This window comes from Vicugna pacos, chromosome 1, assembly GCF_048564905.1.
Source record: "Vicugna pacos chromosome 1, VicPac4, whole genome shotgun sequence".
Lineage (NCBI taxonomy): Eukaryota > Metazoa > Chordata > Mammalia > Artiodactyla > Camelidae > Vicugna > Vicugna pacos.
The window spans coordinates 21,287,905-22,349,601 of NC_132987.1; the positions used below are offsets into that span (position 1 = coordinate 21,287,905).

General features: G+C 39.7%; 5 protein-coding genes, 5 long non-coding RNA genes, 1 other non-coding gene and 1 pseudogene across 24 annotated transcripts; 7 read left to right on the forward strand and 5 right to left on the reverse strand.

Moving 5' to 3' along the window:
• Positions 1-42,116: 42,116 nt before the first annotated feature.
• PAQR9 (progestin and adipoQ receptor family member 9) lies at positions 42,117-44,226 on the reverse strand. Of its 2 annotated transcripts, none has more exons than XM_072952231.1 (2): positions 44,070-44,226; positions 42,117-43,700 (listed from the first exon to the last, which is right to left on the reverse strand). In XM_072952231.1, exons 1-2 carry the CDS (start codon positions 44,070-44,072, stop codon positions 42,411-42,413), a joined length of 1,293 nt encoding a protein of 430 aa, XP_072808332.1. In that variant the 5' UTR covers positions 44,073-44,226; the 3' UTR covers positions 42,117-42,410. The 2 variants fall into 2 exon arrangements, with proteins under 2 accessions (XP_072808332.1, XP_072808749.1); XM_072952648.1 differs by having other exon boundaries at positions 43,988-44,178.
• Positions 44,227-44,314: 88 nt separating this feature from the next.
• On the forward strand, positions 44,315-49,084 carry LOC140695688 (uncharacterized). Its single transcript, XR_012071479.1, has 2 exons — positions 44,315-44,546; positions 49,017-49,084. It is a non-coding gene; the product is annotated as an uncharacterized lncRNA (long non-coding RNA).
• Positions 49,085-86,523: 37,439 nt separating this feature from the next.
• On the forward strand, positions 86,524-131,426 carry U2SURP (U2 snRNP associated SURP domain containing). Of its 3 annotated transcripts, none has more exons than XM_006202776.4 (28): positions 86,831-86,965; positions 95,357-95,401; positions 96,745-96,876; positions 98,753-98,851; positions 100,682-100,796; positions 101,229-101,362; positions 102,196-102,263; positions 102,832-102,926; positions 103,011-103,046; positions 103,134-103,216; positions 104,235-104,400; positions 104,582-104,793; positions 105,727-105,770; positions 108,867-108,971; positions 110,040-110,106; positions 110,185-110,348; positions 111,669-111,831; positions 112,234-112,313; positions 113,251-113,338; positions 114,290-114,412; positions 116,198-116,354; positions 117,161-117,256; positions 117,939-118,005; positions 122,124-122,283; positions 125,024-125,134; positions 127,443-127,561; positions 128,761-128,937; positions 130,061-131,426. In XM_006202776.4, the coding sequence occupies exons 1-28, from the start codon at positions 86,921-86,923 to the stop codon at positions 130,197-130,199; spliced, it is 3,090 nt and encodes a 1,029-aa protein (XP_006202838.1). In that variant the 5' UTR covers positions 86,831-86,920; the 3' UTR covers positions 130,200-131,426. The 3 variants fall into 3 exon arrangements, with proteins under 3 accessions (XP_031534545.1, XP_006202838.1, XP_015093435.1); XM_015237949.3 differs by having other exon boundaries at positions 103,011-103,043; XM_031678685.2 differs by lacking the exon at positions 105,727-105,770 and having other exon boundaries at positions 86,524-86,965.
• Positions 131,427-177,399: 45,973 nt separating this feature from the next.
• On the forward strand, positions 177,400-180,289 carry CHST2 (carbohydrate sulfotransferase 2). Its single transcript, XM_072958682.1, has 2 exons — positions 177,400-177,854; positions 177,961-180,289. Exon 2 carries the CDS (start codon positions 178,143-178,145, stop codon positions 179,733-179,735), a length of 1,593 nt encoding a protein of 530 aa, XP_072814783.1. The 5' UTR covers positions 177,400-177,854; positions 177,961-178,142; the 3' UTR covers positions 179,736-180,289.
• A 93,405-nt stretch (positions 180,290-273,694) lies between these two features.
• Positions 273,695-273,766, reverse strand: TRNAV-AAC (transfer RNA valine (anticodon AAC)). The gene has a single exon. It is a non-coding gene; the product is annotated as a tRNA-Val (tRNA).
• Positions 273,767-280,604: 6,838 nt separating this feature from the next.
• LOC140690913 (uncharacterized) lies at positions 280,605-283,325 on the reverse strand. The gene is made up of 3 exons (XR_012066399.1): positions 282,995-283,325; positions 282,125-282,228; positions 280,605-280,764 (listed from the first exon to the last, which is right to left on the reverse strand). It is a non-coding gene; the product is annotated as an uncharacterized lncRNA (long non-coding RNA).
• A 1,596-nt stretch (positions 283,326-284,921) lies between these two features.
• Positions 284,922-286,116, reverse strand: LOC140691030 (uncharacterized). Its single transcript, XR_012066579.1, has 2 exons — positions 285,668-286,116; positions 284,922-285,576 (listed from the first exon to the last, which is right to left on the reverse strand). It is a non-coding gene; the product is annotated as an uncharacterized lncRNA (long non-coding RNA).
• A 205-nt stretch (positions 286,117-286,321) lies between these two features.
• Positions 286,322-290,704, forward strand: LOC140691195 (uncharacterized). Its single transcript, XR_012066838.1, has 2 exons — positions 286,322-286,979; positions 289,196-290,704. It is a non-coding gene; the product is annotated as an uncharacterized lncRNA (long non-coding RNA).
• A 3,153-nt stretch (positions 290,705-293,857) lies between these two features.
• On the forward strand, positions 293,858-296,362 carry LOC140691321 (large ribosomal subunit protein eL37 pseudogene; annotated as a pseudogene).
• A 2,821-nt stretch (positions 296,363-299,183) lies between these two features.
• SLC9A9 (solute carrier family 9 member A9) lies at positions 299,184-898,807 on the reverse strand. 11 transcript variants are annotated; one of them, XM_072958718.1, is made up of 19 exons: positions 898,670-898,807; positions 895,450-895,488; positions 893,480-893,722; positions 893,292-893,309; positions 877,857-877,974; positions 754,141-754,218; positions 752,514-752,590; positions 656,302-656,417; positions 619,430-619,535; positions 556,374-556,512; positions 553,630-553,735; positions 536,384-536,472; positions 492,732-492,845; positions 491,061-491,172; positions 471,051-471,204; positions 402,361-402,412; positions 390,508-390,587; positions 300,998-301,103; positions 299,184-299,666 (listed from the first exon to the last, which is right to left on the reverse strand). In XM_072958718.1, exons 5-19 carry the CDS (start codon positions 877,920-877,922, stop codon positions 299,439-299,441), a joined length of 1,623 nt encoding a protein of 540 aa, XP_072814819.1. In that variant the 5' UTR covers positions 877,923-877,974; positions 893,292-893,309; positions 893,480-893,722; positions 895,450-895,488; positions 898,670-898,807; the 3' UTR covers positions 299,184-299,438. The 11 variants fall into 11 exon arrangements, with proteins under 11 accessions (XP_072814819.1, XP_072814813.1, XP_072814833.1 ...); XM_072958712.1 differs by lacking the exon at positions 893,292-893,309; XM_072958732.1 differs by lacking the exons at positions 893,292-893,309; positions 898,670-898,807 and adding an exon at positions 898,465-898,522.
• Positions 338,570-352,317, forward strand: LOC140695700 (uncharacterized). The gene is made up of 3 exons (XR_012071510.1): positions 338,570-338,745; positions 346,549-346,840; positions 351,832-352,317. It is a non-coding gene; the product is annotated as an uncharacterized lncRNA (long non-coding RNA).
• Positions 898,659-919,866, forward strand: DIPK2A (divergent protein kinase domain 2A). Its single transcript, XM_072958750.1, has 3 exons — positions 898,659-899,823; positions 913,778-914,081; positions 916,993-919,866. Exons 1-3 carry the CDS (start codon positions 899,167-899,169, stop codon positions 917,322-917,324), a joined length of 1,293 nt encoding a protein of 430 aa, XP_072814851.1. The 5' UTR covers positions 898,659-899,166; the 3' UTR covers positions 917,325-919,866.
• Positions 919,867-1,061,697: the final 141,831 nt, after the last annotated feature.

Consider the following 1,061,697-nt stretch of genomic DNA (forward strand, 5'->3'; position numbering starts at 1 on the left):
CCTGAAGCTCAGCTCCTGGGAGGTGAAGCCTCAAGCTGGTTCTACTGTTTGCTCATAGATTCTAGTAAGGTATAATAGGAAATAGAGAACTGAGGTGGCACTGCCCGTGGCCTGGCCCTGGCAGGTCCTGGGAGTCGGCCAGGCTCCCCTGAGACTCCAGGGGCCGCTCCAGACTGCAGCTGCTCGCTGGCTCGCCTCAGAGGTGGCGGCTCTCTGGTGGAATGAGGAGAAAACCTTACCCCAAGTGTGGACTCCAGAGTAGACGATGCTTACAGGAGACATGACCAGAAATTGGTCCTTTTGAGAATCAGACTTGGTGCTGGTCACCTGGGGCTCTGTGGTGTTGAACTGCTTGGTTCCAGGTTCCTGGTCAGAATGACACCGAACAGCGAAGGTCGGCAGGACTGATGCTGAAACAGACGTTTGTGGTCAACTCCCCTTTCTTGTGATAATAGTGCCCTGATGGTCCTTCCCTACCCTTGGTCCAAGTTGTCCTGGTGAGGACAGCTCCACCCCGGCTCTCTGGAGAGAGCAGTGACTCAGGCCACAGTAAATCAGAGCTTCACACTGCCCTGGCCATCACAATGACTTCAGGGATGGGGATATGACTGCTCCCTCCCCAGAGGCCATGGGTTGCCATGAAACATTTTTGGAGAATGAGACATTTCTGAGAAGAGTGGGACGTGGAGTACTTTTGGCTCGGAAGCTGAAACCTAAGAGGATGTAGGGTCGGATCTGCTGTCACCATCCCAATGCTACTGGAGCCACCGCAGAGAAGTCAGATGAGATTTCCAGAGAAACTGTTCCATCACCTTCCACAGAGAGCTCGAGTCCTGAAGACAGGGCTTGGGTCCAGCATCCAGCCGTGCCTGACAGATCCATCCTTGGACTTTGTTTTCTCACTCAGTTCCCTAGTACATTCCCTTCTTGCTTAAACCCTCTGGGCTCAGACTTTCTGTCACACGCAACTGCAGTGGCAAGTTGTTCTCCACCCCATGCCACCCCCACCGACTGGCACATACGTCCTTCTCTTTCAAGACTCACTTCGAGCACCAATCATCAATGAGTCTTTCCTGGCTCTCCTGCCCCAGGTGGAACTGACTCTCCCTCTGTTTCCCCCCGGCTGTACTCTGTACACATCTGTATCACAGCACCTAAAGTGCTTGAGAATCCTCACTCTTCTGATTGTGGCTCTCTCTCTAGGGGGCTGCAACGCTGTTGAGGGCAGGGACTGTCTGTTTCTGGGCTTTGTATCCTTAGAGTCTAGCCCAGTGTCTGACACACAGTAGGTGCATGACTAGCACTGGTTACAAATGAGTGAATGAATGAATGAGGTAAGAGTCTGCACCCAATATTTCCAATAAGTGATATTCACATCCCAGCAGGTAGACAGAGTAAGGTTGTGGAGAATTTGGGATCGACAAGGGAAAGAACTAATCTGTCGGTTAGCCAGTCATTCAGTCAGTCTTCTGTCTATCTGAATGTCCTCAGGCATCACTCACAACCCCGACTCCCAGGCTGGGGGAGTGATGCATGCTTGGGAATAGGAAATCCAGGGCTGTTTAAACGCCACCCACGCCCAGCACTGATTTTTGTGGCAACTCTTGCCCAACTCTGTTCTCTGTCAGGTGGGGATCTGAGTGAGCAACTCTGGAAAGCCAGGGGCACAAAAGCTGAGGGAATGAGGTAGAAGGTGATGGAACAGTTTCTAAGCATTTTATAAATTCTTATTGATCAATGGAATTTGTTTCTTCCAGGTACTTTTTTGTCTCTGTTAATGTGAGAAGCTGCATGGGGTTGCAAATATGACCAATGACAGAATAAGATGACATTAGTGGATGTAAACAGAAAATGTTTGAAGCATCAGATACTTTCCCAAAAGTGTTTTCAAGACAACACTATCAGTAAGTAGGTCTGATTACCTATCATACTGTGGCTTACTGGTCTTGTTCACTTTTCCTCTTTCCCAAATCAGAAGGTCACTAATTCCAAGCTCTATCATCTACTGGATAGAAAACCTTGGGCAAGTCATTCAGCATAACAAAGGTATAATTTTATCACCTTTTCAATGGCTCAATAAAATCGCTGCCCCTCTTTACATCTCATAGTTGTAATGCGGATTAACCGAAGGGAGAGACATAAACTGAAGTGAGTTTGCCTACCTTTTCTGTTCCTTACCCTGTACTGCACCTGTTGGAGACTGCTTCTGTCCTGATTTTCTTGGTTGCAGGCGACAGAGAAAAACGACCCAAATAGCCTTAAGTGAAAACAAGATACATTGGCTCTCATAACCGAAAAATCCCAATAGATCTGGACTCCAATGGCAACCCTGAAACCCAACCCCTCTCTCTCACCTCTGTTCTCCTTGGTGTTGGCTCCATTTCCATATATCACTGGCCCTTGCGGTCACAAGATGCTTCCAGGAGCAGCAGACCTCATTCATGTCTGTTGGAAAGGAGTAATTATCCTTTTCCTAAGATTCTCAGCAAAAACCTCATTGAGTTTTATTGACTCTTTTGATCACATGCCCAATCCCAAACCAATCATTGTGGCCAAAAAAAAAGTCGTATTTTTTTCTGATTGATAAGGTACTCGCCTGACCATACCTGGAGCCAAGGGTACAATCCACTCCACCATCATTTTATGAGGAAGAGTTGGTGATCCCCCAAGGGAAATTGTGCCCTGGTTACCAGTAGGGAGAACAGGGCTAAGTGGCAAAATAGCAGATGTTAATCACCCATGTGTAACTCCTTTGACCTCGGGCTACACAGGAGTGGTGATAGTGGCCGGAGGCAGATGGGAGAAACAAAGCGAGCCATGAGAGCGTGCAATCTAGGATTCCTCTGGCTTTATCCCCACCTGCTGTGTGGGAGCTCCAGCCCATCAGCTTCCTCCCAAATTATTCTGGGAGACTTTAGCGAAGAGTCCCACGTGTACTTGTGAAACAATTCTTTCGGTAACGCTCGGGACCTGCAACCCCTTCCCCCTTTGCTGGGGCCTCCTGTGATGTTTCTGTGGCTGCCAAGGCCAAGGTACCCCAAGCACAGTGCTGCTGCTCCAGGCCTCAGTGCCCACCAAGGTGGCAGGGATGGTGTGACTGTTGCTGAAGGGACCAAACCTGTAGAAGATGGTGTCTCTTCTCACTTCCCCCAAAGGACCCCACATGAGGACAATACCCTTCACTCCCATTTCTACCATCCAGTCCCTCTCACCTGATGGATGGGTGATCAGGTGGTATGTGCCTAGCCAACCGGTAAGCCAGGGGTTAGGGCTAAGATACAACCATCTGTGGTTGTAAAGCCAAGGGACTGGATCCACGGAGCCAAAGGAAATTCCTGGATGCAGTGCCCTGTTCAAGTCCCAGTTTGTAGCCTAAGTGCAGGGATGTAGGGGAGCAGGTAGCTGAGAAGCGCCCAGATGGAGAAATGGACTTGAGCTTGAGTTGATGGCCTGATGCGTACCCCCTTTCCCGGAGATACTGGCTGGGCAGGCGTGGTATTCTGAGACAGGCTGTGCTTTTTTGGCCACAGAGGTTAGTCAAACCTCCCTGTGTGTTATTCCATACTCTTTCCTGCAGTCCTCTCATGCTGTGAGTCCCTGGAGGCTGGGCTGGCCATCAGTGCACAGGGTAGACTACTGAGAACCAGGCTTTTCCTACAGGGGTAGGTGATGATTGCTCTTGGGCCAGTCCCAGAGTTCCAACTCTTTCTCCCTTGGGGGCTGCCCTCTTCATGTAAATCCATAACTGGAGAGGGGATGGTAGCAGTAGTGTTGACTGCCCTGCTGGTGATTTCTTAGTGTCTTCTTTTTACCTTTTCAGCCTCCCAGTTAACAACTTTATCCCTAGTCAACGGGTTTTTGGTTATTTTTGAAAAAATATTCAATTCTCACTGCCCAGATAACTGGTATGAATTCTTGTCTCTTGACTGGCCCCTAATGGACATAGCAGTTTTCCATTTTATGAATGAGAAAATAGGGGTTTGTGTTGGTGAGGGATTTTCCCAAGGTCACAGAGCGGTTCTCTGGGAGTTGAGCCCAGACCTACCTGATGCCAGCATGGTGTGGGCATACTCTACACGATATAACACAGCTGAGATAGGACATGTGGCTTCCACTCCAGGTCACCCTTGGGTTTCCATCCCTGCCTTGGCCTCACCCAGTTCCGTGATGGGATAGACTCAACCCACTGCCCTGGGGCTGGGAACTCAGGATCTAGCATGGCTGCTGCACAGCTAAAAATGGGACATTGCCTCCAAAAGCTGTATTCCTCTCTAAAATCCTCTCTTTAAGATGATTATTTGAACCAACTTCTCAATTTTTCATTTACGTAAAAAGATGTAAATAATAAATCAGTGATAAAACTTTTAGGTGCTTGTGAATCTAGAAGGATGTGCTAAGGGTTATAAAATGATCTTGACTGAAACTGATTCTCTGGGCCTGACCCAGAATTCTGTCAAGGGGGAAGGAATCTCAAAACACAGCTATTTTAATTTCACTTTTGTTTTTAAAAGTGTTTCAGGAAATGCTTTTTGATGGAAGACAGGTGGTTGGAGAGAAGAAAGAGAGGCCAAAAGAGAAATCTTTCACATCAGACAAGGATGGAGTGCTCATCGTTAAAAGATGAGGAACCTCATTCTGATAGACTTCTTGGGGGAAAGGCACAATGACATTACTGGGAATCTGGCCAAAGTAGGGACTATGACCGGCCATTTCCGACTTTGTTCAGCATATTCCTGGATCTCAATGTCTTTATAATGCCGTAGAGATAGAATTTTTTCCCCCTAATATGAAGAATGCCACAGTCCACTAGCAGAAATTGAGCTATGTTTTAATTTCATCCTCATGAATATCTAATTAGAACTGGTACCCCAAAGAAAAATAAATGAGTGGTTAAATAATGTTTGTCAAGAAATAATGAGTAATGTTATTAGATGAATGGAAAAAGGCCGACCCAGACGTGTCTGTGAAAACAGAAGAGACAATCCAGCTCCTGGATCACTACCTAGGAATGAGGGCAGGGCTCTCATTCCAGCCAGTGATAAGTTGTTTTCCTTGATGTTTCTCTACTAGAAAAACACAATCATATAAGCAAAGAATCATTTTCACAAGTTTGGAAAATGAAGGCCACCTAATTTTGTGTCACCATGAAAGAATGTTCCTAGGATACTCACTAACAAATACAATTTTCATAAAAAATTGGTGTTCAGAATCAGGACAGGGAGTTGAACATTCAGAATTTATTAAATATTAAGTGTTGCCAGATAAAAGACCCAAGAAAAGTGAGTATTTCTCCTGTCTAGCTCCTTCCCTCCCTTCTGGTATTCCAGTACCTTGCTTTTTCAGTGCCTGTATTCTACTTGACTATTTCTCAGAGGCTCCTGCTGTTTATGCTCTTTACTCATTACTGAATTTTAAAGAGGGAAAAATGACAGAATCCTTGACTTTTCTACCAGTCGGAAAGAGCTTTCTCAAGTAGCATATTTCACAATCGTTTGCATGACTGTTACTGAGAGCACTGTTGGAGCATTTTCTAAAATTGCCTTTCTCCATTTTTCAAGTCAGCAGTGAAAGCAGAGAGAAGACAACAATGTCACTGTGCTGTCCTGGAGAAGATCACAAGCCACTAAGGGCCATGAGATTTGAACTTGGAGTTTTGGTTCAGCCATTCACTAGCTGTGTGACCCTTGGGCAGGTTACTTAACCTCTCTGAGCCTTAATTTCCTCATCTATAAAAAGGGGTGATGAACCTCATAGGTGTGATGGGTAAAATAGATTATACGCCTGACACATCATGTGTGCCCACGGAGTCACTATTTAATGAAAATGCAGGGACTCAAACAGGATCGGAGTGAGGGTCACCTCTTGCCAGGGCATCAGCTGTGTATGATAGAGAAACACTTCCATGAAGTTCACTGAAACTTTTCATTCATATTTGTTGAACTCTTACTGTATCAAAAGTGCTTACAAAGTGCTAAGTAAGCTACAACCCATGCTTTCAGGAAATTTGTAGTCTAGAAGGGTCATGAGGGAAACGTCCAAGTGACTTAGGTACAGAAGATAAGAAGGGATCTGAGAGTGGGACAAGCAGTGAGCTCTGGAGAGTCTCCGGATGGCGTGTTGTTGGGTCCCGAGAAACAGAGGTGGGTGGTGCAGGTGGCTAGGGTTGGACCAAGGAGACGTGATGGGGACATTTCAGGGGAGCAAACAGCATAAACCAAGACCGTGCAGTTTATCTGCCGAGCTACCCTGTTTGGCCAAAGCACAGGGTGATGGTGGGAGAATAGTAGGAAATAAAGCTGGTTGGAGCCCAACATTGGAGAACCCCGAGGAGTAAGTGGATTAGGGAGTTTGGTTGATTGGTTTTGTTTTTAAATAGGTGGTGATGCGGAGCCACTGGTAACATCAAACATGCTCAAGTCTCTGTTACTTTCTTTTTCCGCTCCAGCTAGACCCCATCTCTCTCTCCTCCCTTTCAGTCCTGCTTCTTGAAAGTCTTGCCTAAGTACTTTGTCTGAAACTCAGATGCTTCAGAACCACTGCAGCCTGGCTTCTGTCCCATCATTCTGCTTGGAGCTGCCTAATCAAGCACCAGGGACATTCTTGGTGCCACTTCGCAGTCATAGCACACTGACACACTGACTCTTCCTCCTGCACTGTCTTTGCTCAGCTTGCAGAACCCAGCACCTCCTTGGATTTCGTCTAACACCTGGAGCGGCTCTCTCTCATCTCAGCTCCTTAGCAGGCTCCTCTCCCTCTGCCCATCCTGAACTATCAGCATGCCTCGGGGATCTGACCACAGGCCTCCTGCCTCTTCCTCCACAGCTCTTACCACTGAGGATACCCAGATCCTCATCTGCTTCCGAATCACATTTCCTTCTTCCTCTACAGACAGCTCCACTTGGGTGTTCCTCACGCACCTTAATCGCAGTGTGTCCAGCTGAAATCATTGGTTTCCCCATCCTGTGGTCTCTACCTTAATAAACGGCGCCACAATCCACACGCTGCCTAAGCCGGAAATTTGATGTCGACTGAGCCTCTTTCTCCTTTATTTCCCACATTCAGCCACCAAGACCTATTGCTTCTACCCTTGCCTGTTCCTTGAACCCATTTGTCTCTCTTCCTCCCCACTGCTATGCTCTTCTAGCCTCTGATAGTCCTGAGTTGTCTTCCTTTCTCTGCCATCCATTCTTCACATTGCAATCAGTTGGTGTGTTTTTTTTCTTTTAAGATTGAGGTTTATTCAATAAATAGTTTATTGACAATTGATCAAGAATTTTTTTCTATTTTACTGTTCTTTTTAATTGAAATATGGTTGATTTACAGTATTGTGTCAATTTCAGGTGTATAGCAAAGTGATTCCGTTATACATATATATATGTATATATCTGTATTTTTTATTATTTTGTTGGGGTTTTTTGGAATGCAAATATTGTCCCCTAATTCAAACCCTCAATAGTACCTATTACTCTTAGGGATGAGTTGCAGACTTGTCACAGCTTACAGACCCTACAGGATCTGCAGAACTGACCTTGAAATGGCCAATGGGTTTTACTCTAAGATTCTTTAATGATTCTCATTGCCCTCAAACGCAGGGAGTTCATCAGATCTTTCATTCCCTGGCCCTTGTCTGCCTCTCCAGCTCCTCCCTGGAATTTCACTTATGTGCACATTGCCCTCCAATCTTCTTGAACCTCTTCTAGGTCCTGGAATGGGCTAAGGTCTCCTCTGCGCCCAGTGGTGTACCTGCTGCTTCCTCTGCATGGAGCATTTGTCTTTCCTTCTGCACTTGGCATGTCCTGTTTATTTTAAAAAATTATTTTCCTTTGTCTCTTCCTCCAGGGAGCCTTCCCAGACTTTCAAGTATAGGCTAGGGGCCCTACTAAGTGCTCCAATTGTCCTTTTTGTTTCCTCTAGCATTTAGGCTTCTGTATTGTGATTGTCAATTCACCTACCAGATTCCTTTTTTAGACTGTAAGTTTGGTGTGGAAAAGACCATGTTTAATGTATTCATTGTTTTATTTCCAGCACCATTCACCAGTGCACAGTCATAGTAGGTATTCAACAAATATGTTTTAGGTGAACGAATGCATGAATTCAACAGAAGTTATGACTATAATGACAACAAAATTAGAAACAGCAGCTATTAAATATTATCATTCATTCATTCAATCACTGTTTGCTAAGGATCTATCATGTGCCAGGCACTGGGTTGAGAAAGTGGTCATGAAAAAGCTACAGTAGAAATAATGAAAACATGTTTGTACTGCAATATAATGTAAAATAAATAACTAAACAAAACCAGAATACCAAACTGGGTATACACTACGATTCCAACTATATAAAATATGTGGGAGTCAGCCTCGTGTTGTGCAGTGGTTTTTAAGGTTTTTCTATTTTTAGACAAAGGCTTTTTGTCCGAATGAAATCTTAGAAGCCCAAAATATAAACCAGGAAAAAAAAAAAAGCAGAGATTTTCTGCTTGATAGAGGGTGGGGGCCAGGGCCCGCCCACGCTGGCCTCCTCCTCTCTCCTCTCTGTCCCCAGTCCCTACCAGCACCCCCCAGCCGGAAGGCAGCCACTGTGGCATGTTCAGAGAGGATTATGTGAAAATCCCCAGAATAGACTTCTGGTTAAACACTGCCATTTAAAAACATGCACTTTTCTTTGATCCCTTCCAAAAAAGCCACTGAAATGACAGCAAACAAGCCCAAACGGTCCAAATCCACAAGGACAGAGGGAAGGGGTGAAGAGTCAGTGTCAGTTCTGTGGGGAAACAGGGACAGGGGCTGGACTAGGGTGACTAACCCAGCAGAACTGAGACACAACCAAAACACGGGTGTCGGCAGATGGAGAGCTGTTAAGAGGGAAGGCAGCTCATGGCACCGCACCCTAGAAAGGCCCTGGAATTGGCCTCTTCTGAAAGAGAGGATAGGGGGCAGGGCTGCAAACAGGAGGTTTATGGAAAATCTTGAAGGAGCAGTCAGTAGCCAAATGGCTACCTTTCTCCCACCCCAGCAGACACCAGGTTTACTCTTTGGGGAGAGTGAACTGGATGAGGCTCCAGACTCAGGATACGGGCCGGCACGGGTGGTAGACACACCTGACTGGAGGAGAATGAATTGATTGGTCTAGAGTTGGACATGAGACCCAAATTAGGTCAATTAAGTCCATCCTTGGTGTTTTCATATTCTGGAGTCTGTAGAGAAAGGCAGAGTTAGAAGAATGAAGTCAAACACAGATGAGAAAGAGAGATTTGTGTGTGTGTGTGTGTGTGTGTGTGTGTGTGTGTGTGTGTGGAGGCCCTGGCTCTAGTCCTTGAGGTGACTGGCTTTCACTGGTTCCTGTAACCCTTCCTTCAATTCTGTCAACTACCCGGCACCCCTCTGTATTAGTTTGCTGCAGCTGCCATGACAAAAGTGCCACAGACCGTGTGGTTTTAACATCAGAAATGTATTTCCTCATGGTCCTAGTGGCTGGAAAGTCCAAGATGAAGACATCGGCAGAGCTGGTTTCTTCTGAGGCCTCTCTCCTTGGCTTGTAGATGGCCATCTTCTCCCAGTGTCTTCACGTGGTCCCCCCTATGTCTGTGCTATTGGCATCCCAATCTCCTCTTCTTAGAAGGATGTCAGTCAGACTGAAGTAAGGCCCCACTCTAATGACCTCATTTTACCTTAATTACCTCTTAAAGCCCCCTCTCTCCATACAGTTACATTCTGAGGTACTGGTATTAAGTCTTCAGCATATGAATTTTGAGAGCAGGGCAGGGGTGGGAATACAATTAAGCCCATAGCAACAAATAAGGACTGCAAATAAGTAGTGTCTGTCTGTCTATCTTTCTTTCTCTCTCTCTCTCTCCCTTTTCCTTTCTTCCTTCTTTTCTTCCTATTTCTAGTTTAGTTTCTGCCACTTGGACCCAAAGAGCTCTGATTTACCATTCCCTCATCTCTGTGTACTGCCCAGTGGACATTATTGTCTTCTTTAACTGTTCTTTAGATCTGCACAGCCGTTCACATTTCCTGTATTTATGTTCCTTGAAATGAGAAGTGGATCATAGTTTGCACAGAACAGAGACTGGCGTATGGTGTGTGTTATGCAAGGCTGTCTATTATTTAGTCCTTCAGTAGTCTCCACAGGGAATACATGTCATGTACATGGTAGATGCTCAGTAATTATTTATTAATTCTATTTTGCAGCTGTAGGTACTGTAACAAGTGGTTCTTAAAGATATCTTCATTAATCAATATCTAGCTATTTGCCAAGGTAGGGATATCTTTATAATGTTCTTTTTCATTATTTGGTCCATGGCCACTATAGACAGCAGTAACTCTGGAGAACCTATCTTAAATACTTTAAGTTGACACAATAAACAGGTAAAGGGCATTTTCTTGCCATTTAGAAGTTCTGTCATTAAGGAGGAGAGCCTGTAGTTAAAAGTCACGGTCACTGGCTTCTGGCCCTGGGACTCCCCCTACACAAAAGTCTTATGTTCTCTGGGGTCTGGATTCTTTATTGATAAATAGAAGCTGGATTATGCAATCTTTAGGGTCTTTAACATTCTATATCACTTATCTTTGAAAGAACACCTTATCTGAGCTACTCAGATCCTTTAAAAGTTACATTCTCCCTCCTTTCCAACTTTGAATATAACCTTTAGTAATTCTAATACATAGTTAGATGCATTTTCCAGCATCAGTTATATAAATGAGTAGTAAATTATTAAAATTTAACAAAGATTAGTATCACGTATAGTATCTTTTAATAAGCCAATCATTTTATTTTCTAATGAGTAGCGCTCCCTCCAAAAGAAATCAGCAAGAGGGTAAGAAGACAATTAGAAATGCTATTTTGTATTGAGTTTTAACTCCTTGCCCATTTTCAGTTTCATCAGAATAGGGTTTTGAGGCTTGACCTTGTAGTCAATTAGTCAGTCTGCAACTGTAGAGTCTCTGGCACTGCCAAGAGGGAGATGAATGTAAAGTGAGGGTTAATCTCCCTCCATCAGCCTTGTGGGCAGATTCACACCCCAGCAGCAGGGGGCAGTCTTCTCACCCACTGCTGGCTCTGCAGATCTACATGTGATAATTTATTAGTCCTACCACCCTGGGAGGCAGGAGAACCCGCTCTGTATCTGACACACAGAGCAAATCATTGTTTAACAGACCCTCCTCCCTACATCATTTCCAGTAATAATAATAAAGTAAAATGATAACACTATGAACAGAAAAAAAAAAACACAGGGAGATTTTTCTTTTATTGAACTTGGTATACACAATCACGCCAATAAAAATAAATAATTAAGTAATAAGATAAATTATTACAGGATCCAAAAAGAAGAAAAAGTAGTGGATTAATACTTCAAAATTACATTATTATTTTTCAAATGAATGTCTTGGTCTGCCACAGAAATAAATAACATTAAGGTTAATAGTAAGTGAATAAAAATTAAGAAAAATGATGATTAAAAAGGAATCAATTTCAGTTTTAAAGATATTATTCAAATGCTGTTAAGTTTTCGTGAATGAACTAAAACTTGTACTTAGACAAAAATATTACACCTTGCAGTTTGCACTCTTTCACTCTTTTGAATTTTAATCATAAATGAAAGCTCCAAGTGGTCACATAAAAATGAGAAAATTAAACTGAATGAGAGAACTGAAATAGTTCTAGTTCTGTTGCCATCGAGACTGCCGTTACTTATTTCAAATCTAGCGTTTAAATGCAGAAGCAGAGAGTTGCACCGGAGTTAAAGCCATAAAGTGTGCCCAAAGCAGGCATAAATGATTCTAAACCATTAGGAACTACACTCTCCAACAGACACATGTAGATAAGGCCATTTATGCCAGGGCTTCTGTGAGTGAACTTCCATGTAGATTATAATATTTATTAAAGGATAAGCAATTAAACATGCTAATATTATTCATTATAAAATTGAAGAGTAACTAAAAAATTTTTTTAGAACTTAGATAAACAAAAGACTTGGGAGGGAGAGTATTTCACATTGTATCCGACAGTGAGTAAAATTGTGAGTGTGTGATTTTTTAAGAGTAGGCCAACTTAGTCTGTTTTTATCATTGTTTTAAAAGTCTCTGCAGACAATTCACTCCCTTATTGCCTGGGACCACTCTTATGACTACTCTCGGAACACCAATGCCACAGGAAATTAGGAAAATTAATATAGGAACTATAAACTAAAGCCAGATGTATTCCGTTTATAACACCCTCCCTCCTTCCCCATTCCGCAGCCACGGGAGCCCCAGCAACTCGCAGGGCAAGGAGCCTGCCCAAGGTTGCTTATCATAGACTCAGAAATGACAGCAGAGGCCGTGTGTCTACCTGTGAGTGCGTAGCATGAGTTAGGGTGTGTTTGCGTGCAGACATGCATGTTTGCCTTTGGGCGTGAGGTTAGCAAGGCTGGTAAAGAGCCCCGAGAATACACATAAAATGAATTTGTGCCCTCTCCTGGAAACAATGGGAAATTTTGGTTTTAAAATTAATGTGGATTTAGACAGCTTCTCCAAGAAGTTCAGAATACCACACAGGCACCATTTAATTCGTATTCTCAGTTTTCCTGTGAGTTTGGTCAGAAATTCCTATAAGCAGGAGGAAACTGTGAAGGTATATTCAGGGATTTTTGCCCCCACCCCACCCCAGGGTGAGTTTATTCAACAATAGCTGAGTTTTAGATATAACCGTAGGAAAGGAAAAGAATGAGACCAAGTCAAGAAGAAGAAATCATTTTGGAGTATAAAATTTGACAATACCTGGTGCAGTTGAAGACAGTATTCCCGATGATCCAGCCATTCACTTTTTAAAAATCTGTATTTTAATATAATTTTTAAAGGTTACTTTTCATTTACAGTCATTACAAAATACTGGCTATATTTCCCGAGTTGTACATTACATCCCTTTAGACTGTCTTACACCCAATAGTTTGTACCTCCCACTCCCCCACTTCTGTATCGCCCCTCCACCTCGCCACTGGTAACCACTAGTTTGTTCTCTGTATCTGTGAGTGGGCTTCTTTTCTGTTATCTTTGTTAGTTTGTTATATTTTTAGATTTCACATTAAAGTGCTATCATATAGTATTTATCTTTCTCTGACTTACTTCACTAAGCATAATAGCCTCTAAGTGCATCCATGTTGTTACAAATGGCAAAATTTCATTTTTTATGGCTGAGTAGTAGTCCACTGTATATATGTACCACAGCTTACACAGAACAAACTAGTGGTTTCCAGTGGGGAGAAGGAAGCAGGGAGGGGTAAGATGGGCAGTGAAATGGAGCAGGACCCTATGGAGCCTTCCCAGGACAGACCTTCCCACCATGTCCTCTGCCTGCCTCTTGTCTGTAGAAAGTCTTTAGTCAAAGAAAAAGTTTAATCAGAGAAATAAGAAAATACAGAAACAAAGGGAAATAGTCAAGTGAAGCAAAATGATAATAGTTTAGTCATTAAGCAAAGTCAGGGACCTTCAGTTCCTCCTCAAAGGCTGTAGATAATATTCTGAACTGTATCCTTTGAGCCATCTTGTAGATACTGAAACCCCCACCAGGTGGAAGAAGTTAACTGCTTGTTGACCAGACTGTGGCCATGACATAAGTCTCCACTTTCTGAGAACTGGTCTCAAAGAGAGGGGAACAAACTGACCCTGGAACTGAAGATTAACTGCACTTAAAACAATCAAGATGACACTGATCAGACCACTGCAGGACCAATTTCAAGAAGACTGTCAGAGCTGACTGTGCTTTTCTGCATGTAGTCCCCTTCCTCTGCCTATACACTCCTGAAACTTCCCTTTAAAAGCTCTTGCCTACTGATCGGCAAGGGAGGAGATGTCCTCTGGACACGAGTCCTCCCTCTGCACCCCCCCCACCACTGTTGCCAGCCTCCAAAATAAAGCAAACTTTCCTCTCTACCAACATGTGTATTGGCTTTCGAGAGGCAAGCAGTGGACCTAAGTAGGGGATTAAGAGGCACAAACTATTATGTTTAAAATAAGCTAGAAGGATATGTTGCACAATGTAAGGAATATAGCCAATATTTTATAATAACTATAAGTGAAGTATAACCTTTAAAAATTATGAATCATTATATTGTACACCTGTTACATATACTGCATATCAACTACACTTCAATAAAAAAAATCAAAGAAAATTAATCACTGAGAGGTAAAGGATGGGGAAGAATCCCTGGATAAATTCTCCTTCCTCTCCCCTAAAGGACTCTTTTGAGAAAAGTTTCCATGTGGCCTCTGGACACTTCCCATGTGACTACGGATCCATCTGTACCTTCTTGTGAAGTGGGGGCAGCTCAGTCACACACCACTTCCCGCCTGCTTCCCCTTCCTCCTGCCTCATTGCCCCATTCCCCTTCTCACTTGTTTCCTCGGGTTTGCATTCTTTCAATAAAGCTTCAGAATGTAAAATTTGTGTCAGGTCATAATTGCTAGGGAACTCAACTCAGACAAAGAATGTTTACTGCAGCAAAATTGTCACAATGCTCAGACATTGTTTTATGGTCACAAAAAGTAATTAAATCATTAGCAGAAGGAAAAATAGAGGATGAAAAAGGGGAATTTCAAAGCTGGAAACTGAAATGAAAACAGACATGGACTCACAGGGCAAAGAATAGCCTCTGACGTGGAAGAGATCACTTCTATTATCTCTGCTGCTCACTTGCAAAATGTCCTTAAACCTTTTATTTTAAATGATCACAATATCGTGGAAAGCTTTCAGTTCTTTAAAACCAGCTTCAGTGTAAGGATGCTAGTGACTAGAAAAGAAAAAACAATATTCAGAAGAGTAATTATTGTTTTAGGTACAACTTTAATACATTTGATTTTTGTGAAATTGACCAGAGTTTCAAAGGTTGAACCAAGGGTTCTGGGGTCAGATGACCTGGGATTAAAAACCTGGATCTAGCCATCACTTAAAGATTACTCTATCCGTTCAAGCTTCAATTTTCTCTTTGTTTAGATAAGGATAAGAGAGTACCTATGTCATAGTGTTGTCATGGGTTTTAAATGAGATAATTCAGTGTCTAGCACATATTGCTCAATGAACATTACCATCACCCATTGCAGTCCCGATGAGGGAAACCAATTCTTTATGAGCAAAAACTGGTGCTGAACATGGCTACATCTATGCTTCTCTTGAGACAGACGAATTCCAGTTGGAACTTTTACCATAAAAAGAACATACGATTTTTTTCATCATTTTAAGTGTATGTGTTTATGCGTGTGTGTGAACTCACTCAACCGATTTTATTGAGCACCTACTTTAAGCCTGGCCTTTTTGCTGTTTTAGAAGGAGGTGGTCAGCACTTCACAGGGTGACAAGAAGCTAACACTCCAGGACAGAATGAAAATTGGAGTTTGTATTTTTGATGCACCAGGTACTCTTTTGAAGGAAACAAAGAAATAATCTGGTGTCTAAGAAGGTCTGGAAGGGGCAGAAGGAGACCAGAGTCCAAATGCCAGAGGGCACAAGTGTGGACAGCATCCCTGGGAAGTGGTGGGGCTGGGCTGTGAGCAGGACCACAGCAGGGAAAGCACTGTGTCCAAAGTGCTGTCCAACCAGGCCCCTCACTGGGCTGTCTGGCCCTCGGTGGGGAACTTAGATCACAGGCCCCAGGTCCTGTCCCAGCTATAATGTTTGCCTTTCATGGTTAGGGGCTGGGGAATTGGCTCCTTCTATACCAGTGGGAGCAAAGTGGAGTTCTGCCTCTGTCTGGTTGCCTGGGGCTCACCTCCCACCTCCCTGTCACAAACCACTTCACCAGAGCCTGGAAAAGACTTCCCCTCTTCTTGGGAATTACTGGTTCCCAAGGAAACTAATTTTCCTAAACCATATGTACAGACTTTGCATATGAGCATAGGCCTTCACCAGACCATCTTTTAAAATGAAAACTTGTCTTCTATTTTTTCACTGTGCTCCAACCACACTTGTTTCCCACTCCCCCCCCCCATTCCTTGAATATAACATGTTGCTGTTTCAGGATCTTAGCACATGCTGTTCCCTCTGCCAGTAATACTCAACCCCAGATCACCATATGGCAGGCTTCAGCCTAAATGTCACCTCTTCTGAGCAGCCTTTTAAGGACCAGCCTATTTCCTGTTAATCACCTCACCTGCAGCCCAGACACCAGCTAACAAATTATCTTTTTCCTTTCCCCCTCCTTCCTGCTCCTCCATTCTTCCCTTCTGTTCTTTCTTTATTTTGCTTAACCCTTGGGTGGAAAGTCATATACTTCAATTCATTGTGTACTATAATTACTGCTTTTTCATGGATATTTCTCCCATTCATCCCTGGTTTCCATTTCCATTCCCTCTTCTTCCACAGATGCATCTGCTATAAAATATTACATATGTATCCTTCCACATAAGTGTAATATTGTAAAATGTTGAGTTGTTGTGTATGTTTTCAATTTTTGTAAATAGTTTTGTGAAACAGAACTTGTCTACTTCTTATGTCTTTCACTCAACAGTGGGTCTTAAACATCCAACTATATTTGCTATACATACCTCTGATTCATTGCTCTCAACTAATGCCTAGCACTTTGTAGTGTGTTTTCATGTCCCCTCAGGATGCATCCAGTTCCCAGATTCCATATACAGCTCTGCACTGAGTATTCTCATCTTTGTCCCTTTAAGGATCCGAGTGAGAACTGATCTGGATATATATCCAAGGGAAGGATTGCTGGGCCACATGTATATACATACTTATATACATATATGTTCTAAATGCTTTGAATGTGTTAAATTATTCAGTCCTCACAATGACCTCATGAGGGAGGTGTTAATATTATTTCCACTTTACAGATGAAGAAACTGAGGCATAGAGTAGTTAATGGCATACTTAAGGTTTTAGTGGCAGAGTGGGCTTTAAACTTATGGGTGACTCCCTCCCAGTGAGTATAAGAAGAGCCCACAAGTGGGGAGAATGTAGCTCAGTGGTAGAGCTGCTGCTTAGTGTGCATGAGGTCCTGGCTGCAATCCCCAGTACCTCCAGGAAACAAACAAACAAACAAACAAACCGAGTTACCCCCTACTCTCCAAAAACCAAACCAACAAAAAGGGAACAAAAGATGCAAAAATTTGTGATTACGTTCAGGAATTTTTATATATGTGTATATGTAGAAAAAAGCTGAAAAATAAAATGTCTAAACAAAGGAAAACAACATATCTCCATACAGAGAGATTCAAAATAAAATAACTGGAAATTGAATTGGATTAAAAGTGGATTAAGAATAATGCCCTGTGGTCACATGCAAAGATGATTCAATCTTAGGAAGTATATCAACATAATTCAATATGCATTATTAACTAATTAAAAGTAAATAATCTTATGTTAGAATAAATATATGCCCCTACAAGAGGAATTGATTAAATTCAGAAACCATTCCTAACATACAAAGAACTTTTAAAGTTCATGGAAAAAAATCAGCAACCAATTAAATTATTAAAATTAAATTTTAAGCAATTAAAAAATATGCCAAGGACCTGAAGAGGTTAATTGCAGAAGAGGAAAAGTAAGTGACCAATAAAAATAGAAAAAAATTCGTATTGCTATTAAACTGTTAAGAAAACACACGTTAGAGACTAAAATTCTTCATTTGTCACATCTGCAGCTAGTATTCTCTTCTGGTCTGATTCTGGTTTTCAAATTTTTTGTCTTTTTTACTGACATGCAGATTTAAAATGTTTCTCATGTATGCAGATTGGTTATTCTTTTTATGAGCGTAGTATCATTTTTTAATCTTGAGATCTGCAAAAACTGAAAAGATTATGATAGCATATATAATGACATTGTCAAGGATGTGAGGAAACTGACGTTCTCATCCCATGTTATTGATGGGAGTGCAAACAACAGATTTTGAAATACAGTCAGCTGTCTGGCTGCTAGCATAACTAACGCCATCTTGAGCTTGTTGAGTTCCTCCTGTCCCTCCACTGATGCTACCTGGGACTGTACTGTGTGGTAAATCACTTCTCTGTTGTCAAGGGCTTTGTAGTTAATAGAAATTGTTCAATAATCATTAGGAGCATGTGGCTTCTATGCTCTGTTAGTCCCCAAACAATGATGAAGAGCTTCACTGATGTATTCCTAGTGCTCATGGGACTAGTTACCTATTCAAAATCTTAGGAATGGATGTCCTCTTTCCAAGCACCTGCCCCCATACCCTGGATTAACTATAAAATTGTCCCAGTGGCCCCTTGGCGGTGCTGAGTGCAGCTGCAAATGCTGGATCTTTGTCTGCCAATCCGGATCCCACCCTACGAGTAAGTTACTTACGATCAACAGATTCACTGACGATGTGGAGCTGTCTGCGTGTTTTTCAGTCTCCAGATGCCTTCCCAGGGTTGGTGGGCACTCCATCCTCCAGTATCAGGTAGCAAATATTAAAACATTAAATGTATTCATCTTTTGAACTTGAGGAATCTATTTTGCAGAAATAAATGAACTAGACCATATGAAGATGTTACCTGCAGCACTGTTCCCTCTGTGGGAAGTGAGGGGGGAGCAGAGACAGCTGAACATCTAACGAAATGGTATGTTCTGTAGGGATTTACAAAAAATGAGGTGTTTTTTCCCATTATTGACATTATCTGTACATTGATTACTTTATAGGGAGGGATGTCCATGTGGTACTATTAAATAAAGAAAGAGAGATACAGGATGTAATGGACAACATGTTGTTTTTGCTGACCCAAGGTTCATTAACCTTTCTGGTAAATCAGAACCTGGGTTCTTTTGGGAGTGTTATGAATGAACTGTTTATGTCCATGTTCCCCACCCCATCAAATTCATATGTTGAAAGAAATCATAACCACCAGTGCGATGGTATTAGAAAGTGGGGCCTTAGATACTAGTTCATGAGGGTGGAGCCTCATGAATGGGATTAGTGCCCTTATAAGAAGAGACATGAGAGCTTTCTCCATCTCCTCCTCCTCCTTTTCTCCCACCTCCCCCTCCTCCTCCTTCATTTCCATCTCATTCTCTGTCTCTGTCTGTCTGTCTCTCTCTCTGAGTCTACAAACCAGTCACTAGACATCAGATCTTCCAGGGCCTTAATCTTGGATTTCCAGCCTCCAGAACTGTGAGAAGTAAATGTTTGCTGTTTAAGTCTAGTATATTTTTGTTACAAGAGCCCAGACCCAGACCAGAAGTCTATTCTCAAACCATGTGTGCCCATGACACATGCCTGGATGATCAAAATGAGAGCATTCCTCTGGCCACAGGGATTGATTCAGGAAAAGACATTTGACGGATCCAGTCAGAGGCAGTGAATTCAAAATCTCAGAACTTTTCATTGATTCTGTTGAAAGAGAAACAGACTCTTTTCTTCTTGGGTTTGGATCTGTGAAGATATAAACTTGAAGCTGTAGCACCCCTCTTGCCACCACAAAGGGAGACTTGCTCAAGAATAGAACAATATAGAGAAGAACAGAGCTAAGGCAAAGCAAAGCCAGGTGCCAATATAAGTCCCTAGATCCAGCTATGCTTGAAGCCTTCTCAGTTCCGTGAAACAATAAATCCCCTTTCTTACTTAAATTACTTTCTGTTTCTGTTACTTGCAACCAAAAACCAAAAATGTAGAATGATGTGAATGATTTGATTCTGATATGAAACAGAGCCTCTGTAATTAGGCACTTGTGTTCAAATAAATGCATATGTGCGTATTTGTTTGGTGTGGAGAATATACACTAAAATTTTAACATTGGGTTTCTCAGGAGGATAGGATTCAAGGGATGTAGGGAGGGAAGGGAAGTTAAATAACTTTTTCTTTACATACATCCGTAATGTTTGGCTTGTACACAGGTGTTCATAGCTTGTAATTTTTAAAGCCCTGTAAATTTTTAAAATGAGTGTCATATATTTTGTGGTTTTTTTTCAAATATGGGATTTTTTATAGAGGGGGAAATGACGTAAGTGATCTGGAAAAAAGGAAAAAAGCTTAAATTTGATACTAGAAACATTTTAAAACTAATAATCATAGTAGCTGATAAAAAAAAACCTAGAAAAACTTTTCTGAGTAAATTATTGATTCCCAAACTTAAATATAATTGATTATTGCTTTTTATAACTTTACCTTGAATATGCATGATTAATGCTCTTTGAAATGTCCTTCTTTCTAGTTAAGTGGATGCACCTGTGACAATAATCCAATATATTTAGTAACTGGAAACAGGATTTCTCCTCAACGATTAAAATATAACCACCCCCATGTTAAGAAAACAAAAAATAAAGTATTTCACTATTGTCCTGGAAATTTGTCTTTCTCAGATTCTGAGTTAAAAACTAGTTATAAGTTCTTATAACTTTTTGTGAAATATGCTTTGAATGATCCTTTATGATAATATTTGAGATTGTTTTTCCACACTGGCATCTTCCATTTCTTTTCTTTTTTCTTTTTTTCTGTGTTAGGTCCACTTTATTTTAAAACAAGTTTCCATGCAGAAATATGACAAACAGTGGGTAAAAGTGTTGGGCTGTCCCCTCCTGATATTGTCATGACTAGATACATCACCTTTCCACAATTCAGATTTTTAGCTTTCCTGGTGGATAATGAGTTATGGAAGTGAAAGTACCTCATTTTAGTTCTGTGTCAGTACTAACTACTATTCATCACACCTTTACTAGATTAAGCAATATATTCAAATAAGATAATGAATTACATGTTTTAAGAGCAGAATGGGCTCTCTTTGTTGAAGAAAACTATGCTAAATTTTCATCAGAAACGTTAAAGAGTCATATCTTGTAGTGGAGTTAATTACATATAAATGTTTCCTGGGGCTAAGATTTATTTTAGAAATAAAGTTCCTCTAAAGAATTTTATTTTTATCTAAAAGTAATAATAGATAATATAGTACATGTTATTAACATATAGATAATCCAGATTTGTTTTTTTAATGTCAGCTATTTGATTTAAATTTCTTGAGTCTGATTTCAGTATATTATTTCAATCTACTTCGCATTCATCTCTTGAATAAAAATAAAAACTATTTTCATCTGTTTGCATATGTGTTTATGAATTAGACTTAGACATTCTAATATTACAGGGTGCTAGTAGCTAACAAAGCTTACCTAGGGCAAGTCTTTAGTCTTGACTTTCATCTTAAAATCTTTACTCTTTAGTGTCAATATAATTGATTCCTTGTAAAGAGCTATCATGTCAGTGACTTCCTTAGAGCACCTTCCCTACAAATTGTTTGCAGATTTCTCATAATTCAACAAGTTGGAAAAATGTGGAATGAATGGGAGACTGAATATCTTTCATTTCAAAGTGGATACAAACTAAAAGATTTCAAAAAGTTCATTTCAAATTCTATATCCAGCTGGAACCTACTGTGATAAAGGGATATCTATCTTTTCCTTTCTAAAAATTAAAGTACCAGGTAACCCAAATATGAGGCAAGTATGCTCTTAACAAGGTAACCTAAAGGTACCAGTGCATTAGTAATTTTTAAAAAGTGATACAGAAAAATAAATGTGGGGCATGAGAAGGGCCATGTGCCAAGTCTTGGTGGAGCCCCTCAGATGTGCCCTGCCAGGTGTGGGTCCTTGGCTTTGTGCAGGAAAGAATTCAAGAGTGAGCCACAGTTGAGTAAAGGTAGATTTATTCAGAGAGATACATACTCCATAGACAGAGTGCAGACTGTTTCAGAAGGCAAGAGAAAATCCAGGAGGTGTGGGGGTTGGGTGCTCAGTTTAAGGTAAAAGTAGATACACACTCCATAGACAGAGTGCGGGCTGTCTCACTCAGAAGGGAGAGTGACTTTTTTTTTTTTTTTTAATGGAGGTAATGGGCATTTAACCCAGGACCTCATGCATGCTAAGCACATACTCCACCACCGAGCTATACCTACCCCTTGGCATTTTTCATTTCTTGATTATGAATGTAACCAAGTATCTGATCAGCCTAAATGATCAAAAATCTTGATGTTATAATTTTGTGAAAACACAATTCAATCTTATAGTTTTATGAAACCACAATTTGCATATGTTGTTACAGTATTTACATTTGCATTATTTAGTAAGATGGTTTTTTCCCTCCTGGAGGTTGGGAAAGGGAGATCAGTGAGAGAACATAAGACAGAGCCAGGAGAAAACACTGCCAGCTCTTGTCTTCAAGTGGCATTTCACAGCTCTTTACCTCACAGCCCGTTTTAAACCAACAGAAGTTCATTTACCTTCTCTTACAAACCTTTAACTCACTTGAGGGATGGGCTTAGCCAAAGTTAAGCCCTTGTGAATTGGTAACCTGGTTTTGAGGAAAAACTTACATAGTAACTAAGGTGTTGGTTAAACAGACACTTACCATTTATTTGCAAAGAAGTCCCGTGGCTAGGATTATTATTTTGATTGTTTCTTCATAGCACAAGATAGCTGTCTTGAAGCTCCTAAGTATAATTAGAAGGTGGGAACTGTTTCCTTAAATTTGGATATCAGGTTATTACACTGTATCTGCAGATCTGGTATATCATGCTTATAAGTAGAAATGACTATGTCTGTTCACAATTTATAAGGAAAATGGGCATTTGTAGCAGAATAGGACTTCTCATGTATCATACACTAAACATGAAAAACTTGATAAATGACAGTGAATGAAGCAAGTAAATAATGCCCTCTGACAAAGCACAGTGATATGTAAATAATTTTTATCGCATAAAATCTACCTCATAAAGACAGCATGAATGATTTTATTGATTTACAGTACCATCAACATTCTCATAATGTAAAATTTAGTAGCTAGCCTGAACATTAAATTTTAAACTCAGAATCATCATCAATCTTTTATTTAGATCTGATAAGCTTCTGGGGTTGCTCCAACAGTGGAATCTTAATATGTTTCACCCACATGGAGAGAGATTCACCTTCAGGATATCATGTCCTCTTTTACAAACCTATAAGCAGAAGTATTGCCTAGTATCACGGAAATAATACAAGACTAAATTGTTTTCACTTTGCTTTGGAATGAGGATTATGTTGCTTTGATTAACAGCTTATACTTTTTTTCCTTGGCTTTATTAACTCTAACCAAGCCCTTTATTTCCATGAATGGAATTGAAAACGCTATTCTTTTAATCTTCTGGGTTGAATTCTGGGCCATGTAAAGATTAAGTGAAGTGATTCCAAACCTAAAATCCTGTAATTACGAAACGTCTGTTTAAGCTGATGTTTGGTCTTCTTTTCCTGCTGCTTCTAAGTTGGGAAGAGAGCTTTCTGAACTGCAAATTAGGATAGTCTTGGCTTGTTCATTGTGGTAAAGCGAACAGATTTAAAAAGGCCATCTATTTAGTTAACATTTGTTTTGTTTAATCTGAGATTAGACCTAGGTTTACCCCCCAAAAACCTACTAAATTTAGAGCAGACAGGATGCTTGAAGACAGCATTACTTGAGAGTAGTTTCTTCCCACAACCTCTTCTGAATGGCTTGTGAATGAATGGCGGGGGGGGGGGGCGGGGGGAAGGCACATAAACTGACCAATTTGAGGATGCAGTTTTAGAGGGAAAAGAAATATCTATAAATTGATCCAATAACTTATTAAAGGACTTCTAAATGGCGGTATATGTTCTTTAACCAATTTTTAAAGACACTGGTAATAATTCCTCTAATGATCTACTGAATGTATGTTTGTTTTTTTTTCTTTTTTGAATTGAAGTGTAGTCAGTTTACAGTGTGTCAATTTCTGGTGGACGGCATAAGAGTCATACATATACATACATATATTTGTTTTCATATTCTTTTTCATTCTAGGTTACAAAAGATATTGAATATAGTTCCTGGTGTTATACAGAAGAAACTTGTTGTGTCATGTGTTTTCACCACTGACCATCACCTAAGGGAAGAATGGTCATGTGACTCATTACTGTAACAGCCCATGTAAAGAAACTCCCTGAGGAGGAAAGACAGAACTACAACCTAATTTTTAATTGGAGTGCGGCGAAAACGACACGAGTCATAACCGGAATGAGGGGTCAGGACAGCTGTTTGCCTGTCTGGGATACCTTGTAGTCTGCAAAGCTTTGCATCTGCATCTGAGACAATTTTTACAGCCAGTTTGGAGGGCTGACATTGTGTGAACTCTCAAAGGGACCTAATCAAGGACATTTCCTAGATTTAGAGTTTGGCACTTAGTTTACGATGGGTAATGTGACCTTCCACCGTGGAGACAGTATTATTAATTCATGAAGGGTATTAGTTTTATTTTTATAACTCTAATAAACTTAAAGAAATGTCTTAGTGGTCACTGAAAGTGGGAAAATGTATTTATGATGCTGTGCTTTTCTGCTTGTTGCTTTCTCTGCTTGGAGAGCCTGCTGGGAAAGGGTGAGGAAGGAAGGAAGGAGTCAGGACTCAGGGCCAGGCAAACAGACAGACCTGCGCTCCTATTTCAGCTCTACAGTTACTGGCTGGATGGTTGAAAGCATGAAACTGATCCTCTCTGTTTCCTCAGGTGTTAAGTGGAATCAATGATAGTTATATTGAGGGGATGTGGAGGTAATGAACATACGCAAAGTACCTACAGCATAGCAGATGCTCCAAAATGTTGCTTTATTTCCTCTTTCTCTATGTCTGCCTGGTAAATCACTCATCTTTCAGAGTAACTCAACAAGTCTCTTACCTTCCAGCTCTCAAGATCCTTCTCTTATCATTGAAATGGAAAGGCTGGACTGCAGTTGGGATTATTATTCCCAGACGGTATTTGGAACACAGAGGACCATGGTCCCTCCAAAAGACACAGAAGCAACTGTTTTCAAACAGCCAAGATTTCATCCGAAGCTAGATCTTCAAAGAACTGGGTGCCTGAGTCATTTAAGGAATATCTCTTGTTCTCTTTTGTACAATTCTGTCGTAAGTTCTGTAAAGTCAACTGACTGATTAAAAAAAGCTCTGCCTTTATCATTGACCTCCCAATCTAATAACATTTCACTGACTAATCTTCCCACTTGATTTGTCCTTTGGTCTAGTTTTCCACCTGCTGTTTGTCTACAGAATCTGACCGGTCAGCATTCACACCAACACAGGTTGCTACACTGGCCATCCTTTGATAGATGTCCCCCTTCATCTCCGATCTCCAGAGTGACCCTCACTGCCCAGCATAAGTTTCCATCATACTTCCATGAAAAGGGACAGTTAAATCAATATTTTTCATCTGTTTTGCTGCCAGAATTCAATGATCTGTCACAGTTCTTGCCGAATTCACCTAATCATTTTTGTTCAAATGGTTTTAGCCTTGTTTAAAAGTATTGGGTTAACTGGTTTCATAATTAAACTATAAAGTATAATTTTAGCAACATTTTACTATACTTTTCCACAACCCAGAGCACATACTATCATATGCCTAATGTTTACTCATTAATTGCATGCATCTTTTGCAACTACCCTCCAAGATTTTTCTAGTATTTTCTACCTGGGAAGGTTTTTAATGATAATCATGCTGTCCTGAATCAGCTCACAAATCCTTCTGTCTTACATTACGTTGCTCCTAACTCATAGACCAGGCACAGCTGACGCTAAATGATACTGAATAAGATGCTACAATTCTATAAATTCTTTGATATTCATATCTGAATGCAATCACTTGTAGATTTTCATAAAATAAACTTCTCACTTCTACAGCTGGGATTGTTTATAAGTTGTTTAAGTTAAACAATTCGCCTAGCATGCTTTTCACATTAAATAAAGTAACCCTTTCAATTCAGTTTTGGTGGTATCTATGACGTTATCATTTGATAGTATACGTCAGGGTTGGCAAATGTTTTCTGAAAGGCCAGATAGTAAAGAGTTTAAGCTTTGTGGACTGTACAGTCTCTGTTGCAACTGCTCAACTCTGCCATGTAGCAGTCACAGACAACTTGTAAATGAATGAGCATGGCTGTGAGCAATACAACTTTACCTGTAGATATTGACATTTGAATTTCATTTAATGTTTGCATATCATAAGGTATTATTCTTCTTTTAATTTTTTCAACCATTAAAAGTGTAAAGACTATTCATATGGGCTGTACAAAAACAGGCAGAGGGCCAGATTTGCTCTGTGGCTGTAGTTTTCTGATGACTATATATATATATAGTTTACCGTCAGAAGCAGGTTTTGTTAGGAGAGAGCCCTTTACAAGGGGACCTTCTTTTAAAAAAAGAAAAGAAAACAAAATTACAAATATGAAATTAGATACAGGACTTTGGGAGGGACCCAGGCAGTAGGGAAGCCCTTGACAATGAAGCCTCTTGGTGTCCTGGTGAATCTGCCTCTGGTGATACTTGGACAGTTCTGCTGCAGAGGTTCCCTGATTACTGGAGACACCAAGAGCATTTTCAATGACAGGTTTCAAAGCCCCAAGAGAATACCTGCATTAGAATCTTTGAGGAGGGAGCCCAAGAATCAGCTGTCTTGTGAAGCTCCCTAGGCAATTCTACTGTGCAGCCAGGTTTGGAGACCACAGTTTTACTAACTAATTTATAAATAGTGAATAAGTCCGTTAGAACTGGTACTACAAACACATTTATGACCTTAATTGTGTAGCCTGCCCAGAAATAGGTTTGAACTACTGTTATCGACTCCATAGCCCAAATGGTCAGTTTTATCAAGAAAGTGTTGGTGTTAAGTGGTCTCAACAGAGCTTATATACATACTCCTGCGCCAGCCCATCTACTCTCTTTTTCATGAAGGTTAACCCATCAATAGTTGACTGGCTCTTCACCATTTGGGCTTAGTCTGACATTTTGATATATTAAGTTTTATTTTAAAAACTCTTTTTAAAAATCTTAAATCTTTGAGTTGGCATTACATGTCAGATAATATTTATGAAATAAATAAAGGCTGTTGAAGGACATCTGAAACTCACATCGCAGTTGAGAGAGTTTTTAAACCCAGGCATAAAGGTGGTAGCTGAGTCACTTGTCATTGCCTGATTAATCGTCAAACTTACAGAAGCCTGTTTTCATATCGCTGCGTCCTGTATTCTTCAAATATAATATTATTGTGTCCAGGGTGCTGAGAGCTCGTCTCAGTCAAAACCAGGTAGTTCTGTCTGTAGGATAGGTAGATACTACCACATGCAGGCATCGATTCGTTTGTTAACTCAACAACTCACACATCTAACAAGTATTAAACAAGTGCCTACGGTATGCCAGGCACTGTGCGAGGTACTGAGAATCCAACTCCGCAGTCTTACAGCGTGGATTCTAAGAGGAAGAGAGAAACAATAAACAAGGTGGTTTCACACAGTGATAAATGATGTGTAGGAAATAAAGCAGGGTGAAGCCACAGTGAATGTGTGTGTATGTGGGGAGATGGATAGTCAAAGGTAGTGGTGATGTTTGAGCTGAGACCCAAATAGTGACATGGAATCTGACCTGTGCTGTCCAGCACGTGGGAGATGGGAGCCCTTGAAATGTGGTCTGTGTCACATGTTGAAATGATATTTTGAATACATGGTGGGTTAAATAAAATGTATCACTAAATTCAATTTCACTTGATTTTTTTAACCCTTTTAATGTGGATATTAAAAAATTACACACATGGTTTGTATTATATTTCTATTAAACAGCACTGATCTAGAAAGAAAGTTAATTCAATTCCACTTTTTTCCGGAGTGCACACATGCCCCCAAGGATCCTTATGGACTGGGGATGTTACGGGTTCTTAAGAGTCTGAGCTAATATAACCCTAGCTAAAATGTACTGGAGAGTTGCCGTGTGTCAGGCACTGAGTAAAATTTTTCATTCATGCACTGAATCCTCACACTACTATGAAGTAAGATATATTTCCAACTCGATTTTGCAGACGAGAAAATGGAGGGGCCAAGTAAATTTCTAAGATGATAAGACGAAGATATCACGGCGTGAGAAGTCAAACCCAGTCCAGATCTGATGATGCAAGAGGCCAAGAGCTGCAGTAGGAGGAGGCAGGTGCTTAGAGCATGGACAGGGTCAGGACCATCGCCAGGTCTCCTGTAACCTCCCTGGTCCTCGAGTTTCAGTCCCCGGGACCCCACCGCCATCCCACCATCCTGCTCGCGCTCTCTGCGCGGCTCCCGAGGGTGGAGGCCGAGGCCGAGGCGCCGATCTCCCCGAGGTCCAAGCCGACCCCGCCGCCCGCGTCCGCGTCCCGGGGGGACCCACCTGTCCGGCGTCCGCCCTCTCCGCGGCTGCCCCGGGCGCCGATGCCCCGCGTCCTGCGGCCGTTCAAACCTCGGTCCCCTGGTGACCTCTCCCGCGCGCACGCGGGGAGAGCACCCCGCATCCTTCTACTGCTCGAAATATATTCCCGAGCCCGCGTCGGCGCTGCAGGAATTCCTGCAAAAAGCCCAGCGAGAGCCATTTTCCTCTCCCTCCCCGCTCCTCATCTCCTCGCCAGCTCTGCCTGCCTAGGTTCTGAAAGAGGCCTTTCTGGGGATCTTTACCGCTTAGGGGTCATCTCGTCATCTCGAGGGAACAGGGTGTTTGAGTTTGGGGTGTGTGTGTCCACAACTCTTTAGATACCACTCTCTGAAGGGGCAGGATCCCCACTTCCACACCCTCCCCCACAACTTGGGGGTCTAGCTTTTTCTTCCCGGTTGTCAGGAACTTCAGGCTGCGCCTCCGCAAGGTTGCCTGAGTAGGCAGTCATCCAGCTCCATGGCCGCAGCGGGAACAGTGGGGCCAGAGCACCAGACACAACAATCAGGCTGGACGCGAAGATGCCCCGAACACCTGGGCAGCGATTCCAGATGCAGCCTCCTGTTTTATAGGAAGGCACTTGTTTAGGATCTCTTAAGAGGGGCTGTGAATAGTCATCAGCTCTTGTTGGGGTGGGAGGGTGGGGTGGCAGCGAGCCAGGTAACATTGCCGCTTGACAGATGTCTTTATCAGAACTATTTATGGCACTGGACAGCAAGGACAGAAAGGAAAAGGTTTAGTTTTTAAAGTACCCTGGTATTCATATGACGAGCCCCGTTGTGTTACTATGCTGGTGTTACGTTCAGGAAGAAGGAAGAACTTCATGTTCACCAGACTTGAGTCTGACTCACAAAATAGCTGTGACTCATCCTTCTAGGACAGCTACCCCTGCCACGATGGAGCAAATGACCGCCCCGGGGCTAAAACTATTCAGTGGACCAGAAGGATGGGGGAGACGTGTAGAATTGCCACCCTAGCTAAGAAAAGCCCTTAACGTTTCCTTTTTAAACTATTATTTTAAAATTCACTTTAGCTTGATTTCTCTTGTGTTACAAAATTGAAGGGACCCTTGAAGATTTATACCGCTTACCCTGGATCTCTTTATGCTTTCATGTGATAAATAGGCACCTATAAAATAACAAGCTTTGCATCTGGTAAGATGTAGGTAACACTGGAGATCAAAATGAGGGGCTTCTGACAGGGTTGCACATATACCATTTTTTATATTTGACCTTTACTCTGAGATCTAAAAGTGACAAAAGGAAAACACCATAACTGAAAGCAAAAAATCAAATGAAAACCAAAAAAGCAAACTAAAACAAATAACAAGAGATAATGAGGACATGCATCTTTTTCTTGCCTTGTTTGCAAGATAAGATCATGGTCTTATAGTTGGTATATTATATGCATCTATCTGTAGAAATACTTTTTTCCTTAAACTCATTTCTTTCTGTACTTTTGACATTTCTGTGTAACTAAAATATGAATATGACAGAATTCTAAACTAATATTTATAGATTACTATCAAAACAGATTTATAGACAGTAAGGGTGCAATAATACAGTGAACCACTGAATTAAGAACAGGAGCAAAAACCCACTCAGATCACCTTTAATTAATAATGTAGCTCTTAGTTGCAATGTAAAAGAATTGGGAAAAAATATATATGTATGTATATGTATAGCTGAATCACTTTGCTGTACATATGAAATTAACATTGTAAATCAACCACAGTTTAATAAAAATAATAATTTAAAAAATGTAGCTCTTAAAGAATTACATTTTGTACTGATAAGTATTCACATGCTTTCTCCCTACCTCTGTTTTCTACATATATATTTACAGTTATATAGATTCAGGATAGGAAGGATGGAAATTATGTGAGCAGGCAGGATGTGGGACTTCTTTTTATTAATCTTATGATTTTAGGAAGTACTTATAAATTGCAAAGTTAATCAGTTTCTTAAATTTCCACCTTCTTTTTGGAATTCTTTCAGCTCTTAAAAAAAAAAATTGGACGTCAGAAACTGATAGTGGACTCCTAAGACAGGAGAGAAAGATATGATTTCCAAAGGCTTCAAAAGTCATGTCATGTCTATGCGCAGAATTTCCTTTCTACAGATTTTGAGTAGGTGTTGTATCAGGCACTATGCTCTGTTCCTTTCTCTCCTTTTTCTCTGGTCGTCCCATTACACATATGTTACAATTTTTGTGGTTGTCCTACAGTTCTTGGATAGTCTTTTCCATTTTTTTCTCCGGTCTCCTTTCTCTTTGCTTTTCACTTTTGGAAGTTTCTATGGATGTATCCTCAAGCTCATTGATTCTTTCCTGAGCAGTGTCTAGTCTGCTAATGAGTCCATCAAAGGCATTTTTTTCACTTCTGTCACAATGTTTTTGATTTCTAGCATTTATTTTTGATTCTTTCTTAGAATTTCCATCTCTTTGCTTACAATTAGCCATCTGTTCTTGCATGTTGTTGACTTTTTCTATTAGAGCCTTTAGCATCATTGTTTTAAATTCCTAGTCTGAGAATTCCAACACCCCTGCCTTATCTGAGTCTGGTTCTGATGCTTGCTTCTGGCCCTTCAAACAGTTTTTCGCCTTCTAGTAGCCTTGTAATTTTTAATTTAAAACTAGACTTGATGTGCATCAGTAAAAGGAACCCAGCACTTGTTCCCACAGAAGTTTCTGACTGTGGATTCCTAACATGATAAGTTTTAATTCTCTGTATCCACCTGTCTGGATCTCTACTTTTGAGGACAGTGGTTTGCCCCATAATCTCACTTCTCCAATAAATCCAAGAAGAGTTGTTGACATTTTATTTTATTCATATTTTTAGTTGTTGTTAGGACAGAGTGACAATTTGTAAGCTTCTTACATGCCAGACCAGACACTGGAAGTCCTCAATCAATACTCTTTAGTTGGAAGCAGGGGGAGGGTATAACTCAGTGATAAGGTGCACGGTGCTTAACATGCATGAGGTCCTGGGTTCAATCCCCAGTACCTCTATTAAAAAATAATAAATAAATAAATAAATAAATAAATAAATCTAATTACCTCCCCCTCCAAAACCAACAACAAAAAATTTCTTTAGTTGCAGGAAATGTAAACCTTCTGGCTAACATAAAAAGAAAAAAAGAAATAATTTATCGAAGACTATGGGTGGCTCACAGAATTGCATGAAGGCATGAGCAGGGAAGTCGTGGTAAGTACAGAATCTAAAGAAGCTCCGGGCTTGTAGGCCTACCTTGGGTCACATGCGAGTCCCACCTCCCCGCCCCAGCCAAGGACAGCAGTCCCACCAAGGTTTAGAGAGGGACTCTCCCTAAAAGGAAATTTAGGATACTGCTAGAGGAAGCAGGGGGAATGCATTACAGGGATAGAAGGAAGCCAAGGGAAAGAGGAAACCAAGCAGCTGCTGGCTCACTTCTGAGTGCCTTTCACTAGGATGGAGGACTACAATTAATTTTTTACATCAGGCACTTGTAGGCTTCCTCTCCAATATAATTCTGTATATTTTTTATATTTAATGGGTTTTGGGTGATTAGGAGCTGAATCTCAATATAAAAATTATATAAACTAGGCTGATAAATGGGAATGTCTCTTACTATTTTATGGGTTTTGTTATTTTAGATTTCTTTTACTTGATGTATATGATGTATATGCTGAGTATGCACATTATGGCTCCTTTCATCTATTTAAAGTCAACATTAAGGGAAAAAAAACCTAGGTAGTTCTTTTTCCCATGTTCCTTTTTTCCTTTGAAATAGAATCTAACTCTCTGAAGAAGCTGCCTGATCCAGAATCTGCTTTGTCTTCCAAGGAGACTTAAAGGTAAAGAATCAGAGGCTTAATAGACTACTTGCCAATGATTGGTTTGAGGAATAAAGAGCTATAGCTTCCCATTTCCAGCACTCCTCATCACCATCTTTCTCTGCTTAGCTGATGTATCAATTTGGCATCAGTTGCAGACAACAGAATCCACTCAAGCTACTCAAGCTACTTGAGGCTGAAGAGGATTAGTTAACAGGCACTGGTTGGCTAGAAACCCACTGGAAGGATTGGAAGAGTAGCAGGTTGAGCTTCCTGGGGCAAGAATGACAACGCCTCTGCTGCGAGTCAGAGAGCTGACAGGTAGTAGCAGAATCAGGCTGCTAACTGAGCCCTCAAGGCATACTATCATAGATGGTCTGTGTTCACACTTTGAGAAAATTGATGTCAGGCATGACCAGGGGAAGAGAAGTCAGCAAAGGAGGCTGTGAAAAAGTAGCCACAGAGGTAGGAGGGAATCCAGGGAGTATGGGATCACAGAAGCCAAGGGAAGAGTTTCAGCAGAAGGGAATGGAAAAGAGGATCTAAGAAACACCCAGGAGTCAATAAGGAGGAGGTTGGAAATCTTGTAAGAACTGTTCTAGTGAGATTAATGAAGCCAGAATGCAGTGGGTGAAGGAGTGAGTGGGAGGTATGAAAACAAAGACAAGTGTACACCACTCTTGCAAAAGCCTGGCTGTGAAGGAGGAGAGAGCAGGGGGTGGCTGCTAGAGTGTGACACAGTGGGGAGAGGGTGACTCTTTTTGTAGAAGAAGGGAGAGACTAGTAGCACATTTTAAAACGTTCAGAGGGAAAACTATATTGAGTAGAAGTAGTTGAACACACAGGAGACAATGTGCAGTAGATGGGGTGTGAAGAGATGGAAATGGTTAGGATGAAAGATTTGAGAAGTGGGAGTGAGAGGATCAAAGAGATGAAATACTTGCGATGGGGAACAGGAGGGTCCCTGGGCAGCACTGAGCCCTAATGTAGAAATTTAAGAATGAATTATTTCAAACATCTAATATGCAGACCCTAAAATATGGGATTGTCTGAGTGAAGGTGGAATGGGGGATATGCAAATCCTATTATACATTCCTAGGATGTTAGCAAACCATATGGATCAGTTAAGATGCTTCTGATTATATGCAATAAATACAACTTAAACTAGATTGTATAATGAAGGGAATGTACTGACTCATAAGGAAAAGTCTAAAAATGGGTAGGCTTCAGGCACAGCTTGATCAAGGCTCCCTTTGTGCTTTACTCTATTTGGCCCCACTCCATGTTCTGGTTTTATTCTTGTTATGGCTTCTCTCAGGGTTACATTTGGACAGCCAGCAGCAGTCAGGATTAGGGATTCCAGAAAAAAATTGGAACCACAAAGGAAGAGTGGCAAGACCTAACAAAAAGTCAAGGGAAGGAGGCCTAGAATCAGCTCCAACACAGAAGAAATGATGGGAAGGATGGGGAAATGGATCCAAAGGCAAACAGGCAGATATCTGGCACAGGCCCAGGAGATGGAGTGGCCTTGGAGCGAGGTAGACAGAGATCCTCCCAGCACACGGAACCTGAGGAGCTCAGCGCACAGCCAGCTCATGGAGGGCTTGTCCTTCCTACATCAAGGGAGGTACAGCTGCCATGTGCTGGTGGCACAGCTTGCTATTAGAAGTGTATGCTATTGTGAGTGGGAGTTTGTCTCTCAGTGATCCTGTTCTTCTCTGCCCCTGTGCAGTGAGTTGGGGGGGGGTGGCTGAATGTCTTGCTGAAAGAAATTCATTAACATGGAGATCCTGGCTGTCGGGAGCTGGCTGCAGCTCTAAACTAGGACTTTGGGTTGACTTGGGGAAAAGGGGCAAGAACACAGATTACACAGATAGCATCTGTATTTCCCACGGCAAGCATACAGAGAATGGAAAGTGTGAGCTAACCAGCCGGGCACTGGGCTGCGGTTGCTATAGTTGTGGGTTTCAGGCAGGATTTCCCTCCTTCCTTCTGTAACCAGGTGCTCCAGAACTTGGACGGCAAGCCCGCATTGGTAAGACACTGGGCTTGGACAAGCACTTTACATAGTACCCATCAGCCCAAACCTTCAGTCTCCCATCGTCCTTGTCCTCATGCTCCCCAGGAGTGGGGATTACAGAGGTATGCCTGTGTACAGACAGCCAAGGGGATGGATGATGCGGTGGACAGCTGTTGTTTTTGTCTGCCCATCACCCCTTCCTTTGGGGAACTAACCTTTCCCCTCTCCATGGTTCTGGAAAGGGCTGTAAATCACAAGCACCGGTACCCTCGGTCACCTGAAGAGCCATGTGACCTAAGCCAATCAGATACTCTCTCCCAGGAATCTGATTTGAGGACAGATATAACAGGGTCAGAAAACAGCTGAAGTTGGCTCTCTCTGGTAGCAGTACCCTGGGGAGCCGCTGACTTGGGGCAGGAGTTCCCAGCTGGAGTCTCCAGTTCTGCCCTGCTCTTTGTCCTTCCTGAGGTCAGCTCTGTGTGTTCTGGGAATTCCCCAGTATCCTGCCTATGAACCTTTACATGCTGAATTCAGAGATTTTTCTGTTCCTCATAACCAAAAACCCCTACCTGAAACAAAAGTCAACATGATTTAAAGGCTTAGCAATCACCACAGAGCTTAAGAACTGAAGTTGAATCTCCCTTGCGAATATTATTTGGGACCGAGATGATGCAAAGTTATGCATATCACGGTTCTGGGGCAGGCTGTATTTGCACAGAAGTCTGTGGACCACATGTACCCTTGAAAAATAGTGAGGTGTCAGGAAAAGCTTCATTACTGGGATAATGTAAGTATTTTCTTAGATGATATGGTTTCAAAGAAACTCATGACTTTTCTTTTTCATTTAACTAAAACTGTAAACGTAATATCCTAACGGTGCTTCTTCAGGAAAAACTTACATTCTTCCCTTCTGCCTGCTGATATTGGTAAGAAAAATCTTGTTGTTGTTTTTTTTTAATCATGTTTATTAGTGTCATACATACTATTAATTTAGGAATAATCTGTTGGCTGAAGGATATCTTCTGAACATACACAGAGTCATACAAATGCAGTCCTAAACACGATGCTTACAAATAATTTATTCTTATTCCATACATTTGTTTTTTCAGCAAAAAAATGCATAGTTGATTGTTTCTACAGATTTTCATATTCAAGATCGTAGGGAACAAATGTCTCAGAAAACCAAAATCATAGCAAACTATACAACAGAAACGAGTCACGATTTTGTTCAGTTACATGCACAGAACTGACCAAGTGTTATCTATTTCTATGGAATATTTCGCTTAATTTATCAGGTAATGTGGAATTATGATTAAATAATGCTTTTCTGGCAGAATTCACCAACGGTTTGAAACCACACTGTAGTCCCTGCTGGAAGTCCACACATCCCAAGAAAGCATCGCCAGCTTGCTAAACACGGCTGTTTAGGATGTAGGTGGTGACTGGAGTTAAGGTAGCCTAAGACGAATTGATTTAGCAAACAGTGGGAAAACATTGTTCAGTTTCTTTTTTCGTGCCTGCATCATCTTTTACTTCTTTCTTCCTTCACTATCACCATTAAATGAACTTAAAAAAACAAAACAGAACACTGACACCAGGAGGTCTCTATTTGGTCACTATTAAATCCTCCCTCTGCCTCTGCCCTGAGGAAAAAAAATGAGTATGGCCCTTCAACTAATGCCCTTTACTGCAAAAGGGGACCTGCTGGTTGTACATTCTGGTAAATCTGAGTACAGTAATTGTGTTTAAATCCTTCGTTTAGAAATGGATGAACTTCCTAAGGCAGATGGTTTGAGAAGGCTTAAATACACAGGGGGCATCCTTTTAGAAACCTGCCGTCTTCAAGGCTGAGTTTGTGGAAAGTGAAGGCTTCAGGGCTGACGGACATGGTCGGGGAGAAGGCTGAAATGGGGAGAGTTCAGGGCTTCCATGCGCTTTACTCAGAGGAAAGCGTGGCCACGGCATCCCCTGACCCGTCCCCCAGCCCTGAAACACAGACAGCCTTTTCCTGGCCTGTGGGGTGATGGCTGGGGTATTCTTCTTTTTGCTCCAAAGAAACATGGGGCAGAGAGTCTGCGGCAGCACATTTCACTGGCTGTGATATTCACGGTGATTGCACCCCCATTAAAGTCAACTGAGCCTCATTTCTTTCTTGCCTGGGTACCCAGTTGCTTAGTTGGAATCATTTGGCTCATAGCATCCATAAAAGAAAAGCTCTGTAGAAAATTAGACCCTCTGTGCTAAGCCTTGCTGGGAGAGTGAATTTAATGAAGTTTCTAACTATAATTTTAAAAAGACTTAAATTTAGCCTTGTTACACACCTATGACATAACTGACCTATTTTCTTCTTTTTTAAAAAAGGGTTTTATCCTTCTTGAAACTATACATTATTTACATTTTTAAAGACCTACTAGGTCTTTATCATTTGGGTAAGAGCTCAAGGTGATTAAACTCGCAGGACAAAAGATGAGTCTTTCCAAAAAGCTCGGTTCTCATCTATGTGCTAAGGCCTGTTTTTACAAACAAACTGCTGCTATAAACTTTTAAAATATAAAATTAGAGTACTTCTCTAAAAATTTTTCCTGTTAGTTTTCTTTTTTGCATCCAGCATATTAAAAACAGATCATGCTTTCTAACTAGAGATGGAACTAACAGAAGAAATGAAATTAACATGTCCCTGTCCTCCCTTCATCTGGAAACAAGGGTTTATTTACATGGTGTCCTTTCTCAATGTTGGGGTGAGCCGTGAGGAGCAGGGCTGTCTCTACAGCTTGGTTAAAAAACCAACTGAAGACCCTCCGCTCCTACTTGAGTGCTCATTGCATATTTTAGGTGGAGTATAAGGCATGAGAAAGGTGGCCAGCCACTTTTACACATTCGAGAATAATTCTACACAATCAAGAAGTGCCACGTTTGCAATAGCTTTCAGAGATTGTTCAAGAACAAAAAGTATCAAAGATCATGCATTTCATTTAGAAGCACAATACATTGGAGAACATTTTCAAAAGCTCAAACCAAAAGCTGTTCTCCATGGAGGTAAATAGTCAATAAGTGAGCATTTTGCTGCATCTAGGTATGTGTTCAGAGCCTTCCGAAGTCACATCCTGCCACAATTAACAGCCAAATGAGCATTTTTGGCCTCGACCTATAAATACTCTAATTCTGCAATGCACTCACAGACTCTTAAAAAGCTGGTCTGAATAAAAAGCCCACCAACTGGTTAGAAATCTGCAAACCAGAAATGCAATCCGTTTGTCCTTTTTTAACGGCAATAAAAATTTGTCCTAGTTTTGGAATAGTGACTAAGAAGAGTGGACATCCATTTTCACAATGAAGAAATAATTATTCATCATTACTGAAGGAATAAAATCTTCAGTAGGAAGATGTGCATCCCATCACAATGGAATACAGTGGTGCTCAGCGTCCACCAATGACTGCTTCCTTTTTTCCGTTTATCTAGACTTGTGCGCTTTTTGTCTGGCGACATGTCAGAGAATATTGGCAATCATTCAAGAAAACGACTCAAAAGGTGATTTACAATTGGCTGGTGCTACCTCCTAATGCCTTTTTGCTTTATGCCTTAATTTTATGAAAACAAATTAAGGACATTAAACCAGAGGTAAGTGTGCTACTCAAAATATACCTAGGCACTAGAGCTCAGGTATATTGCTACAGGATGTGGTCAGGCTGCCAAACAGAATTCCTCACTTGCCTATTTGAGAGCTAATGCCATGGAGGTGCACATGCTTTTCCAGGGACAAAATATCAAATTGTTTATGGTTGAACTTGTTGTCCCACTCTGATTGTTTAAATCTAATCCTCCTGGTTCCCTGCTTCCCACATCTTCTTCCTATTTTTTTTTTAACATCTGATACTTTTTCGTTATAATTCCCTCCAGATTAATTTTTTTCTATGACAGTTTTCATAGGTTACGACACAAAGACCTTAAAAGAGGGAAAAGGCTAAAGAACATGAGTTAATGTTAGCTAATCTTTGGAGATAGCAGCATTTAAGCTCACTTTTTTGTTAGCTCGCATTTTTTGAAACTTCATCATGCTATCTATGAAATGCAGACAGTTCATGACGACGTCGCAGTTTAGGCACTTTGGATGAACCTTGCTTCATAGTGCTGTGAATACTACTAACCTTCCAAAGTGATCGATAGTAGTGTCTTTATTAATTAGGAGTCACGATAAATTTTTTAACATTTACGTATGCTTGCTCTCCCTTCACGTGGATTATACATTGACCTTTCTAGTTATTTTTACCAATAAAATTCACATAGGCCTAGAAGCAGACAGAAAAAAAAAAGTAAAGAAATTGACTGTGGGTAAGTTAGCATGTTAATTGAAATAAAATACTATGCATTGTTCTTAAGCTAACAGACATAGAAACAACCAAGCTCAGCGGCTTAGGCACTGTGCTCACGGCCAGGGCCAGAGCTTGGTCCCTGGCCAGAGGGCCTTTCTGGTGCACCTACGTCTGTCCCACCAGCAGACAAAAGGGTAACTGCTGTAATCATACGGATGGATCCTTGCTTTGCCTTACATGCAAAAGCTGCTCAGTGATCACTAAAGGGGTTACAGAAACCAACAAACGAAAAGCAATGTAAAGGACCCTGACAGAGTGAAGTCAGCGATGGCAAACTTCAACAGATGAACAATCCAAGGTGATAAAAACTACCTAAGTGGCTGATCACATTTTAAAACTTAAATTCAAGGATAGCCATATTTTACTTTGCTCTGTTTTATAATTAAAGGGTCATTTAAGGGGAAAAATATATATATATATCCAATTAGCGTTGATGTACTTGGCCAGACATCACAGCCATGCAAACTACGAAGCACACCATCACCTCCACATTCTAACTCTGTCACCTTGGACCAGCGGTATAAGCTTGAAATGAAGATAACTCCTCCTGTACTTGTTTCCTGCTATAGCTTTGTGCAGATTAAATAAAGTTGTGAAGAGATTTGAAGATTAGAAATCCCTGTTTATTATTGCTGTTGGCTCTCCAATTCAGCACCAAATTAGAAAAAAGTTACTAATAATCACCACCATCCCCCAATTTTGCAGTCTTCAAAATGATGATGAAATTAGGTGAAATGGTTTTTGACTGCCATCACTTAGAGGCAGGACTTATGAATGGAAACACAAGAGGGCCAGCTCTGAAGCCCCATCCTTTCTTCCTGGGCTATTTATAGAAAGTGTATGGCCAGTGGAAAACATCACGTTTATTTTTACAAGCCAGCCATGACATGACCAAAGAACTCACTTCCTCTCTCTGGGAAGGTCATCCTCTTCACCTGAAGGTACAGATACAAGAACGAGAGAAGAAAGGAACCCCCCTCCACCTTCCTTAGCCATCTAAATCAGCCTGAGTCAACCCCAGAGACCAACCCACAGGGTGACAGGCATGGAAGTCAAACACCCTCATTTCCCAGGCGTGACTCTCTGATTCTGCTCTTTGAGATGTCATCTAGATCATGACTAACAAGGGAAAAGAAGATGCATTACATAATAGGCTTCACAATTCTACTGCCAAAATCGGTGGTACAGAGAGAATGGAGTCATTTGTCCTACATTTCAAACAGCTGACCACAATCAACCAAGCCTGAATTTTAAAGGATGTGGCAAAATGGACAGAGTGAAAAAATATTTTAAAAGAGATTTTATCCAGCTTGCCCTAGTACCCCTGAAATATGTAATATACCTGGATAGCTCCATGTGAATGTGGAGACAGAGTAAGTATTTGCTGATTCTAAAATATCATTTATCCTGACAGAAATCCGATAAAATTTAGCAAATACCATCTATAGCTGCACACATCATCCCTGGTCTTAGGCAGTGTATACAGTACCTATTTGGAGACATGAAGTGAAGCCAAACCGCTGTTTTCAACTAAAATGTCCTCTGTCAATGTTGTGTGTGGTCTATAAAAGCTAAGGTGGAATGAGAAAGGGGAAGTGCAGGAAGGAAAAGTCTAGGAAGTAAAGTGAGACTTCGCTGCTGAAACCTTCCAGGAGAAAAGTGTGTCATCTTACTGGGCTCATGCATCATAATCACTTGAAAGTGATATGGGTATAATTTTATCCTTAAGTGGCCTCTGCTTAAGGACAAAGACACAGAGCAAGAAGAGAATTCCGTTTGAGGACCCGGAAGTTCTCCAACAAAAATTTAAAATGACAGATACAGGGTTTATTTCCTGTTCTCCAACTCATCAACTCTTTTCTAACAGTCTGTCTCTAGAAAGTTTCTTTTGAAAAAGGAGGTCCCATTTTACAAGGAGGATCCAAAATACTCCTCAACCTGTTTTTCTAGTCACCAAACTAACAGTCTCTGGGGCTCTAGAAGAGACAACAATGACATGCAAGTTAAGTTTGCCTGTGGAAACATCCTGATTTCCACAGTTGTCCTTGAATGCAGGTACTGAATTACCTCACAGCTGAGGAATATCAACCGTGGCAGGCACAATTATTCAGCCTCTGTAACCTGAAAAGAATCTCCTTGCACTTTGCGAAAGAGACACTGACACCCATCAGCAAACGTGCAAAGTGTTATTTGTGATCCCATTAAGAAGTCCTAAGTTAAATATAGCCATATATAGTTATCTTCTGTATGCAAATGAACACACAAGGATACTGGTTCCTCTGGGGAACTGTGCTGAGCCTCCCTGTTTACAAATACAGTAGCAATTAAAAGCATAAACAAAAACAGCAGTCTTGGTAGGGGTGCCAGCCTACCGCTGCTGAGGTAAGTGTTCATCCACCTTATGTGCTTTATCTCAATCATACCACTGAAGTCAAGACTTCCTCATTCAATGACTTATTTGCCTCTTAACCAAAAAGACTTGTCAGGAAGTGCGATAAATATTTAAATAAGCCACCTTCGTGGTTTGTGTTCATCTAGAGTTGCCACCTCAGGTGCTGGTTAGCACTTATTCTCATAACACTGGCCAATGTGGTTGTCAGACAGGATTTCAGGAGCGTGTTCACTAATTTTCCAGCGATTTAGGGTGCCTGCCATTCATCTCCATGGTCTGGATCCAAACAAGAGTTTGGTGCTTAACTAGGCCAAGGTAACCTTAGGCAGCTCAAAATTTTCAGTTACGACCCAAGTAACATCCTCCTGACTTTCATAATATAACTGCCATATTTATTCCTGAACATTACAATTTTAATTTTAAGCAAGGCTAGATGGGCTCAGTCTAGAACAGTGTCCTCTCACCTTTCATGATGGCTGCATTAAGAACCACAGCCACAATAGTGGGCTGGCGTCTTCCCCTTGCAGAGAAGCCAAATGCTCTGCATGTCCTGGTAAGCCACTTTCGGTCCTACCCCAAACTGACAACCAACAGCACCTTCCTTCCCTCCTGGGTGGAATGTCAAACCTTGATTTGTAAGGAAATACGAACAGCTTACTCCTACTGCTCTCCCCATGCAAGAAGCTGTATGTGAGGACCAGTCACTTGGGCATTGCTTCAAAAGGCACATTTATTCCAGTGGCAATTTAAATTAGTAGAGAAGGGAAAATTAAGATTAAAAACAAAACAAAAAAAAATAGGATGGGATTTGTGGAATACATGAAAGTAAACAAGAAACTGGGATCTATACAAACCGAGCTCCTTCCCAATAGTTTAACCAGAGTTCCTAAGGTAGGAGAAATCACAGTTATATCATGACGCACACAGGCCTTCAAAAAATACTGTTTAAAAAAGTGAGAACGCTCAAGCAGCTTGCCCTGATGTCCAGTTCAAGAGTACGCAGTGCAGACGGGCTGCAAAAACTCAAAACTACATGACAAAGAAAATTCAGTGCAGATCACAGGCTTTCATAAATTATGAAAAATCGTTGTATATATTACTATTTAAATAACGTATGAGAAACATTTTGAAATAATTAACGTGTGTTCACATTCCATGCATTTTCTAGTAGGTTAAGCCCTGGGTTTGTGTCTTCATGCTCGCGTCCTACAAAGCTCTATTCTTTGACAAATCCAAGCATTCCTCAGACTGAAATGGAAGTAGCCAGGGATTTTGTCTACTTACCCTCTTTACCGCAGGCCTGACCTCACAAGAGCTACTTGTTATTACCTCTGGCAGAGAAGATGACGGGAAAATCTAAATGTTTGCGGTTTTATTCGCTGCCTTAGAAAAATCCCTGGATGTCACAGACACCACCTGAATTTTTTTTCAGGGGCAAGAACCAGCTGCTCTCTCCCTCCTGATTAACCCACCTCCCTCGTCCAAGGGCCCAAAGCAGTGAGACCCCCTTTAATTTTTCCCTGTGGTTTTGCAGCACCCTCCTGGAGCAAAGAAGGAAACACAACAAAACTTGAAAACAAACCAACAACAGCAACAACAGAAACTCCCAACAGATAGGCTGAGCCGGCCGCCTCCTCGGAGGCGGAGGCTCACTTTTTACTGCAGAATTCGGCGCTGCTGAGGAACTTCTTGATGACCAGCCCCAGACAGACGACCAACAACAGCATGTAGCCCACGGTGCCCAAGAAGGTGGGCGCGTCAGGTGGCGCCTTGAGGAACTGGCGCAGGCCCTCCTCTACGTAGTACACCTGGTCGTAGATGCTGAGGAAAGTGAAGATGTGGAAGAGCTGGTGGCTGTGGCCGATGATGTCGAAGAGGCCTGGCTGGATGCGCTCGGGGATCTTGCTCACGTTGAAGAAGGCCGCCACCACCAGCCAGAAGTAGCGGCGGTAGAAATGCAGGAAGAGCGTGGGGTTCTCGCCGCGCAAGTCGAAGAGCCAGCTCTCGAGCATAATGGGGCAGGCCATGCTCAGGGGCATGATGAAGACAAAGGTGCGCAGCGCGAACGGGTAAGAGCACCAGTCAGTGCGGCTCTTGCAGCAGGCCACCGTGCAGGTCACGGCCAGCACGAAGGCCACGGGCAGCACGAGCGCGCGGTAGGCGGCGATGAGGCCGGTGCAGTCCACGTGCCAGCCCAGACGCTGCTGTACGTACGGGGTCATCACCCTGGCGTCCAGCAAACTCAGGCCCGGCAGCAAGTAGTAGTAGTATGCCACCGTGCTGCCGAAGCCGTAGTAGCTGATGGACGCGTAGTCCAGGTAGAAGAAGGCGGCGCGTAGGCGCAGCGACAGGCAGCTGAACACGTGTGCCGTGCAGCTCATGGCGAAGGTCAGCAGCACCCCCGACGCGTAGCACCACAGCGGCAGCAGCCATGGGTGGTGGAAGGGCACGTCGCGGCCGCTCAGGAAGAACAGGTGGCAGAACTTGCTCAGGAACAGCAGCAGCGGGATGAAGTGCGTCCAGAAGTTGAGCGTCTCGTTGGTAGGCTTCAGCACCGAGGCTAGGCACTCCTGCGCCGTGCACGGCAGCCGCCGATAGCCCGACAGGATGAAGCACTCCACGAAGTCGTCGGGCACCTCGTCCCAGCGCAGCAGCGGCTTGGCGGATGCCGGAGGGTCCCCGGGGGCCGAGGGGTGGGGGCGCGAGGCGGCCTCTGAAGCCGCCGCGGTCGTGCCGGGCGGGCCTTTTGTGCCCGCGCTCCGCGGCTGCAGGCGCCGCGGCATGGTGCCCGGGGCTTGACTAGGGCGCGCACAGGCGACCTCTGGCGCCGGCTCCCGCGGGCTCGCCAGTCCCCGCCGGCCGCCGTCGGAGCCTTTGTGCACGCGCCGGGCGCGTCGCTGCAGGTTCAAGGGAAGACCTGAGCCTCGGAGCAACCGTTCCTAAAAAATAAATAAATAAATAAAAAAGAATCATCAATTTCTAAGCCGCGCAGCGACTGGCAGGAGCGCGCCGGGCTCGGCGGCCCATTCGCCAGGCTCCCTGCTACCTGCTCGCGGCCGCCCGCGCTGCGGCAGCAGCGGCGGCGGCGCGGCTGACTGCGGCGGCGGCGGCGCTGCTGCGGTGACTGGGCATCGCGCGGTGCGGGCGCAGCCGCCGCCACCGCCCCCGGTGCGGGAGGCGGGGATGTGGGAGCCGAGGCGCTAGAGGGAGGGAGGGAAGTGCGCACCGAGGGAGGGCGGGGGCCTCCCCGGCTAGTGTTTCGTGGCCGCCTCGTGGGATAGAGTTGTCCCCTGTCTCGAGTTCCGTACCATCCCCCCTCCTCGGGTCGCAGAAGCCCGAGCTGGCTCGTTAATGATAGATGCGGGGGCCAAAGTCTCCGCCCGCGACTCGGCAGCCCGCGCAGAGGGCGAGAGTCGACGCGCGGATTCGAAACCCGACAGCCACTTGGGCGTTCGAGAGGACACTGGGGAGCCGCGTTCGCGGGGGGCGGGGAGCTGCGGTCTCTGGGTAGGGGGTGGTAGGGGAGGGCGGCCGGCGAGCCGGAGCTGGGCCAGGGCGCAGAGATGTGCTAACAGTAATCTCCGGAGGGGGTCGGAGCGCTCCAGAAATCGGGGGTAGGGGAGAGGGAGCTTTGAGGCCGTGTCTGGCTTGGGACCATATCATTGTCAGATACCTGGGACTGCCCTTCTTTCGGGGGTGTGTGCGCGCGCGCCTGCGCGCGCGCGGTTCCCACTCTCGACACCATGTCAAGCATTAATCTCCTTTCGTCTAGCGGACTTATTCAGGTGCGTCACTAACCTCCCTTAGTCCTTGTCCTGTACAAACGAACCGTCCTCTAAACTGACCTGTGGTCGCGCTCACCAGCCCTCAGGGGCCGCAGCTCTCCCGTACTCCTGTTCTTGTGTCTTTAACTAGGAATCTTGTTTGGAGCCCGAAGTCCTACCATTCAGGGCAGGCTGCTCAAGCTCCACGTTTTAATGATAAAATTCAGATGAAGTCCAGGCGATTCAGAAAGCTTGTAATGAGTTGTGAGATTTATTAAAAAGGGATTCCCAAGCAGAACTGTGCCCGAGTCAAGAGGTGATCAGAACGGGGAGCGCTGAGAGGGAGGATTCAGGGAGGAGGTGCATTCTAACCTGAACTGAAAAGAGAACAGAGATAAACTCGTAGGGACTGGGAGGAGTGGCTTGAAAAAAGCTTTTGCATAATTAAGCAGAAGTACCTGGCAGGCTAGGTTGGATGGCTGGAGGCCAGAAAAAAGGAAGACTGAAGAATGGAAAACGGTTGTGATGCACTACGGTGTGAAAATATGCCCCTGAGCCTTGTGAAAAGAGGGGCAAAAGAGCCTGCCTCCTGTAAAATGTTTAACATTTCAGAGAAGTTTCTCTTAGTGATGCCCTGAGGGTGTGACTGAGTTTGCCTTGCATCACTGATAGTGTCATGGGAGCAAGAGCTAACTTTTAAGGAACCAGGCACCATGCTAAGTGCTTTTACAGTTTTAAATCTTTGAGGCATTATTATTTTTCCCATTTTGCAGATAAGGAAGTGGAGGCACTGGGACCACAAATAAAATGCCCTCTTGGTAGGAGAGGGATTGGACCCCAGCAGGCTGCTTCTAGATCTCATGTACTTAAAGCAGAACATCCAACAATCTGATTTGCTCAAAGGAAACTAGTAGGGAAAGGATAGTCTGGTTTAGGAAAAGGCTTTCATTTTCATTTTATAAATGAAAGGCTACCTTAATCACTACAACAAATCCTATAATTAGATCAAGGATGATTTACTTATTGGTGGCTCAGAAAGACTGAAGTTATGGATAAGAATTATTTATAACTAAGAAATCATTTAGTATTGTAAATGTCTAAATTTACCTAAGGCTACTAGAAACAGTCTCTTTAGAAGTTTCAGCTTTCTCTTTCAAAAAAGAAAAAAAAATGTTTTCCGCTAGTTATTGATATAGCAAACTCTTACACATTAGGCCAAAGGTACACTTGGGTCTTGTGCCTTTCTGAACTATCACAAATTCCTGATTAATGGATTTTAATTAAATGAGATACTGTTGTAGTTACTTAGCCAGTATTTTTGTTCTAGCAATTTGTTTTGCCACTGTCTATAGCCTTGTTGTTTTAAAGCAAAGCCTAATTTCCTTTCACATCTGGACTAAGGACCCAGGCTAATTTGTAAAAGGAATTATGGTTCAGACATTTATAAATCAATCCTAGGATCAATAAAACTGAATCCAGGGCAGACCAGAAGAAGATTTTTTTATATTCTCTTTGTTGCTCCACAAACAACCTGAGCTGTAGCCTTTAAAAAAAAATGTTGATCTTATAATAATTCCCATATTTGCCAACCTCTTAGTTGTATAATCAGCTCACTTACATAATCAGGGAGAATATAATAGAAAGTTCACATCAAGTAAAATAATGGAATTGATTGTAAATGGATGTAAAAAAACTGGTTAGATAGAATAACATTTATCTTTATGACTAAGAGTGGTAAGACTGGCTATAATAAGGTACTGTGTCCTTTAAAGCACTCAGTATTTTATGAAGTCAAGAAAATCTGTTGTAACATTCCTGTGAGTTTTTCAGAAAGTCTTTGTGATTTCTGCTTTTCTCTTTTCTTATCCATTGCCCACCCCACATGAGGCCTAAAATCAGTTGCTGTCATGACGTGGTGTTTCTGAAAGCTCTCTGGTGCCAACCAAGATAGGTGTTCTGGCTAAACCTTGACAAAGCCAAGTCAAAAGGAACTACAAAAGCAGCAAAATTGACCTAACTTATTTAAAAAAGCCCAAACCCAGCAATATGACTTTTCCTCAATTACTACCAATCTATTGGATTAATTTTTCTTAAGGTTTTTCAGATGCAAAACACTGTTCACCATATCCTACACGGGCTGGGTTTCATAATTTATTTTAACTCCAGTAAACTAACTCCCTCTTGTCAGTGACAGCCCCAGTCATGTCCCCTGGGCTTGGCTAAACAGATAGAAGCAGCGGGCTGGCTGCATTCCCTGAAGGTGCCCCAGGAGATAAGGCATCTCTAAGGTAACCAGAACTGACTACCAAGTTCTTGACAGAGAAGAGTCACCAGGTATCACATTGGAAAGCCAGTGCCAGCGTTTAGAGGCAGAAACCAGCTAGTTCTTCCAATTGGAATCTTGTCAAACTAAGGCCACAAATATGTTTATTGCAATTCTGTGGAGGCTCTGAACATTTGGGTATTAAGGTGTCCTGGCTGCAAAAATCAATCATATATAGGAACTGTAGCAAGCAGGACGAATGCTTTTGCCCTGATGGTTTGCTCTGGTGATGCTCTTATAGACCAACTATAGGTTTATTTGTGTTTCTGTCTATAGTAATAAGATAAAGCATATATAAAAATTCCACAGCAAATGTGATGTTTTCTAATAAGGATTACGACAGATTTGTAAAACCTGCAAAAAAAAAATATGCTAGGATATTTGTTAATACTCCAGCTGTTTTGGGAGGAAATAATTTTTTGCTAGCCTCATTTTTAGCCAAAACCAACCAAACAGACAAACAAAACCCGGTATGGACCCAGTGCTTAATTGTACCACGGCTCTCTATGAAGAGAACTCCATAAGGTTCAATCCCTCGCTTTAGAATATACAGCCTAAGGGGGAGGGTATAGCTCAGTGGTAGAGTGCGTGCCTAGCAAGCACAAGGTCCTGGGTTGGATTCCCCAGTACCTCAATTAAAAATAAGTAAATAAAAACCCAATTACCCCCCCAAATAATAATAAAACAAATAAATTTAGAATATACAGTCTAAGCAAAATGCTTCCTTTCCCTCAAGTTGAAAACAGTTGTCATTGGTATAGTCCAAACTCTTCCATAGATATGGTCTCTACCAGATTACAGGGTCCAAGCTTCCTAATGGTGGAACACCTTCCACAAGTGGCATCAGCTGTCACCATGGCAACTTTCAGGGCAAAATGCAATCCAAAGTCCAGGTAGAGGGCTGGAAGTGAGAGAGAGAGTGAGTGGTGGGAGATTGAGTTCTTATCTGGCACTGTTCCTGCCCAGTTACTGACATGGGTTCCCTTTCAAAGAAGAGCTAAAGGAGTCCTGCAGAGGGTGTTTTTTTCTTTTGAGGTTCTATGCCGGGAGTGACAGCTCCATACTCCCCTCTCTCCCACACAAGTTCACCTGCTCTCTCCCAGTGTTCTCTAAAGTCGGGTGTACCAGAAGACTGATTCAGGTTAAGGATAACATGTCACAACTTCTGTTTCAAGAGAATAACATGTCACAACTTTTAAATGCCTGTACTCTGTGAAGGCTGTATCATACACTTAATATGGAGTCCATGCAGGTCATTTATAAATAACATGTTGGGGCACGAGGAACAGCTAAACACTGGCTGATAAAGGCTCATGATCAAAACTGTTTGTTGATTTCTGCCCTATAGTCCGTTGCTCTGGTTTGTCCGGGTGCTTCCATCCCCTCTCCCATGTCCAGGAGGTACTCCGCTTTCCTACCTCTCAGGTCACTGGAAAGGGTGTTACGGGGTCGCCATCTTTCAGCCGACGGTCCCTAAGCTCTGACCAGAACTGCCCACTCCTTCAGCCCCACCTACAGCTTCCCTGAGCTAACAGTCTCCAGTCTGGAGTTATTTCTCCCAATTCTGCCTTTCCTGTTTCCTGACTTGAGCCTGTCTTGTCTTCCAACAAAGGCCTCATATTTACATGTTATATTCACCCTAATTCACAGTTACTCTGTGGGGAGGAGGATTTCTGGGTAGGGCCGTTTAGGTGGCTTCCATTTATTTAACTTTAAAAACAGCGATACAAGTGTATAAGCTAGATGATTGAGTTCCTGTTCCTCATTATTTGTGGACAGTTTTCCTTGAGACAGCATGCTCTGCACATAGTAAGCACTCAGCACCTATTTGTGATTGGGGAAATTCTTTTCAGTAGTTTAAATCTTTAACAGGTTGGAATCTTATATAGGGATGTCATGTAATCCTTTGGTCATCCAGAGAGCTGGTCATCTAGTCCAACTCTCTTCCCATTTATGGTAGTTGATTCAATTTATTGATCGAATACTGTATTCAGGTACTGGGATAGACACTTTACATATATTGTCTCTAATTCTCAGGATACTCTTTGCAGGATAAATCCGCTCTCCCCATTTTCAGACAAGAGATCAGAGGCTCTGAGATGTGAAGCAGTGGAGTGGCAGACCCAGAGGCAAACCGTTAATTCCAAACTCTCCACTCTCCTTTACAGGGTGCTGCCTCCTGTGAGGCTGTTGTAACCAGCCTTGAACACCTCCAGTAAAGGCACTTACTCCCTCATATGGTCCTCACTTCCATTTTAAGCTTTTAAAATGGTTGTTGTTGGAAAACTTTATAAATACTTAAATAAGCACAACGGATGAGGAAAAAAAAAAAAACCCACTGTTGCACCTTGGCCCAAAGCTCAACCATAAGTGTTTTTAAATATGGTCACCAGTTTGATCTGGTTAGAAAGTCCCCGAAAAGAATGATGCCGAGTAAGGCTTGTGTGCATGCAGTATGTGACAACTATATATTGATCAGGCATGGCTGGAAGGTACATTTCACGTAAAGAGCATTTTCCTGTAAACAGTTAACATCTGTTGTTACCAGGGGGCTTCCCATAACCCAGATCTCTACAAAGAGGCAAATAGCAGATTGTATGATTTCATAGATGATCGTTGCATTGGGTTCAATATTATTGATTACAGTGATTGGTTAATACGGAAAAGAAATATTCTGCTGTGGTTTCATTTAGTTTTTTTTTCTTTTTAAAAATTTTATTGAGGTGTAACTGACATGCAACGTTATATTAATTTCAGGTGCACAACACAATTTGCTGTTTGTATATATTGTGATATGATCACCACAATAAGTCTAGTTAACATCCATCTCTATACATAGGTACAAAATTTTTTTGTGTGTGTCGAGGACTTTTTGAGACTTATTCTCTTGGCAACTTTAAAGTATACAATAGAGTATTAATTATAGTCACCATGCTGTACATTATATCCTGGATGCAGAAACTGGAAATTGATATTTTTGACCCCCTTCACCCATCTTGCCCACCCCTACCCCATGCATATGTATCTGTCATTTTCAGTCTGACTTATTTCACTTAGCATAATGTCATTAAGGTCCATTCTTGTTGTCACAAATGATAAGATTTCATTTTTTATGGCAGAATAATATTCCATTGTGTGTATATGTATATATGTATGTGTGTGTGTGTATATATATATATATCTCATATCTTCTTTATCCATTCATGCATTGATAGACATTTAGGTTTGTTTCCATATCTTGGCTATTGTAAATAATGCTGGAATGAACATAGGGGTGCAGATATCTTTTTGAATTAGCATTCCTATTTGCTTCGGATAAATACTCAGAAGTGGAATTGCTGGATCATATGGTAACTCTATTTTTAATCTTTTCAGGAAATTCCATACTGTTTTCCACCATAGCTGCACCAATTTACATTCCATTTAGCAGTGCACAAGGGTTTCCTTTTCTCCACAGCTTTGCCAACACACGTTATTTCTTGTCTTTTTGACACTAGCCATTCTAACAGGTGTGAGGAGATATCTCACTGTGGTTCGGATTTGCATTTCCCTGATGGTCAGTGATGCTGCGCATCTTTTCATGCCCCTGTACATTTGATTTTTTAATGAAATGATTTTCCTCTTCTTTGAGGTGCAATGTCTCTTGAAATTATTTATCAACATAATTATCTTGGGACTGATCACTAAACTAAGTAACAGTATCAAATCTTATATATATCGATTTTTTTGCAGAGTGTATTCCAGTGATGTTTCATTCACTTTTTTCCCCATTCATATGAGAACCACGAGAATGTAGGGTTACCAATAAGAATCTCCTCCTCACACTTAATTCATTTCTACACGATGAACAAGGAGCATTTTCTTTAGGAACATGGGTATTCTTGTGGTCACCCATTGGGACATTTCCTCTGAGCTGCCTGTTCTGAGAATTCTATGGTCAACATGCATTAGTTTTGTTTTATTCTTGGTCCTTGCCCTGCTCCTCCAATCTTCCTCCTTCCTTTCACCAATCTCAACTCTAGACCCCGTATTATCATGCACACTTAACTCACTGACTAGAGAGATCCCAGTGATGGGTAGGGATTATGGAATAAATCTGTAGCGAACATTCAGGAGACAGGCCAGTTGTTTATTTAACAAGCAATCATAAACCCCACCTATGCTGGCTCAGGGCCTGGAAGAGCATAGGAGCAAGTTTTGGAGCACAACAAAGGGAAGTGGGAACCATCCCTGTCTCAGTTGTAGGGATGATGGGCCCACAATGTTTTAAGGCAACCACTTTGTGATTACTCATTTAATGTAGTCATTTTGAAACAAGAAACATTTCAATGCTGCTTCAAACACCCTTAAGCTTCCAATGTTTTTACTGTTAAGTAATGTGCCGGACAGACACCTGCACCCTGCCCATGGAGGTCAGCGCTGGGGTGAGGGTTAAGCACCATCTGGCAAGAAAACCATGTAAAACTAAGACTTCTAAACCATCTGCCCTTGTTCATCTCAAAGAGAACTGTCAGTCCTGGATTATTTGTTTGTCTGTCCCTTAGTTTGCATTTCGGTTCTCTCATTTCCCCTTTACCATAACAATGCCCAGGCTCACTCACTTCTAATTAACAAATAGATTTGAATGCTGGGGAAATGGAATTTACTTTGTTTTTCATGGTGAATTGCATAAATGGCCACTCCTATATTTTGGAGGCTTCCTGATTATACTGACTTTATTTAATTGGGTCAGTGTTGGGAAGGGAGAGGAGCGGAATGGAATGGCTCGGCGGGCGGGCTACAATTCTATCTCATATTCCCAGCTCCAGGCTGCATCGGAAATCCTCAGTGAAAATTTCTCACCGGTCCTTCAGTAACGTAAAGACCTTCTATCCACTGGCATCAAACTCCTTTATAATAACAGGGAGGCAGGCTAATCCAGGTCTGGCAGATGTCAATGCAAGACCACACAACGATTCGTTTTCTCATAGTATTAAATTAAAACAAATAGTAATTGGACCTGGGCTCATCAAAGCAGTAGATTTGTAAGACATTTTAAACAATTCAGAAATAGAGTAGAAAATGAACATCTCTCATAAAGAAGTAAGGGGGTTAGAGATGGAAGAAGGGGTGAGGAAAGGCTATTTGTCTTGTTTTCTTCTGTAATTTAAAAAACATTAGGGACTTTACACTTACGCCAAGATTATTTTGACATTGCTGCGCAAAGCATCGTGCCTCAGGAGAGACGGGCATGGTACAAATGCTGTACAGGAAGGAATAAAATGCGGAAGGGAGGAGAGAATTGCTCTGTGTGAGATGGGCGTGGAAATAGCCAGCCTGAGGTTTCCACATTGGAATGATATTGTCATGAGAGCTGATGTGGTTCTAAGATTCTATGTCAGCCTCATGGTTGATGGCAGAAAATCATTGCCCCAAAGGGGGATAGAGGGGAGTCTATTTGGTGGGGTGGGGGTGGGGAGGCTGCTCCTAATTCTGTCCCATGTGGTTGGTTGTTGGTTAGTTCGTAAGTGAAAAGGATTTTTAATCTAAATCACTCATCTTTTAAGACTGAGGTTGCTGGTTACCACTCTCCCTCATTCTGTCTTCTCTCTCACCCAACTGTACCAGCCTTCCTGATGTTCCTCTAAAAACACATACCCTGGGAGAGGCTTTGTATGGCTGTACACAGACTGTCTCCTGCACAGCAGCCCGGCAGAAAGGCAGGGAGGCCTGACAGGCAGCCTGTCATCTGCCGGCCACACCTGGGCCCACGCATGGCCTATCTGCCCAGAAGAAGGGCTGCCTTTTCCTGATTCACTGCTGGGCTGATAGCTTCCCCTGGACCCTTGCACTTGCTGTGTCTCTCTGCTTTCCTCTGTCTCAAATGCTTTCTGCCCTGACGTTGTCCCTTCAGTCGGTTTTCTGTTCAGCGTCACCATCTCTTGGAAAACTCTGACACCCACTTGATCTAAAATGACAGCCCCATCACTCTCTGCCTCCTCATCCTGCTTTATTTTCTTCGTATTTCTCTGCCCGACACCATGCAGTATATGACATAATATGTATTTATTCCTTCTTTCTCCCCTACTGAAATAGATGCTCTGTGAGGGCGAGGGCTTGCTCTCTGCTCTGTCCCCAGCACCTATCAGAGGGCCTGGCATATAGTGGGCACTTAATAAACATCTGTGGAATGTTTAAAAAACATCCATCCCCAAGGCTTTCTAAGCCCAGTTAGGCTCAGTTCAGAACATTTGTATTGACCCTGCTCAAGCAGACTCTTCTCTAATTAACTGATCTCCACAACCCAGAAAAGCTAAACCAAAAATAGAAAACACAAAAGCTGTTGGCTGTGAACCTCAGTGACTAGGGCCATGGTTTCTGCATTCAGAATCAATCACTTGGGGATCTCAACAGCAGAACAAACCCCTACCCCTCCTCTCCCCTCTGCTGAACACTTGTTGGACTAGTAATTTATTTGGAAAGAAACGGTATATAACATGGGCTATTCTGATAGGAAAGACACAGTGTTTTGATTTGAATTTTAAAGGTCAATTCTAACAAAGTAGTTTGTATCAAAGAGAATTCCTCAAATCTCTTCTATTAATAGCATCATTTTGCACCGCGGCAGCTCCGCAGAGCCTGTTTAGGATTCTGTCTCACCATGGTTTCACCTTAACTGAGATAATAAAGAAACAAATGTCAGTGCGGATATAGTGCCACAGAGGTATAAAAAATTTACACCCTCTTTGCCTAAGGCCTGAGCTTTGAGAACGTAACACATCCTTTTCTTGAAAGTCTGGTTTAAAAATGCTCGGGGATTTGCAAATGTCAAAGAGCTTTTAAGAATACTGCATTAATTTAAAAAAATGTTTTTAATTGAAGTATAGTTGATCTACAATGTTACATTAGTTTCAGGTATATGACATAGTGATTCGATATTTTTATAGATTATATTCCATCTAAAGTTATAAAACATTGGCTGTATTCCCTGTGCTGTACAATATATCTTTATAGTTTATTTTATATGGAGTAATTTGTACTCTTAATCCCCTACCCCTTTCTTTCTCCTACCCTCTTCTGTCTCCTCACTGGTAATCACAAGTTTATTCTCTATGAGTCTGTTTCTTTTTTGTTATATTCATTTGTTTGTTTTATTTTTCAGATTCCACATATAAGTGATAACATAGAGTATTTGTCTTTCTCTCTCTGATTTATTTCTCTAAGCATAATACTCTCCAGCTCCATCCATGTTGTTGCAAATGGTGAATTTTCATTCTTTTTTATGACTGAGTAGTATTCCATTGTGTATATATACCACATCTTCTTTATCCATTCGCCTGTTGATGGACACTTAGGTTTCTTCACCACTGCATTAATTTTTGATCCACTAATGAGGGTGCAGCCGAGCTTGCAGCTACAGAGAGAAACTCTGCCTTGCACAGAGTCTCTTCCCAACTCAGGCACCAACACTTGGGGTGGCCTGTCTCACCAGCACACATGTGGCCCTGAGGCATCTCAGTTTGGGGAGAACAGAGAGAGTAGCCAAGCCTCAGCTATAAAGTGAGACTTGTTGGGGGCCTTCTCCACATGGCCTCTCCCGGACGGGTCAGCTTCTACAGGTGCTAAGTGAGCTGACAGCCTCCCTCGGAGAATGGAGGCTAATAAAGGCTGAGTCCATCCCAGCGCTGACTGCAGACTCAGAGAGGAAAACATCTCTGGGAAACAGGAGAGGTGGAAGATTTGAGTTCTGCATCAATAACTGAGGGGTTGAAGCTGAACTTTAAAATGCCTCCCTGAATTTTTAAATACCTGATTGAGGTTTCATTTCATCTAATGTGCTTAATAAGAAACTTAGGAAAGTATTAGCCTTGTTTTCAAAAGGGGTGCTTTTATATCTGTGTGTGATGACACAGAAAGGCTGCCCCTGGTGGTAGCCCCTGGGAAAAGAACCATCTGTGCCTTGTTGCCTGACCTTTCCAAGGCGAGTGGCTGGGATAGGTGGGGAGTATTCCAGACATAATGTTGCCTCTCGTTTGCATCCTGTGTATTTTCTTTGATGACAGAGCCTATGACAGTACTTAGGTGTGTGAGGGAAAACTACATCCAGATACATTTCTTCCTTCCTACCCTTTCTGCAAATTCAGAGCCTGTCCCAAGAGGACCTTCTTACCGCTAATTCTTCACCCAGGGTGATGGCAGCTAACGTTCCCACAAGGATTTTCCCCACATCATGTCCACATTATACGGGAAGGTCTTGGTATTGCAGGGCTTAAAATTGCCAGCTGAGAGCTCTCTATCAGAAAGGACTCTTTCTACAAGTGTGGAAAGAGTCCTGTGCTCATTTCTTCATGTGACATCTAGGGGAAGTTTGACGGTGCTAACCACCGTTGGCCCTTTCTCCTTTTCTCCCCTGTGAATGGGTAGCTGCCTGAATGGTGCTATTGGGCCCCTGTGGTGGCCTGGCAGTGGTCCTGGGATGAAATGGGAAAGGAAGGCCTTTGGAGACCCTTTTTGCCATTTCTCCATCCCCTTCTATTCCTTCCTACTGGGCAGCTTTTTAGGTCCAGTGCCCTCATTTTACATATGAGGAGACCAGAACCCAGAGAGGTTAAGAGTCTTGTGTTCAGCCACACAGCAGGGTTTCTGACTCCCAGCCCCATGCTTTCTCTGACACTCGTAGGGTACACAGTGTGACCGTGTGAAGTGATTGAAAGGGCCCTGGCTTTTTTTTTAAATTGAAGTATAGTTGATTTATAATATTGTGTTAGTTTCAGGTATACAGCAAAATGATTCAGTTGTATATTTTTTTTCAGATTTCTTCCATTATAGGTTATTATAAGATATTGAATATAGTTCCCTGTGCTATTCAGTAAATCTTTATTGCTTATCTATTTTATGTATTGTAGTTTGTATCCATTAATCCTAATCTACTCCTCCCCTTCCTTTCCACCTTAGTAACTATAAGCTTGTTTCCTATGTCTATGAGTCTGCTTCTGTTTTTTGTATAGATTCATTTGTATTTTTTTTAGGTTTGACATAAAAGTGATATCATATAATATTTGCCTTTCTCTGTCTGACGTACTTCACTGAATATAATAATTTCTAGGTCCATCTATGTTGCTGCAAATGGCAATATTTCAATATGGCTGAGTAATACTCCGTTTTCTTAAGCCAGTCATCTGTTGACAGACACCTGGGTTGCTCCCATGTCTTGACTATTGTAAATAGTGCTGCTGTGAGCATTGGGGTTCATGAATCCTTTCAAATTAGAGTTTTCATCTTTTCCGGGTATATACCTGGGAGTGAGATCACTAGATCATATAATAGTTCTATTTTTAGTTTTTTGAGGAAACTCCATAACTGTGTTTCATTGTGAGCCCTGACTTCTGAATCAGATAGGCCTGAACTTGAAATAAAACTTTGTGATATACTAACTGTGTGACCCTGGGCAAATTGTTTAACCTCTCTGATCTGCAAAAGGAACACTTTCTTGCAAGTTTATTGTAAAGATCGATGTGTCAAAAGTTATAGACACAGACTAGGTATCAATAAAAGGCAGCTGTATGTTGTTCCTGAACCCACCCCTTCACTTACTCAAGGAAAAACAAACCCAGCCACAGATATTACAAAACATTACTGAAGAGTGTTTATTTTTTAGTGGAAATCCTGGAAAATAAAAAGCCATTGGATTTAAAGAGTTGAATGTGAGCAATGAGGTGGACAACCGGGCACAATCCAGCTACAGGCAGGGGGATGGGCCAAGTGGTAGGGAAAGGGTTTCCCCTGAAGGTGCCAGGAGCGGGTCTGGGTGAGGAGGACACGTGAACAGGAGGACACATAGAGTGGTGTCCAGGGCTCCAGTCAGGGGGGTAGCCATATTCAGATCATGCCATCTAGTTAGCCTGAAGAGGAACACAGCTCAGCAACCAGAAACCCAGAGGAGTTGAGAAGCACACTTGCAGGTCTAACATCAGGGCGCTCTGTTGAGAGGCAAGGGGACCACAGCACCTGGTCTCATGTTTGGTCCTGGTGAGGCTGGCGGTGGGCCGACTGACAAATCCCAACACACAGACAACTGCTTCTGGGCTTCCCTTTTAAGTCTGGCAAGAGTAGCTTGTGTAAGTCGGTGTATCAGTTGCCATTTGTTTTTATTCTCATAAAAGCATTAAAAAAATGGAGAATTCAAGGGGAAAAAACTAATTAAATTCTAAACCATTAGCAATATTCTAAATGCTCTTCTAATCTTTCTCAATAGTCTTACAGATGTTTCACATAATTACAATCCATGTGTGAATTCCATCTTCTGTTCTAAATGGAGATATTTCCGTGAATTAACATTGCACACATCCTTTCTATTTTTAATACCTCCACAAGGCCTCATCCAGATTATATCACTGTCCTCCACTGGAAGGATTTGGGATGCTAAGAGTTTATCATAATTACCAATTGCACTATTGTGAGACTCTCTTTGGACATTTTTTTAACATTGTTTTCTTGCCATAAATTCCCCTAAGTAGATTTTAAAAAATGTTTTTTTTTTTTTGTTTTGGGGGAGAGGTAATTAGGTTTATTTATTTATTTATTTGTTTAAATGGAGGTACTGGGGATTGAACCCAGGACCTCATGCATGCTAAGCATATGCATTACCACTAAGCTATACCCTCCCCTAGAATTTTCTTTTTATGCTCAGCACTTTAATTTTTTTTACATACATATATATATATATTTTCAGATTCTTTTCCATTACAACTCATTACAAGAAATGGAATATAGTTCCCTGTGCTACACAGTTGTTGTTTATCTGTTTTATATGTAGTAATGTGTTAAATTCCTCCCAAGAAAATTATGTGATCAAATATATGAACAGTTTGGTGGCTTCTGTTATGAGTGACAAATTTCTTTTGGGAAAAAACTGAAATCTCTGTCCTCACTACCCTGTCAACCGAAAGCCCACATAGGTCTCACACCCCTTATTCCACAGGGACGTGCCCCCACCTTTGCCCTGGACCCCGGATAGGCACACTTCATGTGTGCAGCAGGGTTTTAGAAGGCCAGCCTCGAGGCAGAGGCGAGACTTGGTGCTGGACAAGTTGACTCACAATGACCTTGGATCCAGGCTGACCTCAGCCTGGGAAAGAAGGCAGAGAAGAAATGCTGCTCATTCTGCTTAGAGAACGTGTGGAGGAGGGGAGCAGGATACAGAACTGAACTGGAAAGAGACCTCCCCATGGATAGTAATAGAATTTCCTGTACTGTCCTGTTATCAGGTTGTTTCATGATAAGAGACCCTACTTACTCATTTAGAAGTGGAGATAACCAATGCTTCATTCACCAATGGCTCTCCATTGGGTTGTTCTGAAGGAAAGTGATGAGTCCATCACAACTGCATCACAAATGTGGAGCACTCTGCTCAGCCCACTAGTCTGTAAGCTCCACGAGGGTGGTACCTGTCCAGTTGTGCTGCCTTCCTGTCCCTGGCAGCTGGTACACAGCTGAAGTGCAAGAGATCTTTGTAAAATTCGTAAGTGAATGAATGTCTTCCTAGAAAGAGGAAACTTCCAATCAACAAGACAACCCAGTTCTTTCTCTCCAGGGGACTTTCTATCCAAGCTACATGTGCTGCTTTCTTTTTTTCTTTCCTTCCTTTTTTTTTTTTTTTTTTTAATAGGTAACAGTGACAGCACAACATTTAGGAGACTAAAGTGAACACCAACCATGCCCTGATGTAAAAACCAGCTCAAACAAAAGGAAATTCATTTCAGAAATTCTCTCGTGAAACGCAATTTACTCAGAACCTGTTTAGGGAAAGGACAGGATGATTGTGAATTTGGTTGGTGTCGCTGGTTCTGGTTGTGGAAATGAAGATCTGGTGAGTCAGCCGTGCACCTAGGACTCTATCTCTAAATGGCCTTTTTTGAATTAATCATTAGATGACACACAGGGCCCCACCCATGTGTACTTTCCATTTTCAAGATTATGTTTCACAAATCTCCAAATAACATGGAAAATAATTTTTTTTCCAAAAAGCCTATTAAAAAAATAAAACAATGGCATGAATAGGATTTTTCCCTCCATTTCCAATTCTAGCCGGTTGTTGTTAATGTATAGAACAGCTATTGATTTTCAGTATGATTGATTTTTGGTATCTAGCCTTTTTTCCCCCAAATCCTTTACTCTGGTATATTTTTGTTGTCGAATCTCTTCAGTCTTTGAATTATACTCTCATATCATTTGCTGTCATACTTTTAACACACAGCTTGATTTAACCAGCTAATGTTTTATTTAGAATTGTTTATCCCTGTCTTCAGAAGTAAAATTGTTCCATAATTTTTGTATTATATATTTTGTAGTAGGTTTTAGTGTTAAGGATATGGTAAAATCATATAGAGGACTAATGTGCTTTCTGCCTTTGTTCATGGTCTGGAACGGTATGGGAAACAGGAATAATCATGTAGTGCTTATTCCAGAATTATATCACTTTACAACATTAGGAAATATATCAACATAATCTAGAATATTATCACATTTAAAAATTATGTGATTATGGCAATAGAGATGAAAAGATCTGATAAAGTTAAGTAGGTTTTCTAATAAAAATTCCAAATATAATAGGAACAATAGGAAACTACTTAAGCTTGCTAAAGACTATGACTTGCATTCGTATGGTATTTTTCTTTCTCTTTCTGGCTTACTTCACTTAGAATGATGATGTCTAATTCCATCCATGTTGCTGCAAATGGCATTATTTTATTCTTTTTATGGCTGAGTAGTATTCTATTCCTAGTTTTTTGAGGCATCTCCGTACTGTTTTCCACAGTGGCTGCACCAAACTGCATTCCCACCAGCAGTGAAGGAGGGTTCCCTTTTCTCCATGGCTTCTCCAGCATTTATCATTTGTGGGCTTTTGAATGATGGCCATTCTGACTGGTGTGAGGTGATACTTCATTGTAGTTTTGATTTGTATTTCTCTGATAATTAGTGATACTGAGCATTTTTTTATGTGCCTATTGATCATTTGTATTTCTTCCTTGTAGAATTGCTTGTTTAGGTCTTCTGCCCATTTTTGGATTGGGTTGTTTGTTTTTTTCTTATTATGTCATATGAGCTGTGCATTTATCTTTTTGAATTAAGGTTCCCTCCAGATACATGCCCAAAAGTGGGATTGCTGGTTCATATGGTAAATCTACTTTTAGTTTTTTGAGGAATCCACATACTGTTTTCCATAGTCCTTAATTTTCTTACCTATGTGAAGTGTATTAAGTGCTTTGTAAGCAGTGAGCACCTGGCACATAGGAATTGCTCAGTAAATGTTAGCTGTTATTATTGCTCATTATTATTATTTCTTCTCACCAGATAAAAATAAATCCCAGACAGGTTAAAGATCTAGGTTTAAAACCTAAAACAAACAAACAAAAAGAACAAAAAGAAATACAGGAGAGGATTTGTCTAGCCTCGGTTTGAGGGAGACAGCCTATAGGAATACAGAAACCCCAAAGCCATAAAAGAACAATCTGATGAGTTGAACAACATAAAAACTAGAAACTTCCACCTAGTGAAAAATGGTAATCAAAGTCAATACAGGACAACAAGAAATCAGTATCTTTAAAATACAAAGAACTCATACAATCTGATTTAAAAATAGGAAAAAAATGGTCAAAGATATGAATAAGAACTAAGAAGTCTTGAATTAAGAACTTTATATAGTAGATAAATGTATAAAAAGATTCTCAAATCTACTAGGCCAGGGAAATGCAAATTACAATAGCACTGAGATGTCTTTTTCTTAATTCAACAGACTGGCAAAAGTTGTAAATTTACGATGTATAATACTGGTAACATCCAGCTCTGGCCAGAGGCTAGAAAAACAGGTGGTCCTCAATGTTGCTGGCAGGAGTACATCAGCTACAACTTTCTTGGGAAAGTTAAATCAACTGACTAATTAGTTAAAATTAAACTTGCACATACCTTTTGACCCAGCAATCTGACTTTTGAAAATCTAGCCTGTAGAAACAAGAGCATAATTAAAGGATAGCTGTATAAGGAAATTTGTTGCACCATTAAAAAAATTTTTTTTGGAGGGATAATTAGGTGCATCATTTTTTGTACACCATCCCCTCAAAAAAAAAAAACTGGAAATAAGCTGAAGGTTTCTCAAATAAGGAAATGGATAAACAGTTTAAGGACTCTCATGTCTACAGAAGAAGACATTACATGTTCTGTATTGATCTGGAGGAACAAGCAAGTTCCTGAGTCATGAGAGACAGGATGGAAGGGGGCAGGGCACAGCCATTCAAGGAATGCCACAGCAATTAACATCAAAATGGTGAAAGGTTCAACCCCAGTAGGCCTTGGGGCTCAGGATGATGAGAGATTTAACTTCTAGTAGATCTTGAGCTTCATTATACAGCCCATTGTACTATATTAACATGGTGAATAATACGCCCACAGGCGCCATGGCAGTCCCAAGGCTAGCCACAAAAGGTTAAAGAGTGGGAAATGGCCAACTTCCTGGGAATCCCAGCCTCTTCCCCTTAGACTGGTCCTTCCACTTATTAGCATGTGAAACCATCAAGCCCATAAAAACCAGCAACACTGCGCCTCGTAGCCGCCCCTCTCTCTCCCTCTTCTGAGACGGCCCACACTCTGTCTATGGAATGTGTACCTACTTTTAATCTGAGCACCCAACCCCCACACCTCGTGGCCTTTCTCTTGCCTTTCAATGTATCTCTCTTAATAAATTTATTTACCTTAACTCAACTGTGGCTTACTCTTGAATTCTTTCCTGCATGGAGCCAAGGACCCACACTTGGCAGGGCATGTCCCAGGGGCTCAACCGAAGCCTGGGACACAGCCCTCCTCATGCCCCACATCTGTTTTCCTGCATCAATGACATAATGACTAACATTTACTGAGTACTTCCAACGTGCTAAGCCATTTAAATATGGGCTCTACATTAAACACCATGGCCAGGGTTCTCTCTCACTGTATCTGTATCTGCATCCTCCTCCCTGGTGTATTCTGGGGTTTGGCTTTTTCTGCTGGCTTATCTGACTCATCTTCCAGAAATGATTGTCCATTGGTGGCATCCTCACCTGTTCTCTTTGCTGTTTTAATTTTCTCCCTCCCTCCTGCCCCCCAACCCGCTGCCAAATTGTCTGTACAATAATTGTCTCTGGAACAACAGGAGGCAAACGTCTGGTCCACTCTCTTGAAGCAGAATTCTTTAATTTCATGTTATTAAACAAGAAATAGAGGGGAAAACCCGCCTTACGTATGCGTCCACTGATGTGTATAGATTCAACTGAGGGTAGAGGAAAGTAGGGACGGGTATACATGAAGAGTATTAACATTTGAATTGACACGTTGGTAATCTATTGTCCTTGAGTGGAAAGTTCTGATGATTTTGTAAATAATGTTATTTCACATTACCACTGTGGATATGACCTGAATCCACCAGGTACTGTATCTATTATCATCCCATTACTTTGTCAGTTTTGAATTATACACTCGCAGAGAAGACAAAACTCCATAACTGCCAAAACAAATCATCTTAATTAAGGCCTCCAAGCCAAAGAAAATCTTTTAAAATCCCAATAGCTAGGGATAACTCCTATTGTTTCAGAATTTAAGAGCACTATTCCTTGGATTACTATTTTAAATTTTAAAAACATCTATAGAAAAACAATTTGTAGGAAAAGGAAATTACATTTAACAACATCTTTGTCACATATTCTGAGAGCGTAAGACTGAAAAACTACTTAAGTTTTCTTAATGTGCATACATTTATAAAACAATTCTCTTTGCTTTTCTACTAGTCAGCCAAATATGCTCACTGAAAGTCAGTGGAATTGCCTGTTCCATTATCAGCGCACTAAACTGGTGTAGGAAAAATGGATGTGGGGTGTGAGGATTGCCGTGTCCCAAGCTTCACTTGAGCCCCTGGCATGTGCCCCCTCAAGTGTGGATCCTTGGCTTCACGGAAGAAATTCACATGCGAGCCACAGTTGTGTAAAGGTAGATTTATTTAGAGAGATACGTTGAAAGGCAAGAGATAGGCCACAAGGTGTGGGGGTTGGGTGCTCAGATTAGAGTAGAAGTAGGTACACACTGCATAGACAGTGCCGCTGTCTCTGAAGGGGGAGAGAGGGCGGCCATGAGGCACTGTGTTGCCAGTTTTTATGGGCTCAGTGGCTTCATATGTTAATAAGTGGAAGGACCAGTCTAACTAGCCTGAGGAAGGGGCTGGGGTTCCCAGGAAGTTGGCCATTTCCCACTCTTTGACCTTTTCTGCCTAGCCTTGACGCTGCCATGCGCCTGTGGGCATGTTATTCACCATGCTAATATGTTACAGTGAGCATATAATGAAGCTCAAGGACATCAAATCTCCCACTATCTTGAGCCTCAAGGCCTACTGGGGTTGAATCTTTCGCCACTCTGGTGTTAACTGCTGTGGTATTCCTTTAATGGCCGTTCCCTGCCCTCATCCTGTCTCATTCCCTGCTCAGAGATTTACTCCTATAATCTTATGAGGTTGCAGAGAGGTGATAGTCCGTCTTCTGAAACTACTTCCAGGCTGAGTAGGGGTGTTGACCTTGCCAATCAGGGAGTAAAAATCTCTGAATATCTAATCTAGGGGCCCCAGGGATAGGAGAGCCTTTTGTTTTTGCGTCTGAGGGGAGTATGGGCTGGAATCCTCTCACAGCCATTATCTGACATGGGAGTGCTGTAACCCACTGTTTTCATTGACTTTTGATGAATTTTTTAAAAGATGAAGCACCTTTGTAACAACAGTTTGACAGTTGTATCAACAAAAAGACTTAAAAGTCATGGTTAAACATCTGTAATTCATAGAGAGATTTGTTTGTAATTACTAGAATTATGACTGATTATATTTAATTTAACATATTAAATAATCATAGTTAACTTAATATCTAAGATGCCTCAGGTTTTCTTTGTAGCATCTTAAAGTGAACTGGAGCTATGAAAAATTTTTAGAATTTGTTAAATACTTAAAATCCTGATTATGCATGAAATTTTTAGTATTTCTTTTTTACAAAACTTTTTTTTTTTTACTGAAAACATACATCTTACTTTTCCACTATATATTGAAATATTTCTTATTTTAGGAGCTTTAATTACATATACTATAATTTTAACCCTTAAAAACCTTAAATCTCTGGCAAAAGTCAAGAAGCAAACAAATGTGAATTGGTTGTCATATCACCTTTCCTGACTAGAAACTTATGTTTTATTTTTTTTCTCCTAAGGCAAAGGTAGATAAACTTAGACCTGTCCAGCAATTAATGTTTTAATGTTTTATAAATGATGCAGGTAGTGAGCAAAACTTTTAACTTAAATTCAAATTTTAAGTACAATAATGTGGAGACAATTTAGATAGATATTTCCAAAATAAAACTCCTGTAGAGTTTACCTCAAATCTCTTATTTTGTTTCTTTTTTGAAATTTTTTTTTACATTGAGTTACTTTTTTTGTTGATAAATTTGTAACAGATATAAAAAAGTCTTATTTGACCTGTATAAGCCTAGGCACAATAGAAGTATTATACTTAACACTGATATCTCCAAAGACATGTTTATATTAATTAAGCCAACAAGCTTAAGTTAGTTTTAATACCAATACCAGTACTGAATACTTTTTAGATAACGTGAACCTGAAATTTATTTTGGCCAGATTTCCTCTGTGTTTGAGCATTTATATAAGTACTTAATTTCCTGTAAGCCAATTAAAGAGCTTTTTTACCATTTAATTTTGCCAATACAATACATCTATGACATACAAACCATACACCTTATAGTTTTTATTTTAAAATTTTAGTCATGAATCAGATATAATAAAGTAAAACCCATTGGATACAAAAGAGGTTGGATTTAAACTGGGAATTTGGGCAGATAGAACAAATTAAAGTTGCCCATCTAGATGGCTAAGCTGTTTTACTAATATTTGTGAAAAAGAGATACAATTTTAACTTGTCCTTAGCAAATTAAGTTCCAAGTTATTTATTCCCCCTTTTTTTGAGATTTGTATTTTAGAAAGATGGTGAGATCAGAGTTCTTGGAGAAGACAAGGTAGAATATTTGTATCTCAAAGGCATAGGAAGGCAAGTTTCTCTGAGAAAGAATTTGTTTCTTTAAGGTCAGAAAAAAATATTTTTTGAATACTTGTCTCTTAAGGTAAATATATAGGCAAAGTTTTGGGAGTGGTAGAAGGATTGGTGGTCTTTGTATCATTTTGGGGGCCACACCTCTGGTCCTGTAAAGACTAGAGTTGTAGTACAAAGACTTTTGCTTTTTCTCACTTAGTTTAGGGGAGACTTTCCCAAAATTGTTTTTTATTAGGCTCCAAATATCAGCTATGGTCAGTTTAGACCAACCAATGGCCTCCCATTTGGCCATCTATTTACAAACACTTCTGAAGAGGCTTTCTGGGTTTGAGAAGTTTTTAAATTAAGGCTCTGGTTTGGCCCTTGATCTGAAGAGAGTTGCCTATAGCCTCATGTGGTCCCATTTCTGATGATAACCTGACAATAGTAGCTGTATCAGGGACCTCAGTTTCCCAGACAGCAGGGTTTACCTGAGAAACAATATGGGGTGGAAGGGAGACCTCTTCTGGCTTAAGACTGAGGCAGGCTCCCAAAGCCAAGAGTAGACATTTTTCTTTTGGTGGGTGTCTTTCATATAAGGGTCTTTGAATTGGATCATTTTTGGGGGTTTACTGAGCAAGTAGGTTCCTTTCCAATGAGGGGATGGGGCACTCAGCCACCAGTAAAAACTTAGGTGTAAAAGTAAATTTTGTAGTAAGCACTTTGTTTGGGGCCTTCTATTGATCCCTGTCAGTACACAGGATTGGGAAGACAAGGGTCCAGGGAAATCAGCCAGCACAGAGTAGGTGGCTCCCTTACCTAATAAGACAATCTTTTTTTTTTTTAACCTGCCACATCAAGGGTTACCCGAGGCTCCTGGGGAGAAATGACCAGGTGTCCTGTGGGAGCCAGGGAGGGTCCTGGGCCCTGTCAGTCTTTAGTCATCTCAGCCATCATTGGTTTGGGAGCCCCAAGCCCCCTCACGACAGGGGGCAGTCCCACTTCTAGTGACCTTTTTATTTGCTTATGGGGCAGGGTCCTGGTGCACTTCCCCCATACATGGGGCATTCGTTTTCCCAGTAGCTCTCCTGGCTGCACTGAAAACAGATCCCTTTTTGGTGAGACAGTGGCTCTGATCCAGGCATCCTGGATCCTGTCCTTGCCATGGGTCTTTGTGGAGGGTAAGTAACCCTGAAGTGGTACAGGGATTAAGGCTGCCACTAAGAATTGTGCCTTCTGCTGTTGTCCCTGAATCCTTTTGGCCTCTTCAACCCTGTCCCTATTGTTAAATACTCCAAATGCCAGATCCATGAGCTGATTCATAGGGGTCTGGGGTCCCCAGCTGCCCAGAAGGGGCCTTAGGGGTAGATGACTGGGAAGGTTATCCCCACCTCAGAGTTGGGGGAGGTAAAATTCCTGGCTGTGGACCTTGAGGAGGTGGACCCATAAAGGGTCATCTAAAACACTGAGCTCCTGTGGGGAGCCTCTTTGAAGGGGTGTGAGCCAGGCATATCCGACAGGAGTTCCTTAGATCTGAGTCTTGGGATAGGGTCAGAAACATTTGGAAGTATAGGACTTCCCTCTGTTTACCTCCTCTTTTACAAAATAAGTCTAGCTGTAAGATTGCATTGTAATTTAATGACCCATTCTTTGGGCAGACCTCTTGGTCCCCTAGTTTGTATAGGGGCCATGCAGTATTACAAAGGAAAATTAATTCTTTTTTCCTTAAACTACCCTGTTTAAAGTTCTTCCAGCTTATTAATATGTATCCTAATGGGGAGTTCTTTGGGATGCTTGTCCCCATCTTGGTTAGGATGCCCTTTCCATGAGCCTGAGGTGGCTCCTTTGGACTAGTCAAGGAAAGGAGCAAGGGCCAGTGGGAGAAAGTGTGACTAGAGTCTCAGGGTCTAAATCCTTTAGAGGGAAGGAGACCCAGGTCCTGAGTCAACTAAGCGGATTACCTTCTGCGAGAGAAGGGGAAACAAATCAGCTTTGAAAGGTAGCAATCTAGAACAAAACAGGAATGCTATAGCCACAGTGTTTCCCAGACTAGAGATCCTTCAGCCCACTGAGGGAGTGCCTGCCTGTAGTTTCCACTCAGTGGTATTGTGAAGGAAAAGCTGGGCTGGAACTCATAAATCTAAGTTAATAAGTGTCAGTTTGCTGATTCCCTGCTCATGTTGTTTTTTTTTTTTTTTTTTTTGCTAACCAGCTGGATTTTCAGAGGGACATATCTGGCCTTGAAATGTTGGTTTGCTGCCTCCCTCCCTCTGCTTTTGTGATAATGATGTTGCTAAAGCTGTTCCATGCCTATTGGCCGAATACCCCAAGCTTGTAATTAACCCTATAAAACCTCATGCACACGTCTTGGAGGTGCTCAGAGCTTCTGAGCAGAAGCCCCTCTGAGCCCGCTGGCGTAATAAATCTGAGTACTCCAACCCTCTGAGTGGTGCTTGTTTCTTGGCTGGCCTGTCATTTCCATAACATTTCTGGAGGCCCCAGTGAGATTCAACCATGCTGGCCCCTTGAGCCGCTGGACTAGCGGCTCCGGCTGACCTGGGGACAGGACTCCAGCAGTGAATGAGTTGGCGCCGCCCAACAGTATTCTGGATTCTCTTTTGTGATGGTGACTCACCCTCCCCCCCCCCCCCCCCCCCCGGTGGCTGGGCTACAACCAGAGCCAGACTTGGTGGAGGGACGGACAGACTTGGACAGACTCACCAGGTAGCCGAACGGACAAGGTAGGAACCCCCAGGGAGAAATCAAGTCCTACCCCAGTGGACAGAAGAGGAGGCAGATCCCCTCCTACAGGAAACAGGACATTGGGATTGGTGGGAGGACTGTTGTTAACCTCTGTGTGTGTGTGTGTGTGTGTGTGAGCGAATGTGTGGCCTGTGAAGCACGTGATCAGGCTCGAGTTTGTAGCTCCACGGCGCTCTGCTATTGAGTTCGAGTGAGTCCCAACCTGCCATTCTGTAGTGATCTCATATGGCTCAGGGTGGTATTGGTCCCTCAGGGTCCTGATCGGAGTCAGCGGCTTATACTGACCCACCAAAGCTAAGAGGCACCTTCGTCCCCTTGAGGGGAGCGTCCAGGCAGATGCAGCTAAAACCCTCCCTTGTCTTGTCTGCGACACCGGCACAGGGTGGCTACACTGGGAGGGAAAGGGACATAAAACAGCCAACGAGTCAACGCCCCTGTGCCCTCGGAGGCTAGGATGCTATTTCTTTGAGAAAGTCTCCTACCTGGCTCTGTCACAGAACACCTGAGACTTATTGTTTCCCTACTGAACTGACCCAAGGAGTGCCCGTTTTGCCTAGCCTCAGACCCCCAGGATTTGAGTTTAGAAGACGAATTTCTTCAGGACTGGGCTCACCTGGCCTTGGAGGTCGCCTTTCTAGTCCATTTGTTTTGCCAACAGGCGTCAGGCCCATGCCCTTGGTACATTAGTTCAGGATATAAAGAGGATTTAATGAGAAAGCCCCTGGAACTGCTTGGGGCTTTGAGCTCCAGAGACATCAGCTATGACTGGAACCCAGACTCCTTGAACAAATTAGCCTTCAAATGACTCATAGAGACTGCAAGAGAGCAGTCTTTCTGGGAACTCCGGTGTTTTGAACAGTGAGGAAGTAAAAGACATAAAGGCTACCTTCCTAAACACCCAAAGCAACAGATCAATTATTCTTAAGCATATAGACAGAATGGGAGACTCGAAGTTGAAACCCATCATCCTAGACTACATGATTAAGAATTTCAAAAAGGGTTCTCAGGAGACTATGGAGTTTGAATGACCCCTGGCAGGCTCCACACTTCGTGTGAGCTTGAATGGCCAACCTTTGGAATCAGGTGGCCCTTAGGAGGAACTCTGGACCTAGTGTGAGCAGTCTATCAAATAATCACTGGAAACCCAGGCCACCCAGATCAATTCCCTTACATTGACTCCTGGCTGAATATCGCCCAGACTCAACCCTCATGGATTTGGTTCTGCTCAAATGGACCTGCACAATGCAAGATATTAGCAGCTCAGCTGGTCCAGGCCAAAAAGACAGATAAAGAAAAGCCTATATTCCAGGAAGACACAGAGGACGAGACGTGCCTGCCCCCTCCGTATGCCCCCGGGGCACCGACACCCTAGTCCCACTGGAGACACCGCCACCCTCTGTGTCACCACCTCCCATACCTGAGGACCCAAGGCAGAGCCGAGCCCCCAGCCTGAGCTGATAGGAAGGAGGAGACTTGCTCAGCACAAGCTGGGAGACCAGCACCACCAGCCCTCCAAATGCCGCTGTGGGAGACACAAGGGCCGCAGCAAGTTGGGGAAGACGGGACTGTTCATCCCGGGCGCCCCGTACTCTGCTACCAACCCTTTAGCACTACAGCCCTTCTCGATTGGTGCCATCATACTCCTTCCTTCTCTGAAAAACTGCAGGCATTTCAATCACATTATGGTCTGAACAGAATTAAGAAAAAAAGCTTCCACAATAATAGCAGATGAAGAGCCACTGGTAAACTGGTCAGTATTTTTGGTCTGCCCTCCAAACAGAAGGAGCAAAAAGTGTCAGAGCGGGCCGTGGGTGACTTCAGGGGGAGCCACGCGAGCGGAGGCGGCTGGCGGAGCAGCGGCCGTGGCCGCCCGGCGGCAGCAGCAGCAGCTCCTGCAGCCCTGGCACCGCCCCCACTTTGGCCGCTGCCGCCGCCGCCGCCACCGCCGCAATGGCAACTGAAGGGGAGCACCGACCTCTGCCCAGTACCGAAGCGATGCTGGGACAGTCATGGGGCTCTGTCGCGAAGACTTGCCAATGTCTGGTCTCTGTCCAGCCCACAATGATTCCTCCTTGGTGTGTGATGACTGTAATCAGCTTGTCAAACCGCAGGCTATGATTGACCTTGTAGAGTCTGTCTTCCATTCTCATCGGCTCACCTGGGAAGATGTTCACCAGCCGCTTCTCTTTTCAATATGGAGGAAAAAAGACACATTCTCACTGAAGCACGAAAATGGCTGCAGGACGAGCTCCCAGGGACACACTGGATGTTGAAGGGTGGGCAATGACATGGGCCCCTGACACCAGACCAGACTGGGACTTACTCTCAGAGTCCTGACTCAGAATGTGGGGCCATGGCAGTGCCCTGTGGCCTATTTGTCTAAAAGACTGGACCCTGCAGCATCAGGATGGCCACCCTGTCTACGGGACCTCGCTGCCACAGCCCTCCTGGTCAACAAGGCAGACAAACTCAGACTGGGACAGATTTTAAATGTAAAAGTGCCCCATTCTGTGGTGGCCCTGATGAATGGCCCAGGTTACAAATGGATAACTAACACAAGGATGACCCACTACCAGGGGCTTCTATGTGACAATCCAAGAGTCCGTCTAGAGACTGTGCAAACCTTAAACCCAGCCACATATTTACCTGACGGGGAAGGGCAGCCTGACCACAACTGTGAAGAAATCATCAAAAAAAGTATATGCGAGTAGGCCTGATCTAACTGACAAGCCCCTGCAAAACCCAGACCTGGAACTTTTTTACAGACGGCAGCAGTTACGTGCAGGATGGACAACAGCGAACAGGTTACACTGTAACAACAACCCAAGAGGTAATAAAGGCAGATCCCTTCCCCCAGGATGGTCTGCTCAGCGAGCAGAGATTTGGGCACTGGTCCAGGCAAGCACTAAGGGAAGGGAAAGGAAAATGAGTCAATATATACACCAATTCCAAATATGCATTTGCAACCTTGCATGTACATGGAGCCATCTATAAGGAGAGAGGACTTTTGACTGCTGGGGGAAAGGAAATCAAAAACAAAGAAAAAATTTTACAGTTACTGGAGGCAGTATGGGATCCAAAGGAAGTGGCCATTATTCACTGTAAGGGACACCAAAAAGGAAATGACCCTGTGAGCCAGGAGAACAGGCTGGCTGATCAAAAGGCAAGAGAGGCAGCCACCCGAGAACACCCAGTAATTAATTATGGCAGCGCCAGAGCTACCCACTGCCCCAGAATCTAGCTACAATGAAAACAAATGGGCACAGGCCGAACAAGAGAAAGAAAGGAAAGGATGGATGGTGGATCATGATGGATGGAAGGGTTTTCTTCCCAGAGTGACTAGCTTATCTCATAGTCTGACAACAATACGAAGCCACACATAAGGGAAAAATGGCTTTGGAGGCTCTCCTAAAGCTGTATTTCTTGATTTCTCATCTTCCTACTCTGTGCGCATCAGTCTCCCAATGCTACTTGCTCTGTGCTCAAAACAATCCAAAACAAGGGCCCACTGGGCCAACAGGAGTACAACAGTGCGGATTGGCTCCCTTCGAAGATTTGGAAGTGGACTTTACTGAACTTGGGCCCAGTAAGGGGTATAAGTACCTGCTGGTTTTTGTCTGCACCTTCACAGGGTGGATGGAAGCCCACCCCACCAGAAAGACAGAGAAAGCAAAAGAAGTAACAAAGGCTCTCCTCAGGAATGTCATCCCTCGGTTTGAAATGCCTACCTCCATCAGGTCCAACAGTGGACCCGCCTTTGTGGCAGAGATTGTACAGCAAGTGGCAAAGACACTGAGCATCCACTGGAACCTACACACAGCATACTGGCCTCAAAGCTCAGGGAAGGTAGAACTAATGAACAGAACTCTAAAACAAATGACAGCTAAAATCAGCCAAGAAACCTAGCTCCCCTGGGTGGACAATTTACCCCTGGCTCTGTTGTGAATTAGATGCACCCCAAGATTTAGTATTGAGTACTCTCCCTTTGAAATCCTCTATGGGTGACCACCACCTTTAGTCAGGATGGGAACTCCCACCCAAGAGATAGGAAATTTAGGGCTCCACCAACAACTGCTGGGACTAGGACAAGTACTACAGGAAGCTTGGGGTCGGGTAATAGAGAAAACCCCATTTGGTTAGGAGTCCAAGTGCATCCCCATAAACCAGGTGGCCACGTATGGGTAAAGGATTGGAAAAAGGAACCTCTCATACCAACATGGAAGGGATCATATTTAATGGCATTAACTAGCCCTACAGCTGTTAAAGTTGCAGGAATCATCCCTTGGATCCACCAAGAGAGTGAATTCACCTCAGACAGAGGGTCCCTGGAAAATTGAGAGAATGTCCTGGGAGACCCTCTCAAGATCAAGATCAAGAGGGACAAGAGAAAGATTCGATGAGCCCTGCTCTCACCACACCTGGAAGCTGGCTAGTCAACGCACGGCCAAAGCTTGAGGAAAGCTCAACAAAACTGTTAAATGTATTCCTCTTGTGCTCCCTTGCCTCTTTCCTTGTTTGCTATACCAGCTGGCCAGCACCGCCCCACCTGACTGGAATATAGGCCATAGGATTCTGATAGCGATTTTATACCTTGTTATAACTAATGCCATCACTGCAGCATCTTGTCTTAGATAATCATAAGGCTGATGATACTGAGGCTAATGCCCTCACTCCCCTTGGCTGCACAATGCACCTGCACTGAACTGGGTGACAGGTGGTCCATGTACCGACCTGTATTTTCAGCTTATACTTATCAGCTGAGTCGATGCTATGACTGCTTCAGAGTGCCCATATCAGGGCAGATCCTACTGAATCGGCATGATTAAGGCTTATTATGTATCTGGCATCAAGTGCTATGGCACACCAGAGAAGCTGGTGTGCTGGACCAAGCAAACACATTATGGGATGAGTGATGGAGAAGGGGTACAGGACCAGGCATGCCGGCAAGCAGTCCAACAAGCAGTCCAGAGGCAACACCAGAAATTATTACCTACCTGGGAGCCAATAAAGCTTCCGTCTTTAGCCGAGCCTTGGGATCTGGATCCACAAATAAAAGGGCTGTTACCTGCAGTCCATGGGGTTCTCAATCATTCCAATCCAGACCTGGCTAAAGATTGCTGGCTGTGCTTGCGTCCCGGCCCCATCCAGCACCTGGCTTTATTTACTCCTGACAAACCTCTCTAAGACTTTCACTACGACTAATAGCGACATTGCCTCTACTGCTAGGAGTTCCAGGCTGAACTGGGTACAGCTCGCCTACAAGGCACCAGAATGTTATTTCAATAATGGAACTAATCCTTTAGAGGGCAATCTAACTATAAAACAATGTATTAAAACCTCACACTGTATGGGTCTAGGGTGCCAGCCCACACAAGGATGCTGTTCTAATAACGGGACTTATTTTGTGTGCGTCGAATTTGCCTACCGATGCCTCCCTGCTGGATAGGCAGGGTTAAATCCTTTGGCTTATCTCACTCTCCAAATGAACGCTATGCCTAATAATCAAAGTCTACCTGTCCCTGTCATAACTCACCAGCATCCACGAAGAATAAAAGGAGCCATAAAACTGACCCCCTTGCTAGTGGAGTTTGAAATGGCAACAAGGGTAGGCACAGGAGTCAGTGGCATAGCCTCATCCTCTTATTACTATTATCAGCTTACAGGTGAGTTCAGCCAAGATCTCCAACGAATAGCAGATACCCTGGGAGCTCTGCAAAATCAGATTGACTCTCTGGCCAAGGTGGTCTTACGAAACAGGAGGGGTCTGGATCTACTCACGGCCAAAGAGGGGAGAATACGTGTCTTCCTAAACGAAGAGTGCTGTTTTTATGCCAATCAATCAGGAATTGTCAGGGGGACGGTTCAAGAGTTACAAGCCGAGTGGAAAAGAGAAAACATATTTTAGACAAGAGCCCATGGACAGGCCCCTGGGGCTGGACCTCCTGGCTGTCACTGTTCATAAGTCCCTTGCTCCTGATTTTTGCAGTTCTGCTGTTTGGGCCCTGTGTCCTAAACTTCCTGACCCGCTTTGTCAGTGAGCGGATAGAGGCTATAAAACTTCAGATGTTAGCCTCCAATTATGAGCCCCTGCAACAGGTAAATGATGATGCTTACTCCAACAAAGGTTGTGAAAGCATCAAGAGGGGGGAATGTGAACGAAAAGCAGGGCTGGGCTAACTCGTAAATCTAAGTTAATAAGTGTCGATTTGCTGATTCCCCTACCTACACATCACAAGAAAGAGGTAGGTTTACATACTCTGACATTAAAAGGTTTGCAAGACACTGGTTTTTTTTTTCTAATTTTTTGGGGGGTTTGGGGAAATTAGGTTTATGTATTTATTTTTAATGGAGGTACTGGGGCTTGAACCTAGAACCTCCTGCATGGTAAGCACGTGCTCTATCACCGAGCTATACCCTCCCCCTTTGCAAAACATACTGTTAAGAAAAGCAAGTTGCTGAACAACATGCACACGCATATCAAAGTTTAGAAATACAAGGACTAGGGTTGGGAGAAGGGCATGAGAGAGCGGCCTGAGTTAGGGGGTGGGCTGGCCAAAGAGGACTTTCTTTTCAGTTATGTGGTTCAATTCTTTTTTTTTTTTTCCTGAGAAGAGCATAGTATGTATTGTTTATGAATGAATTATAAATAAAGGAATAAAAAAGATTTCTGGGGTGGGGTGGAGTGGTGTCGGGTGATGACCAGATCAGTTTCTGGGAGGAGGTGATTGAAATGAAGTGAGGGTGAGGTTGAAGTTAAGGAGGTACCAGAGATAGTCAGCCAATCTGCATACCTAGAGGTATGCAGGTGGTGAAAAGCCCCAGGGTGATGCTGGGAGCTGGGGTTGGGGACACCTTGGGGCAGCGCTGAAGGCTCTGAAGGATGAGGAGGCCCCTCTAGTAGTCTTACTTAGGAGAGGCAGCTCCATGCCTCCTGGGAGGGAGGTTCTAGAGCTGCATGGCAGAGGTCTCCAAGGAGAGAAGTCTTCATCTGGTGGTGGAAGAGAAATACTGTTTAATATGGTGGCCACTGGCCACATGTGGCTCCTGAGCACTAGAAGTGTGGCTAGTGCAACTGAGGGAATGAAGTTTTAGATTTTATTCTGATACATTTAGATTTAAGTAGCCACATGCTATTCTTGTTTATCACTTGGGACAACGGACTCAAGCTGCGTGAGGAATGGGTTCCGGTTGTTTGGGGTATAGAAGAATGAGCGGCCTGTGCTAGAAATGCCAAGGGACGGTGTCATGACCTTAGGAGTGGGCCTGGGTCCCACTGATGACAGAAGAGGAAAGAAGTGCTCTGGGGAGAGACTGAATGTAGAGGAGGTTAGAGGGTATTTATGGGAACAAGGATCTGCCATTAACATCATTGCAGAAAGTTCTATTGGACAATATTGGTCTAGCCACCTGCTGCTCCTGAGCCCTTGAGATGTGCTGTAAGCATAAATACACAATGGATTTCAAAGACTGAGTCCAAAAAGAAGAATATACAATAGTAATGGTTTTTAATATTGATTACATGTTGAAATGATAATATTTCGGATGTACTATGTTAGATAAAAATATTATTAAAAGTAATTGCAACCGCATCTTCTCTTTTAATGTAGCTCCTAGAAAATTTTAAATTACGTATGTGGGTCATGTTGTATTTCTATTGGATAGAGTTGATCTAAAAAGTGCAGGGGAAGGGGGCAGAGTATAGCTCAGTGGTAGCATGTATGCCTAGCATGCATGAGGTCCTGGGTTCAATCCCCAGTATCTCCATTTAAAAGACAAATAAATAGATAAACCTAATTACCTACCCACCCCCCAAAACTCCACAATAACACATAGAAAGTGTAGGGGAAAAGGTTGAGATATGGGGAGCAGGTCAAAGCAGGGCTGAAATTGTGGGGATGAGAGATATTCTGGAAATGATGGGTTCGCTTTGGTGCATTTTGATCCCAGGGGGTGTCTGGTCTTCTCTCAGTTTGATGGGGAGGGCTCCTACGAGACCTGCCAAGGGGATGCGGTCCCAGCATAGAAAGCAGTAGCATGGCTTGGGGTGATGTCGAGGGCCTTGTTTACAAGGCCAGTTCAAGATTTTCACAGATTCTCTTTTCCCATGAACATGTATGTCCTCCCCTCTGGTCTTAACATGGGTGATAATATCTCCACATTCTATCCCTTTATATAGTAGAGTTCACCTTGATTAAGACCAGCCTTTCCTTAAACATGTGAAAAAGAACTCAGCTCCCTTAAGTTAAGAGAAACAGAGCAAAATACAAGGAGATATTTTTCACGTAGGAGATTGCCCAAGATTTAAAAAAACAAATCAAGTACAAACTGTGTGGGCAAGGTACGGAAAAACAACGTGGTAGGAATTTTGTTAGTACTACCTTTGTAGAAGACAAATTGACAGTCTATCTGAACTTTAATTGTGTATATGCCTTGACTCAACCCTTGTATTTATACTCCAGATATGCACAGTGCAAAACAATGTATGTGAAAGGGTATTCACTGCAATTGTGTTTATAAAAGAAAAAAATGGAAGTAACTTAAATGTTCATTTATACAGAGTGATGAAATAAATGATAGATATAATTTCAATAGTTATAAAACAATAATGTTACTTCAATAGCAAGCAGCCACTAAAGATACTAGGGCAGAAATAAGGTACAGAGAAGGGTCTCCAAGATATATCACTAAGTTAAAAAAAAAAAAAAAGAAGCAAACTGAGAGCTGTGTAGGTAGCACACTGCCATTTTTGTAGGGCGGGGAACTCAATATATATGTCCAGTTATATGTTTATAAGTTGTAGATTTGTTTGAAAGATATATAAAAAATTAGTAACAATGGTGGCTTCTAAAAAGGGGAACTGTATTGTAGGGAGAAGGGAGACTTACTATTTTGTACTTAAAAAATTTTTTTAATTGAGGTATAGTCAGTTTACAATGTTGTTTCAATTTCTTGTGTACAGTACCATGCTTCAGTTATACACGAACATACATATATTCATTTTTATATTCTTTTGCCTACCCTTCACAGTATAACTCTTTCCTGGTGCTGCAACTCTCTCTCCTTTTTCTTTTTTCTTTTTTTTTTTTGCTTCCTAGGAAGTTAGATTTACCTTCTCACCACTTAGGACCTGAAGAGAAAAGTGTCTGCATTTATTTATTTGATTGTCAAGTATAATACCTGGATTTACCAATTTTTAGGTTTTGAGGATTTTCTTTCCCTTTTATTTTGGCCCTTTCCTCATGCTTAATCATTTACTGCTAGTTTAATGAAAGTCTTAAAAGCTATTGACACTGAAAAACTAAGATTTTATCTCATTCTTCTTCTTATTCTTTGACATTCTCTTGAAATAAACATTTAAAATTACACACAAAAATAAAAATAAAAAATTGAATTACACAGAATTAGAATAAAAGCAAAACAGCCAATGTAGTGTGCCCTCTAGTGGTTAAAGAAAACACTTTCAAACTTACAGCTCTTCATTTTCTTTTCTTTTTTTTTTTTTTTGTTCTTTTTCATATTCTTTTCCATTAAAGGCTATTCTCGTTTTCTTAAAAGTCAAGAACTTCTGTGTTTTAAAAAATCTGAGTGCGGTGAAGGGTATAGCTCAGTGGTAGAGTACATGCTTAGCATGCACAAGATTGTGGGTTCAATCCCCACGATCTCCATCAAAAAACAAAACCAACCAACCAACCAAACAAAAAAACTCACTACAAAAATCTGAGTGAAAATTCTAGGTTCTAAAGTGAAAAACAGAAAGCAATGAGAAACATAAACATAGCAGGTGTCTTAGTCTATTTGGCTAGTCATGGTCATCCTACCCACCTTGCCATCGGTTGGTTTAGGAATGGGCATTGACCTATTTCTGGCAAATAAGACAAGAAGAGGAAGTCTGCTCGGGTGGCTTCTAGGAAGTTTTTTTCTTAGTCTTTAAAAAAAAAAAAGGCATACAAGCTTTCAGAAAGAAAGGAACACTTCTTCCTCTGGTGTGATGTTTGGAGCTGTAGCAGCCATTTTGTGACTGTGAGGGAAATTAGCCTGAGGAGCAGGCTGACCCACTGAAGATGGCAAAGCAGAGAGGTGGAAAGAACCTGGGTCCTTGATGAGACTGAGCCACTAAATTAACAAATCCTGGGACAGTCTTACCTCTGAACTTCTTGGTGAGTGAAATAATAAAATTTCCTTGTAGTTTAAGCTGCACAAGTGATGAGACTCCTATCCATTGCAACTAAAGTGCTTCCTAAGGTGATATAACTCCTCAAGTATCTCTTGTGAATTTTAAGTCAAGAATGTGACCTCTGTAGGGGCTAACCATATCTACTGCTCCTGCTCTGAGTAGGCACTGGGAGTAGGGGAGTGAACAGGACATGTAGTACCACAGTTTTCATATACCTGCCTTCTGTCCCATCCCCTCTCATCTCCAAGGAGCTCCCTATCTAGTAGGGAAGACAGAAAACAGTGGGTGAAGACTTATCTGGGACTCAGTGTAAACTACAGGGATAGCCCGAAGAAGCAAGAGACTCACTTCTCTGGCATGCATATCTAGGAACAGAATTGCTGGATTAGGAGGTATAGGCATGAGGGGGGGTTGGGGCAGGAGTGGGAAGAGGAAGAGCCTGGAGTTGGGTATTCTGCATGGGAATGAGCCAGGGGAGGGGCTGGGAGGGATATTATTCCAAGTTGGGAGGAGGTGTGAGTTAAGAGACAAAGATGAAAATAGGTCTCAGTGGTGGAGGTGGGACCCTGGGTGTGTCTGGAGTACAAGGTGATCAGGCCACGAGGGCAGACAGAGGGACTGAAACGAAGGCATTTTCCTGTTCTCCCAAAGAGGTGAAAGGAAAGAGTCTCCTTTTTTATGTGAAGTGATATGATATGTGCCCAAGTTAAAGAAAGTATGAAAAAGCTTCTTTGTGAGTAAGTTGTTAATGTATGTAGTACAGAAAAAAAAATTCATATGAGAATTTTAGAAATGAGCCTTTGGAATTATTGTTTATTGGAGGATATTAAAAATGTTATTTGTCTCTTTGTTCATTTGTTGAATAAACAATACACAGAAAGGGATCAAAGTTTCTACAGTAAAAAGTAAGTTTTCCCTCACCCCTGATCGCCAGAATCTTAAGTTTCCTTCCCTGGTGGGAAGTACAGTGGACACTGTTTAAAGAAATATATTGTATATATGCATACATTTATTTCATTAAGGTAGATTTATTCCACTGTTAAACGGTTCTAGAGATTAAAAATTATTTTGCACATTGAGTTGAAATCAGAAATCTGTTGTTCTGTGCCCCCACCCAACACTTCCTCATCTGCCTTATAGACTCCCAGGGGAAAAGTCTTTCTTCCTTGTAAAGAGGTCCCATAGCTTCCTTCTGTATGCTTTTCTCCAGGCTGATGACTTTATTTTGCATCATTCCTTCTTCCCAGGAATTGATTTCCAGAGGCACTACCGCCCTGATTCCTCTCCTCTGAACATATTCCTGTTCTAAGATTCAAAAAAATGTCAAGCACGAGGGCACCCATAGTGCCAGTTTTTCTGATGATCTTCATATGATTGTGAGTATACTTTTAAGACCATTGATTGAGAACACGCATAATGACAGAGAGCTGTTGTGAATTCAAGAGTGCTTTGATATAGAAAAACAACAGGATCTTACAGTTTAGCAGAGGGAATTATATTTAATATCTTGTAATAACCTCTACTGATAAAGAATATGAAAAAGAATCTATATATGTATAACTGACTTGATATGCTGTACACTAAAAAAACTAACACAACATTGTAAATCAACTATACTTCAGTAAAAAAAAAAAAAGGAATGCTTTGATGATGTCCATAGTAGCATTATTCACAATAGCCCAAATCCAGAAGCAACCCAAATATTTATGGATGGATGAGCAGATAAACAAAGTGTGGTATAGATGTACAATGGAATATTACTCAGCCTTGAAAAGGAAGGAAATTCTGACACATGCTACATCACAGATGAACCTTGAAGCCATTATGCTAAGTGAAATAAGCCAGTCATGAAAGGACCAATACTGTATGATTTTATTTATATGAGATTATAGAGTAGTCCAATTTATCAAGACAGAAGGTAGAATGATGGTTTCCTGGGGCTGAGAAAGGGGAAGATGGGAAGTTAGTGTTTAACGGGTACAGTTTCAGTTTGTGAAGACGAAAAACTTCTAGAGATGGCTGGTGGTGATAGTTTGCACAAGATGGGAATGAATTTAATGCCACTAAACTGTATGCCTAAAGTGGTTAGAATGGCAAATTTTATGTTACTTGTCATTTTACCACAATAAAACAAATTGTATCTTATCAATCCCAGCAGCATCTCCAAACATTTGAAAAATAATTGCATATGTATTTGAGACCTATTATTCATACACTCTAGAGTTAGCTTTGGCTCCTCCCCTTGCCCCTCCCCTGGAATCTTCATTCATCCTACAGTTAGCATCTGGGAGCCATTTGTACTATGTGGCCCTATTGCCTGGGCACAGCTGATTAGGCCAGAATGAACAGCTAATCTGAGCTGGACTATTCAGAAACTCGCTGCTGCAATTTTGGAATTTGGTTCCAGGAACTTTTTATTAGTCTCTGTGTAGGGTGAGTGGCTCTGTGGCTGGTAGCTAGAAGGTAGCCGTCTTCCATGTTCATTTCTTATTTATTCAACACAGGTTTATTGCTTGCCTACTGTGTGCACAGTAACAGCTGCAGGGATTCAGTCCTGCTGCCCTCCTCCAGAAGCAGGGCAAGCCCGACTGGAAAGAGATGATCTCTAGTGTCATCTCTAATATTTTATCTCTGATATTTTTGTGGACTGTTCTCTCTAAATGAACAACACATTATATCATTGTTTTATTGCATTTAACTTTCCTTTCCAAATTATTTTCAGCACTGGAGCTAGCACAACTGATCAATGACAGGATACATAAGGAACATTTTGAACTGACCATAACACCAAAGCAACTCACTGATGTTCCAGGTGTGTTGAGCAGACACCTACAAAAGATGGTGGGTGTTTTTGTTTACCAGCTGCAGCAGCACCACCATGTGGCTAAATAGTAAACGATGTTTGCCGTCCCTTGAGCCTGTCTGTGCAGAAATTACACAATTATCGAAAAACACTTTTTAAATTAGGGATGAGAGGAGCTTCGCATTATTTCAAAATCTACACACGAAGGGAGACTTTTCTGTTTAAAATTAGCAAAATTTGCATTTTCTTAAAGTGAGACAACATTGTGCCAAGGTCTCCATCCTGCTCTTTGAGAGTCTCTAGTAAATTCTGGGAGTTAGTTCCAGAGGTGACCTCTTAAGAGCAGTACAGATACCCCTACAGGTTCTACATCATCTTCACCAGCTCTTTCCTGACTCCTCTTATTCAGCGTCGATCTGTGTGCCCCCCAAAAAACAGCCTCTGCTGTAGATTTCACTCATTAACAAATATTCATTGAGTGCCTGCAGGGTACTGATTCTGTTCCAGGCACTGAAGATACAGCAGTAAACACATCAGACTAAAATTTCAGTCTTTACTCATTACACGTTGTGACACATCTGGATTGTTTATTCTCTGTAAGTCCTTTTATAACAGGAACTTGTTTCATTCCATCTCCCTGGAACCACACCTTCTACCCTTTTAATTCTGCAATAACAATTTCAGAATTCAGTTGCTTCGAGAAGATTGTATTTATTAGGACCATTCCCATGTCAGTTTTCTGGTTGGACCAAAGCTATGCCTGCCAGCCAGGGACAAAATACAGACACAGAGAGTTAATTTTAGATCCTGTGGTAGGCTGAATAATAGTCCTCCAATGACATCCACATCTGAATCCCCAGAAACGGTGGATGTGTTAACTTACGTGGCAAAGGGTCAGGGCTATCCATTAGCACCGTTCTTACATAGTTACTCTGGACATACTGGCTAATGCTACTACACGAGAGAAAAACAAAAGATAGGAAAAAAAAAAAGTGGGACAAGATGAAGTAAACTTGTAGTTATTTGCAAATGAGATGGTTGTATACCTGGAAGCCCAAGAGAAAAAACTGAAAAACTATACCAAAAAGTAAAAGAATTTGGCAACGTGGTTGGGCACATCATTCATGTATAGTAATCAACAGATAAAGTCACTTAGCACACATATGAAAAATGGGAAAATGTTCTATTTGCAGTAACAACAGAAAAGATTAAAAAAAAACACACCCTAAGAATTAGGGTAACAAGGGATGTGCAAAGTGAACATGAAGGAAACAACAAAACTCGCAAGAAGAAAGGTGTGCCATGTTCCTCGAAAGGAAGACTTTCCTGGACCATCCTAGGTTTTACTATCTCGTTGATACATTGGTTGCTACATGGTAAAGGTAATCTCCCCAGGACCATAGCTATAATAGCAATTTTTATTATCTTCAACATGTCGCCAGACCATTCTTGGGTTATATGCTTTAAAAAATTTTTTTTATTGAAGCGTAGTATTTTTATAATGTTAGTTTCAGGTGTACAGTGAAGTGATTCAGTTATACGTACACATACATACGTATATTTTCTTTTCAGATTCTTTTCCATTATAGATGATTATAAGAAATTAAATAGAGTTCCATGTACTATACAGTAGGTCCTTTTTGTTTATCTGTTTTATACATAGTAATGTGTAGCTGTTAATCCCCAACCGCTGATTTATTCCTCCCCATCCTTTCTTTGGAGGTACTCGGGACTGAACCCAGGGCCTCCTGCATGCAAAGCATGCACTCTACCACTGAGCTATCCCCCTACCCAACCCCATAACCTGTTTATATACCTCTTACCTCCCTAGCATTGTAGTTTTTTTTCCACTAGGAAAATACAATTTATTGAACCACCAAATTAACAGCTTGATAACTTGTTTTACAACATATTACCCTTAAGCAACAGGTAACTGATTATCTGAAATGTTTGAAAACAAGTTCATTAAATGAAAAGGGATATCAGTAAATAAAAATATACTCTGAAAAACTTAAAACCAAGTAGAGAGTAAAGGTGAAAAAAAAGACCTGAATTCCTGTCACAAGACAATATAAAAGTCTGAACTTTTTTTTTTCAGTTTTCAGTTTTATTAGGTCAAATTGATACAATGAGTGCATATATACAGTATATTGCATGTAAATACATATATACAATATACTACACGTATTTTTTAAAATTTACAATATACATACTGTTCATCGTTTCTAACAAGTTTAAGCTTTAGCTTTTTAAACTTATACAGTTATCAAAGGGACAAGCACTGTAGTTTTAAACAATACCACTGCTAATTACTATTGTCAGAGGAAATCCAGATATCATCAGTAAGTTGGGGTGGGTGTTTTTTGGTGGGGGAGGAGAGAAAAGGGGGAAGCTGTTATTACCACTGAAATCTTACTCGTCAGGCTAGCGTTGGGGGCGGGGTGGGCAATCAAGGTAATCAGGAGGACTCTTCCCTTCCACACAGACCACACCCTCCCCGGAGGCTGTCACCTGACTATTCCCAGTGACAGCTAGGATCTCTCAGCAGAAAAGCTAAGTCAGATACTTGGTTCTCCCTTTCTCCCTTTTTATATTCTTTCTTCGGGAGCCTGGCACGTGCTAGAAAGTCATTAACTGCCAAAGGAACAAATGGATGGCACTGTCCTTCTACCAGCCTACGTCCTGAAGCCTAAAGAGCAGGGAGAAACTGCTTAAAAATTCTCTAGAAAGGAAGTGCCACCAAGTAGGAGCAGGCACAACACAGACGTTAGCTCTGGGGCAATCGTTTTCGAGGTCTTGCTCTTTTATTGTGTACATTGTGAAATGCTGCCTTTCTTTCAGCCTCTTCACTCCACCTTTGTTCCCTCTTTTTAAAAAATACATTAAAACATTTTGGAAGGCCCCTAAAAGTAGATGGGTCCCAGGCCCTGAGCCTTTGCTGCCTCGTGGCTAAGTCAGTTCTTGTTGCTGCCGGGGAATTGATAATTAAATGTTTTGATCATCACCCCTGCTGAGACTTACATTACACCTGAGATATAAAAACTCCTACGGCTGCCTGCAGGCCTGTGTGGGGCATCTGTCCACCCTGTGTGGTGAAGCCCTGATGAACCCAAGGCCTCCTTCCCAAGAGCTCCGTGTGGCTTGCCTCCACTGGATTGTAGCCAGACTTCTTCATTTATCCGGAAAAATTGGAAATCCTGAGTGTAAAAAAGCAAAGTCTCCCAACTGAAAAATGCTAGCTCAAATTTCAAAGGAGAAGCATCCTCCCTGCCTGAGCCAATCAAAACTCCTCTGTGGCCTGTATCTGCTACTTCAACGTAATCTCTGTCCAACAGAGTTGCAGGGATTACCCTTAAAAACAAATGACAGGTGTGGGACGAGAGATCAGGTCAGGAAGAGAAGAGTGGCATGGTTTTTAATGTGATTATAAAAAAGTAACACTAATTGCACTAAATTGTATGATTTTCTTACTATTTATGTATAAATGTGGCCGTGGTAATTGTGAATCTAATTAAAAATTTCAGGTTCTGTAAAATTACACTTGTGTTTTTATTCATGCTATCTCATCCTCCTTAATTTGTGGTTTGAGTAATAGGGCCATGATTTCATGACTTGTATGTATTAAGGAAATCTCTAATCTTAATTGTGATTGTATTTTTAAGAGGGTACTTAATTAGACCTTAATAAATAAATGCCTATGTATTACTTCTAGTCAGGTCACATTTGTTTGACTTCCTTTGGGGCTTAACTGTGTGAGAAAGAAGGGAGGGAAGAAGTCTGTATTCCTTTATTTTTAAGTCTTTAGGGGTAAACATTTAGTAAAAAGTATTTTTATGAGAAGTAGGACTTTAGGGATTTGAATGAAAAGCATGTGTGTATACACACACATATGTATATATATATATACTCACTTTATACACACACACACACACACACACACACACTCACTTTATAGCAACAAAATCAGCCTGCAGCATTGCCAGAACATGACTAGGCACAGCCACTCCCACACTTCTCCCTTCATCTCAGTTGATGATTTCACTTTCTAATCCTAGATTGTAAACAGACAATTAAGGTCTAGTGTGATGAGCACCTTGAGTGGGAAAGAGATTTCTATGGTAACAGAAGCAGAGTCTAACTCAGGCTCGTGGGGAGGAAATGATACCTTCAATAAGAATAAAAAAATGGATTAGCCTTCAATTAGAGGCCAGGATGAGGGCAGGGGGGGAGAAGCCCAGAGCTGAAAAAAAATCTGGGCTTGAAAATAAATACAATAGCACTGGAAGTGGCAAAGCACCATTCCATTGTAATTTCTTCGTATAACACTTGTTACTTTCAGATCATTTCTTTTTTGCTTATTTGTTCACTGTCTGTTCTTCCACCCCTATCCTTTCACACAGAAGAGGAGCCCTACCTCGCCTGCTGATTCCTCAGCACCTGACACACAGGATTGTTAATCTTTCCATGTGTCTTCCCTCACCACCCCCTCCAAAAACCTCCCTTCCACTACCCACTCCCCTTACCATGCAACAGACAAAATTCTACTTCTTCAGAGTTGGCGCAAATGCCTCCTTCTCTGTGAAACCTCCCCCATCTCTTTACTCTACCCCTACCTTCAGAATTAATTTCTTCTTTCATTGCTACTGGTCCTTCCTTGAAGCATCAATTTAATTCTACCTAGTGTTAGTTTGTTGTTCCCTTGTTTCTCTTCCCTATTCCTCATTAAGTTTTAAATCAAATGAAGACAATGTTTTTTTTGTCTCTGTAAGCCTCTCAACACTTTGGGCAGGCTTTTATAATACAAAATGGAGCTCAAAAATATTTTGAATAAATGAATTAGGGAGAAGGTCATGAACCCTAATTCTTCCTCCCTTCCCCCAGTGATCAGAGAAATCTTTTAAAACTTCAAAATCTGATCACCCCATAACCCTACTTAACTGTTAAAGGCCACTCTTCATCCTTGGAATAGAATTCTAACTCCTATCTACACTGGTTACCTCAGGCCCCTTATGAACTTTCTCCTATCCATCTTTCCAACATCTGATCTAATAAAACGTGACTGCTCAACGTGACTGCACAGAGGGCTGTACTGATTCATGCCAATAGGCTTCTATTTCAACTCTTCACTCTGCCTGGAATGCCCTTTCCATTTTCTTTGCCTGGTTTGGCTCAGGAATGACCTTCTCAAGCAAGCTTTCCTTCTTTGAATATAGATCCTATTAAGAATTTAAAAAAAAATACCACCTAAATGCAGAGAATTTTCTGGTGCTCCCCTCCATTTACGTGATTAAAAACGAAAACAATACTAAACAGTAAAATGCAATTCTTAAATGACATACAACTTACATGGATGCTAGATTTAAAATACTGTTTATTGTGGGGAGGGTATAGATCAGTGACAGCGCATGCTTAACACGCATGAGGTCCTGGGTTGATTCCCAATACTTCCACTTAAAAAATAATTAAATAAATAAACCTAATTACCCCCCCAAATAAAAAAATCTAAATTAAAAAAAAACCCAAAAAAGAATAATAGACTGGAAGTAAAAAGAGCATAAAAATATAAAATAAAATACCACCTATTTATGATTTTTCTCTCATTCAACTTCTCTGCATGTACCCATTTTGTACACGCCCTACACTGAGTCTGATTAACTCCACTGCTGGAATCTTAGATTGGGTCAAATATTCCCCTCCTGTGCCTTCTGAGCATTACTCTGCGTTAACTTGAACAGACTGCAAGTTTGCCTTTCCCACTAGGGTGTGAGCACCGGTGGTGGCGCGAACACTGTCTTTGTCCAGGGAGCGCCGGACGCCCCCCCCCCCCCGCCCCGCCCCGCCCACGGTCGGCTGTAGAGTCGAAGTAAGAGCTCCTCCCCAGCTGATCATGAATTTCTTCTCTAAGGAGATTTTCCCTCCTCGCCGAAGAAGAGCTACTGGCTCACATCAAGCGGTGGCGCTGGGAAAACACTGAAATATCAACCGGTCCTGAAGCCGGGACATGAGTCTCTAAATTCCGAGGCCCAATAGCACGACCCATTAAGGAAACGCCCACAAAAATTCGGCAGAGAGGGCGGGGCCGGGGGAAAGACCGACACCGGAAGTCACGTGGGTGGCTCTCCTTGAATTCTCCAAGTCGGCAGTCGACTATTCAGCCTTGAAGGCGCCTCTGGCGGGCTCCACTGAGATCCACTCTTTCGGCGCTTGACTCGCCCGTGCTGCTGCCGCCGCCGAAGGAGGGGCAAAACTCAAGATGGCGGACAAAACGCCAGGCGGCTCTCAGAAGGCCAGTTCAAAGGTAATATCTTAGAGGACTTCGTAAGTCAGTGAGTCTGTCACTGTCGTCTGGGGACTACGGACGCTTCAGACCAGCGGGAGGAGATTGGGGTGGGAGTCCGCGTTCTGTTCGCGACGGTAGGCCGGGGCGCAGACGCACCGTGGTGCGCAGGTTGAGAGGCCTGGTGGCTTCCCTTAGTCCTAGCCTAGATTCGGCTCGAGACTGGCGAGTCCGGGGCGGTGGCGTCAGTAGTTCGGCCCGCGCTTGGCATTGGAGTGAAATCAGGGACTTCGATTGAGGTCTGAAGCCGTGAAAACGCGCCTCTGTATTTCAGCTTGTTGAGCTCTGAGGCGGCGGACAGAGCTTGGGAGAGGCGGGAATCGCTTCCCGGTGTTTATGTGTCTGTCTCTATTTCCTCAGTTCTTTGGTTTTGGATTTCACACGCTTCCGGCCTCCCTCAGTTTCCCTCACGTCCTTCAGGGACTAAATAATCTCTAGGGCCGCAAGTTGTGAGGGGAGGACCAATAGTGGAGGGACCCGGGGTGGGAAGTACAGGGGCGGTGTTGCATCGCCAAGGTTAATGCTACGCTCTACACGTGGTCTTACCTCACTTAAAAGAGGAAGTATAAAATGAGCACTCCTTTGGAGGGCTCATTTTCGAGGACTCGGGGTCTTCTGCAACTCCTGAAAGGACACCTTTCATAGACTTGGAAGCCACCTAAAATTAGTAAATTGCTTTTGAGTTTTCAGGAAAGCGTGTGTGGGTATTGCGAAACTGCTGAGCTGTAGAAGTAGTTTAGCGTTAGTTAGGTAGTGGTTAGCATCAGGTCCTAGTTGCCATCTTGGACGGGTCATTTAATCGTTTTTTGCTTTAAGTTTCTCATCTCCAACACGATATTAAAAGTAATAGGTTCTGCCCGAAGTAGTTGTTAAGCTTTTTGATGCTGATGCAAGTAGTTGTGTAATACTTAAAGGTTTTAAGGACTGTTATATCTTATAGAGTGTGTATGATTTTAAGTCAATTAGGAAGTTATGTTTACGGTAATGGGACTACTCCCGTGTGTAGTTTGTTCAGGGAAACATAACCTGTTATATACTTGGCTTTCGCAGTTTATAATAAATCAGTCTTTATGCCATTTGGCGAACGATGCTTATGATTAGTTCGTAATTAGTAATGGATTTACCAGAAATCCTTTAGTTACGTAGAAACTGTTAGAGGACCAGTGTTGGCTGCTTTACTTCCTGCGTTTACTCCTTGTTTCTTCCCTTCCCCAGTACATTTTCCCTTGAAGAGGAGGGAAATAGTTGAATACATCACTGCCCATTTTCTCAGTAGACTAGTGACAAAAACAGTCCTCCTTATCATTAGGGAACTATTACTAAAGCTAGCTACATCCGTAAAATTTATGCATAAGCTTCACTATATTTGTTTCTTCTCAAAGTAATATTTAAAGTCTTTCCTATTTGAAGCTTTGGATACATTGAAAACATCTTAATGTATATGTTCAGGCTTTCTTCTCTAATAGTACTTCACATGATTGTGAGTCTCTCTCTGGCTGTTACCTACAAGTAAATTGTTGGATCTTCCAGTGATAAATCTTTTCAGTTTCTTTTTCTTTAAATTATCATCAGTTGTTGCTATTAAGAGATTTCCTACCGATGTATGTAAATATCTCAGGACTCAAATGATAGTGACGTGGTTTTCTCCAATAATATGAAGGGTGCATGATATATTGGAGAGATTATGGATTTTGATAACAAACAAAAGAGATTTGGATTCAAATCCTGACTTGTCAATTAATTATATTTGCGATATCAAAGCAGATTGTTTAAGCTTTTAAGCTTCAATTTCCTCGTTCGTAACATGGACATAGTCCCTTTTCTTACAGGGTTGATATAAGGATTGAATGAATATAAAGTACGTAAAAAAATCTTAATTCCTGTCCTCTCCCCTTTTGTTTAGAGGAAATGAAAAGTACTTTTCAAAATATCAGGATAAGTTCTAATCTTGAGATTTAGAATCTAAGTCATCAGTTTTCATAATGACTTTCTATGCTGCTTTTTACTTCTAATGCAAGTCCAGAATTTGTTGGAGAGAGTATAAGATCATTTTGGCTAATACTGTAGTATTTGGAATTTCTAGCCTTTGATCTCTGGTTGATTTCCCTTCCTCTGGGGAGTGCACATGAATGACATGTTCTGTGATAACAGATGGAATGAACAGATTCTTCAGTTTAATGTTCATTTTTACTCTTTGGTAGTTAAGCTCTCATTTATACGGGTGGGGATGCTTGTTAATCATGTTTCTAGACACTGAGGAAAATGTTAATTTAAAAATGTACGAGGGGATGTAATGTACCGCGTGGAGACTAGTTAATAACACTGTATTTATTGCATGTTTGAAAGCTGCTAAGAGAGTAGATCTTCAAAGTTCTCATCACAGGAAAAAATTGATGCCTATTAACAAGACTTACTGTGGTGATCTTTTTGCAGTGTATATAAATATTGAAGCATCATGTTGTACACCTGAAACTAATACAATGTTGTGTGTTAATTATACCTCAATAAAAAGAAATTAAAAAATAAAATGTATAATAGACGGTTTTTGCTGTTGACAATGGCAAAATTATTTGATGCGTCTTGATTATAAAATGAAGAGATTAGATAACCTCTGCAGTTTCTTTTAACTTTAAAAATTGCATTGTAAGTGTATATAGTCAAATGATTTAACTTTTATGTGTAGTTTTACCTATAGGGGAGACCCCCTTGTCCTCTATTTGCTGTGTAATTTTGCTGTACTTTTCATTTTTAAGCCTGGGAAATGTGGGAGAAATTCAGTAAATGTTTTAGGAATTAACTAAAAATTTCCTGTGCATTTATTCCTGTATCACCAGACTGAAATAATGCTTTGGATGAGAGAGATGTTGGTGCTATTTTGTATTTATGATCTTGGGAGGAGAGACAAAGAGCCATAATTATTTGCTTAGAAAAATGTTAAACATATTTCCTTAGAACTTAATTTCTAAAAATTAATTTATTTTGATTTTAAGAGTTCTTTGCTCAGCAAAATGAAGATATGAAGATAATATGGCATTATCATTCCTTCTGCATTTCCAGTGTTGATAATACTGCTAATATAATGGAATTGTGTGCCCTGACATTTCACTCTGACAGTGCTGGTTTTTTGCCATATTGTCAGAAATTGGGTTAGAGAGGTACATAAGCAAAGTAGAAAATAACTGCTGGATTCCTTGGACACCTAGTGCTAAATTGGTGTGGGAACTGTTTTAATTGACTGCTGATTAACAAAAATGTTTCACTTGTATGAAATAAATAAAATGAGGATCCATTCAAGGCTTATGATTCTTAGATATATATTACTGCCTGTGCACTTTTTTTTGGTGGTACCTTAATATATGTAAAAATTAAATATGGGAAACTCCAAACAAAACACAGACCTTGAAAATTAGGCTCTTTATAGTTTGCCAGTTTTAGTTTAAACTGAATCTTCATTATGATATGGTTGTATCCATAAGACAAGTACCTTAAAGTGATTAGTTTTCTGGGTGGAAGGCTGTGTTTTTGTGTGGAGAGAGGAATTACAAACTTTTGTTTTCTTGATTGATTTTTTTTTAGAAATTTGAGTATTTGCAGCTCTAGTACTTGTATATGACTTTATATGGTTTTAAAAAATTCCCATCTTGTTGGATTGAATTGATTGTTTCCTAAAAGTCCAGTTTTTTCCTTCTAGTTTTTAATTCCTGATTCTTTGTTTTTCCTGGAAAGTGAATTGACAAAAGCTACTTAATTTACCTTGCTGGCAAAGGAGAGGAGAGTTCATTTGGTATGCAGGTTGAAGACTCCTGTGTCTCTCTTTTTATAAAGAGCATAATTTTTTAAAATAAAAAAACCTTCCTACAGGGTATTAAACTCAAAAACATTAATATTACAAATAATTTGCCTCATACTATTATTAAATAGCTTTAGCACTTAATTGCAGATTGGTCACATGCTAGATATTTTGCTGAAATAATTTTTTAAAAAGCAAAGTGCATTTGCCAGTAGCATTTGAGGCTCTTTGATACTGTTAGATGTCTCTTGAGGAGTTTTTTCACTAGGCTCTTTCTCAGTTTAGATTAACTACAGATCATTCAAAATATACTTATAACGTTTCATATATTGGTAGTGTTTTGGATGTAATTTTAAGTTTGTTAACTTTATTAATAGTTATAAATAATATTTTATAAATTAATATAAACTTAATAAATTAACTTAATTTTAGGTTATTTAACTTTATTAAAGTAAATCGTGCATGTCTCAGTGATTTTATGAAGTTTTTTTGAGAAGTAGTCTTTGGTTTGTCTTGAAGAGTAGTGTTCAGCCAGGTACTGCCACTTGTTAGTGAGTGGACAGCAGCTTAGTATGTTGATGGTGTGCAGTATAATTTTGTTGGGTAGGTACTTGTTCCAACAGGTTATGTCAACAAGTATATTGAGGCTCCTTCACTTGCCAGATCTTGTGCGTGATTCTGAAGAAGAAAACATTAAATAAGACAGTATTCTGTTTTCGGGAACATGCTATATAGTAGAGGAAGAGAGTCAACACATAACAGTACAAGGCAGAGCTATCAGAAGCATCTTAAAGTTTAGAGAAGGAAGTGACAGTTGAATGGAGGGTGATGGTGGGGGGGCTTCAGGAATAGAGGAGTTTGGTTGAGTCTCTAGAACAATGAGCAGAGTTTTGAAGGATAGATATAGGGGTATGAAAAAAGATGGATGGGTGAGGTAAAGAAAATGAATCACTGGGAAGTGGATTTGATAAATGGTCTGGTTTAGCCAGTGTATAGGGCACATGCATAGGGAATAAAAGTTGCTGAATTGGAGACGTAGGTTTGAGCTAAATTGTGTTTTCGAAAGCTGTGGAAAATTAGAGGCAGAGAAGTCGTTTAGGAAAGCTATTCTGGGGACATAGTTTAGGAAGGATTTGAAAGTGAGGAGGACTAGTCTGAAAATTTTTGCAGTGCTGCTAACAAATATTGAGGGTTCCTTCAGAAATCTCACCTCAGATACTCTACCATCTCCCCACTCCTATTAAGCATTTCTACCATATCTCTACTCCCATTAAGATTTGCTTGCCCTCTGTGCTTTTGTGGTATAGCCACATTGTTCTCTCTTTTTATTAGCTCCCAAGGGCAAGAGCAATGTCTTGCTTTATCTCTCTCATGCGTGGTGAAGTACCAGAAAGTGGTTGCCTAGTAAATGGTTGAAAAAAGGGAAGATCTGAACCACGATAGTGAATTTAGGAAGAAGAAGGGTCCCTGTAGAAAAACTACTATATTAGAGGTGGGATGAACAGAATTTGACGCAGTTGATTATGGGGATAAGGAAAGGACACCATGTTGACCCTGTTATAATGCTGCTGGCTAACCCTCATCGAGCAGTTGTTAGGTAACGAACACGGTTCTTAGTGCTTCACCTGTGTTTGTCCTGCACAACAATCCTGTGAGGCAGGTACTATTCAGCTTTACAGATGAAGGAACTTACAAAGCCAGTAAATGCTAAAAACAGGAAATCTGATTCCAGAATCTGTGTTCTTAACATTTTACTACTTACAGATTATGAGTGATTGAGAGTTACCATTCAGTGTCAGGAATAAGAAGGTCAACAGGAGAAACCAGTTTGGGAGGAATTTGGGTATATTAGATTTGAGGAGCTTGAAGACATTCAGGTGACGATGCCCAGGAAGTTGTTTAAGAACATATTGGAACCCAGGAGAGTCATCAAGATAAGGAATTAGGAGTCATCTCTGTATGATAAAGGTGTTGATAGGTTTCCTGTGGGAGTGACTGTTAAACTTTTGGAGATGTAAATTGATGCTTCAAAGGATGTGAAGAGGGAGATGTGGGAATGGAGAGCTGACTAGGCAGAGTGGAGGTGTTGGAGAAATGTTGCTGCAGGTAGTTTGCTAATTTGAAAACATAGGTGTAGGGGTTTTTCAAATGAAGTAAAGTAGGAGCAGCCAGAAAAAAAGTTTAATGGTATAATTTAGTTGGCTTCACCTTTATCTTCTTAGCAGCCATCAGAATGATATTTTTAATTTAAAAAATTTTCTTGCTGTCCTTCGCCACATTTGTACTGTATCTGCTTTCTCTTGAGATAAATTTCTCTTGTGTCTGCTTCTTTATTGACTCAAATCTCCCTTGTTTTACCCTTTTCATTTCTTGCTTTGGGTCTTTTCATTTGGATGAGGATTTGTGCTGTGGAATTCAGAAGATCATTAAACATCGTTACTTTGCAGTTCCTCAGTGAAAACGTAAAACCCAAACCCAAGGCAAATAATACAGCACAGTTGCAGTTTAAGTAGAGGGAGAGGCTCAGCTTCTGAAGTAGCATTACATTTACTGTTTACCTGGACCCATTTGCTTTAGAAGTTGATTATTCCTTTGAAATCTTTATTAACTACTATTTGCATCTCTCTAGCTGTTCTCAAGCCTAAAAAAGTTTCATTCTGAATGCTATGTAGCTCTAGCTGCGTATCAGTGGAAAATGTCTGGTTTGCAGTAAATATGAACAGTGCCATCTTAGGTTAATTGGAATCAGCTGATGCATCTTCCTCAGCCATGCTGTTATTTTTAAATCCTAGAAATGATGATTTGGATGAGGTGGCATAGATTAAAGAAAGAAAGGCTTGCACTTTCTTAGCTGCTTTGGGTGAACTTTAGAATTATTTTTGGCAATCCCTCTAGTCCCCTTGCAAAGACTTCACTTTGAGATTTTGAGCTTTTGAATGAAATTGCATTAAATATGTAAATAACTTTACGTATAGTTGACTTTGTCTGAATAATGAGTTTTTGCCTCTAGGAATGTGGTGAATCTTTCCGAAAGGTGGCTTGAATAACAACACTTTCATGAAGTTTGTATTTTCTTCGTGTAGGTTTCATTTATTTTTTAGTTGGTTTCTAGGTGTTTTATGTGTTTTTTTTTAAACTGTTATGATTAAGGTGTTGTTCTTGTTACCTTGCAGGTTTATTGGAAGGCAGTTGAATTTTTTTGTCAATTCATTCAGTTTCTTGACTGAACATTTTTTCTTTTCTAAGAGGAGTTATTTATTCCCTTGGATTTTCTTATTTCTAAGTGTCTGCAAATGGGCGTATTTCAAACTGTGATTCAAAGTGTGTTTTACAGGGTTAAATTTAAATGTCAAAACATTTCTTCCATGCCATCTTGCCTTTTAAGAAAGGTTAGCAGGGAGAAGAAAGTTAATGAGGAGGGACACAATAAAAGTTGGGGGAACAGAAAAAAGATGAGTAGAAAGAATGGAGATGGGAGATACCTTGGTGTTTGGTTGTCTTGGGCTGATTTGCCCAGGGCCCAGTAAAATGGAATTCAGAGGAATAAATTGATTCAGTATGAAAATCTGACCAGCTGTTCTTAGCCTTAAGTTTCAACAAGATAGGTAAGGCAGTACCGTGTGGACCCATATGAATCTTATTTACTCTTTTCTACATCATACAAATCTTCAGTTTTCTCTTAAAAATTAGTATATCATCTTGTGCATTTTATTTCAGATCTAGGACTGAACTAGGGTCACGTGAGATATTTGTGATCTCAAGATTCTTGATTTCACTTTTAATATTTAAATATATGTAGAATAAGTGAAATATCAATACCCAATACCTTAAAAAATAAAAACAACTCAGTGATAGAATTAAATTCTGGGCCTCCAACTAAAAATTTCAGAAAGATACCAGATATTAGTTAATAGCCCTGTAGCTTGTCTTCTTCATCCTTAGATGCATAGTGGAAAATGAAATGAATTATTATATGCCATATATAATCTGAAATGTAGACCAATTAAGAAAAAATAAGATGAAGTTTAACATTTGACTTAATGGAAAAGTGCCATTATGTGAAGACTGAACTCTTTTTTTATGCAGCAGTTGGTAATAGTGGCAAGCTGACGTTAGAAGTGTTTCCCTAAAACAAGTTGCAAATGGTGGCCTATCTAAGATTTCATAGTGAGAGTTTCTTTTCCTTGAAACTCTTTCCCCAGTAGAATTTGTACCTTTTACTAGACATCAAGGGATTAGGTATGGGTTTTCTTGCTGTTGGAATCTGACTCTTAACAGGTTTCTTTGTTGTGTAGCAAGAAGTTTTGACCATCAGTGTTATGGGAGTAAACAGTGTATCTTATGACTTGGAAAGAGCTATGGCACAAAAATTCTGTTGTAAAAATAGTTAGGTTTTCACTCTATAGTGTAAAAGGTAACTATGCCTCAGATATATCCCAGCTGAGAAGAAATTGCTACAAGTGTGGAAAGATTAAGTCTGTGTAACATGAGAAACACTTGTTTGTTAGTGTAATTCATTTTCTGATTATTTAAATGTTGACTTTTATTTTTAATACTTGCAGACCAGATCATCAGATGTTCATTCGTCTGGATCTTCAGATGCACATGTGAGTATAAAAAACAATCTTTGTCTTTTTTCTTTAAAATTTAATTTCTCTTTGTATATATCCCTGCTTGATATATCCCTTTTGATTTTACTTGATAAATAAATGTGATTGAATTGGTTGTGCCTGTTTTCTTTCACCTTTTTTTGTTAGATGTTCTGTGTCCTTTTTTTGTGTTCTATAATTCACATAAGTTGGCCCCCTCAAACCATGTTAGAAACCAAATATATATATTTCCTTTTTATTGTACTTAAAAAGTTTTGTACATGCACACTAAGTGTGTGTACTTACACATTTTTTAAAACAAGGGTTTACATTATGCACAGTCACTGCACAATACACCTGTTGGAAATCCCTGCAAGTCAATAGATATAACTCTAATCTAGTCTTTCTGTGGGATCTTAATGTTCCATGGGGGAGGTACAGTTATTTATTAAGCTATTTCTTTGTTTATGGGCATAGACATTTTGTTTAAAGCTTTTTGACATTTTGAATAATACTGCAATAAACATTCCTTTACATGTGTTACTACAGCAGCGCTCACAGTGTGGTCTTCAGACCTCTGGGGTCACTGAGAACCTTTCAGAGGATCTGAGTTCAGAAGTATTTTGTAACATTACTAAGACATTGTTTGCCTCCATTATGCTGGCATTTACACTAAAGGTGCAGAAGTAATTGGTGGGTAAACTGTTGACACCTTAGCACACAAATCAAGGCAGTGTCACAAAATGTGCTAGTAGCCGTTGTATTCTCCCCCACCAGACATGGTAAAAATACGCTAGTTTCATTTAAGAATGTTTTTGATGAAGCAGTAAAAATTACTAATATTAAAACTTGTCCTTGTGTATGGGTTTTTTTAATGTTCTGAGTGATGAAATGGGAAGTACATATAACACACTTCTGCTTGCCAAACTGTGATATTTGTCCTGAGGAAAATTATTTATGGGATTATTTAAATGAAATGAAACTGGCTCCTTTTTTCATGGAATACCATTTTTACTTGAAGGTACAACTGACAGAGAACTGTGGTTAATAGCCTTGGGTGTTTGGCAGATATTTTCTTGAAAACTGAGGAAATGAACCTGTTACTTCAAGGAAAACAGCTATTTGTTACCAATATCAAATCTGAGCTTTCAAATGCAAGTTAAAATTATTGAAAACTTCTTGTGCTTAAGCACTTTTCTGATGAAATCAGTGGTGGTATGAAAGAGATGGGATTAAGGGATCATTGGTGATATATTTTTATACAGTATAATGAAGTTTGTCAGTATTTGAACATTTGCGTTGTTTCTAATTTCAGTGCTACGTATATAATTTTTAAAAACTTGTTTTTACTTTTCCTGAAGATGGACGCGTCTGGACCCTCGGATAGTGATATGCCAAGTCGGACGCGACCTAAGAGCCCAAGAAAACATAATTATAGGAATGAGAGTGCCCGTGAAAGCCTTTGTGATTCTCCTCATCAGAATCTCTCAAAAGTAAGATGAATAAAGAAAGGATAGTTAATGATTTTGATCTGTCCTGGATTGAATTTGATAGTTGAATATTTTGGTTTTGTACTTACTGTTTCATCTTGTTCTATTTGAAAATAGCATTCATTGTTATTTTTGGGTAAACGAGAAACTCAAACTCATCTAAGGAAATGTTTTTTAGCTCGTATGTAAGATAGATTTCATTTAAAGTTTTAAAATTTGATTAAGAAAAACCCAAGGAGTATTTTGATGTTAAATGGCAAATATATTTATTATTTTTCCCTTATACCAATCATTTATTGAACCACATTCTAAATGCTGGTCACTGGAAATACACAGATGATTAAAACACACTTCAAAGATGTAGTCCCACCCTGGGAAGCAAACGAGTGGGTGCTGTTCATTCTGGTCAGTGCAGTGCCCAGGGTGACAGACAAGGAGCATCTTTACTGCTTGTGTCTGCAAAGTAGTCTTGTGATTTTTTTTTTTTGGTCTTTTTTTTCCCCCCCAATTTCAAATGTTTTCTTGTAATGATTAAATTTGGAAGATAAAATAAAGAAGACAGTCATTACCAGCCAGTATTAAAATTGATAACTTTTTTTGAAAACTGATAAATTTATTTTTCTTGTTTAATATTTGTAAACATAAATATATTTTTACTTTGCTGAGGTCCATTTTACAGGAATGCATTTTAAAGTATTCTTCGTTCTGATTTTTTTTTTAATTTTAGGAAAAATTCTGTAAACAGACTTTTTAATGGATGATTAATATTTTTTGAGTAAATATTCCATAATTTCCTTAACCATTTCTCTCTTAGGTGTCTGAGTTTAGCTCTTCGGATATATATAAAATTGAGCTGTTTTGTAAAATTGTATTTTTCATTGAATTTGTATGTAACTTTACCATTTGTTTAAACTTCAGAAGTTGAAACAAAAGGTACTGAATGATGGCAAAACATTTTCCTTTCTATTTTGGGAAAATTTTTACTTTGTTTCTAAATCTCAATTTTGACTTTAGAATTATGAACTGCTTTATTTTTTCAAAAGGATTTTAATGTAACTTTAAAATAGTTTGCAGCATTATTAATTTTCCATTCCGTATCTCACAAGGGCAAGCCTGTTTTAATAACCAGGGGATTAATAGTCTAATTTTGTAATTGGTTAAATTCTCATTTTGACAAGTGTGGGAGAAACCTTTAGATTTCAATTGCTGATTAATATTTTAGGTTGTATTCAGTAAACATTACTCTCTTAAAAGTTTATGAATCAAAATTAACATTCAAGTTAACTGAGCAATTAAAGGTCTGAAATTTATTTAAGCCATATTTCAGAAGGAAATTGCTTTTAAGTTACATTAATGAAGACTTTATTAAAATACTATTTTCTCATATTCACATTAAGTGATGACTGTTTACTTGCCTGAAACCTAAAACACTGATATTTCCCCAGCAATGAAAATGAAATTATTATGTTCATAAACATGAGTTTTGTTGATGAAGAATAAGGTAATTTACTGAATTATAAAAGGAAGTGATGCAATTTGTAGTGCCTGAAATGGGGGTTCTAGATGGTAGTGATTTCTGCTATTGAACCATGGAAACAAACGTCTCCTCCCTATTTGAACGTCTGTTTTCTGTAACTGCTTCTTCTGCCCCAAAACGTCTGTACTTTCCCTCCTCAAGTGCTTTTATTCTTGCTGCCAGCAAGTAGCTTGAATGAGTTCAAAGCCTTGGTGTCTTTCTTTGTGTTTTATTTTTACTTAAAAAAAAAAAAAAGCCTTTTGTATGGTATTAACCCTGAGGTTATTGACAGTTAAGTTGATTGTGTTATAGATAGCATTAAGAATTTATATATAAAGGTATGCTTTTTATTTCTTTTCACAGCCTCTTCTGGAAAACAAACTTAAAGCGTTCAGTATTGGAAAAATGAGTACAGCTAAGCGAACTTTAAGTAAGAAGGAGCAAGAAGAATTAAAGAAGAAGGTAATGCTTTTTAAGTCTTTTTAGTTATGTTTGTCAATAAATGTGTCTAAGGGGGCATTCAGTGTGTAGACAATGGAGAAATGTTTTTAAAAGATTCTTCACCTCCAAGGTATTCTCAGCTCCCACCCCAAAGTTGTCTACAATGCAAAGTATATTCAGAGGAGTCCAGCTTTATTCCTGTCCCATCCACCATTTCATCTCTTCTCTGTAGCAGTTTTGAACATTTTCTGGTATATTCTTTTTGGATAAGCGAGTGTGTATAAGTATATGTTGTGCCTATTCTTTTTTAGATGAACAATAAATTTCATGCTATATACAGTATACTTTTCTCTCTTGCTTTTTTCGTTTAACTTTATATCTCAGATAACTGCAAGTGTATTTGCTTGTTCTTTTACTATTCCTTGTTTTTTTTTTTTTAAGCAGTATAGATATTCAGTAGTTTTTTCACTAAAATCCTATGAGGGCATTTGTGTTTTTTCTTTCACCTTTTCCAATAGTGCAGTTATGGATAATATTATGCATGTGGGCTTATTCCATGTGTATCTTTGGGATTTATTCCTATAGGTGAGATTACTGGGTTGAATGGTACATGCATAAACATAGTTCTGCTAGATAGTGTTAAATTGGTCTTTATGGGAAGGTCCATTTTGCATCCCTGTAAGCAGTGTATAACGGGTTGTTTCCCCATAGCCTTGCCAATGGAGTGTTTTTTGAAAAAGCTTTACCAATATGCTTGGTGAAAACTGGTACTTCATTGTAGTTTTAAATTTTCATTTCTCTTGTAAGTAAGGTTGAACAGCTCTTCTTGTGTTTCTCTGAACTGTCTGCTCATAGTTAAACCAATATTTCCCTAAGTTAGTAGATTATCTCTGTTTTTGAAACTCCTGTATTAAGTGTATTGTGACACTTGTCTGTGACACAGGGTATAGTGTTTTTTCTCAGTTAGATAGATTGCCTTTTTATTTTGTTTCTGTTCTATTTTTTCCCGCAGAAACTAGTTTTTGTTGTATAGTCAGATTTATTATCAGTCTTATGATTTCTGGTTTGTCAGTTTAGGTTTTTCCATTCCAAATTTATAAAGGAATTTCCTCATGTTTTTTCTAATACTTACATTTTAAAATTAAATGTGATTTATTTGCAGTTTCTCCTGTTATATGATATGAGGAATTGGTTCATTTCTTTTTTTCCCAGATAGCCATCAGGTTATCCCAACATTCATTGAAAAGCCCGTCTATTCTCCACTGATTTGAGATGCCTCTTTTATTGAATACTAAATTTCCACATGCTCTTGGATCTATTTCTACATTTTCTATTCTATTCTGTTGGCCTTTCTGTTCATACATGTTTTGGGGACATTTAGAATAGTTTTAATTGTCAAGGTTTTTCTGAGGTTTTTTTCTTCAATGCCGACTGTCCAGAGATATTGCTTCTTCAAACTTCTAATACTCATGTCTTCGGTGGTTTGTGAAGGAGATCTTTATATTCACTGAATTAGATCATGCCTTGGTACTATCATAAACATGAATAGAATAATATATTTTCTATAGTCAGTTGTCATACAGTTGGACCCTTAAATTGTCTTTAAGCAAGTTTACTTGGTGGATCATTTTCTGGTTCCACAAATTACCAGTGGAGCAGCAGAGCTCCTCTTAATTTTACTGTTAATTAGTATCTAATATCTATTAAGGACTAGATAGTATTGCCTATTAGGACTGCTTACTAACCTGCTTTCCTCAGTGGAGGGAGAGGTTTTGTTTCCATTACTACTTGATGAGTTTCACCCTATGTACAGTAATATCAAGTGACGTTAATATTTTCATGTATATTTAGGAGGATGAAAAGGCAGCTGCTGAGATTTATGAGGAATTTCTTGCTGCTTTTGAAGGAAGTGATGGTAATAAAGTGAAAACGTTTGTGCGTGGAGGTGTTGTTAATGCAGCTAAAGGTGAGTGTGAATATTATAGTCCTTGAGCAAACCTAAAAGTCTTAGTTGAATGACTGCGTATACTTATTAAAGAAGTTTGATTGCTTGTAAATTTCATATTTTCCTTTCTGTCAGCACCCTCTGGTGGTGATATTAATAAAATAAATGGCCCTATGTGGATTAATGAGATATTGGAGCCAGTTAAGTTTTAAAAATATTTAGTACTTCTCAGGTTTCAAGATGGTAGAGAACTCTGCAAAAATTTTAAGGCATGTGATTCAGTTAGCATTTTTGAGTGTAGGGTGCTAATATTTGAATTTAATTTCATATTTTGTCACTAGTGATATATCTTAGTACTAAAAGCATTTTACTAATTTTTGTTTATTTTTAAATAAAAATAGTAAAATTACATAATGTTAAGTAAGTTTTGAAGCTTGCTATTTTAAATTTCAGAAGAACATGAGACAGATGAAAAAAGAGGTAAAATCTATAAGCCATCTTCAAGATTTGCCGATCAAAAAAATCCTCCAAATCAGTCATCCAATGAAAGACCACCATCTCTACTTGTGATAGAAACCAAAAAACCTGTAAGTCATACTTAAAGAAGTGCCCATTTATACTCAGAGATAACACTGCCAATGATATTTTCAGTACTTCCACTGTAAGCAGGACTTTGGTTTCTTGTTTTTAATTATTTCGGGAGTAGATGTTGAGTTTTGATGCTTCCTAGATGAGAGATAATAAATTAGGACACATAGATGATACTCTTTTTATCTTCTTTGAGCACTGAACATGTGCTGTTACTTACTCATAGCATTTTGCAAGTAAAAAGTTAACTATATTTTAGGTATAAATGTGAAATAATGGGATTGTCTTTTTGAGTAGTGCTGAACTTGGGTATTTAAATCATATCAGCATGTAGTATCAGTTACTTTGGAAGACTATATGCTGCAGCAATGTGTCTGTTGCCTGGAATATTTTTGGAATTTATTTGGAATTACTGTCAGACACTTTATATATTCTCAGTGTTAGGAAAGCTTTATTTTTTGAGAGTGGGGTTTTCATGGGAGATGGTAGATAGACATGGGTCATGTCATTTGGAGCCAAAATTGGTGAAGAAATGTGACTGATTTTTTTTGTATGTGTGTATGGTGTGTGACTTTTAAAATAATTCTTTCAAACTCAATAAAAATAAAATAAAATAGTTCTTTCAGAACTATTTAAAAAAATTAACAGCTCTATTGAGATATAATTCACACACCATAAAGTTCAGTGGTGACAAAAGCATTCTTTTCAATTTAAATAATTAGACCATAATTGGCACTAAAATAAAAATTTATTTAAAATGATCTGATTATCGAACCATTAGTTTTGTTTAAACTTGTTTTGTTGGAAGTATAACTTATCATATCCTTCATAGCCACTGAAGAAAGGGGAGAAAGAAAAGAAAAAAAGCAATTTGGAACTCTTCAAAGAAGAATTGAAACAGTAAGTTTTATAGTGCTGAGAATGGTATCATGGTATTATAGGTATTTTGAGCTGATACTTAATAGATGCAGGTGTGGAGAATGTAGTCTACAGTTAGTTTTTACTAACCGGCTTACCATGAGGATGTTTTAGGTATTCTGGTGGTATTTTGTGGGGTATGTTTGAAAATGAATTAGCGTTTTGTCCAGTGTCTAGGTTGCTTCCATTATGTGGATGCAATTCAATTGATATAACTGATGTCCGGAGTCCTGTTTGCAGTGGAAACAATATAGTCACTGAGATGAGGTAGAGGAGTGGTTGACCTTAGCCAAGAAAGAACAATTTCAGTGGTTTTAATATTGAATTTTCTCCTCATCTTTAAAGTAGGTGTTATATTCCATTACTTGTATGATATATCAGAAATTTGCTCATGACTTGTAGCTGAGGAACTCTCTAATGTGATTATCCGAACTGGCATTACACACAAATATTTCAGGTTATTTGAAGATGGTATCTGGATAATGTCTGTTATTAAATATGAACAAACAAATTTTGGTTTATTATCACTGATTACATATATTTTCAACAGAATTCAAGAAGAGCGTGATGAGAGACATAAAACGAAAGGCAGGTTAAGTCGGTTTGAGCCACCTCAGTCAGATTCTGATGGTCAGCGTCGTTCTAGTAAGTGACATTTATTTTAATGTTTATATTTGTGATGAAACTCTTCTAAAAACTGAGAATTGTTTTCTTTTCCCCCTTTTGAAGTGGACGCACCTTCAAGAAGAAATAGATCATCTGGTGGTAATACAGTTTTTTGCTTTTTCAATTCGTAGAAATTGTCCAACTTTGTTTTTTGCAGGTTATAATTTTTTTCTCTCTTTGTCCTAGTTCTTGATGATTATGCACCTGGCTCGCATGATGTAGGAGATCCAAGCACTACTAATTTGTACCTTGGAAACATTAATCCACAGGTAATATTAGAAAAATAAGATGAATGTTGGCTCATGCGCTTTATACTTTTGGAGGAAAACTTTGTTGATCAATTAAAAAAAAATGAAGTCAAGAATCTGAAGTAAGCAGATTTAGTGGAACTAGATAAGTCTCTAAAATTATCTTTTAAAGTTGAGCCTTACTGGTATGGGCTGAATTTTTTGGTTGCAATTCTTGAGGGCTTGTCTCTTCTTTCTGTAACTGAACTGTACTCTGATTTTGAAATGTTCTACGAGGTGCTGATTTTATTTATCAAATCAGGATATGACCAGTGGTGGACAGTATTCTTTTGAGATTACCCCTTTCTGATGCATAGCTTGCTTCCTTATGGATTTCCTTTTTCATTTTTTTGTCCTCATGATAGCAGACTAGTATTTGTGCTTTTTTTCTTTTATATTTTAAATATTTTCCCTGCTTCAGTGCTAATCGTTATGGGGAATGTACTGATTATTGTGCATAATATGATCTTTTAAAAATGTATATATTTTGAACTTCACTGCATATTTACCATTTTCTGTTTTCTTTGTTCTTGATTACACTGGTAGCTGGGTGCTGGAATAAGAAAAAGTTATCATATTTATTCTTTCATTGCCAGCAAATATTTCCTCCTTGACTTAAGTGTGGTAATCATTGCCTAAAAAGTATTGCTAAATACCTGAACAAACCTTTGCTGTGGAATAGCTTATTTGAGATCAGAATCTCAAAAAGAGGAATAATGAAGGTAAAGGTGTGCTTTTGATTTCTTCAGCCACCCAGCCTCTTTATTCGGTCATTTGTTAGTAAAATGGAATGTTTCTGGTATGAAAAGATTTGTGAGTGCCCCATGAGGGCATGATTTTTTTCTCTTTTTACCCTTGTAGAAGTCCCAGTACTTGATTGGATAACTGTAGTATTAATACAAAAACTTCATTTTACAAAAACTACCTTGCTTTCTGTTGCATGGATTTCTTTTTTCCCTTTCTTTTTTGCATACCAAAAACCTCTTGTGCCTTTTAATAGATGAATGAAGAAATGTTGTGTCAAGAATTTGGGAGATTTGGACCATTAGCCAGTGTGAAAATTATGTGGCCTAGAACTGATGAAGAAAGGGCAAGAGAGAGAAATTGTGGCTTTGTGGCCTTTATGAATAGAAGAGATGCTGAAAGAGCTTTAAAAAATTTAAATGGTAAGAAAGTCCATTTATAGAATTCAGACATTGTTTTGGTTTTGAAAAGTATTTGTAAAAACTGTAGAGGAAAGATGGACCAGAAATGTAAAGGTTAAAAATGAAATTTAATTCAAATCGCTAGAGATCTTTTATTTTCTTTTGAGAATTATCAAGGTGACTTTTCTTTCTTTTCTTTTAGGAAAGATGATTATGTCTTTTGAAATGAAGTTAGGTTGGGGTAAAGCTGTGCCTATTCCTCCACATCCAATATACATTCCGCCTTCTATGATGGAACATACACTTCCCCCACCTCCATCAGGACTGCCTTTTAATGCGCAGCCTAGAGAGCGGTTAAAAAACCCCAATGCTCCCATGTTACCACCACCTAAAAACAAGGAGGATTTTGAGAAGGTAATTTAAAAAATGTACATAGGGCCGCATCTAATTTGTAAATACTAAATCTGTGGTAGTATTTCTTTTCAACAATTTTATAGAAAATGTGTGTGTAATTCTGTTTGGCAACTCTTAAAGAAAAAGAAATAACTAGATGTGTTCCCGGCCTTAGCCCATGGAAACCCTGTATTGGGATACTAGGTCATATTTTTATTTGTGGCTACCATTCCTTTTTTGACCACTTATTATGTTTTTTTTTCCTTTGTCCACTGTTGTATCCAGGTTTGCTTAAGTGTACTATCTAAATTTGCTTTGTTCTGAGAAAGTGATACTTTGTATTTGGTTAAGTGCCTTTTCAATTAGAAAGACCTCCTAAATAGTTAAATTGTTTGGATGGCAGCTAGATAATAGTTCTCAAGATCTGAGGTATTAGAATATTTGACAGCATATGTGGTTTTTAAAAAGTTAACTACTCTAGCGAAAGCAAAGGGTGAGTATTTTCTTTTTATTAAACATAAAACCAACTTAATTTCAAGTTATAAAAATTTGTTGGTTCTATTATGAATTAATTACACTTAAAATGACAGGGCTGGTTTTAAAGGCTTGGGAACAAAGTAGCAAACTGTATGGTCAGAGTCAAACAGTTAATTATTTCACAAATTAAAATCTTTATCTGATAATTCTCAGTGTAGTACCTATTTCAGTGCATTGATGTGCATTCTGGCAGGAATGTTCTGATTCTTTGCATTTGGTGAACGTTATTGTTCACTGAACACATCCATTTGCATTTATGTAATTGCTTAGTATATGATTACTTCAAATGCAGTGATTGCCTGCAAAACTTGTGATTAGATGTGTAGTATTTTCAATGCATATGTATATTTTTGCTTGTTACTTGTTAACAATACTCACATATTCTATGTTTATTATCTGATGTGACTTCATATACAGACTCTGTCGCAAGCCATAGTCAAAGTGGTTATCCCAACAGAAAGGTACATGTTTTTCTTTATTATTACTGATCTAAATATAGACAATATCCCCTTCTGAATTAAAAAAAAAAATGGTGTTGAGGAAAAGGTAAACTCTTGACTGAGCAATGGTTCCTTCCCAATACTTTTTGGGGGGATATGTGAAATTTAACTAACTTTAGTATACTCTGCAATTTTATGTCATAATCTTTTTTGTTTTTATTGTTACCAATGTAGGGTGTTTTATAGCTTTAGTAGTTAGAATGTGTTTAATAGATTTAATCTGGAGTTGTTGGTCTAATCATAATAGACTGTTGTGATGGGAAAATAAGTAGGTGTTTTATATGTATTTTAAACTTTAGGTAAATGTTACAATTTGACCCAATCTTATTTTTTCTTGGTTTCTGAATGTTTAGTATTTGGATTTTCCTTATTGAAGACATAGCTTTTTTTCCCACTCTGATTAATTTTAAGAAGGAATTTCTATTATTTTCATGAGCACTGAACATACTAGAACCACTTTTTTCATGATAACAAAAGGTGTTTGGAATTCTTTTATTTTCCTTTCTTCTTTTTTGTTTTTTTCTTTTTCAACATAATGTTAAAGCAGAAGAATTCATGCTCTAGGTATGCTCTTGCTCAGTCAAGCTAAGCCTTTTCCCAAACACAGGAACACAACACTGGTTGAATAATAAATGAACACAAAAGAATACCAAATTCTCTTTGACATTGGCCTTGGTGAGCAACACCAGCTGAACTGTCTGCGGCAGCGGGGGACCAGGAAAACATCATGGGATGGATTGGGAAAGTATACAGTTTTTGACCAGACATTGGTACGATCGACTCCAATAAATGTGGTTTTATTATAACTGAGAGACAATTTTTATTTTTTTTTGTTGTTGTTGCCCAGAATAAGATAATTACCATTTTAAAATAAAATAATGCACTTTAAAATATATCATCTTTTTGTACTACACTGTTTCATTTTGATAGAAAAGTCACCCTTTTAAAAATAAGAAACACAATCCTTAAGGAAAAAATGTGATTACAATTCTTTAGTAATCTTGAGCTTAAGTTAGCAACAACTAATTGTCAGATTTTGATTTTAAATAATCATGAAAAAATTTAAAACTTTTAAACTTCAAAATTTCTAAGAATAGATTTATCAGTTACAAGCCTGTTTAAAACTATAGTGGGTTTTTTTTTTTTCCACTGATAAAGCACTCACAGGAGAGTATTTTTGTAGCACTCAAAAAGCGTATATCCAGTATTAGCTTTACTTGTGGCTCAGCTTATTGCTATACAAAATATTGAGTATACATTTTGCTGTGAAATCTTGACTCACCATTACAATGAATCATTTGTTTTAAACTTCCTAAACCATTTTTCATCTATCTATAATATGCAAGTCAAGTTGCTTTTGACTTAATTCATACAAGTTTCTGGATATATAACATTTGTCCAGCTAGTAATTGATTTTACATATTATGACACATAAAATTTCCCTACACTTTAATTTGACACATACCAGTGGGAGTTTTGGAACTGAATCATAACTTCACATTATCTCCCTTCCTTTAAAACAATGTCATTAACCCTGTGGATGCTGAGAATACATTCTCATTTGGATATCAAGAACTGCACATTTGCAGAGCAATTAATACTTCTGTGAAAGAAAAATGATTTTTAGGTTTAAAATTGAGTGATGCTTTTGGTTTTTTGTTTTAACAATTTGAGGTTGAATTAATAGTTTTAAATATATAGTTTCCCCTTTGTTAAAGATTAGTAAACCTTCATATAATTTTTTGACCTGTTTTAGGAGGTCAAAAAATTCATTATTTCACAATGTAGAGATTTTGTCCACTTAAGTAGGTTTGTTTGAAAACTGTGAGAAAATAATTATAATTACCATGACATAAATTATTTCATGTACTCTGAAGGAGGGCATTATAGAGCCAAAAAAAAATCTGTCTTATTCTGTAACTACATATTTATTTATGTTCTAGCAATTATATGAACTTAATTTGAGCTGGGAATGCTAAAGGTGTAATTTAGTGTGTGCCTTGTACCAAGAGCCAATATCCTTTTGCTTTCCCCAGTTGTTATTTGCCAGTTCTGTTTGCTGGGGGACTGGTGAAATGAGAAATCACAAGTAGCTGTGATAAGCTGAGTCAGTTTTGCCTGACACTGTAATCAATATATAAAAATGTGTTTGGAGTCTAATAAGGTATCAGCTTCAGATTTTAAAAATAAAGAACTTTATAACTCCAACCAATAAAATGACTACTAAAAAGTTGCTCACATGTTTATTTTTGGCTTAAATATTGGAAAGTAATTGTTACGAAAAATTGGAATGGCATATCACTATGTCCCTTATTTTGGAATATTTTGGAAAGAGGACTCCATTCATTTGGCAATATAATTGCTTTATTGATTCATAACACATAGGCGAAATTATACACGTCATGAACTGTGTGAACTAGTTTGAAGTGTGATCCAAAGGGATGTTGCCTCATGAAAGGTCAGATTCAATAAAAACTCCATCTGCTATGTGTGTACCAGAAAAGCACAGGAGTTGGATGGATTTTTTAAAAATTAAATCAGGCCTTAAACTTGTTAAATAGTTTTATGTTTTTATAAATTATAGTTATGTATATAGCATTTCAGTATTACCACAAAAGTGCTTGGTTTAGGAATGTTTTCTTTTAAAACTGAGATAGTGTGTAAGTTTTTAGATGGCTATAACGTGTAAGCTGTAAGTTACTGATTTTATGTATTTGCAGCTTTCCAATTAGTTGTGATTCATAATTTAATGTTTTACATTTGGAAAATAAAATTAAGTGGCATTTAGAAATTGAAATCTTAATTACTATGAAGCTGTGTTGTGGTTTACCACCCTCCCTTATCTTTCCTTCCCCTCCCACTCCCTTATCCCACTTGCCCCACTCCCTCTTAATGCACAAGGTATTAACAATATGCTCCAGGTTACTTTCTTGGTATAAGATTCTGCGTTAGTCAGCAGAATAATCTTTTCTGCACAATTATAGTAACTTAGGTCAAGTGTAGTTTTATATAGTGGTAGGTCTGAATCCATTTTCTTTAACTGTGTTGTTGTTGTAGGAATTTGCTCGCCCTAATACATCGAATGATAGAGTTTGTTGTACGTGAAGGGCCAATGTTTGAAGCTATGATTATGAACAGAGAGATCAACAATCCTATGTTCAGGTGTGTATTTTTTTATTGCGGTAAAATTCATATATAACAAAGTTATAATTTTTACATGTACAGTTTAGTGGCATTAAGTACATTCATGTGCAACCATTACCACAACTTTTCTCATCTTCTGTAACGGAAACTGTGTCCCGTAAACAGTAACTCCCCATTCCCTTGGTTTCTTAGACTCTGGCAACCACCATTCTATTTTCTGTCTCTTTGAATTTGATTACTCTAATTACCTCATCTAAGTGCAATCCTACCTTACTTGTATTTCTGAGAGTGGCTTATTTCACATAGTATAATGTCTTCAAGGTCCATCCTTGGTGTAGCATGTGTCAGAATTTCGTTAATCTTTTAAGGCTGAATAGTATTCCATTGCATGGATATACCACATTTTGTTTATCCTCAGGTGTACATTTAAAAAAACGCTTGAAACTTATTTTTTGGAATTAAAAGTATTCCAGGAATAAAGTTCTAGAAGTCTGAGGTTATTTTTGTAATGGGGTGAGGAGGCAATTTTAGTAATTAGACTCGAATGTATTTGAGTTAATTTTCAATAATTTTTCAAGATTTTAGTTAATTACATAGTATTGTTCTTAGCATTCTCTAGGAGGAAAATACTTTTTAGTACATTTTCAATGAAAGAGTCTTTTGTAAATAAGGTATGGTAGAATAAATGAGGTTAATAGAAAACTGCTTAACTTCTGAATAGCTGTGGTATCTAACACATTCGTTTAACAGTTTTACTTAAGTCATTTAAAAACCACTGCTTTGAAATTATATTTTAGGAAAACCTCTCCATTGCCAGACACAGTAGCTGACACATAAGTGTTCAATAAAACTGATTATGAGACTTGGCAAGATGCATACATACCTTCTGAGTATGAATGTCAGAAAGGCAGTCTGGGGTTGGAGTAAGGAAGGGGATAGATGGCAGTGGGTGAGGATTTCTCTTCAGGGATCTTTGCTTTTGGCTTTATTTAGGGCCAGAAAGGCAAATGATATTTGCATTTGTTTATATGTACTTGAAGACCATTCTCCATTAAAGAATATGATTAATTTTTTGTTTTGTTTTAGATTCTTATTTGAAAACCAGACACCAGCCCATGTTTACTATAGGTGGAAACTTTATTCCATTCTGCAGGCAAGTATGATCAGTTACTTTGTTAATTCTGACTCTGAGGTATTAGACCTTTCTAATAATACTCTGCACACTTAATAGGGAGATTCACCAACTAAGTGGCGGACGGAAGATTTTCGTATGTTCAAAAATGGATCTTTTTGGAGGCCGCCACCATTAAATCCGTACCTGCATGGGATGTCAGAAGAGCAAGAAACAGAAGCTTTTGTAGAAGAGCCTAGTAAAAAGGGAGCACTTAAAGAAGAGTAAGATTTTTGCCTTTCTGTTTATGTATTCAAAAATGTTGCTTTAATAATCACTTTAATTTAATGGACTTATAAGATGTGTTACTCCTAAAATAAAATGATTTTCAAAATTTGTGAATTTTTAGAATAGTGACATCTCTTAACACATGCGTTGTAATTTTAAACGTCTTGGCAAGTATAAGTGTGTGTCCTACTGAACTTGACCTCCCCTACTATTAAAAATGAATGATGATCCCTTAAGTGACAGTACTCCAGCAGTGGAATACTTCAGATTCTTACAGAAATTATCTCTGGGCCCTTATGATTCTTGCCTCTCTGAATGCAACATAAAGAGGAGAAATCATTGTATGGCTTAGTGAAGTCAGATGGGTGACTGTGCAAAGCTATTCCACGGAGTGCAATGTGTGGCCACCATGGAAGCATGTTATTAGTGCTTAGTTAGTACTGGTACAGTGCAGTTAGCCTGGTTTAAGAGGCAAAAACAGATTTAACTATTGAAATATTCGGAGAAAGTTCTGTATACTTGATGGGAAAGAAAAAGGCTAAAATAATTTTTAGCATATAGGATTATATACTTCACTGTATAGTCTATAAATCTTAATGCTTGTTGCATTGATGCATTGTTTGTGAGAGCATATGCTAATGGAGAGCTATAGTATTTGAGAGTGTATTTGCTTCTGAAGGTGTATGTTCATCATTACTTTTGCCCAGGGATCTGCAGCCTTAGCCTATAGGCTAAATCGGGCTGCCTCCTGTTTTTGTAAATGAAGTTTTATTTGAACACAGCCATGCCCATTCCTTTATATGTAGTCTGTGGTTACTTTGATGTTAATAGCAAAGTTGAGTAACTGACACACTGTATGGCATGTAAAGCCTGAGATATTTACTATCTGATCCTTTACAGGAAAAGTTTGTCAGCCCTTGCTTTAGCCTGTCCTAATCCTATGCAGAAGTGCTGAAGTGACAGACTTCCTTCAAAGGAAAGTAAAGGACGTGGAGGTTCTTTTTCAATGTAATAGGATAATAGGACTGGCACACTCTCAGAGACTCTTGAAAAATGCCTATAATTTTAAATTTACTTAATTTGTAAAGCAAAATTCACTCAAATAATTTATTAGTTCTTGGAAAAATATTCTTTCTCATATCAGTTCTTTTAAAAAATTACATTTGGAGTACGTAACACCAGTTAGACTTAACACAATTTAGTCTTCAGAATTTTATTTGAGTGGGTTTTAAAGAAATTAGTTTGTGAGCAGAAACTATAATGGCATTTGAAATTTGTATCTGTAAATATTTATAAGTAAAAAAATTTGTATTCAGACAGAGGGATAAATTAGAAGAAATTCTGCGGGGGTTAACTCCAAGGAAAAATGATATTGGAGATGCAATGGTTTTCTGTCTTAATAATGCTGAAGCTGCTGAAGAAATAGTGGATTGCATCACTGAGTCATTGTCCATCTTAAAGACACCCCTTCCCAAAAAGGTATGGGAATGATTTCTCTTTATGGAACATTTAATTAAGTGAAAGAGAGAGAATAGTTGACTTCTTTTTGGATTAAGATTGGTTTCCTCTTTGAATGAAGAACTTGACTGAAGAAATCTTTCCTATGAAGTTTTATTTTCCTTCTGCCTGGATAACTTATGTCAGTTGACACAAGTTACCAACAGATTGAAATGTAAATGAATTATAAATTTTATGCCTGCCAAAGTCATGGTTGTGGTGATACTGAATTTCTTATACCTCTTCTAATTGAGATTATTAAATTATAGCTAGACATTGGCCTTATGCCATTGATTCAATAAATTTCAGTATGGAATTTTTTGAGAAACATTTGCTGTTGGTTTTAATTTTTAATCCATTTTATGTTACCTTTTGGTATTCTAGATTGCCAGATTATATTTGGTTTCTGATGTTTTATACAACTCTTCAGCCAAAGTTGCCAATGCTTCCTATTACAGAAAATTGTAAGTATAGTGATGTAAGCTAATATTCCTGAAATAAAATATTTAAGGCTAAGGAGGTCAGAAAAAAAGGATAGTTTTATTAGTTAATATCCTCAATAATAAATAATTTGAATTTCATCATACCTTATAGGATTTTCTAAAAAATTGAAATTTATTTATTGAATTAAACTGGTTTAAGCTAATTATCAGAATCTTTTGAAAGTTTTCTTCTCAGTTTCTTAACTGTTGATGATAGAACAAATAGGAAGAGTTAAAAAATAATTATTTCTATTGCATATTTAGGCACATGTATAATAAATAAGCTGAAACAATAGTAATAATGGCAAAAATAAAGGAAGAAACCAAAGACAGAACATTAGCTATTTATGGAATCATTGTTCTCTGATCATCATTGTATTGGTTGTAGTTCCTTGTTGTTTTCCTAGGCATAGGGAATTATGTTGCTCAACTGTAATTAATACATAACTCTTCTTCAGTTGCCCGTAGTTCCTTTTTGGTGTTTATTTTATGAATTAGGGAAATTTTTCTTTAGGAAATGACTCTGTAAGGAAATTTGGAGATGTGGATCCTAATCTTAGCTCTGCTGTTTGTTTGTTTTTTGCCTTGGACAGGTCACTTAACTTCTCTGTTTCCTATTTTATAAAACAAAAAGGTTGGGCTAGATGGCTCAAAGTATCCTAGATGTAAATTTCCTTGTTAATCAAAGGAAATAGTTATTAATACTCTTTTTGGGGATTTTTGCAGAAGAAAAATGTAGAATAATAGTTAAAGTTATAGTTTTAAATACCTAGTTCTTGATTTTTTTAAAGAATTGCTGGATTAATTTTTTTGTAAATTTTTTTGAACTCCAAGAGTGATTTTCATTGGCTAGCATGCTGAAGTGGATAGGGACTTTAAAACAAATTCTATTGTAATAAATATATTATTTGAATTTCAGTTTTGAAACAAAGTTATGTCAGATATTTTCAGACCTCAATGCTACATATCGTACAATTCAAGGCCATTTACAGTCTGAAAACTTTAAGGTACGTGTATTATTTTTGCCCTAGTGTTTTAAATGGGTCTTAGGGTCTAGGAAGCACATCTACGGAAGACAGGTATAAGACATAACTTGTATGTTTCAGAAATAATCGTTTTAAAATTGACTGCCATTTATTTTCAGTATCTAAAAAGTCTGAAATTTTAAAACATACCTAGTGTTATTTTGCTGGGTACTTGTTTTAGTTTTAAGCATATAGTCTCTACACAGAAAACATTCAGATCACTTCTTTTGTAGTGGTATTAGGAATATACATCTTAGTTATTTATGTTTAGAAAGTATATAAAGTTACTAATTTTTTATAACCTCTTAAGCTGTGGACCAATGTTAAAAAAAGCTGAACAAAGTATCTTACTTACAGTTGAAAAACAGATATACTTTCATGGGAAGAGACTCATTAAAAATTTTTTTTTTAACCTGGGAAGATGTCCAGTGACCCCACCGTTCAGCAGACTGAAACAACTCCATTTAAAATTTTTTTGACCTTAAATTTTGACCATAAGACAGAGCTTATAGGAAAGTTTAAGGATGGGACAGAGAGAAGTGTTAGCCAGAATCAGGAAGTATTTTATTGGACTATAAAGGAATTCAAATCAAAACTTGGCTACCTTGAGATCTAGCTTTCTGTAAGTTTCTAAGCTAGTATTTTGCGGAATGTGGCCTCATGTACCATCAAGGTTATGGGACCTATATCTTAGGTGACCAAGAACAAACAGTTATTGTTTCTTTTTATCTTGTATTTATTCTTAGTTTCTCTCCCCTTTCATTTGGAAGGTAACATTGATTTTTTTAAAAATATTGTAATGATAGTTATTTTTCTTAAATTTTAAAAAGAATATTGGTTTAAAGGAAAATTCAGATTGTGATGGTCATTATTATGAGATGATGTTTGATACATATTGCCCTAAATAATAATTCGTTGTCTTTTTCCTATTAGCAACGGGTAATGACCTGCTTTAGAGCATGGGAAGATTGGGCAATTTATCCAGAACCATTTTTGATCAAACTACAAAATATTTTCTTAGGACTTGTAAATATTATTGAAGAAAAGGAAGCAGAGGTAGGTTCTCAGTATATACATGCCTTAATATCTTAAAATTTATTTCTGGGGATGCTTTGGAGGTGTGATAATATTACATATATGAGTAACACTTGTTTGTAAAAAATATGTACTATTTGTCACAGAACAGGATTTTTGTTGCTGGAGCCCAGGAGAAATTCGTGGTTTTGTGTCCTTATGTGAAGATTGGTGACTGGTTTTTTATTTGATTACATGAAATGATTATAACATATTAGAAAAAAAGCAAGTAGTAGAGCAATATATATACAGCATGATTTCGTTTTATTAAACTAAAAATAGCTATATGTAAGTCAGTATTTACATGAGAAGATGCACCACAGTGGTGGCAGATTCTGTTCATCACCATTCTGTTGGATTTCTTTTTTTTACCTATTCAGTAGTTCTTAAATCCTTCATCTTCATTTCTGTCATCCTAATCCAGCTACCATATTTTCACTTTCACTTCTACAAGATACTCCTAATTAGCCTCCCTGCTCCAACCACATGGTCCTTGTTTCAGTTTCTTAAATTATGTTTCCTCCTACCATGGACCTTTGTACATGTTCTTTCCTCTTTCTGGGACATCTGTTTTTCTGAGACTCAGATGTCAGTTTGAGCATAACTTCACTAAGCCTTCTCAGACCTCTTAGGTGAAACCTACTTATTACACATTCTAATACTATGGCACACCTCTTTGTCATCGTGTATTGTGATTATCTGATTGCCTGGCTCCTTCTCCACCCTCCCTCCCCATCCCTGCTTCCTTAAAATTCTACTAAGCTCTGTGACAAGAGGGACTGAGGGACCAAAACTCATTTTTGCTCATCATTATATCCTCAGTGCCTTGCATGGTACCTGGCATCTTCAAGTACTTGGTAACTGTTTGATAAATATTGCACAAATGACTGCCTCTTTGATAACAATATATTCTTATTTTTTTCCTTTTTCAGTTTTATTGGGTAGAATTATTAGTTTGCACATATACATTATATTGCATGTAAATGCATATATACAATATACTGCACATTTTTTTTTAGTTTACATATATGTGTTGATCACTGTTTCTAAGTACAGATTAAAGCTTTAGCTTTTTAAACTTATGTAGTTATCAAAGAAGTGAAGCCAACCACAAAATAAGAATCAAGGGAATGCGGTAATCCAATCATAAAGGACAGTCAAATGTACTTACTCTTATTCAAGAAATCAGTCATCTAAGTTATAAATAATAAGTAGTTTTTTTTACAGAAAAAAATAATATTTTAATTCACTACCTAATACAGCTCTATAATACATTTTCTGATATTTTTGGATACATATTTCTTGATTACCTCTTCATTTGTAATGTGAAAATAATGTAATGGCACTTCCTTTAGTGGGAGGGAAAGATCACTTAGTCTTTCTTTAGCAAGGGTGATTGAAATTGTTCCTTATTACTGACAGTTTGGAAAAGTTTCTTTAAGCTTCACGACTTGTTACGACTTGTTCGTGTCCTTTTTTTTTTTTAAGATTCCACATATAAGGGATATCATATGGCATTTTTCTTTCTCTGGCCCACTTCACTTAGAATGATGATCTCCAGGTCCATCCATGTTGCTGCAAATGGCATTATTTTCTTTTTTATGGCTGAGTAGTATTCCATTGAAAAATATACTTAACTGTGTCCTCACATTGTGCCTGGGAATGTGGGTATCCAGCTGATTGGTTTATACTGTGTTGCAAATTAATCTTTTAACAATATGACCTTAGCATGCAAAAGAAAATTTACAGTAGCGTGTGTTTTCATAGGATGTGCCAGATGACCTTGACGGTGCCCCCATTGAGGAGGAGCTTGACGGTGCACCTCTAGAAGATGTAGATGGAATTCCTATTGATGCTACTCCCATTGATGATCTCGATGGAGTCCCTATCAAGAACCTTGATGATGATCTTGATGGAGTGCCTTGTAAGTTGAAATTTTAAACTCATTAAATCTAGCTAATAAATTTGTTCACAGAACTCTTTAATTTCCACACACACTGATAAGGGAAAAGGTAATAATTTCTGAGTAAGGTGTCAGTCATTAACTTTTTGCTGTCTTTTATTTCTGAGTTGTCAGATACTCAGTAATACATTGATTGTGCCAAGAAAAAGGTTTTCCTTCTGGTCACATTTCTTTGTTGGGACAGTCAGCCTTTTATAAAAACAAATTTCTTTTGTCTTAATTGTCTGGAAACTATATGTGGAATCCTGTGTTCAGTTGTATGCATGATCCCAGGTGTTTGGTTTTATTTTTCTATTTTTATTATTAGTTTCCCTGACTTACAGGTTCAGTTTTCCTAGCTGCCTAAAATCATCTTTGGAAATAGGAAGGGTACATAATCTTCATTACCTTTGGATTATAAGTTAAAATATTGAATAATATATGAATTCTACAGTTTAAACAATAATTGGGTAAAGGTACTTCCTCAGCTTCTCCATTTGCTTGAAGTAACCATGTATGTGTTCTGGTTTGGTTGAGAGAGACATACATATATCATATACACACACACAAACACACATATATATGTATGTATATATTTATGTTTAAAAGTTGGACCTCAGGTGCAGAGAGTTGAATTAGTCTTGAATTAGTCCTAATCCTTGTTCTTGACATTAGCATTATTAGTCCATGTGTGGCCTTATCTTACTTTTTAATAACATAGTGAGTACTCATGAGCTCTTTAAATCATCTTCTGGTAGTCAGGTTAATGCCTTATGTTTCTTCAATAGTGGATGCAACTGAAGACTCTAAGAAGAATGAACCTATATTTAAAGTTGCTCCATCAAAATGGGAAGCTGTAGATGAATCTGAATTGGAAGCACAGGGTAAGTAAAAGTACAGCTAGTGAAGCTTTGAGAAAGAGTACTTAACAACTTTACTGAGTCATTTGTTTGTACGTGTATGCTTTCCTTTTGTATTTTACATGTTTCAGCCTTAAGACCCAGTGTTATATTTTACGTTTAGTGGCTAAGTTTTCATTGTGGTTGCTGTTAAACTTTTCTTAGATCCCTTCAGTTTGGATGCTTTGAGAGTAATCAGGGAGAGAAATCAGTAAAAACCTTTTAGATTAATACATTTTAGTAGAAAATGTAGATGGGAAGCTATATGTATTTGGAATTTACTTAGAGGTCAGTTTCAGAAAAACCAAAGCTTTGTCCCTCCTGTAATGCTTGACTTATTAGATGCAGTTTAGCCTTTCATACTTGCTTGGACATCTATCCTAGTGCTTATAACCTGTAATTGTTAATATTTGTAGGTACTCATGAAATAGATCTTACCACCTAGCACAGAAATAAGAATGACAACATTATTCACTTCATGAATTTGAATAAAATTACAGTGTAGATGTGAGGAAAGAAATAGATTTAGCACACATTCAAGGAAAAGGTATACCTAGAGAACTTCTGTAATATAAACTTTCAGTTCTGAAGCTGGGCTTCTACTATGCCACTGCAAAAATGCTAATTTACCTTATGGAATTACATCCTTTTTTCCCCTTCCATTCAGCTGTAACAACTTCTAAATGGGAATTATTTGACCAGCATGAAGAATCAGAAGAAGAAGAAAATCAAAAGTAAGAATCTAAGTTTCGAATATACTCAGCTTTCTTATTGCATGTACACTCCCTTTTTCATTAAGAAGTGTGCTTGAAATAATAGTGAGGAGGAAAACTTCACTTTTAAGAAAAACTTGTTAAGAGAATCATTTTTAGTTCTTCATTGGTTTTCCTGTGAATAAAAAACTTTTGGTTTCTAGTCTTGATGCATCTGGTTTCACTTTGCTTTTGAGATTTATTTTTCTATGCTCGGTTATACATTTCTCACTTTGTAGTTAGTAAATGGTCACCTGCATTTATTTCAAATCTTTGTCATCAAGTATTATTTTGGCTTCATAAAAAGTGATTTTAAAAATGTGAATGGCGGGGAAGGTATGGCTCAAGTGGTAGAGCGCATGCCTAGCATGAACAAGGTCCTGGGTTCAATCCCCAGTACCTCCATCACAAAAATAAATAAGTAAACCTAATTACCTCCCCCTGCAAAAAAAAAAAAAAAAAAAAAGAATGGAAAGATTATACTTCTTTTGGGGGGGGATGGTACATTGCTTAAACAAAGGCATTATGACCATTCTGTTACGTTATTTAAATGTAAACACTTTAGAAGAACTAAGAATAAATAAAAGAAAAAAAACACTTTCCTTTAATGTATAGAGAAAGTATAACTTTGGATTTTGCTCTTTGGTAATTACCCCCAATTGTTTTTGAATTTAACACTGAATATGATTATAGGAATTCCTGCTTCCAAATTCTCCTGCAAGTTTATGATAGTAGTTTTTAGGTAGCTCTTGACACCTTTTTAAATCATTGCAAAGGAAGTAAATTTTTTTTTAAAGAGTTGGCATCAAGAACATGAAACAGAGGTTTCTGGTTTTTTAAAAATCATTCTTCTTATATCATTTTCAAATGGAAGCGTGAACAGAAGGAAAAGTCCCTTTATGTCCCAGCACAGTTTCAACATTTGTATGCATTCAGTAAATGAGTATTAGCATTTAGATTTAAGGAAATATGACTGATCAACATTTGTGGAAACAGTTTAATATGATGAGGAAAACTTGGCAACAGTGATGTCTGTCCGGAAATGGTGTGATCAGAACAAGTCAACAGTGTAACATTGTAATACTGTAAATATGATACCATATATACAAAATACAGATGTGGTTCACTGATGGAAATTCCTATCTGAGGCTGTTTAGGAATACAAGAAATGGAAATAGTCCAGTTTGCTCTCTTTTTTATGTCTGCAATCCCATCATTAGTAACATCTTTTACCATTGTAGAATTACTACTTTTTAAAATGATTCCGTGTACCTATAATTACTTAAGGAAGAGGAAGGGTAGAAAAGCCATTGTAGAACTTAAATATTGTTAAGTGGTTTTGTTTCTAAAGGTGCTAATTTTTTCGCAATAAATTCGATATTTATGTTAATATTTGAAATGTGAATGCTTTTTAGTGTTGATGATAATCATAAATTCATACAGTGAAGCATGGATCACTGAAAATATATTTTTGATTTTTCCTAGGAGCTCCAAATAAGTCATAACACTGAAATAACTTTATGAAAGTATGAAGCAGGGAAAAAATACTTTTTCACGTGCAACTTTCTGGTCCCTGAGATTTTCTTAGGCCTCACTACTGCTCTCTAGTGGCTGAATCCAAAATGCCTTTTTTTTTTTTACCAAGGAGCTGCTTTTTGACACTAATAATTGTATTTGTAGCAGAAATGGTGATTTAAAAAATACATATATAGCACTACTAATGCCCTGCAGAAAAGTTCCAAGTAGTAATTTAGTTTCGTTTGTAATGAATTCTGTATGTGTTTAGAGTCTTGAATTTCTGTTTCTTTAAAAGAAGAGCAAGATGAGGCTGTGGTGAGATCTGAATCTAGAAATAGTAACTAATAGCTAAAATCAAAACCAATTAAAACAGACTGCTCAGGTCTTGCAAAATTTAAATAGCAGCTGTATAATTTGTATATATTTTGAATCATCAAACTGCAACTGTAAAATTTGTATGTATTTTAAACCATCAAATTGTAGTGTGTTTCATTTTAAAGGTCCTAGTATGATTAATGCTCGGCGTCAAGCCACCTAGATCCTTTCTCTATATATAAAAATGCATATCTATTTAAAACAAATTATTGCTTGCTATTCTGTGATCCACCTTTTTCTCTCAGGTATCATGGTGGTTATTATTCCATGTTAATCCATATGTTACTCTGCTCTGTATTCATCTGTGATTGAAAAAGCAAGCATTCAGATAAGTGTACAAGGAAATTTATCAAGGAATATTTCTAATTGCAGGGGGGGGTATAGCTCACGTGGTAGAGCGCATGCTTAGCATGCATGAGGTCCTGGGTTCAATCCCTAGTACCGCCTCTAAGAATAAATAAATAAACCTAATTACCTCCCCCCACCAAAAAAAAAAAAAGAAAGGAATGTTTCAAATTGCAAAAAAAATTTTTTTAAATATTATAAATAACAGGCTGGAATTGGTTAAATAATTTCCATTACATAGATACCACAGTTTAATTAACTGTGTTGCATTTTTATTGATTGACTCCAGAATAATCCTTCAGTTAATATCTGTATTTACACACACACACACACACACACACACACCCCTTAACCACTTAAAAAGCACACACACACACACACCCTTTAACCACTTAAAAAGCACCTGAAACACTTATGTGCCATAAAACAAGAAATTCTTATGTTTAAAAAAATTAAGAGTTACATTAATTTGCATCTGACAAATTAATGAGAAATAATAAGTAAAAAGTTTATTTCTGAAAAGAATATTATATATATTTTTTAATTATTGGTTTTTGACTTTTTTCTCTTCTTTTCCCTCACCTAAGTATTATAGTGAGTTGTATGAATGTATGCTACTAGTCTGTGGGGCTCTGAGAGTATAAAATTTGTGGAGTATTTTATTAATATTCCAAAAAGGAAATTAAAAAGCTAGTAGCATAATCCTCTCCTTGTTTTTGTTTACCTTACTTAAAGTTTTCTCATTCAGTGTGTGTATCTTCTTATCAGACTCTAAAATAATTAAAATTTTATTTGGAAATAATTTGATTGTAATTGTTTTTATATTATTGCGAATAGTTTTAAATATATACTGAAAGAACTCCTATTTATGGTAGAGTGTATTTAGTACCCACATACCAACTTGTAAGGGCTTATCAGGTTCAAATATTAAAGGGAAAATGGCACATTTTCTAGGCTATGCTAGTAGTGTTCATACCACAATATTTTAAAAGGAATTTTGTTTTTATATACATAAACATTCTACATTAGTTTGTACATGGAAGACTTGACTAGATTTACTATATACACACACAAAGCCCAGTCCCAGAGCATACAACCTTTTTTTAAAATAAAGGTCCTTTCATTCCTTTTACTTGAAGAACATTTTAATCCTATTTTAGCCATGATGAGCAGCTTTACAGAGCTGTTTGCCTGTCTTTTCTATTAGATTGTTTCTAGGAGGACAGGAGAATTTTTCTTCTTTGTGTCCTTAGCTATAGTAGTCACTTAGTTTTTCATTTTCTTTTCATTTGACATAGAACCAGTATAGCTTTCGTAATCGACTATGACTTGAACACTAATGTGTGCTAATATTTAAAATTAATACATTGTTTTGGTATTATATGTTAATTAGATAAGGTCTTTACCTGCTGCTTTGATTGTTTTATAGTAACTCTTGTGTGACTTAAACTCATGTATCTTCTAGTTAATAGGCTCTGCTAAAGGATGGGTAAACAGTTGGCTTTTTAAACATTAACTGTCATGAAATCGCTGTAACTACAGAATATGCAGAAATCACTGATTATTTATTTCATTTAACTGTTGCAAGGAGAGTTTGTTGCAGAATAAAGGCACAGAAATAACATAAGCAGAATTTTGATAAGTATGATTATGTTGAAGCTCAAACATTTTCTGTGGAGGAAACATAAGTTTATAAATTTGTCTATATTATTTGATCAATATTTTGTAAAAAATCTTAGTGATAAATTGTCCTTATGTTTTTGTTAGCATTACTTAAGCTGTAAGGCAATCAAAAGCCAGACTGTAAAATGTAACTTTTTTTTGCTGCCTTGACTTACGATGTGTTCTGTTTATTTCCAAAGTCAAGAAGAAGAAAGTGAGGATGAAGAAGACACTCAAAGTTCCAAATCTGAAGAACATCATTTGTACTCTAATCCAATCAAAGAAGAAATGACTGAGTCCAAATTCTCTAAGTACTCTGAAATGAGTGAAGAAAAACGAGCTAAACTCCGTGAAATTGAGGTTAGTATTGCAGTGAAGTTTTAACTACACTACACTGGCCTTCTTTTACTTTTTCCACCAAACTGTGCTCCCTCGTGGCATCATACCTTCGTTCATACTCTTTCCTCTCTGCCTAGAAACCTTTGTACCAGCTGCCTTTCTTCAGACCTCTTAGTTCAAGTGTCTTCTCTCTTCATACCCTTTTCTTGACCTTCTGGATTTGTTTTCTTCTTGTTTATCTGTGTTGTGATTTTACATGTATTGCATGTGTATTATGTTTTTTTTCTTGCTTACTTGTTTAATGTCTGTATTCCCCAGTAGGCTTTGGTTTCCATGTCTGTTGTCCATCATATCTCCAGTCCCTGGCACATAGGGGATCCTCTGCAGAAATTGATATGATGAGTAGATTTTATCTTGCATTATGAAATCCATCACATTTTGAGTGTACATTGTATGTAACAAAGAAAAGTGAGATATTTTCTGGCATGTTCATGTTATGTGTACATTGTACTATAGTAGACTTCATTTTAAGTGTCTGCACAGGTGGTGGGGAGAGTAGACAGTGAGGCTTAACAATACAAGGAGGGGAATAACTCACAGAGAGTATAAACTCTCAAGACTTTTCTCTCCATCCCTTCTCCTTTTTATAATGCCTTTTTTTTAATTACCAAAAGTATTCAGACATGTCAGGGAAAGGAGGGTTTTGTAATGAAAACCTACTTTATTCCTTGCCCCAGGTGATGAAACATTCCCAGTGAATGTTAGCAATAGTGTGGTAGTCAGTCCAGAATCTCAAGTGTGTGTGAGAGAGGGAATTTTAATACTCTGTCCATTCATTTAACAGTATTTTATATGCCTACTGTGTGTCAGTGCTATTTCTCTTACTGACTTTTAGATACTATACCTACCATATTAATTACTTTACTACTACTACTCCAGCTTCTCACTGTTGGGTTGGTACAAGTTCTTGCCCACCTTTATCTCGGATACCACCAAACCAAAAAGTTAACAGAGAAAACGCTTTTTTTCAAACTTATGCAGGATCAGTATGGTGTCACTTATCAGTGACCAGGAGAGATTTTCAGAGTTAATAAGTTGATTCATTTTTCCTGAGATACATACATATACATTCTTCATAAAATGTTTAGGGGAATAAGATGTGTATCACTGAATGCACTCACCTGGGGACTTTTTTTAAGCTGCATATGCTCCTTCTTAACTCTGAGAACTCCTCCCAATCTTACTGAACTCTGCCTTACTGACCTGATGGAACTACTGGAGTAGAAACAAAGACTGAGTTCAATAAAAAGTATCGTTTCTCGATAATTGAATTACCCTCTTGCAAATGCCAGAACAGCCTGATGGTTCCTAAATGTTCTGTTTTCTCATTGACTTAAAAACAAAACAAAACAAAAAACACATGATTCAGCTTTTTTTGTTAATTTGAATGGTTCCACACTGTATCTGTATATATGTGTTGTACATGCATGCACATACATGTACACACCAACACATCTTTTATACATACATACATGCATTTCCCTGCTTCATATGCTCTTTGATAATCTGGCCTCTCTTTGTCAGATAAAGTTCTAATTAGTTTTTTTGTATACTATAGTATATGTAGTATGTATAATGTACATATAATGTCATTTTTCTGTTTAAAAACACCTATGTATCTTTTCTTCTTTCCCAAATGTGTCATAATGAAGATGTCAATAGCTTAACCTTTTTTTTTTTAAACCATGGGATTAATAAAAACCAAAGGATTCATGTTATAAAATACTGGCATTCTCAGTAAAGCACATAGAAAACATGAGGCCATGTGGTATTACAGTGTTTACTGGAAGCAAGTTTTTATTCTTTCAGATACCGCTTAGAGCAGTGCCTAGGTTGGCGTTGTCTTTTCTTACTCTACTGTTATGTCCATTTCTACCAATAAGGATTGGAGGAGTGGAACACTAGGTAGGGAGCCAGGTGAAGACCCTTTTTTGTTGTTGAAAGAGGAAGATCCCTTTTCTGCTCTTTTCTGATTCCTGAGGAAAGAGTGAATAGTTGAGTGGGAAAGTGATACTTGGCACTGTCCTGCAGCAACCAGGGGATGGTTGGCTAACAAGCTGTTGTATGGGCTGCTCTGAGTTGTGACCCATTTTTTTGTGCTTGTGCCTGAGTTAGGCCACATCAGCAGAAACTGTAACTAAGGATTTTATAATGATTTTTTAAAAGGTGCTCTAGGAAGTAACCAATGTAACATTCTTAGAAGAGCTGTGGCCAGAATGCTGCTGCTGCTCTTTTTTTTTTTTTTGATAATTGTCTTCTGTGTTTTGCTGGCTGTCATATCTTGCTGAAAGTATGCTTGCCTTTAGCAACATTGCCTTTCTAATTTGGGGAACCAGATACCAAATTCATTTTCACTGTGTTGAGGAATAAGTAGGTTCTCAAGGGTATATACCACAGGTCATGGTTTCTAGGTCATCTCACGCGGCTGTGTAGAGAGCCTGTGGGCCCACACCTGATCACTTGAATTCTGTATCATCAGGCTTATCTGACAAATGGCCTTCAGATTAGGGAGTTACATGTTGATGTTCTATTTTGACTGAGTCCTAATCAGTTACTGTTCTTATGTTTTATGTTGCTATATTTATGTTTTTCCTTTTTACACACTTGTTTCAAAGAAGAGAATTTTTTAAAACAGAGCAAAGTAATGCTTGAGAAGCTATAATGATGAAAAGATTTATTTTAAAAATATCTTATTTCACAGCTCAAAGTTATGAAGTTTCAGGATGAACTGGAATCTGGAAAAAGACCTAAAAAACCGGGCCAGAGCTTTCAGGAACAAGTAGAACACTACAGAGATAAACTTCTCCAACGAGTAAGGAATAAGTATACTCACTAACATGCATTTTCCAGAGTTACTTGTTTGCCTACACCGTGGGCATGTTGGTATACTTCAGGAAAAATGTATTTCAGATTAAATCCTTTGTATAAATGCTGAATACTGGTAGACAGGAACATTTGAAATTTCACGTTTTACAATTATTTCAACTTGGAAAAAAGTCTTAGGGCAACAGCATGCTGTTTTTTTTTTGTGGATACTACCTGTGCAGCAGAAAATCCTGCTAAGAGCGTGCTTTCAAAACTGGAAGATCTATAGGAAGAGTCACATTTGTGACAGTGAGACACAACAACCCCGAGAAGTGGCACAGAGACAGAGGTGGAGTTAGGGTTTGGGAAGTTCATTTAGGACTCCTTTTCCATCGTGTCCAAGGACAGGTAACAAGTGGTAGAATACCTCATCTGTGAATTTTAAACTTTAAGAGACCTTACAGTCTTGTGCATAAAATAACATGTAGGGATATACAGAAAATTTTAGAACAAGGAAGCCCACATGATAATTGCTGAAAGAACCCAGGAATTATATTGGGACTGCTATTAATTTTTACCTGTATCTTGACTGTCATTACAAAGAAAGATTTTATAAGAACAACTAGAGAGAAATAGGAACACCTAGAAGGGAACTTAAAGTTACGTGAAGCTGTTAATGGTGATAGGAGCACCAACCCGTGTGGTAAAGCAGGTCTGGCGCCACTCTGCTGTGTGCACCCAGGCACATCCCTGAAACCTGTCTTTTCTCTGTGACACTGGGTTATAGTCCCAATTTTTGCAGGATTGTGAATTAAATAATTGTTACTATCACTCTCTATTATTGAATTAAAATGTTTAAAATACTTCAAGTATTTTCACTGTAGCCTGGTTCCTATAAAATTATCAATCAGGAAAATACATCCTGCAGATCACCAGAGGGTCAGTCTCCTCAGCTTCACTTTTTAAATTTGTACTCAATATGTATGAAAAAAGATGAGATTTAATTTAATGAGATTTAAAAAAAAAAGATGTTATATATCTGAACCCCATGAGTTCCTTTGGAGATAGTGGCAGATTTTTGACCAGCGTGGAAGACTATACCTCAGGATGCCCACTGGGCCTGATGGTCGTGATCCATGTATTACCATTTTAGTCTCCTTGCATCCCATGGTTGTAATTGGAGAGAAGAGTGGTTTTTGAAGGTGTATACCAGGGGTCAGCAGTCTGGCCATCACCTTATTTTTGTGAATAAACTTAATGGAACACAACCATGCCCCTTCACTTTTGGACTACAGTGTAAATTTGAATACTTGTGAGAGATTGTATGTGGCCCACAAAGCAGAAAATATTTACTACCTGGCCCCTGACAGAAAATGTTTGCCAGCATCTAGTATAGGCTTTTTATTAGCTGTCAGTTAGCTTTCTTGATGCATACAAATCATAGAGAAATTCATTTCCTGTTGGTGAAGGGTAAGTTGGCTCTGTGGGTTCATTGTCTGTAGCCATTCCTTTATATTATAAACAGAAGTCATAATTTCAAGTGAAAAGGGGCAACTATAGCAGCTGGGAATAAGCAAATGTTATTTTTCTGGTTTATATAGTTATGTAGTCCTGTAGTCAGTTTATGCTTTTATAAATTAGGACTTAATATTTCCAATACGATTGGGAGTTGTTTCTCACTGGTTAAGATTTTCTGATGGACAGTTATCGTGAATAGCTATTTCTTTTTCTCAGTATATCACACCAATAAACACTTTCCTTTGATTAAATCAACTTGCTGTGCAATTAGAGCTACTGACAGTTTTTATTGTAATCTGAGATGGAAAGGTCATTGGATTGTTAGCTTTTTCCACTTAAAAAAAAACCCAAACTGCATTCTATAGGTAGTTAAGAGCCCTGACTTTAGAGCTGGGCTCAGATTCTGACTTTACCATCCTTTATGACCGTGGGCATGTTACTTAACCTTTCTGAGCCATACTTTTTCATCTCTAGAATGAGGATACTATTCCTAGGCATGTTTTGAAGAATGACATGAAGTGGTATACGGAAAGTTTGTTAGTAATTGCTTGGCCTTCTAGTAATGGTGGGCAGTCAGTTAATGTGTAGCTGCTGTCACTGGTATCACTCTTACTCAGTATAAATAGAAGAAATGATTAGTTTTCTGGAAGGGTGAGTATTAAAAAAATAGTATTAAACCTTTAGTAGTGATTTAAAAATAGCTAAAAAAAAAGTGACTTCAAAATATTGTTACATAAATGAGAGTAACCAGATTGGTATTCTTTAATGACCAAATATTCTTTCTTTTAAAAAAACAGGAGAAAGAGAAAGAATTAGAAAGAGAACGAGAAAGAGACAAGAAGGATAAAGAAAAATTGGAATCTCGATCCAAAGATAAGAAGGAGAAAGATGAGTGCACTCCAACAAGGAAAGAGAGGTATAATAATATTTCTCACTTAATGCCTTTGACTGGTTTCAGGATTTGGAATCATGTTTCATTCTGTAATATTTTCAGCACTGTTGGTAACAATTTGGAAAAAGTATTCTTTGTGATAAACATGTTTGGCTTCTGCCTGCAGGAGGCAGAATTAGCTGAGAAATGGGGCAGTAAGTTGGCACTTGGCTTAGTTATCTGGGCCATTATCCCTTTACATGGTTCATATGGTACCTTGGCCTTAGTTCAGTGCAAGAATTCAGTTACTGTATTAGGTATCGAACCTAAGGCTTAAATAACTGAACGACTTGCTAGATCTTACCTGTAGCCTCCAATACAAGCATTTCTTCTGTGCTGAGGCTGCTACCTGTAAACTCGGTCTCCTAGTCCTGTCTTAAAGGGAGATGGTGTACGTAAACCATAGGGACTTGGTCCTCACTGCCTTTATCCTAATCAAAATTATTTCTCTCAGTTTTATAGTTCCTGAATCTCTGATTAGTAGAGAAAATTACTTCAGTTAACAGAAGTGAGGTTTTTCTAATAAAAACCAAGCAAGTGCAAATCAAAAATTTTTGGCATAGTCGTTTTACGTTATAGTTACAAATAACATAATTATACTAATAGGTTAAATAATAAATTTATTACTTTTTTGTTTTTTATTATTATTTTGATATAATTTCAGATTTACAGAAAAGTTACAAGAATAGTATAAAGAATTCCCAGATATCCTTCACTCACACCTCCCAAATGTTAAAATATTTCTCCTTTTGCTTTATTTTCTTCTTTCCCTTCTTTCCTCTCTCCTCCCCAGCCATTTAAGAGTAACTTGCCAACATGATGCCCCATTTTCATACTTAACTGCAATAAAAGTTTCAAGATCAGGAGATTAACATTTAAAAAACACTGTTATCTAATCAGAGGCCTTGATGGAATTTTGTCCATTGTTCCAGTAATCTCTCTTAGAGCAGAAGAAAATCCAATTTAGTTGAATTCAGTTTTTGTCTAGATCAGCCTATCTTTAAGACTTAACAATTGTTCTTGGTATAAAGGGCTTTGAATGTTGTTGGAAAATAACATTAGTAAGGTTAGTGAAAATACAGTTAGTGTAAGCTGGTAGGAAGTAAAAGCTAATTTAGTAAAAGGAAAATGAATACCTGATCCTTTGCTCACTTATGGAATGTTTTGGGGGCTTTGTTCCATAGGAAAAGGCGACACAGTACATCCCCTAGCCCATCTCGCAGTAGCAGTGGTAGACGAGTGAAATCCCCATCACCAAAATCGGAGCGATCAGAGCGTTCAGAAAGATCTCATAAAGAGAGCTCACGGTCCAGGTCATCTCACAAAGATTCTCCTAGAGATGTTAGCAAAAAGGCCAAAAGGTAAACACAAGTCATTTTCTGTAATATTTCAGTTGCCAGTTTCCTTGTCATTCCACCAGCTTTTGAAAATAATTCGGTTGGCAGCCATTTTTAAAAAGATTTCAGAAAACCAAAGAGATATACTTTCATTTTAGATTCTTCCTTCCCATCTCCTCACCCTAGTCTCCTCATGACTAAAGCACAAGAAGGCTTCCAACAAGTAAAGACGAGCCAAGAATTGTGAACATATCCAGTTTCCTGTGGAATAGGGATAGCTGCTTTACTTTTCTTTCTGTTCTTTAGTTTCTGTAGAATATTCTTTGATTTTTGTCAAGGCTGAAAGAAAAATGCATCTTCCTTCCCCACCCAACAGTAGTAGAAAGTTCTTGGGTAGAGACTTGTGGACAGACATACCATTTCTTCAGTGTATAATTTAGTGTGTCATGTACCTTTCTCCTCCGAGTTCCAGAAAGGTGGTTCAGAAATGTTTTATTTATCTGGTGTTATATAGAGGGATTTTCCTGAGAGCTAAAACTGCTTTTTATCCTAAAACTTTTTTATTATAACCATTTTTAGTAACCTCTCTATAAAACAGATAAGTCTCTCTTTCTAAATGGTACTTGCACATATATATATATATATGTTTTATACACACACACACACACAATGTATTTATTTGTTCTAATTTTCATGAGCAGCACTTGCAAAGCCATGCTGTCGTCATGACTCCCTTGAACAATACTGCAGTAGTGGGTGCTTTTTCCCTCAAGGAGATAGGCTGCAGAGCTGCTGTGTTCCTAAAATTTTGTGGTTGATCTTAGATGCCATTTTGCACTTTGAAGCTTATGTAATCTGGGCAGCTTGTTAAAATGCAAATACCTAGTCCCTGCCTCTCGAGATTTTGATTCAGTAGAGCAGTGGTAAGACTCAGGAGTCTGCCTTTCTAAGCACGTTTCCTATGCACCATGCATAAGAAGTACAAAATCTGTGTGTGTACAGCAGACAGACGTATAAATTTGGAACATTTACAACTTTTTTTTTTCAATGTCATTGTGCTTTGTTAGGGATTGTTTTAGATAATTTAAGGATAGTCAGTTTTGATCACATGAATACTTTGATAAATTGTTTTTGTTTGTTTCCTCAGGTCACCGTCTGGTTCAAGGACACCTAAAAGGTCTAGGCGATCACGGTCTAGATCCCCCAAAAAATCAGGGAAGAAATCCAGATCCCAGTCCCGATCTCCACACAGGTCTCATAAAAAGTCAAAGAAAAACAAACACTGACATAAATTTTTAAGATGCTGTCACTTATTGGAAATGCGATTTTGTTTTGTGCCTGAACGGTCTGTTTTTTAAAAAAAACAAAAAACGAAAAATCTAATGAAAGAGCATTCCTGGGGTTTTTATTTGTTTGTGAATGCATGTGTAAACTCATAAGTAACTGCATCTGTAGACCTGTCGTTGTTTTATATTGTATAAATTACTTTTGTTGTGGCTGTTTCTCAAGATGAAATTTTTATTGTGCTAATGAATTTCATCAGAAATGTGTATAATGGATCTGCTGGCAGTAGTAGTATTTTGTTTTAGGATGTTGTGACTTAGCAAAAAATAATACAGATGTCTTCCCCCCTTTTGTAGCTTTGACAATTTGAATTAGATTTCAAATAAAATCTGCACAGAAAACTATAATGTTGTTTTTTTGCCCTATTGATAACATCAAGTCCTTTAAAGTCCTACTAAGTTTAGCACTTCTGTTGTGTTTCTTATATAAGTAATGCACTTTACAAACTCCATTGTTCAAGTAGCTAAAGTTTTATAGTGACTAAGATGACTATCAAAATGTAAGGGCCTGAGCTACTCCTGTTTGGTAGGTTTGCCAGCCAGTTTCTTTGATAAGGTTCCCTTGGATAATACTAGTACCCAGAGATCAAAAGACTAGGTGGATGTGACATGGTCTTTTGTTAATGGAAGCTGGGCTAAAATATATTTTTCTTTTTTCACAGGAGCAATATGATTTCAATACACTTAATTTGTGTTCTGAGCAACTATTTATTTTCAGGAAAAATAAATTTTCATCTTTTGATTTCATCTTCTGTCGTTAAAAAAATTATTTACAAAAGAAGTTTTCTAACAATAGTTGGCCATAGAATTCTTTGTATAATAGTTGCCCTTTTATAGCCCTCTGTAGGCTGTCTTTCAAACACTGGTATCAGTATATTTCTACAAGGTTCTGTTCAAAGCACCTTAGGTTTCCTTTTTTCCTTTTTTCTTTTTTTAAGATAGAATTTAGTTTTAGGTTTAGCTTTAAAAAAAATTTAAAAGTAAAATTTTCAGGAAACTTGAAATCCAATGGTTTGTAAATTCAAGGTGCAAAAAGTTGATTTAAACCATTTGCAAAGTTGAAATCTTATACGATGGGAATAAACTGCAGTATGAGGAAGAAATAAGAAAACTTGTATAACATTAAACATACTATTCCTATAATGTAATAAAGGGTTATGTAGACTTGAACTGACACTACTGCTATTTGTGAATCTTGCTTTCAGGTTTTCATTTAGGCACCTTATACAGTGGTTTGATGTTTTTTCCCCCTCCTCCCCTTAATAGAGAGTAGAAAACTGTTCTAATAATGGATTGTTTTGAGTTAGCTTGTTTTTTAAGAATATCTTTTCAAGTTGTTTTACTTAATCTTGCCTAGTAGTAAAATAAAAAAGTTATACCCGTGATTTTAGGAGTAGATATATTGGCTGAGCCAGTGAGGCATGTTATTTCCAAACCGGGCAAACCTGCAGTAGGTGTAGAAGTGAGCCAGTCAGATTATTTTACTTAGTGGTTCTTATCAACATGTAATATTGCTTGAAAGTTACTCCCTTATCATTCACTCTTCTGTTTGTCCATGTTGTTAGGAAATGTTAATTACTAATTGTTGCTCAGAATAATTAAATATGAACATTTGGTGCTGGTTTTTTAAAAAACCTACAAATATAGCCATTTTTGTGACACCTTTTTCTCCCCTGTTCATTGCCTGGGAGAACGGAATTTTATATAATTATTTTTCTTTGCAAAAATAATAATGTTGAGTTACTGGTGATTTGGGCATTCCATCATTCATTTGTGTCTAGTATAGGTTTAGAGATAATTGGTCAGGTAGTGATTTTGCCAGTTATGTTGCTGCAAAGAGTGCTTATTTTTCTGTCTTTAAAAAAAATATACTGGAGAAGCAGGAGTGAGTAGAAATTGTTAGATCAGTCTGGGTGCTTATTTGTAGTATGTTTTCTGCTGCAGTGAAATTTAGCAGTTCTTTTAATCTGGATGCAGATATAACGAACATCATTTATTTTAGAGGGGGTAAGACTGACTTCCTTTTGGGTGTTGATGGGTGCGTATCATTTAGGCTTGCTAGAACATGTATTCTGTGAAGTTAATGTGCGTATTAGATTGTATTGGAGTTTTTCACCCTGGAATTGCAAATGGTATTGTTAGATAGGTTATATCCAACTTTGCTTAAAGAGAAAATAGCTAGAGCAAGCGTGTTTAATTCTCCATAGATTCTACGAAAGCTTAACAGTCAGAAATTAGTGTATTGTAAGGGGGAGATACTCTACCATATTTTTATAATAGCATATTATTCATCTGTTTCCTATCTAAAGAGCAGTTAATTAGCAGAATTTCTACAGTTTGACTAAAATGTTCGTAGGCATGGCCATCCAGTTATAGGAAATACCTTGTTCAGCTTTATAAAAGACAGTTATCTTCCACCACAGCTACATGCAAGAGGAAATTCTCTGTTGTCTCCTCTTTTTATTAAGGGTGTGGCTTAAACTCTTACCCCTCTAACATTTTTATACAGGGATTCCTTATCATGTTAGTATCATTTAAGCTCCCTGTCTTCAACAGGTGAGAGAAAGTAAAGAAATGGTGGTCCATTTCTTACCAAAGAGAGACTGATGATTAAAAAGAATCATGTTTGTGAATCTTTTCTTTGACTGTATTTTCTTATTACTGTTAGTAAGAGTACGGGCACTTCTGAGTTGTAACATGTTGAGAAGTTAAGAGATTAAAGAACTAAAACAACAAAAAGCCCTGACCCAAAATAATGCTTTTATTCATTGTAGAATGTCATTGGCTTTTCTGCTAAAGTTTGCAGAAATGGCTACATACTGACCTAACTTTTCTTTATTGCAGACCATTCCTGTGGGCTTACCCTGAGACTTTTATCCCAGTTAAAGGATCTTAGAAGGAGAAAATGCTTGCTTATGACTTCTGTATTTTTACCCCCAATCTTTAATATTTTTGTGCACTTGAAGATATTTTAAAGATTCTAATCATGACTTAATTTAGGTTATTAGAAATATCCTGTACATATTTGCTTCCATAGTGGTAAAAGTTTTGAAAAATTATATGGCCATGAAAATAGTTTATCATTATGATTATTAAAAATGAGATAGAATAAGTCTCTATTGCCAAAGTGACATAACCTGTTCTGATGACCACAACAGTGTAATCTCTTTAGCAGAGAAAGTTGTTTTTAAAAATAAATAGTACCACTTTTCTAAGGTAATAAGAGCTTTTTTTCTTCATTTTCCTCTATTATATATTAATGGAAAAGCTATAGAAAATTCAGCGCAGGTACTAATGAAGACACGAGTGTAAGTTTAAAGAAATGTGTGACTGTAAAAACTCACAGAGTGCTTGGTTTCTTTCTGTTTCACATGCATGTTTTAGAATAGATCTTAGGGGGTATTTAATTCATTTTCCTTTTGGCATTTTCTTTATTTTGGTTGTCAACTTCCCAGGGCTGAGATAATACGCAGATACAAACCCCAGGGGCAGTGTTGTGATGCTGGACTGAAAGGTGGGAATGTGCTGCTGTCCAGAATGAGCCATGTTCCATTGTTGAAAATTCAATGCCTCAGTGTTTATTCAGTACCACCTCATGGAGCTTCAGAGTAAACAGAGTATGTGTGTAATTGGTTATTTATGTAGTTTTGTAGCTCTAGCGATAAAATGCCTTCATTCATTTTTGTATGTAATTGTGCTTGGGAGTATTTGTGTTTTATTCTTTGACTTCAATAGGCTCTTTGTATGTTATGTCTTTGGTGATCGGAAATACCAGGAAAGACAAATTTTCAGAAATGAGAATAATATAGTTGAACTCAGCTCGGCTGAGACATTCTATAGCGAGACAGTTTCTTTTGGTGAACTGATTCCGTAATTTAGTTACTCTTGATGTTAAGGATGACGTTTATTGTGGAGCTGCTTTCCAGACTGTCACTTTATAGTTTTTCTACATAAAGATTATATAGTTGCAAACAAAGGTTGTGAAATTTCCCTTTTGTTGTTGTTTTTTGACTTTTAATTACTTTAATAAAAATACATTGTTTTCATAGCAAACTTTTAGACTGTTCATGTAATTTTCTCCATATAGGTTTTCTGCTGTAAGCCCAGTGAACCGTGTCCAGATTTCAGCAGCTTTCTCCCAAGCAAAATAAGTGATGTCATACTTATCAGTTGAAGCTAAACTGCATTTTACATGTTTAGATCATAATAAAATATTTTCATTATAGATGATTCTCTTGATTAGGAAATTTCATTTCCTTATTGGTTTCACCTTTTTTTTTTAAAGAATTATTTTGTTCTGTTTCTTTCATTGAGGAAAATTTCAAACATACAGAAAAGCAGACTAGTAAGATGAGCATCCCTGACACCCATCAGCCTGCAAATACCGACTTAATTAGTATGTGTCTCTAAATGTTTTATTTTTAAACCATAACCACAGTGTCATTATCACATTAAAGTAATCGATTGGTTCCTTTAAAGTTTTTTAAAATTGTGATAAAATACTCATAACAAAATTTACCATCTTAACCATTTTTAGGTGTACAGTTCTGTAGTGTTGTGTATTCATATTGTGCAACCTGTCTCCAGAACTTTTTAATCTTGCAAAATTGAAACTGTATACCTGTTAAACAGCCTTTCTCCCCATCCCTGCCCCTCGCCCCAACCTGGCAACCACCATTTTACTTTGTGTTTCTGTGAGTTTGACCACTCCAAACACCTCAAAAAAGTGGAAACAGGCAGAATTTGCCTTGTGACTGGCATGTCTCACTTGGCATGTCCCTTCAGGTTCACCCATGTAGTAGCACACGCATTGGTTCTTTTTTAAAGCCTACTTTTTCTTTAAAGTTTCTGTATTTCCTTATAGAACTTGAAAAGTTTTTTCCTCAAATGGCACATTAACATTTTCTATTTTGAGTAAAAACTAAAAAAAAAAAAAATCAAAGTAGTACCAAGTATGTATGCCAAGTACCACTCGCTTAGACCATTTTGATCACTTTTTGTGCTGTGTTCTCTTAAATGTTTACTTATGGTGTGCTTTCACATCAGCACTCCATAGTATGGGGTGCAAAATATAATTTCAGAGCATATGTGATTTTAAAGTTGTAGTGTGTTAATATTAATGACCGTACTCAAATGCTTTTTTTTTTTTTTTTTAGTTTTATTTATTGCCTAATGAAAAGGAAACTAAAATTTTGGGATTTAGTATACTCAGTGTTTAGATACTCATTTTGCCACAAAGGAAGGGGAAAAAAAACCTTTCTAATATTTCTTAGTTATTTTTTTTCCTATCCTGAGAAAACATAAAGCATCAGACTGATTTTTAAATGAAACGTGGCATGGCACGGTGGAGGAAGAGGCTGCGGCATCATATTTGAACTTGAACACCAGCTCTTCCCCTCTACTAGCTGTGTGATCCTTTGGAATTTATTTTTCTTGCCTATAGTATTTCAATAATGTATGTTTATTTTAAGGATGAAATCACATGCAAATCACCAGCACATAGTTGTTATACAGTGATCGTTAAAATTAGTAACCTTTCAGTATTCCTGAAAACGAATCATGGGAACATCTTTTAACTAAAAGAGTAACACTACAATTCCATAGCACCTCTAAACTACCTTCAAAAGCGATTTTCTTGCACTTGATTTGTATTTAGTTAACAGAATTCATGAATCGACACACTTAGGAATATGTTGTTGTGTTTGCACACTGATATCACTTAATAATTTGCTGTCCCAGTCTTATTGGTGACGTTTAATCTCCTTTGAGAAAAACACTTTCATTAAGTAGATTTTTAAAAATACTTTTTATTAGTTCTCATTTATTATTGTAGAATTCCTATAATCAAAGTTCCTGAAAGGACGCTCATATAGCAAAACCCAAACGGAAACAGCTTCAACAGGGTATATGTGGAAAAAGCCTGGCAAGTAGTGTAAGATAACGATGAAGCCCTGGATTCTTTGCCCAAGTTCAAAGTAAAAAACTACAGCAACAAAAGACTATACAAGTTACCAGAGCTGAGCAGCAGTGTAATTTTCACAGATTGGACAGAGAACAGCTTGAGAGAAGACTGGAAAAGAGGCTTGGTAATGTGAGTATAATTGAACCCTTGTATTTTGTGTATATTTGAAAGTTACAAATTTTGTATTTTCAGATTATGCAGAAATAAGAAATGTACCCTGAAACTACTTTTAGAATGGAGAGCTGAAACTATGTAGAATTTGAAAAGGGAATTGCACTTGAAATTCTACTCAGAAATAATGGCTTTGTAGTAATGTCTTCAGGACATTTGTACAGATCTTTGAGTTCTCGCAGCAGCACAAACAATCTGGAAGAGCACAACTTTGATTAAAGACACTATTTGGTCCTCCATGTAGCTGAAACATTGAAGCTGAAAAGAATGAGTACCTCGCTATACACCAACTACCTTAGCAGCTAAATAGCCCTATTACATGAAATGCTGTTAGATGATTTTTCTTCTTTCCGCATATTTTGTTTTATTGTGCTGCAATAGCTCTTGGGTGTGAGCAGTTTGTTAAGAGCATTTAGGAAAGATGCTTTTCAGATGGTTTTTAGCCATGCTAACATTTTAATAAGGGATCTGTCAAACTCTTCACTCACTCCTGGGAAAGTTAGCTATCTGGGCCTAATATCGGCCTCCCTCACAGGGTATACAGTGCAGTATCAAAAAAACCAAAAGGTTTCTAAGTAGGTTTTTTATCTTTGTATTCTCCAATCACAACATTTAGCTAATGTGAATTTCAACTCTAAATTTCAAGATCACATATTATGTGTACCTTATGTATTTCATAGGGTGCTTATCCTCAACTTCTGATAAATCCATCTTATTTTAAGAATGTGTCCTCTCCAGAAAAACCTGCGGCATGTCCAAACCTGTGCCAAATCCTATATATGTCTGCCTCAAAGCAGAAGTATCACTCAAGTACTTCCCAAGGGGCATCGACATCTAAAACTTCTGGTTTAATGCTGAGTTGATTGCCCTAAAATCATGCTTAATTTTACTTAACTAGCAGGCATATGTTAGAGAAAGTTTTTAAGCAGGAAATGATCTTTGTTCTCTTGACAGGCGTGGAACTTGTCGAAATTTCTCGGAATATTCTTTATTTGCATGTATTAGCAAATCTAATGTATTTTTCTATTATATGATAAAACCATGACGAAAAATGAGAGGAAGTTTTGGTGCTAAGATAAAGAATCACCCTGCCTGCTGTATATTCCAGAGCTTGTAGTAATAATAATCTTCGTGGTTAACCATCACAGCCCAGACACAGATACTGTCCTACCCAGTGAAGAGTTCAGATGGTTCCCTTCAGGTACCAGAGCCTATCACAATGGAATTCAAAGTACTTAGCCACACAGATCATCACATCATGGCTTTCCTTGTACCTCACGCGTCCTTATATAACTTGGATCATAGGGAAAAGGCCTTGAAGCTATTTTTAGTGCCTGAGTCTCCTAATACCTACCCCTCTTTATCCTAGACCTCAGCTTTTTGTCAGCGTATCTTGATGTCATCACACGCACCCACTGGGGATCCACAGAGGACCTTGCAAGACCTTGCAAATCTTATGTCTGTGTGGAAGATGGTTTACGTCTGTGGAAACAGACCCTTGTGATGAATATGCAGGAGGATATAATGTACTTTTGGAGAAATAGAGGATTTGCCTTGCCCTCCTTATCTCTTCTGATTGCCTTATAGTGCTTCTTTTTTCCCCCTTCCCACTTTCCCTGAAGCTTTTCCGTGCAGAATGTGTTGTGGACAACAAGGTAAATATGATAAAATGTCTGATCTTGGCTAAACGATGTTTCTCTCTGATTTGTACAGATACTTTGACCCAACACTGCCCAGTGCAAGAAGGACAACTAGGGCAAAGGCACGAAGTATTAGATGTAATCACTCCCATAATCTCATGTCTGAATGAATCTAGCTGTCAAACCTCAAGATCTTAGGGCTCTTTAGATATTTTGGGTGGAATGTGATTTCTAAAGATGAGCGTCTGACCTTGGCCATCTTTGACAAATCTAGATGAGCTCGTTCAGGGCTTGATAGGCAAAAAGTTCACGGACACCGAGTGCCTCCTTGGAGACCCAGCTCTTGTATTTTGTAGCCCAGCGGGACTTGTCCAGACCAGACAACATAATGCCTGGACTCCAAAGACTCCCTTCAGCCTGGCCTGGTTGCAGACAAGGCTTCCAGTCTCTTCCCTGCTGGGTGGCGCTGGCCAAGATGCCTAACTGAGGCATCCTGAGCCTGTGTCCTCATCAGCACGAGTGCACCATCCACTTTGCAGGGTTCATCCGCAATCTGAGCATTTACTAAGCACCTGGCACTATTTTCTAGGCACAGGGGATATATGGTGATGTATAAAACAAAGTCTTTTGTCGGGAAATTTACATCCTAGTGGGAGGAGCCAGGTGAAAAATCAAACAGGATCGTTTCTAATAGTAAAAGGTACTAAAAAACAAAAAACAGGGCAGTGAGACAGAAAGGTAGGGTAGTCAAAGAGGGCCTCACAGTGGTGGTAAAGTTTGGGCTAAGACGAGAAATAAGGTGGGGCTGGTGGTGTGAAGACAGCGCACTGAGAGCTCCAGGCCAAGGGAGCTGCAAGTATGGACGGTTTAAGGAGGGCACAGTGCTGGTGTGTTGAGGATGGAAAACAGCCAGTGTGGCTCCAGTGCAGTGAGGAGAGGAGGGTGCAGCAGGCAGTGAGGGGAGGTACAACTCGAACAGTTTTAAGCGAGGGAGTGATGGAGTTTCAGATCACTGGTCATTGTGCAGAGGCGAGCGGAGAAACAGACCCTGGTTAGGAAATTCTTGGCTATGAAGATTAAATGAGATCATGTAAGTGTTTAGCATTGCCCCAAGCACAGAGCAGCTCTCTAATAAATAATTCAACCTCTCTTCTTGTCATTTTCTTGGATCTTGTGATTTCTTTCTTCCCAACAGAGGCTAAACATTCGCTTTAAGATGAACTTCACTTGACCTCTCAAACAAATTCAAACCAGATCAGGACATAGCACCCCTGTTGCTCTCGGGCTGGTTTATGAGGGAATTATGAGTTGTGTAGACTACATAAGCAGTCTTTCATACCTATAGTTTATTGCCCCCTGCTGCTACTACTACCGACTGCACTGCAGGGCGTTAATAGGCGTTGCTTGGAAAAGGGAGTGGTGTGGTCAAATCAGCTGAGCAACACCGGGCTCAATAGGCTTCTTTACAGCAGTACTTCTCAGCACCTTGAATATGGACTACGTATCCCCAGGCAGGCGACAGGACGTCCTGCTTCCCAGACTTACCTGATCTCAAAGGGCTAACGTTCTGCTGAACATACTTTGGAAAACACTTTCAAACTGTAATCGGGAAACTTTATTTTTCCAAGTCTGACTATCTGATTCTTGGGTCAGAGTCCTTTGGCACAAATAACAGACTATCCCTAGTTAATTAAGTGAAAAGAAATTCAACGGAAGCCCATGCAGGCTCCGAGAACTGACAGTGCCAGGTGGAGAGGCAGATGTGGGGGTCAGAAGGACGTGGGGGGCAGCAGACTGTGGGAGCTGGAATCACGGAATGGATGGTCTGGCCAGGCAACCACCACCCCCTGGCCGCCCCAGGAATCATCACAGCTCCCACCTTTTTCGGCCTTTTTGTACTTCTACTGGAGGTTCAGATTCCAGGAAAGGCAGCTGATGGACCCAGCTTTCCAGTCATAATCTTTTAGAAAATACAACTTTAATGGCCACAAACAATAATTTTCTATAGTTTGCTAAGACTCTATCGTTAGAAACTTGGGTTGTTTCCACTTTTTCTCTATTCTAAATAATGCTGTGATGAACATCACTGTGCATAACATTTTGGTTTTCATTCTTTTAAAAAATTTTTTTGGATTATTCCCAGATATGGAGTAATTAAGTCAAAGGATATAGGCATTTTAAAGATCATGTGATGCATGTTCCCAACCTTTTTTTCCCAAAAATGTACCATTTTAGACTTTTGTAATGTTGGGTATTAACACCATGCCTTTGCCAGCACTGGGAATTTGGGATATATTATTTAAAAAAGTGATTCAAATTGGATGAAATGGCTTGCTCCCAGCTGGGGAGATTTCTGGACTGTCTAAAATGGAGGGTGATTCTGGCAGGCTGTGTAGATGAGAGAGGTAGCTGGTCTAGTCATCTGAAGAAACGAGTGAAGCAATGCCACTTGCACGGGCCATACTGGGGGACGACGGTATCCCTAGATCTGCACAGTTTCCTCTGACATCCGAGGCAGAAGGCCAAACACTCCCCATAAGAATCTATTGTAACTCAGTTAAAAAAAAATCACTTTTTTCTGTAATTTTTAGTAGATAGAAGTTCTATAATAACTTGAATGTAAGTCTTTGCATGACCTTAGCTGTTTTCAATTTTTCATGTAATTTCACCAGGTTAGTTTTTCACATGCGTACGTGTCTAAGTATGGTTACGTGTTACAGGAGCAGGCCTGGGGGAGATAGAATGGAAGACATTTCTGGTACATTAAGAAATCAAGCAAGCAATGCTATGTATCCTTTTTTCCAGATAAGGGACCACCTAGGCGGGTTTCCATTTTTCTGCTCTGTCTTCATATGTGGTTAAGAAGAGACTTGTCCTTCTCCCAGGTGACTCAAGATGGAATACTGTGAGAGCCTCTTGCACTGAGTCAATAAAAATTTGGTCCTTAAGACTTCCAAATCTTGTCTTGTGTTTGATTAATCTAAAGAGTAGCAATATGGAACATCATACCTGGTAGGTAGCAAGGTGGGAGGGCGCACCATACCTCCCCAAGCTTCCTACCCCCGTCACCATAGGTGATGAGACACCTCCAGCTTCTGGGACGGGGGGGAGCCAGTGCTTCCAGTGTGGGTTTGCCTCCTTAACACGGGTCAGGTTAGCAGTGAAACTCCCTTAAGCCTCTACCCCCATCACCAAAGGTCAAGAAGAGGTCCTCATATCTCCTGAGGTCAGGAGAAAACCACAGACACCCAGCCCCCCACCCCCCAACTCTCACAGCTTCTCACAACCGCTCCTACCATTGTTTTTCTTTAATCCACCAAGACTGAATGTACCCAGTCCTTTATCCCAGGTTATGGCAGTTAGGAGAAGCCCCAGACTCCCAGGCCGCCCTTCACCTCCAACATTCTAGTATTCCTCAGGCTGAATATTCCCTATTCTGTCCAGGATTCACTGTCCAACAGAAGCAAAGCTTCCTATGTCCTCAGCCTCCTTTCTGCATGTTCATGTTGCCTTCTGGTTTCCATTCAAGCAGAAGGTAATAAGAAAGTTCAGAAAAGATGTTGAGGATACAGAGGGTTTTTCTGCAGCTGGACTGTGAATCCTGGAGGACAACTTAAGGAAGGTTTATGATCTCCACGTGGAGATAACATCGGAGGTCTTAAATTTGAGTTCCTGTGTGCAGATGTGGCTCAAAATTCCCCTCCTTTTCTGTAAAAGACCCGGAGGTCCTCACCCATCAGGTAGCCCCATGGGGCTAGGATTACAGAGCGATTGAAGATCCTAGATCACTCCCAGGGTGCCTTCGGACATGTGCATTTAAATTGGGTCAAAGCATCGCATTGCCTAAGAGGGGACTACATTCAGGAGGAAGGGCGTTTGCATTCAACAGGTTGTCTATTATTCAGAAAAGGATCCTGGGTCAGAGTCAGGCAACTTGGGTTCTTCCATGAACTAGCTGTGTGAGCCTGGGCGAGAAATGTACTGTCCTTGTGCCTCAGTGTCCTTGTGAGTCAAACTCCTTTTTCCCAAATACCAGCCCACAGACTAGCTGCATCAGAATCACTCAGGATATCTCAGCACTCAGGTTCCAGGTCCCACCTCTGAGATCCTGGTTCAATAGGTCTGGGCTGGGATTTAAGACCTGATACATATCTATATCTATATCTATATCTATATCTATATATTTACTCAATTATGGAAAATGCAAACATATGCAAAAGTAGAGAAAATAGTATAATGAATGCCCTTGATGAATCACCCAGCTTCAATAATTATCCCTTTGCAGCCACTTTCATCTGTATAAACCCCAGACATATTATTTTAATCATACGTATTTCAGTATGTTTCTTCTCTACAAGATACAGACATAAAAAAAATCCATGATCCAGTTATATATCAGAAAAAAATTAACAATAATCTCTGGATATCAAAAATCTTGGTGTTCACAAATCCATAATTGCCTTCTTAAAATTTTTTTTTCTGTTTGTTTGAATTGAAATCCAAGGGTCCTGCATTATGATTGGTGAATGTATCTCTTAAGTAAGTTTCATCCTTTGGTGTCCCTCATTTTTCTCTATTTCCCTTTAAATCTTTTGTGGAAGAGGCTGAGTTGTTTGTCCTGAAGACTTTCCCAGAATCTGGATTCTGTTGACTGCACCCGTGCCTCCTATTGTGTTTATTTTCTGTAAAGCGGTAATTTAGAGGATTTAAAGGTTCGATCTGACTTAGGTTTAAACGTTTTGGCAAGAAAACTTTGTAAGTGGGGGTGTGCACTTCCATCAGGAACACATAATGTCTGTTTGTCTCTTTTTGTGACATTAGCGATGGTCATTGCCTGCGTCCATTCATTCATTATGACTCCAGATGGTGACATCCTAAGTTTGTCATTCCTTTTTCATTTGTTAGTGGGGATAATAGAGAAACTGCCCCTTGTCTGCTATGCTCAGCCCAAAGTACAGTTCAGATGGGAAAATCAGCCTAAATACTTGATTTTTTTCCCCTTTATTTTCCAGTTTTCAAAGTCATTTTGATGCAGGGATATCATGACCATTCTCCAAAGTGACCATTAAAATTTTATTACTACTATTATCATTAGCATCATTATAACCTCATGGATTTTAACATATTTGACGTGCCATTGGCTCCTGAGTCTTTTTGACATTGGTCTTTCATAGCTCCCTTGTTTTCTGAAATGACAGATTCTCCAGACTCATCTTGTACATTTTTGACTCCAGACCTAAAGCAGCCATTTCTCAAGCTTTCGTGGAACTCATATTATTAAAAGACTCCTCAGGAGATTCTGATGTGCAGCCAAGTTTGGGAGCATCTGGGTTGGATCTGAGAGTCCTTCCAACTCCAAAATGCTATTTTTTTTTCCTTCTTGCCAGTTAAAGTAGCAAAAATATATTTGAAATGATTTTAAAATATTTATATGAAATAAAAATATATTTTGATAACTGAAATTCTTTTCCTTTGTCACTGTATTTTAAATTGGTACAACTTTTTAAAATGCCTTTTGACCATGCCCTGAATATTTTCATACACTTTGACCCAGAAATCCCACTTTTAGAAATCTGAGAAAATAACAGAAAAAAAATCTGGAAAAAGATGCATGCACCAAAGCTTTATTTGCAAACTGTAAAAAATTAGACCTAGCTTGAAATTCCAAAAATAGGGGAGCAGTTTGATAGATTGTGGAGAATTTACTGGTAGGAAGATTATGAGGCCATTAAATGATGCCTGGGAGGACGATGCAGCCAGATGCAAAATTGTATTTATGACAGTATGTTAGAATATGCATACAAAAATGTTTAAAATGGAATATATCAAAATGATAGCAGTAGGTTAGTAGACTTATGGGTGATTTCTCTCTACCATCCCACTTTTCCAATTTTTCTTCCAAAGTTACTTTAACATGTATTTTCAAATTCTACGAGTCTGTGATATGTCATGGTTAACTGACTTGCAGTGCCTTGTCATTTAGAAACAACAGGGCTTAGGGAAAAGGGGCCCAGAGCATAATGCAAAGCCCAGAGTTCTGGGGGTTACCTAGGGAGGAGTGGGGGAGGGGATTTGAGCACCTGGCCGAGAAGTGGGAGGTGTTGACAGTGGACGCTTCGATCTTGTTACAGGGGCGGGGGGGTAAATTAAGTTTATTTGTTTATTTAACAGGAGGTACTGGGGATTGAACCCAGCACCTTGTGCCTGCTAGGCACTGACTCTACCACTGAGCTATACCCTCCCCCTGGGCTGGAATCTTTCAGACTCCGAGTCTCCTGGTTGGACACCTTAGGCATCTCATCACTGAGAGGACTGTGATCTGTTTTCACATGGAAGACTTTGGTAAATGTGACTTGATGGCAGGGACAACTGTTTAGCCGGGCAGGCTGAGGAATTTGGCCTCAATATATTCTGGAATCCAACGGAGTCGATGAAAATTTCTTTGGGGTTTGTCTTTGTAATTATTCAGATTTAGAACAGGCTCCTTTGTGTTGTATTTTTTGGTGTGTGAAGCATCTTTTGAGAAAGACCACTCCTCGCATCTGGAAAGCCCTCCCAAGTTTTCTCTTTCTCTTGATGAGAGGTGGTGCTGAGGCTGAGGAAGGGGATGAACCCCGGCCACCTGCCAGCATCTAACCGGGCCTCTTTGACCTCATCTCTCTCTCTTTTTTTTAAATTCTTTTTTATTTTGTTGGGGGGAGTGGGTGTGATTAGGTTTGTTTGTTTGTTTGTTTATAATGGAAGCACTGGGGACTGAACTCAGGACCTTGTGCATGCTAAGCACCTGCTCCACCACTGAGTCATAACCTCCCTCCCCTGACCCCACCTCTTAACGTCTACTCCTGGGTGCTGATCGCCCCAGCATTTCCCCCTCACAGGAGAGAAGACATTGTGAGGGGTTGGGATGGGAAGCAGATAGGTGCTACATTACGGGACTTGGAATGCTGGGATGAGAACTTTGGACTTTCCCCTGTGGCAACTCTAGGGGATTTTGAGCAAAGGAGTGACGCCGTCTGACCTATAATTTAGGAGAACCACAAGGTTGGCATAAGGTAAAGTCGGTAGGAGGGCAGTCAAAGCCAGGGGCCAGGTGAAGAATGGCCACCAGAGTTTGAATAGACTTGGCAGCAGCAGAAAGGGGTTTCCCATTGAGGAAAAGGCTGCTACTATTTACCAAATTCGGTTGCCTTTTCCTCCTTGGCTCAGAGCTAGACCACGTGTATTAGTCCCATTGCTGCTGTAACAAATGACTACACTCTGAGTGGCTTAAAACAGCACAGATCTGTTCTCTGACAGTTCTGGAGGTCAGAAGACTAGAACCCAGGTGTTGGCAGAGCTTTGTTCCTTCTGGAAGTTCAGAGGAGACTCCATTTCCTTGCCTTTTCCAGCTTCTAGAGGCACCTGCGTTCCTTGGCTGGGGCTCTGTCCTCCCCTTCAAGCACGTTGCTCTGACCTCTGCCTTCATCTAAATGTCTTCTTTTCTGACTTTGACCATCTTGCCTCTCTCTTCTTAAGATACTGGGATGGCACTGGGCCCACCCATATAATCCAGGACAATTTCCTCATCTCAAGATTCTTAACTTAATCACATGTGCAAAGTCCTTCTCAGCATGTAACATAGCACCCAAAGCCCTGGGGACGTCTTAGGGGGCCATGATTCTGTCTACCACATGACTCATCCCAGGCTCCAAAACACTGTGAGGTTATGACGCCAAGTTCTGGACATTGGAAAGTGACCGGAGGAATGTGGTTCCTTCTCTTCCCTTCTGGGTCTGTCCGGCCCATCGAATCTGCCCTCCATGCTCTCTCCCTTTCTCTGTGCTGAGGACACAAGGGAAAGAAGGGCCAGAAGATGGCAGCACCTGGGGCCCTGGATGGCCAAGTAGAAAGCTGTCTGCCAGCGAGGAATGTCCATATTGGACCCAGCTGAGTGAAAAATAAACCTCTGTGTTAAGCCACTGAAATGTGGAAGTTTGTCGTTAGCTAGCCTTACTCACCCCAATATCTCAACTGACTGCCTGTTATTCAGGATTGAGAGTGAGAAAGAAGAATGGTTTAGAGCCTCAGGAGGTGGGGAGGCTGAGGTCTCTAGCGAAGATCAAAGTTCAGCTTGGGAGGTTCCTGGAGACACCTTTGACAGAAGGTGAGCTTCCTGACTCATACTGAAAGTCCAAGCATGACAGTAAGGATGCACTCATCACGCAAGTGAGAGCTAAATAAGGCAAAAGATCTGAAAGGCATTCCGTAATTGCTTCTTCACCATTCAGTGTTCTTGTCAGGTTTTTACAGGAGCTCATTTCTGGGGAGAACTGAACACATTTAGAGGCAGCAGATTCAGCTTAGTCTCTCTTTGATCAGGTTCCTCAGAGTCTTCATGGCAACAGGAGCGGAGAGTGGTAGGGATGGGACATGTAACTTGCAAAGGACACTCTGAAAGGAAGAGGGAGTGGGGAGGGAGCAGTCTGCCTGGTGGTCAAGGTTTCTGGATGAAACAGTTTTGGTGGGGTCTTAAGTATTTTTTAGTTCTACATTAACTCAGAAATAATTAACAAAGTAATTTTTAAAATTTAGAGTTTAAGAGTGAAAATTCCTAGTGGTAATGGCTAACAATGTATTGTTTAGATTTTCTATTTTTTTTCTATTCGTGTGCTAACACACACATACACACTTTTTTCTTTTTCCCCCCAGATTCTCAACGTGCATTCTTTTTTTTTTAACTTGAAGTATAGTTGATTTACAATGTTGTGTTAGTTTCTGGTGTACAGCATAGTGATTCAGTTATATATATACATATTTGTTTTCAGATTCTTTTTCATTATAGGTTATTATGAGATATTGAATATACTTCTCTGTGCTATATAGTAGGAACTTGTTGTTTATCTATTCTGTATATAGTAGTTTGTATCTGCTAATTCCAAACTTCTAATTTATCCCTCCCCCACCCTCCTTTCACCTTTGGTAACCATAAGTTTGTTTCCTATGTCTGTGAGTCTGTTTCTGTTTTGTAAATAAGTTATTTGTGTCATTTTTTTAAGTTCCACATGTAAGTGATATGATGTGGTATTTTTCTTTCTTTTTCTGGCTTACTTCACTTAGAATGAAAATCTTCAGATCCATCCATGTTGCTGCAAATGGCATTATTTTATTCTTTTTTTATGGCCGAGTAGTATTCCATTGTATAAATAGACCACAACTTATTTATCCAGTCATCTGTCTGGGCATTTAGGTAGTTTCCATGTCTTGGCTATTGTAAACAGTGCTGTTATGAAAATTTGGTGCATGTATCTTTTTGAATTAGAGTTCCCTCGGGGTATATGCCCAGGAGTGGGATTGCTGGATCAGAGGGTAAGTCTATTTTCAGTTTTTTAGGAAGTCTCCATTAATATTTTCCATGATGGCTGCACCAAACTTACTTCCCACCAGCAGTGTAGGAGGGTTCCCTTTTCTCCACACCCTCTCCAGCATTTATCATTTGTGGACTTTTTAATGATGGCCATTCTGGCCAATGTGAGGCATACACACATATTTTCAACTTGCTTTTTGTAGTGACTACATCTTGAGCACACTTCCTTGTCATTGCCCACAAACCTGCTTCATTCTTTAACTACCATTAATAAACACTTATTTCCACTATTTTTCCTTCTTGCAAACACCCTGTTGGTGAACATCTTTTGAGCACTGTAAGAGCACGTCAGGGAATCTACCCACTGGAGGACAAATACATCCCTTGGAGTGGAATTGCTGTGTCAAAATGTACAAACACTTTATAATTTTGATGGGTATTTAAGTTTCCCTCCAAAAATATATCAATACCCCCGTTTTGAGGGACAGAAGTTGTGGAGTCAAGGAGGTGGGGTGTGGTGCAGAGAGAGGGTGAATTCTTGTCTGAAGACATGAGGGAGATGGGAGGATGGGGCAGAGAGAGACTCAGAACCTGCTGGTCTGCATGTTGGGGTTCAGAGACCCCACCCTGGGAAGAAGGGGATGCTTGGCTTAATGCTCTGTTGTCACTGTACTGAAATTCTTAATTTTTAAATAAGAGGCCCATGTGTTCATTTTTGCATTGAGCCCCACAATTTTAAAAAATTTATTATTTATTTGGGAGGGGGAGATAATTAGGTTTTTATTTATTTACTTATTTTGATGGAGGTTCTGGGGATTGAACACGGGACCTTGTGCATGCTAAGCACACCCTCTACCACTGAGCTATACGCTCTCCGCCACTGAGCCCCACAAATTCTGTCGCTGGTCCTGGCAGGGGAGAAGACGGGGTGGAGCCAGCGAGCAGTTGTCCTCGTGGTGAGGGGTTGCTGCAAGGACGGCACTTGGCCCTGAGGTCAAACGGAACATCTGGACTTCTGAGGAGGGGTGTCCACAGGGCCCTGAAGAGCAGCTGAATGTCCCTCAGAGCCTGTATTCACTGGCCTCCTGAGAGTGTCCTAAAACAGGGACCCGCCCTGGAACCCCACTGGTTCTACATTGTGGTCCCCAGACCAGCAGAGACAGCATCTCTGGGGACTGGTTAAAAAGGCAGATTTTTCAGAGCCTACCCCAGACAAAACTCTGGTGGTGGGGGGCAGTCCAGCCATCTCTGCTCCAACCAGCTAGCCCTCCAGGAGGTTCCGTTAGGCTCAAGTCTGAGAACTCCTGTCCAGACCATCCTGGATCCTCAGGAGACCTCTCAGAGCTGGTTTCCGAAGCAGCATAAACCTTTTGGTCTCTCAAGGGCAAAAGTGAGCCGAAGGAGAGGAGACACAGGAGCCTGACTCCTTCCTTGCCCAGGCTGGGGCGTCTCCCACCTGCTTCCCCCTGAAGGAGAAGCTTTGGACCATTACAGGTCTCCTGAGGGGGTTAACTTGTGTTCTCTCCCTCTCCATCATGAACATAATCTATTGGGCTAATAAAATGCCACGCAGACCTCGTTTCTGTAGTCCCCTGGTGGATCTAAGATATAGTCTCTAATAAGTCCTCCTCACATAGGGAGATGAAGGCAAGCTGCGCAGAGATGAATATCCTAAAAGACTTATTAATATTGTGATTTCTGCTTTGGAGAAGCTAAAACCACTGTGTTAGCTAATAGCTCTGTGATCATATTTTAGACTCCTGGAAGTCACACATATCTAAGGTAAATATCTTTATCAGGAAAGAGGCCCCTTGGGATGCCCAGAATATGAGAATATTAGAATTGGAAAGGGCAGCTGGAGATGGTAATAAAGTTGTGTCTCATCTAGGAATAATATTGAAAAATGCTAACACGAATGGTTTAAACTCTCTGAAGAGTCAGGACATACTGTATAGAATGAAAATTACAGGGACAGGTGGGGCCCTGTGGTTGAGCCCAGGTCTGCACGGTCCCCTCCATGTCCCCACCCGCGGAGAGGGAGAACCGAAGCCATTTTCACTCATACTGGCTGAAGCGCGGGGCTGCATGCATTTTGAATGCATGCAAAAGAAGTGCCCATCTCTGACTGAGTGATGGCCTTTCACTGTGTCCTGGGTGAGGAGCACGGCAGGCTGAGGGCAAACCTGGGGTGACCAGTAACCCCTATTCTGGGAGCTAGGGCACCCCAGACACCTGGCATGGACCTGAGGCTAACCTGGGAAATCGCGTTCACCTGTGACTTCAGAGCTGCAGGGAGAGGTCAGAGCTGGACCCTCCTCACTGCTGGTCTTCCTGTCTCTTAATTCTACAAGTGCTTGTGAGTTTGTCTGCTGCTGGGCACTCCCTCCAGGAGTGTGGAAGGATTAGCAAACTCAGCCTCAGAGTGGGAGTACCGCGATGCTCTCCCTGCCCTCTGGGCCCCGTGAGAAGGGTCTGGTTCCCTGCAGACAGCGGGGGGTTTGCAGGTTTCCCTTCCGGGGACCCAGACTTTGACAATCTTTTGGTAGCACCTTTCCCTGAAAGGAGCCTCTTGTTTGCCTCGGGCCAGCTGCCGATGCCACCCTTGTGCCTGTGCTGGAGACTTGCAGAGGGTGGGCTGGCGACAGACCGATTCACACAATTGTCTCCAAGCTGCAGGTGTGAAAAGAAGATGGGTTCAGAGTATCATCGCTGAGAAAAAAGGCTTTGTGGAATAGAATCGACTTTCCAAGTCATTGACACCAGCAGGGAAATGTTACCTCTGGTCTGACGCCCTGCGCTCCCTGGGGCTCCCTCCTCCCCAGTGGGGTCACCCAGGACGGGCTCTTATTCATTGCTCCAACACACTTGCAGCGAGAGGGGACTCAATGCTGTTGGATGGACTTGCAAACAGAAGTGTGTGATATTCTCTAAAGGCTGTGGGTACCTCAACCTTTTAGGTTTGAAACAGTCTTAATGAAGGGATAGTCTCTGAATACTCATTTCCCTCTTTCCTTTTCCCTTGCAAGTGCCCTTTTCTTCTAGGAATGGGCTTCAGACGTGCGGGGTTTCCTTGTATTTGCTGCTTTTTTTTTTTTTCTTTTTTCCTTTTCCCTTCTGGGCTGATACATCATGACTAGATTACCACGTCCGCAGCCTCTACCTTGGATGCTACAATTGGAGGTTACAGCTGGTGCGAAGAAAAGGCTCCAACAGACGTATTCTTAAGAGACTGCGGTTCTCTATTTATCTCAGCAGCTTGAAAAAGAAAACAGGGGAAGGAGACACAGAGATGCGGTGACACACGGGTAGATTTGTGGCTAAGTGGGATGCTTCTCTGAGCTTTAGATGGCATTGCTGGGTCTGCGAGAAAACTCTTCCCTTCCCTTAAGTGGCTCCGTAACTTCTGAAGTCCAGTCAGGCTGCAGTATGAGCTGGATTTCCACTTACTGCCTGAAGGACCTGGGACACAGATGTGGAACAGCGTTTCTGCCTGGAGCCTTTTTTCTTCTCCTCTAGTATTGAAATTTGCACTCCTTTTAGTAAAATGCGCTGGTCCAAAAAGCTTGTACACGGATGTGTTTTGTCCATGTCACTTAACTCTAAAGGACGTTTGCATTTTGACAAATTATTCTTTTCAGGAATTCAGGGGAACAGGCTGGCGTTTGTAGCTGCATGTTCTAGGTGGGAAACAGGCACGTTTGAGATCTGGAGTCTGAGCACAGTGTTCTTGCTTTCCTGGATCAATAATGAATGAGTCAGGATTTTTTTTTAATTGAAGTATAGTTGATTTACAATGTTGTATTAGTTTCTGGGGTACAGGAAAGTAATTCAGTTTTATATATATATGTATATGTATATATATATATATTCTTTTTTATTATAGATTATTATTACAAGCTATTGAATATAGTTTCCTGTGCTATATAGTAGGACCTTGTTGTTTATCTATGTATGTATAGTAGTGTGTATCTGCTAATCCCAAACTCCTAATTTATCCCTCTCCCAGGTTTCTTTTTTAAAGAGTCCATAAAAAGACACCATTTATTAATAAATGATTTTAGCATATGATGAAAATCATATTATATTCTGATGGAAATCATATTATATTCTGATGATGAGCAGACGAATTATTCAGCAAATTAGGCTAGAAGAGCTAAATGGGTAACTAAAACAAATCTTAAGATTTAAATATAAAAACTGAAAGCATAAATAAACGAGGAAATGAAAGATTTTTAAAAAATTCTTAGAGAAAGACGGTTTTTCTAGAGATAATATAAAACACTTAAAAGCTATGAAAGAAAGGATATATAACTTGACATAGAAACAAAAGAAATATGAGAAGATGGAGAAAAAGAAATACAATTGACAAAAGATGGATTTTCTGACTACGTTTAGTTTTCCTAAAAATGTTAATTTCAGAAAAAGACCAGTAACCCAGTAAATGTGTGACAAGACAATGAAGAAATGGTAGATAAAGGGGGAAATGCAAATTACTCCTAAACATGTAAAAAGAGCCTAAACTTCACACACAATGAAAGAAAAGCAAAATTTAAACTGTAAGGAGCAAATGTTCATGTGTAAGATTGGCGGAGATTCTTACGAAGTTGATACACTGTTGGTGACAGCGCAGGGAAACAAGCCCTTAGAGTTACTGGTAGAAATGTAAACTGGGACAGTTCTATGGAGGGCAATTTGTAAAATCGACCAGAATGAAAAAATACACATATGCTTTCACCACCGATACTGCTTCATTGTGTGTGAAGTTTAGGCTCTTTTTACATGTTTTTTAGATTCCACATATGAGTGAAATCATGCAGTAATTTTCTCTCTCCTTCTGACTTATTTCACTAAGCGTAATAGCCTCGAGGTCCATCCACATGGTTGCAAATGGCAAGATTCCATCCTTTTTATGGCTGAATAGTATTCCATTGTGTATATATATCTTTTTTACCCATTCATTCCTTGATACGCACTTAGGCTGTTTCCACATCTTGACTATTGTAAATAATGCTGAGCTGAACACCAGGTGCATGTATCTTTGTAAATTATTATTTTTGTATTCTTTGGATAAATACCGAGAGTGGGATTGCAGGATCACATGATAGTTCTATTTTTAATATTTTGAGAAGCCTCCATACTGTTTTCACAGTGGCTGTACCAATCTACATTTGCATGAACAGTGTATGAGGGTTCCCTTTTCTCCACATTTTTGTCAACTAAGTCAGAGTTTTTAGTTGAATGCAACAGAAACTGACTAGTGCTGATTGAGGGGACAAAGAGTTACTGGGCAGCTCCTGGAATCAGTAGGAAGGCTGTGAGCCAGGGTCAGAGGATGGGTGGGAACAGAGGTGCTAAAGGCATAGACCACCACCAGACTAGATTCTCGACTGCTCAGCATCTGCAAAGCTGGTTAGTTGAGCTGAAGTCACAGTCCTGGGCCATCCACACAGAATCTGGGAACATGAGTGTCAGCACTCTTTGGCTTCTTGAGCGGGATGGACCCATGTAGGTGAAGTTTCCAAATATGGGAAAGGGATTCGGTTGCTGGTGAAGTGTCTGTTCATATCTTTTGCCCATTTCTTTCCTGAGTCGATGACTCATTAAAAAGAAATTCTTTTTGAAAAGTCTTTGGCAACATCTATCTTTGGGAAATTTTTGGGAAACAAGAAAAAGCTTAAGAAGCTGAGAGCTTATCCCCAACCATACATTATAATTAAATATATTTATTTCTCAAACTAAATTGTTTATGGTTGGCAGTGTATTATGTAGGCTTATTTGGGAACATTTGGTGCATAGAGTTAATAGGGAGCCCTGGGATGCCTTCATCTCTCATTTTTCTAGCTATCAGGCACAACCCCAGAGGTGAACAAAAATAATTAAACAATTGAAGGACAAAAAGCATCTCATTTGCTGTGTTTTTGATTTTCAGGGAAGATAATGTGCTCAAGTCATAACCTCAGAAAATGAAGGAACACTTTATTTGGAGTTCATTATTTGAATCTCTTACTTTTTCTGTAATTGTAATCGAACACTTAACCTAGAGTGCATTGATTTGCTAAAATTTCATACCACTTGCTTTAAACTGCACAATCCATTCTTCCTACCACATCTGTTAACATGGATCGAACGTTCAGAACAACCTATCATTAAGGAGACGTAGAAACACCCAATCTCCAGGTACTTCCCAATTAGGTGAAGTGGGTCAGTGCCCCACGAGAGCCCTGCGTTTAGCTACTGCATTTCACGAAGGAGTGGGACTGTTCACCCTCCCAGCCTACGGAGAAGTCAGGCAAGGACCTCCCCACTCGATTTCTGCCTTGACGACCTGGTCGGGTTACTTCGCAGGCTTTCCCAAGGTGTACATCTTGGGATCTCGCTGCCGCCTGGGCCCACCACCGTTCCGGTCCTCCGCTTTCTTCCTCACCTGTTCCCTCTTCAGACTCGGTGCTCGCCTGACAGCCACGGGGCAATGGCCTCTGTCAGCGTGTTTTGTGAGAAGCAGGAAGGAGCCGCCCATCCTTAGGCTTAGAAGACCAGTGCCCGTCAAATGCAAACAAGGGAAAACTTGAAAAGCTCCCAGATCAAGAAAACAAAATCCAAAGGCCCCTAGGGGACATCTAGGCATCTGGGTGGAGTGGCATTTTGCTAGGCTTAGATCAATGCTATTGTCCAATTGTAAGTTATCAGTTCTGTGATGGGTTATCTGGTAGAAAACTTGTAGGCTTGTATCCAGGGGCCCTGGGACCAGTGCTGTGTGAAGAATTGATTTCTGTGATTTCAACTCTGTATATTAAGACTGTGAGTTTGTGGGAACTGGTGTGTTCAAAGCGTAGGGGTCCCAAGGACTCCTAAGAACCCACTTATTCTCCCCTCTTGTCCCCAGCCCCTAGTAAGCCCCTCTCCTCCTGCCTCTCCCCACGGAAGGAGGGAGAGGGAAACCTCCTCATCTCGCTAACAGCTTTCTCATCATCTCTCAGCTTCCCCCCGTGAGCACCCTCAAGGTGGCATTGGGCTAAGGACTACAGTTTTTGAGCCCCTCTTTTGCAACTCTTTTGTGGGGGGTCTGGTACCAACCTGTGAAATGTGGGAGTCCTGGACACCTGCTGATTTGTTCTTGACCATGCGGAGTTTGGGCCAAAACTGAGACTGAAGGAGGCCCAGCTTAACATCCTGCTGTGTGTGTGTGTGTGTGTATTGTGCGTCTTAACCATTCTCTCCCTCCAACTTGGTATGTATCATATTTAAGGTTCCTTTCAAGGATACAATACGGCATAAAAGAAAGTAAGTGGAGTTTGGGAAGGGCTGATGGAGAGCAGAAAAACAAGCACGGATATATAAAAATGGAACGAGGCTAAAAACCAGCACAGCTCCTATCAGTGGACCCAGATTTGGCTCCGAGCTTCCTAGTTAAACGAGGACAAGCAGCTGGTCTTAGAATATGAGCCAGAAGGAATTTCTTCTGGGTCCAGGTATCAGTAAATTGTGATGATCCAAGTACTTTTAATTTATTTAAATTGGATTTATTTCTTCAAAGTTGGACAATTATAGTATTATTAATGTCCTCTGTGACTCAACCCTCATCCTAAAAGTCTCCGACATCAAACAAACATAAAAATCCCTCCAAAGAACCAGAGCTGCCCCAAAGACACAAACCGATTTCTGCCTTCAGTGTAAAGTTGGTGAAACACTCTACCCCTGAGTATTTCTGCAGAGGCAGTTTTCAGTTAAGAAGAAAACAAGAGTGGATATTGGGTTTTTTTGGTTTTTTTTTTGGGTGGTGCTGCATCTCTTTTATAACTGGCCCTGAACCGGTAGCTAAGAGGCGGGCGAGGGAGCCGAGCAGGATGATGGGAACTCCCTCTCCGGAATTTGAATCGCGTTTTGATTTGACGTAGAGACAGAAAATACTGGGTGTCATTCACTCCAGTGGCTGCACCTCGTGGGGCTGGAGCACCGTCTCCTGGGCACCTCTCTCTCTCCACCAGACCAGACCAAACTGGGACTTCTGTCTTCCTCTCTCTGGTGAGACCCGCCCACTGTGCCCCCAACCACCCCCACAGGGCCCTAATAACATCTTCATTTATGGGGCTCAGACTCAGTTCCCCTTTCTGGCGACCCCCATATTCTGACACGTTCCCAGTGGGGCTTCACAGTGAGATCCAGCCAGCGGAGTGGTTTGAGGTGGTGCACAAAGGACATTTACATTCTTCAGCTGTGTAATTATTTTAACGCATATTGGGAAAAACTGTAGACAGCACATCAAACCCGCCATGTCATGGGTATTATTGCTTAGGACGAGGAGACATTTAAGTCAGAAAGTGAGTCATTTTTTTTTTAAGAAAAGTGCACAGCGATAGTATAGGTGTCTGTGGCCGTGGGAGAGGAGATCGCATGGGTGGGGTGTGAAGAGCTGGTGGAGGTCTGTCCCGGTTTTGCAGGAAAGGAAGCAGCAGATTGGGGTTTTGGGGAGTTCCCGCTGTGCCACTGTGGGGGTGGGTTAGAGAGAGGAGAGACCAGGGCAGGCCAGGACTGGAGAGGAGCCGCCGGCCGTGTCCCCAGGGAGAGGGGCCCCAGGGGTAGCAGCAGGGCCAGGCCCTCGCTGGAGAGGAGGGGCTGAACCCTCCTGAGCCCCAGACCGGATCCTTCGTCTTCTGGCCTGCAGGTACAGAGAGATGAACGGAGGCAGGTGGGAGGAGGGGCACCTCTGGAATCCTCCCTGGGCTTTCCTTGTTTCCCTCTTCCTCCTCCTGCCGCCTCCCTCCTTGTCTCCTCTAGTGTCTCCTGACCACCCCACCCCCAGCTCAGGCCTCTTGGCTTTGCCAGCTGATCAGCTCAGGGCAGCGGCTGTGGCAAGTGGGGGGTTTCCGAGGCTGCCTTGCCCCTAACGCTGGAATGGATGTGGAGAATGACCCCAGGTCCGCAGTCTCTCAGCTCAGGCTCAGGTCATGAGCAGGGGATCCCCTTGCTGATTTCTGTTGTTTCTCCCATTTGCCACCCTCTGAGCTCAGGCTCCATGCATGAGGTGGGGGGGTTCCTCCAGCATCTGCAGGCTGGCCCTCTCCACCCCCCACTACCCACCCCCACACACTAAGATTGAGGATCCCGGGTACTTGGCCAAGTCAGGGAAGGGTGGGCGGTGTGACAGCTGCAGCCTGAAGCTGGACCTCTGCTCCACCTGCGGCTCTGGGCCCCTGTCCTTCCAGGGCAGGGTGGATGCAGGCCCCGCAATACTAGTGGCTCCCTGAGCACAGGCATTATTCTATCTCTAGCAAGAGCCTGGGTCACAGTGGCTCTGTCTTAATTTTTTTTTGCCTTTAAGGACCTGGTGAGCTGCTTTACTTTCAGTTCTTTAACTGTCGAATTAGTGGGCTGTGCCGTCTGAGCTGTGTCTCAGTTATGGCTGCTAACAAACCATGCGCACCTCGGTGGCCCCCAAGTCGTGCAGTGCTGTGGGCGGATGGGGCTGGGGCTTGCTGGCCTTGCCCCCGTGCACTGGTGACATCACTCAGCTGGTGCGTCGGCCGGGGGCTGGGCTCAGCTGGGACATCTGGGACGCTGGCTTCCCTCTTCACGTGACCTTTCATCCAGGGCTTCCTACTCTTTGGAGAGGATGAGTCTGGATCCTGTATGATCTCTTAATGCCTAGGCTCTGAAGTCGCACACATTTACTTCCGCTACATTCGTTTGGCCAAAGCAACAGACAAGGTCAGTCCAGACACAGAGATCTCTAACATCCAGCTAAACAAAGTTCTTTAGAGGAAAGTGAATTCTGAAATCTGGTGAAGGCCATCAAACTGTTCTGTTCAGTGTGTTCCTATTAACTGCTTTTGAAACACTTTGGTGAAGACGAGAGGTTATCAATGTGATGATTCATCTTTTATTTTAAAGATTCCATAAAACCTTATGCCTATGGTAAAATAATACATTTCAAACATACAGAAGAGTGAAAAAGGAAATTAAATACCTCCTACCTCAACTACCAGGGCCTTTCCCCAGAGGTAACCACTGTGAATAGTTTCTGCCATAAGTTCTTGGCGCACTGACCACCGTAACTTTATGTAATACGCTTATACCTCTGCTTCTTGACTTACTATCTTTTAACTCCCTTCTATGAAGAAAGAAGCCTTTAGCTCACTCATACATCTGTCCCCTTCTCGCTCTCCACCCCAGCTGCCTGTTGTTTGTAATTCTGCCCAAATCTTCTAGTGGTGCCTCTAATCAGCTGAGAGAGTCCTGCAGCCGATCCTCCCATCTTGTCTTCTAACTCTCCGTCCACTTCTCTCGCCACCTCCCAGTTTATGGTTGTTATATCAGTGTCATGCTTTGCCACAACTCCACTCTGTTCATGGAACTATAAGTAAAGTTTCCATTTTCCCTTTAGCTTAATTCTAAAGCATGAAGGTCTATTAACCAGCATTTACAATCATGTCATTAGGTAGGTGCTGGTCATTGTAGAGTCAACTCTGATTTGAGTCACGTAGTAGAAAATACAATCCTTCTTTTAAAAATCTTTGCTCATCGAAGAGTTTTCCAAGCATCTCATCTGAATGGATTTCCCCTTAAACTCTCCTAGTTTCCTTCACTTCTCTGAACTCATATTCAGTGGCCGCTCTTACTACGTAATGTAGATTTATTTTGTTTCGTTTAATTTTGCTTGTTCTTTCATATGAAGTATGTGTGTGGTAAATCTTTTGGTACTTATTAGACTAGAAATATTTTAATTTTACTCTATATTTGGCTCAGTTTGCCAGGGCGTATAATTCTCTGTAGAAAATAATTTTTCCTTAGACTATGAAATATATTTCATGATTGTCTTTTAGAATCCAGTGTTGCTTAAGAGAAGCCTGATTTTTGTTCCTTTTTGGTAATAAGAATTTTTTTTTTCTGGAAGCTTTTAGGATTTTTTCTTTATCCTTGGCTTCTGGAAACAGCAGCATGTCTCCAGATGAGGGTCTTTCTCTTTAATCTTGTTGGAGACTTTGTGAGGCCTTTTGATCTGAAAAACTCTGCTTTCTTCAGTTCAGGGCATCTTCTTTTATTATCATTTTGATTATTTCTTCTCTTCCGGAATGACTGTACTGGAATTACAGTTACTGGAACTGCCTGAATATTCTCCTTCTCTGCTTTTCTGTCATGTTTTCTATTTCTTTGCCTTTTTATTCTGTATACTCTGGGAGATTTTGACTTGCCTTTAAAATCAATGACTTGTTCTTCAGTCTTTCCCACCATGCCTTCTACTTTTTTTTTTATATTGATGATCATGTATTTAATTGATATCTCTTCTTTTTTTTCTGATTGACCATGTCCCACAGCTCCCACTCGCCCATATGAGTTAGCTTTGCAGACGTGTGGATCTGAATTTTCCTGAAACAGGAGCCTCGTGCTTTCATATACGTGGGTGAGGCACATGGACAACCTGATAGGTGAGTTGACAAGTCAAGCCGGGCAGGTGGCCGTGGGAGAGCCACGCCGGCCAGCAGTAGGTGGTCGTTCTGGGGTGGAGTGCTTCGCTGTGGTCAGCTCTCCCTGGCTCCATTTCAGTGGTCACTGCCCAGAGCCCTGACCACCCTCAGTGCAATCTGATGACTCGCCCCAGGACAGCCCTTTGTCTCTGGCAGAACTTGGAGCTTCCCCAGAGCTCCCTTTGGCTGACCCCCACCCTCCACTTATGTCTACTCTCTGGCTCTGCCTTTTTCTCTGCTCTTTGTCCCACAGTCAAACCCTTTCCCGGGGATTCCTCAAACTTCGGTCTGCTGATACCACCTTTCCTGGTGGCTGGGGAAGGGGGTGAGCTAGACCAGTGTCCTTGGTCCACCGTCAGGAGCCAAAAGGTTGGAAAGTTTTTATCTTGTTCAAAATTCTGCTATAAAGTCCTCCCCCGCTGGCTTGGAACACTTTCCACAAAGCACCTCTCCAGTTTATCTGTAGGCTAAATTTCTAAGGTAGCAAACATGCCTGGCGTCTAGATGCCCAATTAGCAGGAAGAAGATGCAGCCTCCGCACATTCTTTGGTTAATTAGATCTGCTATGAAATCATTCATTTGATGTCCACCCTAATGAAGCTAATAAATGCCTCCTCTGAAGCAGTCTATTCTTTGTACCTTAAGTACCATACCTCGCTCAGCGACGCTGGCAGCAGAGCTAACAGACTCATTATCTTCCAAATTCTGATGTCTATTTCCATGCTCTGTTGATTTCATTAGATACAAAATAAAATCACTGCCTATTAAAATTGCATTAAAGTACTAACTTAAACTGACAAAAGCTTAGAAATTTAGAGCTCGAGCTGTTGTTCAGCCTCTTGTCTATGAGAAATTCCTGCGTTTTGAAGACGGAGTGGACTGGGCCTGGCCCGTCCTTTATGGCCTAAACGTTCGGCATTTCCCCAGGCTGGGTGACCGAGCCAGCAGTGCAGGCTGCCAATAAACTCACTTGGTTTTTCCTTTGTTAGTGACTCCATAATATTTTAATGGTTCAGTGCTTATCTTCTGATTTCCAGAATCAAATGAGGCAAATGTGAGGATGGGAAGGGAGCTGGGTTTTCCATGGTCCACGGCAGTGCCTTCAGAGATCACCAATGGAGACATTTCCATGGCTGAAGCTTTGGGGCTGTTTCTGAAGAGGCCAGTATGATGGTTACACCTCCACATCACACGTCTTCAATGTTACTTTCCTCAGAGATTTAAAAAACAAAAATTAACCCAAACCAGCCTTGTTGCTTATAAAAAATGGGAACAGAAGATGAAATGGCCAAGACTTTTCAAAACCAATGTGGTCCCTGGCTGTATCCAGGGGAGAGAGGCAGAGAGGGAATCTCAGGGACGTTTGGAAGCATGCAGCTAGCAGTTGCTCAAGGGGAAAGGTGTTGGTTGAGAAAAGAACTCTGTTCCTGGCCCAGATCTGGGTGAGCTGGTGACCTTCGGCCAGTTACCTTGTGGACTTCAGCTTCCTCATCTGTAAAATGGGGCTATTGCACCATGTTATACTATTACTCTTACCAGACAACTCAGTGTGTGTGTGTGTCCTTGTGCATGTGTGTGTGTCCTTGTGCATGTGCGTGTGTAATTTTTAAAAGCTCCCCTCCCCCAAATTGAGTACCACACTTCTGTCCCATCCCTCCAGCTGCTGCTCCCAGGGCATGTTCCCTTTGGGCCCCACATGAGGAGTTTTATTCTGATCACCTTGAAGATATTTTGTAGTTCTGACAGCCTCTAAATCTGTGCTCAGGAGGCTGGGTGGCTGGTGGTCAGGCATCAGAGGAGGGAACACTCTGCCTCCTCTCCTCCCTTCTTCCCACCCTTCCCCACCCCCTGATTTCCACTTAGACTCTATCAGCTGATTCCTGAAGTTGGGACGTCAGGGCAGGAGTGCAGGAGATGACAGGACACTGTCCCCAATGTGCACACTGAGATCCTGGCAGGTGCAAATCTGCTTTCTGGGGGCCATGACATTCTAAAGAAAATCGTCATGCAGTTGAGGAATGTAACACAAAAATATTAAAGAAAAACTGACAACAAAGGCTCTGTTTATTGACCATGTGTTATGTACAAGGCACTGGGATAAAAATCCTTACACACATTATCTTGAGTCCTTACAACAACCTAGTAAACATTATTATCCCATATTACAGATCAGAACACTGAGACTTAAAGTCAGGCAATTTCCCCAAGTCTCAGACCTTCCAAAATGGCTAATCCAGGACTGCAGAGCTCCTTGCCCCCTGGCCAGACAAACAGGAATCACAGAGCAGAACTTTTTTTCAGATTGTGGGGGTTGTAAACTATGGGGCATGAAAATAATTTAGGGGCTAAAGACAGTATTAAAAAATAGAATAGACTAGAAAAGATCAGAGTACATCTCATGTTTTGTGAATTGTGCACACATGCAAATGAGTGGGGAGGTGTGTGTTTGTACAGGGTTGTAATGTAAAGTTGGTTTCCTACTGTGTTTTGTGATTTAAAAAAATGTTTATTAAACTCTGGCTTGGAGAAGTTAATGAATCAGATGGAGTGAAAAGGGCTAGGTGTTGGGGAGTCCAGGTTTTTCCCTTTCAGAAATTGACCATTGACTAGTTTTGTGACTTCAAATTCTCTCATTACATTTCTCTGTTCCCTTCCTTATGGGTTTTTTCCTAGCTCTGAAATTCTGTGCTCTTTTGAGAAGCACAGACAATTGATTTGTGTCTTAGCAGTTTAGAGCATGACGAGGTGATGGGCACTGAGGAGCTCTCCAGGGGCGGGGTTGCCTGAGCAGAGAGGAGAGGCTGGGGGCCGGGGCTGGGAAGGGCCACCAGCACGAGCCTGGGGCTGGAAGTGGGGCTCTGAGAGTGCAGGACTGGAGGGTAACACAGTTGGGGTAAGAATGCAGCGCTTCCCGTGCTGGGCTAAGAGGGTTGGGCAAAATCTTGCTGGCAGTGGGGAGCGAATGAAATCTTTGGATCAGAAGAACCGATTGATAACAGTGCATCTGATGCTGGGGTGGCCAGTTTCTCAGAGGCTCGGCAGGTACCATGAACAGATGAAGGGGACCAGGTGGGGGCTCTGGGGAGCTGCTCATCACATGGCCCTTCTGAGGGGACAGCCAGCACCCGGCTCTGGAACATTATCTTACGAGGATACAGTTCCAGTGTCACCAGATCTTCAGATTTTTCAACAGAAATCTGAATTGTTATCTGAAATCTCCTGATTTGCAGTGTAGACAACTGTATTAGTTATGGTAAAAGGCAGTGCTGCCTCCCAAAGACACTGCAAAATATAGTGGCTTTAAGCAGATGGACATTTATTTCTCCGAGGTGGTGGCCCAGGCTGGTGGGCTGGGAGATTGGGGGCCAGCTGGGCTCCATGTGGTCAATCAGGGACGGTGCTCCCTCCACCTTGCTCTGCCATCCCTGAGAAGACTGTCTCATCTGCATCGAAACAGGTCACAAGCCTGCCTTCTGTCCAGCAGCTGGGGTCTTTCTGCCTCCCGTCTCTCTCTCATTTTTCCCTCCCTCCCTTCTTGCCTTCCTTCTTTCCCCTTTCATTTCCTTTCATCTTATAAGAAAAGTACATAAAAATATACGTTATAATGAATACTGATAAAGACAAACACTCAACTACCACCATCTAAGTTAAAAAATATAATAATGAGAGTAACAGGGTCCCCGAAAACACCCCCAAACGCCTTCTCAGTCAACATTTGCCTTCTCCTGTGCACAGGTAACCCACCAACTGGCTTTTGTGGAAAGCATTTCCTTGATTCTAAAAAAACGTAATATTGTCATCTATATATCAAAAGAACAGTGGAATTTCGCCTATTCTTGAACTTCATAGGAATGAGGTCGTATTTCATGTCTTGCCTCTTTTTGACTCAACGGTGTCTGTAAGATTCATGTTTTTGTTTAGACTCTACTTCATTTCTTTTCATTTCATATTCCATTCTTTGACTGTACAATTTATTGATCTATTTGGATGTTTTTACATGTTATAAACAATGTTGTTTTGAAGATTCTGGTCTGTCTCTTCTCCAGAGATTCTCTAGCAAACATCCCCTATGAGTGGCACTGCTAAGTCATAGGGCATGAACTTTTTCAAGTTTATTGGATAATATCAAAACATTTGTTCCAAATTAGCAATAATTTACGATTCTCACCAGCCGCAAATGAAAGTTCACACCCTCACCAGCAGTTGGTGCTGCCAGATACTATGTTTTCAGCAATTTGGTGGTGTGTAATATCTTTCCGTGGTCTTTAATTGCATCTCCCTGATTACTAATAAGATTCAGCACCATCTTGTGTATATCGACAATTTCAACCTATTTCTTCGCGAAGAGCCTATTCAAATCTTTTGTAGTTTTTTTTATTAGGATACCTGCCTTTTTCTTACTAAGCTATGGGGGTTCTTTGTACAATGTGGACTGAAGTTCTTTGACATTTACATGTGTTGCAGTATCTTCTCCTGTTCCATGGTTTGTATTTCCATTTTCTTTACGCTATTTTTTGATGAACAGAAGCTCTTATTTTTAATGTAAAGGCATATTTTTTCCCTTCATGGTTAGTGCTTTTGTACATTTACAAAACTTTTTCTCTGTTGCGATCATTAAGTTTTCTATATTACACTAAAAGCATTAATGTTTTACCTTTCACATTCAGGCTTGTAACTTAGCTGGCACTGAGTTTTAGGTATAGGTGTTCAGTGTCATTTTTCCATACGGACATTCAATTGTCCAAGCAACATTTATTGAGAGACTGTCTCTGTCCTACCCTTTGGCAGTGGCAACTTTGTCACAGTTCAGGTCCAGGTATGCATGAGTCTGGGATGGATCTGCCTGGTCTCTTCTAGTCCATGGTCCATTTTTCTGTCCCTGCACTGCTGTCACCCTATCTGAATAACAAGAGCTTTATACCAAGTCTTTTTGCTTTTTCAAAGGGGGAACACTTACAGGGTTTTTTACAAGTATTTTTATTGCTATTTTTGTTTATTTTGGGGGGCGGTGGGGAGGTAATTAGGTTTATTTCTTTATTTTAATGGAGGTGCTGGGGATTGAACCCAGGACCTTGTGCATGCTAAGCATGCACTCTACCACTGAGCTCTACCCTCCAAGAGCCTTACCAGGCCTTGGTATCTACCACAGCAAGCCTTCTGCTTGTTCTCCTTTGAGGTTTGCTTGGTTTTTCTTGGTCCTCTGCACTATATAACTGCCACATTTTGTAGTTAGTGGGTGTGCTGATCTGAATAACCAAGCTGATCATTAGTGGAAGCCGTATCTCCTGAGTGGCACATTTTTAAGGATTTGGATACATCATCCCCAAATGGCACTCTGGAAAAGGTGATACCAGTGTGAACCCGCAGAATCAGGTCAGAACAAGATGGAGCATGGAAAAGGACTATTTATACGTTTTGTGATTTAATTAGGTGGTGATACAGTGTTGACCTCATGCCTCCAGTAGCTGCTCAAAAATATGTGCTAAATATATGAATCTTCTGCATGAATAAAAATGCCAAGTGTTACGGCAAGCAGAATGTGTTTTTCCTGATCATCAGAACCGCATGTGTGGTTCCCGTGTGGTTCCCTTGTGGCTTTGATGTTTGAAAATAATTGATTATATACTGTTCTGAAAAGAAGGCCTAGATGCTCTTAAAAGCAAATGAGTGTCTTTAAAAGCTCTTTCTTAACTATAAAGCTTAACAACAAAAGTAAATTGTATGTATGGATATGGTTCACAGAAGCATTTCAATGGAATTATCAGATTTTGGATGCGCAGAGTGCTAGCATCTTTTTCAATGCTCATGAGCCTGGAATGGAAATATTTACTGTTAAGTTAATAAGGAAATAGCATGAAGAAGTTGTTCAGTGAGCTGGAGCTAGAGCTACAGGTTAAGTGAAACTGCCTTTGGCTGCCCAGGCATGAACACAAACCCTCAGCCACAGAGAAGCTAGTGACTGGAGGGTTAACATTAGATACACAATCCTAAACCAAGATCCGCACGTAAAAGCCAACCAGTGGCTCCCATAAACCGTGTCTTTCATGACCTAACAATAATGAATGGGGTGATTTGGCATACAAGATGGAAAGTGTACTAAACAAGCAAACAAACAACCCCACTTCTGCCTCCGTTAATGAGCATTCTGACCGTAATCAAATCACATGCAAATCGGGTGCTGTCTGCTTGAATTGTGTAACTGGAACTCGCCACAAAGGGGAAGGAATTCATAGGGTTGAATTTGTATTGTACCATGGAGACACTGAACTGAACCACTAAAGGTTAATGGAGCAGTTAAACTGAAGAAAGTTGCAAAATCAATTTTACAGCTAAGATGTTTGTACATTCCTTCATTCGTTCACTCAACAAATATTTGTTCAGTGCACTCCATATGCAAAGCACTTGTCCTAAGTCCTTAAGTCGTTTTAAAGATGTACGGGACAGTATTATAAAATGTTCTGACTGATTTCTTAAATGGCAGTTCGTCTACTTTTCAACTGTTACATTTCCCATAAAATACAGTCTTTGAGAAACTTTCAATTCCTAGGGCAGTGTTTCTTAAAGACTAGGAGCCCTACCACTCACAGTATGTCAGATTGTTTTCAGAAGAATAAGGAATAATTTTCAGTTTCAGTCTGGGGCTGGTCTGTCTTTAACTGTTTTTAATACTTGATAAACTTCCCCTCCTTTAAAAATAGGACAAAACAAACAAAAGAAAACCCCAAAACAAAGAGAGAGCATGTTTGAGCCTTTTACAGGCTATAATCTAACTAGAATTTAATAACTTCCTTTTGTTTTTTGTTATGTTTATTTTTGGTTACTTTTCATTTGTAAAAAAATGATAATGGTTTTCCATTTATGGTGGTGATACACAATTTCTATTTAAAATTAACATGGGTTAGGTCTTGAACAGTGAATCAGATAAAAGAGAATGTTAAATAAGCAATAAAACAAGTGGTATCCGTACATGAGAAGAAGGAGTAAAAATGAAGGAGGAATGAATGAGGTTTGGAAAACTGCCCAAGGAGAAGACAGACACACATACACAACTCTGCACAGCTAACTCAGTGGTTCAAACATCAGCTACAGACAGAAAGAGCTCTGGACATTGGCTGTTCTTCTTCCCGTAGTAATCACGGAAACCTTCCTAGAGGAAGCTTTTCAGCCTGTCTATGGATGGGGATTGGAGCCAGTAGCCTTGCAAAATGGGGAAATGACTGTGAAAACCTGAGGGTCAAGGCATGCACTGCAGTTGACAGGGGTCCCCCAGTTTAAGTGTGCATCTGAATCGGCTAGAGAGCTTCTCTAGGACCCTACCCTTGGAGATAATGATTCAGTGGGTCAGGGGAGGAGAGTGTTTAAACGCCACTTTGAGAAAGTCCTTGGGGCACAATTTGAGAGGGGCTGTGAATCTAGAGAATAGATACAGAGCTGGAGGTCAGAACCCTCTGAGCACAGAGTCAACATCCCTCTGGTGATCACAGACTTGTAATTCCCCTGGGTGGTTTCCCCTTTCCTGGGCTCTGCACTGCAACCCTGGACAAGGTCAGTTTCAGTACGTGTATGTATCTCTCACATTGCTCATGAAGCTTACACACATATCTGCTACCCATCTGGCGGTGTTTTTGTGGGAGAGATTGGGAGGAGAATGCTTGGATGTGGGAAGGTGGAGACAGAAGATCTTCTTTTTTGAGTCCTCACTTCACGCTTTCTCTATAAACCTAGTGCAGGGCTAGGCATCCAGTGGTCCTTGGAGGACACCATGAAATAAGGATGCTAAAATTCTACTGGACCTAGCTATTCATGGGCAAAATTAGTGCCTCATTTCCTGTCTTCTTGGAATTTCTATCCTTCTCTGGTGGGAGGTTGCCAGGGTGAGCATCTGTAAATTGCTTTGAAAGTGAACCATGATTGTGCAAAGAGATAACACTGTGTATCTTCTACTGACAGCAAGAACTGGTGATGGGGGGAGACTTGTAGATGAATAAAGACTTTCTGAATCAAGAGGAACCATGGGATTAGACTAAATGTGAACCCCCAAAGCACATAGTGCATATTCAGCACTTTGACTTGAACTACCAGATGGATAATAATCTGTTAGGGGATATTCTGAGTGGGTTATTTAAAAGGATGCAAAAGACTGCTGACCCAGGCTGGGACTGGGGGCAAGCTGTGGGCACATCTGCAGCGACTGAGCACATATTTCCGAGGGTTTCCTTCAGAACATAAGTAAACAGTTGCCTGCCTGAGTGACATGGGAGTTTCACAAGGGCTGTAAACACATAAGCTGATGGCCAATATGGTTGGACAAATCCAGCTGTTTGCAGAAACAATGCCATTCAGCCAAAACATACCAGATGGCACCATCTCTCTTGGCTCTTCTCCAACATAGCACACCGAGCAGAAGGGCAAAACTTGAGAGGTGGACCCCCAAGGGCTCTGATGTGGTGACACCGGCAAAATGCTGCAAATAGGGGAAGGTGCTGCGGCTTCCACATCATTACAGACAGAACTCAACAGGCTAGCGATCCAGAAGCTTCCAGAGCAGTGCCGTGCATATTAAGTGAGAAGAATTAATTTCACCAGAGGGAGAGGGCTTCCTTCTGCCATCAGGGACTGTTAGTCCCACTTTGCCCGCAGTCAGAAGCAATGCCATGGGCTATGATGCTGTCCATCAAGTCTTCATTCTCTGGGCAGAGTCTAGGCGGTGGCGATGGCTGGACGTTGGTTCTCCATGATGAGCAGAAAGCGATGGCCCGAAGCAGGAGGTCTAAAGCCCACCAGCCGCCCACGCTCTGGGCAGAGGAGATTTGGGGGAGAAAGAAACAAGATGACCATCACTAAAATGGTAATGGAAAAAAACACCTAGATGAACCCAGGTATTTGTTATAGAAATCAAAACAGATATGTTAGTACAATACATCACTAATTTCTTGACGTTGCATTGGAATGTCAAGTCAATTAAATCCTGAAATAAAGAGAAACGAGGCATTGGCTGGAGAGGAAAAGAATGATATATTTTCATACGAAGGCTAGGAGTTTAGGTATTTATTGGACTGGAATTTGACCTGGGGTATTCAAAAGCAGATTGTCTCCCGAAACTGTAAGTGGAGCATGGATTTGCAGGAGAAACTTTTCTGCATAATATGTTGCGTCCTAACAATGAAATCTTGCATAAAAATAGACAGTTAACAAGGCGAAGGGAAAGAAAACAGTTCAACAAATCAACAAAACATTCTGTGCTCTCGAAATGGATGTGGCAGAATCTGTGCTTAAGCAGGAAGGTTGTTCCTTTGAAGTAAGTCAAACCACATGTTATGTCGTGACTGAGTAAAGAGAAATCTGGAGAAGGACAAAGCATTATGATCTGAAAATTAATGAGACGTTACATTTTGAGCTGAAATTGCATCCAACTTTTCAGCATGTAACAAGGCAAGATCTGAGCCAAAGTATAAAGAATTGACATCAAACTTTGGGAATTCAGAACTCAGATGCTGAAATAGATGATGAGCGTGGGGAGGACCAACCATAGACTGAGGAGATGCAGAATGAAACAATCTAGGCTGAGACCCCTTTTCTTCCTCTGAAATTTTTCACCGATTGGATTTTCTATCTTGTGACTGCCAAAACAATGTATGCGTGAAATTGTACATTCTCCCTCGTTCGCCGATGCACCATAGAAATGACATACATGAGCACGAAGGTCACCTGTGGAAAATCGCTGTGTTTCTGCATAATAACCTGTCTGTAAGTTACAAGAGTGGAGGTAATGCTGCCCGGAATGGAATTTGATGTTGTTCGTGGCAACGAGCACCATGAGACTCAGGACGGGCCCAGAGAAGCAACCGATGTCACAATGTGTTGCTTCTGTAATTAAGTGCGGCCGTAATCTCTTTTTCTTTCTATTTAATGCAAGCGAGGGAGCTATTTCTGTTGTTTTTGGTAAATACAGAAGCTGAGAGTGATGGACGAGTTTTGGAAACGTGTCAGTATTACTTTACTTATTTTTGTGCCAAGAACAGGCCCTCATGCTGTTGTGCAGGTTTTGCTCTGCACGAAAGCTCCCGCTCACGAGCTGCGAGCCCTGGTCTGCACCTGGGGCAGGGATGGTGGGGAGGAAGGCACTTCTTATTAATATGTGTGCTAACAGCTGTGCCAGATGAAGCCTCTACTAGCCACCTGATAATCTTATGAAACAGAAAAAAGGAGTGATAAACCAGCCCCCCACCTGCGTGACCCTAAGTTATTTATTATAGATGTTTCCACTCATTTAAATACCAGAATGGCTGCTACCAGGCTCCCCAAACTCTGATGTGCAGATCAGTCACTCAAGGATCTTGTTGAAACCTGGATTCTGATGGAAGTCACCTGGGGCCTGAGATTCTGCATTTCTAACGAGTTCTCAGGTGACCTTGATTCAGCTGATCCACCGACCACACTTTGAGAAGCAAGTCCCAGGGGATGTCAAGACCCATGAATCGCAGGTCAGCTCCTGCTGCGAAGTCCTCATCCTCTCTTCTAACCACTGAACCCTCCTCCCCATCTTCTATAATTACAAACTTCAACCAGAATGCTCCCTACCTTGAAAAAAGCCCTCGCCAAACCAGACCCCCAAACCGAAGAAGGGGTTGAGAAAATGATATGGCGTCCTTCTTTCCTGCAGACCCGGAGTTCATTCCTCCTGAAGGAGAAGAGTCCTTATTGTTTACTGAGCACTCTGAGCCACACCGTGTGCCTCCTATACCCTGGATTTTTCTAGCCATTTGGAGAGACAGATATTAATATCCTAATATTACAGATGGAAAACTGAAGCCCAAGGAGATGACAGACCTTGTCCAAGAACATAGAACTCGTAAGTCAACTTGTAGGAAATTTAATCCAGGGTTCATTTCAAATTCTGTATATGAGTCACTACATCTTGTTTCTGAATCTCAAGGAACTTAATTTCTTCTGTCAATAAAGAGAGAGTTTTCCAATTGATAGCCTTTTATCAGAGATGGTGGTACCTGAGGTAGAAGTCACATTGAAGGCAGGGGGTATATCACACTAGACAGCCCTTTATTTGTTTTAAACAGAATTCTGTTACTGCACAGCCATGTGGACGTCCCATGGAGTTCCTATTAATGTGATGTTATCTCTGCTTCCTCATGACAGTTGATTTTGGTGACTGGTTGATTATTTTTAAAGCACTTATGATCATGGACTAAAACCTCAGTGTCAAAGCTCCTTCAGTTTTTCAAATATTGTGTTTCAAAATACAGTGAGAGCCGCTCCTGACTCATCAGGACCAGGTGAGAGATGGGTCCAGGTGAGGGGTTGGCCATCTCCCGAGGGGTATAGAGAGGACGAACCCCTGAGTACCCAACTGTCAGGGTACAGGCTGTCCATGGAGAGAACAGGCTTGCTCCAAGGAGCAATTCCTGGGAACTGGAGCTCCAGTCTGGGGATGAGGGTGGTGCTCGGAGCAAGGCATACTGCACACTCCCCAGTCAACCCCATTTAGCGTGTTCTCAACTCCTGAATCCTGGGAAACTGAGGGGGGAAGTAGGGGGAATTAAATGATTTTCCAGATGCTTCAAGACCACTTTCTAGCTGAAGATGGCGCAAGACACAGCTCTGGCAGCTGTTGGGAGATGTTTGGCCTGGAGATGCAGAAAGAGTTGACAGAAGCTGAGTCTCTTATTTGCAGGCAGTCGTTTCTCCAAGAAGCCTCTTCCTAGAGGAGATTCATCCCTGTACACTTGGGCATGATGATAGCTTCACGCAGCCTACTGAGATGGGGCGGCGGGCCCTACCATCGGAGGGTGGACGTAGCCCACACTGAAGTACCTTTACTGAACTGAGCGTTGATATTACAATGTTAGATCGCATTGACTGCTTATAAGAACCAGCACCTTCTGCCCCAACTCTACAGTTATTTTTATTGTAGATCATAGAGACATATTTAAGGAAACAGGGCACTTTCTATACTGCATAATTCCTTTTTAAGGACCCATAGTAAATTAGCCAGTAAATAGTGCTTGAGCACTTAGATGTCAGATACAGTGCCAGTGTTGGGAATAAAGCAGTGAAGAAGGAAATCACATGAATGCATTTTCTTGTATTTGTCTTTGCGGGCTACCTCACATTCCTACTATCTTTTTTGAATGTGGGGCTGTAATTAAATGATAATAAAAGGGCCCAGTACGTCACAGGTTGAGTAAATGCCCCAATCAATGTTAGTGTGAGATAATGAGAAATATATATATTGGTCTCTGCCCTAGGACACAGCACTGCTAAACCATTGTAGTTTCCTAAGTCAGAAGAGCACTAGGAACATCTTTTGTTCTAATGAAGTCACTCTGGGTGGGCTCCTGGGTGGCTCCTGGATGGGGGCTGGTCACCAGAAACACCAAGCCATGATTAGACACTTAGAATTTCCAGCCCCAGTCCACATCTTCCAGAGAGGGAAGAGAGGCTGGAAATGGAGTTAACCATTGGTCGTGACACATGAGAAAGCCTCCTTGAATTCCAGTAGCAGGGGCTTCAAGAAACTTGCATGTCGCTGGTGGCGCTGGGAGGTGCTGGGAAGACGGTGCGCCCGCAGGGGTCGTCTCCCCAAATACCTTGCCCTTTGCATCTCTTCCATCTGGCTGTTCATCTATATTCTTTATCATAACCTTTTATAATAAACCAATAAACACAAGTAAGCTTTTCCTAAGTTCTGTGAGCCGCTCTAGTAAATTAATTGAACCCGAGGACGGGGTCGCGGGAACCTCTTACTTATGACCAGTTAGCCAGAATCCCAGGCAACAGTCTGGATTTGTGATTGGCAGCAGAAGTGTGGGGCAGTCTAGTGGGACTAAGCCCTTGACCTCTGGGCTCTGAAGCTATCTCCAGGTAAATAGCATCAGAATTAAGTTGCTGGACACCACCTGGTGCCACAGAATTGCTTGGTGTGGAGGGAAAAAAATCCACACATTTGGTGACCAGAAGTGTCAGAAGTGAAGTAAGTAGTCAAGTGTTCTGTGAATAGCAAAGGAGAAAGACACGGGTGGAAAACTGGCTTTTTCCAGTCCAGTTGGTGATAAATGAGTCCAGAGAAAGGTGTGAGTGGTGAGGTCAGTGATGCTGATGCAGAGGCTGGAGCTTCTTGGGATGCCTGGCTGGCGAGATCCTAGAATTTAAAGGTGGGAACTCAAAAGAGAAAGCACTGCTTTAAGGGCAGATGGAGAATAAGGCACAAAGACAAAGCATGAATGAAACCAAATCTGGAATTAGGCAGTAAGTCACTGTGTCAACCATGAAGTTTTGTTTGTAAGTAACAGAAGCTGACTCTCACAAATTTAATGGGGGGGTGGGGAGAGGAATTTGTGGATGCTTTTGGAGTAGCTCACAAAATTTAAAGAAAAACCAAATAGTGGGCTTAAAAGGGACAGGGTCCCTTCTGAGAGAATAATGGGACATCTCTCTAGGGTCCACTTTTGGGATGGGAGGGCAGCAACTGTTTTCCATCTTTTGGTCTCTCTGATGAAGATGTAGATAGCCTGGGACATAGTGGGAGCTCAGTGTCTACAGACTGACTGAAAGAATGAAAATGAACACAACTTTCATCTAATTTGCTGAGCCCAGAGCACATACATTTCCCCTGGGGGGAGTGGGTTTCTTGGTTGAAGGTCCCACCAAAGCCACATACAATGGGGTGCAGTCATTCAGACATTGTTACCAAAGGAGGGAAGAATGGATGCTGGTGGGCAGAACCCAAGGGGATGCCCACTACAAGCAGCGAGAAATGGCTGACACACTAGAGAAGATGGTGTCTAGTCTGGCAGAGGAAAATCTCTCCTGGTCCAGTTAGCCCATCCCCATCTGCCAATGTCTGGGAGGGAAAACTGCAGAAAGAAACACCAAGGTTTTGTTGCCAATCTTCGAGGCTGGGGTGAGAGCCAGGAGGTAGACGGCTGGTCCAGGTCTCAAAGGCGAAGATGCAGAAAGGCTGAGCACATGCAGGTGGAGCCTGGGGAGGAGAGAGTGGTTCTCAAACAAGGACAACACCTGGGGAACACGCTTGGGGATGAGCACATAAGTTGTTGGAGAAGTAAGTCTGAGCACTCTTCTATAACATCGTTTCTGGGCTTCTTAACAGATCGCTTTTTAAAGTCTAATGTTAAGGACATCTCTTCAGGTATTGTAAAAATATCCCCAGGGCTTCTGCACTTGCTGTATCGTCTGCACGCAATGCCCTTCCCTCAGTTTTTTCTTTTTTTTAAAAAAAGGAAGTAGAGTTGATTTATGATACTGTGTTAGTTTTGGTGTACAGCAAGGTGATTCAGATATATATATATATGTGTGTGTGTATATATATATTCAGATTCTTCTCCATTATAGGTTATTACAAGATATTGAATACAGTTTCCTATGCTGTAAGTAGGTCCTTGTTGTTTATCTATTTTATATACAGGAATGTGTATATGTTAATCCCACACTCCTAGTTTAACCCTCCTTCCTCACTCTTTGGTAACCATAGTTTGTTTTCTATGTCTGTGAATCTGTTTCTACTTTATAAATAAATTGATTTGTATTATTTTTTAGATTCCACATGTAAGTGATACCCAGTTTTCACCTGGCTGCCTCCTTATTCTTTGCAAGGGTCACCTCCCCTTTGCAAAGGTCACCTCCCTTTGCAAAGGTCACCTCCTCTTTGCAAAGGTCACCTCCTCTTTGCAAAGGCCACCTCCTCTTTGCAAAGGTCACCTCCTCAATGTAAAGGAGTTGCTTCCAGTCACCTGCAATATTGATCTATTTTATTTTTTCCATAGCACCTATCTGTTGAAGTGCACGTGTACTGAAAGTCTCCCATTCCAGAGTGTAAATTTCGTGAAAGTAGGGACCAGGCCTGTCTGTTTCACTTTTGCTTCCCACAGAGTTAGAATAGCACTTTTTATTTATTTATTAAATCATTCTTGTATTTCTAGGACAAACCTAGCTTGGTTGCCACACTTAGATTTGTTTTGCTGATATTTTATTTAGGGGTTTTACATATATATTAATCAGTGAAAAGAACCTATTTCCTTCTCTGAAAACCCTCTCTAGTTATACCCTTGAATGAGCTGGAGAAGTAGTCCCTCTTCTTCTATTCTCTGGAAGAGTTTGTATAAGGTGGAAATTATCTAGCCCTTAAAAGTCTGGTAGAACTCTCCCGTAAAGCCCTCTGGGACCGTTGTTTTTCTTATTTTAAATGACTGACTGCTTCATTTCCTTCACAATCATAAGAGTATTCAGGCTATATCTTTTTTTTTTTCATTTAAGGCAAGCCTTTCCCCCCCCAATTCTTCCCCCTTGGACTTGACTATTTCATTTCAGTTTTTAAACTAAATTAAATAGACTGGTTACCTCTGGAGGTTCCTGGGCTCCATAATGAATTCATGAATATTCATTGTATTATTTAAAATCATATAAAATAGAAAAGAGCCACCCTCTGACTAATGGCAACTGTGGTTTATCCTTTCAATCAAGGATTATGATTAATCTAATCCTGTACACTAAAGTTCCACTGAAAATGCATGTTTGCTGAAACTGAGTGACTGAATCTATCTTGATGTCCAGGGGCAGGCGTTCCTGAGGTGAAACTTGCAGCTCCCCAGCGACACGGACAGGCCTGGACAGGAACTGTCTGTGCACTGCAGCCTTACATCTTTTCCCAGTGCAGACTATGGAGGAAGGTCTGGGAAGATCTGTCACATTTCACAGGCGGGGCACTGGGCCTAGGGCATCCCAGAATGTTAGGTCCCCTCTCTGCCCAGGATTAGATAAAAGCCACAGCAAGTTTCCAGCAGCAGTTTCCTTTCCACATCCCAGATAGCAGAGAAGAGAGAGACCGAGGAGCATCCTGGAAAAGACTGAATTGCAGTGAACTCAACAGTGAGCTGAAGGACAGACCTGTGGCATGACCGGCTTCTCTGCCAATGAAATCATGTAGCTTATTATTATTATATGCCTGGGTCATGATTGTACTAAAGGGAAAAGTGGATTAAAATGAAAGGACTTGCTGAACAAATGTGGGAAGGAAGGCATTATCAAGTCTTTGGATGTCATCAGTTGTAACAAAGTTGGGAATTAACTGACATGGGGCAATATGGCAAAATATTTGCAAACAAGGAGAGGGTGGAGATGCTGGCACCTGTACATTTATGCCAGCTGAGCGCTCACTGTGGGGACGTCTGGCAAATGGATTTTCTATTTTGCCAACTTTAGCGAAGTGTTACAAAAGTGCAGACAAAATTGTGTCTATGCAAACAATTGTTTAAAAAAGGGTCCATCCATCAAATTCACATGCTTTCTGAGTAACCACAAAGCCAGAGACTAAATTTAAAATATTAGACATTATTTTCTTTGGAAAATACTGAATACTAACACTGAGATTTTCTTTTCTCCCCAATTTCTTCTCTCTTCCATCAGTTTTTGAATGTGTCAATATCACTTTAGTTTTTGTGGGTAAAGAGTAGAGGGAAGAAGGGACAGGGATAGAGACAGCACAGGAAGGAAAGTGGGTGGGTCTAGAAAGGCAGAGACGTGATGTCACTCAGTTAAACTATCATCTTCGCCTGTAGACAGCAGTTAAAAACGTCTGTCTGTCCTGAACGCTCCCAGAGATAATGCTATGCTACTTGGGAAAGCTGCGTTTAAAATTCGATCTCTATTATCCCACTATTTGCATAAAATCTGTCCTAGAAACATCTCATCCTTATACTTTATTTAAACCACAGGGGGAAAAATGATCTAAACTCTACTGTGGCATTATGGATCTTTCTGGGAAACGAGGCTAAGTCAAGTTCTTTGAATATTTTTCTACCCTGAAACCTCAAATGAATTAAGTCATTTTCCAAGAATCCTTGCACTTCCAAGATTCTGTAAGACTCAGTGTAGAATAATGGCACAAACAACATTTTAAATTTAGAAGGATCTTCTGGCTGAGAGAGGCTACCCCAAATAGTTCAAAAATAAATATGCCCTAACTTTGTCAAACTTCTAAAAAGTCCATCGGGACAGGACGCAGAAAAACGCCTCCAGGAGATCAGTCTGTTATCAGCTTCTGGCCCCGTGGCGATTCATAGTGATTCAGCCTGGGGCTCACGTGAGATGTAATCATCTGGACATCTAACTCCCCATCACTGTTCAGTTATGGAGGTTATTATAATTGTCTCCATTTCGCGGATGAAACTGAGCTATGGCTTAGTCTCCTATGGTGAGGCGAGGCGAGGCGGGGCGGGGCGGGGCGGGGCGGGGCGGGGCGGGGCCGGGGAGAGCGAGCGAGCGAGACCCACACAGAAAGCAGTTCCTTATTGTCTTGAAAAAAAAAGTACTTAAACCAACTGAAAGTGATCTACTTCCAACAACGGCGTTTCCTTTAGGGTCAAGTCGTTTGATCTCATCTCTAAAACCAAGACGCAAGATAAGTATTTTACTGCAAATCAGAACAAAGAGTCACCCCCGACCCCCATCACCCCAGTTCCCGAGGACGTCGGTCACAGAGGACGCAGCATCACGAGCGGAGCTTGCGAGAGCGTCTGGCTGCTGGGGGCGTAATAAAACCGAAGAGGCCCTCTTCATAGGTGGAGTAAAGCTGGGAGAAGACGCCCCGCCGGCATACTCCTCCGGAAAACTGAAGCGTCTTCTTTGACCCCAGGGTCAGAAAGATTTATTACTTCCTCGGTGAGGGAGAAGTCTTACGCCAGCTGGAACGGGCGAGCTGGGAGCGGGAAGCCTGAGAGCGGCGCTCGGCGTCCTCGGAGCGCTCCGGGGGACGGGTGCATCCTCGGTTCCCGGAGGGGCCCGGCGGTGCCGACCCACAGGAAGAGTGGAGTGGGAAGCCGCTGGGGAGTTTCTGCCCAAACTTTATCGCTAACTCTTTCCGAGAGCAAAAATGTGCGGTTGAGTCCGGCAGCCGCACGCAGAATCGAAGTTTCCCACAGGTCAGGGCGCCCGAGCGCTTCGAACCCCGTGTCCACGCCATGGCGCTTGGCGCACTGACTGCTACGGCCTCGGCCGCGCGGATGGCGGCCCAAGCGGCGCCGCTGTAAATCGGGACCCGCATCTCCAACCCCCAAGGCGGCGGTGGCAGGAGCTGGGCGCTGCGAAGTGGGCGGGCACGGGACGCGCGGAGGAGGAGGGCAGCGCGGTGAAGGGGAGGAGCCGCAGCGACAGACGGCGGCGCGCACCAACCCGGCGTCTGCTGGCAGGAGCCGCGCAGAGGCTGGCCCGAGCGCGTTGCCGCGGCTCGGCGTAGGGAGAGTCGGGTAGCAGCATCCTCCTGGGCGCTGCTTTCGCGCGGCGGCGGCAGCAGCAGCGGCAGCGGCAGCAGCGGCGGGGGCTTTCTCTGCCCAGTTACCTTATTGGCCTGAAGAGTCTGGTGTCGGGTGCGGGGTGGGCAAAGGAGCGCTGCGGACCCCAGCTCCTTTGCCGAGAGCTGTGTGTGTCGGGGGTTTCCGGGCCAGTCGGAGGCTACGGAGCGGCCGGGGCTGCCGGCAATGCCCGCCCGGGCATCCTCTGGGTGATGGAAGAAGCAGCTGCCGCCACCGCCGCTGCAGGGTCACACTGCGCCCCATCCACCGCCGCCAGAGAGATGGGAAGATTCGGGGCGCGGAGGCCGAGAGCGAGAGAGGTGGAGCCGCTTTGCCGGGAGCTGGGTCCCGTATAAGCCCCCTTCCCCTCACCTACCCCAGCCAGCTTCGTCCCCCAGAGCGAGGAAGGAAGCTACACTCCCGAGAGGGCGGCCGAGACGCCGCTGGAGCCTGGCTCACTGGGCTCAGCGGAGCGCAGAGCAGGGCTCCGGGCCCGGTGAAAGTTTCCTTTCCTCAGCCGCAGGGCGCCCGCTGCCCGGAAACTCTGCCCAGAGGTTGGGCTGCCGACTCCCGTAGCTCCCTCTGAGGCGCGGGGACCCCCAGCGGAAAACAGCGCTCGCGAAATCAAGGAACGAGTGACAGCAGGACAGACCGCCGGGCCGTAATCCCGGCCCGTTCCGGGGCGCGCCCGCGGCTCCAGGTGAGCGGGGGAGCCAGGCAGACCCGAGGGTGGGCGTTACTTAGGGGGAAGAGGCGGTTGGGGAGGAGGACTGGGGCGCACGGGCTTACTCTGCTTCCCCTCGCAGGTCCCTCTCGGAGCCGCTGCCATGGGAGAGCCAGCCCTGGGCGCCGGGGACCAGCCGCCGCTGCTGCCGCGCCCGCCTCGGAGCCGCGGCCCCAGTCCCCGCGCCCGAAGCCGGGCCGCTACGTCCCGCTCCCGGGTTTCAAGGCCGCCTCCGCCGCGCTGCCGGCCGGGGCAGTGCCTGTGATGAGCCGCAACCCGCCGCGAGCCCTGCCTGCGGGCGCGCCCCCTCGGTTGCTCCCGGCCGCGCCTGCTGCCGGGCCGCGCGCCTTGCTCCCGCCGTGGCCCCGGCGCCCGGGTCGCCGCTGGCCCGCCTCCCCGCTCGGAATGAAGGTGTTTCGTAGGAAGGCGCTGGTGCTGTGCGCAGGCTACGCGTTGCTGCTGGTGCTCACCATGCTCAACCTCCTGGACTACAAGTGGCACAAGGAGCCACTGCAGCAGTGCAGCCCCGACGGGCCTCCGGGTGCAGTGGCAGGCGCGGCTGCGGGCAGCTTGGGACGCCCAGGGCCACCTCCAGCCGTGCCGCCCCGCGCACACACCCGCTTGGACGCCCGTACCCCGTACCGCCTTCCGGTCGCCGCCGTCGGCGCGGCTCCGGCAGCCGGGGCCGGCGCGGCAGGGGCAGCAGTCCCTCCTGGTAATGGTACTCGGGGCACGGGGGGCAGCGGGGACAAGCGGCAATTGGTGTACGTGTTCACTACGTGGCGCTCAGGCTCGTCTTTCTTCGGCGAGCTTTTCAACCAGAACCCCGAGGTGTTCTTCCTCTACGAGCCAGTGTGGCACGTGTGGCAAAAACTGTACCCAGGGGACGCCGTTTCTCTGCAAGGGGCGGCGCGGGACATGCTGAGCGCTCTCTACCGCTGCGACCTCTCGGTCTTCCAGCTGTACAGCCCCGCTGGCAGCGGGGGTCGAAACCTCACCACACTGGGCATTTTTGGAGCTGCCACCAACAAGGTGGTGTGCTCGTCGCCACTTTGCCCCGCCTATCGCAAGGAGGTCGTGGGACTGGTGGACGATCGCGTGTGCAAGAAGTGCCCGCCGCAGCGCCTGGCGCGCTTCGAGGAGGAATGCCGCAAGTACCGTACGCTGGTCATCAAGGGCGTGCGTGTCTTCGACGTGGCCGTGTTGGCGCCACTGCTGCGCGACCCGGCCCTAGACCTCAAGGTCATCCACCTGGTGCGCGATCCCCGTGCTGTGGCCAGCTCACGCATCCGCTCGCGCCATGGTCTCATCCGTGAAAGCCTGCAGGTGGTGCGCAGCCGGGACCCGCGAGCCCACCGCATGCCCTTCCTGGAGGCCGCTGGCCACAAGTTGGGTCCCAAGAAGGAAGGCATGGGAGGGCCAGCAGACTACCATGCCCTTGGCGCCATGGAGGTCATCTGCAACAGCATGGCCAAGACGCTGCAGACGGCCCTGCAGCCCCCTGACTGGCTGCAAGGTCACTACCTGGTGGTGCGATATGAGGACCTGGTGGGAGACCCCGTCAAGACCCTACGGAGGGTGTACGACTTCGTGGGGCTGCTGGTGAGCCCCGAAATGGAGCAGTTTGCCCTCAACATGACCAGTGGCTCGGGCTCCTCTTCCAAGCCTTTTGTGGTGTCTGCACGCAACGCCACGCAGGCCGCCAACGCCTGGCGGACTGCCCTCACCTTTCAGCAGATCAAACAGGTGGAGGAGTTTTGCTACCAGCCCATGGCCGTGCTGGGCTACGAGCGGGTCAATAGCCCCGAGGAGGTCAAAGACCTCAGCAAGACCCTGCTCCGGAAACCCCGACTCTGAGAGGGGTTCCAGGGAGACCTGATTCCCTGTGGAGACACCCTCAGGAGGATTGTGGTGTGTTTCAACAAAAACAGCCCAGATCCAAACTGAGGAAGCCCACATATTCTATTATAGATACGTAATATAAATAACCACACAGGCACTTGCTGTCAATGTTTTGAGTCATTGAGTTTCAAGGAACAGCCACAGTACACACACATCTCAGAAAAGGCAAGACTTGAAAGTTCAGACCAGCCTCCCCTCCTCTTCTCTCCCCTGCCTTTTCTCCTTTCCCTTTGCTCCTCTTTCTTACCCTCTCCTCTACCTTCCATTTTAAAGTGGGATGTTGATTAAATCAAGATCCAGTAACTCTGATCTTGTTTACAAAATGTTCGTCTATCTGTGAACATGTGAAAGAGTCATTTGGATGTGGGGGTTGGGGTGGAGAAAGGGGAAGTGGTCCAGGAGCAAAATGCCCCATTGGGCAAACTAAACCAAGGAGGCATTTTTCTAAAGTAGACTTGTGTAAAAAACAAAGGTTATATGTGAGTATTAATAAAGAAGGTAATAAATAATATTCCTTTTTTTTTTATATTTGCCTCCGTTACTTTGGATTTACCTGTGTTACTTGTCCTGTGCAGCTTCAGACAGAATCTGCTTCCCCTCCCGCCACCCCTTCTGCCCGTTTGTTTCCTAGAAAACAGCCACGATGGGTGGGAACAGCTTCTGATTCCTTGATAAGAACCTTGGAGTTGTTTTCTCACATGTAAATCACAGCCTGTCAGGTGCCCAGGAATGGGAACAAATCTTCAAATTCTAAAGGCAAAAACCAAGCAGGGCAGCGAGGAAAAAGCACAGGGCTACTTTCCTCTTCCACTTGGAGCACAGAAAGGAAGAAGCAACCTCTTAGGATTTGAAGGCACTCAGTTTTGATTACTATTGAAATGGGGAAACCTTGAAGCAGAGACCGATGTTTTGGTCCTGCGTTTAGTTCAGAAAAAGGATTTTTTTTTTTAAGTATGTGATTAAAAAAACTTCTGATGATGAGAACACAAACCTCAAAAATTAGTGTGAACATTGTGTTGGCAACAGTAGCAACTTCTTTGATTAGGAAAGTGACAGAAAATGTATGCGTTTGGAGTGTGTTTCAGCTTCTGGCACAGTCCGTGGAGGGGAAAAGGGAAGTTTGATCTGAGGACTGTAAGGGCACCTACAAGCTTTTCCCCTTTTCTTGGCTTCCCATCCAAATTAGTGCAAAAGAGAAATGTGAATTTTTATTTATTTATTTATTTTTTATTGACGTATAGTCAGTTACAATGTGTCAATTTCTGGTGTACAGCATAATATGCCAGCCATGCACATGTATACATATATTTGTTTTCATATTCTTTTTCAGAGAATGTGAATTCATACTGGTTTACCTGGAATGTCCGGGGGGCCCATTGCCTTTCCTTATAATGTTTCCTAAAAGTAAATTTGCAAAGAAGTTACAATATGTTGCTGACAGTATAAGGCTTCAACCAAGAGCTCCTTTTAGATATGAAAAATAAGATACGGGAAAGAGGAAACAAAAATGAATTATGAATTAGTATGTTGGATTTTTGAGATTTGTTAATTTCCAGGGGAAAAACCATTGCAATTTTCCTGCAGTGGTACTGGTGTTGCTGCTGTCCTGAGCCCATTTGTACTGAAGCATTCTGCAGAATGTTGTATTGTGATAAGCAGTTATGAAGCCTAAATAGGAACAAGAGAGTATAGTTATACATTACATTAAATACAGTACAAGTTCAAGCTCATTATGACTTTATTTTACAATAATTGATTCTGAGATCTGTGCAAGCCAATCTATTGGTTAAATGCTGAAGATTTTATTTCAAGGAAAATACGATGAAAAATAATATGTACATGGGAAATATTTTAACACAAGATGAATCTTAAGTATAATTTTCATTATGGTGTGCAATTAACTACACTCAATTTCTGAGATAAAGAAGCACAGAGGTTAGAAAAAGGATGTATTTAGCAGTGGATTTTATAGCACATTCTAGAATGGTTATTTCTTGATTTACCAGAATAGTTTATAGTGTTGTGTTTATTAAGCCAGATTACAGCTTAGTAACCAGATTGATCATGGTTTCTATGATATTTTCATGGTAGCGTCTATACTAAATCATCTTCAGCAGCAGTGGAATATCTGTAATAGCTTTAATTTAAGAATACTTCAACATTAAATGAACAAAATAAATATTAATGTTCAATGACTATAGATGAAACAGGTTTAGCAGGAAATGAAGACAGCATCATTAAAAAGCAAGCACTCTGAATAAAAGAACCATTTAAAAACAAATTTCATGTGGCATTAGAATCAACTCTTTTCACTTAATCACAGTAAAATTCGTGCTGAGTTTTTTGGAGTGACGGATTTTTAAGCAGTTGAATTAATTCATTTTTCTCTCAGTATATCCAAGGACTTTGCGTGACAGTGGAATTTAGCTCTTGTATGTTAAATGTTTTTGGCTCTTGTATATTAAAAAAATGTGAGATGCCACGTAGAGGCTTTGCAGCCGGCAGCACGTTTGTGGTCTCTGCTCAGATGAAATTTTAAGCAAAACATCAACAGTTCTCCCCTTGCTGTGTCTGAATGGGATTTCTGCCTGTAATTCCCTTGTTTTGAAGCAGCTGCCTTCTCTCCCCCCACCACTCCCAGGCTCTGTAATTTGACAGGGTGAATTGTTGCTCTGGAGATTTGTACCAAGCTGCATTCTAGGAAAGGGAGACAGGTGTAGTTCCCACTAACGGCCAAGATAGTCATATCAATGACATTCAGCTTCTCGGGTTTGAGAAGGAAAGAAGCAGTTTTTGGCGTTAATAAGCTTCTGTCAGCCCCCGGTACAGGCAGACTGGGGCCACAGCAAATTGCTACAGCGCCTGTGACAATTTCTGAGACAGCAAATGTGAAAGAGATCCTTTCACGGTTCCCGACTGGGCAATATGTCCACTGGCAGGAGGAAATACTCTTCAGGGCGGGTTATCAGAGTGATTTTTATTTTCCGATTCTGCTCCACTGATAGCATGCCTGACTTACCCCTTTGACTTTGGAATGCCTGTGTTAATTAGAAAGCTCTATTTATAAAATGAAGTCTAGCCAGTGCATTTAGCCAACAAATATGAGTTTGAAGCAAGGCAGCGACCCGGGCTGGGTGCTTGAGTTTCAGGGAGCTCCGAGGTACTCAAAGGCCTCATTCAGGCTGACCCGTGGGTACCTGGCAGGTGGGGACCGGGGCAAATCCTATACCCTTCAGTGTCTACCACGCCCTGAGTACTTGATAAATATTCATTAAGTGAACGAAATAGGTAACTATCCAACCTGAAAGTGGTCGGAAGGGTAAGAGTGGGAGAACAGGTTACCTGTTGGGAGAAAGTTCCAGGCTATTCATTAAGTTTGCTGAAGAGAATGGGTGAGAGGAAGATCTTCAAGGTTTCCAAGGGGTCTATGTCTAGGCCCACTGATGAGTTAGCATTTCTGAATGTGGGGAGGTAAAAGTTTCCAGGTGAGGAATTCAAGTTTTATTATTTATTTTTCCCATTGCACAAACAAGAGAAAGGTCAGGGATCGGAACATACCTGCAGACCGAATGCTGCCCTGGTGCTAAAGGGAGAACTGTGACGTTCATGATGGCAGAAGCCTGTGATATTTATTTATTGTCTGAAGCGCTGTGCCTGTGAGGTTGGGAGGACTGTGCAGTGGGTTTCACCCAGGCACAGACTGGCCCCTCGCAGGAAGTGAGTCCTGCTGTGGATGCTGAGCGAGACAAGGGCTGCCTGTTCCCCTGCGTCTCCTGCCTGGTCTTGGCCAGTTGTGTCCAGATTTCTGTTGCACACAGGATAGTTGTGGCTGGATTATGCTGTCCATCTGAAATTAACATCAATCTGAGCGAGGCCATTAAATTAATATTACCTTGGTCTGAGCAATGAAATAAAGATTTCAGAAAAACCAAGAGGGAAGTAAAAAGGTGTGTCTTATCTGTAGTTGTGAATAAGGATGACGTGTCACTTTACCTCCCTCCCCACTCTTCTTCCTTCTCTATGCACAGCTCCCACGCCCCTCCCCGTAAGTGAGTTTCTGCACTGTCTTGATGTCTAGAAGAGAGATTTTTTTTTTTTGCCAGCTAACAGTCTGTGGGGAGGGACACTTTTTGATCTCAGGCCTCTGAGAGCACATGAATGATTATTCTGTCAGAACTGGTGACAGTAAGGATCCAGTGTGGGCAGGTAGAAAATGACAGTTGCAATTGGAGGAATGGCTTCAGGTGTGTGATGGGATGTCCTGAGGTCAATGCACAGTTTACGGACTCCTCAAAAGAAGTCCTCACTCTCCTTGAGGAGGGCCCTTTCTGACCTGTCACGGCTAAGCACACCATTGGTTTCTGTACCTTTCCTTCTTTCTGGCTGCCCAGCTGCAACTTTCGCAGTTCAAGTACGAGCCACTGAGCTGCTTGGGTACAGGCTCTGGTACAAGTGTTTAACAATTGAAATGACAGGGCTTGACTTTTATTACATCTGATGCAATTCTGCATACCCTTAACCAAATTATGCTAAGGAAATCGTTAAATTCTGAATAACACATTAAGTTATAAAATGGGAAACTTTATGAACCAGAGTTTGGGGGGTGGTATTGTTTATAAACTTGAAGGAGGCTTGAAGGAACAAGAGCCTGCCTGCCTACCGGGCAGGATGACAGGGGCTGGCCGGGGCCAAAGCTTAGCTTGTGGCCCAATCAGTTATTTGTAATGAGACATCAAAAGAGTTTTGGGACTGTCTGAACTTTCAGGTTTTTGACAGTCATCCTGCCAAGTAAATGACGTGAAAATGATCACCGTAACCAAAGGCTATACTCGGAACCATTCAGTAATGGCTCCCATCCTGAGTGTATAGCCAGGGGTTGATAGCAATTCACCTTGAAGCAGTTAGTCCTCTAGACAGGACCAGCTGCAGAGTTTGTGGGTCTCAGTGCAAACTGAAAATGCAGGGCTTCATGTTAAAAAACAAATTATTAAGCATTTCGATTCTGCAGCAGCAGAGAATTAAACCAAGCCTGGGCCCTTCTGAATGTGGGGCCCACAAACTGCACAGTTCCTGGAAAGTGGCTGCAGGGGATTGTGCATAATGCTAATTAAAACTCAGACATCCTAGTAAGACAAGTGCACTCTGCCTGACGATGTTCTAAGGAGGTGGTGCACACACGACAGATAATCCTTGGTGACTGCAGCAAGCGATTGACATGCTCTCTGAGTCATCAGTTGGGCTGGAGACCCCTGGGGACCAATCCTGTTCAGGACCAGGACAGCCTGTGCTGTCAGGGGATCCTTCTCACGAAGACAGACGTCTTCCGTGAGGATGGAGAGCTTGACCTCCTTGTCCTCAACTGGGGATGTTGGCAAGTTCTGCTGATGCCAATGTTCCCTTCCTTCTGAAGCTACCGTGGGACTCTCTCCATTTGCTGCGTGTGTAACAGAGGGGACGTCTATGTCTAGAAAAGCAGAAGGTCAAGTCACAGTAAACTCAAGGAGTCAGGATGTTGGATGCGCTCAACCAACTGTTCTGCCTCCTCGTTGTGCTGAGTCTGGTCCACTGCGTGTACTTCCTTATGGGTGTGGTGTGTCTCGCTCTCCTCTGGGTGAAGTTCTCCACACTCTCTACCCCTCTCCTGCCTCCCATGTCCTCTCGGCTTTGTGAATTCCTGCTCATTGCTGAAGATCCTGACTCTCTTTGAAGCTTTTATGTGTCAGCCTTGCTCCAAGATTTTGTCCCCGGTCCCTCTCACCACCTGATGTGTCGATCTGTTGCTGTGTCTCCCTGTAGACTGGGATGCTTGGTTTCTAGTCCATGTCCTTTCCTAGTCGTGGTCCTTCAGGAGGGAAGAGACTGGATCCTGCTTGTGTGTGTGTGTCTCCCCAACACTGAAACAGCGCTTTGCTAGTAGGTCCTTAGACGGTGAGTGCCGAGTAAAAGAAGGTGCCCAAGAAGCCTGAGCAGAAGGGACTGAGGGACTGACACTGTCACAGAGGCTTTAGGGTCACTAGGTGACGTTCCACCATGGCCTGAGTTTCATATGTGTGGCAGGCAGAAGCTGAAATAGCGAGACAAATTAATGTGGGCAAAAGAAATGCCACATAAGGCTTGTGGAAGGCCTCAAATGGGGACTTTCCATATTAATGTTTGAAACAGAGAAACAATAAATTGAAGCCCCCAAAAGAACGGTAAGAACTGAATTAAACAGAAATGATACAGTTTTTTTGTTGTTGTAGCCATGCACCAAATGTATATATTTACACATTTAAAAATTTTTATATAATTTTACAGGTTACTTTCTATTTACAGTTATTACAAAATATTGGCTATATTTCCTGTATCATACAATACATCCGTGACCCTGTCTTACACCCAATAGCTTGTGCCTCCCTCTCCCCGACCCCTATATTGCACCCTCCCACCACTGGTAACCACTAGTTTGTTCTCAGTACCTGTGAGTCTGCTTCTTTTATGTTATATTCACTAGTTTGGTGTATTTTTTAGACTCCACATATAAGTGATATCATGCAGTATTTGTCTTTCTCTGTCTGGCTTACTTCACTTAGCATAATGCCCTCCAAGTCCATTCATGTTGCTGCAAGTGGCAAAATTTCATTCTTTTTATGGCTGAGTAGTATTCCATTGTGTGTGTGTGTGTGTGTGTGTGTATATAGCTACTTTTTTCCACTATTTTTTTTCCCAGGGTTTTATTTTTTATTTTATTTAATTTTTTAAAATTGAAGTATAGTTGATTTACAATGTTGTATTAATTTCTGGTGTACAGCATAGTGATTCAGTTATACACATACATATATTCCTTTTCATATTCAGTTTCGTTATAGGCTATTCAAGATACTGAATTCAGTTCCCTGTGCTACACAGTAGGACCTGGTTGTTTATCCAGTTCTTCTTTATCCATTTGTCTATTGATGGACATTTAAGTTGCTTCCATATCTTGGCAGCTGTAAAAAATGCTGCTAAGAACATTAGGGTGAATGTAGAAATGATACAGGTTTTTAAGGGCCCACTAGGAAAACGTATTACTGTCCTGCAGGCTGAACCTGTGTAATTGTTTTGATACCGTCAGTATGATCATCTTTTAACCTTTACAGGGACTGGAAAATTTTCAAGGAACAATGTGGAGTTCTGAATATTACATTTCTGTTTGCAGATGTCCCAGTTACTCTGGCAAACTCTTATTCTCTCTAGGACTGAATTAGGTCCTGGGAGGAATGAAAATATTTGATGTTCTCATATTGGTGCTCAGTATCTTTAGATGAAGGAGGATATTGTGCTATTCCTTTTTAAAAGAAAAATAGAAATGAAACACATTTTCTTTCTGAAATGACAGCATTCACATTTATACTTTTTAGCCCTGTTATTTAACCAGCCCTCCTTGCTGGTGAGACCAGTATCCTCTTAGGATGTGAGTTCTGAGTGCACTTTTTGAGGTTAAGTCTTCATTTATATTTTTACATTTCCCAAGTGACTCCTCGATGCGCTGTGCTCTTTATAACTTTCTATCCCCATTTTAATTTCACTTTCAAATGTCCTAACAGTACTGTCCTTTACCCTTTTGTAGAGCATTTGTTATGTGCTGGTCCCCGTGCAAAGTGCTTTATTTATTTAATTTATTTAAATAGAGATACTGGGGATTGAACCCATGACCTCTGGCAGGCTGACCACATGCTCTACCACTGAGCTACACTCCCACCTCCTGCAGAGGACTTTCTAGTATGATTCTATTTGATTCTCATAACAATCTTGTGATATTAATAGACGTATTATTATTGTCCTCATTTTTTCTTCCAATTTTACTGAGCTATAATTGACATATAGCACTGTGTAAGTTTAAGGTATACAACATAATGATTTGACTTACATGCATCATGAAATAATGACCACAGTAAGTTTAGTGAACATCTGTCATCTCATACAGACACAAAATCAATGAAATAGTAAAAAACAATCTTTTCCTTGTGATGCAAAGAAATATCCTCACTTTACAGAAAGGAGATACAGGTTTAGACGGGTAATTTTCCTAAGGTCACAGGGCTTAGTAAGTGACAAAGCCTCTTTCTTTTTGCTTGGTACAGGAAAGGTCACACTGTTTTCATTGAAGGGATACCAACAAAATAGCAAAGCTTTTTGTCCCAGTCTAATGCTTTCTGAGAAATGCTTCCTAAATGCTGGAGGCACTATGCCTTCAGCCTGGGAGCAGGTGTCATTCGTATCATTGGAGATGCTTTTTTTTTTTTTTCTGTAGAGAGAAGTAATTGTTGGCTTAAGTGCTGCTGGTTAAAATTCCTCTTAGAATGACCTTTGTTTAGCAAAACAGGTAATAGGTCATTTTGGTGGCCGAAAGATGCTGTGTAAAACCTCAACAGGCAATTTGAGGGTTGGGAGAAAGAGAGTTTGAAAGGAGAAGGGAAGAGGTCGAGGGAGGGATAATAGGAGACCTGCAATATGACAGGATGCGGGAGCCAAGGAGGTGATGCTACAGTGATGCTCCCAGAAGAGAAGGGAAAGCCAGTGATGGGAAAAGCCATGTTCAGCGTAGAGGTGTTTGCCCCACCGAGTGGCAGTGTAGTAGCTTCTGTTACTCTAAACTTCCAGTAAAGGCTGCTACGTGCTTTGCCTTGAGCGGGTGGTGCTTTGTAGGCTGAAGGTGATGCAGGAAAAACGGATGTGGGGCGTGAGGAGGGCCACGTCCCAGGCTTCGGTTGAGCTCCTGGGACATGCCCTGCAAAGTGTGGGTTCTTGGCTTCGTGCAGGAAAGAATTCAAGAGCGAGCCATAGTTGAGTGAAGGTAGATTTATTCAGAGAGATACATTGAAAGGCAGGAGAAAGGCCACGAGATGTGGGGGCTGGGTGCTCAGATTAGTGTAAAAGTAGGTACACACTCCATAGACAGAGTGCGGGCTGTCTCTGAAGGGAGAGAGAGTGAGAGGGCAGTGGCCACAGGACACCCTGTTGCCAGTTTTTATGGGCTCAGTGGCTTCATATGCTAATAAGTTCAAGGACCAGTCTAACTAGCCTGGGATTCCCAGGAAGCTGGCCATTTCCCACTCTTTGACCTTTTGTGGCTAGCCTTGGGACTGTCATGGCGCCTGTGGGCATGTTATTTACCACGTTAATAAATTACAATGAGCATATAATGAAGCTCAGGATCTGCTAGAAGTCAAATCTCCCACCATCTTGAGCCTCAAGGCCTACTGGGGGTTGAACCTTCCACCATTTTGGTGTTAATTGCTGTATCATTCCTTGAATGGCTGTGCCCTGCCCCTTTCCTATCTCAAAGGAATTAGAGCCTTGCCTCCCAGGCTGGCACGGGGCAAAAAACTGCAGGAGGTGAAACGCAGGGAGGCGACTGCAAATTCAGTGGAAGCAGGAACTCAGAGATAGAATTGATCTGTGGATGCGCTGGCTCAGCCCAGGAGTCCCTGGAGGTGTTGAGCAGGGTGGGAAATTTCTCTCCAGTTGTGAGATGGGGCTTCTGGGCAATCTTATTTAAAATTTAAAGGAAAAAAATGTAGGAATGTCTAGGAGGTTGACATATTGCTGGTGACTCTAAGGCTTTGCAGGTAGGAACTTAGTGGGCAGGTGGAGACCTAGCAAAGTTAAGTAATTCTGGTGTGTTAAAAGCTGATGAGATAGAGTCAGCTCAGTCATTTACAAGTGTGGAAGTCGAGGTGCAGAAAGGTTGAAAGATGTACGCCGAGTCTCTAGTCAGAGAAATTGTGCAAACTAGAAATCACAGCTCCTGCTTCCCAAATGGAGGCTGCCTGACACGTCCTCACCCTAAGGCTTTTATTTCCTTGGTTCCTCCCAGTCTTGGCCACTCCACGATTTCGCGGTATCTCTATAGTGTCTGGGGATCAGAGAAGAGCCCTTTGGGATTCTGGTCGAGCTTTAGTAGGAGATGAGGTTGAAACCAAAGCAGACAGCTGAGATTCCGGGTGATCTGCAAGTGTCTTTCTCATAGGCATCAGTCAAGGTTCTTTTGTTGAAAAACTGACTCAGTTACATTAAGCAAAACAGGAAATTAACCGGAAAGGATTTGTGAGCCCAGAGAATTGAAGAACAGCTACAAAGCAAGGCTGGACACTGGTTTTCTCATTTCTTTTTTCATTCCTTCCTTCTTCCCTCCCTCCCATTCTCCAACTCCCCTTCTCTCTCTCAATCTCTCTCTCTCTCTCTCTGTCTCACTTCACACATTCAGAATTCAAAGTCCTGGAAGAGAGAGTTGCATTGGCTGAGGCTGGGGCAGGTGTCTTTCCCTGGCACCTGAGCAGGGCACTTTGACTGGCGGTCCCACCAACCTGCACACAATGTGGGGAAGTAGTTTCCCACAACAACATCAGGGTGCAGTTATCAAAAGTACGGGAATAAATGTCAGGTGGCCTTAAACCAATAAATATCTTCTATATTCATTTACACGCTCTCTTACACTCTCCTGTTACCTTGAATAACTGAGGCCAATCTGCTTTAGATCCTGCTACGCAAGAGCTGGTTGACTCTGCGTTGCTATGTTAAGATGTGGGCAGAGAAGTGCCTTATTAGTTAATTGGGCTGCCCTGCTTGTTGGATGTAAATAAGAACATTTACTTATTTAAGTGACAGGGGTTAAATCATGGAGCGGAATTCATGTAGTTACTGTGTTCGTTCAGGGTTTATAATAATGCTGCTTACATGTCTATGATGCTTTGTACTTTACCGAAAAGTACGGCAAATATTGCTGGCTTCCCACCTTCTCCCCTTCTTTCTTACTCACAGAATCTTAATTTTGTTCAAGGAGGCAATATGCTCAGCTAAAAATATTTCCCAGTCTCCCTTGCAGGTAGAGATGATCACGTGGTAGCCAGTGAGCTGTCAACAGAAATCTCCTGGGGATTTTTAGTTTAGTTTCTGATATAAACAGAGCTTTTTCTTGCCTCTTTTCTTTCCTCCCTTCCCTTTTTAGTTTAGTTTCTGATATAAATAGAGCTTTTTCTTGCCTCCTTTCCTTCCTCCCTTCCTTCCTGCCTCCTTTCTGTCTGTCTGTCTGTCATGAGCCTGGAAGTGGGGTCTTTGTCTTGTGACTGAGAGGCAGCCACAAGGGTAAAAGCCACTTGCAGAAAGACCGAAGCTGGGGATACTGAGGCAACCATGAAGCCACCACACCAGCCACAGACCACCAGCCTTCCGAATACCTGCGGTGTGGGAAGAAGAAATGCCTAATTGTTTAAGCCGTTGCTGTGAAATGTTTTTGTTACTCACAGCCAACTGCAATCCTAATGAATACACTACATAGTCTCACTAATATTTTATTAGATCATTTGAAACTTGCCACCACTAAGCAGAAGTAGGATTATGATCTACCTTTTATGGGAGAGGAAACTGATACCCAGAGAGGCTAAGTGGCTTGCTCAAGGTCAAAGTACAGTGAATGTCAGTTTTGACGTCCAAATTAGTACTCTGTCCATCAGCCAGTGGTCCTCAACTGTTTCTGCAAACTGCTTGGGGGGAGTATTGAAGACCAGTCTTTAGAAAACTGTGTGTGGTTATGTGTGTGTGTTTTGCCAGGACGGGGGAGTGGTAATGGCATTTGGGGAATGCGAGCAGTATTGCTGAATGTTCTGTTGAGCAGAGAACTGTCCCAGGTAATGAAGAATTGTCCTGCTCCAAATGCCAATAGCGGTTCCTTTGAGGTATACTGAGCAAAACTAAGCCAAAGAGAATTATGTTCTTACTGAGTCAGAGCCCACAACAAGGCTGCTGCAAAATGATATTCAATAAACGTTAGGTGATAATGGTATCACCGCCGTCGTCAACATCCTCATCATCACTGTCATCGGTCATCATTGCTGTTTTGGGCATTTGTGGCTATAGTGAATTTAAAGGTTGCCCGTGCCTGTAGCTACATTCTGCTGCTTTGGGTTAGGCGTAGAGAAGATGGCTGATTGGAGGATGGGTAATGGATAGGGAAAAAGTAGGAGAAATACGGGGTTGAAACTTTTAATGAGAACAAAGATTTCAGATCATATATGTATATATATACACACACACAGTTCTGGCAGGACAGAATGTAGCACAGGTAGGCAGGAATTCTTGAGACCTCCATTTCTGAGATGGTGCAGTTGTTCGTGGGTCAGGGCTAAGGTAGTTGTGTTGGACTGGAGCTAGGATGTCAGACGGGTTCCCACCATGGATACTGCAGTCAGGGTGGGGGCCATGGTGGAGAGGTCATTGATCTGGGCACTTGTCCCTGGTGTTGGAAGATGACAACGTCCTATTCTACAACTTGTTTGGTCCCTTCCTGACCCAGTACACAAGCCAGCTCACCATTGCATCTGTATGTTTTTTTTTTTATTGAGTTATAATCAGTTTACAATGTTGTGTCAATTTCTGGTGTACAGCACAATTTTTAGTCATACATGAATATACATATATTCATTTTCATATTCTTTTTCACTGTGAGCTACTACAAGATCTTGTATATATTTCCCTGTGCTATACATTATAAACTTGTTTTCTATTCTATATATACCTGTCAGTATCTACAAATCTTGAATTCCCAGTCTGTCACTTCCTACCCCTTCCCCCTGGCAACCACAGGTTTGTATGCTATGCCTGTGAGTCTGTTTCTGTTTTATATTTAAGTTCATTTGTCTTCTTTTTTTTAGATTCCACATATGAGTGATATCATTTGGTATTTTTAATTCTCTTTCTGGCTTACTTCACTTAGAATGACATTCTCCAGGGACATCCATGTTGCTGCAAATGGCATTATGTTGTCATTTTTTATGGCTGAATAATATCCCATTGTATAAATATACCACATCTTCTTTATCCAGTCATCTGCTGATGGACATTTAGGTTGTTTCCATATCTTGGCTATTGTAAATAGTGCTGCTATGAACACTGGGGTGCAGGCATCTTTTTGAATTAGGGTTCCTTCTGGATATATGCCCAGGAGTGGGATTGTGCATCTGTATGTTTATGCCTGTGGAAGCTTCTATTCCAGCTCACAACAATGCCTCCTTTCTTTTAGGACAAATTAGTGCTCAGCTACACAGTGTTTTTTGCACTGGCTTTCAAATATTTAGTGTGTTAATCTGGTCTATATTCCAGTTAACTCTAACCTCAGGAACAATGAAATCATACTTTTTACTTTTCAACTCCTGCACAGAAAGTAGTGAATGAAATATTTCTGGAGTGACTGAACTATACCATGGCTGAGGTGGAAGGATGCAGATGTTGTGTTAAAGGCCCCCAAGAAACCAATCAGTAGTCCTTTCCAGACTGGGTACTGTGTGCACTTTGCCTGTGGCTGGTGACACTCACACATGCACACACATAATACACACGCTTGCGCGCACACACACACACACGTTGTGATGGTATTTATCAGGCACCAGTGTTTTTCTCCATGCTCACTGCCCATGATTCTATCACATCTCTGTAGTGGTGACTGTAGGCTTTTGGCTGCCCAGCATCCAACCTCTGATTCTTGTGGGAATCCACGCCTCCTGCCCTTTTGGTACCTGGGGTTCTTTTGGCGCTAACTCCTCCCTAAAGTCTAGGGCTTGCCATGATGGAAGTCTAACTTCCTGGACACAGAGATTGGTTCAGAGCTGAACACATGACCCAGTTAGAGCCAATGAGATACCTTGAGATTTCTGCTGAGACTTCCTGGATAAGAAGGCACACTTATTAAGAGGAGAAAACATATGGACTGGTTTCTATGTTGCCTCCAAGAGAAGGGAGCCAAACAACAGGAAGCGGAGCCAAAAGACACAAAGCGAGAAACCAGGTACTAGTGACATCATTTTAGCCCTGCTTCAAACTGGACCGCAAGTCACCTTACCCAGGCTTTGCAATTACAGGAGCCAGTTACATTCTTTTTTTGCATGAGCCACTTTGGCTGGGCTTTTCTTCCCGGTAATGCAAAAGATCCAAACGAATGCTGAATTTTCCAGTGTGTTGTAAGCTGTCTCTCCTGTTGCACAAGCATCTCTGGGGCAAGACCCTTGCTTTATCTTTGTGTTTCCAGCAGAAGGCACAGTGCCTGGCACCTGGGATGCCTCCAAACCATGTTTATTTAATTGTGAACAGAAGTGGGGTCTTCAGATCCGCAGTACTGGCCCCTCCCTATCCTGCCAGATTGGAATCTGCATTCAGTAGGAACCCGGTGATTGACATGAACATTCACATTTGTGTAGACCTATTGGCAATTTCATTTTGCAAACATCGAGCCTGGAGGGGTTCTGCACAAGAAGCACCACCTCAGTTTAGTAATTCTGGCTGCATGTCAGGCTTCTTACAGTGGGCATCTTGCTCACAGGGTTCCATAAAGGTACAGATAAAGATGCTCAGAAAGACAGGAGCAGCATCCACAGCCGGTCCAGTCCCACGGAGTGAGGGAAGGGCAAGCTCCCCACGGCTTCCCCGTGGATGCCTGGATGCCTCCCATCCTGGCTGCCCGCCAAAGGGCCAAATGTTTGTTTACTTATGAATATGTTAATAACCCACTAGACTCTTCTTGATTTTGGGAGCCTGAAGAAAGCTAATTGAAACCTGAATTCTGTCACAGTCTAGGGACGACTACATGTTAAAATGAATTCTGGGCTTCGGTCCTGCAGCATTTTTGCCATGTGGCTGACTCCAGAATTTTGATTTTGATTTTGAGTCTTTTTGAGTATGCATTTTTAAGAGGGCAAAAGGCAAGCAAGCATTGTATAAATAACAGAAAAAATGACGAATACTCTCCTTTCATAGCTTGTTTTCAGGTGATAAGCATATTTGACAAGCCAGACCCCATAAAAATTATGTTAGCTATAAATGACAATGTTGATCTTGTTCTTTTTTTTTTCTGATTTCTGCTTGCCTCAATTTAGTAAGACTATATTTCTACCATAAGAATTTTGCACTCAATCATAATTTGAATTTTGAGTGGATTTTTAAAGGCAGTCTCATCTAAGGATCATACATGCATGTTTTATGCATATGTACATGTGACATAAATGATTTGCAATAACACAGGGCAGAAGGAATGAGTCATTTCTTTTCTGTAACTTAAGAATTTGTTTAAAAACAGCTGGTTGGAGACTTCAAGCTGGGAGCAGGAGAGGAACACAGTCATATCCTTCCTAGCTGCGGTTTGCTCTCCTGGAAGCGGGAGTGATGACTGACTCAGCATCGTCCCTTGGGGAACATGGTCCTGGCATTGCCTTTGGCAGTTGCTCTTCTAGCCTCTAGTGTTGAGCTGAGCATCGGCTGGGCATCAGTTCTCTGGGTTGCAATGATATGCTGGTGCCTGATAATACCCAAGGACTTCTAGGAATTCCTAATGGCTTATAGATTATTACCTAACCCCTCTGATGAAAGTATCCCAGTGTGGGAACTTGCACTTTGATACCCAACATGTTACTCAGCCTTTGTTTCTTTGTGTCAAGTTAAGTGCCTTCATTTCCACCATGTCTGACAGCCAGCATGGTTTACAGCTCCAATAAATGGTCGAGAGCAAAGCACCACAGATTAAACAAGACACATTGTGGGACATGCTCACCTGGCGGCAGCCTGGAGGAGGACTCACTGGGCGAGAGCTCGGGACAGCTGGCCACTCTGGTTCTCACTGAAGGGTGGAAGACAGCCCTCAGAGTGCAGGGAAAATCAAGAGTGGCAACAGATTGTTATTGATATGCTATATCCATTTATCTGTATAGGCACACACACATATATATATATGTTTGTGTGTATAAATGTATTTTTAAGCTATTTCAGGGACAAATAGCATTTTAACATGTAAGAGCTGAGCAAAGAGGGGCTAAACACTCCACCTTGGGTTTAAGTGCACCTAACAGCCAGCTGGCGCAGGCAGTGTTTCCTTCCTCCAGGAGAGGTACCAGCCCCTTTAGATTTGCCAAACTGGTGGCTGGTTCACTTTTCCAAAGCAACTTCATATTGGCTGTGAATGGGTAGAAAAGATTCTTTGACCTTCAGAGGATGATCACTGCTGACCTCTATTGAGTGTACTGTTCCGACCACTGTGCTGTGCATGTATCTCATCCCCACAGTGACTATCTAAGTGGCCACTACTTTTATTCCGGCTCTCAGACGAGGCTCAGAGAGGTAGAGTAACCTGCCCACAGTCACACAGCTTGTAACCAGTAGAGCAGGCAGTCTCAGCCCAGAGCCCAGGATCTTACCATTTAACTCTTTTTATTTTTTTTAATGAGTTTATAGTTGTTCTCATTTCAGGCTGACACGGCTACCTTCGGTCAAGTTGAAAACCTAGAACAGGACTACTGATTTGCCAGGAAGAGGAAAACGTCACATAACCCCTTCCTTGCGTCTGAATAATTGTGGAGGGATCTTTGTTTTTTGCTTTTACAGGTTTTCTTTGTTTAAAGAAAACTTCACATTGTCTAATCCAGAGACCCAATTAGGATATAATTTCTGATCTGAATCATCATCATCATGTATTGTCCCTACTTTGAATCAAATGAACAGTTTTAATGGAAACGTCCTATCTGGGTACAAGAGGAAAGCAATAATTTCTGTTTCCATGCCATTTAGAATCAGCTGACATTGCATGATTTAGGAGGACTTATTTATGTGTTTTCTTAGTCAGACGTGTGGGCAGGGGACCTCAGTGACCGTGTTGTTAATAAAGATGCACATTGAAAACTTAATCTCACATAGATGTTAGTTTTTAGAGATTGAGTCCTCAAGACATTATGAAAATATCCTGTGATGTTCAGAGCAGGTTAAAAAAATTTTTTTTTATACCTGTCATCTTCCAGAGTATCAGGTACTTAAAAATAAGGATAAAGACATTGCGTTGGTGTGACAAGTATTACTGTTTCATGTCATAGCTCTGTTCACTGACAGGAGACAGCGGAGGGGCACAGATTTGGTTACCCAGGGAGTACACACAGATCACTCTGGCCTGTTGAACAGTCAGTAAGAGGCAAGAAGTTGGGGGGATTTTGATTAAGAGTGGTGTTATGGGGGGGCGACAGAACAGACGAGTATGAGCCAAGGATCCAGAGTGATCTATGGGCTTATTAACTTCCTCAGGAAAGAGTCTTCGGGGTTCCCTTCACTTCCCCTGAGCAGTCAAAGAAAACATTAAATCTTGGTGTCTTTTTCCAGGTGGTGGTCTCTGATGAAGAGATACTGTCATTCACCAGCTGGGGACCTTTCTTAAAGCCTGTTATTGACTTTTTCTCGTTGGCAAAAAAATTAAATGAGATGAGACTCCTTGTAGACCCTGACACTTAAGAGTGCCAGATGGTCTACTACTGAAGGAATTCTTCCGGAAACAAACAAAAGCAAGCCCTCCATGGACAAACTTGTTTGAAACTGATTTGGGAGTGAGGGAAATGGCATCAGGGAGGAGGGGAGGGTGCGCAGGGGTTATAAGCCCGCGAGTAAGATGCGAGTTAGGATGAGGTTGAAGATTTGATTTCCTTCAATACAACATCCTTAGCGAGGGGTAACGTCTCTTGATCCTTCCATCTAAGGTTGATATTTTTCTCTCTTCCCTTTTGTTGAGACTTAGGCAAGCAAAACAGCCCAGAACGACATCCTTCACTCCCTTACCACAAACAAACAAAACAAACATTAATTCCACAAACATATATTTAAGACTCAGATTTGGAACTCACGGAAACTTTATCAGGCAAGGAAATTGAGAGTTTTGGTTGAAACGCCCCTTCTCCTTGGCTCCTATAGTTTTGCCTACAGCTTGCAGGGCACTGAAGGAATTAATTTGGGAAAAAAAAATCAAAGGCTTTTCACATTAAACAGCCTTTTCATGTTCATAAGCCATCTGTGCTGTGACTTCAACCAGCAGGGTCTTGATGTCGCCATGTTCCCTGCCCAGGAAGTGAGCTTGTACTGTCCTGAGGGCGAGGTGGCCCCGGGGCTGGCTGCGCTTGATGAGGGAGGTGCTGGTGATGGGGCTCTGTTGTCCTCCAGCCTGGCTAGATGTAAACAGGAGTCAGGAGCCGGACAAACATTCCCAGGGTCCTGTGAGGCCCACAGCATCTGGATTCCTTCTTCTCTTAAGCAGCGGGTCTGATTTCACTGATATCTTCTCTGCTACCTACCCGGTTCCGGGGTGCTCCCATTTATGCCAAGAATGTTCTTGTATTGGGCAAAGCTACAGTAGCTTAAAAATTCAAATATAGATCCTCAAAAGTATATATACAATAATTCAGCAGAAGTTTCAAGCGCTGTAATGTGCAAGGGACAAAGACAGATGGATATTCTCTGCCCTTTCGGAGTGAAAAGAGACAGACTAATAAACAGTTTAGACACAGTGCCACTGTAGGGCAAGATCAGGGATGGAGGAAGACTAGCAAGGAGGGGTGAGGGGCTAATCCCCACTGGGTGGTGTGCTAAAAGGCTTCCAAGAGGAAGTGATGTCTCTTCAGGGGTCTGAAAAGTGAAATGGGAATTCTCTGAAAGGGATGCAGTTGAGGCCAGGCTAGGGCACTGGACAGAGGAAGCAGTGGGTGCAAAGACCTAGGAGAAGTGCTGTGGGGCCAGTGTCTAGAGGGGGAGTGATGAAGCTGGAGAGATTGGCAGGACTGCTGGTGGCTTCCCAAATGCATCATCCTCTTCCTCTACAGTCACAGAACCACCAAATGCTAGCAAGGCACATGGCTGCCCAGAATAAAGACTACATTCCCCAGCTTCCCTTGCAACTGGATGTCACCCAGGTTCAAGTCCTGGCCAGGGGGGAGGAAATAGAAGTGATATGCATATCCTGTTGGCTGTGCCCTCTTTAGAGTGTGTCCTTCCTCTTTGCCCTTCCTGCTTCCCGTGGGCTTGTTGCAGCAAAGTGTGTTACAGCTCAGTGTTACAGCTCAGTTGTGACAGCAACCTGGATCTGGGCGAGAGACCAAGCAGCACTCGGAGGCTTGGAGAACTCAGGTTTATTACACCGGCAGACCCAGAGGCGTTAGCATTCCAAGCTCTGGACCCTGTCTGTAGGTTTACACAGACCTTTATAGGCTGCCAGTCTAGACTTTGCAACATCATATGCAAATAAGATGTAACAAAGTTGACTAATTAGGAATGAGCTTTGTAGAAATGGACCAATCAGGAGTGATAGAAATGGACCAACCAGGAGTAAGCTCCATGCAAATAAGGCACTACAAATGGACCAATCAGGAGTTAGCCCAAGGAACCAACAGAATTTTAGGGGTAAGTTCCGCTTTCCTGGAAGCAAACCGTTTCAGAGGCAAAAAGCGAGATAATGCTGCCAGGCCAGGGAACTGGATGGTGCTGGCAGGAGAGTAGTGGCCCTGTCTGGGGATCTTGCCATCTTTTTCATGGGGCTTCCCACCTAAGGCTGGTATGTGAATGAGGTCACGAAACTTCTGGGAAAGGCTCTGCCCCAAGAGAGGATCTGGGTCTTGTTCCTGAAAGCATCTTGCAGTCATGGACTGCTGATGCTCATATGGAGATGTGAAAGAAAGGTAAACTTATGTCTTATTTAAGTTACTGGTAGTTTGGGTCTCTGTTACAGCAGCTGTACTTCCATTCAAAATAATTTAAGAGGTAAGCTGAGCCAGATGTTTCTTTCTTCCATTTGAGTAGCACATTTATGGAGGGTCTGCTCTGTGGATGGACTGTGTGAAGCTGGGACTATAGCAGTGACCAAGCTGGACAGAGTGCCCACTTCCATGGAACTAGACTCTAGTGAGGCTGTTTTTGGGGCTTTGCAAACAGAATAATAATGATGATGAGGATGAGGATGGGAATGAATATGATGGTTAGAGTAGCCAAAGTTCATCAAGAGCTGTCTCTGTGCCAGACACCATACTAAGTACTTTTCATGTTATTTCATGTAATTCTCATGACAGCCCCATGACATAACTGATATTATGGCCCCATTTTATAGATGGAGAATGACGAGGTTAAATACCTTGTCCAAAGTCCCATGAAGGAGTTTGCTCTCCATTTTTGAGAGCTGTGGGAAGCAGGCTGGAATCTGAAGCATCTGTGGATGTAAATGGGTAAGTGTGGCCATAGGTGTGGGTTCAGGTTAGTAGGTTAGTGTAGGGTTTAGGCTTTATCTAGACCTTGAACTTTCAGGTTGCTGCTGCCTTCTGTTGGTGGCTGACTCCTTAGCTCTCTGACAGATCACACAGCTGGTCTCTACACAGCTGGCTGTCCCTACTTGCCGACTCCAACCACAACTCCATCCAGAACTATTATGAATTTTTTTTTATTTTTTAATGTTTAATTTTGAAATAATTTCAGACTCACAAAATGTGGCAAGAATAGCACAAAGAATTTTCCCCTTTACTCAGATTCCCCAAATGTTAGCATTTCATCTAGCCCCAGTAAAATTATAAAAACCAGAAAAGTAATGTTGATGCAATACTCTTGAATAATCTAGAGACCATATTCACATTTCACCAGTTTTCCATCTAATATCTGTTTTCTGGTCCAGGATCCAATCCAGGATAGCATGTTGCACTTAGTCATTCTGTCTCCTAGTTTCCTTCAATGTGTGACAGCTTGCTCCTTAGTCTGTGTCATTCATGACCTTGAACTTTTTTGATGAATACTGGCCAGTTATTCTGTGGAGTGTCCTTTCATTGGATTTGTCCAGGTTTCCTGGTGATTAAATTCAGGTTATGCATCTTTGACAAGAACAGCACAGAAGTGATATTGTGTCTTTGTGCAACGTATCAGGAGGCACATGAGATTGATTTGATCCATAACAGGTGGTATTAACTCTGGTAACTCAGTTAACAAGCTGTCTGACAGGTTTCTCCCCTGGGAAGTTACTATTTCCCCCTCTGTAACTGGTAAGTATGTTAGGGGGAGATAATCCAAGACCGTGTAAACATCTTGTTTCTCATACTCATGCCTATTAATTTTCACACCCATTGATAATTCTTGCTGGGAACAATTATTCCTGTGGTATTTGTCAAATTCTCTATTTCCATCATTCCTTCTACATTGATTAATTAGAATTCTACTGCAAGAGCTTTCCCTTCATTCTTATTGATTTGTTTATTCAGTTATTTATTTATATCAGTGCAGGTTTATGGCTTTTATTTTAATCTGTGGGCAACTATCTATTACTATCATTGTTTACTTTATGGCTAAAATTATCCCAGATTTGGCCGGTTGGTTTTTGTGTCCTTTTGACATAGTCCCATCACTTTTTTGAGCCTTTCTTACCTTTTGGCATTGTAAGATGGTCCAGGCTCGTCTTTTACTTTTCTTTCCCTATCCTGGAATCAGCCATTTCTCCAGGGAGTCATGGTTCCTTTTATTGGAGAATGACATTTAGAAATTAAGATCTGAGTGCTAGATCTGGTCACCATCCGGAACGCTTGTATGCCTCTATACAAGGGGCCTTGGTTGTGTGTTGCCATTTCTCATTCTTTCCTGCTCAGTTACTTCTTTATCATCAACTCATTTTTATGGCCTACGAGAGGCTGAGATATAAGCTAATGTTCTAACAGTTACAGAAACTACCAGTGTGCATATTTATTTTTATTTACTCTATTTCAACAAATATTTATTGACTATTTACTATTCTAACAATTCATCTTTTCCCCTGTGAGCACCAAAATTGATTTCTACTATAGCTGAAAGGAGACTAGATTATGGGTAATCTAACTCTGCTTATGTACTTGTATGTTTTAGTATGAATAGACTAGATCTATTTAATTCCTTATCAACTGGTTAACTCAATCCATTTGCTCAAGTTATCGGACAATTTAGTGGAGGAAAAATCAGCGTGGCTGGTTGTTTGGCAGAATTAGACCCTAAACAACTAACTACATTTTTCATTTTTTAAACAATTGTGTTTTTGAGTAGATAAAGCTTTAGTTAGAAATTCAGTTGCCCAGTTTGTGATGTATTTGCCAAGATGGTTGAGTCGTATCAAGTCAGCATAGCTCAATACTCTCGAGTACACCTTCCCCTGAAGGATATCATAGTTATATGCATAGTCAACAGGTGATTTACGAACTTCAAGGCCAAATATCCCAGTGCAAAAGCTAATCTGTTCTGTTTTGGTGAAGGATGTCTCTATTTCATTTTCTATGGATTCCTCGTCAAATTCACTCTATAGATCAAATAAGAGTGCAGTGAGGAAACCCTTGGAACATGATTCAATCATGCTGATTTAGCCAACAATTTCCCACGTGAGTAGTGCAGTTGGAGCAGTCATATAAATCAAAACACCTAATTCTTCTTATCTAGAAAGTCAAAGACTTCCCTACGTTGTATTTGATGCATTTGGTGGCGGACGACAGACTAAGGAGGAAAAATGCAAGATTTCAAAAGAGAAGTTGGGAGGAATTTTACATATTCTTATAAAAATATTTTTTTTTCTGTTGTCCAGAGCTATTTCCCCCCAAAATGAGCACTTCCTGGTATGATCAAACCTGGGTTGTGACTATAAAGATAGTTGCTGATCAAGAGATATGCTTGAATGGGATGGCACTAGACTTAACTATGGCACTGTCCTTCCAAAGAGAGGGGCATTCCCAGCAGGCTTAGAAAGGACATCGGATATCTCTGATACTTCCCGTGTGCCTCTCAGAATTACTTCAACAGAAGAGTGCTTTTTATGAGTAGCTCTTCCCTTAAAATTGTATTCTGAAAAAATAAGATCCATTCCAGTCTTCCATCTTAGCCTCTCGAGACACAATGTGATACCATTCTGAAACCACTTGGGAGCATTATTTCTTCCTCCAGAGCTCCTGATGAAGAAAAAGTCAGCCCCTAGAGACTTGTCTTCCTGTTGGCTCCTACTGCTCCAGTGGATAGGCCTCAACTTCAATTCCCCTTCGTAGATTACCCCGGTGGGCAGGTATTATTGCCATCATGGGAATTGTGGGGCAGAGCAAAACTCGCGACTGACTCAGATCAGCCAACCTGGCAACAGAGTATCCTATCCCTCAGTATATGTCAAAAACCTAACACACGATCTGGCGCTTGTCAAACACCTTCTCAGGACCACCCCCCACCTCCCACATACACTTTAACTCCATGTGTTGTTTCTGTAGGTAATTGCCCTAGAGGGTTTAGGGGGATTCTGCAAACCAGTTCTTGTACCTTGGAAATAGGACTTATGTCTTCCTCCTCTCCTGGGATTCTATGCCTGTATGATCCTTTAGCACTGCGTTCACTTCTTCAGTAAGGTGGTTGTTTTCGGCATTAGAAACATGCCCATGTTCTTCCTGGGAGAGCTAGGCCATCTGTCCAAGAAATGCTGCAGTGAGAAGATCTGACATGACATGGACCTGCTTTGACTGTGAAAGGAAGGAAACGTGGCACAGACTCACCCCAGGGACTTTGCACTTGCGGTACCTTTTGCCTGGAATGCTGTTTCCTGAGATTTTTTGGCTGTTCCCCTCCTGCCATTCAGGTTTCAGCTGAAATGTACCCTCTCCAGAGAGTCTTTCTTGACCACACAGGCACTCTCTTTCTTGTCCCAGTTTTATTTTCTTCATAGCACTCATCATTACCTGATATTATTTTGTTGGTTCCTTGTTTACTCGACACTTGGGGGGCTAGACTAGGAACCTCCTGGGAGCAGGGACCTTGTCTGTTTTGGTTGTGAGCCTATCCCCAGGGTTTAGAACAGGAATAGTGAAATCTGTCTGATAACAAGTTCATGATGCTTGTGTCTATTTGTAGACAGAGCCATCAGCTTTACCTGGAAGGAACAAGTCTCTGGGCCTCCTTGACTGGTATGCTGTGGTCTCAGGTCCACCACCAAATTGTAAATTCACATGCCCCCGTAGCTGTCTGCCTTGGAATTTCATGATTATGATCACTCTCTTTGTAGAGACTAGGAAAGATGAATTTGAGTGGCAGCGAAGGGTCGTCTGCCTTCTTCCCTAGCTGAACGTTACATAAATTAAGCACTTGCAGTGTGCAGACCAGCAAGCTGTCACCCGCATGTGTAAGGAACTGTAAGTCAGTTCCTAATGTGGGGGTAAGGATAGGATTTGCTTTACTCTGACATCCGGGCCTGGCTGCTGCTTCTCAGGGGCCGAGGCGGGTCTGTGCCACCCGGCCACCCCCCGGGCCAGCGGGGCGGAGCCCTGCCATCTGACAACTCTCCTCACCCCAATTACTATCACGAAAGGGCAATGTTTATGCAAAACCACATGCCGAGTGGCCTTTCGCTCCTAATTTAAACTATTAAAATGCCATTAAGACTGGCACGGCACATTTCAGCGCTGTTTTCCTTCATTATTTCTTGTTGAAGAACAGCCATGTGGAAAGGAATGCATTTTTGTTTCTGTGCAAAGTGGAGCTTTTTTATTTATTTATTTTCTTTTCCTCAGGATGGTTTATGGTGCGCAATGGTGGAATTTATATCCCCCAATCCAACCCCTCTACCCAGAGATGGAGTTAGTAGATACGATTTCTGTCAGTGAAAATAAGAGCGATCAATACAAACATACCAAGGCATTTATTTTAAACATTTGGCTGAATAAATCATCGTGGCCCCCACACTGGAGACAACCTTCATTTCAACCGTGGAATGTTTTGGTATTTCTATTCTGTTGGCTTGTTTCTTCCTCCGTAAAGCATCTGCACTTACCCGACCACGGCAAATACCTCCTCAGAGGCTACATCTGCTGCTCAGATGCCAAGCTGGTTATCCAAAGACCAGCTCCTGTGTCATGGGACACTCTTCATGAATAGACAGTCTACCCGCAGGGCTTGTTATTTTTGAGATTTTGGCCCAATTTACATTTTTTGGAGATTAAAACACACGCAGTTTGATCTCAGCTTTGACCTTTTAAGTTGCTACAAGTTAATCTTCACTAAAAGCATGGAGAGTGGGAGTAATTATATTTTGTGAAAGAAGCAGGTTATGTGCACAGAGGGTGACTGCAGTTATGGTAATGTGTCTCTTAGACGACGTTTCTATGCTAGAAATGGTATAAACAAAGAAAAACAGTATTTTCGTGCGTTTTTATTGAAGAAGTATACTTAGAGGCTGGATAGCTGCTTTGCAAACAAGCTGCTCTTGGAGATTTTCTTCACTCTGTTTTCTTCGTGGGAGGGATGGTGCCCCTCGGCAAACACGGCCCCAGCTGCTGTGACCAGAGGCAGGGATGTTCCCAGCTCCCACACCTGGCGAGATTCATTCAGGGAGCCTGTGTTGTTCAGTCTAAAGTCAGGGTCCCTTTAGGCAATGTCTTGCTGACTTTTGAAGGGAGAGCAATTTTTGTCTCCTTTGCCCCGTGAAGTCCCCACAGTGGGATGGAGGTGACTCCTCTGGGACCCTCCACTTCCAGCTGGAAGGGCAGAAATAATGGGGAGCTCACTCAGTGCCAGCACTGCACTAAAGGCTTTGCAGCAGGAGCTCCTCCAGCCCTCATGCCCACCCCTGAGTTTCGTACAGTTACCCCATTGAATTGGTGGTAAGAAACTGAGGTTTTCCACCAGGCAGGTGGCAGAGTTGTGAGCTGGATCCAGGTCTGTCTCCAGAGCCCACAGCAGTCTCCAAGACATCGTGGCTGGCGGCCTGCCATCTAAGGGATCCAGAAGGTCCTTCAATCCCACCATCTGTTTGACTGAGGAAATGAGCAGAAATCCTAGAAGTCTCTAAGCCCTGGTGTCCAGGGGAAAATGTCCTACAGAGAGGGATTGAGGATAATTCTCCCTGGGGACAAGGACCACCAAGCCTTCATACAATGACATCTCATGTGTTGTGACTGTGAAGTGAATCATCGGCTTTTTAACACATGTAGGTGTGGCTTCCCGCAAAGTCAAAACCTGAGCCAAGATGGGCTGATTCCAGTGATGCTCCCAATCCCTATAACATGTTCTCTTTTTCTCCAACTCCTTGGCCTCTATAACCTGTCCTGGACAACGAAGCTCTTCTTAGAAATTGAGGAAAAGCACGAGGTGTAGTGTTGGAAGATGAGGGGTCAAGACTGGGCTCCACAGATGACAAATAAATGATCTCAGGCCCTTGACTCAAGCGCTGAGTCTTCATTTCCTCCCTCATAAACTGGAGATGATTACAACCTCATCATCGTCTCTAGTGACAGGCCAATCTTTATCCTTTGAAGGTGGGTTTGATTTTTGGAATAGAGCTAAAAATCCTTTATAGAAAGGAGCTGCGAGCAAAATGAGCTTCCTTTCTGGGGGAACTTGGGCGTATGCAATGAGACGGCCGAGTCACGGTGCTCCTGTCCTCGTGACCTGGCTCTACGGAAAATTCAGAAGTGCCTTTCTCTTGGCACAATTGTTGGAAGAAGCATAGCACCTTCTTACTGGGGTGAAAGAGTTCTGCTTGTTCAACACTCTTACGGAGCATGTGATGCCTATGGAGCTTGCTTTCCGTTGAGACGGTGGTTTAATGTTTACTGTCCCTCAGGTTCTCCTTGTGAAGCCCTCAGGTCTGGGAAGGCACTTAATCCTTTCACAAAATGGTGAAAACTGGTGAACGGGAATACCGATCCTCCACCTGCTCCTCATGACACACCTTTAGACAATTCACTGAAACCCCTGAAGGCTGTCTTTCTCAACTCAGAAATGGAAAAGTGCTGACTTTGTACAGGATTGCTGAAAGGATTAAAAATAACGTATGAGCAGCGCCCGGCACGCTGCTGGCATGAAGTAGTAGGTACTCGATCAATTACATCTGCCATCACTGAAATTCCCTGAGCAGAAAAGGATAACTATTTTCACAGCTGGCTTTGAAAATGTAGGTTATTTCCAACAAATGGTGACTCTCCCGAGCACTTAAGGGCTGTAATGAAGTTTTTAATAAACGTTTACTGGTGCCTATTTTGTGCCCAATTCATGAAGTGTTAAAGGAGGGCCAGGGTCACTTTAAGCAGCGGGGAGGAGGGAGAAAAAGATTAAGAAGTAAGGATAACCGAAGAGCTGAATGAAGTCCCGAGATAAGGTGTCGGGAATAGCAGACAGGCAGTGACACAACGCACCGCACGGTGTCGTGGAAACTTCTACAAGGTGGAGGCAGAACAGAGCAGGGACTAACGTCATGGCTCCAGAGCCACTGTCTGGCTTTGAGTCCCAGATCTGTCGTTTACTGTGCAACTTTAACCTCCCTGAGCCTCAGTTTTTGCATCTGAAAAATGGGATGACAGCACTTACCTCAGGGTTGCTGTAAAGTTTAAATGAATTAATCTATGTCAAGCATTGAGAATCATGCGGAGGAATACTCAATAAATGCTTGCTTAAAAGTTGTTGGGCAGACATTCATTGGGTGTCTCCTCTGTGCCAGGCACAGGAGAAAGTACTGGCAGGGTCCTTGTCCTCATGGAGCTGTTAGACGTGTGAGCTGCCCAGGTATGGTAGAAGCACCGGTAAGGAAAATAAAGAAGAGCAAGGAAACAAGGAAACGCCAGATGTGTTAGGGAAGGTGGCCGGCGAAGGCCTCTCTGAGAAAGTGATATTCGATAAGACATATGATGGATGCAGGGTGACCTTAGAGTCTGCATCAACAGCTGGAGGTAGAGAAAGATGAACATTCAAGAGAGTTTCACCTGTGATGTAGTCCTGCAGTAGGATCTCCCTGAGATATTATGTCGTCCCATAGCTACTCCTTTTGATGGAATTAGAAACTGGATAATTATGGGAACAGGTAATCACAAAGGGTAGACTCTATAAAGCTGTGGAGGAAAACTAAATCAGACACATGTTCCATATTGTTAGAAGGGCAATTTGTTCCTTCTCCTCACCATATAATTCCAACTCTGCTTGGACCCATTTTATAGATGTAGAAAGCTGAGTTACTGATGAGACTAACTCGTATATGACACACGTACCAGCATTATACATTAATATAAAATGCCAGCATTCTTCTGACAGCTCTCTGAACTCAGCCGATTGCAACACTGGCACTGAACCACAGACCCGCTAATTGTCTGGGCTGGTGCTCGTGGTCGTGTCTAGTACAAGTAGCCCAATCATGGCAGTGGCCCTGCTGTTGCTTCTCCAATATGCACTTTCACTTTATTAATAGAATGGTGATTTTGTGAGGGGGTGGCAATGTGTTCCACTAAAAACGCACACCTCTCAGACTCCCTTGCTGCTGAGTGGCCATGGGACACCACTCTGGTCACTGAGCTGTAAGCAGAATGCTGCTAAGGGATTTTTGGAAAAGCATTTGCTTTCTGGATTCAAGTGCTTCCCTTTTCTGTTTTTTTTTTCCTCTTCTTCCTGCCTGGAATGTAGATGTGATGACTTAAGATGCAGCAGCTTTTTTGGAGCAGTGTGGCGACAAGCATGGAAATGGAGACCTAAAATACAAAGTTTGTGGAAGAGGAAGAAGAGAAGAGACTGGAGTCCAGACGCCAGTGTTGCGTTTCTGAGCTATTGCTAGACTGCAGACTCCCAGACTGCTTATTGCCAAAGACCAATAAATCCTTATCTATTTAAGTCCCTGGTAGTCAGGTTTTCATTTATTTGCATCTGCCACGTATTTCTAACTGATACAAATAGCTTCCATAACAACAGGCTAGCAGACAGCAATAAATTTCCCTTTTTGAAATGGGCTCTAGATTTTATGTGAAAACAAAGGGTGTATGAGCAGATAATGAAAACGATACACAGTCTAGTTCTCTGTAGGAGAACTGGCCTTTCTAGCTACTGCTTTGTCTTAAATTATGGCATCTGGCCTCCTGTGTCTTGTGTTCCTTAAAAAAAAAAAAATTTAAATGGAAGCAATCCTTTGTGAGGATGCCGACAGGCCACTTCCATCTCCAGATCTGGCAGGGTTCCCTCTGCTCCTATTTAGCCTAATTTCTTGTCCTGGCTCTTTTCTCTTGGTCACATCCCTTGGCGTCTTCTTAGCTCTGTTTGCCGCACAAATATTGTCCTCCCTGCAGTAATGATTTTCAGAGGCTGTCCTTGTCCCCTCATTTGACAGGGAGTGACCTGACCTAACTCCAGGAGAACGGCCAGAGAGAGGCCAGCCATGGTCCTATTTGCTTTTCTTGGCCCCTTAAAAACAAAATTCAACAACCAAAGCATTCCTAGGTAATTGTATTAGCTTAACTAACCCCCTTATTTTAGTTGCTGATTTACTGGAGGAGAATGAGGAACATGGTTTTGGGCCAAGGTCTCCTGGAGTGCAGTTGCAACTCGGGGACTAGTGCTCCCCTACCTGCTCCCTGGTGTGGCTTGGTAAAAGCCAGAGACTGCTGGAGACAGCATATGCACGCTCCTTCAGCCGTCAGCAAACAGGGACTCTGATGTCTGCCAAGATGCGACCCAGCCTTTAGACTCCTCTTTGCTTATGCCTACATCTGCCCAGAGATTTCCCAGAGAAAAGAAATTCACATATTTCCTTTCCCAGAGTGATGCGAGGCACGTGGAGAGAGCCTGGGGTGAGATGCAGACGTGAATGTGGTCTTTATGAAGCACTCTTACACACGGGAAATAATCACCCTCTGAGTCCTTCCTTTTCCAATAAACATATAATTGCCTTCTAACTCAAGACGTGCCAATACCCCATACCTGCAAAGGCCAAAGAAAAATCAAATGAGATGGGCCTCTCCAAAGACATTTTGCTCTCCTTTGTGCTCTGGCAACCCCAGCCTGCCAAATGGCCTGCCTGCCTCATCTAAAGTCCTGCTTGTGCAAAAGAGATCTTTTTCCCAGTCTCCAATTTCGTTTTCCTCTCCCCTTTGTCCTTGTGTTATTGATGGGATAAGGCTGGGAGTGAGTTGCTGAGGCACTTTTCAGCATATGCTTCATAAGTTTTATGAACCACAATTGAATTTGCTTTTTTGTCTCCCTAGTCTAGGCTGAATAATTCTTTTCCAGAGTATAACCTACCTGCCTGCTGAAGGCAGCGAGTACACCCTGCCAGCCCTCCCGGCCAGCCAGCCTAGATGCTTCCCAATCATTTGCTTCACTTCCTGATGCGATGGGGCACCTGAAATGGGGCGTGTCGCTTCAGCTGGAGGCTGTGGGACGGGGCATCCGTCATCTCCTCAGCTCCTTAGCTCAGTAAATACTCGTCTCACGGATGCCGCTCCCGGTGCCTTCTTCAGAAGTGAGGCTGCCTTCTCTCTGTGGAGCCTCCCTCCCTCCTTCACGTGGTTTGTGACGTTCTAAGCTAACATGAAGTGCTCAAAAATCAGAAGCAAATGAATTTGTTAGACCTACAGGCAAATGGACAGGCATGTGGGACATTTTCAATAACCAGGTTACATCTGAGTTGAACCAGCCAAGTGTGGTTGACATTGATCATTGCTGGCTTTGTCAGTATCAAAGCACTCTTCTTATCTGAGACAGGTCTGTGCTTGTGGGGGTCTTGGAGTTGGGCAGGTCCCAGATGTCTGTGACAAAACCGAGGAGAGGGATAGACTCTCTTTATTCCTTATTCCTTGTTTTCTTGGCAATTAAGATGCTTCCACCAGGATATGGAATTTTCAGGGAGTGATGCAAGGATGCAGGGTCCTTTGGAGAGAAGTTGAGGCAGGCAGAGGTGGGTGGCATTGGCCTGGCTGGAGATGACCTGACAACATCCCATCTGGATGGAAATTTGTTGGTGTTCCTGGCTGCTTGGCTAGCCCTTTTCTATCTGTTTTCCAAGTCCATGCCTTCAGTTTTCCAGTGTATTCAGAGAGTGCCTCTACCCTTTCAATACATCCTTTTCGGTATGACTGTAACTGGCTCATGAAGGAAAAATTAAATCTCCACTCCTCCCTCCACCACCCAACCCACTAGAACAAAATCAGGAGATGATGGCTTGGCACTCCCTTTGAGTCATCCTCTCTACCCGAGGTGAACAACAGCTCATTTCTCATACGAGAAGAATGGTGCTCCTCACCCATCCCCGTCACGGTCTCAATTAAGGTCAGGCTTATTTTCTTTATCCATTTTAAGGAGAGATTTGGAGGAGGTCACCCATTACTCCTATTTTTACTACACAAGCAATACATGAATGCATAGTCCTCATGAAAGGTTCAAACAATGCAAGAATATTCAGAGGGAAATGCGGCAGCCTCCCAATGGCAGGCATGTCCCCATCCCTCTTGTCTCTTGCCCCAGGGGACAAGCCCTGTGACCGCTGCTTTGCATGTGTTCGGTCCACACACTGTAACACATATAAATGGGACAGGCTATGGGCTTTGCTTTGAGACTTGATTTTTCATTAAAAATTTGTCTGGGAGGTTTTTCCCCAAAGGCTCCATATATTCTTTTAATTATTGCATGATATTCTATACCATGTTTTATTTAACGTCTTCCATTTAGGAAATAGAAAAAAAATTTTTTCACTAGTTGAAAAAGTGCTCCTGTGAACAACCTTGTATATTTACCTTTGTGTTTATGCCATTTTCTTTTCTAGACTAGATTTTTTTTTCCAGAACTGAGTTGTTTTTTCAAGAATGGAATTTCTAAATCAAATATACATACATTTACAGTTTTGACAGGCACCCTCTAACAGCTTTTGAAAAAGGCTTTACCAATTTACAGTCCTACTAAAACAGCCTAGAACCCAGTTCTCCAGCCTTTTCCATGATTTTATAAGTACTCAATTCTCTTTCCACTTAAAATTGCCAAAGTAGCTTTGATTTCCTGCAACAGGCTCCTACCTGATATATCATGCTATGATCACAGGACTCCTCTGCTTAAAATACTTCTGGGTACCAAATTCAGTCCAAACTGAAACATTTTGTGCTTCCCTTGAGCCCTACTTTTTCCCTCAAGAACCAGCCACAGCTTCCCTTGCCTCTGGCATCCCCAACAACTCAGGCTGCCTTTCGGTCTCTCCAGAACTTTACTCCATTCCCAAATCAGTTCGTGTGGATCTGTTGTTTCCTCGCATTCATCCTGTGCTCCCAATGAATGTGCCTCCCACTGGTCTGCTTTTATCTGCAGAAAGAATGGAAAAATAAATGGAGATAGCTGGCGTCCACCCACTGATAATCCTGTCTTCACGCCTTTGCCTCTTCTTTACTGGGGCTTCCTCCCCACTACACCTCCCCCAGCCCCGCCCCCGCCTTGCCCCGTCCTTTCCTAGCTGGTGCTCACCACGCTCAGGGCAGCCCCACCGCTCTAGAAGACCGTCCCGGGGGATGCTGGCCCCATTTCTCCCTTCTCTACTGTGCGGGTTGTGCTCTGGTTCACACCGTCCCACTGTCCAACGGAACTCAGCATTCGATTGTATCAGAGTGTAAAGCTGTTCTTTGGTCGTTATTTCACACCTGTGCATATTTGGTCTCAATCTAGATTATAAGGCCCTGATGTAGAAGGGGGCACATTTTGTTTTCCTTTCATATTCCAACATGTTTAAAACAAGAGAAGAGAAAAGAAAGGCTATTGATTGCATACCTGTGATGGATAAAGTGCTTTCTTAAGCATGACCTCATTTAATAGGCGCAAAGACTCTGGAAAGATCTTATTACATTTCAGAGGTCAGAAACAACTTTCCCCTGACCAGTTCCCCAAATTCAAATTCAGATCTGCCTCAGCCCCGTGCCCCAGTGCTTCCCAAATACAGTGCCTGACCACTGTCCCTTCAGGGCTCTGTACTCCTGGGTGGGAGAGACAGTGAGTTCCTGCCATGAATTACTAACTCACGCAAAATGAAAGTGTGCCTTGTTTGCTTAGAAAGATGACATCTTGGGACTCTCAAAATATAGACTTCGTGTGCTTTTGTTTTCCTTCAGATATTTAAAAAACATTAAATTTTGAGATAATTTTAGACCTACAAGGAAGTTGCAAAAATAGTACAGAGAGCTCCATTTACCCTTTATTAGGCTATTGTAAATGTTAAAATCTTACAGAAATGTAGCATAATTATGAAACCTAAGAAATGGACGTTGGCACAGTACAATTAGCTAAACTACAGATGATTGTAGAATTTCTCGTTTGTCTGCTAATGTCTTTTTCTGTTGCAGAATCCATCCCAGAAAGCTACACTGCACTGAGGAGTAATGTCTTTTTAGTCTCCTTTGGCAGACTGGCAACCCCTCAGTCTCTCCTTGCTCTTCATGGCTTTCAGAGTCTGGAAGAATACTGCTCGGGGACTTTGTAGAATGTCCCTCTGTTTGGGTTTGTCTGATGTTTTCTCCTGACTAGATCGGAGCGGGGGATCATTGGGGCCAGCACCACGGAGGTGATGCGCCCTTGTCAGTGGGTCGTGTTGGAGGGAGGGTACATGATGTCATAATGATGTCACTGGTGATGTTGGCCTTGATCAAGTGGCGAAGGTGGTTTCTCCGCTGTGAAATGACCATTTTACCTTTGAAATATTTATCTGGGGGGAGATCGTTTGACAGAATGGAAATATCCTGTTTCTCCTTAAATTTTCACTCACTAATTTTAACGACTATTCAGTGGGTTGCGCCTCTCATAGGTACTGCTGTGCTGTTCTAACAGTGATTTCCCATTCCCCCAGTTTCTCCTGCATTTACTTATTGGAATTCTTTTGTAAGGAAGTGTTGTCCGTTTTCTCCCATCTACTTATTATTTATTCAGTCAACCATTTATTTATCTCACTATGGACTCAGGGAATTTATTATTTTAATTTTTGGGTTATGATGCAATACTATTGCTGTTTACTTTGTTACACAAATTGTTCCATCTTTAGCCTTTGGGAGCTCTTTCAGGTTGGCTCCTATGCTTTTTAACATGTCCTTATCTTTTTTTTTTTTTTAAATATACATCACTTTTTAACTTTCCGCCACTGTGAGGTATTCCAAGTTCATCTTATATTTTCCCCACTTCAGACCTGGAAACAACTACTTCTCTAAGGGACACAGGTTCCTTTCAGTAGAGTGTGGTGTTAGAAACCAAGATCAGGGCAGTAGGTGTGCTCACTGCTCCAGGGTTATTACTACTTCCAGGCCCTCTCAAGGGACAGACTAAGATAGGACCCACATGTGTGTATAGTAATCTATGCATACACATACACCTATATTTCTTTGGCTGTACATGTGCCACAATTAATCATGAGGCTTGATAACAAAGCCAAAGACACTATAAGAAAAGAACAATGGGAAATGTTATGATAAATCACAGAGAAAAAAATGTGACAATGAGTGCATATATATCCATGAATGACTGAAAAATTGTGCTGAACACTGGTATTTGACACAACATTGTAAAATGATTATAAATCAATAAAAAATGTTAAAAAGAAAGAAAAGAACAATGGGATAATGAGTTTGTGTTTAATGGGTATAAAGTTTTAGTCTGGGATGATGGGAAAGTTCTGGAGATGGATAGTGGTGACGGCTGCACAATAATGTGAATGCACTTAATGCCACTGAATTGTATGGTGTGTAAAAAAATAGCTGTAAATTCACATTGCTGCCTCCCACTCCCATCTAGCAGGACAGGGATTATTCTAGTCTCCCTCTTGCTTTATTTGTAACTTCTTTCTCTAGCAGCAGGATGGTTCTCATTATTAGCAATATATTTTCTCATTTGTTCAACACTAGCATACATACAGAGTTGTTTCAGAATTGCTAACCCAATACTCCAGTGAGAAACAAATTTACCAACTAGAGTATAATGTTTATATATAGTCTTTGTGTCTTTAACCTTGCAGTACCCAGTTAAGATGATATTTACCAAAGTTACTTGGCTCTGTTCCTTTCCTCCCACCCTTTTCAATGTGGTTGTGTCATTCATTTGTAGCACCCTTGGACTCATTTGTCATGGGTGCCTGCTTGACGGTCAATGAGATAATGCATGTGGAGTGCCTAATGCACTACCTGGCATGGAGCAAGGTCTTAAGAAATATGAGCTGAACCAGTGGCAATGATTAGTGTTGTCCATCAACTTCATTGCTCCTGCCCCATGAAATGTCAAAAGAGCTTTGATCAGGTTTCGTGTGCATTCTTGTCGGTGACTCAGAACTAAGGTACCCAGCCCACAAGTCAAGTCAGAAGTGCTACCCTCATTAGCATCATGCTTTAGACGGCTGAACTACTTCTCACAGGACAATAAATCACAGGTTTAATGATGAGTAACCGTGAAAGATGTGAATCATTCAAGAGATGGAGTATCTCTGGGGTGTAAAACTATGCAGAAACCCAACAAAATTAGCACTTATTCCCTCATCTTATTGTCTCTCTCTCTCTCTCTTTTAAAGAAATCTTATTTATTTATTTATTTATTGGGATGTTAATTTGGTTTACTTATTTATTTATTTTAAGGGAGGTGGTGGGGATTGAACCCAGGACCTCGTGCATGCTAAGCACATGCTCTACCACTGAGCTATACCCTCCTCTACCCCATCTTCTTGTCTTGAAACAGCCCCCAGTTCTCCACTCATTTGCTCTTTCACATCAGTTAGTCTGACAGCTTTCGTAGTGGACTCTGATGCTGAGATTCACCAGTCAGGAGATGCCTTCCCTTGGCCAACCTGAGATTCGGTTTGGGGTTTTTTTTTTTTTTTTTTTGGTTGCTGGCAACAGAAAACAACCCTAGCTACCTTAAGTAGAAAAAGAATGTGCCAGAGGATATACGGTTGCTCATAGAGTGGAAGAAAAATCTGCTGGACCCTGCTGCAGAAAGACAGGGACTTAGAAGCTCTGGGAATCTCCATCGCAGGAACCAACTGTCACGGTGTCCAGGCCATGGCTGTAAGAATGAATCAACTTCAGAAATTTGCATCTTTCCAACAAGACTCAGTTTCTGGGAGCGTCCTATTGGCCTAGCCTGAATCAGGTGCCCACTCAGGTTATTGGACGGCAGAGCACCTTTAACAGAAACCCACCGATGGGGAGAGGGTGGTAAACTGCCAACAGCAGAGGGCTTCTACCCTCTGTGATGTGCTCATCTTTATCTATTGTGAACTCTGAGTTAATTCATCAGTAAAACAACAGAGCAATAGACTGTCTTTCCCCACATTCCCTATGGGTATTCACTTCATTTTTAAAATTTTTAAAAATTTTCAGATTAATTTTTTTCAGTTTAAATATGTATTCGCTTTTTTTTTTAATTGAAGTACTGTTAGTTACAATGTGTCAATTTCTGGTGTACAGCACAGTGTCCCCGTCATGCATATACATACATATTGTATTCACTTTAAATCCTAGATAGTTATCCCCTCCTTGCCAAGGTAGGTGTGAGTCAGATGGTGATACGTGGTTGGCTTTGCTGTCAACCAAAAGGTGCTCTGAGCCATCCTTCAGGGCATGGTCAGGGCAGGTCACTCAGATGTCCATCTGGCTTCTCTTGAGGTAGTCTTTTACCGTGGAGTTTGGATGTTGGTTTGAAGCCCTGGGATCTCCCTGATTTCATATCTTATGAAATCCTCAAATAAAATGCAGATCAAAGTTAGGGTAGGTGTGAAAGTCAATTTAGTACAATGCCAAGTTGAAGAGCGTGGAAACTTGGAGTTAGAAAGACTGGAGTTCAAGTCCTGATGTGGCCCCTTCCCAGTTGTATGTCCCTTGGTATAACTATCTTCTCTAGGGCTCAGTTGCCTCATGTGTAAAATGTGGGGAGGGTTTAGTAGTTAAAGACACAATGAGATCAGGCACTTGGGTTGATTCTGTGGCCCACACTCCGTAGCAACAGGACCATGGGAAGTACATTTAGTGCCTTTGAATTTATTTAGCGTCTTTAAATTCTTTCCTTATCTATAAACTAATGACAGTGCGTCACTCCAAGGCTTGATCTGAGAACCAAATGAAATCGTTTACATCAGTTGCCATTGATATTATTATCACAGAATTTTTTAAAGGATTAAATTCCTGTATGTGAGGTGGTTGGCATTGGGGCTGCCCTACTGCACTAAACTTTTAATAAATGGTGGCCACTGATATTACGTGGCTTCATGGCTGTTTGTGAATTACCTGTCCTTCCTTTCATTTGTGTGGGTAATGAGTTCCTGTGTTTGGACATACATTTTAAGCAAATTGCCTTGTATCTGGTGAGAAACTCCCCGTTGCTGTTATTTTCTTTAGAGGATAATAAAAGATTCCAAAGACCTGAGGAGAGTTTTAGAAAAGAAATGTTTCATGAATTGATTTGACTCAACAATCTAACTTTCTCTTAAGCTACTGAAGTGGTGAGCCTTGTGTTTAATTGCAAAGTTCTATTTGTCGAGCTCTAAAGGTAGAGCAGAAGATACATCCTAGTAATTCGGACGAAGAGAGCAACAGACAGTCCTTTATTAAAAGCCTGAATTCTTTGTGCCCAGTTTCCCAGAGATTTGCTGAATCCCCCAGTTTGCTTGTGGAGGCAGAAACGTTTGTCTGTGTCCTGAGAGTAAGGGAGGTCCACAGATCCCAGGAGAATGATTTTAAAGCCGAACTCTTCACTGGTTTCTGCATTGGTTTCTCTTTCTACCACTTAGATTTCATATCTTCATCATGAGCGCTGCCATTTTGCTTTTTTTTTTTCAGTTACATTGTGTCAATTCCTGGTGTTCAGCATAAGGTCCCAGTCATGGGTATATGTACATATATTTGTTTTCTTTAAAAGTTATTACAAGATATTGAATATAGTTCCCTGTGCTGTGCAGAAGCCATTTTGCTTTTTAATTCCTTCTGAATTCTTGGACATTGTCCTTCTGTCCTTGATTGATCACCTCTGTGTTTCTCTAGAGGCTGCCTTATCTCGTCCCTGGAGACTTCAGCCTCTGGCCCGGTCATCCCATGATTTCCTGCTGACAGTGTCTTTGGGATGGAAATCACTCCAACAACTCTTCCAAGGGGTAGGTGGTTTTGAAGGACTGATTAAGCTTCTCAGTAACCACATCATCTTGTGGGTGGGCTGTGGCTTCTCTGACCCCTATTCTCTGTTTTGTAAGTAAGTTCGTTTGCCTTTTTTTTTTTTAGATTCCACATATAAGTGATATCATGTGGTATTTCTTTTTCTTTTTGTGGCTTATTTCACTTAGAATGACAGTCTCCAGGTCCATCCATGTTGCTGCAAATGGCATTATTTTATTTTATTTTTTATGACTGAGTAGTATTCCATTGTATAAATATACCACAACTTCTTTATCCAGTCATCTGTCAATGGACATTTAGGTTCTTTCAATGTCTTGGCTATTGCAAACAGCACTGCTATGAACATTGGGGTGCATGTATCTTTTTGAATTAAGGGTTCCTCTGAATATATGCGCAGGAGTGGGATTACTGGATCATATAGGTAAGTCTATTTTTAGATTTTTGAGGAATGTCTGGACTATTTTCCATAATGGCTGCACCAAACTACATTCCCACCAACAGTGTGGGAGGATTCCCTTTTCTCTACACCCTCTCTAACATTTATAGTTTGTGGAATTTTTAATGATGGCCATTCTGACTGGTGTGAGGTGATACCTCATTGTAGTTTTGATTTGCGTTTCTCTGATAATTAGCAATATTGAGCATTTTTTCATGTGTCTATTGGCCATTAGTATGTCTTCATTAGAGAATTGCTTGTTTAGGTCTTCTGCCCATTTTTGGATTGAGATTTGTTTTTATTATTAAGTTGTATGAGCTGTTTATATATTCTGGAAATTAAGCCCTCATCAGTCTCATCTTTTGAAAATATTTTCTTTAAAAATTTTTTTAAATATATTTTTCTTTTAAAATTCTTTTTTGTTTTGTTTTTTTGGGGGGAGGTAATCAGGTATGTTTGTTCATTTGTTTGCTTATTTAAATGGAGGTACTGGGGATTGAACCCAGGACCTTGTGCATGCTAAGCCCACACTCTATCCCTGAGCTATACCCTCCGCGTTGCTCAGAGGAATTTAAATGTTGCAACCATTATGGAGAACGGCTTGCCAGTTTCTTACAAAGGTAAACATGCATCTACCCTATGACCTAGTAATTAGACTTGTAGATATTTATCCAAGAGATATGAAAACCTATGTCCACAAAAAGATTTGTGCAAGAATGTTCATAGGAGTCTTATTCATAACAGCCAGAAACAACCTACATGTCCTTCAGCAGGTGAAAAGATAAGCAAATTGTGGTATATCCATGCAATTAAATACTACACAGCAATAAGAAGGAACAAGCCACTGATACATAATGACATGGATGAACCTCATTATGCCGAGTGAAAGAGAACAGATACAAGAGAACATACAGTGTGATTCCATTTCTGGTAAATTGTAAGACAGAGCAGGATGAATCTACAGTGATAGAAATCGAACAATGGTTGACTTCATGGGTGGGAACTGACTTGAGAGTGACCCAAAGCCATGTTGTGGGGTGATGGACATGATGTCTATCTTTGCAGGACTGGTGGTTACATGAGTGTATACAATTGTCAGAACTCACTGAGCTGAACATCTAAAAGACGTGTGCATAGTAGTGTATGTAAATTATCCCTAAATCAAAAAGGACAAGGAGGTAAAGGGCACAGGGTAATTACTCAGGGGTGGTGGCTGTGGGTATGACAGGCATGGACAGCAACACCAGTGGTTTTAGTTTTGATCTCCTGCCCCAATAAATCAGCAGAGTTGTCAGCCACCCACTTTGCCTACCAGGGCCCTGTGGACCCATTTTTGGCAGATGTTGTGATGTTCTTATTGTAACCCACAACGATGCACCTGAATTCTTGACTCACACACACAGACACACAATCATGGACTGTCCGTCCCTCTCTCCCTTCCTTCCTTCCTTCCCTCCTTTCTTCCAATTCATTTCTCATCTTTATCCCACCTCATTCCAAAGTCAATTTAATGTGGCTTATAAAAATACATGTCAGCCACTGGATAAAATGGTGTAGGAAGTAAATGTGAACCCAAAGCCACAAATAAATAGACACCATTTGGTCCTGAACCTTTGCTAGATGCAGGTTTATAGATTTGGCTCCGAGCTTCCTAGCCACAGAGACAAAAAGGGAAACATGATTAGTTACTAAACAGCTCACAGAGCAGATTCACAGATGCACTCAAGCAGCGTCTTGAGCTGAGATTTATTATTCAGAACCCCAGGTGTCCAATTTGTTTGCCCGAGTGGTGGATTAGTGGTGAGGAGAGAAGGAACTAGAGATTTTTTTTTTGTTCTTGGCTCGGTTTTCCTGGCAGGAAGACATGAAGGTTTCCTTCTGGAAGTGAGTGGCGCCAGGGCTCTCCCTGCAGTGGAGACGACATTATTTATATTTTGAATCTCTGTTGTCATCCTCTGTGTGATCAGCTTGCCCCACTGCACAGTTCATCCTCACGCTGTTTTTCTGCAATTTCAGTTTTAATGTTGACACCTTTTCTTGAGTTATATTCTGGCAAGACAAGCTCGCTGCTGAATGGCCCATCCCAGCAGAGGTCTCTTTCATTCGTCTTGGCTGTGTTTCTTTGATTATGGTAGACTTACCTTTCCCTCCCCCTTCTCAGTTATTTCAGACTTTAAAATCTCCTCTTAGGGTTTCAGCAGAGCTCTCAAGTGCGTGGATGCAGGAATTTTTTTAGATGGAGAGCTCTCTCCCCTTGACCCTTTTAAGAATGAGTTTTCTAAGTGCAGGCAGTCACTGGCCTTGTGATATATTACAGATCCACCTTCCTCTTGTCTTAAGGAGTTACTTCCCTTAAGAATCTGCTGTTTGGTAGCTGGAAATGAGATTTTTGAACTGCTCACTGGAATTAAATCTTGACTTCCAAGAATGGGCAGCTTGTAGCGCCAAGTAGACCAGACCGGGTGTTGGGGAACATAGATTCCAGGTTAACTTCTGGGGCTGACCCGCTGTGTGATGTTAGGCAAGTGATGTAACCTTCATGGGCCTGCTTTCCTCATGGTGCAATGGAAGAAGTAATCTCAGAAGGTTGCTGTGAAGGTCAAACAAGATATAACACTTGAAAGTGCTGTGAAAATCTGAGTGTTTGAAATTCTAAGTCTGTAATGGAGAGGGAAAAAGGGACATATATTTTCGCTAGTGTTGAATTTGCAGTTTGTATTCAGCGCCTTGTTGGGGGACGCAAAAGTTTAAGGAAATACATTTCTTATCCTGAAGAGTTTTATATAGAGTTTGAAGGATGTATGCAAAATGCAAAACTTTTTTTTTTGATCTGAAGATTTTGGAACAAGACTTGTTTCTTTAATCTTTCTTTCTCTAAATATTTAACTTCTTCCTCCTAGCACTGATATTGAGGCATTGCGAACATAACTCTTACCTCTCTTGAGTGGAGTAGTATGTTTCACATAATGAATTTCGTAACTCGTGGTGTTTCTATTTTTGCTCTGGCTACCAGCAACCTCAAAGCTACCACTATTGCTTAGTCTAAATAATCGTGATACTCGAGGTGCTTGAAGCATTTCCTCTTGCTTCTTCTTTTTCCTACCTGTCTGATTTTTCTTCTGTATTCGAACACCCTTAATTGACTATCTCTCTCTCTCTCTATTTTTTGTTTGTTTGTTTTTTTGTCTTTTTTCCCCTCTTAACAGAGGCATTGGGAATTGAACCCAGGACTCTGTGCACGCCAAGCATGTGCTTTACCACTGAGCTATACCCCCGCCTGAATGTATCTCTTTTGCTGCAAGTTGTTACAGATCATTTTTGGAAGTATAAATAATTTCTATAAACTAATTTGGAAATACCAAGAAAGCCAATGCACAAGAACATGTAACAAACCCTGGCCAATGGGAAAGTGCATTCTGAGTTGTAATTCAGCATTTTTCCTGCTGGCTCAGTGGTTGAAGAGAAGGCTGTCTTGAATTCCAAAGCAGCCGTAGCAGTCAATGGCCCCCACTGAGGGAACTAAGTGCCAGGTGGGAATTCTGAGAGCACCAGCCACTTGAGACTTCTCTAGATTTATAGGGGAGAAGGACAAGCTTAGGACTGAGTCTTTCTCAGCAGCTCAGAACAGCCCACTCAAGCAGATTTCCTGGTCTCTATTTGTCTGTGTAGTCAATGCTTAGTACTCAGACCTGGACTCCTCAGTCTTTAATATGCTTGTGAATCACCTGTGGATCTTTGTTAAAATGCGGATTCTGATCCACCATTTGTGGGATGCGGTCAGGGAGTCTGCATTTCTAACAAGTTCCCAGGTGATGCTGATGCTCTGTCTGTGGACCATGTTTTCAGCACGGAGGACTTAGAAGTCACTCAACACCATCAGCTAAATGGATGGCTCTGACCTGTGTATGAGACATCCTTCCTTATTTTAGAGCTGAGTATATCGCTAGATCTGTCTTCTCTTAGGAACCCTAATTCTTCATCCCCTAATTTCTATCTATCAGTTGGGCATTTTCCATGAGAAATTTGTGATCTCTTCTACCTCTTGATGAGCTTTCTCCTTTCTTTCCTTCCCTCCTGACCCACATCAAATTCTGAAGTCCATCCCTGAAGTCCGTCCTTGAAGTCCATCCCTAAAGGGAACATGCTGTGAGGTCAAGTGCTATGGGGTGAGTCCAGCCTCTCTGTCTTAGAGGTAGGCTGGCTTGTGCTTTTCCTTAGAACTGGGGTTGGGGGTACCCTGCAGGGCCTTGCACCTAGTGGGTGCTTCTTAGGTTTTTGTTCCTTGATTGATTTGCCTGTGACGGTAAATGTTTTCAGTATCCAAGAAGAGATTGAGAAATTGACAAAAATTGGCTGACTTCCGCCAGCCTCTTCCTGCTCACAGAAGCAGGCTAATGGATGCTGTGGTGATTTAACACATCACTGTGAAGATTAAGGCCCTAATCTGCAAGGGACCAAGGAGTGAGAATGGATATTGGTGTCCAAACACTGGTCCATTTGGGTCAGGCTCTCAGGCAGTTCTTATAATGCTGGTTCACCACATATTAGGTCACAGAGACCAAAGGTACTCACAACTTAGCAGCTGGAAAACGCCGTGAAGTGTGCTGTGAGGGCTGCATGTCTGGCACCATCCATACTCCCTCTACGCCACGTGCTCTTTTCCAGTCTCCTGATTCTCCATCACTTTCTTCCCTGCCTCAGTCAGAGAGGTGACTCAAAAACGCAAGGTGCGATTAGTCAGGATTCTTTAAACCTGCCCACGTGATACGTGATTTAGTAATACAAAGTACTACCTAACGCTGGCATCTCAGCACTTCTGTATCTGCGCAAGTGGACCTCTCTCTACTGAGTTCTTCGCCTTGGAAGGAGATTGCAGTTGCCCCAGTAAAGGAAAGGTTCTATGTATGTTGTAGAACATCAGCCATGAGCTGTGTCAAGTCTAACTTGTTATTCGTTGTGCTAACAATATATATTTAGAAAAATAAATTAGAGTAGATTTAGGGGTTTCTGTGTAATAATTTTATTCTCATTGGCTGACATTTGATATGATCTCATGAGGGAGTGGGAGAGAAAGGTTTTGTGGCAATTAGTGCATCTACACTAGATGCTGAATGGCACTTCTGCTGGCTCGAGAAATTCAACTAAACTCCCAAAGCCAATAATCATAATTGAATGATAAGTTCCTAGGGAGTTGCTGCTAGCCATGGTCCTGCAGCACCTACTAAGAGGGGCCCAAAGCACTTACTATGATAATCTCTCGGTCCATCCATGTTGCTGCAGATGGCATTATTTCATTCTTCTTTATAGCTGAGTAGTATTCACAAATCAGAGAAAGACAAATATCATATGATATCACTTATATGTGAAATCTAAAAAGACGATACAAATGAACTTATTGACAAAACAGAAAGAGACTCACAGACATAGAAAACAAACATATGGTTACCAAAGGGGAACGGTGGGAAGGGATAAACTAGGAGTTTGAGATTGCAGATGCAAACTATATATACAAAATAAACAACAAGGTCCTACTGTATAGCACAGGGAAGGGGACTAGGTTCAATATCCTGTAATAACTGATAATGAAGAATATGAAAAAGAATGTATGTATATGTATAATTGAATCACTGTACTGTACACCAGAAACTAACACAACATTGTAAATCAAGTCTACTTCAATTAGAAAAATTAAAAAAAAAAAAAAAAGAAGAGGCCAAACCAGCCCAGTGAGCTTCAGCCAATGACCACCTTCAACTTACCTGAAGAGAAGACCAGAGCTTCAAAGGGATTAACAAAGAAATGAGTGACGCTCTGCGTGACAGAGTTTTGGCTCTTGCCTCTGAGCCTGGGGTGGAAGGTCCCCCAGGGGTCCAACACTGAGTCACAGAAGCATCGATCAGGTAACATTTACATGTCCCCTTTGCACCATCCCCCTTTCCCTGCTCCTACCATGGAAGAGCGCTGGGCGGAGGTGGGGGAGGCGGGGAAGGGCAGCAGAGACACACACCACTCTCCGGCCCACGCAGGTCTGGGCTAAGCTGGGGCAGGTGTGGTCAGTGGTTGAGGGAGAGGAGGCTGAGCGTTGACTGCACAGGACTGCAATGTCGATTTTGGCCGGACCAGGCCTGAGAGTGAGTCTTCACTATCAACATAAGGCTTGCTCTTAGAAATGTCAGGGAAGTTATGGCATCAGCCAAGAGTGTCGCCGGGGGGAGGAGGGAGGTCTGCCAGGGCCCATGTGAGGGCAGTGGCTGGAGGACAACAACGCTGTTTCCTGTTTGAACCCTGCCTGCTTCAGTCCGTTCGATGAGCTGGTTTCCCACGTGAGCCTGGGTCCACCCATTGGAGGACGTTCTGTCAGTGACTGTCATCTGTCCTGGGTGTCTCAGGGCAAAAAGGGAAGGGAAATCTGGAGCTAGACCTCCTTTATTTTGCAGGCCAAGTGTCCTGGCATGGAAGGAGTGGTCTGAGGTGTAGTTGGAAGCCCCGTCCCAAGATACATCCCTTGTAAGTATTTTCTCACTTGACACTTGATGCCTATTTCTTTGGATTAACAAACCCTTTATTTATTTATTTTTTTGCCTTTAGGAAGTTTTTAATTAAAATATGAATATTTCCAGGAGGACCATCCCTGAGGCAATATTCACAAGTGGCTTCAGGGGATGGTTTGGTGAGATGGAGGCTCCAGCCACCTTCAGTGGCTCCCCAGTGCCCATGTGATTAAGTCTGCACAGTCCAGCCTGGCACACAGTGGCTGCAAGAACTAGTGCCAGGCTCCTCTTCTGGATCAGACTCCTCCTGAACTCCCCGTCCTACCTTTTGTGTGGACATGCAGCTCTCCCGGAGTCTGTGCAGCTCCTGGAAGCTGCTGCTCCCTTTCGCCAAGGATTCCCATCATGCGGTGCCCCCATCACTGCCTTTAAAAAGTCTGCGCATTGGGCTGGATTCATACACCACCTCCTACATAGTCTTCCTGCAGCCTCCCAATTCCCTTCTCTCTCCCTTAGTCATCCTTAAGGCGGAAAGCAGCTCCTGCTTTCATAAGACGACCTTATGGAGCTTTATAGAAAGAAAACGTTTCAGCAAAATGAAAGCTCACGAACGTTTTGTTGAACAAATGCTGGGACTTTTTTCAAGTGTACTTTCTTCAAACACTACCCCCTTCCTCCTTCTTCTTTTTGTAAGCAGTTGTAAGCTTTGCTCTTTCTTCTCATATTGAGTCTAATGAGATCTCCTCTCCTCTGAGTGCCATCCTGGTCCCCTTCCCCTGCTGACCACAAGGCTGTCCTCAGAGGGGCTCCTTGTAATTCTGTGTGTTAACTGGCTGATGAGCCCTACTCTCCTCCCCTCCCTGCAGATCTTATACCACTAGGCTTTAAAAAATTCCTGTGTCTGTGGACTCACTATTCTCATCCCCTATAGCTTTGTCTGTACCCAGTTCTAGCACACAGTACCACCTGAGAATTCTCTGTCTGTCTGTCCCCCTGACAGGCTGTGCACAGCCTGACAGTCCCTTCACTGGGTACACAGGTTCTGTCTGCTTCGTGTGCAGGACTTTGTAGAGGCTTAGTGAATGTTTGGCGAATGACCACCCATGAGATCTAAATCTGCAGAGGAGAAACTCCAGAGAGAAGCTAAATGAGAGTGAAAAGAGAGCTGCGGGAGGCGGGGCAGCACAAGGAGCTCTGTGGACCACTTCCATCTTGCTGCCATCTTGCCTGGGGTTGGCCTGGACTGGGGCTCTCCAGACATCCAGCCTATGAGGACCTTTACACCTTTCTCCTTGCGTTACCTCTTCATGCCCACTCAGGCACTCGTGTGTGTGTGTGTGTGTGTGTGTGTGTGTAAGATGGGGGCAGGCAGCACAAACGTGGGCACGGGAGTGAGGGAAGTTGTAATTTTGACCATTTACTCCAATGTGTGGGGAAGAGGGGTTGACTTCTCAGCCTGATCTAAACACCAGGTCTGTGATGCTACAGACTTCCCTGGCTGGTTGGAAAAATACACCACACAGGTTACATCTGGACCAAAGATTGTGTGAGAGGCACACTAGTGTTTCCAAGGTTAAACTCTCCCTTCTCCATGCAGCCTTCAGATCTTTGCAGTCCACCCACATCACTCCTTTACAGAAGATCCTACAGTGCTTAATCCTTGATGCTACTCCAGCCCTTGATGATAGCTATTTTTAGTTAGTTTCTTTAATAACGTCTTTCATTCACTTCAAAGCTCATCTCTTCCATTGCTTCCTGTCACATGAGGCAGAGTTGAACCCGTAGAAGGAACTCAGTAACTGTTCATTGTTTCACTCTCTAATTAGACCCTCGTTGGAGTAGATACCAGAGGGTGCTGATTTTCAGGGGTGTCGGAAAGTAATTTGGGGGGATCATCTCCAAAGACCAAATGTGTGAAGATTAACTGAGGTTGCTTGTCTCTAGTCCTCAGGGGACTTGGCGCAGATCAACAGACTTTTCAAGAAATAAACCACAAGTAGCTGAAAAACACAAAAGTTCAAATTGCATCCGGTGTAACTCTGTGAGAGAATTTCTGCAGCAGAGGAAGTCTGTTACTCTTGACCTGAACTTCAGTATTCTGCAATAATGTGGGGGCTGCAAAAATGCTTCTGTTCTCACTGACAAAGTTATATTCCTATCCATAAATCATATCTGAAATGAGAGGAGCCAACTGACTGATAGCAGGGAAAACATTTCCCCAGCGACAGTAAACAGTGTATGTATGACGTGTGTGTATATATATACATATATATTTAAATCAAAGTAATTGGTTAATATTGTGGAAACTTCATCTCAGTTTTAAGTGGTGTTTTTCTTAATTTGATGTGCATTATTTTAAGAAACATGACACCGATGTAGCTTTTAAACCCCTCTGTGCCTCTGGCATTATTCATACCGAAGCTTTCAACCATCCGACTTGGAGAGAGCTTTTAACTGCAGTTCACATCATTAGTGTTTCTGCTGTCTAAGCAGGAAAAATTGGAATGCAGCTTAGCAAAAGGCTGAGGAAAACAAAATATGAAGGGTAATAAATATCTGTTTCTCAAAGAGTTTTCCTATGTACCGAGCATCTTGATGATTTTTTCAATTAATATAATTTCACATATCTCAAAATGAGAAACCCAAGAATAGATTGTTAGGATGAACTGTATTTCCTGAGATGTGTTTGCTTTGGAATGACTGGTCTTAGCTTTTGCTCTGCCAGGCAGCCCCTTCTGGGCCCTCAGAACTTGGTGTCAGCCCCTGATCTTGCTTCTGGGGTCCAGATTGGATTTTTCAGTTCCCTAAGAAACATTTCAGAAAAATCCTATTGGTATTTCTAACTAAACAAACTAACAGGGACCTCATGATATTAACTCCAAGCAATATTTGCATTAATACCATTGACACCCTCTACACACCGGAGTCAATCTTGACATTTTTCTGTCTCCTACAATCCATGGTGGGCAAGAGCTGTCGATTCTGACTTTGAAATGTCTACAGAATACTCTCTTTGGATTCCCTCTCTACTTCCACTACCATAGTTCTTGCTTGCCCAGGCCAGGACAACAAATATTTGTCTTGGTTGGTCTCATGGGCTGCCATCGAGTCCTTCTCAAAAGTACCTTCACATTCCCTCTGGGTGCTCTTCCTAAAGAACGACTCAGATGCTGCCCCTCTCCTGCCGAAAACCTTGTGGTGGGTCCCCACTGCCCATTGAATCTGTTTCCAACCTAACATTTCAGCCTCATTTCTTGCAACCCTCCTGCGTTCTCCCCACACTGAACTCGAAACGGCAACTCACTTTGCTCAATGAGATGCCCACAGGGCCTTTGCTTGGCTTGTTTTCACCCCTAGAGCCTCCAGCAAGACGACAAGCAAATGTCCTGCGTCTTCCCTGAGCCCCTCCCCACCATCTTCCCCAAGCATCTCCCATCCTCTGTTTTAAAAACAACCCCCTTGGCAGGCTTTATGGAGGCTCTGCTTACATTTCTGCCTCTCCTGTACACCAGGCGTGAGCTCCCAGGGAGCGGGGCTGTGTCATTTTTATCTTTTTGTTGAGATTCTACTTAGTGATGGAAATGTATTAACTGCTCAGTGAGTTCTTGTTGAATGAATAGATAAATGAGTTGCACTTCCTTCGGGAATCTTTAGCTGATCTTCTGGAGCAAAAACTATTTTTCTCCTTTATGGAACGATAGCATTTGCCATATTCCTCCTGGTTTTTTCCCTTTGCATTTGGCTTTTAGCAGCTCTCTCTGATGTGGGTCGGTCTGTTCTCCTTATATTTATCCTTCCTGGGGCTTGGGGGCTACTTGAATCTGTGGTTTACTGTCTTTTGTCAGCTTTGGAAAATTCTTGGTCATTATTTCTTCAAATATTGTTCTGACCCTTTCTTTCCTTCTTCTCTCTGGGACTCTAATTCTTTAGGTTAGAGTTTTATACTGGGTCCCATAAGTCTCTTCTAATACTTTCCATCATTTTTTCCCCCTGTACTTCATTCTAGATGATTTCCACTATCCCATCTTCCAAATTATTGGTCCTTTTCCCAGCTGTGTCTAATCTGTGAAATCTGTCTGTTGAGTTCTCAGTTTCTGACATCAGTTTTAGAATTTCCATTTGATTCTTTTTTAGAGATTCTAATTCTCCGATAAAATTCTCAATCTTATCATTTATCCTTATTAATCTATACATACTCTAAATTTTCAGGTGTGTTTCTTTCTCCCATTTATGGCTTCCCTGAGAGCAGGAACAGTTTTTTCTTTTATTTATCTTTTATAAAATGTCAGTTCATTCATTAATTCAGTCCATAATTTTTTTCTTTCCTTCTTTCTTTTCTTTTTTTGAGCAGCTACTGTGGGTCAAATGCTGAGGATACATTGGTGTATAAAATAGACAAGGTCTCAGCAGTTTTGAAGCTTATGTCCTGATTGGGGAGAAGGTACCCAAACAAACAAACCCTGCCCCCAAACCAGACAGTAAAAGATGTTATCCACAGGATTAAATTAGAATGCTGGGGTAGAAGGTGGGTCCCCATTAAGCTGAGACCTGAATGATAAGAAAAAGTCAGCTATCAAGAGATCTGGAGAATTCCAGGTAGAGAAACGAAGCAAGGGGCGAGGGAGAGACCCAGTGTGTTTGCTAAAGGGGGTGAATTTTGTGAGATTCTAAATTAAAAATTTTAACATGAGCTTTTTCTCTCCCTTTTTTTTTGAGAATATTATACATTTTGAAACATTTCCAATTTTTGTGAAATAACTGTGTCTAAGTTGTAAGCATGTGCCCTGTACAAGGTATTTTAACTTATTTAGGAATCATGAATGTTACTTATGAAAGAGTTAAGATACCTGTACTAGGCTTATGTCCCTGTAGAAGGGCCCCTCACTCACCAGGGCGGTAGAACTGAAAAGAAACAATACTTGGCTTTTTTCTTACCTTTGAGGTTATAGATATGCAAATATGCTATTTTTGTTAATAATCACATTAATTATAATTGACATGAAAGTATTATATTTTTACTAGGGCTCTATATCAGTCCACATCCCAGCAAAAGCAGAATCCCAGGGACAAAGGTCAAGAGACTGCAAAGAAGAGGCTGTTTACAGGGGTGTGGACAGGGCTCAGGTCCCTGAGACTAGGAACAGTGAGCGCCATCACTGCCCAGGCCGGCAGGGCCACGGGGCTTTACAAGGCGCCTTATTTGAGTCTGGTGCAAGCTAGAGTCAGGGAGGGATGCGGCTGCTGCGGGAAAACATGGCCTGGCACAGGGAGGGAGCAAAGAAGAAATGCCTTGTCTTCTCTCTCCTGTCTCGCTTTAAGGTGTTTCCCTTGGCCAGACCCTGCCAAGAGCCAGCTGGGAGCAGAGCCTGGTTGATGCAGCCCATGGGAGTCAGTCTACAGGGCTCAAAGCAGCCTGAGAAAGACCAAGATGGCCCTGGGGAGAGGCAGCCAACCAGCCATAACACGCTTGCTTTTGCAGGCAACAGTGAATCCAAAGAGAGTGGACAGGCTTCATTGGAAGCTGCAGCCTCACTAGATTTGCGTGATCTGAAGTGCCTTTCCCAAACCAAGGGTAGAGAACCCAGAGGATTTTCAGTCATGTCTTTAAGGACAGAAAATTATTTTGAAGAAAGCTGAAATGAGCTTGGGAAAATATGAGGCGATGGGGTTGGAGTGCTCAGTGGAGTTTTGAAGGCTTGTTTTAAGGCAGAGTCTTGCATTTGTGCTGATGGGGGAAGAGACAGACCAGGGGAGAATGAGCAGGAAGTTGTAGCCCAGAGAGAGGGAAGAAGGGGCCTGTGGTGGGACACGGATTTCCCAATGTAAAATCATTGGTAGCCCCCAAACTGAATCTAGACAGATGCTGAAAATCTACTTATTAATGACGGGCTCGTGACACTGATGGTTTTACGACACATAGTTATCTTTTAAATTCAGCAATTAAAATAGCAAAATCTTAAAAATGTTATTGCCCAGTGTCTACAAAAGCACCCAGACATGCAGGTCTGCACACCCTCCTCCACAATATGTCAGGGTTCCCAGGCCCAAAGACTTGGTGGATCGTATTTAGTTCACGTCGGATTATTTTCTCTAAAACATCCCAAACTGAACATTCATTCTGCATCTGAATATTGTATAACTTTTCAGTTGATTTTTTTTTTAATGTCTAACTCCAATTTCCACTGTTTCTTTTTCACATTGAAAACGAGACGGTTCTCAGACTGGGAAGGGCAATGGGACAAATCTCACTGGTCCAAAGGGTACGTGCGCCATTTTGTTCCTGAGAGCTTGAAACGATTGGCGTCACATACTACTTTCTGAAGGCTTAGTTAGTATTTACCATCCTAAGTACTTTATGCAATTTTAACTCATTAAATTTCAAGCAACTCTGTCAGCAGGGACTATAATTATCATCATCTGCATTATACACACGGGGAAGCTGAGAACGGTGGCACAGAGAGGTTAAGTACCTAACGCAGGCTGCACAGTTAATAAATGAGATTAAAACTGGGATTCAAATGCAGGAAGTCTGGCTCCAGAGTCCGTGGCCTGAAACTCTATGCCAGCCTGTCTGCATTCAAACGCGGCTTGAGTTTATGATAATTCCACTACTTTGGGGTTCAGATGTCCGTATCATGAACTGACATGTTTACCAAACATTCAAACCATGATTTTCATAAGTGCCCAGTATATAAGTCCTTACCTTAAAAAGACGGTTGATTAGAATTTGACCACAAGAGACTCCATTAATGTTTCTCTGGGCCAATAAAAAGGAAAGACCTAATTAGCATTTCTCAAAATGTGTTCCTTGCAGGAATGCCCCTTCAGGATGGTCCCTGTAAAGTGGTTTCTATCATCAAATAAGTTTGGCGAACTTCACATGCTGTATTGGTATATTTGAGATTCACCAGACACATACTAAAGGTACAGAAGAGTCCCTCAGTAAAGACACCTGGTTAACTTTTCTCAACCTAATTTACCAAGTTAAGCTGACCGATTTTTGTGAAATTATATTCACAAAATAATAATATCCTGTAGAACCAGTGTTGTATAATTTCAATCTGATTCCTTAAAAATCAAAGAAGGCAAGCAAAAAAGGGCTGGAAAAAAAATGACTAAGAAGTGAAACCATGATACACATGGTTGTCTTTTTTGCCTATGAGGTCTAAATTCACCTTTTAAGATCTATGATAATCTGCTGAGCTGACATTTCCCACCGTGGACTAACACTGTTGGATTCCTTCCCGACGCGGTCAGCTCTTGATGTGAGTTTGGAAGTATAGTGGTGAACCTCACTTGCCCTCCCTGTGTGTGCTGCAGCATCTCCTCAAATAGCCTTGTTTTTTTTTTTTTTCTTTTGACATTTTCAAGTGATTTCTAAATGCTCAAAAAGGGCAGATTCTAAACGCAGATATGGTGAGAAATTCTGTTACTTATCTGAGAGGAACAGCTATAGATTGTGCACGTGTATGTGAAAGAGATCTTTTTAAAACACAGAAATGAGAGAGAGAGAGAAAGAGAGAAACTTGATGTAGGGATTTGTTATTTATTGAAGACTCTGTCATCATCGCAGTCACTTCATGTTTGAACTTGACTACACATCTGGGGGCTGGAATTCCCAGCCACATCCTAAGACTATGGTTAAGAACTGTATTCTATCTCTGCTACCATAACACTCACTCTCTCTTTCTCTCTCATCACCGTCAGGTTTAAGTTTCCTGTATTTTAGACAAGTGGTTCCCACTGTGTTCATTTCTTTGTTTCTTCTTCCTCTTCCTGGTGGGAGTCACCCGACCCCCCTACCCCGGTCTCTTGGTCCCTCTGAGCCAGCCAGCAGTCCCAGGAGCAGCGTAGAGAATGACCTCCCCCTCTCACAGTCATCACTGCTGCTCCCGTTTCTCCCCCTCAGCCGGGCTCCCGAAGTTCGGGACAGTCAGGAGCCACTGTCACGTGGACCCTCAGTGCTGTTCTTCAATTTTCCATTAGACTTGGACCTGTTCGGGCAGGGAGGAAGCTGCTCTCTGGAAGTAAACTTGCGACCTGTGCAAAACGAATTCACTTTTCCGCGGCACCAGAGAGCTATTTAGTAAATTACTTTCATTACACAGAACACCACCCTGATGTCCTGGAAGACGGAACTGGTGTCACACAGGTGAGCTCCTCTCTCCCCCAGCAGGAGTGTTCCTCCACAAAGGGCTCGGGTACCGACAAGCCTGAGGCCCCCAGCTGCCCTGAGGGACGCTTGGCTGAGGGTCTGCTGGGGCAGGGGAGGCCTGGGGAGTGTGTTTGATCCCTGAAGCTTCAGAACTGGATGAGGAGGGTTTTCAGGGGACTCTTTGAACGGAATTCTTGACCACAGTTTGCTACAATGACATCAGTTGTGATGACAACAGCAATGGTAAGAACTTATTTAGCTCCTATCAAATCCCAGCACAGTGGAAATACTTCACAAGCATATGTCAGTTACTTTAGCAACAACAGTGTGAGGTAGGTTTTGAAATTATTTTATGGATGATGAGTTGAGATTTTAGAGGGTTAAGCCCCACACTTAAGGTCATGCATGTAAGAGGGGAGAAGAGAGGAGAGTCTAGGAGAGGGGGGAGAGGGACTGAACTCAGGCAGAACGGTAGAGGTGGTGGCAGCCTGATGGACTGTCGATCATGGTCTTGAATTTAGGGTGGGGCGTGTCAGCCTGTTGGTGTGCTTTTCTCCAGCCACATCCAGCTGGAGTGTGTAGGCGGGAATCAAGGAGAGTGTGGGATGTCACTGGGCTGTGTTTTTTTCAGATGAAAAAGAAGAAAGGAAGAAAGGGAAAGGGAGTGATGACAATGGTGAACCATCCAATCTAAGCTGTGTAGGGAGAGGAGTGAGAATCTGAGCAGTAAAAATGATGGGATCAATAGATTTTCTCCTGGTGGAGTCAGAATTGTTGCAGTTGGAGTATCAGAGAGATGGATGAAGAGACAGTAATTGTTGAACAGACAGCAGGAGATTTAAACTGAGATCATAAAGAGCTCATGATTATTGTTACTGGCAAGATTTAATGTGTGACTATGTGCATGGATAGCTGAGGTAGGTCAGTGGGGGGAGAAGGGGAGTTGGCCTAGGAATTGGGAAGCCAGAATATTGGAAGTTTCCTTTATGTGGATCTTGCAATCAACCAGTCTTAGGACAGACATGTGCTTTTTGTGAACTCGGAGCTAACAGCAATGAGGGATTGTGACGAGGGTCTGGAGGTGACCGCAAGAGGAGGGGCAGTGGACGTCTAGGCTGCTGTCCGGCCACGCACATCTGGGATATTTAGGGAGAAGCGAGATATCAGTGAGGAGCAAGCAGGTTACCTAGTCGACCTCCAAGCCCAGGGATATGATGACCATGACGGGGAAAATAGCCCATGACATGTGAGGGCTGAAGGGAAAGCAGTGCCCTCAGAACACAGGCAGTTTCCGTTGGAGCAGGGAGGTGACGGGGTGTTCAGAAAAGATGTTGCGGTGTGGTGTGGTGCGGGATTCTGTTGATGTGCAGTGAGTTTCAGCAGACACAGCAGGAGAGTCTCAGGAGTTGGGGACAGGTGGGAGAGAGAATCAGACTAGAGGGTGTCTGAGGTGGGAGCTGGGGTGTAAGGGGTGACCTGGAGTCACCCGTCTGTGGAGGCTGAGAAGTGGGGGGAGAGGTATGGTGGGATTCATCCAGATGGGCTCTCCAGCAGACAGTGATGTCGAGACTGTGGCTGTTGGTGGTGGGAGGGAGGAGGGAAGGGGGTGTGGGACCTTCCCAGGAACACACAAATCTCTGGGGGCTTTTCTTGTTCTTTGCCAATGAGGGGGTGGAGTCTAGGGCTGGGTGGGCATATTCAGAGCACGTGAGCCTTTGACCTCGTTTGCATTCCTGAGGATGGAAGTGATGAGCTGGGTGCCGGAGATTGGGCTTAGCAACAAGGACCACAAGGGGGTTGGTGGGCTCCTGGGCTACAGCGTGGTGAGACTGGACTGTCACAGTGGGTGTCCTGGATAGAATAAACACTGTCACCTAGCCACTGTCTCTTCATTTCTTGACTCTGCTTTCCTCTGAGTTGTCTCCATTTTCAGGAAGGTTCTCTCCATGCCATGGTAAAGTCAGCCTAGCAGCCCCAACCTTACATCCATTCACATAACCACATCTTAAGACAGAAATCTCTCCCCCAGTGATTCTCCAGAAAGATGCCTTGGGATCCTGTCTCTGCATGGCTTGGATCACATTCCCATTGCTGACTCAGTCAATGTGGCCAGGAAGATGTGGGGCTGTAACCGGCCAGGTACACCCTCACTCCTGGAGCTATTTCACATGAACTGAGGGTGTGGGAGGATGGGTCCTCAAAGGAAAAGAAAATTAAAGGTTTTGCACCACATTTATTTGGAGGAAATCTGACCGAGGAGATTGAGGGCCCTGGGGGCAGTGTGTTCAGCCTTCCTCTGTTATCCTGAATGATTCAACATTGGCCCCAGTTTTGCATATATGTTCAGCCGAACAAAAGCCCAGCAGTTAATCAGACTTACCCACCTTGGAAAGCAACTTAGACATCATCCGTTGTTAATTATCTCTTTCCAATATCAGTCAGGATAGTCTAGGTTTTGTCATTGGCACAAATAACCACCAAAATCTTAATGGATTCAGCTTAATTATTGCTCATACATAGTCCACCGTGGGTCCGGCAGCCATCTGTCACGTGATTCCTTGGGGATCCAGGATGCTCTGGTCTTGCTCGTTTCCCCATGTTGACAAGAGACCTCCCTGGGAGCATTGTAGCAGGATGGGAGGAGATTGGAGAATAGCAGGGGGGCTGTGACTGCCTCTGGGCAAAGTGACACACTTCTCTTCTACTCACATCTCCTTGGCCAGAACTTGTCACATGTCTGACAGGAGACGCAGGGACTCCTCTTTGCTTCCACAGCTACCTGTGCACACCTTTGTCATAGCCCCTGCATTACAGTGTGGGAGGCAGATTTTTCTGGGTCTGTCCTCCCCCAAAGACCGGGTTTCTAATTCATCCTGGTGTCTTTGGTGCCCAGCACAAGTGACAGACACATAAGAGCATTGGAAGATGTATGAATTGAATTACCCCAACTATCCATCTGCCATATGAGCCAAGTAAGACCTCTGAGGATGAGTGAGCTTGGAGAGAAGAAGTGATGGATCCACGGTTGCAAAGTGAGAATCAACACAAGAACCCAGTGCAGCTGAAGTTCGGTCCATGTCCAGCTGGTGCCACCAGGGATGATGTGCAGGCTGTGCACTGTAGAGGGGCCCCTGGCTGAGCCCACATCAAGCTTGATGTCCTTGCTATAGGCTGTGTCTGCTCAGAGGAAGCAGGGCCTTTTTCTTCCTATTTAGCCCCATGTGCTGGTCCAGCCATGTACCTTGGAAGCTACACCTTCCAAGAGAGAGTATCTTTTCCTGATTTGCATTAGGGCACTGCTGCCACAGACTGAATGTTTGTGTGCCCCCAACATTCGTATGTTGAAATCTAATCCCTAATGTGGTGGTACTAGGAGGCAGAGGGCTTTGGGAGGTGATAGGGTCACGAGGGTGGAGCCCTAATGAATGGAATTAGTGGCCTTAGAAAAGAGACCTCTGGGGGCTTCCTGCCTTTTTTGCCATGTGAGAACACAGCAAGAAGACAGCTGCCTGCGAACCGGGAAGTGAGCCCTCATCAGACTCAATCTGCTGATACCTGGATCTTGGACCTCCCAGCCTCTAGAACTGCAAGAATAAATACGTTACTTATAAGCCACCTAATCTATGGTCTGTTTGTTATAGCAGCAAATGGACTAAGCAAGCTGCACTGTGAAGACCAGTAGTGGTCCCTCTTTTGCCCTGAGACATGTCAACCACCTACTTCCCTTGAATCAGCCAGGGTCGCTTGGCTTAGCCCTGGAAGAGAATGATCACCCTCTGGGCTTCCACGCGTGGATCACAGATGGGTGTTCTAATTCCTTCCAGCCAAGGAGAGATGGGACGAACACCCCCTTCACCATCACCCCTGACTCCGTATCTTTTTAAGACTTGCATAGGAACCGAATTGCTCAGCAGAGCAGCTCTGAGGAGGCCTCCGCCCTCCCCTAGACCCACAGATCACTGTGGGCCACAAGAATGGACAGCTGGTTCTGGATCTCCCTGAATTTCTTCTTGAGAGACTTTTCGGACTGACCTCTTGTGGGTCGTGAATACGTTTGCCTTAACCCTTAATCCCCATCAGATAACCCCTCACTGCATGTTCCCTTGTCCCCACCCTGTTCTGTGCATCCTGAAATCTGACGCTTCTCCCATCTGTCCAAGCCTTTCCACCATGCCCTTTGGAGCTCCTGGCTTGTCATTATCAGACATAAATCCCCCTGTTTCCCCAGAATGCTCCCTTTATCGTCTCACTTGGACTGGACCCCAGTTCTCCCTGAGGACTCTGCCTCCTCTGCAGCCCGCTCAAGGAGAGGCTTCGATTTCATACCTGAAGGATCTTACAGCCTGGAAAAGGGGAGGTCTCTTCCTTACCCGCCCTTTACTGCTTCTAATTAATCATTGCTCTTGCTTTCAACTTCAAAGACCACAGCCCCTTTGAAGCACATCATCAGACGTTACCACCTGCTCCCCCACCTCGTTGCTGTCATTCATTGACCTTAGTCCTCAGTGCCTCCAGCGCCTGCTTGGCTGTCTTTGTCTCCACTGCCGAAGACAGCGACAAGGAGAGCTTGCATTTGCCAAGCCCCTTCTCATCTCCTGGAATTCTTCTAAGCACTCTAGGAACATTACTGTATTTAATTCCTAGAACATTAGGAGATCGGTATGATCATTGCCCTCATTTTATGGATGAGTGAGCTGAGGTGCAGCGAGTCATCTATTTTTCTTAATGTCACACGCAGTTAGTGACAGAGTCAGGGTTGGACATACAGTCTGTCTCCAGAGCAGGTGCATACAAATACTGTGTTAAGCAGTTTTCTTGTGCATGTTCCTGGCAACCTTAACATGCCTGCAGACGACCCGCTTGATACCCTGGCTATTCTGTCCTTTGATTGCCTTGGTTCTACCACGACGACCCATGCCTGTGGTCTCTGCTTCAGTTATAACAGCATTATCTCCAAATACTGATTTCAAGTTTTCTCCTCTCTGGCATCACCTCCTGTTTTTCCTACCCTCTGTTGTAGTAGTCTCACTTCAGAAGTTCCTTGGCCTCAAAGAAGACTCAAATCCAACTTTCCAGCATCCCTATGTTACTTCACTTCCAATAACACCCCTGAAGTCCTCATTTCCCTTCAGTGGATGATGGCAACAGGCTGGTGGAGCAGTTATTTAACCTGTGTAACAAATCACTCCAAAGCCTAGTGGTTCAAAACCATAGCATTTTACTTGCTCACAGGTCTCAGGACCAGGAATTTGGACAGGGCTTGACTGGATGGTTCTTCTGCTCTGCATGGCATCAGCTGGAGTCTCTCATGAGGGTTTAGTCAGATGGTGACTGAAGTCAGAATGTCCCACATGGCTTCAGTCTTGTGTCTGGAACCTTGTTGGTGATGGTGGGGGCCTCTTCCTCTTTCAGTTTGTACTGCAGTGCAGACGTCCGTCTTGGGCATCTTTACACAGCAGTTGGATCTCATGAGTGAGTATTCTAATTAGCAAAGATAGAAGCTGCAGAAATTGCACAACATCTGAAGTTACACAGCGTCCCTTCTGCTGTATCACATTAGTCAAAACAAAATAAAAAATGTGAAAACAAATATATGTATATATATATGTATGATTGAAACATTATGCTGTGCACCAGAAATCGACATGTTGTAATGGACTATACTTCAATAAAAAAAGAAAGAAAGAAAGAACAAAATATATGGTAAGCCCAGAACCAAAGGGAGAAGAAATACACTGTATCTCTTGGTGGGCGAGTGGCAAGATTACACTGCAAAAGAGCATGTGGAATAGCGGGTATTGTTGACGCCATCTTTGGAAAAAATTTCATCATGATGCAGCAATATAATTTCTCCACTGACAGCCCTCATCGGCTTCCCCTTCTTCCGTGCCTGACAATATTCCTGACCTGGTCAAATCCGACTCTCAGTTGACTCCATGTCTGCACCTGAGTAGCTGAATGTTTCTGGAGAAAGATCACGCAACTTTCTAACTAGTTTGTTTCACTTTTATTTTACTAACATGAATCTCAAATGATCTCTGAAGACTTCTAGACAATCTCAGCACAGTTTCCTGCTGTTCACCTTCCCACTCTCCAGCAGGACCATGTCACACCTCTTCTCCTTCCTCAAATCCCCAGCGTCATTCTATCCCTCTCACTCACCCTGGGGTTAACTTCAGCTCACAATTTGTATACACAATCAGATGAGAAATGCCTTATTTTCCCACTACCAGACCCATCACCTTACAGGAATCTGCACTCACACACCTTGCCTTCCATTCTGCTTGAGTGGAAAAAGAATTCCTGGTCTGATCCAAGGCAAACCCTTCTCCTTGTGCGTGGCATCCTTTCTCACCTCATTAAATATTTCATTCCTGCATCTATCCCTCCTTTCTCTAACATCATCAACTTCTTGATGTCTTTTTGTTTCTGTTTGCACTCTCTTCTTGGTGATCACATCTAATCTCCTATACAATCCATCCTCTGAGGACTCCTGAACTGTACCTCTTGCTGGGGCTTTCCTCCTGAACTCCAGGTTTTTATACCTTGCTGTTCATTTTATGTCTCCATTTGAATGTCTAATAGGCATTTCAAAATCAACTCAGCTAAAACAGAACAATGGATCTTAGCCTCTACTCCCACCCTGAACTGCTGTTCCTCAGCCTGCCACTGGAGCAAACGCCAACATCTTTTCTGTTCCTTAGGACAAAGATCCCACAGTCCCAATAGATTCCTTACTTTTCTTCATCCATCTGTCCATCTGTCCTTCTGTCCATCCACGCACCCATCCACCCATCCATCCATCCATCCAAGTCTTTCCCTTCTAGCTCCAAATATTCTGAATTTGACTGTTTTGCCATCTCCATTACTGTCATCCCAGTCCAAGCCACGATAGCACCTTGCAGCTGCTCACCTTTTCTTCACTAATGGTAAAGATGTCACTGTGTGGTTAAAAGCACAGCCAATGGCCTCAGATTGCCTGGTGCAAATGACAGACTCATCAAAGTGAGCGTCAACTTACTAAGGTGCATATCAGACCATCTCACTCTCCTACTTAAAACCCTTTCATTACTTTGTGTTGCAACTGAACAAAATCAAATGGTTAACGATGCCTTGAAAGAATCCAGCTAAACTTTCTAAACTCAACTGCTATTACTTCCCCTTTACCCATTCCGCACCAGCCAGCTGGTCTTTTAAGCCTGAGAACATGCCAAGCTCCCTCCAGTCTCCATCCTTTGAATGTGATGCTTCTCCAAACATCTGCATGGCTGCTCTGAGAGCATCATTCACAGCTCAGTGCAAATCATCCCCTCCCAGAGGCCTTCTCTGATTACCGCAGATAAAGGAGATTTCACGTGGCCCCCTTGTTAAACTCGGTATCACATCCCCCCATTTTCTTCATAGCAGTCACTATCTAAAATTTGCTTATTCATCAAATTTCATGTTTACTTTTAACCTTCCTCACCAGAATGTGAGTTTTTTGAGGGCAAGGACTTTATCTTGTGATTCCTGGAAACTTGACAAGGCCTGGCACAGAGTATGTCTCTGTAAATATTTATTAACTGACTGGACCAGTGCGTTTTGATTTATTGAATAATATGAGTAATTCAAGTGCATGAGAAAATTTTCAGATAACATCAAGGAATAAAATGAAAAGTAAAGTGATCTTCCTGCCTCTGCGCAGGACCTCCCTCTGCTGGTCCCACTCCCAAGAACTAAGTTGGTTTTGGAAGTTTGTAGAATTTAGCATTTACCATCACCCCTCTCCATTTCTTTGTCCGTTTTTAAAAGTTACATGTTTAAAATGTCTTCTTTTGGTTACCTTTTTAACCATAAATAGTGCATGTAAACCACTATTTCTTGTCTCCCCTTTATGAAAGAGGAGAAAATATACATAGACTCCCTTCCCCTACCCCCTGCCCCTCCTCGCTCAGCGTCAGTCATTACTTTTACATGATCAAGGTTTATTACATTTATATTCTGATCTGTGACTATAATTAAGTCTTCTGTGCTTTGATGATAGGTTAGTTTCTTAAAATCGAGTATCATTAAATGGCAATTGGAAATTATGATTATATAAATATTACTCAGCGTAGAACCAAGTACTTTGATTGGGCTTGTGGAAATGGAAAAATTATCCTAAATCACCAAACTCGTGACACTCAAAGGAGAAAAATCCAATCTTCAAGGTCAGATGGATTCTCTGTTTTCCACTCCATATTCCTTTACTTGCTAAAAATCACACTGCAGTTTAATTTGCTTTGATGTATGACATTTCTTGACGGCTTTATTTTGTCTTTTCCAAAGTCTCTGATTCCTTTGCTTTTTTTCTCATTGATATGAAAATTATAACAATAAAAATAAACCTTTTTAGAGAAGTTACTGAGGGCCAGGCACTAAATATGTTGCACGTATTATTTTGTTGAAAACCCACAATGAACTTATGAAGTAGAAATTATTTTTATACCCGTTTTTCAACAAGAAAACTGAACCAAAGAGAATTTAAGTGACTGCTCAAGGTCACACACATAGTTTGTAATTTGAACCAAACGGTCTAATTTTGGAGACTGAGATTTTAATCATGTTGTTACGTCTTTACTCAGTAAGCATCTCAAACTTCTTAATTGCATTGCTATTGAAGTAAATCTATTTTTTCCTAAGTGAAGACCTCTTGTGTGTGTGTAGGGATGGTTCTGACTCCATTTCAATGTAAACTTTCAGGTTTAGTACTGCTGCATAGCTGTCATCTTGACATTTTATTTTATTGCACTTCCGGTTTGGTCTGCGTCTTCCTCTTTCTCTTAGGTCTTTTAAATTTGTGCTGGCATGCAATGACAAGCAATTTATTCAGAAAGGATAACTGGAAAGTAAAATTTCTGAGTTCTTGTATGTTTTAAAAGTCCTTGCACTGTATCACTCTCCCACTTGATTGATGTTTTGGCTGGATATAGAATTTAGGTTGGGATGAACTTTGCCAGTATGGCTCCACTCTCTTCTGGCATCCAGTATAGTTGATGAGAAGTCTGATGTCACTTCTTTTTAAAAAAATTAAGTAATTAATTAATAATTTTAAAATTGAAGTATAGTCAGTTACAATGTCTCAGTTTCTGGTATACAGCATAATGCTGATTCCACCTCTTTTGTAGACATTTTATCCCCCCACTGGAAGTTTTGTGTTCTTCTTTTTATCTTTTACATTTCAAAGTTTCATAAGAATAGATTTAGTCATGGGCCTTTTTGTTCAGTAATTGGTACATCCCAGACTTGCACTTGCTTCTGCTCTGGGAAATTTTCCTCTATTTTTTTTTTTTATAATTTCCTTTTCTTCTAGTTCTTTTTTTCCCCTCTCTTACTGGAACTCCTGTTGAATTGGTGTTGGAATTCTCAGAATGAGGTTAGAGCTACCATATTGCTTAAGTTTTTCTCTTTTTTTCCCTTATACATTTCTCCTTTTCTCTCTCTTTTTAATCCACCATCTTTCTTTGACTTTGTCTTCTAGCCCTTCTAGGATTTTTCTTTTGACAATTATGTATTTCGTTTCCAAAAGTTTGTAGTTGTCTCTGCACATGCTCAGGTATCCTATTCAGTTTTGATGGGTGCAGTGTCTTTTTGAACCTGCATGTGCATCCTTGGGGATGAGTTGCTCTGTTTCTCTTAGAGTTTCTTTCATGTTGTTGATTTCCTCAACCATTTGCTGTGTCTTGGCTGCTTGTTCGTATTTGTATAAAAGGATTGGATTCTCTTCTATAAGCCACTAAGGTAAGTTTCTTCTGGAGCTGAGTAGATCTGTTTCTACAACAGATCTCATGATCATTCCCTTTCAGAAAAAAATCTCTGAACTATTTATACTCTAGGGGCAGATCACACTGCTTGCTCTCCATATATAACCCCTTGTACTTTTATCCAAGTGCAGCCAGAATAAAGTGAGTGTTGTGGGAAGGCTTAAGAGAAAAAGGCATTAGAAAAAGTCAACATGTGGCTTGAGGGATAGATGTAAAAAAGGGAGCCTGTCTGATAGGTGGTGGTTCTGTAATAGGTTGGTATTTAATGTGGCTGATTGCATACAAGGGAATCCTAGAGGTGCTATTTTTTTTTTCCAGACAATTTTTTGGAGCAGTTGAAGGTTCATAGCAAAATTGAGGGGACGTTACAGAGGCTTCCTGTATACCTCCTCTCTCCATACATGCACAGCCTTTCTCACTAGCAACATCCCCCATCAGAGTTGTACATCTGTCACAAATGATGAGCTTACACTGACACATCACTATCACCCAGAGTCCATAGTCTACATTACAGTTCATTCTTTGTGGTGTACAGTCTATGCGTTTGGACAAATGTAAAATGACATGTATCCTTTATTCCAGTATTATACAGAGTATTTTCACTGCCCTAAAAATCCTCTGTGTTCCACCTATTCATCACGCCTTCCCCCTAACTCCTGGCAACCACTGGTCTTTTTTATTGTCTCCATAGTTTTGCATTTTCCAGAATGTCATATCACTGGAATCATATAGTATTTAGTTTTTTCAGACTGGCTTCTTTCACTTAGTAATATGCATTTAAGTTCCCTCCATGTCTTCTTTTCATGCCTTGAGAATTCATTTCTTTTTAGGGCTGAATAATAAATAGTCCATGGTCTGGATGTACCACCATTTATTCATCCATTCACCTACAGAAGGACACTTTGTTTGCTTCTAATTTAGAGGATTTTTAATGATGGTCAGTTTTTTCTCCCCCTCTCAAAACTCAGCAGTCAGAACCATCTCCTCCGGCCAGCCACAACCATTAGCAGCACGACAGATCTCCAGGACTCAGTATACAGAGCAACTGTTTAAATATGTGTTTTCTAGAGAAGGGGCTGGGCATGCTACCTCTGGACCAGCTCTGGCCTCTTCCTAACTTGGTATTCTATATTATTTTGCTACTAACATTTTTTCTTGTGAATATAAAATCATTGTGAAAATTTGAAAAATTCAGCGTTTAGAAGATTAAATGTCACTCAATATGAAAGTTTACAATTTCAGTGTATATCTTTCCAAATTTTTTGAGAAGAAATAGGTAGTCTATAGTTTTTATTTTACTTTAGAAAAATTTGTAACTCATGTCTTTAGATATTCTTCCAAACATGATCCTTGCTGTTACATGATATTTATCACGTGGCTACAGTACAGTTTATTTGGCTATTCAAAACTTTTGAGTTTGGGAACATTTCTAAAGTTTTTCTATTATGAATCATATTATAAGAAATACTCTCTTGCATAAAGCTTCCCCTCCTCCTGCTCCCCTCCCCCAATCTCTTAATTCCTTGGATTAATTCTTAGAATGGCAGATATAGGCCAAAATGTTTCAACACATTTTAAAGCTTTTGATACATACTGCCAAGTTGTCCATCTGTCGAGACTGTATCAATGAACACATTTTTTGTGGGTGTGTAAGCATTCCCTTTTGACAGAACTAGCATCTAACCTTGATATTATCTTTAAAAAAAAGAGAGAATGAGAAAAAAGATCTTTCTATAAGCATGATAGGAGGACATATTTTTCAATGTTTTTCTTTTGTGTTTTTTGGATTCTGACTGAGATTAAATATCTGTCTTCAATATGTCTATCTATAATATTTACATTTCTTCTTTTGTAATATTTTTCTGCTCAGATATTTTTGCCTATTTTTTTCTGTTAGTGTGCCTCATTTTTAATTAATTTATTTGTAAGACTTTTATGGGTTAAATATTCTTCTCTTCCATAGAATTCCAAGAATTCTTATATATATAGTAGATCTGTTTCTATAGTGTGAATATATATATATACACACACACTATATTTATGTGTATATATGTATATATATTCAAACAATATTTTTAGTCTCTAACTTTTGTTTTAGTTTTGTTTAGGATTTTTTTAAAATAAAGAAGTTTTAATTTTTTTGCATGAATCCATTCTCTTATGGCTTTATTTGCTTTGGAAATTTTGAAATTTAAATCTTTAGATCATCTGGAATTTACCTTTGTGCAAGTGTGAACTAGAGATCTAACGTTATTGTTTTGCTAAACAGATGGCCAAATGTACCAACACCATTCACTGAATAATATTTTATGTAAAAGAACTGTTCTTTTTGAAATATATTTAATTCTTACACACATTAGGATTCACTTCAAGGATATCAGTTCTTTCCTATCAGTGTATCTGCTTACCAAAGCAGTACTACACTGTTCTAATTATTGTATTTTTGCAGTGTATTCTTAAAAGTAGTAGTGAAAATTCCAATGAGATGCCTTTTCCAAATATTTAAAAGCAATTATTCTTTCATGTGTATTTCAGAATAACTAAATCACGCTCTTTCCTATCCTCAGTCTACTGAACCTAATGTATTAAGCCTATAAATTAATTTGAAGAGAAGTAACATCTTCACATGACCCAGGCTTCTCTTCCCAACATGATCAATCTTCTCATTTATTCAAATAGCTAACTTGTTGTTAGGTATTCAGTAAAATATCTGTGCAATATAATACCTTTTTTGCATTTAAAAATTTTTATTAAAGTGTAGTTGATTTACAATAATTTACAATGTTGTGTTAGTTTCAAGTGTACAGCAAAGTGATTCAGTTATACATATACTTAAATACATATTCTTTTTCAGATTCTTTTCTACTATAGGTTATTATAAGATAATGAATATAGTTCCCCTGCTATACAGTAGGTTCTTGTTGTTTATCTATTTTATATATAGCAGTGTGTATATGTTAATCTCAAACTCCTAATTTGTCCCTCCCACCACAACCCTTTCCTCTTTGATAATCATAGTTTGTTTTCAATATCTAAGAGTCTATTTCTGTTTTGTAAATAAATTTATTTGTATCATTTAAAAAAATTCCACGTATAAGTGATACCATATGATATTTGTCTTTCTCTGTGATCTGATTAAATGATTTACTTCATTTAATATGATAATCTCTAGGTCCATCCATGTTGCTGCAAATGGCATTATTTCATTCTTTTTTTATGGCCCAGTAATATACCATTGTATATATGTACCACGTCTTCTTTATCCATTCGTCTGTGGATGAACATTTAGGTTGTTCCCCTGTCTCGGCTATTGTAAATAATGCTGCTGTGAACATTGGGGTGCAGGTATCTTTTCAAGTTAGAGATTTCTTCTGATGCGATATAATATTTTTGATAAGTATCTTTGATAAAATCACATAGACGTGATTTTGTTAGTGGACAGAGAAATTTCCAAGTTAGAAACCCACCAAAGTGTGGGTCCTTGCCCACTGCTTGAGCAGGAATTCTCAGCAGAGGCAGAGAGACAAAGTGAAAGATGCCTTTATTGCTCAAAAGAGGGAAGGGAAAAGCAAACTCTTGTGCAGGGAGGCCCCACACAGGTAACCGTTAGAGGCAACTTCACCTCCAGGTCGGGCTGTGGGGCTTTTTTATCGGAGGGTTTTGTCATCGTCACCTTTATTCCGGTGATGTGGAGGCCAGTCACCTTCTCTCCATTACAGGCTTTTTTCCTCCCTTGGAGCTTGCCCTACAACAGAAACTTCGGAGGAAAAGAGAACAAAGACAAAGATGTTGGCTTATATCCTTGGGATCAAGGTGCCGGCTGTGGAACATAAAACATCTTGTTACATGGCTATGTCCTTGGAATCAAGGAGTCAGCTGTGGGATAAAAGAAATATCCTAGTTTTTTTTTTTTTTTCCAAACAGGCCAGCATTTTTCTTTTTTTTTTTCCTTTCCCTTGTTGATAATCAGCCAGGATCAGCAACCGCTCTCAATTTAACCCAAGCAGTCCTAGACCAGAAATCAGAAAACTTGGATTCTGGCTATTCCTATTCCAGCCCTGTCACCAAATGGCTGTATGAACTTGGACAATGAACATCTTTGGGCCTCAATGTTTTCACCTGTAAAATGAGGAAGGCTTGAGATTTCTCCAGCAACAGCAGCCTGTGATTCCATGAATCATGATGCAAAATTTGCATAGCAAGTGGTCCCCCCCAGGAGGAGAATGTTACTATAGCTCACTGTCACAGGCGTGCACGAAAGTTCAACTGCACACATCCACCCACCCACCACTCCTTAGATGAAAGTCAGTAAGAAATAGAAGAACTGTGCACACTATGGAATTAGTTTCATTTCTTACCATTTTCTAGCTTTCAGTACTGTGATAAAAACAAATTTAAAACCACCCCACCATGCCATTGTCTCTGTTCCAAAGCAGGGGTGAGATGTGAGCTCTCAGTGGGAGGAGGTGGGCCTCATGTTGAAGGCATGGAGCCGTGGGCACTGTTACCATTTTGCAAAGCTCCAGGGAAGCGAAACAAAAGAAATAGAGCTGCTTTGAAGGTCCCTGCCAAACTCTTCTTAAGAGCAATGGGATTAGGAGGAAAATGAGGCTTCTAAGAGCATGACCAAACATTTAATACCCCCTAGAAACCCACAAAACAAAAACACAATCATCTTCATCTCACCATTAAAAAGAAAACACGAAAGACAGTGGCTTTGCTTGATCTCATTAACTGGATTATAAAGCTCTGATGGAAATTCTTTTTCAACCAAGTAGTAGCCCAAGCTTTATGTTCAGGACAGAATAACTCAGAGCAAAGCTTCAGGTCCACCCAAGATCTTTCACCCCTAGAGAAACGGGGCTTAATTTCTACATCATAAATTGTTTTAATCTGCACAACTTTCCCTATTGCTTTTGAAAACAATTTAGTTCCAAGAACAATGGAAGCTTGCACTCAGTTTGGTGTTGGCCATTAATAGCTCTCATTTAGATGGATATTTTGGAAAGCTCTTTTTCCCCCTATTGTCACAAAAATGAACTGGTGACGCATAAGCCAGCACTGGGAGAAGAGCTTAATATATTGGCAGATAAAGACACAGCACATACTGAAGGAATGCATTATGGACATAAGCCATAAAAATGTTTTCAATTTCTTTTGGTGTTAAGCTACAGAGTAAGAAACTAGTCAATTTCTGGAGAGTCACTTGAGGCAATTTGCATGCAGAATGTTTATTGCAGGATGGCAGCTGTGACTGCGAATAAATGCAGCCAGTTCTCCTGAATGCTGCCTCCCTTCTCTGTCCAGGCTACGAGCATCTGGAAGTTGTGGCCACGCTGTATTAGGAAAAATGATTCAAGGGACTGAGAGACAGGATTAGGTTTTCCCCACAAAGTTTATGTAATGTTAACTCAATTTGCAGCTAATTAATGTAGTCCTGTTAGAGGTTTGTGAGGTGAGTCCTCTTCAAGAATTCTTTCAACATCAGGAGGAATGAATGTTTTCTTGCAGCCCCAGAACCTTCTTTTTCTTTTTCTTTTTTCTTTTTTCTTTTTTTTTTCTTTTTAAAGAATAGATTCATCCTGTCTATACACACTGAGATCCTGTCCCATTTCATTGTGGAAGATAGCTTACTGCGGATCTTCCTTTAGAACCGGATTCTGGGGAAGCATTTAATTACCCACCAAGGGAGGAGGGTGGTTCATGTGGATAAAAGAGTGATGAAAATGCTATGAAAAGTGACAGGATTAAAAGAGAGGATAATATTGCCAAATTACAAAACCAAACAGACAGATTTCTTTGACTTTATTCTGGACCAGAGAAAGAGGGAGTATCTACAAACCATCTTGCAAACAGGATGTTTGTTTTCCCTGGGGACCCCGGGAAGGGGAAGGGGGCAGAGCCAGACCACAGGCTGCCGCCCCTGCTGATTTCTCGGTCCAGATTCAGTGGCAGCAGTGGACCAGCTCTACTTTCTCTTCCAGTTGCCTTTGGGGTCAGGCCCCCACAATGCTGAGCTGCCCGTGAGCTCTGCCGCCAGCATCTTTCCCTGCTGTCCACAGGCTCCCAGTAATTCTCAAGCGCAAATGTCACTCACTGAGGTTGGCCTTCCAAGACCTGCTGATCCCAGTCAGGTCTCCCAGTTGTATGTGCTCCCGGCATCCTGCTGGCTTCCCAGCTGCCTCCCTCCGCTGTCTGTGGAATGACATTTCCTTGCGTGTTTACTGGTTTCTCTGGCAGGACTGTACATCCCCGTCAGGGCTCTGCTGCTTCTCCCTCAGCACCTGGAACAGGGCTGGCACAGAGAGGTGCCCAGTAAATCCGTGGTGACAAAGGACTGAACCTCGTGGTTTTCCCAGGAAGACCCATCTCCGCTCCCCTCCCTGCCTTGTGCAGGCAGAATTCACCTACAACTCGATCTCCATCGGTCTCCTTTTTTACTTTCTCATTGTCTTCCTCTGTCCTTCCCTCCTTCTCCTGTTCATTTGTTACTTTATTGGTTTCCTTGTTTTTTATTTCTCTCCCATGTTTCTCTAGAAGGAAACAGATGGGTAGAGGATTTCAGATGAATACTGAGTATCACATCCCCATTGATGAGATCATTTCAGAATTTTCTAAAATTACTCTTCACGGTTACATAGCCAGGGAGAAAATACCCGCGGGTTTTCTGAGGGTGGGGGTGCTGGTGCTGGTGCCAGGTTTAAATCATTATTAAAGAGACAAAGACTCACCAGGATAAAGCTGCTGGAAGTTTTCTTTAGCAGTAGAGTGTATTCAATACATAGTACTCAGCTGGAGATGTGCTGGGCAAGAGCTCCTTCTTTTGTGTGTGCAGTTAATTACTTGTCACTTTATCTACATGTCATATCTGGGAGGAATTATCTTCCTTTAGACATTTCCAGTAGCAGCCACCTTGGGGCTGCCCTGGAAAGAGTATTTTTAATGGTACATATTAATAGCACACAACTTTTTTCTCCTCCCTTTAAATGTGTCATATGCTCTCATGCCTGGAGCATATGAGAGACATTCCAGGTATTATTACCTATTACCTGCTTGTTACATTTGATTATCTCATCCCTTACTCTCTAGAAAATGAAGTGCCTATGGACTGGGCTCCTTCAGAGAAGCAGTCTCAACTTCGTCAGGGTTAAGCCCATCAGCTGGGTGTTGAGCCGTCTCCGGCATTGATACTACAGGCTGAGTTCTTAGCTGCAAAGAGCAAGCAAACACTGCCATGGTACTTGGTAGCTAAATACCCTCTCTTCCCAGTGACGTTCATAGCAATTTGACTCGAGGTCCGCCACCTCTCTCCCCTACCTTCCTCTCAGCCTGAGAAGGGCCGCCCTGGTGCAGAGCTGCAGCGAGACTCATTTCAGTGCAGATGGGGAGGTCTGTCGGTAACCTGGCAACGTGGCAACAGAAGCATCCTCGTGCTGTTTAGTTTTTCAAATGATGAAATGATAGTTGCAGCATTTTGCATTTACACAGCACAGTTTCCACGGACCTTACAGTCTGCTGTAAAGAGGAAAAAGAAGTTACAAGGACCTGCTCCCCCGGGGATGGCTAGCTCCATTTTACAGACGGCTAAGCCAGAGCAAACCCGCACAAGGGTCCATTTGACTGGAGCGGCAGGATGAGCTGGGAAGCACGCGGAGAGAACTTCCAACCAACGGAAAACGCTGAAGAAAAGGAGCTGTAAACCGGCTCATTTTTTCTCATTAAACTTTGCAACTCCTAGGGAGCAGAGAATGTGCTCTTCATATATTTTGAAAAGTACCTGCCTTACTGATTGCTGAATTATAGATGAAGTCAGTGGGTAGGTGGTCTGTCTTGCAGCCTCACTGCTGGACGGAGACTCAGCTCCAGGAAAAGTTTGTGAGACGTCGTTAGTTTTCTAGAAGTGTGGTTATTCTGGGGTTGTTTTCTGAAAATGAAATTCATTTCTGATCTGAAGGCAGATGCTGTTATTATTCTATTCCTTGTGTTTTGCTAACAGTGGGGGTTTTAAAAAGTTGCCACAACTCTTTGGATACTCCTTCCATCAAAAGATAAGGTCTTCGTAATCTCCCCTTGAAGTCTGGGTGGGCTTTTGACCGATTCAACCAACAGAACATTGTGGAAGTTTTGCTAGGTGATTTTCTAGGCTGATTCCTAAATGATGATACAGCTTCCTCTCAGCTCACAGGGACACTAACACTGGGAGCCCAGGGAAGCCATGAGAGAAGTCCAACTACCGTGAGGCCGCCATGCTGTGCGGAAACCCAAGTCACACTGTGTGGCTCTGTGTAGGCATTCCGGTACCCACCCTAGCTGAGCTCAGCCTTTGTGTTATTCCTACCAAGAAGCCAGACATGTGAGCGAAGAAGTCTCCAGATAATTATTCTGTGTCCCCTCCCCCCACTGCCCCAGCCATTCTGATTGTCCCAGCTGAAGTCCCAGACATTGAGAAACATGCTAGCTATAAGAATAATCAAATCATTGTTGTTTTATGACACTAAGTTTAAGGGAATTGCTTCAGGAACAGTAATAGCCAGAAGAGTGGCAGAATCCCAATTGTTCACTCTCTTCTGCATGTGTAGGACCTGAGGGGGAGGCTGTGGTCCTTTTTGCGACTTCTGAGGATGAGTATTTATTTGTCTAAGGCAATTGGGGCCACCTTGTTTCTCTTACTAAGTGTTTAGATCGGGTGCGCTCAGGGGATGCAATTCTGCTCAGTACGGTGAGTGGAAGAGTTGGCTTGGGCTGGTTTTGGGAAAATTTCCCTTGTTCTCAATAGGGGTTGAAGGACAGGGTGGTTCTCAGGCTACCATTGGATGTTGTTGTCTGCACTTGATGCCTGCACCTGTGGTACCCATCCTAGGACCATCAGGGAGCCAACAGCCCAATAGGAGGAGCCACACACTGAAGGGGACAGGCCAGAGAGAAGGACGGAGAAGCCAGGTCCTTGATGAAACTCAGCACTGACGGAACTACCTCCACTTTTGCTCTCCGTGGTTTTGCTACTTATTAGCTATGAAACTGAGTTGTTCTGACTCTATTTCCTTAGGATAAAAAGGTTTCCATCATTGAATTCTTGTGAAAATACAATCATTCACGCAATTAAGTATTTCTTAAGTGCCCGCTGTGTGCCAGGCGCCATTCTCGGCTCTGGGGAAACAGCGTTGTGTGAGACAGATGAACTTCTAACCCTCCTGGTGACTAGATTTGTATGAGGCAGACAATGAGTAAGTACACAAGATAATCTCAGATAGTGACGAGTACAATAAAGATGAAATGAGATGAGGTATGCGAACTGCTTAACACCGGGCCTGGCATACTGGAAGGGTTCTTATCACCTCTATTACTAAAGTTAATAAAACTCAGATAGCCATTAGGGAAAGTTAAGTGGGCACGTGGGAACTTTGAGTTTGGTCTGAGGATTGCACAAAAATGAAGTCTGTTCCTTCCTCCCATTTCCATCCATTAGAATTAAGTGGGTGGGACCCACTCTACAATGCGTTGGTCTGAATCTTTACCTTCAGGATCGCAGAACTGACTCTTCCCTGGGCGCTGCCCCTCCCCCAGTGAGCCCAGGAGAGGAGTGTGGCTGGTGTGAAGGGGGCTCCGTGGAACGGCCCCTGCTGGCTCTGTTCTGACCCTTGGGCAGCCATGGCTACTGACACGTGTCGGATGGAGATGGCCAAGTGCCTGTATGTCCCCCCTCCCCTGCCGCCTGCCCCGGGTGGTGCAGCTGTCAGAGTGGGCAGATGGGAGACACGGCTCCTAGTGTCCATGCCGAGGTCCTTCACTGGGAGATGCGAGGGCTTGGCTTGGGATGAGGCTTTTTAAGCCTTTGAGCAGCAGTTCTCATCCGAAGTATCCCAAATACCTAGAAGTTGAAGGATCGTGACAAAAACAACTCAATATGGATTTTTGTAGGGACCTGTGGGGCAGGCATTTGTAAAGTGTTTTTTTTTTTAATTGAAGTATTGTCAGTTCACAGTGTTGTGTCCATTTCTGGTGTACAGCATAATGTTTCAGTCATCCACATGCATACATATCCTTTTCATATTCTTTTTCATTATAGGTTACTATAAGATACTGAATATAGTTCCCTGTACAGTAGAAACTTGTTATTTATCTATTGTAAAGTATTTTTTAATGGTAGCGGTGTCCAAGAAAGATTAACGTATGACATGTCCTGACTCCCAGCTCAGAGTAACAGAGCAAGCTCTCTCATGAGCTCGCCCACTTCTAATCCTTGTCAGTGACAGACTGGACCACATTTTTGCACTGTCTTATTTCTCTATGACGGCATCCAAATTCTCTTTTCTTGTTTGCTTTCTCTCTCATATTCACAGCTTGTCAATGATAAATAGTGCTGGAGAGCAGTTCTGGTATCTACCCACGATTCCAGCTGAGAGACTTCATTGAAGGGCTCTTTGCCTGTGTGTTTCGAAGCATTGCTAATGCTGTGTGTTGCCTTGACCTTGGTTATCCCGAAGAATAGCCCCTTCTTACATTTCAGCTCTCTGAGCCGGGTTGGAATTCCATCTGGCTGGCTTGCCGGGCAGCCCTTCAGACCTGACTGAGGTCTTCGGACGGCTGCTGTCAAGGGTGGAGAAGAAAAACAAGTCACGTCTGCCCAGGCCTGGCTGCTGGGCTCCTGAGAACGGCAGCTGTGTAGCCATGGTGTCCTGAGTGATGGACCACGACCACTCAACTGTGCAGTCTCACCTCTAAAAATGCACATGCAGCCCTTTCTTTCTGTGTGTGCATTTGCATCTGCTCACTGAGGCATGTCCCTGGAGCCCAGGATGGTGCAGTTTTTTTTCAAGGGGATTTTTGGGTTCCAGTGCTTCTTGCAGTCTTGCAGAGGAAACCTGCTGAATCACCGTGGGTGGCTAAATGTAGTGGCCAGAGCTGGCATCTGATGGCGTTTCGGATAGAAGGATCACTGACAGTTTCAGCCTTAGGTCTCTGTCAAGGGATGAGGTGGTCTTATTAGGAAGGGACGTGGGTAAGTGGTTGCCTTCTGGGATGCTACCTGTGACCCACCGTTTCCATCTCCTTCTTCTGTAACAGAGAAAATACCTGGGCTCATAAGTCAGACAGATCTAGCTAGGTTTTAAAGCTGAATTTGCCATTTAGATACTGTTTGACCTTGGGTAATATACTTAACCTCTCTGATTCCGCTTTTTTTTTTTTTTTGCCTGTAGAAATGAAAATAATGCTTAACTCACAGGGTTGCTGGAAGGATTATATGAGCTCACTGCATAACATGGGGCCTCAATAAATGTCTCATTGTAGATGCCCTCTTTGAAAATACAAGTGTCACATCAAGGATTCCTATAATACAATGAGTGCTTATCAGCGAGCACTCACTCATCACTTAATGATAATTAAAGCAATGATTGGCAGGAATTAAGCAGAGAGGGTCAAAGGGGAGAGATAGAATCTTGTAGGAAATGGGTGATAACAGCAAAGATATTGATTTCTTGCAGCCTTCCCTGATGTCAGTGCTTTTACGGGAAACATATATATAATAATTAATTAAATGTATACATACATAATATTATATGTTATATATATATTCTTTTTTAATCAGTTCTAAAGTTTCCTAAGTTCCAAGGTGACTTTTTTTTCACAATTTAATCTCTGAATTTTTAATTCATTTGACAATTTATGGCATTTATAATTACAATTTTTTCCCTATGGTTATACAAAGTAAGAATGTAACTTGTAATTGATAGCATCTTAGTTTGGATGAATATGGTAATACTTTCTATAAAAAAACAAAGGTTTCAGGAATGTAGGGCCTTCATTAGAATCTCCTAGAACTGTGCTGTTTAAAACTGTAGCCACCAGCCCCATGTGGGTTTTGAGCACTTGAAATGTGGCTAGTCCAAGCTGTGATGTGCTGCAGCACAAAACACTCACCAGGTTCTGAAGACGTGCAAATGGAAAAAAATAATGCTAAGATTCCCCTTGGAACTTTTTTATTGACTCCATGTTGAAGTGATAATATTTTGGATGTATTGAATTAAATAAACTATATTATGACAGTTGATTTCATTTTTTTTTTTTTTTTACTTTTTAAATTGACTACTAGCAACTTTAAATTTCCACAGGCAGCTCATGTTAACGTTTCTCCTGCCTTAGAACCAAGATCTCAGAGACGGGCTGTTGTGACCACCCTGCAGAAACTGGATGGACTTCAACCCCAAATTTGGTCCAGATTCTGAGACCGATTACATGCCACATAGCAGGAGGGCACAAAAAGTTTGCTGCCCACGTAGTGAGGCTCTCTGGGGAAGGCAGGGTAGGTCTTAGGCAGTTCCAAAATAGCCTGAGAGCGCAGGGTTAGGGGGCTGGTTTGGGGTTTTTATGGCATTAGGGGATGGGAGGGGGGTGAGGGTTCCCATGTGGCTGGCAGAGGCTTGAGTGACTTGAGACTCCCCTGAGGGAACATCTGGGTGTTCTTTTCAGCTTTTCCAGATGTGGGGCAGAAGGGGAAGTGGGAAGGATGAGGTTAAAAGCTGTCAATTACAACTGCTGCTGTTCAGTCCGACTTCTTAATACATTATCTAATCCTGTGCCTTCATTGTGCCAGAGAGGACGCAGACACAGAAAGGGGAGGGGACTTACCCAAGGTCACATGGCCAGCTAGTGGCAGTGCTGGTCTTGGAATCCAAGCTTCTGGAGACCAGAGATCTTTCCTCCCCTTCATGGCACCTTATGGAACATCTCCTTGGAGGACAAGAAAATTCTTTCTCCAGGGGACAGTCTCCATGTTTTGTGTATCTGTTGGGAAGGTGGAAGTGCCGGAGGGTGGTGGTCAGTTTCAGTGGCAGCCCTCCGGGACTCTCTCTTTCTCTCCCCCTCTCCCTGTCTCTGTCTGTCTGTCTGTCTCTGTCTCTCTCTCTCGGGAAGCTCCAGCCAACTTGGATGATGCTTGCTGACAAGCTAGCTCAGGAAAGTGACTTGAAAAGTAAATATAAACTCAACAGAAAATGAAAAGGAAATCAAGAGTCTGAAAAAACAAAACAAAATAGAAAACCCCCAAACACAAACAAATCTGTGGGAACAGAGTGGGCATTGTGCACTCACGTTTTTGGACATTAAACAGTGGGTTTGAATCAAGCTTGGAAGCTCTCACACCTACATTTTACATGAGGACTGAAAACTTCCAAGAGAGGTTATTATTCCAGTGACAGAGGTCTCCCATTGCCGGTGCACAGCTTACATGCTTTATGAAGAAAAGGAAGCCCGCTCGTTAGGGTCTGTTTGAATACTTCCAGGGGAGTTGTTTTGAGTGTACAGCATGCATTTTGGAAGTCCGAGTACTTAAAAACACACTTGGGAAGGAATTGGTTTTAAAATCTGAATCTTTGCCTGGTTCTTGGCTTCTCTGGAGTGTCAGGAGTCTAGTGTTTTCTATTTATTGTATCGCACAAACATCAATCTGAATTTGCTTTGATTTTTCTGATTTTCTCCCACTCTGGAAGGAGAGCAACGTTCCTGGTGGAAATGACTATGGATAAAGTCTCAAATAATTACCCGTTTCAGATGATCACTTGCTGGGCTCCTGGAACACAGTCTATCTGCTGCCTTCCAGGAAGAGCAAAGGATGGAAGGAGTTGATTAAAGGACGAGATAAAGAACTCCTGTATCAGGGCCAATCAAGAGAACTTCATCACTATTTGCGTGTAGAGTCAGCCCACTATTGTCTGGCAAATGGGATGTGACAGCTAGAAGAAGGTAGAAGCTGTGGACAATACCCAATTACTTACATTTAGCTTGGAATTGTCTTCTGTTGGGTACTGTCTTTTGAATATGGGGAATTTTATGGCTACAGCAATACCAACATCTATCAAACTATGTCTTCTCTGCCAACCCCGGGGCACAATTAGTGATATCATTTCTATGACTTGATATGTGAAAGGCTTTTTTTTGCTTGGAGAGGATCACTCACTACTATCTACCTTTCCTTTCATGCTCAGTTTATTCACTTTTTTGACTTTATAAAACAATAAGTGTTAAAATGATTAAATAATTAATCTTCTTCTAAATATTTAAATGCAATTTCATGTCAAAATGTAGGAATTTGAGAAGATATTCCCCCCCCCCCCCACAAACTTAGAAGGTTATTTGATCGAACACTTTCACACAGTAAATCTTCACAAGTCCAAAGTATAAGGATTCTCTTAAATGATCTAAACACCCCAAGAGAGAGAGAAAACACTCAGAACAGCACAACAATTGTAGACCTTATTGTTACGATTACACAATTTTTAAAATTGAAGTATAGTTGGTTTACAATGTTGCGTTAGTTTCTGGTGTACAGCACAGTGGTTCAGTTACACACACACACACATTCCTTTTCATGTTCTTTTTCATCATAAGCTGTTACAAGGTATTAACTATAGTTCCCTGTGCTCTACAGTAGGACCTTGCTGTCTCTCAGGATGCGTACACTACTCATTTCAATGTTGTATTGTTTCTATCCATATCTCTGTCTTCATTCTCACTTGTATACTTTTATCTTCCCAGGGTAGCAGTGGAAGTTTACCAGACTCACTGAGATGGCAGGTTCTGGGATGCACCAGTGGATTCTTGGTCTGGATACAGGACCTGTTTTTTAAGCTCAAGATAATTTAAACCAGAGTTGTGGTCAATGGTCCTGGCTGGGTCCACTTTTTAACAGTTTCTCTTGCTGGTCATGAGAGTTTAGGATTTGGAGGCTTTGAGGCTTTTGATATTTGTTGTCTTTCTCTCTGTCCCACCATTGTTGCATATTGGCCAGGTCTCTAAGTCTCATTGGAATGTAGTTACACTTTCCCAGAATCTCATTCTTATTAATAAGTGCATTTAGAAGATTAGGTTTGTGCAGTCAGTTCTCTTCTTTGATCTACATGGAGGGTGCTGTGATGTGCCTCCCAGCTCCTCCCCCGAGGACTGGGCATTCATTTCCCAGCAGGAAGGGATGTTGCCTACCGATGGTAGAGTCCTTCCTCAGGAGTGATCCTGGGGCAGGGGGAGCTGCTTTGCCCGCAGGACAGGTCAGTGTGGTGGTACAGAAGCCAATCCCCTTGCTTCCATGTTCCAAATCTTCAACATGGGAGTCATGCCAGGAGCTGTGCCCTGTGGTCCCGAAGAACATTTCCTGTCTCTGTTTCAAGCAGTTCCCTCCATGCTGTACGTGGGAAGTGTCATTCCTAAATTTAACTTCTCTGTCATTTTCTGAGCTTGATTTTGTACTGGCTTACACCGTCCTAGAAGCAGGTAGGTCATCATATGCCTAAGGCTGAAATGACTCTCCTAATAGTTGGGTCTGCGTGTGGCGAGAAAGCGCCAAATCTCCCTTCCCAGGGGATGGAGTGGTGTTCAGATGATGGTACAATAACTAATGACCTTTTTCTGATCTATTGGTTTGGATGTTAAGGTTTGCACATCTTGTGGACAAGAACTGTTGTATCAGTTATAATTCATCCTCAACTATGTAACTGGAATTGTGAATCCAAGAAACCTGTCCAGAGATGGCCAGGCTCTCACTGCAATTCACATTATCTGAGGTAGAATATCTTTTCTTTCCCTTATTAAGAGACTTGAGTAGCTAGTTGGTTTTGTCCTTACTTGATTAGGTACTTGGCTCTCTTCCCGGCTCACAATAACATGCTTTCATAGAGAAAATAAAGTCCTAGATTTGACTCACAGGTTCTTGTCCTGCCAGCCAGCCAGGTTTGTCTGCCCGACTCTGCCTCTCTGGCCACGGTTGGTTGAAACGAAAGTGGGGCACCTGATCCATGCTGAACCAACCGTATTTCTTCTCCTGGGAACTTGGAATTGAGAATGAAACCTGGTCAGTCTGGGCTGGTCTTTTGAGGAGAGAGGACAGAGTCTCAGGAGCTTGGATATGCTCACTTCCTGCTCACATGTGCAGAGAAAGCACCAAAGGCTGGTCTTCAGAGGGAAAAGAGAAGATTCCAGAGAACTTCCCCCTTTCTGGCCTCCCCATCTCCCTGATCCTACCTCCCTTTTGCTCCCTGAATGTTCCTCTCTCTTTATAAACTACCCTTACCTATAAGCCAACTTGAGTTATTTTCTGTGACTTCAAACTAAAGAGACGTACCAGGCAGAGACCCATTTTCCCGAACATACTTCTGGTGCCCACCTGTTGCTGCAAAATGTTCCTTCCTTCTTTCCTCCCTCCCTGCTCCTTTTCATTTTTTTTCTTTGAATTTCCCCCCAAAACTGCACTATCATTGTGTATTCAGGTTACAGAGAATCCCTGTTCTCACCCAAAGCCATTTTCTTGCCAGGAATCCCCTAGCTACAAACCCTCAGCTTTGAAGGCTAAATTAAGCTGAAGGGCATACCTCCCAGAGTACAGCTCACAACCTATTATCTGAGGGAAATAAGCAAAGGCATTGTTCTTCCCTGAAGGCAGCCTTCCCTGAGCTAAGTACGGATGTCGGGTTCCATTTGCATGATCTTCAGCAGCTCTTTGCACGGAGAAGGGGATAACAAACACCCGGGGACAGGGGACAGCAAGGGGGCCTTTGACACGAGTCTCGTCACCCGTCGTCAATGGGCTTCACTAGACAAGCAGAGACGGTGGTCCCTCCACCTGTCTGTCAACGAGAGTTAAAATGTGACACGTTTATTTAAACCTGTTTGATAAACCTCCACTCAAATTCAAGTACTCTGGCCTGTCATGGCAAAGAGAAAACAGCAAAACCCAGGAAAGAGCGCACATTTTCAGAAATAAAATGGTTGGATAAACTGTGACACACCCATGCTTTAGAGAGTTGAGCCACTAATAAAAAGAATGGTGGGGTATTAAGAATGGTAATTAAAATGGGTGACATGTATTATAATAAGACCTCCACCTGGGGCAAAGGCTGTGTGTTACCTCCCCTGCACCATCTTCCCCAAAATAAATCTATCCCTTTCCATGATTTTTAGCTGGGCACATGGCTGCCAGGCAAAAAGACTACATTTCCCAGCTCCCCTTGCAGCAAGGTGTAGCCATGTGACCAGATCCAGGTTAATGAGATTTGAGGGCCAGTGAGATGGCAATTTCTGTACTGTGTTCTGGAAAGGGGGGGGGGCGGGGCATGTCCTTTCTTCCCTCTTTCCTCTATCTTATTCCCTGAACGTGGCTGTGATGGCAAACTTAGGCCATGTGGATGAGGGGTACTGCATGGGGAGGGTGGGTAGCACGACAGAAAATGTTGGATGCCTGGCCCACTGCCTGGGGTCAGCTCCAGAAGGCCCCTTGACTAGCTACCCTGGAACTGTTAAGTCAGGTAGAAAGAAACTTCTGTCTTCTTCATTTGGATCTCTGTTATCTGCAGCCAGACTTATAGCTCAATTAATACCTTATATAAGCAGGAAAAAAATACAGTTGTAGAGTAATATGTATAGTATGGTATGATTTAGAAATAGTTGTGAAAGAACCTGCCTTGTACGTATGCACATATGTCTGTAAATGTTAAAATGATCATGAAGAAAGGTGGGAAAGTATATGGCCAAGCTTCTAACCTTGATTTTCTAAGAGGTGGGTAAAGAGAAAGTTTTACACTTTTTAAAAATTGAAATATAGTTGATTTACAGTGTTATGTTAGTTTCTGGTGTACAGCAAAGCAATTCAGCTTTTTATATATGAATTATATATATATAAATCTATATATATAGATTCTTTTTAATATTCTTTTTCATGATAGGTTACTATAAGATACTGAATATAGTTCCTTGTGCTATGCAGTAGTTCCTTGTTGTTTTTCTATTTTATATATAGTAGTGTGTGTCTGCTAATCTCAGACTCTTAATTTATCCCTCCCCACTCTTTTCCATTTTGGTAATCACAAATTTGTTTTCTACGTCTGTTGATCCTGTGGCCAAAGCTCAGGGTGAGAAGGGGAGTCAGAAAGCCCTGAATTGACTGCCCACAAGTTCTACAACAACGACACCCACAGGATGTGAAGAGATTTACACGCTTGTTGATATGGCCCCCCCCTTGGAAGTGAAAATTTGGAATCCCCAGACTTCCGCGTCAGTGACTGGCAAAAATCTCTCAAATGCTTTTTCCAAGCATTAGTTGAGAAAGTATTTTTTCCTTTTGTCCTCCACCTTACCTCCCCATTTCTCTAAGGAAAGAGTGATGCCACAAGACTACAGTTTGACAGTGGTTAAAACCGCATAATTCCTTGAGTAGAGGAGCTAATTAAATTTTTCCACTTAACCAAGGAAAGAGAAGCCAATGGCTTCCTTTGGTTTTTTCCATCTCTTGGTAAAGTGGACAAAAATCACCAAAAGGGGAGGATGCAGCACATGCATATTTAGAAAGACGCTTTTTTCCCAGGACCAAAATGGAGACTATCAAAAAAGTACTAAATAAATTCTAAATTGCAGCCTTAATTTCACACAGATAGATGTTTTTTGGCTTAGTAGAAAGCATATGAAGTTTAGAATCAAGTAGATGTGGGTTCAAATCCTGATTTCCCATTAATGCCAGTGTAATAGGGTGTTAAAACAGAACTTTTTTGCTATCAGTTTTGGCCAGGGCTTCAAGACGATGTTATTAACTTATGCAACCAGGTGTGGTATGAGACCACCACGCAGGACATGCCAGGAAGTTTAGAATCAGTCTGGGGACTCTTATCCCCTCTGCCATTAAGGATATGAAAGGATTGAACAGAGATTAGGAGAGTTTTATTTGGAAAGGTGGAAGATTTTTCTTTTATCTCAAGCCTTTTACCTCAAGAAGGTCTTCAGTGGACCCCCAGTGAGTCTGACATATGTCCTAACCAATTGATGTTTGAGCCACGCTGGAGAAATCAGAAAAGCAAGAGGTCAATTTTGCTTGCTTCACTGGAGAGGAGTGAAAAGATGTTGCAAAGGGGATGGCTTCCTGTCTCCAAGCTGATTTGGGCAAGAAGATACGTTTTCTTCCAATCAGATGTTGCTCATGAGGGTTGTTTTAGATGCCAACCAGGAAGTTGCCTGGAAGGGCAGGGTGAAGTCAGCCGAGAGAGGTGGTGGGTCCTGCGGCACCCAGGTTTATGGGAGAAACCCAGTCTTAGGAGGAGTCTCTGAAGAACCCACAAAATTGCCACTCAGAACCAAGAGTCAGTTATCTACAGCTGCCAATCCTAGGAAGCACTGGTGTCAACTGCACTGATGGTGGCTTGTGAGGTGTGATCACTAAAGGAGGCTCACAGGACCCCATCTGTCAGTGCTGCCTGTCTACAGTTCATGGTAGGAAAAAGAGGTAATTGAGCACCGGCCTTAAAGCAAGCACATCCATCTCAGCCGAGGGCTGCCTTCCAGCAAGGGGTCAGGGGAGACCAGGTACAAGCCCCAGACGTCATTCTCCGTGAGGGCCGAGGTGGGATGCACCCCTGCCCTCTCAGTGCAGGAACCACTGATGTGTGCACAGAATACGTAGGAGCTGGGGAGCCCAGTGGAGAGTCTGGACCAGGGTTTCTTATACTCTGCTTGTCACTTGGGTATATTTTTGCTATGCAACCAGCCTCAATGGCCGAGACTTTCGGGGGCTTTCACTAAGACCAGATGCAAATCATCAATTACACTGTTATCACTAAGCAATGCTGACAAGCTGGTACAAAGCACCGAAACTCCTCAGACACATGGTTTTAAAGTGACACTATTAATCATGCCTGGACCAGGAGTCAGTGCCACACTGGTGCATTTTTTTTATTTGAGTAAAACAGCTCAGGTTTATTCCAGGCTCGCTGGCATCAACCTTCTCCGTGCACAAGCTCATGACAGTATCTGTCTAATAAGAATGTTTTTGCCCCTGGCCTCTCTCTGCACTCTAAGCTTAGACGAGGCGAGCACAGCCCAGAGAATGGAGGGGAACAGAAGTTCTAGGTGGAGAAACAGAAAAGGAGTCGACCACATCCATTTCCTTCTCAAAGCATGTCTGACAGGAAGATTTCATTCTAAATGGAATCGAATCTTGTGACTATCCTATAAGACTAGATATTTTAATTATTGAACTAAGACTATTTTCTTTTTTTTTTCAAATTTGACAAATCTGGATTTTTTTTTTTGAACTAAGACTATTTTCATGACTACAAGTAGCTGGAAAACTTTTTTTTTTAATTGGTGATGCTTGACCATAAAACCATGACACTTGTCTTAAATTTCATCTAATGAGCAGGGGGAAAATTAGGCCCCAGAGGATGGGTTTGAATAGGTAGGAGGAGAAAATGATCAAGCCACACATGAATTTGAGTCTTTTACTATTTAGCTGACGTGAGAATACCAAAGGCAAAATTGACCATGTGCGAAGGAGTGTCCAAGAAAAATAAGAGGTGCTAAGTAAGTAAATAGATGATTAAAACTCTCCCTTTCCCACTTTAAACTTAACTAGAACAAGCACTGGAGTCTTTTTGCTTTCTGAAAGTAAAATGTTTACACACGTCGTTTGGGTTTACAATGGAGGAAAAGGGATTAAGATACCAGTTGCATGAGTTTCAGAGCTGGTTTGCAGGATTAAGAGATAGCTTGGACAGCTGGGAAGATTGCAGAGTTGACATGTGAAACACATGCTACCAGGCCACTAAGGCATGGCCCCAGCAGCAAAAAGAGAGCGCCTTTCCCCCCGGGCCCCTGGCAGTTAGCTGGGTTCTGATCATCCGACGAGGGTGGAAGTGGTGTAACCGCTTGCAGACCCGGCTCTTCAAAGCCTGGCCGACTCTCCAGGTTTTCCTTTCTCTGCTATTGTGCAGTTTTCTAGATGAAGATGAGACAAAGGAAGTTCTCCTGATCTGTAAAGGGCTTTGTGTGGGCAAGCTCAGCCCTAGAGGTGCTGGGTTAAACCATAGGTTAAACCATCTTGATTAATATATGGGAAAAGAACAATGAAGAAAGGAAGGAGCAAAAACATGAAGCAGTTTTCCCAAACACAGGCGTAGAGGTGGAATCAATATTTCTTTTCGATCAATGTTTGTTGAAGAGAACAGGGGATAGGGAAAGACAGAAGAAACGACGTTAAACAATTTCACCTTGGGGTTACATTAAAAAAGAAATTGATGGGAGGGTAGAGCTCAGTGGTAGAGCGCGTGCCTAGCAGACCCCAGGTCCTGGGTTCAATCCCCAGCACCTCCATTAAAAAATACATAAATAAAAATAAAAAACAAATAAAAGAATTTTAAAAAGTGACAATAATACTAAACATTAAAAAAAGATAACATATATAAAGAAAGGTACAAAAACCATACAATGCTTTACCAACTGATTATGTTCATGTAACTGGCTCATGAATAATAATCACAACAACAAAACCCCCAGAGAATTACCAGGATCCTCCCTTCATGGCCCTTTCGGTCATGAACCCACAGAAATACCTCTGGCCTGACTACTAACGCTGTGGCTGAACGATGAATGTGAGCTCTGCTTCACTGTGTGATTAAGAAAGATCACACCCCAGTTCCACTTAAGTTTCCGTTATTACCCAGAAACTCTAGGCTTCTTGAAATTGCTTAATTTTTTGTTTTCATAACTAGTAAGAAAAAAAAATAAGACAGTGAGGAATTGAATGAAACAATTATCAAATTGATTTATTCTTAGTGAATTTTATTTTAATTAACGTTAATCTTATTTTCTTTGGATTAATATTACACATTTTTGTATGTCCATAAAAATTTATAAAACTAGTTTTATGTTACCCAAAAGGACATCTTACTGCCTTTTAAAGGTAGAGATTTTACAAGGCAAATTGTGTGGTCATAATTCAATACAATTAAAAGCCAAGACTGCATGAAATATCTTTTTCCATCCCCTCGCTTTCAATCTGTGTGTGTCCTTTGCCCTAAAGGGAACTGTATTCAATACCTTGTAGTAGCCTGTAATGAAAAAGAATATGAAAAAGCAATATATATGTTTAACTGAATCATTATGCTGTACACCAGAAATTAACACATTGTAAACTGACTATACTTCAATAAAAAATTAAAAAAAAAAAGCTAATTCCAATGGAAATAATAGATGAAAAATGTCATATTGTAGCAAAGTTAATTCAAAAAAACCCCCAAAGACTGGGAAGTAACTAAAATATCACTGCATGGATAATAAAAATAAATAGAAAATTCTTGGTATAATCAAAACTCAAAATTGAATTTACAGTCCATTTAAAACACTGAAAATGATGCTTTATCCTAAAACCTAATAGTCACTGCAAAAGCTATTCTCATAGAAAAACTCATAGCCTTAAATATCTTCATTATTATAATAGGACTAAAAATAAACTTATTGCCTATCTTAAAAAAAATACAATAACTCAAAATAAGCCATGAACTGAGGATTACCATATTTCATCAGTTCTAAGGCTCACTTTATTTATTTTGACATCTCTCAAATCAGAATATGTCCTCAATTTCTATTGACCATGTAGCAGTGTGACCTCATTACTGCCTATGCATGTGAGACTGTGGCTGTTCTTCCTGGTGGCATGATTGAAATCCCCTGGGATGTCAGTCACAAAACCATCTGAGCACTGTTTGAGAAGGGATGTGAATAATAGCTGATGTCTGAAATACTTTGAATGGCACTTGCAGCAAGAGAGAACTACCAACAGAACTTGAAGAATGAAGATCAGCAATTTGGAAGAAAGTCATAGAAACAACACTGCAACGCTATTTTAGGAAATGCTGTGTCACCAGCACAGAGGACAAAATTGTGTGGAAAGATTGGGAGATTGATGATTGAGTGGATGGTGATTTTAAACAGCCGGACTCTCAATGAGAAGACATCTTAGAAGTATCTTAAGTGATTTTATATTTTCTTTTATGAATGCATGAGAGAAATATGATTAAAATGTATGCCTAATGAGTCTAAAAGAGCTCGCCCAATAAGTATAAAATAAACATTCCAAGTGATAAGAAAGCCTTATGTCCCAGATAATGTGAAAGTGTTCTATTTTTCTTAGTGGTATCCAAAATAATGGTGAAATGTGGTAACACAGCCAAAAGCTAAAGTTATGAAATAGAAAACTAAAAGAGCAGAATGAATAAAAAAATTCAAAAACTAGATTTTTGAAAAGATTGGTAATGTATACATAAACTCTTCATGAGCCTGATTAAGAGCAAAAGTGACGCGTGAGAGCAAAAATACGCAAGATTAAAAAGAGAAAGCTAACAGAGAATGCAGATTAAAACAGTGAGGGAAAATTGCATGCAACTCATCAGCAACCTGCCTGAAAATCGAGAACAGGGGTTGGCAAACTCTTTCTGTAGAAGGTTGGGTAGTAAATATTTTAGGCTTTGTTAGAGGTAAATTGAGGGTATTATGTAGGTATTTAAATATCCATTTAAATATTTATAGAGAGAGATGTGGCCAATATGATGGAGTAGGAAGACTCTGAGCTCATCTCCTTCCACAGGCGCACCAAGGTAACCACTACTTACAGAGCAGCTAGATTTTCCCCCCTTTTTATTGAAGTAGAGTTGATTTACAATGTTGTCTTAGTTTCAGATGTACAGCAAAGTGATGCGGTTATACATACATATATAGAGAGACTCTTTTTCAGATTCTTTTCTATTACAGGCTTTTACAAGATATTGAATATGGTCCCCTGTGCCATACAGTAGGTCCTTGTTGTTTATCTATTTTATATATAGTAGTGTGTATATGTTAATCCCAAACTCCTAATTTTTCCCTCCCCCCTGACTCTTCCCCTTTGGTAACCATAGTTTGTTTTCTATGACTGTGAGTCTATTTCTGGTTTGTAAATAAGTTCATTTGTATCTTTTTTTTTTAAAGATTACACATATAAGTGATATCATATGATGTTTGTTTTTCTCTGTCTGACTTACTTTACTTAGTATGATAATGTCTAGGTCCATCTGTGTTGCCGCAAATGGCATTATTTCATTCCTTTTTATGGCTGAGTAATGCCAGGGGCTTACCTGCCCACCGGCAGGCTGGCACCAGCCTTGGGACCCAGCCCCGAGACCCAGCCCCTCTACCCATGGGCCGTCACCAGCCTCAGACACTGGGCCATGTGGCCAGCTGCACCTGGGGGACCTGGCCTCGTCCACCAGCAGGCTGGCAACCATTGCACAAGGCAGGAGTTGGCAGCCAACTGGGCTGAGCCAGTTTCGACGGCCAGTGGGCCCACTGTAGTCGGCCCCACCAGAACAGAAAGGCCCATGAACCCAGATAAGGGCACCTCTAGAGACTATAGCTCCGGGGACCAGAAGGAAGTGTGCTGCTGGGCCCCATGGAATGTCTCCTATAGAAAGCCACTTCTCTAAGATCAGGAAACATAGCTGGCCTACCTAATATATACTAATAAATACAGCAAAGCATCAAGTCGATGGTATATCGTAACCAAGGAGGAATGGCAATGGTGGTTGGATATCAAGAAACTTATCAATAATTAATCATATCAGCAAATAAAAGAAAAGCCATATGATCAGAGCAAAAAATGCTGAAAAAGTTGTTTAACCGCTCCCCCCCCCCCCCAGCAGGATGGAAGGGTATAGCTCAAGTGGTAGAGGGCATGTTCAGCACCCAAGAGGTCCTGGGTTCAATCCCCAGTACCTCCTCAAGTGGAAATCAGTGAAGAAACCTAGTTACCGCCCACCTCAGAAAACAAACAATACAAGTAAAAAAAAAAAAAAACCCAAAAAATCCCCAGCAGTTATTCCTAAAGAAAAACCCTCTAAATAAGTGACAGTAACAGAAAGCTATTTAAACATCATTAATGATTAAAGAGAGTCAAAAGGTACAAACTTCCAGTTATAAAACAAATGAGACATGGAGATGTAATGTACAGCATGGTGACTATGTTAATTATACTGTATTGCATATTTGAGAGTTGCTAAGAGACTAGATCTTAAGAATCCTCATCACAAGAAAAGAAAAAGAGGGGGAGGGTACAGCTCAAAGTGGTAGAGTGCATGCTTAGCATGCATGAGGTCCTGGGTTCAATTCCCAGTACCTCCTCTAAAAATAAATAAATAAACAAACCTAATTACCTCCCCCTCAAAAACAAAAAAAAAAACAAAAAAATTAAATTGATATAAATCAGATTAACAGGAAAAAAAAGAAAAAACTTGTAAACATGTAGGGGGATGGATGATAACAGGACTTACTGTGGTGATCATTTTGCAATATACACAAATATTGAATCATTGTGTTGTACATGTGAAACTAACATATGCCAGTTATACCTCAATTAAAGCTAAAGGTTATTTTTGAAAACAAACTAGGAAACATCACCCTGCGTACTGAAATGATGAACGCAAGTTAACGAAATTCATAAAAGAGGCACCAGTGACTACCTTCACTAGTCTGTAGTGTTTTGGAGGTTCTGTTGTACAGACTAAGACAAAATGATAATCAAATAGTATGTATAAGCATTGGAGAAAAAAAGAACTAAACCATTCATATGATTCGACACCTAGAAAAATCAAGAAATTCTAGTTTTAAGTATTTTGTAGGATTAATAAGAATGTGGTGATGTTGGGCATAAACTTTCCTTTATTCTAGAAATAAGATCTGGAGATGGGAAAGCATTTCAGTTATTACATCAACAAAAATTTTATGTATTTAAGAAATTTAAAATATAGGTAAGAAAGGAATAGAACCTATAAAATAAATGATAATATGAGATGGAAGGATGTAAGTCGACATCTGAATAAACCGGAGAACTTATGTTCTTGGATGGAAGTGTTAATATCACACATAACCTATTATGTCACTATTAATATGTCAGTGTGATTCCAATTAGAATTCCAGTGAGGGCTTTTGAGGGGATAATTGATGATGATGATCTAAATTTCATATGGAGGGAAAAAAATGCCTATTAACAGTCAGTGAGTGTAAAAAGACGCACAAGAAGGAGGCATCTGCTTAGCTTGGTATTAAAACACTAAAAAGCCACTGTAGTAAATCAGTCTGATACAGGCATAGGGTCTGCACTACAGATCAGGACGCAGACGGACAATTCAGAAACAGATCCCATTTTATAGAAGGATTTTATGTATGAAAATGTGGCATTTCGATTGAGTGGAAGAAGAATGATTTATTTAATAAGTGATGTGAGCCCAACAGGCTATCCACCTGGAAGAAGATCAAAGAGGACTTGTGTCTAGTAACATTCATGAAGATAAATCCCAAATGAATGAGTGGAATGAGACTCGCAGGGTCTCTTTAAATGGACGGACCTCATATTTTGAAACTCTGCTTTGGCCACCAGTCACCCTGTTGGAAGTCCTCCTGGGAGGAAGGAGGAGCTGGGATCGATGCAAGGAAGTGGAGACTTTAAACATGATGGAGGAGGATGAGGAGAAGGCCTACTGAGGGGTGACTGGTGGTGTCTGCTAGAGAGAGAGAGCGTGCACGCGCGCGAGAGAGAGTTGATGTCGGAGTATTTTTGTTATTGGTTGGGATCTGTTGCTGTTGCTACAAGACAGGCTGGCTTTCCCTGGCTCTGATCAGCTTTGGCTTCCGGCCAGGTCTTTACTGAGGTACCTGCAGCCCCTAAGAGGACAGGGAGACCGACTTCTAGCTCAGCTACTGAGGGGAAAGAGTCCAAATACCAGGTCTGGGACCACCCCACCTCTGCCTCCATAGAACCGCTCCTCAGCAGGAGGGGAAAGAAATGTAAGCACTGCTGTCTCTTCCTTTGTACGTTAAGTACTTTGAAGACAAAGGGATGGAAACCAGGACACTAAGAAGAAGACTGGCTGCTTTCTGCACGCACTTTAAGGGACACCCGAGACAGGTGCGGGGTGGTTAACATCTCCCCAGCGGCCTGCACAGGAGGACCCTTGGATGGAGTGCCTGGAAGTGAGCCATGAACGCCCATCACTCTTTAAAGAGTCCTGTTCCCTGTACTTCTGGCATCTGGTCCTGAGAGACAGCCGGTGACACCTGAGACGCAGTGGGCGTGCGTGGGGAGAAGAGGAGAGAGGCTGGTGAGCTGGGTGAGCGGCAGAGCCTGGGAGAGGCCCGTCCACTGTCCCCTCAATTCTGGGGGCCGCTGGGGGAGCAGCTGACGTGAGCCAGAGGGAGGGAAGGAGCCGTCTGCCACGCTGCTCAGGGATGTGGAGGACACTGAGCTGGATCCCCAGGTGGCATCGGTGCAGCTACAGACAAGTATCTGCAGGACGAGAGAGGCTGGTGAGGGCTGGGGTGGCGCTCTCCCCAGATGCCAGATAACCCTGCCCTCGTCAGAGAGATGTTTACTTAAGCGCAGAGACAGAGCCCATCCGGAGCCTTCCAGGCCACCGTTGGGGGCTCTCTGACAGAGCTGGGGCCTGGGTGGGTCCTGTGTCCCCAGATGGTGACAAAGAGGCACAACGCTAACAGTCCCCCTGCAGCCGCCCTGCCTGCTGGCTCTGGCTCACACAGCTGCCCGCTCAGAGGACTTCCCGAGCACACAGCGGGCAGGGCTGGCTGCCCCTTGGGAGAGGGGAGAAGTGGGGTTTGGGGGTCAGGCAGAGCTGGGCTTGAGTCCCGAGTAGCCCACTCGCTAACTAGCTGTCTGATCTCGGGCAGGCGGGCAGGCGCTTGGGCCTCAGTTCCCTTGCTGGTCATATGTGAGCTAAGAGACCCCTGTCAAGAGGAAGGAATGACACAGCGCTTAGCACAGTCTGGCACGAGGTAGGCACTTAATGTGGATTTTCTTTCCTCTCTCTAAGGAAGCAAGGTGGCCTTCCAGGCATCTTGGACATCTGTTTTCCTTTCGTTGGGCTCACCTGGCCCTGCCTAGGGGTTGAGGGGAGCATGGCTTAGTGACCTACCCTTACGTTACATTGCTACCTGCTGCCTTTCCTAACTTCTGCTGTATCCCTTTGTCTACGAGAGCGCCTAGTACATGGTAGGTGCTCCATGAAAGTGTTCATTGAATGGATTCGTCTCTTTTATCCTTAGACTGCTTTGAGTGAAACTCTCAAAATTCTATCATTTTCACCTGAACAATTATTGTCACTTAGAGATCCATCGCTCGTTTTCAGTTTAGAATTTTCACAAAGTAACTGTAACGTTCTGAGGTCAGCACCAGGTTTCAGACCACATTCAGACATCATATGTATTAATACACACATATGTATTAATTAACACATTAATTAAAGTATCAATGTGTTAATTAATATTAGCATGATATCAGATATCTTATGTTAATACATGCCTGCATTAAAAATACATCTTTTGCTGTAAAATAAGCAAAAGATTTCTTTAGAAATTATTGGCTACTGGAACCTTCCTTCAATGACAATTTGCTAGGATTTCCTGGCAATCATCCTGCCTGCTCCGGAGGTTTTGCAAAGTGAGCAGATCTAACTTACAAATAGTTTTCAATGTAATGGAATTTTTATGAGTACTAAACTGAACAATTAGTGAGTAAAATAATGCTGTATTTTGGCAATTAACATGTTTTAATTTCCATTCTGCTGCTTTCTTTTCACATTTGGGAGTCAAGGATTTTATATTCTGGCCTCAAACATTTTTACAGGTCCCCGAAAAACTCGTACTGGGCCCAGAGCGCCCGATGGAGAAAATCGTCTCTCAGGAGTATAGACTCGGTGTGTTTGTAACTTACTCCCCTCTGGATTGGGCCACTAGCTACCCTGATAAAGGGAAAGGACTGTCTTTTAGCTCTAGCCTCTTCTGCATTCAGCCCTGATTGTCCTTTTAGTGTCTTACCCCCAACTGCCTCCTTTTGGTTTTCACCCTCAGTACCGAAACCTATTACATCACCTGCCCTCAAGGCCACAGGTCCTGGCTGATCAGGCACGAACATCTGCACTATTAAATTCTTGCAGTGGTGGGCTGTGTCATTCAGTTTTGTATTCCCTTAGAAAGGACAGTTAGTAAATGTAAGTCGAAGGTTAGAAATAGTAGATGAATCCTTTGCATCAACTAAAAGGCATCTTCCCTTCCCAGGTAACGTGGCTGCCTCCAGTGGCCTTCTGGTGAAAGTGCGCCTACCTGGACATCATCTCATGGTCTCTCCTCCTCATCCTGGCAAAAGACTCCAGTCTTGTCCCTCTTCAGAGAGTGGACAATGGAATGACGGGGGGAGGAATGGAGAGACATTATCTGAGACCAGTTTACCCAGTTGCCTTATGAGACTGCTACTTAGACTGTGGTCTGAGGACAAGTAGGCTCTGTACCGCCTGAGGGCTTGTTATGCTGAATCTCAGGCTCTACCCCAGACCTGCTGAGCCAGAAGCTGCATTTTAACAAAGTTTCTGGGTGAATGTGTGTGAACATGAAGGTCTGAGAAGCCCCGTACCAGACATCACAACCCGGATGTCCCTTAAGTACACGATGTCCACTGGTCCAGATCTAAAACGGTCATCTGCCCCCATAACCCTGCCCCCTCCTGAGGTTCCTCTCTTCCTCTAGGTTCCTGCGGTGCTTGAAATTATATTTCATCGTAAGACTTGTTTTTTGTCTATTACATTGTACTTTTACTGCTTTCTCCCTGTTAGAGTATAAGTGTCTTGAAGACAGGCATTATGTCCATTCGTAGAAAATCACCAGCAGCTTTTGCTGAGCCTGAGACAAGTTTGGCTTCTCTAACCTCAGTTTCCTTGTCTGGAAAGTGCAGGTGCTGGCCTCCATCTCAAAGACTCTGCCCAACGTCACATCCTGTGCTTCCATGATGTGCCCGATGGAATCAGAATTGCAAGGTTGGGAAGCACCTCGGAAGACACCTGACTCAACAGCTCCCTCCCGCCATGCCCTGTGCTGCTAGCGCATGAGCCCTCCAGCCACATCCACGTCTAACGACCGTCCAGCTTAAACGTGGACATCTCCAGTGACAGAGAGGTTAGTGACTCTGCAGTCAGTACACTCCATTTTCAGATGACTACATTTTTAGAGACTTATTTTTATATTTTTGAGGCTTTGTAGCTAACCTGAAAGAGAATGAATGACTGTGTGAGTTGAATAGACTCGAAGATGACCCCAGGACCCTGGTCTCCTGGTGTTCATGCCTTTGTGTACGTCTCTCTCCTTGAATGTAGGTGAATTGGTGACTTACTTCTAACAATTGAATATGGTAAAAGGAACGGTTGTCCCTCCTCTGATTACGTTATGCTGTGTAGCAGAGTGATGTCCCTCCCTTCCTTATGTGACGCCTGTGATACGCAAGACTCCATGTACCCACTGCTATCTTCCATGCTGGCTCTGAAGAAGTAAGCTGTGAGGAATTTTACAGCCACGAGGAAATACATTCTGCCACCAACCTGAGAAAGCTTAGAAGTGGACCCTCCTTCAGACAAGCTTCGACATGAGAAGCCATCTCTGACCGGCACCTTGATTTCAGCTCTGCCATGGACCCAGCTAAGGCGTTCCTGACCTCCTGACCCTCAGAAGGTATGTAATCCTATACGTGTGTTACTTTAAGCTGCTATTTGCACAGTTTATTACACAGTCAAGAAAATGAATAACATACTATGCAATCTTGGGCTTTGTTCTTAACTTCACTGATTTTCTCTAAAGCATGATAACATCTGCCACGGAGGGTTCTTGTAGGGACTGGAGATTATTTGCTCGCTCATAGTGGGCGCTCCATCCGTGGAAGCTTTCCTCTTTGTTGTTATTGTCTTCTTGTACCTCCCGAGGCTTTTCATAGCCACCTTCATCAGAGAGTTGTCTCTGGGACCGCTCCCTTGCCTCTCATTCCCTGCTCAATCTTCTCCCATCTAGTCTTTGTCTGAATCACTCCGTTGTCAGGATAACCAGCAACCTCTAGTTTATAAATCCAGTGCCTCCTTTATTCTGTCATCTCAGATGCGTTTGTTATAGCTGACCACTCATTTTTTCTTGAGATACCCCATTGATTTCCATGATACAATGCTCTTCTGGCTTTTCTCTGACCCCTTTTTCCTACTGTCCTTGGCTGATAATCCCATTCTAATCAGACTCTTAGTTCTATACAGTGCAGTGTTACGCCCTCCTTTTCTTTACATATTCTTGCCTTCTATTACTTCATCCACTTCCCTGCCCCCCATGGGTTTTAACAGCATCCGCAGGCCCCCAGACACGTAGGTCCTCTGTACAATCCTCTGAGCTCTAGCCTCATATATCTAATTGCCATCTTGACTCCTCCATTTGGTTACCTCATAGACATCTCAAATTAACATGCCCAAACTGCATGCTCTATTTCCCACCCCCCGGACCTAATCGCCCGGCCTTCTTCCTCGTCGTGATAAATGGCATCACCAGCCACCAATTTGTTTCAACTAGAAATTAGAGAGTCACCCTTGACTTCTTGCTTTCACTCATCCTTCCTGCCCACCCCCACTCCCTGCAAGTCCTATCTATTTCAACTAAAAGAGTATGTCTTTTTTTCTAGAGGGAGTTAATTAGGTTTATTTGTTATTTGTTTAGTAACAACGAAGGCACTGGGGATTGAACCCAGGACCCTGTGCATGTTAAACACATGCTCTACCACTGAGCTATACCCTCCCCCCACTAAAACAAAATGTCTTGAATGTGTCCCCTCGGCTCCCTCTGTCCTGCCAGCACCCTGTCCGAGCCTCCTCAAGCCACCCCTTCAACAGCGACAACTCCCTCTAACCACTCTCTGCTCTTTCCCTCAGGCCTCTCTTCAAACTGTTCTTCAGGCCATAGTGATCTTTTAAAAACTGAACTTGAATTATGTCCCTCTACTTTTAAAAAAAACTTTAAATGGCTTTCTTTGTATTTAACATAAAATTCAGACTTTCAGATAGCCTAAAGCCCTATATGGCGTGGACCCTCCCACCATTTTCCTGTTTGTTCCTTCCCCATCCTCTCATTCACTTGGATACACGAGCCCCAAATCTCCCCGGCCCTTCCTGCCTCAGGGCCTTTGTACATGCTGTTATGGCACCTTAAATATTCTTCCCCCCTGCCCTCTGAATAGTGTCTTCTTTTTGTGTTTTGGCTTCAGTTTAAACCTAACTGCCTCAGAAACATCGTGTATCTCTCTATTTACTTTAGAGTTCTGCCCGTCTTCTCTCTTTCAGGGCCTTACTTCATTTCCTTCCTTGCACATTTTATGCTTTGTAATAATTAACTTGGTTGCTTATCATCCATCTGCCCCACTAGACCATATGTTTCATGAGGGCAAGTTCTGGCTGTGAGGTGGCAGCTTGGGACATCTTTGTCGAATGAATGAATGAATGAATGAATGACAATAGTGTGTTCTAGTCTTACCCTCCGGGGCCACCCAGGAACAACAGCATCCTGCTCACACATGCTGCACCTTCAGTTCCATGAAGACCTTGTCCTTCCCTACCCCAAACAAGGCTTCTTTTCCCCCAAGGTACAATATTATTCAACTTTCGCTTTCTTACATGATTTTGATATCACTGTATAATCCTGGTTATTCATTAACAGATCCACTCAATAAAATAACAAATATCAGTCACTCTCCTATGAACAGGCCTCAGCCTTATTGTGCCAGGTTCTTCCTAACACATGCTCCGCTTCCCCCCATAAATGGGTGTTTCCTAGCTTGCAACAACCTCCTGTAGATGTTGACTGCCTAGCTCAGCTCGGCGTTGACCAGCACTCTCACATCCCTCATTTTAGAGTCCATACTGCTATTGACTCCTCCCAGGTGGGAGTTTCAAGAAGTCTAGAAGGCACCGTGGCACCTGGGAAGTAGTGGGGAGGGAGGAGCGTGTCAGTCACATGACTTTGGGTGCAAGGAACAGAAAAGCCAGCTGCTAACAGTGGGCTGAATAATAAAGATGCTTAATAGCTCATGCAACCAGAAACCAGTCTTTAGGCTTGGTTAAGAAAGTGGTTCAGTGCCGTCATCGAGTACTTAGGTCTTCTCCGTCTGCTTCCTCTGCCACCTTCTGTGCATGTCCTGTCCTTCAGTTTGCTTCCCTCCTGCTTGCAAGCTGGCGAGGGCCACTCCAGGCATCACCAAGCCCACAGATGAAATAGACACCTTTCTTTTCTTCTCATGCATCTTTTTTTTTTTTTTTTAAGATCCTAGAAGTCTTCCCTACCCTTCCATTCCCATCTTTTCACATCTCATTGGTCAGAACTGGGTCACATGCGACCCCCAAAACAACCAATGGGAATAAGAAGGACTCATCATGTTGGGACTGATTAATGAAGATTCTCTGGAGGGAAGAAGGACCAAGTCTTCTGAAGCACAGGTCTCTTTAAGCATTGAATGAACTCTGGGTCCTTTTTAGCAAGGAAGACGGGGTAGGGGCTGACAACGAGCACCTGCTGCAGGGCGGGTGGTGTCTGTGAGTACTCAGACCTACCTCTTTCTCTAATCAAAGTCTGCAGGGGCTACTCTCTCCTGAAGTGTGAAGTTTCCCTTTTCAAATTCTCAGGCACATTAAAGAGCAGTTATGTGTTTTCTTGGAGGTGAAATTTATTCTTGAAATCCTATATTTCATCAAACCTAAGAAACCATAGAACCATAGAACAAGGATCACCATTATCTTGTGAACTTCTAAGATGAAAAAGTTATTCTGAACTCATATAATGTCTGAACTGTAGTTCTGCATGGCCCAGGAGTTGGTCACACTAGCCTTCTTGCTGCTTTGAAATGACTTTCACCTCTTCTGAAGGAGTCATCAATTACTCCTGCTTTGAGTCCCATTACTGAATGTGGGGCAAATGTAACTGCTTCATTTCTTGTAGATTTCGTCTTTTTTTAGGTCTTGAAAGTGGCTGATAGTTGCTTTGTGAGAAAGTACTGAATGGCAGTTGTTCCTGTAGCAACAAATATTTGCTTCACAAATGTCAAATTTACAGCCCCTACCTTTATTCCTTTTTGTATACACAATAGCTCACGGTCTGAACGCCAAAATATAGGATACTTTTTGGAGGGCCTTTTAAAAGCCATTGAACCTCAACACCCGTGGTTGCAACAATGTATTGAACTCAGTGAAGTGATGACAACATGAACAGCTGGGACCAATTTCGCCACAGAGGCAGTGATGACGAGCTCATGATTGCCTTGAATGTTGGGGGGAAGCAGGTCTCAGAATCTATGAAATGTGGTCCATCTGAACAGCACAGTTGTCTGTGGCTTAATCAAAACTATTGATGGTTCCACATCCCTCATTAATGGCCAAGATGGTCACTGTGCAGGATAAAAAGGCAGGGAAAGGCTGGGCAGTGGGGGCCCGAGTGGTTCTAATTAGAGAGACGTGGAGCAGGGCTCTTTGCTGAGCTGGCTGTTCGACATGAGTGGTCATCACTGCACTTGTGATTTTCGCATTGCTAATTGGAGAAATGCTTGTGTCGCCTGTCACTTCCTGCATTTGTTTTCTGCTTCACTGCACCCTTCACCAACGCAGTAAGATACGGCTAGAAAGGAAGAGGTGTGGGTGTGTATGAGAGAGAAGAGAGGCTTGCCAGCCTTGAGTTTAGTGAAGAAAAACGCTCACCTTTAAAAAAAAATCGGTTCCTGTATTGATGGCATGTGAAACCAAAGAGGCAAACATGGCCCTCGGTGGGGTTCTGGGCGAGGGGCTCGTCGGCACAATCTCCTCCAGGACTTCTCTCTGAGACGAGGTTAGGCTGGGTCTGAATGCTGAAAATCATAGAAAACCAAACCAGCCCCAAGACCAGACTGCCCTGTGGAGACACATTTTTTTCCAGGGGGAAAAAAAAGGAAGGAAAAAAATGTGTGACATTTTGTCTGATGTTAAGCAAGTGAAACGCACTTTCTGGATGATTTGCTGAAGAAGATGCACTGTTTCAGCCAAGTTCTCCTCTGCCTCGAAGTTTGTAGTGTAGCATCTCAGTCCCCGGTCCACTCACCCTGCATCGTTCTTTGTTATGTGGTGCGAACCATCCTAACACATCAGCAAGGGCTTGTCAGGTTCAGAAAGGAGGGACCAGACTGCGATCTGTTCCTTACTGCGCCCTTTGCGCCCCAAGCACGGGCAGACTGTGGCTGAGGTAGTTTCTGACTCGATTTAAGTAAACCATGCCTTTCTTCTTGGTTCTCCTGTCCTCTAACATTTGCATTTTAAAATCTCACCTTTTGTCCTGATAAAGAGCAGAGGTAAAGTCCTTCTTCTTCTCCTTCTTCTCCTTCTCCTTCTCCTTCTCCTTCTCCTTCTCCTTCTCCTTCTCCTTCTCCTTCTCCTTCTCCTTCTCCTTCTCCTTCTCCTTCTTCTTCTTCTTCTTCTTCTTCTTCTTCTTCTTCTTCTTCTTCTTCTTCTTCTCAAATAGCATGTGGCATCTGACCATCCCCCATCAGTTAAGGTTTGTGCTCTGCACTCTGACAGCGCTAGGTTCAAACCCAGCTCTTTCCCTCACTAACGTGTTACCCGGGGCAAGTCCTGTAACCTCCACAAATCTAGGTTTGCTTATCTGAAAAATGAGGATAAAAATGGGAGGCATATCCCTGATTGTTGGAGGGTGGTGTGGGGTCACTCATGCACTGCCTGGCACCTGCTAAGTTTCAATAAGAGGGAGCCAGCACTGGTCTATTATGTTTGTACATTTGGGGGCTTTGAGTCATTAGTCATTACAGAGTCCATCACTGTCAACCTTTGCGTTCCCAGAGGGAGGATTCTGGTCTTCACCACCTTCTCATCTCATGAACACACTTTCTGTGGGCAACTGCATCTCTCTCCATCCTGTATCCTTAGTTTTGTATTTCTACTGTGGTCAAGCCTCTCTTCCCAGCCCCAGATTCACAGATTCACCTCCTGTTAGGACCCAGCTTGCCACTAGCACTAAAATTGAACTCCCTGCTCTCTCCCAGATGTGCTTTCCTCCAAGCTTTGTCTCTCACCTCCACCCCTGGTCACCCAATGCGGAAGCTGGGCTCACCCCAGCCCCCTACTTTCTCTCTGACTCTCTCCTCCTTACTGCTGTCCTGTGCCCCTTGATTTCTGCCATTTTATGCAACAAGCATCCCTGACCGGCTTCCTCATTTCCATTTTCCCCATCCATCCTTCACTGTGTTGCTCTTATCCATTCATAACACTGTTGAAACCTTTGGTGGCTCCACATGACCTTCAGTGTGAAATCCGAACTCCTTACTGGAGCCCTCAGAGCCTTTCCCGATTTGGTCCACCCTTCCTGCTCATCCCAGCTCTTTCCCTTTGTCTTCAAATTCCACACACTCAGCCATATAGGAGTGCCTGAAACACTCTTTCTGATTGATGGACATCTCTTGGACTTTGCGTAAACTCTGCCCTCTGTCTGAACTGTAATACCCATCATTTCTCACTGGGTTACTCATTTCATCAAGGTTGATGCTCCCAGAGAGCCTTTCCTGACTGCACTCCTTAAATCTGGATTCAGTTCCCCTCCCACTGCTCGTGGCGTGCTAGGCATTCCTTAGTCACAACCCTTACCACGCTTCTTGAATGAAGGGATTTTTTTTTTAAGCTCTGCATTATCCACCATACCTATCATTAAGTCTGGCACACAATAGGAATACAATGTGTTTCCTGAAAGAGTGACTAGCAGAAGGAAGGAAGAAATGAATCATTCTGATGGAAATAAATCAAGAAAGTAGATGGTCCTCCAAGATACGATGTCTGCATCTCAGTAACTGCCACAGGGGACTGCATCACGAGACGAGTTGCCTGTGTCCCTCGGCTATCTGTACGTGGAGGGACCCTCAGCTGCTTTCTGTGCTCTCCCGAATCAAGTGACATCGCCCACTGGGGTCAGGTGCCTGGGCCTGGATGGAAGGAACCAGCCTGCTTCCCAAGTTCTGTCCCCTTGACGATGGAGACCAAATTTAAGGGCTCACCTGGTCAGCTACTTGACCTGCGAGAACTGAAGACTTCGGAGGACTGAATCCAAGATACTGTGTGTCAGCTCTGACTCTGGTCTTTCCCGCTAGAAATTGTTCGTTTTTGTATTGGTTTTTATTGTCAGGAAGCCTTGTCATGGTTAATAACTTTCCACCATCATTTCCTGTTTCTCTGTCACAAGAAAGACATGTTGACAATGCATGAATTCATCTGTACATATGGGGTGGGGGGGCTCTTTGAAAGCGTGTGGGTTTTTATGTTTTTTAACAGATTGTTGAGACTTGTGATTCTCTGATTTACCCTCATCATATTTCAACTCTGAGTGGCTCTGATCATCTTCATTTTCAAAGCATTTATCTGCAGCGCATGGAGGGAGTTTTAATATATCCTTTACCTAGTTTCATGCATTTTGTTAGTTTTGTCTTTTGTTGCTGCAGAGAGAGAAGGAAAGCGATGGGAAGGGGGGGTGGTCCCTCCATTTATCGGGGGGGGCCTCTCTTTCCTATCAACAGCTTCCATGGCCTGTTTTTAATCATTCATTTATTATAGGTCAAAAGTTATTTTTAGATGAGAGCTAATACCTTTTGTTTCTTCAAAGGATCTTTAAAGTGCCAAGAAGGCCCAACTTAGTCCTCAAGTGGGTAAACTTTACAAGAGAGGTTAACAGATTTATCTGAGGTCATATAGCAAATGAGTGTCAGAGTCTTTGAAGAACAAACACTTAAACACTCAGACCCAGAGGTGCTGTCACTGTGAGATTTTGCTAACTGTACCCTGATGGTCTGACCCTTTAGAGTTTAGGGGACAGACTTCCTTTATCAGTCACTGTCCTCCTTTGTGACTAGACAGAGTATTTTTTTTCTCATAAGCACAGGCGTTTGGGCCTCCTTTAAAGCTGACCTCAGGATCCTTTAATTCATAAGCTCATCACTCTCAGGAACTCAACACAATGAGTGGGGCACACATTTCCTGGGACGTTTGGCAGATGTCTTTCACTAGGTGACACCAGCCTGAGGATGAATCAGAAATGATGACCTGGCCCCTTGCCGTGGGAACCCCAGCTTCTTGTAATCAGTAGTTCTTAACTTGGCTACACGTTTAAAAGAAAATTCCAGAATTTAGGCCCCAACCTTAGAGAGTTGTATTTAATTGGTTTGGGGTGAGGCTCTGACATGGTTATTTTAAAAATTTCCTTGAATGACTTTAACGTATGACCAGGGTGAAGATCAGATGCTCTTGGCTAGCTCGCTGATTCGGTGGGTGGCACTTCACCCTTAAAAGCAGGCTTTGGGAAGGGATAAATTTGGGAGTTTGAGATTTGCCAATGTTAGCCACTATATATAAAAATAGATTTAAAAAATTATTCTGTATAGCACAGGGGACTACATTCAATATCTTGTAATAACCTTTAACAAAAAAGAATATAAAAATGAATATATGTATGTATATGCATGACAGGGACATTGTGCTGTACACCAGAAATTAACACATTGTAACTGACTGTTCTTCAATTAAAAAAAAAAAAGCAGGCTTTGGAGAGCCGAGGCCAAATGGGCCAGTACCTTGTTCTGTTTTTAATTTAAGCCACATGTATGGTACTCAGCAGAGGCTGAAGAAAGAATTGCATCCTTGGGAATCACAGACTGATGATACGGCTCCCCTGTAACGAGGCCGAGACAGACGAGGTAAACTGAATCACTCGAGAGTCTTCTGAAGCACCTAGATGGGTGGAATTTGAATGGAACAAGCTGGCGTGCCTTTGGAGTGAGTAAATTATGCCTCTTGAACCTGTCAGAAGTCCTTGAAATAAAGCAGTGGATAAAAGGGACTTGTGGCTATAATTTATTTAGTCTTTCTAGAAGCCTTTGATAAAGTTCTGCGTAAGACAGGAATTGGTAAGTGGGGAGACTGCATAGCTGCCAGGGATTAAGGACTGATCAGGAGCTAGGACACCTCAGGTCAGGAACAAATAGCTGATCAGTGTAGCCCCCTTTCGTGGGGACCCGATCAATGATCTGGTCAACAAACTTTGTGATTTTTAAGATTTTTTTTAAACCAATTTAAAGCATCCTTTGACAAGGCTTCTCAAGCAAAGGGGTTAATTCCCAGCTTTCTGCCCTCCACCCCATCCAAGATAACTCGTCCAGGACAGAGCCGCAAGGTTCAGTGGCTTTTTGTCTAGCTTTAATCCCAGATCTTGGTTCACCCTCTGAAGATGTAAGATCTTCTAGAGTCTTGTAAAGATGATGAATCATGGGTTTTCTAGAGACTATTTTGAAAGGCTGGTGGGATGTGGTCACCTGCTAATCAAAGGGTGAGCAAGAACTGTAAGCAGAGGAGCTGCTTCTCCTGGCATCTCTAGGAGAGATCATGGGTTGCTCAGACAACCCAGGTCCTCTGAAGATCTTGCTTTTCTAGCATCTACTTCTGTTTCTTTTCACCTTAGCACTGTTTTATTTCTTTGGCAAATGACTCATCACCCACTCAGTCCATGGAATTTAGGTGGGAGCTGTTAATAAACAGCCTCCCCTACTCCGCCTGTCTTAGCTCCAAGGTGGGCCTGTCCCATCCACCTGGCCAACAGCATATTCCATCCCTTTGGCCCGGGGGACTTGTGTAGGGCTGGTTGCCTTGCTCAAGTTGGTCCAGTGAATTCTGACCCAGGGATTTTGCTGGAACTCTTGAGAAAGAGGCTCCCTCTGTCCATTGCGTTTGCTAATCTGGTGACTAGGGGCCACTCCGAGGAGGGTCGCTTCTTGAGACATAGAAGAAAGCAAAAACAGAAGAAAGCAAAGCCAAGAGGTGGCTCATGACACACTTCTTGACAACATCTTTGGAGTATCTGGATCTGGTCATATTTACCAGATATGCCCACTGGACTTTTCAGTTATATTAGCCAACAAATTCTCCATCCTACCTGTCTTTCCTTAAGCTTCTTAAAGCTGTGTTTGTTACTCACAGGATCCTTTCATGAGAGGTGAGTACCCTCCTACACACCTTAATGGCCCATCCCATTAAAACTAGTCTTTCCTGCCCCCTGAGGGACAGGCTCCTGGGGCAGGGCTGGTGGCGGACTCACCTGAGCAATGAGTCTGTACTGCTGAGCCGATGGGGAGGGCGTTGTCCCAGGGAAAAAGGTTTACATTTTGACAGCATTTTTCTGGAGCCAACAGTTCTTTTTTTCTGTTAACCCAACAGAGTGATTGTGAGGAACGCAGGGCAGAAGGGGACTGGGAGTGAATCGTCACTGAGCGTCTTCTACACGCTAGGTCCCGAGTGAGGTGTTTAACATGCGGTAGCTCATTCGTACACAAATTGTGTGACTATTATTATCCTTGTTTCACCGTTTGGAAAATAATATCAATGATGATAACAAATAGCTACTATTTATTGAGTGCTATATTCTGTTGTTAGCTATAATTCTACATTATTCATTGCAATCATAATAACCTTCAAGGTAGAGATTAGGAGCTATTCTGTATGGATGATGGAACCAGGAAGGTTACGTTCACCATCACGCAGCTAAAAACAGGGCAAATCAGTATCCGGACAGACCCAGGCTGGAAGCCAGCTGGATAGGAAGCAGGTCGTTGTTACAGGCTTGTGATGGGGCTGTCTGGGGACACGTTTTGGGCTGAGGAGTGTCTCTCAGCGTGGCTCACATTGGAAAGAGAGGCAAATCATAGATGATGTGCGATGCTGACCTGAGCTCCCCAGCTCAAGCCCTGGCAGAGCGACCACCAGCTCTGGCTGGGACCGCTGATCAGGTTACTGCTTAACGAGCTCTAGAGGAGTTTCCTACCCTGGACTTCGTAAAGACAACATGAAGGAGTAATTAAGAACACAAGGTAGAACACAGCTTTCATCCAGCCTATATATTATAAACTAAAACCCACCCAGACCCTAAACATCCTGGATGCTCCTTAATCTGAGCGTCTGGGGTAATTACCAGTTGGTGAATGTGGAGGTGGCCGGGATTCGGGGGTGTCTGCCGGGTGTTGTTAGTGTCCTCTCCCAGGCTGTGCTGGTCCTGGGAGTTCTGCTGATCTGTGCTGACGTCCCGAGGTGATGTGTGTCCCTCAGGGACCCATGCCAGCCCACTTCAGACGTGCTTCTTCTTTCTGAGTCAGAATCGATGTCCGAGGCACAAAGAATTCTCTGAATTTTAGAAGGCAGCCCCTTAGAGCTCAGTCTTTAAGGTTTATCAACTGCATTTCAGTTGTGCCATTTACTCCCGTTTCAACTGTTCCATGAATTAAACAAGGAGGCCATCAGACGGGCTCTAATGACTTGATGGCCTATATAAGCAAACCCATCTCTGAACCCGTAAATGTCTCCCGGTTACATATTCGAAATGCCGAAGCCCACCGATCACCAACAGCCAACCAGGCTTTAAATTCTACCCAGTGACATTACTCCCTTTGTGTTTGCACCATCCTTACCTAAGTCTCTCTCTGGCTTCTGTCTGCCAAGGGCCCCAACCACTTCATGTTTGATGCCGCCCAAATAGAATAGACTTTTGCTCAAATAAACTCTTAAAATTTTCAGTCTGCCTCAGTTTATCTTTCAGTCCACCCATGGCTGTGATGCTTGCTGTAGGCTGAGAAAGGTGATGTCCAGGCCCTCATCTCTGAAACCCTTGGATGTTACCTTGCACTGAGCAAGGGACTTTGCAGGTGTGATTAAGTTAAAGATTTTGAGAGTAAGAGATGACCCTGGATAACCCAGTGGGCCCAATGTAATTACAAAGTCTTTACAAGAGGAGGGATCAGGAGGCTCAGTCAGGAGAAGGGAATACGGTAACAGAAGTAAGAGGTTGGAGCGAATACAGGAAGGGGTGATGGACCAAGGGACGGGGCAGCAAATGGAGAACAAGGTAGAGACCCTCCTCCTGACCCTCCAGGAGCAACAGACTCTGCCGACAACTTGACGTGAGGCCATTGAGACTGATTTCGGACTTCTGACCTCTAGCACCATAAGATAACAAATTTGTGTTGACTTAAGCAACTGCACTGGTGGTAATCTGTTATAGCAGCAATGCTCCACACCAGTGCTTACATGCTGGAGGGAATTTTTTCCTTCCTCCAGCCGATGCCTTCTGCAAACATCTGCCACAGTGTTTTAGTGATGTTCCTGAAGGTGTACAGACAACTTCCCCCGAGCCACCTGGGGAGTGGCTTCCTCTGAGTTTAAGAGGAAAGAATCACTTTTGGTTTGTGTGCATCCTCAAAAATGCTCCCCTTGCTTTCAAGGCTTTGATTCTCCACTTGCTTCCTGTGTTGCACTAATAATCACCCCCCAACCCACTCCTGCCACAGCAGCTGCCAGGAAAAACTGTCCAGTTGCTCCTTCTCTGGGTTTTACCATAATAGAAGAGTTTTTGTCAGTTGACGAATACAAAGTTAACCATTTAATTTTCACATTTATATGTTGTAACTTGCAGACAGCAGTGGAAAGCCAGCTCCCACGAGGTTATCGAGGGCCTCAGCCGGACAGGAGGCTGACCTGACTTGGGGTAGGTCTTGGGAGTCACTGGAGCCAATTAAACTCCGAAGAGACTGATGACTAAGCAGGATTTTATGCATCCATAATTGGGCACACTGAATGCTGGTGCCTCGTACTGATACAATTTGGAGCCCTTTTACCTTTCGTAGAGAAGAATTATCAGAAACTTGCTTAGTAGCTATGAAGTCAGAGCAAAGGGAAGTATTAATATATCAGAGGTTTTATAGCCCAGGGAACTATATTCAATACCTTGTAAAAGCGTATAATGAAAAAATATGAAAAGAAATATATATGTGTATATGACTGAATCACTATGCTTTATACCAGAAATTAACACAACATTGTAAATCAACTATATTTCAGTAAAAAAATCAGAGTTTGGGGGCATTTAATTCAAGACAGTTGTTTTCAAAAGAAGGCACATTTTTAAACAAGGGAAGTCTAGTATGTGGGAGTTATCGAGGGAGAGCTGTTTTGCGTGCATCTGGTGCGGGGTGGTTTCCTCCCCACCTGTGGTGGCCCCGAGGGCCCTCAGACAGCACCAGGGCTCCTTCCGGGACAGGCCTGATGCGTCAGCCCTGGGCCATGGCACAATGTCCCTCCCTGTTGCCGCCAGCTTGGAATCTCTGCCATCAAGCCCGATGGGCCTGAACAAACCCCGTCAGTGATGGGGTCCCTGTGCTGCCCCTTTGGGAGCTCCAGGCCAGCCGTGCCTCCTGTGTTCCCGAGGCTGTTCTTCAACTGGGTACAATACAATTGATTAGGATTGATTTTCCTAAATTACAGTTACAGTTTGGTTTTGTTTGTTTAAAATTACATGCTGGTCCCTTTAATGGGAGTTTTGAATATTCCCAATCTTTGCAGTCACACATTTACAGGCTTTTGGTTGGTTTCCACAGACGGCTGAACTCCTGCACTGTGGGGGGGACTTACAGGTGGTGTCTCAGGGGGCAAGTTTACTCTTGAATGTTTGCTGGGTTCGACGGTCACTCCCGTGTTGTATCCACATGTGTGGTCCCGGCGCACCTTTGAGTGGGAAACCAATCCATTAGCTTAGCCAGGGTGCCTGTGAGGGGGAGGAGACTGTAAGTGTTGAAATTGGATCAGAACTACCCACAGCGTATAAACTCAGCCTCAGAGAAAGTTGCGTTGTGGTTCTGTTTGCTCTGCAGCAGTCCTAAATGCCCCTGCTTCTCACCAGTCTAGAGCAGAAAAACAAAGAAACGCAGGGAACGCTCCCAGGCAGCTCAGCTGATAATGACACTTCCATCCCCGCCTCCCCTTCCCCAGTGTGACCGCGGCTCGGCACCCATATTTCTCCCTCTCTTTCAGTCCATTGCGATTTCCGCTGCGGTCTCGTAATTGTGTTTAACCAACATCTTTGTCGAAACGACCGTTTTCCTTGCCCCCGACATCCTTCCGTGGCTGTGTGTGTATTGCAGCTTCTGGTCTGGCTGCGCTTCCTCTTCTCTCCACCGCCGCGGGCTCTGCCCTCGCCCGGCTCCGGGTTCCCGCGAGACGCCGCGGGGAGGCGCAGCCGCACGGGCCACGCCCGACACGTGCTCCTTGTCCGGCCCCCAGACACGGGAGTCACACGTCATAAGGCTCCAACTACTGTCGCGTCTCCCAGGGCACCAGTGTCGGTTCCGAGACCTCAGGGTTCCAGCCCCCTCTCCACAGAGGGCTCGCTCGCATCTTCCGCAGCTGTGCTACCCGCTTCGTCGCTTGAACTTGACCTACTGATGCTGCCCTGGGGGCGGGGGGAGGGATGAGCGCAGTGAGGGAGAGGCATCAACGCGCTAATTACACACGATGGAGACAACTTCACCCTTCAGAGTGCGGCCTCTTTCGAGGTTAAAGTCACCTCAAGTGCTTACTGAATGCTGATCACCTCCCCCTGGTTTCCAGGCCACATGAGAAAGCTGAGTCTAGTGGGTGTGGGAGGGAGAAGCCGTCGCTGTGACAAGTGTGATGGCTAGAGGTCATCTTCATTGAGCTGCTAAATGGAGTTGTGTGTGTGTTTTTCTTTTTAATGTGGATGGGTCACTGTTTTCATGGCTGTCCTTATTTCATCTTTCTTCTAACTGGCTTGGCTTATTGGCACCACCGGGTGTTGAGGACTGAAAATTATCGCGAGTAATTTTTCTTTTCTTTCAAATGGAAAGCCTCCCCTACTTCTTCCTCTAGCTTGGCTGTCGAAAGTACTTAGTGTAACCTGACTGGCGGTAGGTGAGCGACTGAATTAGATTTACTTGCGCCTTCTTGGCATGTGTTTCTCAAAACCTTAGCCTATAATACCTAGCAGCCGCTGATACACCCATGACTCACAATCTTCAGAGAAAAAAAGATGGAACACAATTTTTAAAAAGTGAAGTGAAAAGTGCATTCACAATGAAGAACAATTGCTTTGTCTTAGCGAGAGACTCATGGTAAGTCGACCATCCTTCACTGACGTATCCATATCTGTAGACAGATCCCTAGAATGTATCAGTGGTGAAGAGTTTGAGCCACATATGAGTTTCCCTATAGTCCACTGCTTTTTAGTTTGTATTTCTCCTAAATTTGAAAATCCTTATTCATAATTATGTGTTGGGTAGTGGAGGGTCATGAAGGGTGGCTCTGTCGGATGGTTCTGGGTATCTGACTAGGACAGGGACCCCCACATTACAGAGCACTTTCTCAGCGCCCTCATGTCGATCAGCCCCCTTGTCAACTAGCATGTCCTTCTGTGGAGATAGAGACTTTCAACCAGGGAGATGCTGGTGAACGGATTCCTTATTTATGATTTAGTTTTGTTTGTAAGTTTTTTTTATAATCTTTTGTAACATTTAGATACAGCTTTTCAATATGCCATATATTTCTCTCTCCAAAGAGAAAAGAAATTGTTTTTGGAAAATAGCTATTTCCAGGGATAGATTCGTCTGCACCACTGTTTATTTCTTAAACATCCAGATGTCTCATTTCTGATATTAAAAATATGGCATTTCAGCTCTGAAGTGATAGGTTCAGGTTGTTCAAGACATTGAATATGTGACTGTGACATGTAACTTTAGCAATATGATTGAAATGATTAGTTATTGAAATGGTCTCTGCTAGAATCCAGCGTCAAAGTTAAAAAAATTTTTATCATCCATTTTAAAAAAACCATATGAACCCCTTTCCCCTTGACATTCAGAGTATTTTGGAGTACAGAGGACTCACCACCACATGCACCCATGTGGTAGCTACAATTTGATTTGATATGCAACTTTTTTTCTTGTTAAATCAAGATTATGGCTTAAAATACCATCTATATGCCAATGATTCTCATGAAGAGAAAATTCCAGGTCTACCTGCTGGGCCCAGAGAAGGATGGGAGGTGCAGCAAGGCTCAACCAGTGGGACTAGCCAAGTAGGACCCAGCCTGGATTAACAGACACCACCCGCCAACAATGAATCATGACACACAAGCTATATAAATGCTTACTGTTGTGTTGCTGAGATTTTGTAGCATTAGCAGCATTAGCTGACCAAAATACCTTATTTCTCTCATTACCTCCCTAGAGCCTATTTTCAACACAGTAGATGGAACGATCCTCTTAGAAACCAGATTTTGTCAGTTATTTGTTGCCCCCTGCAGTTGGTTCTCATTTCCCTAAAAGTCAAACAAAAACCTTTATTTTCATATATAATGTGAAAATATAATTTCATATAATATGAACTACCTCCTTGCCCTACTAATTTCATCTCTATCTTCCACAACCTTTCTCCTTGCTAGCTTTGCTCTAGCCACACTCACTTCCTTGCAGTCCTTGATCATTTGAGACAAGACTAGAATTTTCTCCCTGCAGGTATCTCCATGGTTCGCTCCCTCACCTTTGTCAAGTCTTTGCTCAAATGCCATCTTCTCATTGAAGCTACTCTGATTATCCTATTTAAAAATCCCAACTTCCATCCTACTCCACCCTATATTTCCAACCTCCTTCTATTTTCCCTTCATATAGTGTTATCCCATGGTAATCTGCCAGATATTCACTGTTAGAGTCTACCTTTCTCTGCTGGAATGTAAACGTTCGGAGGGGAGGAAACTTTGTTTTGTTTACTCAGTATTCTAAGCACCTGGAACAGTGCCTGACATAGTGGAGATACTCATTAAGTATTTGTGGAATAAATAAGGGTCAAGAGGTATATTGATGATCACCAAGGTTCTCTCTGAAGAATGTGGTGAGTGGGTGGACTTTTTCATTTGCCGGCAAAAGCCTCCTAGACCACCTAACAACATTTTGTCAGTCTGATCCGAACACGCCTTTCCTGGTCTACCTCTTCAGGCACAAAACAATTGTTTTCGAAAGGGACAGTGTTTTCTGTAGCAAGGGCTTTTAGTAACAAAGAGAACAAAAACTTACAGGGCATTTTTACTTCATTTATTTCACATAAGCCGAGAGCTGATTTATATTCTATTCGTTGGTGCTGTTGTCCAACTGAAGACAAATATCCACTAGCAAACACAAGACCACAAAGGCTTTTCACCTTGCAAATTGTGTCTGAAAGTTCACTCTTGTCTTCCTTCTAAGCATAAGATTTGTAATGAAACTGGTTTAACAGACATTTTGGCAAAAGTAGAGTTTGATCCTTCTTTCTTTCTTTATTTTTTTTTTGCTGTTAGGCATACAACTTTTAATGATGTTTCTCTGCCTTATGACTCTTCTTCAACTTTGGGCCAAATTTGTTAATTTTGTCCTGGAAGGTATTATTTTGTACTTGTTCTAGCAAAACAGAAGAATCTTACCACAGAAGGTAAAAGAAGTTTCCCTCCTTGCTCTGAAGTGAAGGTAAAGCTTTACGCTCTCTGACACGTCTCCTAACAAATGATGTCCTGCAAGGGAGGGGTGACCTGATGATCGCCGAGTTTCAGCTGTGCGTCCTCTGGCTGCTTATGAAGCAGTCATCCTTGTGGCTTCACCTGCCTGCCCAGACACCAGCACCCCAGATCGAAGCTCTCCCTCGAGTCTTGTTTGTATCAACATGTATAACATTTTGAATCATAGTATTTACGTTATTATTTCTATCCCACTTTTGTGCTTCAATGAACTACTTCTGAGTCTAGATCCATTTTTAGGACTGTGGTGACACCATACCAGCCACAAAAGTGTGTATATGACAAATGCAGCCATTTTGCCCAAATAAGGAGAAAATGTATTCATCAAGATAAGCTCTGCTCTCTTACTGAAGATCAGATATCTGAAGGATTAGCTAACTGAGGAGCAGCTGGGACAAACTCAACATTCTTATCCTTACCAGCCATGGACAAACTTTAAAAATAGAAGGATTTTTGTAAAAGTCACAGTTAATACTGCATTTCATCTGAGCACCCTGGCTGTGAACCACATGGCTCTGTCACTTTATTTCTGAAACTGCCAAACTGCTTGCAGATCCCTTGACAGATAAGGACCACCTGTTAACCCAGTCTCAAGTCTGAGAAACACTGCTCTGGCCCCCGGTGACGCCAAGTGTGGTCCAGGGACCAGCAGATCAGCGTCACCCTGGAGCTGGCTGGAAATGCAGAACCTCAGGTCCCGTCTGAGACCTTCGGAATCTGAATCTGCATTTTAACAAAGTTCTCAGGGCATTCGCATGCAGTTAAAATTTGAGAAGTGATGCTCCGGACACCCCTTCCTAAGACAGGCGTCAGGAGGGCGTATTTACTCTCCTAACAAGGAGCAGCAGGTGCACAAGCCCCTGAGGATGGCCGTCCACGCCACCCGCATGGGCAGCCGAGGAGGGGCAGAATTGGCCACCCGAGGAGTTGCCACACCGGCATGTGGATTCTTTCACGATGAAGACATCTGGGGCCCAGCAGACTCCTAAGGAGCTTTGTACCTCCCACTTCACTGCCTAAAAGAATTTAGACAGGGGGCCTGGACCAGGAAGACGGCTATTACCAGAGAGAACGTTTATAGCCGAAGGACTTATTTACACGGCGTGGCAAACATTTGTTCCCAAACATCTTTTCTTCCCTGCTTCTCGTGAACTGCCTTCCTCCTCTTTGAAGCCCCAGGCCCCCGTCCCCTTCTCCTTAGCTCGGGCTGGTATGTAAGCCTCAGTTACCTGACTGCCGGGGAGTCTCGTCATTTTATGGGGCTCCCAAACGCACAACATTTGTTTTTTTCCTTGACTCTGTCCATGTCAACTTAATGATTAGACCAGGCACAGAACCCAGAAGGGAAGGAGGGAAGCGCTCCCCACCCTACACAAGCCCTGAGTGAAGCAACAGGCATCTCTTCACTGGAGCTGGTGCAGACTCGGGGGTGGGGGTGGAGGGCGGGGCTGGCTCTCTGTCAAGGTTGCACCGGGAGAAGGGTGCTCTTGGAGACCAAGGCCAGCCCGTGATGCAGTTCTCATCTTTGGATCCAGTGTTGTGAAGAGACAATTTGAAGTGATTTGGTGGATGACGTGTGGTCATGGGGGCTGGAAGGGAGCAGTTATTTTTTCTTCTTTTGTTCAGGCAGCAGCTGCGGCTCCCAAATGCACTGCATGCCAGGGATTTAAAACTTGATGATTCACAGGTTTTGTGAGTTGGTGCTTTTCTTGTTGGACAGTGGTCTCGGCAACATACTTAGTTACAGCCTGAGGGTTGAGAATTAGATGCAAACAAGAGCAGCATCCCCATCGCCTCTGTTACTTCTTAGCCAATGGGTGGTTCCTTGTTGCTCCAGGAGGCGGGATGCCGTCCCACCGGCCCTGTGGCACCTGCGACTTGCTCCTGATCGTCCCTTTCCCTGACTGCCCCCCCACATTCCCAGCTTTTACAGCCCATTCCTGCCATCGCTTCCTCTTTGACAATTTCCTACACCTGGATGACACCTCGCCCTCTTCCAAAGTCCCTGCCATCTGGTGGTTGGAAACCTTGGCTACCCATCGGAATCATCTGGGAAGCTTTAAGAAATCCCCATGTTCAGGCTACAGCCCAGACCAGTTAAGTCAGGTTGGCGGGGGTGGACCCAGGCATGAGGAGTTTGTAAAGCTCTCTGGGCTGTCCGGTGTTTGGCCAGAGTGGAGGATCAGTTCCATAATCCTTTTCCTTTCAGGGTTCCTCTTTTTTTTTTGGTGGGGGTAGGTAATTAGGTTTACTTATTTATTCTTAGAGGAAGTACTGGGGATGTGAACCCAGGACCTCATGCATGCTAAGCATGCACTCTACCACTTGAGCTATACCCTCTCCCGCACAAGGGTTCCTCTTAAGCCTCATGCTGCTCTGGATTACACAAGAAACCACTGTCTTCACTTGCTGCCTCTGCCCAGAGTGTAAGCTCCCAGAAGCCAGGGGCAGAGTTTTCTCGTCTCCTACCCCTCACAGCATCTGGCATGGACTCAGTAGACATCACACTGTTTCTCCATCCAATGCTTCACCTGCGGTGGGGCCCTTGGGTGACCACTGACCCTGTTCAGAGAGGATGTGGTTACTGCTGCTCTTGCTGTCACCATCACTTCTGTTTCTGGACTCGAAAATTAGGGGCAGGGAAGTCAGATATGCAAGCGATGAGGCTGAGAGAGGCAAGAGCTCTGAAATGCTAGGGTCTTTCTTATTAAGCAAAAGATTCGACTCTGCTAGAAAAAAGTGTGCTTAAATGTATAGATGGCTACAAGCCTCTTTTCGTCTGTTCAGGAAATTTTCCTTTGAACAATCTATTGCTCCCTAACAAATGACTGCAAAATTTAGTGGCTGAAAAAAATAGTGCACGTTTCCTGTCTCACATAGTTTCTGCGGATAAGGAATCTGGGAGTGGCTTAGTTGGGGGGTTCTGGCTCAGGGTCTCTCATGAAGTTGCAGTCAACTGGGCCTGGGTTCATCTGAAGGCTTGACTGAAGCAGAGGGTTCACTTCCCCGGTGGCTACGCACAGGACTGGCAAGGTGGTGCTGGCTGTTGGCAAGAGGCCTCAATTCCATGCCACCCAACCTCCATACGACGGACTGCTTGAGTGTCTACGACATGGCAGCCAATCTCCCTGCAGAGTGAGCATCCAAGAAGGCAAGGTGGAAGTTGGAGCGGCTTTAAGAATTATGTGCTACCATCTCCACAACACCATATTGGCTACACAGATCAACGTGAGAGGGGACCTCTCAGAGAGGACTTGTTTTTCCTCCAGTACAAGAGCTGTCATTTGAATGGTTCTGTTGGTCCTCCACAGGATTATCAGCAGTATATTGTAAGTGTTTAACAAGTATTTGTCAAACTGAATGATTGACAGGCTGATGGACAATATCTGGGAGGCATGTGGAACCTTCCACAGACAGGCCTCTTAGTCCTTGCAGCCTGCGCCACACCCAGCCTGCCAGCTGCCTGTGCTGGGTAACAAACACACCTGAATGCTTGGCTAATCTCACTTCAGGATTGTGCTTTCAGACCATCTTTATGTCATCGGTTATCCTTCAACTGTGCTGTAGATGGAGAAGGGGTAGGGGACCCGGTCAACACTATGATCAAATCAGAACGTAGTGTGGAATGTGGTTTGTTAAAGAAACAAATCCCTGAAGTACTCCTTTCAAAAGCATTGGAATTTATCAAATAATCAACTTGTTTCATTTATTTTTGCATGAATGAACATGTCTTTATCTTTGTGTTCCAATCTGGAGGGTGAGGGGAAGAGAAAAAGGGAAGGGAGAGAGAGCCGGGGGAGGGAAGGGAATTGTGGCTCAGGGCAGGCATCAGAGGGGCTGCCTGGAACTCTCTGGAAGGGGCTGAAACTGCAGCCATAGGCAGAATTTCTTCTCCTCAGAAACCTCAGTTTTGCTCTTGAGGCCTTTCAACTGATCGAGTCAGGCCCACCCAGATTATCACGCCTAATCTCCTTTACTTCAAGTCAGCTAACTGTGGATGCTCATCACATCCACAACATCTGCATTCACAGCAACACCTACATCAGTGCTGGATGGAATCATGGGGGATTATCAGTGAGCCAAGCTGACAAATGAAACCATCACAGCTGAGGAGAGGTGGGGCCATTGTATGAGGCCACCAGCACAGTAGCAGTAGAAATCAGTACTTTTCTAATCTAGTTCCCTGTCCCCCAGGGAATGCTGGAGCTTCTCAGGCTTTCAGTGAGGGTTTGTCTAGGGCTCTTTTCACGAGGGCACGCTCTGTCCATTCACTGAATGCAGTGCTTTTCAGCCTCTGTCCGATTCCCTCTTCTTCTTGTCAGTGGGTCTCCCCAGGGTTTGAATGAGAAGCATCTGTGGTATCTTTTGAAGAAAAATAGGCTTGTCTGCTAGGAGTTGCTGACATGGTCCTTTTGTGTGGAGGGAGTATTAGAATTTCTTTCTTAGAGAAAGGTGAGGGAGGGCATGTGGCATTTGCGAAACTCTTCAGTGAAGCTGGTGTGCACAGCTCATCCCTCCAAATACACATCTCCAGCCTGGAGACTTCAGTTCCTTGTAAACCTCTGGACATCTGTCTCCACGCAGCTCTGCATAGGAACCTCAGGCTCACCGTGTCCAGAGCTGAACTCATTGGCTTTTCCCCACACCTGTTCCTCCTCCCAATACACTTCAGTGAATGGAGCCTCCAACCTATTGTCATCTAAGCCTTAAACCTGGGACCGTTCTGGGCTCCCCCAGCTTCCTCACCTTCCATAGCCAATCAGCTACCAATTTTGTAGATTCTAGCCCTGAAACTTATCTAGAACCTGTCCTCCCCTCCATCCTCCTTGATTCTGCCTTAGTCTCTCATCATCTCTCTCCTGGGCTAGTGAAATAGCATCCTAACTGGGCTATTGTACCAACTCCAGCCTTAACTTGCACTCCATCTCCTCACAAAACAGGTCATTATCTTCCCTGTTGAAAAGATTCCAATAGCTCCCCATTCTCAGAGGATCATGGCCCAGACTGCTTAGTTTGATCTACAGCTCCAGAACTGTCTCATATTCTTCCATTTCCTACACTCAGGCCCCTCCAGGAGCCATGGGGAATAATTTGTAGTTCTTCTAACATCCCAGGCTGCTTCACATCCCTTTGTCTCTGCTCATGCTGTTCCCTTTGACTGGAATACTTTTCCATATTCTAGTGACCCACCCCACCTCCTGCCCCACAGACCAGAGCCAATCTGCTTGCTTGGTCAAACCCTCTCATCTTTCAAGACCTCCCTCAAATGTAGCTTCCTCCTTGACGCTGTTCTTGACTACACTTTCATTCCCCTCCTCCATCTTGAAGCCAGAGCCACTGTCAGAACTGACTGTACATGAATGTGACCACATTGTAAAAATGAAAATTAATGCAGATAAAACAAAAGGCTCTTCTGATTCAGCGCTCCTATTCCCACTCCCCTTTTGGTTATCAGTCCGCTGTGCAATCATTCCAGGCTGTTTTTTTTTTAACTAACAATTTATCTTGGAAATATTCCATGTTGAGTGCAAGTGCGTAAGTACATCTCTACACGGAGTATCATTGCCGCAGTGAATTCCGTAGTATGGGTATAATACAGTTTAGTTAATTCTTCTTCTATTGGTGGATATTTCCCCCCCAATATTTTGCAATAATGGTGTCACAATAAATATCATTTTGTGTGCCTCCTTATGCATAAATGCCAACTATTTCTCTTATACAGAGATGCCTAAAAGTAGAAGTCTGGGTAGAAGCTATACATATTTGATTCTACATATTCTTGACATATTTTTGAATTCAGTAGTTCCTATTTTTATGGAGTCAAATTTATCATTTTTGTTTTTGATTTGTGTCTTTCTCAGGAAGACCATCCATATGCCAGAGTTATTTATATATTCTATTTTATATTTTTGTTACCCTGTAATTTTATTTTTTACACTTAGCTGTTTGAGTTATTTAGAATTTAATTTTGTACATGTTCGAGGGTGCTACCTAATCTTCTTTCTTTTTCCAGATTGACTATTTATTGAGTAATAGTCTACTCAACCATGTCTTTAAGTTGAAATGGCATTTTTTATGAACCAAGTTTCTAAATATATTCATGAATCCGTTTCTGTCCTTAGTAGTAGATTTTCTTGATCTCTTTATTTCTGGGTCAATACTGTATTGTTTTGGTTACTATAGCTTTATCATATGTTTTGGTACCTTATAAGGAATCAAATGTATTTTAGCTGTCTGTCTTCTACTAATGTTGATGGATGGGGTTGAGCCATACATCTTTGAATTTTAAAAACCTTTTACATAGTTTGCATCCATGTGTGTTAAAATGATACAAATGAATAAATCAGAAGATTTCCGTGCTATTGATCGTGTACTTTGTGTTCTCAAGGTCTCAAAGATTGTGGCGAAAAATAACTTTTCCAGTCTTTACTTCCTTTTGTAGCTCGGTACCTCAATGGGTTATTTCATAAGCTGCTTCTTACTATTATTATTTTGAATAAGCAATGCATCCACAGTGTACAAAACCCCGAAAGATGTAAAAATGAGAAGCTGCGATACAGCGGAAGTACCTTCTGTTCTGGCCTCCTGGTCTCGGGTGCAGAAGTGAGATGACGAAGGGAACGTCATCCTTTGGAAAGCGTCGGAGTGAGACGCACACTTTGTGCCGCTGATTGGGCTCTAAGGCCCACCATCTTCAGAAGTCGACCTGTGGCAAATGCAGCCACCCTCCCAAGTGAAAGAGGAAGTGTAACTGGAGCGCTGAAGCTGAAAGATGGAGTACCACCGGGACCGGGCGAAGGAGGCGCCTAAGAACTGTACGCTGCAGACTCAGGCACGGACTCCGTGAGGGAAGGGCTCTCTGAGCCCAAGAGGGCAGCTGTTGTGGCATGCAGTTCATCTTAAAGATTTCAACGATTAGTTGTGCAATGAATGTTCTGGTTTTGAAAACTAAAAAAAAAAAAAAAAAAAAAGTGAGAAGTCTCTCCTCAGTTCTTCAGAAGCAGTCATACTATCAGTTTCTTCTTTAACATTCCAGGATGGCGGCACCCCATCTACTGTGCGCCTTGCTCTTTTTATTTGATGATAAATCTTGGAGATCATTCCATATCAGTCCATATGATGCTCTCTCAAGAGGAGGCTGTGCCATGTTTTATTTCACCAGGATGACCATTCAGTAGTTTTAATAAATACCCTTTATATGTATAAAATTCTCCAATATCTGGAAAAATTTTTCTGCCCATGAAACTGCCCATGAAACGTATTTGAACGTTCAGCTTTGATTCATATCATTAAGTTGTATTCCAGGAAGTTTCTAGAAACTTCCTGAATGAAGACTGTGATGGAATTTGCTCAGACATGTGCTGAGGACCCAAGGGAACACTGCAAAGGGGCCAACTGGGACCCTGACAGTGAGAGGAACTGTGTATGTGTACATATGTGCATGAATGTGTGTGTGATGTCCACACAGTAAGAAATTCAAGGAAGAACTGTAAGCCAATTAATGAGAGTCCTTTAAAGCTCTAATAATGAGTGCAAGCATTAGTGGTTTGAATAAAGCTCCTTTGCCTTTATTATTCATTAGGAACTGGCAGTAAATAATAGGTTTGAATTTCACAGTCCTGATGCTGCTAATCAAAGCACAGAGCATTTCTTAAGATCATAAATTATTATCCTTCACAACAGTAGCATCAAGGGAATTTGATTTTTATGAATTGCTAACTGGGACACTGGGTAGCCTCCATTTGGGTCTTGAGCTGATTCAAAGGGAAGGAATCTGTTTATTACATCTGGAAGCTGGAACCTGCTCTCACACATTGGGTGGGACCCAATTTCCTTGAACTCACAATATCGTTCTTACCTGGAGTCAGCTGGGGTGAGCGGTCCAGCCCAGATTAAACAGTCATGCTCCATGCTGGCAGTGGGTCATGATATTCAACTGGAAAGAGATTTTTTTTTTCCCAAGCAGGAAGAGGGCTTTGCCAGTGGGGTGTGAGGCTATTTGTGATCTGCCCTCTTAGAGAGTTGGTTCCAGGTGTGGACGGAGTACCTTCCCCTCCCCTCCCCACCTCATCTGCATCTGGTGTGTAATATCTCTCCCCTTCCCTCCACTTCTGCTCCCTCTGTCTGGGGAGACCATCTCTTTCCCTGGTGTGTCTTTCTCCACGCCAAGGGAAAGAAACAGAACACCGAGCTCTCATCCCTTCCTTTCATGTGATAAGGGCAGAAATAAGATGAATCTTCCTCTTCTGCCTTTTCTTCTTTCTACTCTACAATCTCCTCCCTCATTTTTGAAGCTCTTCTGGATTTCTGGTCCCCTGCCTGTGAAAGAAGGGGATGCATCCCTCTGCCTGACCCAGCCTAGCCCAGCCCAGTGTGCTCTCTTCCCTCGCCATGGACTTGGTGAGCAGTCCCTGCGGCTCTTCCTGGGTCAGAGGACCCCAGCATCTCCCTGATGTCACCTTTCAGCGTCTGCTTCTTCTGGCACTTTGAGAGTCAGCGCTTAGCACTGCCAGTTAGCAAGGACAGAGAAGATGTCTTTACATAAAGCACTGGCCAACACCATCATATTTTATGACAAAACTTTATTAGGATTAAGTCAAATTAGAAAACGTCATGCTTTGCCATTTGCCGTATCTACCTGGAATGCCAGGTTATACTTAGCTGAGTATAAAACAGTTTGTGCCCCTGGATTCTACTGTTTGGAAAGCAAGAGAACCCGTGTGCATAGTGGCGTGCCTGACACCACCATGGTCCGTGTTTAAAGCCTGACAACTGGTCAGCAAGCATATGTTACTTCCAAGCTTTGGGTCCCAGGAAGACGCCATTCCTGCCTCCCTCAGACGCAGACTCATCAAAGCCTGGGCATTCGTGAGTGGGGCCTGCTTTCTGGAGTCTAATATTACATCTGTATTTCAAGAGAAGCTGGGCTTGAGGTATCTTAATGGCTTAAAGGCACAGGTCATGCAGCTGAATTCAAAGCTATTGTGTTGGTCTCTCTTCCAAGGGCCAAGAGCCACGCCTCATAAGGGGAGGTGGTCCTGATGCTGCGTCCTTGCCTCCTCCGTGTGGTCCCCACACAACCTGAGCCCTGCTCTTCCCGGTCCTGCCCTGCATTGCTATTCAGCCGTGACAGCTGGGATTGGAGGACAGGTCCCGGCTCCTGCCCGGGGGAGAGTGCCCTGTGCTATGGGATCTCATCACCTCACAGCCCCTAGAGGCACCTGCCGCAGAGCCAGGAAGTGACTCAAATGCAAGGACAGGAAGGCTCATTATTCAGGTGAAACACGGTACTGGGAAGAGAACCCAGCTTTCCCTGGATGGGGTCCTACCGAGGCGGAAAGTGGCACCGTGTTTAGTGCAGAGTGCACCCCAACTGTAGCCAGCCCCTTCACTCAATGGGAAAAGCGGTGTGAAAAGGATGCGGAGGAGAACAGGAGGTCCCCACGCGCCACAGGTTCTGTGAGGCGTCAACAGTGCTGTCGGGCACGTATCCGGGCTCCGCAAATAGCCCTACTTCGTTAAGAGCAAGTGGGAGCCTAGGTTCTAAAAATAGAAAACGTATCACTTCCTGAACAACTGGGCATTCCCTTCAGTTTAGGAGCCACACGTTTAAGCTCAGAAACTCTTTTTCTTATTTTTAAACTCTCCCTAATGAAGGGAATAAAAATCCAAAATCTGAGTGAAGGAGAGCTGCCCACAGACAAGAAACCCCCTGCAGACACAAGCACATCCGTCTCATCCTCCGGCAGCTAGACTCCTGGTGCCCCCGCCCCTCTCCGCTCCCCACCCCCAAGTTCATGAATAAAAATGGCGCTGTCAAAATCTTAAATTCAGTTGCATGATATAGACGGCTGATAATAAATTCTCATTTCTTCAGGCACCAGAGGATACATGTGACAAGGTTTTGAATCTCTCCAATTTATGCCCTCAATACATCTTCCAGCCTCTCCTCTGCGCGGCCTCACCAGCGGCTCGTATCCCTCCGCGAGCCTCGCACGGCCTGTGATCACCTCGGCGCTGTTCGTGCCCGTTAGTTCAGCTGGGACTGACCCGGAGTTTGCTGGAGCTTGAGTTCATAGCCTCCTAGGCCCAGGTCCCCCTCATAGATGTTCTCCTTGCTCGGAGTCTGGGGCGAAGCTTTCTGATCCAGACCCAGCCTGGCGGGAGGACTGCAAGGTGAGGGGGCTTGTTCCTGGAAATTCATGGCCAGCTCGTCCTGATTTACGATGCATTCTCCATCGTCCTCTTTCAGCTGCTCCTGGATTTTGGAAAGAGAGAGAGAGGTCACTTCCTGATATAGGCAGAAAACAATAGCCGTCCTACGGTGTACGAAAATAGGATGCTCGTTTTCCTTTTTTAACGGCCCGGTCTTGGCGGAAGTTTCTGCTAGTGCCTATGCCCCCCCTGCATCTCGTGGGCGTGTGCAGCGCTTCCCTGAGTCAGCACTGGGGACTCACATCACTACACGGCCATCAGGGTCTCCAGTCCTAGCTGGTAAGAGAACACGTGCTAACTGAGCGCCTCTGTGGGTTAAGGGAGTTGAAATTAAATGCAGTGGATGCTTTGAATTGGTACCCAATCTGGGTGAGAGGAGTTAGGAGTTTGCAGAATCCTGTGACCTCAGAGCCCCGAATGGTTCTCAGTGTGGGCTTTGTAATCCTCCTGCCTATCACAAAATTCTTAAAGCACAGTTTCTCTTATATTTTCTTTGAACAATAAGTCCTCACAGTATGTTTCTCGGGATGAGGGTCACAAGGCTAAACATGGTTGGAAGTTACCATAGTGGATGATGGTGGAAATGAACCAGGTCTGGCCAACAAGTTCTCCTCAGACAGAGCTTTCCTTGAAGAAGAGAATTAAAATCTCAACCCTTCTTCCACTTGTTTGGGGAAACCCAAACAAAATTACTTGTAGAATGAGCCCTGGTTAGGAGACCTCAGGTCAGTGTTTTCCAAGTTTAGCCTGTACTGGAGTCACCTGGAGGGCTAGTTCAAGTACAGACGCTGGGCCCCTGAGACCGAATTTGCATTTCTAATAAGTTTCCAAGTGACGCCGCGGCTGCTGGTTTGGGGACACACTTTGATGACCACTGCTTCAGACTGTTGTGCCCGGAGCACATCAGAGACTTGAGAGACCCTTTTTCTCTGTTTGTACGAGGGGTCGACCAGCTGGACAACCTCCGAAGGTGCCACAAACTCCAAGACTCTGCCCCTCTCCAATTCCTGGCACTCTGATTTACTGGTAATGAGTCTAATTGCTTCTCAGTGGTTTTTTTATTCCACTCCCTTGAGCTACAAAGCACAGGCTTAATAGTCAAAACCTCAAAACACAGCAGTTTGTGAGGACACATGACTTCGTTTATATTTTCAAAATCCATTTTATGGCTAAAAATATTGGTCACCATAAAAAAATCTGCATTCTTAAAAGAAGAATGAGCCCACATCAGCTACAACTGGAGAGAGAAGAGAAATGCTTCTTGGTGCAGCGAATTTTAAAACTCCTTCCTCCTCAAGCTGGGAAGTAACAGCCTCGAGGTTGCTGGGCTCATCCGTATTCACCAAGCCTGTCCCCCTCGGGACAGTTACTCACCCCGTAGGCCTGAGGACTGGTGAGCAGTCTGGAGATCGGGCTGCACCACTCAGGTAACGTTGTGGTCAGTGGAGGACCAGAGTGGGTTAAAATCGGTTTCAGGTATCTGCGAGGCCTGTTAAGGAATCCTTGCCGGAAGGAAGGTGGGGTTTAGTTTCTCACACAGCACTAACATTTGCATGCAGTGAAAGGAGACACTCATTCTTACCTCAACATCCCTACTCCCCCTTGTAGGAGGTAATTTGGCCTGCAAAAATTGCTATTTATAATCTTGGCTCCACACACTTTCCCAGCTCTCCTGGTAGCCTTTCATCATGGAGAAATGGAGCCCGGACTAGCCAGTATCAGAGAGATGTGGAAACGGTCCTCTTCCCTCCCCTTCTCCCACTCTGTCTCATCTGCTTAGAGAATGCATCCTTAAGCATTATCTTCAACAATAGCATAAAGGATTGTGTTTTCTTAAAACTGCACACACAGCTTAAACCACCAGTAATTTTCACCAAGAAGCAAGAGGCATTTCATAAAATGTTCAGTCGTTCTCGAACTGGGTAGTGAACAGAGAATGCCAAAATACTTTATTTTCCCCATTGAACACAGTCGGTTTATACTTCATACCTCAGTGCATCCCGATACAAAATGTATGTCAATAAGCTGGTGCCAGGTTTATCCTATTGTCTGTCTTTCTCATCTCTTCATCCCAAAGTGCTCTAACAAGTTAAAAGAAAAACCTGTCCGTATAAAGCCATTATGTCTCCCTCCGATCTAGCAATAATGAAATCCCTAGAGGCTGCCTCAGGTGGCCTTAGTCCTTTTCTTTTTTCCCTCAAAGAAAAGTAGTGAAATTATTTCACTACTCTTAGGCTTTATATAATTTCCTCTGCTGGAGAATATTTCACCTCATCAACTTTCTGAAATGCTGTAATAAATAGGGAAAGGGGAAAAAAATGGAAAGAGGTTAATGTTGGCTTGTGGAGATACAGTCACCCCCCAGGCACTCAAGACAAGAGACTATCTTGGAGGTGGTGCTGCTGGAGCTGCTCCACATCTGGACAGTGCCACTCCGTCATCCCCGGGATGCCCTGAGTGTGTGGCTCAGAGGGCGGATGCAGCCCACAGCAGCAGGAAGTCTGGTTGCCCCTGGATTCAAACCCACTCACCATCACAGTGGGGACAGATCAGGAGAGGCTCCTGAACGTAGCCTAGTTATGTTGAGAGCACAGCAACTGAACAGACGCTTAAGAGGGTCTGTAAGTCCAACTGCAAATGGAATACTTGATAACTCCTTTCAGATGAGCAACTGTTGTGCTCAGTTGAGGACCGGGAAGATATTAAAGTTCAGAGCCTGGCATTCCCTGGAACATCTTGTAAGTATTTCTACAACTCTGGAAAGTTGATGATTTTCCATTAATTTTGATTATAGAGTGTTATTTCCTTCATTTGTTGGATAAAGGAATTGAGGCCTAGGGATGTGATGATTTTAAACAATCCAAAGTCTCCCTTTGCTATTTGAATCCGCCTTCAGCATCTCCCAGCAGAAGGTGATTTTTCAGGGCAGAATCATGCGCTTGTCCAGCTGGTCCTCTGGAGAGAGAAGCTTGCAGACCTCACCCCTGCTGGTGAGCTGCGGACCCTTTCAGCCCGGGGCACAAGAGGACATGTGGTCTTTATTTTTTTAGTTCCCAAATCAACTGACTATTTTTTTTTTTTTTTGCTTTTTAAAAAATTTTTTTTAAATTGAAGTATAGTCAGTTACAATGTGTCAATTTCTGGTGTTCAGCACATATATTCGTTTTCATATTCTTTTTCATTAAAAGTTACTACAAGATATTGAATATAGTTCCCTATGCTATACGGAAGAAGTTTGTTCTTTATTTTATATATAGACATGTAGTTGTCTCAGGGTTTATGGTGGGCATATCAGGGGAAAACATTTTTTACGGAGGTGAGGCAGACAAGATACATGTACAACTGGAGTATAAATCAAAGAAAATCCTACCAACTTTATCTCCAGATAGAAAAGCGACAGCAAGTAAGCAACATGTTTAGAGACGTTGTAGAAACAAAAACGAAGGGGTTTGTCAGGGCGCTAAGAGTTAGAAAGGCCCTGGCAACTTTCCCGGCTTGAGGTACTTAATACACTGAAATATCAAAATGCCAAAATAATACTACAAAAGTAAAACACAAATTTAAAACTGTGTAATGAACATTTTTTCTTTTAATCCTGAAGTGATAACTCTGTGTGTAATGTTGTCAGAGCTAACAGTGAATGACTGACTTTAGCTTTTTGTGAATGTGAGGGCTGGACCAAGCCGGCTACCATTTGTCCTCCTCTGGACAGGCTCTGTGATTTCTGAACTCAGCCGGCAGCAGGAGATCCCCAGCCTCAGCCTACTTAAAAGGCTAAAAGCATTTATCAACCTGACTTTAAACTGTACAAGTTTTTCTCTAGAGCTATTTCCCACAGAACACCTTCTTATGCATCCTTTGTTCTAGGTACAAGAATATTAAGAGAGTCCCAAAGCTGGAGGTGAACTTCATACCCAGAAGAGGGAAGGGGACCACTGCATCTGCAAAAGCAAGGACAACTTTGCAAAAATTTGTTACTGTGTACGTGATCTCTATAGAAACTAGCTCTGCCCCTTGAACTCTTAAACTTTCCCTATAAAAACCCCTGCCTTCTCTCCCCAGCAGAAATAAAGCTGCCTTTTTCTACTTCATCCAAAACTCTGTCCTTGAGTCTCAATTCAGTAAGTGGGGTACAGAAGCTGTTTTTATTTTTGGTGTAGCAACACTACACCAAAAAATAGCAATTTGGGTTAAATGTTGTGTAGGGAGCTAGTGTGAGGTGGTAGGTGAGAGGTGGGGAGAACCTGTTCATGTAAGACTCTTCTAGAAAACTCATGATGCTATTCTGGCTGCCCTGGTATCTCAGTAGCTGTGAGTCAAAGGAATAAAACATACACTGTGAGACAGTGAACGGATTGCATAAGCACCATCCACAGACGCGGCAGGTGTGGGGCAGAGTCCGTTTTCTCCAATGTCTTGGTTTGCCCAGTGCTTGCCATATATTATGGGCTCAATGGATCTTTGTTGAATGTATGACTGAAACTAGCACTGTAAATTGACTACACTTCAATAAGAAATAAGAATAAAAATTTTAAAAAATTTAAAAAAGAAGAAAAAAATATTCAGGAGTGCTATGAGTGATGAAGGTAGATTCTGAGTATGCCAAGAATGAAGGGGGCAGATTTACAGCCAATGAATGAGGTTCTCCTGAGGGTAAAAGGCTAAGAAGTGCCAATTCAAAGATGGACTTCTTAGGCCTAAGTTATTAGACAAAGGGGATGATGTGGTAATGGCACAGAATAAAGTGGGTAAAAACAACTTTTATGTGTCACTCACTCAGTCACTCACATGTTCCTGCATACGCTCATATGTTTCTGTTTTATGTGCTAAACTAGTGAGGCATCCACACAAAGAAATGAACAATTATATTATAGAATAGAAAGCTCCCTTGTCTCCAGACAGTGGTTTCTTTGAGGGCAGGGCTGTCTCCTTCACCTGGATACAGTGCTTGGTGCATTTTGGATGTTCAAGAAAAAGTTGTTAAGTGAATGAAGACCACAGGCTCAGAGACAGTAAAAGAACCGCTCAGAGGAACCCAGCCAGTTAGTTATCGGCCGAGCTGGGCCCCAGACCCCAGACATTTCCACCACTTTGGGCGTCCTCCTTCTGCATAGAGACATGGAACAACAGGTCTTATCTGACTGAATAACTGATTTGGAATCCAGGAATTCGTGACTTTCTCGTTCTTTACTACCGAGCAGTGTCTGGAAAGTGGCTGGATCTCTAGGTTTACCTGAATTATTAAAAAGTAAGAAGACTCTTTTGATCTCCAAAAAACCCCAACTGCCAATTTGGCAAAATGTGTAATTTTTCTTATCAGGTTCCAGTGTAAGTTTGGAGAGAGAGATTCCCCATTGGATATTTTTGGTACAGCTAGTTTTGCTTCCCTAATAAGCTAGAAATGCATTGAGATGAAATGTTAAGCTCTGGGGGAATAAAACAATAACTTTTCTCATCTTTAAAGGGCATAAGTTTGGAAATAACAGTTTGGTTCAGGAGATGTAAGTAAACACTGGAACTCTACCTGGAATTTAACACGTGTGAAATAGGGAAGACAATTACCTCAGGCCAAAGGAGAAGGTGCCTTGCTATCAGCAGGTTCAGAACTAAATTCAGTGCTTAACTGAACTAATGTTTAAAATATGCAGTAACATTAATTTCTCGTTTTTGTTTTGATTAAATCCTTGTGTTTTGTCGATTGTAAGCTGCCAAAACAATTGGGTGCACAGCTTGCTCATGCCTATGCCTCGTATGACATGGTCGCACATAGACTGGTGAGATGCAAAAGCCCCAAGCAAAGATCCGTGCCCTCTACTGCGCACTGAATGTTTGTGTTCCCCCCAAATTCACATGTTGAAGCCCTACCCCGCAGTGTGATGGTATTTGAAAATGAGGCCCTTGCGAGGTAATTAGGGTTAAAAGAGGTCATGAGGGTGGGACCTCCATAGAGGGATTAGTGTCCTTGTAAGAAGAGACTCTCTCTCTACCTGTCCACAGAGAAGGGGTCATGGGAGCTCACAGTGAGAAGGTGACTGTCAGCGAGCCTGGAAGAGAGTTCTCAACAGAACCTGACCATTCTGGCACCCTGACCTCAGACTTTCAGCCCCCGGAACTCTGAGAAAATAAATTTCACTGTTTAAGTCACCGGTCTGTGGTATTTTGTTATGACAGCCTGGGCAGCCTAACACACCCCTCTTGCTGGTCTTCATAAAAGTCGTTGATTTGAGAACCCTAAAGAGCTATGTTCTATCTTGGCTTTCTCTAAACTTGTCTGATCATGAAGATAATCTTGGCATCTGTTAAAAATTCAGATATCCAAGTCTTCCCCTGGAGAGTCTGACTTGGCAGTTCTGGGAAGTAGCCCTGGACTCTGTATCAGAGTTCCTATATTTCAAGTGTCCCAGGTGACCGGTGATCAGGCAAGTATGGAGCACAGTGGTCTCTCTCCAGTGTATTGCCCTCCATGTGGGACTCAAATCTCAAACAGGAAGAAAAAGAACATGGCCTCTTATGTTATAAAGCCATCATTTTTAGCGTAAGGATAGGCAGAAGGCCCATTTGCCCAGAACCCAGACCTATCTGGTGCCGATTGTTTCATATCATCTAGGGGATGGGCTGGCAACTTGGCTTAACAAGCTGAAGCCTTGATGACGTAACTTCTGAGAGTGGATTAATGAAGCATCGCACCTTGGTTTTTGTAGGAAGACTTTGTGTCTACCAAAAGCATCTGAACGTGTTTGTATGTATAGGCTTGATAAATGGTCTTCTTATCAGGATGAAATACTTGTTAAACCAGAGGTGTGTACAGAAGGAAAGCGCATTTATCTTTTCAGTAATACATCTTGCATCTTTTTAGTTATAAGGCATTTCTATATGTCTTATTTTCTCTTTACAACTGTAGGTGGCTATTACAGTCCCATTTTACGACCAAGGCAAGTGTAATCAGATGGCTTTTAAATTCTCTTCTAATCTACCTATACCTCACTTTCAAGAGTGCATTTAGCTTTTAGGGCTGACGTGCCACCAGTGATGGTCAGGGATCAATGGCAGGTGGTGGGGAAGGATAAGCACATCCTGGAGTGGAAGCCAACCTTGCCCTCCAGGTCCGTATGTTACTTCAGGAAACCAGGTCCCACTAGCTATTGACTTGCTATGTCGCCACACTGCTATTTACACAGCACCCATGAACAGGACTAGCAGAGGATACCCCCAAATTGTACACACCCCATCACTCCTTGATTCCAATATACAAGTCACATTCTTCATGCTTTGTTTGAAGGAAATGGGAACTAACAAACTGAATGTGTTCTCCCTCTATTCTTTGGATATATTGGATTCTGTAATTGGACATTCCCTGTCTTTCCCTTTTGCTTAAGTATGTGATAAATCATTTTGCTGAGCTGTAGCTGGTGTTCAGATTGGAGCAAGGCTTTAAGAGTCCAACCAAAAGCCCTTTTCTTTAAGCTGTTTCATCAATTTGTTCTCTCTAGTTCAAGGAAGGACTTCTGATTCTGCTCTGCACACAAGTGGAGAACACATGAATGGGATCCTGCCTTTGCTGCAGCCATTCTATTTCAAGAACAAGCTATCAGGATGGCACCTTCTCCTAGGCTATCCATGAAGCTCTGGTTTAAAAACAAGGAAAAGGTAGAAACCCGCTATCCACACACACAGGTGAACATGTGTTCCTTTGGTTGACCTTTCCCATTTTAAAAGAAATTGCCCAAGACGACTGCTGGGGCAGAAAGGAAGCCTGAATAAACCTGCTGGGTCAGCAGAAAAAGCTGGCCAGGAGTGACTGCAATCCTCTTCAGCTTGGTCTCGCTCTGCTATTCACATGTCTGTTTGATGAATGGCTCTCCCTTCCAAGCCAAGTTGGTGTGTCCCTTCCTCCCCATAGCCTCCTCAGATCTGCCACGCCGAACTGTTTCAGCTCTATGGCGGCTCCAGAGCAACGCGTACATACCTGCCTGGTAGCGTTTATCATGTCAGAGTGAAGCTAATTGTTTACATCTCCATCTTCCTCTTTAGACTCTAAACTCCTTGAGGGTAAGAAATTTATTATTAAATAAAATCTTTTTATTGTAAAATGAAAAAGGGCTACATCAAACCTCACAAATCCAGTGTATATCTTTACATCATTATCTCATTACCTTGTATCATTACAAGATGAGGAAAGCTTCCAAGTTCCAGGAAACAGAAGTTTGTCGCCTACCCTTGAAGCCCTTTCCAGGTGATTCATCCTAATCAAAACTTCTTCGTCTCCCCTAAAGCCAGTATGATGATTTTTATACTAATCACTTCCTTCAATTTTTAGTTACAGTTTTATCACTCAAATGTGCATTCTGGCACACTACAGCTTGGCCTTGCCTATTTTAAAAAATGTGTTATGTCTTTTAAGCTATAGATTCCTCTTCCACCTTTTTCTTTACAATTTATCTGTTGAAGAACCTGGGTCATTTGACCTGTGGACATTCCCATGTTCTGAATTTCTGATTGCAGACTCATGTGCAGCCCAGCATGTTCCTCTGCCCTTGGTATTGCTGCAAATTGCCAGCTGGATCCGGAGACTGGATAAGATTCAGGTTCTAATTCTATCCCTTTGGCAAGACTAAAGATATATCTGGTTGTCTCTTTTTGTGTGATCTTCATGGCCAATGATGTATAATACCTCTATCTATTTGCTCTCTGGGATGTACAAATGATGAAATTCTAATTTTATCTTTTTATTATTTTATTAGGTAGAATACTTCTATAAAGAGCCACTTTTCATTTGTCTGACTGGGATATTCTGTGGAATAGTCAATATAAGAAGAGCAAGATAAATGTTTGATTTATTCCATCTATTTATTTGTTTTCCAGGTAATGATTGGTTATGACCCTCTGAAAATAATGGATTCTTTGTTTAAATATCACTATAAGGTAATGAATTTAAATGAATTTGATTGTAATTATTATCACTATTGAAGCTCAAACTGACCCTTCTTTGGTCAGTGGGTGTCTTCAATGTGGCTTCTGAGTCCTATTGACATGATACCAGTATCTTTGATAGCTTCCTGGTCATCTGTTTGACAAGGTGTTGTAGGCTCATCTTGTACATTTCCTGTTTCAGACCTCAAACCAACTACTTCTCCAAAATTCTCTGGATTCTTTTAGTGAGAAATGGTATTTTAACTGCACCATCTGAGCACCAAGGGTTGCAATATACAGTATTGGTAAATGTTTAACAACGGACTCTCTGGAAAAAAGGGCAGATGTGTAGCATTTCCCAATTTCTGTGGGGTAAATACTCCCATTATGGCTGATTCCAATACACCAGCACTAAGTCACTAAATGTGGAGTTTGAACAGAGTGTGTTCAGTCTGTTCTCACCAGCTGTTGCAAACCAGCTTTACCACACCACTGGTTATATATGTCATGAGTTCCTATGGATGCTTCCAATTCAACTTCAAGCGTTTCTGATTCTCAAGGACATAGGAATGATAGAATAGTCCATAGTTACTCATTTGTTTTATCCATGGTATTACACTTATGGAATCTCATAATAAGAATACTGATACTACCACCATAATAATTACATAATATGTTAACATTTTTTTGCTCATCTTCCCTCCATTCTAACCTCTCATTAAAAAAGGAAAATCTATAGTACAACTATGTGTACTTGGACTATATTTACATTGTCAGATCATATAGCCATTACATTCCATACTCTCTCTCTCTCAGCTCTCACTTAATCTTAGCTCTACAGGTAACTGTATATTTAATGCTCACTTTCAGGCCTCATGTCAATGTCTTTCTCATCATTTTGATTGTCTGAAGCTTGTTTTTCAGTAGATTTCTCAGTAAGGACTCACGGGAACATTCTCTGAGTTCTTGAGCATTGATAACAGTTTGTACTCTTTATACATTGAAAGTCCATTTTTCTGGACATAAAATTGTTGGCTTGCATTTTCTTTACTTGATTACTTAAATATGTTTCTAACTTCTTTTGACATAAGGAGTTTTTCCTGAAAAGTCTAATGAAAATATAATTTTATTTCCCTTCTAAATCACATGTGTTTTTTTCTATAGATGCCTGAAGAATTTTTCTTTAAAGTTCAAGAATTTCACTAGTTTTTTTCTGATGTTGGTTGATCCTAGTTGATAGTCTTAGGTACATGGTGTGTTCTTTCAATGTGTAGTTTCAAGTGTGTTAAATGTGTTGCATTTCAGAAAAGTTCTCTGGAATTAGGAATTATTCTATTTCCTTGCTTTGCTTTTCTTTTACAAGAATTCCTATTTTCTGAATGTTCAATCTTCTTTGCCTGTCTTCAATATTTGCCATTTTTCTCTTGAATCCTTTTAATCTTTTTCTTCATTCTTTTTGATTCAAAAAACTTTTCTTTCTTTTCACCTGATATTTCCTCTCAAGATATTAGTCATTGTGTTGATTTGCTTTTGTAGTCCTTCTAACTTACTATTCATGTCTGAAAGGGTTTTTAAATTTTAAATTATTTACAGAGGTTTTCTTTTCCTAATTCAGATACATCTTATATCATTTTCTTAATGCCTTTTAACTTGTTTTAGTATAGTTTGTTGTAGTTTTGATACATTTATGGGCACATCTCTCTGGCATGCTTCCATTGTTTGCAGAGATGTTATTCTGGCCCTTTTTAATTCTCTTTTTTTCTTATAATAACACTGTATGGGTTTTGATTTCTTTTCTGTTGTTCCTTTTTATGTGAAATTAGTTCTCCTGAACTTATAGAATGAGGCTAGGTTCAGGAAAGCTTTTTTGACTCCATAGGGTTTCCTCTTCTGTTATTTTCATTTAGTGGTAGACATGGTGGTCTACTAGAATTTGCATTCTGAGCTTTCCTGCCATGTTTCCCCTGCTAACTGGTCTGGACCTTGTCTTCCCTTTATCACTATCGTTTCTATGCAGCTCAATTTTGATTCCACTCCAAGGATGTTTCTCCCGAGTGCAGGGCCCTGACCTGGAAGAGGGCCCTGGGGGATCCATTCTGAGAGCTCTTGGGAGTCTCAACTGCCCCGTCCCCTTCAGGACCTCTTCCTGGGGACTTCTACTTGCTCCTCTCAGAGAAAGCTATATCCTCACTCCCCACCCCAACGCATGTGTTAGGAACGTTTATCAAATTGGTCCAACTACACTTGCCAGGAAATACTATTGGCCATTTGGCAGATCTCCTGATTTCAAGTCCGTCAGATGCTACCTCATTGCTTCCTTTTCCTCCTGGATGGACACTTGAGCTATGGGTGGTTCATTTCTACTCACTTGTCATTTGGAGTTTGTGAGAAAACTTGCCCCCAGTTTTGTTGTAAATGTGTCCATGGATTTTGGCCTTGTTACCTAATTGTTCTGCCTATTTTGATGCAGGGATTTGGAGGGATTGAAAGACTGCTGCTGGTACCACTGCCATCTTCCCAGAATCCTCCTGGAACTGTATTTTATTTGATCTCCTATTTTTGGTGATTAGTATCTAGCACATTACATGTGAATGGAGATGTGGTCTAGTTAGATTTGTAAATTGTGCTCTATATGAACTGCCTAAACTAACTGGAAACTGTCTGTAATTTAACCAATGTAGCTTAGATCTATCAAAATGGACTTCCTATGTCACAGCCTGGTGAGTCAGGTGGTACCTAGAACCATGATTCTTACCCTTCCCTGGCCTTGGACTGGTGTCTCTGAAAAAAATGCCCATGTGCTCATTATTTGCATACAGTTTCACATGACATTTCAAGTGCTCCCCTAGAGCCCCTGAGCTCGGAAACTCTGGTCAAGGGTGATTAAGTATTAAGCATGAGGGCAGACTGAAGGCAGATAAAGCGGTGTGCCTGCTATCGTATTTGCATTGGGAGCTGGTTTTATCAGGTATCTATAGGATCTACCTATCAAATGTTGATAGTTCTCTTGGGCTCTTCCATTCCAGACAGACAATTCAGGGACAGAGAAAGGGCAGTGGAGTTCATTGGAAAGGTTAAAGGAAAGAAGACAGTTGTAGGAGACCAAAGCAACCAGCTAAGTAGGGCAAGTGGACACAAGATAAACAGGGAGAGATGCTGGGATCGCGAGGCTGGAGGAAACCTGAGAATTCATCTGATTCACAGCCTCAGCTCTAAATACAAAGGCAAGTCCAAACTTGGGGCTTTTCCAAGTGTGGTCACCTGATCGTCTCCATTGGAATGGCTTTTGCTTGTTAAAATGCTGTTCTGGGCCCTTGACCCTGACCCCCTTGGGTGGGGGCCTAGTGATCTGCATTTTAACGATCCCCTGAAAACCACTGGTCTAAGTGATGCAGAGGAGAATGGCACCTTGGCTTTTAAGGGACTCTGGATGTGGAGGGGCCACATCCACGAGCCACACAGTGCAGGCATTCAACAGGAACAGTGACGACGACAACATTTCTTTTGCTCTTACTACTGTCGCTTCTCTTCCCACTATTGTGCCCTTAAAATTTTTCCATTTGGGCACAGGATGGGATCACCAGATTTCCAGGAATCTTTGCTGCCTGTCAGATGCAGTGAAATCCATTTGCTCCATATGGAATGGGACATTTGGTGCACTGTTTTGTGAGAAAGTGGTTCTGGAGAAAAATGCTGCTGTTACTCACGTGGAGTGGGTCTTGGCTTTTTGTGGCCTTCTGGTTAGAGGAAGGGCTGCCCAGATCCAGAGCCCCTGTTGGCTCATGGTGATTTTGACAAAAGGACTTGACGGGTCACCTCCCTTGTGGCGTGTTGGAGAACTGGGCTCTCTGAAGTAACTCTGCCCCAGTGTTCCAAGTCTCCACGCTGGTTTGGAGGGAAATTTCCGTTTGATTTCTGCCCCCAACACTGATTAGATAAGGTCATGTGAGTATTGGAGCCTCAGCTGGCTCCCTTAGACGTCACATTTAAGACGGAGATGGCCAGGCCTGCCTGAGCCCTCTCTGGTTCCTTCAGTACCCCGTGGGGCTGGGCCTTTCCCTCGACATCCAGAAGCGAGAGTGAGTTAGAGGGGCCTGGTCCCCATGTGGGCATGGGCAGCAATCCCATGGGGATGCGTGGCTCTACTCATCTCCTACCTCCAGGGAAACATGGACACTCACTTCTGCACTGGCAGCCTCAGTGTGGACTCTGTGGGTCAGGATGCTCAGAGCACAAAGCTAAAGAGGAAACTATCTTCAGTGCTTTCCTGGGGAAGAAGACAGCAAACACCAAAAACAGATGGCTGGGGTTCTGGCTCTGTGACTGCTTCTCCATTTGAGCAAAGGTCTCCAACTCTTTGTGCCTCTGTTTTCTCATTACTGAGGAGAGGCATGATGCTATGTTAGATCTGGTTAGGTAATTATTTAGAGGTTACAATTACCTTGTGTCTTTGTTTCCGAGGGCTGTGTAACAAAGCACCACAAACTGAGAGGCTTAAAATAACAGAAATGTATTGTTTCCCAGTTCTGGAGGCCCGGAGTCTGAGATCAAGGTATGGCCAGGGCTGGTTCCTTCTGATGGCCACGTGGTCCCAGGCCCCTCTCCTAGCTCCTGGATACGACCAGAACTCCTTGGTGTTCCTTGGCTGGTAGGTGTACCACCCCTTCTCTGCCTCCATCTTCCAGGCTTTCTCCCTGTGTCTTCACATGACTGTCTTTTTATGAGCAAACCAGTGACGCTGGATCAGGGACCCACCCTATTCCAGTATAACTTCATCTTAATTTAACGAATTACATCTGCGACGAACCTATTTCCAAATAAGGTTACATTGTGAGGTGCTGGGGGTTAGGACTTCAATGTATCTTCTTTGGGGGGAAACTATTCAGCCCACAACCTCCTGCTTCTTCTGGATAATCCTAAATCTTCTGTTTGTGTATGTATTTATTTTGGGGTAGGAGTTAAAAAGACAGACAGGCGGGGCTTGAATCACAGATCCGCTACTTCTTCTCTGTGAGTAAGCAAATTTCCTAAGCTCCTTGAGCCTCATTTTCCTTATTCAAAAAATGGAAATAGCTCACAATAGTGACCTCAGAGGGGAGAGGATTAAGTGAGATAAAAATAGATCCATTTTCTAGCACAGGTCTGGGCACTTAATAAGCATAGACAAACATTAGTTAACATTATTATTTTTTTCCACTGTGCCCTTGGAGGAGTTGTAAGTATTAGAAATCTATTTCAAATATCCCCAAGTCAATTCGCTCAGCCCCCACATGCCCTGCGGAGTTCCTAATTTTTCTTCTGCTGTCTGCTGGAGCCCTGAGAAAGAGATGGCCAAGTTTCTCTCAGAAGATTCCCTTCTATTCTTGGAGAGGTGCCCCTCACATGGGGGTGTCCAGGGAGGCTCTGCTCGCTGCTGCGTGTCAGTGGGAGTTCCATGGAGTGCTTACAGTTCGAGGCTCCTCCATGGGAACGAGGCACTCACTCAGAAGGTGGGGCTTTCGTATTGGGCATCAGGCTTTTAAGGTCACCTTAGAATAACCCTTTCTCATCATCCTATTTGTCTTTCTGGGCCCTGGTGGTCTTTGAGGCCAATCCGACTTTCCCATCCTCTGAAGACACCACCTCTTGGCATTTAACAAACTCCTTAGTAGGACGCTCTTTGAAGAAGACAGATCGCTCCCTCTCTCCTTCCCCTTGTCTCTCTCTCTCTGTCTCTGACTGTCTGCCTGTCTGTCTCTCTCTCTCACACACATACACATTGACGCTGACTGCTTTAACCCACTGAGTTTGTTATGAGTGTGGGAGTCAGGATAAGTGACACTGGGCTATTTTGCGCTATGGGATGAAGCCCATTCAGGGGACATCAGAAACTCTATTTCCTTTGACTGAGAGGACACCAGGGGAGCGCCCTTTACTGTTACAAGGTCGCATATCATAAATAATCTCATTCTCATCTCCAGGCACATTTTTCTCTCAGATGCAGACACTTTCGAACTTTTTTTCACCTCAAACCCCTACCTGGAAATACATTTTACAACTGCTCCTCAGTTCATGTCCCAGCATCTGCTCAGTCTTACAACTAAAAATACTTCTGTGATGCACTTGGATCTAGTCCTATTCCTATTTTTATTCCTAGCCCTATTCTCTCCCATCCTACCCTGTCCCGTCTGACTGCTGTGTGCTTCTGCTCGGCGTTGCTGGTGAGCACTGGTATCCAGATATCCAGTCTTAGTGTCACTCCTACTCTGACGCATAGGAAGCCAGCAACCCCCCAGCTGACTCCTCCCCTGCCACAGGGGCCCGAGGAGGCCTCGGGCTGAGATGGTGGGGCCACACATCAAAGCTGCCTGGATCACTAGCTGCCACCTGGAAGACTGTTGCCCTAGAGGCTCATGTACATCCTCAGCAGCCTTTAAGTGAGAGAGAAATAAAAGTGTTTGCTGGGCCCCTGAGATCTGGGAAGTGTTTGTTACCGCAAGATAGACTTACCTATTCCTACATGGTATTCTGTCTTATTCAAATTTTTCTTTTCTTTAAGAAATGCAGGTCTTGAGCTATGGGTAGCCTCCTATAGTTTGCAAATCATTTTTCCAAAGCATTTGCCACACTGATAGCCCCAAAGTTCAGACAGAGCGAGAACTCCGCAGAGGAGGGAGAGCACGTAGCAGTGCCGTCTCTCCTCAGGGTTCCACCTGCCTGGGATTGGTTGGCTTAAGGACTGGACGGTTGTATGACTTGGGACCTAGAGAGTCGGGCTGCAGTCGCTTTGGTTGGGGAGTCACTGGGAACTAGTTCCAAAGGTGACCGAATCGTGGACTTGCCTTCCTGTGGGACTTTGCCTTTTGGCTCTACGTGCATCCAGATTCAGGCCTCATGTATTCTGTGTTTTATCAATAGGCCTACATGCACTGAGAACCCAAATTACAGGTGTGTCCTGGTTGTTACTAAAGGAAGCTGGAGTACAGATGCATGGCTGCTACCACTGTCCTGTGGAGTGGAGAGGTCAGCGGCCTCCATCGTGGCCACGTCCCTTGCTAGACACATGAACTTCATTGTCCTCGGCTGATCCCACAGCTTTCCAACCCTGCTCCCCACACTCCCCCCAAAGCCTCAGTTTCTGGTAAAGGAAATTGGGCCCTGATCCCTGTTCACGTATCCCTTGTCCCTTGGGGCCTTTCCCTCTTTCCTCCACTTGAACAGCTTTTCTTTGCACCTTGGCCCTTGGAAATCCTACAGCCTTTCAGACGCAGCTCAACTGTCGCTGCCTCTGAAACCCCAGGGATCTTTTACTTACTCCTCTCCTAGGACTTGCCGCTTTTCTACTTTATGGTTAGTAAAGTACAGTGCTCCTTGTCCAACCCCACCTTGAACTAGAGCTGTTCTCTTTTAGCATTTTCATCTTGGGGTTCCACACAAAATTCCATCCAAATAAAAGGGTCCCTATGACCTTTAAGCATAATAAACAACAATAACCAAAACACATACCCCAAAGTTAGGAAACCCACTGACCGAAAAAACAAGGTTGATCGACTAAGGCTGACAGGCAAGGCCTTTGAAGGCTACTCACAGTTCCCACATCGACTAAGTACTTTTATCTTTGCATGCTCTGTTTCCTGTACCAGGAATGTCCTTCCTCACTTTGCCTTTTGGGGGGGCCTATTTATTCTTTAAAGCCTGTGGGATAGATTGCTTTCTGCCTAGCCAATATCCAGTCTCCCTTTCCTCCTTACAGTGGGCAGAGATTTTATTTCCTCAGCAGATTTGGTGGCCAATGGAATGGAAGAAATTTGTTGGGTAGAATTTTGAGAGAAGCTCTGCAAAGAGAGCATCAATTTTGTCCTTTCTCCCTTCTTGCCTGGAACTGGAATGTGCTGTCTGAAGCTCCAGCAGCCATTTTGGGGCCATGAAGTAAACTTGAGGCTAGCAGCTGTATAGTAAGGATGGTAAAGGAGAAAGATAGGAGGACCATAGAGATACTCATGACATCATAGAAGTTTGTTACCAGCTGTAGCCTGTTTAATGCTGAACATTTACTTTGATTAAGCCATTGTTATTTGTATTTTCTTGCTATATGCAACAAAACATAATCTTAATAGATATACAGCTCAATTCTTCTTTGTCACTTTCCCTATATCCCAACTAGAGAATTTCTTTACTGGGGCTCCCATAGGCCTTCTCTCAATTTTCTAATTATATTTGTCTTAATATATAAGAACTATTTGACTGTATATCTCCTGTCCTGTTAGACTGTGAGCTCCTTGAGTGAGGAACACATCTCATTCCTTTTTGTGTCTGCCGTGCTTAACGCCCAGTACCCAGAAATGAGTCCTCTCAACTGATGGTTGTTAAATTCAGTTAAGACTTGAAAAAGATTTGGGGTTTTCTGTTAACAAGCAAATTCTTTTGGAAAGGGTATTATCTGAAACCAGAACCTTATTTGGGATTTAGTTGGCAAGAAATAAAGTCATGAGAAATGACGCTGGACAGGGCCTTTGGGATAAGGGTGAGAAGGACGAACAGGGGCTGGGCCGGCCACTGAAGGAGAGGTGGGGAAAACCGCAGCCGTGGACTCCAGCCCGTCTGGGTCTCCCTTGGGCAGCTCTTGTTTGCTGTTGGGCTTTCCAGTCCCCAGAACCTCACTCCCCTAGAAAGCCCTGAGAGGAGGCCGTCTGCACTAGGAAGGCTTTGAGTCGCCCCTCCTGCCTGTCTGAGAGGCAAAGCTTCTCTCTCGAGACCGGGTATCACAGATAACTGGCTCCTTGGGCATGCCTGCAGGGGCCTCCTGTGTGCCTCTAACTCTGTCCCCTTGGTCCTCCCAAACCACTTTGGAAGGGCCTGTCACTCTTGAGTTGCAAGATTAAATGAATGCATGTTTGGATAAGATGCTTTTGGGCCCTAGATCAAAGTCTTCCCTGCCAGGGGCCTAGACCCCTTTCAGATCGAGTATAAAACCTGCCCCACCCTTTCCAGTGAATTAGGGGTGCAGAAGGAGAGAAGTCCTGCATACCCACTATATCAACACATCTTCTCAGGGGCAGGGCTCAGGGGGCGTCCTCGGAAACTGGTGCTCTCAGAAAATGGAAAGGTGCACTTTCTATTAAAACCGCTGAAAGATTTTATTGGCGTGGACAAAGATGATCCTTTGGCTAAATAAAACCACTGGACAGCAAATTAAACCATGCCACACAATATGATTATTTTTTCCTTGTAAAAATAATAAAAAATGTTTTGGTAGGTTTTGTGTGTGTCAGTGTGTCTGCTTTAATAAGTGGTTCCAGGCACCAACCCGTTTTTTTTTGTAAGTCACGGGTCTGGATCTAAGCCAACCCAGCGGCAGGAGCTGTCCCGCTTGCCACAGAAAAGGGAGAAAAAGCCCCGAGTCGTTATACAATTTCACTCTCCTAAAGCAAACCTTCCATTTGCCACGATTATTTACCATTGCTTTGTAATTGTGAGCAGACAGCTGAGTGGAGCTGGAAGTCTATTCATTCTTTAAAGTGACATAAAGTGGCACTTGGAGTCCCAAACGATAATTGTTCTTTTCTCCTTGTTAATATCTAACCGTTGCTAGGAGTTCTGTGCAAGATTCATTTAATGCTCCTGAAATTTCTGTGGGATTTGGCTCTTGGCCTCTTTTTGAAACCCAATTTGAAATCACCCTGAGGAACTGGAAAGGCTGAATTGATTGTGACCTTCAGTCAGAATTCCTCTCTAAATATTTTAGCAGGATGGAGAACTTTCCCTCATTTACACCCCTCTACAACTCAGTAGGGTCATAGGTGAGAAATATTGGCAGTTTCTCAGAAATATGATCACTTTGAGGACATTTCCAGCTCAACTGGAATCCGAGGAACTGGAATATGGTGAGGAAAGTAGATCTTATGAGATTTCCACCTAACCTAATAGGACCTCGGTGTCCAGACAAAAACTTGGAGCCCACGGGAACCACTCTGGAAGGACGGGATGGTCCTAGCTTTTTGGCTACTCTCCCAGGGGTTCCCCTGCCCCACACAGCAGTGAGCATTTATGGGTAATCTGCCAAGCCTAGTAGAACCTTCTGTTGACAAAATGAGTGATACGGATCGGCCGTGTCCTTTGGCTCTACGTGTGGTTTCAAGTCTCTTGAGATTCCTGTTGCCCGACTACCAACTGGGTAGAGAAGGCGGGTATATGCTGGTGTTAGTGGGCCTTCCTGTAGTGTGGGTGGGTTCCTGTAACTCCTGCTCTCCAACTTCACGTTCTGTGCAACATTGTTGAGTTTCTGCTCTGGGTTAGAATCAAAAGCAGTAAGCTCATGCCTCTGGCTCAGAATTGCAAATTAGTGATGTTGGGCATTTATTAAACACTTAGGCATGCGGGCACTTCTGTGTTAAGTGCTTTACATGAATAATCTCCTTTAATCCCAGGAAGTAGCTTTATCATTATCCCCATTTTATGGGTGAGGAAACTGAGGCGCTGGGAGATGACTAGCAGGTGGTGGAGCCAGAATGCGCACTCAGGCTACCACACTGCCAGCCTGGCTCCCCATCGCTTTGACTCCGCAGCTTGGGGCCGCACGGTCACATCGCTGGCCTTGGAAGGAGTCATCGGAGGTGCCTCTTAGAAAAGACCTTCCCTTTCCTGCATCCTCTGAGGCTGCCTCAGCACCTTTCATACCTGAGGCCATCAACCCCATAGGTGACTGAGGCCCGGGAACTCTGTGGCATGATTCATGGGCTTGGTTTGGGAGCGGAATTATTGGTATGAAAAGATTTGCCATGCGGGAGTTTACTGGAGACTTCTGTTTGCAATGGTTGGAGTTTCAACATTTTGTCCCACGTATCTCTGGTTCCTTGAGGAAAAGGAGGAGAAGGAGAGGAAAATGGGGATACCCTGGAAGAGGAACTACGCTCTCTCACCCTCCCCCCTTTCTCTCTACTACTTACAGTTTTGAGGTTCTATTAGTGAGCTGTAGTGACACTTTTTGAGCACTTTAGGAATTGAATACACCATTATGGAGTATGAGATGTGGCTTATAACCCAGAATCCAAGAGAGGTTGGAATATAGAGGTTAGTAATGTACCTGGAATGGAAAGATTCCCTTCTCTTTCAAACAGCGAAAGGGAAATCAAGAACATTCCAAAGTTGGAGACTTTGGAGGTTAGAGAATTTTCACATTCCGCGCACCATCTGCTGATTGAACACGATTAACATTTTCTCCTAATTGAGCTTCTTTCTTGTTCCTGATTTTCAGGATGTTTGCAAAGAAAGGTGGGCATGCGCTCCCGAGGGGGAAGTGGGGAAGTGGTGGGGTTTCCACAAACCTGTGAGCTCCAGTCAGGCCCTGGACCCGTGCACCATTGTCACTCGACGCAGAGGAGCTGCGACTTTCCAGAGGATTTTGAGGAGGCCCAGCCAAGCATTCTACAGCTCGTTCTATTGGCTTCTGTGGGCCCAGGGCTCCTGATGCCAGGCAGAGCCCTTGGAATAAATCTGATATTTTGAAATGAGGCCAAGGCATTCTCAGTGCAGGCGGTGCCCAGGGTGATCACTGAAGTTGACAGCCTGGTGACATCCCCTCCAGCTCCCACCCTTCCTTTCGCCTGGGGCCTCACAGGGTGTTCTTGCTCAGGCTAAGGCTGCATTGTTTTGTACTATAAACTGACATTCTTTTTCTCCCATTGATTCTTCCCAGTTCAGGGATGCAGCTCTAGTTATGAGAGGAGCTGGAGACAGTCACCCCAGATCTCAGGGACTTCAGTTACCCATCACTGTGGCGTCTTCTGGTGTCTCCCCCAGGAAGGAAATTACTCAGATTAACTCTAAACTCTTTAGAATAAAACTTCACAGTGCCTGACAGACTGTGAACACTGGTGCCAATGCAGGTCCTCTCTGAGTCATTACAGCCTCGGTTGTCAGAAGTCTGAAAGCAAAATGTGGCCTCCCTATTTCTGGACCTCACAAGGGATGTGTCAGCCAAATTCTCCTCCTCTCAGGTCCTTCTCCGTCCTGGTAGCTGGGCTGGCATGGGATGGGGAGAAACTGCTGGCAAGCAGGGGAGGCCCAAGAAGGCCGGCTAGGCAGCTCTCAAATGGGCCGTGGGTGTGACTTGCACAAGGCAGAGAAGCAGGTACCATTTCCCACTCTCTATGTGACGCTAGGCTTGGCCAGCTCACACCTGGGGCAAAAGTTTTGCGTTGCCAATTTGGAAAAGTGCTAATAAAGCAAACCATGAAGAATTTGATGACTCAGAAAATAGCCTGTTAAGAGGCAGACCTCAACTTTATCCTCTGGGAGCTTCTCGCCCTGAGCTCACCGTTGCCAGCTTCTCTTGTGACTTCGCATCTTGTTTCTAGGATTCACAAGAAGAACCGGGAGCAGATGGCCCATTGTTCTGAGTTACCCCTGCAAATTCACTCCCTTGCCGGTCACAGTGAGGGAGCTGACGGTAGCTACTCCCTCGGGGTTTGGAATCATTCCCGTTAGGCTATTCCTGCAGCCAGCGCAATCATTTACCCACTTTCTACTCAGCACCTTGCCCTCCACCGGCCACGGACTAGCAGTGACTTAGTTTATAGACTCCTTGAATCTATAAACCTTTGCACTTTAATTAGGAACGGCCTGGGCTAAGGGGAGAATTCGCATGAAGTGAATGCCAAAGGGGATTTTAGACATGAAAAAATTTCCCAGAGGTGAACTATTTGGTTTTGCCAGAAGGGCTCAAAATTATGCCAAGTGCTTACACTCAAGTGTACCTAGGATGCTATCCTCCGGGAGGTTCTGGCTGGTCCCAAAAAATGTCTTCCTGGAAGAAAAACAAATTTAGGCTTTTGATTGATTTGTTTTTACTCAGAAACGCTGCAATGGAATGAATTTTATATGTGGGGAACTGGTCATTGCTTCTGCTGCTGACAGTAAGTACTACAATAGGAAAAAAATGGAACATTTTCTTCTGAACACAATTGTAGTGAATTGAGAACTAAAGAGCTTATGGAAAATAGCTTTCAAATGATTATTTTTGTTTGCTTAAATGCTTGATTATGATGATTGTAGTTCCAGCTCTACACAGAGAGAGCATGCAAAAAAAAAGCTAAGCCGATTCCTGCTATAACAAAAACCAAGGAACACATCACACTTCATAAACTCCAAACGCTTATAGGTTTCTTGGGACTGCTAAGTAAAATATAAATACAGTTCAGGTTCTACTTGTTTGCATTTTCAGGGCCAAGAGTTCTTTTCAGGCTTTCTTTAAAAGGTTACCTTGGCCGTGGGTCACTGTTACAGCTTATGAAATGAAACTTGAACTTGGAATTTTCTTGCTTTGTATGCAAAGGCTGGCCCTCTGGACTACAACAGGAGGCCTTTGGGGGTGACTAATACATCTGCTGATGGCTCAGGGTTTCACACAACAGAATCATTCCGCTGCCTGGACCGGACTGTCTCGGGTGAGGTGATTTCACGACTGCTACAGAGGGAACACCTCCTGCTACGGCGGCACTATCAGGCAGAGCCATGGAGCAATTTTTCTTGTTCTTTGCTTGGAAAGGGGGGGACCATTACAGACATGCAGTCACTTGAACTTCTCAGGCCATGACCAAGATGCATAATGTTAATAAACCTTGAATCAATAGCTGAAAGACAAAAATGACTGACAATCAAGTAGGGAACTTCATATGACCTTGGAAGATCCAAGAGCTGCCATGGCAGTTTTAAGCTCTGATTCTCTCTGGCCCAAAGCAAACCAAATCCCCTTGTCTCTGCCCTTATCCAACCTGCACAATGGCCCTGGGGACAGTGAGGAAGCAGAGGCAAGAGAACTGACACTGTTGGTGGACGGCTCAGGGGGCTGGTGAACGGCTTCGAGAGCATTCCACTGTCAGAAGGAAACCGGCCTCAGGCTGGGGAAGGACTGAGGCCACTTAACAGCCGGTCCGCTCAGGGGACTGTCAGTGTTAGCACAGGCGGCAAGTGGAGGGTCCTGTGCTCAGGGTGGGCGGGAGGGATGCTCACAGGGCCGTTGTCCACACCTGCTCTGCTGCAGGGCTAAACAGAGGAGCTTGGTGTTCGAGGCTCAGTTCCCTGCCTCCCAAACAACAGTGGCCAGTGACACGTCGTGCCAGTAACAAGGCTGCTCCGGTACGCTCTGACTTGGCTTTTTGTTTCATTCGGTTTCAAGAATGTTTCTGAATCATTTTAAAAAAATGCCCCTTTGTCTTTACCCTTTTAGCCTTGAAGCTCTGAAAAGGCCAAGACACGCACATGTGTCCTGACCAAAACTGGCCTCCTTGTCTCCCTCTCCCAAGACCTGTTCCTCCCCCTACACTCCCTGTCTCCTTGAAGAATACTCCAGCATCCACGTTCATGCACAAGCAAGGGTTTCACCTTCAACTCTCTCTTTTCCCGTCCCCACCACAGCCAATCAATCAATCAATCAATGAAGACCTCCCTATCCATCCATCCATCCATCCAGCCAGCCAGCCATTTATCTGCCCACTTCTCTCCAGCCCACAGCTGTGGTCCTCACCCAGGCCGTCGGCTCTTCTCCCCTGGGTGGCTGCAGCAATCTCCTCACTGGTCTAGGGGCTGCTCTGATTGTTCCCAGCTCACTGCCCCACCTCTGCTCCCGTTCACAGCCAGAGTGGTTCTTCAACAATGTTGACTCCATCTGGGCACCTCCTTGCCTACAACCCTACCAGGTCTTCCCAAGGCCCTGAAAAGTCTCAGCTCCTTACCATGATACAACTGAATTCTTCGAGAACTTTCTCCTGCCTCCCTCGACGTAACCACATCTGCTGAGCCCTGTCTTCTCTCATCCTTTGCACTTGCTGCTTCTTCCACTGAGTGCTGGTCCCACTGTTGTCCCCGGCTCCTCCTCCCCCTCAGATATTCAGGACTCGTGCCAGGTCCTCCCAGAAGCTTCCCCTGGTCCTCCCACCTCTGGGCTTCCACAGCCTATAGCCATTATAACCAGGGGGACCTCGTAATCTAACGTCAGAACTAGGACACCTAAGGGAGCAGAAAGGGGGTAGCTGTACCCACTATGCAAGGACAACAGGCATAAACAGGGACTGAGTCAGGCAAACCAGGGTGTGTGGTCACCCTAATCATGGCATGTACCGCACACACCTTCAAATGGCTTGTTAACTGGTCAGGTCACCCCAACCCTGGCTGGCAGACTACAACTTCCCCAATGACAGAGAATGCCCAGTTTTCAATGTGGTTGCTTCCACAGCAGGTGCTCAAAACGTATTTTTTTAAGTAAAATAAGAGAAAGGATGAATATGATTGATGCAAATAGGAGTCTGGTCATGTGGTCCCAGACCCCAGAATCTGATGTGAAATCATTTGTCCCCAAACCTTCCATGTCTAATGGAGCTAGGAATTCTCTGTTTTCCCTCTGAAGAAGCCCTCAGCTATCAAGAATAGCACAGACAAGGGGTGCACTAGATTGCCTTTTGAACACCACCCAAATTCTGAATTCCAGAGCACATCTGGCTGAAATGAAGCAGACGGGTCAGGCCCCAAAGTGTGTTTCCTGGTAGATAAGCACCTTAGGATGTAAGGCATATTAAATGATAAATGGGTTCTGGGCCCAAATAAGTCATGGAAATTAAGCACGCCTCTTTACTGTTAAGACTTTTTTAAAACACTGTGAGATAAGTAGCGTTTCTCAAATTTAGGTAGACAAAGAACCTCTCCCACTTCCCTCTCCCATCTCCCAGACTTCCTGTTCCATGGAACCTGCTCTGAGAATCAATAAAGTCCTGTCGCCCAGACACCTCTAGGTAGATGAAAGCTTTGTGTCCCTGAAGGCCAGGGCTGTACTTGACTCATCCCTACCCGTTGCCTAGACCAGTTGGCACACAGTTGACACTCAAAAAGTGTTTGTTGCATGTGGCCTAGAATGCCATGCATTCAGCTGAGGACCGAAGAGCGTGGGGTGGGGGAAGCCAGGTAACCTGCCAGGCCAGCACTGCAGGTGGCCTAGGAAACAGGAGGATGCCGACTTGCCTGAAAATGACACGGGGCACAATGAGGTTGGTGAAGCTTGTCTGTCACGCCCTGCACCCTCCCTTTGAGCAGTGCCCTCCTTGGCCTCATACCCTGTTCCCAGCCCACCTCCCTGACGTCCACTCCCATGGGGCTTGGCTGCCAGTGTCTATTTACCAAAGTGCTAAGCTGATGAGGCTCAGCCTCACCCAGCGCTGTTTGCTTACATGCCTCCTGCTGACTAACACCCTTCTGGCTTCAAGGGAGAGCAGCTCGAGTGGCAGGAGGCCAGGGGCAGGGCTTATGTTGAGCAGGGTCCTGCCGCCCCATGACGGGACCTTGTATCTCTCACTCCACCCACTTGTGAGGTGAACCCTGATTAGGCACCCAAGCCCAGCGCCCTCTCCATCACCCCAGGGGGCCTCATGGGGCAGTGCTCAGAAAGGAAGAGGACAAGGCTGTTGGTGTTCCCAAGACATCAGGAAAGAAAAGCCACTTAAAACCAACTTAACACCACCCAATAATGGGGGGGGGGGAGATGGCACTCAGAAGTTCAATCCAGCTCCCTGGGAACAGGTTTAAAAAGCTCGTCTTGAATAATCTTTTTGCAGTGTAACTTTGATTTTTTTTTCTTCTGAGATACTATGCCTTCTTTCAAGTTAATTATTTATTCCAGAATGACAGAATTTCTTGAAGCTACAAGCTGAGTCTCCTCCTTTTTCACTGTCCCTTTTCCAATCTAAAAGGGGAGAAAACTCAGAAGATGCTGTAGGGAAATTTTGCAGTTGAGCTGATATGAGGTGCAAGTCAGTCCAGCTGGTGGGATTGCCACCCGCACCGCTGCCCTAAGCCAGTGTGGTTGGGGCCAGGGGACCCGCCAGGGGAAAGGGGGGCCCCTTCGCAGGGAGCTGAATTACTTTAAGCTCTTGGAATACGAATCAGTCTGACTTCTCCCTGTACCTTACAAAAGAATGCTTTAGACTTTCAGAGTTTAGATTTTGACACCCCTCCCCAACCCCCACCACCGCAAAGAAAGAAAGAAAGAAAGAAAGAAAGAAAGAAAGAAAGAAAGAAAAAGCCATCCTCTTGGCCTAGCCTACTCCTTCAGCCAGAACAACAGGATGAGATGGGGGTTTGGAAGTATCGGAAGCCTCTTCACTGAGCACGTGGGAGGAGGACACAGAGCCAGCGCCCTTCCTGCACTGCGCCCAGCGTGGTGCTCGGCTGCCACAGGGTCAATAACGACCATCTGCAGCCTCATCACGTCAGTCAGGCTTTACCTCCGAGTAAGCTCAGTCCGGGCTGACTTTTGCCACCAAAGAAATTAGGAAACACTTTTGGTTTTCAGGGCAGCTTGGATTTCTGAACGCCTGAAGGCAGCTTGTGAATTTATACTATTATCTCCATCAGACAGGTGAGTAACCTGAGGACCAGAAAGGGTAGGGATTTGGCTCAGTTTATACATCTGTGATCTGAATACAACTTGGCCTGGTTCCAGAACCCTTGTTCTTTCTGTTACCTCTTGCCTCTTTCTGGCCACAGGGAGGTCCTCTGTTGCGTTTTCCTGTGTTTCTGGAGCAGTCTTTGTGGCTGGGGGATGTCCCAGAGTTGTAAACGAGAGCTGTGGATTGGATGATCTAGAAGGTTCCTTCTTGACCTCTCATTCCATAACTCTAAACAAACAAGTTCCACTGTCTAAAACGGGGTTCACATCTAAGTGGATGCCTAGGGAGGGAAATCTGCCCCCCTTTTCCAAAATGCAAGACCCTGGTGCTTTTTGGACCAAGTGACACATATGAATCCCCTGATCCCTCTGTGCCCTGAAGGCACTGCTCTGGCTGTGGCATGGGTGGTCTTAACTGAGACAGGAACCCGGGGCTGGTTAATGCTACACTTGCTGGGGGATAAAATAGAAGGCACTGAACTGCATTAAGCCCCTAGAGCTGTAAATAGAGCTCTTTTTTTTGTGTTTTTTTTTTTTTGTTTTGTTTTTTTGGAGGGGTCAGGGTGGGGAAAGAGACTCTTTAAATTGGAGAATGTGTGGGTATAAATGTCTCTTCCCATCTCTCTTTATTTTGGAGTATGTTTAAGGATACATGCAATATGCATTCCTCTCCCCATGTATCTCTACGCTTATATCAATTCATAAATAAAATATACAGCTGCTTGGCTGAAATGTATCACTTGTCTGCAAGATTTCTCCTGCAGGTTAATGTCTCCTGCCAGGGGAGCTGCCCTGGTTTGCATTGACTTTCAGTGACCTACTTGTATGCACTAGTTCGGGCAGGGTTTAACAAGTGGGCTGGCAGATATGTGCATCTGCATGTATTCCTCATTCTTAACATTATTTTCATATTATTTGCCTTCACTCCACCAAAAATCAATAGTATGTGCATAACGTTAGCTTTGCAGTCATACCTTTAGATGGGAAACCTGTCATGAGTGGATACTTTTGGAAACGGCTTGAGAGGGGAGACTAATCCATGCTGTTTATCATTCTCTGGCTGTTCTGTTATTGTCATAATCGGCATTTTCCTGGTAATTGTCTTCAGGATCCTCGGTGCTTATGGGAGAGAGGAACTTCAAAATGGAACCCACCTGAGGACTGCACATCATTGTACAAGTTCCCTTTCTGTTGTTGAATGTGATCTGAGATGGAGGTTGACGGCTGTGAAACTTAGTACATTACTGTCAATCACGGGAGCTTATCTGAGTCTTATCTGGGCTGGAATTGGAAATTCCTGAATAATGTGACACTGAAGCAGCGGGTAGTCTCAGAATCAGAAGGTGGTTTAATCTCCATGATCAGGTTTTAAAATATGATTCCTACAGTATTTATTAGTACTGAAGAATTCCATCTTTTAGCAAAAGCCAGTGGTTTGAATGCCTCTGTAATCCTTATGGGAGGTACTGAAATGCTTGGTTAAAACTGAGCATTCAATTAGGGACCAGACAGTAAAAAAAGGGAAGAAAATTTTTATAATCTTCTTTTCTTATGCGTATCTATACAAACAAATAGAACAAATAAGATGAGATGATGAAACATGAATTCATATGAAATGCTGCAGACTATACTCAGCCAAATCAAGCACTTGGTGCCTTGTGAATAACTGTTTCTTACAAACTAAATTACAAAACGTTGGATAAAAAAAATCAATGGACTATTATTTATGTTCCATTTAATCTAGGTGATTTAATAATGTCTATCTGACCAAATACAATATTGATTTTTCATTGCTGTGGGATTCACTTAACCTCAAAGAAAACTAAACCCCAGGTTTCTACCCTCTCTTGTAGCTGCTGGTGTTTACAGTGGGGAAGAACATGTTGAATTTAGGCAACTGATGGGGGAAGGGGAAGAGATGTAGGCGCCTTGGCTTTCTGCCTGTTTTCAACTGACAAAACACCTATATTAGGTGTGAGATTAAAGGCAAAAAGCCCATATGTATATATATGTCTTTGACCCTGGTCCCTGACACAAGGCCTCCTGAAATCCCTGTAAATTTCTAAGGGATGAGAGCACTAGGAGCATATTTTGTTCTAATGAAGTCACTCTGGGTGGGCTCCCTGGTGGCTCCTGGATGGGGGCTGGTCACCAGAAGGACTAACATGACTAGACACAGAATTTTCATCTCCACCTCACATCCCTCAGGGAGGGGAGAGGGGCCGGAAATGGAATTAAAAACTGGTCATGACTCCATGAGGAAGCCTCCTGAAATTCCCTCTAGCAGGGGTTTGGAGAGCATCCAGATGGACAAACATCTACACCAGGAGGGCGATGCACCCCAGCTCCACCAGGACAGACGCTTCTGTGCTCGGACCCTCCCAGACCTTGCCCTGTGCGCTTCTTCATCTTCTGCGTGTCTGTATCTTTTATCGTATCCCTTAACAAACTGGTAAATGTAAGTATTTCCCTGAGTTCTGGGAGCCTCTCTGGCAAGTTGATCAAACCAGGGGAACTTCCAATGAATAGCACAAGGGATAATGTGGGCTTGTGACCCGCATTTGAAGTGGGGCGAGGGGAGTGGTCTTGTGGGACTGAGCCCCTACCTGTGAGATTCGATGCTATCTCCTGGTAGATGGTGTCAGCACTGAGTGAACTGTAGGATACCCAGCTGGTGCCCAAGACTTGCTCATTGCTGTGGGGAAGCCCTCCTCCACATCTGGTGACCAGAAATGTCGGAAGTGAAGTGGGCTGAGTGACTCACAGTAAAGGAGACTCACAGGGAAGAAACACAGAAGGGAAGAATTTGGCTTTTCCCCACTCCGGAAGGAAAAATCTGGGTTCTCCCTCTAGAGTGGGGTAACGCTCAAATCCTGACTGTGCATTTTCAAATCGTGATAAGGCAAGACGACAGCCAAACAAGGGGCCCAGTGTGTGCCAAGGAAGTGCAGAAGTCTAGTGCAAGAGCCTGCTTCAGACAAAAGTAGAAGTTCCAGTTTCTACTTTACATTCACTTTTTGAGAAAATAAGTTGTATTCTGAGTGGGATGTCCCAACACCCAAGGAAAAGAAGTTTACAGATGAGGGAGGGTAGAGGGGTGGAGGGTGGGCAGTGGCAACCCCTAGGGTCTTGCCTGAGCTCTTTCTGACGAGCTTTGTATACTACAACTTCTAATAATTGCCTTATTTAAATCTTGTTTCAACTTTATAATTCACATGTCAATGTCTCCGTTTTGCAGATGAAGAAACTGAGTACTCAGAGAGATTAAGTTGCTTGCTTTAAAGTCACACTGCTCCTACTTAGTAGGACTGGGATTCTAACCTTGAGTGGATGACATGTTTTTTTCCTACACATGTCCCACATAGGAAATAGAATTATGTCAAAAATAACATTATCTGAGGATTGATATTGACAATTTCAATTAGTGTTTATCCCTTATTGTAAAATTTCTCATGTACAAGATGAGGAGCTGATCAGATCATGAAGTCTTATGTGTGATAAAATGGAAAGATTTTATGTTATTGGTTGATAAAAAGCTGAAGTTACCTCTGGAAGTCCATGAAATTAGTTTGCAGATAGGTTTTGTTTTGCCTGTTGATGGAACAGGTAAACATCTGATGTTTAAGATTTTTTTTGAGCTAACATTAAAAGAAACTAACAGGAAACCTTATGTAAAAATCTGAACAATCAGCAGATCTGGCAATCGAGTCTGCACTTCTGAAAGGTAACAAATGGTTCTGAGTATCAGCTGTTCACTTTAGATGTTGTCTATAATTTTCCACTTTGCCATAGTCCCCACCAATCCCTAATGTCTCCCTGACACTGAAGCCATATATTGATTGCTTTTACTTCATTCCCCCCCCCTCAAATCTGGCAGCTCCCATTTATTTGCCCGGTCTGCCCTGTTCTTGTAGGAAGCAGTAGAAGGTAAAAGAAAGAGACTTGCATTCAAGGATCTCCCATGCCATTAATCAGTTCTGTGATCTCAGGCTAGTCCATTAACCACTGTGAGCCTCATATTCCTCATCTATTATGTGGGAATGATAAATGGTTTGGGAAAGATTAAATAAAACAGTCCATGAGACTATGTTCAGTAAATGTTAACGGACTCTAAGACATTCTTGAAAAATAGTTCTTAAAGAAATTTTGCCCCACCAACAATCCACCACTGACAGTGTACCTGCAGCCTCTCATATCCATTCAACAGCTAACCTTTTTAATCACCTACACCCTTTTCTAGACCATTCTCACCTTTCATTCTTCTTTTAGTCAAGTGGTTTTTTAATTGTGCTTCAGACCATTTCCAATATTACTGTAATTACATAGCAACATCTTTTCATAATATGAAACACAACAATTGAGCTAAACATACAAAGGCTCCTGCCTCTCCAACACCCCCTCACATAGCTGCTCATGGCCCCCGCTACTCACTGGGAAATGAGGCCCTACATTCTCTGACGTGTGGGTACCATTGTGGGTCTTTCCATCATCACTCCTGTTTCAAGAGCTTACAATTGTTAATTGTATTATTGTAATTGTACAATTGAGACACCATTGTCCATCATGTCTGAATAACCTTTTTCTTGACTTTGAGTCGGCCACAGTGTGTACCTGGAGGGGGCCATGGGAAGTGGAACCTGGAGTCCCGATATTGGCAAGTATGTGGAAACCCTTGCGCTGGATGCAGATTTTCAGAATCCCTGACTTAACCTCAAACAAGAGGGAAAACGGCCCGTGGAGGTCCTTACAGAAATATTGATCTGCATTTTGGCCAAAGCATCTAATCCAAATAAAATTACTCTTTGTATGAGTGAGAAGGACTGAGACAAAACTTTCTCCATAGAACTTATCTACCTGGACCAAGTGTCAGAAGGGCTTCTCACATCCTGAGGTCCAGATGAACCAGGGTGTGTCTGTCCCGTGGATGAACATGGCAGTCAGGAAATGGGTGTTCAGAGGTTGTGCTGGGCAGGCACTGGGGCAAGCAGACAGGGAAGGAAGTCTGTATGGATCTGCAACCCATTGCTACCCTTTAACCAGACGTCTGTCTCATCCTGTGGTTGAATTCACTGGTGTCCTTTTTGTTGTACTGGTCGGATCCTAGCTCAGAGCCTTGTTGCATTTAACAGCACGAACAAGAGCTCTTACTGGGGAGGTGGGGAGGCCATGGCTCACTAGCACTGCCTCCATGTGTTCCTTTCTCTTGGGAGTTCATTCCCCAAGTTTGAGATGTGGCCAAGAGGTTACCTGGTCTTCTGAAGAGCAAAGCTCAAGGCTGCGTAGCAGGGTCTTGGCAACGCAGGACCTGCTGCCCTGGAACAGATGCTGCCGGTTAAGAATAGATTTCTAAGTGTTTCAGGGTGCTCGAGCACAGCTGAACTATTTCACTTTTCGTGGTCGGTCTGTTCTATGCTTTGAGAGCGGCTTCCGTGGTGCAGTGAGGATACAGAACACAGGGCTGTTGAATGAGGCATCCCAGGGGCTTTGAGTAGGTGGAGCTGTTTTGGGAGCTTGCTCTGAGAATTCTGATCCAATCATTCCAGACACTGCATGTGTCCTAAGCTCTTTACCTTTCCTGCTGGAGGGCAAGAAACACCAGAGCACAGGCTGTTGGAAAAACCCTGGGGCTACCTACCATTGCCACTTTGTGATTTCAGGCAAGTCACTTTATCTCTCTGAACCTCAATTTCCCCATTTTTCAGGCAGGGATCAGTCTATCACATGAGATGATGGGTGAGCAAGGCATATATGCTGTATCACAGCACGCCTGATGCCTGGCATACAGGAGGTGCTCAAGAAATGCCAGTTCTCTTTCCCTTTTCTGATGCCCATGTGTTTGCTGTCCTAGCAGAAAGTGGGCTGAAGGCATGGGAAGAGTGTTTAATATTTCATCTGTTATCCATCATTTTCTTTCTCTGTTCTAGAGCATTACAGTTCTTTCCTGAGGGGTAAAGAAGCCCTAAGAAGATTAAATCAGCATGTAAATTTCAGCTTGGTCCCAAGCTAAGCCCCTTAAGAAATCTTTATTTTGCAGAGAAGCTGCAGCCTGTAGCAGGGGCTCAAGCGCCGGAGCCGTGAGCCCGCACGCTGGCCGGGCCGCTGGGGCTGCTTGCCTCAGTGCGCTGGCTCTCAGAGGAGCAAACATCGGGCTTGTTAAACGGCTTGCGGGGTGGGACCTGGACATCTTCATTTCTCACAACTCCCAAATGCTGCTGCTGCCCCTGGTCTGGAGACCACACTTGGAGAAACGCAGCCTAGTGGGAGGAGACATCAGGCAGTTGGGATTCTGGGCTCTGGGCCCATCCTGGCTTTGTGAGGCTGCACGACCTTAGGCAAGTCTCTGAAGCCCTAGAAGACACAGCTTCCTCTTTGTCCGACAACGGGCAACAAGTATAATTTGGAAAAAGTGTAATTTAGAGCAGAGCCACCTGATCTTTTTTCTGTAGTGGATGTCCCTCCTCCCAGGCCCTGCTAGACTGACGGGGGACTGAGGGCGCCAATATCTTGGCACATCTGTAACCCATTTAGAATGTTCGGCTGGGAAAGTCAGACCAAGTGGTTAAGAGCGTGTGCTTTCAAGGCCTGGAAATCTTGGGGTGAGTCCTCCCTCTGCCTATTGCGTGGACTTGCAGCTGTTCACCTAGGTCCGAGCAGAGTTGGGTCAGCTGTGAAATGGGCACAGTGCTTGTACCTGTATCATAGGAGGTGAATAGCAAACATAGCAGGGCAGGTGGAGTGCTTGGCATGCGAAGTAGCTTGTATACAGTGAATGCTAATAAATGTTAGATACTATTTCTTATTACTAGCTGTTATCATTTCCATTTCTAAAATCCTGCGATTCACTCTTGTGCCTATTCCCTACCTTACTGGAAGAAGGAGATAAACCTTCAGTGTTTCAAAATGTAAAAACTTTTTTACTTCCTAAATTTTTTTATTTTGGAAGGGGCACTGATCTAAAAGAATGCTCCTCAAACTCGAATATGCATCCAAATCATCTGAGGATCTTATTAAAATGCAGATTCAGAGTCAGCAGGTTCGGGGGGGGGCCTGAGATTCTGCATTTCTAAAGGGCTCTCAGGCGATGCCCACGTTCCTGGTCCAGCTCCTGGTCCATGGAGCCATGCTTTGAGTGGCGAGGCCCCTCAGCAGCCGCTTTTGAACTTGGTTGCATATTGGAATCATTTGGGGATGTTTAACAACCGCAGACCACACCCCGAACCAATGAAATCCCAATGCAAACATCAGTCATGGTTGAAACTCTACAGCTGATCCCAGGGTGTGGTTCCAACAGTGCTGGTTCTCAAAGTTCACTGTATATTGAAGGGTTTTAAAAAATAATGGTGCTTGGGTTCCACTCAGAGTTTCCGATCTAGTCCAGGGTGAGGTCTGAGCATTAAGGTTTTCAAAAGCTCCCAGGTATTTTAATGAGCAGTAAAGTTTGAGGACCTCTCTCTAAAGTCCAAAGCACTCTTTAGTGAGGCAAAAGGAGAAGTCGGATTGATGCATTTCCAGGAGCTTGAAGTAATTAATTTCCCTACAACTGGGCCCGCTTTCCCTAGGAGACTGGCACTGAAATATGGCCAAAATAAGAACATTTTTACTCTTACTTTAATGGCGAAAACCTGTTTAACATCTGCATTCAGGAAGCTGTGTTGTACAGTAGCTCAGAAACAGGCCCAAGAGGGAGCACGCAGCCCCTAGCCCTCTCCATCATGGCCTTCAGGGCGACCTTGGAAAATCTTTCAATGCTTATGTTTCCGTACTTTCTCATTTGCGAAACTTGGCTAATCCTACAAAGTGACCACAGGACTGGTGTATGGTCAGCTGTGGCTTCAAAAACACGCCTTCGTGTCTCTCAAATTGTTCTGATTTGCTGACTAAATCAGGACATTTATGCAAAATGCATATTTCGGGAGTCTTGAAAATCTGTCACATTTAAACTATAGGTGTCTGTCTCTCTCCTTTAAGGGTACGAATTCCTTCCTGTTCTATTCACGCAAAGTTTAGACTTAACGCAACCTGGAGATTCAGAGAAATCAACAAGAGGGCAGAAATGGTTTCTGAAGAGCCATGGTGAGGAGACAGACAGGCCCTGCAGGGTCAGTCTTGTCCTTGACCCCTCGGTGGGAACGTCCCACAACTTTCCAGTGGCCCGCTCGCTCCCCCTGCCCACGCTTCTCTGGATGATGGCCATGCCCAGCTTTATGAAACAGGCTCCTGCATCTTCGTTTCCCTAGCACTTGGCACACTGCCCGGAACATAGTAGGGCTTAAGCGGTGCTGGTCCAACGAATGAACGCAGTGGCAGAAAGAAGTAAAGTCAGGCAGCATGACAGAGCCGAAGGATCCCAGAAGACAAAAAGGAAACGATATTGAAGAGAAAAGATATTCATGCTAGTAAATATTGAAGGGAATGAAGTAAAGGGCTGAAAAAGCCCAATAAAGGAGATGCAGGAAAGGTGAGGTTTGCGTGGGGAGAGGGCCCCTGAAACAGCCAGAGGAAAGGGGGGAAACGACCAGAGAGAAAGAACAGAGGTGACCGACAGGGACTGAGGGCAGAGAAGACAGAGGATGGGAGCAGGGTGGGGAGGAAGGAGGCAGGGAGGCAGGGAGCGCGGCCCTAGGGACACAGCCTCCCTCGGGCCAGGACAGTTGGTCCCCTCGCTGAGGATGGAAGGAGGGGCTTGGCCTGATGAGGCAAAAGTGGGGGGAAAGGTCAAACCGGTGTGAGTGAAGGGGGCCACTATCAGGGTGGACCACGTTTTCTGGAACTGGAGATTTTCAAATTGCATAATCCTCTTTGTTCTCACGGATCTCCTGTGAGATAGCACAGTCCCTCCCACCTTACAAATCCACCTCAGTTAAGCCCCAGACTTCCACGGCTAACACCACAGAGGGCTCCTTGGCAGCCTCCCTGGCAACTGCCGGCCCTTTCCAGCCACCACATCCTGCCCCTCCCATCACAGAGCCCCCAGTGGGTCTCTGGGCACCTCCCCTCCTGACTTCCAGGCTCTTCCGTCCACTGTGACACATGAACTCTTAAGCTGCCTTCCTGTCCCCATGGACCCCCATTCTTTCAGGGCCATGGGCTGCCTATCCGCGGCCTTTGTGCAGATTGGACACAGGGGCAGATGAGTTAGAGAAAGTGCAGGGAGCATAAAACAAGACCTGAGTCACAGAGCCAGAGACCCTGCGAAGACGCTGTGTGTGTGTGTGTGTGTGTGTGTGTGCGCGTGCGCGCCCAGGAGTGTTGGGGGAAAGCTGCTCATTGAAAGTGATGTTTGAACTGAGTTTTCAAAGATAAGCAGATGTTTCCCCGCTGCAGGTGGCTTTTTGGTGGGGAAGGTGGGATGAGGGGAGAGAACTGACGTGGAGCAGGAACAGCGGGTGCAAGGGAGCAGAGGTGGGAAACAGGATAACAGCCAAGGCTGCCGGAGAGTTTGTGCGAATGGCCGTTAAGAGGGGACCCAGTGGTGGGGATGAGGTTAGTGCTGGTGGGAAAGGCCAGGTAGTGAAGGAACTTGAAGGCCAGGCTCAGAGCCAGACGTCACCTTACAGGAAATAGGGAGTGTCTGGTTTGAGGCAGGGATGAAACATGGAATTTGCATTTGAGGATGATTACTTTGGAATGGTATCACTATTTGTTTTTTATATATGAGCAAAGTCAGCCTCAAAGGGGTATTTATAAATGATGTGTTCCACGTCACACCTTTCAGGTCATGGCAGAACCAGAACCTGACTTCATTTTGTTGCGCTAAACCTGGTGAGATGTTCCCTTGTAGAGCTTGCTAGGCCCAGCAAGGGCTCAAAAGCCAAAAATTGCTAGATTCAGACCTGCTCAGATGAGGCCCCTTGGGCCCCTAAAGACGTGATTAAAAAAAATCTAGTTCCTTCATTTCTCAACAGAAAGACTTTCTTCATACCAGGTTAGTCTTTAGAAAGCTAAGCCAAAATGCTCCACTGGGTATATACTGGCACTGATTTCCAGAAAATATTTATATTGTCAGCTAGAAGAGGGAAAGTGGGGGAAAGAGGACTCAGTGAGGTCTTAGATCTCTGTGGGGAGCAACTACAGTCAGTTCTCAGTGGCCACTGGAATGGTGTACCCAATGGTTTTGGCTTGTGACTTAAACATAACTTCGTACGAGGTCAGCTTATGATAACAAAATGAAATTTCTTCAGTGTTTTTCTCCTTTTCCTGTTTCCTGTACACAGGTGAGATTTCTACCAAACAGCCTCAGGGAAGAGAGAGATGAGAAAGAGCCTTGAAAATCCAATTTCTGGAGTTAGTCTTCTGAATCACTGGTGGCCGAGCCATCCAGGAAACACCCACCCTAACGGCTGTGTCTGGGAAGTGCCTTTGTTTAACTCGGGAAGCGAGAAACACACGAGTTAACAGGGGACTGCATCCTGTGTCTGAGGTGTGAAACAGAGAGAGGAACCCAAAGTCTCTCAATCACCTGGAGTTTTATAAGAGAGGCCCTTTGGGGTAAGTGGGAATGTTTATACCTTGTTTACACTTGACTTCATCTTGGTGGCATTCAGGCCTTGGTCAAGAACTTGGCTGCAAGTTGACAGACTTGGTAAAAGTCCAGCCAAGGCTGGTTCATAAATGAGACATCCAAGGTTTATCTTCAGAGTAGCCAATAAAATGCTATTATCACTGCTGATAAGGCTGAGTCTCTGAGATTTCTCTCAATAAAGATAATGCAAATAATAATGACTTCCCAGAATGTTTCCTCAGACATTCTAAATCTATCTCTTATCAGCAACTTTTTAAAAAGGCTGGTTTAACATCTTCCCTTCCTTCTAAAGTATTCCTATTAAAATTTAAGTCCAGTGACATTAAATGCCTCAGTTTTAAACACAGATCTCTCCAAAGGTTGATTGTTTACAAGACTAGATGAAGAGGATTCCCACCTTTAGGTCACAACTCCTCTAAACACACACACACACACACACACACACACGCATACACACACACACACTCGCAATCTAACTCCTCCTGCTGGGTGCCACATAGCTCTGCTTATACCTTTATTCCTCAGGGTCGACCATTTGATTTGGGTCTATGAAGAACAACTTTGGAGAATAATTTATATTTTGATATCTGATCCTGGACCAGATGTCAAAATGATAATTTTTGGGATTAAGAAAAAGATTCCCTTTCCCTTTGCTCAGAAGGTGACAAGACAAAGTTACAGCTTTTATATCCATATCTGTGTGCTTAACGATCCTAATGCTAATGTTGCGGGCCATGTGGGTAGACTGGGAAAGGAAGAGTTGGGGCCAATTTTTTGAAAAGCTCCATTAGACACTTCTTCTGGCCTTTTAGCAGGTGACTCCTGTTTTCTCTTCTAAACCTCTTACTGAATCATGATTATTTTGTTAAGCATCAGTGGCTCCTGATGGTGATGAAAGTAGCAATAGATACACTGAGTGCTAAGAACTTCATATTCTTTACCTTATTTATTCTCCTTGACAACCATGTAAGGTTGGCAATACCATTTTACAATTGGGAAACTGAGGTTCAGAGGAGTTAAGTTTATTTCCCAAAGTCACACAGCTCAGAAGCGGTGGAAACCAGTACTTGAACCAGGTCTTGAAGTCCTGAAGGCAATTTTGTCACTTTCATAAAAGTTCACTACTATCTGGATTTCACTGTCTTTATGACAGGGATGCTGGGGGGAAGCGAATTGATAGGAAGAGGCTGCATATGAAAATAGAAATCCTAGCACATGGCACGGTCTCCAGGAAATCTTTTGGCAAATTTGATGGATCTGCTTAATGAAGGGCAAGTCTATTTAAAGCCCCTGATCCAAACTAACTGCCCATCTCCCCATAAAAAAGAAACTACTGAAGATAAAAGAAATACATTTTTGCCCAGAGGTGGGTAGGCAAAAACACAGCTCAAGTCATAGAACTGTCTTCTCAATGTCTTTCCTGGCTTGTCTCAATTTCTCAGCTGTCAAGTGGTGAAGAAGAATATTGGCTATTTGTCAAAGTCATTTTTATTTGAAGATGAACAAAACAGTCTAACAAAACGTAGTATATTTGGCAATTCAATCAGTTTATGAACATTTGTTTTTTTCTCAGTGCTGTGTAAGAAAAATCATAAAAATGGAATTTCTTAAAAAACATTCTAAAATGAGACACTGACAGACGTGGATGTTGTTTTCCTTACTGTCCCACTCTGGACTTGCTTTCCACCTGCAAGATGCTAACGCACCTCAGAAGCACCACCAGGGAGGCTGTGGGAGAGGCAGCAGGATCCCGGACAGGAAGGCAGGGGTTCACAGGCTCCTGGGAGGACCTGGCCCCCTTCTGCCATCGTGCAGGCACCCACCTGCCTTCCGGGTGAACCCGGCACCTGCACCATGAACTCATGTGCTTCCAGTTCATGACCTAATATATCACCCAAAGGTAACATTTGGACCTACCCCCTAGAATTATTTGAGAATTAAATGAGACAATGCATGAAAAATGTTAAGTACAATGGCTGGCACACAGTAAACATTCCAGAGTTAACTATTATTATCTTTTAAAACATCTTCTCCACTTGCCAGTAAGCTCCATGAAGGCTGGGACAGCCTTCTCGCTGATGAATCACCAGGGTCTAGCACACGTATAGGTACCTGGTACAAGCTTGGTAAGTGTCTCTTCAAACAATTACATAAAACCTGGCCCAGGACATAAGCATCTTCTACCTGGGATGCTGCCAACGCCTGTCTCCCTGCTTGCCCTCTTGTCTCTCAACCCAGTGCCCACACTGTAGCCAGAGTGAAGGTTCTAAAAAATATGTAAGTACTATGGTCGTGGAAGCTGGGGAACTTGGCGCCTGCTTGGTCTGGTCTCTGCTTCCACACAGCCTTGCCTTTCCCTGCTCTGGGCCTTTCTCAAACATGTTTTTTTTCCTTTCCTCTTCCTTCTCTTTCCTCCTGGCCTGAAAACACAGTTTTCTTCCCCTGGTCACATTTCTGCCTCCTTCAGGTCTCAGCAGAAATCTTCTTCCTCCAGGTGACCCTTTCTACTCTCCGTCCAAACTTGTATTGACCCGTTTTCCACTCTCCATCTACTTCTGTAACACTTTTGGGGTCAGAGTTTGTTCTTTCTAGTAGAGGGTAGCTGGGACAGGCTCCTTAGAGCAGATTCTGCACATCTTTTCCCAGCTCTGTATTCAGATACCTCACATTGGTAGACTGACATCAGCCTCGGTGGAAATAGTTACATCATGGAAATTGGCATATGCTATAATGCAGTTTTTTACTTTTTCTCCAGAAAGCTAGTTGTTAAACATTTATTCGCACACCATTGGTTAGTCCCACAAGAGCTGAAGTTATCCTGGTCCCTCCCACCGAGGCTGGTTCATAACAGGGTTCTTTAAATATTTATGGAATTAAATAAGCATAAACTGAGAGTTTCAGGGTCACCATATTGAATTGTGCTCTATCTATCTATCTATCTATCTATCTATCTATCTATCTATCTTCATATAAATATGTGATCTTTCATTTTGATAATAACCTTATGAACTTAGTATTGTATCTCTTGTATCTCAAATGAGGAGGGTTAGGCTCAGCAAAGTCAGTGACTTCCCCAACGTCAGAGAGTGAATGAGTTGAAGATTCCTTGAGTGTGCGCCTTGGGGCTCTGCTCCAGCCTCCTGCCTGCAGCTCTTGTCTGACTGCATCCACGCTGTCTCCAGCCTGGCCGAGGTACTGGTGATGGACTGCAGCCTGCCTGTTCCCACACAGACTGGTCTCTCTGGATTCACTTGCCTGGTTCCCAGTCTCACACTGACAGTAGGTTGACTGCCCACTCTCTGTCTGTGTCAAGGTCTCCAGATAGCTTTCTGGATGAGCCCTACCTTTGGGGATCTACATGTGGCCCAGTGGACAGAGGACATGGCACAACAGATGAGGTCTGGGAAGCCTCCAGAGCTCCAGGCCTGCAATTGATCAGTAAGCAACTCTTCCCAGTTTGCCCTGAACTTCCCCAATGTTAGCACTGAAAGTCCCATGTCCTGGGAATCCCCTACAGTCCCAGGCAATCAGGATGGCTAGTCACCCTACTCAGAGCACAGAGCAGTCTGAAGCCATCAGAGGAAGGGACATCCCAAAGGGGTTCTGACAGCACAGCCTCCACTTAGCCACTCCCTCGGTCCACCTTCACACTGCCTGTGACTCTGTGTGTCTGCGTCCCTACCTACATGAGTGGCCAGGACCAAGAATAAGCCATTTAATTTCTCTGTCTCTGTTGCTACATCTATAACACGGAAATAATGAGGACCAGGTACATAATTTGTGAGGCTCAGTGTGAAATGAAAATGTGGGTGTCCCTTGTTCAAGAACTATTAAGAATTTCAAGATGGTGACTGCAGACCCCAGGGCCCTTCTAGGGGGTGGCCCTCTCTGTGACTCCACTGGTCTCAAGTCCATGAAGCTGGACCTGGAGATGGATAACACCTCTCATCCAGAGTTGTGGGGCCCGAAGCATCAACAGCATTGAGCATGGTGCCTTGCCAGGGAATGTTCAGAGGGTGGGGTGACTGTTGCTGAGGTCTGGCCTGGCTTCCCCGGCTTGCTCAACCTCTTTTGGAACAGGTTCCTGAATTCTTACCTTGACAGTAATGTGAATTGGGTGATCTTTTGTAAGTCACTTCAGCTTTTCTAGGCTCAGATTTTTCCCTCTATAAAACATGGGGATTGCAGGAAATCTCTAAAGAGCTTACCAGCTTTAAATCTGTTTTGGCCAACTCCATGACATTTACACATCCGAGCAAGGTCTTAATGTTCTTTTGAAAGCAGTTTCTCCCTCCCTGGGTTTGCCGAGATTCTATTTGGACTTCAAGCTCCATTCATATCAAAGAGTCTCTCTTTCCAACCTTGAATACATAAATCAAGGGTTTTTAGATTATTCCTAAAGTTCCTCTAATTCAAAGGTCAACCCATTTTACACGTGAGCAGTCTGAGGCTTGAGTCGGCTGGCTGCCTCGCCTGGGGCCATGTAACGAGATGGAGGAGGGCTCCTCCACAGTATTATACGACTTCTTTCCTGGCTAAGGAAACACCAGAGGACATCTTTATAATCATACTTTGCTGTTATTCTTTCCTGAAAAATTTCCCAGAAAAACAAAGAAGTAGAAAAACAAAACAAAACAAAACAAAAGGAACTTCATTTAGGCTCATTAGATGATTTTTTTTTCCCGAGTATTTTTGTTCCCATTTTCTCGAGCCTAGTCCACCTGACCCAGGCTTGCTTTCAGAATTTCTCTAATAGTTTCTACTTAGTAAGGACAAGGGTTTCCCGACTCCCCATCTAAGGGTAGGATTCCCAGACCCTTTCTTCTCACGTTTCTGCACTCTGGGGCGAACAAACAGATGTTTCTCTAAAGGCACATCTTCTTAACCTTTGTTTCCCCTCTATCTCATCTGGTCTTTGGGGGATATCTAATCCCCCCCTTAAGAGAAAAGGTTGAAATGAAAGAAGGAATGTTCTCAGCCATTCCCTGGGTCTGGTCCCAGTGAATTCCCACTAGATCTCTCCATGGGGCATCTGGTCATGTGCCTGGTGGTTGGAAATTTTTTGCTGTTCCCAGGGGTGAGAGAGAATAAAAAAGTGTCTCTGTTCCTGGAAATACTGTTACTCCCTAACATTGTGTCCAGCCTCCTTCGTGCCAGTCCTCTCACTGAGGGACCTTTGGCTGGACCATGGGCTCCAGCTCACTTTTTTAAGTGATACATTTTTCAATTTAAGGTTGTACTTTTCACATGAACTGGCTCAGGACCAAACAAAACACGTATTGTTTCAGGGGGAGTGAAGACCGTAATTTTAGGCTCTTCGTTTCACCTGCCCTTCTGCTGCAGTGGTACTGAGCTGACAGATGCCGCAGGGTCAGCCGGAAAGGGTTTTTTGTGCCACCCTCAGCATTCACTGAGATTTAGGGCAATATGCCATTTTCTTCATTTTCAAACAGCTTAGAAAGGAAGCCCAAAGGCTCACATTCCAGGGAACTCTGATTTGCCAACCAGTGCGGATCAGCCCACGAATAAGGTTGGTAAACTAAGAACAGTTTCCACTGGGCACTCTCTTCCTTTTCCATAGGGCTGGGTAATAATCTCCTTTCTAGGAGAAAGCCACATACAGCTGGAGCTGCTCTGAATTTTCAGCTGGTATCAGGCCAACGTGAGGGCTGAGAAGCTTGGAGTGAAATGCGGGGGTGGTGTGGCCTTTACAAAACAAACCCAGAAAGTCTTGCACTTTTTTTTTTAAATGATCTCAATTTAGAATCTAGGTTTGCACCAATTTCAGAAATGGATATTTCCTGCTTCCTGCTCCCATCCTGACACAAGGGATGCTTTCTAGTTGTAGAGATTGTAGAGTTGTGGAGTTAGTTATGGTTGTTTAGGTAGATGGAGCATCCCCTAGGGGACTAAAAAAACTAGGGTGCGAACCTTGTGTGTGCAGAGAGGGCAGCCCTGAGAACTGGTGTATCCACAAGGACCTGTGTCTCACAGGCTCACGGGACTGTGTAAACATTACTAAGAGCAGGCGGTCATAATTTTCATGAGTACAAAATCAGAAGGAAAATTGAAGTTCTGGAAAACTATTCTTGTCCTCAGATTCTCCAGGGCTGCTTGAATGTCCTCAAGTCGGGCTGGATTGTTTATTTGGGAGGACGTCAGATGTCCTTAGCCTCCTCATATTAGAGATCAGAAAATGGGCACCCAGAAAGGTTGAGTTGCCCGAGGTTGTAAAAGCTCTCTGTGTAAACAAGTTGACTTCCAGAGAACTTTCCCCATCCAGTACAGCCAAGACTAAAACTGGCTTCTTAAGTGCCCCACGCAGTTAGTGGGAGATGGCGGGCCTTTCTTTAAAAGTGAGTCTGCTGTGCACTCACTGGCCCTCGGTCAACTGCCTTGTTTCTAGCGGCCAGGGTTCTTACTCTCCTGGCACCTCTCTCTTGTAGGAAGGCTTATACTTTAGCAATAAAGGGAAGGATGTCTCATGGAACTGAAAAGATAGTGAAACACTTTTAATAGCCTCCCTAGGGAAGAACTTGCACGGCTGGTGAAGTGAAAAGACAGATTATTTTGATATGGGATCATAAATATTCTACATTAATAAATTAATGTACCTACTTTCCCTAGGTTATGACCTTCTCTTACAGTTAGCTGGGAAATTTAATGGAACAAAACCATTTAAATACCATGCACTCTCATACATTTGTATAGGACTTAACAGTTTCATGAGAATACGATGTTTCATCTACTCTAAATGTCTGTTTTGTGAGGTATGTGTTCCCATTTTCACAGATAAAGAAATCGAAAGCATGGGAAAGAATGACTTGCTCAAGGGCATATGATTAAATGGCAGATGTGAGACTCGACCCAGGGACTTTTTATTCCAGCTCACAATTCTCTTTCCATCTTAAAATAATTCAATTTTTCTAGGTTATGAGAAATTCTTCTCTTGGATCCGGGTAAAAGCAGCCTTCACTCCCAGGCAGGTTGGATGCTCCTACACCCTTTACCTTGTAGAACTAACAACAGGAGGATTAGGACAAGTGAAGTTGTATTAGAAGCAGGTGATATGTCATGTCTTATTACATGAAATAAAAATATTGGGAAAATGCCTCTTTTAATTATGTTGACAACGGTGGGGAGAGGAGCTATGTTCTGAATGTTCTTTTGTTTTGCCTATTGCTCTGGCTTTGCTCCCCTGTGCCCTGAATACCAACACTAAACATTATGAGACTCAAGAGTGAGGACAGCCAGTCCATAGTTTAGTTTCTCTGAGATCCTCCTAAGTTCAGCCTTAGAAAATATATTTCGGTTTCCTACCCAGTGGGGAAAACTTAAATGCATTAGTCCTATTGAGGGATGAGACACATTTTATTTGTCTACCAGAAGGAGAAAAAAGCATTAAGCTCCAATCCTCCTGGAGGAACAAAATCTGAATGCTGACAATTTGGTCTGTTAAATCTTTTTCAAGTTATAGAGAATCAACCCCTCTACCCCAGGAAAATACTCAATTGCCCTCTTACAGTGCCAGAGGATGTGGTGTAACCTACTTCTGTCATTTGCTGAATAGGGACTGATGGGTAGGTGTGTGGGTTAGGGGCAGTGGTGGATGGTTGAAACTGTATTGCAACAAGGCTCAATCCAATAGCAAGTCAAAGGAGAAGGAATAAACTTTGGAGGAAAAACAGAAATGGTTGCCAAAAACTTGACCCTCAGTTGTAATGTCACAAAAGCACCTCTACAAAAGGTCTGGCCTTGCTGTTTTCAGAAGCATGGGTATTTGGGAAAAGACTGTTCTCAGAGCTTTACTCCAATCTCCATCTGACTATCTCTGAATCTGTCCCAAAGGAGAGAAGCAGGTTAGCTGCTTGATGTCACACAAAGGCAGTACACATGGCCTTTCCAAGTTGGACACTGGGTGGTCAAGAGGTCAGAGGATGAGGGGGGACCCAGTGAAGTCATCTGTCCCATCATCCTGCCTTTCTGTCTAGTAGATGAAGACCTACCTTGCTTTCACAGCTGATAGAGAAGTAATATTCTATACCCTCCTCCGGCAACTCATTCCTTGGGTAGCAATCCCAGCGTCCTAGAAGATCTTCTCACTTTTAAAAGGGTCTCTCATATTGCACATGCCTTCAGTGCAGCTGGCTACTATTTTCTAATAATATCAGATATTTGGGGACTAACGTTGTCCCCCTCACACCTCTGACCATTGCTCAGCCCAAGATGGCATCTCATGCTTGTGACAACACCTGTCTTATGTTGCTGATTCGAAGAATTCCCCAGTCAATCTTCCATCCCAGAGGACAAGCTCTTCTTAAGATTACACCTCTTCTGACAACCTAATGACTGAGAGAAAATATTTGCAAATGATGTAACTGACAAAGGCTTAACTTTCAGAATATACAAATAGCTCATAAAACTCAATAATAAGAAAACCAAACAACTGAATCAAAAAATGGGCAGAAGACCTAAACAGACATTTCTCCAATGAAGACATACAGATGGCCAATAGGCAGATGAAAAGATGCTCAATATCACTAACTATCAGAGAAATGCAAATCAAAACTACCATGAGGTATCACCTCACACTAGTCAGAATGGCCATCATTAAAAAGTCCACAAATGATAAATGCTGGAGAGGGTGTGGAGAAAAGGGAACCCTCCTTCACTGTTGGTAGGAATGTAGTTTGGTGTAGCCATTATGGAAAATAGTATGGAGATTTCTTAAAAAACTAAAAAGAGTTACCATATGATCCAACAATCCCACTCCTGGCATGTATTTAGAGAAAACTCCAATTTGAAAAGATATATGCACCTCAATGTTCAAAGCTGCACTATTTACAATAGCCAAGACATGGAAGCAACCTAAGTGTCCATCACCAGATGAATGGATAAAGATGTGGTACATATATACAATGGACTATTACTCAGCCATAAGAAAAGAATGAAATAATGCCATTTGCAGCAACATGGATGGACCTAGAGATGATCATACTAAGTGAAGTAAGTCAGACAAAGACAAATATCTCATAATATCATTTATATGTGAAATCTTAAAAAAATGAGACAAATGAACTTATTTACACAACAAAAAGATTCACAGACATAGAAAATAAACTTATGGTTATCAAAGAGGAAGGAGGGAGGGATAAATTAGAAGTTTGGGATTAGCAGATACAAACTACTATATACAGAATGGATAAACAAGGTCCTACTGTATAGCACAGGGAACTATATTCAATAGCTCATAACAACCTATAATGAAAAAGAATATGAAAAGGAGTATGTATATGTGTACAAATGAATCACTATGCTGTACACCAGCAGCTAACACAACATTGTAAGTCAACTATATGTCAATAAAAAGAAGATTACATATCTTCTTTTTTCAAATTTCCTCTTTCAGGTCATTCTCTGGGCAAGAGGTCTAATTCAACTTGTGAGATTTTGATGAAGCTAATAATATTATACAGGAAACAGCACAAAGGCTGAGGAGGTTTTAAAAAAACTAAAAAAACTAAAAAAAAAAATTGATCTTCTACTGTGGACCAGGTAACCCTCACAGCTAATCCTCAGGATGGTCCTTCAAAGTGAGTTTGGCTGTTGCTGGTTGTGTAGTTGAGGAAATGGAACTTCAGTTCCACTGTGAATAGAGGAACCACAGACCAGTGTCTTGCTGATTCTAAGGCCAGACACTCAAGGAGGATGGGGCCCAGTGATGGGAAAGGGGCTCATCCCCAAGGTTAAATCCTGTCCCTGCTTCTTTTTTTATTTTTTAGTCCACCTGTAGCCATAGGAACATAGCTCCACATGTAACAGAGCCAGGGCCCAGCTGCTTAGATCAGCAGAATGATCTAAGCTACAGCCCTGCTCCGTCCTGGAGTCACAATGGCCAGAAGGCAGGCCACTGCTGCCTGTCATAAGATTTCTTCACTTTCTCTTACCAGAATGACAGTAGTTCTATTTTTCCCCTGAATCCTCCCCAAGTGTTACTACCATTCTACAGATAGAGAAACCCATGTCCTGAGAGCAATGAAGGAGTGAAAGTTCTTAATCTTTTGACCTCTTGGCTTTCAGGGAACACTTGGGTCTTCCTCCTTCTTCCATTCTGGGTCGAGGCCATGCCGCATGCCTTGCTTCTCCTGGATTGTCCTGGAAAATGGCCCTGGCTAGGATGCTGGCCTTTAAAGTGGAACTGCCAGTTGTGGGAAGTGGAAGCACAGAGCGGGGAGGCAGAGAGCGGCAGACTCGGCCTTGATCCCACACGAGCAGAAGCTGTCTCCAGGGAGTGGCCATGCCCGGCCTCGGCATGGAGCTGATCACGCCGCGAGACCTGCCTCTGCAAGACTGAGGATGTGGGTGTGCACAGGTAGGGTGGAGAGTGAGTTCAGCAATCCCTCGGGAGCTTCCGCTGTCCTTGTGTCCACCTCCATCACAGGACTTAACTCCCTGAATTATGACTTTCTAAGCTCATCTCCCGACTGGACTATGAGCAAATTAAGAACAAGGTTTATATCTTTTCATTTCCATCTCTAGCAGGTGGCATAGTTTTTAGCATATAGTAACCATTAAATAAATAAGTATTGGATGAGTGGAAGGAGAAAGCTGGCTGCCTCGTGTAGCTCACCTTCCTTACTGCTGAGGTCACACGCTGCTCTGTGTCACTGGATGTCAGGGTCCCATGCCCCACCGGCTCGCCTACCTCTCCCCACAGTGGTCTGGCCCTTCTCCCCCTGAACTGTCCCCACCGAGGGCTGGCCCGGGAAGAGAGGGAAGCGGTCCAGCAGACAGAGTCATATGAATAAGCATTATGAGTACGCTTGGGGGGTGGGGAGCGAATGGTTTGAATTATAGTTTTCCCCAGTTGGAAGGGGGGGCTGTGTGAGTGACACACAGCAGCTGTTTCCACTTAAAATTGATTAGCAAGTATCACTACAAATGAACTCAGAATTTAAAACAAAACTCCATGGAAACGAATCCGTTCTAAATCATTCTAAATGGGTTGCAGGAAAGAAGTTGCTCCAGCTGAAGCAAAAAGAGCTCCCTTAGTCCTGCTCTTCCCTACTGACCAGCCTGTCTGGGGCTATGTTTCCCCATGTCACAGAGATAAAACAAATTCTGATTTTTTTTCTCACTGGCTACTTGTCCCAAATTTAAACTGGTCCTGAGCAAATTCCCTGGCACTATCTGTAAAGCTGGAAGTAAAATGCTACCTGAGACAGAGGCAGCCAGGCTGGCCTCACTCCGTTTTGGGGCAAGGGCCACACTCTTGTTGATGAACCTCAGAGCAGCCCTTGGGACTCTCGGAATTGGTCTGTTACAGCACTCAACAGTGAGTAGCTGGTAGGCTGGGGGGCCGTGCTGTTTCCATTAGCCCTTCAGCACCTGGGAAGTTAGACATAAAATACTGTTTGGCTTTTGAAATGTCCTTATTAGAGAATTAAGAATCTAATTCACAGAAACAAACAACCTCGAGGTGTGATACTCAAGGAAAGTTCAGAGAGTCCTGTGGTTATTAATGGTCATACAATGGGCAGTCTTAGTAGAAAGCCTGAGAGAGGAGGCGAATCAAATAAAGAAAATCAATTTTTGGGAATAAATTAAATTTAAAATGCATCAGCCGTAAGGCCCCAGCATAAGACAAGTTTATAGTACATTTCTGGTTGTCTAAGTAATGGAAGTCACATTTTATTCCCATTATACGGGGTACATATTACCAAGCTCTGATCTCTCTAAAATTAGATCTCTGCAAAGATATAGTTGGCTCATCCTGACAGGGCTGATGGGTGGTGAGAGCCTCTAGCAGCAACGCACTCCATCTGGGAAGATTCTGTTCTGCTCGGCTCTATAAAGCATTCTTTGTGTTTCAAGAGTTGATGTACTGCCGCGTGGCATGACAAAACAAAACCCAGCGGTCCGCTGCTCTTCCCTCTGCTGCTCAGCGCGCAGAGTGCGTGCACGGCTGGCCCTAAGCAAACACCCACGTCGCCTCCCCAGGGAGAACTGAAAGAGGTCACCTAGTCCCTTTCCTACCGAGCTTTGCTTAAAACCATTTGTGAGGATCATGGCACAGGAACCGTAAGACAGTAAAGACGCAGGGGGTCGCTTGTCCTTTTGTCAAGGAGACTTGATGACTCTTAGTTATTGTCTGTACCAGTTTTAGGCTTTCACATTATCTTCTTTAATTGGAAGAATTCCCACTTGGGCAGAGCTAAAATAAACCAGTGTTTGATGCTTCCCTGGGGTAATGTTCAAGTGCGTATTAATTGTGTGCCGACAGGGTGAACGTGATCCCACAGCCCCGGCTGGGGAGGGTCCTGGAGAAGGTGAAGCCTGGGTTCTAGACGGAGAGAAGATGCCTCCAAAGGGCAGCCACAGAGGATCTGTGGCTGATGAAAGGAGCCAGGCGGCAGCAAGGGGGAGGCCATGACATCCAAGTCCCCTTGCCCAAAGCTACCGTCAGAGGAGTCTGTGAAATGATCCTCCAACAGACAAAATGGGTTATACTTAGCTGAGGCAGCCTGCACTGAGGGACACTGAGGCTGGAGTTGAAGGGTTTGAAACTAGATTGAGGAGGAAAAGACCCATTGTTGAACTGCACAGGCAAAGACATTCCTCCATCTTTAAACATCGAAAACCACTCCCCACGCACAAGACCACGGATTTGGTCACATGGACAAAGGGGGTTGCCAGCTTTATTTCATTTTCATGATCGATCCACCCAACATTTATGATGTGCAATTACTACACGTCAAGGAGCTTGTTAGCCAATGGTGATATGACCATTATTACAACGTAGTGCTTGCACTCAGACTTGCTCCTACTCTAGTGAGAGAGACAGAAAACAAACCGGCAACTTCAGTTCCCGTGCTCAGTGCTCTGAGCAGGGCTAGATAGGAATCTTTGGGAGCACACAGGACCAGAAGTTATTCCCAAACTCGGTGGCAAGAGGCCCTCTCCCACACTGCAGTGCTTCCCAGAAGGGCTGGCATGCAGCACAGTGCCCAGTAGACAATGCTCCGTGCAGTGAATTGCCTTGGAGATGTGTCTTTAAGACTGCACAGACACGGATACCACAATGATATTAATAAAATACTTAGTTGGCCACAAACCAGGCATGTAAATACGAAGTAATGCAGTCTCAACAGTTCATAGAACCCTGGCCATCTCATATGGATGAAAAATAGGACAGTGGGGAGAATCAGCCCTCCTGGGAATCAACAGGATGCGATGGACACACCAGAGCAGGAGTAGAGAAGAATGATACTGACAATATTAACAGCAAATGCATATTAAGACAATTCACTTAAAAACAAAATTCTCTTAAAGCAAGTTCACCTAAAACAGTTTACAAGTGTTACTGCATTTAATTCTCCCAACAACCCTCCCAGGAAGAAACAGTCATTATTTCCATTTCAGAGATGAATAAACTGAGGCCCAGAGAGGTCAGGTAGTGTGCGTGGGCACAGGATCACACAGATACTAAGTAGTGAGCCTAGGAGCCAATCTTAGTTCTGACCCTCAGGTTGTTAGGAGGACTGAAAAAGTTAATACTTGCAAAGTGTTAGGAATGGGCTCAAAATGGAGCCAGCACTCGGTGAGTGTTAACTATTAATACCAACACAGACAAATCTCTCCTGCGGCGCTCTTCCAAGAGAAAGAGAAATCGTCTCCCCTCAACTAACCAACCTAATGCAGACCCCTCCGTGATTAAAGACATGAATTACCTGCCTCTAAAGGAGAAAAGAAATGAGGTAGGAGTGGCTAGCTCCTCTGGACAGCCAGGTATCTGGTTCTGGTGAAGTCAGAACATGATGCGCTTTGCCGGCTCCGAGGAGGAGATGCTCCCAGCTCAGGGAGATCTCAGCATGGCTCTCCCGGAGCCCAAGGCTGGCCAACTCCTGCCTCAATTGCCCCTTCCTTTTCTCTCAGACTGGATGTCTCAGTGTTACTGAGATTAAAAGGCATTCTTTGGTCAAAATCCTCCTGATTCCCACGCCTGCAGGAGGGCGCGAGGTCTTTTGTGGGTGGGGACAGATGGGATTTGTTGAACCACACTTTACACCTTCCAGGACTTAGATACCCTGGGCAGTGAAGAAAGCAGACATCTATTACCTTTCTTGTAAAGAAAGCGGTGTCTACAAAGTTGGTTATTTCTAGAGGTTTGACATGTTCTGTGTTTCATTTCTTCCTTCTCTCTCCATCCCGATCTCTTTATGGGTTTTGACACTCAATGGGATTTCTGGAAGATTGTTACAACCACCAGCTGTGGGGCTGAATATTGATATAGTCACCTTTTTATTTTTACTTTTTAAAAAGTAATCTACTTTCAAAAACTATATTTCAGGTGGTTTCACCATATGGCCAGTAAATGCTCCTAAATATACTTCACCCTTCTTTCAACAAACCAGGACTGGGATATTTCAAAGGGAAGATGAGAAATAAATTAAAACTGTATTGAGAGGAGGCTGTCGCTACTGCAATATTTAAAATAAGAAAGATAAGCAGCATTTTTGTATTATTTCTTTGAGGGACTCAAAGTAACATTCAATTAGCCCTGTGAAGTAAATATGAGAGAAATGTTATTAGGTGCATTTTTCTTATGAGGAAACAAACATGGAGAGGAAAAGTGATTTGCTTGTTCAGAATACTCAGTGCAGTCAAGCAGAATTTGTAACGACACACAGACCTCACAATTAGTCAGTAAATGTCATAGTCAGCCGTCTGGAAGCATGCATTGGACCAAAGAAACCAAAACCACCCATCAGTCACAAACGGCTGCTCTTTATGGGGCATGAACTCTGGGCTTGCCAGAATCCTCGCCACTTCTCCCTGACATGTGGTGGAGTCTCGCTCATCTCTCCCGGTCTTTACTGAGCCTTTGATACCCATTTCTGTTGCCTGTCTGAGAAGAAGGTATAAACAGTGGACACAGGTGACCAGATCGACCCAAACAACATGACAGGGAAGTACAGGGACAGGCGAGGACTCAGCCCATTGCTGAGTTAGGAAAACAGAAACATAAAACAGGAGAGCATTTACCCAGCAGCCCCTCCAGGCTTCTGCTCTCTGGGCTACCATTTTGCCCTAATGATCTTGTAGATGTTTCTTGCATGATTTTAAATTTCAACTGCAACAGAAATCCTTAGTGGCTTGTCACTCTCACCACTTAGCTTTCCCTCTAGTACATCCATCCTTTAGGAATTTGCGACAGACTGCAAATGTCAGCTGGGGGGAAAGACAAATGATAATAATACACTGGAAGTTGCAGCCTCTGTGCTAATTCACTGAAGCTGTTTCCAGAAAAACACCGCACACTAATTAAACAACCCCCCCTCCTTTTTTTTTTTTTTTTGACAGATGAAAACATGGGGAAGATCTTATCCCATCAGATGGAGAGCAGCCACTGCCCTGGGAGGCGGCCTGGTTTTCTAAGGGAATGGACTTCTTGGGAACAGCGGTAAAAATCTTTTACAGGAGATAAGCGTGCTGGTCTTCAAACCACTTGACAAACATTAACTAATTAATCTACCCACTCCCTGTGGGGCGGTATCATGCATTAGCACCAGTGCTTCAAGGTTTTTGCTATGGCGTGCCCGATGGCACAAGGTGTCTGTCATCGGAGGTCCGCTCAGTCCTCCACCACCTGGATGGCCACCTGGGAGCAGCTGGGATGACAGTGCTCACCGCTCTCTGAAGTCACTCTGCTTGCTTGCTTGTTCACACTCTGTCTCTCTCCACTGCACTGTAGAGGATACAGGGAATAAGGCAGGAGAAATAAGGCTGCCCCACGATGAGGACAGGCTCCTTGTCCATCTTACTCACTATGGCATCCTCAGGGCCTGGGACGGCCTGGTGTGTAGTACTTGCTCAGTAAATATTGCCTGAATGAATGAATGCCTCTCCTCTACATACTATCACGCCGATGACAACAAGCTCCTGCTCAGAAGAAGAGAAAGTTTCTGTATTTGATGTATTGTGGTTGAATTGTATCCCCTCCAAGATACACATTCAAGTTCTAACCCCCTAGTGCCAGTGAACATGACCTTATTTGGAAATAGGCTATTTGCTGATCTAATCAAGTTAAGATGCAGTCATACTGGATCAAGGTGGGCCCTAAATCCAGTGACTGATGTCTTTATAAGAAGAGGGAGATTTGTACATAGAGACACAAACACACGGGAGAGAAGATGATGTGAAGGTGCGGGCAGAGATTGGAGGGAGGCAGTCACAAGCCCAGGAACGGCAGAGATGCCGGAAGCTGGCAGAGGCGAGGCAGTACTCTTCCCAGGAGCTCCTGGAGAGAGCAGGACCCCGCTGCTGCACTGATGTCAAACAGCTGGCCTTCAGAGCTGTGAGGGAATACATGTCTGTTGTTTTAAGCCACCCAGTTTGTGGTACTTTGTTATAACTACCCTGGGAAACAGAGACGTGAGGGTTATTACAGATCAACAAGAGACCCTTCGGGGAGTGAGACAGGAAGCTCAGGTACCGCGCAGCCTCCCCGGCAGAGCCAGGCAGTAGGTCATCAGTCAGAGCGGCTTTGTCAGAGCGGTAACAGATGTGGCTGGGCAGAGAGGGAAGTGTGTGGAATTTACTGGGGCTGTTTCTTTGTGCCAAGGAGCCCTCTGACACGGCCATCGGAAGCCCTTCCTGTTCCAGGAGGCTTTTCTTCCAGGGTTGGCTTCCCTTGGCATGTTCACCATCAGGGACCCACCAGTTACCTATCGACTGGCTGCCTTTCATTTTGGAGCTTCAAGTTCTTACTCTGTGTGGTCTGTTCTGTTTCCAGTGAGCCCAAGGGGTCGGCCATGGGCACTGTGGTCTGTCTGTCAGGCATGCTCTGGGACGTTCCCCCTCACATTACTCGTAAGCACTAAGGCCCAAAGATACGTCCACTGCTTTGAAGTATATCCCTCCTGGTAACTAAGGAATATTTAAAAACTCCAATTCTAGTAATTGTGGAATGTCAAAAGTTCTTGATTAGATTTTTAGTTTCTCAAGGAGGCTCTGCTCACTCTGGAGCAATGATTCTTAGACTTGGTTTGGTGATAGACCCTTTGAGTGTCTGGTGACATTATGGAGTCTCTCTTGACAGGTGAACATCCATACAACATGTGGATGATGCTTTAGGCCCTGGATCGCGAGTCAGGAGCCCCTGCTGTGCCCCAGGCAGATGGTCTTCTCTCTCGTCTCAGTTTGTCTAAATGGGAAGCTGCTAGGCCCTTCCTCTGACTTCTCAGAAGAGGAGGGGGTTGCGGTGGAGTCCTGGCCTCTGGCTTTCAGAAAGATGGTGGAGGAGCCCTGACCTATTGGTCGATCTCATCTGAGTCTTTTTCCTTTATTTACATAATTCACCAGTATGATGGTTAATATTAAGTGTCAGCTTGACTAGGCTATGGTTGCCCAGAAATTTGGTCAAATGTTATTCCAGGTGTGTCTGTGAATGTTTCTGTATGAGATTAACATCTGAATCAGCAAACTGAGGAAAGCAGACTGCCCTCCCCAGTGCGGGTGGGCCCCATCCAATCAGTTGAAGGCCTGAGTGGAACAAAAAAGCCGACCCTGCCGCCTGACTGCCTTTGAGGTAGGACATCCATCTTTTCATGCCTTTGGACCTGAACTGAAACATTGGCTCTTCCTGGGTTTTGATACCACCAGCCTTTAGACTGGACCGAACACCATCAGCCCTCCAGGGTCTGCAGCTTGCTGACTGCAGATTTTGGGACTTCTCAGCCATGTGAGATAATTCCTTAAAACAAATCTCTCTCTCTTTCTAAATCCTATTTATTCTCTTTCTCTGAAGAGCCCTGACTAATATAGCTAGGGAAAGAGAAGTCAGGATCCTCATTTTGCCTGTGAACTCTTTCTTCCTCAGTGGATCTAGGCCTTTCTTTTGCATGTGTGTGTTTGTGTGCCTGCATGTGTGTGTGTCTTCGAAGGGTTACTTTTAGGGTATTAACTAGTACAGAATAGGATGCCTATAGATTAAAAGAAAAAAGACGTCTACTAGAGTGTTCCATAGGCCAAGACATCCCCTTGGGCTCTGTGGGGTGTTCATGAAAGTTCAGGGCCTCATGCTTGTCAAGACTATCAGAAGCAGCATCCAAGGGGATTGTAGTGGACTGTTTATTGGGACCTTGTCAGTAACTGTTTATAGTGAATCCTGCTGACCTGGTCTCTGCCTATAGGATGAGCTCAGGGCCAGCACAGAGGGGTGTGTCAGCCATCACTTGTGCGTGTTCTGGAATGTACTGACATGCCCTCAGTCAGTCCTTAGGCATCATAATGTGTCCTGGCTTAATATACTGCTTTAAGAAGGATGAATCTGTTTTTTATGGTTGAAGCTCTAATAGTACTTGGTATTGGTTTTCTGTTCATGCATGCAACTGTCCTGTGAGCACTTTATGTATCTGGTCACACATGGATATTCATATAAAATTCAATAAAAGTTGTTAGTAATCAAGGAAAAAAAATCTTGGATGTGCAGTGAAAGGTTTTGACTGCCTTTGGATGTAATTATTGGAGAAATGAATACTTTGAAGGAGAAGGGGAAGACTTAGAAGAAATTTGCCCCTGCACCCGTCCTCTGTCCATCTTCCTAGGCATCCCTGGATCCTGGGTACATTTCATAGAAAGCTTCTAGTCCTGGCAGGCGTTTCTGAAGCTGCTTAGTGCCAGCACCTGAACGGGGAGATGTTTTCTGGCAAGTAAAGGGGCTTTTTCTGGAGGAAGCAAGAAGGATCCTCTCTCTGGACAGCGTTGGAGAAAATTACTCAACTGAGTTGTGGTAACAGACCTCCTCTGGGTACTCAACCCTGCCAAATGATCCTATTGTGTGTGTGTGTGTGTTTTTTAAGAAGATTTACTTTTCTTCCCTGAAATGACTTGCTGTCCTCTCCTCTAGCTTCCTGCTCTACCCTCATTGTCAGCCGATGACCTTGTCACATGCTGTGTGGAAGATAATGAGAAGTCACCCGACGGGGAGACGGGAACCACCTCCCCTTCCCACCATCAAACTCCCACCCGTCTGGGAGGCACCCTCCTCCTCTGTGCCTCTGTCTTCTGAGTGTTTGTCCCGCCTCTTCAAAGGCCTGTGCCTCCCTCTGGGATCTGGATTCCATCCTCTGACACCTTTTCAGGGAATTCCTTTTTTACTTACTCTTCATCACTGCTGTCTCCCTCCCTCCTGAGTCATTTCCATCAGCTACATCCAAACGTGATCCAGTATCTTCCGTATTTAACTCTCCTCCATATTTTGCCCCATTTCTTTGCTTCCTTTTAGAGCTCAAACACCCAAAAGAGTTAATTTATGCTCATTACCTCCACTTTCTCATTTTTAGTCACTCCTCAGTCTACCCCCAGCCAGCTTTTTGCTCCTGAATTCACCCCACTGAATTTGCTCTTGTCACGGTCAACCAATGACCTCTGTGGTGCCAACTCCAAAGGACTCTTCTCTGTGTCCTTCAGCCCCCGGCACCGTGACCACATTCTCTATGCCGAGCCCTTGGGACCCTGCACCCTGCTGGTTGGCCCGCACCCTTGGGCCTCTCCTTTGAAGTCTTCTTGGCAGATTCCTGTCCCTCTACTTAGGTCTAAAGACTGGTATACCTGATGGTCTGTCCTACCTTCTCTCTTCCCCCAAAACACCATCTCTCTAGATGATCTCATCTATGGCTTTAAATAGCACCTAGAGGTTAACAAATCACATGCACAAATGTTATATCTCCCTGTGTCTCCTGAGCTCTAGACTCGTATATCCAGCCAGCTACTCACCATTTCCACTGGCCAACCTCAAACTTATCCCTCCCTGAATTCTGGAGCCCTCCCTGCTCCGACCCAGCCCTCCCTGTCTCTGTAAATGGCATCGCCATCCACATGGTTGCTGAAGTCGGAATCCTGGGAGTTGGTCTTGATTCCTCCTTTGCCCTCTCCCCACTCCCCACACCAAATGCACGAAAGTCCTGTGATTCCACCTCCAGACTAGATTCAAGGTGCCACCATCCCCTGCATCCAGGCCACCACTGTCTCTTACCTACAGTCACACAGCCGCCTCCTAAATGGCCTCCCAGATGCCGTGCTCATGTTCCTACAGTTCTCCACAGCATTCGCATAGTGATCCGTGAAAAAGGAAATTAGATTACACGATTCCTCTGCTTAAAACTCTCTGATGGATGCCTATCTCCCTTAGAATAAAATCTACCCTCCTTAGCCTGGCCTCCAGGCCCTGCGTGATCTGCCTTCCCCACTGGTCATGCTCTCCCTCGCCACTTTCCAGCCACATTGGGCACCTTTCTGTTTCCTAGACACACCAAGCTCTTTCCCTGCCAGTTCTCTGCACATGCTGTTCCTTCTGCCCGAAGCCTTCTCCTCAAAATGTTGGCTCCTTCTCATTTTTAGTTGCAGAAAGCCCTTCCTGATGACCTTCTTTAACAGAGCTTCTCCCCTCCACGGTTCCTGTCCATCATGGTAAACAAAACAGTGCATGGTACTTGGTAGGCACTAAGTAAATACTTGGAGTATCAGTAGGATGTTATATATCTTGTGCACTTAAATCAGTGGCCACGTGTGTCTCTTGGTCAGGGGTCCATGTTCTCTTGCCTTGTGCTCAGAGTTCTTATCAGTGGTGACAGAGGCCACTCATTTATCTTGTGGTGAAATTAAGTAATTTTTTTCCTCATCAGCAGTAACAATCCCCTTGAATCTGTCAGCAGATACACGTTTAGAAATAAGTAAGTCTTCTAAGGATAATTTTAGTTGAAAATGGTCCTTGCAAGTATTCTGAGAGTACAGTGGAGAGCTGGAAACATACTCCTCTAGAATTTCAACTAAAACTCTCACTTGCCGGGGCTTGTTCAGACAGGAAAGAAAGAGGAAGGAAGTCTAAATTCTCCAAAAATTGCAACTGATAAATCCAAATGAGAGCTAAGCTTCCTCTCTTAAAAAACCACCACCTCCTACAATTAAAGAAAAAAAATCTATAAAAGTAGACATGTGGGGGTGAGGTAGAGTGGGGTGAATGAACAGCAAAGGAACTTGCCTATTAAATGTGGGGAATAAAAAAGAAAACCAACTTAGACACTGGATCAGACAGCACACAAAGGAGAAGTCTCTTAGTACAGTGCCATCTGGAACAGCTATGAATTTTAATTAAGAGGAGGAGACATAGCTTTTGTCCATTTAACTTTTTCCATCTCTTCTTATTATTACTAGTAGATTGATTCCATTTCTTGCGCCCTGAGGCTTTTCTTGTTTCCTATCGTTTGAACTTAGAAGTATTTTCCTCTGCCCCTGACCTCTCCGCCCCCTCTCCCCTTCACTCAGCTTAATTCTTCCACAAACATCCTCTGTCTATGGCCACCTACTGGAGATACAGAAACATCCCTAACATCTTTCATGGTCAGTGTACTTGGGGGTGATACTCTGAATGTAATACAGGAGTAACAGGACATTCAGATCTCAAAATTTTGGTGTGTTCCCACACTGTTCTGGGATATGGTAGTAACAAGATATTCCAGGCTGTCTAGGGGGCAGATCCAGTACCTGCAGCAATGTCTACGAGGAGCAGCACTAGTTCTTCCAAATTTGTTCTAAACTCAGTGCTAACTAGTCCAATCCCCAGCTTTCATGTTCCACTGGAAGTTGCAAACTTAGATAAGCTGTTCTTGCCAGGAAAAGAAAGGTTCCGGGAGGCTCCTCCCTTGCTACCAGCAACGTGTGTCAACAGAGGAAGTATTTCCACATGGACGTTTCTGCTGTGTGTACAAGTACTGTCTGTTTTCCCTGCCTACCTGGGTTTTCATCAATAATAGCTATCTAGAAACCAGAGTCTGAGCTGTCTTTGAAAAAGTAAACTATTACATATTACTGTAACAGTGGATACATGTCCTTACATATTTGTCAAAACCCATAGAATGTGCAACACAAAGAGTGGACCCCAAGGCAAACTATGGACTTTAATAATAACGTATCAATATTGGCTCATCAACTATAACAAATGTGCCATACTAATGCAAAATATTAAGAATAGAGGAAACTAAGTGCAGAGAGAGATGGAGTATCTGGGAACTCTGTACTTTCTGCTCAAAATTCTCTAAACCTAAAACTGCTCTAAAAAGTAAAGCGTAGTAATACAAAGTCGTTTATCATGTCTTTGGTTTCAAGATCTTCGATAATACTAACGATTGTTTTGCAGAACCATTCTGAACAGCCTGAAATGACAACAGTGAGCCACAAAGAAGCGAGGAACTTCTGCCATCTTACAGGGGACACTGGAGTCGAGATGCCCCTGCTCACGTTCATACACCCCCTCCCTCCACCTCCGTGATTCAAGACCCTACACAGTATTCAAAGCCCAGTTCCTGCCCTCCCGTATATCAGAACACCCAGTTCTCCCCTGGGAAGTAATCTCATCCTTCTTGCTCGAACTTTCCCAGCTCCCGCAGGTTGCCGGCAGGGCTTCTCTTGCTTCTGTCACAGGTCAGTGTTAGCTGCTGGAGGACGCCTGGGTTGTGCTCCCCGATTAGCTTGACCCACTCCCCCATCACCCTATCTGTCATGGAGCCGAGGGACTGAGAGAACGGTGCCTGCATTTTTCCTCTCTGGTAATGCTGTTCTTGCCTGTCTGCAAGTGTGCATGTTTTGTGCTGGTTTATATTTCGCATCAACTCTGCTTGACCTCATTTGACCCAGTTAAGGATCTTGTCAAAGAACCCTGAAAATAGACCCTTATTGCCTGATGGGGGCCCCAGACTTTCCACTCAAGTTGACCTTTATATGTGGCACTTGCTCTAAAAAGGTCAGGAATGTTAAGAGCTGGCTTTCAAGAATTCAACCATTTAGGAACAGGGAGTTTGTTTCTGAGCCTCAGTACAGCCATTGCTCCCTAATGCTCACAATAAATCCTAGCGTATAAGGGATGTTTCCTAGTTAGGGCAACTTTACAGATCTGGTAATTTATTGTCCCTTGAAGAGTGTGTGTGTGTGTGTTTGGGATGGAAGTGGCAATAGGGGACTAGATGGGTTAGAGAAGAAAAAAGATGAGAATCTGAGACCAGGAGCAGAACAAGGTACTCAGCAGAGTCATGAGTGCCGAGATAGCCAAAATGAGAAAGTAAATCCTTGTAGACCCTGTAAAGGAAACGCCCCTCTGTTCTAGTATCAGTGGGTCACTCGTGGGATGAAATCTGAAATCACTGATTAGCAAAACAATTTTGATTTTCCGTCAAGTCCTTGGAGGGAGGGGTGTTAACACTGGAGAAGCTGGGCTCACCCCACGTGACCCTCTGCCTCCAGCGCTCTGCTGGCGCCAGGGCTGACCTGCATGGCTGCTCCTCTCGCCTGGTGGGGTCTCAGGGCTGATAGAGACCCGCTTGCTTCTAGGCCGAGGAGCATGGTTTCCATTCCATTCATCTCCCTGGGATGCCTAGCAGTTCCCCCTTCTGGACACGCCAGTCCCCTCCTCCCCAGGGACTGGGGTCCTCACTGGCGGGGCCTGGGAGCCCGATCCGGAGCCCTCGGTGTTGTTCTCTTTCCCACTAGCTTTTCTTCAGCACCTTTACTCCCTGCAAGCTGGGCTGTGTGATTTTTTTTTTTCTATGATATAGTGGGGAAGGTAATTAGGAGGAAATCCCGAGAAAGAGCTTTTGAAATACTTTTTAAAAAATGCTGGAGGCGCAATTCTTGGAAAAGAGGAATTTGGCCGGGCTGTGACCCGACACACCAGGATTTGAGCCGGGAAGGAGGAAACAGCTGGGGAGGTGAGGGACGCTCTGTGCCACCTGATCTGGCCAAAGCATCGGCAGGGGCAGTGTGAGCAGAGGGCAGCCCAGCTGCATTTAAACCAGCATGGATTTTAAGGCAGGAGAATAAAAGGATAAAGCATTATAAATGGGAAGTCAAGACGTTTGTGAATGGAATGAGCTCGGTCGTTTTATTTTAAATCCAGTGCCAAGTGGTAGGGAGTGGACTTTAATAGCTTCAAGCCTCACTTTCAACACTGGGGACAGATAGCGCATCAGAAACTGAAAGGGACAGTCTTCAGAGAGTCTTCATCTATTTCTGAGGATTGCGCCCATGGGTCAACTAATCAGACCTGAACTGTTAAATAAATGGCACCTGGAAATATCTCTTTTTCATTAATTTTCATTTAAAAGTAGACAAGTAAGTGGCTTGGGTATGATTATTAGAGAGTCTCTCTAGGTAAAAATTTATTATCAATGGCAAATATTTTAGGATGTGGTTAGTTACATTTTCTTGGATGTGAGTACCTGCCGTTTCCTGAAAATCATAAAATATCTTCCTTCTACTCCTAGCAGCAGCGACAGATCCCATTGTCTTGTTTCCACAATGCTTAACTGTGTCATAGCAAACGTCAATAGCGAATTAACTATCCCTTTGAATGTTTCAAATGTGACTTTTAATTAAGCATGTTAACCTGATGGATCATCGTTTGAGCAGCAACTAAAACAAGATTATAGGCGTTTTCAACTTTTGGATGCCCACAGAGCATAAGAGCACTTTATGAAGCTTGCATTAATGCATAGTTCATTATAATGTAATTCTGTATTAGATATTCCGCTTATGCAGAGAGCCAAAATAGTTTCTGCTCTGTAGCGATGCCGATTTAAATGAGTAAACCACTAGGAATCCAGGAAGCTTAACTCTTTGTGCATCTCGCGCTTATAAAAGAATTCTCTTGGGGCAGGATTGCTCCTTTAGTTAGTGGAGAGAGCAGAGTAGTTATATTTCAGGTGGGAGAGGGTGAGAAAGGACAGATGCGACATTTCTTCCGCACAACAGTAACTGATTAGGGATAATCCTGAGCATACCCTGAGCGCCTTCCCTTCACTCTACGTAGACAGCTGATCAGTTTCACTGCACTGAGCAGTCAGGAGGCCGAGCTGCACACGAGAGGGACGAGAGAGGCTGGTGGGCTGCCTTGACCACATAGATAAGAAAGCATGTGCAACACAAATGCATAAAGAAACCCTGGGGAGGAGATGGATGGTGCTGTGCAGGGCTGCCATAAAGCATCCTGCACACTATTGTTAATAGACCTTTTACAATTTTTATAGCTTCCCGAGTTATTTTTGAATCAGTGCTAGCATTCAATTATTTCCTGTTGAATAAGGAACAAAACAGGCCTGAAGACTGAAAGGAAAAGCTGCTGTGGGGAGTGATCTCTCCAGATGGAAGTTTTCTGGCAGATTGTGATTTGTGACTCAGAATGAGCCCAGATCATGGTGCCATATGGATGGCAACGGAGCCTTCAGACACCAGCTCAGTCACTCAGCAGACTCCTGAGTTCCTACTATGCGTCAGTTACCAGCTGGGCATTTGGGAAACAAAGATGAGTAAGGGATAGTAGCTGCAGCCAGGGAGTCCATTCATTCATTCATTCACCAACGTTTACTGAGCATTAATGACGTGCATCATGTATTAGGGACTTGAATATATAAACATAGAGTAAATGACTATCTGGCAGGATGACAGTCAGCTATAAAAATGAGGAAAGGCTTCACAAGCATAGAAGTGGAGAGAGAGACTAATTATATCTGGCAGAGTCATAGGAATTTTCCCAGGTGACAAAAGGTGACATTCAGCCTGAATTTTGAAGCTGGATAAGGGGGTCAAGGGGAGGTGATGGGGAGGGAGGAGAGCAAGGGCCTTTCCTTTCCCAGCAAAGGAATAGTATGAGCAAAGTCATGGAGTTCAGGATTCATGCTTGGGAGGGAAAATAAGAAAATAAGAAAATAAGTAACTGATTGTGGCTATAGCTTGTGGCTTCGTAGGTAGGAAATGGAACTAGGCAACCTCTGTAGGATCTTAGATGTCATGGTAGAGCTTCAGCTTTATTCTCTATGCTGGGAACGGCAAATCCCAGAGCTCCCCACCTTCTAGCCCTGTGGCAGATGTCCCCAGTCTGCCATGAATGGCATTCTTTCTTCCTGAGCCCGAGCCAACCCATGGAATCATTCTCTGCCAAGGACTTTGGGAAGCTACCTCCACCTTACTGGATTTGGAACATAGGAAAAGTACATTCACTGTCTTTGCTGCAGGCAAAGGAAGCTATCTAAGGGTTTTCAATACAGGAATGACAACGTCAGGTCTGCTTGCTGGGAAGACTATTTTACTAGTAGTAAGGACTGCTAGTCTTTTATAAATACTAAGACTATTTTACTAGAGAATAGATTAGAGTGAACAGAATCTTGGTTGAGAAAAACCAATAGTAATGTTTAGTAGCTTAAGCTCTCAGCCCCGGGTGCACATTGAAATACTTGGGGGCTTGTTAAAAATATCACCTAGGTCCCACCGCCAACCAGTGAACCCAAATGATTCGCGTGTGCCCAGGGGTTGAGATCCACTTGTCTTGGTACTAGTTAGGGAGAATATTTATTAAACAGAGAGGTTTTATCTCCCTTCATGATGAGCTTGGAGAGGAGAGAAGATGACTTGGGGAAGATGGGAAAGGACTGGACATTGTTTGGCCTTTACTCAAATAGCACTGCTAATAGTGACTGTGCTTTCTTGGCCCATCGACAATGTGTTTATGTGTTTGCTAACTTGTATGCAGATATATCATTTCATTTGATCCCCATGTTAATCCTCTAAATAAGTATGTATCATCCTCAATTTACAGCCAAAGTGAACAAGTCTCAGAGACCTTAAGTAACTTGCTTACGATCACAAGGTAATCCGATGCTAAGAGTTATAGTCTTTTCACTCCCCCATGTCACTTTCAGGATTTTAGATCACATGTAGAACACAGGAAATACATTAGAAGAAACAAGAGCAGCTGGGGAGTATGTCGTTACTCTTAGGTACGATCAAGTTCACTTTAGGAACTAAAACCTGAGCCTCTTATTCTGTCAGGGAGGCTGGGCTGGCCCTGTGATCCAGGAAATGGGTGATTTTACACCTACTGAAGTCTTTCTGGGAAGGACTAAGGGGAATGTGTGTCTTTCTGGTCCAGACAAGGTAATTCCCACCCACCAGGAACTGTGTTTGCACTTTGTGATCTGGTTGGCCTAAGTCCTTACTGTACGCGCATCACATCACGGCCCTGACTAGGCGAGTTTGCTTGGTTGTGATTGCGGAACAAACAGTACAAAGAAACCTCTAAAATTAAGAGACACATTGGCTCATTTTAAATGTCCTTTTGCAAATGTCTAGAAACCTTGGATTTGTTTCACCAACTGTTATTTAGTGACCAATCAACGCTCTGTGGCTGCCTAACTATTTGGGTGGTTTCAGGACTAGTAAAGAGGAGACTGGTGATAGCAGTAGCACGCACAGTAAACGCTGGCCTGAAACGTCAATTCTTTTATCTCTCTGCACAGCCAAGGCAGCCACATATGAGAGCCAGCAGCCGCGATGTGTGTTTAATTTGACGGCCATATCTCACCTACAAGCCAGCAGGCTGCTTCCTGGCCTGGGTGATAGACCTTGAAAGTTGGGCTTGAGGAGAAACAAGTTATTGCAGTGAGGTGAGCCCCATGGCTTGCCCTGATAATGAAAGACACCAGCAGAGGAACACACGACAGTGCAGAATTCCTAACTCCAAGTCTAAAGTCTTCAGTTATCAGATAGTATTAATTTCTAACAATGGAGCCAAGTAAGGGGTGTTTTATTTGTTTGTTATGATTTACTCCCTTGGCAAAATCTTATGCATGCCATTAGCATCTGCTTTTTTATCATTGGAAGGAGACCCTAGAACCTTGGCTTTCCAGCTGTGTTCCGTGGACCTCCAAGATTCCTTGGTGTATAAGAGGGACCTCAGTGGATGTCATGGTAGGAGAGAGGGCTGGACTCTAGGCTCTAGGATGTTCATCCCATCCCATCCCAACCAGAGAAGTTTTGCTTTTACTAATTTTACATTTGAAAAAAAAGGCTATAATTGGTGTGAAGAGCACGGCACTAGACATAAGAAACCCCTGGGTAGAGCATTTGCATATGTCAATCAGTTGGACTTCTTTTAATTTTAATTGTCTGGAAATCCAATTTTGATTCTGTGCATGTCTGGAAAAAGGGGCCTGAACGTAGCAGAAAAGAGTTGTCACAAAGCGCATGAACTTGACTCTCAGGAGAGCTCTGGATCTACCTACACACCCTTATACCATGGCCATGGACTTAAAATGGGTTTAAAGACAAGGTTTTTGATTTAACAATCCTGCTTATTAAATTTCAACAGCATATGTTAGCAGAGAGCTGTTGGAAGCTGACGTGTTGAAAACAAACACAAGCCACAGCAGAAGTGAGTTGAGACTCAGTCCCCCACTGCACTGGAGGGACTGTCTCATAGTGGGTCAAAATGTGGACTCTGGAATCTAACAGATTTTGGGTCATGAGCCAGTTCAGCCCTTAACTTGCTTTTTGACTCTGAGTCTCAGTGTTCTCTTCTGCAAAATGGGCACAGTGGTCAGGCTCTACTTGAAACTGACAGAGGACTTCTGGACTTTCCCAAAGCTTTCCTTTTCATTTGCTCTAGCAGAATTCCCTGGGATACTGGGTAAGTGTACGGATCACCCTGCCCTACCCCAGGCTCCCTGAATCGGAATCTTTAGGGAGACAGCCACCAGTGATCTGAGCTTTTACTCAGTGCCCCAGGGGATTCTGAACTGCCTCCACAATTAGAAACTACTACGTTAGAGGCAGCCTGAAAAACGCTGATGAAGGTTCTTGGGAAACTAAAGAATGAGAGGGGAATCTCCAGCCTATGGTGACCTGGACTTATACCCAAGTCCCTTTCTTTCTCAACCTGTGTCCTCTCTGTTGGCAGAGGAGCACCTGCCTGGGAACTTTGAAAATCAGAGCCCACTGCTGCTTCTTGTCAGGGCCCGAGTGGAACCAGTCATGACCCCATGAAGGAGAGTCACGTGCTTTTTGCTTTTCTGTCCTTAAGAAAAAGGGTAAAAGAAGCCACGAGGGATACTCGAATATCATTTAAGTGACTTTTGTATATCAGAGGCTAACATGGACGTCTCTTGAATAACAAGTCCTACTAAAACACATACTCCCGTGTATTTGGAGAGGTATGGAATGTCCTTCCTGGACCAGGCTGAAAGCTGGCTGTAATATCGTGGTGGTCTTGCAGAGTTTCAAAAAGGGAAAGAGCTCTCATTTTTTACTGCAATGTCAAAGAGTTATGGTTTGTCAACCCAGCTGTGTCTAAATACATTTTAAGAGGCTTCATTGTCAATAAAACTAAAGTGTAAACATTTTCAGCCCAATTTGGTCTGTGTTTTTCGGTGTCAGACTGAAATTCCTGACAGGCAGACAGGGCAGTGTTATATTAACAAACACCTTTGTGAAACCCTTGGAAAGAGAGGGGGAAAGGGAGCCAGTCAGCTCTGTTTAATCACTTACTTTTGATCTAACTCACTCCCAGCCCACACTGTGTATACGGCACTCGGGATATGCGTACTCATATTTTTAAAAGATTCTTTAAAAACGACAACACACCTGACCGCACCCAAGCCAGGTGATGGCTTACAGGTGCTTGCTTCTATTCCCAGCAGCCACTGGGTAGAGGAGAAGAATCAGAATGGTGCAGGGCAGATCAGTCACCTTTACATTAAAAAAAATAATCCCAAACTTATAGCAGCCTGAGGATTTTATGTCTAGGCTGCCAACTTACCAAAATAGTCATGAATGTGGGTATGGTGGTTGGCACTCTCCCATTATGGCAATAGCTTCTTCCCACTTTGGAGATTAGAAAACAGAGATTTAAAAAAGTTAAGTGACTTGTCCAAGCCACTCAGTTATTAAGTGAAAGAGACAGGAGTCTTATCTCCTGTGTTTTGAATCCAAGGACCTTTTAAGTTGCACAAATCTTACACCACCTTTAACTTATAACTTATGTGATCTGAAAGTTTATTCTCTTCTCTACTAGGCCTTCCTGGAATGATAACCAAGGAGTGGTTGAGACTGCTGGGAAGCTTCAGATTCCATAATTTAAATCCCACAGATGTCTCCTACACAAGGCTCTGTCTGTGTCAAGCGACAGCCCACGGGATAGAATTTGGGCTTCCCTATGCCACTATCTGCCACTCACGGCCTCGCTCCCAATCACCATCAGTAATTCTCCGAGTCCCTGGAATGCCACCGTGCTCTACCTCACAGTCTCCCCATTAGTGCTCCCTCCCGGTGGGGAGGCTCCTCTTGCTGCTCCCTGGACAGGTGCGCTCAGCCCCTTCACTGCTGGGCTGCGCTGCTGTCGTCTTTTCCTTTTGTCATTAATCACAATTTGCTGCATGGGAGCCGAGTGGCTGGGGGGAAGAAAGGCAGTTTCCAGCTCCCTTGCTCACCTTCTCTCCTCCGGCCTTGGATGAGAATCTTCTCTGCTTGCGTCCCAGGCTGCTTAATTCTCGCTCAGAGCACAGCGTTCCTTTCCCCTCCTGCCTCCCTTGCATCACATTCCCTCCTTCTGCACTGACATACTACTTTGTTCCTAACACGGACAAACCACTTTTCAGATCCTTTGCACGGATGTTCTGAAGGCTTTCCTTCACACTGCATTGCCACGTCGTTGAAGACCGTTGTTGAGCCTGGTGAACGACAGTTAAAAAATTACCCGAAGGGCAGACTGTTGGGGAGTACTCCGGAGTTCTCAACAATCACATCCACTCGGATAATTTCCGTCCCTGTTCCGAAGCCGAGCTTGGCCGTGGTCAGTTCTGATCATTACGTTCACGTTAACAACTGTTGCTCAGTTCACTGTTTTCTTAACGATTATTAATGTAACTCTGGGAGTGACAACTGCCTCTGTAAAAGAATGGTGCTGCCTGAATTACGGGGTGTGCTACATACAATTACAGCTCCCAAAAAGGTGTTAACTGCCATGGCAAAAAAAAGCAATCAGGTCAAAGACTGACGCATAGGAGAAATCTCAAAAGCATTAAGGACCCACCATGAGAACTTTTGCATTGTGACATTGTAAACAAAATAATAAGGGACTGAGAATCATGGTTGATTACACTCTTGTTAGAAGCCCTCAGTGCCGTCGTATCATGCTTAGTCTCCCAGGCATCCTTGCGTGTTGTTAGCCAACAAACTATAATTTCATGCTTGACTGGCCTAATACAGACTTAGGTTCCAGAATCTGTGCACAGCCATGCCACGCCACAAAAATGAAGTGAAAAGCAAATAAATAAATAAAGTAGTGGGCAGAGGTCAAGAGACAATGCCCAACACTAACCTGAAATACAGCAAGTTGTTTGGTGGAATATATTCGTGTTTTTACTATCATTTAACTGCAGGACCTTTTTGATTACCTGCTGATAAGACATTTTTGAGAACATGTGCTATGTGCCAGGCATGGTGGCAGGCCTGGAGGCTAACTCGGTGAGAAAACAGGCACTAATGAGTGGTTGGAATTTTTCAGTGGAAAACCAAGATGGGTTTCCATCTCAGCCTCTCTGTAGCTGGTGGAGTCTTTGAAGAACTCTGTCAGTGAGGTTTTGCTTTGGGCTGTGGCGGCTTCCCCAGGGCTCTCTGTTTGCTCCTTCTTCAAGATTTCTTCTGGAAAAGGGCACCAATCCTTTTTCAGATGCAGTTCATAATAATTATTTGCTCTTCCTCTAGTCATCTATCTGTATTTCAGAATATACTCAGGAAAGGTCTTCTGCCCAGATCTTATCTCCGCTCAGGAGAGAGTCTCTTAAGGTCCAAAAATCTGTCTGCAGGCACCCTTTCATTTACCCTAAGATGACAGTACTAATGGGTTGGTATGAGGAATGTAAAGAAGAGAGACGGGGAGTTTGTTGAAATTCATCAGTCATCAGGATGAAAGGTTTTTTTTTTTTATTCATTTCTGCATATTTTGTGCAGTTAGGATCATCTGAACTTTATCACTCTTGTTCGTAGCAGAATCATAATTAAAATGGAAAAGGGTACTTAGTTTGAAGAAAGTTCTTTAAGAAATCCTTAATAGAATTCTTAAGACTATCCCTCCCACCATCATTTAGGCTGAAAATTCTGCCCAAATGCCTTTTGGCACTTACATTGAATACAATCAATTCTTTTCTCTGGGTTTATCTCAGGATAGCATTCATTTGCTATGAGTGGGAAGTAGTTTTCTTTGATTAGGATGCTTTTCACTGGTTTTAGTGCCTCTGTTGTGCAGGCCTTTTGGAGGAGAGGGCTTATGGGTGCATCTGAGAACGTACATCTGAGATGGGACCAGATTGGGAGCCTCTAGTGCTTGAAGTTAAGGATTTTCGGTGAGGGAGATTCCTCAGGAGGCCACTTGTAGAGATTTTGTGGATGTATTCCGGTTTATCATTGAACTGCCCGAGATTTCAAACACCCCACCCTGTGCAGTTATCCATGTAGGCACCCGAGCGATATTCACAAATAGAATAGCCTACAGGACCAAACAGCTGCCAAAAACTAGATTCGTCAAGATTAACTTGAGCAAGTTGTTAAAACTGGGCAATGCTTGTAGACACATATCCCTGTGGACCCCATATCACCTTATTTCAAAAGCTCAAACAGACTGAAAATTAGCTGCAAAAATTCCTATTGGGTGATGTGTTTAATCACTTGGGTAGGCGAGGTTATGTCTACACTATGTTCCAGCTGGGACATACACACATAAACTTGTCTGTCTTCGTGAAAAGACTGTTCCTTCTCTCTGTCTTCTCCCTCTTTGAACAAATTGTCAAGACAATCCTCAAATGCTAGATAATAAAATCCTCAGATTCTAGTAATATAAAAATGACTGTAATGATACAAGTGGTATTATAGCCATCCGCAGCACTGACACTTTTACTGTTTTTCAAATCTGCAACTATCCTATTCTCTAGTCTTTATTCTTTTATCCACTGAAATGACTGATATGGGCAGTTTTGACACCCAGAGGAGGAGATAATGGTTTTGACCTCAGTAGATGATTTGCTGTGCATCACATCTCGTAGGCTCAAAACCAAAAAAGGTGAGGGATGTTCTTTTTCCTTGGTCTTCTTCCTCCTTATTAGGAAAGGACTAATTTTGTGTGATCATGCACACATGAGCACATGTGTGAGAGGAAATATTAAATTTCTTTTGAATTTTCGTTTCGTAGTGATAGAAATAGGAGGCCATATTTTTAAAATTCTTTTCTAGGCAAAGTTTGGGAATGAAGGAATAGAGTAAGCCAATTTTCAGAATGAGATGTTCCAGCAAGATGTTAAGAGGGAAAAAAGTAATTTTCAACAGCTAAGAGAGAACTGTCACAAGTGGTAGTCGATCAAATCAATGACATGGCTTCATAATGTGGTCTTGGATCCGGCAAGAAAATGCTCTGGAGAGAAAACTGTAGGAGTCCCTGTTGTGTCCCCCCGAGATGAATTTAAAGGGTCTGCTCGAACTTGGAGGGCTGTAAAGGTGGTGTGACTACCATTGATTCTTCCGATGGTGTCAAAGATGACTCATGGTTATGTATAAAAGGAATATACTTTTGTCTGCTATCCATACTTTAAAAATGACACAGGAGATAACATCTTTATCTAGGCTATTTACCCAGCATTGCTTCCTTGGAAGCCTGCTCCCAGGAGTTCCCATTTAACTAGTTGCTCTCTGTGATCTGAGCTCTGAATAAGGTTCTGAGCCGTCTGCCTGAGCAACAAACAGTCTAAACTAACAGCCAGGTGTAGTGATCAGTGATCTGAACAGCTTGCAAGTTATGGCTGAAAGAATAGCTTACCCATCAAACCCACATAACTCCCAGAATAATGATGATTCTAGCTTTGGGGCTGAAAATTATTTAAATGAAAGATTATTTACAAAGGGAACAGCAGGGAGAAAAATCATGTAAATTAGATTCATTAAGTGGACAGATTCACTCACAGTTCATTTCGGGATAATTTATGCTGGTTTTCTCTGATGTCATCTGTTGTTCAGGTTAATAATTAGTCATGCTCATTATTAACTGATGGAGGTTGCTTTGTATTTTGGCAGAGGGAGGCATATTATTTGGGAAAGCTCCTATGCATATTGAGCTTTCAATATAAGTAGAGGGTTTACTTGCAAAAACGCAAATCTTATTTTTCCAAACAATTCAATACTCTGATGCATTTAGTTCTATGTTCCCAGGAGGCTTTGCAGAGGAATATATCATTTTTTTTAACTACTGTAGAAACGATCAAGACCAAAAGAAAACAGAGTAAAATGTTCCTTCCAACTCTGCCGTGCTTTCTGCTGAGAACTAAAGATAATATTTTAAAATATATTAAGAGACATCTCTTTTACAGGCCAAGTCACAGATCCCCCGAGAAATCCAATATAGTGATGATGACCATTTGCAAGATTTTATGATCAGAAAATTAACTTTAAAATTCTGTTTTACAGCTCTACCAAATGGAAGAAATATGTAGCTACGAAGGTGAGATATTAATCCATTTAGACCTTTTGAAATTCTTGGTGTAGCTTGTATCCTTTATGTGTCTCAGTTCTGTGTAGTTTAGTGACTCTGACCTTGAGAAGGTGACAAGAATGATGCCCACTATTAATGTTGTTTCTTTTTTAAAAAACAGTATTTCCTGACATGTAATTGTTTTTTGTTTTTCAAAAAATACTTGACCCTGTGCAGTATTTTACACTTACATCATTTCCCATTTATAATTCTTTCTTGTTTCAGTGTGTTGAAGGGAAAAAAAAAAAGATGTTACGCAGTTCTTTTAAAACATTCAACCAGACAGTAACAATCAGAACATTCTAAGCTACCCTGAATGTAAATTTTGAAGGTAGTAAAACTGGTGAGAGATGATTTGCGTAACAGCTGGATGAAGGGAAGAGTATCCAGGAAAATGCTTGAGCTTTTTGTCTGCATAACAGAATAGAGGGACACTAAACGTGGATTAGGTCTGGAGAGGAGATTCCTGAGTTTAAGCCATATAAGTGGAGACATCAAGTCAGTTGCATTTAGATACCTGGAGTTTGACAGAGGTTTAAATTTGTGACTTATTTCTGTTTCTCTGTTATTTTAATCCAGGAGTATGGATGGACACTTAAGCATAGAGAACAGAATGAGAAGAGAAGAGGACCTTGGGTAGAATCATGATTAATTTCGGCATTTAATGGACAAAGAAAGATGAGCCTGAAAACGATTGGCCAGAGAGATGGGAGGAAACTCAAAGGGAGTGTTGAGTCAGGGAAGACAAGGGAAAAAGCATTACAAGAAGGGAATAGTCAACAGTATCATATGCTGCTAAAAAGACACGTCAGAAGAGAACTGAAAAATACCTGTATGGTCTAGAGATACAATGGTCATGTTGATCTAACATACAGCTTTAGTGAAGTGGTTGAGCGGAAGCCAGAACTGAGTGGGGTGAGGGCTGAGCAGAAGAAGAGTAAATGGAGACAGTGAGTTACAGTCAGTTTTTCTGAGAATTTTGACTGTAAAAGGGAAGATGAAAGAAGATGAGTGATGAAGGCGTTGCAAGGCTACTGGAAGTTTTCATTTACATGGTTGGTGTTGAGTGGTTAAGACTTAAGTGTGTTTAGAGGCCATTTCAAAGGATTCGGTTGAGAGGAGTGGTCAACAATACAAAAAAGAGAAAGTGTATAAGTAGGTTGATTTTCATGTTTGATAGGTGAGAGGAGCTCCCATCTAGTGGCTTCTACTCTGTAAAACAGGAGGTGGGCTCGTTTATTGAGAGTGAGATGGAAAGCGGGAGAGTTGAAGTTTGAGGAGAGCATATACAGGTTTGAAAAAGTAATTAAAGGTAAAAATTGGGAGATGTCAAGTAGGATGTGTGGAGCAGTACAGATCCACTTGAGATTGGTGATCAATAGTTTATAAGAGAACCAGTCTTCCCAGGCGTGTAACTCTCTCTCACAGAGCTCACCTACTCAGATGTGGTTTTCTTCAAAAGTAGAGAGTTGGGTTCATCACTGCTTGGGGTGTAGCCAGATGGGTGTACTAAAAGGATAATGGACAAATAAATCTAGAATTATTGAAATCATAGAGAATGGATTCCAATCTAGGTCAATAGAAGAGTGGAGAAACGATAGACTTTAGTCAACCGGAGTCCCTATCACATCAGAGTGGGGTCCCATCTGGGCATATGTCCCCCTTAATACAGCTTGTCAATAGGAGAAGGAAAACTTATGTCTTGTTTAAAGTTATAATTATTTAAAGCCACTGACTATAAAGAACTTCTTTTTGATTAAAGGACAAAAGGGAACTAAGTCCATTTTTAACTACTTCCCCTTCCCTCAAATTTGTAGGAAGGTCTAAGCAGAGACAAAACATATTTCAAAGAACAAGCTCAGACTTGTATAAGTTCTTATCTGAATGTGGGTTTCTCCCTACATGCCAGTTAAAACTCTCTCGGCATAATAAATTTGTGGAAAAATACTCTCTTTTCATTTGGCTAAGGGTAAAGGCACACCACTGTGTACAAAGAACTGGAGTCCAGATGAGGGGAAAAAATGCAGAAAGAGGATAGAAAGCATAACTTTGCTCTAAGGGGAGCCTCATTTCATTTAATTTTCTCACTATTCTCAGCAAAATGAATGCTGAGCTAATTGTTAGAGAACGTTGATATTTGATGTTGTGAAAAAGATACTTAAAAATAATCATACTAGTCTCATTTCTCTTTTTGCACTATGTGGGCTTTTAATATTATATTATTTTTATTAAAACCTTTGGATAAAATAAAAAGGAAAGAAAGAAAACTCTAATTATTAGAAAACAAGAGAAAAATCATGAGAAAGAACACTGCATTCAATCTCCACAAAACTTTTCAGATGACTGTTGTCAATTTCCTTCTCCAAATAATAAGTAATATCACGGCCAAGGTCAAGTCTAATTTTTTTTTTTCCCAGAAGGGAAAATGACTAGTTACTCCGGAACAGCAAATGAAAGGAAACGGAATTTTCTTCTCACAAACTTAACCTCAAATAAACAAAACGCATCTAACAATCCAAGGACCTGAACTTGGACCTGGTAGGAGACATACTGGAGCAATTGCTATTATTCCAGAATGTGCCAATCTGTGAGCCTATCAGATAATGGATAAAACTCTTCTCAGCAAGGAACGTCCAAGATGTATTTCATCACCGAATTTGGCTATGTACTGGCTTGAGAACTTTCACAGGCGTGGCAACTAATCATCCTGGGCTTTAATAGTGAAGCAGCTTTATGTATGGTTTAATCAGATGGTAGCATGGGAAGGGAGAGGAATGGTTTTGTTTGTTTGCATTAACAAATGGAAATGATGAGACGGAGAAAAGGCGAAATCAAGAAAATCACTCAAGGAAACAAATTAGTGAAGGAATAAAAGTGAACTTCAAAATTCCTCCAGAGTCGGGTGGGTAGAGGTCAGTGGTAGAGTGCATGCCTAGCAGGCACGAGGTTCTGGGTTCAATCCCCAGTACCTCTATTAAACAAACAAACAAACAAACAAACCTAATTATCCCCCTCCCCCGCAGAATTTGTTATAAGAAATATAGACCTTTTTGGCTAAAACAGAAACCACAAGGGAAGCTCCTTCCAGTTGGTCCAGAGGGATAAAACACAAAACAGGGAAAGAGCCTCTGGATGGGGGTGTTCTATGCCTTGGGTTTTAGTCCCTGCTATGTGAGCCTCAGTTTCCCCACCTGTGAGGAGGGAGGAGTGCCTCCTGCTCTGGGCTAAACTGAGAAGTCCACCACTGCTGTCACCTTCCCTCTCTCATCCACAGCCAGACTTACATGATAACCTTTTCCACCCTTTTCCCAAATACTTGAGATGTAGTTTAGAAGTACCCTGTGAATGAGCAGCCATTTCTAACTCTGTCTTGAAAGAACTATTTTAAGATGAAAATGATGAAGAGGATCCAGTTAGAAAAAAATATTTGTAAGGTGACAGTTTAAGGAGCATTCATAAAACGATGAGTTCATGGCTTGTCAGAAGTGATGCAAGATTTCTTCCTTTGTTTCTATCAGAAATAGGGTAAAATTGGGTCTTGCCAGCAGCTGGATGAGAACGTAAGCCACTGTTGATGGTAGCTCATTGTACTTTATTCCATTTATTTCTTTCATTTTCATGTATGCTTCCTGTGATTGGATCAAAGGAAGTTAATAGGTCAATTATTTACTTTCTGGGAGTCTTAGAAAATACCTTTATTTACTACATGCCATCAAAATGGGATATTACATTTTGTTGAGTTTGCAAGGATAAAAGCATGACAAGCGTGCCCTATTTCTGGAAAATAGATTCCAGGTGTGCAACAGAGACATTCCAAGGATGTCTTTACTTCCTTCACACAAAACCATGGGAGACTACACACTCCTTTTCATAGAAGCGGATTTTAGGGGGCCAAATTCTCACAGAAGAATTTAAGCACTTCCATTATGCAACATGGTGTTGGTTGGAGGCCTAAATAGACATGGAAGACTGAAAAATGAGCTCGAATTTCCAACCCTATTAAGCCTATTAAAAAATGTGGAGGATACTGTGTGGGACTCATGGGTTGTCAAGGCCCCTGGTTCCCAAACTCACGTGAGGAGCGTTGTGTGTTGGGGGAGTGTTCTCCTTGTCAAAGAACAGGAAAGGGCACTTCACAGATGGGACGACTGGGGCTGGGAGTGGCTGTCTCAAGTCACATGGCCAGCAAAGCTAGGGTCCCAGACCAGGACTTCTGACTTGTAATCCTGCTGCTTTGTGACCTTTGGGACCCAACTGCATACTCTTCGACTGTAATTTCTGGTTTAGCTGGTGAATGTCTGACTTTCTCATAAGGAACACTCTGTTCACTTAAATCATTGCTTGAATGTAATTGCTTGCAATCATATTTTATGATAGAAAAACAGGCAGTTTATGTCATGGCCAGATGGGATCCCTAAGGATTCTCCTGACCGTGGGACAGGACGAAGCCAGCTGCCCCAGGTCTCAGCTGACTGCAGCCATGGGAACCCAGTCTTCCCCCAGCCCCAACCCCGTGCCCCTGGCTACTGGGCAACCCAAGGGGTACACACATAGTCCACTTACTCCCAGTGAGGGACATGGTGGCATTTTTGGACTGCTGTTGAGCTGGAACAAAGTGATTTTGCCTAAAGAGCCTGTAGGTGGCCTTCTAGATGTTAACCTGGGAGGAGAGGGTCAGGAATAGCCTTTTCCAGGTCACCCCTGGAAGCCCCTCTGGGTTAAACCTCATCCCGCGGAACTAGGGAAAAGCTAGTGTGTGGCTGGAAGGAATGCGGAACACATCAATTCATATTCTTGAATAATAACAATAGCAGCCCTTTATTGAGGGCCTATTTTTTCCTAGGCCCTATGCTAGGTGTGCCGAACATTGCAAATCTTACAACAGTCCTGAAAGACAGGTATTGTTATGATACCTAATCATGATTATCATCACCATTTTATAGATGGGGAAATTAAGGTTCAGAGAGTTCGAGTAAATTCTGCAGTGTCACACAGCCGGTAAGTGGCAAAGTCCTAAACCTAGCTATTTGACTCATCCTCCATGTTGCTCCAGGCTAATGAGTTTGAACTTGACTTGGTAGGATATGGTATCAGGGCTGTGTTCATAACATAAGTTAACCTGAGGGTTAATTTAAGCGAAGTCTACAAACAGAAGACAGGTTGATGAAACTGAGTTTTCACAAAATACTAAAATAAGTGTTCTGCCTCCTTTTGAGTAGAATATTAATTGCAGAAAATATCTCTCTGTGAGAGAGCAGCTCTGGAGAAAAAAGCAAGTTCACTCAGAGGTCTAGCGAACTCCACTTGTGAGGCAAGACTGGACGAGTGGCTTGACTGTCCCATAAAACAGGCTGAGCAAGAACACAGAGTAGGTTCATATAAACAGGTGTCCACCTGGGGGACCCAACCCCTCGTCTTCTCCCCATGAGAGTAGTCCTCCTGCCTTCCACTCCTGTGACTGGCAGAAGCAGAAGGTTGGAACCCCCCAGCGACCTGCAGCCCCCACCTCCTTACAACTGCGCCCCCCGGGCGCTTCCTCTCCATAGCCCCGATACCCCCAGTACGGCAGTGTCAGATTCTGTGGATTTGGGGCCAGGGTTTTCTAGCACCTACCCCTTTCCTTTTTGGTCCTGTTGCCACTACCTTCATTTCAGCTGTTGTGACTTCTCCCTAATCAATGCTGCTAGATCAATCTTTCTAAAACAAGACTCTGCGTCACTCCTGTGTCTATAAATCATTAGATTCCCCATTATCTACTGCATCAAATCCAGACACCTTCACCTGATACTTAAAATATTCCCAGATTTCCCTAAGCAAGTCCCTTTCTCTCTAATAGCCAGTCCCGCGCGTGCCAAGCTGCTGCCCTCACTTTATCCCAGGTACTTTCTCTTCTTTACTTGCGACCTTTGCTTTGTCTGGAGAAACTGAATAAGCATATCGTGTGTTTGCTTGGTAAGTCCTAGTTTTCAAAATGGTTTCATTTACCTTATTCTATTTGAAACCTATAGTTACTAAGTGGGGCAGATACGATTATGTTCATTTTGCAGATTAGAAAATGTTGGCTCTGAGCTGGCCTGGAACTTGAGGTTCCATGGCTGAGGGGCTGAGGCAGGCCTGGGAGCTAGGTCTCCAAATTCCCTCTGTCCACAGTCCTGTGAGGCTCTTCTCTCGCCTACATCTGGGCTTTCCTCTGGCCCCCTACAGCTTCTCCTTGTCAAGTTCTGCCTTTTTCTCAAAATCCAGCTCAAATCCACTAACTCCACGAACTCTTTCAAAATAACCCATATGAGTTTATGGCTCTCTCATTCCTAAGCTCTGACAGCTCCTTGTCTAACTCCCCTGGCACTTAAAGCAATTCTGTGAAAAGGCCTGAGAGTTCCTGGATAAGCGCTTGAGGCCAACATAAATCAAGGTTTCAGACCTTTTTGATTATGACCCCCAGCTAAGAAACACATTTTATATCATAAACTAGTATCCACACACACACACATGCAGAGCTGAAATAAGTTTCATGAAATAGCATTTACTTCTAATTCTGCTATGCACTATCATATTCTCTCTAGTCTACTTTCTTTTATTACAAAGTGCTGGTTAGGAACCCACTAAATTGATTTTGAGAACTACTAATGAGTCCTGATCAGCAGTTTGGAAAACTCTGGTTTAAACTGAATCTGGCCTTTCAAACGGCCTAGACAACACCGTCAAAGATTTGTAAAAGACTGAGCTAGCAGGAGAGCTGTGGTCATCAGGGGTTTTATCTGTAGTTCCTAACAGGAACACCAACAGTTCTCACAATGGCGAGGCCAGGAAGGAAGGGCCTCAGCTGGAGACCCTTTCCAGCTTCTACTTGCTGGAAAGTCAAGAACAAGGATTTTTTCCCCCAGCTTTACTGAGGTATATTTGACAAGCAAAAATTGTATCTACTGAAGATGCACAATGTGATGCTTTGATGTATGTATATATTGTGCAATGATTACCAGGACCAAGGTAAGTAACAAATCCATCACCTCACACAGTTACCATTTTTTTTTTTTGGTGGTAAGAACATTTACTCTCTGAGCACATTTCAAGTGTACAATTATTAACTCGTCACCATCCTGTAAATTATATTTCTAGAACTTACTCACATGCATAGCTGAAACTTTGTACCCTTTGACCACCACCTCCTCAGTTCCCCCAGTCCCCAGCCCCTGGTGCTAACCACCATTACACTCCGTGCTTTTATGAGTTTGACTTTTTTGGATTCCATGTGTAAGTGAGGTCATGCAAAGATAGGAACTCTTAATGAGCCAAGAGATGGAGGACTGGGGTACCTCCACTTCACAGTGGATCATCTTCAAAAGAGTAAGACTGTGAGTGCCAGAGATCGGGGGAGAAAGATTTCTCAATAAGGCACATCTGTAGACTGAGAGGAGACTTGTGTGCACATCATAATCTTGAATATAGCAGGAAATCAGCTAGAATTTAAAAATAATAAAAATGTAATGAAATTCTTTGTTTATATCTGCATAGTGAGTCTGAGGGCCTTCAGGCCTATAAACCTGTCACTGAATTTAGTATCTTTTCAACTTTATGAACACTTGATGTTTGCAAAGTGCTTGTACAATTACCGATTACCATAATGTTCATCTTTCGAACACTGCAGTTCAGAGAAGGCCCGAGGACTTCAGACTAAGAGTAAAAATTTAAAAATAAATAAATAAATAAAGGAAAAAAAACAGTGGTCAAGCTAAAGATCAGGCTTCTGAGCTTATGCTGCTGGAGCTGCTCTTGGGTACCTGCCTCTTGCTTGGGGTCCTCTCTTCCTGTGGTACCTGCAGCTGGCCTTGGCACGCTGCTCTTGGGAGCTCCACACACGATCTGTGTCTTCGTGAAGCAAGGGAGGGAAAGGTACAGGGCTTCACACCTGCAACCCAGGTGCTCCTAGTGGTGAGGAATGAGGGAAGGGGCGTTTGCGGCTGCTGGGAAAGGGTAGTGAGGAGAGGGACAAAGCAGTCTTTCCTGCTTCAGCTATTAAACATAATAAAGGACTAGGGACAGACTTGCTTAGGAGACTGTAGGTATAAGCCGGACATCAGCTCTGGCTCTGTTTATAGGCGACAGGTCAGTGAAACTCAACACCCCGGTGGATTTCAAGAAATTTCAAGGAAACAGCTTCAAGGGATGGCAAAGCCAATGCTTTCAGGATGTGTCTGTTTCCACTGGAAAAAGGTTAGCTCTCCTGTGCTGCTTCCCCTACATTTAAAAGCATCAGTTACCACCGGCAAGTGGCTGACCCCAAGGCTGAGTGTGGCCTGAGGCCCGGGGGCATTCGACTTTATCAGTTCAGGAACAAAAAGCAGCCTTTTCTTTGAAAGTGATTTTTTTATTCAACACCTTCTGTTAGATCAGGTAAAACCTCTGTCAGAAGCGCTGCTGTTTCTGACGGTGACAGGTCATGAACTGAGAGACTATGTTGGCTCTCAAATGGGAAAACGTCCTAGGAGACCTGCACAATTTCACCACTGGAACATTTTTCTTAGGGGAAGCTTAAGAACCAATCTCTTAATGAAATGATGCCTCTATATTTTAACACATGTGTATTTTGAAATGCATACTGAGTGTTCCAAAATGTTTTTCAAAGAAGAATGAGAACATTCCTGTCCTTGTTTTTGTCCACACAGAAAACGGGCGGGGGTTTTCAAGAGCATCTGTCCAGAATCACTTTAAGTTCCTCGTTCTCCCTGTTGCACCACCGTCTGCACAGCCACGAGTTTTCGTCATGATAACCGACAGGACTGTGTGACTCTCTGCTCAACGCGCTGTGTTGGTCTGCTGCCGTTAAAAAGATCAAGTCCACTTTCTGGACCATGACACCCATGGTCCGCCTAATCTGTCCACACGATAACTCTCTAGTTTCACTTCTCGCTGGTCTAGTCGCACTGAGACTCTTACCATTTTCCAAACACCCTACACCCCGTTTGTGCCTTGGCCTGAGTTGTTTCCATTGCCAGAATGCCTTTCACATCTTCAGCCCAGCTCCTCCTGGCTTCAAAGTTACTTGTATGTGGCTTCTCTGATTCTCTAAAGCTCATGAGTGAACTGACTATCCCCACCTCTGGGTTCCGCAAGACTTTCTGCTCATAACTTTAATATAGTTCTTAGTGCATGGGTGGCTGCTGTCTCTACCTCGTTAGGATGCCGGCATCTTGACGGCAACCACCATTTCTTATTTATCTCTGTGGCTTCAGAAGAAGCTAAAAGACATACTTACATTTTTTTTCCCTAGAGAAGAAGCTTTAAAGCTAAATTCAGTTAAAATTAAAAAAAATTAAAGAAAATGTAAACTAAATGCTTATGTTTTTCCCAGGGGATATATTAAAACTAAATTTAATTTTGAAAGAATTTAATGTGTAGGTATCTAATAAAAGACTGTCATACAGATGAATCAGATTTGTGATTGAAAGGAAACTCTAAAGGCTCCTTAGCCGGTGACAAACTGTCCTGTCGTGAGCCATCCGAGTCACCAAACCAAGAAATAAAATTAATACCAATAAGAGAGAATTCTGATTACGTGAGGTGTAGGGAATAGAGTTTCGGCCTTTGCTTCAAAGGCTGACACTCATTCTCCAGAGACTCCTTCCTTTCTCTTTTTCCAGTTCTGTGCCCAGATTTACTTGGGCTCTGTTCAGCTATTCATGTCTTGCCTGTCATGGAACCTTCCTCCATGTTACCCCCTCTGCTCAGAACGCCCGTCCACCCTTCTCATTGTTTAATTTCATGTTGGGAAATCCCGATTCCTCCACGGACGCTTTCCCACGTGACTGGAAGAGCAGCAGTTGTTTCTGCTACAATCCCCCCTCCCCCGTTAACTGCCAGTGCAAGAATCTCTGTGCCCGCTCTTATTTATGGTTTGGTTTGGCAGACGTTGAGGCTATGTCATCACCGTCCACCTCGTGAAGTGAACTTTGATTAGGGCAAGGCCATGTCTGCCCGTGTGCCTTGTGTTGTGTCTACCACAGCTTCACATGCAGACAAGGGCTGAGGACCGCAGTCCACGAGACAGACTCGGCCCCTGTCTCCCTGTCAGGTGATAACACGTGAGGCCGGCAGCCACGGTCCCTGCTGATAATGTGTCTCTGGTAGCTCATGAATTTGTTGGCAGCCTGAAAATGCCTTGGCTTCTTGAAAAGGAGTGACCAAGCAGCAGTTAAAGAACACTTAAACAAAATTCTCTTCTTTTTCCCTGGGGAAGAAATATTGAAACTAAATTCAAAACTAACAACATTCAGGTAACACACATATATATATATTTTTTTTGTCAGTCTTAACATTTTTCCTTCTCCTTTATTTCTGATAAAATGATTCAATATGTACTGACCTAGAAACCTTCAAATATACCATCACACCACTAATGATAAAATACGATGGCTTTGCCTGAAAGGTGCAATTAAAAGATTTCCTTTATCACAAGAAAGTGTAAGAGGAGTAATTATCATCAAAGGCTTGTAGCGCGTCCATTGTGGAACAGAAAAACTGCTGCACTTCTCTAGCAAGTCAAAAATTGCTATCTGTGGTGTAATTTTCAGAAAGATAACTATGGGCTAATGGACTATAACTTAGAAAACTCATAAATGAAACAATCATATGTGCAGAACAGGGGACACAAAGGAAATGCTGAACACCCAACTACAGCCATTTACTCAAGATCAAATTAGAAGAATTCTGTCTGATTTATAGCCTGAGTGGAACCTTTTGTTTATGGAGACTGAAAACTTTCTTATGGTATTAAAATACGGCTGTTGCAACTCCAAATTATTATAGGCATATAGATAATGCATGTTTTGGTCACTCGGAGGTTATAAATGACAATAAATACTAAACACACTGCATGATGCCTCCCTTTAAGGGAAGCAGACATCAACAGGTAGTAGTGACAATAAAGCTAACACGACCGAGCATTTTTCTAAGTGTTTTGTGTCAACTCATTTAATCCTCCTCAAAACAAACCTAAGAGGTAGAGACTTGTGTGAGAGACTGAGGCTCAGAAAGGGTAAGTAACTTTCCTAAAATTATACAGCTAGGAAATGGGTAGGCTGCAATAGCAAATCAGTAAATCTGGACCACTGAGCCAGACCTTCCTCTATTTGATTAAAAACCAATAGTGGGATGTCTAAGTGTATCTTTCTTTATACCACAGTCATTTCCTGAAAAGACATCTGTAAATCAGAGACTTAAAAACGGAACCAGATTGGAATGAAAGCTCTGGGAGAGTCTGTCAACAGCTGCATCCCTAGTGCCCAGTAGAGAATATGCCTTATGCTCGACTCTTGATAAACATGTGCTGAATAAACAAATACATAGAGATAAGAGTCTAAAATAGTGCTTTGCCATGAGAGAGTCCTCAATGTATTTTTAAAAAATTAGTTTTAAAGGAATTTATTTTATGAATCCATTCTAGAAGAGGAAGAGTCACTTTCTGATTTCTTGTTTGGGTAAACCCAGATTTTCATACTGTTTGCTTACAGTGAAGATGAAATGAGAAAGCATTCTCATTTAATAGAAATATTATTAAAACTTTTACAGGGGAAAAGGCAAAACAAATTAGGGAGGCCCAAACTCTCATAGAATCCTAGGATTACTGTGGAAAACTCAGTTATCATCTGGGGACTCACAACTTTTCACATTCACAGTGGGGGACCCAACATGTCTGGGCAACAATTCACAATATCATGACTGTACTCACTTGTCAAGACTCCAGGAGAGTTTTAGTCCAGTTATGGAAATTGCAATGTATTTACGCCATCGGGTCTTGAGAAAATGGCACTATTTAACTGTTTTAATCATGCTTTAGCTCTGAGAGGTAAGTGAACAAGTTATCATCAGTAGGAAGCTGTTTTAATAACTAGCCAAATTTTCCAATGGAGTTAGCCAATACAGAAGATAATATTTATTATTCCCATTATACAGAAGAAGGAATCATGGAAGACCCTAGTTATGACCTGAACAAAAGACAGCTCATGTTTCCAGGTACTAATAACATCCCCCTACATTGGTTCTCACCAAAAAGTCAAGAAACACAAGGATCCAGGAAGCTAGTGTTTTCTTCTAGTGAATTTCAATTTCATTTCACTTAGGTGGCTAAGTCAAGGGTTATCTACAAGATCTTTTTACACCAGGATTTGTGAGGACAAGGATGACCAAAAGCCAAGCTGTACACTCAATGGATTAACCACCTGGGAGGGAGTGCTGGCTTCACGACTGCCCAGTACAAGCTCAGCTCCTCCCTGCAGCCAGCTTTCCAGGAGGGAAGGAATTATAACGCCATGGGAATCCTCATTTGGGATACTACTGGGGATGTCTTTAGAGAGAGTGTTTAGAAAGCTGATTGCATAACTTATGTTTGTTTCAAATATTTTGAAATTTTGGTGTTTTCTGAAACAACTTGTGGAGTTATATGGTTACGTTTTACAAGTGAAGGTTATGAATGATTTTAATTTATGTCTCCCTGAAGAATCCCCCCACTAAAATCCGCTGATGCCAGTGTTCCTCTTTCCTACACTAGGACCACCTGTCATTTCGAGGGGTTTTGGGGCTATGACTCAATGAGTCAAAAAAGCAAGACCTCATGAGAGTCAACCATTCCTTCCCTGTTTGCTGTTGGGTCCTCAGTACCTAGTATATTGTCTGGCACATAGTAGGTGCTCAGTCAAGTTGAACAAAAGGCATCTTAACTTACATCCTCTGCTAGCCCTCTGGCTCCCTACCTCCAGACCGGTGAAGCTTTTGCTGTGCCACCAAAGAAGCTATCCCGTAAAACTATCTAATGTATGCCAGGCACACTTACAATAACTGCATCACACACATATTGATGCTGTGAGAACTTAGTGGATGGGCTACCTGAACCAGGATTCTTCGGGTGGACACAGCCCACTCTTTGTTGATTATGAATGCTGGTTCCAAGTCCATCACTGACCTTGGATGTGTCTTTTCTGTCCTTTGGGCTCAGTTGCCTCATTTATAAAACGGGAATCACAGAGCTACAATTCCTTGCTCCTCTGAGGGTTTTAGTGAAGTAAACTCAAGTCATTCACAAGGCCACAGTACCAACCCAATAAATAATTCATAGCTGCTTTTCTTACTCTGATGCTACTCAGAATAAGAAAAAAACTGCAATGCAGGGATCATCATTAAAAATGGAAATTACTGCTCACAATATTCATACCTATGATTTAAAATAAGTGTGAATGTGTGGGATATAAAGAATTCTTTCAAGTTTTAGGAAAAAGGAGGTTTTTTTTTTCTTTTTGTTTTTTTAAAAGACTATAACGCCATTACCCGTAAATCCATGAAATACTTGGTTCCAAGTATCGTTTTGAATGACCCTGAGATTTCTGAATGCAGCCCCAGCCTGGCACACTTTGGTATAGGAAGGGGTCTGGTATCTGCTACTTTCCTTGCCAGACTCTTTAATGGAAAACTCAAAAGCTACAGCAACCACACATCTGCCATGGCCTTTCATTTTGCTGGTAACATCTCAGAGTGCAATCCGTTTCAAACCAGGGATGGGAAGAAACTCTCCATCCATGTGACTTTATGTAATTCTGCTACTGTGTCATCTTGCCAATCCATGTTATCTCTGGGCTTTCTTTACACTTAAGTAAAATGTTGGCAACCACAGGATAACTCCTTATTTTCAGTTTATGTCGGCAGACAGAAAGCGCTAAAAATGATTTTAGGCTGCTTTGGAAAAGGTCATTCTTATCCTGTGTCACTCACATTTGTAGGATGAATATACAGACACGCTGAAGGAGAGAGATGATAAATGATAGACTGGATGGAGAGGGACCATAGGAAGCAGACGATCCAGCAGATCCATGAGTCACCTATGAATAAGGCAACCTATGATTCCCACCCCAGCTGTAACTCTGTGAATCTAAGCAAATCATTTGATCTGATGTCTTAAAGTCTGACTAAGGGGGCATCAATTTCTGCTTCTTTTCTCATTATAAGAAATTGTCAGTGAGGATGATAGGTGATTATAAAATTCTGAGTTCTGTATACAAATAAAATCAACACAATTGGTGAGAGAAGATACAGTCACCCAAACAGAATGGCTGCTAAGCCAGAGCCAGGCTTGAATGTATGAGATCAGATGTACTGATTAAACCTAAGGAAGGATGGACCAACCATACTTTGGAGGTCAGTGAGGCAACAGGGCTCCAAGTCTGCTGTGGTGGCTGTCCCTGCCCAGGGAGAGACACAGTGAGGCTAGGGTAAGGGTGAATGTCTACACAGGGTGTGCCTTTCATGTACCGAAAGGCAGCCTGGTTGAAAACACTAAGATTATCTGCTCTGCCTTGCTCTGCTTTCAGACTCACTTGGCAACCTTCAGATAATTAATTGGATTTTTCTGCTATATCAATGTCTAGAATGAAGGGTCCCTGGATAGAAAATATTTTTTGCTTGCTTGATTCATTCATTCACTCAACAAATATTTATTGAGTGTCCACTCTGTGCTAAGCACTGTTGTATGTTCTGAGTATAGACCCAAATTGCTGTCCCCAGAAAGCATATATCCTGGTTGGAGGAGAGTATTATAACAAATAAATAGAGTACATAGGTGTGAGATGGTAATAAGTGTGATGGTGAAAAAAGAAGCAGGGAACAGGTGAGGAAGCACACCTGCTGGGGCTGCTAATGCAAATATGGAGCCAGGAAGTTCTCACTGACAAACTGGGTGAAAAAGGTGAAGGAAGGAGGCACACAAATGTCAGAGCGAAGAGCACCCCAGGCAGAGGGAAGAGGAGCCAGTACAACGCAGGAACGTGCTTGGGGTATCTCAGCAAGGCCAAGGTGGCTGGAGCAGAGTGAGCCAGGGAGCAAGAGCTGGAGAGGATGCTGGAGGGATGTAGGGACCAGATTGTGACTTGATCCTTCTAAGGGCTGGGAAAGAACATTCCTCCCCACAAGGACATGTATGATGATTTAGGAATTTGACGTCTGGTTTATACTTGTGCCTCTTTGGAGTTTGGCAAAAGTGCATCCATCTCTATGAAACTAGGTCATTCTTGGAGTCTTTGGGATATAGAACTTTCTGCCTCTGAAAAGTTCAGGACCTAATTCAGAAACTTGGAGACTCCATTATGGTGATGTTCTTAGGGTGATCAACCAGGACCCTGAAACTTATCATACCATTTATCTTCAACAGATGTTTTGAGATGTGAGCTCTGCACTGTATAATGTAAACAGTCAGAACGGTCACTGCTTTAACAGTGACATTCTGAACACATGGAGATGGGGTTTTACATGTAGATGAAGGATATCACAGACACAGAGTTGTTGATGATAAAGTTCATTTAAGTATATTTATGAACTTCACAGTGAGACAGATCTGGGCTTGAATTACGGAATTGACACTAGCTATGGAACCTTGAGGGAGTTATTTAAGTTCTTGAAGACTTTGTTTCTTCCACCTCAAAGACAGTGTTTGTGAGAATTAAACAAAAAGGGTCGCTATTAGGATTGAATGAAATAATGTTTTCGATGGCAAAGTGTTGGTACTGAGTAACTGAGTTCCATTTCTCATCTCCCCCTTCTCAATTCCTACTTTGCGCTGCATGACTCAGAATTGCTGCCCATATGGAGCCACAATGAAATCTTAATTAATCATCGATTTTGGCACCACACTCTTCCGACAGCGTTCTTGACCAGGAGAGCTCAGGTTGTTTTGTTGGAGGCTGACATAATCAGCAGTCTATTTGGGTTGCATTGTACTCTTAGACCGTCCCACTCTCCTACAGAGCTGTGGAGCTGAAATGAAATTATAATGTAAAGTACTCAATACAGTCCTTGGCCATTGTTCATCCTCATGGAATGTTAATTTTTATTCTTTTTATTCTTCTGTAGTTTCTGGAAAAAAATTATGGAAATATATATGTGTTCATTATGAAAAAGTGAAAAAAAAAGGCAAGAAAAACTATATGAGCAACAGTGGCTTGTTTCACTGATATCAACGATGATTTAAGAGGATCCTTCTATGGGTCTGAATTTTGGGCATAAATTAAATGTGAATGGAGTATGGTGATGCTTAGTTGTATGTGTTAACTTGACTAAGCTACCTAGTTATTCAGTCAAACCCTAATCTAGGTGTTGCTGTGCGGATATTTTGCAGGTGTGGATAACATCTACAGTCAGCTGACTTTAAGTAAAGGAGATAATTCTCAGTAATGTGGGTGGGCCTCATCCTATCAGTTAAATGGACTTAAGAGCAAAACTTGAGGAAGAAGAAATTTGGTCTCAAGATTGCAGCATCTCAGCTCCCGCCTGAGAGTTTCTAGACAGAGAGCCTGCCCTACAAATTCTGGACTTGCCACCCCTACAATCACATACACCAGTTCCTTAAAATAAATCTATGTGTATATGTAGGTATATGTATGTGTGTATGTCTAGGTAAACGTATACATATATGTACGTGTGTGCACGTGTGTACCCCTTACTGGTTCTGTTTCTGTTTCTCTGGAGAATCCTGACTAATGAAGGTGCATACGAAAGCTTATTTGTTCTTCTTTTTCTTTTGTCAGTAATTCTGTCTGATGCCTCATTTGCATGATGCAGTTTTACTAAAATGAAACTTGAGCAGCTCCAAACTGCATAATCCATTTCTTTCGGCCTCACGACAATTTCTGTTCGGCCCCGGCCGGGCAACCTGACCCCAGGGTGGGGGGAACCATCCCTACACTGACAGCGACTGGCACAGTCTGCCCATGGGGCTCGTGGGGCACATCACCTGAGTTCTGGGTGGACAACAGAACAAACACAAATGCCAAGAGGGTAACTGGTCTTTAAAAATACAGACAAATCAAGAGGTTATAGAGCGGAAACTGGTTGGTTTGCTATTCTCTGGGTATGAATTCAGAGCATAACTAGGATATAAAAACTCTGTTGTCTAAGTGAAAAATATATTTACGCAGTGACGGTAGCCCTGCAATTTTTAGAATGAATGCACAGGAGGACAAATTACCGTGAGAAGAGATATTACAGAGAGGGTAAGTCTGCTTTCATTTTTTGCTAGTCTGTCCATAATCATGTGGAAATCACCCCCTGATGAAATGTGAGGCAAAAACGATGACATCAACTGAATTTAGTGTCACTGCTCTGAGCTAAAAATTTGGGTGGGTTCCCTCTTTAATTTTCTTGTCTCCAAGTTGTTTTTTCCATTTTGTCCTTTTCTTCATTGTAAAGCATTCCTCACAACACTGTCAGAATTTGAACAAAAATACTTTTTACCTAATTTCTGATTTATCATTTTGTGATGTTGTGATTTATAATAAGAAATACATATTTGGTCTTCATCCCCTGCTTTGGTACAGAGCTCCTAAACCCCCTTGAAACTTTCTAATTGACGAAAACAACAAAGGCATCCTTTGTGATGTTAATGATGACATTTGGACCCCACCCTAGGCTGGGGGCTGGTTGCCAGGAGAACGAAGTGTATGATTAGAAGGTTGTAACTACCAGTCTCCGCCCTCCCTACCTCTGGAGAAGAGGGGAGGGGCTGGAGATGGAATTCAATCACCAATGATTAATGATTAATCAGTTGTGCCTATGCAATGAAGCCTCCATAAAAACCCAAAGGATGGGGTTTAGGAGAGTTTCCAGGTTAGCGAACAGGTGGAGATTTGGGGACAGTGGTGCACTGAGGAGGGCATGGATGCTCCAAGCCCTTTCCCCATACCTCGCCCCAAGCACCTCTTCCACTTGGCTGTTCCTGAGTTACATCCTTTTATAATAAACCAGTGATCTAGTAAGTAAAATATTTCTCTGAATTCTGTGACTTTCCTAGCAAATTAATCAAACCCAAGGAGAAGGTCATGGGAACCTCCACCCTGTAGCTGGTCAGTAAGAAGCATGCGTAACAAGCTGGGCCTGTGAGTGGTGTCTGGGGGGGTGGGTGGTGGTGGTGGGGAAGTCTTGCGGGACCGAGCCCTTTCCTGTGAGATCTGATACTTCCTCCAGGTATATAGCATAGGGATTGAGTTGAATTTTAGGACACTGAGCTGGCGTCTGGTGCATTGCTTGGCTGTGGGGAAGCCCCCGTTCCACAAGTTGGTCCAGGAACCCCCAAAGGCAGTTTCTTACTGTACATCTTGTCATAACCAAGCAGCCTTTGTATGTACCCTTTAGCCAAGTTTTTGTAACTTCCTATAGATTTGGTCATCAGATACCTTAAGCAGTGGCAGGGGAAAATAGTGTTTCCAGTCGAGAAACCAACCTGGAACATAAACCAGCATAACCTGCTAAGAAGCAGTTTCCCGCAAAGAGACTAGGAAGGCTTTGGGTGGCTAATGAGGTACCAGAACCTCCACGAGGCAGTAAATGGCCAAGATGGACCGCTTTTGAGATGGTGGCAACCTACATGCCTGTGAAAACGCAGGATTGAGGGAAGCAAGGTATCCGTCCATAGACAACGCTAGTGTGGAAAAGCAAAACTGTAGCCTCAAAACACCTCTACCTTCCATGTCTCCATTTCATACTTCTTGGAATGCTCTGCTTTTTCAGAATTGCTTTCTAATTTTAAGCTTGTTTTACTTTCGTTTATCTCTGCAATGTTTGGCTGGCTTCACTTCATTCTTACTTAATTTTTTTTTTCCTACAGTCATTCCTCTAATTTGCTTTCCTTTCCTTCCTGCTGTGAATTTCTTACATTTCTCTTGCCTCCTGTCCCCTTTCCACTTTTACCTCCTCTTTATCTTATTCTTTGAATGTCTTTCCCCCTGTTCTTAATTCTTCTTCCTCTCCCACTGATGGAGCTTTAATCATTGCTGAGCTGCTTTCAAATCACCCAGTGACTGGCATTTTCTCCCTGAAAGGAGAGGGATTTGTGACTGTGGAAAACTAACTACAAAGACCCAACACATTCAATTTTCAGCACAGTTCTCTCCTTTCTTCTGTGACACTTTTGCCTGGGATTAGAGCTGGACCGCTTACTGCAGCTCACAATGGCAAAGCCCTTCAGGCCTGACTTCGCAGCCCTGTGAGTCACACGGCAAGGTGTATCCGAGCCACTGTGCTGACACTGATTGCTAGAACTTTAAAATTGCCCTTCACTAGAAAAAGCTTACTCAAGGGCTTCCTGGAAAACAAAGTAGGATTATTTTACAGTGTGGTGACCAGACTCATTCTTCTCCTTGGGCCATTCGTCCTCTCCTCTACCCCCTCCAGCCACTTCATTGTTTACAGCTTTGAAACAAAAACATACAAATAGGTTCCTGGGAGAAGGGTGAAGGAACTTTGTCACCCTGGCCAATTCCGCCAGAGGTAAGATTTTTACAAAGGGACGAATGGTAAAATTAGTCAAAGAGATCAGTTTTTCAGGACTATATGATTTCATCACCTGGCATTAGGAAAGAGTAGATTGCCATGAACGCACCAAACTCATTTCACTCTGAGAGATTTCACTGTCGCTCTTTATAAAACCTAAGTATGGATTACACAGCTTTTTAGTTTTTGAAATCACTCTTTTTGATAAGTTTGGCCATGAATTCGCTTTACCTTTCTGTGTTTCTTGAATAGCAGGAGTGCGTACCTCGTGGGTGAAGTGCTGGGTGTTAGCCTCTGCTGTGCAGCAGGATCTGGGAGATCATCTTTACCAAAAAGGATACTTGTGGTCAAAGCTGTACCACATTCTGAAGAGCCAGGCACTCTCCGTCTTTGTTGTGCTTTTATCCAAGTCATTTGCTTCCTGGAGGGAGACAATAGAAAAAGGCATTGGATAAGCAATCAATATAAATATTGATATATACTATGAACAGTAATATATAATGTGTATCTAATAGTATATTTTGTATTTTAACTATAAAAATACACGTCAAACCAAATTAAGCTTAACCACATTTTAAAAAAACCTTCTAGACACAGGCATTTTCATCTAGGTGGTGAAGCAGCTGCCAAGCAAATTAGCTCATAGATCTTGCCATATGGATGAGGCTCTTGTGGCATAATTCAACATTTACTTTTCTTAATAATCCCTATTTTATTAACCAGCTAAGAAATGCCACTTTTTTGACACCAGTAAGAATGATATTTCTGTCAGATTGCAGTTGTGGGAATTTGGCAGTTACTTCTGTCAAATTTGGATGGTATTTATTTAGGACTTACCAAAAGGTCAAGACTAAAGGGATGATAACAGTCTAATAATTGTTAAACTAGTTTTCATTCATTTTCTTTTGGATAAATCACTACCAAAGGCTATGGTTAATTTTTGATATTTTCCCCCTTTGATTTCTTAAGTTTCCTGCTAGGAAGTCTGTAATAAATGAACATGCCAGTCTCTCCTCCAGCTCTTTTTTTTTTTCTTTTTTTTTTTTCAAAAGGACCACAGTGGGAGGCAGGAAGAAAAGGAATTAGGAAGGACAAAGGAGAAAGCATTTGATGGGCTTTTATGTGAGAGTAGAGGATGAAAATGTGACAAAGAGAGAAAAAGGTGAAAATTTTTTGTGAACTTCAGAGACAGATGATAAACATTGCAGTGTGGTAAGAAGGAGATTCAGTGACATTTTTACTTCTTCTGTGTATCCCATTACGTATTTTAAGAAAAGAAAATTCCAGGCTTCAATTGGTAGTAATGATCTCTATCATTAAAAGTACTTATATCTTAACATCAACCGCATTGCTTTGTCTGGGCCCTCAGTTTCCATTCCTAAATTGTATAAGGAGCTCACAGTCCAGTAATAACGTGAACATTCTCAAGAAACCATGATGCCTGGAAGACAGGGACAAGCCACTGACTGCTCCAAAGCCAGCTCTTACAAGAACCCCAGTTGATATCTTTCATTTTATTTTATTTACTTTTTTGCCCCTTCCCAGACAGCTCCACTGATGGTTAATGATAAATAGCTGAACATAAAACACTGTAGTCTGTTCTCTGAAACATGTGACAGCAGATGATGCAGTTCCACTCCGCACAGCTGAAACGGGAAAGCAAGAAAGCTGTGTGGTCCATTTCTAGTCAGCCATTTGTCCTCTGTCTAAAACGGTGGAAGCAGAGACACACTAAATTTAAAACCCCAACTGGCGGCTCTTCTCATTGGTTAAGATCTCTGATTTCCAACACTGTACAGTTTCCTAAGCAGTGTTCCTTAGTATGCCACGTGATATTGATGGAAACTCTGTGCCAATTATTCAGGAAAGGATGGGTTCAAGAGTGTTAAACAAGTTTGTTATATACAGAAATTTCTGGACTCCTTCATTTATAAATAAGCAATGTAAATCTTCGAGATGGAAACATTTCTCAAACTTACCTGGCCATGGACCAAAGGCCCCATTTCCAAACCCCATGGTGGGACATCTATGATCTTTTCATGGACATTAGAGTTATGCAGATCTGTTTTCTGAGAGACCCAGAGTACCATGCTCTGTTATGTAGACTTAAAATTTATTCATCATATGTTCACAAAAAGGAAACCAGGGTGTCTATTTCAGTTTCCATCGTTCCCTGAACCTTTCTGTGGCCATTTCTACTTGAACAAAGGTGTCAAATTTGAAAAGTCACTGCTACACATTTTGCAACATTTGCAAGTTGCTTCTGAGTCACCATCTTTCAAACAGGTCAGCATGCTGGGGCTCAGTTGGCAGAGTAAAACTGTTCACCCTAAACTAGTTAGAAAGGCGTGGGGGAGTTGTCTCTCTCTCTTTTCTTAAGAACAATAAGGACTTACAGAATTCTATCCATCAAGAGGCACAGGTAATTTTTGATAGCTGATAGTACCTACTGAGAAGATAGTGACAAGATAGTCATTGAAGAAAACTAATGCAAAGGAGTGTAAGAAAATTCCTGTTTTCGTCTGGAGCAGCCCACTTGAATGACATGGGTAGTATTGACAATCCCCAGCTATGGGATGCTCATTAACTCCTAGGCCGCATGCTGGTCACATGATCCAGTCATTATTTTTTTCAGTTTTCATAACAATCCATGAAGGTAGATTGTGCCATACCTGTTTTGCAAGTGAGGACATAGAGAGGCCCCGAGAAGGGAGGAGATGAGTCCAAAGTCACCCAACTAGAGAGCTACAGGGCTGGAATTTGGGTGCAGGACTGCAGGACTCCAAAGATGCTGTTCTTTCTGCTAGTGTCTCAGTCAGTCTTTAATGGGAAAGCACACACATTGTACGACAGGCTGCTTGGGCTGCACTTTCCTCATCTGTGAAATGAATCAAGGAGCTTGGACTGGCTGGTCTCTGAGGTCCTAATCATATGCAAAATACTGTATTTTCATTAATGACAACAACAATAACAGCTAACACCTCTTGAACGTATCATGGGCCAGACACTATTCTAAGTGCTTTTCATAGATTATTATTCCTATTTTACAGATGAGGAAACTGAGGCAACTGGGCACAGAGAGGTTTCCAGGCACACCTGTGGCCTCTCAGCAGCAGCTAAGATTCCTGTCATTTTAGATGGGGCACCAGTGAAGAGCAAACTGGGGCAAATGGGTATCTGAACAGGAGGGGAGGTCAGGATACTGGAGTGCTCACGGAGGGTGAGAGAGAGCAGCGACCTGTACCCCAAGACAATGAAATGAACGGCTGCCCTCAGCTGGGTGAGCTGCTGACGGCTCGCTGAATGTCCCTACAGAAATTTCGGTGTTTGGAATTTCTCTAGACTCTTAGTTTCAGAGGTTTTTCCAAGGTCTTAGAAACGTTCACTGCCTTTCTCTTCCTTTTCCCTCTCCCTTTTATTTTATTTTATCTCCTGATGGGGGATGCATCAGAACTTATAAGCACTCCTGAAAGGGCTTGTACTAAATTTCTGGTAAATCTTGCAGGTTTTTTTTTTTGTCAGCTGATGAGAGCAACACATACTAGGTAGCATTTTGGAAAAATGGTCACACGTGTAATCTATTTTTCAAACTTTAATTTACTCAGGAGACTGAAGATGTTATTCATTCCTCTACTTTGTAGAGAGATAAACTAGGTTCCAATTAGAATAAAACATAGAACATGTTTTTCCAGGTGAGGGAAATACCACTGATGACCCAGCATTGACTTTTCTGCTGATCTTAGATAAAATGTTCAGTGTATGTCTTAAAGATCTGTCAGCCCAGTTCTGGATCCATTCATTTATTTCTCTGAAGTTATTGATGACTTAATAACTCGGTTATGAAAGGCCATCAATAAATGAGTAGAAATAAATGAGTTAGTCCACTGTGTGCTCTGCTTGTTCACTGGGGGCTGAAGATAAATGTGCCAAAGGAAGGCCAGCCTCTGTAGTCACCCTGGAACGGGGAAGGTCTCTGATGAGGCAGCACAGAGGGCAGGCCCCCAGGGGGGCCCAGGTGGGCCGAGGACAGCAGGTAGCATCAATGTATCCGGATTATTCTGAAGCAGAGATCAGCCCACACCCAAGGACAATGGATGTGTGCAGTCATCAGCAGTAGAAGCTGGAACTTGGTGATATTTTCTTTATCACTAGCAATATATCTTCTCTTTTGAGTTCTGTGATCCCAGAGGGGAGGTGGTGTCCATGTTAAAACAAGCAGAAGATCCAGAAACTGATGACCAAGATTTGAGCTCTGACTCTCTACCATTAACCATTTAATAATAATGATACACTTTCCAGCTCAGAGCTTCCTGTTTCATAGCTGTACATGGGAACTGGAGATTCAAGGGCATTGAATCTTAGCTTTTATTTGCCCTTGATACTTCTAAGAAGCAGAGTGCTTGATATATGTGCAATTTCTGGTTCCTTTATTAGCCTCTATTTCTGGGAAAATGTAAAAGTGACTGGGGCATTTGATGTCTTTCCCTTTTCTCCTTAAACAAAGGAATAGGCCAGAGGCTGGGAAATGACTGGGCGCAGCAGGAGGTGAGTAGGTGTCTTTCAAGTGACCCCTCACCCTTAGCACCACCCCAGAGGGACAGCAACAGGAAAATTATGAGGGTGCTCTTTGTTTTAGACTTCTTTGGACCCCTGGGAGAAAACAAGAGGCTCTGGCCAGAAATCTGTGAAAACCAGACACTAAAGCAAGAGGGGATGTCTTGTTGTATTAACCTTAATGAAAAAGAACTAAGCAAATGTAAATACATTCCTCTATCAATATTCAAATGAGGGGACTTTGCCAAGTGAACTGGATGAACTCTGCTCTGGGATAATCATATGGGATTGCTCCTCATTTCAGGGGGATTCGAAGGATTAAGAGAGCCAAGATTTTCCTTTCTATTTCTCAACCTTTCATATTCAATACTAATGTCAACGGAAGTTGCACAGAATGATGACAAAGACAAATAATTAACGTAACAAATCTGTAGAGTTCCTTATGGGTTCCAGAGCACTTTTTCAAGTAGTGAGTGTGAATGGAATTTGATAGCAGTACTTTTGCCCTGCCATCTCCCCCAGTTTGGAATGTGTTCATGGAATAACTTCAAGTTTATTGCCTTGATTTTCTGATTATCAAATAGAGGACCAGATTCTGTTCCCCTAAAGAGAAAAATGTCTGGATTTTGAAGAGGGAAAACATAATATAATTAAGAGTCAATAGGAATTCTTTAGGATTTATGTTTTAAAAGGTAAAATTAATCCTTAGCCTCCATATAAAAAGTATTTTATACAAATATTCTCACCTTCCTCATGCCATGATAAACTCATAAATGTTCCCAAGAAGGTATGGTCAGATAATAAATGCTTATGGAGAAAAAAATGAAGAAAACAACTAGATAAGGATGGGTAAAACTGTCCAGAGGACATGTGGACATCACAGACATCACAGATGTACTACCAGATGGGCTAAACTCATGGTTTAGCTACCCTCCACCACCCTCAGCTCCCCATCAAAAGGCCTGGTTCAAGTGACTTTGTTCATTCAAGAAATTCAGGTTAATCCAGGGAAAAATAAATTTTTTGGTTCAGGTAAATATAACATGATATTTTGGTGATTAAAAAATGTACATTCACAAATTATTTGATATGTCTTCCTTTAAAAGATGGAGACTAATTTCCCTTCCTATTGAGTGTGGACTGTACTTAGTGACTCATTTTTAATAACAGAATGGGGCAGAAGTGATGGTGATATCCAAGACTAGGTCACAGAAAAGTACTGTGGTTTCCTCCTTGCCGTCTGTCTGTCTTGGACCACATGAGGGAAGTTAGTTACATGTTGTGAGGAGACAAACAACTCTAGGAAGAGATCCATGTGGTAATAAATTGAGTCTCTCTGCCAATAGTCAACAAGGAGCTGAGGCCTCCTGTCGTCGTGGAAGTGGATCCTTCAGCCTTAGTCGAGCATTCAGATGACTGTAATTCTGGCTGACATCCTGACTGCAACCTCATGAGAGACCTTGAGTCAGAAACACTCAGCTAATTTGCTTTCAAATTCCTGACCCATAGAAACTGAGAAAACAAATGTTGGTTATTTTAAGCCACTGATTTTGGGGATAATTTGTTACACAGCAATAGGAGGCTGATACTACTATATACTAGAATCATAAGTTCTAGATAAGGTATTGGAGTGGGAATTGGGAAGAGATAATAAAATGGTGAGGAATAACTCTTTGTAGTTTACAAAGTGTATTTGCAAAGGTAACATATTTGTGGTATAGAAGACATATTTTCCCCTTAAAAGTATATAAAAAATTATCCTAGGTCAAGTATATCATGTTACTGATTGCAGATTGAATACCAAGACATACAATGATGGACCAACTTACAGGCAGGAGCAAGTTCACATCATCTCACTATACCTGTTTCACAGTATTCTTAACTAATGCCTGATTTACAGCATAATTTAGCTATTGTGCTAACTCTTTTATATATATGCACACACACACATGTACACATGCACCCATATACACACTCACCTAATGGAAAATGGTAGATCCCACCCAGCTCATGCTATCCTCTAGTGACAGTGCCCCAAACCACAAATGCCAAAAGTGAGTCATATGTTTAGACTTATGATGTGAGTATACTGTATTATGCTTTTGTCTGAAAACAAAACAAAACAATGTTTCCCCCTAGAAAACTATTGCAAAGTACATACTGGCTGGCCATGATAGAATAATTGATATCATAAATATATGATAGAGTTCAGGTGTTGGGTAACAGGCAGCAAAGGACTGTGATCCTTGAGAGAAGGCGAAGAAATGAGGTGAGCCCTGTATTCTTGTTTCTTTCTGCCTGGAGGCCCTTCCCCAGTTGTAGTGCAAGGAAGTGCAGTCAAGCAGAGAACAGTGCAAGCAGCGAGCAACAGTCTCACAGAGTTGGGGAACTAGACATTGGAGTTAGGTGTTGATAAAGTGGCTGGAAGTTTTTGGTGGTGTTGTCTTGGGAAAGTTACTTTAATTCTTTGAATTTTAATTTCATCATTTACAAAATGAGGTTCATAACTGGTATCTTGGTTGGTCAAGGTAAAAATTAAATGTGACTTTATATATGACATTTAATGTATAAAAAGTGTTTGCTAAATTGTAGCTGCTGTCTTCCTCCACTTCCTCTTCCTTATGATTATTTCTATTTTCTAGAGCCCATAATTGTAGAATCTGCAGGTAAGATATATATATATAAAATTTAGTCCTAAGCAGTAAAAATGTAGTGGGGAGGGTGTATACTTTTGGATGTATAAGCCACAAGTAAATATAACCAAAATAAATTCAGTGTTGGCCAAGGGAAAACCCAAGATACTTGTTCTGAAATAGTCATTCCATTTTCTCGAAGTACTATTAGTTGCCATAACGTTAAAAAAAAAAAAAAACCCTCATCTAGGTCAGATCAATTTTAAAGCTGGGTTGTATTTCTGAAATATTTGTGGGGGTGTAGCGTGGAATTTACATCCTATGAGGCCAACTCCAACAGCTTAGGGATGAGTATGAAAAAATATTAATGATTGTTAAATCTGAGGTCATATATGTGGGAATCTTTATTCTGTTTTCCATAAGTTTGTCAGAAATATTTGAAATATTCACAAAGCGAAATTAAATTTTATTTAAAGACTAGATGACCCGACTATTTGCTAAGTAATCTCTTCCCTTCCTGAACCCACTTGTCTCCCCAGCCCTTGCCACTCTAGATGACTATAAGTATCAATTGTACAGAAGAACAAATACTTTATTCTTCTCCAAATGGGCTCCTTCAGGTTTTAAGGGTACTCCAGGTTATGGTTTTCTTGGATTTGGCAAACAAGTCTCCATTCACCTGACTCACATACTTCATATTTTTACAGACACTTTGCTGTATCCCTTCTTAGTGCTGGGCTCTCTGCTGGAGAAATCCTAATTCTTTTCATCTCCCTCTACTCATGGAAGCTGCCCTCCTCTGGACCTTTCTCAGCTTTGCTTTGACTTTCTTGAGCTGCAGTGACCAGAACTGATCCACCCAGGTTACACACAAGCACAAGTGACAAGCAAAACTAGCATTTCAACAAAGGGACTTCCGGAAGCAAAAATAAAATTGGAAGTTAGCATTAAGGGAGCACGTAGAGAAGCCAGCATATGGTTAAAAGTAAAATCGTGGTAGAAAAGATAAAAATTAACCTCATTGTAACAGGGCAGAGTGGAGATGGAAGAAAAAGGAGTTTTTAAAAAGGGGTGACTCCATTATTTCCGAACTCCAGAGCTGCAGCGAGAGTTCTTGCCTCAATCACACATGGATTGAAATCAAAGCCACTGCCATGGCTAGTGATCTGGCCCCTCTCAGTCTCCCCCACATCACCTCCACCCACTCCCACCTCACTCACTCGGCTCCAGCCACACTGGCCTTCCTGCAGCACGTGGCGCACACACAACCCACTGCAACGCCAGGGCCATCATCCCTGCAGTCCCATCTGCCTGGACCGTTTTCACCCCAGAGACCACCTGCACATCTCACTTCTGTACATCGTTCAGGACTCCCATCAAATGCCACTTCCTCACAGAGGACCGCCTTGGCCAGCCAACAGCCTCTCCTCTGTTGTTCTCCATCTTACCTGCTTGATTGTTATCACTCTCTGAACTTGAGACTATGTAGCTGTTTACCTTTTTCTTCTCAGCATCCTGCATTAGAGTGTAAGCTCTGTGAGGGTGAAGACTTTGAATTGGTAACTGCTGCATCCTCCTCACACTTAGAGTAGTGCCTGACATGGGTGCTGTATGAATGAACGCATGCACGCACGCCAGGTAAAAGTGGATGATCTGGACCCGGATTGTCTGGGTTCAAATTTCACCTCTTCTGGGCAAGTTATTTATCTTCTCTGTATACAGTTTCTTCATTTGAAATATAAGCATAATAATAGTGCCCACTCATAGGTTTACCTTGGAAGATAAATGAGTTAATACAGATAAGGTGCTGAGAACAGTGTTAACAGTAGTCACTACTCCACAGATATTAGGATGATCTCGAGAAATGGCAAGAAAGGAAAAAGAGAAGCAAGAGTGGCAGCCCTTCTTGGGTGGCAGGCGTTTTCTACTGAAAGATTAAGGTGGGAGTGGTGCTCCAGCGACTCTCACCTTCTCCGTAATGCTGGCTTCCAAGGACCCAGAATCAATTCTATGGAAAATGTGGGGCAGAGGGTGTCTGAGGGTGGTTTGTTTGTTTGTTTGTTTACATTTAAGAGACATAAAAATTCACAACTGCAATACCTTCCATTTCTCCAAGTGGCACATTTGCATGGAGCATGTATTTGCAGTTTGATACCTGCATGTGGAACACGCTTTTTAAAGCTTCTGGGTCTGGTACAAGTAACAGTGTAATATGTCACACTTCCAAGGTGTGACAAGGCAAAAAGGAAAATCGTAAGATTGCTAGTTAGTCACAGCCACCAGTTCATATTTCCCAAAGGTTATTTTATTCTCCATAAACACAGAAATGGGAGATTCCTTCAAAAATATGTACATGGCATTACATACGCGTATTATTGATTTTGAGAGTGTCTATAAGTAGTTGCTATAATTACCTGTGGAAGTTTTTTTGTTAAGTTAGAAGAAAGTCTTTTTTTTTTTTTCAGAGGTCGACCAGTGCAAAGATTATCCTATTTGTTAACGCAAGGCCAGTTTAATAAATGCAAACGGAGTGGGAAAATGCAATCCTCTAAGAATTAGGTTTGTGCTCTGTAGTCAGAGCAACAGATGCTGATAATAAGCAACAAGCTGTCACGCAAAATGAGGGCAGAGAGGTTCCTGACACACGGTTTGGAAAGTACCAAAAACACCCGTCTGTCCAGGCTGAGGGGCAGCTGCATGGACGCCGTGGTTTGTTACTTCTGGCCTGAGCCCACTGTTTCCTGTACTTGGCATTGAAAATAAGAACTATTCCAAGGCGTGGGGAAAACCTCTTTCTAACATGTAGTCAACATCATGAATAAGAACACTTGCAGGATGCTTCTTAAAAATAAAAGTGTTTTTTAAGCAGCAGCAGATCAGTAGGAACCGTGCAAATGATCACAAGGTTAGTTAGATAACTCTCAACTCGTCCTCTCCAGGAAGCCCCAAGTGAGAAATTTCTTTTGAAACACTGTAGCCTGTGAAGTTTTGTACAGCTTGAGGACAGAGTATAATTTTTCCCTCTAATGATAATAATTTAGTGTATCACTGATTTTTCTCCCGACTTTGGCTACCAGAAAGCTTACTTGTGGTTCAACCCTAACAAGCATATAGGACCTTATGAGCTGCTTATTCATGATCCTTTTTATTCCTGGCTTTGATTTTCTGCTCTTATTAATTATTATTATTTTTTTTACTGAATTTTACAGTTTTTAAAAAATTTTACTATTTTTTGTATATGGTAGTGTAAGCTGCTTCACCAAATCCTTCATAAGATTGTTTTAACAAAATTAATTTTGATTAATTAAAATCTGGTGAATGTAACAAATATCTCAAAATCTATAAAATACATGATATTCTGATTAATTTACTGCCCAGTTTTCATAAACATAATTTGGCTTGATTGTTATAACCACCTGGAGAATTAGACGTTATTATCATTTACATTTTACAGATAGGAAAATTGAGATTCAAAGATGTAAAGCACTTGCCCATGATCCAAACACCACGTAGTTTTCACTGTAATATGTTGTACTATCTCACTTTTCTAACAACAAAAAAATACTTTCTACTGGTTTACGTATCTTCAGGTAAGAGAGTTATTACTGAATTGACAAAGGTGTGAGTGAGCTAAAATAAAATACTTTAAAATTATAAAAGAAAAAAGTTAGGCTAGCAAGCAATCTTACCAATAATTATATGTGACTGTAAAATATTAGGCAGTTAGAGGAAGATGATAAATTTTCTTTGATGAGTTTTCTTTTTCTGTCTTTTTTCTTTTAAAGAAAAAGATGTAAGAGAAGGATACAATTTAGATAAAAGTCCTGCTTGAAAGTAGGAGGATGGATTAGTTGACCTATGTGAGATAAAATGCTTCGTAAAAATCACCAGGGCTACCACCAGCCCTTCCTAACCACTCATTAGTGCCCACCAGTATAAGAGATGGGCTTTGATCTCTTTTTTAAGGTCACTGCTCTGGCCCTAATCCCAGTACGCTGACACTCCTGCTGGGCTCGGTCCTGCAGTTAGGTGTCTTTCCTGGGCAATAAAGTCTGTGAAAACAGCACCAGGCTGGCCTTGGAACACATGTGACAAAAAAATTCAAAGTACATAAGAGCCAGGATCATCGCCAACTTAATTTTGCAGCCCTTTTTGTAGAGCATAGCATCCTTCCTTTACGTGAACCAGGAAAGCAGCAGTATCTTGCCCAGCGGCACTAATCAGCTGCACCTCATTGGGCATTGGAGGGAAAAAGCAAGAAATAAAAGAGAGGTGGCTCCTCCTCAAATCCAGATGTGATCAGAACCACAAGTCATTAAGCAGCGTCGCTTACTTATGAAGTTGTTCCAGCATGTCTGTCTCCCTGCGATTTCAGCAAAAGGTGCAACATTTTTACACAATTGTTTGCTTTAAGTACTGAATTAAAAATGACTAGAGCAAAATTGCCGATGACAGGTTTTACTCTGATGTTAGATTCAAGACCAGAGTTTGGAGAATACACTTCCCTCACTTGAGGCGATCGCACGTTGTTCTGAACAATTTTCCCTAAGGGTTTTCCGGCTGTGCTTTTGCAGATTTTCAGTGTTTCTGTATTTCTCTACCCCTAGACCTGATACATGAGAAGTCACGCAGGAGAAGCAGGCCCTGTTGCGTGCCTAACATGCGTGCAACAGGCATCAAGTAAATTTCACTGAGACGGCCAAGCCAGCAAGTCGCTGGGCAGGGGTTTGAATCCAGGCTGCCTGATTCCAAGAGCTGTGCCTTTGCTCCTGCACTGCAGAGCTTTCAGGCTTCCTGCTGCCACGAGGAGGGCACACGTGTATGCTAGTTCCAAGCTCTCTAAATTTTACGCAAAGGTTATCGACACCTTGTAAGTCTCACATATATTTCAGTCCTCTGATTTGTTTTATCTGCAGAGGCAGCCCTCCCTTTAGAATGAGCCCCTCAGCCATGGAACGGAACATCTCCAGTCTCTATAAACTCTATGCATCGGCCTCTTTGACTTGCCTGATGTGAGGAGGGCTCCTCCTTCCGATCTTCATCCAGGTCCACACCCACTCTGTAAAAGAGAACAGAAAAGTGGTCACGGCCTTTGCTGCGGGTGAGACAAGACAGTCTCATGTGTCAGATCACCCGACCCAAATACGAAACAGAGGAAAGGTTTGGCAGAAAACCAGCCTACCTCTCCCTGAATCAAAAGAACTTCAGATAGATTTATGGCAAAAATGAAAACTTGTACATCTGGGACTCAGCACAGCTGGTGAGATCAAGCACCAACAGCTGTTCCTCGCTGTTGTCTTTCCTCGGCAAGACCAGGAGCCTGAGAACCTGGGCCAGGAGCCCGCAGAAAAAGGCTCCCAAGGAAACAGGATCCTGGAGGAAGGCCACCTGCTACCCCTGCGGGACTCACTGAACAAACTGCTCTGGGAAGCGGGGGGCCTAGGCTGGAGCAGGCTCCCCAAGACAGAAGAAAACAAGTCCTTTGTCCAGATGCTCATGGAAGCTGCCGCTAGGGAGGATCCAGCTTTGTGGGGTCTGAGGCTTACACAGTCTGGGGGGCTCTCTTTAAGAAAATTAATACAAAAATACAAATACAAAATTAGGTATAAGAGTGACTCTTGAGAAAGAGAAAATGAATTATAAAACACTTCATAATTTCAAAATCTGGCAAATGCAATCGACTTCTCAAAGTCTATAAAATACATAATATTCTAATTAATTTACTGCCTGACATGTCTGTAAAATAACTTTTTCCTCTTAAGTTTTGCCTGCATACTTTATATGATAATGGTTTTGTATAAGAGAGAATAGGCAGATAAGGTAGTCTTTTCTTCCATCAAGACTGATCAGAATTACTAATAACTGGGAGGCATTAAAGCATGCTTCCTTACACACAGACACGCTTGCTGTGTGCAGTACTGCTAAAGCGTAATACCCCAAAAAGACAAGATTTCTGATAAATTTCATTTCATGCAATTCTCAGAAACAATGCCCATTATGCTTATTGGGTATATGCTGCATCACTGAATATCTGTATCCCTGAATTTCCGTTTTGAAAGGGCATCGGTGAGAATGGAGAATGGAACACTTTGAATTTTCCACATCTCATAGTTGGAAGGATTATCCATAGACTAGCTTCTGGCTCAGTGCATTTCAAGCCTTGTTTTTTCCTCCACTACGTGCAGACTTGTGAAGCCAGGCACCACAGGACATGTTCATCTTTGATCAAACCTTGTGGCACTATTCCTGCAGAAGGATGGCCAGGAGTGACTTGCCCACACACAGAAGTGACTGCAGACCACACAGACGCATCCCCCCAGAGAGAAACTAAATGCACTCCCAATCTGGCTTTCCCTTAGTTGGATCCCCCAGACGCCCAGGGCCACTCCAGAGCCCACTGACCAGGGGAGAAGCATGATGGACGGGAAGCTGTGGTGGAAAGAAACAGCGATCATACCCAACAGTGGTTAAAATATATTCCTTTTGCAAATCTTACAAAAACATAGGACCATGGGAACACAATGCTGAGGCTCTTCCCAGGACCTTGGTAGGGCCAGAGCAAGTGGGGGCCCAGAGCTTGAACTTCCTCTGCTCCTCTGCTCGGGAGGAGAGTAAGCCTCCGCCTGTGGGGGGTGGGATGGGGGAGGGGGCACAGCTCAGGGCCACCTGGCTCAAGCTCGAGCAGAGCCTTCCCTGAGAACACCACAGTCTGTAGAACTTTAGAGTCCTTCCCTCCACGCCTGCCCCTGGAAACACTTCTTTAGTGCCCTGGCTGTTAGGTTCTCCAGGTGGGAAGGGGAGTCAGGCCAGAAGCCACCAGTTCAGATGACAGACGTGTTAACACGTGAAAGGAAAGCAACAGTGGAGAGGCAGTGTGTTTAAAATACCTCTGATTTTTCAAAAATTAGTGTCCTCTGGGCAAGAAGAACCCCTTCTCTCTAACCCAGGGGGTGAAATGGGTAGCTATTTATTGTATGCTGATCTTTTTGGCCTTCAGGTAACCAGAAAGAGACTTTGGTGAGGACTAACCTTTGATTTTTTTGAGTAGAAAGAGCTATTTGATCTATTTCACTGAAGTTGGAGGGAGAGAAGAAGGGAAGAGGGAGGAGGGAGGGAAAGGAGGTCAGGAAGGAGTAAGAGGAGGGGGAGGAAAGAGAAGTGAGAGGGGAAGAGAGGGCAGTGCAGGGAGGGAGAGGATGGGGGGCAGTGGGGAGAGAAGACTGGGGAAGGTGAAGGGGGAGGGAGGGTGGGAAGACAGAGGCAGTGAGAGTCAGGAAGGATCCTTTCCAGAAGGGCTGGGAGAGAGACAATGGAGGGGAGGTCAGGCCCAGCCTCCTAAGGTGAGTCTAGGCAGTGACCTTGGGGTCTGGTGACCTGAGTCTAACCTCTGTAAACACTGAGGGCCAAGTTGGAGCCCCCATCCCCCTTTCTCATGGGGCTGGTCTACCTTCAAGCCTCCAGGGGCTCTGAGCTCTCTGGGGAAGCTGGGGCCCCCAGAGGCCTTTATTACTGAGTAAGCCAGAACCTCCCAGCCCCCTGCCCCCAACCAAGGGCTGCCTGGCACCCATGCAGGCTGTGAATTGAACTGAGGGTCTTGAAGTTCCCCCTGCTGCATCTGTTTAGGGCTTTTTTTTTTTTTTTTTGCTCTTTCTCTCTAGAAAACTGGAGAGAACAGAAGTCAAATTTCACAAGAAACCCAACATTTAAAGTTTTGAGGTAGTACTGAAGTTTTCCATTAAAATCTAAGCTTTCCTCCCTAGCAGCAATCACAGCAGACATTTCTAGTTTCAATTATTCCAGGAGCCAGGTGGAGCAGAGGAATGATAGCAGGGGATTAAGTTCTTCAGTTTCTGTGGGACTTGGTGATAAGCATCTCAGGGACCCAGAAGAGCTGCTCTTCTCCCGGAACAGGAGCGCGTCTCCTCTCTCCTCCCACTTTGTGGAAGGTCAGGGTCTGCTCCTGGGGCCAGGCCTGACTCCCTTCCTGCCTACAGCACACTGAACATCTCAAGAGGTTTGAGGAAAGAGAAACTCTGTGTAAGTTATTCCCCCACCCCCCAACCCCAGGGCAGCTGGGGTGAACAAAGCAGACAGAGTCCCTGCCCTCACATGGCATACAGTTTGGTGGGTTTCATTAGAAAAATCTAAACAGTTAATTATAATTTAAAAGTTCTGAAGGAAAGGCAGGCAAGAATGATGCCTTCTCTCATTTGTGATTTTGGCTCCTTTTGATAGAAGTCATGCTAAAATATGGCCTGGCTCCCTGCCTCCTAAACCATAGTGTAATGGGGATACGCGGAACTTGACTAGAGGTCTCAGTATCACCGCTAGCCTCATAAAATCTAACACTCGCTGTGTTATAATGATTTCTGAGAGGAAAGTGAGCCTCTTTATGCCTACATTAAATGGTCCCTGGCTACTATTCTTTTGTTTTTTAAAATTCTTATATCTGCCAGTTAGAGTGCCCTGATTTCCTGTCTGCAACAATAGGTTAGCATATTGTCTCTATGTCTTTAGTTTAGTACAGACGGGACTGATAGCCTGAGAGTCAAGTTTTGTGCATTTTTTTCTTTTCAAGTTTATAATACACACACACACGCCTGCACGCGCACACACGCACATATGTAACAAAACAATACAATTGAAACATTATATAAGGGCTTACAAGAAAACATAGTTATCTTCTGCCATACCCTGCACACCCCCAGACTGACTCTCCATTGTTTCTGAGGGCAATTTGCTGGCCTTTCACAATTGTGACATATAATCTGACACCAGCACGCACGGCACATCACACAGCATCCCCACGGTTAAGCAAACATGCCAGCTGTGTCTGTATCTCTTCCTCTTCTCTTCCAGAAAGCAAATCAGAGTGTGAAAATGATATTCTTTTAGGATTAACCTCGAATCCACTCCCTTTTAAGCATAAAAGATCATTTACACATTAGGGGTTCTTGAGAGATTATCAGAAAGAAGACAGGATGTTGTCCTAGCATGTGGTGCCCCATGTGTATAGAGCAGCTCCCCAGGTGAGATCACAGGTGTCTGGGATGAGGTCCCACTTCCTTGGGTGACATCTAAGGCTCTTAAGCGCCTTCCCCATAACACTGAACTACCCTTGCTGCTTGTCTGCTCTGGACCCAGTCCCCCAGGGCTGGTAACTGGACCTGTCATTGTTTCCGAGACCCAGTGTCCCTGAGCTCTGGCCTTGCCTAGATCAGTGCCTCTTCCATCGACTGAATCCCCTCTCTTCAAACTCCATTTGGTGCCTGGGGCCCTGTTGACCATCACTGGCCATCGTGATGCCCCACCTACTTTCCTGAACTTCCCACTACTGCCCTTCTTCTTCTAATCACCGTGGACCATTCATCTTGTTGCCCTAACTTGGTTCAGATGCCCCATTGCTTAAAGTTTTCACTGACTTGGACTGCAAGTAGCTGGCACCTTCTACTCTGTTCTCTGCTTCCTGACGGAACCCCTTCTGGGGCCCCTGTGATCGTTCTGCCGGGGCTATGACAACCCTGGTCCACCTGGGTCCACCTGTCTGGTTACACCATGACATGCTGCGTCCATGGCTGCATGTCACCCTGGAGCTAGCTCTTCAGGAATCCCAGGACTTCCGATTACCCTGTGGTTGTTGGGGGCTGGTGAGTGAAACCCAGCTGGCAAGAGCCTCTCACTGCTGTGCGACTGCATCACACACTGCCTCGGCTTCCTTGTCAGTAAAATGGGGATGATAGCAGAGCCTGCTTCCCAGGGTTGTTGTAAGGATTAAAGGAGAAAACACTAATAAAGTGTTAGCTTGGGGCCTGGTACCTAGTGAGTGCTCAAGAAATGCTAGCAGCTGTTGTCCTTTTTATCATTTCTATTATCATCAGTACTTTTTAAAATCAGTGGGGCCAGAGCTCAGTACCACCACGGTCACTGCTCAACCCTTCTTGTCCCCATTTCTGCATCGGGTAACCCTTGGATGTACACAAACAGCTCCAGCTGAGCCACAAGGAGTGGCCAGGGCACAGCAGGGATTTCTGGTTTCACAGAACATGATTTCTATTCATGGAGGGCCACGTTTCCTGGATTGAAATTTACCTACAATTTACTGGTAGGCTCTGGAGATAAGAGGGCAACAAAGGAAAGGAAGGTGTCTAAAGAGCAAGAGGAAGAGGGGGAAGGGAAGAACTGAGCAGAAGGAGAGCAAAGAGAAGGCAGGTGAAAAGGAAGCAGTACATTATTATAAAGATTAGGGGCAGGTGGTGGACGAATAACCAGAAAGGTACCTGCGACTATAGAAAGGGAAGCCCAGGGTGGATGGAAGAACCACCACACAGCTCAAAAAATTTTCTAAAAATATAGAGAATGAAGTGCCAGTAAAGATTACAAAGCAACTAAAAAGACTGGTTAAAATTTTATATGATGTTTTGCATTTCTGATGCACCTTTTAATTTTAAACAAGTCGAGTGTTGCCTCTATGGTATTCAAATGAAAATGAAAACGAGCTTTGCACATATTCCCAGCTGTGCCCTCCAACATCTCACTCTGGGTTCCTCATTTACAGCAAGCATACAGCTCCATTTTCAGAGCAAAATACATCTCTGTGCAGCACAATGCACCTCCCCTGCCATGGCAGCTCCATTCTTTGATGAGTTTTATTAGACGTATTAAAGTCTCAGGATGCTCCCATATCCAACCACGGCAAAAAGAGAGAGCTCCAAAGTTGGGTTTCTCTTAGAGGGGAAGTAAGGTAAGCAACTAACAAAAGGTTCACTTTTCCCATTAAAGCCAACAAAATCCATTCTGATCCTTATCACTTAGCACCTCCGGAAAGGCAGTGAAATATTACCAGGGCTTAATCTCATTGTGTGAATCCCAACAGTCTTATGTTCAGTTTTGGTTCTTCTGAGTCCCCGGCTGACGGGGGCAGGGACATGGGGTGGGGGGAAGAAGCCACTTCCTCTAAGAGCTGTATTTGATGGCTAAACATAAAAAATGACATTTTCAGTAAGAGAAGAGTGACTGGATACTGAGCACAATAAATACAGCAGGACGGTGGAGGGGTCTGAAAGACACCTGCTGAGGTTTGCGGGCTGTTGGGTAGCTATAAGAACATCATGCCAAAATCTGGAACTTTGCCCCATCCCCACCTCGTATTATTTGCATAAATATTAGTAGAACTTGTGTATGACCCAAATTAATCTATTATAATTGATTTTAAATTTGGGGGGAGGGGAGATAAAAAAATGGACTAAGGGAAGTGGAAAACTCGCCTCAGTTCATTTTGTTATTTCGATGTGGCACAGTAGTTAAATAAGTTGGGACTTTGAAGCCAGGCTGTATGGGTTAAAATCTTACTTCTATCGTTCACTATATTTGTAATTTCAGGACAAATTACTTAATGCCTCTAAATCTCAGTTTTCTCAACTGTACATGGGGATAAGTATATATTTACTTCCGGGTTATTTTAAGGATGAAATGTGTTAATACATATATGTGTGTAACATATTGACTGCCACTTAGGAAGCACTCATGAAACATTAGCTGATATTCTTGCCATTACTGGTGTTACCCTTTTAGGGAGATTTTGGTGTCCCCTACACTGAATGGTAAATACCATCTAGGGTAAAGCCAAGAGTAGGTTGTCTATAAATGATAGATGCTAGGATATAAAGGTTGATGACAGGACTCATGCCATCAGTGACCCCAGATCTAATGGGAAAGACAGATGTTGGAAACAAAGAACTAGAATGTGATGAGGTAATAAGCATTACACACGGAATTACTGAAACACAGCAACAAAAAGTCCAACCAAGATGGGCTGTGGAGAGGTGGGGCACATTTCAAAGAGGAAGTGGGTATTGAAAGGGGAGTGTAGTATAGGTGCCTGACATTAACCTTTTGATCACTGAGGCATCCACTTCTAAAGATATCCATCTTCCATAAACATATTGCCAGCCATACAATACAGCTCCTAGCAAAACAGCCAGATGAGGAGTTAGGCAGCCCCCACCCATACAGTCTCTCTTTTGGAAAGCCCTGGATAACCCAGATGAGTGGGTGCTTGAAAGACCCAGATTTTCCTTTCCTGTGCCCAATTTCCTGCTCTTCTGCTTTATTAGCCAATAAGGAGTGAACACTTCAGCCCCCAACCTCAGACCTAATAAACGCAGAGCCTCAGGTCCATACTCTCTCTCTCCATGACCTTGCTGTGTGACCTTGGGTGTGCCGAGTATACCCTCCAGGACCTGTGAGAGCAATGAATCTTTTTCCTTAAAGCTCCCTGATAGTTTCTGGAAGGGTATACTGCAGTCATAACAAAACTCACAAGAGCTGGTCTAGCCACAACATTGGCCCTGGTGGGAAAGCATCTGTGGGGTCTCTGTCTAGAGAAATATGGGTGAGGAATGTGGGCAAGTGCCTCAGGCATTCCTAGCTCACAGCCTCACTATCAGTGGGCTGGGACTCACACAACAGTGAGGAAAAGTTTAACCTTTAGTGAAAGGGAGGTTGGGGGACGGCACCCCAGGCTGAGGGCGCACCAGGAGCAAAGGAGAAATTTGAAAGAAAAAAGTAGACTTGGGACATGATAATGTGGGTAGACTGTGACGGTTATGCACGTTGAGGTGGGCAGAGTTGCTCTGGGTGAGATCAGAATGTAATTTGAGGCCAAATTATAAAGGCTTTTGAATGCTATGCTTAGGAAAGTATTTTTCGTTTGTTTTGTTCTCCTGTAGGCAGTAGGGATTGGAATAATTAGATTTATGTTCTAGAGAAACCACTGGGGGCAAAACTGTGATATTAAGAAACTGGAGGCATAGAGGTCATTTAGTAGACTTACAGCAATAGTCTGACCAAGGGTCTAAACTAAGACGGTGGTGGTGGACAAGAGATGGATTTGAGAGCTGTGTGCATGGAGGGGTGGTGGTGGTGGGATGTGGTGGACTGGCTGTGGAGTGGAGAGGAAAGTACTGAGATGATTCCGAGTTTCTACTCCTGCCCTTAATGGTTCACACCTGCCATTAACCGCAGACGGGAGGAATATGTGTGAGTTTTCCCTGAGGCACATCCTCCTAGAAAGGTGGAACAGAAGTTCGGCATCAGTAAGTTCTAAGCATCTCTATTGTGAGTGTAGCAAGGTCAGCTCTCTACCTTCTTATCAGCTCAAGAAAAACAGCCCTTCCTACACCCTTAAGAGTTTTGGCTCTTTGCTTGTCTGAAGTGGAGGTTGAGACCAAACTGTAAAATCCAAGGAAAAAGGGAGGGGAAGTGGGTTTTCCAAGGGCAAGATCAGTGGCCTGGGAATGTTCATGGAAGATGGAGAAGAGTGTATCTCATTTAGTATTTGAGGACAGTTTGGACATCATATTTAAGAAAGGCTATAGAGAGGCTTAGGAAAGAGGCTCAGGAGAGTAATTTATCACAGTCTCGAAGAAGGTGAACATTTTCTGGATGAAAGCTGTGGCAATAGACATAGAAAAATTCCTGTTTGGATTAATATCTGTTATATGGGACCATACCACATGGGAATTACCCAAATGTTATCAGTGTGGGCTTGGTATCAAGAAAAATAACCTCCCCCATTTCTTGTTTGCCTTCAAGCAAAGAATGATGGATCATGTCAGAGGTGTGATAGTGAGTCTCTTGGCCAGTAACTGGGTGGCTGGTTTTACACATCTACCCGAAGACTGGTTGTAGAGCACACAGGTTAATGTGTACTCAGAAGCAACTCTGATTTTGAATTTGGGGAGGGATAAGATAATACATCTGCCAATGCAGTGAAGGAAGAAAGAGAGGTTTTATAATTTGGGGACAAGAAGCATTTGCTATGACTGAACAAACTGCAGAAGAGTAAGAAACTGGGAAGTCTGGGGATGTTGCTGAGAGCGGAGCTGTCCCTCTGGGTTTCCACCGGTGCCCGGACCCACTGGAGTCTGGTGGTCCTTCATATGCTCTGCTAGGTTACACTTTCCCACCCCTGGGATCTGGCTGATTACCAACTTGCAAATGGCTAGATCAAGGGTTCATGTGACATTCCTGTGCTGGTGTCCTGGGGCTGTCCACACGACATTTTTTTTTATGAGATTATGTATATGGGACAGATTCCTTAGGTCCCTGTTAGGCTGATCAGAATAGAGAAGGGTCTGGCCTCTCTTGAACTCTTTGCTGACATAGTTTACTGAGAATACTAGGTAACTGCTACCAAGAGGCACAGAGCACAGAGCATAATCATTAGGAGTTAGACACCTGACAAGCTGGTCCCACCATTCACCTGTGTGACTACAGACGAGAAGCCATGCCTCCCTTTCCCTTTCCCTTAAAATGGGATATAAGTAGTGACTATCCCACGGGGTGCTAGAGAGATGATGCAGGTAGGAGGTTCCGCACAGGCTGCACCAAGAATTGTTCAGGAGTGGTAGCTGCTGTTCTGGTGGTGGTGGGTGATGATGCTGTTTTTTTTTTTTTCTTTTTTTGCTACGGAGGTCTTCTGAATTAAGATTGTACTGTGAGCATCTCCAGCATAGGAGCTGTGTTTCCACCCTTCCTCACTTGACCTGAAAGTCAGTTCTCCATCTGATGTCTGGTTCCAGCGGAGGCTTATTTATAGTGTTCAGACTAAGAGTAGGTGTGCTCTGGATGCAGAGATGAGCCACTGAGCTGGTGTTTCTCACCTCTGACGACTCGGAAGTATGCTCAGGAACATATATGTATGCTGAAAACGTAATGTTCTTTGAAAAATAAACACTAATAAACAAGTACAAGTCACCGACACAAATGCAGATCTACATCCTGTTCTTGAAGTTTGGCAAAACTTCCCTTGAGTGTGGCATGTTTAGTTCTATCAAGATGTAAGCTAATTTCAGGCTACAGATAAGAGTCAGTTAGAAACGGGATTGAGACTGAATACACAGGCTAATTTCTTTTGACCCAAACTGCAAGCACACTGACACACTTTGGTGAGAAGAGAGATGTGATAACTTATCAAGGCATCTGGCCTTTCTTCCCTAAGGCTTCACTCTGGGTGCCCTGTCTGGGCAATTAGGGATTTATCAGAGCCAAGAGCTCATCGCCTTTCAAGAAAAAAATTATCCTTTCAAGTGGATTAGCTTGTTGAAATTCTAGCGTGTTACCAGGTGGGGCATCTTCTCAATGTCAAACCTACGATGGGTGAGGGAAAAAAAGAGACTTTTTACTACTGAATATAAAATGGTTGTAGGAGTCTGCTTTGTATGTTGGTGTGAAACCAAAAGTGGTTGAAAATAAATCCCAGACTGTCGGCGGTCTGAGTGAGAAGTAGAAAACTTAAAGCCTGGAAACTATTGTGGTTACTTCACAGTCAAACACATAGGCTCACATGACAATACCAGACGAGCATCTCCTTCCTTCACTCCAAACCACTCGAGCTACAAGGGACTCCAGGTGGAACTGTGGCAGAATCCCAGCTCTCCGTGAAGGCCCAGACTGGGTGTGCGGTGTGGGTCTGGACTGCCACCCCAGAGCAGGCCTTCACGTTGCTGTTCTCCGATGTGCTCAGACTTCAGAGGGAAGGGGCCGGGATGGGAATGTGTTCTCTTGATGCAAAAATCAACAATAGACTTTGACAGTGAGGGGGAAGTATGTGGAACATACATTTAGGGAACCATTAAATTCTATTTACAAACCAGAAACAGACTCACAGACGTAGGAAACAAACTATGGTTACCAAAGGGGAAAGGGCAGGGAGGAATAAATTAGGGTTTGGGGATTAACAAAGACACATTACTATATATAAAATAGATAAACAGTAAGGGCCTACTGTATAGCACAAGGAACTATATTCAATTTCTTATAATAACATATAATGGAAAAGAATCAGAAAAGAAAATATACATGTATGTATATGTATAACTAAATCACTTTGTTGTATACCTGAAACTAACATTGTAAATCAATTACACTGCAATAGAAAGTTAAAAAAAAAAAAAAGGACTGGACTTTGACAATGAGGGAGAAATAAATGGAACGTATGTTTAGGGAAACATTAAATTCCTCTAGCAAAAATCCAGGAGAAAAGTTGACCCAGTCAAAGTAAATGATGACAAGGAAACATTTATGTGGAATGATGTCCTGGAAATAATCCTGAGAAGAGAACAAAAAAGAAGCTTTGCAAGATTGATAGATGTTTATCTACAGTACAACTGAGGCAGAAGGTGTAATTTCAGTGGCTGGTTCTGAAATCTCCATCCCAGATTGGCTTTAGCTGTTGGTAGGGCAGGTGATCTACAAGATGTTTTGAGAAGGCTACCGCCCTGGATCATGATCATTTCTAACTTCTAGTACCTGAACTTCCTTAGCATGAGATAAAGTGCTCCATTCCCCACTGAAGATCGGTCCTAAAGGCAAGGACTCGGCAGAGGCAATATTTGGACTTGTAGTCAAACAATGTACAAGTGATTGGATCAGACTTATTCCTGAGAACAGAAAGAGGTGAGAACAAAAGCCCAAGGGCAAAAGGTCACCAGGGTATTGAGAGAGGATGTAAGGGAGGCAGAGTATGAAAATGCAGCTGGAAACGTAAACTTAAAATCATAGTAGCAGCTAACATATGTTGAGTGTTTATGAAGGGCTAGAATATGCACTAGGTAGCATTCATGTTTTATCTAAAGCATATGGAGGCTGGGAAGAGGAGCTGAAGTTATCACTGTAACACCATGTATTTTAGTATTTAAAAAAAACAAACTATAACCCATTTCTTAAGTTATCCATTCAAAGGCACTTGCGACTGGGTTCTGTAATAATTTTGCACCAGTACATCTGTTGCTTCTGGCTATCCATCAACAATGTCCTGCAGATAGTACAGAATTATTAACCATGTGGACATAAACCACGAACAAATAGCTAGAAAAGATTGTTTCACCAACACTAATAAATCACTAAAACATAAATTAAAATAGATTTTGGGTAAATAATGATTGCCAAAACCATTACTTAAGCCTCAAACTGGAAGTAGATTGTGATTCATAATCTCTACGAATTAACAACTGAAATCTTATTCTTCTTCAGGGTGGTTAACACTTTTTAAGGCCATGTAATGCGGTTAATAGTTAATATTCAGCTTTGTGATATACATATATTTACTTTTTTAATGAAAAAAAAATCCTTTATTCTCAGAAGACAGTGAAGTCAGAAATACCAGTCTCAATATTGCATTATCTTGCTTTTGCTAAGAATGAATAAATATCTTAATTTTTAGAGGGAAATTGACAGGAAGAGATAAAGGGTAAGCGAGGAAGCTGTTACTGCATGACTCATCAAAAAGAAGAAAATGATTTTCATTTCTTGGTGAGAGGGATTAAAGTAAATCACTAGAAAAATGTCTTCTCTGGCCAAACCAGCGGCTATTAACGATGAGGGGCATGCTCATGCAGGTCTGTGTTAAGATAAAATGAAATGCTTAAAGTAAAAGAATTCATGGTTAATGTTAGAATTACACTGACAACTGCACCTTGATTTCAGAATTAAAGGGTTAAAATCAGAGATGTGAATACAGAATTAATGAAAAGGCTGTTGGGAAGAAGTTATCTTAGAGTATATGAGAAAGAGGAAGACGAAAGGAGTGAGTAAAAATCTGCTATAAAACAGGGTTTCAGATGATCATGAAGACTACAGAAAGTGCACAGCGTGGAAGGAAAATTAGCGTCAATTTGGCAGAAAATGAAATAATGAGAGTTAAGTGAATGCTGATGGCTAATGCAACAATCAGGCTTTTTGCCTATCATTCCAGAAGATCATGCTAATATTTTAAACTATTGTATACGAACTGATATTTTTCCTGACACCACACTATCCAAGCCCTGCAAGTAAATATCAGCTAGGACAGGAGGACTCCTTCATTCATTCCCTCCTTCACTCACTTATTCACTCATTCATTCAGGAAATCCTGGTTGAGGACATCCCATGACCATTATTACATGCTAGATGTAGATGTCATAATAGATATGAAAAATGTGTTAAGCCCAGATACATACTTAAAGTATTTACAGTGAATTTAATCAAATCAAAGATGCCATCCATTATAAGGCACACTATTACTTCATATACTTCTAAGAAAAATGCTGCTAGTTGTACTCAGACACCATTGATTATAAGATTGACTTCAGAAATGTTAGGATGTGAAAAAATGTGCAGTTGGAATCAATGACACCCCCATACAGAATAATCAAAATCCAGAGCTCAGTGCCCATGCTAGGCCATTAAGCACTCTAGCCTCTGGACACTTCACATATAAGTAGTGTATTATCTGCCTGGCCCTTGGGGAAAAAGTCTAAGAGATTTGCAGATGTTAATCACTATATATAAAATGAGATAAAAAATAAATTTCTTTTGTATAGCACAGGGAACTATATTCAATATCCTGTAATAACCTTTAATTAAAAAGAATATGAAAATGAATATATGTGTATATATATATATATGTATGACTGGGACATTGTGCTGTACCCCAGAAATTGACACACTATAACTGACTATACTTCAATTAAAAAAAAGATATTTAAAAAATTTTAAACAAATGGCCTTTTTATACTTATAGACTAAAAGGTAATACATCTGTTTCTTAATTCTACTGCAAAGAATCAAGTCTCTCAGTGAAATCAGGGCTGGAACTAGGTGACCTCTCTCTTCAGGCCAGGCAAGTGCTGAAGGTTAGCTTGATCCTGAGAGTGAGCATCTCCTTAAATTTTGCATCCTAGGTACCCTGTTTGCCTCACCCTAGTCCTGATCTTGGGCAAAATACCTTCACGATTGTTTTTGCTGCCCCACTCCTGGATTTGGGAAATATGTGTTTTTTTCCATTTGCCCCTCTACATCATCTCTTCCTCCTTCTCCTTACTGTCTTGGGCTCTGAGATGCTCAACAATGTGAACAGCGTTAACTGTGTTCTCTTGCTCTCTGGCTTTGGAATGGTTTTGGCCAAAGGGAAGTGCTGGCAGGATATTGGAAAGAGGGAGGAGAGTGAAGACAGTATTTATTTCTCAAGCTCCCTTCTTGCCAGGTCACCATGGCTGTCTGTGTCCCTCTCTCAAGGGGAGCTCCTCAGCTTCTAATTGGCAGTCTTCTCTGTACAGCTACTCTCTCTGGGTCCTGGTCAATATTCCCTCTCCTGCCCTTTCGGGTACAGAGTGGTAAGTGGTCTCCACCGATTCTAGCCCGGGGTACTGCACTATCCCTTGCTGACTTTCTTAGGCCAGCCCCTATCTTTGTAAATACTCCTTTTATTAACTTTCTTTAAATGAGTCAACTTGAATCTGTCACTTGTTTCCTGCCTAAACTGGGGCTAATACAGAAAATTTTATACCTGTGAATATGCAGCTGTAGAAAGTTTTTACTTGGCTGGGAACTTTGTTTGTAGCCAGTTGAAATTTCTTAGGAAACTCCTGAATATAATAAACAGATCTTAAACACAGTTTTGTTTCCAGCCATAAAAGTTAGAATTGTGCTTTTAACTGTTTCTCTAGGGCATCTGCATATTCATGCCCAATTTGACAGAAACTGCTCCCAGCCCTAGGCCGGCTCAGATTTTCACCAGGAAAATCTGCTGACTGCAGATATTAGGAGCATAGATCATACCACAGATGTACTAGGACCTAAACAGCAGGAGATAAAAGCATTCCAGAACCAGATCCATTTATTACAACCAAAGGCAAAACATGCTTTATTAAATGTTCTTTCTTAAACTACTGAATTCAGTAAAAATGTTAAAGAGCTGGCAGAAGTCTTTCTAGAAACTAAAATTGTAACCTAGTTAAGCCATGAGGTAGATCTCACCAACTCAGCAATCTGGCTCCTGCTGACTGTCCTGATGGTGAGCTTGGTAAAAACAGTTCACACCAGGCTCAGAAGGGACCTCAAATGGTATCATCCTACCACATCAAAAGATGAGAATGCCAAGACCCATACAGAGTATTCGGCAGAGGTAATTAGGTTGTAAGTAATAGAAACAAGACGTAAGCCAGTTTTTAAACTTAGGTTGTTTCATTTCAACTTTGCATGCTGCCTATCTCAAATAAGCAAATGAATAATGATTGGGGAGATTATAAAACCTCTTTTATCCTTTGGTGAGAGGAGACTTTCAGGAGAAGGAAAGATTAAAATGAAGAGTTTAGTAGAAGATACTTCTTGTCTGAGACGTCAGGATAAAACAATACAGAATGAATTTGAAATCTGAAAACAGTATTGGCTGTAATGTGGTGTGATGTGATATTTCTCAAACTCTAGTAATTCAGATAGCAACTTCGTGATTTTTTTTTACATCACTGAAAGCCACCCGTACCATTATTTCTTTAATATTTTCCTTTAAATTAACTTCTTTTCCTTCCATTCTGTCAATTTTGCTCTATGTATTTTGGGGCCTTGTTAAGAATGTATGTTTATAATTGTTATAGTTTCCTAATGAATTGACCGTTTTTTATCATTATAAAGGAGTCTCTATCAAAGTGCATGTGTGTGCACGCACGCGTGTGTGTGGTAGTCCATTTTGTCTGCTGTTAGTATACTGCTTCAGTTCTCTTACAGGTGCTATTTCCATGGTATATCTTTTTCCATCTTTTGCCTTTGAGCCTGTTTGTATCTTTGAATCTAGTTGGATCTTGTTTTTATTTTTTAATCTAGACCAATAATCTCTGCCTTTTGATTCAATTGTTTAGTTCATTCACTTAATGTTATTATTGATATAATCAGGTTTACCTCTGTCATTTTGCTATTGCTTTCAATATGTTTCATGTATTTTTTATTCCTCTGTTCTTCCTTTATTACTTTATTTCTATTAAACGGATATTATCTATGTATCATTTTAATTCCTCTAATAACTTTTAAAATATATATATATTTTTAGTATTTTCTTAGTGGTTGTTCTGGGGATTACAATGTACATCTTAACTGATCAGACTACTTCAGATTTATATTAAATTAACTCCAGTGAGATATAGAACATTTGTTCCACTCTATTCCCTCTCTTTTGTATTATTAATACAATATATATCATATCCATGTATGTTACAAACCCAAAAATATAGTGTTATAATTGCCACTTTATATAATCTTATATTAAAATTATAAATATAGGATTAGATAAGATTGATAAATTAAGACTATTATAAAGTATACATTAATCTTATATAAAATTATAATTTATGAATCTTTATATGTCTTTTTAAGAAACTAAGGAGAATACAGAAAAATATATTTACAAAGTTTTTATTTTAATCTTCTTATTTACCCTTTCTGGTACTCTTCATTTCCTCCTGTGGACTTGAGTTGCCATCTTAAGTCACTTCCTTGGTTAATAAATGTAGTATCCTTCCCTCCTTTGTTCCTTGTATTATTGTTGTCAAATACGTATCTCTATATGCTACAGACCCCACAATTCAATTTTATAGATATTGTTTTATTGTGTTGTCTTTTAAAAAATTAAGAGAAGAAAGGAGAAGAAATACTATTTTCTGCAGTTAATACATAATTTCCTCTGCCAGCATTTTTTGTTTTTCATATGGATTAAATTATGGTCTAGTGTTACTTCCTTTCAGCATGAAGAATTTCTTTAGTATTTTTTTGTAAGTCAGGTCTGCTGGCTACAAATTCTCCTAGTCTTTATTTATCTTGGAATGTCTTTATGTTTTCCTCACTTTTGAAGCTAACTTTGCTTCAAAATATATATAGTGTTCTTGGCTAACAGTTTTTTCCTTGAAGCACTTTAAATATGTTATCCACTAACATTTGGACTCTATTTTTTCTAATAAGAAATGAGCTGTTAATGTCATTGGGATTCTCTTCTATGTGATGAATGATTTTTCTCTGTTGTTTTCAAGATTTTCTCTTTGTCTTTGATTTTCAACATTTTGACTGTGATATCTTTAGATATGGTTCTTTTTTTTGTTTTTCCTTTTTGGAGTTTATTAAACTTAAATGTGTAGATTAATGTTTTTCATCATATCTGGGACGTTTTCAGCCATTATTTCTTTGAATATCTTTTCTGTCCCTTTCTTCCCTCTCCTTCTGGTATACTCACGCATATTTGTGTGCTTAATGATATCTTAGAGGATCTATTCATTTTTCCTTTTTATTTTTTTCTTAGTTCTTAAAGATTGTATAATTTCTAATGCTCTATCTTCAAATTTGCTACCTCTTTCTTTTTCCAGCTCAAATCTATGGTTAAGTCCCTGTAGTGAATTTTCCATTTCATCTATTATACTCTGCAACTTCAGAATTTCCATTTTAATACAATTTCTGTCTCCTTATTGATATTCTCTATTTGATGAGTCTCAGTCATCATATCTTCCTTTAATTTTTTAAACATGGTTTCAGTTAGGTGTTTGAACTTATTTATTATAGCAGCTTTGAAATCTTTATCTCCTTTCCCTGTAACCCCTCAAATGCAGTTTTTATTGTTTACTTGTTGTTTTCCTGTACAAAGGTCACAATATCCTGTTTCTTCCCACATTTCATAATATTTTGTCAAAAACAGGACATTATAGATATATATTGTACCAATTCTGAATTCTGATTAGCTCTCTCTCTTTCCCAGGGCATGATAATGTTGCTATTTTTTTGATTTGTTTGTTTAGTTGATTGCTTGGACAAATTATGTAAAGTCTATTTCCATTTTGGAAGTCCTCCTCAATTGATGTTTTACAAGCTTAGTTTGTCTTAAACAACAGTATCTATGAAATCATGGTTTGATATGCTAGCTATATATTTAAATATCCATTTACACTACTACGCTATCAGCATTCATTGGATCTAAATTTAGTTTTTGAGTTTATTTTTGAGTAGTTCTATTTGTGAGTGTTGGTATTTCATTACCTTCTTCCTTCTTATGTCTTTCAAAGGACAAAGGTGAATCTAACATATTAAAAAAATAAAATAATACTATTTTTTTCTTGTAATTACCACATATGTCCATTGGATACCTTTAAAAATCTAAGATATATTATAAAATCTTAGTGATCTTATTTTGCCTGTATCTTGAAAAATTTTGCTATTTTATCATCCTGGAAATTATGTCCTCATCACTCATTATTCCAAATGATGCTAAAAAACTACTGAATTAATAAGAAAACAAGAATACTGATGGCATCGTTTAGATACATTAGTGAAATGAGTCATCATTATGTTATCATCCTTCAGTTTTCTTATGTTGCCTAATATATTGCATCACCTGTCAAAAAGGTGTAGAAGACAGGAGGTACTCTTTTTATAGTCATAGTCTGCTTGTAGCTTTCACTGGACGCAACTGAGAATTCAGAATTTTTTTCATTTCTCATCCATAATGACAAAAAGAATAAAATTTACAACAGAAGATATTTTACAATTATTAGACAAATAGAAGACAAATGCAAAGAGACAGCAAAACTCTATTCTCTAAGGATGATGGTCAAACTGTATTAGGAAAATCTTAGACCATAATTCTTCAGATAACAATATCCTAGATGAATTGTTTTAAACTTAAGAATCCATGAGTTTATGAATTATGATGAATATAATTCTAAGAGCACAAAGGAGATGTGGTATTCTCATCCATTTAGTTACTAAACAGGAAGAACTTCATCATGCACTATTTCATAACAAGAACTTGGGTTATCCCATGTTTCTTAAAGGACATATGCATGATTTGTTCATACTTTATGATGCTTTTGTGCCAAAATTATTTGATATGACTTGTAAGTAGACAAATGCTGAATCAGATATGTATACAAAGATGAGTGGAAGAAAATTAAAACAATTCAATAGACATTATTCTAACTGCTATTTGTAAATTTAAAATGGAAATATTTTGTAATGTGAAATTAGAAATATGGCCTCTTCAACAAAATTATAATTAATCAAAATTATTTAAAAAACTTGAAGTTTTCCATTTTCATGATGAAAGTACAAAAAGAAGATCCTTATGTAATTATAAGCTAGAACCTCTTAGAGATGCATTTGAAATCTGGAATATATTCTTGGTGCATGCATGACAGTTGACAAGCAATTAATTGAATTCAGAGGATGTTACCTAGTTCAGGTTTCTCTTTCTATTTTATGTATCTAAAGAGAGAAAGAGAGAGAGGAAAAATATATAACAAAAACTGTGTTTGTGTTCTTATTGAATTTTTGAATTAAGGTGTTTTTCATTAGCCATTTATTCTTGCAAAAATTATTTGTAAAATGTTTTACAGAAACAGATTCATAGACATAGAATACAAACTTGTGATTGCCAAAGGGGCGGAGGGTGGGAAGGGACAGACTGGGATCTTAAATTGCAGAATAGATAAACAAGATCATACTGTACATAGTACAGGGAAATATATGCAAGATCTTGTGGTAACTCATAGCGGGAAAAAAAATGTGACAATGAATATACATATGTTCATGTATAACTGAAAAATTGTGCACTACACTAGAATTTGACACAACATTGTAAAATGACTATCATTCAATAAAAAGAATGTAAAAAAATTATTTGTAAAATGTTTTAAAATATAAAAAACAAAAGCACATTGGCTCTAGATAGTAAATAATAATGAGTATTTTCCCTATTATAATAGGGGTTAAACATACATGTACAACTTAAAAAATTTAAAGTTAATCACTGTACCTCCTATAATACTCCTGCATTCATATGTATCACACTTTACACTTTAGACACAGGATGTCCTAGAATGCCTAATGGTTCTGGAACCAGGATGATCCAGGTTTGAATTTTGGCCCCATTCCTTTCAGCTGTGAAACCATGGACAAGAAACATCCTTTCTATGAATACTAGTTTATTTGTCTATAAAAAGAAGATGATAGAACCTACACTGCAGAGTTAACATCACACTCAGAGACGAAGATAAGGCACCCAATGTATTTACTAGGAAACATCAGGTGCTCAATAAATAAATAAATGCTTAATTCTCCCTTATTTCCTTTTTGGTATTAATAATCTTTGTTGAGGAGGATGCATGACTAGATTAAGACTAATGGAAAAAAAGGCTTGGCTCAAAAGAAACATTAAAAATAGAGGAATGGCATTTTGTGTGTGTGTGTGTGTGTTTAATATGCTTACTCATCATCTAAGGATCTTGTTAAGATGAAAAGTCTGTTTTAGGAGGTGTCTTAGATAGCTTGGGCTGCTATTACAAAATATCATAGACTGGGTGGCTTAAATGTCAGACATTTATTTCCTACAGTTTTGGGGGCTGGAATGTCTAAGATCAAAGTACTAGCTGATTTGGTTACTAGGAAGCTCTCTCCTCCTGGGTTGCAGATAGCTGCTTTCTCACTATGTGCTCACATGACCTCTTCTTTGTGTGTGTGCAAGAAAGAAAGTGCATGAGTTCTCTAGTGTCTTTTCTTATAAGGACACTAATTCTATTGGACCAGGGCCCCACCCTTACAATCTCATTTAACCTTAATTACCTCCTACTAGGCCTTATCTCCAAATACAGTCACATTGGGAGTTAAAGCCTCAACATATGAATTTGGGAAGGTGACACAATTCAGTCCATAGCAGTAGGTGTGTGTGGGGCCTCAGATTCTGCATTTCTAACAAGCTCTCAGGTGATGTGGATGCTGCTGGCCTTTGGACCACATTTTGAGTATCAGGGAACTAAAGTCAAAGGTCCCAGGTCCTGCTTTAGGACAGAGAGGGGGTGCTCAATGATAATGGAATGACACAGCTAATCATATTAATAAAGCTTGTTCAGGAATGATGCTGATGAGAATAACAGCACTGCACCTTATTTTATACATAAGATATCATCAAAGAAAGTACAAAGACATGACCAGATTACCACAGTCAATTCTTTAACAAATGACTCTAAGTGAAACTTCCTTAAACAGTATCTTTCAGATACCTGGACCTCTTCTAAGACATGTGAAATTCGCCAGATGAAATGCTTCATGCTTTCAAATCTAAAAGTCTATTTCCAAAGACCACTTCTCTGGAACAGTATAAAAAATTCATTTTCAGCTGATGCAAAGAGACAAAACCATAGCACCATATGACAAAAATAATCTTAGCACATAGAGGGGAAAGAATACTCTGCCTGAATCTCCAAATATGTACTACCTGAAGGGATGTACAACTTCAAAAAAGATGAAGAATCAGGCCATTTTGCCATCATTTAATTTGGGACTGTTGATAAGCATCATCAGCCAGGAGAAAGGAGGACTGACTTTACAAAATGGCTTTACAAACAAGCGGAAAAGAAAGAGAAAAGAGAATGCCTGCCTAGTTGTATTATGACAATTTTCTACAAATGAGGCAAGTTAATACTGGGCTCAGGAATACCATTTTTCTCTAGTGATATGTCAGTGGTTCTCAGAACTACTTTCAATTTCTGTGCCTTTATTTTCCTTGAGTAGGAATTGGGTTCATTTGGATGTGAGGTCAGGCCACTGTGCTCTCTGATGGTATTACCTCAAAGAAAAACTTTAGAGGCTTCAACTGTAAATAGTGTGATGTCCTGTCATTTCTTTTGACTGAAAAGTGGTAGGCATAAAAAAAGTTACCCAATCTTCCATGGCTTTAACTTGGGAGAACACTTTCTGGGACACTGCACAGACATTCTCAGGTTGGTGGACCAACCTGAGGTCTCCACATTGTAAGTATCTCTAAGAGTAGAATGGTAGGTTAGCCTCTCAGTCCTTTGTCACACAGCCTCAAAGAAAGTTTGATCAAAATCAGCTGCCAATATTCAAAGTCCCCACTTCATTCACAGTTTAAACCTTCTCACCAAGACTAAGTTAACATGGCACAAATCAGTGGTAAAGAAGTAAGCAAATATACTTTGCCTGAAACTATCTTTCTGCATCAAAGGGAAAATCAAGCTGGCCTAAGGAGAGGCACAGAATAGAAGAGTCTTTCCAGGATGCTTCACCACCTGGCTCTTTTTCTTCCCCAAGCAATTATTATCATTGACCTGCTGCTTTTCTAGAAGCTATGCAGGAAGACTGACTTGGATGGAATCCAGAATGTTTGTTACCAGATTTGTTTGAAAGAGTTATCTGCATATTAAGAGATCTTGACCAGCGATTCTTTTCTTTGATTCCCAAAATTTAGAGTTCTCAGTGATGTGTGGCTGGGGTTCTGAGCTGCAGCAGCAGGAGGGAAGGACAAAGAAAACATAAACTGAGCTGTATTTAACAGTAATTGAGCTACAACTGTGACGTTGTGTTTAATTACTTTAGGAACAGGTCTCTTGAGAAGCTCACTTGTTCCCTAAGTAGGACGTTTGAGTTGGATAATGAGGCTGGATTGAGGAAATGCTGACCTTGCTTGCTTCTCTCTGCCCCCGCCCTCCATTCTCAATCTCCTAGGACACTCCCTCTGAACTGTAGCAGAGGAGAGGGCTGGAGAGGACAGAGTTTTCTCTCTCATTCTGGAGCTTTGCTGGACATTCCTGGGATCAGCCTATATTAAACATATATATATATATATAGTTTGTTTGTCACCTTGATATGCCAACTGCAGACCTGGACTGGTGACACACGAGTCTGGGTGAACAGGGGCATATTCAGATTTGTAATGAGTACAGCGCCTCATAAAGTGCCTTGCCCATCTCAGGCACCTCAAACTGTATATACTTGAAATTGAACTTCATGTCTTCCCTCCCAAGCTTATTCTTCCTTCTCCATTTTGTCTTACTAATAGTATCACCTTCACCTAATCATCCAATCTCCAACTATCACTCCTCGTTGACTCCTTTTACCTCCAATTTTCTGCTTTCAGATGCCAGGATCATTTCACTTCCAGAACAGCTTCTCAATCCAGCTGTTCTTTTCGATCCTGCTGCTTTGGTATTTCAGGCCTTTATCAATTTGCTTCAGAATTATTTCCACTCTTATCCTGGGGCATTTCTGTCAGAATTGTCTTTTTTTTTTTTTTTGCACTTTATTATTCCTTTTCTAATTTCTTAAGTTGAATAGGTAAGTTTCATTTATTTCCAGTTTCTTTACCTTCCTTTAAATTTTTCTAATAAACATACTAAAAGTATTCAAAGCTTTATATTTTCCTCTGAATACAGTTTTAGCTGTGTCTTACACTGTTTAGTATGAAATGTTTTCTTTTTTGTTACTCTCTAGATAATATCAAATTTTAGCTAGGATTTGTCTATTATGTCAAAGAATGCTTCTTAATTTGCAAATAATTACACTTGTTTTGGGTAATCATTTGTTTTGATTTACAACACAGTAGACCCTTGAACAACGTAGTTTGAACTGCGCAGGTCCACTTCTATGCAGATTTTTTTCAGTAGTAAATACTACAGTACTGTACATTCCACATTTGTTGGAATCCCTGATGCAGAATTGTGTATATGGAGGAAACTTGAATATGGAGGGCAAACTATAAGTTATAGGGAGATTTTCAACTGTACTGAGGGTTGGTGCCCTAACCCTCATGTTGTTTAAGGGTCAACTGTAACTAGAGAATGGGGCCAATGACATTGCCTTCTTTTCCCTTTCAAATGAATGATACTTAGGCTAGATAAGATTTTAGGATCATAATGGTCCTTTTTTTTTAATGTTTCATTTTTGATTTTAATGTTTTTATTAATGGTCCTCCTTTCTCTATATAGATGCTATTTCAGTGTCCTTTAGATTCTAATACTTCAGATGATGAGTAAGTCACATGTTCTTTCTATCAGAAGATTTTCTCTCTATCTTTGAAATGTAGAAATTTCACTACAGTATGTCTTAGCTTTTTATTGTTGTTGTTTTCCTCTCTTAATTCATCTTCTCTAGGACTCAATGGAGCTTTTAATATGAAGGACCAAGTATTTCTTCAGTAGGAAATCTTTTCTTCTCTTATTTGCTTATTGCTTTTCATGCACTTGTTCCTTCGTGTCCTCTGGTGTTCCCATTGTTAACATGGTGGGTCCTCTGGGTGTGTCTTCTCAGGCTCTTTTCTTATTCCATGTGCTTTCTACTTTAGGGACTAGTTCTCTCTGTCTTGAGATATTTCTTAAACTTGATCTCTCAAAGCACAAATTCTATTCTCAGCAGTGAACATTCATTTTTTTTCAGTTTGTCTACTGAACTTTTAAGATTCAGAAAGATCATTCTTGTTTCCAGAAAGCCTTTTCTGTGCTCTAATTATATCTTATTCTAATTACTTTTATTAATGTCTCCTCTTTCTCTCTTCCATTAGTCCTACTATAAATGAAGTCGCCAGCTCTACTTGCTCAGCCTAGTCTTTCTCCCTCTGGCTATGGAGTCCGCTTAAGTAGGTTGTAATTTTTCATTACCTACTGATTTTGTGTGCTCCCTCAATACCTGTTTTGATCAGCCTGTTGGGGAATTCTACCAGTGATGGCAGAGTGGGGGGCAGGAGGCATGACAGTGCCCATTTTTGTGGGCTGTGGACACCAAGCAAGCAAACTGTTACCTTCTGCTGAGGTTCTGATTGAATCTTCTCTCAAGAGAACAGAAGAGACCAATTCAGCCCAACAGGGAAGTCCTATGTAGGTCCAGGAGGGTGAGTATAAGTTGATGACCTCTTTGAATTCCACACCTGTAGTCAGGATAGATGTAGCTCCCCACTAAGGGGACAGGCAGACATCTGCCAGATGGGATTTCAGAGAGTCACAGAATCCAAGGTCTTCACTTTAAGGCTCCCGTGCTGCTGTTGGTCCCCAGGTCTTGTTGGCTGCCATGGAAGCAAGAGTCCCCATCATGCTCTCTCCTTGATGTGTCCTCTGGGCCCTGGCTCTAATCTCACTTTTATTGACTTTAGAGAAGGGCTTGAAAAGAACAGGGGACAAGGACCATACTTTCTCTCTGGCAGACACCTTCTCAGATTCCAAGTTATTCTCCTAAAATGTAGGTGTGATAATCCCAATATGTTCAACTGGGTCCCCATTTTCTAGAGCACAATGTCCAAACCCTGGGTCCTTCGAGCTGAACCCTCCATAGGTTGGATGCACTGAACCCTATGCTTTCTGTCACACCTGACTCATCACTTTCTCCAGATCCATACAGTGTATTTTCCCTTCCATGTCAGCGAACACTTTCCTTTATCTAGAAGTTCCACCACCTGCCCTGTTTCTGACTTTCGGCATCCTCCTCATTCTCTGATTCAGACACGACCTTTTACAGGAAGCCTCAGTTAGCATCTATTCCTCTGTCCTCAGTGCCTCTATTGCTCCTAGTTGTTTCTCAGCGGCAACACTTAATACAACCAGTGTTTTCTTAAATGACCTGTGTACCTCTTTCCCTCTCCACCCCAGACCCTAAATAATATGAGGTGAGGTTCCAGGTCTGTTTTATATTATCTCTTCACACAGTGTCTTCCATAAAATGGATGCCCAATATTTGTTAATGTTGAATTGACAATAGAAAACAATTAAACTGGACATTGGTGGCCCCACCCTGAGCTTTTCTTACTCTAGGTGGGAGATGAAGCCATGTAGAGCTGCTGGAGTTGAACAGAGGAACTGATGTCCTCAGCATCAGCTTGCAGACTTTCATCTTCAGAAAAGGCTTCTGTATCCCATGGGAAGGATGTCCTATTATTTTTTCCAACTCCGTGGAGGTGTTATTGTACAGAGATGTGGAGTAACAGCATTTGGGGTCAATCACGGTCACTGAATTTCCCACAGAACCTCTCCTAAGTGGCCTGATGGTGTGCAGGTTAGTAAAACAGAAGATGGCCAGCTCAAACAACACCCATCCCAGACCAGAAGTTTGTGCTTTTCAGAAGACCTGTTATGTGTGAGTCATTAAAAAGATAAGCTCTGAGGAGGAAATACCACTGACATTTCAAGAAGTTTGACAAGATGCATCATGTTAAGAAGTAGAAAGATTGGTCCAGCATGGTGCAGTCCTACAGAATGCAAAAGAAGAGCTGGGAGGGGCCTTTTCAAAGGCAACTCATTGTAATGAAGCAAGACTCACTCTGCTCACACCTGATTACAGACTCTCACCTAGTAGAGAGAAGCTGGGCCCAGGGCAGGGGAGTGGGACCTACTGTGCAGAGTTGTTGTGTGGGAGGAGGGGAGGCTGTGGAGGGAAGGATGAGCCACTACTTTCTAGAGAATTCTTCACCTGTCACCAGACCTCTGTGCAACTTGAGAATGAGCAAAGATAATGCTATTGGATAAGCAATAGCCTAAGCTGGACTAGTCTTGAAGTAGCTGTTCTCATGGTGTCATTTTCTTGCTCTTGCTCTGAAAGCCATGTTGAAGGTACTCAACTGCAGAGACCTGTATCATCAGCTGAGTGAGTGTGTGCATGTGTGTGTGTTTATTGTAAAGATCTATTAGCAGCAGCAATTCCTGGAAAGGAGCCTACTGCCCCCTTTAAGAATCCCATTAAGCATGCTGTCGCTCTAAATGGACCATTTAAAGGCAAGGTCCAGTGCCTTACCCCAGGCCAGACACAGAGCAGGCTCTTGAAAAATGTGCTGAAAGTAGAACAGTCAGTATTCAGTGGAAAGATAGAAACTCAGTCTGTTCATTTCCTTCCTTTTGGCCTTCACACCATTTGATTATATAATTGCATTCCAAATCTTCCTTTCCTCTTCACACCTCCTCCAAGACTATATGTGTATAGATGTGTGTGTTTGTATATGTACATGTGTTTAATGTGTATGTGTGTATGTGCTTATGTGGGCCCAGTTTTACATGCCTTTATGTATGTGTGTATATCTGTATACATGTCTGTGTGTATGTCAGTATATTTTTGTGTGGGAGTGTGTGTGTAAATCTATACATATGTGTGTATGTGTATATATTTGTGTATATATATATCTGCATGTGTATGTATATGTGTTGATAGTGTATATATGTGTGTATGTACACATTTACTATATATAATTTAAATATATATTTTATAAATTAAAAAATCAGATACCCACAACAGCTTAATGATCAAGCCATTTCTTCATAAAAGCTAGATTGAAAAGAGTCTAAATGCCATCTTGCTTGGGTTTTTTTCCTGATTCTTATAGCACTGCTGTAGGAGGAAGGGGAAAGGGTAAAGAAGAGACAGTTATTTTAGTGGAAGGGGTAGAGGAGAACATTTTGAGATGCTGATACTAGCCCTCCACTCTAAAGGGAGACATTGATGGTATAGGAAAGGAGAGGGGAGCTGAGGGATGGAAGATCTGAGACATGAGCAAGGGTAGACTTCAGAGCTCAGGGGAGAGGGTGCCTTAGATAGAAGAAGCAAGTCTTCTACTGGGTTAGGAGGCTCTTTCCAAGCTGGGCCACCCTGTTTCACTGCTCCCAGGGCAGTAGAACCTGTGGCAGAAGGCTCTGAAATACTCCTTGTTATGCAATGAACTGTGTCCCCTAAAACTCATATGTTGAATCCCCAACTCCCAATGTATTTGGAGATAAAGCTTTCAGGAGGTGATTAAGGTTAAATAAGGATGTAAGGGTGAGGTCCTAATCCCACAGGATTAGTGGCATTATAGAAAGAGGAAAAGCTGTTTGGTGCCTTGTGAATAAACACTCTCTTTACTGCGAACGCTCTGAATCTCAGGGTTTAGGCTTGCTGCCTGTTAGACAAAACAGACCTGATTCAGTGACAATGTGTTCTGAAAAAAAAAAGGGGGGAATAAAATAAGCAATACAGGATGCACAGAACGCATCTGTGACCCTACAACCCAGAAAGAACCACTTAGGACTCCTGCATTGCACAGCTCTGGGGCTGCCTTTCACACAGAAAACAACACGAGTCATGGAACATGGAGATCTTGACCTCTATTCATATTTTTGTGAATATCTTCCAAATACATCTATCCTTCAAATTGAATAGATGGCACATACTGTCTTAGAAACTGAATTTTTTCACTGAAAGATATAATCATGAATACTTTGTTTTTAATATTTCTAATCAATCATCTTATTTTTAATCACAGCAGAGTGGTCTGTTTTGTGGATTTATTATAATTTAAGAAGTCCTATATTATTTGATAATTCGGATACGTAGTTTGGAACACATAAATATTATGGTAAACAACTTAGCAGCTGTCAACCAAAAGAAGAGGAAGAGAGAAAGATCTGTCTCCCACTGCACACTATGAAGAAAGGCCCCGTGAGGACATAGAAAATGCTCATCTGCAAGGTAGGGAGAGGGTCCTCACTAGGAACTGAATCTGCTGGGACCTTGATCTTGAACTTCTCAGTCTCCAGAACTGTGAGAAATACATTTCTATTGTTTAGGCAACTCAGTTTCTGGGTATTTTGTTATGGTAGACTGAGCGGAATGAGACACTCCTCAAGGACTCTCATCAACCTGTGCAAGGGTAGCCTCCAAGGCCCAGAGGGACTCTAACTTTGGGGAAAGCACATCTTTGCTTTATGTGACGGTCACAGAGGCTGGGACAAGGGGAGACCCTCAGAGGAAGGAGCATCAGGGTTCTGCAGTCTTACCCTCCAGGGCAAGCAATTTCATTACATGCATTTCTTGTGGTCCCCATAGCATTCTATCTGGTTAATTCCTACTCAGTACCTCAAGAAGGAAGCAGACCCAACAGGAGGGTCTGCTCTGAGCACCAAAAGGTTGACATAAGAATTCATGATTTATTACGTCTTCTTCCCACAACTGCTACCCACACATCATGGTGAGGCTGTACCGGTTTAAGAACTCAGTCTCTGGAGCCAGATGCCTGGGTTCATCGCTTACTGGTGTTGTGACCTAGGGCAGGTTGCTTAACCTCTCTGTGCCTTTGTTTTCTCATCTGTAATGTGGGGATAATAATACCATCCACCTTGTAGGCTTATTGTGGAGAATCAAGAGAGTCAATATATGTAAAAAATCTTGGCATGTGGTAAATACTCAGCTTTGGCTCTTATTACCTGTGCTGCTCCTCTCCCTTGAGTTCATTAGCAGGGATCCACGGCAGTTCTTGGAGCAGAAGCACGGGCAGCTCGGGCCTAGGCACCTGCTTCTAGAGGAAATGCTCTTGACTGTGTCGGGAGGAGAAGACAGGAGCAAGTGAAGTTGCAGTGGTGGGTTTGGTAGTGGAGGGTGAGGGGGTGTGAGCCTGCTGGTTTATGTTTCCTCAGTAAAGCATGAAGCAAGGTCATCAGCTGATGGGGAGTGTGGAGGAGGGGCTGTGGGAGGCTTGCAAGGGATGGAGAAGGAATGAATTAGATGCCTAAGAGAGGGGGAAAATGAATTTTCTAGAGAAACCTAGCGAGCTTGCTGAGCAATACTGAGTGCCAATTTGAATCTTGAGATCATGAATTTAAAGTGAAAACAGAGGCTTGATTGTGTGCATTTCTTCCAACATCCAGCGGCCCGAGGTGCTGGAGGGAGAAGGCGGGGAGCTGCTTTCTGATCGATTGTCCTCATTTGCAGGGGTGCGTGTCCACTGTGCACAGCGAGTGTGCCAGTTGTTCTTCAGAACACATGATGTTAATGATGAAGGGAAATATATTAGAGTCTTCTCACCTGGTGCAACTTCATTTTCATTTCCTTGTCCCTTTCCCCGGAGACTACATGTGTAAATTACCAGTTTATGGTAATTTAATTTGTGGAATGCTTTGGACAAAGAACTCATTTTCTTAGTTTATGTGGCTTTAGGTACTGTATTTTCTTTTTATTACCCTATCAGGGTTTCAATCTCTGCCAAAGCAACAAGGGCACAAGATGACAACGGGACTCATACTTACATAGCCCTTCCTATGTGCCAGGCACTGTTCTAAGCACCTTACGTATATGAACTCACTCATTTTTCACAACAACCGCAGTTTACAGGTAGGGCACAGGGAGCTTTAGTAACTTGCATGAGGTCACACAGCATTAGTAAGTATCAGAGCCAGGATTCAACCCAGGCAGCCTTGCTTGGATTCCATGCTGTATACACTCTCCTTGCATCCCCTGAACTCAGTCTAGCTGGGGATCAAATGCGCAGGAGAAGTACAACAAAGGACACAGGTAAACCTGCAGAGACACAAGACCTTATGAAAAACAAGCTACGGAAAGAAAAAGAACAGGTCGATGATGCTGAATTTATTTCATTCTCAGTGGGAGCCTTTTTAGTCCCTGAGCAGATACCAACACTTCTGGTTGTGTTAGAGAAATACTCTGGCAATAAGATGCCAAGAACTCTAGTCATTGTGCCCTTGAATTTCCCAAACGTGGGGAATGGGGAGTGCTGAGAACTTGAGGTGATGTTCTGAGCTCACTGTTGGCAATTTTAATTTGTCACTTTGACCAAATGGAGCATGGTCAGAGTTCCACAAATCAACTGGATAGGCTCACGTCCCAGGCATGTTTCTCATGACAAGTAATATGACAGTGGGCTGAACAGAAGGTAGGTCTGGGGCCCCTTGCACGCTGGATCCAATCTGGTCCCAGTCATTTCTTGGCTATGCAGACTTAGGGAAGACATTTGTTTTCCAAACTACAGTTTTCTCATCTATGAAATGTGCCTTCCTTGCAGGGATGTTGTAAAGATTAGCAATAAGTTTGTAAAGTTCTTGGTATAAGATACAGTCAATCAACCCAGGCAATGATTATCTATTATTACACAGAGTTAAACGGCTATGGTAAAAATTTTCTTAAATACATCCTTTATTGCTGGAGCAGTCATCTCTTCCTCCTTGTTCTGTTGCAACTTGGGAATATTCAGAGAGGGTGAAAACGCCACTTACTACACTCAATTGTTATTTATACAAGGTCATCTCAGTGAACCATACTTAAGAAATTATATGATCATTTTAACTTGTGTTGGATTTTCTTTTACTCTTTATATAGGTATAATCATAGTTGTATTATTATTATTATTATCATCATTAATTTTTATTACTTAACATTGTGGTGAAGAGAAAGGTGAGGGAATAATTGTTTATTAATTGTTTCTATCTACCAGGTCCTATGCCAAGCAGTTTTGCATATAGTTAAATATTACAACCACTTGGGAGCTTGGTGGTAGCATTATTTACATTTAGATGAAGAAACAAGCCTCAGAGAATATGAGTCACTTTTTCAAGTTGACACAGCCAGTGAGTATCAGAGATAGTTTGGCCCCAGGCCCTTTGCTCTGACCTCCATCCTTTGTGGCTTCCTGAAACAGGTATTATGGTCATAGTTATTTTACAGATGAAGAATGGCAAATCAGAGGAGTTAAGTGATTTGTTTAGGATCATACAGCTATTGAAGAGAAGGTCCAAGACTCAATCCTAATTTTCAGTCTAGTTTTCTTCCTCTCCCTTGAGCCCCAGTGGGGCAGACAATATAGTAGAATGGTTAAGAGCACAGGCTGTTAGGTTTCTCACTCTCAGGGAAGGGAGTAACAAATATGGAAGGGAAAAATAGGGGGAAGGTATAGCTCAGTGGTGGAGTATGTGTTCAGCATGCATGAGGTCCTGGGTTCAATCCCCAGTACTTCCATTAAAAAAAAATGAGTAAACCTAATTACCTCCCTCCCCCAAAAGCTTAAATAATAATAATAAAATTTTAAAAAGATTCTTTGAAAAGACAGGGTAAAACTAGAATGGTGTTAGACTAGAATTGAAGGTACTGGTGTGAACTCATATATAAAGGTGTATGTTTCCACATGCAGATATAGAAATGAACCTAAACGTTAATCTCTCTTCACACACACACTCAGCTCCTAATTCTTTCCACCTAGAGGGCCAGCTTTGCAGCAGCAATGAGCACACCTAGCAACACATCTTGATTTCCAAATACCATTCTGAAGAAGCCAGGAGTCTTTGGAGAAATGGTTGGTGCCAGAGCTGGAACAGGGAAGGTACAAGATAAGCCTGGAAGATGTTATTGTGCCAATCAGCAAGGCAGTGCTCCAAAAATGCTGGGAAAATTCAAAAAGACAAAGCAGACAGGTTGAAGGGGCTCCCAATAGGCAAAGTGAAGACAATTGGAACATCAAAATAAATCACAGTAGTAATACATTATAATCCATTGAATAAATAGAAAACCTATGCTGATATTAGCAAATAAATGAATTTCTTGAAAGTTGATAAGAACTGGAATATTTACATAGCTTCAAAATACCACCCCACAAAGTACTTATTAATTATGGGGGGTAAAAAGAATAACTTTACAGTGGAGAAACCAGGTTGACATCATCTTAATTAAATGATCAGAGTGAAGATTATGAGCAATGTGACAAGTCCAAATTCTGTGTCTCCTGATTGCACACAATGAAGAGACTTCAGCATCATTTCTGTGATATCCCTGCTAAAGATGCAAAAACTGAATCTAGTTGAGAGGAAATAGCAGATATTCCCAAAGGAAAGATCTCTACAAAAGATGTGGCCAGTAATCTTCAGAGGTATCAAGGTCATAAAGGTTAAAAGATTGAGATAACTGTTCCAGATTAAATGAGACCAATGAAATCTGACAAATAAATGCAACACATGACTTTGAATTAGTCTTTTGCTTTAACAGCCATTAGTGGATGAACAGGTAAAATGTGAATGGGGTATGAGGAATGGATGGAAGCAATGTTTTAAATGTAAAATTCCTGATCCTGGTGTTTGTGCTGTGGTTGTGTAGCAGAATATCTGGTTTACTGGAATTACATGCTAATGTATTTCAAAGTAAAGATGTATCAGGTGAATGACTCACTCTTAAATGGTTCAGGAAAAAAAGGTCTTTGTGTTGTATTTGCAACTATTTTTAAATTGGATTTTTTTCAAGATAAAAAGTTTTCTCCCCCAGCAATAAAAATCTCAAAACAGAGACAATAAAAAAAGAAACACAGATGGTGCAGGCAGGGGTTCTAGTAAAGTGGTTAAAAACACTATTTAGGCTCTGGATTTGAATTCCGGCTTTGCCACTTACTAGCTGTGGGAATCTGGGGCTAAGTTATCTAGGACTTATTTTCTTGGTCTGTAAAATGGGGATAATAAAAGCACCAACATAGGTTCCTTGTGGATTTGTGATTGGCAACCATAAAGTACTTAATATCGTGAGATCTATAATCAGTGCTTAATGTCACTGGTTGTTTTTACTACACAGTAAGCAGTGACATGATTCTCTGTGATCCATTTCCCCTCAGGGCATATGCCAGGGGGAGAGATCTGGTGCACCCCGTCTGTCTTGTACAGCTAGAAATAGGATTAGCTAGCAAACATTTGCTATATGGTCAATCCTATTATTCAGGCAGATGGCTGTAGATTTCATAGACTGAGAAAGTTTAAAATAACACTGATATGTTTATCATCTTTGGATATACACTTTTTGATGCGGGGCCCAAAGGGGATTAGATTTTTTTAAACTATATATAATCATCCTATCAGGTCAAAATATTGTGTTAGGAATAATGTAAGCATTAGTATGAAGAAAAAGTGATTATCACATTGACAAGATGTTTCTTACCCGATTTAAAAATATACATGCAAGGTCTATTTTAAAGGATTAAAGTGTATCCACTACCAAGAGTGGCTAATTCAATTAAAAATGGAAATTAAAACACTGACATTAAAACAATGTTCTGATTGGAAAGGAAATGCAGATAGCAGTTTGATGTTGATTCTTTGAAATTATTCCTTTTCTGCCCTTTGGATACTTAATATCGAGCTGGAAAAATGCAATATGATGAGTCTGAGGGTGGGGAGTAAGGCTAATATTTTTCTAGTTATCTTTCAATACATATTTTGGGGGTCCATCTCTACTAATGAAATTCAGTTTTAAAAACGCTGAGTTCTTTTTCAGTTAGCTTTGCTTGACATGAGAGCAGATGGGCTCTGACAAAGCCTCTTTGCTCTCTCATTTGGCAGTCTTTTAAAATGTTACTTTAAAACATTTCAGAAGTTCACAATGACCATTGCTAACATAAGCAAATGGGCTCCGCCCTATCCTACAGAAAAGAGTGAAAACCTTCAACTGGGCTGAACATTGACCCCGGGATGCCCAGTTGGAATATACCCCTGTTTCAAATCAAAGAGCCACACTGGATTTTTTTTTTTTCCTCTCAAAAGGCAGAGAATTTTTGATGTACCTTCGAGATTCCATTTATATCAGTGACATAATGGTGTCAGCTCTTTGAAGGAAGAAAGAAGAACAGGCAGCAACTGGTATTATATCGTTAAGTGCCCAAGAATCAATTACATCCTTGCTGAGACAAGAGGCAATTTTCCCATTTAAACTTCACAGATGTACAGACTGGCAAATTATTGTTGCTTCTTTTATTATAATTAACAATTAAAAAACACACGTTATAATGTAATTAGCTGTTTACTGGCTATTACTGGCTCAGGTCATAGCTGAGACTTTACTTTCAAGGATATGAACTCCTAAAGAAGTATTTTAATCAACCCTTTTATATTCAGTCACTAGTGTGGAACCATTTTGGCCCCTCACAATTAAGCCACTGGAAATTTTCAAGCTGATCTGAGTTTATAAGAAGCATCTTGTGGAAACCTATCAGTTTCCTTTCTTAAAACATCCAGCTCGGGGTTCACTGATTCTTCATTTCGGGGAATCATAGCAGCAATTTTCTTGCTCCTCCCCCAACCTTTTCTCTCTTCATCATTTCTAAATAAATTCTTGTCTCTCAACGTAGACTTATATTCTTAATATTTTCCAAACACACATACACACGTAGAACAAATAAGAAGCTACCCATCAAGGTCAAGGTCAACTAGAAATTTTATGATTACTCTTACGTGGACAACCTATTTGAAGGAAGATAATAATTTAGATAATAAGCAATGCCATGTTGGAAAATGGCACTAGAAATGGAAATTAAGTGGAATGGTAGAAGACTGTTCATAATTAGAAGGGCTAACACTGGGTGCTTATATGCCAAGCACTGTTTTAAGGATTGGATATGCCGTCCACAATTTCACTCATATAACCCTCACAACGACCCTCTGAGGTAGTTGCTACTATAATCCCCTGTTTATGAAATAGCAATTATTATTATTATTATTATTATTATTATCATTATTATTATTTAGAAATTTAGGCTACTTTTTAGGTATTTTAAACAATTCTTGCATCAGGGCATCCTGTGTGGAGTAAATGGTCTCTAATAATTATCAAGTCAGGTACTTCTTATCTGTACCCTATCTTTTTACAAAATGGGAGTTGAGGCAACTTACAATACAAAGTCAAGTAGTTGAACAAGGACAAGTGATGTCCATGATAAAGGGGATGGGGTGAGGTCAGAGGTGGGTAGAAAATGGTGGTTTCAGAGAATTTAGGGCCTGACATAGTTACTGTACCCGAGCCCAGGGCTTCGTGCTTCACTGGCACCAGGCACTGGTGCGATGTTGGTGAAATGTGTCTTGGCTTCTGATATTTCATCTTTTACCCTTGTTCCCTGCCCGGCTACTGGCACTTAATGCTGATGTTTCTCTCAGGCCTGTCTCCTAAGGCTCCTTCCCTCTAGGGTCTCTTAGCTGGATGTCAGCTCATCTCTTAGAAGTCACAGCTTGGTATCGGCTTAAGACACTACCTCTCCCAAGAGAGTAGGAATAAATGAGAACGCTTGGAAGACTTGAAAAGGTGCTACAGGGATTTATTGTTATTATTAATCAGACATTCAAAGCAGTAATACCTTTAAACTAGGGAACTGACTCCTGTGGTGTCTCAGGCAGCTAGGTAGGCTGTGAGGATGTTTGGATGATATTTGGGGTGAGGTGCCAACTTGGGACTCCCTAGCAAGACCGTGTGTAAAGCAGGCGTTGCCTTGCATTAGGAAGAGAGGAGAGGAGAAGGCAGGTAAAGGCAGAGCCCCACTGAGTCTGTTTGCAAGAAGAGGAGTGGAGAAAGAGGCCTCTCCTTGCTGCCCTTCTAGCCATGGTTAGTACAGTTCATCTTTATAAACATTTATGGGGTGCCTGTTGTGTGCCAGCACTGTGCTGGATGCCAGAGGTACCACAGTGACACAGACATGGCCCTGCTCTTGACAAATTGATGGTCTATCAGACGACAACAAGAGGCAGCTCCTCTCCATGACTGTTCACACCCAGATACTCACTTTTAGAGGGAATCGGGCAGAAATCTGGGAGGAAGGGGGTGCACACCTGTCTGGAGATCACCCCTGCAGAGGGAGAGGCAGAGTATGTGGGGTCCTGGTAGTCAGAGAGGGTGTAGGACGAAGCCAAGGCCAGAGTCACGATGCCCTGTGTTCATTAATTGGCTTTTCTGGCCGTAGAGGGCATCTCCTCTAAATCTGTTATTTTACAGATGAGGCAGCTGAAGCCCATGAGAGATACTGATTCACTGGGCAGAGTGGCAGAGCTAGAAATAGAACCCAGATGCTCTGATGCCCTATTCATGCCACATTTAGGCCTAAGCCAGGGGGGCTTGGCAGCTATTAAAATGAGGACACACCTAGGGGAGGGGACATTTCAGTCTTATGAGTCATTTACACTTCAGGCTTAGTGACTTTGTCAGAGCCTCTAGGAGAAAAGATTTGGAAAGAGGGTGAAGAGAGATGAGCAGCAGGCACCTGGGGTGGGGAAGAGCCTGGTGGCAGCCACTGAAATCAAGTTCTGCAGACTCACAACATGACTCAGTCCTGCACAGCCCCGGGTCCCTCACACAGGTGCCTTCCTGCTCCATCACTTAGGCTGACAGGACAGAAAACTTCTCTGACAAAAGAAAAATAAGCCCTGCAGTCTTTGAGAAATTCTGAGTGTTATGTCCATTCATCCAACCCTCTTCTCCACAGAGAGACAGGTCCCAAAGGCAGCCCAGGGGCCCAACCCACAGCTGAGTCAGTGATGCTTACAGACATGCAGGAAAGGCGGGATCCGGAAGCCCCGGCTGGCCCATCTGGGGCCCCGTGGAGGGGGCAGGGCAATGACAGCCTAGGTGGGGAGTGGGTGCTCCCAGGCAACTCTCCTTCCTCTGAACCCTAACCTCTGAAGAGGTGGGGAGGCCATGCAGCTGCTTGTGGCCTTCTGGGAAAACATCCTCTCACTTAGATCAGCTGCATTAAGAGCTTGTGGCAGCACTGTTAGTCGTGGCAACACTTGGTCCACCAGCCCTTCTGTCCAGCCACCTTCCAGGTAGGGATGCTCATGTGACCCCACTGGGCCAAAAATGTGTAAGCAGAAGCTGTTGGATGGAGCTTCTAGGAGATCTTCTTTCCAGGTTAAATAAAGGAGGTGACAGATTCATGTGTTACACATGCTCTCCCTACTCCTTTCTCCTTCTGAGAACATGGATCTGTGGCAGCCTTTTATGATCATGACAAACTAACATGACAAGGATGGCAGAAAGAGCCTGAGTCACTATTGTCATCACCAATTTTCTGTACAAGCTCTGGACTGATCCTCAGATTTCTTAAGAGTGAGGCCAATACAACCCTATTTGTGTAAGTTACATAGTTGGGTATTTTCATGGTTTCATAACAAGAAACAATCCTGGGATTCAAGGCAATCTGATGCCACAAAACCTTTCCCATCTCACCTCCTGCCAGTCTCTAAATCCCTTTCCCCAAATGGAACATCACAGTCCTCCCCTGAGAAGTCCTCCCCTGACCTGGTTGCACACCCTGCTCCACGCTCAAGCCTTGTCGTACCAGCACCACAACACAGAAAACCACCTCTTATCTGTTGATTTGCTCAGATGCTTCCAGTTGCCTCCTAACTTGACTCCCAGCCTCCACCTTTGCCTCCCTACAGTGTATTCTCAGGACAGCAGATAAGAGGTCTCTTTAAAACACCAGTCAGATCACATCCCTGTTCTTTGCAAAATCCTCCAGCGAAGCCTCATTTTTCCAAAGTAAAAGGCAAAGTCTTTGCAATGGGCTATAAGGCCCCGTGTGACCTTCCTGCCCCTCTCCAACCTCACCTCCTACTGTTCTCCTCCTCTCTAACCCTTCGCCCCCACTGGTCCATTGACGTTCCCCGAGAGTGTCAGGCACTCTCACCTACAAGTCTGCATAAGCAGGTCCCTCTGCTAAAATGCTCCTCCTCCTTGCCTTCTTTCAAGTCTTTGCTCAAAAGAGACCTTCTCATCAGGTTTACTTGGACCACCCTAATTCACATTGCCACCCAAACCCATCCCCTACATTCAGCCCTCCACTCTCCCTTACTCTGTTCTATTTTCTTCTATTATCTCTCATTCACTACTAATATACTATAAAATTTACATATTTGTCATGCATATTGCTTATGGTTTATTTCCTCTTGCCATAATGAAAGCTCCCTGAGGGAAGGGATTTTTCTTTTTGTTGTTGTTGCTGTTGTTAGCTGATTTCTTTTAAGTGCCCAGAATAGTGCTTTGTATATAAATATTTGTTGAGCATATGAATAAATTGATTCATGTAAGATCACTATGGCACTGAGGACCTACTATGTGCCAAACCCTCTGAGTCCTGGGGATGTGGTGGGAACGAGATATGATCCTGGCCCGTGGAGAATCTACAGCTAAGTGATTGCTGACCATCCCTGTTACCCGACTTGGACAAGTCTCACTAATAGGCAGAGGGTAGATTTATTACATAAAGGAAGAATAAGAACTGAAATATTAATTTCTGCAGGGCTACTTCATTACAGTCCCATCCATAATTCATACAGAAAGGGAAATAGATTGGGTCCAGGGTTTGAAGAACTTTACACAGAAAGCTGTTACTACAATGAGCAGGCTGACCAGGGTCGGAATTTGAAGGGCTTTTTCTCCCTGAGAATGCAGGCCAGCCAGCTGATCATGCCCACATTTTATTCCAACAGAAGGCACTCTCACCTTTTTGGCTATGGCTGAAAAAAAATCAGAATCCAAGACATGATGTTATTGGACCAACGGCATCAACCAGCTCCCTTGGGTATGAAGTTACAGCCATGGTAACTTTCTTTGAACTTAACAATGAAGGGGAGAATTTAAATAAAACCCTTAGGCCAGTATTCCTTTTCATGCAAATCTAATTGGACTTGATCATAGGATTCAGTTTTGATAAGTTTGCTGTTGAGTTTTTGGAAGGTTGGACAGTTCCAGTAAAGGCTGCAAAGGTTTCCTCCCTTTACTCAAATGTGTAAGGGCAATATAGCTTCTTTTTTTTTTTTGGACTTTGTGCCTTTTTTTTTTTTTTAAAGAGATAGTCACTTGGTCTTTTTGTGTGTGGGGGGTTATAAAGCATAAGTATCATGGAGATTTATTTATTTTTATTAAAAAATACTGTGATGAATAATTTTTATTGTGTGTTTTGACTGTGCTTATCTCTTTGATGGAAAAGTACTTTATAACTGATAGATATTTCAGCAGATCAAGGAGATTCATTACCCTGGTGGTTTTTCATTTTCAGATAGAAATGAGTAGAAATTATCCAATTTCTCTTTTTATAATAACGTCCAATACATTTAGTGTCCAATTTCACACGGCCCCTTGATTTATAGCATTTGCCAGATTAATCAAGATCTGCTGTTATTATAAAAGGTTGCTGTCTCTTAACCCTATAAACCCCAAGAGGCAGGCATATCAAACAACACAAGGAATAAACCTGCTTGACTCTCAGACACACTCCAGAAAGCAATTCATCTGTATTCTGTCTACTCATGTATTTCTATCTTGTCCTACCCTGTCCCAAATCTTGTGGAAATGTGTAGATTCTTGGCAGCAGCAGAAGTCTCTCAGAAACCTCTGTTAAACCCCCTGAAAAGCAGAGTAAGCAGGGAGGTGCATACCAAGCCTTTAGAATTTCAATGGTTTGGAAGTTTGATCGCCCATATTTTCCTTATCTTTGCACATCAAGTTTTCATCTAGGTGCCTTCCAGCCTGTGCCTCACTAGAGGGTGATGTGCTACCAAGGGCCTTTGGATCAGGATCTCCTGGCTATGCCACTTACTGGCTGTGTGACTTTGAAGAAGTCAATTAAATTCTCTGGGCTTCATTTCCTTATCTTTAAAATGGGCACAATAACAAAAGTCAAATATATGACACATAGTAGCACTGCATTCTGATACCTGGCTTCTCCTCCCCAACACACACACACTTAGTTTCTCCTAATTTACACAGTGTTTCAAGTTTGCTTCAAGTTTCAGCATCTTTGTCAATGTAGCCTTTATCATGAACTACAGTGTGTGATGCTATGTTGATATGTGGATGCCATTCTATCTCTGCAAATATATTGAGAATATTTGAGAATGGTGATTAGGTGTTAAATTTTGTTTCTTTGATTTCCTACATCATGTAACTGCTTTATGGATATTTAATGACTACTGACTTAAAAAAAAGGAAGGGGCAGACAAGAAAAAGAAAGAGAAGTCTTATAGGTTATCTTTTTGGCTTATTTGGAAATCCTATGTTTAGTTTTCATTATGCTGGCATCTCCTGCCGTTCCTCTGAACTGAAGTTATCATGGAAGAATATCCTGTAATGTTCCTCTCCAGCCTCTGCATCGTGCTGTAATTTTCCTTTCCTGTGTTCTACTGCCACTACAAACCACCTTGGCCTCCTCTTGCTGGCCCCATCCAATCGGAGGGCACAGGTTAACAGAAAATTCCTTATTTCTTGGGAATCTGCTGATTCTGTGTCTGAAATGCCCTCTGCGCCTGCCCCTTCTCCCCGTCCCCACAACTACTCCCCTGGGTCAGGTATTCTTCTTATCTCATTTGAATTCAGTCCCACAAATGTCCATCTCTCCCCACCTGCCCCATAACCTCTGCTGCTGGACTAATTTGACTTGGGGAGAGCCCCCATCATCTCAGTACCTCTGATGATGGAATCAAATCCCTCAGTCTGGTCCCCAGCACCCTCCGTGACCTCTCCACACCCAGCTCTTTCAGCCTCACCTCCATCTCTTCATGCCTCCCAGGCCTCATGCTAACCAAGCCCATGTGATCCATCTTATAAGCCTCTTCTGCCCTCTCTTCTACTGCTCATGTCAACCCGTTCCTTGGTTGCCCAATATTGCCCTTGTCTGCAGCTCTGGACCCTGTTGGCTTTCAGGCATAGCTCCTGTGCCTCTTTGCCATCAAGCTTCTCCAACCTTCAGCTGGAGCAAACACCTTTTACTGGCAACCCTTAGGCTTATGAAGACATCTTTGAAAACATTTATCCCTCTCAATCCTGTCTTATATCTAATATAATATTTTGTATATTTTATATTATAAAATTTCTATTTTTGGATGTCTTTTCTCTCTTACCTGACTATATTGTAAGCATCTTGAGGACAGAATGCATGACTGTGTCTTTGCTTTTAAGAGTTTTCTTAATTTTTTCCCCCATTATAAACCCAATGCATTTGATTTTCTGGGTTGGAGGAAAGACACTTGTAAACAGTGAGGAGCTGGAGTCCAATAGCCTTGTAGTTTCTTGGCGAAGGAGATAGCAAAGTCAAGGTTTTAAAGTAAGAGTTTCGAGAAATCTTTTTTTAGAAAGTAATAATAATTTGTTTATTTATCTAATAAATGATCAGCTTACATACTTCCATTTTCAGTTATAATTCTATAGTGAATTCTACTATCCAAAAAATTCTGCAGGCACATTACAGAAAATAGGGGAAATTCAGAAGTCAGAGCAAGGGAAAATGTCTTCACATTGTGTCTAACACATTGCCTGACACATTAGACTTCCACTAAATTATCTTGGAGGAGTGAATCGATGAAATCAAGCTTTGAAGGAGATACGGGGCTTTGGAATGAGAGGACCAGAAGCATGGAAGCCTAGGACAGGCTTCCTGAACAGCCCGTGGAGTGATAGGCATGAAGGGTGACAGGAAGCCCCACTTAGACCTCTCCCAAAGATTCCCAGCTTGAGTGCCACTCAGTCCGAAATGGCATATGAAAATCCTTTTCTCTACTCTGCTTAGTCAAACCACTAACAGACCTGGAGGGCTAATGCAATTTTACACAAACAAGCTTGTGCCACAGTTTTTGCATCCTTTCCTCCCTGGAGTGACTTCCTAGGTCCAGAGGTAGGACCAGGAGGAATCACATAGGGAGAGAAGTCACAGACATTGACAACAATCCTTTAAGATGACCGTGCCAGCTTTTTGTCACTCTAACCAATCCCGGAGGCCCAACCCACGTTTTTCCTTGCCCTCCCTCATCCCAAGGACAGGACTTCCCTGTTTGCCTCTAGTCTCTCTCTGCCCTTCTCTGTCACTCAGCCCTTATAGCACCTCTCCAGACACAAGAGCCGTGGGGACTCCTCCTGGCATGGGGAGAAGTGGGTTTCAGTCTGCCCAAGGCTCACACTTGGTGTCTGTGGTGAGAGCACCGGCTGGTGGGCACAGGCTCAGCAGACTCCCCTGCACCCCGCGGTGGCGTGCCCCTCCCCCACCTCAGCTGGCTATTGAGCCAGATCCGGCCTGTGAGAATTTCTTATGACAGCAGTTAACATTAGCGTGAGACCCTGTAGCATGTCATGCTTGCAAAACGTTTTGAGGCCTTCAGGTGGAAAGTGCTACAAATGCAAAACAGCCTCTGCCAGATCTTGTTCAGCCCATCAGCAAATGATGGGTGAGTTACTGTCCTGTCCCAACGAGTCCCTTGCAATTTGATCAGATGATTTGTGAAAATCAGAGCAGAAGCAAGGTCCTTTCCCTTGCTTTCTTCGTGGTGCAGATGGAAGAGGACACAGTGAAAGTACAGCTGCCCTGATTCTCAGTCTAATACAGCAAAATAAAATATTTCCTCTTCATGGACAGTAATCTGTGACTAATTAGATATAAATGCATTCTGGCTGACCAACTCCAATCCAGAGGTCAGCTGCTATGTTTTCTATGGGATCAAAAAGAGAGAAGGCAAATGCTCATCACAGGGAAATGAGCATCCTTACCTGGGATGCTTGGCCGAGGCTGTATTAGTATCTGTCTGGATGGGTCTGCCCGGAGCCATCTTCCTCACAGTTAACTCATCTTTTGTGAGTCCACTCAAAAATCACTCCCTCCTAAAGGCCTTTCTCCACCCCCTGCTTTCTGTACAGCCAGGCACCAGCCAGAGGATGTGTCACAGTCTTGTGTGCCCTTCGGGTATGCGTCGCTCCTTCAGTGTTATCATCTCACACTTCATTCAGCCTGTTCCTCCCACTAGACTTGGACCTCCATGACGACAGGACTAGGTCTGCCTCAATTCCCCGTTACTGCTGCAGCCACAGCGGGTGCTGCTAACAGAGGCTCAAAAACTTTTGCATGAATGAATCTCTCAGTGTTAACACTGGGATGGACAGTGAAGCCCCCAGAGGTGACACATCGTGACCAAAGACACAGTATTCCTTGTGTTAAATCGGATTTTCCCGATTTCTAGTCCTATACTCACTCGTGGGCCCCCTCCCCTCAGAATGAAAGGGATTGCTCCCAGAACCATCCTGGTCCTTGGTGCAGCCTCAGATTCCAGGATGGTAATCAGTGGACATGGGGCGGCAGGAGGAAGGGGACGCCCAGCGAGGGTCCTGTCATATTCAGCTCTCTCAAACTGTTAATGCAACCCTGCTTCCTTTGAGGCGCGGGGATACTGTATTGAGCTAAAGATCTAAGCCTTTAACCCAGAAAACAGCTGATCTCTAATAGAAGAACATTTTGAGGCCTGAGGCAGCTCAACAGGCAGAAAAGTAGGTCAAGTTAAATTCCGTACGCAGGGAGATCTGTGGCTCAGTGATGGGAGGTGTGTTATGATCCCACTGATAGGCTCTTGGGGGAAGAAAGATTCTCCACCCCCATGTCACCAAACCGGAGGTGGGAAAAAATGAAAGGACTTTACTGACTAGAAACATCTCTTCTGTTTAGGGAAGAAAAAATAGCGCTTTAGAGTGTTCAAAACATAATTTCCATCAAGAGCAAGGCCATAAACATAACAGCACGAATGGTACAGAAGGACGTAAAGAGCCAGGTGGACGAGGAAACACACTGTCTTTAAGTTAAACAGCTGGGTTCTCTCTTACGGTCACTAGAAAATTACAGAGGGGAGTTGTTAGCTTGGCATTTCCTTTTTCAATAGTAAATCAATGAATCCTTCATTTCCACTAAATTGTTTTCCTGCCCTCCAGGGAAAATATGACACAAGCATAATGCAGATGTGGAAAGGAAAGGCTGGGCTGGGACAAAACATTTAATTAAATCCCCTTTTATAAAACAACCTTCCTTCAGCTTGACAAATGGATGAAGCAAAATGTGCTTATACAGGCAAAACAATTATCCAAGTTCATAACAGTTTAGAACTCGCAGGGATCAATCGCAGGTGGCAATTCATCCTACTGTTTGTTGGGTGTGTGCTGGGGAGGGGCCCCGGCGGGGAGGCCGGTCACCTCAGGAAGGTGGCTTCAGAGCAACAATGCTGCACTCCCTCCATGGAGCAGAGGTTTGTGTGGGATTTGGAGGGGCCCAGGGGTCTGTGTTCAAGGTGCAGGGTGGAGTTGGGTTCTGCTGAGTGTCCCCACTCCCGCATGTGTGTGTGTGTGCGCGTGTGAACGTGCACGGTAAGACTGGGAGGGGAGTGTTGGGAACTCCACACAAGAATTACACTCCAGTGCACAGCCCACAGTCATCTCTGACTTCCAGCCTGAGGAATCGTCTAGTCTAGTTGTTCAGAAACCCATGTCTGAGATTCACAAACACCTGGGGAGTTTTAAAAAACACAGATCCCCAGCCCCACTCCAGACAGTGAAATGGGTCTCCCAGGGAAGAGGAAGAACATAATTTTACACACGCTCAGCCTGGAATGACCCACAGGATTTGGGGCCCTTGGTCTGTCCGGTGCCTGCCTTTGGAAGCTGAGGAAACCAAGGTTGGGATTGCTTGAGCCACATGGTTCTCAAACCCCTGATGGCGGAGTGGACCCCAGTCTCCAGTGCCTCAGCCCCTGGGCCGCCCCAGAGACACACCCACCGTCTGTCTCCAGGGATGCCTGCTAGAGGACTCAGAGGCTCCTCTGACTGAGGAAGTTCAGGCTACTGGCTGAACTCAAGCCTCCCGGTCTGGGCCCAGGGCTACTGTTGCAATAAGATGCTGCTTCCTATGTCCTCACTAAGGTCCTTCCATTTGTTGATTCAGTCACCTATGCAGTTGTACAATTTGTACAGCATTAGACTTATGTGACTGCCCACTCTGTGCTCCCTACGGCTGCAAGTGCGGTGGGGCGATAAAGATACATGAGCAGTGTCTGTCCCGGGGAGACCACGCAGCCTAACAGCAGTGACAACAGTCATTACACCCAACAATTATAAGAACTTATGCAAGGCACGATTCGGAGCTGTATCTGTTAACTGAATGCCCCGCAAACCCTGAGCAGTAGGATTGTCCCTATTTTGTCCCCATTTTGCAGATGACAAAATAGAGGCACAGAAAGACTTGCCTCAAGTCACACAGATAAGGAGACCTAGGATTTAGTAGATGCTAATCGGGTTCCCGAGCCCGTCCTCCTAGCCACCACCTCGCAGAGCCTCTGGCTAAGCTTGCTGTACTTTCAGAGTCCGGCAGAAGCACGGGGAGTAGGGGTCAGTTCTCCACAGAATCAGGAAAGGTTCGTGGAGGAGATGTCGCCACAACTTAGCACCAGGTAGAAGGTAGCAGAGGAAGAAGAATTAGGGCAAGAGAGGCAGCCTGAGCTGGGGGTGTTTCGGGAGCAAAGGCTGGAGGGACCTCACAGTGGGTTACCTGTCATGCCCTGGCTTGTGGAGTCATGTGGCTTTCCCACAAGTGTCATCTGTCCCCCAGTCAGGGGCCAACTTTTGGGACCATGCCATTCCTCTCTGTCCCCCACCTCGTCATTCTGCAGAGCACCCAGTAAATATCAGGTCAATGAAAAGAGAGGATGGGACAGAGAACACAGCTGACTGAGAGGAGGTGGCTGAGTAAGTGGGCTGGTATGAGCCCTGGGAGGTGGGGAGGAAGGAGGCAGTTCAGGGGCAGGCGTGGCCACTAGGACAAAGCAGAAGCCAGTCATGCTAGAGGCAGAGGTGGCTGTTCTGAAGCTCCGGCACCTCTGTCTGGGCTTTAAGATGAGGCCCACAAGGGCTTCATGGGTCCGGGAGTTCACAGGCTGCCCTTGTGCCAGATTCAGCCTGCCCCTGACCTTGTGGGCTTCCCAGGGCAGCAGAATTAGCCAATGCAATGTGCTTTCTCTTCATGCTCACTTAAGCCACATTCCAACTGCGCTTACAGCAGGCAAGGGACAGTTAAGATGGAGCGAATGGCGCAGGAAACAAGGGAAGCACAGGCTGACGCTAGTTGAGAATGTGTTTGACTCTGCTTTGCCCCTTTCCTCTGCAAGGGAGACCCACCTAAGGATTTTACAGGCTCTGAAAACACAGCAATTTCAGAATGTTTCCTGTAGGAAATCAAAAGGTCTTTTAAAGCATTCTAATGATTTCTTTAATCACCACTCTGCTAATGTGGCTTGAATTCTCAGAGTTTCCCTATTGTTTATGGTTGGCAGTGGGGCCACACCCCACCGGGTACGTGAAGTTATTTATGAAATGAGCCATAGGAACCTGAAGGGTTCACCAAGGGCCTCAGCAAGCCTTTGCTTCCAAAAGCAAGGTCTTCTTTGAACACAGAGATTCTCTCTGTCTTTGATGCAAAATTCCAGAATGATCACAGAGGGCTTTGTGGTAGAAAACCACTTGAACAGTACATCCCCCAAAGGAGTTTTGCTGGCAAATTTGAAACTGTTTAAATATGTTCATATAGAAGAGGCTTTAAAATAAGCCTGGCATAAATTTTGTGGGCTGTTATTCTACATAGCTTGGTCCAGAACTATAGATTTTAAGATGCTGTTCTTGGGAATTCTGTCCATGTACTGAACTGAGCACCCAGAGTGGTGTGGCTTTGCTGGAGTGAGAGGAGTGGGAGGTTGGAAGGGAGCCAGGGCAGCAGGGGCAGGTGCTGGCATGATGGAACGTTACCTTTTAATACGGCGTGAACCAAAATGGACGTACAGGGACAACTATATACAAACAACAAGATGGACTTCCTATAGAGCAGTTTCTGAAAGGACTCAATGTGTGTTAGAGAGCAGCATCTTGGCGGCGATCTGTCCCTGGTTCAATTTAACAGAGAGAATACGTTTCCAGCTCCTCGGTTCAGAATGCTCACCACGCTCTCACATGCTTAAAAAGCAGACAATTGCAGACTTCTCAGCTTTTGTAAACTGCTTGCTACTCACGCAAATCCTAACTTTTAAAAGCCACATCTTTCAAGTACCCTTTATGAACAGGGTGGAGTGAAACAGGATTGGTGAGCCCAGTTGGTAGAGACTAACAGAGGCTTGCTTAGGTGAGGGTCAGGATGGGGCGGCATGTGGTGTCATGTAAGGAAACTGTGGGTTTGTGGGGCCAGGTCGGGGTGGGGAGCTGGGGATGAAGGACAAGGATTTTCCTACTTCAGTTGGAAGAATGTTCTCTGATGTTGAGGTCCTTTGATTGTTTCCAGTACTTAAGCATCACCAACTGCCGTTTAAGCCATGTAAAGTATGATTAAGGACTCTGGTTATAGCTTTTGGGGAAGAAAGACATTTTGGAATCCCCTGTAACCCTTTCTGGTTGAACAGACACGTGAAAGCAGGGTGTACAACAAGCCACCCTACAGGTAAACAGAGTAGGGCAGAGGTGCAGCGGGATGGACAATTACATTTTGAGGCAAGGTTTAGAGTAATTTTATTACCACATGCTTTCCATTTCTGATTTCTCAAAGTCCCCACAAGGTTCCTGCACTTCTTGCCTGGGTGCTGGCTATAATGCTGAGGTGAGCATCACCTCATCCTTGTTTTAAGGTTTTGAGCATAATAGTGTTTTAAGATGTAACCTCATTTGCTGCTTTGTGATGTTTTATCTATTTTAATTACTGTTTTAATGTGCTAGTTGTACCCGGGGAGATGCTTCTGTGAAGGGTACCATTTCAAGAAGTGAAGAACTAGATAAATAAATCTACAGGTGAGGGATCACATTAGTCAAACCTGTATCTAAATGAGCATTTTTTAAAGTTGCCCCGTGTTGAGTGTTAATGAGCAACAGCCTCTCTTTCAAGTGTAAGGACTGAGGTGTGATGTCCAAGGTCAGACATGGAGCACGGGTAGAAGTGAAGTGGAAGGCAACATTCCCAAGGGCTCTTTTAGTTTCCAATAACTAGAATCCATGCTATCATGTTTAAATTTGATCTTATGTTCTCAGCAAGTCTTTAAAAGTAACAATAGCCCTAATGAAGGTAAAAGTATATATTTTCCACCTAACTCTAGCAGCAATTGAATTGTAGCTCTCTTGGCCAGGAAACAAATTCTGTAGATCCAGTTCTTAACCTGACCCATGTCACCCTTAGTCACACACTTGATTGAACTCCTTGGCTTAATAAAGTAGGAAGTGGATGGTTGGCTTGAAGTTTCCTGACCTGAAATAGGTACTGTAATGATATAAATGCCCCTCTACTCCCCTGTGGCCCCTTGGCCAGACCAAGCTTTTAATTTCCATATTTAAGCACGGGCAAGGTCAAAACAATAGATGAAATTTCATAAAATAGTAGTAGTTACGCCTAAATGTTTTTACTGACTTTCTAAAAACATGTCGGAATCAGCTCCAACTGTGTTTATAAATGAAAAAGGAAATGAAGTTCAACACCCTCGTCGCAGAATTCCTTGGTCCTGAATTGGCCAGATGCCCAGATTTCCTTTGCGTAAACAGGGTCAAATGTGAGGGCAGCCAATTGTAAACTAAGGTTCTGGCCTCCTGGATCGTCATGATCAAAGATGTCAGTGAAGTCGCCACAAAGTCTTGTTACAGCTTCTTAGTATGGAGACAACCCAGGCAGATGGAAGCAACCAGCCCAGGAGCCCTTGCAGCAAATGTGGTTCAGGGAGCAAGAAAGAAAACACCTTTATCACCCTCCTTTGCCTCCACCCAGCACACGCACACACACACACACACACACACACACACACACACCTGCTTCAACAGACTCCCTCTGTGGAGCTGGTCCTGTGACTTTTTATTACTCTCAGATAGCTTAGAAAAGAGTCTTCTGGTCACTTGTAATCACAGAAATAGTCTCAGGTAATAAGTATGTTCAGTTGAGTGTAATAATATCAGAATCTGAATTTCATTAGAAGTGAGTTCCCTTCACCAGCTTGGACCATTGGACCAGCTGCAAGGGCCCATCTCTCTTTTCATCCTCCTGCTCCTGCTGTTTCTCACCCCACTCCTACTGCTAGCTTGGCTTCTCCAAGTTTAGGGAATAGGAAAAGGAGGAGAAGTAAATAGGCAAGAAAGGTTTTGCTCATCAGTACGACTAAGGCGCCGTTTTTCTCTTTGGCTATGATGGATGTTGGAAGCAGACTGGTGTGGACATTTGTGAGGGTTTCTCTGGAAGCCCAGAAAGCTCTCTAACCAGTGGTTTCCTAATGGATTGTTCATTCCACCCACCCTTCCCTTGGCCCTTGAACATCCAACTGTATAGACCTGGCGTTCTTCTGCTGTGATCTCCTGGCCCGTCCAGGTGACATTCTAGGGCCAGGTCTACGATAACGCCACACAATAGGATCAGTCCATTATACTGCACAATCAGTCAATAGGAAACACACTCCTTAAGATATGTTCTTGGCGGAAATGTATCAACTTCCCACATTGTGGATCTTACTCTGTTGCAGGCTGCTTCTGCCAGTCCCTGGCCCTTTAGATTCCTCAGGTGAGTCAGGTAGCAGGTCTGACACTGGGCCCCTCAATTCTCTGGGGACATGCATCAAGCTTATCAGTAGTCTTCCTGGATCCCAGCTCATGGGCTTAAGATGAGGGGATGTCTTATTCACATTATCCCTTTCTCATAGGTGATGGGACTCACAGATTTACTTTGCCCAGTAGAATGTGAGTAGACAAAATACACACCACATTCAAGTGGAAGCTTTTAGAGACTTTCGGAGTTTCAGCCCTTTCTCTTGTCTTCTGCTATGAGAGAACAGCATGTTCCAGATAAGGCTGCTCCACTAGCTTGGGTCTTAGAACGAGAAAATAGACGGCCCACCTCCAGCCCAACTGCAGCCAAGAGGAGTTAAGCCCAGCTGGGCTGCAGCTAAGTAGAGCCCAGTAGAGTCAAGCAGACGTAGGTGACTCCCAGCCTCTATGTAACTTGAACAAGAAACATCTTTTTGGAGATCATTGAGATATTTGGGCTATTGTCTTTGCAGCAAAAACTGACCAGCTCAGTAGTGACCTGGAGGGCATTAAGAAAATTGGTGGGAGTGTGTCCTAGAATCTAAGTGAAGAAGGAGGTGTCATGTAAGAAGGAGGCTCAACTGAGTTAAATGTTGATAGTACAATAAAATAAAAAGTGAGCCCTGACCATTGGGTTCAGCAACATGAAGAGGAGCATCACAACTGGTAAGAGCAGCTTTGGTAGAATGATGAGGGCCACCACATTATCAGAGTACGTTCCAGAGAGAGTAAGAGGAGTGAATTTGTAGATATTGTGAGTCGGAAACTCTTTTGAGGGATTTTGTTACAAAGGACAGCAAAGAATGAGGCTATAGCTGGAGGGGGATGTGCGGGCAAGAAAGGTTTTTTATTTTTATTTTTTTAAGATAAGAGTAATTAAACTAGATTTTTAAATTATTTGGTGAAGGGGCAAATGATGGTATGAATGAGAAGAGACAAATGCTGGAGTGATGTCTTCTAATAAGTGAGGGAGGATGAGACTAACACATAGATTGAAGTATGGGCCTTAATTGGAGCAAGGTCAATTTGTCCCTCGGAATATAATGGAAAGTGGAGTTTAAGGGCATTGATACAAGGAAGTAGGTAGATAAAGGGGAAACTTGTGAAGATTTATCTTCTGATTGCTTCTGTTTCCTTAGTGAGTTGGGAAGGTCATCAGTGGAAAGAGAAAGCTAGGGCAGGGGTGCAGGGGGCTTGAGGGGAGGAGAGAAGGTATGAATGAGCTTGTCTGGCAGAGGGGGGGGTGTTAATGAGCTAGGGAACTTTAGGATGGTTGCTGGGCAGCCCATGATCCTGCATGCCAAGCATGGTGCTAAAAGCTAGGAGATAAAGGGACAGGATCCAGACCTTGCCTTCAGGAGTCTTATGGTCTAAGGTAGAGAGATGTCATTCAGATACATAAGTGGGGCAGATGACTTCTATGAGGTATGGTCTATCGGGAAGGGATGCATCAGGACCATGGTGGGAGAATGAAGTAGGAAAGAACCTATTCTACCTGGGGGGCAGATGTTGCTGATGAGAGAAAGGTTCTCAGAGGGAATGACTGACTCCTCATCCAAGGAATAAAGGGGGACTGGGAGTCGTCTAAGTAACGAAGGGGAAAGCCTGTCCTGGTAGAAAGAAAAGCCTGTACTGAGGTAGTGTGGCATGTTTGCGGGAAATGAAAGTATTTCAATACGGCTGAGATATAGGAGTGTGTGTGTGTGTGTGTGCGCGCGCGCGCGCGTGTGCGTGCACGCGCACAGGCCCATATCTGTATGGACTCATATGTACGCATGTTTGGGAGAGGGGTATATGCATGACCAAGCGAGTCCCAGACATACATGTGTTGAATACACCATCAGCAACATTCTGCCTTCCCGTCTCCTTATGACGTGCATCACACGCTAGAAACTACCTCCATATCCACCCCCAAACCCCATCTATTGCAAATATGCTTGGCAGAAGACAAAATTACAAAGTTATTTTTATAGCATGCATTAGAAGTTATGGGGCACACTGAACAACCCAATGACAAGTTAATTGTAAAATGTAAAGCCAGGCCAGATTTTCATTTCACCTTGGTGTCCTACTGAGTTATACAGACTGAGGGTTTGGCTCAGTGACTGAAAAAAAAAAAATTTCTAGTCAAATGTCTGTATTGAGGATTGGAAGCAGAAATATTAAGTAAAACAAACAAAAAAAATCAAAACTATACTATCAATATTCATCAGTAGCTTGACAAAATACAATTACTACAGCAGTTTCTTTTGTTGCCAACAAAACATTATCCAAAATGATTGCCTCCAAGATTACTTGAAAAAAGGAAACAGCACAAGTAGAAGTCTGCAAATGCTCTGTGTGACTCCTGTTTAAAACAGTTTCAATTAGCAGTCCCTAATGGTACCCCTCCTAACTTCCTACCAAAACGCTTTTGAAGGCCCAGAAAAGGCAAACAACTCCAATATCATCAAAAACCTGAAATAACGGACAGGCTAATGTTAGAATCTCATAGGAGTTTTCAATAATCGTAAGGCAGATAGAGCTATTCTGAGAAGAGCAACCAGCAGCCTATGCCTATCCCTCCCCCACCTCATGGAATGCAGCATCCTTGCCTGTCTGCAAGGCAGCAGAAACACACTTTGTTCTTAGCCTTACCACCTGCCCCAATTTAGAGAACTTGTATCAATCGAAAAACCTAGAGCAAAAAGTCATAGGGTGGGGTGGAAGGTGGGAGTTGGGGGTGTTGTATCAGCTACACGAAGGCAGGGACTTTGTCCCTTCTCTTCTCTGCTTTATCTGGTGGCTGGTATAAAGTAGAAGCTCAATAAATATTCACTGAATGAATGTGAATGAGAAAAGGAAAGCACTGGGGGCAGAGGTCAGCATTTGCATTGGCACACTGCATTCTAGGGGGTATGTATGTCCCACAAGCAAGGTGGTAGCCAAGGGTGGAGGTAGGGAGATGCCAGGAACAGAGTGTGAATTCAGAGGGCCTGTAGCCTGAGCAATGAGGGCAGCACACTATAAAACTCTACACATATAGGGCATAGGTTCAGAGATGAGTATCTGCTTGATCCTAGAGCATAGATTATAAATGTTGCAGATTGACTTGCTGGCTATGGCTCCAAGAAGAGAATGTGATGAACAACCACATGGGCACTGAGGGGAGCCAGGGGCAATCCACACACTTTCTGTTGGAAAATACCAGGTCTGGAAAGCTGTCTCCATACTAGCAAAGACAAGAAGAATTGCACAGAATTTATCAAGATATTCTGTAGAATGAAGAAAAAGGAACAGCTTCCTGAGAACCTAGAAGGAATGAGCTTTTGGAATCAGGGCAAAATTTCAGAAAACTATTGGACATCCTTAAGAACATGCAATTAACTTGGATTAGAAGAAACAGGTTGGAAAGTCACCAAGGAAAGAACAGATTACATGGCTGGTGCTTAAATTAACTCATCCTTCCTAGAAAGCAGTTTTGCAAAATATATTTTGAGCTTTAGAATATATTCTACCCTTTGATCCCTTAATCTCATTTTTAGTGATAAAAAAAATCAGAGATACAAATATTTGTATAAATATATTTATGTATGTATGTAATAATTACAGCATCATTTATAATAGTTTAAATAATTTTAGTCTAATATATTCTAATATCAATTTAAGTAAATAATTTTGGCCTGCTCATATCATTTTGTTATTCAGTCCTTGAAAACATAATTTCAAGGGATAGCAAAATAAAATTAGAAAGTTATCATGCTATATTTTTAAAGAAAAAAATAACAGATCTCAATTTTGTCAAAAAAAATTGATTGCCAAAATAAGTCTATAGAAAAATCTACTAGTGTTAGTAATAATCTCTTTGTAAAAGAACTTCAAGTGAATTTTATTCTTTAAAATAATTTTTTAGTTTTCTAATTTTATAAGCATATATTAGTTTATACTCAGAAATATTAAACACCTGCTTAAATACCTAGTATCGGTTTATGAAAAATAGAACTAAGATTACAGTTAGGAACATTTACATCTTCTCCCCTTTGAGAATTCCATTGAAATGAAAAGAGTGCTGTACAAAAATGAAAAGATCCATGGTGACAGTAAAATAAAAAAAGAAAAGGGTGGAATTATTTTGATGGCTAGATCAGAATAAACTGCAAGCCATGTGGACAAATGCTGCAGGCAGGTAGCTGTTTTCTTTGGCAAAGCCCGGAGAGAGCCACGCAGAAGCGCAGGTGAGGACATCCAAGCTGCGGTGGCCCGAGCATGGGTTGAACCAGACCCATTCCCAGCATTTTAGCTGGACTTTCCAAACAGAGATAATCATTTGCTTGGTGGGCCCTCCGGCAGGTGCTGTGACCAAGGAGAAAGAGAGATAAGGCGGTTCAAGGGAACATAAGGTGACCCTTGATGTTCACATTGAATCCTGTAGAATGTAAGAACTAAGTAGCCGTGCCACTGAGAAGTGAGATGCTTTTCAACCTCATCTCCAAATACGGGTGCTACTTCATTACTGGCCAGTCTTACTCTGCTCTGCAAATCTAGCACTGGGAAGGATGCAACACTCTTCTCATAAAAAAAAAGAGAGAGAGAAGAACATGAGAGCTAATATTCTTCCAAACATTCCTTGTACTGACTACAATGAAGTCTGCATTAAAGCATATTTTGCCTCTAATGGGCAATTCACTGTCTTAAGCAATTTCTTCAAAGTGACTCTGTGTGATAGAATCTGGCACTTATTTTTAAAAACTCCAGTTAAAATCCCATATTTTGGCTATGCAATTGATCCATAGGGTAAATACAAAAATGGGAGTTTTATTGTAGCTCTTTGGAATTTACACAGTAATTTTTCTTAAATCATTTCATTAAGGTTTAAAATGCATGCTAGCAGGTAAAAGATGATAATAGATTAAAAAATAAGACTTTATTTTCTGAAGAGAAGGACCTCAGGGAATGAAATGATGTTGATCAAAACACTGAAATCTATTTCAAGCAATACGAGCTCACTGCTCACTTACAACCAAAATGAAATGGAGGAAAGAGGGAATCCCCACTGTCTGGTACTAATGAAAATGACTTTTCTATATTACTTTCCCTCTGTATTTTAGGATTCCATATTATGAGAACTAAAGGACAGAAGTGGGGCATGAACATAAAAGAAGAATATGACCATTTTAAGTGTTATTTCTGGGACGAGAAAGACATACCAGGCAATTTGAAGACTCTCTATAATGAAGTGGTATACTACACACAGAGCACCAGAAATATACAAAAGACTATATAAAGTTAGAATGCAGGACCTTGATTACAAAAAAAATTATAGTGGGAAATTTAATGTACATCTTTCAGACTGATATCTAGTAAAAAATATAGGTAAGGATATAGGAAATCTGAGTAACATAATAAAAAACTCAATTTCTTAAAAATAGAAAATATACTTTTTTCATGTCCATAGAACATACACCCAAGTCAGTGATGTGTTTGATCACAAAGAAAATCTTATATTTTAAAAGTAGAATCATTACAGATTACATTCTCATAATTTAATAAATTAGAAATAAGTAATAAAAAGGTAATCAAAAATTGTAATCATTCTGCAAACTAAAAAACTCTCCCTCCAAAAAATTATCAAAGGAAATTGGAACTGAATTATCTCAAGTGTAATCACTGAATCAGACAAGGATAATCAGTGGATGCTAAAAACAGGGAGTAAAGAATGTTGGAAACAGAAGATTCACATAGCACTCAAGTATTGCCCCATAGATTAAAAACTAATTACAAAGGTAAAATCATACTTTTACAATGGAGGTTACCCCTATAACCATATGAATAAACTTAACATCACCAATAGTGGGGCAACTCGACCTTATGTGCCTGTTGATATGAAGTACGTGTTAATTTTTATTTTTGAAATACACATCATTAAGCATATAGCATCACCAATGAATATTCTTGCCAAAAGTGTTCAACCCGAATTTCAAATCTTGACCTAATTTCTAGTTTACAGGAAATACAGCATAGAGAAGAACATATTAATTGATGCTATGAGGAAGCAAACAAGTCCAGAATGTGGAATAGTGTGCACAACAACTGACCTGGTTTCTTCTAAAAATCAATGTCATGGGGAAAAAAAAGGAGAGAAATTGATTTAAGGATACTTAAAAAAAAAAAAAAAAATTGACCAAATGCAATACATAACCTCAACTGGATCATGAATTTAAAAGTGTCTGTACATTATATGTATTTTTTGCAATAACTGGGGAACTTTGAGTATGTACTGATAAAATTGTTAATTGCTTTTAGTATTTTTAGTATTTTGGTTATCTAAGAGAATGTCCCTATTTTTCAAAGATGCATCCTTCGGTATTTCGATAAGAATTGTATGATGTCTGTTTTTACACTTAAATGATTCAATGAAAAATAAAAGAATAAATAACAACATATTTAATATATGTAATAAAGATGTATAAATAGAGAAAGGCAAGGAAGCAAAATGGGCAAAATATTAATAGTGGATAAAACTAGGTAAAGGGTGTATGGATATGTATTTTACTATTATATTGAACCATGTGAAATTGCCAATACTTGACCATTTTTTGAGTTTAAAAAATGACAATTTTACATTTGAATACACAAATTATCATAGGAAGCACATGGAAAGGTGATTAAAGACCTAGCATTAAAATGACTGCAGGAACTAGATAGTTTTACAGTTGACTTCTAACTAGGTTTTAAAGCCCTGATCATTTCTGTGCTATGCTATTTCAGACCATGAAAGAGTAGACGTCTTTAGCGCATGCTTTGACTATAGCACATCCTTAACATTATCTAAACCTAATAAAGACAGCTCCCTTTCCCCAAAGGAGAAAAAGAAAACCATAGACTAACCTCAGTTATTATTACAGGTAACAGAATTGCAGGAAAACGCTATCCTGAGACTGTAAGAATAATTCAGTACCAGGATATTTATCAATATATTTCATCACATCAATTAAGTAGAGGAAAAAACTATGTGATTATCTCAATATATGCTGAAAATGCTATTAAAATGCTTCTGACATTTCTAATAAAAGCTGTGAGTAAAATAGGGTTATTAATGAGTGCTCAGTTCTGCTCAAAAGACTTTAACATGTATTTTCTTATTTAATGTTCACACATTTAATCTTCAGAGATAGATGCTGTTATCCCCATTTTACTCTCTAGGCTAGGAATCTAGGAGAGGGAATGCTGAGTCACATAGTAACTGTATGTTTAACTTTTTTAGAAACTGCTGAAGTGATTTTCAGATTGGCCGTATTGTTTTGCATTCCCACCAGCAACGCATTGTCTCTGAGAATGTAGCTTGCACTTTCATTCTCTTAACAGTGTCTTTTGCAAAGCAAAATGCATTCATTTTGATGAAGTCTAATTTACCATTTTTTTCTTTTTTACATGATGCTTTTGGTATAACATTAAAGAATCTTTGCCTAATTCAAGGTCATGAAGATTTTTCTCTTTAGTTTTCATCTAGAAGTTTTCTAGTTTTATATTTTACATTTTGATTTATGATCCATTTTGAGTTGAGGTTTGTATAAAGTCTGAGGTTTAATTCAAGGTTTATTTTTTGGCTATGGATATTGTATTGGCTTTCTATTGCAGTGTAATAGAATCACCACAGTCTTAAAGGCTTAAACATTATCTTTTTATTAGCTCACAGTTCTCTGGGTTGGAAGTCTGGCAAGGTGTGACTGGATCTTTTGCTCAGGGTATCACATTGGCTGAAATCAAGATATGGGCTGGGCTGAATTCTTGTCTGAGGCTCCAGAGTAAAATCTGCTTCCAAGTTCATTTTTTTTTTTTTTTGGCAGAATTCCATTCCTTCTGGTTGTAGGCCTAGGGCTCCCTTTTCTTTGTCAGCTGTCAGCTAGGAACACTCTCAGGAACTAGAGGCTGCTTACATTCCTTGACAAGTGGCCACCCCCATCTTCAAGCAGCAACAATGCATCAAATCCTCCTTTTGCTCTGAATCTCTGAATTCCTCTTATATGACCAGCTAGAGAAAACTCTCTACTTGTAAAAAGGCTCAAGTCAGCACCTCCCAGGTAATCCCCTTATTTGAAAGTTAATCATGCCATTTAATGTGACCTAACCATGAGAATAAAAATTCATCATATTTGCAGTTCCAAGGGTTGTACAAGGTATGGACACCAAAGTGGAAAGGGATGAGAAATGTTGTGAGGTATTTTAGAATTCTGCCTACCACAGATACCCAATTGGTCCAATACCATGCGTGGAAAATACTGTCCCTACTCCATTGAATTGCCTTTGTACCTTTGTCAAATCAATTAGCTATATTTGTATGGGTCTATTTCTGGAATCACTTCTGTTCAGTTGATCTATGGGTCTGCCCATTTGCCAATACCACATTGCAGCAGCTTTATAGTAAGTCTTAAAATCAAGCAGTGTGAGTCTCACAACTTAATTTTTCTTTTTCAGATTTGGTTTAGTTATTCTAGTCCCTTTGCCTTTCTTTCTAAATTAAAAAAAAATCAGTTTGTATCTACAAAATATCCAGCTGGAATTCTGATTAGAAGTGCATTCAATTTATGGATCAGTTCATGGGGAATTGATATCTTAACTATATTCAGTCTTTCAATCCATAAACAGAGTGTAATTTCTCCATTTATTTAGGTCTTTCTTTATTTCTTTCACTGGCATCTTGTATTTTTCAGTGTACAGATCTTACATGTGGTTTGTTAAATTTATTCCTAAATATTTAAAGTTTTTGGAGCTATTGTTAGTGTTTTTGTTTGTATACATGGGATTTTTGAGTGTTGATTTTGTATCTTAGAACCTAGGTAAACTCACCCATTATCTCTAGAAGCTTTTTTTTTTTTCTTTGTAGATTCCTTGGTTCTACATAGGCAGTTATACTGTCTGCAGATTGAGCATTTATATTTCTTCCTTTTCAATCTGTAAGGATCTGATTGATTTTTCTTGCCTTATTGCTCTGGAGAGGAATACCAGTATAATGTTGAATACAAGTGGTGAGTGGACATCCTTGTCTCACTCCCAATATTAGGAAAAAACATTCAGTCTTCACCATTAAATATGATGTTAGCTATGGGAGTTTTTTGATGCCCTTTATCAGTTGAAGGATGTTTCCTTCTAGTCTTAGTTTGCTGAGTTGTTTTTTTTTTTTAATCATGCATGAAAATTAATTTTTGTCAAATTGCTTTCATGTCAATTGACATGATCATGTTTTTCTTTAACCTGTAAATAGATTTCATTGATTGATATTTGAATATTGGACCAGTCTTGCATTCCTGGGATTAATCTCATGTAGTTTCAGTGTTTAGTCTTTTTGTGTATTGCTGGATTTAATTTGCTAATGTTTTGTTGAGGATTTTTGCATCTAAGCTCATGAAAGATATTAGACTGTAGTTTAACTTTTTTTTGTGACACTGTTATCTGGCTTTTGTATTTGGGTAATTCTGGTCTCTTAAAATGAGTTAGAAAATGTTCCTTCCGCTTCTGTTTTTTAAAAGAGGTTGTTTAGAATTAGTATTATATTTTTTTCAATGAAAAATTTGCCAGTGAAAACATCTGGGTCTATAGTTTTCATTTTTGGAAGGTTTTAAACTATGAATTTGATTTCTTTAGTAGATACAGAATTCAGTTTATTTCTTCTTGAATGAATTTTGGCAGTTTGCCAAGGATTGTTACATTTCATCAATTTTGTTGAGTTTATGTAGATAGAGTTGTTCACAGTATTCTCTAATTATCCTTTTAATGTTTCTAAGGTCTGTCATGAGGTTCCCTTTTAGTTCTTTTTCTTTTTGTCAGCATGACTAGAAATTTATCAATGTTATTCATGTTTTCAAAGAACCAGATTTTGGTTATTGACTTGTTTCTATTGTTTCCCCATTATCAATTCATTGATTTATATTCAAATCTTTTATTATCCTTCCTTTTGCTTGATTTGGATTTAGTTTGATTTCTTATCTTTCTAATCCTGGAAGCTTAGATTGTTAACTTGAGACCTTCCTTGTCTTCTAATGTAAGCATTTAGTGCTATAAATTTTTTTCTGAGCACTGCTTTAGCTGCATGCCACAAGTTTTGGTAGATTAGATTTTTTCATTTTCCTTTACTTCATGATATTTTCTAATTTCCCTTGGGTTTTTATCTTTAAACCATGGATTGTTTAGAATTGTTTTATTTAATTTCCAAGTATTTGGATATTTTCCAAATATTCTTTATGTTATTTACCTCTAGTTTAATTCCATTGTGGTCAGAGAACACACATTATATAATTTCAATTTTCTTAAATTTGTAAGATTTGTTTTATGAACTGGGATATGATCTAGTTTGCTGTATCTGTGTGCACTTGAAAGAATGTGTATTACACTGTTTTTGGGTGGAGAGTTCTATAAATGTCAATTAAATCCAGTTGGTTTTACTGATTTTCTGCCTATTTACTATACCAATTACTTAGGGATGGTATTGCGGTTTCCAACTGTAAGTATGGATTTGTCTATTTTTCCTTTTAGATTTACTGGTTTTTGCTTCATACATTTTAAAGCTATGTTATTAGGTACATACACATCTTATATAGTCATGCCTTCTTGGTAAGTTGACCCTTTTACCGCTATGCAATGTCTTTCTTTATCTATGGGTAGTTTTCTTGCTCTGAAGACTATTTTGTCTGGTATTAATATGGCCACTCCAGCTTCAGCTTGGTGTTTACATGGTACATCTTTCTTACATCTTTTCCTATTCCTTTATAATTAATTTAACTATATTATTATATTTAAAGTGTGTTTCTTATAGAGAGGATATCAGCATACAGTGAAGTCTTGTTTTTTTGTCCACCATGACAATCTGTTTCTTTGAACCAACATCTTTATATCATTCAAATTTAATATAATTTTCAATATGCTTAGATTTAGATCTACCATCTTATTATTTGTTTTCTGTTTGTTCTTTTGTTCCCCCATCCCCCATTTCCCTCTCCTCCTTTCTTTGGGGTTATTTGAATTTATTTTGTATTCCATATCATCTATTGGATTTTTGACTATACCTTATCGTTTAGAATTTTTAATAGTTGATCTAGAAATTACAATATAAATACTTAATTTTTCACAGTCTACTTACTAATATTTTATCACTTCATGTGGAATGTAGAAAACTTACATCTTATAGGTCCCTTTATATGTTCTCCTTTCAGAAAACTCCATAAGACAATGTTAACATTTTTCTTTAAACAATCATACATATTTGAAGTGTCTTCAGAGGGAAAAATAGTCTATTATATTAAACTAATATTTACTATTTTTGTTGTTCTTCCTTTGTTCCTGGTGTTCAGAGTTGCCCTCTAATATCATTTCTTCCACCTGAAGAAATTCCTTTGGCATTTTAATTTTTTTTTTAGAGCAAGTCTGCTGGTGAAAAATTCAATTCCCACTTTTGTACAAATTGGATAATATCTAATAATGTGTCTTCAAGTTCACTGACTCTTTCATCTGTCATTCTTTATCTGGTTGTTAATCCAATCCAGTAAATTTTTTGTTTTGGTTACTACATTTTTTGGTTCTAAATTTTCCTTTTTTTTTTCTTTTTGTAGCTTCTGTTTCCCTGCTGATGTTTTTCCAATTTTTTCATTTGTTTCCATTGTGTTTACTCTCACTTCTTGGGGAATAGTTATAATAGGTGCTTTAAAGCCCTGGTCTGTTAAAATCAATATCTGTGTCATCTTGGGGTTGATATGTTAGTTGTCTTTGTCTTTACCTTTGTGAAATTTTAAGATTTCCCTGGTTTTCATATGCTGAGTAATTTTGGATTTATTCTAGCAACTTTGAAGATTATGTTAAGTGACTCTGGATTTAGATGTGTTAAGTGACATAGGTTTCCTCTATGAAGAATGTTGATTTTTTTTTAATCAGTCAATTAACCACATTAGGTCCAAGACACAAATTCTTACCTGCCTTCTTTTATCTGTGGTTCCAATGTCAGTTCAGTTTCAAAGTCTTTGCAGTGCTATTCATATCTGTTCTGCATGTGTGCCATCCAGTGTCTAGTCTGGGGCCTGAGTGATGCTCTCCCTTGTAGTTCATTTGTCAAAGACTTTGGTGAGCTCTTTAGGGTCAGATACATACTTACACAGCTTGGGGGTGAGCTCAAAAGTTTATATACAATTTTATAGGATCACTTTCTTGTGCTCCCTCCACTCCACAATCTCCTCCACATTTTCTGGCTTTCCAAAGCCCACAACTTTAGTTTTCTTACACTGCTATGTGTTTCCCACGATTTTTCCACAATATTGGGCCTGCTTTTAAGCTTAAGCAGTGAGAGGATTAAGAGTGCAAAAAGCCCAATGGGAATTCGTCCCAAGGTCCCAGGACATCAGTTCCTCTGGTTGGAAATTTAGGGGTCTGCCCCACTGTTGCTGCCATCATCACCACTGCCGCCTCAGGTGTGCCTGGCACTGGGATGAGCATGAAGCAAACCCAGGGGATTCCTCTCATCTTCTGCTCCACTGGGGTCCTCTTTCCTGCTCCTTATGCCCAAAACAGAGAATTTATTTTGCAGTTCTTTCTGTTTTCCTTGCTGTGCAATTCTGGCCTTTGAACTGCCTTTGAGTTCAGGTCAAGAGATTCCAGAGAGTAAAAGAAAAATGGGAAATTCACCACTGGTTTAGTAGTACTCTGAATTCTTGTTTCCTTCCCCAGTCTGTCTGCTACTATTTGATTTTAAGAGTCCTTAGATAACTATATACATTCTGTCCAGGGATTTTAATGGCATTCAGTGGAAGAGACAGAGGGGAATAAGTAATCTTACTCCATCTTGACCAGAACTAGAACCTCCTCCATAGCCTTTTGGATCAAAAGTTTCATGTATTGACTTTAAAATATTTTTTTCAGAATTCATCTACTATCGAAAGTAAAGATACATCTATTACTTTAAGTAAGGCACCTATATTGGGTCTTACTTTATGATAGCAGGCAAAAAAATTCTCCTCAATAGAGCAGAATGTTCATTGTTAGGTAAACTTAATAAACGGGTGAAGCTTATTGATACTGATGTTTTCAAGAGCATGTTGGAGAAGATAAATAAGAACTTGCCTAGTGGAGGGTAGCTGGCAGTTGTGAAGATAAAGACCGTTATCTCTGGAACTGGGAAGATGCTGTATACAGAAAGAAAGCATATGAAAGAGCCCAGATGGCATTGGAAGCAAGTTTAGGAGCTGCTAATTCATGCTTGTTAAGAACCTGGAATTTATTTAGGTCAACAACAGGTTACTAGAGTTATCCAATGTTTTCAATAAAATATGCCAAAGTAGATTGGCTTAAGCAATACATAAAAGTTCTGAAACTTTTTTAGAAGAACCCACAGAAAACAGAACATAATTTTCAGTGGGAATTTTAGGTAGGAAATACTAAGTGTAAGTTTACATTCAAATGGATAAACTGGTTTTCCATGTTTCATGTCAGAGGGTATTTCTTGGGCTTGCCAATTAATACAAACTGATACAAAATATACAAATTGGTACAAACTCAATGCAAAATAATAACCCAATGCAAATCAATGATGCGGTGCAAATTAAATATCTGAAAAGATTCTAAGCAAGGATTATTATGTTACGAAGAAAATAGAAGCATGCTCTAGAAAGAGTCTTTCTGAGCTGTTGTATAAATATAATGCTTTTTGTGAGCATTTGTCTTTAAGAGGTTTATCATTTTGACTGCAGAAATAGGAGCTGCCTGTAAAATTGATGAGTCTAGTCACTACATAAAATGAACTAAGCTCCCCAGAGACTCTTTCTTTATATTTCCCATGTAAACCATGCTTTCACAAATACAATTAATTAGTAACACTTTATGTATATGTATGTGTATATATATGCCATAGGCAGTAAAAGAGTGGATAAGAAAAAGTTCGTGTGTGGTCATTTGGGTATAGTTAAAGCAATATTTGTTGAGTACTTACTGTGTGCTCTAAATTTATACATGTAATTCTTAATTCTTGTAACAATCCAAAGAGGTAGGTATTATTATTATTCCAATTTTACAGAGAAGGAAGTTGAAGCATAGAGAGGTTGAATTTATTGCTCAAGTTCCCACAGCTAGTAAGAGAGGGAGACAGGGTTGAGCCCCACACTGTCCACCTCCAAAGTGTGTGTGCTGATTTACTACATTAATATACCAGTGAAGCAAGTCGTTAAACATGCAAAAGACTTTGGATGCTAGAAAGAAAACCAAACAGAACACAGCTACTGAGGGAACATGATTATATGTATGCTTCCATTTTATTAAATTGATATTTCCTCACCTCAGCAATACAAGAAGTCTGTAGATAAGCAGGTATATTTAAGTGTTACTGTTTAAGATTAAAAAATATTACTAAAAATAGTCCTCTCTTTACCTCTGTCTGTATCCCCATGATGGCTGTTATTAAAAATTTTGTAACCAGTGGGTATATATGGTAAAGAAGTCATTCTAGGATGACATAAAATGGGATGGGCCCTAAACCCCAAATAAAATTTAAACTGTTAACTAAAATAATCATAGTTGAGATCTTGCACTATCTACAAGTTATTAACTCTGCAACGGACACAGGGCAGTTTGTGCAATTTTTCTGTTTGATCTGTGGGTGGAAGAGGCCGACAGCTGGCTGACTTGGGATTCCAAATGGGGTTGGAAGATGAGCCTGAGGGTAATAAATTCCTCTAATTCCAAATTCCTATAATTGAGGAAGACAAACTTCCCCGCTTGGCTACCTTAGACCAGGGCTGGCCTTGTTTACCTTTAACTTTTCTAGGTCAAAGAGAAAAATCTGCACTGAAAAATGTCTGCTGTGTGAGTAAGTCAAACCAATCACTCATGATGGATGAAGATTTCCTGTGTTTCTTTTTAACAGGCCTGTCTTGGTTATAAAAGGACATCTCTTTTTCCTCCAGAGGATTTGTTAATCAAGGTAGATTGCAGAGAAAGCTCATTTATTTAGGGCGGCAGAAGAATGAACTAGCTGGGACTGCAGGCTCTGGGGTCAGGCTGCCTCGGCTTGGAGTCTGACTCTGCAGCCCGACAGTGGTGGGACCCCGAGCCACTTCTCCTGGCCTCAGGCATCCTAAGATGTTGCTACGACTATCATCCCCACTTGATAGATTAGAGGCTCGGTCACAGGGAGGTTTGTGCCTTGCACCTTATTATCTAATATCTAGCACAGAGTAAATAGTCAATAAAAGCGGGCTATTATTCTTTGAGACATAAGAAGCAAAAATCTTGAAGCTGTAGACATCCTCTTGATGAGGGCACTTTCTCATTATCGTCTGGAATACAGGTTCTGAACTGCTCTGCTGTGCAAGGCTTTCTGCACTGTGATTCAGATACTTTGAAGAGATGAGTCTAGCATTACTATCTGGGAGAAGCCAGCAAAGGTTTGTACTGTGGTATGGGCTCCATTCTCATGAGATTTGTTAACCCCATGTGATGCTCTACTCTAAACTAAGGATGGGGTTATCACCCTAAATCAATTACCACTGCCCGAAAGCTCTGCCTTATTGGGTTTTGAGGCTTATTTGTGAGCATGTATGATCATTTGGTAGATAATACTGTTTACTGGCCTCTGTAGGGCAAAGCCTGACACTTTGATCCCTTGCTTCCTGGCTAACAGCAGAGCTAGTCCTTGGAGACTGGGGGTTGGGTTTTTCTCACCACCAGTATTAATGTATTTTACAGAAGAGAGGAGATTCGAATTCTAATCAAGAAACCATTCTACTTTCTTTTACATGAAAATCTCCAAAATAATACAGGAAGAGTCTTTTCTTTTTCTCTAGAACTTTAAGAAACAAAGACCTGTGATTTATTTCAAATGCTGAATTAAAAATATCTTGTTATTATTTAAAAAAAAAAACAGCTTTAGGACAAGAAATTTGAATGTGCTTAGGACAAGACTTAACCAATGGAGAATTTGTTTCCTATGTAAAGATCATTCTGAGTTTCTCTAAGCATGAGGTCGTTGCTGTTTTGAAGTTATTTCTATCAAAGTGCAGTTCATATTAATATTATCAATTTTTATCTTATATAAAACATTTTATCTACATCTTACTGTGGTAGTTTGCAGCTGAATAGCAAATTTTATAGGGATTGAAAAATAGCTCAAGTACATACCTAATAATTTAAGAGGAAAAAAATCTAGAAAAAAAATCAAGAAGGGAAGGCAATGTAAAGTGTATAAATAAATCATAACCAAGTGAGGATGTCTGAGTGCATTCGACATCACATTTGCATTCATGCCCCTTGGGTTTCCCTTTATGTGTCATTTTATTAAAGCTCCAATTTACTTACATTGTGGTATTTTATGGAAAGAGTCAGACATGAAAGTTAGTTAATGAGATGTTGCTCTGTAAACAAGCAAAGTCTTGCTAAATATAGTGTAAGTGATGGACAACTATCATTGAAAAGCTATAATAAGATTGAGGATTTCTTTGATAGCATTATAAACCATGACAGGGAGGTGGAGCATAAGATGGTGTCACTGTAACATGGTCAAACCAAATTTATGTCATGCTTGTGTGTGTGTTTGCACACACACTAACTTATGGTCCTGTTCTTTTATGTTTATTCTACTATGTTCTATTTCCCTCCCATTGATGAATGCACAGTGGCATTTTCTCCTCAAGTGAGCGCCTGCTTCCTTCTGGTATAGGTCCTAAAATATGTGAACTGAAGGCTCAGGTGTTCTTGGCCTTGGGCAACCGCAGCCAAATCTGACAGTATTTAATATCAGCCCCATCTCCATGTGGGGTTATAAGTCTAAACCAGTGGTTCTCAAAATGTGCCTAGAACCAGCAGCATCAGCGTTACCTGGAATGGGGTTGAAATGCAAGTTCTTGGGCCCTGACCCAGATCTGCTTGATCAGAAGCTCTGGGGCAAGGGCCCAGTAATCTAAGGTTTAATGGGCCCTCCCGGGGGTTCTGATGTTCATTAAAGTTTGAGAGCTTTTGGTCTTAACTTGGTCCTCCTGCCCTGTGTCCTGTCTGCCTGGGTTGACTTCCTGGCTACACACATCCTTATAAACCTCACTTACCCCCCTCTGATTTCCTCATGACCAGATCTCTGGTCTCTCTAACTGGGTTTCTGCCTGACTTCAGATTAACACTAGTTCCCAGCTGGGACTTCCACCTGGCCTGCAAGACTGGAGCCCTGTTGGCTCCCTTCCCTAAATACATCAGGGTCCTGCTTTCACTGCTCTCCCCTCCTGGCTGGTGGGCAAGTCTGGCACTGAATCAGCAGGGACATTTGGGGCCAGTTCTCACTGAGGCATCCATGACCTGGCAACTCCATGCTGTGCCCCCAGCAGGCCATAAGGCCATAATACTGGCCTAAGATGACCTCCAGGCCCCTCTCGTGTGGGCACTATGGTTGACATTACTATGTTTCTTTATTAGGCTCTGTTTTATAATCTGAATAATTGCTCTAATCTGCCAGAACCCCCAGTGTTATATTACCCTCTCCCTGCTGACCCAGACATCAAGAGACTGCATAAGCTATGACATCTATTTTAAGCCAATGGATACCTTTGGAAAACACCATAGGAGAGCTAGGTAAACACTCTAAGGTAAAACATGTTATTGATTTGGGGACAACCTCTTTAAGGGTAAAGAAAGACAACAGTAGAAAATAAGTTATATTTGAATTACTTCAAGAAAAATGTTGACAACACTACTTTATATTCTGAATATTCGAATTTACCTGATAGAGCCTTCAATATGTTTATCTGCTGGGGATTGGTCTCCTCTAACTCCTGCTTTCCAAGTCCTAATTTTTCTATGCATGGATCCACCTACTGAATTTTACTTTCCAGAAACCCGAACACAGCATTATCTTACTATCAGTTTACATGGGACCCAACACTATAGCATTTAATGTAATATCTGTGCTCATCCAGAGCACTGTGAAAGAAATTACAGGTCACATTTTGCCTGGAAAATAGTCCAGCGAGCATTTCAAAGCTCTCTCCATTTCAACCTTTGGTCAAAGTCCTTTTATGTGTTTAGTAATATTCACAGTACTTTAAGAGGTCCTTTTTGCCCCATGAATATGGCTTAATGCATAGCAACTTGGCCTAGTTTAGACATAAGCTTTCTTATACTAAATTCATGAGCCCTGTTTCTGCTTCTATTTGTCAAATAGATAGAAATTTGTCAGTAAAAGCCTAAAAAAAGGAATTTACTTGTGTGGTTATGTTCATTTAATTTTTTCACGTAGCAATTATTTATTCAGTTCTGCCACGTGCCAGGCACTGCATTGGTGCTCGAATAACAGAGTCCTTGTCTGGAAGAATTTTCTTGGAAGTCCCTTTCCAGTCAGATGGATCTTTTCCTGCCACATGTAGTAGGTACAGATTTGCCTAACAGAGAATGGGTGGGGACTAGGGAGGGGCTTCTTGATCATCAAGATATACGGCTTTGGGAAGTGAAATGTGATTTACGTAAAGCACTGTTACATTCTGGGAGAATGAGGACCCAGGTCAAAGAAACACTTAAATAAAGACAAGAACATTTTACAACAGATTTACCCCTTTTCACAATTGGCACAAGCTGTTCATTTTTCATCAAATTGTCTACTCCTTGAATACTTCAGTTTTATGGCAGTCATCTCCCCCGCACTGCTGATTGGAGGGCCCCTGATGGAAGCCTTGACCCCATCTTCCTTTGAGAAATTGTCTAGTCTGTGTCTATAGCATCCCTCGGGCTAAATATATGGCTCACTAATCAAATACATTTAAGCATTTCCTGTGTCCCTAATTCTATCCTAAGTGCTGTGAGGAATTAAAAATAAAACAAATTCATTTTCTCCTTGGTATTACAGCTTTTTCTGTATTAATCTCTTTGGATCATGAGATCTTGAGGCCAAGACCTGGGTCTTACTCAATTTTGGAAACTCCATAGCATGTCAGATTGTACTCAATAAATGTGGCTGGAGGGAAGATATCAGAGATAAATAAATTCATTCCTAGGGACAGACTGGAAACATACATCATCCGAGATTTCTAGAACTCTTGGAAAAGTTCAGTTCTGTTGGTGATGGGTCATGTTGTTTCACCTTGTCTGCTTTACCCCCGGGGAAGTTAGTGGACAGACATGCCGTTGCACTCTGGACCAAATTAGCAACACAAGAACAGCAGTGCAGGCATGCCTCGTCATGATTTCCTTCGTCAAGCAGCGTCACTCACCTGATCTGAAGCCAAGTCAGCATGGGGGTCGTTCCTCCCCCAAACACCCAGACTGTGAAGAACACGAGGAGCAGCGTGGTGGAAAACATCATTTGTTTGGGCTGAGATTCTGTGTTCCGAATAGCTAAGGCAAAGGCGATCGCTCCTCGCAAACCTTACAGGAAAAACCAAAAAAAGGAAATAAGGATCCACATGAGTCTCATTCTCATTTCATTGAATTTATCTTTACAGTTTATTGACAAACACAATCAGTTTTTAAAATTAAACTTTTTATTTTGGGATAATTGTAGAGTCACAGGCAGCTGCAAGAAATAATAAGAGACTTGCTGTGTGCCCTTTTCTCACCCCCCTCCCCCCAGTGATAACGTCTTTCGAAACTCTATTACAAGACTGCAACCAGGATTTGACACTGATATAGTCAAGATTCAGTGCATTTCCATCACCACAAAGATCCCTCACTTTGCCCTTTTATCACCACACCTACTCCTCTCCCACAAACTCCCTCCTTAACATCTGGCACCCAGTAATCAATTTCTATAATTTTCCCATTTCAAGAATGATATATAAATGGAATCATGAAATATGTAGCCTTTTGGGATTTTTTTTTTCCCACCCGGCATAATTCTCTGGATGCCTCAGGTTGCCTAATGTATTGATTGTTTGTTCCTTTTTATTGTCTAGCAGTATTTCCATGGTATGGATGTTCCACAGTTTGTTTAACCATCATCTGTTAAAGGACATCTGGGTAGTTTCCAGGTTTTGGCTATTACAAATAAGGCTGCTGTATGTGTGAACATAAGTTTTCATCTCTCTGAGATAAATGCCCAGGAGTGCAATCACTGAGTTATTCATTATTTGCATATTTTTAAAAGAAATTACCAAATTTTCCCAGAATGGCTATACCATTTCACATTCCTGCCAGCAATGTATGTCATTCAGTTTCTCTGCACCTTTACCCACATTTAGTGTCGTCACTATTTTTATTTTAGCATTTTTCTGTTGGTGTTGAATATTTGTTAATGTGCTCATTTGTTATCTGTATACGCTCTTGGGTGAAATGGCTCATGTCGTTATCTCATTTTCTAATTGGATTGTTGGATTTTTGATTGTTAAATTTGGAGAGGTCTTTATATGGTCTAGATAATAGTCCTTTGTTGGGTATGTAGTTTGCAAATCTAGATTAGTTTAAAATCTAATCTGTTGATTTTCCCTTTTATGAATCATCTGAAGTCAAGTCTAAGAAGTCTTTACTTAGCTCTAGATCCCAAATTGTTTTCCTAAAAGTTATATGGCTTTACATTTTACATCTATGTCCATGGTCTTTTGAGTTAATTCTGGTATAAAGGGCGAGGTGTAGGCTGAGGATCATTTTTTCTTTTTCTTTTTTTTTTGCCTATGAATGTTTAATTACTCTGTTGAATTGCTTTTGCACTTTTGTCAATAATCAGTTGGATATATCTGTGTGGTTCTATTCTTGGGTTCTCTATTCTGTTCCACTGATCTATGTGTCCTATCCCTTTTAATGGTACATTGTCATATTTATTCTGGGTATATAGTAACCTTTAATGACAGAGAGACTGGTTCTTATATTTCATTTTCAAAATAGTTTTAACTATTTTAGATCTTTTGCCCTTCCATAAAATTTTAAAAAGAATATTGTCTGTATTTACAAAAAAACTTTCTGAGCACAAGTACTTTTTAAAAATTGAATGTGTTAGACAACAAGAGAAAACAAGCTTATGGGAACATTGAAAATTAATAAATAATTAAATAACATTTAAGATTTACTCCAGCCTGATAAGACACTTTTACAAAGACTATAATCTAAACTGATCTATTAAAACCTGCTTTATTTGTTTATTTTTCTTCTTTAATAACAATATCTAATGAATTTTTATGAATATATTAAGTGTATTTGTAAGAAGAGGTATTAAAGATTAAATTGCTAAAATTTCAAATCAAAGTGTGATGACATAAAAACAGATGTAGACTTCAAAGCAGAGGAAATAAAAGCACAAGTAGTAACGTAAAAATGTTAAAATGGACAGTCTGTCTCAGGTAACACAAAACTTACAAGACATTTACAGGCTCTGTTATACCATGTAACAGGGGAGATAAACATTTATAATGACATCAAATATAAGTCAAAGAGGTAGTGATTCTGTTATTTTTTATAGGAAGGTTTAAGTCATATACAAAAAATGTCAATGGTCCACTCTTTGTAATATTTACTGTATCATTTAGGTTTCTACATTTCCAAATTTTTATTCATACATTAAAAGACTTTCAGACATTGGATACAGGGGAGGATGAGGAACACTATAAGCACTCTGGTTTTTACCCTTGGATTAGCAACTTAGACTACAATGCTCCTTTCTTATCTCCACACTGAGAATATCCAAGAGACAAGTGACATAATACAAGATCCAGAGGATTCGACTAGAGACTTAATGTATTTTGCCTGAAACAAGGAAGCTTCAGAAAGAGAGGGGAACATGCACTCTGATTATAAAATTACCTTCAAGGAACAAAATGTAATGGAGGAAGAAAATTATTCTAAATCTCCATGTAGACAAGGAAATGGCCCGAAGATAAGGAAGATAACATTTGAAGTAGATATTAATAAAAAAAAGTTCTTATACATCAGAAATTCTGAACACATAGATGATTGTACTCAGGAAGGAAAGTTTCCCACCAGAGATGTTCAAGCATTCAGACCCAGCTGAGGACAAGAGAGTGGGGATATTAATAACCCTTAATACTGGAGAATATTTCAATAATGTCTCCAGGAAATACAAATGGTGTCATTAGGAAATGAGAATCGAAGGAAACAGTTTTGCAACAGCCTTCTGTATCTGAGGAGAAAACGTATAGGTGAAGGTAAAGCTCCTAGCACTGTTTAATTGGTATAAGCTTGGAGACAGAAGGTGATCTCTCCATTTTCTCTTTTCCTTAAGCTCACACTGCCAGAAATGCTCATAAAGCAGCATCGCTCCACATTATGTGGTGTGTATTAGAAACACTGAGTGATGAGGCTCTAAGTATTTGTTTTCACTTTGTTGAATATTCGTGTGTATGTGTGTGTTGGTTTATCTTTTGTTTTTACTTTGAATTTTGTGAGAAAGAAAAGAATAGAGACTGGAATAAAAGTTAAAAGTTGCTGTATCATGCTTATGGTAAACTTTCCATGTTAGATATCAAGGGCAAGGAAGGACATAATGTATCTTTCTAAATATGTTTAACACTGTACTGTTATTATGTGAAACTAGCGTAACTAGGTTCTTAAATCTAAATTATCTATTCATGGGCAGTTCTTGTTTTAAAAACATACTCAGAAGTGTTTACACACTACTGTATAAAAAAGATAAACAACAAAGACCTACTATATAGCACAGGGACCTACATTCAATATCTTGCCATAACCTATAATGGAAAGTAATCTGGAAAAGAAAAAAATATATATATCTATAACTGAATCACTTTGCTGTTCACCTGAAACATTATAAATCAACAATACTTCAATTAAAAAAGTAAAAAATAAATAAATATTAAAAAAATAAAAAGTTGAATCAAAAAAAGATAACCATTATTCTGACTCCTAAAAAAATCTATATCCTATATATAAAACTCTCTATATTTACAGGAGATGCAATATGGAGATCTCTAAAAGAAAAAAAAGAAGAAGAAGAAGAAGAAGAAGAAGAAGAAGAAGAAGAAGAAGAAGAAGAAGAAGAAGAAGAAGAAGGAGGAGGAGGAGGAGGAGGAGGAGGAGGAGGAGGAGGAGGAGGAGGAGGAGGAGGAGAAGAAGAAGAAGAAGAAGAAGAAGAAGAAGAAAGAAGAAAGAAAAGTGCAGCCACTTCCTTGTACTTGTGGCATATTAAGGAACATTGCTAATTAGAACCAACTCCAAGATGGCCCTACAAGAGGATGCCTTCTCCATATAATGACCACTTAAAAAAACCACAAAACAATGTGTGTTTTGGAGAAGAGAGCATATGTCTGTAGCCCTGGCTACACGTGGCAGATATGGTACATGCCACCTGTGAGGTGGCCTGGTAGCACGGGAAGCCTGGAATGGAGCAAGGTGAGGTCACTAAGTGAACAAAGTGAAGCTAATTTAGAACTCCAAATAAGAACGATTGCCTATGTCCCACTCATCCTTTACGATTCCAAAGTTACTGATTATACATTTGGAGCCTAGAAAATTGTCAAGTTAATGGCCATTCATTGCTCCATTTGAGACATGCGTCTTAGTCTGCCATAACAAAATACCTTCATCTGGGTAGTTTCAGCAACAGAAATTTCTTTCTGGCCGTTGTGGAGGCTACGATGTGTAAGATCAGGATGCCAGCATGGCCAAGTTCTGTCCGAGCCATCTCTGGCTTGCAGAAGGCCGCCTGCTTGTTGTGCAAGAGCAGGCTTGGTGGTGTCTCTTCTTATAAGGGCCTTAATCTCATCATAGGGTTCCCACCCTTCTAACCTCATTTAGACCTAATTATCTCCCGAAGTCTCCATCTCCAAATAACATCATATTGGAAGTTAGGGCTTCAACTTATGAATTTGAGGGGGACACAATTCAGGCTAGAGTAATATGCATTGGTTATCTGCTGTGTGGAGGTTCTGGGCACACTTCTCCTATCTTCTTCACACCACAGATTTGGGAAACAGAGGACTTTAGGATTGACATAAATTACTTAGGCTGCCAGCAAAACACTAGAAATGAAAGATTAGTATTGACTTAGGAGTTTCTTTTAGCAAAACATTATTTCCAAAGAACACATGCCATTTTGCTTAAAAAACAGGTCATTCAGAACTCACTGTCAAAACTTACCCTTTGGTTTGTTTTATAGATATGTTGACTCTTCGGCTTTACCTTTCTTTTTCTCCTTGTTTTGGCCAACTAAAGGACATAACTCTATACTTTTGGGGACTGATAGACTATACCATTTCATTTTAGACGGGTTTAGATGTTCAGAGACTTGACATATTTCACATACTCAGTTGGAAAAGTTAGCATCATCTTGGGGAATAAAAGAATTACCTGCAATTAAAAGTGGTTTCATTTAAAATTGGCCTCTAAGGGATTCTTATGTTAATTATACTGATGTTCTATTCATAACAATAGAAGACTATTGAACCAAGGAAAGCTTTCAGGCAAGGACCCCTGCTGCAGAAAATGTGTAGCTTCCTGTTTATCTTTAAACAGCAAAGGTGAAACTAAATCTGTTATAAATTTGCAAATGTGTTCCAAATGGGTGAAGGTCATACGTAGCTGCATTTAAATTACAGGAATTTTAAGTACCCTCTCAGGCGTTTTTATTGAAGGTGCAAAGCAACAGTCAAACCCTAAACTTTTACTAAGCACATGTTACCCAAGACACGGTAGGAGAATGCCATGATGAAGCAGCTTAGGTTCCTCTGAACAGAGGAACCTGTGCCATGATTCACGGTCCCCTCAAAATGATTCTCTTAATAGGTAAACTATGATAAAGAGTTTTAGAGGTATAAAGAGTATGCTTTGCATGTATAGTCTGATGACAGGCCCAAATCATGACCATTGTCAGCAAATGTGCAATGTTCAAGGTGCTGAAATCAATGGTGGCGTAAAGAGATCTTTGCATACATGGTTTTCTATACTTGAATCATTTTTCCCCCATCCAATTTCCCTCCGGTTCTTTCTCCATTAACCCTTACCCAAATTTTACCTAATTCCAACTGCTCTTCAGAGCTCAGTGAGCCTCTGATTTCTCTATGCAGCCTCCTCTGAGGCCTGGGCCTGGGTTGGGCTAACTTATATTCCTAGTATAACCTGTGCTCAGCCTATCAGGGGACTTATGACTTTACATTGTAATTGGCTGGCTTTTTGTTTATCCACGACACTTAGAGCAATGCCAAGCACATAGTAGGTGCTCAATAAATATTTGCTGAACAAGTCAATGAAGGGATGAATGTTCTAATTCTTCATGATTCTAGATTATATGTGAAAAACCTCTTAGTTTAATGGAATGGTTGAGTGATTATTTCTGCAAGTTCGGCTTCTATTCTTTTATTTTTTACTGAGACCCTTAAAGCCTTGTATTGACAGTCAAGAGACCTGGGATCTGTTCTCAGGCCTGTCTGACAGGTTGCATGATCATAAGCAGGTTGCTTCGTCTGGATCTGTGTTGTCTCATCACTAAATAGAGGTTTTAAGACTAGCTTATGCTCTTTATCCAGAAGTGCCCATCAGAATGACACTTACAAATACAGGTAGTCACTCATGCTAGTGTCCGGCCTCTAGAGATGTGGATTCAGCAAAATGAGTTAACAGATAGCTCAGGCTCCTCTCCCTTCCCTCTGTACCACCTTGGTCTAAGGCCCATCACCTCTCATGACCTCTGACTGTGCCTTTGACCAACACTCTGGTCTCTTGGCCTCACAGCCCCCATCCTTTCCTTCTTCTAGACTATTGATGTCCTTCTGAACATTTTCCTCAAACTCTAGCTGTATGAGGTTGTGATCTGACCCAGTAACCACAAGTGGCTTCCTGTAGCCCACAGAAACCCTTCAATCAGAACTACATTCTGCTCTTCCTGTCTACCTCCTCTTGTCCACTGAGAACTTTTCAGACCAACAACGTGGTCTCCTTTCTCTCCATAAACAATTGTTATCCTTGCCTCTGTGCTGTGATCCCACCGTTAACCCCTTGTTTTACTTCTTTCTGCCTCTATTCCATCCCATGAAGTTTTCCTGGAATACTCCAGTCCATATTGTTTTCTGTTTCTTGGAAATCCTATAAAACATATTGCTCATGCCACTCATATTATTCAGTGATAGTCTGAGATGAGTCAGTAGCTTAATGTGATTTCTTCTTTATCCTTAATTCTTCATCTTTTAAAAGGTTGGAATTACTTCTTCTTTATACAGTTCTTATAACTCTCATAGTACCCAAAACATGAAATTCAGCAAATGCTTTTGAATTGAATGATTACAGTAGTTTCAGACCCTCTAGATATTAGGTGGTGGTATTCATGTATAAATTCATTCATTTTTTCATTTATTCAGGCTCCAGGGGACAGAAGAAATCAAGAAAGTCTCCGCCTTAAAGGGCTTCCAGACTAGTTGAAAAAAAAGAAAAGAAAAGAAAAAAGTATGGAAGGTGCTATGAGGAAAACTAAAGTATAGTAAGAAGATAGAGACTGTGTTTATGTGAAGGGTAGGGGTGTTTAGGAAAGCTGTTTTGGTAAAGTGACATTTGAGCATAGACTGTAATAGAATGAGGGAGAGGCCATGTGAATATCTAGAAGAAAGACATTTCAGGCTTCTGGAATAGTAGGTGCAAAGGCCTTGGGGCAGGGATGTACTTGACATGTTCAAGTTGTAGCAAATTGGCTGGTGTGGCTGGAGTGGAATACATGTGGGGGGTGGGGGAAGGATGTGGATGGAGATAATGCCAAATTGGTAACTGAGCCAGATCATGTTGGGCTCTTAGAACAACAGACTTTTGAGATGAAATACTTTAGGAAGGTTTTTGGCAGGGTAGTGATATGATCCATTCTATGTTTAAAAGGTTTAGTCTGACTCTGCTATGAAAAACAGACCTCCAGGACAGAGGTAGGAGGTCAGAGCTGCTGCATTAATCTAGGGAAGAAGTGAAAGTGAATCAGAACAGGTTGGTAGCGTGGTAATGCTGGAATAACATCAAAGGTCCACAAGCTAATGGGTTGGACGAGGGGTATGAGATGAAGAGAGAACTCCAAGAGCTAATGGCCTGAGCTGCTGGATGAATTAGGGAAAACTGTGGAAGGAGCATGTTTGGGTGTAAGGTGGGGAGAGGTCCAGGGTTATGTTCTGGCCATGTGAAGTCCAAGATACTTCTTAGTCATACAAGTGGAGAGCTTGAGTGGGTGGTTGGATCCAAGAATCTGGAGTTCAGGGGAGAGGGTACAATCTTTTTACTGGAGAGAGTGGGAAGATAGGAAGAAAGTTTGGTTTGAAAGTGTGAAAAGATAAATTTTATTTTAAAGCAAGTTTGATCTTGCTTCAAGGCCTTTGTACATGCTGCTTCTCCCACTTCCAGGGCTCCTCCCAGGCTGCCCCCGACTGCTCCTCCTCATCTCAGTCCTAGGAAGGCTGCCCTGAACATGCCATCTAAGTGCCCTCCACTCTAACCCAGGTCTTTTTTGCATGTCTATAACTACACTTATCACCATCTGAAATTATATGTTTAGTTTTTAACCTTTAAGACCTGTGTCCCTCCACAAGAAAGCGAGCCTGGTGACAGCAGGCCCAGGGCCAGGGTGCTGCCTCTCAGTGAGCAGGCCCCCCCTAAGCACTGCATGAATGCATGAATGAACGGATGAGGGAAAGGCCATATTTTGCATCTGAAACCGAACTGGAACCCAAAGGAAAGCGAGCAGTAGTGGGACAGAGATGCAGAAACGTCCCTGAGAAACTGACCCATTCTTTAAAAGAAATGTCCCTCAGATGGGTTATTTTGCTGACTCTCTTTCCATTTGGGATATAATCCACTGCAATTCTCCTTTTTCCATTTACTTCAAGTACTGTGAGAGGGCTGATTCTAAAGATTTAACACATTCTTATCATTAATCTGATAAATCAAACCCTAGTTTGGGTCTACAATTGACTAATGTATTGCTTTTACACTTGCTGAAGTCCCGTGACCTTGCGAAGAGTAACTACTTTCAGCAAAAATGTCAGTCTGATTTCAAAGTACATTTTCCAAGATCGTACAACCTTGTTACACAGTCCCATTTTCAGTTCAACATCGTTTTATCACATGGAAGTGAAGCCAACAGATTGTTTCAGTGAAAAAGCCTTCTGCATTCAAAAATAAATTGAGTTTTTCTGGAAACTCAGTCTGTGTTAGGCAAGCAGAACTTTCTCTCCATCTCTCTTCCTGAACGTGAATCATTTAAACGTAAGACTACTGAGAAGGAATGCAACATAACTTCAGTGTATTTTTTCTTTAAATAAAGTTTGTTTTTGGACACCCTGGGCAGCCAGGAAGGGTAATTGTAATTAGGATTAGCTCTGTCACAGCTCTGAGTTAACATGCATAGATGCCTCTGGCTTTGGAAGCTTATTTTTATATGGGTCATGAGGATGTGGTAGGAAACTGTGGAATAATCCTTGCCACTAGCTGAAATCTTCAACAGAGCGTTTCAAGACAAAGGCTAACAGAGATCAGAAGAAAGTCAACATTCGGTGAGCAGTACCCAACAATGGCCAGGACGTGTTCCAAAGGTCTGTGTCTGTTTAGGTCAGTGGTTCCCAACTTGGGTGACTTTGTCCCCCAGGGAATATCTGGCAATGTCTGGAGACATTTGATGATCCACAGCTGGAAGGTGGGAGGTACTACAACTAATCTAATGGGTAGAGATCAGGGGTGCTGCTACCATGTACAAGACAATCCCCACAAAAAGGAATTATTGGCTCCAAATAGTTGTTGGGGTTGAGAGACCATGGTTTATAGATACTGGATTGCTTTTCCCCATAGAGGTAATGTTATGAATACTGATCATGTTCCTACTGCAGAGGCTATTTTGGCAGAGATGGCTATCCATCCACTGGTACCTATTTTTATCATCCATGTCATGCTGCTATAACTGCATCAACTATATTTTCTAGCATCTCTTGCAGCTAGGAAGAGCCATCTGGCTGATTCTCACCAGTGAAATGAGAGCAGAGGTGATGTACGTCATTTCTGGGCCAGGCTTGTAAGAAGCAGCTGTTCCGATTGCAGTCTCTCTCCCTTTCTCCCAGCCAGTTATAAACCATGATGAATTCCTCTAGCGGTGGTTCCCACACTTTAGCTACATCAGAATTAACTGGAGAACCTGTTCAACCTGAGACTGCTAGGCTCCACCCCCAGTGTGTCTGGTCCAGCATGCATGCCTGTGGCGGGGCCTGAGAATTTGCATTTCTAACAAGTTCCCAGGTGTTGTTGCTACTGCTGCTCCAGGGACCACACTTTTAGAACCCTTGACTTAGGGGATTATGATGCCAGAAGGTAGAAGAGCTTGGTGATACCTGAATCACCACCTGGAGGAGAGGCATCTGCTCCCTACCCCCATATTAATACCCACCCTGGCCTGTGACTTGAACCAGAAAGGATCAACACTATGGTTCAACAAATGAATTTAGAGAGTCTGTGTGTTCCAGCAGCTCAGCCTATCATAAGGCTCTCTACACCTACCTACCCTACATCCTTCTCCCCGACATGTCCCTGTAGAATCAGAATATTTTCTTAACAGATGAGGAAATAAGGGCTAGGAGGACTGGCGTGGCCAAGGTTACATAGTAAATGGTATGGCTGGTTATTCAATCTGTGTCTCATCCCCCCGATTGAATATATAACCTGTAACAGAGATTTAAAAAAATGGTTATCTTAAGAATTTGAATTTTCAGGAAAGATGCAAAGAAGATTTTCTTCTCCTTTCCTAGGTAGAAGATCAACCTGAGGCAACATTTTGAAATAGATGTTTTGCCTTTGCTCTCCCTCCCCAATTCTCTCTGTGCCTTCTGTCTCTGTCTCTGTCTCTGTCTCTCTCCCTTTCCCACATCACTGATATCAGGGTGCCCTCCACACCCCAGCCCAGGCCACCCTATTCTAAAATGATCAGTTTATGACTTTCCAGTCAAAACCCCCATTTGTGCTTGCAGCCAAAATGAGCTTCCTGCCAGGAAGAAAACAACCGGCAGGAAGAAATCTGCTGAGGAAGGATAGCACACAATTCTCCCGAGGAGTGTGCATTCTAAATTCTCGTTAACATGCATGCTTTCACATTTACTGGTGGAATTTAAAACAGCTCCAGGAAAGCCCAGTGACCTTTTTCAGGCACTGAGGGGAGTAGGTGGTGAGTGGGAGGGAGGATCCTGTAAAGGGAGATCAAGGTTATTATTCACAGGCAGGGCACCTGCCCCGGTGTCTCCTGCCCTTATGTGTAATCACAGTGCTCTAAAAGTTCCTGGTGCTTTGGGAAGAAGACCAGTGGTGGGCTGGGCAGTGGGGCTGGGACCCAGCCCTACACACAGATGTTTGGTCTGTCTGGGAAGAACTTGGTGGCTCAAACAGCATTTGAATGTTCCCAATATATCAGAGCAAATGCCAAAAATTCCTAAATTACATAATGGCCCTATGGACATTTAGCACAAGGTATTTTTTTTCTTAAGTTTTTTAAAACATATTTTTATTGAGTTATAGTCATTTTACAATGTTGTGTCAAATTCCAGTGTAGAGCACAATTTTTCAGTTACACATGAACATATGTATATTCATTGTCACATTTTTTTTTTTGCTGTGAGCTACCACAAGATCTTGTATATATTTCCCTGTAGCACGAGGTATTTTTAAATGTAACTGCTTCTTGCTCATTTGCACATTATGATTTACTTGAGTCAATCTTATTGACTTCTTCTGAACTCTATCCACAGAACCTGAGGGCAGAATTAGAGGGATTTATGTCTGGCAACAGACAGACTTATTTTTTGAACTTGGTTCGTGTGTCTTGATGGTTTCCTAAGGTTATGTCTACCTAATGTCAAAAACAAGCAAGCAATTAGTAAGCCAATTCAGGCAGAAAACAGGGGAAAATAATGTAGTCCATTTGTTTGCCTCAGTCAACAGGCTAATTTGGTTAAAACTATCAGTCAGATATTTGTGGTTATCTGTGACACTCTGGACATCCTGAAGGACTGAAATGTACACATTAACCTCCTGAATTAAATGATAAAAATACTTATTTTTCTGTATCTTCTTAAGACCTTATACTTGAAACACAGGGAGAGGTGACAAGCATTCTGGATTGTCTCTTTTTATTACTCAGTGTCTCTGAGGGGCTAGCACGCTCTCATTGCCTGTACTCCCTCCCTATATAGCGTGGTTGGGTTATCTATAAGGTCTTGACATTTTTTCACACTCCATAAACGTCTGAGTAGGTAGTGACATTTTGCATGTGTCAACGTGTCCCAGAAGGGGCTACAATATATTTTCCTTACAAAAACTGATACTTTGAGTTACAACATTTCGTGTTTTAGTGCCAGGTCTAAGTCAATGCTGGAACTGAAAGAACACAAACAATTGTCCTTAAATGGGGGGTGGGGGCAGGGGAGGGGGAGCCTTGGGTCTTGCCTTCCACAGGTGTGTCACTAGCACTTATGATTGGCCTCAGACTAGGTCCTTAGCGGTGGTCTGACAGTCACACCTTCTTCAGAATGAAAACCTTAATCTCTGATAGGAGGTTTTTCTGAGAGCAGTTGTGAGTGTTTATGAATCATGTCTCTGTGAAGCCCTAATGGTAATCTCGTCTTAGGTGGTTAAAGAAAGTGATGGAAACTCCCAACTGTTGAAAGTTTCCTAACTGGCAGTCCCTGTGCCAGGCATTTTATATATATTTTCAAGTCTGGTTTTCAACATTGACCATCTGAGGTAAATACCATTTTACAGTCAAGGGAGCTGAGGGTCACAGAGGGTTAAACCTCTCCACATGGCTGAGCCTACTTCAAAGCCTGAGCTCCCTGCATTTCACCAAAACAGTAGTTTCTATTTAGAAAATATTGTGGTGTGCCAAATAGCACAATCCAATTTGCTGCTTAAAGATGCAAGAGCTAATAACTTTTATTGTGAATTTATTTTGGAACCAAGTGGAGAGTAAGCTATTTTGACCTAATAGCAGGGGGAAACTCTGGGGCTGGCCACAGTTCGAAGCTAATTCTCAGATGTTCTGAGTTTATCATAATCACATAAAATTTTCTCAGACTCAAAACTATGAGGACTTAATGGGATCTGTGATTCACATGGGCCTAGTATGCTTGCCTACTTTGTCACAGCAATGCTGTGCATGGTTATTCATTATTTGAGATGCCTCTTTCTGTGATTGCTTGATACACTGGTTAGAACATTTTTCATGATTCATTTCCTGCATAAGCTGGTTAATCCTGTCCCATTTGAAGACCTCAGAAGACCTTCTCCAGTCAGCCACTTTGCTCCCGGACGCCCACCCCAGGCCACAGTGGGTACCACGTGAGAGGGGGAGGGGCTAGGTGGAAGTTCATCTCTTCTGATGGAGAAAAGGTCCTGAGCTTGTGCCTCATTACCTGGTTAGTGGCATTGTACTAATAAGGAAGAGAGAGTGACCTAATCAGTTGCACAAGATATACCCAGAGCGGGAAGGAGATATAGCACTGGAGCCCGCAGAGAACTGGATGCTGGGGGAGCGGGCTGCGGAGAGGTAGCCTTGGCAAGAAATGCTTGACAGCGTGACAGTTTCACCTGGGCTGTCTCTTTCTGGAAGTGTGAACAAAGGAAAAGAGAAGGAGAGAAAAAGTTCTGTTGCTTAGAGACGTCAGACTCTCAGATAACCCTTGTGTGTACATTTAAAGAAACCTCTTCCTTAAGCTGAAGTTAGGTTTAGCCCGATTCTTGATTCAAATCGCTTGGCTCATATAAAAGTCCCAGGGTTTTTTAATGAGATCTTAAATTTTTAATTGGAAATCAAAAATATCCCCCCAACACAAAGCAAACAAAGATCTGAAAAACATTCGCATATTCGAATGCCACTTTTGAGGAAGTGTTAACAGTGTTTACTGTTATGGATACTCAGGGAAGGCTTTTTTAGCCAGAAGTAAGTAGGTGAAAAATACTTTCCCTCATTTCAAAAACAAAAGGTTTTATTTGTTGATCCCTTTCCTTAAATTCTTTGTCGCTTAGCTTCCACCTGTGGAAGTGGGCAAATCTAGTCTGAGAGTTGCTTATGGGGCCCATTCTGGACCTGGAAGTTCCCAGGGCTGATAGGACAGGAATAGATAGTCCTTAAGTGGCATTTTAATGAAATGTACAATCTTAGCTGGGCAGACAATGTTGTAGGTTGTTCATTCATTTGCCTAGTCAACCTTCACTCATTTTTGGAAGGCTACTCAGGTTCAAGTAGGGTGCTGGGTGCTGTACAGAGTGAACCAGATGGAGAAGCATATGGCCTCACAAAGCTCCCTGTCTAGAGGGGCATACAGGCAGGCAAATCAAAAATCATGGTAGAATGTGAAGGGTACTAGGAGAGGAGAAGGACTGGGTGTTATGGAAATGGATGAGAGGGACATCCATGCGGCCTGCAGGAGTGACCAAAGCTTGCTACAGGAAGTGCTGTCTAAGCTGACATCTGAAGGATACAAGGAACTAGCTGAGTAAAAGAGTGAACATGGACATGGAGAGGGGTCTGGGCAGAGTGAGAACCCGAGTGAATGGGGGAAAGACTGCCACATACTCAAGAAAATGGAAGAGATTTGGTAACTGAATAAATATTGTTGTGCTGATCAGATTGGCAAATCGAGAAACAAGAAGCAAGACTGGCCTCCAGGAGGGTCTAAAGCCAAACAGAATAAGGTAGGAGGACTGGATTGATGAGAGAGGCTCAGGACAGAAACCACGAACTGTGATTATGTTCTGGGACGTGCTTCTCAAACTTGCCCGTGCACACAAGTTACCTGGGGATCTTGTTAGAAGGCAGTTTTGGACTCAGTTCTTCTAAAGAGATCCCAAGTGATGTCAAAGCTGCTGGTCCCAGGACCATACTTTGTGGTTTCAAGGATCAAGAAAGCGTGGAAGTGCCCCTTTTACATGGTGGCTGGTAATTGTCGTGGGACAGTCCTGGTGGCTTAATAGGGTTCCACTAATGTGAGTAGTCAGAGATACAGATTCCTGTTCTTGGCATTGCTGAAACAATAACCTTCACTCGTCACTTTCCTAAATTTCACTTATGTTTACTTCCTGGCTGTCACTGATATGTCAACTGGGGAAAACCACTTTTTGGTCAAAGTCCCAAATTGGCTCTGTTCAGGGCCTGATGGTGGCTCACCAAATAGACACTGAGAAATGTGGTCTCCTATACCTTGGCAGTGGTTCTTAAGCCATCCCTCCATAGAACACTGGGGTTCTATGCAGAGCATAGTGTTCCCAAAACTTGAGTAGTAATGGCAGTCTTTCCATCATTAAGGGGTAAAAGTGAATGCTAATGGGAAAATTGTCTTAATTTAAAGTTTTCTTCCATGACTTTCTCTTAGTTCTTTGAGAAAGAAGCTATTTGAAGGCTACTGAGCGCCAGTGGACAACCAAGTGAATGACAAACCACATTAGCAGCTGAGCCTGGCCATGCTGGGTGCTGTTGTCCTTATGGCTATGTCAGCTCACGGATGAGGTTTTATACTATATCCGTCCCCTGCCGTCAGATTTTCCTGGGTAAAACTCTTCCTAGTTTACGTGGTAGGACACATGAGGGTTGCAATGTCTCTTCAAAGTGCAGAAGTGGACAAATCGGAGAATCATGTTCTTTGACGCACTGTTGGGCTCCTCCTTCAACCTGCCCGGGTACTTCTGGGCCTCCCTTCTGTCTGGATCAGCCCGGCAGCTCCGCACGGAGCCTCTGTAGCCCAGTAGGCCACAGGCCCAGGTCACAGCGGTTTCAGGAAGGCTGCCAGGGCTCAGCTGGGCTTGGTATTTCCCCTCCTTCCAGCAACTTCTGGGCTCTTACTTAGTTTTAAATTACATAAAAATTGCAGCACATGGATTTGAATTAAAACAAGAGGCCTGATCTTTGTAGTATGCACCACATCAATAGAAAAGCTAATTTGTGCAAAGCACATCTCCTCCTTTAATTTAAACCACAGAGCTCTGCCTCTTCAGTTTCAAGGGACCTGAGCCCTGGGCGGGGCAGCTCACTCCAGGCATTAACTAGGGCTGTGCTGAGAGCGACAGGAACAGTTTCAGGGGAGCTTAGCGTTCCTCTTAAGCCCTTTGTGCTGGGTGTCACACGATACAGCAGAGCAGTTACGAACTTCTGGCCTTGAATTTAAAGAAGGTCTTAAAATGTCTCAGGGTAAACTTTCTCAATTGACTCTTAGCTGCAACCTAGCTACCAAAAACAGAATTTGCATTATTAAAAGCTTCTCAAGACAGAGAGAGCAGAGAAACCACTCTACTCCTGACCTTAAGACTATTCCTCATTTTCAAGTTCCAAGGCTGTGTGTGTGCATGTGTGTGTGTGTGTGTATTACTAGTCTACACAAAACAAATTGGGTAGGGTCTGTCCTAGGCAAGAAATTCAACCTGGGCCCTGACAGTCGCTTCATTTAGTTTAACTGGCTCTAGGGGCCAACGGTGGAGGCGGCCATAGAGGTGGTGAAGGTAGCAGTAGGGTGACATTTACTCAGAAACACTGCTGAACCGCAGCCATCTACACAGCTCCATGCCCTTGCTTCAGTGCTCTCTGCAAGTAGTGTGGGCCCACCACCACAAGCGAAGTCATGAGCAGCTGGACCCCTCTGCACACTGTCACCTCCACATGTATCCAGATTTGGAGACAGGTCTGATTCAAGTTTTATGGGGCCTAAAACTTATACAATGGGGACTCTCTTTAAGAAAAATGATACAAAAACATCTTACAAATTTTATATGCCACCAAGACACACTGCTAGGGCCCATCTTAGGGTCTTGGAAGGGGGACATGAGGGAGCCTGAAGCTCAAGCTTCTTTAACTTTACAAATAAATCCACTTCTGTTTGGAAAGCATCACCAGCTCTCCTCTGCCCAGTGTCAAAGGGGCATGCATAAGGTGAGGGTAATGATGACAAAAAAGGATTTGTCAAATGGTAGGTGTAACTGAGTAAGACAGAAATTCTGGTTCTTATTTGATTGGCCTTTGACCCATCTGTGATGCGAGGTCTCGGTGGACCAAGCTTGGCCCAAAGCCAAGCTCTCTCTCTCTCTTAGGCCACAAGCCACCTTAAGGGCAGGGCTCACATCTTTGTCTTTGTTCATTCAAATGCCTACCCAAGAGAGCCTGTCAGGGAGTGTCTGCTGAATGAGTAGCTGCGTGATGGATGGATTGAATATGTGAATAAATTCACACTCCCATTTTAGATTGAGGGTCATTGTTGTTTACCTTCTCTAAAGGACTCTTTGAAAAATGTTTTGAGCTATGTTAAAAAAGACTCCACCTACATTTTTAGTAAGGTATGAACAACAAGATTCTGCCAGAGAGCCTCTAAAGTCATGCTTCTACTGGACGACCAAAACCACTCTAGGCATAATTAAGAACATTAAACCACATTACACGCAAATATTCCTTAAGGGGGTTGGCTACTTCTTTCGGTTTCAGCAGCTGTTGTGCCCACACACCCAGAAAAGGCTAGAGGGTGTGTCATTTGATCTGCTTTTCACCTCCTTCTTTGGCTCACGATACCTTAAGTTTGACCTTCTAAATTCTTTATTTCTTGGCAAATAGATTTTAAACTTGAGGTCCTGAGTGAAGTATGGTATATCAGAGTCCATGCAAAAAAGCAAAGGCTGGTCTGGAGCATTTTCTTTTGAAGAAAAATACTGCCCTGCACATGGTGAGCTCCCCTGATCCTTCTTACATTCTGAAGAGGTGACTGGGCACAGCATAGAAACAGCCTGCAGCTGGGTGGGGTGTCGCCCTCATATGTGGTTTATTGCGAACTGGATAGGGGTCAGGTTTGCATGAGGGCAGTGTTAGACATGCTGGAGTTGGCCTGGCCTAGAAGGAGCACAGTTCTGATTTAACTTTTGTTCTCATGACCTTGAGGGTAAATCTGAAGTGGTGTCATACAGAGAAGAAGGCTCTACATTCAAAGTCAAGAGGCCTACTGGGTTCAAGTCTCAATTTCACCTCTAATCAGTTGTCAGATTGTGAACAAGCTACCCAAATTCTGCATGTCTTTCTCTCTCTCTTTCTCTTTTTTAATCTGCAGAAAGAGACCAATAATGCTTATCCTGTCTTGTCCTGGCTTTGAGTCTCAAAACATTGCTCACAGAAGGTCTTAGAAAGGTATAAAGCGACTTTTGAGTCAAGCATCTGTGATTCCGTTACACAACCATCTAACACAGCAATCTCCTCATTTTAAAGCTAAGACAGCATTTTAGTGGAAAATCCAATGTTCTTAATGTTAGCTGATGGGTATTCCCTGAATTAAACTAATAATGTCAATTCCGTTAATGTGATGGGGTTATTGATTTCCTTCTAGAGGGTGAAGATGCTTACCAGATAAGTAAGAATTTTAGGCTCTGTGGGCCATATGGTTTCTGTTGCAACATTCCTCTATCCTTGTAGCACAAAAGCAGCCACAGACAGGGTGTAAACAGAGGGGTACAGCTATGCTCCAACTTTATATACAAAATTCGTGTGAGCTAGGTTTGGTTCAAAGGCCATAGTCTGTTGACTCCCTTCTTTAGAGTATCATAAGGTAGCACCAAATTCTGGGTTTCCTCACATTACACACCATACTGCTGGCCTCAATTTTTAATGCAGCTCCAATCCAACAGCTAAGCAAACATAGAAGGTGCCAAACCCAGAAAACCATCAAGCCACAAGGTTATTTGGGCAGATACTTCACATCCCAGCATGGCTATTTAAAACTTTGCACTTTTCTCAAAATCTTCTTTGTAAAAATAAAGCATTGTTTAAAATAATGATATCCAAGTTTTAAAAACAAGCCATCATTCTCCAGAGTAGAGCTACTGATATTTTGATGGGAAAGAAGGAAAAGTGCTTCCCAACTCCTAGAAATGCTTTGCAAAAATGCCACCCACTGCTGCCTTCCTATTTGTGTGATTCACTTTTCCCTTTGCCTTCCCATGATGCAGTCAACTCATTACCAAAGTTCATGACTCTTCTAAGTCAAAGATCGCCTGTCAGCACAACTTGTCCTCTGTGTGACTCTCTCTCTCATCCTAGCATGTCTGGAAATGTAGAGAAGCACTGTCAGAGGCCCACAGAAGGGCACTTTTTAACTCTGGGTTTCCATTTGCCCGTATTTGATTAAATGACTCATTCTCTACCTGGGAGCGGCACTCTTTGCTATGTGGAATGGGCCAGGAGGGACCTGAAGGTGAAACAAGCCTCTTATTCCTAGTGCTACTTCTAAAAATGTGAATTTTGGACACGTAGTTGGGCTTGAGGTGAAGTCTCACAAACCTGGGCTTAGGAATGGTTTCATCCTCAGCCAAGTCACTTAACCTCTTTGAGATCCTCAACCTCAGCTTTCCATCCAAGCTGGGTTAATATCTGCTTCACAGGATAGATATATATATTGAGTAGTGAATAGTAGATATTTAATAAATGATAGTTTCTCTTACTTTTTCCATATCTCCCTGTATACTCCAAATTTTGTTTACTCTATTCTGAAGCAGTTTTTTGTTTTACTCTCATGTATCTTCCAATAAGCTGCCTCTGGGTGTAACGTGAGTGTAATGTAAGGGTACATACACACAGAAAGCATGTAAGGGGAAATGTCTCCAAACAGGGAGAGACTCTTGGTAGGAAAATTAATTGAACAGAAAGAAACACAATCCCCAGAGTAGTTCCGGTCAGCAAATTCATTTTGTTTATTTTCTATGGGGAAAAGGAAACTTCTGGTATGGTTTGAGAGCACAGACCTTGTCGGTTTCATCCACCTGTGCCCAGAACTGCTCTTGGCATTAGGTGAGTGTACAACTAATACTTGTTTTCTTAACTGACAGCTGAGCATACCTGAATATGATTCACTTTTGTATTAACCATGGGAAGTCCCTGGAGCTTTGCAATAGGGGAGGAGCAAGGGTTCTAAGGAGAAGGAGCCTTAACATTGCACAAAAATGACACCACTGACACCACTTACACACAATCTACCTTCAAGTATGGAATTTGTGAAATGATGATATAAATTTCCCCAAGTGAAAATTGATCTTAAATAGGTCAGGGGAAAGTCCAATGCCTATTCTAGGCCAGCTTCTGGCAGATACTGAACATTGAGGCCATTCCAACAAAATCCTCTTTCATTTTGTTTCCTTTCTGCAAAGAAGCATCCCGCTGTTGCTCAGAACTTACAGATAGCAGCGTGATAGTATGTACAATAGGATGAAGAAAAGTTATGCTTCCCCAGAAGGTCTCCAAGTATCCTCGTGGTTTCCCAAGTGCTGGGAAAGAGCAGCAGCACTAACATGTAATGTAGCTCACGTACCTGAGAACATCATCATGTGCTGAAAGTTCCAGGGGATCTTCCGTTTCCGGCCCAGATTCAGGAGGAAGGAGAGGGGATATATATTGCAGGCTCTGGCTACAAAAATTGCTAGCTGTAGATGAGCACAGGGCAGCATTGAGGAAAATGTTGTTGCAATAAAGGTGAAAGTCCTTGAGCTTTAAATATTATACCCTTAAGCTTCTCTATATTATGACCCAGAAAACAAGGATAAACATGTCAATACATATATGTCCAACTTGGTTCCAGAATTCGTCTTTCAATGTCAGCTCCTTTCCAGAAATAATGGAGAACTCTGTCTTCTTTGAACATATACTTGGTTTAAAATTGTTAACCCAATACCATTTCCATCACTGTAAATTTTCTCATCACATTTATGTTGCAGATAACTGACTCTAGGCTCAATTCTGCTGCAAGATGTGAGGCAGAGATCTTTCCGAGGCTGTGGCATTATCCTCTCAAGCAGCACGTTAGGAAGGATAAATGTGCTTCAGCTCATGATTATCATCTTACTTTCCATCAGTTTATACTCCCTAAATCTAGCAAGCTTCACTTATTTTTTTCTTTTAGTGGATTTAATTTTGAGAGGAACTGCCTGTCTAAATGTATAACACAACTGCTACGTTAAGAGATGTTTCATTGGAATCCAAGCTTTACAGTTAAAATCTAGGAAAATGGTGGTAGTCATCTCTTCCCTTTGTCATCCTGGACTCCTCCCCTGATTGTCTGTTCTAGTTTGTCCTCGGATGGGATGGGGTTATTTGGGAAGAGGGAGCTTCTTTCTAAGGTACAGATTTTGGATTGAATTTGAAAATTCACTTGACTGATGAGTGAAAAGAAAACGGGAGGCAAATACAGTTGGACTGGGGCTTCCAGAGAGGAGGAGTCAACTCTTCTGGCTGTTAGGATCACCTGCCTGTGGTCAAGGCAGCATCTGCCCATTTTCCAAGTGGCAAGAAGGACAGAAACTTCTGCTGTCCCTGGGGACATCTGGAGTAGCTCTGTTTTTTCAGATAGACATCCACTGGAATGCTTACACCCCTGGCTTAAAGCTAGAAAAGCCCTATGCATTCATTAAAAGTGAGGTCTAGATTCTACCTGTCCTACTGCTTATAGGGAAGGGTCTGTCTTATTAAAATAAACTTACATGTGCACAATGCTTAAGATATTGAAAGCACATCCATCATGTTAATTTCACTTGGTCTTTACTCTGTCTGTCCTATTTTCAAATTCCTCACTGGAAAAAAGATTTTTCCATCTTGGAATAAAAAATATTTCTAAAGTTCTAAATTCTGGCTCTCTTCAGATACACTCTAATGCAGATTAAATATATTTCTCTATAAAAATGGATTGACATAAATTTTTATGTAAATGATTCATAATTTTAGTTAAACGTATTTTGAATATTTGAAAAATGTCATTCTCCTTTATTTTTCCCCCTTTATTTCCCTCAGTATTTTTCAAACTTCTTATCCTGAATCATAAGCAATTAATTAAGGGTGTTAATTTCTTAGGATACTTTTCTCCTCTAATTAGATTTACTTACCTGCCTTGAATTTGAAATTACTTTAATAATTTAACTGAATAATCACTAATGGTTAAGTAGTTTGTTCTCTTCTCTCATCACCCCATGCTCTGTATTTCAAAGGATACAAAGGCTCCAAGTATGAAAAGAGCATTAAAGATATGATTCTGGAATGTGAACATGGCCAGGCCCATGTAACAGAAGATGACGTTCTCAGCCAAGAAGTTCATAAATTCAAACAACTGAAAATAAAACAGAAACCAAAACCCATTAATTATGACTCAGCTTTGAATCCACTTAATTTCTTGTTATTGTATTTGGTGCTTGGAAGGGAAAGCCATCCTTTGGCCTCGTGCTAAACCTCTGGAAGGGTGGAGTGGTCCCTGCCTATTCTGCCAGGCCAGGTGACTCTATCCTGGCTTTCCACTCAGTGACAGATGCCACAGCCATGTCAACATCCCACCCTCCTTTCCAACCACAAGGCTGCCAGAGATACCTGTTGGTGAGATCAACCAGCATGACCTTCCATGGGACAATTCCTACTAGGATAATAGAATATTTCCTATTACAGAAACAGAAACTACATGATTTGCTCAACATGTACTGTCATGAATGATGCAAAAATTGTTTAGCCCTTTCTAAACCAGTAGGTACACTTGAGTTCCTAGACCCTCAAGAATTAATTAAAAAAACAAACAACTTAGCTAAACTACTTTCCTTTGGCAGGCAGGAGGGACAAACTTGGAAAACTTAGAAACGTATAATAAGGATGAATGTTGATTATATTTCAACATTAGAATGATCAATATATTTCAAACTTCAGACAATGAGACTCATTAAATTGACTGATGTAGGTATATCCATTAAATGTCTACAATTTCTAGCTGGTAAAAAGAAAATGATTAATCCCAGGGATCAGTTTATTCAGCAAGAACACAATAGATACATCAAATTCAGTCAGAGGAATAGAGCAATAACACGTTATGCTGAGGGATCTCCCAAGACTTACTCTTAGACCATTAACTAAACAATTTAAGTTGAACATGCAAAACGTTCTCCAACTTCCAGATTAGAAGTGAAAGGGAAATGTATCCAGGGGCTATAGCGAAGGCAGGTTTGGAAGAGGCTTTCATTTATGTTCCAGACTTTTCATGTGGAAGTTTCTGAAACTTCATTCCGAGACCAACATAAATCACTCTGTTAAGTAAATGTCTCTGGAGGCATTTCTCTTGACTTTTTAAGGACTCATTATTTTTTCATGTAATGTATTTACAGCCCCACAAATAACGCCCAATACTTGTTCACTGACAGTTGACAGAGAGAAAAGCAGGATCTTGTCAGACACATTATTTAAAACCAGCATTAGAAAGAAAGGATTAAAAAGACATAGCTTCTTTGCTACAGGATGGTCTTTCTGCAGCAGCAGTGATCATCAGTTATCCTGAGCACTCACTTTGCATTCGAGGCCAGCTCATCTAAACAAACACTGTCACCCACATAACTACAGGCAACTTGTAGACATGGGGGGCGGATGTGGGGGATGGGAGAATATTTCCTACCTCATTGTGTCCTTATTTTTTCAAAATTTGAGATTTGGCCACTGTCTTAATCTGCCAAAACACGTTGGGCTGCCATAACAAAATACTACGGGCAGGGTGGTTTAACTAACAGGAATTTATTTCTCATAGTTCTGGGGGCTGGAAAGTCCAAATTCCAGGTGCTGGCTGATTTGGTTCCGGTTGGGGGCCTCTTCCTGGTTGGCAAATAGCAGCCTACTTGCTGTATCCTCACATGGCAGAGAGCAAGAGAGATTTTCTCTCCTGTGTCTCTTCTGAAAGCACTAATCCCATTCATTGAGGGCTCCACCCTCATGACCTGATTACTCCCCAGAGGCCCTGCCTCATGTTCCATCACATGGGGATCAGGACTTCCACAAACGAATTTGTTGGGGTTGGGGGAGAGACATTCAGTCCAGAGCAGCTACCCAGGTTTTGAGATTAATAATCACATGCTAGGGTTAAATTCCCAAGGCCTCTCCTTCTCTAGCCTCCATCTCAAGTGTGTTTTACCCTAGAGGGGACATTTTGCTGACTGGGATTCATTCAGCCTGTTCTTAGTGGTCATATCCCCAATTTGCCTCTGGGGTCCACCTCTTTTCCCACTCTTAGCCCAGTGTGTTTGGTTCAGAAATGTGTATAATGAATTCAGTAATTATTAGCTGGAGTTAGAACTTCTGATTGTGAGATGCAAAAAAGAAAAAATGTAAGTTAAACAAACAAAGGATATGTTTGTGTATGTCTGAATCCATTAAGTGTATTAACATATACATTTACACATAATTTTTATTTCACTTTATGGATATTTGACATCTGTATCAATTTTTTTAACCATGAACATGTTACTTTCACAGTTTAAAAAATTAGATTAAATTAGAACAAACATTTTAAAGTAGAATAAAATGTTTTCCAAAATTTTCTTCCTTTTAGCCTTAGCAACTCTTCATTTGTTTAGTTTCAGGAAATTATCAAGCGTGTGCATCTAGTTTTAATATTTTTCTTATTTTCTTTAAAAATTATTTTTAAATGAAGAAAAATACAAACAAAAAAAACACACACTTATCTTTCTGTGGAGCATCTTTTTCAGTGATCTCTTCATTCACAGATCCGAAGATTATATAGACAACATGCATAGTGCTACATAAATCTGACCATATTTTTATATAATTTACTTTAACTAACTAATATTTTATAAGCTTCTTTTCATGGCAATAAATATGAATCTGCTAAACCATTTTTAATGGCAGCATAATATCCCTTTGTGTCTTTGTACCAAATTTTATTTCACTGTACCCATTATTACCTATTATTGGATATTTGATTGTTTCAGATTTTCCTGTTATAAACAATGCTGCGTTGAGCATCTTATACAAATCTCTCTCCTCAGTTGAGTGATGACTCCTTAGGTGAAATTCCTAGATACAGGGTACTTTTGTCAAAGGATATACATTCATTTTTCTTTTTCAACATACTACTAGTCTGCCCTTCAGAAAGATATACCAATTTACATCTCTAATAATGGTGCAGAGGGTGCCCTTTTCCTCACACACTTGCCAAAATTAATTTTTATCAATTTTCCAAAACCTTTGACAATCTGATAGACCCACTTATTTTAAATTGTAGATGGTTGTTAGCATTTTAAAAAAGGTTCCCTTCATAGCGAGGCAGCAGCGCTGATTAGCACTCCTCTTCTATTTATAACATGTAACAACACTCCTCTGAATGAATAGCTTCATGATAACTTCCTTCTTGGGCGCACTTACTGAAAATGTGTGGGCAAATTCAACTTTGGGTTTCCCATGCAAAAATCTCCTGAAGACATGTTTCAGAGGAGAATCTATAGGAAGGCTCAGCTGACAGAAACCACCAATTTGAACATGAAACCTTCATTGCCTGAGTCTGACTCAGAGTAGTCAGTTACTGAGGGAGCAGATTTATTGGTCAATTCTGAGAAGAAGAAAAAAAAAGAAAAAGAGAACCAACTCTACCCCAAAACCAGTAAGAATAATAACAACAACAGACAAACTTAGTCGATTCAGTTTTCAATGTGAATAATCTCAAATCTACTTTTTTCCCACTCAGGGTCAATGAAAAATAACTTCAATCAACATTTTATTTATCCAGCACAGTAAACAATATTTGTTTTATTTCCATGAATTCACAGTTTGTGAGCCTTTGGAGGGGACCCAGGTTAAAAGTAATCTTTGCTTAGCAAAGCTTTTCCTCAGGGAGAAAAAAATAAAAAGCAAGTTAATAGTGCAAACAAGACCAGGGAAATATTTAAACTGCATAAGAGGACAATCTGTGTTTAAAAACTCTGAAAGTTCTTGGTAACCACTCACATGTTAATTGAACAACTTAATCTGGTCAGCAAATCATGTTTTCTAAAGACTTATTCAATACTCTGCTTTTAAGTCTGTGTTCCTTACTGTACTCTAGAAAGTAAAAAAAAAAAGTCATATCTACTTTATAAAACATGTTTATTATTAATTCTGATTGACTTCTTCTCCTATTAGTAAAAGAACTTTCCTGCATTACGATGGTTCATGGACAGAAACACTACAGCAGTTCACTCTACCCTGCTTAACTAATACTACTAATTAAATTCACATATATTCCTCAACATGGCTTTAATTCGGCTTAGTAAAGTTTTACCCAACCTACTGACTTTCATCTACTTGTCCAAGTAATGCACTGAGATTCATTTTAACTGGGATGTTAAAGAAACTGCAAAGCTGTAATAAAAGTGAAAGAAAAGGTAGAACTAAAAACATTCTTTTATTTTCTCCATAATTTTGTCTCTAAATTAATTTTTTTTGTTTATAAAATTTGCCTTTATTCCTAAGTGGGAACTTTCTTTAGAGGACATCTCAGACTTCATTTTTCATACACTATTGATTGTGTCTGTAACTATTCTGAACAAACTGGAGTATAAGTAAACAATTTTTATTACCATATTAGGGAATTTGTAAACAAATATTACAATATATTCAATTGAAATTTTAAAACTTTAATCCTGGGTTTCTAATATTTTCTTAGTCCTAGTTACCAGGAACCCAATAATTCCTGTGGGCTCTAGAGGTTAGCATAGGAGATAAATTGTACTGAAAACATGTGATCTTTCCCACTAGGACATACATGATCTGAAGGCTTTGTTGTTAGTCAGGGTCATGTTCCCAGAGTATAGCCTCTCCTTACAAAGCTGAAGATTTATAGTTACTGTAAGTACCAGTGCAGTCCTTTGAAATCTTTTTCGAGATTTAGGACATTTTAATAATATCAATGTTACTACTTCTGAAATAGTAATCATGCTAATGGGATTCATTTTTTAGGACTTAAATTGTGCTAGGGAATGTGTTAAAGGTTTTTGCTTACTTTTAAAATTTTTAACAATTCAAGTTATAATGATGACAAAGCTCATAAACTGATAATATTATTTCTATTTTATAGTTGGGGAAACTGCAGTCAATGGTATTAATGCATTTGCCCATGTAAATAAACCACAATAAAGGAAAAAAAAAAAAAAACAGTTGTCCTGAGTTTTTTCCAAGGCCCACACCACTTCTGCCAGACTAGGCTGCCTCTCCATTATATACAGTTCAGGGACAGCAAGATGTTTGTTAATAATAATATTGATGAATATTTGTAATACATTAGAGTCTGCAAAGCATATTTTCATATATATGTATGTCTTGTTTGATCATCAGAGCAACTCTTGATAGGCAGGAAAGATATCTCTGTTTCTAACCACATTTTCTTCAAGTAAAGAAATTGAAAGGTAGATTTCTTTGTACCCAACTAGTGGAAGCAGGGAGTGAGGGGGTAGGGGGGTGGACATTTATTCTCTGTTATTATCCACTCACCCAAGTCAATCTCTCTAACCTTCTCCTTCCTCTCAGAAAAAAAGAAAAAGAGTAAAAGCAAAGTTCTTATAATGCTTTTGTAACTACAAGACAAATCTCCTTCCCAATCACCCCTTTCCAACCCATTTCTCCCTTAGAGAGATTCTGGACTTTATACTGTCCCCTATGGTACCATGATAATGATTATATGTGGTTTTATCTATACAACTATGCATATATTATATCTCTATCCCTATCTATCTATCTATCTATCATCTATCTATCTATCTATCTATCTATCATCATCATCATCTGTCTATGGTCTAAAATGAGACAAACTTCATTCAGTGTGGATGTTCTGTCTCTGCTCCATTTGCAGGAGATGGCAAGATCAGATTCTTTAAGGTTAGGGCTCCATTGGCCCTGATGTAAAGGAGGTGTACCACTTAAGTGCTCAGAGAGCTGCTTCTTTGTCATATATTTGTTTGTCTGAGAATTCTTGGGTTCCATATGAACTCCTGGCTCCTACCCTACCTTCTCCCACTCCCTGCATTTTTCATTGTCTTCTTTAAACTTAATTTGACTTTTTAAAAACATGAGAATTTCAAAAGCACAGCCTATAAAAACACAACAAAACACATTTTAGGAAGATGAATAGTCATCATTAAGTAAGTAAAGGTAATATAGGAAATAAATGTAGTTACAGCTACAAGGAGTTGAGTTCCATTAAACTGAATAAATACTGTAGCCAGATTTTCTTGAAATCCTCGAGGTTATAACTTAAGGGGAAGGCTATTTTCTATGAATTTGCTAAATTACTTTAGCTAGTAAACACTGATGATAACACTCTTATTTCTGGAGATTTTCCACTTTTGATTCTTCCTTTTCAGGGGGACTATTAAGGTAAAAGTGCAGAGTTTTGTAAGGCTGTATTTAAGTCATATACTATTAAGAATAGCTTCTCAAGTCTGCAACGTCAGAGTGCTTATTATCATGATATTAATCAGAAATATTGTTTCTTCAAATAAGATTGGCCTCAGACCTATTTTGGTGAATTTAAACACACGCGCACACACACACACACACACACAAAATACAGTAGCACAAAATTTCAAAGGCAGAGTCATCTTGTGATGTATGTAGTTCAGACATCTAGCCAATGCTTGACTGCTCCAACACTCTTGTTAAGGGGCTCTTTAGCTTGTCATTGAACACAGTCAAAGGCAGAAATCTCACTTCTTTCCCAGGAAGCAAATGGCATTTTGGTGCATCTGTGACTTAGAAAATCTCTCCTCATGTCGAGAGATTGAGTCCACTACTCCTACTTCTACTTCTTTAGTTTATTAAAAAGAGTAAGTCACAGAGAGTATCATTTTATTCCATATTACTTTGCTTTAACAGCAGAAAGGGGATTCCTATCAGAAGAGCTGCAGTAGTTGGCAAATCTGCAGTTCAGGCAGCAACTGCCACTTTTCATCCCATAGTCTTGTTTGTCTTGAAAGTAAACATTTACTAGGAGTTCATAATTGGCTTGTGGGGCCTCAAGTCTAGAGTACCTTCAAGGGTTAGGGGACTGCAGTAACTCTAATTTTTTTCAAATAAGTGTTCTCCAGAAGGATCTTAGTAAATCTGAAAGTACTGGCCCTTAGGGGGAAAAAAGACATGTGGCATAACACAGTTAATTTCTCCGTAGTATTGCCAATAAATACTAGCTAAAGAAAATTTACTAGTTGAAACAATATATTTTCTTTGTAGAAATTAAAACCATGCTTTGAAAAAACCTCTTAATGAATAAACCAAGAGAAATACTGATATTGTTAGGCATTGGTTTAAAAAATTCACACACTATAAAAAAATTTAAAGGTTTATATACCATTTATTTAGCTTTTTTCATTTAGCTAGTCTTAATCTCCTTTCTTATCCATCTCGTGTGTCTTTTTATCTTTATAATTAACCTATGCTGAATTCTTTCTTGAGTAGGAGTGTGAAGAATGTACACAAAAAGGGAAGATTTCTAATGATGTTATTTTTTTTTAATGTCTCTGAGTTGAATATCAAAACCTCAGCCCTTGCCACTGATCTGAGTGACAACCACCCACACCGTGGCAGAGGATATTCTACTCCATCTGCACTATGAGAACAATGTGCTCTTTCTACCTGAAGAGGTACCACTGGCAACATATAGAATATGAAGCCTCAAGCACTATGAGCTGTGTTTGACTTCTCCATGCCCTCCCATTGCCTTGATAAAAGTGCTGCAAAGTGAAATACCTAGGATGGAGGACATGATTCCGTGTTGTTTTATGTCAGCTATTTCACAGTGTAATGCAGTAGAATATCCAGACAAATGTAAAACACTAGAGTCAAACCAGTATTCACTGAAAAAAACTTTGCCTCAGGATTTCAGAGTGAGAAGTTGAAGCATGTGTTTGTATCACTAGCTTGAAAATTTCAAGGGCTTCTTTGCTTCATATTATATTTTTCCTAATAAAGCCTGTCATTTATGTTAGTGCATCTATCATATTTGAATTCCTTTGATAAACTTTTTAAAGCAGCTAATTTTGAACACTTTGCTGTAGTGGTACAACAATAATCAGAACTTCTCAGAAAAAACTATTTTATGACCATTATTCCATCCTCTATTTTTGAGGGAAAATAATTTGAAGGCTGATTCAACTGATTTGCTATTTAACCTGACCAAACTCTTTGTTCAATTTTTCCTTTCGCTTTGAGGTCATCTTTTTACAATACATGGAGGTAGATATTGCACAATTTAGAATGTAAAGAGGTATAGATTTTTTTCTTGTGTATTTCAATGTGACTTTAAGTCTAATACATATACATAACATTCAACTTTATACTATATGTAAACAGTAAGGTTCAAACTCTTAATTTTATGTTTTCCAGATAGTTACAGAGTTAATTGACTTCACTGACAAAGGAAAGAAAAAACAAAACTAAGAGTTAAAAATCATTTCCTTTTGCAGAAGATTTTTACTTCAATTTCTGAATTACGGTGGATTGGATTATGGAAAGGCATTCAATAGAAGGCTTAAAGCTTAGAGTAGAACATTGATTGTGCTAAGCATGATAAGAAATTGGAGAGTGAAAAAGTCTTTATAGATCAGAGAAATCAATGAAAATGAAGACAACAAATACATGACACTTGACTAATGCCATTTAATTAGAAAACAGCTACCAAATGATTTTTATGAAGGCGCGAATATCAATAAATCAATAGCTGATGAAAATTAAGTTTGTTTGGCTTGTTTCTTTGTAATGGACAGTTAAAATGCAGTGAGTGTAGATTCTCATTGCTTGTATTGACCTCCAGAAAACTCTTATTTTACACCAGTTAACTTTGCTGAGCTTTCTTTTTCAGCAAGATTTATAAAATCCCCCCCTTAAAGCCTCTTTGCTACTGTACACCCTGGACAATACAGGCAAAAAGTCAAAAATTAGGAATTATTACAGTATGAGAATGCATTTCTCCTTGTTTCCAAGGAAAGCAGTTGTATTTTCACATAAAAATCATGCATGCGTAAATCAATTCTGAAGGAGAATTTTAGCTTTGACTTACTTTGGTGGTTTGGAGCTAATTTTATTTTTGTTCCAGACTCTTTAGGCACCCTACAAAGATCCCTCAGAAAGTTCTCTTGGGCTACATGTGTATTTTTGATGATGTTCAAAATGAGTTTGTGTGTAAAGCAAATCAAATATAGAGAGGGGAAGACTCTGCTATAGATGTGCACTAGAAGCTCTTAATCAGTCTCCAGTCCCTTGCTTACCCCTCCATTCCTCCTGGAAAGCACAGCGACCAATGCTTCCCGCACACCTCATGCAGATGGCACTAGGTTACTCTCCAGCGTGCCCAAGTCAGTTCTGCTCCCACCGCAAAAACTTTAGGCTTAACAAGAGCCATTTCCACTTGTTCCAAAATCTATTTATCTTTGCTTTAAATTGCTATTTGTAGTTGTTAATTTAACTATGTAGATTTAGTATGACTATGAAAGAAAGAGTTGATGTTTTTCAAAAAACTAAGTTAAATGTGTAGAAAAGACTTGGTAAAATTTAGTTGCTTAGAAAATGCTACTAAATTGGTAGTGAGCAGAACAACTGTAAAATGTTACCAAAAATATATTTAAATATAGAAGGATTCTCAACTTATATGCTTCGCTGATGTCTTTTAATTCTTGGCTCTGAACTAAAGAACAGAAATAGAAACTGGAAGTTCTGGTAGATATATTTTGGGTATGCTTTGTGCAAGAAAGACATTCTAGAACTTTAAGATTCAAAGAAAAAGCACTGAATCTTTATCAAAAGACTGGCAAATTAATATGCATTTATACAAGTGACAATTAAAGGTTGGAGATACTTGTGTCATTTTTTAATGATTCCTTGCTTTAACTGACTTCCATTAATTGACTGATTGTAACTTTGTTTGAATAAAAGTGGTGTCTGTTTTTCTCTATTTTAACTTTTTTTTGTATTTAGTATTTCCATTTGCTTAGTTGCACAACATCCTGTACCTGTTCCGTGTTACTAATATTCTCCTTTATCTCTTTAAGGATACTAATTCTGCCTGTTATAAATTGTCAGCTTGTCTGTTCCAATAATGTTGCCTTTTGTGGTTCATGTCCAAATTTTGGTCTCTGTTTTATAGTGGTTGTGCTCATTGGACATCTTGTTATTTTGGCCTGTGAGCTCATATTTTCCTGGGGTCAATCCTGTCTGCCAATGTTATGAGGAAATGTTATGAGGGATACACACTAGAGTGTCCCCTCAGTGATTTTTAAGCTATGGGAAGGGATGAGCTTCAGGGAGGAGGAAGCCCCCAGAACCATCACATTTTTGATCACTCCACAAAAATTGAATTGGGGTCACTCCTCTGGCAATTCCTCTGTCAGGGACTCACCTTTAAATCTTTAGAACAAAGCAACACCGGAAAGAGGCAGTCTCTCTAGGTCATTTTCCACCAGCCAGGGGTTTTGGAGGCATAGGAGATGGAGAAGATACTCAAGGGCAGGACAATTGGTCACCCTGCACTTTCATCAGCTTCTTTACTGCCCAGATGCTACTCCTGACACCACAGTGGATGCCCTAGGCAATTGCTATGATGTGGGTGAAGATCACCCCAAAACGGTGAGGGCAGGAGGTGAGTGCAGAAGTTAAAAATCTCTCACTGATCCTCCCTCCTGGCTCCTGCTTTGGGTTGCTGTGCAGGTGTGGCCTCTCCACAACACTTCAAGACCACTTCTGGCCTCTCCAGGTGTTCTTAGAGTTTTTATTACTTGCTCAGTTCCATGTTTCCTCTCAATTATGTAGTGTCTCCAGGTTTGATTTGGGAGGAAGGAGCCAGCAGCTGAAGCTAGCTCACTATCTTGTCATCACCAATTTTTGTATTATTTTTTTAAAGTGAAAGTTGCTGACTGAGAATGATAAATGGTATTGAACCTCCTCTGTAAGGGTTTCTGAGTTTAATCTGAGTCAAATTACTGCCCACATCAGGAGTGCTGCAGAGCCTGCTCAAGGCAAAACTGGGACTATGATGCAGTCTGTGGCCTGTGCCCTTGGCCTCTCGGTGTGGGGCACTGCCTCCTTTTCCAAGGGTGAACAAATCATATATTTCAGACTCTTTGGGACCAACCTATTTTCAAATGCTTTGTTCTTTTGTCCCCATCTAAGTACTGTTGTGCTTTCCACCATCTGTCCTATTTTTGGTTTGGAAAACAAAGTCATTTTACCCAAAGAGATCCCATTCCTTGTACCCCTATACTTCAGATGCCACGTATCCTAGAATCTTGCTTTCTGGAAAATCAACCTGAAAACAAAAAAATTGGTAAAGTCCCAAACAGGCAATTGCTTAAAGAAGATGTACAGATGACCCCAAAACTAGTCTGTAAGCTCCAGAAGGGGGCCGAGCACATTTTTTGTATTTGTCACTGAACATCAACTTCCAGCAGAGAGCTTAGCATATCATAATGCTTAGTAAATATCTGTTGAATACATAATTAAATAAAAAGGGAACTCTTAGGAACTGCTTTGTATCACTGTAAGTTTGCACAATCTTCCTTTGTGGAAATTTAGGAAAATACAATAAAATTTATAGGATGTACCTTGATTGGAACAGTTCTATTTCAAAGAATTTTTCCTAAGGAAATAATGTGACATGTATACATAGATTTACATCAAGATGTTTACTGATTAAAATAGAAAAATATGGAAGACAACCAAAACATACATCAAAAGAAGAATACTAAATGATTTAAAAAGGATTACACTTCTGAAGGTTCACTGCCATGTATGATGTTTCCTATGGGTTTTGACCAAGTATCTTTCATCAGATAAAGGAAATTCTTCCCTTCTATGCTTTGCCAAGAATTTAAAAGACCAATATGTGTTGAATCTTTCATATTCAATGCGTTTTCGGTATCTACTGAGATATTTTCTTTTCATTTATTTCTGGGTAAATTATACTTACAATATTCTAACATTAGAACATACTTACATTCCCGGGACAAACCCAGCTCAGTAATAATGTGTTTTGACACTGGTGAATTTGGCTTGCTGGTAATGTCTTCACAACACTTGCATCTATGTTCATAAGTGAGATTGGCATATACTTTTCATTCTTATTACTGCTATTGACTGGCTTTTATTTCAGGAATATTATAATAGCTCCATGAAATGACTTAGGGAGCATTCCTCCTTTATCTTTTTTTTTTTTGAAAAGTTTGTATAAAATAGAATGATCTATTTCTTGAAAGTTAGATAGAACTCACCTATAAAACAATCTGGGCCATGTGTTTTGGTGAAGGGATTTTTAGCAACTAATTCCATTTCTTTAATGACTATAGGTCTATTCAGTTTTCTCCCCTTCAGACAGTTTTGATAAGTTGTATGTTTCTAAGAAATTGTCCGTTTCATCTAAGTTTTTAGATTTATTTGCATCAATTGTGCATGACATGTTCATATCTTTTTAACTCCACAGCACCTGTGGCTATGTCCTTCTTTTCTTGTCTAACATTCTTAAGTTTTGCTCTCTCTTTTTGCCTTATCAAGAATGTCTATTTTTGGATGGACCTATTATCTTATTAAGTGAAGTAAGTCAGACAGAGAAAGATAAATACCACTTATACGTGGAATATTTTAAAAAATGACACAAATGAACTTATTTACAAAATAGAAACAGACTTACAGACATAGAAAACAATCTGATGGTTACCAAAGGGGAAAAGGGCAGGGAAGGATACATTAGGAGTTTGGGATTGACGTATACACACTATTACAAAGACCTACTGTATAGCTCAGGGAACTATATTAAATATCTTACAATAACCTATAATTAAAAAAGAATTTGAAAAGGAATATATATGTATATACTTAAGTGATTCACTATGCTGTATACCTGAAACTAACACAGCATTGTAAATCAACTATACTTCAATTTAAAAAAAAAAAGATTGTCTACTTTATCTATCTTTTCAAAGAAATAACTTTTGAAATTGCTGATCTCTACTGTAGTTTTGTTTTCTATTTCTTTTTTCCTGCTTATATCTCTGTTTTTTCCTTAATTTTATTCTTTGCATTTGTTCTGCTTGTTCCTTTTTTAACCTCTTAAATTGATACTCTAACTTATTAAATTTAAGTCCTTTGTAGTTTTTAATATAAACATTAAAGGCTATAAGTGCTCTAATTTCATGTAAACACTACATTAAATTAGCTGCAAATTTTGGTATACAGCTTTAATTATATTTCTTTTGTAAAATTAAATATAATTAAACCAACAATACATAAATATGCTTAAAAATAATTAGAACATTACAGATGAGAGAATCCCCTTTGACCATCCTCCTGGTCTCTCCCTCTCTCATCCTATGTAGTCTACTTATATCTAGAAAGGTATACTCATAAAATATTATTTTTTGTATGTTTTTCAAAATGGAATTCTTTTGAAAATATACTAAAGGAAAAAAATGGTATCACTTTGAAAATTTGCTGGTTGTAGGTTTACACATCATTAATTTAATAGATACTACCAAATTTCCCTCTAAATGAGTATACCTTCTTACCTTTTCATGAGCAGTTGATTAGAATATCTGTTTCCCTAAAACCTTAAAAACACCTAACCTGGTCAACTTTTAGAATTTTTGCCAATCTCATGAGTTTATCTTATTATTATTTGATTTGTAGCCCTCATTAATAGTAAGTTGGGGCAACTTCTCATGTTTATTGACCAATTGGAATTCCTGTTCAGTGAATAGCCTATTTTTTTCTTTAATCATTTTCTTTAGATTTTTGTTTAAAATCATTTTTCTTAAATATTGAGTAGACAATATGGAATACTTATAACTGTGAAATAAAAAAGAAGTAATATAACATATGTCTATGCATTCTCTATACAGTTAAAGAAAAAGAACATGACCTTTACATTTCAGAATTGCTCTCTGCTCCTCTGTGATACCATCTCTTCCTTTCTGCCTCTGTGGTAACCACTATCCTAAATTTTGTGTACATTATTGCCTTGCTTTTCTTTACAGTTTTGCTACAAATCTTAACATCTCTCTACAATATATTACTTGGTTGTTATGTTTCTCAAATTTATATAAATGAAACCACATTGAATATATTGCTCAATATTCTGTTTTTGAGATTCATCTGTGTTGGTTTGCTACAGGTCTGATTCATTCATTTTCCCTCCTATATGGTATAAATAAATGGAAATGCAGCTATCTATTCTACTATTGATGAGCATTTGGGTTGTTTCCAGTTCTTTGCTATTGCAAACAGTGGAGCTCTGACTATTTTTGTACCTGTTTCCTGATGCACATATGATGCATTTAACTAGAGAGTGTCTCTCAGGAGTGGAAATTGCTGGTTCAGAAGGTACATCCATCTTTCACTTTATTGGTACTGTCAAATTGCTTCTCCAAAGTCATTCAAATTTACACCCCTGCCATCAATGTGTAAATGTTCTAGTTGCTCCACATACTTGCCCAAACTAGACATTCATTCATTCATTCATTCATTTATTCATTCACTCAACAAAAAGTTATTGAGGACTTAATTATGTGTCAGCCCCTCTTCTAGGTGCTGGAGATGCAGTAGTGAATAAAACTGACAAAAATCCTTATCTTTTGGAACTTAAATTCTGTAGAGGAGACACTAAACAAGAAAAATAACTAAAATATATAGTATATTAGTGATATGAGCTAAAGGTAAAAAAATAAAGCAAGAAAGAGAGATATAAAATATCAAGTTTTTTTTCCAAGGAGTTCACTCGGCTGCCAGGGAGACGAGATCTACAGCTATTAGACAACAGTCCTAGCTAACCCCCTCCAAATCCCCCCCTCCAAAAAGAGGGCAAGACTGACGGAGAAAATTCAGAGGGAAAGCGCCGAGGTCAGAAGTTATCTGATGTGTTGTGTGGCCAAGACAGGAAGCTAGGTAGGAAAAAGTGGCGTTATTTAATGTGTTGGCTGAACACTGCCTTTGGCCCAGGAATTTCAATTGCTTCAGGTTATTTTTGGCCTTTGGTTTCCCCTCTCTGAGGTTGAAAAAAAATGTATCAAGGTAAGTGTTGAAATTTTAGATAGTGTCCAATAAAGTTATCACTGAAAAGAGACTTTTAAGTAAAGACTTTAAAAAAACAGTGAAGCAAGCCAAGTGGACATCTGGAAGAGGAACAGTCCAAGTAGAGTGAACAGCAACACAAAGGCTCTAAGGAATATCAAGGAAGCCAGTGTGGCTGGAGCGGAGAAGCAGAATGGAAGAAAAACAGATCAGAGTGAGAATCAGGAGCTCACAAGGTGATCTAGGGATCTGTAGGGCTTGGTAAGGATTTTGGCTTTTTCTAGGGAACATGGGAAGGCACTGGAAGATTCTGAAGGATAGAATGGCATGGTTCTGATTATGCTTTAGCACCATTATTCTGGCTACCATGTTGCAAATAGCCTACAGAGGCCAGTGCTGAAGTGGGAAGGCCAGATGGTTATTATAATAATCCACATTGAAGATGTCAGTGAAGCTGGACCAGAGTGGGAGTGATGGGGTTTGTGAAAGGAGAGAAAATTTTGTATACATTTTTAAAATAGAAGTGAAGGGATTTGCTGAAGGCCAAAGATGACACAAAGATTTCAGCCTAAACAAATGAAAATCTTAATTAGGTTAATGCCTTCATAAGGCAGGAAGAATTATTAGCCTTTTTTTAAAAACAAGGAAACCAAAGCCCAAAGAAGTGCAGTAACTTGCCTGAGAACATACAATTAGGTATGTGGATCTGGGATTTGAACCCAACTAGGCTCACTCCAGAGTCTGTGCTCTTAGCCAATAAATTATATATTTCAGTATTTTTAACCTGTAGTTATGGTTTTAATTTGAATTCCCTATGTGACCACTAATGTTGACCATTTTGTGATATATTGATGGCTATTAATATTTCTTCTCATATTAAATACCTAATATCTTTGTCTAGTTTTCAAATTAATGGGTAGTTTATTTTTCCTTATTGATTTGTAGGAATTTTTATATATATTCTGGATACTGATCATTTGGCAGTTATATGTCAAATTGCAAATATTTTCTCTTGTTTGTGACTAGACTTTCTACTGTTTTTGTGATGTCTTTTGATGAACAAAACTTCTTTATTTTAGTGAAGTCAAATTGATCAGTCTTTTCCTTTATATACTTTATGTGCTTTAGAAGTCTTTGCAAACTCTGAGATCATAAACATTGTCTTCTGAAAGTTTTATGAGTTTTACTTTACATATGTTCATCTTTAGTCTAATCTAGAATAAAAGGAAGAATTAGTCTATGATGCTAGAGTCAAGATAGTGGTTATTCTTTTGGGGAAGAGCAGGGAAGTGACTGAAAGATGCATGAGAGGGGCTTCTGAGGGTCTGGTAATGTTTCTTAACTTGGATGGTGTTTAACACAGTTGAGTTCAGTTCACAAAAATTCAGTGAGCTGTGCACTTATATGCATTTTCCCTTCTATATTCTATACTCCAGTAAAAAAATTTAAAAGTTAGATCTGAAAGTCTCTTCCTTTTAAGTCATGAGTTTAGTCCATTTGCCTACTATTAATGTATTTGATTTTATTTCTGTCTACTTTCAAATTACCCTGCTTTTCTATGCTTTGGGGATTTTGTTGTTGTTCCCATTTCCTGTCTACATTTGTATGGATTGACTTTTTTCTTCTTTATTTCTTCACCAGGTTGGAAGTTATGCATTCTATTATAACAAACATATTTTACATAAGGTGGATTACTGTTAATATTCCAAGAACTGAAAATCCTTTGATCTGTTTGCTCCTTATTTCAGTAATTTATTTTCCTTTCTTATTTTTGCTTCCATCTTCTACTTCTTTAATCATTTTAAATATATACGTTTTATTGTTCTTATCCAATTACTCATATATGAAAATCTTGGGGTCTAATTCTGTTGTTTGCTATTTCTTCTGTCTCTCATAGTGGTTTGTTTCCTTGTGGATTTTGAATTTTGAATTATGAGCTAATGCTGGTGGAGTTTTAGCAGAGGTGATATCTTTGTGACCTTGGTCTAGAGAGTGGACTCCAAAGATGCTTTGTCTTTGTTTTTGCCAGTTTTTCTAGGGACATTTCCAACCTAAGATCATGTTTTAAACTTATTTTTAAGTTTGGGTATTGTCGATATCATAGGAAACATAAATTTAAACCACAAACTCTCATAAGGTCAAGGCTGAATTTCAAATTTCTCAGGGGATACATCTTTTCCCACCTAGAAACCAACAATATTTTCTGAGATATCATAGATTTAGTAGCTTACATTTAAGAACTATTTAGGAGACAACCCTAGCCCGTAAATCAAACTTGAAAATAGTTTAAAATCATTATTTGTACTCTTGATTCTATTCCCATCTATTTCCAAATATTGGTCAACTGTTTACCTTATGCTAAAGCGAGCCACTGGGGATACAATAAGGAATAAAATATAAGGCTTGTCTTCTAGAAGTTTTTAGCCAAATAGAGGGATTTACAGCCTTGTTACATGGAAATGGCCAAACCTGGTGGGAGTACCAAAGTTCTCTCTTCTATGCCCATGACAGGCATTTAATTGGTCCCAGTTTTCTTTCCCACTGATTTTGGAAACAGCCATAAACTGCATCTCTATACTGTATTTTCAATTCATCTGAGTCATCGTATTTCATCCCTTCTTATCTTCCCTGACCTAGGAGAAAGCATCTAGTATTCCTCTCAAATGTAACCAGCTTCCAAGATAAGAAAATCCTGGGCACAGATCTACCAAGGATTTCCCCGGGCTACTTTAATTCTGCCCCAGGTAGCTACCTACACTGTGGTACAGCCTTGCCACTTCATGCCATTATAATCACTACATTAGAAAGTTATAAGAATATAAGAAAGTGTAAGTGAAAACATGCTTAAGATTTCAGCAAAACACAATCCAAAACACTACCCTGAAAAATAGAAAAAGGGTAATACAAACAGAGTCTGGAATATGAAAAGGAATGTATGCATGTGTATGTATGACTGAAACATTATGCTGTACACCAGAAAGTGACACAACATTGTAAGCTGACTATACTTCAATTAAAAGAAAAAGTGGAAAAAACAAAAAAGAAACAGATTCTGTTAAGTTTCTCATTAGGTCCACTGCCTGCCTCTCACAATGCACACCTCCTGATTCTCATTAGGCCTGCCCCGATCTCATTTGGTCCTCAGGTCATTGCTTATTTTCCTATAGGGGCTATGTAACAGGGTCTCTTCCAGTCCCAAAATTCCATGTAGAGAAAAAGAGAAAATGTCCATAATTAATGAGCTGTCGGGGAGACACAGCTTCAACACCTCCCGAATCATGTAAAAATTTCTAGTCTACAGGTCTTAAGAATGACCAGCAAAAGGCCAGCATGTAACTTTTCTGAATGTATTTTCATATTTTTCATAAAATTATGCTTATCTTTGCTTCCAAAGTGCGTGATTTTATAAGGTAGGAAAAATTGATTTATAAATTGAAATGAAAAACGTGGAGAGGAGTGACTTCTTTTTACCTTTTACAAAACTCAAACTTTGCAGAACTTCATATTTTTCTTAGTTTTTAGAAAAACAAATGAATAAATTAAAAAACTACACAATTAATTTTATCGAAACTCAGAGCTAACCCCAGTAATCACCCCTCCTCATAATTTGTTCCTCTTAGGAGCTGTTATATGTGCTCAACACTTAGTGTTGAGTCATAAAAAGGAAGTGTCAAGTTATAAAGACACAGCTTGAATCCCAGCTCTTTGGTCGCAAGCTGTGTGAACTTGAGAACTTGAAGCCTCAACATCATTCCATGTAAAATTGGAGAACTTAATACCTACTGTGCAAGGTTGTTGTTATGTAAACCTTCTGGCAAACATGAGGGGCTCAGTGAAGGGTAACAGTTATCACTGTATTTTTCTGTACTCCCCTCAATGTCTAGCACATAGGGATTCTCAATTATTAACTGTTGAAAGACAATAAATCATGACAACATTTTGTGGATTGTCTATACTTAAGGTAAGAAGGTAAAGAGAAAGAAACACAGTTTTGATGGTACATGTGTTTACTTTTATTTCTGCCACATAAGCTATATAAAGAGAAGAACGAGTTGAATATAGATGTCTCTTCCACCCAAGTCAAACAATGAAATTTAATGGTAATGTTATATTTCTTTGGCATGCTGAAAGGCCATGACTTGGGGGATCCTTTCTAAATGTAGACTTTAAAGACTCAGCAAAGAAGATGGAAGACTGAGAAAGGAAGACCAGGAAAGGACTGTCTCAAATAAATCAGAGGTGGATTGAAGAATGTATCTGTTGTCTATAATGAAAAACACTGTACTGAGGAGAAACAGCTAGAAAGGATGGAGAGGTTGATGATACAAGTAGGGAAGAAGATAACCCAAGTTCCTGAAGAGTCCCAAGACCCTGCTGACATAGGAGAAGAAAAGGATAGAGGCTGAACTGAGATGGGGGATCAAGGGTAATATATTCTCCATCCAACTGATGGCCTCAGTCGTCTGAGTCAAGCTGAAGGCAAGGCAGGGGTGGGACTGGAGAATGTGCAGAGAGGAGAAGTGGGTCGGCTTTAATAATCAGGAATGAATGTGTGGTAGCCATGTTGTTTCTTTATATGTATATAGTTGTTTTGAAAATGCTTGACAGTACCAAAATCAGTTTTTTCATATATTTTTGGAAACGAGCCCCTAGAATTCTATCTACACTAATCGTTTGGGTTTCCAGAGTGTCCATCATTATGACCAATTCATAGATTTCTTGAGACTCTACATCCATACTTGACCAAGATGAACAAAGTACACTGAGTGCTATACAGATGTCAAAAGAAATTATCAGCCCAGGCAAAATATGGGCTACCTGCTTAAAAAATGCTGGCTAAAAGAGGATGCAGTTAATTTAGGAACTAGTTTTCATATTATTAAGGCTTTTGAAAATGGCATTTCCCTATTTTTATATTGTTTAAATTAACAGAAATCCATTATGAAAAGACCTCATCTTGAACAGGAAGGATAGAGCTCCAACAAACATCAATTACATGCGAAACAATGCTCCCACATGAGGTAGGTGTTCCTTCTCCCATTTCGCAGATGAAGCCTCTGTGGCTCAGCGAAGTGACATATTTAAGATAACACAGCAAGTAAGTGACAAGTGAGGACTCTGGCTCTGCCAGCTTAGTGATGGATGCCTTCCCTAGATGCTGAACTAGCATATGAATCTCATCCTCCAAATCTCCCCCACAATCTTCCTTTGCTCTGTGAATCTCTTGGGGAACTATTTCTTCTTTTACCCTAGGAATTAGCATTCAAATGGCATTACAGTCAACCTCAGAGTGTATTTCTGGGTCTATAGTGAAGAACATTTTATCCCTTTAAAACTTAGATGGTGTCAATAAGTTGTTGTGGAATCTGATGTAATTTGACACATAAATAAGAAAGAATAAAATGATAAAAATCCACAGGTTTTTAAGAGAAGAAAAGTAGATGGATCTAGATACATTTACTTGGCCAGCAATGACAAAACAAAGAAGAAGACAGAGTTACTGGGAAATGCTTAGGCCATGACTGTCAGGTAGATGGTGCAGGATACAAAATTACACACAGTTTCTCCTTGACTAAATTAAAACAACTAAGAAAGACTGGAAGGAAAAAATGCCAAAATACTAGCAGATACAGTGGTTGCTTTTAGGCAGCAGGATTTCGTTTTAGTCTCATTGTTCTTTTTCATATTTACTGGTATACTATAAGAATTATGTTATTTTTATAAATAGAAAAAAATAACAAAGTCAAAATTTCATCACTGAAATATTTGTTGGAGGAACTACACCAAACGCGCAACCAGAGAATCCCTGCTTGCGTCGGGCAGAATGACAAAGCAGATGCCAGAAGCACCACAAGGAGCAGTCTCTCGGGTTTGCTGTTCTGTTCCAAGGAACAGAACCGAAGGCAAGTCTGACAGGATTGTTCCAATTCACCTGCCATTGCGGCGAGGACACCCAGAAATGTTTCAGAGCAGGCTGCTCCGTGTGCACAGTAATAAAAGAAAACAGCCAGTAACCTCTCAGCAATTCCAGTTGTCTTTAATGTAACTCCAAGCTAATATACTACTTCCTGTATTTTAGCATCTATACTGGGTTTAGAGAAACAGACCTGCCAATAATTGAAGAGAACAAAGGCCCCTCTCAGCCCACACGCGCCCTACCCAGCATTGCACCCTGCCTCCTCACAGCAGCGCTCACCTCTAGCAATCAATTCCATTTCTAAGGAGACAGAGAACAATTTATTCAGCTTCTACTTGCTGAGAGGAAAATCTCCTATTCTCTAATATTAATTCTTGAAGCAGATTCAAAAACAATTTTTGTTCCTTGCCAAGGTTTGGGGCTTTGAAAGATATTAATGCAGACAGTCTTTGAAATATTAGGAGTTGGCAGCCATTGTAAGGATCTTGAACTTAGCAAGGAAGTATTCGAGCAAAGTATATGCTATCTTATGTGTTGATCTACGTATCAAGCTTCCTGTGGGGTGAGGGGCTTGGGCACGCTTGGGGAACTATGGACACATACGTGGAAAAGTGTTGCATTCATTTAAAGCAGATCTACTTCGTAATAGGAACCAGGGTTATTTGGGGAGAGATTTTCTCATTTTAAAGTAGGTTTAAAATAAAGCAGGCTTCTACCTCTCTAGTTCTGAAACTCTTTCCACGCAGTTTTAGGTAACTCTGCTTGGAATCCACGAACATATACAGAACTGTGGTTTGATAGCATATTTCAGCACTTGTTTCTCTTTCACAGATTTAACATTTTCATTTTTGTTTTCACCATTTTTCATAGATAGCATGAAATGTGTTCCATCATTCTTTTTTAGGTCTTAATATAAGGTTAATAAACTATCATTTTCACTAAACATATTAGCCATTTTGGAGCATCGCACGATCCAATCTAAACCTAAATTTAAATCTAAACCTAACCTGATCTAAAGTGTTTGACACTTGACAAAACTTGACAACTTGTATTTTTTTTTATTGTTAGAAATTTCAATCGGTTCAGGAGAGTAAAAATCAGGGAACATGACCACAAGGCTGAAGTAACTGGATTACGCTGTCCCCCTACCCCTCCCCACCCCGCATTTAATTGACTAGTTGTCTTGGTGCCACACAGTACACACTGAGTGCTACCGCATCAGAATTGGTCAGTTCTCATATAATGAAAGTAATCCTGTAGATTCCCTGCTCCAGTCCATCTTCTGACTTATCTTCCTAAAACACAGTGTGTTCATGCCATTGCTTATAAACTTTAGCTGGCTCCTTACTGTCTATCAAATAAAAGCCAAACTGCTTAGCACGACTTTCAGGATTCAACACTGTCCAAGACTGAGCAACAGGCCCACCTCCTGATGCGTAACTCTCCTCCCCTGTGCCCTTAGCAGTGGGGACAGCGGGTGGCAGGGGCCACAGATGAAACTGTTTTGTGGGAGGTGGTGGTCCAGGCAGAGGGACAGGCTTAGCAGACAGAAAGTGACGTCTCATGTTAAGGGCTGAGCATGTGCATCTGGGACAAGGTGAGGGGAAGGTCACCAGGTCGGGGCTGGGCAGTGACATGACCAACATTAAGTAGCTGTAATGAATGCTAACACTCAGGGCATGGGTGTAGGAGGAAAGACTAAAGCCAGAGAAGGACAGAAAAAACAATTTGTACTCCTTTTCCTCAGAAACCATTTTCATTGGCTGAGTTTACAGAAACTATAGACACCTAGGGAAGGGGAGAAGTGAGTATTTCTCCTTTGAGCACTAACCTTGGATTCGGAGTCCTTGTGCTCAGCTCCCTGCTCCACCACTGCAGGCTCTGTGACCTCAGTCAGGTTGCTTTGCTTTTCTGTGCCTCCATTCACCCACTGGTGAAATGCAGACAAGAATAGTACCTACCCCATAGGATTACTGGAAGGATTAAACAAATGATCTCAGGTGTCTGCACATGGTGGGCCTTCAATAAACCTTACTGATGATTATATTATTATGAGAAATTTGGACATTTTTTTCTTTATACTTTTAGGAAATAAGAAAGCACAGAAAGCAAAATTTGACTGCAGTCTAATGAGGAGAGTGACCAACTAGTCCTGGTTTGCTGGGGTCTTTTCCAGCTGTAGCACTGAAATCCTATAGCCTGGGAGCCCCTCAGTCTTCTGAAAATTAGGACCACTGGTTGGCTACCTAGTAATGAGGGTAGGAACTCTTAACAAATAGAATGTCCAGCTGTTTAGCAGCATGGAATTAGTTGAATGGTATGAAATTGCCATTTTTGTAGGTCAAAACCTTCAAACAGCAGTCATTTCACATAGTCCAGCCTAGAAAAAGTCCTAGCATATCTAGGAGGAAGCTAAGGAGAAGGGGCCTTCTATACTTCAACTTATCCTTCTGGCTCAAAAGAAAGAAAAGGCAACACGTATTTCTTGAGCATTTACTATCTGCAGGGTTTGGACTAGCTGATAAATCAGGAATTTGTCTTTACTTTGGTTGATCTTCATGACTCCCAAGTTGAGAAAAACAACATCAACAACATTAAAAGACATAAATATGAAGTCAGCAAGGATCTTATCTCTGAAGAAAAAGAAAAAAAGCCTGAAGGAGAACATGTATGTGCATCTTAAAGATGAGGAGAGAGGCAGGTGATGGTGGGAGGAGACAGAGCATCTGAACAAGGTGCAGTGTCTCCTGGGTCATCTAACTTGTCCAGGTTCAGAGACCCGGTCAAGCCTCTTGAGCAACAATCACAGCATCTTATTTCAGGGTGGGAAATGCCTTTTTGGAAGGAAGTGAGTGTTTTATGGCCTAAACCACAACACTGAGATAGTTAACAAAAACACAAAGTAAACTTAAAAAATTTTTTAATAAAAACACAGAATGGAGAAAAAGCTCATGTTCATTTGGCTTTTGAAAAAGATCTAGAGGATTTTTTTTTTATTCATCTGAAGCATTTTGGCCCCATTTCTAGTAAAAAGTTTTTATTGTGTTTGATATGTAATCCTCTCTAGGGGGTTGGATAAAACAAGGGCATTATGAAGTTTTGCTTAGGGAATGTCAGCCCATAAAGGGATCTGTGTGGATTTTGGAAGGATCCAACACTGTTCTGTTGGATAGTTTTATATATTGGGTGAACTGAACACATTAGAGCAGGAATTTTTAACTGTTAAGAAAACTTGAAGTAAATTTTAACAGAGAAGAAAAGGAAAGTCATGCTTTTAATTGTAAGGATTCTGTGGCCTATGAATGGTTACTATCTTCTAGGGAGAGATTGAGAAGGCAGAGAATTGTAGACAGTATTTGATATTTATAAAATTTACATGGTATTCATAGAGTATTAGATAAAGCTGCTGATATATATTAAAAAGCGAAGAATTCACAAATGAAAGACTAAAAAGATTGCACACTATATTTGATGTTGTACTTCTAGTTAATTTAGCAAAAGAAGCATCTGTCAGAGTGCCTTACTTTGTTTCAAATTTATGATGAGAGAAACAGATGCACCTCCATGACTCCAGGATGGAGGAGTGAGAAACTAGGGGTTGTGTTTGCCCAGAGTCGAACCTGAGCATCACCTGTTCTTGAACCTGGCCAGCAGCTGCAGCCTCGCTTTAGGTTTATGACTTATTTCAGCCTGCATTTATCGAGTATGTGACGTACTGCACAAGGAGAAAGGAATGAGTATCTGCTTTCGAGGAATGGAGAGGCTTTTGGCTAATAAACAAGAAGTGGCTAATAAGCAAGGAAATTATTACGAGTGGTAGTAATTTATCAAGTTACTTTATCTGGTCAAGGTTTTCCCTTACTGACCAGATGGAAGAGTGCCCAGGCATTTTCTCAAGTCTGTCCAAAGTCCCCCAACCACTATCCAAATAGTTGTTGCAACACACAGAAAACAGAGACAAGAATCAGGCAGCTGTGCAAAGAGCAGATCTGGCCTCTCACTTCTCTGTAAAGATGTGTGTTCCTCTCTACCCGTTTTCTGATCCAATGGGCTTCAGGTTGCTTACTACTCTGTCTAAAGTCATTGCAAAATTGCTATACTATGATCCAGGATTTGCCTATGTCAACCTATCTTCTTTCAGCATTTTAAATTTGATTTCATGGAATAAGATAATCCCATTACAAACTGGAAACTCAAACTGCAAGACATAATTACGAATCCTAATTCTAGCACTCAGAAAACAAAAGAAAATAACCAAAACAAAACCTAACATGCATAGAGTGCCACAACACTGTTAAAACAACGAGTGTGTGAAAACAAATTGAATCCTCACAACAGTTCTATTCATTCATCAACAGCATTTGGTGAGTCTTGTTATAGATTTCTGGGCCGTGAAGTAGAAGCTGTCATTATCCCCATTCACGAAAGAACTAAATTCACCCTCTCAGGCCTCCTCTTGGGTGTCTTGGTCTCACTGAGCTCTTGAGATTTTGAATACTCTGTTGTCAAGGAAAGCAAACCACAGTCCCCAGGCTTCCTCTTTACTGATCTCTGCTCCGAACTCTCTAGAGCCCACAGTGAATGCAGCTGAGTTTTACCAATTTGAATTCTCCCCCAAAATAGTAAGGGCATCTTTTTATGTCCTTGGGGACTGGGATTCAGATGAGGGAATGAAAGAACAAAAACCACAAGCGGTCCACAGTCCATCCTCCTGCTGGAAGTGGCCTTAACACCGGGAAGACATTAATATGGGAAGATTGTCTTAAAAATCTTTAGAAAAGGGAAGTCCATGCAAACCTTCCTTCAAGAAGAAGCAGTTTCTTCTCCTGTCCTCTTTACAGCCTAACTCTGTATAAAAGACAAAACATGATTAATTATGAGAAATAGTAGGAAAAACAATACCAAATGATCTAGGTAACTATCACTCAGCATATATACACAAGTCTCATTTTAAGGAAGGACATCTATATTGTGGCCTGGAACATTGCCCATGACCTAGTAAGAAAAAAAAAGCATACAAAATAGTAAAGAGTAAAAGAAAAGAATCTCTTGTATCAGAAGCGACCACAAGTGCATGAGCTGACCCAGGCCGAGAGCCAGGGTCTCCCAGGTCTCCCAGTTCCAGTGTTTGCCATCCGACCTGCCCTACTTCCCAGATGCCAAGGTTGTGTGAAGACTGACCTGGAGACATACAGGATAATTCAGCACTTGCATTCTCTCGTTTCTGGGAGGCAATGTGTTAATAATTCAAAAGTCATGGCTCTAACCCAGCAGAAGATGATTTGAAAAGGACAAACACACTGAAATCTGGAGAGGTGCAGTTACTGAGGCTAAGCGGATAGAAGCAGTCAGATACATGAGCATGCCACATGCAAAACATGGCTAAGCTGACCTTTGTTATGTTACTGATGCATAGCCATGAAAAAAAAAAAACCCTACATTTTAAAATCTCATGTATCTTTGAATCACCTGGAGGTAGAGGTATTTTAAAAATGTATCTGAGAGAGAGAAAAATAACTCAAACAGACCACTGTAGCAAATACGCCTTTGTCAAGGAAAGGTCTTTGTAGCTAAAGTGAAATGGCATTTCTTTTTTAATGAGGTGAACATTTGTGAAGAGCTATTATGCATATTTTTCAAAAGATAATAGTGTAGATCTATCCTGTAATGCAATAAATGTCTGAGTTTAGTCCACCTAACCTATAGTCTAAAATATAATGCAATTTTTAACATAAGTATCTATGAATAAATGGAGTCATATATTGCAAGTTGAAACAACTCACAGAGCTATAGCAAAAGCTTTTTTTTTTTATTAAAGGTTTCATATGGTAAAAACAGAGTGTAATAATTATCTTGCCCAGATTTCACTTAAAAAAACAGTTCTGTTTGTGGGAAGAAAGCCCATATTTTACACATTGAAAATTAATTCAGTTATCAGATGATACTTTGAAACTCAAGACCAGCTTATAATAATTGAAAGATAATAATGATTTGAGATTTAAGTAAGTCTGAAAGTTAATAAAACACAAAAATGATTTTTTGGTGCTTTTAAAAAATTTGCAAATAAATTCTAAAATTATTTTAAATGATGTGCAACTTTTGTGCAACAGAGTCACAAATCAAATCATCTCTCTGTTCACCTAGTTCAAAGTTTGAAGAGGTTCAGTATGACTTTATGAAGTTGATTGACTGTAAAATGTGAATTTTTTTTTACTGGTTTTCTCAACATGGCCACCATGAAGTCTAAAGTTTCTGTGGTAATGGCTTTCTCCCGGAGCCCAGTACATTGGACACCTCTCTCAGAGCCCTGGAACTACTCCCCACAGGGTCAGGTAATGATGCTTTTTGGATGCAGGTGGTGAGTGTGTTTTAGCAGGCAGATCATTGGTTTATATTAAAGATCATGGGTTCATTCAGACACCCCAGATTCTTTTGGTCCACAGAGTTTGGGTTTAACTTTAGAAAGTGGCAGCAGGGCAGAGCTGGGGGACCAGCCACCTGCCGGAGCCCTGTGTGCTGACCAGCAGGGTAGACTTAAGTGTTTCTTTATCTACCCTAGTGGCTGCTTGGCTTGATATTTGGAAACTGGTGGAAGAGTTGGAAGGTTGGATAGTAGTCTCAGAAAAACATTTGGAGTAAACACATTCAGTTTGGCATGAGGCATTCTTTGAATTGCAACCCTTACTTAAGTTATTGAGAAACTTATGGTACAGCTAACATTTTACTTAAAAAAGAAAACAAACAAGAACTTAAAAAGCAGTCACTTCTTGTGTTCTATGTAATAAGCTGAAGCTTCCAATGCAATTTAAATTCAAAAAGCATTTTCTTTTCAAATAGAGTCTTTAAGTTGAGGGAGGCCTTTAAAAATGATAGAAAAAGTAACTCTAACTGCATAAATCATTTGAATATTTGGGTGAACAATAGAAACGAAATCAGCTCTCTTTCAAAAGCAGATCTCAAGTTTAACTCCGTAGGTTACCACTTAAGTCGTCATAATAAATCACAACGAAGAAAAACATTTAGGAAAGAATCAATCCCTTAAAAGCGCTTAAAAGTGCTAAGACATGTAATATACACACTCAAGTCAGTAAAATTCAGCTACTGATGAACATGGAGACTGGAGAAAACCTTGACAACTCAAACCACTCGAGCTTTGTCATAGAAGTTTCTATATCACAAAATCCACTAGTACATATTGTTTCTGAACAAAAAAAAATCATGTTAGAAGTAGAAACATGGAGTTAGGTTCCATCCTATCATTTTCTGCCAATGATACCTGGGTGTTTTATTTCCATGTCCAGTTGAACATTGTCAATGAATATACAACCTTTTTTTTCCTACACAAAAACATTGTGTAAACTGCTTGAAATTAAATACTAATATACGGTTTTATTACCATAAACCACAGGATTTTCAAAATCATAGATTGTGATTTATTATGATGTTGTAAGTGGTAACCTATAGGAGTTAAACTTGAGATCTGCTTTTAAAAGAGAACTGATTTCATTTCTATTGTTCACCCAAATATTCGAATGATTTATGCAATTGAAGTTACTTTTTCTACCATTTTTAAAGGCCTCCCTCAACCCAGAAATTCCATTTGAAAAGAAAATGCTTTTTCATTTTAAATTGCATCGGAAGCAATTTAAAATCAAAACAGGATTTTCTTTGTCTATTTTCAAGTAGTTGAATATGTTCCTTATGGTGATATGAGCTTTTGGAGTATTTATAACTGATGATACAAATGTGTTCTTTGTGGGAGAGGGATTCAGTGAGTAGAGTAAGGTGTTCTAAGATGAAAGCTCTTGAGAATGTTAAAGAATTAAAAATTCTTTAAAAAACATGTACAATATTTGCACATGGATTATAACTTTAAACACACATTTGATTTTTCTTTACACATTTACCTCATTACATAGAAAACATTTCACTTTCTTCTGTACAGTTCTGAAAATTATCAGAGTGTGCCTTCTGAGGAATAGACACGGCACATTTTTTCCCAATCCATCCATGGGAGAGTACAGTAATTAGAATGACTGTCATTTAAGAATACCACCTCTTCAGCTGGTGAAATTAGATTTGATCTCAATACTCTCAGGAGTATTGACTCTAGGAAGATGTTATTTATTGGGGCTCCAAGTAAATTCAGGTGGAGAAAAAGTGGAGAAAAATCCTCTTTCCTAGAATTATCTATGGTATAGGATAGTATAGGTAAGTCTAGATTCATATACAGAGCCTCTACTTAGCAATTTTCCAGATGTATTTCATGAAATTCATCCCAAACAAATCACCATATGAAAGTAAAGCTGGCAAATGAGAGTTAAGCCGTGGGATGCTTTTAAGTCTGTAAGTAGAGATGGAAGAAAGGCAGTTTGGTGAGGTGGGAAAAAAACCGAAGTTGGAATCTGTCCTAGTCCCATTTTCCCTACCTATGTCTGTTTGTTGTACGATCCCAGGTAAATTAGTTACCCTCTCTGTGTGCCAGTTTCCTCCTCAGTAAAACAGCTGCTATTAAGACCTAACTCACCAGTTGTTGTCATGAAGGTTAAATATACTAATTTTCACCAAACCGCGTTAGACAGTGACTGGCACTTTTTAGATACTCAATAAATATTAATCAAATCTGCATTCTCCCAAGTTAAAGATGAAAGAAGTGAAAATAGATAGCCCTAAATAGCTCATTATATTTGAAGTCCCATTTTTTATGTGGTATAACAGGTTTGCAGGCTGTGATTACTACAATGAATCTGTGAATCTTAAAGTGAAACCTCTATTTGTTTGCTTCAGGTAGGTGCGCAAGTCACCTATAAGGGGGCCTGCCAGTTGTTGTTTTTGATTTGTCAATGTGACTGTCTTCCCAGATTTAAGAACTGTGGAAATGCTTATCTGGGCAATGTCTCTGAAACACCCTGACTGCAAATATGAAGTACAAACATCCAAATCTGGAGGGCTCTGAGCCTCCACCTACTCATACAGAATATAAAATTCCTTCCAGAGTTTCCTTGTCTCTTGAATATTTACGTGAATCCCAAAGGGGAGTTTTATGAGTGACTTCAATGTCCCCTAGGTCAAGGGTTCTCAAGTGCTGCTGTGTTTTAAATAGCTCTGCTGCCTGGGCCATCCCACCCCATACCAATTAAACCAGAATCCCTGGGGGAGGCACCAGGCACAACTCTGCGGGTGATTCCAGTGTGCAGCCTGGTGGGAGAACCAGGGCCCTGAGCCCACTATGTGCGGTTCCCACCCCACATGAAGTCACTTGAACAGTTTGGCCTCTGGGCCTCTGTCTGCTGGATCATAACCCCCCCTGCCTAGGGACAGGCCTTCAGTCCTTCCCTATCCAGTGTCTTTCTAAAGTCTCAACTTTGGTCACTCATTAGAATCACTTAGATAAAGTTCAAAAAAATCCTGTAGCCCAGGCCTCACCACAGAGTAAATAAATCAGAATTCCTGGGCACAGGGCACAGGCATCTGGGATTTGTAAGTGCTCCTCAGTGATTCTAACATGCTCCCAGGCTTGGGAATGACTGCTTTGGGGGCTTCCAGGAGGAGGGAGCAGGGGTGGCATGTGACCAGGGTCTAGAACTTGCCATGCCTCAGCGCCAGCTGCCCCGTGGGGGCTCTGCTCAGCCACAGCAACGCTGCCTGCACTGACCTGCTCTGCTTTACTCCAAGGGGATGACCAGGCGCTGCGCTCCACTCCCCCTGCGCTGCAGCTGCCAGCCATCCTGCAACTGCAGGTTGGCTGGGACACCCACTATTTTGATCACTGGCACCTTGAGCTCCATTTCTGCCTGCCTCCTGGTCACTGCCACTTACCCATCACTCCAACTGGTAGCAGAGGCCTTCATTTTCTTGTTCCCAGTTCTTTTAGAGATGGTCCCTTAGTAGAGTTACTTGGACACCCACTTAAATTCTTCCTAGTTTACCACCCACCATTTGGGGAAGAGAGGAAGGTCCCAGCAGGGAAACAATGCTGCCTCCCTCACTCCCCTTTTTACCCATTAGTGCTATCATCCTCCAAGTGCAGGCACTACCTCAGTGCGGTGGGCTGGGAGGGCCACATCCATCCTCACAATGTCCCACAGGAGGATGTTGACCCTCAGGCTGCACCAGATGCCTTCCCATAGATAGGAATTTGCCTCCTAAGGGTTTAATTGTTCCTCTCTGTGCCTGACTTCTGTCATTAACCCTTTCCTCACACATATATCACTCTATGCCTGAATCCCAATTAGGGATAAAATTAAAGCTCCTTTTCTTGGTTGCCTGGACTTCAGGAACATAAGGAACTGGGGCTAGATGCCTGTGCCAGTGCCTGGGAACATTCTGGAGCCTTTAATAAGGTACTTTTCCCCCAGAACATAGGGAAGACCCTAAAGGAACGTTGCCTTATTCCACAGGCCTATATATCTGAGTTCTAACAACAGTCCAGCCATTACATGAAACATTCAGTAAAGCCAAAGAAACTAGAAATGTTCCCTTAAGATCATATTACTTTTTCCCTGGAAGGTTAGATGGTCTCAAACTCTTTTGTCTCTAATATACTTGGATGAAGCAAAAGATCCCTGTAGGCCACCTACCCCAACTTGGTATTATAAAAGTAAGCAAAAAACCAAACACAAAGGGGAAGAATGGTGGTGTTTTCCCTAAGAAGGTGGTGTAAATCATTAATTTATTTTGGGGCTGAGTATAGGCAGTGTCATAAAATTGAATGATTATGACATCGGCCTGCAAACTACCACTGATGAACACCTGCAGAAGGACATAAACAGTTAAGCTACGGTTCGCCTTGTGGCCCTAGGAAAGACTCCGAGGGCTGCTCATGGAAATTCTGCTGTGTCAGAACTCAGAATACTGAAACTTGGCTGGTTCCCAGCCCACGTGCTACCTGGAGCCCCTCACTGCCTGTCTGTTTCTAGCTGTCCAAGAGATGTTCTACCTCAGCCCTATGCTGTAGGTCTCTATGCTGTCATCAGAGCAGAATCTTTAGAAAAGAAAAGTGTGTCAGAGGATGACACGTGCTGAGTGAAGTATGAAGTCATTGTCCTAGAAACCCAAAATAACACTTTTTTCCAGATCTGAGTCCTGACAACCACATTTTCACAGATCTCTGGGGAAGAGAAGAGTTGTGTAAATTCAGTCACCTACAATGACTCAGAAAAGATTAGACATTCTTTCTCAACAGAAGACTTCCTATATTTTCTATCAGGTATTTTTGCCCCTCTGATTTGTCCTTGAAATTTAATGTGAATGGAGCAAGACACACTACAAAAAGGGAGAAGAAATATGTTTTCAAGCACAATTTTTAACAGCTTGGAACCAATGGAAGAATGTATCAGGAGTAGCTTGTTATTTGGGTGTTCACTGCTAAAGCAGGTCCATTAGAAGGGACATTCTCTTCTCCCTCAAGAACAGATCAGTCACTCCTGACTGCAGTCAAGTTCTTTCTCAGTGTAACCCAGAACAATTGCATTAAGTGACTTTCCTAAATCCAAACTCTTGTTCTCATTTATTAGAGCTCCCTTTCAGGCATTTTGGAGTTCTATATCATCTCTCCACTGATGGGCTTCTTTGGATTTTTGAGCTGTGCCTCCAGAAACAATTCAAGTTCTCTTTGGAGGGAATTGCGTAAAAGACTCAACATTTTATTAAATCCATTTGCTGCATCTTTCAAAACCATCAAGGAAATGGCATCCTTAAATTTGGCAGTATTCTTTAACAAACACACACTCAGGCACATGTATTCAGCCTTGCTGTTTTCTGTGCTGCATCAATAAAATTTAATTAAAATGAGTAGAAAAATTACAGTAATTTCCATTTATCATCCCAAAATGCCATTATGAGACCAAAGCCCTTCATACCTGCACCTATCAAGCAGGGTGATAAAACTATAATGGGCTATTCAAAGGGGTTATGCCATTGCCATCCTGAGAAATTTTAAGGTAATAATGAACAACCATCTGTCTTAAATGCCATCAAAGTGGGTACCAGGCCAGCTGATCTCTTAAATCCTATTCAGATAAATTTTTCCATTATGCTTTGAATCAGACTCATACTTAGAAGGACATGGACTGTATGTATTTATATGTTGATACTTAAACATGAATGATGACTTTTTTTTTTCTGAAGGTGAAAGAAATGAGAGAAGAAAAGAGTGAGACAAAGGGCAGGAGTGAGAGAGGGATTGAGAGGACCATCTTTCTGAGAAGCTGAAGCTCTATAGGGTGGTGTTTTCCCTGTAAATAAATTAATGATTTACACCGCCCTCTTAGGGAAAACACAGAGTGGAGAATATAAAGCCATTATTTTGGGGGAAATGTAGTAAAAATTAAATTTTAGAAAATTCTGAATGAAGAAAGTACCCTTTCTTGGGCTTTTGAAAGATGAATAAGACAAAAATTAAGAGAAGACTCGGAATCTTGTTGGCAAGAAATGTCATGGTGAATTAATATGGGTCACAAAAGATGTTGCCTATTGGGTGACAGTCCTGACAGGTGACTCAGATACAGAGTCTTTTATTATTGGGATAAGGAAGCAGAAGAAAGCAGCAATAATGCTCAATTACTCTTAGCTACATGGAGCACTGATGAATCCTGAGGAAAGAGAAAATCAACAGTGGCAAAGTGAAATAAAGTATCTGTTACAAGATAAAGAGGTGAATAGAAGATGTGATAGCATCAATACTTTGGTGGAAAAAGAAATGACATCCTTGGCTCTACCTGCTAAGGCCATGTCAGGTTTGGTGTTACGGTTGAGAAAGGAAAAGAAGAGCAAAGGGAGGAGGGTTGGTCAGCAGGGACAAGGTTACTTAGGTACACCGTCATCTATTAAAGGGAACAGGGTAGAAGCAAAGATACCCAATGGGAGGAAGAAAATGGTAGAGAAAGGAATGAATTAGAGAACATGGTAGTGGAATGGATAAACAAATCCAAATGCTGTGTCTTAAAATGATCAGTATAGTATGCAGTTTCACAAATTAAAGAAGGGGGAAAATACACACACATCATTTTCTACAGGAAAAGTCTATAACCAAATAGATGAAAAAGACATTAAAAACAATGTGCTATGATGCACAATCCCATCCTTTAGGTAACCATGTTAACTTCTCTAAGGCTTAAAAAAATCTGACTAATACTACTATTTACCTCATGGATTTTTTATGAATATTAATTAGAATAACTTATATGAAACATATATTTATAGTACCTGGCACACTGTAGTGTTCAACAGTTGTTGTTATTAAAATTTTTGAAAATCTGGAGAGACTAGATAGTACACTAGGAAAGTAAAGGTGACTAAAGAAGTAGAAAACCTAAATATTCAACCATATAAGATATTGAAATTATTATCAAAAAATTACTTCCAAAAATGACATCAAGTTCCACGGTAGTTTTAAAATATGCCCGCAATTCTTTGATACTCCTCTTTGCAAGAGGTGGAGCTTATTCTCCACCCATTGAGTGTGGACTGGTCTAAGTGACCTGCTTATAACAAATAGAATATGGCAGAAGTGACAATGTGTGACTTCAGAGACTAGTTAACAAAAGGCATTGCTGCATTCTTCTTGCTTTCTCTCTGTACACATGCTCTGGGGGAAAGTAACTTTGACATCATGAGGACACCCAAGCAGCCCTATGGAAGACACATGGTGAAGAACTGAGGCCTTCTGCCAATGGCCATGTGAGTGAGACATCCTGGAGTGGATCCTCTAGGCTCAGTCAAGTCTTCAGACACTACACTGCTGGGCCAACAGTTTGTCTGCAACCTCATGCGAGACCCTGCGCAGGAACTACCTAGCTAAGATGATGCTCCTAGATTCTGATCCCACAAAACTATATGAAATAATACAAGTTTGCTGTTTTAATTGATATATTTGGGGATAACTTGTTATACAGCAATAGATAACTAATATATCAAAGGTTACTTTTAGATGTGGGTACTATGTATTTTTAGCTTACAATACGTATCTCTTGAGCACTGTTCTATGTCCAGGTTGGCCCCTGGGTCAACTGATTCTATCCCTCATATCCTCAAACTTGCTTGGGCTTCAATTTCCTTCAACAAAATTCTGGGTTTAAAAGTTTACCTCTATAGCTCCACCTTGCTTGGAACCTCTTGGATTTTATGACTTAAAACTTCCAACTGCAATTATATACTATGATAAACAAACACAGATGTGTGGTTAAAAGAGTAGCTAAAATTTAATTGAGAAGTTTCAGTACAGTTATAGCTTTATCATAGAAAAAATTTACATGAGAAATTTTCAAGGGAAAGCACATCTCATGTCTTACTTAGCTTTATTTCTCCCTGGGTCCCAGTACCTGGTGTATAGGAGATACCTAATATTGAGATGCCTAATGGTCATTTGTGGTTCTTACTATATTGCAAGTTGGTTGTGGTGTAAGGCTTCTTAACTAGTGGTTCACAGACAATCATTCTTTCTGGGCACTGAAAGTACAGTGTGTTCTTGCCATGATGTTGGAGCTCCACGCTCATTAGCATTTAAAAGAGAACACTTATTAGCTGAACTACTAAATGTCCTTTATACAATATAATGAGTTTCATTGAAAAGAATCACCAGCTTAGCTAAGGAGAAATTTAAACACTTTGCCATCATTTATGAATTCAACTCTTCTAGGATGGTATTTTTAAAGATACTTTGAATGAAAGGAAGAAGAAAAGTGGTAGAAATCTTGACAAAAGAAATGTAATTAGAGTTTTTAAAAAAGGCAATTCTATGCTTTATGAAGATATCTTTGATCTTACTTCTCAGAAGCCAGGGAGGCAGGGGCATTGTTGCCCACGATTTTCTCTCTCCGCTGTGCCTCAGAATAGGTAACTGGGATGGAACGTGCCTGCTTTTGTTAAAAGTGATGGAGAAAAATTACACAAAGCCATAATCAAAAATCACTGTAATGCAAATCAATAAGGCAGAGGCACACTGCAGGAAACTCACACAAGTAATGGAATTATACTTGATCTTCCTTTCAATATCTCAGGATTACCCTAGACATTTGCTTTATACATCAAACTCATTGTATTTAAATCAATGCATCATATCAAAATTAAATGAAACCATTAATTAGCAAATATTGTTTCCCCTCTCTGTTTTTTATCTTGGAATGTTAATGGTTATAATTCATTCATTCATTCACTTATTTATTAACTCAGCAAGAATTTAATGAACTCCTAAGTTCAAGACAAAACCAAATGGTAAATTTCCATAAACTTTCATATAGACCACAACATCTTAAGACATTAGACAGGACAAAAGTATGTCTAGAGCTACAGAAGGTTAAGATAAATTTAGATGTTACACATGTAAGTATATATCAAAAGGAAGTGTGATGAGCAGTGAGATTGATGCCGTGAGTTGATGTCATTTCCTTCATGATGCTACCTTCAATATCTTTGCAAGGCACAGATCTGATTATTATCATCATCTCCATGTCTAAAAGCCTTAAGCAAGTGTTAGTCTTATAGAATATAGTTCTTTTAAATGTGAGACACTAAAATGTCCACCTGAATTCACCTCTCCATTTTAATTTTCAACACACTCTCACAGCCTTCCCTTTCCTGCTCCACAGCCTGAACCCGCAGCCCAAACACTCCTACCCACTTCCCCAAGGCAACCTGGGCCCCAGTCAGAGTGTACTACATCTTTGTTTCTGGGACTTGTCAAGCTCATTCTTAGTTTTATGCCTTGGCATACTCTTTTCTCTTTGCTTTCATTCCCCAAGAAATCTGGAAGAAAATCTCCTAATTATCCTTAGACTCATCTCCAAAACACTCAAACCATAATCAGCTTCCCATGAACTCCTTACCTCCAGGAAGAAATGCAGTCCTCTGGTTCCCATGACACCTTGTGTATCCCTCTATGTTAACATCTGCCACATGGGATTCTTGTTTGTGCATGTGTGTGCGTGCATGTATGTATATGCATGTGTCCCCTGCTACATTAGGAGCTCTTAAGGGTGAGAATCATTTCTTATTTGCCTTTGCCTCTCTGGCTTCTAGCATGGTGCCTGCCATGCAGCCATATGGTGCTTAGTCCACACTCAGTCAAAGCTTGAAATGAAGAGCTGGGAAGCCCTTCATTCAGACCCCAATACTGAGTGGTAGCAATGTAAGCTCTGTATTTTCTACTCCAAGGATGCAGGCAGTACTTGAAAAACCCAATGCAATAACTCAGGAGCAGAGAATTTTTCCAGGAATAGGTGTCCAGCCCTCAGAGAAATTTTTCACCCCAGGGTGAACCAGGGCCTTTGATGTTTGATCACTTCATCCTTGGATTTGATTTGACAACTTATTAAAATGGTCTACCTGATGATTTGCCAACAAGAGCAATGGCTCCTCTCATCTCTATGCACTGCAGTCTGTAAACCAGCGCTCCCTGCCCAATCCTGGCCTGGAAGAGGGAACCAGATGCATATCTTGTGCTTTATGCCAAGTCACAGAATACTAGGTTTAGAGGATGTTTCTTAAAATCCAGTCATATAGTTCAATCATTCATTTTATAAATGAGAAAACTGAAGCTCACAGGTGTTAAATTAATTATCCAAGGCCCCACCATCAGTTGTAGAGATAAGGGGCAAACCCCAGCTTTCTGAACTTTTGGTCAAGTGTTCTTTCCACCATATCATTCGGCTTCTCCCACATTCCAGATTTCTTTTTTCTTAATTTTCTTACAAAGGCATGCACAGCACATCCAATTTGGCTCCCACTGTATTGTTTTTAATCAAAAATTTAAATCTGGACTTGCATTGCTGCTTTTCCACTCAATGGTGATAAACACTCCAAATATCATCCAGGGGGAATGGAAATAAAATAAGCATCTGGAAAGAACGTGCTGTAATGAAATGTCATTGTTTGCCCATAAATGGTAGACAAAGAATCTGGTTTCTCAAAATAAATGCATTAAAATATCTATGTCCATCCCAATCTGTATTTTAGTAAAAACAAACAAACGAACAAACAAATAAAATGCACTGAAATTGTTAGACTTTCAGAGATAACAGAATTAAATATAAGATAAACGTCTCATTAGCTTAAAGTGCAACAAAGATAGCAAAACTTCATTCATTCATCTATTTATTGCAGATTTACTGAATAAATGATGCTAAGGCCCACAATTGCTACTAATCCCATCCACTAATCAAAGAACATTATTAAGAGGCAAACTACAAAGTAAAACTACAAATTCAAAAATTCTAAGTTCAAAATTTACTTCTGCCACTCATAAGTCTGGGCAAATCCTCTAACACACAGTGTTCAATTCTTTATTATTCCCGTCCACATACAAAAGTACTGTTACCGCTCCCATCTTAAAAATAAAAAAGATTTTTCTTTTAGCCTCATTTCTCCCTCCAGCTATCATCTCACGTCTCAGCTCCCCACCCTTTGAAAGACTTGTTTGCACACACAGTTTCCAACTTCTTTCTTCTCTTCTCTCTCGAAGCCATTATATTCAGGCTTTTACCTGATACTCCACCAATATGGTTCTTTTCAGTGTCATCAATGACGTTCATGACCTTCATCTTACTTGACCTTTCAGCAGTATTTGGCACCATCATCGTGCTCCTTCTTGAGACATTCTCTTCATTGACTCCCAGGACACTATATTTTCTTGATTTTCCTTCTCCCTATTGGCTACTCCCTCTTGTTCTTCTTTGCTGGTTCCTGACTTCTTATCACCATTGGAGTGCCTCAAAGCCTGGTTCTTGGATCTTTTTTCTATTATTCCCTAGGAGATCTCCTCCAGTCTCATGTTTTCAATATCATTTCTACACTAACGACTTCCAAATTTATACTATTATACAATAGTATAAAATAGTATTACATATTATATATAATATAATAGTATAATATAGTATAGTAACATTTTATAGTACAATACATAACAGTATTATATATTATTCTAGTCTAGACTTCTCTCCTGAACTCCAAAATTCTATGTTTGAAACTGGCTATCAAAGCTCTGCTTTACTGACTAAGACATATTTCCAGTGTAGCAAGTCAACACTTGGTTCTTGATTGTCCCTCAAACTTGCTATCTTATAGTCTTTCTCAGCTAATAAATGGTACATCTATTCTTTTAAAACTTAAATCATATCATGCCATGCCTGAACGTAAAAGCCTCCAGTGTTTTCCCAGCTTGTTCAGGCCTTCCAGGACACATCCCTTGTCACTGCTCTGATATTGTCTTTCATGTTCTCCCGTGGTCCACTCCATCTTAGCCACATTGGCCACCCTGTCCCAGGATGCTGTTATTAATGTGTTGTTCCCAATCTCTGGATAGCTCTGCCCCAAATACCCACATAGATCTTTTTAAAATTTCTTTCAAGAATCACCTTCTTATTGAGGCCTTCCCTGGCCACTCTGTCTCAAATAGTAACCACCCCCACCCCGAACACCAAAATAAACAAATCAACAACAACAACAAAAATAAAATAGCAATCTGCCTCCCCATACACACACTCCTACCTCCCTTTCTTGCTTTATTATTGGCCTTATAACTTACCACAGATGCACTATATATTTTGCTTATTTACTTTGATTACTATAAAGCTCCTATATTAGCAATTCTTTTTGGTTCACTCTTGTATTTCAGCACCTTGAAGAGTGGCTGGCACAAGGCAGGCTCTTAAATATTAGTTGAGTGAATGAAGGTTATCAGTGATAATAAGGAGAGCTACCTCTTAGGTAAAGAAATAAGGAAAAATTAAATAAGTAATTGTACATGTTAATGTATCACAGATATTAATTATTTAAATTAATCTCATATGTTCATGTGTATCTGTTGGAAGTAAATTTTAGGTGGAAACTGCAGGAAGAGAAGGAGAAATTCTAATTCAAAGGAATAATAAAGAAGTACATGGTTTTGCAAATCAGCCTCAGGCAAGGTAGAGACAGATGATGGAAACACCCTGGAGTCTGGCCCAGATTACCGGCTCCTAAGCCTCCCATGAGAGAGGAAGGGGGTGGGAGGCAGGCTGGGGCTTGTACGAGTGGGGTCATGGGGTCAGTATGCAGTCTTCAGATGGTTCAGCGTGAGAGCTCTAGGCTCACAGGCTGCAGTGTGCTGATGTCCATCTCTAGCAGCTCTCAGTTTCTAGGGCAAGAGTCATGGCTTATAGTATCTGTCTGTCTCTAGGGCTATATGTGCACATCCTAAAGTAAGCAAACCGCTCCGAGTCCAGAGAAAGGGACTGCCGCACATATGTTCATGTACTTGTCACTAGCGTGCTTTCCTATGAAAATATAAATCCTTATGGTAGGTAGCAGCTCCAGGGTGTGTTTATTATTCTGCTTTGTGCCTAACACATAGTGATGTTACATGTTTCTTCATGAGCTGGAGTGAAAATTAATTTGCCTGCATCTAGATGGTCATTATCAGTTACAAAACATATTTTAAAGTCAAAATGCAATTTTAAAAGGCACTCTGATTCTTGAAGCTATAAAGGATATATTAATTCTCAAAGGTCTTTGTATTCAGATGTAGCTATTTGATTAGCTGCTATAGGCATAGTCCATGAATAAAATTCCTCTGTAAATCATATCACCTAAGGATTTTATAACACAAAGTTGATTTTCATAGATTTTCCTTAGACTTCACTAGCTGACTTCCTTTACATCCCATTAAACAGTCCTGGGGATGGAGGCAAAGAGGCTACTTCTCCCACTGACAATGAACAGCTCAGGGAGATGCAGAGGGAGATAACGTATTCTGTAACCACGTGTCACCATATAATACTTTCTAAACCTTTTCCAGTTTCAGAGAGGAAATAGCTGCAATCTATATAATACCTGTCTCAGCTTATCTTTACAATTTGTAATTGGTTTCCCACATGGAGTTTAAACTTTGCCTGCTACATTGGTGCAGATGTGGCCAAGGACTTCTGATCTGTGAAGTTAATTAAAGGTTTTAATCTCATTTCTTTTACAGGGAGATCAGACTCTATATACCAGAGTGGGGAATATGTGAGTAGTATATATACACACATATAAATATGCACATATGCCACATATGGCTATATTGAGAGAAAAAAATAAATAGAAAATGAGAGATCTTGAAAGAAAAGAAGTGAGGAAGGGAAGGGAATTAGCATTCATTAAGTGCCTACGATGAACCAGGCACCAAGGAAAGAAGGCGACAGGGGGTACAAAGATGGAGGGATACAATTATCTGGGTGTTAAAAAATGAACTTGTAAAAATCTCCTTCCCTAAGGAAGACTACTATAAAAATGGATGCTGGCAGCCCATCAGGGAGTGCTTGTCAAGCCATTCAGAGGAGCACAGAACGCTGTGGGGCACTGATTTTGGCTTTGTCTCCCCTAGGTGCTTAGGCTGCTGTCTCGCCATGAGATGAGTTATCTTTGAAGTTCTGCCGAGTCTAGATAGCATGACTTAAAAGTGTAAGTCCCTCAACAGAGTTCAGCTTCCAAGAATACAAATGCTCAGAGAACCACATGAGGTCAGGGAAAACCAGCTCAAGATATTTCCCTTTAAACTCTAGAGAATGCTAGCTGTCACCATAATTAAAAGGATCTTAGAAGACTATACTGGCAGTTTCTAGATATTAGTATCAATTATTTGTTCATTTTTTTAAAAATCGGGGGTCCTTAAAATTTCTGTAATTGCATTTTCTGAGTCCTCTGGTGGGCAAAGGGTAAGGGTGACCTTGAAGAGTCCCTGGGTAGGTGGGAGGCAAGGTCAGGTCCAGCTGAGCTTGGGACATGACCAAGAGAGAGGGATGAAAACAATGACCATTTTAGAGAATTTTAAGGTAAGTCTTCAAAAATTGTTTATGCATTCCTAGCCAATTACAGGTTTGCTTAGCTATCACTTCGGCTTTTTCCACTGCCACTGCCCCAGTATCACATCAGATGTCCTCAACATCATTGGGCTCATTATAAGGAGCCTCTCTACCTCCATTCGCACTTTGGGATAGATTACAATCATTTGGTCCAATTCTTCATCATTTTCTATATCCATGTTCCTTGTCATATAACTTTACAGTGCTCTCCCACTGTGGGCTGGTGACCTGCTCAGTCTCTTTACCTTGGGCTCAGCCATGTGATTTTTTTTGCCTATAGAATGTTTAGGAAATGTGATGCAAGCAGAGGCTTGAAATGAACTTGCACACTGGGCTTGTTCTTTTGCCAGGAGAAGAATGACAGACACATGGCACTGGCTACGGTACTCCAGCCAAGCCTACCCTAGAATAGAGCCCCACCAAACCCCCAGACAGTGAATCAGCCCAGTAGAGACAAGTAGAGCCACACAGATCAACCTGGATTAAAAGAGCTGAACCCTGCAGATACAGGATAAATAAATATTGTTGAATGCCACTGGGGTTGCTTGTTACATAGCAAAAGCTAACTATACAAGTGCCATTTGAATCACGCTCTTGTCTGCCAGAGTGATATCTAAAGTGGAACTTCAATTATCCTAAAATTATTCTACTTAAGACCCTCCAGTGACTTCCTGTTATGGGCTGAATGATGCCCTCCCAAATTCATGTGTTGGATTCCTAACCCCTAGTACCTCAGAATCTGAACTGTATCTGGAAATAGGGTCATTGAAAATGTAATTAGTTAAGTTGAAATGAGGTGACACGGAAGTAGGGTCGGCCCCTATTCTAATATGACTGATATCTTTATCAAAAGTGGAAATTTGGAGACAGGCATGCTCATGGGATAAATACTGTGTGAATGTGAAGGACGAGATTAAGAATGATATGTCTAGAAGCCAAAGAACACAAAGATTGCCAGAAAAACACCAGAGGCTAAGAAAGACTTCTAGCCTCCAGAAGTCTGAGACAGTAAGTTTCTTTTGTTTAAGCTCCTCCCCGGTTACCTTTAGGATAAAGTCTAAACTTCTTTACAAGGTTTGGAAGTCTGTTCATGATCTGGTCTCTGGGTATGTGTGTGGTCTCATTCCTCACTGTATTCCACTAGCTTCAGTCCACCCTCATTCACTAGCCACATAGAGCTATTTAAAGTGCTCCAATCATCTGCCTCAGAGCTTTTGTCCATGCTACAACCTTGGCCTTGAATGCCCTTCTTGCCACCTTCTCATCCCCCAGTGAATCCCACATCTTTATCTAATTAATTTCTATGTGTATTTCAAGCTCCAGATCGGGCTATCAGCTCTGGAAACTTTCTCCTCACCTTCCCAGTCCTAACCATGAGTGGAGGCCCTGCTGAATTCTCCCAGAACAATCTGTACAGATATTTCCATCACAGTACTTATCACACTGTGGATAATTAATTGTTCATTGCATATATTTATCAACAGATTTGATAATGACCCACTTAAAGGTATCTGCCTTTTTATTTCTAGTCCCTAGCACAGTGCTTGGCACAGAGTGGCTATGCAGCAAATGTTTGTGGAAGAAATCTGTGAGTGTTTATGTGCAAATATTGAAACAGATGTGTTCTTGAGAGATACATCCTGCTTGTGTGACAACTGGCAGTTGAGTTTACTTGGAAGTGAAAGCACCCAATTAAAAACCAAACATCACTTGCTTATTCTTCTTCATTTCCTTCTCTCTATGTAACTACCCAATCGCACACGCTTTATAATGTTTTAGATGTAAGTGACTGTGAGTTATTACCAACAGTGAGCCTTTCATCTTTAAGACTGACAGTCTACGGTCCACATTTCTCAGGAGGGAGAGACTATTATAACTATGTTTTTGCTTACCAAGAGAATTGTTAATAGTTATCCTGAAGGAAAAAAAATCTATAAATATCTAATCTATAATGAAGCCTTAAGCTTTTTTTTCTTCCTTTACTAATGAAATTCTTTCCGAGTGCATTGCCAGAATTGCTACATAACCATTACACTGAGAAAAGAGACAAAGCCTGTAGTGAGTTTTTTCTTTTACCTGCTTAGTCCTCGTTTTGGAATCCAGTGACAGATTGTTGTACGTATAATGTGCCTGTGTGACTCCACAGAAGAGAACGGCGACTATCCCTGAAATTTAAAAACATATCAGTCAAAAACAATTTCCTTTCTCATCTAAGTCAAAGGGTAGTACTATCCCAGCTAGAAAATGGAGTTGATGTCAGTAGAGTTAAAATTGCTAATAATTATGATATTGAAACCCAGGTAAACCTTGCTACTTGCTTTAAACATGGAGCTTGCAGGCTTAAAGCTAAAGAAAAGCATTGAGGAATAGATTCTTCCCAGGGATAAATGATAGTCTGATCATGAGTTGGGAAATTTATACTTGGAAACCCATAAACAAAAGACTGTACAGTCAACTCCAGGCCTCTCCTAGCCAGTGCCAACTACTTTACTGTATTTTATAGGAAATGCTGGCATATTTGCTTAGACATTTGCTTTCCACCGTGTGCCTTAAGGAGACTGAAGAAGTTTCTCTCATACTGTAATTTAATATTAAAAACAATAAGTCATAACCCTAAGACAACTACAAGGGTTCTGTTGCCTCTGCCAATGCTCTTACTTTCCAAGCACAGAAACAGGTCCTCGTTTGCCCCTTGCCTCCTTGGCAAAGCTGGGGGCTTTGTCTTTCTGCTGCTGACTAATCTCATGAACACATCCAAGGCACACACTCCTTGAAGATAAGCTTGTCTGTTCTTGTGTGCTTCCTACCCACAGTGGCCCTCAGCTGCTTCCTGGCTGGTTGCATGATTTATTTTTTAAGTCATCATTATACCCAGCTTTAAACACTACGTGAACCCACACATACGCTAGATCCTGCCTGGGAACAGAGGAGTAGCAACCATGGGACAAATGTGTTATTTGTCCCTGGGCTCTGTTATTCTGTGTGTTATTGCCCTGAGCTGGGATGGGGAAGTGGTGGGGGCTGCATTCTACTTTGAATTAAAGATTTGATTAATTATGGGAAATTGGGCATGAAGGGGGGCTTTGGGAAAAACACTAAATGTAAGTATTCCTCAACTCAAACCAAGGGGATTGAATTGAATTTTAAGCAGCAGAATCTTCCAACTAAAGACACTCATAAATTAAATGCTGATGATTCTTAAGAGTATAGAACTACATGAACTGAATATTGACATTTCAAATGTATCTGCAATAGAGAATTTAAAGAACCAAGCATATTTTTAACATGCAGACTGTATGCTTCTATCTATATGTTTGTTATTTTGAGGGTTGGTTTTGGATAAAATATTGCTAAGATGTATTTATCTAATATAAGTGCATAGATATTTTTATCATTTATTTCCTCTTAATATTATGTTTCAAAATTTTAGGCAAAAAGAATAAAAACAGCTAGGAAATTTTGCAAAGAATATACATGTAGTAAGCATTTATACAGATATTTTGGGCTAACTTCTCAGTTTTTTAGCCTCTCTTCAGAAATTCTAAGGAAAAAAATGCTTGTGAAATATTATATTTCACTCTTCACAGATTTTCTATTAAAAAACAACCAGTAACAGGAAAACTTTTAGGGTACCGAAGCACGTCAAGTATTTTGAGGAACTGGGAGGATTGCCATGAATGTTGTTTTCGTATCAAATATTTTTCTTTCTTTATTTAAAAAATGTTATTTATCTATTTCTGCCGATTCCACAGTCTGTTGGAGGTTTTTCCACATGAGCTTTAGCTGACCTTCTACTGTTGCGGAAATGTTTTGACTATGTATTGATCTTCGGAGAAGTAGTGAATAAAAAGGGAGTGGGGTGTGAGCAGTGCACAAGTGCATTCTGAGAAGAACAGGTAACAAAGAATTGTTATAAAGGATAGGTAAGTGGCCTAAGATTGGCTGAATGCCTATTGTGCACAAAGAACACGTTAGTTTTATTTACACCATCTTACTTACTTCATTGTTTTATTATCTCACAGCAGGCTTCCACGATTGATCAGCCCCTCTTGCTATCTTCCCCTTCTCAGTAATGGCATATCTATTTTTCCTGCTGCCCAGGCCGAAACTCTGGCAACACCCTTTTTTCTCTCCTCTCTCTGTACATCAGCAATTTTGTTGACTTGTCCTTCAAAACTTATCTGAAACCTTCTCAACACCTCCACCCTAACACTCTTTTTCAAGCCACCTTCTTTTTTCGCCCGGAATGACAGCAACAGCTTCCTAATTGGTTCCGCCCCCACCCACCACTTTTCCACTGCTGCCCCTGGGGCCCAGTTTATCTTCTACCTAGCAATAGTGGTTCTTTTAAGACAATTCAGATTATGTCAGTCCTCTGCTCCCAACCCTGTAATAGATCCCCATGACTAAAAGGCTCTGCAAGACCTAGATCTAGGCCTAGATCCCTCCTCCCCTCTCCACAGCTCTCTGACCACCTCTCCTACCGTGCTCCCTGCTCCCTGCTCCCACTGCAGGGCCCTTGCATGTCTGGTTCCCACTGCTTGGAAAGTTCTTCTCCAAACATCTATATGGTTCCCTCCTCTCCTTAAGATGTCACATTGTCAGGCAGGCCTTTGCTATATACTCTACAAAAATAATCTCTCTCATCATTCTCTACTTGCCTACAATAATCTTTTTTTTAAATTATTTACTGCCACCTAACATTTTATATATTTATAGGTTTATTTTCTGCCTTCCTGCACTGCAATGGAAACTTATCGAGTGCACAGTGATTCACTGGTCCCCAACCATTAGAGCAATGCCAGGCACATGGTAGGCCCTCCACGTATTTGTTGAATAAATGAACAGTCCTATCCCCATGTAACGAGAAACTAAAGTAATTTACTCAAGGTCACCTTGACAGTGACAGAGCTGAGATTCGAAATTCCACAGACTCCCTGTGCTTTTCTCCCTATATTAGACCATCCGTGAATGTTTAGGGTAATCTTAGCTCACCTAAAAATGTCATTTCTGATGTCCCAGGGAAAAAGTCAGAGATTTGAAGATGAATATTATACATGTGATCTGCCTGGACATCTTTGAGGACATTTTCCCCAGTAGCTCCCCTGGTTTTTGTTTCCTTGCCTCCGTTAGAACACTAACAAAGTTTCTGCTAATATTTTTTTGAGTTTTGTGTACAGATAAGTCACACAAGCAACAAACAATGAAGAGGGTGCCCATGTGACCAGAGTCTTAGTGTTGTAATTAAAATAAAACAACTAAGTTGATCCGATCCTTAGTATCAGCAGACACAATCATAATTCTATAGCTTGGTAATTAATCAACTCACACAAATTAACTGTAATTAGTATGACTTTTACAATCCAAAACACATTTTGAAAATGTCTCACCTAAATACATCTATTACCTATAAAATTCTCTGCCATCTAAACAGATTCAGAGTTAGCAGTTTTCTACCTTACAAAAGTGCATTTTAATTGCCATTATATTTGTGCATACCTGCTAGCCTGAGCCATACCACTGTACTGGAGGGCCCTAGACAACCTCTTACATGCTCTGGGTCTCAGATTCTCAGGTGTAAAAAGGTGGGGGAGGAGGACCAAGTGTTCTTTGGGCCAATTGGCAAACTACAGTGTCTCAGCACATGTGTTGGCTCTGTGTTCCTGGGGTCGGGCTTCGCAGACCACATCTTCCTTTGCTGGAGCCAGCTAGGATCTGTCAGTACGGAGCCCCCGAGGGAGACCAGGATGCAGGAGAGGAGAGAAGGCGTTGCTCCTCCCTGGTTGCCTGCTGTTCCTCTCAGCTGCATCTCAGCAACGGTTCTTGACCATAGCTTTAGCAGTTGGTCCCAGCCTTGTTTTCTGTTTTTTAGCTTCGCTTCTGGATTAACCTCCTGGGACCCCCTCAGAGAAAGTAGCAGCAGCCAGGCAGTGTCCTCAGAGGTCTGGTTCCCAGCTCAGAGGTTCCTTCTAAGGAGCTTCTAGATTCTCTTTCCTTTGCTCCTCCAGTCCCAGGGTTCACACTTGCTTCCTGCAATTACTACCTCTGTGTTGCCTCAGTGCCCGTTTTTTACTTTGGCAGCTCTCTACTACCTACATATCCACTTTCCTGCGTTAAACTCTGTCGACAACCAGCTGGTTCCTCTCCTCCTGAGAGAAACCTGACCAGCAGTCTCTTGTAGTCCCTTTGCATTCTAAACTTTCAGGTTCTCTGAAAACATTGAAGCTGTGTTATCGGAAAATAAGATTCAGCCTGTATTCTCTTATTATAACTGGGACCATGGAAGATGCCAATGTCAGCTGAGACACCATGCCAAGTCCCAGAGGACTGGACTCAGGCTCATTTCAATCCTACCTATGGCTGAAATTCATATTTTTAAAAAGTGATGTGAGTTTGAGCCACTAGATTGGAACAAGTGGCTTGGGGAGAGGAGTAAGTTAGGCGTAGATCTATTAAAGAGGGGTGGCCCAGACTCCGACCTGTGTCTTCTGATTCCCAATCATATGATTTTTCCAAAATATGAGAACAATCCTACAGTGGAGTGGCTGCCTTGAAGTGTGAAAATTTCGCTATAATGGGAAATGTTTGGGCTGAATAATCATCTGTCAGAGGTGTTATAGAAATAATTTTTTTCATAAAGTAGAAATTTAAATATCCTCCAGTTCTATGGGTCTACCATTTTCCTACATATTATTTTATTAATTCACTAGAATTAACATCTCAATTTAGTTGTTTTTTTTTTAAGTTCAGGACAAAGTAATAATAGTGGCTCCAAATGAAACCTATAGACCTTCTGAATAAAGGCAGCCTGACTTTCTCAAAAAGTGAAGACAAGATAAACTTAGAGACTTTCAAATATTCTTTCAATTTTAGATAGACAACCTTTCTAAAGTAAAATTTTAAAACATATCATTACCATACCCTCAAATCATAAAAACTTAATTTTTTCAGGTAAGCTATAGGGTTTAAAGATGAACTCAGGAAATCTCCTCTGTGCAGAAAATGTGGTAAGTCTCTAGACCACAAACTTTCAGGTCAAAGGGCATTGAAAATGGTGAATTCTGATGTCTGTGCTCAGGTGCCAGACACAGCTCACCTCAGAGGAACCCACTTCCTTTCTTTTTCCTTACCGCTGCTTCTCACCCCTCTGTCTCGCTTGTCACTCCCAGCCTGTGCTTGATTTACAGTTTATCCTGTCATCCCCATGCATCAGAAACCACCTGACCCCACTGGAAGCTCAGCTGTGGCCCAAGAATCTGCATTAGGCAAGAGAGGTTTCTGAACTCCACCTCATGCCTCTGGAAATTACTAAACATTCAAGCCACCTGGTAATCTTGTTAAATGCAGATTCTGCTTCAGTAGGTTTCGTATAAAGCCCACGATTCTGCATTTATACTACCAAGGACGCCCATGCTGCTAGTTCTAGGATCCCACTTTGAGATGTGAATCTCTGACCAACACTTTGGTGTTAAGTCTCAACTCCCCTTTGCAATGGCTTGGCCTTGATCTTGTATGGTCTTAAAAAAGAGATTTTTGCTTTATTCTTGCCTTTTAGCATCTTGGGACAATTAGAAGACAGCTCCAAAGAAGCAACACGTTTTTAATTACCTTTTTTTCTCAGTTCATAAACAACTTTTGATAACTAAATCATTATTTGTTGCCTTCTCTTCCACATTAACTCCCGCATCAAGGAAGAGCAGGTGAAAATGTGCTCCTCCCTCCTAGAAATCCAAACCTAGACAATTCTCAGTATACTATAGTTAAGGTACCATATTTTTGCAAGTTAGCTTGGGTATCTGCTATTCCTTCACTCAAATGTTCCTATCTACTGAGGTCATTCCATGAGGAAAGCACACATTATGGCTATGGGGAATGCAAGGATGAATAAACCCAGTCCTAGATCTCAAGTAGCTTTATGTCTCCTACCAGAGACCACGTGCATACAGAGACACCTAATAGGAGGCAGAATGCAGTAGGTGATAAGAACATTGGAATTCTGAGAGGGAGTGATTTCTTTTGGACTGGGGAAGGTGGGAGAGAGATGAGAAACTTTTCCTAAAGGATGCAGAGGCATTTAGGTCTTGAAAAATAAGAAGAATTTGGAGGTGCAAGGTCAGGGGTAGGGAATTCAATGTGAGTGAAGGGAGTGAGGTAGGAGACTGCAGGGCATGTATGAGGAACGTGCAGTTTACCAGCATATTGTGGGTTTTAATCCATTATAGGTTAGGGAATAAACACACACTGAATCAACTAATTACATTTTTTCTAAATACAAAACTTAGAAGAAACAATGAATATGATCCATGTTTAAACAGTCTAATTATTATAAGTATGAAGGTATTTCTCTTACATGTTAAATTAGTTCTAGTATTCATAAAATAAAACTATGAAACATCTAGTATGTCTGCCTTCTGCGGTTAAAACATTACTTCATTTTCTTTCCCAGCAGAAGTAAAATCTGATCATTCTGCTTCTACCTCTTCCGCAGAAGCAAGCAGTCATTAAATGCAGCTACTAGGCTGCACGTCCAAGGTCTCGGTTTCAGGTTGTATTTATGAGGTCCCGTGGCAATGACAAATGGAACCAAGTACATATATCCGGTCCACAGGCAGTGGAGCAGGCTCACAATAGCTGCGAACTAAAATAAATTAGGAGCTCTGAAAGAAATCAAGAAGTGGCCTAGAGAAAATAATAATAAGAGTTTCTGGCTCACATGTGTGCTCAAAATTGCCTTTCAGTTTGCACAGAGAGCTTTCAGGGGTGAGCAACATCCCTGAAGGGCTGTCGGCAAGGACTCATTTATGCAATTTTGAACAAGAACTAAAACCAACACTTTATGACACTAACTAAAAGAGCTGTTTGAGAAACCACAAAGAGGTACACAGTTAAATTCAAATTAATTGGCAAGCAAAGTAGTTTAGGAAACAACATGAGGTGGTCCATAATTCTTTGGGAAGAATAATGATTCTGCTAGCCAGTAAATTCTTTCCAGAGAATCAATTTTGAGAGGACAATTAACTCTTTTTGGTTACCAGAGAACCATTTATACTGTTCTCTGTGATTTCTGTTTCTGGACCCTCTCAGAGAGCTCTTGTGTTACTAAATATTGTATAGGTATATGTATAAACATGTGTACATGATTTCACGGCTCACTGTGTGGTTCTAAATTATATAAAAAACTGTACTACAAGGGATGCCAGGAGACCTGGTATCTATCTGGTCATAGTTCAGACACTTAGCTAGTTGAATGACTAGTGCAATTTAAATTCATTGCCTGGCCCTCTGTTTTCTTCTCAATGAATTGAAGAAGATGGTCTGCATTAGTCTTCTTTAAATTGGAGTATACAAGAAAATCCACCAAAGGGTGGAAGAAAATATAAGAACCTCATAATTTTTAATTAGAATTTTTGTGTATTTTAAAGTATATAAGTACCCTTGTGGGCAAAAAATTATGCTACGTGCAGATAAATGCGTGATAAAACTATTTAATTTTTTCCAACAAGGGTCAAGAAACTGGCAAATACTGTTCAATGATCTCTAAGCACCTCCCCATCTTAAATGTGATCTGAATGGTTGTTTTTACATTTGCTCCAAGGTCTGCATATATGGAATTGAAGAATTATAAGTCACCTTCCCTGTCCCCCTAGCTTCAGGTTGACTTCCTGACAACTGAATTACCAGTGTCCCTTCTTGACCTTGATCTCCTGAAGGGCTGGTCAATGACCTCCCTCTTTGAATTGCCCCCAATTCCATAACAGTGCCCAGCAGACATCAGACACTCAAATGCAGGTTTGTAAAAGGAATGAAACTCTATTTCAAGAAATATTTATCTGCTCTAAAAAGAGAATGCAGGAGAAATTATTTTTGATCCTCGCATACAAATAGATGTTTATCTGAATTTATTAGTGGCAGGGCCCGTTTTCTTCTAGTGTTTAAATTTTCTTATTCAAGACTATTGTCACCTACAGTCTCTACTACTGATAACATTATTCAGTAGTTCTTTTCTCATTAAAAGTTGATGAAGCCTTCAGATACAGCAGCTGAAAAGCAAACATCTGTCACATGGAGCATGATTTTCTTTGACATTAAATGCAGACTTGAGGGGTTTCTAAGACCGGAGAATATTGCGTTTTTGGACAGGAAATATTGATTATATCATCAGAACACAGAGCGAGAGCAAGCGAGAAAGAAAAAAAAATGTGTCTTCCTCTCAGACGATACTCTGAGGGGTTTTAAGGTTGATGGGTTATTTTTCCATGCCACACTTTTATTTATTTTTGATCTGGTAAAAAGAGACATCTCTGACAGTTTTCCTACCAACCACTGCTGAACGTGAACCTGGAACTGAAAAGTCAAAGATTTAACGAAATAGAAAACTCCTTCAGGGAATATGAAGGAGTTTCCAAGTTTCCAAAGCGTACAATCACTGTCTAGTTCACCATATCTGGCAATGCCACAGTCTGCAAATTAATCATGAGTCTGCGGGATATAAGAGTATCAATTCAGAAAACAACACACATCTATGCTCTTATTTCTAGATTCTTCAATGCAGAAGGTAGCTATGCATTTAAGAGTTACTTCTTGTCAATGCTGCAAGGTTTATAAATTTCCATTTAAAACAAAAATCTCCTTCAATAATGTAGTAGTGAGTATTTATGCAAATTAACTTGAGGCCTAGAGAAGAAGAAAAATCCCCTTTAGCTTAAATTCCTGGCTTTTTACCTCAAATGTTGGTGTTTGTCAGGTTTGTCCCTTCTTTTCAGTTTCCATTTCCTTAGAGTCAGCTGGACATCATCACCTAAATCTCTAATCAGTAAACTCAACCCAGGTGTTCATGTCCCATGGCCCACTGTACTTTTCCATGTGAAGTTTCCACACTTGTGTAGAATCCAAAAGATTTTCTTCAAATGAACCAGTTTTTGTGTCTCATTTTCTACTACATGTATTTATTCACTTACATCCCCCAGTCTGATGAAATGAACCACTTATCCATTTGCTACAGGGACTGAGAATGATCGTCAACCCCTCTTTCTTCTTCACCTATATGTTAGTCATTTGTACCATCTATCTTCTGACAATTTTCTACATACCTGTGCAGAACACGGGCAACTGAGAAAGGAAGAACTTCCTCTTTTCCCTAAGCCTTGCTGACACCATGGGGAGATTTTAAATCATGATTGAAAACATTTACAGTGAAGAAAGCAGAGGTAAATTTGTCCACTATTCAAGTTACATGTGCAAGGTTGTTTGAATATTGAAATGATGAGCTGTTTGGTTCAAGAAAGTGCAGCTGTGAGTTAATGAGTTATTATGTGAGGAGATGTACTTCACACCCATGTTTTTATTGCGATGGCATCATTGAGCGTTTGCCCTTGGTTAAGCAAGTTGGTTAACTAATCCCCTTGAGAACTTTGGGTGTCTATTGCTACAGCTTGAATGCCTAATATTTTGAGCCTCTGGGTTTTATTTTTGGCTTGGAAAACACTCAATGCACCTCATTTGCTGGTGAATTGTTGGCTAATTAATCTGGATTCACATGGTCCTGTCAATATGAAGCAAGAACAGTCTAAAGCTGAGATGTCAGCTAATGACATGAATATAGAAACTGAAACCGGCCAGACTTAATACGAGAAACAATTCAAACTAAATCCCCTCCTGGTGATTTGTTTTATTTACTGAGATCTAGAAATATATTTCCCATCCAGTCATGCGATGCATCAGTAGCAAGCCAAACAGAACACATTCACCTCTGAACTAGAAGCCTTCTTAAGAGTTACAGACAAGTTTTTCCCAAGCTGAGAGATGATGGAGATGAGAAGTAATAAGCCAACTTACTTACTCAGATCAAGTGAAGTTGCAACATGTCCAGTAATAGTCATTTCATTTGGAAATGTTTCCTCCTTGTCTATTGCAAAAGAGAAAGACTTCCCCAGGCTTCCCTTCCTGACTACTTTACAAAAGCCTTTCAAGAACTGACCTGACAGATAAGCAGGACTTGAGCTTTCAAGTGTCAGCTTTTCCTAATCATGACAATGTAATTAGGCCTTTGTCATTTGAGATCAACAGGAGAAAAGGCCTGGCTGATGGGATTGAGATGAATTAACTGTTTATACTGTGCTTGATGCTTGTGTGTGCTAAATTCTTCTCTCTTTCAGACATCTTGGTCAATTCCTTAGTGAACGGGCCAGAGCGTCACTTGTTTTCACCCTTCTGTGTTTAAAAAAATTTTTCAGTCTCTTACTCTCTAGAATCAGACTACAAAGCCCAATAGCATTGCTTAGTAATGGGCACTTTTCTTTCAAATTTGTACGTGTTTGTTTTCTTAGATGGAAACCATTCTAAGCTGCGTAAACAGTGGGCTATACAGTTCTAACTTTTTGCATGAGAAAATGAGGGATGCCAATGGCCTCCCTCTTCTTCTTTCACTTCCAAAGGACATAAAATATGCCCCAGGAATCTAAAAATGGAAGCTGCCTTTATTACAGCAGTGTCTGGAAGCGGAGAAATCATTAGACATGGTGTCAATGTTGCCATTAGAAATCTTACTCTTCAGGTGTTTAATGACAGTCCCTGAAAGTTTGCTTCTGGCAAAAACCTGACCCCTAAAGTCTCAGCTGGGAAATAGATTATAAAAATGAATTTTCAAACAACCTGTCCAGCTGTGCTTTTTGGTTATCTTTATAAACTGAAAAGAAGCTTCTATGACAGGATTCAATTCCACTAGAGATTATGCTATAAATAATACTGCTGAATTATTTTCAATATTCAATTTAAAATAATGGCTCAGTAACCTAATGACTTTTAGAAAATAGGACTCTGCATGAGAAAAATTCTGCTTGAACCAGAAATTAGGTATGCATGTGTTCCAGGTACTTCATGGAGAGAATAACTCATGTCATGTGTTTACTCAAAAGCCACATTCTGTATGTGTAAAGTGTCCTTCTATTACAAAATAATAAAAATCCTTTTACCTTGGCCATAAAGAAAACCGAGATACCAATTAACAGGGAGACTTATTCCAATCCCTCAGCAAGTTAGCAGAAGAGCTAGAAGCCAGAGACATATCCCCCAGTGGCTGATTCTGTAATTAGGGCAGACACTTCCATATAAATTCCCTTCTTTCCATGCAATCCTGGCTCATGAGGACTCCTTAAAATCCATTTCTATCTACACATCCTCATTCTCCAGAAAGACTTTTCACCTGCATTTGACATTCTGCCCAGTCTTCCCATATGAAAGTTTTCTTAAACTGCACTTGTATATTTCCAGTAGCAGAGCATCAGACTTCTGGGTAACAGAACTGACAACCTTCATTTGCATGTCTAAAAGCCACTTGCTTCCATAAAACTAAGTTCTTCTACGTGACTACTGGATACTTGCAGGTGCAATTTCCAAGAGACTGAGATGAGGTGGCTGCAAATGTGGCCCTTGAAGTAAAAGACGATCAAAATAAATCAAATGATCATCATCAAATTAGTAACAACTGAAAGTGAAAGCAGAAGATGTGGTAATGAGCAAGCCCCCCTCACAATGAAGCGTTCATAATGAATCTTCTAAGAAGCTGAATTGAAAAGGATAATGAACACTGTGCAAACTGTCTTTAAAAGCGTGATTCTTTTTGTCTATCAGTATGCACCTGGCATAAGATGGTCCCAAGCCTCCTGGCCTAGAGGCTGTGCTGTCTTTGAGCCGCTCTTGCCTTCTGAATTGTCACCAAGTTATGCAGTTTCTTTTGTTGAAATACCTCATGGATTATTCCTTCCCTTGTACTATTTAGGTTTCTTTGTTTATAAGCAATAAAAACTGATTCCGGCAACTGTAATCAGAAAGGAATTTACAGCTCCAGGGATCTACGGCAGAAATGAATAGAGGGTCCCAACAGTGTTTCACTCTTGGAAATTACGGGTGCCAACAGTTATAGACCCTTCTCTCTCCCTCCTAAAGTTCACATCCTGGGCGAAGAGTGTCTGGTTGACCTAGCTTCAGGTGTCCCTGTTATCTTTTGTAGGGGAGGGGAGTAGGAGGGTGGGGTTTACAAGTTAGTATCTGATGGAGGAGGGGTAGTTCCCTAAGTAACAGGAGGATGCTATTATCAGTAAAAGTGAGAATGGGTGCTGGGCAGCCAAAACCAACATATGCCCACCATATTCTTTTAGACTAGGCTCTTGTTTCCTCAGGTCACATGTCTCTATTTTAACTTAACGGTCAGAGAAATGAAATTGCAAATTAATGTAATTTATTATATATCCTTTAGTTGACGTATGAATCTGCTCTGGAATATCTTGATCAGAATATAAAATCTGCAACAATATTTCAGGCATAAGGCACTCACTACCTTATAAAATAGTCTGTTATTCAACTTTTGGAAATATTTCCTTTTGTTGAGCTAAAATCATTCATTTCACTGCTCAAAAGACACTGAATGCCTAGCATGCTTCAGCCATACTGCCAATGATGATACAGCCCTCATGGGCCTGATAGTCTAATATAAGTTTGATCCGTCAGTCCTAATTCTAGACATCAGCCCATGTTCTCTAGTTCAGAGCTGCAGAGAGTAAGTCAAACAGTACAGTGAAGTCTATATGCACATAAATAAACTATAGCCGTCAAGAAACTATAATGGAAGAAGCTTCCACTCATCACAGTAAGCCAAAATATAAAATAGCTTAAAAACTACTTAACAAGAAATCTGTAAGTCTAATGTGAAGACAACTATAACAATTTACTAAGGGCCATAAAAGATGACTTGAATAAATGGAGAGATATAACATATTCCTGGGTAGGAAGACTCAACGTTGTAAAAACACCACTTCTCCTCAAATTAATCTAAAAACTTAAGACAACCCAAATCATCATCCTAAAGTTATTTTCTGCTTGAAACATAATGAAACTATTTTCAAAGTCATTCTGGAATAATAAAAATGAGTATAGCAAAGAGGCCCTTGAAAAGGGGGGAAGGGGTTAAGAAATGGATCTATTAGATATTAAAATGAAACATGGAGCTGAAATGATGAAAACAGTAAAGACCAAAACCAAAAGCTCAGTGGAACAATGGAAAGGCCAGAACTTGCACATATATGTATGTATCTACACACGTGGACACTGTAGTATAAATTCATAGGTTAAGGTTGAAGGGTCTTAGGATGAGTGAATAGAATCAAATCTCCACTATATTCTGCACCTTATATCAAAACAAATTCCAGTTGGATTTCAATGCAAAAATAAAGCCAGACAACTATTAAAAGAAAGTACACATTATTGTCAACAAATACTGGGCTTTCTAAGTAGAAATTAATAAAATCTTGGGCTTTTTAAGGAGGAGATAAAATTAACCATATGAAACTTGAAAATGTCTACATCAACCTAAACAAACAAAACATATTTGAAAGGTAAAACCATGAATTGGAGACTATTTATAGCCTACAGGACAGTTAAAAGGTTAATTTTCTTAATAGATAAAGATCTTCTAAAATGTAATGTGACAACTATCAGTGCCTCAGTAGAAAAAAGTACAAAGGGCATAAACAGATAGTTCACCAAAGGAGAAATACAAATTGCCAATGACATAATTAAAATGATTTCCTAGGTGAAAATATAATAAATTTAAATCAGAATGAAATGGAACTTGGTTATCAAATTAGCAGGGATGAATATGAGTCAGTGTGGTGAAGATGTGAGTGAATGAGCTCGTGCTTACATTGCTGGTGGAAATACAAAAGGATAGACATTTTCGGGAGGATAACTTGGATGACATTATAATTTTAGCCTTCTTATTAACTCTAAGTTTTATTTTAAGGCAGTTAAATAAATAAAAATCCATATGTTAATATATAAGGATTACCGTCACAATCATAATAATGTTGAAAACTATAAACAATCAAAAGGTTGGTATAATAAATTATGGGAATAATTAATATGATACGGTACTAAGCAGCCATTAAAAATAGTAATATAGAAGAATATTTAATGCCATAAAAAATCCATTATAAATCGCTGAATGAAAAAAGCAAGTTACTTAAAAATAAAAATATAATTACATATATGTATTCATGCATATGTTTAATTAAGTATATGTAAATGCATATAATTAGATGGACACAGATAAACACTAAAAACAGTTATTAATAGGCAGTGAGAATATAGGTAACTCTAATTTTATTTCCTTCTGTGAATCTTCATTTTACAAATTTTCTACAATGTGTATATCTTACCTTGGCAGTAAGAAAAAAATTTAAAAATGTTCTTAAAAACAGATGTATTTTGTTTAAAACAACAGAAATCTTTTTTTTCAAATGAAATCTTGTGTGAAAACCCAATTCATGGAACCGGTAAGAGGGGTGATGTGGGGGTGGCCTAGTGGGCATCCTTGAGCACCCACTTAGCACCGAAAGGGCTGGTGGAATTGTGTTGAGACACTATTGTGCACCTTTCCTAGAACTTACATGATGCGTTATTAGTGAATCCATGCAAGGACTTGGGATTGCTGGTTACTGCTACAGTTACTCATAAACTATTTGTTAACTCAGTTCATTCATTTTGCTATATTCATTCTCATATATTCATTTGTTAAGCACTTTTTAAAAAGTGTTCTAGATTTTAGCTTTGGGCTATATTAGTTTACTTATGGATTAGAACTAGAAGGATTTTCTTATTACATGAAATATCAGCAGAGAATTGTAATTTAATACCACACCCTCAGATTTTATTGATGGTTGATATGGGAAATGACTACATGAAGAATGGATTTCCATCTTCCCTAAGACAATACATTGTCTGTTATAGTGCTCAAAGGTCCTTATATAAATATGCATGTGATAAATTTCCCTAAAATTTTAGAAAACAAGGTTGCCCATTTTATAAATAAGTATGACTTCTGTTTATAATACTGTATTGTTCCTACATAACTCATCAAGTTTCCCTTTTGGCTTTGGCTGCCAGAAAGCTCAGAGCTATATTTATTGCCAAGCCACAGCAATGAACAGCTGCCTAATTTTGCAGAAAAACTCTGTCCCAAAGCACTTGAGTGTCTATCCTCAACTAAATGGTCCCATGATGTGCATGGCTCCTGTTATGAGTTGTCTCAAATCCAATTTAGAAATAGGCAAGGATTAAATAATAAACAAACAAACACATAAGCCATTTGGACTAAGCAGGCTTGGTCTTTGGCAGGACAAAATGCTCACACCTAAAGTTTGGTTTGTATCAAACGCCTGTTGAGCATGTTGCTTAATCTGGAGGACTGTTCTGGACTAGTGCACCACTGGGTGCAGCCATGGAAGTCTGAGTCTTCCTGCTATGAGGCCCATACCTGCATCCACCCATCCCATGACGCTAGCTCCTTAGTGGCAGGCTGCACGGTATCCAATAAAGATTCCAGGTTGAAAGGGGTGGCAAAAGAGCAAGGCACAGACAAGCTAGAGATTTGTAAGTGAACTACAACCTTTAAATGAGTTAAGAAAACAAGATCTTGCTGAAATGGACCAGGAAATAGAAAGACAATTTTCACACAGAAACAATCTTAGGCATTGGGATGTGTATGTGTGTGTGTGTGTGTATTTATTACAATGTTCAACAGGAGACTAAAAAATGCCAAGTGAATTAAGATTTTTTTTTTACCTTTCTGAAAGGTCAAACAGCTATTCTTACTGTTAACATTACTTGCATCATTTTACAACATGTTAAGTGCTGAAAAGGGCACAGAATGTGGAAGAAAGGGGACCACAATTTTTTGAAAGACAGATGTAAACTGTTTCCTGCCTTATTTCATTTAAGGGACACTAGCATTCTCTTTCTCTGGAATGCATAAGCTCTTCAGTAACCTCTCTAATAACATGGTAAGGCACTAATATAATGGATGTCATGCTGGAATGACTTGAAATGATACAAGGGCCTGGTGGGGTGGACTCTGGTAATGTAGTCTTGATTATAGTGTCATAAGAACTGGCAGGGTGGCTATCTGATTCAGCAACAGACACACTCAGAGCCTGTGGGAATAGCTTGGTTCCTGTGGCTATGAAGTCAGGTGAGTCAGCTGCCCAGAGCAACAGGTTACCATGGCAACAAAGATTTGCTCTGGCTTCCCAGAAGGGACAAAACCAACTTAGAAGCAGGTGAGCCTGGCAGGCTCCTGGGCCCCAAACATCTTCCTACTCTTGGGGGCTTGTCTTATATTTCATAAATAGAATTTCATTCAAGATAACAACGCTTGGTACCCATGAGCCCAGGCTCTGGAATCAGATCTCCTAGTTTTCAATCCCAGTTCCACCACTTACTGTTGGCTGAGTAAACTGGGCATAATCCTTAACTTTGAGTCTTCCTGTAAATTAATGAGAACATTCACAAAAGGCAGTTAGCCAGCACCTGGCTCATGGTACATGTTCAACATATGTCATCTTTTATTATTATTTACACTTAAAGTATCCTCTATTCAAATTCAAACACCCAGGGAGACATACTTTGTTCCCGGCTAGCACTTTGGGAGACAGGGGCGGGGGGGGGGGGGGCATCTCACCACTTGAATGTCAATTAAGGTGTAGTTAGTGAGTAGCAAGGGATCTAGGATTGAAACCTGGGAGAAGTGGGGAACTAGGCCAAAGGAGAGAAATAGCTTTGACATTTTGCTCAGAGCTGCAGTGATTCTTCTACATGGAAAAGCACCCAATTGTTGCAGCCATCCAAGCACAAACCCTTGCTGTTGCAGCAAGGCAATCTAATTGCCAAATCCAGATACAGGATGCGTGGCCCTGGAACCTTAGGGACTGCCTCTTTGTCTATCAACTATTCCACCTCGGAGGACTCTACATACAGACTTTCTGCAGTAGGAGATACTAAACTAAACACATTAGCTCTCTGGTATCTGGCCTGCGATGGAGTGAATGCAAAGATTGTGAACACTGTTGTGTGTGGAGATGTGCACACCCCAGACAGGCTGCTTATGCAGGCATAGCTGTAAATAGCCAATGGAAAGCCACCACCCTTTCCCACAAAGCAGCTGTGCATCCATTCACACTGAGCAGAGACTCCCATTTGTAAAATCATCCATCACCTCCACACATCAGTCATTTGTAGATTTCAACATCCCCTTCCTGACCCACGAGGAGAGAAGAGGAAATGGCACTTTGGAGACTTCTCATTGAGCTATTGGGTAAATGGATGAATTTTTTTCTCCCCAGGGTACCCAAGAGAGACTGATTCTGACACAAACCTATAGAACAGAGACTTCATTTCACCTGCTGTGCAGGGAGTGGGGCACGGGGTAGGGGGTAGGGTGGGAAACACATGTATTCACATGCCCAGTTTGCTGCACAGAACAAAGTACTGACCTGTTAGGCCAGCAGCCTCAGCAGACAGGAAGGCGCTCCAAGACAGGAGGAAAAACAGGCCGGTTTCCAGCATCGGGAACTCACACAGTTTGGTAAATTTGGTCAAGTGACAAAGACGTGTTAAGGGAAACAACAACTGCTTTTACAGATAAATCTCCTTCTTGGCTGAGAGAAGCTAATCTAGTTGTGATAGTTTTAGATGAGAGAACTGATTTTCAGACCTGACTGGGAGGCTGTAACTCTCACTGAGACTTACTTTGAAGGCCAGCATGAGTTTCATGCTTCACTGGGGGCTGAACACTCTTGCAAAAATTCAAACTGGTGTTCAGAATAAAAAGATGTCTTACTAAGAGGATAAAATCAGCTAAGTGCAGGCAAAAAACTTCTTAAATTTGGCCTCAGCTCTTGGAGTGTGCCCCTCAGGAGACTGGCAGATCTAGGGGGAAAAAGTCAAGGAGATTGTGGCTGGAAGAGATCCAACCAGGGCATAAACACCGAAGGAGGCCACTGCTCTCCAGGGAGTGCTGGTCTGTGGACAGATCACCTTGAAGAAACTTCTCTCCTGGGGATGGAAATTGGATGAGGAGAAGCATTCATGTTCAGTGATAGGGAAGCTGCCTATGCTCTCTCTGTATAAGTAGGATGGAGGATAAAGTATATTATTTCTAGGTCAAGCAAGATGCCCTTTGGCGAGCAATGGTTCATTTTGGCCAGGATGACACTTGGTCAATAGTCTATAAATTGCAAATAGAGCAAAGGCACAGTGATCTGAGTCATGCAGAGAATGGGTTATGAGGAGATGATTAGGAGCAGGTGATGGATGGGAAAGGACTACACTGCAACTGTGTCCACTGTTAGGCTGAAAATGCCTTGACAGAAAAGGAGATGCAATGTTGCATTTTTGTGCTTCTAGAGCAAAATCTAAAGAAAATTCCACATCAAGAGATGTTTAGCAGCAGGGCAGGGAAGCAAAAAGCATGACTTCTGGGGTGGAAGATCTGGGTTTGAGTCCCAGTTCTCTAAGTCACTGGCTGTGTGATTTCTGAGCAGTATGTCTATCTCTCTGAGCCTTATTGGTATCCTAGGTGAACTGGCGATAAGAATAATACCTACCCACGCAGTGTGGAGAGTAAAATGAGATGAAGTATATTAAAAATGTTTTGTAAAGTCTTAGGACTTAGAAAGCACAAAATACCAAGGGTAATGTCATGGTTGGGAATATGGCTACTAGAAGCCAACTCTATCTTGGGCTCTGTGCCTTGGTTTCCCTGTCTGAAAGTGGGCATAATAATGCAACTGATCCCCTAGGTATATAAACCAGTTACAATATGTCGAGTGCTCAGAAGAGTATGGTGTATACGACAAGGGATATGTAAGTTTTTATATTAGTCTGATTTAAATTAATTTTCTCTGTAAAACATTTTCTGAAAAAAGATTCAGTGAGGATCTGGAAACAATTCTTCATCTGGAGGAAAAAATGGGCTGCCCTTGGACTCTTCCAGAGTCCTTTCTTGTTACTTGGAGGAAAGGCTTTGCTTCTAGTGGCGTTTGTTCCTCTGAATTCTCTCTTCTAATGTGCTGTAAGGAGAAGGCTCAGGCCGATTTGAATAGCAGAGCATCCCCTGGACATAGGGTGTTCTCCTTCTATTGCCTCCAGAAAGCCATTCGGTTCTGAGCTAGCCCCATGCTAGTCCAGAGCCCTGGAGCCTATACCCAAAGGAGGTTTGGCTGAGGCCCCACCCCCATCTCTTCCTTCTCTCCACCCTTTTTCCCATTGAAGGCAGGGTCCATGTTTTATTCATCTTCTGACTTGTCTTAGAAACCCTTCATAGAACCTAGTCTTTTAGCAGTTTTCAGTCAACTGCTGGACCAGCTCTCATGCAAAAAGACCTCAACATTTCACTTTCTTTCCCTTAATCCCTGACCCCTCTTGCACCTGTCTTCTTTCTTCCTTCTCTTTTCCCCAAGGTCTTTGATCCTTTGCTCGGTCTCTTCTTTGCGACCTCTGTTAAGTCCTCATACTCGACGTTAGCCTTTTGGCTTTCCTCCTCAAATCTGACTTATTTTTGGTCCATCCAACTCCTCTGAGTGAATAACCCACCAGACCAGCTCCTTTCCCTGGCTTGACTCCTCTAGGAACTCTACCCATCCTCTCACCTCTCTACTGAAAAGAGGAAATGAGATGACTGCCCAGATAACAGCAAACATCATTTCTGCATTGCTTGCTGTTCTCTTTCCAGAAAATAGCTATGGATGCTTGTTTAAACCCATAGTGATCATTGGCTCAGCCAACCCTGTGAACTAGTGATTGATACAAGTTTGAGAAGGAGGCAGAAAATACTTAGTTTATCATTCACAGTCAATCCTGTTTTATCCTTGGCCTTGGATTTTAGTTCTTCCTCTTGACCCTAATGTAGTTAATCCTGATGCCCCCCCTTCCCACCTATTTTCTCAGGTGATAATTTTTAAAACTGTTGATATTCTAGAATCAGAGAGTATCAGCAGCAGTGCTAGAACTGTCCTTAGACAGAAAAAGAGCCTGGGCCCCTCTTCCACTGGTACCTATGCCTTGAGGGATGACTCAGAATCAAGATGGCCCCAGTGGTGCTGGATTGCACTTAAACAAGACTATCTAGCCATTTTCTGGCCTGGAGTTTGTCCATCAACAGAAACATTCCAGGGACATTGACTGCTCTTAACAGCCCCACACAGTCCCCAGCTTTCCACATCCAGACAAAGGATATCAGTGCTGTGACAACAGCATACGCAGACCCCATTGCAAACGAGCCGGCGAAGATCCCCAGGAAATTCCCCACGGACTGGAAGAATGCTGCAGCATCAAATGCATTTGGATTCTCCTTGGGACTGTAAATGGATATAGAACTGAAAAGAGAAGAGGGTGAAGGTTAGTCAGTGACTTCCATCTCGTGGCCCAAACCCTAGAAGTTACAATTTAGCACCCAGTTTCCGGGGGAGGACACCTTCTCCTGTGAGATTAGGTGCCGTCTGGAAAAGTTCAGGGGAAACAAATGAGGACCAAGAGAGATAGAAAAAGCAGAAAGCTCTCCCCTTCCTTACAGCCCAATCCCATGGTATCCATATATTGCTGCCAGTCAGTAAACATTTTTATATTGGAAGGGTCATAAAGAATATTGTTTCTGAGCAAACTAGGCATTAAAACATGGTAGGTGTATAAGGAATCTGCTGAGGAGATAGATAACTGTGAATTATTTAGTGGCCATATGTCTTCAGCGCTGTTATATATTCACAAATGTTCCTGATAAAAAGTGCTCTTTTATGGCCTGTGCACAAATGGGCGATACAAATCACAGCATGCACAAAATATTCTGCTGTGATCTTGTCATAAACCACAAAGCATTGCTCCTCTCCAGTGTAACCCTTCAGAAACAGAGCCCAGATGACGTTCAGAGCATCACAGCATTAACCCCTGGGGAGAGACAAAACCCTCATTTTCCCACTGAAACAAATGGCAGCAGCTGCCTCGGGTCATTTTTCATACCCCGATTCTGGTGGTTGCCAACAGATTTATATCCATAGAAGAAAAATCAATCCACCAATAGGCAGTCTTTTCACTTAAATATTTTTGAGGACTTCATATTTGCTATTTTTTTTTTAACCAAGGCCTCAAATCCCAGACTATTCATGTAAAGGACAAGGTATGTCTTATTTTAGGAAACATGGACTCCATATTATAGCACTAAAATGAACAGATTGCTAGAGCCAGTAGCTTTGGGGAGACTAATGAATTAACAGTTCAGATTTTTTTGTTGTTGCAGTTTTTATTTTAATATAAGGTCTTTAAAATTAATCAGACAAAAACAAGAGTTTCTCAGCAGCTTCTGGAAGGGACTTTGTAGCTGTGGAGAGAGCAAACAGTACACTAGACACACTGACTTAAGATTAGATTGAATTTTACAGAAATGTAACTGAATCTTTTATGGGTTGGATGTTTAGAGCACGTTAACTCTCTCACCTGACTTTTTGTGTCTAGAGACTAGTTAAGAGGAAGCAGGGGGAGTGGATTCCAATTCTCCTCTAGGAAGATGTCTGGCATAGAAAAGGTAGTTTTAAATGTTTTTAGCTTTTCCCTGGATGTCTTTAAACCGCCAAAGTAGGCCAAACCCTTCTGCTTTGATCACGTAATTGGATAAGGAAGATGAATGTGGATCTCAAATGGAACCCTGAAATGTATGCGAGAAAGGGATTGCCTTTGAAGTATTTTTCCTCTTTGTAAAGTGTGGTGCTTTGCAGGAAAAAAAAAAAAAAGAAAGGAAAAGCAAACCCATATTTGGATACTTGGTAGCTGACAGGCCTGGGAATGTGTGTGAAACCCCCTGGCCATCATGAAACTTGGTGCCTAAGGCCGTATTCGTGAGATGTGAACGTATTTCTTCATTCCAATGAAGAAACAATAGTAATGAGAAAACACTCTAGTTGCAGTCTGCCTTTCAAACAAAGGTTTTTGCACAGTAACACAGTTTTGTAAATAATTCTGTTAATTCCTCAGGCTGCCCCCAGCAGATCTGACTTATAGAACAGGCACGTCTTCACCCCCATCTTCACCTCCACATTCAGCAGAAGTGTTTTCTCTGTCCCCATGCCTCCTGAGCCCAAAGCCCCACAAGCATACCTTCTGGTCATATTCTGTGTCATTATTTTTGTGATGCTTTTCTCTAAATCAACATATTTTTATTCAAATGTAAATGCTTTTATTAAATAATCTTTATGAAATCATAGATTTGATGTGCTTATTATATTTCTTTCTAATACAAATGAGATTATGCAATTATAAACTTTGAAAAAAAAAGAAGTTCACCTGTGTGTCACATAAAATCATCTGGGTATCCCTATGGGTTGATAGTTTGCGTTTTGGGAAATGTTTTCTTCCTGGGCTCTGATCCCCACCCAACAGGGTACAGCCTACCTTCCCTGTGACGTCAGATTTAACTGAAGAGAAGAGTTTAAGTCTCCTTGACCTATAGAGGATTGCCCATTGAATTTGCCAGCCCTAAAGCACCTCAGGATGTTACCCAGGATGCACTGGGTACCTGCTCTATACCAGGAGATGCATTAGGTGCAAGGTGTTGGGGGCAGGCAGGGAAGGGCATAGAAAAGAGAAGCAGAATTAAGCTAACAAACATTTTATTGACCACCTGCAAGGCATAGGCAGAGAAGCCTAAGATATAGATGACAACTAGCTATAGTCATAGTGCTGAGTGTGACTTCGTGAGAGATGTACAACATTTATTGGGGCAAAAGAGGAAAGGGAGACTATTTTAGAATAGAGGGGGTCGTGTTTGAGCAAGGAAGCAAGTCAGTAATCAGTGATAGGGAGAGGGTATTCCAGGCAGTGGAAAGAGTGGAAGCAAAGGCAAGGAGGCAGGCAGGTGAGTTAAGGGCACTTCAAGGTAGAACCATATAGTTACGGCTAGAGCCTAGGGGCATGTATGTGGGCAACTGTGGAGGGGTAAATGTGGGTAGGTGGCATCACCCAGAGCTTTAAATTCCACATTAAAAATATACAAAAGCCCTCACAGTTACATAATATTTAGTTCTCTTATGCCTGCATTGTAACTTTATTTGATCCTATAAAATGTATGCTAGATAAATAGGCAGGTAAGGTTAACTTTTTCTTTCTCCCGACTCCCATTTTTTAAATAAAATACATCAAATCAAGACTGAAGGTGACACTTGAGACTCTCAGTTTGAGCCTCAAAGATCTGATCCTTATTGGCTGAAAGGCCTTGGGTAAGTTACTTCATCATACTCAGACTCAGTTTCAAAGTCTGTAAAGTAGACATAATAGTAAGTACTTATCCCCCAGAAATGTGTGAGGATATGAGGTACATTTAGAATCTGTATATTTACCTTGTGGGTTGTAGGGCCAGTCATTGAGTGCTGATTATGTGCACAAAAAATAAACACTCAGTGAATGTTAACTTCCATTACCAACATCGTCATCATCATTCTAACTAAGGACTTCCACAAGCTCCCGAGGACAGAGAGCAGAGTGCTGTGGCTGAACCCGGCCTCGGTCCCCACTATGGGCCAGTGGGGTATGGCTTCCCTCCCAGCACCGTGTGTTTCCAGGTTGCTGCAGGGAACCAGTCACTTTTTCATGGGAACAGATGGGTTTCCAGGGAGGAAATGGCCACAGAAGTGAGGCTAGCAGGTTGTCATGTTTAGTGCGGAGCTCCTGGCTTTGAGAATTAAGGAGGAAAGGAGTGTCCTCAGCCGTCTGGACAGGGATCTGCCCCAGGACAGGAACAGGCCAGGAGACTGGGCTTGAGTTGCATCTCCCCAAGCTTAGCAAGGGACGTTCTGCAGGCAAAGCCCTCTGGCTTTCGGTGAGGAGTGAGGTAAAGAAAGCAGGAGCCTATGGTTCAGGGATGTTGCATCTCTCCCACCTGCCAGGGTTTTAGGAAGTGGTTCCTCCAGGCTCTAACTCAGCTTCAACACTAAGCCTCTGGATTGTGGCACAGCAGCTGCAGAGGGTGTTTTTGGAAACAATTGAGGGTTTGGGTAGTGGGTGTAGAGTTTTCCAACTTCAACCCAAGAGAGGAAGGAATATCATGTTCCAACGGTTTCAGCACTTTGGACTTAAAAGGAAACACCTCCTCCTCTGCACCAAGGGAGAGGCTTGAACCACTAGTGGATGCAAATACCAAAGTGGGGAGAGGTGAGGAAGAGGAATTGGACTTTCTGCTAACCTGCGGTTCTTGTTCTTTGGGACAACACTCTAAAGAGATACTATTCATAGAACAAGCTGGAGAAGATAGATCTGTGGTCCCCAGATTTCTGGAAAAGAATATTTGAGTTGGATGGAACCAATATCCTTGAAAATGGCATGACCAGAAATACACAGTGGTGTTTAAATATTCATCTCATAAATTGGAAATAAGTCCAGGTTATTGATTCATTCTGTTCAGAAACAGATTATTCAGCAAAAACTAGTTTGATGATACATATTGCATCCAGTCTCATAAATAAATGTGTATATCTTTTACTCAAAATTTTTGAAATGTATGAAATATCCTAAATTCCTTTGATGAGAGCAAGTTGAATAAGGATCATACTACTCACCAGATCATTTAAGATTCATAGATATGAGGGAAACCCCAGTGTTTCTCAACAACCTATCTTTTCATCTTTATAATGTTCCTGCAGGGAGCCCACCTGGCAGCTTAGGTAGCATTACGAGCATAGTATCTGAATCTGAGATCTGGGTGCAAATCTCAGCTCTGCCACTTACTGGCTGTGTGACCTCAAGCAAGTTACTTAAAGACTATATGAACCTCAGTTTCCTATCATGATGATGGTTAAAACATGATAATAAACATCAGGATGATAATAATTGTACCTGTCACATAAGATTGCTCTGAGAAATCAATAAATTAATGTTTTTAAAGCATTTCAAGTAGTACTTGGCACATATTAAGAACTAGATAAACATTTCTTAAGTAAATCATTGTTTTTCAAATAACCCATCCCTCTTCCTCTCCTCTTCCTCCTCCTCCTTCTTCTCTCTCTTTCCTTCTCTTTCTCTCTCTCTCTCACTCAGAGCTTGGTTTCGTTCTAAAAGAAGTATCTCAAACTGGATGTCCAATCAGTACCTCAATCAAAACAGAACTGAGGCATCATCACCTATCTCTCTCACGTGCTGACTGGTCCCTGGTCTAGAATCTATGGGTTTCAGGGACCATTTGAGCTTACCGATTGTGGAGAATGGCATGGGGCACATATGCTCAACAAATGCTAGTGATGAAGAAGAAGGAGAAGGGGAGAGGGGAAAAGAAGTAAAATGAAGAGGAGGTGTGTAAGAAGGTACTGCAATTATGCTGAGTGAAAATGAGATAATGCGTGTAAAGTATTCTATAAATGGTACTACCATCACTGCCACCAATGCCATCCCTTCCAAAACTCTGGCCATCTTCCCATTCTGGACCCTATGAAGTCATTTATTTCCTGATTCTTACAATCTTTCTCGAGACCACCCCATTTCCAACACCACCCACTCCTGTTACTCTTTACTGCTACTGCTAAAATGTTTCCCCCACAATTACTCACAGAAACTACCCAACAACCTCAAATTACCAGACAGCCATTTTTTCATAACGATGCTCTCCTCTGACTGGTCCTCCATACATAATCCACTCACTGTCCTGGGTGCCTGATTAGGACAACCTGCTTCTCTATATCCCAGTCCTGTCTCATTTCTTCTATCAACATGAAATCAATGCTACTTTAAGAATTTTAGAAGGAAAGTATTATGCAAATACATAGTATCCCTTTTAGAATTTCTGTGAATTTAATCGTTAAAGAAAAAAAGGGGAGATGATTACTATAGCCAAAGATACACAAAAGAGCCTCCCATTTTTCTCTGCCAAATCTTTAATCCCTAACAAATTTTTTTTTCTAACTGCTGGCACCAGTTTATTGCAGAGTTCTTGATTAGTTGGGACATATACATGAATTTTTTTTCCAGTCACTGATTCTAACTGTACTATATTGAATCCCTCTTTGTGCTGGGTGTATAATTTCATTAATGATGTCTTGGTCAAATTCCATTATTCAATTCCTTTCAGTTTTTAAAACTTAGTGCTGTCCAGCTTAAAACCTATATCATCAAAGCAGTATTCTTCTCCCTGCAGAATATTCTAGAGCAGCAGGCAGGATGATTTAGAAGGAAGGAGAGGCAGAAGAGGTACCTTCCACCACCTTCCTGGGTACCAGCACCCCCTGGTGATGGAGGCATAAAGGATGGATGGGAGCCAAGCTTTCCATCTTAGGTGGCCCACTGCTTGTCCATAGTGGTCAGGGGCCCCTGGCCTCACTCTTGTTCCTGCTTGATTCTTCTCTTGGATGCCTCTGCTGACATGGTGGCATCTCTTTTTTTTTGAGCGTCCCCTCTCTGGAGGCACTCAGTTTTTCATCTGCCCTGCCAGCTATACACATCCCCAGCCCTTTTCTTTGGCTTGGATCAGGGGCCACTTGGGCAGGTCAGTGGCTCTCACCTCTCTCTTGATCGCTCCCCCAAACACAGCAAACCAGGGAGCGTTCAGGTCCTGCTGACACAGAAGGCTCCTGCTGATTCCTTTCGGAAATCTCTAGGCCAACCCTTGTGTTCTTGTGCTCTCCTATTCCAAGAAGCCACACACAAGAGCTCCCTTCTCTGCTCTGATTTGGGAGGACCTCAGCCCCCCTGCAGTTCCCTCCACGGGGGATGAGCTGGAAGCCCTTTTCTCGCAGACAGTTCCAGTCTATCTGGATGATTCCAGGGGGTTCCTTCCACTTGACTTAGGGGAGAGGAATCTCTTTCACGGGGAGGGGTAATAGCTTCACATTTCAACCTGCACTGTCTCCAAGGAGGACCCCCTCTCTTTCCTATCCCTTTTATATACTGATTTGAGACCAAGTTGATGAGGTAGAAATGGGAGGAAATAAAGCTAATTCTGTTGCCAATTAAGCCTGTTGGGAGGTGTGTGGTCCTAACTGCTTGGCAGCCCAGATGCTCCTTTTAGTACTAAGGCATTTAGCAACTTAGGTTTTCAGCTCTGCTCCCTAAACTCAATTTGGAAAACCAGAAAAGACTCACATTACAGGATGATACACCTTTCGACCTTTATGTTCAGGTGCTTCTAGTTTCTTTTCTCCCCAGCTATCGGGAGCTGCCTTGCCATTCTGCTCTGAAGGATGCATTTTAAGGAGAAACACAACACAAAGGGGTGATGGAAATTTGTAAAAGCTGCTCTGTTTGGCTGGCCCTAAGTGTCACAGGTAAGAAACAAAGTAGAAGAAAAACTAATTACAGTGCTATTTTGTGTTTAAAATTTTTTATCCTCCCTCCAAAAAAAGAGAAACAAGTACATCTTTATCTATTATTTATCTTTTAATAACTGTATCAACCTTCCCTTTCTCAAGAAGTTGCTTAATTATGAATAACGAATTGATTTTATGGGGCCAAGAATTGTGTGTACACATTGGAATTCATTCTGGCATCTGCTTGCCCATTATTCTGGCTTATGTTCTGCCAAAGGCCGATGAAGCTCTTTCAAGAGAACCTGCTGTAAAACATAATGACTTGAGGAACTGGGGGCATTCCAGGCACCCTGGGAGTTTAGAAGAGCTGCCTTTTAATAATAAGAGGAGCTGGCCAGAAGTTCGCTGAGCTTGAGTTAGAACCGTAGGATTTCACCTTTCCAAGGGCCAACAACCCTGCAGGGTTAAGAGCTGTGTTTGGGGAGGCACATTAATTAACTCTTTCGGCTTCTGGGGGACTGTTTAGTTAATGACTGCTCCCTGAGAATCCAAATTCATACCAAAGAGTGATTTCCCAAATCCTGGACAAAGATCATTTTGCCATTTTGAGGTCTGGCACAAGAGAGAAAAAGACAAGAATTCTGTGAGAAGTATGAGTTAGTATACCATGGCTGCCTCCAGAATAATAGGATCTCAGGCTGAATTAACAGATTCAGTCCATCTACATATTTACTGAGCACCTATGATCTGCAGACATTGTTCTAGGCACTAAAGATACAGGAGGAAACACAACAAAGCTTCTGACCTCATGTTCCTTGCATTCCAGTGGAGAAGACGACATAATAAATAGCTAAGAAAATAGACATATGATTTAATGACAGAGACTGAAAAGAAAAATGAAGCATCATGAGGGGATGGGATAGAGTCTACTGGGGGTGCTGCTTTAGTTAGGGTGGACAGGAAAGGCTTCTCTGAAAAACATTATGAAGTGGAGTCCTGAGTGGAAAAAATGGGGTGAGTCTTCTAGTCCCTGAAGCAGAGCTGCCTCGGTAGGTCGGAGGAGCCTCAAGGAGGCAGGGTACTTGGAGGGCAATGAGCAAGGGGAGAGAGTGTGGTGGGAGACAGGGCTGGAGATGGGGTTGGGGCCAGGTCTTGTGGAAGCTTTCAGGACTTTCTCAGGACTTAGGATTTTCCTCTAGGGGTGAAAGGGCTTCCACTGGAGAGTCCAGGGTAGAGGAAAGCATGGTATAGAACATTCCAGGTGGAGGCTACATTATAACATTCAAGGGAGCTGGGCAGGAGTCAGCATGGCCCCATTGTACTCCTCAGTGGCTGGAGCAGACCAGGCCTCTCTTCTCTGGTCTGGATGCCACCACCTGAAAGAGACCTGACAAACCACAGCAGACCCCAGGAGAAAAAGTAGGAAGGAAGGTGTGGGAAGGAAGGTGTAAATAAGGAGGAGAGTTTAAAAGACAGATGGACTTAGAAACAGCTACAGTAAGCACTTGAGAGGTGATCATGCCGAGGAAAGACTGGCCTCGTTCTTTGTGTTTCCAGAAGGCAAGATAAACACCCCAAGTAAGACATCAGAGGGAGAAAGAGTTCAGCTTTATATTCTATTTCAGAACTTCCTAATTCTTAGATCTGATGGGAAATGAAATGGGATCTATAAAAGCAAGTTCTCTGTCATTGGAGATACTTAAACACAGCATGAAAGAGTTACCCGTCAGGTACTATGGAGGAAATCCATGCACTAGACACTGGCATAATGGGGCCTCAAGGAACCTCCCACCCCAAGAGTCACCGACTCTTTGTATTTTCCAGCTTCCTCCAGGACTATCATCAGGAGAGGGATGGAGAGTACTCAGCTTTCTGTGCCAAACCAGATCCTGCCGCTGGAAACGGCTGAGTATTTAGTGAGCAGTGGGGAAGCAATGAAGGCACCGATGATTGAGGCTGGAGCCAGGTTGATAATGACATCAAGAACAGTTACAAATTTCAGCATGGAATAGTCTTTGACGGAGTCCTAAGTGGCTCTGGTCCATTAAGTTCCAAGTTTAAAGTGACAAAGAGAGCTCTGTGTTTAAAACTGGTTAAAGGGAAGAAGAGTTGAAGGAGGTTTGCTATGAATTATATGTGCATTTTCTTTGAAAGGAGATCTTAAATTACTTTGCAATTTAGCCTGAAAAGTCTTGTCAGAATTGAGTTAGTCTATGGGCTTTGAGAATTTTTCTCTTACACCTAATATTGAGAGAAAAGTGAATTTGAGATAGTCCTAAATATAAAAGTAACTTGCAAATACTCTTCTTATTTCATTTTCTTTCTTTCTTCCTTTCTTTCTTCTCTGAAGCAGAGACAGGAATCTGAATCGCACTACCGTGAGCCTATTTAAAAGAGAGAGACTAATTCTCATGATCTAATGGGAACTTCAACCCCCCTCTCCAACTTTTCAGTTCCTTTAATCCTTGCTAATGAAATCTTAGCTCCAAAGAGTACTGTGATATGTGAAACTTTTAGTCATAATAGATATAAAAAGACATAGAAAAGTAGGTTAATAGCCACTAAAGATGGAAATCTAGTTAAAATTAAAATATAATCATTAACAGGCACAAGAAAGACCAAATATTAATCCCCAAGGTTGGAAATGGAGAAGGGGGTCAGGTGCTTCAACATTTTCTGAGCACTCAGAATACTTATCATTTCTCTGCATTCGTTCCTATGGAGCATTTAAGAATTTTTATCAACATTATCTCATTTAACCCTCACAGGGGCCTCCTGAAGTAGCTGCTATTATGAATTCCATTTTATAGATGAGGAAACCATGGTTTAGAGAAATTCAGTAACTTTGTATATTTTACTTCATTTAATCCTTCCAACCATCTAATGAAAATATTTGCATTTTAGAGATCAATAGACCCAGGGATGGTAAATCACTTGCCCCAAGTAACTCCCTAGTAGCTGGAGGGGCAGGCACTCAACTCAGGCCTCACTATTGAGAGCCCGTGCACAGCCGCAGATGGGACGTGAGAACACCTGGATCTACTGCCCGAGCGTGCTCACGGATAAATGACTCAACAAATATTTCACCTTCCTACCATAGAGGCAGACTACTCTTGGAAGTTGAAGATTTTAGGACTTCCAATACTAACTTGTGAGAGAAAAATCACATTAGCGAATATAGCCATTTCCACACGGGCTGTTTTGCTGACAACCTAGTGCTGCTCGCAGGCTGGGACTTCTTCAGGGAGGCCTCTTCTCCATATCCAGTGAGTCTGTTGTGAAACTCTGTACACTCCACGTCTCTAGGTGTTCATGGCAACACCAGCTCAGGTCTCATTTCATCTCATTTCATCTCGGTTCACCCTGTGTTGCCATGTGGTGACTACTGTCTCTTTAGAATAATTACTTATCTGTGTCTCAGTGTCTTCATCTAATAAACGGTGATGATAAAAATTGTGCCTCCTTCATGGAGCAGGGATTAACTGGGTTAAACATGTACAGTGCTCCTACTTGGAACATAGAAAGCACTCCATAAATGTTGGCTGCTACTACAGTTGTTACTATTACTCGTATTAATATTATTGTTGGAATAATTACTCTATCTTTCACCATTTGCTCAGAAGAAGTCTATAAAAACTGAGGTCTACTTCTAAGAATACAGAGGCATTTAGGAGTTCCAATTAATGTGTCAGACCATTATAAGAATTTTCTGGGGTGGAATGAGTAATAACGTTTAGACTTAGATCAAATACTGAATTCATCTTTTTCTTAATGAGGCCTGTAAAGCACAAAGTTACTGGGACAGTATCAAAAAGGGAGATGCATATAAATTGTTAACAACAGTTAAGATCGAAGAAATCCACAACTGTCTTGCAAATCCAACAGAGCTGATCTTCTAGCAGCCTTGCTGGAGAAGGGGACACCAAGGTAGACAGACCACAGAAATCCCGTTGCTATACCTGAAGCAAAAAGTGTTCACAAACAGAGGGTGTCTAAGGAAGTTGTGTGGAATTGCTGATCAGCAATAATCAAGGAATCAATGACATTTATTTTCATGGCAATCACCAATTCACTGCTTCCTGCATGTCACTTAGACATAAAGAAGAATCTGAAAGCAGGCACTTGCTTGCATAGGGACCTGCGGTGCTCCACTAATGCTGTGTGCTGAGGACAGAGATAAGGGGCTGGATGAAATGCTAGTTTCCTCTGGTTGCGTGAAAGGACTTACCATAGATAATGTCCTATGAAAAGCTTTTCTAATCTGGGCGCTTTTCATTCCTGCATTAAATAAACCTCACTCCTGTTACAAACAGCTCTCTGAGACAGCCTGATGGAGTTTTACCTGGTGACAAGCCAACCTCCAGGAAATGTTCACACTGATCAACTTGTAGCCCCCGATCCTTCTCTTATTTTTCCATTTATTAGCAATTAGGTGAGCATCTGGGCCCCAAATCACAACTTAATTGAGAATCTGCATCCATCTTTTTAGAGTTGCAGATAATTTCTCGCTTGAGTACAAGGTTGTCTTTGGGGACAAAGCACACAGTTATCTTCCTAAACTCATGTATTTTACCAAAGTAGTTGCCTCCCCTCCACAGATTTCGATTTTGTGTTTGAAGTATGGGAGCTGCAGACCAACAAATCTTATCAAAGTGGGTTTTGTTTCCACATAATGCTTTTAAATGACATTACATGTGTCTAACAGTTGCTGAAAAGTAGATACTGCAGAATGCTAGGGTTCCACAGTAGGGTCATCTCTTGATACTGGATCTTCAGGGCACAGCTTTATCCAGGATAAGAATGTAGACTTAACATTATATCTGAATCTCAAACCAATACAACTTGTGAAAATTGAGGGATTCCTAACTCAAACAACAGGCAGGTCTGTCCCATTCTATGCAGCAAAGATAGTTACTAAGACTTGGAGTCGAATGCCAAGCACGAGCATTTTGAACACTTCATTTACCATGGCTGTTGCTGTGGAGGAACACAATCTACTGTGCAGTGCCAGGAGCTGGGGCCGTGGGCCCTGAAGCAGTCTTGAAGAATCAGGTGTGTGGTTTTTGCACATGTGGCCAAAAATATCTCAGAGGCTGGGAAAAATTCACGTTGGAAGACTGAGTCTGAGAATGGTGTAGAGGGAGGTCAGTGGAAGGCTTCAAGTTAGACCAGGTGAGCAAGCCACAATGAGCACAAAAACAACCAGCAAGATGGCCAGGAAAGCAATGATTTACGGAGTCCAGAGATGGATGTAAACTCAAACAAGCACACACACTCACTTTGCTGGCAGGAGAGTCCCTAATTTCATACACCTTCTCCATTTAGTCCATGATCTCAAAAAGGTTAAAAACCACTGAAGTAGGCATATACAAATAGGTAGAACAAGGAGGGAGTGGTCATAAGCTGAAGTGAATTGTGATCTGAAGAAGGTGAGATGAAAGACAACCAGATAACAAGTGCAAAGTCCAGGAAACAGGAGTGGGGTCGTGGAAGAAACCCTGTGCTTAAGCCATGGCCTTTCACATCCTTCCTGTTCACACAGAAATCGTACATGGCTGCTGTGGGCTAACAGGCAGTGCATAGGAGAATGCAAGTGAATAACGACATCTAAGTATACCCGGAGAGGAAGGTGAGGTTTGGAGAGTTCTGTTTACACAGGAGTAAATGGCAGAGTTCGGAAGTATAGCAGATAACACCATGATGCATAAATTAACTGTGACTTGAACCAATCCTGCTCCCTATTTATGGTTTAGCTTAACTTTATCGACTCAAAACATCCAAAGTCACATGCCCAGACTCACCATCACCACTATCAGGACTTGGCTCTTCTTAGGTTACCCAGGATGTGTGAGACACAACAGCTCCCAGGCTTTGCTCCATGCACCCACGGCTAGATCTTCAGAAGACCCACTACCTTTGTCTTTGTTTATGTATCACGAGAGCAAATGGGAGAAGCAGGACACTGTCCCCCAGGAATTTGGGGGAGAAATGTTCCTTGATGGCTCAATTACTAAATAAGTAACATGTTGGAAATAAATAGCATTTGGGATGAAGATGTCTCTTTCTGAGATGGGTTAAAAACTAGTGAATTGTTCACATTTTTCGTTAGGGAGGAAGCTAGTAGCCAGGGTGGGTTGAAAGGAGGAGCTGGTACAAGATGCCAAGTAGATCCCCCTACTTGGAGGGCACGTAGCAGGTGGTGAGGGCTACTTTATGATAATTCCCCTCTGTTCCTTTTATGGTAGGGGTCAGTCTTGCTCTCTCTGTAGTTTTTTGTTTGCTGTTTTTTTTATTTATTTGGTCAGGTCTCTTTTGTGTTACCATTCTACCCACTTTACTGAGCATGCTACCAGCTAGTGTTGAACTTTACTTCTTAAGAGGGACTAAGGTTATAGAGAAACTGCAAAGTCTTTGAAAGAAAAGGCAGAATTCAATAATTATATCTCACTGTCTCCTCTGGATTAAGTGTATTCATTATGTTTTTATTCAAACCTATTACCACCTTCTTGGAAAATGCAGTTAAAAAAAATGCCTCAGGGCCATTGTTAGAAAGCATCCAAATGGAAACAGAGGTGAGCCAGTGATAGGAGAGATGAACACCATTTAGATGAAAACAATAGAGGACTGTGCTGCTCTCATACCCATTAAGTGTGTGTGTGTGTCTGTGTGTGTGTGTGTGTGTGTGTGTGTGTTAGAGAGCAAGAGAGAAGCTCTAAAAAACCTTATGCTGAGAAATAGCAAAATCCAAAATTCATGTTTTTGTGTGTGAAAAGCCTGCTTTGTCACTTAGTGCTCTTGAAGCGTCATCAGCAAGAGGTCAGTGCATAGGTAGAGACTACAGCACCATGGATACATACGAAATGTGATGGTGACGCCCCAGGTAACTTCATCACAGGCAGCGTGTGATAATCCCACAGACCTAATGCCAAAATGTGGGGACTGTAATGAAAACGAGTCTCAGAGAACTGGATGAGTGCCTCTGCCACCTTCTGCCTTGGAATTACCCGATAATCTGTGACTCTGGCACCAACCAGTCTGTGTAGGTGGCAGTGAAGAGGAACAAGATCATGGTTTTGTTGAATTACCTACATTGAAAACGTTCAGCCTTCAAAATTCTGGATTTAAAAAAAAAAGAACTTAGTAAGGTACCAAAATGACACAGAGAAAAAAATAATAATTTCTGGCTTTTAAAACCATAATAAAATAAACTAGGAAAATATAAAAAGATAGCTTGCTGGTAAAGTGAGTGATCAGCCCATGCAATGCCAGTGTAATTTTAGAGCCTTAAACACTGAATTTGGAAAGCTATATATATATGGGCTGTTTCTGCAAAATGTTCGGTGTTAGTATTGTCTTGGACCCTGTGCTTCTTACATTGCAGTGCTAATAGCTGCCATTTATTGAGGGCCTCTTGCAAGTCAGAACCGTGAGAGGCATTTTGTAACAGCATTTGTAATCATTACAACCACCCCACAGAAGACATAATATTATCCACATGTTACAAGGAGAAGTTGAGGACACTGAGAAAGGTTAAGCTACGTGGCCAAAGTCACATGGCAAGTAAGTGGTAGGACTGGCATTAGAACCCAAGTTCCAAATCTCCTGTGTTGCCTCTCCCTCACTGCCTCCTCCCCGTAAACTGTTGGCATGTCTGTGCATCAACAAAAGGTTAGTTATACCTGGTGGTCCCAATGAGTAAGTTCTTCCCTTAGGTAGTCTCTACTGGGGAGGTGAGGTCTTCAAAGCATCCAGCTGCATATTTCTTTAGTTCTTTCTTTATGTGTTTATTTAAGAGCAAACCAAAAAAAGGCCCCGGGGCCACTGTACAGCTATTGTAACTGAAGTAGAATCAGGGTCAGCTCTCCTCCAGACTTTCCCCAGGCTTAACAAAATGTTTGTGTTTGAAAGGTAGAATGTCTTGCCTGTTATCTGGCAGGAAGTAGCATATCTGTCTTTGGCTGCTCCTAAATTTTATGGATAATTAAAACATTATTTTTCTATCAGAATGGAATGTGGTACCAAATGTTGACTCTTCTGGCGGCAAAATGTTGGAAACCTATACCTCAAAGCAAAGTTGAGGACATCTAGATAGGACGCCATCAAGAAATGTGACCCTTGATGAGTTCTTGAACAAATGATTTGTGCTTCAAAATACACAAGGATTTGGGGGCAGTGGTTCCTTCTGACCTAAGCACACCAACAAAGGTTATAAGTGGAGTTAGAGGACCAGATCTTCCTTGCAGATCCAAGATCCTCCCAACAGACATATTCCCTTGGCTTCAGAGGTGGTTCAGTAAAATTGAATGTACTTATTAAATGAGAAATTAATTTTACTAAGATGCATTTTATCACCAGATGGTAATTCCTTCTCTACCAACAACTCTTATCAGACATCTGCCTGAGGCTACCATATTCAGGAAAATGTATTGACTTCTTATGAAGAGAAAGATTATCTCCCTTCTTTATTGCTGCATTCCTTTCAAGGTTCCCTTTCCTGCATCAAGATTTAAATCAGCACGCCCTTCCTTTTTGCCTAGTTTAGTGAATATAAAATTGCTGAAGTTACCTTCCTCTTGAGCCTCTCAAGTAAGATACAATGCAATGCCATGAATAAATTGATTAGAGTGGTATGGATGAAGTACAGAAATAAGGGGGACTGGTAAATCACGAGCACTGAAGATTTCCCTGGACAGATTCCATCCAGTGGTGTTCTAGCCTATTTTGTGTAACAGTTGCTTGGTTGGCTTGAATGGGGAACAAATTTGGCAGCAGAAAGGAGAGAGATGGGACATACTGCTTGCTGCACAATAGATTCTAATATGCTGCCTTGTCTTCTAATGAAAATAAAACAATCCCTAGTGACTGGATTTAAAGTGGGGGGAAGTTTTTGTTTTTCAGTTGTTTCTTGGAATAGGATGAGATGGAGCCTTTTTGCAATATGTTTCCTATAGCCCAGGGCAAAAAAACTTTCTCCATGGGCTTCTCTGCTTCTTCTGAGTGATGGGAGGAAAACAACCAGGGCACAACCTAGTTGAACAAAGCTCAGATGAAATATAATTTTGGTGGTGAAATATATACTCTAAAACTTCAGGGCCCAACAACCAAAAAAAAATATATATATATATATGGAATAACTTATTTAAGGGATTTGAACCTTGTGACTCTCTCAGAGACAAAAGTACACCTGAAATATCTCATCAGGTATCAGAGTTCTTTGGAAGTGAGTGAAAAATTCTGGATTTGATAGATGTTTGTGCCATGCTCAAGGCTTATTTATCTGTAGTCTTAGAGACACAGCTTATTTTCATAAGTTACACAATACTGACAGCACTTTTCTGTTTTTCTTATAGTTAAACACTTCCTGTTAAATTATCTGGCTGCTTCCATCAAGGACATGGTCTATGGGATCATTAAAATGATATGACATCATGTTTAGAGAACATGAAAAACTCATTCAAAACTCAGCATAGGATGCTCCCTCCTTAATGTATAAAGTCTTAAACACATGTCATGGCAAATCTTTCTTTGTTAGCTTTTCTCTTCACTCTCCTTCTTAATGCTTAGCAAAAAGAAAGTGTCAGAATATTTAGCATGAGCCTATGAAAGATGTTATTTACCTCAGAACTGAGTTAAAAGAAAACTGAAGCTTATACTTAAACTCCTTTATATTTATTGGCTGAGATGAGGGCACATTGGTTCTGATAGTCTCAAATTTAAAGGTTCCTCAAAGCTGTAAGGAAGGTGTGATGTGGAAAGAAGCAGAAAACTGGCTGCAATTAATTCTAATCATCCCTGTCACCGCAATTAAGCAATTCTGCTTAGAGTACCATATTAGGTACCACGGGGTTAAAAACAAATAATGAGCACTGCCCTCCCTAGAATCCCAGTGTTGAGATTGCCAGTTGGATTTTTAACTCAAGGGCCATAGTTAAAAGGCTCCGTTCCCGCTTACCAATTCCCTGAGTTCTCCAGTTCCCTGGTAAATTTCTTTTGGACACGTTTTTATACCTTTTGATTTTTCAAAAATGGAAATGTTAGTAGGAGAAATCCACTCCATTGTAAGGGGCACACTATTCTGAGAGCATAGATTTCCTCACAAATACCGGCGTCACTTCTACTGCTCTATAATAAGTGGCTGCAGCTGTTGCCATGGCAATTTCCATTTTTTAAAAACTGTATCCACACAAAGACAGGCAGCACAGCTGTTTCCATGAGGCATCATAAAACACGCTGAGACGTAATGATACTCCTGCCTTTTGCCAGAATGAGAAGGCCATGTCTGTGAGTCCGAGCAGAACTAAGGATGGACTGTGGCCAGGCTCCCTTTGGGGCTTGTTGGAGGGGAATTTAGAGCTGATGAGAGTTCAATGTCTACCCAGTTTTCTCAGACAGATACTCAGCACTGGGTCATTGCTGTTGATATAACTTTCTCCAATAGCTGCCTTTAAAAAAATACCCTCACCTGCCTCTAATCTCCACATGCTACCCCAGAACATTACAGAAGCAAGCGCTACTGACAGCACTCACTCAGTACTTGTTCATCGGAAGTTCCATGGCTCCCCTTCCTGAGTTATTAAAATGCTGCAAGAAGGTCAACACAATGTATTTAAAATCATTCCCCACTTTCCAGTCACAGCGAGTGTGCTGCCTGCTGCTGTTCTGGTCCTTCAAGAGGGAATTTGGTTTTCACTGTGTGGGACAGCAGGCACCAATCAAGACAATAAGACACCTCTGGAGCTGCCATTTCTTTAACAATGACAGTATCTTTCTCAGGGAGCAGGATAATGCTTTTGTTTATTGTTTCATTTTTGTTTTTTTTTTTAAGGCCTTGATTTGCTTGGCCAACCAGCTACTGAATATTAGGTGATAAGAACTCACAGCTCTGAAATGTTGGTGGCTTCAGTCCCTCATGTCCCTCATTCTAAACAAGACTAAAACTAGTTATCCCTTCATTAACCTGAAGGGACAGTTACTGCTGAAACACAGGCGCAGTGGGGCTGTGGCCACAAAGAGGAAAAGAAAGCCTACCGAGTGCCTCACAGGAAAAGGGTGTGAAAAAAAATTACATTCCCTGCCCCCACCTCACTCCATCTCATATTACTATTTAACTCTCAAAAAAAAAAAAAAAAGATTCCGGATGTCTCTGTATTTTATCAAACAATTGGTTACAGCAATTTTGTTATTACTAAGAGCATTGAATTATAAATAGTATAAATCACCAAATGCCCAGGAATTTAATAATAAAGGGTCTATACTTGGAAAGCATAAGTGGTTCTTTTATTCTGTGAGGAAAGACTTTGTTTGCAAAGAAATACGGCTGTGCTTAACATCTGAGTAATCAGCAATTTTCGTGGCGGTTGTTACTAAACATAAAGTAGAGATGCGACCCACAAATCATCCAGGGAAGCTGTGGGACTTTGAGCTAAACAACTGCCTGCATTGGGTCCTAACTTGCCACTGACACTCTCTGTGACCCAGCAAAATGTCACTCACCTCTCTCTGTCTCTGTGCTACTGCAAAGCAAATGAGGTAAGGCTGACCACGTACAAGGGCTGTGAGGACCAAGGAATCCGAATTCCTTCACAGTGCCCTGAAGTGTTCAGTATCACCCATAATAACATAGATAATAAAATGGAAAGAAATGAAAGAAACAAACAAACACCTATGGATCTCTCGAGACCTGTAAGGGATCAAAGTGTCCCAGAACATTTCACCTGTCTTATCATCTCTCAAAGGAAATCAGGGGCTCTTTCCATTTTTTTCTTTCAACTCAGAAACCAAAGGAAATAGGGAGAATGAAGTCACTTGTCCAGGGTCATGCAGCTAATCAGTAACTGTCCCAACGAGTGTTTTCTTGGCCTCTTACCTATCAGCCCAGTGCTGCTTGCAGATAGTCTGCTGCCCAGAAATGCAGCAAATCAGAGAAGCTCCCTCTAGACAGATTAGAATTCTTTAAGTGTGCAAAAAATAAACGTAGAACATATTAACTTATTAGACTTAAATATTAACATTGGTAACTCAATCCTTAAAGCTAATAAACATTATTAGCTTTTTAAATATTGATGATGTACAGAGATTGGTGACATTCTTGTTCATCAATGGATTTGACATCATGTCCCAAAAATGACTGCCAGTAAATCAGAAAAACTGATCACTATGAAAACACTCATGTTGGTCAGCAACCAGGACTAAGGGAAGAATTGGGAAATTATTTTATAGTCATTGAGAGGAGCTAAGGTAATGAAACATGAGTGATACAGGTGGTTAAACAGACCAGAAGGCTGAAATATTTTTTTCCAACAAATACTTTCAACTACTTCAAATCCTCTTTTTCACTGTGCCCAAGGCTGAGAGAAAAGACCCACTGGGCAGTCTCTAGCTCATGGCAGGACTTGCTGAAGATCAGAAAACAATATGGGGGTGAAGCTCTGTGTGATTTATTTTAACTGGGCATAAGAAAGTGGTGACTGGGGATAAGTGGAAACGCTGCAGGTGTATTTGTTTAAGCACACATTTCATTTCCCTTAGACAGGACACAGTCTCAATCATGACAGTATAGGTGTTATTTTTCAAAATTTCTTCTCTTTGATAAAATTCCAGTATGATTCTTTCTATTGGTGTTCATGTTTATTCATCTGATGAATATTTGTTGAGTGCCTGAGTGCCTAAGTGCCTGGCACTGTTGTAGACCTGGGATTATGTAGGTGAATATGAGGGGGAGGCAACGAGACAGACAATAAATATGTAAACCAACAATCAGTATTTTGAGATGGAGAGTGACCTGTGACCCTCCTTACACAAAGATTTGAAAGAATTCAGAATTTAGAATTCTAAAGTGACTTCATAGACAGTATCTTATCTGAGTTTCATCATATTTCAATTAAATAAATTTTGTGGTAAAAGCTCCATTTTGTAGATTTGGGGACTGACATTAAGCAAAGTTCAGTGACTTAGCCAAATCCATTTAAACAGTGAATGGAGAAGCCAGGGTTTAAATTCAAGACACCTTTCTTCAAAACCTCTGCTCTTTTACTGTATCATACCACCTTCCCAGATTGATTTAAAATTTTGTGTACCTACGCACAGTTTCCAAATCCAGTATTAAAAAGTTTTCCAAATTCATGTATTTAACTCTCCCACTCTCTACTGCTAATTTATAGCACTGAAGTTTAACCACTGCTTTCAAATTTCACTGTGGAGAGATAGGAGGGCTGGTGCCATATCCTCTAGGTTTGAGAGGAGTTCCGCCACCCTGGAGGCAGCAATTTACTGGGCCAAGTCATGCAACGTCTCCAGTACAGTAACTTACAGGACTGCAGTAAGGATTCAATGGGGTAAGAGGCAAGGCATGACACACATACATGATGGTTCCATATGAAAACCTGGGGAGTTACTACTACTCTTCTTTGCCTCTATTGGTTCATCTGTGAAAAGGGAATGATAATGATGTTAGTTTACCTTATTTATTATATTGTCATGAGAATCATATTGTGCAACAGATGTAGGAAGATTTGTGAATAGTGAAGTGTAATTATGGCTAAAGAAATCCTATAAGACAGATGTCTGATAGAAGACATGTAGCTGGACTAGGCGTCTCATTATTTTCATTCATGAACAAGTGTTGTGTTGAAATCTGGGGCCAGTGCCATGGTGTGAGCAGAACTCCAGCGAATAGACCAGGTAGTCTAATTCCTTGATTCTCAAGCGCAGATGCCTGTGAAGCACACTTTTTGGGGGCTATTTATTGAACCCGTTATCCAGCTCTCACATAAAATCACCCAGAAGGAAGACATAGTTCTACATTATTTTGAAAGGCGCCTAAACCCGATGGAATGTGTCCAAGTGGTTTGCACAAGAGTATCGCTCACTCTGCAGATTCTTCTGGAGGAAACACCCTCCCTGGGCCCAAGACCCTCCACTCTCCCCTACACTGCTCTCACGTGCCCCTCCCCTCCTTGTGCCTGCACCCCCATGCCCATTCCCCATCCAGTGCCCTCATACTCCCCTGGCTAAGACTTGAGGCCCTGCTGGGGAAACTTCCTGGAGAAATTCTACTCTATTGCATTTCCAGCCTGTATATAACAGTTTTCCAACATCCTCTTTCCTATTTTTAGTCAATGCCTTTCTTCAATTTTTAAAAACTTTTTACTACTACAGGTTTTATTTGTCCTTAACACTACCATATAAAAATTAACTTTGCTATTGTATTATTTAATGTTTCAAAGCAGCCAAGAGTCAGGGGAGAGAGGAGGGCGGTTGGACCAGTGTGCTTTGAAAATTCGCTGGCTTGCTTATTATGGGACCAGCAGCACGTAGGCAGTCCTGCAGCCACTGGCCTCTTCCTGTGCATGCTCTGATGGGGGCTGAAGGCTCTGGCTCAGACCCAAGGACTTTAGGTCAACACCTCTCAAGATTTCAACGGTGAGATCTTAGTTAAAGTCTGCCTGTTAAGAAGTTCTTCCCGGTGAGGAAAGCCAGCTGTATCAGGTCAGTTCCTCCAAACATTTACCAGCTGCCTATAAAAGGACGTAAAGTGTTTTTTTTACCCTCTAGAAATTCTTGATACTTAAGTACATTAGTTTAACTCTATTTAATACTAGCTTTTGTGCTTTTAATTAATATTTCATTCATTTTTAATCATTTCATAATTCCTTTTAAAAGGCTAAAGAAATACAGGCATGAATGGGATAATTCTGCATGTAGCCTAATATGACAGAGCCTAATCTGTTTCTCCTGGCTTAATATATATGATGCTTAGCTCTGGAATATTGGGTAAATTACTTAATCCCCCTGTACAATAGGAATGATAGTAATACCTGACTTTTTCCAAAGGAGTCCCTTTAACATTATAAGACAGTTCCCTTCTTTAGCTCTGTCCCTGAGGACCATTTAAGATGCAGTCCTTACATTGTGCTGTACATCAGAAATTGACACATTGTAACTGATTGTACTTCAACTAAAAAAAAAAAAAGATGCCGTCCTTAAAATCTAGCATTTGAAATGGCATTTCTAAGACTTGTGGCTGAGAATGCCTGTGACTACACATGTGCTTAAAGGTTTTAAAGCCAAGAGTTTTTCTTCCATATTTTATGTGCAGAAATCTATGTTCAGCTCTTCTAAGTACTTGAACATAATCAGATTTCTTCTGAGGATACTGTTGGCTTAATCACTGCAAGGATGGGAAAGAAATATGCACAGCAGGCCTGCACATTTTTACCCCATACCAAGTACATTTGTCTCCTGGGACTGGAAGTATATATATACCTCATTAATCAACAACATAAGCATTGACTTGCAACCATAGAAGTCGACTTTGAATGGTCTTCATGCATTACTTAAAAGTGCTCACATCTGAGATTCTAGAAGGACCATCCAAAGTATATGAGAACCAAACATTCTTCAGGGTTGCTGTGACAGCCATCCTTTGAGGTGACCTCCAATGATCCTTGACATTTGGTATTCTCTCCCTTGTGTAATCCCCTCTCAGACTGTACCAGAGTTGGTCTGTGTGACCAATAGAAGTGATAACAGGTCCCTTCCAAGATCAGATTTAAACGGTCCCCACAACTTCCATTTTGGTTGCTCTCTCATTCTCTCATATGTGCCACATCATCATCTTTCTCCTGGATTGTTCTCTGTGGAGGAAGCTAAGTCATAGCCAGCCTTACAGAGAACACATGGCAGGGAAGTTAAACGTTCTGCTGGCAGCAATGTGAGTGAGTTTGGAAGTGGATCCATCAGTCCCAGTCGAGTCATCAGAGACTGCAGCACTGACCGACAGCTTAGCTGCGAGGCCACAAGAGCTCCTGAGCCAGCATACCCAGCCTACATGGACCCAGGAATGGGAGATGGATGTTTGCCATATCAAGCAGCAAAGCTGTGGGGGTAATTTGCTACACAGCAGTGAATAACTAATAGTTACTTAAGCTCTAACTTTGTTCCACGTCAGATCACGAGGAAACATCTTTGAAGAATTGTTATAGCAGTGGCTTTATTTAGTTAGGGATTATTGCTTTACTTTTAGCTTTTGTAGAGGGTGGATTTTAGAAGGTCAATTTGAAGAATAATTTTGTGTCTTTCATAAGCCTATAGTCAATAATATTGTCTACCACATCACCCTATGCCTTGTTTCTCATGGAGTTCAATAACAAAGCAATACTGGCAGATGATCTGTGTGTTTTCTTTAACTGGCTTAGAGAATCATATAAACGGATGTACTTCCCTTTTCACTTTGTTGCCAGGAGGCTCTGAGCAAAATTTAGTGCTAAATTAAGGATCTAACTGGTGCCCGATACTCATTTTCTCATTTCTTTTAAGAGATATCTTACCAGTTTTTAATCTTATTTATCCATGTTGAAAATAAATGTTCCTTAGGCCCGTAAACTAGCTCACGTCCTTTTCAGAAGTAATTAAGATTACTTCAAGACATTGTGAGTTTGTTGAGTACCTGTTAGGTGCTAAGCAGGGTACCAGGCTTTAGAAATACGAAGATGAATAAGACAAAAAATAGGTAGGGCTTGCTTTTAAGAAGCTCAAAAACTAGTAATGAACAGCTACTTGGAGAACTAGCCATAAAACAAGATGACAGCCATGCTCTTCATAGAGTGAATAAAGCAGGATGATAGTGTTAGTGAGAGAAAATGACTTCTGACTTGAGACAAAACCAGAACTGGGCCTGATGAAGAGGGAAAAGCTGGCATTAGGTCTCAAGGAAGTAACAATCATCTAGGATACGGTGAGAAGTTCAGTGTAGCTCAAGTAGGGGTGAAGTGGAGGTGGAAGTGTATGGGGTACAAATCAGAACAAGTAATGTGCTTCTGAGTATCTGGGAACACAGTTTATACAGAAGAGATTTCAACACAATAAGGACTGTTTTTCCGTATGAGTACTGACCAAATTAATAAATAGTAACCTACAGGGAATAATAAAGCTCTTCGGTAACATTTTACAGCACTCCCACTCAGCTGTGATACTGCTGAATTCTTGCAAAACTAGAAAGAAGGAATAATTTAGACTTGGAACATGTCCAATTCTTACTAATTACCCACAGATTCTGTCAAGTTTCCAACAAGGGGCCCACCAGCTGAAACAAGAGTTTTAGAGAGAGATCTGGAGGCTCTGCTCCCAAAGAAACCACGAAACTTCAGAAATACAAATGTACCAATACAAAGCCAAAATGAATGCCGTTTCTGCTCTTTCTGCTGGTCCAAACCATACTGGAACCCACTGTGTTCATAGTTACTCTAGTTAATGTATATGTTTTCTTTATAAGACCTCGGATTACTCTCCAAAATAAACATGCTTCCCTTGGAGTATACCAAAAGAGGAGATCATCTTTCTGACCATAGTGAGCCAAAGAAGTGCATACATGCTAAAGCAGTCAGCAACTAACCACATTAACCAGCCTTTTACATATTTATTAGGATCTGAATGGTGATTTATCTGATGGCATTCTACAAATTTTTTACTTCCTTAAACTAGAAGTTACAAACTCAGGTGCCTGCAAGGCCACATCTATTTTATAAAGGAACAAGTTGTCTGTGGAAACAAGGGAGAAAGGGTAAGAACTCTAACTTTCAGGACTGGCACAGGAGTGCAGGAGGAACTGCGTTTTTCTGGTTATTTTCTTTGTAAAAGACACTGAAAAATCTTCACCGTTATGTAAAATTGACCAATTTTTAAATGTAGGAAACATATAAAAATTTAAACATTGTGTGGACTAAAAATATGTCTGCAGATGGGATCTGACCATAGACCATATGTTTGTAACTTTAGCTTTGGACAACCATATTAGCAGATACTATCTTTGGTACATAATAAAGGAGTTGTACAGAAACCACTTTTAAAATTTCTATTTGTCTTCAATGACTTTTTGACATGATTGAGTGCCGAGAGGAGTACAGAGCAGTGTTAAGGAAGTTAAGTGTCCTCAGAAAGTCATTAATATGTGGTTCTTGCAATTAGTAGAACTAAACTAATGTAAAGTTTTCTCCTGTATTAGTGTATGTAAATTTGTATGTAAATTACAATTTTTTTAACTCATAGCTGAACGCAAAATAAAGAAATAGAAATCCCCAGGAGAAAGGAACAAAGGAAAACTGAAAGCAAGAGGGATGAGCTCCATTTGATGCTATTCAAAAAACAACACAAAAACCTCACAAAAGATGAGTTGTTGTGCTTTCTGCAATGGACCCCAAGAAGAATTGAAACCAATATCCTTCTCTTTTCATTTTAAGATTGTTTAACAAAAAAAATTAAAAATATATACATAATGTAAAAAGAGAAACTCCTATGAGGGAGAGGCAGAAAATAAAAATATTTAAAAAAAGGACAACTAACTAGAACCATAAGAGATAGAAACAGCAGCACAATCTGTAAGCCCTCCAAAACAGTTACATTTAAAATGATTAATGATATCTTAAAAATAAATATAAAACATAACAAAACAATATAGCCAATTTGAAAAAGAAACAAACCAAAATCTGGAAAGAAAACCAGAGGTAATAAAATTAAAAACTCAGTTGGCACAGCTCAAAAGAGAATCAGAGAACAGGATTTGAGGAAATAACTCAATTGATACAAAGAGAGAAAATATTTAAATGAATAAGACAGATGCAGAATAAACTGAAGATATTCAGCATATATCTAATAACAGTTTCAGAAGAAAGAAAAGAGATGAGGGAGAGACAATATTCTAGGAGAATATTTGTAGAATAGAAGAATCATATCAAGCTCTGAGTAAAGCAAAATAAAATTAATAAGCACTTGGAATTGCTATAGTGAAATTGCACAATTATAATATGTAATGAGAAAACCAAAAACCAACCAGAGAGAAAAGACAGATTAGCTTTAAAAATGATAACAATCACAGAGCATTTTTTAATCAATAGCAAAAAAGTCCAAAATACAGTTTTCTAATTATGTCCAAAGTTCTGAGGGAATATATTTGTCAATTTTGAATTCTATGGCTAGATAAACTGTCTTTTAAAAATGAGGACAAAATAAAGAAAATTTTAAGCTAAAAACTAGTAATTTACTGCTAAACTACTAATTTACTAATCTCAAAAGAATCACAAAAGCAAAAATTTCAGAAAGAAGAAAACTAGACACAGAAGAAAGTGTAGGTTCATGAAGCAATGTTAATTAAAGAAGCTATTAAACATAAGCTAAAATAAACATTAACTGTAACAACAACAATTATTATTAAATAGTTAAAAATGAGGTGAAATTAAAATACTAGACAATTACTAACATGAATGATGGGAGGAGTAAGAAGAGATAAAGGATTTTAATTTCTTACTATTATCCAGGATGATGCTAGAGATATTTATTTATTTCAGACTTTGTTAATTATGTATGCTATGAATTATGTATTTATAATTTAAGGATAATGACTAAGACAACAAAATGAACCAAAATGAATCACTCCAGAGTAGCAGAATGATGACGATATAAAAGGGACACAGAACATTCAATAATCCAAATGAAAGCAGGAAAGGAAAGAACAAGAAGTATGGAAGGTGGGAGAGGAGGATAGTTCAGTGCTAGAGTGTGTGCTTAGCATGCATGAGGTCCTGGGTTCAATCCTCATTAGATTTTTTTTTTTTAAAAGAAGCACAGAAAAGAATCTACACTGAAAGCATAAAATAAGGTATATGTATGTGTGTGCATGTAGAGATGAAAATGATATTATCTACCATCCTATTTCACTATTTATATATATTTTATATATAACAATATGTAATATACTATATTGTATTATGTTTTATGTATTACAGCATTGTGTAATCTATATGTATTATATATAAAATTCTCACATGAGCACAAAGATATATATATATATATATATATATATATATATATATATATATACACACGCAAAGATTTCATTTTTCAAATAGTGAAAATATGGCAACAGTTTAAAGGTCCATCAATAGGAAAATACACAAATTTTGATAGATTTATATAATGAAATGTTACTCAACAGTTAACATGAATGGATTATATCTAGAATTACCAAAATGAATACACTGTAAAAAACATGATGGCAAATGGAAAAAGCAAGTTTTGAAAGAATAATAGCATGGCTGGCTACCTAAAAGTTATTAACAGCCCCCCTTTTTCCCAGTGACTTTCTCCACTAAGGAAGATGAAAAACTAAAATATTCAATACTTTGCCCTCTTTTAAAGCAAAGTTTTAAAGTATCAGTTCTAGCAAATGAGATGTAGTGAAAATATATGGGTGTCTTTTCCTTCCCAAATAAAAAGACAAAACTTGACACGAAAAAGGCTTTTGGCTGTTGCCTTCCCTCTGTCCTCCTTGGAGTGTGAACTCCTGAGGTTTTGTCACCGACTTGTAACCAGCAGGTTAAGAATTACTCACTAATTCTTAGAGAAGGATGACAGAAAACATCACTATCATCTCTGATGACATCACTGAGCCGCTGAATGACCACCAGACCATCTTTGCCTAGACATCTTTTTAGTGACACAAATAGCACTCAATTATTTAATACCCTGTCGAGTATTTTTCAGTTAACTTTGTAGCTGAATGCAATCTAATGGAAACAAGTAAGTACAGTATAATACTATTTTTGTAAAATTTTTAAAACACAGAAATGGGGTACATATTGTTTACAGATATATACAGATACAGAGCACAATAAACAATGGTCAGGAAGGACAAACACTGACTTCATGGTGGTGGTTACCTTCAGGGATAAGGGAGTTGGGGGAAGGAAGAGAACAGGAAGGCATAGGTCTACAACAGGAGCTGTAATTTTGTTCTTTTGAAAGGAATTCTAAAGTAACATCCATCCTTTGGGGAAAATCTGAGAAATGGGTACATGTTTTTTTTTCTGTGTACCTTCATATAGCTGAATCATTTTAAATATTTTCTCTAAAACAAAAGAAATGTGAGATCATGTAAGTTCCCTAGTTATCTATGATAGAACATGGCTTGTTGTGTCGTTGTAGGCAGTGTTCTACAACTTCCTTATCTGACCTATTTCTCCACTCCAGTGAGGTAAAGGTGGGGTGGAGATAACTCTATTCTCAGTCAGGCTGTTCTACATACAGATCTGCTGCAAATGTAGCAAATGACCTAAGAGAACAGATATCTGGGAAACTTTTATGTTGCAACTGGGTAAATAAATAAAAACTGGGGAGAGAGGGTTCCAAGGAGTAAGCAAGAAAACATGGTGATTGGCAGATGGAGCTGATGAAGACAAATATATGGGATGATGACAAGCCTGAAGAAATCCCAGCTCACGGGCCAATTTGCTATAGGACAACCCAGCCTAGAATCAATATTTTTTCAATTACATTTAAAAACTGTTTCGCAATCTAGTATTTGGACAGCAAGCTAGCAATTTTGTAGTTATTAATTTTTAACAAAATTTTAGCTATACAAGATATGTATTCTCAAAGGAAATTTTTTTTAAAAAATTAAAGAGTGCAGAGGGTATAAAGTGAAAGGCTCTTTCCCTCCCTCTCCAGGCCCTGATTCCCACTCCCAGATGTACTATTAATATTTCTTATGATTCTAGAACTTTTAAGCATGAATTTACAAATATATACCCTCTCTTTTTTTAGAACAAATACGAGATAATATCGTACATATTATTGAGCAACTTGTTTTTTAACTTAAGTGATATATTGAATATTTTCCAAATGAGCTCACTCACACATAATTATTTCATTCTTTTGAACAGTTGCAAATATTGTATTAAGTTATTATATTTATTAAACTAATTCCATATTGGTAGACATTTGGGCTGTTTAAAATTTTTTGTTTTTATAAACAATGTTGCAATTAATATCCTATTAATAATTCATCTTTTTCCCTACAGATATGAAAAGCCACTTTTATTATATCCAAAATCCCCATATGTGTTTGTTTGGATTTTTCTCTGACTCTGATTTTCCATAAAGCTACAGTCTTTTCCCTCACAGTACCAAACTTTGATGGTTAGAGCTTCATAATACATTTTAGTGTCAGGTAGATCTGGTATTCTAGTGTTACTCAGGACTTTCAGAATTTTCCTTGAATGTTCATTTTTCCAGATAAACTTTAGCATCATTTTGTTAAGTTTAAAATATCCTATCTGTTTCTCTGAGCAGTCAGCCAATCTCACACACTCCATCTCTGAAGGATTTACTTTCTTAAGAAATTGAACCAGAAAAGTTCTGAACTGGAGACAAAAGGCACAGGAGAGGAAGAACGGGATGCAGAACTGAATAGAGGTGGGTTAAATGAAAGTCCATACAGTGAACTGTGAGGTCCTCAAGATCCTTTCCATTCAGTGTTCCTAAAATGTTGATAATTTACTTATACCTCCTATTAGAACAATTATTTGGAGAAGCTGCCTGGTTCACAGATATTTAGATTTAGGTTACCCCCAGATAAAGGCCAGGTTCCCCAGTTACCCTACAATGAGGCTCACCAGTTGACAAGCCCATAATTTGCCCCCGACCCACATTCTGTGCGTTCTTAGGCTTTCTTTTTTTGTCCCCCTTTACTCTTAAACATGGATATTCAGCCAACTTTCTCTAGAGAGGTGAGGAAAAGTGGAGAACAAAATGAAAAGACAGGGGGAAAAAAAGAATTTGCAGAAAACAGACAGAATTTAAGGCACTGAAAATTCTTCTAAAACTTATTATCAACATTTTGAGGCAAGAGAAAATATTGCATTCATGGAAAGAAGCATAGGACTCTAGAAAAAGAAACAACCAGAAAACAAGAAAGGGCTTTTAGAAATTAAAAATACAAGGGCTGCAATGAAAATTTCAAAATTGGAACATAAAGTTGAGTAAATCTCCCCCAAAATGTCTATATTAATAGATTTGTAGATGTTTAGATAGATATAGATAAAGAATTGAAAAGTACAAGAGAAAAGTTGAGAAAATGAGATGAAAATGAGATGAGAAAAGTTGAGAAAATGAGATGAAACATGTAAAGCTGTGTTTACCAGGCAATGTCTCAAAATAATTGCTCTTTATGCTTCCTTTGCAGAAACATACAAAAGGATACGCACCACGAAAATATAGGGCAGTGGGAGGGGATAGCTCAAGTGGTAGAGCGCGTACTTAGCATGCACGACGTCCTGGGTTCAAAACCCAGTACCTCCTCTAAAAATAAAATAAATTAATTAACCTAATTATCTCCCCTCCAAAATATACCAAAAAAGAAAATATAGGGGAAAGATGAAATAGAGAAGGGATATGAAACCATGAGAACAGATAAGTTGCTGAAGGGAGTACATGCCAAGAGAGAAATAGAGGTGAGGACAGAAACTTAAGCCTCATTAATGTTTGATGAGGAGGAAGAGATGCAATTAGGATAAAACACAAGAGGGTTTAAGGAAAGATGGGTAGAGAGCTAGGTTAGCACAGTGTTGGGAATAGATGGAAGTGGGCAGAGTCCTAAAAAGTAAGGGGTTGAACAGTTTTTGATGCTTCAGAGAAGGCAGCCAAGTTCTTGCAAAGCACAAAGTTTGAATAGACTAAAAGGAATGGAGAAGAAGGTTTGTTGAGTCAGTGGGATAGAAGTCAATTTACAGTGGTTAAGGAGGGATATGAGAAAGTAGAATAGTATAATTCATTTACTATTTTGGGGGATGCAAAGAAAAAGAAAAGTATATTTATAGTAAAAGTAGATAGTAGAGACAAGCAAAAGTTCTATTTAAGAGGGGAAAATTAGGGTATATCTGAAAGAAATAAAGGAGATGATACAGAAGAAGAGATACAACAAAGTAGAGGAAGAGATGAGTTTAGAATCACATTTTAAAATGGACACAAAAGGATGAGAATCCAAGCGAAGGCATTCCCTCTAACCAGACGGACTGTTTATCTGAGACTAAGGAAAAGAGTAAGAAGATAAAGGTAGGAACAATGGTATGTCTGATTGATTCTGTAAAAGTTAATTTATAAGCAACAGCTTGGGTATTCTTATAAATCAGATCAGGCAAATCTCCTTGCCTGAAGGAGAAACTCCAGATGGAGGGTGGAAGAATCAGGGGTTTAAGGAGCAAGAAATAGATTTGAAATATGGTAAGTGGTAGAACACCTGGGGCTCAGAAAGAACCACTTTCTGAGTTCTTATGAGAGCCAGACACTTGCAGCAAAAAATATAATGGGACTCAATAAAGGGACTTGATGTTAGAAAATAGTTCACAAGTAATTTGTTGAACAAGATAATTTAGTCAAAAGGATGAATTGCTGGAAAAAAATTATCAACAATACTTTTTTTTTTCACAAATAGGTAACTTGGGTACTTGTTTAGTTTTACAATGTTTTGTTTAAAAATATTTTTGTCCATTTCCAGAATATTTTTATTTTCTTTTTCCTTTCTTAAGTTTTTAATTTCTATTTTTATACTTATTACTGTACCTGTTTGTAGTAATAAAAATTTACCCACACACATAAATAAAACTAATATCCAACAACAGATGATTGGCTAAATGTTCTCATACGCTAGGTATGGTATGGTATAATTTCTGAATAAGGCATATATGTGTATGTTATGTACAGGTATGAACAAAGAAATGGTATACATATATATATAAAATGGTGGTTGTCTCTAAGTAGGTTGGATCATGGCAAGGGTTCTGATGTACTTTTTACTTGTCTACAATTTGTTATTTTCTTCTAAAGTGCATAAATTACTTTTGTTTAAAGGTGAAAAGAAAGAAAAATACAAAGAAAGAAAAAAATACTAAAATTTTTCAAACTTGGGCTTTTCAGATATTTTTCTTTAATTTATAAAGTTTGAGTTAATTCTTGGTCAAGTATGCCTACTCAGGTATTAGGCCTGTTCTGCATTCTCCTCATATACTACCTCATGCCCTTTATACAAAAAGTTATGAAATCATGATATAGTGAAACATTCATTTTAAACCAATTTTTACCCTCAGTCCATTAAAAAAAAAAAAAAAACCTTTCCAAACAATTATGGTAGGCATCACCCCCAACCATTGAGTATTTAGGTATTTTTCCAACTTAATACATTTTTTTTTAATATTTAGTTGCCCTTGTATTCTAGGAGGAGGGTGGAGGGAAGCGGAGGAAACAACAACAACAACAACAAAAGAGAGAGACGATCAGAGAAGACAACAAAGCATATGAAACTGATCTGTGGTACTTCAGAATTCAAACTGATTCATGGGGAAAAAAGCCAGAATGGAATACTCATTTATGGAAAAAATCATTCTACTGATGGATCAATTTGTTTGTAGCCAATTGGTCTCCAAAGCTGTTTTAAATTTGATCCTGTTCTGCAAGATGACTAGGAAGTGCTCTAGGGTCTGGGCACATGGGTGAAAAAAATACAGAGTAGACTCACACAGAAGGGATCTTGGATGGATAATCAAGAGGTTAAAGACAATGACATTATAGAGGTCAACAAAAGCAAGTGGAGATTAAAGCAGGAGATATGTTTAAGTTAAAGCTTTGGGTAAATCATCAATATTAGAAGCATCTAAAAGACAGATAGTGAGTGCTGGACTTTGCCCATGACAGCACCTCAGTCTGCTCCATGTGGGGTGTGTCACAGTGGAGTAGCCCGGGGCCCCATCTCCACAAGCAGTGACTGCCTTTGGCATTGAAGCTTGAAGAGAGGTAGGTACCACTATGTACAGCAGAACAGCAGTTAAACTTGGCATTTTCAGCCTGTTTCAAAGTCTCAAATCCTGAACCCACGAGAATTTGCATGAGTGCAGCCCATTTAAACAGAATAGTATCTGCAAGGTAGAACCAAATCCTAAGCAATCCAGGTGCCTTCAGACAGACTCTCTCACTCATGGGATAATCTTACATGAAAGAGCAAGGATCTGGCCTTGCTGGCAATCTCACTGACCTTCAGGGCGGTGCCCCTGTCCTCAGACAGGTTTGCAAAAGGGGTTAAGATGCCAGGCCGCCAATATGGATGCTGGATTGAAAATAGAAGTAAATCATTGCTTCTCTGAGGTGGTTTCAAGGATCTCCAAAAAAACTGTGTATTTATCAAACCTCCATTTCATAGTATCCTTTGTTTATAGAAAAACAGACCAAAATACCTGCAACTAGTCTCAGCAGATTTGAAATGACATGCACGGGAACTCCCAGCTAATTTGCACCAAGTTACATTTTCATACATCCCTGAGGGCAGACTCTGTGACACTTCTCACAGAAATGTTCCAGCCTGCCACATAGAGGGAAGGACTGTGATTTCAATCTGAATATTACGTGTAAACAAAAGGAATTACCTCAATAGCAACATACTAAAGTACTGTCTTAGAAACCTGAAGCACTTTAAGAAAGCTAAATCAGATCAGTATGGATTTTTTCCCCTAATGTAGAAAAAAAGAAAAAAGTAACACAGCAGGGGCTAAAATATGTGACAAACAATTTGGAAATAGCTGTGCTGATTGCAATAGTCTCCCAATAACACACTGCTTGTATTCTCTTCTCAGTTTGATTCCTTGACTCCAGGAAGTACTAAAAAGATAAAAAACATTTTCTTATGGCAAACTGCTGGTATGGTGATCAATTACCTCTCCTTCTGTACGGGATACTGTGGTTAGAGTCACATGATTAATGTCTAAGGGGGCAGTGGGGCAGGGCCCTGAGGTATGCTTCTTTTTTTTTTTTTTTTTTACTTTTTTCTTTCTTTCTTTTCAAAAAACCTCTTAGAATTGAAAAGAGTGGAAAAGAAATTCCAAATATCAATAACAAATGATTAATTTTCTGGCAGTTATGGTTAACTTACTAAAAAGAAAATTAAGTACAGAATCATGAAGAATTTGTGAAACATTCTGTAATTTCAATATGTTTGAAGCCCTGGCAACCAGAGTCTTCAGAATATGTCGAATCTTCTCAAATTGTGCAATTAAATCTTATGACCACAAAATCGTCCAGAAATATTTATTAAGTGCTAATAGGTAATTTTCAGTAGTAGTAAAGGTAGTATTTCTGATGAGTTTATGTACCTTTTTTTTTATACATCATCTGGAATTTATTTTCATGTAAGATATGGTGGTAGAGTTATAATATTTTTCTTTTGTCTTTTTATAATTAGCCAGTTAAATGGCCCAACTTCATCTTCTTTCTCATTTTTTACTGAATCGTAACGTTACCTTAAACATATAACATATGTGCATGCATCTCCACAGACACACATCTGCTTATTTCTGAGTGTTCTATTTTGCTCATTTGACCTGTCTATTCCTGTACTGGTACCATATTGCAATAATTATAATTGTATCATTCCATTATGCTTTCTTTTTCAGGATTACTTTAGATATTATTGTAACTCATTTATTCTCCTATACGAAATTTAAATAATTTTATCCATTTTTTAAAAAAGTGGTCATATTAAATTTGGGAATTGTGTTATATTTTAAAATTAATTTGGGGAGAATTAGCAGTTTTAATAATGAGTTTTCCTATGCAGTAGTATATCTCTCCCCTCTTCAAATTGTATAATTCCACTCCAGTGGGTTCTGAGAATTACCTCTGCTTATGTTTTCAGTTGCCCACCTGCTCCGGAGCAGCAACCAATGGCTTGAATGAGTCTGGGTCCTTCCTTCGTTTCCTTTGGGGGAGTCTTCAACAAGCCATGTGGTGAGTACACCATTTCTGAGGGTTAAGACTAGCGTTTCCTAGGCTCAGGTTCATGTTCCTGCTTCTGATCAGCTCTCAAAACAAATCCCTTTCCTCATCTGACGTATGCTTGTATCAATTTCTGATCCCTTTTTTCCGCTCTCACCCTTGCTATGCATCATTTGGTAAGCTGTATATTTAGTTCTTTGATCAGTCTTTCTGGCTCTCAATCATTTCTGCCTCTCTTTTCTAATGAGCCACAAAGCGTATTCAGGGATACCTCTAGCTTGGAAGAAAAATAGACTGTGCAGAGCTCTCTTCCAATTCCAGGCACTTTAATTCACAGTCTTCCAACAGACAATAGAGTACATCTTACAGATTGCCTAATAAAATGAGGAGAAATTGCTCTCTGAATGTGCTATAATTGGATCATGTCTTTGCTCACATGGCATTCAACAGGGATCTAGGATGTTTCAAGGGTTTTTTTGGTTTGTTTGTTTGTTTTTTTTGGTCGTCTTATTAGTATAAGAAAGATATAAACCATAGCTAGGACATTGGAAACTTTCCACTCCCATGATGGGTGGTGGAACTATCAATTCAGATTCTACATTTATGGGATCTTCTTACATGTCAGGTGGGATACTTGGTGTTCTCTCAGATACTGACTATATGACAATCTCAGGTTTTCAAAAGGTGAGTGTATGAGCCTAGACATTTGAAATAAAAAAAAAAAAAGGTCATGAAAACTTAAGTCCATATATTAAAATTATTACAGGAGATAACCCAGAGTCAACAGTAATAGTAAAATAAGTATAGCAAGCATCATTTGTTTAATTTTTATTTTGTATTAGATGCTGTAAACAATTACCATTATTATTATTACAAAAACTGTGTGAGGTATGTAAAATTATCCCTATCCTATAGATGAAGAAAATATGTGTTCAGAGAGAATAGGTAATTTCTCCAAGGCTGCACATTGTGAGTTATGGAAAGAGGAACTGAATTCTTATTTGACGAACATTTGTGTTCTTTTCTGTACAATAATCTGCTTCCACTGATCCTTATCCTTACTATCTACATAATTCTAAGAAGTTTGGAGAAGTTGATTACCCAGTTTTATAATGTAAAACATATTAGAAATGGCAAATTGGAGAGTTGAGAGACTTCTAGAAGTACAAAAACTTAGAACTGAAATTTTAGGAGGAGAAAACTATTTTACAGAAAAATAAGATGAGGACATTGAGTGAAAAGGCAAATAGTTCTGTATGTCTGCCAATAATCTCTGGGCTTATTACAGGATTATGGCATTAAATATATTCACTGTTCTGCTTTAAAATGTTGAGAAAAGTTCCCAAAGCATATTAGAGATGGAAGGGACATTTATGGATCATCAGGTTGGGCTGACTTTACAGATATAAAAAATTGATGTCCAGAAGGTATCAGAGTTGACTCAGCCAAGTGCTGGTCACTGGCAAAGCTGTGCAAAGACCTCAGTTTTCCTAACTCCTAGCTCAGGAGGCTGACAACTCCTCTAGGCTCTTCTCCCAAGGATGCTCAGTGACACTTCTTAAGAAGCCTCTCCTAAATATGAATTAAAAAAAAAGAAATCTCATTGTTTGGCACTGTTAAATCAAATATTTAACTTTTATTTATATATTATATCCTTTTTACTCGATAAATTAGCTACAAATGCTTGCCTGAAAGATGATCATGGTCTAGTCAGAGAGACAGAGAAATGAAACAACAAAGAAAGTCTAGCATGATAGAAAGAATATTCAAGGTAAAATGGGACCCCAGAAGACACCCAGCACAGCTGGGCTTTCAAAACAATCTGGCATGGTTTTCAAGGCAGGTGTTCTTGAGTTCAGTCTTGATGGGTGCCTGGGAACCAGCCAGGCAGATGAAGGAGGAAATGGTATTTCAGGCAAAGGAACAGAATCTACCATGACATGGAGTCTGTAGAGAAATATCAGATACCTTAATTTGATAAAGCAAGAGTCAGCAAACTATAGCTAGCCCATGGGCCTAATCCAGCCAACTACCTATTTTTATAAACAAAGTTTTATTGGAACACAGCCATGTTCATCCATTTACATAGTGTTTTTGGCTGCTTTTGTTCTACAATGATGAAGTTAAGTTGCCACAGAGACCATATGGCTTGTAAACCTAAAATATTTACCATCTGACAATCCATAGGAAAAAGTCTTCAGAACCCTGGATTAGAGTAGATGGAAGCAGGGTGAACAAATTACACACTGATGGCCTATGGGCTTCATCTGATGGCCATGTTTTATTTGGCCTATATGTTATTCTTTTGTTTGTTTAAAAGAAAATATGAAATACTTTCAAATTTTAAAAATTAAGAGATTGCACATAAAAAATCCAGATTTGTATCTACTCTTAAAAAATCAGGAGTTCTGCCAGTTTTGGACGTACTTTTCTGCATGGCAAGAATCAGAGCTGAGTAGGAGCAACCCCTTGCAGATGGGCATTAGCTCTCCACTTTCCCATTGTCCTTCCACTTCCAGCCTCATTCACTAATCTGTCTACTTCTGCCCTGTAGGAATTTAAGTTTACAAATTCCAGAAGAAGCTGGAGATAAAGGTAGTAATGAGTCATTGAAGAGCCAGGAATGCCCTGTTGAAGAACTTGGACTTGATTCTGAGGTGGTGAGGAGCCACTGAAGGGTTTGAAAGAGCCCACTGACCTGAGGAGACTGGCCTTTTAAAGAACAAGACTCTGATAGCATCATGAAGAACGGACTAATAGAGACAAAGACCAGAAGCAGTGAGACCAGTCAAAGGGCTTTTGAATTCAGAAGTCTAGTAAAGGATTGAGGAATATCTTAACTTAGTGTCAGAGGAAAAGTAAAGAGGAAATGGATATTAGGAATATTTGCATGCCAACCAAGAGCACAGCTGGGACTGAGATACAAGCAGAAGATATTAGATTAACAAAAGCTAACCACTTCTTCTCTTACTAGAATGGTGTGGGGAAGACCATTTCCTGAATCCCCACTTGGGGATTCTCAACAGAGTCCTAAAGTCAGTAAGGGCCTGCTTTGTATGGCTGACTGATCGACCTTGGGTCAAGACAGCTTATGCATCAGGAATCTTGGGGATGACAAGTGTTGAGGTGGGACAAAGAAGCTCTTCAGAAGAGACTATAGAACAATATCTGGGACTAGTGGCCATCACTTTACATTATAGGTAGGGGTAGAACATCAAGGTGGCTGAAGGGACAAATGCTTTAGCAGGAGCCATGGGGTCCAATATACATCCCAGATTTGTAAAGTCTGGTAGATAGAGGCAGATATGAGACCTCACAGGGGCTCAAAGGTAGTATCCAATCCATGTGCCTCTTCCCACTCTTTCCTAATTCTGTCTCCAAAACCAAGAGTGGTTTCTGATGGAGAGAGAGGGGCTGCCTCAGGACCAACCTAATACTACATCAAGAGACATACCATTCTTCTCAGCCTCTTTAGATGCACAGCAGGCAAGTCACTTCTTGTCTGTTAGAAAGACTCTCTTGAGCTTTCCGATAAGGATCTATCACCAACTACTAGTGAGGAGTAGCATCTTACAGAGTTGAAAGGTGACTTTCACTTGTGGGAGAGATAATCTCAAAACAGTTATTTATTTGAAGAAAAAAACAAGTACCAGATAGTATTTTCTAAAGATTTTGACCAAGTGAAGAATAAAAGACACAGAGGGTTTAGGCCATATCTCTGAGCAGAGAAGAGATGGCAGTTTTCATGGAGCATCACATCAAAGGGACTCAAAGCACGACATCCTGAATTTTGAAAATTGTGATAGCTTCTCCAGTCAAGTTCATCATAACAGTGAAATGAATCTTACAGGGGAGAAAAGATTTTTCCTTGACAACCCACACACCTCTATCTAATTCATTCAGAAGCGTAGCTGAGGCAATTTTCTAAGCCCTATACTTCACTAACGTTAGAAAGAGATGCTGAAGAAGGTCCACAAGGAGTAACTGAAAGACAAGAGGGAAAGAAAGAGGTTAAAAAGGAAATCTAAGAAATGCTGTCACTGTAAAGATTACAGTTTCTGAAGCAAAATCCCAGGCAATGCTCAGTATTTGAAAGAACTTGTGATAAATGCTCTGAGCAGAATAATTGTGCTTGTGTATGGCGAAAACAGAAAGAAAACACACTTCCAAACAGTAACTAATATTTAGAAAGGAAGCTTACTTGAAGCAAACCAGAACCATTATGCTTGTCTGATGAAAATGGGATTTTCAAATTTGCAAAAATTTGCATTTTATACATAATGCACACACATTTTCCATGCACAGCATTCAAATATTAAAATCTTTATAGACCTTTTATTTAGTGTAATGCATTTGTACAATGTTTTGTATTGCCCCAGATAAAAATTCATCTACTGGTGTCGTGCTGTGTCAATCCTGAGGAAAGGCACACAAATCCTCATTTTACCAGGACAATAGCTTTGAGTAAGAGGATAAACTAGTCCTCCTTAATCTCCACTACCCTGCAGCTGACTCCAGAGGGCCACCCACATGGCCAGCGATTTGGGGAAGAACTGAGATTTGGGGAGGCACTTCTAAGAATGCCCTTTTCTTTCTCAATATCTCAACAAGTTCCAGACGAACTAAAAGAAGAGGTCAAATAATAAATACCATTTGCGTAGTGTTTTACAGTTAACAAAGAGTTATTATCTCATTAAGTTTTCATAAAAGTTACAACTATATTTTGGGTCAGATAGGTTGAGTAACTTGTCCAGGATCATTAGGAAGTGGCAGAGGTGGGGCTTCAATCCAGGCTGTCTTTGGGTTGTCACAGCTGTGCCTTGGCCATGGAACAGCAACAAGACTGGGGGAACCCCTCTTCCTCTCAGTGGTCCCTGTGTCTGGGTGTCATGACATGACCCTTTGGTTCATTTGCACTTCTCCTATAGGACCTCTTTCTTTTAACATTTATTCTATATATCTCATTTCAAATTGTACCAAATATCTGTGCAGTGGCTCCAATACTAAGTTCTGCCACTTTCTAACTGAGGAGTTGTAGGCAAGTAGCTTAAGCCTAGGTTTTCTCATCTATTAAATAGAGATAAGAAGTATCTATTGCATAGTATTGTTGGGAAGATGAAATGTGATGGTATGTGTAAGTTACTTATCAATACATAACACATAGTAAATACTCAATAGACATTAACATTTTTAAAAAAATGAGCAGGAATCTGGTAATACACAAGTTCAGTGAAGAACATTTACTCTTCCAGTTAAACTGCGAACTGTCAGGAGGGCAGGCCGTTATTTATTTAATGTATTTTATAATTTTACAATGTAGTCTATATTCTACCCTGGGGCTCTACCTAAGAATATGCTAATCCCTTCTATGCACTCTTAGGGAAATATTACTTTCTTGCTGTTTGTGACCGTTTAGAAGGAGCAGAATCTTCTTTGTTTAGAATGTGAGAACCTAGTGGGTAGAAGTTACTTTCCTAAGGGACAGATGGATGTAGATGGAGTGATGGAAGGATAAAAGAATAGAGTACCATAACAACTCACTCTTTAGTACTCATTGTTAGCGAAATGGACAATATGGCTTATTTGAGTCATTTAAATTGATTATTTCTGTTAGAACAATCATTTTCTGAACTATGAAATTATTTTCTGAACTATAGTTTGGTGGTATCACAGTTATAGTACATAAAATAAGAGGCATTTAGTCAACATTCATTTTACAGATGATGTAAATCAGGCCCAAATGTTCAAATATGTCTTTGAACTGTCATAGTCAAACAATCTTATTTTCTACAAGATTAATGCATTCAAAATTCTTCTTGTGCAAAAAATAAAATAAATTAAATAAATTAAAATGTAGCTTAGTTAAGTATCTTTCTTTTGCTAGAAATATTAAAACAGACAAATACCATCATCAGAGGAACTTCAATATCAATGTTTTACTAGTTAAAAACTCTTTTGGGTAAATCCATGACCATTTCTGTTTCCTCTGGATCACCTGCACTTGGAGAGGTCATCTTTTTGGTGACATCATCAAAGGAAAAAGGTAATATTCTTCAAATATAACTGACTGCAGTCAGTCATCAAGCGGTGGGGGGAAACACTAATCAATAAATTGTCCACTCAACTCATCAATCAATTAATAAAAAAATCATTTATTAAGCTTGATAGATAGCTCATCTGATCTCCAAACTACTCACTCAGCAAATATGTATGGTGCATCTACTAGTGCAAGGAATTGTGCTGAGTGGTAATGATATGTTGGTAAGGAAAACAGACATGGTCCCTGCCTCCATGGAGTCTGCAAAATAGTAGGGGATGATAGACAATAAATGATTAAATAAGTGAACATATAGTTGTAAATCATGGTAAGTGTTGTGATGAGGGCACCATATTTAAGGTTGCTATATTAAACTTCTATATACTAAAAAAAAGTATTCATTATTGATCTGAAATTCAAATTTAACCCGCAGGCCCTACATTTATTTATTTATTTAACTGAAGTATTGTCGGTTTACAATGCTGTGTTAATTTCTGGTGTACAGCATAATGATTCAACTCTATTTTTTTATTTGCTATATCTGGAAACCCTTCCAGTATAGAAAATAAATGTGTGTGCCTGTGTGTGTTGCGGAGGGCAGGAGAAAAGATACACTAGCTAGGATAGTCAAGCAAACCTCACTTTAGACAGTTTATTTAAACTGAGATTGGATAGATGAAAAGGAGACAGCCAGGAAAGAAAGCAGGTGGCATGGTGGGGTGTTGCAGGTGCAGGAAGGGATAAAGAATTCCAGACAAAAAGAACAGCATGTTCAAAGGCCCTGAGATGTCCATTTATTTCAGCAAGTATTCATTGAGTATCTATTATGAGCCAGGCACTGGGCACCGGGGATACAATGATGAACAGAACAGAAGCATTCTCTACTCTCGTGGACCTGTAAGAGTTCTTTAGAACCAACTAGGATGACAGGGCACAGCAGCAGTGAAATCGTATTTAGTAAAAGGATGGAAGATAATCCAACTATACGATCTTTTATTCCCTTAGCTGTTAATATGAGGCTCAATGAAAAAACCAAAATGTGTATTTTTGTTGAATTCAACAACCATTTATCCTCAACTTGGCCAGGGGAAAAAAAGAAGAAAAGAAATTGGCTGACAACCTTTTGTTATCCTTTACAATAATTGTCTTTGGGTTGCTCATCAATAAAATGCCTCAAAATCAATGAGAAGTAAAATGAACTCTCTAGAGAAAATTCAGACCCGTTTAAATAACTCCCTAAACCAATCAACTCAAGTATGGCAGGCGGTGGGGGCAGGGAGGCAAAAGGCACAAAGAAAACAACAAAAAACAACCGCTTGTTTGATCCAGTCTGCCTTAAGAATATCAAGAGATGCTCTGGATATGAAAAAAGAACAGAAAACAGGATAAATTCTATAAATGTAGTCATTTGGAAGGTGCCAGGATAACTACAAATACTCCAGTGAATTGTCTTTTTGTTCTGAAAATCAGTTTATTTGGAGGCGGGGGAGGAATGATTCTTATGGAAAAGAGCACAGAGCCATTCCTCTTATCACAGAAGCTAAGGCAAATTCTTTCTGTCTTGACAATTATCTGTGAAATTTTTCAGATAATATCTACTATATTAATGATAATACAGTTCATGGGGAAAATGATCAGAGATTAGTTTTCAGGCCATGAGCTGAGTTCATTACTTGAAAATCTAAGGAGAAGGAACAGAATTCTGATTTACAGCTCAATTTTTAATTTGATTATTTGAATACATTAAAAATGAATTCATACTCCAATGTATTTTCCGAATATAACAGGTTTTTAAGTATATTTCTCTGGAAATGCTCTCCCCTAGTGTTACTCATCAGTTAATAGCTGAAAACAAAATAAAATCTGATAGGTTGATTATGATATAATAATTAATAATTCAGAGACTAGTTATGTCAAACTAACCTTAAATACATGTGGTAGTCTATTTTTCCAGCCTGCTGCTGGAATCTCAGCATCTTATCAGTATATCTGCTATATCTCTTAGATTCATATCAACTGCAAATTTGACAAGGCTGTGATTTGTCCCTCCATCTCAGTCACTGATAAAAATATTAAACAGAATAAGTCCCCAAATAGAGCTCTCTGCCAAGCTACTAGAAATATTGACTTTTGCTACTTAAATGAATACACAATTTCTTAATTTTGCTTATTACTAACTTTAAGTTCTCCATATTATTCCACAAGTTTCTGATGAAAGGCCAAGCACTTTGCATAAATCCAAACAAAATTTAGTAGGGATTAACAATAATCCCTGCATTTGGGTCAAAAATTCTAATGACTTTTGAAAACATAGCAGCAAACTCATTCACAGCAGAGCAACTGGAATGATGAATGAAATCAGAACTACGTCTGGTGTAGAACTGAAATAGGGATTTGCAGAGGAGAAAACATTTAATTCTTTTTGGTAGTTTTATTTTTTCTAATATGTAAGTGCAGCTTTTACGTGATAGAGAGGGTACTCTTTTTCAGTACTAAGGTGGCCAATTCAAATTTGCACAGAGGTCCGGCAGGCAATGTGAGTGAGGGAAGACAGCCTTACTCTCACTTTTCCTCCTTTGATAAAGACATCAGCACAAGGAATAATGCCTTTCCTCTTAACTATCCCGTAAAAAGTCACTGTGCAAACTCAATAGCCCACAGCTAATGATCCCTGGGCTCAGCGTAGGGGCGATACTATGACTGAGGTGTTGTACTTCGGGGAAAGAGGAGGGCAGCTGTTTCCTAATGCCAGTGAATTGTTGTCAGCGGAGATGTTATCTATGCTTTCCCAGTGTTAGTACAGCTAACAGATTTTTTCAAAAGTAACCAGAAACCTGCATTTTTATGTTAATTTGCTTGATTTTTAAATCTTAAATAAATTCGGATTTGTTCTAAGGAAACACTTTGTCAGTCAACACAGGGGAGTCCCAACAAAACCAAACTGCTAGTTACTGCAGGACACCCATGGGGTGGAGCAGGACCAATGGCTTGAAGATACAGGGAATCAGGTAGGAGATCACTGGAAGGAAGCACTCACTGCTCTTCAGAGTCCCAGTGAGGAGTGACCACTTGCTGGTCATGTTGGAAGGCAGTCTAGTCTGAGACTGGACTGATTTACCTTGAATGCCCTTTCTCACTCTGAGAGTCTATGGTTCCAAATAAAGCTTTCCCTATGGTTCAGAGAGGGGAATCTATGCCTAGAAGTTTCTTGATAGTGTTTGTTGGAGAGGTAGGATGTGATCTCAACTTTGTAAAACAATAACCATTTTGAGACTGAAGACTTGGGAGGGAACTCCTGGCTGATAACACAGCAGGCACGAAAGAATAAAGGTAGAAATGAGAATGGCATGAAACGGGGAGGGCAATGAGAAGGTTCTAATGGTTCATTGTTTATGTCAAATAAACCCAGGGTCACAAACTGGTCACCTCTAGTTATGTTTGGCTATCACAATGTTCAAAATTAAAATTGAACCTAAAGTACTTTTGGAGGGCATGTACCTTCCACTTAGGCACTGGCCCCACCATTTTTTGTTGTCTTGTATCCTAGACCATCACAAATTTACATCACCTGCTTTGTCTCCAAATACTTCAAATTGCATTATCATTAATACAAAGGCAAAAAAACCTGATTTTATGTAAACATATTTTCTTGAGTCAAGTTCATGATGCATACATCCTATACCTCTTAAATATTATTATATGGCTAGGAATTTGGAACTTCAAATTAAAAATGATCTAAATGGACTGGACAAAGGTTTCAATTTTCAGTCAACTGTTCTGGCATCAGAGATACACATATTTCTAGGGTTTTACTCTTATAATTTAAAATCAGGTTTTGCTGTCACACAAATATCTGTGCTTGTGTAAGTCTTTTATAACCATCTTCCCATTGGATCTTACCACAACCTTAGTCATTCATTCATTAGACAGAGATCTACTAACAAAAGATTGCCAACTATTATGCCAGTTGTGGGGTGCTCAGAATGTAGCAGTAAACACAACTTAAAGCCTCTACTAGGTGAGGCGCTTTTATTCCCATTAAAAATGCATTTACTACCAAAGTAAAACAGAAATACACCCTCTATATTAAAGGTTAAGGCAATGCAAAAATATAGAATAAAATGTGAAAGCCATTTCCTTACCCTTATGTGTACTTATATACAAATGTCAATTTTTGTATAAATGCTATTATACAATACGTATTTGTCAGAAATGTTATTTTGCAACTTAAAACGCCTTAGAGATTTTTCTATGTCATCTACTTTTTAAAGTCTCCACAGTTTTCTCTAGTTTGCATGTAGTACAATACACTTAATCTCCTTCATCAATATACATTTTTGGCTGTTTATATTTTTGTTGTCATTACACTGATGCACTGTATAGATATCTTTGTCTGCATAAGGAAATATTTCTTGAGTTATATTACTAGAAGAAGTTTTACTGGGTACATTTAACATGTTGGGTGATACTGACAAATAGTGTATAAGAATGCCTGAGGCTCTTTATTCTTGCCAATACTGAACTGAACGTGAAAAAATCCTTTAAATTTTGCTAATTGGATAGATGTAAAATGTCTCATTTGAATTTATATTTTCCCTATTTGTAAATAAACATCATTTTACCTCAGTATATGCATATGTATATGTATATGTGTATGTACATGTACATGTATATACACACATACAGAGACCAGCAAATTATTTGTTCGTATTTTTTATTCAAATTTTTATTGTATTATTTTGTTTCACACTGATCTGTAGGTGTTCTTTGTGTATTTAAAATATTAAGACTGTCAAAGATGTCACAAATATTTTCTTCTAGTCTGTCATTTGTCTCCTATTTATGCTGTTATTTAGTTTTTAAAATTTGTGTATAAATTGGTTAATTTTTTATTTTACTGTTTTTAAGTTTTGAGTCTTATTTAGGAAGACCATTAACATTACAAAATTATAGAAATGGCTTCTAATATTTTCATAGTTTTTTCTCAACATTTAGTTCTGTAATCCCTCCAGAGTTTCTTTTTTAGAAATGATGTGAATTAGGCATTTAACTTTTCCTTCCAAAGGAATAGCCCATTGACTCACACTATTTATTAAAACACCCAATCTGTTGCCTTTATATTGGAAGAATAATTTGACTTGGATTTCACATTCTGTCCCTCAAAAGTGAAAATGTGTGGCCTTTCCATCTTCTGAAATTGAATGTCACTGTGGTCAAGTCCCAGGCCACCTAATCATTTCTGCTTTTGTAAGTGACTTGGATTTTCTGTCTTTCTTTAAACTTGAAATTCAAAAACTTTGCCATTTTACCTCATTGTGTTGATGATTCCAAATGACATTTTCCTGGCATCCAGTGACTCCTTTAAGTCTTTTAATTCACTTATTACATAATTTCAGGAGAATATTGCTTTATTATGTTTTAAAATAATTTCCATGTGTTTTCTTCTCAAAAGCACTCAGTTATCTGTCATCCAGTTCTATCATATTCCCTATAGTCATTATAGTATCTTTGTTCTTTTCTTTCTTTTGTTATTTCCTCAAGTCTATCTTCTATGTTCCTGACAGTGTTTTCAGAGTTCATTATGCTTTTGTTGTTTCTAAAGCGTGTTTCTAATCTCATCAGTGATTTTATCTCTCCAGCTTTTCTCCTGAGTTTTGCCAGCACACTTTTAATCTCCCTTGATTATTTTATGTCTCTCCCATGAAATCTTGAATCATATATCTGTATCTATATCTAGAGGGAGAAAGAAAATTCATATTGTCCTTCATAATAGTGGAGAATTCTTTGTTTAAATTTTTCTTTAATACTTTGGTAAATTGGGGGATTACGGGCTCTTCTTTGGCTTAAATTTTAAAAAATACTTTGCAGTTTTGATTAATATGTCCTACTCCCTGCTTTCTGATTATCATTCATCTTTAAAAGAGACTGGCTGTTTATTAAAGAATAATATAGTGCAGGCATACAGGGAAATGGGTGGAATAGAGTTGAGTAAACTGAAGACAACTGAAGTTTTAATTCGGGTTTGGTTCTGGTTATCTATCGTTGCACAACAAACCACCCCAGAACTTAGTGGTCTGAAACAACAATCAGTTGTTTTGCTTACAGATCTGCAAACTGGGCAGAGCTCAGCAGGTTCAGCTCATTTCCGCTGCAGTGGCATCAGCTAGGGCAGCTCTAAAGATATACTTCAAGGATGAACTACCGACACATCTGGAAAGTGGGCTGGCTGTCATTCCCTCCCCAGGCGGTACTCTTCACAGAGCGGCCTGACCTCACAGCAAGGTGGCTGCATTCCAAGGGGGTGTCATAAGGGACAGGAAATGGAAGCTATTAGTTTCTTAAGGTCTGGGCCTGGAAACTGGTACAGCATCCCTTCCTCTGCATTTTATCCATTCAAGAGGATAAGGGGAGGGAACATAGGCTTCATCCCCCTGTGGGAGAAGTGTCAAAGAATGTGGGGGTCATGTTCAAAAACTGCCCTAAGTTGTCTGTCTCATACATTTGTCACTAAATCTGGTTTCTTTCTGTTGGGAATACATCTTTTTGCAGTCCACAGAATTCAAATTGAGTGCCATAGAGAAAAGACCCATAAGTTACAGACAAATTGTATTTTGATTTGGAAATTGTTTTCCCTTTCCTCCAATGCAAATAGCCTCCTCCAGTGCCCTAGCTAGGAAACTAGAATGTAGGTCAGCATGATTTCTACTCATCTTTCATTCTGAAAGGTCAGATTATTTTCCTCCATTTCTTCCTTGGCCCATCCAACCTGATCTTATCTGTGCTCAAAATAACAGAATATTAAATTAGCTGCTCCTTTCAGTGATGTGATATGCTGTCAGGTCCAAGAGGAACTGCCTTGGCTCAGCATCTTTCCATCTCTTGTTCATGATTTCACATTATTTGGCAGCAATACTTCATACTTAAATATTTCATAGTTTATGGTTTGGAGGTGGGACTATTTCACTGTTTCATGTGCTATGAAAATTTCCTATTTTTCAATGGTTTTCATAGTTCTACTTTGTTTTGAAGGCATCTAGGAGAATAAAATATTTTGTCCTTCTGTCTTAAGCAGAAGCTCCACATGAACTTTAGAATTACCTCAAAAAAATCTGCTGAGATTTGAGGAGTCAGATTATTTTGAAGGTTACTTGGGGGGAGGGTTAACTACTGTACAATATTTAATCCTCACATCCTATTTCATAGTAGGTCTCCTCATTTATTGAGGTTGTCTTTTTTTGTCCTTCACTAAAGTTAAGATTTTTCTTCTCACATATCATTTATTATTTAGGGATATTCTAGTTTATTTAATAGAATAATAGAATATTTAGGGATATTCTAGTTTATTTAAAATTTTAAATGCTACTGTGAACAAAATAATTTTCCCATTACATTTTATCATCAGTTGTTGCTGAAGTTTAAGAAAGCTATTTTGTGTGTCAGTCTTCTGTCCAGCCAGATTTCTGAGCTCTCTAAATTTTGACATTTGAGTCTTTTTCTTGTTTGTTTGTTTGTTTGTTTAGGTTTTTAATGGTGGCATCAATTTCTGCCATCATCTCTGCAATGTGATATTGGGGTTTTTTTGTTTTTTGTTTTTTTTAACATTTTTATTGATTTATAATTATACAATGTTGTGTCAAATTCCAGTGTAGAGCCCAATTTTTCAATTATACATGAACATATATATATTCATTGTCACCTTTTTTTCTTTGTGAGCTACCATAAGATCTTGTACATATTTCCCTGTGCTATACAGTATAATCTTGTTTATCTATTCTACATTTTGAAATCCCAGTCTATACCTTCCCACCCCCTGCCCCCTTGGCAACCACAAGTTTGTATTCTATGTCTGTGAGTCTGTTTCTGTTTTGTATTTATGTTTTGTTTGTTTTGTTTTTGTTTTTTAGATTCTGCATATGAGCGATCTCATATGGTATTTTTCTTTTTCTTTCTGGCTTACTTCACTTAGAATGACATTCTCCAGGAGCATCCATGTTGCTGCAAATGGCGTTATGTTGTTGGTTTTTATGGCTGAATAGTATTCCATTGTATAAATATACCACCTCTTCTTTATCCAGTCATCCGTTGATGGACATTTAGGCTGTTTCCATGTCTTGGCTATTGTAAATAGTGCTTCTATGAACATTGGGGTGCAGGTGTCATTTTGAAGTAGGGTTCCTTCTGGATATATGCCCAGGAGCAGGATTCCTGGGTCATATGGTAAGTCTATTCCTAGTCTTTTGAGGAATCTCCATACTGTTTTCCACAGTGGCTGCACCAAACTGCATTCCCACCAGCAGTGTAGGAGGGTTCCCTTTTCTCCACAGCCTCTCCAGCATTTGTCATTTGTGGACTTTTGAATGATGGCCATTCTGACTGGTGTGAGGTGATACCTCATTGTAGTTTTGATTTGCATTTCTCTGATAATTAGTGATATTGAGCGTTTTTTCATGTGTCTATTGATCATTTATATGTCTTCCTTGGAAAATTGCTTGTTTAGGTCTTCTGCCCATTTTTGGATTGGGTTGTTTGTTTTTTTCTTATTAAGTCGTATGAGCTGCTTATATATTCTGGAGATCAAGCCTTTGTTGGTTTCATTTGGAAAAATTTTCTCCCATTCTATAGGTTGTCTTTTTGTATTACTTATGGTTTCCTTTGCTATGCAGAAGCTTGTAAGTTCTATTAGGTCCCATTTGTTTATTCTTGCTTTTATTTCTTTTGCTTGGGTAGACTGCCCTAGAAGAACATTTTTGAGATGTATGTCAGATAATGTTTTGCCTATATTTTCTTCTAGGGGGAGTCTCCTGTATTTTTAAGTAGATAACCATATCAGCTCATCTACCAAGTACTTTATTTTGATTTTTATATTTTAAATTTCTATAATTTTACTTTTAAAATTTCAACTATTCTTGTATTAGGGATATAAATAGTCTTTTATTCCATCTTAGTAAATAATTATACATGTCTTGGACTTTGGTTTTCTATAGTTTCATTTCCCCATGACATTGATCTCATCTGTTTTCATAATCTATATTTTCAGTGTAATCTTGCTTCTAAAATCCCAACAGATTAAATTGGGATAGATGTATGTCCCACATCTTTATCCCACTGAAGCTTCCATCTTGATGAAATTAGAAAGCAGACTTGAAGAGGTGCACTGACTTGCTCAATGGCATGAAGTCAGTAAACGATAGAGTCATCATCCAGACTCCCAGCCCAGCCTTCACTTCATGGACAAAGTAAAACACATGATCTACACATGAGGTATGTTCTAATTAAAATTCCTCTACCAAAACTTTTACCAGAATGACTAATAAGACAAAATTGAATGCATATATGTATATTTTTTTAGCTTTCATAGCTTCGTCTTATAAACATGCTAATAAAAAGGCTAAAAGCAAACTGCTATTAGAACGATAGACAATATCTGAAAGTATAAGTGGTCAACAGTCACATCACTGAGAGTTAACTCCACCTAGAAGATGACATCCTAATGTCCATAAAAACAAAGTAGGCAGGTGAAGGTGGAGATGGGGTTAAAGATCAAAAGGGATAAACCTCCAAATATATTATGGTTAGGATTTAATTTAGTGGCAGCAAGTAAAGCATGCTCACATCAATGGCATTAGATCAAATCTGACCATTTAACTGCCATTCTGGAAATAAGCTATTTGGCACAGTCTTCAGAATTTGACTTTCATATGTTTAATTGAATGAAGTACCTTTAAAAAAATCAGGTGAAGCCACATCATGATTTTGATACTATAGGATAATGCCATCAAGCATGTGGTCTGGATTTTATGTTTCACTTCATATAAGAATTCACTGGGCACTCACTCCACTTTCTTTTGAAATGAGAAACTCTTGCTGTTAACCCATGAAGAACAAACTAAATAGTGAAAGAATTTTTTTCCTCTTCACTTCAACACTGCCTGCCATTCTGGCAATGAAAAAAATGATGTATTTGAGGACCCTGGGACAGGAAAATTGATAAGAGCTCCCAACTTCTTTCCCATAAACAACCAATATTTTAAAGCTATTAACACAGGAGCTGGCCATTCAAAGACAGTTCATTTATCATCCAAAGCTGGCAAGGGTGTCAGGCGTTATAGTCACGCTCTGAAAAATGGGCCCTGAGTTCACCCTGTATGGCTGAACAGCTGCTCCTTCCCAAAGTTTTAATCAGATTCCCTGAGAATTACATGCCGCAGTAAGGCAGAGCCCACATAAAGCCTGCAATAAGCCTGCCATGTAAATTCATCATGGAGCCCAAGTAATATGAACAGATTATATTCTCCAGGCCAAGAGAGAGCTTTTAATTTAGACCAAAATTTTGATTGCATATTGATTTGGCCCCTTGTTCTCTGGAATATATTTTTTCTTGGAAAATTTTCAGAATTGATCACCTCAAATAAATGGTTCTTAAGAATGAGAAGTCAAGCTTAAGCGCATGGGAAAGGAAATATGCCTGAGGACACACAAAAAATCTTAACCCAGAGTTCTTAAAATATAAAGTCTTGTCTTTTTGTTTAGATTCACTTCCCTCTACCTCTGAGGTGAGAGCCATAGTTTTCTTCAGATTCTAAAAGAAGTTTATAACCTCCTCCCCAAAAGTTTAATGTGTAGCGTTTTAGATCATGTTATTAATAAAAGCCAGTTTGACAACCTTTGGAAATCTTAGCTCACGTGAAGCCAAAGCCAAGACTGATTCTTCTCATGGATGTCCCTGATACGTAGTTATGAATTATTCCCCATCACTAGGCCACTGTGTTTGAATATATGCCACTGGTCACAACACAGAGAAGGAGAGGGAATCACTATAAATCCCCCGCCAGATATTAAAGGATATTAAATAGAGACAAATGGCATTCATGTATAGTGATAAAAGTGGAATATATCACTTTCTCCCCAGAAGAAGGACTGATTAGTCACAGAAGAATTGTAAAGAATCACAGAATCAAATACTGCAAATGACCATCTCAGCTTTATGTAGTGGGGAGAGAGCAAGATTTACTTATCCTAACAAACTCTGAGTAGTTTTAAATGCCTAAATGTTGCTATGGATTTGGTGGGGGAAGGGTGGTTTCCTTCCACTTCAAAATTCCAAGTTCCATTGGGGGAAAATACCTTTTTTGTGTGAAAGATGCAGATAAACATATAACTCATCAGTCTACCTTTCATCTGTCCCCTTACTGACCATACAACCCTCTGGATGTTATTTGTCTTTATATACAGGTCTGCCTACAAGGGAAAATTGCATTTATCATATGATCTTTGGGGTACTTGAAATCCGGTGACAGTAATTTCCTATGGTGAATTAATAAAGTGGATGCTAATTATGATTCAGCTTCCTAAGTAGCTTAACTATAGAACAAAAATGAGCTATCATGCTAACATGGATATTCTGGTTCACGGATCAGTAATTTCTTGGTGTTTATTATATCAGCACCTTAGTATCCACCTCTGCCTCACACATACTTTTCATACTGCAAGTCACTCTCTTAGTACATGGCTGGTCATCTTGGGCCCAGACTAGAGAACATCACCAGGTTCTTCAATGTAGAGAGAGAGCCAAAATTCCAGACAAAGGCTACCATGAATAAGGAGCTACCATGACTTAGTGTCAGAAGACAGAACTACCTCTTGCAGCTGTTTCTCAAAACTGGTTCATTGCCTAAAACATTGGCTCAAAGTCACTTGTGTACATAAAGGACCACATTTTAAAGAATCTCCATCACACAGCTGATGGAGATATCAGCAACTGGTGTGGCAGAAAATGTCCCCCACTTTCCATCTAGGGAGCTTTCCTCTTCCTAGGACTTAGCAAGAACTGAACAGATGAGTTCCTACTGTGGATCATAAATCTAACAGTAAAAGAACGTGAGGCAATCAGAATACAGAGTAAGCAAAACTAGGAAGACAATGAGAAAGATGCACAGACTCCAGACAGAACATGACAAGGCCCACACTTGAGACACTAGGGGTACAAAGGAGAGAGCCTATAATATTGAACAGAAAAATGGAAAGGTCCCAGGGAAGGTACTTTACCAGCTCCCATTAGAAAGATACATTATTATATTTCTAATTTCTATACATCAGTATAGAAATATTTTGTACAGTTTGAAATTATAAATTGATTCCAGCATTTCTAACCCAAACTGGAAAGAATTATCTGTTGTTAGACTCTTTTGTGCCATTTTGAGAAACATTTTGATGGACATAGCTACTTGAGTGAGAATTAGAGTGCTTTAAAATAGCTCTTTTGCTGTGTCTCCACCTCCTCTACAAAACATCATCTCTCCTTTCACTATCATTTAATGTTCACCATCTCTGAATATTATAGTGGATAATATTATTTCTACCATAATTTATCCCTCCCCATTAATCATCATCATTATTAACACCACAGTCATTCCTTATTATATTTATGGTTATTGTATCAATTTATTTGCTCACCATGCCTTGTTTTCTATTCCTTTGTGAATTCAGTTTCCTGTTTCTATCATTGATTATCTATGAGTGGTTAACTGTCTATTTGAAAATTTCTTTATTTCATCCTTTCCCTTGAATGGTATTTCAGTTGAATTCAGAACCTTGATTGCAGGTTATTTTCCCTTGACATTTTGTACATATTATTCTACTGTCCTCTGGCAGCTATTACTGCTAATGAGAAAACTGCTGTGATCCAAATTATGTTCCATTGTAAGTAATTCATCTTTCCTCTCTGGTTGCTTTTTAAGATTTCACTTTGTCTTTGATGAGTCCACATTTCACTATAATATATTTGGATGTAGGTTAGTTTTAATTTATCCAGCTCTGGACATAATATGTTACTTCAGTTTTTCTCTTCAATTCTGGAAAATCATCATCCATTATCTCATCAAATATTGCCACAGATCAATTTTGCTCTGCATTCTGGGTCATTTGCAAACTCTATCTTCTGATTAACCAGCTGGATTTTATATGACATTTATCTCATCCACTTAGTTTTTAAGGTTTTAAGGTTTTAATTCCAGTATCTGCATTTTTCATTTTGAAACATTCTTTTGTTTCCTATTTTACTGTTCTTTCCTAACTTTTTTCTGCTACTCCATTTATCTCTTTAGTCATTTTAATATGCTCATTTTATAATTTATCTCGAATTTTGTAATTTTTGTTTAGTTCCTTAGGGTGCTTATTCTTTTGAGTTAATATCCTGAAGTTTCTTCATAGTGGAGTTACTTCCTTTGTGGCTTCTAAATTTTTATTGTGAATTCACTTTCAGGAAGGGTTTTTTGTTTTGTTTTGTTTTGTTTTTTTTAACTGTGGGATTTCCATGTGTTTGGGTTGAAATAGTATCACTTCAGAGCAGTTTAGCATATTTGGAAATAAAGAAAGGGAAATAAGACTGGGGCAGGTGTTTTAATAGTCCTAAAAACTTTTAGTGTTATTTCACTGGCATATATTTCTTATATCACAACTTCCCAAGCCAGGGATTTTGATGCAAAATCCAGAAAGATGGCAAATTTCCCTATTATTTCTTAAGGCTGATGGACAGAGCCTGTGTGATGGAGGGAGCCCTTTGAGACTGCAGGCTCTATTCAAAGAACTTTCCTCAAGATCTGTTACCATGAGTGAGCCTACAAAAGACAGGGTTCTGATTTCCACATGGAAATGGCACTCCGGCTCTAAAACCTCTGGGTCTATGTCCTATACAAAATCACATGGCCACTGACAGTGGTAGCTTCCCACTCTTGCCTTGATTTCTCTCGGTTCTCACACCTAGGGAATTTCCTTATCTCTTCTTCAAATCAAATCTGCATTTAGAAAATAATTTTTGCCTTTTTATATGAAACTTTTTTTTAAAGTTTGTAATGACATAGGGCTAACTGATTCACTTTAATCCACCATGTTCTGAACATTCTATTATTGTGAAATATAGTAGTTGTTCTGGGATGCCCATTATACTTATCTTCCAATTGTTTTCTTCTGATAATAGAGTCCATGCAACTGGCCACAGGGATGGGGATATGATTCAGATCTGGCCAATCACCATGTGTAATTCCCATGGAGTACTATGTGATTGGCCTAGGGGTGATCTTCTGATACAAGCAGAGCCAGTGGGAATCCTTTTCTGTGGCTGATATGCAAACATGGGGAGAATTAAGTGTCACTTTGAGCTAGAACCATATAAGCCTGGAGATGCCATTAGTCATCCTCTCCTGCTCTGGGGTCATCTATCTGCACAGTCATCTATCTGTACTAGGAAAAAATGACACTTGCACTCAGATGGAATCAGGGCCAAGAAAGAAAAAGGAAGAATAGACATATTCGAATCCCTAAGTCCTGGCATGCCCAGAGTCAGGGCAATCCCTGTTAAGTAGGTCAGTGGATTCCTTCTGCTTAAGCTAATTTGAATTGGGTTTCTGTCACTTACATCTGACTTATACACCAATAAATTAAAGTACAACGGAGTTGAGATAAGAAGGCATCAACATGGGTTTCTTATATTTATTAATCTTTGTCAGGTCAGTTTGTCGTGCTTGGCTTGACATGAAGCAAAGCAAGTTCTGAGTTCCGGAGAAGCAGTGAGTAAATGTCAGATCTAATCTGAGAGACAAGAGGACAGAGTCACAGGATAAAGCCAAGGTCAACTTTCAGTAATCTGAATGGAGACATTAAGAGCTAGGATAGGGGAGATGCCAGTCATAGTCAGGAAACAGGAAGCAGGGATCAGGAATGAGAAAAAACTAACAAAACTGCAGCAGCAGGCAGGGGTGTGGGCCACAAACACTGGGCATTCTGACTTAAGCTGGAGGTCAGCTGAGCTTTGCCTCCTAGCTGCTTCTAAAATGCCAAGACGTATTCCCATTCCTGCTAGGTGATGCCACCTGGTGTCCAAAGAATGAAGTTGACATAGAATTGACTGCCAGGGCAAGGAATCCTTAAGCAAAAAGGGCCATAATTTTTTAAAAATTATGTATCACAGCAGTATCTGGACAGGCATCAAAATAAATGAGTTTCATGCTGATTATCAGTTTCCAAGGCAAATATCAAAGTGAATTACCTCAGAAAGATGTGTCAAGATATAAGAAATTTGTTTTCAAGTTACGAAGATCCATGAGAAATAGTATACTTTCTGGTTGTGATAACAGTTTCGGTTCATTTCTCATCAAAAGGAGATACCTTCTTATCACCTCCGTGTGTACAGTTATGGGTCAAATGCGAGAAGAAGTACAGCTAATGAGGATAACTAACAAGGCTTTCCAAATATTTGAAAGAAGTAGTATGAAGAATATTAAACATCCATCCTCTGGATTTTAATGAGAGGATTAGTAAAATGTCCCCACCTGTATTTGAAAGGCTATATTATCTCACTCATTCAGTGATTATTTGAGAACCTTCCAGACAATTAGCTGCATGTCATGGGGGTTGGAGAAAAGTATAACTTGCCTTCAAGGAGCTTGTAATCTACTTAGAGATGATGGTACCTAGAGAAATAATAGATTTCCTTAGTGATGTATGTTTAGAACCAATCCCTACACAGCTATTTTCTGGGGTAATTTTTAGAGCAAGTTTTTGTTGCACATATTAAGTCCTGCTATAGGTAACATTTCCCTACTTCAGTGAGGAGTTGAGGCAGGGACCAGTGACTGTGCCTGCCCATCCAGCTGTATCACCAACACTCGGCATAACATCTGGCACATACAGATCCTTAGTGCATTTCTGTTGAACAGCTGGATGACATCTCAGGGTTCTTCTTAGTTGCATGAGCCTCACAGCCATCCCATTAATTTTCATGTTAAATTTCCCTTAAGATGTATGGGCTATAAGAAATGTGGTCTTTCAAAATGTCACTCACTCTAAGTGCCAAGCATTTGGCAGTTACACACTTTAAATGACATTTTCTAGCAAGAACCTCTAACCAGCTTAACACTCTTACTCAAAAAAGAGATAATCAGTGCTTCATTTCTCCCTCTCTTTTAATAATCTGCATTGAGTTTTCTTAGAAACATTTGCTTAACAGACAATAAAGGCACCTAGTATGTATTTGCTGTCATCCAAGAGTCAACTGTTTAATGAGGTTCTTATTTTATCTCTGAGAAAATCTGGAGATATTTACAAACTATGGAATTATTTCACAAGAAGATGTTTCAGTACAATGCTGGCAATATTTCAGTTTTGTGGATAAACGGCTGAGAACACTCAACATCTTTCTCCTATTTCATTGGTAGAAAAATATTTCAGACTTAAACCTCTGTAGCATCTGCATTTAAATGAAGATTGCCAATTATCAAGTATGTTAATGGAGGATTCTTTGGACCAGAGTTGATCATAAGTACTTTAATCTATTCCCAATAAATACATATGAGCAAAAAGAAGAAAATAAAAATCACCTGTGACTCCCACCTAACACTTAATATTTTACATACAAATTATACTTGTAATGTGTTATACACACACCCTTGCATGCATACACATGAATTTGGCTCTGATTTTTTTGAACCAAAATAGTATACATCATTTTAAAATTTTCCCATTTTCTTTAAAAATGTATTGTGAATGTCTTTTAACATTAATACTTTTTTTTCTATCTTTTTGGATGTCTGCATAGGATTTCATGATATTAGTATATTCTAATTTACTTAACCATCTAGTAACTTATGTACAACTTCTTGCTTAAATCAGTGCACTCATCTTCATGGAGAAGTTTTTGCACATGCCCCTAATTTCTTCTTAGGATAAGTTTCTAGAAATGAAATAAATGGATGGAAGGATTCACAAATTCTAATGACTCTATAAATGCTGCCATATGGCCTTTGTAAAAGTTTCATCCCTCTTCTCTTTCACTAGTAATGTAGGAACGCTCACATTTCCCTAAACTTTGATTTACCCCAATTATGACTGATGTGGTTTTGGTTTTTTGTTGTTTTTTTAGGGGGGAGGTTGAGTTCTGAAAATTTGAAGATTTGGGAGGCAAAACAGATACTCCACTGTTGGTTTAATTTGTTTTATTACTAGTAAAGCTGATCTTATTTAGTAGAGTATTGGCCATTTATGTTTCTTCGCTTGCTCATTATCTACTTATATCCTTTGTCCATTTTTCTATTATGCTTACCTTTTCTTTATTGGTCTTTTATAAGAGGAGTAACAGCAGTAGCTAACATCTAATATTTACTGAGTGTTATGAGCCACGCCCTGTTCCAAGCGTTTTACGTTTAATCCCACCCAACAAGGTAAGTGCTGTTACCATCTCTATTTTATAAATGACGCGTCTGGGGTACAGAGAGATTAAGTACTTTACCTCAGGTAACATTACTAGTACGTTTGGTATGTTAAAAAGATGAACAATTCATTACGTATATTATAAAGACCATTAACCTATCGACATGTGTGTTGAAACTGCTTTCCTTGATTTATCCTTCCTCATTTAATTTTGTTTTTAGTGACTTTTGCCTGCTAGGATTTCCTAACTCTATTGCCATCAAATAAATTGCCTTTTTTTTTTTATAGTTTCTACTTTTGATATTTGATCACCTGAAGAATAGTTTGGATAAATATAATTCAAACACATACAAATATTCAGACAGTATGAAAGGATTTAAAATAAAGAATTAAATTATCTTTTCCCCCTTTATCATGGTCCTACATAGCAAAAGTATCTCCTTTTAACCATTTATATATTTATTTCTTCCAATAGCTGCCCTATGACCCTAAATAATATATATAACCTCCATTTCTTGATTTATCAACTTCACATGCATATATTGATTTCTTACTATGAGAGATGTGGCCTTTTAGGTAACAGTCCTGTCTTTCCCTCTCTCCCCACCAATTAACTTCCACAAGTGATATCAGTTTTGGTGTGAATACCTGTATAACTTTAAGTAATACATTTCAACCTCTAGTTCTTGATTTATTAGCTTCAAACAGGATGCCTTAACTAAGTGGTTCATTCCTAATGGGGGAAATCACATGTAAAAATTGTTATTCTCCTATTCCTTGGATCATAAAATACCATATTTAAGAAGGAATGCTTCACTAGAAGCAGGTCTATCTTTAGTCATTTCAATGAAACCAGAGAGAACTGTGTAAGTAGAATGAAGGATATTGATATAAATGACTGTATAAATTATACTAAGCATATACTTACAAGCATAGACTATGTAGATTATATAGATTATAGAGCCTTTCCAACTATATTGCTTTATTTATTGCCCAGGATAATTTTGTAACGTATATAGAACAACTGTTCTTACATATTATAGGTAAGGAAACAAGCTTGAAGAGTTTTGGGCCATATAAAGTCACTGTCATGGTCTTTTAGGTTTTGTTTTGTTTCTAAGCAGCATCCACTTCTCCTTTTTGTGGCACTCTCAGCAGTAACCCCACTTTTGCCCAGGCTCAGTTCATGTGCTTCCAAGTAAAACCAATTATTGCCTTCAACTCATGAAGAATGTGACTTAGACCTGAAACAATAAATACCGCACATTTCCCCTGCCACAAGTGGGTCTGGAAACAGCATAAGAATCTGAAAGATGTGCTAAGATTTGGGCTGGGAATAATGGGCCAAAGATTCCTGCTCTATTCTCCTGAAGAGAGATACAGCCCAGGGAGATGCTGGCAGCCATCTTGTGACCAGGTGAGGGAGGTAACCCTGAAGAAGCTGCATAAGGAGAGGATCCTGTGTATTTCACTGGATCCTTTCCTGAGCCATTTTGCCTTTTTTTTTTTTCTTGCAGGGTGAGGAAGGTAATTAGGTTTGTTTGTTTGTTTGTTTATTTATTTATTTATTTATTTATTTATTTCAGTGGCAGTACTGGGGATTGAACTCAGGACCTCATGCATGCTAAGCATGCCAAGCATGCCCTCTACCACTGAGCTATACCCTCCCCAGCCTGAGCCATTTCTACTCCAGCTGCTCAATTTCATGAGTCAACACAAATTCCTTTTGTGTTTAGTCCAGTTTGGGTTGGTTTCATGTCAACTGTAATAATCGCACCCTTAATTTACGGCAATCCTGACATCAGCTCTTTTGACTTAAATCTAGGGCTCTTTCTACTTTGCCATGATGCTTCTGAAAGTAAGATCTTTGTTCAGGTTTTGGGAACACATACACTTCAAGACATATTTAATATATCTTTGCCTTCCTTCATAGCCTATTAAACAATTTTTAGAAATGCAAATCCGTCACATGGAATTCATTCACTCATGAACCTAGACGCATGACATATTTGGGCATGATACTCCCTATATACTTGAAATAACAGTATGGATCAGAGACAACCTAACTTCAAAACTTTTATTAAATAAAGTTACTTTTAATTTAAAATAAACAATTCTGGATCTTTTTAAGACATAATGCACCATCTAACACCCACTGCTGTGTGTAAAAGTTGCAGTCATAAAATTCAATTGTACCTTAGTTGTCTGAAATTCAGAGCACATTTAACCTAAGAAACAGTATTATAATGAGTTATTTACTTCATAGACTAGCACAGAAAAGCTGATTTAATCTAAAATGTGGCTAGGTTACTGTGTATTTGAATGAAAAATACTAGAGCACAGTACTGTCATAACACTAAAAATGAAAAAAATTTTAAAATACCAAGAAGATAGTTCTTAAACAAGGAGGTTTGCTGGTGGAAGATGGGAGGGTGAATGAAATGTGTGTGGCCATTTCAAAGAGGCTTTGGAGGCACTGTCAAGGCCACAGTGGTCAGTGATTTAGGTTCTTTCCTTGATTTCACATCAAAATGTGTAACTTTTCTTTTCCATGATACAATAAAAGGTCTATCTCTATTCTTGAATTTCAAAACCACACAAAGGTGGAACTGAGAAAGGAATAATACAGAAGACATTTTCATTTGCTCTTTTAATATATATTTCAAAGACTCCATCTTCAAAAAGTTACTATCTAGAAACACAAATATATGTGTAAACTGAATATTGCACTGTTATGCTGGAAGCACATATAGGAGTGGAGTAGGGGCGTAGCAGGTGGCCTAGTGGTTCCTGAAAGAGGAGATTGAGATATGTGGTGAATGACTTGATTAGGAAGAAACAGAAGTTGGGAAGGAGACAGCTTTGTGTGTGTAAACAAAGTCAGGTTACAAGCCAGAGAGTTGTGTCTGGGCACTGTGCAAAGTTTAGAGTGAAGGAAGAGAAAAATAGAGAGACAAAGGTTTGAACTTCTGGTCTGAAAGTCATGGAAAACTTGAATAGGGCTCTTCCATGTGAACTAGAAGATACTTGGAAGAGAGAGCATAGGGATGTGGCATTAAAAGGAGACAGAATGTGTGTGTAAGTAGATGCATCAAAAGACATTGTCATATGTGCTGTAGACTGTTTAAGGAGCAAGTGAGAAAAGCAAAGAGTACAGCATGTGGAAAGTTGTGCCAGGTGAAAGAAGAAGTGGTCAGCAACAGTCAGCACTGGTGGACAGAGTCCAGACCCAGGACAGTGTAGGTACAGGTGGCCCTCCGTATTCGTGAGTTCCTAATCGAACTATCCGGGGTTAGTTGACGGTGCAGATATGGAACCTGCGGATACAGAGGGCTGACTGTACTATGCTATTTTGTATATAGGACTTAATCATCCGTGGATTTCAGTATCTGCAGGGGTCCTGGAACCAATCCCTTATAGACAGAGAGCTTATTGTACATAACACTCAGTAGAGTGCTTGGAAGGGGCTGGTGGAGTCCAAATGCACCAGGCGGAAGAAAGAGCCTGCAGATTTCAATGTGTGGAAGTTTCTGGATCAAGTATTCCTAAATTAGAGTTACCATGATTTTAAAGTTGAAATTCATTAGGTTCACTCTGCGTAACACTTGAATTGCCAAAGCTAGGAAACATGAGATTTTGGCTAGAATGGCAAGTGTCTGGTGCCTAGAAAGGCAGGGATACTTGCCATGGTGGGGAAAACATTTTATTAAGACATGAAATGCCGGGTAGGGGAGTAGAAAAGGCACTGACAGTAATAACCACCTATTGACCTGAGATATTAAATGGACTGTTTCAAATGCCCCACAGGCTTGTGCTCAACAGCACCAACATTCATTCTTGGAGTTTGCCTTTTTAATGGAAAACCACTGTGAATGGTGGTGCTGAAAGTGGAAAGGCCAAACCTTTCCTTGGTTGTAGCTGCGTTATTCTTTCCCAAGCTCATTTGTGCTTTAGTGGTTCTGCTTTGCTTGGCCTTTTATAACTTGGCAGCCCAGGAAGTTAAAATGAGGGACTCAGCAGATTTTTAAACATTTTTACTCCAGAAGTTCCTTTAACACTGTTATTTCTTGAACAGAGATTCTTGATGTTCTAATTAATTGTTCTTGGTGTTTCTTTAAAAACATCCTTCAGCATTTGTGAATCTGCCTTGGCTTTTCCTCTTAATCTGCATTTTGTGGTATTTTCCCTTAATGCAGGAAAGGCACTTCTCAGTAGCCAGGTGAAATAGAAGTTTATTTGGAGACTTTTGCTTGCAAGTTGCGGAATTCAGTGATAACTTTGGGGTGGCAGTCTTAAGAAATGTCACCTGGCAGGAAAAAGAGTAGCACTGCCCTGCTGTTTCCTACTCCCCTCTGTGAGAGCTGACTTTTAAAAATCCTTTATGACTTCACAATACATTTTCAAATGCATTTGAAGTAATTAACACCCTGAATTGAATCCTGTTGTCACATTTAATTATCAGATAGCTGCTTTCCTTTGGGGTACTTGACAGTTGCCCAAAACGTTGGTCTTAATCTAAAGCCAAGAAGAGACCTCTGACATAGTGAAAGGCACCAAAGTGGCATTTATTAAATACAAATGTGTCTCAAGGGGAGGTGAGGAAAGAGCACTCATTCTCATCTCAAGAAGAAAATTCTTCCAGGAAGAAGGGAAAATTACATTAGCTATTAGCTGAAACTCCATCAGTTTTACTTGTCACGTGATGATTTGAAAACGTGTGTTTCTATAATGCATTACATTTGCATTGATAAATACAGAGTATTCTGACTCAACTTCTATCTCCAATTTGCCAAACTTGCTACAAATATAATGGTTTCTGCTAGTCTATCACATGGAAAATGACTTAAGGGAAAAAAATTAAATGATATTGATTAGAAATGAAGAAAGCTTATTTATATGCATTTTAGGAACCTAAGTGAATCAGCTCAATATATGCACTGAGAAAAAAAAAAAACAGTACCCTCTGAGTAGTACCTTGCAATAGGCTAGAAACATGAAACTTATTAATAGTGTTGAAATTAAGTTCCTAACGAATTGTACCCATTATTGGAGATTTTCTTTGGTAACAATTCCTTAAAAAGCTAGAAATTGCCTATATCTCTATGCCATAAGAGAAAAGTCACTAGGAATTATCGCCAAACAGAAGCATATTTCACATGGTCGAAGAAGCACAGGCCAAGGTCTGGTACTTACTATGTAAGGACTATGGCGACTGCATCATTCAGCACACTCTCCCCAAACAAGAGTGTGTACAGGTCAGGGTCAACATGCAGTTCATGGAAAATGGCCAGCACTGTCACTGGGGAAGAAACACACACAAATATGCAGCGTTAGCTGGATATAGCCATTGACTTGTCCTTGGTTGTGGTCACCTCTATAAGGTACTCAGTAAATGCTTGTCTTCTCAAATCCATCTCTAAAAACAAACCAGAGCTTTCATCAGAAAACAATCTTGTGGGGGAGAGGATAACTCAAGAGGTAGAGCACGTGCCTAACATGAACAAGGTCCTGGGTTGAATCCCCAGTACCTCCTATAAATATAAACAAATAAATAAACCTAACTACCCATCCTCTCCCCGCCAAACACACAAACACACACACACACACAAACAATCTAATCTGGCATCCCCTTACTTAGAGATTTCTCTGGACTCCCGCTGCTTACTGAGAAAGTTTGAACTCCTTGGTACAAGTCTTGTATAATCTGCACTGTGTTTACCTTCCAGCATCTCCATCTGTACCGCCTGCTCACCCTTTGCTGCCTCCCTCAAGCCATACTGATTTGCCACAATTTCCCAAACACATTGTGTCCTTTGTAAATTACTTTTGCATTTTGGTTCACTTTACCAGAGCAGATATTTCTTTCCCATTCAAGTGCTACCATTCCCTTCCTTCCTTAAATACATAAACACACATATACACTTCTTGCTACAAAAAAATTTTATTCAATCTTTAAAGCCTTTCAAGGATCCCCCCAGCCCCCTGATCCTTCAGCAGTGACCCAATTCACTCCTTTTTGATCCCAGGATGTGGCGAAAATCAGAGAAATTATCACAGAAGAGACTGTGAGCACTTGTCAAATGCTCAATAAATATTTGATGCACGAATGACTAAGTGACTGACTGAATGAATGGTGTCGCAGTGGCTGACTCCTGTGGAAGGAGAGGTGGTGGCACCTGGCTCTCATTCTGTCGTGATCACATTCATCTATAAAGATGGAGTCAATGTTCCTAGGAGCAGGACCTCAGGATTCGTATTTGGCAGCCTGCTGCCTGGCTACTATATATCACATACTTGTATGCAGCTGCCAGGAGTTCATCAGGGCAGTAAATAATCACACTCTGATTAACTGTGTTCATCAAAACTATTCAGTGCCTTGATATTTGAAAAAGTTATGCAAAGTGTGAACAGCCATCATTAGGAAAATGATCCACTGAGTTGATTGCCAAAGGGGGAGAAGAGGGTGGTTGAAAATGATACTGATGGTAAATTTTTAAGGCAGAGTGGGCATTTTCATTTCTGTTCTTTCCTTTGCTATTGGACTGTGAGGTTAGTAACTGTGTTGTATAAAAGCATGCTGAGGGAGAAAAAGCTGAATTGAAATGTTTCATAAGTAGGGTCAAGAACTTTGGCACTTGTCCTGACATAATGGAAGGGTTTTAGTCAGAGAGTGACACAATCTGCACTTTGGAAATAAAGTGCAGGCAGCAGGACAGAGGGCAGAATGGACATGTGGCTGGAGGCTTTCCCAAATGTTCTGGCAAGAGATGAGCTGTACCAAGACAGAAAGAGTCCTAGATTCAGGCTCTTAGACTCTTGCACATCCTGCTCTGCCCTGAACAGCCACCACCAGGGGTTCTGACAGGTCAGTCACCACAGTGCTTTGTACTTCACTTATTCATTGTTTCTCATCTTCCCTGTGTATCACTAGCCCTTAGCACAGTGCTAGAATACAGTAAGCTTTTAGTGGGTGAATGCACAAAAGATAATGTCAGAGAGGATACAGCAGAGGTGACAGCACCCACAACATATTTGGGATGAAGAACTGGTGGATCTTGGTGCCTGAGAGACAGCAAGGAGTGACCTGGGTTTCAATCCTGGGCAGCTGGTAGATGAGCTGCACAAGAGAAATTAGTTTGTAGACAGGAGAATTTTGTACGTTTGGTTTTTGACATGTTGACTTAAATAGCCAGGTGGAATTTCAAGTGGAAACTTCAGTGAAAAAGCTGAAAATAAAAGGCTGAACTACACAGAGTCAAAGCAGAAGAAAGATTTTAGGGGTTATAAGCATATAGATGGAACATAAAGCCACAAGAGTGGCTGAGATTGCCTAGACAAAGTATATAGAAAGAGAAGAGAGTTCATGAGAGACCCCTGGGGGACACTTACGGCTGAGGGGTAAGTGGAGAAAAAGAAGCATGAAATATACATGTGGTATATTTGTCAAACCTGGCCCTAAGCATGAACAAGTCGGCTGAAAACCATATCCATCATGAGTAGATTTTTATTTACTAAAACCTATCTTAGGGAAAGGAGCATAGAACTCAACAACTAGCTTTGGGGTAAAGAGACAACAGATAGAAAACGTCATGAATCGGCATGATAATTAGCCAAATCCCATTTTACTAGGCATAGAGTCAATTTCATCATTCTAGCTGAGCAGATCCTTAATCGCGATAGGCAGGACGGCAGAGATGTATTCTCTACCAGTGTGTGGCTGTTCACATTTGCCACCACCCTTGGCCTTTGCAGGTGGTGGTGGGAAGGGGCTAACAATTACCTCTGCTAAGTAACTTCTTTCTGCTGCTAGGATAGAGTCAATACCCTGCATCTAATCAAAACAAAGAGGCTTCATCTGGGGGTTCTAATGAACAGCATTTTCCTTTTGCTAGAATCTTGTGGAATAAAAATAAAGCTATTCTTAAATTAGAAAATTCTATCATAGAAGCTCTATTGAATATTGACTTTAATCTCTGCAGTTGTTTACTTGTATTTCCAAGCTTTGACAATGACTTGCAGCTTGTCTGCACTCCCAGATGGGTTTCCTAGGCTCACAAGTAGGGATGTAAGGTCCTGGGTTTCTCTCCCCACTTCCCTATGTACAAAGTCCACCCTGTGCTGGAACGGACTTTGCATCTTTCCATTGAGATCTGTGGACCTTTGGAGGGAAAGGCTTTTAATTGAATATCCAGTTTTGTTCAAAGCTGTTCTGACATTCCCACAATTCCTCCTGCACGAAGAACTGAGCTCCACTTCATAAACGCTGTCCCACACAAAAGAAAAAGCTATTACTCGTGCATTCCTAACTACCCTGTGAAGAAATGGGACAGCTTTGAAATAAAGCCAGGCAGTGTGTCCTACAAGAGGAAGTATTTGCTGGGACCACAAATGAGTTGAATAGGTGAGTTAGGAAATTAGCCACCCACTTTTGCTGCTAAGCGTAGAGCTTTTTAAAAAACTCATTTAATTAGCTCGTTGGCAGGACTCAGTCTTACACACAATGTCCAAAACTCTCTGTGGCACCTTTCCCAGGAGAGAACCTCTTGGAACAGCTGTGGACATGCTCACACTGGCTCTGACTGCACCTTGCTAGGTTTATAAGGACAACTCGGGCCCAAGGCTGGGCAGAAAAGCAATGCATGTTTAGGTGAGCCTTCTGTGACAGTGTAAAGGGAACACTCTAGACACCAGCTGGGTAGGAAGGGGAGAAGACATAATCCCACTTCTTAAACCTCTGATTTCTATCAAGAAATTTAGTCATTTTTGCCTTTGTCGTACTTAGTTGTACTCATCGCTCACAGGCAGGTTCTAATGCTCCACTTGGGGCTCCTCCTCCACACACCCTCTTCCCACCTGACTTTGTAGCTAGAGAAAAACCCATTTTGTCTTCCAAGTTGGTAGTAAGGGATACAAGCACATATATAATCTCATGCTCAAGTAGATGAACACACATACACACACAACTACCCCCAGGTAAGAGTAGTGGATGATTAAGAGATGCCATTGAATCACTGGAGATATCTGAGAAAATAGTTTCAGCAGCCAAACAGCAAGGAGTGATGGGGGATGGATGGGGCAGTGGTGAGGATGGCACTTCTGAGAAGCTGGTGATAAAAGGAAGCCTACGGAGTATAAAGCCAAGCAAGGCTTTCTCTTCAATTACTAATTTACAGATTGAGCAGAATAAGTGGAAAGAGAAGTTGAAGACAGAGGGGACAGAAGGGAAACTGCTGGATCAAGGTCCAGAGAAGGCAGAGAACAACCAAAGGGCTGAAGTGAGGTTGCTTCTCAGTAAAGCAAGATCATTTGCTGGAAGCCAGCGGAGCAGGGCATGAGTTAGAGGCTAGAGGAGTTTTAAAAATGTCCAGATCAGCTAGAGGGGATGAAGTCAAGTTTTATGAAAAATTGTTAAGGTCAATTACAGGCTAATTCTCATTCTTCTAGAGAAAAACCCTAAGAGTGAAGTAATATGATATTTTGATAAATTCTTTCATCATATCAGGAGTCTTGTCCCCAGTTACAACCCTATTACAGCATCAAAACGAACATTCTGCCATCTCAAATGTAATAACCATATCTGGAAATAAAAATTTAGATAATGACTGCTTAACCCCATCAGTATCTCAATGTGTTGACTCTTAAACAATCAGTCTGCCTTTCTTTTTCTTTCTTTCTTTCTTTCTTTCTTTCTTTCTTTCTTTCTTTCTTTCTTTCTTTCTTTCTTTCTTTCTCTCTCTCTCTCTCTCTCTCTCTCTCTCTCTCTCTTTCTTTCTTTCTTTCTTTCTTTCTTTCTTTCTTTCCTTCCTTCCTTCCTTCCTTCCTTCCTTCCTTCCTTCCTTCCTTCCTTCCTTCTTCCTTCCTTCCTTCCTTCCTTCCTTCCTTCCTTCCTTCCTTCCTTCCTTCCTTCCTTCTTTCCTTCTTTCCCAATGCCAGCTTTTGAACTGACCACTTTCCTAATGATCTTTCAGTCATTTCTAAGTCTTCAGGGTGATTTAGTGATAGTTCCTTCCCTAGAATCTCCATTAGCAGCTCTCTGACTCATTTTTTTTAGTGTTTTACAAGGAATTTAAATTTCAAATGATATTTTAATGCAGTAGCTCTCAGCAACCTGGCACAAGACCTGCCTGGGTCTGTGGACAACACCACACAGTAGTTCCCACCCCTGTTGTTCTAAGTCGTCACTCAGCCTTGTCAAAACGCTGGCTCTCCCTGGAGAGCTCGCTGTGGTTTTGCTCTCTGTGGTTGCAAATCAGTATGTCTGACATTTGTTCCTGACACATGGAGAATCAAAAATGTCTCCGGCTTGTGCAGCTGAACCATGTCAGTCCTGACAGGTGAGGAAGCTGGTAGTCTTACAGATGAGGTAGCATTTTTCCATTTCCAAAAAGTGATTATGAGGAAAATGTAGGTTTCTTTTTTCCTCCTGTAATTCCTGTACAGGAAATTGTCCAATACCTTTTTCCACTTTTCTGAAATATTGTATGTAGTGAGATTTCAAGGAAAGGCTTCCAAAAAATTGAGGTATCCTAGGACAGGCTGGAATACTGGAATTATTCTGAGCCCAAATCTTCCCAGTGAAGACTTGGCAGCAGTATCAGTGCCTGTTGGTTTTGCTGGTCAAGCTTTGCCAGTCATGTTCTAGAAATACAACTAGAAAACCTAACCCTTCTGAAATAGGTCAGAGAACAATGCCAAATCTAGAAAGCTAACCACTAGATGTTACTTCACTGAGGTCATTCTAAATTAGAAGTTATACAAACCATCATGAATGATTTAGCCCTAAAACACTGCAATTTTATTTTGGCCATCAATATATCATTTTGGTACAGAATTAGAAATAGAGAAAATATTATAGGCAAGCACACGATTGCAGACCTCTTCACCGAGAATCCTTGGGAGAAACCAGCCCTAATGCCCCAGGGCAATGGTTTCAAAGCATGGCCCAGGGACCCCCGGGAGCTCCTGAGACCTACCCAGGAAGATTCCCAAGGTCAAAACCATTTTCAGAATAAAATGACAATGTTACTTGCATTTTTTTAAAATTTTTTTTTACATTTTTTATTGATTCATAATCATTTTACAGTGTTGTGTCAAATTCCAGTGTTCAGCACAATTTTTCAGTCATTCATGGACATATACACACTCATTGTCACATTTTTTTCTCTGTGATTTATCATAACATTTTGTGTATATTTCCCTGTGCTATACAGTGTAATCTTGTTTATCTATTCTGTTACTTGCATTTTTCATTCTTATTATTTCTTCTGTGTACAGTGGAATTTTCCAGAGGCTGTGTGATGTGATGTGTGCTAGTGCAGCTGAATGCAGAAGCAGAGGTGAGAATCCAGCTGTCTTCTACTCCACCACACATTAAGGAGATTTGCAAAGGTGTAGAACAATATCTCTCTTCTCAGCAAGTTTTTTTTGTTTGTTTTGGAAATGAATTTATTTTTTATGAAAATATGTCATTTAACATGCAAATGGTTTATGTTTGTTATTTTAAATAGATCATTAAAAATACGTTAAAATGTTTTAAAGTTCTAATATGGTAAATATTGATAGACATAAATACTGATATAACACCCATAAGCATAAAACTCCTTGAGGTGTTTCCTAATTTTGAAGAATTGTGGTTTGTGACACCAAAAGGGACTATGACACCAAAACGCTTGAGAACTAAAGGCATTTGTTGTGTGTAATGAATTAACTTACATGCTACACATCCAGCTAAGCATCATCTTTGAGAGAAATGGGAAAACAGTTCCTCACATAATTTTCTGTAGAGTTTAGTTCTCCTGTTGGATTCCTGTTGAGAAAGGCTCCCTAGATCTTAACATCTCTTGCCACACAATAACCAGCTGATTCTTTTGGCATACAGGTATAAGTACAGGGTTTCTAATAACTCTTATATAAGGAAAATTATTCTTTTCACAGTAATTCCACCATATTTCTGTGAACTAGTATTTGTGTTTGTTTAAGTCCTTTTTTGGAATGTAACTGCTTTGTAGGAAGAGATTATTTCCTCAGTATATGAGTGCATAATAAAAACACTGAAAATCACACATCCTTTTCTTGATTTCAAACATGGCTGAATGGTGTTCTAGAACAATCTACTTCCTCTTTTACTGTAAGGCCAGAAGTACAGTCCTTAGTAGCTACTGAGAATATAAAAAAGATAATCTGAAGATCACGAGGTTTGGCATTAAGAAAAGAAAAATAAATAAGATATATAAAGATTAAAAAGAGAGAAACCTGAGAATAAATACCAGGGTAGGAGGGAGATGTTTTCCAGATCCCGAATTTGGGAATTTATGAGGGGATATCTGTTGGCACTTTAGCTAATGCTTTAAAAATTTCCCCAAAGGTATCTACAGCAGAAATATTCTAAATTTAACATTAGCGCAGAACATAAACATTTAACAAAGGCTCAATTTTCTCACCAATGGGGTTTAATGAGCCATGGTGCAGTTTAATGGGGAATCTTTGCAGTGTGCTCAGTAGCTGAGTGAAGATGACTCACCCTGTCCTACAAGGATTCTCCAATCAGGATTATGACCTAAGCATTTTGCCATTTAAAAAATGAATGAGGTAGGCAGGGGGTTGCCTACAAATCATGAAAAAAGTCCAGAGAAAAGCTCAGTGGAGCCATAAAGCAGACAAAATTTGGATGGGTCAACAATCAGAGGTAAAAACATCACTGTGACCCATTAAATGTAATAACTGTAAGGAAAGAGATGATGGTGTTAGTCATGATCATGGGACATGTAACTATATTTCACAACTAAATTTTTCTCTTGCTATAAAAAGATATGAAACAAGCAGATATCTTATACCATCATTTCCCCAACCTGTGGATCCAGACCCTGAGGGACATTACAGAAAGGTTTCAGAGTAGAGCGTGCATATTCCTGTATCCTAAGAAGATTAGCAAAGCTGCTAAGGGTAAACAAGACTAATACTGAGAAGAGTCAACACTGGGCCTGTGTGAGAGAAAGGGGGAAAGAGGCAGTAAGAGAGGGGTCATATCATGAGTCCAATCATTCCTGTTATCACTCTGTGTGGTAGGCTGAATGACCTCCCCACAGATGTCCTGGCATTAACCCCTGGAACCTGTGCATACGTAACTGTACATGGCAAAGGGGCCTTTGCAGATGTAAGTAAGATTCCCTTAAAATGGGCAGAATTTTTTTTTTTTATTTGGGTGGGTCCAGCCTAATCACACAAACCCTTAAAAACAGACAAATTTCTTTGCCTGGAGTCAGAGATGCAGCTGAAGAGAAGGCAAGAAGAAAGACTTTAAAAAGGGGAAGACAGGGGGATTCCATGTGTGAGAAGGAGTACACACACCATTGCTGACTCTGAGATGAAGGGGTTCACCTGCAAGGGCCAGAGAGATACTTCTAGAAGCTAAGGTAGTCCCAGCTTTCAGCCAGTGAGAAAACAGGTACCTCAGTCCTACAATGGCAAGGAACTGGATTCTGTCAAAAAACTGAATGAGCCTGGGAGGGGATTCTTCCTAGAGCTTCTCAGTAAGAGCTCAGCCAGTCAATACCTTGATTTTGGCCTTGTGAGATCTAGAGTAGAATACCCAGTTGAGCCAGCCTGGACTACTGACCTTCACAACTGTAAAACAATAAATTTGTGTTGTCTTAAGATGCAATGTTTCTGGATAATTTGTTACAGCAGCTGTGGCAAACAAATACACTCTGCTCCCCTCTCACAATAGAAACTACAAAATGATGGGCAGGTTAAGCCCCCTGGCCTTTGATTTTGCAAAATATGAGTTACTGAGTGGGAATGAGGCCAGAATGGTCCCTCAGTCCTCCCTGCCCTCTACCCTACCACTGATAGAAAAGAAGTCACTTAGACAAATTCATGTCTTATCTCATGCTTAGCAAAGAAAGCCTGAACCAATGAGAAGGCTGTGGGTTTGTGAATATGTGTGCCTATGGAGCCCTCCTTGCTGATTAATTACCCACGTGTGTCACCTTCAGTACGATCATCACACACAACCGATCACTCATTTACTCAGAATGTATTATTTTATAGCTTAAGAAATCAGTTTATTTTCCAGTGTTTATCTGGCCTACATTATTGAGCTCAATCACTATGGAGGATTAGTGCTGAGAGAGGGAATGATGATGTCCAAACCAGGATGGAAGGTTAGCCCCGCTGGGCAAGCCAAGCTTGAGGAGGGCAAGCCAAAAGTCACAAAGCAGCTCTTGTGATAAAAGCAAGCAGTGAGCATTTTCATTTTTCTTCTTTGAACCTTTTTTTTTTGTATTTTATAAATGTTCTACAATAAGCATGCACTGTTTTTAGAATAAGAAAGAACAAAAAGCCATTCTAAACACTGGCAAAATTAGTAAGAAGATAGAGTATGGAATTCAGAGTCTCTTTCCACGGCCTAGGATGTCGTATGTGAGGCCTCCTCTTCTCCTCCCTTCCTCTCAGAACTTTCTCCCCAGGCTTCCAGACTGTTGAGCTCGCTGTGTGACATGACACTGCGGACCCTTCTTGTCTCTTCAAGTGCCCTCCTCCTTTGTGTTGGGAAGACTAGCTTCTCCTAGCTTCCCTTCAACCCCTCTAGCCTCTCTTTCTCTCTCCCCTTTGTAAACCCATCCTTTTGATACAGATGTTGCTCAGGAACTCCTCCTCAGTTCCCTTCTCCCTGGGCAATCTCATCCACACTCAGTAATCTCAGTCTCCAGTCTATCCCTTCCTCTCCGTCAGCTACAGACTCCCATGTCTAGCCTTTGCCAAGACAACTCCACCTGGAGTTCTTCTACTGGAACAAATACATATTAAGCATCACTGCATGCCTGGCACTTGGTATGGACGTACTATAGATTTTCTATCCCCTAACTACCTCGTCAATCTGCTACTCTCACTCTTGAATTGGTAAGAAATGGCATCCTGACCTACCGAGAAACTTTTTGTTTGTATTATAAAAATGTGATTTATCTTATTTACAATGGAAAAACCTCTGGCATTGTAGGATATAATATCAAGATACAAGCCACAATTTGCAATTCAGTAGTTTATAAGGTCAGTCAAGAAAAGAAAAAGAAACCAGTTTCAGAAGTGCTATATACATCAGATACTGCATTATGAACTAGCGTTGTCATATCTGAAATTTTAGCCCTCTACAGTAATCCTTTCTGAACTGGAAAATAATATAAGAATGCAGAAGTTCAGTTGCAGATTAATGTTTTTTTCTTATGTGAAAGCAGTATTAAAAAGAAACCTCCCACCCCTGCCCAAGAAATAGCCTGCAAGCATCTCAACTTTTCTTTGAATTGGTCCTCTTAGATAAATAATTGGTCATCACTGGTATTGGTTGTTCATCTGTGTATGCGTTGATACCTTTGATAATTTCTGGCAAGCAGCAGTCAATTAATTCTGTTGATTCAGTGAGTGAAGGAATGAATGAAACTTGAAGGTCATATGCCATGTGTCTAACTCCTTGAGGATCAGACCAGCCCCTGCCACTCTTGTGTTCTCCCATTGTGATCAATGACTTCTTTGCCCACTCACTGACCTGACAGCACTTGCCATAAAAAGCTATCTCCATTTCAGGTCAAAATAATACATTGAACAATACAATGTTTTTTATCTGTTGTACCCAGGTAAGAGGTCAGTCTCTTCCCTTTCTTGGCTGTGTTTTAGAAGGAGGGAAGCCACTTCTCAAGGAATCCTAACCCCAGAGGCCTCTGTGGAGCTTTGTAGAGCAAGGGGACTCAATCCAGACGGCTGCTCAACCTCCTGGCTCCCTGGGCATCTTGCCCTCAGGAAGTCCCCGCTTTCAGGTTGTGTAAGTGCTGACTGCAATTACACGACTTTGAGAGTGAGTGCTGCCTTCAGTATGACTCACTAGTTGCCTCACTGCCCCATGGTTTTGCCCTCAGTCAGCTAAGCTGAGCCCTCAAGGGAACCAGCCTCCTGTCCAAGGAAACACTCTAACAAATTTCCGAATCCAATTTACCACAATATGAAACACAAAAATGGAACGTGTGGGCTGGACACTGACTTTCAAAACTTCTGTCCTGCAGGTCTGTCTTTGAGCACTGCTGAGAACGAACTGCTTTCATTTAAACAGAGACATTCTGTTCCCCAAAGCAGTGAGCCAGAGAGGTCTGTCAGCCACAGCTGTTTCCCAGCTGTCCACAGAGCTGTTCAATTGCTTCAAATGGTTTTTCAGTGTGTTCTTGAAATCCCATCCTCAGAACACCTGGAGTCTTGCTTTATCCACTTTCAATATCCCGAGGCATTTATTTATCTGCTCTAATTCTGTTCTATGGAGCTGACTTTCCATAACTGGGCTTCTGATTTCTGAAGGAAGACCTTTGTGCCAAGACCCTGCTAATCACAACTCTGTTTTGAAGTAAGATAATGGTTAGGAACTTAACTCTGATGTCACACCAACCTGTGTTCAGATCTCAACTGCAATGCAAATGAACTTGGTGATCTTGAGCCAGCTACTTAACCTCACTAAGCTTTCAGTAAGCTTCAATTGCCAAAAGGGAGATAAAAATATCCCTCCTTCATAGGTTTTTGGGAAATGATTAAGTGGGATAATTTATGTAAAGTGTCTGGCATATTGTAGTTCAATTAATGGTGGTTACTATTAATGCTATTATTCATGTCATCAAACCATCAGAGTCCATTATAAAACGGAATGACTCCTTCTACTTGTGTGTTTCCCTTTGAAACTCAAAAATGCCTTCAAGAGATGAAAGTAGATATTATCCAGCAGAGAAGTGATGAAAACTTCTCTTAACCTCCCAAATTTCTCACCAATTATTCCTTGAGTTTCTGCACTTGACAAGAACACCTGTTCCTGTTCAATGTACATTTACTTTCTCTTTCTGAGACTCAGGGTCCCCGTCTAAAAATGAGGTTAGAGAGGTTGTCTTCAAGGTCCTTTCAAAGCTGAAATTCTATGGCTCTTAAACCTAAATTCTAAACTGTGGACTCTAGGTGTGGAGAGTGCATATTTTCCTAATTATGCTGATGGCGCCTGGACCCAGGACTGGGACCAGGGGTTGCAGCAAGAGGTGCAGAATAGCGTGGAGGACAAATGATCATGAGTGTGACTCTTTTCTGCATAAGTGAGGAGAGAGCTGTCATAATAGTGTGTGCCTTCGATCTGACCCTGATCCCCAGGATTATCAAGCCAGGACCCCTCCAAAGGGAGTCTGAGCTCAGGCAGATCTTGCTAATGTTGAGCAGGTCATGCCGTCTGTGGTCTGGAATGGGAACAGAATATACCCTACTCATACAGCTTTCTCTTGTAGAAGAGAACACAGTTTGGGGTTCCTCCAACTGACATGTCATCTTCTTCAGTCCAGCAAAATATTAACTTGAAGTGAAGGAGGCTTTATGCCTTCCCAGAACCCTCTCCCCACCAGAATGATACAGGAGTTCATGGGGCCCTTCCTCCGAGCTTACAAAACTGCCTGACTACCTCTGCCCTATCTTTTAAACTCACTACCAGTTGTTGCATTTATATACCCCTTTAGACTGGAGTTTCTCGAGGGCAGGATCTGTGTTTCTCACCCCCTCCCTCAGTCACTCCTACAATGCCTAGTGCATAGCAGGTGCTGAATAAATGTTTGCTAAATGAAATCAATAATAAAGTGAGAACTTGACTACTGGGTTTCATTTTGTGCTAAGACTGATTGGCACCTCACTGTTCTATTTTGAGAAACAGCAGAGGTGTAGGACAAAGAATATTGGATATGCTTTGTCTCTCATCTCTGCCACTTATGAGGCTTGTAGACTTAAACAAACCACTCAAGTATTTAGGATCTTAACTTTCTTAAAATGGAAGTAATTGGTTGTAGTCATGATCAAATTAGATGATATATGTGTACACACTTAGTTAATGGCTCTTATCACTAAATGACATACTCTTTAGGTAGAAAAGTTCAGATGGAGTTTTTCGTTTGCTACCAATTGGTGGCTATGGGTTCTAAATATTGACTCAAGTGCACAGTTGCTTTGATGGGTAGAATAAGGACATTACTGATTTCATAGTTGGCTGCAATCAATAATATATTTTGATCACAAAGATGTTAGTGTCTTACAAAAAACATAGTCTAGTCATCTAAGAAAATAGAAGTCCTGGCTTTTGTGTCAATCTCTCATTGACTTACTATAAAATCTTAAGAAAAACATATCCTTGCTCTGTGCCTCAATTATTTCACCTAAGAAATGGATCCTCTCTACCCAAGAAAACTGTGTGAAAGTAACAGAAATACTGTGTATGGAAGCTTTTTGAGTTCTCTGAAAGAGATATATACTGTAAATTCAAGCTGTTCTTTTTATTTCTGGGTAAATTTACTCAAAAATAGAATCTGGGTTTATATGATGGTGTTTTATAGACCTAGGTTTATGTCGAGGCTTTTAAACTGATGCTATCCCAGTGTGCTTAACATGGAATTGGACAGACACAGAAAATGCAGCTGAGTACCATTAAATGTCATTGAGTGCAAGTTTGAAACACAGATTGCATGGTGAAAATGGCTGGTCTGTCTGCAGTCTCTAGAAGCCTACTGCCTTCAATGGGAAGTATTCTGGTCCAATATCCTCTGACTTCCTCAGAGGTGTAATAACCCCCCCACACCAGAATTCAATGAGAGCATATAAATAAAAAGACTCTGAATGATCCCTCACAGCTTCCCTTCTTCCACAGCAATACTAATACAATACTTCTCTACCAAATATTAGGTAATAAAAAGTAGAGTCACCCAAGTTTCTCTACAGATAACTATGCAAATAATTTAAGGACATGGACCTTATACTGTATGTGAACTTTCTTTCCCCCTAGGGTATGGGCATAAAACCATCTCAATCTCTTCCTATGCTGCTTAACATTAAATGAATGTTGTGTTTGTTCTCAAAGCAAGCCCTGGTGCTCAAGGGACTACTTTGTAAATTACATCTTATTTCTTTTTTGTCTGCAGATAGAAAGTTATTCAGTTTTCTCTTGAATTCCCTTATAGAATGCTGATAACACCAGTGATGAGAAACCACAAACTTGCTGTATTCTGAAACTCTGAAATGCAAAGGCAGAGAGGACAAGAAGTGGAAAAGAACAATATATATGACTTTAAAAAGAAGATATAATACAAGCAAAAGAAGTGAATGAAGACCACTATTAAATATTGAAAACCAACAGTGAAGAGAGTGTGTGATCAAAGGGACTCAAGAAAAACAAAACTCAACAATGAAAATTCTTCTGATTATGACAATGTTCGTAATAATTTCTCCCATGGCAAAAAAAAAAAAAATCAAAATTCTAACCAGAGAGTTCAATGACAAATGAAAAAATATGAAAGACAGCCCAATTAAGTCACCCTTACTGAAGAGGCTTTTCTCCAAAAATAACAGTTCTGCTTTTAATTATATGTTCCTGGGTCTATTAATCAGCTATCTTCCTCAAGGCTAAGCTTGGTGCAAATAACTGAGAAGGATTCAGCAAAATGCCCTGTTTAATTAAAAAAAATTTAATTAAAAATATTTTTATACACATGACCCATCACCATTATTTATGCAGATGTTCTCTCACGCTCTTTTGGAAAGGCTTTTTTCTTTCTTTTCCTCCTTTTAAAAAAATACTGTTTTTCTGCAAGAACTACTGCGAAATGAGAAGCACTATGACTGGTAGTTAATACCTATTTTTATCAAAACAGCAGTGTAGCTCGCACATCACTCGTGCAGCCGTAACCATAGTAACCCCAAATAGAAAGGGTCTTCAGATTACCAACACGATCAAAGGTAAGATAGTTCATGTGCCGCTGGAATAGTTACACTGCAGCAAACTTTAAAGGATAAAGGTGCCTTTTTTCCCCCAACAACTTAAATGTTAAATGAAAACAGTGACTGGCAAGTATGGTGTATAAAAACGCCTGTCATTTTGGGAGACTTTTATTTCCTCAAAGTGTTCACAATAGGAAAAAAATAAAAACTCAATGCTGCTCATTTGTCCAGTGCTTCTATCTGATTATGCTGAGGAGACGATAATAATCATTTTGCCAAGTTGGAGAATTTGCTACAGGGAAAACCCTACCCTTGGGCGCCCTGCGGGATGAGAAGCTATTTTTTGTGTCCATGCACTCAGAGATGGCTACCGTCAATGGTGATTGCAGACATACATTACGTGGGATAAGCTATAGTCAGTGACTCAAGGTGTGGACTGGCAGTCACATTACAAAGAAAAGGAGCCTTTAATTAGGGAAGTGGAACCGGTTTGAAAAAGCAGTTAAGTACCAACCCAAACACAGATCTGAATTTGGCTTTATAATTGTGGTAGGGGTAAAAAGGGATTGGGAGGGATGGGTGAGCAGAGAATAAAAGGCTAGAGCACCCATGCTCAATTACTTCATGATCTATATAATCCAAAACAGAGGCTGCATACAAGCCCTTGTATTCCATTTTGTAATGCCTGATATGACTACAGGAGCAGCATCTGGAAGCATGGGGAAACTATTCTGAATTTTAAATATTTAAATGTACAGTGAATACTACAAAAAGTAGAGAATTCACACAAGGATAAATTAAATTATAATTATTATTTCTTTTAAATCTTTTTACCTTTGGAATTTACCATGAAAGTGGATGAAGAAGTAATAAAATAGGAGAAAACAATTATTTCTTCATGGCTATTTAAGAAAAGAATGGATATCTGGCAATTTTAGGTTCAATTATAAACAAATACGAATGTTATGATAGTGTCATCTAAAAAGCCAATAAGGTGACTTAGAAAAACTCATTGTTAGTAAAAATTTGTTTAATGACACATAGCAATTTATGAATAATTTTCTACACATTAAACTTGATCTCATAAGAATTCTATCAAGAAACTGAAGGTACTTTACGTTGTGTTTTGTTTTCACAGTATCTATTTTAAGGACATGCAAAGTGAGGTTCAGAGAAGTTAAATCACTAAAATGTGGTGCTCCATTCACCCATGACACTAATCCTGCCTTAATGAACAGACCCTTCAATATTCAGGATAATTTGGTCGCTGGAAGGCCCTATCCTGACCTCATTTATAGGTAACTCTCCTACACCATCACATGCCTATTTTATTTTTAGTGGCAATTCCTCTTGGGATTGAAAGTTTATGATCCATCCCTAACTGTGATCCTTTTATATGGAGAATTTGCTAGGCACTCTCTTACATGCTTTAACCCACGAACACAGGAACTGGTAACACCCTAGCACACACCTCCCCTTGAGACCAAGGGCTCCATAATTAGAGCGACACCTAGCTGTGATTTTAGGAAGCACATGCTGGGAAGGCTGGAGTAAGGGAGACCACCCGGAAAAGCGGGATTGGGGCCATCTCGAGAGGGAGGTCACTATTCCCAGAGGTGGAAGTCTCAGAGATTTTCTAGCAGCACTTTCTACACTCCTGCAGTCTCCTGCAAAATGAGACTTATACAGTCACATTCTCTGAAGAGGGAACATATATGGGATAAATTTTATCTTTACTATAATTACGCTAAAAACTCAGTTTTGCCGCACTTGAAATTACATGTGTTCTACAAGTGCGTGAACTGATATTTACCTCAGCCTAAAAACATCAGTACTGAGCCTACTTCACTCTCTATGATTCACCATGTTTACTCAGAAACGCAAATATTTCACTCATCAATTCTTAATTTATCAGGCCTCTGGACTAGCATCATTAGCATCAACTGGATACTTGTTACAATTATATAGTTCTGGACCCCACCTGAACCTACTCAGAATCTCTGGAGACACAGCCCAGTAATCTGCATTTTAACAAACTCTCCAAGTGAGTTTTATGTACACTCAAGTTGGAGAACCACTAATGGAGAACAGGAAGTGAGTGACCTCAGCAATGCCTCTCAGAATATATGAGGAAACTAAGCCTAGAAGGGTTAAGTGGCCACCTTAGTTTGCCCTGTGAGTTAGTAGCAGGAACTGAACTAGATCTCAGATCTCCCAATGCCCAATAATAAGAATAGCACGGTGCTTTGGCACTTGCCAAGTAGAAGCTGGTTGGGCTCAACATTAGCAAAGCAGAAACTTTGTATCTATATTCCTCTTGGCTTCTAATTTCAATAAATGAATTATCATCCATGCATTTAATTTAGGCTCCAGACAGGAGAATGCCAGAGTGAATATTCTAAATTCAATTAACATGAGCCAGTCTCCTTATGAAAGCCACACCCAGTACTCAGGGCTTCATCAAGCACTTAGGATTCTTAGCACACTTTAGCCGCCAGAGCAAGTCAAGATGTGTGACTTACATGTAATATGTGAACTCATTGGATTTTTTTTAACCCCATGGTATGCACAATATCATACTGAGTCTGGATTCACACTTCATAGTGATTTACTAACAGGATATAAAAAATAATTGATTTTCCCATTTCTATGAAATTTTAAAGTTTTATATTTTGCATACATAGATGTGCTTCCATACAAATGCATAAATGTGATCATATTATATATACTCTGTTTATTTGTTTGCTTTATTTTAATAGTCTTTTTTTTCTTCTCCTTTTTGGCATGTCTCCCTTTTCTCCGTCTCTTCCTTTCCTAAACTCGTATCTTCCAACCTCTCAAGTAACCCAACCTTACAATCTAGTATATGTCCCACCAATGTCTCTTTATACTAAAATTCTCTGTATAATACTCATATACACACATTTATAACAGATTAAATCAGAAGTTTAAACTGAGAAGCAAAGAAAAAAGAACACTTTCCACAGTGAGATGCACAATTTTAAAGTAGTTATTCAGGGGGAGGGTATAGCTCAGTGAAAGTGCTTAGCATGCACAAAGTCCTGGGTTCAATTCCTAGTACCTCCATTAAAATAAATACATTAAATAAAAACCTAACTACCTCCCCCTACCAAAAGAAGAAGGAAGGAAGGAAGGAAGGAAGGAAGGAAGGAAGGAAGGAAGGAAGGAAGGAAAGAAAGAAAAGAAAGGAAAGGAAAGAACTTATTCAAAAATCAGTTACATGACTCCCTTAAACCTCTCACCTACATTAAGAATTTGGAAGTGTCTCTAGACTCTAGCCTAGCAGTTAAGATTTGTGAATGGAGTTCGTCTGTTACTTGTAAGTGGTGAATCTCACACTCCCACATGGGGAGGGATGGGGGTATTTGACTTCATCTCGAGGCTATGAAAAGGAACTTTGCCTAGACCATCAAACAGCTTAAGATGTGACCCTTGGAGTTTGGGAACACAGTGGAATGCTGGTTGACTCTCACCTGAGAAATCTAATGGGATGTGACTGTTCAGCTGCTCTAATGGGGGCTTATTGTCAATCAAATAAAAATTTTTCTTACCTCATTTCTGCCCCCATCTTGTAGGAGTCAGAAACTACATCTAGCAAAGGGTAGATGAGGCATGTGAGGAAGAAACCCCAACCGTATCTGCCTTCAATGGGCTAGGAGAGGTGGGGCAAAGTCTTAAATTAAATTGAAAACTTGAAATATCATGATATTGGACATGCACATTGTGAATTGAGTCTCTGATTGCAACTTAAATGCCAAAAGATTTTACCCAGAAGATGGGAGAGGAGTAGTACTGCTGAATACTTTTAAAGAAGCAGTGGGAGGAGGAAAAAAAAAAGCAGTTTCTATGGTTAACCCCATGAGTCCTGATTTATACATATATACATACATATGTATATACATATATATATATATATATGTATATACAAGTACAGGCACGGAGGTTAGTTATTTATATACAAATTCATGGGCGTGACTGTTGCTTTAAAATTTTTTGAATCATATATTATATGTACTTTTCTGCATTTTTCTTGACTTAGTCAGCAATGCCTCCTGGAAAACTCTCAAGTCAGCTGGAAGAGCACTAATTTACCTTTTTAATGGCTACCTGACATGGTGTAGATGTCCTACACTGTATCCAACAATTCCCTTATTGATAGGATTCACTTGCTGCCTTTTTTTTCCCCTTCAGTAAAAAAGAAAAAACAAAAATCAAAAAGCTACAGTAAACAACCCTGTCCATATATCCCTAAGGACCAGTCTTTTTACTTGTGTAAGACAGCTTCTCAGGAGTCAGATCACTGGGAGAAGGGGTTATGTATTTTAAATTCTAAAACTGTGGCCAAATGGCTTTCCAAAAGTCTGTTAATGATTTAAATTTCCACTAGAAATGGGTAAGAGTCCACTTTTCCCTGCCAGCAATGACTGTTACTTGGTGTTATAATTGTTGCCAAACTGCTAAGGGTAAAATAATACGCTGTAACTTCATTTTACTTTCTATGATTTCTGGTGAGTTTGAATAACTTCACATTTGTGGTCTAAGTGGATTTGCTCTTCTATGAATTTCCCTTTTATAGTCTTTTTCCATTTTTCAGTTATTTATTGCCAGATTGTCTTTTTTAACTGTTCTTTGTATATTAGAGAAAATAATACTGTGTCTTCTAGGTTTAAATGCTTTTTCCCAATGTATTATCTCTTTATTATCTTTATTTATGGTATTTTTTCTCATTTAAAAGAATTTTATATAGTCAAATGTAGATTCTGGGTTTCCATTCTTTGCTAAGAAGAATTTCCCTATCTATAATCTGCAAGTATAAATTTACAGATTTTATTGCAGAGTTATTTTATTTTTTCATTTACATTTTAATTCTTCTGGATACACTTTTGTAAATGGTTAGACAACTGTCCAATTTTAACACCTCCTAAATGGATAGCCAGCCAGTTGTCAAGTACCATTTATTAAATAACCATCTCTTCCCCACTGAATTGAAATACCACCCCTGTCAAACCCTCATTTATACTGAAATTTGTTTCTAGATTCTCTATTCTTTTCCACTGGTCTCCCTATTCCTCGGCCAATACCATATTGATTTCATTGTAATAGTTTTGCAGTATATTCTTATGCCTGATTAGAAACTTCCCCTCATGGTTTTTTTCTACTTTGTAAACTTTAAGATAATTTTATCCAGTTCCAACTTTTAAAGTGTTAGGTTGTCATGGAAATTACATTAAATTTTCATAGTTATTTGGGGGGAAAGTGGCATTTCTATCAGAGCATTTTCCTCATCATCAAGAGGGTAAGCTAGCATAATCTACTGACTTCCTTCCCAAAATCAATAGTAGAGAAAGTATACAAAGAAAATGGAATTGAAGCTAACAAACAGTAAGAATAATACCAACAAAAGCCATGAGAAATCCCTGGGAAGAAGGAAGGCTGTTTTGAATTGCTGCTTGTGGAAAGGAGGTGAGGGAAGTGGGAAGGGTACAGCTGACTCCAGCAAAGGGCAGCTACACACAGCAGTGAACAGACAAATTAGAAAAAACAATTTAAGCTTCATCCTTTCGGCTCACTTGTATTCCATGGAGTAATTACTGCTCAGCTCCTTGCCACACAAAACACACACCATTAGCTAGACACTAGGACAGGTACTCATGCGAGTGATAGCAGGGCAGTGCAAAAGACCTCCTGGGGTAAGAAGTTGACGAGAATCTTAGCTATTCTCTTTCTGTACAAATCCAGGGCTAGTCAATTACCAACACTATTTCTCCCTAAAGGTCTAAACCGTGACTGGGGAAATTGGCTAACACAGGTTTCTCAGTCTTAGAACTATTGACATTTTGGACCAGAAGATTATCTGACTTGGAGGGAAGGTCTTGACTGCATCATCCTCTTCTTTAATTTATTTACTCTATTGTTTACTTGGAATTTTATCTGCTCTTGATCCTCCTGAGTTTTCTTATAAGAATGTTGTTCAAATTGTCCTCTGACTACTTCAGGAATTTATTCTGTGTATGTGTGTTTGTTTTGACTGATCTTCCTCTCTCAGGCTGCTGAATAGTCACGTTGTGTTTTCTTTTTTAGGATATTGGTGCTTAAGATTGTTTGTTGGACTACCCTCCAAGATAGTAGCCCTATAAGGGGCAGAAAGTAGGCCAGTGGTGTTGAAGCAGATGGGCTACTCTCAGACACCTGAAGGAAGCCACCCCCGTACCCAGTAATCAAGTTCACTCATGCATGGTCAAGCAGGTCAACCTATTCCCCCTTTCCCATCACCAAGAGCCACAGATTTCTACAATCCGGACCTTTGCTGAGTATTCATAGCTTTCCTGTCTCTATCTAAAAACATCTGTGAAGCTGGCATCTAGATGCTCACGGTAGAGAAAGCTCAGTACTTGTTTTTTCACTTGTGAGCTCATGGCTTCACTAGCACTTGGTTGCATAGCAAAATTGGGTAGATTGGAGTGGGTAATAGAAGCCAAGGAAGCCAAGTTAAAGTCATCACTTTCCCAGAACTCATTGAAGACCTTCTGAGTGTGTTAGAGTGATTATAATGTTGTTTTGACATGACCATCTTAGGGTCAAGTAATTCACGTCTAAACCTTAGTTTGCTCTTTTGTAGAATAAGAATGTTAGATTAAATGATTTCTAAAGTCTCTTCCTGCAAAAATATCCTACAATTGTATTATTTAAAATTACTCCTTGTATCATCTGAAAGCAATGGCAGACATTGTCTTAATCCTTGGTCTAATAGAGCAGCTGTAAAAATTTTTATGAGACAATTTGGGGAATTTAAGTCTAGCTATAAATTTGATAACACTTAAAATTATATTAGTTTTCTATGGTTGCTATAACAAATTTTCACCAAGTTGGTGGCTTATAACAACAGAAATGGATTATCTATAGTTCTGGAGGTCAGAAGTCTGACATCAGTCTCATGGGATAAAAATCAAGGTGGCAGCACAGCTGCATTCCCTCCTGGAGGCTCTAAGAGAGAACTGGACGAGTTTCCTTGTCCTTTTCAGCTTTGAGAGACCATCCACAATCCTTGGTTAATATCCTGTTTCTTCCATATTCAAAACCAGTAAAATTTTTGTCTCTCTGTGCCTTTATTCCATAGTCATATCTTCCCCTGATCACAGCCAGGAATATTTTCTCCACCTTTTAGGAACCCATGTGATAAGACTGGGCCCACCTAGATAATTAAGGGTGATACCACACTGCAAGGTCTTTAATCACATCTACAAAGCCCTTTAAGCAAAGTAAGATAAAATGTTCCCAGGTTCTGGATATGGATGTCTTTGGCGACCATTATTTTGCCTACCACAAAAATTATTGTTAATATTTTATGTGCAATGATGGCATTGGGGTTATGTTTTAAGCCACATGTTTAAAATGGAAATTTGTTTACAGCTGCTTTATTTGGACAAAGATCCAGATAAGATCTACGCATTCCTTTTAGATGAAATAAGGATTAGTTCAAAGTAATAATATAGGACTTTTTTTGGCTGCAATAATAATTGTAGCAAATAATTTGAAAGAAATGATAAATTCTAGCAAACAATTTGAAAGAAATGATAAAATTTGAAAAAAAAATCACATTTTTTCAATTTTAATGAAACTAATAAGACCAGACAATAAGCATCAATGAATGAAACCATTACATGAAAGTTTCATGGGGAAATTCACAAGGAGGAATCACCACCTGAACCTAACTGATCACACTTAATATCACTAAAAGTCAACACCCAGAGAATGTATAACTTCTGACATGGTGTAACATGAACTATAAACCATCCCCTATGCAATATTTTTGCAAAAACTGGCAAACTTGGATCTAATCAAGATTTTGAACTAACTTTCACAATGGAAATGCAGGAACAATAAAATGGCATCACGGGTAAGTGAACAGACAAATCTAGAATGTGGGACATTCTACAGAGTTGACCAATTTCCTCTACAAGTCAACAGCATAAAAAGTGTGGACTAGAAGAGGGGAACACTGCTCTGGACTAAAAGAGAATGCAAAAATATTAAGAATTAAATGTCCAGTGGGACTCTTGCTCGAGTTTTGATTAAAGTAAAAGGCAAAAATCAAAGAAATAGAATGTGGACTGGGTATTAGATGGTATCAATGGATTATGGAAAATTTTGCAGGTTTGTTAACAGCTTCATGGCTACATAAGAATAATATTCATAATTATAGAGATACATACCAAAATACATGAGGATAAATGGAAATGTCTGGGATTTGGTTTTACATATTACTATCTTTGACCTGTGAAATGTAAATATAAAAGTGTATTTGTGCTTTATCCAAAGTAAAATTACCACATTATGCATATTACACTCCCAACTCACGAGCAAATGTAGTTGGTCAAGTGAACATTCCACTAATCAAGTTGTAGAATTATGGAAATCCATTACTATTACCAGGAAAACAAGCAAAAATGTGCATGTTTCACTTGCTGATGGGAAAATAGCAGCCTTATCCTAATATAGCATAAAAATAAAAATAATAACTTAAATATATTATCTCATTTAACTCTTATAAAGAACCTTTAAAATAAATCTTATTATCATCATTTTATAGCTGGAGAAACCGAGGCTCAAATGGGCCAGACAGAATGGGGATTTAAATGCAGGCCTATCCCACACCATATACAGTGTTCCTAACCGATATTCAGTGACTGCTCTATTTATTCAATAAATATTTACCATGCACTACACAAAACTTAGCAGACCTTCTGTATTTTGAGACATCTGTAGATGCTTTCTTAGTTCTAGTCTTTAAATATTATTTAATGATGATAAAGATCAAGAAATGGCATTATTAAGCATTAGTATATTTTGACTTGTTTAATTGGAGAATCGAACTAATAATTTACATCAACTGGATTTTTAAACTTAATGAAAAGAGTTATGGACTGATTTTTCCCATCTGGCAACACAGGTAGTCTCTACTTACTCCTTTTAGAAAAATATTTATTTCTGATATTAGGTCTACCTAATTTAGGGACATTAAACGCATCAACTTACTTGGAAACAGGGCTAACAATATAAATGTCAAGTTTCTTGGATTTCTGACATGCCATAAGAAACAAAATAGTAATGGGCATTAAAAAAACAACTCTGAGATCATCAGGCTTTGGGGACTTGTAATTTATGTTTTACTAAGGGACAGGAACAAAATTGAGACATTTGGATAGAAGTTTATTTAATCTGCTTCTCTCAAGTCAGAGGTTGCTGTATTTATGATTTTGAATGGCATATACATGACATTTAAATCATACAGATATTTACTCTCATTTCTCTTTGCTTTACCTCTGAAGCATGGGTGTGAACTAGTTTATGGGTTATTATGTATTGGAGCAGAAAAATAAGACAAGGAAAAGAGACTTTAAAAAGAACATTTCAGACACATTAGTTCAATCTTGTAAAAATAAATGGCCTGTATTTCTTCAAATGCTATAATTTGTGCAGTGTGTTATATCTGTGCTTAATTTTTCTACTCAATTTAAAATTGTGATATTTCTATTAAGGATCATATTTTTGTGTGGAATCCAAAAAAGCTGAACTCATAGAAATAGACAGTAGAATGGTGGCTGCCAGGGGCTGGAAATAGGGGAAATGAGGTACAAATGTCTAGCTATAATATGAAGAAATTCTAAGCATCTAAGATAGAATATGGTGAATACAGTTAACCATACTGTATTATAAACTTGAAAATTGTTAGGTGAGTAGATCTTTTTTTAATTGAAGTATAGTTGATTTACAATGTTATGTTAGTTTCAGGTGTGTAGCAAAGTGATTCAATTATACATATACCTATTCGTTTTCAGATTATTTTCCATTATAGGTTATTAAAAGACATCTAATATACTTCTCTGTGTTATACAGTAGGACTGTGGTTTATCTATTTTATATATAGTAGTGTATATATATTAATCCCAAACTCCTAATGTATCACTTCCCCTCCTTCCCCTTTGGTAACCATAGTCTGTTCTCTTTGTGAGTCCAATTCTGGTTTGTAAATAAGTTCAACTGTGTCATGCTTTTTTAGATTCCACATATAAGAGATATCATATGATATTTGTCTTTGTCTGATTACTTCACTTAATATGATAGTCTCTAGGTCCATCCATATTGCTGCAAATGGCATTATTTCATTCTTTTTTGTGGTTCAGTAATATTCCACTATATATATATATATGTAAGCACACCTTCTTTATTCATTCATCCATTTAGGTTGCTTCCATGTCTTGGCTATTGTAAATAGCATTGCTATGAACATTGGGGTGCATGTATCTTTTCAAGTCATAGCTTCATTCAGATATATGACCAGAAGTGAGATTGCTAGATCATATGGTATCTCTATTATTAGTTTTTAAAGGAACATCCATACTGTTCTCCATAGTGCCTGTATCAATTTACATACCTATGAACAGTGTAGGAGGGTTCCTTTTCTCCACATCCTCTCCAAGATTTATTATTTGTAGACTTTTTAATGATGGCTATTCTCACTGTTGTGAGGTGATATCTCATTGTAGATGAAGTATCTCATTGTAGGAGAATAGATCTTGAATGTTATCACTACACACACACACAAGGTAATTATGTGAGAGGATAGAGGTGTTAACTAATCATACTGTGGTAATCATTTCACAATACATACAGGTATCAAATCATCACCCTGTACATTTTAAACATTTATATGTTATATATGTCAATAGTATTTTTCAGCTTGCAACAGTTCCATATCTATATTGCTCTATAGCAGTGCTGTTCAATCAAAATACAATGTAAGCCACATATGTAATTAAAAATTTTCTAGTGACCACATTAAAAAAGTAAAAAGAAATGGGCAAAAGTAATTCTAATGGCATATATTATTTAACTCAATATTCAATTACTGCTATAATTTCAAAATGTAATCAATATAAAATTATCAACTGGGTATTTTACTTTTTTTCATTTTAAGTCTTTGAAATCTATGGTGTATTTTATACTTATAGCCTATCAGTTTTGACTAGTCACCTTTCAAGTAGCTACATGTGGCTTATAGCCACCAAACTGGACAGAGCAATGCTTGAGTAAACCCTATTTGAGGTTACCTAAATCAGGACAACCTGGATTAATTTTCTAGAGAGAAAACAGGACAACTCTATGAAGTAAGAATTATCTTCTAGTTTTAAATACTGGACTAATACTTCTGAAGTTCAAAATAGTGCAGCTGTATTTGAGTCTCTATGCAGCTGCATCATATAAAATTAAGGCATTTTAATCCAAATAGGAAACAGGAAAATTGATAAAGTGAGAAAATGCATAGCCCAAGTGTGCTTGAATGAATGGCTTCCTGGAGACCTTGGAAGAAATGTCAGTCCTATAAATATCAGGATCAGTTTCTGTCATCTTATGGGTGATTACTACTTAATGTATTGTGTTGAGTTCTTCCTTTTCCTAAAGGAAGCTCCTATTTTGGACATCTTCCAACCTGAAAAAAACCCCACACTTTATACAGAACTGCTTCTGCAAATCTACAGTCTATGGCTTGGTGCTCTCTGGAAAGTGTTAAGCCATTGACCACTGGTGAGTAGGGAGAAAGAAATATTGGCTGCACGGTTGAACAAAAAGAAAGATACATATTTTTATGTATGTTCATGTATAACTGAAAAATTGTGCTCTACACTGGAAATTGACACGAGACTGTAAAATGACTGTAACTCAATAAAAAAAAGTTAAAAAAAAAGAAAGATACATGTTTTTGTTTTGGTTGAATATCTTTTTTCGGAGGACAGAAACTAATATTGCCACTCAGCTATGTGCTGGAAGTTCAGCTATGTGCTAGGAGGTCCACCTTCATCTTGAGTCATTGTCCCTCCTGGGGCCATGAGACTCCTTATCTCCAAGGGTGATCTGGGATACTAAACTGCCTCACATTTCATATTTGACAAGAGACACCCTTTCAAGCTCCACATTTTGCTCTAGCAGTTTCTTGCACAAATTTATTAATTCATTAATTTAACAAGCATTTATTGAAAACCTACTATTCTAAATACTAGAAATATAAGAGTGAAAATAAAGGGAAAAAACAGGAAAAAAAAGCTCCTCTTTCAAAGGAGACAAAGAAATAAGGGGAAGTAAAATAAATACATAGATCAATAGTGATTGGTGCTGTACAAGAATGTAAGTCAAGAAAAGGGGATGGGAAGCTGAGTGATTTGCAGGTGACTGTACAGGGGGATTATAAGGTAAAATTTTTGATAGAATGGTTAGGGAAGGTCTCATTGAGGTGGCATTTGAGTAAAGACCTAAAGAAGATGAAGAGGGAGAAACAACAAATGCAAATGCCCCGAGGCAGCAACAAGACTGGTGTGTTCCAGATAACATCATACTCAATGGTGAAAAGTTGAAAAGTTTTTCTTCTAAAATCAGGAACAAGACAAGGATGCCTACTCTTGTTACTTCTGTTTAATACAGTATTGGAAGCCCTAGCCATGCCAATCAGACAAGAAAAAGAAATAAAAGGCATCCAAATTGGAAGGGAAGAAGTAAAACTATCACTATTTGTAGATGCAATGATTCCATACATAGAAAATTCTGAAGTCTCCACCAAAAAAACTTTTAACACTAATAGATGAATTTAATAAAGTTGCAAGATGCAAAATTAATATAGAGCAATCTGTTGCTTTTCTATACACTAATAATGAACTATCAGAAAGGGAAAGTAAAAAACAACCTCATTTAAAATCACATCAAAAAGAATAAAATACCTAAGAATAAACTTAATCAAAGAGGTGAAAGACCTATACTCTGAAAACTATAAAACACTGATGAAGGAATTTGAAAATGATAACAAAGAAATGAAAAGATATCCCACATTTCTGGATTGGAAGAATTAATATCATTAAAATGTCCATTCTATCTGAAGCAATCTACAGATGTAATGAAATCTCTGTCAAAATACCCATGGCACTTTTCACAGAACTGGAACAAGTAATTCTAAAATTTATATGGAACCACAAAATTTATATGATTCCCAAACTGCCAAAGCAATCTTGAGAAAGAACAAAGCTGGAGATATCACACTCCCTGACTTCAGACTATACTACAAAGCTACAGTAACCAAAACAGAATAGTACTGGCACAAAAACAGACACACTGGTCAATGGAACAGAATAGATCCAGAAATAAATCCATGCTTATTTGGTCAGTTAATCTATGACAAAGGAGGCAAAAATATACAGTGGAAGAAAGATAGTCTCTTCAATAAGTGGTGCTGGGAAAACTAGACAGCTACATCTAAAAGAATGAGATTAGAACATTTCCTCACACCATATACAAAAATAGGTACAAAATGGATTAAAGACCTTAATGTGAGACCAGAAACATTAAACTCCTAGTAGAGAAGAACATAGGCAGAACACTCCTTGACATAAATTATAGCAAAATTTTTTGTATCTGTCTTCTCAGGCAAAAGAAATAAAAGGAAAAATAAACCAATGGGGCCTAATTAAACTTAAAAGCTTTTGCACAGCAAAGGTAACCATTGACAAAATGGGAGAAAATATTTTCAAATGATATGACTGATAAGGGGTTAATATCCAAAATATATACAAAGCTAATATAATTCAATATCAGAAAACAAACAATCTGATTAAAAAATGGGCAGAAGACCTGAATAGAGGTTTTTCAAAGAAGACATACAGATGTCTAACAGGCATGTGAAAAAATGCTCAATATTGCTAATGATCAGAAAAATGCAAATCAAAACCACAATGAGATAATCACCTCACACCTGTCAAAATGGCTATCTTCAAAAAGTCTAGAAATAACAAATGTTAGAAAGGATGTGGAGAAAAGAGAACCCCAATATACTGTTGATGGGACTGTAAATTATTGCAATCACTACAGAAAATAGTATGGAGATTCCTCAAAAAACTAAAAATAGAAATATCGTATGATCCAGCAATTCCATTGATGGGTATATATCCAAAGAAAGTAAAAACACTAATTTGAAAAGATATATGTACCCCTATATACAATGGAACACTACTCAGCCATAAAAGAGAATAAAATAATGCCATTTGCAGCAACATGGATGGACCTGAATATTGTCATTCTAAGTGAAGTGGGCTGGAAAGAGAAAGAGAAATGCCATATAGTATCACTTATATGTGGAATTTAAAAAACAAAAAACAAAAAATTAAGGACACAAATGAACTTATTATTTATATCTTAGATGATTGATTTCTTGAGTATATGTAAGCACATTTGACTGGCCTTTATGATTGGATTACCACATTCTCTTGATTCTTATTTTGTGTTGGCTTTATTCCTTTGATAATTATGTAAGTTAAAAAAGCTAAAGCTCTAATCTGTTCTTAGAAACAATGATCAGTACATATATGTAAACTAAAAAAATGTACAGTATATTGTATATATGCATTTGCATGAAATATAATGTATATGTGCAATCCAACTGTAATAATTCTACCTAATAAAACTGAAAAAGAAAAAAAAGATATATGTACCCCAATGTTCATAGCAGCACTATTTACAATAGCCAATAAATGGAAACAACCCAAGTACCCATCAACAATAGTAAATAAATACAATGGAATATTACTCAGTCATAAAAAGAATGAAATGCTGCCATTTACAACAATGTTGGCAGACCTAGATGGTATTATGCTTAGTTAAATAAATCAGACAGAGAAAGATAAATATTCTATTATCACTTATATATGGAACCTAAAAAATAAAACAAATAAATGTATATAACAAAATGGAAACAAACTCAAGGATATAGAAAACAAACTAGTGGTTACCAGTGCAGGGGCAAGATAGGAGTATAAGATTAAGAGATACAAATTAATATAGTATATATATTTATATATATATATGTATATATATTTTTATATATGTGTGTATATATATATATATATATAAAGAAACAAGGACATATTGTACACAGGAAAATATAGGCGTTATTTTGTAATAACTTTATATAGAGTATAATCTATAAAAATATTGAATCACTATGTTGTACACCTGAAACTAATATACTATTGCACATCAACTATACTTTAACTAAAAAAAAAGACTAGTGTGTTCAAGAATAGCCCATGGGTACACTGGGATTCCCAAGTGTCTTTACATTCCCTAATGACCTCTCTATCTCACCCACCCTCTATAAAAGGACATTTCAGATTTATTAATAAAAATAATTATCTTGGATAACCTAAATTTTCCAAACTTGGACCCAAGTCAATGCTGAAAGAGACAGGAGAGTAGTATGAGGTCAGAAGTTTCTCTAATGGGCTATGACTATCTGTAAAATGAGGGATATTAACTCTAGCATCTATTTCTAGTTGTTAGGAAGTTTATTCTATTGCCATTTTGTTGATCTTTTCTCTCCCCTGCCCCATCCTCCAAGTTTTCCTTGTCTAAACACAACTGAAGATGAGCTGGCTCATTGATCAGGCCCACTAAGAAATTCTCTCTTTCCCTACCCTGTAATTTATCATACATGGTCTTTTTTGGGGGGGGAGGGTCTGCCTTTAGTTATAAACTCTTTCTGTCAAATGCTGCTGATGACCTTTACATCACCAGCAAGATCTTCATCAGTGAGAAAGGGAGGAGATAAAATCAAATAATAGCCAAATCATCCTTATTGGAAGTAAACTGAAAACTGGCTGAAGAGAGTATGAAACATGCAAGAAGAATTAGATTTAAATATAAATGTATATCTATAAAAGAAAAATATGAAGAGTTAATAACACTTAGCTAAGATTTAGCTAAGGCTAAATGGGAAAGAATTAATTTAAAGCAGGCCAAGAAAAATCAGACCTGGAGAGCATAGGTTCTCTTTCATAAATTAGTGAGTCACAATAATTTAGGCAATAAATGAATAATTGTGGGGTAAGATTAACTAGGTGTTTAAAGGTTGTTGAAGATCTTAAATTGCACCAATTTAGCAGAGAGTGGGTTCAGTGTGTTTTAATATAACAATTAACTCCCAGAAGAGAAAGGAGCTTAAGTATTTCTGCTCATGTGTGGGTTTCTGCTATATAAGATCTTCTCTAACATTTGCTGAGTTGGGGTTAGAACCCCAGAATGTCTGGGTGGGGGACCTTGGGTTGACTTTTAACTTTCTTTAAAATAAAAGCTTATTTTAAAATAAAAAAAAAACAATATCACAGAAATAAGAACCATGAAATTTTAGAGCCAGAAAGGGCTCTAGTCGAAACTTTTCATTTTACAGATGAAATAACAGTTTCTTCATCTGTAAAATGAAGGAGTTGGAAGAGATGAGATCGAATATCTTCCACTTCCAAGAACCCATAAAATCTAGAGAGGCTAAGTGGTTCTCAAAGTTGCACAGCTGGTCTGTGCCAGACTTGGAAAGCCTACTTGGTTCCCAGGATTCTCATTATGGCTGTGAGTCAATTCCATATTTAAAAATCCAGTCAGCTCAGCTGTTTGACACCATGCAGATAAGTAACCATCTTACTAAGCTAGATTTTTTTTCTCTATTTCAATCAGATTTCTTGTGTTGTGTAAACATAACCTCAGGAACTTCACTAGCAACAGAGGAAGCAAAGCTTTAACACAACACACTTTTGTGCTTGGAGCTGGCTAAATCACTCAATAGAATGCAGTAACTCAGCCATTAATGCTGGGACCAGGAAACAATGCATGCAATGCTTTTCAACATGCAGATCTGTACAAAGGTGACCTAAAATGGGACCTGACCATGAAAAGCAAAGTATCCATATATGGCATAAGAGAACAACCCTAGAAATCACTGATGGGTTGAAAATATTTTATCTCAAGTCCATACTTCCATGGATGCCAAGGGACTTCTGCATTTCCCTGGGGCTAGGAGAGTGTTGTGTAAAATGTTCCAGCAAGGACTTAGGGCCAGGTCATCTCTAGGCCTGAAGATGAGTTGTCTATTTCTGTACATCATTCCGGAGCTCTGATCCTCTAATTTACACCATGGGTTTCAAATGTGATACAAACTTTCATTTCATCCTCTTCCAGGAAACAGGTAAACATCATACATTAAAAAATACTTTTTCCTCCTTCATCCCATAAGCAAAATAAAACAGGTAAAAAACTGGGGAAATACTTGTAACTTATATTACAGACAAAGAGTTAATATCCCTAATAAATTAAGGGCTTCTAAAACTTGAAGAATTAAAGACCAACAGCCTCACTGGAAAAGGGGTATCTTATAAATATTTGATTTTCAAGGAAAAAAATGCACATGTTGCCTAAATGTATGAACAAATGTTCAACCTTACTTATAACAAGAAAAGTACTAAGTCAAACCACAGGGAGATACAAATCCTCACCTATTGTATGGATAAAAACCCAAAATTGTAACAGAATTCTGAATTGGCAAGGTTGTGAAGAACAGATACTGTCATACATGGCTGGTGTGAAAGCAAAATAGTACAAACCTTTGGCAAGGAATTTGGCATCTAGGAAAATTACATATACATTTCAAACTGTTTTTAGAAATCTATCGTAAAGAAATACTGGCAAAATATGAAAAGCTATTAGTTTTAAGGTTATTAACTGTGACACCACTAGTAATGCAAAAGACAGGAAAGAAGCCAAATGTCCATCAACAGACAACAGGCTGAATAAACTATGGAGTATTATGCAGCTATAAAAGAGAATGAGAAGGATCTTTATATGTTGCTAAAGATTATTCTTGAAAACACTGTTAACTAAAGAAGAGCAAGGTGAAGATCTATGTGTATAGTAGTATACAGTAGAGTGTGCTCATGTTTGTGTATTTGCTTAGGTTTAAAAGTAGAAGGGTAAAGTAAAAACCAACCAAAATGGTGGGAAAATTAAGATAGACATGATAGGGTTAGAAGCTAGATTTCTCTTGTTTAGTTCTATGGTTTTCATTTTGGAGTTCTGTAGATAAATTTTAATATAATTTTAAAACAAAAATTAAAAACAAAATGAAACAAATGAACATTATTGTATATTGACCTGCAGCTTAAACATACAGAGGAATTATTTTAAGAACTCTTAAAACAGAGTAATTTTAAAAAATACCTTTATTGTGGTATGATTCCTCTGCAGTAAACTACACTTATTTCAGATGTATAATCTGATGAATTTTGATAAATATATATACCTGTGGAACCACCACCACAATCAAAATAGCCAACATTTCTATCATTCCCCAAGAGGTGCAAATTTTGAATTCTCAATTTATCCCTTCTCACTCCCTTTACCCACTGGTCACCATAAGTTTATTCTCTATGTCTTTGAGTCTGTTTCTATTTTGTAGATAAGTTCATTTGTGTCTTTCTTTTTTTTTAAGAGTCCACATATAAGAAGTCATATAGCATTTTTCCTTCTCCTTCTGGCTTACTTCACTTAGAATGACTATATCCAGGTCTATCCATGTTTCTGCAAATGGTATTATTTTATTCTTTTTTTATGGCTGAGTAATAATCTATTGTATAATTATACCACATCTTCTTTATCCAGTCATCTGTCAATGGATATTTGTGTTGCTTCCATGTCTTGGTTATTACAAATAGTGCTGTTCTGAACACTGGGATGCATGTATCTTTTCAAATTATATTTTCCTCCAGATATATGCTCAGGAGTGAGATTGCTGGATCATATGGTAAGTCTATTTTTAGTTTTTTGAGGAATCTCCATACTGTCCTCCATAGTGGCTGCACCAATTTATATTCCCACCAACAGCGTAGGAGGGTTCCTTTTTCTCCACACCCTCTCCAGCATTTATCATTTGTGGACTTTTTAAAACTTACCACGTGTGAGGTGTTATCTTATTGTACTTTTGATTTGCATTTCTCTAACAATTAGTGATGTTGAGCATCTTTTCATATTCTTGTTGGCTAACTGGATTTCTTCTTTGGAGAGATGTCTATTTAGGTTTTCTGACCATTTTTGACTGGGCTGCTTTTTATTTTGATATTAAGCTGTATGAACTATTTGTGTATTTTGGAAATTAGTCTCTTGTCAGTCACATCATTTGCAAATATTTTCTCCCATTCTGTAGGTTGTCTTTTTGTTTTGTTGATGCTATCCATAGCCGTGCAAAATCTTTTAAGTTTAATTAGATCCCATTTGTTTAATTTTTAATTTATTTCCCTTACTCTAGGAGCTGGTTCAAAAAAACTATTGCTATGATTTATGTCAAAGAGTGATCTGCTTATGTCTTCCTTTAGTAGTTTTATAGTGTTTGGCCTTATATTTAGGTATTTAGAGGATGTTCTAATTTCAGTCTTCTACAGGTAGCTGTCCAGTTTTCCCAGCACCACTTGTTGAAGAGAATATCTTTTCTCCATGTATATTCTTGTCTCCTTTGTCATAGATTAATATATCATAGACCATAAGTATGTGGGTTTATTTCTGGACTTTCTATCCTGTTCCATTGATCTATGTGTCTGTTTTTGTGCCAGTACCATACTGTTTTGATTACTGTACCTTTTAATATAGTCTGGATTCAGGAAGCATGACTCCCCCAGCTCCATTCTCCTTTTTCAAGACTGTTTTGGCTATTCAGGGTCTTTTGTAAAACAGAGTAATTTTAAACTGCTCATCCTAGTGTCATATGTACAAAGGTTAAAAAGAACCACAATGAACTTTTAAGCAGTTTTCAATAATCATATTTTAGTAGTAATGTGTATTATACTGTTGAAAAAATATATTTAAAGGAAGTAAGAAATTATATTAATGTAATAGAAAGAAGAAAAGTAAGAAGAAGAAAAATATAAATGCAAATAAAAATTCAAGGCAGTTAAGTAAAATTCCTGAAATCCTAAATTGGAACTAAAAATATTAATATAAATTTGTGATATTATTTCTCATTCAAAACAAATAAAAATATCTGGAAACAATGAACAATCCAGTAGCAATGAGAACGCCTAGTGCCCACATTTTGGTCTTTAAATACATTTCTCTCTTAGAAAGAACCAAGCTTCTTGGAGAAATGTCTGGTCTATGTCAGAGTACAGGAAACATACAAGATAAGGTTGGAACACCTAATGTTTTTCCAAAACAAGAAATCTATGAAAGATCATTGGGTTCATGACAAAAGGATGCAGGAGAAACTTGAAAAGCCTCCTGGTTGTCAAAGATGGAATATTTTGATCATCAAAAAAGTATAACTATAGTAGTAGATTATAACATATCAACTATGTTTAAATCCATGTGTTGATATGACACTCAAAAAAAGCCAACCCTACCCATATCCTTAGTCATATGTGGAGGATGCTAGGGAAATAACTCATTATTTTGAAAATCAGAAAATTAGTAAATAAACAGAAAAAATCAATAATTTATCCTCATTTTTTTTCCTCAGATAATATCGCAGGGCACTCAAATAATGGATCTGGAAAATTGTTTCTTTTAGGAGAATACCAGCTAATACATGCAAAAGGTAGGATAAAATTAACATACCACTAGTTTGTAACCACTAATAATACTAGACTAAGCAGTAAGCATCAATTGGTTCTAAAGTCGTTCGCTAAAATGGGGAAGTCTGAAATGTGGTTCTCAAACTTTAATGTGTATATAAATCACTTGAGGATATTGTTAAATTCTAGAATTTGATTTAGTAGTTCTGGGGTTGAGCTTGAGACTCTGCTTTATAACAAGCTACCGCATGGTGCCAATCAATACTGCTGGTCAGAGGGCTATTCTAAGAAAGAGAAAACCAGCTCCTGGCACTTAGGAGCTGGCCTGTTATATTAGCTGGGCCTTGTTCTTCTGCTGAATGTGAATAATTTCACAGAAAACATCAGACAAGTTCACTCTGTGAGCATGGATCAAGACAAAAATAAGACTACTACATAATCATATCTGCATAAACACAAATAATGAACACTGTCCAAACCACAAAATTGACCAAAGATCCCCCTATCTTGGCTACTATAAATGGCGCTGCTTCTTTACCAATTGTAGCCTTAGGCTCTATTCAGTCTTTCCTCCTACCGGATAAGACTTACTAAAATGCCCAATTACTCATGCTTCCAGACAGCATCTAATCCAGAGCAAAGCCCCAATTCCTTAAGCTCTCCCTAAAATCACCAAGCATAAGCCCAAGTCCTATAACAAGTCCTTTCTAACACCCTCTGAGAGATCCCATTGTTTCTCTGGTGAGCAGTCTCTTCACTACAATAAACACATCTTGTTCAACTACAGGTGCGTTTTGGTGGTCTTTGCTGCTGGAGTAGCAATTCAGTAGTGTGATGGATCAGGCTGACAGCTGAGTCACTAAACACTAAGCACTTTCCGATATGATTCTATAAAGACTCATAGTAAGCAAGTAATCTTGCCAAAAAAGAGGAACCTGAATCTGATTAAACCTCTAGATTTAATCAACAGTTTACAAGAAATACAGAGGATAGAGGAACATTTTAAGTACCATATTTAATTCAACCACAAGAGAAATTGCCTTTTTCCCCTAACAAATAAGTGACAAGAAAAATAGAAGAGAGGAGGGAACATATAGATTAAAAGAAACTCAATAGTCATAACCATCAATTGTAATGTGTAGCCCTTATTTGGGTCCTAATTTGTACACATTACTACTGAAACTGATAATGATGATGATAATGACAAAAAGACTATTGGGGATATCTGAACAGAGGCTAGCTCTTTGATAATATTTTTTAAATGATTATTAATATTTTTAGGTTTCATATTGACAATGGTAGTTTTTCAAAATATTTACAAATAAAATATGATGTCTGGGATTTGCTTTAACATAATTCAGTCACACTGGGAATACTACAAGAGGGTATAGATAAAAATATTGATCATATTTGATAATTATCATAATTTGATTTGAAGTATATATGATAAATGTTTTTACTATTCTCTCTTAGTTTCAAAAGTTACATAGTAAGTAATTTTCTAAAAATATTTTTTACTATTTAATTCAGCAAATCATTTTTGAAAGAAGTTAAACAGAGAAAATTTAAGGACCATAGTTCAAAATGGCTGCATATTCTAGAGAAATAAACTATAATGAATTTTAAAGAGTCTTTCCCATTACTAAAATTGCTTTCAAAACCATTTTTTGAGAGCTGTTAGAAAGTTCATCTGTTTCTTTTCTTATTTTTTTTTTGTAATCTCTAACATGTATGTCAATTGCAAATAAAGAGGAATAAGGAATTATTATTATGCAGGCTCAGGTGATGGTCTTTAAAGGAACATTCAATTTACATGTTTGACTCTTATAAAGAAGAAAACATTATTTGGGCAATTACCTGGATCTGTAGCAGACATCAGTGAACCAAAAAACAAACAGTCAGTGAAATGAAAGTCTCCATTTTTCAGCTGGTCAGCATATACCATAGCCTTCACAAAGCCATAAATAATTAACCTGTTGAAGAGAAAAATATGATCTTCAAACCTCAAGTTGAATCCTGTATAAACCCATGCAATCATAGCTAACATTCTAATGTGCTTCCTGAAAAAGGATCATTGCCAAGTTACCACTACTCTATCAATTCATGCCATACTAGTTCTCAGTACACTGTCTAAATCTCTTGACTATGAAAGACACTTTTACCAAACATCACAACTCCTTCACTTGGCAAAGGTAACAACATTTTAGAGTATATTTCAATGAAAACAAGATAAGTCTCAAAGATACAAAAAATAATCTGTCAAATATGGCATAGCAAATCAGGCCCACAAATGTGGTGTCCGGCTTAACATCTGTAGATGGCTTGCTTTTCAGGTTGTTTTGTCTGCTAGGAGATGTCTGAAAAGGGTTGAAATTTCAAGTCTCTCAATGAAATGAGATGGATATTATCCGCTCACAGGGGACCATGTCAACCAGCTACTGTACAACAGATGAGTCTGTACTACTGCTGGTGTCAAGACACTTCCACACCAGGTGGAGAATAATCACTGCTAGGTTAGAGTACCTGTAACTTCAGCACACTGTTGAAAATGAACCCTGAAAAGGTTACATTTGACCTTGCAAGGAAAGCTGTTTTTTTCATGAGATTTGCCCTTCTACAGCTTTTAAATTGTATTTAATTATTTAACTGACTGATTTTGTTAAATCCTACTCGAGGAAATACAGAAATTGCTGTACTGGACCATAATAAAATCACTAAAAGTGAGTGTAAGAATCCTTAGAAACTACAGACCCTCAGACCAATAGATGGTGTTCAAGTATTCACATGCATTTAAAGTTAGTTTGTTGAATGAAAAAAATGTTAAAAAAAAAAGTTTGTTGAAAAATGTTCTAGGGCTGTGAGCATGACTAAAAAGAGTATAAATCAGATATTAGAAATTGTAACGTCAATGAGAATGCAGATGCTTCAAATTCTGTTAAAGATTTCTCCGTGAGAGACTATTTTAGACACACCTGCATTTAAATCCAGTTTCTACTACTCACTACCTATGTGATTTTAGGGCATTACTAAAACTTTCTGAGCCTCAATAGCCTTAAGCATGAGGTAGGGATAATAATAATGGTTAGCCCATAGAGTTGTTTTAAAGATTATTTTAAGTAATATAAATTTGGGTTTTGATACATGGTAAATTCTCAATGAGATTATTATTATTATTGCTAATAATAATTATCATTAGGTAATAGTCACTTACTATTTCTACTTCACAAGTTTTAACTCATTTCATCCATGCATTGATCCTATAAGGCAGGTAATATTTGCATTTTACAGATGAGAAAACTGAATACTGGGTGATAAAGTAACTTGCTCAAGGTAACACAGTTGTTAAATTGCTGAAACCAGATTTGAACTGCATTATTTGACTCCAGTTCCCAGGCTTTTAACCACCACATCAGATTGCCTAGACAAACAGTTCTATGTTTTACATTATATGTTATCTCATATAATGTACTCTCAACTAGGCCATAAGGTGGTTGTTCTAGGTAGTACAAAGGGGCAGTAATGGAGTATTCCTAAGAACTTGGGAATAATACTACCTTCTGAGTTGAACTATTAAGACAATTTATAATGGGTTGGAGCACAGAGACCCAACCAACATTGCTGTGAAGAGTGTGGATTCCCATAAGAAAGCCTGAATCTTAACCAGACTGCAGGTATTAACATAACTGAGAAAGACTGTGTGATGGGACACAGCAATGGTTTCTGGCAAGAGGCACAATCATGGCGGGTCACCTACATTCATCCCGGGGAGGCCATTCTGTTGGTTAACAAGGTGTACAGCCTCTGGACAGGTATAGGTTAGTTTCATTCAGCTTATTTGTTTATTCAATAGATATTTATTATTGAACCCCCACTATGTGTCAGGCTCTGTGCTAGGTACTTAAAATACATCAGTGAACAAGACAAAGATTCCTGTGCCTGCAGAGCCTGCATTTTATAGCAAGATAAGTGGCAATAAAAATGATCATAAATATTAATTATACATGTTGTCCACATCACTCTTTGAATTAGACTGCATGTCTGATGAACATTGGGAGATCTGGACAGTCCTGACTTTACCACGGAAATGCTCTCCCATAGTCACCCCCTTCAGTCTCTTTGCATGTTAACCAAGTGTCACCACAGCCCTTTCTCATTTCAGCTACACTTCTAATATGGAGCATCAATAGGCTCTAGAATCAATATAACTTGATGACCTGTGATTCATATCTCTGAATTCTATACTCATTAGTTAATTTTATGGGTTGGGAATCTGAGGCTCAGCATTAAAATGACTTGCCCTATATTGCATAGAACTTATTAGATTGGGTAAGAGTAAAAAAGTATATCCATACATATTATCCAGGCTCAGCAAGGTTATATGGAAACTAGAAGTCTCATACACTATTGATGGAAATAAAATTAAAGTCTTTATAAAAGCCAATTTGACAATTTATTTAAAAATTTTTTTTATATTCTGCAGTTTATTAAATGATTTCCTATAAATTTTGCCAAGAAACTGCTATTATTTATTAATGAAAAATTCAAAGCAATCTAAATGTCCAGTGAATAAATTACAGAAGACACATATGATAAATATGCAACTAATAATACCATGTATGACAGTATATATTAGGCACAGAAAAGTAAATTTATAAAGCAAATTATAAAGTAATAAATAATAATTTCTAATTTTATAAAAATTAAACATACTTAGGCACACACATAAACATAAAAAACTAGAAGCATATAGTCTAAGATGTTAATAGTGGTTATATAATGGAATTAAATGTGACTTTTCTTTTTTGCTTTTCCACATTTTCCAGTTCTTTTAAAATAAGTCATAATAAAAAATAGCAATGCACGTTAGTGAGTGCTGTTATGTGACACAAGAGACATTTATTGTGTCATTCAATCCTTACAATTCTATGAGTTAGGTACTATAATTATTCCTTTTTACAAAGGAGAAAATTAAGATTCAGTGAGGTTAAATAAGTTTCCTAAGGTCACAGAAGTTAGCTTCTGAACCCAGACTTTTGGATGCCAAAGCCTACATAACCACTATTCTGTAAAGCTTTTGAATTGTTTGAAATCAGGAGAAACACACCCCCCCCATACACACTGTTGGTTTTTTTTTAAAGAAAGTAAATGACTTATTCACTCCAAATCAATTCCTGGACACAAAATAACTATATATACAATAGCTTCCCTGAGATAATAACAAAAAAAGGCAAAAAAAGGGAGACCATTTCAGGACGAGCTCAATATATTTTGTTATATTACTAACAATGGTCATTATCACTGGTAATTATAATAAGTAAATAATCAGTGTGCATCTACTAAGTTCCAGGCACTCTGCTATTGATGATAGCTATTGACATTGTTATTATATTATTATAACTAACTAGTTATAACTATATTAACTGGGAGGATAAAAAATGAAACCAAAAGCACCACCATAGTCTCACAGAGTGGTACATTCTAGCAGCACTTCCTAGAAAGTATTTCAGGTGGCTCAGGAGACAGGAAAGATGTAGTCTAATGGGGAGAGGGAGTTCAGTGAAGTCCAGCACATGCAATGCCATGAAGATGGTAGACCCGAGTGAAATGCCCTCCTGGGGTCCGTCTGTGGTTAGGGGCAGCCTGGGCCACAGGGATGGGCAGAAGCAGAACTGCCATATAAAAAGCCAAATTGTTGATAACATTGATTCCAACAGACACCTACTTGATGCTATTCTTTAAAAAGCAGAGTGCTTATGCTATGGAGGATACAAAGGTAAAAATCCATGACCTGCCTTCAAAGAGTAGAGTATCACAGGATGAAAGTCATGTCACTTATGCTAACAGAAAGCACTGGGTAAAAGAGAATTTGGGGAAATGCCCTACACAGTGCTCCACACACTCACTTTATCGAATGCTTGTGACGCACATACTGATTTTAAATTTCATGAGCTTGTTTCACACTATTAAAGCTCCACACCTAAAGACATGTTGCAAAAATGTTTCAAAATAAAATGTTCCAGAAGGCTCAACTGCTTGGATGATTTTTAAGTATGCCATCTTAGTCTTTCTCAGTATTTCTTAAAAAGAATGCAACTTAAAAAAAAATAGTCTTGATCAAGCTATGAATAGATCTACTGGAAAAGGCAGTTTTTGAATTGCTAGAGATAAGCAAGGGAATTGCTGTCAGTTTGGAGACAGCTGTGTGGACCAGGCCTGTTAACTGTCAGAAGAGCCACATCCCTGCCCGTGAAAGCATGTGAAACAGACCATTACATGGAGCCCAATCTGCAGTGGGAAAGCCCAGCACCAACAGGCTCTGGAAGCAACATGAAGACTATAATCTGCATCGAGACTTCTGACTTCTATACTGAGACATTTCCCTTGGATAAGTATCTTTCCTTATTTATTTGCTCACATTTTATGGATAGTTTCAATCTCAACAGTTTCTTTTTTTTTTTTTTCTGGGACACTTGTGTGGTAAGAAATTTTAAGATCTACCTCCTAGCAACTTTCAAATATACAAGGAAGTATGAACTATAGTCACTATGATGTACATTACATCCCCAGAACTTACTCATCTTATAACTAGAAGTTTGCACTCTTTGACTATCTTCACTCAATTCTCCCACCTTACCTCACCCTGTGCCTCTGGCAACCACCAATCTGTTCTCCTTTTCTATGAGAGAACTCATAATTTATTAATGTTGGTATGGATGGGATTGGGAAGGCCTTCTAGACACATTCATTCACTGATGCATTCATTAATTTGTTCATTAAGTCATTCTTCAACAAATAAGTACTCATAGACATAATTCTTTCCCTCAGGGAGCTTATATATTATTGGGGAGCCAGATGTTTAATAACTAATTTATAATTTTATCAATATTGTGGCTAAGTCCTATGGAGAGAAGTACAGATTGCACATGTGCACACTTCGATCAGCTGGGGAACATTAAAGGAGACTATATTTTATAGAAAAGATCACACGTTCAATTTTAGAAATGTTGAGGTTGAGGAGCTGGTGAGCCTGTTGCGTATTCAGAGTTAGACTTAATGACGGGGGTGCTCAAGGGATAGATTTGAGAGCAGAACGGTGTGGTGTATGTTACTGCAGCCTTGGATATGGATGAAAGTGTGACGAGAACATAAAGTGGAAGAGGGCCCATGGCTGAGGCTTGGGAACGCTGGCGTTCAGCATTTGAAGACGAGGTGGAGATGATGAGGAGCAGAGGACATCAAGAATCAGTCAACAGAGACATGAGTATAATTTAGTGGAGAGTCTCAGGTGTCCAGAGAAGAGTGTTTCAAGAAGGAGGGTATGATAAATAGGGATGAATGTTGCCAAGGAGGGCATTTTACTTGGTGTTATTAGGATTGTGGAAGCTAAAGTGGGATTAGAATGGGCTGAAGGGCTCACAGAAAATGAGGAAATTGAGACAGGCAACATACCCATCCTTCCAAGGAGTTTGGCTTATGAAAGGGGACTGGGGTGAGATTTAAGTCGATCTTAGAGACATAAGGAAGAATCTGTGAAGAAGCTCACATCTCATGGCTGCTCACAAACAGGAGTTGCAAAATAATAATTCTGCTTCATCAAGAGTAGTGGCACAAGGTGGTAAATATGAATTTGGGTGAAATTGTATGGACTTTAGAGGGTCTATGGAACCATCAGCTCCTACAGGTGTCAAAGAGATGAGTCTCTTATTTTTTCATTGTTTCTTACTGTATATATATATATAAACACACACATATATAAACACATACATATATATAATAGTAAATACATACAGTATTTACTATCATAAAAGCCTTTACTAAGTCCCACAAGAAATGCAAAGATAAGTGAGGCATAATTTTCTTCTTGAGGAAGGAGAGACAAGTCACATACAAAAGCAGAATATGTGATAGAAGGTGCTAAGTGTCCCAGGAGAGGTACAGATCAAGTGCACTGAGTTCACAGAGGAGCTCTCTTTACTTGGGAACTCAGGAAAGGCTTTGAGAGGAAGATGGCATATTTGCTGAATCTGAAATACACATTTAAGTTAGGAGACTGCCAGCAATGTCTCATCTAAATGCGTGATGTCCAAACTACTGATTTTTTCCCCTAAAATGCAAAACCGTTCCCACTGAAGGTGGTTTCTTTTTGACTCAGTACAAAACCCAATGGGCTAAGAATCAAAACCTTTCCTTTAGCAATCCGGGGAATCATTTGCCATCTGCCACTCACTGCAGAGATGACAGGGAAAGAAAGGCCTGTCCTGACTGAGCTGTGGCTGTACATGTGGCTTGTACCTTGGCACCCAGTATGGGGCGTTGTTGCCCCAAGAAGGCTTTTGTTACTGAATCAGGTGTTAAGATTTCACAAACTAGGTGACCTCTTTGGCCCATTCTATTTTTCCCACCAGTCTGAAGACTTTGTTCCTTCTGTTTTATTGAAAGTTGGGGAGAAGAGGGTGAAGGAATCAATTGGGTGGCTTGTGGGCATGTTAACAGAAAATAGGGGATCAGGTGAAGCCCCACTCAGCTTGGCTATGGTGACAAGTGAGCCCCTGACCAGTTCCTGAATCAGATATCTTGCACAAGGAACCAGGAAGACTGCACACTGCCTGCCCTTTATCCTCTCTCCTCTGAAAGGGGTAGAGAGAGACAGTCTTTAGAGGAAGAGAAAGGTTGCATCCAACTATTCTGTCCCTAAAAGTATAAAGGAGGCTGTTTAGAGAATGGGATGGGGTAGGAGGAAGGGGATAAATGAGGGAGGGTTCATTGTCAAAGGCACAAATGTGTGTGTTGAGGTTGGGAAATTCTATGCCAGGACATTCGACCACTCAAAAATTTTTGTTTGCAACAGCCATCACCAAGACAACTGCACTTCCACAGTTCTCTCTATCCATGTCCTCTACTTTTTTCTTAGCTACCAACATCATGAAACCGTAATTCTTCTCAAGACACTTAGTCTGTCATTGGGCAGCAGGCTCTCTGGCTCTGAGATTTTAAGAAGGAATAACAGTAATAGGAATAAGGAGGAGGAGGTATAGCTTAATGGTACATGCATGCATGCTTACCATGCATGAAGTCCCAGGGTTCAATCCCCAGCACCATCACTAAAAAAAAATTAATAGGAATAAAAATGGGGGGATGGGGAAGGGAATGAACATTTTAACATTTGTTGAGTTCTACTCTGTATTAGGCCCTATGTTAATGCATTTTATATATTTTTCGAATCACACACACACACACACACCCCCCCCAGTTAGTTGGGCAGCTATCATGAATCTTATTTTACAGACAAGGAAATCCAGCAAATGATAGAAATGAGATTTAAATACACGTTCCTTTCTATATTTTACTATTGGACACTAAGTAGAAAATTTACGATATCTTTGCCTTGGCTTTCCAAATTTAAAAAGTCAATTACTATATTATTTGCTTCTGGTAGAATGTTTTTGAAATGATACATAATAAGATCAGCTTTTTGAGGGTCAGGAATGGCCTAGAAGACCTTGCTTTTAGGCATCAAATTTGGCTATAAGAGGATATGGAAAGTACCATGCCTTCCATGATTTTCCCTTTAAGCCAGTTCTATATCAGACTTTCTATGGGCCTAGAAGAAAACATGGTCACCATGTTTCTTGTTTGTTTGTTTTTCAAAAATAGAGAGGCTGCAGAGAGGAGGTTGTGATGAAATACACTATTCTTTAACCGTGGCTGGGGTCTAGGGCTCTGGGATCTTGAGACCCTTGCAACAAAGTTAAATGAGTCCATTTTCCCACATACTCTACTGACCACTGGCCTATCAACTCACCACCTTCTTGGGCCTCCCCTGGAGGCCCTCCAGAAATCTATGTAGCTGCCTGCAGTGAATCAAGCCTCCCTCCTGTTAAGTGCTTCACAGCTGTTAAAGGAAATGTGATATAAATCCCAAGCATGAATATGGAACAGGCGTAAGTGGCAATGTTGAAATGCAGTAGGAGGTTCAGATCTACTGAAAGGTGAACTAAGCACAGTATTGAACTTAACCAGGCGTCCTGATTGCGTGTCTACTTATATCCACTTTCTGGGAGCATGCTGGCTCATTCAGAGGTGAAAGGGGATCACTTCTGGGAAGACTGAGAGGAGCAACGAAGGCAGTGTAGGACTCAGTCACACTCACCAAAGGCATCCTGCACCCCAAACGACAACCTCCCTTGCAGAGCTTGTCAGTCTGGGTCAGCATTCTGGAATGCATGAGTAATCATAGCTCTGCTCCTCTCTCTACAGCCTGGGGATCCTGCCTTCTCCCTTCAGAACCCCACGCTAGTGCTTACTGGATATATTCACTGCTCTCTTGTCTCCACCCCTCTTTCAACTTGTATCACCACTGTCCATCCTCTGACGTGGTTAACACAGCTCTTGCCTTTATTTCATCCAGATTTTAAATTCCACTCATGCATTCTTTGTGTGTCCATCTTATCTGACCAATGTAAAGAGAGATGGCACCTCTGGGCTGTGCTGCCTTCTGCCCTCTCTGTTCCCCTCTGCATTCTACACATACTACCCAGCGTTGCTAGATGCTAAGATAAACCTGATGTGGCTTATGTCCTTTAGGAGCTCATAGCTTAGGAGAAGGGATAAGCAACATGTATAAATAACTGGACTACTATGTGAGAAATAAGCAGTTTGGAAGAAACCTAAAGATAAAGTGGTATGGGGTTGAGGGGAGGAAAGGAGAACCATGGTCTGGGGGAAGAAAGCATTGGAGGTGAATCTTTCTTGAAGGGCCGATGGGGTGAGACACGAGTTGTGGTAGGAGAAGGAGGAAAAGGAGGTGGTCACTAAGGAGTAACAAGGGCCACCAAAGCAACACATGAGGTGATGGATTTTTCCGCTATGAATTGCTATATAGTCTAATTCAGTGGTTTTTAAATTCTGCTGCATATCAGAATTGCATGGGGAGCTATGAAAATCATGATGCCCAGGCTACATCCCAGACCAAGTGAGTCAGAATCTCTGTAGGTGGGACCCAGACATCAGTATTTTTTTAAATTTTTCCATTAGTCCAATATGTAGCCAGGATCTAGAACAAGGGTTCTAAATCACCACATCATGTCTGTAATGTCCAGACCAATCACCTGAGGATCAGCAGGTCTGGAATGGGCCTGAGATTCTGCATTTCTAATGAGCTCCCAGGTGCCAATGCTGCTGGTCCCATGCCACACCCTGAGTAGGAGACTCTAAATGAGGAGGCTGCTAACTAAGCAAAATCGCTCAGCCACTTGTGTACATTCTAGCCCTGATGGTAAGTTCCTTAAGGGGGCAGCACTTTGAATTCACAAATAGAGCTTGCCTGAGATGTAATTAATACAGGTTCACATGCAGATAAGCACCTAAATCCCACGGCTTGGTGACTTGGTCTCCCTGCTGATTTGTGACTGAGTGGTGAGGATTATTGAATAGCATGTGAGGATTCTAGTTTTCAATTTGGAGCTTCTTGTAGAAGAAAATTTAAAAAGAGGTGGGGAAGGGGAAGTGAAAGAATGTCTCTCCCACTAAAATGTAAAATTTAACAGACTTCCATTATGCCTTTGATCTACAGCTCCATGGAGACTTCTTTCCTAGGTAGAGACCCACCCTTCACTGACACAGGGAAAGTGCTGGATGACTGCTTTAGTCTCATCACATCTGAGACTGGTCACTGCAAAGTTCTACTGAGTTTTCAAAAGTGGTAAAAGGAATCCTCAAGCTTTTCTTTCTAAATGTGTTTTTTTTTGTCAATCCTAGCAGAAATTTACAGGTTTGTTAAAGGAATACTGTGACTATTAAATGAAATAACAGGTTTCTTTGCTTTGGACTGAACTATATCAAATCAGAAACTCTGATTAGTAGCACAAATATGTATGTGTGTATTACACATGCACACGCACATATATACATAAATATGTAGACATACACACACACACACACACACTCACACATATAATCTTTGACCAATAACAAGTAAGGAAGCTTGGACAAAATATCTCCAACTATGAAACTCATCCAGGCTAAAGCAGCAACAGACGGCCAGATGCCCTGCATGGTCAGGCCCTGGCCACTCCTTTTCACCTTTAAACACATGTGCATGACTGTTGCCTCATCTGCTCTCACCCTTCCCAGGAGGTGGATGAAATAAAAGTCCATCATTCTCTTTTCACAGATGAAGTAACTGCCACAAGGAGCTTAGAGGCCTATGCACCACTTCACAGCCTTTATTCCACTATTTTCCCTCAGGTGCGAAATTGAAACCCCTTGGAATCAGTTGCTTAGACCAGGAAAAAAAAGAAAAACTTAAAAGTTATTCAACGCAGAATCTCTATTTAAAAACATAAAAACCACGACCCACCCAGGTTAATGACTTGGTCAAAGTCACACTGAACCTGGTTGGTAGAGGAGATAGGACTGGAATGCCAGTTTTCTCCTAAAGAGATATCACTAGAACTGGCAGATTCCACAGACGCTCTGCTGCCTGGGATTTCAGCAAAGGGAATAAAGCCTGGGATTTGAATATAATTTGCCTAATTTACTATTCCCAGAAAACTTCTCATCTCTTTTCATATTCCCTAAAGCATATTTATGTTCTTCAGCTGTACCATTTGGAACCCTAAAGCCAACTGCTGGTTGTAATCGAATGTAAATAGCAAGAAAATGCAACTCTCCAGATTTTTCCCCAATCAGATCAATTTTCCAGCAAGCAGCAAGCTCATAAATAATGTAGATGTTTAAAACATATTTAGCTCAGTGTAAGATGTTACACTATTTACTGTTTAATTGATGGCTTTAAAATATATTACCATTATTGGTGATAAGATAAAATGAACCATTTATCTTATGAGTGATGAAAATCAAACATTAATTCCTTGGCCTGATTCTTCCTCTTTCAACCATGTCAATATATTTTTGAAAACTTTTTGATCTAGAATGGAGAGTTTCAAAATGGCCTGTTTTGCTTATGATGCATGTAATACAACTTCTTACTTGAAATTCCTTTGTAGTTATAAAGTGAATTTCTTTCGCAATATTTCAAATCACTTTTCAGAGCCCAGAGACATTGTTCTCATGGGCTTTTCTTCTAATAACAGAGTTTACCAACTAATCAAATATAGAAGAAATCACCAAAGTGATTTAGAGAACAAGAAAACAATAAAATATTTAATCCCATAAGGTAATTAAGTATTCCTTTACAGAGCCTGAGCTTTGAGATCACTGCTGCTGCTTCCCATCACTCCAGCAGCACAAACATTTGCTGAAAAAAGATCATTTGGTTTGCTAAATCTTGCTACTCCCAAGTGTCCCTGTCATAATATTAACTGACCAGACTTCAGGGCTAGATCTACATTAGGCCAGCCTGCACAATCTATGAGAACATTTCTGACAAATCACCCAGTTATCTGGTCTATACAACACCAGACAAATGATAGAACTTACTCTTCATCTGTGCCCCTACTTACTGTCTACTAACCCCCATCCACTTGACAAATGGACTGGCTTTACACTATTAGGCACTGAACTGAAGGGTAGACAGTTTGGCATATGCCCATGTGATTTGAGTTGAATTTTAGCAGTAAGACATAAAATGGTGGTTTGAACCAACTACAGATGATTCATCCAAGTAAATGGATGAATTAAGAGTTAATGATTTGATTTCTTAACAACTCCATTCCTCTGGAGAATAAAACATCTGTTATTACCAAGTGTAATCTCTAAAACCACAACATAGAAGGAGTAAGTGTCTTCTTCTTTATAAAAGTGAGTTTCAGAGACAGAGGTAAGAATCAAGTTTATATGTGAAGTCATACAATGCACTGTTTTTAAAATTGAAGTATAATCAGTTTACAATGTTGTGTCAATTTCTGGTGTACAGCACAGTCATACATGAATATACATATGTTTGTTTTCATATTCTTTTTCACTTTAAGCTACTACAAGATATCAAATATAGTTCCCTGTACTATACAGTATAAACTTGTTTATCTATTTTATATACCAGTCAGTATCTGCAAATCTCAAACTCCCAATCTATCCCTTCTCACCCGCTTCCCCCCCGGTAACCATAAGTTTGTTTTCTATGTCTGTGCCTCTGTTTCTATTTTACAAATAAGTTCATTTGTCTTTTTTTTTTTTTCGATGAGTGATATCATACAGTATTTTTCTTTCTCTTTCTGGCTTACTTCACTTAGAATGACAATCTAATGACAATCTCCAGGGGCATCATGTTGCTGCAAATGGCATTATTTTATTATTTTTTATGGCTGAGTAGTATTCCATTGTATAAACATACCACAACTTTTTTATCCAGTCATCCGTCGATGGACATTTAGGTTGTTTCCATGTCTTGGCTATTGTAAATAGTGCTGCTATGAACACTGGAGTGCAGGTGCCTTTTTGAATTAAGGTTCCCTCTGATATATGCCCAGGAGTGGGATTGCTGGCTCATATGGTAAGTCTAGTTTTAGTCTTTTGAGGAATATCCATACTGTTTTCCACAATGGCTGCACCAAACTGCATTCCCACCAACAGTGTAAGAGGGTTCCCTTTTCTCCACACCCTCTCCAGCATTTATCATTCATACAATACACTTTTAATTGAGCACCTACTATATACTCAGCACCCTGTAGGTGCTGGGCATAAAATGAAAAAAAAATAATGGGCATTCTACTCAGGTATGTAGAGAAGTAAACAGACTGTTGAAATCAATTATGGTAAATGCCTCTGCCACTTTCTAGCTCTTTGATACTAGGCAAGTTATCTATCTCATCTTCCCCTCAGTTTCCTTGTCCATAAAATAGATATAATAGTCCTCCTTTTGTGTTATTACTAGAGAACCACTGCTGAATGATCCCAAGGATTCTTTAGTTCTTCCAGCTATCACTTTTGTCAGGAAACACAAAAGGCCACTTAGCGCTAACATGTCCCTCAGAGAATCAGCAAACCAGGAGGCTCAGATTTGGAGCTACCAAGAGAAGCTTTTAATAGGTTGTTTTAAACATAGAAACATACATTTTTCATCTAATTTCACAATAGAAAGTTGCTAAGAACTCGTTGGCAAAGAGAATACTCCTTTAAATGTTTCTTAATACCAGATCTAGTGTTGTCAGCCCAGCATACATCAGAGAGACTGCCTCTGCTGACACCACCACATCCAATTTCAGGTGCCCTGAAGAAAATAGGCAAGTAGCCAAGCAGAAGATGGTGAAGGGAGGCTTGCCAGGAAGCCACAAATAGCTTAATAGGTTTGGTCATCTACATAATGAAAATAATCAAATAAATATCACAAAATTCCCAAAGCCTAGTGACTTGACAAGAGAAGATAATATGAGAGGACAGATGTATAGCAAAAGAAGTAGTGGAGGGAAAAGATATTGTATCAGTGGATGTATATTTGTGTAGGTCTTGAGACATACTAATTTCACTGTATTCAACATTGGTCAGATCTCAGCTAAAATATTTTCTTATTCAAAATATCCCACTGGAAAATACCTCTTAAGACACTGAGGGGTCAGAAACATGTTAAATGGGCAAGAGATGAAGAGCTGGGTTTGCTACCTGAAGAAGGCCAAGAAGCAACGTGGCATCCAGAGTTTAGAACAGGAAGGTGATCATAAGAAGTAAGAAAGAGAACTTAATCTGTGTTCCTCCAGAAAATCAGGGAAAAAATGGTGGGGGGGTGGACATTACAAAGAGTCAGATCAGCTTATTGAACAACTATTCAAAGAATGAGGTAGAAATGCACTATTGTGGGAGGTAGTGAATTTCCTTCCCTGGAGGCATTTAAGCATTCCTTAAGTATTCTACTAAAAGGATACTAGTTTATTATATAAAAAAAGATGAAGGCATACTTGAGGAGTGAACTTGGGAGGTAGAACTAAATACATTTTAAGGTAGTTTCAAACTCAAACTTTATGATTTTATAAAATCTGAAAAAAAAATCTTATTTTTTTCAGTAAAAGCAAAGACCAAGAGCAGATGATGGGAAACTCTGTAATTCACAATATTTTCTAGCATTTAGTCAGTTATCAAAGTCAAAATAAAGACAAGTTTGACAGGACCCAAAGTCTGGCACCAGGAACTGCTTTTGTTAATCAGCACTCTTTTCCTAACTTGACAGTAGCTTCTTCACAAATGCTTACTCTGAGATTAAAATGAAAATACATGAAGTTATCCTTGTCTGTGTCAATACCTCAACCTTCCTAGGAGAGGGGAGGAATATTCACAAAACTCATTTAATTCCCCCCAAGACTGGGGAATAACTCACTTTTTTTTTCCCAGATGACTCTAACAGGATGTCTAGCAGCCTCTCTACCACATCTAATACCCAGGCTCTTGTTCTGGCTTCTAAGATGATGAGTAGGTACCTTAAACTCAGTAGCTTTAAGCCTGAACACAAGATCTTATCCATAACCCTGGGGTTGCTCCAGTGTCTCTTTTCTTAGCAAAGGCAGCATCTCCTACTCAGAAAACTGGAGGTCATCTTAGACACATGTTCTACCTCCTCGCCATGCCCCTCCCCATAGGCAACTCATCACTAAACTGCTATTTCACTCTTGAACTGATTTCAGATATATCCACCATCTAGCCTAGACTACATCTCCTCTGGATATTCCTATGCCTGCTGAAATAGTTTCCTTGTATCCCCTCACTTGCTACCAATGTATTGCCAGAATCATTGTAAAACACAAATCTGACCGTGTATCTCCATGTTCAAAATCTTTTCATGACTTCCCATTGCTCTTAGATTAAATGCCAAAATACTTGTGGTGGCTATTCCTCTCCAGATCCATTCTCTTTTCTTTCCACCCTGCTCTGTGCCCCAAGAGGCTACCATGTATGGGCTCTATCACTTGGCTCCCTTATTCTCTAGATTTTGGTTAGATTTGACCAATGAGTCAGTGGGGTAAAGGGACACTGGCAGGAGATCAGAGTGGGAAAGAAGTGTCAGAGTGGGATATTTATTCTTTATTCTTTCAGTTCTCTCCCTTCAGGGTTTATATGGGCTCTTTGTCCTTCAATAAAGGTCACAACTCCATTCAGTTGGTCCTGTCCACACAGATCTCATCTCAAGTTCTAGTATCACCTCATTCCTTCCCCCCTCAGATTATGATGCCCCACTGTTAGTAGCCTTGGAAACTGGACTATCCTTACAGTTTTTCTTTGCCCTGCCCACATCTTTTAAATAGTTCTCAAACATCACTCTTGCAGGACACTATTCTGGATCCTCCTGCAAGAGTCAGATCTGCTTAACAGATCTTTTAATAATGCTTATACTTCTTCATAGAACTCACCATAGAATTAAAAGAGTAACTGTGTAGCAGACTGTCTAATCTCTGTCCTTCCTCCTAGGAAGAGGGTAGGGACCATCTCCATAGTAGCCATTCCCAAATCCCTAGAACACTTACACACAAGTGCTCAATAATTATCTATCAAATGAGAGCACTGGTGAGAGTGGAGAAGAAAAAAAGATAGAAAGGAGGGACAAGGTGGGAGTGAAAGAGCTCCAGTCAGAGCCAACAGAGCCATCACCCACCAAGGACTTCCACGCTATAAGGCCAAGAAGTGAGGGCAGCAGAGACTGTCCTCTTGTTGTAGAAAAGCTGGGGGAGATATGACATCAGAAAGTTGTTTGGCAGGATACTTTTCACAAAGAGATTGTTTGTCAAAGAAGATATCTTCAATTAAATGCATTTTCATAATGTGAGGTTTATCCCCAAAAGAGTAAGTCACTTCCTGTTACTGCACGCTAAGCCACCATACAGCAACTTAGCTGGATTTGGCACAGCTGTTACCTGGAGTTATTTTCAAAAGAGAAATGGCGTTTTTTTCTTCAAGGCTCAAATGTCAATATTTTTCAGAAAAACCACCTACTTAATTTCTTATTAAGTATTACCTGTTAATTATCAGCTCACATAAAAGAAGAGATTAATTAAAGAGTCTCATCCCAGACTCCTGACAAGTGGAGAAGTGGCCACCAGTGCCCAGAAGCCTATGCTGAACTCAGGCAAGTCTCTCCTGTTACGTGGTTGTGAGAGGAGGAAGGACACTCCAGAGAAGCATCCTATGGGAGTACAAGGTCAAGGTTTGGAAATCAGACCAGAATGAAGTTGTCAGCTCAAATGGTGTTGGGCAAAGGCTAAGGCAAAACAAAACAAAACAAAACAGAAAACAAGTAAGATGATGGCCAAGGGGGAGGTGGTAAGTAAGGGAATGTGCAAAAGGCAGAGGGAAAAAAAGGAGAGAGAATTGTAGAACGAAAGTGAAAGAGGTTGCTAAAGCCCTTTATGTGGTTCTCTTGCTGTTGGCTTGGAGGTCTGGGAGGTCGATGGAGAGCAACAGCCCTGTTTTCTCCAACCACAATTGGTGAGACCAGGAAAGGGGCAAAGGAAGATGGGAAGAGATGGGGGAGAGAGGACTGCAAATAAACCACAACATTCAGCTGCCTGTCTGTAGCTTTTAGAGCTTAATAAAGCCTCCTTTGGTGCCTCCTAGGATGGGTGAACCGTGGTGAAGCCCCCTTCCAGAACATCAGAGTTGTCCTTACACTAACCATCACCTTAAACTGATATCAGGGCTTCTCAAATTCTGATGTGCAGACCAGTCACTTAGGAACCTGGTTAAAATGGAGACACTAATTCAGGAGGTCTGGGGTAGGGCCGGAGATTCTGAATTCTAATTCATTCAGATTTGAATACGGTGATATGAATACTGCTGGTCAATGGACCACATTTTAAGGAGCAAGGTCATAAACTACACACATGGTATCATTTTCCAATGAATAGTGCTTTCTCAGCGTGGCTTCTCTCTTTCATTCCTCACCTACCACAGAGCAGCAGTTGAGTGTCTTGAAAATTGTTAGGATTAGTAGCTAATAGTAAAAGATGACAAATAAAAATTTAGACTATGAAATTCTCCTGGAAAATAACATCTAGCAATGTTGGACCATTGTTCCCTCATGGAAACAACCCACTGGAACTGGGTGGTGGCTGCCCGCTTCTGCTTTGCCACAGTCTGAACTACTCTTACATCTAGGTGGCTCCAATCTTTTACATGCCCTGCCTCATCCCCCTCTGCATTTGTGTCTGTGAATTCTGATATACTAGTTTGAACTGAGATGCTCCCTGTTTTTTGAAAGATAATTTTGCTTCCAGACAAGTCTTTTTAGTTACCAACATAATTCTCCATTTTAGGGAGCTATGTCACTGGTATTGAGGAGGCAAACAAGTCCAGAAAGAACACATCTTCTATGGACAGGTGGCCTTATCCATTTGCAGATAAAGAGAGAAAACATGATTAGTTGAATCAACAGCGGCAGGGTTAGTAGGTCCACACATCACAATGCAGATGTACCATTCTCAAGCGGTAAGAATTAAGCAGCTAATCATGTTCAATGAAGGCAGAAGGATCCAGATGGTGATGGAAAGTTCAAGCCACAGAAGTTAAAGATCAAATAGGTTACAGGGAGATAAACAAGGGAGAAAAGAATGACTGAAGCTGAGAAGAAAAAATAGATAGCGAGTGCATCCCACCTAGGCCATTTCTTAGGAATTGGCACGTTTACAAGCCTCTGACGTGAAAACATTAAAAACAAAAAGAAACATTCACAGGGAACAACATAAAGCTGAAATAACTCCTTTTTCCTGCTTGCAATCTTTGGATGTGCAAGCTCGCCTACTGGTTTGATTTGCACTGTTTACTTACATTTTTCTGTTCTCCTTACGTATTTCTCTCCCCCACACATTCGATTTGGAGAAGAAACTCAGGGGAAAATGTTTTCCTTGCATAATTCGTCCTTGTTTTTGTTGAAACCATATCCAGCAGAGTCCTCACAGAGGGAACATTTCTGCCCTTGTTATAGAATCAAGAGCTTTGAATGAAAAGGGCAGGCAGCACAGTGCCAGGGAGCCTGGATCAGGTTCAGCCAGGTCCCTGCTGTACCAGCACCTCTCACTTGGAGCTGAGCCCCTCACGGGGTGAAATGCCTCCCCCTCCTTCCCAGCTCGTTCCCACTCCCCACCTGGACAGGCAGGCTCTGCTGTTGCCCTTGAGCCCCGCATAGCTTTCCTGCAAGGGGCCCAGGCCCAGCTCTGCAGCAGCTCACCTGGCTCAGCCCGCCCAGGTGGTATCACATGGATCGAAACGTTCCTTATCTTTTCTCCTCTTATAAAATTGTTTCATCGTGAATTCCATTCCTTAGGACCCTGCTTTATGAATTTCAAGGTGAGAATTGAATACAGGGAAAGGGGCATTTGACTTGTCAGAAACTCTGGATTCAACTCCAAGCATTGCTATTTAGTAGCTATTTAAACTAGGACAGCTTAGTTTCTCAGAACGTCAGTCCCCTTCTCTGTACGATGAGAATAACCCTACCAACCTGGAAGGCTGCTGTGCTTATACACAGCTAAATAAATGGCTATTGAATCTTTTTTTTTAAATTGAAGTATAGTTAGTCCACAATGCTGCGTCAATCTCTGGTGCACAGCACATCGCTTCAGTCACACATGAATATACATATATTCATTCAGATTTTTAAAAATCCATGCTAATGTGTTCATGGACATTAATTTCTTAATGTGTTTTTTCAATTTGTGTTTGCTTCCTTATGGAACACAATGCACATTATTGAGATGCTCTAACTGGGAATTTGTATTCCATGGCAGATAAAGGGCCCTGATTTTTCTCATGCAGACAGGTGACTTGCCACCTTCTATTTTACAAGATTCTTGGGCAGGACTTGTAGCTCCCTCCAAGCACCGCCATTCCTATGGGGAGACATCTGGGCTGCAGCATCCCCTGGGCACCAAATGCACAGGCATGATGCTGGATGATAATAAACTGTAAATTTAAATTCTGTTTTGCTTGAGAAAAAAGTCCCTTTTCTTGTATCTTTAATAAAAATACAGATGAAGCCACAGAACAGAAGCATTCTTTAGCTTTCAAGTAAGCCCTTTCAGGAATGAAAGAAATTAGTTAAAAAGACAGTTTGGGATCTTCAGCTTTTAATTATCTTTGTCCCAATTAATCTAGTCACTATTTTATTTGAATATTTGCTTGTTTTTCCTAATAGGGAGATGGTGAGAGTCTTAGCAATGTGGAAGATGGTGGTACTGGAGAAATATCAGAGCCCATATTTTTATTCTAAAATAAAATAGATGCAAATATGCGTGCAATGTTCCTTGCTGAATTACACGTAAGGCTGATAAAATTGCACCTTGGTACTTGCTGTTTCCTTCACATGGAATACCTTCCACCCCCACCACTACCACCCTTGGATAGCCACTGAAATAGTCCTACCTGTTCTTCAAGTTTCAGTTCAGGGGCTGCTATCTTTGGGAAGCCATCTGGACCTGTCCATCATTTACACTGGGTCTTCCAAGTTAGTGTGCTCTCCTTTCTTCTACCCCTGATTCCCTGGTAGATGTAGCTTATCTTTTTGTTTTGTAACATTTGTGTATTTGTTGCAGCTAGGCTGTGGGTGCCTTCTGGCAGGGACAGCGTGTTTTTCTCTTATCTTCAATACCTAGCATGCTGCCTGGCGTTTAAGAGGTGCTGAATAATTGCTTGTTGAAAACATTTATGATAAATAAAAAAAGCAATACTTGGCAGCAGTATTGAACTATCTCCATTCCTAGCCACGTATATGCCCTCTTGTCATTCTGGGATATCACCTTCCATTTTTCACTCAGCCACCCATACGTATATAGGTCAAACATGGTAATACTTTCTGCACACTAGCTTTCAATCAGAGAATCAGACGTCCTCCTACATGGAGACTCCTTGACGTTCCATTCTGAAAAACTGCTTCTACTATTACTCCTACTATTGAGCAGATGCCCAATAAATACACAATTAAATAAGTAATCTACCATTTTTCCCTCTCATGCTTGGCTGTAATTCCTAACCTTAAATAGCTGGCAGTATTTTTAAATGGCTTCCAAACGAATGTTCTAAATTAAACCCAAGTGATTTTTGTAAAGATTCTGATACACACACACACAGAGCAACATGCCACGCTTGGAGTCTCTGCGGGAATTAAGAGGCAGGTATTCCAAGGGTTCTGTCTATCTAGCTATACACATGATAAATAATTTGAAAAAACAAGACAGATTTCTACCTAGGCCCAGGGTTTTTCTTTGCTGTTCTTTACCTGACAATCAAAGTCAGGACTAACAGTGAGGCTGGAGGCCACCTGAGGAAGATGCATTTGGCTGCCAATGCCTCAGGCCTCACTTGCTGAGGAAAGAACAAATGAGCAGGTGCAGAGTTTTACTTTTTTTAACTCAACCCTGCTGTACAGAGATGACAGGAAACCAGGCTCTCCTGCCAGTATAAGCCTCCTCAAAATGTGTCCTAGAACTATGGGTGTCCTGTCACATCCTTTATAACTGCAAAGAGCCAGCGTCCCTTTCCACCTCCACCTTCTGTTGCCTCCAACAGTCTCAGCTTCCCCCTCCTCTCCAATGTCCACTCACCTGTCCCGGAGGAACACACGTAGCCCTCAACAGGAAAATGGGCAGAGCATTGAAAAATGCCTTCTTAGGTTTTCATGCCCAAGTCTCTTTTCTAAGTCCAGTTTAGGAAGGCAAAAGAATGGGGAAATGAAAATGCTGGCTTTCTAGGTACAGGAAGGATCAATTTAATATTTTGAAGCTATAACCCATTTATAGTTCAGTCCTTAAGTATTTTCCTTAAACTTTATCGTTGTTAAAAGAACAAAGTCCAGGTCATCAGAGTTAATTTTTTCACCTGAAAAGGTCCCAACAAGACCTCTTAAAAATCCCCCCTCACATCTCCTACCTACTGCAATCACACCCACATTCTCAGAGCCTGTGGGAGGAAGCTATTTGAGAGGACCAAGTCAGAAACCCCTCATGTGGGCAGACAGAGGGAGGAGAAATTTAGGAGCTTCCATTTATTAATCTTTTTAATGGCATGGTATAAAGAAACACTTAGAAGTGGTGAGCTTCCACTCTCTGAATCTGGGGATGCCTGTGAAGGTGCAGGAGGGGAACCTCTGGAGAAAGAGGTAATTAATAAGAAGGAGGGTAGAGGGAAGAGTTGGAGGTGTGCCTCAGTAATCCACCTCAGGCCCCAGGGAGAGGCATGTTCCAGTGGGCTGCGGAGGTGGGTAACATCCCCCCGCCAGCCCCATCCCCCCTCACTTCTTTCCAGCAGCCCAGGCTTTATAGAGTCCTTCACAGCAGCCTTGGCCAGCAGTGAGGTCCCGAACCACTAGTGGTTGTGGTTGTAAGGGTCAGCAGTGGTGGAGACAGGAGGAATTCCCACACAGTAGCAGCTCAGCACAAGGGGAGAAAGTGGAGAGCCCTTTCTGAGGTGACCTTTAACACCAAGGGTCAGATGGGCATCAGACAAAGGCAAATGAAGAAGAGCCTAGAAAAACATCATTTTTAAAAACAGATGGTTTGTTTCTATATCTCAGCAATCTGACTAGTCAGCTCTAAAACAAACGCATTATTGAAAACGTGGCCTTTACAAAGAATTTTGTAAGCCAAAATTAATTCTTTTAAATGAATGAAGGGAAGCAGTATCATGTTAAGTTTTAAAGAATTTGATGGATGGAGGGGTGGGAGGTAAGGTGTGGAAATGAAGTGCAATTTTGCCAGATGTGTATCTGGTAACACTCTCCTTCCTCCTAAATTCAACAGTTCTCTGCAGGCTAAAATGAATCATAATCATCAATAAAAATTGATGGCGCATCCTGGGGCCAAGCCCGTGTACCAAAGGTCTGGCCTCCTCCAGTCCCACACAAACTGCAGGATCACACAGAATGCAGGCTTCCCTCTCTCTGCTTGGTTAAAAATTCTCTGGCTTTAACTTTCTTTTCCTTTTGTCCTCCTTCCTGGGAAGAGGACAGTTTCTTTTCACTCCCCAACTCCTCTTGAATTTCTTTTTGATTTTTAGTCAATTTTGTCTTCAGTGGCCACTAATTAGTCTCTGTGCTACGGTTTCCAAGACCATTTTCTGCTTATTTACCCATTCACTATTCCTAAGGCCCAATTCTTTTTGATAATTGGTATTTTAATATTTGCTGAGTACAAACAGGGCTCAGAACACCAAAACCTTGGCTGTCTCCTAACTCTCCATTTCATTTAAAAATGAGTTCCTGTGTAATCCTTATCCCATATCATCAGTTCTAGCTATTGCTAATGCTGCCTATTCTTTCTGTACAACTTTCAAATTATAATTTTCCCCCCAGTCTCCTGACTATAGTTTGATGATTACTCTCTACTTCATTCCTTTCTAATCAACCCAGCAGGCTGATTGAGTTCTGGAACCCCTACAGATAAATAAACCCAACAACATATAAATCTGCTCTAAGTTTCAGTATCTGCCTCTTTTAGGTGATAAAAATAATATGTCTTCCTGATATGTGATTGATGGAACAAAGATTGCTTTTAGAAATCAACAAACCAATAAGCAGAGAAAAAAAAAAAACCTGTGTTCCTGAAAACCAAGGTCAGGACAAAAATTTGATTAGACTGCACATGTAGAGTTAGATGCTAAACTCCCAAAATAGGTGCCCTGGGTAGAGGGGCCCAAATCTACTATTGCCTCAAGTTTAAGTCCATCAGAAGGCTGGGATGGGACCTCTGTTTTTTGCATACAGGTCCCTGGGGATTTAGGGCTGGAGATAATTTTTATATTTTTCATGTTCATTCAAAGGATGAGACATTTTCTAGGTAGAAGACTGGACAAGTGAATTGGTTGTCCAATGGAAAATATATATTTCAATGACATTTGCAGACTGCTGACTCTATACTGGACTCAACTCACAGGAAGCATAAGTTGACATTTCTAAACTATGCACCTTTCATAACATAAATAACTTGGAGTAGGGCAGTCAGTAGGTCAGTTATCCAGAAAAGGTAAGCTGACTCACAGTTCACCACTCCAGTCACCTGTCCAAGTGTGCCCCTGGTCCAGGGGCATCCACGTCACCTGAGAGTGTGTTAGAAACGTAGAGTCCACACCAAACCTACTGACTTGGAATCTGCATTTTAACAAGATTCCCAGGTGATTCAAATTTGAGAACTTTAACTTGTGAACTATTAAAGAAAAATAAAACACCCCTAATGGTCAGAGATGCTAGAACAACGTTTAAATAATTGCCCATCTATTTGATCTCTGGAGATGGAAGTTTTATCATCGCTGGAATTGAAGAGATCTCTTTTCCTCTGTTTTCACTCCCTATCTATTCCTTGTTTGAATTACAACTTTCTGGAAATTCAACTTCGTGGAAAGCCACTTTTGAGTAAAGGAGACCGACCAGCAGGGAAGATGATGGACAATTAAGGACAGTCTCTTGTAGCTATTGCCTGACTAGAAAACATCAATTAACATATTTCACAAAACTGAACCCAAAAGTAGCTCCTTCAAATTATTTCAAATTATGTAAATAGAGTAAAATAAAATTCCACTGATTGCTTCTGATGAGAAGAGCCTAATATGCTAAACATTAAAAAAATTAACTTTTATGAAAATGTATTTGGTGAGTGAAGTCAGACATTTTACCTACCACAGAGTAATTACAGACTTCGAAACCAGTGGCAATCCCAAGGACTAGAGCATTCATTCCTCACAAGTGAAATACAAAAGTGCGACACCAGAAGAGCCTTTAGAGGTCAGGTAGTTCAAGCTCATGTCATAGGTGGGAAAACCAAGACAAGAAAGTTAGAAATAGAGTTTGTACAAAAAAGAGTCCAGGCCTCGTACTGCTCAGTCTAGGCCACCTTCCACCCCAGCACTGCTTGCCCCACCAAGATTCAACCTTTATGCTTGAGTATATCACTAACTTGCTGTTGAATTTCTTTGGAATTTTTCCTCTCTCCTATTATTGCATAAGGATTTTGAAGGCAGTAGATGTGTCTTGTCCTTCATTCTACCCAGTGATGAGGAGAAAATTAGAAACACAGTTCTAATCAATGTTGCCTATGGCATGGTCAAGGGTGACTAATTGCACAGGGACACCAAGGAAACGCTTGAGATGATGGAAATACATTTTATATTGACTGAGGTGGTGTTTAAATGGGGCATACGTTTGTTAAAGCTCATCCGACTGTACATTTTAAATGCGTGCCTTTTATTGTATGAAAGTGACATCTTGATAAAGTTCACTTTAAAAGGTAAAAAGATTATCACACACATTGTTAATTTTTTGTCCCACAGTACATCATTAGATTTGTGCTGACCTCTGAATATTCTGAATATAGTCTGTGACACATCTCTTCAGTGGGTAAGCTACTTGTCCATGAATAAGCTGTAACATAAGTATGTTCAAATAGTAGGCAGGGAGAGGTGAATGGACATTTTTGCAGCCAGAGTTTTAAAAGGTATTGACCCAGTTAATTAAATAATATCTTCATAGACTGGAAAAAAAATCCACTCTCTTTCTAAAATGCTTGAGGGAAATACTCTGGGAGGATATAGTTGATTGGAAATGTAGTAACCGAGATAGAGTTGTCTTTCCTTAATTCTAAAGGAATCCATCATTGCAAAAGAACCCAGCTTAAAATATAAAGGAATCATTCCAGTGCCTTAAGATTGGACTTACTGCATCTGTGGGGCTTTTTAATAATCACTTGAGGTTTGACATGAATCATAGATGATTTTAAATATAAGAGATCCTCATCCCTACAAAAAGTCCTGAGTGAATGGAAAAGAAATGAATAGTAAGAAAAAAAAGCCACCTTCCTAATTATGGGGCAAACAACAATAAAGGCCTAGAGTTTTAACATAACAAAGAGAGAAAAAACCTTAATTAACACTGTCTGGCACATAGCAGATATTCAATAAATATTTGTTGTCTGATAAACAGGGATAAAAAAAATTCTGAGTACTTTGAGAAGAGGATACAACAGTCTAAAATCTTATCTTTACTTGTAACCAAGGTAGCTCAAACATAGACTGCATTTCCAAATATAAATGTGAACAGTGAAGAAAATCTACATTATAAAATGCTTTCTCTACAAGTGCTACTTAGGGCATCAATGGTACCATCGTTACATTTTAAAAACCAACTTCAATGACCTGGTGTGTTGTGCCATTTGAATTATAAACATTTGAATTATAAACATTTAGACCCAGCAATTCCACTCCTAGGTTTATATTAAAAAAAAAAAAACACATTAGTTTGAAAATATACATGCTCCCTAACATCCATAGCAGCATTATGTATAATTGCTAAGACACAGAAGTAACCTAAGTGTCCATCAGCAGATGAATAGATAAAGAAGATGTGGTATATAAATAAATAAATAAACAAATATATAATGGAATACTACTCAGCCATAAAGAATGAAATTTTGCCATTTGCAGCAACATGGATGGACTTGGAGGACATTATGCTAAGTGAAATAAGTTACATAGAGAAAGACAAATACTGTATGATATCACTTATATGTGGAATCTAAAAAATACAACAAATTAGTGACTATAACAAAAAAGAAGCAGGCTCACAGATATAGAGAACTCGTGGTTACCAGTGTTGGGGGAGGGACAATACAGGGATGGGGTGTAGAAGGTACAAACTACTGGGTATCAGGCAGGCTCCAGGATGCATTGTACAACACAGTGAATATAGCCAATATTTTGTAATAACTATAAATGGAAAGTAACCTTTAAAATTTTTTAAAAATTAAAATATATCCCTATCCATGCATTAGCCTATGAGGACCAAAGATTCTCAGCCCACTCTTTAGGTTTGACACTTGTTTCTCTCACTATTATTAGATTACTCTTAGTGAGTCATACTCTATTTACTACCAAGGGAAAAGGCTTCTGCCTCTCTCCTGCCAAAATTTTATGGCTAGCAGGGCTCATCATCCATAACAAATTATATCTTGGCCTCAAATTTGTACAGTAAAGAAAAAAAGAAAGCCGTGAAAATAAAACAGATTAATTTACTGAATGCTTTCCCTTCACAGATGAAGAAAACACTTTCAACAATAACCCAACTTGGGCTCTTAATTTTACATGCCACTATGAGGTCTGTTAGTATTGGATTGTTTGTCTATGTCAGTAGATTCAATCATTGAGCTAACATTAATTAGGCATATTTATTGATGCCTGTTTTGTATCAGGCACTGTCCAGAGTAGTCCCCATGTCCCCATGCCTGTTAAGCCGAATTTATCATCATGCTTCCACACATTTCCTGCACAAATTTTATTTCTTCTCCATATTCTTCTATATCTTATGCTGTCCCTTAAAGTTATTTTTAAGTTTCCAGTTATTAATTAGTGGAGCTGTAATTAAACAATTAACAGAAGACAACAATACTTCTAAGGACTATGGCTATTCTGGATGAGGTGCTCTGGATAGACTGTGAACAAAACAACATGGTGCTGTCCTCTTGGGATTTGACTACTTCTGCTGAGGATGCTAAGAAAATGACAACATCAATGATGGAGAACAACTTGAAGTACGAGAATGGAAGGAGGAATCAAGTAAAGCATTGTTTAAGCTGAGATCTGAAAAATGGAAAGGGGGATATCATGTGAAGATCTGGAAGGGAATCATTGCAGGAAAGAAGACCAGCAAGAACAAAGGCCTTGAGGCAAGGAGTACAGCGTATTCTAGGATCTTGAAGGAAGTGGGGCAAAGTGGATGAAGGGGAGAGAGGGGTGAGGTGAACTTAGAGAGGAAGGCAGAGCCTTGCCAGCCATGGTAAGGTGTTTGGATTTCATCTGATACATAAGAGAAGCCACAGGAAAATTTCAAACAGAAGTGAGGAGTTAGGTGGTCTGAGTTACATTTTCAGGAGATTGCTGTAGCTGCTGAGAGGAAGTACAAGGTCACAAAAGGGGTCCTCACCATATCTAGGTGAAGAATGATTTGCTTCAACTTGGGTATTGGCAGGGAGGATGGAGAGCAGAGAAGATTAGAGACATATTTAGAAGGGAGAAATGACCTCACTTAACTCCTGATTCATTAAGTTAGGGGATAGAAGTACGGAAAAATCAAGGGTGATTGTCAAGGTCTAGTCTTAACAACTGAGTGGATTATGGGTCCAATGACAGATATGGTGAAGATTTTTTGTAGGGAGCTGGTGATGGTGAAATGGTTGAAGTGTTTTTTGTTCATGTAGCATAGACAGTGTCTGGTCCTCTCCTTGTAATTTGAAGGTCATCCATAATCTGATTGCTGCCTACGTATTTAGATTCATCTCCTTCCCCTCTCTTGCCTCTTACTGTATGTGATACCAACTCTTAACTTTCTCTACCACCAGGCAGTCCCCTACCTCCACACCCCTGCTCATGCTCTTCCCTCTGTCTAGAATGTCCTCCCTTCATCACCTAGCCAACTCCTTCTAATGTTTAAAAGTTATCTTATACATAGTATAATCTAGGTAGAGTGCTGGCACAAGGTCAAGGCTCTTCAAACATTAACTCTCCTTACTCCTGTCCCTGTGTCTGTCCTCTCCACTGGTCCAGGATTCTTTGAGTGTAGGGACTATGACTTTGTATTTGTGAATCCTAAAACTCCTGGACACATAGGAGACATTCAACAAACACATAATAGATGAAATTCAGACTCTTTGAGACTGCATACATTACCTTTACTGGTCCATAAGGCCCCTCCCCTCTCATCACCTCCCATTCCTCTCTCATCCACTCATCTGTGTCATCTCCCCAATTCACCTCATTGTGACTTCTTGCCCCCAGAATATTCTTACCTTAGAGGCCCTCTTCTTCTGGAGTTCTCTGTTTTGTTGATCCTTCTATTTGCCTTTTCCCAACTTGGAAACTCCTACCATTACTTATCATTCAGAATCAACAGAAATATTATCTACTGTCTGTACCTGGCCAATCTCCCTGTATTGTATCTCTCAAGGATTACACCTGTGTACATACTTCTATTATAATGTTTCCTCTTGTATGATAGTTATGTGTTCTGTGTCTTTTCTCTTCTATCCTGTGAGCTCCTTAGGTATGAAGCCTGGTATTTATCTCTGTACCTTGTTCTTTAAACTATATCACATATAGCAAGTGGTTAATTACATAAATGTGTTTGGAATTTAAGTGTACATGTTAAGGCCAAGTGGGGTGGCCTTATCTCATTCTGACAATCAGAACCAGAAAGGGGGTCATGAAGACTTCAGGGAGCATACTCACTTGTTGGACTACCTTTGAAAGAGAGGTATTTTGGGGACTTCGGCATGACTGTGTTAAGTCAAGAGCAAGGATTACTCTTATAACCCACGTCCCACCCTTCCTCAAACCTACCTCCTTTCTCTTGTAGCATCTAAACTCTTTTTTTGTTTGCCATGATCTGGAATTCCCTTATGATGTAGACAGTCCATTTCCACATAGCCTGCCTTTCTGCATGGATTTACATCTAGGAATGAAGCAGCTGGGATTTCTTTACAGCCTCTTTTTGCTTCCTCAGTTCCTACTCCCTGAAACATACTTTCTGCTGGACAAGTTCTAATCAGTCTCTGTACATCCTACTCTACATCTGACCTATAGATTAGAGCTTATCACTCCCCACTCTGGACTATCAAGACATTTTGTACGTTCCTAACTTACAAGACATATCATCCATTAATAGTGCTGTGAGCACTGCAAGAGCAAGAGTTACTTCCAATTCATCTTTATATCTTCCTGGTCCTCTAAATGCGTACTGTAAGCACATAATAAATGATGGATGGATGGACAGAAGAAAAGATAGAGCCTTATAGAATAAGCCAACTCCCCTCTCTCTGACCTCTACTAAATTTTCTAAAAAGTCAGCATGACTTAAAAAAAAAAACTATTGGTTAAGATGCTATAGGTTGGAAGTGACAAAACACTAGACCCATATCAGTGATTTTTCAGTTCAGTCATTTTCATCTGATCAACATAGACTGGTTCCTCTGTGGTCACAAAATGGTTGCAACATCTTGTTCTGGCCTTTATATATAGACACAACAACCTTCAGAGTGGAAGGGGCTACATCTCTTTAGGAGAGAGGAAATCTTTCCCAGAAGCCCTGTAGAAACTTCCCCCACAAGCCTCATTGGGTAGAACTAGTTCACATGTCCAACCAACCTCTGGCAAGGAACCTACTCAGACCTATGAGGATTTACTCTTGAACTAGGGAAGAGGTCACCACCTTCAGAGCCATGAGGGTATTGGGTGGATGCCTAACGAAATGGGTGTTCTGGTAGCAAGGGGAAGGAAAAAAGGATGCTGGGTAGGTATTTGTTCCCCAAGTTAAAGTTCCCAGTTGATTCCCTTATTCAAAATGCATCTCCAAACAGGTTTGAGTTTGAGTTCTACTGCTCCTTCCTGGGCCTGTGCAAGGTCTATACAGGGATGAAGACAGTAATCCTGCTTGTTCTGAGCCCTCACTTCATTCCCTCTGTGTTTCAGTTCTCCTACTCCACAGTTTGTTCTCGCTCATCTTTCCACCTGCAGGCTCAACCTCATAATGTGTCCTCAGCCATACTTCTGAGCCAAGAAGTGCTCTAATATACCTGTCTCCCTCTAATATCAAGTATTCTTATTGTTAAGATGATTTGGGATGCAGTGCCCTACAAAGAACATGAGACTCTGATGTGAAAGTCACCCTTGCTATACTCCTGACTCATGGTAGGTCCTTAGTGCCCAAGTTGCTCTCAGCTCTCCATATCCATTGCCCTTTTCTGAGGAGATCTTCCTGTGTCTTTTGCCTTGGTCATCTTTGAATGAAATCATTCCTTTCTGAGTGGTAATATATCCCCATGATCTGTTTTCTTCTATCACTCTCCAACTATCAGAGGATGTGAGACATCACTTGAAATTGTGCTCCAGTGGCTCCTTTAAGCACTTCTCTTGCCTGCCATCTGTTCAGCTACAGTAATATGTCCAGGAATTGCCTTGATGTCTTAGTCTGGTTTGCTCTTGGTGCACGACCTGCCCAACAGAGTTTATTTACATGGCTTCTGTTTTTGAGGATTGGATCCGCTCCAGAAACACTGTGTTGGTTACTGACTAGGAGCTGTCACTTGATGTTTATTGGAGCATGTGTCACTGATTCAGAGGATGAATTTGACAATGACAGAAGGCCCAGATCTCACACTTCAAAAGCTAAGCACACTGTGCCATGAATTTAAAATACATCACTTTGTCTGAAACTTGGTGGCAGTTTATGTCTCTCTGTCAAAAATCCACAAGTCCCTTAATTTGGCCTCCTAAATTGTAGTTTGTATTTTATTTGCAAATATCTTAATTTGTATTTAAACTGCAATCCAATCATGGACAAATAGAGAATTTACAAAGAAAAGTGGGACAGCTCTTCATCACTCTCTCCTTATGGGACAGAGATACCTCAAGTTCCACTAACCTCTTTTCTCGTAAATGAAAGTGTATGTTTATGGTATTAACCTCAAAGAAAGAGCTTTATGCAACACTACATTCAGCTGCATGTGTGAATATCTTAGACAGACCCGTGGGAATTATGAATGGGGATTTGAGGACAGCCTCTGACCACTTTGATTTTAACTTCTCATCAACAAAGCCTTCACTTAAATGTTTAATGTCCAGTTTTACAACAGATAAATCCATGCTTCAATAGAATCCACCTAAATACTTCATTAACCTCATCCCTGGCCATACCTCCTGGGAATCCAAAGCACTGCTGAGCTATCTTCTCTGAAGGAGATTTTCTTACTCACAGAAAATAACAATGACTAGTTTGTGCACTGAAGAAAAGTGACAGAATACGGCATGATTATCACTAGAACAAGCCCAGTCAGAATAAACGGCTATCTTAGACTGAATATGCTAAGTAGTAAATAGCAGTTGGAATGGTGAAATGAAGGCCAAAAAGTTGTCAAAACCATCAAATGACCTATCAGTAAGTAAAAACTATATACTATGCCTTATTCTCCATGTCAACTGGATATATTTGATTATTTTTCCCCAAATAGTCTGTTCCATGAACTATTACTTCTTTTTGGTCTCATCTTGGCTCAACTATTGGCTTTATAATTCTCAGATTTTGAACTTTAAAATAGAAGAGAGAAAATGGCTTTTGAGTTCTTCTCAAAATCTTAAGCTTGGGATTTGAATGTCAAAAGCAAAGGCCTTGAAGGCTTCAGCTCATAATGACTAGATATGGAAAAAATACAATTTTGGCCACAGCCAGGTTTTCCAGTTCCTCCACCCTCAGCACCAAATCCAGATCAGAAACAGTCTTCCAGGCTAGGAGAGAAGAGATGGAGATGGAAGGAGAGTAAAGAAAAGATTCTGCACACTGGTTTACCCCTGGGCTGCAGGTTGGGAGTAGGATTGGGGTGGGGGGTAGATGCCACTCCTCAGAGAGAGAGAGAGCAATTTGAGAGCATAGGATTTATGATTTGTTTTCTTGCTAGGCCCCCAGTGAGGGCACTCACCTCACCTTGGTCACTGGTGGAACATGCCTTGAGAGGTGTCAAACAGAAACAGGAGTGTGAGGTACCCACACAGACAGGTCTAAGGCAACTTTTCCTATATTTGTGGTGTGATTCTTGGCAAAGAGACAGACAATACAGCTCGCAGATCCAAGAGGTCTTGCTGTAGTAACAATGAGGACATAGTGGCCATCTGCTTGGACCAAAAATGAGGAACTATCCAGGATGCAGATCTAGCCATGGACTGTGGACAGAGGACGATGAAATCCAGATGCCCTGACTTTCCACCAACACTGTGACTCCTGGAACTTAGAGAGTCCCCAAGAAAAGAGAAAGAGAACACCTTGAACTGACTGGGGATAACTTGGATTGACTAATTCAAATCTTGAATTGATTGAGATTAATGTAAGTCAAGATTTTATTTTTGCTCCCAGGCATAATGGTGATTTGAATTATAGGAAATAAAGTTACATGGCTTATATACATGATTTTTTTTCAACAAATTATATGTGATCTATAATTTATGGAAAAAGAAAAGAAATATATAAAAATCCCAGAATAGTAAATTATGTCTTATTTTAATTTCTTCTTTATATATTTTTATTCTAAACATTTTTAGAGAAGCATGTGGACTTCAATATTAGAAATAAAACTATTAGTTACAAAAGAAAGAAGAATTTGATGTAAGTAAACAGTTTGTGAGCCTCAGAGAAATAAAACATCAATAAGAGAAGATCCTATCCAAGCTCTTCCCACTCTGTAAGCTGATTAGAGACCCCGTGAACACTTCTGTCCCAGGAAGTAACAGAATGTGGTCCATCACCCTAGGCCCTTTCCTTCCTGTGTTGCCAGAAGAATCCTAAGGTTGTTCAGGTGGCTTCCCTCAGAGCACTCTGGGTGAGAAAGGCCTTATGCCATCCCCAGGGGTGATGTAGGACAATCTAAGTCAATAAAACATGAGGGGAAATCTGCTGGGGGTGGGTGGATATTGTGGAAAATGTTTCTTAGCTCTTAAAAGGAGACTCAAGGTGGGGATAATCCCTGTTCCCACTTTTGGATGTCTGTGTATGAGAAATAGCTGCCTAGAAATGTTTTAGCTATTGTCCAACCTAACAGCTATTGTGAAGAAGGGAGTTAGCTTGATAGAAGGAGACTGGAGATGGCAGAGCAAAAGGATCGGACAAAACTGGCCTAGATTTAAGTTGCTCAGTTAACCAACTGAGAGAATTCTAGACATTTGGTTATTTCAGACAATAAATCCACTTGTTGTTCAAAGTATTTTAAACTGGTCTTATTTGTTTGATTTTTACTTTTACATGATGTACATACTTAGCACATGGTACAACCAATAATGACTCATTTACTTGTTTTCCACCTTTCATAAGTCCTTCCCTCATCTTGCCCTGCATCATGACCATCTTGAGAACACAGACCAGGTGTTATTTTTTCATCTTTGTATAGCTGACTCAGGGCTATGAAAATGTAAATGCTCAATGGACTTATGTTGAACAAAAATTATTCAGCCATAAAAAGGAGTAAAGTTCTGACACATGCTACAACATGCATGGATGAACCGTAAAAACATTAATGCTAAATGAAATATGCCAGATACCAAAGAACAAGCTTTATGTGATTCCACTTACATGAAATATCTAGACTAGGCAAATTCATAGAGACAGAAAGTAGATTAGAGGTTACCGGCGGGGCTTGGAGGACAGGAGAATGGGGAGTTATTGCTTAATGGTTATAAAAGTTCCTATATGGTGAGTTGAAAATGTTTAGAAAATAAATAGTGATAATGGTTGTACAATGTAACATTGGGAATGCAATTAATGCCACTGGATTATATACTTTAAAATGTTTAAAATGGTAACATTCAGGTTACATATATTTAACCACAATTTAAAAAAAAGAATGAACATTGTCCCTACTACCTCCACTCATGGGTCTCATACTCAGAATGGCCCCAAGGAGGATTTTGACAGGGACCGGGAGTAGGGGAGAGCAGGCTTATGGTCACAAGGCTGTAGAAACCCTTTTTTTAGAGGTTCACAATCCAGAATAAGGAATGAAGGGGGAGAACTGGTCTCCTTTTGGTCCTCCATTTGTAAGGACCCAGGATCCACTGTAACCATTTGTGACAGGCATTTTGATCCCAGGACAAATCATCCAATGAGGTACTCTGGGAGAAGGACCAAACTGGAGCCAAAGGTGTAAGCAGCTGTCCAGTGGAAACAGAGACCACAAAAGTCCATCTACTGGAGTCAGTAATACTCACAACTGTTAATTGTTCATAAATTTCTACAATTTTATTTTTCAGTATTAGGAAGGATGCTCTATTTTCATTCACTCAACACTTAACTACCTCTGAGCATTAGTTTAAATTTTTGTTAATTTAGTAGAAAAACACACAGAATCATGATGGCTATTACCACTGCAGGCGAATGAGATGCTAAAAGGAAAGGCTGAGGTCTCAGCCCCTCATGTAACATGCTCAGAACTAGTGCAGTTTCTCCATGGAAACACCGTGGGAGCTGTGAGCTGTCTCCAGCAGAATGCCTTTCCCTCCTGCCTTGGCTGCAGCCTCCAGTCCAGGGCAGTGACGATAAGGAACGAAATATCTGGGGCCCAGCCTCCTACATGCTAAATCCTGGGGAGCTGGCACAGCATATTCCACAGGTGCTGTAGAAATGAGCATTTTGGTATCCTTCTCTCCTGTTATTCCTTCTCATCACTAAGCCTCTTTGCAAAAGGATTTTATTCTCTGAGACACCTGAATCTGTTTTAGTGGTGTGATTATTTCTAAAATTATTATGCAATATTTAACCTATTCAAAAAGAAATAATAAATAAACCAACACACAACTATAGTAAATATATACTCACCCAGCTCAGAAATAACATGTCGTCAAGACAGTGGAACGTCCCTCTTTAATCACGTCTCCAATCTCTTTAATGTTCAAGAAACATAAACACTAGGAAATTATTCTACATTTGCTCATTAATTCATGTGTGCTTTCATTCAACTAATTTATCAAGAGTCTAGTGTATGCAAACATCATGGGAACAGCTTGTCTAACCTCTATTCACCATTCTATATTATAGGCCCCAATTTTCCTACTTTGTATTCAGTTAAATAGCAAACAATTGCCATCTTTAGGATAATAACACTTCATATTGCACAATACCATTAATAAATTGTCTTTCTTCTTGTCTCTAATATCATGAACCTTAGTCTCTATAGTCTTCCGTTTCAAAGTTCATTCTTCAACCTTCTAATTAATCTTGTTTTCCAATGTTCTCGTGTTCTCCCATGTATATGTGTTATTACACTAATTAGTACCTAGGTAATAATGTCACTGTCAGCACTTAGCACTTACTGAGTGCTGATTTTGTTCTGGTTACGTTATATACAGGTACTATCTCTAATTATCACAAATCATAAACCTGCTGGGGAGGTTTGTGGATGAACAGACTCTATTATGAAGCAATTCAGTAACGTGTTCAAGTTACATTGGTGACAGAGCTGGAAGATGAATTAAAACTTAGGTAACATGGCCATGCTCTTTCCTCTACTCCCCTTCTCTAAATGACTAAAGAAAACCCCAGGTGAAGTACCTTGTGGCTAAGTCATAACAAAGACGATAAGATTGTGCATTGTGCTCTCACCCATACTTTGGTAAACATGCATCAATTCAATCTGGCTACAGCTCAACTGAATCCATTTAACAAATGACAATAAATAGTGTACTCAAATATTTGCTTTGGGTAGAATGAAGGGTCTATTCACTAAGACATAGAATGCAGTCCCTGACAAAATCAACATTAATACCTGTGAGAGCCACACTTCTTGCCCTGTTGGTAAAATAAAAATGAAAATAAACTCTCTTCTTTCTCCTCATTCCTCAAAGAGAAAGTAATCACTGTAATGACTTTTGAGGACCAACTACCTAAATGAAAATCTTAATAATGATTAAAGCTTCTGCAATCAATGATGTGAAGCAGGAAAGTCAACAATAGATTCCTAAAGTCCTCAAATAAAAGAACTCCTGCCCTTTAAGGAACTCCAGGAATTATTCAAGTCATTTTTGTTCAGCCCTGGAATCCTAGATTTAAAAGTTATGCTATCCCGAATGAACCTATTTACAAAACAGAAAGAGACTCACAGGCATAGAAAACAAACTTATGGCTGGCAGCCAAGATGTCAGAGTAGCAGGAGCCAGAGCTCACCTCCTCTCACAAAGACACCAAAATCACAACTAACTGCAGAACAACCATCGATAAAAAAAAGACTGGAAAAGATCTTCCACGACTAAAGACATAAAGAAGGAACCACAACAAGCCAAGTAGGAGGGGTGGACTCCCAATATTTTCAAATTCCACACTTCCCATGTGGGCAACCCACAAACTGGAGAATAATTATATTGCAGAGTTTCTCCTATAGAAATGAGAATTTCAAACCCCACATCAGGCTACCCAGCCCAGGGATCTGGCACCAGGAAGAGGAGCCCCTGGAGTATTTGGCTTTGAAGGCCAGTGGAGAGTAATTGCAGGAGCTCCATGGGACTGGGGGAGATAGAGACTTCGCTGTTAAAGGATGCACACAAAATCTCATGATCACTGAAACCAAGGGCAAAAGCAGCAATTTTATAGGATCCTGAGCTGGGACTACCTGCTGGTACTGGGGATCTCCTATGGAGGTGAGGAGGGGGTGGCTGTGGCTCATCCTAAGGACACAGACATGGTGGCAGACATATTGGGGAGTATATATCTGTATTAACTCTCCTGGAGGCTGACATCTTGCTTGGATCATTAGCACCAAGACCCAGCCCCACCCAACAGCCTGTGGGTGACAGTGCTAGGACACCTCAGGCCAAACAAATAACTGGTGGGGACACATCCTCACCCATCAGCAGACAGGCTGCCTAAAGACTTCCTGAATCCACAGCCACCCCTAGATATGCCCCTAGGCACAATCTTATCCACCTGAGAGCTAAGACCCAGCTCTACCCACAAGTGGCCCAGCACTGAACCCTCATAACCAGGAAGCTTGCACAAGCCTTTAAACCAGTTTCATCCACCAGGGGGCAGACACCAGAAGCAAGAAAACTGTGATTCTGCAGTCTGTGAAATGAGTCCAAAAATGCAGGCCAGATTTAACCCCAGGATTAGCTGGCCCTTAAGTAATAAGAAGGGAGTGCACTTTTGGGATGCCTAGGACATGTCCTACAGAAGGCCACTTCTCCAAGGTTGAGAAACATAGCAAACCTACCACATATGCAAAAAAAAAAAAAAATAGAAATTTAGACAAAATGAGGTTGCAGAGGAATATGTTACAGGTAAAGGAACATGATAAAAATCCCAGAAGAATAACTAAGTGATGTGGAGATAAGTGATCTACCCAAGGAAGAGTTGAGTAATGATTGTAAAGATGATCAAAGAACTTGGGAGGAGAATGGATGCATAGAGTGAGAAGTTAGAAATTTTTAACAAAGATTTAGAAAATATAAAGAACAATCAGAATTGAAGAATACAATAGCTAAAATGAAAAATGCACTAGAAGGAATCAATAGTAGATAAATGAGGCAGAAGAATGGATCAGTGAGCTGGAAAAGAGTAGTGGAAATCACTACTGCAGAACAAAAAAAAAGAAAAAATAATGAAAAGATATGAGGAAGTTTGAGAGATCTCTGGGACAAAATCAGGCATACTAATACTCACATTACAGATGTCCCAGAAAGAGAAGAAAGAGAGAAGGGGCCTGAGAAAATATTTGAAGAGATAACAGATGAAAACTTCCCTAACCCAGAAAGCACAGAGTCTCATATAGGATTAACCCTAAGTACATACCAAGACACAGTAGAATTAAAATGACAAAAAATTAAAGACAAAGAGAGAATATTAAAAAGCAACAAGGGAAAAACAACAAATAACATACAAGGGAACTCTCATAAGACTATCAGCCGATTTTTCAGCAGAAATTCTGCAGGCTTGAAGGGAGTGGCACAATATATTTAAAGTGAGGAAAGTGAAAAATCTACAACCAAGAATACTCTAACCAGCAAGGCTCTCATGCAGATTTGACGGAAAAAGCAAAAGCTTTACAGACAAACAAAAGCTAAAAGAATTCAGCACCACAAAACCAGTTCTACAACAAATGCTAAAAGAACTTTCCTAGGAAAAAAAGAAAAGGCCACAACTAGAAACAAAATTATAAAATGGAAAAGCTCACTGATAAAGGCAAATATTCAGTAATGGTAGGAAATCATCCACACACAAACTAGTAGCAAGTTTAAAAGACAAAAGTAGTAAAATGACCTGTATCCACAAAAAGCACTTAAGGGATACACTAAACAACTAGATGTAAAATATGATATCAAAAACAGTAATTGTGAGGGGAGGAAAGTACAAATGCAGGGTATTTTAAATGAATTTGAAATGAAGAGATCAGCAACTTAAAACAATGACATATATGTATGTTTTATATGTATATGTATACACACACACACATTGGTATACAAAAACCTCATGATAATCACAAATCAAAAATCTATAATAGATATACACACAAGAAAGAAAAACGAATACAAACATAACACTAAATACAGTCACCAAATCATAGGAGAGAACAAAAGAAGAAAAGGGGAAAAAGTCTGCAAAAAATAAATTCAAAACAATGAACAAAATGGCATTAAGAACATATGTATCAATAATAACCTTAAATGTAAACAGACTAAATGCTCCAACCAAAAGACACAGACTAGCTGAATGGATACAAAAACAAGACCTATATATTTGCTGCCTACAAGAAACTTTCACATATATAAAATTGGCACTCTTCTTCCTTCCAAGTGGATTCTCCTCTTCACTTGTAGAGTTTTCCCCACTTCAGTATCTTGCTGAAATCTCTACTTCTAATCTTTTCATATCACATTTTCTGTATTCTTTCTGAAGCCTGTAAAAGCTCTGTGTTACACAGTATTTACCACTCATTAATCATTGACTCATCTAATCTATTAATTTTTATTGTTAATACAAAATATTTCCCTTCTTTATAACTGTTTACCTCTACTTCATGCTACCAATACACATTTTCTTTGAGGATGTTTATTTAGTAAAAAAAAAAAAAAAACCTTCAGATCTAGAGACATATACAAACTGAAAGTGAGGGGATGGAAAAAGTTACTCTATGCAAATGGAGATCAAAAGAAACCCAGAGTAGCAATACTTATATCAGGCAAAATAGACTTTAAAATAAAGACTGTTACAAGAGACAAAGAAGGACACTATATAATGATCAAAGGATCAATCCAAGAAGAAGATTTAACAATTGTAAATTTATATGTACCCAACATAGGAGCACTTCAATATATAAGGCAAAAGTTAATAGACATTTAGGGACACATAAAGGGACAAATTGACAGTAACACAATAATAGTGGGGAATTTAACACCCCATTTACATCATGGACAGATCATCCAGACAGAAAATCAATAATGAAACATAAGTCTTAAATGACACATTAGACTAGATGGACTTAATTGATATTTATAGAGCATTCTGTCTGAAAGCAGCAGGATACACATTCTTTTCAAGTGCACATGAAACCTTCTCCAGGATAGATGATATGTTGGCCCACAAAGTAAGCCTTGGTAAATTTAAGAAAATTGAAATCATATTAAGCATCTTTTCTGACCACAACAATATGAAATTAGAAATCAACTACAAGAAAAAAAAAACTGCAAAAACACAAACACACGGAGGCCAAACAATATGCTACTAAACAACCAATGGGTCACTGGAAAAATCAAAGAAGAAATTTAAAAATACCCAGAGACAAATGAAAATGAAAACACAATGATCCAAAACCTATGGGATGCAGCAAAAGTAGTTCTAAAAAAGATAATACCAATACAAGCTTAACTCAGGAAATAGGAAAAATCTCAAATAAACAACCTAACCTTACACCTAAAGCAACTAGAGAAAGAAGAGCAAACAAAGCCCCAAATTAGTAGAAGGAAAGAACTCAAAAAGATCAGAACAGAAGTAAGTGAAATAAAACCTAAATAATACAAAAGATCAATGAAACTAAAAGCTGATTCTTTGAAAATATAAACCAAACTGATAAACCTTTAGCCAGATTCTTTGAGAAAAAAAGAGAGAGGGCCCAAATCAATTAAATCAGAAATGAAAAAGGAGAAGTTACAAGTGACACCACAGAAATACAAAGTACCATAAGAGGCTATGACAAGCAACTATATACAAAACGGACAACCTAGAAGAAATGGAAAAATTCTTAGAAAAGTACAATCTCCCAAGAGTGAATCAGGAAGAAATAGAAAATATGAACAGACCAATTACCATTAGTGAAATTGAGTCAATAATTTTAAAACTCCCAACAAAGAAAAATCCAGGACTAGATGTTTTCACAGGTGAATTCTACCAAATATTTAGAGAAGAGTTAACACCTATCCTTCTGAAATCATTTCAAAAGATTGCAGAGGAAGGAACACTCCAAAATTGTTCTATGAGACCATCATCACTCTGATACCAAAATCAGACAAAAATATAACACAAAAAAGAAAATTACAGGCCAATATCACTGATGAACATAAATGCAAAAATCCTCAACAAAATACTAGCACATCGAATTCAACAGTACATTAAAAGTATCATACACCATGATCAGTTGGATTTATTCCAGGAATGCAAGGATTTTTCAATATCTTCAAATCAATCAGTGTGGCATACTCTATTAACAGACTGAAGAATAAAAACTATATGATCATCTCAAAGATGTAGAAAAACCTTTTGATAAAATTCAACATCCATTTACGATTTTTAAAAAACTCTCCAGAAAGGGGGTATAGAGAGGGAACATACCTTAACACAATAAAGACCATATATGACAAAGCATAACTAACATCACATTCAGTGGTGAAAAGCTGAAAACATTTCCTCTAAGATAAGGATACCCACTCTCACCACTTCTACTCAATGTAGTTTTGGAGGTCCTAGCCACATAAATCAGAGAAGAAAATGAAATAAAAGGAATCCAAATTGGAAAAAAAGAGGTAAAACTGTCACTGTTTGCGTATGATATAATACTATACATAGAAAACCCTAAAGATGCTATCAGAAAACAACTAGAGCTCATTAATGAATTTATTTAAGTTTCAAGAAAAAAAATTAATGTACAGAGATTTGTTGCATTTGTAAACACTAACAATAAAATATCAGCATGGGAAATTGAGGACACAACCCCATTTACCATCACATCAAAAAGAATGAAATACCTTGGAAAAACCTACACAAGGAGGCAAAAGACCTGTACTCCAAAAACTACAAGATACTGATGAAAAAAACTGAAGATGACACAAACAGATGGAAAGATGTATTGCGTTCTTGGATTGGAAGAATCAGTATTGTTAAAATGGCCATACTACCCAAGGCAGATTCAATACAATCTCATTCAAATTAGCAATGGCATTTTTCACAGAACTGGAATAAAAAAATTTTTAATTTGTATGAAAACATAAAAGACCCTGAATAGCCAACACAATCTTGAGAAAGAAAAATGGGGCTGCAGAAATTACACTCTCTGACCCCAGACTATACTACAAAGCTACAGTAATCAAAACAGTATAGTATGGGCACAAAAACAGTTACATAGATCAATGGAACAGGATAGAAAGCCCAGAAATAAGTCCACCCACTTATGGTCAACTAATTTATGGCAAAGGAGGCAGATATACAGTGGAAAAAAGACAGTCTCTTCAATAAGCAGTGTTGAGAAAACTGGACAGCTACATGTAAAAGAGTGAAATTAGAACATTCTCTAACACCATATACAAAAGTAAACTCAAAATGGATTAAAGACCTGAATGAAAGCCTAGATACTATAAAATTCCTAGAAGAAAACATAGGCGGAACATTCTCTGACACAAATCACAGCAATATTTTTTTGGGGTCCATCTCCTGGAGTAATGCAAATAAAAGTGAAAATAAACAAATGGGATCTAATTAAACCTAAAAGCTTTTGCACGGCAAAGGAAACCATAAACAAAACAAAAAGACAACCTATGGAATTGGAGAGAATATTTGCAAATGATGCAGCCAGCAAGGGACTAATTTCCAAAATATACAAACAGCTTATACAGCTTAATATCAAAGAAACAAACAACCCAGTTATATGGATGTGTGTATATCATATTATTATTATATTATATTTATAGTGGAATATTACTCAGCCATAAAAAGAATAAATTATGCCATTTGCAGCAACATGGATGGACCTAGAGATTGTCATATTAAGTGAAATAAGTTGGAGAAAGACAAATATCATATGATATAAATGTGGAATCTTAAAAAACTTATACAAATGAATTTCTTTACAAAACAGAAACAGACTCACAGACATAGAAAACAAACTATGGGTACCAAAGGGGAAAGAAAGGGAAGGGATAAATTAGGGGTTTGGGATTAACATATATGCACTATTATATATAGAATAGATAAACAACAAGAACCTATCGTATAGCAAAGGGAACAATATTCAATATCATGTAATAATATATAGTGGAAAAGAATCTGAAAAAGAATTTGAAATCAATTATATTTCAATAAAAACTGACAAATAAATAATAAATAAAGATATGCTATCTGTAAAATTAGATTTGCATTAACTCTTCGGTGAGCCTGAGAAAGTAAAGTCGGAAATCAAGACTTCTCATTGTCCACAAAACCCAGGGAAAGGAGTGTTATGAATCAATGCTCAGCCCAGTTCCTGGGATACAAGAGCTAGGAACTGCTGACTGAATGAATGAAGCAATGAAACTGCAGAAAGCTAAAGGGACCATAGGATTCTATAAAAACATTTAAACTATAGGCTCCCTTTTTTTTTTTTTAAGATTTCATGCTCACCAAATAAGGCTTTGAATAACTCGTGTGATTTCTCAGGTATAATAATTCAAGGAAAGGATGATGTAAGTGGATGCCTCACAATACTGCCAAGAGTTAGTGTGTAAGATCATGGGTCCTAGAGTAAGAGAGAGGAGTTAAAAATCCCTGATCTCTCATCTGTTACTTGTCTAACATTGAGCAAGTTACTTAGCCTCTCTAAGCTTTAGTTTCTTCAACAATGATTTTTTTGCCACTTTCAAATTCCCCTTGCAACTTATTTGTTCTTTCCCCATGTCCTGTTATATCTCTTTTTGAGAATCATGACCATGAAACTGCAAAAATTAGTCGTTATGCAGTTTCCCTTGAGATATTTGAATACATGATGCTCTTCCAGGAATCCATACATTTATATACAGTGTGTTCTTTTTCTGGAACCTTTCATTTGGCTTGTTATATTCCTAACAATTCTTTAAATTCTATGCTTTCCCATCCCTGGGGAGTTTGCTCTGTCCCTACCCACTCCTGACACCAAACTTAGTCTCTCCCTGACACACATTCTTTCTTGTATCTATATTATAATAATTCATCACTTACTACTGTGTATTTACTTGTTCATGTATCTGTTTCTCTTCTAGCCTAGGAGTTCCCTAAAGGTAAGAATAATGTTCTCTTTGTCCTTATACACCAGCCTCATGTCAAGTGTTCATTTATTCATTAAACAGACGTTTATTGAGTATCTACTACATGCCAGGCAAAATTCTCAGAGTGTGGATTTCAAGGTAATCAAAATAAAACCCTACCCTCTTAGAAGTTATATTGAAGTAGAAGTGGTATTCAATAAATGTTGAACAGACACAAAACACACTAAATACGAGGCTCTGTGAAGGTAACTATTTACTCCTTTCAAGTTTTATCTAAATTTTGAGGTATTTTTAAAGCAATAGCAAGGAGGTCTAAGACTGAGAAACCTCTCTCCTATTTGCTCTTAGTTCTCATGATATTCAAAATAAATGACTATGGTAGGTGACATCTGTAAAAGAGGAACACACCACTATTCTATGCTCCTGCGCACTAAGGAGAGGGTAGTTAATTGGCTCACTAATCAGTTTTTGAGCAAAGGGCTAACACAATAATGGGCCAGTAATGAGATGACTCTTCCAAGCCAGGCTGCCAGCTAATCACATCTGGTTTGTAAAGTATTAATCAGCTCTGAGTCAGTGGGTAGGGAACATTAAGAATGTGGTTACTTCCTAAATAAATTATTTTCCACTTACTCTGACAATTATAATTGGAGTATTTGAAAGAATTATTTTAATACACTAAGTAGAGCAAAGCTCAGATATTGAGTCATTTTAATAATATTTTTGATTAAAATACCAGGTTATAATATTTTTACATTACTAAAGATTTATGGTAATAATAACTCAGTAGACCTCATGCCACATTAAAAATGTCAAGGCAGTATGTCATATTTTAAAATTCGTTCCGGAAGTACCATGCTTTCTAGGTCTTTACATCATTTCATCGTGAAAACAACATTTTCTGCCCCAGTATTCTAATTAGTCCTTTAACTGGAATTGTCTCTGGGTTCACTGAAAAATTAGCTCTTTTCATCTTCCTATTACTCTTTATGTTCTAGGTACATTTAATGTTCTTCCTGTTAGTCATTTGCCTTTTCCAATTTTTACCAAGATGTTCTCACAGGAATTGGATGCACTTTTATTTTTGGAAGACAGCAGGTAGAATAATTAAGTCTGAATCACAGAAATAAAGACTTGACTCAGAATTCACTCAATACCTAAAATAAGAACCCTACTAAAGAGAGTTTAAAACTCCCATGAATGGCAGAACTAGTGAGGATTATTCAGATGGCATGTATCAATCTCAAGTTTCAAACATGTGCAGGATGAAGGTCAATGTATTTCGTTTGTGTAGAAAACATAATTTGCTTGTAAATTTATATACAATTTCTTCTAATATGCTATCCTATACGAATATTGTATATGTACCTACAGAAAATGATTTCCTGGCATTCATGCTGGTATTTACTTAATTTTCTTCCAAATATATGCAAGGTTTTACTGTAGAAAATTTGAAAGTGTGGGAAAAGTATAGAGCAAGATAGACTAACCATCGTTTCCCTTACCCCCTAAGACCTTACACCATCATCATCAAGAATGTTTACACTAACTAAATATTTAAAATATGCTCACATGCTCTCTGTTAATACATTACATGCATTTCTCATTTAATCCTCACAGAAACCCTATAAGATAGTATGCTGGAGTTTTAAAACTATTTTTAAGCCATTAGCATGTATTCCCATGCTTCTTTGTGCTTTTCCCTTTGTCACAGGAGTTGGAAGACCAAGAACTATGTGTCCTAGACTCCACTGCCACCTAGGTTCTGCAGGCAACTTACATTTTGCCATTTAGTGAGATGCTCTAGCACTAGGTTTGGGAGACAAGAGGGAGTCAGAATTCATTTTTCTTCCTCCTGCAGATATGTGGGCCTTAGAAGAAATTAGTCTTTCAATGGCTTCTGAATCCCCTTCCAGTTACATGTAATAGGACTTAGGTATTACTGGGATAACAGCAAGGTTTCCTACAGTCCTCCACCACTGGATGGATCTCTGGGACACAGCTGTAAAATCTAGTGGCCACCTTCCTGACTTCCCTCTCCAGCCCTTCCAGTAGTTTCATAAACCCCCAAGTATTATTACATCTTTTTTACTTGAAATACCTAGAGTCAATCTGTTTTCTCAATCGAACCATTAGTGTTACAGTTAAATAATAATATGACTCCTGGGATATTTTACAACACCAAAAACCAATTCTCCAGATCTCTAGACACCAACAGGATGCCCAACAATTCAATTTAATCTGACACTATCTACTGGAGTTAGCATCAAATCCCACAAGTTAAAGGGCTCAGTCCCATAAGACTGCCCTCAATTCAGATGCCAGTCACAATTCCTAGGCCACTAGTAGTTCTGACCTACCAGCTATAAAACTGGGAGTTTCCATAATCCCCTCTCAGTTCAGTAATTTGCTAGAACAGCTTACAAAACACATAAAAACTTTTAACTTACTATCACCAGTTTATTATAAAAGATACAACTTTGGACCAGCCAAATGGAAGAGATGTATAGGGCAAGGATAGTGGTGGTAGTGGAGGGCAGTGGGTGTGGAAAGGCATAGAGTTTTCAAGCCTTCTCCAGGTACATCACCTTCCCAGCACCTTGATGTGTTCGCTAACTTGGAAACTCTTTGAACCTCATCATGCAGGGTTTGTATGACGGCCCAATACACAGGCATGGTTGATTTAATCACTGGCCATTGGTAATTGAACTTAATCTCCATTCCTCACTTCCCTGGAGGTTATGGAGTGGGGTAGAAAATTCCAAACTTCTAATCATGCCTTGGTCTTTCTAGCAACCAGCCCCCATCCTGAAGCTATCTACAGGCCTGCAAAAAGTCACCTTAGAAGCATAAACTCACGTATAGTTAAAAGGAGCTTGTTATGAATAGTGACACTCCTATCACTGAAAATTCCAAGGGTTTTAGGAGCTCTGCACCAGGAACCCAGGATAAAGACCAAATATATATTTCCCACTGTACCACAGCTTCCATTTCCCAGTAGAGAACTAAAAGAGATTAATAAACTCATTTAAGGCCAATGGCTAGAAAGTGTTAGAACTCATTCAGTCTGTATCCAGAGGCAGCACTTTTAAGCCCTGTAATATATTGTACACAACTTTAGCACATTTTATACCAATCTAATTTTTATGCATTTTAACCCATTTGTGACCCCTACCATTTATAAAATGCTACAAATTCCTATTTTTCATGATACAGAATTTTCTTCGTCGTTTACGCATTTAACTTGCAAGGGTTATGGATAATTTCATTTTATTTAACATAATATATTTAAGCAGTCCTTTAATTGAACATTGAGATGAATTCCAATTTTCACTCTTAAGTAATACTCCCAAGTGTTGCCTGCATTTCATATTATACCATAAAAAGAAATTCCTAAAAATTGGGTTACTGTATCTGAGGCCACAAATTCCTTCAAGATTTTTATATTTATATTTTATGATAACCTTCAAATGAGCAAATGAAAAATGAAGCAAATTTGAGGTATGTTTTCAAAATAAACAAAGTAAAAAAAAAATTGAAAAAAATTTCCTTCTTATCCAAACCATCTGCTCTTATTAACCACCACACCCAAAATAACAAAATGTCCCTGATTTAAAAGAGGTCAAACATAAATAGAATGGTTATTTAATACTTGCTAAAAGTTTGCCATCAAAGGAAAAGAATTACAACAAAGATGATAATGTTGGTAATTGTCACTTTTATTAAATTTGCAGGTTAATAACCTTACCTGATCTTGCAATCAATAACCATAACAAAATTAAGGGAACTCTGAAGTTCAAGTTTAATTTCATTTATTTCATTTGCCTTCAAGCAATGATATTTTCTATAATAACATATACAGGGTTAATCTGTCCTTCCTTTAAGCCACTACCTGAACATATGAACAAATGGTTCTCATAGTGTTTGGTAAACATGGGATTAATTAATTTATTAAATTATCGCATCTCTTCATTAGAGAATCCCAGGGAAAAATGCAGACTGTGACAAGAGTATGTAGCTGTATTAAAAATGTATGAAACAACTCACTAACAGAAGAAGGGGGAAAGGGCTGACCTAAAACTAAAGGCAAAAGGAACTGCACCTAAATACTTCATTCTAGTTAATAAAATTGTTTTCCATGGAGGTATGGGTTAAAAACTCTGATACTACTATACACATATACTGGAATTAAATAATGAAATGGTTCTCCCTATTGGTGGGAAAATATATAGGTCAGCAAGGAGAGGAGGCTAAAATAATCCTTCTGGTAACAGATTAGAATTGGAGACACTGGTGAGAACTCATGTTTAAGTTAATATAGATGCAGATGGTTACATATAGAGATATTTATAGACATATGTATATACACAGTTAGTATACACACACATATTTCCTTGCCCTCTCAGCTAAGAGGCCTAAAAGAAAGGACTTTACCTAACCCTCAAGCCTTGGTTTCTAATATCATTCTGCAATAAAAGAAACCGGTGTTCTTTGGATAAATGGATGCTTCTAGCAGTGGACAGGAAATATACAACATAAGCCTGGAACATCTTGTAGTGCCAGAAAGTAAGGAAGTGACCCCCACCCACAAGGAACCCGACAATGATGGGAATTTGTCAACAGGGCATAGGGACCAACCAAAAGAGTTTCCAATGGCTAAAGCTAAAATAACTTGAAGGAAATGAAAAGAAAAGAAAAGAAAAGAAAAGAAAAGAAAAGAAAAGAAAAGAAAAGAAAAGAAAAGAAAAGAAAAGAAAAGAATAGAAAAGAAAAGAAAAGAAAAGAAAAGAAAAGGAAAGGAAAGGAAAGGAAAGGAAAGGAAAGGAAAGGAAAGGAAAGGAAAGGAAAGGAAAGGAAAGAAAAGAAAGGTATCAGATTATAAACCAAAAGGTTAAATTAATATACATGAGTCCATACTGAAATAAATAAATAATTGAATAAATTAATAAATGGAGGAGAAGAGACAAATCTCTACATGTATGTGGAATTCCAAAAAATGATGCAGATACTCCATGGAAAGTAAAAAGAACATGACTCTTTACCCCTTAAGTGTGGGCTGCACATAGTGACTTCCTTCCAAAGAGTACAGTATAAAAGGAGGGGAAAAGAGTAACTTTATAGTGGAGAAAACTGACAAACACTACCTGAGGCAGATGACCAAGGTCAACATCAAGTCAAAAATCATGTGAGTTTGTACCTTTGATATGATGTGATGAAAATGGCACATTAACTCTGTGATCCTCCTCCCCAAAACCCATAACCCGTCTTAATCATGAGAAAAACATCAAATTCCAGTAGGACATTCTGTCCATAGATGACCAGTACTCAGGACTGTCAGTCATTAAAAACAAGGAAAATCTGAGAAACTGTCAAGAGGAACCTAAGGAGACATGACAACTAGATGTAATGTGATATTCTGGATGGGATCCTGGAACAGAAAAACGGTAGTAAGCTAAAAACTAAGGAAATCTGAATAAAGTATGAACTTTAGTTAATAATAATGTATCAATATTGGTTCATTAGAGTTAACAAACATACCAAACTGTTAAAAAAGAAACAACAGGCTGGAAATGGAGTCACTTGTCATAAGCCTGATGCCATCAAGTCAAGACTTAATACCTACCCTAATTGCAGTTATAACCTCTCCCAGGAATATTGTCTTAACTGGTCAACCTAGAATTTTTGGGTCAGTCTGGAATTTTATGGTCAGCACCAATGAGATAATCTGCCACACAGACCCCTTCCATTCCCCATAGGTAGGTACCTAAGCCTGAAAGGACCTACTCTTCCTCCTCTTCTGCCTATAAAAGTCTTCCATTTTGTACAGCGCCTCAAAGCTCCTTTCTGCTTGCTAGCTGGGATGCTGCCTGATTCATAAATCATTCAGTAAATCTTTAAAATTTACTCGGTTGAATTTTTGTTATTTAACAAAACTAGTGTGAGATGTTAACTATAAGGGTAACTGCATGTGGAGGGGGGATGGGGGAGATATAATGGGAACTCTCCATACTATCTGCTTAATTTTTCTGCAGATCTGTAACTGTTTTAAAATATAGCCTATTATTTAAAGAATTATATATACATATTATGTATATATATACATTATATAAATATATATATACATTATATATATATATATATATATCTCTCTCACAGCTCTCCAAGAGAGCCTGCTGCCTGTTCCCAGAAGGATACCTTCATTTCATTCCAATTTATGCCAGTTGTGGAGGGTGATTGGGGCTGAAACCCAACTCCCACTCTGCTTATACAGCTTGTGGCCCAGGTAATAGGCTGCACCACTTCACAGAGGGCAGCTTTGTGTAATTTGCATAAAGGCATTGGTATGTGCTTATAATTTGCATAAATGCATTAATATATGCTAGTTCCTGTGTTAGTTTCCCATGGCATTCCTCATTATTTCAAGAATGAAAGCATGAGAGTGAGAAGAATATTTTTTTCTGCTGTACAATTCTTTAGATATGAATACAAGTGAGACATTTAACTTTAATATATTCTGACACTTTAAGCCCCTAAAGGCAGAAGTTTGGACCAGATGACCATCTAGGCTTCATGAGTCTGTGGATGCAGGTAGTGAGTAGCTAATATAATTAACACCAATAACAGTAGTTAGCATCAATTAAATACTTGACTATGTCCCCGGTACCAGCAATATAGAATTCAAGGTAATTTCTGAAAAGTCCAGAATCTTTAATGCCTCCAGGTTAATACCAATTCTCAATTTTGCCTTAAAGCATAACACCATTCCTAGGCTCCAGTGTCCCCAGACATCCACTCAGCTGGTGGAAACCTGCTGATGCTCCTGTCCTCTTTAGGAACACTGGCAAAAGCTGCTTCACACCCATCAACGACATCCCTCATGGTGCCTCTTGGCTGCAGAGACTGACCCTCTAACAGGCCCCTGAGTGTGTCTCCCTCATCACGGGACTCTAGGTGGTGTTAATCAGAGATGACAGTTACCTGTACATAGTCATTTCCCACACAGGTGTCCCTAACCCAAAACCCCTTCAGAGTTGAGCCACAGCAATAGAAAACTTGGCTTCCTTTCCCCAGGGCCCCATCCACTCACTTACCAGCCTACCCAGGCCCTGCATGTGTTCCCCTCACCATTGAAAAGAACTTCCTGATTCTTTATTTCCCTGTCTTATTTAGATAATAATTAGAATTCACCATTTTATGCTCTAAAGGTTGTAACAGGCTAAAAAAAAATCTCCACTGGTCTTGTAGCTTTTTTAGTCAAAATGATTAAGTGAATAACAGCCTTAAATGTTTCCTGAATTAGGCAAATGAATAATGATTAAGTCTGATTAAGTAGAGAATCAGAGGAAAGGGGTGTGAGCCAGGGGTAGATTTTTACACCAGGTATTTACTGTGCCAATATCCAGAGGAAGTTTTTAATGAGAAAGGAATTAGATGATACTTATCTAAAGTGAACCCACTAATGGGGAACTAGCTTAGATTTGGTGGATACCCAGAATGCAGAGTTAGGCATTCGTTTTTAAATCATTCTAAGTCTAATGGCCAATTAAGGCCCATTTGTTCAACTTTGCCATGCTCTTTTGTTGTTTATTGCTTCAACTTTGAATGCCAGAAGCTTTTTAAAGAGAGCTTGACCTTTACACAAAAGAGCTTTTTCATTTTAACCTCAAATTTAATATGACTGGCATACAAAATATACTAGTTTGATGTTCAGGCAGTAACTCAAAGGAGAGAGAGATTGAGCTTCCAGACAAATACAGCATAGAGACTGATAAATAAAAAATACTGACCAGTGAGCATTTTAAAGCAACCAAGACATGTTTTTATAATAAGTTTCTCTGACTGCAAAGCATTTACAGATATTTTTATTGTTGCAGTACAGAAAATATTGTCCAGAGAAAGAAAAAAGAAGAGATTTTCAAATAACTATTTCAAATTATCACAATTTTATCTCCTGCTGTGTTCTCATTTTAAAGTGATACTGTATTTTTTAAGTTCATTTTTACTCCTGTATCATAATTCTAGCTCAATGACTAGCCTAGGAGTCTGGAAAGAATACTAAAATCATCCTTCCTGAAAACTTTATAGCCATGCAACTTGGCCTTTATGGGATTAATTCTTAAGCCTACTTAAAGGATTGGGATAATAATGTCATCAATGCCTACACCACTAAGGTTTGGTGTGTATTTTTCTGGAAATTCTTTTCATCAAGGCCCTGACTTGGACAACATAGAGTTTAAAATTTCGTATCATGGCAGGTGTCAAAGTTTATCTCTACCTTGTGGCAAGCAATGAGGATAAAATGTTGTATAAGATTAACACAGTCCTGCCTCAAGGAAATTGCATTTCAATTGAAAAGAAAGAAAATAAATACAGGAAATCACTCTGGACATTTATACTTGACACCTAAGCAGAGATTGGATGAAAAGAGGAACTAAGATACAACAAAAGAATAGCAAAAGCAAAGGCCCTGAGGCAGGAATAAGATCAGGGTTTCCAGGAAGAGAAAGAAGGCCAGTGTGGATGGAGAAAGATGAACATAAGCAACTATCAAAAGATAGGCAGGGGTAAACCATGTCCCTGGTAGGCCATGGCAAGCAAATGGAATCTTATTCTCAATATGGTAAGAAACAATGAGAGAGTTTTAGGCAGAGAAGACAGAGATTTCCTGCATGGAGAAGGAATGTGGGGGAACAAGAATGGCAGCAGGGGACTAGTTTGCTGGCTATTACTGTGGTTCAGGCAAGAGATGATGGTAGCTTGAACTCACAGTGAGGTGGAGGAGGTGTTAGGGAAGAGAGGGCAGTGGTCCATTCATTCAAATATTTATTGAGTGCTTCTTGAGTGTCTGATGGTTTCCTAGGTTCGCCTTTTTCTCCTCTTGGACCTTTATCCTTAGCACTTCAATCATATCCATCTTACAGCACTTAACACACTGTAGTTTCATTTTCTTAATTGTTTGTTTCTGTGTCTCTCTACCAAGCTAAATTGTGAGCTCTTGAAGGACATGTATGGGATATAATTTATCTTTCTATTTCCAAAGCCCAGTGCCTGGCATCTAGTGGTGTCTCAATAAATAAATAAAATGTTGAATTGAATTCAAGACTCCTATCTCAAATTCTCAAGAATAAAGCTTGTCATTAGGCCTTGCCTATCTGAGTACGTTCACCATTTTTTTAAGTGCTCAAATAATTTCTTTCCAGCATGATGTGGCTTGCCACCTGCCCATTCCAAATAAAAATAGTGCTGATTAATACAAACAAAATTAGAAAACAGTTGGCTAGAAATCCTTGCAGTCTCAGTCATCTGTGATCAGTTTTCCACCTTAAATATAAAAAAGATGACCAAATAGAAAATTGTTGTCATCACTGATGATGGTCTTGATAGCAACCAAGATGAAAATATTTATCTCTTTAAACCATGTGACAAATCTAATTGCTTTTCCCCTTTAAAGTAATATTTTAAAAAATCCTTTTTGACCAAATATTATAACTTGAACCACCAGACAAAGACAATGCTGTGGGAGGCTGAACAATGGGCCCAGAAAATATCAGGTCCTAGTTACCAGAACCTGTAAACATTACCTTATATGGACACAGGAACTTTGTGGGTGTAATTAAGTTAAAAATCTTGATGTAGGGAGATTACCCTGGATTATTCAAGTGGGCTCTTAATGCAATTACATATATCCTTATAAGGCAGAGGAAGAGAGAGAGTTGAACACACAGAGAAAAGGAGATATAAAGATGGAGCAGAGAGATTTAAAGATGCTGGCCTTAAATACTGGAGTGATGCAACCACCAGCCAAAGAATGCCAGTGGCCACCAGAAGCTAGAGGAAGCAAAGAATCGATTTCCCCTAGAACCTCTAGAGGAAAAGCAGCCCTGCTGAGATCTTGATTTTAGCCCAGTGAAACTGATTTCATAATTTGACCTCCAGAACTTTGAGAGAATACATTTCTGTTGTTTTATGCTTCCAAATTGGTGATAATTTGTACAGCAGCCACAGGAAACCAACACAACAATGCTATGCTTTAAGTTATTATTTTTTTTAAAGAATTCTCCTTGGGGATCTGGTCTGCTTTCTGTCCCCTGTAGCTTCCTACTGCACCTCTCAGCTCACTGGACAGGCAGCACTGTTCCCATACCTGGAGAAATGACCACGTATCCAAGGTCCTGTGCTCTAGACACACAACTATCAACCTTGTCCAGAGGACCCCCCTCCTCAGGGCGAGAGTTTGTAGAACAAGGAGATGTGGCCACCTTGAACCCACAGCCCTCCTAGGTCACACTCTGGTATCTGAGACTCCGGGATCCCCTACCATTAAATGGTGACACGCTTGCTCCTGGGATTCTGTGGACCCCTTTCCTAAGTCTAAGATGGAGCCAGAGTGGGCTGGCAATGAGGAATCAGAGACTCACACGCTCACTGCCCCTACATTCTGGCATTGAACTTGGTGTCTTGAGAATTTCAAATTGGAACGAACCTTCCAGGTTAGTTAATGATAAAGGTATATTTGTCAAGGTAGAAGTATGAACATATTTATTTAGCAGTCTGTTGGCTTGACTTTTAATTTTAAATATTTAGGCACAAAATACGTGAGTATCCATCTGTGCTTTTATCCTGGGACCCACAAATGTTACAGACCCAGGAATAGGTCTGGGCTTATTGCGCTGACATCATGTGACTTCCTCTGCCTTGCCCAAGTCTGAGTGTCTGATAGCTAGTTTAAAGAGCATTCCACATTCCTTATCTTCTTCATCAGAGTTCTTGTACAAGTTCCTGGCACATTACTATAACCAACGAGGGGAGGATCCAATAACCAAAAGAACTGGGGCTTTGGAATCAGACTTTGCATCAAATCTGTGCCCCATGACTAATGGCACATTCTTTAAGTTCACGGAGCCTCAATTGCCTGTCACCTGCCCCACTGCAGTGACCTCAGTGTCTCCATTCTTATCCCCCACAATCCATTTCTCATCCAGTGGCTTGAGTGATATTTTTAAAGAGAAAATCAGATAATCACGTTGCTGGCAAAGACTCTCTCCTTGATCAAACTTTAGTCAGGCTCCTGCTCTTTTTTGACTAGGTCCAGCTTTAGGACTTTGTCCTCAAGAGCAAGTATCACTGTAAGTCAACTTTTGGAGAAGCCTTCACCCTCGATATCTGATCATGCTGGCCTAGCTTCAATAGGAAGCCTGCTGAGTTAGTTTAGCAGAACCCCACCCCTCTTAGCTTTAATGTTGCCTCATAATTTTTTTATCCACTGCCCCAACCCTGCTTATTGGCTAAATCCCCTCTTGCTTTTGTATTCAGAATTGAGCCCAGTTTTATGTGAGGTCTCCTTCCCCCTCCTGCAATAGTTACTGATTGAAATCAGTTTTGATCATGTTAACTGCTGCATAGCTTGTGTTTTTCTTTGACATCAGTCCTCTGCAGAAAACTACCCAAGTACTTCCTGTCACACTTAGAAAAGCCAAACTCTCCACTAGAGCCCACAGCGTGGCTCCTCTTCCTCTGACTTCCTATCCTCTCTGCTATCTCCTTGCTCACCTTTCTCTAGACCAACCTGCCTTCCTTTTGTTCCTTGAAGATGCTCTGTTCATTTCCACTTCAAGTCCTTTGTATCTGCCTGAAATGTTCTGCCCTCACATCACCTCAGGAATGGACCCCTTCCTCCAAGTACCTCTAAGCTCAACTATCACTTCCTGATGTCCCACTCCCAGCTCATTCACTTGTTTGTTTCCTTATTGACTGTGTTTCTCCTAATGGAGTGGAAGCTCCATGTGGGCAGGGATTTGCTGACTGGTTCCCTGCTATGTTCTTAGAGCATGGTGCTGGCTCTATAACTTACTCCTGAATGAATACTCATCAAAGGCTTGCTCTGAGGGGTCAATGAGTCCATCATTCACCTCACATGAGATTTTTAATAAATGCTGGTCTTCTTTCCCCCGTTCCCTTTGACAGGATATGTGATTCTTGATCCTCTCGGCTCACTGCCTCTTGCTTCACGAATGCTCACGCTTTATCTGGCACCACAGTGCTTCTCTTTCCCATCATAAACAGAAAGAATTATCCCTCCTATGAAGCTTTCTGAGACTTGATTATTTTACTCTTGCTGCTTTTGATTTTGCTGCCTTGATAACAGAGAGGACCTGTCTCACGGGGGATTCCTATTCTTCCTTCAGGCCTAAGCACAAGTATTTCCAGAACTTGTCTCATGGAACAGTGATAGCTTGTATACTATTCTGTCTTTTTCCATCGACCACAAGCTGCCTGAAAGCAGGGTCACATCTTATCTATCACTCATTTTGTTCCTGCAAGTGAGAAGCAATCCAATAAGCCTAATAAATATGTATGTTGATTATATACATTTAATACATATAAAATCTAAGAACAGCTTTCTTGCTGATTGCATTCATTTTTTTCATTCAAGTACAGCCATGTAAGAGATGTAGGGCCACGTATGCCTACACATATTTTTAAGATATCTTTGTTTATTTACTTACTTGCTTGCTTTTTACCACTATCCTCCTGCTCAAACACACGCACATGCACACTTACATACACACACTGTCTTCAAATAAAAAAAGATTTTAGAAGTCTTAAAGGGGTAATGTAAAATATGAAAGATTTATTTCAACTATATAAAATAGTTGAAAGAGGGGTAAAAAAGGTATTTAAAAAAAAAAGATGGTACTAACTAAAGACAGGAATAAAACTAAAATTGCAGTCCAAAAAAAACTCAAACATAATAAAGATGTGAGTAATAACATTATACGAGGAAGTGAATAATAAAAGTGTTATTTTTTTTCACAGAAAATAGTTAAATATGGCATATATATTTTCTAACTGAACTTAATATTTTTAAATCTTGATTTCTTCTAGACTTTCAATTATTTCATGGATGCAAATACAGACTATTAAAATTTTTTAAGCATTTTATGACTATAAATATTGTGAACACATGGTTTTATTTATTTGCTTGTTATCTTAAATTGATATTCATAAATATTGCATAAATCTCTTTGCCCTATTGGAGGCATTGAAACTGCTGGGATGTTAAAAACAGATAGATATGGTGTTATTCTTTATCATACACAAGTGAAACATTTTCTTCCTTTACTCTTTTTTTTTCTTCCTTTTAGAAAACTGTATCCATAGTTAAAGTTAAGAAGAAAATTAACTATAATTTCACATTTCAAAAACATTATAGGAATTTGAAAGTCACAACCCACAGCAAAATGCTACAGCATCAAAGAGCTAGGCTAAGAATTCCACATCTGGAGAGTTAGCTGGAATTCCTTTTCTCCCACTCAGGAAAACATTCTTCGACGCTGAAGATTAACCATGCTACTTTATGGGACAAATGTTAAATGCTCTCTATTTCATTCAAAAGTATAAAGCAAATCATTCATAAGGTTCAATACTTTATCAGTAGCCTAATTGTGGAGGAGAATGACTAGTTGGATGATAATTTTGATCATTAGTTGATTTCAAGGCCTAAGTGGCTCAATAGTTAAGTAGATTCTTGTAATTCTCAGATAGCTAAAATTGCCCTTGAACATCCCTTAATTGGTCCATGAGGTACAACTATCCTGATTTTAAGGACACATTTCTGTACAGTAATCCTTGATCATACCATTGAAATTTGAGAACTACTGGCCAGACTAGAATAAGGAACAAAAGGAAAATCTACATGCAGATGTTTAAGCATCTAAACTACTCTGCCTCTCAGATATGATTGAACCCTAGCAGTGAGTAGGGGGAGAAATCTAAATTATGCAGGTCCCCCTGCAGGTGGTACTCCATTTTTTGGTAAGATTAAGCCTCCATGATCTTAATATTTGTTAGTAGATTTATCACTGTAAGGATATAAGTTCATAGCAGGCAGAGAGAAAGAGAGGCTCTCAAGTCAGCTTCTTGGTTAAATGCATGATACTGTATTGTCTGGATATTGCAGTTTAAAATGGCCCTAAATTCAAACAGAAGACAACTAATGCATCAAAGAGTTCTTACTTATAATCCTATCTTCAGTTATAATCATTCATCTTGAACTTTGTTCTAACTTTCAGTTGAGCCTTTAATGGCTTTAGTAAATGACAATGTGTTTGAATTTTCACTGACATTTTCTATTTTCACAAGCTTCACATTGCTTCAAAGGGCCCCAACCTTGGTGGCATATTTTTTGTAATACCTGTAATCAAGGCCTTCACCCAGGTCCTAAGTAAAGCTAACAAATAATTATCCTTCACAATAGAGCTAAAAACAGGAGTCTAATTAATTAAAGCACTAATTGAACTTCCCCATTACTGATACATTAGTTCCTGCTCTGACATAAACATTAATCAAAGTCATTGAATAATTCAGCTCTCCACTTCCCCCACCTGTGTAGATGAATCTACCTGCTACCTGTAATGACAACATAGAAGAAAACATTTCATAATGCTGTTTGGTAATGTCTTTGTTAAGTACCAATAATGCATAACTGTTCTATTGCAAAGCAGGAAGTAGGTACAGGGTAAAAGCAAAATGTATTCAAATATAAAATATATAATAAAAATATTATTTTTAAAAAATTTAATTTAATTTAAATTATAAAAGTATATTTATATCATATAAAATATATTTATATGTTTCCACTTTAAAAAAATAAATCCATGGAGGAAAGAGTTTTTTAAGGAAATAGTTTAAAGTATTTCACAAAACGTTTGCATTTTAATGAAGTGGGCCATTTAGATTGCAACTGTACAGGGACAGTGGATTTCCTTTAATTAAGTGGTTAGATAAATATTTATATTTTTTTCTGTGTTGAAATTCAGGCTTCCTGTTGTGTCTAAATGTTAGGTCTCTACTCTCCAGCTGGCAGAACCAGGGCTGCTGGAGAAGATGCACATCAGATAAGAAGTCATTATGGACTGTCCTGTTTTTGAAGCCAGGCTAACTGGGACCCCAGTTTGGCATTGCAGGGTGACTGGAGGTTACTGTTCTTACCACTGCTCAGTCAGGCTCCTGCTATGTGGACAGGAGGATGCACACTCTTGAAGGGCACCTTTCTAAGCATCTACCACCTTAAAATCACTGGTAGAATGTTCCCAGCCGGCCCACCTAGTGGTCTAACATGGGGACTGTAGTAGATGATATGATGCATGGCCTCATCTCCCTTCAGGAATGTAGGGTTTACTCCCCTGCTGCTGTCAGCCTCCCTGTTGGGATTGCCTTGACTGAAGAGATCCATCTTGTTCAAGAGCATCCTCCTTCCAGGGGCAGCCTGCATCCAATGAGATAAAGAGAACAAAGGCCTTGGCGCTGTGTTGTCACTCAACTTCACCCCCTGCCCCAGGCTACCTGCTTTCACAGGCCTGTATCATAAGAATGCTCCCTAATCTCTGCACACTAACCTCTGCTTCAGAGATGGCTTCCGAAGGAGCTGGCCTGTGACAGAGATGACACGAAGTTCCCTTCCACACAAGTAAATGGTATGACGCTGATCAAAGTCAGAGTAACGAGGTGGATATGACATCAACAGGTAGATGCTGAAAGGATGTGTAACAAAGTGGCTGAAGGTACAGGAAAGAAGTAGGCCACACTGAAGACTAAAACAGAGTAGGTAATGTTTTCCTTTCTCCTCAAACTGAGTTGAGTCAAGTCAAGTGGATTCTGGACCAGAGCCTGGGTCATCCTCAGTGAGTTCGACTACTGAAAAATCTTTTCGCATCAACGTGGCCTCTGTTGAGAGGAAAGGACAGCTAGGTTTGGGAGGAGAAGCAATTCCTCCATCCACAGTCTTTTTAATCACCTCACAGACGCTCATCAGACTCTCCAGAAACAGCTTCAGCGTTACTTCAAAGAAGCCTTACTTCAAAGTGATGTTCAGACATTTTAAAATAAACTCCAGAGTTCTCAGAAATCTCCTCAGCGGCAGAGCAGAGTGGGCGTCACTCCTGCCTTTATCATGGAAGGGAAATGGCAGTCCAGGGGTCTGTCTCATTAGCAGAGAGAACGGCAGCCCATCTTTAGCATGCTTGTGTGGAAACAAACCAGTCACAGAATTCTAGCAGAATCTGGCCACCAACCTGTTCTGAATTCTCCTTTTTATCATCTTTGCCACAGGTGGTCTAGTGGGTCTCCGGATGAGACTATGAGTTTTAGACACCACGAGCTGATGAAACTGAGACATGATTTAACACAAAAGACCTTCACTGGGCTTTGCTGGACAACGTGCAAAGGAAAGCCATCATAGCTGCCAGCATAGGCCTACCTAGCTGGGAGGAATAGGGGTGGGTGTGGGGAGAAAGGCAGAAGGTTAGAGGTAAGAGCATGGTGGCAATTTTAAAGAAGAGTAAGTGCAGGCCTAATGCTTGGTGATCCCTTTGTCCCCAAAAGCCATCTCAGGGCTGGCTGTCTGCACAGCCATATCTCATGAAAGGGCACCAGGAGAGCTGTGTGAAAAGGTTCCTTTTCTTTTTTTTTTTTTTTAAGTTATCTGTTAGATGCCCTGAAAAGAGCTTTTTGTGTTGAGCTTAAGGCAGCTCAGTTTAACTAGCACTAGGCAGAGCATTGTTAAAGTGGATAAAAATGGGAGATAAGCTTTGCTCCCACAATCTGCTTCCAATGGATATGGAAAAGAAAAGAAATGTCTCCTTGGAGGCACATTGTTGCTGCACTTCTTGCGCTCAAAGGCCTTCCTCTGGAATTAATATTTACCTCCAATTATAGTTTCCTGGGGTAAGGAGTCCCCACCGATGATCCTGTTCTGAAAAGCTTTGATTTGCTGAAGGGGTAGGCAAATCCACTCACTTAGGCAGCCCCTCACAGAAAGCAACCAATGAAAAGATTAAAATCAGAGCCAGAGGAATGTTTTATTTACATTTCTTTGAAGTTCATTCCTTCTCTTTCCTCACTCCCTTGAGCAGAATGGCTCCAAGAAGTTTTGCTCTTTTAGAAAGCTCACATCTGCCCCTAGGCTGTAGTTTTGCCTTGTATTTTGCCACATTTGAAAGGCTTTTCTGCCTCCTTGAAATTAGATTTTGGCCTATGTGAAAAAAAGGTGTAGATGTATCACTTTGCTCACTCTGCATGCATGCAAGTTGCGGGGTGGCAGGCTAGCTGAATTTTTTACGGAGATACCAAACATTGATTAAAAGCTCTGCTTTTTTCCCTCTCCGACTTCTGTTAATTGCAGCCACATGGAGATCCAGTCCCTTCTTTGAATGGTTGGGGAAACAAGGTGGAATTTTTCCTCCAAAAGAGGAAAGAAAAGGAAGCCAGTGGAGGCCATGCCCTGGGCCTGACGTAACACTGGCCTTTGTTCTTTCCTGGTGCCCTTCAGGGCCCTCATGGGTTATCACAGTTGAGTTTCAAAATGGCGACCACTGACAGCAACCTTAGAGGATTTCCAGGAATGATGCTGTCCTTCACTGAAGCAGCCCCTAGAGCTTTTTGAGTCCCAGTGGCTCCTCATGCAGATGGATGTGACTGAGACACGCCCTCACCGTAGATGGACATGTAGATGGAGGGGACTTAGACCTCTCAGACCTTCAGCCTTGGTGATCCCCAGCCTTGTCAGGATCACTTGCATACCAGCGATGCCCAGAAGGGCGTGTAATAATAATAGATAAGGTCTGATAATAGATAAGAAAAGGTCTTGAAATTTATTTCTAATTTTTTAAGTGGAGAGAGGAAGGGAAAAATGTTATCAAAGAGGGAAGATTTTTGATAAAGAGAAAAATGAAATAAAAAACCAGAGTTTGCTTGCCAACAGGAAACAGACCAACATATGTGCTGAATCTTCCCCTGTAATCAGGCATGTCTGGATGTTTCAGGAGTTCTCTTTCTTTCCTAGAAGCCATGAGAAGAGCTTAAAGCCCAACCATCCTCCACAGTTTTGGATAGGCCTTTCAGAGATCACATGGGGAAGACTTTTGAGACAAAGGTATGGAAAAGAGACAACCAGCCGTCAGGATTAGCCCACCTTCCGCAATAGTGGAAAAGTGAGACCAAAAAGGAAAATAGAAAATATAGAAAGACATAACCACTGAGGTGATAAAATAAGGGAAAGTGTTCTTGCACCCAGTCTCTATCTCTCAGTAAAATTTAGGTCCAATATGGTAACCCCAGCATCAGGCTATGATGCTTTGGGACTTTTTCCTGCTCTTATCCCTCTGAACAGGAGTAAGGTCTATGGCCAGGAAGCTCCTGCCAATGAATATTTTCCATTCTTCCTTTATCAGGGTTTTCCTTTTCAGGCTCCCAACAAGATTATTTTGCCAGGGGAGTGTTTTCTTGTGTGTGAAGGGTTTGGGGGATTGTTTGTTCTGAAAGGCATCTGCAGACAATAATTGGGAAATGTGTTAAGCCTGCCATCAATTTGCTTTATTGACGTGGAAGCCTCAGTGGGTCCCTGAACAGAATAGACTTTTCCCCATGTGAGCAAGCGACTGAAAAGGCTGAGCCACTGAAAAGGACGAGTCAGACAGAGGCAGGTGCCTCCAGGAAAGGAAAGCGACAAGGGGAAAACAGAGGGGTGGAAACTGAGCCAGAAGTCCTGAGACAAAGCCCGGGCTGAAAACAAAAGCTTCTCGAGGTGTTCAAAAGGAAAGCTGATTATCACAGAAGCTCCTCCAAAAAGAGGAATTTTCAGGGATTAAGACAAGGGTGGGTGGTGAGGAGAGATGAGAGAATATGTGTATCAAAAGAACTTCATCTGGGTGGCATGGTTCCTTGTCTGTTAAGCTGTTTAGTTTTTACAAAAGCATCCTCCCCCCATTACAACATAGCATTTAGTTCTGCCATGAAGAAATTTAAAGTCTCTTGACTTGGTTTATGGCACCTGGACAAATGGTAATTAGCCTGTAATTCCCTTGAGGGGAACTGGTGTTTCAACAAATTATAAGAGCTCAGCTTGAGTGGTTTACAGCACCATCAAAAACTTGCTATGGACATATAATCTTATAATCACAACTTGCTAGTGAATGGGTATTTGCACAATGGGTGATTTAGGAGCTTCCAGCCCTTCTTGAGAGCACTAGGGCTGGTGGGCTCCCTCCAGCTGCCCCTAAGCCACCCTTGAATGGAACTGAAGACACTTCGCCTCTCAGTAGGTTGTCTTGGCTTCTCAAGATGAACACATTTGGATCCACACTGGTATGCACACCTATAAGATTTGTTGATTTCCCCAACATAGTGATCCTCGAAATGACCACAAGTGTGTTCTCAAGTGTTTAACATGTTCACAGGCATTTCAGAGCAAGGAGGAATTTTACAGATTACATCCAAGGACTCAGGGGAAGAGGGAGTGCCTAAATCAGTATGCAACCATGGTAATTTAATATTAAAATTTATAAGATCTGTTTTGAAAATATGTTGGAGCCCCGTTAGAAGCAATAGGGTTCAAGACATTCAAGAAATTCTTATTGTGAGGCTACTATGTGGCCACAGAGAAGTGTCCTGTTAAACACTTAGGTGGAAGATAGAAATACGGCAGAATTGCTGAAAAGCACTAAAAACATCCTAATTTATTATTTATCTAACTTATTTATAATATATACTCCTCTGACTTTGAAAAATAGTTTGAAGCCACTTAGAATATAATATCATAATACATATTATGCCAAAATATATTATTATACATATGCAAATATGCACGTGCGTGTGTGTGTGCACGTGTGTGTGCGTATGTGTGTGTCTGTAATTTTTAAAATGTAACAAAGGGAAGAGAATTGTGTCAGATATCAAGAAGTAAGTTAAAGAAATTTGGCTCTATACTTCTCTTTGAGCCTCACAGAAGAACAGAAATAAAAAAAAAAAAGAAAAGAAAAGATGATGGATGCCATATAACCTTAGGGAAACTAAGGTTCCAGTAAAAAAACTTGCTCAATGGCACATCCTAGGTGATGCAGTGGTGGCTCCAGAGATCCAGTCTCTAAAACACCATGGTTGGTAAATCACTATTTTTCACCAATCAGGTCCTCTTCCTCCTCTCTGCAGCCAAACAACATCAAACAAATCACTTTTCATCTATCTCACATTCTCATAAGGAGAAAATATCTAGAGGCCTTTCTGTGCCTGTGGTCATAAAACATGAAGGCCACAATCCCATAATTACACCTCAGGATTCAGGTGGGGAAAGCTCTTCTTCACAGAACAGTGGCAGTATCCAGGCCTTATAAATCCTTGGAATAAACAAATTAAAGCCATTGACTCACCAGACAAGGGCTTTAGCATGAAAAGAGAGTTATTGCTGCCATTTCCATACACTATCTCGTTCTAGTATCATATTTTCAGTGTGGTTTTTAAAAAATATCTGTGCCCCAAATTGCTTGAGAAACTTTAACACAAACATGCATTTGCTTTGTAATCATTGCCCTATATATGTAAAGCATCCAAAGATTTTCAGAGGTGCTTATTTTCAAAAGCATTCATTGGTCCTCCACAATTTTGAACAACAGAAACAAGGGCATTCTGGGGAGAATGTTGGTTTGTTGAATGGATAATTCATTTTTGTAGCAATAAATAGACACAGACTGAAAATAATTAGAAATAGCCACAGTATTAGAATTTGTGTAATAAAATAGTTTTAGACTTCAATATAAGCTTCATTATTAGCTTTGTTTGGTGAGGTCTGACTCACCAAACAAAGGTGTCTACTTCTGTTAACTGGGCAAGAGAATTCTATAATCTATTCTTTGGTTTATCCAAGGAGGCACAGGGTTAAATTAAGTATCTGACTGAAGGAACAAATTAATCCTGGTAGTTCTAGTCCTTTTAATTGATCTCTTAAATGGTTCTGTTTCTATTTTTAATTATCCTGTTACGGTAAGCTGCCTCAAAGTCTTTTTTTAAAAGATCTAAGTCATGTATAAACAAATGTAATAAAATAAAAATGTTTTCCACAGGGGCTTAAGTAAAATGTATGGTGAACAAATAGATCCCTATCAGGGCCCAAGAGAAATGAGAAAATAAAGGCTCCTTGTGATATCCCAGAAACTGTCCCCCGGAGCAATGTCAGACACAGTCCACAGGGCCAAACAGTCCACAGATGCTGGAGAAACCAAACCAGTAACAGGGAGAACTCAGGGTTCACTTTTGTTTTGAATAATACAGATTTGAGACATCTAAACCAAAAATCACCAGGCAAATGTAAATGCCTTCAAGTTCCAAGTGGGTGATATAAATGAATAAGAATGAAGCGGTAAAAAACCAGGGACGGGGTGGCTCATGGGGAAATGGAGTATGTGCCTGCCCATCATTCAAATTTAAATTTTTTTCAAACATGCTTTAACTCAGACAAAACACATCTGTCGACCACAGTTGTTGGCTCAGTGGCTATACTGAGACCTCTGGTCTAAATAATCAATATATTTCACTCCACTAAAGTTTCTCAACAGTGGAACTACTGGCACTTGGAGTGGAACAAGTTTTCACTGTGCAGGACTTTGCCGTGCATTCCAAGTCTATGAACATTCGGGTCTCAAAGGAACCAAAAGCTATAACACCATTCAGACAACTAACAAATTTCAAATGTGTGTTTCCCACCCCCCCCCGAGGTAAGAACCATAGTGTCTAGATTCATGGCTAAACAATTCTACCTCTTGATAGTTTCATATCTCACCCTATTTTTTTTCCCCTCTTCACAACATGATTTTCAGGATAAGAAGGACATTATAAGAGCAGGTCCTTTCCTTTGTCTTACACCGGATTAGAAAGGGTACCATGAAGGGGTTGGCAGGAAATATGAAGATAATGAGATGGGGAGGAGGAGAAAATGATCAAAGGACAAATCAATGCAGTCACTAGGCAAAGGAAACAGCAGGGAAAGTATGTGGGGAGGGAGGCTGGACTAGTGATTTTTATTATTACTACTACCACACAGTTTTTCAAAGCTGCTCTCTTTCATCCTCTTCCATCACCTTGGAACTTTCCCAGAATGCCCAATTTGAGAAACTTTGCATTTATATCTTTGGCCCTCAAATAAAGTTAGAATCCTGTCTTAATGACTACCATTTATAACATCCAGTTCTACATAATGAGGCCATTGCCAACTCATGGTCAATAGCCCACACTAACCCAAGGTTGCCGCTATGGATATAATTAGCTCCCTTAAATGAAAAACTCATGTAAGACAGATGTATTTCCAAGTCATTGTCCTTTTACCAGTCAACCTAACTAACATACCTGTTGATGTAGTGTTTCATTCAGAAATAGAAATTACCTATGGTTGATTGCATGTTATAATATCCTGTGTAAATCTGGCACCAATTCTCAAAGTAGGGTTTTTTGTTTCCTCTGAGTGGAGTAAGCTACAACCTACAAGGACTTAATGACTGTAGAGATTCCCCTGATAGAGTAATGGCCCTCACATCTGTAAAAATGATAAGAAGGTATCAGGGATATGCAGACTTGAAGATGTTTGGAATAAAACTGCTGTCAGAGAAGAGAAAATGAATCAAGTTGGGGGTGGGGTAGGTATATATGTGTTAGACAATTTCAAAAGTTCACAATGGAGGAGTGTCAGACAGAGGTAAAGCACGGTGGAAGACCCAGGGGAGGGAAAGGTCAGGAGGTACAACTGACACTAAGCTTGGTCCTAAAGACTAGCAAACTGGGTGTGTGTCACTGGGGAAAGAGGTGATATGGCTGGGGAGTGGGAAGGAGGAAGGAGTCCTCTAAGCCTTGGTATAAAGCTAGGCTTTTAAATGTAACGTCCGTGATTACTGGCAAGGAAGGGAGGATTGCAAAATAAGAGGTCACTAACAAGTTCCTATAGCCTCAGAAACGAATTCAAAGTAACCCTTGTTATGCTTTTAAAATATCTGTTCCTTTTAATAATTATGATGATGTCAACAACTAATATTCATTGGTTATGTTGTAGGCAATAGTCTATCAAATTTACATAGATTAGCTTTTTTTCATCTCAACACTATGGGCATCCTCATTTTACAGCTGAAGAAACTAAAGTGGAGAGGGTGAAATAACTTGTTCAAATCACAGGTAGTAAGAGGGATATGGAGGCAGGCATCTGGTACCAAATCCCTGTTTTTAACCATTAGGTAACAATGCCTTCTGTCACACCTGACACTCTCTATTATTCCCTGGATGACAGACCCCGTGAGAACTATCTCCGTCTCCCCGCGAGGGGCCCCAGAAGCCCTGTGTGCACTATCCCCTCCCCAGGACAGAACTGTTCAAATTGAGGAGGGCATCTGGCCCCAAGTTAATCCATGCAGGTTCTCGCTCTACTTCCCAGTAATTTGGAATTGGGATGGAAATAACCAGTCAGTTTGGATCAGTCTTTTTAGCTTTAAAATGTCAATACAGGGGTAACAGGTGTCTGCTGTCTTCCCTCTATGCCTACTAAGAGACAGAAGATGGGGAATGAGCAGAAGGACATAGAAAAGAGAGAAGGTAAATACTTCTGAGGTCCTCAGTGGTTGTCCAGCTCATTATTTCAGGCCTAATTGAGACCAGGTTCTTTCCTGAGATCAGTTCAGTGAGATGTCCTCTGTCCTCATTATAAGCACACTCATTTTGCTTAACCTGCACTGAGCTGGTTTCTGTCACTTACAACCAAAGAGATGTAATTAAAACAGCATAGAGACACCAGTCTGTAGTTTCCTCCTCTTATGTATTTTACTTCCTTAAGCATTTATTCTTTTCATCAACATTTTTCTGTCTCCTTTCAGATGAGGAACCCTTTCCTAAATCCCACTGAGCTTTAGCCTTAGAACAATAATATCATAGGCACCAGAAGACCTCCATCTCCTCCTAGAAAGACTGGGAACAAAATAACCACAGAGTGTTGCTTTATGAAAATGACTTTAAAAATACTAATAGCCACCACCATCACATCTAATATCATAAATACTCTTTTTATTTATAGAGTGGACTTTAATTTTAATGGTATTTGGACTATTTTGATAGTCTACCAATTTCATTAAAAAGGAATTCTACTGCAATCCTGGATAAATAATTAAAATAGCCCCTGATAGAAGTTTAACTTTTATACTCCCAAATAAAACTTTGCTTTAAGAGTGTAATGATCCAGAAAGCAACTTTCCCACATGAACTATGTTTTTATGAGGACCATGGAGGCAAGGATACTGCCTATGATTATTTTCTCAAGTTGACCTGAACTTGCTTGAGCTATTAATAATGCCTGTGGATGAATACAAAATAGAACAAGACTTTCTTCTCCATCATCCTCATTTTACAGATGAGGATGTTGAGGCTTAACGAGCAAAGTTACACAATTTAATGGCACACTTAGCATTGGATCCTGAGTTGGTTGACATTCCTGATTTAAAGCTCTTTACATTTTACCTCTTTGAGAAGGCCTTGTGGCTTTTACAAGCTTTATAACATTAAGAGGAAAACTAGGGTTTGCCTCTTGAACTCATATCAATACTGCTAAGAAAATGTTTCAAAAAAACAAAACAAAAACCTCAGATCAATTGAACTCAGATCAATTCACATGAGAAGTAGCCAGTAGAACGGCCAGGCACCAGATGGGGAGTTCTGGTTCAGCCTCTGCCATTTACGGAACTATGCTTTTGGGTTCCATTTGTTAAAATAAAAAAAGAGAGAGAGAGAGGGAGAGGACTAGTTCCAATGGTTTCTTGACATTTTGGAGAGTCCTCAGATGCCTCTAGAACACCTGGCTAGCACCTCATTGAGGCTTTTGGTGGCAGCTTCTACTGGCTTTCTTATACAGTGGGCAGAACTAGAAATTCATACTCTCTCCTTGTGAGCCAAGGAAGTCCCCCAGCCCTGCCTTCAGAATGCAGATAATGTACATGAGAGACAGTCTGCAATGACACTCAGATATGTGTCAGTCACTAAAGCAAGAACCATTTAGTTCACAAGCCTTGGAAATTTACATTGTTCTAGTTTTTTTCTTTTTTATCATACATTTATTTTACTAAACTCTATACAAAGAAATTTTGAATTAAAAAAAAATCCCATAATCTGATTTAAAGTAAATGTCTTTATAAACAGATAAGTTCAAATAACTGATGCATAATTTGGTCACTGTGGTTCTGAAACAAAGCACAAACCCTTGCACTTCTCTTTTATAATAAAATACCATCATGGATTTTACACTCCTAGTTTCTGGTATCAATTCAGCCGCCTGTGATAGGTGTTACTAAAAATCTTTGGAGTGCTTGCTTGTACATGCCAGATTTTCTTTAATATATCAACTGATAAATAATTCTACTCTGCAATCTTTCAAAACAAAAAAGCCACGAAAAATGAAGTTAAAAGCAAAATTAAATATTTTTCACATTTCTTCATTTTTTTGTCATAAAGCATGGAAATATGGCTCAGGATCTCCACCTAGTGGAATGTTCAAGGTTTTAACTCTGTTGTAAAACTCCTAAAAATACAAGGTGGGGATGGGGCCATAAAGTCAGATGAGTTTTTTCTTTACTACACAAAATGTATTTATTGAGAGTCTAATATAAGTCAATATTGCTCCTTTTTAACTTGGAACATTCACATTTCCTAGGTTATTATTAACAGATCTTTTTCTACTAAGATTTCTAATCCTTGAAAGCCATTCTTTGTCAAAACATAGCTGGGCTCTTCCTCCTTCCCTTTGTCAAACTGATATTAGAAGATTTCACTGCTTTTAAAAACTCCATCCTGAATGGGCAGGGAAAGGGAAAGGGACTATTGCTCAGAAAAGGCCATTTTTCTCCTAGTTATTAACTCTTATTAAAAGTTTGATGGAGAAAGTTGCTGACAAGGTATATAACAGGTGATGTGAGTGTTCCCAGGTAGATTAAAGAGACATAATAAATCCTGGGGCTCCCATCTATGTCTCAGGATAAAGACAGATTATTTCTGTACAACTAACTGAAGAAATTTCAATGATAGCATGTCATTTTCCAAATAAACCACTTCTGATCCTTTTTTCCTTTGAAAAGTAAAACCGCATGTCATGCAAGTTACATTTCCACAAGCAGTGCTAACTGCTGCCCTCATAGTAACTTCTGGAAAAGATTAGGGTGCATTGTCACCATCTCTTGTGGCTACCCCAGTGATCTAGAAAGGCTAAAAACTCCTTTGCTGGATTTTCCATCTTCTCTTCATTATGTGTGGCATTTTGTTTCCAGCACCTGAATCCATCACCAGTGATCCCTGAGAGATCACTGAACCAAGTGGGATCCCTGTTTTCTAACTCCTTGAGTTCAGACCGTTTGAGTCTGTCATATTATCCATATGCTGCTGGAAAGATGGGAAACATTTGAAGTTCAGTAGGGATCTCATCATAATTATGCTACTCAATATGCTAGCTGTTTATTCATGACTAACATATTAATTTGGTAAATAAATGCTTATTAAATTGAATTAAGTAGCATTAAATTTATATAATAATTGCCCTTTACTCCAAAACCAAAAAACATCAGTTGTCAGTTGGTATAAAGACTGCTGTCTATGAAAGATACAAGTCTGCAATTGCTAATATAAATCACTGATGTAAGCCTGTGCTTCATAGTCACCCTGGCCTCTATGCAGCCAATTTCAGTATTACTTTCCTGTCAGATTTTGGTGGGAATGATTGCATTAAAGGCCCCACTCTTTCCATCACTCTTCCATCTGTTTGTCATGCCACTTTGCAGTGCCCTCTAACTCTGCCTATGGCCTCAACCCTGTGGCTTGTTTGGCCACAGGATATTAGCAGACTTGGCTCAGGCAGAGATGCGACAAGGTACTTGCACAATTCTGACTCCTCTCTCACAGCAGTTCCATCACCATGAAAACATGTCCAAGCAAGCTTGCTAAAAGATGATGAGAGCTAAGTGGCCCAATCACTATTGTCACCTTAGCTGAATATCAGATATGTGAGTGAGACCAATTGACACAAGAAGAACCAGCCAATAGAGCAAAGGCTAAATCGCTGACCTACAGATTCCTGAGCTACTATCACCTTAAGCCACTGAGACCTGTGGTGGTTTGTTGTGCAATATTACTGAAGCAATAGATAACTGATAGAGAGGATGCTCACTAGTTTGGGGATGGCTTAGGGGTTAATGAGAGGAAGTTCTTATTGGAAAATAGTAATCTGAGAGCAATGAAGAACTGTAGTTTGGGATTTTGAAAAATGACAGCTAGAGGGAACAAAAGTGAGGAAGTTCTTCATGCTGAAGATAAGCTGACACTTAAGAAAGTGGAAAAGGAGAGAGAGAGAGAAGCAGTAGAATAAAAAATAAAATATAATTAAAAAATAATACGACTATGATCTGAGTGTATCTGAACTGAAGACTACCTCATGAGAATTATGCTAATAATATGGTTAGGGTGTTTAAAGCATATGTCTCATTCAGAAAGTGTGCCCCCTGATTGAATTTCTAGATGTCTCTGCAGGGGACACAGTGAAAGAACTGGTGTTTGACTAGATAACATGGCCAAACTTCAAGCACGTTATTCATGCTGGGGTATCTTCAGACAGGACTGAGCAACAAGACCTTTGAAGATGTGGCTGATCCCCCACCTACATGCAATTTTCCATTTTATTTACTCCCTCCCTATCATATTCACACATGAGACGGTACTGCCCTTCAGATGATTTGTTTACTGAAATAGAAAGATAGTGTGCGTATGTGTCACACGTGCACAAGAAAGTGGAAAAAATAAATTGACTTCAAGGGCTACCTTAACTGACTATTATGGTTTGGTGGAAGAAGGATAGTTTAATGGGCAAAAGTCTCATTAACCTCAACTAGACAGCTCCCTGTGGCCAGGGACTCCTCTCACTCTTAAATACCTAGAGCATCCAAGTCCACTGGAATAAATATTGTAGACCCTCAACAAATGTGTTCTATTGTTTCTGCTCTTTTGTAGTAAGGGACTTTTAGTGCAGCCTTGTTTTTATAGAGGTGAAAAGGTTTAGAATTTTCTCAACAGTAAGTATGAATCTTCCTCTACCCTTTACAGCATGATTTTTTAAAAAATTCACGGAATGTTTAAAAATAACAGTCTATTTCCTTAATGAAATGGTCATTTAGAGGTCTGGTTTCCCAATCATCTTCATCACTTTATGTATTTCTGTGACACATCTCTATCTTATAACTAAATGATTATAAAGGGGACACTTAATGATTTAGAATTAACTATACAGACAGTAATTACATCTTTCTAGCCTCTCACTCCCTCAGAATTTTCTAATGATCAAAATATATCCTCTTGAAGAGAGCTGGTATAAAATCTCATCTTTTCTCTGTTTGTAGCAAAGTTTGTATCAGGCAATTAAAGGCAGATACATGACAGCTACAGAGATAGTCTCCATAACCACTGTGCTCCCTGCTTCCAGCTGGACCTTTCCCTTTCTTACCATTTTCTTTCCCCTCTTATTCTTCACATTACCCCTTCTTCTTGCTTTCATACAACGTTCACTAATTAACTGCTACACACTAAAGTTATACACCGGAAGGGCTCCTCTCTCTCAATGATTCTCAGTCAGGAGGAAAAACCAGCAAAGCATTTCTACCTATAAGTAATAGTGATGGCTGTAATAATAAGCAATCAGAACACCACTGACTGAGGGGGCAAAATGTGTCTGGCATCATTCTAAGAACTGCATATATATTAATTCATATATATTAACTCATTTAATCTTCACAATAAACTTGCCTTTTATTTTGTCCCCAAGTTACAGATTTGAAAAAGGTTGTTCTATTTTTTTTTAAGAGAATGAAATATTGTTCTCTTGGAATCAGATGCACCACATTGCTCTGAGCATGTAACTCTAGAAATAGAATACTACTTAACAAGGTATTGGAACTGGATGGAATGTATCTCATCTAACTAAACACAGGAGGAGCTGGCTTAAGATACCAAAGGGCTATTTCAGGTAAAAGAACTCTTACTCATGCATACTAAAAGACATAGATTCTTTATACTAAGGCTACTGAGATATGCAGTGCTTTGCTTATAATAGATGCCTTAAAAGTAATTGCTGAATAAATGGCATGGCAAATTAATGGTCTATAAATACGTCTTCACTCAGTAAAATGTGGGAAATGGGATTCCTCGGTAAGGTTTCTAATTCCAAAGTACTAACGCTATTTTATTTAAAACAAAATTATATATCTTCATGAAACATTTACTACAAATGTTTATATTTTGCTTTGAGAAAATGTTTCATATTAAAATATAAATAGTTAAAAATAATAAGGTTTTGAGTCTGTTATAAAAGGTTAAGAATGGATTGGTGGTTAAGAGTTCAGCTATTCACACAGGTTCCCTTAATTACTGTCTGTGTGACTTTCGCCAAGTTATTAGACTTTTTTAAGCCTAGATTTCCTCAACTACAGAGTGGGAAGAAACAACATGATAAGAGTTATTCAGATTCAAGGAGAAAAGATAAGTAAAATACTTAGCAACTGGCACATAGTAGATAGTAAATACTGTTACTGCCGGTTATTAAAGAAGAAGCAAGGAGATGTCAAAGTAAACAAAAATAAAATTGTATTTTATAATCTTAAAAATATAGGAGTGGTTTCTTCAGCTCTTACTACAGCCTGAACTTGCTTTGGGCCCTGCTCTGCATCATGCTGTTTCTATGCCCAGAAACCAAAACTTCTCTTTATTCCCCTCAGTGAATCTATACAACCCTTACTCATGTTAACATTAGTGAAAACAAGCCCGTATTGAATTCAGTTGCTGATACCAGCCTAGTCTATTTAATGTTTCATTCTTCAGTCCCTAAGGTAGTATTCTGAAACAAAAGCAAAATCAGGAGAAAACACTAGAAAACATGAGAACTGTTTCTTTTCCACACTTCCACAAATGCTCTCTTTTGCTATTTTCTAAGAAAAGCCTTGTGGCCCCCAAATCTCCAGGAAGCCATGCTAACTTATAATTCCATGTGCGCTAATGAATAAAAAGTACATATAAACATACAAAAATATAAAAACATAGCAGCAAGTTAGGCCATTACTGGTCTGAAAAAGTAGTACTCCAGGAAAAGGTTAAGAAAGCACAGCAATCTATTAGGTAAATAAGAGCATGTGCTCTGGCTACAATCAAAAACTTTTTCCCCTCAAATGTGACACAAGGATGGATGATGTTTATAATAAGCAGAATACATACCTTTGAGTACACAGATAAGATATGCCAAGAGGTGCGTGGAATTCCTAGGTAACTAGTTGCAACTGTGATCTCTTTTTCTCCAGTTTAAGAGAAGGTGAATCTGTATGCAGGTAAGCGTTTACAGGTAGCTTGAAATTAATTCTCACACTATCAAGAATATAAATCATTATCTCTCATTGATACTTCATTCGTAATCAATTATTTGCAACATATATTTCTTAAATAAGAGGACTCAACCACATAAATATACAAATTTTTCAAAAGTTAATTTATAAATTTAATAAAATCCCTGTTATAAAAACTAGTTACATATGATTCTGGTGCAAGATTAAACAGGTGATTCATGAGTTAATATTGAAAATAAACAAAAAAGAATAGTCAGAAAAATTCTGGGGATAAAAGGAAGAGACACTAGCCCTATCATATATTAAAACATATTTTACAGCCATGATAATTAAGATAGTGGTGTACTGGCATTTAAAAAGAAAGATAATCAAGATAACAGGGTATATTGTTCAGGGAAAAACCCAAATAAATGTGTATATTGGTATATGACAAAAATAGTATTTAAGATAAGTGGACAAAAATATAGATTGTTCAACAAACACTACAGGAATAAATGGGCAACCACCTTGTGTGTGGGATTGGAGGTGGGGGGGATAAAGTTAGAGCCTTACGTCATTATCTTTTATATCAGGAATTGAAGATAGACCATATAATTGATGCAAACACAAACAGACATGAAAGCACTTGAAGACAACAAGGAAAAAAAATTTAAATAAAATTTAGACTGGGAAAAGCTTTGTGACAATGACCTAAATGCCACAAAATAAAGAATCAATAACATCAGTTCTATGAAAAAAAATACTCTTGGAAAAAAAAATCTATCATAAACAAATGACAAACTGGGAAAAATAGTTGCAACTCATATCACTATAGACCAATCTCATTGATGTTTTAGGGTTCCTACAACTCAATAAGAAAAAGGCAGAATAGACAAAAAGTATGAAGATCATTCAGTGAAAGGAATTATAAATGGCTCTTAAACAAATGTAAAGATGTTCAGCCTTATGCACAAGAGAAGTCTAAATGAAAACTACAAGTTGTTATTTTTCACCTATCAAAATGGCAAAGATCAGATCAAAACGTTTGTAGACGGGAAAATTCCTCCCTGTTATGTTCTAATTGGAGCCTTGATTTCAAATACATACTATATAATAGTCCAGCTTGGGCTGCTATAACAAAATACCATACACTGGGTGGCTTAAACAATAGACATTTATTTCTCATAGTTCTGGAGGCTGGAAGTCCAAAATCAAGTTGTCAGCAGATTCTGGTCATGATGAGAGCCCTGTTCCCGACTTGCAGATAGTTGCTTTCTCGCTATGTCTTCACAGTGGCGGAGAGAGTGAGACAGAGAGAGAGAGCACGCGGGCGCACATTCTGCTTCCTCTTCCCCTTCTTATAAGGACACTAATCCCTTCATGGGATGGCACCTTTATGACCTCATCTAAATTTAATTACCTCCTAAAGGCCCCATCTCCAAATATTATCACTTTGAAGGGTTAGGGCTTCAATATATTAATTTTGGGAGTGGGGCACAACTACTCAGTCCACACAACACAATAATGCAAAGAAGCAAGGGGATCTCATAACAGACCTGGACTGTAATGGCTGATGAGAGCATCTGTAGAGAACAGGGAAAGGAGCTCTCCATATAGAATCTGAACACCAACCATGTTAAGGTGGAATTATTCTTTGTGATATTTATTTTCTTTTCATGACATGCTAGATGGGATTCTGACTCAACTGCATGTAGTGCTTGGTGTGTATCAAAGAAAGAAAGTGATGGAGTGACTATATTGAATGAAGCCTGCCTTTTTCAAATTAATAGTATCCTTATTAGTCATACACACATACGTGTAGACAGATACCCTTAACTTGTAGAGAGTCAGTGCCTTGGGGAAAGGATGTGATATCACATTTGAGGATAAAGAGACTGAAAGGGAATCTATCCTCAACATTGAACATTTCAGGCTAACTAGTAATTGAAACCCCAGGAAACTCCTTAATTATAAATAGAAATTTTATTGACATGGTAGTGGACTCAGGTAATAAGACATTATGATTTACTTTCTACCCTTGTTGCCATTTCTTGCCATATTTTTGGCTGTGAAAGTAGCAGAAACCACTCAGATTCTTTTCTTCCTCTTGTCGTCACTTGGAGGCAGCCAGTAGAGGACTTCAACTCCTCTTCTCACTCACCAGGGGGTGGAGAAGTGACCACATCCCATTCCCAAAATGACACAGAGGAAGCAGCAGCCTCCTTTCGAGACTACCCTCCAGTCTGAGGAGCAGAAATGGAAGAGGAAGTACTCAAGAACAGCCAGATGGTCTGCTGAGCCTCAAGTCCAAGCAGATGGGTCCCAGGCAGCCTCAGAGGATCCCCAGAGTGTGTGTGTCTGCATGTTGAGGGGTGGGGGCAGTGGAATGTTTCTCATGGGTCCCAGAGTGGCACACACATGGCTGCTGGCAGCCCCGGTGAGACTTTGCTGCCAGGACAAAGAAGGGTATACAAGTGAAATGTGTAGACCAATGTCTGAAGTCCAGGCTATGGTGTCTCCGTGAATGCCAGCATGCCCAGAAAACATCCAGGAGGCCCCCACCCTGGATACCCTGGTGCTACAAAGTACTGGACATGATCTCAGGGAGAAAGATTTAGTTTTGGCCACCCAGACAGAATATTAAAGCCTCAAAACAGAAAATAATTTTAGTTAAAGAAAAAGAGTAAAGAAAAATTTATTTCTGGTACACTCAAGCTTGTGGATTAAAGGACAGCCAGTCAGTATAATTAAACACTGATATTTGAGAAGGAAGGTTCTAGTTAGAAGGGACTCAAATTCCAGGTTGAGTCATGTGGAAGTTTAACCTATAAGCCCAGGGACTCTGTGGTTTTTCCAAGCATTCTCTGCCTAGTTGTTACCTGAAGTGAAAGCAGGTTCTGGAAGGAACTATAGCATTTAAACCCTATTAGTTAAATACTTTCAAAAGGACTTTTCACCTCAAAAGAAGAGTTGCGACCACTATTGTGAAATGCCAATTAGCAAGCTGATGGTTGTTCCAAAGTCAAGTTTGTGGAAAACTGTCAGATCAGGGCTCTGACTGGAAACATTTACAGGGATACCACTGCCCCCAAGAGGTCCAGCCCAACTGATTCCAATTTCAGAAGTGTGGAATCAGCTCTGTATTTCCATCTGCAAATTTCAGAGAAAAATGGAAATGGAGTTGATCTTAACTATGTTAAAGGATAGTTGTTAAAGGATAATACTTGAAAATTATCATTGTCGGAGACCATGGTGGGTTTTGATGTTTGTTTTGTTAAATTTCTTTTTTTAATTTTAAGTGTGTGTACTGATCAAATCACTAATTACATTAAATCAAGCATTTTTTTTGCTAGAGATTGTGTATTGATTTTCACTGTAACTATTGTATATGTGCTACCCAAAGTTTAAAAACTAGCTCTTTGGGGAGAAAAGCCCTGATTTTTATATAGCATTTGCCAATTTCCATAGTACAAATACACAATGGCCAGTTACCAGTGTGAGGTCTCTGAAGTAGAGTTGGGAAGAAATGCACAATTGCTAGCACATTCTTACACTGTATTTCCACCATACAGATGCAATTGTAAATAATATCAAGAGCAAAAAATTAGGAAGTGATAAGTTCTTAGTATTTATTAACTTTGTTATAATTTATATACTTGTATCTTCATATAATTTAATTTTTAATAATGGTTGTGTTTGACAGCTGGTTTATGAAAGTCCTGAAACACTGACTGTCAGCTCTGAGTCAGTACAAGCCACTTCAGTGCACCTCTGACTGTCGCCACATGTCCCTAGCATGGTGATTGCCACCCAGTAGGCATTTTACATACGTTTGGTGAATCAATTGGTTCATCTATTAATGAGTAACTATCAGAGCCTAAAAGTCTTCCAAATGCAAAAACAATAAAAGATTCAGGTTTGTTTAAAATCAAATAAAGGGTGGGTGGAGTGACCCTTAGATATAAGATAAAAAAAGTCATATAAGGAAAAAATTCTGTTATATTGGCCTCAATAAATAAAAAATCAACTACTAAACTTCTACTTTCACTACTACGTAGCAATCATGTACATTCAACAGCTGGGTTTTAAACTCAGCAAGGCGTATTAACCAGCTGTCGGCCAGTAACTTAGCCCTTCTGGGAGAGGCACATTCACTAGTTGGGGCTTTCACTGGTACTAGTGATGCCTGTCATCTTTAAAGTTGAGCCGAGGGTTTAAAGGTGTTTGATTTATTATTATGCTTCATAACTTCATGTAGGCATGGCATATTGGTTAGGAGCATAGGTTAAAGCCAGCTGGCCGAGGTTCCAACCTCAGCTCTTCACACTTAATGTCTATGTGACATTTGTCATAGTACCTACTCCCACTGAGCTGAGGTCTCCTCGTTGGCAAATTGAGGACAACAACGCCATCTGCTCCATGGGGTGTGTGTGAGGACTGCATGGGTTGAGATATAGGAAAGGCTTGGAACAAAATACATACATAAAAGGCGGCCTATAAAGTTAGCTATTATATTATTATTATGTGTATCATGTATCATATTATAAAGAAGAAAAAAAAAGACAATTTTTTAAAAACCAAAAGTTGAACTACATATTGTTGCAATATTTTTTAATTCTAAAAATGTTCATATTCTATACATATTTGCCCACTCTGGACCTTTCAAATTGACCTGGCATATGTGGGCAAGCCCACCCCAATGCTGTGTGAAAAAGCCCCACTGTGTTCTCCCCACCCCAGGACCCTGCCAGCCTCTTCTCACCTGCCTCTGGTTCATTTTCTCCTCAGCTTTTGCAGCTTCACAAACCTCATGGCGGTTCTCTGTCATGGACTTTTGCCCCACCTGGCCCAGGACAGGTGACCTGGAGCTGGATTTCCCAATCCCACTGCTAACTTGTGTGAAGGACCCCAGGCCTCAGGCCTCTGGTCTCACTCGCCAGAGAGACCAGCATCTGCTGGGACCTACCCCTTCCCTGCTGATCTTGTCACTCCTTGGTCTTTCTCCAAAAGGGGATAGGAAGCAAATAACATTTAAAGCTTGTATTTGCAGGAATGAATAAACTGGAGATGTGGTTTTAGCACTGGGAAGACCTTAAGGTCACAGGGAAATTATTGGACTAAATTCAGAGTTAATGAGGTTAAATGAAATGATGCTTATATAGTGTCTGGCACTTAAGAGGTATTCAATAATTAATACTTTCCCTGGGACAGGAGAACTGAATAATAAATAGTTCACTTCTCTTAAGCCAGACTAAATTATTTACCATCTCCAGGTAAAACTGGGAGGTTGGATTAGTTGATACCTAAGGCAACTCTGCCTCAAAAAGTCATCATGTATTTTCCCTTTGGCTAAAATTTGATTATACATAAAGCCCAGAAATAACAAACCGTGTTGAGTCAGTTCAAAACTGTTAAAATTGTGGTTTATAAATTTTCCCACCAGAGGGCACAATATAAAAGCCAATGGTTGCCGAGCTACAGCTGGTGTATCGTTTACCGTGTATAATTATTTTATTCTGTTGATTTTGGAATGGAGTTTCAGCTTCCTAGGTGGTGATAGTTGCCCCCTCCTGTTTAACATCCATTTTAATATAATCCACACTCCATTCTTCACGTGTTTAGGGTTTGCCTGAGTCTGAAATCCGCAAATAATTTTAGCAAAATGGCTTTTCACATCTGCTTATTGAAACAGATCTTTATAAACTTACAGCTTTTCTTTCCAATAGGCAAAAGATCGTAACTTTGAAATGACCTTGAAATGTAAACTTACAATAACACATCGTGGTGCCTTTAAGCACTGCTAAAATCCAGCTTCAACTCTGCTTGGGTGTTAGTGGTTAAAAAGCAAGGCCACAGCTTTATCAATTTGTTCTGTGCTCCAAATCTAGTTTATATGCAAATCCTTGGAACACTGAAAAAATATACACATCCTTATCATGTTCTAAATAAAATCTATCATCTTCAAAATTTAAATGTATGTTCTTTAAATCCAAAACATCACAATTTAAAAAAAACTAATTTACTACTCTTTTCTGTTTTCTCAAAACATGTGTTTATCTAAAATACTGGCGGTTTAATAGGATTTAACACATACAATAGTAAGCTATGTGTTATTCCCATCCTTCAGAAGGAATATGTATAAAGATTATTATTAGATCATCTATCTATCTATTTACCTATCTATCTATCTTCGTGCCAATCCAATTATCAAACTAAACTTTGTCAGGGGAATTTCTCCCTAGTATTGAGATGTTCTTCATAGTGATTGAATGGACTTATCCAGTGAAGTTAAGAACTAGTAAGTAAACATCTGAACATCTGAAAAACTCTGAACAGCAACGTGGGTGATGAAAACAAACTCTAAAGTAATATAAAGTCAACTCTTCAATTCTAAGGAATGTAATTTTCTCCCTCCTTTTCAAAATGGATAGAGCAGGAAAATGCCATTTAAAATAAAAGTTATTTCTCATAACTATGACTTCTCCTACAGATTTATCAATTTTTTAAAATTGTATAATGAGAAAAAAGATAAAAATTTAAATTAATAAAATAAAAAGTCTCATAAATATTATGAGATGTTAAAATTTTAAAATCTGAGAGAATCTACAAAGAGAGACTAGATTTTTAGATCAGAATTCTTTTCAATTATAAGTTATGTTCTAAAGCAATATTTTATTTCCTCTTCAACATGCATGAATTCCACACCACAGTAGGAATGTTGCTTCAACTGAGGAAAATCTACCCCTATATACGGTTGTTATTTTAGAAAGATTGCAAATTTTGAACACCTCATCATAAGAATTTTGTAAGCTCACTTAAAGGGAGTGCTAAGATATATTCTCAATATAAAAACTTTCTTTTGCAGAAGCAACTTGCAACATTCAGGAACTGAGTATCTATTCAGTGAAAGATACACCAGTTTAGTTCTTTGGGGTACCAAGGAGGCCACTAAAGGATATATTTGTCGCCTCTTCCTGGGCTCTATTCTCTCTTTTTCAAAAATACTAGGCTGGTGTTGGCATGCCCACCACAGACATCATGCCTGAAGCTCAGTTGTACTGGGCCCTTCCTAGAAAACATCCATTTTCATTAAAAACTGGATAGCCAGAGTTACTTGAAGCTCAGTTGCCTCAAAGAAACTTACTCAAGGTGGCAAGTTTATGGCTTTTTGTAGTTATCCCTCCCAATCCAGTAGCACCCAGCTCCCAGATCAGCATGGGTCTACAGACAACACTTTCAGTAGCACTGTGCTCATGGCCTTTTCCTCTTATAGCAAGGTTTGTAAAAAACTTGATATGTTCTCATAACTACATTGTCTGAAGAGTACTAACACTACTCAAAAAAAAAAACTACTCAAAATATGTTTCAAAGAATCTAAATAGCTATGACTGACTCGAGGTTTAAGTAAAGTCCCTTTCATCTTGTAAAACTTTAAACCAAAAACCCCATAACTGCTACTAAATTATGCTGAAATTCGTCAATATGGGAGGAATGGAATCGGAAAATGGTTTTTGGAACTGTATATCAATGTCCAATTATGTCCCTTGTAAACTTATCCATCTGTGAGGCAGGGAGGAAGAGAAAAAGGGGGCTTAGAAATCATCTGGCAACTATGTAAGAACATATCTTTCAAGAAATCTGTATTTTCCTAATCTGATATATGGAAAGTTAGTTAAATTTAGAAAGAAAAAGAGAAAAATCTTTGGGGAGATTTCTGTACTTTTTTCCAACAGGAAAATCAATTTCCTTACAAAAAGTTATTCATTAGAAGTAGCCAAGCTAAACTGCACATCAGGGGAAGTAATAGATCAGTTGAGTCTAAGAAAAGATTAGAGACACAGCTCCTGAAAAGTGTAACTTGGGCTGCAATTGAGTGAGTTAATGCTGGTTGACTTGCATGCTCTATGTATGTAATTTCCTCTAGAGATTACCTAAATAGAGTTCTCCAAACTTCCATGAACACAGCACTATTTCTAATGTAGGACTCTTGCAATAACTTGAAATTACACCTCCAGTGTCCTAAAAAATTTCACTGGATTTATATTCACTTCTTGATCTGGCTCAGGGATGTTTTTGGGGGACAATCTTATATACCAGCTGGCTTGATGGGCAGTTCAAATAACAGATTTTTAAAAAATTAATTAAAAATTGAAAGTGGTGTATATGTATGTGTATGTGTGTGTGTGTAGTTATGTACATGTATATAAATAGTGCGTGTAATATATGTTATTATTTATCATGTCTATTATAAGTCTTAATTGTTGTATTGAGTGATCAACAAGAAAGTAGTTTTCAAGAGATGGGTAGGCCCTTAACCAAGGATGAAAAGCATTTGAAGAGATCTAGGAATTAGAAAAAATAGATATCATCCCCAGTTTTGACAAATACTAATGAAGAAAGGATTTGAGAAAGTAATTTAACTTCTCTAATACTCAGGTTTCTTATCCCTGAAGTAGGATCATTTCTGTCCCTGTCTGTCTGGTATGGTTATTGTAAGACACAAATGAATACACTTTGAGAAGAGGGTAAGGAACTATGAAAATAGTATGTTTTACCTTTATTTCTAACATTAGAATATTATTCCTATGTAAATAGGACATTTTAAAGTGAAATTCTTTCCTAAATCCTGTGCCATCCACAATAACCACTTATATTTTTCCAAATGAGTCTCCATTTACTTTCTACTCTTAAAGGATAATGTTTACCTTTTCCTACACTCTTAATTTCTCTCTGCTGGGATAAGACTATAATTGTATTTCTCTCTCTGAAGCACAGTGGATAACTTGTTAAATAATCAGGTTATTGATTCCTATAGAAGCCTTAAATTTGTAGCCTAGAAATAGATACATATGCTGCAAATTAAAAGGAATGCCTTCACAATCATGTAAGCAATTTATCTACATATGTTAGGAGCCGTAGGTTTACCTGGATAGAGGAGAGTCCAATAACAAAAATCAAGCTATACACAATCAACAGGAAAAACTAAACACATAAGTAAATTTTGAAACAAAAGTGACATGTATTACTCAGACAGAAAGAATCAATTAGTAACAGATGATTAAATTATGCCTAGTGTTTGGAGGGAAGAAAACATTGGCACATTACATGCAACCAAAAAGCATAATGAAGACATTATGATCACAGCCATGGAGAAAATTATCCTGAGAAATGTGATTACTCAATCACAGTCAATTAGAGATTTATGATACATTATGATCACTCTCATGAAAAGCTTTTATTCAATCATGACCTTGTCAATAGTGTAGCTTGGACACTTACAGAGGAGAAGCAAGGAACTCATGAGTGCTAATATCCATTCTGTAAAATAGAGGAAATGTGATTTAACTTAGGCAATTAAGAAATCATCATCCTCATAACATTTATTCTAAGGGATTGAGAAGGTGGCCACCATACCATGGAGGTGAACAAGAGGGAAAGTTTCCCAGTAGTCACACAGAAATTAGTTTCTACTGCTTTTCTTAGGACCCCTAATACAATGATAGAGATGAAGTGTGATAGGGCCATTGTTAAACTGGTCAACCAAGGCACTACCCCTAAAAACAGGCTGAGTGGACTTTAAGAGTCCATGAGCTCAAAAGAGTTGGAGTCCAAGGTTTAGGACCTCCAATTTTTATTCAGTCTTAAACCTTTGGAACCACTGGAAATATCTGGTATACTCTATGTGTTACCAAAGAAAGAGGTTGTGTAAAAGATTCGTAATGTGGACATTCTTGTTTTACTAAATAGGCTTTATTTAATTTGAGACATTTCAGGTTTATAGAAACATTGAGTAGAAAGTACTCAAAATCTCAAAATATGTGCCCATAGACCCCTCACTCCCCTTCAGTTGCCTCTATTAGAAGTCAATATTGATACATTATTATTAAGTAAAGTCCATAGATTATATTAAGGTTCACTCTTTGTCTTTGTAGACATTCTTTCTTATGAATCTTAAACTTCTACTGTAAATTAACAAAACTTCAACAAGAGTCTATTTTATAAATAAGAATATTTATGAAAGTATTTTGTTAACTTTTTAACATCCTAAGAAAAAATTAAAACTTGTTTAATAAAGAATATAGACATATATTCTTATGATGAGAAAAAATCTTTAAGTGGGGGATTGGGGTAATGAATGAGCTTAATGCATGTAAAGTGCATGTTAGTGGCTGGCACATAGTGAATGCTCAATAAATGCAAGCAATTATCATCATTACAGTCAATAGTTCTTATAGTTGTAGTCCATATTTGAAGACAGGGACCAAGTGCTATGACACACTTGAGAAGTTAAGGAAAAGACTGAGTAATCCACTTCACCAAGCACTAGAACAGAGGTTCCAAGAAAAATCCAGTTAAAATCAGGTTAATTCATATAAGTGTTGAAATCACACTTACATTTTGGAAAAAGGAGATGCAACCACAGGGCAAATAGTCATAGTGTATAAAAAGAGATCAAGGTACCTATAATCCAGTAGCAATGACCTTCAAGATTAAACTTGCTCATTGAAGCTAAAACAATGATGTCATCATTCATATTCATGATTCTGTTGATAATGTAGCTTGCCTATTGGAAACTTTTATAGCTACCTCTCATGCAGCAGGAATTCATAAGTAAGGGCGAAATAGAGCAATAAAGCATCTCAGAGCTTGGTTAAGACTGACTTCTATTCCTTTTATTGGGCCATTTCATTTTAATGACATCAGAGTATAATTGCTAAATCACGATGAGCACCTCCCACACCGATACTGCTAAAACCTTTAGACCAGAACATTGGGCATTTCTCACTTAGTTGGCTCTGTGTGCCTAATAGTAATCTACCAACTATCCTTTACATAACATACGTACAATATTTGATGAGGACATGTGCACAGACACAGATAGGTATATAAATCTTGTGGATATAAATTATAAAATTGACTTATTTGGTTTAGTTTCAATGATGCCTGGGTAGTATGGATTAAATGCAAGTTTAAAATCATCTTATTTTCTATAGTTTGTTCTTACTAAATCCTAAGTAAGGTATTAAATCTTACTACCAGTTTGTAAGTGCAGCATAGCAAATTTACCTAGGGCTTTTGTTAAAAGGCAGATTAGGATTCAGGAGGTGTGGGGTGGCTCAAGACTCTGGAATTTCTAACAAGCTCCAGGAGCTGCTACAGGTCCAAAGATGAAATTTAAGTTGCAAGGATGAGTTTAGCATATAAGCTCTGGAGTCAGTCACACCTTAGAAAAATTACTTAAGCGACGTGAGCCTCATACTTCTCACTTACATAAAGGGAACAACAGATGTTATCAATCTCTACTGTTTATTGAAAGATTAAATGAGATAATAAATACAGAATGATCAGTTCAAGGCCAGGAACATAGAAAATGCACCAAAAACTAGCTTTGGTGGTAACTTGTTATTTCCACCACCTCTTTGTCAGCAAAAGGATATGCAATTCTCAAATGTTTTCATGAACTCATTCATTCATTTGGCAATATAGTTATTGACTTTTACTGAAAGTAAAGGCATGATAACTAAGAGGTTAAGTCTACTAGGGAACATAAGACACGGATGGAAGGGGATAGCACATGAGGTCCAAATTGTGCTAGATCTGACAGTCAAATTCAGAGTGAACTGGCTTATGGTTGTAGCCAGAAAACTCAGTCACCCATGATGGACTTTATTTCTCTAAATCTAATCAACAGCCATGTCCTGTCAGTTCCACCTCCCAGTCAGCTCTCAAATCCAGCCAAGTAGTATCCAGGTTTAAAGGACAATCACCTATCTCCTAACTCCTCTCTTACTTCCCATTTTGATCTTCTCTCTTCCATTTTCAGATTCCAACTGGAGTGAATTTTTCAAAGTACATATCCCCTGCTTAGCAGTCTGCAGCCTACAGAGTCACATCCAACCTCTAGAACAAGGTCTCGAGTCTTTGGGATAAACTCCCTCCTCACTGTGTGTATCTCCTACTGTTACCTGCCCACACTCTGGCCTCCTTGGATGAAAGCCAGAACTGAGGTTCTACCTTGCTGCTGGCCTCCCATGTGCTTTCCTCTCTGCCTGGAATGTCCTCTCCCAGATCTTTGCTTGGCTCCCTCCCTTGAAATAAATGGAAGATCTCAGGTTAGAAGATGTCTCTCTAGAAGCCTCTCTGGCCCTCTTAGCATGCTCCCTCAGCCTCCTCAATCTACCCCATCACAGTTCTTGTCACACCAGGCCCAGCTCTCAAGGAGACCCTCCAAGTTGCTGATCTCTTTGTACCATTCACTTCTCCTCACTCACACTCACTGCAGTTGTACTTTTCCATGTGTTTGTGTGACTCCCTCATGAATGTCTGCCTTCCTTGTAGTCTGTAAGCTCCAGGCCAGCCGGGAGTGAGCCATTTTGTTGTTCATCAACACCGCTAAATTGCCACACTAAGAAAATAAAACCCTCATAAATGAAATATTTATAATATAGTATTCTTAGGAATAAATTGCATAAAATTTGTGCAAGACTCTTACAGTGAAAACTCTCAATCTTCGTTGGAATAATTAAAGTAAACATGAGTAAAAGGGATATCAGATTTCAGGACTAGAAAGACAATATCATAAATATGTCAGTTTTCCCTAAACTGATCTATAGATTTGATGCAATTCTAATCAAAATACCAACGCAGTGAGTCAAAGAATTTGATAAGATGATTCTAAAAATTTTACAATGAAAGAAAAAGATCCAAATAACTATGACACTCAAGAAGAATATTGTAGGGCAGGTACAGTGGAGAGGTAAGATTTGTCCTATTAAATATCAAGAATTAATTAATTACTAAAAGGCAATGGTAATTAAAGTAGTGTGGTACTGTTACAGGGCTAGACAAATTGATCAGGAAGAAGTCTGACGATACGAAGCGCTGGTGAGGATGTAGTGCAATGGAAACATGTACACCAGCTGGTGGGGATATTACTTTGGAAGACAATTTGGTATTGTGCATTCCACTCAACAGTCATTGCTTTAAGAATCTTCTACATGGGCCCCAGGTGACTTGTACAAAAATATTCATAGATGGAAGCAACTCCATCAATAAGAGAATAAGTAAAGTGTGAAATATTCACATATTTGCATATTATCAATGAAATTGAAATACAGCTGAAAACCATGACATGGATGAATTAGAAAAATTATGAGTGGGGGAAAAAAGAAAATGGCTTGATGATGCAAACCATGACACTGATTTTATAAAGTTCAAAAGCACATGGAAAAACTATAAATAAAAATTCCTCATGAGATGTTACCTCTGGGGAATGAGGAAAAGGAGAATGGGAAGAGCATACAGATAAATCTGACAGTTTTGACAATGTAGTTTTTTAGTATGGTGAAGGATTCATGGGTTTCCATTTTTAAGTTAATCATCAAGGCCCTGAAAAGGTGTAATAAAGGCCATGTAGCATAACTCCTTAATTTTATTTTTTCTTAAACTGTTGAAGCAAAGTGAATAAGCTGCCAACATCAAGCTTTAGTCATCTTCAAAGCTCCACCCTTTCCCAAAGCACTACCACCAGCCAGACAAATGCGGATGCAAGCCATGCTTGATCTGACAGCCCTTGACAAGCTATGAAAGAAGCCCCCTCGGCAGAGATGTTGCCTTTACAGTTAACATGGCCACACCTACACCTCCATGTTCTCTGGATCACTGCTGGGGAAAAGTGCAAGTGAAATTCTCAAATTAAATAAAACTTCTCCATAATTACCCACTCTAGCTGAGCAGGGGTCAATTTTTCCATGACTGCCTTTTGCTTTGGTAGCATAAAATCTTAGTGAGCTATGCTTTCTACTTTATTTCCTTTGAACATTATGCATTTTTCCCTAGAAATTTTATATCCGAACATAGAACAAGATACTTCTTAGAAGTCTCTTAAGTCATCATTAGTTCTGGTTTCAGAATATGAGGAAGTCTAACAGTGGAGGCCAGTGAGTCAGCCCCTCTAAGGCCGACTTGATTCTCCATCATACTTTCCTTTAGTAGCCAGCCGTTAAGTTTCATACCAAGTTCTGAGTTCCATTTTTAATGCACGTTCTTACTTGATAGCTCTGAAGATATTTTATAGTTTCTTCTCATGGCAGGTTATTTGCAAAGATGACCACGATAATTCTTCCCATCCCTGTATGCATAACCCCTTTATAATGTAAATTATCACATCTCGCATCAAGAGCTGGAGCCTATTTCCCCGTGCCTTGAATCTTGGCTGCTCTTGTGATAATCTGACCAATATAATGCAGTGAAAGTGATACTACAGGACTTCTGGGTCTGAGACTTAAGGGGCTTTCACTTCTGTTCCCAACATCTTGGAATGCTGCTCGGAGACCACCATGGAAAAAAGCCAGGGCTAGCCTACTGGGAGATAAGAGGTTACATGAAGCAGAGCTGAGCCCCAGACCAACCAGCTAACAGAATCAGCTACCAGACATTTGAGTGAGCCCATCTTAGACCATTCAATCCCTGTCAAGCCCCAAATGACTGTGATCTCATGGGTCACCTCAGATGAGAACCATAGAACTGCCTAGCTCAGTCTAATTTAAATCGTTGAGCCACAGATTGTGAACTAATAAAATAATTGTTGTTTTAAGACACTAAATTTGGAGAGTGGTTTGCTACACAGCAATAGATAACTGATGTACTTCCCTTATTTTTTTTATCCTCTATCTGAATGGGATGAGGGGTGTGTGTGTATGTATGTATGTATGCATGTATGTATGTATGTATGTAGAAGCCGACCTACATTTACTGTAGCTCCTCCATCAGATTTTGGTCAAACTGAGAAAAAAAAAAATATTTGGCTTTGTGCCTAAAGGTACTGAAGAATGAAAGTAAACTGGGTAATTACAAGATCTGAATATTTAATTTAAAATGAATTCCATAGTTAGAATCTTTACGGTACGCTTTTTAATAATAAGACTTCTCAGGTAAATTCTTTTTCAGAATAAAGTATGTTTCAATTATTTTTATATTTTAAAAATTATTCTGTTTCTCTTTTCTCACATCAGCAATTTCATATACCATTTTGTTCCTTCTACATGGCTTTTAACATTTCTCTTCCTAATTTAGAGTTGGGTTTTATATGTTTTCCTTTTTGAATCTTTTAGAATTTGTTTATTTTCTCCTACCCTGTCCTATCATTCTTACCTCAGAAATCTTCAAGGTTGTGATGGAAGGACTGCGTTGGTGACTAACGCATAGATCCATGTGGCTCTGACGACTTCACCTCCTTTACTTCCAAACTAGATCTCTGATGTTTCCCACAGTCCCCTCCTCCCTCCCTTTAGTTTCTTTTCCTCATAAACTTCACTCATCTCTCTGCTGCCAGACATACAGCCCAAGCTTGCTGTGATATGGATATGAGAAACCACACTGCTAAGCAGCTCGGGCTGTACTTGACAGATTAGAGATTATTTTTTTCTTATTTGGCTGTGTCAGGGCAGCAGTGTATTTATTTTTTCTCTCTGACACCAGTGACAGCTATTACTGTGCCAGCTCCAAATTCAGAGAGTAAATGAATGAATGCACTGAGGAGTCACGGGGCCTTCTGGTCTGACTCAACACAGCCTCCCTGAGCTCTGCTGTTTTGCAACCTACTGAAAATGGAGTCTCAGAGAGTAGCAGCCCAGAGAGTCTCAAGAGACAGTGAGAAAAACATGGTTGGAAAGGAGGGAGAGAGAGAAGGGAGAAAGAAGAGGGAAGGTAAAGACAGAAGAAGACAGACAAAAAATATAGGGCTTTGTGTTTGGTAAGAATTAACCAGGGGATATTGGCAAATACACACTTGGCGCCTTTGCTTCTCTGCTACTGTCTGCCAGCCCGAGTTGTTCTTATTAAAACACACAATTGTAGAATCAGAGTTTCCCAGAGATGGAAGTAAGCAGAATAATCAAGCAGGGCTTTATAAATTTATTAAACAGCTCCTTTCACTTGTTTCCCCCTTTATTTTTACTTTAATATAACTGATACATGCAAGAGAATATATAGAAGGATTATAAAAGTTATAAATTATTAATAAAATACTGAATACCTGGAAACCCACTCCAACCTATGAGCCAGAATGCTACCAATAATTTCTCTTCCATGTATTTCTTTCTATTCCATTCTTTTCCCTCTTTCCCAGAAATTACCACTTTGCTGAATTTTGTTTTTAATTCCCTCCTTTATTACACATATGCATATATGCATTCTCACCTACATGCATGCATGCTTAAACAATATTGTTTAACCTTGCTCATTTATGAATATTATAAAAATGATGTCATACTGCATGTAATCTTATGGAGCTTGATTTACCGATCCTACAATATATTTCCAAGACTCACCTACACTGTCATAAGCAATTTTATTTCATTGTTTTTCACCACTGTGTAATGTTATGTTATATAAATTTATTTTTCTTTTCTCCTTTTAATGATACAAGTTGTTTACAAGTTTTTGCTACCATGAATAATGTTGCTACAAAATATTTTTATACATGGTACATGTGTGCAAGTGGGTCCCTAAGGAAAACACTCAGAAATATAAAGTATACAAATATGTACAAAGAATTTAAGAATATATTTACAAATTTTCAAATTATATACTCATAAATATACACATTGAAATAAATTTATGTTCAAGAGTAAAGAACTAATAATAGATAAGGTACTCATGAAGAAGAGTATCCTTTTAAGATATAAAGACTTACTATGAAGCCATCATAATTAGGGCAGTGTGGTATTGGTGCAGGGATAGATATAGGCCAACCAGATAGAATTAAGTGTTTAGAAACAGAAACCACAACAAATAGCACAGGAGACACTGTAGACAGACCCGGGGGAAAAGTGGGACTAGACAATAAATGATGTTATAATAACTGGTTGTCCCTTTGAGAAAGAAAAATTTAATTGGATATCTACTTTATATTGTATACAAAAATCAATTCCAGAAAATGGACTTACTGCAAAAGGCAAAACTTTAAAACATTTTAGAAGACAGTATCTTCCTGACTCTGGGGTATGAAAGGATTTATTAAATAAAATACAAAAGTGCTAACCATAAAAGGAAAAAAAAAGTTATCAACCTGACTACACTAAATTTAAGAAATTCTGTTCATTAAGAGACATCATGAAAAAATAAAAGCACAAGACACAAACTGGGAGGAAATACTTGTGACATATGTAACTGAATATGGATTACCATGTAGAACATATAAAGAAATCAGGTAAACTAATGAAAATATGATAAAACAACTCATTAGAAAAATGGACAAAAAATTTGGTCTGGCATCATATGAAAATATAATCAATTTCACTAACAATCAGGGAAATACCAATAAAGTCCACAGAATAATTTGATTTCACACATGTCAGGTAGCAAAAAATTAAGAAGAAAAATTGGCACAACTGCTTTGGAAATAATTTTGCATTATTTTATAAAAACCAATTCATTTGTAGACTCTACAACTTGGCACTTCCACACTCACATATGAATATAGAAGGGCCACCAAGTCTGGGAACACAGACAATTATGTAATAGCTGGTTTATTGTTATTGCATTATGGTACATGATAAAATAATAGCATGCATATTTCAATACTTTATAGCTACCCTGAATGCAGTTGAGATAATTCTTCAGTCCTAATTAAATATGGAGATATTAAAATCCTTCCTTTCCCAACTCTCTCTTTGCTTAGGCTCTTGAAAAACACACTTGTCCTTTGTAATTCCCTAGCAAAGCTGATGAAACAGTGAAATCTATGCAGACTGTCTCCCATGAAAAATTCATGGATAATTTAAGGGGGTTGACTGCCTTCCTGAAGTCCTTCTATGCACCATCTAAGGGTCTGTGTTTCCTGGTTAAGAATTCTGCTCTAAGTCATTCTCTTTCCAGTGTTAGAGCTTAAGACATTGATGTATCTATCACTTGGAATCCGTCTATGAACTACACCTCTTCAGGATTTGGTTTTAGATCCTTGTCCCTTCTTCCAGGTTTAGGAGTCAGCATTTTAAGACTACTGAACCTCGCCATACCTTATCCTAGTTAAGGATAGAGGAACAGCAATTCCAGAACCAGCACCACTGGCACTTAGGCCTGAGGTCCCCAGGTCAGCAGGCACAATGACACAAGAGGGCAAAGTGTCAGGTGTGCTTGGTGGTGTATTAAAGAACCCAACAGGAAAACCAACATTTCAGAGGCATGTTGATTTGAATAATATAAACAACCTCACATTTCTGAAGCCAGGTTTTCCAGAGTGCATTACCCAGAGTCTAGCAATTCTAAGCAAGTAAAATGGACTTAGACTATCCCTCCAAATACCTCCAATAAGAAAAGACAGGTTCCATTTCTACTTCGCAACTGTATTCACAGCTCATTCTTAATGTGCAGATTTTTTTCATAATTGCTAGCCATAATGATAAATGTATGAACCTGAAATTATTTAGGGCTTGGTTTGTCTGGCAGATGTAGCTATTCATCAAACTACAGGAAACACTACAGGAAACGTAAGGGCCTATCTCAGGAGGGGGAGGAAGACACGGAGATTCTAGGAGTGTCTGTTCTGAAGTCAGACGGGCTCTGCCATTTATTACCATTTACTTACTGTGTAACCTTGAGCAAGTCTCAACGTCAGCGTCCATAGATACAAAATAAGGATAATAACAGTATCTATCTCATAGGGGCATTACAGGAATAAAATGAGATAATGTGTGAAAAAAGCATAGGTCAGTGTCTGGCACATGGGATGCGATTTAAAAATGAGCTATTTTAAAAACCAAAATCCCATTCTTCATCATTTAGATCCATGTCTTTTTCTCCAAATATTTTTAGAACTGTGGCATTCGTTTTAATTCCTCATTAACAGAGAAGTCAGAAGGATATCATTTTCATTGCTCTTAAAGAAGCAGCATTTCATGGTTACTAATAAATTCTTAGGACAGACATGTATGTGCTGACATAAGCATTAGGTAGGTTGTCATTGTGATGATATATCTGTGTCACCATAAGGGTAGAGACATGAAATCAAAGATAAAGGAAAAGCCCCCAAAGATGGAGCAGGTGAATTGAGAAATAATTCAAATACATGGGTTTTATTTTAAAACAGAGATGTATTTAAAACATTTCCTAAGTGATAAAATGGGTGAGAGGCCAAGAAAGGTAGCTGAATTCTTTAAGAATAATCCACCCTTAAAAAAATTTTTTTTTTAAGATTTCTTGATTCTATTGGCAGAGGGATATTGTAAAACTTTCCCTTGTAATATGAAAGATGGTTTACATCCAATTTTTGAAATGAAATGAATTTAATAAAACTTGAAAACTCTTTCATTTAAACGGACCCAATGATCCCAATTCCTATAAAGCATCTGAATCCAGCCCTAAAAGCAACCTGTATTTTGATTAGACACAGTCCTTACCTACAGAACATTATGGCCCACTAGCCAAGTTTTCATTCACGTTCCACACTCACTCTTCATGATCTTCACATCCCTATACATTTCTGATCCTGGGCTTTATGGTCACCTCTCAGCTGACTCTCTAGCGTCAGTTTCCACATTCTCTGACACTGCCCTGTGAAACTTACTCTCCAGCTTGGAAACTTGCACAATATTCCCCATATGCAACAGGACTAATGCACCTGATGATGGAGAATCCAACTACTCACCCCTCTTCATTAGATGACTACCTGCTTTATGATTTTATTCTCAGAGCCCAATCTAACTGACTGCCTTGAATCCCTCCTCCTGCCCATTTCATGCAAGTATGAGTATTTCTGCATAAACTTGGAAACCCTTAATTACCCTTAAAAATCGAGACTCCTTTCAGATGGGATCCCCTAATAAAAATGTCTCATGTTTGTGAGAACTTCTAAAGGGATAAATGAAGAAACATGTTGCATGTTAGTAACTATTGACTGGGTTTACACCACTTTATTTTCTAGTTTAATATTTTACATGTTATTTTTAATGCCAAAAATAAATAGAAGTAAAGCACATTTTTGGAATTTGACTCTGGAGCCAAACTAGTTAGTTACTAATAGCAGCCGTATTACTTACACTTATTCTCTCTCAACCTCAGTTGTCTCAACTGTTAAATGAGGATAATAGCAATATGTACTTAACAGGATTATTTGGAGGATTAAATGAAATAATCCATGTAAAGTACTTTTAAAAGGGCATGGTACATATCAGCTCTCCATAAATGTTTGTTGTGTTGTTTTTATCAGTATTAACTTTCCAGAAATACATAACTGGACATTTTCTAAGGTTTAAGGGTAGATTTGAGTGACTCACACAATGGAAGTCACCAAAATATGAAAGTGTCAGTTTGGTCTGAATTGAAGTTTGTGCCTTTCCTTCAGAATTTCTGAAATTGTGTCTGGAGATCAGCATAAAAATAAAGTGTTGTTTCCCATCATACAGTGTCCAAAACAACTGACCCTACCAATACTCTTCCTTTATTTCTGCCCACAGGATGGATGTGTCAAGTCACCCATCATTTCCTAGGGGTTGAATCCAGTGGATACCTACTCCTATCCCACTTGACCCCCTGTGTGTTAGACACTGTCCATCCTCCATCCACGTCTTCCTTTGACTTTCAGACACACACCCTGCTGGTTTGCTTCCTGTTTCTTTGGCCCAGTACGGGATAGTGCTTGGTGGATACCTCTTCCCTTTCTTCAAACAGTGCTACTGCCCAGGTACCTTGCTTTTCTCACACACTTGCCCTGGATGACCCCATTCTCTCAGGATTTTAACAAGTTAATGATTCCACATCCACTTTTACCGTCACTGCCTGAGACTAGGCCCTCCTCTCTTCCAGCCCAGCCGGGAAACTGTCTCATACACAGTCCCCTTGCTATCTTTTTCCCAATTCAAAATTTCTCCTTTACATGGCCACCAGAATGACCTTCCTAAAGTGTAAATCTGACCTTGTCACTCTCAAGCTAAAGCTCTTCAGTGGCTTCCCTTGCCTTGCTGGATAAGATCCTAAAATCTTAACTATCTATCCCTTCTGCACTTTAATCTAATGACCCTAACGACCCACATTAAGAAGACACCCTACAAGTTTTTGTTCTTCAAACAAAGAACATGGTTCTAAAAGATTTTATTCAAATCACTCTCCATTATAAATTATTGATTGTAGCTTAAAACTCAATTAGAAGAGTTTCTCAACTCCAGTAAATACATATCACTGGATCTCCTGAACTGAAATTTTTAAGAACAAGTCAATTATATACGATGCACATGTGTGAACACACATACTCACACCACACAATGTTGTGCTTTAAAAAATAGTTGTATAGATTTTTATGATAGTAAAAGCATATTATATAAATGCATACACTTAAGTATACTTAAAATCAGCTATGCAAAGGAAACAGGGTAATAATGAAACTGATTATTCCATAATTTGACAATATTGTTCACAAGTTTAGAATTTGGATCCATTATAAATTTCAGATTTCCATATTATAGAACTGCTAAAGATCAATCTTTGCTACAAACTGATAAATATTTGTTGAGAGTCCACATATCTCAGAGTCTTTTGTCAATGTATAGGAACAATGATTAGGGAATACAAGAATTCAAGAGAAATTGCTAAATGAAGAGGGGGGTTGATAAGCCCTGCTGGATCAAGAGCAGAAGTCCTGAATTTTTTCCTGACCGATGCCCTACTTCTCATAGATGGTGAGACTGAAAAAATTAATTTACCTTTTAAGATGTTACATTCCTCATCTTCATAAGGAGGAGTTTTAATTACACAAATCTCTGAGGCCCTTGACAGCTTTGAAATTTGGATACTGAGCTATGGCATACCCACAGAACAGAAAAGCCTTCCCTGAACATGCTTTGAGAAGGATCAAATCCCCTGTGTCTCTCAACCACAAACAGCTGGCAGACCTTAGCTGTCCAGGCTTGATGGGCTCCCCAGTCTGTGCCTCGGCAAGCCTCCACTTTCAGGTGCTGAAATTTTCAGCTTCCTCACTGTCTTCATCATACCGGACATTTCCATATAACGTAGCCCGAGTTGTTCTAGGCTTGAATCAATAAAAAATTTACAAGAGAATTCAATATAACCCTGTCCGGCTTTCAGGTCCAAGTAATGATAACTTCTTAGCCTTCCAGTGACATGCACTAAACACTTCATAAGGAAAGGACTGGATGAGTGACTAATGTGTATTTTTAGCCTCAGTTTCTTGTGTTAGGGATATAACAACTTATGCAATAAAATTCCAGGGTAGAACTGGCTGTGTCAGACAATTTAAGACATCCACACCACCACAGACATAGCAGCTGGTCATGTTTTTTGCAGTGGAGATTTAATGTATTGGATAGGATTATAAGTGAATTGGATTGGCTTCACCATTTTGTACCACATTTTACTTTATGATGAGCTGCAAGCTAGAGTCTGTATAGTTAGACTTGGGGCTTAGCAGCATAGCCAATAAAATGTAATGAGAAAAAACAAGTCTGCATTCTACAGTGTATCAACCAAAAAGCCATCCCAGCACTAAACACCTCTGCTGATCTTTGGAGATGCCTGTCTCAGACTGCTCTCTTGTCAACTTTCCCTTAGAAGTAAAACCCTTGACATATAGTTACTAATGTACTCCTGTCAAATAGAGGTGGAGAAAGAATACAATATGCTTATCTGCGTTATTTAAGCCAAAAAGGGAAAAAGGGCATTTTGCTTCTCAGAACTTAAGCCAAATTATCCACATTTCCTAAGTCAGAAGTCCAAAACTCACAGAGAAAATCCAACAATCTAATTCTAGTTTGCTTTGATTTGCAACAAAAGGCATGAAGACACGCAAGCCTTGGAATTGAGTCAGAAAAATGTGTAAAGACGTGATACACTGAAAAAACTAGATAATTCATACAGTCAGTGTGAGTCCAGGAAATGTGAGATCCCTCCCACAGACGACTGGCCCCACAGCCTTCTGGAACTTGAGTTCTGAATGTCACTTACCCTATGACGATACAGGAGATGGCAGTTCCCAAGAAGGCATATGTTAAAATAGATCCAAGGTTTTGAAAAAAGTGTCTCTGGGGATAAAAAATATATATATTTCATATAGCACATCAGCGTTTTTTTCTTAGTGTAACAGGAGGTAAAAATAAATATATGAGTTTTCACAGTCTCTCCCTTCCTTCACTATTTCGGCAAATTTTGTTTTTGGAGCCTCAGTTCCTGGCCTTACTGTATAAACAAGACTTAAGATTTACACTGCAAAAGATGGAGGGTTCCAAAGAAAAGGGAAAAAATACTTCTGGTAGGTGACAGGGTGGAGAAGAGAGAAACGACTGCCAGAGCTGGCTGGACCCAGGAGGGAGGGACAGGACTGGGGCAATGGCCACGCAGGACTCTGGAATGATTAAAGGAAGACAGAGATTTTAAGAAGTTCTGTTGTCACTGGAACCCCTTTAGCACTTTAAAAATACTATTCTAAAAGATTTAAGTTGCCTTTTGGCTTTTATTGGATCTCTGATTTATATTTCTTCTGAATGTGATGAAACAAAACCTTAATCACCTACAACAGTTTATTTTAATGAATCACACAAAAATGCTGCTTAGTCTCGGGGCTGTGGAGGAGAAAGCACTATGGGAATGAATCCAGCCTTCTAAATATTTTCCAGTGCTTGCTTGGGAAAACTCCCTTCCGGTTCTGCAAGTGGTGTCTGAGTAGCCAGAATTGACAGCAAGAGGGAGCCTGGAGAACACCAGAAAATCAGGTCTGTGCTGAACAAGCCACCCTGGCTGCTGGAGCCCAGAGGCTTTGGGAGAGCCTGGGAGGAGAGCCGCAGGAGTCTCCGGAGTGGGGGGTGGGCAGTAGAAAAGCAGCTCGCTTCCTCTGCTTCCCAAAACTCACTCAGGCCAGAGCCTCACTTTGTGGCACAGGGGGTACTAGCGTTTAAACTATGATGTGAATTCCTAATCTGGGAAATATGCACATTCAGGCTGCACCTAAGTAATGTCATGAAAGTGTATAGGAACTGCAAAACTGGACTTTCTCTCTGTGAGCATCAACAGCTGAGTATTAGCAAAGCAATCTTAAGTTGTCACCTTGATGGTTAAACCTGATGTTAATTAATGGTTACAATCATCTAGAATAACATTGCCCAATAGAAATATAATGCAAACCATATATGTCATTAAATTTTTTCTAGTAGCTGCATTAAAATAAGTTTAAAAAAAGCAAAATGAATTTTGATAATATGTTTCATTTAACCCAATATATGCAAAATAATATCATTTCTACATGAAATTAATATAAAGCATTATTGAAATATTTTACCTTCTTTTTCTAACACTGAGTAAAATTCAGTGCATATTTTACACTTAAAGCACATCTTCATTCAGACTAGCCACATTTCAAGGGCTTAATGGCTACACATGGCTAATGGCCAGTATATTGGACAGAACAGGTTTAGAAGAAGTCTAAGAATGTCAGATTTGAATCTATATTACATGATCTAAGATAATGATATTCTTACCAAATAGGTAAACCAATAAAATAAAATAATTGTTTTTTCATTAGTGCTGGCAAAATTCTCTACTTAATGATAAAAGAAAAAAATAATCACTGTATATTTACCTTCTTTAGGCTATATCCTGCGTGAAATATAATTGGTGGCAGTAACACATTGAAGAAGATTTCTGGGTCAAATGTCATCTGCCAGAAAAGACAAAAGTGGAGTTAGGAAGATGCTTCTTGGTGCTACTAAAAATAGGTTTAAAAATAAAACAAAACAGTTTTGGTCACCTTTGCTAAGGTTGTATGAGACATATTAAAATGCTACTAAATCAGCAGAGATGAAAATAAGAGAAAATGCAAACTTAGAAATTCATAATTGAATACAACTGTAAAGTAATATTTTAAATGTAAAACTTATACTCAATTCTGTAGCTAATAAGAATAATAACAACAAAAAACCTCAATGAAACCTCTCTAGGCAAAGAAAACTTTTTCCTTTTATTTTGATTAATTATTTATTCCTCATATGTTAAATGCTTTTATTCTATTTTGTTTTTGTTTTTTTTTCCTGGTTGAAGGGTCTGGTAGTGTTCAAACATTTTAGCTTCTGACAGGGATTTATTTAAAGTTTTCCCCAATAAAACATTTTTAGAAATTTAGTCTTAGTTTTCCCTATTTTATCCCTTCCAATGTTCAAAATATTTTCCAGATTCTAGAAAAAACACATTTAAAAGTGAAAATAGATTTTTCTAGTATTTGTTTATTGGCTTTTATTTAAATGTTAAAATAAACTTGGCCCAAAAAATAAATATTTCTTGGTATGAAGTAGGATGAAATGAGATGTAGAAATTCTTGAATCCAATATCTGCTATTTACTGGGCAGTCTGAAAATGAAAACTCATTTAATCTTTAAAACCTTCCTTAGACTCAGTCTCTTCTTCCTTACTTTCTCTCTCTCTGTGCCTTTCTCTCTCTCTCTCCCCGCCACCACACACCCACATACACCCTCACCCACACCCACCCACACCCACACACACACCCACCCACACCCACACACACACCACACCCAGACCCACACACACGCTGCCCTTCATTATTTCACCACTAAGGCCTTCTTAGCATTACAGTGCTCATCAAAATCTTTCAGATGTATGAGTTTCACAACTATAATTTCTAATTTCCTCCCCCTTTTATGCCTGAATTCTTACTCCTCTCTGAAGCTGGATCTCAAAAGCTACTCCTTTCTGAAACATGCTTTCATTTCCCCAGTCAAAACTGACCAATGTTTCTTCTATGCTCTTTCGGCACTTTGTACCTTCCCTTATAGCATGTGTTTTTATATGATTGTTGGTTTCAGCTTGACTGTTCTCCCCATTAAATTGGGAACCTATCAAGGATCACAATGATGCCTTCTTTCATCAATTCTGTGTTACATTCATCCCTCCCAGTGCTAGCCCATTGCTCGATTTACATTTTCTAAATTGGAAAAAAAATACCTTTGAGAATCAAATCTATTAAAATAGAATGAATTATATATAGCCCTAACAACCTTACACATCACAGACAGGAATTATTTAAGTAAGAGTAAAAGATTTTCTTACCTATATTTTCTTCTTTGGGCCTAGCTGACATTGCTGGAGTCCTTCTGCTCCCTTCCCCCTCCCAGCCCTTCAGCTCTATTCATCCACTATTTGGGAAGGGATGAGTGGGTGAAGTAGGAGCTGCCTACCTCAGCTGGGTCCCCTCTTCATAAACCTCACTGACGCTACAACCTTTCGTACTAGTGAGCATTCAAGTAGATCAGCTTGGCCCATCCATAGGTTTCTGTGCCTTACTTTCTCTATCTTTAAAATGAACATAATAATTTGATACATAATTCTATGGTAGTTATAAAAATTAAATGAATTAATATTTGTAAAGCCCTCATAGCATTGCCTAACAGCTAGTGAGCATCTGTAACTATTTATTACTAAAGAAAATTAAATATCTGAATAAATATTTTCAAGTTATGATATTTGAAGAAATTGCCCTGTTGTCAGGAACTCTTGAAGGTTAAAACTGTAATATTTGGGCAAAAATATTACTTTTCCTTTTAAGTTTACTATTTTTTCTAAAATTATCTGAAATACCATATTGATCTATTTTTTAAGAGGCCTCTTTGAGAGAATATCAATTTCATCTTTGAAAGCTTTTAGCAAAGAGATGTATTTCTGAGTTCTGGAGGAGTGAAGCAATGCAGCTGTGGTCATCTGGGAGAGAGAATTACAGTGGCACAACATCTTGGACAGAAAATTCCTTGCCTCAGCAGTTTTTCTGCAAAAATCAGGTTAATCACTCAACCAGAACATTTCAATAATCAGAATGCCCCATTCCCTTCATGCAGGTTAACTAATGTGCTATTGAATTATATTTTCTGGAACAACCAGATCAAACTGGCAGGCTGAGAATGGCATGCAGCATACGAGGATTTATTTGTATATACAAAACAGATTTGTGTTCCTTTCAGACTTGCTATAAGCTTAGGAACTGCTAAATCAGAGTTCTGGGAGTAACTCCAATCCTAGACAATTTCTCAGAGATGTCTGGATCTGCTGCTGCACCAACCTCCAGATGGCGATTCCACACGTCATTTTGCTCGAACTTTGTGTTCAAATCGTGGCCTTGGAGGTGAGACTGTTTTTAAAACCCAAAGAACTAAAAATTTTCATTACAGCATGAGGAGGAAAAATCTAAGATAGATGTGATTGGGAAGAACAGAAAGTTAAAGAATATTTCAGCTAAAGACATTAGTCTTAAGACACAAATCTTACAGACCAGCACTGTCCAATAGAACTTTCTGTGATGGTGAAAATGTGCCATTACTGTACTGCCTAATACAGTAGCCACAAGCCACATGAGATACTGAGCAACTGAAGTGTAGGCCAATGGAACTGAGGGACTGACTTTTTTATTTTCCCATCTAGAACTAGTAACTATTGACAGAACGTTTATAGACAGTTACTAGAATTTAAAAATGCAGACCATTCAGTTTTTAGATGGTCTATCATCCTATACAAAGAATGGCTAATTTGGAGAAACAGACCTGAAACCCTGAGGTAAAAGAATTATGGATGCTTTAAGTGAGATTTTTAAATATTGGGATTCAGTTTTTTTAAATACAGGATAACATAAGGGACAGAAAGATATCAACATATTCAACTAGTACAAGGATGCAGTAGTTTTAACTATTGTCTCATATATACACCAGTATTTGGCTGGGAATGGGCCGGACATATGTTCATAGAGATAATCAACTTGAAAACTTCCAAGAGTAGAAAGGAAAGGTACCAAGTTTAGTTCTTAAGTTCATCAGAAGGTTACAGATACAAAACTCTGTTTGGACCTGAGTATTAACGCACTCAGCAACTCAATATGAATTATCTAGGAAGAAATACCAGTGTTCTATGCAACTACTAAATAACCAAGTACTAAAATAACCACTTTAATGGGGACTGTGATTTATGGGGCCTATTACTTCCAAAGAGGCCTTTTAAAAACATTGTTTCATCAATTCTGACAACATTCCTGAGTGGTAGCTGGTAAGTGCAGTTATTCCCGCTTTCCAGAGACAAAGAAGAAATGAATGGCACGCCCAGTGTCAATCAATGTGACAGGGACATCACTGGGAATGGGGTGTACATGCATGGGCAAACTAAACGTGTATTTTCCAGGGGAGTGCCAGGCTAACACAACTACTTAAAGTGAGATTTAACAGTGTTAAAGAGAAGTTGGGACTTAGAAGAAGACTTTCATTGTTTCGGCAATTCCCAGTTCTTTTGGAAAAGTAAAAACGGTTAACGCAATAATGTGTTCACTCATATTCAAAGCTTTGTTCATTAGAAATCTAACAAGCTTCTTCTCAGCTGCAAACTTCTTGAGGATATATGATAGATGGACTGAATCCATGAAGGTTACAGTCAAAGACAGGAAAGGTGCTGTGCAGTGTCAGTACAAGGCAGGGGGCTAAGCTGTAATTCCGAGTTCTCTAGGACAGAGACACCTGTCTGGGCTTGCTGACCCTGTAGGGAGGCTTGACGTTGAAGCAGCACATAAGCTGGGTTTTGAAAGATGGATAGGAGCCTCTCCATGGGGCATCAACATTCAGAACCATGCTCCTTTGTCTGCCCTGGGAGCAGTGAGCCAGGGTTCACTAAGCCACAGAGGAAACTGGCAGATTCCTGGAGTTTCAGTTATATTTGATACTATGCAATTTGAAATATTTTAAATATTTTTAAAATGCAGGCATATCTAAAAGTGAAATTCAAAATTTGTATGCATTTTTATTATAAATTGGAGACTTCAAAGAAAACTTGTCTCTCTCAGGGCAGGCAGCTGTGGGAACGTACCTAGAGACAACTCAAAGGTGTGCATTTCCTTTCCTCTGCCCTAAGTTATGCTTTGCTGTGAGCAGCACTAGAGTGGGAGAAAAAAGAATAAATTCAGAATGTCTGAGGAAAATACATCAGCTACTAATCAGATGAGCTTAGTCTATTTACTTAATCTCTCTGAGCCTTAGTTTCCTCATTTGCAATATGAGCATGCAAATACCTACTTCCTAGAATTGCTTTTGAGGATTAGATGTGATAACAGATGTAAAGAATTCTACTTGGTACCCAACCCTGACTGCTTCTCAAGAGATGTTCACTGTACCTGAATCTAAGTGAAAGAAACTGTTGAAGTAATGGACTGAGGATTGGAGGCCCAGGGCACACTTGGAGCCCTTGGAGAACAGAAATAGACAATGTAAACCTCCTAAGTGATAGGAGAAGCGGTTAAGGCCTGGCACGTGGGTACTGCCCAGACTGTGAACCTCTCTCTGGCCCGGTGGAAATAAATTGGAACTATATTTGTTCAAACATGGATAAAATTAGAGATGTTTTACACAGAAGGATTAAACAATAAAATGGCTTTTGGGAATATAAATTTGTATAATCTCTTAGTAGAGTATTTTAGCAATAGATATCAAAATGTCAAATATCCATACCATTTGATTCAGCAATACCTCATCTCAGAATCTGTCCTGCAGATATGCTTGCACGTGTGTGGAATGACAGGTCAAGAGCATTCATTACAGATGAATGAATGGGAAAAAAAGAAAGCATTGAGGATAAGTGAACCATGGATTAAATAAATCATGGTATAAATAAATCACAGAATCATGGTTAAGTAAATCACAGTATACAGCTGACTCTTGACCAAGGTAGGGGTTAGGGGTGCTGGCCCTCCACGCAGTTGAAAATCCGTATACAACTCACAGCTGGACCTCTGTACACCAGGTTCTTCCCTTTCTGCATTTCCTCCTTATCCACGGTTCTGCATCCACAGATTGGACCATGTAGTGCTGCAGATCGTAAAGTACCATAGTATTTGCTATTGAAAAACATCTGCATATAAGTGGACCTGTGCAGTTCAAACCTGTGTTGTTCAAGGGTCAACTGTAATCTATAAAACTGAATACTATGAACTGTTAGAAAGGCTGAAGAAACTATCTACGAACTGATATGGTTGCTTTCTAAAGTCTGTTGGCAAGGTAAAAGAGCAAGGTATAGGACAGCATGTCTGGCATGTGTAACAAAAATCGCCATAGCCTCACCATATATATAAATATGGATGGAATGGAAAGAACGGAACACACCTAGGAGAAATCCATTCATCCAGCATTATTTACTTAGAATAAGCCACGCATATGGCAGGGAGGATTGGCAGGGCTTGCAGGTGAAATAGAGAGGCAAAAATACAAAACCCCAGAAGGTTTTTGTACCTGGGTGAGTGACTGAGTAGAAATGATTGAAGAGGAGCTGACTTGGCAGAGGTAAGAGGGATCAGAAAAGTTGAGGGCTAATTGAAGTCTCTGCTCACTGAGGCTGAGGTGTCTGTGAGACATTTGGAAATGCATACTTGGGGACGGTCAGAGCCAAGGAGAAATGATCCAGAACTGTCAGCATGGAGGATGACTTACAGAGGAGATCTCTGAAGGAATGAGTGCTGTAGGACAGAGAAGAGGGCCAAGAATAGACCCTGGGATGGGAAGAGGTGGTAGTACCATGGAGAGAGACAGTGAAGGAACAATCAGAGAGAAGAGGAGAATGAAGTTCATGCACAAAGAAAGCCAGAAAAAAGTACGGTGTAAAAAGGAGGTGCTGCTCCCTGATGCAAGACTGTCAGATTTAGCAAATAAAAATACAGGACGCCCAGTTAAATGGGAACTTCAGATAAACAACAATTTTTCAGAATGATTTCTTAGTATCACATTTGGAACATACCTTCCTCAATAATTTATTTATCTGAAACTCAGTAAATAAAGAGAGAGGCAAAAATAAAAAACCCAAAATGAACCTATGCTTTTGTACCTGGTGACTGAGGGAATGATCAAGCAGTAGCTGACTCTCCATCCTGAGATCAGCGACTGAGAACAGAATTTTGAGAGCCCGGGAGAAATCTTTTAATTTCATAGTTGAGAAGTGGATGTTAATCCTTTTCAATTGATTCAATCAAGAAGTAGTTTCAGGGAGTTAAGGAAAGAGTGAGTGATGAGAATGCGGAAGCAGTGGGTTCTAGGTCCTTCATTTGGGAAGCTGAGTGTCAGACTCTTTCAGGAACCTGATACATGGCTCTAGGATGAGACAGAGGGATTAAGGAGGAACAAAGGGACAAAGGCTGAGGGAGGAGGATGCAGGAGAGCAGACCAGGACATAGAATGACGAAGGTATAAGTGGAGAGAGGTAAGGAAGTGATACGAGCAGCAAAAAGTTAGTGAATCAATTTTTTTTTTAATGGGGAGAAAGCCTACTCTCGACATTCAAATCTGTGGAACAGCCAGATTAGGAGATAGTTATTCACAGTGAAAAGTATTCTTCCACACCTCCAGATGGTCCCTGCAGAGCCCTTCTACGTGGCAGGCTCTCGTCAGAGAAACAGGCTTTACCTCAAGTAGGTCACTGTTTAAGAAAAACTTAGCGCCGCAGACAGGTTGTCAGAAGGAGAAGCTGTCTTAGAGGTCACCCATCTGGGGGTCTGCAAACTGATCTCTGCTGATCCCTGGGCTCCGTGGAGGATGCGGTGGTGATGGGAAGTGGGAACAACTGCACTGGTGTGCACCCTGGCTCTACCCTCCAGTTTCTGCCTGAGCAGTTTTAATTTCACCTGTTTCACATGTTGGGAAGGATTTTCAGATTTTTTTTTGCATGAAAGTTTCCTCTGCTAAAAACGTGTTCGAAGCCCTGACCTAATATCATCCCCTAGAGAGCTCAAGGGAGATGTGGAAGGTCACTGGGTCAATCAGAGGCACGAATGAACTTAGAAATCCTAAATTAGAGTTGTTTCTCTTTTTATTATATTTATGTCTTGAATTTTGCTTCAAACAAGTTTTAAATGATGTGTCAGACTTGAAGACGTTCCCTCTACCCTTCTCCAGAAGTAATAAATACTCTGAAGTTAGAAAGAGTTCTTTCTCCCATGACTGTATCCTTGTACTTCATATATATGTATCCACAGCAAAAATTAGTATTTTTATTTTTAAATTTTATCAAAATTTAGCCTTTGTATCCTGCTTTTTACATTCAGAAGTGATTTACCCACATTAATACATGTGGATTATGTCCATTCACTTACACTGCTATGTAGCCTTCTATTGGTGAATATATCATGATTGTTTTTTTCTTTCTCTAACAAGAGAATTAGGACAATTAGGTTGTTTCTTATTTGTCACCATGACTAAAAGTAACACGACATATGTTCTTGAACTTAAGTCTTTGCGTACAGGTATAAATTTCTCCAGAAGTAGAAAATACCTAGAGATAGAACTGCTGGATGATAAGGTATACTAATCGTCAATATTAGAATGTACTGACAAATTACTTAAAAGTGGTTATACCAATTTACACTCTGCAGGAGAGTATAGGAGTATTTCCCCACATTCTAGCCACCGCTTAATACTGACAAATTTCTAATTTTTAACCAACAAGGTAAGTATAAGCTGATGTCACATTATTGTTTTCTTTGCATTTTCCATTACTAATTAAATAAGCATATTTTCCTTTGTTTATTGGACTTTTTTGATATCTCTTCAGTGAATTTTGGATCATATCTATTACCCAGTCTGACTTTTTCTTGTTTATTAGTTCTTCATACAATCTGGTTACTATTCTGTTTTGATTTTTTTTTAACATTTTTTAATTGCGTTATAGTCATTTTACAATGTTGTGTCAAATTCCAGTGTAGAGCACAATTTTTCAGTTATACATGAACATACATATATATTCATTGTCACTTTCTTTTTCCGCTGTGAGTTTTGGTTATTTACATTTCAAATAAATTCTTCTATTCTCTCACCTCTTTAAACTTTTTGACATTGCCTTTTAACTTTGTCAATTGTGTCTTTTTCATGCAAAATTTTTCAGTTTAATGTAGTAAAATTTACTCCATCTTTACTTTAATTCAGCTTTGGTAACTTTAAAAAATTTTTCCCTATCCTAATGTCATAAATATATTTTTTTCCTTAAGTTTTATAATTGGCTGTTCATCCTGAAATTTTAAAAGCCTGAGGAAAGGTTTAGGTCATGATAATAAATAAAGTAAGTTATAGTGTTTTAAAGACTATCTGATTTAAACTACATAGGAAAAATGTGAAATATATGTAAATATATTTATTTGTAATATTACATGTAATAAGCATAAATTATCATTGAGAAATTGTAAGAATATTATACCATAAAACTATGATGACTTTTTTTTTATTACTGTTGTCATTTTTTTTCCTTTTTCAGTTTTATTAGGTAGAATTATTACAGTTTGACTGCACATATACATTATATGATGACTTTTTATGTGATTAAAGTTCCAGAAGTTAGAAATACACTACTGTGAACATTATACATGCAAAAATGACAGATATAAACACTGGTATTTCATTGGAGGTAGATAATGTCTATAAACCCAGGCAGACTTAAGTGGAGAATTGTGAACAAAACATTTATATAGTTCTAAATATTTAGTTTGGCAGCATGGAGTTGTGGAAAGAACATTGAAGTTAGAGTCAGAAGACCTGGTCCTAAGACCAGTTCTGTCACAGATCAATATTGATCAAATCATACAAGCTTTCAGAGCCTCAGTTTCCTATTGTGAAACATAGGAGTAACATCTGTTCACCTCACAGAATAATGGTGAGATTGAAATGGAAATAACAACTACACAGTCACTAGAACACACAGTCACTAGAATTTAGGCAGGGCTGAAGTTCAAGGCCTGTCTTCCTCACTTATATACTAGTACAGTTACCAATCGTCAATTAATCATAATAATAGTTAATAATAAAAATAACAACTGACATTTTCAAAGGCTGTTACAGTTTTAAAAGTGCCTTCATACATAGATTCTCATTTTTTCTTCACAACAACCCTTTAGTATAAGTATTGTGAACACCTCATTTTTACAGAGGTAAAACCAAGGCTCAGAGAGTCATGTGGCTTTCACAAAATCACATACCTTGTAAATAGTAAGACTTAGACTCAAATCTTAGCTTCTAATTGTGAGTTCATTGCTTTGTTGATAAAAATGATGATAATAAAACTAACAGTTAATATAACTTGAGTGCTTACTATAAGCCAGCACTATTCTAAGTGTTTTACACGTATTTTCTCATTTGCAAATCACAGCGTAGTTAGAAATATTCCATTTTATAAAGAGGAAGTTGAAGTATAGAGAAATTAAGTAACTCATCCAACATCACACAGCTGGTAAGTAGCACTTGAAACAAGTAATACAGCGCCAGGGGCTGCCTTCTTAACTACAATATTCCATCCGCCATCCATCTGTGGGTTCGGGTTACCCACTCCACTGCTGGATGTGCCCTCATTGGCTAAAAATACATAAAGACCACCTAGGTTTTCTAGATCATTGCCACAGCACCTAGACACTGATGGCCAGAGTTTCCTATGTTTCTGCATAAGATTCTTGACACATGAAATTACCTCTATTACCTTTGTGACTCACCTTTGTGAGCCTTTACTAACATAACCATACCTTTTGGTTTGACCAGAATAGTCCCAGGTAATACTTGTTGTCCTGGCCTAATTATCATGGCCCCATTCACTCACAAGAGTTCCAGTTTGAAAATCAAATGATCTGGTTTCCTCCTTTGACCCTAGGCACCCAGACTCCAGGCCTTTTAACTGCCTACACACAACTTCGATTGGCTGCTGGTCCTTTGTGGGCCTTTCATTGTATGGATAGCCTACCTCCTGCCACTAGCTGTGGTATTAAAATGACGGGGGGGGGGGGAGGTGAGGGAGGCTCCTGTTCTAATATTGGCTCGATATAAGCAGGGGAAGAGAAAATAACAGGTGGGTGTGAGAAGGGACTGGTCCCCATCTCACCAAGAGTATTTACTCCTCATTACCAAGGTAAGAATTACAAAAGGAAAGGCATCCAACACAATTGAAAACCTGTGCATCAAGAGTGATTTTCCCCAATCTGGAATTGGTCTTAATCTTGGCCAATCTTTATATTATAGGCAAAAGAAACTGTGCTTTCCAACCCTCAGAACATATGGGAGCACTGCAGCCCCACAGTTTCTTTTTGGCCTCACCTAACTTTGAAACGTGCGGCCAGCTTCCCCATCACAAGACCTCACCAGGGAGCAACTGGCCTGGAGAAGCTGGACAGTGAAGGGCTGAGTCAGCAAGGACCGCAGTCACAGCAGGAATGCTTGAGGGGATTTGGGGGAAGGAGGAGGAGGTGCTGAAATCAGCAGAAGATAGATGCCAAACAGCCTGATTTAAAATTAAAATGATGTGTTTTTCAAACAGTGCATCTACCTTAAAAATGATGCATTAAAAAATAACACCAAAGTTCCTCCAACATGCCCTCCTCAAATTTTGTCCCAAGAGGGGAAACCATGCTTGCCAAGGGCAGATGTTAAGGAAGCAGAGCAATATTTACAGCACACCTAACACTAAATGTAACTTTTTCTCACTTATTTTGTAAAGCCATCCTCTAACATGGGTAACACTGATCTGTTTCATAGATGAAAAAAAAATATGAGAAGTTAACTTTTCAAGATCTCAGTGCTAGAAATGACAGAGATAGGATTCAGCTCTAGGTGCAATTGCAAAACTGTAATGGACTGAATATTTGTGTCTCCTCAAAATTCATATGTTAATCCAACCCCTAAGGTGTTGGTACTAGGAGGTGAGGCCTTTGGAAAGTCACTGGGTCATAAGGGAAGAGCCCTCATAATGGGTTTAGTGCCCTTATAAAAGAAAACTGAGAGAGCATTCTCATTCTTTCTACCATGTAAGGATACAGCAGGAAGACAGTCATCTATAACCAGGAAGCTAGCTCTCACCAGACACCAAATATGCCTGTGTCTTGATCTTGGACTTTCCAGTCTCTAAAACTGAGGGAAATAAGTGTTTGTTGTTTAAGTCACCCAGACTATGGTATTTTTGCTATAGCTGCCCAAAAGGACTAAGACAAAAACCTTATGCGTTTCTCTATATCACCTTAGAAGCAGTCAGTTTAAGCTGAAGATATGCAGCTCTAACAGTGGAATTTTAAGACAGTCATCATGTGGCAAAGAACTTTTTTGTGAGATGAAAAATGAGGTGTGTGGTATTTCCAGTTTTCCTAAAAATGCAATGATATAGGCATATTTTCACTGGTGTCCTAGTAAATCATCTCTCTGGAGGAAAAAAAAAAAAGCCCACAAGCTCAGATTTGTAGGACCTGACAATTTCTATGGTCTAACTACTCTTACCATGGCCCATTTCAAGAAGCCAATGTTTGAGCAACTGGCTTGCAAGATTCCTAGATACCTAATAAATAATCAGCTCTCAGAGCACGGACAAGCCTGTTCTAGCACTCTACTACATTATTTGACTCCAACTATGTGTTAAGTCGTGATTTGGGTTCTCCTCTTGAGCACTTAACCTATATAAAAGTTCCCAGACCATGGAAGGTGTAGAAGACCAGAATATATCCCCCTCAAAATATGCCTTTTGTAAGGGAAATTTCACTAAGGAAACCTCCGCTTTAAAGTAGGAAGAGAAGGATGACTAAATCATGAGAAATTTATCAATAAAAAAGGCATAGACTTAAACCTTAGGACCTTACTCTTATTTACCTTACATTTCCTGGCCACTCTCCTAAAACTTGCCTCCTCTATATCCTTTCCCTTGTTTTAGTTGAAGATGATATTAAAGCCTGCATTCTAAGCCATCTCTGGGTTACTCATTCCCTAGATTTCTCCCAGGTATATATGAAATAACTATGTTAATAAATTCCCATTTATTTCTCTCTTGTTAATCTATCCTTTTTTACAGGGGCCCTAGTCAAAAACCTAGATGGGTAGAAAGAAAAATTTTCTTCCCCTATAAGGGTCAGTGTGTTGGATACTGGGATCCCCTCCAATGAAGGTCTTGTTATCTCCGCCACTTGGAATGCTCTCAGCCCCTTTAGAGATTGCCAAGACTAAAAAGAGCTACCTCATCTGAAGCCGTGCCCTTTCCAGAGTAGCCCACATCCAAAGACAGAATGCTTTGGTATTTTAGAGTCCAGGCCACCTCGGACCAACTGGAGATGACCCCAAAGAGCCATTCTAACTCCAGAGCCTCCTGAGGAGATAGAAAAAAATTGTTGAGCCTCCATCACAGCTTAACTTCACCCTTGGCCCACTCAGGCTTCCTTCCTCTTTCATTTAGTAAGTGTTGATCTCAAGGGCACTTAACCATCCTGCTCACTAAACTCCACATCAGAGACCACTCCTTTAAGAACCCAATAGTCAGAAGGAACGGTGGAGAACACCTGAATTTGTAGGACATTCTTTCTCCACACACCACCACCTGAGGCGAAACTCTGTACAGCAGACCATGTCCAGTTAGCCTTATAATTGGAAATGGATTTGAGAGGAGCAGCTGGGAGACTCTTAACTCAAGACAGGCTCAAATGGCATCAGGAGACAAGCCAGTTAAATGCACAGCTTCCTTAAGGTTCTCACCCCTCCTGACGGTCCTCATCCCTCCAGTGCCGCTGATGCATATCCTAACTTCGGGCTGTATAAGCTACTAATGAGGAGCTTCTTAGCTCCTTAGGGAAGAACCAGGAAATGCAGTTGGATGAAACCTTATATAATTACTCGCTGGAGATCAACGATGATAAATGTACACTCTCAGCACAGTTTAATGTTTTAGAAGGAACAAAGCAAAGGGGAAAGGAATTGAAAGACCTGTTTCAACTTTTATCTACTTAAAGTCTGATGAGAAATTTCTTTCTCCCTCCCTTTCTCCCCGCCTACTCCCCGATTGTCTCTCCTGTGCCCAGCCTCTTCTTCTCCCTCTCCCTCTAGCCTTACTCCTTTATTTGGAGATGAGACTGCCAGCAGTTCAACACTCTGAGTAGCAAAATCCACCACAGAGCCTGGTACTTCACTCTGAGGGGGAAGCTATGATAGATACTTGGACATAAAATGGCCAGCAACTAAGACAGGATTGAGTACTAGGGAGAAGTAGCAACTGATAACTGGAGAATGATGCTTCATCATTTCATCCACTCACCTGCCAGGGTCCACAGAGTATCAACCATGTGCAAAGCACCCTGCTGTGAGCTGGGAATACAATGTGACCACAGACAGACTTAGACCTGGTCCCTGCCCTACTGGAGCCTATAACCTAGTGAGGAGATAGACATTAATCCAGCATCACAGATATAAATATTAACTTACCACTCAGTTAAGATACAGTGGGAGCACCCTAGCTGGAGCTACAAGCTGATAGAACCAGATACTGAAGTATGGCAGTGTGGGATCACTTGGGATGGGAATCAATGTTCCCACAAAGCTAACAGCCTCTAAGAACATCCTTACCTCAAGCCAAGAGCCTATGTATATACTAGTGCTGCTGAAACTCAGAATACAGTAAGATTTCAGAAAAGAGCAGAATTTTTCAAGAAACAAACAAAAATAGTTAAAATAAAAATAAAATGTTAATAAAATAGGAGCTATTCTACTGGTCTTTAAGTTGGGGTGTACATATGTCAGGAAGTGAACAAGATGATCCCCGTGGGAGTGCAAAGAACTTTTTATACTTTTTTTTTAAATCACCATACATGTTAATGTTTAAAAGAATATTTAGGGTTTGTTTGTTTGGTGAAAAGTCACTTAGGAGGAATAATTTGTTCTGAGATAACATATAATACAAGATTTATTGATATATATAGAAAATAGTATCAAATAACAAAGTACGAGTCAGTTTTTAAAAGATTAGCCTCGCATGGAAAATACTTCACCATGATCTTGAGCTGCGCAGGATGGGGAAGTGGAGAGAACAGTCTCAGAACCCCTAGCTACACACTCCCTCCACAAATAGCTTTAAAAACATGTCCTCTGATATCTAATCTAAGTGGATGGCTATCAACATCCCAAACCACTAGGGCACAGTGTGCTCTGCCATGCTGGCTCCCAGGGTTCTTAGAAAGTGTGTCTGTGCTACAACCTTAAGTCCCTTCTAGAACTAGGAAATGGATGACCAGATGGATGATCTAAGATGGTCCAAGACCAGGCAGTAGGCAAGAGGCAGGGGAGACTGGGAGATGGGTGGGCATCCCAATTGTTTCTCCCTGTGGTGCTCTAGGGTATTTTCTAGGGCTTGAAGCCAGAAACCTAAGACGCCATCCCTTTATTCCATAGCCACTCTCCTCTTTTCAAATTCTGCTATGTCAGAAAGAGGACCAAGGCCAATGTTCAGCCTGCTCACACACTTTCATATGACTGCTCTCATTCTCCAGCCAAGAGTGAGTGTGAGAGAAACAGTACAATCTATGCTCAAATCACATGGCACTCCAGGAGACCACTGCCACCAACAGCTTCTATGTTATTTTGAGTAGCTAGGATTTTGGTAAGAAATAAAATTGGACTGCTGGTGGAATGCAATCCCTGCCATAAATCAATGTTCCAGTGGCCAGTTTCCTTAGAACATGAGTCCTGAGTGATGATTTGTGAAGAATAAGAAAGGAAGTCAGAAGAGCTTTTGAGTGAGGTGTCCATGGCCCTGTCTCAGAAAGCCAAGCTGCAGTCCAGGTGGCAAGGGCTTGACCCCAACTCTGCCAAACAGATCTGTCCAGGTAATTCTTAATCTTGCGTTTGGGGTGCTCCAAGATACAATCAAAGTGCAGTAGGACAACTCTTTGGTGTCTGACTGTGCGTTCTGAAGTCAGGATTGCAAAAGTGGCCAGGAAGCTAGGCAGAGTCTGCCAGCCTTTGGGGCACGATGTTCCTGTTATTTCTGCATTTTCTGCATTTTCACTGCCCATTTCAAGTAGATGTCTCTCTTCTTCTCCTCCACCTTTCTTGACCACAATAAATGGGATTTTTCCAGAACTTTTTGTATAGACAAAATGATCTTAGATATTGAAAAATATAGCACAGATCTGGCAAGAAAAAAAATGACTTCCAGAAAGCAAAGGCATCTAATCTTACTTAGTTTTGCCCTCTGCTTTGAAATTCTCTTCTTCCAGATCTCTGGGTGGCTCACTCTCAATTTCATTCACATCTTGGCTCCAACTTCACCTCCTCAATGAGGCTTGCAGGACATACCTCAATGTACTTCTCTCTCCATCCTCTCATTTTGCAAACCTTTCTTCATAGCATGTCTCCACTGACATTAGATTATAAATGCTATAAATGCTTGTCGGTCTCTCCCATAGAATCTAAGTTCCATGAGAGCAAGGACTTTGTTTTGTTCACTGATAAATTTTCATCACCTAAAATAAGTGCTTGGCATATGATTAGTGCTAAATAAATAAATACTTGTTTAATGACTAAATGGATAAGAAAATCTGTGTTGTTCAATGACTAAATTATAACCAAATGGAACTAATCATCAGGGAAATAAAAATCAAAACCACAAGGAGATAGAACATATCACCTCATATCTGTTAGAATGACTATTATCAAAAGAACAAAATATAACAAGTGTTGGCCAGGATGTCAATAAAAAGGAACACTGTGCACTGATGGTGGGAATGTAAATTGGTGCAGTCACTATGGAAAACAGTATAGAGGTTTCTCAAAAAATTAAAAATAGAACTTCCATATGATCCAGTAACCCCACTTCTAAAGATCTACCCAAAGAAACTAAAATTAGGGTCTTGAAGAGATAGTCACACTCCATGTTTCCTGCAGCATTATTTACAACAGTCAACACATGGAAATAATCTAAGTGTTCACTGATGGATAATTAGATTAAGAAAAATGGTGTGTATATATATATATACACACACACACACATACACACACACACATACATACACATACACAATGGAATACTATTCAGCCATACAAAAGAAGGAAACTCTGCCATTTACAACAACATGGACGGACCTTGAGGACATTATGCTAAGTGAAATAAGACAGAAAAAGGCAAATACTGTATGATGTCACGTACCAGGAGTCTAAAAACAAAACAGAACAAAACAAAAAAAAAACAAACTCACCAAAACAGAACAAACTGGTGGTTGCCAGAGGTGAGAGATGAGAGGTGGTAAAAATGGCTGAAGGTAGTCAAAAGATAAAAACTTCCAGTTGTAAGATAAATAAATCCTAGGGATACAATTTACAGCATGGTGACTACAGTAAATAACATTGTATTGTACATTTGAAAGTTGCTAAGAACTTGAAAGTTCTCACCACAAAAAGAATTGTAACTATATGAAGTGATGAATGTTAACTAAACTTATTATGATAATTATTTTGCATTTGATATATACATAAATATCAAAGCGTTATGTTGTAAACTTTGAACTAATATAATCTTGTATGTTAATTTTATCTCAATAAAACTGGCAAACATGTTTTAAAAATGGAATACTTAGTGTCTTGAGACATTTCTGAAATCATTTCTCAGGCCAACTTTCTGCAAACAGTTGAATAAAGGTGGGAAATAAAACAGATAAGACAAATTTAACATGTTAAGGTTCTTTATTAACAATAGATCTCTTAACTAAGGTTGAGGATGAAAGTAGCTAAGTCTATCCAAACAGCCGCATCCCAAGCACTGCCAAGCTTGATATTCCCTGGGCCCATCTCATGTGTAAGAGCCAAGACTTGTCATGATAGAAAAATATAAATCATGAATCCTTGCTTTCTGCAGAATACAGAAGTAATTGATAATATCCTACAAATGTTTCTCCAGACCCAAAGTGCTGATTTATTGTGATGCTTGCTCCTCTCATTGTGCCTAGAATAGTTTTAGAGATTTCTTTCCTGTCTTTTCTTTATCTTCCCCAAAAGTGACCCAGCATTAACTGCACATATTTATCTCGTAGTCTAATGACTCTTTCTGGTCAAGCTATTCCTGTTACCAGAAGAGCTTTTCCTTCTGGCCTCTGTGGCCAGAATAATAAAGCAAAGAGAAAGACTGGAAAGAACAGAAATAGTTTATAAACAAATTTATGAGAATTAAGATTCTGAAACACAATAAGTCAAAATAACCATTAGAAAAAGTTGGACAGAGAGAAAAAAATTTAAGACACTGATGTTTTAATGCTGCAAATACAAAATTACTTTTTATGGGTTTTGTTTTTTTAAAGTTTTATTTGTTTTTCAAATTTCCTCTGTATAGCACAAAATTATTTTTTAAAGTCATATAATTAGCTGTTGCTGTAAGGACTTCCTTAAAATATCTCAAAAAGCACACATTATTATCAATACAATTGATAACAGCTTCAGTGTGACCTATTTGAAGCCTGGGAATTTTCTTTATTGAAACAATAGACAGGACAGATTATTCAGCAGTGTAACTCGCTCCAAAATAACTTCCCTTACCAAATGATAGTGTCACTTGTCACACAGGAAGTGAAGACTAGGCAAACTTTTCAATGGGTAGTTCCTTTGACTTTTCACATTACAGTCAACTGATTTATAAATTATAGGAAGTATAAATTTAACTGTGCTGACAACTTTTTGAAAGTTTACTGGGTCTGCAAGACCTTTCCAGCCAAATGGCCTGTTCATCTTTTCATATCAATGTGGAAAAACATAATGTGTTCAATCAATGGTAAATAAATCAGTGATGAGATAGATTGATTCATTCATTCATCAGTTTTAAACTATACTTGTGATTTTCAACTACAAACCAGCTCCCTTCCTTAATTTCTAAGTTCCCCACTTCTGTCTTACCACTCTCTGTGAACCCACAAAACAGGGTAGCAGAATAAGCTGTTGTTTCTTCCTCCTCATGCCCAGTAGCTCCAAAATCTACAGCATCTTCCTTCTTTGCTTCTCTTCCATCTGGCCCTTGGTTACCATCCAAGCAAAGGTCTCATCTGTCTGCCTGCTTTCACTCTCTACCTTGTACACAGCAGCCTAACCATTCCTTTGCTTTTGTCAACATTACATTCTTCCACTGACTACAGATAGAGTAGGCATTTCTCAACCTGGCATTTAAGGGATTCTGTAACCAAGCTCTGCCCTTATTCCCAGCCCCATATGTTTCACTGGTCTTCCATACTTCAACAAACTGGAAATACTTTTCTTTCTTGGAATATTCTCTACCCCTTTTTCCACCTCCACATCATGCTTTTCCTACTGCTTGGAATGGCTCTTCCACCTCCACACACTACATATATCACCACCAGAGTCAATCAGCTTCTTTGAAATCTTCCTTATCACCTTAATAAGGAATAATATTGTACCCTCTGAATATCTGTGGTATTTGACCCACTCCTTTAATACTTATCTTGTGGTCTATTTATTCATTTATTCACATGCTGTGTTTTCCCCAGATTTACTAATAAATTCCTTGAGACCATTCCTTATTGCAGAGTTGAGGCAGGTGGAGGGTATAGCTCAAGTGGTAGAGCACATGCTTAGCATGCATGAGGTCCTGGGTTCAATCCCCAGTACCTCCTCTAAGAATAAATAAATAAACAAACAAACAAACAAACCTAATTATCCCTAAAACAAACAAAACAGAATTGATACTGATGGGACTCACTCAGTTCACTTGCGTTGAAAGAATGGATGAGTGATGGAGAGAGCACTTTTATCATCTGCTCTTCAAAAGCAAGTTTTAAACTTTCTATTGATATGAAATTCAGAAATGCTTAGTAGATATTTTAGTATTCCTAAATATTCCATAACAAATCACTGTCTGTAAAGCCATTGTGTAACAGAATATAGGCCTCATTCAGTTAAAACTAGGTAAGAATACCTTGGATCCACAGAACAATTTGACAAATGGTTTTGGAAACATTAACTGGACAGACACCGAGCAACACTATCTAGTTTTATTCTCTCAGAAGGTTGTTTTGAGAACATCAGCTGCTCACAATATATAGAAAAAGTGTTCACTGATCTTTAAGCAAAAATATTTTTTTCTTTTCTACACTTTTATCTGTATCAAGCATGAACAAAAGAAGCTTGGCATATGGTATTTCCTGAATTTTTTATATTTTTACAACATAGCATTAAAGTAGAATACACTGCTGCTTATATAATGCCAACAGCTCTCATATTTTCCAGTTTTATACCTTCTCGTTGGAAGAAACTTAGCAAGCCATCAAGCTCAATGCTTTTTCCAAGCACAACAATGCCTAACCATCCCAAAAGTACAAGTGCTCTTACAAGTATTCCAAGAAATGATTACATTGCACAGGAATTTATTCCAGCCTCTCCAAATCCTTAAGTCAAGAATTTCATCCAAGCCCCCAAACTACATTCTTCTGATTGTAAAATTTATTTTCTCATCCTGTAACTTTTAAAAACAAAGGCCAAATATTCCTTTTAATCTGTACCATAAAGAAAAAGGAACCAGTGGAGCCACACCAATGGCTTCTGCGATGCCACCATGCTGGACTTCTTCCCATAATTCCACCCAGCTTCTTCTCTCTCCAGCACTGGTCCTTATCTCCTTCCACCTGTGTCACTGTGAGAATCCCCAGGCCTCAGTCCAAGGCACCCTGCCCTTCCTCTTCCCACAGGGCCACTCAGAAGCCTGTCCAGTGGTGTGGGGTATGATAAACCACTCAGGACTCAGGGTAAAGTGCCGTGGGTCTCAGTTCTGCCTCTGATCAGTAGTGGGACCCTTGACCCACCATGTAATTTCTCTTGATATTACCTTATACTTATATTACACAATTAAAATTAGATAATATATTAGTTTCTTCAGCCATTAAGCATCCAGAACAATATTCTACCAACTCCAAGGTGATAACTTCCAAATATTCTATCTGTATATGCTCCACCAAGCTCTCAGACTCTTTCATTTATTCGTTTATTCATTCACAAACTATTTATTCAGCAGCAGTATGTATTGGGCACTATGGTAGGTTTTGAGGATACACTGGTCAGTAAAAAAGGCATCATCCCTGCCTTTGTGAAGTTTACAGCCTAGAGGACATTAAACAATGTAAGAATGATAATCAGCAAGCAAGAAAATACATATAAAATTTCAGATGGTGCTAAGTACTTTGAAACAAAAGAGAAGGCAGGAAAGAAAGAGAGAGAGGACACGGTATGAGAAAATCACAGGGCAAGCCCTCTCTGAAGAAATGGAATTTCAAGATTCTAGGGATAAAAAGGAGCCTGACAACTGAAGAGCAGAAGTAAGACCATTTTAGGAAAAAAGAGTAACATGTATAGAGGTCCTGAAGCAAGACAAGTGCTTTGTGTGACAACTGATCTGTAAAGTTGTAAAATCCTTGCAGTCTATATGATATAATCAAGAACTAAACTATATACTAGCATATAGTATACATTAGTATATACTTATCTCCCCACGATGTTAAATAAATGGGAAAAAAAACCCAAACACATATTTCATTAATCCCTGGCATACATTAAGCATTCAAACATTACCTAGTAGCAGCAATGGTAGCACTGATATTAGAAGTAGTGTAGTGGTGATGGTACCGGTACTGGCAGTGGTATTACAAGTGGCAGAGGAAGTAGTAAGTAGTAGAGGTAGTGAGAGCAGGTAGTGAGAGAGGTAGTGAGAGCAATGTAAGGGGCCTTATGGTGGGTGGTCAGGCACTTTATATATAGTGTCTCATTTAAACACTAAAACAATCCTACAAAATAGTCCTAATCTCCCCACCTTACAAACAAGCAAGTTGGAGATTAAGAAGTTCAAGGAACTTACTAAGGATGCATGGCACATCAGTCTGGTGTAGGATTTTTTTCCCCATTACCCCTTGGTGACTCCCTACAAGCCTTCCAATGAACGGGCCTTTTTTTGGAGTTCTTTAGCATCTGACACAGACTGATTAATTGATTGACTGATATGAGCAGTTGCATGCAGTGGAAAATTCCCAGTAAGGAAGACAGACAATAGGTATTTCATTTCACAGACTAACTAGGGCCCCCCAACACTGGCACATAAGCAACAAATGTGTGTTCAGATATACTCTGGCCATTTATAAAAAAAATATCCTTTCCATTAAAAGTCGCCTAGTATGGTAAGTGTATAAGTGGATGCCCGTTTCTCCACCAGCAGTGGGGGGGGGGGGTTACCCTGGAAACTGAGTCACCTATTGCCAGTGGATACCTGGAGGAACAAATGCTAATTGTGACTCAGTAAGTCGCATGATCTAGAACTTAATCTATAAAATAGTTGAGCCATTTAAGGTCCATTAAATATTTTCTGTTCAGAACTCATAATCTACCCAACGAAAAAACCAAGAGGGCTCCAGAAACTTAGACATTTTCTCCATCTCTTGCCGTAATTTTTTAAAAAGCAAACACTAGAGTTTGCTGATAAAGAAATCAGTATGTCAATAATACAGGAACAAAATTCCTGATCAGGTGTTTGTTGGCAATCCCGTTAGAGAACAAATTGTTATAATAACAGAGATGATATTCAGCATCTTTGGGGGTCAACCTGTTCAGAGAAATAATATTGCTTAGAAATGCAGATAAAAATAGGTAAAAGAGTGAGAAGGGAAATAATTTATGCTCTGGTAATAACCAAAGGTAAAAATGAAGAGTGTATTTAAATCCTATTCTGCTCACAAGTTCATTTAAAAGGATTATTTATTTCAAGATAGATAATTTTCTATTACCCATGAAAGAATTTCTATTACCCAGAAAGAATCACATGGAAGAGATCATCCAAAATAGCAGAAGATCTACATATTGCTCCTATTTACTTCAGAAATACATCATTTAATTTGCTTTTTGTGTGCTTCAATTAACTTTCCTAAGTCTGATTTAGGCTAATATTATAATTAGTTTGACTTTCCTGAGCCTCACCAAGTGCTAGGAGGAAGTTAATCTAGAAATGCGCTAGTGAGAGATAATGTAAAAAAAAAAAAACTTAAAAATTACTCGTCTTGAATGAGGAAAAACAGGAGATCACACATTTCCCCTCCTGTCCCAAATCTCTCAAAATGAAAAAAAAAAGATGTATATGTTAAGAGAAAATGAAATCCATATGGGATTAAAGTGATAAAATGCACTTCCATAATTTCAAGGAAGTTCTCAGCTCTGACATAAAAGGATCTAGAATAAGTCACTTGAGATCCTGGTTCTTAGCATGTACTTGTATGGTTAAACACAAATTCACTTATTCCAAAGACTGACCCACACACAAGGCACCACAAAAGGTAACCTTATCTGTTTTCTGAACCAGAGTCCTGGGGGCAGAAAGACATTTTCCTTCCAATAACCAAAGTAGTGCACACATTTGGAATAATGAAATAAATTTTAAAAGAAGAGTAACTTCACAATTTTTCTTTTTGCAGTCTAAGATCCCTAATTAAATTGATGGAGTCAAGATCTCTTGAGACTGACTGTGTGTCAGTGTATTTATAAACAACCAAGTGGCCAGTGCTTTGCATTGGCAGCCAGAAGTCAGTCTTTCTAGATCAAGGCTTGCAAGTGCAATTTTTTAAAAAAAAATTCTCTTCCATTTTTATTTTGACTTAAGGAAGATTTGAACTGAGTAGCCAGCTGGTAATATATATATATATAATGACACAAAACACACTTGTGAAAACTTGAATCATGAAAGGCAGAGTCAGCTGAATCATTATTATGTTTTTACCTAATATATCTATGGCTTGCAAAACAACTATATTAAAAAGCATTCTTTTTTAACTTTTAGAAAAAAAATACAGACAACTGAGCTTATAATAAAAGTATATCGAGGTTTAGCTGTTTAGTCAACTAAATTGCCCCATTAGTGTGGTGTTGAAAAGAGGCATAAGTGTGTGTGTGTATGTGTGTGTGTGTGACTGCATTATATATGGTGGTTCACATATGATGCAATTATTTGTACCGGAAAACAAAAATATATGACCAGATAGGATCCTTACCTTTTCGAGTATAGCATTGCCTTGGTGAGGACTGATGTTGTGCTGGCTTATTTCTCTCTTGTATTTATATTCATAAACTTGGTCAGTGATATTAATCAGCAGAGTTGATGGACTGAAGGCCAGTTTTCCACAATCATACACAGTTCCACTTTCAATATCAGTTGGTGCCGTAGCATATCGTAAAATTAATCCCATTACAAGGCCTAAAATAAAGGATAAATAATTGCACTGGAGGAATGTAATCTAAAATGTTCATTACTAGATGCTTTTAAATATGTGATTTGGAACTTGTATAAGTGGCAGGAAAAAGGGTCATTGCCTGGTTTAGAAAAGTGTTCACTCTTCCATAGATATCAGTTCAATAGATTGTACTGTTAAAATATTTGTGATGGACACTCTTAATATTCCCCCCGTTCTCCTTCCTAATGGACCCATAGATTTTGGAGAAAAGAGCTATCCACCTCTTCTATCCATCCAAGTGCTTCAAGGAAACCTTGGCTCTGTGACAGATACTGAGTAACCTAATCAGGCAGGAGATGGAATTCCCCTGGAGAAAGCTTCTGGTCCACAGATCAGCACATCTCTGAGACAGCCCCATCAGACTACAAGGTATTACTTATATGCCATGGTTAGGGGACAGGTGTTCTTATTCTCTCCCTTAGGACATGATCAAGGCAATATGTTTATCCATGTTTTTGTTGTCAGGTATCTTGTGACCTTCAGGGGATATAGTCCAAAAACATAGTCACCATACTGAGGATGGAGGACTGAGATATAGACAGAACCCAGGTCCTGGATGACTTCACTGAGCCCTGGATCAATCTATCCCAGAGCTATACTAATTGTAGACTTCTTGTTATGTGACATACATTTTCTAAGTTTTCAAACAATTTAAAATCAAGTTTCTGTTCACATGTAGCCAAAAGCATTCTAATGATTAAATATTTCTTTTATTAAAGAGTTGAACCCAAGTAACAATCCTTGACTTTTAAGTTTATAAACTCTGTAAGGATGCTTGTGGTAATCAGATAAATGTGAACTCTCTTAATATTGTGGATTTATTAACAAATAGTAAAGAAGCCCACACATTCCTCGATTTAAATTTAGGATTAATGTATTTAAGATAAATCCACAGTTCACTCTTTAAAACATCAAATGTTGAGGGTTTTACCATGCTTTTGTGAATCTAGTCATCTAATTGCCTTTCATTTATTCAATAAAACATTTGTTGGGTGCATATTTTACACCAGACATTTACAGGCTTAAAATAAAAATACAGCCCCAATCCTACAAGAGCTGAAGTCTGTAAAATGAAGACCCATTAGCAAACAAATATAATACAACATGACATGTGCTATGACAGCTGGTAAGGACTCTGCATTATATGAGTATAAAGAAGAGACACGCCAAAGCCCTTTGAATGATGCAAAGCTTTAGATGAATCTTAAAAGGTCACATAAGATTTGTCCAGATGAGTTGAATCAGGGAATGAATCAGGATCCAAGCTGCACATGTGGGTGGCAGCACGTGAGTAACAGCAGAGACAGACAGCTATACATTCCCTAGGATTTTTGTTTGTCGATGTGTAGAATAGTTGTAGGGAAGTGGCTGCTCAGCCAAAGATTGTATTTCTGGCTGTCTTGCATCTCGTTGGGTTCCCACCAAAGGAACGTAAGAAAAGTGGTATTTGGCACAGCACTGAAGAAGTAGGTGAGTTTTCTCCCTTCTCTTTCCCCATATAATCAGATGGGTGGGGAGGCAACAGGGGCCTCTAGGTAGACAGAATCACCACGCTGAAGCAGCCTGGGTCCCTGAGACATCGGGTAGGGAAAAGACATCCACCAACCAGGAAAACCTGCACTGGACTGTTATGTGAGTGAAAAGTTAACTTCTCTTGTGTCACTAAAATGTGAGTGCTTCTGTTGTCATTAAGATGACCTAGTAATACAATGTATACATACAGAGGGACTTAAGAAATCTGACGGGTTTAGAGTATCAGCAGTGGAGTAAGAAGAGGATAAGTGGAAAGAGAGACAGATAGACAGGGAAAGAGACAAAAAGAGAGAACACCTCTAGACTGCAGAAGCCAGATCATAAAGAGGCTTCTCTGTCAGGCAAAGAAGTTTTTCTTTTTAACCCAATGATAATATAGAACTATTGAAAGATTTCAGGCAGGAGAGTAAAACAGTCGCATTTTCATGTAAGAACTATCACTTTGGCAATAATGTGGAGAGCTATTTATAGCGAGAGATAAGAATAAAAAGAGATTTCTTTTAAGAATATGTTACCTTACTTACTTCTGCTTCAGTGTGTGGTCCACTCCTCCATACTAGTGAGAAATATTTTATCCTAACCTTTGCTGGCAAGAGAAAGTAAGTGACGGATATGTAACCACCACGGGTGATGGACCCGCCACAGAACAGTGGGCAGCCTTCCATGTGCAGTGTCAAACGACCACAATAAAATTAGTCAGGAAGGAGAAAGGAAGACACATCATGTACACTGCATGTGGTTAGGGTGTCTGAGTAAGAACATCATTTTTCTAACACTCTTTGCCTAGGAAGGATTCATTTCCTAAAAGTAACTTGGCAGGTATAGTGAATGATACTATGACCTCTGCTTTCTGCTGAGTGGGATATAAAGAAGGGAAACAAGACACTATCTGCATGGGGCCTGAATGGAGAGAACCTGTATTAATACTGTTTGAAATTCCCAGAGGGTGACATGCTTGTTTTCGCAGATGCTTTCAGTGCAATAGCAAGAAGTGAACGTGAAGTGTCCACCATTTTTCCCAAGCAGGGAAAACAGGCATTTGCCATAATAACAAGTGCTTAGTACCTGGTCTCTGCAGTTAAATTCATACAATGCCTCAAAAGCTAAATGGCCATGCCTGGCCCTCCATACCAGCTCTGATCCCAGCCTTCAAGACGAGGCACACTGGTGGAAAGCTGCTTTATGGCCAAACGTAATGGCCATAAAATACACCTTTCAGATAGATCTCCCATGATAGGGAGCGCATTGATGACGGTCTGGAATCTGTGACTGCATTCACGCTGAGTCCAGCCAATGACTGACCACAGCAGGGGCACTAAGACAGGGAGATGGGACTTCTCTGAAGGGCCACCATAGTTCAAAGACTTCTCATCAGCCTGGCCAAACCTTTCTTAGAATTGCACCGCAGCCTAAACCTTTTCCTACCCAGCCTTGCCTCCTTCCCTCTCTCCACAGGGGTTGGCTGGGGCTCCACTAAGGCCTGATAGCTGGCCCAGTATCCACAGGCTCCCTCCTCATTTTTCCTCAAAGGAATTTTCCCCAATAAATCTTTTGCACAACTAATCTCTTTCCTGCATCTGCTTCTTGGAGGACTCAAATTGACACAGTAGACAAAAGCCCCTGGCTCTGCTTCTCCTCAACCTCAAGGGTTGAGCGGAATCAACATCTTGGCATGGTGGAAGGGCCAGTGGAGAATGCTCTCAGTTAACAAACATCCACCCATTTGTGCACCCCAGCTGCAATAGCAGCAACTGAAAAATCCTTGATGTGGAAGGCCTGACACCTACCCACAGAGCCTCATAATGCCTTTGACAGCCAAACATCCACTCAGAGCTTTAGCCATATGCTGACACAAATGTGGAGTCTTGAGCTATTGTACTCCAGCCCAAGACTGTATGACAGCAGGTGACAGATAGGTTAGAATTGCTAGTAGAAAGAGTGTGCTAATAAAGGAGGGTGGTTTTTACACCTCAAAGAGATACAGGATAAAGAAAGCATCAACCATCCGTGTACACAGGAAGGAAAGAGGGGACTGTCTACCATGGCTTATGGACATAAACCCATAAACCACAACACTCTCTTTGGTAAGCCATAAACCAGAACCTTACCTGCCCAGTGAGAAAGGGGGCAGCCTGTACCAGCAAAGCAATACCACCAACATCTGTGTGGACAGCCCGGGTTACAGGTTGTATCCTCACAAGCATGACATTCCATTCTGCTGAGCTCTGTCACCTGGTCAGCTGATGACATTACCTCCTCTAGGCAGGAACTCTAGTCCAGATGTATTCCCCAGGCCTACAAGTCTGAGCATCTGGGCAATTAGGGTGAGAGTAACGGGAACTTGACCTCACCCCAACAAGCCCCAAGATGGAACTTGGACAACAGGCCTCATCCCTAAAGCACTCACAATCCTTCAAAGTCCAGCTCATGTCCCACCTGGGGGGCCTGTGCTCTGATGCAGCTTGTGCTCACTGATTCTCTAGCCTTTGAGTTCCTTCAGCACTCACAGTTTGAACACGCTGTTTATGGACCAATTTTGCAAAGACTTATATAGTTCAGCTGTGCTTTGTAGACCTTGGTTTTGTCACCCCCACTAGACAATGAGATGGTTTAGGGCAGAGACTGTGCTATTATTCATCTCTTTTTTCTCTAGAAATGCCAAGCACTTTAGGCAGTTATAACCCAACTTTCTCCAAGTCCATAAACTCCCTTGGATTCAAGAAGAAAAAGATCTTCTGAATTTATGTAGTTAGTCAGTGACCAGCATTTAAAAATGTCACATGTATGGAGCATCACAACTGCTGCAATGTCCCTTTCCTCACAGACCTTGCAAAAGAACTCTCATAACAGATGCCTGACATACATTTAACATGGTGGTCTTCGAGGGAGAAGAAAGGAGGGAGGGAGGGAGGAAGGAGGAAAGAGCCTCAAAATAAGAAACATTTCAAAATATAAGCCTCATCCTTCTGGACTGGCTCTCACTTCATTCTCTACATTGAAAATTACGAGAAAACCCCACTCCCTTCCTCCCTCATTCTGCTTTCATGCTACAGACACGCAAATCATTGCTCTAAGGCTTGTGGGGGTTATAAAAATGAATAAAATATGGCCCTGATCATAAAATATTAAAATATTTTAATCTTACTAGCCCTTTTTCTCCTGCCCAATCTTGTGATCCTGATTTCCAGTAAGAATAAGGTACACAAAGTGTTTCCTCAGTGTTTTCTTATATTAAGCCTTCATTTTATAACCAATTTCCCTGCATCTTATTGACAGTCATTCTACATGATGCTGAAGTGTTATCCTAAAGGGCCTTTTCTTATAGGAATATGGATGGGGATTTACTTTTATATATAATGATTATATTTACATATAATGAAATGGCTTACAGAATGGTTTTGAAGACATAAAGTGTTGCAATCTCTTTGGCTCTGTTCAAACCGATGATTGTGTTCACACACTATCACACACACTGCCACAATGCATGGCCCACTCCAGCAGGCTCCCTTCAGGCTCTTTTTCTGTCGGACTGGTGTTCCCCAGGAGTCACGCAATGCAACAAGCCAAACTATACTCATGCATCTGAACAGACTATTACACACATATATATTTAAATGCCGCATGATATCGGAGAGAATTTAGAAGCCTAAAGAAAATGTAGTTAACATATGAAGACTGTAGAACAACAGAGTTCTGTAGTTTTTTCACTCTCTATGCACTAAGGAGCCACCAAGAATAAGCTACAGAAATGAGATATTGTCCCTTACTTAAAAAAAGAAGGTAAATCCTTATAATATGTAATCTTATACTTCACCTTGATAAGGGCACCAGAACTGCTGATTGCCAACCTAGCATTCATCCTCCCCTTTCCCCGCAGCAAAGCCCTGATTCGTTCTGCTAACCACCCCTCCCCACACATGCTCAGGGTAAGTTGCTCTCTCTCTCAGTTCCAAGGATGTTTCCATTCCCCTTGCTGATGATTGGTACTAGAAGGCATGTGAATCTATTCCAGTTTACAATAAAATGTGAAGGGAAGCTTGCTCAGAGATCTCTTAGAAGTTTTGACATCCTAAGAGAAGAGGGGGAGACCAGATGAGCTCTCTTCCTCAGGCTATTCCTGGGCCTGGTTAGGACACCAGGAACCACCATACCCACCTGGCTCCTAGCCTGATGTTGAAGTCAGGACTGGGAATGGCAGAGCAGAGCAAAGGAAAGGACCTGGGGTCCTTAATGACAGTAGTAGACTGCTGAGTCAGCCAGCCCTGAACACTGCCTTTCTCTAGGCTTCTAGTTATGGGAGATTATAAATGTCCATATTGCTTAAATCTGTTTGAGTCAGGGTTTCTGTGACTAGTATCTGAATATATCCTAATAGATACATTTTTTTAACAAGTAAATGTACAAAGCCCCAAGGAATCTTAAAGAAGAGGTTAATTAACTCCACCCCTAAAGTGTTAGGGAAGGCTTCACAGAGGAGGTTCTTAAGGATGCATAGGATTTGCAAGGTAGAGAAGAGGGTGTGGATTTTCTAGGGAGAAGCACATGGAAATCAATGAGCACACGGCTAATCAGGCGCTTCAGGCAGTTTGGGATGGCCCACTAGAGCAGCTGGGGCAAGGGCCCCAGCGCAGCTGAGAAACAGAGGGTGTTCAAGAGGAGGAGATGGTTGCCAAGATCTTGAAGAAGAACAAAGCGAGCTCCTTTGGGGAGGTAGATTTGCTCTGTCTTGGAGCAGAGGAAACAGTGTTTGGAGACAATTATCTAAAGAGAGAACTGAGATACAGTGGGGACATGGAAAGGATGTTAACATCAGAATTAGTTTATATTTATGTGAAAAAAGAATTTAGCAGAGGAACTTGAGTTGAGGAATTTCAAGATAACAGGAATAAAATAAAGCCCAAGGAAGCGTATCCTTGACCACTTTTAAGACTTTTTACAGTGGGAGACTCTGTAAGGCAAGGAATCTAAAATGTAATTTCAGTCACTCAGATTCAAAAAACATGAACTAGGGATTCAAGTGTGGAAATAAAGAAGGAAAGAGTGTAATTAAATATTGTAAGGAAGCCAAACCAGTGGACACCATTTAACTGTCTGTAAGATAGTATTCACAAATATTAGAGATTAAGTGGCAACTCCACAATTTTTAACTGTTTACATGATATTAATCCACCTCCACCATCTTACCAAAGCGTTTGTCAGAACACTGATTTAGAGAGATGACATGGGTTTGAGTTTCAAATGTTACATGCATTCCCTAACACTTTCCTTTAGCAGTTTAGTTTTACACTGAGATTAGTCAGATATAGAACAGAAAGTAAAAATATACAATGCCTTCTGGTTATTTAGGGCTTTTGTTTTTTCTCTGCCCTCCCACAACCTTCCAAATTCAAAGAACTAAAGGAATGTGTGAGTGTTGCTAAAAGGGACACAATTTATTGCTTTGTGCTATCAACTTGGTTTGAAGAAAAGTGCCTCATAAGGATTTCAGAACTGCTCTGGAGCATCTGCCAGCAAGAGTATCCCATGATATTCCAAGGTGGAAAGTGGTCCATGAAGCTGGTCCACCTTGGGATGCCTCATCCAAAGTTCTATCTTTGGACAGGTTAGAGTCATGGGAAATAACAAAGAGTCTCAACCATGAGATTGTCCACTACGGTAGGTTGTCCAATGTGGACTCCTATCCTTCGGGCATCCCAGACAACACATGCATGCACACTATATACACAAACACACAACACACACATTTCACAGCACTCTGGGATTCTTAACACAGAACTATAGGAAACTTTTCTCTAGAAACTATTTCAGCCACCAGCTTATATTTAGCTAATACCCTTAGGAAGCTTACAGAAGAAATATAGAGATAGAGATATCTGACTAGAAACATACTGACTAAAACGAAATGATTCTTACTTATAATATTTACACAAAGCAGACTTTTTTTCCTCAGACCAGAGGTGGAAATGTCACAAAGTACTATAGATAGTGAAAGAGGAAGGGCCTCTCCGATACATGAAGGTTGTCTCCCAAACTCCTTCTTCATCACAGGAGGGTAATGGAGTGAGAAAGAAAAAAGACAGAAGAAAACAAAGGAGACAAAACTAGGAACTGCATGTTCAGTTTCATTTTCCTGGTGAAGTAGTTCTCCTACTTTAGTGCATCAGAACCCTCTGGAAGGTTTGTTAAATCACTGCTTTGTTGGACTCCACCCCAAGTTTCTGACTTAGTAGGTCTGGGTTGGGGCCTACATCTTTGCATTTCCAACAAGTTTTCAGGCGATACTGGTGTTGCTGGTCCTGGGACTTCACTGTGAGAAGCACTGCCCTGGAAGACAAAGGTTCCTACCAATATGAGTGCCACCACGGTCATAGAACTGTCAAAATCCATGCCATCTCAGGCTCATGCACACAGGATTTATTGAGCTTGGAGAGCCCAGAGCATAATTAATGCTTTTATTTTCAGTCTCTTCCAAAAATTCAATTCCATTAAACTAACATACGATGAAAGACTATTTTGCATGTTCCACATCATTTACAATAACTTCCCCACCCATTCTGACAACCACAGGCATTTAAAACCAGAATGGCCACAGACTTACAACATCACCTTTCCTGATGCCGGGGCAGGTGTTTCCGGGTCAGCCTCATCACTCTCCGTGGGAAATTTCAACCCAGCTGCTTGGCATGTATGTACTTTCACAATATTGCTCCCACTGTCTTTCCCATTCTGGGCTTTTTGCTATAGACAGGATAACATTTCTGAGGCTCCAAGGTAAACAGAAAACTTAACTACCTCACCTCCCTTCCCCAAGGTCTCCCCACTCCTGACTTCATGGGAGAGTTACATACCAACAGCACACTTTAATGAGAGGGCCACTGTGGCCAAAATCTGAGAGCACTAACTTTCAAAAATGCTGTTCTTGACAATTATTGTGTGCAGCCTTGGCCAAAGTTGTTGAGTTTCTGTTTCCTTATATACAAACTGAAGATCCTTATGCCTATTTTGCATGGATATGGTGATTAGCAATGAAGGTTAGTATGTAGTGAGATCTCTGAATCTCTATCTTTCTTCTATAAACTTTCTGAGATACTATCACTGGGCACAGAGTAGACATTTAGTAAATAACAGCAATTCTTCCAGGGCTAAATGTGTGATATAGGTGAAAGAACATGAGTTTTATGGTCTTTGGTTTGAAGGTCAGCCCAGCAAGTCACTTTATGTCTCTGAGTGTTGCTTTGATTATCTGTAACATAAAAATGATAATACCTCCCCCACTGAAACACACACATGCACACACAAACACACCCTTGTCTGTGATACACAGTGACCTCATGGAGCCAAACTTGCCAAGGTCTGAGTCCAGCTGTGGCATCTAGTCGATCTGTGACATTAAGCAAGTTACTTTATTTTTAATTTCTCAGTTTTTCCATCTAAAAAAAATTGTTATTGTGAGGATTAAATGAGCTAATATATGTAAAGTACTTATGAAAGCAAAGTTCATACTGTAAATGCTATTTGTGTTAGTGATTTTTATTAGATATTTGTTAAATTCCTTTTTATTATGTTATTTTGATATAATAAATGCTTAAGAAATGTTAGTTTGTCATGTCCCCACGTGCCTAGTCATGTAATTTTAATTCAAGTTAGACTATATATAATATCTAAATAAATAGTTTAAATCATAAATTCATTTTCTTGATGTGCATGCTCATTAGCCTTCAAGACCTGAGAGGGGATCCTTTGAGGCAACACAGTGGTTTGCTCTAAGGGCTTCCTCTATAGCTTCTTAGGGATTCAAAGCACAGCAGAATATATAGCAGGTTACTCTCTTAAAATTAACTTTTAAAAACTTACATAGAGCAATATACCTTCAATTTTCCCACTTTTCAGCCTTTCTTTGGCTAACATTTTATAGCATGGAAAACGTTGCCATGATCTCTGAAAATCAATCTTTTTTCACTGAAAAGGAAAACAAGTTTAGTTCATTAGGCTCTTAACCTTAATTACCTTTCCTACAGATCTCTTCAAATTAAACCAGAGCCACTCTGATCTTCATATGATATGCATACACAAACCCCCAAATTCATAGTCAGCCCTCACTGTTCTGATGGTATAACTTTCTCTCCTTGCCTTTCTAACAGGAATTCAACAGCATTTACTTAGCACTCAATACACAATCAGAGCAGGACTGGAAGAACTAAGAATCATAAAATAACACTAACCGAGATCCCATCTGGGAGAAAGACTTAGATGTCATTTAAGGCTGGTAGGGTTCTGGGAAGAAAACTATTGGTTTGGGTTCGAGTGGCTGAGAGATGCCTGGTTACTAAAGTCAGTCTTGACCTGAATTTTGAAGGGCTTTTGTAGCTGGAAGGAAGGTTATTGATACATATTTCATTTCTTCCTCATTTTAGATGAAAAAAGTAAGGCTAGAGGTTAAGTCATTTGCCCAAAGTCATGCATTTAGCGACTGGGAAAGAAAAAAAAAAAAAGGGAAATCATAAGGATTTAAAAACCAAATCCCCAAGAGAGTATCCAATGCTTTCTCCATAAAGCATGCCACATTTGGATAAGTAAAAAGCCTCAGAAGGGCCTTCCAGGCAGGGAGAAGGGTGTGAAGTAGCAGTCAACATCTCCTATTGGCCTGGCAGTCAAGCAGCTGGACTAGAGCAGAGTAAAATGGATCAGTAGGGAAGAGCCACACCATGTCCAACAACCCAATTTTATCCTGAGGAACCTCCAAGCAGTGCTAGGATAAAATTAATGTCTTATGATTTTTCAAGAGAGATAGCTTTTAAAACCTTGGTGATCGACTATGTAACTATATTTTCTTTAAATCTTGAAAAATACGCTGTTGAGTGAACTCAATTGGCCCTATTAAACTGCTAAGTATGTTATTAGAGGAGCAGATAGAGTTTAACAGTTTAATATAATATAGTTTAATGAATTCAAAATCTAAACTCTGTGGCTTGAAATTTCCCTTCAGCCCACTAAATAGTGAGTGAGATTTCCATGTGTATTTAGAGACTGTCCTTTATATTTTAAGGCCATGAAATCAAAAGTAGAATTCTAAGAGGTTTAAATTGTTCTGTCCCTAAGCTCAGATCCCAACCCTCAAATGCATGGCATTATAAATGTCCTATAAAGTAAGGGAGCCCTCAGTGAGGAGTAATGGAATTGTTAATGCTATCAGGGAACAAGGAGCAATTTTTCTTTTATGAACAATGAGTAAGGGATGCATTGCCCTAAGTGAGCAGTGCAAAGTGCACCATCTGCTGTCAATCAATATTTTGACCATTAATAGTCTTTTAAGCTTTTAGTCCAATTTAAATGAATATCACTATGGGTTGTATTTTAAACCAGTTATGGATTCTAATCCTTTGATTTTGAAATAATAAGAGCTATAGGATGTCATGAGACACAATTACAAATTGCTGTTCCTGGTGAAGCAGAAATATTGTTAAAAAGCTGCCACTAATTTTTGCAAGTATCCTAGGACTCTTGATACCAGAAAAAAAGCTATTTTTCATGTAATAGATTATTTGTATTTGGAGTATCAGATTTATCTCCAGTAAACACAGAGTCAAACCAAATACCACACATGATTTTTCTTCACCTCTACAACCCTTCATAGGATATTTTAAGGTTAACAACTTGGAAATTGTTTCTAATAATAACTGTAAAAGAGTAGTTAAATGTTCTGTTTCATCACTTTTCCCCTCACTTTTCTTTAATTGCTTATTTCCTAAGCCCCTGCTCCCTGGAATTTTCAAATTGGATTTCCTGGTATACTGATAAAGTGCATCAACATCTATTGTGTCTTCTAAAGGATAACTGACACATGTCAATGGAATATGAACAGAAAGGCAGATGGCAGGCCGGGCTGAGGGATTACACGAAATCTGGTGCCTAAGAAAAATATTTCTGATTCTTGACACAGAGGAAAATGACACATTACACAAATAGTTTATGAGAGTAAGAGCAATAGTTCAGTAGGGGGACTGTTAGCCAAATTCATCGATAAGTATTAGATACAGGACCAAGAAATCTTAGAAGTTACTTCATTACAAGTGTATCTATCTGTAAAATGGAGATGACTGAGGTACAGTTTACTCTTCAATGGTCATCCCCTTTAAAACAAACAAACAAAACAAATCTTTAAAAAGCTCAAATTTTAACCACAGTTTTGTTTCTTTTCTTCTCCATTTATTATCATCATGCCCATGGCAGGACTCTCACAGAAGCATAGGTTCCATCCTCTGATAAGGAAGGGGTTTATATGGTCTTTCTCTGAAATTTCACTCTTTTGGACTTCCTGGAAAATAGAATCTATCTGACTTATCTTGAAAGCAAAAACAATATGAGGATGCATCTGGATCTCACAGATACATCCTCTCTGCAGGACAATCACTGAAAGAATTTATTTATTTTAAAATATATTCAGCACCTCTTAGTAGAGACAAAAGTTGAATCCCGGCTCAGCAGCTAACTAATTACATGACCTCACATCTCTAAGTCTTTATTTCCTCACCTGTAAAATGAAGATGGTGGACTTATGATCTCTAAGACCCCTTCCCAATATAAGAATTTCAACATTTATAGCTATTGGGAAATTCATTCACTTGGCATTTCCTTTCCTCTTACCTTTTAAAAAGGTTTATTAGACTGTCCCATCTTATTTCTCTGTTGTAGCTTCAGACTATTTTATTACATCACTGACAAAGTCCCTAATAAATATTTTAGATATAACATTTAGATCATCCCTTAAGAAGAAATATGAGATGTCACTAATGCCATCCATATGGACTATTTGCAGAGACTATCAGTGGCAGCTCTTCTAAGATGAACATGAACCTTATTAGACATATGGATGGATAAATCACATGGGTACTGCTATAAGTGGCTATGCAGTTTAGGGGAAGTTACTTCACTTCTTTGAGATTTAGTTTCTGCCTCTGTATAATGAGAGGGCTAGAAAAAATAACCTCTAAGATCCCATTTAATTCCAACAATTATAATTCTATGCCAAAAAATTAAATAACACTAAAATAAAAATCATTTCCTTGATTTATACAGTTCAAGATAACTCAAGGATACTAAAAATTCTAGTAATCAAATACTCATCACATATATGCATGTCTCCATAATTTTTATAATCTTTATATATTACATTGTTTCACAACTTGCTTTTAATAACATTCGTATAGAAAATTCATGAAAGAAGGACAGAACTTTAATCCCACACATAATAAACCTTAAGCCTAAAATGCCTTAAGAATAGCAATTTAGAGAAATGCTACCTCAACTATTGTTCAATGTGCTAATATTTTAGGACTTTAACCACAACTTAAAAGTATTTAATGGAGTTTTTGAGTATTAAAGATAATCTGGAATTTTTAATGGAGTTTTTGAGTATTAAAGATAATCTGGAATTTTTAAGGTTCAAAAGTAAAGTTACATTTATGTCTTATGAGCACAAAGTATGTCTGAATTTTAATAGGTCACCAAAACTTAATCAGAAGTTTAACAAAACAGTATCTCCATCATAAATAAGCTGAAATTGGTAAATCAGTCATAGTTCAATCAAATTCAAGGCTATGAAGAAATCTTTCCATTTAATAGAAGTTTGTAATTTTAAAACCTATGTTTTGCTAAACCATATATAGCCCTTTAATTAAATGCCAAGAATTACACTGTCTCTGGCTTCTCAAATTACTTCCCATATCCTCTTGATCAGTTATTAGTCAAGTCAGGAGCAAGAGCCTGGTCCATTGATGATGGACAAGGGCAATGACTGGCGCCTAGGGCTTTACATCTGATGGTGTCACTTCCCTTCTCTTTGACTATTTCTCTTTAAACAGATTGTGAGTTTCTCCCCTCAAATAAGAGTTTTGTTGTGTGCTTTAAGTCCCTCCATGCAAAGGAATTTAGCTCTGTGCTCTGAATGGATCAGCACGTCAGTCTCCTGACAAAAATTACACTGCTTAGCCTGAAACTTCTGCCTTCTAGCTCAAGTATCTCACAGTGGGATCCAGTTAAGGCATAGGATTTCTTATGGTCTCAAATCATGACTGTACATTGTTATCATCAGGACATCATATGGTTAGCATATAAAATGTGCATTGATCCTCTTCCCTGAACCTCAGGGGGTATAAAAGGCTTCAGGACTTCCAAAAATAAGGGAAGTGAAATACAAAAGTCTATCCTTTGCTATGAATTATAGCAATACCTCAGCTCTTTCCATTGTGTTCAAAGTTCCTATCCATTATCAGACTGAGATAAGAGTGGTAAAGTGAACTATTTCATCAATCAGGTCAGTTTTAAACCTACCGGTGTCTTCCATTTTACTTTAAAAGGTGAGAGTATAGCCTGGATAATCTCTGCCATATTTTATTAAACTTTCTGAAAGGCATGGCATGGTAAATTGTACAGAAAGAGCAACTGGGAGTTTAAAATGTAAAGTGCATTTCCACACCTTGTCCCTCTCTCCAAAAAAGAAGACACACAGCAAATAATACTAATAATGACAATTATTATTAATTAGAAAGTGTGAAATCAGGCTAAGAAATGAAGAGTACCGCATAAAGAAACTCTTGTGTATTATAAGAAAATAAAACATGTTCATGTAATTAAAACAGATTTGAACAAAATTATCCCAATAGGAGGGGTGGAATGCTTTTCTCCAAGTTTTCTTCTTAAAACTAGTTGATCTAAGAGGATTTACTCAATACATGTTTAAGTGATGCTACTTCTAGAACTTTATAATGCTCATCAGCCCCTCCTGTGAAAACAGGCTGCTCTTTGTGCCTGCAGAGCCATCACTTCCCAATATCTATCATTACAAAAACAAACAGCTAGCCTGGTTTGGCTCCTCACATGACAATGGACCCGAATCTGTCAACAGACTCTCATTATGTACCACGTAAGAACATGACTGTGACATTTACTCCTGTGACAAGGCAAATTTCGGCAGCTCATCTGTAAAGAGATGAGCATTCATTATGCTGCAGCACCTTTCATCAAGCTAATGACATTTCAATCAGCACATTTTCTCCAGTTTCGGTACTTTGCCATCTGAGCACAAGTCTCTAATTACGCCCAAGCAACAAGTTTCACATCAATCCTACAATTTCTTCACTCACCGTACACCATCGCTCCTCCAGTTTCATGCAAGAAGCGAAATCGATGATTTTTAAATAACCAGATTGTCAAAATGGTAAGGATGAGCAAAAAATTAAAGACAAGCAGCTCCACTGCTCCCTGATGTTGAAACTGATATTCATCCTTCTCTGACATGAGCCTTCGCTGTCTCTCCATTCTTCTGTCTTCTCAGGATTCCTTAGATTAAAAACCTGGATAAGAACTATTTTATCAAGGTTTGTCTAAGACGATCTGGCTGCCTGAGGATTTCGGGATAAACACTGCCACTTAAGTTGCTACTTCATGAGCATTCTGTCTTGGCTTAGTATTCAGATGGCTTCTAGTTACAACTTCCTGTTTCTCTCTTAAAGCAGCCCCGTCTCTTTTCAAACTCCAGAGTGTGGTTTCATCATCTACTCTTACTGTCTTTAAATGATTCATTCCATGAAATTTCTTTCATATTGTACAAGCCTGCAAGGAATCATTCTGAGATCTTGAGTCATGATCAATCTTTTCGAACAAGTCTTCTGAAGCTGCATAATTGGTGAATTGCAGATTAATAATAAAACAGATCACCTTACATCAGCAACACATTTTCTAAGTTCAAAAAGCCAATTCTGAATCATAACCTCAGTCACATGCGAGATTTTTCCTCCCCAACCAAAGCCTAGCAATGTGATGGGACTGACCTAAGATGATTTCAGGAGGTTTTTGTGTTTTATTTTTTTTTTTTTTGAGAAGCAAGAAATAATTTTGTATGTGGCTGTCTCTCTCTCTCTCTCTTTCTCTCTCTCTCTCCATCTCTCTCTCTCTCTCTCTCTCTCTCTCTCTCTGGCTTTATATAACTGGCAGTCACAAGAGCAGTATTTAAACTCTGAATCAATTGCTTTCCTTTTAACAAGAATAAATGAAAGCATAAGACAAAAAGAATTTTGTCCTCATCTCTGCAGCTGCACTGTTTTTATATGATGATTTAAAAAAGAAAGAAAGCTAAACACGTATCTTTGAAGTAAGAAACCATACAGCCATCCTCAGTAATGCCACATACGTGGATTTCTCTTTGTAAGCTCCTGTCCACGCGATCAGGACCCATAGAAATCTGCTACAGATCACAAACCTCCTCTGTCCTGTGGCAAAACAATGTGGTTCACTGAGGAACAGTCTGCCACCAACAGTGAAGTTTCCAGAATCCCAGGGCACAGACAGTGATGATTCTTCAGATCATCTTCCATTTGGCAGGTTGGTTCTGTTTGAATTAATATCTTTATGCTTTTTGAAAAAGTTCAAGACAATACTACCATCAGCTCTGCTGCTTTTTTAGTAATCATCTCGTATGCCCATACTTGACAGAACTGGTATTCACTTTAGACAGTGTAAGTGATTCATTGAGTAGGATGAGTCCAAATATATCCTCAAAGCATCTTGTCACCAAAAGCTGGAGGTTGAACATGCAATATATTGGGAGCTAACTAGCTCCTCAATAACAGTTGCACCCGCAGAGGAAGTCTGTCAACCACTTAATATAAAACTCTGCTGTTTCAGCTGCTTTGCCTTCTGCAACTTTTGAAGTTGATTTCCTGAGTTTAACTCAGTAAGGGGTATTTATGTGGGCTGCAGATGTTCTTTTAACATACTACCCTTTTTGGCAGGCATATCTGTGATGACTAATATTCAAACTGTTTTGAAATCTGTCAGATGATGCTTGCAAGCATTTCATGAAGCTTTGCTAGCAGGTTCTACCTTTACAATTTTGCAACCCCACAGGTTTAGTCTCGAGTCATGAGAGCTACAAGACAACCCAAATTCAAAACTTCGCAATTTCCTATTTTTTTTTTTCTTTTTAGTCACCATTTAATTACTTTGGTTTCCTTTCAATAATGATGATTATTCCATCTGGGCAGAATAAACTTTCTTTGGTTGTCTTATTATGACATCTAATTTCCCTCTCTTACTCGATGAAGCAACTCAGTGAGAGGATTAAAGGCCAATGGAATGTTTTGACTGGCTAATACATCGTTTTTTTTAAATCTTAAGCTTGATGTCAACATATTTTAAGAAGTATATTTCACATAAAAGATCATGGATATGGCTTCTCTAGAAAAAAATGTTAAGTTCTGGCACACTGGGCCCTCCTTCCCATGTGGCCACAATCTGTTAGGGCTGGGGGTGTTGCCTGTTTGCCACAAGTCCCATTCACCCCATTTCACTCATTCATGTTCCCTGTATGGCCTCTACAGTCACTTGAATAGGTGGCCCCTGGTTAATTCCAAGAATGGAATACATTCACTATTGCATTGTCCAATTCTGATACTGTTTAACATTAAGACAGAAAGCTGAGAGGAAAAGGGAGCTCAGGAAACTTCTCCAATTCTTGCATTCAGAAAAGTATTTCAATTTCTCCTATTTTGTGTTTTCTTCTCAGAATATCACTTTATATTCTTCTTTACCAATGAAAGTAAGAAAATGAAATAGAAACACATATTAATTTGGTATCTACATGTACCAGAAAATATGCTGGGAAATTTAATTTAGTTTAATGTAGTATTCATTAAAACCCTTCTACATGTGAGGGATTTAAGGCTCAGAGAGGGCTGGTAATCTATCCAAGGTTACACAGCCAGTAGGAGTTAAATTTATGTATAGGGTTTAATGGCCTTAAGATGGCATTTCATCTTAGGGTGATCAATTCATCTTGGCTTGTCAGAGACTGTCCTGGTTTTAGCACTGAAAGTCCTGTATCCCAGGAAACTTTTCAGTCACAAGCAAACCAGGACAACTGGCCACCCTAATAGCCAAGGTTCCCCCAACTTACAAATCCTGTACTGTCAAAAATGATTATTCTTTATAAGACTCCTGAGACCAGATATTCACACAAAGAAAAATATCAGTTAAAAATTAAGGCACTTTTATTAGCTGGTGACATAACCCTTAGCGCTAGGTCTCTGATGAATTTGGGATGAAACCCAAAACTTAAACACAAAGCCCAAAGGAGAATTCTTGATTGTCTCTTAATTCAGATCTTAACACCTGCTAGCTGACTGAGTCAAAGGCTCTTGCTGCAAGATACAACATGTAGGTGAGAGGAGGGAAGAAAAGAGAAAAGCAGGATGGCCCGGCTTATTGCAGTGAGTATGCCCTGCCTCAGCTTGCCCATCCAGCCCCATGGAAGGAAAGACCTGAAGGAAGAAGAATTCCACACCAGATAACCTTGTGTAGCACCGTAACCCCACCCTGTGAATGTGACCAGTTAGAACCCATAGACTGTGTTTCATGATCTAACCAACCTTTTGAGAGTTCCTTGTTCTTGGAGAAGATAGTGGAGACTGTGGGCTCAGAGAATTGAGAAGGGAAACTTCCCTAGGGTGAGGAGAGATGCTGAGGGTTCCTCTTCCCTGCTCCCTGGAGCCCCACCTTACCCAGTCTTAGCTCTCTCTCAACATTAGACTTAACAGAAAATACTGAAGTCAACACAGACCCTGGGTTAGAGGAAAATCCCATTGTCTCATTCACTCGGCCTCTCTCTGTATATTTATCCTTCTCTGAGACTAGTGAGGTGGGAGTTTCATATTTTGCCCACAAAGGTTCTAAAAGAGGACAGGACAGGACTGTAATTAAGTTTATGTGAAGGTCACACAATGCACTAAACCAAAGATTCACCACCTGTTCTATTTTCAAACTTGCCATAAATCCATTAGTTAAAGTAATTAACTGAGGCAACCATTAGACTGGGGTGACTTTGATGCCTTGGTCACTTATGCAAACAAACCAAACCTAAGCCAGAGTCAATGCGCTCAAATCTGAGAAAATAAAATTTAGGAACAACCAATCACAAATGGCCAACTAAGGTTTCCCAAATAAGGTGACCGCTTAAACTACAGCCCATCAAATAATGTCCTTGCTTTGTTTCCCAGTCTTTTCTATAAAAAACTTCTCTCCTAGCCCCTGTTGGTGGAGTGCCCCTAATCACTTTCAGTTTGGTGCTGCCATAGTTTGAATGGATGCATGCTCAAACTCTTGAAAATTTTAATGTGCTTCAATTTATCTTTTAACATATCTTAGCTTCCCTTACCCACCAAAAGTCACATGTTACCATAAAAATGCCCCTAATTTGAATATGAACCCCTCCCATCAGTAGATTCCCACAGAGAAATGAGAGTTTAAAAATTTCACAGAAAGTTAAATTTCATGATAAACATTTGGACAGTATTAAGTCCCAGAGAAATTCACTGCTTAATACCTGGTTTTTGTCTTTAGCCTCTGCAGATTCTGGGTGTATGGGACCAAGGACCTTGAACTTAGGACATAACCCCCAAGTCCATGTTCTTTCCACTGATCTCCATTATGGTGGCAAGGTGAAATAAAGGTCACTGAAAACTAATGAAAATGAGAGGACTTATATAATTTTATTAAACAACTCATATGAAGAAACTTGTGTGCATGAATGAGTATCACTTCCTTCTACCCACACAGTGTGTTCCAGCCATGCTCTGAGGAGGGAGAATGGGTACAGACCTGACTGTTTTCCCAGGTGAGGTCTTATCCCTGGATTGTTCATCCTTGAAGTGCAGGAATATATAATAAGGTCCCCTGACCCGTGCTGACCAGAGAAGAGGGAAATCCCCTAGTACTTGCACTGGATGCCACTTGCGGGACCAGCAAACACATACTGTATCCCACTTTTTATTTAAGCATTTCTCCACTGAAGAGTCCCAAAGCTGTGCAGAGCTGAAGGGAGGCAAATCTGGCATTGTGCCTGTGATCTAGCCACATCATCCCTATGCCATCAAAGGTCAATGGCCTCACAGCTAAAGTCTCAGAGTGAGGAGGGTCCCAGGTGAATATCTTGATGCCTAATTCTACTTCTTCTCTCCCTTTGTCCCTAGACTTCTATCTACAGCATATCACCCCTTTTCTTTTGGAGAGAGCACCTTTTTGTGAATTATACATGTCAATTATATCTCAGTTTAAAAAAAAAGTTAAGAAAAAAGAAATAACAAGGTTCAGTTTACTGGTCCCCTCTTTTGTCTTGAACATATTGAAAGGTCAACTGTGAGAAAAATGTCACTCATTGGTTTTTATTTTGTTCAGTCTCTATCAGCAATTCATAAGGCAGGGTAAGTGCAGACTGGCCACAGTGGCTGAAACCTCCCCCACAACCCAAGATGAAGGCTTCAGAGTTGTAAAGAAGTATGTGCTCTGGAGCCAAGGACAGGGAGGGCATGATGGAGAACTGCCACTCCAGGCTGCAGCATATTTTAATGCAAATTTACTACAATCAAAGACCTGAGAAAATTCATTTCTTTGATCTCCTAAGTGTCCACATCATAAAGTCACATTCTATAGTGAAAACGAATATGAAAAGGAATATATGTATGTATATGGATGACTGAAACGTTATGCTGTACACCAGAAATTGATGCAACATTATAAGCTGACTATACTTCAATTAAAAAGAAAAGGAAGGTACAGAGATTTCTCATATTCCGCTTGCCCACACACATACACAGCCTCCTCATTATCAACATCATTCATCAGAATGGTATATTTTTTACCAAGTATGAACCTTCGCTGACATATCATAATCACCCAAAGTCCATAATTTACCTTAAGGTTCATTCATGGTATTGTGCAGTCTATGGGTTTGGACAAAAGTATAATGGCATATATCCATCATTATAATATCAAACAGAATATTTTCAGGGCCCTAAAAATCTTCTGTGCTCTGCCTATTCATAATTTCCCCTCCCCACCCTCCTGCTCCTCGTTAGCAACCACTGACCTTTTTATTGTCTCCATAGTTTTCCCCTTTTCAGAATGTTGTATAGTTGGATCATACAGTATGTAGCCTTTTCAGATTGGCTTCTTTCACTTAGTAATATGCATTTAAGGTCCCTCCATGTCTTTTCATGACTTGATAGCTTATTTCCTTCTGGCACTGAAAAATATTCCATTGTCTAGATGTACCACAGTTTATTCATTCACCTACTGAAGGACATCTTGGTGCTTCCAAGTTTTGACAATTATGAATAAAAAATGCTCTAATCATCCATGTGCAGGTTTTCATGTGGACACAAGTTTTCAACTCCTTTGAATAAATACCAAGAAACAGGATTGCTGGATGATATGGTAAAATTATGTTTCATTTCATAAAACAAAAAAACAAACAAAAATATGGCTTCCAAAGTGGCTGTACCATTTTTCATTCCCACCGACAATGAATGAGAGTTCCTTTTACTACACATCCTCCTAACATTTGGTGGTGTCAGTGTCTCACATTTTGGCCATCCTAAGAAATGTGTAGTAGTATCCCATTGTTGTCTTAATTTGCATTTCCTTGATGACATATGTTGTGGAGCATCTTTTTATATGCTTAATTATTATCTTTATATCTTATCTGATGAACTCTGTTCAAATCTTTTGCCCATTTTTAGTTGGGTTGTTTATTCTTTTATTGTTAAATTTTGAGGGTTCTTTGGATATTTCTGGATAACAGTCCTTTATCAGGTGATTTTTGCAACTGTTTTCTCCAAATTTGTGACTTATCTTCTCATTATCTGAACATTGTCTTTTGCAGGCCAGGAATTTTTTATTTTAATGAAATCTAGCTTATTAATTATTTCTTTCATGAATGGTGCCTTTGGTGTTGTATTTAAAAAGGCATCACTATACCCAAGGTCATCTAGGTTTTCTCCTATGTTAAATTTTCTATGAGCTTTATAGTTTTGTGTTTTACATTCAGGTCTTTTACCCATTTTTAGTTAAGTTTTGTGATGGCTGTAAGGTCTGTGTCTAGATTCTTTTTTTTTTTTTTTTTTTTTTGCATGTGGATGTCCTGTTGCTCCAGAACCATTTGTTGAAGAAACTATTTTTGCTCCATCATATTGCTTTTGCTCCTTTGTCAAAGATCAGTTGACTATATTAATGAGTTACTGTTTGTGGGCTCTCTGTTCTGTTCTATTAAACCATTTGTCTATATTTTGTCAATAACAAACCATCTTGATTACTGAAGTTTTATACCAAGTGTTGAAGTTGGGTAGGATCAGTTCTCCAATTTTGTTTCTCTCCTTCAATATTGTGTTGGCTATTCTGGGTCTTTTGCCTCTCCATATTAAGTTTAGAAAGTGAGCTTGTCTAATCCATTAAATAACTTACTGGGATTTTGATTAAATCTATAGATCAAATTGGAAAGAACTGACATCTTGACAATATCGAGTCTTGCCATACATGAACATGGAATATGTCTCCATTTTTTTAGTTCTTCTTTGGTATCATTCATCATAGTCTTATAGTTTTCTTCATATAGATCTTACATATATTTTTTAGATTTATACCTAAGTGGTTCTTTTTTGAGGTGCTTATGTTAATGATATTGCATTTTGTATTTCAAATTCCACTTGTTCATTGTTTGTATATAGGAAAGTGATTAAGTTTTGTATATTAACATTGTATACTGGAAATTTGGTGTAATAGCTTATTAGCTCCAGGAGTCATGTTTTATATTTTTAGACATGAAAGAATATTGTGGTTAAATTTTGTTTTTTAAATCATTATGTCTTTAAGATAATACAGATGAAATTATATGGTGTCTGAAATTAACTTTAAAATAATCCAGCAGGTGATCAGGGGCTTGGGGAGGAATGGAGAGTTACAGAAGAAATGAGAATGATCATATGTTGATAACTGCTGGAGCTGAGAGATGAGCACATGGAGATCATCATATTATTCTCTATTCTTTGGCATACACTAGGAAATTTCTGTAATGAATTTTTTTATTTTTAAGAAGAAGGAGAAAAGGAAGGGGAGGGAAGGGAATGGAAGGGAAGTTCTGTTTCAAAAGTATTCTCTTTCTGGGTTCTCACTGGGAGAGTTAATCCAGTTAACTCTCTAAATATCTTTTCCTTTAGTTGATTTCTTAAGCTCCTCAAACTCCTTGATTAACAACGGAAATATATCCCTTTTTTCCTAGTCTCATCTTTTTTCACGAATTCAACCTTTCTCCAAATGTAAGTTGATTCTCCATCTCTGTCTTCTTTCTAAATGCCATATGCCTTCATTTTACTTTCACTTTTTCTCACTGATGTTTTGATTGCAAGATCAAATCTCTTTCCAAATAGTTTTCTGTCCTCAATATTTCACTAAGCAAACCAAATTCCAAATAATGGAGTGTCCTGGAAGGAAATCTTGAAATTATTCCTCTTGCCTTTTGTTTCATAATAAGGATGGTTTTGTTTTTGCTTCTACTCCAGCTTAAAAATGTGACATAGCTCCTCTGGAGAAATTCCATATTCCTCTTTGCCTGTTGCACAACCCTTCCATGGTTGAAGTTATAATTGGGGTAAATCCACACCCATAAGCAGAATTCCTAACATACCCATTTCAGAGCCACTTTACAACCCAGAGGCAGAGGTTGGATATTTCCGGAACTCTATAAAGGAGACTTGAGTCCAAGAGACTATTTGGCTCCTAATTAGTTTAAATTAGGATAACGAAATTGAAATTGGGAACTGATCTAGAGCTGACACTGAAGCCTGATCCTAACAAGCTGGAGGTCAGAATGAACACATGAGTGCCCTGTGCCATACGTGAAACTTAATCTCCAAACCCGGCTGAGAAGCACTATGTGGAGAAAAAAAGACACTATGAAAGTGATGATCATTCTTTCCACAAATGTCTAAAAAGGCCTCACATAGTGAAGGCCATATATTTCAAGGTGGCACTTGACCATAACTCTGCTTCTGAGCATCCTTGTACCTGATGTACCACCTAAGACCATGTTACAAACTACTGTGAGCTGTCCCAGCCCAAGCTGACGACCAAATCCCACACTGAGATTCTGTCTCCCTAGGTCAGCTTTTGCTGCCCAAGTGTCCATATTATGTGTATACTTGTTTTCCAGCCTATGTTTTAGAGGTCTTTTTGATCTAAAATTCTCTTTCTCCCCTCCAGAGTGCTGACTGATGAAACAAAGAACCGATAGCCAGTTGTATTAATGGTTTAGCAGGGCTTCTGCTAAAGCATGTTGGAGAATGCAACTTCAACCTGAAGTTTTCTTAGATCTAGGATCTGCACATTCACACTGGGACTGTGTCAGGTTGCAGACAAGACTCTGTGTCCACTTACCCAGACGGCTGCAAGGACCAGTCTGCACTGTGCGCTGTCTCCAGCAGGAACTGATCCCCGTGGCAGGGCACTACCCCCGGAGGGCTTACTGCACACCCACAGAAGTGCAGGTGATCATCCTTGCACCTGAGAGCTCAGGGGGTCCCAGAGATAAAGGTGGCCCCCTTCTCTTTTATGGGCACAGTCCTCACAACCAATATGGCCCAGAGAGTATCACATGCAGTCCAGAACAGATGGAGGGAGAGGCACAAGCCTTCTCACCAGAACTATTCTGAGAAGAGAAAAGCAGTAATGAACATGTCCTCTCTGGGCCAAGATGGAATCAGGTGAAGAAGAGGAAAAATTTTCCTTCATAACTCTTCTTTTTTAATTGAAGTATACCTGATTTACAATATTGTGTTAGTTTTGGGTGTACTTCTTCACAACTCTTAAGTTTGAGGTTTTAAAATTGGGGAAACTATAATGGGAAGGCCAGAACTTCAGAGAATCATCTAATCAGAGAAAGTCACAAATTCAGAAGCTTTCCTGAAAAAATGTCATAGAACTCTTTGATTTTACCATTGATTAAATAATCTAATTGATAATTGTCTATAGTGATGCTTCTAACAGTTTTTCTAAACCCTAAAACTTCCATCCTTGGAGATACAATTTTAATATCTCAGCAGTAACAGCATTTGTGCCCAGTTGGAACACTCTACTGTGTGTCAGATCCTGTGGTTCTCAAGTGAGATCTGGACCAGTAGCATCAGCTTAACCTGAAAACTTGTTAGAAAGGCAGATTCTTCCACTCCAGACCGCTGCATAAGAAACACTGATGGGACAGAGCCCATAAATCAGTACTTAACAAGCCCTCCAGATGGTTCTGATGCTAACTAAAGTTTGAGAACAACAGATCCAAGAGATAACTTGTTAGATGTATGATTTGATAGAGCAATAAATGATTCACAAAGTAAAAGGAGCCAATATACAAATAAAAAAGTGCTAAAGTCTGGTTTAAAAATAGTAAAATAACTGGTATATAACATCACATGTAAATAATATCACACATGCCAAATCCTCAAGGTGACAATCAACCCAGTCATGGATAAATCAGATATCAATATGTTCTTCTTTAAGAAACTACTGTGTGTTGCCAGTGCCATAATTTTTTTTTCCTTTTTTAACTGTGCAAAAAGGTAATAAACATCCTGCTCATTCTCACAGGCATTGCATCACTTCCATTCCCAAGTGATCAGCATCAGTGTCTCCCCACAGTGTCTCATAGGACTGGCCCCTTATCTCTTCATCATTTATCTAATTCTCCTCCCCCTCATAGACTCTGCTTCAACAGAAGGCATCGTTATTTTGAAATAATATTGGATGTGATTCTGCCCACAATGCCACTAAGAGCTTTGACAGAATAGACATAAAAGATGATTATTAATCCAGACATCTGGGATGACAGTGTTTCCTTATTCCTCTAACCTTCTTTTCTCCTACCTCTTCTACTCTCACGATGCCCTCCGGACACAGTGTCCCCTCTCTCCCTTCTTGTATCCAGTTCTAGCTCAACACTCCAGTCCAAGCTTCTAAGTGATGTCTTTGTGATTCCATGCTTGTCCCATTCTCAGCTTTCTTTTCTTTCTTCTCTATATTTTACCTAATTTTCTTCCTTTTTTTGCTTTCTCTTTCTCTTCTCCTTAATTTTCCCTCATTCTTCTGTATTCTTCCTCAGTTCCCCCCTTTTCCCTGTTGTCTTCTCTTCCTCACCCTTATTTCATTTTATTTCCCCTATTTTAGCCCAGCTTACTCAGAAGAGGCTGAGCCACCTGGGAGGCAGACAGAAAACACAAGAGATGCTCTTGGGACACTGAGGACACTTGGCGTCCTGAGGGTGAAGGGCTCTGTCCTGTGCTGGGTGCATCAGGCAGTAACAATATTTGGAAGCCAGGTATGGCTTGACATTTATGTTCTCTTCACATTTCTTCCTGGAGTTTACCCAGTTTAAGCCTTCCTGTTTCAAGTTCCTGCTTTCTCTGGCTTCATTTTCCTATCTCTCCCCCATTCCAACACCACTGCATCTTGAAAATATGTTACATAAAAAAGGCAAGATTGTAACCTCACTCCCCTGTGGTAATTATTATAAAACCTTTGCAGAAGAGGTAGTTAACAAATAAAATGTACATATACAACAGGCTTTAAATCACCAGGTGACAGAGATCTAAATATCTTACAGAATTCTCATTCTCCCAGGGTGTGTGCTATTCCCATAAACTCATAAGCCTCAACAAGAATCAAGAGGGCTTATCAGAGTTCTACTATTCAGGCCTTCTGGAAAGTACAGTTCTGGGAAGCCATCCCCTCCTTGTTGTGACGAATAATAATCCCTTAGTAATTTTTGATAATTTTCTCCTATTTACAGTGGATTTCTATTCAGGAATAGCCCTGTTTCTTTGCTGACCACCACCCTCTTCATTCCTCAAATTCACTGTGTCCTCTTCAATCCAGTGACCATTGTTGCCCTTAAAAATGGCAGAACTAGACCAAAGGGTGCTCTTTGTGATTGCTCAAAATCTGCCCCATAGGATTTTACAAAATGTATTTGACATAGGTCCTGTAACCTTGTAGTATTTGTCTTAAGAGTCTCTTTTTCAGTTGTGCCTACTGTGTCACGGTTTTTATAGATAGTGACAATTGCTAACATTATTGTTACAATAACCATTTCATACAATCCACTTACCCAGTCCATGAAGGTACTAGCATTATGCCCATCTACCACTTGAGAAAGTTAAGTTCAGAGGGAGTCACTTGCCCAAAGTCCCACAGCCAGGAAGTAGTGGAGCTGGGATATGAAATGCCTATACCACCCATCTCTGGATGAGAAAATAAAGATAGTAATAATATAGACTTAAGCCTTTTTGTATTTCTGTTTAAGCTCTTTTTTTCTTTTTCCTCTCTTTGACCTCATATCATGTAAATCTTACTAAGTCAGAATTTGTATAAAAGACTTTAAAATGCATAAATTTGTTCTTGAAAATAACACCATTAATTAAAGGCCAAATTTCTTTTCATGGAACAAAACATGATTAAAATTGCCAGAGCATTTCCTTGGGCTGAAGGTGGAGGGAAATTCTGAGCAGCACAATTCTCAATGAGGCTTTGATCACCAATTATTCTTTACTTCCTTTTTTAAGCATGAATCTACTTCCTGCTTAGGGAGTTATATATGTCCCATATTTTGCCCCTGTGTTTTTTTCCAACTTACAGTATCAACATAACTACCTTTTTAATGCTTATAATGATGTACATCAGGAAAATAACAAAGTAATCTGACCTCACTTCTTTCATGCCAGGATTAGATGGTGCTTTCAGCATGTGTCTTAATTTGAGCAGCTCAAACAAACAGACTGAATGATTTATAAACAAATACACTGAAATTTATTTCTCATAGCTCTGGAGGCTAGAAGGCTCAAGATAAAGGTATCAGCAGATTCAATAAATGGGGAAACCTCCTCCTAGTTCAAAAATTGCCATCTTTTTGCGTTCACATGGTAGAAGAGACTAAAGAGCTCTCTGGGGTCTCTTTTTTTAGGGCACTAATTCCATTCATGAGGGCTTCACCCTCATGACCTAATCACCCCTCAAAGACTCCACCTCCAAATATCATTACATTGGGGATTAAGTATAACATATGAATTTGGGGGCACACAAAACTATTATACAGTATATAGCAGCATGTAAGTGGACTTAAGTTCACTACTGGTAGAAGATATTCCTTTATTGCCCTCTTCTAATGTTGTGCATAAAGGCATTTTATCCACACGTATATAAAGTATAAAATTTATGGATAGCTGGACTTTACTTAGAATACACATATAAGTGAAACTTAAAATGCTTAGGGCATACAGCTTCCTTGGGCTGTGTCATGCCCTGCATATCAAACTTACATGAGAAAGCCAATTACACACTGGAGTGTTAGATTCTTTGGTTTTTAATTCTGAATCTGCCACAGGCATATGTGCCTCTGAGAAAGTCTTTCAAAAACCTTGTTTTCATTTTGACCCTTGTAAAATGAGATTTTACAATCTGCTAGGAAAATTCTGAGGATTAAATATCAAATGATAGTAAAGCACTTTGAAAGTCCTAAATGGGGTTATTAATAATTTAAGAGAGAAGCAAACCTTCATCTGAGTTGCTGAAAGGAATATGTGGCATATTTATTTCAATCATTTATCATTTCACTGAAATTTCTTCTATCTTGAGCTACTCGGAAAACATCTGATTCCCTTTAAAAATAAGACTTAAAAATTAGTTTTTTCAGACTACTCTCACACCAGTTATTTTGTTGGGTCCCCACAAAACCCCCAGGAAATATAAGTGACATATTATGTAGAAATAAGACTATAAGGACTACAATATCCTACCAATACTTAATTAAACAAGTAGAGGTTTATTATTCTCACTTAAGGAAAAGTACAGGGGTAAGAAGTTCAGGGCAAATGCAGAGACTTGATGGTGTCATCAGAGATCTTGACTCCTGTCTTTTTCCCTCTATCGTCTTTGGTGAATTGGTTTGTCACCTCATGTTCACAAAATGGCTGCTAGCATTCCAGATACCACGTCTATTTTTAAGATAGACGGAAAGAAAGGAGGGCACTCCATTAACCATGTCTTTTTTTATATATATAAAGAAAACAAAAGCTTTTCTAGAAGCTATCTCAGGCAGGGTTTCACTAGATCATATGACCCCTGCTAGGACAAGAGAAGAGAGGGCAGTAAGTGTATGGCCTTCTATCCCCTGTGGAGGGAAACAGTAAGAAAGGAGGGAGCTGAGAACATTTGGGGAACGTAATACTAGTGTTGATGAAGAATGACAGGCATTAAAAAGTTAATTTTTCAAGGTGGCACAGCAGAGGAGATAAAACAGATCTGAATCACTCTGCTAAAGTGGAAATATCCAACAATAACTTGTAAAATCAACTAAAATTCTTTTGGGGGTAATCATGCTGAGGACTACTCTAGGTTCTCTCACTACATGACCCCCCCCTGCATCCCAATAACAGTGCTGTAGCAGAGGAATGGCTTTGCCTGTGCACATAATGAACCTGTTTGTCATTTTTTGAGGAATCACCCTTTATCAGCAATCCAGCACCTCAGCCTTTTCTGGCTTTCCTCCATTATAAAGAGAAGCTCAACAAGGTCACACTAAATAAGTCGAAAAAATTAGTCACTTGACAGAGGACTGCCATGGAGAAGACAACTTCTGTGGCTCCCTGTCTGAATCAGTCAGAGTTTGGCTGCAAGAAAAGGAACTGAAAGGATACAATGCAGGAAATTAGGAGCTTACATAAGTGTTGTAGGGGCTTGAGGAATGACTCCCAACCAAATTATATAACAGTCCTGCCAAGAGAGCTGCTACCTCTGACACATTAAAAAATGTGGGACTTCAGGACATGACATTTGGATTGGTTGACCACAAAACCCACTGCCACCTCCTGTGACCCAGAGATCAGGAAGCTGCAGCCACTGCCCTCCCCATCACAGTGGCCTCTCAACACACACAGAGCCAATGAAGGACCTCTCCAGAAAAACTCAGAATTGTCACAACCATGTTTGCCAGTAGAAAGGTCTAAAGCAACAGGAAGATGGCAGTGCTCATCTTATGTCCACCTTAAAGACTGCATAAGTGCATCCAATTAAAGAGTCTAATCTGTGCCCAGAACACCAGCTGCGTGGAAGTTTAGGGAAGGTAGGTTTCAGTATGCCAGTCGCTGCATGACTCCAGGCACATGTGGAGGAAGTTAGAATGGATAACGAGTGCCAAACTACTATATTCATAATGTTCCACAAGTTCCAAATATGGACAGGAGACAGGGACCAAAGGGCAATAGAAAGGAGTTTCCTATTAGCATCTAATTTTTGGCTGGATTTGCTCATACTTTATTAATTTAACTTGATTATAAATTCTAGTGAAAAAGACTTAATCTATAAATTCCATAGGATATCAAATCTGGTGTCCAGAATATAAAAGCAGGAGTCATTATTCACTGAGGACTCATTTTGTGCCAGACAATATTATTAGTGCTTTGCAAGAAATTTACTAAAACCCACAATAACCATTTTGGCAGGAAATGTTATGATAGCCAATGTCCAGGTGAGGACATCGAGGCACAGAGAAATTATTTGCTGAATGTCATAAAGATACCAGTGGTGGAGCCATATTTAGCAGAGCAGTCTGACTCCAGAGACCAGGTTTCTAACAATTATAATGTATTGCTGCTCCATAAAATTAGTCTAAGTACAAAGCCACGTTGGATAAATTTGCCCTTCACAATATCCCTTTCGATTTACCATTAACATTCTGCTAGCTCCCTAATCAACGGATCTTGATGACTTTTATTGAAGTATCCAAGATGATACTGTTAGAATTCCTGTTAAACTAATCCTATTTGCCACTGATTTCTATCATAAAATTAGAGCCGCATTTTGCTTGAGATTCTGAGATTTAAACTTACGCAGACAGTAATTTATTATTTTCCTAACAGCTCCCCCAAAGTCAAAAGAGAGGACTACTCATTTTGCAATTTTCTCTTCTCAGAAAACAGCCCCAATTCTCTGGTGGAGCCCCTAGAAGCCAAATGTTATAGGACCCTCCCTTTAGGCACATTTGATCGGTCCAAAGTTGTTCATAGGATATTGAAACCTGTAACTGAGAAAAGAGGATTAGTTATTTTTAAGGGGCCAAGCTGTGAATTGGGAGTTGGGAAAGCATACCATGTAAACGAAGCTAGATGATCTAAGAAAATGATATCCAGGAAAAGAGAAGCAGCAATGACCAATGGATGAGGAGAAATTGATAAAGAGAGGGGAAATCGTGAAAGTGACCAATCTGATTCTAGCTGTGCCCAGCACCAAGCTGTATGCCTGCCTTTATTTCATGCAAGTGCACCAGAGGTCTTCTCAAAAACTTCTAACAATTTCCCCTCTGTTCTAGTTATTCATTCATTGGTGTGTAACAATAAGCCATCCCAAAACTTAGTGGCCTAAAACAATGTATCATTTATTTTACTTATAAATCTGCAATTTGGGCAGAGCTGGGAGGGGACAAGTTGTCTCTGCTCCAGTCAGCACCAACTGAGATGGCTTGAAGGCTGCAAGAGTCTGAAGGCTGGCTCACTTACTCCCAAGTCTGGTAGTTGATACTGGCTGTACCTGGACCTCAGTTGGAGCTGGGGTGGAAACATCTACACAAAATCTTTCTGTGGGGCTACTGACTTCCTCAGACAATGTAACTGGACTCCAGGGGCAAGCATTCCCAGAGAGGAAGAAAGTCTGGGACAGCTATATCACCTTTTATGACTTAACCTTGAAATTCAAATAGTCACCTCCACGTGGTTCCAGGGCCACCCAGAGTCAAGGGGAGTATCAGCATTATATTGTAAGATGAGCTTGTGACGTGTGATATATTGATATAGCTATCTTTGGAAAACATAATCTGCCACATCCTCTGTAAAGTGATGTGTTACTGTGATGCAATAAATATATGTTTGGTCTTTGTCCGCAGTTCTTGGCAAACAACTCCTAAAACCCTTAGAATCTCTGGAGCCATAGAGTGTCTTCTGTATCCTAATGAGATGACTGCTGCCTGAGGGTCCCTAGATAGCTTCAGGATGGGGCTGGTTGCCAGAAAGACAGAAAGACCTAGGCACACATAACTACAGGGTTGGAACTTTAAGCACCATTGCCTAACCTATAGGAAGGGGCCAGTGGCCAGTGACTGAGTTAATTCCTGGGTTGTACCCTGTATAATAAACCAATAATTGGAAGTAAAGTGTTTTCCTGAGTACTGTGAGCTAGTATAGCAGATTAACAAACCTGAGGAGGGAGTCATGGGCGCTCCCAATTTATAACTGGTTAAACAGAAGTAGGGTGGTCTAAGACTTGCAACTGGTGTCTGAAGTGGGGACAGTCTTCAGGCTTCTCTGGGAATAAGCCCTTTACCTATGAGGTCTGTGTCAGAATTAAAATGAATTGTAGAACATCCCATAGACAGCTGGAGAATTGGAGAACTCGGTGCTGGTGAAAACACCATACATTCGGTGTCAGAAGTTGTGAGTAGAAACAGCTCACAGTTACTGAGAAGCAAAAGTGTTCGCTATTTACAAACAAAAGTGTATGTAAGGTTTAAATAGACAATATATTTGTATGGTCCAAAGTTCAAACAAAAAATAACGTGTGTGTGTATTTGTATGTGTGTAGATAGACAGAAATATAGTGAAAATTGTCACGCCCTCCAGTTCTCTTCTATGGGGGCAACAAATGCTATCAGTTTCTTATAAGTCTTTCCAGAGTTATTTTTTGCTGCTATAAGAAAGTGCTGTACATAGACAAAGCCCTCTCCTTTAATTATTTTTTTGCAAATGGTAACCCCCTCCAATATCTTGCTCTTTTAACTTATATTTAGAGATCATATGTATCTGTGTATATTTTCTCAGCTTTTAAAGGCTGCTTAGTCTTCTACTGTAGGGATGTACTATAATTTATGCAACCAGTGACCTATTAATAAACATTTAAAATTGTTTCCTATAGACCTATTAAAAACAACTCTGGAATAAACTTCTACATCTGTCACTTTGCATTTGCATGAGTATGTTTATAGTATAAGTTTATTGGAAGTGGGACTTAAGGGTCAACAACTATATGCATTGGCAATTTTGTTAGATTTTGCCAAATGTCAGCATCAAAGGTGATCTATTTTCCAATGTATTTCCTAACACAGCATGTTATTAGACTTTCTGATCTTTGTCAGTCTACTGGGTGAAAAATGGTATACCTGATAATATGCATTTCTCTCACTATGAATGGTGCTAAGCATCTGTGCATGTGAGTTAATGGACATTTACATTTCCTTTCCTTTGAACTATCTGCTTATATCCTTGGCCCTACAGACAATGAAGCAAAAACTTCATCATCAACATCATTATCATTTTGCTTTTTTGCATTGAACCAGCTCTCATGCACTGGCAGACATCTGCCATGACTGCCCTCAATCCCTCTCCCAGTGTGGGGGTAAGAGGCACAGACAGAAACAGAACCTAGATGGGCAGGACCTTATAATAATGGGAGTCAGAGAAGAAATATCTTTTAAAGTGTTTGCTTTTTTGTTTTTTAATTTCATGGTTAGAATGTTAAAATGCGTCTAAGCAAACCAATGATAAGAGAAGAATTTATTTTCAGTAACTTAAAGAAGTAGTCAAGTACATGACAATACTCAAAAAGGAAGAAGGGAGAAGACCATTAAATACTAACTTAGATGAACTTCCAACCTCTAGAACTATGTCTCTAGGGCACGATGAGATTTCTTGAAGGGTAGTTGCTCCCCTTAGTTGAGCCCTTCAAAACAGGAAAGAAATTAATTTTACAGGAGTGTGGATTGTCTGTTGACTCAAGACAAGATTGTTTTGATTAAAATTATTATGGTAACAATACTGAAAGCAAGCAGGGCCCTGAGGGTCCCTCCCAGACACAAAAGCCTATCCATGTTCCCAGATTCTTGTTTCTGTTACCTCATTATCAACCAATCAGAATAAAGGCACACACCCTGCAGTCCTCCCTACAAATTTTACCTTTAAAATGCTTCCCTAAAAACCATCAGGGAGTTTGGATCTTTTGAGCATGAGCCACCCTTACTCCTTGCTTGGCACCTGCAATAAACGTTGGTGTTACCACAACATGGTTTCGATAGATTGGCTTTGCTGCATAGCAGGTGAGAGGATTCAAATTCAGTTCCATAAAAATCCTCAGCGAAAAGCGATTTTTCTAGTTATTTTTTTCCACTGTAAGCAAGCAGCAGAGTTTTACAAGTTGAACAGAGTTAAGAATGTGAGTCTAAATGCTTTGATATAAAAAGGGAATATTGATTATTCCTACATGAGGAAAACATAACCTGAAATCTAGATATGTGAACAAAATGAAAGGTAACAACTAAGACTTGTTATCACTAGCCTTATGACTCCAACAGAGAAATTAAACTGCAAGTATATTCCTGTAAAGGTAGCACAGCACTCCCTTTGTGCAACGAGAGCATTCATATTAGAAAGAAGAGGGTCTTCTGGGTAAAATTCTGATACTCTCACTGACCTTCTATGAAATCCCTTTCTGAGTTCTTTTTCCCACTCTCACTTGAGACACACAAGTGAACTGTAGCTAAAATGTCAGCTTTTGATGTTTAAGATTTTACTTTCAGTAGCATGGAGTTCAACAAGGGTCCTTTGAAACCCAAGAGCTTTCCAAATGCTGAATAGCAGAACTTAGATATTAATAGCTCTTGAGTGTGTGTCTGCAGAATGGGAAAGGCGGGATCACTGACCAAGACACAAAGGGGTGCTTCCAGGTAGGGATGGCCAGGCTAGCATGGACCTTCAGGGTTGAAGATAAAATAAGGAGCAGGGTAACGTCCTTTCTGTGTAATTCAGGTGGTTTTTTTTCCTTCTTTAGCTCTTCATTATAAAGCCAAATCCAGAAAAGCAACAAACAGGTAATACCTGAAGTTAAGAAGACTTTTTTGAACTTTTTTTCCTAGCAAGACTTTGTTTTTTCCTCCTAATAACCTGGCTCTTCAATGGTTTTATCAAATATCTCACAGCTGCGTTTTCACACATTAAGATCTAAAGCTTGAAGATCAGACAAGGAGGAAAAAGGACAAAGCTGAAGAGGATAAATCTTGTCCAGAGGCTAGAGGAACAGAATTGGGAAGAAGTTCTCAGGAGGGCATGCCCTGGAAAATTGAAGACAGTGGGACAAATTTCCTTCTTTCCCTACGAGGACCCTGAGAAAACTACCACCCTGTCATTACTGCCTCCAATTCTGCCTGAGCAAGGTAAGGCAGCGATGGTGGGGGATTCTTGGTACAGGCTTGTACCTAGGTATGAGAACAACCTCATAGGGCCCAACTTTTCCTGTGGAAAAGCAGCCAAGGGTTTCTGGAACCTTGCAGAAGGGGTCCCAAGGAAATTTGGGGTCAAATGAGAAGGCCACAGTGTGAGGGAACCTGATAATTGGGACAGTGGCAAGGTCTGTGGTCATTCTGACCTTGACAATTACAGACTGTGGGCAAAGTACTTACTCTCTCTGCTCTGCAGTTTCCTTATCTGTATCTATCTCACAGAGCTGGGATGAAAATTACACAAGCTAGTACACCTCAAGCTGTTAGAACAATGCCCCTGCATATGGTATGTGTTCAATAAAAGCTAGTTGTTATAAGCATTAGTTGCAAACACTGCCCCAAACACCAAATGAGACCACCCTCACTTCCATAGTAGATGGGACAGGACCCCAGTCACTAAGGAGCCAAGAGACACTCTGACAGATGTGGCAAGTGGCCAAAGTGAGATACTGTAACCAGGTCCAGCAAGGATGAAATGACATGTTTCTAGAACAAACTCATGAACCACATCCCCCAGATTTATATTAACCAGAGAAGAAAGAGACAGAATAGCAAAGACTAATTACTCAAAATATACTGTTTTAAACTATATGAGATGGAGACAACTTCATCTGACAGATCAAATATGTCCTGTCATAAGAGGCATAAGAGGATGTAGATTAAAATGAGACCAGTTACAAAAAACAAAGTTCCTCTTTATGCACATCTGAGCCACAGGAGTGAACTGCAATCTTGTTACATGGTTCTCTGGCCTTGTTGTGTAGGAAATTAATTTAATTTTATGTACATTTGAATCACATTCATTAATTCACTTGCCCACACCTGCCTGTGGAAATGTTAAAGACCACCAGCACTCATTGATCAGTAGTTTCTCTATCACTACAATAATTTTAAAAATAAATTTTATATGCTTTTCTGATTCCAAACTTAATAAAATTTGAAATTTAAACAAAGTATAAAAAAAATTTAAATCACTAGTTATCCCACCAACCAGAATTAACCATAGTGAATTGTAATGATTTACTCCAATTTTTAATTTATGCATATGCATTATTAATTATAATTATATGAAATCTAAAATTTTATATTTTGTTCTTTTACTTAGCAATCACACAGAAGTAAAAATTTGTCTGAAAATCACTGTAATTAGTGCCTATATAATATTCCATCATGTGAGTAAACAAACATGTATTAAACTTCCCCCTTTTTTTGGACATTTAGATTATTTCAAAATTTTTATTATAATTAATAATGCTATAATAAACTCTTTTTACCTAAATCAACTGGTATGAATATTCTGGATTCCTAGAATTGAAACTACTAAATCTTAAAATGATATGAACTTCATGTACTTTACATTCTTATTTCCAAATTGTTTCCCCAAAATATTGTTTAAATGTATATGTCCTGAAGCAGTACAAGAGAGTGCCCTTAGCAACTAGCCAAAGATGAATAATACCCTTTTTAAAAAAAAAACTCTTCACATTTCATTGGTCTTTTTGCTTCTAATCGTCCACTCATTAATTCATTCACTCAACAAAAATTTAGTGAGTGTGTGCTCTGTGGTAAGCACTGTTGAGTGATGGCAATAAACACAGTTTCCGCTCTCACAGAGGGCTAGGGTGTGAGTAAGGTCAGAAGTGTAGCCAGCACCAGACGGCATGGGGCCCTCTGCACCATGGCAGGTAAGGACTTCGGATCTCACTTTCAAATGTAAGGAAAGCCATAAAGAAAATTCAGATAGAGCAATGATATGTTCACATTTTAAAGGATCATTCTGACAATGGTGGTGAATAGAACATTGGGAGACAACAGAGGCATTCATTACCCTAAATCTCTACGCTTTCAGTTCAGGAAAATTGGTAAGAGTGATTTGGACAGGGGAGGGGCCAGGTACAGGTGGTGAGATGTGGACTCTAGAATATTATCTGTAAAAGTGGGTTTTTTCAAACATAATTATGTTTATTAACCTCTTATTTGTTATTTTGTTGGAAACACATTCTTGCTTGTCTATTAACTTTTAAATTTGTATACAGTTTTTGATGTTCAGAAACAACAATTCCAAGTATCAAATCAGTTATTTTCATATTTCATAGTCCTCTCTTACCCTGAAATTTTCTTTTTTTGTGGTTAATGGGTTTATGAAACTTGATATTAAAATTCTAATTCTTTTTGTCACAGTTTTTTTTTGAGGCTTAAAAACTCATGACTGAAAATGGGTGGCAGGTGCTCCCACATTCCAAAGTGGTGCCTAAACTTCTGTGCCTCAACAGCACTGCAAAGGAGTGATAATCACCAGTGTTGTGGCCTTTTTCCTACCACAGAAAAAGGCTTACAAGGATTGATAATGAAAAAGCCTGGGGGAGGGCTCTTTAGAGAGTTGTCAGTGCAGGTCCCACACTTACTCTGAAGGGAGGACCTGGGGACTCTTCCCCTTCACCTCAATCCCAGTTTGGGGGCTTTTAAGAGGCCACTCTGAGAGCCTGGTGTGTAGTTCCTTGGTACTTGGGGATACAAGGGACCAGAGTAAGATTCAAGCCACTTACCAGTGACCCCATGGCAGCACAAAACTGTGTTTGGGACATAACAGTGGATCAAAGGTGCTTATTTTTCAGGGGCCAGATGTAGACAGGCATGGTGGCACAGAGGTGTTGTTTAAATGTCTACATTGGGAATGTCTACAGTGACCAATCCTCCTGGTTGTCCACAACTGTCCTAGTTTTAGCACCAAAAGTCTCAAATCCTGGGAAACCCCTCAGTCCCAGGCAAACCAGGTCACCCTATACATTGCCCAAGAAGTTATGAAAAAAGAGGGAAAACAGCATTTAGGAGAGGCTAAGGTGGGAGGCAAGAACCAGGATAGGAAAAACTCTGCCCCTCAGGGGGTCTGCAGTGGAGGGATCCAGCAGGACTAGCAAGGGTAAGCCCCAGAAAACGACTGCACAATAAAGAGCCAGCTTTAAACACCTGCAGGCAGGAGGAGCCAATACCAGAGCACCTCTGCCTGTCAGAACTTTCTACTCCTTGCCACTCCTACTTTTATGACTGAATGTGACTGGAGGGACTTACTACCTAGAAATGGTTGAATAATTGATGGGACCTCCCTGACCAGGACAGTACTCAAATCCACAGGAAAAAGGGGTTGGTCTGGCAGCTTCGCCAGGATGACAGTGAGAAAGTATGAAAGTGACTGATGTTGTCTCCCCACTTTCAATGTCACAGTCACAGTGAGTCACAGGAAGATGAGAGTCTCACTGGATTCCTCCCCAGAAGCCAGTTTTGCAAGGATGCATTTTTCAAGTTCTAGTTCTTCTTTTCTGGGTGTGTATATTAAGCTCTGTTCGGGGCTATATTTGATTTTCTATTTCATGTGAAATATGCTATTTCAGCTGTGGAGTTTTACTGCATGTAGTCACATGTTTGGTCTTTAAGATATGCTTTAGAAAAGTCTCACAAATTTTCATATTCAACCCATTAGGATTTTAACTGAGATTGTATTAAAATACATTAATCTGGGGAGACAACATTTTTTAAAGTGCAGTCTTTCCAGACTGTCTCGGTTTGAATGATGGCTTTGTCACTTGCAAGGTATATGGCCACCGACTAGCTATTAAGCTCTTAAGGCTCAGTTTCCTCATTTGTAAAATAAGGCTAATAATCATACCTACTTCAAAGAGTTGTGATGAGAGTTAAAATGAGTTAATAAATGTAAAATGCTTAGAAAAGTGTCTAACATGTAGTAAATGTTGTTGTTTGTTTGCTATTTTATTATAACTAATATTAGTATCCATAGACACAGTATGTATGGTTGCTTCATACAGGGTCCACTTGGCTAGGCTGGAACTATGCTTCACTTTCCTTCCCTATTTGGTTCTGATAGGGTTGGCCAAGAGAAGTGTATGAAATGAAGCAGCATTGGGACCTACAGTGCCACCAGTTGATGCCCGATCTCCCTGAGCTCTCAGAATCAGCTTCATGTGCCAGCTTCACCATGGTGAAGGGTGCCAGTTTTCCTGAAGGCCACCAGGTGACTGAGGTTGGCGGAAATGAGGGGGAAAAGTGCAACTGCCGGTCTTTCCCTGCTCTCCCTCACTTAAGACCATCTTTCTTTACCATTTGCCGACTCTACTGACAAGAGGCCAGCACCAGATGCAGAAACAACTGCCACACATTGATGTCTCAGCTGGTTCACAGCTGTGTGTAAGGTCCAATCATTGAATAAAGCCCCGACTCTCCATCACTCATAATGGTTCTGCTTCACTGACAGAAGCCTGACTGATAAAACCTCTCTCAATTTATTCAACTTTTTCTCTGTAACTTTCAGTAAAATATTGTGGTTTTCATCATGTCTGTTTTACACATTTCTTGATAGGCTCATTCTTGACTATTTTATGTCTTTTGTTGACACTGAGGATAGGATCCTTCATTTTCCTTATCGGATCTCCTGATAGGTAAACTGAGAGAAATTAATGAGTTTTGTATATTTTATGTGATATCTGGGCACTGTAGCAAACTCTTAACAGTTCTAGAGTTTTTTTTCAGGTACTCTTTACACCACTTAGGAAAGGAGAAAGTACTGGAAGTATGAAAACAATGCCCTTCATTTTAGGCATGTCTCAGCCCGTTCCCTGATAACCCCTTTTTGTTCCTTTCCCAGTCTTCCTTCCTTTTCACCATGGCAGGAAGTATTTCTCCCTTCTTGGTTCTTCAGCAAAAATTTCAAGCCTTTTTTTTTTCAGTTGTTCTTTGGAAAATGGTGTTTATGAAACTCTCCCACAATATTCCACTGCTGAGAAATAAAAAGAAAGCAACTACCATTGAGACTCCCAGTTTTACCCAGCCCTTGGAATGGTTATCCATTTCAGCCCACATTATAAAGCTCTTAGTGTTTCTTTTCAGCCAGTGATAATCAGATCAAATTGTAGACTTGAAATGTAAATGACTCCAAATCCGAATGAACTCACCCCTGGTGAAATTTCAGCCCCACAGAAAATTGGGTCTACTTCACTTGGAAGATCCAGTACTAAGCCAAAAGAAGCCAAGAAGGCTGAAAAGGGGGACAAAGATTAAATAACCAAATCATAAACACTTAAGGAAAAGAATAATTTTCCTCAGTCCATGAGCCTATTAAAAATTCAGCTCTTAATGACCGGAACACAACAGCACTGCTTACATGAATAGGGCTATTCTTCATCCACAGCTCTTCTTAGCTGAATCACTGGTGTTTAACACACAACACAAATCATACTGTAAAATGCTGTAAGCAAAAAAAGAAAGAAAAAAGAATGGTTTTGCTGAATGGAAATACTGTGCTTCTGAAAGGGAGCAGGACCCTGGGCACCACATCCACCACCCTTCCCCATTCTTGTTTATAGAAAAGCTGAAGTCTCCCAGGCCTCCCTAAGTCTTAGAAGAGCAAGCTGGCTATTGATTAGGACAAGCCTACAGGCATTGGGGGATGGTAATGACTCTGACCACCTAGCTCAGCGATTAACTGAGATTACTCCCCCATTTCCCTCTCAAATTTTCATGGCTGAAGAGGATCTTTGGATGTGATTTTTGGGGGGTGCAGGGGGATGCCGGGTCCATCAGATTGTAGGCATTCTGGTTAAAAGCAACTTTCCTTTTTGTTACCAAGGCTGTTGCCGCCAGGATCATACCCCTACCCCTCCCTCGAATAGAAACTAATTACCCTTATCTAAGTCTCCGGAGGCAGTTGCCAGAAGAAGAAACAAAAATCATTTAGAATAAACGGAGTCCAAGATAGTGGAGGATTTGAACTTCAGTGGACCTTGAGCCTCATTATACACTCACTGTAAGGTATTATCATGCTAAATGACACACCCATCAGTGCCCTGACAACTGACAATCTCCATGACAACAACTAGAAAAGTCCATACAAGGGCTGAAAAGCCCATACAAGGACTGATTGGCTCCATCACACTTGGAAGGCGGACGCAAGGGCAGAAGCTTCCCATAAAAGTCCACATGGCCTGACCCGGGCCAGAGCTGTCCCTACCACCCATCTTGGCTGACGATGGCTCCCTGTTTGAGGGCTTCCTTTACCTGCTCGAGCACTTTTCTTCCCTTCTCCCTGCTCGAGGAGTTTCCTTACATTTCCCCTTCTGAGCAATAAAGCGGCTGTTCACATCATCCCTCTGCTTCTTCTGAGTGAATTCTTTCACAGATGGTGGCAAAGACCCACACTTTGGTGGGCCTCTTAATTTAGGGGTCCTTCTATCTGCTAACATTTCTTTTAAGTAGATAGAAGCAAAAACCCTTGCATTCACTGGGACCATGGGCCAAATTAGGCCCATCCTCTTATTGTATAGGTTGCAGGGCAGAAATAGTTTTTTTTTTTGTATTTTTAAATTGTTGAAAAAGAAAAAAAATCAAATGAAGAATAATATTTTGTAACATAAAAATTATATGAAATTCAAATTTCAATGTTATTAAAAGATTAGTTGATACATATAAAAATTTTTTTAAAGTGTATTTGAGCAAAAATTGATTCAAATGAGGTATTGCCAAACTAGAAGTGGTTAGGACAGCTCCACAGACAGGAGCTTGGGAGAGACTTTTACAGAGAAAAGGTGGAAGCAAAGAGAGGAAATTTTTGATTGGCTACAACTTAAAGCCTAGGTAACTGTGATTGGTTGTCCTTAGGTTTCAATTTTGTAAACTTATAGCATAATTTATAGGGTCAGATTTTGGTTTGCTTATGTAGGCAGTCACAGCATTACAGCCACCTGGCCTTCTAATGGCCTTCTTGCTTAATTAATTTAATAGTGACAATAAATACAATTTTATTGGAACACAGCCACAATCATTTGTTTACACGTTGTCCACGGCTAGTTTCACATTACAACCAGAGTTGAGTCATTGCAACACAGTATGGCCTAAAATGCTTACTATTGGGTCATTTATAGAAAAAGTTTGCTGACCCCTGGGTAGACTAGTTTCAAAACCGTGGCGCTAACCACCCTTCTGTCTCTTATCAAAAAATGTTTCCAGACATTGCAAATGTCCCCTGAGGGGCAAAAATCCCTCCTGGTTGAGAACGGTCACTGGCAAAGCCCACTGAGGTCCCCATGAAAAATAAGATGGAGTCTAGCTGATAAGATAGGATCTAATCTCTTCTGAGTGCTAAGTCTACTTTCATTTCCCTATAAGGGGCCACGTGCAGAGGCCTTGTACCTAACAAGTCTGATTAGAGTTCCCAGCCAGAAATGCTGGGCCCGACATCCCAACTTGGTGGACCACGTGCAGAAGTGCTGCCCATGACTCTCCAGCTCAAGATGGTGATAATGTACTGTGTGCAGAGATGCTGCACCCAGTATTTTAATCTGGAGCACCCTGAGCAACAGCACTGCTCCCAACCCACAAGAACTCCGCTCCTCTGTCCAAAGACAGGAATCCTGTAAGGCAGCCTGCTAGAGGCCTGTTGGGGTGAGCCTGTACTCTAGAGTGGAAGCTTGCACCTCTCCATTCTTTGATCAAAGGATAAAGCTTTCCTTTGCTTCTGAATGGAGTTCGGTCTCATTCTGTTTGCTCAAATGACACCAGGCAGAAGAAACGTTGCTGAGCACCGACTCAGACTCAAGAGGGTCAGTAACAGAACCAGTGTTGTGAATGATGAAAACACCATCCCAGTAATTTTCACAAGGCCATAAGGATGATTCAGGTTGCTAAAGGATAAGAAGGAGGAAGGGAAGATGAGGGGAAGAAAAGGAAAATGCTACTTTACTTCTTGCTGAGTTTATTAAATATTATTTTTAATTTTAAAACTCCTCAAGTAAAAAATGTATACTAGTATTTAAAAATACAACTCACATGGATTCTAAGTACGCAGGGATTGTAAAGTTACTTTTGATTCTCAAGACATCAGCCTTCCTCTTGGCAGCCTGATTAATGTAATATAGCACCTCTTACTTGCAAAGACCTTTTACATGTTAATTTTATGATAAAATTTCAATCGTATGCTGAGGATGCTACAAGTTTATTTTGCTACAGGCTGTGACCTTATTTCTTTAGTTTCCAAAAAGTTCTATGATGAAAGAGAATTTCCTCAGTCCCTTTAGTGAGGCTTAACCTTGTTGAACTTTTTCTAACTGTAGCCTCCCTGACTTTACCTTTGCTGTGACCTCAGAGGCCAGCTTCCCACCCGTCTCTAGGAGACCCAGACTGAGTTTAGCCTGGCATTTCTGGAAATTGTGCAGTGGGCTCAGAAGCAGCCTATTTCCCTAGGACCAAGCCTTCTGAGGGAGAACGCGTCCTGAGAGAAATAGGGGCCAGTCGTAGGGGGTTTAGCCCAGGAACACCTGAAGGGAGAGAAGACCCTGAACACAGTGAGTCGTCTGCCATGGACATTCATCTCTGGGCCCAGCTGCCATTTGAGTGGGACTCATGTCCCTGAAATAAACCTGGAAGAGCTACTGCCCTAAACCATCATGACATTGGGCATTTGTCTTCCTAAATAACAAATTTGGACACCTGAAAAGTGTTAAATTTTCTATTTCAATTTTCAAAAAGCTAAAAATGTCACTCATACCAATATAGTGACATGTGTCAAATAACTTTTTAATTCAGTGATTAAAAAAAACTAACAGGACGAGAAAGAAGCTGGTTCAAAACGGAATATGAAAAACTAACATAGTGAATCCTCATTACTTGCAAATTCCACATTTGCAAATATATCTACTCACTAAAGTTTATATGTAATCTTGAAATCAATACTTGCATCACTTCATAGTCATTTGTGGAGTGTCTCCTAACACATAAGTTTCCAGCTGAGGTCAAACAAGTAAATGCTCTTTCTTCTTGTTTCAGTTCTCATATTGTAAACAAATGTCCTTTTTGAAGTCTATTGCCACATTTTTGTATTTTTGTTGGTGATTTTATTGTTCAAAATGAGTCCCACACGTAGTGCTGGGATTCTGTCTATTGCTTTGAATTCAAGAAAGCTGTGATATGTCTCACAGAGAAACTATGTGTGTTAGACATGCCTCATTCAGGCATGAGTTATAGTGCTGTTGGCTGTGAGTTCAATGTTAATTAGTTAACAGTATATATTAAATAAGATGCCTTTAAACAGAAACCCACATAAATCAAGGTTAAGTCTTGATTAATTGATTAAAATGTGACCAGAAGCTTGAAGGAACCTAACCCTATATTTCCTCTTGGGGCAGTGGTTTAGTATTCACTAATTCAGAGTTCATAGTGACTTTATAGAATATAACTACCACAAACAATGAACACCAATTGTATACATATTCAGAGAAGAAAAGAATGCTGGAATAAAATTACACAGTTAGATTTAAAAAAAACTGGTCAATGACCATTAAGACAATAAAACTTTTGTACTAGACAGAAATCATTGGCAGCTTATCAATCTTCTATAAGTTAACAACCAAATTTACATATGAAGAACTACTTAATTGTAAATAGACAGTTGAACAAAGTTATTGTCCCCTAGAGCACCAGATGATACTTAATCAGGCTTGGTAGACCATGCTGTAGTACAGTGTTTCTCAATCTTGATACTATTGACACTTTGAGCTGGATAACTTGGATAACTGTTGTAAGGGGGTTGTTCTGTGGGCTGTATGACGTGCTACAGAACCTCTGCCTCTACCCACTGGACACTAGTAGTATCTCCCCTCTCAATCATAACAATTAAAAGTGTTTCTAGATATTGCCAAATGACTCTGGGGGACAAAATTGCCCATGGCTGAGAATCACTAGTCTAGTATGATTTTGAAAGAGCATACAATTAATTATCATCTTGCCTTTTTTCTAAGTTTTAGATTTTTTTTCTTAATACATTCATAAAAAGACGGAAAAAGATGTACTTTTACCCCATAACACACAGGTTTGAAACCTTCAAAACATGTATCATAATTTGTAGTCATATATATATTTAATACTTCACTCAGTTATACTCTGTCTCACCTATTGTGGTAAATGAAGCACAGTGCCAGGAACACAGAAGGCATTCAACAAACATCTCCAGTAGGAAGTCATGAAGTTTGAAGGTTGCAGGATTTCAGCCTGGGTGAAACATGGGGTTTGGGGATGGAAAGGACAGGTACCTGAAGAAAGACAGCCCTACTGAAGCTGAATTATTGTTGTCATCTCCCATAAGGACTGGAGGACTACAATCTGCAAAAGATGAGGCCCTGGATGATCAGGAAAGGAAGAGTCCAGTTGGAATTGTAACTCTATTTATAGATATGGGCTACTAAGGTCTGGGGAATTAGGTGATACTGACATCAGCCAGTGATATCATCCCAAGGATGGCTCTAGGGAGGTTGTACGGCTTTTCAGGGATCAGAACCTGGAGATGGAATGGATACAACTCCTGGCTCTTCCACTGATTGGCTGAACCTCTCAGAGCTTTGATTTCTCCATCCTTAGAGTGGAGATAATAATAATACTGCTGTGAACTGAATTGTGTCCTCCAAAATTCATATGTTGAAACCCTAATGCTCAATGTGATTGTATTTAGAGATGAGGCCTTCGGGAGATAATTAGGTTCAGATAAGGTCATAAGGGTGGGACCATCATGATGGGATTAGTGCCCTTATAAGAAGAGACACCAGAGAAGTTGCTCTCTGTCCCGACCCAAATGCACCAAAGAAAGGCCCTCTGAGGACACAGGGAGAAGGTGGCAACCTACAATCCAAGAAGAGAGTTTTCATCAGACATGGCACCTTGATCTTGCACTTATAGCTTCCAGAACTGTGAAAAAATAAATTCTTGTTGTTTAAGCTACTCAGTCTATGGTATTTTGTTATAGCAGTATGAGTTAAAACCAGTATTAACCCCATAGCATTATTGTAGGGATCAAATGAGAAATATATGTACATTTCCTAGCACAATGTCTAAGAATTCTCTAAATCTCAACAAATGGCAAATATAAGACCTCTCTATGTTTTAACCTAAAGGAAAAAAAAAAAACAAAAACAAACCCAGAACTTGAAATGACAGTGGATAGAGGCTGACTGTTAAGTTGACTTGAAATTGCCCCATTCACAGTATTCCTTTCCTGTTTTAGATCCAAAGGTGCATTTACAATAGCAGAAGCTGCTATTTTTACTAATATATTTTGAAATTAGAACTGTGAAGCAACACCAGTCCTCAGTGTGCAGTCTGATTATTTTTATAGCTATCAAAAATGTATCAGGCACAATCTACAAGAGAAGATAAATAATAATCCAGCGTTGCCTTTTTGAAGAGGTGCTGCATGTTGTACTCTATTTATGCCACATCTAATAGAGCACCCAAAAGAGCCATGTATTATGTGACTTGACAGAGTTCATCTATGTGCAGAAAGTGAGGAGTTCAGGCCTCTGCACAAATACTGTAAAGCTTAGGCAGAGACTAAACTTGGCAAGTTGTGTGTCAAATATTTGTGTGGTCTGTACACAGCAGGATATGAATTAATGATCCAGTGTGAACACCATGTTTTTATTATAGGGACATTTTCCACTTTCTTTCACAGTGGTTTATCTCACTGTCAATACCTGCTAAGTATTTAAACCTTATTTATATCAACCTCTCTTTCTATTGTCATCTCCTTTAAATGTAATGAGCATCTCGTTCCATGTTTCTGTGAAAATGGCCAGAAAATAATTCAGAAAAGAGACATTATTCTTGGCTATGCTTAGAAATTCAATCAATAAAGAACAAGCCAAAGCCAAAACAAAGGGTAAGCTTTAAAGGACAAAGAAAAGCCTTATATGACATACTCCAGACATTTTGGAGATTTCCCTGACAAGTTTCCCAGAAGAAACTTTGTCCCAGAAAATACTTTATTTGGGTAAGTACATAGAAACAAAGTTTCTTTGTTTATAATGTTTGGATAATAAACATTTCTGATTTAGAACATTTGTTTTAAATATCTTGGCTTATACAAAATGGCCTTTTTGTTAGGGAGAATCGGGGAACAATAACAAGTTTTACAAAAGATTTCCACTGTTGCTTAAATGTAAAAGTGTTTATAGAAGTGCAACAACAGAGTGTAGCCCTGAGGTCTAGACAAATGGAGGTCTGCTGATCCGGGATAGCAGGCCACCTCCCTCGTAACCTCAGAACACTTGCATCAGCTGTGCTGAATGGGAAGAGGGTCAGGATCATGGGCATGGCCTTGAGAAGTGTTCCTCCAGCCCCAGTCTTCTCCCAAAGCTAAATCACAGGGCTTGTAAATGACCTTTTGAAGTACTCTCCCTTGTGGCCTTGGAAAGATGTCCAGGTATAAAGAGAAGGATTAGTGCCCTAAGCCAATTCCTGGATAGCAACTAAGTCAATGAAGCATGTAGAAATTTTACCCTATAGTCCCAGATGTGCAAGAATGTCATTTTCTTTATTCAAATCAAATTCAATCTCAATCTATGTCTTGATTGGTCAGAGCTGTTGGGAAATCCAATCTAAAGATTATGAGGTCCACTCATGAGGGCATGGGAAGGTCCTGAGGACCTTACACAAAGAAGAACATTTCAAAGGGTGAGAAGGAGCCAGGAGTTTGGTCCCTATTTGTTATGTGTGTTAGCAAAGTCCAAATGTCCCTTGAGGTCAGGGGCACTGCCCCTCTTTGGGTGAAGTCAGAAGACTCTGATAGAAGCCATTATGTGATATCTCTCCAGGATACCTAGCAGGCCTCAGGTTCCTGGGACCTCTGACCCCTTCTCAGCTGGAGGAAACTGTTTTCCTTTCTTATGCTGCTTCTGAACTACTCTTGGAACACTCTCCTTCCCACCTTACCTCTCTCATGTCTCTAAGTGTGATCTTGAGAGCAGCAGTGGCAGCAGTACTGGGGGAGCTTGTTAGAAATGTAAATTATCAAAATCTCTGATGTAAAGATCCAGAAGGAAGTGTTTTAACAGATCCTCCAGGTGACTCTGATTTGAGGCTACATTTTGAGAAGGACTGACCTAACATAATCCATTCAATTAACTGAGATTTTTGAAAGCAAGAACGTAGGTAATTTCTGAGTTTAGCTTTCAATATAGCATCTATCCCAACTCAAGGCCATGGAAGGAAAAGGCGTGACTATAATAATAAGTAAATTAATTAATAAATAAATAAATCTTAACATAAAACATAAGCATCTGCACAGCAAGGAATCTGAGTAGAGATTTTTCCAAAGAAGACATACAGATGACCAACAGACACATGAAAAGATATCCAACATCACTAAGCATCAGGGAAATGCAAATCAAAACCACAATAAGACATCACCTCACACATATTAGTATGGCTATTATCAAAAAGACAAAAGGTAACAAGTGTTGGCAAGGACATGGAGAAAAGGGAGCTCTTGTGCACTGTCGGTAGAAATGTAAATTGGTGCAGCCACTATGGAAAACAGTATGGAGGTTCCTTAAAAAATTAGAAATATAACTATCATATGATCCAGGAATTCCACATCTGGGTATTTATCCAAAGAAAATTGAAAACACTAACTCAAAGAGATACATGCACCCCCATATTCACTACAGCATTATTTACAATAACCAAGATAAAGAAACAGCCTAACGATTCATTCATCAATGGATGAATGGATAACAAAAAAATGTGGTATGTATACAATAGTATTCAGGCATAAAAAAAGAATAAAATCTTACCCTAAGGGTATTATACCAAGTGAAATAAGTCAGACAGAGAAACACAAATACTGTATGACCTCACTTATATGTGGAATCTAAAAAAAATGAGCTCATATATATAGATTTCAGACTGGTGGTTACCAGAGGTGAAAGATGGACAAAATGGGTGAAGGGTGTCAAAAGGTACAAACTTTCAGTTATAAAATTTAAAAATTCATGGATACATAATGCAAAATATGTTGATTATAGTTAGAAATACTGTATTACATATTTGAAAGTTGTTAAGAGAGTAAATCTTGAAAGTTCTTATCACTAGGAAAAAAATTTTGTAACAATTTATGGTAAAGGGTGCTAACTAGACATACTGTGGTGATCATTTCACAATATACAAATATTGAATCATGCTGTACACCTGAAAGTAATATTATATATCAATTATATCCCAATTAAATAAATAATAGGTACTCAATACACATTTGGAGAATAAAAAAATAAAAACATAAGCATCTCTGTGATTTTTCTGAAATAGGAAAACAAAAACACTCAATTAATATCTCAGTAAATATTTAAATAAATTATCTGGCCACAGGGATTAACTTTAACAATAATAAATTTCTGAGCAAGCAAGTTCCAGGAACAATGAGATGTGGTAGATGGGGTGATTTGGCATCAGAAATGAGTCCAGGAAAGTGAGATAACAGATGAAAGAAAGATGCTATATTAACAAAAGGGAAGAAAAATGACATTTTCCTGGACCAGCATGAACTTCTAGAGAAGCTGGTCATCAAAACCTTTATTTCCAAAAGTGAGGCCTCCAGATGGCTCTGCAGTAATGATTTTAGAAAGGCCATGACTTACACTTCTCAAAAAACAAAGTGTAAAGCATAAGAAGTCCTTGAGGCTGTGACAAACAGATTTCCATCATTCCTTTTCTGCATGTAAATGCAGTTTTACTTGCACATGTAGCCACTTAGCTAGGGGCTACCATATCCCAGGCCCCTCTGCATCTAAGTGTGACAGTGGAGTGTGAACAGAAGTGATGTGTGTCACTCTGGGCCTGGGCCTTATATATAGTCTCCTTTGCTTCTTGTTGCTGTGAACTGAAACAGGCTGGTGCCTGTGACCCACCTTTGACTATGCAGGCAACAATCTACAGTGGAAACCAGAGGGAAGGAAGCTGGGTCCCTGAATAGTCATGTAGTGTGGAGAAGCTCACTAGGTAAGAGAAATAATCTGACTTAATCCACTGGTTTATTGGGTTCTTTGTTACAGAATTTAGATTTTTATGTAACTAATACAAAAATCAAGGGCCCATGTGAAAGATCAAGGCAATGCTTACAATTCATTGAAGCCCAATAACACCAAAGCCCCTACAAAAGGCACTTCAAAAATAGTTACTAAAGGAACAAATGTGGCACCATGAGGAGCGGTTGGGACAATAGATGTCCAATTATCTCATAAAATAATCTGCCTGAAAGTAAATCTAAGTGGCAGGTTGCAATCTACAATGCCAAGAGCAAACAGCACACAGATAGCAACAATGGGTTAAAATCAAACGGGAATCCTTGTGTGTAAAATCTAGAAATGATTGCTAATTATAGAGCAGTCATTTAAGCGATTTGCAAATAGTAATTACTGTCACTGTCATCTTCCAAAACAAAAGATTTATACATGCACAGACATACACAGACAGGTAAATTCTTCTCCTAACAAGTTTGATGAGACAAGATGGCTATGCTGTTCATGGTCCATAAGAAAATGAAAATCCATTGCTACAATATGCAGCGTGAATACAAAGTAGCCTTTTATATACTCTGCAAAAGGCAGTTTTTGGTAGCATATGGCATATAACTCCAACTCCATAGGCTGAACAGTTCTGAGGACCTACTATGTGAGAAGTATTACATTAAATATAGTGAACAATTCAGAGATACCAACCAAAACATTAATAAAGATATCAGAGGGAGTATTATATAAAACAGAGATTTACATTTCCAATAAATGGCAATTAAAGAGTGCTTAAACCACTTTATGTTGAAACTTTTTGTGGTGTCTCTGTTTATGCCTATCACAAAAGTTGTTCTGAGGCTGAAATAACATACGCAAGGCACATGGCAAATTGAATGAGCCCCACCAAATGCTAGTTCCTTTCTTCATACCCTGTAACATAGTGTCTTAAAAATTTGAAATAGTTTTAGAAATGTTTCATTGGTGACTTGTTCTAGAGCCATAAAAAATAGTTTTGCCTATCTCAGGCCCCCACATAGATGGGGTACGATCACAGACACTCTCCATCCAGAGCAAGTGCAGAGTATTGCATTTTGCAAACCAAAGGATAACTGGCCATGATGGATATCAGGGGCTTTAGAAGTAAGCAAGAAAATCCCACTCTGGTCATTTACAATTCTCCCCAGTCATCGGGACAGTTGTTATAATATCACTGTTGGCATCCCCACCTTAAGACAATAGATGTGTCCTTAAATAATCTTCAGTGGTTTCCTTGACTACCTACTGGCACCAGAACCAGTTTCCATACCATCCCAGAGCTGCTGGGCCCTCATGCCTTCAGGCCTGAGCCACTTGCCTGGCTTATTAGACAGAGAGCTCCTCATGCTGTTGCTGTGGTGTTAGATGCTTTGCTGTAACATTATCACATCTCCTATTGCCACCTACTTTGTCAGTCTCCCCTGAAATGGGAGTAGGTTTTGCACGGCCAAAGCAGCTCCAGGGCCAATCCAATCTGTTCACATACACAGAGCCTTCTATAGAGCTGACCTTGAGAGCAGGTTAACACAACCCAAAAGTGTGGGAGAGTTAACACCCAAATGAGGAGAACTTTGATCTACAGGAGATGGAAGGCAGGAAGAGGCTTGCAGGTAACTCTCTTCCCTGCCCCTGCTGGACTGTTTTGACACAGAGCTCCGTGCACACACTGTGGTCATCTCTCACATAACTGAGCTACCAATGGTGTCTTCCTGAGAAGCTGTGGCCAGATTTGCAATGCATCACCTTGTGTTTTCTTTCCCTCCTACCCTGCTTCACTTCCTTCCTTCTCCTCAACCTTGTCTTCTTGGGATTGCATCTGCTCAATAAGAACTTGGCATCTAAGATTCTTCCCCAGGCTCCTTTATCTAGGGAACTGGTGCTGAATCAGTGTCACACCCTATCCTTTCAAATTTCCAGGCTGGAGCCATCAGTTGGTTAGGCTACAATTCTCATATCCTGAACTAGCGAGCTGGGAAAAGGAACATCTGCCTCACTTATGATGCTATGGTGAGAGGTGAAGTCCTGTCTCTCATCTTTTGGGAATTAATCCAAAATAAAAATAAAAAATGTTTGGATACTGAACAGTCACAGAGGTGACAAATACCCCTCTGAACAAGCTTGGCCTTAGTGGCTCCCTCCCTTCCCCTGGGTTTCTCCATGTGGGGTATTTTCCCTCTGTGCAGCAGCACCCCAACATATATCCTCCACTTTCACTTCCTGACCCTGCCAAATCAGTTTTCATCTGTTCTAGACTCTCTGCTTCTATTGTGCTTGTTATTCCCATTTTCCCCATTAGACCAAATATTCCAAATTGGCCCATTTTCCCTAGCTTCCCCCACTCCCAAATGCAGAATTCAGGTCTCCTTTCCATGTCACAGTCCACAGGTCAACCAGCCATCACTCACACTTAGCCCTGGCATGGTCCTCTGTCTGGTTTAGCATTCCAGTTCTCTGTTGCCTACAAAGACTAGATGGTTTTGGGTACAAACAGAAAGTGCTAGACATCTTATATCTTTCAGGATAGAAGAAGATTAAGCCAGAGTCAGCAAGGATCCAATTCTTTGGATTTGAACAAAGTGACCAGATATCTCAGCCTTTCTTTTTTAAAGAAGTATGGTGGGTAAGTCTTGGACTGCCTTCAAAGAGGACTTTCCTATAACTGTAGATGCACTAGACTACAGCTGTAGTCATCTGTATTGCTGCCTAGTTTTGTGAAGATGTATACTTTGTGTGATTGTTTGAAAATATCATCCATTCATGCAAACAGAAATGGTAATGTTCTCTTTGGTCAGTCCTAATCTGCTCTGATTAGCAGGTTCTTAATCTCAAATACTTCTGGGGATTCTCAAGGTATGATAATGCATTGCGTCCTTCTCTCATGACCACATACGCTGTGTACAGCATGTCTGTAATGCATAGGGGACCACACATAAAGGGGCATCATTCCCATTGTGGATGTCATAGAGATAATGCAACACTTTTCTGGCAGGTAGAAATAAAGAGTTTGCTTTAACAAATGAAGTTATTGAGAATTTCGCTAAGTACTTCATAGTATTGTTGCCTCAGCACTCATTTTGTTAGACCAAGAAGACTGCAATAACCTTAAACCTTAAAAACACCAGCCCTGTCATATAAGCACAAGCCTTAGATAACAGCCCATAGAGTCAGAAGCAAATGTTTCAAGTTCCTGATATGACTTTCTCAACATACCCCTTTTGATCAACAGTCTCCGCTGCCTCCCAGTGTTAAGATCCTCAGGGGACTTACCAAAACCCAGTTCTTTTGGTTTGAATTGACCAATCTGACCCTTACTTGGAAACCCTGAAGCACTCCACTCATGAATCTTAGTAAAGGCATGTGCCCCAGGTCCTGCCTCTCTCTCTCTCTCATTTGACCTCCCCATGTGGCCCCTCAAGATGTGCCAGGTCCTTCCTTCAGGACCTGTGAGTAGTAAACTTCTCTATTTCAATTTCTCCTGGGTCTGTTGTTGAACCACAGCTCACCATCCAGCACCCTGGGCTGCACTTAACAAATGTTAATTTGTTAACATAAGTATATTAGGTCAACTTCCTGACAGAGTTAAGTAAGGGGTACTAAAAACTGGGCACCGTCTTCTGATTTATACAAGGGTGCCGTAAGAGCTAGTGGCAGCTCTCTCTGCTGCTCATCCAGCCATTTTACTCTGAACCCAGAACTTTTCAGGGCATGTGGTGAGGCATCCACAGTGCTCCTAAACAAGCTGTTTTGCCCTGAATGGACCCCACCATTCACTGTCATTCACATATGTCCTGAAAGCTCAAATGAATCCAGGCTACAGTGATTAATACAACTGAAACTTGAGAGCTTACAGAAGGGAATTTAACTAAAGGAAAAGGGAAAAGTAAAGCTATTTGTATATCAGTGTTTTTTCCTTCCCTTGGGGCAATCCGCTACCCAGCTATCTATAAGTGCTTTTGCTCATCTCACAAGGAGGGAAATTTTTTTATTCCTTCCTTAACTCAACCTATCTCCTGATGTCCCTTAAATGCCACGATAATCTGTGCAAAAAATACCACTCTGATCAAAATGAAGACAATCTACTGCATGTGCTAATGTAACTCGGTTGATATCTGTGTCCTGACTTGGGCATTCTGGAATTGAATTTGTCTTTACTTTTGCGTAAGTAAAGACCTAGTAATAGATTTTCTTAAAATAAATATAAGAAATTTAGCTAATGCCTCCTAGATAAAATAACAAGCTGCCTACCTTTCCAACAGTCACTCCTCCAGAGTCACTGGGGTTGAGTCTTGAAGCACCTTACTACACTTTCAACAAATATTTAAGGAGTTCCTTTAGGAGTCAGGCCCTGGGCTGAGCACTAAGAACATCAATCAGCTGTGGCTCCCACTTACCTTCCAGCTTGGAGAAACTGGCAGGTAAGTAAACAGGTTCAAGAAATTAGTAAAAGAGTGACCATTGAAGAACACAAGGTTAAAATAGTAATATGAAAGAGAAAATGGCTCTTTTCAATTGAGGTTGGAGGGGAAGGATTACAAAAGGTTCAAAAAAGAAGTAGTCACAAGCTATTGGCATGGTAAATAAGGGAGGAAAAAGAATAGCAAATGCAAAGATGTTTTCAGAAACCCCCAAACAGCTGAGAAGGTCAGAATATAGGGATGTGAGGCAATGTCTACCAAGAGACGGAGCTAAAAACTTAAGAAATAAGTAGATAATAGAGGACCCTTTACGTTGCACCAAGAAATTTTGACCTCAAAAACACTGAAGATTGAGATGGAATATTTTAGTGATAAGAGAGCTATGATTTTATTCCTGCCACTCAAAGAATTGATTAGGCAGAGGTACCAATCCTTAGACTGTCATGGTGGGCCAGGTGAAAAATCATGATGGCTTTTACCAGGCAGCCCTGGAGCATTCCAGAAGCTGGGATTAATGGATTCAGAACATGTTACGAATTGGAGTTCCATAGAACTTGTTAGCTTTTTGAGAGTGGTCCAGGTGAAGGAGGGAAGGAAGGAAGTATGTTGGAATCCTGAGTTTTGGGGTGAGGGAGGAGCTATTTTGTACTATTTTGCTGAGAGAGGAAACACAGAAAGAGGACAAGTATGGAGTTAGAGGAAATTTAGATAAAATTAAAGTGGTGCAAGTTCTAAAATTATCATCATTCCCATGTTCTATGTACCTGAATCCCTCTGAATCTCATTCTCTGCCTAAGGAACTTTTGATAAAGCCTACCCAACTATATAGTGGTTGGGGCAGGGAACTGCTCCAGCATTCACCTTCCTACTTCAGGCTGAACAACACAACACCCCCATGCATCTATTACTCCAGTTCCAGATTCTCTTGGTTTCCCGCCTTAGCTGGCACTCCACACCAAGGTACGACTAGAGATCCAATCTTCATAATTTGCAACCACAGACTTCAGATATACCACTAAGAGAGCCCCAGTGAAGAGCATATACAAAGTCCCATACTCTGGAATAAATTAAATCAGCTGAGAAAGTATAAGTGATATGCATCCATATGACTATAAAACTATGGCCTATACTTTGGAGTCAATTGACACTTCCACAGTCTATCTTAAACACTAGGTTACAGTGCCATAGAGAACTTGAGGAGCAGCCACACACCCCATAGGATGGAGGCCTCCAGGAGCATCCTTAGTATATGGAGAGATTAGCCCAGCAGAGAGCAAAGACATAGGGATCTCAAGACACATAGAAAAAAGTTAGATCCTATTGTTACCCAAGCCTAGAGATGAAAAGAAAATAAGCAAAGAAATAAATACCAAGGAAAAATCCAAAGCTGCCCCTAGTGGAAAATTTTTTTTGTGGTAGAGGTTAAATAGTTTTCATTTTTGGGGATAAAATACATTCAAATATTTTATCTTAAAGCCAGTAGAGTCATAGAATTTTTTACATACACTTTCTCTGGGTTGGTTTAGTCATTCTTTTTTACAAAAAAAAAAAAAAAAAATTGTTCCAGCAGGGGTCTCTCTCTGCACATGGTACAAAAAATTCTTAGAAGCTGTAATGGAATATTTTCATTTTGCTTATCCATCTTACAACGTAAATTGATGTGCTTGCAAAATGTGTCAAAAGTAATTTCTTATACTATTAGAAAACTATTGAAAAGGTATACTATAGTGTTCCATATCATGATTTGGGTGATTAAACAAATGTGTTCACTATATGATCATTCATCAAGCAACACATTTATGATTTTTAGGTAGTTTTTTGTTTAATATTACACTTCAAAAAAGTTTATTTTTAAAGATATAATCCATAATTTGACTTCTATTTGCATATTACCTCACTTTTGTTTCATTTCTCAAGAATCTAGAACATTAGAAATTGGCTATTTTACTTATGCATCACTGAATTTTATACATATTTTATAAATTATGATGCTTGGTGTGTCTGTTGCAGAAAAAATAGGAAAAGAATTAAAACTTAGCTGTAATAGTCAACAGAAAAATGGAACTTGAGATTAAGTATTATCCAGTAAAAAAAACTTTGCATTGGTTTTCAAATCATGAACTTTCACAAAGAGGCATTGTCATTGTTGGCGTCCCAGCTTTTGGGATGGATCCCAAAGACCAGATGGATATACATCCCATAATGTGCTCTGGGGATTGGTCTTTACTTCTGGTGGGAACAGGTCAGTAGGGGCCTATGGCTACTGAAAACCTGGGCCTTCCTAAAGAGGTCCGCTCATCTCTGTTGTCAACCTGTTGACTCTTTCTGAACAGAAAAGAAATGGTGACAAACCATCCCTTGCCAAGTCAGCAAATGACACCTAAAATACGGTGCTTGAGAGAAATGCTTGTTTTGAAACAAAAAACAGAAAAAAAAATACTATTAAAATTCTTGGGAACAGATTTCTGCAAAGCACCCAGACTGCTGTTTTTATTTCTATACTTTAATCTCAGGATTTTGTTATTTTTCTTTTGCTTTATTTCTTTACGACTGCACCTATCACATCTTTCCCTGTCTCTATTTTCATTCATTCTTTAATCTCTCACTTCTCAAAATCATTTTATTTTAAAAAGAAAAAAAGTATCAAAATTTTGTTGTACCTTTTAATAAAATATATTTTTCCCTTGAAAAAATTAATATTATGCCATAAAAAAGCTGAGTATTGTCTGAGTACTAATAAAACAGAAAATATTAACTGAAAATGTTTTGTTCTAAATGACATTGCCACTTACTTTTTAATAGTATTAGAGTAATTACCTTAATTCTCTCTTGGAAAAAAAGCATCCATTAAGATCCTTTAATGAAGGAAATATATATTTGTAATGGACCAAATGGCAACATGCCCTTGTCTGAAGCAATCATACTGTCCAATAAAGGAAGATCCACATTTAAATGTGGTGCCTCTGAACACCAAATATTACAAGAATTCCTAGTCAGCGGGATGCTATGCTGAAAGCACTCTGTAAATTGGTTTACCCTTTCTTACTATCTTGTGGCCTCATTCCAAATATTCCTTGAATATTAATAGTAGCATACTGGATAGTCCCAACAATATAAACCTTAACTTATTATGTTTACCTCTGGGCTATTCAAATCAGTAAATATTACAAATCCTTCATTAGAAACACTTTTTCCATCATTTTATGTTTACATGTTTCTTCCTGCCTTCCTCTTTCCTATGCAAGCCACGTCTCTGACCTCTGTTTTGCTTATTGTTTTCTTTCTCTCTTGTTTGCTCAGCTTCTGTACAATCACTTCTCTTTGCTCTGCCCCTTGCTCCAGCCTCATGTTCATTTCAGCCTCCGCCTTTTTTTCTTCACAAACCTCTTTGATTCCAGTTGACAGTTAAAGTTTTTTTTTTTTCTCTTTTACTTTCCAGAGGCTCCTGTTGCCATAGTGATACTTGATGATGATGAAGACCATGACTGCTTCCATTGGCACTCGGGTTGCTATAACAATGCCAGTTAGCTGAGAATTCTATGGAAACTTGTGAGAAGGATGCTAGTTCACACCTTTGTGTGCAACAGCTTGACAGGAAATGTTTCTTAGTTAATGGTTGTTTGCAGCAGTAAAACTCAAGTCTATAAACTTAAGGGAAGCCCATTCAGATTCTAAAATACCAAGACACCAATGTTTACCTCTTCACACACTAAAAAATTTCTCTCCCTTCCTTGCCTTTGTTTGCCCTCCCTTCCTATTCTATTTATTCTTGATATTAAAAACATACCTGTTATGGACCAAACCGTGTCCCCATAAAACTCATACAATTGAACCTTGATCCCCTATTGTAACTCTATTTGAAAATAGAGCTTTTAAGAGGTAAGTAAGGTTAAATGAGGTTGTAATGGTGGAGCCCTAATCTAATAGGATTGGTAGCCCTATACGAAGTATAAGTGAGAGAGCTCTTTCTCTCTCTACTATGTGAGGGCACAGCAAGGAGAAAGCTGTCTGCAATCCAGGAAAAGAGTCCTCACCAGGAACTTTGATCTTGGACATCCCAGCCTCCCAAACTGGAAAAATTAACTTCTGTTGTTTAAGCCACCCAGTCTATGGTATTAGTGATGGCAACCTGAGCTAACTAATACAATACTTCAGTATCAACATTTACAGATTTTGTTAAGTGCTTTTGATTTTAGAGACATCAATTGCTAGAAATATACCCAAATAAGAGAATTGTAGAATATTGCAATGTGCATTATTAATATTTCATCTTGGAATACTAGGTGAACCAGAAGAAAAATCTGACATTTATTTCCATTTTTCTGATCTTTTTTGTTGTTGTTACAGCTTTCTTATTCTCAAGAAAATATAAAGAAATGTGTAATTGTCTTCATCTTTATGGATAATATAACTCACTCATGGAAAGCTGGACAGATATGTTATTTTGTTGTAATAGTGTCATCTCCCTAGGCTGTAAAGTTAAGCAGCTTACAACCATTCACAGTGGTCTTCCCATTTTACCAACTTGTGTGGAGTAAGGAAGCAAGTATACCATCAAAGCATACTCAGGACTGATGTCAGAAGACCTAAAATTGCTTGTTTTTTTTTTTTAACATTTTTTATTGATTTATAATCATTTTACAATGTTGTGTCAAATTCCAGTGTTCAGCACAATTTTTCAGTTATACATGAACATATATATATTCATTGTCACATTTTTTTCTCTGTGACTACCATAAGATTTTGTGTATATTTCCCTGTGCTATACAGTATAATCTTGTTTATGTATTCTACAATTTTGAAATCTCATCTATCCCTTCCCACCCTCTGCCCCCTTGGCAACCACAAGTTTGGATTCTATGTCTATGAGTCTGTTTCTGTTTTGTGTTTATGCTTTGTTTGTTTGTTTTTGTTTTTATTTGTTTTTTTGTTTTTGTTTTTTTTTAGATTCCACATATGAGCGATCTCATACGGTATTTTTCTTTCTCTTTCTGGCTGACTTTACTTAGAATGACATTCTCCAGGAGCATCCATGTTGCTGCAAATGGCATTATGTTGTTGGTTTTTATGGCTGAGTAGTATTCCATTGTAAAAATACACCACATCTTCTTTTCCCAGTCATCCGTTGATGGACATTTAGGCTGTCTCCATGTCTTGGCTATTGTAAATAGTGCTGCTATGAACATTGGGGTGCAGGTATCATCCTGAAGTAGGGTTCCTTCTGGATATATGCCCAGGAGCGGGATTTCTGGGTCATATGGTAAGTCTATTCCTAGTCTTTTGAGGAATCTCCATACTTTTTTCCACAGTGGTTGCATCAAACTGCATTCCCACCAGCAATGTAGGAGGGTTCCCCTTTCTCTACAGCCTCTCCAGCATTTGTCATTTGTGGATTTCTGAATGATGGCCATTCTGACTGGTGTGAGGTGATACCTCATAGTTTTGATTTGCATTTCTCTGATAATTAGTGATACTGGGCATTTTTTCATGTGCCTATTGATCATTTGTATTTCTTCCTTGGAGAATTGCTTGTTTAGGTCTTTTGCCCATTTTTGGATTGGGTTGTTTGTTTTTTTCTTATTGAGTCATATGAGCTGCTTATATATTCTGGAGATCAAGTCTTTGTCGGTTTCATTTGCAAAAATTTTCTCCCATTCCATAGGTTGTCTTTTTGCTTTACTTATGGTTTCCTTTGCTGTACAGAAGCTTGTAATTCTCATTAGGTCCCATTTGTTTATTCTTTCTTTTATTTCTGTATTATCTCCACTTCTCACTACAAACTTGAAAGATGAGAAACTAACAGATGAGAAATAAGGTAACTTGTCTAACTTGGTGACATTTCCAATATTTCCCCTTAAGGCTCAAAAGTTTAAACTGACAGCACAGCCCAAAACATGATCAACCCAAGAAGCATACCAGGAACCCTAAGGTTGGCCCTATATTCAGTTGCATAAATTCTAGAATCACAATAACTGAATCAAATTAGTTGAACAACTGCTACAAATGCATATTACCTTTAATTTGACTTGTTGGTTTATTTCTAGAACTATCTGAACATTTATCCCAAGCACTTTTTCTCACCACTCCCTCTTGATGAGCCAGGTAGGATGTGGCTTGAAAAAAGCAAATAGGATTTTTTGAAAACTTCAGTGATTTAAGATTGGGTTTAATTATTCAGGACAACTTGAAACCTGAAAATGTAGAGACTTTGATCTCCAAACTGCTCTGAGTGACTGAGTTGCTGTGTATGTGTGTGTGTGTGTGTGTGTGTGTATGCAGGTAGAGAGAAAAAAGAAAATGAACAAGCCAGAATGGAAGCAGACTGACTCAAGAGGAATCAGGTCTGTTGCTATATTTTAATTTCATTAGTCATTTTATGAGTAACAGATTAGAAATTCTTGTAATATGTAACTATAACCAATTTTAGGACATCTATATATTACTAATTGACATATAATATAAATAAATTGTCCTTCTGAGTATTGTGATTTTGCACATAACTTTGGTCCCTGTAAACTCTAAAGTATGAATGATCCCATCTAATACCTGAGCTTTTCAGCCCAAACCTTTCATGTTTCTTAAGGGGAAAAATCCCATCAATAAAATGTTCTTCAAAGAACTGTCTTCCCTATGAAAATGCTCATATCGTACTGAGCTTCTCCACAGAAATATGAAGAATCTCATATTTCTAAGAGATGCTCCCAGTGAAAGGAAGAGAGATAGGAATTTTAGGGATAGCATACAGGAGGGCCAGACTAACCCAGTGGGCAATGAGGCAAAGGTCTATGAACTTCTGGGCTGTTTAACTCATGATCACTCAGTGGCCCCCTCAGCTTCCAATTCCTTTCATATGCTAACCCCTGGTAGTGGGATCTTCCTAGTGCTAAAGTTTTGGGTCATCCAGAGTGCATCCCTTAGGTAAGTGTTTAGAATATAAATCTACATGGAATGACAAGGATTCTCCTTGATTGATCCCTAAAAATTAGCAAATTGTTAAGTGAACAACCTAAATACATTTCTACTCTTCAGACATGAATGATGCACGTCTTCTGGGAACGCTGATGCCAGAATACATTCAAGCGAGGAAAGGCACAGGACAGAATGAAATAAACTTCTGGTTCCTAGACTCTAAAATCCTGATACTTCAGGCTAAGATCTTACATATTAATCTATCTACACCTCATTGTTACTGTAAACACTTTTATTTCTTCTTCTTGTCTGATTGCTGTGGCTAGGACTTCCAATACTAGGTAAATAGAAGGGGTGGGAGTGGGCATTCTTGTCTTATTCCTGATCTTTAGAGGAAAAAATCTCCAGCTTTTCATCATTGACTATGATGTTATCTGTGGGTTTGTTGTATACAATCTTTATTATGTTGAGATATAGTTCCTCTGTACACACTTTGCTGAGTGTTTTTATTATAAATGGATGTTGGATTTTGTCAAATGATTTTTCTGCATCAATGGAGATAATCATGATTTTTATCTTTCATTTTGTTAATATGCTGTATCAGGTTGATTAATTCATGTATATTGAAATATTCTTCCATCCCTGGAATAAACTACACTTAACTATGGTGTATGATCCCTTTAATGTATTGTTGAATTCAATTTGCTAATATTTTGAGGATTTTTGCATCTATCTTCATCACAGATATTGGCCTGTAATTTTTCTTTCTAGTGTTTTGTCTGGTTTTAGTATCAGGGTAATACTGACCTCACAGAATGAGTTTGGAAGAGTTCCTTACTCTTCAGTTTTGTGGAATAGTTTGAGAAGGATAAGTATCAACTTTTCTTTAAATGTTTGGCAGAATATCCCTGTGAAGCCTTCTGGTCCTGTACTTTTGTTTGTTGGAAGTTTTTGATTATTGATTCAGTTTTATTACTGGTAATTTATTCCTTTTGATTTTCTATTTCTTCCAAATTCAGTCTTAGAAGATTGCATCTTTCTATAAATCTATTCATTTTTTCTAGGTTTTCCAATTTGTTGGCATATAATTATTTTTAATAGTCTCTTATGATTCTTTGTAGTTCTGTGGTATCTGTTGTAGTTTCTTTTCAATTTTTAGTTTTACTTATTTGGGTCTTTTTTCTTTATCTTAATAAGTATGGCTAAAAGTTTGTCAATTTTGTTTATCTTTCCAAGAACCAGCCCTTAGTTTCTTTGATATTTTCTATTTTTTGTTTCATAGTTTCTATTTCATTTACTTCTGCTCTGATCTTTACTATTTCATTCTTTCTACTAACTTTGGGCTTTATTTGTTCTTCTTTTTATAGTTCCTTTACATTTAAAGTTAGGTTATTTATTTAAGATTTTTCTTGTTTCTTGAGGTAGCCTCTCTGTATGAACTTCCCTCTTAGAACTATTTTTGCTGTGTCCCATAGATTTCATAAAGTTGTTTTTTCATTTTCACTTATTTCAAGGTATTTTTTATTTCCTTATTGACTTCTTTATTGACCCACTAGTTGTGGGGTAGCCTGTTGTTTAGTCTCCATGTGCTGGTATGTTTTCCCAGTTTTCTTCATGTAATTGATTTGTAGTTTCCTACCATTGTGATTAGAAAAGATGCCTGACATAATTACAGTCTTCTTAAATTTATTGAGACTTGTTTTGTTGCCTAGCATGTGATCCATCCTGGGGAATATTTCATGAGAACTTGAAAAGAAAATGTATTCTGATGGTTTGGGATGAAATTTTCTATATATATCTATTAGTCTAATGTGTCATTCAAGGCCTATATTACACTCTTGATTTTTTTATCTGAATGATCTGTCCATTGATGTAAGTGGGATATGATTATTTTATTACTGTCAATTTCTCTCATTACATTTTTTAATAGTTCCTTTATATATTTGGGTGTTCCTATTTTGTTTGCATAAATATTTACAGATGTTACATTGTCCTCTTTGATACTGTTATCATTAGATAATTCTCTTCTTTGTCTTTTGTTATAGATTTCATTTTAAAACCTATTTTGTCTGATATGAGTATTGCAACTCCAGCTTTCTTTTCATTTCCATTTGCATGGAATATCATTTTCCATCCTTTCACTTTCAGCTATGTGTGTTTTTAAATCTGAATTGAATCTCTTGTAGGCAGCATACAGATGTGTCTTGTATTTTATCCACATAGCCACCCTTTATCTTTTAATTGAAGTATTTAGTCTACTTACATTTAAAGTGATTATTGTTATGTATATACTTATTGCCATTTTGTCAACTGTTTTCTGGTTGTTTTTGTAGTTTTTCTTCTTTCTTTCTTTTTCTCTTAATCTCTTCTCTTGCAGTTTGATAATTTTCTTTAGTGTTATGTTTGAATTCCTTTCTTTTTTAAAAAAAAGTTTAATTTGTGGTGACCATGAGGTTGATATATATAGATGATATATATCGTTGATATATATCTATGATACATCATAGATATAGCAATTAAACTGATAGTTGCTTAAATCCAAACACATTCTAAAAGCACTACATTTCTACACACATATTTTATGTTTTTGACATCGTATTTTACAACTTTTTACTTTTAACTATTTTTTGTTATTATAGGTGATTTTATAACTTTGTCTTTGAACCTTCATACTGGCTTTCATATTATATCTGCTCTTACCAGTGAGATTTTTTTCTTTCATATATTTTCTTTTTTCTAGTTTCGGCTTTTTGTTTTCTACTTAAGACCATTTAACAGTTCTTGTAAGGTCAGGTTAGTGGTGATGAACTCTTTTTAGTTTTGCTTATCTGAGAAGGTCTTTATCTCTCCTTCAATGCTGAATGATAGACTTACTGGGTAGAGTATTTTTAGTTGTAATTTATTTCCTTTCAGCATATTAAATATATCAAGTCACTCCCTTCTGGCCTGCAAAGTTTCTGCTGAAAAATCAGCTGATAGCCTTATTGGGGTCTCCTTTTATGTAGTTTATTGTTTTTCTCTTGCTTCCTTTAAAATTATTTCTTTGTAACTTTAGCCATTTTAGTTATGATATGTCTTGATGTGGCTCTTGGGGTTCATTTTATTTGGGAATCTCTGTGATTTCTGGACCTATATATCTGTTTCCTTCCTTAGGGTAGAGAATTTTTCAACCATTATTTCTTCAAGTAAGTTTTCTGTCCCTTTCTCTCTCTCTTCTCCTTCTAGGACGTCTATAATGCAAATGTTAATATGCTTGATGTTTTCCTAGACCCCCTTAAATGATCTTCATTTTTAAAAATTCTTTTTTCTTTTTGTTATTCTGGTTGGGTGATTTCCCACTATTCTGTCTTCCAGGTTGCTTATACATTCTTCTGTATCATCTAATCTGCTGTTGATAACTTCTAGCATATTTTCATTTCCATTATTTTATTCTTCAGCCCTGAATGGTTCTTTTTTATATTTTCTAACTCTCTGTTGACATCCTGTGTTCTTCTATTCTTCTCAGTTCAGTGAGCATTTTTATGACTATTCCTTTTAAACTCTTTATCAGGTAAATTACTAATCTTTGTTTCATTAGGGGTTTTTTTCCCCCTGGGGTTTTATCTTGTTCTTTCATTTGGAACAATTCTGGTGTCTTCTCATTTTGTTTGACTTTCTGTGTTTGTTTTTATGAATTAAGTGAAATAGTTACCTCTCCCAGTCTTGAAGGTATGGCCTTATGTAGGAGCATCCCCCATGTAGACTGAATGTACCAGGTAGCTTTGGCAGGCCAGTTGGGGCTGGAGCAGGCATAGGCTAGGGGAGTCCTGGCACTTATGAGGCCAGGCCAGTCCCACTATGGTGAAGTGACTGGAGCTGGAGTGTGTGCTGACTAGAGGCTTTCCCAGTGTGCGCCAGTACTGTTGCTTTGGGACAGCTGGTGCTGGAGTTGGTGTGGACCAGGGGCAGGCTAAGTCAGCCTTGACTGTCTAGCTAAAGCAAAAGGTTCTTTTCAAACTGCATTGGAACTCAAAAAGAATGAGTTTGTGCACAAGTCCTTTAAAGATAGAGTCTCAATTTCCTACAGCTTTCCAGCTTTCCCAGATGTAAGCACTGCTGACTTCAAAGTCAGTTACAGGTACTTGTCTTCCCAGTGCCAGTCTCTAAGGTTGGGGTGCCCAGTGTGAAGCTGGAACTCCTTACTCCTTACAGAGGACCTCTGTTTGTGATATCTCCTTTTACTAGTGGGCTGCCATGCTGGGGTTGTGGATCCAGATTAGATTAAATCTCTGCCCCTCCCACCTCAATGTGGTTTTTTCTTTACATCTTTAAATTGTTGACAAGCTAGTCTGCTAGTCTTAGGTTGTCCTCAGAGAGAGTTGCCCTATACGTAGCTGTAGTTTTGGTGTATCTGTAGGAGATAAGCTCAGGATCTTCCTACTCTGCCATCTTGATCCCACCTTTTATTCTGGTTTTTCTTTTCAGTCCTTTTTCTCTTTGTTTTGGAAGCTTCTATTGTCATATCCTCAAGCTCAGAGATTATTTCCTCTGCTGTGTACAGTCTACTAATGAGTCTATCAAAGGAATTCTTCATTTTTATTACAGTTTTTTTGATCTCTAGCATTTTTTATTCTTTCCTAGGATTTCCACCTGTTTACCCTATCTATTTGTTCTTACACATGTCTACTTTTCCATAAAAGCCCTTAGCATATTAATCATAGCTTTAAAAAATATTCCTGGCTTGATACGTACAATATTCCTACCATAACTGAATCTGGTTCTGATGCTTATTCACTCTCTTCAAACTTTGTTTTTTGCCTTTTGGTGCTTGTAATTTTGAAAGGTGGATATAATGCACTCTGCAGAAACAACCATGGTAAATAGACCTTCAGTAATGTAATGGTAAGTTATAAGTTGTGTATGGAGGGAAACATTCTACAGTCTTATGATGAGGTTTCAGTCTTTTGGTAAGCCTCTGACCCTGGACTGTAAACTTCACTCGTGATTCTCATTCCCTGTCCCCCTACCTCATGTGGGATAGGACGGCAAGAAGGGGCAGGAGTTGAATACTTCCTTTCCCTCATGTAGAAGGCTAGTCAACTGGATTCGGTTATTTCCCTTCCTCCAGGTAGATGAGGCTCTGACAAACTCCCAGACAGTTAGGCTCTGGTAAAATAATTTCTCCTGAGGGCAGAATTTGTTAAGAACAGAATGCTCTGGTATATTTGCAGATGGTTCCTTTTCCTCTCTCCCTGCTGGAAGCCTGAGGGGATTTGCCTCTGCTATTCACTGTGAAGACATGGTAGAGGTCTTGGGGTAAATCTCAAAATATTGTGGGGCCTTCCTATGACTGGGCCTCCCTAGAGTTTCCAATTCTCAGACTTGTCCACACTAAGTCTCTAATAATTCATCAGTTACAGTTTAGATTTTCTTGCATTGGCACCAATTCTCATGGGTTGCTGATCCAGTTAGTTGTGATTCTCTGTATCTCTCTGTCTCTCCAATTTGACAGTTAATTTTATACATCAACTTGTCTGACCATGGAGTACCTGGTGATTAAACATCATTTCTGGGTGACTTTGAGGGTATTTCCAAATGAGATAAGCATTTGAACCAGTGGATTCCATAAAATAGGTTGCCCTCCCCAATGTGGGTGAGCATAATCCAATTTAATGAGGACCTAAATAGAATGAAAGGCAGAGGAAGGAGAAATTTGCCCCTTTTATCTGCTTCACTGTTTCAGCTGGTACATCTCATTTCATCTCCAGCCCTCAGAATGAGATTTATACCATTGGCTCCCCTGCTTCTTAGGCCTTCAGACTCAGACCGAATTACATTGCCAGCTTAGGTCTCCAGCTCACAGACAGCAGACTGGGACTTCTCATCCTCTATAATCACACGAGCCAATTCCTCATAATAAATCTCTCTCTCTCTTAACAGAAATTGGTACTACAAAAAGGGAGTGCTGCTGTTACAAATACCAAAAAAATGTGGAAGCAGCTTTGGAACTGGGTAATGAATAGAGGCTGAAAGAGTTTTGAGATACATACTACATTATGAATGGATCATTAAAGGTAATTCTGGTGAGGGATCAGAAAGAAAAGAATAGAGGGTAGAGAAAGCTCCAGTCATCTTAGAAAATACCTAAGTAACCCTGAACAGAATGTTGGTAAAAACATGGATGGTAAAGGCCATTCTGATGAGATCTCAGATGGAAATAAGGAATGTATTATTAGAAACTGGAGAAAAGGCAATCCTTGTTATAAAATGGCGAAGAACTTGGCTGATTTATATTCATGTTGTAGTGTTTTGTAGAAGGTGGAACATGTGAGCAATAGAATTGGATATTTTGCTGATGAGATCTCTAAACAAAATGTTGAAGGAGTGGCCTGGTTCTTTCAGGCTGCTGGTCACAAGATGTGACAAGAAAGAAGTCCTTCAAAAATGGAATTGTTAAGCAAAAAAGAACTGAAACTTAAAGATCTGGAAAGTTCTCAGCCTATCCATATTATAAAAAAATAGAAAGCATATTCTGAAGAGAACATTAAGGGTACAACCATGGATATGAACCATGGCCCTAAAAGAACATCTCAACAAAAGCCAGGCACTATTTTCCAAGACAGGGGAAGAATGAAAACACCTCCTCCACAAAGTGATTCAGAGATCATCAGGGCTGCCACTTCCATCACAGTCCCAGAATGAAAGAGCCCAGGTAGCAGAACTGCTTCAAAGGGTGAGGCTACTTCTCTTGTTCAGATGGGCTAGGATGCCCCTGCTCAGTGCCTCAATGATAGGGCCCCCACAGAGAGCAGCAAGGGCAGGGCCACTGCAGACAGCATAGCATAAACAACACCCTACTGAGTCTTTGAGGGCAATGTTGCTACCCCAGTGGGATCAGAGGGTAGAACACTGAGCCAAAGGGAATTATTCTTGAGCCTCAATGTTTAATGTTATTAGCCCTGTTAGGTTTTGGACTCACTTTGAACCCATTAGGCTCTTTCTTTCCTAATTCTCCCTTCTGGAATGAAAATGTCTATTCTATGCCTGTCCCACCACTGTATTTTAGAAGCACGCAAATTTTTTGATTTGACAAATTCACAACTGTAGAGGAATTTGTGTCAGGGTAAATCACCCATTTCTGATCTAGATGATATTTAGAGAAGACTTTGCATTTAGACTTTAGAGTTGATGTTAGAACAACTTAAGACATTTGGGGTTGTTGGGATGGAATGAATGTATTTTGCATGTGAGAAGGACATAAATTTTGGGCAGTCAGGAGTGGAAAGTCATAGATTGAATATTTGTGTTCTTTCAAAACTCGTATGTTGAATTCTAACTTCCAATGTGATGGTATTTGAAGGTGGGGACCTTGGGAGGTGATTAGGTAGGTCATAAGGGTGGAGCCCTCATGAATGGGATTAGCATCTTTATAAAAGAGAATTCAGAGAAATCTCTTGCCCTTCCCAGCTATGTCTGGACACAGCAAGAATTCAACCATCTAAGAACCAGGTAGTGGGCTCTCACCAGACATGAAACCTGCTGATGCCATGATCTTGATCTTCCTCTAGAATTGTGAGAAATAAATGTTTGTTGTTCAAGTCACACAGTTTATGACATTTTTGTAGCAGCCCAAACTTACTAAGATACTGATTTTGGGGGCAGTGGATTACCCTGTAACCTTACTGCTCTGATAGATCAAGAGTTATTGATTTGTTCATGTTTTTACTTATTGTTAGGACAGAGTGGTGACTTCTAGGATCCTTACTTGCTGGGCTGTATACCAGTAGTACCTGCTGAATTTATTTTTTGGAAACATATTTTTGATTAGGGATCTTGCAGAGAAGCAAGATTCAAGGTTATGTTACCAGGCTAGGACCAGATTACTAGTATTTAGAATAATAAATATTTATTCAACATGAATTTATTCAGTCCCTTGTATATTAAAAGCTTTGTAATTGTATTAGTTACTGGGAATATAACAGGAACCAGATATAATCACCAACCTCAAGAAATTTGAGGGAGGCAAGATAGAAGAAAATATGTAATCACATTTTGAAAAGAAGTTGCTCCAAATCTGATCCAAGAAAGAACATGTTTTGAGTGATGTAATTCATCACTTTTTTGGGGAGAAAGTATTACTTCTGATTAATTTTTAAATAATTTCCCTACAAATTTTAATAGGTAAAAAGTTGCCTTGGGGAATCAAGTAACCCATTATCCTGATGACTGTCAGTCAAGAGTTTGGTGTACTTTTACCAAATGTTCTTTTCGTTTTGATCTGATTCAGCAATAATTATCTAATCATTATTTTAACTATAAAATTTCTTACCAAAAAATAATTTTTAGCCAGCATATTCTTTCATAGGCTTTTTCCCTGCAGCAAAGTTGTAATGAACTTCGACATATGCTCATAACTAAATTAGCTGAAAAGCAGTACTACTTACAATAGCTAAGATATGGAAGTAACCCAAGTGCCCAACAGATGATTGGATTAAGATGTGATATGTATATATATACAATGGAACATCACTCAGCCATTAAAAAAAAAACTGCCATTTGCCACAACGTGGATGGACCTAGAGAATATTATGCTTAGTAAAATAAGCCAGACGAAGAAAGACAAACACCTTCTGATATCATTCATATGTGGAATTTTTAAAATAATACAAATGAATATTTATGCAAAGCAGAAACAGACTCACAGTTACAGAAAATAAACTTATGGTTATGAAAGGGGAGAAAGAAGAAGGAAGGGACATATTAGGGGTATGGGATTAACAGATACAAACTATTACACATAAAATAGATAAGCAACAAAGATACACTATATAGCAAAGCCATTATATATAGCCATAATCACCTATAGTGGAGTACAATCTGCAAAAATACTCAATCACCATGTTGTACACCTGAAACTAATATAATACTATAAAATAACTATACCTCAGTTAAAAAAAAAAAGAAAAGAAAAGAAAAAGAAAATCGCGCTAAGAGTTGTATTAGATGTTAGCACACAGATGGGGAAGTACTTGAATTTTGGATGTATGAGTGGGTGTAATGGTGGGGAGGAATTCCTCCAGAAGTGACATATAAATTGAATACTACAGAGTGAATAGAACAAAGGGCAGTGGGAAGATGAGAGGCATCTAAGATTATCAAAGAAAAGGGACTTAAAAGATGAAAAGCATTATCTGTATCGCAGGCCTGTGGCTGCCCTGTCAGTATCCCTTGGGCTTGAAAATTTTCCAATTCTCCAGTGTATTTTCACCTGCCTGTATCTACAGCTCCACCTGAGAGTTTTCTCCCAGGCAGCAGAAGGCTCTTCTCTCTTGTAGGAAATCCTGGTAAAAAGCTTGAGAGGCTTGACATGGCCAGCAGCAGACTTCAACCAATGACAGAGTGGTGCAGTTTATATGAAAACACCCCAGTTTCTTCTCCCTTCCGGTGGGATAATTCTGAGAGTGTTTTACAGTATTTCCCAGAATTTCACCCAGGATTTAGCTCCAAACCCCACTGTGGGCATGGGCTTCCTTTTCCTGTGTCGTTTTCCTACTCCCTACCAGTGTTTTCTGCACTTCTCAAATAAAGTGCTTTCACTCCAGTCCTTGTCACAGGTTCTGCTCTGGGGAATCCAGACTAAGTAGCCTTATTGAGTGAGCTGCAAGCAGCTGAGCAACAGAGAAAACTTGTAAAATCCACAGAGGTTAAAGTAAGGTTAGGCCAGAGTATGCAGGGCCCTGATTCGTCAGATTTAGCATATAAAAATACAGAACATCCAAGTAAACTTAAATTACAGATAAATAATAAATAATATTGTAGTATAAGTATGTCCCAAGTATTGCATGGGACATAGTTATACTAAAAATTATTTGTTGGTTATCTAAAATTTAATTTTAATTGGGCATCTTGTATTTTATCTGGCATCGCTACATGCTCAAGAAAGGATCGGGAGTTTCATCTACAGGACACTTTGATTTCAGTGTAAAGCACGACTTTAGGAAAGGCCGGGGAGACCATTAAGGAGGCCTGGCCCTGAGCCTGTCAGGGAGACAGGGAAAGTGGATGGAAGGCAAAAGGGCATTTGGAAAGCTATCTGCACATCTCAGACTAGCTGCCAGGGCAACAGAAATATATCACTGGATAAAATGGGGAAAGGCTGTCAAAAATGAGTTCAAGATGTCCTGGAAATAACCCCAGACTGTTTAGAGAAAGACACCAAACTAGCAGCGTGGGACCTCCTTTCCCTGCCAACTTGGTGTGCTTATGCCCATGGAGTGAAACACTCTTTCTCAGGCCCGAACACCTAGTCTTCTAAGTCAGGCTTCAGGAAGAGCTTTGGGCCTGACCACTCCTCCTGAGTTGTCCTGAAGACTTGCATTATAATGGGCTCAACTCAGCCCTGTCCCCAGACAAGCCCCTGACCAGAGCCTCTGGGAATTACCAGGTATGCATGGCAAAGGACACTAAGGAAAAGCAACTTTTCTGGTAACTTATTTTCTCTTTGCTGTTGTTTTTCCCCAAAATGGATCTTGCCCTATTCGATCACCCCAGCCACGATGCTCACATTTCTCAGGGTGATGTCATGGAAAATCCATTCTCATTATGGAGATGAATGGGAAGCATGTTTGGAATCACATGGCCTTCTCTGTGTGAGGAATGCTGCAGTTTCATTTCAAATTTCATGAAGGAAATTCTATTCCTGTGGGAGTCTACTTCAAAAACAATATATTAAAAAAGATAAAAGAAAACTGAAACCTATTATATCAATGGCAGACTCTTTTTCCTATTTTTTTCTGTTTCTTCAATTTGTAAAATGCACACCAAAGACCATTAGGGAACATAATTTGAATTGATTCACTCAAAAGTTAAAATGTTGAAAGAGTAACAAAAAACTGTGCCACAATGAAAACAGGCCTTCCTTCATTTTCTAACACCTGAATTTGATTGTAACTTTCATTTCTGAAATTGTATAGGGCTATTTCTTCAAACTAAATTATAAATATTTGTATCAGACACTAGAAAGGCATGCACATGAGTGGTTATCCAGAAGTCACATGTTTTCTACTCACATTCGCACAAAAAGACACCATAGTATGCGTGGTTTGAGTTAGCAGAGCTGTTAATCACACATTCATCCACCCCACAGTAGTCCAGTTGGCATCCAAGGGTCTCTGGTTCTACTCAGTGCCAAGGATCATTGTTGTTATTTATATGTAGTATATATTTAATTCTCATAATAACCTCATAGGGTGGTTATGCCTCTCTCCATTTTACAATTGTAGAAACTGAGACTCAAAGTGAGTAACTTTCCCAAGGTCACATAGTTGATAAGTGACAGTTATGGGCTAAAATGCATTGTCTCCAAAATGTATAGATGAGAAATCCTAACCTCTAGTACACAATGTAACTGTATTTGTAGACAGTCTTTAAAGAAGTAACCAAGTGAAAATGAAATCATTAGGGTAGACTCTAATCCAATATGCCTGGTGTCCTTATAAGAGAAGGGAGATACCAGGGATGTGGGCCCACAGAGGAAAGTCACTGCAAGGAGGCAGGCATCTGCAAGCCAAGGAGAGAGGCCTCAGGAGAAGCCAATCCTATCAACTTCTTTATCTTGAAATTTTAGACTCCAAAATTGTGAGAAAATAAATTTCTGTTGTTTAAGCTACCCAGTGTGTGGTACTTTGCTACGGCAGCCCTAGAAAACTAACTTCAGTGACTAACCCACAATTTTTACCTGGCCTGAAATCTGTTTTTTTTAACCAGGGAATTAGGCCTGGTAGGAAATGGGGTTAAGGGAGATTGATTTTACTTAATATCCAATATTCCAAGGCAAAAAGGGGATTAGCTCAAGCTGACCAAGTTATCCAAGATGGTTCAATGTGGTGGTCATGGTGGTGATATTATGAAGGTGGGTACTCTAGGGAGGAAGGACATAGTAGCAGAAGTTTCTAGGCAGTAGCAAGTCAAACCCAGAAGAGCAGGCAGTAATACTGTTCTTCTAGGTAATCAGTTTATTGAGTCAGACCCTAGACCAGGACCAGAGTCTCAGAAGCAGAGTCCAATCCCCCTCATGTAACCCAGCACAGGGAACTGGAGAAAGTGTAGTGTGGGGCTCACAGTCTCTTCCCAGCCATCTCCTTTCCCACTAATTTCCCAGGTATTGCCCTGGAGCCTTGATGGCTAAAGGATATGGCCCCTCTCCAGGTCCAACACAGATCAGCTGGGTAGGGCAGGGCAGGGCAGAAACTGGCCCCAGCCCAGTGATACAGAAAAGCTCCCCAGAATGCTAAAGGGGACCAGTCCTCCTCCCGACAAAGAATTTTTTCTTCTTAGAATTTTTAGCATCTCCCAAAAAAGAGGGAGGGGGCACAGTTATCGATGGAATCCAGTTTGCTCAGATGCCACTTCGAATGAATAGCAGCTAGCTTCAAATAAAAACTACCCCCTCTCCCTGGTTTCCCAGGGCAGAGGCTGTGATTTTATTCTACCCACCCCCCGCCCACCCTCACCACCACACTCACAGGTGAGGGTTCTCAGCCCTGCATTCTCTGGGCTGGATGGACACCCAGTTCAGCTCATAAATTTCTCTCCTACAATTCTCACTTGTTCTATCAGTTACCAAACATCCAAAAGACATTCTCATAGTCTTTGCAATTTGGTACTTCTGATATGCAGCCTGTCCAAAGTTCAGGGCTCAGGACAGGGGCCCTTTCTAACCAGGTTTAAGGGCTGGTACTGGTATATATGGTTCTCTAGAAAACTGGACTGCTGAACAGAAGATTGAGGCAGAAACAGTACTGACTCTGACCAGGCCCTTAGAGCAGGGACTGATCAGAATGGAAGACCAGAGCTTTCAATACACAGAGGCCCAAGGCTTGCTAAATGCAGAACCTAAAACTGCATCCAATCCCACTCTACCTACCACTGGCAAGATGAAAGTTCCTAATTCCCCTCTTCAGTCCTGTAATTGTCAGAATCAGACAGAGTGGGACCCCCTGCCAGCCTCAATCCATCAGTGATGGCCTCTTGGCCTCAGAGGATTGGGTCTGGGGTAAGCAGGACTTGCCTTGGTTCATATAATCACTGGGGATCCTCTCATTTTCAGAAAAGTCTAACCTTGGAGTAGGGGACTCCCTGGAAATGACTCCAAAGTACTGAGATATTGAAATGATTCTCTCAAAGCTCCTGGTGGTCAGATGGACAATGAATAGTAAACAACCATGGTCTTGATGTACTAAGTGGATTATACCTTCTCTTATTGTTATATAGAGTTACAAATGTAGAACCATTTCCATTAATACCTGCACCTTTCTCCCTCATGTTCATTGCTGAGGGGTGAGGTCTCTAGGTGAGAAGCTGCATTGGTCTATTGGTTGCCTTGTTGGTATGAATGCTTTCTTTCTCCCAGGAAACTGTCTGGGTTATTGTCATGGAGCAAACTGCACTGTCAGAGTCAAGTGGGATCCAGAATCTCTGGTCAGAGCCTCAACTTTCAAGTGTGTAGTAAACAGAGCAATGGCATGAGCCCCTGCTGAGGGAGCAAGGCCATCCAGCCACAGAAGCCTAGGCTCCTGCTCTCTATAGTAAAGTGCTCCTTTCTATGACTGCTTCACCTAGGATTACTGCTCTTCCCACTCTTGGTACTACTGGATATATGCAAATTAGGCTGACCTAATATCTTGGTAATGAAAAGCTGAGGTGGCCCTTACTGACAGTAGGCAGCCTTTGTGTGTTAGTATTGATACATTTCTGTGGTCAGAACTGGTACCTACAGTCATAATTCATATGATCATATACTCTACATACTCAATATTGTTTTCCTCAACTACTTTGTTATATACTTCAGTTGTCTGTGGTCTCTGTTCCCTGCTGATATGTCATATAGAACCAGAAAAATCCATGAATATTAGAGTTACAATGAACAGTCAGATATCATTTGAGCCAAAGTAGAGGAAAACTCTAGTGCCATGTCTCTAAAAGTTGCACCCACCCCTTATTCAATACTTACAGTGTCAGGAAGTTCACTACTTGGTGAAGGAAACTATTCCATTGTTACACAGCTCTAAACAAGGATGTTTCTATTTCTTTTTCTTTTATTTTCCAAGTTACTGCCTAATCTCATAAACACAGAGGGAATATCCTGATCCTGTGCAGTCTGTGAGCACATGCCCTGAAAATCTCCTCTCTAAGAAAGCCTGATGTGGCAAGTTTAAACTGGCCCATTCCCAAGAGGTAATTTACATAAGTGAAAACAAGGGGAAAAGAACAAAAGCGTAATGTGCTTTATAGCTTGCCCTTTGTTCAGAAATTTTGCATGCTTGTGACCTTGCAAACTTGTCAGAGAGAAAAGAAAGCTGGCCTCTCAACACTACAAATGAGAACAGGAAAACTGCAGATGATGTTCTCACTGTCAATTATCCCTCTTGGGTCCAAAAAGGAAAGATACCTCTTCTGAAAGGGGAGAAAGAGTGAACACGTTATGCCATGAATCTTGACCATGGATGACCCTCTTTGGGTCTTTCCTTCCTAGGATAGGTTTCTCAGATCTCTGAAACAGTTGGCAGAAGCAAGGCCTCTTCTTTCAGGGCTGAGAAACCAGTGCAGGTAACATCTATTACCTCACCTTTTCTTGAGTAGACAATGAAGCAATTTTATTCTAAATCTTGATTAATGATTATCTCTTGGCATTTTGAACCTTTTATCTACTGCTTTATACACAAGAGTTTATTAATTTTTTTGAGACCTGGCATAGAAAAGGAAATCATCCCTGATCTTTGGCCAAATATCCCCCTAAAACATTCTAGAGGAAAGAGAAGAAGTTAGGACAAAGGAGGAGGAGTAGAGAAAGAGATGAAAAAGGAGAAGAGGAGACAGGGGAAAGGAAAGGTGGGGAATAGGAAAAGAGGGAATTTTCCAGCTCTTTGGGACTAATGGACTACACTTCTTCAGTTGTCCGTTAGAGATGAGTGGTCTGTTTGACTACAGCCCCACTTAGATAATGTCTGTTGTGTTTGTTATGGCAGCCCTAGAAGACTAAGACAAAAGAGCAAAACATATGTCCATTTCACAGTTTTCCAAAGAAAACAAAAATGACACTGACTTCCATGTGTATATCATCAGACAGTTGTCAAATCCAATATTAAATTAGATTCTCACTGCAGACTTAAGTGGTAAATTATGATAGTCATTTTACAAAAGGGGAAAGCAGACAGAAGGAAGGCGATTTATGAAGAGTCGCATTGGGGATCAAAGTCTGAACTTGCACCCAGACCACTGTTCTTTGCACAACACTAAGCTGCTCTCACAACAATCTCCATACCATGATGTCATCTGCAAATCTAATAAGAAGGCTTCAATGTCTTCATACAAACATCAGTAAAAGTGTTTAAAGGGGAATTGTTAGTTATACCTTCCAAACTAAAGACAACAAATGGGCTTCATCTTGCAAGCCAATTATTATTGCTTGGGAGGGGCTGCCAATCTTGTATAGATGAGGATTCTGAGATCATGTTAGGAAAGAATACCTAAATTAACTAGCAATGTTGGCCAAAGGTACAGGAAGTTGGATATCAAATATATGAATCTGTCATTAAGAATACTGCTCTCTAACTCCCAGAAAAACATGGAGTCCTCATGGACAAAAAAAGAGCTTTCAAGTGGGAAGAACAAAAATACTATAAACAAGGTGGGCCAAGGCTAATTTTTTTTAATACTTTTTTGAGTTGCTTCTCTCTGCGTCTCGCTGATCTCTCATTCTCTCTGTCAGTATGGAAAGTTGGAGCCTCAACACTAAATTCTAAGAGAAATTTCTCACATGAAGCTTTATACGTATGGAAGATAATGAGTGTCTGAGGAGAGATAAGGTCTTCAAGATTTTATAGTAAGTGCAGAAGGAGATTTTATGAAGAACTGATAAGGAGAAGCAAAACTGGTTCCCAAGAACATTCTCAGCAACAGTTTCATGGTTGGCAGAACAACTGGATATATAATCAGGGAGTACACAACTGTGATTATAGTGGATTATACCAAGAGACATAATACTGCTGTAATTATACATCAGCAGTTAGGCCTCAAATTCTTATTTTAGAAAATAGCTACTACAAGTTTTACAGAAATAGATCCAAGATAATAAGAAACATAAGGATCACAGTAAAAACCCCTGGTGACTAAACAAGTGGCATCCTGCTCCTCCCCACTCCTCCATCTTGAATCTCCTCACAAGTAAGTCCTTACCACATAGGACAATAAACTGCAAAGAATAGTCAGATTTTAACTTATTTTTTTTCGAGCATAAGCTAAATGCCTGCTTTCAAAACAGGTACATGCTTAAAATGATTTAAGAAGTAAAATGGCTGAAATAAGACTTACTAAATTAGCAGTATTTATGAACAGAAGCAACGTCATACAACTGCTTTCCTTATCAAAGCTTGTGAAATGCCATTTTCATTTACCAAAAAATGATGACAGCTTTTTTTATTGTTATGGGAATCAAAAATATATTAGAGAAGGTCATTTTAGAATAAAATTAAAACGTGTTTTAATTCAATCTTGCTTATTTGTAAAAAGTTATGATTCTTGAAACTAATGCTTTTTCTATTAATTTTTAAAAGTAATTTTCCTAAAGGTCTTATCTGAGCTATGAGCCAGATGTTTGCTATGCCTATATTTATGTTTCTGAGAAAATAGATGAAGCTAAACCTCTAATATGTTTCTGTGTAAAATGAAGATAATAATTAAATTATAAAATTATATACAGAAAAATTGAGGAAGTATGTGAATCTAGCAAAAGCACTTATATTTCATGTAAAAACAACGTGAGGAAGATTCAAACCCACTCAGTGACAGATCAGACTTCAGTAAAAACATGGCTCTTTTCTTATTTCACAAAGTACATATTTCCAAATTAACAATCACTCAAATATTTTTTTCTCTGAGAACAGGCCTCAAATGTTCTCAAATGGAGATGTTTCCCCATCTCCAGAGTCACAAGTTCCCCAATGAGATGCTCATAAAGATACTATATATGACTAAATAAAAGAGACCCAAGAATGTATTTTCTGGAAGAGAAGATTCCTTTTAAAAAGTTTTTAGCCAACATAATGTATTTATATGTATATAAATGCCTGATACAGAAGAAATAGTCAAATGTCTTCTTACAGTATTGAGTTTATCAATTTAACCACACAGACTTAAAAGCACCCGTTACAGAGGACCTATATTGCTTTTTAAAATACAGATCTCTTTCCCACTCTCACAGTTCATGAAAATTCTTCATATTTGACATGCGTATCTTTGCAATCAATAGAGCCACTGTTCAATCATCTAACACAGTTCTCTAGAACACATCAAGTTCACTTCTAACTAATTTGAAGTACAAGCATGTTTAATCCGGTCAGCTTGTACTGCAATTTTATCTCAAACCATAAGAATCAACTTGTTATTTATGTTCTCCATAATGTAACCACTTACTTTATTGCTTTTTAAAGTGACCCTCAAGCCTTATTTACAATGACATTCAGCACTTGCAGTGGAGAGGGTGTACTGGGGAATAATGATTACAGCTGGGTTAAATTTCTTTGCCTCCTTTTTTGTAACCAATTCTTTTGGGTGACCTTTCTAAATAACTAAAATTAATATCGATTAAAGCAATTTCAGGCAGACCTTCCCCAAATGCTTCTTTGTCACCCACTATGAAACTACTGAAATGATGTCCTGTGATATAAGACTTGAATTTAAGGTTGCTAACTTTTTTGGAGGGGCAAATAATTTTGAAGGTTAAAAAAAAAAAAAAAAACTCTCACTCTGTTCTAGCATATAGGCAACTGTCCCTTAACTTTCTCCTCAGGAAGGATTGAGGTGCCAGTTGTTGAAATTTTCCTTATTACACATATATTAATTATATCATTTAATCTCCACAGCAGGGCAAATATTAATCCTATGTTACAGATGAAAAAAAACGAAGTTCAAAGAAATATAGCATCAGATGGCTTGACACTGGGTTATGCCTAGCCAAGTGGTTTTCCTTAGAGTAAGATAAAAACAAAATACAGAAAACTTCGAAAGTTGCTAAGAGGGCAAATGCAAATCTTAAATAGTCTTACCACAAGAAAAGAAATGGTAACTAGGTAATGTGATTCGAGGTGTTAGCTAATGCTACGGGGGTAACCATTTTGCAATATATACATGTATCAAATCCATACACTGTACACAATAAACTTATACAATGTTATATGTCAATTATATCTCAATAAAGCTGGGGAGAAAAAGAAAGGTGTACAATGAACTCATAGTACTGTTATAATAATAGAAAAGTAAAAGACCACCAAATTAATTATTTTTTAAAAAATACAGTAACCTAGATAATGGCTTGAGATTAAGTGTAAAGTTTTTCTAGCAATTGGTTCTGTAATATCAAAAATAAACACAACCCTTTTAAGTATTTCTTCATTATTAAACATTTTCAAATGTCTCTTGGAATTCTTTTCAAAGCCCTTTTCTTTTTAACTTGTGATAGGGTCATTTACCAAATTCAAAGATTTGAATAATCATTTTCTCTCAGTGTTATTTTTACATTTTTAAAGAATTTGTGCCTATGCTAAAATAAGAAACCACCCATTTGATATTTGCTTATTTTTAAAATAAAAATGTGCATCATTTCAAAGAGTTTCCAAGGGAGTTTTTGTTTTCACTGCTAAACTGAGGTAAAGGATTTTTTTTCTACAGAATCTCAGGGGGACTGTTCAGCAAGAATGCACTCTTCTCAGGGGAGGACAAGTCAGACGACAGGCAGGATTTTGAAAGGGTCCGGGCTGAGGACTGTGAAACGCACGGTGTGTGGGTAATAGGACTATCTGCAAAGAGAAGGGGTGGGGAGAGGGACTGATTTTCAAACAGCTGCTCACTGGTGAAAATGTGGAGAAAGAAAGCTGCTAATAGATTTAGGCGGTAGTTTTTCTGTCTGATGTACCCCTTTAAGAAAATCATAACAAATGTCCAAGTCATTCTTCAAGACTTGTGTAGTTTGGTTGCTCTTTCACACAGAGGTTAAAGTACTTTGTGCTTTGTGTTCAAATCACTTTTTGGGTAAGGGAGAGAGAACAGAGAAGACGTAGGCAAGCTAAATTCTTTAAGCAAAGGCTGGTTCACTGGACTGCCAAATCCTGGATTCAGGCCAACCTTTCAAGATTTTACAATGGCAAATACTTCACTTTTGTCCTCATTCAGGAATGATAAGACCTGAGCAATGTTCATGGTTCCTAAAATGAATCTGAACTGGAGGAAGACACCAGTTCATGAATAATGAACTCTGTCTCACAGACTAGAGTGCTGGTCTCTTTAGCATGGTCACTTTCTTAGCTTGAACCCCAAACATTATCAGAAGCCACTTTATTAGTTCTTTTTAAGAAACCACTATCATAGCTATCAGGAAAAACCCAAATTCATACAATTAGTATCTTTTTCTTCTTGTAGGTGAGCCCACGTGAGCAATCAAATCAGGAGAAGGCCCTTTGTTCAGAAGGTCCCTTGCTGGGCTGAAAGCAGATCAAGCAGAAACACTAACTTGAACCTCAGAAGAGGGAAGGTCTTGATTTGAAAAAAAACTAAAAACACCCTTGAAAGATCGTGACACTGCCTGCATCCATAACTACACTAGGATTCGCTGGAGATCAGATACTACCAAGTCCTTGACTGAGCAGCCCCCACCTTATTGTCAAGTCTTCCTTGGTGATTCATTCAGTCTGGGGACAGCCAAGACTCCTGTCTTTCTAGTTATTTTGCACACCTATGCAATTATCCCCTCTGCTTTGATCTTCAAGTTTAACTGTCAATAAGCAATCTTGCTTCCTTCCTTTCCTACACTCTGCGGAGGGCCACACTGCAGGTGCCTGAGAAAATACTACCATGTCCTCCAAAACAACAGGGCTGTAATTTCTGTATGAGAATCTACGCAGTCATTCATTCCTTTTAAAATAGAACTCTTCCCTAAATTTCTTTTTCTCATTATTTAATTTTAAAGACTCTAAATAAACTATAAAAATTCAAATGTATCAAGTCTTACACAAATTTAAATGATATTCTTAAAGGTGGAGGCTTTGAGCATTAGAAGCTATGGCTTTGTAAGTTTCTTTGTCAACACCTCATTTTGTTCCCTTTCAACATTTTTAGATTCAATAGCAAATTCTTCCCTAATCTCCTTTTCATTAAGTCTAGATAGAATTCTAGCCTATCAAATACTTATGTCTATTCATTTGTTTTTATTTTTGTTCTCGTTCTCCAGTAAAGTTAAAAAAAAAATTGGGGGAATTCATTTTAGAAGGCTCTGTGCCTCATGGGACAATCCAGTATCACAGAAATCACTAAGCCTAAGTGTCCTGAAAAAAACAGGTCTGGAAAACATTTACTCTGCCTATTTATATATTGAGTCTGTTTCCATGGCATTCCTAGATTTAAATAATGCATGGAGCCCTTTTCTACCCATCCTAATTAATTATTCATTCACAAATATTTACTGAGCATCTCTACTTTGTGTCAAGCACTGTATGAGGTACGAGCCATAAGAAAGAGAACAATGAAGTTTGTATCTAGAGTCAGTGTCTACAAAACTTTTAAACTGAGCAATGTTATTAGAAAAAAAAGCAATACACCCATTATTTATTTATGAATTACATAATGTTTTCCTGCACTAATACTGTACATAAGAACTCATTAAAAAAGCTATTTTAAATGGATGAGATTTTCAAAAGTTAACAAGAATTACGTGTTTTAACATTTTCTTCCCACACTCCACTGGATCAATCTGCATAGCAATTAAGGTGGGGAAGCACTGTACTTTAAAGACCACTGAGCCTGCTGGTCAATGTTTAATGCATCTGTCATTGATATTCAAATAGTGAATTTGTAAAATGGAAGTATATTTTTTGAACTATTTTATAGGTGAATAAACTTTCAAAATGTAATATGAATTTAAGAGTTACAAGTCAATGTAGGAAAACAACCTAGAAGAAATGTATTTTACTTCAAACTTCTGCAATTTCCCACACACAAAATTATGTTATGATTTTATACTGGTAACTTAAATAGTATACGGCATGAAATGAATATCACAACTTGGAATTCAGACAGACAATAAAAATATTTTATCTTATAGTTCTAAGTCTTTACCTGTGTACTAATAAATATGAATTAAATTTAATGCCATGCCAATACATAATACATAATATAGTTATTACATAGCACCTGTTATGCTAATAAAATAAAATGTTGACTAATTAATCATTGTGATTCTTTCCTAAATTTTTCCTTAACAAATAAAGGAGGTGATATTGTTTGTTGTCATAATTCATCTTATTGCTACAGTAATAATTCTTAAAAAAAAAAAAAACCTTTTGGAAGATGACTAAAAAAGACAATAGCCATAGACCTAATTGCTTAAGGTTGTGTTGGATAAAGGGAAACATCTTTTCATTTTTAAAGGTACTAAAATCTTAAAATTTAAAAACATATATATATCTGTAAATGAGTGTATATACGTGTGTCTGTTTGTATCTAAAAACCATAGGATTTGAAAAAAAGAAAGAAGTGATGCTACTTGAGAAATTCTCTAAGTTGGAAAGAAAACCTTTGCAATTAAAGATGAAAATAAAATACTGGAGGTCAACAAGGAGAAAACAGCTCTTTGGGAAACGTCAGCAATCAATCCTCAAAGCTTTCAAAAGCCTTACTTTAGGTCTAATGTGGAATCAGAACACTTTAAATGGGAAAAACTTTTCCTCAAATGAAAATTTTCAGCTGGACTATTTTAAAAGGGGGGTGGCTATATTTGAGATCTCTTGATCTCAAGGAATCTGTAATTCATATTACGCAGTGAAAGGCGCTTACCTGAAAAGATTATATACTGTGTGACTTCAACTGTGTAACATTCCAGAAGAAGTAATACTATGAAGACAGTATGAAAGATCAGTGGTTGTCAGGAGTAGGAGGGTGACAGGGATGAAGAGGTGGAACACAGAGTATTTTTAGGGTAGTGAAACTATTCTGGATAATACTGCAATAGTGGATACTTTCATGACACATATGTCAAAACTCATAGATTGTACAACACCAAGAGTGAATCCTAATATAAACTATGGACTTCGGGTGCTTGTGATGTGTCAATGCAGGCTGATCCATTGTGACAAATGTACCACTCTGAAAGGGACTATTGATAATGAGGGAAGCCATGCATGTGTGGGAGCAGGGAGTAAATGGGAACTCTGTACTTTCCTCTCATTTTGCTGTGAATCTACAACTGCTCTTAAAAAAAAAAATCTTAAAAAAATAAAGTCTACTTAAAAAATCTATAAGCTCTGGGATGCTGCCATTTTTTAAAAGGAAGTAACTTTTCCAAGTAAAATTGTAATATGCTTCCTCAGGTTTTAACAAAAACATTCCACTACTGTAATTTCAAAATGAAATTATATGAATAAAATGAGCCATTTACACATGGATAGCTCAATGAGTATGATAAATATTGACCAAGTTTCGGTTGGTTGAAGTACTTTTCTATAAATGCAATTGTCTTTTTCTGTACTCTTGTTTGAACAAATAAAAGTAATGATTAATTAGAAAACACATTTAGTTTTGTACGTCCTCAGAAAGATTTCTCAAAATAGTCAGTATTAGGTCATTTTGGAGGCTGTACTTTGAAGTAAACCAGGAGACTCAATGAAAAGCAGATAATAGATCAGGTTAGAGGAAATGGATCAAATAAAAATTATTGGACATCCCCAGGAATCTTCTAATGGCTTAAATGTGCTCTACAAATAATTTCATAGAACTGCAATTTTTATCCTTAAGTCAAGATCTAAGGGGGGAAAAATGCATCACTTTTTCGGTTTCTATAGTATTTATATCATTACATAAAATTGTAAACATGAATTTATCCTCTTATAATAATGATGTCTCAAAACTTTTGATGTTGTAAGTAACAGAAAACTAAACCTAAACTGTGTGACAGACTGCTAGTTGTCTCCTAAATCTATTTCCACCTTCTTCCTTAGTTATCAAGTTTTAGCTAGGCATGCAGTTAGAGTACATTTCCCAGTCTGCTTTTTAGTTAGATAGGGCCATGTGATTAGATTTAGACTGATGATATGTGAAGAGAAATAATGTTTCCCATTTCTAGGTTTTGGCCTTAAAAACATTTGGGATATATTTCTCCAGCTTCTCTTTCCCCTTTTCCTATAGGCTGGGGTATAGGCGTGGCACTGACCCAGTTTTAACCATTCCCCAGAAGAGATAACCGTAGTGATAGCAGAAGAGTAAGATGGAGGATTCTTGGTCTCTGGATAGCCTGGAGGAACAGAGCTGTTTCCTCAGCCTTAGATGGTCAAGTTAAACTATAAAACAAGAAATACACTATTATCTTATTTTAGCAACTAGTTTTTTCTGGGTGTATTTTTTTTGTCTCTTTCTTACAGCAGCTTAATATTTACCCTAAGATAGGTCGAATTTTAAAACAAAAGAGGTTAATTGGCTAATGTAACTAGAGAGTCTAGGGCTTCAGTGGACTTCACAACTGATTTGATCAAGAAGTCATTCCTTTTCAGGTCTCTGTCTTCTATGTATTAGCCTCAAACTGAGTCTGGCTTTTCTATGGTGGTATAACCTTTAATAAATCACTGAGCTCAGAACATGAGAATATAAAATCTACTTCGGGCTTGAGCTTCATGTCCCACCCTGAAGCCAGGGGTGTATGCAGTAGTTGTAACTATCAAAATGAAAATTCAGGGAGGTTTCTAAGAAAAAGAAATAGATGCTGGAGAGAAACCCACACCACAATGTTCACTACATGTGGTTCTCAAAATTCCCATTCAGTTGGAATTTTTTTAAAAAGGAAAAAAGTATTCCAGAGTCTGCACCTTCTCGGTGACTCCAGTCCCTGTGAGTACCTCTGCCTGTGAGCTTCTTATTTGTTGTTGCTTCCCTAGGACTTAGGTTATGTGCCAGGCACACAACAGAACCCAAGAAAGATTTGTTTAACTGAATTCATTTAAATTAAGTTTGAAAATAATAATTAGGAGAAAAGAAAAATAACAGATAGGAAAAATTTCAGGTATAAAATTTTTAACTTGAATTTTAAGTTTGGGACATTGGGGGAATATACTGAATCAAATATCTTTGAAAGAAAACAAGAATTTCTTGGATCAATTAATAACTAAAAAAAAAATTAAAGGGAAGATACACGAGACATTATCCTTTCTTTCATGAGGCTTTTGTTAAATCCGCCAGGGGACTTGTGGGGATGGATGTTAACTCCCAAAAGCAATAGACAATATGGAATATTAGATGAAGGGATTAAAGTTACAGAGGGTGTGGTCCATCTCTACCCTGGACCTAGCTGACAATTATAGATGGAATTGTGGTGTAGAGTTGGAGAGCAGGCCAGGAGAGCAGCACCCTAAGAATGCTGTCTGGAGGAGCCTGTTCCATTCACATTCTGCCCCTTCTCAAAAGCAACTTGGGAAGCAAGAAAACTGTAGACCATATAAAGCATAATTATTATCATTCCAGCCTCTGAATCTTGTCCGTGAAGACACATTGCAGAAAATCATGCCTTTCAGGCTTTTCCCAGAATCCGTCTGTTCAGGGCCTATAATATTCCACTTGAGGAAGAGCATTTGGCTCTTGGGCTACATCTCTGTGGCCTACCATCAAAGGAAACATCTTTTGTTTTTCTTTTTACCAGGCTGAGCTAACCATAGGGTAAGGTTTGTGGAGAACCAGATTCCAATCCTATGCTGGCTTTAAATATACTACTTGGGAGAGAAAACCTAATAAAGCAAATAGTAGTGAATGATGAAAGGCAGGTAAGTTCTACAGACATTAGATTATGGACTTCTTGACAGAAGTGCCTATGTCTAACACAGTCTCTTGGTCCCAAACAATGAACTCAAAGAATATTAAAAAATGTCTTTTTGTGAAAAAGTTCTTCATACAGAAAAGCTATGTTGTCTAACTGAACTGTAGGCAGAGTAAATAAAATCATAGTAGCAACTGATAACTCCTAAAGTGTTCCTAAAGTGTCAGAAGATATTTTAAATATCTCTTTAAGAAAACACTGCTAGATCCCTAAAAGTGAGAGTTAATCATTATCATTATTAAATATATAATCACCAATGTGTTTCATATTCATTTGCACCAAACTAGTCCCCAAACAGTAATCATTCCTTTTTATATAATTGTTAACAACAAAAAAGACATAAAAATATGTCTTCTATATACAAAATTAACTATGGTGGTAGAAGTCAGAATAATGATATGAGAAGGATGGGTATCAACAGGAAAGTGCAGAAGAGAACTTTCAGTTAGGGTGTAAATGTCTAAATCTTGATCTGGTGATGGTTACCGAGGTTTATGTTTGTAAAAATTCATCACAATTTCTTTTTAAGATTTGTGTATTTTGCTGTGTGTAAAATACATCTTAATTTAAAACATTTTTAAAGTATGTATTTTTCTTAGATTAAATCCTAGTGTTAGATGACTTTTGCTTTGAAGGTTCATTTTATTTGTAAAAACATGAGCATAAATACTACATGATACATTGTGGAGGCAGCATTTTCTTCACATATAGTCAAAAAGTCATGTTGAAATTCTTATCACATTCCACACAATAAAGTAGTTCATTAGGTTGATTAATATCCCTAGATATCCCTAGATATTTAAGGTAGTTTGTTAAAATAGGAAACTAAGGAAATTCTGCAACTTCAGCTAATTTGCTGCAGTTTTGTGGCAGTGAAAGTATGTCTTTGTCTTTAGTCCAACCATCATAAAATTCTATATCCCTGAGATTATAATCTTGTGGCTATGATTATGTTACTGGTTTTAATATAACTGTTGTATATATTTAAATTTTGAGAATAAACATAAAATTAGGATAAGAAATAATGTGTAATTTATTATAATTATTAATATATAATTCTGAATACAAAATTCAGTGTTAGGATCAACTCAAAACATTAATTTGGTTTTCTCATCCCTTTTTGACACTTCACCACCACCCCACCACTACCCTACTACTCAAAATGCAAAGCCCATTTAGGAAATCAATCCCTCCATATACAATTATTTATTCAGTGCTTATAAGTTCCCAGGCACTGAGGCAACAAAGAAAAAGAAAGCACTGGCTCTTTCCCCAGAGAATTTGCAATCTAAATGAGGAGACAGAACAACTCATTTAAAAATCATTACTTTTAAAAATTTAAATTTTATCCTATTTTTTAATTATTAAATTACTATTTAATTAAAAAAAAACAATAAAAGGCATCATACATAGCGGCATGCTGGTAAATGTTTCCTAATAACTGACTCTCCAGGAAAATAAAAAAGGCTTGATTTGTAGCTTTTGCCAATTTCTATGTTGTAAATACTCTCACCATAGCCTGATATCAAGGTACTAATGTGAAATCAATGGGCTGGCAAAATTCCTCAGATTTTGACCATGTGCTCTCATGAGTTGGTATACACTCAGAATTTGGTGAAGTTCTGGCTACTACTGCTTAAATATTTAGTGAGAATGTCAATTATTTCTATAGACGCCTTAAACCATGGAGAATTGTCAAAGAAATTAACTTTATTAAGCAACTACTAAAAAATCAAGTACTATGTTAGATATTAGGAGCAAACATGATTATATATAGTTTCTGCCCTCAAGGATTTTATAATCCATGGGAGTTGAATTGGACAGGTTAAATCACTGACTATAAACAAGATCATTAAATGCCATGGGAAGGGAAAAGTAAAAGAGGGAGCAAGGAACTGGATCATTAGTCAGAAATGCTTCCAAGTGGAGTTGATCTGAGTTGAATGTTGGACATAGGTAGGAAGTCCTTATTCTCAAGCACTATTGGTTACCGACTTGAAGTCATCAGATCTAACATTTGAAGGCAGGCAAAAGTTTTTTACCAGACATTTTGGGAAATGCCTTATACTTTTGCCTTCTGTTCAAAGGTAAGAATTTTAAATAACAAATATTCAAATTAATAGATTGATAGATGACATAAACAATTCAATGAAATAGTAGCAATTTTCCTAGTGATTGAAACCAAGTTTCTAAATATCTTTTACCAGCATTTCCTAAAGTAAGTTCCACGGATTGTTAATAAATCACATTCAAAATAAAATTTCATGATTAATCAGGCCTGGGGAAAAGTTGGTGAAGAAAGTTAAACAGATTAGTTATTGCAATACTTCCCAGAGGTTTCAATCTGCTCCTGTGCACTGTGATCCTTTAAGAACAGATTATAATATAACTCTTTTACAGAGTCTCATACAGTTAGGGTTCCAGGAAGTAGACTTCAGGAATTAGAAAAGTACAAATGGCTAATTAACAGAGTTCTAAAGTGATTTTTTTCCAACAGTAGATTCTTCATAGACACACAGCTGGTTAAACCAGTAATATTTCTAATTGTCATTAAGATATCATGAAAAAAAATCACCACTTTAGTTCTATTCCATCATTTCTCAATTATATCATGGATAGCCTAACATCTGACAATTGAGAGTAATTTAAAATATCTCTATAATACTAGTTAAGATGGTATCAAACATGAATAAATACCACACCACTTGTTAAGCCCTAATGGCATTTGATGACATAATACACAAACCTGTACCCTCAAATCTTGTTTCGTTGCCAGTAGCAAGATTGACTATATGGATTATGAATTTTCTCTACGGTAGGAATTGCCATAATGGCTCTTTTGCCCTCATTTTCCACAAGGTAGCTTCTGGTACTATTTTTATAAAATCCTTCTTTATTTACTTTTTAAGGTATTTCTTGGAGTTCTCTAATAAAGAGAAGTCCCTCCTCATGGTTAGTTAACACTTAGCAGGCTCATGAGCTGTTTTTTAAGTGAGAATCGGCCAGAAGCTTGCCCTTAGAGAATACATATAGAAGCAATACACTTTAATTTGGAGGAGTGGGGAAAGATTTCCGCACAGTAGGGTTTCCCTTAAAACATGGCAGTCCAGGTTTGGTAGGCAGTTAAGTATCTGTGTCTGGGTGAGGCACTCCAAAGTTGAAACAGTTTCTCCCTCCTTTCAGCTTCTCATCTCCTACTAGTGTAACCCCAATGTCCAAGGGTGATATAGTCTGTTAAGGTCAGCTTCCTAGGACACAGAGGAGGGCAGAGAAGGAAGCTGGGGCACATGAAGCATAATTAGCACATCTTCAAGGCCGACTAAGTAGTGATAAGTGCTATCATATTGAAATTTCTTGTCCTAATTTATGTTGACAGATGTTTACTTATTATCCAAAACAGGATATATCTGGTATTTACAGTGTGTTTAGACCCAGGTCAAACAAATGCAGCCCACTGTTGCATGTTTTGGTAAATAAAGCTTTATTGGAATCCAGCCTTGCCTATCAACTCTACAAAGACAGAGTTGAGTAGTTTGAAGGGTGATTTTAGATTTGCAAAGCCTATAAAATATTTACTATCCGGACTTTGACAGAAAAAGTGCACCAATCCCTGGTTTGACAGTCCTTATTTTTCTTTTCATTCTAATGTTCTAAAATGTTTCCAAAGTGACTGAAAGTTTATATTTTTGAAATTGAATTTTCTCTGTGAAAAGATTCGGTTTATTTTACACTAAAAAGCAAATTGTAGTTAAGTCTGTGTAATAGCTAGGCTAGCACATGAAGCTGAAAAGTGGGAAAATAAAATGTTTGTTTTGAAAATATCCTTTTTTAAAGATCACAAACATCTGGATATTTCCCAAGACATCTGGAATGCCAATTGATTGACTGGTTTATATTTAGCCAGGTGCATTTTGTAAACACTAGAGGTAAAAACTAAGCATTAGAGGTAAAAATAATAATTTCATGTAACATCTTTGTACAAAATAATTCTAATTTTAAATATCAGATTTCTTGCTTTTTAAAAGTACACCAAAAAGTACAAAGAAGTATATAATTCTATCAGAGACTTTAGAGAATTCAAAGAATATGATATTGCCTTTTTTTCCCTTTATTTTTTATTTAGTTATGAAATCTGTAATCTTATTGCCTGAATGATAAAAGATACTATCATTATAATGTTTCTTTAAAAGTCTTCAAAACTTAATGTATTTTTCAGTTATTATACAGTAGGGTATTAGCAAAATGGTTTGAGAAGTGTCCCATCTCTGAACAATTAAAGAAATAAAACTTGTTCCTTGGTCACTCAATGTCAGCCCTTTTGATGTCGGAATGGCCATTGGTTAGAGCCAAATAGATTGTCAGGAAAGGATCTCAGGCTTTGAAGCCAGACTAGGGTTTGACTCCTGGACCAAATTCCTTTTAGGCTGTTTGGGCTTAAGTTTCTACTCAGTAAAACGGGGATAATATTTTTATTAGCAATGTAGTACATATGGTGCCTGAAAAAGAATAATAAAACCATGGCTCCCATTTATTGACTTGCTTATTATATGCCAACCAGTAAACTCAGTATGTCATATACTTTACATCATTTAATCCTCACAAAAGCCATAAAGGTAGGTATGCTATAATCTCTAATTCAGAGATGAGTTAATTGAAATGTTAACTTCCAGTTTACAAATTCTATCCTTAAAAGAGCAGCTACCAACCATCTACTGCCTACTACATGCTGGTGACTTGGCATTTATTTTCTCTTAAAGTTAAGAGAGGTTAAATAGTTTGCTAAAATTACACAACTAATAAGAGACAGAGCTGGGGTCAAAACCTAGGAAGAAAACTTTGCAAGGTCGTTGCCTTTAACTTTTTCTATAGTACCTCAGCAAAAATTAGCTACTATCATAATTATTACCATAGGTATCAGCTTAAAAAATAAACTTAAAATCAATTCACTAAAGAAAAAAAATATATCTATGCATTATGTTTGAAAGTTGACAAATGTAGTTAGGAAATCAAATAGTTTCATGGACAACCTTTTGAACTGAGAGCATCTACTTTTGTACCAAATTGCAAAGTAAGTATGAGGACGACTTCTAAAAGTCAAAATACAGCTAAGCATTCCACACCTGTATCGACTTTCCCAGGACAATCTTTCTAGGAACAAAACTTTAAATATTCCCTCCTCCTCAAAAAAAAGCTTGTAATTTTATACTCTAAAGCTATGTTCATATCTGCATCAGCTATCTTAGTGTGTGTTGCTGAAAAATGACAAAGCCAACAATTGTCATCTCAAGCTCTGAGAAAGAAAGGTACAGTAATGTTTATGAAAAAGCATAGTGCCAGATGAACTCCATGTCAGAAATATCAACTTGAGTTCCCATGTTCTTGTATCTTTACCGCAGATTGTCAGCCAGAGTGGTATGTAGAAAATATATAGCTTGCCTGACATTTCCACATTTTTCTTGTTGAAATAGACTCAGACTTATGGGATAAATGGATTAAAACTTCTGTCTAAATAGACCTTTTCCTCTTTTGATTTTTTTTTTCCACTTAGTAGATTTAGGAATGGGCTGCTAACATGTCTGCTAAGAAATGGCATATATCCGGGAGAATTCCTACAAAAATTTAATTTTTATTACAACATTTAGACAAGTTTTGAAGAAGATGTCTTCAAACAATAAAAGACAGTGTTCCAATAAAATCAAAAAATTTTGACCACCTAACTCTCAGGAAATAATTTCCTGCAAATTTTGCAGGAAGTATAGAAACCAGTCCATTCTGTGCAATTTCATTGGGGACAGAAAGCATTAGAAATATTAACAGGCTTTTCTGTTTTGCCTTTTCATCATTCTATTCTTTCCACAGATAGATAATCAACCATAATTGATCCCTCTTTTGATCATCCACTCATTAATTTCTGAACCTATGAGTATGCCACCTGGTGGTGGAAAGGTGTTTATCTGCCATTTGCAAAGGATTGGAACTTTTGTGGATCCTTTAAGAAAAAAGGCAGTTATCTTATTGAATGAAATGTCAGACAAAGAAAGACAAATATAATATGATATCATTTATATGTGGAATCTAAAAAAATACACAAATACTATTTACAAACCAAAAATAGACATATAGACATAGAAAACAAACAATGTTTACCAAAGGGGAAAGGGCAGGGAGGGAAAAATTAGGGGTTGGAGATTAACAGACACACATTACTGTATATAAAATATATAAACAAGGACCTACTGTATAGTACAGGGAACTATATTCAATTTCTTTCAATAACAAATAATGGAAAAGAATCTGAAAAAACAACATATATATGTATGTATACGTATAACTGAATCACTTTACTGTACACCTGAAACTAACATCATAAATCAACTACACTTCAATAAAAATTTTTTAAAAAGAAAAAGGCAGTATCTTGATAATTCTGCTTGCATGACCAATTATTCAACTGATTTGTTTCAATCATTTCCTTTTTCCAGAATTAAAGTCAAGTATTATTCATTATTACTGTTTAATCCTAGTTTTTGCTGGTCAGTATAATGAGCAGAAAGTAACCAGGGAGAAATAAAGGCTTATAGCCGGAGGGAGTCTTGCCTTTCTCACACTTCTAGGGACATGAGGAGAACATTCTCAGAGGTTATGAGTGTACCTCATAGGTCTTAAAAACAGTTTGAATTATGCTTTTCTTACTCTAGGGTACAACATTTGATAGCTTGAAAGTAGATACTGAAGCATTTAAATTTGAAGTTCTCTTGGAAAACCTATAATGCAGAACTCACCTAATTTTTATACTTTTTCTATTAATACTTTAAAAATGCAAAATTAAATTTATTCCTAAGGATAATAGACTATTTTTATGGTAGCTTTTTATAGCTGAAGATAGAAAAGATTAAATTACCATTTTAACAGTGAATTGCTTTAACTATTTTAATAACACACTGATTTTTACAAAAGAACCTTAACTCTTGCCTCATCAGTAGATTAGGTTGCCACATAAAACAGGGAATGCCAGTTAAATTTCAATTTCAGGCAAACAATAAGTACATTTTTAAGTCTAAGTATGCCCCCTACAATATTTGGAACATGGATTACTGAAAAAAGTTCCTTGTTCATCTCAATTTCAAGTTTAAATGAGAATCCTGTATTTTTATTTGCTAAATCTGGCAACCCTATGGGTAGACCGAGCCCTTTGTATGGTTTTCAAGAGTTCAGTTGGCTATCAACATCCTTTACATTCAGCCATTCGTTCATTCACTTACTCATGAATTCATTTAACAGGTATTTGAATACTTCCTATACTATTGTCAGCATGGGGGATAGTTTTACAAAAACCCCTTACTTCATAGATCAATGGTTCTCATTATTGGTTGTCCATTGTAATCAGCTTAGAACTTTTTAAAACATGTTAATGGAGCCCTAGATACAACTCTCAAAGATTCTGAATTACTTTTTTTGTGGTCTGTCCTGGTCATTAGACTTTTATAATCTCCCCAGATGATTCTAATGTATGGCCAAATTTGGGGCCCATTCGAGACAAATTAAGTTTTTAGTCCTTATTCTGCAATGCCTGCACCTGCCACCAGGTGTACCCATTAATGCTTGATTCACTCAGAACATCAACTCTCTTCAGAGAAGCAAATTCCAAACAATTTTAACTGATTGAGATTTTTTCCAAAGTAATACAACTCTTTTTTAAAGTTAGCATTATGCATTTTTAAATTAAACTATTTTGCCTCAATTTTTAAGGTATGAATACTTAAATAAATTCATTCATCCATTCATTCAAAAATACTTATTTCTGTCTAAGCATTGGACATTGTACCAGGCACTGAGGATAAAGCCATGAAAAAAGACAAAGCTCCTATTCCTGCAGGAGAGACAGACAATCAAGATGGAGACAAAAAATAAACACGTCCTATGAAGAAAAATAATCAAGGAGTCAAAAAGTATTAAGCAGTGGGAAAGGGTGGCATTTTAGAGCAATCAGGAAAAACTTCTCAGGGGACGTTTGACCAGACAACTGAAAGAGGTGAAGGATTGAATCTGCAAAGTTATCCAGTGAAAGATAAAAGAAATAGCAAGTAGGAAGGCCCTGAAGCTAGAGCAAACTTGGTGTACTTGTAGGAAGATTTGGAAGGATCGTGTAGTTGGAGTGACAGGAAGGGGAGAGTAGTATAAGATTAGGCCAGACAGAAGGGTATGTAGGTCCTTAGGCCAAAGTAAAGACACTGAGCTGTATTCTGGGCTGTAGGGCAACATATATGGTCTACTTTACATTGTAAAAATATCACCCTGGTTTCCATATAGAAACTGGATGGTAGGTAATGGTCTGGTAGAAGCAGGCAGAAATTTAGGTGATTACTGCAGTGTTCAGGTAAGAGATGATGGTGAGTTAGACTAGGGTGGTAGCAGTGGAGGTTTCAAGAAGTGGTCAGGCTTAGGATATATTTTAAAATAAATTCAACAGTTCTTGCAGACAGATTGGATGTAAAGTGTAAAGGAAAGAGAAAATAAGAATGTCTTGGATTTTAGCTATCTACTAAGATGGGGATAAAGGGCAGACACAAGGGTTCTGGTAGGGCCACGTTAAGTTTGAGGGGCTTCCCCGTGGATAGGTCGTTACGGCAGGTAAGTGTATTAGGAGCTCAGAGAAGCAATCAAGGCTGCAAATATAAGTTAGATCATCATCTATACATGAAAGTGTACCTTTTTCCTCAAGTTTAACACACTAGGTCTGTTTAAACAAAGTGGCGTGGTCATTTTCTTTCAAAGTGAATTACTTTCTCTAGGAGTTATACCTGGGACCTTCTAAACTACATTGGCGCCTGATGACTTACAAACATTTACTACAGAAAATGTATGTAAAAGGAAACACTGCCTCCACAACTTTTTAAATATCCCAGGGATCAGCACAAGAAGTAATTGTGAAATTATATTGGATGATGCATGAGGCCTTTTAAAACTATAACTAAAAAAAAACCTCATGACTAGGAAATGATAATTTTCATCTGTAACTGCTTTTTTTCTTAAAATTTTTTCACATACTTTAATATATGAGCAATCCATAAGTACTTTTTAATGTGTTTATATTAGTGACTATGTATATTGCTAAAAGTTTTTTTAAGAAAGTTAATTTTAATTAATCAGCAAAACACTACTATTGGTCAACTTTTAGAGTACGGAAATAGTTGTATTAAACAGCAATAGGATTCATTTCCATTTTTCTACCCCTGATCCCTGGACCTGTGAATTCTGGCTATGGAAGAAACAATATCATATACTGGGTGCTGATTTAGACACAGCCTCCTGGAGAATATGGGAGTAGCATCACTCACTGTTACTCCTAGTGATCCACTAGCAAAACTTTTGCTTCGTGTACTTGCAATCTTACACTCTGATCTAGAGGTCTGAGTTTCAAAGGGAGGAATGTTTCCAGCAGGAGGCACAGGTAGAACACCATGTGAAGACAGAACTGGAGTAACGCATCTGCAAGCCAAAGAATGCCAAAAACTGCTGCAAATTACCAGAAGCTAGGAAGAGGCAAGGGAGGATTTCCCTATAAGTTTCAGAGAGAGCACAGCCTTGCAGACACCTTGATTTTGAACTTCTAGTCTCTAGAGCTGTGAGACAACAGATTTTGGGGTTATTTTTATAAGCCACCTAGATTGTGGTAATTTATTATGGCAGCCTTAGAAGAGTGAGACAGCCATAGTTTTAATAAATCCTCTAGATTTAAAAAGGTACAGCACTTATTTAGAAAGATTTATTATTTTCTAGGAACTATTAGCTAAGGGGCTGTGTCTCCTGTCTTTCAGAAGCAGTTAAGAAGGAACAAGAAGGTAAATTGAATCAGGTAGTATATAGTCTTTAAGTGAAAGAAATGTTTATGCTTTCCACAACAAAGCATCTTTTTTTTTTCCGCTTTAAGAGAACAATAGGCTGATTCTAGATATGGAACAAAATTGGCAAGCAGAATTGGCGACTATAAGCCAGTTTTATAAGCATAACAGAGGATGATTTACCATCCAATGATGTACTTTAAAACTTAACACGAATCAAGGGTTTAAAAGATGGGCAGGTCATTTATGTTGCCCAAACTCCTAGAGAAATATTTGACTTGGGCCAAGGAGGCAGAGATACTCCAGACAGTTGGGGGAAGGGAACAGGGGATAGTTTTAATACCATAAGGAAACTTTTAAAGGAGTATAACATCCATCATTTTGTCAACAGTGATTTCGTTAAGGCTGATATTTTAGAGCAGTTCAATAGGACTCTGAAATCTAAAATGTGGTGTTAATTTACAGCTCAAAACATATTTTAATACATTAATATAATTCATCACTTTATCACTAGGTACAACCATCAGATATTCTGCAAAAAATATCTATAAATGTCATAGCCAGAAATTCTTTAGCACTTTAAGAGAAAAAACAAAAAATTCCATTTTGTGAGAAAGGAAATCATGGCATCTGGGTCAAAGGAGAAATTCAAAAAGTGGGTCCAGGAGGTAATAATAAGAAAGATATATTCAGCAATAGAAGTGGTGATCAGGAGTTAGAAACTAGTTATTAGTTAAAAGATCATGAAGAAGCAGAGATAAGCTGCTAGAATAACAAAAAATCATAACTCTATGCCAAGAGTCAATACACAACATAGAAAAATAAATTATTTATACAAAGGGATATGCTCATCAAATGAACAAGACTTTGATGATTCAGAAATTTTACATGGTGGAAAGTAGGTAAATAAAAATAGTTTTTATATTGCACTACCCAGCAATATTTCAATATTACCTTTCCCCTGAAGTTTAAGGCTATCTGATGGTTGAGAGTTAAGCAGATCAAGGCCCCAGAACAAGGAAATCACCCCTAAAGATGCTACCTTCTGGTGTGAAGGGCCATATTATCTAGAGGAATAAGTATAAACTATCAACTATGTATACACATACACATATACAGATATCTATGTATGTATGTGTGTGTGTGTATATGTGTGTGTGTGTGTGTGTGTATATATATATATATATATTTTTTTTTTTTTTTTTTTTTTTTTTTAGGAAAAAACAATTTAGTTCAAGTCATCTTCTATGGTCCTCTCAGAATTTTATGTTAGATCTTTTGCTTTTAGCTGGCTAAGACAAGTAAGTGGGAAGACCACATGAAACATTTTATTGTCAGGCCCGGAAGTGGATGTATCCTATCTACCACATTACTTTGTCCAGCATCCAGTCACAAGGCCATATCCATATTGCAATCTGGGTCAGGAAAAGTAGTCTTCCCATTCGGAAAGGGAAATGGGATTGATGAGCATCTAGCAATTTCTGCAAAAAACAAAAACAAAACAAAACGTTGGTACATACAAACATGCACAAATATTCCCTATTTCCCTTTTATTGGTATTTGCAGGTATGTCTGGGTCCAACTATTAATTTTCAACCTTTTGAATTAGATTGGTTTTTGATTCTCTTTAATCTATAGTTTATATACTTGGGTTTTGCTTTGTGATTTGATTTGAGAGTTTATTCCATTTAAATTTATTGATCTGATAGATATGTTTGGTCTTAGTTTTGTCAAATTGTTATGTTTTATGTTTAATATTATGTTTGCTATAAGGTTTTGTTTTTTATTTGGTTTAGTTTTAATCTTGTTTATTTTCTTCCTAATAATTTCAATAGTTTTCTTTTTAAAATTAATATAACTTATCCTCCGATATTTATAGACTTGAAAAGTCTGTTGGCTTTAAACATGTGCAATAATTTGGTTTTGCATTAAATTCTTAGGATGTTCTTTCTTTTTCTGAGAAAACTGTAAATAATGTTGCATCACCTTCTAGCACTAATTATAACTAAGATGAATTTCTATACAATTTTCTCTTTAGTTTTGAAATAAGGTAAATTTGGGTGCTATTTCTTGATACTGACTTATTTGTGTAAACATGTTCTAAAACAACATGTTGTTGAAACTGCTAAATAGCCTTCCAAAGTGTTGCACTAACTCACCATCCCACCAGCAAAGCATGAGTTTCTGTTGCTTCACATTCTTGCCAACTCTTATTATTTCTAGTTATTTTAATCTTAGTCATGTGAAAGGGTATGTATATAGTAGTAACTTACCCGCATTTCAGTTTGTATTTTTCTGATGACTATTGATAGTGAATATTTTTCATGTTTTTATTGACTACTTATACTTTCACATATTATTTATATATAGTTTTATATAAAATATAATTATAATGTAAATATATTATGTATATTATATATGTATAATTATATACATAAATTTGATAGATATAACATTTTCTCACAATCTATGGCTTGTCTTTTCATTTTCTTAACAGTGTGTTTTAAACAGCAGAAGTTATCCTGAGAAAGGAGAACAAAGTGGGAGGCCTGACTTCCTGATTTCAAACTATATTATAAAGCAAAAGTAATTGAAATAGTATGATACTGGCATAAAAACAGACACATTGACTAACAGAACAGAATCGAGAACCCAGAGATAAATCCAAGAAATATTTGACAAGGGAGCCAAGAATACTTCATGGAGAAAAGATAGTCTCTTCAATAAACGGTGCTGGGAAAATTGGATATTCTCTTACAAAAGAATGAAATTAGGTCACTGCCTTACACATCTCACAAAAATTAACTTGAAATGCATTAAAGACTTCAATATAAGACCAGAAACAATAAAACTTCTAGAAGAAAACATTAAAAAAAAAACTCCTTGACATAGGTCTTGGCAATAATTTTTTGTTATGACACCTAAAAGCACAAGCAACAAAATCAAAGAAACAAATGGGGCTTTATCACTTAAAAGCTTCTGCACAGCGAAAGAAATTATCAACAAAGTGAAAGGCCTACCTACAGAATGGGAAAAAGTATTTGCAAACTGTATATTTGATGAGACTAATAACAAAAGTATACAAAGAACTCATACAACTCAACAGCAAAAACACAAACAATCCAATTTAAAAGATGGGGAAAAGACCTGAATAGATACTTTTCCAAACAAGATATACAAACGGCCAACAGCTACATGATGAGGTGCTCAACATCACAAATCATCAGGGAAATGCAAATCACAACAACAAGATATTACCTCCTGTTAAAATGGCTATCATCAAAAAGACAAGAAATAACAAATGGTGGTGATGATACAGAAAAAAGGGAACACTTGTGCACTGTTGGAGGGATTGTAAATTGGCATAGACACCATGAATAAAAGTATACCATTTCCTCAAAAATATTAAAAAAAGAACTACATATGATCTAGCAATTCCACTTTGGAAATACATTTGAAGTACACGAAAACACTAATGCTAAAATATATATGCACCCCAATGTTCATAGCAACATTTTTACAATAGTAAAGACATGAAAACAACCAAAGTGTGTCCACTGATGAATAAATAAAAAAGTTAATGTATAATAAAAATAAGTAATATAAAATATATGTAAGAAATAATATATACATAAATACATATATACATATATGATGGAATATTATTCAGTCATAAAAAGAAGGAAATATTGCCATTTGTGACATGATTGGACCTTAAAGGCATTATGCTAAGTGATAAAAGACAAACAGAGAAAGACAAATACTATATGATCTCACTTATATATAGAGCCCCCCCAATAAAACCAAAAACAAAAAACAAACTCATACTAAAAGAGAGAAGATTTGTGGTTACCAGAGGTGGAGGGGTGGGGGGTATTGGATGACAGTGGTCAAAAACACAAACTTCCAGTTATAAGATAAATAAGTAAGGATACAATACACAACATGATGACTATAGTTAACTATACTGTATAGCATATTTAAAAGTTGTTGAGACAGTAAGTCCTAAGAATTCTCATCACACATTTAAAAATTTTTTTCTTTTTTTTTTTTGGTATCTCTACAAGATGATGGATGTTAACTAAACTAGTTGTGATAATCATTTCACAAATATGTAAGCCAAATCATTAGGCTGTACACCTTCAAGTTATACAGTGCTGTATGTCAACTGTATATGAATAAAACTGGAAAAGTAAAGGTACTGTTGCAAAATCTAAAAATAAAAATAATAACTCACTTATTAAAACCACTCCAAAAGGAATTAAGACTGTGACTGTGTCATAACAAAATATACTGTAATACAGATTCACACTAGAAAATGGGTAATAAAACAACCCTGAGTGGGAAGCACAGAAGAAAAAAAGAAGGGCAGTTATCATCATGAGACATTTTGGTATCTCTACAGGTGCTTCAAGCAAGAAAAAAAATCAAGCAAGAAAACACAATGAAGTAAGGATAAGTTGGATGAGCACTGTAAACCAACAGCTAACATGAAACTGGAAAAGAAAAAAGGAATAGGAAAGCCAAAATCATAAAATAAATAATGTTAAAAAAAAAGAAAGAGTATTAGTAAATTTCAAGCCAGTCTTAAAACATATAGCTACTCCATTGTACCTTGGGATGAAGTGTGGTCTTATACTGCCAAACGGAGGTTTTAGAGTTGCAGTGATTTCCTCGCATTGAGCATTCCTTTGGGATGTCATCAGTCAGGATGCTCTCTCCTCGTCAGTGCCTGCAATTTATGTTCAAACAATTATATCTCAGAAACCACATGTTCAGTCTCCCAATAACCTTTGTAAGCAATCACCCAGTCAATTTAACTCCTTACCTCTTAAAACGGATTTTATATATTTTACAAAATAATTTATTAAACTACAAAATTAACAATAAAATCATTTAAAAATAAAGAACAGAATTTTTAATTTTGATAAAATAATTTTATAATTTTCTGATTTCATGATAAGAGCTTTTGATATTTCATTGCAAAAACTTTTATCTACTCCAGTCTGTGAAGATTTTCTCCTCGGTTTTCTTCTAGAAGTTTTATGTTTTAGTTTTTATGTTTTGATCGATGACTCACTTCAAGTTAAGTACCTGTGGGTTTTGAAAATTAAATCAATGTTACATTAATAGAATAATTTTACTTGGTAATGATGTAATATTATTTTTATGCATTGCTGGATTTGAGTGACAATATTTTGATAAGAATTTTTGCATCTATCTATGTTCATGAGGGATATTGGTTTATAGTTCTGTTTGCTTACAATATCCAACTGGTTTTAGCATATTAGGATAATGTTGGCATCATAAAATGACTTGGCAGTGATTCATTAGCACTATTTTCTGAAGGAGTCTATGTAAGATTAGCATTGCTTTCCTTTCAATATATGTTTGAATCTACCAGTCCAACTTTGTGGGACTGGTATTTTCTTTGTGGGATATTTTTAAATAATCAATTTCCTTTTTTTTAAAATAGAAGAGTTATTTACATGTGGTTTTTTTTCCCCTGTACCAGTTTTATTAATTGGGACTTCCAGGAATTTTCAATTTTATCCTAAGTAGTCATAGCTTTTAACAAAATATGTCATTATTCTTTTAATGTATGTAGGCTCCAAAGAGTTTTCCCCTCTTAAATCTTGTCTTTGGCAATTTTTGTCTTCTTTCATTTTTTTATACTAAGTCTAGCAAGAACTTTATCAACTTTAGCGATTTTTTCAGAGAACTATCTCTTTGCTCAATTGATTTTATCATTTATTTTCTACTTAATTCATTATTCTATTCCTTATTTCATTCCTTCTACTTATGTTGGGTTTAAATTTTTTTTTTTTACTTTCTAAAATCAAAGCTTAAATCATTAGTATTTAAATATTTCCTCTTTTCTAATATTAGCATTTAAGGCTATAAATTTCCCCATAAGAATTATTTTAGTTGCATTCTACAAATTTTGATGTGCTATTTTCATTACAGTTCATCATTTCATTCAGTTCAACATTTTTTCTAATTTACCATATTACTTATTAACTGAATCAGGGGTTATTTAGAACTGTGTAGCTAATTCTCAAATGTTTAGGTATTTATTTCCAGGTAAGTTTTGTTATTGTTTTCTAAATTAACTTCATTGTGGTCACAGAATACATGCTGTATGACTTTGATTATTTTATTGGAACTTCTTTTTTAGTTCAACATATGATCTATCTTGACAAATATTCCCTGTGCATGCAAAAAGATGTATTCTTTGTTGGGTATAGTTTTCCATAATTTCAGTTAGGTCATTCAGGATGGTACTGCTATTCATGTTTCCTATACACTTAGAAATTTTCTGTCAACTTATTTTATTAATACTGAATTGTGTTGAAATCTTCAACTACATTTATGGGTTAATTTGTTTTTCCTTTCAGTTCTCTTAGTTTTTGCTTCCTGTATTTTGAAGCTCTGTTTTAGGTTCATATGCATTTAGAATTATGTCCTCTTGGTGAATTGATCCTTTAATTATTATGAGATGATACTCTTTACTTTGGTAATATTGCTTGATCTGAACAATACTGTTTTGTTTTATTTCATCAGATACAAACACAGCCACTTTAGCTTTTTTTATGACTAAAAACCTATCATTGTCTTTATATTTAAAGTGATTTTTTTTTACTTTGGATATGTTTTTCAGGTCTAGATGTTAATTTTAGTTCTTTTTTCATATTTCTAATTCCCCTCATTTTTATGTTTTCCTCTAAATCCTTAAAAATATTTATAATTTCTTTTTAAAGAATGTCTGCTAATTATCATCTATTTTATTTGTGGCTTTGCTGCTATTAACTAACTGCATTCTTAGTTTATTAGTCACTTTTTCCTGCATGTTGAATAATTTTTGATTCAATGCTAATGATGATTTTCATGTTGTTGTGTCTGGAGTTTTAGTTTTCCTCTAAAGAATGCGCTTTTGTATGCATGGAGGGGGGCATAATTATTTCATCCATTTGAGGTGGTTTAAAAAGTTTTGTTCATGAGATGCTAGAATAGCCTTAATTCAGACATAATTTAGCCTTCTTACTAAGATATGACCCTTTGGGGATCTCTACTGAATTCCTTGATTGTTCACCAATGTTTCTCCACGTTGGCTGGTCTGAGCTCAAATATCTCCCAGGCCTGTTCATGCTCTCTGCTTCCTGTCTTTCATTCTGGAAAGTGCCTTCAGTTAGAAAGGTGGAATGATTGTTGAACTCACTTAAGTGGTCTCCCTTCTCTTTAGGATCACAGCCTTGTGTTGCCTGTTTTCCAAAGTCTGAAAACAGTTGTTTCTTATATTTTGTCCAGTTTTTTAGTTGTTTATGGTGTACTAATCTAGTACTTATTACTTGCCTTATATTTTTTGCCTTTTTATTGTAAAATTAAATTAAATTAAACACACAAAAGAAAATGTAGCTTAGTGAATTAATGTAAAGTTAAATGCCTGCCATGCATGATCTGAATTTTTGTGTCCCCCCCCCCCCAAATTCATATGTTAAAATCCTAATCCTCAAAGGTGGGGCCTTTGTTTAAATCATGGGGGTGGAACCCTCACAAATGGGATTAGTGCCTTATAAAAGAGGCAATAGAGAGCTCCCTAGCCCTTTCTGCCCATTGGGAATACAAGGAGGTCTTTAACCTGGAAGAAGGCCCTCACCCAACCATGCCAATGTTGTCATCATGGACTTCCAGCTCCAACACAGTGAGAAATAAACTTCCATTGTTTATAAGCTACTCAGTTTTGGTATTTTGTTATAGCAGCCCAAAACCTTTATAACCTAAGTCTAAGTCTAAGACAAAACTTTTATAACCACCACCCTGGCCAAGAAACAGAAATTCGCTAGCTATCCTGGAAGCCTCTCTGTGTGCTATTCCCCATTCAACAGCCCCCTTCTATCCATATCTAGTATCTCAGTTTTTGTAATACTCATTTCCTTGGAGTTTTTGTGGCTTTCAATCATCCAAGTGGGCACCCTTAGACACTATACAGTCTTACCCATTTTTGTTACCTTGAATTGTCTTCTAAGTCTCTTTTCATGTAGAGGTGTTCCCTTCATCCCTTTCTTTTCTTTACTATTTATCTTTTTAAGAATTGAGCTGTTTGTCTTGTCCATGTTCTCACAGTCTGAATTTCGCTGATTATGTATTCATGGTGTAATTCAACGTGTTGTTTTTTCTGTTTCTTGCAAGCTGTCTTCAGGATCCAAAAGCTTGATAAAACTACCTTTTTATTCCTTTGGTAAGACTATAATTTTTATCTGAAGGCACTTACAGCTTGTTTTCACTCAATTTTATGTTTGCAGCCATTTGTGTTCAATGCTTAGATTCACTGGTGTTTGCAAAATAGACATATCCTAATGTTTTTATTAGCTGGAATAAGTTTATAAGAAGATACAACCTCATTTACTATTTACCAAGTGGTATGGTTCATTTAAGAAGGGAGAAATGAAAGCTTACTTTTTTCCTTTTATTTATCTTTTTAAGATAATGACTTGTGACTGACTGTATTAGCTTTTTATGGCTGCTGTAACAAATTACCACAGACTTGATGCTTTAAAACAACATATATTTGTTCCGTACATGCTGGAGGCCAGAAGTCTGAAGTGAGTCTTATGGAGCTAAAAATCAAGGTTTCAGCAGGGCCACACTCACTACAAAGGCTCCAGAGACAAGAAGAATGCAATCCTCATTCATGGTACTTCCTCCATCTTCTCTCTTTAACAGTGTTTCCATCACATGGTAGTCTTGTTTGCTGTCTGTAGTCAAATCTCCTTCTGTCTCCCTCCTAGGAATACTTGTGATTATGTTTAAGACCCACCTGGATAATTGAGGATAATCTTCCCATCTCATTACTCTGAATTTAATCACATGTGCAAAGACCCTTTTTCCACCTACAGTAAAAGTCATAAGAACTATGTATCTTTCAAGACCTACCACAGTGACAAATACAATCTTTTAAAAATATATTATGTAATTTTATTATGAACTCACAAATTTAAACATATTTTATTGGCCTCAAACCATTTTAATTTTTATACAAGCTATGGTCAATTAGAGCCTCAATTTGACTTCTGAATCCTTGTGACATGACCTTTGTAATATTCTATTGTTTCTCTGCTATACAGTATTTCAAGATGTTCTTATATTTTCTGCTATAGACTTGGCATCAGTCATATTTTGAAGAAGCCAAGGTTTCCTTTAAAAGAAAATAATATGTCAAAAGTATAATCTGGAAGCTAGGGTTGCTATTTGCTACTTGTTGGTGATGTTTTTATTAGATTTTTCAAATTCAGGTCTACATAGTCTTTACTGAACCTTTCTTATTTTAGATCTTTCCACACTAAGAATCCTCTTTCTTAAGGTCACAAGTAATGATAGATTTAGAATATATCATAATTGTTCATTTGCTTTATCTCACTTATTTTTTTATCCCATTTAAGTATTTAAATATATTACTCCATTTCTTCTGGTACAAAGCACTGCTGTTAAAAAAATCTGATGATAATATAATGTGATGCCCTTATGAAATATGTGCTCTTTTCTCTAGAGTTCCCAAAACTATTTTTTCTTTTTCTTTAAAGTCCAATAATTTTACTAGAGTATTTCTCAGTCTTGCTCTGGGTTAAAAATCTCAGGCAATTGTGTGCTCTTTTAATGTATATTTCACAACAATATTTTTCAGCAAGTTTTTAATTTTTGTTCTATTATTTATATATTTTTTTTTCTTTTTTAGGAACTCCTGTGTCTGTATGTTGAATCTTCTATTAATATCTTCAATATTCATCATTTTCTCTCAAGTCCTTTTTGTTTCTTCATTTTGTTGTTGTTTTTTTAAAAACTACCTCCCTTTAATCTACTATTTCTTGTAAGGCATTATTTGTTGTGCTTGGATTTGTGTGTGTGTGTGTGTGTGATTTTTTTCTTCTAGTTTATTCCTCAGTTCTGAAATATTTTTTCTTTTCTTTCTTTTTGAACTATATCAGCTAATTTCTAAGTTTTTCAACTCTAATTTTTGTTGTTTTTTCATATCTTGTATCTTCTTATTAAGCAATATTAAGTCTCTTAGGTCATTTTGACATGGTATGTTTCAATTTGCATACATGATGAATATGTCTTTTTAGTGTATTTTCTTTGCCTGCAGGATTATTCTATTTCTTCTTGTCATCTTTTCTTAAAGTTGCTTGTATGGTATTTGACTTCAATAGTTTTCCAATGATCATTTTTAAATAAATTTATTTTGCATAACTTCTTAGAAGATTTGGGTCAGATAGTTTTTCTAACTTCTCATGAGCTCCCTTTTCTGTTGTTTTCTATATTAGTAAAACTATAATTGCTTGCTTGGTGCAGTTTCCAGCTCTGTTTCCGTCTCCCTTTTACCTGGATTTTTTTTTCTTTCATTTTAGTTGTTTCTATGCTGAACAATTTTGTTTCATCTCAGCAGTTTCTCTTCAGTATAAGATCTTGTACTTGAAGGGAGCCCTAGTGTCAGTTATGAGAATTTATGGGAATAAGCCAACACTAAGACTTATCTCTGATTATTGGAATATGCTAAATGTCTCCCAGTTTTAGCTACTGTTCTCAAATTGAGTTACCATAATTTCCAGTGAATACCTTTTAGTTTATGTGGCTTTTTTCTGTTCTCAGGTCCATCAGATGCCTCACTGCTTCACATTGCTTTTTCCGGCATACACACTGATAGGACACAGGTCTTGTGACTACTGATGGCTTATTCCACCTGCTTGTATTCTGAGGCTTGTGAGGAAACCTGTTGTCTTGTTTGCAAATACTGTTTTTGCCTTTGTTATCTAGTTGCAATGTGCTTTTGTGTGGGAATTCAAAAGATCTCAAACCTATGCTACCATCTCTATTACCATCTTCTCACAATCCCATACAGTTACTGAAGTGAGATGACTTAATATAAAAAAATCAATTAGATATTAAAGAAAGTATAAAAGGAACTCTTGAATATCACAGAGCTAGAAACTGTAGGAATCAACTATCATATCTAGATCTGTGAGACCAAAGAAGAGTGTACTGCTTGGCTGGTGTTGGCATTTCTGAGTTCAGATGAGGGGACTGTAGTCCTAAGAGAAGCTGGAGCACCATTGGTACTGGTTTCCCTGAGGGGGCACAATCAGCATGGTATTTGAAAAATTGCAAACTACAGTCAACTGCTGCTGTTGTAAGGAAATGTTACTGCCAGAATGAATCTTTATTGGGGTGATGTTTATAGAAACAAGAAGCAAATGGTAAGAAAAGGAAGAGTTTCTTTCCTCTTCTTCCTGTCTTGTGATCACCCTTATTTCCCTCTATTGACAGAGCTTAACAGGGAGCAATCTGACAAATCAGAAAGGCAATATCCAGAATTCTAGTTCCAGCATCACAAAATGAAACATAGAAGGGTAAAGTTGAAGCTGAGAGATATCTTAAAAATTGGCTTATAATTGTTATATTCTCTTTGTAAACTGTGCCTTTTATCATTGCATAATCTTTATCTTGTTTAGTACTTTAAATCTTTTTATTTTATCTGATGTTAATGTTCCCTTTCCTCAATTTTTTGTATGCAATTGCTTCTCTCCTTTCCCATTTTTTATTTCGAAGTCTTCACTGGTTTGTTTAAATGTATATGTTTGTGTGTGTTTTAGGAATATATTGATAGGTTTTGTTTTTATCAACTTAATCTGAGAATTTATTTTATACATTGGGGAATTTAATCATTTGTGTGTTTTAATCCTTTCACCCCACTTTGTATTTTTTTTAAGTTTTCCTTATTTCCTTTTAAATATTTCCATTACTAGTTTTCCTGTTTAATCATTATTATTATTTATCATTTTCCTCTTTTATTTTAATTTTTTAAATTAATTTTTTATTGAAGTATAGTCAGTTTACAATGCTGGGTCAATTTCTGATGTACAGCATGTTTCAGTCATGTATGTACATACATGTATTCCTCTTCATATTCTTTTTCATATATGTTACTATAAGATATTGAAATAGTCCTCTGTGCTATACAGTAGAAACTTGTTATCTATTTCATATACAGTAGTATCTGCAACTCTTGAACTCCCAATTTATCCCTTTCTACTTTCTTTTCCCTCTGATAACCATAAGTTTGTTTTCTATGTCTGTGATTTTGTTTCTGTTTTGCAAATAAGTTCACTTGCGTCATCTGTCATTTTTTTAGATTCCACATGAAAGTGGTATCACATGGTATTCTTTCTTTCTGGCTTACTTCAATTAGTATGACAAATTTCGGGTCCATCCATGGTGCTGCAAGTGGCATTATTTTATTATTGTTTATGGCTAAGTAGCATTCCGTTTTGTGTGTGTGTGTGTGTGTGTGTGTGTACCACAACTTCTTTATCCAGTCATCTGTCAGTGGACATTTAGGTTGCTTTCAAGTCTTAGATACAGTAAATTGTGCTGCTATGAACTCTGGGGTGAATGCACCTTTTCAAATTAGAGCTTCCTTTGGATATAAGCCCAGGAGTGGGACTGCTGGATCATATGGTAACTCTATTTTTAGTTTTTTAAGAAATCATCATACTATTTTCCATAACAGCTGCACCAAACTACATTTATTTCCATTAACAATGTTGAAGGCTTCCTTTTTCTCCACACCCTCTCCAGTATTAATCATTTGTGGAGTTTTTAATGAAGGAAGGCCATTCTGATTGGTGTCAAGTGATACCTCATTGTAGTTTTGATTTGCATTTCTCTGATAATTAGCAATACTGAGCATTTTTTTTCGTGTGTGTATCGGCCATTTGTATGTCTTCATTGCAGAAATGCAAAAGTAAAACATTCTCTGGCATAAATCTTAGCAATGTTCTCCTAGGGCAGTCTACCCAGGCAATAGAAATAAAAGCAAAAATAAACAAATGGGACCTAATTAAATTTATAATCTTCTTCCTCTTTTTAGTTAGGAAATCCTATTGTACTTTCCACTCAACAGGTGATTATCACTTTCATATACACAAAATGAAATGTATATGAAAGTAAGGGCTATATAAAAATAGGAAACCAATTATTTGTTTGCTAGGTGCTCTGTTCTTTCACTGGATGAACACTTTAGAACACTTACTTCTCCCTTTCCACCCCCAAACTCCTAGGATTTACTGATCTATTTTAATTGCCTTTGGTTAGAGTCTATTATCAGGGTCCCCTTGCAGTATGCCACTTTTATTTCAAGAATCGAGTTAGTACTCATATTACACATATTCAGCCACTCTGCATCTCTGTTTAGATATTTCTTTAGGTAACAGATGCGTCAGAGCTCTTTCATTTAGTACATCTTTCCATGTCTTGATGTCTGTATTTTCCTCCATTTTTTTGTTTGATTACAGTCCTTTCCTTTACTATTTCCTCAGTTGTGCTACTCAATGATACATTCCATTAATCTTCACATATTCCCAAACAATTGTCTTTGATGACTAAGTAATATTTTGGTTATATTAGAGTCATTGGACCATAGTCTTTTTTCTCAATATAAATGATACTAAATTTTCTTGTAGCTTTTAATATTGTAAATAAAAAGTGATCTGATTCTTTTCCCTTCACGATTAATTCTTTTTCCAAGGAAGATAATTACAGTTTTTTTCCTTTATCATTGGAACTCAGAAATTTAACCAGATTATTTCTAGTATGTCCATAACAAGATAGTATTAAAAGTCAGTATGCACAGAAAGGTGAAATCTCAACAAAATGATAGCTCCTTAAGATATTAATGAAGATTCTATAACCCCTTATAATTGTAAGATAGCAGTACATCTTTCAAGTAGCTATTCTGCTTGCTAATTTGTGACTGCTGATATTTCCTTTCTCATTAATTGTCACTAATCTAATTAATTGAGTCCTTTCTTCCCTGTTGACTACAATGTAATTCTTGGAATTGAGCTTTCATTATACTAGTGTATAAAATAAATCATGATAATTTTGATGTATTAAGAAATTAGTTATCTTGGCTTTGCTATAGCTGGTGGGAAATTCCCTCTTTATTTTCTGCAATGTCATTCTTAGTAAATAACAAAGTCTTATTTAAAATTTTGCGTCTATGGTTTTATTTTCCAAAACAGGGTTTTCTTTCATCAGTCTTACCTGAGTGAGATCTTTTATTCAGCAGATGAATGTATTTCTCCAGTTTAGGGAGTATTGTTTTTCTATAAATTTTTTTTTTGCTATAAAATGTTACTCCATCATTTCCTCTTCCTCCTTTTGGAACTCTTGTTATTCAGTGTTGGGTCTTCAGTATGTGTCTTTCAGTTCTCTGTTCTTGTCTTTTATGCTTTCCAACCATTTTTATTTTTGTTCTGTGCTCTCAATTGTCCTCCTTTTAATATTTCATACTTCTAATTCTGATGTATGATTTATATGGTGAGCTTTAAAGTTTGAAAATCATGATTCAAATCCTTAGGTTTGGATAGAATGAGAAAGGGATACTAGTTAATGTGCTCCTAAAATTTCCAGACTAAAGACTCAGGCTTGAAATAAACATCTCAAATCAATAGAAATGAAAAAGGAGTAACAAATTGTTATGTTAGCTTGCTAGGGCTGCCATAAGAAAATACCATAGATTGAGTGGCTTAAATAATAGAAATTTATTTTCTCAAAGTTCTGGAGGCTGGATGTCTAAGATCAAGGTGCTAGCAATATTGATTTCCTCTGAGACCTCTTTGTCTTGCAGATGGCTGCACTCTTGCTGCCTCTTCACATGGTCTTTTCTTAGTGTGTGCACGCCCTCAGGTATCCATTTATCTGTCCAAATTTCCTCTTCTTATAAGGACACAGTCAGATTGGATTAGGATCCATCCTAATGGCCTCATTTTAACTTAATCATCTCTTTAAAGACCTTATTTCCAACTATGATTACATTCTGAGGATTGGGGGTTAGGATTTCAACATATGAATTTTAATTAAACACAATTCAGCCCATAACAACCATCCATGGAAAAATAGATATTTCTTTTTAACATCAACTAATTCTTTTATCAACTAGGTTTCCAACAATTCAATTCAACTCTGACACCAGCAACTAGAGTTAGCATCAGGAACTACAAGTGTCTCAGTTTCAAGAATGCATCCACTCGGGAAGCTGGCCACAGATGGGGTGCCAAAGCTACTCACATTACTGCTCAGCAGACTAAACATTCAAGGGTTTCCTCAACCCTCTCTATAGGTTTGGTAACTCACCAGAACAACTCACAGAACTCAGGAAAACATTTACTTATGACTACTGATTTATTATAGAAGATATAACTCAGGAACAGTCAAATGGAAGAGATGTGTAGGACAAGGTATAGGAGTAGGGGTGTGAAGCTTTCATGACTTCTCTGGATGTATTAACCTCCCAGCACCTCAGTGAGTTCACCAACTGAAAAGCTCTCCAAACTTCACTGATCAGGGGTTTTTAAGGAAGTTTCATTACATGGACATGATTAATTAAATTACTGGAAATGGGTAATTAACTCAATTGCCAGCCCCTCTCCTCATCCTGGAAGTTGGGAGGGGGTACTAAAAGTGTAAGCAGATAAGGTAGGGGTTCCCCAGAGAAAGAGAATCAGGCATGACTTTCTTGACATAAGAGAAGTCATTTCTGGCCTAAGCCATTTTGTGATCTAAGCTTGGCCACAATGCTTGCCCTTAACAGGTCTCACTTATTAATGATCTTAAAAGAAATGAGGGAATGGAGGAATAAAGGAAAAATAGTCAAGAAACAATAGTTCTGTGATAAAACAGAGTACAAGTTCCTCCTCAAGGGATATACATAACATTTTGATACGTATTTTTGAGTTCTGGGTTAAGGTCGCCATCCAGGTGGAAGACGATAACTACATGCTGAGACCTCAGACTGGTTGGAACCTAAGGAATGATGAATGTTGACCTTTTCTGACCCTTGTAACTTTAGTCAACTAAAACTTGGACTTGATCAATTTGCCCCAATTCTATGCTGAATTCTTCCCTGCTTAAGCCCCTTCATGAATATGCATACATTGCCCAAGCCCCTTCATAAGTATGCATGTACCCTTGGCTTAAAACCTCCCCAATTTTGCTGTTTGGGGAGACAATGCTTTGAGAAAGATTCCTGGTGTCCTCCTTACTTGCTGCAAGAAATAAATTCTTCTCCCACTCTTTGACTTTCTTGTGTCTTTTGGCTTGACACTCAACCAAGAGGCAAACCTAATTTCTGGGTAACAAAAGTTCCAAGCTTTTAATCATGGATTGGCCCTCTGGTGACCAGCTGCTATCATGAAGCTGTCTAAGGGCCTGCCTTATTAGGAAGGAAATCCTAAAAGTTTTAGTTTTGTGCTAGGAAATGGAGGCAAAGAACAAATATTTTTCTATTATACCACATGCAAAAAGGTGATACTGTAAGATACTTTTGAACCCTTGATTAACACAGACTGGGAAAAATGTCATTTAAATGTTGTAAGTATGCCTGCTTTTTAAGAGGTTAAATTTACCTTTAGACTGTTTTTCTAAGACAGCCATAAAAATGTGCCCGCAAAGCAAATGTAAATCAAGTATATACCTATTGTTCCTGGGAAAACTTTAAGAATCTTGAATGTAAACATCTTAGAGAAGCTAAGAGTTTTGTTCAGTAAATTAAATGTATCTAGGTATCAGGTTTCTACAGGTTTTTTGGCTTCCTTGTGAAAAGTGTCTTTTTCTTTTTGGATTTGGATCACCCTCTGTATTATTTTTGTCATTTTCGTTTGAACAGTTGTTGTAGGAACTCTGATACTGTAAAGAAGAAAACTCTAAGAATTAGAGAAAGCTGACTGGAAAGGCCACACTAGAATTCAGTTGCAAACTCATCCATCTTTCGAGTCTAAGCAAGTGACATAAATGTTTGTGAAACTCTTCATTCTAAAACTATATGTAGTGTGAACAGTTTAGTGGTAAAATGGGAAAATTTGTGCCTTCTCAAAAGGAATGTAATTTCAAAATATTACATTCTGAACCATGATGGAGTAACAGGGACCAGATTTTATCCTCCCGCCAAAACAAACAGAAAACTGGACAAAATACATTAAACAATGGTTTTCAGACTCTGGACAATGTCAGCACAGAATAGTGACCAATGACCCTGTTAAAAAGGAAATAAGGAAGGTAAGCTCTATTTTTGTCCAAGTTCATTTCTGGAGTTCCCAGGTTGGAGCATGTGGAAGGGTACCCAGACAGAAATCAGCAGTCACACCAAGCGTTTGGTGTTTGAGGATGCCAAATTTTCTAGAATTTGCAAGATATGATAATGTTGAGGAAATATAATAATGTATAGAAAGTACTGCAGAGAACTGTAGAAGGCTGACCTAGAGTCTTGCTGAGGATTAAGCTGCACATTGAGCTGTGACTTAAAAATATCTGTGGAATTTGAAAGTAATTTTAAAACACTTTTTTTTTTTTAGTATTTTCTCTGAAATTTCCTTTGCAATTACTTTGTTTTAAGAGTGAAAACAAGGTTAAAAAAAAGTAATTCATTGGTAGTCATTTTGATAGCATTCCAAAAAATGAATAAAAATACATGTTATAATTTAATAATTTTTATAGAAAGGTTTTACTATTTACTATTGGTCATCACCTTGGTATTTATGACTTCAGCACTAAATTTTTTTTCTCTCTTGATATTGGAGATTACATAACTGTTTCTTAAAATGCTGTTCATTATCTACAGTTCAATATTAAGTACTAGTGTCTCAAAGACTTAGGAATGAAAACCTACCACAAAAAAGGATTAAAATGTGCCTTTGTATAGGGTTTAAAGCTTCTTTTTAAATAAATTATAAAACTTCAATTACTGTATTTACTGTTGAGTCTGCAAACTGATAGCTGCAATTAGGTGCTATCTTACATTAAAATGATGTAACATTTATAAAAATAAAAATTATTTTGATATTCCAGTTTAATCCACTAAGTTGCTATTTTTAGTTTATCAGTAAATTCTAATGGTCTTATCATTGATTAGATCACCACACAATATATTTTCTTATGTATAACTATTTAAATTATATTTTCTAAGTAGCAGGCAAATCTTTAAGGAAGCTTAGTTATAATAAAGGAATATGTAATATTTCTGTTTCCTTTGATGTGATTTAAAATTTTAATTCTTGACTTTCAAACTGAGCAGGACCCTTTGGGGCCTTCCTGGATACAAAAGCCTCTCCCTGTCTCTTTTTTCTTGATTGCAGAAAAAAGCTTCAGCCTCCCAGGATTTCCCTCAGTTCCAAAGAGCAAACTCAAATCATTACTAATTAGGAAAGTGAGGGAACGCAGAAACAAAGGAACAGCAGTTAAGCTGGATAAGTAATAACAGCCTAAACAATAATTCGGTGATAAAATAAAACCCTAGTTCTTCCTCAAAGGATATACGTAACAATCAGATGCATATCTTTGAGTTGTTCTGTATAGACTAATACCCCCAACCAAATGGAAGATGGTGATAACATGATGACCACAAGCCACAGATCCCAGACTGGATGGAACCAGGTTGCTGGCTAAGATTACTGAAAGGTCACCCTGTTACTGCATCACCAAGCTATCAGAAGAAAGTCCACAAGCTGCAACTCTCACCCAAAACATTGCCTTTAAAAACCCTTCCCTGAATGTCATCCAGGAGTTCGGGTCTTTTATGCACAAGCTACCATTTCTCCTGGCTTGGGTCCCTGCAAATAAATGCTGTCCTTTCCTTCACTACAACCCAATGTCAGTAGATTGGCTTTGCTGTGAGGCAGGCAAGTGGACCCAAATTTGGTTCAGTAACAACTTCTCAAAAAATAACTAAGGCTTTACTATTTCCTGAGGGCGAGGGCAGGGGGAGGGAAATGGAAAACACCCTGTATATCAATCTACTTTCCACAGAAAATATATAATAGCACAAGGAGGACAGAAAAGTAATAGATGGTCTGTCAAATCACAAAGACCAGTGAATCAGTTACATCTATTCTGAACTCAGTTCTACTGGGCATACTGTGTAATTAGATTATACTAGATGATAAGACATCACCAGTTAGTTCCTATGATATTGTGATTTATAATAAGAAATACATATTTGGTCTTAGGCTCCTGACCTGGTTCCAAACCTTGGAATTTCCTGAGCAGAGAGCAATGTGAACACCTTTTGTTATAGTATTTGGTCTTTTGTCTGCAGTTATTGAAATCACTTAGGAGCCATCATGGTGAAATGGGTGTCCTGTTATTCATAAATACCTCCCTTCTACTACAACTGGATTTATGTTAATCAGGTGATTTTCGCAAAGCACATAAGGATGCTGCTGGTTGCTAGGGGAACCCACCTGAATAGAAGGTTGGAACTTTCAGTCCTACCCCTTGATAATGGGACAGGGAAGAGGAAAGGGGCTGGAGGTTGAACCAATCACCAATGGCCAATGATTTAATCAGCTGTGACTATGTAATGAGAGGCCTTCATAAAACCCTAAAAGGATAGGGTTCAGTGAATTCCTGGGTTGGTGAACATGTAGAGTCTAGGGGAGGGCACACTTGAGGAGGGCATAGAAGTTCTGAGCCCTTTTCCCATACCTTGCCTATGTATCTCTTCTATCTGGCTGTTCCTGAGTTATATTCTTTTATAATAAACCAGTAATCTAGTGAGTAAAATGTTTCTCTGAGTTTTGTGAGCTGCTCTAGCAGATTAATCAAACACAAGGAAGGCACAGGGTGAGAAGCACAGATGATAACCTGGACTTACAACAGGCTTGTGAAGTGGGAGGGAAAGTCTTGTAGGACTGACCCCCTACCATGTAACCTAAGGAGGGGTTCAGGGAACCTCTGATTTGTAGCTGGTCATCCGATGCACAGGTAACAACCTGGGCTCATAATTTTCTTCTGAAGTGAAGGACAGTCTTATGGGACTATGCCCTTGATCTATGGAATCTGATGGTGTCAGAATTGAGTTAAATTGTAGGGCACTAAGCTGGTGTCAAAGAAGAATTGCTTGTTGATGCAAGCAATGCCCTCCCATGCACGTATACTTCCCACACAAGAATTGGTGACCAGAATCTTTAGGTTTGAAAATGGCAATTCTTGATTACTTACCTACAGTGTTTATAAACCCTGTTATAAGGAAAAAAACAAAAAAGTCAACATATCTCAACCACATAATTATTCATACTAAATACACACTATGTTTGATATTCAAGTACAAAATGTAAATAGCCTTCCTCAGCTGTGGCTCTTTTTAACTGGCACAGCCATTACGGTGGAGACTATGGCAGGTTTTTTACCTAAACTGTGGTTTCCACGAAGGGATCCATACTTAGAAGTCTGAGCTTTAGCTACCCAGAAGATGCTGTAGCTCTGAAAAGGGCAGTTGGGGTTCTCCAAGCTTTCTGGAATGCTTGCTTAGAGAGAAGAGCAGTAGGCTGCAGCTGTCATCATCCAGCAGAGGTGGCAGGAACATCACTTGCATAAGCCAGTAGTTTCAAAGAGTAGGAGACATAGCATGTGAGGCTTATGAGGAAAATAGACTGTCAAGAAAAAAAGAAGCAAAATTACCCTAGTGCACAAAACCTACTCTCCTAAGAATAGTGCTATCAATGCAAAGATAATGTCTGTAGCTACAGGAATTTGTTGTTTATGACCCTTTAATATTTGCTTATATCTCAATATTTATCATAAACATGTAATAAAATTTAGTATGTATGTATCTGTCTCCTCCACTAGACTGAGAACCCAAACCTACAGAAACTTGTACTTGGGTAGAACTGAGTAACGGGCATTTTCAGTATGTATGCCAACTCAAAATAGATAATAACAATGTTCATTTACATAGGTTTTGGTTTTACTTTTCAAAAGATCTTAACAATTGGATATATAAGTGACCTCTCACTGAAGTGGTATTAATTTTTTTGTCTTTGTCTATCTTATTTTCTCTGCTAAAACAAACTGGAAAAAAACTAGAATTATTAAACATTTACTAAGAGAAAAATGTGCTTCTCTGGATTAGCCTAGTCAAGGGAGAAAACTGTGTAACGTTGTATGTTAATTTGAATTAACATAAGTCAAGAGTTACAAACTGCAGTTGCATTTGAACTCATTTGAATTATTCTAACCAAGTCAGAAAACTCTATGATTCAATTATCAAAGGCAAAATCATGGTTTGGTGTTTGTGAAATTGAGAAGTCTATTTTCATATCCAGTGGAGTCAACTGTTTGATATTAAGCCAGTCTTAAAAAATACCTGTGTATGGCATTATTGATTAAAAATTTATTTAAAATAGAATAACATGTATTTAGAATTCTATTGAAACATTGAACAGCTTTTAACTATAAAACCTGTCCTTAAGGTACATCTAATGTACATAAACCAGGTAATTAACATTACTTAGTAGAAGAGTTACAACTGACATTGTCAAGTGTCTAAATTCTAGGCATTGGTGTTAGAAACAGGGAAAAGACTAACATTTTGTGGGAAAATGTATAAGTCTTTTAATTAGACTGAAAGTAATATTTATACTTTAATAGATAACTATAGGTTCAACAGCTAAATTAAGTTCAGAAACACAAATGTGGCACTGAAAAAAATAGATGTGAAAAATTTTACTTGTTATCTTCCTCTTCCGTTTCCTTCAATCCTCCCCATCTCAGTAAATTGTAACTCTTCTAGTAGTTTAGGACAAAAACCATACAGTGATAGCTGATGCTTTTTCTTCTCTCACATCCAAACCTTGTGTAAACTGTTAGATTTGTTTTTGGAATATATCAAGAATGTTCTCAACAGCTTCTTTATTATCAACTGTCATTTCTAGTTTGAATTGTCCCAATAATATTTAATCCTAAAGTGTTCATTGTTTCAATTGTTCATCCATCTACCCATCCAACAATTACAAATAAACAACCACTTAAATCAGACACTGGGGTACTTAAGAACGCAGAGTATTGCCCTTTTGGCCTTTACAAAAGGAATATCTCTTAACCATTTTAAATTTACTATGATGCATTGTTCCATTAAATAACTGCCAGGGCACTAAACAGTCAATACTGAGAAAGTTAATAACTCAATAAGGAATCATTTTCCAAGTCGGGATTCCAATGCTTTGCTTCCAAACCAAACTAAACTGGAGAGCCTAATCGATATGTCATTAAGGATATTCTGATAGATCAATGTCACTAATGATCTTTGGCAAACAACACTGAAGGAATAAAAAGTACTGGACGACATTAATGTATAATATTTTTACTCCTCTCAACTTACATGAACAAGATGTTTTATTTAGCCTTTTCATCTCTAAAACTGAAAAAGAGAAAAAGAATTGATATTGAACTCTATCAGATTCTAGCAATAAATAATACTCATCCAAGAAAGCTTTACCTAAATGATAAAAAGCCCAATTTCTTAAGAAATGTATTTCAATATTACTTTTTATAATATTCAAAATTGATACTTATATTTTGATTAGCTGTATACTAATAATAGTTATAATGATAAATTTTTCTGAATTGACAATGTTCATAATATTATGATCACAAGATATGCAATAAATGCGTATCTACACGTTTTTTTTTTTTTTCTGCAGGAAAGAAATAATAACCAGTAAGACTCTCATGCCTAAAACCATACTACCTAACAGTAGAATTCTATAGGTCACAGTTTCTCAATAGCACAGCACTATTGACATTTTGTGCTGGTTAATTCTTTTTTGTTGGGACTTGCCTTGCACAATGCAGGCTATTTTGAAATAATCCTGGACTCTTCCCACTAGATGCCAGTAGCCCCCACTTTCTATTTATGACACCAAAAATGTTTCCAGATATTGCCAAATGTCCTCACCCTCACACCACGAGGCTATATTCCATGAGTACCACTGCTGTAGGAGATATAATAGTAATGTAATGTAAAAGTTTGACTGTCAAAGAGCTAGCTCATTTTTAAAAAACATACGATGCATATCAAAATAGCATGATATTCAATTCCATTACATACATTTAAAAGAGCTATTGTAAATTGACATTTTACAATGTACTGGAAATCACATTAACTGTCATTACTTAAATTTACAGGGAAGAAATTTGGGTATTAGCTTATAATCCACTAGCCAAAAGCATTCTGTAGTTTATAGGATAGGTGGGTAATGTACATTAGCATTCATTTACTGATCTTTTTCTAAACCCTCACATGGTACTTTAGGACATTCTGAGTTATTCCATATAGCTCTAAGCCTCCTGCCCTCCACCTCCACCACCTTGAGGAATGTATTAAGTTCTTGAAGACTACCCTTCTTGATAAAAGTCTAGAAAACTTAACTGAAAAGAAATATCAGGGCTTTTAAACAAATTAAAATATTTAGATACAAAGCAAGTATTTTTCAATATTCAACTTACACAGGTTAATAACCTTTTTTTATTTCTACTCTTCAAATTATACCTATACAATTCCAAAGATTTGGAGGCTGAAAATAGTTTAAGAACTTCAGAGATCTTTTCTATACATAGAAGCAATACCTCTTTAATCCTGTTACTGGTCCCCTAGTCTCTCATTACGCCTCAATTTCCTCAGCTTAATCACTGGCAAGAACGACAATGGAATCATTCACTCTAACCATAAATATAAACACATATGTAGTGCTTTTATTGTTTTAAAGCAATTCCACATAAATTATCTGGTATTAATTGAACAGATCTACAGGCCAGGTAGAAAAGATGTTAGGGATAAGAAATTTGCAGTTTAGTAATAACTTGCCTAGTTTACAATTCAGCTGCAGCAGCAGCAGCAATAGTAGAGCTGACACCTCCAGATAAATCATACCAAACTCTTTTCTTTCAAAATCCTCATTTGAGATTTTACTCACAACTTCACATTGTATGGAATTCTGGGATGCTTTGAAGGCAGTTAAACAAATTTCTGCCAAAGGTGGCAAAAAGTCCCTCGTTTTAGTAGTCAAATTTCTTAAACAGTCACTTTCTACAGGCTTTGAAGACTAAATCTTCTACAGACTAGTTTGTCTGTAGTCAGTGTAACATCATTTAAACATCACTTCTATGTTGAATATAAATTGTACAAAGGTTTTATTTTCAAAGTTTGAATTCTTACATCACGAAGGTGAAAACACTGACTTCAACAATTCTTCTCAAGAGAATGGCTCTGCCCTTTACAATCAAACAGCTGCTTAGAACAACTCAGAAATGCATCTGACAATCCAGTATAGACGTTTCTCATTAAGTTCCTCAGAATTGATTTATACGTGCCAGTAAACAGGTCTTCTAAAAATCACTGTTCAGTCCCTACAATTAACTCAGTTAAAATCCCAGATATTTAATATCACATCAGGAATCACTCGTCCATCAGAATAACTACCCCTCATTTCAACTATTCTCGAGCTAAAACTAACAAGCATGATAATTACACATTTCAGCTATTGTAGCGTCTGGGTCCTCTAAAACTTATACTCAAACAAGGCGCTGTAGTTCAGCATTTCCGAGTTATTTTCTGTCTGGCGTGAATCTGGACCAGGGTTCCTGCGTGTGGAGCACCCGGCAGCCCCGGGTGCCCATGGCTACCACCGCAGCAACGCGTCGCGGCGCGCGGGGCAGGCCCGAGCCTGAGGGAAGGGGCAGAGGTGGTCGCCCGCGCCTCAGGGACCCTCAGGGGAGGCGCCGGGACGTTCGCTTCCCCGAGTTGAAGGAAACGGCTTCGGGGCTGGGCTGGGAAAACTGGAGGAGAGCAAGCCAACTGCTCGCCCCCGCTTCTTCGCAGTGGTTAGGGCAGAACTCCCGGCGACCCCGCCGCGTCAGTTCCCTCTTCATCCTACTTTCCCTTTTGTAACATGGTGTCTCGCGGACTTCGTTTTTTCCGTGCCCAGTCAGGGTAATTTAAGAGGTCTCCACAGATGTGACAGACGCCAAAGATGAAGCCCACAAACAGCCTGCCACCCCTCACGCGTTTCCCACGTTTTCCCCGGCGGGGCCGCCCCCGGGGGCCTGGCGCGCCAGCCCCGGGGAAAGCGAGCTCACTCTGGCGGTCTCGCCCCGCCCCCAGGCGCGCGCCCCACCCGAATAAGGCGCGGGGAGCACGCCGCCCCGCCCACTCTGCCGCCACACGGCTTGCGCCGCGCAGACCAAAGGGTTGCAGTAGGCTTTCTCAATTTATTTCTCCTCCCCCGCCAAGAGAATGTTACCACAAAGACAAAAGACAGGCCCCAGTAAAAGTCAACAATCATAAAAGATTAACTATTACTAAAAGTAATTTCACCACAAGAGCTCAAGAGTTTACCCTGCCTCCAGAAGCTCAGCTCCGCCCCCAGAGCCGGCCCCTCAAAGCCGCCCCCGGGAGCCCGCGCTTACGCTTTCCGGGCGGCGCGCGACGCGCTGCCTGCGCCCCGCCAGCCCCGCCCCCGTGCCCCCTCCCTCTGGAGAGCCAGCGCGCACGAACTGGGGCGTGTGGCATCAGGGACGCGCGGGCACCTCTTCCTTCCCACCTTTCTACACTGTTGCTACTTTTCGGTGTGAGACATTCCAGCTTCTCTTTCCCTTCCGTGAGTCCCTCTTTCCCTCCTAGAGACCTCGTTCGCCCCGCGGGCGGCCAGCCCCGCCGCAGGTCTCGCGCCAGAGCGAGCAGTGCGCGTGCGCGCACGCGTGCGCGTGGCCGTCAGGTCCCCGCGCTCCCTCCCCCTCTCGCTGCTCTATAACTTGACTGGCTCGGAGGAGGCGCCGCCGGAGTAGGAGGGCGGGGAGCTCGGAGGAGGGAGCTCGAGAGTTGTGGAGACTAGTGACTGGGAGAAGTCGCAGCCTGCTCTGGTCGGTTCCTTCCCGCTCCCCGTCTCTCTTCACACACCTACTCTGCCTCCCGCCCCAACCCGCGCCCTCGCTCCTTCTCTCGCCCGGGGGCCCCTGCCGGTCGCTCTCCAGGTTTCGGCGCGGCGGGGGCGCCCCGGGGGTGCCCTCGCCCTCCGGGTGCGGACGGGCGGCGGGCGGGATGTGGCGCCTGGTGCCCCCGAAGCTGGGCCGCCTGTCCCGCTCGCTGAAGCTGGCGGCGCTGGGCAGCCTGTTGGTGCTGATGGTGCTGCACTCGCCGTCGCTGCTCGCCTCCTGGCAGCGGAACGAGCTGGCCGACCGGCGTTTCCTGCAGCTCAATAAGTGCCCGGCGTGCTTCGGCACGAGCTGGTGCCGACGCTTTCTCAACGGGCAGGTGGTGTTCGAGGCGTGGGGCCGCTTGCGCCTGCTGGACTTCCTCAACGCGAAGAACGTCTACTTCGCACAGTACGGCGAGCCCCGGGAGGGCGGCCGCCGCCGAGTGGTGCTCAAGCGCCTCGGCTCGCAGCGCGAGCTGGCGCAGCTCGACCAGAGCATCTGCAAGCGGGCCACCGGCCGGCCCCGCTGCGACCTGCTCCAGGCCATGCCCCGCACCGAGTTCGCGCGCCTCAACGGCGACGTGCGGCTGCTCACGCCCGAGGCGGTGGAGGGCTGGTCCGACCTGGTGCACTGCCCCTCTCAGCGCCTGCTCGACCGCCTGGTGCGCCGCTACGCTGAGACCAAGGACTCTGGCAGCTTCCTACTCCGCAACCTCAAGGACTCAGAGCGCATGCAGCTGCTGCTGACCCTGGCCTTCAACCCCGAGCCGCTGGTGCTACAGGTAGGCGCGGAGCCCGGGCTGGGGGCGTCCTGCCGGGAGGGCCGGGAGGGGAACGAGAGTTGGGAGAAGCGGCCCCGCCCTCGCGCGTTTCCCAGTCTGGACCCGGCCCGGCGAGGCCAGGCGGCGGGCGTGGGAAGGGGGCGACGCTGGGGGACCCCTGGGCGCTGTGCGGGATGGCGGTGGGCGTCGCGACTGGTGGAGAGTCTGCTCTTGTCACCTAGACGCGGGCGCAATCTCGGATCTGACTGCGGATCCCTCAACGCCAGAGGGAGCGCGTCTTGTACACTCCCAAAATGTCTCTCCCGCGAGTTCCTTCGGCTCTCCTCCCTCCCTTTCTGCTTTGATCCGCCAGGGCTTGCAATTCCACAACTCAGTCTGTTCAGGAGCCCTTGGACCTTCCTTAGTTCTTCTCAAGTGTTTCTACACCGCATATGCTCTCCCTTTTAGTACCTGTGTGGCTGGTTTAACTTCGGCCTCAAAGTCTGTCTTTGTTTTATTCCTGAGCTCTTTCACCTGGCAGATCATTGAGGCAGCTAATTTGGGGACAAACTCGGGAGAATGAGGTCAGAGAATGGGGACCGTGGGCCAGGGTGAGATTAATCCTTGAGCCGTGCTTTGAATGGTATTAGGAAGAGGAAAAACTAAGGCATCGTTGGACATGGGGCTGCGAAGGTTTAAGGCCAATACATTTTCATCCTGATCCTGTGACCTGCCCTATTCCTTTGGTAATTTGGCTGCAGGAAGTAGATGAAATGTTAGGGCCAGGAGAAATAAAGAAAGGAGAGTCTCACCTTTCTCCTAATTGACTTATAGGCTCTCTCATGACTTTATTTTGAAAACAAATGTGCCTTTTAAGGAAGTAGGTTCGGGTCTTTTATATTGGTGACAGCAAAAAAGAAAACAACCCCCCCCCAACTGTGTTTTCCTTGGGAATAGTGACTGAGTTTATACACATTCCCACCACTCCCCTTTAGTGCGGTGTCCTTGGGTAGTGATTGCAGCTGGGTATTGTGATCTCTCCTGATAACGCAGGGAAAGTTACCTTGCCCCTTTTCCATACCAGTTGTGCTGTACTTCAAATGCAAGGGGGAAAATGATTTAACATTAATCACAAGTAATTTTGGTATATTTCACTCCGTGTCTGTGCTGCTAAGAGTGTCACTAATGGCCGGGAGGTTTGTAGAGGGTTATATTGTTTAAATCTAAAGTACATGAATAGGAATGTGCAGTATTTGTTATATTACAGCTTTCTTTTCTCAAGTTCTCCACTGCCTAGCTTAGCTAAGAGAAACCAGTTTTGTTTGATTAGTGCAGCTAAATAATTTTAACACAAAATAAATATTTTGCCTCAAACTAAACTTTAGTGTTGATCTTAGTAAATTTTAAGGCATTATAGGATGTATGTAATGGGTCACTTAAAAGTACAGACTGTATTAAATGCTGCTCTTTTTAACAGTGAATGGTATGTAAAACTGGATAAACTTCCCTGGGAGAAATTACTTTATTTGGTACTTTCAAAACTCTAAAGTTTAAGTCCATATTTATGGTATATATGTTTGATTTGAAACTTTTTTTTTTCACTTATAATGCCTTTCTCTTTGAGAAATAGATGTTTATATTAACACAGTTGATCTCTGGGGAATGCTTTAGCAGTATAGTTTGCTGAGTTAGTCTGTCAAATTCTCTGGGACTCAGAAACTTAGTAGGGAGTTATCTTAGTAATACACATTTTCTGCATCTATAATTGTGTATGCATATTGAAAGGTTTTTATCAAGTAATTCTGAGTATTGTTATGAGTATGTGTTAGAAACAACTAATATTAGAACCATTATTTTAAGAGTGTTATATATCCAGTTCTATAAACATTTGGCATTTAAATATGAGAAACTTTGGCATTTGATGTACACTAAAGTAAATCTGCCTTATTTGGGAAGCTTTTATATTTTTTGAAGTTTGACATTGTCTTGGCGTTTTCAATTTATTATTGAGATAGTCAAGCATGCTTGTATCTTGTTTTATGATTAACTCTTTCCCTAAACTTAATCTTTCTTCCTGTTTTCATCTGTAGTGATAAACAGCTTTAAACAAAATCACAGTTATTTTTGTAATTTAAACTTAGTGACACAATTGCCCTGAGTGGGTGGCTAGGTGGGTTATAGGATTAGAATTTTTCCTTTGTGAGGATATATATGTATCAACATTGTTCACTGTGACACTTGTAAATTAAATTTTTAATATAGTCAACCCAGTTTTGTAACTACTTACATGCTGTATGAAATATAAATTTGAAGTCTTTAGCACTAGTCATTCATATTGATATGTTTAGTTTTTACCTGATGAACAGCAAGTAGAATAAGAAGACTTATTTTTAAATGAAAGATCTTCATAGAGCTGCTACTGTCCTTGTAGAACCACTTCATCTTTGGTAAAAAACTAGTGAGTGAAGTATGAACAATATAATTAAGGTTCGATGACAGTGTAAAATCAGTAAAGTAAAAAGAATCTCAGAATTCTGGATCCAATACAAAGATTGTTATATATGAAGTCAAATCATGATGTTTATTATTTATTACTTTCTGTCAGCTAGACAAACATACATAATTTTAGTATTTATACAAGTTTCTGTGAAAGTGTTAATAGCTGTTTATGGTAGTAATGGGGTATTAATTGATAATGGTAGGCAAACTCACTCAAATTGTGCTCTCTGTATATATTTTGGGGTTTATATATCTTTAAAAAATATTATTAAGGGTACAAGTATGTGTTTTACAGCTTAAAAGAGGAATTCACTTTTTTTTTTTTCCAGGAGAGGGAGCTACTTATTGAATTTTTGGACAGCTGGTGACAAACTAGATTTTTTTTATATTTCCCCCAAATTAACTATTTGGGGAAAAAAATCTTTTGAACTGAATTCATCAAACTATTCTTAACAAAAGTTCCAATGTAGTAAACATGCTTCCAAAATAAACATTAAAAAAAAATCTCTTAAAAATGTGACAATGAGTGTGTATATGTCCATGAATGACTGAAAAATTGTGCTGAACACTGGAATTTGACACAACATTGTAAAATGATTAGAAATCAATAAAAAATGTTTAAAAAAATAAAATAAATCTCTTTTGATAAGGTACTAAAGAACTGAAAATTATATATTAATTTAACCCATTAAACTTGCCTCTTGCTGATTTTAAGAAACAATAAAAACCTGAAGTTTCTTTTAAGCCTTGAAAAGAAACATGAATGGTATTAAATGTAAGGTACATTATGGACATACTTTATGTAAGGCTATACAGACAGATTTGAAATATAGATTTCCTGATATGAAATGATACAGAAGTACAACTCTTCCCATGGTTGGATATAGTTTTACTAGCTTACAGTAGCTTATCTAGCTCTAAGGGAAGTTGTTTTTTAGAATTATCTTCTAAAAAATTTTATAAACATCAAGCAACAAGATAATACTAGAACCTTTTTTTCTACTCTGATACTTTCTCTTTTCATTGTTACCTCATCAGTAAGTGTATTTTAATTACAGGTATGCCATAATCTTAAGGGAAAAATGCAGAGAGGGACTTTGTAACCTTGTGTATAGCATTCTTGGAATAGTCAAAATTTGAGGTGTTGAAGTATTTGGCATGATAACAAGAGGTTTTCTGTTACTGGTAAAATTTCTACCAGCATTTGTACTTACCTATTCTTGAATTTACTGAAATTGTGTGTGAGAGAGAAAAATGTGCCTGAATTTCCTGAAGTCCAAACTGTATTCTAACTTTATGACCTGGAAATAGTGAACATGATTTTGTTTACAGGAATAAGAAAACTCTTATTTGTTTAGGCATGAGAAGGTGAGAATTTGTTTTATTATGTTTGTGGAACTTTGTCTTAAACTTTCTGAATGATAAGTTTTAATAGGATTTCCTTAATTTTTATAGTATGTAACTATCATTGTTTAAGCTGTAAATTTTAAGCTTTCATTTCAGTTCTTATAAATGACATAATACTTGGAAACCATTTTATGTAGTGCCTGATGCATAGTAAGCACTCAGTAAATGTTAGATGTTAAATAAGGTTAAAAGTAATTAGTGCATTTGAATAGCAGTTTTGAACCTTGTTTGGAATATGGATCACCTTAAAAATAGTTATGATTCTGAATATCAACCATATCTTTAGTTGCACTGATTTAATCCATTCCTACATTACAAGATGTATTTTTGCAATAAACTTTGAATGTTTTTGTTTTTGCTCTTAAAAATAATTTCTATGGGAGAAGAATGTATTTTTTAAGGTGCACTGTCTAAGATGCAGCTTTTGATGTGAATAAAAGATTATGGTCTTTACCTTGGACCAGTTGATAAACATGGGACTCCCTTCACTTAACTATAAAATGAGACTATTGAATTAGATCTTTTCCTTTTCAGCCCTGACTTCCTGTGACTCTCAAAGGCTTGAGAAATTATTGTTTGTTCTACTTCTGAGCTTAACTTTGACTGGTAGGTTTAAACTCTTCTAGAAGAACTTGGGGGTTTGGATACTTTGATCTCTGCTAGAAAATATGGATTGGAGACCAGCATAGATAGCCCTGATTCAAGCTTATCTTCCTATCCCCAATTTTCACACGTGTGAAATTAGATTAAAACAAAACAGAAATTTAAGACTGCCTTTAAAGGAAAAAAATACGGAGCTAAAGGTAGCTAAGGATCTTGTGGGGCAATAGCACCTAGAAGGGATGTTCCAGACTTTGTCTCAGGGGTTTATTTTCAATAGTTTAGGGAGCCACCTACTTCTCTCGCACTGGCTGCTGCTGTAGTAACTGCACTCTCAGAGTTAGGCTTCAGAGATGATTCTGACTAGATAGTTCTGAATAGAAAACTTTCTATCTAATAAATTCATAAGCTTAAATCTAGAGTGATTTTTTTTCTGTTTTTTTTTTCTTTTTATCATCAGAGGTTTCATTGACGCTTTTAACACTTGATCGTCTTGCGTGATAAAACAAACCAAAATAATAAAATCTGTTTAACTCAGGTCCAAAAAAGGAGACTTTTATTTTGGAAAGAGATAGAAACAGACAGTAACTCTTAGGAAAGCACCACTTCCAGATCAGTGGAGCAAAATCATTTGACACCCTGGCCTATTTTCTGGATATAGCCGTATCTTTTGACCATTATTAGTTCTGAGGTCCTTTCTGTACTTTTGTCTAATCTTTGAACTCTTTTCCCTCAATATCTGTTGCATGGATCAGCACATTTTCCTCATCCATGTTGACGGGGAATAGAAAGCTTACTTTTTGGGAATCTGCTTTCTGGAGATAGGTGGTCACTTTCTCAGGGGATAATCAGACTTTTTTAGTCTGATTTTCTGGCTTATTGTCTCTGGCCAATTTCCTATATTGCTGTTATTGCTGCTGACTCTTCACAAAATGCTGACTTTTTTTTTGCTTTTCTTTTCACTCATTATGCATATATTAAACTAATATGACCTTTGAATATAAGCCCTGCATTTTTTCTGTACATACAATGGACTTTAGTAAATAATTGTAAAATGTCTTAAGATTGTAAATTATTGATGTAAGATGAGGATAGTTATTCATCATTTATCCTGGTCATAGACCCTGAAAGGTTTTAAATTATGTAGTCAGGTTTTTTATCCATTTTTTTATGTCTTTTTAATAGATTCTTGGTACAAAATTTTCTGTGAAATACCTGGAAGCTCTTTGGACTTCCAGCTCTGGATTTAGAGTTAGAAGAACTGAATTTTGTTTGTTCACTTGGTAAATAGTCTGTTATAAGGCATTTGGACTGAAAAGGTCTTTCTAGGCAGCAAGTAGCTTGGCTATGTGGGAGGTAGGTATGTAAACAACTAATTATAATCAATATAGCACAGAAAGCCTTACAAAAACATATTGTGCACCCTGTCAGATGACTCATTATGGAGGGACATCTGCATGTGTCTTCTTAGGAGTGAATACCTGGGAAGATTTCACAGAGTATTAGAGGTTTCAGGATAAATGAGATTTTGCCCATAGATTGGGGGAGGCGAGAGGTGTGATGAGGGCAGTATTGAGATAACATTCAGTACTACCACAAAGCTGTTGGGTGGCAATGAACAAGTCACTTAATGTTTCAGAGCCTGAGTTTTTAATCAGTAAAATGGGAATGTTAATACTTATCCAATAGGATTGTTTTAAATTATCAAAGGAAAAAGGATTATTCAGATCATATAACAAAATGTCTTTAAAGTTTTTTACAGTGTATCATTACTTTGCAAATCAGCTTATTCCATTTTTAGACAGCCATAGTAGCTGAAAAGTTCTGTAGTACACTGTGTTGACATCTGTCATCGAAATATATAAATTTTACTCTCCTTATGGCAAATGTTCAAGTGTCGCCTCCTTTACACATACACACACACATCATAAATACCTGTTAGCTGCTGCTTCAGGCTACAGTTATTTTGGAATAGTAGTTAAAAGGGAGATTAGAGATTTGTTCCATATGATGAATAGAGTGAATATTGTAAGAAACCTGGTTTATATAAAGATTCAGTAATACAAAACAGTTTACTTTTTATCTGTAAATCATTATTAAGTTTAATAATTCTACTTAGTACATTGATGAATGATAATTTTAAAAATAGAGTTTAAGTCTGAGTTATTTATAGGCATTCTTAGACTCTGAGACAGAATCTTAAAAGATTTACTGTCTGAGGTAGGTATGATGTTTCAGGGTCTTCTTCATACTTTGCCTTAGTGCTCATTTGGAGTTTTAACTGAAATGAAGAGATCTGACAAGAATTATTCAGCATTGCTCAGTAGTGCCAGGAACTGACCTATATATGCCCTTAGGGTAGAGTAAAGACAGGCCGGGCACAGTTTGCACAGTCTTTGCTTTCTGGGGCATTAGGTTTGGGCAGCAAATAAAGAGCAAGGTAATTTTAGATTTTACATACTTTAAAAAGAACAAAGCAGATTCCTGTGATGGAGAATTGGATTGAGGATAGAATACTTTAAATTGGGTGGTCAGGAAGAGTGACGTTTTACCTGAGGTGTGAATGATGAGAAAAAGCCAGTGGTATGAAGTTCTGATGGCAGAGTATTTTAAGCAAGAGATACGGCAAATTCAGAGGCCCCAAAGCAAGATCAAGCAGCAGAGTAGGGAAGCATGTAGAACAAAAGATCATAGAGGTAGGCAAGGCCCATGTCCTGTATATCCTTGTAAACATGCTTAATAAGTTTAGGATTTTGTTTTCAGTGCAGTGGGAAACAATAGACATGTTTTTAGCAGGGCCTGATTGGTGGAGGTTGCATTATAAGAGGGTAAGAAAGGAATCAGGCTTTTGCACCAGATTGTGGGAGAAAGCTTGGTGGTTTGTATTAAGGTGGTTGATGATGGCTTATGGTGTGAGGGAAAGAGAGAAATAAAGGATATCTTCAGGGTTTTGGTCTCAGCAACTACTGAGTGACAATTCCTTATTATGATGAGGAAGCCCAGAGAAGGAATGGCTTTGGGGTAGGGAAAAGTCAAGAATTTCATTTTGACTATATTATATTTAAGGCAACAACAGGAAAGGAAATCTAAAACCAGGTACCAGGTATTTAATGCAGAGAGCTACTATGCTCCTAGCAGATATTTTGCTATACTTCTGAAGGGCTGTGTTAATTTATGTTTTAAGGGAATGGGAAAAGTTAGTACTGTTCTGTTGGCAGACTGTTAAAAAGAAATCAGATCTTGACCAAAGAAAGTAAGATAGCATTCTTAGGTTATTGGGTCCAAAAGAAGTTGTTTGTATCTTTTTTCCCCCCTTTATTTGTCATTTTGTTTTACTGGAAGTAAATATTTGAGTGTCATGTTTCTAAGTATATATTTGAACTTAGAAACGTAAATCACAGTTGCTGATTCTCACAAGATAAGAAAAGGTCAGTTGAGACTAGTAAATTTATGCATATTTAAAATTTGTGGCCAAGTGATTTTTTTTAAGGTGGCAGAGATTATTTCTTAAGCTGTTTATTTTAAAAGATGGTTTATTTCTATGAAACTTGGTAGATTTTTTTGTCGTTGATGTGTCCTGACGTTAGTTTCCAATTTTAGATACAGTTGTTGGACATAATATTCAGTAAAATAACACAACTTTGCTATTTTCAAGGCATTGCTTAATATTGTTGGAATTCTAGGTGGGTGGAAATGGCATTCAGAAAATTATGTAAGGAAATAAATGGAACATATCCTGTAACTTGAAAATATGAGGTTAAGATTCTGTAGTATTTGCAATGGATTTGGCCACTATTTGGTGGTATAAATTAAGAAGCTAAGGTCTTAGAGAAATTTTAGCAAAAATTAGGTAACCATTAAATCATCCCAGTAATTTTACTATATTCCCCCTCCAGACAGTTCACAAAACTGTGAACACATTAGTCTGTCACCAGTACAGTTGACTAATCTCCATGAACAGCTGTTATAACATGCGTTACTACAGTGGGATTTTGTTCAAATTTGGGCTTTTAAAAATAATTTTGAAACTGAAATTAAACCTTTAAACATTTTCTTTGTTTTTGATAACATTTTCTTTCTAAAAGTGTTCTCAAGTTTAAATTTGTGTGTGTGCACACAGAATTGCCAGTTCTGTAGAAAACCTATAACTGGATTTTAGATTGTATGTTTTGATTAATGGATGTTTGTTTCAAGTCATAGTCTTTTTGCTAGGAATTTTCTTCTTTAAAAAGAAAAAACAGTCTTGTAACACATTTCTTCTTTCGGCCAACTGCAAAATTGTGTTCCTTTTAATGGAGTGCTGTGAGATAATAAATGGCTATAAAATATTTTTTAGTATGGAAGCAATTGTGATCTTTTAAACATGATATGTAAACCCTACTTTTGGTTTTGTAAAGAGAAAAAGAAAAAGATAATAGAACACAAGTGCATTAGAGTTGACCTTATTCTATCAGTTTTACTTATATGTCGCACGTCATCAGGGACTGTGTTCTGACATAATAGAATAAAATTGCCTAATTAATCTGGTAAGACAATGACTGTTGATTAAAGGATATTGTGATAATTGTGAAAACTTGTTTTTCAGAGTGATGCTGTATACCACAGAATATTTGTTAACTCCAGTGTATAAGATGTTTCTGAAAGTTAAGGTTTTGACATATGCTATAGTATGTATAGCATGTTGAAGAGCTTGTATTTTATTTGTAAGTCCCAACATGATCTGATCCCAAGTCCCTCTCCAGACTGTTACCTCAAGCCATTTCCTCCTCGTTTGTTTCACTGCAGCTGCCTTGGCCTTTATTTCAGTTCTGAGAAGACAGTTTCTGGCTCTAACATGTGCCGGGAACATTCTTACTGCCTCATCCCCAGTCTATGTAATATTATACTCCTCCTTGAGATCTCACCCTAAGTAGCACTTCCTTATGGAGGCTGCCCTTCACCACACAATCTAAAATAGGTCTCTACTTTTCTTCCTCAGTATGCTCTATACTTTTCTGTAGTTATAACAAATTTCATAATTTATAATGTATATGTGTTTAATAACCATCTTCCCAACTCAGGCTGAAAAGCTTTCCTGAGGATAGAGACTATTTTATTTACAACTGTTTACATAGCATTTCATGGGGGAGTTAGGCTAGATCTAGGACTTTTTAATTCAAAATTTGTATTCTTTTTATTCTACAGTAACTGTCTCACTGCCTTATACTCCAGCTACTTGTAGTAGTCAATGAAATGTGGGTTGACCTATAATCCCTTATCTGCAAGTCTAAATTTAAAAACCTGTAGAAAAATAGGTTGTGTCAAATCAAAAACAAACATGTGAAAACACATAAGCTAATTTATCTGGTTTAACCCATGTGGGACTAATAAGCTTATGTTATTTTTGCAGCATAATATGTTTCTCTTGTGACATGCTGCCCCAGACTCTCCTGGGGTCATTGCATAATACGAGTATGAAATACATGCACTATTACCTTTCCAAAATTTAAAAACTTCTGAAACAAAAGGTTGTTGGATTGAGAGGTTGTGTTAGCCTGACTTTGCCTCTTACTACCTGTGTGACTTGAGATAAGTTACTTAAGGTATGCTGATAAGATTTCATACTAGAATTACAACTCGGGTACCCTCTAACCCTTAACCATGTTTTACTTGATCTTAAAATTTCTATTTTTAATTTTTACATTTATAATACTCAATAGACTTTTTCTTCGGGTGGTCACTAACAACATAAAAATAAAAAAACAGTAGTGTAATAGAAAATATATTGTTTTGGAACTACTTTGTGCCTCCATATAACTTTAAACTAATACTTTGTTTTAAAAACTTTGCATATTACACTTTATGTCATACATTCAAGCCTGATGAAAAGTCTGAACAATTAATTGGAGTGCCTCCAATCCAAGTAGAATTTAAATTATTTCCAATTTAAAGACTCTTTCCTTCAAAAGAAAGGTGTTTGTACACATTTTTTTTTTGATTCTTTAAAATACACCCATTTTATTTCAGGTAACTTTAAACTGTGTGCCTGCTGTGTGGAATTTGAATAACTGATTTTAGGATTTTGCTTAAATTTTTAAAAATGTGTACCTTAGTGATAAACGTCTTATCTGAGCTACTGTGTTATGCACTGTGGGAATTTGGTAGTCAGGAAGTAAGAAGTTGTATTTTTTACTACTTGATATATTTAATAAGTCCAAGCAGTAATGTCTTTAAATTTTATCTCTCAAACTCTGCTTGAACATGGTAATTTTGTTCTAAGTCGGAACTGTTTTAAATACAAATTATAAGTATTTTGCCTTTCTTTGAACTACAGTGTGTTCAATACAACTGCATTCTCATTAATGAAATCTGACTATTTTGATGGTACAGTGAAAAATTCTTGTATGAGTAAGTGATGTGCATTCATTTATTAAGGTTCTTCCAAAAGATTAGGTAGCAAACTATATGAAAGCATTGTAGCGCTCTTCTTAAAATGAGGCATAACAGGATTTCAGTTAACGTTGTCAGAATCACTGTATGAATATAAAGTTGCTCAATGTGACATTTGTTCATATATTTTATCCTCTTCTATGAGGGACTTGGGTAATGAAGTGTATATTTGACTGTCGTTTGCCAGTTGGAAAGGCTCCAAAAACAAGGAGGCATTTGTACATGTGCAGATGTTGGCAGGGTTCCCTTTCCTCCTGTTGTCAAAGACCATTTTATTTTCACAAAGATATGTTTGTATCTGTTCTACAATATGGCATGTGAATAATATACCAATAGTGTATGGAGGCTTCTTTTTTTCTTTTTACTTTTTGTATGATAAAACTATATAATATCATGTATTTACTTATTTTCAGTGCTTTCATTTCTTTATGTCAGATTTTTATACATGAATACTTCTGGGAAACAGTTAAATCTTTTATAATCACTTTGTCTAACTAAATTTTCAAGATTGTGGAGGTATTTTAAGTTGGGAGAAAAAGTTGAAAGTAACATGAGATTGGCAGTTTTTGCACTTCACTTTGGACATCTGTCACTTCTCCCAGTGCCCAAAAGAAATGAAAAAAATCTCAGGTATAAGATTGAAGTGCACTTTCCTCTAATTGCTAAAGTATCAGTAGATACTGTCTCTAAACAAAATCGGATCAATTCATTAACTGTATTTAAAGGTTCACACTATCATATCTAAATTTATAGTTTACATACTTAGCATTCTATCACAAAACTGCAGATATTTAAATTTAAAAGAAAAAAAGTATGTACAATGAACAAGTACAGATATTGTGCCTTGATTGAGCTGAAAGGAAGCTCAAATGAAAATAGGTAATTATGGGTGAAGTTTAGTTCTAAAAATCTCTTTTGTTTTAAAGTTGATAAAAGTTTTAATGTAAGGATATTACTGAGTTTTTTCAATTTTATGAAAGCTCAGGGTATAATTAATATTACTTATTTTATTATGGGGTCCAAGAAGACAAGCCTTACGTAGCTCTTTTAATGTATGTAGATTGTTCAGTTTTTAGCAACAGAAGTAGACTACATTTATATTCTGTAGTGATTTTTGTTGTTGTTTTCCCCGCAGTTTGTGCAAACATCATCTTTGGATAGTATTTTCCCTCAATTTAAGGAGGGGTGCTAGGCTGACAAATGGCTCTTAAAACACACCTTTGGTCATGTGATCTTACAAGAAGTTGGTTGAAACATTTCATCCCATCCGTTTTTACTTGGGTGCTCATCTCGTAGGTGGGTTTTTTAGCATTGGAAAGCACCTTAGAATAAGCTTGCCATTTTACTTAGGTTGAAAATGACTTGTTCCTCCCAGAAGTTATAAAATCCATTAGAAAATCTTGCTGAGATTAGGAGAATAAATAGTTTTGAAGTTGGGTTTAAGGTGAATAGAAAATGTGGTGGCATTGGAAAGAAAAGCACGACTAACGTGGGACCAGAGGTACTTGGTACTTGGAGTGGAGGTTGCATTGATAGGTTATCAGATTGCTCTTTACCAACCTGTGGGTGTAGATTAGAAGATGCTTCCCAAGAATCCTTCTGAGTTCCACCCCTGCTTGCTTCTGGACTAGATACGGCCCCTATTAAAGACTCTTTCAGGACCTGCACCACTTTTTAATAACTAACACTTATTACACTTATAATTATTTGTTTGGTATCTGTCTTTTCTAAAATTTTTATTTTAGAGACTGTGTAGTTCACTGTTTTTTATTGCCAGCATAGCATAGTGCCTGGTGCCTGGTAAATACTTGGTGGCTAATAGGCCTGCAGTCCTATTCATTCAAAAGAAAGGATTGGTTCAAGAAATAGGCAGAAGACCTAAATAGACGTTTCTCCAAGGAAGATATACAAATGGCCTATAGGCACATGAAAAGATGCTCAACATTGCCAATTATTAGAGAAGTGAAAGTCAAAACTTACAATGAGGTATAACCTCACATCGGTCAGAATGGCCATCATTAAGAAGTCTACAAATAACAAACGGTGGAGAGTGTGTGAGAAAAGGATTGGTGGGAATGTAAATTGGTGAAGCCACTATGGAAAACAGTATGGAAGCTCCTTAAAAAACTAAAAGTAGAATTGCCATATGATTCAGCAATCCCACTCCTGGGCATAAATCCGGAGAAAACTAATTTGAAAAGATACATGCCACCCCAGTGTTCATAGCAGCACTGCTTACAATAGCTAAGACATGAAAGCAAAGTGAATGTTCATCAAGAGATGATTGGATGAAGAAGATGTGGTGTGTATATATATGTAGTGGAATACTACTCAACCATAGAAAGAATGAAATCATGCCATTTGCAGCAACATGGATGGATCTAGAGATTATCATATTAAGTGAAATAAGTCAGAGAAAGACAAATAGCCTATGATGTATGTGGAATCTAAAAAATGACACAAATGAACTTATTTATAAAACAGAAACAGACTCACAGATGGAGAAATCAATTTTATGGTTATCAAAGGGGAACGGGGATAAAGGAGAGGAATAAATTAAGAGTTTGGGAATAGGAGATACAAACAACTATATATAAAATGCATAAAAAACAAGGCCCTACTGTATAGCACAAGGAGCTATATTCCATATCCTGTGATAAACCATAATGGAAAAGAAAAAAAGAAAGGATTGGTTGAGTCTACTTATGCAAGTCAGAAAGATAAAGGAAATCATACATACTTTCAAATCTGGTAATAAAGAAGATGTCTTGTGTTTTGTTGATCAGTTTGGTTCTGAGATTTTGATAAGCAAGACTTCTTTTATTTTAGTTTTATAATGCAAAGTTACCAATTCAAAAATTTTTTTCAAGTCCATAGTAATTATAAAAGTTAAAGAAATGAAATTTATCTCTATTGAACTGCTGCATATTACAAGAAAATCCAAGCTCATGCCTAGTAGGAATCTCTACTGAGGATCTGGGGATAGACCTAGGATAACTTCATCGGAATCTTTTATAATATTAAGGTAATTCTTTTGTAGAGTTTTCCATCTGATGAAGGTTGGCCTTTTGCAAAGTATCTTGGAGCTTGTGGAAGAATGGTGGCTGTAAATTATGTTGGAGAAGAACTGTGGAGTTACTTTAATGCACCATGGGAGAAACGAGTTGACCTCGCTTGGCAATTAATGGAAATAGCAGAGCAGCTTACAAACAATGACTTTGAATTTGCACTCTACCTCCTGGACGTCAGCTTTGACAATTTTGCAGTTGGTCCTAGAGATGGCAAGGTAATCATCGTGGATGCTGAAAATGTTTTGGTTGCTGACAAAAGGTTAATTAGACAAAGTAAGTATATAATTTTTAGATTTTTTTCTATGTCAAAATAATGTTTACATTAATGTGAAGCAAACCTTTCATTTCCTCCTTAGATGGCAACCCTGCATCTTTCTTTGTACTGTTTGACCAGTATCAATAAATGGATGCTGATTTATTATACTCACTCTTGTACTCTTAGTCACAATTTCTCCATATTAAGTAAAATATCCTTCAGGTTCAAATGGACACAGATATACTCTGTGTGTGTGTGTGTGTGTGTGTGTGTATACATCTTTTTCATACACTCTGCTATATTCCATGGTTTAGGAGTCTAATGCAGAATTAAGTTTTCATATAGTTACAGGCTATCAGAGAAACTATACTGCTTTTGTGGAGGCCATGTTTTTCTATAGAGTCTCTTACAGTGATATTCTGTATTCCACTGTTCTGTGGGGTCCCTCCAGTGATTTTTCTTTTCCTTTTAACCATTTAGATGATTCCAGCACTACACATCTCTAACTTTGATGTGACAGTATTACATCTCATTCAAAACTTTGCTTTCCACCTATTCACAGGAGAGGTGGGCAGAGTGTCTGAAATGTTTTGAAAATTAAATGTCATAGGAATTTCAAAGTGTCATGGACAAAGTCTGTAGTTCTATAATTAATGTACTTAGTAAAAGAAACTGAAGTGTTGTTCCATGGTGAGGATCTTGTATTTTTAATCCCCTCCCATCATGAAGGGGTCTTTTGATGAACACAAGACCAAAGTTTGAGGCACCTAGGGAATGAATGCAGTGAGTGTAACAGCAATGTATTAGGTTGACACTAACTTTTTGCATGATATTAGCTTAATCTTGTTAACTACTCTGTTTTCCCAATACCTTCTTCTGATTCCATACTTGCTGAACTTTCTGATTATTCCTTGACCTGTCCTGCCATGTAGATCCTTCCCCAGGGAGCGGATGCCCTGCTCTGGAGTGCTTCACTCTCCACTTGTCTCCTCCTACAGTTTTTAATGTTGCATCAGCTTACAACATGATTTTTTCAAATTCAGTGGTTTTTATTATATTCACAGAGTTGTGCAGCTTGCCTAAACTTAAAAAAAATTATTCCAGTATTTGTAAAAATAATTTTTAAAAATTTTTTAATGTGAGCATTCCTGGAATACATGTTAACAGTTTTATACCAACTAATTCCTGACCTTAGATGAATACAGTATATGACTTTTTTTTCTTGCATTTCATGCGATGAGCATTGCTCCAGTGCTACTTTAGCTCTGTCTAGTTCTTTTCAAATGTCTCATGTTGAGCTATCTAAATAGACACTTTGTGAAAGGCTGTTATCTATTTATTCACCCTCTTTTCTGAACTCTTTCTAGTAAATGACCTTTACAGGGAAATTGAGGTTTTATAGTGCAATTTCCTCAGTGTCCTTTCCTTTATCATCTAAACTGGTAAAAACAATACACATTCATCTCTCTTTTCCAGACAGAGTAGATCCTTCTTTGAGAACTTGTTGCGTCAGTTTTCTTCTTCAACTTCCCGCCCCTCTTTCTTAAAATCTGGTTTTTCTTACCTTCCTGTAAACAAGTATGTATAAGATTCTTTCCTGCTCTCCCATTGTTTATTAAAGTATTGCTTGCTGCCTATCTCTACTTTCTAAGCCTGACTCAGAAGTCTGTATTACCATTGGCAACCACCTAATTGGCAAATTCATGAACTATAACAGCTTTCTGAAATTCTTTCCTCCTTTGGTTTCCTTCTACTCCATTTGGTTCCTTTTTTAAAACATAAATCTGATCTTATCGCTCCCTTGCTTAATGCCTTTGATGATTTCCCATTGTTTTTCGAGTAAAATTCGAACTTCTTGCCAGAGAATAATTTGCATGACTTGGCTCAATTCTCCATTTTTTAACATCCCTCCACTGCCCTTAATGCTTCAGCTACAGTGGCCTTTTGATTTCTTGAATGACTCTTTCTAGTTCTGGGCTTTCCCATATGCAGTTTTCTTTGCCTGACATGCCTCATCTCTCCTCATATACATAGCTAGCTACTTGTCCTTCAAGCCTTAGCTTAAAATGTTACCTCTGAGAGAAACTTGAAGGCTATATCTAATGGTAGAGAGGGTTTCTTTCATAAACCTTTCCACTGTTAGGAACTGCTGTTTCCTTCATAGCATTCCCCACAATTTATGATAGATAATGTTTATTTACTTTCTTAATGTATATTTCACATACTTGATTGTAAGCCAGTGAGGACAGGAACCATGTATTATCTATTTACCATTAATATAGCTTTGCTTGCCATAGTGTAGGCATTCAAATAGTTATTTGCTGAGTGAATGAAGGAGTTTCTTTCACTTAACCTCTCCTCTGCCAACCCCTTAAGTTTTTTTTTCCTTTTTTTTCAACATGCTTTTCAATATAATTCAATTGTTCTCTTCGCTTCATCAAGCACTGATATGCTGATGCATTCTTAAGTACATGTACTGTTCTTCTGACTCAAGTCATAAGTTTCAGGTCTATTTCTAGTTGTATATATGACCTGCCTACCTGACTACATCACAGCTACTTATCTTTCAAGATCTCAATCAGTTGTTCTTCTCTATGCAGCTTTCTGTAGCTCCAGGCAGAGGTAACTGCTTCCTCTGTACTCATGTAGCATCATGTCAGACTTGTGTGTGGCACTTCCTCTGTATCATGGAGAGTTTCACTCTACATTGAACCCTTTGGTAGAAGGGCCCTTATCTGATCCTTCTGCCTGGCATCGGTGGACTCCCAATAAATGTGTATAAATCAGTATATTTAAATGTTTAAAGTTATAATAAAATTTTAAAAACAAATACTACCATGTTAACTAGTGAAATGCTGTATTTTGGGAAGCAATGAAAACTCTTTTAAACATATATTTTTCTTTTTCTGCTCTTTCCCCTTTTCACAGATAAACCTGAAAATTGGGATGTATGGTATGAAAGCAAATTTGATGACTGTGATAAGGAGGCTTGCTTATCATTTTCAAAAGAAATTCTTTGTGCTCGTGCCACTGTGGACCATAATTATTATGCTGTTTGTCAGAACCTCTTATCTAGACATGCCACCTGGCGTGGCACTTCTGGAGGACTCCTCCATGACCCACCAAGTGAAATTGCCAAAGATGGCCGACTAGAGGCCTTGCTGGATGAGTGCGCCAACCCAAAGAAGCGCTATGGCAGATTCCAGGCTGCAAAAGAACTGCGTGAATATCTAGCACAATTAAGTAACAATGTGAGGTAGTCTATGGTGAACTTTTCTCTTCTCCATTTAAATAGCACTGGCTAAAACGAAACCACCAAAAACTATCTGGAAAAATGAAAGTTGGGAGTAATACATTCAGAAGGTGATAAACTTGCACTGATAGATCTTATGTTAACATCCATAAGCATAAGATATAATTTCAAAAATCACGTGATGCTTCTGCAAATAAGTTTGGTCTTTCACTTTGGAGACTTGAGCTATCGTTGACTGCTTTACCCCCGAATGCCTGAGTGGATTACTGAATATTGTTAAGCTATTGGAAATGAGTCTGATAGTTAATTGGCTTGTGTATCAAAGGGTACTTGGTACTTGACTTAGTTTTCATTACTATCATGATTTTGTGAATCTCTTATACTTACTTTGAATGTCAAGTTAGATTGGCCTGTTTTATAGGCCACTTATTCCTTCTGATGTGTAACATTTGTTTTTTTTTTCATTTTTATGTTTTTTATTAAATTTTACACATTCAGGTTATGTAGGTTTTCATTTACATTTGGGCTAGTCCTCATTCAGTGCTATGCGGTACACATTTACTGTTAGGGCAGGATTCCCAGGTTTACTGTGTTTTTTTTTGGAAAGCTGAATATTTTATTATGTAAATACATTCCTTTCTACTTTCTGTGGTTTCACCACTGCATGAGATCATTTAAGGTTATTTAACAGTTACATCCCTCTATGCCAATAATTGTAAGTGTACACTAAACATGAACTTTGGCATATTGCAAAATGTCGTTTTTGTCCTTTAAAAGGCTTTCAGAGTATATTAGCAATCTATACCTTGATGTTAATTTTAATTGAGGAAAAAAACCCAGTATTTTTTAAATGCTAACTAGTCCAAGATACTGATGCATATGCCAAAGAAATATTAGACCTAGTCCTATGGTTAGATATTAAAATTGGTCACCAACTTATTCTTATTATCCTATTTCCAGTACTTCAGCTCTGTCATTATTAAATTCACATCTCCCTAGTTATTTTATGTTAAAAAATTAAGCTATTGCTCCCAAGCATATGTAACTTAAAGATGTCCTACCTTTTATTGATTGGTAGTTTTGCAGAAACCAACATGGTAGTCACAGTTTGAGTTTAATCTGGCATCCTAACTTTTTATTTATTGGTGGACTAGTAATATTTACTGTAAAGCAGACAGTTTAGCCAGTCTGCGCAGCTTGGTCTTCATTACCCAATTATTAAACATCAAGACATCAAATTTAAGTTGTGGATAAAAATTAACAAGCGTGTTAAAGTTCTGTGAGCTATTTTTAAAAGTTACAATATATAAATTGACTATCACTAAGATAGGTGATATTTTCCTGTTTGAAATTATAACTTTTCTTTATGGCAAAGTTTGTTCTAGTGTGCAGTATTTAGTTCTAGACTGACTTTATTCTAATCAGAAAGTGATTAAAATGTACACAACCAAAGCCAAGTTTTTCTTTTTCATTCATTCAGCAACTATTTATTGAGCATCAGCTCTGTGCCAGGTATCACTAGCTGCTACACACTGTCTGAACATGACATATGGTTAAGTTACTTTATAGTAATTATCAAAGACTTTAATGTAGGTATTTCTTAAGTTGAAATAGCATTCATTACATTAGAATGATGCTTTTGTGTTATTTTATTGTTGTGATGGAAATTCTGCTTGTACCATCTATCACTGGGTTGCTACAAAAACAGCAGGAGGAAATCAATAGAGTTAATACCAGTTTAAAAACTGGAAGAAGGGTAAGATCTCTTCATTAAGAGATAAATAAAATAGATTTCATTATGTTAATTTTTATACATCAGTACATTACATATATCAACTAACCCTCAAAGAAACATTTAATTGCTGGAAATTTTACTAAGCTGACTTTACAACTTTGGAAAACTTTTGAGGGGAGTAGGTAAAATTGCTAGTCAAACATTCACCTCTTATTCAAAACTTTAAATAAAATACTCATTTTCAAAATGGAGTTCCTTTTATATTTGATAAGTATTCATTACAAAACTTAGAATGCCAGTCATAGAGGAGTTGTCCTTCTGTGGTTTAGCAAACATTTATCTTACTTTTTGGAAGAGTGATTGCAGAACAGGAAGTGAAAAACACTGCCAGCAGTGATCGCTACTTGAGGTAGTTTTTTGTAACTACCATTTCCCCCATGAGATTATGTGGAATTTCTTTTATCTTTGGAAAAACTGAGAAGATAGTAAAAGAATTAGGAATTTAACATTACAGGGAAAAATAGGTATGTGAAAAGCAATAAATATTTTGTTCACTTTGCTATCAAGATGTTCACTATCAGATATTTATTATACAGCAGCAATTTATATTTTTAATCATTTCCCATTAATAGACGCAGTAAAATATTTTTGAATCAGACATTTGGGGTTTGTATGTGCATTAAAATTGTCTTTTGTACTGTAAGTTACTGTTTAATTTGAATATTTTATCAGAACTGTCTTCCTGTGCCTTTATAATATAAAGTTGTTTCTACAACTTTTAATGAACTTAATAAAGAGTACTTTAAGAATCACACTTTTCAGACTGTCTCTTTTCAAATATACGGCTTATTCTTGAGTGGAAAATAAGGTTATACAGATAAAAGTTATTTTTTCCCCCTCTTGCATGTATTTTAATATAATTTTCAGAAACTGGTTGGGTGTGAATTGGACTTCAGGTATGTGTGTTTTCTTCTGTTTTTCTGTAGTAGTTGGTGATTTTTTAAACTTTTACTAAAATGGGATAAAAAAACTTCATTCTGCAATTTTTCAAATGTATACAAAAGAATAATATAACAGTAATAAACTGATTATACTAATGTCAAAAGTTAGCAACATGTGGCCAAACTTATTTCATCTATACCCCAACCTACTTTCCCCCTCCTTATTTTGAGATATCATTTGATTCTGATTTACACATTAGGCATTTTATCCCCCTCAACAAAAATTTCACATCTGAAAAATTAACAGTAATACCTCAGTATCGCCAAAGAGGGAAAGCTGTCAAAAACTCAAAGATGTTTTCTCAAAAGCTCAAGATTGAACTGCAGAGGCTCTAAACCACTAGTGATACATGGAATGATTTGATGATCCATAAGGATAGTAACTGAAATGGATTGAAATGTATTAAATATGTAACCTATGTATTCAAAATGATAAAAGTGACCAAAAACAACAAAAACCAACTCAGTTACCTTTGGAAGGATGTTGAGGGTTTATTCTGAAGACTGGTAACTTGGAGATAAAGGAGCATTAATCCTGCCTTACTCCAGGATAATCAAATTACTGAGGGGAAGAATTGGTAGAATTACTCCAGTTAATACATGCAGAAGGAGTGCTATTAGAATATCACTGTTTTTAAAGTTCTAATGAATTGGCAAGAGCTAGGCAATGATCCTCAATGGCTGCCAAAGCTATTAATTGAAAAGCTGGTGAACTTTGGATGGATGGATCAGGATGGTAGCACCTGATGGACTTACTGGTTAATCTTAATGATGTGTGTTCTAATATGACTCAATAAAAAGTACCCAGCGCCACCTATGCAGTGTCTTGATAGAAAAAAAAAAATTCAGAGTCTCATCAAGCCCCTAGATCTGCCTACTAACTGGAAATACACAGCACAAAGAAACACATTACTGAACACCATGGGGATGCAATCAACAAAATCCAGAACACAGGCAATTCTGCAGGATAAATGGCTTGGTTTTGTTTAACAGATTGCAAGGAAAAGGAAGGAGACCCTTTGCATTAAAAGAGACTTAAATAACACATAAAGTAAATACAAATGTTACCTTTGTATCCTGATTTGAACAAATCCACTTTAAAACCAAGTGGAAACAAATTTGAACTGAACAATAGGTGGATGTCTTGAATTACCTTATCAACTTAATTTTATGCTTGCTTTAACATGGAAAAACCATAAAAGTACTTATTCTACCTATAATAAGTTAACTGTATGTCTAAATTTTGGATAAAATTTTGGTTCTTTTTCTTTTGAAAAGTTATTTGCCCATAGTCACAAAAATAGGTAGTGGTGGGCATGGAGCTCAACATTGATTTTCTGATTGACTTCAACATTCTAATATACCACGTTGCAACTTTTAAGAACCATAAGAATAGAGTTGAAGGCAAGATCATTAAAATATAAGTACATGAAACATTCACATGCATTTTCTCAAGTAAGTGGAGGGGAAGATTTGTAAGGGCAAGGAGAATTAGAGAAATCCCAAATAAGGTACAAGATAAAAAAAAAGAGGATGTCAGGGTTAGTAGAGAGACAGGGGGAGAAGAGGGTAGAAGGTGAGAAATAAAAGGGTAAGATCTTTCTCACTTTAACCTCAAAACGCTAGGCTTCTCGTAGATCTATGTAGTATTACTTAGATTACTCTTCCCAACATAAGTTTACTAATACATTCTGTCTCTAAGGATCTACCTCAAACTTTCAAGTTTTTTTTTTTTTCCTTTCGCCTTTCTTTATCCTACAGTTAAAATTGTATGTCATGCCTTATACCCTAAGTTCTAAGGATGTAGACTTGTAAGAAAGTCTGCCTTGTAAGGTGACAGACCATTAAAATAAGCTCAACAGTTACACTGTCAGGCTTGGGATTTTGTTCAATTTAGCTTTCCTTTTCAATGTATATCTCAGGTGTTTAGGTAATTCAGAATATTGGAAGAGATCACCTCTAGGCTGTAAGATGAAGACAGGACAAGCAGAAGCAGTGTTCTGTCAATATTTCACTTTAATCCTGGAACAGAGCTAGTGGCCCTCCAATGACATTGAGTGGTTTCACTAATTTTCTATTTTTTTCTTTTTATATTTAAAGACATCGATTATTGGTTTTAGTTTCTTGTAATATGTATTCATTTTTTCTTTTTTAAGCTACCCAAATTACTTAATTATACTTGTAGTCTCTCCTAAGGATGTCTCAAGTAGGTTATCTTTTCATTTTTTAAATAATCACTTGGTAATACTGGGTTGTTAGGGAGTGATGAGGAAAACATACCCACCCCTAAATGATCTGTTTTCTGAGACTTACTTTGAAAGGTGTGTTTTCAGTTGTCTCGTGATTTTGAGACAACTTTTCAAATATTTGGGGAAGTAGAATAAGGTTAAGACTTAGGAGAAGTTACAGGAAGATTTTGATCTTATGAAACTAGTTAATGATACTGGTGTACTTGCAGTGATATAGATGAAGTTTTGAGGGTAGTTCTTCCCTGTCTTCCTCTGAAACTAATAATTCTCTCTTAAAAAGTCATTTGCTATTGTTAAAGCCAGAAGTGGGAGTCTCAAACAATTAACACTCATAAATGCCCCATGGAAAAATAATGTTTCTCTGATGTCATTTGAGAAAAGGCAGTTAAAAAAGAGAGGAAAGATAGACATCTCTGAACTTTTAAAAATGTATACTTAGATGTTTCTAAGAAAGTTTGAATCTCTTCTTTGACACTTGCCAGCTGCTCCCCTGCACAAATAATTTGACATCTATGAGATAGTATTCACATTAAAGAAATAGAATTTCTTCTTTGACTCTTATTATAAGTTTACTGAACAGATGTGTTAATGTATGGGAAAATATTCTGTAAGCTGTGAAGTATATTGTAAGAACAACCATTGATGGTTTGCCTGGAGACAAAGAGGAGGCTTCATTCAAGGATTAAATAATTGACTTCTTGCTAACTAGCAGTACACAGCCACTCATGACTTTTACTTTGTAACTTAAGACTCTAAACTAGTTTTAGCAGGGGAAGAGGCAGCAGATATTTTTAGAAAACTTCCTGTGGTTTAGATGAATTGCCAAAGATGTAATTCAGCATGAGAATTTTAAGTTTCCAGGTTCTTGTGCTTCATAGGATAATAATTTATAATCAGCAGGGGGGAAAATCAAACGTTTGGGGGGAAGGGGGTTGTTCAAAAACTTTACTTTTGTCAAATAAATTATCATTTTTAAAACTTCATTTATGCATCTTTTGAAATATCAAAAATAAGAAAAAAATGTCAGTTACCATGATAATTAAGGTGTGGCTATTTGTTTTCAGCTCATGATCTTATTTAGAATCTTCTTTGTTCTATCTGATCAGAATTAAATGAAACCAGTATAGTATATGCAGCTAAGTCTCACAGTGCTCAAAAGAGGAAACACAATGCGGCTAACATGGCAAAATATGCAAGCTTATTAGTAATCCAATGATAAACCACTCATCCCTGCCCTTCTCATTGGAGGGAACCAGTACCAGGGAAGATGGCAGAGAGTCAGGTGAAGAGTCTTCCTTCTTGGCTTGACAGAACGTGAGTCTAGACCAAGGATTTAGTAAAGGGATAAGGGGTACTAGAAGGCAAAGAGAAATCCTTGGATGGATCCAGACATTTTCTTTGTCCTTTTTGATGCCTATGCTAAATTTCCAAAAGTAGTATATGAATATATGCCCATAAAAATCACCCCTCTCCCCTTACCCCAACTCTTGTCTCCTTCAAATCAGTAACTGCTGTTTGTGCTGTTTGTGTTGGGTTGCATTTGTGTAAGCATACAGGCAGAATGCTTTTCTGCCTTTTACATTTTTCATGTAAGGGAGATCACACTAACTACATAATTGGTATCATGCTAGTCTTAAACTGGATTTTTTTTTTCATGGTAGACCTTAGAGTGTATCAGTCTAAATCTGCTTCATTCTTCTAAATGAGGAGTTGGCAAACATTTTCTTTGAAAACCAGGCAGTGAATGTTCTAGACTTTACAGGCCATACAGTCTTTGTTGCAGTTCCTGAACTCTGCCTTTGTATAGCACAAAATTAGCCATAGCCAGTACAAAACCTCTGAGCATGGTTGTGTTCCAGTAGAGCTTTATTTGCATAAACAGGCAAAGTTTGGCCAATGGGTCAGTTTGCCAACCCCTGTTGTAAATTATTACATAGTATTTCTGCATAAAAATAACCATACTTTAACTATTTCTGTAGTTAATCGTGTCCAGTTTTCCACTATTAAACACTGCTGTGTTGAATATCCCTCTATAAATAACACTATACATGTAGGAATACATCTGTAGGAAGTGAAATTGCCAGGTCAAAGGTGTGCACATTTAAATATGTAAATATAGCTTCCAAACTCTCCAAAGACTTACCAACTTATACTCCCCAAAACAGCATCTGAGAATGGGCTTCTTACTGCCTGCCACCATTATTATAGATTTTTATTTTTACCAGTATTTTATGTGTAAAATATTTGCCTCATTTCTAATAATTAGTTGATTAAGCTTGAGAGAACTAATAACATCCCCTTACCTTCCTGCCTGATTTAGAGTAAGTTGAGAGGCAGATTCAGGAATCACGAAGATGGAGAATATCAACTGCGGTATTGAGAAAGCTGTTGGGCAGCATGGCCTATATCCATGGTAACAATCGTTTTCTGAATACTGTATCCTAGAATTCATCTTCCCTGCTTTTATCACAGGCAGAGTTGGGGAAGGGCAGTCCTGCCATTAGTAGTCTCTCCTTGGAAAACATCTGTGGAGAAGCAGAGAATTTGCGACTCATAATACAGTCATATCCCATGAGGAAAGAGAAAGTGTGTGAACCGCACACATCCAGTTCCCTTTCCCAAACTCACCAGTTAGATGAGTCACTGAGGAAGGGGAGGAGACAGATCAGGAGTGCCACTCTCAGGCAGTCTTTCCACCTGGAGACAGGAGTAGAAAGTCAGTGTCTTCCCCTGACACTTCAGCTCCAGTTTTTTGTGAGGTTGACCATCTTTCCAATAAGTTTGATGACCATTTAATTTTTTTGTGAACTGTTTGCCCTTATCCTTTGCCCATTTTTAAAAGCTGGTTTGTCATTTTTTTTATTGATTTTTAGAAGTGCTTGATCTTTTTAAGGATATTAATCTTTGTTGCAATTACTGCATTTATTAAATTTAAGGTGCCATTGCTTGTAAGATACCATTGCTTTATATATTCCTAAGGGGAGGGAGGTTAAAAACAAAACAAAACAAAAAACACTATTAGTTAAGCCATGTCATAGTGAGTCTTATCACTTAAAATTTTTATTTTATATGTACTGAAAGAGCTTGTTTAGACTTTTTTGAGTATATACTTAAAAGGGAAAACATAAGCAAAATAGATTGGCTAGGGTATTTGCAAAACATGTTCAGAATTCATCCACTCTCTTGACTCACTTCTCTCTTCAGAGCCCTCGCTGTACATGTTTTCCCACACTATGTCATCCTCTCTGTCATCAAGAACATGTAGCCCCATTTCTCCAAAGAGTGCTTCGGTGCTGCTGCCAAGATTTTTTTTACAAGCCATAGCCACCAATTCTTTAAGTTTTGATGCTGGCACTTTCTTGAACTTACCAGTAAATGTAACAAGGTTTTGGATAAAAAAACTAGAGCTCATATTTTTCTCTTTAAATGGTTCTTGAATTGTATGTTGACTGAAGTGTTGAGGGATTACACCTTTCCAATAATAATGGGAATATCAACCAAAGTTGAACACGTGCAGGCAATGCTTCAACTTCACAACTGCTGCCTGGCAGACAGCAAATGTAAGACAATGATGGTGAAACAAATGTTGGTTTCAGGTATGTTAAAATTTGAAGAAATGTTTGTGTTATCATTGATGAATTAGAGTGCCTTTTTCCAATGTGTTGTTTTTCTTTTCTTTTTTTATGGTAGATATATAAAACACAATTTGTCATTTAACTATTTTTAAGTGTACAACTCAGTGGTATTAATTACATTCAAAATATTGTGCAACCACCATCACTGTCTATTTCCATAATGTTACATCACCCCAAGCAAAACTCGGTACACATTAAATAATAGCTCCCCACTACTCCGTTCCCCAGTCCCAGGTTATTTCTAATTTATTTTCAGTCTCTATGAATTTGCCTATTCTAGATATTTTATATAGGAGGAGTCATACATTTGTCTGTTTGTGTCTAGCTTCTTTCACTTAGCATAATGTTTCCAAGATCCACGCTGTAGCATGTACCAGAATTTAATTCCTTATTACGGCTGAAAAATGTTCTATTTCATGTCTATACCAGATTCTGTTCATCCATTCATTTCTTGATGGATACTTGGATTATTTCTATCTCTTGGCTATTGTGAATAATGCTGAAGTGAACATTGGCATAGAGGAATCCATTTGAGTCCCTGTTTTCAATTTTATGGGGTATATACCTGGGAGTGGAATTGCTGGGTTACATAGGAATTTTATTGTTAACTTTTTCAGAAATCTCCAAACTGTCACACATCCTTTAACTCTAACATCTGATTGACACCATGGAGAATAAATAGAAAGTTATGCATTGAGAAGGGTGCAGCAATGGCTGTGAAGGAACTGGGAGCAAAGCATCTGGCAACGGTGTCCACACAGCTGTATGTCATTAAGTGCAAGAGCGGCCAGAGGTTCTTTAATTGTATCTTTAGAAACAAAGAGATTAGCTGTTGTAAATTAATCTAAGGAGTAAGCTATGCCCAGAGTAACTGAACAATTCTATCTTATGAAAGTCTGGGATAGGAAATGGAAAGAGCTTAAAGACTCTGCCTGAAAAAAGGAGAGAGACTGAGAAACCACAGAGATAACCTGGGGTTTGGAGAGGGAAGAAACTAGCAGAAGGAGACAGGGAGAGAGAAGGAGCAGTTGATTTAGGTCTACTGACATCATTTTAAATACCACTCCACCTGAGTACACACACAAAGTGATAGGCATTGTGCTTCACATTTTATATCCAATCTATGAAGCAAGATAGATATGCTGTTTCCATTTTATATGGTTAAATGCCAGGTTAAATGGTTAAACGGAGGTTAAATGCCAGCCCAAGGCCGTAGAGCTAGTGAACCGCAAAGATGGAATCCAAATACAGGGCTCTGCTTCTAGATAACCTGCCTCCTCCACCCCCATCCTGCAGTCCTTTTCACTGTGCCACTCTGGCCCTATGAGTTTCACGTTTGAAATTCTTTAACCATCACTGCCCCATCTCCATTGTCAGAAAGAGGGTGCCCCCTCATCGTTGCAGGCTTGCCTTGCCCTTCCTGCGACTGGCTGTTGTTCTGTTGTGATCCTGCCCGGAGCTCTGCAGCTCCTTCAGTGTGTCTGGTATCTGGCTGATGAGGTACAAAGCTTTGTTCCCAAACTCTTAAACCATCCCTTGTGCTGCTGGTATGAATTTTCTTTTTTCTAACTTCCTCTGTCTACCTTGTGCATACTTCAGCATCAAAGTCCTGGCTCTTGCTGCATAGCAGGGCCTCCTATTTTCATAGGAGAGAAAAAAGGTAGCTTATGGGGTTGCCTTTCTAAAGTGTACCCACCCACATGCCCTATCTCTGCCCTCTGAGCAGATGCTTTCTCTATTTCGTATTTATTTACTTATTATTATATTTTAATTTTTATTTCAAATATTTTCTCTCCTAAGAGCCATATGAAGGGATCTTATTCCCCCCCCAGGATTGCAATTGCCACTACAGGGATTCTAAGATCTGTTTGTTACAGTTTCTCTTTCCTGTTACTCTGAGACTTATATTTGCACAGAGCACACATGTCATACTAATATGATGATAAAATGATTGTCATAATAACATTCTCCAAAACATAGTTTCCTCTCACTGACTTCCTGCTCAAGAACTTGCACTTATTTTCTGTTGTCCCAAATTTACTCTCAGTTGTCCCCTCAAGGCTATTAGAGGCCAAGAGCACCAAGGGCAGGAGCACTACTGAGGAGACTGGATTGAGTGAAGGGGCTTCAGGGCATAGAGAAAACACTTTAGAGAGAGAGAGCTAACTCAGCCCCCAAACAGAAATATTGGGTGATATTTCAGAGAATTAGAAAAGCTAGACAGCTCCTTAAAGGATTAATTGAAAAAGGATGGTCCATCTATTCAGTGAAATACTATGATACTTTCTGGCACTTAAAATGATAATGCAGATACATATTTATTCACATGGAAGTGGGTGAATCCAGGTTTTGTGGGTATTGAAATTTACAGTTTAGAGTATTTAAGAAGAAAATAGGTTCAGATACCTGGAAAGGGTCTATGCTTATATGGGGCTTTATAGTTTAAGCTTCACAAATATACTTCGTGGGGAAAGTAGGTTTCTGAACAGCGTGTAAAACTTTGTTCTTATTTCAGAAGAGGCTAGTGGGCTATGCAGAGAGCTGCTAGGAGTGGTCATCTGTTCTGTTTTTATTTGTGGCATATTTTCATTTTGCATCTCTGCAATGTAATTATATATGTGTCTATATGTATATGTGTATGTGTGTGAATTTCAAATGTATATGTATAGGTATATATGTGTTTTTAAATATATATATTTTTTGCTTTTCACTTAAGGGTCAATGGGCCATCCAGACTCCTTCAATCCAAAGGGCTAGACAGATTAAGAGACTCCAGGTCCAAAGTCATAGGAAAGTTTGGAAAGCAGACGTAAGTAAGGTTTGAACCAGAGAACAAGAGAGTAGAAGAATTCTTTAACAGTTGGTTGCCAGGTTTGTTTTTTAATAAGCCTTTTTATTAAGCTTTTTACAGTTACAGAAAAGTTGCAAAGATAACAAAAAGAGTTCCTGTATAACCATCACCTGGTTTCCCCTATCTTTTGCATCTTTCATTATAATGGCGAATTTGTCACAACTAAGGACCCAACATTGGTACCCTGTTAACTCGATTCCATACTTTATTTGGACTTCACTGGGTTTTGCCTGATGTCCTTTTTCTGTTCCAGGATGTCACATTACATTAACCCTCATGTTTCCCTAGCCTCTAGTCTATGACAATTTCCCAAACTTTCCTTGATTTTAACAACCTTGACAGTTTTGAGGGGTACTGCCTGAGGTTATTCTCATGGCTAGACTGGGGTTATGAGATTTGGGAGGATGATTACACGTGTGAAGTGCCATTCTCACTACATCAAGGTTCATGTAAATACCAAGGGTTCATATTACCAGATGACTTATCACTGATGATGTTAACCTTGATGTCCTGCCTGAGATAGTTTTTGCCAGATTTTTCCACTATGCAGCTGCTGTTTTCCCCTTTCCTATTCTTTTCTTGGACTCAAGTCACTAAGCACAGCCCACACTTGAGGCATGAGAAGTTAAGCTGCATCTTTCAGAGGAGGTATGTCTACATAAACTATTTGGAATTCTTCTGTATGAGAGATTTGTCTCTTCTCCCCTGTTTATTTATTTATTCAATCATTTATTTATATCAGTACAGACTCACGGATATTTATTTTATATTTTGGGTTATAACCCAATACCGTATTATTTATTTTATTGCTTATATTGTTTCAGCTTTGGTCATTGGGAACTCTTCAGATTGGTCTTGTGTCCCTGTGGCATGACCACATGGGTTATTTTTTCAGTGTTTTCTTACTTTCTGGCACTACAAAATACTCCAGGTTCACTTTGTATATTCTCTGTTCCAGCCCTAGAATCAGCCATTTCTCCAAAGAGCACTGGTTCCTTAATTGGAGAATGGCACAGAAAGCAACATGTGGGCCCTTGGTGTGCTTGTTGCTATGAGAATTCCGTTGTTTCTAAGCCTTTTCAGTGAACAGAGGTAGGAAATATATGTACGTGTATTAACACACACATACACATATCTATGGTTATTCATGTATTTATCAGTCTGTATATTAAGCTAAACATGAGTTCACATTGATGTCTCCAAACTTAGTCCAGGCCCATAAGGTTCATTCTAGCTTCACCCTCTTATTTGTAGCCTCTTCCTCCAAGAAACCTGGCTTGGGAGAAACCTGGCTCCCATCATGTCATGCCTTTACTTCTTTGTTCAGTCTCGGTATACATGTACAGTAGTTTCAGAGTTGTTAACCCATACCTCACAGGAAGCAACTCTATCAGTCCAAGTGCAGTAGTCTGAGTGAGGAAAATGCATTAAAGACATTATAGAAGATAAGCCCTCCGTCTTGTACACAAAGTCCTTTGTAATTTGACTTTTCTCCTCCTCCCCTTAAGAGAGAGATTCTGCTTCCCTGCTCCTTGAATCTGGGACTGGCTTTGGCTGGTAGAATGTAGCAGGGTGGTATGACTTGGAGCCCAGGCCCCAAGAGGTCTCACAGTTTTTGCTCTTGCCCTCCTGGCCCACTGCTGTTGTTCCATGAGGGAGCCTGAGAACACCACCTGGAGACACATGACTCAGCTGACAGGCAGTACCCACTGCCAGATAGGTCTGTGAAATAAATTTTACGGCAAGACAAGAAAAATTTAAATGTGAAACATTCTCTCTGCCCCTTGGCCTCCTCTCTGCCCTCTCGTGCATTGTGTATCCACACTGTGCAGCAACTAAATGTCCCCCACTGGTAGAAATATCTGCTCAACCATAAAGAGCAACATTCTCCGAGCATCAACAAGACAACTCCTTAAAAGATAGCATTCCTTCTTGATCTTGTAAGGGGCTACCATGACACTTAGTTCTGAATTATGTAAACTTTCGATAATATGTCATTTATTGTACAGTCCTCTGTCTCCAAAATCATATATAACTGCCCCTTGACGTCTAATGGGTGGAACAAGTCTCAGAGTTTTCTGAGATGCTATTCCCAGGTCATAATCCACAATTTGGCTGGAGTAAAATTTTCCATATCTTTCTTAGATGGACTGATTAATTTTTTGTTAACATATCCATGAGGCCATCATGGACCATCCTGTTCTCAGGTGAGCTGCCTAATACCTGCAGCCACATGAGTGACCTGGCAAAAGCAACAGAAAAGCTGCTCAGCTGAGCCCAGCCTGATTCCGTGACTCACTGAATCATAAGCACATAAAATGGTGGTTGATTTAGGCTTATTTTTTTAAGGTCATTAAATTATGGAGTATTTTTTTTAAAGTAGTAATAGACAAATGATCCAAGCACTGATGCAGCCTACGCATTTTGTAACATTCAAGGAGGTTCTATACCTTACCCCACCTAAGTTTTTAGACTGTTAGCAGTAGTCTATGCCAACTGAAAGAAAAATGAGCAATATAAAAGTTGTGAGTTAAGTTTTATTCAGGGATCTTACTGAGGACTATAGCTTGGGAGACAGTGTCTCAGATAACTCTGGGGAACTGTCCTGAAGAGGTAAGCAAGGAGCCAGGATGAATATATACATTTTTTTTTTTACTGGAAAAGAAAAAAACGTATAGTCAAACATCAAGAGATTACTGCTAATTACAAAGAACAGATGCCTCAAGTTAATCATTTTGGTGCTTTTCCAGTATGGGAAGATACAAGAATCTGGAGTCACTGAAATTTTTCCTTAAATATATATCTTAACTATCTAGGGGCCTGTGTATCCAAAGCACAAAATGCTTCCTGTTTTTCTCCATCCTGAATCTCTCTCAGGGTGCACTATTAATGGGTGACTGCAGTGGCTAATGACTTGATCCTTGTAGAATGGTTATGCAGGCAGCATTTTTTTCTTTATAGCTGTATCAGATCAGCCAACTTTAATCACTGCAGGTCACATGATAAACAGCAATACTGTTTCTATAAACAAATATTACAAAACCAAGCCATTGATTTTACATTTCTCCATCACACATAATTTTCATAAAGATTCCTGATGCTGGATCTTTAGAACATCAAAAGATAGCTAGAGGTTCCATTTGTGTAAGTAAATGGCCAGTCAGAACTTCCATCTCACAGCATCTCCTCAACCATCATAGCTTCTCTGCTGTTTTTTTGTACACTAATTTTTAACTTCTGGATCCAACTTTAAAATTGAAAGCTTTCCACACTTCCTGAATATGCCCATCCTTTCTGTTCTTTCTTACCTCAATTTGTATATAGATGATGATAATGATGATTACAATTTTACATATAATGCTTTTGCTATTTTTCTCCAGTATCAGCCTGGCCAGTTGGGACCTGCTAGGTCAGATCAGCTAGGACACTGCTGATACAGAGCTTCTCAGAAAGGTCTGCCCTCCAGTCTTGGAGGTTTCCCCATGCTACTCAGAGCATATTATCTAACACTTAAACTGATACTCTCTGAGAAGGAACATCAAAATGCAGGCAGTACCTGGATTGTAGACAACAATTAAATACATGACAAGGCAGCCATAGAAAGAAATGGGTGTGCCAATCTTTAGTAGAAGTAATTGAATCAAGGGATTACAGCAGAGACCTTTAAAATCTCATAATGAATTCTCACTTTATAGAATCTAGAAAGGGGTATTAGCAGTTTTGTCCAGTAGTTTTTGAAACTGTAACAAGCAGAGATAGACTATTTGCAAACAAAATCCCCTAGAGACCTTGATGGATAGGGCAGATAAATGGTAGACCCACTCTGACTGCTGTACCCATCACCTGTGCCAGCCTCAGGGTGGCCCAAAAGAGGCACTTCCTCCAAACCCAATTACTTTGGAAAACATGGTTAAAAAATCATTCATCAAATCTGAATTCTTCATTTGATACATGAGAAATTATACCAGGAGTCGTTAAGGTCACTAGAAGGCAGGAGGAGGGGGGCACAGTTGTAGGCAATATTTAGCCTAGAATCTGGTCTCCTGCCCAGGGTTTGGGTCTTCTTTCATTACACATCCTACTTCACATTTGATTACTTCCCGCTCAACACTCTCATAATTTAAGTCCATATCACCAATATTTGAGAATCTCTTACTCATACTGTTTTGTTAAGATTTATTTAAAATGGATGTGGTTTTTAATATTCATCATCCTACCGTGATGATAATGGTAGGATGATGAGTATTAAAAAGGAGTAGAAAATAAAATAAATGCATGAGGCAATACTTCAAAAAAAAAAAAAGAATTCATCTCATTTTTAATGGTAACCACAATAGAAATTTAAGGTAAAAAGTTATGGAAGTATCTTTAAATTTCTCTCTTGATTCTAGTTTTTTTCTTAGGGTGCACCCTTTTCTCAAGTACAGATATTTCAGTCTGATTTTGAGAAAATGATCTGTTCACTCTTAACTGAATTTATAAAACTAAGTTCTGAATTATAAGTGTGCTGCTACCATCTCTAAAGTTTGGATGAATCTTGGCAATCATGGGGAAAATTGTTAAGCTCTCAAAATCTTTAGCAGTGCTTTTGTGATTCTGACAAGCTGTCCAGACTGTCAAAAACATATCTAGGTAATGCAGTCCCTGAAGAAAAATTTATTTATGTCATACCTTTGGATGAAGAAACCCCTTAAGAAAACAGTTCAGTAGTTTGGATCCCACTTGAAATTCCTAACACTTCTTTCCCCATAGTGTTTTCAATAAACTAGCACTAACTGTTTTAATTCAGAAGCATTTGCTTACTGCCTTTTTTGTGCATTCTACAGGGATAAAGGAGTGATTTAAAAAAAAAAAAAACGGTGAATTCAAGCCATCAGTTTTTTATTTACCCTTCATGTCTGGTTTTAATAAAAATTTTAAACCTGAGTTTTGGGAACTGCTAAAAGTAATGTTCATATCTGTTTTGTGTTTCCTTTTAAAATACTCTCAAGTCACATGTTAGGAAATGGCCCATCAGATGAGATTAGCTTTTAAGTTTACATGCCACCTCAGGTTATATTTAGGGCTCCTGTCAAAGAATTTTATGGGTCTGCAGATCTTTCAACTTTGTTCAAGTTTTGGCAAGATTTTTTTCTTGTGTGTGATATTTGTTTCCTCTTGGCAAGTTTCTGACAACTTGATGCTCTTAAAAATGTATGTCTGTGATGTGATCTTCAATACTTGCCTTACACTGTTTTATTTTTTGACACTAAAATGTTATCTTGTACCAGGCCTTGAGCTCAACAAAATATATGTTCATATGTGTTGCCACATTTTAAGAGGTTGTCCTTTCTTTGGAGGGCATTTCTATTTGTGGATGAATGTACCTAGAGTTACATATATGAGATACTGGAAAAAGAAGAGCTGTGGCCAGGGGAACTCATCCTTCACCTACTCGCCACCTGTTTTCAGCAAGACCAGGAAGAAATGCTGCAACAGTTTTCAGCCTGACTGTTTCCAAATAAGAGACTGTTGAAAAATCATTCTTAAAGCAGCAAAAAGCTTAATCTGAAAAAGTAGGATACATTCATTGTTTTTTTTTTTTTCCTGAAGAAAAGACACAAATCTATTCATTCCTCAAGGGCGTTTTTTAGTGCATTTCAATAATTGACTGTCCTTGGGTAGTCTACATAATTTATCACTCATTTCCCAGAGCCCTTTTAGTCCAAGGAGTAACAGGACCTTATCCTTCGTAAGGCATTCATGATTCATGGCTAAGGAATAAACAACATTTTTTTAATTGAAGTATAATTGATTTACAGTGTTGTGTTCATTTCAGTTATACAGCAAAATGATTTAGTTATACATATACCTATATATTTATATATTATAGATATTCTTTTTCAGATCCTTTTCCATTGTAGGTTATTACAAGATATTGAATATAGTTCCCTGTTCTATTGAGTAGATCCTGTTGTTTATCTGTTTTATAGATAGTAGTGTGTATATTGTTAATCCCAAACTCCTAATCATTATTTTTTTCCAGCTGTTTACATTTCAAGTCTTTAGGAAAGCAAGTTTATTTTTACCACTTTAAAGTGATTTAAAAGGACATCAGAATGGGCTGTCTCATCATAGTTAACCATTATTAGTCCCTTAGTTTCCTGTAAGTTAAAAGTTTGGGAAAATGCTAGGTTTCCCCCTTTTTTTCTCTGAGCAGCTGCCTTGTAAATAAATATGCATGTCTGGTCAGCAGTAAGGTTGGTTGAAGGAAAGAGAATGTTTAGGACATTTTCTTTGATCTCTACTGAGGATAAAAAAATTTCATGTGTGTACTTTCATCCTGCAGGATGCAAGGAGGCAGCCCTTGACAAAACTTTCCAATGTAATTTCCATATGGACTCCATGCCCTTAAAAGAACTCTTTCTAATCTTATGTCTTATAATGTTCCAAATTTGAATTCCATCTGTACTCACTTCTTAGCTCCTTTGCTACCACTTCAGAGCTGAGTCACCATGAGTACTCTCTTGTCTCTGAGGCTGGGTCAAGCCTGGAGGATAACATAAGAAAATGCCTCATCCTTAAATCTGAATTAGCTCTTTAGATTTGAGAAAAGATGTTCTTTGCTGAGCGTCACTACAATGTCTACCTAAATGTCCTCATCTTAGACAATGGTGCACCAAGGTCAGGACTGCTGCAACCTCAAGGCAGAGGCTGTATTTATTTCTGTTAAACATCATTTGGCAGAGAAGATTTAGATACTGCTGTTAAGCTGTGATAAAACTAGTGGTGTCTTAAGAATATACATTCTCAGAGCGAACTTAAGCATTTTAAAGATATTTTACCCAATTCTTTAAAAAATGCAGTTTGCTGAATTATAATTCAGATTATTAAATTTTAAGATTGAAGGCCTTTGCCAAGTTTTAGAGAAAGAAGATAAGATTTGGATGCTAGAATATTTATGATTGAGGCCTCTCTTTACCTTAGAGCTGAATAATCACGGATAAATCACTTTGTGTCTTTGATTTTCAACTTTTTCGTCTTAAAAGGAAGTAGGATTAAATTATCCTTAAGGATATTTTCAGCTGCAGTTTCCTATAATTTCAAGTTGATATAAATTTACTGTGGTCTTCGTGATATACTTAAACATCATATATTAAGATTTCTTAAAAAGTCCTTTTCTAAAATAATAACTACTCTGTGTTCTGAAATAATATGTACTGTATCATTGAACAAGTAATACTGAACACCTTACTAAAAAGCTATTAAATATTTTAAAGTATTCTTTCAATAAATATCTATGCCTTTAAGGGCCTGGAAGTCTGTCAGCATAATGGAAAGTGAACACTCATAACTAGGTGTGAAGCAAAATGGCTTGTAATAAAAGCTTGCTAGAGGATTAGATGTGTTTCGTAAACTGTAGTGGGTCTTTGTGTGAGAAACATATTGGTGCAGAAAAAAATAAGACAAGGGATAAAGTTCCTCTTAGATCTATTTTCCATACTTTCCTGGGAGTGATTTTAGGACCTAAATGAATATATATTTGCTTTCATAGACATTTGTGTGTGTGTGTGTGGTGCGTTTTTTGTCAGGGTGAGGTGTATTGTTGATGTGGATGAATGTGGAGGATGACCTTGTTGCTAAATAAGTGCTATTTAGAGTTTGGTAAGGCTTTTTATTTATAAAAACTGGTTTTAAAGCATTATACATTTGTGTTTCTTTTATACATTTTTCTAAGTCTCTAAATAGCTATGCATTCTATTAGATCCTAAACTCATTCAAATTCTCATCAGATTTCTCTCAGATATTTGTAAAATAAAATCATATTCACATTTGAAATAGAACATGAATGTTTCCCTGTTGAATATGACTGTGCCCCTTCCTTGGTTTCTTTTTCTCTTTGGCACTTTTTATCATTTAAGTTATATATGTTTTAATATATATATTTTTTTATAACTGCCACTTGCAAAAAATGTCTGTCAGGATCTCAGCCCAGTATGTCAGGGGGCATTTCAAAGAGAATGGCGTAAATGACTAATGGGCTGGTCTAATGCTTTGAAAATAGGCAATCCCATTCAGATAGAGATATAGGAATGGGATTGCCTATTTACTAGATTATCCCATTACCCACCAATTTTGGGCTTCAAACATGCCAAAATATGAACACGTCACATCTCCAATGTCTTTTTTTATACACTTGAAATTAGAATTTCCATTAGACATCACTTATCTAAATGTGGTTTTTTTTTATTAAAATATTTATAGGCATAATTAAATCAAATGTAGATGGGTTACTGCAATCATCTTAGAAATAGTAACAAAGGATCATTTGTTTATACTAAGAAAGAAAGTGACTTAAGTGTCTGAATCTTTCTATTAATTGTTTTCAACAATTTTTTCTTCTATTGAAATTGTTTCTTGTAAGTAGAAATGATGGCTACTAAAAAATATGATCTGTGTTCTCAGGAAAACTCATTCTTACCAGGAACAGATTCTAAGTTATTTTTGTGAAAGTTTCCAGTGCTTCTTCTCCTGCAAACTGTAGCATCTATTCCTGATTTTGCCTTCATTATGTATTTGTACATGAGATTAGAATTGATGTAGTCTATAACACCTACCAAATACTCTGAACTATACTAACAAGTGAGAAGGAAAATGTGACATTTCTTTTACACATTATTACTGATCAAAGAATAGAGTATGGGTATTTTGCTCTAATAAAACCCATTTAGAAACTTTCAGTGATATCAAGGCAAATACTGTAGGAAGGTTTGTTAAAATGTTTATAGGAAAAAATAAGAATCTAATGTCAAAGTGAACATTAAGAGAAACGTGCAAACATGACAGAACCAGGAAAATGAACATATTATTATCAAAGTGCACAGCCATTAGATGAAAGATGAAATAAATAGCAGTTGGGCAATTTGAAGACTAGATGCTTCTAGTATTATATTTGGAAAACAGTACAAGCCACTAGCATCTAAGAAATGACAGACTGTCTAGTGAAACTTCTCTACCATCAGGAAGAAAATGCATGGGAAAGCTGACCAAGTGTGGTCACTCATCATTGTATTAAATCACTGACTGCATAGTTCAGAACTGACATTAAATAGAAATACTTGCATGGTAGAGGGAAAAGTGGAGAGAGCATTATGGTTAATATTCTTTGATTGTAAGTAACAGAGTAATTCAAGCTACTTTATGTTTTAAAAAAGTATTTATTATAAAAGTGTCTCATACTCCAACAGCATGAATGTGGCCAGGCTTCAGGAAGGGAGTGAATCCAGGGACTGGAAAACATCAGTTTCTTCCTTTTTCTTGTCTCTGCTTTTTCCTGTAAGTGTGCTTTGCGCACAGTCTAACTCTTGGCTGGGAAGACACCCAAAGACTATACCTATGTAGACTTATAGGATAAAGCTCATGTAGTCCTTGGAGTGTTGATCATCAGTAGAAGATTGGACCTGGATGGTGACTCTTGTGATAGAGGTGGAAATCTTTAGGGTTTGCACTCAACATGGGAGGAGTCTGGAGGTAGAACAGGCGTGTCATAGTAGAGCAGGTCAGAAAATCAATGTTCATGACGTCTGATGTCTGGGAGGCAGAGTCTCCAAAAAAGGAGCAGGGACTTGACTAGGATCTTACAGGGCCTTACTTTGTCCTGCCTGCCCTTTTAATTAAGAGCAGGCTTTTCCCTGGGCTCCTTAAACGTCTTGCCTTCCATCTCAGTTCAAATGTCACCCACTCAGAAGGGCCTTCCCTGACTACTCTATTTATAGAAACCTCTACACCTCATTCAAAGTACTCTTTCATAATTACCCTATTTCATCTGCTTTAAAACATTTATTTTTCTGAAATTACCTATTTGTTTACTCTTCTATTACCTGTTTTCACCTTCTGCTCTTTGTGACATCAGAGGCCTTTTCAGACTTGTTCTCCTTTGTGTTTCTATCATCTAGCACAATGCCTAGCATGTAACAGGTGCACAATAGATATCTGTTGGATAAATGACTAGGAGCATAGATTGCTACTGCAGAATTGGAGCTGGGAGCAGTATGTGGTGCTAGGAGCTGGAGAGTGTATGGTGCCTTGATTCTGTAGCAGAGTGAAGATTTTTCTTGTCCTTTCAGAGGAGGATCTGTCCTCATGTTATATTGGGGCTTTAAAGTACTTATTTATTATACCTATGCTACAGTGAGGTTGGGAAATCAAGACTTATCAGGTGGTTTGGGGTCCAATCTTAGTACAGGATAGAGGATTATGTGCTCAGATTGTAAAGGGGCTTTGGACACATCAGACACCCCTATTCCCTATGAGGAAAGGCTCAGCCGTCTCTTTCAGATTACTGTTTTATAGCTATAGCTTATCTTCCAGATTCAAGAGAAGACAATGGGGGTTTTGGGAAAAAAAGAAGAACCTGGAGCTGTTATACTGGGTTTCTAATAGAGAGTTTTGGGGGGTTAATGAAGCAAGAATTTACTTTAAATTGTCCTCTACATTTGAAAGACTTGAATTAGATTCTATGAAAAGGTAGGGTATCTGCAGGTGAGCTTGAATTTTGGTTTTAGGGTACTATGGTTTTCCTCATAAAGTTTATCCAAGTCTTTGCTATCCTAGGAGTCAACCAAGGAAGGTAGTATTATACAGTTTTCTTTCTTTGCTCTTCCTTTTGGCCTATGTTTCTGAGGTGTGAACTCCATGAAAGGATAAGATGTATGTCCATTTAAACAGGAGGAGTTTCTCCAAGAAGGAAGTTGGAGTGAAGTCTGGAAGAAGGCAGAGAAGCTGGTCAGTCTCAAGGATTAACTTTTTCACTAGAACTTTAACTCAATTGGCAGATTTTGGTAATACTGCATTGAAAAATGTGTTGCAAATTTGTCTATACTATACCCTGAAAATAATTTTTTTTCTGAAATGGTCATTTCTTTAATTGTACTTCTCTAAGAATACACTTGTTTTTGCACAGCCAGGAAACATTGCTCTCCAAATGTCAGTTTCAACAATCTCAGGCTAAACACATGAGTCTAACTTTAGTAACTTGTGGCTTTCACCACGGTCTCTTATCCCTATGAATCTATTATTTATACTCTTTCTTGGGGGGAAATTAAGTAATGCAATTAAAGTTAGCTTATTCTAGAAAGTGTTAGAAAAAGGGAGATTTTAGCTTAGTCCCACTTGAGTCTTCCCGTTAAAGGAATTTGCACCTTTGGATCATGTGCGCTTCTCAGGGCTGGTGTGAAAACATGTTCAAGAAGTTTGAGTATTCACAGGGAAATGGCAGGTCCTGACCTCAAGTCTGCATCTTCAGTTCCAAGCTTTTTTTGAAACTATGCTGAATGAATCTCCACCAACTTTCAGAAAAACTCAACCCTTATACAGAGATATAGGATCTAGGTCTAATATCTGTCCTCCTTTTCCTAATCGCACATTTCCCTAAGTCTCTGTATTCTGGGAATTAGTGAAGGTGGGGTCTAGGGAGACAAGAACATTTAGTCAATGGTGAGCACTCAAATGCCACGTTCCACTGAAGAGTGAAAGAGAGTAGGCAGATACGGGTTCCTTTGTCTTCTGACTGTACAATTTCCAAGTCTAATTTCTTTCAAGATTTTCTCACCAGACTTCTGCTTCTAGCCAAGAGATAATACAGAGATTGAATTTACCTTCCTGCTGTAAACAAACAAGAAAACAAGACAAAAATATATGAAAAAATTGTTTTCAGGGCACTAGACATCAGACAATGAAAGAAGGTGACTCTTGAAAGAGGGAAAACACATGAAGTTAGTCCTACTATTGCCTCTTTGTTTTGCCTGGGAGAGTTTCCAGGCCTTGATGCAGGGAAAGGAAAACAAGGCAGAGAACACTGGCCTCCCTGAGTTAAGGAGATGCTACTGGGAGTCCAGAGAGATGATGGTAGGTGGGGCTCACAGGGCCAGGTGTTGAAAGGAGAGAGCTGCACAGAGAGAATCTTGGAAGCCTGCAGAAGGTCCTCCTCTAGTATTCAATAAAGTACTAATCTACACATACATGGGAGGAAACTACCTAAGGTCATGGGAAGAACTGTTCAAAAAAAAAAAAAGATTAGAGGTAATTAAACCTGGTGTTCACACACTGCCTGAAGAGGGCCTGATTCCACCAGCCACACTGGAAAAACCGCACAATTCAGGGCATTGTGTAGTGTACTCAGAAGGGTCTCAACAGTGGAGAATAATTAATCATCCCTAAACTGAATGTTATTCTAATTCTACCTAACCAATCTTAAAAGTAAGCTCTAAAATGATCAAATTTCTCGAATAACTGTGTTAAAGAAGAAAGCTCAAAAAATATTTATACAAAAATGTGCATCCTTCAAGCATATAAAAATCACATCTGGCATCCAATCAAAGATTACCAGACATAAAAAGAAGCAGAAATACATGACCCATAATGATGAGAAAAATTAGTCAATTGAAGTGGACCCAGAAATGGGTTAACATAAGGACATTAAAACTGATTGAACTAAATTCAAAAAGCTAAGTAAAATATCATTAAAAGACCCAAATCAAACTTCTGGAGATGAGAACCACAATGACTGAGATTTTAACATATAGTGAATAGGATAAATAACAGATAAGACATTGCAGGAAAGAAAAAGATTAGTACACTCGAAAACATAACAATAAAATTTATCCAGTGTGAACCACTGAGAAAGAAAAGAATGTAAAAGGAAGAAAAAAGGCATCAGTGAGCTTTGGGACAACTTCAGGCAGCGTAATATGGTTGTAATTGGAGTCTCCAAAGAAGAGGAGGGAGATATAGAAAAATATTTGGAAAAGTTATACCTGACATTTTTCAGGTTTGTTGAAATTTTAACCTCACAGATCCAAGAAGCTCGATGAACTCCATGCACAAGAATCATGAAGAAAACTTCACCAAGGCATATTATAATTAAATTACCTAGAGGAAGTGATGAAAGAAAAATCTTAAAAACAGCAGCTAAAGGAAAAAAGAAAAAAATGCACTATAGGTTAATAAAGATACGATTGACAGCAAATTTGTCAGAAATGATGCAAGACAAGGATGTTTAGTATGGGGGTTTTGCTTCCCACTTTGCTGTCTCTGATACTACCACTGAGAGAGTTTGGGGAGCGTCACTGCAGCCTCACAAGGCTTTGTTCTTTGTCTAGGTTTCCCACTCTGCCTTTTTTTTTTTAACATTTTTTATTGATTTATAATCATTTTACAATGTTGTGTCAAATTCCAGTGTTCAGTGCAATTTTTCAGTCATTCATGGACATATACACACTCATTGTCACATTTTTGTCTCTGTGATTTATCATAACATAACATAATATTTCCCTGCGCTATACAGTGTAATCTTGTTTATCTATTCTACAATTTTGAAATCCCTGTCTATCCCTTCCCACCCTCTACCCCCCTTCCCACTCTGCCTTTGAAGTTTTGTGGCAACCCTGCAGCTGCAGGAGAGCAAGTTTCTCTGTGCCATTTTTCCAACATTATTTCTTAATTAAGGTATATATAGATTTTTAAGACGTAATGTTATTGCACACTTATTAGACTACAGTATAGTGTTAACATAACTTTTACATACACCGGGAAACCAGAAAATTCACATGACTTGCTTTATTGCAATGTTTACTTTATTGCAGTGGTCTGCAACTAAACCCACGCTATCTTTGAGATCTACCTGTATAATAAAAAGAATGATCTAAAATAACATGAACTCTTCAAGTAAAAATTTATATGTGTTAAACATGATTCATCAGATTCAAATTAAACTTCTAAAATTGTGCTGAAAATGGAGTTTATTTTATGTGCCCTTGTTTTAAAATGATTGTTTGGGCCCATGTTGGACATTAACCCTCAGTGAAATTTATGATTTGGAATTCATTATACTGCTGTCTAGTGCTGCAGACATCATACCCTTTGCCTCTCCCGGGGGCCACAGGATCTAGGGCCTTTCAGGATAAGGTCCTTGTCTTTGCTTGCACAGCCTTCTCCTTTTTCTCTATATGTTCACCCTAAAATCTGTGCCAAGAATGGCTGGAATACAAATATGTAATTATTGGAAAGTAATTTATTTTTGCCATTGTCATTTGGCATTGAGACTTTCAGTTCTATCAATTGAAGAACAGTGAAAACTAATCTTTATTAATAATATTCTTCAAATTGTGTTTTTACAATATTTCAGGCATTCCATTTGTGTTAAGGAATCCATATTAAACATTTGTATAATTTTAATAAAAACTCTCTCATAAAATATTAACTAGTAGCCTATGTTTTCAAAACATTTTCTTTTGGATTTAGAGAATTCTTGTTGTCCCTGGGAAACTTCACTCAGAGGATAAGCCTACAGTAAACCTTTCTAATGATTGCTATAATTTTAAGGGATTCATTGGAGGTGGGAGTGACTGAAGATTGTTGATGGGATTGAAAACATATCCACTTGAAAACCTGTAGACAGGTGTTTATAGCAGCTTTATTCATGTCTGCTAAAACTTGGAAGCAACCAAGATGTCCTTCAGAAGGTGAACAGATGAATCAACTGTGGTACACCCAGGCAATGGAATACTATTCAATGATAAAAAATGAGCTATCAAGCCACAAAAAGACATGGAAAAAACTTAAGTACATATTACTAAGTGAAAGAAGGCAATCTGAAAAGGCTACATACTGTATGATTCCAACTACATGACACTTTGGAAAAGGCAAAACTATATGGAGACTGTAAACGATCAGTGGTTGCCAGGGGTTGAAGGAGGAAAGATGAATCAGCAAAGCGGAGGATTTTTAGGGCGGTGGAAGTAATCTGCATGATACTACAATGGTGGGTAATTGTATTGCACAGATGTCAAAATCCACAAAATGTATAACATCAAGAGTGAATCGAATGAAAGAAATATAATACTCTGGTGAAGGACAATGATAGTGGAGGAAGATACGCATCTGTGGGGGCAGAGGGTACATGGGTACGCTGTGCTTTTAGTTCTGCTTCTGCTCAGTTTTACTGTAATTCTAAAATTGCTCTTAAAAAAGCTAGCTGGCTATTTATTTATTTGTTTGTTTTTTTGTTTATTTTTAATGGAGGTACTGGGGATTGAATCCAGGACCACATGCATGCTAAGCACACACTCTACCACTGGGCTACACCTGCACCCCAAAGATTATTAATTTAAAAAAATTATTGGTGGGCTTTTGAAACTGAGAAGCCATTTGACATAATGGAAATAATATGGCCCTTGAATCAGACAGACATTATTTGGATCTCGACTGTACCAAACATTAGTCTGAAAACTTTGTGAAATTTAGCTTCTCTGGGCCTCAGTTTCCTTGGAAATAAATTAATGAATAATATTTATTATTCAGAACTAATATGAGGAGTAATGTAGGTAAGTTCCTACATGTTCAATGAATAGTAGCTGTTAGTTGTAATATATATCAGATCTAGAGCCAAGGGATTGATTCTTCACACCAGTGAGAGAACAAGGAAGGCAGAAGATAAAACTACACCCTTTCAGAAGCAGTATATGGGAGACAGAGAAAAGATTAAATCTGACCAGGCTCAAGTAAACTGTTTAAAAATTTTACCTTTACTCTAGCAGTGAAAATGTCAGATCTCTTTTGATAAACTGATGGTATTTTAAAAATACCATGCATACTCCCACCCCTCAAGAAGTATTCAAATGATCTAGTATTGGAAGTGATACACAGAAAGTCTTTATTCTTGATGAGTGTTCCCTCCAAATATTAGAAATCCGACTAATATCTTTAGGAATAGAAGAAAGAAAAAATACATATGTGAAAAAAATTACTAGGAAAAAGTAGTCCAAGTATACTGGATCCTAGTTACTAATATTATTGAAAAATTAAACTTGGAATTAGGCTAATAAGTGGGGACCAATGACAGGGCAAAGTCTCTTGAAATTCAAAAAGTGAAAAATTGAGGCAAGTGGAAGGAGTAGGTAACCATGAGAACTAGCAAATGGTTTCTTTTCCATTTTTCCCTTTACCCCACACCAAAATCTCTACTTAAAAAACAAAACAAAACAAAAATAATGTCCAGTGGCAGAGCCTTTGGTCTTCAGGTAAGACCTTTTTCCGATTCTAGGGATTGGTGTCACTGACCAAAACATAATCTCTCGTCTTGGACAGTGATTGCTTCAGAAATGAGCATGTGATGTGACCCAGTTTGTGCCAGTGAGACATAAAAAAAGGTTTGCTAAGTGCTTCAGGGAAAGAAATTTTCTTGCTCCTAAGAGAGAGCCACACTCAAAAGGGATTTTCTGTCTTTCTCTGGCCGTCATGGAGGTGCAGATAAAAAGCTCAGAACTGCTGCAGCTCTTTTTCCATCATGGAGAAGCTAATCTAAGGGTGAAATTAATTCACAGTGGAGGACTCAGTGGAGTGAATTACAGAGAAAAAGGACTGGAGTTTTTGGCTTGTTTCAAACCTATACTGTGCCCTCCCCTGGAGTTATAGGTATACATATCCTTATCTGAGACAGCTTAAATCATGTTTTTAGTTGCAGCTGGAAGCCTTCCAACCAATGTCAACTGACAAATGAACTATTAAAAATGGTTATTTCTGACATGTTGGCTTTTATTAACATTGTGCAGAAAAATGTTAATAAAGATATGGTAAGACCTTTAGATCATGGCATAGGATAAAGAAAATAAGGAATTTGATACCCTGGGAAAAGAGTTCTGAAAAGGTAGTTGACTTGCCTGTCTCTGGCTACCACCACTCATTTTTGAATGATTAAGCCATTATGCTAATGTCCTTTTGATTCACTTTTCTTTGACAGTTTTGTGAATTATATTACTCCATACCTCTCTGGGTAAGATACATAGCAGAAACACCATGAGTAACTATGTAAGAGAATCAAAATAGACTCACTGGGACTTAATCATACCGTGGCTAATGGGAGCTGAGTAATATTGACAGCTATAGCAAAGATGATGGCAGGGAATTTTCTGTAAGTTCGTTTAATGCAACATTGATTCCCAATGCAATAGCATTTTAAGGCTAGATTTGCTAACGGGTGTTTTTTAATTTTATTTTGGTGTATGTTATAAAATCTTTTAAGTGTTTTTATACGAAAAGTGTATTTTTTTTTTGCATTTTAAAAACACCAGGGTGTGGGGGAGAGATGCAAACAAATAAAAAAAGATGCTTTTGTAACATTATTTCCCTGTTTAGAAAGAAAAAAAAATCATTCTAATAGTACTTAGAAGTCCAGAGATGAAATAATTTCATTTTCTTCTCAAAAGGCTAAAAAAGGCCCCTGCCTGTTATCCCATCCTCCTGTGTCCGTGGAGCCATGTCACTCTTCTGTCACCCAGGGTTAACAGGTATTTTTAAAAGAATAACTATGTTATCAAATTGTGGAGCTAGAATCACACTGATGTTTTCTATCATTGAAAACAACCTGTCTTGATTTTTCAATATACAAGTAATTTCCAGCATAGATGAAGACAGCACACGTTCCCTAGTTATCCTGGATTGACTTTCATGTATTTTGAATTTTACTTGTACACCTTCTTAATGGGAAGGGGATTAGAATGTCATTGATGTAGGGTAAATGTAATATGCATTCATGATGAACATAAATGTGTATTGTTTGAATACATGAATGAATAAAGATTATTTTTCACTTTTGTTTCAGTGATCGCTTAAGCTACTGGCCTATAAAAGGAGTCCTATATAGTTAAAATGTTGGGTTCTACAAACCAGTTGTGGAACGTTTCACATTACTTTATTGTCAGATTTTACTCTAGGCCCTAGGTCTAGGTTCATCTTTCCAGATGCCTGTAGAACTTTTCCACATGCATGTCCCACTATCAGTTTGAACTCCGAAGTCAAGCCTCCCTCTTCTCCCTATCTCCTTCCCACTCCCCAGCCCTCTTTTCAGCTGGTGGCATGCCTTTCCTCCAGTCACCAGGGATACATCCGTGAGTCATCCTTCACTTCTTCCTCTCCATTATCTCTTATGTAATTAGCTACGGAGTCGTGTTTACTCTTCCTTTGCAGTGTTCCTGCCTTCCTAGTCCCATGGCTACAGCTGTCCACTGACTCACTGTTGTGACAGACATGTCATTCTTTCCCAGCTTTTATTTACCTCCAAAGCAAACCACAGCAACACTTTTGCCAGATTGATCTAACTAAAACATTGCTTTCACTGTGGCTTTCTATGGCTTGAGAACTCACAGTAACTGTATAGGATGTGAAGTTTGAAGTGCGACTGAATTTGTCATTCAAAGTCTTTTATCATCAGTCTAATATTACTTATAGAAATTGTGTTTTAAATCTCTTCAGCTACCTTCTGCTGTAGCTTGGTTACAGGTAGGTACTCGACACATTCCTACACCTTTTCTTATGTTGCCTGTGCAGGAGATGCCCATTTTCAAACCCTTCTCCAACTCAATCCCTTCCCTTGCGTTTTTGCCTTCTCGCTGACTCTCAATCCGCATATCCATGCCAGGCCTTCTTCTAGGTACAGCTAAGACTTACTTCTATAAATATTTCTAACTATCTGTGTTCAGTTTTTCCGTTCTGAAGGAGCATATCCCCAAGTTGTTTCAAGTAATGAAATTGGATGTCAGCGTTATGCAACTTTGAAGAGAAGGAGCCTCTGCCCCCATTTCTGGCTGTGTGCTGGCAGTGGGGAGCCCTGGGTCCACGATTCCAGTCATAATATAGCTTGGTGGTTATATGCTAACCGTGGTTTTCCTCTTTGTGGCTTCTGTAATAGGAATTTCTCTAATGGAGAAGATAGTTAAATATTGGCTTAAAAATTTATCCTTATGCGTAGATGCACTGTAGTTATAACATCTACCCTGTGTTTAGAGAATCTTTTAAGACAATTTAAGACATAATTTATATGAAGAATCTAAAAAATAATAGCAATAATAATAAGGACACAAATGAACTAATTATTATTTTGATTTCTTGAATATATGTAAGCACATTTGACTATCCTTTATGATTGGATTACTGCATTCTGTTGATTCTTATTTTGTAGTTGGCTTTGTTCTTTTGATAACTATGTAAATTTAAAAAGCTAATGCTCTAATCTGTTCTTAGAAACAATAATTGTACATATATGTAAACTAAAAAAAGTGCAGTATATTGTATATATGTATTTACATGCAATATGATGTGTAAGTGCAGTCAAACTGTAATAATTCTACCTAATAAAACTGAAAAAGAAAAAAAAATTTAGAAAAAGACTAAAACCCAGGCTCTGTTACAATATATGAAAAAGGCAGAATAAAAATTTGTGTGTAGTAATATCTTTAGTATATCAAAATATATGTGCTCTAAAAAAAGACTGGAATGTTGATATTAACAATAGTCATTTTTGGATGACAGTATTGAGTGACTGGCTATCTTTTAAAATATTTTTTTTAAATGTGTACTTTAGTGTGTGTGCTGCTGAAGCAAGCACTTAAATGTATATTTTAGAAGAGTAGAATAAGATACTCTTAAGTGTTCTATAAAAGTTACTGAATTAAGGCTCAGAAACCTGCTGCTTTTTTGAAAAGCATTAAAGAATACAAATAAATAGAAGATACAAAATTGTTTCTTGGGACTTATGGGACAGGAAGATAGTTAAATGCTACATAGAGACTATTTTGCTTTGAATATCTAAACTAAAGAACGTGACAAAAGCAACTTTAAAAAATAACTTTGTTTTATTTATTTATATTTATTGTTATTAAAAAATTTTAAACATACTAAAAAGTACAGAGAATACTATGTATAAACACCAAGATACCTCCTACTTGGACTTTATAATTGTTGAAACATTTGTCATATTTCTATTTTTTTTCTGAAATCTTTAAAAATAAATTATAGGCATCATGACATTTTATTCTTAAATACTTCAGAATGGATTTCTTAGAAAACGAAGGCAGTTTCCCACATAATTACAATTCATTGTTAAAACTAAAAATACAATAATAATTGCCTTATACTATCTAGTACTGAGCCCATATTCAAATTTCCTGTCTTGTCCCTAGTATGTCTTTTATAGCCAGTTACTGAAACCAGGATCCTAAGGAGGGACCACGGTGCATTCGGTTGTGATGTCCCTTGTTTATTTTTATCTACAACACCCACTTTTCCTCCCTCCTTCCCTTTCCATGATATTAACTTGTTGATGAGACTAGGCCAGTCATCTTGTGAAACCACCTGGCTTTTTAATTTAATTGCTTCCTGGTGATGCTGCTTTAGCTTGTTCTTCTAGCTCCTGGTTTTCTACAAACCAGAAGTTTGATCTTTAGGAGTGATTCGATTCAAGTTGAACATTTTTGACACAAATACTTTATGAGTAATGTCCCCTAGTTCCTACTGCATCCCATCAGGAGGTGTATGATGTATGGTGGCCTCTCCACCAGCCTGCCGACATTGATCCCTGAGTCCCTGAGGTCCCAGCCAGATCCTTCTCTACAAAGCCACATGCCTCCCAGCCAACCAACAGTCTCCACGGTGATACCTCCCCACCGCCAAGTAGCTGAATTTTAAGATTGATTATTTGTTTTTAAAATAGAATCCTCTGTACCGTTCATATTTAAATATACTTCATTTTAGAAATCCCTTGGAGTATATGAAAAATATCTTTGACTTTGAAATATAGCTACTACAAATCAATATCCTATAAAGAGTGATACAAACACTGTATTAGACCAAGTGACTTAATAGATTAATTCATTTTTCTTTTAGTGTAAGCTCAGTTCTTTCAAAACTCTCTTTTACATACTGTTAAATAAAAATATTGCTATGTTTCATGCACACTGCAGAACTGATGGCTTTTGCTGTGTAAGCGTCCTGGGGCCTTTACACTGCTTCTTTCCTGGGGCTCACGAGAGTGGGCAGAACACAAGTGCCCTTGTGTGTGTTTTGCTGTGCCTCTCAAGGCTCGCCTTCTGCCAATCAAAACTTACTGTTCTGCTGTGCCAGCCTCTTACATCGGTTCCTGGGCTTTCGCCAGTTCCTAATCTTGGCAATAGAACTTGTGCTACAAAAATTTGTGTTGCTACATTTCCCACTCACTTTAAATTCAGGGCAAAAAATATAATTCTTTGATGTTTCTTTGGGGAGGATACTTAAATACTCCTTTCAGACTTTGGGCCCTGGGCACATGTACTTTGTGAAAAGTGCTAAAATTTATGCGATTTAGGTAAAGATCTAAATGAGTGCCTATAAGAACAATTGATGGTGTGTATTTACTGTGGTTGTCATTCAGCATCATTTGCCTAATTAATGGAATACACGCTTGATTTATTGGTATTTTAGCAACATTTCAGAGTGACATCTAGGATGTGGCCATGCACTTGCTCTTGAATTGTATAATATTCTTAGTGACATTCTCCTTGGAAGTTACGTGCTTAAAACAAGTTGGGGAGTGGATTGATCACTTACTTGATGTTTAATTTAGCAGATTTAAATCTCAGGATGCTTTGCCCTTGGGTTATTTTTATATTAGAGAAAATACAGTCTTTTAAATATGGATTGTTGGAAAAATGCAAGTTAGAAATACTAGAAATGTAGACAAAGAAGTAGGTAGAAGTAGAAACGTTTATTTTGCACAGTTATAAATAATCTGCTTTCCTTTTTAGAAATGCCTTTGACTGGAAAGGATTATATGGTATATATTCTCCAAACTGTTATGTAAAATTTTATTTCTCCATGAGTTCTTAAGCTAAAAGCCAAAACAATGTTTTTTTGGGCTTAAGTGCATTGCTTGATCTTGCAAAGCCTATTTCATGGTCTGCTAGATTTTAGTGGAGGTGGTTGGTAATGAGATAGTATTTATTTATATAGAAAATAAATTTACAACAGAATGCAAAAAGCATGTAAGCAAACAGTACCAGCTTTAAAAAATTCATAGTGAGACCATATGAATGTTTCTAGTTTCTGCAAGGGAATGCTTTCTCCACACACACATCCTAGCTACCTTGTGCTCATACCTATAAACATATGTATATTCCTTCTACTCAAATGTACATGAGTATTTTGAGGTATCATTGTGGGTGGTTCTTGCTATCTAATTTAAGCTGTACGATTCTTACTATCCCAAGAATTATTTATTCATCAGCTTGTTGCTTTCCTTGAAATCGATGAATAGCAAATGTTGGATTTATTTGCTTAAAGTAGGTTCTGGGCACCAGTTAAGTGATTTATATATTTTACCATCTAAGAACAGTGAAAGAAACTTTTATAGTGTCTTTTGGTGACCTTAGTAGCTGATGTGTTAATAACATTTCAGACTGACGATTTGTGGCAGGCTTCTTGCCCAAAGCTCTGTAGTGAATTATTGCTGCATTGCAGATTACGGTTTAATTCCTGAAAAAAAAAATGCCTTGTTGATGTTTGGGCTGCAGAATCCAAAACCACACTCTGTCTGCCGCATCTTGGAAAAATCATCCTCATGGATAGAACTTAGTGTGACACACAAATATGCTTTTTTCCAAAAAACATAATGTGGTACCTTGATTAGTGAAAACTCTGGGAACTAGTCTCCTTTATGATGAAATTGCACTATTAAAACTGTGGGAAGAAAAGCTTTGCATGTGGTTAACTAGCTGGACAAATGACTCTACACAGCTTTTACTTGTCCTATCTAAATTCAGGCAGCTAGGGCTTCAAGGAGCAAAATTGTGAGGCTTTCATAATTTGTCTTGCCTCCTTAAACCAGTGCTCTCCTGTACTCTTTACTCTCAACTTTGCCTAAGAGGAAGTCTCACTTCCACCAGCTTTCCTAGCTGACTAAATTTTTTTTTTTTTTGGGTAAAACTATGTTTTTATCTCTATGCAGGCACTGTGATTTAAAAAATGAACAGGGTGGCATGTATCTTACAGCACATAAAATATTTTTTTTATCTCCTAACTTTTTTTAAACATTTTTATTGATTTATAGTCATTTTACAATGTTGTGTCAAATTCCAGTGTTCAGCACAATTTTTCAGTTATACATAAACATATATATATTCATTGTCATATTTTTTTCTCTGTGAGCTACCATAAGATTTTGTGTATATTTCCTTGTGCTATGCAGTATAACTTTGTTTATCTATTCTACAATTCTGAAATCCCATCTATCCCTTCCCAACCTCCGCCCCTTTGGCAACCACAAGTTTGTATTCTATGTCTATGAATCTGTTTCTGTTTTGTATTTATGCTTTGTTTGTTTGATTCTTTGTTTCTTTGTTTGTTTTAGATTCCACATATGAGCAATCTCATATGGTATTTTTCTTTCTCTTTCTGGCTTACTTCACTTAGAATGACATTCTCTAGGAGCATCCATGTTGCTGCAAATGGTGTTATGTTGTCGGTTTTTATGGCTGAGTAGTATTCCATTGTATAAATATACCACATCTTCTTTATCCAGTCATCTGTTGATGGACATTTAGGCTGTTTCCATGTCTTGGCTATTGTAAATAGTGCTGCTATGAACATTGGGGTGCAGGTATCATCCTGAAGTAGGGTTCATTCTGGATATAAGCCCAGGAGTGGGATTCCTGGGTCATACGGTAAGTCTATTCCTGGTCTTTTGAGGGATCTCCACAGTTTTCCATAGTGGCTGCACCAAACTGCATTCCCACCAGCAGTGTAGGAGGGTTCCCCTTTCTCCACAGCCTCTCCAGCATTTGTCATTTGTGGTTTTTTGAATGACGGCCATTCTGACTGGTGTGAGGTGATACCTCATTGTAGTTTTGATTTGCATTTCTCTGATAATTAGTGATATTGAGCATTTTTTCATGTGCCTTTTGATCATTTGAATGTCTTCCTTGGAGAATTGCTTATTTAGGTCTTCTGCCCATATTTGGATTGGGTTGTTTATTTTTTTCTTATTGAGTTGTATGAGTTGCTTGTATATTCTGGAGATCAAGCCTTTGTCGGTTTCCTTTGCAAAAATTTTCTCCCATTCCATAGGTTGTCTTTTTGTTTTACTTACAGTTTCCTTTGCTCTGCAGAAGCTTGTAAGTTTCACTAGGTTCCATTTGTTTATTCTTGCTTTTATTTCTTCTAGGAGAAAATTTTTGAAATGTATGTCAGATAATGTTTTGCCTATGTTTTCCTCTAGGAGGTTTATTGTATCTTGTCTTATGTTTAAGTCTTTGATCCATTTTGAGTTGATTTTTGTATATGGTGTAAGGGAGTGTTCTAGCTTCATTGTTTTACATGCTGCTGTCCAGTTTTCCCAACACCATTTGCTGAAGAGACTGTCTTTATTCCATTGTATATTCTTGACTAAATATTTTTTGAGTGCAAGTTACAAAATGACAATCTATATCCTGAGTGTGGCTGGCAAAACTGTTTTGTTTGCCCTCACAGTGCTTTGTTTTGTTGGCTTAAATGAATTAGTTACCAGTGTTTAAAAATACAAACATTTTACATAAATATAGTTCAGCATCTCTCTTGAAATGTAAGAAGCTCTTGCAACATTTGTAACCATATAGATTTTCCCTTAGCCACCCTTGGTTGAAGCTGGGGGATGTCTGTCCCCTCCAGACCGGGGGCACCTTCTACACCAACCCCATCTTTCCCGCTCTTCAGCTGCCTCACTCATTTAAGTCCCCTGCTGACCCTTGTGAGCATTCGTTTTGTCTCTTGTATTTAATGACAATTTTACCCTCAATAGCACTTAACTTTTACGAACTTGCATTTTATACATATACATTCAAGTTGTGAAGGAAAAGATTTGGTCCCCTCTTTAAAGAATATCAGGCCTTGGGAAGCAGGTATGTAACAATCTTAAGTTGTGAGGTCTCTGGGTTGTGAAAGTAAAGTTGAGTAACTTGTATTAAAAATAGGAGTGGGGTTGTAGGTGGAGGAAAGAAATAGCTGAAGCTGATTAAAAGGTACAAACTGCCAGTTGCAAAATAAACAAGTCACGGGTATGAACTGTACAGTGTGGGCAATATAGTCAATAACTATGCGTGATCTTTGTGTGGTGACGTATCAACTGGACATATCGTGGTGATCATTTTGAAATATATAGAAATACTGAATCACTATATTAAGTAACAGGAACTAACATAGTGTTATAGGTCACTTATACTTAAAAAATAAAAAAGCATAGAAAAAGAGATCAGATTTGTGGTTACAAGAGGTGGGGGGAATGCGGGGAAGGGAAATTGAATGAAGACAGTCAGAAGGTACAAACTTCCAGTTACAGGAAAGATAGGTACTAGGGATGTAATGTACAACATGGCAAATATAATTAACACGACTCTATGTTATAAATGAAGGTTTTTAACGCTTAGTAAATCCTAAGAAATCCCATCACGGGAAAAATTTTTTTTTCGATTTCTTTGTTTTTGTATCCATATGAGCTGATGGATGCTCACTAAACATTGTGGCAATCATTCCGTGATGTATGTAAGTCAAATCATTATGCTGTACACCTTAAACTTACATACTGCTGTATGTCAACTATATCTCAATAAAACTGGGGAAAATGAAAAAAAAAATACAAATAGGAGGGGAGGAATGATACTTCCATTTTTTTTCCCTAGAATACTCCTCCCAGTCTCTCCCTCTCTTTCCACCTCTGGGTTACCAGTGGCACATACTGGGGTGGCTAGAGTTAAATGATACTTTGTCCTTTGTTACAGGGTTTTACTGAAAGGTGCACTGTCCTGCTCTTCAACATATCACCTGGTGAACCTTTTCCAATCAACCTTTCTGCAAACCTTTCTCAATTACAGGCTTAATACTGGGTTTCTTTCCTCTAATCCTTTAGCATGATTTCTCGCCATTGACTTCTACACTGAACTGTAGGAGGCATGTTTAATGTTTCCCAGCAGATTTGGTGCTATTTTCTTTAGTCTTTTGTCATGTTTTTATATTATTTGTCATATTTCTACCCTCCCACATGAAGTTCTGAAGCTAACACCTCAATCTTTTGTATTTTTTTCTGGCTTGCTTATGAAATGTCTGATGAATGTAAGTGTGTCATTGGAACACATTCTCTTCATTAATAGAAGTATTACCACAAGCCTGTGTTAATGTCCCACTGGAAGTAAGCCTGCAGGAATGCTCATGTTTTCAACAGGTTTTATTTGCTGAATTTCTCCCTGGTGCATTCTTTCAGAGTAAAGTAAGAAAAATGCATTTTTATGCTTGACATTTAGGTTTTATTTTAAAACTGCCCATTGTTTTTATACACAGTTGTATATACTGCTGCCTAAGGCTGCTTTGTAAAATTGCTTGTTCCTGAAACCTGTTGATCATAAAGTTATCACTTTGGGCTTTTCTGTTCTGCTCCAAGTTGGGTTTTCTGGTGAGCAACGAATGTAGTCAGACCAGCCTGAGAGCATTCTTTCAGTCTACCCAAGATGGGTTCTTGTACTATGCTTTCCAGCCTATCCATTGGGCTTTATGGTAATGGGATTTTACTAATCTAATATTTGTCAGGGGCATTGCATAAAAATAATGTCCTGAGAGGGAGAATATTTCTCTCTTGTACAAGCTTAGAGACAGAGGCTTACTAGTGGACTGTGTCAGAATATGGCGTGCTCAGAGTCAGGCCCAATGGCCATACAGATCCCAGTGCAGATGCAGGAACGTGAACTGGGAGGTCCAGGAAAAGCATGTGTAGGACCAGGGAGAGGACATGTGATGGGGAGAGAGGTTTTTTAAAGCAAAAACCTCAAAGGAAGTCTGAGGGATATTTCTTTAATTAATCCACTTTTACCATCCATTTTATCTACTTCTTAAATATGTAGACATTCCCAAGAGTTTTATCCACAGTCACACTCTTAGCAAAAACTCAGTTGATACAGCCAGGGCATTGGGTCCCAAGGGTTCTTGGGGCCCATTTTAGTAAAATTTTCAATTGTATTGATTGTGGTCATTAACTAGACAATTACATTTAGAGAGCATTATGATACCAAAAAAATTGCATCAGAGTAAAATTTAATTTTTTGGCTGCATTTTATTAAAATGTATAAAAGTCTCAATATGGTATCCAAAGCTTTTCTTTCATTTAAGATTCGTGTGTGCTGCATGCCACTGGACTGCTTCTTTTTGTCTTTTCCCTGGATGAGGGAGTGTGAAGTAATAGAAAAAATATATAATAAAAATATAAATCTCTCTTTAAAAAAAAAAAACAAACACGGCCTGTGTTTCCTGACATGGGGCTCCTAAGACACTTGTAATTTCCTAAGTGATAAGAGCACTAGGAGGATGTTTTGTTCTTACACTTTGGTCTTTGACATCAGTTCCTGATACAAAACTCCTAATTCCCTTGGAATTTCCTGGGTGATAGGAGTGTCCTTTGTTCTAGTGACTCTTGGTGCGCTCCTTCATGGGGGCTGGTCACCAGAAAGACCAAGCAGTAATTAGAAGCTTGGAACTTTCAGCCCCACCCCCCACCTTCTGGGAAGGAGACAGGGGCTGGAGATTGAGTTAACGTTCCATCATGCCTGTATGATGAAGCATCCATAAAAAAAGCTCAGTACTACAGAGATCAAAGAGCTTTTGGGTTGGTGAGCACATCTACATGTCAGAAGGGAGGCACATCCCAACTCCACGAGGACAGAATTTCTGCACTGCAGACCCTTCTGGATCGCATCCTATATGTCTCTTCATCTGTCTGTTCATTTTTATCCTTTATAATAATCCAGTAAATGTTAAGTAATCCCTGAGTTCCATGAGTTATTCTAACAAATTATGGAATCCAAGATGGGGTAATGAGAACCCTGATCTATAGACAGTGGGTCAGAAGTACAGGTAACAATCTGGGACTTGTAATTAGTGTCTGAAGTGGAGGCAGTCTTGTGGAACTGAGTCCTTAATTTGTGAGATCTGATGCTAACTTCAGATAGACAGTGTCAGAACTGAATTGGCTTATAAGGACCCAGCTGGTGTTGCTGAGTTGCTTAATGTGTGGAAAACCCACACATCTGGTGTCAGAAGTGTTGTAAGTGTGTGAGCAAAGGAAAACACAAGAATGTTTTTCCTAGACAATGGGAAAAGTTACCTTTGAATTTCTGCTTATTATATGCCACCCACCTTTGAAGACCCAGATCAAATGTCCCCGATTCCATGAAGTTTTCAAGAGCATCTCATCAGAAGTAATCTGTTCCTCCTTTATTTTCCCTACAGTATTTTAATATATCTATTTTGTCACTTTCCATTTGCCTTATGTTTGTGGTGGCTTGTGTCTCTATCTTAATTCTCACAGAAGATATACATATATATATACACACACATATTTTATATATATATGTACAAATATAAATAAAATCTAACATTATATATTTATTATATAATGTCATTAAAGAGTTTTTATATGTAGAGAGGACTGACAGGTTGTTCATCTTTTTTATTTTCTGTAGTACTTAGCACAGTGCCTTAAGCCAAATAAACACTCAATAAATGTTTGTAAAGTTATAGAACTTTGGAATTGCAACTTGCCAAAAAAATTAATTTGACATCTGAAATATGATGTAGAAGAAAAATATTTGGGAAAAAGTTTTAGAATTGGACTTTTGAGAATGGGGCCATTTAGAGTAAATCATGAAGAAAATACAAATTTGAAAGAGTTGGAACAATATCAATGTGAGATTCAGGGAATAAGGAAGAACTTGGGCTGAAAATATCAGTATTTCTGATTGGCTAATCAAAACAGGTTTCTGACTGACTCAGTAATTCTCAGCATGTATGTGTTTCACTTCAGGGAAATGCACCAATTTGTGCAGTACAATTTAAGCACTGTGATTCAGCTATTATCTCAGGCATAATGGATATTGTGCAAAATGAAAAAGAAAATCTCTTACAACATCATATATACCCACTGTGGGGGGGGGGAATAATACACACACACACACACACACACACACACACACACACAGAGATTAGTAGAAAAGTTTTTAAGCGTTCTTTCAGAATCATTCAGTCTTAGTTCATTCTGGCTGCTGAAACAAAAACACCATTGACTGGGTGGCTTATAAACAACTGAAATATATTTTTTACAGTTCCAGAGGCTGAGAAGTCCTAGGTCAAGGTGCCAGCAGACTCAGTGTCTGGTGAGGACCTGCTTCGCAGACAGCCACCTTCTCGCTGTAACCTCACATGGCTGAAGGGGCAAGAGAGCTCTCTGGGGCCTCTTTTATAAGCGCTCTAATTCCATTCATGAGGGCTCCACCTATATGACCTAATCACCTCCCACATGTCTCATCTCCAAACATTATCACATTGGGCATTAGGTTTTAATATATAAGTTTTAGGGGGACACAAACATTCAGTCTAAAACACATATCATCTGCATATAGTCACCATTAATATTTTGGCATTTTATTTCCAATTATATTTTCATGCATACATATGCATAAGCATACATTTGGAAGACGATGAAATTATCTCATTTCTGTTATTGTATCAAGTCACAGAAAGGACAGATGCTCAAGGTCTTTATTGATTTTTTAAAAAGTTTTTAATACAAAAAATTCAAAATATATGTAAAGGGAGTCATAATAGTATTATGAATCTCCATCCCCAGCTTTAGCAATTATCTTGTGACCAATCTTGTTTCATCTATACCCTCACCCATTTCCCCCTCCCCCATCCTATGTTATTTGAAGCAAATCCTTGATGCTAGTATGTGTGCCTGAAAGACAAGAATTCTTTTTTTAAGTATAACCACAAAACATTACCAGAAACAAGTATAATTAAGAATATTCCTTCTTGCTGTCAATATTCAGTGTTCAAATTTCCAAGTGTCTCATAAATGCCAAAGTTTTTTGTATTTATTTACAGTTTTACTTGAATTTATTTAACTTATTTAAATCAGGTCCACACATTGTGATTAGTATGATTTTAAGCCTGTCTTATTCTATGAGTTTTATATCATTTCTCTTTTTCCTTGTGATTTATTTGTTGAAGAAACCACATCATCTGTCCTCTACTTTCCTATAGTGAGTTCTTTATTGATTTTGATTCAAATGAAACCTCAGAGCTTACAGATACATCTGATCTAACATCAGAAAAAAAGGAATTAGAATTTATGGGCAGATGTACACGTACATGGGTAAGCCATGTATCGTGTCTGAAGGATAACTTCTGTGTATTGAAGTTTCATTGGTATTAAAATCATACCCATATGATCATGAAATTCCAAACACAAATTCATAAGGTTTTTTTTTTCAGAAATTAAATGCTAGGAAGGATATAGTCCTTGAATGGAGTAATTATACTACTGTATCAAACCTCTAGAAGTATTTGCTAAGAAAATCCAGTGCCATGGGTTTGAAGTCAATAATAAGCATAGTTTACTGTTTTTTTTTCTATAATAAGCTTGTATAAAGACAAAAGGAAGCAGTGTACAATGAATAAAAAACTCATGCTGATTCAGGTGATAGGGATTTGTTGTCAGGATACATGGGAAATGGTAGAGGAATAGAGGGTTCCCTGTGCAATCCTGGAGGACTGGGAACAACCATATGGCCAGTACACAGGGCAAGGCAGTGATCTGGCAGCTGACCTCCCGCTCTCCTGGAGACCCAGGGGCAGCTCTGGAAACTGTACTCATAGAGCTAGCATGCTTACTCTGGAGGGGCTCCACACGACAGTGACCCATCAGGCACCTTCTCTGTTTCTGTTGCTCTTACCTGTTAGTTGAGTTCTCCCCAGTCTCCTCATAGAGGCATGGTTTTTGATGCCCTGTGTCTTCTACCACCTCATGACTTCTACAGACATACAGCTTCTTCTCACCACTTTCATTCTGGGTGTCTCTCTGCTTCTAATTCTGCTACCCACTCCTAACTCTCTGTGCTTTGCGTTCAAACACCCATGCCAGAGACTCTGATTCAGTTATTTCCCATTGTCCTTTTCCTGCAGAACATCAGGTATGTTTTCAGTTTTACTTTCTGATTAATTCTCTTTCTATTCTCCCTACTTTAGCTAGTGGTATCAGTGATCTAGACCACAAATCTGTAACTCATCCTTTTTCTCGTCGCATCTAACCAAATGATCAGCAACTCCTATCGATTCTATAGCACGAAGTGCTCCCAAAGCATCTTCTTGGTCTCCTTGGTGACTCTCTTACTGTCTTCCATTAGGATTATCCCAGTACTCCCCTAGCAGTGTTCCCACCTCTAATGTCTCCCTTTACTCCAACCTCCACATTACAGCAAGAGTGATCTTTCAAAACTGCAACTTTTTAGAAGTGTTATTTGGGGCTTGATTTTAAACTTAAAAAATGTCTCTTGTTTGTCTGCAGGATAAAATATAAACTCCTTAGCATGCCCTCCAGGGTTCTTCACAAGTCATGCCTCTTCTCCTCTCCAGCCTTCTCCCAGGGGTGTTGTTCTCAAGCCACTAAGAATTATCAGCAGTCCCACAAACAGATTATCGCCTTTCATCCCTCTATGCCCCTTCTCGTGCTGTTCCTACTCAACATATGGACACCTTCTGCCTCCCTTCTCCAGCTATTAAAATTCCATTGCCCTTCAAGGCAAAACTAAAGGTCACCTCATCAGTGCTTGCCTCCAGGATGATGGAGCTGTTCATCTATAGTATTTCCACAGTATTTTATATGCCTGTATCAGACCACAAGTCCCATTGTTCTGTCAGTGTTTACTCCTATGACTGCTTCCACCACTGCTGTGGGACCTCTTTTAGGATGTGTTCCAGGACTTATGTTGGTCTCCCCTGATGAGTGCAGGACCTGACACGCAGTAGGCATATACTAGCAAGAGTATTGTGTATTGCTGTATAATAGTAACTGAAATTATCCTGTCTGCTGCAGTGCTGAAAGCTCTTTGTTTCTGTAAAGGATACAAGATACCGAGGCATCATTTCTGAAACATTACCTTGCTGAAAGATGTATGAAACAGAATTGCTGCCAGTGGCAACTCAAGCTAAAGAGGAAATCCATTCTTACTAAACTTCACTAAATACCTTACCAGCAGCAATCACGAGAACTTCTGCTTGGGAAGAAGGATCTTTTATTCTTTCGTGAGTGAAAGTTACCACTTTCTGATTAGAAAGAAAAAAAAAACACACTGAAATTTATGTTGTCATCTGAGAAGTAACATTCTGCTTTCTGCCCATTTGTGTTTTTCCTCCCCTGTAGAAGAGATAAATGAGATACTTTTGAATCTGTGGGAAGTGATTTGGCAGCAGGTCTTGAATGAGGAGAATCATAAATATTATAATTCTTTGACCTTCAATACTCATGACCAACAATTACAAGCTCCTTCAAGAATTTCAGTACTAAGCTGTTCTAACTCCAGAAACTCCTTTCTATCCCTGTGTCACATGCCTCTCAAGTGATTGTCTTAGTATCATTACCCAAGGGTGGGGAGAGGGAAGTAGATTGTTTTGAAAATTTGAGATTTTAAAAAAGATTTAATTTTCTTTAACTAGCCCTTTTATTTTTTCATGTAAAATTACAATTTGAGTTCTTCAGATAGCTGACTTCATCTTTCATGTGACTTTGTGTAACTGCTAAAAACTCAGAAGCAAACAAAGAAACTGCATCATGATTCACTTTATTTTCATTAGCTACAGCTTCCTGTGGTAGTTAAGGAGTTGCAGCGGTAGGTTTATATTTTAATTCTGTGACTCAACTACGTGTGTGACTTGTGGCAAGTTACATCACCTCTCTGTGCCTCAGTTGTGTCTGTAAAATGAAAATTGTAGGAACATCTACTTCATAGGGAGTTGTGGATTCAGTGGGTTGTTATTTACAGGTTGCTTAGAATGGAGCCTAGAACACAGCGAGTGTTGTGTGAGTGTTCATAAAAAATATATAAATATTCCCATAGGAGTGGATAGTGGATGTGAATGTTTTCTGTCACGTGCACTTTGGTAATGTTGACGAAAAAAATAATCAGTCAATCTAAGAATGAAGTGAAAAATTTTATTCTAGCCAAAATGAGGCTTATAACCTGAGAACAGCATCTCAGCTCCAAGAACTGATTCACCCACTGGAAGTCAAGGCACAGTGATATAAGCTTTTTGAGACAGAGGACTGTATGTTAAATGACATATTATTGAAAATTTACACAGATCTAAGCCTCTTGGTGGACCCTTACAAGATCAAGAAGGAATGTTATCTTTTAAGGAGTTGTCTTGTTCTCAGAGAATGTCGCCCTTTATGGTTGAACAGGTATTTCTGCCAATGGGGGAGGTTTGATTACTGCACAGTGTGGATGTGCAGTGCATGGGGTAGGGGGGTTGGGGAGGCGGTTGGAGAAAGGAGACCAAAGGACAGAGAAGATTTTTTTTTATATTTAAATTTTTCTTGTCTTGCCATAAAATATGAATTTAACTTCACAGTAGGAAAAACAAGGGTGAGAACTGAAGCCTTCTTTGTTTTTATCTTTTTGAAGCACTGTAAAATATATTTTTTTGGTTGATCTTTACCACAATACTCTGAGGAAAAGGAACAATAGATAAATGTATTAATATCTGAATGATTTGCCCACCGTATTACAAATAATTAACAGCATGAAGAGTGGTAGAATAGAGTCTTTTGACTGTGTAAGGGCATCTGTATTTTAAAAAAAGTTGACTGCACATGATTAGAAATCAATATATAAATTTAAAAAATATTCTATTGATAAAATGACAAACTTAAGCCTGTTTACTTTTAAAATGAATTTAAGGATATTTAAAAAATCACTGTGTCCAACTTTATCTTACAATATACAATGTCTGTTCTCATTATTGATTACTTTTGATCTAGTTAGTAAGAATATTAATTTTTAATATAGTGAAATAGCCTTGTGCTATGACCTGAGCTGCTGAGCAATTTCTAAGTTTTTTTTTAAAATTTATTTATTGTAGTACAGTCAGTTTATAATGTTCAATTTCTGGTATACAGCATAATGTTTCAGTCATATATATACATACATATATTGGTTTTCATGTTCTTTTTCATTATAGGTTATTATGAGATATTGAATATAGTTCCCTGTGCTATACAGTAGGACCTTGTTGTTTGTCTGTTTTATAGATAGTAGTTGATATCTGCTAATCTCGAACTCCCAGTTTATCCCTTCCCACCCTCTTACCCCAATGGTGACTGTAAGTTTGTTTTCTATGTCTGTGAGTCTGTTTCTATTTTGTAAATAAGTTAATTTGTGTCTTTTTTTTTTTAGATACCACTTATGAATAATGTCATATGGTATTTTTCTTTCTCTTTCTGGCTTACTTCACTTGGAATAACAATCTCCAGGTTCATCCATGTTGGTGTAAATGGCATTATTTTATTCTTTTTTATGGCTGAGTAGTATTCCATTGTATAAATATACCATAACCTCTTTATCCAGTCATCTGTCAATGGGTATTTAGGTTATTTCTATGCCTTGGCTATTGTAAATAGTGCTGCTATGAACATTGGTGTGCATGTAAAAACTTAAATATAAGGCAAAACACTATAAACCTCTTAGAAGAACACATAGGCAAAACATTTTCTAACATAAATCTTAGCAATGTTCTGCTAGGGCAATCTACCCAAGCATAGAAATAAAAGCAAAACTAAACAAATAGTACCGAATTAAACTTATAAAATCTGAGTTCTTTTAATAAATGTCAGGAGCTTCTGGTCATTCAGGATCTTTTAGGCCATATCTGTGAATCAGAAAATACTTTTTAACTTATGTATTTGCATTTATTTGTTTCTATATTCTTCACTGATATAGTAAATGATTCAATAAGATCATCTTGATATAATACAAAACAATAGAAATCAATATTTTTAGTTCTCAGATTATTTTGCGTTAGCCTCCCCTTCCCACGCCTTCCCCCATATATCATTATGGATCTATGGCTTTTCAAATTTAAAGTTTGGCAGTCAGTCTTGGCTAATTTTCTCCTTTTGATGCTCAGATTATCACAGCGTTGTGACTAATGGGAGCCCCATTTTAATTGGCTCTGGTATAATTTTGACATGCTCTCATAAACTTTGAATGCCGTCTTGCTTTTTGGTCAATAAGTTGATCTTCGTTTGCCTTGTAACTTCCCAGTGCAGGCATGACATCAGGCATTTTTCCGAGAAGCCTGGGGAAAGCAGTATCAGTGGCTGTAGAACCTGGTGCTAGGGTACATTGTAGAAGTGACATTGCAGAGACAGGAAACGTTTTTTGGAGGGTTTTGTTTTTTAAATTTTATGAAGAAATGAGGTAATCTTGCCTCATGGGCATATTTCCCATGGGTATTTTCCAATCCCATTGTTTCCGTAGAGTGTTCCTCCTTTAATTCTTGATTTTAAATGTTACCTCCTTTCTTTTATACTCTATAACATATAGTATGCTATGTATATCTTATAGGAATCTAGATACCTAATGCATTCAACATAATTATTAACTATACTAGCAATACTGCAGCTTCAAAGTAAAAATACAACATTAATACAAATAATAAAACTACTAGAATAATGTCCAGACATTTCTATGTATTTCCTTTTGTTTTTAAACTGCATTACTCAAGAGGTTTGCAGTTAAATTGCTTTGTTCTAGAAATTATATAGCTTTTGTGTAGCTATAAAGTTCTGTGATGCATAGTTTAGTCCAGTTGTTTCCATTAGCTTTCATTTTGAGGGCCTTGGCATTTCATTAGCTGATAATCTAAATTCTTGAAACAGGAAGCTTTTAGCTGCTAATCTTTTCTTGGTGGCTAGGAGAGAGAAAGGTCTGCTCTACTTGAGATAAAATAAAATGCAAATAGCTCAGTTTTCAAAATTCTGTATATTGTCTATAATATCATCATCCATAATAAAAACATAATTAAGCTATATATTAAAATATTACTAAGTAGTACTGAATTTCTAGAATATCAGAATCTCTATATATACATTTTTATGTATTTAGTTATATATATTTTAAACTCTGCTAAATCATCTCCTGATCTTTTAAGTATTTAAATTTATTTTGCTTCCTCTTCTGAGCTACAGATTCTTTTTTATTTTGCAGTATATAACATCCCCTTAAGAACTCAATATCTTATGACTTACATTGTTATATCAAGTTTACAGTATATAAAACCAAATCTCTCAATTAGGATCAGGTTGACCCAGTCAAAGTCTTCAGTTTTGCTCCAGGGTTATCAAAGGAATGTGTCATGTTTTGTAACCCATGTGATTATCAAACAACAAAGCATGGATATATAGGCTTCTCAGGCTTTGCCTGGAATAAAAGGTCAAAAATACTTCATGTATATTACTGATATCCTTAGTTTAATAAAGATTCTAATAAACACAGCCACTTTTCAGAAGCCTTTGGATGCAGATAAATATTATCTTAACATTTATGAATTTGGACTTCTAAAATCCAACTAAGAATGTTGTAAATATATCAAGAATATATCCAAATAAAATGCAATTGATTTAAAAAAACCTAGAAAATGTGGAAGATTGTATACTCAAGAAATTCAAGTGGAAACTTTTCCATGGGTTCACATAATTTTTACATTATCTGTGTCCTGTTAGAATGATATTCAGAAAGAATACCCAGGTTTATAGTTATAATACATTTCAACTGCACTTCATTTCAAATGAAGGAAATGTCATGTGTTACATAAAACATTAGCTCTTCAGTTTTAGTGCAGAAATTCAAATTCTTGAATGAAAACAAATATGCCATGCCCAAGATTTCCAGTTTTATATCTCATAGTAATTGCTCTTGTTAACTACAGAGTACAATGTAAAATTGCATTCTTTGCAATTCATGTACACCAGTAGAAGTTTCATTATTACACAATGTTTTTAAAAATTATGGTTTCAGATTTAAAGATGTCAAAGTATAGTATGTAGATAGTTAAAAATATAATTCTCATATAAATATAGATGGAGTCAAAGGCATGTTCAACTCATTAAAGAGGAATGCAGTGGGATGGCAAAGCTGGATCAAAGGATTATTCAAAACAAAGAATGCTGAAATCAGAGCACTAAATTAGGTGCAAAACAGGGCAAAAGAGCTTTAATTTGGGGGGTTGTATTTTCTATAGGGCAGACATCATTTACATCTCTACCAGATCAAAATCGTTTGCAACTTACCAATTTTCTGCAGGTTAATGGCTAACTTTACAGAGTTAGAACTTTAATGAACAGTAAATAGTAAGTCAAGCAAAGGGAATCGGCTGACTCTTATGAGACAATGTTCCAGGGAGACAGTGAGAGGACACACACTCTTCCTTTTGTTTTATCTCCATATATTAGATACATCTTTCTTTTCTAACAGGGGCATTTAAAACAGCAGCAGCAACAACAACAAAACTCCTTCAAACTGGCGATGAGTGTTTTGGAAATAAAAATGAGATAAAATATGAATATTTTATTAAAGAAGAGGGAAGTAATCAAGTCACTGCTTGCCCAGGTTTCTAGAACTGAAATTACCACTATTTGCAGGTTTTAGGCTGATGTTCTTCCTCCCTTCCTCCCTCTCTTTTTGTTCACTTTCAGAGGCTGGCCTCAGGCTCAAGCCTAGAATTAGTTACTTGGCTTGCCACTGGCCTCTATCAGACCAAAGATAACTTTTTCTATTTTGAGCTTTAGATGATTCTTCTAGTAAACAAATAAGAATTATTTTATATATAGTTTTATTTTTATACACAGACCTTCAGTGTCATCCTGTCTTCCTGGTTAAATAAATCAATGGTCATATTCAATCAAAATATTCTAATATAGATTCAACACATTTTATACATTTTAACCATATTCATTTAAAAATAGACGTTTTATATGAGAAATGTATTTGGAGCGCTCCTTCTCAAGCAGACAGCTCTTAAGATTCTTAAAAAGTTCTCAGCATCATTTGTAATTCAACAAGTTTATATTTGTAACTATCCAAACAGGTTTTTATTTATTTTTTAGGATATTATTTTTCATCTATGGAAGAGAGATTACATTACAACCTAAAGCAGAGTTACTTGTAATTATACCTGTTTGCATTTCAACATCTACTCACTGCTTCCTGCTACACTAACACTTTTTTTATTCTACTGTTCTTTGTAATGTTGGTCTACTTAAGGAGAGAGGTTATTTTGATCTACTTTCTATTATATAAAACTGAAGGAATGGGCAGCAGAGGAGTTAATTTGCGAAAGATAAACGTACCCTGGGGATGAGTCTTTGTTCCATTTATTGTAAGTGGAGCAGCGAATACTGGCCGTTATTTGTAAGGTGTGACCTCCTCAGGGTTTAGGATTTCAGTATTATTGTTTTGAATATTTGATCTTGTACTGAAGTAACTGTACAGAAACTTTCCTGGCATCTCTGAGGAAAGAAATCTAGAAGCTGGCGGGGGCTTAATGCATGGCTGATTATAAGTTGAAGAAAGAAGTATAAAGGCTATTGAGGTTATTGGACAGTCCTTTATCAGTGGAGTTTCACAGGGGTCCATCTCTCCAAACATAGTCTGGTGGAGAGACCTGGGTGTGGACCTCCTCTGAATGAGGAGGGTTCGAATTTTTGCTCCTGGGGCCTTTTAACAGATAAATTTATAAGGCTTGCTCCCGAGTTCTTTCTCTGTTTCACCCTGTCTTTCTTCATTTCTCTTTCTGTGAGTGTACTTAGGAAGGTTTGCAGTCTCTCCTGATTATCTGACAGGGAGTCAATTAAAGTATGGCTTTTTTTTTCTTTGTATGCTTATTCTTCCCATAGATACCAGACTCCATCTGGCCAGGATGGAATTTTTCCATTAGAAAAAATTTTCTATTTTTCCTCAGATGATTCAAGTCATGATGGTCCTGGAAGTCATCAAGGGGAATACTTTGGGTCATGGCTGGTAAACCAAATTACGCAGAGTCCATTTGGTTGAAGACAACTGAGCAGGGTGGGGCTTCAGCTTCCTGACTCTTGGATAGAAGAGTGTCCACAAAAAGTGAATCTTGCCTAGGGATGAAAACAGGATACCTAGAAAAAACGATTTATGGAACCTTATAGAAAATATATTAAGTGGTAGGGAGGGATGACAGAGGACAGACAGAACAAGCAAACACAGAAGACAGGCTCAGGATGATTCATTCCTACCTGAAATAATGAAAGCTTTTTGAACTGAAAACTGCTCAGAGAAGTTTTCTGCAGATTTTCATGAGACTTTTTTGTATAGCCAATCTACTCTTTTTCAGTATCTGTTCTTTTCCAGGTCAGGCCAAGATGATACCAAACTGTGGTGGGAAAAGACCAGCATCACACAGCATCACACTCTGGAGGATGACATGATAGGTTAGTCATTTCAGCCAGAGTCCAGGGACTATCACACGATAATTTTTAACACACCGATTTAATAGAAGTTTTTCTTAAACTTCACATACACATTTGAAAAGAAACTCAAACATTTTGAAAACAAGGGGCATCACAGTAGACAAAAATTTGAAATGAAAGGGAGTCAAGTGTTGCTTCAGAAGAAAAAGGAGAGTGTCCTGTCGTGTAATATAGTCAAGGCAGTCTGCACCTTAAGAGTATTTTTTGTTGTTGGAGCTTCCACCTCTTAGAATATAAGACATAATAAAGTTCTGTGGATTAAGAAGTGCTTCTTGTATTATCTTCACTGACTGGCATCACTGATTGGCAGTGAGACCTTCGGCGAGTTCTGTAACCTCTCTGGCCTGTTTCTTCATCTGTGATGTATAGCTCTGTACACCTTACAGGGTTCAGAGAGACTGTATGAGTGTCTACATGCATGAAGCATAGAACAGTGCCTGACACACAGTAAGTGATCAACACATGTTAGGCCTTACTACTTTGAAGGTTCACTCTGACATGGACACAAACCATGTTCCACCATTCTAGTGGCCCAACATGAGCTCTCATGCGGTCAGGCCACAAAGGCACCTGGGAGGTGGGGAGGACCCAGAACCCAATGGAGCAGTAGGCTTAGAGTGTAGCACTTGCAAGGGTGGTGGTGGCATCTGTGTAATCATTTAGTACAGGTAAACTCCATTTATTTCACTTATGAAAATTATTTTCTAAACATCCTCTATGTTCATTAACAAAAGTCTGGTGCATATTTCAGTAATGACATTTGAAGGGCTTACAAGACACCTCTGTCATGTAGATTTCTGACTAGGGGTCTTCCAACCACTAACAAGACACTTGGGGATATAGATTAAAGTTAATTTACACATCTATATCATACCATTTATATTTTAAAATTACCACATAGATTCCACACAGATAACTTGACCTCTCAGTAAGTGTGGAGTAAAGTTTGAGACACAAATCAGTTCTGACCCCAAAACTACCTGTTAGATTCCTCTGTTACCATAAATTATACTGGGATGTTTATAATCAGGACCCATATTTAATATTTTTACCATTTCTCTCCTTACCAGTATAGCTGAACTGATTTAACTTAGGCATTGGGGTGGTATTCATAAAGTAAAATATTACAGAATATAGTTTATGTGATAGGAAGTCAAACATGCAAACCCTATGAAGAAGTTTAAGTCTTATATCAAAGTTACAATTTTTCATATTGTGTGGAGAACTCTCTTAAAAGAAACGATTGAGGAAATATTGGAGAAAATGATGATGGGATGAGTATAGAAGTATTCTTTTTCTGAGAAAGAGACTCTGAGTCTTGAGATGGCAACTTTGAAAATATAGAAGCATGAGTTCACAGAAGATGCTTCCTTGTTTTAAAGTAAATATGCCTTCATTTATGAAGGTGAAACATGAGTGAAAAATCTGCAAGAAATTTAAAAGAAAAAATAGTGATGCAAAAAATAGAAAATCAAAACCTGAAACATTTTTAATATAATTTTATTTTAAAACAGTTTTATCTTTACTGAAAAAAAATGTGAAGATAGTACAGAGAGTTCCAATATGTCCCACACCCAAGTTTCCCCTGTCATTAACATTTACACTAGTATGGTATATTTGTTGTGATTAATGAGCCAATTTTCATAGTTAACCATTAAGGAAAGTTCATTCGTTATTCAGATTTCCTCAGTTTGTAACCTGATATCCCTCTTAGCTCTGGGATACTGTGTTATATTTAGTTATGTCTTCCTTAGGTTCCTCTTGGATGTGTCAGATTCTTTGACCTTCCTTGTTTTTGGTAACCTTGACAATTTTGAGTAGTGCAGTTCTGGATTTTGAAGAATGTCTCTCAATTTAGATTTGTCTGAAGTTTTTCTCCTGCATAGACTGGGGCTGTGGGGTTTTGAGAGGAAGACCACCGAGGTAAAGCGCCATTTTCAACACATCATATCAAGGGTACCTAGTGTTAGCGTGAGTGAATTATCACTGTTGAGACTGACCTTGATCATCTGGTTGAGGTAGTGTTTGTCGGGTTTCTTCACTATAAAATTATTTCCCCCCCTTTGCATACTGTACTCCTTGGGAAAAGTCATTATGCAGAGACTACATTTAAGAAATAAGGAGAGAATCCTAAACTTTCAAAACTATAAAAGTAATGCAGAAGACCAGGGAAATGTACGCACAGAAGTGCCTATGCACACCATCAAGTAGCTGAATTTTTTCACTTATGAATTAATTATGAAAATATTTTCATGCCAAGAAATGTTTCTCCAACATGACGGCAACAGCTGCAGTTATTCCTTGGTGCTAATATACCATCATCCATTCAGCTGTCCATTGTTGGCTGCGTGAATACAGACTTTCGGAACAGTAAAGCTGAAGGACACGGGAATGCGGTCCTCACAACCAAGGGCTTAGTGCAGGACGACTTGGGAGAAGGCTGTACGTTGTCATTATTTTTTGTGTGCTATGATGCAGAGAAGCTCACCTATTTCCGAATTCTATCCTCTACTTTTATGGGAAAACAAAAAAATAGAACAATAAGATAACACATAGAATTTATTTAATACATTTCGTGATGCTTTATACATGCAGAGCAAATATAGGCTAATCTCCAATACTGTCAGAAAATCATTTGAAACTTGGAAATAGGTAAAAGAGATTACTAGATATTCTTTCATTGTAATGCTGGGCTTCTATTAACTGGGCCATTTACAACTCTGTGGGACAAAGGTTAACTTGTGGATTTATGTCAGGTAATATGCAAATAATTTCTGTCCAGTTAAACAGATAACCTCAGTTGTTGGTCAAGTAACCAGTTTTAAATCTAACCCAATAAACTTATCCTAATATTTTCTTGTTAAATTGCCTACATATTACCATTTCAGATGTTCTTTGAACCATTGAACCACTTTTGGCATCTTAACTGTTCTCTCATTAAGTAATAAGTTAAATAAAATCTTTAATGTGTATATATTTGCTTGAGAGTCTTTTTGAAATTATATTTTAACAATATTATATAATGAAGGTTGTTTATACTTACATATCAGCACTGCTGTAAGATCCTGAAAGGTGCTTTGATTATGATGTTTTAGGAGAATATTATTTGCTTTTCATGCAATTTTCTATGTAATCTAATAGCACAATATTATGTGACACATTCTAGTTTAATGAATACTTATTCATTGAAAAACTGTCATACCTGATTGTATACTTAATCAGGATTTTTTATTTCCTGCATATTTGTGAAAATATGAGTTTAGTACAATTAGAAAATGATGGAATAGATTCCAGATACTAAAATTAGGTAAAATTTGACAACATTGTTGGATCTGATTTTTATAGTGGGGTTTGGCTTTACTCAGGTTTTAGCAAACTATGGTCCTTGGGTCAAATCAGGTCTGTCACTTGTTTTAGTTAATAAAGTTTTATTGGCTCCCTGCCATGTTCATTCTTCACTGTATGGTCTCTGGCTGCTTTTATGCTATAGTTGCAGAGTTGCGTAGTTGCAACAGAGACTGTTTCCTGCAAAGTTTAAAATATTTACTATCTGACTTCTAACAGAAAGTTTGTCAACTCTTGACTTTACCTCTTCTAGGTCGGGACTTTCCACTATTCTGAGGTAATGTTCTACTTTACTCAGATAGAGGACACTGAACTGCAAAATACTCTATAATAGCAACAGCTATTTTTCTATTTTGCAGTGGAAATACTTAAAAAAAATCCTAATCCATCTCTAATATTTTGTTGATCAACATACATATTTATTATATTTATTAAACAAATATATTTGAATTTCCCATTTGTGATCTAGTTTTATGTAATCAAGCCTTCTAAAATATTTGCATTATACTGTTGACAATTGATTCTGAGTCAGGAAATAGTTTAATAGTTTAGTTTGGCAAATAATTGCTTGCCTCGGGTGTATAATGGCCTTTGCTGAGTGAGAAGCACAGGATATTTCTGTCATTTTATTCCAGGCCCACTTTCTGATGAAGTGATATAAAGTAACACACTTTTATTAATATTTCTAAAGCTGCATTTTGATAAGTGTGTTTTTAAACAGAAGAGACCAGATTTCATGTTAGTGCAAGAATAAAGGAGAAATAACATGTTTTCACTTATTGCATATAGAAAGCTTTTATTTCATGAATTGATAATTTTCAGAATGGAAAACTTTGGGCATTATATAATTAAGAGAAGGCGATTTCAGAATATGCCAGGTCTTTAAAATCCAGGTAGTACGGATGGTAGCTTGATTAGTTTCCAAACTCACTAAGTCAACCTCTGTCTATAGTTCTTTCTTCCAATTGTTTTGTTTTGTTTTGTTTTAAGTCGTAAGTGGCTCTGTTGGCTCCTGTCCTTTAGTCTATTGAAATGTTCCCATTCTCAGTTCTGGGCTATGTGCCTTTTCAACAGATGCTCACTGAGGATTTCCTGGGGGCCAAGAGGTTGAGTGGTGTTTATAGATAAAGTAAACAGGAGCATAACAGGGAAAGGACCTTGCTGTACAATCTTTCTTTCTGTCTGACCAGACCCTGAGCATGACAGACACCTCACAGACACTTATTAAGGATGATGGAGGGCACCTGCAGACAACTCGTGCTTGTCAGAGGCTGTTCCTGACTCTGTGATTCTGTTTCCCAGCTGCTACGCAATCACCAAGGCTGCAGACTTCCAGGACCCTCTGTCACAGAGCTCTCTCTCCAGCCTCCAAGGTCGTCACTGAGGAATCCATCACAGCAGATTTACAACTTGCATTAGCACCACTTTTTTTCATTGCCCATCAGGGCTGCTGGTGGGAGGCTTAGAGGCCATCCCAGGACTCTATCTCTAAATCTGGAACTTACGAGTTGGTTGGATTTATATAACTTCCCAGCACATGCTTGCTTTGTGTGCTCCATAACTAATGGTGTCCTGCTTATTCCTTTCAAGCCAGAGCCTAAAAGTTAGCTGGGAGTTTCCTTGATAAATCAAAGTCACATAGGTGACGGGGATTTTGTGAGACTGAGCATATCAGCTTTTAAGGCTGTTCAGCTTTAGACATATTCAAAGTTATAGAAGGACCTTCACATTGCTCTATTTGCCCAGTATATGCCCTTTCAGATTTCTAGGGGCGACTTTTTTGGTACTCAAGAGGGGAAGGGTGAGTTCCAAAATCAGAAATGCTAGAAAACACTTTATGCGCCTTTAGGAGTTCAGGAGAGGAGGCTTTCCGTCTGTGCCTATCAGTACTTTGCTCTGCTGACCCTGGGTTGTGGCTGAGTTCATTCTGTCAATACTGTAAAATCAGATCCAATTTTTGTCTGCCTAATTGGGAAAGCGAGGCAGTGCTTTTCTAAGTAATTGTTGAAAAAATCGTTAGGATAATTAGGGTAATCTTTGTTTAAAGAAGCAAATATAGGAGCTGTAATCAGAATCATGCTAGTGGGTTAAGGAGGAAATCCTAGACAAATATTCTCCTTTCTCTGATTCCCATGCTAATCCTCTTATTTTTCCTTTGCCTAATGATATGGGTCACCTCTTGTTGACTTGAGTTGTCCTTTCTGTTTCTATTGATGGTTAATCTATGAAAGAGACAGGGCACATTCAATAGCTTACGGGGCACCCAGCCTTCCGCTCTGCTTAAAAACATTTCTCAGGGATAAATACATCTAAAACTGGGAACTGGTTATTCTTCTACATTGGTACAGGAGCTGTTGATCATGCAATATTTTTAAATTTTCAACTTTAAAATCTCTTTTCTTTCTCATCTATGGGCATGCATGCTTATAGAGGTTAAAATAATGACCGTAAAGGAATCTTAATGTTATGTTGTAAATGATACTTCAACTTGACTATAACAAAACCTAAATTACACAAGAAGCAAAAATGGAATGACAGGCAATTTCCTAAAGTCAATGGTATAGGCCAGTCCTAAATTGAGGGTTATTCAGATAAGGGGAACTTGGCAGGCCTGCAGACACTGTGTTTGAGTTTTGTTCCTGTCGGAGAACTCTCTGAAAGATGCCAGGTTTAATGGAATTTAGATAAAGACATTCTCATTTCAGCTGAAAGTTGAACATACTTCTGTGTCTGATTCATCCCTGTAATATTGCCAAGTCTGATAGGATTTCAGAAGCACTTCAACATTTTTAACAGTCTCAGTTCCCGAGTAAGGCTGTCACAGCATCTCAACCTGGGGGTTAGGAGAAAATTAGGAGAATCAGAGTCACTCTAGGCAGGTGAACTTGAGAGGTGCCAAATAATGGAAATTTCTAGTATAGTAATAACGTTCAAGAGCATAAATGAATCAGTCCACACAGGTGAATTTAGGCAGCATCAATGGGTTGGGATTTTAGAAGTCCAGAGAAAGCCCCCACCCTTGCTCTAGAATGTTCCTCTCACTGCCTATGGATCAAGTAGAGAGTTGTAAAATAAAGCATGGCTCAAAAAGCAGCTATTAATATTTCATGTGAGTCAGTCAACTAGCTTTCTCTTGCAGTGTTGCAGCCTGCCGAGGGCAAGTCCCTATGGGAATCATGAAAGAGTAATGGGGCACTGAGGTGGGCCGGTTCATGGGAAGCAGACTTGCGCAGGTTACTGCAGTGTGGCCAAGGGTAGGGACAGCAATTGGGTGGGTGCTTTGGAGAAAAGGAAAACTGGAAAAGCATCAGGGGAGGAGTTCAAAAGGTACCTTGTCTGGATCCTCAGTACTCAGAGTATGGCCTGTGTGGACCAGCAACAGCAGCATCTGGTAGGGTTTAGAAATACAAGATCCAGAACAGGCATTTAACCAGATCTCCTAGTAATTCATATGCACACCAGGGTGTAAGAAGTGCTGGTCTTCTTTTACCAAGGGCATGTTCAGTGGAGAATTGAATCGGATTCACTTTTCAGCAATGTCACTTATCTTAGCAGGTATTTTAGCAGAGAGAAAGGAAATTAAACCTTGTCTATTGCAATAAGGATGAAGGTGTCTTTGAACTGCCAGAAAGAAGAGTCCATACCTGTTAAGGACCAAATCATGTCCCAAGAGAGAGTTAAATAAGTAATAGTTCTGAAGAGGCAGGAATTTGCAATACTAGAAAATTTGGAGGTAAATGTGACAGAGCTCAAGTCTTTATCATCATAAAGCTTTAGGAATTATTGAGTACATTAGGACAGTTTTCATAGTTACTGGGTTTTATAAGAGATTGGGAGAATTTTGTATCAGGAATAATTTGTAAAATGTGAAGGGAAACTAGTTTTTAAGAGACCATTCTCAATACCAAGACACGGGTTAGAGCCTGCTTAAGGGTATTACGAAAAGCAAACTTGGTAAACAGTTTCTGGATGACAGATTCTGTTGGGAGAGGTGAGACCGTTCTCGATAAGGCTGGCAGCAGAGCCAGATAAGAAGGTAGAGCAGATGTTCCCTGGGGAATAGCTGAAGAAAAGGGAGCTGCCAGGATGCATTAGGGAAGTGCCACCACCAGTTGGATTCATGTCAGTTTATGGAGCCGGTATTCTCTACCAGGGACCCTGCTAGATGTGTTAGTGATAATAAAATAACCTTTCCCCGTCCTCCAGTGTTTAAGTGAAGACAATTAAACATAGCACCAGCCAGTTTATGGTAAGTGTCATAATGAAGATTCATGAGAATATTGTGCTTTGTCTGAAGAAACAAAAGAGTTAAAGTGGTCAGAAAAGAGGTAATGGAAATGTGAGATGTTTTGGCTTCGTGGTACTTGGGATATGTAATTTAGAACCTGGCAGTGCACATACCTCACTATTTGGCCCTCTTTTCAATCCTATGAAAACTTTACAGTTTGCTACCCAGCACCTCTCAACACATTGGCTGCAAAAAAATACCAGCTGCTGTACTATCATAATTACCTTCTTGTTTTGATTCCTTGTTGTGTCCTGGTTGCCAAGACTTGGTGATGGTTTAATAATATGATTCTTAAATGTTCGAGTGCTTTGCATAATACTTAATTTTAACATAGTGGATTGAAAAAAAGTTAGCAACTTTCCCCCTATACGGTACTTAGTAGTTGAATTGATTAGGGACTTATTACACTATGTTGCCAGTCGACAATACTTGTTTAAAACAGAGCTGGCCTCCTCCAACTTTTAGAAATCAATGACACTTTGCAGCCTCGTCCCGAATACCTGGGACTCTTGCACAGCCTCTAGGTCGTCGAAGCCGCCTCAGCTCAGGTCACAGGCTCCATTTGCATAAACAGATCCCCGACCATTGCTTCATCTACATCTGGGTTTTCCTGTGCCATGGTTCATTGCGGCTTTCTCAACCAGGCTCTCCCCTTCATTTCCGTCATCAAAATCTAGCTGTTTTGGGTTTCATTTCTGTTAGTTTTAGATTAATTCTTTCTGATTTTATGAACTAAGGCAGTATGATAACTGCTGTTTTTTTTTTCCTTTCAGATAGTATAATCACATTTAAACAGTATAATTTACACCTTTAAAGGAGCAGGTACAGAGGGAATTTCACTTTATGCGGGGATTTCCTACATCAGAAGTAACAAAATGGTGGTGGATGTGGGCTGCAACATTTTTTGTTGGCTTGATTTAATTCTCAGAGTTCTTTTCTTTTTTTTTTTTTAACACTAGTTGCTAATGGATTTATAAATCCCAATTTCTGGCCCTTTTTGGTGGATCTAAAGCTCTGGTTTCATCTGGTCTATATTCTCTCCTAGCAAAAGTGGGCTGTTGCTGAGTGGCAGGTGTCTGCTTTGAACAGGTCATAGCCTCTCACAGTGCAGTGCAGTTCTGCTTTTCTCGTAGATGCTCGACTTTCTTGACATTGGCAGGCATTTGTGTTTAGAAATCCTGTTAGTCTGCATTTGAGCCTAGTCTAGGTTTAGGGAGCAAGTAAAATGAAATAATAAATTAAATATTCTACCTCTTTGATATCAAACCAAAGTTTAAAATATGTATCAGCTCTTGAATAAGAAGAAAAAATTCTTTTGGATTTAATAAGCTGGCATAGTCTCCTAAAATCAGATAAGTCCTTGCATGACTATGGTTGAAATTAACCATTATGTAGAAAATAAGCAATTTTGTCTGTTGAAAAGGTTATCATACATTGCAGATGTAATTTAGAGGCCTATTGGAAACTGAGCCCATAGGTATAAAAGGAGAAACTGAATAAATTATTTGAACAAAGCTCTGCTAACACTCCACTTTAATGAAAACTTCCGAAACTCTAAAAGTTGGAAGTGGCATTTAGCAAAATTAAAGTCTGTCAAAATGGAAGGTAGATATTTAATATCTCTTAAGAGTTGAGGCAGAAAGTCAAGTATAAGTAAAAGCTAACAGGCTTTTAAAAAGGGAGGCAGTAAGATGACCAAGCAAGATACTCGCACATTACAAACTTGGTTGTGCTAATGTCTGCTTTCCATTAAAAAGCTGATTTTCCATGTTAGTCTTTATGATGAACGTTATTAAAGATGAACTTATAATGTGAATTATTTTAAGTTCTTTGTTTCAATGCAGAATTTCTTTTGAAGCAAGTAAAGCAGATTAAAAAAAGGCTAACCTTAGGTTAAGGTAGATTGACGTAGAAACAAGATGTTTCTGTTATACTAAATAGTGCTAGAGAATTTTGTTTTTTTGCAAGTGGGTATTGTCTTTTATTACAAATTTTCTATTTTGATTTCAAAACCATGGTAGCATTGTGAGAAACAGCCTTTTTTATTTTTTTATAGTGGAGTGACTTGCTCCAGGCCAGAAACTCAATGACCCATTCAAAATCCACTCCATTGCTTTTTTGTTTTTTAGCTGGAAGCTATTATCTAAATCTCTAAACCTCCTCCCCAAGTGTCATTTTGATGGGAAATGGATTTGAACATTGAGTTTTGAAACCAAGAGTCTAGATCAATTATTGTCCTTTTCTTTCTGCGGTTCTTTTTAGTTTCATTTATACCACTTTAGAAAGAAAGTGATCTGGAAATTTAAGTTTTGGGTGGGAGTTTTGGATCTCTTTTTCATCTAGTTAGAAGTTTCAGCAGCAGAATTAGCTGAGAAAATAGAGTTGCAGGTATCTTGGCTTTAGAAGTGAGGCTACACCATCTCTCTTTGCAACTCTTCTCGCAAGGGGCTTGCCTTCCTGAGCCTAGGGTTTAGTACTTGTAAGAAACTTTGGAAATTATTTTCTAGTATTCCTCCTTGATTGTGTCATAGGTCATATTTTCTCTCCCGTCTCTTCCCTGTAACCTAAATTTATTTTATGTGGTAGATACAAAGTGGAGACTGCACTTGAGAATTCCCTGAGCAGACAAAACCATTTAAGCCATGTAAGCAAAACTAAATTTACTTTGTCTCATGAACATAAGTGAAACTTAACTTAGGTTATTTCTTGTAAATGCTTCTGACAATCTTAAAAGCAACAAGTCATCTTCCTTAAAATGGTATGAGATAATCACTTTTAACCAATACTCTGCTGTCTGAAAACCTTCACTGTAATAACCAATCACTGTAAAGGGTAACAACTTTCTCATTTTCACTTCATAAGCCATCCTATAACTTCATGCCCCTGAGCTTCATATCAATCTTGGAATTTGGAAAGTTCCCAGTTTGCAAATTGTTCTTATGTGCACAATAAGCTTACTAAATATTATTTATTGATTTGATAGTTTTAATTTTGCTATTTCTGGATTTCTGACATAAAAAAAATTTTGGATCAATATTTTCCAACTTTATAAAAATAAAGAAACTTGAATTGTTCAGACACATCATTTTAAACATACTTGAATTGTGAAAAATGGTTTTAATATCACTAAAAACTCTTGGGTGCTCAGAGGTGTCTAGGCAACCTCTTATTAAAATATGCAAGTAATTTATAGTTTCTTCTCTATTAAAGTTATACACAGTCATAGTAGAAATGTTGAGAAGACTTTTTAGAACATGATAGAAATCATCCATAACTTTACACAGAGATGGATTTAATATATTGTCTTTAAACATACTTTATGTGGTATTCTATATTTGTGATTTTTTTTTACAAAATTTAAAAATCATGCTGTATATTTTTGTATTCTGCTTTTTAAAAATTAACATTTTATCCTGAAAACATTTTGAATGACTTAATAGCATTCTATTTATAGAAGAAACATTAACCAATTATTTTCAGTCATTTAGATTATTTTCTGCATTTTTCTATTGTATAGAATTCTGTGATATCTTTTTATTTAATGTTTTCTGTGCTCCTCTAATTTTTTCATTAGAATAAACTCCTAGAAATAGAGTGATTGAAACTGTTTCACTAAAATTCCAATGATCTCCAGGCTGCAAAATCCCAAGGATACTTTTCATTCTTGTATTTACCTGATGTCTCAGAAGTATTGCACCCACATTCTTTTTTCTCCATAACGCAGCAGTTTCAACAGCAACATCCCTTTCTCCCTCTGTTCGCTTTCCTTTGCCTATCTTCTCTACTCTTATGGCTTAAATATAGTAAACCCCATGTTGACAAGCCACTAGTTTATATTTTCCATGCAGATCTTTTTTCTGACCTGTTTCCTCACATCTTTGGATGTCTCCTAGGCATGTCAAACCTAACATCTTTGGACCTGCTCTCCTTTTCTCCCTCCCAGCCTGTGAAAGAGCCACTATCTACCCAGTTGCGTAGTTGAACACTTGCTCATGCTAACCCGTTCTTGATAGCGAATACCTCACATCAAGGTCTGTGAATTCTATATCCAAAACAGATCTCAAGTGCATTTCCTTCTTCCAGTCATCACCTCACATGTGACTACATTACTACAGCTATTTGTACAACAATTTAATGCCGGTTTCCCCCACCAGATTATAAGGGGAATTTCACATGTCTTGTTCTTTCTTTAGTCTGTGGCAGAGTATCTGACTTTTACTGGCATTCAGCAAATTTATCTTAAACAAGTGAAATAGTTTATATGACCAGATGACCTTTCAGAAATGCCATAACATATGAAATTCTCCTCAGCCATTTATAGTTGTATGGGTCTTCCTGAAACCTTCAGGTTGCTGGGAGAAAAATGATTATGCTTTATTTTAATTAACAGCTTTTGTTGTGGTGAAAATTGACCTTAAAGAATGTCTATTGACTATATTTATTCTTTTGTGAACTGTCATATCAAATTTCTTAACTTTTTTTATTGAGTTATAGTCATTTTACAATGTTGTGTCAAATTCCAGTGTAGAGCACAATTTTTCAGTTATACATGAACATACATATATTCATTGTCACATTTTTTTTCACTGTGAGCTACCACAAGATCTTGTATATATTTCCCTGTGCTATACAGTATAATCTTGTTGCTCTATTGTGCATATGCATGTCAGTATCTACAAATTTTGAAATCCCAGTCTATCCCTTCCCACCCCCACCCCCTTGGCAACCACAAGTTTGTATTCTATGTCTATGAAACTATTTCTGTTTTGTATTTATGTTCTTTTTTTTTTTTTTTTAGATTCCACATATGAGTGATCTCATACAGTATTTTTCTTTCTCTTTCTGGCTTACTTCACTTAGAATGACATTCTCCAGGGACATCCATGTTGCTGCAAATGGCATTATGTTGTCATTTTTATGGCTGAATAGTATTCCATTGTATAAATATACCACATCTTTTTTATCCAGTCATCTGTTGATGGACATTTAGGCCATTTCCATGTCTTGGCTATTGTAAATAGTGCTGCTATGAACATTGGGGTGCAGGTGTCATTTTGAAGTAGGGTTTCTTCTGGATATACATGCAGGAGTGGGATTCCTGGGTCATATGGTAAATCTATTCCTAGTCTTTTGAGGAATCTCCATACTGTTTTCCATAGTGGCTGCACCAAACTGCATTCCCACCAGCAGTGTAGGAGGATTCCCTTTTCTCCACATCCTCTCCAGCATTTGTCATTTGTGGACTTTTGAATGATGGCCATTCTGACTGGTGTGAGGTGATACCTCATCATAGTTTTTATTTGCATTTCTTTGATAATTAGTGATGCTGAGTATTTTTTCATGTGCCTATTGATCATTCGTATGTCTTCATTGGAGAATTACTTGTTTAGATCTTCTGCCCATTTTTGGATTTTTTTTTCTTATTATTTCAAATTTTTTATTGTAATATTTACTTTATATTAATTGATTTTGAGTTCTTTATATGTTAAGAATTTCAAATTTTTTATTGTAATATTTACTTTATATTAATTGATTTTGAGTTCTTTATATGTTAAGAATATCAATCCATTGCTAAAATAGATAGTTCCCCAGTTTGTCATTTGCCTTTTAATTTTTTTATGATACTATTTTGATATACATGAAGTTTTTATTTTTATTATTAAATTTTATCCATAATTTATTTTATGGTTTTTACTTTTGCTCTTATGCTTAGAAAGTTTTCCTCTTCGTGTAAGAGACTGAGCACCTGTTTTTTTCTGGTTGCTTTAAATTTTTAAAAAAGTCTGTTCTTTTATCATGTAGATTTTATTTTGGTGAATGGTATGAGGTAGAGTTTTAATCTTATTATTTTTTCTCACTTATGCATATTTAATAAGAAAGGAATATTTTACCTACTTAAATAATACTAAATGCTAAGAACATAAAACACAGAATTTTTCTTTAATGAGTTAAAGAATATCTTTAATTTGCTCTTAAATATTATTCTTCCTTTTATCACCCAAGTTGCTTTTCAGAGCTGGCTTTGATAAGGAATGGTGTGTGTGTGTGTGTGTGTGTGTGTGTGTGTGTGTGTGTGTGAGAGAGAGAGAGAGAGAGAGAGAGAGATAGAGAAAGAGCATTCTGTCTAACATTGCTAATGAAGTAGGAATTCACTTTGCCATCTTTCCCATGTGCTATACATTAATAATTTGCTGTAGCTGGAAGTAATAATCATTTTAAAACTGAGTAGTGCTTCATGATGTTTAAAGCACTTTTATGCCATTTTCTTATTCAAATCTCAAGTAATTCCTTGAGGATGACAGAGCAGGTATTACTCAACCCATTTTGTAGATGAGGAAACAGATAAGAAAGTTCAGTTTGCTTGCTCTAATTAGTACAGTTTAGTAGAGGGTGAATCTGAGATTAGAATTTGACTTTCTTTAATTCTCAGCCTACTATTGTTACATTACATGTAAGTAAGTAATATAGAACCTCATAATAGTGAACCACTTTATTTTTGCCATCGTTGCTCTGTATTGTGAAATGAGATTGCTTATATTTCATGTCCTGTGGTTTTATGTAGTTAAAACATTTGCTTTTTTTTTTAACATACTAATTTGAGATTGGGAACACTAGTCAAATTCATAGCAACGCATAAAAAATTACTCTGTTTCTTCCAAAATAGACTCTATATTTTTCAAACTTATTTCCCTTCTCAGCATTCTCACAAAATCGAATGGCTCTCACCATTCTCTGATAGCTGCCTGGACACACCAATCTTGGCTCAGTCTGTTATAGCAAGAGATTAAAGTGGGAGATTTTGGTCAGAACTGTGTATTTCAAACTGATACTGTGTAGTCTTTTAAGCAATGAGATTTGTCTTCTTAAAGAAAGGAAATGATTCCATATTTCTAATAATGCTATTGTTTCTTATGCTTTGATGACTTTTTGTGCTCCAAACTTCTTGAACGGTAACCTTCATTTTTCTATATCTGGTAGGTCTTTCAATCTGGAGTTCTATTTGAATGGTTGTTCAGGGTGTTGGCAAGACTTATAAAGCATTTATATTTTGTTCTTGACTGGGTTCTTGACTGGATTCTGGTTGAGAAATTGAATGGCACAAATATTGAAAGACTAGCTTTCTGTAGACATAATGGAGCAAGCAAAATGAAATCTCCCAAGGATAAAAGTGTAATGTCTTTTCCTTTTTATCTTTAAGGTACAGGCTTGTGCCACTTCAGACTTTCTAGCTGTGGGCAAAAAAAAAAAAAGGAAAAAAAGTGAGGGTATGGTGGAAAGGGAACTGAAATGCACCTCAGGCACAGACATTGCTGTCTCTACATTTTCTTTTGAGAATTATGTTGAATTTAAATCCTTTCAGTGTTAATGAGCATTGGAGGGTATTTATTTTTGTATTTAAAAGAGTAGTTTCTCAGAGTTTTTAGCATAGTTCATAGGGGTGAGCTCTCAAACCTGGTTTTAACAAGACATGAAAACATCTACATCAAACTGCAGAGAGGGATGATTCTGATAATCTAGGAGATTCAACACTATATATGGATCTTTCTAGATATAAAAAAAATTATAGCAATTTTTATTTTTATTTTTATTTTAATTTCCATGGCAGCACACTAAAAGAGTCTAGCCAAGGTCTCTGAAACTAGAAAATAACCTTTTCTTATCAGCCTCAACCAATTTAGTTCTTTCTATAGGTAACCTCAAGACATAGAAATCTTGCTCATTACCAAAATGTTTATTGCAGAAATTTTGGATAATTTAAAACAATATAAAGAAGAGAGTAAACAAGGAAAATAACTCATAATTCTAACCTGTAATTCATAATTTCTACCTTTCAGACCTTTGGGAACTGTTTTTTTTGTTGTTGTTGTTTTTTTGTCTTTTCTCTCTCTTTGTACATAAATACATTTAAAATAGTTGGGGCAACCTTAAAGTTTTAACTTTGTTTTTGTTCCCTAATATACAATATTTGTTTTTATATGATAATCAGTATTTCTCTATAATATAAAAAGTGTACTGAACCAAGGCCAGGTCATTAATATGTAAAACAAAACCACAGAACCTTGGAAAACAACTGTAACCAAGAAATTTTTCATGGTATTTGATTTCAGTTACTCTGTAGATCATTGTATGTACAGGTGCTCAAAAATGTTTGTTGCATGAATATTAAATTTTAATTAAAAAAGGAAACTAGGCTAAAGGAATAAGGAGTGTTATTTTTACCTCTTTTCCCCCATTTATTATTTTGGATCTTCTGAGAAGCAGATACTAAGATGGGATTAGATTGCAGAAATTTTTGAAGGAATCACCTGTGTTTTAGCCCCTTTGAGCTACCATAACAGAATACCATAGACTAGGTGAATTATAAACAACAGAAATCAGATATGGGTGAGACTCAAATTTACAACTCAACCTGAAAAGCCACTTACCCAGCTGTGAGTCTGTGAAACCAAGCAAGTTATGTGCTTCCAAAATACAATGGTTGAGGGATGGTGGGTATAGCTCAGTGGTAGGGCACGTGCTTGACGTGTGCAAGATTCTGGGTTCAATCCCCAGTGCCTCCATTGGGGGAAAAATTAAAAAACAAAACAAAACCTAAAATAAAACAAACTATAATGATGGAGCTGGCATTAGGACAGACTTTTCCATTCCAAGAGGAAAAAACAGGAAAAAAGAGTGGGGCAACTGATTCCAAGTCAGTCTAAACTCCGTGGCAAACTCTATGAGACCTTAAATGTTTGTGAATAATTCTCATTGGCTCAATCCTTGAGGCCCACTATGGCGGCAATGCCACCCCAGGCTCAGTAGGCAGGCCCTCCAGCAGCTCTCTGCCCAGACCCTGGGGCTCTCCCAGCTTGGGGTCCTGTGCCAGAGGCTCTGCTAGAGAGTCTTTGAAATCCAGGTGGAGGCAACCATATTCCTAAGGCCCACGTGGAGGCTGCCCAGATTTGCTGCCTGTGCTCTCCAGAGGGGCAGCCAGAGCAGCTTGTGCTGCATCGGGACCCCCAGGCATCAGTCTTTTGACTTTGAAACCACTTGGCCCTTCATACATCACTGCCCCCCACCACCCTTGCACTTTGGGCTTGTGGTAGACCTGCAGCTCTGATGCTCTCTGAATTATCTTTGAGGTCATTCTTCCACTGGCTTGGAGAATAGTACCTCGTTTCTATTGAGACAGACTAGTCCATGGTTCACACTGAGACTAATCTCTTTATCAAATGGTCACTTGACCGCACCCTACTCAGCTGCCTAACATGCTCTCTTGTTTTGCAGTATCCATAGGCTGAGAGTTTACCAAATCTCTAAGATCTAGTTTCTTTTTGCTTAACAATTCTGTTTTTTAGTCATTTCTCCTTCATCACATTTTACTCTAAGCAGTCAGGGGAGCCAAGCTGTGCCTTCAACACTTTGCTTAGAAATCACTTTGACTAAATATCTGATTTCATCTCTCACAAGTCCTACCTTCCACAATTCAGCCAAGTTCTTTGCCATTTTATAACAAGGATTGAATTTTATACATTGTCCAATAACATATCCCTCACTTCTGTCTGACACCTCATTTGGATAGCCTTGACTGTCCACCATTCTGCCAACACTCTGTTCCTGGTTAGTAGGTGATCTCCAGGAAGACTGAGGCTCCCCTGCAGCTCACCTCTCCTTTGTGAGCTCCCAGCACCATTGCTCTCAACAGCCTGCTTGCGACAATGAAGGCTTTTTCTAGCATACACCTCAGAGCTCTTCCAGATTCTCCCTGTTACCCTGTTCCGAAGCTGCTTCCACATTTTCAGGTATTTGTTTCAGGAGCACCCCCACTTCTCAGTGCCAGTACTACAGACATGAGAAGCAAGGTTTATTAGAGTTCTGAGGGCTGGAAGTCTGAGGTCAGGTGGCCAGCGTGGTTGGGTTCTGGTAAGGAGCCTCTCCTGGTAAGGGTTGTGGATGGCTGCCTTTTCACTGTATTGTCACATGGTGGGAGGAGTGATGGAGGTCCCTGGGGTTTTCTTTTACAACAGCACTAATCCCATTCATGAAGGCTCCACCCTCATGATCTAATCATGCTGTTGGGAGATGGAGAGGGAATTTTGAGATGAAAAGACTAAGTGTGCAACTCCATAAAGTGCAACTATGAAGTTGTGGGTAAGTTACATACAAGTAGGAAGGATCAGGTGGGCAGGCAGAAGATCCAGAGGCATTCGCAGCTGCCTTCTGACCACTGAAGGGCATACAGTGTGGCTGAAAGGGGCCAAAGCTAAACAGAATCTGACTACGGAGTGAAAAGCTTGTCTGCACCAACTGGACCCAGGCTTTTTTTCTTTCCCCTCAACGGACTCAATGACCATTAACCTCCTGTATCAGAAAAAGGCACTCTTCCAGTTTTCATATCAGATGAAGGCAAGGGTAAAAGTTGATGGGAAACTTATCTGGCTTGGGCACATTCCTTGTGAGTAGGCTAAAGCTCAGTTACACCGCGAGGAGAGAGCATAGGACTGTGGATCTTAGATGGAGCTGACAAATGGAGCCAGAGTGGTTTAGACACTCCTACCCACAAAGGTCTTGCCTTCTAATACCATCACATTTGGGGTTAGTATTTCAACATATGGATGTGGGGGCATAAACATTCAGTTTATGGCAACGTGTAGGGGAAAAGTAGGAGGGAGCTGGAAGAGGCTGAGAGAGCTGTAAGACCCACAGGGGACTGGCCTTGGTGAAGGAGAGAGGGAAGGAAAGAGGACTGGTACGTGGAGCCTCACGCTGCAGTGCAGTTCTAAGAATTTAGCAAGAAGTCCTGGAGTCAAATTTGTCTCCCAGAAGAGGGCCACATTTTGCAGGAAGGGACCTGCCTTAGTAGTCCTACCACACCAATCATTGGCTGAGAGCAGCCTGGGGAAGTGTGGCCTTGGTGCTAACACAGTGGTGGATTCAGAGCACCTGAGCCTTCAGTCCTTATGCCCCTGTAGCAGGAGATCCTACTGGTGCATTTTTACGGACACTGCCTCCCAAATTTGCTGGGTTTTACTATAAAGGTTAAAACTGGTATCAGCATCTACCTTATCTCTCAACCTAAAAATCTTAGCATAGTAAGTAACTTTTTAAGTCTTCAATTTTTTGTAATTAGCTTTCAAATATTTTCCTTCTTGTTCATCTCCACTACTATCACAGTGTGTCAGGTCCTTGACAGTTCTCATGCAGATGATTACAGCCAACTGGTCTCTCTTGCCTCCAGTCACTAACTACCTCAACAGTTCACTCTACATGGCCACATATATTCCTAAAACATATCATTATAATCAATTCATTATTCTCAGGTACCAGGACAGACTCAGATTTTGATGCAAATTCCAAAGATGCAAACCCCTTTCCAATCTCAGCTCGTGGCGTTTAACACGTCCATGCCTTGGACCACGTTCTTCTCTATCCTGAAGTTCCCTTTCTGTGCTGTCCTCTCATACACTTAAACTTACTCCCACACCCCCAGAAGGATTAAGAAATACTAGGATTTTGTCATATTCCCTTCAAAGCTTTTGTATATCTATGTTGAGATATAATTCACATTTCATAAAATCTACCTATTTAAAGTGTTCAATTCAGTAGCCTTTAATATATCCATAATCGATTTTAGAAAATTTTCATCACTCCAAAAGGAAACATCATATCCACTAGCAATATTTCTCCATTTTTCCTCTCACCAGTTCTTGGCAACCACTAACCTACTTTCTGTCTCTATAGATTTGCCTGTTATGCACATTTCATATAAACAGAATCATTCAATATGTGGCATTTTGTGATTTACCTTTTCCACTTTGCATGTTTTCGAGGTTCACCCATATTATAGTATGTATCAGTACTTCATTTTATTATCCAATAATATCCCATTGTATGGACATATCACATTTTATTTATCCATTCATCAGTTGAGGGGCATTTGGGATGTTTTCATCTTGGGGCTATTATTAACATTTGTATACAGGTTTTCATGTGGACTTGTGTTTTCACTTCTCTTTGTTGTATACATACAAGTGAAATTACTGTGTCATGTGGTAACTCTATGCTTAACTTTTTGAGGAACTGCCAAACTGTTTCTAAAACCTCTGCATCATTTAAAATTCCCACCAGCAGTGTACAAGCATCCCAGTTTCTCTATATCTTCACCAACACTTGTATTATCTTTCTTTTTTATTAGCCATCCTAGTGGGTGTGAAGTGGTGTCTCAAAGTTTTAAGTTGCATTTTCCTAATGGCTTAACATGATTGTTAAAAATAAAACCCAGCTATCATCTCTTAGACCTTCTTTGTATTCCCATGGCTTTCTGTACATGTCACTATTTCCACACCTATTATGTTGGACAGTCACCAGAGCAATTCCTTCTCAAACTTTGAGCTCATTTAGGGCAGAGATTAATCTTTTATTCATTCTTCAGTTTAATCTAGACCTCATTTCTCCAATGTGATTGAGAACAGACTGATCTCAAACTATACGGAGCACATTCTTTATATATATATATATATATATATATATATATATATATATATACACACATACACACATCACATCTTCTTTATCCATTCATCTGTTGATAGGCAATTGGGTTGCTTCCATAACTTGGCTATTGCAAACAATGCTGCTATGAATGTTGTGGAGGCATCTATCTGTTCAAATTAGTGTTTTTATTTTTTTTTTCTGGGTATATACCCAGGAGTAGAATTGCTGGAGCATATGGAACTTCTGTATTTAATTTTTTGAGGAACTACCATATTGTTTTCCACAGTGGTTACATCATTTTACATTCCCACCAACTAACTATATACAAGTGTTCCAGTTTTTCCACATCCTGTCAACACTTGTTATTTTCTGTTTGGATTTTGATAGTAGCCATCTTAATGGGTACGAGGTGGTATTTCATGATGGCTTTAATGTGCATTTCCCTAATGATTAGTGATGTTATGCATCTTTTCATGTGCTTGTTGGCCATTTATATATGTTCTTTGGAGAAATGTCTATTCAAGTCTTTTGCCTATTTTAAAAATCAGGTTGTTTATTTTTTGTTGTTGTTGAATGGGAATCATTTTCAATGATTCTATAAAGCAAAAATTCTCAATTTTTTTGACAAGGGTGGATGCACTTCTGATGAAGTACAAAATTCTTGTGTCCCTAAATTATAGCATTTAACCACAAGCTGATTTGTACCATGGCTAATTATCCTCAGTTGAACAAATGGAGTGCAAGGAAAGGTCATATTATTGATTCTGTCGGATAAATCTAAAGTTCCTGGGAGGATAAGTAGTGCATTAGAGTCCAAGGGAGGAAGATAAGAATGCATGATTATTTCAGAAAAGCTTTAGGTGTTTCCAGTATTTATTCCTGTAACAAACCAACCCCAAATTGAGTGGTTTCACACAACAACCATTTAATTTCTCAAGATTGTGTGGGTTGACATAGTGGTTCTTCTACTAGTCTTCTCTGGGCTCACTCAGGTTGCTGCATTCAGCTGGCAGCCTGGCTGGGTGAGAGGTCCAAGCTGGCTTTACCCACACCATTATGTCTGGGGACTTGCTGAGGATGCTTTGGAGACTGGGAACATTCCCTGTCCACCCGGTAATTCATCATTCACCCCAGCTTCTTTACATGGTGTTTGGCTTCCAAGAAGGAAAAAACAGAGGTTGTAAGTTCTCCTAAGACATAAATCCAAAAATGAAAAAGCATCAAAGTCAAAATAAGTCAGAGGGCCAGCCCAACTTTAAGTGGGGGGGAAATAGACACCCATCTCTTAATGAGAAGAGGGCACAAATATATTAGTGAAAGAGCATGGGGATGTGAGGGGTCATTGTCATCTTCCTGGGACATAATCTATCATGCCAGGTGACTCTGAGGTCTCCTTAGGGACAGGACTCCTTGGTTTGAGAATCACCACTGTGTAAGCTCAATTACTCCAATGACTGTTCTATTGTATTTCTCGCTCTCCTCCACAGCTGCAGTGATTCTCTGTCTACTCCTTTCCTTATATAGTCAGTAGGAACAAGAATGATACAAGTAGGAACATGCCATGGGAATGCATGAAACTGTAGTGACAGATTTGTAAACACAGTATCAAGACTGTGGGAACTGAAGTAGTTCCAAAGAATGACTTTTTGTTTGTTTGTTTGTTTAGCTTTTTTTAAAGTTGTCTGTCTACAATATTAATAAAAACCCATTTTTCATGTAAGAAGGTAGGTAGCTAGCTCTTGGCCCAGAATTGGTAGAACATTCATTTTGAGTTCTTTTTATTGATTCACTCACAACCCTACACTGATAGGCCTCGTGGCCCACAAAACACATTTACGAAGCAGCTGCCTGGGTCAGGTGCAGATTAGCTGACAAACTGCACGAAACAAAGCTACCCACGCAAAGATTCGCAGTCCTTACCCACTTTATGAGAAGCAGAGTAGTGGGGAGAGCAGAAAAAAACCAAGATCTAGACCTATTTTTAGTGCCAAGTTATGGTATAACCTTGCCCACGTCAACTAAGGGGTCCTGAGCTTCATTGTCCTCATTTATAAACTTACAATACACGTCTCAGTGTTGGGAAAACCAAATAAAGTGACCCGAATAACAGCCGGCAGTTGTGCTACTTGCTAGCACAAGTATAGAAACTGGCATCCAGAGCAAGTGAACCAGACAGAAAGGTTCTGTCAATACATTATTGTACATTGAGCCCTGTTTCTGGCCTTTTACACCTAAAAGCAATTTCCAGGTGTTTTTTCTGTTTGTATTTGGCCTCTACTCATTCTGATTAAGTGATGGCTGCGATTCCTGCTGTGGTTGCTCAAACAAGTCAAGTTTGGTTGCACTGGTGAATGTACAATGAAAATCTAAAGGAAATGGAAGTGTATTGAGCAACTATATGATCCAAGGTGGTGCTCTGGGAAAGGGCTTGAACCAGCCTGGAGAGGGGACCAGAGGCTGTGAAGAGCCTCTGGAGGTTGAAAAAAATAAAGATGAGAGGATCCAAAATGTAAAAAGAAAGAAAGGGAGAAAGGAAAGAAGGAAGGGAGGGAGAGAGAGAGAAAGGGAGAAAGGGAAGAAGGGAGAAAGGGAGGGAGAGAGAGAGAAAGGGAGAAAGGGAAGAAGGGAGAAAGGGAGGGAGGAAGGGAGGAAGGAAGGAAATGGAATAATGTAATTCAGTTTATAAAATTCTATCTTACTATTCATCACAAGCACACCATATTGTTATTTTGTGTGTGTGTCCAATTTTTCAATTAGATTGGCTTGCTTCTGAGGGCAGAATTTGGTCGCTTCTGCTATTTGGATCTCCTGTATCTGCACCAGCCTCTTATTAAAATTTGGTGATGATCCAAGTAACTTACTGATAAAATGTGGCACAGTTCTCCTAAACTGTATGTGATGTTTAGGTAGTAATGTCTTGGTTGAATTGTGTCCACTCCAAATTCATAGTTTGAAGTACTAACCCCCAGCATGTGACCTTATGTGGAGATAGAATCTTTGTAGAGATAATCAAATTAAAATGAGGTCAGTAAGGTGGGCCCTAATCCAACATGACTGGTGTCCTTATAAAAAGGGGAAACTTGGACATGGAGATGCACATAGAGGCAGGAAAATGTGAAGAGAGAGAGGGAGAATACAGCCGTCTACAAGCCAAGGAAAGGGGCCTGGAACAGAGACTTCCCTCACAGCCCTCAGATGGAACCAACCCTGCTGACACCTTGATTTTAGATTTCTAGCCTCCATAACTATGAGACAACAAATTTCTGCTGTTTAAGCCACAGTATCTGTAGTACTTTGTTAGGGAGCTCTAGCAAACTAACTAATACACGTCTTAGGAAAATGGACAGGGCTCTGCCCAGCACAGCTTGTTACATTCAGAGAGGAGTTGTTTATTGCTGGTGAACTCATTGGTGATAATCACAATGATAAATCCAAATTAGGGAAGTTTTGTACCCTCTTGTGAGGCCTCTGTGCAGCTTCTCCTGCTGTCCTATTTGATAGGTGTCTGGAAAACAAGAAATAAAGGTCCTTCTAAATTATCTTTCTCATCTAAGAGAAAAGTTGGCAACTCAATGATGGTTCTCATTTCCAATTTGGATTACATTCCTTTCTCTAAGAATCCTTTTTAATCACAGGGACAGCTTTTTGGCGAATGGACGGAATATGTGTTTCATAGTGACAGCAAACATTACTTGCTGAGTTGCTATCAGTGTGGGCAATTTGAATTGATGTGATCTTCTGCATGATAACAAGATAGAATGATGAGTGGTGGAAATCTGTTATTTACTCATATGATAACCTGTACAAAGGTGTAGTTAACCAGGCTTTGGGGTAGTAAATGGGGACCTTTAGACACCATAACAAGGCCTCTTATTCCAGGTAATTTAGAGCCATAACAGTGGGGCGACAACTGGCATTTTGGGTAGATCTTAGTGTTATTTTGTTTTTGAGACTTTGAAGATACCTCTTTCTATCCCTTTTCCCTTGTTGCAGTGAATATCTATTAAATGCCATAAAAATTTATGCTTGAGCTGGCTAAGGACATGTTGAATGAGATGAGTATGTGAAACCTCCTGAGGCTAATTTCATTATCAAATTCACAGAGTCTAAGTACTAGTCTAGTTTTGTTTAAAGGCGTGGATAGCAGTACTTTTTTTTATTCTGTATAATTGTAAGTGTTGCTTTACTCACTAGTTTTTAAGGAAAGAAAATTGTGAGAATGTCAAAGCTTGTGGAACCCCAGAGACAATGACACAAATTCTTGCCTGGGCTTGCATAATCACCAGGCTTTAGTAAGGAAAGGCATATTGTTGTAGCTTTTCTAATAAATAAACAAGTAAATAAATAAATAGGCATGTGTGCACAGGTGTGTGTACACATTATAAGCTATAAGAATGATGTAGAAATTCACTGGATCATGATTCTAAAATCTGTCCAAAATTTCTTTGAGGAAAATGAGGGTAAGGAGTGATCAGGCAGCAGTGTAAGAATGGAAAAAAACACTTTGTGAAAAGCCACTGGGCTATAGTTGTGGGTTAGAAGTATTTTCAACTAGAACATCTGCTATCCTTCAGTTCTGTTTTCACTTAGGAAAAACCTATGCTAAGGTAGTACAATGAGATAAATGTTTCTCTCCTCCTGCAGGTCCTTTGGATGAACTAGTTTAAAATAGCAGTGTTTGGACCCTATAACTAATCATGAAATGTGGTAATTAGATTTTATAGAAAGATGCTGTAAGGAGTGAGATGATAGATATGAAAACACTGTAGGTTCCTAAGGAGAAAGTTACTACTAGAGTGAGTTTCTTTATACATCTGAGTAACTCACTTTTCCTGGCTTTAAACTTTACGTGTGTGCACTATTAACTAAGGAATTGTGGCTTTGTTTTTAGAGGAAAAAAAAGTTAAGTGTTCAATTTTAAATAATAAGAAAATGCCCACAAAAAAAAGTCAAATCAAGAGTAAGGATTCATCTTGTAAGAGAGAACAGAAGTGTCTGGAGAGATTCTATTTCATTTTGTCACTGTTGAGGTGGAAGCGAGACTGGAACAGTCAGCGTATCAGCAGGTTGTTCACACGCTAGAGCGAGATAGTGAGCTTTGGGGTAAACAGACCTTGGCCATTGGCTAGCTGTCTGGATTTGGGCAGGTTATTTAACTTTCTCGAGCCACAATTTACTCAGCTACAAAAAGGGGATAATTTTGTGTTATCCATGCTCAAATGACGTCCTAAAAGCACTTGGCTGTTAGTAGGGGTTCAAAAGCTGGTTTTGGGCACTCCTTGAGCTGAGTCTTACATTCTTGGTGGGAAACACTTTAGAATGAGAGGAAAAGCTATAGAGTGGTTCCTGTGAAGCGGCATTTAAACAAAGAAAAAACTTTCCAAATTCACTTTATTCACCGGAGTAGTAAGAGGATTGTCTTGTGAAACTCTAGAGTATTTAAACTTTCTCTTTTGTATTGGGACCACTTCAGTCTCTGATAAGAATGCTTATTTCCAGGAAGGCATCTAGATCTAATTCAAAATATAAGGGGCAGATCTCTGACAGAAAATTGCTGTCTGATGGCAGAATTTTCCATTTGTTCAGTATAACTTATTTCAGTCTTTCACATTAGTGTGGTCTTTGAAACATCAGAGTCTGACAAAACTCCAAGAGGCAAGTTTTGGATACAATGTATGTCTGACAGAACAACTTATATGATATATTTAATTGTATAATTTAATGTTGTTTCTTCAAAAATGGAGATTTTTAGCTGTTCTTAGATTCTCTCCTCCCCTGATCCCCACCCTCCTTTATTTGTCTTTTTCTGTAACAGCCTTTTTGTAATTTAATCAAGTTGCATCCATCCTCTGAACAAAGATAGACCAGCACAGAAGTTTGTGACTTGGCTCTTACTGCAGACTCATTAGTCTTAATTTGATTGTCTTCATCTCTCCTTAGAGATTCTACCAAAAAGATAGGCTTCCTAGGGAAACAGAGTTGAAACGTTATAGACATTGGGTTTATGTGGGAGTTGCTGGAGGGTAGTGTCTCTTACAACACTTTGTTTAGCTGTAGCAGAACATCAGACCAAGCCGCATCCTTACTCACCCCTGGGCATCATTTGCTTATTTGAATATAAAGAAGAAAGAACAACTTTTGGATTTTTTTTCTTAGTATAAGACTGGTTCAAGTAACTATTTTTCAAGGTGTTTATATAAGTCACTGAATATACACAATATAACTTTTATTTTTAGGAAAAATATTATAAGCATCCTCTTATTTAGGTGGGTATAGCTGCAGCATTATTCATAATTCTCTATTCCAATCTTTTCTAATCCTTGATAAAAAAGAGACTCTGAGGGTTGAGTGATTTGTACAAGGGTGTGAAGTTGAGCGAGTGACAGAGCCAGAACTCAAATCTGAAAGTCTCACGCCAATGCCCTTTCCTGGGAACCACTCCATCTTAGAGTGGGGATTTGAGTGTTGCAGCCGCAAGACAGATTCATTTCATGAGAAAATTTATATTATTTGAGAAAAGAATGTAAGGTCTGATTGGTCCTTGACAAAATATTTTTCTGAAGTTAGAGAAGTAAAACAAAGGCTTGGCTCTGGTCTTTTCCTAAAATGTCAGCTCCATTATTCATTGTTCATCTTACAAGCCTCAATCCCATACCTGGCATGGTCTGGGTCTATGTCAGGTCTTAAAGAGTCAGAGGAAAATAAGACACTGTTAAGGACTGCAAGGAGCGTATAATTCAGCACTGGTCTCTAACTTCCTTTCCTCCCACACTGAGGTGGAAGAAGAGCTATCAAAACTTCTAATTTTATTTGTTTCCTAAAAATAAGCAAAACATCAGCTTTATAGCATATGGATCAAAGTTGCCCATGTAAATGATGTGTAAATCAATATACTTACTTTAGAGATGATGGATATGCAAAAATTTTTACTAATAAGAATGTGTGACTGAAAATGTTTGGAGATACTATATAGTGAGAATCTTAAATAAGCTTAGTGAATTTGGAGACTGGTGTTGGGGAAGAAAATTTTCATGAACTGATTTAAATATTATAAAGGATTGATTTTCAAATAGAGAGGGGGAATATTCCCATAGTAGGTCATATTAGATACATTTTTAAGGGAAGAGTATAGTTTGAAAAAAAAAGTGGTATTTTTTTTTTCCTATTGCTTCCATTTCTTTTTGAAAAGTACTACTTAATTTCCAATATAGTTATGGAATGGTGAGAACTTTTGTTTATCACTAAGAGTCATAGACAAAGGAATGAGAAAGAGCTATTAGTGAGATTTAGAGAAAAGATGGGACTTTGGAATCAACCATTAGGATTTTCACATATTTGCCAGTAACCCTGGTCAAATCCTTTAAACAGTGGTTAACTCAGTTTTTTCATCCTTAATATAGAGATAACAGTAACAATGTAGTAAGATTGTGGTGAGAATTAAAGTGAAATAAAGTGTCTGAGCATGTCCATACAGTGCCTGATAGATCCTAGAAGGGGCAATACCTATTAGTGTTCTCTTGAAATAAGACAACTTAATGGTTAAATACCTATCTTACTGTTAAACACTGGCCTCTACAGTTTAAAATTCCACCTGAACCCTTCATTCTTTATGATTATTTTTCATGTTGCCTCAAGTTACTAACTGACTGTTGACATCTTGATAAGATCTTCATATTTGTTCCATAAAGAAGTACATACAGCAACTGGTAGCATTGTGTTGAGATGTAAAAGTCTGTTATGGATTTAAAAGCAAGTTGAGAGATTAGTAAAACAAGGAAGAGAAAAAGGCAGGTCACAGCATGAAAAGAAATTAATTGTACAACATCCATACCTTTTACACTGAGACTTGAAATGTTTATACTTTTAAAGAAATTTCTACCAAGCTGGGCTGAATGGCCAGACAGTTAACATACCAGGTGATAAATTATTTAGTCAGGGCAGAGATGGGAAAGGAGCTTTAAAGACTCCCAGAACATACTAAATAGATTAGATAATTGTGGAACAAACATAGTTAATTGAGCAAAATAACAATCGGTGAAATTCAACACAGGCAAGTGTAAAGTAGGGCACACTGAAGAATAGGCTGTAAATTACTTACACACATTGTACATTCTTAATTGATTGTAAAACCACTCAGGGCAATGAACTAACAGGTATTGTGAGTCAGGTGAAAAAGCATCTTGCCTGGTACATGAAACTCTCCATAGAGTGAAAGAGCATTTTCTTATTAATGGCGTTATCTTAATTCTTTAAAATAGTATATTAGTATTCAATGTAGAGCATTGCAAAGAGGGATGGGAAAATTCTTGGAAAACAGCAAGTGGAACTGGGGTGGAGGGATTGGGAAAGGCACACAAATAAAATTTGTTGAGTATCTAACATGTGCCAGGCACTGGGTTACCACAGTAAATTGTACTATTTCCCCCCAATGTTTGCCATCTCTATATCCAGGCCCTTTGTTCTATGGCTTTGCAGTTTTTTCTACCAGAGGTGGGTGTATTTCCATGCTCTACTAAAGTTGTGCTTACCATGTGGCTTGCTTTAGTTAATCAGATGTTAGCAGACATGATGTGAACAAATGTTTAAATGTGCTTGTGCATGAAATGGGCATGTTCTCATGTGTGTCTGCCACTGCTGTGAGATCATGCCTGGTACAGTAGCTATTGATCTAAGGAGAATGAACGCTCCTTGTAAACCACTAAGATTTTGTAGTGATGATTAACTTCTTGTGTCAACTTGACAGGGCCATGAGGTGCCCAGATATTTGGTCAAACATTATTCTGGGTGTGTGTGTGGCTGAGGGTGTTTCTGGATGATATTTGAATCGTTGCACTGAGTGAAGGAGATTGTTCTCCCAATGTAGGTGGGCCTCATCCAGTCAGTTGAAAGCCTGAATCAAAGAAAAAGGCTGAGAACTGGCAAGTAAGATAGATCTCTTCTTTCCTGACTGCTTGAGCTAGAATATCAGTCTTTTCCTGTCTTTGGACTCAAACTGAAACATTGGCTCTTTTTGGGTCTGAAGTCTGTAGGCTTTTGGACTGGGACTATATTATCTAAGTCTCCACCTTGCTTGCTTCAGATCTTGAGATTTCTCAGCTTTCATCATCTCTCTTTCCATATATATGTCTATGTATGTATGTATCTATCATCTGTCTCATATTGGTTCTGCTTCTCTGGAGAATACAACAGTTTTCTATTACAATGCAATTTGCTATATTAGCATTGAGCTGATACAGTTACAATATTTTGTATGTTATCTCACTTAATTCTTATGATTATCCTCTGTGGTAGAATTTTCTCCCCCCTTTTTTACAGATGCAAAAACTCAGGTTCCAAATGGTTAAATGACTCGTCTAAACTCACATGGCAAGTGTAACATGGTGGCACTGGGATTTAAATCTAAGTCTGTCTAGTTTCAAAACACATGTTCTTTCAATATGTTACGTTGTTTTCCAAAACTCAAGAGAGATCACAAGCAGACAATATTAGAGTCAATTATGGTGCAGCTATAGTTCTTGGAGAATTGTTCTAGGCTCAGTTAGTATTAAGCTGGACATCACTTTTTGGTGCTCCAGGTGTGGAGTCAGCCACCTAGACTGACCCAGTGATCACTCCCATTGGGCTAAGAAATTATAGATGAGCACCTAGCATCTGAGTTACCTCCCACCTAAATGTTACATAAGGAATGGCCTCTCCTTTGTTCTGTCACTGTCTGTTCTCTTTATTCATGACATCCCATGGGTCAGTTTCGTTTTTATCTATATCCAAGTGGCCCTGGGAGAGTTCTCATTAGGAGAAATAAATGTCTCAGGCCAGTTGGCATAACCTATGCAGCTTCCTTCCAAATAGCTAGGAAGGAAAAATACTAACCAATTTCAGAATAATCCTAGAATCTTGTATCTTGTTCATTGTGTATTATATTCTGCTCTAGCCTAATTATAATATTACATAAATATGAATTTCTGAGTAGACAAAGCCAATATATTTACTTTGTTTTTTATACTCCAGTTACACGTGACCTAACAAATGAGGTTGCTTAATTCTAGATTTAATAAAAGTGTTTCTTTTTCAGCTTAAGACTCCTCCTATGTTTGATACAGCTTTTTGTTAGGGGTTAAGAGACAAGATGCTGCCACGCATAAAATTAAAATTGAAGTCTCAGTTTTATTACTTGGTGATGGAGTTAATTTAATGGGGCAGTCCTGTACTTTTGAAACTCAAGTTTTCTCTCTTGACACTTAGTGTTATTTTTCCTTCCTCAGAGGTTTTCTCCATGTCCAGATGTATTTTCCCTTCTCTTTTAAGTGTACAGAAACCTGTTATGGAAGAAGACAGATACAGTATGCTCGACTCTACCAGGAATGGGAGGATAAATAGCTTATTGTTTGTAACTGGAACTATGCAGTCTTGAGAAAATTGATTCTTGTAGTGCATTCCCATTGGATTTCTATGAAGTGTGATTTTTTAGTCAGTGTGAGCACTTCTGAAATAGACCTCTTTTTCCAGAGACATTTATGACTTACTATAAAAACACTTATTAAGGTTTAATAGAAACTTTTTGATCATCCTTTTTATTTTTGCATTTCTTTTCTGTTTATAAGAGTAATGTAGGTTATAGAATACTGGAAGGCAAAAGCATAAAGGATAAAGTTCGCTCATATGTTCATAATGTAGACTGAATGATTATATTTTAATTATTTTGTTTTTACCTTTTATCTATGAATATATAATTACATACATTGCAACCAAATGTATGTATTGCTTTTTTTATTCCTGAGCATTTCCCTGTCTTTATAAACTCTTTGAAAACACTTGTTTATAATTCTGATCTTGAATTTTCTCTTTTTGAGGGATGATGATGCTCAAATCCATAATTTTAATGTTGAGGTAACAGCTCCTTGCTGGACATTTTGACCTGGAAAATCTTCTACCTACTTAAACTCAGTAAGTAAACTATCCTCACCTCCTTCTTCTAGAATATTTTCCCAGTCTCTGTGATAATGGTGCTGAAGTTCTCTTGGTAATGCAGGTGGACAATTTTTGAATCTTCTTCCTGTCCCTGTTGCCAGTTACTCACCATGCCCCGAGGTACGATCTTGGCAATGTCGTTCATATTCTTTCCTCCTTCCCATTCTCATTTGGACAATTTCTTAAATAAAGCCTGTAGCAGGGCAGTGCTTGTTCTGTGTTGTGGGCACCACTGCCTTCCTCCATTGCCACCTCCCTAGTGTAGACCATCAATACCCTACTCTGGGTTATTAGAATATACCTTTAACCAGATTCCAGCTCAAGCCAAGGCAAGCTCGAAAGTCCTATAAGGACTTTATAATAATAAATTATATTTCTATAATTTAGAATATCAATGATGAAAGAAGCTTTCATCTAGGAAAGGAAATGAGGCTTAGAGAGACTAATTTTCTTGAAGTCAAATAACTATAAGTAGCACTAGAACCAGGCTGTCTAACTCTTATTTTGAAATTCTTTCAGTTCCATCACATCTTCCTCAAGCTCTCTTACTGAGTGTTAAGTAAACGCCCAAATCCTTAGCCAGCAATTCAAGGTCCTCCACAATCTGACTCCCACTTCACACTTCCAGCTTACCTCTCCTGGTCCTTTGAACACCCCTCACCATTCTACCATGTTGCTCCTGCCTTTCTCCCCATGTAGAATGGCATCGCAGCCATCATGACCTGCCCACACCCATCTCCATTGGTTGAAAATCTTCTTATGATTCAAAGCCAAGCTGTAACCTAGCCTCTTCAGTCATGTCTTTCTTGAAGATTCCTGTTGAAATGCCTTTTTGTCTGCCCTCGAAACTGCAAATCATTTGAGTATACGGTAGTTATCACTTCCTGCTAATATAGATTTTACATAAAAGCATAGATTGCAACATCCCTACCGAGTTCTAACGCTCCTTAAGGACAAGGAGAAAGAGTTCTTAATCATTATTTCATTCCAAGTATGTAGAACACAGCCTCCTGTGCAGTTCAGGATCGTGAAATCTTTTTTTTTATGTATAAGTCATCTATCTGTTTAGAGACAGATATTCATTATAATTGTATTCACAAGCAAACATTCTAATAGTATGCAAATTATGACAAAATTACTGAATTATTTAATTTGATGTTCCATGTTAGGGTGTGTATACCACAAGCAGTGCATGATGTTGGAATGTGAGAAGAAAATTTTAAAACTTTTATAAATGCTTATTTACCTCTTGATCTTTAAAAATATTGCTATTTCTTGTGTAGGTTTTATATATAATTTATTACTAAAGAAGCACATGTAGACAATTTACAAATGAATTTATTTGTAAACTGGATACGAAGGATATATAGGAGGATATGAAATAAAAGTTTTATAGTGCTGAGATGCAATCAGAATTCCAAGGAGAGGAGTTTCATTTCTGGCAGTGGCTGACTGGACTCTTCTGGACAATCCTCCCATTATTACAGTTTCCCCAAATAGCTTCCTATGGCTTTAAATAATCAGGGAAGTTTCTTATGGCCCCGTGTTCAAAATAAATATGTAGACTAGCTCAAGTTGTGGTGCCAATTCTCATCTTTAAGAAAATCCAGTCTCCATAGTGAGTCAGGCAAAACTGAGAGTTGATCTTTATCTTGAGTCTAGTCATGTTTTGCTGGTTCATCACAGATAAACCAGGAAATAAGAAAATATATTGGCACCTCTCCTGCCATGAAGAGGCTCCTCGTGCATAGACTGCACTGGTGCCCCAGCCGCTGAATGCAGGATACCAAAGTTTGCATCTCTAGACATAATCAGGTTCCAGCTGCACACTGTTGGACTGTTGTTACGCTGATGATGTAAACCAACATCGACCACCCCGTGTGCTTCATTTTTAGGAAAAGTCAGTAAGCAACGAGTAAAGACTGTTTTTAAGTCAAATGATCTGCTTATGTATTCTTTTAAATTTTTTTTAAATGTGCTTTTCCCTGGATAGAATTATATATTGTGGGAGTTTTTTCCAGTTTATGATGATTACTGCTACATTTTGTGAGATAAATATTGAAGCAAACTTTTTAGTTTTATGAGGCATCTATCATAACAATTTACAAGTGTTTTATTTAACTTTGAATAAGCAATGCATCCATATAGTTAAATACTCCAAAAAATTAACAAATTCACAGTGAAAAAAAATGTTTCTCCCAACTCTGTCTCCCAGTTGTCAAGTTTTCTTCCACACTGGGAGTCAGGATAATTAGTTTCTAAGCTGTTCGTGAAATGTTAAGGTGAATTCGAGCAAACATTGTATATATTCATCTGCTTTTCTTGAGCAAATGTTATCATACCGTGTTCATTCTTTTGGACTGTGCTTCTTTGAGATATTTTCACATCAGTATATATATCAGCACCTCAGTTTTTCTTTTTTCTTTGCTTTTCCTCAGGTATGCTATTTCTCTATGTGTATGCAGTATACCTATTTTTTTAAACCAATCTTCTATTGACAGATATTTCCAGTATTTTATTAAAAAAAATAACTGTGCAGTGAATTATCTTGTTACCAAGGATACATTTATAAGATAATACCTTAAAGTTGACTTTGCTGTCTCAGAAGGCATGTGCATTTGTGACGTGGAGAGCTGCCAGCTCCTTACCCTCCACAGGGGTCTCCCCAGCTCCATTTCCATAGCAGGTACATGTGGGGCCTGCTTTCTGGAGGTTTTGCCCATAGAGAGCATTACCAAACTTTTGGATCTTTTCTGGTCTAATGGGTAAAAAGTAGTATCACAGTGTAGCTTTAATGTGAATTGTTCTCTGTGCCATCTTCATATACTTAAGAATCATTAGTATTTCTTCTTTCAGGATGTGTTTCTTTATGACCTTTACCAGTTTTTTTAATTTGATTTTTTTCTGTCCAATTTGAAGGAGACTTCCTTCTTTTATATAACTTCCTTTATATATATAGCCCTTTTCTGTATGAACTGCAATTTTTATTTTTGCAAGTTTGTTTTCTGTTCATTTCAGTTTTGTCTGAAATGCCTTTGTAGCATTAAACCACCAAGTTCCTAAATAAAAACAAGGAATACAACAAAGGGAAGAAAAATTTGAAGAGAAAGATACATTTTCATGCAGAACAATGAACAGTATGTTGAAAAGTATCGTGTGGAACTTACGAAATTTCTTATTTTCCAAATGAGGACCTTGTGGCTCAGAGATGTTAAAAACCACACCCCGTCATACAGCAGTGTAGTGGTAGACTATACAGCAGGCATTGTTGGTTGCCAACCCAAGGCCTTTCACTCTTCCCAGGTGGCTGATCCTACATTTCTAGGATTTTACCCCTAATGCATTGACCCAGAACTAATCCTGATTGGTCTCAGCCTTAAGAAGAAGCGTGTAAACTCTTATTGGAAACTAGCCAATGAAGTGAGAGGGGAAGTCTGTTGAGGGGCTTCTTGTAAATGTTCCCTGGCTCTACACACAGGGCTGATAGCCTCCTTTTTTCAGCTATGCATTACCAATTGAGATTTGAAACCTAGAACTAAGGCAGCCACCTTGTCACCATGAGGGGCTAACCTGAAGAGAGGGGCGTTCTGAGGACGGCAGAGCAGAGAGATGGAAATTGCTGGGGTTCTGGGAGATGTTGTTGAACTGCTGAATTAACCAATGATGGAGACTTTCTGCCTTGGATTTCTAGTTGTACAAGGCAGTAATTCTTATTTACTTTTAAGTTAGTTGAGTTGGGGTTTTCTATCACGTGCAGCTTAAGCTTTCTGATACAACCTGCTACTTAAATCTCCTATTCCAAGCTAAGTGACATTTTGAATACATTGTGTTCTCTACATGTAGATACCAGATATTAAAATCTTATCATTTTCATGAGAAGGATATTGGAAAGCCTTTTTCCCCCTTAGGATAAAATCAGGTGTAGAAATACATATTTGAAAAGTTAAATGAAATGCAAAATTCTTTACCATGATCGTAGTTCAAGCAGGCTAAGTCATTTGTTCTTTATGGTAATGACTTTTCAAAATGTGTGGAGAAGTTTTGTTTCTTTGTGACAGTGAAGTCAAAGATGATTCTGATATTTTCATTTGGTGTTCACTTACTGTCAAAGAGCACACCTGTCTTTTTTTTTTTCTCATTACCCTCCTGTTCAGTTGGATGTATGATATAAAATATGACCCTTCTGTGCAGCACTTGAGACCCTCCCAACTGAGCCTCAATTTACCTCTCCTACCCCATTTTTTACTGTATCTCTTGATTTATCCTTTGTGCCAACAAGCCTGAATTAATGTCCTTCCCTCTCTTGGCCTCTGCGTGTCCTTGCTGCTGTGTTCACCTCATGTTGTTACTTCCTTCTCTTTGTGGGGCATGGCTTATGTCTGTGCTTGAAGTCCAAATCCTGTCTCTCTTATTTCCAATTCCATCTTCCCTGTGAAATTTTACATGTTACCCCCTTTCTCTGCTCTCAACTCAGCTGAAAGTAGTATTCCTTATTCTGAACTCCCAAAGCAATTTATCTTTACCTCTGTAATAAATTGATACCTAGTATTTAATCTTTATTTTTAAATTTTTTTTATTATTTGTGGGTTTTTTTGGGGGGGAGTGGTAATTTGGTTGGTTTGATTGTTTATTTTAATGGAGGTACTGGGGATTGAACCTAAGACCTCATGCATGCTAAACATGCACTCTACCACTTGAGCTCCTAATCTTTATTTTTTAAATGTATTTTTCTTCTCACTGCTTTCCTCTGCTTTTTAAATATTTCTAAATTTGCAAGTATGACTTCAGAAATGGAAATACCTAAATAATCTTGAATTTCCTGACTACCGTCTAAGCTCCTTAGGGAAATATTTATATTTGTTTCATATTTATGACTCTCCAATAGTGCTAACACTGAGCCTTGCCCACAGTGTTTGTAGAATAAATATATTGGATATTCTGTCATATTTTCCCCAAACACTTTTACAGCTTACTTATTTGTACTTCTATCAACTCAACTAGCCATCAGTAAATCTCTAGAATAGTGTCCCAGAGATGAAAAGCAAGGAGTCAGTCACACTCCATAATTCTTCAAAAAGGAAAGGATTTCAGTAGTGTCAGGTAGTGTTGGTCAGAGTAACTACAGCTACTGCTTTTGCTAGCCATAGGAGGATCCAATAATTAAAACTTGTATTTTTTTTTTTCTGAATCACTGCCCACCTCTGTCCTGTTTGCCCCAGGACATCCTAGGAGAACAAAAGGACTCTAAGGAATAAGTCTACTAAGTTATTGAATTTTATTAGCTTTTTGGGGTGTTGTAGGCTATAATTATTTGCCTCGCAGTAGACTGATCATAATGTGCTTTTAAAATTTACGTATTTCCCTAGTAATATAATTAATTTATATTATATTCCAGGTTAAAAATTCCTTCTGAACAAAAATGTTTATTTCCCCTTGTTTCAGTACAGGTCCTCCAGGAAGCAGAAGCTAAGACAGTAGGAAGTACAGGGCATTTATTGGGGGCTACATCTATGAAGGATAAAGGGAAAAGGGAGCATGAGGAGGCAGGGACGGTCTTCTATGACTTAAGAGTGGGAAGAAGGGAGGATTGGGTTGGAAGAGCCCTAGACTGTGGTGCAGCTTCAAGAAACTCTTGTCCAGACCAACCAGAAGCTCAGTACGAAGATGGCGTGTGGAGAAGGTCCATTTTGGGCAGAAACTGCTGCATCCTAGCACGCTCTCTGAACTCAGTCATTGCCTGGGGGTGAATACTGTGGTAAATTGACAAGGTGCTGCACCTGGGTGCTGTCAGCCACCTGCACTTCTTGAAGCAGGTTCTCTCTTGAAGGAAAAGCTGAGTGGCTCCCTCCATGCTTAGGGCCACACTAAAAATAGCATCACATATGGTCTTGCAGAGAGCAGAACATGGCTCAAGAAAAATGAGTGTATAAATTGAAAGCACCATGATTTTTTTTTTCTCAGTGCTTCTGTCAATGTGCTTCAGGCTATGGCCCATTTGAGAGAATGACAGAGAATCCAAGTCTTTCTCACTCCTCAGGCTGTGGTTCTTCCACTGTCCAAGATGCCCTGCCTGATGGTTTTCACACAAGTTAATATGTACTTAGTATATACAGATTAAAATTTAATCTCCATGCAAGAAATGAAGAGGGGCAAAAGATAAGTTTTACTGAGTCTTCCTTTACTGTATCACTGTATTATTTCAAATACTTTAAAGTGGAACGTGGCATCTCTTTAATTCTAGCACATAGAATTTGATGGGGAAGACAGCAGTCTCCCCTTATCCTTGGTTTCACTTGCTGTGGTTTCAGTTAACCCGAATCAACTGCAGTTTGAAAATATTAAATGGAAAATTCCAGAAATAAGCAATTCATAAGTTTCAAATTGTGTGTCATTCTGAGTAGAGTGATGAATCTTGCACCATGCCGCTCCATCCCACCTGGGATGGGAACCATCCCTTTGTGCAGGGTTTCCCACTGCTGAATCACTTCGTAGCTGTCTGGGTTACCACAGGGACTGCTGTAGTTTCTCAGTGCTTGTGTTCAAGTAACCCTTCCTTTACCTGATAATGGCCCCAAAGAGGAGTGATGCTGGCATCAGATATGCCAAAGAGAAACTGTTAAATGATTTTTTCAAATGAAAAGATGAAACTGTGAAGAAGGAAAAAGAAATTTCTGCTAGCTTTGCTGTTGTGCCTCACACTGCAAAAGTTGTGGCTTCAGTGCACTGATGATAAATGCTTAGTTAAGATGAAAGAGGCATTAAATTTGTATAGTAAGTTACTTCGAGAAAGGGGAGTATTCACATAACTTTTATTACGATACATTGTTATAATTGTCTTATTATTGTTGTTGTTTACCTCTTACTGTGCCAAATTTATAAATTAAATTTCATCATAGTTATGTATATATAGGAAAAAATATAGTATATGCGGGGTTTTATACTACTTGTAGTTTCAGGCATCCACTGAGGGTCTTGAAACATATCCCCTGTGGATAATACTGCATTAACAAGGTTTTGTTACATGTCATGCCAGTCAGAGTAGTTAATGTGTACACACTTGAAACAAATACATTTTATGAATTTTTGTTAAAAGAGCTAGCTGTATTTTTCCTTCCAGTTGGCTGAACACTTTGGGTATTTATCTCTTCCTTTAATAATTTAATATTATCATCCACTGACAGTTCTTTAAATTCATATCAACTGAAGCATTTCTTTAGAATCCACAAGTATGTGGTGTGAAAAAGAATTAGTACTTAGTGGAAATTAAAAATACTGTTCAGAGTTTGTTAAAAGGAAGCTATTTCACAAGTCAGGAAACCACTTTATATTTATGGTACTCTGACCAATAAATTGTGGTTTTGAAACAAATACTGGCCTTTTTGTGACAGATAGAGTTTAAAAATTACAGATTACTAGTAAATTCTTAGCATTTTTTATTTTGAAATATTTAAATGATAACAAAGTAATAAGCAACATAAAGAACACCTGTGTACCCATCACATTGCTCTATCAAATTCCAACATTATGCTCTTCTTGCTTCACACTATTCTTGAAACAAAATGTCACAAATACAGTTGAAACACTTCTTGTAATACTGCTAGAACCCATTCCCCTCCCTCATTTTTAAGGGGTGATCTCTGCCATGAATTTGGTGTTTACCATTATCATTCACATTTTTATACTTTATTCCATTTATATATGCATGCGTATGCTGCCTCCACATACAAATACATAATTAACATTTAATGTGTTGTTGCGTGTGTTCAAAGTTTGTGTAAATAGTATCAGATTATACACTTTATTTCTAAGATTTATCTATTTTGATAACATGTTAACTTATATGGGATCTAGACGTCATTCATTTTAGCATTATATAATAAACTATTGAATGCATATTGAATGTATCATATGTTAAGAATTCAATCTCCTTGATTGGTATGAGCTTGGTTCTAATTTTCACAATTAGAAAATGCTGCTATGTTCGTTCGTTCTTATATTTGTTGTTCATGGGTAGGAGCATTTCTCTAGGGAGTCAGCCAAGAATGGAAATGCTGGTTTGAAGTGCATGTATATCTTCAACTTTCACTAAAAACTACCAAGTTTTCTTTGATGTGGTTGCATCATTTTTGTTATCACAAAAATGGAATTATTAGGTTATTTTTGCTTTTTCTAATGCAATGGATAGGAAACAGCATAACATTGTCTTAAATTTTATTTTCCTGATTACTAGAGATTGAACAATTATTACATTTTTATTAGCCACTTAATGTTTCCTCTTCTATGAATTCCTTATTGATATCCTTTGCCTACTTTTCTATTTGGTTGTCTTTTTCTTACCAATTTGAAGAGATTCTTTAAATATACATACTAGGCGTTTGCTATTTATTTTATTACAAATATTTTTTCCAGTCTATTTTGTCTTAGAACTTTGATTCTGGTTCCTTTTTTGAAAGAACAGTTTTTACTTTTAGGTAACTGAATTTATTAATTTGCCATAATAGTATGCATTTGATGTGTGTTGTGTGTTGTGTTTTCTACCCTAAAGCAACAAAAATGTTCTATTTTTTCTAACTGAAAGTTTTACTGCTTTACATTGAAGTCTTTAATTCATATAGAATTAATATTTGGAGTGAAGTGAGTGGGATCTGATTTTTTTCCATGTGGATAATTATTTGTCCCAGCATCACATTTAGAATAGCTCTCTCGTACTCCACGGCAGTGGTTAATTTTATGTCAACTTGGCTGGGCCACAGTACCCAGATATTTGGTGAAATAGTATTCTAAATATTCCTGTAAAGGTATTTTTCAATCTAAGATTAACATTTAAACAATAGAATTTGAGTAAAGCAGATTACCCCCCATAATGTAAGCAGGCCTCTTCCAGTCCACTGAAGCCATTAGCAAAATGCTGACCTCTCTAATAGAGATTCTACTGGCAGATGCCTTGAGACTCAAACTGCAGCATCAACTCTTCCCTGGCTCTTCAACACCTTGGCCTACCCTGAAGATTGAACTTGTCAGCCTATACAACTGTGTGAGCCGGTTTTTAAAAACAAATCAATCTCTTTCTTCACCCCTCCCCTTTCTTTTTCTTCTTCTCTCTCTCACTATAGAGATGGATAGATAGATAAATATATAGGTAGATATAGATACACACAAACACACATATTACTGGTTCTGGTTTTCTGGAGAACCCTGACTTATGTACCTACTGATCTGTATGCAGTCCCCACTGCCAGATATCAAGTTTCAGTGTGTACTTGGATCTTTTTCTGACTCTGTTCTACTACATTTGTCTATTTTTCTACTCTTTCCAACTTAATCATTATCTAATATCTGGTAGGGTGATTCTTGCCATTTAATTCCTCTTCAAAACTAATTTGTGACCTCTTGTTCTCCCGTGTGAATTTTGTGATTCAGTTAACAATTTTATTAAAATCCCAGCTCAGATTTTTATTGTAATTGCTTTGAATTTATTGATTAATTTGGTAAGAATAAAGTCTTTGTGCTGTTGGGTCTTTTTATCCATGAATATTCTATATCTCTCTACTTATTCAAATTTTCTGTTATATTCTTTAATAATCTATAATGATTTTCTCTATCTTTTTCCACTTTTGGGGAGTTTTAGTTTTCAGTTTCTGTAGATTTATTCCTATGTATCTTATCACACACTATAATTATTCTCAGTAGGAACTTTTTTTATTACATCTTAATGGGTTACTACTATTGTGTTACTGTCCACTTTCTATCTAAAAAAAGCTGTCATCTTTCTTTCTTTCTGTCTCTCTTTCTCTCTCTTTATCTAATGTCTATCCACGTATTTATTTTAGGAGGGGATCTGCTGCCTTAACTGGAAACAGGGTTGCCTGGAACAAAGACCATATTTCCCAGATGCACTTGAACTGGGAGTGGACATTTCATGAAGTTCAGGTGAAATGTATTTAAATGAATGTGCTCAGTGAGGTTTTGAGGAAGTATCTTTAAAGGAGGGTGCCATACCCTTCTTTCTTTGTTTCTCCTTCCTGTTGGCTGGAATAAGATCCTAGTGACTGAAGCAGTAGACAAGTGGTTTTAAGGTCCTATTTAAATGCACTTTAAACATTACCTGCATCTCGGTATCATGGAATGGAATTTTTGGCCAGGTTGTCAAAACTGTAAGTTCTCTCTTGATTTAAAAAATATATATATTTTTTCTTTTGAAAAACACCTGAAATTTTAATTCTCAGATAACCTTTCTCATCCATGCTTTAAAACATGCTACAGAATTTTATATACTATTATTTATTTAATATTTTTGATTCTATGATCATAAGTGTGACAGATATAAATCTTCTTGTATTGATTGTACTATTACTATCCAGTTGTGATATCTAGGTTATACTGGTGATCCAAAATGAGTTAAGTAGCTTCTTCACTTTTTCTGATCACTGAGGCACTTTCTGTAAGACTGATATTATCAGTTACTTGAAGTTTTGGTAGAACTGTCCATATGATAGTCTAAGCCTGGTGTCTTCTGGTGAGGGAAACTTTTGCTCAATAATTCAGTTTCTTTAATGGTTACTATTTTATCTCAGCTTTCCTCACTTTTTATATCTACCTTCTCCCACCCCTCACCTCCAGTTTTTCTCTGACCCACTGAGTCTGTCCTGACTTTCCTGAATTTCCTGGCCTCATTAACCCAGACAATTGATCTCCATCTGGAACTTCAAAATGCAGTTCATTTGATTTTTTTGTTGCTGCCTCTCAGCTATGCTTGGAGGGAGATGGGACCAAGCAAGCCCCCATCCTTCTTGTCTCCACTTGGTATCTTTAGTCTCACCCAAATTAACACTCCATAGTGGGGAGATATAAGTGATTTTCTTTACTGGAAGACTAGTCCAGTTCTTTTGGACTTTCCATTGGGTCTCAAAGGGAAAGCTCTGTTCTTTTCTCCTTATCTAAATATACCCCTTCTCAAAGTAGAAGATCTGGCTCCTTAGATCATTTCTCTTTTCTTTTATTTAGTGCATCTTGCTGTATTGAGTACAGGAGAGGAGAGGTTTCAGTCTCATGGGTGGGGGGTGTAGCCTCTCCAGTTTAACTTTTCTTTTTGATAGTCCCTCTTTATGAGCCATGAATCATGGACTCTTAAACTGTATGCCTAGTACGGGAAGCTCATCCTCCAAAGGTAAACTGTACTGTTGGTGAAGCAGATATTTGCTTCTCATTTTTGTTTTTGTTTTTCTTGAGAATTTAATTACTAGTAAAACCTTGATCTGCACCAGGAAACATGAAGGGTGTTTGATTTCTGTAATACTAATGAGGAGCATTTTCTCTCTTTCCTGCATATTTCAGGAGCCAACTTGCCTCACAAAAGAGCTTCACTAACTTCCACTGACTGTTCTCTCCCATCCCAGAAAGTATGACCCTTATCAATTATTTAGAGTCAGCAGTCCACATATTAGGGAGAGACAGAAGTAGAAGAGAGAGATAGGGGAGTTAGCAACTCCTTCCATCCTACATTTTTAAAGAGTATCACCTCTGTTCCCCAAATTTCCAGAAAGAATAAGGAGTAATGATAATAATGATGGTAATAGTGATGATAAATATGTATTCAGTTCTTCCGGGCCTTGTGCCAAAAGCTTTACATTTATTTAATCCTTACAACAACCTCATAAGTTGCAATTATTATCTCCATGCTATAGATGAGAAAACTGGTTTAGATGATGAAGAAACTTATTCAGGCTGTAAGTGGTGGGACCAAGTTGAGTCCTAGGTCTAATTTCAGAAACCACATTCTTGGCCACCAAGGGGACTTCCTCCCCCTCCCTACACAACAAATAACATGACATCCCTTGTGAGAGGGAAATACCACCCTTAGAATTAAAATCTGCCAGTTTCCTGATGGAGAAAACCACCTGGACTGAGCAGCTTCAATTGTGTCACCTCGAGGCACTATCTACTGGAGTGACCACTGCCACCACATACTGCTTTGGGTTGGGGAAGCCCATTTTTGTCTGGAAAGTTCCACCGCTGAGATCAGCTGGCATGAAAAGACACAATTACTTTAGTCAGTGCTGAGGGAGAATGCAAGAAAAGCAAACCAAGGAAACACACAGCACAGAAACCTTCCAGAGGGCAGTTTTGTGATCCTACTTTCACTCATTTTCTCTCTGGACTTGTGTGTCTGTCCCTGTTCCACATCCTGCAAGGTGGTCCCAGAAGATGGGGACATATTTTTGCCCACCTTAGCAAGGGACCAGGTTCCAGCTTCAGCTGGCCACAAGATTGGGAGCTGGCACCGTCATTTCCCCCAACACCTGAGGCTACTCCTTCCTGGCTCACTTTGACTGCTCTGTAAAAGAGAGCTGGGTCTCCTGCCCACCATGGGCCTCCCACCAGGTTGATTTCCAGTCCTAGGAACCTCTTCTTCCTCCAGCAGTTGGCAAGACCCTGCTAATTAACACAACAATGTGCTGTCCCTGCAGGTGCAGGCATTTGCCCTGAGCCTGAAGGCCAGTGGAATAACAGCATCTCCAGAACTCAACAGCACAAGCAGAAGTGGCAGGGACTGGGCAGCCTCACTGCCACTCTCTGCTACTCATCACTTGAGGTAAAGCAGGTGTAGGAGGAGGCTGATAGCAGCTTGTTTGTTTGACAAGTGACATTGTTCTGTAGAAGGCTGTTTTCATGTGTCATGACCCAAGTGGACCCCGGTGCACCCAGCACCCCTGAGTGGGCTTTGCCAGCTTACTCTCTCTGACCCCCTCTCCACTCATTTGCACCAAGTGTGGAGAAAAGATGGAACTCAAGAGATAGAAAGGGATGGGAATAGAGTTTCTAGCAGTGCCTGTGCCTATTCCAAGAAAAACTGCATCCTCTAAATCATTCCTGACTTTCTTCATTCAGGTACCTGACCTCTCTCCATACCCTGACACCCACCCCCAGAGAGAATAAATTCAGCTACGAAGTGAACTCTGTTTCTCAGGGCAGTTGCCCCATTAAGTATCTATTAACAGATTTATTTTGGCCTTTAGAAACTCTCTTCATGGTGATTTTTATTTAAGGAGAAGATGTTGCTAAATTTGCTTCCTTCTAGCATTTCTTTCAGCAGAGCACTCAAGACTCAACTCAATTCCCCTCCTTCCAGTTGCTTTACTGCTTTTAGGCTGCAAACAAGTCCCATTTTGTAAGGTCCAAGACTCAGAGGGAATAAGTAGTTTACAAAGTAAGGTCTGCAGTTTGTTATCAAATGTGGCCCTTCCCTTTCTTTGCTTCTTTCCTTTAGTATCCAGATTTGGGGGGATTATGAGTTTGGCCAAGTATGAGTAGACTTTAAGGAGTAGAGAAAATTCAGAAACTCATCAGAAAGTGTACATAGGAGAGAGGAGGAATGGTGTGAGGTCAGAAAGGCTGTTTGGAGAGAGCCATGCTTCCCAGGTCATTGATGGTATTTTTTTCGTTTTTTGTGTGTCTCAAGAGATTCTTAAGAAGTTCCAGGTTTTTCTCACATTAGATTCTTGGTTTGTTGTAATGACCTCAGTTGCTGAGCATCAGGAAGAATTTGGTTCAGGCAGTCACTTGCCCAAGGAATTTGAAAGACATCTAGAATGTATGTGGACCCAAAGTACATTCTGGAACCAACCCACAGCCTGGGGCAGTCATGCCTGCAAAGCTAAAGACCTGTGCATAAGAAAAATCAATACTTATGTTGTAATCTCCTGAGTTTTGGGGTACTTTGTTATGCTGCATTGCTGCAACAGTAGCTGATTGATACATCCTCCTTCTCTCCCCATTCTGCTTTCTTTTGTGAAACAATGTACTTCCTCCACCTATAGCTCAGCCTTCATTTATCTGGATCACTTGGGACTCCAGAAAGAATCTAAGATCTCTTTTTCTCTTCTGGACTCTTGTCTTGAAGCTGGGAAGCAATAGAAGACCTTTTAGGATGTAAAGTATTGTGAGCCTGAGGTTATAGGAAACTGAATGTTGTCTGCATGTAATCCCAGATGTCAAGCTATAAAGCTGAAATGTTTGCCCTGTGCTCTAAGAATCATCCCTTCTACTATTGTTTCATGTTCTTTGGAAAATCACAAATAATCACTGGTACTTCTTAGGACAATCAAGTAATAGATGGGCAGGTCACCAGGTATCAGTGGAGTAAAGCTTATGTGCTCCTCCAAAGGGCTAAATGCTCCACACATGGCAAGATTCATTTAATTAGGTCTTGCTGAAAAGAATCTCAGATGTATACATATTTTTGGCTTTGAGTAGTTATTGAAATCAGTATGTGGTATTTTATAGTTTTCTCTTTAGAATTTCTCTACCGGTAAGAATGTAAAGAATGTGTTAAAAGATGGTCTGACCTGGTCCATATGTCTCTACTATGAATTACCTAAGTGAGCAAGAAATACCACAATGGGAAAAATAGCAATTTGAATAACTTGATACCTTTGGCCATGAAATTATGGGGAACAATTTCATTCTAAGTAGATTCTTGCATGACTATAGTAGATTATGAAAAGAGAAGTGCATAATAAATGTAGAGTTCAAAAGTGACATTACTCCCTACACCCCACCCCACCCCCCCATTCAAGATTGATGTTTTCATCTGGGCCTTAGCTCTGTGTTCCCTCTGCTTTAATATCTCATGCTGTTTTTTCAGTCTACATTTCACTAGTTCCTCTTTGTCTGTCCTAAATCCCACAATCTCCCATCTTTCCTGCCTCATTTTGCTTTTTTTTTTTGTAAATCATGCAGGGTTGTTATTCTGAGGTGTTCTTGAATTCATATCTATCTATCTATCTATTTATCTATCTATCTATCTATCATCTATCTACATTCTCAATCAACAGAGATTTAAAGTATAATCATCATAATACAATCAGATCTCTTCCCTGCCCTACACACACACACACACACACTGGCATGTAGAAAAGGATCCTTACAGGCAGTCCATGTACAACTACAGAGCTCTACTTGGCCTTAGGTCCTCATGCCCAGGATGAGCCTTGTCAATACCACACACTTGCACTTGTGTTAGTGGTGTTCTCTAATTATTTTGTAACCATAGGGTTTGTCTCTTGGACAGTGCAAGCTCCTTGAGGAAAATGTCCTCAAAAAGGACATTTTTATAGCTACCAGAGTTAAACATATAGTAATAGAAGCAAAATGAACATGTCTAGTAACTTTCTCAGACACCCTGCCCCTCTGCCCCCTCCAACCACCTGCACAGCCACCCTATTCAGGCTCCATCTCCTTCATGTCTTTCACAAACCCTATTTGAGGGGAATTGGGAAGACACACAATACCCTTTTACCCAAAAAGTAATTAGTATGATTTTTTTTCGGTTATCAAAAAAAAGAACTCATCAGTTCACACAAGTAAAGTGTGTGTGTATATGCACACACTTAATTTTAGGATCTGAAAGTTCAGAAAGACAAGATTATAAATCTTCTATCTTTATTAAAATTCAAACACTCCCACCAGTTCAGCGCCATCCCTAACAGTAGTAATGATCTGGACTAACAGGTGGTACAGAAGTCCTGGGATCGACAGTGGTGTCTGGCTCACACAGAGGGAGGCAAAGGAGCGCAGAGGACAAGCCTGTGTGCTCAGGAGCTGGCCAGGCTGGGTTCACATCCCCACTTTCCTACCTCTTCTTTGTGTGCTTTTGAGATCCTGACTGAGCCATGGGTGCCTCTGGGTGCCCCATTCCCTCAGTGGGTGATAACTGTACCTCCCTGCCAGGGTTGTTGCCTGCAATGAAGTGGGTTCACACACCTACACACCAAGAGAAGTGTATGCACAGTGTGAATACTCCATCCAGTCTTAAATATTTTGTGTCACCTGCCTTCTCGGAGCTTTAGCCTCCAGAGGATAGCACCTGTAAGATTCAAAAAGATCAGATGAGGTAAAGATGTGCAAGTGCTTGTCATGTGTAAAGAACTATGCACATGTAAGGCATTATTATGTCTTTTGAAGTGCCACAGTGAAACATAGTACTGATTTATTTGCTTCTTCTTGGAAAGTTCTCCCCAAAAGCTGGGTTCTTTGCTTGTGTGATTTGGTAGGAGAAGTACATTAGCTATGACTTTAGACACTATTGTGAAGTAAGAGGTGTCAGATCAGACATTTGAAAGTTAATTCTGGGAACAAGGTGGAGAGTGAGGGAAGGGAAGGAAGTGAGGCTATGGGGCTTGCTGGGGAAAGGTTGAAATCACTGAAGAAGCAAAACTGGAATGTGGTCAGCAGCGCATCCTCCTCTCATGGCAATACTGTGAAACTCCTGAGTCTCTTGACAGACAAGTAGCACGTGTTACAGGCATGAACGACCCAGTCTCATCAAAATCCCCTGGCTGCTCTCAGTGACCACTCTCACCCTGGACTCCACTCCCTGCTGCCATGTGAGCCATCAGGGTCCGTGGAAAGTGCCCCGCAGTGTGCAGGACACCTGTCTAACTTCACACAGACTCTTGTTCTGGTTCTCTGCTGGTTGACCTTGAATTCAGTGAACTGATCCACGCTGATGTGTAGACACCCCTACGACATCCGTGTCATTTGAAATTGCTTAAGGTGGAGCACAAGGATTGCCCACAGCGGTGGATCCCTTACATCTCCGCTCCCTGCCTGTCTTTGAAATGGGTTGGGCTCAGGCAATGAATGAATGAAGAGGGTGAAATTAAAGGATGAGGGTCTCAGATGCCTGACTCTTTGCCTCTGCAGCCCTGTAGGTCCTGTAGGTCTGTATTCTTATCCTCCATCTGCAGGTTCAGCCTAGGCCCCTGTTTGTTAGCTCTCTCCTACCTCCCTCCCCCACTCCCTCCCCTCTTTTGGCAAATATTTTTGAGTGCCAGTTCTATGTCAGACAGCTGGATTCACCAGTCCCAATCCTCACGAAGCTGACTTCCAGGCTTAAGATAAAACCAGACTATAGGAAGTGGAGGTTTTATTATTTTGATTAAAAATAGTTTTAAAAAAAAAAGCAGAGCTCTAACAGGGAACTATATTCAATATGTTGTAATAACCTTTAATGAAAAAGAATATGAAAACAAATGTATGTATATATATGCATGATTGGGACATTGTGCTGTACACCAGAAATTGACACATTGTAACTGACTGTATACTTCAATAATAAAAATAAAGCAGAGCTCTAAAAATTACAGAGTAATTAATTCATGCTTGGTATGGACTGAATGTTTGTGTTCTCCCAAAATTTACATGCTGAAGCCCTAACTCCTAGTGAGATGGTATTTAGAGATGGGGCTTTTGGTGAGTAATAAGGGTTAGATGAAGTTGTGAAGGTGGGGCCCTAAGATGGTATTAGTGTCCTTATAAGAAGAGACACCAGGGAGCTTCCTTGCTCTCTCTCCTTTCACTTACACAAAGAAGAGGTCACATAAGCACACAGAGAATGGTGGCTACCTACCAGCCAAGAGAAGAGGGTGCACAATGGTATCTACATCACCTTGATCTGGCCTTTCCAGCCTCCAGAGGATGGGAGGTAAATTTCTGTCCTTTCAGCCACTATTGCTATGGTATTTTGTCATGGCAGTGAGAGCTCACTGATACAATACTCATTGTGAAACATTCAATAAGTAAGGAAATATAAAGCAAAGATCCCACACTGGAGGGTCTGAAGGTGACATCAGGCCTGCCTGTGTATTTTTTGCCTCCTTGGTACTTTTTAAAAACAATTTGTTGAGATATAGTTCATATACCATACAATTCACCCATTTATAATGTACAATTCAGTGACTTTTAGTATATTCACACAGTCATGCAGCCATCACCACAATCAATTTTAGGACATTTTCATTACTTCAGAAAGAAGTAGTCACCTCCTATTTTCCCCCAAACCCCTAACCCCTGGCAACCATTAATTTGCTTTTTGTTTCTATAGATTTGCCTGTTCTGGACATTTTGTATAAGTGGAATCATACAATATGTGGTGAGACTGACTTCTTTCTCTTAGCATAATGTTTTCAAAGTTCCTCTATATTGTATCATATCAGCACTTCATGCCTTTTCATTGTTAAGTTGTATTCCACTGTATAGATATAACACATTTTTTACTTTTTCACAGGTATTTGGGGAGTTTCTACTTTTTGGCTATTGTAAACATTTGTTTGTGAGTTTCTGTGTGGATTTTTGTTTTCTTTTCTCTTGCGTGTATACGTAGAGGGGGAATTGCTGGATCATGGGATAACTCTATGTTAAAGCATTTTAGAAACTGCCAGACTATTTCCAAAGCACTATTTTACATTTTCAACAGCAGTGTGTACGGGTTTCAATTTCTTCACATCCTCACCGTTTATTATCTGACTTTTTGATTCTAGCCACCCTTGTGTGTGTAAAGTGAAATCCCATTGCAGTTTCAATTTGCTTTTGCCTGATGGTTCATGATATATTTTCATATGTTCATGGCCATTTTTATGTCTTCTTTGGAGAAATGTCTATTGCCAATTTTTTAATTGGGTGATTTGTCATTTTAATATTTTCATTTAAATGAACCATAAGCTAACAATCAGAGGAGTTTACATATATACCTGAATCTCAGATGTCTGTGATAAAAATCTCCAGATATGGCTCTTCTGGGCTCTAATTAAGGATTTGGGTGGGCTGTTCTTAATTATGAAAATTTGAAGCAAGCATGTATGCATTAATTTTAGGGAAACTTCCGTGCATTGAGGTAACCTGAATACATTATACCAGTATTCACAATTTTTGAAAGTAAAACAGGGATATATCTGGCAAAGGAATGCTCCCACAAATGTTTTTGCGTCTTTATTTTTTTTTTAATTTAAAAAAAATTATTTTTTTATGTTTTTGCTTCTTTAGAAGAAATATTTCTTACATCAGCTTGGTTTCCTTGGTTTTGTTGCCCACCTAGCCCTATAGGTATTTTTGATTTCAACCTCTGTTATCCCATCTGCCTGATACAACCACTGTTGATGTTTTGGTGTATATTCTTCCTGATTATATCTATGCATAGTGAGGCTGGAACATTTTCTAGTTCCAAAATAGCCTTCACTTTGAGCACATTGATCCAGGAGGGTGAAAATTGTTTTGGGGAGGTACCTGCATGTTGGTGGGAGAAGACAATAACAACAACAACAAAAGAGGTGTGTTTAGTGACTGTGAAAAGGAAAAGGAAAGACTCAGGGCTCAGTTGGATAGAGAGCCTGAGACCAAAAAGGGACCAAAATTACTGGGTCTAGTAAAGCAATAGTCATTTTCACTATTTCCAGAGCTGCATGAGAGTGAGTGTGGGGTATATAATGGAGAAAGCCTTGGATGTGGGAGAATGAAAGGTGTGAGGGTAGGTCCAGGCGGTAATGAGCTAGTGAGGTGGACCCATGGGGTGCTGGGGAGTAGGAAGCCCACAGGCATGGGAAAGAAGGTTCCTCGTCAAAGGATGCCCTGTGAGTTCAGGAGTGTTAGTGATACGTAATGTTCGTTTTTACATTGTTCTCTGTACTAAGCTGAAATGACCCTCTACTGTTCACAGATCTTCAGTTAAAATGTACTGCATGAAACAGCCTTTGATAAATGGTGATAGAAGAAATAAAAGACAGTCCATGCTGGTGGCCAAGGGGTCGGGGGAAGAGGCCAGAGAGGTCTGGGATCAGAGCTGAGAAAAAAACAAGCGGGAAATTGAAATGAGAAGTCACAGGCAACCTCTAGGAGACTGTAAGCCTTTTCTCCTTTAGAAATGTTTCCTCCCCACCAAAAAAGTTAAATAATTAGTGCTAGAATTATTAGGTTTGAGTATTTAACGGAAAAGGATAAACACTAGAGGACTGAGCCATCCAGGTAAATCTTAGATGAGATTGGACTATTCATACCATTTTGCAACCTGTTTTTATTTTTAATTAATATTCATTCCTTTCTATATTCACCAAATAGTTATTGAACAGCTGCTACATGCCACACTTTTCAGGTTCCAGGGATAGAGTAGCAAACACTAGAGTAGACAAATTGCCTGCTCTTGTAGATTTACAGTTGGAACACATATATATATAAGCCATATCTTTTAAATACAGTTGACCCTTGAACAATGCCACGGTTAGGGGTCCTGAGACTCTGTGCAGTTGAAAATTCAAGTATAACTTACAGCTGGTCCTCCATACCTGAGGTTCTGCATCCATGGATTGCATAGTACTATAGTATTTACTATTGAAAAACATCCTCGTTTAAGTGCACCCATGTAGTTTAAACCTGTGTTAGTGAAAGGTCAACTTTAGTTGGGAAATATTTCATTATATAGCTGTATTACAATTTATTTACCCAGTCACCCATTTGTGGACATTTAAGTTTCTCCCCTAGTTTTTTGCTATTGAATGAATAGGAGAGAGATGAAGGTATGCTCTGGGACTCAGAGGCTCATCATTTGTGTTCCTCTTCTGAACATTATGTTGTGTCTGGTTCTCTAGCTTGTTGGGCTAGCTGGGCTTCTGTTTTGCTCCTACACCTAAGTTTTCCTTAAACTCCAGGAATCATTGCTGAACTGTGTGCAGGGGCAGAGCTCTGATTCCTCCTTGACCTGCCCCGGGACTGACTCCTCACCTTCCAGGCACTTTGCCTTGTTGGGTAATTGAAAATTGCTGTTGGATGCTCTGCTCCACTCCCCGACTGGAACCCTCTTCCGCTGCTGGCTGGCTGGCATAACCAAAAGTCTGGAACTATACACTGAGTTTGTGATCTTACACTGGATTTCAAGCACTGGCAAGCAGTGCAGTTCTTTCCAAGCCCAAAACTTTTTGTTTTATATTTTTATTAGTAATTTGTATTTGGGAAAATGCTCAAACTTACCAAAAAGATCCAAGTACAGTAAAAGAACTTTTTGTTTTTGCAGGACTATTCAGGGGTGAGTTGCCAACCTGACACTTCATCACCTCCAAACATCTTAGTATATAAATACCACAGTCAAGAACATTCTCACAGATAGCCTTAATACAGCCATCAAATTCAGGAAGTTAACATCGACGTATTGTTGACACTTAATGCTGAGATCCCATTCAGGTTCTTCAGTCGTCCCAATAATGCAGTTATGGCAAAAGGATCCACTTCAGACTCATGTGGTCCTCCTAGGTGTCATGTCTCTTAGTCTTTTTCAGTCTGGAACAGTTTCTCAGTCTTTCTTTGGGTTTCATGACTTTAAGGTTTGAAGAATGGCAGGTCAGTTATTTTGTAGACCACTCCTCAATTTAAATTTGCCTTTTTTTTTTCTAATGATGAGATTCAGGCATCTTTGATGGGGCTCTCTCAGATATGGTACTGTGTTCTTCTCAGCGCATACTATCAAGTGGTGCGTGATTTTGAATTGTCTTGTCTGATGATCTTCACTGTGATCACTTGATTAAGGTGGTGTCAGCCAGGTTTCTCCACCATAAAATTATTCTTTTCTTCTGCAAATTAATAAGTAGTTTTTGCAAAGATTATTTAAGACTCTGAAATATTCTTTCTTATCAAACTTTTAATTAATTAATTAATTTTTAAATTCATTTTTGTAGTTTTTTTTGTATTGTTTTGTTTTTTTATGAGGGGAAGGTAATTAGGTTTATTCACTGATTTCTGCTTGAAGGAAGTACTGGGGATTGAACCCAGGACCTCTTGTGTGCTGAACATGCACTCTACCACTTGAGCTATACCCTCCCCATTGTAGCTTTGAACTCATGGATTTCTATATTATTTAATTTCCATCACTATTATTATTTATTTAGATCCTAAAATGTCCCAGGTGAGATCAGTGAGAGCCCCTTCAAGCTCATAGCTGAAACTCTTAACCCCTACTCCATATTGCCCTCCTCTCTCTAACTATAACACACTGTCTATGTAGTTGGTATATTCTTTTAGTATCAACTTGCTAGCTGAGGGTGAAAGCAATGTTTTATTGACTTCCATTCCAGAAAATGTGGGTGAATTACTGCAATTAGACACTGAATGTCAGAGTATCAATACTTTTGACTCATATCAATATGTATTTTTATAGTCTATACATTAAGTTATTTTAAAAATAGCTAAAATTTTTTAGTCTCTGAGTACTTATATCCCTTAATTACAATGCAATCGGCTATGAAATAATCAGCTTTCCATTTGTTGTTTCCAAATTAGAAATATTTATGATGTTTTATATGCATTTGATTCCAGCTACCTCAAAAAAGAATCTGAATATCCCTATAAAAGTAACATGTTTATGAAATGGGAGAGTCAAAATAAGAAAATAGGAATAGAAACCATTACTGGAGAAGACTAAATGATCCTTCCCCCCTCCCTCTGGCCTCTGGAAACCACCAGTCTGTTTTTTGTTTCTATGAGTTTGATTTTTTTAGATTCCACATATAAGTGAGATCATGAAGTATCTGTCTTTCTCTAATTTATTTCTCTTAGCATAAAATCTCAAAGTCCATCCATGTTGTCACAAATGGCAGGATTTCCTTTTATTTTATAGCTGAATAATATTCCACTGTTAACATATACACCATGTTTGCTTTATCTATTCATCCATTGATGGACACTTAGGTTGTTTCCATGTCTTGGCTATTGTAAGTAATGCTGCAATTAATATGGGGTGCAGATATGTTTTTGAGATAGTGATTTCATTTCCTTTGGCTATATACCCAGAAGTGGAACTGTTAGATCACATGGCAGTTCTAGTTTTAATTTTTTGAGGAAACTGCACACTATTTTCATAGTGACTGCACCAATTTATATTCCCACCAACACTGCACAAGGATTCTTTTATCTCCACCAACTTGCCAACACTTGTTATCTTTTGTCTTTTTCATCATAGCCAGTCTAACAGGTGTGAGGCAATATTTCATTGTAGTTTTTATTTGCATTTCCCTAATAATTAGTGATATTGAGCATCTTTTCAGTATTTGTTAGCCATTTGAATATCTTCCTTGGAAGAATTTACATTTTTAACAAGTTTCCATACAATGCTGAAGTGGGTCCAGGAACCACTCTTTGATAGCATTGCGCTAAACAAATTGCCAATTCCATGTATCCAAAACTCACTATTATTATTATTATTATTATTATTATTATTATTATTATTAATTTTTAACCATTGCCCCTTTGCCTGGACTCCCTATCTCCACCTATCAAAACTCAGTGCTCTTTCTCCTTCATAGCTTATTTCAAATATGCTTCATCAATAAAACACCTGCTCTTAGTCCTAATGACATGGGCGGCTCCATCCTTCCCTGAGCCCATATTACTGCTTTAATAATAAAATGTGCTTTCTTTATTACCCTACCAGACAACACACTCCTTGATGAAGAAGGACCAAATCTTAATCTTTTTTTTTAATCCTTCTAGATGGGTTCTCTAAGATCTCTTATATGAGATTCAAATTTACAATTATATCTATGGTGCAGTTTGGCTATTTATTCTGCCCTCATTTGTACAAAATCCAGTATTAACTATGGTTAGACCCAGTGTGTACATTTCCCAGGTTTTTCAGTACTGGAAGCCAGGCTCATATTAAAAAGGGTGCTGTTTGTTCAATGGTTTGGACCCCCAAATCTCTTCTTTAACATTCTGCTTAATACTTTCTAAAACAGTTTGTGAGGGGAAAGGGCATGTCTTTTCAATAATCCAAATTTAATTAGGAACACTGGGTTCTAAATTTTGATTTTTAATTTTTTTTTAGGTGAGAGAATCTTTGTCCCATTCTTTCTACAACTGGTTCTGCCCTTTCCTCAACCCCCTCTCTCTTTTTGGTCATTTCTGTCTGCCAGACATTAAATCCAGGGGATAAATTCCCAGAGATTTCATTCTTCCTAGTAACACATGGCTTTGGGCAGTTACACAGACACCTAATTACCAGAGAAGTCTAATAAGCAAGTGACTACCTCAGGCATTCCCTGAGGAGGGGCTTTTGACACCCCTTCTCTGAAAGCTCTGTCTGCGTGTCACCTGCTTATACGTGAAGAACTCAGCACTCACGCAGTTTCCTCAAAGAAGGGTAAACATGGGGGTTTCCTTAGACATGGCTTTTCCCAGAGCTTGAATACTTGCTTTTCCCACCCTTGTCCAGAGAGGCAAACCGCCAGAATGTTATGCAGGGTTAGCTTCTTGGTTATCTAATAAGACAAAATGTCCCCAGACTGTTAACTGTGGGAAAATATTAGAAATACTATTTTTCAAACTCTGCTTAAAATTCTGTCACTCATATTGTTGTTAGGTTCTCTAAGGCAGGCAAAATATGCATTTTATTTGGAAGTTAGCCATCCGTTTTTGTCTATAAGAAACAAAAATATTTAAAATTGTTTCATAATTTATTTACAGAAAGACTAGTGATCTAATGAAGATTAGATTAACTAAATAAAGTTAATACTATCCCCCTCCCCCTGGCCCCAACAAATCATCCTGAATGGCAGTTTCTTTCTTTCAGAGAAACTCGAGTTCGTTTACTGTACGTCAAACCTTTTGGATCTGAGCTGTGGCCTCATAAAACTTTCCCAGAGTCTAGAAGTCCAATTTGGAAGATCTCAGATGCCTTCTCAGTGTAGTAAAATTATTTCTACCTTTATTGGTGCCAGATGGTTTTCAGCCTCTTAGTGTATCCTTCAATGATTTAGGGCTTGTATATGCAAAGAAAAGAAAATAACATCGCTGGATTCTAACAAGATTTAAAAAGTTTGTCTACAAAAGCATATTGAAAACGACCCGCACATAAAAGTGACTAATTCAATAATGAGAGAATATGATTTGGAAGAAAAAAGGGATCTGAAAGGATGCATTCATAAAGTCAGAAAAATATATCATGGGATACTTCATAGACCTGATTATTGTCTAGGATTTAACTTTCCAGGCTACACAATTCCTGAGACAATGTTCAAGTGAGAATTTGAAAGTGTTGTTGGAATCGACCACTAAGTAAAGAGGCTAAAGGAAGAAAATATGTAAATAAAACTCCTACAGTCCAAAACAACCAGTGTGAGTTACTTATCCAGAAAGAAGAAATAAACTTCAACAAAACCAATGTAGAAGAGTACTGATTTAACACAGTAGTGACCAGTCACTGCGTCAGTGTCTGGATATTGAGGCTTTGCGTGACAGGGTAACCCAGCAGCCCATCATGTGGCTGGTGGGGTCAGGGAGTGAAGATGGAAGTGGAGATGTGTGGAGAGTGATGTAACCTGCACATGGGCAGTGTGTGTGCTATGCTGCATTGTGCTTTTTCCATGCATCAAGCCATTCCCTGGTGATGCTTTGTTTAACTAGGTCCCTTTTGGCCTTTCCAGGGTGGCAGCTTGATGGGAGCAGCCTTACCAAGTATGCTGGTTTCTTTCCTCTGATGAGGTCACGCTGAGACTCTATCAGCTGTTTACTCATCAATTTGTAGTAGAAACTAGTTCTCCTGGAGGCTAAGTAAGCAGAAATGAAGCAGAAACACTGGGCTCTTTAAGGGGCAGACTAAGTATTAGATGCCACTGCTGGGATGCAAATTAAAGTTCTAAGAACAGTGCTCAGAATGGATATCTTTATCATTTCCTCAGCTTTGCAGCATTGTGTGTGTGTGTGTGAATTTGTTCACCATAGTCACTAAAGAAATAATCATAATAAATTCTAATATAAGCCGTCTCTCTCCCATCCAATTTTTTAAACTCTTTTATGGATATCCACAAGAAACATGAGTTAGGATTAAGCTTCATGACCAGATGAAGACTGAATCTGAATTAGAGGCAGCATTGGATAGTGGAAAAAAGAATGGACTCAGGAGCTAGGCCACCCCAGGATTCAAAACCTGGTTTTATCCTTGAGACCTGTGTGACCTTGGGTAAAGTAACTAAATTTGTTGACCTGCAATTTCCTCATTTGTGAAGCTGAGATTATCACTCTACTTCACAGAGTGGTTCCTTGGATTAAATGTGGCGTGAATGCTGAGCATTTAACACAGTGCCTGGCTCATAAGCAGCCTGCAATCAGTATTAGTTTCCTTCCCCCTTGTATTAGTGGCAAAAGCTAAATCATTCATTTTTTTCCAGCTTTGGCCATTAGGAGCTCTTTTAGTTGATTCTTCTATCTTTTTGGCATATACTTATCATGGTAGATTTTTTTTTTTTTTGGAGTGCTTTCTTACTCTCGGATGCTCGAGGTTTTATTCCCTGCCCTAGTCCAAAAATCAGCCATTTCTCCAAGGAGCCTTTGGTACCAGAAACCAAGATCTTGGTACTAGATGTGCTCACGTGTACTATTATTATTATTTAAAATATACTTTATCTTTTACAACATTTTTAGATTTACAGAAAAATTGAGAAAGTAGTTCAGAGAGTACCTTCATACCCTATAGATTTCCCTATTATTAACATATTACTATGGTACGTTCATTACACTTAATGAACCAATATTGATTTATTATTAGACAAAGTCCGTGCTTTGTTCCGATTTCCTTAGTTTTTACTTCTTGTCCTTTATCTGTTCTAGGATTCCATCCAAGATACCACATGACACTTAGTTGTCATGTCTCTTTAGAGTCCTCTTGGTTGACAGGTTTTCGGACTTTCATTGTCTTTAATGACCTTAATGGATTTGAGGAATACTGGTCAGGTGTTTTGCAGGCCACCCCTCTAGTGGAATTTGGTGTTTTTCTCATGATTAGACTGGATTGTGCGCTTGGGGGAGTAATATCCAGGAGTGAAGTGCCATTCTCATCACAAAGTATTGAGAATAACTTACAGTCAGTGCGAGTTATCACTTGATCCTAACATTGGTCACCTGGCTGAGATGGTGCTTGTCAAGTTTCTCTATTTAAAGTCACTCTCTCGTTCCCCCTTTCCATCCTGCGCTCTTTGGAAGAAGTCACTAGGTGCATCCCATACTTAAGCAGTGGGACTTTATGCTCCCCTCCCCCTCCTTGAGGGCAGAGTATCTGCATACGTTTTTTTTGGAATTCTTTGCCTGGGATCTTTAATCAATTTTTTGTTTGCTCATCTTAATTTTTCAATGCTAGAAGTGAACTGTGTGTTTACATTGGGCAAATTTTAATTAAGCAAATATATAGTCCTTCACTAAATATTCAGAACAACTAATAATAGATAAGCATACTTCTAATCTAACATAACTCACTTCTCAGTTATTAAATAGTAATGTAGTTAGCTCTGCTCTCTTTTTCCTACTTGAACATCCATTTCTTACATATCACTATTTCAGCTTAAATTATCAGAAATATGGCTACTAAAGAAAAACTGCTCTTCATTTTTAATGTATCTCCTAATTTTTACCTTGCTGAGTTTTCTGATGGCTGACCATGGAAACTTAGGCTCTGATCTGATCTTAAAGAATAATTGGCCACTAAAAACATAAGGCAAACTAGACATACTGTGAAGAGCACACTTCCCACAATAATTACTAGGTTGTTTCTTAATAAATGGCAGAGCTGTGTAGCACTGCGTTTAGCATGAGAATACATAGAAGCTGAGAGGAATTTAAGGTTAAAAGGAAAACAAAATGCTCCCTGGGGGTTTAATCACTAATTACAGGTCTATAAATAGCCATTTCTTGGATTCAGAAGGCATTTGGTCTCTTGGATATGATTTAGTTAGGCATATGGGCTTGCCAGGTTTTTTTCCTTCTTCCTTTTGTGAACTGCTTTGAAATGACTGGAGAGGTCAGACATGAAGACAGGTGGTGGAAATGTTCAGGGGGAAAAATACAAAAAAGTAATTGTCTGGATTTGCCGGCAGTTCTATTCAGTGACCTACAGGAGTTGACCTGGCACTATATTTAGATTTTGCAAGATGATATACCACAACACACTGCTTATAGGCCCTCATTTTCTGAATAACCTTGTGTTTTCATTGAAAAGGTTTATACTGGTTTGGGTAGCACCTGGTCCATGCAATGTATAAGCAAATTACAAATAGTTGCTGAGAAATACTGAAAAAAAAATTCAAACCAGAGAGAAGTGTAGCTATTTCCTCTCCTTTTGAACAAAGATTTCTTTGCATTTCAAAGTCAGCAAAACTTTAATATGTCTATGATAGCAAGCATGGGTGTTTTTTGAAAAAAGTAATATTTTGAAATCAAATTTGCATAACCTGAATAAAGCGCTCTATGGTTTTCTGCCAATGTTTGCGCCCCTTACCATTCTTCTGTGTAATTTAGGATTATGTCTATTTTTAAGACCCTGCTGGCTCTGGGATCGTTATCTATTTCCTACTATTTGAAGGAAAATTAACACCCAGATGCTAGTTCTGTCACCTATTTTGATAGAATCTAAATTCATATAAAACATAATTGGTTTCAAGGCATTGCCTGAGGAATCAGAAAATCTCATCTTGTGCTTCAAAGGGATACATGGTTCAATGTGAGCTATAAGTTCCACTCGAATCAGAAAATAATACAGTTCCTTTACTTCATAAAGTTCAGTTTTCCCCTCCAGCTACTCAGTGTTTTACATAAATTATTTCATATTTTTGAAGGTGGACCAGAGTTTAATTTTTTACTTTTACATTATTTAGTCAAAAAAGAGCTTGAGGCACTGAGAGGTTTAAGTTTGTGAGTTTGCCATAGACTGAGCATTTTGAATTTTAATCTAGGACTCATTCTACCAACATCTCGTACTACGATTCTAAAAAGTTTACAGTAATAGAGATAGGATAGTAATCTTCCATAAGACTCTCTCTGCTTTTTTCCCCCCTTTTCCCAACTCATTCTGGACCTTCAACACTAGAAGATAACATGAAAAGCCTGCTGATCAATCTTGCCAAGTTTATTAGAATCTGCAGTAAAGGAGAAAACCACCTTGATAATCTTAACAGTGTCTCCAAAGGGGAAGCCAGGGAGGATATTTACAGCCCAGGTTTTAGGTCCTGGGCTGAGTAATTTTTAAGATGGGTCTTATGAGGCAAGAAACTGGCTGAGATTAGACAGAGCTTATCATGTAATAATTTTGGGTAGATAGCTATGTCAAGGCTATAGTATCAAAGCTGTTAGTCTTGACAAGTAAGCTATTTAGTTGGTTCTGCAGTCTTGTCTTTAAGAGCAAGTATCCTCAAGCAATTAGCTGAGTTATTTTATGCTTGTTCTCACTGCTATTTAACACGGGGGAAAGAAATTATGCCTGGACCCAGGATCCTTTAACACGGGGACAGAGATTGCGTTGATTTCAGCGCCTGGTACACACACATCCAAACTCTCAGCAGGTCTTGTCGGCTACACGTCTTCCATCCCCACTGCCCCTACTGTAGTTTCATCACCATTGTCTCTCACCTGGAACGCCTTATAACTTCCAAAGTTTTCTGCTTTCTCTGAATTTTTCTCGAGTCCATTCTCTACACAGTCACCCACTGATCACTTTTGTCTCCTCCTAAAGTCCTCCAAAAGCTTCACATTGCACTTGTTGAGCAAGTGGCATCTGTTGCACTTCTGCCCACTGCATCTTGGTACTGGAATTTCCAAGGAAGACATGACACCATTCAGCACTGGATAGAACACTTTATTCACATAGAGAAAAGACAGATCAAGATCAGCTTCAGTGGTGAGTGTCATACTCCTGTGGCCAGCTGCTTCTGTCTAGAAGCCGATGCAGGGTAATTGGCCCACATACAACCTTCTTGTGCTGCAGCAGAAGGACCCTGTCCTCTTCCTGCAGGGGACAGATGCAGTAGTGGGGCTGACCACCTGCCATATACCCACACTGGTAAGCAGAACGATGCAGGACACAACTGAGTCTGAAACAGGGAAAAATATTCCCACGTAAGGTGATAAGCCTGTTGGGGGCTGTGAGGTTGTGACAACTCTTTTGGCTTGGGTTAAGGAAGGGTTCAAGGTTCATGGCCCATTCTTATGTGGCCAAGAAGGCGTTGAAGACTACATACATGAGGCTGCCTTCCCCAACAGCCCTCAGAATGAAACTGAAACTCCTTGCATTGACCTAGAAAGCCCCTGCTGTCTTCTCTGACTTGAACTTGAGCTATTCTCCACCTTGGTCCAGCACTGTGTTCTGGCCATAGTTACCTTCCTTCTGTTTTTGCCTTGAGGCCTATGAACTGTTCCCTTAAGTTTATCTGGTAGAGCTCTGCCTCCAGTCTTAGCATAGTTGTCTCCTTGTAATTCAGTTCTCATCTCAAAGAGCATTTGATCAGAGAGAACTTCCTTGACTACTGAATCTAAAGCAGTCCCCTTTGTCCCTATATATTATGTGATCTAATTCTACTTTCCTCATATTATTTATCATTACTTGAGGTTGTTTTGTTCATTTACTCATTTACTTATTCATTCCTGACTTTCTTTGTATAAACTGTAAGCACGAACCCTCTGCTTTGGTTAATGCTCTATGCCCAGTGCCTAGAACATTGCCTTGTACATAGTAAATATTAAAAAATATTTGTTTCGCCATGTTTGTGGGGATTTAGGGAACTTTCATATACTGCAGGTGCAAGTGTAAATTGGTACAATTCAACAATATCTATTCAGATTGGAAACGTTCATGCTCTTTAATGCAGCTTTCCTATGTCTAAGTATTTATCCAGCAGGTACACTTGCACATGTGAAAAATCAGGTTCATGAAAAGATATTCATTGTGCAGACACTAATTAACATAGCAAGTCTGAGGCTGCCATCTTAAAAGGGCTTACAGGGTGGCCTTTGATTGGCATCCGGGAATCGGGCTGGTAAATAGTTACCTGCCCTGATTTGAAAATGTTTCTAAGTGATAAGGCTGTTGCACTCACTTGGGACATTGATGAACTGATTTCTTTCCAGAAACTTAGAATTTTGATCATGGCTAGACATGGGGGACCTGTGTAACCAATCCCCAGTGAAAACCTTGGTACCGAGTCTCTAATGGGTTCCCTGGGCAGAGACATCACACACATACTACTATACTTTTTGCTGCGAAGGAAGGTGTGCACTCTGTGTGTGTGTCCGCTTGCAGGAGGAAGACAACCTGGGAAGCCTATGCATGGATTTCTCCAGACTCTGCTTGTGCGTTTTTTCCCTTGCTGATCTTTCTAGGTATCTTTTAGCCATGATAACCCCTAGCTGTGAGAACAACTTTATTCTGATACCCGAGAGCCCTTCTAGTGAATCATGGATTATGTAGATGGTCTTGGGGACTTGTGAAACATTTATTATAAATTGCCTTCACAGGAAAATATTCAAGCAAGCAAAATGGCCATGAACAGAGGACTTGTTATGGCACACACACGAGAAGGAATAATACTATGCGATATCCTACGCTCAGCAATCCTGTTTTCTAATGTGGAAATATTGGCAAACTCTCTGAAGGGAAAAACCAGAATTCGAAGTGGTTTGTGTAACTTCCTGTGCTGCTCTTTGTGCATAGTAATGCCTGTCTGTATTTGTAAATAGGTAGAGTATCACTGGAAATATGTTCAGGAATCTGAAAATAGTGGATTCCTTTGAGGAGGGGAACTTGGTGCCTGAGGGGAAATAAAGGGAAAAAGAAGTCTTACTGTCTATCTTGCACTTACAAGTTGCCCCCTAGTCACATGTGGCTATTCAATTTAACTTAATTAAAATATAGTGAAATATTTAGTTCCTTAGTTGTGCTAGCCACATTTGAAGGCTTAATAGCCACATATGGATAGTGGCTACCATATTGGATAACATAGAAATAAAACATTTCCATCATTGCCAAATGATGTTTTAGATAAAACTGACTTATATTATTTTTTTACCATTTAGTATTCATACCATGGGATGTTATATTTTTTCAAAAATTAATTAAATTAAAACACAACAAAATATTAGTTGAATGAGTGAATGATGATATTGACAAAAAGTTCTCTATGAACAGACTACTCTGAGAATCTCAAGGAATAGGATAAAGTCACTCATTTTTGTGGTAGAAGTTTACATCTAGTTAAAGTAGGTAAGAGAAACGGCAGCTTAAATTCATGTTACCTATTAATAAAAGCAAATCTTTAGCCTACAGGCTGAAGCCCATTCCAGATCTTGGAAACCCTAGCACATTCACCAAGGAGAGTGCCAAGGAGCACAGGGTGGGATTATTGGCCTCCCCCGCTCACCAGTTCCAGCAGTGTGTGCCGCAGGCATCTGGCTAGCTCCGACGTACTAGTACTCAGAGGAAAACAAACCTCCTTGCTGTGTTCCTCCTCCCTCCTGCAGTAAATACTGCTTGTAACTTCATGTCCCAAAATAAATTATAAACAATTTTATATGCTTAAATTGAGAAATGTCATAATGGTACTATTAGTATGTTTACAGTTCAGTTCAGTATTTATTAAGTGCCTACAGAATAATAAATGGCCTTTACCCTTGAAGTTCTTATGGTCAAGTATAGGAGACAGAAAAAGGGAACAGACTGTATTGATATGATAGCATTAAATGGTGCCAGGGTAAAGGTTTGCTCAAGATGCGGTGGGCCATGGAGGAAGACTGCCCCATCCTGTCGTGAAGGATGCGGAAGGCATTTTAGGCACTGAGAGTGGGACACGTGCTCTAGGCAGAGGCAAAGACAAGACGGTGTGAAGGAGCCTGTCCTGTTGCAAGCACCACAGTAGCTGTAAGTCCAACACTAAAGGAGACCAGAGCCAGAAGTGACAAGAAAGACAAATAAGGGTTAAGTGGTCGGAGACCTAGTGCTGGATGCTAGGTAGCTGGATAGTATCTGGTAGGGATCTGTAAACCTGAAAAGGGAAGGGCATCCACTTTGTGTCTGTTTCCCTGAATGCATGTTGGGATGGATTTAGAAAAGCAAAACTCAGGCAAGGTGACCCATGAAGGGACTACTGTCATAGTCCAGCTGAAAACAAAACTGATGAGGGCCTTTTTAAAATTAATGCCTTTCTATTAGCATTTCTCTATTCCGTGTCTCACTTTTTTTCTACTTCAAGTGTGTTTCTTGAGATCACCTTTCAGCTTGACTCCTTGAACCCACGTTCTTGTCTCAGGGTCCATGACTGAAAGAATCCAAAGTAAGAAAAAAAGTACATGGTCAGTAGCGTTAAATGCTGCACAGAGGACCATGAGAGAATGGAAGTTCCCAACTTCTTCCTCAATATGGAAGTCATTGTTTACTTTTGTAAAAGTAGTTTCAGTGAAGCTGTAGCAGCAGAATCCAGATGGCAGAAAACCAACAAGGGGTTTTGAGGTGAGGAAGAAGGGAAATGAGTATAGACAGAGCTTTCAAAAGGTGTGGCAAGTGATAAGGTGATAGCTAGGAGACACAGATTTAAGGGTGGTATTTTTCAAAATAGAAGTTTTCACAATGAACAAGTCAGACAATGCTATGATCCAACCCCTCACACAACTGCTTCTCAAATAATCTTACAGTGGCTGAAGAGACACTAACATAGTAAAAGAAAGGCAGAGAGATTGAAAAAAATAGATTGCTGACAGCATAATTTGAGCTGCTGGATCCAGCATTGCCTGAAGCTTCTGGATTCCCAGACTCTGTGGGAAGACTTTTGAATCAAGTGTGTAATTCTCCATTTCTCTTGAGTCAGATTGAGTTAGCTCTTTGTAACTTGCAAATTATGAGTAGTCCAAACCTTCCTTTTCTAAAAATAATTGAAACTAAAATCTTCTTTAAGACATTTCTGTTTTTACAGCACACACACATGCACACACACACACACACAATCTATTCAGTATTGAAAGGACGAAAGAGCTAGTAGGGAAAAAAATGAGGAAGTTGTACAAGACAGAACAAAAAGTTGGTAACTGATGAAACAAGGGCTTTGAGAGGATGGTAGCTGATGAAATCAAGAACTTAGTGAAATGATTACTTATAAGTACTTTTTACAACATCTTAGTATGAAATTTTAAAACATGCAGAGAAGTTAAAAAATTATGAAGTTAGCAATCATATATCTATCACATTGATTCTACCATTAATATTTTGCTACATTTTCTGTGTCTGCTTTATCACGTATCTCATTTATTTATCCTTCTATCCATCCATCAAAGCATCTCATTTTTTGATGCATTTCGAAAGAAGTTGCCAATGTTAGTACATTTCACTCCTAAATATTTCAGCAAGCATGTTATTAACTTGACTTCCAAATTTTTTACAGTTATAAGTGCTTAATATTTAGAAAACATTAACTATAATACCTCTGTTATGCTAATGAGATATCTCTTTGATCTTTTAAAATTCAAGCAGTTACTAACTTTGTACTGTTATTATATTTTAAAGGATGTTTTTACATTTCCCTCATATTTCAGAGTGTGATCCATTAGAAAAAGTTCTGCAAAATATAAATTTAACTTATTCAAGTAGGTTTCTAACACTTTGCCTTATAGAGGAGTCAAAACAGTCATGCACAAGGGTATGAGGTTTGACATATGTTTCCTGTTGTCTTGAAAATCAGTTGCATAGCAGAACCTCTTTCATTGCCACGTTGCCAACAGCCTTGCAAGTGACCATGCCTGAGTTTCAATTAATATCTTCCCAGATAGAATGCTGACCCTGGAAGGCATTGTGAGCCTAGGCCTAGTAAGAGCTTTGGCTTTGTAGTGGAACCTGGGAAAATATGTTTTTGAGAAAATATAGAAGTTTAAATATTCCATACAGATAAATATTTCATGCAAGAATCCTAGCCTTTCACTGTATCTAAATACTTTGTTATCTTTATATTATTAATCCTTGCTCTCTGAGTTTGATTTCTGGATATATGTACATTTATTTCTTGGTCTAGCATCATTTGCTAAATTACTGCTGAATCTTCCTGGTTGCTCAATAGTCCATCACTGTTCCCTCCTCTTGACCTCTCAAGGACTCTTTGAACAGTGGCCTAATGTGGCTCTGTCAGTGACATGTAGAGGACTAGGGTACAATCCAACAACAAAGAGCTAGAAAGAAACTACCATCCTGCTTCATTCATTTTGCACAGTTATGTGATTGCTTTAACTTAAGTCATATGTGCCATGTGTCTTAGTGTTTTCTTTTCTATGATAAGAATGAACAAAAATATTCTGTTGATTGGACACACAGAAACTGTTTGCATCAAGGACTCTCCGAATCTGAAAGCACAGCTCATCTCTTTCCTCTGTGCTTATTCCTCCAGCTGTGCTCTGCATCCCACGTTCCCTCTCCTTCCTGTGGGACTTGTAGCGTCACACGTGCCCTTTCTCTCCTGAAACGTTAGTGTCACGCTCTCTATCGTCTATTTCCTATCAGCACTTAACTGTACAGAGATATCACCTTAAAAATTTTGTTTCAGATGTCCTCCTTTGGCCTCAAATTTCCCTCCCATTTTGCCTCTTATCCCTCCTTCATCCAAAACTTACCCACATTTGCCATCTCTCCTTCTTTATCTCTCCTTTTCCTTAGATCACTGCAAGGTGACTTTGGTCTTTGCCCTCCAATGACAGAGTTATTTTCCCCAAAGTCAATAAGTTAATGGGTATTTTCAGTCCGAATCCTGCTTGATTTCCTTTGCAAACTAACAGCTAATGTTTCTTGAGAGATAACTGTGTGTTAGGCCTTAATGGGACTGCTAACCTCAACACAACCAGTAAGGTAACCACTTTTAACTCTATTTGTTACTTGAGGAAACTATTGCAGAAGAGATTGGGAAAGGTCCTCAAGGTCACCCGGTGGTAAATGATGAAGCCAGGCTCCCAAGCCAGGCAACAGAACTCAGAGCCTTTGGGGGCATGTTCTGGGCTATTCTTCCCATCTTCTGACCTGTGGACCTTCTCTTGATTCTACTGTCTTTCTCTCAAACTGTTCAGTTTTCTCCACCTGGCTCCCCCTATCCTAGTTTGAAGGACACTTACCTAAATGGGATTATTTAAAATCCTTCCCAACCAGCCACTCTGCTTCCAAGTTTGTCCTGTCCAATCCTCATTTTCTAGACTATGGTCAGAATGACCTTGCTAATGCTCAGATTCCATCACAGCAATCACTGCTTAAATTCCTTTAATGGCTTTCTGGTTTTTAACCAAAAATACATATCCCTTTATGTGGTTCAAAAGGAGCTTTGAGACCTGAATCTTATCAAATTTACCTCTTTGATTTCATCTCTGACCATTTTCCACTTGCTTTTGAGGACATCAATCTACTGACCGAAGGCCCATGTTCTCTCTTGCTTCAGGTTCTTTTTTTAAAGGCTTGTTTTGTTTATTTGTTCTCTTCCTAAAAAGTTCTTGCCCTCAGCCACCTTTAGTCTGGTCTCATTTTAGACGTACATCACTAACAGTCTTCCCCAGACCCCCTAGCCCATGTTCCATGGCCCTGTGTGTGCCCTCGCAGCTGCTCCCTTCCTGTGTTTCAAGTCTAGGACTTTCCATTCTGTTTTTTAATTACTTGCTGACGGTTGCCTTTACCATTAGAGTGTGTCTTGCTCACCTAGACCAATGTCTGATACCTGGTAGGGTCTCATGAAATATTTATTGAATGACAAAATGAATATCAAATATTTAGCAACTTTGAATAATACTAAAAAATGGACTCCTAAATGCATTGTAGTTGGCTTCACGGTGATTCTGAGCCTCCCGTTCTTCACTCATGAAATGGGGAGTGGGGATTACATAGATATCGTAGTCAGTCTATACTCTTATGTTGAAGACACACAATTTAAGTTACACAAATTTTATTTCTCAAAATTAATAAAGAATTTTTGTTATTAATAAGTGACAAAGAATTAAATGTTTTATGGAAATTTATATCCTCCATATTCTTATCTTTTTTAATCTCATGTTTTTTTGAGAAGTGAGTTGGTTTAGGATGAAATATTAATTAGTTGGCAGTGTGTTTATTTTATATATAGAATGAGAGAATGATCTTTCTTGATTGGTAATTCACAGGGGAAAATGACAGTAGTGTGAGAATAATGTAATGGTGCATTTTATGTATAGGACAGTGTATCAAAAACGGGGAAATTATTTCCAAAGGTTTATGAAAAGAATTTCGTCTATCAGTTATTTTTACTTTGCTTGAAGAATTGTAGCAAACATAAGGAAATTTTTATTTATTAGGTTTATGCTTGTAGTTCTTGATTCACTCCTTCCCTCCAACATTTCTTTTCCCTGGGATACACTAGTTCAAGGCTGTTTTGCTGTCCTTTTTACATCTAACTTCTAACTCTTCTAGGATTTTTATGGCCTTTGTGGGGTTTTTTTATGAATTTTATAATTTATATCTAAGTTCTTGAAAGATTAGTAAAAACTTTATTATCATTAGCCTAATGATAATATGACAAGTGATACATATGTCACTTGGAAGTCACATATGTATCAGTCAGAGTATTGGGTTATGCTGAGGTAACAAACAAATCCAAATGTCTGTGGCCTTAAATAACCAAATTTATTTCTCATTCAATAATGTATCTTGTGGGTCTAAAGGGGGTTGGATTCATTGTAACTCTTTAGGGACTCAGGTTGAGAGAGTAGCCGCCCATTTTGAATGTGGCTGGCCACCATGCCAGAAGGAAAAGAGAACACTTGAGTGTCTCCCTTTGGCCGTTAAATGCTCTGATCTGAAAATGACATACTTCATTTGAGCTTATGACTCATTTGCTCCACTCATAGGGACCCCTGGAAGTTCCTGGAACACTGAGAGCTGGATATACTTGGCAAACTATGCTGATTACTTTGGTATGTCTCTATACCTTAATTTCCACAATGACTTGGCTGCCAACAACTCTTTTTAACAATTTTCTCAGCATTTTCAAGGATAATCCTTACCAATATCATGTCAGATTCCAAGATAACCTATTTATCATATCCTGTTTGTTTAATGCACCTACACAAAGGCACAAAGTTCCTACCGCTGTCTGGCTCCTGCAGTGTAACTGTGGGACAGGCTGGGACCTGGAAACTGGAACCTGGAACCTGGGACTCTTTGCTACAGTGCATACACCTGGACAAACATAGAGTAACAGAATACAAAGAAACTATAAGGACTAAAAATAAATGTGTACATACACAGTTAGGGTTAAATATGAATAAGATACAAAAAAACCTGAAATCCCAACTGACACTTCTGAGGTGTCAGAAGCAAAATCTGTGCATGATCCCTGCACACAGCACCACTAAGGGGGTGGGCCAACCACCTAAGCCACACCTCAGGCCTGACCCGTGAATCTGCCCCCACCCTCATCCCATTTAAGGGACCAGCTTGCCCCCACTCAGGGAGCAAGCAAGGGGACTTGTTACTTGTTTTTGCTCTCTCATGCTGTAGCACAAGTCCCAGTAAAGCCTCGTCTGAATTTCTCATCTGGCCTGTTATCAATTTCTATTGATTAAGGAGTCCAGGAACCCTGGCAGGTAACAACTGCTACACCATCCTGCAGCTCTTACCTGGAACTTGTTCTTGTGTTTCTGAGAATCAGGACATCACTTCTGCATCGCACATACTTTCCTCTTTCCATCAAGAGCACAAGCATCTGAAAGAAATGGGAAATGGTCATCTCCAGGGTCTATGGATTTAAATTCTTGTAAAGGAAATTTTGGATCATAGAATCCTACATTGCTTACACTGTAACAGAGAAGAACAAACCCGACTCCATAGTGGATCTATTCCTTTAGTTCTAACTTTGTGCTCTCTGGCCTGTGCTTAGTCATGCTGGGTCTGCACCTTTGTGAAGGAATGCTACCTATTGCCTGAAATATATGTAATAGCCCTTTCTCAAGGCTATGCCTCCTAGGCTTGACCTTTAAAGGTATAACACTTTTCTTGTTATAGAGATAAAAAGTTGCAGAACAGAAAATAACATTTGTTTTGTTGAAGGTTTATAGAACCATTGTGACCAGCCCTATGTGGACAGGTGCAAGAGCAAAGGATTATCACATCCCCTTCCTGAGCTGGCCAGCACCAGGAAGTTTGCAATAATCAGCCACACCTCCTCCTCTTTTAGTGTAAAGGAAGCCTGAATTCTAACTTGGCTAAGATGGTTCTGTGGGACACTGTTCTTCCATCTTCTCAGTCTGCTGGCTTTCTGGATAGAGTTGCTATTCGTTGCCCCAACACCCCATCTCTCGATTTATTGCCCTGTTATATGGTGAGAAGTACAAGCCTGGACTCAGTAACAACACTACTTAAAAAAGAAATGCCTCTTAAGACTGGCTCCCCATAACTTAGGATTCTAATTAGGAAACAGCAAATGTCAGTGGAGCATAAAAGGTAACTAGAATGGCAGAATGACACCTCACTGTAGAGGTTCACCACAGATAGGACCACCCAGGCCATATGATATTCCTAGAGTGCACTGTATTTTTCTGTTTATTTTCTTGTTTGTGTGTTTATTCATCATATCATGAATGTATATCAGCTGTGACCATTATTTCATTGAGAGGAATTTTAATGTGTTCTTTGTTGTGGTTGTCTTACCTTTTTTTTTTTCCTTCTTCAGCATCTAACACTGAGAGTGGAAAAATGGACTTACAATTGGTAATTTGGTTACTTGCATTCCAAATATGTGCGGCAATTGAATTATTACAGACATTTTCCCTAAAGAATTTTTAATTAATAGGGGCTAGATAAACTATGGCTTTAGAAAGTTTTGGACACATGTTTGATTGCAGGCACAATGCTCAAAATTAAAAAGGAGAAAGTCAGCTTTTCTAATTTTTCCATGCTACTTTAGGGAGCTTTCTCAAGATGCAATAGCCTCTTAGTAGTCTCTGAAAAGCCCCCACTTTTTAACAATTATGACATGAGTTTTAAAAATATTTAATATACCCCTGAGCTACCTACTTGTGTTCCACAAAGTCTTTGCTTTCATCAAGTAGCCAATTATATCACCTATGAATACAGAGATCCAATGAAAGAAAAAAAAATGACTCCAGTAAGTGGCTACTTTGAGTAAAATCCTTACAAGAGTTCTTTTTTTTTTTTTTCTCAAACAGAACCTTGAAATAAATTTGGAGCACGGAGCATAGTATAATGGTGACAGCAGTGTGCCTGCTGCCTACCAAAAGTTGAATTCTGTGTCAGGAATGATAATTACCAGCTCTGAAGCAGAAAAGCTATCTAACTCTGTCCTGATTACTAATTAATCAAGTGCTAAAGGCATTAAACCAGTGACTCTGTTTTCAGCAATGGAAGTTACAAAATGATGCTTAAGCTTTAGAAGTACACTGGATCCTTCTCCCCATTCATTACATCTTTAAAAGGTTAAGTGAAGTATTATTAAAATCATTCCCTGTTATACTTTGTGTGTGTATGTGTCTGTGTGATTGTTTGTCTTATTCTCAATGAAGCAGAATTCAGCAAAGAGAGTGTGGTTTTCTGAAGGCTCAGTTTTGAACTGTACATTAAAAAGATCAAGTGGGATTTATTCTAGGGATGCAAGCATGGCTCAGCATCTGCAAATCAATCAACACGATAGACTATATTAAGAAAATAAAGGATAAAACAATATAAGTACCCATTGATGGATGAATGGATAAAGATGTGGTGTGTATGTGTGTGTGTGTATATATATATATATATATGTATTTATATGAAATATATAAATGAAATTAATCTGGAGAAAGACAAATATCATATGATTTCACTCATATGTGGAATATACAAAACAAACAAACAAAACCAAAAAGAATGAATAAACTAAATCAAACAAAAACAAACGCATCAATACAGAGAACAGAGTAGTGGTGACCAGAAGGTAAGGAATGAGAGAATGAAATAGGTAAAAGGAGTCAACTGTATGGTCAAAATGGAAATAAATTTTGATGGTGAGCACACTGTACTGTATACAGAAGTAGAAATATAATGTAGAAATGTACAAAATATAAGAAGAAATATAATGCACATGAAACTTACCTAATGTTATAAACTAATGTTACCTGAATAAAAAAAAGATTTGAAAGAACACTTGGTCTTTCTCCCTACTTTCCACACCTCCAGAAGGTTAAATGCAGTATTAAAATATTCCTTGTTAGGTTTTGTTTGTGTATGTGATTATTTGTCTTATTCTCACTGAAGCAGAATTCATCAGAGTGTGGCTCAGTTTTTGAACTATAAAATATCCTTGGAAGAGTTCTCATAAGATTATAAAATTCTACCTCCGTGTTGATAAACAAGTCAGATTTATCTTAATAGATGCTTTGTTGTTTAGGTTTTATTTTTAGTTAATACATGTTCATTGAAAAATTATCAAAAATTAAGAAAAAATCACTCAGTGCAACTGCCTTACATTTTGGTATTTATTTTCCATATATTTAATTCTTTACTGATAGATCAATTTATTAAATCACACTGTACCTTTCTTCTATAACCTAGAATTTTTATAAGCTTTTTTGTGACACTAAATTTGCTTTGTCATATGGCATGATCACTGGCTAGTAGTCAACTGAGTAATGTACAAAAATGTATTTACTCAATCCCTATTATTGGACTTTCAGATTGATTCCAACTCTTCACTCCTACAACACTGCAATAAACATCCTTTTACATAATTATTGGTATACATATCTACCTAATTCCTTAGAATAAATGGTTAGAAATTGAGTTAGTACGTCAAACGACATATTCTTAAGGCTTATGTGACATATTGCTGTTCAGAAACTATGTACTGTTTTCATGACAAGCATATAAAAGGACCCCTTTCCTTAACCCTTAACAATACTGAATGTTAACCTTTTAAAAAATCTTTGTCAATAGATAGATGAACATGGAATTTTATTGTTTCAAATTGCATTTTATTAAGGTTGAACATTTATCAAGAATTCCTATGGATTCTTTTTTAAATTGTCTATCAATTTCCTTTCAAAATTTTCTCTTTGGGCTGTTTAACTTTTTTATTGATTAGTAGAAAATTATTTATATGTTTAGGAGATACACCTCTTTATCTTACATAATGCGGTCTTTTTCTCTAGATTGTCACTTACACTAGAATTTCTTTTGCTTTTTTCTGTGCTTTAAAATAGGAATGTTGATTTTCAGTTCTAATAAATATGAAATACAGAGAAAGGAATTTAATTTTTCTGGTACTCGGTTGCCTCATCTGTAAAATGTGTGTAGGGAGAGAGGAATGGGGGTGGTTGGGAAGAAGAAACTAGACATATTAGATGAAATGATCTGTTACAGCTCTTCCAGATCTAAAATGCTATGATTTCATTGCTTCCCAATTCTACCCCAATTACTGCATATAATCAAGCCATATGGTACTTTTTTTGATCTTGTATATTTCGGGCAAGCATTACCATTGCTCATTAAATCACAGTGCTACAAATTCAGGGTTAAATTCTTTTAATGAAGAAACTTCTGCATGCCTCCAGGGCTTTTTTTCTTCTGTTAAATTGTTATGAACCATTTCCATTTAAAAAACACCAATGGCTTTAATGAGTTAGGCCTGCCACTTTTATAAAATTGAGGCTAATGAATGACCTACCTTGCAGATAGAAATGGGCAACACAATTAGAATTACCGAAGTTTTCTTTCTGACTCTGAGCCTGTTTAACTTTTTCATCGTGTGCCTTGGACACACACATCGTGTGCCATAGGACACACACATAGAGCCTCTGAAAATAAAATGATGTGCTTGTGGCTGCAGTATTAATAGAGGAGACGGTTTATACCTGAAGCCATCAGCAGTCATCTGCTCATTAGGAGACACTGCAGCGTGTGATAAGTGGTTCTCATGGTGATTTGGAGATGTCTGTATTTCTAGAGTTATGTATTCTATGGCATATTCTCTGTTTTTATACATTAGGAGGAATAACCTGGGGAAGTCCCAAAGCACTTCCCTTGTATCAGAACTTCAGGCTTTGCTTCATGGTATTGGCAGAGTGTTGAACAGGCAGATCTTGAACCTCTGTGTATGTCTTCATAGATCATAGGCAGCCTCTGCAACGAGACGAGTGATTCTCCTTTCGTAGGCTTTTTTTTTTTTTTTTTTTGGCATCACACTGAAAAAAACAACAAAAAAACCCTTACTCATTATGGACTCTAGAAACTGGCATTTTCTGCAGAAAGTATCTATAAGGAACTCTGACTCCAGGTTGTTTCTCATTAAGGTGCTGTGTTTCCTGTTTCGTGCATTATAGTTTTGAAAGATCCATCTTATGGCCAGTTCTGCCCCCCCCAAAAAAAACTTAGTTTATAATTACCTGAAATCAATACTTTATTTCTAGTTGAAATGTTTCCTCCTCCTCCAAATATCATTGGTGTGGGAGGTTTCTCTTCAGGAAGTCACTTCCATGAGCTGAAGCATGCTCTGCTACTTCTCTGAATGCTAGCCCTGAACTCAGTACAACTGTTTTTACTTTGTTCCTTCTATCACTGAGTATGTGAAGATAGTTCTTGCTGTTTTTTATATTATAAGCTAGTGTCATACATTTGGTATTTTTGAAAGCTTCCTAATGTAAGTCACTTTGTTGGTAAGTTCTCCTCCACTCTGTCCATCATTGTGTCCTAACCAACAAAGCTAGAGTCTGGAAGAGGAAGGAATGATGCAAGGGAAGGAAATGGGAAGGAAAAGTAAAAGAAAAGCTCCTGATAGCGATTTCAGAAGGATAGTGGGAGGGGGAGTCGGGTGAGAGGTGAGGGAGATGCACTGAGACTGAAACCCCGCTCCTTTCTTTGGCTTTGGCCTGGGCATGGTGATCAGGCAAACCAAGGGAATGACGTGGGCAGAGTTTCCCCTTGATTTATTTTGGGATTCTAGGAGAAGTCTGCCTCACAGCTTGCTCTCCTGCTGACCTGGAGCTGGTCAGAACTGAGAATGCCCCAGGGCCTGAGAAGACCACCTGGGTTAGATCTCTGAGCTGCCTTAGTCTGGTGTATGATCTAAATAGAATCTAGAGGTCCACAAATGCTCCTGTGGGAGGTGGAAGTAAGCTGTCTGCCTGGACATCTCCCTAGAGCAATGACAACAATGGTGATAAGCACTTATGTAGCACTTTCATGTGCCAGATACTGCTCAAAGTGTTTTCGCTTTAGTAATTCATCCTCACAGCAACACTGAGAGGTAGATACTATTATTATTACTCCCCACCCCATTTTATAAATGTAGAAGAAACGCAAGCACAAAGGTATTAAATAGCTTGTCCAAGCACCCAGATAGTGAGCGGTGATTTGAAGACAGGCAATCTGGTGTCAAATTCTGGGTGATGATCATTGTTCAGAGTGAAGTGGTCCTAAAACCAGGGCCTGTAGTGCAGACTGCCTGGGCCAACCTCAGGATGCCCCGAACACTAACATGAGTCAACTAGAGAAGCCTGTGGAATGCTGATGAATGAAGAGGGAGATAAGTGATGAACTGATCTTTGTTATTCAATAGCAGGTGCTAGAAGCCTTAGCAATGAGGAGTTGCACAAGGGGCACAAATAAGGAGCCAACTTGAGGAAGGAAGAGAGAAGGGTAAAGAACAGCCTTTATCAAAACAGGACTGTGTGACCTAAGCTGATGGTTCAGTGATGGGTTTGGCCTGGGATTACTCTATTGAAAAAAAATCTATTTATTTTCTCTTCCGTCCTGTGGGTGGGGCTCAGGAGGGAAGCTGAATCAGTTATAGATAAGTTAAGAAAGCACCATTTCTCCTACACATCAGAGTGTAATGTCAGTACCCCCAAAACAAGTAATTTCCCTTTTCTGTGTATTGTGGTACTAAAGTACAGTTTTGTCATGATCCATGGGGGAAAAATAAACCTGAGATGTATTATTATAATTTTCCGCTAACCAGAGTGAAGTATGACTCAACCCAAATTATCTTAAGTGTTTTTGTTTTGTTTTCTGTGTAAAAATTACTGTAATTATATGACTCCTGAATTATTTAAGATTACTGAACTGCATTTTTCTCTTAAAATGACCATTAGAACGCAAGTCCCTTCAGCCACACAGTTTATTCTGATGGCTAATGTTGGAGCTGATTACCTTTCTATTTCTAGAAAGATAGGGAATAGGAAGATGATATGGGACAATTGCGTAAATTAAGAATTGCATATATTTGTCCCTGAAAAAGACTCTCTTGACTGTTATGGAGATGGTCCAGGGAGTGGGTGGACAGTGCAGTTCAGATCAGCTGGATCCTGACTCAGCAGGATGTTGTGAATGCCCAGGGTGCTTCCCGGGTGAAAGGAAGAGCTCGATCACACTTTGGGATTCTCAGGCAGAATCTAGTGGAACTACTGGAGACCAGTTTGGGGATTAGACAGACCTTGGGTGAAAGGTGTTGAGATTAACTGGCTTATGGTCTGGGAAGCTTTGGGGTTGGATGTGGTCCTTCATGGACTTTATAGAGATTCCTGTCTTTTTAAGGTTGTGTGTCCCAAACTGTAAGCATTGAAGGACTTATCTTCACTGTGACCACCCATAGTGTTATTTGAGACTTTTGTTTAATTGATTCACCACATTTACTGAAATGCATTTGTTTAAGAAGGAACATTTGTATGATTATCATAAATGGTTAAAAAAAAGAAATCTTTGCCACAAACAGGTCATAATCAATATAAATACCGTTAGATTTTCTCCTTGATATGCATAGGATTGAAGAATTGAAAAGGCAGTAAGACTGTTTAACTCTGTGTTCAAGTACCACTGAAGACCATCTGCTGTACTGCCTAAAATCATCTCCATGAATTGTTTTGATGACTGTGGAACTACCATTTTAGGAGAAAATATACATTCTTCTCCCTGTGACTGGTCCTGCCTCATCCAGCCAGAGGCTCTGGAGCACTACTGGAGCTGCCCTAGTGATGAGGGGCTTGGGAGCAAACAAATGCTGGGCTTTCGGCTGGATCCCAGTTGTGTGGTTTGCAGAAATGCCTCCTAACCAGCACAGTCCATGGTGTAGTATATCACAGACTACCCAGGATTTTCTCTTTATTTTGAGGTAAAAAGTTTCAATTAAAGGGAAAACAGACACTTTATATTTGGATGCACCGACCACAGTGCACAAGATGGTCATCTTTGTGGACAGTGAAAGGACTTGCTGGTGGCCTTAAAAGCAGGATGACCACTGTCTGGTACCATAGTCAATGACATTGAAGTAGTTAGGGAAGGTATTCATTTCTTATAACATCTATAACAAATTGCCACAAACTTAGTGTTTTCAAACAACAGAAATTTACTCTCTCACAGTTCTGGAGGCCAAAATCTAGGTGTCAGTGGGACTGTGTCCCTCTAGAAGGTCTAGGGAAGAGTCCCTCCTTGCTTCTTGCTGCACTGGGGATGGCCAGCTTTCCTTGGCTTGTGGCCACATCACTCCCGTCTCTGCTTCCATGGCCATTGAGGCCTTCTCCTCTGAGTATATATTTTTCCTTCTGCCTCTCTCTTATAAGGACACTTGTGATTGGATTTAAGACCCACTCAGATAATCTAGGAAAATCTTCTCATCTTTAAATCTTTAATTTAATCACCTTTTCAAAGACTCTTTTTAGCAAATACTTTTTATATACAGGTCCCAGGCATTAGGATATGGATACTTTTCAGAGGGTTTGATTTTCAGCCTGCTATCAGGAGGGAAGGCTATCTAACTTCATGGAAAGTTAAGATTTATAAAGCACCGTCTGTGAACCAGACACTGTGCTGAGTACTTTGTGTATCAGCTTGTTTATTCCTGACAACCATCTCGGGAGGTATTGTTGTCCATACTTCACAGATGAGGATAAACTGTAAAAGAGAGCTTAAAAATGTGTCCAAGATTACAAAACCAGTACGTGGCAGATGCTTTAACAATCCTAAGTTTCAGCAACCACGTCCCATTGTATTTACAGCCTCACTGATGTTACGTTATCCAGTGAACATGATCCGCTCTCCTGGATACACTGGACCCTCTGGTGTCTGCTCAAGCTCCTTGTTCTCTGCTGAGGTCACCTTTATTATAAGCTGCCTGACAGGCCAGGGTGAGGACAGACATGATTCCAGACCACATCCTGTAGTCCTGACTATCCTGAATTCATGGGTGAATGTACACAGCCATAAGTAAAAATGGAAAAAAGCCCTCACCCTGGTAGCTAAAGCAGATCAAATATCTCCTTACTTAATACCTAAACTGCTTCAGAGTTCAATTTAGGAGTTTTGTTGAATTAGTTAAAGTGATAAGTTGTTTATCTTGCCTACAGTGGCAGAAATATTGCAATTTTTCACCTTCACATGCACTTTCTGTGGCTGTAAATTATTTTTGGTAGGTTCTTGAATTACTGCTAAGAGCAGAGTTAACCAAGACTTCTTACATGTAAACTTGCCCAGCAGCTTTACTCGGACAAAAGTTTCACAAGGGCTATGAAACATTCAGGCAGGAGCAAACTTGCCTGGGACGCTTCACTCAAAACCAAGGTTTGGGAAAACTTTTAACAATGACTTCTATGTGTCCTCCTTCAACCCAACAGAAATTAGGAAACAAATTATGATGAAATCTTTTACTGCTATCTGGTTAAACTGTGTTTTCCAACTGCCTGTTTCATGAGTTAAGCTTAAAGAGCAAGAGTGGCAAGGAAGCAGTTCCCTGCAGACTGGAGATGTGTTGACACTGTTTCAAACTCCTGTCGGGTCCTGGTTTCTGAATTCCAGATATAATGCTGCTCTGTGTGGGGAGAGGAAAAGAAGTGAGCTAGGGCATTGATGTGGGTGCTTTCTGTTGACACATAACAGAGAAGCAAATCTTGGGTGGATTCATCTAAGAGACCATTCAGTATTTTGGTCCAAATATAAAAGTTTAACAACCACATGTTTATTTTTACAGAGGTGAGTCTAAAGCATACAAATAAACATACCAATAAACCGAAAAAAATTTCGGTCGTCGTGCACATAGGGAAAAAAGCATTTCACATGTAAGATTCAGAGCTGTTTGCTTTGGAAGGCTATATTTTCCCTTTGCAAGCTGGGTGAAATAAAGGTGTGGTCTCTCCAAGTCCCCGTCCTCCTACCTCCCAAACTTCAACTCCAAATGGTTTCCCATGGTCTCCAACAGCTGCTCCTTTCCAGTTCCTAAAGGTTTATGTCGTAGCTCTGTATTATCTTGGACACTACACTGGGTTGAGCTGATTATCTTATTGCTTTGCCACTGCAGAATTTATTGAATAAAAGGGAGGCTCTGCCGGGTGTGAGCGGTAAGTCCAGAGTTTCCGAGTCTCATGAATTAGGGCACCAGATGCATAAGTAAGATAAGCCTGGTACCCCTCTAGCCCTTGGGATGAGATTTCTCTCTTCAGAATGTACCTTCTGCAGAGTTAACAATTTAGATTAAATTGGTTCAGAACACAAGAAGGCAATTTTCATCCGTAGAGGGTTTTTTTTTTTGCTTCATTTTTTAAAGCTAGACCAACAATCTAAACACAAAGATAAATTGAAATGGGATTTCATTTTTAAATGGCTTTCCATAATACAAATAATAATATGAAAGAAAAGCTCTTTGGGTGATGCTGAATAGCATCTGACCATGGCATTTTAATAACAGTAGCTAATAAATTTAAGATTTCAATTTGCAATGCTAGTGTTTTAACTGCTTTACAGAAACACACCCATGTAGACTGATGAGGCCTGCTGGGACCCTTCCTCCAGGAAGACTCATGGCGGTGTTGATCTCTCAGACCCCAGGGTGATACCCTAGGGCTGCACAGAGGTGAACCATGAAGGAAATAGTCTTTGGCTTAGAATAATTTACACTCCTCGTGCATGTTAATCTGTAAAATGTTTGGTTGAATGCTTTATTCTGAAGAAATGCCTATTCATCCTCGAAAATAAAATCAAATGCATTTCATGGCAATGAACTACTCAGGCTTAATGAATTTTACTTTAAATGTGGAGTTAATGTCCTATTTTAGAATTACTTTTGTCCAGTGAGTATTTGAGTGAGTGATTACTCACTTAAGTATTCTGTGGAGTCTTTCATAGGCACAGGGAAAATGGAGATAAAATGTCAGTTCCTCATTTCCATTTGCTTCAAAAAGTACAATTATTAAAGAAAACAAGCAATATGGAGAGTCTAACATGTTGCAACAATTTATACTTTTCTGTAGCTCGGGTGACTTCTGAAGGAAATGGTGCGGTCTCTGGTTGCCACCTGCTCCTTTGGTCATAGATTAATGACATCTGACCAAGCATGAAGGCATGCTGAGGCCATCTGCTGTCACACATAGCAGGATGGGTTTCAGCTTCCTCAAGTAGAAGTCTGACTACATAGCTACACTTTTAGAGGATAGTCATCCTATTGAATTGAATGACCCAATTATTTTGATAACAAGAATTCAGTACTCATCTCAGTCAAACCAGAACTACTTAATCTGCTTGGTAGTGGTTAAAGTATTAGGCCGTCTATATCATTTCAGTGATAATTATGAGCACTCTTCTGTTTGTGTAGTAAGAAGATATCAAATAAGACCTTTGCATTTGTCTCTGTGCTTTGATGTGGTGCACAAAGCTGAGAAAAGTAGATACTCAGACCTTCTGCATTTTAATAACTTTGATTAGATCCTCTTTCCTCCACACCAATCCCTCACCTTCCACTCCCTTCCCCATCCAACCTCTGCCACCTTCACCACCTTGGCCATCATAATTGTGACCAAAACTTTCTTCCAGATTTCTTTATACTCTGGCCCTTTAATACCAAGGAGCCAAGAGCTGACTCTGTGGATGATAGAGAAGGGTGAGGTTTTAGAGGGGAATGTCCCCCTGGTCTGTTATCCATACTATAAAGGTTCTTATGAATCAGGGACCCCACCTTGTCCTTGCCCTTCTCCTTCAAGATATGGAGTGGTCCTCAATGGCCTTCACTGTTGGCATTTCAAAGGAAGCCCACCCAACAGCCAGCAAGTGGTGGATACAGTAGAAATGACATGAGCCCAAGGACGCAGAGGTCTTATTCTTGTTCTAAATATAACTAGCTGGGTCACCTAGGAAAAGCTATTTGTTCTCACACAGCATTTTAGTTTTTTTCACTTAAAAATTAGGGGACTAGAATCGGTTGTCTTAAAATCATGTTGTAAAATTTCACAATGGTGTTTCTATGATTACCAGCCCTACGTCACACCTCCTTTTCTTCCTCATCCCACTTGGCATGAGACTATCTGTCGGCAAAAGCGGCTACCTTGTGACCAAGAGGATGAAAGCCTGCATGTTATGACTTGGGGAGCTGGGCCCCTGATGCCAGCACTTTAGTGCCATCCCTGTCCTAGCCTGCCTTTTCTCAACTTCTTGTTGTGTGAGGCAACATAATCTTACAGAGTGAAGCTACCCTTAGGTAGTTTTCTGTTGCAACGAGCCGAATGCAGTTTTGATGAATGCAGCCTTAAACTAATATCGCTTATCAGGCAGTTCTGAGATCAATAATGGTACTTAGCATTCACGTAGTATTTTGTAACCATCTCTAGTATAGACTGTTTCTATCAGATGTTTGAAGCTTTTTTTTTCTTTTACTGGGGGAACTTTAAGCATCCCTGCATATAATACTGCTTTACATTCTTTTATGAATGTCTTGTTTTTAGATGACAAATCTGAGCACAGTATTTATAATCCACCCCTTCCTTTTATACTCATAACAGAGAGGTGATTTCATAAATCAAATGGGAAATATTAAGCCAGAGAAACTATTCCATCATTGACAACTGGTATAGTTAATCATGGTGATTTTTTAGACTAAAAGAGGGGGTTGTTCTCTTACACCCTAAAATAATTAACCTAACCTCCTTATTAATTGTTAGATAAACAAACATTCATTTCTTTTTGCCTTTAAGAAAGCAAACACAGTTATTTCTTGCAAAACTGAGTGGCAATTTTAACTTTGAAATAAAACTTGGCTTTGAATTGCATTTCAACAGTGAAATTGATTTAATAAGTAAATATTTATCTTTAAAATTTTTGATTGGAATATCCTAGTATTCTATATATTCACATCTTGTTAAATATCGGTGGATTGCTAAAATAAATTGAAATGCAACTCTAGTCTTCAAACAAACACAAAAATCCTTTGAAATAAGATTCTGGCTTGAAATTGGAAAATGCTGAAGACATATTTGGTTGAAAGATGTAGTGGAAACATGTTACCTAGGTTACATGAATTTATGATCAAAAATATAAACTGGATCTTTTAAAAGCATATAATCCATCCTCCTCCAACTTAAATACATCTGAAATCTGTTGCTAATTTGATGACTCTTGCTTTATAACATCGCTCATATTTTTGATATCCAAGGGAAAACATATTTTCAAGAGAGCTAATATCTCTATTCCATAAAGGGACAATGATTTACTTATAACAGGCCATTTTTATCATAGGTTACTAAAGACAGAAATCAGGCTTTATACTTTTGAAAGAATTCAGAATGGAAATAGAAACAGTTTGGATTTTTTTTTTTACTAATACATTAAATTCCTATACAATAATTTACATTCATATAACAGGAGATATAATATAATAAAAGGGATAGAGCCTCTGAAGCCAAACAGGCTTGTATGAAACCCCAGTTCTCCCAAGCTTCCTGTGGCAGACCTGTGTCTGGCTCACCCAATGGCTTTTCCCAGCCTGCTTTCTTCTCCCAGCTTCCCAGAGAGAGCTTGAAACAGTAAGATGCTAGCTTCCTCAGCTTCCTTTCCAACAAAGTTGTATGACCCAGTTCGGTCCACTGAGCTCTAAGGGGAAGTCCTCAGGGAATTTCTGGGAAATCTTTTCCTGAAAAAACAAGACAGAACAGCATGAGGAAAAAGTCATTTTCTTTTTACCATCACCCTTGTTTCTTCCTGTATTGCATCTGTAAATGGATAAAACAGTTGTGGTTATCTTCTGACCAAGAAAGGGAAGGACAAGAAGATACCAGGACCCAATCTAGTGGCCCATCTGGTTGAATCACTGACCTAGCTCTGAGGTTATCAGCTTTCTGATTCCTTGTAATGTGATTTTAAAAAATACTTTCATTGCTTGTAGCCAAAAGCATTCCTTACTGATATCCAACATTTATTATGATGGGCAAATATTTTAACTTTTCTGAGCTTCAATTTCCTTTTATGTAAAATAGGAAAAATACTTAACTCAGTTTATAGTTACTGTTTGGTAAGGATTCACTGACAAATGTACTTTAACAGACTAACACATGCAGCAGTTCACTAATAAATACCTCTTTGATTATGCTATTGGAGCTGTGTTGCCTTAACTAACTTGCAGAAGAGAAAATTGAATAAGGATCTCTTAGTTTGCAAGAACTACACAATATGTTTTAACTTATTCTTTCTCATTTAATTCTTCCAACAAACCTACAAGGAAGGCATGATTTCCCATTTACAGATAAAGAAACTGAAGCTTCCAAGATGACCCAGTTTGCATGTCAGAGCTGGTGTTTGTGCCCTAAAGTTATCCTACCTGCTTTGGAGGCTAAGAGAACCCGGAACTGGGACCATGAGAAGGCAAACTAGAGAAACAGTGGATTTAAAACTCAGCCTGAGAGGCCCAAGGTGAATGCCAGAGAGAGATGCTGAGATTTCTGGAAAGTATACATATACATCTAAGGATGCCAATGGGAGGTGGAGCGGAGGACCTGGGCAGCAGCGAGGATGGAGCGCAAGAGCTACGTCTGAGAAACCAGAGCCAAGAATCAGGGTCCAGAAAAGCAGATAAGGCTGGTGGCTGGCTCACATGCCTTCATGAGCCCAGATGGTAGCATAAATGTGTGAGTCTAGTGGAAGCAAGACAAAAATGGTTGGAGGGGACTGGATACTGGAGAGGGGGTACATGCCTCAACTAAAATAATTTAAATTTTTTAAAAATGTGCTGACCAAATAAGACACGGCCTTGGAAGATATTTTGTTTCTGGCCACTGGTTTGCAACGTGGAAAGGAATGTAGCAGAAAATAGAAATCCAAGTTGCAAAGAACTTCAAATCCCAAGTTATTTTCCATACCGCATATTGTTTGATATTTATTTACTCCTTTTCCACTTGTTGTTTTTACCGATCAGCAACATCATTTAGTGTCTTTGGACCACATACTGTGCTAGGTGCTGGAGTTACTGAGATGCCAGAATGGAACGAAACACAATCCCTGTTCCCAATAGAAAGAACATCATATTCATAAATTGCAGTAGTCCATGAGGGGCCTTCAAATAGCTCTTTTACAGAGTGCATTGGAGCGCAAAGGACAGAGCAACTGAATCTGCTACAGGTGGTCACTGGAAGCTGCTCAAAGGAAGTGAGACTTTACTGAGTCTCTATGAATAAACAGGATTTTGCCTTTGCTGCACTCTGTGAATAAGATGAGGGCAGTCGCTAGGAAGATTAAGAAAAAATTCTGCTATAGTGACTAGATAAGAATAATATTATTTTATATATCAATGTTTCTGGTTTAAGTAATTCATTCCAGGCACAGGGAACAGTATATTCAAAGGCCAAGAGATATTATAATGGGAGACGGGGGTGGGGTGGGGAGGGCGCTGCTTATCAAGGATACAGCCTTGAAGGAGGGCCAGATAATGAAGAGCTTCTGTGACAACAAGTTAGGGCGTTTGTGTTTTATCCTGCAGGCATTTGAAGAATTTTAGTTAAGAAAATTCATGGCAAATTAGCATTTGGAAGGATAAGTCTTGATGCTTTGTGAAGGCTGGATGCAGAAGGGAGCAAAATTAAAGTCAAGGAAACCATACAAAGGCTTCTTCCATAGCATGAGTGAACTATAATAAGGAATTGGACTGGGGTATGGGAAGGAATGGGGCTGGTAGGAAAAACAGGGAGGTGCAGTGATGGGCTATGCTTATTGTTCAGAAAAGGCAGAAAAGAGAGAGAAGTCTAGGGTGGTGGCTGTCAAACTCTAGTGAGCAACAGAACTACCTGGAAGACCCCCAGTAGTTTGGGCTGGGGCTTAATTTGCATTTCTAACAAATTTCCAGGTGATGCTGATGTGGCTACTGCTGGTCGAGGTAGTACACTTTGAGAAACTCTGGTCCAGGCAACTTGCAGGACTGCCTGAATAGATGATCGTTTAAATCCACTCTACCATGAACTTCAGATGTTGAAGCAAGTAGTGAATCGGCAGCATATCTTATTAGTAAGTTATAAACCAGTTGTGCAAAAATAAGTGGTCAGACAGGAAGTTTATGATTTTCCAAGTCTCTGATTCTAATATGGACTAAGATAAGAAGGTTTTTAACAGCACACAGTTTTATTTTCCATGAATGATAAGGTCATTGAGGCAGAGGGTGGTAGGAACCTCATTAATGTAGGCTTCTATATTTAGGAGTGTAGAACAGTTTGGAGAGATGATTCAATGAAGGTTCTTTGTAGTATTTATCATAAGAAGCACTGTAAACAGGCAAATAATAAGAAAAGGGAAATAGTAATTCATACCGTGTAGAAAATGCTTTTTACAAGAAAATGTAGGAAATGTTATTTTCTCAAAAGAGCATCTTAGAAGTAAAGTTTGGGTTGGAGGATATAAATGATCTTCTTTCCTGAGGCATTTTGTGGATTTCTGCTGTTCTCAAGATCTCCTTGGCTCTTTGCTTCTACTTCATTGTGAGTTAGTGCAGCCACTGCAAACATATTTGGGTGTTTGATGGTATTTGGGTGTTTGATGGTGCAGCTGTGGCTGCCGAGAGCCGTGGACCTCCACTAGGAACTCCACCAAAATCTCAGGGGATGGAAGCTTCAAATCTATATTAACAACCTCCTCAGGTGATTCACACTTACACTGAAGTTTCAAAACCAATGGCATAAATATTCGTTTTACAGGGAAAGCGGTTTTCCTATCTTAAGAGACGTTCTTATACTTACGTTGTTGATCTAGGGGTCGTGTGACTTCACTGTTGTCTCTTTTTTCCCCCTCCAGTTTTATTGAGATATAATTGACATATACCATTGTGTAAGTTTGAGGTATATAACGTAATGATTTGATACACGTATATATTGCAAAATGATTACCACAGTATGATTAACAGCTCTACCACCTCAGGTCATTACATGTATGTGTGTGTGTGCGTGGTAAGAATATTTAAGACCTACTCTCCTAGTAACTTTCAAATATGTAGTGCAGTCTCTTAACAAGGAATTGTGGTAGGTATTCATCACAGTCTGCAAACACAGAGCTTAAGAAAGCACTCTTCCCCCCATCCCTGCCCCTCCCTCCTTTCCTTCCTTTCCTTTCCCTCCCTCCCTCTCTTCCTTCCTGTATCTTTGTGTCTCTGCTTTATTTTCCCTTGGTTGAAGCTTGGTTACTGTCAGTGGGGAGAGGGGGAGAGAGGAAGTATAGATTTCATTTTAAGCAAATGGTACAAGTGTTGCCCATCTCACTTTTACTCATGAACAGTTGGAGGAAATTCAGCCACGTGGTGCCTCCTGGAAGCAAGGGAGCCTGGGCAGTGTAGTCCTGGCTGAGCAACCTCATGCCCAGCTAAACTCTAATCATTTAGGAAAAGGAGAGAATGGATTCTGGAGGAATAACTAGCAAGCTGCCTCTTTCCTTGACACTTTTATTTCTTCCCAATTTTGGCCAACCACCTCTCTAAAGGTTTATCTGAAGATTTGTCCTATATCAAAGCATTCTTCTCAAAGCTTGAGCAATAGTTTAACCAGCCTATTTTCTTGAGGATTGAGGAGATGCCTGGGAAAGGTCTTCATCTATGTTCACTGCCAAGTTTAAGAAACCTTAAGGCATGTGGGGGAACTAGTGAATGTCCCATGTGTAGTGGGAAGGGCCTCCCCAGGGAGATCTCATACTAAAGCAAGAAGCAACCATGGCCAGCCGGGCTCGCTAGTGAGGCCTTTCACACTGGAAGGGCACACCTAGCTAGTGCAGGGTCGTGATTGTCACCTAACCACTGAGAGCACGCTTAGGTTCTTGGGAGGAAGAACAATGTGTAACTAAAACCCTAAAGTGCTATTTTAGCAAAATTTGTTACATTTTTTGGACCCAAGACACATTGCTTTTTGGGACCATTCCAGTAGCTTTCAGTGTGAATGGGAGCGCTGATTTCCTCCCATTGTGCTGTAATGAACGGACAGATTGACACCCGGGAGACCCAGGCACGCACCTGTGCGGGACTGTGGCATCTGAGGGGCCTCCCGGGAGGGGGCCTCCAGCTGGAAGTAACAAAAGGCAGCCTGGGTATTTGATGAAACTGTCATTAGCATCACAGTGAACATAATGCCTTAAAGGCACTGGTCCCAGCTGAGGATGGGGAGACTGCTGTATCCTGTTAAGCGCAGCAGCCATTCCAAGGAGCAAAGCTGAGCAGATTAACAGCAGTGTCAGGGGAGCATCTTGGACAGTGGTGAGCAGGCTGGTGGTCGAGCACATGTGAGACCCCTCCTGGGTTCACCCCAGACAGGGAGTTTGTCTTAAGCCAGAGCTCTTGTTTAAGCTGGTGAGTGGGAGCCAAAGTCAGGGCAGTTTGGATTCCCCAAGACGGAGAGCTGTCTGACTTAGGTCAGGTGCAAAGCATTCCCTTTTCCTGTTAAAAAAAAGGACTTCTGCTTGATAAAATCCATATTTGAAAGCTCTGTAATTAAAATCTGATAATATCTCATAATTTAAATTGTACTGATTTATACTAAAGAATACTTCCCCGACCCTAATCACATGCCTTAAACAGTTTGAATTAGTAGAGAAGGAACAACAATTCAGTTGAGACAATTTAGTATGTACATTATAACTAAACGTGGGGAAACACTAACAAATAATCTTCCGCCTGTGAGCCCTCATGACACTTTGCATTTCTCCTGTGGTTCATTGCTTTCAGCCTTTTATTTTAAATTATTTGATTTATAAATTGTTGAAGCTGGAAGATACCTCTGAGATTAATTATTTATAGACAGGGACATGTGTAACCAAGCTCGGAGAGATTAGGTGACTTGATTAAGATCACACAGTTTCTTATTCCTTCTATTAGGTTATGATGCCTTGAGGACAGGCAGTGTGGCTTACCTGCCATGCCATGCTCTGCACTGCACAGTGCCTTGTTCATTGATGGTACTGTAGGAATCAGCTGAAATGAGTTAAGCTGGATACTGTTTATGTGAGATGGATTTAATTTCAGGAATTAAAAACAGGACTAAAATCTTGTGAGAAGCCATACAAGAATTTAAAGGTTCATTTCTATGGTAAGAAACTAGGAGTTGGAATCATCTTCTAATGGGTGAAACTTCAACAAAAATATATTTCACAAGCATTTATGTAATTCTTACCGTGTGCCAGGCATTGTTCCCTCTGCTTTAAAAATTTTAGCTCCTTTGGTCTTCATCACAGACCTAAGAGTTGGTTCTTAGGATCTTCACTTTATGGATAAGGAGAGTAAGGCATGGAGAAGCCAGTCACTTATTGAGGCTCATGCTGTGAATAATGACAGAGCCGAGATTCAAGTCCAGCCAGCCTGGCTCCACGCTGCTTCTCCAAGGGTGTGGACTACTTCAGGAATTCTGTGTAATTTTCTCTCCCTCTCTTTAAAATGATTACTGAAGTGCAAGGCTTCCTCAGCCTGGTCACAAGCACCATGTGAGGCTCCAAGAAGCCAACACTGCCACGGCTGACACATCTTCAAGTCTGTGTCAGCACAGGATGTACCACAGCCAAACATGACACAACTGACAAGGGCCGGGACAGGTGCCCTGATAGAATCCTCAGGCAGAGTCAGCACAGGCAGAAATCTGCATGGTTTTGCTGACACAGCTTGCCAGCCTTGTGAGGCTTCTGTGGCGACCAGGGTGGCGTGGAAGGAAGTTAAGACATCAGGGGTTATAACTTTCTTTCTGCATCTTGCAGGGGTTGTAATTCATTCTGGGGAAAGCACTGGAACTTCCAGCGTTAGATCTCTGTCCTTGAATAACTTTTCTTATCCAAGATTTGAACAAAATACAAAAGTGGTTAAATTGTTGTTTCGACTTGCCAGAGAACAGAGAAATGACTGGAACAGTTTGCCATAAAAGGAAAAGTGCTCATTTCCAAAGCCTTTCCTGAAATGATTGCTTTACTCAAATTTCAGATTTTCTCCATAAGATAGAAAACTAGCCAGAGACTCTTGGTTCACACTGAGCTTGTTTTAACTTAATGACATATGTGGATTCGACAGTAGAAAAGTGGGGAGATTTCAAACCTCAGATGTAACCTAAAGTTGGTATTTAGTGGGATGGGGGGAAATAGACTGAGAATAAATAGTGGGTGAATTCCAAAACTTAGAAGAAACTTTGAAATGTTCTTCATTGTGATTTTCATGAAATATCAGCTTTCAATATCCTTATTTAAGCTCTTTCGAAGGCCTAGGCTGCTATGATTTGGCCAGTGTAGAGAAAGGGTGTACATTCATTACTGTGTGGTAACTTCCCAGCCAAAGCCCTATCTTGGGACAGAATGCTTGTCATCTGCTTAGTTGTTTCATAGCAATTCAATAAAGGGAGCATCTTTTCTGTTATAAAAGGGAAATTCCATTTTAAAAAGCTGGGTAATTGTATGCAGTTGAAATCAACCCTGAAATAATATTGGAACCAGATCAGATTCTAAGGTTAACATAGATATCTTGGGACGTATTCAACAGTTTGGTGACAAAAGCCCACCTCCTGGGATTTATAGCCTGAGAGGCTTTCATCCAATTTGGAAGCAAATTAAATGGGAAGACTTGAGCAAAACAGGCAGCTCCCAAAAATATGTAGAGCTCAGACATTTACCAAACGTATTGTATTTCAACTAAGTGTCAGGTATAGTGTTGTACAGTACGGTACAGTGCAGTAAGACATAGTTCCGACCTCAAGAAGTTTACAGATTAAGGAATTATTGCATAGGTTTTTTAGTTTTGTTTTTGTTTTGCTTTTTAAAATCTTTTTAATGTCATGGGCTCTGGATTGGTTAGGATTAAATTCAGCTAGAAGTGATGGAAATCTCCAAACAAACAAGGCTTAAACAAGGTTTTTTTTTTTTTTTTTCCTACAAATCTAAGCAGTCTGTAACTAGAATGTGATCTCCATGATCATTGAGGATGTAGGCTTCTAATTTATTTTCCTGTCATCTTCAACAGTTGACTTCCATCTCCTATTCTAAGATGGCTGGTCAATCCCTGGCCATCATGTTGATGTGAAGAGGGTGGAGATAATCTCTCTTTCTTTACTAACATGGTCATCTGTTGATACTTTGCTGTAAGGAAAGGTGGATAATTGTTTTTATTCTGACATTTCTGTTCTCAGCTAAAAATGAAGGGAAGGATGGATTTGGGGAGGGTTCACAATCATCATTCTATGTGACAGTCACCTTTTAAGAATCTTTTCAAAAGCTAAGGTCCCTTTAGAAAAAATCACATTAGGTACATACACATTTTTATATGATTTTAGAATTTTTGCAGATTTCTCTTCTTGAGTCTCACCAAGTTCCCCAGGAATATGAAAATATGTAAATAACACTTTTCATTGGCACCACTGGTGTCACAAATAGGATTCTCCAGGAAGCAGATCTGAGATGGAGTTAGAAGTCTTAAAGGTTGTGTGTGTGTGTGTGTGTGTGTGTGTGTGTGTGTGTGTGTGTGTGTTTGGTGGGGGATGGGATAACACTTGTAGAAATAAAAGGAGAGAAAATAGGGTTGGGCAGGTGTCAGATAACTATGCAGAACTGAGAAAACTCTGCTAACTCAGAGTTTTTTAGCAAAGATTGCCTGTCAGAGAAGTCTCACACTGGGCAGAAATGGCAAAGCCCCACTGCCTTGCTTAATCATTGACTGGTGGCTTTCCTGGCTAGAGTGAGACCTAGAGGGTAATGTTTAAGGGAGATCCTGAAGAAGATAAAAGCTGGAGGCAATCTGCTAATCAGTCTTTGCAACTGGGCAGGAGTCCTTTCTTGAAGGCATCTGGGTGGTGCATCTCCTTGTCTGTCACAACCAGCTACCATTCAGAGGTTTGAATTACTGTAGGACCATCAAAGCCTGCTGTGGGTGTTAATGTCACCCTTGCAAAATTATACCACTGTGTTAGCACTGAAATTTTCAAAGATCTTTTCATTTGTTTATATTGCATATTGAGTTCATGATGAAGCCCTGTAACAATGCCTTTGGCCATTTGTAATGAATGGCCCAGAAAAGGAGCAGGACAGCGTCACTTGAGGATAACAAAATGGAGGAGAAGCTTCAGCACCTCAGCCTGTGGCTGAAACATCATCTCCACTGTCACCTACGAAGCTGAGAGGAGCTAATGCTGGCCAACAGTTTGAGTCATGGACACTGCCCATAATCTGAGGGTGAGTTTAGTGGCAATGATTGCTATATCAGACCAAAGAGTGACATACCAATATTCTGTGTCTAGTTCAGGAAGGAAGAATGTAAATTCTACATGAAAAATGGGACAAAATAGCATGATTGCTTAAAATGATCAAAATAGAGCTCAGTTAGTCTTGTGGAAGTTCAGCTCACCTCCTATCAGTATTTCTCGATTATTCACATAATTTAAGACCTAGGAGTTGTAGCGTAATTAGGAAGTTATCAGCAAGATGCTGCATGACTTATCCACAAACAGTGAGCTTGCTCAGTGCCAGGAAGGCCTCCACCGTGAGAATGTTAACAATCTAGTGAAAATGTGAATTTGAGATATCCAGTTTTATATTTTCTTTCTTTCCTTTTGGACAGCAAGTGCTGAGAGTTAATTATACTCTTCAGTTCATGGCATGTTAATTCATTGTATTATATAAGGCTTTATCCTAATTTAATTTTATTTTTCTCTGATTATCTTCAGTCCTGATCCTGTTCCCTACACAGGCATTCAGTCTAGTATGTTTGATATATGTCCTTCAGTAGATTTGTTTCCTTGTAAAATCTACAGATTCTTCTGTGACTTATCTATATTTTAAATGTCTATACACACTACTTTATAGATCTCTCTTAATTTTAAAAATCTGAACACTGTGTTTTAAAGTAATACTCATGTTACTGCACATCCATCCAGTTCTTTGCTTCTAACTGCTGCCTAGGATTCTAGAGTGCATCCACACCACTTTATTGATCCCTTCCCTAGTGATAGATCTCTTAGGTCACCTCCAACTCCTTGATGACAACATCAATGCTTTTGAGAGTCACATCTCCTGAGATAAGATGCATGAAATGTAAGCAGTAACTCAGTGCCTTTAATGCACTCTAAGAGTTGGAACTACAAAAACTGTTGGAACAGCAACAAATCTGCTAGCACAGTGGTACCCATCAGGGAGCGAGGTGGCTCTCCTCAGGTCAGGAGACAGAAGGCAATATCTAGAAACATTTTTGATTGTCGTGACTGGCATCTGGTGAGTGGAGGCTAGGGAGGCTGCCATGCAAGATAGCTCCCTACAAGAAAGAATGATTCAGTCTAAAACATCATTAGCACCGTGACTGAAAAACTCTGTAATAGCAGAATTACTTTTAACTATGCAAATGTGTTCCCTCTGCATTCTCTGGGTTTTGATCTGGCTTGGTTTTCTTGCTTCTGCTTCCTTGCTGTACTGTGACACTGACATTCCTTCCCCCGTTTGTCTTGCTTCATTTATTGGCTTTGACTTCTGCTCTGTCTTGTTCCTCTAACCCTGGCCACCTGTTTTGATGGGAGTCAGTTTCTGGCAATTTCTATCTGCATACCTGTAACCAGCTCCTATTTAATGGCTTGACTTTCCATCCCAATTCTTCCCATTCCTTAATATAACAAAGTAATGTTTCTTGCTGTAAATTAATAACTTGATACTCTGATTCATGCATTTGTGGAAAAGATGTTAGTCACCAAATAATCTTCCTTCTCCATTTCTACCTTATTAACTGAACCCCAATTTTATTCCATGTGGAATCAGTAAAAAATTAAATATCCAGGCCTCCTTTTCAGTTATTCATGACATGTAAGCAATCTTTTAGATGGATCTTCCAAATGGTCCTTAAAAGGAAGACCAACAATTATCATGCCCCTTTTTTGCTCTCTTCCTTTTCTTCCTTACTTCTTCCTGGAATGTGGACATCCTGGACATCTTGAATAATGTGGCAACCCTAATGATGGAAGTCAGGGATAAGAATAGTGGAGCAGAGAGAAAGTTTGGGTCCATGTTGTTAGTGCAACCACTATATCAGCCCTGGTTCTCAACTTTGGACTTATTTTATGCAAGAGAAAAATAATACTCTGTCTGATTTAATGATAGTGTGAACTTAGCTCATGTAAATCTCCCCCTCCCCCAATGCCGATAGAAGGAGGTGCTGCTGGCAGAATGAAGCCTGAACCTGGAAAGCTAATGATACTAATTCTAGACAAAGCTGGACTCATGAAAGTAAATTCTCCACTCTGAAACCTCCCACCTGTCTGCCACTTTTTCCAGGTGATAGACTTTGACCTCACCTGCCTTCAAGCTTCAAGATTCACACTGTTACAAGCCTTCAACATAAACTATCCACCCATGAAACCATCTTTTCTATTTCTAAAACGTTATTTTAGAAAATGTTAACCATATATATGTGATACTGTCATGTATTATTTACCTGAAAATATTAGCGAAGAGCAATACCTCATAATCTGGAAAAGGTAACTGACCTTCAAATCTTGAGAAAACATCAAATTTCTAAACTGACCAAGAAAATGGTCAAGAATCATTATTGATTTTAAAATATTATCTCAGGGGAAAAACTTCTTTTTTACCTTAGACGCCATCCCAAACGGACTTAATTTTTGTGGAGCTTAAGGAACATGTGGGTTTTATTCAAGAAAGCCAAAAAAGCCCATGTTCAGAGGACCTGGGGCAACAGAAGTGCTAAGTCTTTCATCAAAGCCCTGCTGTGTGATTGATGGATTAATGTTGGGAGACTTTCCTTAACCGTCTTCATTCTGTCCTAGAAAAAGAAATATCATATAGTGAAGAATGTGTTATGGTGTT

Excerpts from the sequence above, each read along its gene's own strand:
- U2SURP (XM_006202776.4), top strand. The coding sequence starts at position 86,921 with ATGGCGGACAAAACGCCAGGCGGCTCTCAGAAGGCCAGTTCAAAG. Across the intron at positions 105,771-108,866 it reads GTGGTTATCCCAACAGAAAG|GAATTTGCTCGCCCTAATAC; the intron begins GTACATGTTTTT and ends TTGTTGTTGTAG. Across the intron at positions 113,339-114,289 it reads TACAGTCTGAAAACTTTAAG|CAACGGGTAATGACCTGCTT; the intron begins GTACGTGTATTA and ends TTTTCCTATTAG.
- CHST2 (XM_072958682.1), top strand. The coding sequence starts at position 178,143 with ATGAGCCGCAACCCGCCGCGAGCCCTGCCTGCGGGCGCGCCCCCTCGG.
- SLC9A9 (XM_006202777.4), bottom strand. The coding sequence starts at position 792,453 with ATGGAGAGACAGCGAAGGCTCATGTCAGAGAAGGATGAATATCAGTTT. Across the intron at positions 752,591-754,140 it reads CAGGATATAGCCTAAAGAAG|AGACACTTTTTTCAAAACCT; the intron begins GTAAATATACAG and ends TTTTATCCCCAG. Across the intron at positions 492,846-536,383 it reads CCAAAACGAGGACTAAGCAG|TTGTTTGAATTTATGAACTT; the intron begins GTAAAAGAAAAA and ends TTTTATTTTCAG.
- DIPK2A (XM_072958750.1), top strand. The coding sequence starts at position 899,167 with ATGTGGCGCCTGGTGCCCCCGAAGCTGGGCCGCCTGTCCCGCTCGCTG. Across the intron at positions 899,824-913,777 it reads CCGAGCCGCTGGTGCTACAG|AGTTTTCCATCTGATGAAGG; the intron begins GTAGGCGCGGAG and ends ATTCTTTTGTAG. Across the intron at positions 914,082-916,992 it reads CAAAAGGTTAATTAGACAAA|ATAAACCTGAAAATTGGGAT; the intron begins GTAAGTATATAA and ends CCCTTTTCACAG.